Source organism: Podarcis liolepis, assembly GCF_965112155.1.
Source record: "Podarcis liolepis genome assembly, chromosome: 5".
NCBI classification, from domain to species: domain Eukaryota; kingdom Metazoa; phylum Chordata; class Lepidosauria; order Squamata; family Lacertidae; genus Podarcis; species Podarcis liolepis.
The window spans coordinates 63764889-64907361 of record NC_139556.1 but is presented as its reverse complement, the minus strand read 5'-3'; the positions used below and the strand labels follow the sequence as shown (position 1 = coordinate 64907361).

The following is a 1142473-nucleotide window of genomic DNA, read 5'->3' as shown; positions in this document are numbered from 1 at the left end:
CAAATCAACATGCTCAACTAAATAATGTTAATTATGGGACTCTATCCAAAGAAACTAACTTATATATTTGGAATGACTTAAACTTATCCTGGCTGAGCTGATTAGGCATAATAAATATTAAAATCTTGACCAAGCTAAATTTACTGTTTCCGGTACTGCATATTGCAATATAGATTGATAAGTGAATGGAGAAATTCACTTTAATCCTGTCAGGTTTGAATAAAGAAATCTGAACACAAAAATCATAAGGTGAGTCTACTAAACTCCACCTACTGTATATTCTGCAAAACAATTCATTGCAGTCCTGGAAAGAGACCCAAAATGCAATCCCAGTTTCCTACTGGCATGCACAAAATCAAAGAACCATTTAAAAATGTTATAATATGGGAAACAGTGGATGACTAACATTTTTAACTTTGGATGGGTTTTTTGGGGGGGTGGAGCTCAGCACTTGCTCAATTCTTTTAGGAGAAGTTTAGAAACCAGATAGGAACTTGACCAGAAAGGTCTTTCAGCTACTAAAGTCTTCTCATACCTCTTATTGCTCCTCCTATTGTTATACGTAGAAAGCTAATAATGCCCTCTCCCTTTAATGTTTCCTTTTCTCCACCTTTTCTAGCTCGCTGATGTAATAATTCCACAAAACGCCAATAGTCCTAGAGCTAATAAGTTTCTTTAGAGACAAGGCCAGGTTCCTACTTGAACATAATTAGCTAACAGCAGCTAACAAGCCAAGGAGAAAGTGAAACTAAAGAAGGCTCCAATTCTATCCACACCTACCTAAGAGCGTAGGTGGGCTTACATTTGAGCAAACATTTAATAAAAAGCCATGTAAAGCACCTGCGTGGCATGTGGAAGGTCCTGGTGTTGTGCTATACAGCTGCCGACTCACATTTGCGTTCAAGAATACAGTGGTGCCTCGCAAGACGAAATTAATCCATTCCGCGAGTATCTTCGTCTAGCGGTTTTTTCATCTTGCGAAGCAACCCTATTAGCGGATTAGTGGATTAGCGCTATTAGCGGTTTAGCGGCTATTAAAGGCTAAGCGGTTTAGCGGCTTAGCTGCTAAAAGGCTATTAAAGGCTTAGCGGCTTAGAAAAAGGGGGGGAGCGAAAAAAAATCTCAAGACTCGCAAGACATTTTCGTCTTGCGAAGCAAGCCCATAGGGAAATTTGTCCTGCGAAGCGCATTGAAAAACGGAAAACCCTTTCGTCTAGCGGGTTTTCCATCTTGCGAGGCATTCGTCTTGCGGGGCACCACTGTATGTTAATCTGAGCTCAAGCTGCCAATGTGTAGAAGGAAAGGCAAACAACCTTTCCTTCCCTGCTCTCGCAGGCTCTCTCTTCTCCTACTTCCCAGAACAAGCTGGAGCTGCAGCATGGCTCCGAGCTACATGAAACGCCAGGTGAACTGAATCTCTCCAAAAGAGATTTTGACAGCCTGCAACTTTGCTAAGTCAAAGATTGCATTACCATTTTTGCAATGAAACCAAGTTCTTTTCAAGTTTGGAACATTTTTCTTCTTCATTTTACTGCCAATGGACGGAGACTTGTTTGCTGTAACTTCTGAAACTTTGTAAGTAAAAATCTTCACTTATTTGCAAAAGCTAAGTGTCCGTGATTTATTCTCGCCTAATTATTTTCATGGGGATCGTTTGTTTAAAGGTGGATAAGGACAAATGTAAATCTAACCAAGTTTTAATGTGCTGGGAGCAGTCACCATTGTGCTAACTCTGTTATGAGAACATAAGAATCTGACTTCCAAATCTTTCTCTTCAACATTGGGTAGCTATGAGAATATTCTGTGTGAAATCCTAGAAAGCTGCTGCTGATCAGTGTAGGCCAGGCTTCCTCAACCTCGGCCCACCAAATGTTTTGAGACTACAATTCCCATCATCCCTGACCACTGGTCCTGCTAGCTTGGGATCATGGGAGTTGTAGGCCAAAAAACATCTGGAGGGTTGAGGAAGCCTTGTGTAGGCAATACTGAGCCAGATAGTGTCAGTTTGCATTTCTTAGTGCAGAAAGTATTCATCTGATGTGTAGAGATCTTTCTTATTCTGCTTAATTCAAGAGTGTCCTGGAAGTTCCTCTGTGTGAAAAAAAAACAAGCAGAAGGTGATGTTTGGGTTATTCCTTCAGTGAAGCTGAGTACAGCTGACGAACTGGCTCTCTTATCTCTTTCAGTCAAGGTCATGCTGACTATAAAAGTAAGGCCAGAAGTGAGCATGGGTTTCACTTTCTCTTTCTATCTCTTTTCCTTCTAGTGTGGTGTTCTGTATATAGTGTTAAGGTTTAGTCTTATTATAAGTTATTGTAAGCTTAAGTTAAGTCTGCTGTGACTGGATTTCTTATGGACAATGCCAGTCATGAATGTATTGTACCATCAAATCACAGCATTGGAAGGGTTCCAACAGAACAGATAATTTTAACTTCTCTTAGGGGCTGGACATTTTTATGTTAAGTAGCTTTGAAAGTTCCTTCTTTCTGTCTCTCAGGAAAGAAAATATGCAACCTCCTTAGGCAGTTTAGTTCCATTGCTGAACAGCTCAACATCTAAACCTAAGTGCAGCACACCCAGTTCCTTTGCCTTTCCTTGTCTTTCCAAACAAGTCTACAAGTCTAGACCTTTTATATTCTAGTTTTCCTCAGAATGTTTGCCTGTTTTTGGAATCCTTCTTGCACGGCAATGCCAAGAGAGGGAGAAGGGGAGCCCAGTTAAAATGAGCATGCAAATTAAGTGAAAGTATGACTTTGGCTAATAATGACAGACACTGGAGAGCTTCGCTAATTGGGGAATCTGGCCTATCTAGTGAAGGTTCTCTTAATGGGATTGGCTCTCCGAACTAGACAGAAATTATCCAGAAGTTCAAATAGCACTCTCTTGCTTCCCCACTATGCTGAATTTCATTGTAAGCTGTGTAAAAGGGTTATTCTAATGTACTTTCTTCCCACTGCACTATTGCAAACTGGGCAATTTTTTAAAGATATCAGCACAACTCAAATTAGCACACTTTCAGTGGATTTTGATAAGCTTAGCCACTTTTATGGCTATTTCAGCACATGTTCAAATTGCAACTTGCAATATTGTAATAATTAACCCCATTCTTAAAGTTCCCCTCCGCCACCCAGGGTATGAAGAATCAAAACAAAGCATGAGGGGGCAGGGAGGAGAGAGAATGGTCATGTGAATCTGCCATTACACTTGCAAAACTACCTGTGCCTTTGGGCTAAAAAAAAAAAAATTCCAGGAATGCAATTTATCTGTTGTTGAAGTCCAAATATGGACCAGGCATCTATAAATATATTGCACTATATTCAAGTGGCAGCTTTGGAATGAGTCAAGCCTCATTTACTTGTGATTTCTTGATGCTAATCTGACATGTTTATTGGGGCTGGGGGGGGGGGCTCTGCAATAAAGCACAGCTGAAGGATTCCAGGAAGTCAGCAGGGGCCAGCAATTACTAGAATTTGTCAGCCAATAACATAAAGCTTCTTTGCGCTGAGAATCTATTTTAACCCAAGCGTTTCAGGAATGGTATAAAAACAAATGTGGTCATTCCAGCACTTCCTGTACCTAAGAATTACTGGTGCCTTTGGAAACTGAGAGCCTATATGGTAGACCGTCATATCTCTTGCTTTGTCCATTTCTATCTTCCTGCTTCCAAAACAAAGTGCAACATGCTGATCTGAGATGTGTAAGTACATGTGTGTATCTGTGTGTGCATTATCAGGTTTGGTTTCCATAGTGATTAATATACTTTAATGTGGGGTATTGCTCTTGAAAGGATGAGATGCACTTCCAGGAAGCCTTATTTCCTAGAAGGCTCCTCTATGAGTAGAAATTAACATTATAATGAAAGCACAGGCTTTTCCCTAATTTATCAGTGGCATGAATGCAGCTGGATAACTGATCTGCAAGACAGAGTGGCTTAACCCTTCACCCACCAACTGATGCTCCATTGCAAACGTGCTCCCTGCCAGTTTTGAACTAATTTCCCCAAGATGGACTCATAGATCAGAAGTTGTAAGTTGTCTAGCTAAGGCACAAACTGCCTAGGGAACCATTTAAAGAGGAGAATATGAGGGCATGATAAGGATAAAACACACCTCCTTTCCTACCCACCAGCCCCACCTGTGATTGATCACATTCCTCTTACCTTAGGACCAAACTAAAAGTGTGACACACATGAGATCCATCGTAAGATCTCACTTGGGTTTTCATTAATTGGTAATTGTGGGCAGCACGGAGAAGGCAAAAATCAGGCTGGGATCACAGCACCAAGGGAGGGAGATTTTTAACCTTTCCCCCCTGAATTCCTTTCCTGAACTAAAATCCACCCTGAAACTCCTGCTTCCATACAGGATAAGACCTAGTGGCACAGTACAAATATCTGTGCTCCACCTGTGTGTCAAACAGCAACATTGGGAAAGCAATTTTAATTCATGTAAAATTAAAACCCCAAGCACCATTCTCCTGTTCTGACCCACAAAGACATCTCATGGCTGCTATGAACTCTAAAATGATTTGCCCTATCTGAAGCATTAGTTGCGTTCCCAGCAAGTGCAGATTTGGGAGCACATGTTTTCCAAGATAACTTCTAGTTCAGTCACTGAGATTTCTGCCCACCACCCAGGAAACCATAAAGTTGAGCAGCTCAAGCTCTGTACACACTGTAACTTCAAAGGACACTTGAAGCCTAGAATATGAAGCTAATGTAGGCTCTGCCAAAAGGCAGGACAGCATATCATGACTGCACTTGCATCCTGATTTGGCCAACATAAGAAGCAAGCACCCATCTGAGCACGCATGGGACTATAGTGTTGATATCACACTGGCAGACCATGCTCAGTGATTAATGCAGCCTCCATTCTGCCTCCTGACCTCAGTAATTCACAGGATGAGACTAATTAGAAGCATAATTTTTTTTTTGAAGGCTTTGGTTGCTGTAATCAGCAGTACTGAAGATCTAAGGCACCAAGGGAATTGCTCTCTTGCTATTGCTAGGTAAAATGTTTCAGTATAGACATATTGCTCGTCATCAAACAGCCCTTCCAGCATGCAAAATGTTTTACAATTCATCAACAACCAAATGACAGAGGTTGGCTGAAATTTATGGTTCTCTTGGTCATCTGGCAAACTTCATGCAATTTGAACCTGGCTTTTCTACTGCTAAGCCCAGTGTGATGTGTGTATTGTACACACTGATCTAATGAGTCATATAAATAATTCCTAGCTAAACTTTAATGAAAAGCAGCCTTCGCCAATCTAGTAACATGCAGGACTTTTATCTCCCACCAGCCCTGACCAGCATGGGCAATGGTAGAGACTATGAAAGCTGCAGTCCAGAAACATTGGAGGGAACCACTTTAGCAAAGGTTATTGTAAAAGAACATCACTGATTTCTCATTCTTTTCTTGATCCCAATGATTGTACCAGGAACTTTCTGCATGCGAGGCCAATGCTCTACCACTGAGCTGTGGCCCATCCCCAAAAAGCAGATGCAGGTGCTAATAGTAATGAGATCTATTAATCATTTTAAAAATATATATCAAAATCAGGGTATTTACTTCAATATACTGAAGAGGGAAGTGTGAAAAAGTACAGGAAAAACTTTGTGGCCAAGGTTATGCAAAGGATGCTCATGCTATAGATGAAGATAACACTTTTTTGCTGTATCAAAACTTGGTATGTTAGCAATGCCTCTCCACCAGCTGGCCTCTTGCCACATCCAGTAACAAAGCCACTGGCTTGTATTCTTCCTAGCACTAAAATCTCCATTGTTTGAGAGCCCTGTAGATTGTCATCATCATCACCACAAGTATGGCTTGAGGAGCTCAGCAAGTGAAAACTGAATTATATGCTAGGGATGCGAATTTTGTAAAAGCAAGCCACTGACAAAAGAGGTAGACTCATCATTGCCATGGAAACACTTGGATTTTTTCTTTTTTCGTAAAGCAACCTTGTTCTACTTAAAGACTTTTTGCCTACATTACAAAACATCTCTACTGTGAATGTTCCAGACTGAATGAGTCACTGGAAATTATTATATTCCTGAGACACCCAGGAGGCAACTTCTATAAATTTATAGTATCAATGATATAAATCTCCTAACTGTACAGTGATCAAGTTTTTCATGGACTGATCCATTTCCCAACATAGTTATCTACCCAGAGAAGAAGGCTCTTGTAGAGAAGAAATATCATTAATGGTGAAAGCATATGCTTTGGATAGACCAGCTAGGGAACTTTTGGGTTTAGCTGAAGCCTCATATTCCAGAGTCTCTCTGCCAATGAAAATATACTAGCAGAATGTTAGGGCTACACACTGGAACACTAGGCTAGCATACACCTTCCACTGGTACAACTCTGCCAGCCATTAGTCCAAGAGAGGGTAATGACAGTGGCATGACAGGAGGGATGGGATTGCAATGTAAGCCTTATGCCATTGTAAAACACTGCCTATCCTTGTGAGGCGAGTCTTCAGCATCCAGTCCTCTCCCCCATATATATATTCTGAAGGATCTGACCTTCCCCCCTTTTCTTCTTTATACAGTGTCATGAAGCCCAGCTCATCGCAGACACCTGCCCCTTTCCTTTAATTACCTAACACCATCAACTTAATTACATAAAGCAATACAACTTGGTCCTTTCTCAGCTTCTGTCTCAGCACCAGATGTCCTTTGCCTGGAATCAGAAGATGTTGCCTCTAGCTGTTTTTGCTGGTTTCAGTCTCAATATGAGAGGTGGTCATGGCTCCAACTTCAGACAATGGCCAGACTTTTCACATCCTACTGTTGGGGGACTGATCTCCTTCCTGTAGTTTCTAACTTTTCCTTGGCTGCATGTGCTCTTTTTGTACAGCGACAGAGGCTGGTGGGGACAATTGACAACTGGTTGCTGCCATACCAAGCCAATTGCAGCTAAGGGCCACTAATTGATGGCTGATTCAGGACTTTAAATTGTGCTCTTATATCAAATTTCCTTTTCTGCGTATACTGTAATGTTTTACTGTTGCTGTGGCCATTGGCTAGTGTGAATAAAGTTTTAACTTAAGCCAATTGCAGCCAAACCATGTTTACATCTGAGCAGGGCAGCCATGGCATGGAATAGGTACAAGCCTCAACCGTCCTTGACCTCCCACAGCTATAGCCGGCCCTTCCTTAAACTCTTCTCCTGGTCCCTACACCAACTAAACCTCTCCCATTGTGGGGAGTGGAAATTCCTGCCCTTCCACTCTCCCACAGCAAAGCATTAACAATGTGCTAAGTCACAGCACACCACCAGCAGTATATAAACCAGGGGCAGAGAGAACATAATTCAGTTGGTAAGGCATATGGCGTGGGGCTATCTGGCCTCATGTACACACTTAGAGCACATGAAGGGGAGCTTTGGAGATGGGTACTATGGACAAAGGACTCTTTGCACAAACTTTATGTATAGTAATTTAAATAGGGCCTTCTCTGTAGTGGTGCCTGACCCATGGAATTTCCTCTACTGTGGCCCCACCCCCACCCCCAGATGTATGTTTGGTGATGTTACTGTTTACTTCTGGTGTCAGTCAAAAACATACCTGTTTCTCCAGGCTTTTGTTGTGCACTGCTCTGAGGCACGAGTGGCACTTTAGTTGTTGTCAGTTTGCTATACAGTGGTACCTCGGGTTACATACGCTTCAGGTTACAGATGCTTCATGTTACAGACTCCGCTAACCCAGAAATAGTGCTTAAGGTTAAGAACTTTGCTTCAGGATAAGAACAGAAATCGTGCTCCAGCGGCACGGCGGCAGCAGGAGGCCCCATTAGCTAAAGTGGTGCTTCAGGTTAAGAACAGTTTCAGGTTAAGTACGGACCTCCGGAACGAATTGAGTACTTAACCCGAGGTACCACTGTATTACTGTTTTACTGTTCCATTTTAAACCGTTTTAATGCCTACTGGTTTTATTTTTTTCCTTTTTCTGGAATCATGGAGCGACGAAGGCCTAGATTCAAACTTCACGCACATATAATTAAGTAAATAAATCAGTTTTGTCTAGAATATTGTTTAAGAAGTTGCAAGAGACAGAGAAGATTCTAATTCCAAATGACTTTGCTGTTCAAAGTTCTAAAAAGACAACGCTACCTGGCCTCTACACTGGACTTTCCGGATCGAGAGCTTTCATTTTGAAGGCTTATTCCTAGCCTTTTCAGAAGCAAAAGAAAATCTTCCAAAGGTAAAGAGGCTTGTCTGAGTTAATCAGTATGTTTGGGTTAATATGGGTCACTTAACCCATATCATGCTTGGCTAGACTTTTATTCTGAATTAAAAGTAGCTTTTAGGTTAAACTGAGCTGTCTTCCCAGCTAAGATACAGGGAGTAGCAATGAAGAGAAGATGAAGAATAGTCCTGTCCTAAAGCTTAAAGTGTAAATGAGCTATAAAGTCGTACCTTGGTTTTCAAGCAGCTTAGTTCACAAACAACTCAAAACTCAAATGTCGCAAACCCGGAAGTAGGTGTTCTGGTTTGCAAACTTTACCTCAGAAGCTGAACGTCCGGCGCAGCTTCCAATTGGCTGCAGGACGCTCCTGCAGCCAATCGGAAGCCGCGCTTTGGTTTCCAAACATTTTGGAAGTAGAACAGACTTCCGGAACACATTCTGTTCGAAAACCAAGGTACGACTGTAGTACACATTTCAAAATTAAGAGGCAGATTTATAGATACCAAGCAACTAAGTGCCTCTTATATTTGATTAATCAAATGGGGGGAGGTTTCCTGGCTGCCTTGTTTTACAATTTTAGAAGGCATTTGTCGTCTGTCAGACAGGTTTGTACCTGCATAGAGTTGATGAAAGAAATCCTTTAGTAGCCTTATACATCTGGTATATCAATTATGAAATAAATAGTGTTTGTTAAAAGCACTGTTGACTTGCAAGAATGTAGCATTTCAACTTAGAGAACCAACCTACAGAATCTACTTACCTAGTGCAAAAAATATCCCATTATCCTGAATTGTTTAGATAATAAACATTATTTGCCTAAAATGTTTAAGATATTCTGGTTTGTCCCCTGGGGAGATTTCCTAGTGTCTACTATGGAGCTGATGAACTCCCACCAGTAAATTCAATTAAATATTCTCATCTGCTGAGTGAATTTGTGGTGTACATCATAGAATACTAATTGTATTCTGCTCTGCTGGAGTGGTTAATTTAGGAAGCTCAAATCCAGAAATTATGATATACCGAAGCACAAAAGTGCAAAGTACAAACTAACAAACTAATAAATTGCTAGCTAAGTAGCTCTCATGACAGAGCACTGCATGTCCTAGACATCTTGATGCATTATACGTTTGCCTTAGGTCTGCACTACGTTTGTTCATCACTGGCAGAACTGCGTCTTTACTTCAGACTGGTTTAAGTACAACTAGAAGCTAAGATTCAAAGATTCTGAAGTAGGCCTATGTTCCTATTCACATTTTTGAGAGATGGCGATAGGCAGTTGTCGAAGGGAAATGTAGGATTTTTTCAGAGCAGAAGTGATTACATCATCTGCCAAACAACAAACCCTCTTTGCTCTGGTATGTAAATGAGAGGATAATGAGACTTTCAAGTTCATTTATGATTGACTAGCATAGAGAAAGTTAGAGAATGATAATAGGCTGAATACTGTACTTCTTTCCTTTTCTTTGATGAAGTTGTCATTGAAGTTCTACACGATATTGATCCAGAGCAGATTCCAGCATATAATTAGCAGAGTAAAAACTTAAACACGTTGCAGGATTCCCAAAAAATAGACCAGAGGCAATTAATATTTTATCCAGCAGAGCTTTACTGCTACTGAAGACAAATGAGCATCGTGGTCACAAATCCAATACATTCAGGATTGGCACTGTCCAAAAGAAATCCAGTTGCAGCAGACTTTAACTTACAATAACTTACAATAAGTCTAAACCTTAACACTATACAGTGGACCCTTGGGTTATGTTACCTTCAGGTAACATAACTTTCGGGTTGCAGATACGACAGACCCAGAAGTGGGTTTGCCACTTGCACACACGCAGAAGTGCTCTGCGCACCTTGCACATGCACAGAAGTGCTCTACGGCACTGCGTGCATGTGCAGAACAGGCACCTCCTGTTAACGAAGATTTTGAGATATGATCAGGCCTCCAGAATGGGTCCCACTCATAACCGGAGGTACTACTGTACAGTATAAGAACACTACAGCAGAAGGAAGAGAAACAGAAAGAAAAAGTGAAACCCTGGTTCCTTCTGGCCTTACTTTTATAATCAGCATGACCTTGACTGAAAGAGATGAGAGAAGAAGTTTAAGTCAGCTGTACTCAGCTTCTGCTTGTTTCTTTCACACAGAGAAGCTTCCAAAACCCTCTTGAATTAATTTGAATAAAGATCTCTATACATCAGATCAATACTTTCTGCAGTAAGACATGCAAACTGACAGAAGTTTCTATCTCACAGGTGTGCCAACTCTAGAGGGCCAAGGTGTCTTTGGCCCCCTCAATATTTGTTTGAAGGGAGGCTGGTCCCCTCAGTGTTGAAGAGGCCTTCTGCACCTCAGCATCCTCCAGAGGACGCAACGTCGTGGTGCACGGTGTCAGGAGAGGCCATGGGGACCTGCACACCCTGGCATGAGGTTGCACCAGCCTGCGCAGCGTCAGGAGACACACACACACAACAGCGCACTAGGCCTCCCTCAATCTTGGGGACAACCTGGCACCTCTGCCCTATCAAGTCAGCCTAATGGAGCTTACCCCCCCCCCAAAAAAAATGATGCATAGTATTGCAGTTATTCTGAGAATAATAAATTGGATATTATACTATGTATTGCTGCTCTTCAGTGTATGTGTGTAGATAGGTAGATAGAAATACATCACTGTGACTGTACAGTGGGACCTCGAGTTACAAATGCTTCAGGTTACAGACGCTTCAGGCTACAGACTCTGATAACCCAGAAATAGTACCTCAGGTTAAGAACGTTGCTTCAGGATGAGAACAGAAATTGTGTGGCGGCGACACGGCCGCAGCGGGAGGCCCCATTAGCTAAAGTGGTACCTCAGGTTAAGAACAGTTTCAGATTAAGAACGGACCTCCGGAACGAATAAGAACGGACGTCCGGAATGAATTAAGTTCTTAACCCGAGGTACCACTGTATACATTGTTACACAGCTATGGGCTCTCCTTGTCTACTGTAGTGGCTGCTGGGCATCAGCTGAGGGAGTTGTTCTTATGGGCCATGTTTGGCCTGAAAATTAGAGGAGACTGTTGGTTTCCTCTAATCTCACTTGGGAGAGTGAGGGTAAAGTCATAGCAGTGCTGTGGAAAGCGTCCATGAGTCCAAAAAGTCAAAGTTCAGAGCATGTAATTGCATAGCTGCTTACAATTTTTTGACATGCCAGCAAGCACCTTGATGGGGCTGTCTCACGAGTGTGAAACAGTCTTGGTTACTTAATCTACTGGAATAACTGGAAACACAATGTTCCTTTCAAGGCTAATTTTCTTCTGGTCTCATGAGTAATTATATCCTGTGTTGTTAAACCTTTCTCTGGCGTGCTCATTAATTTTATTTCTAATGATACTTGGTTTGATATTCACAAATTCTAGTAACAGTTCATGAGCAATTCTTTAGCATGAGGAAATATATCACTCAAGCAGAGATGACAGCATTTTTTGTACGGCTAATCCCATCAAGACAGCAGTTCTTTATAATTTTCCCCTCATGGTTGCAGGAAGTACAATTTTTGCCTGTGAAAGATTTAGAACTGCCTTTCCACACAGCTACCTGATGCAATAGGGGGAACTGTGCATGAAAAGTGCATAGGAGGGATTGTGTGCATGTTTTGCTCTCCTATTAGACCGAAGGCAATGTACTTTTAGCACAACACATGCGTTTTTATTGTTCATTGGACATCATTCATGTCTGTCTCCTTAAGGATGCACTACCTGAGCATTGACTGCACGGTGTATTGGGGGAGAGATTACTTGGGAAAATACAATTCTGCCTTCTCCTAGATTTGGCATCCATGGGGTGGGGCAGACAATGTGGAATGTAGTTGTGTGAGTTTTATTACTGATGAACAATATAATTATTCCTATGCCAGTGCCTGGCGTGCTCTGGTCCATGGTGTCACGTAGAGTCAGACACGACTAAACAACTAAACAACAAATGCCCATGCCATTCTGTAAAGTCTTCTTTGAAATTTATTTGCACATTATTATTTTGTAGCTGTGCACGTCTGTTGCTATTCTGAATAACACAGCCCGTATTCTGAGGCGCTCATTCATGTCTATGTGAGAAAAAGAAAAGGTGCCAAACATCTGGCTATACTTCCTATCGAATGTTGCAATATTTTATTTTTTAAAAAACTTATTACTTTTGTGCTTTCTGGAATAGTCATCCAAGGTGGAATCTACACACATTTAAAACGTTTTGAAAATGCTTTTTTAAAAATAGTTTTGAAAAATGCATTGAATTTGCTATAGCTCACAGTCACCATCTAGCGTCACAATTGTATGTTGCACTTTACAACACATTCCAAATGTTATATTTGCAGCTGTATAATTGAGTCCTAACTCTGTTTTTAAATGAGGGGTGGACCGAGCACTGACTATTCTCTGTGCTGCAGCTATCTTCCTAGTCAATGTATCGAGATTGGGATTTTCAGCCTGAGAGCCACATTCCTTTCTGGGCAACCTTCAAAGGACCACATACAGTGAGATGAGTGAAGCCAGTATCATTGAAATTCTACTCGATATTGATCCAGAGCAGATTCCAGCGTATAGTGAGCAGAGTAAAAACTTAAGCATGTTGCAGGATTCCCCAAAAATAGACCAGGGGCAATTAATATTTCATCCAGCAGAGCTTTACTGCTACTGAAGTCAAATGAGCATCATGGTAACAAATCCAATACATTCAGGATTGGCACTGTCCATAAGAAATCCAGTTGTAGCAGACTTAATTTAAGCTTACAATAACTTATAATAAGTCTAAACCTTAACACTATATACAGAACACCACACTAGAAGAGAGACAGAAAGTGAAAGCGAGACCCAGGCTCCTTCTGGCCTTATTTTTATAGTCAGCATGACCTTGACAGAAGAGATGAGAGAGCCAGTTTAAGCCAGCTGTACTCAGCTTCTCTGAAGGAATAACCCAAACATCATGAACCTTCCGCTCATTTCTTTCACGCAGAAAAGCTTCCAGAACCCTCTTAAATTAATTAGAATAGGAAAGATCTCTACCCATCAGATCAATACTTTCTGCACTAAGAAATGCAAACTGACAGCCAGAGACAAAAGTAAGTGTAAATTATACCTTTCTGCAGTAGGGTAGTTTCTCCAGATGTTCCCACATCCCATCTAGACCAGCGTTTCCCAAACTTGGGTCTCCAGCTCTTTTTGGACTAAAACTCCCATCATCTGTAGATAGCAGGACGAGTGATCAGGGATCATGGAAACTGTAGTCCAAAAACGGCTGGAGACCCAAGTTTGGCATAAACACTGAAGAGACACATTCCAGGCAAGCAGCACCAGTCAGGTGTGTGGCCTTGGGAGAGGTGTTGTACTATGGAGAGAGGTCCAAGGGTCAGGCCAAGGGGCTTCGAGGGTTGCATTCAGCCCGGTTCCCCATTACTACATTACATGACAATGAGATACTGTGGTGTTTGCACAGGATTGGACCTTGCAAAAGTCTCAAGGATGTGATGAGGCACAGTTTTCATACTGAAAGGATCTCAAGAGCGCTATGGAATTCCCATTACTGGCCACACCACACAGATTGCTGCCGCACAGGGAATGTGTGTGGGGGGGGTGGGCAACCTCAAGCTCAGGAGCCAAATGCAGCCCTCCAAGCTAACTAAAATTATTTAATCAGTTGACAGCCCTACTTCTTTGCCAACTGTGTGTGCATGTGAAGCTTGTTAACAGACATGGAGCTTTACATTTGATCCAAAGAATGTGTTTAGTCATTTTCAGTGACTTACTTAAACATAACCAGAAGAAGAAGAAGAAGAAGAAGAAGAAGAAGAAGACTTCGTGAACAATACCAGAAATCGTTAGAAATATGCCCCTCATGATACGCATATCTGAAGAATCCTCAAGGGAACAACAAAAAGTTCGCTTCTGGGGCAGAGAGAAATATTGGCAAATATTGCCCTCTGGTGTCCAAGTGAATTAGTTACTTTCCCTTAAGGCAATTTTTTTTTATTTTACAGTACAGTACTTAACAATGAAGAGTGATAACAAATATTTTATGAACAATCTTTCTTTTTTTCCCCAAATTTTTTTTATTGGGTTTCCAAAAAAAATTAAACAAATAAACAAACATAAATCATAACCTTATTTAAACCAATCTTATTGACATTGTTAAGTGACTTCCTCATATCCCCCTGGTTGAATTTCAGTGTATATCATTTTAACGGTTTTCCAACAAATATTTTATGAACAATCTCAAAGCAGGGTATACAACACCTAAAATAAAACACCAAAATATATTATTCACAACATCAACAACCAGTAAAACAGCAAGCCCCACCAGGCTGTGTGATGACTAAAATACAGTATATCATCATAATGGGCCATCTTCCATCTTTTACAGGCTTTTGATAGGGGTTGCTCTGAAGTAAGACCTAGCCAGCAGTTCAGCCTTGACCAAATACCTTTAATAACTCATAACATTCAAGTGGTTGCCTCCTTGGGAACTAAGATGGCCCAAGAAAGCCAAGTGATGGTCGGAAGACATTCCCCTGTATTGACATAGCTATATTTCTGATTGGTTATGCATTGAGTATTTCAGATTTTGGTTTTAACGTTGTGGTTTTTTATATTTTGTTACCACGCCATGGTCTGTATAAGGGCAGGTTATAAGATGATGATGATGATGATGATGATTATTATTATTATTATTATTATTATCTCTCCTCAGAAGGGAGAGAGGGCAAGCTAGATCTCTGAAAAGAAACAAGGTGCAGAACTGCAGTGTGCACTCAATGTGTATCTTTTTAAACAAGCACAATTATTAGGAAATTACAATAAGCGTCCAAGCAACCACCTTCCAAAGGAAGCCAAACCCAGGACTGGAGTGCATCCCTGGAAGTTTTTGCTTTTTAGAACAGTGATGAGGGGTGGATATAAGACTTTCGTCTGCTCACTGGAGGCAGGATCTCTTGCTTTTGTTAGCTCTATGTAGCTGAGACTGGTACAGGAGCCCTGAGAGAACAGAATGCTGGCGACTCAATTAGACAGAAGGGCGCTACGTCAGATTTCCCTTCTGTGTTTCCCACTGGCCTGCCCTTCCCCAGATTCCCCTGAATTGCCTCCAACTTCTTACAGGGTACCTTGGTTCTCAAACTTAATCCATTCCAGAAGTCCGTTCCAAAACCAGAGTGTTCCAAAACCAAGGTGCGCTTTCCCATAGAAAGTAATGCAAAACGGATTAATCCGTTCCAGACTTTTAAAAACAACCTGTAAAACAGCAGTTTAGCATGAATTTTACTATCTAATGAGACCATTGATCCATAAAATGAAAGCAATAATCAATGTACCTGTACTATAATATAAATAAGACAGTATTGTAGATGATAAAAATTAAAATTATTATTTTTTCTTACCTGTCCCTCTTGAAACCCTCAGCACATGTACATTTTTTTTTCTCCATAACCATTGATCAGATCTCTTTGAAATTTTACACAGAGCTCAATAAGAGGATGAGGATTTCAGGAAAAAATACACCAGTGCTCAAAAGATTTTATAAATGCCTTAAAAATATATATATAAATGTACTTTTTTTGGTGGAAAACCTCAATTTTCAGCATATGAGTATGATGGAACCCAAAGTTTTTGATGTTTAAAATTATTGCAAAGACATGCTCTTTCTCCACAAAGAATAAAATTTATGATTTTGTTATTCCTTGTAATGAAAATTTTACGTTTTTTAGGCATCGTGGGGGGGAAATGGCTACTGGGTATCACTTTCCTACAATCCATAGCTGTAATAGAAAAAATTAATGAAATAAAGTTGTTCATCATAAAAATTAACATAATATTGGTTATTATAAGTCCCCCCCCGAAAGTGCACACTTGTTTTAATTTGGGGGTATTCGAATTTGAAGTTATGAAAATTGGCAATCAGGAAATCAATACAAAAAAATACGGACAGAAACTTTAAATGCTGACAAATAAGGTAATAAGACCTAGCAAGAAAAAGATTAAAATAATTTAAAATTATGCATTATATTCAATTATGGAACATTACATGATCCCCAATTTGTTTTTCAGGATATTATTGCATACATAGACATGTCTGTCTTACAAAAGAAAGAAAACAAAATGATTTTTGCGTGCCATCTTGAAATAATGGATGCATGGAGACTTTTTAACATTTATATTAAATAGATTGAGGTGTAATTCACAATGTTGCAACTTTATGACAAGACATATTGATAACAATAAGGATAGCAATTAAACTAAAGTAAACAAATTAAAGTAAAGTAAAAAATTACCATAACAGATTGCGCTATTATCACAGTTGATTACCGTTTTTTCCGCCCCATAGGGCGCACCGGCCCATAGGACGCACCTAGGTTTGGGGGGGAGGGGGAAATAAAGGGAGAAAATTTATTTCCCCCCCCCCCCCGGCGCGGAGCTGGGGCGGGGGAAGCCCGAGCTTCCCCAGCCCCCAGAACAGGCAGCTCTCCGCAAGCCTTGGGAGACCGGCGCGACTTCCCGCCGGGCTCCCACGCCTTGCGGATATCTGCCTGAAGCCCAAACCACGTCGGGGAACAGCGGGATGGCGGCGCTCCGCCTCCCCGCTGTCCCCCAGCTTGTGGGGCTGGCGGCGGGGAGAAGCGTGCTGCTCCCCACCACCAGCCTCCAAACCAGGTCGGGGAACTGAAGCCCGGGGCGCGCTGTGCAGTGCGCCCCAGGCTTCGAGATGCAGGCTGCGATCCGCAAGCCTAGGGAGCCCAACAGGAACTCCCGTGGGCTCCCAAGGGTTGCGCAGAGCTTCCTGAAGCCTGGAGAGCGAGAGGGGTCAGTGCGCACCGACCCCTCTCGCTCTCCAGGCTTCAGCGAAAGCCTGCATTCGCCCCATAGGACGCACACACATTTCCCCTTCATTTTTGGAGGGGGAAAAGTGCGTCCTATAGGGCGAAAAATACGGTACCTTACAAGTTCAATGCTCCTAGTTTCTTTGCTGTAGCCTCAGTATCACCTGTAGTTTTCCATTTTTTCTTCCATCAACACCATACACTTGTCGGGAAAGAAGTATTTTCTGCCAGTGATTGTCTGTGGGAGTTGTACAATGCCAAGCATATGAGGAAATGGTAATGCGCAAGAATCGTCATAGCTAGGCCAGCAGAATGAAGGTGAAGGTCCCTTTGGGTGAAGAAATTTTACAAAAGCATCTCCCTCGTCTTGATTAATCTCCAATATCATTCCAAAGTACCACAAATGATCATACTTGCAAGCGACAGAACATCCAGGATACAGATCATCAGCATTCACAGGAAGCTTGGGGAGGCTCCTCGGATTTAAAGTGAGGGAGGGTTCTTTATCAATGCTCATTCTTCTTGCTTCCGTTGTGCCTTTAGAATTGAGTGGTTTAAAGCTGTGGAAACTGCGGGTTCCAGGGAGTGTCTGCATGTCTCTGAAATGGGTTTCGAGGGATGAGCGGATAATGGAATTTGACCTTTTCAATTTTTTTGTCACAGAAATCAAAAAATGCTTTTGGAATAGTACTCAGCTTGTCAAGGGGTATCTGAAGACTCTCTTTTCTAGCTAGACGTTTTGTAGTTCCACCAATACCGTCAAATTCTGACTTGCCATGACTAGTGGCAAAGAAAGACCACTGTGCATTTATTTGGAAATCTTCCTGATGGTGGCAGAGATTTAGGAAGCTGAACTTATTTTTGTACTGTGCTGCACAGCCGTCACTAAAGTAGTGTATCTGTTTGATGTGAGGAAAATTATCTTTTATATATTTCAAAACTATGTCTTGAGCTTTGTATACCATATTCACATCATGCCTTAAATCATCAGAAACAATGCAATGGGACGAGATCATATTCTCTCCGTCAGGACTTTTATAATCCACTACCACAGGATGCAAAGTACAAGAATCATTTGAGGAATCAAATGTTCTATTTTGTCTATTAGGTTATCAATGAACTCATCTAGTGTTGATGTGGTTTTGATCAAGTGTGTTCGATCTGTGGAAATCCATTGTGAAAATTCAATGGAGTCACTTCCTGATAGCTAAACCGTTTGAGATAGAGGGGGAAAATTTAATGGGGTTTCTTTCAACCATAAGGAAAGGGTGTACACCAAGTTTCATCAAAATCTGAGACAGTGGGTGACATGACCGCGTTGACATGATGTGGAAAGACCCAGAACTTCCTTCCGGTTTTGAGGCATTTGAGAACCAAGGCTGCACCCTCCACTTCCTTCCGCTAGTAACTGCCTCTTTCTCCTCAGCCACCATGTCCATTTGTGACTATTGCTGATATTAATATTGCATAGCTTAAAGCAACTGGAAGCATAAAAACTGACTCCTTTTGGGGGGGGAAATTGTCTGACCCATTTGTTCAATTCAAAACCATACTTGCAGAACTTTATTCAAAACAGAACAAAAACATCAGATGCATCCAAATAATTGCACACACGGTCTTGTGCAAGTCCAGCACAAGTTCATCTTCTTAGAAATACAGTTGTACCTTGGTTTTTTAACAGCTTAGTTCACGAACAAATTGGAACTCAAGCATCACAAACCCGGAAGTAGGTATGTCAATTTGCAAACTTTGCCTCAGAAGCTGAACATTCAGCGTGGTTTCTGCGGCTTCTGATTGGCTGCAGGATGCTCCTGCAGCCAATCAGAAGCTGCGCCTTGGTTTCTGAACATTTTGGAAGTCAAATGGACTTCTGGAACACATTCTGTTTGAAAACCAAGGTACGACTGTAAAAGATACTGCATTTCCAAACAGATGTGGAAACAAGGGTGTGTGTCTCCTTACAGCCTCCATTAGCCTGAGGCTGTGTGCTGCTGGAGAGCTTCATTTACATCCTTACTCCCACAGAGCCTGAGAAAAAAAGACTCCGCCACCACCCTTCCAAGATGGAAGGCTATTGAATTGCAAATTCCCCAGGTGTTAGCTACTAGAAAACAACCCTTAGGAACTTGGAGTCCTATTCTTTTACTTCAATATAGCCCCATGGAAAAACCCCATGTTAAAGCCTTCAGTAATACACATAAGCATTCTCCATTTCAGTATAAACAATTATACTTAACCTGTGACATCACCAGGAGTCGGTAGCCAAGGGCAGCAGCTGTGGAAGCATCTGCACAGCCTCCCATTATCCATATTGGAGATGAACACTACTTACTTAAATGTATTTAGAAAGACATTTATTTAGAAATAGAAGGTGGCTTCTTTCAGCCTTGCCATTCTCTTCATTACTCTCACAGGTAGGGAAAACTGCACAGGCTTTTGACATCCATAAATGGCAAACACAGGAACTGTGAGGATAGTTGCCATCTGACAGCATCACCCAGGCACCTCCACTGGCTTCTGCCTGGCAACTTCATCCCTGATATCAGCCTGCCAACTTCCACTGGTTCATCCATTCACTGTGCACCTGGAGGACAGCCCCCCGCCCCATGAAATGCATAATTCCCAATAAGGTCTTATATGGAGGGCAACCTACGCCACTCCTAAAAAGCACCATTTACCTTGACCACATTCAGAACCTCCCATTCACACATACATTTACTCACCAGTCATTCACATACACACCCAGCTTCAATCCACAAATATCCACACAGCTGCTGTCAGCAAGCTTCCAAAGGTGAATTTCAGCCAGCTTACACACACAAACATCAGCCTGCTTCAGCCTTGCGGCACCGGCGTCTACTCACCAACATCTACCAGCTTCTACCAGGTCCACTGCCAGACATCAGCAAACTTCCAACTGTGGGTATCAGCTGCCTTTAAGCTGCAATCCCACTCAGCAAGCAAACTTGCCTCCTCATTGCTCCACAGCTGGATGATCGCCACCATCCATTTGCCAGTTTGTCTCCAACTGGAAGTAGACTGTCCAGTGCTGAATGCCACAGCTGTTGGCCACTATGTTATCTTGGGGGGTGGGGAGCTTTTGCCTTGGCTTTTCTGTTGGTCCACCTTTTTATAGCTACTCAGCTCCCATGTGCTTTTGTGTCATCACAAGAAGTCCACAGCCAGTGGCAGCAGTTGAGGAGGAATCATCATAACCTCTCCAGCCCTCAGCAGTTCAACTACTTGTTTATGACTCAAAAGATGTATGGCCAGGGAATAGCACCCCATAAATCCAGGGGGTAGGGTATTTTTCAATGGCTGCAGCCCTTTGTGTCAACATCCCAGGTAACACATGCCAGGGAGTGGGGAGTTAAAAAGGGGAACAGAGTGATGAATGTGACTCTTACTTTGTACAGTGGGCTCCATTCCAGAAATTTCTACACCACCACCTACTCTATCCAGTTACGCAAAAGGCACAATGGCATTTAAGGGAACATCCCAACCAGGCAAAAGCACTCAAGGAGGGGACAAGATGTTCTTAAGGCCTCTGTATGCCATCTCTTAGATCAGGTCTGTACAGCCTGTAAGCCTCAGCCTAATTTAAAAAAATCATCTGCAAGTTCAGACCTATTGCAAGGACAATCTGTCCCCTCTCCAGTAACTTGCTGGGCAGAGTGGGAGAAAGAAAAGGGGCGGGGATAGTGTGGTAGAAAGAGTAAAATGGGACTGCAGCTGAAAAAAGACTGCTTACCTGCCTTAGATGGATAAGCTGATGGGAGCTGTCCAAAATTTCTAGAGGGCACTAGGTTAAGGGAGATTGTGCCATACAATGCTGATGTGTATATTATTCTATCTTTGGAAATATGGGCTGACTGCACATTATGCAACAACCTTAATGAAGTGAAGCACATGTGAGTCTCCTCAGTGCCTATATGGGAACCTTCAGAGCCCCAAGTTCTATTGATGAAAGATGGATTAATGAATAAATAAATGTCCTATTTTTGCCATTCAAATACTTTTTATAACCCAGTTCAACATGATTTGTTTGAAGGTTGGATCTTGGTTTCTGACAGGTGTTATCCAGGATACCAAAGTATTGCTGTGAGTTTATGGTCCCAAGTAGTGTCCTTAGTGTAACAAAGGAAGTGGTTTTGTGTCAGAGGACAAGCGAGTAGGGGGGCCCTCCCTCACCTGACTGGTAGTGAGAAAGACAAAGACCAGAGCCCTGTCACCTGGGCTAGAAGCAGGCAGAAGCCAGAGAGTAAGACCCATGCTTGATTTCTTTGGATTCCAAGGCTGTGACTATGGTAGAAGCAAGACCTCCTTGAAATGTTGATGCTGAGAGCCCCTCCATCATAGACTCAGGTTGTGTGTATGTATATATGTGTGTGTGTGTGTGTGTGTGTGTGTGTGTGTGTGTACACACACACACACACACACACACACACACACTGTATATCTGTAAGCGGTGCTTTTTTTCTTTAAAAATGTTTAGGGGTACTCTCATTTTGACTCAAGAAAATCATCATTTTATAGTTCAAATCAGGAAAAATAAATACAGTAAATGGACAAAAGTACAAAGATTCACAAAATGTTTAGGGGTATGCATACCCCTGCATTGTCATCATCCCCTGAAAAAAGCACTGCCTGTAAGTAAATCGTATCTCCTAAAGCAGGGGTCTGCAACCTTTAAGACAAAAAGAGCCACTTGGACCCATTTCTGAAAGGAAAAAAAACTGGGAGCCGCAAAACCACTGCGACATTTAAAACAAATATATCTCCAGAGCCGCGATCTGACAGCGGGCGGGAAGGTGACGTCGGGACGGTGCATGACTAATGCATGCGACGTCACAGCTAGTACAGCGCCCACCACAGTGGGGAGTGTCAGGGCGCACAATGGGCCTCCTCCCCTCGCTAGTATCCGCCCCGGAGCCGCAGCAAAGATGTAAAAGAGCCACATGCGGCTCCGGAGCCGCGGGTTGCAGACCCCTGTCCTAAAGGTACCACTCTCTCCTCTATCCCTCATTCCAAGTGCTATAAGAAAAACTGCTCCCTTTCCCTTATGGGTTTTTCCGTATAGAGTCCGTATAGAGTTTACGTATAGAGTCCTATTGGTAGGAGAAAACAACAGAGGCCAACCATAGTATATTTAGAAGCAAAGCGGCTAATAAGCCTGATCTTTATTAAAGGAACTGTTGCTTACTCTGTAGTCCAAGACCGCCCCCAAAAACATCATACGTACATCACAGGCGGCGATCCACAGCAAAAATCCTGCCTGCCAGGATACCTAATAATGGTCACTGGTTGCATTACCTGGGTAGTCTGGCCATTCTTTTGTGATGTTTAATATTATTAGGATCTGAATCCAGGTCACAGGCTCACCCTATTCATACACAAATACGCCCTTAAGACAGGATTTGCAAGCAAAAAGACAATGGGAATGGCTTTCTCCATTTGCCTCCCTTACTGCAGAGGAATATTTGAGATCATTGGGAGAGTCAAAATGGTTTCAGGATTGCTCTCCCATACTATTTCAGACACATGGCTCATATATTTAGATATGTGTGCATTTATGAGTATTTATTCTATATTTGAGACCTTGAAATTCTTATAAGACAAGGAAACCGAACCCCTGGAATCCCGCAACTCTCAAGACTGGGGTGGCGAGCAAGAGTGTTCACATTAGCAAAGACCAAGGCCACGAGTTTACAAAATGGTATTGAAACTCAAAACAACGGTGACTGCAAAGTAAAACACAGGGGAGACGACCCCCAACCCCTCCGCGCGAGCACACAGACGATACGCGCGCGGGTGCTGAACTGGTCACAGCTACTCGGCAGGGCGATCACTTACGCCGAGCGCCACCAAATATCGCGGGGCAGGCTCGCTTCTCCCCCGCCCTCTTCCTAGCGCCGGAAGCTCCGAGCGAGACGGCGGGCGCTCGCTCTCGCGCGGAGGCGGGGCTTCTGTGGCGTCGTCACTTCCTCTGCGGAGAAGGCTCGCGAACGGACGGTTTGGCTGTAGCAACCGCGGTCGGCGTCCAGCGCTGCGAGGCGGGAGGATGAGCGACAGCGGGGAGCAGAACTACGGCGAGCGGGTAATACGCAGAGCCTGGGAGCGCAGCATAGGCGGCCCGCTTGGTGGAGAGACGGAGCCGGGCCTTGTTTTTAGTTCTTTCCTCCCCCTCCCCCCCACTCCCCGTCTCCTCCGGGCCGGGCGCAAAAAAAAACTGCCTTTGGGATGAAGGTACACGCGGGGCGGGGAAGGAGGAGGCGGGAAGCGGCTTAGCGGCACCCGCTGCTTCTCTCCCTTCCGCCCCCCCCCCGCCACTTCATCGCGCTGCGTGTCGGCTTGGCGCGAGAAAATGGCCCGCCGTTTCCTGCGAAGCGGTTGCGCTCTGACGTAGCGCTCCGCGGCGAGCCCCGCTCCCGGCGCCATCTTGGGGCTGGTGACCCGAATGAGCGCGCCGCCGCGGGGACAAAATGGCCGCGCAGGACTTAAGAGGAGCGGGGATGCGAAAAGCGCCTTCGTCGCCTCGGCTGCGGCTCCCTCTAGAGAGGGAGAGAAAATGGCAGGGCTCTGGCCCCGGCGATGCTTCAACCCAGAAAGAGGCTAACGCGGGAAAGAGTCCGGCCCTTTCCGCAGCCTTGCTAACGTGCTTGGGACTCTGCACCCGGGCGCGCGGAGAGGATAGCTGCACCAGTCTCGATTGGCCTGGATGGCAAGGGGATCGTTCCCGTGACGCTTCTACGTTGAGCTTAACGGTCGCACTCAGCATTTCACGTGGAACAAATTTCTGGCTATCGAATAGCTTCCAGTGTACTTTATTTAAAATAAACAGGCCAAAACCTTAGGGTATCTTAACGAATGAAAACATTTTTTTGAGGTTTGAGCTTTCATGAAGTCCACAAAACCTTATGCCATAATGAAGTGCAAAAGAACTTTTCTAATTCAACAGGCTAACTTGGGTACCCTAAATGCTTAAGGGAAGGTACTTTTTTGAACGGGAACTTTAGAATAAGTGAAGCATTAGGTTTCATTGAGCTAATTGGTCAAAGTGCTGGAATCTGCATTTCAAGTTGCACTGTGCTCTTTAGGTTATGTGTGTTATAAGCAGTAATAAAGACCCCAGTCCTGGAATGATATTGCTGAATTTCATGCAGAGGCATAAAGGCTTATGCAAGAAAATACTTTTGAGTGTGTGTATCAAGTGATAATGTATGATATAGTGATGTCTGTAGCTTATACAGACCAACTTTACAGGTTCTCTTGACTAGACCAAGGAGGCATTTTAGACCCCTGGCTTCCGTGGTGGGAGCCACAGCTTCACCATTCAAGCAGAAAGGAGGTGGGGTTGCCTCTTTGTTATGCCAACTTCCAGTATCACAGCAAATGGGCGCAAGTCAGGTCTGTTGCAGTCCCATCATCCAGTGAATTATGTGATGCTTGGCTCCAAAACACCCAACTTTTTTTGAGGAAGGAGGATTACCTTGTGCTGATTACCTTTGAGGATTGTTCTGATTACCACCTTTGGGCAGATGCAGTAGGACATCCCTTGCTGTGATGTTCTCCCACAGGCAGTACTGGCTAAAGGGTTACCACTGCTCCATCCACACCTCCTCAGGCTTGGTGGATTGGATTGTTTTGTGAGTTGGCTTCTGTTGAAAGCTGCATTGTAAAAAGTCACTTTTTTGCTTAGAGGGAATGAGCAAGTGATGGAGGGGGGAAGAAGTGAACCCACAAATGCTATGAAAGAAGTAAAATGGCCAAGTATACTTCCAGTTCTAATGTCTAGTCTCTTTTGCCATATTAATTTTGCACAAACAGCTGCTAACTGTAAAGGAGTATGCAATTTAGTCGTGTTATTGGGCATTGCATGAATTGATTGAGACTCTTTCAGATGGGGAGCTAGTCAGCTGGTAAATTGCTGAAGGTAAAGTTATGATAATTTGTTAACTCTGATCATAAAGAGATTCTATGTATTTCTCAAGACTGGAGTATGGGTGGAAGGCGTATGAGGCTCCCACCTTGCAGGTTGGGGTCTGGCCAGTGCCTGGATGGGTGAGTGCCTGGAAGTCACATGTATGCTAGCTTAAGTTCTAGCTTAATCACTGAGGTTTGGGTTAGGGAATCCTCAAAATGTGTTAAAGGTAAAGGTACCCCTGCCCATACGGGCCAGTCTTGCCAGACTCTAGGGTTGTGCGCTCATCTCACTATAGGCCGGTGGCCAGCGTGACAAGCTGCATCTGCCGAGCCAGCGCAGCACACGGAACACCGTTTACCTTCCCGCTGGTAAGCGGTCCCTATTTATCTACTTGCACCCGGGGGTGCTTTCGAACTGCTAGGTTGGCAGGGGCTGGGACCGAACGGCGGGAGCGCACCCTGCCGCGGGGATTCGAACCGCCGACCATGCGATCGGCAAGTCCTAGGCGCTGAGGTTTTACCCACAGCGCCACCTGCGTCCCTAATGTCAAAATGTGTAGTGTACCCCAATTTCTACACATACGTGTTATTCCCATTTTATCCCCAAACAGCTTTTTTAAATCTAATTGGGATGCTGAACAGAAAGGGAAATGAACCAGGAGAACTTTCTCCTCATTTGGGCACTTTCCCTTCCTGTTGAGCTTCAGAGTATGCATGTTCATGTATGCACAAAAACAACAGAGCTAGGAAGGAATGACTTAAGGAGAGGAAACCTTTCTAGTTTGTTTGCTTCCCATTTCTGATGCACTTAATGCTTGTGTGAGCTATAAATTCCCTCTAACAAAGTGGTTACCTCCCATGTTGAGATGAAGATGGTGAGGTCAGCAAGAAAAGAGAGTATTTCTCAAGGAGTGGTACTGTTTCCATGTTACATTTTTAGGGATACATCAACAACAAAAACTATTTGTGTGTGCATGTGGCAAACATTACAAATTACATTGATCACTTGGCTATAGGCACTGGAACTGGCTTGCAGTAGCATGCACATCTTTTTCCTGCTGATTAATTTTCCTTAAACTACAGTTCAGTTTAGATTGGACCCCATCTAATACTGAATGTAAAGTCTAGTTGGCTTTGTATCTATGTTGTTTTGGTTTTGAGAGACTTGAATGATAATGCAGGTGTTGGGTGGGACAAGGCTGTGAATTGTCACTTGGTTAATTCATTATAGCTGCCATTCAGCCCTGTAGTATCAAATACCACATGCCATGATTGTTGGTCAACTGTAAATTAGTGTGCCAGCCTTCTCTGTTGAACATTGGCACAAGTAAATATTTCAAATGTGCAAGCTTTTCTTTTAGTGTGGCACTGTGCATTTGCATCAACCCGAGCAAGCTCTGATGTAAAAAACAAAAACAAACCATGATTATAATCTTAAAGAACATTTGGCCATTCTGGGAGGGAGAAAGTAAGGGTGTCCCACTTGATCAGCCTAATGTATGGTCACCAGAGCAGATGTGCAGACCATTATTTTCCTTGGTTAGACTGAATCTTTCAAATGATTGAAACATAGGGCAAAAATGAATGCAAATAGATTTTTGCTTTTTATTCAAAATAAATACAGTGACTGGGGAACTTGGAAAGTAAAGATTACATTCAGAGTATTGTGGGTATGATTACATCAGAAAGAGAATGAGCTTCACAGAAGAGGCACATTCTAAAGAACATTTAGCTTGAAACAAGTCAAATGTTGCTGCTGCTGAGTGGTGATATTTCAATTTGGGCCACATGGTAGCAATATCACACTCATTGTTAAAATGTTGTTACTTTCCTGGAAATTTGAATGGTTCTAGATCTGAATACATTGTTCCTAAAACCGAGTCTATAGCAGAGGCAAACAACTTCACATGCTGCATTTCTAGTTAAAGGCCTAGGAACCATCATGACCAGGGGTCAGCAGCCTTTACCAGCTGTAGGCAAGTCCACCATCCCTCAGACCATGTGGTGGGACGGACTATATTTTGGGGTGGGAAATGAATGAATTCCTATGCCCCACAAAGAACCCAGAGATGCATTTTAAGTAAAAGCACACATTCTACTCCTGTAAAAACACGCTGATTCCCGGACCATCCGTGGGCTGGATTGAGAAGGCGATTGGGCTGCATCCAGCCCACAGGCCTTAGGTTGCCTATCCCTGATCATGACCAAGACTTCACTGTGTGGCAGTTTCTACTTGGAGTAGCAGAAAAGGAAGAACTGTGCTTTTACCAAACTGCTGGTAATTCAATTGCCATCACCTCAGGCTAGAGATTACTGTGGGAAGGGAGTGTGTAAGTGGCAGCAGGAACTTGGGAAGTAAGAATGGAAGTACAGTTGTACCTTGGTTGTTGAATGGAATCCATTCGACTTCCGAAAATGTTCAAAAACCATGGCGCAGCTTCTGATTGCTGCAGGAGCTTCCTGCACTCAATTGGAAGCCACGTCGGATGTTTGGCTTCCAAAGAATGTTTGCAAACCAGAATACTCACTTCCAGGTTTGCTGTGTTCAGGAGCCAAAACGGACAAGTACCAAGGTGTTTGACAACCAAGGTATGACTGTATAGGAGTTGTTCATACGGTGAAGATACAATAAATGATTTAGCCACTGGATTGGATTTGTAAATACACAAGATTGAGTAACTTGAGATAGCACAGAAGCAATGTTGTGGAAGAAGTTGCACATCTGCCTGAGTGATTAATGCTTTGAAGTTGATGCCTTGATCTGTATGGATGGGGGGGGGGTGTTGTGGAGGAATCATAGTTTCAGTTCACCTTTCAAGAATTACAGGAAGAAAGGTTTGGCTAAGAATTGGGTGATTGAGCCATTACCTGATGAAGGATAAGGAAGAGCTTGCAATTTAATAAGACGATTGCTGACATAAGAAATATTTATGCATAAACTGAATGTCAACTAAGTAGTGTGTGCTTTGACATGTAAGTAGATGTTTTCCAGAATATGCCTTTTGTGCCATTCTGCCATAAAACTAGTTCACCCTATGTTCTCCAGGCAAGAGGACTAGAAAAGAAAAGAAATTGAGGGATTTGCCCGTTAAATTTTCCAATCAGAAAGGGTAGTTCTGTGGGCTCACTTAAATCATCAGAGCAATGTAGGGAATAGAGCAAGTTGGCATTCCACATCCATTCTTGCAAAATACAAATCTATGCAGTGGGGAAATAGCTCCCATCTTGAGGAAATGCTGCATCTAGGAACCATTTTCTTGCTACAGCATATCTTGGCATTCCTGTGCTTCCCTAACAATTTTCAGTGGTGTTTGAACAGGAGAATATGTGCATAGTATTTTAAAAGGAAATTGTATTAATGATAATAGTGTTGTTATAATGAGTGGCTGGTAGTATTTTGTTGTTTGGATTTTTACATTCTGTTGGAAGCCCCCCAGAGTGCTGTGTCAACCCAGTCAGATGGGTGGGATACAAATAAATTATTATATTTCATTTTATATGTTTTGCTTTTTTGTTTAAATCATACTGTTTAGAGTTGTAGGAATCACTTAATTTAAAATCATCTTTCATTTTCTTTGGAGTTGTTCCTATAATAATGTCACTGGCTAGAAACCTCCAAAGGTCATGATGCTTGACTTCTAGATCTAGGGAATGTTAGTTGCTTATCAACTCATTATACTTTCTGTAGTGAACTCATAAGATTCTTTATTTGAGTAGCCAATTTGTAGCTGAATAGATCGATTGCTTTAATCAATATGATTTCAAATCAAGTATTCAGCTTTTATATTTTCTGAACAAGCATTTCTACTAATTAAATTTTTGAGACTGCATATTCTGCATGATGGTAACAATCTCTACTCAAACAATCCAATAGCTATTGCACAGAGTGTAGATTTCCTTAGGACAGCAATGTGAAACTTGAGGATTTCTGTTTTCTTGTGTCCATATACATTGAAGAACATTAAGCAAAATTACTTGCTTAAGTGTCCAGCCTATGTCATGAAAATAGTTACCTGAAGACAAGGTTGTGGTCTGTCCCCATCCCAACACATTTCGTTTCAGAGGAAGTCCATAATGTGTTCTTATAGTTTATGCTATTTTAAGAATTGATTTAGAGGTTGTTAAAATACACCATCTAATTGCATATTATGATAATGCATTGTTTTAATTTTCCTTAAACTTCCTTTGATGGTACATGTGCATCTAGTATGTTCATCAGTGGTTTTGTCAGTAAAATCTTACTACTATATCATCAATCCATATGTTTTAGGATTTGGGGGCCATTGTCATATGTAGAAAGAAAATAATAATATTTAAGCGGTATCCAATTAAGTAGCTCCATTAGCCCAAGGATTTCAATTTGTGCAACTGAACTTTCTACTCATACCACCACCACCCTACGCTCTTCCCAAATCTGCTTCATATGGTGGAGGTGGGAAAGGAGAGGGAGGGGAAGTTCAGTTCGCAACCAGACGTCATTCAGCTAATAGAACTACTTGATTGGATAGTATCCTTTTACTACTAAGACAGTTCATCCCTACTGTTAACATGGAAGCTCTCAAAATTCCTTAAGAAATAGAATCTGTGAGCACAGAAACATTCTAGTAAGTGCAGAAGTGTTTTCAGTTGTGCAAAGTTCAAAGGTTAATAAAACATTAGCATAAACTAGAGTTGTCATTGTAACAAGATAGAATTCTCCATTTCTTCATTGTTGTAGAGGTTAGGGTACAGTCTAGTTACTATAACTTGCAAATATAGGCTTGTTAATGAATGAAGTGTCTTAAATTATTTTTTTGAAACCTGGTTGGTATGGCTTTTCAATAGTTCTATATGCTTTTTAAAAGAATAACACCAAACTTGAGCAGAGGTATGTAAATTGAGTTTGGGACATACTACTAATTTCTTAATGTTTATGTGAGGAATGGCACATGGAGTTCATGGAGTTTTGGTGTTGCAGTCTAAGATCATTTCAGTGGTTACACGTTAATTTTGAAGTAGGAATAACTAGCAAATTCATAGCTGGTCAATCATTTTCCATTGAATTGCCATCATTTGAAAAAGAAAGTCATACTAGAACTGCATATCTAGTTAAAATAGTGCAAACACATAGCATTTTTTCTAGTTTCAGTCTTGGCACTAGATATCTATCCTGGAGTTTTAAATATTCTTCATCCTGTTCTTTTTTTATTAAGGTTAATGTTGAAGAAGGAAAATGCGGAAGTCGCCATTTGACAAGTTTTATAAATGAGAATTATTTGAAGCTCAGGAATAAGTGAAGCTGAAATTTGAAAAAAAAGAAAGTGAATGCATGCTAATTATCAGACCAGAAGTCCCACTTATAGAATATTGAGCAATTTGTGTGAAGTGGGGAAGATGAAAGAAGTCAGAATTTGAAACGGAAGAATGAAGAAAAGAAATAAAAATGAAGTTAAGATAAGAAGTAATCTGGAATCTGAAAGCACTACGCTAAGTAATTACTAGTCTGTTTATGTGTCCCTGTATATTTTGCTAAACATGCATGCATTATTTGTTTAATAGAAAAAACATGCAGGTTTTAAAAAAATAAGTGCTTAACAGGTGCAAAATACCCATAAATCTAGGCAGTTCTAATGGCAACTGCCCGGACACATAATGGAGACACAGATCATTAATGTTTTTCATACCTTTTACCAGAGCTTGTTTAGAATAAAGTACTGGAGAAGTAGCATTCAAATTAAACTAAACTATTTTTTTTCTACACGCAGGAGTCCCGTTCCGCTTCCAGAAGCGGAAGCGCTCACGGTTCCGGCAAGTCTCCAAGAAACTCACCTGCTAGATCTAGGTCCAAGGAAGGTTCAAGGCGATCTAGGTCAAAGTCTAGATCAAGATCTGAATCTCGGTAAGCCTGTCTGGAGGAAGAGGTTGGTGTGTCTAAAAACCTTGCTGTTTTTTATCTATAAGAAAAGAAGTTTTGGAGACGACTGTAAGTTGATGTGGATTTTGTGTGTGGTGCAATTATAGACTAGATTATTAGGTTGTAGCCTTGTCTAGCCTGAAGACGCCATTGCAGCAAGGAGTTGTTGTAAAGCTTTCTGTGGAAAGTGGCCTCTTTCAGCAATAGTCTCAGCAAGCATATGGCTGTATTGTAGGGGCATGGCATTGGCCGAGCCTATTAGCCATTCTTTTACCCTGCTATTTAAGACTACATTGGGTATCTACTAAGTGTCATATTCTTGTATTGATACTTCTTCATGTGAAATCTTTCCCTGGCATTAGTTGAATAACCAGTATTTCAAAAAGTATTTCTGACTCCCAGATGAAGCACTTTTGGAAACCTGTTTCTATTCGCTTGCAAACTTCCAGTTAAGCTTTGTATATCTATTCTAATGGAATTTGCTCAGATAGATATTCTCTCGGGAAATTTTGGTTTGGCTACTGAGAATCTGTATATAATGAAAGCAGGGTTTGGCACAATCACTGCATGGCTGAAATCAAACAGGCTGAGACTCAATGTACATACCAACATTTTGATTTAAATAATCTGATAGTCGTCTATAGCTCTGTATTTTTACTCTAAACTTCACTGCCTGGGTCTTCAGCACAGGCCCTGTTCCACAGCTCACCTTCATCAGAAACTTGATGGTCACAACAAAGGACAGGGTTTGGGTTTTAGTGTTCTGATTATTAAAATCTCTTCTTACCATTGACTGTCCGATGTTTAGTGCAGGCCGCATTGATTAGTTGTACCCCAGACTGGCAGTTATTAAGACTAAAAATACAGTAGACTTAGAAACTTCTGTATGCTATGCAAGTTTCATCTTTGACACCTGTAGTTCAGCATAATCTTAGTTTTCATATTTACAGATCCAGATCAAGGAGGAGTTCTCGCAGACATTATACAAGGTCACGTTCACGTTCTCGATCCCATAGGAGGTCAAGAAGCAGATCTTACAGCCGCGACTATCGTCGCCGACACAGTCACAGCCATTCTCCTATGTCTACTCGGCGGCGTCATGTTGGCAACAGAGTAAGGCTGGGATGGCAGCAGTTGACCAGAGATAATTCAGCTGTGTGTGTCTTTGGAGGTTCTAAAGTTTTCAAATTACCCAGAAATCATGTAAAAGTTTTAAGTTGATTTATAATATGTCTCACAAATGGTATTTAAAATGTTTGGTGGATTTTACTGTGGGCATGGACTGCATTTGTATTAATATTTGTGCATGGTTAAACCTGAACTTGTATATTTAAGATTATTATTCTACTGCTTGAGAAACCTTTAAGCTAAGCTTTATTCTAATTTATTTTGTTTCATTGTGCAGAAATTGGTACTTCCCCCTAAGAATGGTGTATTTTGCCTAGATTAGTTAGTTATGACTTAATGGCTGGGTTGATATTTATAATTCAGTGCAGGTAAAATAATGGTTACATAATTAGTTCCAATGTGTTGTATTGCATTTTGCAGGGCTTTCTTTAGAGGTAGCAGAAAGTGCTTCCTTTGAGAGAGCTCTTGAAATTTACACATTAGGGTAAACTTCAGTCCCCTGACATTCTCCAGCAGCTCCTCAGGGGACAGGAAAGATTGCATTGGGGAAGATGGTCTTAGAAGCCCCAGAGTGCAATTAGAAAGGTGTTAATTGGATTCTTCTCATAGCAACTTTTACTAAATGGATTACATGTTCTAGAAAAACTGTTAACGACTGCAATTGGTCTTACAGGAAAAAGCAATGGGTGAGATGGCTAAAAATAGCTTTATCATGTATAAGAATCCAATGTCTCTATTCAGACCAGGTCTCTCCATGGTTTTAAGTTTGGTAATAAGTTGCAATTCAGCAACTTCTCTTTCCAGTCTCACCCCTTGCTTTTTCCAGTAAGATCAATTGCAGTTGTTAACAGTCCTCAACAGTTACAGATAGGTAGCCGTGTTGGTCTGCCATAGTCAAAATAAAAAAAATTCCCTCCAGTAGCACCTTAAAGACCAACTAAGTTAGTTCTTGGTATGAGCTTTCGTGTGCATGCACACTTCTTCAGTCCTCAACAGGTTTAGCACACCTATCAGCCAATCACCCATTCCCACCACCCTTCTGAGTAATACCCCTCCCCACCCTCTCACTATATATAAGGTGACTTCTGTTTCAGTGTATCTGAAGAAGTGTGCATGCACACAAAAGCTCATAGCAATTACAAACTTAGTTGGTTTCTAAGGTGCTACTGGAAGGAATTTTTTTATTTGGTTTCGACTATGGCAGACCAACACGGCTACATGTAATGAGAGATTTACATTATTTTAGGAAAATGAGATATTAAACCCAGAAATGCTCCTTGACCAAAACCAGAAAGCCATGGAAGACACTGTACAGAGGCTAGAGGGTTGTCATACATGAGAATTCATAGCTTGTTCCCCCCTCCCCCCCGTTTTTGTTTATGCTCTCTAAGTGAACCTGTATATGAATGAGTGCATCAGCCAGATATGAAGTACAGTGGTACCTTGGTTTTCAAACATAATCCATTCCAGAAGACGGTTCAAGTTCCGAAACATTTGAAAAGCGGAAGCCTCAATACAGAAAACTCAAAACAGAAGCTGTGTTTCCTGTTGCGGCATGTTCGAAAACTCAGGCATTTACTTCCGGATTTTCAGTGTTCGAGTTCTGAAACGTTCGACTACGGAGGCGTTCAAAAACCAAGGTACCACTGTATAAGACTGCCTGGAACTTGACAACATTTTGATTTCCTTTTTTCTACCTTCTCTTCTCTCATGAGAAAAGAAAACGAAGGACACTGGAATCCTACCCAGCAGAGTAGCCCTTAGGCCTGTTAGAGCTTTTTGAATTTACTGGAATAACATTTTTATATTGTATCCCAAAGCATTTAAACAATTTTGGGGGACATCTTGAATTCTTATGAAAACTCCTTCTTTTTTAAAAAACCAGGCAAATCCCGACCCAAACTGTTGTCTTGGTGTGTTTGGATTAAGCTTGTACACAACAGAAAGGGACCTGAGAGAGGTATTCTCCAAATATGGCCCAATTGCTGATGTTTCTATTGTATATGACCAGCAGTCCCGACGTTCTAGAGGATTTGCCTTTGTGTACTTTGAAAGTGTTGATGATGCTAAGGAGGTAAGTGAGTGTCTTTCCTCTAAAATATTTCATATTAATAAAGCCCATGCTAATAAAGTTTTTAACATTTCCCAATGTCAGTAGGTTTTGAATCAAGAAAGTGATTTAAGGTACCTACTTTTGCAAACCATGCATTTCCTGAACAAGGGTGGATCCTAATTAGTTGCTGTAACTATACAGTTTTGAGTTGATAGCTCATTTTTTTATGGTCATGCAAGCCATGTGCCTCTTTGCATTATGTCTTATTTTTATTTGTATCCTGTCCTCCCTTCTAGCAGCTTAGGACAGCATACATGTTTTCCTTTGTATTTTATCATCGCTACAACCCTGGTTAGGCTAAGAAAGTGGTTTTCAACCAGTGTGGCGTGGCACCACTCGGGTGCCTTGAATGATGGTCAGGGGTTTTGCAGGCAGCACTGGCCTCTGTTCCTCTTGCCTTCCCTCCCTTCACCTCGCATCTCTGCTTCCCAAAGGCTTGCACAGCTGTTTGTTGCAGCAGCTCTGGCCACAAGCTCCCAGCTGAATGGTGCCCCAGGGGGTGATTCCCAGGCCCCTCTGGGGCAGTGTGAGGAGCCACCTCTCTTTGGGGTGGGGGGTCAGCTCAGAGACCCAAGGGCAGCAGCTGCAGCTGCCCAGAGGACTCCCAAGTAGAGGGGAGAAGAGAGGAGGCTGAGAGAACCCTCCACAAGGAAGGGTGTTCAAAAAATTAACTAGTTGCTTGGTGGTTCCTTTCAAACTCTCAGGTACTACTGCTGCTGTTATTAACAGGGCTGTGATAAACCCAAGTGAAATAGCACCTTGCCTAGAAATGGTCACTATATAACAGGGCTTCTCTTCCTACAGGCCAGATGGAATGCAGTTCTTGGGTTGTCTTCTTGGGTGTCCTTCATTTATATAGATTTTTGTCCTTACATTTTGAAATGTGTAACACATTTCAGATGTTCAGATCTCTTCATGAACATTCATTCTTAGTAGTAATCCTTAAAGCAACCCCATAAAGAAGGCCAATTCTCATTGCTTGATTGTTGTATATATGTATATATGACACAAATAAGATTTGAACAGGAGGCATTTCAGCTCACAGTCCCAGTCACTACTCTTCACCAGACCTTCCCCTGTATACACCAGAAAAACTTAATATACTCATGAAAATCAGAGTAGGCTGGTTTGTGATTTGGTGGGGGTTTTCTGCATAAGTGTTCTTACTAATGCAGTTTTGGTAAGAAAAGAGTTGAGATTTCCAGATGCAGTATTCTGCATTCCACATAGTTCTGCTCCATGGGCTGCTTGGTGGAACCTCAGCTTTACCAGTTTACATTTCTTGCATGAGCAAAGGTGGAAAACCATTGTACCCAAATCATGGGCATTTCAAAAGTTCATGTAGATGGAGTCTGAGACCTGCTGTTTAGGTTGTGATTTGTCCTCTTCCAGATTACCGTATCTGAAACAGTAAACAGAAATTTCACTCATTATATTTGCGTGGCATGCATGTAAGTAGGCATACTATCCATGCATAGTGACATCCTGTGACCAAGATATGCCCAGAGTGCATGTATGTCCCATTTGCTGCTCATCTCTTTTAAAATGTATGTGAGCAGTGACTGGGAAACAACAAGGGCCCTGCTTCTGTGAACAGGGCATCTATTTTATGTAACCAACTCTGGTCATAGCTAAAACCGCAGTGCAGTGTGGTATGTATTTAGAATAGTTTCAAAATAGATGTGAACATGACTAGTTTTTCCTAGTGCAGTAAATAAAGAAGGGTACCTGGTAAAATACCTTTCCAGCCATGCAAGTAAGTTTGTTCCTAACTTGTTTTTGATGTGAATTAAATTGAATTCAGAACAGCTTTATTCTACAATTAAAAAAAATTCAACCTATAGGCAAAAGAACGTGCTAATGGAATGGAACTTGACGGAAGAAGGATCAGAGTTGATTTCTCAATAACAAAAAGGCCTCACACGCCTACTCCTGGAATTTATATGGGCAGACCTACTTAGTAAGTTGTTATAACTATATTTAATCTAGAAATAATCAGAGTTAACTTTATTTTTAATACTGAAAACCAGGATTTCAAACTAATATTAGACTATCACCTGAATTTTATTTGTGTTATATATTAGCATGTGGGAATTTAAAATCTGTGCAGTTAAAATATGAATCTGATTTCTTCACTAAAGAGTGGGATTTAGACTAGTTGTATAACTTCCAGAAATTTGGAAGGCATGTTAGTTTGTTGTTGTCTCTTAACACTTGCAAGGTTATTCACAAAAGTTTAAAAACAATAGTCCCTGCCCTGAGACTTATAATCTAAGCAGGGGTCCCCAGTCTTCTTGGGCCATTGGCACATTTGGACTGTCGTGGGCATCATAAAATACCCATTTCACAGAAGAAAAACTGGTGATGCTTAGAAACCCCCCAAAGCAAAACACCTACACCCTACCACAAATGGAAATAAGCCACAGTTAAAAAAGCAAGATGCCCAACCAGCCAAAAAAATCCTAGAACTAAAACAAATGGCTCTTGGTGGGCACTTGGGTGGTGTGGTGTCTAAAAGTGCTATGGTGCAGCCAGCGTGGATTCCTGTCAAAGCAGGGTCTCTTTCTCCCCCTGTCTCATATAGAGCATCTGGAAATAGATGGATGAAGGGGATCAGATGGCATATGTCACACCAGTGAAAATGCTTTGCATGCATTCTCCTTTGCTTTCCTACTAGATTATGCTATTTACTTAGATGCTTCACCCAGTATTTACTTCCTGTGTTGTATACCTATATATGGTGTGTTTCCTTACAGTGGAAGTTCCCGACGGAGAGATTACTATGACAGAGGTTTTGAGAGAGGAGGCTATGATGACCGTGACTATTATAGCAGATCATACAGGTAAGTCTACTTTTTGCCAATTATTACTTTATGAGACTGCATGAATCCTTTAGAACAGGGATGGGAAAGCTGCCCCCTTCAGGTGATGATGGATCCCAACTCCTGTCAGCCCCAGCCATCATGGCCATGGTCAAGGACAATGGCGATCAGATTCCAGCAACATCTGGAGGGTCACATGTTTCCCATCCCTGCTTTAAAGTATGAAGTTTTATTCTGATCTGTAATTGTGACTTCCAACGATGTCAGTCTATTTCGGTCCTTGTTGCTTTCAAAATCCTGTTGGCATCCATATCCAGATATGGGTTTAAAAGCACTGGTGAATACATTTCTCCATCATACTTGTACTCCAGTACCAGGAAATGACTGACTGGAACAATTTTCATGGTTGAAAATTTACTGCAGCTGTAATACTGATGTGACATTTGAATCTTTTTGACATGTTTGCTGCATTTAAGTATTTCATGTAAGACGTGACTTGACCAATAATCCCATATATCATTTGTGAAATTCAGTAAATAAAAGTGCAAAAAATGGTTCTGCTTTTGTCTTTGCAGAGGTGGCGGTGGTGGCGGAGGAGGTGGTGGCGGAGGAGGAGGAGGGTGGCGAGGTGCCCAAGACAGGGATCAGATGTACAGGTATGCTACAAAAAGATTTAATGCCTTTTTATTTTTAAAAAACACACAAATATTGCTGAAATGGCCTGCTTGAGTAATGTTTAGAAAATGGTACCTCCAAAACCAATAAAACAGGTTGATGCTGTGGAAGTTAATATTTGCTAAGCAGCACAGTTTCTGGAAACACACACCTTTTATAAGCATTTAATGTAGTCAAGATTTACACTTAGAAAAGTATTGTTTGTACTAAGGAATTATCAGTGAGGAAGTATAATCATTGGGAAGACTTCAGTGGGAAAGTGTGCCACAGAACATTTGAGTCCAGAAGTCAAAATCTAACTTCAGATAAAGATAGAGATTGATCTTGCATTCATTTTGAATATATTTTTTTCTGGTCCATAGTAGTAGCATGCCCTATATTGTCTGATTTAAATTAACTTCAAAAATGACAGTGACTTAACTTTAATCAGAGAATTTACTCCAATAACAAGTCTCTTAAGACATTTCTGTGCCAACAAGCCTTTGCAGCTGCTTGATTTTTACTATGACTAACTAGCACCTTCAATGGTTATTTGTATTTTTAAAAATTTCATTCATTTTAGACATGTATCCGATCTTGATATGCTCTATGATAGTATAAAATTAATTATATAAACAAACAGTTATCTCATATGGAGATGCTTTTGCAAAAAAAACACACAACAACAACCCTATTGCATAGATCAGTCTTAACGTTTCCATGTTCATTCACCAGTATGTCTCATTGGCATGCTAATTAAGGATGATCTGAATATCCCGACTGCATTTGCAATGGCTTTAATATTTTACATAAGAACAATCAGATTTCTTACTAGAAAGGGAGCACCGGAATATTCTAGTTTCTAACTTTTTTAATGCAGTTTTTTCTTGTGTAAGTGTTGGACTGTAAAACAAATGTATAACTCAGTAAAGTCCATGTTCTGGTATCTAGTTGGTATACTTAGTGTGCATGAAATACAAAGGGTACGGGTGACAAAACTAGAACAAGTTGTGTATTAACATCTGTAGTGTAAGTAAACTTAAACCATCATCATTGCTATATTCTCTGCAGGCGAAGATCTCCATCTCCCTATTACAGCAGGGGGGGCTACAGATCTCGCTCCCGGTCTCGATCCTATTCACCTCGTAAGTTACAAGTTAAATATATTAATATTGTGCAGTTAAGTTTTTCTAAACTTAACTAATACTTCCATTAAAAATAAAAAAATATGTAAGCTTGGATTCTTTGAGTAGTATTCTGCAAACAGAGTGCTTTAGCTACATAAGGGAGGAGGCAACACTTGTCAATTCCTCCTGAAGCCCCTCCCCCCAAAAAAACCCATAGCCTTGAACTTTCCTGAACAAAATGGAAGGTGGCATGGATGACATGTGGGAATTGGTAGAAATCGCCTCATCTCCCACCAATAGGAACCACCATATCAGACACCCTTCCCTGAACAGAAAGAACCTTGCCACTCCCCGAAGAGCAAGTCTGGATCCAAGCCATTTAATTTACATGGGGAAGTACTCGTGATCATTGAACTGTTTTTTTTCCTGCTGCCCCCAAGCGGCCAGCTTTTGAATTAACAGTGTATGTAGACTTAGTATACAGAAATGGAACCCACCCAGGTTTCTAATGGAGCTCTCAATCTCTTTACTTACAGGTCGCTATTGAAGTGTGAAACAAAGAACTTTGTAGCTACAGACAGTGCATTGAGATTGCAATCTTGTGGACAATATTTTGTTACTTTTGTTCAAGTCTAATAGTGCCTAGTGAATAGGTGACTTTTACACCTTTTATGGAGACTACTTTTGGTGAAGTTTTAAAATGCTGTTTCATTCTGCATATTTGTGTAGTTTGTGCTTTGTTCAAAGTTATGTTTTGAGAACAGTATGTCTTCTGCATGTGTTTTAGTCTGAGCTTTGCAGAAGGGTTTCTATTGTCCAAAGTTCTTCGTTCAGTTTTTGGTTTTTTTTACAGTTTCCAAGGTATTTTGAAGAACAAAACCTGTGTAATATGCTTTGAAATGGTGGCATAATAAAGTTTTTTTTTAACTTACTTTGAAGCCCATATCTCCTACTTAGCCAAAGTTTGAGTCGGAGAAAGAATAAAACCTTTACCAAATTCAGAGCAGTATCCAAAATTCTGTACCCCAAACCTTTCTCAAATACTTTCTGTAATAAGAAGTATGAATAAAAATCCACATTGTAACTTGTTATTTCTGTAAGTAGGTTAAGCTTTTCATATTAGCAGATGTAAGTGCTGGAAACTTGTGATAAGGAACGTGTATTTTATGATATAAAGGTGATCTGGAAATTCAGTTGTTAAAACAGTTTTCAAAACAGTCCCTAAATTGTTTGCATTCCATGTCCATTAATGTGCAATTATTCCCCTAGGAGCAAAGCTGACTAAACAGTTCTTGTGCTGTATTTAAGGGTATGTTGGCGGGGGGACAACTTCAAGCTCATTAGTTTTTAAAAGCTGCATTAATAGTTCACATACACTTAACATGCAATAGTGTATTGTGTATTTCACAGGTGCTTCATTTTGAATCCTCCTGTTTATGTGGGAGCTCTTATTTCAGTGCTATCAAATGTATAGGTTTATTACACAAAATAAAAGCCCCAGTAAAATAGGTTCATCTCCATTTCTCACCCATGTTATCCTCTGAAATCAATTTTTAGAATTGAGGAAACTACTTTAGACATTCTCAGTGCCCAGTTGCTCGGTGACAACAAATATGTGCTCCTGAGAGCTTGAGAGTTGCACACAATTAAACATGAGAAATGTTAAACTCTGAACCAGGCATTTAAATAACTTGCCTGCTGGCCTTTTAATTTACTGCAAAGCCCTATTTTTAAAACTAAACAAGACAGTTTCACTACCAGGTGAGTTAGCTTTCAACGCATAGTACTTTTCTCTCCCGATAAATGCTATGCAATTAAAATCTTGGATGCAGCCCATGTTAAAGGCATGGTGGTTAAGTGTCATCTCATAAAGTGATCTGTTTGTTATACTTAGTAAGAACATGAGCTATATAGGCATCCCTCTTTTTCTTTTGTTTTTACATGGTAGATGAATGACATTCTGGGTTTAAAGAATCTGTAAAAATAGGGAATGAGCTTTACACTTTAAACCAGCAGCCCAACTCTTCTCCATTGGGGCAGGGGGAACTAGATACATACCTAATTGCAGTATCCAGAGATGTAATTTAAAAGCTATGTGACACCTTAAGACAAGACTTTCTGTGGCATAAGATTTATGTGAACTAGAACCTCTCACACTACAGGTTCTTTAAGTGTCAGTGCACTTCGCCTGTTATGTCTGTCGGGGAATATGCAACTGAGGATATACATTGTAGATGTGGTAGTTGGTTCTGGTCCACAAAAGGTTACATCACAGGAGTTCTAGTTGGTTTGTGGTCAGCAGTTAACATGTTTATTGTGTGGTAAAGCTGGCCAGTTTTAAAACAGGCTTGATCTTCTGACTGACTGAATAAAAATAATACAGTCAAACCTCGATTGTCGAACGTAATCCGTTCTGGAAGCCTGTTCGGCTTTCGAAATGTTCGACAATCTAGGTGTGGCTTCCGATTGGTTGCAATAACTTCCTGCACTCAAGCGGAAGCCACGTTGGACGTTTGGCTTCCAAAAAATGTTCAAAAACTGGAGCATTTACTTCCAGGTTTTCGACATTTAGGAGCCAAAATGTACGATAACGGAGGCACTTGGAAACTGAGGTTTGACTGTACACAGAATCACCAGCTCTCAAGTATTATTTGCTTTTCTGCTTATATGATTTGGCACAGCTTTCTCAAGAGCTCAAGGACTCGGGTGGTGCTGTTGCCTAAACCACTGAGCCTAGGGCTTGCCGATCGGAAGGTCGGTGGTTCGAATCCCCGTGACAGGTGAGCTCCTGTTGCTCGGTCCCAGCTCCTGCCAACCTAGCAGTTCAAAAGCATGCCCAAAAGTGCAAGTAGATAAATAGGTACCACTCCAGCGGGAAGGTAAATGGCATTTCTGTGCGCTGCTCTGGTTTCGCCAGAAGCAGCTTAGTCATGCTGGCCACATGATCTGGAAAAACTGTCTGCGGACAAACGTCAGCTCCCTTGGCCAGTAAAGCGAGATTGAGTGCCGCAACCCCAGAGTCGTTCGCGACTAGACTTATCTGTCAGGGGTCCTTTACCTTTTTTACCTTCTCAAGAGCATATAACCTACTACAGTGGTCTTCAACTTTCATGCATACATCAGTTGCATTAGATGTAGAAGAGTCATCCATGTAGGTGACAGTAGCATTACAGTGGTACCTCGGGTTAAGTACTTAATTCGTTCCGGAGGTCTGTTATTAACCTGAAGCATCACTTTAGCTAATGGGGCCGCCGCGCCGCCAGAGCCCGATTTCTGTTCTTATCCTGAAGCAAAGTTCTTAACCTGAAGCACTATTTCTGGGTTAGCGGAGTGTGCAACCTGAAGCTTATGTAACATGAAGCGTATGTAACCCGAGGTACCACTGTACTCGGATTATTTCAGACTCATTCTCTCCCCATTCTAATCATACAAAGATCAAGAAGCAGTTGGGCCCTGCTAAGCAGACAGTTAAGAAAGCCTGAGCGATAACTGTCAAGACAAGATTGGTTCAATGAATATGGGGTCTGACTCTAGAAATCAAAGGCAATTAAATATTCCCTGGAGTGAACAAAAAGGGTTTTTATTTAACTTTCTTTAAAGATGAGTTTTAATCTCCCATTGCTCTAGGCAAGTTGATACTGTACTATGTAAAGTTGCCTTCTGGTTATTTGCCAGGCTTCATAAGGATGCTGTTCTGTTAACTCTGTTGTGCAGCTGAAGCCCCCAAGCACCAGGGACACCATGCTCTTTTTGAAAACTACCATAACCCCATATCATCATTGATGTGTGTGCCAGTTGCCATATATAAACCTGTTGCCTCTACAGCCCACTTTACTCAGCGTGCATGAAAGCTGATGAAACAAATTGAGAGTGGGCCCATCAGGCAGTAGAGGTACTGACTACACAATGTCCAGCAAACCCCTACAATCAAGGAAGCTAATTCTTGATTGCCCTCCTGTATTAATACTGTCAAGACGTAATAGCCTCCCTAGGCCTGCCCAGGCTTTGCAGCAGACCGTGAAGAGGACACTTTGCCCTTATATTCACCAGCATGGATGCAATCCAAACTACCCAGAAATAATGCTGCAAAGCTATTGTCCTATGAAGACAAATGGTTGACAACCACTTACCCAGTAGAGGTGGAGGCAGTGCTATATAAAACATTGAATGCAGCACAAATGTTTCTTCGTACTCCACAGCAGCATTTTTGAAACTAAAAGTGCCCAATTGCAAGATCTTCCATATGCACACCCAAGCAAAAACTCACTGGGTATGCATGTTAGGCCCTACACTTCGCTGCCGCTTCACCTCCAAAAGGAGTTGTGATCCCATAACACTGATGTAGCAGTTGTTAGGCCTGGTTTTTTTATCACTTATAAAGTGCCTAAAACATATTAAGCACTGTAAAGGTAAAGGGACCCCTGACCATTAGGTCCAGTCGTGACCGACTCTGGGGTTGCGGCGCTCATCTCGCTTTATTGGCCGAGGGAGCCGGCGTACAGCTTCTGGGTCATGTGGCCAGCATGGCTAAGCCGCTTCTGGCAAACCAGAACAGCGCACGGAAACGCCGTTGACCTTCCTGCTGGAGCGGTACCTATTTATCTACTTGCACTTTGACATGCTTTGGAACTGCTAGGTGGGCAGAAGTTGGGGCAGAGTAATGGAAGCTCACCTCGTCGTGGGGATTCGAACTGCCAACCTTCTGATCGGCAAGTCCTAGGCTCTGGTTTAACCCACAGCACCACCCACGTCCCTATTAAGCACTGTACACAGACTAAAAATGCATATATTCCAGCCCACATATGTAGAATCCTAAAGAAGGTATACAAAAGGAAAAATGGGTTTGAAGAGGACATTTGTTGGCATCTGTCTCATGAGACAGGAGTGTGCTTCCAGGGGTGAAGTCAAACCGCTTTGTTAGCAGCACCAAAGTGACCTCCCTAGGGTACAAGCCCAGGCAGCATGTATGGAGGTCCTGGGCTGCCCAGATGGTAAGACCTAGATCTCAGCCTCGCTGATGTGGTCCAAAGGAAAGCAGAGCAATATGTTTAATAATAATAATAAATAATAATAAATTTTATTTATATCCCGCCCTCCCCAGCCAAAGCCGGGCTCAGGGCGGCTAACAACAATAAAACAGTACAAAAGTACAGCATAAACAACACTCTAAAATCATTCATTATAAAATTAATTAATTCAAGCCACTGGCAACCATTGGGCCAGAGCTCTGCGAAGATTGCCGAGGGAGGGAGTCAGGCTGTGCCCTGGCCAAAGGCCTGGTGGAACAGCTCTGTCTTGCAGGCCCTGCGGAAAGATGTCAAGTCCCGCAGGGCCCTGGTCTCTTGTGACAGAGTGTTCCACCAGATCGGAGCCACAGCCGAAAAAGCCCTGGCTCTAGTTGAGGCCAGCCTAACTTCTCTGTGGCCTGGGACCTTCAAGATGTTTTTATTTGAAGACCGTAAGTTTCCCTGTGGGGCATACCAGGAGAGGCGGTCCCGTAGGTATGAGGGTCCTAGGCCGTATAGGGCTTTAAAGGTTAAAACCAGCACCTTAAACCTGATCCTGTACTCCACCGGGAGCCAGTGCAGTTGGTATAGTACCGGATGAATGTGATCTCGCAGCAAAGACCTCGTAAGGAGTCTCGCTGCAGCATTCTGCACCCGCTGGAGTTTCTGGGTCAGTCTCAAGGGCAGCCCCACGTAGAGCGAGTTACAATAATCCAGTCTGGAGGTGACCGTCGCGTGGATCACAGTGGCTAGGTCAGGGCGAGAGAGGTAAGTTTGATACCAGCTTGGCTGCAGGAGTTGCCAGAAGCAGACATACAAGAAGCCAACCATCTAAGGGACTACACTCTGGATTTGGGTAAGGTTTACTCCTCAGCATTTTCTCCCAAGGATATCCCACAAGGCAGTGGAGGTCTAGGATCAGTTTTCCTTCTAGATGGGCTACCTTCCCAGGGTAAAGAACCTCACCTGTTCCTCACTTCCTTCTACAGCATGTGCTGAAATCACCTTATTGACCGCAGAACCCACTTTTGGTCACGTCTGCTCAATCCGCCAGAGCCTATCTTTCAATGCAGAAGAAGTCCTTAACTTGCAAAGGGTCTGAGACCCATCCGCTAGCCTCACCTGATTTAGCCAGCCAGTCAAAGCTGTTCCTGGGGTGTGGCCGCTGTTGTTACTAGGCGCCACAGTTGAGAGATGTGTTCAGGGTGAGGACCAAAGGGGGAGAAACTGCCCCAGAGGTACTGAAGGTTTAAAAGGTAAAGGATCCCTGGACAGTTAAGTCCAGTCAAAGGCGACTAGGGTGCGGCACTCATCTCACTTCAGGCCAAGGGAGCTGGCATTTGTCCATAGACATCTTTCTGGGTCATGTGGCCCAGTATGGCTGAATCACTTCTGGCACAACGGAACACTGTGACGAAGCCAGAGCACACAGGAATGTCATTTACCTTCCTGCCACAGTGATACCTATTTATCTACTTGCACTGGTGTGCTTTCAAACTGCTAGGTGGGCAGAAGTTGGAGCAGAGCAATGGAAGCTCACCCCGTCATGCAGATTCGAACTGCTGGCCTTCCGATTGGCAAGCCCAAGAGGCTCAGTAGTTTAGACCTCAGCACCACCTGCGTCCCAGAGGTACTGCCCCTCCCCTAACACCCCATGCACCTCAGGGAAGAGGAAAACAATGAACATAGGCACCAGTTCCTAAAGTTACACCATTCCATCTACTTTTGGCATTCACAGGTGAGTCTTGTTGCTTATGCAGCCAAAACAGAACCATCTATGGAGTAAAATACCAACAGGCTTGGGGAACATCAAGGTTGTCAAAGCACAAAAAGGGGGATAGATAAAAGGAGAAGAGACTGCAGAAACAGCTAAGTGAGAACTGGGAATGCTTGGTGGTCATAAATGGTGACTTGGATGGGACAAGGGGCAGGGGAACAATTTACTGAAAGAAAGTATGAATGCCTAACTGGAACACTGAAAGCAGCACTGAACACTGCTAGATTTTCAGGTCCCATTTGTAGGCCTCATAATCAGTTGCAGAATTCCTAAAACCATCTACTTCTATCGTGGATTCTACATTTCACTGTTGCAGTGAAATAGGTGGGCCACAATTCATTTCCAGAGCTCACATGGCTGGTACATCCCCAATATTTTCAGAAGCTCACATTTTTAGCTGCTCTAATACATGAATTGAGCAACATTCCAGATCTTCAGCATCTACTGTATATATTGGGCAGCTTCTTTAGAGCACCTTGCTGTTCCCATTCTTCTTGGAGATCAGGGGTGAGGACCCTTTCTGATGGGCCAGAGAGCTTTATCTCCCCCCCACCCACGTAGGCGGGACCACACCTACGTCAATCATTGGTGGTTATCATGCTGAAAGGTGTTGCCCTGACCACCTGTCTTAGTTTGAGGACAAGAATTTATTTTGATTACTGGAACTGAACTGAGCTCACAGTCCTTCCACACAAAGTTCAATTCCTAATTATCCCAACCATGCTTCATTTCAGCTGTCATAATTTAAAGGGGGAAAGGGCGGGGTGAGAGCACATCCTAATCTATCTTCTGCCTACATCTGCAATAAGTGTACCATTATCACCTGCAATTTCTCTACCTTTTTGCAAAGTGTGGAAATGCTCTGTGCAATGTGCAGTGCTAGTTGGGTGACTACTGGCATGCACTAGATTGCTAGCAGCACATAGATTTCATGTTCACATAGCGCACTCTTGTGGTGTTTCATGAGTCTGGCAGCTGTAGTCTGGCAGTCACTCCTAGAGTGACTTGAGCTCATTGTAGCAAAAAAAGAGACTTACCATCTCTGTAATTTAATAGCCAAGGAGGAGTCTCTGCCTAGAGAGTGCTGGGACCAAAACCAACCTTGGAAGAATTACCCAGTACAGTAGTACAGTAGTACCTCAGGTTACAGACCCTTCAGGTTACAGACTCCGCTAACCCAGAAATAGTACCTCGGGTTAAGAACTTTGCTTCAGGATGAGAACAGAAATTGTGCGGTGGTGGCGGGAGGCCCCATTAGCTAAAGTGTTACCTCAGGTTAATAGCAGTTTCAGGTTAAGAACGGACCTCCGGAATGAATTAAGTTCTTAACCGGATGTACCACTGCACCTCAGGTTACGAACTTAATTCATTCCAGAGGTCCTTTCTTAACCTGAGGTACCAATTTAGCTAATGGGGCCTCCCGCTGTCACTGCGCCGCCGACATGCGATTTCTGTTCTCCTCCTGGGGCAAAGTTCTTAACCCAAGGTACTACTTCCAGGTTAGCAGAGTCTGTAACCCGAAGTGTTTGTAGCCTGAGTTGAATCACATAGGTTTCATGACCAATCAGTCAAAAATGAAAAGAGGAATTAGCCGAAACATTGTGTAGTTCAAGGCTATACTTAGAAAAGAGATTGGAGAAGTTTTGGGAATGTGGCAGCAGTTAGCAAGTTAGCAGTGAACTACAGGAGATGCTTTGCATGCACAAGGTCCCTGGTTAAATCTCTACCATCTTCAAGTAGAGCTAGGAAAGAACCCTGTCTGAAATCCTGCAGAGCGTGTGCTAGTCATTATATTTATTTTTTTTATAAATTTTTATTAATTTTATAAAGTTTTTTTAAAACACAATACAAACATATAAAAAGACATACAAACACACATAACTTCATAACCTTATTCTCATAAACCTTGTTTCTCGGACTCCCCCATACCTCCCCTTTCTGCATCCCAATGTCCAAATTTTTCCAGCAACTTCTAATGATTCTGTCAGAAATATGTCTTACTAACCTTTCCTCCAATCTAATCTTATATCGCTGAAACCCTTTCATTCTCAAAGCCTTGACATTTTAACATTCATCAAGTTTATAATAGTCCTTAAGATAAATTTTAAATTTCTTCCAATCTTCTTCCGTCGTCTCCTTCCCCTGATCACGGATTCTGCCAGTCATCTCAGCCAATGTCATATAGTCCATCACTTTCATCTGCCACTCTTCCAGTGTTAGTCATTATAGACCATGCTTGTTCCCATAGTAAACTGTAAATTATATATATATAAAAATATGTTGTGGAATATTGACCCAAGCAAGTATGAAGGCAACATTCTGTACTTCTGAATATGGAGGAAGAAGTTGTGGACTGGATGGATTTCCTAGAAACAGCTGTAACCCTTTAAGAGAAAATCTGCTTTATTATAGTTTTTACAGGAGTAAACTGGGCTGGTGGGAATAAAGGAATATTTCATCAGTAGATCACCTCCCATACAACACCCCACATATAGAAGCCAACTAGACTGAATCTTTTACAAGTGCTCCTCTCCTGGAGCTGCCCAGTCTTCTCCTCCATAGTATCTGGCAGCAGTGATGTAAGCTGCCCCGGGGCTGTGCCAGGCCAGACACATTCTGGTGCTAATGGTCCTGTGCCACATCGAGACTAGTTTTGTTTGATGGTCACTGTGTGGAGCTACTTGGAAGCCTCTGAGCTGGTCATCTTCTGCAGCAGTGTCTTGCCTTGCAGAGATCAACCTAAAGTTTCCCACATGACAAGGCTTGAGTTGCAGTCGCCTTTTTCCAATTTGAGGGCTCTTCTTCCACCAAGCTACCAGATGGGAGCCAGGGTTAGCTCTGTGAGATGTCTTTGGCCCTCTCCTTTGCTTAACAGTTGATTCCCTCATGCAGGAAGCAAGGTGCCTCACTTGTCTGGAGTCTTCTGGTCTGGTGACACTGTGACAGCTCTATTCCACACAGTGGTATTCAAACCTTCTCCAGTGCTACTTGTGGGTTGTCCATGCATGCTTCCTCCCAAACATGTAGCATAATTTTAAGAAAACCTTTGTCCTACACAAGCCACAGGTGATGGCACTCAACCTCTTGACAAATTGCAATTCAGCATTTTCACTTTGCAGCCTCCTTTTGTTCTATTTCAGAAGCTGATTTGGGCTTAAAAACAAGGTGTTAAATACAATGCATACAAACTTTGTTAACACACATATAAAGACAAAATAAAAATAAAAATAAAAATCGGGTAACCGTGTTGGTTCATTAGTGGTGGTGGGGAATACCAAAAAGCAATAGCAGTGTCACACTTTCAATAGGGCTGCAATCCTATTCAAATTTACAAGGGAATAAATATATCCTGTTGAACAAAGTACTGACTTTTGTATAAGTATGCAGAAGATGGCACTGCTCATTATCTGCTAAGTGCCTCCTGCGGTTCCTCTTAAGATCCTTACAAAATGCAGAGTTGGTCTTTTCTATTTGTCTAACAAGCAAATAAGAGGATGATACTGAGAGGGGGAGAGCCAAGTATCACACCTTGTGCTTCTTGGAGAAAAGGTGAGCCATGAATGCAACAGTCAATAGACCAGAGCTTTCCAAACTGTGTTTTCGACACATTAGTGTATCTGCTGCAGTGTGTAGGTGTGTCACATGAACGCTCCCCACATTCCTCCCAGGGCTGGAAATGGGTTAGTTTAACCTCCGGCTTGCTAGTAAAACTGATTTACTGTGTTGCAAAATTATGCATGTCTAAGAAGTATGTCACCAACATGAAAAGTTTGAGTTACAGATAGGTAGCCGTGTTGGTCTGCCATAGTCAAAATAAAAAAATTCCTTCCAGTAGCACCTTAACTTAGTTGGTCTTTAAGGTGCTACTGGAAGGAATTTTTTTATTATGAAAAGTTTGGAAAGCTATGCAATAGATAAACACTTTCTTTGGGATGTTTCAGTAAAGCCTTATTTTTTTTAATGCAATATTATTTTATTTAAATATCCTTTTCTGTTATCTAGACAAGGGTCAAAATAAATGAAATATTTCTGATTAATAAGTAGCTAGAGGCAATGAGCACTTAGTTATTAGTCGTGTGATTTCAGTCTATATATATATAACTGAAAACATAGTCCAATTGTTTCTTGGTTTAAAAACTATTGTTTATTATTTGTGGAGGGGAGGACCTCAACTCTGACTCATCCATGGTTCCAAGGCCATGTCTGCTCAGTGGGCAGATCCAATCTTTCTGCAGCATAAAATGTATTTTTGAAAAATGTTTTGCAAAAGAAGAGGGGAGGGGGAGGTTTCCTAAAAAAGTAATAAAATAAAATAAAATAAAATAGCCCAAGCCTAAGCTGCCTGGGAAAGACGTGCAATCTACTCTCTTGGCCCTAACAGAGCGTTTGGAGCCAAGAACCAACTTCAGCATCATAACACAATCCCCTTGGGCTGTGAAAGATGTCTTTCACAAGCTCACTCGGGATGAATGGGAAATGCACAGAAACACGAGGCGCATCGTATCTTCCATTCATCTTTCGGAGCCTGCGCAGAAGAACTTCGTTGAGCCCTCCTCTCTCCTCGCCAACGATGCCTCTAACTTTGGCTCCTCTTCCGAGCACCTTGTGGCTAATCCCGACAGACATGAATAACGGGAAGGAGATGGTCCGTGCAGCGGATCTGACCGTGACGTCGCCACGAACATCTTTAAAGGTGGGCGGAATCGCGCCGCCGCGTTGCTTTTACTTACCCAGCCAAGAAGTTCAGGGGAAGCGTCTCCCCCACCGAGGGGTAGTTGTGACAGAGGGGCTTCACAGCAGACAGGACTGCTGAGCCTTCTGCAAAGGGGAAATGGAAACTCTAGGAACGTCCGTCTGCCCATTCTAGCCACGGATTGTCAATACTGACCGGCAGCAGCTCTCCAGGGTTTTTCACGCAGATCACTTTCCCTGCCCTACCCGGACATTGAACCTTTTGCTAGCAAAGCAGATGCCCTCTCCCCTCACTGAACTCGAGCCCCTCTCCCCTACACGTGGCCATCATCGTGCTTCTTCTGCCACTGCTGCTGCTCATTCATAGACAGGATAGCCAGGCGCCACCGCCGTCTTGAGAGCGGGTGGGGGGGCATCTTCTTCACAACGCTGCTCTTATTTCCCCAGCTGACGCCCTTGTATCTCGGTGAGGAGCCTTTCAACACAGTCGCGCCACCATCCTGAGCGCATCTTCCCATGGAAGTCAACAGAAACTGCTCCCGAGTAAACGCCGCATGGGATCGAGACGGTAGTGTTTAAGCAGGCTCTCAAAATCGCACTGACTCCGGTTTCACTGGAGCCCAAACACCTCCGTTCTAATAAATCGTCCCAGATGAGCCCCTGGACTTGGGCAGAGTTTCCCTCCATCGAAAGCGGAGCTGGGAATCCCCGGACCTGGACGGGGCCGTGTGAATCCGGAAGTGGGCGAGCAGGAGGTAGAGCGCGGCTTGCCCGCAGGACTGCAATCCTTCGCCTTTTCTGATAGGCTATAATCGCTAACAGAGACACACAGGCAGAGAGCGCGCGAGAGAAATCTCACTCAAACCCAGCGGAGAAACGTGGGCTACGGGGGAAAGTCGCGCTCGCTTTCAGAATCCTGTCAAAGCAGAGAAAGTAAACAAGGCTTTTTGTTGCACTCCAGGGGCATTCAGACTTAATAAACACACCCGCACGTAAACATGACCTGCACGTAACACACCCGCACGTAAACATTGTCCTGTGACTGGGTAAAACTAAGTCGCCCTGCGCTCACGCGCACAAAAAAGTTGCCAGTTGTTTTAGATCACAATCATTACGATCATCATCATCATTATCTGGGGCTCTTTTACGATCTGGCTCATGTATGACCCGAAAAAGCATCGCTTCTTCTTGCAACTCCAGCGCCCCCGCCGCTGCCGGGAAGAAGGCTTGCCCGGGACCGCCGGCCTCGGCGTGGGCCAGGACTACTTCTTCCTGCCGCCTCCGTCCGCCGAGAGGCGCGCCGAGTCTCCAGGCGGGAGCGAAGGCTTTGCCCGCTCGGCTCCGGGGCTGCATCCCCGCGCGGCACGTGGCCACGTGCTCCGGGCGAAGAGGAGAGGAGCGAGGGGGCGGCGCTTGCTTGGCACTCGGCTCGGCTCGCCCAGCGCGCCGCTCCATCCCTCTCTCGGCGGGCGCCCGGGCCAGGTCTGCACCAGACGCGCTGCCTCCTGCCGGTCCCGGGAGTGGGAGACGCGGGCCCCAACGACCCGGAGCTCAGAGGAGGGTCCGCGTGGGGCTGGGCTGGGCTGGGCTCCGCCCGCCCGCGCGTTCTCTCGCTCGCTCGCTGCCCGCCCGGCTGCGGGGCGCTGTTGAGAGCGGCTGGAGGAGCGCGCTGGGCCGGGCCGGCTGGCGGGGAGGTAGTGGCTTGGGTGGCTCCGCTAGGTAGGTGGGCGGCCGACGAGCAGGAGGGGGCGGCCGCGGCGGCCTCGGCTTCGCTCGGTCCCTCCCCCCGTCCCGAAGAGGCGGACGATGAACAAGCTCTACATCGGCAACCTGAGCCCGGCCGTGACTGCCGAGGAGCTCCGGCAGCTCTTCGGCGACAGGAAGCTGCCCCTCACCGGGCAGGTCCTGCTCAAGTCCGGCTACGCCTTCGTGGACTACCCGGACCAGAACTGGGCCATCCGCGCCATCGAGACCCTCTCCGGTAAGCCTGCAGGCGCGGCGCTCCGCGTTGGTCAGGGGGGCGTGCGCGAAGACCGCTTACTTTGCTCCCACCCCCGGCTGCCGTCCCTTCATTCCCCCGGCTTGGTTGAGGCCCCTCAGAGCCCGCGAGGCAGCTTGCACGGCCAGGGGAATCCCCGCTCGGGCGGGAGTCGGTGGCGGCGAAGGGGCTCCCAGCTTGACCCAGACCGCCTCCGGCGATCGGGGGTCCCTGCCGACCGATGGGGTTCTCTCTTTCCCTCGGAGGGCGATGCTTACTTGGGATCCTGCGAGCCGGTCCCCGCGCCCCGTGCGCCCCTTCCCGTTCGCCCCGCGCGCGCGCTGCGCTCCGGCGAGCGGCCCGGCGGGCGAGGGAGGGATTTTTCGCTGATTTTTTTCTCCGATTTTATTGAGCGGCTCCCGGGCGCTGGGGACGGCTCCCTCCAGCTCTCGTGGCACCCACTAGATCTCGGGCACCTTTCTACGAGGTGCCCTGTCCCAACTCGACGGGGACCCGGAGCAAAGAGCTCGAGACGTGCCTGGGGGCCCGAGCGACGCGCAGCCCTGGGGCCGGCAGCTGCGCCGCGAGTGAGCCGAGCCAAGGCCGGAGCAGCCGGAGGGGGGGATTGGCCCAGCCCCGGGAGGGAGCCCGGCCACCGGGATTCAGTGGACCGGGCTGGAAGCCGCCGGGAAAGGCCGGCCGGAGAGCAGCGCGCAGTCCGGATGGCCCTTCATTGATGCGCGCGGCCGGGCCGTTTCTTGGGTGGAATCGGGGGGCAGGAAGATCAGGCAGGGCGAGCTCACCCACGCAAGAGCCCTTCGGCGTGGGGATGAGCTGCCCGGCTCCTCGGTAGTTCGCGGGGCATTCATACGAACAGTGTGGGGTAGAAGGCTTCGAGCTGAGGGGGCGGTACTGGAGCCGGACGCGCAGTATTCTCCCGCCTCGGAGTGCGTGTTCATGTGAACGCTCCCAACTTTCAGATCAAAAGGACTGAGCCAAGGAATAGGTCAAAAGGATGGTTTCACGGGCAGAGGGAGGAGTAATTCCTTTGGGGAAAAGGAATCTGTGCCCCCCACGCCCACCCCGAATATAGACGCTTCCCTCACAAAGTGCTTAAAATCCTTTCAGAGCTGGAACTTACTTTCAAGGAGTTCTCACCCCAAAACTGATGCCTGATGCGTCGTTCCCCACAGTCCTCGCTCTCCCGTGGACTGTGGCGAATCAAGAAGTGTGACACCCTCCCTCAGCTCTAGTCGAGTTTCATTTCTGAGCAGCACAACGCTTCCACATTTCTATTTCTTTTCCCCACTTTTAAGGTAAAGCGGAGTTGCATGGCAAAGTCATGGAAGTGGATTATTCTGTCCCTAAAAAATTAAGGTAAGTACTTTCATGTTCTTTTGTTTACTACAGTCGATTTACTCATATGACCCAGAAGCAGAGCGAGGTTGCGTCACTTAAGTTTAGGCTGTGGTGCGGTATGTTGTTTAGTAACTAGCTGCGTGTTTGCCTCTCTCTCTTTTTGGTGCTTATGAGTCGTTTTCATTCTTGAAACCATCAAGTGTTTCCCCCGGTATGGATTCGGTTGTGAAGCATTGTTTTCAATGCAGCAACTTGATAATTTCTTTGAAATGCCATGATGCCTTAACAAAAGGCTTCCTGTGACGTCTTGAGAATCCATTTATAGTACAATCCTGCACACAACTGCCTGGAAGTAAAACCCTAGTTGATGGGTTTTTTTTGGGGGGGGCAGGGAGGTTTGCATTAAAGTAAACATGCCTAGGACTGCAGCCATTATGTTGGCTAACATTTTTAGCAATTCATTTAGTGTTCCTATTTTGACCAGCCAAACGTTTAGCTGAAAATGAGCAAGCCCGTGGCAACTCTTGGTTTGTATTCAGAGCTCAAGAAGTGTTAAAAGCTACTTCTTAACTTTCAATCTACACCTACCTCACACTCCAGAGATGGGAGATCTTTGTTGCCAAAGGACCTTACCACACAACCTGTGTGACCTGTACTCCTTTGGAGTAGTTTGGGCTTTTTTATGGATCCATGGCAGAAGTGTGATTTTATGTTGTTGTTGTTTAGTCGTCTTAGTCGTGTTCGACTCTCTGTGACCCCATGAACCAGAGCATGCCTTGGAAGCTCTCACTTTCTTCTCAAAGGTTCCCCTTTTTTATGTCCATGGAGTTTTCTTGGCAAAATACTGGAGTGGATTGCCAGTTCCTTCTCCAGGTGGATCACATTTAGTCTAAACTCTCGGCTATGACCTGTCCGTCTTGGGTGGCCCTGCACGGCATGGCTCATAGCTTCTTGGAGTTATTCAGGCCCCTTCGCAGACAAGGCAGTGATCCATGAAGGGGTGTGATTTTATATGGGGTGTTCATGTTGCCTTCTGATTTAGTCTTTGTTCTGATTGCTGTGTAGTATTTCCTCATCTGAGGGTTTTTCTCTTACTCCATGCAAAGCACATTTAAAAAGTTGTGGTATTTTAGGTTATTATAATGTATAAAGTATGGTGTTCCTGATCTGTAGAATTCCAACTTGCTTTATGAATATTGCTGCATACGCAACTGTTCTTTTACCACTGCAGCTGTCTAACACATAAGCACACAAGTTCTGCTGCAGACTGTTTCCAAATCTCTGACATAATGGGTGAAGGGCTTGTGCTTGTGGCCTTTCTCTTTTTTCCTTTCCTTCCCTCTCCTGTAACTGTCATTCTTCATCACAAGCAATGTAGCAAGCCTTTGTAGTACACGGGAAAATTAGTTATACCAATACCCATTACTGTTGAAGGCTCTGACTTCATACCTGCTTTGCATCAGGGTAGTAAAATTTGCTTTGCATTTGGGAGAGATGCAGTGAACATGCAGTTCCTGAGCGTGTAGAGACATTTATTGACTTCCTGAGTAGTGTGCAAGCTCTAGACATATTTTTGAGGTTCTGTTTAAGAAATAGCTTCGGCATGTTAATTTCTCAAAATGCACAGTTTAGTTTTAGGATTAAAAAACTGAAGTTAAAACTGGTGTTTGAAAAGAAGTATTGTATGGCATTCCCTATAGATGCCTTTAGTTAAAAGAAACTACTCCAAAGTTTAAAAGAAATAGTGCAGAAATATGATAAATGTTGTGTTTGAAATATTTGTACAGTGGTGCCCCGCAAGACGAATGCCTCGCAAGACAAAAAACCCGCTAGACGAAAGGGTTTTCCGTTTTTCGATGCGCTTCGCAAGACAAATTTCCCTATGGGCTTGCTTCGCAAGACGAAAACGTCTTGCAAGTCTTGCGATTTTTTTTGCTCCCCCCCCCTTTTTCTAAGCCGCTAAGAGCCTTTTAGCTGCTAAGCCTTTAATAGCCGCTAAACCGCTAATAGCGCTAATCCGCTAAGCCGCTAATAGGGTTGCTTCGCAAGACGAAAAAACTGCTAGACGAAGAGACTCGCGGAACGGATTATTTTCGTCTTGCGAGGCACCACTGTATAGAATTTTGGTAGTGTTATAATCAAGTGGAGAGAATATTTAATGTGAGAAAACTTATGCAGTCCGGAACTTGTTACTCAGATCATTTGTATGAGTAGCTTCAGAACATGAGAAATGCCATACCATTAAATGAAATACTATTGTGAGATTACATGTAAGCTGCATTTTTGGTGTTAGTCTGTAGCAGTAAAAACACTGATTTGCAACAGCTGCTTAGAAATTCTAGACTTCATACTGACATTTGTACCTTAGTGTTTTTATTATTTTCCACATAACTAATTGTAACGTCCTAATTTTGTCATGTGCTATATGGAACTAAACTCTGTTTGATCACAGTGTTGTTGGTAGGTGTTAAATTGGTAACAGTTCTAAGTGTGCAGAGTACACTTCTCATTGGTAAATCCTCACCCCCAGTGCTTTTTTCCCCTGGGGGTACGCATACCCCTAAACATTTTGTGAATCTTTGTACTTTTGTCCATTTATTGTATTAATTTTTCCCAATTTGAACTATAAAATGGTGATTTTCTTGAGTCAAAATTAGAGTTCCCCTAAACATTTTTAAAGAAAAAAAGCACTGCTCACTCCTAAAAATGTTGAATGCTAGATAAAGAAAGCCAAGCTAACACTATTCTGTGCATGCTCACTCTTACTTTTGAGTTGTCTCTCTTCAGTGGAGCTTACTCCCAAATAAGTAAGCACTGGATTATGAATGCATCAGAAAATTTTGATTATTTTCTTTTTAAATGCATAAGTGGCAGAAGCTTGTCACTCTGTGGTCAGTTCCAAATATTTGCTACACCAGCAAGTAAACAAGTTTAGGATTGGATATTCTGATTGCTATTTGCAGAACATGATTTCAGGTAGTTAGACTGGTGCAAATATTTAGTGTCATGATTAGCAGCTTTTCACCCAATTAGTTCTGTTTTTCTAACACAAAACTTGTTTTAACTTTTTACTATGAAAAAAAAGCCACGAGAATGGCAAATTCTTTGATAATATTAACATTGGGGGGAGTTGAAACAAGGGAGACAAATTAATAAAATTATATTCTAATACCCTTACACCTGCCTGTCATGCCTAAGGATTCTGAAGGTTAATTGTCCTATAATTAGTTGTAATCGATTTGGAGAATGGGAGCTATCTATATGTTTCAGTAGGACTATTACAATGCTCCTTAAGGTTAAATTCTCAGAAGCTGAATGCATGTCATCTCCGAATTTAGTCAGATCTCGGTATGCATCAAATAGCTCCAAAAACACTTGAACACAGTTAGCTTTCTAAATGTTTTCATGGGCTTTGTTGGGAAAGCTGGTTGTGTGTAGACATGGAGATGCTTCTGGGACAACTTTCCAGATCAGATGTCAAGATATGGTCATCTTTAATTAGAATGCAAAAATGTTTATATTAATAAACACCTTTCACACCATGGTAAGTTAAGTACCTTTCACACCATGGTAAGTTAAACACAGCTTGAGGATTTTCTCTTTTTTATAAAAAAAATGGTTAGATTTTGTAACGAGGAGTCCTTTTTCGTCGTTGTTTGGTGGGATTCATGGTCAGGTTTGGACTGAATGTTTAAATTCACAAGTGTGTGATTTACCTGTCTGATCAAAATACAGTATAACTTGTTAAGGAAACCTACTTTGTATGACACCTCAAGCTACTCTCAATGCCATGTTTTAAACTTAAATTAATTGCTGCTCAAATCCATTTGGATTTAAGCCTACTATCTTAAACTTTTTAAAATGTCTGTTCCATCCATATCAGTAAAAAAAAAAACACCCAAGAGCCAAAGTGTACTCTGACCCACAAAAGCTTATGTCACAATAAATATGTCCATTTGTAAAGTGCCACATTTTGGTATGTGTGTGTATTTTGTAGCAGATTAGCTCTCTACAGTTAAAGCCAGTGAGGCGTATTTCCAGTTAAACATGCTTAGGATTTGCAAGAGAGAGTAGGCTGCAGATATGGTGTATTTAAGTGGGTTATATAGCTTTGCCTTGGTGTATAGTAGTGCCTCATTCTTTCCACTCTTGCAGTAGAAAACTAAGTTTTCAGAAAGGAGCAAGAATGTGAGGATTCAATCTGGATTTGCTAATCTGCATTGTGTTGTGGTGCCTCCCCTCTTTATTTCTTAGCGAGCAAGAAAGCTAGGACTCTCATGCAGAGGTAGCTCTGAAAATGGTGTCTGCCATATGACAATTCTGGGGGCGTGGGGAGGGGTAATTCAGCCAGAGGCTGACAGAAGGCTCTCAATATATTTCATAAATTCAATATTACCAGTTTTCAGTGCTTGGGGTGCAAATTTTTTAGGGAAGTGCCCTGTTCATGTTGTTGTTTTCTGCTTCTATTGTTTTATGCAGAAATGGTAAATAAAATGGCTCTCCTCAAAATGTGTTTTAAATCCAGATGTTTTACAGAACATTTAATTTGATGAAAAAATAATCCAGTTTGTTTAAGGAACTTTTATGAATTAGAAGCTTTCTAAGTATAATTATTATTGGAATGGAAAAATTTACACAAGTGTTTTACATTAAGCACTGATTTTGATTTAGTTGCACACCCTGAATGGAAAGTTTGCAGTAATATCATGTTGTGCCTTCCTGTAGAACAGAACTGATAAAGTTTACTTGTATAAACTCACAGTGTATACATGGGGAAATATAGCAGTAATGTAGCAACTGGTGTAAAATGTTCTTGTTCTGCTATTTGGAAAAAAAAGTTATTTTGTGGGCTAAAATATTTAATATTAAGAACATAAAAAGTGAATTTGCAGTATCCAAATAAAAAGACATAAAATGTAAGTGAATGGAAGATTTGAAAATGCCCTGATAAATTTTAGTTTGCAGCTAATTTGCATTAAGAGATTAAAAGAAGTTAGTAACATGCTTATTTTTAAATTGGTTAATCTTTTTTTGGTCTCTTTGAAGAGTCATCCAAAAGTTATGTCTTCTTGTACTTAAAGGAAATAATTTCTGTTGAAAATGAAGTGTATGAATCCTGAAAATCTCTCATGTGTTTGTAACAGTTCCTCATGGGATGAAGGCAAGGTGCTCTTGTGATCCTGTTTTTAAAACTTTTGTGTAATAGAAACAGTTAGCTTTCTCATCTTCCTAAAGCATCAGAAACTGAGCTTGATTTTGCTAATGTATGGTGTCTTGTGGTGCTCTTTTACAAATCTATTTTACAATTTATTTGAAAACTCTTGTTTTCAAATAAATCACATAGAAAAGTGTCAGTAAATATTTGTTAATTACAGCTGTGTAATTAAGTTGTTCCTAAAGCAAACCAGATCTATGGTTTCAATGAGTGTTATCGAGACAGAGACAGAGGAGAGAGACTTCTGTTTAATTATAACATGTTGAATCACCTACCGTTCCCATCCGACAAAACAATTTTTTTAGACTATAAAATTGGTTCCCCAGGAGTGACTGGAGTGTCTGGTCTGGATTATGTTGTTTCTGTGAGTCATTTCTGTGGTAGTTAACTGGATGCAAAGAAACACAAAAGTTAGAGGGATGAGGGAGTTGTGGAGAATTTGAGAATTCTGTGAACAGAAGTCAACAGTGAATATTCTAGTGGAGGGATATTAAGGGTTACTAGAGAGACAATCCATATTTTTAAATGTTCTATCCCTTGAATGTGATTTTGTGATACAAAGGATCTGCTTATGCTTGAAATAGTGCCGGTGCTGTAAACCAAAATACCTGTCCTTGCTCCAGGATAGTAGCAAGAGAATCTGACCTATGGCTAGTGACACTCCATTATTTCATTAGTGGCACAAATGAAAATAAGTGATGCAGTGGAGATAAGCAAATGGTCTCAACATGGCCAAAGCCCTATCCTGAAGTTTGTTTTTCTAAGTTCTAGCCCATTATTTTTAGAGCCAGCTTCTCTACAGTGGGAATTTTGGAAAGGTGTGTGCGCACAACCATTTGTCATCCTATGTTAAAAAACTTAAGTGATAAAATGTGCTGAATAAAATCTTGCCACTGAGAGTGCAGGGAGTATAGTTGATTGGGTTAGGATTGCTGAATATATTGATGTGGATGTATCATTTTCATGTTAGTTATGAGTGACACCATTTGTATACATTTAAAAGCATATATATGTGCAGAACTTGATACTGTGGAGTTAGTGTTAGTCACATGTATAAACTCAGCACATATTATCACGTCTTTAACTATTGAGCTGATTAATAAAGCTGTAAATCCCTGTATGGGCCAAAGGGGTGGTTTTAAGAAATGTTAAAGGGTACTATAGTAGTTGGAAATATTGTCAACTCTCACACTGGATTTGCTGGTGCAAGTTTTATTTAACACCGTCTACGCAGTGTTCGAAACTCCCATTGTTTTAGGTGCATTTTGCCACAGGGAATTTCATTAGTGCAAGCAATTTCTGAGCTCTGGGCGCAGTAGTGTATCTAAGATTTCAGATTAAAACTGCAGAGTGGAAGGAAAGGAGGACCTTTTTCTGCCTCCCCACTTCCAGCTACTCTCTGAAGTCTGGAGAAGAGACCCTCTTAAGAATATTAGGGTGGGTGGGTAGGGAAAGGACTAGACCATGTGAAAAATTAACATAATATTTTAGCTGCAGTTCATTCATTTTCAGCTTTGTATTCTTGTTATAATGTCTGTGCCTAGACATTCTGTTGTTGTGCCCTTAACCTAGGTTTAAGGTGCCATTTAGCTCCTAGCTTTCATATCTCGGTTTCTAACATTGCCTCTATGTGCCTTCAAGATTGTGATATAACTTGATGCCATGATCAAGCATTTTCCTTCTGGGCTAATTTTGTTCAGTATGATTTTAAAGTTGGTATGTTCCTGCTTTTGATAATTAACACATTCTAGTTTCCTACATATTAATTTGCATTGATCTGAACATTCATTCATTCATCAGTTGAAAAGGGCAACAATGCTTTTTCTTTACCAGCATAAAGGTACAACCCCTTGGAGAAGATGTTTAGGGTATAGGATAATTGCTTTTGAAAATCTATAACAAATCATAGCATAACCATGATACAGTATACAAAAATGATGTGAAATTAACATTATAGTGTGTATAATGGAAAGGTGTAATGTAAATTTCTTTCCTGCATTTTCTAAAGACTTATGAGAAACTATTCCAGTTCCCTGAATATTTCCATTCTTGCCTTATAAGCAACCCCATTCATTTTTCAACACCACAGTTCATTTCTAACCAAACGTAGACTGAACTTGATTTTATAATACCCTTCTGTTAGGAAAGGAGAGATTGGACTGTACTTAATAGTTACGGACTTTTTAAATGAATGCTAAAGCTGTTCATATTGATGGACTCATTCTGTGAGATGTTATGAATAAGATGTTAATCTTTACATAAGTGACTCTGAACTGCTCTTCTTATTTCAGCACAATGAACTATGGTATCTCTAGTGTGAGATTCCTGGTGAAGTTATATCTGTTACTGTATTTGAAGATAAAGACAAAATGTTAACACACCCCTCCCCCCCTTTTGACCAGGTGAAAACATAGGAGATGGGAGAGAGCAATCTCTTATTTGTGCATGAGATATAGGTCTTCATAAACTGAACTGGGAGCAACCAGTACAGTGCCCTTCAGATGTTGCCAGTGCAGCCAGACTCCAGATCCCATCATTCCTAACTACTGACCTGAGGCTGATGAGAGTTGGGAGTCCAGTATCTGAAGTACACTGTGTTGGCTACCTCTGAGCAGGAGCACTTCAGACTGTTTCTAGGAGGCTGAGAGAGAATGTGAGAGCAACAGTGTGTGTTTGAACCTCTGATTGTGAAAAGAAAAGAAAAGAAAAGAAAAGAAAAGAAAAGAAAAGGGGGTGGTAATTAGAAATCTTGCAGTGGCCTCTGAGACTCAGGCTGAACTAGCACCGTTCAGAAAATCTGTATGTCTCCTTAGCCCTAGCACATGAAAGTTGGCAAATCTGCTCTTATCTGAGGTATTGCCTGTTTGTGTGTGTCTCTCTGACACCGTATCTTTTTCATTTGCAGCCTCAGCTGCTGTACTGCCAACCATGGGTGCTTGAATGGCATGATTCAGCCCTGTCCAGAATCATAAGACTGGTTGACTCATGCTATTTTACTGTAATCTGTTTGGGGTACTAATTGTTCACAAGTATTGGCGGGGGGAGGGGGGAGTCACGGTGTTAACCTTTCTTTTGAAAGAAACTAGCCACAGAGGGTTGTTTTCCCACCAATTGCAAACTGTAGTTCATACAATTATTTGCCTCCAGAAATTCAGCTGATGGTGCTGATGCTATATCTGGTTTCACCATACTTGGTTCATTTCAGATTCCAGTGTGGATCATTCATTCAGCTGTGGTGACTGTCGTGGGGAGTTTTCCAAAACACCCTTAGTTTCCCATACAGCTCTGGCCAGCAACTAGTCTTACCCAGGATGGATCTGAAAGGGAGACATTGCCCCCCCCAAATCAAATTGAAAATAGTCTCCCCCCCCTTTGGCCGTTCCATTGTGATTGCATCAAAATGAGGTGATAAGGTTTGCCTGCTCGAGTGAGAGCTATGGTTCCTGAATTGCCTTTGTTTGCCTACATACTGTTGTAATGTCACCCCACTCACTATAGAATTCTTCATTGGCTGCAAGAAACATTGCCCCCTCCCTTCAGTAGGCTTGATTTGCCCTTAATGATATCACATAATCAAATATAATGGGCTATATCAGTGGCTTTCAACCACTGGGGTACCTGAATGATGGTCAGGGGTGCTGTGGACAACACTTGCCTCTGTCCCTTTTCCCTTCCCTCCCTCCTCTGATTCCCACTCATGCCTCCCAAAGGCTTGCACAGCTGTTTGTTGCAGCAGCCCTGGCTACAAGCTTCCCGGGCGAATGGTGCCTCTGGGGTTGGCCAGGGAGTGGTTCCCAGGCCTCTGTGGGGCAGTGTGAGGATGCACCTCTCTTTGGGACAGGGTGGGGTAGCTCAGAGATCAAGGGCGGCAGCTGCGGCTGTCCGGAGGACTCCCAAGGAGACAGGACAGGAGAGGAGACTGAGGGACCCCTCCAGAAGGGAGGGTGTTTGAAAAAGGATGAGATGCTGCTGGCTCTGTGAGCGAGGGGTGACATAACTGGGCTCCTGAGCCCCACAAGGGTGCCACAGAAAGAATGTAGTTGGTCAAGGGAGCCATGGACCCAGAAAAGTTGAAAACCTTGGCTGCATAATATAATTACTTTCACTAAGTGGTTCCCTATTGACCAGATTGCCCATGTGACTAATCAAGAGAGACAACTTGGTAATGAGAATGGATAAAACGGCACTGGAGAAGCAGATAGGTGAGCAGCAAACAGAGTTGGGAAAATGGATAATTTTCTCACAATTCAGTTTTCGGGTTTATGTTTACCGAAAGCTCTACTTTTGACCTAAAACTTGAAATGGGTGAGCATTCAATGCATCCCTAGTTTTATTTAGTTAATTTTTTTTTTACCGTTCTTCATTCCAAAAGGATCTACCAACAACCAGTCTTACTCACAACATCCTTTCCCATATATATCAAGGGCCCTGCTGGCAGATATGGCCACTGTATTCGAGGAGGAAAGCATGAAAGCCAGCTATAGCAGGCAGCAGTGCACATGAAGAAAGGAATGATATTTCCCCCATGCTCTGCTGGGTTCGTCTTGCAAAGCTGGCAAAGACTTCTCCCTGAGACCTTGTGAGCTGCTGACAATGACGGAGGAGCAATGACCTGCGTCTGTATAGGACAGGTTTATGTAGGATCACATGGGCTGAAGCACAGCTCAGAAAGGCCATTGGGAGTGGCCAAAGAGCTCACTATTTGTGAACCCCTCTTTGTGGCTGGAGAGCAAGAGAGTTTTAAGAGAATTGATGGGGGAGCCTGGCAGAACCATGTGTGCATGGTATGTGCTTTCCTCTTTCCTTTTGTTCCGCTGTTGTATCTGGTCAAGCTAGTTTTGCAGGCTGCTTGAAGACAAGCTGCAAGATCTTTGAACAAGAGATGGTAGTGGGACAGAGAAAAATGAGCATCCCACTCCAAATCATGGTGAATCTATCATACTTCTCCCTGCTCTTTGAGAAAACTCATCTGTCTCCCCCTCTCTGATACCAGATGTGAGGGGAACAGCTGGATGGGGACAGGTGGCACCCCTTAGGTAGTTTAGGGTGGAGATGGTTGATTACTCGCCTCCTTGCATTGCACCCACAATTGCTCACATATAGCTGTGACAAAAGTGATGGAAGAACGCAGTTGCTGTATTCCAGCATTTCCCAAACGTGGATCACCAGTTGTTTTTGGACTTCAGTTCCCATCAACCCTGACCACTGGTGCTGCTAGCTTGGGGATGGTGGGAGATGTAGTCCAAAAACAGCTGGAGACCCAAGTTTGGGAAACCCTCAGCTCATCCAAAGAGGATGAGCTTTGTAGTCTCTTTGCTGCTTTCTACTTGACAGGCAATGGCTTCTTACATTTCCTTGGAGCAGTCTTCCTGGTTCAGAACTGTGCTTCAATCTGCAAGAGAGCTGTGCTCCACCTAGTAGTACCCTACCCTTGTTATTCCTCCATTGCCTACGACTGATCCAGACACACAGGTCAAGCTTGCTTTATTCCAGCTCCCATCAGCTGCAGCCAGCATGGCCAATAGTCAGGAATGATGGGAGTGTGAGTTAAGCAGCATTTAGAGGGTCACAGGGTCCCCATCACTGCTTTAGTAGGTGAAATGGAAAGCCTTTATCTTCACCTTTAATTGGTAGAAATTGTGAATGGTACTTGCTGTTTTAGACAAATGTTAAAGGATGCTTTCAGTTATGGAAGTTTTGAAGTTCCCAGCAGTTTGCAATCTTATGAATGAGATCTGCTGCCACCAGGCACTTTGTGAATGAAACCAGTGCCACAAGATCATTGATGTTGTAAATTACTGAATGAGAATAAATTAAGGAGGGGATAGGGGAGAGCAAGGTCTTACTCATGTTTTGAGCTTTAAAACCCTGCTTATCTTTCTGCTGATGTCGTTCAGTCCATGAAATGACTTCCAACAGTTAAAACAATACAAAGAGTCATATTGTGATGTGCATACAGTTGAAAAAATAGATAATTTATACTCTCCACTTTTGCTCCCTCAAAAAGAACATCATATAAAAACTGAAAATGTGCTCTTGAGTACTAAGTATGGCAATAATTTCAGTGCTAGTTCAAAGCTATTATTCAAGTGAATTACTTGATGTAGAATTTTGGCAGAAATCTAGAGTGAGCATAGAATGTTGAGTTCTGAACACTACCAGAAGATCCTTCTCTAGCATTCCAGCTGAAATGAATAAGGAAGGAATTAGCTATTTGCAAACATTTCTGTGAATGGACAAGCAGAGCTTTAATGAATGAAACTTTCTTCTGCCTCTTGATTCTTTCGCACAATGAGAACCTAAAGCAGTACCGATGTAGGAAGAAAGGTCAGACTTTTGTTTTCTGTTGGTACTGCAGGCTGCTTTCTAGGGAAAAAAAATTAACTGTGCCAAAATGAAGAAAAAATTAGTGGAGTGTATGGATTATTTCTATGGACAAGAAGGATAATGTCAGCATTCTTTCTGGTAGGACATGGAGCTGATCCAAAAGCAAGAGGTAAAGTGTAGTATAGCATAGGAACATCCTTGGACCATACTAGGCTATGGCTCTCTAGACTACAACTCCCATCGTTTTTTATCATTCGCCATGCTGTACTGGGCTGATGGATGTTGGACTCTAGCTACATTTGGAGGCCCGTGGCTCCCCATTCCATGCCTCCTGCATGGTGCAAGAGTCAGGATGTTTGTCAGTGCTGTACTAGATGCTGTCGATCATATAAACCATGGCTGTGCATGCTTTAGAGCATGGGTAGGCAAATTAAGGCCCAGGGGCCGGATCCGGCCCGATCGGCTTCTCAGTCCAGCCCATGGATGGTCCAAGAATGTTTTTACATGAGCAGAATGTGTGCTTTTATTTAAAATGCATCTCTGGGTTATTTGTGGGGCATAGGAATTTGTTCATTTTCTCTCTCCAAAATATAGTCCAGCCCCCCACAAGGTCTGAGGGACAGTGGACCGGCCCATGGCTGAAAATGTTTGCTGACCCCTGCTCTAGAGCAGAGATAGCCAACATGATGACCTCTAGATGTTGTTAGACTACAACTCCCATCAGCCCCAGCCAGCATAGCCCATGATCTAATAATGCTACAACATCAAGAGAGTAGTAAGCAGGGTGTTGTACAACGGCACATGGCAGATGCAGAAGAAATCGATCAGTTTAGCTGATCATATCTGAACTTGCAGTATTCAGCTGTGAATCATTTAGCATTCCGGAGTTATTATATTCTTGTTGGGTCAGTACTTTCTAAGAGCATGTGGAAAGGGCCAGTTAAATCCCTTTGTACTAGGGCATAAGATTCCTCCTTTTCTCCCTCCCATCCTTCCTTTTTAAAATTGCTTTTTATTAAAGATTGTCTTGTGCTACAAAGCAAACAAACAAACAGGGCAAAGTACACCCTCCCATCCTTCCTTAAGGCTCGACCAAGTTTATGACCTCCCTGTGAAAGAGCACAATTATGGAAGTAGCCTAAATAGGAGTGAGCAACACAAGTCGTGTCCTGTGCATCTTAGAACTCCTGTTCAAGAATACAGACTGTCCAAGGTCAGCAATTCTCAGGGTGGCTGCAGTGTACTTTGAGACTTTTCCAGGGAAATCCTTGATCTTGAGCAATGCAGCTGCTGATGTTCAGGACACTGTGAGATAATACTGGGTTGTGAACCAAATGCCTTATTTCCTTTCTATTTATAGACCTGGCAGCCAGCTAGAAACTGAATTTCGAGGCATGTTTTTTCATGAGTACTTCTGACAGTGTGTAGCACGAGGCTGTTTTCGAGGTTTTCTGTGTGTTGAATAAACTGCATTTGATTATGTGAGCGGTCCAGAGATAACTCAGCAGGCAGCTCTGGGAGACTGACTGGAACATTGTTTCGGCATTGGATCGAGAGAAGCACAGCAAGTTATACGATACTGCGTGCTGGCCAATTTCCTCTGGCAAGCTTCACGGCTTCGCGAAGTTCTTTGTGCAGGAACGGGTGAGGAATTTCTGAGTTCATTTTTTTGAGGCCTGAATTGTTGGTGTGTGGCATGAGCTGTGGAAGAGGCTCCAGAGTGAGAAGATGGGCATGTGACCAAGGGCATGTGACCAGAGGGTGCCGATGTGAGCCTGTAGGGTAAAATGGCAGAAAGGAACATGGGGAGCTGCCTTATTCTGAGTCAGGATACTGGTTGGTTCATTTAGTTCAGCATTGTCTGAACTGACAGGCAGCAGCTTCCAAAGGTTTCAGATTGGGGTTTCTCCAAGCCCATCCTGGTGATACCCAGGGATTGAACCCAGAGCTTTCTGTATGCAAAGCAAGGTAAAGGTAAAGGGACCCCTGACCGTTAGGTCCAGTCGTGACCGACTCTGGGGTTGCAGCGCTCATCTCGCTTTATTGGCCAAGGGAGCTGGTGTACAGCTTCCAGGTCATGTGGCCAGCATGACTAAGCTGCTTCTGGTGAACCAGAGCTGCACATGGAAATGCCGTTTACCTTCCCGCCGGAGCGGTACCTATTTATCTACTTGCACTTTGACATGCTTTCGAACTGCTAGGTTGGCAGGAGCAGGGACCGAGCAACGGGAGCTCACTCCGTTGTGGGGATTCCAACCGCCAACCTTCTGATCGGCATGTCCTAGGCTCTGTGCTACAGCACTTCCATGTGCCCAGATGGCAGCAATCTGACTCCTGACATCTAGTCCCTCCTGTTTCTTCCAGCACCTCCACCATTTCTTAGGAAGAACAGCAAAAGTAGATTGTGCACTGTTGGTTTAGAAGTCCTGAGACCATAGGAACCAACTCCTAGGGGCTGAGGTCCCTTCAGTCTCTCCCCTCCCCCCAAAAAAATACTTGAGGGGGGGTTTGGCCCCTCCAGCATTGATGGGCATTGCCATTCAAATGGCATGCATGCACTGTGTCGTGTGATTGGTTATGCAGGGTGGGGTTTACCTGCCCCCCGTCAATATTTTATTCAAGTTGGCACCCCTGCATGAGATGTATGGGTGATACAGAAAACTGTGGCAAGTGAACCCCCATATTCCAAGTGTCACTTTGAGCAATCCAAAATCAGGTCCCCCACAACATAAATTCAGTACCAAAGAAATTAATGTCTGCTGTTATGGAATATATTGTGCAAATGTACATGTAGCTGCTCCAGTGTGCTTCCAAGATTTAGGGGCTCTGGTTCAGTCTCCAGCACCTGGAGAGCCAAACATTACGGGGCTGGATGGACAAATAATTTGACCTGCTTTAAGGTAGATTCTGATGTTCCAAAGCTATTGCAGTGCTTCAGATCAGGCAAGAGATGTTTTACTGCTGGTAAAAAATAATAATATCCAGAACAGCTTGGAAATGAATTAAGTTCAGTGCACTATATTTTAGATGACTCCATGATTGTGCTGATGTTTTGCTTGTGATTTTCACTGAGCATCTTCATACTTAGAATCATAGAATCATAGAATCATAGAGTTGGAAGAGACCACAAGGGCCATCGAGTCCAACCCCCTGCCAAGCAGGAAACACCATCAGAGCACTCCTGACATATGGCTGTCAAGCCTCTGCTTAAAGACCTCCAAAGTAGGAGACTCCACCACACTCCTTGGCAGCAAATTCCACTGTTGAACAGCTCTTACTGTCAGGAAGTTCTTCCTAATGTTTAGGTGGAATCTTCTTTCTTGTAGTTTGGATCCATTGCTCCGTGTCCGGTTCTCTGGAGCAGCAGAAAACAACCTTTCTCCCTCCTCTATGTGACATCCTTTTATATATTTGAACATGGCTATCATATCACCCCTTAACCTCCTCTTCTCCAGGCTAAACATGCCCAGCTCCCTTAGCCGTTCCTCATAAGGCATTGTTTCCAGGCCTTTGACCATTTTGGTTGCCCTCCTCAACTTGGTGGCATTGCGAGATGCGGCATGTATTAGGATATGTTATATGGTATCATCTGTCAAGTAATAAATAGGTTTGCATGTTGTCTATTATATGTTGTTATGTTATGTTATATGTTATATGTTATATGTTGAAACTACACTGCTGTCCGAAATGATCAGAAATCATCTGCCCTAGCTGCAACAAAACCTGTCTGTCTCTACCACTGCAGCAGGAGCTATAACACTTCAAAAGTTGGACGTCACCCTTGAAGGCATACTCCATTGTCTCCCAAGACAGACTGATGTCAACAAATATGTTGAAAATACACTACTGTCCCAAAGGATCAGAAATCAAATAGGGGTCATATATTCACCAAATATTTGGTAAATATGCCACCACAAGGAATATGATATTGTGGCATAATGCTTGCCCAGTCTTGTAGCATTTTATACGGCCAGAAAGGGGCACTGCCCAGAGCTAAGCAATCTTTAATGCTTTTTACAAGTGATAAATTGGCTAGTCCTTAGGTAGTGTTGCTTGTTTTGTTTTTTTAAAAAAATAGGAGCATACAGATAAAATCAAAATTTAAACTGTAAATTTGTGGATTTTCTTCATTTTATTCACTTCCATCTTCATCTGACTGCCTTTTTGCCAATTTTTAAATAACATATTTTGGACAAGGTTGTATAAATACAGACCCCTATCAGCTGCATTCCCCATAAAGCTCTGGATCTGGTGATTAACACCTGAGGTGCTGAAGAGGAAAAGTTGCCAAGTCATTTTTTAATGCATGCTACTGCTGCTTGCAGAACCTCACTGCTTTTGCATTATGGAAAGGTTTTATAATGCATATGACAATTGTTCACATACAGGGGCTGGAGATGGCTTCTGAATATTGCAAATACAATTCTTCATAGACTATTTTAACCCTAAAGTAAAAAATGACTTTGAAATATATATTTGAAGCAAGCAACACAGCAAGGTGTGGGGGTAAGCCGGGCTAAGCTAATTGTCTCTGAATTGTGTTTTTGGAAATACTGGGAGATTATCACAAATCATAACTGTACAAACTGATGGAGAAAACAAGGATGGTCATATTTGTGCAGCTAAGAGCATAAGAATAGCCTTCTGGATCAGGCAATGTCCTCCTGGATTTGTCTGATGTTGCACGGGCAGAAGGAGCCCCCAGCCCCCCCCCCCCCGATGCTTCCCTCCTCATTTCCCACCTGGCACGCGAGTGGCATCACCATGGCGGGGGGGTGGGCGGGATGTTTGTGCATCCCAGCGTAGCGCATGAGTGCTTTCGCACTAGGCAGGGGCTGGACGTGTCACGTGGTGCACCCCCCCTCCCATGTGAAGAGCAAGTCAGCACCCATGACAAGCATAGCTCTCAACTTTTCCCTTTTCTTGAGAGGAATCCTATTTGGAATAAGGGAATTTCCCTTTAAAAAAGGAAAACGTTGACAGCTATGATGGCAAGGTGTGGGGAGATGAATCTTTTTGCTAAAGAATGCAGAATAAAGGAAAGGGAGGCAAACAAGCCCAAAGTCCAGGTATGCTAACTAAGCCAAGAACTGAGCTGTGAGGAGGATTACGCTTTTGGAATAAGTAGAGAAACTGAAACATGCTTAAAAATGGTGTAAACAACAGCCTTAAAACAACTATCTACATGAGAAGTAGGCATCTACAATTGCTTGTAGACAAATAGCATCTCCACCTCGCCCAGAGAATCTGTTCTTCTCTCCCTATTCTCCTGGGGCTAATGATAGTGAGGAACAACTCTTGAGTGCCTCTGAGGTGTAGCATAATAGGGATAAACCCCTGCCCTCTATCTGAGCTGGGAAGTCCCTATATCCCCCCTTTGTCTGGATCAGGCATAGGCAAACTCGGCTCCCTCCAGATGTTTTGAGACTACAATTCCCATCATCCCTCACCATTGGTCCTGTTAGCTAGGGATGATGGGAGTTGTAGTCCCAAAACATCTGGAGGGCCGAGTTTGCCTATGCCTGGTCTGGATCCTGAATAGAGATAGTTTGGCAGCAACACTGATGCCATTTATTTGTCAGGTGAGGACGCATCTCTTTGCCTGGACTTTTGGGCGGGGGAGAGGCATATTGACCACTTGAACTTCTAACACTGCTGCTTTTATCTGTTCACCAAATTGTCTTTCATCACTAGTTTTAATTCATTATTTAATTTCTGGTTTGGAACACCTCAATTTCTGCCCTGGGACCAGGCCTAGATTTGGGCAAATTGCAGTTGCTTCTGTGCAAGCAGCCAGATGGCCGATTAAGCTGGAATCTAGAAGCTGCACTCGGTACGTTTTGAGCCAAGCACTACTTACTGCTGGCTGCACGTGGAGCAAGAGAGAGGAAGCCAGAACTGGCTGCAGTCATATCAGGCCGTCCAGTTGGCTCATTTTGTCTCTTATTTTGGGCACCAAAGCAGTGTGTGTAATCACTCCTTTAGGAACATGGCTGTCCTATGCTCTGTCCCCCATTCTTTTCTTTTATACCTGCATCTGATTCTAAAATTGGGTTAAGGTGATTTGAATGTGAAGCAGTCAGAGCTGAAACCAGGAAAGGCTCCAGTGGACCAAAGGGACAGTTTCTACATGGTCCAGGTCAGATTTTTGTCCTGCAAGCATTGCAATAATATAAATACTTAATAACTATGTTCTCATCTTTCTGTCACTGCTCTTTTAGATCACGGCATTTTCTGTGTCATGCATCGTGCTGAGCTGCTCTTAACAAACCATGTATTAGGTCTAACACTTGAACCTTTTACTCTGCTCTCTAAAAAAATAACAACAATAGTATTCACAATAAGCTGAGAGCGCAGGCTTGGGAGAAACCAAAGAGTCGACCCTACATTCACCAAGACAGCTGCTTGTCACCTTACCCCGTACATTTACATTGGGTGCTATGGATACCTGGGCGCAAAACACTTTAACCTCTCATCCACTGAGAATGGAACAAGCAAGATTAAATTGCCACCTTTCTCAGAAAATAGACAGAAAAAGGCCTGCTCATTTTCAGAGTTCCTACTACAGGGAACCAGGCAGAGGGCCTTCTCGGTAGTGGCGCCTGCCCTGTGGAACGCCCTCCCATCAGATGTCAAAGCGATAAATAACTACCTGACATTCAGAAGACATCTTAAGGCAGCCCTGTTCAGGGAAGTTTTTAATCTGTGATATTTTAGTGTATTTTTTGTTTCTATGGAAGCCGCCCAGAGTGGCTGGGGAAACCCAGCCAGATGGGCGGGGTACAAATAATAAATTATTATTATTATTATTATTATTATTATTATTATTATTATTATTATTATTATTATTTACTATTATTACTACTGTGGATTCCCCCTGCCCAAGGAGAGCGATCATTTAATTGAATGCATTCCCAGCCGATGTGAGGCACATCTGTACTGAAGGGCAGAAAGAGAAAGAGAGAGAGAGAGAGAGAAGTGTTCTTCCATAGGATTTATTCTAGCATCCCAACCAGTGAATACATGCTAGAACAGTTTGTAACCAGAATAGCATTAATAATAATAATAATAAATACTCGAAACTAAAGGCATTTCCAGACTCCCGCTCTTATCAGGTGCAATTCAGTCTGGCACATTCAGGCTGATTTTGATTTGGAGCTCTTGCACAGCAAACCCACTTCTCCACAGAACCAGACTTTCCATTTTTACTCTAGTCATGTGCTAGCACAATGCCCAGGATTGGCCTAAGTTTTGTTGAGTAAGGCCTGATGGGTTTATCTTTCCAAGCCAAGTTTTGATGTCTCCTTGCTGCTTACCAGAGGCCTTTCTGTTCAGCTTGTCACAGGGAGCATTAGATGAGTAGCTGGAATACTTTCAGGAAATATTTCTGAAGAAGCATGAATTATGCTGATGCATCAGAAACCATCATGTTTAGTAGCACCCTGCAGCTTGACAAACCCTTTGACATCAACTGCAGCAAACTTGCAAGTGCACACCTTGGCACTGATTCATACATTGGTGATGATCAAACAGTATTTATATGGTTATCACTGCACTGTTGAATTCCTTTCTCCACAGGCATCTCCCCAGAAGCGCTTGCCTCCCACAGTCTCTGATCATTCTGGCCTTTATCTGTGCCCATATGGGTTTACTCTTAGTAAATGATGAGCATTGTTACTGCAGAATTCTAGCTTCATTTATGTGATGATTTGAAGCTAGGTCTTTAAGGAGCAAGGCATGAAGTATTTTCCCGCTGCCATTTATTCAATATTTAGTACTGAAATCCAGCCCATTTGAAAAGCGGTGGAAGATGTGCATGTTTTCAGTGGGGGAGACAAAAGGAAGATAGGAAAGAAGACCTATATATGTTACAGGTAAGAAGAGACTGGACGAGTAGTCAGCAAGCATGGAAGCAAGTGCTGGTATTACCATTCCTCTGAAGGTAATATCTGGTCTAGAGGTTTGTTATGTTTTTTTGAGCTTATATGTGATGACAAAAAGTGGCTTCCACATTAGAGGAACAGGTTTTTTGAATGTCGTTCCAGTGCAGGTGAATACTTGAAGCTATGTCAAGCCGCAGTTGGGCAACTTTTCTCCCTGTTGGTCAACATGCAGTAGTCCTGCCATGCTGGCTGAGGTTGATGGAAGTTGTAGCCCATCTGGAGGGCATCAGTTTAGGGAAATCTGCCCAAAGGAGTCAGTGCCTAAGGATTTGTTCTGATGGAGTGGAGAGATGATCTTATTTCAGTTGCCAGCCTGATGCCCTCTAGATGTTTTGGACTCCAACTCTGAACAGCAAACTGCCGTGCTAGCTGGAGAACCAGGAGGGCACCAGGTTCACTAATCTAGTCAGTATGCTCTGGTAGAGGAAATGTTGACTTTCAAGGTCCAGGCTTAAATCCTGTTCAGCTGTGGAGCTTTAGGTGAGTTTCTCTTTCATATTCCACTGGGAAAGTGTTATAGACTAACTTGCATCTTGAGTGTCTCTGTTTCACAAATCTGATCTTGAATACCCATTTGCAAACCTAGTCTAGGAGGAGCCTGGAGTGGTGAGGTGTGTGAATGCATCTGATTATGCATCTTCTTTTATATAATCATTTTCTTTCTTACTTTCTCTGCCAAAACAATCTTTGCTGTCCAGGGGAAAAAAAACGCATCTCTGTGGATAAACGGAGAAGTTTTGTAAAATCATTTTATACAGTGAAATGTGCTACCAAAATACAGTGGTGCCTCGCAAGACGAAAAGAATCCGTTCCGCGAGTCTCTTCGTCCTGCGGTTTTTTCGTCTTGCGAAGCAAGCCCATTAGCGGCTTAGCGGAATAGCGCTATTAGCAGCTTAGCGGGCTTAGCGGATCAGCTGATAAGTGGTTTAGCGGCTTAGCGGATCAGCTGATTAGCGGCTTAGCGGATCAGCTGTTAAGCGGCTTAGCGGATCAGCTGATAAGCGGCTTAGCGGCTTGGGAAAGGGGGGGGGACCCCGCAGGAACTCGCAAGACATTTTCGTCTTGCGAAGCAAGCCCATAGGAAATTCGTTTTGCGAAGCACCTCCAAAACGGAAAACCCTTTCGTCTAGCGGGTTTTCCGTCTTGCGAGGCGTTCGTCTTGCGGGGCACCCCTGTAGTAGAAAAGCTCAAATGTCATGCTGATGTTTTATCTATGGAATATAACTTGGGAAGGCCAGGAGCTCGCAAAGGGAACCTCCTTCCATCAGTACCCCCTCCCCCTGCACGCGCTTCTCAGAGATAGCTTTTTTAAAAAAACAAAACAAAAACCTCCTGATAGTAAATCTAGAAGGATTGATTTGCATAGTTTCCTCACCCCCTTCCTCTTGCCCTATGGACCTGTTTGTTTGTGGATGCTTCCACTGTAGGACTGTCAGCCTCTTGCAGATGGCGTGGAGGTTGACTCATTTCCTTAAGTGTCTTCAGTACTGCCATGCAGCTGGCCAGCATGCCCTGTGATGTCAGACTCCTCCTCCTCTCATTCCTAGCAAGCTGTCTGGGCCTGGATGGGAGCTATGCATTGTTCTGCAGATGGGCACATGCTGTGGTCTGAAAAAGGATCTCTTCATAGCTTTCCTCTTCTTTGCAGCTTCCCTTCGTATTGGAATATCTCTGTCTTGATAGTGAATGGGTGCATCAGCTGAATGATGCCTTTAGAGAAGTCATGACAAGGAGTCAGGCCATTGGTCCATCTAGTTTAGAACAGTGCACATCAAGTTGCAGCAGTTTTCCAGGATTTCAGAAAGGAACTCTCTTTCCCAGACCTCCCTGGAGAGGGCCTCCTGCATGCAGAAGTATGTCCTCTACCACTGAGCTCTTCTTCAAAAGGATAGCAAAGGGCACTGGGAAGTATGTATGTATCTGTTTTGTTAAGCTGAGACACTTTTCTCTGCAGACATTAGTCCTTTCCAGGAGTGCTTTAACATGTGATCAACATTGCAGAAAGCTGGAATGAGGGCCAAGTGTGCTCACCCCACTGTTGCCACCTGCCACGAGCTGAATGGCGACTGTTTGCCGTGTGGAGCCTGCTTCAGTTGAGCATTTTAGCTGATTTCCCAGAGTACTTCAATGTGTGGGGAGCCTATACAAGTAGACCGGGTTTCTCACTGCAGATGGGAGTGGGGAGGGAAAGCATGCCCATCTCCATATTCTCATGCTCAAGATGCTATTTGTGTGGAGAAACAAACGCCTAAAAAGTTCTGTGGTTAAAATTAGATCATCATCACTTAGATTCGTAGGACCACCTCATGTCTCCATTCAGCCTCACAAAAATGTTAGGTGAGATGATTGCTCCCATTTTATAGAAGAGGATCTGGAGCTAAGAGATGAAAACTCCCATTTTTTACTTGATGTCTGGCTCTCTTTATCTACTGGTCTATATAAAAAAATTCCTTCCAGTAGCACCTTAAAGACCAACTAAGTTAGTTCTTGGTATGAGCTTTCGTGTGCATGCACACTTCTTCAGATATACTGTGTATCTGAAGAAGTGTGCATGCACACGAAAGCTCATACCAAGAACTAACTTAGTTGGTCTTTAAGGTGCTACTGGAAGGAATTTTTTTATTTTGACTATGGCAGACCAACACGGCTACCTATCTGTACTGGTCTATGTTAGCTCACTGAAAATCAGAAGATGGCAACTTTTGAGAAGTGTTATGATATACTGTTAGTTGCTGTGGGGACCTGGTTCAAATGCTCTGTCTCTCCCACCACACCTGTGAATTCATTTGGTAGCCGTAGGCCAACCATTATTTTTTTGTCCTCAACCCACACCCCAATTCCTTTTTCTGCAACGGGAGGATAATATTGGGCTGTCTTGCAATGTTGCAAGGGTTACTAAGGAAATGTTTGGGAAGACATATTAATATTTCCTGTGAACACTTTGTGTTGTTCTTAGGACTAACATCTTCTTAGAAAAGGCTTAACCAGCAGTGAGGGGCAAAGGCCTCAGAAATGTTTGTTATCTTTTTTAAATAAAAAATCATAGGGCCAAGAATAAGAGTTGCTTGGCCCTTCTTTTGTTTATTTTTCTCTGAGGATTCCCTTCACTGAGGCAGAAACTGAAACCAAAAAAGGATATTTATTCCTGTTTGTTAGTTTGAAAAGACAGGTGCAAATGCACTACCATAGTATGTTAACCACATTAGTTTCCGCAGGAAAGTGTTTGACTTGTGTACAGCTTGTATGTTCACACCAGTGAGCATTATAGGGCTGTTGTTTCTTTCTGTCTTTCCTCTGAATTTAAGAAGAAAAATAGTGCCTATCACTTTTTGCAAAGGAATGCGGGGGCGGGGGGGGGGGGAGAGCAGTCTACCCAACTATTTATTTTCAAGAAAAAGGTAAATCAACCCCCATCATACTCCTGAGCCATCTTTCAAAACAAGATTATACCCACAAGAGAAAGATCAGTTCCAGCAGAAAAGCAATGTTAAACTGCTAGTACTCTCGTAAGAAGCATGGACTTTCACCAGCAGTTACTAGGGTTTTCTTGTGAGTAAAGCGTGCTGGTGAACAATGTATGTACCTGCGTAAGCATACCCTTTAAATGTAATTGCTCTGTGGGGTTTTTTTTAAAAAAAAGAGAATGAGATTTATAAATAGAATAACATTCACCGAGTCCTTCAGTTTGGATACATGCAAAGCCAGTTGTGCCATAAAACTTATCATTTGAAGGACTAGGGCAAAACTCCATCTAAATTGGTGAGTTCAATGCAAATGCTGTTTGTGGTTTGTAAAAAACCCTATGGTCTATTGTATCTAGACTCCCCTGTGCTGAAACAATGGGCTGCGTGCCCTCTTGTGGCAGGATAGAAAATGACTTTGAAATCAAACCACCTGAGGTTCACTGTTCTCTCCTTAAGAGAGATGTTCTGTCTCTTGCAGGAGAGCAAACTTTTTTTTAAGACACTGGTGTGCAGTGGTCTGTTAGGGCAGACCTTGTTGGCAGTCGCTGCCTAGATGCTCATGCCCAGTTGCAATATGCATGCTGCTTATCTCCCTAAATGGGCTGGGGTGGGGGAAGGGATGAGCATGCCTAATCAGTTTGTAAGGATGGGCTGTAGTTCAGTGGTCAGGTCCCAGGTTCACTCCCCAGTATTTCTGTGTGTGGCCAGCAAGGAGAGCCCCTGTCAGTGCTGAACTAGATGAACCACTGATCTCCTATGGTAGTCTCCTATGTTCTTCTTTGGGGTCCCCTCCTCCAAGCAACTGCTTTTATATTTTCTGACTTCTGGGGTAGGGAGGGACACTGAATTTGCAGCTCTGTGGTGGGGGAAAGAGGTGTGCTGTCAGGATTTATCAATGGGTGTGCTTTGTGTGCATTTGTAGAGTAAGGGGGAAGGGATGCTTTGGAGTTGCATTGTGATGAGAGTTGTTTACTGAAAGGTGTGTCTTGAGCACACACTTGGATCATACATTTCCATTAGCCACATTTTCGTCCTTCTTTCCTACATGTAGAGGAATTTGTGCTGATGGCATACATAGTGTGCCTTTGCTAATTCAGCATACCCTGTTTTAGTGCTGGGGCTCCCCCTGAAGCTGACTGTCCTTTTTTAAAAAAGTACTTTTTTGTACTAGAGAGCCCATTTGTTTCTCTGCTGTCACTCAGCCTCCTCCACTGCTTTGCTGCTGCTGCCCTGCATACGTCTATTGAACATTCCAGGGTTATATAATTCTCTCTCAGTAATCTTGATCTCATTCTTGATCTCACGATGCAATCTTTAGTAAGTGATTCACACAGCCCACTGCCCCCAATTCACAAGTTTGTGCTAAAAGCTTTAAATTGGTCACGTATGGACTTGTGCTTCACTCTGAGCACTAATAAAGAACCTGTATGTAACATTTTTGCCAGGTGTTTGGTATGCTTCAAATTGATCAGTCAAGACTATTCTCCTTATGGACATTGTCATCAAGCTGAAAACTATTAAATACCTCTCACTTGCCACATGAAAGAAAACAGTACTGTCTAAAGTCTTTTATCATTCTTTTCGGCTCCACTTGCAGTGCTGTAAAACTCAAACCCATAGTTGTTGTTTGGATTCTCCCCCCCCCCCCCCCGTTTTCTGCAACAGTTCTGTCAATTTCAAACTTTTCCAGGAGGTCTTAGCTGGATTTAAAATAACAATAAAAAATTGCCTTACTGGTTTATTTTCAGATTTTATTTTCACACCATGTAATCTGTGCTGCTGCTGCTGCAGACTTTGTAAAAGAAGCCTAGAGGGGGCTGAAGTGTGGAACAAATAGACTTTAACAGTGTGCAACTCTCTGCTACAAATTATTTTAAAATGGGTGCTGCCTTGTGTGTCTTTTCTCTGCTGGTGTTTTCGAGAAATGCTTCCCTCCATTGGCAAGTTAGAAGGATGGATGTGTGGTCTTATTCAAGAGGTGACTCAGATCACATGTTGAGTTCTTTATATCAAAGATTTATTACTGCCCATTCCTCGTCAAGTAATACCTGCCACTGGGTCAGTGATACCTCTAGCTTTGCTTTCTCCAACTCTGATAGGCAACTCTGTATGTGCAGGAAAGCAAGTAGAGCATCAGTTTCCCTCTAGTACTTCAACAGCAGGGATGGGAAACATGTGGCCCTCCAGTCATTAACTGGACTACAATTCCAACCATTCCTGACCATTGGCCATACTAGCTTGGGCTGATGGGAGTTGGAGTCAAACAACATTTGGACTAGTAACTCTGATGGAGGGGAAGTGGTCCCAGGTTCTCTCATGACACATCTGTTACAGAGGATGCAGAATCTGGAGAAGCCTAGGCTGAACATTGCTACCCAGTGTATTCATTTATGACTTGTAGGTTTGTTTATTTTGGCAGACCTTCAGCAAGGAGTGAGTGGGGTAGCACTGGGGCGATTTGGAGGAAGGGGTAGTTTGGGTGGTGTTCCAGTGTGGTGGGCTGTGCTTGTTTACTTTTCATACTCTGCTTCTGGCTGAGTAATGGGAACTATGCTTGAGCAGAGTTTATTGATTCATTTGATGCAACACTAAAACAGGTGCTTTCATTGTTTTCCTGTCTTGCTTAGAAGCCTCCATCTCACGGGTGATGCAAATGGACTCATGCTTGCACCTTGACATTGCCCTTTCATTTCCACAGTGATGGAGCTTTGAGTCAGGCTAAACTTGCGAGAGCTGGCATTGAATGTTAAAACCATAGAAAACACACCCACTTGAATGAGTGGTAAGAAAGCCCTAACAGCATTTTGACTGTGTTTGCCTTTAGCTAATCTCTCCCTCTCCCTCCAGTCTTCATTTCTGCTCTCCTTTCATGACCCTTCATTTGCCAGCTTAAAACCAAATTAAGTTATTTGGAGTGGTGGCTAGTGCCCATTGCAACAGGTAGGGTGGAAGGCAGGGAGACCAGCAACAGGTAGACAACCAACTACTTCTAGTTTTGACAGGGTTTCTGTCTTGGGCCCGGTCTTATTCAACATCTTTATCAACGACTTGGATGATGGACTCAAGGGCATCCTGATCAAATTTGCAGATGACACCAAACTAGGAGGGGTGGCTAACACCCCAGAGGACAGGATCACACTTCAAAACGACCTTGACAGAATAGAGAACTGGACAAAAACAAACAAGATGAATTTTAACAGGGAGGAGTCTTGGTTGACCACAAACTTGACATGAGCCAACAGTGTGACGCGGCAGCTAAAAAAGCCAATGCAATTCTGGGCTGCATCAATAGGAGTATAGCATCTAGATTAAGGGAAGCAATAGTGCCACTGTATTCTGCTCTGGTCAGACCTCACCTGGAGTACTGTGTCCAGTTCTGGGCACCACAGTTCAAGAAGGACACTGACAAACTGGAACGTGTCCAGAGGAGGGCAACCAAAATGGTCAAAAGCCTGGAAACGATGCCTTATGAGGAACGGCTAAGGGAGCTGGGCATGTTTAGCCTGGAGAAGAGGAGGTTAAGGGGTGATATGATAGCCATGTTCAAATATATAAAAGGATGTCACATAGAGGAGGGAGAAAGGTTGTTTTCTGCTGCTCCAGAGAAGCGGACACGGAGCAATGGATCCAAACTACAAGAAAGAAGATTCCACCTAAACATTAGGAAGAACTTCCTGACAGTAAGAGCTGTTTGACAGTGGAATTTGCTGCCAAGGAGTGTGGTGGAGTCTCCTTCTTTTGGAGGTCTTTAAGCAGAGGCTTGACAACCATATGTCAGGAGTGCTCTGATGGTGTTTCCTGCTTGGCAGGGGGTTGGACTCGATGGCCCTTGTGGTCTCTTCCAACTCTTCTATGATTCTATGACCCCATCCTCCTTCCTGCTGGGTTGTACAAGGACAAAATTAAGACTGAATGTGGCCTGGACTGCATTAGGCTGGTCCTTTGCCAACATAATTTGAAACCAGTGCCATTGCACTGATATGTGACTTAAAGTGTGAAGCTTTGCCTCTTGGCAGTTAGCAACACTTCGCAGAGTCATCAAACCTAGATATACAGCTTTTGCTGATAATGAAATGTTTCCACAGTACCTATTTCAACATGATACAATGTAGAATAGGTTACTGATGGGGCTTTTGAAACTGCTTCCTCTCATGAATCTAAGGTAAACTGATGTCAAAATCCTACTTTAACCTCTGAAATGTTGTCTGGTTTGGAACAATGGGATTCAGCATAGGTTCCAGATGAGTTTCTGTTGCTTCAGGAGTTGTGCTTGTGATTCTCTTTGAGTTTAGTCTCTTCCAGATGACCTCCTTATTGAGCATTCATCCTAATTAGTTTGCAGGGAGATAAGATGACATTGGCCATTTAATGAGCATTTGTTCTGATTTGTTTGCAGAGAGGTTAAATGATATTTCAAAGCAAGTGTTATCCCACACTTTCCAGTGGGTCTGTTGCCCAAGACCTCCCAATCAACTGTAATTGCATAACCTGATTTTGCCTGGCACCTGATCTAACCTCTCTGAAAAGAGCTACAATCTAGAAGCGTCCTTAAACGTTTCAAGGGCTGCTTACCTTCCTTGCAAGCAAGAAAATATAATGAATGTATTTCACAGGCAATAAACATGGTGGCCAGCCAGATGGGCGGGGAATGAATGAATGAATGGTGCATCTGGTATCATTTGTTTTATGTATTGGAGAGTTGAGAAATGAACTGAAAATCTACCAGGCATTGAAACAACTTGGGGAAGCAAAAGTTTGTTGTTGTTGTTGTTTAGTCGTTTAGTTGTGTCCGACTCTTCGTGACCCCATGGATCAGAGCACGCCAAGCACTCCTGTCTTCCACTGCCTCCTGCAGTTTGGTCAAACTCATGCTGGGAGCTTCGAGGACACTGTCCAATCATCTCGTCCTCTGTCGTCCCCTTCTCCTTGTGCCCTCCATCTTTCCCAACATCAGGCTCTTTTCCAGGGAGTCTTCTCTTCTCATGAGGTGGCCAAAGTACTGGAGCCTCAGCTTCAGGATCTGTCCTTCCAGTGAGCACTCAGGGCTGATTTCCTTAAGAATGGATACGTTTGATCTTCTTGCAGTCCATGGGACTCTCAAGAGTCTCCTCCAGCACCATAATTCAAAAGCATCAATTCTTCGGCGATCAGCCTTCTTTATGGTCCAGCTCTCACTTCCATATGTCACTACTGGGAAAACCATAGCTTTTACTATACGGACCTTTGTTGGCAGAAGCAAAAGTACTAAAGCATAATAAAAAAAAGTTTTTAAAGATTTTAAAGGATACGATTTCTCCCAAAGACTCCTGGGAACTGTAGTTTAAGAGTACTGAGGATTGTAGCTCTAGTGGGTAATTTCAGGATTCTTCGGAGGAAGTAAGGTGCTTTAGGTGTGGTTTAAATGTATGGTGTAAATGCAGCTAGAAAACAATGGCAGTAGTGTAACTGTGAGCAGAAACTAATAGACATGGTACAAAAGGTGGAAAGGAGATGAGGAGGGATAAGGCAAAGAAGCAGATGCAGGTCACAAATTCTTCATATGTAAGTATTTCACAGCCAGATGGATTGGCCACTGACAGAGTTGGCTATCCTGTCTCACATCACCCTGTACTGCAGACATGTGGAATAAGATTCTAAAGATTTGGGCTTCTGAGTCACATGAATGGGAATGTTGGCCTGCCTTCTCCATTGTAGCAGATGACTAAACATGGTGTATATTTACCCCACATAGAAATCCATGAGAGGATTAATGTTCAGTGAATTATTGGCAAGCAGAAAATTGGATTTGCCACTGGCTTCATGTTTCACCATTTGCACTAATATTTCTGTCACTGTATAAAGACATTTTCCATTGTTTGGATACATTTGATTTCTGAGAAAATGAAAGTGGAACCTGAATTTTCAGTTCAGACTGCGCTTGAGCTCTTACCTTACTGTTATCTGCTATTGGGGAATTATGTTTTAGTTTTCCCTGAATGAGCACTGCTGCTGTCAGGAGAGAGAATGCAATTATCACAATTTGGGATTGGCTGCAGAACCTGTGAGGAAGTTAACTCACCTTTTGTAATCTGGTAGAATGAGAAGTCAGTTACCTGGAGTGTCAAATATTGCTGGTGTGTTAGCCATAAAGGCGAAAGGGGTGGCTCACATAACGAAAGTGCATTTATGGTACGGTGTGTGGGTAGAACATTGACACATGCAAGCACTCTGCCTGTGGCTACTGTTGTGTCTCTTTTGACCCAGTGGCACAGGCAAATGTTTCTATGATTTCCCCACTCCCCAGTGTGAGAAACAAGAAGAGATTCAGCAGAATATCCCCCCCCCCCCAGCCAATTTCAGCTGCTCACTCCTGTTTACTTGTCTTTTGGCTCATGCAAGGTTGTTGGCAACTGTTCCGTTATGCATAGGGGGAAGATCTCTGATAGAGCTTCTCTGTTGCTGGAAGGGGGCAAGAGACGAAAGCTGATATAGGAGAAAGAACTGAATGTAACAGGACCAGGGAGGAGGGATGAAGAAGCTGGCAAGTGTCGTCGTTTCCTTTGGGGAGGAGGATATAAGGGATTATCTCAGTGTGGAAAGAGAATGGGAGAGGAAATTACACAAGATGGGTAGCAATACTTTGGGATGCATATGGGGATGGAAAGGTGAAAGTATAAAAGAAAAGCCTTTCCCGCTGGATCCAAAAAGCCACAATACCTTCAGAGCAAATGTCTGCACTTGGCTTGAAGAAAGATGAACGATGGAACTCATTGCTACTGTGGCAAAGAATACAGCAATTTGCAAAGATGAAGTAGACATTAGTAGAAAGTTATGTCAATAATTGTGCACAGACTCCTCCTACATCTACCACCATTTTGAGACTAGAGGGCCTCAGCCATTTTCAGCCAACTGGGCCTTGGGCTAGCAGGTTTGAAAGCCCCCGATGTGGAAAACATAGGATTTCCTTGCTGAAAGTAATATTTGCATAGCAAATTTATTGCGTGTGAACTGGGGAATGCACAACAGCATGTTGTATCTCTTTAGTAGCACCCATGGCTTCTGCATCCCACCTGTGACCTCGGACAGCTTCTCCAGCCCAATGCCCTGCATATGTTTTAATAAGAACACACAAAAAGCCTGCTGGATCAGGCCCATGGCTCATCTGTCCCAGCGTCCTGTTTTCACAGTGGCCACCCACAGGCCTGTAGGAAACCCACAAGCAGGCCCCAGGCACAATAACACTCTCCCCTCCTGCCATTTCCAGCAACTAGTGTTCAGAAGCCTGAGGAGGCTAAAGAGCCATTGATACCCTTATCCTCCATGAATCTGTCTAATCCTCTTTTCAAACCATCCAAATTGGTGGCCATCACTGCCCCCCGTGGGAGCAAGCTCCCTAGTTTAATTATGCGCTACAGGAAAAAGTGATTACTTTTAGATGTCGTGAATTGTCCGACATTCAGCTTCACTGGATTTCAACTGCAGATATGCTGGCTGTGGCTGATGGGAGTTGTAGGTCAAAACATCTGGAGGGTGGCGGGTTGGGGAAGGCTGATGCAGAAGTAATATCAGCACATTGCTTTTCCTGAAGGCAGCCCTGTTTAGGGAAGCTTTTAATGTTTGATGCATTACTGTATTTTAATATTTTGTTGGAAGCCGCCCAGAGTGGCTGGGGAAGCCCACCCAGATGGGTGGGGTATAAATAATTTATTATTATTATTATTATTATTCCTGTTAACACAGAGACAATCACTGCTTCTCACTGAAGGAGATGGAGCTGCAACACATGGTCTTAAAATAAATTAGTTGGTTGTTTGTTTTGCAGTTTAATCTTTGCTTTGTTGAGGCCTCCAGTCCAGGCTTGATATGAATCTTCCCCCACTTCCCCCAAAACAACCCTAAACTGGCAGCCCAAATTTTTCCTCAATGAGTGTACAGGGTTACAAAGAATATCCATGCATTTTATTGTATATAAACATTGTGACAAGTTTGTTTCGATGGGTGTGCATGTTCTTGTGCAATGTTCACACATCTATCTATCATCTACCAAAGTACTTCTATACTGCAGTTTCATTAAAAAACAACAACATTGGTTTACAAATAAACACACAAAAATCCAAATAAGTTTAAAAAGCAACAGCAGATGGTATACACAGCCATAAATGGTTTTCCCAATACCTGTGTGTGAAATGGCTCAGGGAGTTAATACTTCCCCAGTTTTCCTTTTCTATTATGAGCTCATAATTTTTGTGGAGCCCTTTCCGTGTGTTAGAAGGTTTGAAGATCAGTCACTACTTGTTAGCTTGTTTTAATGCAGGGGCCAGTGCTAAACCCCCCGGCCTTAGGCTAGGCAGCGCTCCACAAAGACCCAGCGCAGGGGCAGACCAGATGGGAACGGCCTGCCCAAACTGAACACTCAGGCCACTGTCTTCCCCTCTAGCCGCTCCACATTCTTCCCCAATAAAAAGGAAGTGACTCGCATTTACGAATGAGGAATGCAGTGGCTCCCATGCTTCACTTAATTTCAGTCACTAATTTCACAATTAATAGAGAAGGAGAAGAATTCCAGCACTCTTTCTAAAATCCCCTAATAGTTCTGAGGAATAATCATACGTTGTCTGAAACACAGGAGGGGGTGGACAGCCTCTTCTTGCCTTTCCTAAATGGTGCCCCGGGGTTGGGGATGTTTATGAAGCAGCCCAGTGGTGAGGATTTACTGGGTGCTGACTGTCACCCTTTTTGTGTAATTTGCCTTTAAGTCAGGTCTCACTTCAGCTTTACTGCCTGTTTACTGCGACAGTAGAGTTCAGTGCATGCCAAAATGTACTACTCAAACTTAGTTTCTCCCTAATTTCAGATTCCCAATGCTTGATAAAACTATTTGGGTTCTGGAGCATTTTCCATAGTGCTGTGCAATCCATTTGTAAGTAAAGTATTGTCCCATACCTGGCTTCTCCCTTAATGAACATAGCACTCAGCTGTTAATGAAGGAAAGTGAAGCTTATATTTTGAGTATGCCTGCCAGTTCAAGTTTGGGCCAGGATCACTAAGTATGTAATCCTATACACACTTAACTAGGAGTAAGTTTCATGGAATTTAATGGGGCTTTCCTCTGAGTAGATATGCATAAGCTTGAACTGTAATTTATTCATATATTGATGTGAAAGCAGTTGATGAATACAATAAAAGCACATTTGAAATTCGGATAGTATAGCTGGCAGGGGTTGGTGAATTTCACAACATCCATTTTCTTAAATATCCAAATGGATTAATTTTGGGTTACACTCCTGGTGTTGTGTTTCACTTACTTGTTGAGGCTGGGTTGCTGAGAATCCCAAACATTTATTGTGCTTCAGGGTGTGGAAGACAATAGATGGAGAAGTTATAGTTTGTACCAGCTCTTCATATGCCTGGCTACTGTTAAGGAACAAATGGGGGGGGTGTATAAAGGGTTCACTGTGCTGTCCTAGTTATCTCTCAGCTAAAGTTGCTGGTGTGTGATGTCAGGAAAGCAATTTCTTGTCCCGTGACTCATGTGATCTCTACTTTTGGGGACTTTATATCTTTACAGGAGCAGGAAGATTCAGATCCGGAACATTCCCCCTCATTTACAGTGGGAGGTAAGTGTACAGAAGGTTTTATTATTTCCTGCTACCTCCTTTCCCATAAGAAAATAAGTATATTTTCTTACTTGTTTACGGCATTTAACCAGGCCACCCAGTAACATGGTTTTCTGGGCAGCTGACAACATCTAATAAAAAAATAATACAATATTAAAACCACAATATCATAAAAAAGAAATTGCAGCATAAACATTTCCAGCAGAGAGAGAGAGAGAAATGTAGTTTTCCCACAAGTATAAAAATACTCAGCATATAATGCAGTGGTTCAAAATGCTAAGATCATGGGTTTTTAAAGGCTCACGACGTATTTGTGCTAAAGTTATCCAGCAAGTGTCCTCCAGAGAATGAAATTGTCATTGGCTGCCACTTCTCCATTGACTAGACGTTCTTTAGCTAAATTGGGATTTAGGGTCCAGGTGGCCTTCCTGATGTGGTAGGGCTCACAACTCCCCACTACCGCCAGCTGGCATGGCCAGTGGACAAGGGCCATGGGAGATGTAGTCCATCTGCACCTGAAGGACCATAGATTCCCCATCCCTGGTGTGTGGAGAGTGGGGTTGACAGAGAAGCACACCAAAGCGCCCAGAGGGAGTTTAATGACCTCTGTCTTGCAGGTGGTCTCTGTAGTCCATTACAGCTTTTTAAAATCAGCCGCCTGATTTTTCTTGTCAAAACTGAATAAAACTGGGGACTGGCCTGCAGTGCCTATTATGAACATACAGTCCCACCCTACGTTCCCGCCTTAGGACTTAATTATCTCATTCAGTTTTTTTAACATTCATTTCATTACAGTTATTTATATCCTGGCTTTCAGGATGAGAATCCTTCCAAAGTAGCTGAGAGGAAACATTAAACTGCATTTAAAAATGAAACAAAAGAGGAAACAGTACTGATATAGTAAAGAAAATCAGGATCCTTCCCACAGGGCAGTTGGTGGTAAAAAGGTGCTGTGTGTGTGTGTGTGTGTGTGTGTGTGTGTGTGTGTTCCACCTGTAGCAGATGCTGAGGTGTTTTTTGTCTGCCACCTCCTCCATAGAGGATAAAACAGGCCCCAAGATAGAACACTTGCCACCCTTTCTCTTCATGGGAAATCTTAGTTTCACACTACAGTGGTACCTCAGGTTAAGAACTGAATTCGTTCTGGAGGTCCGTTCTTAACCTGAAACTGTTCTTAACCTGAAGCACCACTTTAGCTAATGGGGCCTCGCGCTGCTGCTGTGTGATTTCTGTTCTCATCCTGAAGCAAAGTTCTTAACCCGCGGTAATATTTCTGGGTTAGCGGAGTCTGTAACCTGAAGCGTATGTAACCTGAGGTACCACTGTATATTTGAAGCCTACATACACACAAAAAACCCCAACAACCACACCCCTATAGGATATGTGGCCTGCTGCTATGGAAAGAGGAACATGTGATCAGGGATCTCGCTTTGCATTGGAAACCCATTCTCTTTCCAGATATCCAGCTTATATGTACCTTTGTGATTTTCATTGCTTTTTTTTTTTTTAGTGATTTGCTTGTTGCTTGTTTTTTTAAAAAAATAATATTTACATCATTTTTATTTGTTTGATGTTGGCTGCCATGGCCTCTCAGTGGAGAGGTGGGATCCAAATGTTTTAATAAATAAATGCAACAGGAGAAGTCGGGGGGTGGAGAATGTTTATCACACAGCAAGGACAGCTTAAACGACCTCTTGCGGTGGCCGCATCCTAACAGAAGAATCCAGTGGACGTTAGAACAGTGTGATCCAAATAGTAAGCAATGTGCATTGTCCATGTTTTGGGAAATAAAATACAGACAGTGGCACCAGGTCTAGGAAGCTTCAGCTCCCCCAATGTTTTTTGGCAGGGAGCAGTGCCCCCCAATATTGAGGGGGCCGCCCCATGACCACCGGGTGCCCTCCGCACGCCGCAGCCCGGGAGCTGGGCTACAGCTGTGATGAGTGAATAAAAAATCATCATGTGACACGTCACGTGACCGCGCCCCCTCAGTGTGGGAGGCAAGTTGGTGCCCCTGAATAAGAACAGCCTATATCAACAAGGTAGAACATCTGGGCCTAGACAAAAAATTGTGAGCATCATCTGGGGCTTTATCTGCTCCGTTGACACCCTGCACTGGGAAGGCCTGACTCTGGATCCTTCACTACAGCACACATGATGAGGCAGTGTGATGTGAAAGCCTAGGGTTCGTTAGTCTCAAGGGTTATAGAAAGATTTTTCCAGAATGCATCTTTTTGTGTGGGGAAAAAGCCTTTTGGGGTACAGGAACGTTTGCTGAAGGGGCCTCTTATGCTGATCCTGTCAGCCAGAAGGCATAAGCTTGCTTGTTACACACTGGGTGCAGAGCATCAGGAATGACTACATGGCGTTAGTTGTTTTTCTTAGTCATCCTCATTCCCACAAGGACGATGACAAGGCTCTGATTAGAAGGCCCCCTTGCTGCTTCAGTACAAAAGTTCACATGACTCACTGGCAGTAAGTCAGGTGGTTGAATTCCTGGTTTCAGGTGTTGGATGAACAGGACAGCTTAATTATTTAGTTCTGGGAAGGGTGCTTCCTGACAATCTGTGCCTGTGGCTCTTTAGGAGGGAAGAGTCACACTTTAATGCTTCCTGGAGGTTTACTGCTATGGCTGCTAGCCAAGGGGACTAGGATGCATCTTTGTAGAGCCATATTTTTGCAGTGCACAAAGAGGACCTCTTGTGCCCAATCTCATGCCCTGAAGCGAGACCTCCCATGACTGAATTCACCCCTATGCACAACATGTTGCAGTTAGGTCCTCAGTGAGTTATGCTCATGCCAGACTTCCCTGTAGGACAGGGAATAATTTTAGAATAACCTGCCTGGCTGACTTTAAAAAGCAAGTTGTTGGTTTAGTTACTAAGTCTCTGAGGCAGCCCCACTCTCCTCCTCGTGCTGCAGCTGAAGTGGAGAACCTCTGGCTCTCCGGATGTTGCAGGATTACAACCCCCATCACCCCTGATCGTTGGCCATGCTGGCTGGGCGCGATGGGAGTTGGAGTCTGACGACCTGCAGAGGACCAGAGGTTCCACTTCCCTGTGCTACCAAATACATGTTAGAGCCAAGGACTGATCCCGTTCTGATCCTTGGTTAATTTATTGGCCTAGCTGTGACTGATTATTGAGAGAAGTCTAGGACTTTTTCTTAGCTTCTGCCTCAGAAAGCCATTTCATGCTTGCAACTACACCAAATCCCTTTAAAGAAATGTTGGGAATAGTTCTAGCCTACAAAGGTAAAGGCAAATTATTCAGACATTATTACGGCTCTGAAATCCTTGATGAAACAATTGTCTCTTTCCACAGGCTTGGAGCCTAAGAGACATGCATTGATCACTGGTTTGTTATGGTTCTGAAAAAGTTCTGAGACAAAATTTGTGCCTCATTCGTCCAAACTATTTCCCCTCACATAGTGCATCCTGGTTTCTCTTTCAGGTACTAGATGGTCTTTTAGCTCAGCATGGGACGGTAGAGAATGTGGAACAAGGTAAGGAAATGTCTTGCTGCTCTCACTCTTATCATTGGTTTTTATTCAGGCATCTTGAGCCTTTCATATAGCTTTAAGTGCTTATATATAAATGATTCATTTCACAGGGACTGTGGTACTTATTAAACATCTGCTTCATAGTACTCTGGAGTAATGTGCGTCCTTACTGTCTCCCGTGCAATAAAATACAGGGACATATTTTAATAGGGTATAAATATGTAACATGTATAGGTAACATTGTCTTGAAGCACCCCCTAAACATAGAATTATTCTGGACTTCAGGGTAATCACTGAAGAAAAGCTTATCCAATAGCCACTTCACAAGTTGGTTTTGACACACAGGCGTATTGGCACAGGAGAAACACTGTCATGTGTGAAGTGTCTAGCTGTCGGGAGAACACTTATTGAGCTTGTGTGGTTGACACCAGATTCAAAGCAAATGTACATCCACTTTCTTATCCCCAAATCCTCTGAAGGAGACTCTTGCTGGATGCAAGAGTACTGATTTATCTGACTGCATTTTTAAATCAGTTGTGTTATTCTTTCAGGGAGCCTGAGATACTAAAACTCTTGCTTGCTTGCTTGCTTCTGCAACAGTGGCAGATCAAATAAACTATTAGGCCTCTTCCTTCAAGCTGCAGAGTTCTGACACTCTCAGCATTAAAAACTTCAGGCCAGAAGTCAGAATCTGCGGATGACCACACGCCAGAGACATTACAAAGACTGATAGTTTCACATTATGACAGCCAAGTGATTTCCACATTCCTGGCCTTTCCCCCTTTGCTGTCTAGACCACTTAACCACACACAGCTGAGCACATATGTGTATCTGAGAGGATGCATGAGAATTACTATCTTACTAGTTCTGGAGCATTTAGATTAGTCTAGATAGAGGGAAAATAGAAGGCACACCCACCCCACAATATACCATGTGCTTGTTTGTATTTGTTGGAACTTGGGCAGCAGTAGTGCCCTGTATTTGTGTGTGATATTGAGAATGATCTGCATCTCCTTGGTTTACCTAATATTCATAGTGTCTTTCTGTTGAAATATGAAGAAAACTCTGTTGGGGTTCATACATTGGCCTGGAGGCAGGTTTTCAGCATAAAACCAGAAGCACTGGATATAGAAACAAACCAGAATGAACATGTTCTCCATGTTATTATGCCTGATATGTTTCAGAATTAGAAAATCCCTTCATTGGAAGCAACTTACATTTCTTACGGACAATTTGCAAAGATAAACCTCTGTAGCTTTCTCCTTTCTTGGTTTGTACTGATTCTAATTCTGAAAAAAACACTTTGAGCATAATGAAACATTTTGTTGTTTTTAGAACCTGTTCTCTCTGGGGTTTTCAAGACTTTCAGTATAAACCCCTGTTTTGCCTATGAGATTTTTTTAGATTTAAAAACTACACAGTAAATTAGGTTAGTTGTCTAGTCACAACTTGCTTCTGTCTTTTCATTCAGCAAATTCTACCCTGACAGACACAATATCCTGTAAAAGAAATTGATAATCTTTCAAGAGAATTAATCTATGAATGTAACCAACAGTCATGCTAAGTGCTTATCAAAGTCATCTCATTAAGCAGAAAGCTGATAGAGGGACATGTTGGAGGAACTGGTTCACAGGATTATTTTAACCCATGACAGCCATGGGAAAATAACTGTTTTTGTCATTTATGTGCAGAGAAAGTCACAGGCTAAATTCATCCTGGATATGGTTTTTCATGGTGCTGTGAGCTAACAGAAATGTGGGATAGTGATGGGTTGCCAAAAGCCAAATCCAGGCCAAATGTAGCCAATGGCACTGCATCTCCAAATCAGCCTATCATAGACTGGAGTGAAGTTCTGAATCTCTGACATTGCTGCTGTGGGCTGAGGTGACCATGTGAGTTTCTTAGGACGCAAGATTCTCAATATGAAGTTCTAGAAAACATTTTGTATGACAATGAATACGGGGGATAGGGTGGAGAGAAACTCAATAAATTAATATGATTCGAAACAGAAGCTCCTCTTGTGATATTCTCCCACATGGTAACCCAAACACTTGTTTCTCTCCGCTTCCCTTCAGTTAATACAGAATCAGAGACAGCAGTTGTCAACGTTACATATGCAACAAAAGAAGAAGCGAAAGTGTAAGTGGCAGTTCTAAGTGTAATTTTTACTCTTTCTTATCTTTCTGCTCTGTTTTTTCTCCTGACGATGTTCTCCGAATTTTCTTCCTTTATTTGCTGTAACAAAACTAGTGTGTGGTGCATTATGGCCTAGCAACCACTGTACCAGAAACATCCATCTATCTACCTATCTGTGCTATTTGAGTGCTAACCAATGAACGGTTTCTCTGAGGGCCAAGCAGAATAGCTACTGAGAAATGGGAGCACCCTGTTTGACCGGGATGGGGAAGCTGTGGCCCTACCAGATGTTGCTGGGTTTTAGCTTTGATCAACCCTTTCCAACCTGACACTTGGTCAGGAAGATGGAAGCTGTGGTCCAGCAACATCAGAAGGAACACAAAGTTCCCATCCCTTATGTATGAAATGCCAAATACTTCCAGCAAATGAAAAAGGGGACAATGGATTCCACATTGCTTTGACCAGTGGAATTTTATTCTAAGGACAGGACTGGCAAGCACCACCTTTGTGCCCATAGAAAAACAGAATTAGGGTTCCTTTATTTAGTGCACTTAGCTGCAGATAGTAAACAGTATCCACAAAATGCAAAATAATATGGCCCCAATTCAGCTAGCATTAGTTGTAATTTAAGGTTGCAATCCTAAACTCACATACAAGTGAGTGACTCCTATTGCACTTAACAAATTAGGTTGGGCTTCTTAGTAAGCATACTTGGGTCTATGCTGTTGGCCACAATTTTTAACTCTCAAGGCTTTCAGTTGAAGTTAATAGGAATTATTATTAGCTAATTTGGCATTGGTAGTATTTTTTTAACCTTTTAGTGATTGCTAATCATTTTTGGCATGAATGTGTTTTTCACAAAATATGGGCAGTTATATTCTCAAGAGTAGACTTCTAATTTTCACAGTTTAGCCTTTTCAGTTGAGTTTTCTGTTTCACAATCCGTTGAATAATAATTCACAGGAATCACTTGCAAGAGCCACAAAACAGAGGTAGGCAGAAGTAGATAAGGATCTACTGATAACTTCCTAGGTGATTTGAAGTAGATTAACAAGGAACTATGACTCCCAGTTGTTCACCAATAGTAACAGCATCTAAAAACTCCCTCACTCTAAATGAGGTATCTTCAACCTTTTTAGACTCGGGACCCAAAAACGTATTTGGAAACCCATTTTTTAATCTTCTACCATATAATAAATGGTCGTAGTGCTCCTGTTGTGACCCACCAGTTGAAAACCAGCACACTCAAATCATACTACTGAAATGAAGGAAGTTTTTTTGGGGGGGTGGGCTGAGAAAATATAAAGAACTGAACCAAGGAATGCTGTTGGATTTTTCTTTAGGGTTAGTTTATTGTCAGGGAGGGAAAAAAATCCCCTTTTTTCTGTTTCAGAGCAATTGAGAAGCTTAGTGGTCACCAGTTTGAGAACCATTCCTTCAAGATTTCCTACATCCCAGACGACGAGGTGAGCTCCCCTCAGCCCCCTCAGAGATCCCGGCGTGGGGGCCACTCTTCCAGGGAGCAGGGCCCCTCCCCTGGGGGCTCCTCGCAGCCCAAACAGCTCGATTTCCCACTACGGATCCTGGTCCCCACGCAATTTGTTGGTGCGATCATAGGAAAGGAGGGCTTGACCATAAAGAACCTTACTAAGCAAACCCAGTCCAAGTAAGTACCACAAATGGTTTAATTTCCTTCCACAGGGGCTCTGTCTGTAGCCTTTATGTCCCTAGTTTGTGATTTTTTAAAAGACAAAATGCAGAGCAGTGGGCTCTGGTGTGCATTGTGTAGCAAAAGCTTTGTCTCTTGCAGCAAATTTTAATCCCTTTCTGATGTGTTTTGTATACCTATGTGGACGTTGTGGCTTGATAGGTATTACAGCCCTGCAAGTGTGATGGTTAAATTGTCCTTTTCAGGCTCACTCTGTGTTTGCAGAAATTCTGGATAGTTTCACTAACCTGTTTTGTTATGTACCGTCACCCAAAGCCCCTTTCCCCAGAGTTTGTTGTTGCTGTTGCTGTTGCTGTTGCTGTTGCTGTTGCTGTTGCTGCTGCTGCTGCTGCTGCCAATGTTATACCACCAGCAGCCTATAGCTGGTTGCTGCTATTCAGAACCAAATATCTTCTACATAACTGGGGTGCAAGGGGTGTTTATAATATTTTAATCATTTTGTCATCAAATTGCTACTGTAATTATTTTCTGTAAGCTCCTCCATCTCTTCCTGGAATAGTTTAATAACTGTACTCTAACCCTGATCATGTCATCTGCTATTTAGCCAGAAAAACATATTGTGTGCAACAACATTATGCGTAGGAGATCATCAAAACCATCAAAGAGTATTTATAAGAAAATATATATGATCCTACAACTAAGAGAGACCTTCATTTTGCATTAGGAAGCTTGCTATTCCTGTGAAAGCATTATCTGAGCTAGTCAAAGTAAAAAAGATGAGGGAGCCCTCTCATCTCCTTTAGAGAGGAGCAAGAATTCCTTTGACTATATTATTTGATGCTTGGTATTCTTAAGAGCACAATAGTTTTTTCAAGGAAGTTTTACATTGGATGTAAAATGCTATATATGTTACATTACAGTGTACGATTTGGGTTTTATTGAAGCTGAAACCCATTCCTTAGGTGTAAAGACCTTGGAGAAGGAAACTCATGCTGGGAATGTAGCACTTTGAACTATAATAATAATAATAATAATAATAATAATAATAATAATAATAATAATAATAATTTTCTTTATACCCCGCCCTCCCTAGCCAAGACCGGGCTCAGGGCGGCTAACACCAGGTATAAAAACAATGGATTAAAATACAACTTAAAAACAAGATTAAAATACCACATTAAAATGCAGCCTCATTTCAGTAGAAACTCAAATCAAAAACTTTTTTTGGGATGAAAACATCAAATTTTCACCAAGCCCAACTATCCAGACTGGTCCTATGCAGGCCAGAAAAAAAAGTACACTTATGTAGAGTACACTTCGTCTTGTAATTCAAACTTCAAATCATTTCCCCTAGTCTTCATTTTTCTCAAAAGATTATTCTCCAGGTGACACGTTAAGCTAAAGATTAGTGTCCGTTTTTCTATATCAAAGCTTGTTTTGGCGAGACACTAAGTATAAACCTGTGTGAGCTAGAAAGGGCAGGAGTCTGCCTGTCCTGATCACAGTTTGAACTTGTTCCGCCTCTGGCTCCAGCAGAAGTAACTGCACTTCTTGTTTGCGTAGGGTCTGTGTGCATAACATCCCATGCATGCAAACTACATGATGGTGATCCTGGAAATTACTGCATGGTTTGGGCTTATGGTCATTGAGCTTTACGCTTTTTTTGTCTTGTGCAAATATTGCATCCAATGTATGGCCACCTGGTGGACCTAGAAGTGGGACATGCATGCCTGATGAATGGGTGTGATCCCATCCAGTCTACTCTGCTACATACCTGGGCTCTCCTCCAAACTAGTTCCACATTTGTCATTTTTAGTCAGCAGTGTTAAGCTCCCACACTACTTTTCTTTTGCCACACTGCAAACAAGGATGCCACAGGATAATGGCAGTGACTAGCAGGTCTGCTTAACCCAGCGATGGAGAACCTTTAGCCCTCCAGATGTTGCTGGACTGTCTCTCCCATCATCCCTGACCATCGGCCATGTTGTCTGTAGCTGATGGGAGTTGGAGTTCAATGATATCTGGAGGACTACAAGTTCCCCAAACCTTATTGAATCCTCCTAAGTTCCTCATCCCAGAGCCACCACCCACCCCAATATTGGGATGCTATGGCTTCTTTACATGTGTGATGTTCTCCTGCATTGCGCCCCAGACGAAGGCCAGCACAAAGGAAACCGGTGCCATGTGAAGGTTAAATGACTCATTGTGGCAGCTGCTTCTCGCAATACAAGACGTTTTGTGTGCAGTGCCACATAGATTGGGCTGATCTTTTTGATTTAATTTTACTTATTTATTGGGTGGGCGAGCCTCATGGTGGCATGGAGAAAAATTGCCTGGTCTCCAGGATGAGCTGCTACCCACAGACAGCTTGTCTTGCCCACAGGAAGCCATTTACAAACAGCCTCCACATAGTGACTGTTTCATGTGCACCAGCCTTCAAAGATGCCTTATAAGATATTGCATTGTTTTCCATTTCTGCAAGGTCACTCACAATCTGAATCGAAATGCTAGCTTGGTTTTTAAATGCATGCAAATTGTGCTAATGTCAAAAGGCCAATGAATTATGTATTTTTAAAGACATTCTTTGAGTCTGTTTATACATACGATTCTGGGAGCATAAAGGGCCATTTCTGTACCGGCAGTCTAGCTGGTGTGGGGTAGAAGCACTTTGGGGACGTTGTCTGTGGTCTCCCTGACTCTCATCATGATGGTGACTCATGAAACGTGGGTGGGGGTGATGATGCAGCTTGTGCAGTCCTGTGCGTGAATCGAGCATGAAGATGCTGTGGCCCTCCAGATGTTCTGGGACTACAACTGTCATCATCCCTGACCATTGGCCATGTTGGCTGGGGCTGGTGGGAACTTGAGTCCAACAACTCAAGGAGGGCCACAGTTTCTTCATACCTCATGTAAATTATTATACCAGTTTTGCTTGCAGCAGGGGCAGATCATTTTTTAGCTCCTGTATTAGGGTATGTTTGAGTCTATCCATGCATGCATATACAGTGGTACCTCGGGTTACATACACTTCAGTTTACATACGCTTCAGGTTACAGACTCTGCTAACCCAGAAATAGTACCTCGGGTTAAGAACTTTGCTCCAGGATAAGAACAGAAATCGTGCGGCGGCGGCAGGAGGCCCCATTAGCTAAAGTGGTACCTCAGGTTAAGAACAGTTTCAGGTTAAGAACAGACCTCTGGAATGTATTAAGTTCTTAACCCGAGGTACCACTGTATATTCATGCACTCTGCTTCATTTAAATTTGGTTCCATCCAGAATCCATTTTCAAGGGGTTAGATAGGTGAGTAATCCTCTATAGAGAACTCAGTCATTCCTGGGAATCTCCCTTTGTGGGATCCAGAGCATTGTTTCTCTGTAAGAAAGGGAGATGTACTGAGCAAGAAATCTAAACTTCTGCAGCAAAGCTAATCTTTCTTGCTTCTAACATAATTGTATTAATATTTAAGATAATACTTTTTTGAGGAAGCACATGATATGTTTACTGCTTTGTAGCCTTTCAACATCATCTAATGTGTCCAGGAAGATCTCATAATTCAGAAAACAGTGATTTGCATGGCAGCCAAACCAGAGAAGCATTTAGCTGTGATTTTCTTTCACTCAATTTTTTATCCTCACAACAACTGGTGAGTTAGGTTAGTCTGAGAGTGAATGGCCCAGGGTCACTCAATGAGCTTCATTTCTTAATGGAGATTTGAACCTACGTCTCGTCAATCATGGTTTGACATTCTAACCACTACATCACTCTTCTACACTTTGGTGTCTTGGTCTCTCACATGTTCAAGCTCACATAATCTCATCTCCTTCCTTGACCTCTTGGGTTTGCAAGAAGTGCAAAATTGTGGTTTCTGCTTGCCCTGAAACAGAATTGGAAACCATGGTTTGAAACTGGTTTTTGCGTCATTGGATGGCAAGTGTATACCTTAATCTGCTGATGTAATAGCAAACAATGGTTTGCTATGAACGTGGGAGTCAGGAAGGGCATCATAGCATGAGAGGAATGAGCACAGGAGCTAGAAGCTTGCTCATGTAATGCTGAACCATGTATAAATGTGAACCCTAAATCTTAATGCTTTTCTTGCATTATCCTTTATTTATGTTCAATGCTTGCTTGAAGATGGGTTCTTTGCTGGTGGTTAATCATGTCAAATAGCCTTGTACACTGTTACATGCAGTTCCTTCGCTGGTTTGTTAGGGTGCCAGCTTCAGGCACCTTCCTCTGACCCCTAGCAGATTTCTTTGTATGGGCTCTGTTGCTGCAGGGTAGATATTCATCGGAAGGAAAACGCTGGTGCTGCAGAGAAGCCAATCACCATTCACGCCACCCCAGAGGGGTGTTCAGAAGCATGTCGCATGATACTTGATATTATGCAGAAGGAGGCTGAAGAAACAAAATCGTAAGTATCACTGGCATTGATAGGGAAAGCACGAAACAGAACCTTTAGCACCTCAAATAGCAAGTCTTGCATGCATGTAACATTGTGCATCGAAGGTTCATACCACACAAATTCGCCTTTTAGAGCATACACAATGCCTTTTGCCTTTTCCACTTCTACAGTCTAACTTCTACAGGCTGGAATCTCAATCAGCTAGAGGGAGAAGACAAAGAAATACCATCTCGAATTGACCCACAAGGAGTAGGGATTCTGTATAGTCTATATGCCTTAATTAATATATGTTTGGGAATTAATACATTGCGTTTTTATTGATTAAATAAGCATTTCTACCCTACCATAAGCAGATGCTCCTCATGCCCTGAGAATTAGCTTGAAGTTTCTCTACAGGGCTATGACTCAGTGTCAGAACATATGTTTTGCATGAACTAAGGTTCTGGGTTTAATCTACAGCCATAGGAGCCAACTCCTAGGTGCTGAGGTCCCTTCACCTCCCCCAATAAAATATTTGAGGGGGCTGCCCCCCGCAGTTGACAGCCATTGTCATTCAAATGGTGTGTGTGTGCCGTGTCTCATGATCTGTTTTGTGGGGTGGGGCTGCCCCCCACCCCAATATTTTATTCAAGTTGGCTCCCTTGTCTCCGGCATCTCCAGCTAAAGGATTTTTGACTGTAGCATGACCATTATAAGATTCTGGAAAGCATCTACCAATCAGGATGCACAGTAATGGGCTTTGGGATCAGGTTGCAGCTCAGTGGCTGAGCATCTGCTATGCTTTCAGGAGGTCCCAGATTCAACCCCCAACATCTCTAGGTAGGGCTTGGAGAAACTCCAGTGGTCTGACTTGCTATAAGGCAGTGGTTATGTTACATTAGGTGGAGTAATGGACTCTGTTTAAAGCACCTCATATGAAATATATGTAAATACATATGCCTGCACTCAGGCACACATACTAATTTGGTCCAGTGGTGAAGGCCTTAACCCCATTGCTAGCTGAAAAGACTCCTTTGTGTTTTTTAACACACACCCCTCCCTTTTCATGGAATGGATGAGGTCTTGCTGGATCATGGAACTCCTGGTTATGTAAAGATTGCAGCCAGTGTTTCATTCTACGGCAACTAAATAAATAAAGCCACCATTGGCGTATGTCACCTCCTCTCCCCACCTTCTTTTTTGGCCATTTCTAATTTTAGCACACTGGTTTCATTGTAGACATTTGAGAAGTCATACATCTTTTCACATCCTGCATTGCTAGGCCTGATGGACTGATTTGGCCCATGTTAATAGGTGGCTGGAACCCTTTGAGTAATGGATCTGGACACTTATATGCTTTGTGGTCAAAAGCAGGCTATAGGAAGCAGCTATGTAGCTAGGCTTGCTTGGCAGCAGGGTCCCAAATGCAATAGTTGCAAGGGTGGTAATGGCTTGGGTGTGGGGTTTATGAAGTCTGCTATGCAGATCACATCTATGTCATTGAAATGCAACTAAAACAATTGTTGCCTTCTGTACGTGTCATTACCGTGAACCCTGAAAAAATGCGGTGAGGAGAGAAATTTAAATACTGCTCTTTCACAGTTTAGCTTCTTTTGTACCTGGAAAAACAACGTGTGTGGCCAAGTATTTATGAAGCCCACTGGTTTTACTAGGACGTTGTAAAAGGCTGCAGATAATCATGGTTATCCTGTACAATGCTGGGGGGGGGGCAGTGTGTGTTGGGAAATGTACCATGGTCTTCTCAAAGCAGCAACAGTGAAGACTTTGGAGCTGCATCTCTCTGTATTGCTGAAGAGCCCTGTAAAGTCCAGCTAGGGAACCTACTTCAGAAAGGAGGACTGGGGGGAAGACTAATGTCAGAAAAATGATTTAATGTTTTTTCACATCTTTCAGAGCTGAAGAGATTCCCTTGAAAATCTTAGCACACAATAGCCTAGTTGGGAGATTGATTGGCAAAGAAGGACGAAACTTGAAGAAAATTGAGCAGGACACGGGGACCAAGATCACCATTTCTCCGTAAGTACCACTGACCAGGTAGGCGGTCAAATTACACTTCTCAATTAGAACAAGGAGAAATTTACAGTATGTACCTGAGCAACAACCCCTTCGCCCCAAATATTGGGTGGCACCCAATAACCTGCCTCTCTTTGTAACATAGAGCATGAGTAGCCAAAGTGTGGCCCTCCAGATGTCTTTGAACAGCAAACCCCATCACTCCTGACTATTGACCATGCTGACTAGGACTGATGGGAGGTCAAGTCCATTAACACCTGGAGGGTACCTGGTTGGCTAACCTGGCCTTTTAGCAGTTGGGGGAAATCCACCATCGATACCATATACCTGGGTGTCTCTGTGTGTGGAATACTTCCTAATTTGTGGATGTTCCAGCTAATCCATCTGACAGAGTCGGGTGGTGGGATTGTCCTCTTGGCAGTTCAAAGTGAAAAACAAGAGGCTCTTGCACCCATCTGCGCTCAACCTAAATAACTTGTCTTCTTGATCTGGGTTGTTCTCACCAATAGATTTAACTTTCTGGATTTGCTTTATAAAGATGACTATTGCCTAGCCTGTACTGTCAACCACAGGGCACGTTACAAATCCCAGGACATTTGTTCTTCTCCGATTGTCCAGTTTGCAGGATTTAACCATTTATAACCCCGAGAGGACCATCACCGTGAAGGGTAGCATTGAGGCCTGCTCCAATGCTGAGGTGGAGATCATGAACAAGCTTCGGGAAGCCTACGAAAATGACATTGTAGCAGTCAATGTAAGCTCTTGATCCAGCCCTATTTGCGTGTGTGCTTGCTGTGTGAGAATCCGGTGGTCCTGGGGTAAGAGTCCGATAGTCACCATGGGGGCAAGTAAAGATGGAGGTTTGTGGATGCCTTGCCCACCCGAAAGAAAATGCCAGACACCTTCAGGTCTTACTTCACTGGATGAAAGTTAGGTGGCCCAAACATAGTTTCCCCAGCCCTCCCTCAGGTTGCTTTGTTGTTTCTCATTTCCCCTTGTGTTTCTTTCTAGCAACAAGCCAATCTGATCCCTGGACTTAACCTCAATGCATTGGGCATCTTCTCGACAGGCTTATCCATGCTCCCCTCTGGAGCTGGAGCCCGCAGGCCTGCTGTCACTGCCCCATACAACCCTTTTGCTGTAAGTAGCTGGTGCATCCTCTAACCTGTTATGTACGTGCCTCTGCAAATGTACTCTGTGGTGTTGTCCTGCTGCCCTCTAGAGGCAAGGAGGAGACACAACTACCAGTTCCTGCAAGCAGATCTTTGCTTCAAGTGTACTGTTTTGGAGTGTGCCCTGCTACACAGTTTGGGGGAAGCCGGCAGGTGCAATTGCTGGGGCATGGAAGTGAGGTCTTTGGTGATGACAGTATTGGAGACTCATCCCTGTGGGCTTTTAAGAAAGCTGGGGTCTCCTTAAATCCTAGGGCAACTTTCAGACAACATCGGCGTCCATTTTGTTTACCGGGTTGGCTGACTTTGCTTACCCTGTTCAGAAAACAAGGACCTTTTGGGGGGTTTTTTTGTGAGTGTGCCAGGTATCACAGCCCACACATTTGGCCACAGAAACAGGGTGCTGTGTGATGTGACCCTCTTCCTCATGGTGATAGCTCACCTCTATCCCTTTGTGGTGAGCCAACTTTGGAAACAAGCTGCAGAAGGTATTCTGCATATCTTTGGGAAACAGGACTGTCCCTGTCTGATTATGTGTAATCCCATGCAGAACAGCATGGATTTTTTTTGTTCAGCAGTGGCAGCACTCATGTGCAAAGTACACCATACCTAGCTAAACCTTGTATTGGGCTTTTAAATATATATAGGGGGTGTCCCACAGCTCGATGGTGGAGCACATGCTTTACAGGTGCAAGGTCCCAAGTTCAGTCTTTGGCATCTCCAATGAAAAAGAAGGATCTGCAGATAGAGAGAGAGGTCTTGGAGAGATGCTGCCAGCTAGAGTACACACTACTGTGCTAGATGGGCCAAGTGTGTGATTCAGTGCATGGCTGTTTTACACAAACACACACACATTATATATATAATTTTAAAATATTTTAATACCACAGTTCATCAAAATCAATGAAATCATAAAAGCAACAGTAAATTAAAAAAAAACAACCCGTGCAATAGAGGGGGAAGCTTAGCAGTGTGGTAATAGATAGCAATAGCTGCCAGCAGATCATAACAGTTAGCAAAAGCAATCTGAAATGTAAAATAAAATTGATAGTAGGGAGGTTCATTCTTGCTTTTTCTTGACCCACTTCCAATCCCCCTTGAACTGCCGCCTCAGTTTCCTGGACCTCCTGGAAGCTCAGGCTGCCTTTGAAGGTTTTACTTTTAAAAAATAAATGTATTTATTTATTTAAAATACTTTGACACACACACCCTTATGATGTGATACCAGGATGGGAAATAATAATAGAAACTACCATCCCCACAAAGAGAAATAAAAGGAGCAGATAAGGGTGTGTTTTTTTAGTTTTTTAAAAGATGTATATACACATGTATCCCTAGATAGTCCTCCATGTATGTAGAAGCATTTTTTTTTAAGCGAGACTGGGTGGGCCAATTTTGCTCCTAAACTGATAGGCACACAGACACCCCCCACCCCATGGAAACAAGTGGGACCTGGAACAAAACATTGCACCCTCTTCTCACCTACTAATAGGAATGCTCATGGTCAGGCTTTCACCAGCCATGCCATTCCCCTCTGGCCCCGTTTTTTTAGATTTCTGGCTGACATATAACATTATGTGGCAGCCCAGCATGCTCAGTCCTCATTTGGCTGTGTTTTGCCCCCTTAGGTTTTGTGTTCAAAAAGGACATTTTTGTACTGCTCTAAACCTCAAGGTTCCTTCCCATGCTTGCTGACTCCTCCCTCTAGTTTCTCTGTGGCTCAGTTTTTGGCTACAATCCTGTCAACGCTCGCTACCTGAGCTCACAATCAGAAAGGGGGATGATACTGTTCCATGTCAACTTGGACACAATCTTTACAGTGGAGGCAGTCCGTGAATTGAGCTGAGAATCGTCCACGTCACACTGGAAAGGGATTGGTGATGTCAGCGTCAAGGGGGCCTTGCAGAAATGCCGGTTACAGACACCCACACCCACGGCTAGGACATGTGGCCCTCTGCCTCCAGCCCCTCCCCACTGACTGTCACTTTCTTTCCTGCCGTAGAGCCACGCGGCATACCTCTCGGGCCTCTATGGAGCCTCGCCGACTGGCGCATACCCGCATCAGCACTCTGTAAGTGCATTGCCCTGCTCTTCCTGGATGCTGGCCTTCCATGCACCTTGCTTTGCAGCACACCCTGTCTTCTCGCTTAGGAGGCTTTTAAGTGGTTCTGTTCCGGAGCAGTTTTTCTGTATGTTTCTGCCCACTCTGTTGCACTGGTGACAGTAACGCACAGCAAAGCCACAGAGGAGCTTCTACACTGCCCTGCTTCTTACCTTGTACAGTGGTACCTCGGGTTACATACGCTTCAGGTTACATACGCTTCAGGTTAGACTCCGCTAACCCAGAAATAGTACCTCAGGTTAAGAACTTTGCTTCAGGATGAGAACAGAAATCGCACGATGGCGGCGCAGCAGGCCCCATTAACTAAAGTAGTTCTTCAGGTTAAGAACAGTTTCAGGTTAAGAACGGACCTCCGGAACGAATTAAGTACATAACTAGAGATACCACTGTAGTCACAGGGAGCCAGGTGCCAATTCCCCCTCTATTACCTTCTTCACACTTGTTTTTTCTAGAGTGTTGCCACTTACACTTTGCAACTTGCAAAGCTGCCTTATACTGTCAGGCTATTGGACTGCCTTTGCGCAGTACTGTCTGACTGGCAGTGTCTCAGCCGAGGTTTTCCAAGCTGTCCTGCCTGCGATCTTCTTAACTGGAGATGCAAGGGATTGGATCTGGGAGCATCTGAATAGAAAGCATGTACTCCACAATTAAGCTGTGACCCATTCCAAAAAGCAGGACGACACCTTCATGGATACGGGCTTTGTCGTTCCATAGCTCTGCAGTAAGTAGATCTTTGTGCCACGAGCACCTTCGCCTAATGTTATGGAGCCATTAAAGGTTACAGCCCCAATCCATCAAAAGGTGGCAATGCTAATAAGCCTTAGCCTTGCGTGCTTTGTTCCATATGCTAGATTTTCCTATCCTAGGAAATGATATAAAAACAATCCTTGGCAATATTCACCCATGAACCCTACAGTGCCTGGTTCTTCCCTTTCTGCTCTACTCTTGTGCTTTCTTGGGCAGCTTGCATTCTCTTTCCGATGGTGCTGTGCCAGGGGCCTTTCACCCTAGAAAGGTGAGGCAGTGTGGGTATTGCTCACACAAACAAAAAAAATGTGTCTGGGGTTAGGAAGCCAAGCCTACTAGCACTCTGTATTCAATTCTTCATTCCATCAAATTGTAGAGCAGTAAGCTTGGAGGGGCAAGAAAGGTAAATGAAGTATGATCCTGATGGAGATGCTTATTAGCATTCCTGGATTAATTTTAGCCTCCCGCCTAAAGTGGATGCTTTGATATTTTGGAGGGCAGCATTCCACTTCTTTTCTAACATGATTCAGGTAACAGGATTTGGATAAACCCATTCTGAATCACAGGGAGAAAGCAATCAGCACTAATTCTCTGCAATAAGTCACCTCCTTTTTCTTTTTTCTATTCCTATGTCTTTCTTTTTTTAAAACAAAGTTTGGGTCTCTCCCCACTTCTTGGCCTGAAAACAGGTTTAGCCATTTATTCCTGCGAGCGACCCTTCGCTGGCTGCCCCATCCTGGGCATGCACTTCTCTGTGTGTAGATAGAAAAAGAAGTGGTCCTTCCACATACATAAAGAAAACAGCAGCAAAATGCACATTTAAGTGTGCAATCAACCAGTCCCTATAACTTCCCTGCTTTCTTCTGTCATATGTGACTGTTTCACAGTCTACATGCTGTGGAAGGTTTGGAACTGAGAGGGCAAGGGGACATGTCAGTTGAATGGAACCTAAGTTGTAAGCTAGCACAATATACAAGACTGTAGAATAGCTTTTAAAGTTTATACAGCATGAAACTGATTTACAGTTTCCTTGCATTTTGATTCATGAGGAATTTGTAAAGAGTGCTTGAATTTTTGAAATAATTTCAACCTCTAAATGCCTACTTTAAGGTACTGTTTTTACTTTTTTTTAATGTCAGAAAGGAGAAGAAAAACTGATTCCTCTTCAGGCTTTGTGGTCTGCAGAGGGTACTTACTTGGTTGTAGCCTGGGAGGATCTTAGTTGAAATTCCAGTTGAATCATTGTTCTGTAGCTGCCTACAGCATTGGCGTAAAGTCATGTTTTGTGACTTCATGCCAAGAGATAATTAATTAATTAAGCACATTCTGGCAAAACAAGTACTGGTACTTAGATAAGAAAATACTTAACTAAATTTCCCTAGTCCAGGAATCCCCTTAGACATAAAGCATTGTCTCATTCAGATAGGCAACTTGTATTGGTTCTTGGCTCGCAGACGCCTTGTTACTGAGACTCAAGTGGAAATAGAAAGCAATAGTTTTATTTCTTTTTGTACCATTACAGTATATATCAACAATCAAAGGGGTACGACACCCTTGTATGTTGAAAGAGGGGCAGTCGATTGAGAGAAGATACGACAACACCACACCATGACCATCGTTTTGGCTGGATTTCGCTGGCTTTGCCAAAACTCTTTGTCATAGCAGCAGACAGCAACACACACACACACTTAATACTCCCATCATTTGCTTTGACCAGATTGCTCTCCCTGGTTTGTTTGCCCCACTGAACTTGATGAGACCTGCTCCTCAGTAGGCGTGTATAGGTTTGCACTGTAAATTCAGTAGATTTCAGTAGGTCTTCAGTTGTCTGAATAGTTTGATTTGCATGGTGCTCACTGTATTTAACTCCCAGTCCCTGGTGATCGCTCTCTGCTTTAACTCTTCCTTGCATTCTCCTTTCCTCCTTCCGTCTGAGATTTCCTTGAGGAGTGCTTGTCATTTCACTGCTGGGGTGGATTTTGCCTGTCGTCTGACATGAGCCAGGGCTTGCTTGCTTCCTTGCTTGCTGCTCCCCACTTTGGGAAAGCGATACAGGTGGGAAAGCTTCGTTTTTCTTCCCAATATGCATTTCATGTCCCTTTGCTGTCCACAGTTGCCAGAGCAAGAGGTGGTGAACTTGTTCATCCCAACACAGGCAGTGGGTGCAATTATCGGGAAGAAGGGCCAACACATTAAGCAGCTGGCAAGATTTGCAGGTGCCTCAATCAAGGTAAGAAGCCCACCCACCCACCCCTTGCCCTTTCCTGCATTGCCTCTTTTTGTGTGGTCACTCCAGCTCAGAAGCCAAGTGCTACAGAATTCTGCCTGCCTCCAGCTCTGATTTCTTAAATCCATGGCCAATACTGCCAGGAGCAGTTGTGCGTGAAGACCTTCCTGCGACACAAGCGCTGCCATTAAGTGTTCTACCACCTCTCCATCAGTTTTTCTTAACTGCATTCATATTCCATTCTTCCTCCAAAGAATTCATTATAGCATTCCAAAAATCTGGTTGAAACAAATTGCCATCAGCAACTGGGGTGTCTGCAAACAAAAGAAGCCCCATTGGATAAGGAGAGAGAGAATATGCATTAACAGGAGAGGTGCCCAGCCGCATATCTTGGCTATGGACAGCTCCTCAGAAACCAGTTATCGGTTTAGAAAAGACAGCTGGCTGCACACCCAGGACAGCTGATATATTTGGGAAATGACTCATTAGTGGAGACTGACTCGTTACTCTTGGGGCTTGCTGATGATTGAGTGGGCCTGACCAGCCCTGCATGACACGAGCAAGTAAAGTTTGGGTTATACATAGCCAATTGGGGAAAGCTCATATGAATCATTGCCTATTGGGGCTTGTATTTTTAGGAGGCAAACTATCTGGGTATACACTAGGCTCTAACACTACTCCTTGTTTCTATACTATCAGAGGCTGCCTCTCATGTATGTTTCAGGTTTTGGACATGGAAGTGCTCCTGCAGCTCATTCCTGATACTAGCACTCAGCCAAAGCGGGGTGTGTGCATGTAATATGCAACCTTTTACACTCTTCATAGTGGTGTTGTGTCCCACTTCCCCGTTTCAGTGGTTTCTTGGGCTATGTGCAAGCAGTGGTAAAGCATCTGCTATGACGGGGGGAGGCGTGTAGGTTGTGCAGTGGATCATTTTCTCCTCTTTTTTTAAAGTGCAGACTACTACTTGAAGGGGCACCTGGCAACACAGTCTGCAGCATGCCTCCCCATTGCCTGCTGTAATACTTGCCAAGCGAGGGGGGGAGTCGTGCTGCAGAGAGAGAAATGCAATTTTTCAACAGAAGTTTCAACTACTCTGGCACTGAAACTCTCCTACCAAAAATCAAACCCTGCTCAAAATGTGGTGCAGCATTAGCTTTAAGCTAGGTGCTTTCAAGAACCCAGAGGTGAATGTAAACTAGTCTACCGTATCGCAATAATTAAAGAGCCCAGGTAGCAAGCCTTTGGTATTGTGGAGCCTAGAGTTCATGTGCAGTATCTGTTTTTAGTCTGGAAGCTTTTTAAGTGGATCCTGTAATCTAGGGCTTGTTGCAAAACCTCTGCACCAGGGCTATTGATGGAGGGCAAAGGGCCAATGCCACTGGGACAAATGTGCTGCACTGTGCTGTGTTCTCTGTGACTTGCAGATTGCACCAGCTGAGAGTCCAGATGCCAGCGAAAGGATGGTGATCATCACTGGGCCTCCAGAAGCACAATTCAAGGTCAGTACATAGCAATCTTGTGTCATGAAGTGCAAGGCATCAGGGCCTGCTTGTGTCAGCTGCTGAAAACATGAGGGAAGCAGCTGTCCAAGAAGGCAAGAGTGGCCAACCCCAACTAAAGCAGCCTGCCAGTAGAATTCTGCTGTTGTTGCTAACCCAAAATATGGGGAGCAGTAGAGTCATACAGCCCCACATTCTTAGCTTTCAGCACCACATACCCACACACACCTATTAATAGTCCTATTAAGTGGTAACAGAAACAGTGTTGTGTGAAAGAAACTTTGAATCCCAACTGGAGAATGCTACCTGCCCCGCTGCGTCTTAAAACTTGCAGAACTTTACAACTGTTACTGGCCCTGATATAAAGAACATATATTAGTGTTTTAAAAGAAAACTATTGTTTTTCCATCCCCCTGCCCCCAAATATAGTCTGTTGACACGACCAAGTATGCGCCACCGCTCATCATTTCAGTTCAGGAGGCTACTGAAAGATTAGACTCACTTTGTGCTTCATCAGCACCCTCCTGCGAAATTCATATATGGGCAGCTCCTATAGAGTGCCATTAGATGAAGGTCCTATTGTGCTAAAGTATGCACATATTTATGCTTTGACTCTTAAGTCAGCTGTTTGAGCAGAACAGCTGCAGCCCAACAGAAGAGGACAAGACCTGGCCTTGTGCTACCATTAGAATCTAACCCTGTTATTTGTAGCGTCTAAGAGCTGCCATGCTCTTTTAAGAGCACAGATCTAGGACCCAAAAGGCTGTTTGATGGAGGTAGGGGTTTTAACCCTGCAATAAGGGTAGAGAAGCTGGTATTGGTCTGTCCTGGTTTCTAGGGCTGGATTTTAGGTGCAGCAGGGCAGGACTGTTCGTGTCGCTGTAGCTACATTCATTTTTGCACACCATCTGGGAGAATAGCAGGCAAGAGGACATGGTCCTGATAGGACAAGTGGTTTGAGACTTTTCACGTAGCTCCTAGTCAGGAACCTTGTTCCTTGGAAAGAGAGAGTGAGTTCTTTTAGAGTACACATTACCTTTATAACCACAGATTATAGACTCTGGGAAATTTAGCAGCTGGTCTTTTTTATTTTCTTGATCCCAGGCCCAAGGACGAATATTTGGGAAACTGAAAGAAGAAAACTTTTTCAATCCAAAAGAAGAAGTGAAGCTTGAAGCCCACATTAAGGTGCCTTCCTCCACAGCAGGTCGTGTGATAGGAAAAGGTGGCAAAACGGTACGTAGGGCTGCTGCTATCAGGGTCAAGGGAGGTAGAAAAATCTGTGGGGTTGCAAGCATCCAACAGCTTGACCTCACCCCCCAAATGAGCACTGCTCTATTGGATGCCAAGCGGCGAGTCTTGTTACTTAAAAGCAAAATGCTTATTAGATTTGCTTGCTTGAGTAGATACACAGGGCAGGAGTGGCACGAACATCTAATCAGGTTTGCTCCGCCTACTGATTATGCCATTAACATTTTTGCAGTTCCAATCAGATTTTTTTTCTGTGCTGTTGCAGGTGAATGAACTACAGAACTTAACTAGTGCAGAAGTAATTGTACCCCGTGACCAAACACCTGATGAAAATGAGGAAGTCGTCGTCAAAATCATTGGTCACTTCTTTGCCAGTCAGGTGCAGTATTTTATAATGGCTTATTCAACAATAGGATCGTTATGAAAACGTTAACAAGTTAATGAAATGACAGCCTTGAAGCTACATGGAAGTTATGGAAATGTGTAGTCAATGTGCATGTACATGTCACTGATTTACATTCATAGTTGTTAAGGGACAAATATAGCACATGGGTCCTAAAATGGGGAAACTAATTCTCTGGTACTTAACGAGTATAATGCAGAAACTACTTAGCAGCTTTTGAAGGAAAAACAACAAGTGCTTCTTCCAGCTTTGAAAGCGCTCTATATTATACGCAACACTTTTCAGAGTTGCTGCCTGAAAGCATGTTTGTCTCAGGCTGGCTGAATATAGAGAATACAACTGCTACTGAAATAATTTCATCTAAGCTGACCTTAGCAGGGCTTTCACATAAGTCACAGTTGTTTGTTAGCTCAGCTGAAGATAGTGGAATACTTACCACGGGTACCACAAAGGACCCTCACCTGGGTCTTTCGTTTTGGGGGGATGGCTCGCTGCATTTCCTGACCACTAGCTATAGCGAGATTGCCTGTTCTTTTTCTATTAATAATAATTGTTCTTTTCTCCCCACGCAGACTGCACAGCGCAAGATCAGGGAAATTGTCCAGCAGGTGAAACAGCAGGAACAGAAACACCCTCAGGGAGCCCCTGCCTCGCAGCGCAGCAAATGAGGCTCCAAGGCTAGCCAACAACAACCACCGATGAATGTAGCCCTTCCAACACCTGACAGAATAACCAGACCAGGGAGCAAACCAAAGACTATCTGGAGGCATTGGAGTCTGCCCAAGAAGCTGGGGCTCTGCAGAGGACTTTCAGTACACAGGGAGTGGGAGGGGGTTGGGCTTCAGCCAGCAGGGAACTGCTTCCCTCACACCACAGCCCACATGGAGTCTGTCTAACAGTAAAACGCTATCCCTTTAGTTGGACTAACATAGGCAAATTTTTTTGCAGACAAACCCATTCAGAATAATTTCTGTACATGTGTGTACATACTAGGAAAGCATTTTTTTCCCCACACAGTGCATGGGCTGCTGTACAGGACAGCATTAATATATTTTAGAATTAATATAGCTAACTAAACTAACTCCAGTCTTTAATTTCTTTTTTTAAACAGTCGCATTTTGTTTTTAGAAAAAACAGGCTTTTCTAGATGAAAAAGGAAAGAAGCTTAGTCCATTTTGAATTTCTATCAGAAAGTAGCATGGAGGACTTTGGAATTCTACTTAAATTTTGCTCTGGTAATCCAAAGTGAACAACATTTAGAAGGACTTTAGGAAGACCAATGGCAGCTCCATGCCATATTGGGTTGCTGCCTGTATGTGCCAACGGAAGGGATACCGTCTCGTTAGCAGAGGAATCTCTATGCATTTCTTTTCTCCAGCTCATATGATCTTCTCTTTGCTTCATAGATCTCAAACTGGTTTTTGCATACACTCTCTCCTTTTGTACCACCAGACAATGCAGTGCTCCAAGTAAACACATCATAGATGCAAAAAGAACCACCCAGCCACAACTTCCACTTTGCTTATCAAAATGCCAAGCTTCAGTTATACCTAGGCTTCCTAAAAGGGGTGGAGGGAACCTTCACCCAGCTTGCAGGAAAACAGAGCACACTTGGTACATTTTGCATGGAGGATGCTGCCACCAATACTTTGGGAAGTGGGTTTTTTTAATGGGATTGACAAGATGGTGTTGGCCCAGGGCATGAAAATTGCAACTTTTTTTTCAAGAAAAGAAAAGAAAAGAAACAAACTACCTCAGGTGTTTTCATACCTCAGCACCTTGCTCTTGTGTGTCCCTTTTTGAGATTTTGTATGCCTTGTAAAACTGAGAGTTGGAGCATTTTTTTATTTTTTTAATAAAAATGAGTTGGAAATAAATTTAGGCAAAAGACAGCTGCCAGGTGGAAGAAAGCATCATTCTGCATGATGACTATTCTGTATTCTTCTTCTGCTAGATGAGAGCAAATGGCCTTGGAACATAATAATAATAATAAAGGATAGAAGTGCAAGAGACACTGGAGCAGAACTCCTGAGTTTGACAGGTTACACACACGGTTAGAGTTTTCTGTGCTAACAGATGGATGTTATACTGGTTTCTGTGAACATACCATTGTACCAACAGACTGCAATGCCAGTTTCTCTACTTCAAACAGTGTTCTGTGAAAAACAAAATATATCCAGCTAACAAGAGCCTGACCTCAGTAGTTTTATTTAACAGAAAAAGGAAAATAGGAAAGTGGGTGGTATGCTAGCACTCCCCTAATCTACTTCCTCCCTGGCCTTAACGAGGGGATCCTGTGCAGTCTTGTGAGGTCAATGGGTGGAAGCAGAAACAAGGGCTGTGCTTTGTAGAAGTACCTGAGTGACTTTCAAACTCATTTGAATTGCAGTGACCCTTCAAAAGTATCATTTGAGTTAACTTGTCACTATGGACTTAGAAAATAGGTTGCAATAGTTTTTCATTAGTTTTCCACATAGCGAAAACTTTTAACAAACCAGCTTAGAAGAAGAATATTAGACACATACACACACACACACTCAAAAACAGGACTGGACCAGCACAAGCTAGTGGCTAAACAAACACAACATCTTGTTTCTTACTGTGATAGAAAGGATTAACATATGCTAAAACAAGCAGTTTACAAAGAGGCTAATCTCTTACTGGATTAACCGATTATTTTTGTAGCATAATAGCTACATATTTATGTGCCAACTAACAGTAGGCAATTATGCTCTAAATATAACCTGCCCTATAGCATCAGCTCCCATATGCAGCTTCTTGCACAAGATGGGAAGCCCAACATTGGGGGGGGGGAGAGAAGGAAACCCTATGGAAGTGGATGGAAAAGCCCACTTGTGAAAATTTCACATGCTTTGGCTTATTGGTGGTGGTGTCAGGTTATTAAAAGAAAAAGAAAAAAGAGTGCTTACCCCACAGCTGGTGATGCCTGTATTTTAAATGCTTGTGTGGTAGAGATCCTCTACAAGTGTACTCAGAAGGAAGCTCCTCAGAGTTTGATGGGACTTAGTCCCAGGTAAGTGTGTAAAGGGCTGATGTCTAAGGCATGGCCTCCCAGTGGTTTTAGGAGATGCAAGGATACAAAGACTGAGTAGCCTTACTGTGGTGTAAGGATTATTGGGAATGCATGCAAGTACACCGAGCACTTAAAAAGTGCTAAATAAATACTGTATTTGTAAACATAAATTCAGGCTGTAAAACTTACGTTTAAGCCACCACTAATTCAATTCTAGGCATATTTCAGGGGAGGAACCAAAGCACCTTTCACCAGACTTAACCCGGCCTGAAGTGTTGCAGCTTTCCCTTCTCTGAATTTAACTACAGACAAGTAGTGCATGGAGGCATCTGTTTAAAGGAAAGGAAGGCTTACAAATTAACAGGCCACACACCTGCATTTAGCCACTACATTCTACAATACAGGACACTCTGCCTCGTCATGCTTAGCATGTAGGTAGCTTTCATATGTTCCCATTTCACTTACGTTCCAATAATGGGCATACACTGGGAAGCCATCACCAAATCTCTTGTACACAGCAAAATAGCTGCATATGCAGTTATTCATAAAGGACTCTAACCCAGAAGTGCACAACACTTGAAGGCTGTCCAATATAACTAAAAATATGAATTCTACCCATTCACCTATCAACGTTATTCCTTTAACATTAGCACTACTACCTCAAAATTTTTCCAGATGAAGTACAATATCAGATGAAAAGATTCAAATTGAGATTTGCTAGATAAATATTTATTTCCATTTTTAGTTCTTCAAATATTTCAGATTCCAACACATTTCCATTTAAATATATGAATACAAATAAATAAGTCTCATACAAATCATAATCCTTTTAAAGAAAGATGAGTCCCCATTTAGGGTGTTTGCTATGGATTTGTTACAAATCAAAAGGAAATTTCTATCTTCCAAAATCACCACAAATCCAGTTTTAGAAAAAAACAAAACAAAAAAGTGTTTTCCACCTTCCAATCCAAAATATCTTTGTCTGGTGGTCAGGAATATGCCACAGGTTCATACACCCACCCACCCACAATTGCACACCCTTACTCCATCTTGGAAGTGTTTCTAACCGTAGTTTGCCTAGGAGGGATGTGCTGGCAAACTGGTGAGGCTAACCTAAAAATGGAGCTGGGAACTGACATACGAGCTCATAGCATATTTCCTGATTAGAGTCAGTGCCTTGAAATTATAGTACGTAATGTACAGCCGTTGGGAAGATGGCAATTTTCCATCTTCACGTCACTGAGGTTGCTCATTGTTTATCCAATATCGAATTGTTGGGCCGCTTTTCTTTAACAGTCTTTCACTACTCTGGTACCATTAAGCTGATTCTGCAGAATCCCTTTCTTAATCCATGTTTCAGCCCTTTGGGTGGAAATTCAGAACTAAGTACTTGGAGTTTGGAACGACACGTCTGCATACCTCCTATCTCTGAACAGAGATCAGGAAAGAGGATACTTTGAGATGGTGTCACAGAAGTCGCTGGTGAAGTATCTCCCATGCCATCCTTTTGCGGTAGTAAGGCATGTGACGCTGCAAAAAGAAAAACACCTTGGAACACCGAACGCAGTCATACAAGCAAACTTCCCCTCTGTGCAGGAGTCACTGCACAAAGTCTACTACTATGTTCATGTTTATCCTCTCCCCATCACCACCCCAGATTATTTCTTTGCAATAGCTTGGTTTATCAGCTCATCGTGTCATGAACAGAATATATGGGAGCATATCCAAACAAAGGAATCAGATATGCAAAGTCCCAGATGTGCAGTTGTGCAAGATGGGACACCACTAATAAGCAGCCATTTCTCCACAGAAATAGGGGTCACAGAGAAGGCCTACGGCAGCACTAGCCGTGAACAAATCACTGCCTACCTCAAGGTAGGTAAAGCAGGAGGAAAGCAACTTTAGGCTTTCCTAAAGTGTTTCAAGCCACTTACCTGTGTAAATGAAATGGGTTTATCCCTGGAGATGAAGTCTGCATATTTACAAGCAAACATTCCGCAGTCACTGCCATTCAACTGCTGTGGAATTTCCTAAGATTGAGGGAAGGGAGGAAACAGAAAAATGCAGAAATATATATATATAGATATGTATAGATATATAGATATTGCTTCTTTTCTGCTTTCCCCCCTCAACTGCAGAATACTGAACAGGCTCTGTTAGTGTCAGAGATACGTGGAACCGAACCTCCACATATGATGTGATTGTACTGCACTACATTTCCCATTTCTCTCCTACATTAGACATGTTTGCTCTACGGAAAACTTAAGACTACAGGAAAAAGTTCCGAAAGTAGATCGACCATATCGGCACCACAGTCTTACCAAGTGAGCTATACATTCTGTGAAATCCACTCTGCTTGAAATTGTTAAACATTTCCCAAATTAACCTAATCTAAGATAGTAAGCATTTCACGTTAGAATCCCTTCAGCATAAAATTTCATTATTTTTACCTAAGTCTTCACTGCTTTGAGTACCCATTTAAAAAGCATTATGGAAACCCTTCAACAAGTTCAGCATTCAACACTTATGGGTGAGCACCCAACATTTGTTCATAGCTTAATAAATGATGGTTTAAGGGAGGATCAGTACACCCAAAGCAACACTTTAAAGAACATGTGCCGAGATGCACATTAGAGCCGTAAAACCACACACGCACATGTGGTTCCATACTGTAAAGTGTCCATGATGAAGCTTTTATGACCATGTTTCTCCTGGCTTTGCTTTCTTCCTGCAGAAAATGCCTGTTCAATAAAAGCATGAGAAAGATCAGTCACGATTCTCCTGAAATAGAGTTTATTACTCTACAGAGTTAGCAAAATTTTGCATCACAAAGCTTTTCAATATCTGGCAGAATGAGAAGATGCTATATATCTTTAAGAGCATACTTTCACTTGATGATTTAAATTGAAAGCTTATTTTAAAAAGTTGTGAAGTAAACTAAGTAGGGAATACAGTTTTACAATAACTGTCTATTTCTAAAAATGACAGTCATATCTAAGGGGTTAAGTAAACTTCTCAATATATCTATGAGCAATTTAAGAGTTGGTGCAGTATTAAGACAGCTTGTCAGACAGTTGCTTGTGTTTGGTTATTTATTTGGCAATGCATGCCATCTCTGCAACTTTAATTAGAAGGAGTATTACACAAAAATGAGCAAACATGGGAAGAAAAAAAATACTTGTAAAGTAAATTGCTATTAGAAAAATTGACTTACAGCAATCTCTTACATATCACATGGCCATCTTGTCCCATTGAATCAAAATATTTGATGGTCTCTCTCCTCATGTCAATAACCTATCATCAAAATAGTAGTATTAATGGAACACTCACATTTGCTACTTTCACATCTTTTCGCCTTCTAAAAATGAAATAATGAGAAAAGCCAACAATGCACTCACCACTAACGCCCAATGTACTCTGATATGAATGGGCACTAAGATTATATCATGCTGAAACAAGTCCACTTGCTTGGTCCATCTTCTCACCCCATTATAGCCCTCAGAACTTAGCTTGGGGTAGAAGAAAGTATTAAACGCATACAGTACTGGAAAGCCCAGTTGTTTATTTCTCTCCATCAGAAGGTTCATATAGAAGTTAATAACCTATAAATACAAGAAACAATGAAAGGAAGAAAAGAGCAACGATTAGATGTTTATCTGCTAAAGGGGCGGGAGCTGTTATGACATCATGTGGCTAAACTGCTGGGCTGTAGAATTTGCAGTGTGTCTCCAGAACTGCTGAGACTTTCACTCCATGTAAAATCTGCACATTTTACCTGGGTTGCTGGTCTGATCAGGATATTTGGAAAGCAAGTCTAAGTACTTCCACAACTGCCACGTCCCCCACCCGTGACCCAAGCCTCCTCCGTGACCCAAGCCTCCTCCTGGTGAATCATACGAGTCCGCAAAACCCCCACAGCACCCTCTTAGATAAGATGGAGGCTGTTTCCAAAGCTCGCTTTGCTTCTCTTGTGTGTCAAGATGATATCAATGGTACAGACAGGGAAGAAATCAGAACTGATGTGGACCAATGTATCTAGAAATCTTTTGATGTTGCACGACAAATAGAATCCTTTTTCTTACAAAAAAGTGTTGCAGCCATCTGTCCAGAAACCAGAGCAATTAATTAAAGAGGCTGTTTCAGAACTGAGGAAATAAGTACTAATTCAGAAGCACTGTGACACTGGCCGCAGGTTCTGGAGGACATTAATATACAATGCACACAAAACCCTGCTGAATTGCCTCAAGGATCTTCAGCATAGCTAGAAGCCCTGCTTCAGCTAATTTCCCTGCACTCATTAGCAAACCTGAACATGGAATGTCATTCAAACACCAGAATGACCTTTGTTATACCAAACAGATATAGAACAGATGCCCCTGCCCAATCATGTCAAAGCTTGCCAAGCCAGGACACTTAAAAGAGCTTTCGTTTTCCAAGAATTCAAGTCCACCCTACTGGACCTCACAGCAAGTGACCTTGCCACAAGAAAAAGTTAACCAAGTTTTGACTAGAATTGAAAATTGAAATTGAAAACTTGTATTTTACCACATCATTGAGCCACTGGTGGTCTCTTAGTCTCTGGATGTCTCCACGTGTAATGTTCAGCTTGAAGGCACTAGTCAGGATTTCGTCGTCGTCGCCACAGTTCAGCACATTTGCTATCTCTCTCTCCATATCCTGGAAGGGCAAGTGTTATGCTATTAGATGCACAAGGAGAGAGCAGCAGGCAGAATTAAACTCCCCATGTTCAGGGGGCAGGAGTGGGGACAAGTCATGATTACCTCTAGTTTGCTCAAATTCCTCAGATTATAAAATGATGCTAAAGCTCTTGCTTGCAACATGTCACATACTGGATATTGCAGCTTGGGTTGCAACTGAATCTGAACAGCTAATTTAAAAATAAGAAGTTACTGCTCCTGGGCACAGTACCGAGGACAGAAGAGACCGGTGGCATTTGTTCAGGTCAAATAGTCCATCAGATAAGAACTTATCCCAATCAACCCTACCACAAGAATGGTACCTCTGTAAGGTAAGGAAGGCTCTCTGTAGCCTTGTCCAAGCTCAGATATTTCTGTTCTTCTGACTCAACTAGAGAATGCCTTCCATATGATGATTCTTCCTGACCCAGGCTTAACCTACGTGACACATCCTCTGATAGATCATTTGTCAAGCAATGCTTTAAACTCTGTTAAAAGAAAATGGACCATTGTGAAATACAAGTCTGTGACAGGCCTGCTCATGGGAAAGGAAAATTCAATATATTCCAGTGCCATCTTTAAGATTTCACTAAAGCTGTATCCTCCGTCTATCAGTCTGTTAGCAAAATAGGGACTCCCACAGACATGATCTCTGCATACTTGAGGTATGTGGAAATAAAAATACAAGTATGGGAAGGAGTGACCTGGTTCAAGCCCTAAACTTTCTTGTATCCCAAAGTGGGGATTCCCTTTGCACTACAGTGGTACCTTGGTAGTCAAACGGCTTGGCTCCTGAACGCCACAAACCCGGAAATAAGTGTTCCAGTTTGCAAACATTTTTCAGAAGTCGAATGTCCGAAGCGGCTTCCGCTTGAGTGCAGGAAGCTCCTGCAGCCAATCGGAAGCCGTGCCTTGGTTTTTGAACTGTTTCAGGAGTTGAACTGACCCCCGGAACGGATTAAATTCAAGAACCAAGGTACCACTGTATATGCATTACTTAAGTTCCAAATCCACAAAATGAGGCTTAGCACATTAGTCATCTAGCAATACAGCCAAGTTATGGTTGCAAGATCCTCCCCCCAAAAATACAATATGAAACACCAAATGTGTGTTTGCTGAGTTGCGCTTATGGAAAAGGTCACTGTTTTGATTTCTACAGCCTGGCAGATAGCCATCTGCAATCATCAGAGACAGGTACAACATTAATATGTGACACCCTGCAGAGTCCACCCTGATGTCTGCCCTGGGTTCCTCTGTTTCTCAACAATACTGACTGGGTATTCTGTAAAGATTCAGAAACTGACATCAGCAATCCACAAGGAGCAATCAAACCAGCAAAGCTGACTAGAAGAGCAGAACAAATCTCAAGAAGCAAAAATAACCTGAAATGAAATCTCTGACCTGCAAACCTCCTTCCTTCCTCTCTCCATACTCTAATATTCCTCCCAGCATCTTACATTGTATATTTGTGATGTATTTTAATCCTTATAGGCTGTTCTAGGAGCCAGGTTATACATAAAATATTAATCATATGGAAAAATGTAATTATGCAATGAAGGACAAAAGCTTCACTAGTACAGAAAAACGACTCACCTCTTTTTTATGTACTACTAAATTTTTAGGTTCTGGAGTTCTTTCTGCTACTGTCACTGAACTGAAAGAAGCAAAGATTAATTCACGGCAAGAAAGACGGATTTTGCTAAGGCAAAGGGGAAAACACTTTTCCCATGAAGAAGAAAGCATACTGGCATTTAATTCCTGCTAAAATCAATGCTCTTTCGTCCCCATGAAAAGCAGTTGCAGCAATGCTTGTGTGGAAAGAGAAAGCATGAAGGAACAGCAAACTGCAAAAGTGTATGAGGCAAACATCTATAATACCTAGCTGAGTGGCTCATCTCTCCATGAAAGCTGTACAGTACAGAACTAGACAAACATTGCCAGGGGGTAAGTTTTTAGTATAAGAAATAAGTTTGACTAGACAGTTACGATCCCATTAATATGGAAGCTGGTGAAGATACTTTGTTTGGAAGGGCTCCAGAACTGTAGGCTAGAGAATAAAAAATGTACCTAGTAAATTTTCATTATATACAAACAGAAAGGAACTAGCTATCATTTCATCTAGTTTCTCTCTACTTTAGCAACCTAGGAAGTCACAGAGCCTAGATGGCCACCTAACATGGTTGCTTAGTTGAGATTACTGTACTGCAGGGGGCTGGACCCTCAGGATCCCTTCCAATTCGAGAATTCAATGATTCTAAGATTTGTCACTGCCTATGTCCAGTTTGGTTTTGCCCCCAAGCAGTACTTCTCTTACTCCTTATGTCCTAAAACGTGTATCTATAGGAGAGAGAGAGAAATTACAAATAAATAGAGCCATTGCTAACAACAGCTCACATACTGTTTTTTGGCTTCTAGGTTAGCCCTAAATCCACCTAAGTATCAATGCTCTAACACTTCCCCTTGGGGAAGTTAATGATACAACTAAGTACTACTCATGAGAAAAGTGTAAAAGCAAAACCTGATGCACACAATGACTAAAGATGCATCAATGTGCAGCCAATCAACTCCAAAGCCAAAACCAGCAATTTTTTTGCAACAACATTTTCACATACCTGTTTGCTGCTCTTTGAGGGCACAGGCAGCCAAAGTTTTTAACACCTTTTAGGAAAAAAAAGTGCAATGAACACAGTATTTTAGTCAAATGTAATTTTAGCACGGCACTGAGTGACATGTTTAGAAAAGAAATTCTAAAATGTTGGCTGCCATACTCATTTCACATGTAAATAATTTCTCCTCTTAATAATATGCCAAGGAAACAGCTTCTTATTTCAAGTATATCATAAAGAATAAAAAACCAATAAGCTATTTCTGCCACCTTACGATAAGACACAATTTTAATGTATATTTAATTTACAGTTTTTAAAAAATAATATGCCAATATGCATGATTGGCTAGTTATACCAAGCTGGATTTTAAAAAGGAGAGAACAAAGTACTTATGAACAAATTTTAACATCACCTTTAGTGTTAAGGATTCCTCTTCCTCCTCTTATAACCATCTAAAGCAGGAGTGTGACCTTTTTTTGTTTTTTTTATCAGAACTGGCCTTGCGGGGGTTCCCATATTAGAGGTTACCGCCCACACACTTCTGCTGCGCTTTCTGCTAGTATGCTGGCACCTCAGTAAAACCTCGTCTTACTGTTTATAGCAGTTTTTCCCCGGAGGTAGACGACAAGAACAGTAGTTATAGTCAAAGTTCTCAGTCAAGAGCTTCTTTATCTCTTGACTGGTCGCACAAGCATTTCTATTACAAATACATAAACTATTTGCATTCTTTCTATAACTCACCAGCACGGTATAAACTCAGCGTGTGTGTGTGTGCTTTCTTCACGCTAAACTTGCAGCCTGCAACTTCCTCCCTTTAATTGCACCTCCAGCTGACAACAATCAAGCCAAGACTGCCACTCCCACACACTAAAGGAAATGCTAGAAACCTTTTTTTAAAGGAACTTTTATCTGTTTCTTGAAGAATGTTTTCCTAACATCCCAAGCACCTGCTGCTTTTGAGAACTTCTTTCTGGCCATTGCCATAGTAGCAGGAAGCGCTTGGGAAGGAAACTGGCTTCCTCCTCTCTCTTTTGACACCAGTGAGGTGGGGAAAAGCTCTTATTTTCTCTTTTGATGGAGAGATAGAAAGCTTTGTCTGTCCCTACCCTCATCCCACCAGTGACCTAAGCAAAAGAAGCCAGGACCTTCTGCTGTTGTGTGAAGCCTTTGGGATTACAGGAGAATGAGGCATAAAAGGGAAGCAGAGGGAGAAGTCTCCTTCCTTCCCTTTTAAGCCTGATGTTGCTGCAGTCTCAATGGAGGGGGAGGGATACTAGCAAAAGCTATGGAAAGCCTTTGGGAAACTCACTCCTTCCCTTTTCAATCTCTTATCCCTAGCTTAATCTTTGCTCATCAGCAGGAACCCTGTCCACCTGCCCATCAGGAGATATAGCCAGCTGAGGGAAAATAGCTTGGCAGGTCTGGTTTGACCTGAGCGACTGAGGTTCTCCACCCCTGGAGTGTGTAAAAGCTACCACCCCGCCTGTGTGCTTCTTCAAATTAACAATTCAGTGTAACTTTCAGACACACTGCATCTCTTAAATATGTCTTCTTATGGGAAAAGTAGCTTTAGAAGGAATTCCTATAACATTATGAATGCAGATAATTATCAGAGAAAGCTGTGTCATTATTATTTTTTAGATGCAGGAAAAAGCATACGAACAGGAAGAATGGCATAATTTAACTGAAGTATTAATCACTTCGAATGATTAAGGTGGCAAATTAGGTTAGTTTAATATACTAGAATGCATCAACAAAAGTCTGAAACACTGGTGATTTTCCCAAGCCTTTCAAGATAGTGTGCAACACAAGGAGGAAATATAGCAGTAAGAAAAACTGGTAGAACTGAAAGTGTATGAACTAGAGGTTAGTGTTTGATTTAATTGAATACTTAATTATATACCTGTATAGTGCTTGTGTATAGTACCTACCATTCCTTGGTGTGTCAAATGAAGGGTCATCAATTTCTACACAGCAATGAGTTTTTAGCGGCTGATGGACTTCACGCTGGACACTTGGTTTAGCATATTCACAAGAACAGAGATAAATTATATTTTCAGCTAAGGAAAAGAATCCTCAAATTTCAACATGGCATTGAACAGATACTGAATACTGAACACACATACATCTTGATACTGAAAACAAGGTATCATTCAGAGTTAGGTAAACCCAAAAGGATCTGAAAGGAGGATAACATATTAGCTAGGTTATCTGAGATTTTTTGTGTGAAGAAAATGCTAATGCCTCTACTGGGAAGATGGCTGAAGAAGTGGCTTCCTGCTACACCTGAGAGTGACCAGATTCCCAACTGCAGCTTCCTCTCAGCGTGTAGCTCTGCACAACCACAACTACTCACTGATGCTAACACCTATTAGTTCCTTGATATTAAAGACACTATTGCTGCCCAAGTGCATGAATTAAGGAGATATTTCAAATCCAGAATGCCAATAAGCTGAAATTACTGTATTTTTCGCTCTACAGGACGCACTTTCCCCCCTCCAAAAATTAAGGGGAAATGTGTGTGCATCCTATAGAGCGAATGCAGGCTGTGCTAAGCCCAAAGCCAGAAGAGGGAGACGGAGCACTGCGGAGCGCTCCATCTCGCTGTTCTAGCTTGCGGATGGCTGGGCGCAAAGCTGCTGCAGGGCAGCGAGGTGCCTTCACCCCGCTATCCCGCAGAGGCTAGAAAGGCTGTTCCCAAGCCAGAACAGCGGGACGGAGGGCTCCGTCTCGCTCTTCTAGCTTGGGAATGGCTACGTGCAAACCCTGCAGAGTTGCCTTCACCCCGCTGCCCAACAGAGGCTAGCAAGGCTCTCCCCGAAGCCAGAACAGCAAGACGGTCTCGCTGTTCTAGCTTGGGGATGGTAGCCGCCTGAAGCCTCCAGAGCGCAGCGGGAAGTCCCACTGCGCTCCGGAGGCTTTGGGTGAATGCACCTTGAACGCACCTTGTTTTAGAGGGGGAGAACAAGAAAAAAAAATTTCCCCCCCTGTTCTCCCCCTCCTATGGTCCGGTGCATCCTATGGGCTGGTGCGTCCTATAGAGCGAAAAATACGGTAACTTTATCTGTTTTGTCTTCCTCAATGCATGTTAACCTTCCCCAAGAAACACATGAGCCTACTCAAAAGAAAATGCTTCATTATTTCATTCTATGACTTTATTAAAATGTTTTTATTAGGGACTTACTCCAAGCACTTTGCTCTTGTGGGAGAGGAGTGGTTTTTATAGCATTTTTCTTTTTCTTGTTCCAGCAGCTGTTTGTATTTTTCTCGCTCCTCTCTCTGTACTCCCTGGGAGGAGGAGACAAATAATGAAGTTATTTATCGTTAAAAGGGTGATGACATTCATACCTGCATTATTCTAAACATACTCCCTATATGTTACAATGATATTCTTTTTTATTATTTATTAAATTTGCATACCACAATTCATCTGAAGATCACAGGGTGGTTTGCAACATAAAACTACAAAATATATTAAATATATTGTTGTTGTCTGTGGTTTTAATGGATCTTTTAAATATTATTTAATTACATTTTGATGGTTCATCTTTTCTATGTTTTAAAGCTTTTTCTATTTTATCATTTCCTGGACTGGGAAAAATGTGGGATATAAATCAATATAATAATAGTAATAAGAATACTCCAGCAGTGTGCCTCAATATGCAAGTTCTCAGGCCAGACACCTATAATCACTCTGAAAGACAGATTCGAAGCAATAGCAATCCACATAAAGAGAACTCGGATACAGAAAGCCTAGGACAGCAATCTTATATGGGAGTAAATTCCCCTGGGGAAAAATAGCAAGCTCTATTTCTGAGCAAACATGCACAGACCTAGCTACTGATCTGTCCAATTGATCAACTGGACCAAGACCAATTGATCCGTCCCAGTTCATATAGGATGGTTATATAAGAACATGGGGCCATAGCTCAGTGACAGAGCATCTGGTTGGCATACAGAAGGTTTCAGGTTCAATGCTAAACATCTATAGGAAAGGCTGTGAAAAGTTCCCTTTCTGAAACACTGGAGAGCTGCTGCCAGTCAGTGTATAGAAAATACTGAGCTAAATGGATTAATATTCTGATAAGGCAGTGTCCTATGTAACAGGAAACTAGATCACAGATGGCAGATTACCAGATCTGCCACCCAAATTATCATCTCTCTATTCCACCGGTTCTAACTGAGGCTTCTTGTTATTTCAGAGAGAATATTAGAGAATTCAGTAGCTGATATGCAACTGAAATCAAGCTGAAAAGCACTGGTTATTTTTGAGGAACAGAAAGGACAGTTTATATTTTATTAAAAATGGAAGTGTAATGGAGGTGAGGGGTGGGGGGAAGCTACATAATGGCCCACCAACCAATTTCTGGTGGACGACCTAGTGCCTGCTCAGATTATTGCAAATAATGGTAAGGTAGAGCTTGAGCTGAATCCAGTTCTTAAGCAAGAATGCATACTCCGAATCACTTAACAATTAAGGCATAACTGAGTGTTTAAAAAGATAGTGAGTTTGTGTTCTTGGCAACACTCTCTCACAAGAAAAAATTAACACATATTAGGTGTCCATGAAAGTTCTAGGGGGAAATTCAACTACACAAACTGAAATCAGACTAGCCCTGATCTAAGAAAAAAGATGCAATAAAATGTAAAGGATGAAAACATACCATCTAACCAGCCTTACTGAAATACACACATTTAAATATCTTGTAGCCACTGCTCTATTGCAAGGCAATTCTGTACATTACAAGCTTGCTGTACATAACAAGTACTATATATGTCAATGGACTTGCCTCTTCCACCGTACAGTGAAGTTTCCTTAGATGTCTTCCAGTCTCTAGAGGGGAAGTTTCTAAGAAATGCTTGTGGGTAGCAATTTTCCATGCTGGCAAGCCCTCTTGAACTGAATTATGGCTTTTCTTGCTACTCTTTCTGACACTACATTCATGCCTGGGAGGATGAAATAAAGCATTACAGAATTAAGAATGCTACAAAAACTTACAGGTTCTCATAATTCCAAGTAGTGCATAATAATTAGTGCATATCAGAACAGATTGAAAGAACAGAAGATTTACCTCAGACAGGTTTTAACTCTGTGACAATCAGTTACCATCTCTTCATTTGGATGCATACTGGTACTGCAACCAGCTTTTGTATCTATAAAAAAAGAGGAGGAGGATTTACCACAAATAATTCTGTAGACAATTGCTGTGCTGATCCCAGAGGATTACCAAACTTCCTTTGGTAGATAGGAGGAGAACACTATAGCCCTTTAAGGTTGCTGCTAGAAGCACCTATTCATTCAGGTAGAATAATCAGAAGGTTCCAGCCTGCTGTTTTAGAGACAAGCTGTTATGCCCACACATAAGCGTGTCTAATCATACGAAAGTGGGTGTTGTTGAGGGCAGGCAAAAGCCGTCCTCCTTGCAAGCTAATCCAGTAGCAAGGAAGGGCTGGCACCCATTATATGAGACAACAGGTGTGAGTCCTCCCTGCCAGCAAATGACTTGCAAGGAAAGCTCCAACATGCTCAAGCCCTTCAACATAAGCAGATCTGCTTACAGCAGGAGTGGGGAATACAACTCTCCAGGCCTCTCTATCCGGCCCTCAAGACCCTTCCAAGACCACAACCCTCTCAAGCCCTGCTTTGCATTCTCCTTTTGCCTAGCTAAAATGTGTCCTTGAGCACTGTGATAATGCCTCTTGCTTGTCTGAATGGGGGATGGAGACATTATTGTGTGTGCCTCTGTATAAAAACCTCTGACTTTGATGTTGCTGGAATGTAGCCTATTTTACAAATGTAACTGTCACATCTGCCCAACTTTTGCTCTAGCCCTGCTAACCACTGGCAGGTGGCCCCCAAAAGGTTGCCTGACTTACAGGTAACCAAACCCACAAGGAAAAGAACAGAAACACAATAGGTCAAAGAAGAACAAACTGTACATGTGCACACACAGGCTGAAAGACAACAACCAAGGCAGACCAACCTAAGCTAGTATCATTGCAGGTTATTCCATGCCATACAATAATGTCTCAGCACTTCTTAACAAGTGAAAAAATAGTTATAAATACCATACAGTGAGGGAATGATCCCCTTGGAATCTGCTGGATTGATTGCTTCTGTCGACAGGTGTATTTTGTACTGGTACTGTAACAAGCTGGGATTACAGGTAAGACCTCTCCCTTACAGCAGGTGTTTCTAATCTCAGCTCGTAACATACAGTCAGGCTACCAGGTAGCCTGACATCTGACTGGTTGATAGGGGATCAAATACTCATTTCACTCATTATAATGCACATCAATCTCTGACTTTTGTCTTCTGGGAGTTTTCCTGTTGTTATTCTGTCTCTCACAGCTACAATAAACCTACCATTAAAATTATGGACTGGTCATTTCTTCGTCAAAGGGCAAACGGGCAAATTTAGCAGGGGATCAAATACTTTTCCCCCCTCACTGTATATGAAGGGAGTATAACCACTACATGAGAGAACAACAAAAGACGAAGACAGAGTACACTCTTCAATGCTTTGAGTATTTTTATTCTGTCGTCTCAAACTTTAGGCAAATGGAGCTATGAAAAATGAAAGAGTTTGCTAAAGCAACCATACATGAAATGTAGCGACATTACACATCACTTACCCAATTCAAGCTTCTGCATCCCAGAGAAAGGTTCCATCTTCTTATCATCTGAATTACCAGATCCATTTGAAATAATCTTGAAGAAAGCATGTTTGTTGGTGTAAGTCTTTTTCCAGACATGTCAAATGTACAAAACCCACAGTTCCCTGGACTGCTCCTCTTCCAATACTTTGGATTAGAACAAACAAACTACATTAATTACTGCCTTCTAGTCTCTCAATCCCCACATTCTTTCTGCCATTTTAAGCCATCAGTGACCAGGGCACAACCATGCATGCACAAGCCCCAATAATTTCACTCATGTAACTTGAGAAAAGTAGCATCAGGCTCAGGTGTGTAAAGCTGCAATTTATACTTAATTGGTTGGCAGAATAAGAGGTGTGCTTTTAATACATTTGTAACAAAATGCTTAACCCTGTGTGTCACTTGATATGATTCATTCATTCATAGTTCTCTGTTTTCACAACCGGAGCCATGAACACACTGATCTCAGATCAGATATCTTAAGAATAAAACAGTAACAGGCACTTACTGTGCAACAATACACTTGGAGATGTATTAGCAACATTTATATTCATCTATGCCATAACGTTAAGAGCCTAGAGTGTGCAGAATTGGGGGTTTTGTTTTGTGATATAAGATGTTGAGTGAATAACTGAATGGAAAGGTGTCAGATCTCCAGAGATCACTTTCACCCCTGCTTTTCATTCAGCAGAAGAACCAATTCAACATAATAAAAGACACAACCTCTGACCCCACAATTATTTCTCTTAAGCTGGGCAATGTATAGAAGTGAGAGCTGGACCATAAAGAAGGCTGATCGTCGAAGAATTGATGCTTTTGAATTATGGTGCTGGAGGAGACTCTTGAGAGTCCCATGGACTGCAAGAAGATCAAACCTATCCATTCTTAAGGAAATCAGCCCTGAGTGGTCACTGGAAGGACAGATCGTGAAGCTGAGGCTCCAATACTTTGGCCACCTCATGAGAAGAGAAGACTCCCTGGAAAAGACCCTGATGTTGGGAAAGATGGAGGGCACAAGGAGAAGGGGACGACAGAGGACGAGATGGTTGGACAGTGTTCTCGAAGCCACAAACATGAGTCTGACCAAACTGCGGGAGGCAGTGGGTGACAGGAGTGCCTGGCGTGCTCTAGTCCAACAAAATTTATACAACAAAATTCATTTAAAAGGAAATTGAGAGAGAAAAAGAAAATAGAAATATTAGAGGAAATTAGAAAAAAGGAGAAACAGTTGCCAAACAAAGCAAATAAAGAGGCAGTAAAACAGGCAATCAAAACATTACAAACCCAATACTCAATGATTATAAACAAGGAAATCAGCTGGAAAATAAAAAGAATAAAACAAAAATATTTTGAGCATGCAAATAAACCGGGGAAGTTGTTAGCCTGGCAGTTGAATAAAAGTGAACAAAGGAACTCCATAAATAAAATTAACATAAATGGCAGAATTACAGACAAGCTGAAGGAAATACGAGAAGGGTTTGTTAAATATTTTTCTGAGTTGTACAGACAAGGGAAAGAAAAAACATTTAAGATAGAAGAGTGCATCAGAAATAGCAATATGCCATATTTAAAAGAAGAACAAAGGAACACCCTTAATTCCCAGATAACAATGCAAAAAATACTTGACGCAATAAAAAGCTCTAAAAATGGCAAGTCCCTAGGCCCAGGTGGCTTTACAGCAAAATATTACAAGATATTAAATGAACAATTAGTGAACCCATTGAAAGATGTCAAGAATGAAATACTGAACACAGGCGAAATCCCAGAAACATGGAAACAGGCCTATATAACAGTAATTCCAAAACAAGATGCAGATTTGCTGCAAATTAAAAACTATTATTTCCTTGTTAAATAATGACTACAAATTGTTTGCAAATATTTTAGCTAACAGACTAAAAAATATATTAAATGAATATATACATCAAGATCAAGCCGGGTTCCTACCAGGAGGACAAATGAAGGAGAATATAAGGAATATTCTGAACATAATAGAATATTTGGAGGCTAAAAATGAAAAGAAAGTGGCAATGATGTTTATAGATGCTGAAAAAGCCTTTGATAATGTATCTTGGAAGTTCATGACAAAGCTGTTAGAACAAATCGGAAGTGGTCCTAAGTTTTTAAAAGCAATAGCAGCAATCTACTCAGAACAAAAAGCTAAACTAATTATAAATCAGGTGTGGGAAAATGGTTTGCACATTTTCCCACAATCAGGTGATAACGGATGACTGTAAGATCCAAAAAGGAACAAGACAAGGATGCCCATTAACACCATTATTGTTTATTCTGGTCTTGGAGGTACTTGCCAAAAACATAAGAGCAAATAAAGAGATTACAGGTGTAAAAACTGGGAGAAGTGAATTCAAGTTAAAAGCATATGCAGATGACCTAGTGATAACAGTGGAAGTGTTGGAGTTGGAACTTAACTGGTTAAGTTGTTCCCATGATGCCTCAGCATTCTGACGTCAGCTTTCGAAGCTGGGAGGAGTTTGGGAGGAGTTAGCCAGTCCCACTCTGTGTTCCGTGGGGAAAAGACGCAGGTCTGGCATGGCCGCAAATAGTCCTGGAAATTTCTGAGAAATGTTGGATTAAAAGCTGTAAATAGACGAACTGGACTCTGTCCTAAAACTTCACTCCCTAAAGTAATAGAAAAAATTCAGAATTTTGGGGAAGTGGCAAGATTTAAGCTAAATAGGAATAAAACTAAATTATTAGTTAAAAACATGAAGGAAGAAGAAAGAACCGAATTAGAACAAAACATTGAGATTGAAGTCCATAAAAAGGTTAAATATTTAGGGATTTGGTTAACATCAAGAAATATAAACCTATTTAATAATAACTATGAAAAAATTTGGCTTGAGGTAAAAAGAAACTTAGAAATATGGAGCAGAATGAATCTCTCAATGTTAGGGAAAATATCAGCGATTAAAATGAATGTGTTGCCAAAAATGTTATTTCTTTTTCAATCTATACCAGTCATCCTGAAAGATGAATGCTCTAAAAAATGGCAGAAAGAGATTTTAAGATTTATCGGGGGGGGGGGGGCAAAAGGCCAAGGATAAAACATAAAATACTTACAGATGTAAAAGATAGAGGCGGGTTTGCCCTCCCATACCTTAAATTGTATTACGAATCTGCTTGTTTGGTATGGATCAGGGACTGGATGAGATTGGACAAGCAAGAGGCATTAGAACTAGAAGGAGATGACAACAGATTTGGTTGGCACACATACTTATGGTACGGGAAAGGGAAGATTCATAGAAGCTTTTACAACCATATAATCAGGAAATCATTAATGAGAGTATGGGAGAGATATAAAGACTTATTGGAACAAAAGACTCCGTGGTGGCTTTCACCACAAGAAGCATTACTGCTCAAACCACTTGGAAAGAAAGGAAAATGGCTCACATATGTTGATTTATTAAAGGAACATGAGGGAAAATGGAAATTAAGAGATTATGATGAGATCAAAGACCACTTTCAGAGTTGGTTTCATTATCAACAACTACATGAAAAACGTATAAAGAAGACAGTAAGAAAGGATTTAGTTATACTAGATCTAGGTTTCAAACGGAAGTGATTGAAGGGAAAGTGAAACTACTGAAGGCCGCATATAGCATATTATTAGAATGGGAGACGAAAGATGAAAAAGATAGAGGCGATTCTGGGCAATTAATGAGACTCTTTTTGCCACAAACCCCTTTGGCCAACAATTCACCAAAAGTGCAACAAGCAAGTTTTACCTAAGAAAAGCCAGGCAGTCCAGCAGTGCATAGGCATTTCTCATGGCCTTCCATTCATTCAGGCCTACACTCTCGTCTTAAGGGCCTACAAGAAGAGTTCTCTCTTAGCCAAGGCCTATTTCTTATTTGAAGGAACTGGGATGACGAGAATAAAATTTGCAGGGAATTAAGCTTGTGATGTACAGTGCCAGAGGAAAGCCTATCCCTAAGAATCCTTTCCACTCAAGTGAATTCAATAGTGTTGCCACTCCAGAGAAACGGGGTAGTAGTTCAATGGATCTAATTTGGTTTGAATGTGCATATCAAATCTGCAAGTCTCTTCTCAGAATGCATACAAACCTCGTCTGTAGTTTCTGCATGCCAACCTCCAGTCTGAAAATACTTAGTTGTCAGATGGGAAGGTAGTTTAATTAGAGAGGCAATCCCCTGATGCAGTGTTTCAAAAATACCTAGGAAAATTTAAACAGACAAAAGGGAGGCCTCTCATGAATCTCATGTAGTACAAAGTAGCATTGTAGTCATAAGGTGAAAACACCAAAGAACCCTTCCCATGGACCAATGCTAAAGGCTAGCAGATTGAAGGTCCAAGAGGTACCACAGAATACATTCACACATGGCAATATGTATATTTATGGAAACAAGTAATCTTGTCATCCTTTTGCTCTAACCAGAAGAAGAACTGGAGCAGAAAAGGCGTAAGTTAGATACAAGATTCTTAAAAATGTATACTAATAAAACCAAGACTTCAAGGTCAGGGACACTTTTTGTTTTCTATAAGCAGATGTCAGTCAGGATTCCCAAAGCTATTCTGGCTCAGTGGTCAATGGTAATACTGGTTTAGGTTATCAAATGTCAGAATAAGGAGTATCTAAAGGGATTGCTACCATTCTACATGCCTTTTCTATGGTGGCTTCTTGTCTGTGGAATGTTCTCCCCAGAGAGGCTCGCCTGGCGCCATCATTACATGTCTTTAGGCACCAGGCAAATAAAATCCTCTGGCTGGCCATTATCTATGGCCTGTTAAACGGGGGTTGGGCTGTTATTATGATTATTTTATCATTATGTTGCCTATTACCTTTTAATTATTATGCTCCATAAATTATGTTCTTAATGTTATTCACCATCCTGGGATCTTTGGATAAAGGGTGCTATATAAATCAAATAAATAAATAAATAATGTTATAAATTCTACTGGCACAGCAGCTTTCTGAAATTATTCCCTTATAGAGCAGCAAACCAGGTGAATGAAACCCAATTTGATGGATGAAGCAAACTAAGTGAAACAAAATGCACTACAAAATTGAAAATAGGCATTGGCTAATGCTACCTACTGTCACAAAGTCCTTCATGTTTAGGTTCAGTAGACCTTTACATGGTTTCAGAACTGGGTTGACTTCCCTGGGACTCCAAGATTTGCAAGTCCAATTTGCAGGATGTCCCTCTGCTCTTATCCAGAGAAAGAGAGATTTTGTCTAATTTGGTGGCTCTCCTTTCTTGGTCTGAACAGAGACACATTCCTGGTTAGCCCTTCCAATATGAGGTTTCTGAACTGGAACCTTACTCTTTCTGTACTGTTATTTAGTGCTCTGGCAATTTTCCAACTAAAGCCCCTCTTCTATGTCTCTGCTGGATAGGTATGGCAATACAAAAATGCCCTTGCATTTATTGATTTATAAACAATATTTGAATAAATTTGTGTCATGCCCTGACCAAGTCTTAAAAGCACTAACTTTCCATGTTTGCATAATGTTGGTTTTTTCACTTGCAGTAAAGAATGAGTTATGGCCATTTGAGGCAGCTGTGAAATCTCTGTGGGAGGGCAGGGAAAGAAAAATATTTCAGTAATGACAGGGAGTTGTCAAAAACAAGACAAAGAGTCAGTACACCCAAAGCCAAAGTGCTTAAAATATGGGAAGTGATATAACAGGTATTACCAAGCTTCTGCCTTTTTGCTTGCTTCTCATCGGGGTCTTCAGCATGCCACCAAGAACTGTGGAAGAAATAGGTAAAACTTTTTGAGAAATGAGGCATTCAATGCAAAGCTGACTTACTTGTTGCCAAGAGACCCATGTTTTCAGCTGCTGCAGATGTCACTTTGTTTTTGACCATCAAATAGTTGATCACATATCTGCAAGCTAAATCCCCCCCCCCCCGCGCTTTGATGCTTCATCTGCAACATTTCCATGCCATTTTGCTAGTATCCTGTGGCAAAAGCACTGAGTAGGGCTGTGCACTGAAAACAAGATTTGGTTCAGATCCACTTTGGCACTTCAGAAAGCAGAATGGTTCAGCGTGGACCACTTTGGAGGGCACTTGCTTCATCTCATGCTTGAATCAGAAACTAACTCTGAAAAATCTGAAGCTTCATGTCTGCTCATGGACTATAATTGGGAAAGTTGTAACTTGTTTCCTTTTTAACTTTGGTTCCTATTTTCCTTCTGCAAGAAGGAAGCCTGCTATTATTATTCTTACAAACAATGAAGATATGCTTTAGTAAAGCCACAGCAAGTAACCACATCCACATTCCTAACAGCAATAAAAGCATACTGAAGTCTACCTAGAACCATAGCTGTCAACTTTCAGATTTGAAAATAAGGGATCAGCAGCCTCACCTGTCCCGGGGACAGTCTACAGGATATCAAACAATCCAGGGTAGAAGCGAGAAACGGCGCTGGAATAAGAGAATTTCCCGCAAAAAAGGGAAGGTTGGCAGCTATGCCTAGAACCAATGTCTGTCTTTTAAATAAAGCTTGGTGTCTTAAGCATTATTAGCAAGGATGTGTATGAAGCACAAACAATTTTGAAAGTTTGTAAAAACAAACAAACAAACAAACAGTAGAAATAAATTTTTGCTAAAGCTGAAGACAGATTTTCGGGAGTTGCAGCTATTCGTCTAGCTTCCAGACTAGCAAGAAAAACTATTCAACCAGAAATATCTGCACCTCTCCTCTGGCATCTTTACCTTAATACAATAATATGCAGATTCTAACAAGCCTGCATTGCCAATAGACCAAATCACACACACCACTGTGTACACAGCATACATTTAAAGCACCTTTTCTCCTCCCCATAAATTGTGGGAATTGTAATCTCTTAAAAGTGCTAAGGCTCCAATACTTTGGCCACCTCATGAGAAGAGAAGACTCCCTGGAAAAGACCCTGATGTTGGGAAAGATTGAGGGCACAAGGAGAAGGGGACGACAGAGGACCAGATGGTTGGGCAGTGTTCTCGAAGCTACAAACATGTGTCTGACCAAACTGCGGGAGGCAGTGGAAGACAGGAGTGCCTGGCGTGCTCTGGTCCATGGGGTCACGAAGAGTCGGACACGACTAAACAACAACAAAAGTGCTTGCAATTGTAACTCCGTGGGATAAAGTTCCCGGGATTTTTTTTTTTTAAGGGGGAAGGGGGCGTGCTTTAAACGTGCGACGCGCTTGCAACCAAAGCCTCCTCAATACCCAGTCCGGCATTATTGCCAACTCGGAGAGGCGGCCTAGCTCGAGGCATGAGACCTCTGAGGCTCTTTCATTCAGCTCCCCAAGCCTCTGAGAACGAAGAGGGCCACACAGGGAAGGGGGGAGCAAGAGGCAAGCAGGAAGGCATGTTCAGCGGCTGCCACAACCGGCCCACCCTGAGACGAAGCAGACCCTCCCCTCGGGGCCCTGGCTCCAGATAAAGCCCCCTCTGACCTGGGGTGGCGCCTTTTCAGCGGCCGAGGGAGCGAAGGCTCCGCGTCGCGGCGATAAGGGGGAGAAGGGAGCAGCCAGGAGCGCAGCGCCTGGGAGAGCCATTTGTACATAGGCCTCAGCCACAGCGGCCGGCCCGGAATTGCGTCACTTTCCCGCGACCGCGCAGTCAGTGACGAAGTGACGAGGACGGGAGGCTGTTTATATACTGTATATCTATATTTCGAAACTTTTCTCTTCACCTGCCGTCTGCTCTAAAAGAAAACAAAGTGTGCGCTTCATATGCATGGTCATAGTATTCTCTCACTTTGGGCCGAGCTCCATGTCTGCAGTCCTGCTCCTCGCGCACCCGTCAGGCGCCTTTCCATTCGGGTCTCTACTGCCTGACGGGCGGGGGGAGGGGGAGACCCTATTTTATACCACGCGGGTGCGGAGAACATGGGCGGGGGGACCATAGGAGCCAGTAAACGCGGAGAACGCGCGCTTTTTCGCAGCCCTTTGCCTTCCCCACCCGGGTTCCCCTCCACTTATTTGGCTGCCTTTAACTCCCGTCATCCCTCACCATGGACCGTCCTGGCTGGGGCTGATGGGAGTTGAAGTCCAACAGGAACCCGGAGCCGAAGGGGTAGAGCGCCGCTCCATAGACTCAGAGGCCTGGGTTGCGGGCGGCCATTTTCACAGGAAGTTCCGGCTGTGCGTCGCCACGTCCATCCTTTTCCGTTCGTGTGAGGGACGGGGCGTCGCGTCACGCGGGGGCAGGTCCCGGAGTTCCCCGCGCGGCGCTTTCCGTTCCTCCTCGTTTTCCGTTCCTCCCGGCGGCCGTTGTGAATGCTCCGCTATGCGCTCCCTCGGAGGGTTCTTGCTGGTCCTGGGGGCGGCCACGGCGGCGCTTTACTTGCTGTCGGTGCGGCTGCCCGGAGAGCCGCGCGCGGGGAGCGGGTGAGTGGGACTCTTCCTCGGGGGCTTCGAGGCGGTTGTGGCTTGGCGGGGGCCCCGCTCGTGGAGCTGGGATGCTGCGCTCTTCTCAGGGAGGAGAAGCGAGCCTCGGCTTCATTAATGCCTCAGCGGCTTCTTCTCTGTTCGGGATTGTTGACTTGCACTCACTTGCCCCGAGAGCAGAAGGTCCTGGGTTTTTGCTGAGGGCGCCTGCGACTGTGATTGACAGCGAGCCTAAAAATACACCGCCGCCGAAATCCGATGCTACCCTTCGCGTGTGCGGTGCTCGGAAATGTGCTGCTGCATGCTCTGAACTAAGTTTAGGTGTGTAGGAAGTTGTTATGAAACAGCCTCGAGATGTTCAAGTGGTCTCGGGTACCCGCTGAGCTGAAGGGAGTTGGTGCCCCCTTTCACCATACATTTGAAGCACGCACACACTAATAATCCTGGGAACTGTAGTTTGCTCCTCATGGTACTGCAGATCCCAGCACCCTTAACAAACTGCAGCTGCCAGGATTATTTCTTTTTCGAATGTGGGGCGGGGGGCAGGGAAAGAGGGATGTGCTTTAATTGTGCTTTAAATGTATGGTATGTGTACACAGCTGTAAGTAATGACTTGTGGACTTTGGAAGGCACTATCCTCTTATTCCAAAATTGCTGACAGATTGATTGATTGTAACAAAAGCAGTGGTGCAGTCGTAAGGTCATTTGGACTCTAGACTTAATAGTTGTAACTGGAGGCTCTTCAGATGGTAGTGTGTTGTGACACATCCTTCAGAATCTAGCGCCACTGAGCATAAGTTGTGTTTCGGTTTTGTTTTTGATGCTGTTTCAAGAATGCTTGTCCCACAATAAATCTGTTAGTCTCTAAGGTATCACAGCATGTTAGAATTTATTCAGTAACATACAGTACTACTCTTCAATCATACATGCCTTGGTGCATATTTCAAAAGACTTCTTGCTGCTTGTTCATCCATCTATAAACTTGCAGTGGCAAGCTCAGCCACAGAATAGCATTTAATAAAGAGCACTCCACACTTCAGATGCCTTGCTTCAGGCAACATCTTGCTATCTAAAAGTAAGAGTTGTAGAGGTCTTAAAGCAGAAAGGCTTGGGTCTTTCCAGAACAATGAATATACTGTAGCTTAGTGAGAATTGAATGATCCTTATGACTGACCTCTGTCAGTAGTTTTTAGGGGATCAGCTTCTCATTGTAGAGAATATCACTGATTTTTCCCTCATTTCCTTTTTACTTTAGGTTATACACATATCAGGAATTTGAATAGCTGTTAAGTTTTAAACAGTTGTAAAACCAGCGGCCTGTCTTTGCCACAAAATCAAAGCTAAGCAGTAGCCCACCATACCCCACAGGTACCAGAATTCACTGCAATTCTTTTCTGCAATTCCTAACTCAGCAAGTATCTTGTAGTAATTAAGGCTGTATTTTTAAAAATGTAATCAACTGTTTGCTTCAGTAAAATATGTTGAAATCTGAACACGATTGTTTTACAGTTTGAATTTTCATGAGAAACTAGCGATAAGCAGAACTGATGCATTTCACAGACTGACAAATCCTGAGCACTGTGGAAAAATACAGCCTAAATTATAACTCTCCTTCTGTGTTAGATTTCATTTAAGAAGGATTCTAACTTTGAATTGCTGCCTCTGATGAATCTCACCAATGTATACTGTACTAACAATTTAATATGTGGCTTGCTTTCTTAATTGTCCAAAGTTTTAGTAACTAGCACCTTCCTTGCTTTGCTGAAATGTTGCACCTTTATGCTCTGTGTTAGCATTAGGCCACAAGGTAAAGATACGACACTTGTTTCTGCTTGAAAAGTTAATTGCTGAGTTCTTGTTGAAACCAAGCAATGAATGAACGAATGGCATGAATAACTGTGTGGTCACAGTTTAAGAGAAGGGCATACTGTTAATGCCAGAGCTATGGCTGATTGCATGGACCTGAAGTATGTTTACAGCCTACTAGATTCTTGAATTGCAGTAAAGTTGTGAGGTAGAGAAGTTTATTAGGCTGACCTGCAGACAAGGATTTAGTTCTTAGAACAAAGGAAGAAGAAAAGGAGCAAGGTGATTACTATCAAAGGGGAACCATACGTTAGTATTCATGTTAGAAGCATGCAGATAGACAGACTTCAGTTAAAATACAGATAAAAAGCTCAACATTTATTAAGTTTTATAATTTCTTATCTCTCTCCTGATTTTCCACCAGCATGAGCATGCACACTAAATGATAGTATACTTTCAATATGTTTATCACTGCTTGTTTCCAACACGCACTCCATTGTCCTATCTCTGAAAGACTGAGGATGGATGACTGGATGTATCTGATTCTCTATCCCTTCAGTAGTATAGAGGCTTACCTAGAAGCCAACAGGAACTGACCCCACTGACCAGTGTCCCTTGTGGAGTCTTAAACTGGCCCAAATGACTCTTTTTGAGTGATGGAAACAATGGGCCTGTTTCTGCCTAGTATCCTGTCTTCTCTTGGGGAAGGCATTCCTTTGTACATTTTCTTACAAACTGAACCCCCAGTTTCCTGATGCTTCCTGATTCTTAGTTCCCTCTTCCTGTAAACACACACCCACACACCTGTGCCTACACAGTTGTGTGGTTGAATTGTTATTTTACTGCATTCATAGTGTGCATGTGTTCTGATGAGTGCTGATTTATGCTATTATTCTATCTCAGGCATATCCAGCTATAGGTTTGTTGTTCTTGCCTGGTTGGCATAACACTGTACTATAGGCTACAGTATTCTGTAACCGCCTGCTGACCAATTCTTCCCTCTTCTCCCATCCTATTGGGGCTAATGATATTTTATAATATTCACAGTCTTATGTAGATTTAAGTGGTACAGAAATAGAATTTGTAGTTTCCAAAAGAAGTTGGGCAACCTGAGAGCTGACATGGCAGTTCCCTTACCACATTCCAGATGATCAGGCACGTGTTGCAAGAAAGCATAGTGCTGTTGCAACTTGGATACTTAACTTTTTTAATTGTCCTACAAAAGCACATGTTGCAATAAATATGTTAATATTTAAGATGACATGGTATTTCTTGCTTCATTCCCCTTATTTCATAATTTCCACGTGTTTGTCCATAGAATGAAAACACCTTCATTGGCAGCGTATGTTCACAACTGAACTGATTATCCTCTTTATTTATCAGGTCACTAAAGTTTCCTTCAGACCTAGAGGAACTGCAAAAGCTTGCAGAGTTTCTACGGTACTACAATAGAGAACACCATACTTATGTGCTGCTACTGTTCTGCAGTGCCTACCTATACAAACAGTGCTTCGCCATACCTGGCTCCAGTTTTCTGGTATGTATAATACCTGCAAAGCTCCAAGATTTTGGCTTTGCAGCATGCTGCTGAAAACCCATCTGGTCCTTCCCCCCACTTTCAGTGCCTTTGGAAGACTTGCCTAATAACTCCTGGAATGCTACTTAAAAGCTAAAGGGACCCCTGACCATTAGGTCCAGTTGTGGCCAACTCTGAGGTTGCAGCGCTCATCTCGCTTTATTGGCCGAGGGAACCAGTGTACAGCTTCCGGGTCATGTGGCCAGCATGACTAAGCTGCTTCTAGCGAACCAGAGCAGCGCACGGAAACGCCGTTTACCTTCCTTACAGAGCGGTACCTATCTATCTACTTGCACTTTTTGGGGTGCTTTCAAACTGCTAGGTTGGCAGGAGCAGGGACTGAGCAACGGGAGCTCACCCCATTGCGGGGATTCGAACCACCGACCTTCTGATCAGCAAGTCCTAGGCTCTGTGGTTTAACCCACAGCACCACCCGTCAACTAGAGGCTAGATTACACTCTTCCTAGGGCCTGAGCTACTCCATTCACATACAAATCATGTTGAATTCTATATTTGTGGAAATTCCCTTAGACTACCCACAGCAGAATTCACTGAGAGCAGGCTTCCTCAAACTCGGCCCTCCAGATGTTTTGGGACTACAATTCCCATCATCCCTGACCACTGGTCCTGCTAACTAGGGATCATGGGAGTGGTAGGCCAAAAACATCTGGAGGGCCAAGTTTGAGGAAACCTGACTGAGTGTGTTACTACGCTCTTCAGAAGAAATTGTCAGAGTTCAACATGCATTATTAATGCCTAAACTTTCCAACAACTGAGATTGTCCTCGTGAATAACTGATTTTAAAACTAAGCTCAGTAACCATCCATGAGTGTCCCACCGTTCTCTGGCTTATTGTTCAAATACCAACTTCAGTGAAAAAAGGATTAGTTAGCAAGAGGAGGCAGAAAACAAAAAAATTATAATCATAGGGTGTCAATTTCCTTAATTCTGATATTTTGACTTCAAGAATCCAATAAATGTGCACCATGTGTTTACAAAGTTATCTATTGATGGTCATAGCTTTATCCCCACCAGATTTTTTATGATGCTAACCTATTTTATGATTGTGCACTTTTAATTGTATTTTAAAATTTTATCTGCAAGTCACCAAGAAAACAATGCTATTGGATAGCCTTATATAAATATAGTCAATAAAATACATAAATCAATGCTAGAATTCTGAATCAACTAATGACTAAGAAAAATCATTTTTTCAGTATATGATTATTTTATGGAGTTCTCTGCAACATGAGTTGATGGCCAGAAACTTAGGTGGCTTTTAAAGGGATAGACATGAATCTGTTATTTATTTTAAAATATATAGTTTGATATAATAAAAAATCTCTAATGAAAGGCTTGCAGAAAAACAGTAAAAATACAAGAATAGCAATCAGTAAAATTTCCTAAAAACTAGATAAAAATGAGAATACAAATATATTACAGACTAAAAAATTAAGAGAGTCCGGGTAGCTTGGGTGTAGACCTAAGTTTTTAAGAGGTGTATTATTGTCTTCACCTCATGAATCAGAGGGAAGGCATTCCAGAGTATGTGTGCTGCATTGTCACCATGTAACAACCTGCTGATCAGCCAGCAGGGTCTTCATGAAAGACTGGCTAGGCCTGTACTGGCAAAGGCAATCAACAAGTTGTTAAGAGTTTTTAATGTCCACATTAAATGTTATGTGTAAAAGTAGATTTCCCCTGAGCACATCAGCAGCTGTCTGGTCACCCCACATGTATTGCATTGCAATAGTCTAATTGATAGTTCTTGATGGGCAGGTCTACATATGGGTTTTAGTTAAGAAAGCTAAGTAGCACCTCCACCTACTGTATATCTAGCTTCCAGTTGCTCTGTGGACTTCCTGGCTAGAAACAGAGTGCCGGACTACACAGACCATTGGTCTGATCTAACAGAGCTGCTCTTGTTTCTATGGTTCATATAGTCCTTCATGCTTTCCCCACAGTTTATTATGGACTGGATCACTGTCTAGTTTTGCTCTAACAGAACATCCTTGCTGGGGCTCTCTTTGGACCATGGATGGGACTCCTGTTGTGTTCTGCCTTGACTTCTGTGGGTGCCACTTGCTGCTATGGGCTGTCCAATGTGTTTGGGAAAAAATTTGTCACCTACTATTTTCCCGATAAGGTAGCCATGCTTCAAAGGAAGGTAAGTCCCAATCACCTATAATATTTTAGTCAGTGCTTTGTGACTGGGTAGTGCATTATCATAGAGTTGGAAGGGACCCTGAGGATCATCTAGTCCAACCCCCTGCAATGCAAGAATATGCAGCTGTCCCATATGGGGATTGAACCTGCAACCTTGACTTTATCAGCAGCATGCTCTAACCAACTGAGCTATTCATTATCAAGTCTAGCTGTCAAGAATCTGCAGCCAGTATGTTACAATACAATAGCTGGAATTAACAGAAAACTATTCTAGTGAAATGTATAATTTATAGCTCTTGCAATATCATAATTGCATATAGAAGGGGATTCCAAGGCTACATTCATGCTACCTATGTAGGCCTAACTACTGAAACAAAAAGGGGTTTGCAGCAACCCTCTAGTCTAGACCAGGGGTAGTCAACCTTTTTTTACCTACCACCCACTAATGCATCTTGCTTGATGGTAAAATTTCCTTACCGCCCACCAGTGCTCAATGGGAGGAGGATTCAGCTTGTGCCATAGAACCCCCTACCGCCCGCCTAGAATCCTGAAACACCCACTAGCGGGCGGTAGGGACCAGGTTGACAACCCCTACTTATTCTCTACCCTTTTTATTATGCTAGTATAGAATGGTTATATAATTTATTCATCAAACCAGGTTTATTGGTAGTAATACCAGCTCCTTGAGTGCCTTGAATACAAGCTAATATTTGTATTACAAAATTTGTGTATGTATGTGTGTGTGTACACACACACACAGTTTGACCAGATCTTGTTTCTTTTTTGTCTATGGCAGGTGGAAGAGAACAGAAATTCCTTATTTTTTTTCTTGTTGTTTCTGAGGCTGTTTCCCATGACTCCAAACTGGTTTCTGAATCTCACATCTCCAATCCTGAACATCCCTGTTACTCAGTTCTTCTTCTCTGTATTCATAGGTAAGATTAAAAGCACTCAATTTGTCTTAGTACTACCTAATATACTCTTCTCCTCCCTCTTTTCCATTTGAACTGGCGGTGCATGCTTGCTCATTCCCTACCACTTCTAGCTTACCTTTATTGTGTGGGTGTTCCAATTTGATGGACTATTTTCTGGCAATAGTGGAAAATGAAATGTGATTATAATTGGAGGTATGCCCATTTGTCTGGGAGCTCCTTGAATGGCATTTTAACTAATGTCTGTTGAGCATTACAAACCATAGTGCAAAAAAAAAAAAAGTTATTTGATTTTGATTTGTAGAGAGAAAAATACTTATTATTTTTATGGGCTTTTCTATCTTGTCTCAGGGGGCACTAGGAAAAACTGGTAGAGTTTATAATCCTCCTTAAACACACGCTCCCTTAATGTGAAAATTGATTATGTCCCTAAGGTAACATTAAAGTACACCAGTTCTCTGTAAGGTACATACTGAAAAACGTGCTTCTCATAGAGTAGCTTAAGACAATATTTTGTGTAGTGCAGGCTCTTGTTGGGGGGAGATGACAAATACCCTTTAACTGTGCAAGCAAGAAACATTTCCCATCCTTCTTGAGCAGTGGAGAATATTCTTCAAGATGCTTAGTCCAAATCCTAAGTACTTTCTCTGCTGACCCTTCTTAGTTTTGTGTACGTATTTTTTCCTTATACATTCCCAAATGTGTTCTCCTTAGCATTTGCACATTCAAGCTCTTACCTTATTCACAGGTCCAAGGCAAGTCTGAAAAATGTGAAAGTTTTGCTTATATGAGTATGCTCTTACTTCTGCAGGACTCATCCCGTATAACTTCATCTGCGTCCAGACTGGTTCAATCCTTTCACAGATCACCTCCCTTGATGCTATTTTCTCCTGGAGTACTCTGTTCAGGATGTTGGCTATAGCCATGGTGGCATTAATTCCTGGGACCTTCATTAAGAAATTCAGTCAGAAGCATCTCAACTTGGACAAAAACAACCAGAGTGCCCATTTCCTCAATGGGAGAAAGAGTAGCTGAATGGGCTGGGTTAGGACCAGATATTATAGAAGTCTATTTATGGGAAAGGTGCAATTCCCCCCCCCCCACCAGCCCAATTTGTTTTTACTGAACTTTAAAATCCCTGGTGCAGGCTTGGGCATCTCCTTTCAGTAACACATAGACAGAAAACAATTTCTGCTCTTAGTGTGTGTGTTTTTTAATAATTAGACTTGCAAAACTCATTTTTAAAAGGTGCTCGCAACTGTTCCAATGTGTTCTGTAACAAGAATGCTGTCACTGGAACAGTTTTATGTCATGTGGTTTTGCTACCACTGACGTAGAGGTTGTAAATGATTATACCTGCCTAGAAATTTGAGGTTGCCTCCTACATGACAGCAAATTCAGGAAAAGATCACATACAAAGCACCCCTTACTGTTGGCAATCGCAGTGCATTCTATGGGACACACGCTTGACTGGCTGAAATACCAGCACCAACAACTGAATCCTATTATCTTCTCTATTGAGGGAACCCATCTTGAGTGATTTTTCCTCCCTCTGCCTGCTTGGGAATCCCAAAGAAGAAAACTAGGTTAATGTAGGCTATGGGAACTATTGAGGCTTGAAGGACTGATTTATTGGTTTCCTTTCCTTGTAGGCTGGAGAAGTGGTGGTAATGAAGTCCACATACTGGCTTTGTTCTCAAAGCCTCAGTACCTTGGTTACTCTGGCAGCAGCAACTGTACTTACTGTAAAGGTAGAACAGGTTTAGTAGAATTATGTCAGTGCTGTTGCTTTCACAAATCTAAGAGATCTAGTTAAGGATGGGTAGGGAGATGAGAGATGCCACTTCTACATCTGCCTTTGTGGGGAGCTACCGAGGCGTAAAGTACTCCTACAATCATGTACTGACTGCTGATGAAATGAGTATCTTCCACTTTGTTGCAATTCCCCAGGAGAGTGTACTATGTAAAATGGCTCCGGGATATCTCTTTGTTCAGGTTTTGTGTCTATTTTAACCCCCCTATCACTTTTTTCTGTGCCTCCTGGAAAACCACATTCTCTGCTTATGCTGTATTTTGTCTTCATTGAATAATGGACATGGTTGTGTCGCTAGTCCATTAGATAATCCACTGCTTAAGGGGTGAGAAAACTTATTTATGAGTGAGGTCATCCTTTTTCCTTTGCTTCTTAAGAGTATACAATCAACCCAGAGACGAAGCCCTATCACTTCATCTCAGTATTCTGCACCCCACCCCCTTAGAAAGTATTTGGTAGTGGCCAACAGCCACTATTACAAAAATCTTTCATCGAGTTACCTTTTTGACAAGGGTCTAATTCTCACTGAAGTTTTAGAATTGGAAGGAACCCCGAGGGTCAACTGTGAAGTTTTAACTGGGCAAAACCACTACTTCAGAGTGCAGGTGAAGATGCGTCCTTTTATGTTCTATACAAAAACAAATAAAATCCCTTCATATAGAACACTAGGTGTTGGTAAGGCAGCTAACCTAGAACCCTTATTTGCTGTTTGATGTGACAATCTGACCACCTCAAGTGTAAGTACTAGGCTAACGTTTCAGGAACTCCTGCATGGATCGTTAGGTTTCTTGTGAAAATTATTAATCTACCATATCTGTGCTGGAAGAGGTGGCTTTGTTAAACACTTTGCTATCCTCCACTAAAGTAACGGTATTATGCTAAACTTGTCAACATTAATGACAAGCTTCTCAGGATGGTATTAGCAGACTCCACGTGTGTGCTATATGCTAGAGAGATCATAACAAACACTGATGTAACAATTGTAGCAATTTGGAACTGAGACAAGGGCAAAAGAAAAATGTCTGACTTCAATTAGTCTGTGCAAAAAAATATGTCTTAATCAAGTGCCTTACCTCCTTTGTGTGTGTTTACATGGAAACTGTATTATCAGATAAATGTTGGTGAAAACAGTGGTGTAAGGTGTTGTTTGTATAAAAGGAACACGGTATATGTTTAGCTGCTTTACAAGAGTGACATCTAAGCACTGTGCATTTAAGAGCTCCTCCTTTCCAATTTACAGACAAACTAACTGGGGGAAAGTTCTGCTTCCACTCAGTAGCTTAGCTTCCCCTTTCAGCAAGAAGCCGCAAGGTAGCTGTTTTAACTCATTTGCACCTAGCCTATGTTCTCCAGCAGTCCTAGATTCCAGAATACCTTGTACTTGGCCTCCACAAAAGCAATTTGAAGTTATATCCTAATCTTGCCGAGATTTCCCACTGTTTCTGTGTGCTAAGGAAAGGTTCCCTTCACATAGAACATGGCACAGCCCCCATTGTGCACTAATCTGATTATCTGGGAAAAACGGCAAGTATTGAGAAACTAAGACTGCAATCCTGTGCATACTTAGGACTACAACCTGCTGAAATCAACAGAATTGTGCTGAAAGTGTTGACTGTAAGATCATGTTGTTTGCCACGGAAACACGCTCATCTGTTGCTAGAGGAAAAAAGCAGGTAACTGAAGGGGCAAGTGACAGCATACTCCCAAATGATTGTATTTCAGGAAAAACCCATTTAAAGTGTCACCAATCGGAAAATAATACAGTGGTGCCTCGCAAGACGAAAAGAATTCGTTCCGCGAGTCTTTTCGTCTTGCGATGTTTTTCGTCTTGCGAAGCACGGTCCGTCGCAACTGCGCCTCTTCAAGCGGCTTTAAAAAAAAAAGCGCAAGACGTTTTCGTCTTGCAAAGCAAGCCCATAGGGAAATTTGTCTAGCGAAGCAACGCAAAACCGAAAAACCCTTTCGTCTAGTGAGTTTTTCGTCTTGCGAGGCATTCGTCTTGCGGGGCACCACTGTACAAGAGAATACACATTATTCATTGAACTCCCTAGCTTTTAATGTAGGAGGATAATGTGGACTTTCACTATGTATGCTCTATGAAGTCATTTTCATTATTCTGCTGGCACTATTGACATATACCTTTCGGTATATAATTAGCAATCATACAAGTTATATTGTGGAAAGAGCTGTAGCTCAGTGGTAGACCATCTGCTTTGGATGCCAAAAGGTCTCAGGTGCACTAAATAGACCAATTGTCTGACTCAGTATAAGGCAGCTTCCCATTTCCTATTTTCCACAAGGTCCTGAAGAGAGAACAGTCTTTGGAAATACAGAACTGCATCCAGTGGTGTGTGGGCAATTTACCAAAGCATCCACTTTTGGGTGTAATACACACAGCTACAGTCGCACACGACATAAGAGCCTATAAGCACTTGAGGTACACTGGCTTTTTATTCCATGCATCTGTTTTTGATAGTCAGTCTTGTTCCCAATTGTTATACACTGTTCAATACAAAACAAAAAAAATCAAGTTTGCTTCAGGAAGCCATAGAGTAGGGAGAAAAAAAACAGCATATGAAATGATTGTTTCAAATGACATGTAAAACCATTAACTCCCATTAGCCACCACACTGATTGTGCCATAGATGCACCCAGTAGTTAAGAATGCATTATGAGTTGTGACTAAAACCTCATTAAGCAACTTGCCTTGAGTTCTCTCTGGTTTGCATTGCTTATTGTACACATACTGCAGATTGCTATTCCATTATTAGCAAACCCTTAATCAGGCAGATATAATGTTGTAATGCCATTGGCACAGAATAGTAAAAACACAGCCAAAAGGTTAATCACTGAGGATTGCACACATGGCAATACTGTCTCATAATCTGGATGACATGATTTGTTGGGTTTATGGCTTTCAGTTAAAGGGAACTTTGTTCTAAGAACTAAATCGAGACTCTGCAGCACAAGGCCATCCATTCCACTGACACCCCTAAGATGCTAACAGAGTGTTTGCACAAAGACTGAACTACTTTCCTACCCTACAACAAAAATGCACTGTTTCGTTGGTGCCAAGAAAGCATTTCTTGTGCTGCTTGCTCCTTGAACACAAAAGCAACGTAATGTGTGGAAGAAGCATGGTGGCTACCTACCCCTTTCTGCCAGTAAACTTGACACTGCTTTCTAGGGAAAAGGACAATTAAAGTGTGTGTTTCTCTGTACTAGTATTTCCAGCTACTATAGTTTTGCCTGTGTCTGTTAATATTTAATGCTTTGGAGTGTTGTTCCCAGAGAAGAAAATAGGTATATAGTCAGTACCTTTTATTAGACCTACAGAACAAAGCAGGCTTTTTAGAGCCCAAAGTCACACAAATACCTGAGAGTCTGTTTCCACATTAAAAAGGACTTAGCCCTCACATTTAAGAGAGAGACTTAAAAACATAACCTGCATACTCTAAGAGAACATCAACCATTTAAAATCTCACCTCTGTTAAACCAATATAATTTTGGAGCACAGTTCACCATCCATATTCTAGGGTTAGTAAGTCTATCTTTTTGAGGCACAACATTTACAGCATTTTTGTAATACAATAGTACAACACCATGTCTCTGCTTAGGGCCAGGCTACATGCTATGGCGTCACTGGGGCAAATTCGGCCCCTCCCTGCATGAAACAGCATTATCACATGAGATGCTCTGTTCCCAGCAGTGGCAATTACGTGGAGTGTGGACTAGGAAACTCACAATATGATGATGCTGTATCATGTGATGAGTGCCCCTAGACATTGCAACACTAGGGAGAAACTCAGCACTAGTCTGGTATTTTCAGCCATTATCCTGGTGGTCATAACATATAGCCCAGCCCTCAGTTAACTATATAAACAATATCACAGCTCTCTAACTTAGAAAACTTGGGTGGCCTAGCTTGATTTTCCCCTCTCTTGGATCTCTCCACAGTCCTGAAATTTGCTAGAATTGTCTAAATTTACAAAAAATATTTGTGCATTTAAGAGTACCCAAAAGTTGAGAGCTGATAACAAAAGGCATGGGGAAAATATGAGATGATTAATCTTATTTCTGATTACATTTTCAGCTCTTTTAAAAATGACTTTCAGTTGAGCAAAACCTGTTCAACTTAATTGAAGAAAGAGGAAATGGCTCTGGAAGAATTCTCTCAATGGCACAATTCACAAATACCAGTTTTGAATATTCTACAATTAAATATTAGACACACCAAAGCACAAGTTGCTAGTTGTTAACACCTGATTTTCATAACCACCAATTTACTAGCTGCCTTAAATTAATGCCCCTTTATTTCAACAGCTCTTTGGGGATCAAAGCAAAACTGGATTTTTTAAAATGGAAAGGAAAGCACAGGACACACACATTTATGAGGAGAGAGCATGTCCTTTGAATGAATTTTCCTTAAACCTTTACATATTCCTTCAACATACTATAACTGCAGGATGACATCTACAGATGCAGGCTGTGTGCAAATACCAAAAGAAACAACCAATAACAGACACAAGAGGCCATTAAATCAGACACATTTTCACTAATGTTAAAGACTCTGGGGAGAGGTTGTTCTTCAATGCGAGAGCACATACGTTGAATGCCTAAGACTCCAGGCTCAATACCTCTAATTAAAAGATCACAGGACTTTCCTTTGCCCAAGACCCTGAGAAGTTATGCTTTAAAGCTGACACAGTTCTACATTATATATCTGAGGCATTTCAAACTAATGCTTCTTGCCCTAGAAAAGAGATGAAGACCACAGTGGGCTAACAATACCAAGTGCTTCATATGGGAAAAGCATCATGCAGCTACTTGTCATTCTTGACACCATCCCCCACTTTGTCTTATTGCGAAAAATGAACTTTTCAAGAGCATAGTCAGCTAACTGGGCTATAAAGTGAGCTACCAGCTGTTAAACTGGAGTCTTTATGCTGGGCTGAGCTGGGAGGGGAGAAAGAGTGTCTTTATTGCCAAATTGTCTGATTCCATTAGTAAAGCAGACAGTTTCCAATTCAGAGATCATCCAAACAACAGTACTCAAAGGTACCCATAAACATGAGAGTGTTAGTAATAGCACACTACGGACACACAGTTAAGACCATATTCATGGAAGACAATCTTAACTCGGCTATGAGTGATTGCCAAAGAAAGGAGAAGAGTAAAAGCAAAGCAAAGTAATTGTCCACAGGGGCCAGGAAGAATGTGGTGAAACTCAAAGGAGAAACAAAGGCTGCAAGGTAGTTGTACTGATAGTTTGGATCATGCCAAGAAAGACTTGCTTCCCAGAAGAAGCACCAAGCTAGGTGTCTGTGGTGGACTTGACAGGTGCAATAATGTGCTGCTTCCCCAACAGCTTGGTCCATACACCAATGGAATGGTATTTATTGAAGTGTGCAATAAACAGCATCTGTGGGTGTCCCCCAATAAAGGTAACTCACCCTTAAGCTTGCCAAGGAGTACAAGTGACCAGACAGAATTTCCTTCAGAGTGGGCACAGCTCAGATCAGTTTAGTGTAAGCATATTAAGCTTAAGGAATTCTTGTTCAATTTCAAGTGAACAGGGCTTATTTGCTTTTTTGTTGTTGTTTCATTCCGATATATCACAATGTTTGGGACTGCAGTTGGGAGGCTAAAGCATGCCAAGAGGTCTTAGCTCTGCATCCTAACCATGTCACACTCCATGCACATGCAGCTCAGGACTGCTTTAATTTGCTTGTACGGGCCTACTCCCCGTCCTAGTGTCAGTAGGCTGCTGCAGCCAGCAAGATAAGCATGGCCTATAACACATTATTAGGTCACAACATTAAGAAAACACCTTGGCTCCTCCTCCTGGGATAAGTAGCCATGAAGCAACTGAACAGGGACCACCAATATGTTGTGCTACAATAAACCCTGCCTTTAATCTATAGAAATTAAAATAAATAATGACATAACTTAAGATTCATGTAGTCCAGCTACATAATTTTAAAATATGGAATAATTTAACTCATACAATACTGCTCTCTGTATAAGTAAAGAATTTCCCTTCATTTTGCCACTAGACAATTAAAAAAAATCAAATCAAATGTAAACAAACAGCATGCAACCCATCTTTGCCCTTCATTTTGGGGGTGGAGAGTGCGGGGTGCAACTGCTACTCACTACTATAAATATGGAAACTGCTAGGATACAATTTTACACTCAAGACAATGAACCGTTCTTCCCTGAATGTAATTAACTAGAAACAAATTGAGGGCACAGCCAAAATTACTGGCAGAACTTTGGCTATAAAACCAAAATAGAACATTTTAGTGTTTCTGTTTTGCTTCCGTTGGATATGTCAGTTAAAGGAGCCATGGTTATAAACCTCAGGAAGTTGCTCAGGAAAAATGAGGTATTGCAGAAGGAAAGTGGGAAACCATTCAATTAGGAAAGGCAATAGTCTTGGACCCTCTCCAATCCAAAATCCATCAATATGAAAATATGGCTTAGGCTCCCTCAGACCCAAGATGAAGGGCATTCTCTACTCATCATCACATTTCAATGTTACTTTCCACCAGTCACACCACAAAACAAGCAGAGGCCACTTGTTTGGTTCAGGCCAGACTATTCCCTTGGCTTCATCCATGTACAATATTTCCTTACTGTGTTCGATCTATAGTAGGAAAATTTCCAGTTTCTTCCTTCAGGATAGTCCTCAGGATGTACAGAATGTGCTTTTCCATGGCTTGTGAGTTCTTGATCTTCACTAATTTGATCGATTCATTTTTCATTGAAGGAAGCAAACAAAAGGCAGGTTGGAATGGAGAGGAAGGTAACTTAGAAAAACAGCATCTCAATTTCTCTCTATTCAACAGCCACTCCATGCTGTGTCTCCTGATCTCACAGTGGCATAGTGATGCTGGAAAATGCTGGAGAGAGGCTGAGGCTAGAATACAGCAGCAGGATGTCACAACCAACCAAATGCCAATTAAAAAACACAATTACTTCCCACTCTCACATGCTAGGGGAGCAGTGACTCAAGATACACCTTTCCAGGAATGTGAACAAGTTCCTATTGAAAAAGTTACGCTGGTTACACTGATGGCATTTGTTCACAGTTTACCTGATCCACTGCTTCACTGGATGCGATCAAGTCATTGAGTTAACTTCCTTCATTTCCGGTCTTTCAGAGCCGCATGGCCTGGTCCCATGTCAAAAGGAGCATCAGATCCTAGCCTTATGCATGCTGTCTAAGACTCAAAAAGATTGTTGTCCTTCATAGGCTAGTCTTCTGAACTTCTTTCTGCAATCAATTATTTTGTCTATGGATACAGTTCACTCTTCAGAGTAAAAAGTGTTAAAATGCCAAAAATATGATACAATAGCTCAATTATTCAATAAAATACATCCCTGCCATTCGTGATTGAAATGCTCACCGAGAAACCAATTCATCAGAACATTTCTCCAAAGATTCAAGTTATTGCAGATCATCTGGATGATGGGGTGGAGATGCAGCTTCTCAGAGGAATGAAGAGGGGATTCTTGGGGGAATCAAAATGCCAGTTGATCAAACGACTGAAGGAGGGAGGAGATACATCTTTACCAAGTTGCAGAGCTGCAGGCTTTACTGGTCCTCACTGTTGCATCAGAGCATTCTGCATCTGAAGAGTCACCACCTGATTCTCCAAACTCTCCAGGATTCTGCATCACAAATCCAAGGGAACAACTTTTAAAATCATTTATTGGCATTTATCTGCAGACAGAATCGTCCCTGGTCCATCTCAAAAAAAAGCGAAAGCACACCTGAATGTGTAGCTCAGCCTTTAGTTTTCTGGGAATCAGATGCATGCAATAGATTACTGAGCCACAAAATCCTGACGTGATTCTGGCCATGTCCTTATATACAAGGGTTGCCATATGTACGGATTTTCCCAGACATATCCAGAATACTGCAGTTGGCAGCAGTGTCTGGGCGGAAATCGGGAAAATGTCCATGAAAATTGGAACGTATGGTAGCCCATGTCGGCAGTGCCGTTTTTGCATAAAAATAGCTTAAAATTGCATTTTTAAAGCGAGTTTGCCCCAAAAGCTTGATGTACTAGTTTCGTTTCTGTAAAAATTCTTTTAAACCCATGGGAAAGCATGCAAATATACAATCCCACACAGATTAACTTTGGTTTTAATCTTTCATTAGTGTGGAGTAAATAAAGCTATTTGTCAAGTTGGCACTTGAGGGAACTGGCACAGCTGAACCCTGAAAAGGCTTCCTGTCTTCTCAATGAACTAAAACACTGGGGAGAAGTAAAACAATGGGACATCAAATAAAAATAGAATGATGTAAGAAAAAACTGATAGTGAAAGCAAAGGCTAGCAGAACTCCAGTTGGAAACCTTGCAATTTATTTATTCAACAGCCCTAGTTTCCAAGCATCTAATTAATATTTTAACCTCAAGGAATGAAGAGAGTGTTACTGACCTCATAGCCACGTTCCTCTGGACATAACTTGCCAAGTGACATCTGTGTTTTCACCCTGCGTACAGCACTCTCCTTATCTGAAAGGCCATCAGACTGGGTAGATATCTCAATGGGGATTTCTGGAGTCTGTGACAACATCTCATCCAGCTTCTCAGCCCGTTGATCTTTACGCCTGTTGACCAGCTCGTCTGGGCTGTTGGAATGGTCGCTGGTATTCCCTTCCTCTCCATCAGACACAGAGAGGTTCTCAGAGCTGAAGGTCGAGTAAGACTGGCAGCTGCTAATGCAGCGATGCGGCCTGCAAATCCATAAAACATTAATGGGTTTGATTTTATTCAAAGGCTGCAAGCACTTGATCTAATGAGCAGGGTATTACAAACAAGGATGAGAAGAAGGCCAAGTCCATTCCTAAAGATACATAAAGAACAGCCTTGGTAGATCAAACCAGAGGTCCACCTAGTCCAGAATCCTATTCTCACAGTGGCCAACCAGATGCTTATGTGAAGCCCACAAGCAGTACAATAACCCTCTCCCACTCATGACCCCCCAGCAACTGGTGTTCAAAGAAATCTTGCCTCTGATACTGCGGTAGTACGTAGCTATCATGAGTGGCAACTGATAGCCTTATCCTTTGTGAATTTGCCCAATCTTTTTCAAGGCTGTCCACAATAGTGGCCATTGCTGTTTCTTGTAATGGTGAATTCCACAGTTTAATTAAGTGCTGTACCTCCTTTTGTCTGTCCTGAATCTTCCAACATTCAGCTTCACTGGATGACCTCGGGTTCTAGTATTATGAGAGAGGGAGAAGAACTTCTCTATCCATGCATAATTTTATACACCTCTATCAAGTCTCCTTCCCTTACTCATGTTTATTCTAAACGAAAAAATTCCTCTGGTTGGTTCCCATGGAAGAGGAAATGGGTACAACAGCCCCACAGCTGGTGTACTCTTCCCATGTCCAGGGACATGTCCAGTGAAGGATCAACTTGCCTCCAGAATTATCCCTTTTTGTCCTCTCCTTGCTGCCATCACAGGGAGACCTCTAGTATATCATAAGGCTGTTGTGATGCTCTCTTAGATTGCACTCTAAGGTTAAAATTACTATAGTACTGAGACACCAGAGACAAATCCATTAAAAACATTTTTAACAAGAAAGCCTCCAGGTTGCTAAATCTGAGGCTTCATTTCTTATTTTTATCTTAATCCTAAAAGTCATGCTGAGTCTTATTTTAGCCTACTGGTTCTCCTGGTAAATAGGTTGATATATGTAATTTAGCCCTATTTTGTTGTCATTTTAAGTCTTATATTGCCTTTGGCACTGAAAAACAGGTTACAAATTCAGCATTTTCTTATGCAATAAGATCTGAAAATATTGTTTTAGGGAACTATGGGGAGGGGAGGGGACTACCAATAATTTATTCAAACTAACAGGAGGCAACATGGGAGAGGATTCCCTAAAGAGCACTGCAAGGTGATGACAGTTTCATTAATGCAAAGCAAAAATCACTTTAGCAGAGATGTAGCTAAAACTAATAGTCAAAATGAAGATGGAGATCTGAAGCATCTTACTAAGTGAATTCTACTTCTCCCCAAAAGTACTTATATGAGCTGATATATTTTACAGGAAAACAAGGGTGTGCAGTTTTGGGGCCAAACAAGCCGATCTGCCTTTAACACCTCAGCACCACCATAACATTTCGTAAAACTTAACTATGTCTTAACATCATAACATTTTTCTCTGCCCCACCCATCCACTGCCAGTGGCAACAATGAAGAAATGTAGAATGTTGTGATTCCACAGACAGATCCCCCCACACACTAGTCTTTCTGGGAGAGAGAGAGATAAATAAATACATATTCTTGGTGGCACAAATATATTCAGCATCACCTCTAGTTTGTCCCTTTGCCAAGACTTGACTCAGCAATCAAAAGAAACCCTGTGAAAATTATCAAGAATGCTAAGAGACAGGTAAGCAATGTTGGTCATCACACTAGAAAAAAACAGCCAAAAAATCCTGGCCATTCAAACCCAAGATGAAGAGCCCTTTGCCTTGAAGTGCAAAAACCCAGGACACATACAGGTAGGTGGAATGACCACACCACTTTGATTGCAACAGGGTAGGAACTCTCACTTTGGTTCAAAGAAGAAATGATAGTGGTGGCATATAACAGCCTTTTCTCCCCTACCCCCTGGGTAAAAACTCAAGGGGCAATTCAAAGAGGAGAAGCTGTGGGCAACCAAGAGCAAAGCATCCACACCACTCACTAAAGTTTTTCTGCTCTCTATGAGTTTTTCTGGAAGAAACGGTATCAGGTTCAGTTACAGGTAAATCCAGTTAGACTCTACAATAGAAAGAATGTACAGGAGTGAGCAGACAGTGCTGGTTTATGACTATTCTGGAACCACCAAAATAAAAACTGTCGAATGGCATCCATCTGAGAGTTTTTGAAGAAGTCAAATGTGAAATCACTTCAAATGGAAATATGTAACTTGTTCCTAAGATCAGCCTCCATGCCAGAAAACTGGAGAGTGGCCAATGTAACACCAATTTTTAAAGAGCGATCCAATGGGGAAGGCCAATTTTCTGGGGAAACTGGTGGAAAACACTGTTAAATATAAAATTACCAAGAATGGAAAAGAACAAGTCTTGCTGAAGCAGAACTGGCATGCCTTCTACAAGGGTAAGTCCTGTCTCATTAATCTATTAAAGTTCTATGAGCGCGTCAAGCAGCATATAGATAGAGAGGTCCAGTTGAGATATAGCATACCTGGACTTTCAAAAAGCTTTTGACAAATACCTCACCAAAGATTCTTGAGTAAGCTTTGAAGTCATGGGATAAGAGGAGAGGTTCTCTTGTGTATCAGAACTGGTTAAGTAACAGGAAGCAGAGAGTTCTCCCAATAGAGGGATAAAAATGGTGGAGTCCCCCAAGAATCGATATTGGGATCTGTGCTTTTTAACTTATTCATAAAAGATCTAGAATTAAGAGTGAGGAGTAAAGTAGCCAAGTTTGCTGATAATACCAAATTGCTCAGAGAGGTTAAAACAAAAAGGGATTGTGAAATGCTCCAAAAGTATCTCTCCAAACTCAGAGAATTGGCAATAAAATGGCAAATGCAATTCAATGTAAGCTAGAATTGGGGCAATTCCCCCCCACCCAAATTTTAAATATATTCTCATAGGGTCTGAACAGTTGGTGACTTGACCAAAAATGGGACCTTGGGGTTGTAGGGGGCAGCTTGATGAAGAGGTCACCCCATGTGCAACAGCTGTGAAAAATGGTAGGGATCCCTAGGGATTGATAATAAAACTGACACAATATCACAATGTTATCATACAGATGTTTGGTGTGACTTATTTGGAATACTGTATACAGTTCTGGTCATCTCACCAGGAATGGTACAGCTAGAAGGGGTTCAGAAAATGGTAGCCAAAATGACTAGAAGAATGGAGCAACTCCCCTTGGAGGAAAAGTTACATTAGGGAACCTTTCAGTTTGGATAAAAGGTCAGCAAGAAAGGACATGATAGAAGTATATAAAATTATACATGGCACATAGAAAGTGGATGATTTTTTCTCCCCTCGTTCATAACACTGGAACTTCAGTAATCCAATGAAGCTGAATGTTGGAAGATTTAGGACTGACAAAATGAAGTACTTTGCAGAGCACATAATTATAGAGCCTGATCACCAGCGAATTCCGTAATATCAAGGATGAATGGAAATTTATCTCAACCCTACTTAACCATATCTACATTTAACCAATTAATTAATGAATTCTCCCTCCTCTTCCCAGAACACATCCTGGCACAGTCCAGAAAATAACTATTTGGACATGATGTTTGAGGGAGTAGTGGCTGTTCAACTCCAAACAGCCTGAGATGATACTGATTATCTAGATCCATTGCAATCTGGCTCAGGTCTGACTTTTGAAATGAAGCAATTTGGTTTTAATATGGAAGAAGTTTTACTACTTAATGATTTTATTCTGCAGTTTTATATTTTTAGCTGTTTTACTTATTTTTTAACCATTCAGGGAGGTATTGTTTTTAGATATTGTTGTTTTTATTCTTTTCTTTCTTACTTTAATGTTGTTTTAGCACCAGGCAAAAACCTTTTAATTTTCATAGGCTTTTAAAGTCTCCCTCCCCCCAACTGTTTGGAATGTTTTTATTCTTTGCTACCTCATTTGGGGATTTCTTTAAACTTAAATGCAGACTACAAATGTCAAAAACAAATATACAAAAAAAATAATTTTTAATCATAGAGCCTGCCTACTTTCCAAAAGCAAGTAGCGTATGCCTTTTATGTAGGAAAGAATCATGACTAATTGTGCTAGCAATTTTTCCAGATTTTTGTAGATAAGTCTCTTGTGCTTTTGCATACCAGAAAAAACTGTGGGGGAAACACATTAGAAGCAGCATCTCATGATTATCATGATCAGATCTAGACATTTTCAGTATAAATGTGACATGGATAGAGAGTTTTTATGCTATTTTTTTCTGGTTGTTTCCCTGTTCAAAGAACCTGGATAACAAATAATGTTACAGTCACCCCTCTTAAGTTCTCATCATGTTACAATGAAAAGGACGATTGGTCTTACCTGACGTGTAGATTTGGTGGATAAGGAAGTATTCATTGGGGGGGGGGTAATGTTCATGACAAAAACAATCAGATCACAATAAGCACACACAAGCAAACACAGAAGGACAGAATAGAAAAGAAAATGGGAAGAAAAACCACTTAACTGACAGATTCGCCAAGGCAGGAGGGAAAAAAAATGGAGATTATCTCCACCCCCCAGAATTCTGCTCTCCTGCCTTTGTCATAGCTCATGAACATTACCCAACCATTAACCCTTCCTCATCCCACCAAAATTTTAACTCCCCATCCTTTTGTTAAACCAAACCTTTGTTTAGCAATTACGATAAAAATAGAGCAGGTCAGTGTCCTACCTCTGTCTCCGAGGGAATTCCACTTCACTATCTACTTCCCCTTCTTCTTCTTCTGAAGAGTCATCTCCACTCTAGTAGAAGATTAAAGGCAATGTTATTTGCCACTTATTTACAAGCATACAACCACCTGAGCAACTTTCATGAACGGAAGTCTCCAAAGATAGTTGTGGGAAAATGAATGATAACCCATAATCCTTTGAATCCACCTGAAGGTTTTGATCCATGGGATTGGTTATTTTCTTGGTTACCTAATGGATTATGGTTAAGAAAAATATTATTGATTGTAATTGCATGTATTGTTGATTTTATTATGATGTGTTGTTGTATTCAATGCTTGCCTTTTTTGATTTCCCAATGTATTGCATGGTGGTTTCGACCACGACCCACCACAGGGATTACAAGGGGAATTTATGTTGCAAAATATAAATGCTTAGGTAATGGGAATATGATTCTGATTAATGGTCCCTCTTATAATATAAACAAGAAAAGAGGGCATGTGGGAAAATGATTGCTTGTACATAAGAGCATGAGCAGAGTTCTTATTATTGCAGAGTGATTTTGCAGCACGAGACATTGCTTGGAGCATGAACAGCGCGTGAATAGCTCGTGCTGTCCCAAATGATTGGTCAACTAGCATGGCCTGATGCTCGCGTGGTCTAGTGCGATGGTCCTTATCTGCTGGCAGAGAACAAGTTGCTTGGCTTGTATTTTGTATCTTTCTGACTTCACACAATAAAGGCTGTGCTGCAGTAGCTCTAAGGCAGCCAGCAGCCATATTTCTTCAACCTATCTTGGTGTGAGACTGATTTCTTCGGATGTCGAGCTGGCACTCGACAGATAGTATTCTACAGAAAGAACTAAGAAATTTAGGGTGCATGAGAAAACAGCAAAATGTAAATCTGTCCATTGCTTCCAGGATGGTTGGAGGGATCTTACCTTTGGGATGGGTCGTGTTTTACCCGGCAGTCCTGGAGTACTTGCAGGATGCGATGAGCCAAGAGAAGACACTGATCTGTGGCTGCTGAATTCACCTTCCTCATTATTTCCAGGAAATTGCTTATTTGCATGCAGTGGTGCTTCAGACTTCTCCAGCCCTGGCTCAAGTGACTGTCCTGGATTTGCAGTATTTGTCCCCATCCTGCACTGTGGGCAAAGGTTGTATGTATCTCCTTTACAACATTCCCAATGATTAGCCTCGCCCTCCCCATTCTCGTTCTCCTCCAGATTTCTCCGTGAATCAGCTTCCATAGCAGCAGAAATAAGGTCAGGACTAGAACCAGACATCCTCCTTTGGGCGTGATTACTAAGAGGACTGCGTAGGGCTGCAGCAGGGCCAAAATATCGAAGGTTGTTAGCACAGTTGGCTATGTCCTGCCCATGGATGTTCATTCGGGGGTGATGTCCATGATGATGGGGGTGGTGCTGATGATGGTGAGATGGATGGGCCAAGTCATCTTGAGCTGACTGATTTTTCAAGATCCCTGTGAAATCATTGTAGCTGCCTTTGCTGTTTCCTCGCCGGTGGCGTGGTTTGCTACGGTAACGTCCTTTGTTACTGAGGGTTGACATCTTTGGACTTCCTGAAAGGGGAGAGCCACTAGGAGCCACTTCAGTGCTGGATATGCCATCCGTCTTCAGCAAGTCAGGCCTGAGAAAGGATACAAAAACCAGCATGCTCTCTATTAGAATTAACATATGCAAAATCTATGAAGATTTTCACATTATTTCCTTTTCACATTATTTCCTTCATTTTTTGTCAACATGCCTATTGATAGATGACATTGAAGTAACACAGGTTTTGTTATAGGTCACATAGGGTAAACTAAAAATAAAATTCGGAATTGGCGGAAGCATTGAGGTGAACCAAAGGCATGCATACATCCAGTGGGCTTCTTGACTTTTTGCCTTAAAAAAATAAAATTAGACCTGCATTCCCACCCCATGTTGCTTGCTTAATAATTTAGGTGAATATAGAATAAATCCTATGACTACCAGTTTGCAACAACAGGTTTTGTAGCAATGTGAATTAGCTGTAGCATTATGCTAAAGCACTGGTTTAAAAAAATGCTTGGCTACAAAAGCCCAGCTGTGATTTGTAGGCATTTACTTCTCAGATCTGTGGTGGTTTCACACTACCCACTATCAACAGATCAGTACATACTGATGAACTCCTCATTCTAAACGGCAAGGAGCAAAAATGCTGAAATGCCGCAACCAATCTCCAGAATTAAAGCTGTCTAGATAACCCCTTAGTACATTTAATCCAGGCCAAATATCAGATGACCATTTTGCTAATCATTCTCTGATATAAAAGCCGCATTGGGTACTCTGAGATTCCTAAATGACCACTGATAAAACTGTTTGGTCCAACATTCCGCTCTTAAATTGCACCTGCTCTACATTACTAAAACTTCCATGTTATTGGTGATCATAATCAAGGACACACATATCCCATCTTATAGATTAATGTCTAATTCAAGGATGCTACACACCAGAAGATTTGTCAGTGCCACTTGAGTAATCAGTCATTTTGTGCAATAATGGATGCTGAGCCTAGCAGATGTGGCTTCCTCATTTTGCAGATATAGGCACATAATTATGAAAAGCCTTTGAACATGTTTTTGTTATTTGTCTCACCGTTTAGTCTGGCCTCCAGGCTTGTGCGAGACTCCTCTCCTCTTCATCAATTTTTCCATTGCATTGGCATGGATTATTGGTCGGACTGGGTGACGCTTGTAAGTCCCAGGATATTTCTTTTCCACAGCTTGCTCCCGCCTGCACATGGATTAAAAATGAAATTTGTAATCTTTTCATTATAAAATGAATTTTTTTAGTATATTTGCAATTTCCCCAAGTCAAAAGAATAATAAATAAATATTACAATCTGTTGTCCACGCGAGTGCTCATGTCAGCATTTTTTTTTTGGGGGGGGACACCTAGTTATTCTCTAGGCCACTGTCTTAAACTGGGGAGATGGGACCCAATACTAGGTAGAGCCTGATCTAAAGGGAGCAATAACAGCAGCAGCACTACCACCAAACAAATATATGGTAAACAAAATAAAATTAGACCTGCATTCCCACCCCATGTTGCTTGCATGTGTAATGGGTATGAGTTACTCGTGCGTAAACTGGTGCTTTTCTCAGTTAATTTGCCTTGTTAAACCTTTCTGACTGCTCAGCCCCTTCTCATCGTGGCTGCCTCAGTCACTGGCAGAATCCGTCAGTGGGCGTTTCTTGAACCTCTTCCAACATAAATGTTGTTTGACACCCAGTCTCCTCCTCCTCTCACTGCGCGGGAGTCTTCTGCGCAGGGAAGGCGTGGGTATCGGAGGACCTGGGCTCTCCTCACTGATGTCCAGTGAAGAGTCCTGGAGCCCTCTCTCCAATTCCCCCGTCTGCCCCCCTTTATCCCGGGTGTTGCGCTGATTGGCTTCCCCCTCTACTGAGCTGTTTCTCCCCCTGCTGCTGGGTCCTTCGCCAGCATCATCTGGGAGCCTCCCCTTCACCTCTCGCTCCGATGTCAGTTCCCTGACAGTATGTTTAGGTTAAAAGTGGGTCTGCATCTGAAGAGGTTGGAATATGCTGATCTAGGCAACAACTGATGTGACCATAAGTGTTGGTTGTGTTTCATATCAAGATTAAAAAACATGGATGTGCAATAGAAGTGTTGTGTTCTAAAATAAGCAGCTTTCCCCACAACAATCTTGATTAGAAAAAGAAGTGTCTGGAGCAGATCCATGGAAAAAGTTAATACTAAGGAATGGCGATTGTTCTCTTGCACTATGTAAGGGAAGCACAAAGAGAACACAATTTCCTGCCACTGAAGCAAATTACGCTTGTCAGTCATCCAGATCTCGAAACAGATCATTATGGGGTTGTTGTTTTAATCTAGAACAATCGGAAAACCTATGAATCCCTGCTTCTAATTATGTCATCTGCATGGCTACAAGGTACATCTATGTGGATGAGCGTACTTGATGAGCTCCTTTTCTCGAACCTCCAGCTGTAACATGATGGCACTGAGCTCCATGTACAAATTATTGGCTCTCTCCAGTTTTCTCTCATAATGTTCACGAATGTCCAAGGCATGCCTATGAAAAAGAAAGGAGAGCTACAGGTGAGTGGCTTTTCCTGTAAGGGACAATTTGTACAGGCAAAAGGGAAGCTTAATAGATGTACTTATGCAGAATTATTCTCAATTAAACATCTCATCTACCACTTCCAAGATGAGCAAATGTTGAAAGTATCTGAATCTAATAAAACAAAAATCAGAGTTTAGATATGAATGAAGCACTCACTAAAGAGAACTCTGTTAAGATCCTTCTCCCATAATTCAGGGTCACCCAGGATAAGAGATTGGCAGTAAATTCAGGACAAACAAACAAACAAAAGTTATCTCTTTATGCAGGGCATAGTTAACATAAGGAATTTCCTGCAACAGGATGCTTATCTCCTTAAAAAGAAATTACTGACAAATTACTGACAGATAAAACTATTGACAGCTATTAGCTATGATAGCTAAACAGAACATCCATGGTCAGAAGCAGTCTGAATGTCCTGTTTGCATTCTTCCCAGAAATATCTGGCAGTCTCTTGGTGGAAACAGGATAGTTAATTGATCTGAATTAGCAAAGCTCTTCTCACGCACTGAAAGTCAACAGACCTGAGCTCTTCTCTTCTGCGACGAATAAGTTCTTCATCTAACCGGTGTATGCAAGTTCCTTCACTTTTAATCTTCTCAAAGTGCTTCTTTACTTCTTCTCTCCATTCAGCCTGCCAAAGCAATTTAGATGGAGACACAGCATAACTCATGGCAGTGACAACTGCACAATAAAGGGTTGAACTACTTTAACATATTAAACCAGAAACCCACGCTTCTTTATTCCAACAGTACTTTTGTGGTAGGAGGCCGCAAAGCTATCTGATCACCAGGCTTGACCAGGGACTCATCTTTTTAGCTGAAATTCTAACATTAAGTACAGATGTGTGTTGCAAATCTCTCCTAGCCTATAAAACTGATTGCCATTTCAAACCTATGAACAGCTCAATTTCTTCTCAAATCCGTAGCCAACTGCTTTTCAGGCCCAAGACGACATGGAGAATATGCAATACTCAAGAAAATATAATAACAACTATTTATTTGGCTTTAGATTTCACACCACAATTCCTGTGGATTTGCACTAAAATACAGTAGACATCTTGATCACTTAAGTAAAGATGCTTTACTTTAATATTTCACTGGAACAAAATCTGCACCCTGCAGACACCATCTTATCAGGAGGTCCATTCTGCACAATGTTGGAATCAGGCCTTTTGTGCGCCTACCATTTGGAACTCTGTCTTACTGTATATCACACAGGATTCTTCTATATTATCTTCTAGATGCCTGCCAAATATATTGCTCTTTCAACAAGCCTTTTAAAATCTTCATCCCAGCTGGTATCTAGCTTGGAATGGAATTAATTTTATGTATGTGCTGTTGTTTTTTATTTACTGCTTTTTTTTACAATTATGTTATTATATTGTAAATTGCTTTGGGGTGCATTATGGGAAGAGATTCATAAATGAATGCCTGTGCTTTTCTCTTCCTATTCCTACCATACAAGTCTTATTAAAGAACACATGGCAAGCCAACGATACAATCTGGTGCTAGAAAAAAAAGAGATTTACCTGAGACTTGAAATAAGTCTCTTGAGGGGTACCCAACACATCAGCAGATGCAATGTCAAGGTGCATAAGCGTCTGTCGAAAAGAGGGCCGATTCCGGGGCTTGCTTTGCCTGACAAATTAAAGAAAAACAGACAGGAGAGACCATGCAAACATAATTAAAAAACTATTTGGAATATTTTAACTGATGGTTTCATTCGAAATAGGCCTTTCTCACTGCCTATTAGAATACCACCACCCCCTAAAGAAAAACAAAGGAGGCAGCAATCAGGAATACATAAATGTCAGTTTCCTTATTCCCCCTCCCATATCTGGCAAGGCAAACCAGAACCCTCAATGTAACACTAATGTAGAAAGATTATTAGCTAGATATGAACACTATATCCTCTCACTTTGTTATTTTCCACGCATCCATTTCAGAAGCATCTTCGCTTATTCTCCTTTCTCATCCCTTCCTTTCCAGCTACTGGCACAATTATGGTGGAAAAAGAAAAGGGCACCAAATTCAAAAAAGTGCTGAATTATGGTCACAAAGGAAGTATTAGGAGCGTATTCGAAGTGTGTCCCCATTCTTCCTTTGCAGGCATGGCTTCTACTTATTACCTTACTGTCTGCGGCAACCATAATGCATTCGTATCAGTTCATACACTTGAATAAGTTGTTTTCCCCCAAGCCAATGTATTATTCTAAACTGTGCTTTACAAAAGAACAGACTGTAGTATCACAGTGTTAATGCCAGTATCTTACTAGTCAGTGCAGACAGAGATCTCATCCCTCACTCTCATTTTGTGGGCATACTGTGGCGTTTTGTACTGGGGGTGGAAGAGGAGTGTGCACAATACCAGCTGGGCTCAGTGTGGACAGAACAACCCTTACCATGTTTGCTTCATAAGGATCTTGAATCCATCTGGACAAGTGGAGGGCACAGGAAGGTGCAAGCTATTACTGCCTACCCCCCAGATGATGGCTGAGGAGTCGACATCCTTATATGGAATCTCTCCAGTGAGAAGCTCCCACAATACTACCCCAAATGACCTGATAGAAAATGAGAGAGATAAAAATCAGAAAAACTGTATATAACAAGGGGGTTAAGGCTCAGATCTTCTAAAGCAAAGCTGCTAGTGATGCTAAGTCATGAGAACATAGTTTGTCTCAGAAGTTCTGCTGGAAACACTGAAACTGACAAGTACTTATTAATGCATTACTCACCAAATATCCACCTTTTCAGAGACAGGTTCATTGCGAATCACCTCTGGCGCCATCCAAGCTACAGTCCCTGCAAAGGACATTTTTGTACTCTTATCGCTGAGTTCTTTAGAAGTACCAAAATCTGAAATTTTTACTGTATCATTGTGAGTAACTAATACACTGAAAAGAAAAAAAAGGGGAAAATGGGGAATAAAGTTTGAATGTAATTCCAACTCACAACCACAATTTAGGTCAAATCTCATTTTCTGTCTTACACTCCCCACATGCTAACAACTCACTTGGGCGACTTGAGGTCTCTGTGGATGATTTTATGAAGATGTAAATAGTTCATTCCACTAGCAATCCCTGTTGACCAGTCCACAAGCAGGCGAGGTGTGACCTTCCTACCTGCTCGCAACACTTCATACAGCTGTCCATGAGCACAGTACTCCATTATTATACAGTAGCACGGTGCCTGAGTACAAACGCCCCTGGAATAAAAAAGAACTATAGATTAAAAACAACAACAACATTTATAATAATGAGAACATGCAAGTGAAACAAAATGAAAAGTGCTGTCCATTGCTAATTCTCTTGGACAGTAAAAGTACTTCTCACCTTGAGACCAAATCACTCTTTCTTTTAATTTATTCATATTCATATTCTAGCCTTCAAATAAATTCACATTATTTTCACTTTATCCACCAATTAATTGGTCATATATGTACCAGAATAGTAAGTGGAATAATGAAATGTCTTCCCAGAGCTATTTCATTCTAAACATTCTATTTCATTCTAAAATTGAATTTCATGAGGTAGTGTTGATTATTATTCAGGGTCTTGGGGCAGAATAAGGAGGATGAAATGCTGCTGAATTAACTCACATTAAAACTCTTTCCACAAATAACAATAAAGTTTTCACAAAGAAAGGAGTGGGAAAATTTTTTTAAAAATTGCTGCAATAATGGATTGGGAAGAACTCAGGCTTCCACAGAATACAAAGCATGTTATCCAACTACAGTCATACCTCCGCTTATGTATCCCTCCAGTTACGTAAACTTTGGGATACGTAACCGGCAAAACCAGAAGTATATTTCTGGGTTTTTGCCACACGTACATGCGCAGAAGCGGTCTCTCTGGTTGCGAAAACCTAGGGATCCGGATGGACCTCCAGAACGGATCCCGTCTGCAACCAGAGTTACCACTGTACCATGCATCCATAAACAGCAACTTTGTTCCTCCCTTCATATGAACTGGAAGCAAGCCAGGAAGTTTCAGTTTACTACAGTTTCCATTTATATACTGGGAAACTATGGCTAATGGCTCCCAAACAAGCAAGGATATGAAGCCTTAGTTTAAAGCTGGTTTAATATCCTGGTTTGTTTGGAAACTACAAAAGGAAGCAACTATTAAGTGACACTTGCCAGCTTGTTCACTCACCAATATCTGATCATCTGAGGATAGTCAATTAATATAAGGATTCTGTTTTACCATCAGCAGGCATGGCTAAAGAAATAATCTTGAAGTTGAGACTTTCCAGCTAGAACTACTGTTTAGAGGACAGAAGGAGACCATTGTAACCTGAACACAGTTTAAGGTAAAGGACCACTGACTGTTAAGTTAAAGGCGACTATGGGGTGCAGCGCTCATCTCATTTTTCAGGTCAAGGTAGCCAGTGTCTGTCCACAGCAGCTTTCTAGGTCATGTGGCCAGCATGACTAAACTGCTTCTGGCACAACAGGACACTGCAATGAGTGCCACAGCACACAGAAAGGCCATTTACCTTCCCACCTATTTATCTACTTGCACTGGTATGCTTTTGAACTGCTAGGTTGGCAAAAGCTGGGGCAGCTCACCCCGTTGCACAGATTCAAACCTCCAACCTTTCAATTGGCAAGCCCAAGAGGCTCAGTGGTTTAGACCACAGTGCCACCCACAACACAGTTTAGCAGGACATGAAGACATATAGCATATGAGTCCAAAAAAACAACATTATTGTAGAGTCAAGATAATCAAAGTATGACCTACTTGAAAGCAATGATGTTGGGATGCTTCAACTTCCTCAAGTGCTTGATATCCGTTTCACTCTGTTCTCTCACTTTCTTGATGGCCACCTCCTCTGCTCTGAATTTCCCTAAGAAAACAGCTCCCTGCGCTCCACTGCCCAACCACTGAAGTTCAGAAATCTCCTCAAAAGGAACTTCCCATGTATCTGATAAGAAACAAGCATTGTTATTCTGACTGCTATAGCTACCTTTTGTCAAGCCTCAGAGTAATCAACCAGTTAGTCCCTTTGTAGTCTGATGCCCTGTTGAACTTTGCTAGCATGCAAAATGCTCACATCTAGATAATATTGTATTTTAAAAGGGAAAAAAACACTAGTGCTTTCATTAGCTGTTAAGCTTCCCAGGAAATAACTAGGTGAGCATTCCCATAATAAAGATACTGAGATAGAAGGACAAACACTGTATCTCTTCAACCTAAATATCCCAAATGTTCTACTCCTAGAGGTGCTTTGGACCGGAAGTGCTTCCAGACTGGAAGTCAGCAAAGTAAGGGATATCTGACTCGGAAGTTGCCTTTAGTGCTCAGGGGTGATGCTACAAGGGGCACCAAACATTTGAGAGCACAAGTGATAGTCAACTTCATTCCTACTGTACATGGAGCTCTTCCCCACAAATCAGCCCCACAAGCACAGCTTTTCCATGCACAACAAATGCACATTTGTTTTGCTTTATTCACATTTTAAGGAGCTCAGACTATTTGTTTCTTGATCTGGTTTGAGGATCCCTGCTTTAAAGATTATTAAGAACAACTAAGAATATGATCTTGCCACACCTAGGAAGAGATTTTGCATGCAGTCATCCCCACATCCCCCCTCCCATCCCAGGGTAGAAAAATAATGCCCCAGATCAGGGGCATAGTGTAGGCGGTGCTGGGGGGCCCTGGGCGCACAATTTATCTGGGGGCGTGAACCATGCAAGCAACCCCAGTGCAGCCCAGTCTGGCGCTCCTCTCCGCCCACCAAGGGCACTGTCGGCCATTCAATCTCCCCCTGCACAGGAGGGCAGGTGACTCAGCAGGGCCCCGCTTTGCTCTGGTGGGGGTGGGACTGTAGCAGTGGCAAGGGCTGGTGCCTGCCCGGCACACCCACCCCGGGCATTGACAACCAATCCTACACCACTGCTACAGGTGTCCAATAAATGACCCAATACAAGAAGCAACACAGAATAGCAGAAATTGCTATTTGGTTTCAGGACTGCCTTATTTTTAGACATTATGAAAGGTGAGTGGAAGTGCTTTTTTCAGGGGATACTCAAGGGTCCACAGTATCGGCACCTCTTTTCTTTTTGTTAAAAAGTGTGACACTTAGTGTTATCAACTTCATGGTGAGTACTGGCACCTATTTTTCTAGAAAAAAAGCACTGGTAAGTCAGATATGAAACATTAATCCATAAATTCAAATAGATGAGATTGAGGCTACTGCAATTTTATGACACTCTGGGAGGCTATACTTTCCCCTCCTTTATATCTGAGAACATTTTTAAAGCCACAAAAATACATGGTTTGACTTTTTAGGTTTACCTTGTTGCTGCAGCTTGTAGTCAGTGGAGTAAGCTTTCCCTATAATATTCCATACAGGCTTCAAACAACCAAAGAGTCCTTCAAGAAATCCACCATTTCCACTACTTGATCTGTTGAACTGGATCTTGATATCTTCTGTTCCATTGTTGGTCTCTCCAGGTATATTATCATTGGTGCCCTGATGAACGGTAGTTTCCAATTCATCCTGTTCCGTTAACTGTAGCACGCTGTTTTCAAACTGGTCCCTGGAATCCTCACTTACACTGGTCAATACTGTTGTGGCAACTGGACTGCTCATGTTCTCTGATGCATTGCTATGAAGTAAGCCCTTGTCTCGTACGTCTTCTATGATCTCAGATGAAGGATGGAGACCACTGGGTATATGTTCCCCATGCATCCTAGCGAAATCTTTATCTTCATTGAGGGTCTTGGCGATCACAGTCGTAGAGGAAGACCAGCTCAGGGGCTCCTGAGAACTGGTCATTGTACTGTGGGTGTGCATGGAGTTGACAGTCAAAGATATTGCTCTAACAAACACCAGTGCTCACTCCCAGTGTAGATAGTGGCCACAACACCTGAAAAAGGAACCACAGAAAGGTTATGAGAATCATATATCTGATTAGATTTGGAGACAAATATTTTAAATGAACAATAAACTGATGTAAACTACCTATTTGTTCTTCAGTTTAAGCCCAAGGATTCATTTCCTAACAAAAAGGCTATCCTGTCCCAAGGAACTTTTCACACAACAACAGAAGCAGCAATTGCTTGAAGTTACAACTGTTCTCCCACAGTTGTGGTATCTCTCAGCAATATATTGCATGCTGGACTTTGCCCATATGTCACATTAAGCCACCTGACATCGAAACTGAACAGGCTCATGTGACAAAACTATTGAAGTATTTACATAGCTTGCCACGAAAAATCCAAGCTGGAATAGGATCATTCCATGCATCTTAAAATAACGATTTTATTAATATAGAATTGGGCATTTAAAATTAAAGTTAAACAAGGCTGGTATACTTTGTAAATGGATTTGTTATCATAATAATCATTCAAAACAATTGTGCCCAACTGTAATGCAAATTTTTAACAAGTGTGCATTTAGGGGAAAACTATGGTAAGTTGTGTTGTATCTCTATATATAAGGTGTGGGGAGTCATGGACACCCAATCACCCCAGATGTTGCTGAGATACAACTCCCACCAGCGAACACAGCCAATAGCCAGGGGTAGTGGGAGTTATAGCTCAGCAATATCTGGAGGGTCAAAGGTTCCCCACACCTGTTTTATAAATAGGTAATTTCTATTGGGCTACTGTTTGATACTATGAGTTTGGACTTACTCAGGCATTATTGCAAGGACAAGTGTGAACTTCACCCATTTAAAGGTAAATGTTACTGACAAAAGTGAATTACTGAGGTACATAGGAATGATCTTCTGTTCAACTATCTGTTTTACTATTACTGGGTTGTTAGTCCCAGCTTAGAGTAGTCTAACATAGAACACAGTCGTTCCTTAAGACAAGACAGGCTGAACTGAAGGAGAACCGACAGATATAAATAAGCAGGCTGAAACCAACAGTGGAGAAAAAGCTGGACTTGAGTAAGCTGATCTTACAGGAGACTTGCATTTACTAGAATATGAACAACCCAGTTCCTCCAATTATGTTTTACTATACGGTATTGTTATACTATAGCTGTCTTTCCATATTATGTAATGCCCTTACAAAGTGGTTGCATCTTTAGCAGCTGTTTGTGATTTATATTCAAAACAAGGGATAGAAACTTTATTTGCCTTATGCACTTATCTATATAAACCTGGAGAACAATTTTTTATAAAAAAAGTTAAGATATGTTAAAAATATACATTTTAAACCAGTCTTCAAGATACAACTGCTGAAATCAACTTTACATCCCTGGGAAAAGGTCTTAAAGCATGTCTGGAATATGCAAATTTTGGAAGACAGAAGAGCTTCACAACCTGGAGCTGAACCACCACTGAGAGCACATCTATATGTGCCTTTCCTGCTCTAATTTGTCATGTTATGTTCCACTATTATGCTTCTGGGACCCCCCCTTTTGCAGATACAACTTTTATTTTGTAATTCTGTCAAGCAAGAAGAAGAAGAAGAAGAAATGTTTACATCTTTGTTCTGGCACTGGAGAAACCAAAGCTAATTACATATCTGTACATGAATTGACAGAAGGGCTGAATTCTGCTCCCCCAGTCTGAAAAAATATGTCTCAGATAAGCTGTCCTTCACACAAATAAAAGCTCAGTTTCAACTGCCCAAGAAAATGTTGCCTTTATTCTGTAAACAATACATTTTATATGTATGATCTTCCCATGTGATATAAAAGATATTTTTAGCATTGTTTCCATTCAGAGCATTTTCATGTTCACAGTCCAATGGCTCTAGATTGCATAATCTAGTGTCACACAAAATAAATAAGGTTGCATAATGACTTCTGGTAATATCAAACACAGTATTTTCAAAAGTTAAGTTAGAAAAGGAAATGCACATTCATTATTATTATTATTATTATTATTAAAGAAATATCACTGAACTGATATTTACACTACAAGGTATAGTATAAAAATGAGAATCCACTATCATTAATCTGTTTCTCCCTGAAAGGGTCCACTTTGTATTCTCTATATAACCATTATGCAGGCAGAAAGAGCTCTCTTCAGCTCCTAGTGTTGTCACACTAAGATATGAAACCAATAAAAGTTCCTGGCAGAAGCTACTCAGAATACCTCTTTTTACATGACTTCCATTTATATACACTATACATTTTATTGCAGTAGCCTAAGTGGGATAGCAAATTTGTCATACAGCTTACAGAGCATGACAAAAAAAAAGTTTCTTTTTAATTTCATAGTTGGGTTGGGGAATGGGGGGAAGAGAGTCAAGTAATTTTTTAGCATGCCATTGGCTATAATGCATGTGAAAGTCACCCATCAAAACCTATTCACCACAAACTATCTCCTAAACAGAACTCTTTCTGAATAGAACACACAGGATATTTTGGGATTTTCCTTTCTGAAAGTGTGGCAGACCTGATTAAACTAAACCCAGTTCCTAAATATTTCCAAAATGGAGAACTGTGGTTTAATGTGGTTTACTGACAATAATCCTAATTGAGGATCGAACCATTGCTTAAGAGCCTGGTTAACCAACTGACATCAAACCCATTTGATGCCAGTTCCCTATTTGACAATGGTCCTCCTAGCGCTGTTTCTCCAGAGAGAGACACCCACTTACAGAGGACAGAAGGAAGTTCTTGCCAGTCCCTTTTACACTGCAGCCTGCAGGACCCCCTGAAAATCAGTTATGAGGGTTGGTGGACTGTCCAGAACAGATTTTCAGGGGGCACTGGGGACTGCAAGAAAGAGGGAGAAATCAGCAACATATTGCTTTTCCCTCCTCCTCCTCCAATAGTCAACATCTCTCACAAGAACAAAAGCCTTTATAACAGGGCAACAACTAGATACAACCTTTTGGGTTTCTTTTATTTAGAATTTTGTTATAAATACCATAAATACATGAGATATGGAATAGAGCTGGGCGATGTACTGAAGTTCACATCATGATAACAGTTTCATAATCGCAATATATCGCAAATCAGTGTGTGTGTGTGAAGAACTGTGAAGCTGGTCATCTCTTCTGCCCCTGTTGCTCTGTACTATAAAATATCATTTGTATCAATACTTAAAGGTAAGTAAAATACTTAAAAGTAAGTAAAAATGTATCAGTTTCAGACCCCTAAGTAGTAGACGTTGCTAGGACATTACCCCATTCACCTCTATATAGTTACATCCTTATTTCAAACCTAGTGATATATTGGTATAGCACAATGTTTAGTGGATAATATACAGTGGTGCCCCGCAAGACGAATGCCTTGCAAGACGAAAAACCCGCTAGACGAAAGGGTTTTCCGTTTTTCAATGCGCTTCGCAAGACGAATTTCCCTATGGGCTTGCTTCGCAAAACGAAAAAGTCTTGCGAGTCTTGCGATTTCCCCCCCTTTCCCCCCTTTTTCTAAGCCACTAAGCCGCGAATAGCCTTTTAGCCGCTAAGCCTTTCATAGCCGCTAAACCGCTAATAGCGCTAATCCGCTAATAGGGTTGCTTCGCAAGACGAAAAAACCGCTAGACGAAGAGACTCGCGGAACGGATTATTTTCATCTTGTGAGGCACCACTGTATCACAATGTTGAAAACTATGTATCGCCCAGCCCTAATATGGAGATATATATGTACAGCAGACCTTACAAGTGTCCCTATTTTCCAAGAACATCCCTGATTTAGAGAAGCTGTCCTGGTTTCTGATTTGATCCTGGAATGTCCCACTTTTCCTTAAGCTGTCCCTATTTTCACTGGAGAAATGTTGGAGGGTATGGAGTTATCCGACACCCAAGCCGTCTGAAGGCAATCCTATATAGGGAAGTTTTTAATGTTTAATTCTGTTTCTATATATATTGAAAGCTGTCCAGAGTGGCTAGTGCAACTCAGTAAGATGTGTGGGGTATAAATAGTAAAATTATCAATATGGAATGGGAAGTCTCTATTTTCATCAGAGAAATGTTGGAGGGTATGGTACTGTAGTCTACCCTACCCCAGGTGGGAATTCCTAGACACGGAGGAGACATATACATACAAACACCTATTCTTTGATGCCCAGGCAGAACCATCAAGCAATCATCTTCTCCTCACTACCACACATACCACCATCAAATAACAATCCACACAACAGTATGGAAAATAGATGCCTGCCATAGTAAAATACTGTCTGAAGTCATTCTCCTCCTTCGGAAAGGCATTTATACATGTACTTATTCATCCATTCTTATTGCCTTTAAAAAGGACACTTTTTTCTATCCCAACCCTGATGCCTACCCCTGTAGTGCCAAAATGATCAAGTAGCAGGTGGTGTGAAAGGCCTCTTCCTGAAATCTTGGGAGAGTTGCCTGCCACTCACAGCAATATACAGTGGTACCTCAAGTTACATACACTTCAGGTTACATACGCTTCAGGTTACAGACTCTGCTAACCCAGAAATAATGTTTCAGGTTAAGAGCTTTGCTTCAGGATGAAAACAGAAATTGGGCTCCGGCAGCACGGCAGCAGGAGGAGGCCCCATTAGCTAAAGTGGTGCTTCAGGTTAAGAACAGTTTCAGGTTAAGAACGGACCTCCGGAACGAATTAAGTACTTAACCTGAGGTACCACTGTAATATTAGGCTAGATGGGCTTGGTATAAGGCAGCTTCCTATATTCCTATCATGTGAGAGGGCTCAGGTTTGGACACATCAGTCCTGAACTTGAGCATTCTCTAGTTAGCTGCTATAGGTAGTAAGAGACAGTCTATGGAGTAGGAAAGGGGAATTCAACCTCATAATGTGTATTCCCCCCCCAACCCCAACTCCAGGGAAAGTTAGTATAATCTGATAAAGGCATAAGCCGTCTAATTTCCTTATCTTCCCTCCCTCCTATCAGTCCCCCCACCCACCCACGTGAAACTTATCAGGCTGTTGTTTTTGTTTTCTTTTGTTTTGCCTTTTAATTTACAAGCTTATATACTTATAGGGAGCAACTCTACCAAGTATGAACTACAACAACCTTCCTTTTGGAGTGGCCCCATTTTGATTCCAAACTGATGGGCACTTGGCCCCCCTACTCCCCAAAATTGCTATTAAAATAAATTATAGAATAGTACCCTATTTCCACATGTACAGTTGCTGGAGTTTTTGAAGGCAGAAATTTTTATTAATTTATTTTTTACTCTTCTTAAAGCTTTTAATGACACTCTGAACACCCTTAAGACAAATACTGTTTCTTTGGTCCTTAAGAGTTCCAAAGATGCAACAGAATTTTTGTATTTTGACCGGGACCACAAGCCTTACATCTTACAAGTTTATAAACATAGTCAAGTATTTCATTAATACCAACTCACTTAAAGCATATCTGCAAAACAATGGAAGAAGAGTTGGAAAGATCCTAGTCATTTGGTCAACTGTAATTTTAATTTAGCAATTTCTGTATGCCATAATGGGCTGGTGGCTAAAAAAAATTATTCTGACATCTCAGAATTTTAAGTGGTTTTTCCAGTTCCGATGATAAACATGAAATTTATCAGAAAAATCTCAGAAAAAGAGTAAACACTCTGAATCTACTTTCTCTGGAGTAGTTGAGAATTATTAAAATGAACTTTAATACTTAAGGAATTCTATTTAACTCTGCACATAGGAGGAAACTGACCCTTCCTGTGGCAAGTAGTGCAAAAGAGAGAAAATCTTGACCTCTGCTGACCACAAGAGACAGAAGAGATGCAATGCTCTTTGTCAATAATCCATTTGAAGAGATTAACAAGATGCCAAGCTTCACTTTTTTGGAATTAATTAACATACAAACCACAAATCAAAGCTGCACTAGCCTTATTACAATCTGAAAAGTTAGCCACAGATTTAAAAAACCCTACTATTAAGCAGTTGTTGTAATATTAAATGCCTATAAATAAGCATAAAGGTTCCCCCCATCAATTAAGAATGGATTTAAGTTAATTGTGTAAGAATAGAAATTTGTCATTCAGTTTCCACCACTGTACTTTGAAACATAGAGGCATGTGAACCCAGAGAGTAAGTAACAAAGAAGTAAGTAACAAAGACAACCAGGTATCAAGGGGGTGGATGTCCCAGTGAAGAGAAAGGGTAAGATGCATTTTTTTCCAAACAAGGAAACCAGGGTTGTGGGATGGTTTTTTGTTGGTTTTTTTTTTTTTACTTTTCTTGCTTTGTTACTCTCATCTTTTTGTGTGTGTGTGTGTGTGTGTGTGTGTGTGTTACACTCGTCTTTTATTCTAGGCACAATATCAAAAATAGAGCTTTACATGTATTTCTAATTTCAGCAACAAACTCAGGAAAACACTATTTGTAACTTAGGATGGGAGCGTTAAAAATGAAGTGGGGCCAGAACTATTAGGTCCAAGGCATTTGCCTGACATTTGTTTTTGTCACTTCTGGTACTTCTTTTTTTCAGCAATTTCTGAAAGGGCAAGATTCAAGGGTAAGATACATTGCCATTCTGTATGAACTCTCACTGATTTCACTAGCAAGCAGGACAATCATACCTCGGTAAGGATAATCTCAGTAAACAGTAAATCATTGGGACTTTATATCTAATTATTTTTGTATGGTAAAAGAAGCCATTTTCATTTCTATGGAAGGATTTAATCATTAAACTTCTCATTAAGACCTAAATTGTTCCCAAATCCCGTCAAAATATATTGACAAACATGTTAAGTTTTATTAAAAAGCTGCACCACCATTGAAGATTACGTTTTCACAAGGACGTGGGAAGAGGGAGAAGCCTCCTGTTTTAAGATCAGTTGCAATTTCCCCACTTGCTATTTGCAATCTCTGCCTTTTCAGACAGCCACAGAAATGCATTCTCTCCCATTTTAAAAAGAGGGAAGGACCATTACACAACCTCCAGAACAACCTCTAGAACAGCAAATGAAACATGTCTATGTTTGCTCTACAAAGAAGTAGATGGGCAGAAACAGAAATATTCTTGGCTTTAATATGGTCTCTTTCAGCATTTTTTCCAGTCCACTCACACCCCAAATGCACCATCCATCTGCTCCTCTGAAATAAATGGCAGGAAGGTAACATCGGTCATTTTGCAAACGCAGCCCCTTGAAGGAAGACAGATTTTGTTAATATACTTACGGTGGTGAGTAATTTCTACAATCCCGCTCCATTTTCATGCGTTATGATGTGGATGGCAGAAAAACGAAACCCAAACCTGATCTGCAAAATACAGCAAGGAAATTCCACCCACACAATCCTGCAGCCTCGCTGCAAAGGAGAACACAGACACTACTGACGTCACAGATTCATGAATGGATGTATACGGGGCTGTTTTAGGTTTCAGAATACAGCCTGCTGTGGTGTGTGCTCTGAAAAAGGAGGGGGAAAGAGAAGAGGAGAGTCAGGTGGGACAGCCAATCAGAATCAGGCAACAACAGCCTGCCTCTCTTCAGAGGAATCTCATCACAGAGCAGGCAGATGCTACCAATCAAACCCCTGCGACACAGCATCAAAGGGTTATGATACAGACCCTGCCAGCTGGGAGGGGTGTGGGGCAAGTGGGACCGGATGATAATGAAAAGAATGCTGATACGTGAGGTGAATATTAGAACAGCATGTAGAAAAGCTGCAAAACAGAAAAGCTCTCTCCCTTCATTATATGATGAGTGCATACAATATCACAGCAAAGCCAGCCATCCGAATAGATCTTGCATGACAAACCTATCAAATATCTGATATCTGCTATAGGAAACTAGTACATTAACCGGAGACCTACATTACTTCAAGCATACACCGTGACACTAAGGGTTGGATCCAGATTTAATCGTGCTTAGAGAAGACCCACTGAAATCGATGGGATTTAAGTTAGCGTAACAAACCTCATTGGTTTCAGGGAGAGCTACTCCAAGCATAACTAAATCTGTATCCAATCCCAAGTTAATAACTAAACATTATACTCAGATCTGAGGAGTATATAAAAGGAAAATAATATAGGATTGTATGCATAATAAAGGGAACACAGTAAACAATAAATATAGAGAAACCTAGAACTTTGTTTTGAAAATGGCGGTTCCTCCCAAAGGAGAACAACATTTGAAGTGTTAGAACTGTACGCAATTGGTTGTTATTGAGATTTATATCCCACCTTTCCTCCAGAATTGTAGAGTTATATTGATACAGACCCTAACATTTCACATGTTGTATGTTGAAAAAATAAACTACTGTAATTGTCACCTATTATTATTATTTCCATTCTAAATCTAAGGTTCATTCTGGTACCTGATCATTGTTCCAGGCACGGCAACATCCCATGCCCTCTCTTCAAGCTGTGCATTGATTTGCTCTTCAAGGTAGATAAACCAAGCTGACACTCAGTGCAGCTTCAAAGAGCAAGAGCAAGACATTCCAACACTGGATTCTTCTATCTGAAAATAGCCAAATAAAACAAGACTAATAAGATTTTTTAAAAGAAAGTATTGGCTTGAATTGCAGCAGACTCTGCATATACTTTTCACATGGTCCTCCAAAGAGAACCGAATCCAAGGGATTCCCTAAATACAACAATATGAAATTCAACAAAATATAACTATGATGTTTACATTATATAAAATTCTATATACTGTAAACTAGTAAAGATATTTTAAGAAACCTTGTCCTCATGCAGCTATGTGAAATGTACAAGCTCAGTGTCTCACTGGCTCTATTCAAACATAATTCCAAGTCATAGTTTGGAACCACACAACAAAACTTGGGATCATACACTCCCTCCTCCCTCAAATTCCTTCCTGTACTTCCTAGTTCTGTCAAAAATAGTGTATACATAGTGTGTACAGAAGAAGAAAAGGGCAAGAAAAGGGGGTACACAAGCCTAAGGCTTGCTCATGAAACACCAAACAATGAATATTACATCAGAACTGAACCAGTATCTTTATGACTCCAAAACCATATTTTGAATTAAGAACTTATAGTTCCAGTTTGCATGTGATGCTAAGCCAAACCATGACTTAGTAGGAACATGCAAGTTCCCAGAAAGGAGACTGTGGCTGCTTTGCTGTTCCCCTGATCTTTCTGCAACCCAGTTCATTGTTTATCTGGAGCACAAAAAGTATAAGCCCGGGTTTCAGCAATATGCTACATGAAATCATTGTTTAGCTCACAGTACTGCAACAGCAGGGCCAGAGGAGAAGCAAAGGAACTACAATCTGCCTTTGGGGAGCCTGTGCGCTTGTGCCAACCCATGGTTTAGGTCTACATTACATGTGAACCAAATCATAATCAGATTCTTGAAAATGCAGTGTCAGGTTTAAGCTCTGCCATCTCCTCTGGAGACACCCAGGTCAATTTATAGAGAGGTCCATCAGTACACACTAACTTCTTCTTGTATTTTACCAATCTAGGGCATTCTTCAAAACATGACTCCTGCTTTAGGCTCTATCAATGAACTTATCAACTGTCATGACAAAATCAAAACATGTAGGACTCTACAGTGGTACCTTGGGTTACAAACTTAATTCATTCCGGAGGTCCCTTCTTAAGCTGAAACCGTTCTTAACCTGAGGCAAGCTTTCACTAATGGGGCCTCTCGCTGCCACCGCCGCACAATTTCCGTTCTCATCCTGGGGCAAAGTTTGTAACCCAAGGTACTACTTCCAGGTTAGCGGAGTTTGTAACCCGAAGCATTTGTAACCCAAGGTACCACTGTACTTGACATCAGAGGAATGCTGCAACTCAGGAATGATAAGGTACATTCCAGACCTAGGGCAACCTTCTTTCTAGTGGTTAGGCAATCCTTAATATTTGGGTCTGTAAAATCCCAAGTTCTGACTACAATTTTTTTTTAAAAAAATGTTATCAGAACTTCTCAAAATAGTGTATTTTCCAACAAATACAATATTTCCCTTAAAAGATAGTAAATTGTGCTCAAACAAAAACTGATCCACCCATCCAAATGTTTAACAAATATATAGACAATTGAAACTCAATGACATAGAGAGAGAGAAACAATTAGGTGACAGGTGAATCAGTTTGCTTTTATTTCAGTTGGAGAGGTGTGTGCTTAACAAGTGCAAGAGTCAAGATATATTAAATTAGGAATAAAGGATTTTATTATTTGAACTAAGGAACTAAAATATAACTGAGATAAGAATATCATATACAAGTATCTTGAACAAAGAAAACTATATTCACAGTGCGGGGGATTTCGGAATGGTTCATTATAAACAGTGCTTTTTTTCTTAAAATAATGTTTAGGGATACTCTCATTTTTCTACTCATATTGAAATACTGCCCCTCAAAAAGGCCAAACTTAGATTCACAAAATGTTTAGGGGTATGTGTACCTCAGCGTCGTCCCCCCCAGAAAAAAGAGAACTGATTATAAATATAAATGTTCATAAATAATATAACTGAAAAGTTCTATAAAACAGATGTCCAACTACTGGGAAGAAAAAATTCAATAGCTTTATAAAACATTTGCTAATTTTTTAAGAGAATAAAAATTTAAAGCTTGTACTGCCAATATTTACTCTTTCTACTATGGTCCCATTGCTAGTTATGGCAGACTGAATTCAGAGTGCATGAGACACTTTTCTCATTCACAGCAGACAATAGGAAAACCCACTCACTCACCTCTTCTGCCCTCCACAGAAGTCATTATGTGTATTTACAGATTACTTTAATGTGCATCATTTGCTAGCAGGAAATGGATCTCACTCTAGATAAATCTATTGAGTTAAAAACTAAGTATTTTAATTTAAAATACTCACTTTAAACTGCATTGGACTACATAAAACAATGCAAAACTTTTGTTGCAGTGGATCTCTTCAGTATGTAAACTTTGTCCCCATCAAGGCTGACTGGTATAACATCTGTACACATTTACTCTAGCCCAGAAGCCTTGGGGAGTTTCTGTCCAACTCAGCAAGGTGGGAGGGTTTGTTATTTTAACTGCTGGTTGATAAGGGCTTATCTCTACGTACTCAAAAGGTTGAATTCAACACACTTAAGAGACAGATCAAAGAACACAAGGTAAGCCCAGGAATTTTACTTCCTTATGTGAAAGCTTTCCGCTCTTTTTCCTGCTCAGGGCTTGTACTGCAGTAGTTAGGCTCCACCATGCTACCCACACAATTCATAGGCATAGTTTGCTTGGGTTTGGACAGGGGCATGGAGGGAGTCAGGTGCAAGCAAGTCCCACCCATTATATACGGCCGGGTGAAGACGCCATCACACTCTGGTGTCCAAACTGGCCCTGGGCAATGTATTAATACATCACCCAGGCCTACTACAGTGGTACCTCGGGTTAAGTATTTAATTTGTTCCGGAGGTCTGTTCTTAACCTGAAACTGTTCTTAACCTGAGGCATCACTTTAGCTAATGGGGCCTCCTGCTGCTCCCACGCCGCCAGAGCACGATTTCTGTTCTTATCCTGAAGCACTATTTCTGGCTTAGTGGAGTGTGTAACCTGAAGCGTATGTAACCCGAGGTACCACTGTATAGAGTTTAGTTAGCAACCAATGACACATTCCTTAAGGAAATTAAGATTACACTCTGGATTTTGCTTGAATCCAGCATGCAGAATGCACACACACACCTGCCTCACAACTCTTTTCTCCTTACAAATCATTTTACTGGTTTCTTAAAACGGTCTAGACAAACATACCGTAAGTGAAGAGAGAACTATTACCATATTCATGGTAGTTTTCATGTTCAAGTGGCATTATACTTTGCAGCACGCTGGTGACACGCAACAGACAAAAGCCATTATCATCATGACCTGTGTGTGTGCTTCCAAAGGCATCTGGCCAGCCACTGGTGGAAACATAGTGCTGGACTTTGGTCTTCACCAGCAAGTAAACTCTTAATCTGAAAATCTGTTGATAAGCATTTCTAAGTATATTTAAATTTGTCTGTCCAACTAGAAATGTTCCCCATGTAGGTTAACAGCCCAATTACAGGCATGTTTACTCAGAATTCCCACTGAATAGTATCAAACTTGTGTCCTATGACACAAGTGAATATGAGAGAGGGAAGCAAATTTTAAAAGTAGCGGGCAGTCTCATCACAGCACCTAACTCAACGGTAGGGAAGCTTTGGCCATCATCCCAAACCAAGCAAGTATGCTGGTTCACAGGGAGAAAACTGAAACTAGGTCATTCCTCCCTCACTTTTGAGAGCTAAGCCATGGTTTGGTGAGTTACATTCGAAGCTGGGCTTGTGAGTTACCGGTACATTCGAAGCTGGGCTTGTGAGTTACACTCGAACTTGGGCTTGTGATTTGCCTTACTCCCAACAAACCAAGTGCTGTAACCAAGGCATGTTCTTAACGTACCACTCCTTGTCTGTTTGGGTGGGGCAAATTACAATCCCAGGTTTGGACATAAAACAAAGCTAAACCATGACTTAGCTCCTGAGTGACAGAGGTGTGGACAAGCTGCACATTTCTGTCTGTGAATGCTTGCTTGTTTTATGGTAAGTCATAGTTTGCTTGGGTTTGGACAGGACACTAAGCTGTGGTTAAAAACAGAAGCAAAAGTCACCCCAGAGTAGTAGAGGAAAAGGTGAAGATGACATGTCTGAGGCGCATTCACATAATACTAAGGTTTAGCAGTTCAAACACAGCCAATGATATTAATGCTGCCAATACAAACTGGGACCCTGTGTCCAGCAGTTGAAAATGTTGCTATGTGTAGTTTCCCACCACCACCACCACCACAGATCTACAGTGGGAGAAGTGAATTTGCCAAAATTCTCTCTTCTAGCCAATTATTTGAAGCATAGTTGGTCTTTCGTTTTCAAAATCTAGTAACCTTAATTGTGACTGTCACAGTCTAAGTAACTCTGCATTTTGATCTGTGCTTCATTTTGCGACTTTCCTTATTTATATATAAATCCCTGTTTATATAACCTCTTTATATAACTATGAACTAGAGCACACTGTGGCAGCTAGAGCTACAGTTGCCTAAAGGTAATATGTAATTCTTGCTTCTATTGCAGCTATTCAAGGCACAGAAGCTCTACGCCTTATGGAACCTGGCAATCCTACTAGAAAACTAGACTATGGAAGAATTTCAGCTATAATTCCATCTTCTTTCTAAATTGGAGCCTGAAGCAACATACACTGGAATCACGCTAGAAAAGGCCTACAAGAAAAAGGTGACAGACCATTGGAGAGGTTAGCAACTTATCCACAAAAAGTTATTGTGCATATTGTGCAATAGTATATTAGTTTTCTAAAAATTTCCTGTCACTGAAGTTTCAGCCCAGTTTATTGCTGTGGAAGAAGCTTGAAAAAACCCCACATATAGTGATACTCTTAACAGCTGTAATGCTTCTTGACTTAACTGGGGCAAAGGAAATTGTGAAAAGCCAGTTCTATATTAACAATCCTGGGTGCTGAGAAATCCTCCTTGCAGAATAAACTACTTTAACATCCCTTTCAAATGCATGCTTTGTCATAATTTTTGCAGAACACAGTACTCTGTTCTGTTCAGTAACACAAACGTGTATAGTACAAACAACAGCTATAAACTGAAGCTTACATTTTAAATTACCATTTACAGTTGCTTTACAGCTCTGATTCACATGTATAATAGGGATTAGACACATTCGATGAATACTGGCCATATCTGGAAAATTGTCCATAGTTTCATATACTACTTATGATTTATGATGCATGGCCAAACCTCATGACCACATACACCTCCTTTGCCTGTCCTCCCCTTGCACACCAACTTCAGCACAGAGATTCTAGTTTACATTAAGTCAGAGTTCCCCAGTAAATCCAAACTGGAGTACTGTGGCTTAATCTTGGTAAACTAATCAGAATAACAAGACAGGAACCAACAGAAAAATGGTTGAAATCTTAAGCCTTCTTTTAGTCAACTCAGCTAAAGGCTCGGCGTTAAAATATGTCAAATTATGAGCCATTTCAATAAAAATGTGGCAACAGTATCCATTAAAATGTACACCTTAACCCTAAACATATTTATCAGGAAGTATTGCAGGTGAAAAGCAGTCAAGCTATAGTTTTACTAGAAGCAAGTTAGTGCATATAGTAGTAGTATCCGTTTAAACTTTAACCTGAGATGCACTTCATATTATGTTCTGGATGCCCATTATATTTTGAAAGCATCTTGACTTACAGTTTTCCAATAGCAAGGATACTTGTCCATTCACATTTAGCAGAATATTTTCTATTAATCTATACAACTGTCCCTCACATTCCTCATTATACATTTTGGCTACAGAAACCCTAGCTATTGTAATTAGAACCAACCACTAAGTGAAGATGAAGATTCCCCTTTTCCCTATATGAGTTTTTATTATTAAATATACCACATACGGGGGGGGGGAGCCTTACAAAATGTTGAGAGAGCACAAGGAAGAACAATAAAATGCTGTCCCAAATGTATCAGATTAAAAGCTAGAGATAAAAAGAAATACATATAAATAACAATGAACTATCAACGGGGTAAAAATTAAACTTCAATAAAGCAATTTTCTTTCTGTACTGAGGGAACATAAACTATTGAATCTAATGCTAGCGTGTTAAATAAAATATTTTCTCAAATGTATTCATTATTAATTATTGTTATCAACTTAAATTTTACCCACCCTTCACCACACAGGGCTGATCTTAACACCCAACAGGGTTTGTAGGTAATGAGACAGTCTTTCAGATATTCAAATATTGAAAATGTCAAACAGATCACACATACATTTTTTCCATCTTTAGTGGAGATTTCAATATATTCAGTGCTATTGGATATAGGTGATAGACTATAATTCTAATGATGAGCATTAGACTGAGTCTTGATATGATAACTTTAATAGTGAATCATTTGGAAGGAGTCTATTAACGGACAACTGAGTTACAACAAAATCTTGTAGCAGCTGTACAGCTGTTTCCCATAGGAATGCATTGAAAATCAATTAATGCGTTCCTATGGAAACCGCCTTCAGACCAGGTCCGGGGACAGTCTGTCCCCCGACCTCTTCTGAAGGCTGGGGGGGGGGGGACAAGGGCCTTTCTTCCCACCCCCAGCATTTTAAAAAACCCCGGGACAGTGGAGGACTTCTCCGCTGTCCGGAGCGATCTTAAAATGCTGGCGGGCGGCATTTTAAAATCGCCCGGGACAGCGGAGGACTTCTCCGCTGTCCGGGGCGATGTAAAAGCCCCTGGGAAGGCAGGCAGGGGGGACAAAGACTTTTGCCCCCCGCCCGCCTTCAGAAGAGGTCCTGGACCTCTTCTGAAGGCGGGCGGGGAGCGAAAGTCTTTGGCCCCCCCCCCGCCTGCCTTCAAAAGCCGTCCAGGAAGGCAGGCAGGGGGGATCAAAGACCTTCGCCCCCCGCCCGCCTTCAGAAGAGGTCCTGGACCTCTTCTGAAGGCGGGCGGGGGGCGAAAGTCTTTGCCCCCCCGCCTGCCTTCAAAAGCTCTCCCGGGAAGGCAGGCAGGGGGGAGCAAAGACTTTCGCCCCCCGCCCGCCTTCAGAAGAGGTCCAGGACCTCTTCTGAAGGCGGGCGGGGGGCGAAAGTGTTTGCTCCCCCCCCCGCCTGCCTTCAAAAGCCGTCCGCAATAGCGGGAAGCTCTTCCCTGCTATCCCGGACTGCTTTTAAAATGCTGGCGGTGGGGAGCAAAGCCTTTCGGCCCCCGCCGGCCTTCCTGGACCTCTTCTGAAGGCCGGAGGGGGGGAATGGCTTTGCTCCCCACCACCAGCATTTAAAAGAGGTCCCCGGAGATTTCCCTATGGGCTTTCGTCTTGCGAAGCAAGCCCATAGGGAAATTCGTCTTGCGAAGCACCTCCAAAACAGAAAACCCTTTCGTCTTGCGGGTTTTCCGTCTTGCGAGGCATTCGTCTTGCGGGGTACCACTGTATTGAACTTTCATTGGAGAAAAACAGAAAGGACTGTAAAATCAATACTACGTATTGTAGCCTTATTGGAGTTCACCGATTGGGTCTGCATTGCTCCGGGACAGGAGGAAGGAAGTCAAAATGACACCGAGGTTGGTTCAAAGAAAGAGTTTATTCTGCTCTCCGGATAGCAGAAGACACTTGCGTGGTGAGTCCACAGCAAGTACAAAGAAATTACAGGTTTCATGCAGTTTATATATCTTCCAGGCACCCTCTCACTCCTCCCCTAGGAGCCCAACCACGTCGGCCTACGTACACAGGTTGACATCACATATGTTCCTGCTCTGGTACTCTCAACCATAAAAGGACCTTCCTTCCTGTACTTCTGGCCATAAAAGGATCTTCCTCTTCCTACTCTTATCTTGGTGCAAGAGGTCACTACTTCCGAGAACATGCTCTGGCGTTAGTCCCAGACTTGGGTCTCTGCGTTATTTGTGGTCAGGACTTAAGATATGTCTGTGTCTGTTCTACTGGTAAAGTCAAGGCCAGTCTTGCCGTCAAACTGATAAGGGAGAGAGCTGTGTTCTTGCTTTGCATTTGCTCAACGGCTAAAGTTTATGCATTTTAGCTAAGGAGAAATGGGAATTTTGGTGCAGTTTAAAACTGCCTGCACAGTCAGTTTTTGGATTTTGGAAACCCATTCCTTCAGTATCAGTGGTTTTATTTCAGGACCTGAAATTTAATGCAAAATATGGTTCCCTATGATTCTTAGAAAAATGTTAAAAACTAATGTCTAGTCGTTGTACTTAAGCAAGTTTTGGAATGTAAGAGTGCTGCCTAAAAACATTGAAACTTAAATGGGATTAGTTAAATATGTGAAAGTTAAAGAGTCCTTTCAGCAGTACAAACAATGCAACACCAATTTCCTCACCCATCTCCCCCTTCATTCCTTTCCTTCTTTGACCTCTGCCTACCCTGACATTCTGGGACACGGGTGGTGCTGTGGGTAAAACCGCAGTGCCTAGGACTTGCCGATCGTATGGTCGGCGGTTCGAATCCCCGCGGCGGGGTGAGCTCCCGTCTTTCGGTCCCAGCTCCTGCCCACCTAGCAGTTCGAAAGCACTCCTAAGTGCAAGTAGATAAATAGGTACCGCTTTATAGCGGGAAGGTAAACGGTGTTTCCGTGTGCTGCGCTGGTGCTGGCTCGCCAGAGCAGCTTCATCACGCTGGCCACGTGACCCGGAAGTGTCTCCGGACAGCGCTGACCCCCAGCCTCTTAAGTGAGATGGGCGCACAACCCTAGAGTCGGACAAGACTGGCCCGTACAGGCAGGGGTACCTTTACCTTTACCCTGACATTGCCAAATTTATTTGGAAGCCCAATTTGGAAGCAGATTTATGAAAAATATATGAAGACTCATCATATCTACAGTTAATTCCTGCAGATCATCGAGCTTTTCCAGCCACATTCTCAAACATATTTTTTTTCTTTTTTTAACTGAACATCTAGTCTTAGGAATACTTCTAGGGAGCCTGAAATTCCTGCTTGCTCAACATTTTGAGAAATTTTAGTTAATCCTAATAATGTTGTTCCAGGATGCTTTCTAATGGCCCAGGATTGCTACCTGCAATTTCTTCTACAAAACATAATGGCTGTTAAAACTTACAAATAAATATTTAAAAGGTATCAACAGAGGAAAGCTTATGTTCCTAACATACAGAAGCCTTTATGAGCAAGTCCTTTTGGGTGACACCAACTAAATGTCAGTGTGATTTCTCTCTCTCTTTCTTTTTTGATAGTTTGTTTGTTCACTTGACAGGATTGCGTCTCTAAAACACCAGACAAAGCAAAAATAACTACTTACTGTCCTCAAATTGTGGATTCCAGAAGAAGGGTAACAATTCACGATTCATTTTTGGAAGCTTTAATTATCCATGTATTCCTGCTGATTGGGTCTGTTTGACGCTATCCCCCAAAATCTGGATTTTAGTGCACTGGGGGGGGGAAATTCAAACAGTCAAACATATGCACATTTTGTGATTTATGACATTTACAAAAGAGATCACACTATGTAAATAAACTATGTTTGTTTCCTGCCAAATTCTAGGGAATGTTCTTGTTGGATATATAATCCAAGAGGGAAAACTTCATTTAAGGTGCAGAGCTTAGGCACAAGACTAGGACAACTTAAAAATACTACGAGAAACAAATGCAAAATTGAGTAAATTCTGCTTTTTTGTGCACAGCATGGGGGGACTTAACTCTGCACTATTACATGAACCTGCTTATTTGTGCAACACTGCATAAAAATATTAAATAAAATAATGGTGAAATTTAACATTTTTCTTTCTGGCAGCCTGAAGTAAAGGCAGAAAATAATTTCTTGAGAAGTGGGTTTTAACTGTTCCAAATATAGTTTATTCTCACCTTCTCAGTTACAGCTTCTGAAAGGTGCATTTGTTCAAACTTTGCTGAAACCGATTTGATTATAAACAATAATGTGATTTAATATTGTTTTTGACAAATTGCCTTTGTTTTTATTTTAAATCCACTTTAGAAGAAAAATATTTTTAAAAATAGTATATAAAATAACAATAATAAAATAAATAATAATAAAATAAACTTAACTATTCCAGAAGGTTGTACCACTATGGGGAACTGCTATATTAATAGAGTTTACTTCCTGATAAATTAGTGTAAGACTGCAGAACTCTTTTTTTAAAAAGCAAAAATAACATCACAGTAACATTAAAATATTATTGTCAGCTTTTAAAAGTTAACTATGGACATCAAAACTGGCATTTTCACTAATGCATACTATTTTTAATGTTTTGTTTATTTAGATATTTATTCTCTCAGAGTCAAAACATACAAAGATCATAAAATAAGATAATTGTAAAACAGGTTAAAAATCACATCTAAGATTTACAATAATAACTATCTAAAAACAAATGTTTTCAAAATCAGCAGTAAAATAGCAGCAATACTTAAACATTATAACTTTAAGAACCTAGATAGACTAATATCATTATCACTTAAAAGCAGAAGAAAACAAAACCAGTCAATGAGAGAAACACACATCCAATGGGAGGGAATTCTATAACAATGCAGTCAGCATTGAGAAAGTCTTCTATCTGCCTATCTCTCCATAGGACGAGTTCATTTAAGCTGGTGGTACAAAAAGGCCACAGACTGTAAAACCTTTAGACAAATTTGTATCTACTAAATGCTCTCCGTTTTATAATACACACTCCATTCAGTACCTAATTCTGGGTTTGCTTGCTATTTCCCCACTTAGGTAATTGCTGTGCAAGACAACAACCCTATGGTGGGCCACAAATCTGGGGAAAATATCTTGATAAGCATGCTTTCATTGATGGCAGGTGTTTTCATGTATGTTTGCATGTAACATGTGATCAGGACACCCTGAGCAAATGCCTAAGCCTAAAAGATATGGCAGGAAACAAATTTAAATTTAAATGAACTTATTTGTTGTAACATATCTTACTAGGAACTCTTTCTAGAATGTAAATCCTTCAGGCCCTTTTATTGCACACCCTGTGCATCAAACATGAACAGGAAGGTCATAGAGAAGCTCTCTTGATGATGCAAAAATTAGCTCTGCAACTCACTCCCAAGTTACAACAATGTATTATTTAATTTATATCTTACCTATCTGGCAGTATTCTACTTTACAAATGGAAATACCAGCTGCAACATTTAATCAATTAAAAGCTTAGTCAGTTAAAATATTGCTTTTTTCAGAGTTGTTGTTTTAATGCCTATGCAAATTTAACAAATGCATTATTCCACTCATTAATCAACTAAGAGTTATTTAATCACATGACAGCCCTAAACAAATCCTTGTTTTTGATATTATAACAAGTAGTTAATACATTACAGATTGTAGCAGCATACTTAAAACAATGTGGACTATCAAGCACAAGAGTGTTCTGAAAGAAAATTCAGAACATGAGCTAGTCTAAATCTGGAATACCATGTTAAATCATTTCACTAGGCAAGGACAACATCTCACACATCCCAAAAAATCTGCATAAAAATATGGTGTTTGATTTGGCCCTAAGTACAGATAAAAATTATAAAATATGTACACTTATCTACAATCCTTCTGTCAAATCTGTTGAGATGATTTGAAATCACAATCACTAACAACAATAGGACTGCCTTGCTGAACACTCACATAGAGATTATGTCACTCAATTACATACAACAGGTTAGAAGGAAGAACTTGAAACACTTAAACTATAAGATCAAATTTAGCTATTAGACAGTTGTACAGGAACATGTTGCAAGACTGTTGATTTAACAGAAGCTAACAGCACAGACTCATGCTGCTATTTCCATTGTATTCCATGGGGCTTATGAACAGGCACATTACAAAGTTTGTGTATATTTACTGAGAAGCAATTCCTTTGAGTTCAATGAAACTTGCTCTCTGGGAAGTGAATTTAGGATTACAGCAGGCATAGGCAAACTGGGGCCTTCAGATGTTTTGGGACTACAAATCCCATCATCGCTAGCTAACAGGACCAGTGGCCAGGGGTGATGGGAGTTGTAGTCCCAAAACATCTAGAGGGCTGAATTTGCCTATGCCTGGATTACAGCCTGAAAAGGCAATCCCCCTTGATTCCTGGGAGAGTTAGGATGGTGCATTGGTGCCACTCCACCAGGTTCTGTCAGCAGAGAGGAGCACTGGTGGTGGAGAGGAGGTTCCAGTGCTGGTGGAGAGTAACAGGTGGAAAGCTATGTCTGGCAGTTCCCTTGCGAGCAGTAAAGCTAAAGGGACCCCTGACCATTCGGTCCAGTCGTGACCAACTCTGGGGTTGAGGCGCTCATCTCGCTTTATTGGCCGAGGGAGCCAGATTACAGCTTCTGGGTCATGTGGCCAGCATGACTAAGCCGCTTCTGGCGAACCAGAGCAGCGCACGGAAACGCTGTTTACCTTCCCACCGGAGTGGTACCTATTTATCTACTTGCACTTTGAAGTGCTTTCGAACTGCTAGGTTGGCAGGAGCTGGGACCAAGCAACGGGCGCTCACCCCCTTGCGGGGATTCGAACCGCCAACCTTCTGATCGCAAGCCCTAGGCTCTGTGGTTTAACCCACAGCGCCACCCGCATAGCCAGCAGTAAACTCTGCAACAAGGTGTTGCAAGGTGTGGGCCATAGATGGTATCCACTGGGTCCCTTCCAACTCTACAATTCTATGATTCTACCAAGGATCTCACACAAACCACATGTGTGGTTTCCTAACGCATCTTTACCAAAAGAACAGTGATTCACTTGACTTGGGGAAGTGGTAAAACATATGTTTGGCACACAGAAGGTCCCAGGTTCAATCACCAGCATCTCTAGCGAGGGATGAGAAAATCCACTGTCTGAAAGACTAAGGAGCTGCTGCCAATCAGTGCAAACAATACTGAACGAGATGGGCCAACGGTCTGACCCAGTGTAAGGCAGATTTGCATGTTCCTAATCGATGGAAAGCAGAATGGAGTGTGCAGCTGGTGGTGAAGAGCATCCAGCCACGTGAAATGGCGGGAAGGGGTTTCAGGGAGCGATTTTTTGGGAATCAGAACAGGGTTGTTACAAGCGCGTCCCTGTTTCCATCTGCCAAATATCGGGGAGGATACGCCTGGTGGCGCGGATCTGCAGATTGCGTGCCCCAAAGACAACAGCACTGGGCTGCGGTCCTGCCCGCACCACGTAGCCAGGAATCCGTGTCTGAGGTGAGGGAAATCCCCTTAGCCGGCAGGGCAAAGGAACCGGCAGGACCCCCTGCCCAAAGCAGCGCCCTCTCACAAGGAAATGCTGCGGGAAAACTCCCGCCGGCCAAACCCCGGAGGTGCCTCCGCGCGCCCAACCGCCGCCACACCGGGAAACCGCGGTCCGAGCCAAGGACGCGCGTCCCCCCAACTACCTCGCTCGCCTCACAGCACCCCGTTACTCACCGCCCAACCGCCGTCCTGAAGCCACTAGCGGCCATTGGTCCTCCTCCCACCTGCCGGGCCATCAACACCGCGTCACTTCCGGCATCACCTGACACTAAAGCAAACGCTCTCGGCCGCCAACCTTGTGTTTTGGGTCCTTGACTTCCGGCTCCACGACGCCTCCGGAAGCTGCGCAGTGCTTGGGAGGCTTACATAAATGCGTTTAATTCGGGATGCGGCTTAAAGCGTGTTCAGCCTAAATCGCTTTTAATGCCAATGTGAACTCTGAAAGGCCAGCGGCTTGCGGCTATTCCAAGTACCGATTTCTCCCTCCTGCTTCCTATTCCGCAGTAACCAATACAGCGCTCTCATTATAGATAAATAGCGCCTCGGGGTTCCACGGCAGTTGCAGCAGAGATGGAAGCTGGAATTCTGTATACACACTTACCTAGGAGTAAGCCTTAATGAACCTAAGTGGACTTACTTCTGAGTAGATGCACACAGGATTGCACTGTGATCAACTAATTCACACCCATAGGAGCCAAGGTTCCTACACCCTCCCAATAAGTATTTGAGGGGACCGCTCCCTCCCTCCTAGGATGATGTGCATTGCAATTCAATTAGTGTTATGTGATCGATTTTTATTTTTTATTTTTTTATTTTCACACCTAAGTGAAAAAGCTGTTTTCGTTTTGTGAATTCATCTCAGGGGCGTACCCAGGGGTTGGCAAAACTGGCCTCCGGGGGCCAAAAATCCCCCCAGAAATCTGTCTCCAGTTTTCTCTCTCTCTCTCCTTAACTATGCTGGAGATGTACATAAAAGGGGACCAAAAACGATTATTTCTTCTGCTATGCTCCCGCAAGGGTATCCGGCTGCCTGTGGAGCAGCTGATCCATTGTTTGGGAAAGAAGAGCGGGGCTGACGGGGTGGGCGGAGCGGCTTTCCCTGCGCCTGTGTATGTGAGTGACTTGGGTGGGCATGAGGAGGAGGAGGAGAAAGAAATGAATGAAATTTGCTTGCACAGCCAGACTTCCCCGTTTCTAAAAGCGAACGATCCTCCTCCTTGCCCTTTCCCCGGTGAAGCAGAAGATGCGATCCCCTCCTATCTGGTTTTGCAGCTCTGTGAGAGTACTAAAATTATCTCTGTACAGGCGGCCATTCGTTCATCTAGCTCGATATTGTCAACACTGACTTGGCAGCGACTTTAAAAGTGGGCTCGACAAATTCATGTAGGAGACTGCTGACTGGCTGCTAGTCCTGATGGCTATCATACCTTATGATTTTTTTGATGCTGCCTACAGACTAAGACATGGTCTACAGTATCATTGCAGTTTTATTTAATTTGAATAAAAAAAATCATATGAATTCATGAGGATCCGTTTAAAATCAGCTGGATCCGCCTTTTCCCCGTTTCCCTCTAAGGGCAGCAGCAGTATGCCTCGGGAAACTAGTTGCTGGGGATGGCAAATGGGAGAGAGATTTTGCAGTCCTGTCATGTTGCAGCTTCCTATAGGCATCCGAATGGTCCCTCTCGGAACAGAATGCTGGACTATATATAGCCCTTTAGTCTGATTCGGGGGGCTACAGCGTGTTCACTCTCAACTTGGTCCTACTGATTTGAGCGGGACCTTTTCTCTACCAAGCTTGCAGCTCTTACTTGCTGCAAGTATTTTGCCCTGAGTGCGCATGCGAGAATGCAGCCTTTGTGAATTCTCGCCCTGAAAACTGCTTATCGTAGCAGAGAGTGAACGGTTGTATAAATTTCAGAGCAATTTCAGAGCGTAGGCGTAGTCAGGAGGGCAGGGGGAGGGGGCAGCTGCCTCCCCTGGATAAAACAATAGAAATACTTAACTAACTGACCAATCACGTCGGTTCTGCCCCCCCCCCAAATCCTGGTTCCGCCCATGTTTCAGAGCATGCATCTGGCAAGTGTGGGTCCAAGCAGGCGCGAATTCACGATTTGGTGCCCCAGCTGGAACCTCCCCCTCGGGTGCAAACGGGGCCAGCCTCCTCCCCAGCCCATCATGGAGTCTGGTTAGTCTCGGTTTTCTGGTTCCCACAGGAGCCGCCGCCTTCTCTGTGCTACTTAATCCAGCTCGAAGCGTCTCTTGGGCTCCGTCCGCGCGAGATCATGGCTCTATACACGCGGGGATCGGCTGCAGTGGCCGTGATTCGACTGTGTAATCCTCCACTCAACACGCTCAGGTAATTTGCAAGTGAAGACTTCTCCCATTCTCGGGCTCCTGGTTGGCGGGTGGAAACTGCTCGTCTGCAGATTCGACCCCAGAGAGCGCCTTTTTTGACCCACGTAGCAGGATCGGCCCCTGAAAGCGAGCGAGCCTGCATGCGCTTCTGCTGCATGACTCGGAGGGTCGCTTGCTGTCGCACTCAGATTCTGCTTGCAGGCTTCCCATAGGCTGGCCACTGTGAAAACAGGATGTTGGACTAGCTGCTTATGTTTACATGGAAGAAAGTCCATGATGCTTCCTCTTAGGTGCATTGGATCGTAAGCAGAGCCTTTGCACTCTTACTCCGATTTGTTTAGTAAAGGGTAAGGGACCCCTGACCATTAGGTCCAGTCGTGGCCGACTCTGGGGTTGCGGCGCTCATCTTGCTTTATTGGTCGAGGGAGCCAGCGTACAGCTTCCATGTCATGTGGCCGGCATGACTAAGCCGCTTCTGGCAAACCAGAGCAGCGCACGGAAACGCTGTTTACCTTCCCACCGGAGTGGTACCTATTTATCTACTTGCACTTTGACGTGCTTTTGAACTGCTAAGTTGACAGGAGCAGGGACCGAGCAATGGGAGCTCACCCAGTCACAGGGATTCAAACCGCCGACCTTCTGATCGGCAAGTCCTAGACTCTGTGGTTTAACCCATAGCGCCACCCACGTCCCCGGATTTGTTTACTTCCAAATAATTGTGACTAGGACTGCAGCCACAACTAACTTCTTGCTTGCCAACCCTAATTTTCCAGTAGTGCATAAACCAGCATGATATTGAGATGTTTTAGTTTGGTACTGCAAAGATACTTTCACCCTAGTTGGGTGGTTAGCTTTGTTTTCAAGTTTAACAAGCACACACAAGCAGCGTGGGGACCCTAAGTTATGGCTTTCCCCCTGCAGTTCAGAGTTTCAACCCTGAATTTCCTGATAGACAAAAGATACCATATATACATGAGACATGTGAATTACAACTGTTTTCCAGCCTTTAATTCCAGACTAATACAAAAAATTCCCTATTCTTAAATACTGTTTCTTGCCTGCAGCAAAAGTTAGCTCAAATCAGCATGGGAAATCAGCACCCACACACTCTCCTTTTCTTTTTTTCTTTTTGCCTTCCTTTATCCCTTGTGGGATCAGTGACAGTAGAAATCATAAACTGGCAGATTTCTCCCTGTCAGGATCTGGACTTTAAACCTACCACACTTATGCCCTCCTGGCACTCTGCCCCACAGTTCCTCCCCCTCCAAAGCTTTGCTTTCTTTCCTGCCTGCCAGTAGTTTACAGCCTCAGTCCTGTTTTCCCTTCCTTCCTCCTTCCCTCCTTCCTTCCTTCCTTCCTTCCTTCCTTCCTTCCTTCCTTCCTTCCTTCCTTCCTTATTTTTATTAAATGTTTTCTTGTGTTACAAAGGTATGTCCTGTTTTCTTTCTTGGCTCTTCTCTTCAACTGTTTGTCTTCACCATGCTTGTTTCTCAAGCTACAGAATTAGCTAAATTCCTTTTGCTACTCTCTTTATCAACTTCCGTAGCACTCAATTGTCCTTTCATTATACAGAGCTTCCTGGTTTTGCTTCATTTTGCCTCAATTCTCTGTCTCCTTAACCCTTTTATTCAAACCTTGTTTTCTGGCTACCTTTCCTTCATGGTTCTGTTTCTCAGTCCATTGACTACGCTGCACCCATCTTCTGGCTGACCTCCACTTTCCTATGTCATAGGGCTGCTTCCCATATAAGGTTTTCATCACAGCTAAACTAACAACTTTTCCTACCCTCACAGAAGCTGGACTACAAACTGGTCAGTGTGCCTTGAATAACTGGACATTCTGTGGCACCACACCAGCCCAGATTGTAAACAATAGAAATGTTACTGCCACAAGTGGAAGGCAATATAGATAGTACAGTACTTGAGAACTACAGTTTCACCTACAAACATTTGTTGATCAAGTAGAGAAACTCTCCTAGCTGTGCAATCAAGGGGATGATTGAAGTATGTAGGATAAGCATTAATAACCGGGAAACACTGGCCTGTGAGTGCTCCAAATGGAGAACAGCCTTTACTAAAGGTGTCATGGACTTTGAAGAAGCAGGAACTCAGGGTGAAAATGATAAACAAGCTAAGAGGAAGGCATGTTTAGCAAACCCTCACTGTGATCAACTCCCACCTGGAAACCTATGTCCCCACTGTGGAAGGAGGTGTGGATCCAGAATTTGCCTCCACAGTCACTTACGTACTCACTGTTAAGACCATGTTCATGGAAGACAATCTTACTCGGCTACGAGTGATCGCCAAAGAAAGAAAGAAAGTATAAGGCAATAATATGCTGAGCAATCTTCAAAATGTTTTACAAAGTATAAATGGCATATTAAATATTTTGCATAATTCTGCTTCCCAAACTGGAGGTTCAAAATAATTTAGGACAGCTTTGTGCTTGTGCATGGACTGAGATGACAGTAGGTTTGTTCTTTGACAGTGAACCCAAAGAGATACAGAATAGCCAGAGATGTGTATCTCTGCCTGACTTAGCAATATGCTTTGTGTAAGTCTTTGGCCCCTGTCCTGGTCCTCTATACTGACTTCCTGATGTGGACCAACAACTTTGCACCATATTGTCTTCCACAGCTTCATAGAACTGTTATTCCATATACATTCCTCATTTTGATCCTACCATCATCATGTGCAGAGAAGCTGCATAACAAACATACGTAGTCTCCATCTGCCTGCTCATTATCTCCCAGGAGCTAGAACACAATTCTGTATTCACTCTTTCACTAATCAAAATTGCCATGTGAATTCATCTTTATTGAACACAAGTACCCATTCATATTCAGAAACTTAAAGTGTTTCCAAATCTGAATGAATTTTTCAATGCAATTTCAGTAATGCATCCCTAGAAGAAGGGACCTGTTGGTCCCTCTGAAGTTAAGCATTGTTAGGAAAGGGGCTAGCAGAACATAAGAGTCCCACAGTATAAAACCTTTGTTGTAGAGCTCAGATAGCTTTATTCATTCATTTGGGACATTTTATCTTGCCTTTCAGTTGGCTTCTGTCAAGGTGGCTTTTCTTTAGCTTCAGGGCTGTGTGGGCCTATAATGGAGTCACCACCTCACCCAGAAGGAAAAACTGGGAATTCCTGTCACATCACATGTTTATGGGTACTTATGGGTCACAAAGAGATGTACACGACTAAACAACAAGAACAACAATGTTCAATAAAGATGAATTTGCATGCTGAAAATGAGCTGACTGCCAGCAGCTGTTGTTACTACTACTATTGCGGTCAGTCATGTCACAAAGCCTATGAGCCAAATAGTGTAGGTAGTAGCCTAGCCTGAAGCTACATTGGAGCAAAGGAGAGTATTCCTTGGATCACATTTTCCTTCTCATTACAGGAAGCAGGAAGTAATCATCTTAATTCTTTTAAAAATATATATATGTAAAATTCCACTTTTAATGGTAAAGATCATCCAAACAAAAGGAAAAAGTCATGGGCTGAGAACCTGGTTAATATGTAAACTCAAAAGTCTTGTGTTTTTCAGGACTTTGGATACTATTAGGTTGAGCCAGGGTCGTGATCACGTTATAATATACTGGGTTACTGCTTGCTATTAAATAACCTGTTTTTCTATTCCATGTTGAACAAGACAGTTTCAGTATGGAACCCAGACTTAGCCTTTTGTTTTCCAGTGGTAAGATAGTTCCCTAACAAATGATACATAAACAGATAATTAGCTGCAATGCATTGATGACAACTGTGTTTCTGTATTTTAGCTATAAACTAGTTACTTCACAGGCAGTGTAAAGATTGTCAGAGATGAAGCTCCATAGAGAATGTAAAATGTCATCTTACTGAGTTTGTTCAAATGACTCCAAGAATACAAAGCATAAGGCATCATTGGTCCATCTAGCTCAGTATTGTTAACACAACCAGGCAGCATCTCTTCAGGTTCTTAGGCATGTATCCAACTCTACCAGGAGATGCAAGGGATTGAACTTGGGACTTTTTGCTCCACCACTGAACTATACAGCACCTCCCCTTAATTCTGGCCAATGTTGGTAGATCTCTGGGCAATCATCTGTGTGGGTTTCCGACTCACAGTAGTTCAACAACAAGACTCTACAGCTCAATATTAGACTATTAAAATGAAGAAAACTGGGGGGGGGGGTGGATATTTTTGTGAGAGGACTTAGCCCCTGTTCTGGTGAAAGCAAAAACTTAATATACGTATTAGTTAGTAAGTGTAAGAGCTCCCCTCCCTGCCTATCTTGCACCTGACTCCAATTGGTAGATCTTGGAATTTAAGTAACAAGCAAGGTACAGTGGTGCCCCGCAAGACGAATGCCTCGCAAGACGAAAAACTCGCTAGACGAAAGGGTTTTCCGTTTTTGCGTTGCTTCGCTAGACGAATTTCCCTATGGGCTTGCTTCGCAAGATGAAAACGTCTTGCGCTTTTTTTTAAAAGCCACTTGAAGAGGCGCAGTTGCTACGGACCGTGCTTCGCAAGGCAAAAAACAACGCAAGACGAAAAGACTCGCGGAACGAATTCTTTTCGTCTTGCGAGGCACCACTGTAGATCCTGCAGTCTACATATTCCTGCAATATAACATTTCTGATATATTTTCTGTCATGCCACATTTTGAAATGCTGAATATAAGAAATAGTAGCCTAACAGCCCTCTCCTATGTATATTTCTTGGAAGTAAGTCAAACTGAGTCCACTAAGGCTTATTCCTAACTAAGTGTGCATATGATTGGAACCATAAGTCATATTATCCCTGACTATTTTTGAAAAAACAAGTTGGCATTGCTAATGCCCAACCATGTTATAGGATTTGCTTTACGGATTCAAACTGACTTGCAGCAACTGCTTAAATTCTCCCACACAAAGGATCATGGAGCCATGCTATGGAATTGTGTATGTTGCAAGAAAGAACCACACAGGTACATGCTCTACACTTCAGAAGTACAAGAACAGACATGCAGTAAGGGAGCTGAGATTCTAATTGGGGAGGTGTCCAAAACACAACATATAACTAAACAAATTAGCATTGAACTTGGGGGAAAACTCCCTTATCTATATCAATATGTTGAAATGTTCACATGATGCAGTAGTGTTTTTAAATTAAAGTTGTGCAATGCCTGTCTGCAAAACACACTTACTCCCCGTTTACTCTGGGGCACATCATTATAAAATAATCTCTGTGTAGGGTGTGTTATGTTTACTGTGATGTGAGATGTGTAGCACCGGTGTTTTTCACGTAACAAATCAGTCAGCCTGGGTTCAAACTGGTGTGTTCAAATTACTTTAAGATTACTGCATCTTCAGTTTCTAATTGTGACTTTCTGCTGGCCTTGAAGGTGGAAGAAGTAATGGGGAATCGCCACAGTTTTGAATTTATTTAAAAGTTTTTGCTGCCATTTTAGCTCCCTCTAGAGGTAGTTCATATCTTTTCAGACTTCATGCTTTATCAATGGCCCGGTATTCACATAACAGTAATCCAAATGATGGCTTACTGTGAACAAGAAAGTGTAGTAGTAGTAGTAATAATAATAAATAATAATAATAATAGTAATAATTTTATTATTTATACCCTACCCATCTGGCTGGGTTTCCTTAGCCACTCTGTGTGCTGGTGCCCAGGGAGAAAACTGCAGCCGCTTTGTTTCCCCCCAGCTCTGCCACTGCACATTGCAGAGCACAACCACAGCAATGTCTAGGATACATATTTATGTACCTATGTTGTTTGTATGGCTATTGTTTTCCCCATAAAGGGAGGTCTTTGCAAAAAATCACCTTTTCACTAAATACTCTAGAAACAGCTCTGTATCAGTATAGCTACTTCATGTTTCTTTAGAGTATATTGCCTGCTGTGCATCATCAAGCTTCTATGAGAACAAAAATATTCTCATGTTCACTCACACCTTCTCACTCCTCTCTTCTCCTCATGCCCAATGACTTCTTCCTTCTTTTTCTGCTTTGACCATTTTGTCGGAACTGACCAACTACTGACCTCAGTCTACCCACAGAGAAGAATGACATGGTAGAATACTGAAGTACTAGGCTGGATTCTAAAACTTCAGAATGCAGATGCTGCTGCTGTATATTTGTAATATCCCCATGCATAAACAAAATAAGACAATGATTGCAATTTAAAACAAACACCACTGCATATCAGGAGAGAGACTCTAGCCCAGCCTACTTCTTGTGGTGTTAGATTTTACTTACCAATAAAGCAATAAAGTTTTAGGGGGGTTTTTTACATAGGAGAAGCATTCAGAAATGGTATCCCACACCTCCACCTTGAGGTAATATTATCACTTTTCCATCTAGGGTCATTATCACCTTCACCCATCTCTTTTTGCTCATGTGTGGATCAGGCCTATAGTTAGCTTCAAACTATGATTGGAGGGAGGCACATGGAAGAGCATACAATTCTAAGGCTTGGCCATCCAATTGCCATTATTTCTGAAGAAATACGTTACATGCACATTGGTTTTACCTGTGGACTCAGCATAACATCTTTGTATAGTTCAGGTCAGGTTAGAATGGTTAGAACCCTCGATTGAGAGTTCCCAAATAGATTCCACATGATTTAAAAAAAAAAATTAGAGATTTGTTTTATAACAAATCAGATATTCCCCATACGCTTTCAATGATTATTTTCTTTATTTTAGCCCTCCAACATTACTGGCTTTAGAACGAGATGTGAAGCATGCAAATACTGATCCCACTGTGAAAGCTGTTGTGATTTGTGGAGCAAATGGGAAATTCAGCGCAGGTAAGAGCCTTTGAACCCATGCTTGTGTATCACCTTTTTTTCTGCTCCTGTTAAAAATTAACATTTTTGCAACTCTGCACTGGTACCATGGATTTGCCTGGAATCAACCTTATTCTTAGAATTTACTGAAAATAATCCTGGCTAATTAAATGCCAGTACACTTATTCTGTACTAGCCATGCCGTACTAATGAAAGTAGAGTTTTGGGTACCTTTCCTTATATCTTGTGATGTCTATTGATCCTTTAACAGACCATTATTTTTAAAGGACCATAAAGTGATTTTTCTGTAACTAAAATAGAGAATCATTTCTCAGAGTTCCAAGAACTGAAGACTCATATTCATTATAGTCTCTGATGACATCAAACATTATTGTTTTCCTCTCATTCACTAATCTAGCGGTTCCCAAATATTTTTGTATGATGGCTCATAACCCTAATTTACTTGGTACAGTGACCCATCGGTTTATTGTCACATGAATTTTGGACCATTTGTCTTCAGCAGCCATCAATTTCTGGCATTCCAACTGTAAATTCGTGTATTTTGTAATTATGACTTGAAGTATCCAAGCAAAAGTGTACTTAACATTCCTGATAATGTGGAATTTGTTGAAAAGGTTAAGGAAAGTGTAACCCCATCCAAAGCAGGCAACTTACAAACTCAGGAGTGCCAGCTTGGCCCCACGACCATAGGTGCCCGGGGCTGTGGGTGCCTGCAGCATGTATGGCCCTGGCACCGAAATATGTGAGTGCTCGGCCTTTTAATTTGGCGAATTTTGTGGGTGCTTAGGCACCCAGGGCCCCAGGGAGCCAGCACCTATGTACCAACTCATATACCCCTGCTACCACATTTCATCTTCATAGCCTGACTCACAAAGATAAAGGTAAAGGTAAAGGGACCCCTAACCATTAGGTCCAGTCGTGACCGACTCTGGGGTTGTGGCGCTCATCTCGCTTTATTGGCCGAGGGAGCCGGCCTCATGTGGGTCATGTGGCCAGCATGACTAAGCCGCTTCTGGCGAACCAGAGCAGCGCACGGAAATGCCATTTACCTTGCCGCCAGAGCAGTACCTATTTATCTACTTGCACTTTGACGTACTTTCAAACTGCTAGGTTTGAAAAGATAGGTACTATCAAATAGCAATAGCACAGAGGTATTGCCTCATCAGCTAGCTTAGGATATTCAGTAGCAATTGAGTAATGTGAGTAACATGAAGCCAAAATTCAGATAACCTCACTTCCCCAAAGTTTTCTTTGAGAATCGTGTCACGACAGTTCACTGAGTTGTTGTTCATTTTGCACAGACAAAGACAACCTTGTAAGATTAGTTACACATGGGTTTCACATTCACTCAAACTTCTGCTTCTTCAACAGAAAAGTAGCGGACAAATGTTGGCGGAACAAACTTCAAATCACCCTTGGCTAAACTATTAACTAACCCTGGCAGCAGATCCGGTGATGGTTTGCCAAAAGGTGCTCATCAGAGGCAAGCCATAACAGTCACTCAAAACAACTCCCCAAATGAGCACTTTGTGGCAAACTCTCACTGGATCTGCCACCAGATGCCAGAGCAGTGTTTTAAAAAAAGTAAGACTCAAGCCTTTCCTACATTTGGTTACAAGTGACAACAGAGCATTATAATACGCCAACAAAACAAAATGCTGTTAGAGGTTTCATCATACCAGTTAAGTATTAAAAGCAATAATTAATTTGGGTTTGCTTATAAAACCCAGTGACCCACTTGCACAGGTTTGGAAAACACTGCTCTAACCTGCCTTTATCTTGACCTTGCTTTTAATGGCTACATTTGCCTATGTTAAAGTTTACGTTTTGTTGGCCCTTTTGTGATTAATTGGATCTGTTTGCATCATCGACTAAACCCTAGAACTTGCTAACCATCTAACCCTTGTATCTGGTTTTGTGTTAACTCCACTAGTGATTAAATTTTCCTTGATTGTCAGTAGATGTTGAATGTAATTGGGCACAGCAGATCAATGCAAGATCCTATACTAGAGACCCATAGTGGGAATTCTTATTGACTTGACACCTGCCTGTATATAATTTATGGAATGAGTTCTTTGATTTTGTCTCTTAAAAAGCATTATGAATGTCTCAAGAGCAGGTTCACTATCTGCTATGCAAGTGTAGTTCCATTGCTTTGAAAGACTGACCACACGACTGAAAGTGAACAAAAAGCTACCCTAGAAACCCACAGATAACCTTCCATGGAGCAACGCCAGTATCCACCCTTAATAAATTACCCACTAGATATATTACATCTCAACACAATTTTTGTAGTCTGTTTTTCCGCCATGAAATTTTGCTTCAAATGGCATAGATTTCTGCAAAGTATGATTCAGCTAGGCTATTTTCTTCTAGTTTTCATACATAAGTTTTTCCTAATAAAGCAATATGGGAATTTCAGTGGTTCCACAATTACAAGTGGCTTCTCCATTATTTGTGGCTTCTCCATCGCCAAGTTCTGCAGAGAGTCCCAAAGACAGAAAATGTAGGCTATGCTTTCAGGAAACAATGTTTGTACACCAAATTGAATCTTTATACTTTTCACCCTTCTTGAAGTCTGTGAATCTGCCCTGTTGTTGGTTGTCATCTACCAATTTGAAGAAGGGTTTATCTGGATAGTTTATTTGAAGGGATTGTATATATATTCATGGTTTTGTTCAATTTCTTTAGGTGCTGATATCAAAGGATTTCCCAGGATCGGTCAAGGTGACATGCCCAGCTTGGAAGCAGTAGTTTCTCTGATAGAGAAGAGTGAAAAGCCAGTGGTGGCTGCTATTGAAGAGGTGGCTTTTGGAGGAGGCCTGGAAGTAGCACTGGGCTGTCATTACAGGATTGCAAATAAGCAGGTACAATGATTTTTTAAAAAAACAGCTTAGATAGGTCAGCTTGTTGGAAGGGCTCCTTAATATATGTTCTCTCCATAAGTTTGAACTTGGAATATTACCTCCAACCCACACACCACCCAGAGACCTTAGAGTCATAACCCAGGTAAAGGATACCTATTTATCATTAAAGACTATGACATCATTGATAAATGAGAGTGATGTAGCTCCACATCCCCGCCTCCTCTGTTTTCATTCAGTTTTGTTTGGTTTTTTGTTCTTGGGTGCTATTGAAGTGTATGTTCTTGTTTAAATAAATAAAAAATATATTATAAACCCCAGCAACTCTCTAACCAAGCATCACAAATATCCAATCTTTGTTCTAGGCTCGGGTAGGTTTACCTGAGGTCACAATAGGCTTACTTCCTGGTGCTGGCGGGACTCAACGACTTCCCAGACTGATTGGAGTACCAGCTGCACTTGAAATCATCACCACAGGTAAGCTCCTCCAGATGTGAATGCTAACCATACAGGTGTCAAGTATATTAATAGCTGGATAACTATACTGACATTACAAGATAATGCAAGTGACATGTTACAAAATGGCCATGACAAGCACACACTATGTATGTATAAGGTCCTAAGGTCAATCCCTGAAATTTCTAAGTAATAAGATGTATATAAGGTCACAAAATTGGACATTCAGACTGTTTTGGGTGGAGTTGCACTCCCCTTAGGAATCACTTCACAAGTCCCATCAGTGGAAGGATTTGAGCTCGCACAACAGGGCTTCCCGACTCTCCTCCCCCATGCCCCCCAATGGCTCTGGGTTAGGGTTAGGAGAACCCCCCCAGAATAGTGCGTGGGGAGAGGAGAAGGAGTGATGATTCCATCTGCCAAGCTGCAATTTTGTGCAGACAGAACTACTGGAAGAGCGTGGCATTGCATTGCGCCCTATATTTCTATCCCACTTTTTAGCTAGAGTCCTCAAAGTAGCTAACAACATTTATAAATGCAACAGATACACATAGACCCACATGCTTAAAACAAACAAACAACCAGACCAACTGGAACTGGCTGCAGATATTCCTTCTTGCATGGCAGTTGCTATAAGTTGGCTCAGGGTGAGGGAGTCCAAGTGGTATAGATCCCAATCTTGTCACTGCCTGTCTCCCTTGTTCCTTTCTTCCTTCCCACAGGGCAGTTGGTGTCAGGTAACACTATGCAGATGAGGGGCAGAGAGGGGGGCAGTCCAACTGGAGCAAACCCTGATGTTGTCTTGTCTGCCTTCCTCACTCTCTTCTTCCTTCCCACTTCTTCATGCCAGGAAGACATGTGCCAGCAACTGAAGCGCTGAAACTGGGAATCCTAGATGGGGTTGTGGAAGGAAAAACAATCGAAGCAGCCATAAACTTAGCAGAAAGAGTAGTAGGTAAGAGTTCTTAACTGTATTGGGCAGCAGCATAAAACATGAGGCATGACCTGAAGCCCAGCCTTAATATAAGCCATAGACAAATATCAGTGAAAATATTTATTTAGCAGAGCAATCCTATGCATGTTTATTCAGAAGTGTTGAGTGGGGCTCCTTCCCTGGTACATAAGTGTGCATAGGACAGGAACCTTACTAAGGTACAACATTGGAATGGTACAAAGCCCTGATACACGGGATAGTTGGTGGAAAATAATAAGACTGTATTACCAAATCATAAATATCCATACAAAAATCCTTGGTTAACTTGATGCCTTGCCAATTAACTGGTGGAGCTGTTTTATGTTTTTGTTTTTCAAATAAAGCTATAGGATTCTGAATATCGATGATCAAGGGATTCCAAAAACATTGCTTATAATCACATGACTAAGGTAGGAATTCATGCAGCCTTGGTTGTCCTTAGTTAATATAACCTTGTTCTCATAGGGGTGGAAGAGCGTTCCCTGAAGTGTTACTCCAGTTGTTCGCATTTATTGCTGATCATGGAAAATTTTTACTGGACCTTTATTGTCTTATTGTTTATTGTGTTTTTATTTTAACATATTCAATGTTAGGTAGTATATAAATGTTGTAAATATATGTCTGAAAATAGTAATTCATGTCAGGTGTGGGGAACCTGTGGCCTTCCAGATGTTGATGGACTACAACTCCCATCATCCCTGACTGTCCTTGGCCATGCTGGCTGAAGCTGATGGGAGTTGGGAGTCCGGAGAGCCATAACTTTCCCAGTCCTGTAATATTTGCCATCATAGCACTGAATGTCCTCCTGTGTTCCACCAAGGCTCTTTGCCTGGGTCTGCTAAAAGATAGGAGTTACAATACCCCTGGCAGGCCAAAAAACACGGCTCAAGGCTTTGGAGGGTGTGTGAAACCCACTCCCAAAAGAGGTAAACACTCCCCAAGGAAGATTGGGAGCCTTCCAAGCAAATACTTTCTATAACCTGCACAGAACAATCTGCTATGCTGCTAATCTGGTTTTGCAGTTATGAACTTCTTTCTATGGTTAAACTAAATCGTTCTGTTTTCACCATTTGCAGCTAAAGCAGTTTCCATATATTTGTCTGTTTGCTTCTTTGTTGATATCCAGGCATCTGCTGTGCAGTGAGTTAAAGGACAAACGCCAGCAGGACCCTACAGGAGCACCTGAGGCCTGTCTGAATCACTGAGCAGCACATTTCTTGGTGCATATACCTCGTGAAAATGTGTCTATGCGGCGTCAGTGTCAACAAATGGCTGGCCTATAATTTTGGAGTCAAGCGTCATTACTGCCAGTTGTAACGAACATTGGTTATCAATTTTAAAACAGAGGCACGCTTGTGACTGAGTGGGTCTAATAATCACACAGTCAAGAAACTCCTATTTTACAAAACACAAGCAAGCTTAATGCAACAAACATAACATGGCCAACAGGAGACTAGCAGCACAATCCTATACATCCCTACTCAGAAGTAAGTCCCATTGAGGTTAAGCGGTGCCACTGGCACTTACCACAGTTGGAGTAGCACAAACACCAGATTGGCTGCACTGGTGTGTTTGTGTAGCTCTGATCTCATTGCTGCCCTGTCCAATACCAGTAAGTGACAGCAACACTGCTGTGGGAAGGGAGGCTGTACAGTCCTGCCCTGTCATGCTGGTCATTCCTGGTAAGAGAGTATAGGATTGCAGCCAATGGCTGCCATCTTGTGCAGGCTGTCGACATGCAGAGAGTCTTTCATGAAGACTTAAAAAAACCAACCACTAACTGACTTATGAACTGATGAAGAAAGGTGGCGAACTAAGCTAAAGGGTGGGGAAATGAGATACTAGGAGAAACCAAAATGGACAAATTCATCTATTCCTACTAGGGAATAAATTCCATTGAAACCAAAGGGGCTTGCTTTTGAATAAACATGCACAGGGTTGCCCTGTGATCCTGTTCCACAGATTACTCAAGTGGTGTGCAACTTGCACCTCTGTAAAAAGGAGGGGGGAGTATTTTCAATTCAGCTAGATGTCTCGTGAGCAAGGAACAGAAAACGTATTTGGGGGGGAATATGTTTGCATCAGCTGTTTTTAACATCACACTATTCACTTTGTCCACCTGATGGCACTAAAACCTGGAAAATAATGCTGCTTTCAGCATACAGCAGCAAATACCATCAATTTATCAGAGTTCCATAGTTCTTTGTGTTCATGGAGGCAGCTACTGTGCCATTGTTCAGATGAAGTCTGAACAGTGGCTGCCTTTTAATACTAGGCTTTTTGAAGGAATGATGGGGCACAAATGTAAAAAAAAATAATGGTTACCATTTAGCTGTTGGTAATTCTACCCGTGACACAACAAAGTTCGGAGTGTTTCAGCGCCCAGTAATTTGTATGTCTGAGGAAGGTTTCCTGCAAATCAGACCTTACTGTAATTATGTTGCCATAATTTTTCAATGGTGTTTCAAGCGGAGTTTGGGGGAGGTGAGCCTCCAGCTCTTGTCTGGGTGGGTCTCATGCCAAAAAAACAAAAAACTCCTCATCGCCTCTAAGAATCAATTGGAAAAGATCAGTAATTGCTGACAATAAGTGTGTTTGCATTGGGTTTGGGGTGGGGCTCAGATGCACTCCTATAGCGCACATTTCACTACCTACAGTCCACAAATGGTCCAGATGGTCACCTATGGCAGGTAGGGACAAGTATAGGTTGTGGTATCTGTGGAATTTAAAGTAAGTGGTAGACTGTCACTTTGAGAGGATTACCTCCTGAACATTGATATGTAATAGATATATGGCGTAAAACAGGGGAGAGAAACATCTGGACTGCAGGCACCGGTCCCAGTTTGGCCTGTGAGGCTGTTTCCCACAAACCATGCCCACCTACCCTGTACATGATGTCAGGTATGGGGCAGGTATGGCCATGGATAGAAGGGACCACTTGGGAAAGGAACGATTCTATATTATAGAATAGATGTACTGAACTTGAAGCAGGAGAAATCCCACTAGAAACACTTAACTGGGTTTTTAAAAAAATCTTTTGCCAACACCACCACAACAGGAATCTCTCTGCATCAAATTAGGCAAGTCCAGACAAGTACTTTTCTTCAAGGGACCAGATGATATATGGCACTTCCTGGCCATTCTTGTGTTCTCACTTTCCAGTTTCTTCTGCTTCCAGCGGCTCCGTTTCCCTATGGATTGCCCTGCCTTTACAGTGAATCCTAAATAACCAGGTGTTTGCATGTTGTAAATGAGCCTTTTGATATATGCGGTTGAAGTCCTTGTACCATAAGGTGGTATACTGAAATACCTGGATATATTTTCTCATCTTTCTTTTTGTAAAGGTTTGAGAGAGTTATGTCCCATAAATAATACAATGTATATTATCTTGGCTTTTTCTATATTGACAGTAACATGAACTACAAAGAGATCACCCTCATCATTATCAACAATCATGACAATATTTTCTCCTACCTCTATCTCCTAAACAAAAGAAGAAAGAAACATGCAGCGTGTTTCAGAGACTGCTGTTTTGTAGAACACTCAAAATATGTGATTTAGGATTGTGAATTTAAAATGTGTATTTCTTAGGTCAGATTTCAGGGGAGATGAAAATATTTAATATGGCTCAATTTAGATTGCCTCCGTTTTTAATATACTTTTGGAAAATGTAGGATGCTTAAATTCTTTACTGCAGTGAGGTTTTGAAATTCCTCTCTGCAAGCATAAGGGTTAGAATATCCCTTTTTAGACTTTTTTTTTTAAATAGTGTAAATAAACATTAAATACTCTAGGTGGTAGGTTCCATTGAACTTAGTGTTTACAAGTAAACATACTTTAAAAATACTTATCTGGATTCATTTCAGTCTGAGTCAGGCACAGTTTTAGGACCAAACAATCTTGGTCACCCTGATGTATCCTATGTTGAGAGCAGGACATGGATAATATGGCTCTGCTTCTGCTTCTCAGTCTGTCAACAGCTTTTGATTCCATTGACTATGGAATCCTCGTAAGGTTGGCAGTTCGAATCTGTGTGACAGGGTGAGCTCCCATTGCTCTGTCCCAGCTCCTGCCAACCTAGCAGTTTGAAAGCATACCAGTGCAAGTAGATAAATAGGTACTGCAGCAGCGAGAAGTTAAACGGCATTTTTGTGCATTCTGGCTTCTGTCACGGTGTTCCGTGCACCGGAAGCAGTTTAGTCATGCTGGCCACATGACCTGGAAAGCTGTCTGTGGACAAACACCAACTCCCTTAGCCTGAAAGTGGAGTTGAGGGCCGCACTCCATAGTCAAATTCAACTGGAGTTAATTGTTCAGGGTCCTTTACTTCTAAGCTTTACCTTCTGAACCAACTCTGTGGGATTGGTATTGATGGCACTGTTTTACAGTGGATCCATTCCTACCTACAGGGCCGTCCAGAGAGCTGCATTGTGAGACTGTTTCACCTGCAGATGGACAAGAATTTAATTTTAGTTTATCAGGAAAAGATATGGACTGACTAGTTTTGTCGTCTTGATTTCTCCGTCCCTACAGGACAGCCGTTGGGCCCTCGCAGGCTCTGCCAAAAAGAAACTCCCAAGCTACCCAACATGGAAGCCGTTCTTGATGCAGCTTTTGTGAAGGTGAAGAAGCAGGCCAATGGGTGCCTCTCGCCAGAAATGTGTTTCCATGCTGTAAAAGCCTCTGTGTACCTGCCATTTGCAGAAGGAATTCGCAGAGAAAGGGAGCTGTTCATGTTCCTCTTGACTTCAGGGCAGGCTAAGGCATTGCAATATGCCTTCTTTGCACAAAGGTTGGTAGAGAAGTGGGCATTGCCCAGTGGAGCATCTTGGAAAACTGCAGTCCCTCAGCCAGTCCGGAGAGCAGCTGTGATAGGTAAGACTATAGGATTCCATGAGTTACGTTCATTTCTTGATATCTTGTTCTCAGTAGCAGTTGTAAAGTTCCTATTTTGTTCCCTGTTCATTCTTAAGCGTCACCTAATTTGCATGCAGGAGATCCAAAATTGGTGTATCACCTCTTCAGTCCTGGCTTCTCTTCTCAGTAGCTGCATCACTGTTTAAATATCCTGGAGCTCAGCCTTCCTTTGAATCTCATCGCCTTGCTTCTACTTAAGGTTGCCACCTCTAATTCTGGACAGCTTGATACGCCTTTTTGTAAATCTCCCAATACAGGGGGAGAAAAGGAAAGCATTGGCCCATTATCCCTTCCTCTTCTGTGATAAGTTAAGTAGAGGGAGATTGTTTTGCTCAGCCAGTGTAATAATAATGCATTGACTCTATGAAATTCTTGTGTTTGGAATGTGATCTTTGAAAGTAGGTATTCTGCAACAGATGCAGAAGATATTTTTGTCAGGTGTCATGCGGAGGTGACAGAAGGTGCATCTACACCTACACAGCCCATAAAAGCTCCTTTGCTTCTGGCCACCATGGGTAAAAGTTCAGCAAGAAAAAGGGGCTGTCAGGCTTGAGTCTCAAAGACAGCTTTTCCCTTGCACAGAGGCTGTTTACTGAAAAGTACTTAATCATTTGAGGATGTATTCATCCCAATATGTTTTGTTGACAAGTACCTTTTAAGAAGCTTTCATCTCATTGTAGCGAGCCACTCTTCCCATTTTGCCGTCTCCTATTTCTCTCACCCCCCCCCCCAATAATGCCTTCATTAATTTTTTATACAGGCAGCTGAAATAAAGCTCTTTGATGCACTGCACAGATCTCTCAACAGTCCTTTGCTGTTCTGCATATTGATCGGTATACTCAGTGGGAGACAGCTCTCTAAGTAGCCCAGCCCTCAGCAATGCCCCTTTGATTTTTAAGAGACTGCCAGCCATCTCATCCCTCCTCTATCCCTCCCTCCCTCCCTCCCTCCCTCCCTCCCCAGTTATTAGATACAGGATGTGCTTTGCTGCAGTGGGTGCAACCTGAGCTCTCTGCAAGCTCACCTCAGCACGAGGTAGCCTTGAGGACTGTGGCTTCATATGCCCCTTTGCTTCTTCCACTTTGCAATCTTAATTAACATTCTCTGCATGATTCATACCCCTTTAGAGCAAAAATCTCTATGTCGTCAGTTACATCTGCCAACAAGCCTGAACTCTCAAGTTGCTATGAACTCATCCACTGGAGAACTGACATTCATGTTAAGCAGCATGGAGCCTGAAGCTCAGCACATGTGGGAGGGATGTGGTTTATTGTTCAGTATGCAGACGTAAATGTGTGTCGACCTGATCTGCATTACCACATGGGCTTTGGTGGGAACAGTCTCCATTTTGAGTTTCATGGGAAATCATAAATGACAGGTTTGCTGCTAGACAAGTGACAGATATGCAAAATGGATATGTCTGTTATGGAAATACAGATACAGGTCAAAACAGAAATATTAATTCTGAATTATCATTGGAATGGAATGGAGCAAGAATAGCTTGCCCAGAGGAGGATCTTACTCCAAGCTAATATTAATCTAGAGAATATGTAGTAGAAACACTAGCATCTACCAACATCTGTTCCTCATGTTGGCACCTTATTTGCATATTCTTCAGAGACTACAAAGAACTTTGAAATAAACCAGCACTTTAATTGAACATTTACAATCTGAATATGTTTCAATACATTTTAAGCCTACTGAATTTTCTGTAACAAGTTTTCCATCATTATACATGGGTCACTGTGCGTTGCTACAAACTTGCTTCGCTGCTTCGAGCAAACTGAATCTGAAATGCTTTTAAGGCAGTGTAGGATGCATTTTGCATGACTGACTGCTGCTTGAGCATATCTGGTGCTCAGCTACCTAATAAATTGATTTGGTCCTCTTTTGCTGTAATATACAGAAGCAGGGTGTGGGTGTTAATTTGTAAGGACAGCATTATTGAAATGAAGGTAACGACACTTGTCTGTGGTGGTTGCAATATATATAACACCGCCTCCCCTGCCCCTGCAAAACTTGAATGTGATCCAAGTCTTCTCTTCATTGCAATGGGTAGTGCTTCATTTGAGTCTGGGCTTCAGTATTAGACCTAAGGCTCTCTTTAAAGAGCCAGTGTTGGGCCCTGCCATTTGATTCTCCATTAATCTTCTGCATTAATTAGAACTGGTTTTCTCAGATTCTTCTGAAGCTAAGGTTCTTCTGCGTATAAAGAGACTTTGCATCCTTCCCCACTAACAGCCAAATTTGGAGAGATTCATAAACAAGATCGTGTGTGTATGTATTTAAATAAGGCGGAATTGTACCTATAAATATAACTATGATTCAGATTTGGTCCACAGCAGTGGGCGGCAGAGTTTTTTTAAAAACAATTTCCCCAATGAGCTCCCCCCCTCAAAAAAAGCTGTTGTATACAGGCCCCATGCATACAGGGATCCAGCTGGAAATCAACCATACAACTAGAAAACAACTACAGTGGGAACTGAGGTCAGATCAACTACATTAGATGACCTAGAGGGGAAAAGGACTTCCAGAAGTAGTAGGAAACATTTAAATAGAGACAAACAGGTTCCAGCTTTTCTTTTGTGTCTTTGATTTTGTAAACTCTTTATTGAGTTATTTTTCATCCCACAGTATACTGGAGGACTGAGCCAAATTGCTACCTTGTTTGACCCGCATTACTAGGAATTGATCTTGTTTTACTGACAGCATAATTTCAGCTATTCTTCATAAAGCTGCTTTAGATTAATTTTTTAATCCCTGTGGTTTGTTTTTCTTTGTCCAGCTAAAACAAGTCACATTCATAAACCTGATAATATGGGCCATGAGTTTTAAAAATAATTAAATCACTGTACAGCAAAAGTGTTAGTCACATAGTTTTGACCCCTTTAGCAAGCCTCAGACATTGACAGCTAGTTCTAAATATTGTTTATTACAAAGTTTCCTCATTCTGATCTTTGGCCCCTGCAGTACAAAGGGATTTTGATCTGATCCTCATCAGGTAGCTGTCCCAGAACACAGACTGAGAAGCTGTCCAAATATAAAATCAGTGGGCTGAAACTAGAATGTATTGAGCATTTAGCAGGCCAGCCTAGATAGCTATGTCACTGAGGAAGCACCATGTGTAAGGCTCCATAAAGCTTGGAGCAGAAGGCTTTGGGGGAACATTGACTAATAGCAGTTTGATGCAGCCTTTCTGGAATAAATGAAGATCAATAGGTTTTGAAAGCATGCTCCACATGCAAGAAGGTAACCACCACACTTCATGACAGAAAAGATGGTTAATCAGACAAAAAAGGTCACTTGATTGTGAGGAATTCCTATTCTGCTACAACTTTATGTTGGCTGCCTTCTGATATGATGGTACACCATAGTTTGTATTATGAATACAAGCATCCAAGAGCCTTAGGCTTGCACATTCCCTCATCTTCTTCTTTCTATAGGTGGAGGAGACTAGAAGTATCTAGTGGGGATTTGCAGCCATTTTGTCCAAACCTAATACCTATGATTTGTGTAAAAATATAGTTTGCTGGAGTTTGGCAAAACTGCAACTATGAATTGCTACAAAGCTTATCTCCTCCACTCATGCATAGAGGAAGAAAAGGAGGAGTGCAATTTCTAGTAGCTATTGAACAGACTCCCCTATGAAATGCATAATCCCAACTCACTTGCACAGACATTAACGCTGCTTTCCATCTTCAGCCTTGCAGTAGTTTCTTTACTTTTCAGGATGGTAATGTTAATTCAAATGTGGATCTTCTCAATGGTTTCCCCCTCAATTTATTTGCCTATATTGTAAATTAAAAGATTGCCTAATAAGCTCCTCTCTGTAGAACATTTCTAATTATTCCTTCTCTTTTCTCTCCCTGCCCTTTTTATCACAAGGTTTAGGGACAATGGGACAAGGCATCGTGGCATCTCTGGTCAAGGCTAAAATTCCTGTAGTGGCTCTTGAACAGGATAAAAAGCATTTGGAGCTGGCTAGAGGAACTATCACTGCTCTTTTAGAACGGGAAGCTTTAAGAATGCAACAGAATGGCCAAACACTGGCTGCCTCTATGCCTGGTTTGCCTCAGTTCACACTGGATTTTGGTGCACTGAAGGATGTAGATATGGTTATTGAGGCTGTATATGAGGATATGGCTCTGAAGAAGGAAATCTTCCAGAAGTTATCAGCAGTCTGCAAACCTGAGGCCTTCCTGTGCACGAACACCTCTTGCCTTGATATTGATGAGATTGCTTCTGTCACAAACCGCCCTCAGCAAGTTATTGGTACCCACTTCTTCTCACCAGCTAATAGAATGAAGCTACTAGAGATAATCCATGGTCAGCGAACATCTCCCAATGCCATTGCCACAGCCATGAGAGTTGGCAAAGCTATGGGCAAAATTGGGGTTGTGGTAGGGAACCGTTTTGGTTTTGTTGGGAACCGAATGTTGAATTCTTACACTGAGCAAACATACTTCCTCTTGGAAGAGGGCAGTACTCCAGAGGAAGTAGACAAAGCTCTGGGGGAATTTGGTTTCAAAATGGGTCCCTTCCGTGTTTCAGACCTTGCTGGGCTTGATGTGGGCTGGAGATCTAGGAAAGGGCAAGGCCTTACTGGACCCAGCCTGCCTCTTGGGACACCTCCTCGTCAACGAGATGGAAGACGATACAGCCCACTCCCTGATATTCTGTGCGAGAAGGGGAGATATGGCCAGAAAATTGGGAAGGGTTGGTACCAATATGATAAACCCGGGGGAAGGGTAGCAAAGTCAGATCCGTGGCTTCATAGTTTTCTTGCTGAGTACAGAAATGCTCATGGTATTTCAGTACGCACCATTAGCCAAGATGAGATCCTGGAACGCTGCCTATACTCCCTTGCCAATGAGGGTTTCCGGATATTATCTGATGGAATAGCTTCTTGTCCAGAAGCTATTGATACCATCTACATCAATGGCTACGGCTGGCCCAGACATAGGGGTGGTCCCCTGTTTTATGCTTCTGAGGTAGGGTTACCTACGGTTCTAGCAAAATTGCAGAAGTATGCTGAGGCTAATCCTGACATACCCAAACTACAGCCTAGTGCCTTTCTGCAGAAGCTTGTAGCCTTGGGCAGCCCTCCTCTGAAAGAGTGGTCATCACTTGTGGGAACTCAGAACAGCAAGTTGTAATTGCACTGCAAGCAGTCTGGTTTTCCCATTCTAATATTTTTGACTGTTCCAGTCCAGACTAAAACACAGCGCATTGTAGAACACTGTCAGTGTCTCTTCTGATTCTAATACAATGTACACATCTATGTATCCTGCCTATGTGAGTGAAATATTGCTGCTTGCAGCGTGCTTTTTATCATACCTTCTTGAAATTGTGCCTGAGGGTCTCACTTGAAAACATAATACTTTCATATCTAATGAAACTACTCAGCCTCTCCATGAGGAGAGCTTGAAAAATGCAGTGTATGTGACTTTCTGCACCCATTGTTTTTTCCTCCATTTCTTTGTTGACTACATTTAAAGTCGACCTGCCCATGAGGCTGGGTGAGGCAGCCACTTCGGGTGCCCACCCCCTCAAGGGGTGTTACCCCCATTCTGCCGCCCAGCTTTGCTGCTGGTCTCCCTGGACTCTGGGGCAAAGAGGGACTGATGCCAAAGTTCTGTGGAAGGCCTCTCCCCCTGCCAAGTCGACAAAAGGAGAAGCGTTCCTCCATCCAGCTTTGCCACTGGGCAGAGGTGGAGATTCCCCCCCCACACACACACCTGGTGGTGTAGTGGGGCTTTGTGCTGGCTTCTCCTGAAGGGAGGAGCTGATGCAAAGCCTCGCTTTCTGGCAGGAGATAGTTCCAAAATAATTCAGAGGAGGGTATCTCAATTTCACCTGCTTCTGATAGCTATCATTCTGACCTTTGCTCTTCCACAGTTGATGTGTGCTAAGTAAAAAAAAACACTTCAAAGATGAAATGCAGTGAAGTGGATAAACACTGCTGAGGAGAAATGTGGCTGAGGAACAGAACTCTCAGCCTTGGAAAGCTCAGTTCCACCTTCTTACACATTGATGGTGGCCAATGAATCTCAGCAACTGATGCTTCAAATGCTCTTCAGTCTAGCGTAAACAAGTGCCTTGTTCTTGTTGTCTGCCTTTTCTAAATAAGTGTCTCCTCTCCTTTTCAAACCCGTGTGATCTCCAAATTCTTCAGTCTGTTTCTCTTACATAATTTGGAATTTCTGTATCAGCAAGTACAGAATAAGTGCCTTCAGGAACATTGATTTTAGGGCCTGCTGGAAATAATGTATCTCAGGGATTCCATAAGCACCAATGGTGCCAGCAAAAAGGGCTTCCAAGAGTGCCATACCAACCTCTGAGTCTGAATTACAGTGCTGAGGCCATAAGATTGTCCAAACTTTTCTTCTCAGACTAATTATTTCTGGAATCCAGGAAATCAAAAGTAAAATCACCAAGATTCAGCAAGGATTTTTCTCCCTAAATAAAGCTATTTTAATTAATCACATGTGCCTTTCTACAGTGTCCTTTCCTGATCTCACACTCAAAACTAGTATCACAAAGCACCTAGAACTGGGGCTGGGAATTGCCAGCCCACTGGCCAAATTTGGCCCACCAGGCTGCCTCGTTTGGCAAATCACACCGTGGTGAACTTGGGTCTTTGAAAATTCAGCAGCTCCTGGTGCAAGGCCAAAATTTGCTGCTCCCCTGCCTCTCACCTTCCATACATCATAGTTGCAACACCATGAGGTGCCCTCTGGGCTCAGCACCCAGTGCGGTGGAACTAGTTATGCTGCCCTAAATCTGCCTCTGGTTACTCCCAGGGCTTGGCCAAAGGGGGCTGTGCAGGCATTGCCAATATGGCAGGCCTCAAGATGCTGAATTTTCTATTCATGATTATTCAGAACAGCTGGTGACATGTATTGGTTAAGAACATTAGACAAGGAGACCCGGGTTCAAATCCCCACAGCCTTGAAGGTGAGGTTTTAGCCAAACGTACCTCATGATGTTTGGAGAATAAAATAGGAGAGGGGCTGTGTATGTTCCTTAGAGAATTGGTGGGATAAAAATGTTCTAAATAAATTCAAACAGTGGATTGTGTATCCTTCTCTCATGCCACTCAGCCTTGAAATGACCACACACGATTGCATTAATGTGCTAGCCACAGGATAGTAACTAGAACTAATATGTTACTTTCTCAGAAACAGAACCAAACTATAACTTCCCTCCCTCCATAATGGGTTTCAGTTCTAAGTAGTTTCTGAAATTCCTTTCCTTTCTCTTAAACCTAGCTGCCTCCTTAGGGTATCCACATATAGCCTGTAAGAGGGTTCTTGTGCTTGTTAGACTTTCATAGAAGGAAGAATTTCATGTGTTGTGGCTTTCCCCATCATTGTACTCTGGTGAAGTGAGAATTTGCACTAGCTAGAATCCTTCTGTGCATCCCTTTAAATTATAGACAGCCTCTCCAGGATAGACTTGGCAACCCTTTGCCCCTCTTGCCTGTCTGGTCCCCACTTCTCTGACTTCCAACACACTTTCCATTCTTGGCAACAGTGCATAACCATTCTTAGACCTACTGTAGGTCCTGCATAGCTTGTCTGCAGCCCCATCTTTTTTCTTGCCCCAGTTTTGTTCACATCAATGCCTTTGCTGCCATTGTTTCAAGTCCCTTATTTTCCTGCCAGTGCCTAGTTGCTTCTGTCTCCTAAAAGCTGCCCTGGCTCTCAGTCAACATCCTGCATTGCTCAGTGTTTTGTTTGTCCCTGTTCCTCTCTTGCCAAAACACTAGAATTTCTCATGTCCTTAGACACTGTGAGCTTTTTCCAAAGCTCTTTCCATCCCTGCCAACAGCTCACAACCATTCCGTGTCTTAGGCCCTGGACAGGTTGCCTGTAGCCCCATCTTCTTGCATGGCCCTCATTGGACATAATTTCAGCCATTTTCACTGCTTGTAGTTGAATAGACACCGAAGGATGTTGGCCCAACAGAGAGTTCCGCAGTCAGTCAAGCAGCAGAAGAGGAGCTTGAGGTGAAGGCTGAGGTGAGATAGGAGTTTAGGAGTGTGTTTCTGCTACCAGTGAAAGAGCCTATGATAACAGCTTTCTTTGATGGCATCGCCATGTGCTAGATGGTGCTGCATATGAAAAATTCACTAGTTATTGGTACCACAGACTCTTTTCCTTGCCAGCCTCAGAAGAGCAACAAGGCAGTCTAGGTCAAGGCAGTACAGTGGTACCTCGGGTTAAGTACTTAATTTGTTCCGGAGGTCCGTTCTTAACCTGAAGCTGTTCTTAACTTGAAGACCACTTTAGCTAATGGGGCCTCCCGCTGCCGCCGCGCCGCCAAAGCACGATTTCTGTTCTCAGCCTGAAGCAAAGTTCTTAACCCGAGGTACTATTTCTGGGTTAGCGGAGTCTGTAACCTGAAGCATATGTAACCTGAAGCGTATGTAACCCGAGGTACCACTGTAGTAATGGTTAGGTGAGAGGGGTGAAATTCTGACACACATAAATCCAGATTTCCTGCCTGATGCAACAGCTTCACCCTCCTCATGACTGAGGGCCAGTATTTTGCACTAGCCACACAGTTTCTCCAGAAGTCACAATATATAAAACCAGTGCTTACACCTCTAAAAGAATAATTGCAACTTATATTACCATACGCAGCTAAAGCTTTTTAACAACACATCACTTTGAAAGATTTAGGCAGACAGCAGTGTGGTTTAAAATGGTGCCATTCTACAACAGCTCCAATAAGTCTGTACCACAAGTTTCCTCAGGCGTTACTTTATTTGTTAATGCTATAATTTGTTTAATGACATATTTCTCCAAGTGGTGGGAACTTTTGCTATTGGCATTGAAGCTCCTAGATTCTCTCTGCACAAATACACAATATTTATGCAAGCTGTTGTGGTTTTGTTTTTTTTTTTTGTTTTGTTTTTTTTAAGATAAGAGTTAAGCCAGTGCACTCTTTGTCCATTAATGGACTAGCCCACAGGGATCTTTCCAAAGAGTGGAAGGGGGGGAAGGGGGGGAATCACATCAGCATGCTAGGGGAGAGGAAAGCCTTGACTTTTATTGCTGTCCCCAGCAGTACTAAACCTCCAGAGGGAACCTAAGTATTACATTCATGATGGCACAGAGACGAGTTTATACTCTGAGTATGAGGGAGTACAGGAAAAGGCCGTTCAGGTTCTGTTAAAAAGAGTTTTTAATAAATTCCTTTTAGGCAGTGTTTATCCACCACTTTTATTTTCTCCCAACTCTGAAAGGAGTCTGGCAGCTGCACAGTAGTGCTTGCAAAGGAGCAAGTGGAAGCAGCAATTTAAATGACTCTCTTTCTCTCATCTGCACACAGCAGGATTGTATTGCACATCTAACTCTGGCCGTATTGCAAACTGCATGCTATTTTTGCTGGCCTTTAAAAGGAAGGTTAAAATCATGCCTGCACTGCAAAATATTTAATGACGAGAACATAAAATGAATTGCTTGTATTTTGACATCTTTGCCCCAGCTGTGACTGGCTCTTACTAATTATCTATTTTTCTCTATGAAATCTGTCCTTGAAAGCAACCGTCTTAGAATACCACATGCTTGGAAACGATGGGAAATTCTTTCTGTTCATGCTGTGATTTACGATTAGCTGGATCTGGCAAAAACCTGGGCTCACATATTGAATCTGTTAACACACATATGCCTTGCTCTAGCTGCTCCAAGGAAAGAATGTCCAGCATATTATCTGCACCACAATCCAGAGACTGGTGGTAGATGACAAGCTCACTTTGAAACCAGCAATCTTCCTTAGCACTCTGGTTTTGAAGAACCTAGATGCAAGCTATACATTTAAAGCACGTTCAATGGGCATTTAAAGCACACAACTTCCTCCAAAGAATAATGGGAAGTGGTTTCCCCCACAGATTTACAACCCCCAGCATCCATAACTACAGTTCCCTTGATCTCTGGGGGAAGTCATGTCCTATAAATGTATGTTGGATGCGCTTTAAATGCATGGGGTGGAGATGAGGCATATAATCACAGCTCAAGTACTATTGTCTTTTCAAGTACACAAGCCTATTCACGTTCCTTCCAGGAACAGGCAGCACATATTCTCCTAACAGTTTAATCTTCATAGATGCCTCTGTCACATGCTTGCTGTTTCCTTTAACAATACTTATTACCTATATGAGTGGTGTGGAATTAGGAGTATGAAAATGTTGATTCCAACCAATGAGTCTTCATTGTCTTATACTGTACTGGCATAAGATCAGATTCTCTGTTGCCAAGTTTATCTTGGAAAAAGCAAATATATACATTCACAAACACAAATGATGTGATTACTTCTACTACCTCAAAGAAGCATCTGCTTTAGTGCTTTTCACAAAAGTATGATTACTGAGGGAGAAAAAATCTCTCCCCAAAAAACCCTTTGTTATGTGTAGTGCATAACTGCATTTATTTTGGATGCAATATTGAAGGCATTTTGAGTAAGCCAGGAAGCAGATGTGATAGAAATGTAGAACTGTATAGCAATTCTGCAGTAATCCTTTAAAATGACTACTTCTATTCATATTCATTGCAAATTTTAAAAAACTGAATAAGATGGCCAATATAACCCAACCTCTCAAAAGTGGAAAGAAGAAAAGAGAGATAAAATACTGAAAGTAAGCAACCAAATTTAGTAAGAGGCTAGGGACCTGGTACACAATGTTGTGGAGCAGAATATTCCTGTTTCTAGGATACTCCTTTCCATTTCCCTTCCCACTCGGATTTTCTGTTCTCTCTGTCCCTCTCCCCCCAAACTTAGTCTGCATTGCATGGCCACAGGGTTATTTTGGGTTCCTCTCCCTCGTTTTTCTTATCTTGTATGCCTGCAATCCTTAGGTTCCCATAAGATTGCTTCGTGTGTGCTTCGATGTTTTAGCTATACTTGGAGAACTGAGATTGCAGATAGTATAAGAAAGAAGGGAAAGGGGAAAGTATAGTAGAAGTTATCAAAGAAAAACAAAAATAAGATACAGGAGAGAAGTAAAGGGAAATGCAGCTGCATGGGTACTCGGAAAGCATGTGGAACTATTGCTCAAAAATATGAAGATGATCTTAAGAACATAAGATGAGCCTGATGGATCAGGCCAATGACACATCAAGTCAAGCATCTTATTCTCACAGTGGCCAACCAGATGCCTGCGGGAAGCCTGCAACTGTGGTGTAAAGGTTAGGGTGTTGGACTATGACCTGGGAGACCAGGGTTCAAAGCCCCACTCAGCCAGGAAGCTAACTAGGTGACCTCGGGCTAGTCACCATCTTTCAGCCTAATCTACCTCACACGGTTGTTGCAGGATGAAACAGAGAGGAGAACCAAGTACACAACCTTGAGATTTTTGGAAGCAAAGGTGGTATATAAATGTAATCAACACAATAAGCACAAACATTCTGCCCACTTGTAGTTCTCAGCAAACTGTATTCACAGGCATACTGCTACTGGCAGTGGAGGCAGCACATAGCCATTGTGGCTAGTAACTGTGAATTGCCTTCTCCTCCATGTATTTGTCTAGTCCTTTTCTAAAGCCATCCATGTTGGTGGCCATCACTGCCTCCTTTAATACCATTGTATGTACAGTTGGGTTCAGTGATGCTTGCTCCAGGTAGGCATGTAACTCCCAAGCTCAATCCAACCTCACTTCCTGAGAAAACGTTCATAGAAGTGTGCTGCAAGAGTAATAGGCCAGCCTGCGATACCAAATCTATTAAGAATTTAAAAGTGGCCAAATAAACATTAAGACTCAAGGAAGGCAAGCCTGTTACTTTATTAGACACAAACAAAACTGCATATGTGCAATTCAACCTACTTAAACTGATAGCTCTGCCACACAGCTATGTGAAGAAACCACATTTAGGCAGCTCCGAGCCCTGTGGTCAAATATGCTACCATCAATCAGGAGTGGGGAATCAGTGGCCCTCCAAATGTTGCTGGACCACAACTCCAATTATTCCTGACAGTGGCTTGGGCTGATAGGATTTGGGTTCCAACAACATCTGGAGCATGAGGCACAGGATCAGGCAATCTATCACACCAAAACACTGTGCTCTCTACAATGTACTACTAGGACCAAGACAACCAGCATTGCATAGTTGTCCTTTAAAATAATTTATAAGAAAGGGTAATAGATTCTACCCTGTTATTAGAAGAGTAACCAAAAGCCTTCTGGCATTTAAGAAATTAGAGAGACAACCGACCTATGTTTTCCCTGCTCTAACCTCAGATCATTTATACAAAAGAAGAGGGTTTCATGTCACAAGCAAGATCCTTGTGGTTGGCTGTTGCTCACTGGCAAATAGAACTTAATGCCAACGATCTTATTGAACACTGAAAGACAATTGTGAACAACTTCTGTGCTCTCTCCATATGTCATATAAAAAGTTAATTGCACATTACTGTCAAAACTAACTCCTTTTTCTTCAGTCCTTTTTATCTCATCTGTATTATTTTTGAAGTGGTGCGATGAGAACAAAACACAGTACTGTACCCTTAATGTGGATTTATTTGCTGACCTATCATTTGCAACTTTCCTAATAATTCCTAACACTGCATTTGCCCTTTTCATTGCTGCAACACCACCAAAGGCAAAAAACAACAACCCTTAAAGTGCTTCACACCTCCTCCACCTCTGGCATTAAAGATACCATAGTCTTTCTGCTCCATTGTCTTTTATTTTTAAAATTGATTTTAATTATTGCTTTGAGTGTATTTTCAGTGGTGGCTGGTAACATTTTTACATGGTAGTACTGCAACCTTGCCATTTTTATCGCAACAGCACTACCACAACACTTATGTAGGCAACTGGACCATTACGCACATTCTTAATTCAAAAGTATAGTTATGGCAAAGAGGTCCCTCCAATGTGTCTCTAAACAGAAAAACTATGGGATTGAGCAGACTGCCAGAAAGGCAGCCCTGGCAGGAACGCTTTTTCTATGAGGCCTGTCCAGAACAGCCATTGGACTGATTGGCCAGAGTACAGGAGATTGACAGAAATGCTTCTGTAAGTTCAAGGAAGTAAAAATGTGGCAGGGACAGGAAAGAGTGTTGCAATCAGAGGCACCAAACTGTAAGGAAGACTGTGGGGGGGAAACATGAGTGACATTGCATGTGCGATGTCCCAAAGGTATTTGGCTTCTAAAAATGTTTTGCCATTACGAAGGCCAAAGAGAGGGGGCTCTGTGCCAAATGGCAAATGGGAGGAGCCCCCCCCAACTCAGAATTAGTTAACAAGACAAAGGCAGAGTTCGAAGGAGAGTTTTAGGGTTGGCTGTGATGTGACCTAGAGGAAAAAAGGTGACAGGTTAAAGGCAGCAAGCTGGAGAGAGGGTCAGAGCAGGATGTCTGATTTCCGTTTGCACCCAAGGCTGCAGCTATGGGAGAAACAAGACCTACTTGGGGTGTCAATGCTGAGAACCCCTCCGTCATAGGCTCATGTGGTGTGTGTGTGTGTATGTAAGTGTATAAACCATATACTTTATCATAAAGATACCAGAGTCTCTGCTGTGCCTCATTTTCCAAAAGCAAACACAAACCCTGGATAAAGCATCTGGAACCCCTGGAATCTTGCACCGCTGAGAGACCGGGGTGGCATGCAACAGTAGAAGGGAGCTTTCTGAATGCCATTGCATGGCCTTTCGGACAAATTCCTGCTTTGCCTTCCTTTTCTTCTGGAACGCACTGAGCCAAGGCGGGAGCAATTATCAACCCCACGCAAAAAGAAGCTTCATTCACACACGCTTATCAGTTTATGACATATTTATACGAAATCAGCTTCCTTCAAGCCACCCGCGTTTATTATTTAGTGTATGTCTTGCAAAGCCGACGGGGGAGCCCTGCCAGGAGCATTTGCACGTCTATAACAGATGTCCTGTATCGCCACGTTGCGGATTTGCTGCTATATACAAGCCCGCAGGGTCCCGACAGAGGGGGTGGCGAGATCGGAGCGGCGTGGAAAGGTTAGCCAGGAAAGCGGGGCCGCCGCTAGGTACCAGAGGGAGTGTTGTCAGGAGAGAAATGGTTGCCTCTGACTAAATAAAATTTTAAAAAACAAAAACCCGCCCACCCAAAGATTCCCAGTCCGTGGTTGTGGAAGCAGCTGACGAGGCATTCGATATGGCTTCCAGCAGCAGGGGGTCTGCTGGAGCCCGGGGTGGGGTGGGGGCTTCCTCTCCCTCCCTCCCTCCCCAAGGGCAGGTGAGGCTCCTTGGTAACCGGTCCCTGGAGAGGAGAGACGTCCACCTGCCGCTCTGACTGGCTGTCGGGGGTGGGGAGCGGGCCCCCGGGCGCCCCTCCCTCCCTCCCTCGCCTCGCCTGAAGCAGGGGCTGCCAGCCCATGAGCCGCTGCGCGTCCTGGGAGGACTGGCCGGTTTTGGTCTCTCGGGAGGGTTCCGCTCCCTCTCCCGCCCTCCTGCCGCTCACGAGGCGTCTGGCGGAGTCCCCACAGCAGACTTCCCCTCTCTCCCTCACTCTCCCGCTCATTCCGAGCCCCACCCTCCCGCCAGCCCACTCACCCGCTGGAGGGGGCGGGCTGTGGCGGCTGAGGAGGAGCCGGGCGCCAGGCCAGGGTGGCTCCAGGCGCGGCCGGGCTAGCCCGTGGCGTCGTCCCTGCTGGCCAGAAGCGCCGCTCGCCGCCCCGCTGCGCCTTGTGTGCGCGCAGGCGGGAGTGACTCGGCGGAGGTGCGCGGCTCGGCGCGGGCTGCAGGTGGCGGCGGGGAAAGCGGCGGCAGAAGCAGCAGCAGCAGCGCCATGAGCGGGACTGGGGCGGCGGCCAGCGCCGCTGCCGCTTCTCTGGCGGCGGGCAAGAGCGAGAAACTGGACGAGGCGCAAGCGCTGGCCCGCAGCTGCGCCGGGAGACCCGACTTCCAGCCTTGCGACGGGCTGTCGATGTGCACCACGCACAGCCACGGACGCTGTTTCCGCCTGCACTGGTGCTGCCACCTGGGCTGGTGCCACTGTGAGTATTTTGGGGGGACGAGGAGGAATGGCGCGGGATGGGCGGGCCGCCCGGGCGAGCAGCTCGCCTTGGCCCCTCGCCGGACTTCCAGAGGCTTCCTTCCTTCCTGCAAGCGCAGGGAGCCCCCTGGCTGAACGCTGCAGAGATTCCTGTCGAGGCGGGGAGTGGCGCGCCGTTTGGGTGGTGGTTTGCTAGCCGCGAGGGAGGATGAGCAGGCGAGCATCCCCGAGCCCCCGGGGGGGGGGCGGCGGTGAGAGAAGCACACCCTATTTGCCCCCCCTGGGATTCGGATCCTGAGGGGGCAGGCAAGCTCTTGCCCGCCTTCCTTCCCTTCGCCTCGGTGGCTCTGTGGTGCCCGGAGGGCAGGATTTGACGGCGAGATCGATAGTGGCTGATCGCATGGCACCCGGAACACGATGGATTTCTCCATCCTCCCAGCCTGCATGTATCTGATGAGGCAAGAAAGGGATGGGATGGGCTCGCTGTGAAGCTGTGTTAGTGGCAGTAATGGGTAAAAGGTGGAAGGGAAGGAGAGGGGTGCGCCTGCCCCTCTTCTCTGTTGGCAGAACAGAACCACACTCCCCTCTCTCCCCGCTCCACGTATCTTTTTTTGTTTTAGGGGGCTGAGAAGCAGCAAACCTCCCATATAATCCTAGCCTCTGTCGCTACAAGAAGGCGCTCCCTCTTCTATCTCTGATAACAGCTGGAGTTGTAGATGCCTTGTATATGAACACAGATGTTCAGGCAGGAAATGGAGCCAACATTCCGTGGGATGGGCTGCACTATTTGTAGGCTTTCCTTACTGGATATTGTACACTAAGAGTGGCTCTCATAATGCGTACGAAGTCTGTTATATCAACGTATGAACACTAGTGGTTGAAGCAAGGCGTTTAGTTTGGCTGTCATTTTTATTGTATTTGTTAGTTGGTTTTCTTACAAAGTGAGGCTGAGTGACTTAATGCTAAAATCAGTTAAGAACCAAAAAAACAACCCCAAACCCTAAAAAGACAGTAGTACAAATAAAAGGCTAAAAAACACAGCTGAACAAAAAGGCAGGACTACAGGTCCTGTCCTACCCAAAGAGGCCATGCTACCACCCTTCAAATCAAGAGCCAAAAACCTCGGTAAATAAGAGAAAATTCTTTGCCTGGTGCCTAAACCTGGATAAAGATGGCACTAGGCGTGCCTCCCTGGGGAGCGATCAGAAATGCCCATCAGAAATACCTTCTTTTGTGGGCTTGCTGTCTCAGGCTAGGCTTGCTGATTCATAGTGGTTTTAAAAATTGGTGGTTTCTGTTATTTATTCTCTTATAGTATGGAGCTGCATTTAATAGAGCCTGTAATCTTATTGCTATCTCGTTTCCAAGCTATTAAAGGATCTTCCCTGGCAACCTGAAATTTAATCTATGCCCAAAGAATGCTTCTAAAATGTACTAAAGAATGGTTTAGTTCAAATGTATTCATTCTCAATTAAGGTTTTGGTTTTTTGCTTTAGTCACGCACAACCCTCCCTTGTCCAAGCTAGAAACACCTTATTGAATGATATGAGGTGACCCAGAGTGAAGGGCAGGCCATGCAGAAGAAAATAGACGATAAACGATAAACGATTTGCTCTTTCTTCCCATTTTTATTGGTATAGTTGTCATGAAACTCAGTGCCACACCATCTATCTGGAACAAGTCACACAGCAAAGCTCAGTTGCCTGATGTGGCCATTTCATTATCTACAGCCAGAAAACTGAGGTAGATGCATTGGACTTGTTACAACAGAGAAATTGCATTTCAGTTTTCTGCTTCAGCATCCTGTTGTTCCCATCCAAGTCTCTGTGGGGATTTCTCTCCACTCACAAAAGCATCATGACTCATGTCCCAGTCCTTGTGACCTGAGGAAATTTATATATTAGGGTAGGATTCGTTGTCATTTTCTGTTTTTAAACTATATCTCATTTGTAAATTTAGAGGATTGTTGTATCTCCTTTTGAAAACTGCTTGCTCCACAATAAATTGTCAAGCTATCAACTAATGGTGTGTACTTCTTGTCCAAATCTATATTTTCGCACGTTTTAATGGCCTCACCTTTCCCTTTCTTTGATCTCATTGGGTTTTGCTTTCCACCCCTTCATTTTGGAGGCCCTAGTGATGCATCAACTTGCTAACAAATGGCAATAAAACTAAAATTCACTTGGGACTGTGGACATGGTTAGGATGAACTACAACTCCACACCCTGAGTTATATGGACACCACCATTCTTAAACCCACCTTACCCCTTTGTGCTGTTTCAGCCTACAAAATTAGGCTGTTGCTGAGTAGAACAGTGCTCCACTAAAGCTCTAATGATGTCATACACATTAGTGTTCACTAAATGCTCTCTAATAATGATTTTGGTTTCCTGTTGGAAAAGCACACTGTTAAGCCTTTTTGAATCTGCTGCTTTAGTGCTTCTAATCAAGTGGATAAGTTGATTCTCCCACTTGCGCATCACTACGATCACAGCCTGATCAGGTGCTTTCTCTGATATCAGGATTGACCAAGATTTTGTGAAAGCATTCAGTAGAAATACTCCCATCTCTAACTGATCTTAAAGAGCTCTTAGCAATTTCCAAGGACTCTGTTCAGATAACCATTAAAACAATGCACTCCTTTCCATTTGCAGTGGAGGGAATCCATCCAAAGTTATATCAGGATTCGACAGAATGGCACTCGGAGGGCCAAACTGAACATTATGTCAAATATATATTTGCATTTGTTTGAGTGTTGTGGGTTTTTTAAAAATACTGTATTTTTTCCATGTATAAGACGGGACTCAAAATTCAGAAAATGGGGCGAGATTGTCCCCCATGTATAAGCCCCCCTTTTAACATTTTTTTAAGTAAATAAACCTAGTCTTATACACGGAAAAGTAGAGTAATAGCTCTAGGCCTCCTAATTTGGATTGCGACTATAGCCCTGGTGGAGGGGGCTTAACCCTTTTCCTCTGCTCCATGATCTTAAAGAAAATTCCCTCAAAGCTATTTGTCCCAGGAAGACATATCTGCAGCTGAAGGGTTTTGTCCCTGCAAGTCAGAAGGTAACAGCACTCATCCTAGACATGGAGAATTAATGAGTTGGTACTAGTTGCAGAGGGACACGGGTGGCGTCGTGGGTTAAGCCACAGAGCCTAGAACTTGCCGATCAGAAGGTCGGCAGTTCGAATCCCCGTGATGGGGTGAGCTCCCGTTGCTCGGTCCCTGCTCCTGCCAACCTAGCAATTCGAAAGCACGTCAAAGTGCAAGTAGATAAATAGGTACCGCTCCGGCGGGAAGGTAAACGGCGTTTCCATGTGCTGCTCTGGTTCGCCAGAAGCGGCTTAGTCATGCTGGCCACATGACCCAGAAGCTGTATGCCAGCTCCCTCGGCCAATAAAGCGAGATGAGTGCCACAACCCCAGAGTCAATCACGACTGGACCTAATGCATCTCCAGGTAGGGCCAGGAAAGGCACCTATCTGCAACCCTCAGGAGCCTTTTTCAGTGAAAGTGAAACACAGGTAGGGCCCCTCTGTCTGGCCTTCTGAACTCCCTGTGCTACACCTCTCACTGGTTCTCCAAACTCCAAAGGTCCTTGACCTCAGTCAATGCCTCTTGCTTCTCTGGATGGAGGATGTGAGTAAATATTACATGAGTTGCTTCACTCACTTTTGCCTCTGGTTTTGCCACCACTGGCATGCAGCCCTCCAAAGGTTGCCCAAAAAGGAATGTGAGCCTAGGGCTGAAAAAGATTCCCCATCCCTGGTGTAGGTAGTGCTGAACTGGATGGCGCAGTGGTCTTTTAGAAGGCAGCTTCCTTGGTTCCAAATGGACCATCTCTCATTTCTAGGACTTGCCCCATTTATTAGTGCTAAACCAATGATTTCTTTGTTGACATACTCTGAGTCTGCTGAGATTTTTTGCCAGTGGAGAAACAGGGCTGGAAAGGAAGTGGGAAGCAAAGTTCTTAGGGAGAAAATTGAGTCATTATTGAGGACATAAATATCATAGGAATCCATAAGATCACAAAGGCTTGGCTAGACAAATTATATTTTGTGTTTTTATATTGTAAACCACCCTTCAATCCTCAGATGAAGGGCAGCATAGAAAAGTATAAAATCAAATAAATACAAAATTAGGCAGCTGAACGTCCTTATCTAGGGGTATTGATGGTTCCGCTGCTCATAAAGGATTCAGTCCCCACCTTTGGAGTTCCAGAATGTGGTGGCATGTTTATTTTCAGTCTTTGTTGAAGGAGCAGAATTGTGACACACAGTGGGCACAGAGCAACAAGAGGGGGCATGAGTTCAGTGGCCTGCAGAGTTCACCCCACACAATTCTTCCTGAACCTACTCGTTTAGCTGATTAGTCCCTAAGTGAAAATTGGCAGTTTATGATTACAGTATTTAATGAAAAGTTCCACCAGTAGTAGCTGTCGTTTTCCGTCTTTCTCTACTTTGATGCCAGCATTTTTTTAAGGTAATTTAAGGTCCGTCCTGGATTTCTTCTTTTTTACCTCCAGGAAAACCAGTGCAAACAATTATAAACTCCTTATTAATTTAGCACAGGCTCTGTATTTGTTTCCCCTTGGGAATATTGCATATTTAAATATATTATTACCTAAGAAATGGCTTGTAATTTCGAGATGTGGGAAATGGGTAATCAGTACATATATGTACACTACTAATGTATTAAAATTAATTGGCCGTTTTACTTTCTCAGATTGATGTATGAGCAGATTTTGGAAAATAAAAGCAATTTTCAGTATACAACATGAGCAGCCATTTTGCCATTATTATTTATGGCAAAGTTATAAATATCAGTTTTTGTAGCTTCAACAGACCACAATTTTGGGGTCTCATTATATTGTTTTCCTATATATTTAATGGCAAGCAGTATCATGCCTTTCCATTCTAATCTCTGGCCTTTATGTATATACAACCTTGGCAAATAACCCGTATTGCCTACCCCTTGTTATGTGAGCAAGGAGATACTGAGTATAGCTAATTACAATTGTTCTTCTTGGTTGTTTTTTTTTAAAGTGTCTGTTGCCTTGGGAGCAATTTTATATTATTGCAGAGCCTCTCAATTTTATTTTTGTGTGCTTGGGAACAGTAAATGGTAGCTATGACCAAGCTGGAACATACTTATCTTTTCAATGGGCAATGGAAAGAGACTTCATAGGTGGACCTAGGGCTCATCCACACTCCACTTGTCCCATGCCTAGAAAGCATAGGGCCAAGCAGTCTTTCGTTTGCCCTGACGCTTTTCTTTGGAAAAACCCACTCTTTACTATTGAATCAGAGCAAACGTCCATCCATGGAAAACCCAACTGATGTTTGCTCCGATTCAGCCATGAAGAGTGGGGTTTCCCAAGGGGAAAATGACAGGACAAGCAAAAGTATGGAGAGTTTCCTAGAGTGAGTAACCTATGAGGCTGGGAAGAGTAACTTTTTGGGGGATGTGAATTAACTTCACAGCCATGGATTTATTGCTTGAGTCATTAGAATATATATAATGGAAGGTCCACAATATGAGATGGAATGGCATATGAATTAGCCCTAAACATTTTATTTTCCCTACAGTATCTCTAGTGGCATACTGGCTTATCTGTAAGGAGGTTTTCCTCCCTTTGGTGCACATAACTGAAGGAAACCCCCAGATCCATTTTGACACCTTGGTTCTTTTGGGGGTTTAGCCTCACTACCTATTTATAGCATATTTTTGTTCCCTAAAATCCAAGGCAGCAAATCTTGTGGCATTTTAGATTGGGTCCAGATGTTTGAGATTTTAGTCTTGAAAACATTATGATTCTCTAGATAATGTACACTTCTGCATTATTATGAGGGGCACATCAAATTTTCTCAGTGCCACATATGCCTTCTAAGAGCATAGCATTATGTAATATGGTGTGAATTTTAGTAGCAGTGACATTGACTTCCATAGCTTCCTCCTCTTTATGCTTACTTAAATAACAGACAATTGGAAAAATACAAGTCTGTTATTATTATTTTTTTGTATTTTTCTTCATTTTATTCCTCTTTCTATCCCTTGGGCTCAGAGCATCTTATGGTATTTTTTTCTTAATCTTAGTAGCTGTGTCCCTAAGGCATCTAAGAAAATCAAACAATTTGGTGATAAACGATACCAACTGAAATAAAAATGACATTGTACATAGGTATCATACCATATTACCAAACCATTACAACCAATTTATCACAGACATTCTTAGTATGTGAACATAGTTGTTAGTGGCAGGCAAACTGAATGTGATAGCTATCATGTGTTCACTATCATTTCCACTGGTTGTGTGAATTGGCCCTGAGAAGATCTGTTCCACAGCTGACATCTGTTTCTTTTATCTCTATGATGAAGAGAAGGGAGGCCTGGATTGCTCAAGTGGCAGGCATGAACAGATGTGGAACAATATCAAGGATTAAAATCAAACCTTCACATAGAAGGATTAATTTTGCACAGTGCATTGATTTTTGCTTCAGAACTCTGTAATAGTTTTTTTCAATTAAGCTCTCCTTTTTTTTGTAAATGCAAAACAGCAGGATGCATCACACACATTATACATCTCCTGAAATAGCTTTTTGAAATATTATCTGATATTGACCTCCTGGTGCTAGATGACCTTGGGAAAGTCAGCTAAAGAGTAGACTTCTAATTCTGAACATATGACTGAACTCTAATTTTTTTTAAAAAAGAACCCCTTTTTATTTTTGCGAGGAAAATGGAATGGCCAAGTGAAATCCAGTCATTATAGACATTTGCCATTTTTATTAGACCATAGCTCATCATTCTCTTTATGTTTCACAGGCATCAGATAGTAATAATTTTCTCCCAGTGGTACATTAGTTGATAAGGGATATTTTGAGGACCGATGAAGGAGTAGCTATGATTACAGAAGGTGTTCTGCATGTGCAACATTGTCTGAGTTGATAATTTTCTTGAGAGTTTATGGGCTTTGTCAGAGTTCATGGTTTTCAAGGCTAGCAGGGACCACTCTGACCACATAGCCCAGCCCAGAGAGCATCACAGAGTAATTTATTCACTTGAGGATGTTTATTACTACTAGCCAGCCTGACTCACTTGTAGATGAATTATAGTGATGCTTCAATATAATATGCCACCTGCACTTCTTCTTAATCTTTTCCGGTAGTTAATTATCCACACTGTTCAAAAAGTGGCATTTTATTTCTATCTTGATTTTAAAAAAATATGATTTCATATTCCGCTCCTTGAATGTATCTTTAAATTTTCTGTTTGATATGTTGAAAGAGCCCTCTACAATCAAATAGCATCTCCTGGGACAGGCATTTAAAGTTTTGTAATCAAGTTGCTTCTTCTCTTATGATTAATCTGAACAGATTGAGGTCATATTCAACCCTGTTAAAATTGTTAGCAGAATCAATCACAAAATGGGAGTTGATAACTTTATTGTAGAATATGAAAAGAGGGGTGGGAACTGTGAATTAGCAGAAATATATGGATTTTCCACTTGAGAGAGAATCGCACATCATCAAAATCTTAATTCAAGACAAGTTTACATGCCTTTGTGTGGATAAGGATGCTCTCAAGAATTCTTTGGTGTATTTGTATACACATGTTTCTCAAAATTGGACCAAAGTGCAAGTTCTTGTATTACAAATTGCAGGGGCGCTACTGTCATTGAAAAATGTAACCAGGAAATATGACCTTGCTCTAACCCTCCCTTAAACTCTCAGAATTGGTTCTGAAGTCTTGGCTTTTGGGAATGCATTTTCTACTTTGGGCTAATAGAGTAGAAAGGAAGCAGTAACATGGGTTTAAATTGCAGTAACATGGCTTGATATTAAATACCACAAAGAACTTCTGAACTATAAGAGAGGCTGGACAACGGAGCAAGCATTTTGTGGTTATGGAGTCTTCATACTTGGAGGTTTCCAAGGAAGGTTCATCTAGCATGCTTTATATTACATAGAATATTGTGGCTTGGGGAAGGGATTCTTGACTGGATGACCTTCTATACCCCCAATAATTTGTAACTGTTTCATGACTTCCTATTCTTCCTGTAACTAACTAACTTGAATCTCATTTGCATTCATTATTGGCAAATAATGAATATGGGGGTTGAAGACCCCCAGAAAGGAGGCAGCATAAATTGTGACAATATGTAATGAATTGGAATTTACATGACATGGATGCCTCTTTGGATCCAAAGGAGGGGGGATAACAATGAAAATGGCAATGGGTTCAACATAGACAAAATGATTCCCTACCACAGGATTTTGGGATAGCCACTGTCATCATGGGCTTTGAAAAAAGGACTCTGCAAATTCATGCAGGATAAGTCCATAACACTGTAATGAAATCTCCCATGTTCAAAGGCAATTGACTTCACGTTGCTAGAGGCAAACCTCAGGAGCATATTATCGCCTTCATGTGTATGGCATGTATGATGGCCGGTAACCATTGATAAAAGAATGTTGGATTAAGTGGACCTTAATCTGACCCAGCAAGTGAGTTCCTTTAACATGTGTGCCTTACTGAGGGGTCTGGAAGTTCCCAGCCTACTTTTTCAAGCATTTTTTTGCTATACAATATTGACTAGACTGTTGTATATGATAGGAAGCCATATATCTTGTCATTATGCATATGAAAGCTCCATCTTATGAGGAGAATCCTATCCTCACAAGATTTGTGCACATAACATGGAAACATAAATGGTGAAAATGCATGATGCCTCAGTTAAAATGTGTATGTTTAGAACATGAACTTGTGGTTCACCCTCGGGCTAAATATTATAGTTATCTCAACTCTTGGAAATGAGCTGGAGACTTTTAGTTTGTTGAGTGACTGCTCATATTACAAATTCCTTAGAGGCCCATAAATCATCTGCTTACCTGTGTTTACACCTTGCTGCCAATTTAAAGCTTCATTTATAATCCATAAAAGGTAAATGGATCCTGGAAATAGGCAATACAATACACAAACAAAAATAGTCCAGTGCATCATTACACTTCAGTTTGACTAACTCAACAGATGATTAGATTAAGCATGTATTGAGCACCTATAATTTTGAAAGTTTGGAGTTATATTTCATGGCAAAAACTGGCAGTATTGGCCAGTTGTGAGTTTTGTTAATACATGTGTTATGGACCTCTTCGCTTTTTTCATTTGGCAGGAGATCAGCAGTTACAAGCTCTTCTATTTTATTTTGGAAAACACCCAGATAATCTTTTCATCACCAAAGTACTACAAAACATGGCCAGTTCCCTAGGCTTTATTGAAATGCTGCCATTGCTAAGGGCACTTGTTGCAAAATGGTTTGCACATTTAGCCTATAAATCTAAATGCACCCTGCTAATTGAGAGATAAGTTGAGGAAATGTTGGAGCTAGCTCTTGAAGGAAGGGTAACATAGAGACAAACCTCAAACCTGTGCAAGTAATATGGGCAGAATTATGGTTTATTGAGATATTGACACTTTAAATTGAAGATCTAGTTTAAAATGCTGTCTCCCAAATATCCCCATCCTTTCTTCTTCTTCTTCTACCTTACACCTTTTACTTAATCTTCAATCTCTTCTAGTTTTTCTTATGTTGTGAACAATGTACCTTTTCTTTTCATAAGTGTTAATGTATCCTCATGCATGTGATTCTGTTGGGTAGGGGGCTTAATTGTCCCAAGTTTTGCCTTGTGTCTTTTCTTAGCTCAACAGTGGAGTCTTCTCTGTAAGCTTTTCCCAAATTGGAGTGTAACTTTTATTACTTTGTAGCTGTTTTCATTATTAAGTATCCTTTTTGAAAAACATAGACCTCCAAGTTAATAAAGGTGGTAATTTAGGGGGGGGCAGAAGCTGAAAGCGCTTTTCATATGTGAGCAACATTACAGAGGTTCAAAGGTAAACTGGAATGCTGGGATCAATAGAAGCAGAAAAAAGAATGCTTAAGCAAATCCTCTGTTTATTTCACGGTTAGATACCTTCAAATTAGCAACAGAATTTGATGCTGTGAGGCAGGGATGCATACAGACTGCTCAATTAGTAAAGAACTCTTTTTGAGCTCAACCTATTGACTTGTTTCTAACATGTTTTGCTGGGATTTTTAAAAAATGTAAATAAACTAATATTTTGATGAGTTTAACAACCAGCATTGCAAGGGGTTGGTCTAGATAACCCTTCCAACTCTTTAATCCTATTATTCAATGAAGACATTCCTCTCTTTAAAATCAGTTATGTGATTGGAGAGGATTGGTGTTTGACTTTAGGATAGCATAGACAGAGAGTTGTGCCCAAGTTGTATTAAGTGTAGATCCATTGAAATTAACGGAACTAAATTAAGACATTTCCATTACTGTCAGTGAGTCTGCTCTAAGTAGGACCAACATTAGATACAATGCATAAGTTACAGATAGATTCTTACCTATCTTCATGCACGTATTTGAGCTGTCACCCAATTTTTAAAAATCTGAGGCTACAATCCTATACTGTATATAAATGGAATTAAGTCTCACTGAGTTCACTGGGGCTTAATTCTGAGTAGACAAGTATATGATTGCATTGGCTGTTAGTTGTATCAGTCTCCATAGGTTAAATCTACTCCATCTTATAAGAGGGGATTCTTTCTTTTGGATGGTGTTTGCATATGACCTTCTTAAAGTATGTGTGTTGGCAGGGGGAACCAGAATCCCCAAGCTTAATATCTGCCATGATGGAAGGAAAAAGTTTCTCACTTAATATCTTCTCATTGCTTTAATTCCTAGGGGAGTTTTTATGCCTCCTGCCCCAGTAGGTACAAAACAATAGTATCCTGTCCTCTCATGTTTAATCTGGTGTTAGAAAAAGCATAGATAAGAATACAAAATCCAAAGTATGTGTTGAATCTTATATAAAAAAAGGAACAAGCTGTTACGCTTCTACTGGTTACAGACAAAAAATATATATCCTCCAATAACTGTCTAAAGAAAACTGGTAGAGATCTGTTTACAACAATGAGGTAGCAATGTAATTGCAAATTAGTGGAAGTGATTGATTAGGTTGATTATACCATGTGAGCAAATGTTCTTTTTGCTGCAAAAAGACCTGTCATGTCTGCAACAAATGAGAGCTATGAAAGTCATCTTCTCCTACTTCTGGGAAGAAACAAAAGCATTGTATGGAGGAGCTCTTGATCCAAATATGGAAAACAAGTCTCCACCCTGATTTCCCAGAATGATATGTTGCTATCAAGTATGTTGCTCTTGTGAGGGCCAGGTCTTCTACTTCTTCCTTAGTATACCATTTTGCAAATGCAGATACTGATTTACTGCTCACAGTTCTCCTTTGTGCCTTTGTGTATGCTAACTTCTTACAAGCCCTGTAGATGGGTCTGGCCCACAAGAGCAACCATAAAATTGGTATCTTTTAAAGTGCCACAAGGCTTCTAGTTTTCACCACCACTGAGCTTTCTGAAATCTGAAAGGTTAAGCCTCTCCCTTGAGCCATGAAATAATTGGTAGAGCAGCTGACCAGCAAAGGCTTGGGTGCTATAGGTTTTCTGCAATGTGATGTTACGTGTTGCTTTCATTATAGAGCAGCTACTCCCAATTTTCTGGCACTTTAGTATGAGCTCTCACACAATGCATGTACTTACTTGCGATTGGGCCACAGTGGTGATATTGAATTACCTGCTCCTAATGGAAAAAGGGCAAATCCATTTCCCCCAAAGAAAGCGCAGCTCTGCTGATGGTGTTTGTGATGGAACAAAGCACTTTATTTCTTTCCTTAGAAATAAATGCATTCTTCTAATATAGCCATTAATGCTTACGGTTCCTTCTAAGCATCAGACAGTGTTTTGAGTTTTCACCTGGTCAGGGTTAATTACCTTGGCTGCTTTTAAAAGCCTAGGCACAATTCATTTTTTTATGTCAAATTACATAAGGCTTGTGGGAGTCAGGTGTGCTTTGAACAAAATAAGAGTTTTCTGTATGCCTTTTTCAAATAACATTCATTTACAGATTATTCCACAAAGATTTGTTTCCTTTTATTATACTTAAGTACTAATAATGAAGTGACGTTGGTGGGATTCATAAGCAAACTGAGTTTATAGAGGTGATATTTCCATAGCTTCACAGGATGCTGCCTTATGTCAGCTGTTTCAAGAGTACTGGACCAGTGTGTTCTCAATGTCAATGTCAAGATATCATTAATGAAATCATTCTTATGCATTTAGCTCTGTCACATTTTTGAACATAGTCACGTTTATTTAGGTGGATGGATTGAGCTCCAAAAGGGCTGGCACATAGGGGTTGTAGACCGTAAATCCACCACCGAACTGAGATTCTTTTCTGCATTATATTAGTTAAGCCTTTTCTTTGGAACATGCTCAAGCCTGTCTAGAGCTACTTGTACAGGACAAATGACTTTGTGAATAATCTTCTGTTAAAAGCTAAGAATTGTTTCTGTGGCTTAATTTGAGTCAGTGTTGCATCCTGGGACATTTTTACAATTCACAGGCATGTTAAGTTTAATAAAGGAGAGTAAATTGCAGCAGCTTACATTTCCCTTGCCACTCAGTAGCTGCAACAAGTCTCAACGCACCTGGAATTAGGAGACAGAGTTTCCAGGTCAAAGGATGCATTATATATATATATATATATATATATATATATATATATATATGCAGGTTTTGGTGTCTTCGGGTGTCTTCCCGTGTAAGAGTTGGGGTGTCTAGGCGACGTTTCGACGACGTTTCGACGTTTAGACACCCCAACTCTTACACGGGAAGACACCCGAAGACACCAAAACCTGCATTCCTGTACCCGTGAAAATCTACGAAAGCAAATATATATATATATATATATATATATATATATATATATATATATATATATATATAAATGTGAGCCTTCGTACGTCTCCTTTCAGAAACCGAACACTTGCATTTCCTGTCATTCCTGAAATTCCTACTAGCATGCTTACTTTCATAGACATACATTTGGGGAAGTAGGTTATAATTATATACTATAGTATGTGATCTGTCTTGGACCCCTGCCATTTTCTGTGCATTTACTAGTAGAACATATGCCTTCTGAATAAACATAGTGATATAAGGGGCTGCTGACAAAGCTGCAGTATTTCTTGCTCATGAAACCTTTGAGAGTTTCAAAGATGCTGTGTATCTGATTGTTTCTGAGTACTAAGCAAGCCTGACCTTGAACACTGCCAGGATAGGAGACCACCTGGGGACCACATGCAAGTCATTCCGAGGCCCTTGGAAGAAGAGCATGGCAAATACAGTAGACAAAAAATCTGCAGAGGCAAAGATTAACTCTTGGCTTCAAATACTGTGAAAAGCTACCCGCACAAGTATCAGCCTACTTTGCTTTTTTTGCTTAAAATATTTATATGATGTGCTGAACCATTTTCTCAGGACAGTTTAAGACTGAGATAAAAAACAGATGAAAAATAAACAAATCAATAAAACGCATACATACCTAAAGCCCAGATAACAGGAACTGATAGAAGGACCTGGGAAAGTAAGAGTGGCTTTACTTGGTGTCAGCATGACATCAAGCTAGGGATCAAGTGAGGCTCTCTGGGGTGCTGAGAAAGCTGAGGTGCCACTACGGAAAAGACCCTTTCTCCAGTAGTCACCTGTCACACATAACCCAGCAGGAGCACCCAGAGAAAAGGGCCTCGGAAGGTTGTTGAGATATTCCATGTCATGCCGGACTTTCAGGGTCAAAAAAACAGCACATTGACTTGAGCCTGGAAATAGACTGGAAACTACTGAAGCCAGGAAAGCACCAGCATGCTATGTTCAAGCACTCCAATTCCAGTTAGCAGTCTTGCTGTGTTCTGATTTAACTGAAGTTTCACATTGGAGTATTGCGGTGTATTGAGCATGGGTCTGCCTTTGAAGACAAATGGGAGGATATCAGGACATGAAAAACTGAAGCTCGGTTGTCCCTGTCCAGATAGAGTCATAGTTAGTACACCAATATAAACTGAAAAAAGGTGCTAGGGAGACAACCTGCACCTCCAGGGACATAAGATGAACCAATTTTGTACATAATACTTTAGGAGGAGTGCAACTCCCTCCAGAATGGGCAGAATGCTGCCCACCTAGACAGATAAGCCAGTACTAGCCATATCCTCAAACCTCCACTGACATGTAACTTAACTGTTACATGTAAACATAAAACAGCATGGAGGATAGAATAGCACCCTGTGGAGACCCGCCAAACACAAGTGCCAAGCAGTCTAGCAGTCTTTCCCCAGCATCACCTAAAATTGTCTATCCAAGTAAGAGTAGAACTAGTTAGTCCCTCAGTCCCCAACTCATCCAGTCCTGGGGTATGAATACAGCAGCTCTGCACAGGGATAATTTCTATTTTGAGTCACCTTTGTGTGTCTTGGAAGGATGGGTATTATCAGCCTTCCACAGTTGGTGCGTTTGGAGGCACAGATGGGTTGGTTTCCTTGAGTAATGATTGTGAGCCAGCAAGAAAATCAAAAACATATCCCATATCTCCTGTCTACAGTCTCTAATCAAAACATCTTGATCTATAGTGTTCTGCAACATAGCAGGAGCCAGTCATTATTTTGGAGTATTTTAAATTTAGCATTTCCTGTATTGCAGCCCTAAATCTATTATTTGGAAATAAGTCCCACGGCTTTCAATGACAGTTACTTCTCAGAAAGTTCGCTTTAAAAGATATTAGGAAATAAAACATGAAACATACATTCTGTGCAACCCAGTTTACTTGGAAGAAATAACAGGTTACGTTTAACCCACATGGCAAATACCTACATGTGAACAGAATTGTCAGCAACTCAGTGTTTTACCTGCCTATTTGGTATCATTGCATTGGTTTCAATATTAGGTGTTTGAGTTTGGGTTTTTTTAAATCCTGTATATTAATAGCAATCTCAGTTCTGCTTATGTAGGCAGCACAGCACTAGTCATGCACAAGAGGGAAGTAACAGCAGACGGGGGAGACTCCCAAGATCTGCATGAGTACAAAAAATATTTAGGAAATAAAACTTCAACGGGGAATCCACACCCCCAATAAGGACTGAGTATGCTTATTCCATTAGGATTCTCCTTGCACAGAGCACTTTCCCCCTCTCGTTTCACTGTACCCCCACATGGCATCTGGAGCAAATTTTGGAAATGCACAGGGGAGGCGAGGTGGGGAAAAGTCCCATTGCACAAGCAGAAGTCTTGCTGGTAGTTCATGCATTCATTCATTTCCTCCCAGGCCACATTGCAAAGCACAGATTTAGCGACTGTTTCTGTTTTGATAAGAGCATCTGATACTGACGGTTTCATGTTCCTTAGAAATCTTATTAGGTTTTTGATGCAAATAGTTTTCGGTCCACTTTCTCCCTCCTCTAAAATGTTGCTGAGCCTCTCAAATCATGCAAGTAAGGAATATGATTAGCCTACACCATGACTATGCAATGGTAGCGGCTTATCTGATGGGAAACAACATTTGAATAAGGATGAGCAAACACAACTTTCAAGTAGGATCTAGAAATAATCAAAAGCAAATAGATTGGTTTCTTGAAGGTTCACTGGGTGTCCAGAATTATCATCCGAACTCCTGCCTGGAGTTCTGGCTCTGCGTATATGTGGCGTAGATTGGAGACTTCAGACTCTGCTAAGGATTTCTCACCATGAATGAGGCCCTATGCACCCTCTTCCCTTGTGTTCCTTACCAGTGGTGGCTGGGAGGCCTCACTTACAAAGAGAAATCTGTATTACAGCCTGAGGCCTTCAGACCCTGCCATTTAGTGCTTTCATTTCCTCAAAGTAGGCCCTAAAGGCCCAATCTGAACCAGCTGGCATTCATTTTCTATGATTTCCCAGCATCCCTGACTGAATTATGCATGTATGGAGGATTACTGAGCCTCATGCTTACGTCCCTGAGCTAAGGGACTGGGAAGGCCTCAGCAGGTCTGCGTTGGTAGTGCTGTAGCCTCACATCAGGGTCTAGAGGCAACAATAGGACTGCCCAGGAACGTGATTTTTACTTCTACAGTTTGTATGCCATTTGATCACAGTAATCTCTATGTGGCATGCAATAGAAATAAAAATGCATTCGAACTATAAAATCAAGATTTGGTTTAAAAGCTAATTGAAATGTAAAAGGTCTTCAGTTGGTGCCAGAAGTGCAACAGGGAGGGTGGCCTGTTTCATAAAATAGGGTCCACAATACTGAACAGAAAGTTTTGGGAGTAGCACTTGCTTTATTATCCTGATTAATTTTAGAATGGAGGTGGGCTCCAGGGTTGCCTTGACTCTGGTCTGAAGTGAATTTGTTGCCGGCAGGAGGGGAGCAACTCCCATAATCTAGCTACACATTTTATTTTGGCAAAGCATGTGCTTATCTCAACCTGAAACTAAAGCTGAATTCCTGGATTCCATACAACCAAATGTCTGCCTTCTACTTCCCCTCTACCCAAGAGCTCTGCAAGAAACATAATAGAGACACATGGGAATAACATTATTGTTGGAAAATGTTTGTAAATGTTTGTAGAATGGCCATTATTAGGATGCAGGGTCCACCCGCAACACTTGCCTCCAGATTCTGAAGCTCAAGTACTCACTGTGGTTAAAGATAGGTTGGGGTTGTCAGGCATTTGCTTAATGTTTTTGCTCTACACTGTTTGTAGTGGTTAACGTGTGTAATTGACACAGATTAGCACTGAAAATAGATAATTGTCAATCATTTTGCATTGACTGGAATTAGGAGGATACATTAATGCATAACTACTGGTTTTCATAAGGTCTGTGCCTTGGGCTTACAAAATAAGAGCTTTGGAAGGATGGAGAAGATGGAAGATGTTAGCTGTGCTAGCAAGTGCATATATGGGAAAAGGAAGCAGATGCTAACGAAGGCATGGCTGCTTTGTTTGCCAACTTGTTTAGCTTCTAATTCATTACTGAGAACCTGGAGAGTCAGAGAAAGAAAAGCGCTGTCTCAAAATAGAGCCAATTCGTTGTGGGCCAGAACAGTAGAAAGTTTTTACTGAGTGTTTACCACAGTGGCATCTGAGCACAACAGTAGTCCTCCATGTTTATAACATTTCTGTCACACAGCTGCTCATGATGCATTTTAGAAGACATTTAAATTCTATTCTTTTGGGTTTTTGAATTGGGCTCAGATTTCTCATTCACTGCAACAAAGCTCTGTCTTTTTGCTTTTTAAAATTCTATATGGCTTCCTTTAGCAGCGCTTTCAAGCTTCTTGTTCAATGCAGCATAAGAGCCCATTTTACAGCCAGCATAATCCTATTTTCTTCTTATTTGGCTGAATTATCAGAGTGCCAGTGGCAGTCACAGCTTTGCAGTCCTTTCATATCCTGCTTTAAAACGTCTTCCGTTGCCAGCTGCAGCCACAATTGTGTCCAATACTACCAAAGGGGAAAATGCAACACCCTCCCAAAAGACATATTTGTGTAGTAGGGAAAACAAAATAAATGCATTGGTGATTCTGGAAACATCTTCTGATTGCTTTTCTTTAGAGGAATTATCCTAGAAAATGGCACTTATGGAAAGCTCGCTTTCAGTTGACTGTGAAGAAAAATAAGCCACAAATAAGAATGTGGAAAGCGCCCAGAGGGATTAAACCAAGAAACCATCTAGACCAGGGTTGTTTCCCACAGTGGCTATGCAGATGCCTCATGGAAACCTGTGTGACCATAGCGCAGTGGGCAGAACACATGCCTTGCATTCAGAAAGTCCCATGCTCAATTTTTGGCTTTTCCAGGAAGGGCTGGGAAAGACCTCCGAGGGCTGCTGCCAGTTAGTGTGGGGAAACTACCTGGCCCACAGAGCCTTCAATGGTGCCGCCCTCCTCCCCCTGGCCTAGCAGTGACATACATTGCTTCTGTGCTAGACTGGGAGGGAAAAAAACCCTTTCCCTTATCCAGCGAAGGAGGAAAGTCAGCTGCCACTGGAGGAACAGATTGCTCTGTTCCTGCTCTAGCAGCTCACTTCCCTTCTGCGCTAGGCTGAGAAGAAGAAAAGCCTGCTCACACATAGAAGGAAAGTGGCTGGAAGGAAATGGTGTCAATATGGTGTGAAAGAGAGGAGAGAGAAAAGTGGGGCTGGGTAGAGAGGAGTGTTCCCACCCTCCTCCAGTATGCAGCCCCTAACCACCCCTCAATGGGAATGTAGCCCTTGACTTTTTAAAAAGGTACCCCACTCGTTTTGCAGACAATGCTACTATTTTAAATGACTTTTTCCTGTACACTGCCTAGATATTAGTCTATTAATGACAGTATATAAATACTTTTATAAACTAGGTGAACGTACTGGTACGTCATATCAGGCAGCTTCCTATGTTCCTAGCCGCCTTGTTACGTTACTTCTCAGCAACTGATATTCAGGGCCTAATACCTGTTTTGTTCCTGACCTAGTTCCTACACAGCAGAATGTGGCTTCTAATTCATCTTTTCATATCCTTCACAGGCAAATACGTCTATCAGCCTATGACTCCAGTAGAACAACTTCCAAGCACAGAAATACCTGTTCGGCCTCGGGGAACCACAAACACCATTCAGATATCTGTCTCGCTCACGGAACACTTTTTGAAGTTTGCACCTGTCTTCCAGCCACCGTTACCCCCAGATTCCCCACGGTTCTGCACAATCTCGGACCTCTTTATTGACAATTACCGTGTGAAATGCATCAATGGGAAGATGTGTTACGTGCAGAGGCAACCTCCTGCTCCCCCCAATAAAACGAAGCCTCAGGAGGTCACCACACGCAATGCCTTAATTTTGAGAGAGAATAATACACCAAAAATAGATCATTGCTCTTCCCCCTCCAGCTCTGAGGACTCTGGGATCAATGCTGTTGGGGCTCACTATATGGAGTCATGTGATGAGGACACAGAGGAAGGGGCGGAGCTAAGTTCAGAAGAAGATTATAGTCCAGACAGTAGCTGGGAACCGGATGAGTGTCCCCTCCTATCACCCTCACAATGCGAACTAGAAGTGATTGAGACCATAGAAACCACAGTGTGAAGTGCTGAGCTGGAAACTAGCTAGGCATACTTAAAACAATACCGGTTTTCTAGCATTTATACTAGCTTTTTTCTGACAGGTCCTTTTTTCCAATGCACTTGACAACCCACAGAGGAATGTAGTTAACCGTATTTAGTCACTTGTGAATTAGTTGTTTGATCCTAATCAAACCACTGAATTTTCAAGAGCCCTATTGTATATTTTTAAAGTTACAGATTTGACGTATTTTTTAGTTCTAGACTGTGCCTGATTTTGGTATGGTGCACTTAATTTGCAAAAATCAGGTCAAATTGTGAGCTGTTCCTATTAGTTCCAAATTACTCCTTCGGAGCAAGGAGGCAGCCTTTCATCAGCACACCAAATGTTTGGGTGAACAAAGCCCTTTATTTAGTTTTTTTTATTTTATGTAGGAGACAAAGACCCACAAGTTCTGCAGTCAGTGTACCCCCTTTTCAAATAACCTGCATGCACACCACCCTTTTGCAAGCTGCAGAGTAACTCAGGGGGTTCCCAGAATAAGCACAATATACCCTTATTAATCATAATCCTGTTGGAAAAGAATGATAACGATGCCTGAATTTAAAATCTTTTTAGGGTGAGTTGTTACACTGCCAATTGACCAACTTCATTTGGTCTTCAATCTGACTTAAATTGATTCATGTGTTACCAACTGAGGCCAAATTTGATTGGGTTGCAAAGGTATGGCATAGATTGAAGAGCTTCTAACCTGAAATAGGTTCATGATGTCAAACTTTGTTTTTCTCTCTCCAAACCAGCCAGATGTTTTTGCCTGGGTTTTGAACACACCCATGGCAAAACTGATTATGTGAATCTGCCCTTGCCATCTGCTCATGGCAGACAGCTGTCACGAGCCCATTAGTTAGAAAAGTCTGTCCAGCTGATCAGTGGTATACCAGCAGCTTCTGTAAAAATAAATAAATCACCCAACCCCTTTCTGCTGTGCATATGTTCAATACATGTACACCTGAACTTAATTTCATAAGTCAAATAATTGTGCATGAATTGACATGGATGGTAGAAACCAGCTCAGTACTGTAATAGGGGTGTAAAGGTTTTGTTCGGCTTACTACTCTATTGATTTCTTCTTACTCTGAGCCAGTAATGGTTTAAGATTTAAGCTTAGTATTGGGTCTAAATTAATATCAGTTCGGAAAAGGGCAACTTTCCTGCTGGGTTGGACTATGGCTCCTCCCATGGTGATTAAGGCAGGAGGAAAAAAACTTGTCTAGACGTGGTTGGCTTAAAAGCCATTTCCATGCCTGTTAAGTGTCCAGATAAAAGATACTAATTCCAGCTGCTGAAACACTTTGGTTTAATCAAAGTCTACTTGAAAAAGTCACAGCTAATTGGTCAAACTTTTTCTTCCTTTCACTGTGTCCTTCCAATTCACATTGAAAGTTCTCATGTAACATATAGAACAGCTGAAAAGTGTACAGTGAGTAAGACAGGTCTTTAAACCCCCTCATGTATTTGCATCTCGGCTTTAGTTGTACAGAGGCAGGTTATCCTCTGGGGAGAGATGCTCTGAGAATCAGTTCAAGCATGGTGGTCCTTTGAGTCCTAAGGATTGGGGTGGGGGGAGTTTAGTTTTAGTCAGAAATAGATTACACTTCAGGGTCAAGTGCCGATGACTATATCGCAAGACCTCCCCAAACAATATGCTGTGACCACATCGTTTTTCTGACATTGGTTAAATCACTTTCCGTAAGACTTGGTGAGAATGAACATATAAATATGTACAGATATATCTCTCAGTATTAGATTATTTTATGCTGTGTTGTCGAATGCTGCTCTTTAAACACTATCCTAACACATTACTAAGTTTTCTACACTCTGACATAGACACTTTTTAGAAAGCGTTTAGATTACAATGTGTATTATGAGCAACTATATAAACTGATATTGTACTTTAAAATATAAAAAATAACACCCTGAGAAGAAAAATGAAATATTTATTATGATGAATTATATTAAAATGCATTTCTTGGCAAAATGCTGAGGAACTCAATTCTGGGCATCACAACTGGTAAAGCCTTTCTTAGCATTTCTGGAGATATAGGATATTCTGCTAATTTTTAAAGAAAAATGTTCTGTTTTATAAATTTAGTAAATTCTAGTTCATAGAGTTTACTAAAAAAAAGTATTATTTGGGGGTTATTAAAGTGTTTTCTCAGGTGCTGTACTGTTAAGCATACTTATGGCTTTTATAGCGGGAAGACGATGCATAAAACGAGATTGCATTACTCTAGCTAGGGGTTTGAAATGCATCGTATACATTTGCAATTGGCTTTCTTATGCATGAAAGGAGTAAGGATCTCTGGCAATGGCAGAGGGGGCTAGAAACAATGTGAATTACACTTGAGGGCAGAAACAGGGCAGCTTCTGAAAGTACACCTTAGTTTCTTTCATTACACTTAAGAATCATGAAACCTTCCTAGGCAGACTAGCAGCCACCAAACCAGGGCTAAGATTAGAGAAATACATTCTGAACTGAGGCATGAGCTGGGTTAAATTCAGTACAGATTTACTTATATGGGTACACTCTTTATCAAACTGTTAATTAGCAATAGCCGCATACAATGTTAATCTGTTAAACTTGTTCTGTTCGAAAGTCTTAAGCACAATGGGCAAAGTCCTGTAGTGCCTGGCTTCCCTGGAGATTGCCTGGGTGCAGGCCATGGCAGGATTTGGTTAGATGATTTAGCACATGATGCTGTGTCTCAACGTACTCCCCCATGGGTACCCTATTGTTTCATGTAAACTTCTCACAAAATAATAAATGTGAAGACTGCTTTTGCACAAGCACAGCGTTAAGGCAAATTTATTCTCCACAATTCTGTACTGCTCCAAAAAATGTTGAATTCTAAATGGGGTCTGGTGTGATTCGATGCTATCTTCAGGTATAGCTGTGCATTATCATGAAATTGCTGGAGTGTAGCTGAATTGGATGTGGCAACTATCACCTGGGAAATAAAGATGACACCACAGTCTCTGTTAGCTTCTTGCTACACTAGCACCACTCTTCATTCCTTAGTTCCAACGTAGTTAATACTGTAGTTGTCTTTCTACAGTTAAGTTTTGCTAGACAAGGCCTGTTATTATTTTCTGTAAAACTTCTTGAAAGGGACAGCAGATTTCCCTTAGTAAACTCTGAAAGTTCTTTATCATTCTTGTAATAGCTAGAGAAGAGAATTTATACTTTCTTCTTTGACCAAACCTCATTTTCTGCTTTCCTGTAAGTTAGTCAATTAAGACTTGAGTAACAAGAATATATTCCATTGAGCATCTGGCCATTAATTCTGCCCCTCCACAAACAGAACATTTCCTGTCTTCTTTATTTCACTTCCGACTGTCTTACAACAGTTTAACAGATACCCATCTTGAGTTTGAAAGCAGTTGATAGTAGACTTGACCTGATCATGAATTCTGTAAATGGGACAAAGATTGCAGCTCATCTTAAGAGGAGTTGTTTTTAAATAGGACACCATGCAGTATTGTCACTGTGACATCAGAACATTTTACTGGGTCAGCTTGGGGATTGAACCTAAGACCTGCTGCATATAGAGCATCCTTCATCACTTGAATTATGACTCTTCTCCACGGGTACAAGTACACAAAGACATATTACTTATTTGCTTATACCAATCACAGAACAGAGTATAGTCAGTGGCAAACAGATCCTACTGCTAACCCATGCTGATACAGAAAAGTTTAAATACCACACCAAATGTAATATAAGAATAGGATAATTGACTGACTTATCTGAACACTTGTAACTGAAATGGGTGAATGAGGATGACATAAAATAGATGTCTCCCACACCATAGATGTTTCCCAACTTCTGCCTACACAAGTCTTTTCTCCATCTATATTCCAAACATTGTAGCCAGGAGGTCATAACTGTGTGTTCATGTACAAATTTGCTTTGGGACATGGCTGAAATTGCTTTGCTGCAGCCTCAAGAAAGGGCATTTTTTAGATTTCTAAATGCAACAGAAGGTAAAAGGGTATTGTGCTGCTGCCAGTCTCAATAGGGCTTTTTAAATCTAAAAATTGGTGGAATTCTTAATACTCTATTGGATTGGCTAATCTCCTAGCTCTCTATTAGCTCGCTGTGCTTCCACATCCTGAATATGAAAGCGCCCTGCTCTAGCACAATTAGCAAAGACCTTGGGCAGCTTAGCAAAGTTATTTTTATCAGTAGAACCTTCTCTTTCCTCTTTGCAAGTCATTTACAATGAAATAAGATAGATGAGTTCTTGCTTATTCCGCCAGTTAATAGAGTGCTAGACATTAAACAAAGATGAACATCCTACAACGAAAACATATTCAAATCAGCCTATCCTACACAATCAGGATTGCTTGATCATATTTGGCGAAAAGGTTCTTTTTCTCCTGGTTCTTTTTGGGGGGGGGAGGGGATGGTTATGAGTAGTGTGAGCAGCACTTTCTCAGAGACAATACTGGAGAATGGTAAGACAACCTGACTGCTAAAAGAGAGCAGGGGAGGGGGCTTTGTAAAGGCAGGAAACAGGAGGGGACATGAGAATCATGCATTGCATACACAGAGGCCAGAGTACTCTTCCTTCTATACATGCAAAACCAATAAAGTATTTTCAGCATGATTTAGGCATTAGAATCCACAAGCTCAGGAATTAGTCAAAACAGATGATTTATAATGATTAGAAGGCAGGGGATTGGCACTGCTAGTGGCATCAAAGACTTGAGTTAATGCTCCAGAAACTGAATAGACTATCCTTGTGAATTATAAGTGGAAGGAAGCCATTACTGTATTCCACTTTCAGAAATACACACAGAGTGAGCAGTAATAATAATAAAAAATTGTTTGTGTGTTTATATGAATGAGTTTAAATAGTAGTTACATTCTGACAAAGCTAGCCTGCTAGTCTACAGCAAAGGCTCAGAGTGGGAAATACTTAAAAACTAGTCCCAAGAGGGAAGAGTTTTAAGGAAGGGTGCAGAGACCTTCCCCATGTGCAGTTTGGCCCAACAGGGCATGAAATTTGGAGTCAATGTCTGCAGCTTAAAGGTGAACACTGAGAAGTGCGAGCTTCCCTAAGGACTTCCAGCGTCAATAAAAAATTTCAACCATTCTTTTGCTTAAAAACACTCTTCTCTTGTATGCAAGCTGTCCATTTCATGCTGTCAGCTTGTTCCTGCCCTCTATCCTCGCTCTTCCTCCTGAACTTCCATTACCAAGGTTGAATAAATAAAGCACATTCCCACTTATAAGGGACAGCAGATGAAACATCTGCTCTAGACCCATTCCAGTCCGGCTTCCGCGCTGGTCATGGGACCGAGACGGCTCTGGTCGCCCTAACAGATGATCTCCGCAGGCAGCTGGATCGAGGCGGGTCAGGGCTGCTGATTCTTCTAGATCTGTCAGCAGCCTTTGACATGGTCGATCACGAACTCCTGGACCACCGCCTTGCCGACGTGGGGATCCAGGGCACAGTCCTTCAATGGCTGCGCTCGTTTCTCTCTGGTCGGGGACAGAGGGTGGCGCTTGGGGGGGAATTGTCATCACGCCACTCCTTGGTGTGTGGAGTGCCTCAGGGTGCAATTCTCTCCCCGATGCTTTTTAACATCTTTATGCGCCCCCTCGCCCAGCTTGTCCGGAGTTTTGGGCTGGGTTGCCATCAGTATGCTGATGACACCCAACTCTATCTGTTGATGGATGGCCATCCTGACTCGGCCCCAGACACGCTGACCAGATGTCTGGAAGCGGTGGCTGGATGGTTACGTGGGAGCCGGTTGAAGTTAAATCCTTCGAAGACAGAGGTCCTCTGGCTGGGGCGGGACGATATGGGATCGAGGGGGCAACTCCCATCTCTTGCGGGGGTGCAATTAGTGCCAGCACCGTCCGTTAAGAGTTTGGGTGTAATCTTCGATACCTCCCTCTCTATGGAGTCGCAGATTACAGCTATAACAAAGGCGGCATTTTTTCATCTCCGCCAAGCTAAGCAGTTGGCCCCTTATCTCTCTCGTCCTGACCTAGCCACTGTGATCCATGCGACGGTCACCTCCAGACTGGATTATTGTAACTCGCTCTACGTGGGGCTGCCCTTGAGACTGACCCAGAAACTCCAGCGGGTGCAGAATGCCGCGGCGAGACTCCTTATGGGGTCTTCGCTGCGAGAGCACATTCATCCGGTATTATACCAGCTGCACTGGCTCCCGGTGGAGTACAGGATCAGGTTTAAGGTGCTGGTTTTAACCTTTAAAGCCCTATACGGCCTAGGACCCTCGTACCTACGGGACCGCCTCTCCTGGTATGCCCCACAGAGAAACCTACGGTCTGCAAATAATAACATCCTCAAGGTCCCAGGCCTCAGAGAGGTTAGGCTGGCCTCAACTAGAGCCAGGGCCTTCTCGGCTGCGGCTCCAAACTGGTGGAATGCTCTGTCACAAGAGACTAGGGCCCTGCGGGACCTGACATCTTTCCGCAGGGCCTGCAAGACAGAGTTGTTCCGCCAGGCTTTTGGTCAGGGCGCAGCCTGACTCCCTCCTCTGGCAACCTGCACAGAATTTTGTTTAATCGGTTGCCATCAATTTGATTTTAACTAATTTTTATAATGAAATATTTTTAGAATGTGTTATTATTTGATTGTTTATTTGATTGTTGTTAGCCGCCCTGAGCCCGGCTTTGGCTGGGGAGGGCGGGATATAAATAAAAATTATTATTATTATTATTAGTAATCAAGCCAAACTCTTGGCTGCTGGGGCAGGGGAGGAGAGGCACAAAGAACACACAACAAAGCCTATTTTTTGAAGGATGCTTAGAGAAGTAGTTGACTAGCACCTCAAATCCTTCCCCTGCCAGCACATTCTGTTGCCACGACTGTCATTTCCTCCACAGTTCTTTTGGCATCTAGCCTTGCAACTGAAAGAACAGTTGGCATCACTTAGTGGGCCAGGGGCCTCCAGTTGTTAAACCTTCTGCTACACAGTCTCCAAATAGCAACATTATATTTGGCAGCTGGTTCTGATCCAAGTGCTTGGTTGAACAAGAGTTCTAACAAATTTAAGACATCCCACTACTATGCCTTAACAGGGATAAAGCTCCATTGAACTGAATGGGCAGGATTCACCTAATGAGCTCATTCGGTGGAAGCCTTGCACAAGGACTTCCGCTTGTGCAGCAGGGCTTTCCCCCTCTCCTCACCTGGTGCATCACCTGAAATTGGCTCAGAGCGGGAGCACAGTGCATAGGTGGAAGGAGAGCGGGGATCACTCCATCGGACTGGAAAAGCCTGGTGCTGAATTCCACTCAATGGGTCCTGCTTATGAGCATTGTCCTGTAAGAACGCAAGTGGACCCCTGCCAGATAAAACTAAATGCCTATCTCATCCAGCATCCTTTCTTTGCACAGTGGCCATCCAGTTATGTCTTGGGAAGCCCACAATAATCTCTTTTCATACAACCATATCGAGTTGGAAGGGTCCACGAGGATCATCTAGTCCAACCCCTGCAGTGCAGGAATCTTCTGCACAGTTTTAACAGTGTGGTGTAGAAGCATTTCCTTTCGTCAGTCCTATTCAGCTTCATTTCATACATCCAGGTTCTAGCATTATGAAGGCGCAAGTAAAACTGGTTATCTATCCACTTATTATCCAAGCATAATTTTATAAGCCTCTGTTATGTTTTCCCCTTACCTGCCTATCTTTTAAAACAGGAGTCAGCAAACTTTTTCAGCAGGGGGCCGGTCCACTGTCCCTCAGACCTTGTGGGGGGGGGGCAGACTATATTTTTTTTGGGGGGGGGGAATGAACAAGTTCCTATGCCCCACAAATAACCCAGAGATGCATTTTAAATAAAAGCACACATTCTACTCATGTAAAAACACTAGACAGGCCCCACAAATAACCCAGGGATGAATTTTAAATAAAAGGACACATTCTACTCATGTAAAAACACACTGATTCCCGGACCGTCCACGAGCTGGATTTAGAAGACGATTGGGCCGGATCTGGACCCCGGGCCTTAGTTTGCCTACCCATGTTCTAAATTAAACAGACCTAACACTGTAACATTCCCTAATTTGGGAGCTGGTCAGCTCTTTCTCATTTTGGTTGTATTTTCTGAACCTTTTCCAGTTCTCCAATATATTTTTTGAAATGTGGCAACCAAATGTGTGTTCGTACCATACATTTATATAATAGCATTTGATACTGGCACTTTTATTTAACTTACCTACTGCAGAAGCCTTTCTTACTAGAATGGTAAGCGTATTTTGATTAAGACCAAGAAAACCTGTTTACCAGGAGTTGATATTCATTTACCATAAAATCAGTGGTCACCTAGGTGCCAAAGATCTTGCTTGATTATATAGCATGGACAAACATAAGCCAGGACTAAGAGGCATCAGTTCAAGAGGAGGCAGAAGTGTTCATACATATTTATACCTGAATACTTGCACATGAAGAATGATATATTCACAGCATGATTACAACCCCCTTTCCATCAAGGGTGCAATCAAGGATGATGCTGAGCATTTAAATAGGTAAGCTTTAACTGAAGAGGATTAGATCAGAAAATGGGTACCTAAGGCCCCATTTCATAATAATCCCACATCAATGAATGTTTTAAATAAATAAAATTGTATGCATATAACCTTTTCTCAATTTGTGCACTCCAGATGTACATACCTCTAGCATATGAGTAATGTGCAGCCATATGTGCATCAATTTCATTAATGGATAGTGGAGAACCATTTGCATCCTGAGAAAAGATGAGGGAACACAATACACACTGCAATAACCTCTGGACATGGCAATCAGTAGCAAGTCACGTGAAAAAACTGCTTGATGTGCTTTTTAATCTGCACTTGTTCTCCCTTTAGACAGGTTATCACAAAGACAGGAAACCCCTTAAACAAACAAGGGAAAACTGCCAACTACCAGCTTTTGGAGATGTAAGGACATTAAACAAGACACTAGTCAGAAGCTTATGCTTTACCCTGTAGGACCAGGGGAAAAAATCACCTTAAATTCATGTTAAAACCCATTCCTGTTGCAGGCTGCTAATGATGCCCTATCTACACAGAAGAGAGTGAGAGCGGGAGAGGGGTGGGGTGGGAATCATAAACCACCATCTGAAGCCTTTTCTTTAATTCAGTATAGAGTTCATAATAGATAAATGAGCTGGGGTGGGGTGGGATACAATGAAAGAGGATGTCCTTTCCATGCAGCTCGGTAACTCGGCAGCAGCAGCCGCCATCATAATGATGAATGTGCTGTTTTCTTTTGGTACACTAGAAACAGTGAGAGCTCTGTGGAAATGCTGGCACACAGCTAGTGCAGGCCTTACAACACACACAAGCTGGCACCAAATATTTGCCACTCTCAAGTTGGCTGAGTACTACCTTACAATGCGCTTGGTTAGCAAAATTTCTGGTTCAGGGTGCTAATGAGTGGCACTTTCCTGGAACAGCATCTGTCACAGCAAACCTTCTTGAGCCACTAGCACAAGGGCCAACAGAGATTTACTGCAATGGCTAAAATCAGAGGAAGAGCTAAAGCAATTTCAGAAAAAAAACATGCAATTGGGGCATCCTTGGCAGTTCTGCCTCGCTTGGCTTCAGTTGGGTTCTCTGCATTCAGCTACCTATTAGAATACTGACTGTAGAGTTTCACAGCTTGTTCTAAATTAAAATGAGAGAAATGTCAACTTTGGATGACTGACATTTGTTGTATTCCCTTGGTTTTCTTCTCTAAGGGAACAGACTCCAATTATTTAAATAAGCTCTGGCTGCAGACACTTTATCCCTGGGGCTTAGTGCAGCTGCCCCAAGTACTGTTGTGTTCAGCTCCAGTGACGAACAGCATAGGTTTGACAGAGTAGTTTATAGCTTTCAGCAAAGCCCAATGGAAACAAGACTGAGAGATATTTTTTATGTCCCTTCTGCTTTGTTAAGCAAGTCACAGAGGGAAAATAATAGCTGGTCCTTACAAAGCTTCCGCATTGTTGCAACCTCTCATCTACTAAATACAAAGTGAAGTTCTCGGGAGCTTGTTCCACCATCAGGAGTACCGTCAAGTACTTTCCACAGTGCTTTTCTCATGCCCTGGAGCCCCATCAAATAGAGATTAGTCTTCCACTAGAGGAGGAGGAGTGAGGTGAAGTTGGAAGGTCTCATTCTGGAAGACACTATTCAGTGCAGAATCACCCTGGGAGATATGGAGGAGCCCATGTTTTTCTCCACCACGGTCCCGTGAGAGTTCAGTCAGAAGAGCCAACTACAAAACAAAAGAACACCACTTGGTATAGTGTAGGCAACGGAAATCATGTGAGAAACATATATTAAAGAGTGATGTGGGCAGTAAAAACACTGACCTACTCAAAGGGACAAACAATAATTTAGTACAAATAAAAAATAGCGCAAGTTGCTAATCAAAAACTACCAGGTCACAACCTCATCTACTGAGACAGCATTGACCAAATCACAGAAAATGCTCCAGCTGAGTTATAAAAGTAGGGAAAATGCTCTTTTCAAAAGTCAGCTGTGAAAGAAAGGTGTGCTTTGAGGAAACTAGACTCTCTTTTGAATAATCAAAGAAACACACACTTCCAGTGTGTGAACTTACTTTACCCCTGAAGGGGATAATACCCTTTCTTCCCTCCCCAAGTATCATCCTTGTGGTATATGAGAACACACCTCCAAACTAGTTCAAGTTTTACTTCATTAAAAATGAGACATAAAATTATATTACCCTTGATGTTCCTCGGTACAGACGACAAAGCTGGTCAAAAGCTTGAGCTTGCTGTGGATCCAAGATGGCCTCAGAATTGGTCTATGAAGAAGTATTACAATGTCACCAACACAAAACATGTACATCAACCAGGGCTTCTACACTCTAGTGTCTTATCAGACCTAACTGAGAAGTTCAATTACAGAAAGTTGGAGAAAACATGCTTCTAACTTTGACCCTGGACCAAACAAATATAGTTAATTCAGGACACCTTGCCCTATATTTTGACCTAAACAAAGCCAGAGAATATCTCATTAAACTAAAAGATAAGCAAGTTACAATGAAAAATGATATTTTATGTCTGCAGTAACAAATATATTCTAGTCAATTCTTGTAGTATTTCATTTTCATTAATCACTTTTTATTTCATGCTCAGAACAGGCAAGGGCAGGAACAGGAACTGTGCTTGCCTGATATACAAGTGATGCACAAAAGCTGTTGCTCTAGGAAATTCTCAACTTGCTGCTTTTAGCTGGATATAGAGTGTGCATGGACTGGAATGCAGCTGGCCAACCTCACTGGTCACTAGCCAAGAAACCTTCTGAGTCATAGCAAGAGCTGGAATTATACAACATCTGGGTGTTAGATATGGAAAAATGGGTTGTGTTCCTCCTGGCCTTCCTGAATCTAGCAGCTTGCTAGACACCCTTGTTATGTAACTGGGTGGAACACATCCAAAAAACAACAGTTAAGAGGCTCCAATATGCCATATGTAGCAATACCTAGTGTTTTATGCTTCCTATCTTTTATATCTCCTTCATGGATCACTGCCTTGTTGTGCCGAAGGGGCTTGAATAACTAGAGAAGCTATGAGCTATGCCGTGCAGGGCCACCCAAGACAGACAGGTCATAGTGGAAAGTTTTGACTAAATGTGATCCACCTGGAGCAGGAACCGGCAAGCCACTCCAGTATCCCTGCCAAGAAAACTCCATGGACAAAAACAACAGGCATCTGGCAAATAGAAGGGGAAGAAATGGAGACAGTGAGAGATTTTACTTTCTTGGACTCCATGATCACCGCAGATGGTGACAGCAGTCAAAAAATTAAGAGACGCCTGCTCCTTGGGAGAAAAGTGATGACAAACCTAAACAATATGCCAACAAAGGTCTGTATAGTGAAAGCTATGGTTTTCCCAGCAGTGATGTATGGAAGTGAGAGCTGGACCATAAAGAAGGCTGATTGCCGAAGAATTGATGCTTTTGAATTATGGTGCTGGAGGAGACTCTTGAGAGTCCCATGGACTGCAAGAAGATCAGACCTCTCCATTCTTAAGGAAATCAGCCCTGAGTGCTCACTGGAAGGACAGATCCTGAAGCTGAGGCTTCAATACTTTGGCCACCTCACGAGAAGAGAAGACTCCCTGGAAAAGACCCCGATGTTGGGAAAGATGGAGGGCACAAGAAGAAGGGGACGACAGAGGACGAGATGGTTGGACAGTGTTCTCGAAGCTACTAACATGAGTTTGACCAAACTGTGGGAGGCAGTGGAAGACAGGAGTGTCTGGCGTGCTCTGGTCCATGGGGTCACAAAGAGGTGGAAACGACTAAACAAAATCTTTTATATCTTCCCAACATTCTTGTTGGGAAACTCATTATTATCCCTGCTTTGGAATTGGGGATGGAGACTGAGTGAATTACTACTGCTTCGACTAATCACTCTTTTCCAGCAGGTCCCAGGGCAGGTTACAACAATTTAAAATTCAGAATTAAAAAGTTAAAACAAAATACAGTCACAGGAATAGGATGTGTCCTAAAAATACACATCTCAAGAAGTGTCAAAGGCTAGGGTAAAAATGTGCATCTTCAGCATTTGAAGAAAGCAGCACACTGAAGGTGCCAGATGTACCTCTGGGGAGGGAATTCCACAACTTAATGGCTTGGCCAATACCAGGGAACTCAATTGCCCAGGTTGAAGCAGGAAGAAAGAGTGTTGCATTTGATTAACATCATCAAGAGAAGATCCAATAACTTATCAAGATTGAAGGCAAAGGCAAACTTGGCCCTCCCTCCAGATGTTTTGGGACTACAAATCCCATCTTCCCTAGCTAACAGGACCAGTGGTCAGGGATGATGGGAGTTGTAGTCCCAAAACATTTGGAGGACCAAGTTTGCCTATGCCTGATCTTACAGAATAAAACACGGTATTGTTGAGCTACTGTCCTGTCCTGTGCATGTGCTTACTCAGAAGTGAATCCCACTGCTGAATGAAGTTTTCCTCCAGAAAAAGTGTGCACAGGGGTTGCAACCTTAACGTGAAAATTATGTACAATTATAAAGGAAAAAGAACATTTAAAAATCAGGCTGCAATTTCAGGATGACTGGGAGAAATTTACTGGTTTGGTGCAAAAGGTTCCTTGTCAGAGCACAAAGGCACTGCTATTTGCATAAGGCAATCCCCAATTGCTGCTGATTCCTCCCTCCATCCTGCTGCAGACCCCCTCTGCTCATCGCATCCCACATTGTCTTGACCCTCAAGAACAGCTTTTAGGGGAGAACAAGTGGCTAAAGGGGAGACCAAGCAAAGCTCCATTGTGCAGGTGGAATAAGCCATTCTTTTCTGGATCCAACCCATCATTTAACAGAGCAATTCCAGTTAAGATTTATATCCACAGATTATCAATATTATAATACTGACTAACAAAATTATGATCAAGTATTGGGACTCAACTGTTCTATGTCTTATGTATTTTCTCCCCTCTCCTTTCTCTTTTATTTCAGCTTAGTGTACTGTGAATATGAATAAGGACTTTCTTTTGAGCAATCTTGAAGGCTCTGCTTGATCTTTTTAAAACAGTTAAAATAAAGAATTCAACATAAAAAGAACTATCAAGGGCTTATTTGCTGACATTTACTTTCACAACTCTCCAGGTCCATTTTCCACAATTTTTTTAAAATGGAGAGTGAATAAGAATTTGTACTACACATTAACTCTCCATGTGCCAGTAGCTTTCCAAATCACAGATACTAACAACTACCAATCTACTGCTGCTATGTGATCTATTGTCTCTCTTTAGAGACCTGCAACAAACACACACACAGAAGTGGAAGGTAATTTGTTCTTATCCAAAGACAAGAAAATGTAACATAACTATCTCCCCTTTGCTGTTTCTTACTTGTGTGTAACCATCAATCAGATTGTTCTTGGGGCTGATGAGCTGATATATTGCGGGCAATTTTCCTGTTGTCATGGAAACGAGCACTGCAGGGCATTTTCTTCCTTTTAACTAAACGAAAGCTTTTTATTCAATGCTGCTGGAAATCTCTTAGCCAATCTGACATCTGTGTCATTACACAGAGTATAAATGCCGAAACCTGCATGCATACATTAGGCTGCAGTTTTCACTTCAAACGCAAGGAGCCAGCTAAGCAGCTAACAACAGGTGATGCAGATATATTAGCTTGCTCAGAATCAGGCTGAATTGGATTACATCCTATTTGCAAAAGTGACTTAACAGCCCTTTTTGTAAGTCATTCTAAAGAGGTTTTATTTGTTCGTTTGGAATCTCGCAAATGTGACATGTAATCCTTGAAACAGAAGTTCCCGCCTCAATGTTTCTAGAGTCTAGATTCAAAGAATCTGTTAGAGATAAGAATTTCTAATCCTACAAGTATATGCAAATCTCAAAAGATGTGAACACTTCTTTGTGGCTCCCCGTACATTTCCGAGCACAATTCAAAGTGTTGGTGCTGACCTTTAAAGCCCTAAACGGCCTCGGTCCAGTATACCTGAAGGACCACCTCCATCGTTCTGCCCGGACACTGATGTCCAGTGCCAAGGGCCTTCTGGCGGTTCCCTCACTGTGAGAAGCCAAGTTACAGGGAACCATGCAGAGGGCCTTCTCGGTAGTGGCGCCTGCCCTGTGGAACACCCTCCTAGCAGATGTCAAAGAGAAAAATAACTACCAAACTTTTAGAAGACACCTAAAGGCAGCCCTGTTTAGGAGAGCTTTTAATGTTTAATAGGTTATTGTATTTTAGTGTTTTGTTGGAAGCCGCCCAGAGTGGCTGGGGGGACCCAGCCAGATGGGTGGGGTATAAATAATAAATTATTATTATTATTATTATTATTAGTAGTAGTAGTAGTAGTAGTAGTATCCTGCAGTACACATCTAGTTTAGCAAGGCTAGTATTCCTTTCTGGACACACATTGTTTCTAGTTTCTATTTGCCTTTTAAAGAAATGCAATAAGCAGTAAGGCTAAAATAAGGATTACTTGCCTATGTTTTTATGCGAACAGGTTTAAGTAACTAGAGCTAGATGTTACACTACACAATTCTAGTAGTGAGAACAAGAAATGGTCTACAGAGTCACATCAATCATCCTGAAGCCCAGAAGTCAATCATCCTGACAAGCAGCAGGTTCAAACTAGCTCACTAGTCTGTCAGGAAAACATTTTCCCAGTACAGCTACCAGCTTTTCTTAATAGCAAATGCCAGAGATCAAGCTGGGAACAGTAGCTGTTCCTCCATGTACCCATTTCCTGGTTATGTGACAAACAGTGCAATCTTATGTATGCTTACTTGGAAATAAATCCCACTGGGTTCAATGGGACTCACTCCCAGATAACTATGTACAGGATTACAGCCAATGTCTCATTTCAGCTCCGGTATCTTCTCTCCCCTTTCATTCATTTTTGTTTTCTCAACCACACTGTGTAGAGTGAGCAGAGTGGCTGCAGGATTTTGTTTATTCACACACCATTAAGGAAGGGTTGCACACTGATGATTTTTTACATTGATTCCAAGATGTAAAGAACATGTGCCCTATTATCATATGATGGGAACCTATGACTGACTGTACATTTCATATATGAATGGAGTGGCAACTCACATGCATGAGACTTTACAATTTTTAAGCATTCTACAGAATTTTCTGCACAGAGGTGACGTATGTTTCAGTCTTAAGCTGCAGGACTACTACTACTACTACTACTAATTTATTATTTGTACCCCGCCCATCTGGCTGGGTTTCCCCAGCCACTCTGGGTGGCTTCCACAGAGACCAAAAATACACTAAAATGTCACACATTAAAAACTTCCCTGAACAGGGCTGCCTTAAGATGTCTTCTGAAAGTCAGGTAGTTGTTTATCTCTTTGACATCTGAAGGGAGGGTGTTCCACAGGGCAGGCACCACTACCAAGAAGTCCCTCTGCCTGGCCAAATATGAAGTAGCTCTTACCTTTGTACAACAACTGTACATCAGTGTAGGTGAGTAATGAACCAACAGCCACATAAAATGTATTTCAGTCATATACATACCAAGACAGTCAAGCTTACATTTTAATATATATATATATATATATATATATATATATATATATATATATATATATATTTGCTTTCGTAGATTTTCACGGGTACAGGAATGCAGGTTTTGGTGTCTTCGGGTGTCTTCCCGTGTAAGAGTTGGGGTGTCTAGGCGACGTTTCGACGAGGTCTCACTCGTCATCTTCAGGCTGGTGCTTTCGGCTTCTTGTTACTGGAACAGAGGCTCTGTTCCAGTAACAAGAAGCCGAAAGCACCAGCCTGAAGATGACGAGTGAGACCTCGTCGAAACGTCGCCTAGACACCCCAACTCTTACACGGGAAGACACCCGAAGACACCAAAACCTGCATATATATATATATATATATACACACACACACAAGTGAACTCTTGCCTTCAGCAAAGGTGTATATACATACACAGTGATCTTCTTCAAGTCAAGATTGCAAAGGCAAACAAAAAATTATTTCAACCTAGAGCCATGTCAATTCCGTAAAGATCAATGGCAGAGTTGAAAAAAACACAATGTTATTTGGCAAACTGCAGATAAATGGCAGACACAGTGACAGATGAAAGGCCTGGAATTTATACTCAAGGCAACATCCGTCACTGCATTGACAAACTTATACTTCGGTTTAATCTGGAAAACTCTCCAAAGGCTCTTTTAAAAAAGAAGGCACTTTCACATAAAGCCCAAGAAGATCTGGCTTAAATTAACAATCAAAGGCCCAAGAAAAGCACAGAGAACTAGCAAAGTTTCTCATGCCTTTACGTTTTTTCTGTCTCAGTCTCTGGTATATCCTCTTCAGAAAGTGGCAGTTACCTTCAATTACTAGGATCAGTAACTAGGTTGAAATAAATGTTCTAACATGCACACAAAGAACAGATTAAGACGCCTAAGAAAAGAGACAGAAAGACCACTGCAATAAGTCACCACTGGTGGCCTCCAGTCACTCTAAGGGGAAGCTGCCTCACTATTAGCATGTACAATCAGTCCATAAAGACTAGGTAAGCATTATCCTCTTCTAGATAAGTAAGTGTGTTTAGAGGGAGGCTGCCTCCTGTACCCCCAACAGAGATTTATGATGCTGGCTAAGTTGCCTTGGGCTGAAAAGGTCTGTGCTGCCATCTGTCATTTCCGAAATTGTTCCTGCTGGCGGTTCCTGGCTGTGTGCAGCTCCTGCCTGGAGCAACCTGCTACAAACTCAGTCTGCTTTTCTATCTTTACTCTGCCCTTCCTCACTTGAGCTGGAGAGGAAGGGTGGGCAATGCTAGTACGCTTGCGCCTGTTACAAAGTCCAGTTATGGTTATTTTCAAGAACAAAAGCCGCATCACATCCCAGCCATTGGGAGAAAACTGCCCTAGGAATTAAGTTGGGGACAACCTCTTAGGAATGGAATGCAAGCTTTGGAAATACACTTAAAACGCCAAGTCCTTAAAGCCATTGAATGTTCATGCATCCATTTCTTTAAACCACCCGCTTCCTGGCATACCCTTTGTTTTTCAATATGGCTGCTGAAAAGGATGCTCACAGGAGAGAGGGAGGGAGAGATAAAGAACAGAGTGTGTTGGGTTGCTGTCAGTTCACATATAAATCTCAACACTACTTCAAAATTCAAGCTGACAGTCCGTTTCAGAGGAGCAGAAATGGTACTAAGAAATATACTCCAGATGCTTGGTGGCATTTCCCAGCACTAATGCATTTTTGCTCAAAGCATTCTAAAGAAAATATAACACCCAAACTCGGAACTTTACAGGTAGTCCAAGAGTGCCCTCTATTTGACCATGAACAAACATACTTTAAGTATAAAAAGAAGCCCTGCTGGATCAGACCAAACACCTATCTAGTCCAGCATTTTGTTCCCATGGTGGCCAATCAGATGCCTTTGGGAAGCCCATAATCCGTAGAAAGGCGTCTGATGGAATGATAACAGAAGGAAAATCTAGCAGGATTATACACAGAATTCACTAAACCCAAACAACAAAGGGTTTGAAATACTGTACAGTGGTACCTCGGGTTAAGTACTTAATTCGTTCCGGAGGTCCGTACTTAACCTGAAACTGTTCTTAACCTGAAGCACCACTTTAGCTAATGGGGCCTCCTGCTGCCGCCGCGCCGCCGGACCACGATTTCTGTTCTCATCCTGAAGCAAAGTTCTTAACCTGAAGCACTATTTCTGGGTTAGCGGAGTCTGTAACCTGAAGCGTATGTAACCTGAAGCGTATGTAACCCGAGGTACCACTGTACTATGTTGTAGGGAACATACTACAGCAAATACAGTGGTGCCTCGAAAGACGAAATTAATCCGTTCCGCGAGTCTCTTCGTCTTGCGGTTTTTTTCGTCTTGCGAAGCACGGCTATTAGCGGCTTAGCGGCTATTAACGGCTTAGCGGCTATTAACGGCTTAGCGGCTTTAAGAAAAAGGAAACAAACTCGCAAGAACTCGCAAGACGTTTCGTCTTGCGAAGCAAGCCCATACGGAAATTTGTCTTGCGGAACGACTCAAAAAACGGAAAACTCTTTCGTCTTGCGCGTTTTTCGTCTTGCGAGGCATTCGTCTTGCGACGTACCACTGTAGTACTATCTTAGACTGCTGAAGGACTTTCAAGCGTCCACCATGTTCTCCTTCAACCAGTTTCTAACAGCTGAAGTGCATTAATTTTAAAGCTGGCAGCTTAAGATGCATGCTACAAACAAATAGCTCATCGGAAGGAAGTTATTTGACCATTAGAGTGTTATTTGAATTACTTGTACTTCAGTGCAAATGGAGTAAAGCAATGAAGTCACTAGAAGAATCATTGGTCTGGACACTTAATTCAATGCAAATCTGTTCTCTGTTCAAGTTGTTGTGGAAACAGAGTGCCGTCAAATCCCGAGGCCATGAGATCTTGTTGGATAGATACATCAGGCATTCCTTACAATAGCTACAAACATCAACTCCCACTGCAACCATCCTCTGGCTGCATTGTATATTAGTCCTCTCTTATCCAATTCAAGCGTATAACATTTATACTCTAAAATCAGGATTTTCTACTACTTTGCTTTAGCAGCTGGATTACTTAAAGCTTCTGAATTATCATTAAGCAGCTTGCAAACTGAACATGAGTCAGCATTGTGATAAAAAAAAAAGCCAAATGCAATTTTGGGAGGCATTTAGTAGAAGCACTGTATCTAAAAAGCATTTTCTACATTTTAATTTTTCAATAAGGATGTTGTGCTCTTTCACACACAAATAATCCATGACGAAAACTGCACTACGGGAAGGATTTCTCTCCACTAGGAGTAATTCAGACATGAATATGCACAGAATCCATTTTAACTTGACCCACATATAGAATCATAGAATTGAAAGGGGCTCTGTGGGTCATCTAGTCCAACCCCTGCAATGGAGGAATCTCAAGTAAATCAAACATGACAGATGGCCATTCAACATCTGCTTAAATCCCTCCAGGAAGGATGGTCCACCACCTCTTGATCACCCCTGGAGGAATGCTACACAAAAAAGCAGGACTGTCAGAAGCCATGCTGTTTCTAGACTAGAGCTGCAAAATCAATTCCATAGCCTCATCTCAGACACTGATTCTTGGTCAGAGGAGCAAGAACAGCAGTTGCAGACCTCAAAACACACCAAAGTGGCAGCTGAAGGTACAGTGAACATAATGATTCCTGCTGCTCCCAGTATTTATTTTCATGTCCGCCTACAATTTGAACGAATGCCTTGTCTACTACGACACATGGAAGACTTTTAGGTTGCTGGCACGTGTGGAAAGCACTCATACAGCACATGGCAAGAAGCCATCATTTGCCTTTCGTTATTCCATAAATAAATGCATGCCCCATTTTTTAAAAAAACCTTCAATTCAAACACGGCAAGAACTTATCAAGCCACACCAAAAGCTTCTTGAATGATGGAAGTGTAGACAAAAGAAGTTTCATTTTACTGAGGTGCTCCTAAACTCAGGTATAACTTCAGCCTTCTAGGAAAGGTTCACTTCTGCAAATCTTACCTGTGCCAGAGATACAGGAGTTCCCTTCTTCATTTCTAAGCAAGCACCACTTAGTTTTCCTCCTTTGTTACTTGCATTGCATTTAAAACAAGTCCATCTCATCTGGCCCTCTGTTTCAGTGCCACACTCTTTACTCAGGAGGCAGAGAGAGTGGTACAAGTGGCCACAGCTGTTACAAAAAAAAAAGAAAGAAATTTAATTGCACACATATATTAACTAGATACATTTGTTTTGTAAAATTAATTCTAAATAGGTTCTAGTAAACCAAATGTCACACTACTGTCAAGAGAAAGAAACGTATTTTAAAAGAAATTAAGGCTGCAATCCTAAACACAGAGTAAGAAGATGCTTTTAATATAAGTGTGCTTTTGTCCATTTATTCTCTGTCACAAAAATTTTCTGGATCTCTAATTGCCAAATGACCACCTAACTATTAAAGAGAAATTAGTCTCAGTCATCTATAAAAGCCCTTCAGAAATACTTGTTTCTGTTGGCTAAAAGTCTCATAAGTTTTACATTTGGGGGGATTTTAAATTCTTGAGATTAGAATTCTGGAAGCTTAATTAATGTTTTAAATTTTCTATATTGTATGTTTTATTGCTGTAAGCTGCTTTAAGATCAACATGATGAAAAGTGGGATATAAAATTTAAAAATAAATAAAAAATACAAACCCTGAAGGCATACAGAGCCCATTAAATCAGGCCCTCTCAACAACCACCCCTATGTATCCTAACTATATTAAACTTCAGGACCTCTTGTTGCTAGCACCTCTTATTGCATTTTCTCAACAGTTACCTGAAGACTATGATTTGGTCAGCAGTCTCTTGTCTTCTCTTGTACTGCTGTAGACAAATACAACAGTAATCTTGCTTGGGGTTCAGCCCTCTAGTCACAGATGCTTTCAAATTACGTAAGGACCAGTGGAGGTCATGGTTGAGTAGGTTGGTTGTAGTCTCCAAAAGAGTCTGATCAAGCACAAGGACAATACGAGAAAGACATCACTTAACCTGTTAGCCATGCTCCATAAATTCTGCATGTGGCAAAACATCTCATAGAGATTAAATGAGGGGAGAAACAACACTTTTAGGTATCTTAATGACAGATCCTGCTATTTTACACATAATATATGCTGTCAAATGCCACTGTGTGGCCATTTTATAACGGGTCACTCTATAGTACTGTAAGTGGAGCTTATCCAATAGAATGGTGTCTTCCTAGCTCACACATTTTGAGCCTTTGAGCTAAACCAATTTCGTATTTGTGTAAAGTGGAGAGAAAAACAAGCAGTTCTTATGCTAATGAGAAAGTGTTTAGGATTACAACAGAGCTCAGGCATAAACTGGACCCATCAAAGTGATACAGTGGTACCTCGGGTTAAGAACTTAATTCATTCTGGAGGTCCGTTCTTAACCTGAAACTGTTCTTAACCTGAAGCACTTTAGCTAATGGGGCCTCCTGCTGCCGCCGCGCCACCGCCACACGATTTCTGTTCTCATCCTGAAGCAAAGTTCTTAACCCGAGGTATTATTTCTGGATTAGCGGAGTCTGTAACTTGAAGTGTCTGTAACCCAAGGTACCACTGTACTCCTAAACAAACACACACAATGTTTAAATGATATAACACCACCACCACCAAATTTTTTATTTATACCCTGCCCATTTGGCTGGGTTGCCCCAGCCACTTACGATATGTTTGCATCATTTGCAACACCCCATTGTACTGGATGGGCTTCAATTATAGAGCTGGGCATGGTTAGGGCTATCATATTGAGGATACAAATGTTTATTTGTCAAACATGTATGCTACCCTTCCCCCATAGAAGTTCAGGCGGTGTGCATGGGATTATGCACATTTATCCTTGCAACCACATTTGCCTGGTGCATAGATGACACTCCCTGGTACCCAAACCATGGTTTGGCAACCAGGGGCAACCAGGCATGCTGTTCCCCACTTCCTTTCCCATCCTCTCATTCAGGCTTCTCTCCACCACCCCTCCACCTCCATCTCAATCTTTTTAACTTTTGGAGACAGCTTGTTTCATCTGTATGAATGAGGGTACAGCTGACTTACAACACTGAACTGTAACACGCCATGTAGTTACCACTTGTAGGATTCTTTGAGGGCAGCCATGTGCTCTAAATGTGTGGTGTATGGATGTGGCTTAGTTAATCATAAATTACCATACAATCATAAAATTGTGAAAGGTACCCCAAGGGTCATGTAATCCAACCCATGCAATGGAGCTTTTTGAAGCTGACTGCCCCATCCCATGCAAGACTAGCATATGTTTGTGTGATAGTTATATGTTTCATACATTCCTGTGATTTATGTATAGTGCTACTGGGGTTGGCTCACACATAGACACACTTATCCTACACAGAAGTGTGTACACACAACAACAGCACTGGGGGTGGCACCCCCTAGCCAGCAACTTTCTCAGACTTCCAGCTTAGTACCAGCGTCACTGGAAGAAAGCAACATGGAGGCACCCTGAGCAAATTCCTAAATAAATGCCAGAGCAATGCAAGAGTTGAATATGGCAGAGAAGACTCCCAGCTACAGAACTTTAAATGGTACTGAAGTATGCCTTCCGATGGTTCATGAAAGCAAATTCCCAGCGAGAAAATTAAATAAATTCCTCACACCTCCTCATACCCAGAGGGGTTGCGTCTGCTAATGAGTTAGTGTCATTTCTCTCTATGCCTCTTCCCCTTCTTCAGAGCAAGCTACAAAGGTGGTTTTGTGCATCATACCTGGAAATCACAATTAAGAACTGTCTTGCTACTTCGAGAATGAGAGGAGAAGCCTAAAGCTCCCAAGGGAAAACATGACTGCAAGGGAAGTGAGGACTGAGCTTTTCTTCTTTCTATTCTGGGCTCAAAAGTGGCTACAAGACTCTCCTATTGAGAATACATCCAGGGATCAAAAGGCTAAGGTATAAATAGCAACTACCAGTAAACAATCTATTCATCTGAAAGAGAAAAAAAGCAAGTTTCCATACTATCACGGTCATAGAGGGAAGATGGTTTCTGGCCAAAGAAATGGGCTCAAAAAACTAGAATCATATGCTTAGATTTGCCCTAAGTGTGGTAAAACAGAACAGAATTTCCCATGTGACGGCACAAGCAGGGGCCTTCAGTAAGTGGGGATCTGATCTTTTATAACTGCCATTTTAATTATTGTATATTGAATTTGGTTGGATTTCATACTGTTAGCTGCCCTGAGCACCCTTCAGGGAGGAAGGACTAGGTATGAATTTAATAAACAATAAACACAAATAAACTGCATTAGATAAAATTTCAAAATCCAGCTCCCCACTTAGTGGGGGAAATTGAACGATGAGCTCATCAAAGCAGGGGGAACTGGTGGCGAAATTCTGATGAGAGAAATATTCAAAGGTGGCAAGATGTATTCCTCACTGCTACCACTACCTCACCTGGAAGGAAAGCAAGCGACAGAAGCACACCTCTGCTGTGAACCTGCTCCTTCAGAGAGCATGATTATGTCCAGAAGAAACAATCCTACCATCCCCAAATCAGCTGTTTAGCAAGAACGGTACATTTGTTGCACTGCACGTTGTCTACAAAGGCCTTAAGGTAAATAAAAAGCAAACATGAAGTGAGGGATAGACCTCTGCTGGAGATCCTAGGCAGCTTCTACCAGTCAGCAGACAGTGCCGAGTTAGATAGACCAGTAGTCTAAGTTAGTATAAAGGAAGCTTCATAGGGTATCTGATAACCTACAGGTACTGTCATGTCCAAGACAACAAAAACTTGCTTGTTAACACATGCTTTCATCATACCTGGTGGAAGATTTATTTAATAGGCAATTAACTGTTTGGTTAATTAACACAAAGGGGATAATGTGGATAACGCCATTCAATTTCTCTTCCATTAGACAAAAAGCCCTTCAATTTTTAGGCAAGATCGCTTTACCTTAGTAGGAAGAAAAAGCCCATTTTACTTACTTGTTCATAATTAAAGCTGTCTAGCATGCCCAGGACAAGACCCTGAATTTCTCCCAGTTTTCCTCTTCCATAGACTGGATCCTGTAAAAATTATTGCAAGCCGATGTTAATCAACTTCAGTGAAAACAAACTGAAAAACTACTACACACACCAATGCCAGGAGGGGAGGGGCAGATAAGGGGAAATGTTTGGTTAATAGCTATTGACTTCTCTGGCTGCGATAAAAACATACAACCTCTTATCTAATCAAACTGCTAGTGCATGAGAAACAGAGAGATCTATATCTTCTAAATATAGTCAAGTGTTTGTTCACATAAATATTTCTGACTGAAGTAACAGCACATAACTCAGATAACCCCAAATTCACTCAGGGCAGATTCAGAAGACTATGTGGAGGGTGGCGCAAGCCCCCACATTCTGGATATGCAGTAAACTTACCTGTCAAAGGTTCTCTTAGTTCGTTGATTCCAAGGTTGCTTCCCAACAAGGTTTACTACAAGGTTGCAGCCTAACAATGCTCCCTAAAAGACCTTGTCCTAGAGATGAATCCTGTTTTGCCCAAAAGGGTTTTCCTATCCTTCCAAGTGACTGAAAGGAATGCAGTGAAGAGAATGGAATTTCCCTGCTGAACTCCTTGATTCAATAAGAATTCTTTTCTAAACAATTTTTGGTTTGGTCATGCATGAGATCTAATTAAAGCATGATGACATATTGCCTCAGGAGAGAAAGGTCAACAGGATTTTCATTATTTACAGTTTTATAGTAATCTTGTCTCATACTTTTTATAGCTCTCTGCTTTCCATTTTTTAAATATGCAGCTCTTGCAGGAAAAAACTCACACCCAAATATGTTATTGAAATATGTTCTAAAAGCTTAAAGCAATGCAACAAGATTACAGTTTTAGCACATGGGAGCTGAACTCTGTTTTAAATTTAAAGTCAACACTTGGGCTTTTTAATGTAGCAGGAAAAGGTAGTGTAAGAACCAATGGATGAAAATAAAATATGCAGAAATAAAATGTTTTATTCAACAGTAAGGACGATTACTGGGACACGGGTGGCGCTGTGGGTTAAACCACAGAGCCTAGGACTTGCTGATCAGAAGGTCTGTGGTTCGAATCCCCACGACGGGGTGAGCTCCTGTTGCTCGGTCACTGCTCCTGCCAACTTAGCAGTTTGAAAGCACATCAAAGTGCAAGTAGATAAATAGGCGGGAAGGTAAACGGTGTTTCCGTGTGCTGCTCTGGTTCACCAGAAGTGACTTAGTCATGCTGGCCACATGACAGGATGGAGCTGTACGCCGGCTCCATCGGCCAATAAAGCGAGATGAGCACCGCAACCCCAGAGTCGGCCACAACTGGACCTAATGGTCAGGGGTCCCTTTACCTTTACTTTTAAGGACGATTACAGACCATTTAAGGAGAGTTACCTTTGGTGGACTGGGAAAGATATATTCTACAACACAAATTTTATGGAGAACATTAGTTTTGCTAAGTTGACTGGACTAATTTGACTGGACTAATCTAGAAGACTCAAATAGATGTCAGCAGTGCCTTATAATTAATGACCTAAAGGAGCTTATGCTACTACCTGTAGGGATTAGAGGGGAGTGATAAAAAAATTAAAGGATTAGATGGCATAGTCAGGATTCTTCCAAGTGTTGTACATGATAATTCAGAACACCTGAAAGCTACATAGATTTGTCCCCACACTCTAGAGACTTGGGGACTAGCTGGATCAGCACCAGTGGCTTAGTCCCAAACATCAACTGTTGTTTTAAAACACTTTCCCTCCCTTTCTCTTGCTATCCTTGCTTCCCACACCTACAATATGATGCTAGATTGCTAAGCTACGCACAGTCAAAGTTGCTTTTTGGACAGGCTCTGAGCCGGGGCGTAGCTAAAAGAAATATAAATGATTATGAGCTACAAACGAGGCTACAAAATCGCCATACACGCCTGTTTGGTTGGGAAGCCTCTACATTAGGTTGTTAAGTTTCCTGTTTAACAAGTGCACTCAAGTTATAATTTTTACTAGGTCAACCTAAACCTTCTCCCTGATCTGCAAGGAAGCAGTGGCGCATACCAATGATCCATTCACACAAAGGGAGCGGAGTCTTCTGGGGTCACATTCTGTTTTCAGTAAGTACTTTTCATTTTAGCATGCATAATTTAAAAGCGGCAGCATAGAAAGTGCATCATGCTGAGGCACCATATAAATTATGGAGAGTAACTGGGAAGTCTGGGCCCTTAGCACAGCATGTACGTGATCCATGACATATAGCAAGCTATTTTTATCTGTTAAGCGAGCCAGCTCCTCTTTTCTGAGGCACTCAATTCAAGAGTGTGCACATGTCAAGGGACGCCAAGCGCTAGTTAGAAAGGAAACCGAGGAGGACAGAGGAGCAAAGAGATGGCAGTGAAGACTGTGACATGTATGGATTGCTCCAGACATTAATCCCAGCTGACAAAACGATAACACCCCAGATGTCTTTTTAACAAGCTACAGGAGAGGTGGGGAACCTTAACACCCATAATGGCATGGAACCAGGTTACCTGAAAGACCCACTTCTTCCAAGGTACTTACCCAGACACTGAGACCCTTTTCTAGATCAAGTGAATTGCTACTGGTGGCTAATTGAGAAATGGCCTTTTTCATGGTGACACCTTAGTTAAGGTATGCCCCCCCCCCCCCGATGCTTGCCTATCACGTTCCTTACTCTTTTCATTACCAGGTGAAGACATTATTTTTAGATTCCACTGAATTTTATATTCTGCTTCTAGTGGTGATGTTTATCTTGTTATACTGTTTTACTTGCTGCCGTTGAAGTTTTTTTCATTGATTTTTATTTATTGATCGATACGATACGATAATCTTTATTGTCATTGTCCCATACAGAACAACGAAATTGAAAAAAAATCTACTTCAGACATTCAAAAACCAACAAGCCTGCTCTCCCAGCTACCCCAGCCTGGTTAGCCCCCTAAAAACTCTGATATCCCATAATTAAATACAATATACTCCCATAGAGACTACCTTACACTGTGTTTAAAACCAAAATCACATTTGAATAGAAGAGTGCACCCAATTATTCGCTCCGCAGTCTTTATTAATTGTGTCAGGGAACTGCCATTAGCTCAGAGGCGAGAGGTGGAAGGACAGCTGGGTTACAGGGAGCCTCCAAAGATCGTGAGAAGCAGCACTTCCTCTGCGGAGGAGGGAAGCCCCGCCTCTAGTGGGGAAGGGATGCAGGGCTCGGAGGATGCAAGAGAGAGCCAAGACACCGGCCATGAGCAAAGCGGGGGGGGGAGGCAGGTCCCCCTTTAGCCACGCCCTCTCTGCGCAGTAGGTTTACAGGCAGAGAGGGGAGGCGTCGGATGGGGGTCAAGAGACTACTCTGCTGGGGAAAGTTTAAGGACTGCCCACTCTCAGATTCTGCTAGTGACTGAGCAAGAGATGGAATTGAGACGTTCTGCACTGTAAATGTTTTTGCACCAATAATAAAGCCTTTGAAAAGACCAGTGGGGATCTTGCCTGTTCGCTCTCGAGCAACCTCCCTGGTAGGCATAACAAATTGTTTTGGTTTTTTCATGTTTTGTTATTGTAAGCAGGTCAGAGAACACTGTTTCTGGAGCGGCATGCAGATGCTTCTTATAAAAAGGAAGCAAATAACCCCCAGAGGAGAGGTGCCTGAAAGACTCTGGGTTTCCCAAATGCTGCTGGTAGACCAGGAACTGATATTACATTTGAAACCCTCATTTGAAAGCCCCTTAAACTAGACAGGCAGAGAAGGTCTAAACCCAGATAAACAAGCACATTCCAACTCATGGATCTTTAATTACTAGAGATCAGGTCAAATCAAGCTGCGCAATATTTTAAAAAGTAGTGTGGATGAGTAAGTTAGCTACAGGCCTTGCACTAACCAATTATGGTGCAAGGAAAATGGATGCCATTTACATGTTGTGTCTCTTTACTTCTCAAACAACACATGCAACAGGTTATATAATTATAATAATTATATAGCTTAGTGTCTGGCTTAGTGTCCTACTGGTTAGTAGTGGAAGTGAAATACATGCAATATGAATTTTAGCTTTTATACTGCTTATAATGATTTGCCCACAGTTCAATTCCAGCAGCTATAGAATGCTCATTATCACATTAAATAGATATTCTATGCTTAAATGTGCTCAGACACAGCTTTGACTTTCCTACAGGCATATGGAAATAAAGAATCTTAAAGTTTCCTGCTTCTGGAACAGGGTATACAGTGAGAAACTACAAGATATCTGATTTTAGAACATTCACAAGGGATTATGGCTTTGTGAAAGATTTAGCACTTTACCTTTCATCTCTATTTAGATACCACTCATCCTCTTAATGGGATAATACTTATCTTAATGTCCCCCAAATTCCCTTAATATTGCCCCAAAGCATTTATTTCATTTTCCTTTTGAATTAATGTTACTAAATCCTCTGATGAGTCAGATTTAGAATTTAAATCTAACATTAATCATATTTAATACCGTTTCAAATGAGTAACTGTAAAGTAAATGCAATGTGAAATCATAACCCAGGTATTTCTGCTGAAAACAGCTCTATAGTATTGCTATGGCATTTGGATTATACCTATTTAAAAGCAAGCAATAAAAAAATGTTATTGCCTTTCTTAAAAAACAGACCATTACAAAATATCTTTCTAAGTAAAGAGACAGTTCAATAGTTCAGTCTGTTGGAATGTTCTTGCTATTTACCTTACACAGGCAGATCTTCTACCCCTAGGGCCTTTCTGTGGCACAATAGGTCAGTGCATGTTAACCAGATAGTTGGTGGTTTGACCCCATCCAGGGATGGCAGTGGGTGGGATTCCTACATTGCAAGGAGTCCCTTCCAACTCTACAGTTCTATGATTCTAAGAAATGCTTTCCCTGCCCACAAAACTAAATTCATTTCAGGGCATACAGAACAGCCACCCCAAATCTGGCACTCTTCAGAAGGCAATGGATTACAATTTTCATTTAGTGTTGCCATATTTCCGCAAGTTCCCGGACCTATATAGAATACTGCAGTTGGCAGCAGAGTCCAGGCAAAATGTCCGGGGAACTGCTGATGTATGGCAGCCCATGGCAGCACTGGCGTTTTTGCCGATCTTCCATAAAAATAGTTCGAAAACGGTTTCACGGATAGAAATATGGCAACCCTATTTCATCATCCCTAAACATTGGCGAGGTTGGCTGGAGCTGTTGGGAGGTATTAGTCCAGAACGTTTCAAGGACATCAGGTTGGGAACGGGTCATGTAGATGATATGCTGTGTCAGTCCAACATTTGCTAAGTGGGTCTGATATATTATTCAAGTGCTGGAAGTAATTATTTCCATCAGCATCTGACAACACCAACAGAAAGTGAGGCACCAACCAATTGTGCTGCACATATGCAGCCTGACACATGCCGTCTCAGAGAGTTATCATTAAAGCAAACACAAGATCAAGAAATTGCTCCTATTCTGAAAATGAAAATGGGGCATAGGAAGTAAGTTGTGCTACTAGGTCTTCTAAATCCGTAACAAATAAGATCATTCTCCTGTAACGAACTGATTGGTACCAAGGACTTTTATCCTCATGTAAACGCTGTAGCTCAAACTAACAAAAAGCTTGTTAAATCAGATTCTTCAGGTTTTGATCCTAGACCTATGCCACGGAAGGTATTTTACCTAGTCTATAAATTACAGTTGACAGCAAGACACTTTGGTATGGGAAATATTGTTCTGAGGTCCAAAATACAACTAAAACAAAAAAATCAATGGTGCTGAAAACTAGGGACAGGAGAGCAAAAGAAAGTAGGTATCAAATTCACACTTTGCCTTTAGAAGCAGAAACTAGAAACTGGTAATAGTGATTAGGATGAGGAGAAAGGCAGCTGTAATTTAGATGAAATAAAAGCAGTGCTAGTTCAAGTCCCCAGAGTAGTATTTCTCCCAAGAACTGAAGGAATGCTAGATAGCAATTTTACAAAAATATTATCAACCTAGATATCATGAGATTTGGTATTATAAATCATCCACAGAGAAGCTGTAGTGCATCTCAGGGGAATCATGTGTCCAATATAAGGTAAATCTAAAAGCCATTATTTGATACACAACAGCAGGCTTCTGTTTTAGTAGAGGCCACAAGCAAGGCACATAATCTGGACACGGAGCTGCTTTTTAGGTTGTATCTCCAGCAGGGAGCATTGATTTTGTAAAACGTTTTCCAATAAAAGGACAGCAAACAAATATGGCTTGGGCAAAACTAAATATGGGGATGAGAAAGCCATTTAAAGTTAGGCTTTGTTGGATTAAGAGCTAACAAATGCATTTTTTCTTACGTGCTTTATAAAATGCAAATGGAACACCCTGAAATGTGTTCTGTTTGTTTTGATTATGTTTTATTGATCTTCCAATACAAAACATGCAAAATACAGAAATCAGAACAAATCTTCTCCGGTCAGTTTTGTTCACCTATGAAGGAATGTACAGAGACCCTGTAACTTTCCCTAGTTACTTCTCAAGAGAGAAAAAGGTAACCACCTCGACTCAGGAGTGGAGCATCTAGTGGGGCAGAACTGCAGCATTGCTGCCACTTGTACTAAGAGGGGGAAGACAGGAGTACACTTGGGGCTATATAAATGCATCAGATTGGCTCTTCTACGGTCCGTGTGAAGCCCTGACCTTGCCATCACCTTACCTCTCCCTCTCCTAGTAAATGAAAGTGATGTTGCTGCTGGGAGGCTATTGCTGTAGCTCTGCCAAACTGGGCAAGCCAGTCCTTCCCTCATGACCAAGGGGGTAGCAACTGGGAGAGGACACAGAGGCTTCATGGGTGCCATGGAAGACTTCAGGGCACCATATTGGTAACCCCTGATGCAAAGCACGAGCTCCACTCACCAAGGTATTCGTGTTTATAGTAACAGAAAGAGGACAAAAACTTATGGAACATTTAGTTTGAACCTCAGTCCTTCACTTACCTCTAATATTTTTTCTCAGATTCACTTTACTCCAAGTATGAAAGTCTTAGCAATTTTAAAATTATTTTCTACAAAAGGCTACAAAATACCCATCCCAATTCCTATTGGAAGCAGCTGTTTTAATAACATCAAACCTTCTCACTGTACAACTTTGACTTTACTCAACACACCCTCTGCCACCACCCCCAAAACTAGATGTATGAGATGAATTCACAGATATTAACACAACGTATCAGGCAAATAAGTAATACCACTTTATACCACGACTTAAGCATGTACATATAAAGGCATATTTCACTTAGAAATACATTATCAGTACATTATCTCTACATCTCACCTGTAGAATTTTCTGCAAGATCAGTGGCAGGGCAATGAATGCTGCCATGTTGTTCAACACTTGCATCGTCAAGTTCTTCAAAACTGGTAGAACAAATACATCAGAGTCATAACTAACAGGAGCAAATGCTATTCCAGTGTGTGTGTTTTTAAGTCACGATATCTAACAGAAAATGGATTCTCTGGTGCATGTGGATGGTGAATGGAGACAATTCTTTTCTGTGATTATTTAATTTCAGATGAATTTCTGTGGTGCCTTAAACAAATGCTCTCCAGTTGAGAGGTATTTCCACAGAAACTCCTCAATATTATATCCACAGGGAGAAGGGCAATTCAGTATCTACGTCTGAAAGCAAAGGAAAATAGAGCTCCTGAAGCTTTAATGTTGAAAAATGTTTCCCATGTCATACCTCCACACATAATTCAATGCTCAAATTCATTATTGTTTCTATGGAAAAGAGGAACAGAGAGAAATAACCAAGCTACAGAGTATAGAAACAGAAGCCAATATGCAAATACACTCATGACATAACAGCTGTGAACTGGAGGACCCTCCTGAACAAAAGGTGAACAAAACCCTCCTGCCCTAGGAGTCTTCATCTGGGAGCTGTCGCTAGAAGAACTGTGAGGGGGATTTCTGGTCTTTTCTGACAAGGTATACAAGATTTTGGGGAGGGAGGGAGTTGCTGGGCACCAGTTAAATCAGTTTTGGAGCTACTTTGAAGGTACAGTGGTGCCTCGCAAGACGAAAAGAATCCGTTCCGCGAGTCTCTTGTGGTTTTTTCGTCTTGCGAAGCAAGCCCATTAGCGGCTTAGCGGCTTAGCGCTATTAGCGGCTTAGCGGATCAGCTGATAAGCGGCTTAGCGGATCAGCTGTTAAGCGGCTTAGCGGCTTAGGATCAGCTGATAAGTGGCTTAGCGGCTTGGGAAAGGGGGGGGAGGGGAAAAAAACCGCAGGAACTCGCAAGACATTTTCGTCTTGTGAAGCAAGCCTATAGGAAATTCGTTTTGCGAAGCACCTCCAAAATGGAAAACCGTTTCGTCTAGCGGGTTTTCCGTCTTGCGAGGCATTCGTCTTGCAGGGCACCACTGTATAGGATGTTGTCATCTGGCCTACTGATAAGCTTTATGCTTACATTTTTGATGTATTTTATATGTACTGCCAATTATTGAATTGTTAGTGTTATGGCTCAGTGACAAAGCTATTCACATTCTCACTCTCAATTATTTGGCTTCAGAAAACAGGGTCTGAAGTACACATCGTTATGGATATTTTGGTGCTTACATTCAGAGTAATGACACAGCGCAGTAGAACTGGATAACTTTTGGGGAGACATCATTGCTTCTAAGAGTGGAAACCACAGTGCCTAGAAAAGAAACAAAATGGAATTCCATGAGTGCCAGTCCGTATACCTGAATCAGGCAATAGTTTGGCCCAGGAGTTGGCCCTGCCACTAGGCAGAGTGAGGCAAGTGCATCTGATGGCAGACGCTTGTGCAGGACAGGATTGGGAGCCCCATGGTTATTGCTCCTGTACCCCCCTCTGCGTCATTGCCCTTATTAAAGGACAAAGCTATATATGCCATAGTCCGTCCTGAGAGCCTAAGCTAGCTAGGTGCCTCAGGTGCTGTGGAGGATGCTATTCCATTTTCAGTGGAAGAAAGATTAAATTTTCAATACAGTCAACTTCTGTATGTGGAATAGGGAAGGGGGCAGCCATCTTGTTCTTTGCCTTAGGGAGCAAAATGTCATTGGCTGGCTCCATCTGACCTCTGGTCAAACTATTATTAAGTACTAATTATTATTAAGACAATTTATATATGTCTTACATTTAAGCAAACCTCTCCAACGTAGATTAAAACATCTTAAATAAACTATAAATACAAAATATACTAGAGAATAACAGTACAATTGCCAGTATTAGAACAATAACCTTATCTGGGTTTTGTACAGGATACACCTGAATCAGACATGGGGAATCCTAGGGTGCTCCAGAGGTTGTTAGACTGAAACTCCCATCGCCCATGGTCACTGATTATAGTGGCAGGGGCTGATGGGAGCTGGGAGTCCAGCAGCATCTGATGGAGCTCTGGTTTTCCATCCATGACCAAACTAGATGTTATGGTCAACTTAAGGTTGCAGCTGAGAACAACCACCACACAAGCAACCCCTTTCTCCCTCTACAATAACTACCAGCACTTCTCTTGAGTCATGATATTCTGCTTTCCATATCCCCACCCCACATCATTGGCTATCAATGGTGGTGGTGGGGTCAGGGAAACTTGGTGCCTTGCAATGCCACAGCTCAAAATACTAAATATTATAGAGGGGGAGGGGAAACTAGAGGCATCTTTCTCAAAGCAGCCCCCCAGTTACAATAAGATGAGCTTAATGGAAAACAAGCCAAGCACTTCCTAGACTTCTTACCTCTCGCTGTGGTTGATTTAACTTGTGTGAATTCCTCTGGCAAAGTGCAATTGTTTTTGCTAAGCTATCTTCAATATCCTTTAATGAAGGAAATTCTATTGAACCTTGATTTAAGGAAGAAATAGCAATTAGATACTAATCTGGCAGTTAAATCAGACAGCTAAAATCAATGTGGGGGGAAATAATCACATAAATTGACTGTAAATTAAGTTTGTTCTATACCCTCACAACCATGTCAAAATAAGGGAGCTTCCCATGGAACAAGTTAATATTTTAGAGGAAAACTTCAGGACGGGACACACACACACACACACAGACACACACAGACACACACACACACACACACACACACCAGGCTGTTTAGGGTTTTATTTATCCTTCTCCAATATGAGCAACTTCACCTATACTGCTTATTACTTGTTGGTGATCTGCTGCTATTCTACCACTGGTAAAAAGGTAAAGGGACCCCTGACCATTAGGTCCAGTCGTGACAGACTCTGGGGTTGCGGCACTCACCTCGCTTTATTGGCTGAGGGAGCCGGCGTACAGCTTCTGGGTCATGTGGCCAGCATGACTAAGCCGCTTCTGGTGAACCAGAGCAGCGCATGGAAACACCATTTACCTTCCCGCTGGAGCGGTACCTATTTATCTACTTGCACTTTGACATGCTTCTGAACTACTAGGTTGGCAGGAGTAGGGACCGAACAACGGGAGCTCACCCCATCGCGGGGATTTGAACCGCCGACCTTCTGATCGGCAAGTCCTAGGCTCTGCGGTTTAACCCACAGTGCCACCCGCGTCCCACATTGACTGGTAGAGCTCTGTAAAATAACCATACAGACATGCCTATAACATTTGGCTCAGATGCCACATGAGTCAGTTATCTCTTCATTGAAAACAGATGCTTTAAGCCAACGTTCTTCGTAAGTTACTGTTATTATTGTTTATACAACTATTAAAATCATTTAATTCAATAACAAAGTCATAATGGTTATCCAAGCAGTGAGGGTCTTACATCCCTAAATTGTCCAGTGTGTCACAATATCCAAAAGATGTTTAGAAAACCTTAATTAGGTTAGGGAGATTATGGGATGAATTACATTAGCCTGTGTTCCATGGCTGCTTAAATTTGGTAGGAGGTGATCTTGTGTTGCTACGAACATTTGCTTTGAGCTGATTTTATGAAATACAAAAGAAAACGCCCAAAAGGCCCAGGCAATCTTTTTAAAATAAATGTTCACCTTAAACTACCTAATTCATTTATGATAGCATTCTGCCAAGTTACTACAGAGCAAAGACAAGCTCTAAGATATATTTTAAATGTGAACTGACTGACTACATTTGGCTTCTCTGACAAATTCAATCATGCTTTTCTCATTTATTTTGTTCTTTGTAAGCAATAGTTTCTCATAAAAAATATATTCAGTTCATTATTTTCGAACAACTGTTTGACAGCCCGTTTTAACTTTACTTGTGTGAGATGAAGACTGCATAGGAAGTAGGCACATAAGCCTGGTTCAGTCCAATCTTCTCCTTCCCGCTTTTTGTTTTGCGAAAGGTAAGAAACATGCAAAGCAGGTCTCCATGTGGATTGTGTGCCTCGTGCATTACATTATGTGTATGGTGGAAGGACGCGAACATACAACTCTGCTAGACAGCGAGAACTGCTGTAACTCTAAGCATATGCACCAGGCTTATACCGCTAGGTGACAGGAGCTTCCTATGGTGAAACTGGGTCCGTGGTATAAAACTCTTGCCAACTAGAACCACATGGATAGCAAACATATGAGGTTTGCAGTAGAGAAGTCTGAGAAGTCAGAATTTATTCTTCATTGCATGTCTAGATCAGACTTCCCTTTGAAATTAAATCCTAAGAGCATCTCCAAATCAGCCATTTATTTCCCTGGGCCATTTATGACATTTCTAAAATGCCTTCACCAAACGGTTTTAGTGTAGAAATTACCAGCAACAGATAATATTTGCATGATAAAAAGAAGCACAAGCCAGAACAACCTCCATTTTTGTCAATGTGATCTACTTTCGTGATTTTTCCACAGCCCGATGGCAATGCAGACTGGAGCGCTAGACCCATGTGGCTGGACCCACACATTAAATTCCGGGGGGATTAAAATGGTGGTGGGGTTACATAAAGGAACATGGGCCCTGGCCAGATCCAGCATCAGCAGTGGTTCCCCCCTGCAGGGGCATTTGCCAGTGTGTGCCATGTGTTGGTGCCCAGCCTGGTATGATGCACGTGTGCAAATTCAGCATTTCTTACTTTAAAAACACATTACAATCTCAAGCCCATTAATCCAGGAGGAGTGTGTGTGTGTGTGTGTGTGTGTGTGTGTGTGTGATGAAGATTAGTAACACTGAAGCAAGAGATAAAATGCAATCATCTTTGTCAAGGGGACGTGGTCTAGACTTGCTCTGACAGAGCAATAAAAAGCTAATCAATTCTTCTATTATTCTCAGCTTGATATTATTTGAGTTTTACTCTCTTCAAAAAAAGTCAGATTTCCTGGAAAAAGGAGGAAAGCTCAATTTTTAAAACTTACTTTCATCTTCACATGTAAGTGTCAACAACTTGCTTTGTAGCCACTGCAGAAAAACACATAATTAGTTGAACTCACAAGGCCTTCATACAGGATTTTCTACTGCCAATTATTCTGCCCCCCCCCCCCTTAAAGTTACCAGATAAGGTAGCCACCTTTTTATTTTCAATTGGTACAATCAGCATTATATCATAGTTAACAGCAATTCCATTCCTTTCATTTTGGAATGAACAAGGGGCACAAGAGCCATACTTTGGGATTTAGCTTACTTCCCCTAATGTTCTTCTATTACTGGACCATTACAGTCTTGGTATGGGTCTCAAGTGCTAATTCTGTGGCTGATTGAAGGCCAAGACTGGCTAGGCTGACTGGGGATGATGGATGTTGTAGTTGAGCAATATCTAGAGGGCCAGAGTCTGGTTCCCCACACCTGCTTTAGAGTGACGTCCAAACGTGTAGTTTAACTCAAGTGACAATGGCATTATACAGTAATATTTCTCTGTTCCTGCTCCTCAGTGCTGCTGCTAGCAGTTGTGAGAAAACAACCAAAATAATGGCATCAGGTAAACTGAGTTATTTGGCATTAGACATGTTTTTGGGGTTAGAGAGGGGTTAATCCTTCCCTGTAAAGGTTTCCAGTTCCAAATCTAAAGTTATAATCAAACAGATAGTATTTATTATCATAAAAATATGGACTAAAATATGTAAGTGACTGTATATGGAGAAAATATGGCAAAATGTCTTCCGAGATGTGGAATAAGCTGAGGTAAACACAGAATTGTAGAACTGGAAGTGACACTGAGGGCCATCTAGTCCAACCCCCTGCAATCACCCAACCTCTGCTGAAAACTTCCAATGAAGGAGAGCCCAACACCTTCTGAGGGAGTCTGTTTCACTGCCGAACACCTCTTACCATTAGAAAACAGGTACTTGTTCTTAGTTATTAGCAGAAAGGGACTGAAGCATTTCAAAGTAGTTTCTAGACAACTATACCTCAAGCATAACTAGGAAGGCACCATGAATATCTCCTTTCTTCTCAAGTAGATAGGAAGAAGCTTCATGGAGTTGGTATTTCTGTGTGATCTGAACAAAAATTATACAAAGGTGATTTTAGTTATGCTCTCTATATTAAAAGAGAGGGAGAGTTTGGGTATTTAAAAAACAAACTTCAGGTAACAACCTCAGGACCCTCAAGTTGCTATACTATAAATATTCCAGTGTAAGTAATCATTCAGTGGTTCCCATATATTTTTCTTCTGCCTGGTGAGTATAGCAAGAGAGAGAAAGAGAGAGAGAGGACAAACTTGAAGGTGGGGATTCAGTGGAGAAAAATGGTAAAAATGGAAAGTGCAAAGCACATCATCTCCGCCTACCTTCCCTCCCTACCCAAGGAGCTACTCTTGCTTTTAAAAAAGATCAGGGGAAATTTCCACAGAACTCTTGAGTAATGTACTTTCGCCCCAAGAATTTCAAAGGCCTTTCCCATCATAAAAGAGCATTCTAGTTTCAAGAATGTATTATGAAGCCTCATCAGTTGTAGTCTTGTGTGATATTGAGATTGCCATAGCAATAGCTTCACCTATGGAAAAAATAACGGGGTTTCATCCCAAACAAAAGAAGCTATTGCTAAAACCATTTGGAAGCTAAACCAGGAAACTACTGATTAACTTGAGTACAGTGTCAACAACCTAATAGCACTACAGCATACAGGACAGCATGATCAAGGCATGCGTAAGTTAGATTGGATCCCACTAGTCCCAGATAGAAACCTCCCACTTATGCTTAGCTGTAAGAACTGGTCCAGGTTTGAGCACAGTTAGGCATAGGAGAGGACAGAGCAGGTGAAGGGGACTGAAAGAGCACCACATGATTAAAAGGGCACTTCGAGCCCTGCAACTGGTCCGGCCTCTGAAAACCAGCTTTCTCTGCCCCTGCCCGTGTGTTGATGCATTAGAGGTCAATGTCTGAGCTGGGGAAGTCTACCCAAGCAGGCTATCTTGGGAGTTAGGAATCAGATCACACAGGATTCCAGCTCCCATAGAGGTTCGCACAGATCGATCTGCCTGCCTCAGACATCTACACCTCATGCATGGAAATCAGGAGCAAGGCTGGGGGAAGCTGCAAGACTGTGAGTGGGGCCAATGATGAGTGGGGCCAATGATGAGTGGGGCCAATGATGCATCCTTGCAACCCCTTTTGTCACCGATGCCTATTCTTCCACATACCATGTGAAAGGGCCTAGCCGACAAGTGAAAACAGCTCTTACAAAACTTCTATTTCCCTCCAATTCCAGCCCAATTTCTAAGCTTTCCTACTTTACCTGAATTGCCTTTTCCAGCCTGTAGGACTCCAGGAATTGCAAAGTCTCTAAAACCTGGTCAGGATCATACTGACACAGCAACTCAATAAACTGCTCAGTAACGAAGGGAGAAAGCTGAAGCAACTCTTGATTGACACCTTCCCTGAAACAACAAATGGCACATTTGGGATCTGACACATTTTAGACAAACACAGAAGACTGTGCAGAGTAGGCAACAAAACAGAGACTGACACTGTAGTGCTGCAGGTGGGGCAGTCGTCCCATCACCTGAATATGGCTGGGGCACTGGCTGTGTCAGGGATGTGTTGGTGCACTGGCAGGACCATTGCTGATCTGATGCTCCCACCAGCACATTCACACAACCTCTGCATCACCTCTGCCCTGCTAACCAAAAGAACCACCAGTGCCAGGAAGGTGGCTCTGCCCCCACTGGACTGGACTAAGTCTTATTGTTAGTATTCATGGCATAAAGTATGACTGGCTTCTACCAGTTCATGTAAAGTGATTTGGGTCCAAACAGCAAAGCCAGAAATAAGAGGAACAGAAACAAGGGAGATCATAGGAGATGGAAGCAATATATATGGACTTGAAGCTGAAATATAGCCAATGAGTTCAGCATGAATAGAAAAATCTTAATAGGTTTATTCACTGGAAAACTGTGGAAAGTCACATAAAGCAGGGCTAAAGTGTACTGCATTACCACAAGGGATATAGGGCATATTAGTTGCAGTGCACAAAACAGAAGGTCCAGGGTTGTTGTTTTTTCAAAACAGGTTAATATGTTGGATATCATTTGATATAGAGGCAAACTTGGAAAACTATCAGAGCAGAAAGTATATTCACAAGCTAAACATTTGCCTTCATATCAGTGTGCATGTTCGTCTTTCACCCCAGATGGTGATTTTACTAACGTTTTACTAAAACTGAGATTTTATCCTGAAGAGAGTAGCCTATTGTCTGAACTGGAGAGGATTTCGTGACAGCGCATTTGGGCTAGATTCCTTGCTGTGGTGTAACTACAATGAAGGGACTGGAATTACAGAGGGGATTAGTCTGGCACATTTAATTTAGCCAGAGATTTATTCTCAAATTGGTACAAGGCCAGTTGACTGGAGATTGGGGGGGGGGGATGTGGAGGTATAAAATTGCCTTGGGAAATAAACACAGCCAGGAGTGCTTTTGCCCATGACCAATGAGCAGTTGTACCACAAAGCATATTGCTACAACTCCCATAAGCAACCGGCACACCGTTTAAAATGTAATTTTCTCTGAAATGACATTTCCTCTTACAAACAAGTGGTACACAAAATGGAAAGTTGTGTTACTTGATTGCACAGAGGCCCCCGGAAATGGCTTCCATTGGTGATCATGGCATCCTAGTTCCTAGCAGAGATTTAATGCCAGAATCAGCCCCCTCTTGGGTGTGGTTGTGCTGGCACAGAATCTCTGTGACAGGAACCAGAATGAGGCTACAGATGGTACTATATGTTTCAGTCTCTAGGGAGGCAAGTCATCACAGAGAAGCCTTGTCTAGCAGACAATCTGATGAAAACAATGGGATGAATTCAACACAGCCCTAAGTGAAAACCTCTTAGCAGTGGACCAGCTGCTTTAGTTTTGCACAATGAAAGGTGCAGAAAGCCAACATGGTTCTCATGGCTGGATGCACAACATATTGCTGTAGCCCCAATGCTTCCTGCAGTGCCAACTTTTTGCACATCATGCTTCTGCTAGCACAACTGTTGTGCAGTATGAAATCCAGTGCAAACATTATCCTTGCCCTTACACTAGCGCAACAACCCTTGCAACGGCAATTAGAAAACACTGAATCTGGGTCAATGTCTTCTGGGTGGATAAGTGGGCGATGTAGCTTCTATAGCTGCCCATGTTTGGATAGAACATTTTGCTTCAGTACTCTGTTTATTTGTTTTAATAAAGTGCTGGGGCAAACAAGCTGGGCCATCAGCTAGTAATGCACTAGCAACAACAAATATCTGAGAAGGTAGCTAGAATAGCTAAATCAAAATCAACTGGAGGCATAATCTTGTCAGGCTTGCAGCTTATTGCTCTGTGCTTATTGGCGTTATCCTTTCCAAGCATACATGTTTATCTCCCAGGAACCATTTGCATTTACTTGCATGCATTTAACTTGTGCATATTCAACTTTATATGCATGGCAAGAAATCTAAAAAAAAATTAAAAGAGGAGACAGGGTTCTGGGAAAAATGACTTTGGCAGTCCCACGCGCCATTGAGCCCAATGGGTTTTGACTATATTTTATTTTGGCTGCAGGTGTGATTCCCGGAACATAACCCCTGTGTAAGCTGTGGGCCTACTGTATATCTTTGCTTCCTACACTACAGTCCCCTTAACAGGCATTTCTTGCCAAATCTGGTTCCAGTTCTCTTCTACAAACCCACTGCCTTGGCGCTGCATCTCTAATACATGTGATTTTCCAAAGCTTAAGCAGAGGTTTTCAAAAAGTATAAAGAGGGATTTTATAAATTACAAAAGCAATGTGAATAACTGGAGTGCCCAATTAAAGCTACTTTAAAAGAATTAAGAAACTGCTTTTTTTAAAAAAAAGACACACAGGCAAGAGTTCTTAGACCTGAAGCCACTGTAAAAAGAAAAAGAGACACACTTAAGTAGGCTTATAATCCATCTAAGAACTTAAGAACTGCAGGGCCAATCAATGCAATGGTATTGAAGTTGAAAAGGCATCCCATGAATTGTGTTTCTTTAAAAAACAACAACCCAGAATGCTTAGCAAAGTGCTGAGTGGCATGGCACTGAAGTGGGTAAGGATTGACATATAGCTTGGGGGGAAGGGGGCAACAAGCAGGCCCAATACCTCTTTAAAAAGGAAATGATGGGAATGTGTTTCCTATCTTTGTCTTCCAAAGCCCTACCACTTCACCAAATTATAAAAATACAGTGGTGCCTCGCAAGACGAAATTAATTCGTTCCGCAAGTTTTTTCTTCTTGCGAGTTTTTCGTCTTGCGAAGCACGGTTTCCCATAGGAATGCATTGAAAATCAATTAATGCGTTCCTAGGGAAACCGCCTTCAGACCAGGTCCGGGGACAGTCTGTCCCCCGACCTCTTCTGAAGGCTGGCGGGGGGGAACAAGGGCTTTTCTTCCCACCCCAAGCCTTCAGAAGGCTGTTCTGAAGGCTGGCGCTGGGAAGAAAAGCCCTTCTTCCCACCTCCCGCCCCGCAAGCACCGGGGACAGGAGGGCTTTGCTGCCGACCGCCAGCATTTTAAAAGCCCCTGCTGTCCCGGGGCGATTTTAAAATGCTGGCGGGCGGGAGCGAAGCCTCCGCTGTCCCGGGGAGATTTTAAAATGCTGGCGGGCGGGAGCGAACGCTTCGCTCCCGACCCCCAGCATTTTAAAATCTCTCCGGGACAGCAGAGACTTCTCTGCTGTCCCGGGGAGATTTTAAAATGCTGGGGGTCGGCAGCGAACGCTTCGCTCCCGCCCGCCAGCATTTTAAGATCGCCCGGGGCAGGCGGGGGGGGGGGAGGCAGGCGGGGGGGGGAGCAAAGACTTTTGCCCCCCGCCGGCCTTCAGAAGAGGTCCTCTTCTGAAGGCCGGCTGTGGGCGAAAGTCTTTGCTCCCGACCGCCAGCATTTCCCTATGGGCTTTCGTCTTGCGATGCAAGCCCATAGGGAAATTCGTCTTGCGAAGCGCCTCCAAAACAGAAAACCCTTTCGTCTTGCGGGTTTTCCGTCTTGCGAGGCATTCGTCTTGCGGGGTACCACTGTACTGCAAAAAAACCCCAACATTTCCCAAGTAAGATGGCCAAAATTAACTACTTTAGAAATGCTGATTCAGTTAAAATTTGGCACTCTGCAGCGAGTGTTGCCTGGTGGTTAGAGGATTCAATAGCAAGGAAGAACGCTATCAGACACTAACACAATCCCACTCCGCTTGAGAAAACTGTTGCCTCGAAAAGAAGGATCTTATAAATTTTCAGAAACAAATGTTGCCTCTGTTCATTAACATCTGCAACAAAAGGTTAATGGAAATATTTTGGTTCCAAAAACTAAAACGGAGTAACCTAAAAAGGAATAAAAACATTTTAAAAAATATCAAAATGGAATCTGCAATCTGTATACTTACCTTGGGTCAAGGAGGCTCCTCAAAAACTGGAAAAGCAAACATTGATCCTGACAAACAAGGAGGAGAAAAAGTTAATGGAACATTTGCAACGGATATAGCAGTTTTAAACTGTATCAGATGGAAATAGGGGTTCATCTTGGCACAAAAAAATACTGCATATCATGCCCCCAGAAACTAAAAAAAACTAGGCCTGCTGTGTATATGAATGAAAATAAAACTAGGATTTGCAAAATAGCATGTTTCAAAGGGTGATCATCATATCATAACCTTTTGTACTTTTATTTAAACCTCCAGGTGAAACATTCAGGCCAAAACAATCTAACACTCAGGAGACGTCTCTTAATTTCCTACATCATTTTTTAAAGTTATTAAGATGTTAGTAACAAAATTATCCAAGAGCTGGACTGTATTCAGTCGGGGACAAATTAAGTTAAGTGGTTCAGGAAAAAATTATTTGCCAGCTGTTTCAGTGGCTCAGTGACAAGTTCTCCATTGATGAATGTAATGAGTGCTTAGAAAAACAATTTTAAACACCTTGTCTTGGCTGAGCATTTATATTTGTGCTGCACACTAAAAAGGAAGAGGAACTTAGCAGGATATTTATGAAAATAATATGCTAGTTAGGGACTTCAAAAAGCTCTGTATCAATGCCTTGCCCAGAAAGTAACTTTTAAATGATGAATAGATTCCTTCTGTCCAAACCAGATAGAATGAGGACAGACCTTCATATCCATTTTTTTAAAAGAAGCTTGACTTTTACAACAAGACTGTGATGAGAGAAGCTAAATTCTCCATCTGCCCATTTCCCTAGGGACCTTCACCCTAGTCTAGCTCAATATGCCTCCCATGCCTTTCCTCAAAGGGATTAAATAAAAAAGTCTGGAGCAATGGAGTATGGTGGAGAAAGGCAGGAGGTCAACTTAAATACAATCCTGCAAAGCATAACCTCATTCTCTCCATCCATTCTCCAGGATGTCTAATATATAATTAAGGATGTAATCCTATGCACGCCTACTTGGAGTATGCCAATTAAAACTAGTAGGACTTACTGCTAAGCCAACAGGCATAGGATCAGGCTGAAAGAGAGCTCCTTTGCCACTACAACTTTCACAAATTGCCAAAGAAGCTGAAAACTGCTGCAGATAGGAGGGCACACTGTGCAAATGCCCTACTACAAAAACGGCTTTTCCTAACAGGAACACTTCAGGACTACGAGAGAGGAGCAGGAGGTAATGGAGGACGGGAGGAAAATGACTTTGAAGTGGCTCAGGAAAAGCTTTTCACTACAATAAAAAAACAAACCTAAAAGTGGCTGATAATGAGGGATTTAAAGAAGAGGGTAAGACTTGCTCTGAACATGGGGGAAAGCATTAGGTAAGCAATACTGTCAAAGGGGTTGGGATCTAGCCTTGTGACTCAGCAGTATAGCCATGTATGCCACACCGGTTGAGCAGATACTGGTGCAATCCCAAGAAAATAAAATTTAGAACATTTTCCCAAAGAGTATGGTCATTCTGTCACTGCTCATGCATAGATTTTGTGCTCCTTTGCAAGACATGCTTTCTCGGTGGCCCCAGTCCTGGTTTGACAATTCCTAATTTTTAGGCAACTGCCCAATGCAGTAATTTGCAGCCCTCTCTTTATAGAAAACTTCTTCTCAATTTAAAACTGAGTTGACACATGTGATACGTTACCTGAAGGTTCTGAATTATTTGTTCAATCTGCTCACTGAAGTGAACTGAAATCAGATCGGCTGCTTTAGAGGGACTCACTGACAGCAGCTCCTGTGCAAAGGTTGAAAAAAATAATTGTTCTTTTATCCCTACTAATGCAGAGATTATACATACAGTAAAATCAAATACCATAGGACACACTCAGAAATCAATTCTGTTTGAAATATGTTCATAAATCAACAAGGTGATAAAGTGACAGCTAAAAATAAGAGGTTGTTAACGCAGTGGTAACAACTGTTTCTTCAATGAACAGACATGGAAGCTGAAAAATACAGGTTTTCTCTATTCGAAATTCCCACAACCATCTCACTACCATCTATGCACAGGCAAGCAATTTAACTTAACTTTGTGCTGAATAGTCAGGATGTTACCAGTATGATAATTGTTTTCAGAGCACATAACATATAGGATAATGGTGTGAACTGGTTTTCTCACACAACTTAATATTTGACTACAGCAGGCAGGCAGTCTTGTTCAGCTAGAGAATTTGGATGTAACATTAGTTGGGGTTGTTTTCTTCAGCACATTTCGACAGGAACAAAGTTCTTCTAGAAAATCAGTGGACCCAATGCAAGTTATTTATATACAAAATGTATTTAGGTGGAATGTCACTGACATCAACAGAGTTAAATCCAGTTTGAACAATTTTGCTTAACTAGTTTGTAGGCCCAGTTTTCAGGATGTTTTAGCAATAAGCATACATACATTTCATTCAACATATTGTGTTATTTTAGTAGATTAGCTAGCAGCTGATACTTCCATGCCTAGTACCTGAAATAATACTGATTACATGTATAGAAATTAGCCAATGAAAGACAGTGGAATTCAAATTAACTCAATCCTGCTTTCATCTTATGAGAACATACCTAGAGGCTAAAAAGCAGCTCTCTTTTTCCACATGCATACATTCCTTTCTCATCCTTACTCTTAATGTTCTCCTCTGGCTGTACTCAGCAGGATTCACAATGAACCATGCTGATATCTTTATGAATTTTCTTCTCTTCTTATAGCTCCCAAGATGGAAAAAGTCATAACACGGCCTGAAGTATAGCTGTTTCGTTCCTTGTTGTAATATGTTGCAAATTCATACTCACATAACTAGTTTCCAGGTTCTATTTCTTGGTCATGCTGAGCTTCAGGTATAGTACATCCACGGAGGATGTGCACACATTGGACCAACTGTTACATTTCTCCCACATAACAAGAAGCTAGCAGCAGTCCTGCAAATAGGTCTCCATCTATCACTGCCCCTAGACAGGCTAAATTCCTGACAGGGAAAGGAGGAGGACCCCTATTTCCCAAGCAGAGGAACCCCTCCTCAATGTAGGCAAGGTATTTCCCTGATAAGGCCAGTCATCTTCCCAGGGAAGAGTAACAGAGATAAAACTCTATCATGTCAAACTGACAGGCACTTAACCAATGTATAAAAAGCAACACACTGGTGAATATATTTTTCCCCCAACTGCTTTATTGCACATCGACTCTGTTAACCTTAACAATGGGATTCTTTCAAATGAGTTTGGAAGTTCATGGAAATCACGGGCCTAAGTTACTCACTTATACTTCATGGTATTATTAGGACTAATAAAAAGTAATAATCTATGTCAAAGAGGATTATTCAATTGTGTGTGTGTGTTTATATTCTTAACTGCCTTGTGATTTCCGGATGTAGGATGGTATAGAAATTTTAATTTTATAAATAAATTTCTTTCTGAAAGCTTATAAAGCCATACTTTTTCTATACATTGTTATGGTCACAGTGGTAAGGACTAGCTTCAAGCTCTAGGCTGAGAGCTCTATGGGATTTTCCAACTGATCTTGATATGTGAAGGTAAAGGACCACTTGTCCAGTCAAACGTGTCTATGGGGTGTGGCGTTCATCTTGCTTCAGACCGAGGAATCAATGTTTGTCCATAGACAGCTTTCCAGGTCATGTGGCCAGCATGAATAAACCGCTTCTGTCGCAACAGAACACTGACAGAAACCAGAGCGCACGGAAACAGCGTTTACCTTCCCACCACAGTGGTACCTATTTATCTATTTGCACTGGTGTGCTTTCGAACTGCTGGGTTGGCAGGAGCTGGGACAGAGCAACAGGAGCTCACCCCACCAGGCAGATTCTTGATCACTGTGCTAACAATGGCTTTGTTGACCTGAGGATGGCCGATTACCAGGGGCATTAAGCTGCTCTGCACGGTGAATGGCCTGAAGGACCCAAGAGGCCAATTCATCACCTGCCAACTCACTCTACATCCAAGCTTACTATTCACAGCTAAAATAAATGCTCTTGTTCAGATTCACTTTGAGAACTGCTGGTTTAGGTACAGGATCAGAATTGGGAGTATTAGAAACAAATGGCTTGTTCCTTTGTGTAATTCAGTTTTCACTAATAACCTCTTCCTGGGAAGATGGTGTTGGAGGGAGCATGAATAACAAAGTGTGTACTGAATTAAAAGATATTCTGACTAGTGAAAGACAGCTAGAACAAATGGGCCAGTTTGAGTAAACAATTAATATCATAAATCCATAATAGCTATGTCTTTCATTCCATAATGACTGAAGTTATTATCTAGAGTGCTTTAAAAAAAACCAACAGCTGTAACTATTGCTTTTAGCTGTTGTTGCTTTTTAAGGTTTCCCTTTTTGTTTTTAAAACCGGGCAGAGAGTATAATTTAAAAATATAAATAACCCAAAAAGGGCATGCCACCCAACCTGCCTGCCAGATCCCTAATTAGGCAGATAAATTAGGTTTACCTTAAAATGAATAATCAGTTAATCTAAATCATACCTCAATGTGTTTCATAGCTTTTTGCCACACAGACTGTTTTTCTTCTGTGTTATATCCAGGAATGGAGAGTATATTGTGGATATAAGTGAAAACTTCTTCCTTTAAAGGCAATAAATGGGAAGGATGAATAAATAAATAAATCACACACTAATCTGATGGATGTACTAACCCAACAAATCTAAAAATCAACTCCTATATAATTCATTGCATGCTGAACTGCCTTGTAAATGCAAAATGGCAAGGAGAATGTATTTTAGGGGTTACTCCCAGATCAAAGCCTCCTTGAAAATCAAGTACCTCCCCCCTCACAAAACATGCAGAAGTGAAGATTTCATCTGGATTCTCTCAGTGATTACTTTTGTGTCCATTCAGCCTTACCTTTCTCAATGGATCTCGTAAGTAGCAATCAATTATCTTATCATAGCGATGTTCCCGTTCATACATAAACTCGCAGATTTGATAGCTGAAATAAAACAATGTTATTTATTCATTTCAAGATGTTAGCTCTTTTCAGGTGTCAGAAACTGAAGGGAGCCATGTGGCTTCCAGGCATAACAAATCTTCTGCAAGCAATAAAGTATTTCCTATACTTTAAGGATAGACACAATTCATAAATTTCTTAGTATACATTCTACCTACGGTCAGTGGAAGCCTGATCGGGTTATTAATATGAGAGGCTTTAGATTGTTGTTGTTGTTGTTGTTTTAGAGTGAGCTTCATGGCTGAGTGAGGATTCGAACCCTCCTTGAACCCAAGGCCTAGTCCAACACTCTAAGCATTAAACCACATTATTTTTTAAAGGAAAAGGCAGAACAAGGTGTGTGAGATCTCTTTTTAAATCAAATTATCTGACTAGGATACAGGTAATGAGCTGGACCCCTCCAGGATATGGGTGGCCTAGAAGATATGCAATCTAGTAACATCTAGATCAGGCATCCCCAACCTGTGGCGCTCCAGATGTTTTGGCCTACAACTCCCATGATCCCTAGCTAACAGGACCAGTGGTCAGGGATGATGGGAATTATAGTCCAAAACATCTGGAGGGCCGAAGGTTGGAAATACCTGATCTAGATCAGTGTTTCCCAAAGTTGGGTCTCCAGCTGTTTTGGACTACAATTCCCATCATCCCTGTCCACTGGTCTTGCCAGCTAGGGATGATGGGAGTGATAATCCAAAAACAGCTGGAGATCCAACTTTGGTAAGCACCAATATTCCAGCAGAGATTTAACAGGCACCCTTACTTAGTAGGCTTGGCCTTGTAAGCCAAATTTGACAAGGATCTGGGCCCATGTAACCAAAAGAGGTTCCCTACCGCTGCCTTAAAGCATTTCTTCCCAATGGGAATTGTTCTTACCTTTGGGGTTTCCAAAGGACTTCTAAGACTTTTGGATTGGCGGTAGTTTATTATTTATTAATTTCATTTAAAACTTGCTGTTCCACAATAAATGTACTAGAAGCAGCATACGAAAGTAACAAACGATTAAAAAAAGAATAGTGACATTACTTTAACTAAAAGCAGCAGCAAGTGGACTAACAAAATAGTGGTCCAGGCAGATAACAGTGCAAGTCTATACATATCTTCTTAGTCAAATGGGGTCTATTCCTCCTAATCAAATGTATATAGCATTGCAGCCTAAGCCCTCTTACAGGTTTGAACTATGTGTTTACTCCTGTGATAATGTCCTGGGATGGGTTAAAGATAACAGAAGCAGCACTTACAGGTACAATATTTTCTCTATGGCACATCTACTCCAATGTTTCCCAGTATATGATACCAGAATCAAATCTAGCAGACTGGGACTGGATTGATCTGAAGCACTATATACTTGCAAAAATTTGGCAGCAGAAGTCAGCTTAACATGTTTACTGTTTCAGGCTGTAGACCATGCTAGAAACCTTGTCACATGGTTAGACTGTTGTGCAAAGGACCCAGGTTTAGCCGCAATGCTAAGGCAACTTGAGGATGAACAGAGGGCTCACTGAAAGCAGTTGCCAAGCAACCACCTCATGTGCTTTTCCTAGTTCCATCCATCCATTTCCTGCAGATAATGCCAGCCTGGAGCTTTCAGACTTAGCCAGCTTGGATGAAATTACAGGAGCAATAGGCCCCATCCCCATTAGGCACCCTATTGGGATCATTTGTGTAGAACTAGAGAAACACAAAAGAATGAAATTATAGCAGGAACAATACTAAGGAGCACCATCGCACACAATGGGTAACAAAGGAGGTTTATACACACACTTGGGGAGGCCAGAGATCCACTGCAAAACCCAATAGGATCTACACAATATAAAACCAGATTAAGTTTATGCTCCACATAAGGCTGTAACAGTGTCTGGATACCCATAAGGATGTGGCTTTATGATTATCTGAAAGAGCAAGACAGGTGACAGGATAAAAGGGAAGAAAGTGATAGGAAATGGTTTAAAGGGAGACAGAAAAACAAAAAAGCCTTACAATTCAGCTTTTTCTGCCATGTGAATGAGTCTGTTCTCTTCAAACTGTACTATGCCTCCAGCTTGGAGCAATTCTAGAAGAACCTATAAGCATTAAATAATTATTAGATGCTGTGTTTATACCTGGACAATCAAGAGTTCCCAACATTCTTGAGCTATAGACTTGCAGATTGTGCCCATACGTGAGCATTTTCAGATACTGAGAGCTACACGGAGTGCCTTCGAGCTCTGAGCTAGCGTTGCAGTAACATGTGCAATCACAATTTTATGTGCTTGTCTACTGGCCAACCAATATCACAACAGTTAAACACATGCAAGGCATGGGAAACACTCACATGACCTTTGCAAGATCTTATACTAGCTCAGAATGGCAAGACCTCTCCTCCTTCCAGAGGGGACGGGTTGTGAGCTGGAGCCAGTTCCCGCGCCAGCAGGGGGGGGGGCCGTGCCACGCCCCTGCTGCCAGCCAATCGGCCTGGCTCGGGGGTGGGGTTTAGCCACACTTAAGCGGCCGCGGCAGCACTGCACCCTCACTTTGCTGGACGGGGTTGAGTCATGTGTAGATTGTTTGATCCAATGCCTAAGCCAATACCACTCACATGCTGTAACCAATAAAGTTGTGGCCTTATTTAGCCCATTAACCTAAAAGACATGTGTCCTTGTATCTTATTTATCCCTAAGCGGGTGGCGGGTCCTCAACTCACAATATTGCATGGGAAATTCCAGGGGGTTGTTTTGACTATATATGATTTCAGCTTTACACGCTACTCACTGGAACATAACCCCCCCTCCCCAAGATGTGATCCTACTGTACACATTGTTTTCATTCTAGTTGGGGCCCTTTCCTCCTCCCCCACAAAAATCTTTTCTTTCCTGTCCTTTGATTTTTAATAAGAAGCCTAGGTTAGAACCCTCCTCCCTGTCACCATGGTTTTATATATGCATACACTTTCCTTATGGGTAAACATTTAAACATGTCACTTCACATCTGCAATCTGAATTAGTACAGCTTGGCAATAGGCACCTCTCCCAAAGCTTCCGATCACATTTTGACTCAGATAGCTGTCTTGACCAAAGCCCAGCTTGTTTGCAAAATGGAAGCTATAATGTGGTTTTGTGGTATCAGTGTATTTTTGGAGGCTTGGTATCAATATTTTTGGCTTTCCACTTCCAAGCCTGATCCATCTCTTACCTCGTTCACTTGCTCCTTGTAATTCTTTCTACCACTGCACCTTAAGGTTAGCATATATCCTGCCCCATAAAGGTAACTTTCCTCTACTCTTCCTCTCCACCTACTCAGACACAGCCTGCCGTGCTCTCAGTGGCAGAGCATCTGCTTTGCAAGAAGCAGCTCCCAGGTTCAATCCCCAACATTTCCAGGTAGGGCTAGCAGAGACCCCCATCTGAAAACCTAGGGGGAGGGGGGTCCTGTCAGCCACTGTAGACTATACTGTGCTGGATGAACGGATGGTTATCCTGTATTGCAGCGGTTCACAACCTGTGGGTCCCCAGATGTTGTTGGACTACAACTTCCATCATCCCTGAGCTCTGGCCTTGCTAGCTAGGGGTGATGGGAGTTGTAGTCCAACATCATCTGGGGACCCACAGGTTGAGAAAGGCTGCTGTATTGCATGTGTCCACTTCTTTCTGAACTGCCACTGGACAATCAAGGCAGGGGACAAGTTCTCCCCATAACTGCTGCTGCCCCTTTCTCCCCACCCTCCATCCCAAACTGTTTTTCAAGTTGGTGGGGAAAGTAAACCATACAGAGACGTCATCTCTTGGCAACGCACTCCCTTTTCTTTCCAATCAGCTTCACTGGTATTATTCGTGGCAGCTGCCCATGCATTATGGGTGCAGTTTTGAGCTGCATTTGCTCACACCGCAGATTGTGCTTTCAGTGTGGCTGATCTGCATTGCTATAAAAATATTCAGCTATTGTTCATCTAACGATCATGCAGATATTGCCCGTTTGGATTCATAAACATACAGGTTGTCCGTTGCTCTCCAGCTGCTGACTTCTTAATCTGTGAGGTGCCAGTTTTACTGTTGCTGCTCGATAGTCTGATCATACTTAGCAATGACCTTCCCTTCCCTAACCATCCACCAATCTAACAGCATGAATTATTCGTCTAAGGATTCATACCTGCTGTCTCTCAGAGTGCCGTGAATCATCATCAGGACTGCAGAGAAATTCAAGGACCTGGACGGGAAGCAAACATGATTACAGAGATAGGGATATAGATGTGCATCTTCTTGTTGTATCTCAGAAATATACCTTATCAAATGCTTCTGGGAGAGAAAATTCTCTAGATGACTGGCACTACTGTACCATTTTGGAGAAGTAGACCCATCTCCAGAATGCCTGGAATTAATTTTCTGATGTATGAATTCAGCAAATAGAGAGCAATATAGCAACCACTTAAGTCTCAGGTTCTACTTTTATCTTCTGTAAGAACAGGAAATCTTTTTGGGCTCCACAGGCCAGACTTGAAACCACAATGACTTCAAAGCACCGCATGCTTTGTGGGGATTTCAAAGCACTACATACAGCTAATACAGTTAATACAGTAGGTTTCAGCTCTACCACCCATCTGCTGATCAGCGGTAGAAGAAGAAAAAGAGTTTGGATTTGATATCCCGCTTTATCACTACCCGAAGGAGTCTGAAAGGGGCTAACATTCTCCTTTCCCTTCTTCCCCCACAACAAACACTCTGTGAGGTGAGTGGGGCTGAGAGACTTCAGAGAAGTGTGACTGGCCCAAGGTCACCCAGCAGCTGCATGTGGAGGAGCGGAGACGCGAACCTGGTTCACCAGATTACGAGTCTACCGCTCCTAACCACTACACCACACTGGCTCTGGCAGGAATTGAAGTCTGCTTTCCTCTGTCAATCCACACTCTGGAGCACACTTTAAGGCTCCCAACTATGCACTGGCAGGCGGGTCTCTACCTGCCCTGCTCCAGACATCACATATGATCTCTGGTGTGGAGCAGGTGGGTGTAGCTTGGAGGGAATGGCTTTAAGGGCCAAATTTGAATCCCTGGTGGGTCAAGTCTGGGCTGCAGACTGGATTTTCTGATATTCTCTAAATCCTCCAACATGTATCTTGGTCTCTGTTGCCACTTAATCTTTATAAAATCACTGCCATCAGATTTCTCATGCTTTATATCCCATTTTTTGCACTGTTAAAGAAAGACATGATACACAGTCCCATCATTTTATATTATGGCATCACATAATGTGAGATTTTAGGCACTTTGTAAACAAAATACTCATAGTAATGAATATTAAATGCTTAATATAGGTATTATGCAAAATAGTCCTGGAAAAATGATCTTCTAGTTGTCTGTAAGCATATATACTTTGTTTTATTGAGTAATTTAAAAAATGAAAGAAAGAAAAAACAAAATCAGCAACAGTCCTTTCCCCTTTATTTGTGCCCTCCCCCCCCCCTTTTACCTGGTCAAATAGCGTCCTATTTACAAACAGTGTGTTGTTGGGCTTAGCAAGCTGTCGGGCAAGGAAAGTAAAGAGACATCCAACTTGTGAGGGGGTAAAATCAGAATTCTCCACCATAACCTAGACAAGGGGAAGCAGCTCAATTAATTAGGTTATCCCATGTTATCACTTAACATACATGAAACAGAACAAATAATTGGATACAAACTGTATCCAATTCCAATGTGATAAAGAAAATCCTATAAAGATTTCCAAAATATATTACTAGAAAAAGGGAATATGAGAAAGCCAGATTACTAAATTGGAATATTTAGATTACATAAGCACAAGACAAGCACATTAGTCATTTCAAACAAAATTCATATGACTTTACTTGCATTGCAGTGCCCATACTCTGAAGGAGAGCAATTTATCATTACACTGCCATAAGAAATTCAGCTCATCATGGCCTGGATGTAAGTATCAGCTCCGAAACCTTATCACAAGAAGCAGATATAGCACTATCACTGAGAAGTCATATTACACTGCCTTGCAGTAACAGCCAGCGACATTGTTCTGAACTCATCAGTGGATAACAGTAGGCATAGTTTGTGCAGTCTATGAAACAACTCGGCAGCTCATCAGAAATAGTCGTAAAATGGGAGAGGGCAGAGAGAAGATGGGCATAAATCAGGGGGTGGGGAAACAATTCCATTTTCTCTCACCAAGGAGCAGACAGAAATGATAACTTGTGAGAATCCTCTTCTAAAAGCTATTTATGATAGGTTTCTAACAATTAGCATCTTAAATTTTGCTATTCTGTACAAAAAGAATTGCTAATACTCCCAATTATTCCTGACTATGCCATGCTACCTATCCATGTTTTGCACTTTGGAAACATTTCTGTCATGGAGACAGTATAGTTATAGTGTCTTAAAACAAAGCATTCCATAAATCCATATTAACTATTTTATCTACCTTTTGTAAATCTAGATTTATCATATCTAGCCAAGCGCTAAGCAGAATCTGAGTACCCCTTTGCTTGGACACGAATGTGGCTAGGATTAAAATTCTCCTCATCACATGAGTGAATGTTCTGAACAACCTGCTTTCTACATGCTTAAGAGCACACTGTGTCAAGAACCACTTGTAAATGGACACCTGTAGCTACACTGAATTTTGCTGTGCTCCTTAAGATCTTAAATAGTTGTGCCCTGAAAAGAGGAGGGTCAAAATAACAATGGCATTTTGAGATGCAGTATCATGCTTAGTGTTCTCAAAGCTACAAACATGAGCCTGACCAAACTGCGGGAGGCGGTGGAAGACAGGAGTGCCTGGCGTGCTCTGGTCCTTGGGGTCACGAAGAGTCGGACACGACTAAACGACTAAACAACAACAACAATCATGCTTAAAGGAAAAAGGGAAATACTACTCCCAACTAAATTAAGTAGTTTCTCACATGGTCTAACCAAGATACAGCTAAGATGGCAAGGTTGATTGACAACTGCACCATTTCATCCAACATCTTCAGAACATTCTGGTGGCACTGCAATGTTTACAGAACCGTACACATGCACACACACACACACACACACACACAATGGCTAAGCTTTAGCAGTATTCAGAAGCTTCTTCACAAAGTATGGGTGGGAGTCTGAGGAACTGAGAACAGTAGTTACAAGAGACAAATTAGAAACTGGCAAATCTGGATTCAAACAGAATCTACCCCAACGTGGACTCCCTGATCTAACAAAAGTATGTAACTTGTCCCTAAGATTAATTTCCGTACCCAAGGACTAGGAAGTGGCCAATGTAACAGAATTTATTTAAAAGGGATCCAGAGGAGATGAGGCAAATCGCAGACCAGTTAGCTTTATGTCTGTTCTGAGGAAAGTGGTGGAAAGCATTATTAAAGCTAGAATTACCAAACGTATTGAACAGGTCTTGCTGAAGCAGAACCACCATGACTTCTGCATGGTTAAACACTGTCTCACCAACCTATTACAAATAATTTTGAGTGTCAACAAGCATACAGGTGACTCAGCTGACACTATGTACTCGGGCTCTCAAAAAGCTTTTCACAAAATCTCTCAACAGATTCCTGAGTCAGCTCAGCAGTCATAGGATAGGAGGAGAGGTAGACCAATAACCAGTTAAAAAATGGGAAAGTTGAATCCCCCAAGGGCCAGTGTTGGGGCCTGTGCTTTTTAACTTGTTCATTAATGATATAAAGGCAACACAGCAAAGTAGCAAAGTCTGCTGATAAACAAAACTGTTCAGGGCGATTAAAAGAAAAAAAGAGAATGCAAGGCACACCAAAAGGATATATCCAAACTGGGTGAATGGGCAGTAAAATGGCAAATGCAATTCATTATAAGCAAGTATGAAGTGATGCACATTGCAGGAAAAAATATTAACTTTACATATATGTTAATGGTGTATAAACCGATGGTGACCAACTAGGATGACAACCTTGGGGTCATAGTGAATAGCTTGATGATGATGAAAATCCAGTGTGCAGCAGCAGCAGCAGCAGCAGCAGCAGCAGCAGCAGCAGCAGCTGTGAAATAAGTGAATTCTACATTTGAGATCATTATGAAAGAGGTTGAAGATAAAACTGCCAATATCATAACACTATTCCACAAATCTATGGTGTGACTGCACATGGAATATTATGTACAGTTGTGATTGCCTCATCTGAAAAAGCAAAAGGTAACCAAATGTATCCTCCTATGAGGAATGCTTACAACACTTAGGGTTTTGTAGTTCAAAAAGGCGGTTATGGTGGGGACATCTCCATGGCAGAGAGGTATATAAAGTTATGTATGTATGCTGTAGAGTATGTGGCTAAGGAGAAGTCCCCACCCCCCTCTAGAACTCAGGGCCATTCATTCATGCTGAATACTGGATGATTCAGAAAGACAAAAAAGCACTTCATACACTCCCATAAGATGTAGTGATGGCCACCAACTTGGATGGCTTTAAAATACAAATGAATGGAGGCTAAGGCTATTATTGGTTACTGTCAGGGAACTGACATCAGAGGCAAGAGGAGAGGTAAGGCTCCCCAATGATGCAGGGGAGGGAACCAGCAAGGAGAGAGAGAGAGCTTCCGCTGGGGAAGGAAATCCAGGGGACACCAGGAAGAAAGGGGAGGCTGAGAGTACTGCGGAGGGAAGGCTCCGAGACTCTTCCAATGAGATCAGCGGAGAGAGCACAGGACCTCCGCTTGGCACTATACAACCAGCTTGGAGCAGTTTGCAGTTTACGCACAAGCAACCCCAATTCCCATTACAGTTACTAATGATAATTATATTCTACTTCCAGTGTCAAAGGCAGTATGTGTCTGGATATCAGTTGGTGGGAATCACAAGTGGGAAATGAGCTGTTGCATTCAGATCCTGCTTGTGGGTTTCTCATGGGCAACTGGGAAAACATGACCCCATAGATGGGCTTTTGGCCTGATTAAGCAGAGCTCTTATGTCTTTAATGGTACAAGGAATGTACAAATTGGAAGGTCATGTAACAGAGAAGACATGCTTGTCTTCAGACCAAGTGAGTGGAGCTTTAGAAAGGCAGACTGGATAATACCTTGTTCCATTGCTTACTCGTGGTTGTTTATTGTGATCCTTGTTGCCTTTACACCATGGGTACCTGATATGAATGAGTCACGCCCTGTGGCCAAGTTTGCTGTCTGCTTCCTACTTTGCTGCTTTTCAAAGTCTGAGGTGATCTATTCAACTTCTCCATTACACACCAGCCAGCAGCGCTCGGTTTCAGTTTACTCCATATGACAAATACATTAACCATTAGCAATATCGCTAGTCCGGTCAGTTAGAAAATATTATTTCTTCTCTCATGCTCCTGTAGATTGTTCTGTGCTCGTGTAGTCCCTCATAAAACACCAAAACTGCCCCAGGTCCCTCAGATGATTTATGGGAAAGACTGCCTTTCACCTACCAAGATCATTTAGAACGATATCTCATCTGTCAGCAAAGACTGTCCCCGATTTTCCTGCCACGCTAAGGCTTATACAACCTGACAACATGAAACTATGTTGGACTAACGAAGCATACAAGCTCAGACATACCTGTCTAGAAAACCTTAGTGTCCTCAGTTAATAGGGTTAGCCCACAGCACAGGATACTCAAGATCCTGTAGTCAAGTGAAATGTAGTTGATTTTTTTCTTTTTACAATAATCTCAGAATATGCCCCAGGCAATGTATCTGTTATACAGTGCTGGACACACAGAAGTTACCAGAGGACAATAGTAATATTTTGCCTTCATGCATTCTGCCATGTGTAGAGACACATTTAAAGAAAGTGTAGCTGTGCATCGTCTTGTAGGGACTAAAGACACTGCAAAAAGTAGACAGAGACCTTCTTAGCTTATTATTTAAAAAAACACTTATTTATGGCAAGAGAGCATTCAGGGTTTACTACAGGTTGATAGGGGTGGGGGGCAAGCTCTAAATGCGGGTTGCACGTATTTGCAAAATCACAATAATGTATTATATATTTAGAAGCGCATAACGTGCACATTAATAAAGAGACATTCTGCCTACAAGATCGTGATCTATATAAAAAAGATGAAGAGAACAGAGAAGATAAATGGAGGAGAAAACTTTGCTCCTTTACTCTCTAACACAAGGAGTTAACAGAATATAATGAAGACATACACAAATACCATGGCTGCAAACTCCTTCCCTTGCACCTTCTACTGCGTACTTGCTATTTTCTCTCTTCAAGTATTAATCATGTTACATTTATATAGGTTTGCCTTTAGTGCCTTCCCGTATTGTTCTGAAACTTAAACTTTTAAACTCTTTTAACCTTTAAGTCAGTTCATGATCCTGCCCTTCTCTCCTAGTGGCTCTGGCCACATTCTGATGTTTGTCCATGGCTTAATAAACTACAAACTTCATTTGGTGCCACCAAATTCCACATGAAACAGAAAAAGAGAATGATCGTTTGTCTCAAAAGCTACTGAAACACTGATGAGAATAAGAACAGAAAGAGATTACTTAAAATAGGAAAGATAATCTATCAACTAGGACAATTAAACATCAACATACCCCTTGAGATTCTTTTTTGGGTTTCAAAGCAAGAAAGAGATGATTAAATAGTGGATAAATTATTACAACGACTACTACCTTCAGTAATAAGGAATAGCAAATTTGTTGAAAGGATGAATATGCGTCTTTGAAAATTTGGAAACACGTTTAGGAGCAGATACTGAATGCCTGGCGTGCTCTGGTCCATGGGGTCACGAAGAGTCAGACACAACTAAACGACTAAACAACAACAACTGAATGGACAATTGCTAAGACAGAAATTGTTCAGAACTTGGGAGGTTGGAAACTGCTTTGGTTTCAATGCTTTCAAATAAGGAATTTTATTTTAGAGGTGTTGGTTCCTACATACTCATTATTAAAGAAATGAATGCCCTGGGAAACTTTAATTACAGGTGAAGAATCAAGGGGTTTGTTGACAAGAATAATAGTATAATTAAAAATCTGGGGAGGCGGCACAATGGAAAACATATCAGAATTAGAATCCTACAATAGAAATGAACGTAGTATGTCAATCTGCTAAACAGGTACTGCTAAATGAAGTTCAGTATAAATTATTATTAAAATGGCATTTTATGCCTTCTAGGGTTAATAAGACATACTCAGATACATTATTTAAATGCTGGAAATGTTTAGCTACTAATGCAGACCCTACTTCAGTTCTGGTGTGGTGGGGTTATCACAGAATTTTCTAATGCCTTTTCGAATTTTATTTAATTGAACAGAAGATGAAATTCCAACTGTTATGAAATCTTTAATAATTTATAATATCTGCAAATGTTATGTGGGTTTGAACACGGAAAAATATGAACTCCCCCTCAAGGAGGGAGCAGTTACTGAAATGTTTAGATATAGAGAAGACAAACAAGTTAACTGATGCAATTAGCAGGAAACCCATCTCTTCTTTTCAATACCCTTTCAGTTACAAAATGTTATATCTCTATTATTTTTCCATCTTTGAATTTGAAGTTCTTCATCCTTCTAGCAGAAATAGTAGGATACAAGGCTCAGTTCCTGAACCTATAACAGCAACGTATTTTCTGTTAAATGTTATGACCAAAAGAAGCCTATTCTGGAACAGTCCAAGGCCACACACAGAGGTAAACTTAGTTGCCTCCTCTCCTGTATATGACATACATCCATTTTGCATTAACCGTTTACAACAACACTGCGCTAACAACTTATGTCCATAGTTCTTTGTCCTCATTATGTTTCAGTGTATATTATATTCAAGATAAGGATAAAGTCCATCAATGAAACCAACATACATCATCACTTATGTATTAAGGTAAGTTAGCTTCATTAGGCACTTCAGTGAAGAATACTGGATCAAGAAAGAGATGGCATTGCACGATTATTCTCTCATGAAACTGTACATTCTACAGGAAAATATTTGTTTAGTATTTTTAAAGAGCACCATTAGTTTAAAGTCAGGAAACATTTCTCATTCAAGTACCTCAGAGTACCTTGCAAGAGGTGCTAGTGAAGCCAGTGCCATTCACTTCTTACCAATTAGCAAGGCACACAAAGGACACGTTTATTCATTTCCCAAAGAAAGCATTCCAACTCAGTGACAGGATTAAAATAAAGGAATATATAACACCGCAGAAACAATCCATCTTTTACTCTGGCCACTACAAAACAAGGTGAGGAGGGAGCTTACCTTCAGAAGGATGTCCACAATTCTCTGTTGGTACTCTACAGCTTGCTTGTCATTCTTAAAGTCTTCAAATGTCTTTGTTAGATAATGGTATTGGGAGAGAAAAGAGGGGGGAAAACACTTTATACCTTTATCCCCATATAATGGGAAATACGAAAAATGCAGCAGCTAGCAGTGGGACTTGTTACATCCTTCCTTCATTTCCTCACGCCAACTGTAATTATCCACTAAACTTGTTACTTTACTCGACTTGTAAATCTTGTTGCAAAGACGTCAGAGGCCAATTAGACTACAGAAACTGGAATAAAAGTACAACAGCACTTTGCAATGAAAGCTTTTTCTGATGGACAGTATCATTTGGCCTCTACCTGTAACACAACTCACTCAAACTATAATTGTTTTCAGGTGCCTCCAGCATCTCAGACAGTAGTGTGAAGTGGAGAAGCTGACAGTAACATGCAAGCTGTTAAGATATGATGGCTTATATTGTGGCAGAAAGCTATGGGGTCCTGAGGCAGAGACAAGCGCAGTGCATAGATGTAACAGTTTCCAGAGGGGGTAGCTATGCTGTAGCAAACTCAAAACCAAGATGTTAAGCTCGTGCGCCTATTATAGCAGAGGGTTAAGAACAGGTCCTGAAGGAACAAAGGGAGAGATAAAAGCAAACAAAACTTTCCTGTTGAATGGATTATTAGACGGGGAGGAAAGGAGCAAGATAAAGAAACCTAGAGCATTAAGAGAATCAACCAGGAGAGGAACATCAACTATACTAAAGACAGTAGAGAGGTCAATGAGAGGCTTATAAGTCTGGAAATGAGAAGATAATAGAGCCACCCAGAGTGGCTGGGGAAACCCAGTTGGATGGGCGGGGTATACATTATTATTATTATTATTATTATTATTATTATTATTATTATTATTATGTTTCGGCAAGTGCAGGAGCCAGATTGCAGAGTCAGTATTATTTTTACAGAGGCAAACTTCCCCACTTCCAATATGCAAATGAAACTAGAGCATCAATACAGGCAACAATGTTAGCTCTAACAAGAGGCACAAAATAAATTACTTCTCAGCATAAAGAGGCATTATTTACACTGAGCAAGAAGAAGGTATCCCTGAAGTGAAAAAAGTACCAATAATGACAGGGTGTATTGTGGCTTGTGGGTGTCCAGTGTGAAACTATTAGCAGCAAGCACAAATGGAAAAGCAGATGAGCATGATGGGATTTCCACAGTGCCATCCTTCCACCCCCTCTTCTTCAGCCCCCAAACCCAATCTAGTATTGTGGGCTTCTAACCCCTAAGCCTCACACATACACCTTCCACTCTCCTTGGATATTAAAAATGGCAATGGAAATAAAAGGAGAGTCTTCTGCTTCCCTGAATCTAACAGTAGGGCAGCCTCTGGCTTCCAGAAATAGCAACTGCATGGTCTTTGTAAAATAAAAAAATAAAAGGGCAGCTTTTCACATGTTGCACTACACACTGAGCAAGTGTATTGGTACATAATTTTTTATAATATGTGGCCCACCAAGGGTAATGTAATTCATAATGGTGAACAGATTTATCACCAGCATAACCTGGCCTGGAAACCTGTTAACTTGCTGCAAAACTGCATATGCAATACAACAGCATTTTAAAGACTATTCCTAATAAAATATGCATTTTTAAAATGCACTGAATACATTGGTTCATGTTCAAGAAGTAAGAACCCCGGTGTTGGTGGAATTTGTGCCAGTGGCTCCCAAATTCCCTTTATTCAGAAAGGCCTTCCAACAGTAAATGGGATGGTTGGCTCATAAAGACTGAAACTCTACACACCATAAGGAGAGTTTGTAGTGACGAACAGAGAATATTCAGTTGTAGCTAATACTGAAAAAGGTTAGCAAATATTATATTTGTCAAATAAGTAAGTTTTTCTAGATTAGTGAAAACTTGACATATATATCTTTAATCAAATGAAGGAGGTGATGGGATTTCTCCCCCAATATCTTTGTGGAAGTGGTGTTGCCACTTACCAGTGCAAGAACATTGAGGAACTCTCGTGTATCGAAGTGCAGCAGCGTGCGGACATAAGGGTAAACCTCTTCATCGGTGGGTGCCTCTGCTGAGTGCAAACGAATGAGGAATTCAAAGACCTGCCATGAAAGATTAATAATCACTGAATACCTGAAGGAACTGTTCAAAGCTTACCAGCTCCTTAAACCTCCTTGAGAATACAGAATGGATTTTCAACAGCATTTTCTGTTCCTTAAATGCCATCCGCTGGGCTGGACGTTTATTTCCCAGTACAAGTTCAATGATTTAACAGTAGGCAAAGTACTTCTGTTTAACATATCCCATGGCTTCTTACATCCACTTTCACAATTATTGACATTTATTGCTGCTCACTGGCATCTGAGAGAGATTATCACCACAGGTTTCCTAAATAATGAATTCTGGCAAAAGACACAAGCACATTTGCCTTCGAGATTACTTTCCAAAATGCACCAATTCCTAATATATCGAGTCAATTTATTGGGACATAAAAGATAAAGGAAAGATTGTTAGCAGAATTTAAATGGGAGAGTTATTATGAAAATCTATGAACCACAGGCCAAATGCTGGGGAAAATAACATGGACAATTTGAGCAAGCATGACTGGGGTTACCCGATCCAATCACTGTGCTTAAAACAGAAATCCAGGAAGGAGACTCGGGCCACTGGCGGAGGAAGAGGAGTGCAGAGGGAGAGTACAGCCCCCGGCAGCACAATCCCGGTGGGATGCCATCGCGGCTGTCTCCCTGCCCACGCTGGGCGCCATGCCCCCGCAGGTGGCATGCCCCACCCCCAGGATGCATGCCACGCCCCCGTGACATGCTCCAGCCCCGCCCCCTGCTCTCCGCCCCCGCCCCCCCCAGTGCAGAAGCATGAAGCTCTGCCACTGCCTTGGGCACAGGACATCTCTACACAGACCGCGCCTATGGCTGTCCATCACAGACTATGAGCAACAGGTATATCAGTTAAACATCACAAGACCAGAACAGCACAGCAGAGTTGCAGAGAGAGCCACAACTGTGCAACTACTTGGGATAAGGAGTGCCAGTTCAGTAAGTAGGTTATATGATCAATCTGTACAGTGAGGCATGAGACACAATGCTTTGCTGTGGTTTAAATGACAGTTCCCCGAGGAGCTTTAGCAACAGGAACACAGAAGTGATGCCTGAAATTTACTGGCAGTGATTTAGATGCACCTGGCCTACATCCAAACTATCTGCCACACTACTGAGCTGAGCACAGCTAATAAGCGCTAATGTCTTTGCATACAGAGCAAAACGATCAGATATGCTTCAAAATGTTGCTTCAATGTGGATATTAAAAGCTATTTTATACCATTATTGTGGCTATTTAACAGAATAGTAAGGCACTTCATGATCAGGGAGATAATCCTGTGCGCACTGTACGGTGGGGTACGGGTAGAGCACGTAAGATTGCACTGTAAATGTATAATACTTAGTGTAGAAAAATCTGGTAGATTTACTTGTTAGCCCTTATCCCCAACAACTCAAATCAAGCCTGCATGCACAAAACAGCCACACTTTGTCCCCACCCTTTTCCATTCTGCATGTTCCCTCCCATCATGTTTGAATGCAAAGTTAGGCTTTTTAGATCAATGACTTTTCTTTATCTACATTGCTTTGAAAAATATCATACTGTACATAAATACAAAATGTCACATAAATCCTTCATGGCAATCCTATGGCCTTTTAAACTGGGTAGGGGATATTGCTTTTGTTTCTTGCTATGATATATATGTTTGTGTTCTTACATTGTAAACCACCCCGTGATCTTTGGATTATGGGCAGTATAGAAATTTAATTAAAAAATCAAGAAATAAATAAATCAGGTGATCTACATATTGGCCATCCTCCCCGACAACTGAAATGAAGCCTAGGTACATTTTATCATATGCATGTCTACTCAGAAGCAAGTCCCACAGAGTCAACTTGAATTACTCCCAGGTAAGTGAGAATAGGATTGCAGCCTTAGCCTCTAGACTAGTGGTGGGGAATCTATGGCTGTTCAAATGTCCCATCAGTCCCAGTCAGCCAGCATGGCCAATGGTCAGAGATTATGAGAATTGGAGTTTTAATAATAATAATGGCTGGTTCAGCAATATCTGGAAGGTCTCAAGGTTCCCCTTTCCTGCTCTAGACTCCCATGAAGTCCATAATGGACAAAAAAATCCAGAAAAAAACATAGCACAGCTCCCAGCTGACTGTATCTTCATTGAAAGAAGGGCAGGGGAGAGAATCAAAACGTGTATGAAAAAGTGCTCAGGGACAATCACAAAGAGCTATGGCAGACAATCAAAAGGCTACCGTTATCCAGATGATAGCAACTTCTTATCGTATATCTGCAACGTAACAGCTAAGCACAAAAGGCATGTCATTCCTATCACATTGTTACATGATTGCTATAGATAAACCAGGTTCCATGATGGGAGTCATCTGCCAACCTTAATAAATTTAATACCTGCACATAGTCTTAAAGAATATGACACAACTGGAATGTAGGGGGGGAACTATCCTTTTGAGTTTTTATTTGCTCGTGTTCCTGCAATATTGCCTCTTTTGTTTTGTCTCAAATTTTCTACACTCTCTCTCGTTTCCTCTATAATAAGACTTCCAAACATGAACCAGCAGTCTGTGAAGTTGAGCTCAGAAAACTTTGGGATATTGCTGTGGCAACCGTTGACAGAGTGGGTGGATACTATTCAAAGATGGAGGGAAGGGAGTTCCACAACAAATTATGCCTTTGATAATATAATTATTTCTTATCAAGCACACCTACAGGAGCAGCTTCCAAATTTTTCAAAAATGCAAAATTATTCTGACCATCAATCATTCAGCTCATTATTTTCTACATAGGCTGGGTAATACTGAGCCACTGGCCTTTCCAGTGAATTTTGCAGTTTATTTTTAACTCACCTGATTTTTAACCAAAGGTACCAGATCTTCAGGGATATTGCCCAGTGGATAAGCTCGACCAGCCAAACAGCAACTGTTAAGAAAGGACACATGGAGTTAAAACAGTGTCATAAATTAAGAACTGTAACATAACAAAGACCTAAATGCAGCTGGAAATGGCTCCTCCCATTTCCTTATCTAGGTTCCTACTCGTATACAAGTGGGGCCCTTCAACAAACAGCAGCAGTCACTCTGTTCTATACCCCTGCAGTTTCCCCACTCACCCAAAGCAGTCTATCAGCATTAGAATTTAGTTTGCTTGCCTCTAATCACTTCAGTGACTCCACTTTTCAACCATGCAGGCATCCACTTGGCTCCGATAATACCTTTCCTGGTCTTAGGTCTCCATTCCAGTCAAGCTTCTATTATGATGGTACTGAATAGCCTCTCTCCTGCCAAGTATTCTGAACCTCTTGGCTTTCAATTTCCTTTTTATCTAATTTTTATTAAGTTTCCTCTTTTGAGGAAGTCAGAACAATGTTGGACTTTCTTGGCAGTTGTCCACTTATATGCTGGATTTCATAGCACCATGGTCACTGTTCTAGATCGGTTCAACAATACCTACATCTTGCACTAGGTCCTGGACTCCATTTAAGATAAACTCTAGGGTTGCCATCCCTTTGGTCAGCTCCATGGCCAATTGTTCCCATGCACAGTTATTTAGGGCAGTGTTTCCCAACCGGTGTTCCGCGGCACACTAGTGTGCCGTGAGACGTTGGCTGGTGTGCCGTGGGAGGGATGCGGGCGAGTCGGGCGGTGAGAGGCGGCGGCGGCGAGGATCCGCGTCGAGCCGGGGGCGGCTCCGCGGTGGTGGTGCCGAGGTTTCTCTCTCCATTCTCCCCTCACACACACACACAGGAAATAACACAGGATCAGCTGACAGGACCCAGCCAATGGGGCGGCGGCGGGGCAGCGCGTGCAAAAGGGAGGAGCGCGAGACAGCGGACGAGGAGGAGGCCGGCATGTCCGGGCAGCAGCAGCAACAACAGCAGCAGCAACTCCCAGCGACGGCTCCTCAAGCCCCGGGCAACCCTACTCCCTCACTGGCCTCGGCCGCCCTCCTGCTCCACCTGCCGCCGCCTCCCCCGCCGCCGCCGCCCACCTCGGCCCCACCGCCGCCCCCTCCTCCGCCCGCTATCGCCGCCACCACCACAACAGCCGCCGCCGCCTCAGCTGCCACTGTCCTTCAGTCCCTCGCTTTGCTGCCTCCTCCCCCCCCCCCAAAGCTTGGAGGTTCCCCGGCAAGGGGGAGGGAAACAAATTGAAAACTTTCACTTTCGTGCGTCCCTCCCGGCGTGACGCTGCGCGCTGACGTCACGGGGCTGTAATGGTGGTGTGCCGCGAGATTTTTTTCATCAAACAAGTGTGCCTTTGCCCAAAAAAGGTTGGGAAACACTGATTTAGGGTATCTGGAAATTTTACTTCTTTACTGCAACTGTGCATGTGTGTACCCAGTCGATGTGAGGGAATTTGCTACAACACTTCGTCTTTCAGGAGCCTCCTTGATTTCATTCTACATCTCAAGATCACCCTGTGCATTTGAGGCAGTGAGATGATAGGACATCCCTAGTAGGGGTGCCAGCTTGAATAAAATATGGGGGAGGCAGATAAGCCCCGCCCCACAAAATAGATCAGATGATGTGGCATGCACACACCATTTGAATGGCAATGCTCATCAACTGAGGGGGGTTGCTGCCTGGGGTGCAGAGAATCCTAGCTAAGCTATGGTATTGGCTGCTGGCATGGCAGAGCTGTTGGGTTTCTCTGTCCCTATGTGACAAAAAAGATTATACTACAGTGGTACCTTGGTTTACGAACTTAATCCATTCCGGAAGTCCGTTCTTAAACCAAAACGATCTTAGACCAAGGTGTGCTTTTCCATAGCAGCGGGGGACTCAGTTTACAAATGGAACACACTCAACATGTTCTGCTTCCAAGGCAAAGTTCACAAACCAAAACACCTACTTCTGGTTTGCAGCGTTCTTAATCCAAGCTGTTCATAAACTAAGCTGTTCTTAATCCAAGGTACCACTGTACTACAGAAAGCAAAACATAAATAACTATCTTATAGATGCTAGACGTACCGTACCTTATATAGACAAGCAGCTTGTTGCCCATGATGACTTGCTCGTCTAAAAAAACAAACAAATAAACCACACACAGAGAAACAAAAGCTTTGTATTATCTTCTGGAGTTGAATTTACTCAAAGTTCATAACCTGCTTTGCTGAAAGGGCCTCAGGTGACTTACTTGCAATAACCAAGTGATTTGACAAACTCAATGTTCCATTTTCTTCATAATCTGACATATGGACAGATGTCTACACTAAAGACATTGCATCTGGATACTAAGCATTTGAGAAGGTTCATGAAAGGCTGAAAATGTCAAAAAAAACTATAATTTTGACATTTAGTAAATAATAGTCACTGTATAAAAGAAAGGAATGACACCATGCTTGCTCAGAAGGTTCAGGGTCTTGGCGGTGTATTCCTATCCTCTTATAGGATATTGGCGTCAGCTAGAAGAATGCATAAGTCCCCCTTCATCTGAGCTATGGAACATAATGAGCTGCTTTATACCAAGCCACACCACTGGCAGTGTCCCTCCAGGGTTTGTAGCTCATTTGGGTACACAGAAGCTGAGTAGGATCAGCATATACGTTAAGGTATAGGCTGGATTCATGTGAGTTTTAGCATGAAAGTCATTTCCAGAGAGGAAGTTTATCAGTCATAAAGCAGATCTCTCCAAGGGAACAAGCCAATGAGGTGAGCTGAGACTAGGATGACTGGAGGTGGGTAGGCTAGGCTATAGCAATCCCTTACATTCAGATATCACAAACCAAACAAAATTTCAAAAAGTGCTCAAAATGTAAATTTAAACAATAAATACATATCAAACGCAGAGTACCTGAGAGAGACTTTCCAGCACTAAGAGGATGAGCAATGACCTTGAACAATTTCTGGGGGTGGGAGGAATGAAGAGAACACAAACAAGGTTAGCAGATGTTTCCTTTGTTGCTCTTCATTTTCGTTCAACATATTAATAGTGGATTTGGCAGTAGTAAAAAGACATCAAAAAGGGAGAGATTTCAAAAAGAGAAAATTGCCAGGTAGTCAAAGGGTGCAACTGTAATTGAATGGGTAGTTTTGCCCAGGGCAGTTTGGTTTAAATAGCTGCAAATTGTTTTGGAAAGGCAGCATGATACAAAGGGAGTGTGCCCCAGGCCCATACCACATGAGCTAAAGCTTTACTATGTGGGAAAGTGTACTTAAACACTCGCCTGCTGCCTTCTCCAGTCTCTTTCAATGCCACAACAGCAGCTCATCTGTCCACTAAGAAAATGAGGGAGCAGTACATGGTACTACTAAGTAGGTGACACTGAAGTTCTCATGGGAGACCAGTATGGGATTGGCTGGTTTCCTTTCAAGGCTAAAATATATTTTGATTTCCTATCCAATAAGAGTAATAGAGAAAGGGGTTTTCTTCATCTATACTGCAGAGGGGAATATCCAGCCCACTGGCCAAACTTGGTCAACCAAGAGTTTAAATTTGGCCTGGAGGGCCATTCCCCCCCCCAAACCACTCCCACCTGCCCCAGAACTAATGTCATATGTGATGTCACCTGTGAGACAGGTAGAGGTATGGTTGCCAGAACATAGTTGGGAGCCAAAGCCTCACGCATTTTAAAGCACCACACAGGGCTCTTTGCAAACCCTGCATGATGCTTTGATGTCCCAACTTCAGGACTTCAAAGCACACAATTGCCTGATGTCACTGTATTGCCTAGTGATGGACAGGTGGGCAGCCCACCAGTCAAATTTGGTCCAGAAGCCTAGGATCTGATAAGAATCTGGCCTATACTAGATTGCTGCCTCTGTGCATTCAAACATCCAGGGGATTACTGGTTGCAATTAAATGCAAGGGCCAGTACAGGAACCAGTGTAGATGCAAGAAAGGGAAAGACTATAAAAATGTATCACCTGGGAGGTAGCAAATCCAACACACTCTTTACGGAACTGCAGATTTCATTCTACCCATCTTAATATTAATTCCTTTGCATAGGAGGCTGCCTTATAACAAGTGAGATCATTGGCCCATCTAGCTCAGTACTGCCTACACAGACTGGCAGCCGCTTTCTCCAGTATTTCAGACCAGGGTCTCTCCCAGCCTTACTTGGAGATGCTGGGGATTGAATCCTGAACACAGAAGATATGGCACAACTGATGAATAGATGTTTCCCATTGGTGATGAATTACTCATGGAATTGATAACATTTCCAGTGTATAAATTACCTTGGGTGGGAAATGTGAATTGTACAAAGTGGCCTTTAGCTGCGCTGCCAATAACAGTTATTCAGCCAGCTATAGTGGCAAAACCGGCTCATGCAGATGGCCTAATACTGCAGTAGTTACCACCATCCTTTCGAACATTTTCAGCACTAAAATTTTCAGGCTGAAAACTGGTATCAATCAGTACACTCAGGCTGCTTAATAACCACTGCTACTGCCACTGAAATAACATACTTATTTCCCTACAAGACGACTGAAACAGCATCATGGTTGCTCATGCAAATGAAAAGGAAAAGGTGATGAATACTTAAGGTGACGTTATAATAAACAAACCAACGTGCTGCTTATTTTTTTACCTGGACCAAAAAACAAACAAACAAACAAACTTAGAAATGATGTTATTACATTTTGGGGATACAAGGGATTTGTTCTGTCCTTAACAAAATGTCAGTGCAATTATGTAGCTGGTAGTTGACATTATGAATGTGTCACTACATGATCTTCTCTCTAATTCTCCGAGACAACAGCTAAATGTTGACCTTTTCCACCATGCAGTCCATAGTGGCACCATCTTTCCAGTAGTCCTAGACTTGTCATGATATAATCTGTGTCCACACAGGTTTGAATGATTCATCAAACAAGGAATTTAATAGCGAGAAGGAACATATTTAAGGCACCCATATTTACAGTTTCTCCAGCGGCCTGTTTACTTATTATTTTCCAGGAAGCAATCCCAAACTACAAAATAAAATTCTGAGTGCATGCAATGCCTCCCAACTCACCCACCATGTTGGGATCTAACAAGTAAAACAATGCTCTCTGTTTATTTAAATACAGTATCTCTCTCTGGGAAAAGGAGAGATTTTAATCCAGTGGTTTAAATAAACAGTACAGTCTAGCTGACACACTTTCTCTCCCTGCAATGAAAACAGGTATGCAATAAGAAGAGGTCCCCAGAGATGGGAAACATGTAGTCCTCCAGAAGCTATAGGACTCCAACTCCCATCAACCTCCACTATTATGGCCAGTGGCCAGGGTTGAGGGGAGCTGTCCAATGACATCTGCAGGGTTACACAGTACCCTACCAGTGCTCTTATTTAATTGAATTCTATCTCCAGAAAGGAACAAGAGATAATCACAATGTTCAACAAATGATGTTGGGGAGGCAGAACCATATGAGAATCTCATATCCATGAGTTCTTTCTGGAAGGCTATTGCATATGACCAGTTTATTACAATGCACCCTTAGCCTCAGCATCAGTGATAATATCACAAAGTTTTTGCATAAGAGCCTCCAATAATTTAAAATCTGTTTCAATTCTGTTATTGCTTGCTTGCACTTTATCGGAAGAAAAATAAAATAGTGATTTTTTTCAGACATCTTATGAGCAGTCCATGCTGGCTACATCCTTAGTAAATAGGTTGCTACTGACTTGTTTATTGTCAAATGTTGCATAGTTATTTATTTGGTCTGGAAAAAAACAACCACTGGCTGAAGAGAAAGTCCTTGAAATTACTTAAACCAGCTCCATGTTTAGTGATGCTTGATAAGAACCATGAGACTTATTGCTCCCAGCTTCAAAGAAAATGGCTGTGGCCAATGTCACCCAGGGAATGTGTGTGTGGCTTCTCCGTAAACATGCACAATGTTCAGAATAAATAAGAACTGCAGTTAAAGAAGAATAAAAACTGGATTGCTCCAGTCTAAAGCTAAAGAGTAAAGGAAACCAATGTGATGGCCTCCAGACCATGTTGGACTCCAATTCCCTTAATTCCTAACCATCAGCCACCCTGGCTGGGGCTGATGGTTAGTTAAGTGTCTTGCGGAAAACGGATGATGAGCACAGAAGGTACTTAGTATGTGGTTCCAACCTTCCTACCTCCATTGGTGTAATATAGTCATTCATGCCACTGTTGTAGACATAGATCATGGCATCATACAAACGATTCTCCCAGCACATGAGGACCACCTAGGAACAAAAAAATATGCCTTGAGACTTGAAGATTTATTCAACACTATAACAGACAGTAAGCAGCATGTGGACTCAGAAGATAATGTAGAGCAATACATATACAAAAAGCTGAAACTGATTTCCTTAAATGAGGGGGAAGGGAGGTAATTTGTGGCAAAGGGTTTTCGAACGTCCACATGCTGTTTTTGGAATTCCTGGCTTTTCAAAGGGATGTTTAAAGCCCTTTTACAAATACAACCATGCTGCTTCTTAAACTGAGGTATGGAGCTGCTTTGGAAAAGCTTTCAAACAGTCCTGTGCTGCTCTTTGAACCTCCAGTTTTTTAAGGTTCAAGCAGCACTGGAAGGGAGAACAATTCCCCCTCCTTGAACGAGCCACTGCTCATAATAATAATAATAATAATAATAATAATAATAATAATAATATTTATTTATACCCCGCCTTTCCCAGTTTAAAAACCGGACTCAGGGCGGCTAACAGCAAATATAAAACATTGATTAAAATGCGACTTAAAAGCAGCATAAAACAGTATATAATACAACATAAAATGCAGCATCAATATCAATAAAATTCAAAAATTCAGGGGTCATTTTTTTGGGGGGGGGGAACCTAGTCAGTAGACATCGAATAATCACCAGGGCTAACTGGCCAAGTTGGTCCTACTAGGGCCAGCAAGGAGATGTGTGAATAAGAATTTAAATGTGGGGTCCAGAAAGGGTTTCTTCATAGAAGAGGAAAGGGGAAAGGGAAAAGGGAATAGCAGATCAGGCTAATTCAAATGGAAGGCCAGACAGAATAGCTCTGTCTTACAGGCCCTGCAGAAGGGGTGGTTAATGGGTGCTGGAAGTGCTTCACCAAAAGAACAATTGGGAGCTCATTTTAAGTGCCCAATTTTTCCTCTGAAGCCCCGCCCTTACCCATGAGACACCTGGTGACATCATACATGACAAGAATAGGGCAAGTGGGCATGGACTCCTAAAAATGGCTTTGCAGGCCAAATGGGGAGGCCTGGTAAGCCTTATTTGGCTTGCAGACCAGAGATTCCCCACCCATGATTTACCCCAAGTTTGAAACTGGTATTAATCCACATAATTAGAGCTGGATTAATGTAGATTACCCTAAGAGATCTTGTCTGGTTCTAAAATGCTTTTTAGAGTTTTACAGAGCCCAGGGGCATCTCTGTAGCACAAGGCAACACAAAACGTTTTAAACATCTTGTTCGTTAACTATTGAAAACATTCATACTTAAACAGCAGCAGAATGAGATTACATCCATGTCAAAATATGAAGGTTACCAATTATCACCTGCTGTATGTCTAGGCTGGTGATATCCATATGTACAATGCAAGCCTCCATGTTTGCCATTAAATTCTTATCTTGGAAGTGAAGCAGCAAATCTTTCATAATTTGAGCTGTAATTCCCATCAATTTATCACTTAAAATGTATGGCTCAAGACACTCCAGAAAGACACCCTTCGCCACAGAATTTTCACTCATCTTGTCATACATCTGGCTAAACAACAGATCCCTAGAATGAAGATGACAAGTGAATAAGTAATTATCAAAAATTAAAAACTTATTTTAACTAGTAATGGTTGACTTCTACAGGATACACAGCAGGCAAAAACACTTCCTGTATTCATATTACAGATGGGGGACTGGTTAATCTATTTCTGCCAGTATCGGTTTTGAATGTGTTCAGACAGTAAAGCTGTTCTGTCTTAGGTTTAAAATACACATTAGTCTATAAATACGTATTCCCCCCCCCCATAAAATGTCATTTAGTAACATACCTTATATTAAAATAAACATTTTGGTACTTTTTTTTTTTAAGTGAGAACTGCCTTGTAAAATTCAGATAAATGTGAAATCTGCATATGATCTGCATATGAGTCTAGAAGGGACAGATCAAGTCAATTTGCACTGGAATTCACAAAGATGAAATTCCTGAAACATCTGTCATTCAGACCAAAAACTTTAAAAGGTGAGGCCTTAAAAGGAAAATCCATTTAGAAACCCGCCATTTTACAAATAAGCAATTGCGAATGCAGTGCTATAATTCAAGATCATTCAGACAGGAAATTTAGAGAAAACCTTCCCCTATGGCTCAATTGTTCCATCATTGTCAGCTCTCATATTCCACTTTTCTTCTGGAACACCTACTGTTTGTCATTAAGGCAAGGAACAGCTATAGGTGGCAGTCCTGGTGCAGTATGTATGGCAAATCTATTGAATTCAGTAAGCAAGTTTCTCATGCTCTCACTTACATCCGCTGAAGCAGAAGGCAGTAATCAACAATGACAGGCACCATATCCTGCGAAAAAACCACACAGAAAGTGTCACTAACAATCCGCAAGTACTACTTGATCTCCTATTACTGCTCTGTAGCTGTTATCCAGAAAAGATTAAACTTGCACTGATACAGGGAGATCACAAAATTAGGAAGTCACTATATTGCTTGCACATTATCCTCAAGACTTGAAATTTTTTTCTGATGAAGAATCAACCCTGCGTCTACCACAAGATGCCCAAGAGCAGCATGATAGCAGCCTATACAAGGAAATATTATTTTTATATAGGTGCTTCCATTTCTCTTGAAACCATTCATAACCGTTTTAACCTCTGAATTTTAAGTGGAAATAGAAAAGAGAAGAGAAATCACTGCAAAAAGCATTGTACCTGAAAGTGCTGCTCCATCACCTGGATTTTACCCTGATCAGGACATTTCTTCATTGTTCGATCAGCAAAATGGATAAGAATTTCAACCATCTGTGAAACAGAAAGATTACAGAGGTAAGGAGTGCCGTCATGCTTCATATGAGAGGAAGGTGCTTAATGATGGAAGGAGAACATGCAATGCACATGTTCTACCACTGATTTATGGCCCTAGGAAGGAGTTCAGAAAGGGATACAGGGGCAAATTGGGGGTGGGCTGTCCAGCTGCCAAAGTTCTCTCATAGATGCTGGGTTTCCTAGCCACAATCCTTTGAATCTAATAGGAATGGCCTTGAACTTGGTGAATCAGCAGCCAGTGCAGAGGTGTCTCATTCTTGTCAGCAGTCATGCTACAGCATTCTGCACTAACTGCAGCTTCCAGATCAAGCGCAAGAGAAGCCCCACATAGAGTGCATTGCCAGGAATCCAAGCTTGAAGCCAGCAAAGACTGAACTACTGTGGTCAAGGCTCTGCCGGTTCAGGAACAGCCATAGCTGTGGTATCAGTCACAGCTGCTAAAGGGGCCTCGAACCACTAAGGCTACCTGGACCTCCCACAAAGTTTGGATGCAATATCAGTTAATGTACAGTGTCAATGTTTAATCATTGTGGAGGTGTACAGAAAAAATCGTACAGAAAAAAAAAGATAGAATGTAGCTCTATATTTGAAAAAAAAAGATAAGATTAGGAAGAGGAAAAACTCACTCTGTCTGCAACAACAGCCTTTCGTTTCTGTTCATCTCCAGATAACCCTGTTTAAAAACAAAACAGAATACCAAGTCTTTTCCAGGTCAGACTGCAAATGAAAAAGCTCCTCACTTATTATAACTCAGAGTAGGCAATTTTTAATAAATTAAATGTCTCAAAACACAATTTTAAAGTGTATAACCACCACCACATATACTGTAGAATTAAAACACAGGCAAGATTATTTTTAGCATGGGATCAGACAAATTTATGAAAGGCAGGTGTACCAACAATGGCTTTTAGCCAGGACAGAAAGCTGAAAGTTCCATGTTCAGAGGTAATATACCTCTTAAGATCAGCTGCTAGAAGGTAAGCAATTGGGGGGGGGCTTTTGTTGAAGCATTTATTTAGGTGGTAAAATAACTAAATCAAACTTACCTACAACAGCCTTGGCTTTCCCTTCATGAAAGGACCAAGCAAGAGCCAGTGCTTCATTAAGGCAGTCTTGTTTCAGAAGGTGATCTATTCTCTGAAGTCAGATACACAACAGCAACAACTGTTACAGATTGTGACCAAAGGCAATCTCCAATTAAGGATTTAATTCAGGAATTCTAATTGTTCTGTTTGTGTTTTAAGACATTTCTAGGATGCTTGCTCCAACACAGAATGCTTGCTCCAACCCCTTCCCCTCAAAAATGCAATGTGCACGACCCACACATATACGTGTCTCAGATCGATCAGCCACTCAAAAATAGTACTCCACAAATCCATTCTGTAAACAGGCAGCACTGAAAAATGGTTAACATCATAACATCAAAACAACTGCCCTTTGAATAACATGGAGCTGGGCAATAATTAATGGCAGTTAAAATAATAAGCCAATCCATTTTATTTGCCATCCACTTGTCAGTTTGGAACAAAACGAACTATGGGGTTTGCTGATGGAAGGAACATGATACACTAACTCCCTTTAGCAATTTCTTCAGATTTTTGTAAGTTTCCCTCATTGCTGATACACATACAGCATCAATAGTACTGAGGTAATCTTTCAGTGCATCATGAATAATGAAATAAATAAAAAAGACAGTGCAGTCTAGATTAGCAATGCTTTATTGGTGAAAATATTGCGTTCAATTAACAGGACACCAATGTTTTCTGTCCATAATGTGTATATTTACTCTGCAAAGGTTTGTCTTGAAGGCAGCTCATTCCTCCTGTCACCAAGGCATGAACCTAAGCTCTCTACATTGTCATCCTATACATGTCTACTCAGTTATAAGCCAAACTTACTTCAGAAAAGCTTAGTCCTATGTAAGTGAATTTAAGGTTGCAGTCTTAATAACACCAGGGCCTTTCTCTTCACTTACCTCTCTCCAGCTTCTCAGTGTCATCACATGGACAGACTGAAAGTAGAGGAAAGTAAAAGCGCAAGTAAATGCAGTTGTCTACTTAAGCGTTCGTTGGTAGTAACTATGAATTCCCATACTAGCTCGCAGGATGCTTAGGCAACATTTATTCTAGGTGCTGAAGAAACATGAATCCCGCAACTTAAGATCAAAGGGCTATCTAATCCAGCATCCTGTTTTCCACAGCGGCTAACAAAATGCAGATGAAAAGACCACAAGCAACATCTGAAGACAAAAAACCTCTCATGCCATCTCTGATGCTGGAGGTAGTATATATAGCCATCATGACTAGGAGCCATTGATAGCTTTATTCTATTTATTACATTTATATACGCCACCCTTCTGCCAAAGAACACAAGGTGCTTTACAAGTACTAAAACAAATGACAAATAATTCTATACTGAGGTAATAATAATTTAATCGATCTAATAAGAGGCAGAAAAAGAGGCCTAATAAATAATAAAATAGTTTTAGAAGAACCTGGTCAGACTTACCTTTGTACCTAAATAAAATATTTGACCACCACAGTTGCTGATTGACTGGTAACAAGCTTTCTCCCCCACCAGCGCCTAAAAAACATGGAGTGTTTTTATTTAGTACAAGAGTACAGTAGTGGTGTTTTCATTAGTAAGAAAATATATGAGGAATATAGGGCAGTGGAAAAAATAAGTGCAGCCAGACAAGCTTAATTGTTCAGTCGTTTCTCTCTCTACTTTGTGTAGTAGCAGGTGACAAATTCAAAGTAGAGCATTTAGTAGTCATTTAACATTCATCTGTGATCCACTAAGAGTTTTAATGATGTGTTATGGGTCAACAAGGCAGCTAATATTTACCAAATAGGCTGAATATATTTCAGACATGTAGTTTGCAATGCAGAAACTTGAAACATAAGCTAATTTCTGCTGAAATTTACCAAATGGGCAAGAGACAGAACAAAACTATGGTCAAGTTTTAAAATCTGGATATGAGACACTGATTGCTATGTAAGCAAACAAACAATTTCTGTGTGCAGCAAAGTGATGGCAGAGTTTCAAGGTATCTTTTGGACGTGTTGAAGTGTATATAGTTGGAAAGGAGAGGAAGGTCCTTTCTGTATGTCTGCTCTCATCATTGTAGCATGGTTTTTCTCTCTATTGCTACCTGCAAGGCCATACTGCAGTACATGCTAAAATTCAAGCAGTTATGCCATAAAGGAAGAATACAAAACCCAATTGTACAAAAACAGAACTATAAGAAGAAATGGTGCAGGTGGGGAAGAGAGAGAGAGAAGTTATTTAGCTGCAGATTCAGGACACACCAGATGTTAGATAGGAATTCCTAACAAACCAACATGTTCATTAAGTACATGTCTCATTTGGCCGTACCAGTGCTTGGCTGACATTGCCTCCTGTAGCCAATGATTTGAAATGGCTGCTGTTGTACACCAACTGGACTTCTGAGATCTCCACAGTCTCAAGTTCCTCCTGCGTCTGACGATCTATCACATGCAGTTTCTCCACACTATCCAGAAGCACCACTGTGCGTGAATTTATCCACTAGAAATCAAGCAAAGGTGACAGGTACCAACAATTAATAACACAAAAGGACAGGGGATATTATTGGGCACTAAGAGAGCCAGTGTGGTGTAGTGCTTAAGATCGACAGACTCGTAATCTGGTGAACCGGGTTCGCTTCCCCGCTCCTCCACATACAGCTGCTGGGTGACCTTGGGCCAGTCACACTTCTCTGAAATCTCTCAGCCCCACTCACCTCACAGAGTGTTTGTTGTGGAGGAGGAAGGGAAAGGAGAATGTTAGCTGCTTTGAGACTCCTTCAGGTAGTGATAAAGTGGGATATCAAATCCAAACTCCTCTTCTTCTTAAATAAATCTTATAAAGCCATAGCATCCGAATTATATAGCTGGTGGCAACATGACTAACTTTAGAAGTTGGGGTCTCAGTACAAATAAGTAAGAAAGGAATGCCATGTAATTTTCCTGGGAATATTTAACCACCAGCAAGACTAGAAACATACATTTTAAAGTGGAAAATCTCAAGTGTGATGTACAAATCCCCACAATTATATGACAAGCTCTTTCTTAATATGATGGTCTCCACAACCATTGGGAGCAAAACTTGAAGCACCCCTTTAAGCCCCAAGGCTCAAAACTAGAATGAAGTTTTTTAAAAATTCATATTTGTAGGTTATATGTTTATACTTTTTAAACCTCCAGGTTATTCAAGTCTTAAACACCCTTCCAATAATAGTTAATGTTGATGAGTTTTCTACTAGAATCAAACCAAGGCAAATCAGAAGAAATTAAGATCGCAGCTCAAGAGACAACACAATGAGAACTATTAAAGTGGCAACAATGTATTTAAGTACAGTGGTACCTCGGGTTAAGAACTTAATTCGTTCTGGAGGTCCGTTCTTAACCTGAAACTGTCCTTAACCTGAGGTACCACTTTAGCTAATGGGGCCTCCCGCTGCCGCCGTGCCGCCAGAGCACGATTTCTGTTCTCATCCTGAAGTAAAGTTCTTAACCTGAGGTACTATTTCTGGGTTAGCGGAGTCTGTAACCTGAAGCAAGGTACCACTGTACTTTGAAATTCACTAGCAAACAACAGAGCAATCTTAGATGAAGGTGGGGAGCAGAGGAGTCATTTCTGCAACCAGCTTGCACTGGTCACGTCAGACTGTGGGTTTTTTGTGTTATTTGCTAGGAGGATCCTTGAGCCCCTGGATCCTGCTAAAAAAAGGTGAGACAACAATTGGAAGTAGCTTGGCTGAGTGACATTGCAGCCTCAGCCACAGCACAGCCCCCTAAATGTTGGTGCTCCTCTCTGCCAACAGAGGCCAGAAGGGAGACAACTACATAAACATCTGACACCCCTCACCATCATTACCCAGATAAGGTTCATCTTCTGAAGAGTTAAGAGCCTATTAAATGGAAGAAATGCCTATTTCTTTTTTAGCAACAAAATTCTTCGCATTTCCTACTAGAAAATAAACCATAGCAACTTACTGTAAAATTAATGAGGTCATAGTGGAGATGTAGCTGCTTCTGCTTTGTAACATGTATTGCTCCAGATTCATCTCTCTTAACCTGGTGATGAAATAAGGTAATTCATAGGAACATAATAATCTGCATTATACAGAGTCAGACCATTGGTCCATCAAGCAATTGGGCTGCTTACAATTGTGCTACCTTCAGCTGTGTTTTCGTCTAACACCTGCAAAAAACTTTTTAAATTTGCCAACATTTTTCATGATAGTCAGCCGGTGATCAGCTTGTGTGTGTTTTACTGTATTATATTTGTTGAGAACAACTCTGATATATTTTTTAATGAAATTATGGTATACAAATAATTCAGGAAATAAATAAAGAAGAGTGATTCCCACTAATCCCAACATACACTCAAGTGAAAGTCAAACTGAACAATTAGATACTTTGGCTTTTTCAACAGACTAGTAAGCCAAGAAACTCATCTACAACACAACTGTTGCCATCCTACAGTCTGAGCTTCTGTAAGTTAATGACCAACTACTCTGAGGGAAAATGTATTTAGAAAGCAACTCTCCAAAGCTGATTGATAAAATGAACCTTACCAGAAGGAAATGGACAACATCTCCTCGGCAGAAGGCAAGCACGGGATTCACAGATGTCTGCACAGCAACAAAATGCCATGCTAGCAATGGAACACTGGAGGGGTCCATCTGAAGATGAAAATATACTAGATTCTTAGCACCAAGTAAAAGAAAGAAAAAGTACTGGCTGTAGAGGGGGGAGAAGTACTGGTTTGAAAGTGAAATATACTGGTCTAATTTAAACTCAATTTACAAAAAGACTTGCTATTTCAACAATGCTATAGTCATGCTCTTTACTAAATATATATATAAAAATACTTTACTTTCCAAATCTATATAAAGATGCAATCAGCTTGAAATGTACAACATTAGCATCTCCAGTCCTTGCAGAGGTGGGTGCACTTAAGCCTACTGATTTCAATGGTCTTAGGTATGCCTCATGTGGCAAAGAATTACTCCATCGGTGCAGTGTGTGTTGTATAAAGTTCTTACAAGACAATGGAAGGCTGTGTTAGACATCCAAACTAAGGTTCTCCCCAAATAATCCTCAGGCCTGGCCTAGTACAATTTTCTGCCTTAGGCAAAGGACAAGATGGCGTTGTGCTCTCTAGTCACATGTACAGAAGCAGCCTAGACCAGAAGTTGATTCAAGAAAGGAACATTCTCCACTATATGTGAAGGAGGCAGGCTAATTTTGGGGGTGCAGGACAAGTCATGTGGGACACACAGCTCTGTCCTTCAACAGAGGGTAATGGCTAGGTGGAATGGGGCAGGATGAGGAGAAACAGAGTGTGAGGGAAATTACCCAAGGCAATTTCCTCCCTCTGCTTCATGGTAGGGTTGGCCCCAGTAACCCTCATGCTCCACCAGAGCACTTTGAACAATCATGAATTTGTCAAAATTACTCACACGACCGTATGGGAAAGTCATCCACACTTTCAAAGACGGTTTCAAGCCAATGACGAGAATCTGCAGGTAGAAGTGAAAGTAAGTAATAAACATTCGGCATTCGGCAATATTTCTTCCATTTTAAAACAGGATGCCTTGTGTAGAAGTCACCTTTGTTAAGGAAGCCATTGCAAGCAGGGAGTACTGGGTGATGGGATGGTCTCTCAGTTCAGTCTTTGCATGTAAAGGCTCAATGCAGCAGACTTCTCCCTTGGAACCACTGAACAAGCAGCGTGACTCACATGTTCTCACACCCATGACTCTCCTGAGAATAAAGTAAAAGGACATAAACAAACAGCAACAATTTACAACGGTGACTTGTGTGTATAGGAAAATGCATATCCAATTTAGCTTTCAAAAGTGTTGCATGTAATTCCAGGAATGGCTTTTAACAACTACATTTGCAAATCCAGCACAAATGATACTGACCAGGATACTCAAGAGAGAATTAGGCCTCTAAAGCCTCTAGTGTTTTTCCTCAGTCCGTTCAACTTGAAATCTTGAGCACAGCCTGGTGTTTGAAATGCTGCACTTCAAGTTCTTAGAAAAGATTTCATTATAAAGGGCCTATTTCCAACAATGCTGTCATCTGACAATAAACCCGCAGATTCTTACCTGAAAGAGAGTTCGAATACTGAGCCTCCACTGTCGTTGCAAATTGCTAGCGTTGGATCATCTGTAAACTGAACAGAACATTACTTTTCCCCCACACATGTATCTTCTCAGCAACTTTTAAAACTTTCTTTCATTAACATTACCTCACTTGTGAATGGACACTACCCTAGACCAGATGGATGGGAGGTGGCCTGCTCTTAATGGGGTCATATTCCCTCAGAAGAAGCGGTTACACAGCTTAGGGGTATTTCTGCAACAACTGCTGTCGCTTGAGGCTCAGGTGGCCTCAGTGGCGCAGTGCGCCTTCTATCAGCTTCTGCTGGTGGTCCAGCTTCACTGCTATCTGGACAGGGACACCCCAACCTCTGTTGTCTATGCTCTGGTAACCTGCAGGTCAGATTATTGTAATGTGCTATATGTGGGGCTGCCTCTGAAGACAATTTGGAAAGTTCAGCTGGTGCAGAATTTAGCAGCCAGGTTGCTTACTGAGGCAAGACAGTTTGAGAATAAAACGCCAAACCTGGCCTGATTGCACTGGCTGCTAATTAGTTTCCAGGCCCAATTCAGAGTGCTGGTTTTGACCTATAAAGTCTTAAAGGGATCAGGACCACAGTTCCTCAAGAATTGCCTCTGGCCCTATGAATCAAACCTGGACCCTGCGATCATCATCTGAGGCCCTTCTTCATGTGCCTCACTGTTTGTAGAATGCTCTCGCCTGGCACCATCATTATATATTGTTATGCACCAGGCAAAAGCTTTCTTCTATAACCAGGCCTTTGATCTTTAACTATCTGTGGCCTTTCAGAAGTGGGTGGGATATTTTTAATATACTTCTCTTTCCTATGCAATTCAAATTTTGAGGTAAGAAATACTGGTGCTGTATTAGGTGTGCACAATTTGTTATCGTCAGAAAGATCTAACACAATTTCAGTGCAGCCAACACAGCTCACAAAGCAGAATTAATTAATATTTCTTACCTTAATGTGCAAAATTGCTGTTCCTGGAGGATGAGCATCTGTTATTGATCTCAAAAGCTTTCCACTAGCCAGATCCCACATTGTAATCTATAAGTAAAAGACCATTAATTTTCTCTAATACAAGCCTGAATTACCAAAGCATGAAGACATCTATGAAATATTTGCCAACCATCATGTTGTGTAATCAAGCGTTATTCAGTTATTTTGTCCTAGTTTTCCAAGCACAGAGTGTACTTCACATTTTATAAAGTTTTAGAGAACAAAGGTCTAATTCTGACATCACGCTTCCCCACTGCCATGGTTTGGGAACTGGGAGCAGACTCCTCCTCCCCCAGGGGTACCAACTTGAATAAAATATGGGGGGGTCAGGTAAGCAGCACCCTGCATAATCATCACATGACACAGTGCTTGCACACCATTTGAATGGCAATGTCTATCAACTGGGGGGGGCAGCCCCCTCAAAAAAAAATTGAGAGGGTGAAGTCCCCTCGGCCCTTAGGAGTTGGCTCCTATGTCCTCCCCTCCTCAGCCCTCTCTCCTGGCTAGCAGTAACTATCCTGACTGCAAAGTCTGAGCTGGAATGATTAACAAAAATTACTGCTAAGCACATTTTGAGAGCAAATGGGGTCTAATCCTGGTTTAAAACTCTGGTTTGAAAGCTAATTATGGCTAAGAGAAATTAGGGTTATACTGGTCAGGCATGATTGTCAACTGCATTTAGTAACAACAAGAAAAGGGAGGGCTGTACGAGCCAAGGGGCGTGGAGCAAAAGGGTGGGGAAGGCCACAAAGTTTTCTTAATTGCCACATCACATCTAAAGTGCACTATGGCTTGTCCATCAGTTTAAAAGCAGAAGCTTCCTCCCACCAGCTTAGCCAACATGATTGAGCAAGACTGCCAAGATTGCGCACTCCCAATTTCCAAAATGATGAACATGACTATCTATCCATCTACCTATCTATCTATTCTTTGAAAGTTTCGCTAGGAACTGAAATATAGAGTTTACAAAATAAACAAATAAAATGGATGATGTTTTCTCTCATATGACATTTTTATTGAGAAAATCAAAGCTAGACTTAAACAAAAGCTGAATTTTCTGGCATTAAAATAAGACCTCACGGAGTACAAAGAAGTACTGCATGGGATACATGTACTGCTTGCTAATCTATATCACATTTGAGGTCAACAGGTTTCTCCCAACAATAAGCCACAGTAGAAAGAAATTATCTAAGGACATAACAAAAGGTGTAAATAGAAAATCATCGCTCTCCAGAACCAAATAAGAAGAGGCCAGATAGATCAGGCCAAAGGCCCATTGAATTGAGCATTCTGTTCCAATAGTGGCCAACCAGATACCCATAGGCAGCCTGTGAGCAGAACCCAAGTGCAATAGCAGTCTCCTCACTTGCGATCCCCAGCAACTGGAATTCAGAGACACTGCCTTGGACAGCAGAGGTGGAACAAAGCCATCGCAACCAGTAGCCATTGATTACAGGCGTCCCCTCACTTATGCACAACCACATATACACGTGGTGTGTTGGGATCACAGAATGCTGTGTGTGATAGTAGGTCTACAGGTTTGAGTTTGCTAGCTGATGCAATACTTTCTATGCAAGTGCTGGGTCAGAATGACTCAGCAGTAAGGTGCTGACAGTTGATTGGCTGTCATCGGCTTAAAAGGGAAACCTATCCAGCAGTAAGGTGGTGGTGTAGAGGAGTGTGGTCAGAGAGTTAGAGGTCTTCCTATTTGCCTTAAGGTGCAGCCAGGTACTCTGACTGTATGAACTGCTCATGTATTATAGCCTGTAGATATTTGTATAGCTCACAATAAATATACTGCACTGAAGAACCTGGAACTCTGAGCATTTCTGCTAAAGCGCCATGAAGAATTCGCGACATGGTGCTGGGAGATAATAAAATAATTCAGTTCAAACCCAGAAATGGCAGGAGAGAACTAGAGAGTCCTCATAGCTCATGAGGAGACCCTCCCTGGAGCCCGAAGAGGATGACAGTGAAGGCAGAGGAAGCCCCAAAGAGACTGAAGGTGCAACGGGGCTTTGTTTACACTGCTTAGCCTCTCTGCCTAAAACAGCAGTTCTCAACCTGTGGGTCCCCAGATGTTGTTGGACTACATCCCTGAGTTCTGGCCTTGCTAGCTAGGGGTGATGGGAGTTGTAGTTCAACAGCATCTGGGAACCCACAGGTTGAGAAAGGCTGGCCTAATAGTTGATGTCCGGGGTGGTGCAGCAGATTTCGCATGCAGCCTCCAGCCTCCTGTCAGCCCCAGAGCTTCAATTCTAGTTGTGGATATTTTTGGATCCAGTGTTTTTGGTATGGATTGAAAAGAGAACAGCAGAGAGGACATTTAAAGGGTGTTAGAGGGTGCTCCACACTTTACCCGATTTCACTGAAACTTAACCCCTGGGTTTGCAAATCTACCTTGGGGTAGACAGAACACAGCTGGACTTACTTCTGAGTAAGCGTGCACAGTACTGTGCCACATATCAACCTTACCTGTCCTTTTGCAAAACCACACAGAAGTCTTGAACAATCGTTGTTGATGCTAAGAGCAGATATAGCCCCATACTGTGCTCCAACTGCGGTACTGCCCAAACAAAGCCGAAGAGCCTGGTTAGGATCTAAACACAAAGCATGCCTAGTTAACATATGGGTGCATCAACACCACAGATCAGCACATTAATCCTAGAATCAAGAGTAATTCTACACATCATGAATTGGCTCATTTCAGACATCACATTTTCAATCATTCAACCCATGATATGGAGAACTAACAACAAACTGTGGTCTCTCACCCTCATCCTTCCTTTCCGGGTTTGCATAATCACAATTATTTGTGACACCTAAATTGGGCGTAACATGCTTACAATTCACCAGGAGGAGGAGGTGAAGAAAGCTTTTGTGGAGAGTGAAAAATGAGGAGCAACCGCTTATGTGATTTTAAAGACAGGATTTAAAATTCTAACAGTGAAGAGCTATGACACCCAATGAGGCCCACAAAACTCAGGAGCAACGTGGCCAGTGCTATAAAGGGAAGAATAAGCCACGTAAAATAAAAATAAAATAACAATATTTATTGCAGCAAGAAGAAAGGAGACAGAAGCAGGTCAATAATAAAGTCAAGAGATAACATGGCAAAACACTTCAATTCTTTCAAGAGAAAGATTCTATTTTAGAAATTTAATACAAAAAGGCTAGAGAATAATAGAAAAATGGAGAGTAGAATAAAATCTATGCCTCATTTAAAAGTTTAAGGGGAAGAATAGAACAGAAAATTATTTTGCTATGGCCTCCATGTTTTCCTCCCAAAATGCCATGGAAGCACATTGCACTGAGGGAATTTCAAGGTCACAAACCTGGTAGCAGGCTGCCAATGGACAATATCTGCTGTTGCTACTACCACCATCACAGATTATGTAAAAAATATTTTTTTTAAATGAAAAATACAAAATCCTATAGGTCAAGATAAGCAGTTCCCACTGAATCCCACACCCGTTTGGAAGCAAGATTACATACACACAAATATATGAGAATGAAGATCACCAAACTAAAGATTGCAACAATCCTCATCTCACACCTAGTTTGTGATATGGCATAGACAGTTATTCAAATAGGAAGGGAGCGGAAAAACACCTTCCTTATTTTAGTTCAGCAGCTCTCTAGAAACTGGTTAGACTCTCTAGTCAAAAATTGTAAGTGCCCCAAGGCTACTTGAGTGAAGTTTCTTATCCATTTTCAGTACATGATACTAATGTGATCAAACTTGGGTTTATGCCCAGGTATTTTAAACTTATATGCATGTTAAATATTGTCAAACTTTCTTTTTTTAATACAACAGCAGCTACTTTAAAAATGGATTAGAGGAAGTAAAAACTAGGTATATGGCTTCAAACTCTTTTGAAAAATAACAAAATCATAGGCTGATCTTTGAAGGATGTCAATACAACAATAGGTTGTGAACAGGATGTTTTGCAACCTTGTGAATGCATAAAGTCTGTAGTGGAAGGATATGTTATTACCTATTATTTGTAATTATTAAGAACAAACAGCATTTAACAAAACCCGGATTCATTTACACTGTTGCAACACGGTAAAACACCACACATTAAAAAATAAATCCATGAAGTATGGGCCAAACACATGCTGACAGGCGTATGCAGTTTAAAATTTCCTTGGGTAGCCAGTCACTTTAATGATTGCTCTGTACTGCTTTTAAGTTTTTTATGTTGCTGTACACACCCCTAATGTTTTGTGAGGAAATTGTATATAAATTTTTTAATAAATGAATTAAGTTAATTAATTGTATTTACCACAGAGCATGCTCTATAAAAATCATATCATCATTTCCCACACGTTATATCTCTGCTTCAAGTATTATTAATTATTATTATTGATGTTTTTATTCATTCATTTATATAAATGAATGAAAGAGCCAGGGCAGCAAACACATCCACAATTTCTAAGAACAGTTAGAGTTAAAAACATTATTTTATCCAGTCACTTCAGAGTTACCAGGAAGAGGTATCCTTCAGCCACCTAACGCCTAAGTAAACCAAAATGTTTTCAAATTCCTTCTGAAAAGTAACGATGGTGGCAGATGCACCTCACTAGGGAGGGCATTCCACAAATGGTGTACCACCACAGAAAGGGAGAGCTCAATCTCACATTGCCACCCACCCACCATCCTGCGAATGTACCCATGAATGATTTCCGTGCTCTTACCAGGTCACCCTTCACTAGTCATCCATCTCTCACCAAGAGGCTGGGTTAGGCACATGCACACCTTCCTAGTTGTTTCTGGCTCTCACCCAGGAATCAACCCAGTCAGATGTACCAGGGGGGTGGGGAATGCCCTCACCCATCCCTACTGTAGCCTTGGGCTTGCTGATCAGAAGGTTGGCGGTTCAAATCCCTGCGACGGGGTGAGCTCCCATTGCTCAGTCCCTGCTCCTGCCAACCTAGCAGTTCGAAAGCACATCAAAGTGCAAGTAGATAAATAGGTACTGCTCTGGCGGGAAGGTAAACGGCGTTTCCATGCGCTGCTCTGGTTCGCCAGAAGCGGCTTAGTCATGCTGGCCACATGACCTGGAAGCTGTACACCGGCTCCCTCGGCCAATAAAGCGAGAAAAGCGCCGCAACCCCAGAGTCATCCGCGACTGGACCTAATGTTCAGAGGTCCCTTTACCTTTAAGGACATCCCAACCTCATCATTTTAATTAGCTGTGAGGTTCAGGATCACCCCCACCTTGCCAAAGCCTCTGGAGAGAAGAGTGTCCACAAGACGGATGGTGGAAGAAGAGGGAAAGGCAGGTGGGAAAAGCAGTAACACCGTCAGAGGTGGCAGGCAGCCAGTTTCCTCAAACAAATGCCAGCAAACCTCAATGAACTGAAGCAACATTGTAAAGAGCAGGCCAGAATTCCTCCACTATGAAGTGAGAAGCCGATAAAGCCACACAGAAAACAATTGCTTCAAGTTATTGCTGCTAAAGGTGGTTCTACAAGCTGTTGAATCATAAGGTGTTCTTAGTTCTTCCACACACAGCTTCCCCATTTTGGCTTTATTTTTGTTAAATAAACCATGACACAAAGTAATATGTCATGTGTTGTTGTTCATCTGAGGTTGTATTTACCTAATTTTAAGACCTGCTAAGGAGGAGGTGATTGGTACTGTGTCCTGATAATACCACAGAATTCAAAGAGGGTGTACTTTATTTTCCCCGTAACTGTATAGGCGGTTATTGAATATGTTCTGTTTGGAGACCAGTACCTCTTGCCAGAGTGGTAATCAAACCTATGATGTACTAAAAGCTACAGATAAAATATTTGTCTCTTCTTCAGAGGAGTTTCCCAGTACAGGAAATAGCTTCAGAGTTTTATATGAACTCCTGCACCCTATGCCCTAAAATTACATTGTGAACATATTGCCCAGACCTTCAGTAAGCGGTATACAAATACCTTCATTAAATATAAATTTAAGCTATCATATCAGAATTCAGAGCACAGTTGTGGCAGTTTTAAAATGTGGATCTGTTCATGCAAGTTACATGCACAACGCAGCGGTACTATACCTTTGCCTTCTCAGTCCATGAGGAAAAAAGTTGAGAGAGAAAGAAAAGCCAGAAGTCAATAGGGAGGAAAAAATATCCAATAAAATGTTTCTGTTCAGCAAGAGGCTATCACAAATCAGTTTCTGCTGGTGGGGAGCAACAGGCGAAATGCCTATTCATTTCTTTGTAACATGAGGCCAAAACAGCATATCCAGACAACACTTCCTTCAAATACCATATAGTGAACCGTGTAAAAAAACAAAACCTATACCTTATTTGAACATAATCTTTTTTAATCCAGAAAGCCTGCAAGTCAACATCATTTAAAAATACATCACATTACTTACATGTAGCACGTCCTGCTAAGCTTACTGAATCAGATGACCAGACATATTGGTACTACTTATACAACAAAATACAGTAACAAAATACATACAATATGCCACAGAAATCAAATTCAAAGTGATTTTTCTGAAGTTTCAGTAGTTCAACAGGTACCCTTGCTTACCAAATATCAGTGCCAGTCCATGGGATGTTCCCACTGCTATGAGACTTGATGCTGCCTAAACAAAGCAAAGCCAAGGGAAAGCATTAAGACACCTGAAAATAAGGCAGACAATAAGCAATAACCCAAAAGCAGCAATCAGATTATCCATGTTTTAAGTAAGCAAAACTGAAACTAGAAATTAACCCTAAAAGGTTATGCACCCATGGAATAGGTTTCTATAAAGGACTCGGAAGAAGCCATATCAGAAACACTTGCTGACCAAATGATTAAAGATTATTTCACAAAAAGAACTGATTCAAGTGACCTTTATAATTGGAACAGGTGACTGACTGGGATTATCATCATCATTATCATCATATACATTAGGTGGCAGTTAGACTTCCTGATTTTTCATTAAGCCTACTCATTGGCCTGTGCACAAAACCTGGGCTCATCTATTCCCCTTTCCTCCTCCAGTGCCTCTATGAGAGAAAAGAAAGGATATTTTCACTTTAATGTAATCACAGTTTAGCATTACAGCCAAATCCTAAACTGTGATTAATCTTAACTATAGCTTATTGAAACATGCCAACTTCACAAACCATGGGTTGGAATAACCTAATGAGCCCCATTATAGCAGAAGCCCAGCATAAGGACCTCCATTTGTGTGACAGGGCTTCCCTCCTCGCTTTGTGTGCCTGAAATTGGCTCTGGAGGTGTCAGAACCTCCAGAACAGCACACAGGGGAAGGAGAGGGGGGCTGTTCCATCTGGCAAGCTGCAAGGCTTGTGCAAACATTCATTAAAGCACAACAATGAACCCCACCCCATGATTTTAAGTTGGGTTGTTTCAGTCAACTATGGTTAAGGCTAACTCCAGATTGACCAGGTAATACCAAACTCATTAATTAAAAGCAAGAGTTTCCCATTTCTTTCTCATGGCTAAAGAGCCCAAGCCTGGCAATCCATAGCTTAGCTTTACATCCAAATGTTGCTTATCACAGCTACTGCAAGGGTTACTGGAGTACCAGATTGTGTGCACTGCTTTGGGTCCTTTATTTTGTTACATGGATTATTCATATCTATTCATTCATTCTATATAGTAATATAAATGAAATAGTTTTGGAAAGAAACAGGGTCTGCAAAAATACTGTATCTAGGAGCAAGGCTTTAAGAACATAAAAAATGAAACAAGCATTGTATAGTTATTCATAAACTTACAATTGCAGTGGGTAAGCCAGCATCCACTTTGGCCTAAAAGAGAAATATATATTACGCAACTAGCATCAATAATCATAAGAGTGAAACACAAAATAATCTGCATGTCAGATATAATCATGTGAGGCTTCCCAACTTGCCATTTGAAATAATAGAATCATAGAATTGTAAGTTGGAAGGGTCTTGGGGGTCATCTGGTTCAAACTTAAGCCTACACTTGTCATTAAGAAGCTGAAGCTCTGACTCAAACACCCCCCACAACCAGATTAATTCCATATGGGAATTCATCAGGTTATGACTGTGCAGAAAAGGGTTCTGCTCACTCCAGAGTGGATTTTGCTTTTCCCACAGATGGAAAATACCCCAAAGCTACAAAATGCAGGGGCTAGAAGCATCCTCCTCCTGGGCTTACCATTATGTGTGACCATCACCAGTATGGAGTTAAAAGGAGCTCACACCCAGTCCTAAAATCACCCAGAGAATCAGTTTTTTCAGGATTCTCAAACTAACACTTGCGAGTTTACCAGAGCCAGATACAACACTAGAACGCTTTGAGGGGTTTTTCTTTTTTTTCACAAATCAAGCACTGTATAAATGCTATTAAATAAATAAAATATATAGAAATAAATAATAGAAACAGAACACGAGGCAGTGGAAGAGTGTGCTTGACCGCATATCCAAATCCCTAGACCCCAGTTAGTTGTAGACTAGGAAAACAAACTTCATGTTTATCCTTTTCTACCCGCTGCATGAATATCGTAAGTGTACAACCTAACTATTGTCTCTTCCGACTTGTGTACTGCCCATGTTGTTCATCTGCCTCAGTGGAGAAAAGCTACTTACCGCTGCAGAAACTATCTGAGCAGAGATTCCTTTCAGAAGGGACAGCCGTATCACAGAGCCATGGATGGAGAAAGAATCACGAAGCTTCTTCTTCCTTCGTAAAGTAAGGACAATCTCTCAAAACTCTACATGTAGTTAAGAGCCCAGTGCTGTAGTGAGAAACTGCTAGATGAGGGGCTAAAGTCCCACTGTGCCAGCAGAACACTAGATACACTACAGTCATGCAAATGCTACCATGACACATGTAACAGTGCAACACCACAGATATGTCAGCTCAGAAGGCCACCAGTGGGGTGGAGCTGTGAGGACATGAGTGGCACAGGAGAGGAGGGCACTTATGCCATTTCCTACACCCCCTCATGCAACTGCCATACCTCCTCTCCCATGGTGAGGTGCAAGTTGCCAATCCTATGAAGTAAGTTCCTGGAGACTGTCAGTGATGGCATTTATCACAAAGGAGCCACATCAAGGCATTTGCCCACAGTTACCTTTTCAGGTGTGTTCTATCGCCACTGTCAGAGCTCGCTACAGATGAAGTATCATATGAGTGAGTGTCAATGTTATCGATATTTAGAAGGGAAGGATCCTCAAGAACAAACGGCTCTTCTTCATCATCAGTCTATAAAAGAGACAGAAATAACATAGCTGGCCAACCATGCTATATCCAGCCTTGCAATGCACTAATGTAACTGACAGCAGTACTGCCTGGGTTTGCCAGGTGCCAGTTAGGCATGGTATTAGACAGGGGTGAAAGACAGACTTTGCTCAAAGATTGCTGAATAAGATCCTACTGGTGGGTTCAGAAAGGCACACACAGAGAGAAAAGAACACACAATGCCAATTAAACAGCTTTGCCAATTTTTAGAGGAGCTTGGTCCCATTTTCCAAGGTAGTTTAAGAGCACTGTCACGTTATGATAAATTGGTCTGTGAGCAATTGCACATTTGCATTTTGCTCTTCCAGCACAGTGTGCAAATAAGGGTTTTGTACTACCCTGCTCAACTCACCTCATTTAAAATACTTTCCAGTGTTGGGGGAGTATCAACCTGAGGAATATCAAACTCCTTGTCATCTATCTATATCAAAAAAAGAAACATTTTTAAGCTTCGTCATGAAGATGTTGGCTGACCACTTTTGACAGTGAAATGCTTCATGCTCCTAATCACTCTTCCCTGGGTGCTCTTTTCTGAAAATCGGTGCTTTCAAAAGGAAAATTTCAATTGGGAGCTACTGTACACACACACTATGAAAAATTGGGAATTTGATCAATGTAATGATCTAGGGCTGAACAAAAGTGTAAACCATGTAAATACCAGATATGTGCAACAAAAAATGCATAGATCATAAACACAACATTAAACCCAGGACTTTCTGGTAATGAAAACATCAAAGCCTGAAGGTGAGAACCAGAAAAAGGATGACCATGTCCGTCTTTCCCCCCTGCTGCAGCAGGATGGCACTTTAGGAATTGGAATTGCAGTCTCCATTGCTCAAATTGTCAAAATCTGTTTAGCTGTTGTATAAGCACTTCCAACAGTCTGCATCTGAATGCCCCTAAGAACTACATAAAGTGCGGTATGAAGGGGTAAAGAGAGCAGCTAGAACAGGGGTCACAGACCCTGCAAGAATGCTCAGCTGTCAAACACTTTAGGTCACAATGATGTCAAGTGATTGGATGCTTCGAAATTCTGAAGTCAGGACTTCAAAGCACCATGTGCAGCTGATCCAGGAAGCTTTGGCTCTAGAGTCCATCAGCTAATGGACAGTAGAATCAAAACCTGCTTTCCTTTGCCACTGAACAATCAGGAGAGCTTTATAAGGCTCCCGGTTGTGCTCTGACAGTTGCATAGCTATCTGTCACATGATACCAGGTGTGGGGCAAGTGGGTGTGGTTTGGGAGAAGCAGCCTTATGGGCCAAGTTTGGCCTGCAGGCCAGAGGGTCCCTACTCCTGAGTCGTAATATCTGGGAGTACAAGAAGATATAATAATGCATACATCCAGTGCCACCTTCTGGTACTTTAAGCAATTTATTATTTTGAGAACTGTTTTTAGCTTTGGTTCACTGAAAGCCACTTTGGGAACTGTTATGACTGAAGGAAGACTGTACACACAATAATTATTGTTTGTCTGAAAACTTCCCCCACCCCCCAAATGATTCCTATTTGCTTTAAGAACATTTTAATTAACATTACAGGCCCCACTTTTCCCCTTTCATTTTAGGATTGTCTGGGACTTATATGGGGGGGGGGGAATGTTAATCTTCCAGCACTCAGCCATCTTCATCCACATCAAAATAAGACAACAGAACAACCCATATGATGTAACAAATCTAGCCATTCAGCTGCAAAAGCAGCCCAAAACATACTAGACACAGCATCTTAGAACAGATAATAGATGACACAGTACAGTAGATGACTTCCAGTCACTCCGCAGTTTGTCTAATACTTTTCAGTGTGTGAAGTAAAGCACTATAAGCTTGATTTCTGTGAACTAGAATACAAAAAAGGAGGTGTGAGGAAGTCGAGGAAACAAGCAAATGAAAGATAAGGATATGAAAATATGGGGTCTTTTTTTTGTTTTCCCCCCTCTATTTTTTTTAAAGGTTGGTGTTTTTTAAATGTTTCTGTTTTTTTTCTTTTTTAATGTTTTGATGCACTGTTGATGTTTTGTTTTATTGTATTTTTTGTTTTTGAGGTTTTGTAACTGTTCATTGCTTATATTTCTTTTTTTCTTTTCTTTTTGTAATACTTAAACTCTAATAAATATCTTTTTAAAAAATATAAGCTTGATTTCTGATGCTAAAAAAGCACTCTGGCCACAAACCAATGCCTCTTTTCCCTATAGTTAGAGTAGATACAAATTGTGTGGGTCCCTCTAACTCCAAGAGTGGTTTTTTTGGGAAGCACAAGGAGTCTGAGGAGGCAGGAAAGCCCTGTTTCCCAAGTGGAGTCCTGACTACACTTCTCTGGAACCAACCCACTGCAACTACATGAACCAAACAATATATTAATGTATGATCCAATCCAAAAATCTGAAGAAATAAAACTCCCATAAAAATATTTTGTGCACGTGTAAAGAGGTTGTTATGCCATGAACTTGAAACTAGCACCTGCAACGTATTTTTTAAAATCCCGATTAGCTAACACTACAAAAGTAAACAGTAGCACATAACAATGTATAATGTATAATGAAGGACAGCAACAATTCATTCTTTAGACAAAAGACAGGCAGAAATGTCTTACCAGCTCACTCTTGGAGTCCAACTCTCTACTCAGTTCAGTCACAGACAGCTTGGGGGAAGAGGTTTCCTGGCACAATGGCTGCTGACTTGATTCATCCGCCACAAAGGGACCTTGATCTTGGTCAAGGTTTTGACTCTCCATCTTCAGTTCATCTTCCATCTTTCCTGTTCCCAGCTGTCAGAAAGCAGCCACTTGATAGGAGGAGGGAAGTTTAAAGTACATCTGCTTCCAGAGCCCAAACACCTGTAACTGATATAGAACGGTTCACATGCCACATTTACAATAGGGATACATGGAAATAATCAGAGAAAACCTGCAGCTGTGGCAATACGCAGACTACAAGTGAAAAGTCACGGCTAAGAACTCCTACTTAAACAGGAGGGTGAGATTTCCACACAACTGCTTCACTTTTGTACAAGATAAAAAATATGAAAGTAACAGTAGCTACGTGTTATCCTAAGACAGGCATGCATTGACACCAAGATGTCAGCTGTGCAGACTAACACAAACCATACTAATCTCCTCTCTGTGTCTGGATTACAACTTGTACCGCTTAAGTTGCAAGCCATTTTGGAGGTCCTTAGGGCCAAAAGGCAGAGTATAAATTCTTTTAGAAATATTATTCCCCCCCCACACACACACACTCTAACCATCTCTCTCCGACAGCTGTCAACAGACCGCCACCATTAGATCATAGAATCAGAGTTAGAAGGGACCATAAGGTTCACCTAGTCCACTCCCCTGCAATGCAGGAATATTTCACCCAATGTGGGGCTCCAACCCACAGTGTCATGCCCTACCACCGACTGAGCTATCCCAGCTGCTGCCCTATATCCCCCACAAGCTAGAAGGTGCCTACAAGGGAAACTCTGGGACCTCGCATTGAAACATATGACTTCCTCGCCCCATCATTCGCTTCCAGGTTCAATGACGGCTCAGAAGCCTGCCATTAAATCAGGAACGTCGGCCGTCCAGATGTTTTCCCGACTACAGATCCTATCATCCCCAACCAGTATCAGCCACCTGACTGGGGCTGACAGGAGTTGGGAGAGTCCTGAAACAGCCACAGGTTCTCAATCCCTGCTATTGGCGTACAACCACCCAAGCCTCTGTTGGGAAACTGCCAGGGAGATAGTGTCCATCATGAGCCCCCAAGCCGGAGTTCTGGACGATCCATCGGCCTCCCGTAGACAGGCAGATCCAGCAGTTAGCGACACGAAGCCTCTGGAAATTCCTAGCCACATTCCAGGGCTGGGTGTACACTGTTTATCAGCAGAAACACAGCCAAAAGCTTGCACCGCAGAAGAGCATAATTTTCAGACTTTATTAGCGTTTAACAGAACAAAAGAAAACGTGACCGTTCTGTGTCAGCATCTTCGGCCAACTGAGAAAACGAAAGGAAAAAAACAGCAAGCATAAACATCCTGTGAATAGGACATGCGCAGACTCTGTTGCTTACAAAAGCCTGCTCCCTTTTAAGGTGGAACGGAAATATCCTAACATCCTCCCCCTTTCCGTGTAACCTGTTGTACCTGTGGTTCACCCAATTGCAACTTTTGTACATAAACCTTTAGTTGTTCTTTGTTAACAACCTTAGACAACAGATCAGCAGGAATTTCATTTCCTGGCATGTAGGACACCCGAATCAGTCCTTTCTGAATACACTCTCTTGCACGATGTAACTTAATCTGCAAGTACTTGGTTCTCTGCTTGCAACTCTCGGAGTTCAGCAAAGCCAAACACGATCTATTGTCTTGATACACTTGTATAGGACATTTCACAGAAACCCCGATGTCCTTAAACAGTTGCATCAACCATTCACAATCCATGAGTGAAAATGACAGAGCATTGAGTTCTGCTTCACAGGAACTTAGGCTCACTGTCGTCTGCTTCTTGCACAACCAGTCAAACAGGCAGTGGTTGTACATGTAGCATACTCCAGAAGTGCTTGTACCATCCGTGGTGTCACTTCCAAAACTTGCATCAGCAAAGATTTCAAGACCTCCAGTCTTCTGACTGGTGAACCTCAGCCTGTAGTGCATAGTCCCTTTCAAATAGCGGGCTATGCGCTTCAGAGCTTTCCAATCCTGAACCGTAGGATTGTTGGCATGTCTGCTAAGCAGATTACAGCTTACAGCTATGTCAGGTCTTGAACATCTGGCAATGAAATTCAGCTTGCCTAGAATGCATCTGTACAGCGTTGTGTCAGAAAACGCTTCAGCAGTACTGTCTACCTGGTAACCTGTCACCATCGGTGTGTCTGCTGGGTTTGCATCAACCAAATTCAACCTGGTTAATACATCAGCAATTTTCTGTGTTTGGTGTACCAGAAAATTACCTGCTTGGTCCCTCTCCACCTGCAGAGAAAGATAGTTGGATACCTCACCAAGATCCTTCATGTCAAAGTGCTCCTTCAGTTGAGCTAGGGTGCTTTGATAAAAAGCCTGATTCTTCCAAAACATCAGAAGATCATCAACAAAACATAAACAATACAGTTTGTTTTGCCCCTCCTCCTTGACAAACACACATGGATCAGCTTTGCCCTGGTGAAAACCTAGAGAAAGCAATGTCTCAGTGAGTTTTGTGTTCCAACACCTGGCACTCTGCTTGAGACCATATAAGGATTTCCGCAGTTTACAGACCATTCCCTTCTGTATCTCCATCCCATCAGGTGGAAGCATGAACAGCTCCTCCCCCAAAATCCCGTACAAAAAAGCTGTATTAATGTCATGGTGGGAAACATGCAGTTTCTCCTCCGCAGCGACCTTGAGCATCAGCCGAATGCTCTCATATTTGACTGTGGGTGAGTAGGTCTCGTGGTAATCCTGTCCTGGTACCTGTGAAAAACCTCTGGCAACTAATCTGGCTTTGTGTCTGACTACCTTGCCATTCTGGTCTGTCTTGGCCTTGAAGACCCATTTGCTGCCAACCAGTCTCATTCCTGGGACTACCGGTACCAATTCCCAAGTTTGGTTCCTGTTCAAGGAATCAACTTCAGCCTTCATGGCATTAAGCCAAGGCTCAGCATCTTTAGAGGTTAACTCCTGAACCTCTTTGAAGCTTGAAGGTTCCCACACCTTCTCTGAGCTACTAAGTACAGCAGTTGCTGTCTTAGCAAACTCATCAGCATACCTCTTTGGAGGTCTGCCCTTGGTCGCCCTTTCAGATCTGCGTACTAGACGCAAGTCTTCTGGACTCATCTCCTCTTTCTTAGGAGAAAAGTGACCAATGGTGAACAGTGGTTCTTCCAGTTCATTGTCAGACGCATCAGATGGTCTGACTGAGGCCTTTGCGCTCTGGTAGTCTGCTGTGTCATCACTCTCACTGACATCAGCAGCAGCGCCGCCCACTGAACTGGAATCCGAACTCTGATCATCATCATCCTCATCCTCATCATCCTCATCCTCATCCTCATCAGCAGCAGCTTTCTCATCTTTAGCTGCTTTCTTGACATCACCTTCATCCTCTTCTGGGTAACACTGGAAAATTCCCACATTTTCCCCCCACTTAGGATTGTACTCAACACTCCTTGTGAACTTAATGGATTTAGAATCAGTCATCCATACCCTGTATGCACCTTTTTCGTACCCCATAAACAAACCATGTGCCCCACGCTTCCCAAGCTTGTTGGTTTGTTGTGTGCGTACCCACATGTCTGAACCAAAGATTCTCATGTGTTTGGTGTTGGGTTTCTTGCCAAACATCTTCTCATAGGGGGTACAACCAATGGGTGATGACAATCTGCGATTAACGGTATAAACCAAATTCCCCAGAGCTTCCCCCCAAAACTTATCAGGGAGATTGGCATCATGCAACAAGGTTTTGATTCCTTGCAGCAATGTTTGATTTGCTCTCTCCGCAAGCCCATTCATCCATGGCGATCTGGGCGTTGACATGTCATGCTGGATTCCCTTCTCAGTCAGGAAAGCTTCAAACTGCTGAGAAGTAAACTCCCCGCCCCGATCAGTAAACAAACAAGAAATACGTTTACTGTGCACATTCTCCAACCAAGCACAGAATTCCTTAAACTTCGGAAACGCTTGCGATTTCTGTTCGAGCAAATACACATGAATGTACCTGGAAAAAGAATCAATCAGAATCATGAAGTACCTTGCTCCTCCTATAGAGGGCGCTAGTGGACCAACCAGGTCCGCATGCACTAGCTGGTAGGGTTTGGAAGCCTGCCTGCTAGATTCCTTGCCTTTTGGAGCAACCTTCACCTTGTTCTCTGCACAAGATACACATTTCATGTGAAATTTACAAGGTTTGATGTTCAAACCTTCAACCACCTCTGGCATCTTGGCCAGTGCCTTCCAAGAGAGGTGACCAAACCTTCGATGCGCATCGTGAATGCAACCTGCATGAAGAACTTTGTTAGTTTGTGCAACACAACAAGAATCAGCATTAGATACAACAACAGTGTCATCATAAGTTATATGGAACAAACCATCCATAAACTTTGCATGCAAATAGTCCTCTTTGCCTTTACTGATGACACAGACGCTCCTCTTGAAGGAAATCTGAAAACCACGCCCAGTAAGCTGTGGGACGCTCAACAAGTTGCTTGCAGCTCCTGGAACATACAGTACTCCGCTGATGGTTGTGTGCAAACTTGCAAGTTTCACAGTCCCTTCTCCAGCAATTTGCAACGTCCTTCCATCAGCCAGGTGGATCTCACCTTCCTGAGGCTTGAAGGAGATAAAGAGATGCCTGTCCTTGGAAACGTGGCGGCTGGCACCTGAGTCCACAATAAACCTTCCTTTGGCTGTTGGAGCAGTCTTTACAGCAAGCAAACCCTTGTTTTCCAGCGGTTTGGGCTTTTGCAGCTTGCCCCCCTGCTGCTCCTGGCCAGCAGACTTGCCTTTAGCCTTTGGTGAAGCTGTGCCAGCAAGCAAAACCTTGCTTTCCACTGACGTGGGCTTTCGCAGCTCGCCCCCCTGCTTCTGGCCATCTGCAGACGTGCCTTTAGCCTTTGGTGAAGCTGTGCCAGTAAACAACGCTTTGTTTTTCCCTTGCGCGGGCTCTTCACCCTCCCTCTGCTCCTGGCCATCTGCAGGTGTCTGCCTGTGGCTCTGTTTACCTTTGCCTTTCCGGCCTCTGCAAAGGCGATGGCCTTGGTTCCCATGAGAACCAGAGCTCTCAGCTGCCGACTCCTTGGCTCCCCCTGGAGGCTGGAATGCTGCCTGGGATGACGTGACGGTCAGCTCCCCCTGCAGCTTGCAACCGGTGCCCTCAGCATCCCTGCACTCAAACGCATTCTGGGAAACAGCTAGGACCTCCGATGCAGTCAAACTCTGGGCTGGGATTTTTGCTTTGTGAGCTTCTTTTAAAGCAGACCACATTGCACGTGCAGTGGTGTTGCCAGCCAGCGTCTTAATTTCCTCAAGAGATACGGATAGGACTATTATGTCCATCGCTTTCGAATCAGCTGATTTCCATCTCTCTGTCAGAGGAACTGGGGGGGCTCCAGAAACAACATGCCACACCCCAAACTGACGCAGTAAACTCTCACACCATTTTGCCCAGGGTTCATAATTCTGCCCATGCAACTTAAGGGACTGGGCATCTCCATCAGCTTGAAAAAGCTCCATTCCAGCTTTTACTTTAGCCGCGAGTCTATTTTAAGTTGAAAGACTCCTTATCTTGGCAGCCATTAATCACGAACTCTTTGGCTCGGCTCCCAGGCCAATTAAGCCTTGCCGGAGTTCAAAGGCTCTTTGCCGAGGTATAACAGAAAAAGCGTCCGTCCCTTTCGCTTTTCCCCCCTTCATACCTCTTACGCAGTCTGTTGCAGCTTTACTCTCCTGTAGGTGCTGTGAATCTGGGCCCGAAACCTTGTTGTTGGGAAACTGCCAGGGAGATAGTGTCCATCATGAGCCCCCAAGCCGGAGTTCTGGACGATCCATCGGCCTCCCGTAGACAGGCAGATCCAGCAGTTAGCGACACGAAGCCTCTGGAAATTCCTAGCCACATTCCAGGGCTGGGTGTACACTGTTTATCAGCAGAAACACAGCCAAAAGCTTGCACCGCAGAAGAGCATAATTTTCAGACTTTATTAGCGTTTAACAGAACAAAAGAAAACGTGACCGTTCTGTGTCAGCATCTTCGGCCAACTGAGAAAACGAAAGGAAAAAAACAGCAAGCATAAACATCCTGTGAATAGGACATGCGCAGACTCTGTTGCTTACAAAAGCCTGCTCCTTTTTAAGGTGGAACGGAAATATCCTAACAGCCTCCTCCTAAGGAAGCCTGAGGTTGTGTCATTTGCAGCAGTCAGTGTGAGAGCTTGGCCGCTTTTCAACACAATCACAATGAAGTTCCAAAGTGGGTGGGTGGGGGGCAAAGCACCCGAGAGCCCCACGGAGGCATGTTCAGTCACCCACCCGAAGGGGCCAGTTCTGGGAGCAAAGCCCCACAGCAGCCACCCCACAGGCTGGCAGAGGAGGGGTTTCCGGGGATTCCCTTCCCCGTCCCACAAAACCCAGGCGCCGTCCTCTAGGACGCCGCAGCACAGAGCAGGATCGGGCCATGTTAGAAGCGGCAGGCATCGCCATGCCCAGGGACGGGGTTGCGGGGCGTGTCTGCCTCTTATGGCCCCGTCGAGCAAGGGCTGCGCCCCACACAAGGCCAGCCAAGCCGCCTGATGCCGGGAAACTGGGAGGCGCCCGCCCTCGACCACCCCCCCGACTCCTGAGCCAGCGAGGCAAAGGAACAAAGCTCACCAGCCCACATCTTCGGGGGCGCCCTCGAAACGCCAGCCATTCCGCACCCGCCGCCGCCGCCACCACTTACTTCCGCCCGGCCCAAGCGCAGCTTCTCCGCCCGGCGTCTGCTTTAAAGGGGACGCCCAAGCTCGGGCCAAGCGGGCCTTCGATCTCGCAGCGCCCCCTTCTGGCGCCGAAGAGAGATGCATCCGAGAGCGTATATTCGCGGCCGCTGGCTGTTGTGGTTTTTAATTCAATACGATTTAAGGTTTCGGCGCGGGACGCGTTTTAAGCTGCTGCTCCGAGGTTCAACAACCTCAAATATTAAACGGAGCGGGGGGCGGGGGCAGTTCATGTAATAGTGCATTATTAACAGTTCCTCATTCAATAGGTTCTGATAGAGCGGCGACGTTGGATCCGCTAGATAAATGCGGGAGTGGGTGGGGCTTTAGCCTGTAATCTGAGTAAATTAGATAAAAAGGATTTTCCTAATTGACAGCTCATTTGCATATGCATTTAGATACATAATAGATATGCCTCCTCTAACGGCAACTCCTGCTCATCACCTAAAAACAAATAAGAGTATTTTACGTCATTTATGATGGGATGACAGGGGGCTAATAGTTGCCAATAGGTAACAGTTGCAGAAGTGCTGGAGGTCAGTGGTAGAGCATTTGCTTTGCATGTAGAAGGTCCTAGATTCAATCCTGGCCATCTCCAGGTAGGACTGAAAAACAGACCCACCTGAAACCCAGAAGAGCCACTATCACCAGTCAATGTAAACAATGCCAAGCTGGATGGACCATTAATTTAACTCAGTTATCAGGCAGCCTATCCGTAGCGGCTAATGCCCCCAGAGATTAAGGGGGCAGAAATCAGGAAGGAATTCTAGTTTTGTCACAGTCCTCCACCCTGATCAAGTCTACAAACTTCCATTCTTTTGCATAGCATATGACCGGAGCTTATTTTTGCTGACCAAGTGAGAGACCAGAGGGCTCAGGGCATGGTTGGTTGGTTGCAGGCCGGTGTGTGTGTGTGGGGGGGTGTTGCTGGGTCAAATTAGCCATACTGATTTGTATGCTGATGGGAGGGATTTGTCATTGGTTACAGTTTAGAACAGCACTGATGCTTCAGCAATGAGGCAACTCAAGCTGGGAGTTTTGTGCAAGAGCTAAAGCTCCATTCCTTCCTGCCTCTAAGTCAGGCCCGATCTAGGAATGTGCTTCCATCCACTCCCCCTTCTTCTCAACACCTTTTATGGTAGGCATGTACAAGACACCAATTAAGATACTGAGATACACCTTAGTATGTTACATTCTAAGGAGTGTGCATGGTATCAGCTAAGGTAAGGGTACTAAAAAAAAAAGATAAAGGACCCCTGACAGTTAAGTCCAGTCGTGAACAACTCTGAGGTTGCAGCACTCATCTTGCTTTACTGACTGAGGGAGCTGACGTTTGTCCGCAGACAGTTTTTCCAGGTCATGTGGCCAGCATGACTTAAGTCGCTTCTGGCGAAATCAGAGCAGCACATGGAAACAGCGTTTACCTTCCCGCCGGAGCAGTACCTATTTATCTACTTGCACTTTGATGTGCTTTCGAACTGCTAGGTTGGCAGGAGCTGGGACTGAGCAATGGGAGCTCACCCCATCGCAGGGATTTGAACCGCCGACCTTCCGATCAGCAAGCCCTAGGCTCAGTGGTTTAGACCACAGTGCTACCTGCACTAACTAGGGGTCAATTAACTGGAATTAAATCCCATTGAACTCACTGATTCTTATTTGGTAGTAGGATTATGCAATGTCAGTTATGATGGCGCATCCTGCTTAGACTGCTGTTCTTTCCCATTTGGAGACCTCTATGGTAAGAGTAAAAGTAAAGGACCCCTAGATGGTTAAATCCAGTCAAAGGTGACTATGGAGTGTGGTGCTCATCTCACTTCAGGCCGAGGGAGCCGGTGTTTGTCTGCAGACAGCTTTCCAAGTCATGTGGCCTGCATGACTAAACCACTTCTGGGGCAACAGGACACCATGACAAGTGCCAGAGTGCACGGAAACCTTCTCACCACAGTGGTACCTATTTTTCTACTCGCACTGGTATGCTTTCGAACTGCTAGGTTGGCAGAAGCTGGGACAGAGCAACAAGAGCTCACCCCTCTGTGCAGATTCGAACAGCAGACCTTCCAATCGGCAAGCCCAGGAGGCTCAGTGGTTTAGACCACAGTGTCACCTGCTCCCTGCCTAGTGGTGGACCTCCTTTGCACAAAGGAATCCTCATGGTTTCTTTGCCATGAAGCATCTCATGACTTTCTGTTAAGGCCAGATAGCAGAGCTCTAAATTGTGGATGTGGAAAAGAAAAACAAATCTGTAATTACTTGAATTTCTTTATTAAAACAGTAATCAGGTGCAAGTATTCTCAAAGAGAAAAGCAATGCCAGAAAATGCATGAGTCACTGATAATAATAACCACAAGAAGCAAACGTGCGTTAGGTGGTTTGCCTGTCTCAGAAAAAGTCACCCTTCCAATCCGGCAAGTCTTGCATGAGCCACCATATCAGAATTCAACACAGCCACTGTAAATTCACATGTTGATAAATCTTTGAGTCCCTACTAAGCTTAGAAAATTGATTCCAGTGACAAAACCAACGCTGTACAAGATCAATCATAACATTTCTGTTGTGAAAGTTTACAGTTTCTTCAGCAAGTTTACAGTTTAGCTCATTCACATATATCCAAAGGGTTTGCAAAACTGTTATATCAGCTCTGTTCTGTATGGAAAGCCTTTGATCCAGGGTGTCAGTCAGAGTCAGGGCTGACCCAAGACATTTTGCTGCCTCTGGCACAGGACAAGATGATGTTCCCATGTACAAAAGCTGACTAGACCGACAATTGTACATGACAACAGGATAGTCTTCCCCAGTGCACCTGAGGACACCACACTAGGTACATGACAAACCTGTGTGGCACGCATCATCATCATGATGGAAGATAAATCTATCAGTGGCTACAGATTATGATGTTTGCATATTGCCTGTAGGATCAGAGACATCATAGCTCAGAGTGCCCATTCTAGGGGAACAACTGCAGCAGAAAGCTATTGTGCTCTTACCCAGCTTTTGAGCTTTCCATAGACACATATGGGGAACAGGATGCAGGGTTAAATAAGCCTTTGATCTGATATTGAATGAGATAAGCCCAGCAAAGCTCTCCTACTGTCCATATATGCTGTCTTGAATAGTATTGACCTGATAGTCCTGATAGATTTGTAACAAGGCTTTCCTAAACATCTGTAATTCTTTTCATAGACTACTCCAACCTGAAACACCTTGCTGCTGCTTATGGCAATATGTAGCCATTTAATTTTTTACACTTATATTAGAGAAAACTTGTCTGTAACATTACTCATCAGCTCCAAATGATAGTGAGAAAGCCAGTTCCAGAAAGCATCAATTGGTGAATTAATCTAGGAAGAAAGCATGAGAGGAAATTAGCATAAGAAGAAAGCAGACCCTGGAAGAACATCAAAGGAGGGATATCTGCTTGATATTTACACTGTGAAATTGCTTCGGCCTTTTGGATCAGTATAAAACCGTAAAATTAAACACTCTTTCAATTTTTCTGGGTTTTTTTTTAAAACCATCAAAGCCTAGTACTGTGATAGCCCAAAATATATCATAAGAATGGTTTTCTCAAGCATACTGGGAGGAGAGAAAGTGACATTTCCTAAGCAATGGAGCCTAGTCCCTTAGACTTTGCTGCAACTCAGCATTCACAGCTCTGCCAAGAAATTTGACAACACAAGCCTCACTTATCTACATAAACCCAGAAGATGCTGCTTCTGGGATGAGTAATATCAGTGACAAAATCTAAAGTAGAACAGTGGCAAAAATAAAATCTGAGAATGCTTACCTTCTTGTGCAAGGATAATTTTTTAACTATATAAATGGTATTACCTATATGCCACTGAGTACAGCCAAATACCTGCTGCTGCTGCTGCTGCTTCCTCCTCCTCCTCTTCTTCCCCATCTTCTGCTTCCTCTCCCTCAATGGCAGTACTCGCTTCTGTAGGAATCGCTTCATCCTGGATCTAGTATCAAAGCATACGAGGGTGTTGGTTGCAGACTATTTTAGAAAAACTACATTTTAATGAAGACTAGTGTTATGTAATAGGCAATGGTTATTTTTAGTAATAGGGTTTTTTTTGTTTCATTGGTGGTGTGCTTTGTCCATTTTTCCAAAATGAGATCTATTAGTATTTTACATTTTTACCTCTGGAGCTGGTTTTTATTAACAAATGGTTACAATCTGATGGATAATGAATGTGTTGTTGAATTCATGAATACTCAGGAGCTGAGGGAAGAAGCTGCACGTGCTCTCACTGTTAGTAGAGGATGCTCAGAGGAAGAGATGCATAACATTCTCCACAGGTGCCAGAGATTCCTGCAGCCTCTGAAACCCATAACGTGTATGCATACAGAGCCATCTGTGCCATAACCCAGATGATCAGCAGTGACTTGGACACATACAGTGGTTACAGACGCTTCAGGTTACAGACTCTGCTAACCCAGAAATAGTACCTCGGGTTAAGAACTTTGCTTCAGGATGAGAACAGAAATCACGCGGCAGCAGTAGGAGGCCCCATTAGCTAAAGTGGTGCTTCAAGTTAAGAACAGTTTCAGGTTAAGAATGGACCTCCAGAACGAATTAAGTTCCTAACCCAAGGTACCACTGTACTTAGAGGGGAAGGGGTGCCTGTGGAACACCTTTCCATCAGATGTCAAGACCATAAGAAATGGAACTCTGAACTCAATATCCTTGAGCCAGGACTGTCAGGGACTACAGCCCCAGTGCTGGACCCCACCAGGGAATCAAAACCTTCTCCCTTCCCCTGCTCAACACCAAAAGGCAAAATACTTGACAAAAGAGGATCAAATGCCAGGCTCTGGCCATAGGGTTACTCCTTTCAGAATCTCCATTTTCCAGCAAGTGGAAACTGGGTATCTATTTGAAGGACATGAGTACTCTCGCTTTTTTATTCAGTTATCCTTCAAGTAGACACACACTAAAGGTAAAGGTACCCCTGCCCGTACGGGCCAGTCGTGTCCGACTCTAGGGTTGTGCGCCCATCTCACTTAAGAGGCCGGGGGCCAGCGCTGTCCGGAGACACTTCCGGGTCACGTGGCCAGCGTGACGAAGCTGCTCTGGCAAGCCGGCACCAGCGCAGCACACGGAAACGCCGTTTACCTTCCCACTATAAAGCGGTACCTATGTATCTACTTGCACTTAGGGGTGCTTTCGAACTGCTAGGTGGGCAGGAGCTGGGACCGAAAGACGGGAGCTCACCCCGCCACGGGGATTCGAACCGCCGACCATATGATCGGCAAGTCCTAGGCACTGAGGTTTTACCCACAGCGCCACCCGTGTCCCAAGTAGACACACACTAGGCAACATTAAAACTGAGATAATAATGGAAGCAGAGTTACGTCCCAGTCTACACAGAATTTGGAAACAAGGACCTAGGAACATCAGCTGATAACAACAGTTGATAGACCAGCTAAGAGGCAGCAAACATTAGGAGAAACCTCTTAACAGTACAAACAGTTCAACAATAGTCACCCCTGAGGAGTGGTGGTCTCTCCCTTGTTAGAGGGGTTCAAGCAGACAGCCACTTGCAGAGGAGGCATTGCTCTGGATTTCTTGCATTAAGCAAGGCTTTAAACTAGATGGCCCACAACCCCCCTGCCCACAACTCTAAGCAAAGACGCAGCTTAAAAGAAATTTGAACAAAATCGAAGAGGTTAGATTACCACCACTCTATCTGCTCCATGATCCAAGACCTTCTTTTCTGCCTCTAGCTGCTCCTGAATTGTTTTCTGTAGCAATGGTGCATTTGCTCCTCTTACAACTGCTACCAACTCTCCCCCCTGACAGAAAATAGAAAATAATTGCCAATATAGTTTACAAACGTAATTTGCGTCAACACAAGCATTAATATTACCAATGGCGGAGTCTGGGTCTTCTTATCTTGCCAACAAATGCTATGCTGCTATAAAGACAGCAAAAAATATTTTCGATTTTAAGCATGGACTGATTTCAAATCTCTCCTGTTGCTAGTTGAAGACCCAGAATCACAGAACAAGAGGAAGGAGAGGATTGAAGCATGGGATGCCTCACAGGTAGGGTTGCAAGGCTGAACCATTTCATTAGTTTGATCAATAAACAGAACCTTGTTTTAACTGGCTAGAAAGTGGTCCCAAGTAATGAGGCAGATTAGAAAGAATAATTATTTTTAATATAAACACTTGTAAAAACTGAAGAAGTCAAGCACTATCTTAAAAGAGGTATTCCCCTTATCTCTGCAATGTCAAAAAAACAACAAGGAGATGCTTCTTCCTTCAGAAACAATGTTTTTAGGCACATGCAAATGTATGCAAATTTAATTCCTTAACTGGTTGGCAAACTCCTAAGATTGATTTTGGCTGCAATCCTAAACCCACTTACCTAGAAGTAAGCCTCATTGAAATCAGTGGGACTTACTTCTGAGTAGACATGTATATTATTGCACCATAAAATAATTTACCCAGTGATAATTTATTGCCCCCCAATCCATTAAAGTCAAGTTATTTGACTTCCACACTACTTGGGGCAAATGTTTTAGCTGACTCATCCTATTAATTTGTAGTACGACCCGTTCCACAGGAAGCAAGCATATCATTCCCTTCCACTTCCGGTGCTTAGGTTGTGAGTGGCATTGTTTACATAACCAAAGGAACAACACTCCCACACAGGAAGCAGACTCGTTAAACTGTCTGAAGAAGTACAAGAACTATTTGGGGGGGAACCCTGCAGAGTGGGCCAATTGTGATAATTGGCCATGGAATGCTGTCCAACTGCAGAGTCCAACACTGGGATGAAGAAGAGAAATGGAGTAGTTGTAATCTTGAAAGGGGAACACGCCACACCACAAATTGTTTTGCAGGTCCTATGTGTTCCCTCAACTTCCCAGGAGCTACATACTCTGAGCAATGTTCTTCTGACAGAGTTTCCTGTGCATAGCAGCCACCTAGCAGAGAAGTACCACAAGGCCAACCAGTCTCGGGCTCGTCCATACTTCTGCATTGTAGGCAAGGATCAGAGCAGTTTTGCTTTGCCCCACTCTTTAGCAATGAATCAGAAGGAATGGCAAACTGCAGAAAACCTGGTTGCTATTTGCACCAACAAATGGAGGAGTGGATAATTGCTAAGTGTGCTAATCTCTCTTGAAGGCTTTCCCCCCTTTACCCTAAGATGCCTAATTTATTCAGACACTACTAATTACATTCTTAATATTTATAGCATCCTAATCTCTGTCTTGTTTAATCTTATGGTTTACATTTATATAAGCTATGTAAGTTACAACTACTGTGGAAAGTATTTTAGGTTACCGTATGCATAGAGAATGAGGGGAAATACAAACTAGGGTAATATCTGAAATATAAAAATACGATTCCCAGCAACAACATGTATCTCCAGCTGCCAGCAATTTCAAATTCATTGATACGAGCAAAAACACATGTTTAATACATAATACACACCAGAGCATAGTGGAGCAAGTTTAAAGTCAAACAGGTTTAAAAGACATCTCTGGTTTCAAATGTACCAACTTACAGCATAAAATAGAAACGTAGGTTCACATTTTCCACGATATTTCTCTAGGGCATCAACTGAATCTACTTCAGCCTAAATAAAAAGTAAACAAGCAGACAACTTACTAAGAGCATTTATGTTGTGAACCGCCCTGAGATCTGTGTAAGAAGGGCAGTATTGTATACAAATTTAATAAGTAAAATAATAGTAGTAGTAGTAATAATAATAATAATAATAATAATAATAATAAAGCAAATGTTCACAACTACAGAAGGACCCTTTGGGTAGACCAGAAAAACACCTAGAGCGGAATTGCTCTAGAACCTGGTGCTTCCCAGTTATTGCTGGACTGCAACACACATCATCCCTGACCATTTGTCACACTGACAGGAATGATGGGAACTGGAGTCCAACAATATCTGGAGGGCCCTCGGTTCCCTATACCTGATTGGATAAACACCTGTTCAGATGCACATTTAGCTCTGCCCCCATAGCCCTGTGATTTCTCTGGCCTCTGCAAACAGCTACAGCAGAGAGCCTTGTATATCTGTTTGGGAAGGCTCCCCAAGCCAAATGAGAACCTCGGAAGATCAGGGCTTGAGCAGAGTGGCAGGGTTAAAGTTGGATCCCCATATCTCTGCTCTACCCATGGTCCCTCTTCAAGCAATAATTAATGCCTGAAGACTTGTGTTATGACAATGGGTTTCAGAGATCTCTAACCACAATGTTTCCTTATTAGCCAGAACAGGGGAGAGGAGCTCACAGGAAGGGGAGGCTGTGTTTTGTGAGGGAGAGTGTGGAGTATCTCTGTCCACTGCCAGCTTTGCTCCCACCCATTGTAGTCTTGCTCTGCCGACTGCTGGACCTGCTACGCCTGGAAGATTAGGCATAAGGAAATGCAGCCCCAGGACTGAAAAACTGTTCCCTACCTTAGTGTATAGAACTGCAGCTTTATTTAGCCCACTGAAGCAAGATGAATTGCCTGTTTTATCTGCTTGCCTCATAGGCATTTATCTTTGCCAACTATTCTTAATGGATCCATCCATATGATTTTCCCACCATCCCTGAGCACTGGCTATGCTAATGGGGGTTGATGGGAGTTGGAGTCCTAACACTGACAATGTCAGGAATGCACCACAGTAGCTACACCTACTATATAAATTTGAAGCCGTCTCTTACCACAGCAAAATGAAGGAGGTCATCACCAAATTCATTCCTGATTTTCCTGAAGAGGTTTACTACTGCTTTACATGGTCCACACCAGCCCTGATAAACATCTACCACTACAAAGAGATTAAGCTAACTTAGCAAATCATGGCATTTCAGAACCTACAAAGTTTAGTTCAGCACATGCAAATGAAATTAGTTAACTATCACTACCTGTGTATCCCTGATCACTGGCCATGCTAGCTGGGGGTGATGGGAGTTGTAGTCCAAAACATTTGGAAGAAACAGGTTTGGGTGAAAGGTGGCACATCAACAACAGGAACACTCATTCTTTTTCTAACCTGCCCTATAAACACTGTCAGTATTTATATCTATCTCTCAATATAAAAATAAATGTAAGGCTGTCATCATGCAGCCCTTATTGTAATGACTTATTACACGTAATGCCTTATTACAATCCTGGATTTGCATGGAGTCAGAGTTGGGGAGGGGAGCAAGAAAGAAGGAGGGTTGCACAACAACAGAGGCTGTGACATGGGATCTAGAAGGACACTGAAAACAAAAAGTAGTATTCAGAAGGGAAGTGTTTGGGGTTTTTTAAGTGTGAGAAGGGAGAAATCACAGAGATGAATACTACACAGAAGTTAACATCAAAAAGCTAACACAACAGAACCTTACCAAACTCCCTTCTTGCTGTACTGAAAACCTGTTTTAAACTACCACTTTTTTCTCGGTGTTACCCCCCATTTGCTCTACTCAAACCTCTGCCATTTTTTAAAGTCACAATCTTCCTCCCACTGTCACCCTCTGCTTGCTCTACTCAAACACCTGTTGTTTAAAATAACTTTTCCTTTCATAGTTCTTCACTTCTTGCTGCATACAAACTTTTCCCTCTTACTTTATTCAGCTGCTTTGTGTTTGAGAAGGTTCAGAGGCCTTTCATAGTACTTTCACATAATGTATCTAAATCCTAGTATTATATGTCATTTTCTGTGTAGTGATTTAAAACAGAACCGTCCATCAATTGAACTGAACCTTCTCAAATGAAGTCAAGCTAACTGACAGGTTTGCTCTTAGATTCTGCTCATCTTAAAGATATGGTAACATATAGCATCACAGGCTGTGCATGGAAAGGGGGCTGCAGATTAGGAGGAAGGAGGAGGCTTAAAAATGAGGATGGTCTGTTTGCAAGGGACCGTGCAAATGGGAGAAAAGGGATAATAATGAGATATGTGGACAAAGGGGAGACGGCAAAATAAGAGAGGAGGAAACATGGAAGTGGGTGTTGTTGGCGGGAAAAGAGGAGGAGGGAAAGAAAAAGTGGTGAAGGTGAAAATGGGGGCTGTGAAAAAAGGAAGGAGCAATGGGAATAGGGTTGCAGATGAAAGCAGGGGCAAGAAAGAACCTGAAGAACAGGAGGGGATGGTGGCTTCGGTGTGGAAGGTGAAAAGGATGCTTAGTACTTGCAATGTATGGGAGGAAGAAGATACAAGAGGTTACCATGGGAGCGTTGTGTGCAAGGGGGTTGCACAAGAGAATGGAGGCGTGCGCGTGAGTGGTAAGCTGAAAAGAAGGATGTAAAGTGGGACTGTAGAATAGAACAGAAGAAGCTTCAGAAAATGGGTTTGGGAAGGTGCAAAACAAGTTTAGTAGCTGCAAGAGGTGAAAAGAGAAGTTCTAGGGGATTAATGGGAGAATGGCAGAGGGTTGGTGATCAGAGGCCACAGTATACTAGTACTAGTATTTATGAAGAGCAACAGAGAGCCATGCCATGTTTACAGCTAAGGTCTTACCAATCAAACCTTTGGAGCCCAGCATTTCTTCCCAAAGTTCCTGATTATTAACAACCATCTGTGTGTAAATGAAATATAACTGAGAAAGCTTTCAATAAAGCAGAATAGCTTTTAAGAGCTACCTGAAAGGAGATTTGGTAAATTAGCAACGGGGCAACTAAGATTTTTGTGTCAGAAAGTCAAAGTCACAAGTCAGTTTCATGAAAATACTTTCTTTAGGTAAAATGTATATAGAGAGGAAAATAAAAGACAGCACGATGCTCAAACATGGCACATAAGATGGTGCAATTTGTTTGTGCATTTGTTTTCTGTTGCTGCAGAAAGGAGGACTCAAATAAACACATTAAAATTACAAGTCAAATGATTTTGGCTAAATATTAGGAAAAACATCCAATAGCACAGAAAAACTTTAGGAAGTGGTGACCTCTCAATTATAGGTTTCTAAGCAGAAGCTAGATGACTACTTATCAAGGATGCTGTAACACGGGATTTCCTGTTTCACCTGTGGGTTGATTAGTGTAAGGAACTGGCAGGACAATGGGGAGGAGGAAGAGAATCCTGATGAGGGGTGTGGCTAGGACTGGGACACACAGGCAAGCAGGGGATGGCGAAGGAGAGGTCATAGCTGTCAACTCTTCCCTTTTCTTGCGAGGAATCCTATTCGGAATGAGGGAATTTCCCTTTTAAAAAGGGAAGCGTTGACAGCTATGGGAGAGGTTGGTGTAGGAAGTACTCACAGGGTGACAGAGGATGGCGAGGGGATGGGGGGTCAGTGCACAGGAACCAGAACAGCTGGACCCAGAGCCAGAGGGGCCCCTTTCTCCAGGAGCATGGCAGGCTCTGAAGCATAGGGAGAGGTGAGTGGAGCACTCTGGAAGGCTGAGGCAGGCAAGGAGCCACAGCTCAGCTCCCTGGCTGGCTATGTGGGGCTCACTACCTCTGGGAGGATGTGTCTGTTTCCTCAGCTAGAATAGCCTTGGAACAGCTGAGGGTCACATGACTGAAGCCCAGATGCTGCAGTCAGCATGCAAGTATAAAAGGGGCAGCGGAGCTAGGAGGCTGTGTCTGCTCATGTTGTTGGCCCTCAGCTTGGACGCTTCAGGATCTCTGAAGGATGATGGTGCCTTCGGTTTGGACTTTGGACATGTGGACTGACGACTTTACATACTGACTTGGCGCCAGATAGGCCAGGAGTTCAGGGCAGTTAGATGACTTCTGAAGTCTTTCCCAACTCTAAGAATCTAATTTTAAGATAGCATTATGCTACCAGCACACGGCCCAATGTGGATATTAATATTTTGGTAAATGGAAGTCTGCTTGTAAGACATGAATGATGCAGATCTATTTAAACTCTCATTTTGACTCAAGAAAATCACCATTTTATAGTTCAATTTGGGGAAAATAAATACAGTGAATGGGTAAAAGTACAATGATTCACAAAATGTTTAGGGGTATACATACCCCTGCATACGCCCAGAAAAAGCACTGTTTAAACCCATTTAACTTTTATCTGAAAAGAAACATGCATAGAATCTCATTGCGTGATTGCAGGCATCCCAGGAAATAATTCTCAAGCAACTCATTTCAGAGTAAATATGTTCTTGCTTCTGTTGTATAGCCCAGCATATCAGACCTCAAAACATTTAATTAACAGATGGCTGCACTTTGTTTATGGCAAAGCACTTTGAGGTCAGCCTATAAGTAGCTGACTTAGAGCCACATGGGAGCCGTTCCAGTGAAATCAATATGTCTACTCTAATGTAAGTAGTTAACAGGATTGAAATAATAATCAATTTCTTCTTCTGGCCACTTGATGGCAGGATTTATAGAGATTATATTCCATACGGAGCAATTTATAATAAAGGAATTGCAAACACATTCCCATCTTTTCTTATATGGTTCTTTAACCATGTTTTATGAATGAAAGATAGGATATGTATTAATATTCATATATTCATGTTCTTACGTCCAAAGTGCCACTGAGATCATACATGCTTGTCTCCAGACACCAGATGACTAAACTACACCAGTATGTTTCAGTTATAGGGTAGTGTCTAACTGCGCTCAAGATGCAAACTCATTCCTTTTCTGGCAACCAGCTGCATACTACCAGTATAATTTGTCTTCAAATGGAAGTTTGCAAATTATCTAAGATACTTTCTCACACAGCCTAGAGGAGAAGGAAGGACACTGATGCCAATGGGACTACTTGTAAATAAATATGCATCATAACAACTTTATGATAAAAGATTCATGAAACATAGAATATTACGGTAATCCATGCATTTCCAACAAAGTATTTGTTGTGCAGGCTGGACGGATCACATCACTCAGGCAGCCCCTCAGGGCCAACATTAGAGGTTGACATTATTGGGCACATACTGATGCTTACATTCTTGCAGGGCTGCCCATTGCTGGCACTCAGAGCTTCCTGCTCATGCTGCGTCTCCTTTCTGCCTACCCATCCTCCTGTTCTCTCTGAGCATGCAAGCAGTTGACAACAGAGGTCACGGTGCAGCAACTTCCACTTACTTTGAGATCTCCTTCTGGATATTTTGTAGACTGGGCCCAGAGGAAGCAGGCAAACGAATGGGCAATAGCAAGGAGGAGGGAGGCCCATTCCAACAGGTGCCTCTCCTAATTGCATCTCACAAACCCTAGAACTGGTATCACATCCCTTCCAAATGTAAGCAAGCACATTCCCTTGGCCAGCCTGATTCTCATTAAAACCTAGGATAAAAAGGAAAACACACATGCATGTATATTTGGACCAATACTGTGTTTTGATACCCATGCTAGTTTTTGTTGTTGTTGTTGACTTTGGAGACATCTAAATCAACATAGCCAATCTGAAAGGACAATTCATCCTTTTTACCCTAGGTCTTAATGAAGATAAAGTTAACAGTGTATCTGAAGGAGTGTGCATGCACACAAAAGCTTATACCCAGAACAAACTTAGTGGGTCTCTAAAGTGCTACTGGACAATTTTTTTAATTTTTTAATTTATTTCAACTGTGTCAGACCAACACTGCTGCCTGCCTGAATCTAAAGTTAACAGAGAAGCTGTGCTTACAAATGAAGGGCTAAACCTGGTTTAGTGTCTTTCTTAGAATATTTGATTTGTATTTTAAGTTGTATTTGAAGATTTAAAAATTGAGTCTGCTTCAATTATCATACAGCTCACTCTTCAGTCTTTGGTTCTTATTTTACCTCATTCTGATTAATATAACACCCTGTGTCAGTGACTAGTCCCTGGAAAAGTGCACTGTAGGGATTCGTTTAAATCGGCTCTTACATTTCCTTTCTGATTCATCAAATTATGAAAGCAATTGCATTACTGCTTCTTGTTGCCCTGGGAGACTGGTAAATCCATTTAGAACTACTGCTTTCTATTTTAAATCTATGCCATTGTAGGAAGGTTTCACTGGCAGAATACAATACAGCATTGCGCCCGAACCACCCTCTCTTCCAAACAAGCCGGAAATACCAAACTCTAACAGAATGAAATGCCACATTTGAAACATTAAGCTCACTTACTGACCTGCAAAGCTAATTCTTTCTTCCTGCTGGTCATAGTGCTGCCAAAACAAAAACGCCAAAACATAAGGTCACTATGTAACACTACTGCCCAGCCTGGAGAATCATCATCAAGGCACTTTGCTAATTAAATATAATTTAGGGCTATGAAGCACCAACTATGGCTTTTGCGGCACGTTTACTTGGAAGTAAGTCTGTGTCCAGTGGGATTTACTCCCTAGTAAAAGTGTTTAGCATTGCAGCCTTAGTCACTTCCCAGCACTGCCCTAGTAACTTGTGGTGTCATTTCTAATCATTAGGACCGCCACATTTGCAGCATTATGATTACTCAGAGATGAGTCTCACTTGAAAACTCTCGTTTCCTGGTCTTGAAACTCCGAAGGGACTCTATTGCCCCAAGAACTGCAAGGGCTTGATAGGCAGACGGTACCTGATTACAGGAATTCGGCAATGGCTCCTACGCACCACCGCAGCAGCAGCAGCGTCCCCCGTTTCCATAGCAACACGACCAACCAATGGGAGATAGCCCTGTCCGGTGGCACAGCCACCGCCAGCTCCCTGACAGATTTTGCTCCTGGCCCTTCCTGCGCAGGCAGATGGGTTAGTCCTCCTCCTTGCAGAAACTGCCAAGCCCGTCAGGGAGCTTCTACGGGAGGATGAACTGAGGAAGAATTGATCTGACAGTTGAGCTGCGCCCCTAGGGAAGTGAGGCTTGGCAAATAAAACACCGGCTTTTACATTAAATGCCTACTTTCCAAGACGGCAGTGCTAATAAGGGAACATGGATAAACGTTTCCAACTTTTCCCTGATAAATATTTCCAACTTCTCGCAAGTCATATTTTGATTACTTAAAAATATATTGCATATTTCTGTGTACACACCTAAGTGTACATGTGACAGATGTGATGTGAGAGAAGTTCTTTCTTTAAGCCTCTTCAAGTCACATCTTTATTCATTTATTTCATTTATTAATCACTTCTCATAAGGCAACTGCAAATCAGTTTAGAATATAACGACATAAAAACAGTTAAAGCAATTGCATTATTGCATATACTGTACAGTGGTACCTCGGGTTAAGGACTTAATTCATTCCAGAGGTCCGTTCTTGACCTGAAACTGTTCTTAACCTGAAGCACCACTTTAGCTAATGGGGTTTCTGTTCTCAACCTGAAGCAAAGTTCTTAACCCGAGGTGCTATTATTTCTGGGTTAGCGGAGTCTGTAACCTAAAGTGTCTGTAACCTGAAGCGTCTTTAACCTGAGGTACCACTATGTGTGTGTGTGTGTGTGTGTGTGTGTGTGTACACACACACACACACACACAGAGAGAGAGAGAGAGAGAGAGAGAGAGAGAGAGAGAGAGAGAGAGACGAGATGCATGTATAAATACAAAAACTGGTTTAAAACAACAGCACATTCTAACGTTATTCAATACTGTTGTGCTTGTTTGACTCTGGAAACTAATTAAAATGTCAGAAGCTTTGAAAAATAAGGAGGGGAGAATTGGGAGGGGTCCTCTGACCTATCAATATTTTCCTATCAATGCACTTAAGGCTGCAATCCTATATTCACTTACCTGGAGTGAAATCAATATGACTTACCTCTGAGGTGACGTGTGTGTGTGTGTGTGTGTGTTTGCACTGTAAATGGGTCATGTAGGGGATAAGAATTCAGAAACTTTCAATATTCTATGCACATTTCTACTTTAAAGAAATAGGCGGTGAGGTCCAACCAATAGAAATGAGGGAAGGAAAACTCAGCAATGGATTTCATATCAAATTGTTGACAAGAGGAAATCACACACCCCTATTCTGTGTTCTGAGTTATTTCCACTAGTTCAAGGGTAGCCAGTGTGGTGCTCTCCAGATGTTGGACTACAACTCCACCTCTGCTAGCATGACCAATGATCAAATATGATGAAAGTGGTACTCCTACAACATCAGGAAGGCCTCACATTTATATAAGTATAGCACATAGGTAACTGTTATGTACTGAGTTGAATAGGATCCAAAATGCAGCAGTCTGATTGGTCCTAGAACAATAGGATCCAGAATGCAGCAGTCTGATTGGTCCTAGAACAATAGGATCCAGAATGCAGCAGTCTGATTGGTCCACAGGAGCCACCCAATCCAGCTCCAGGTGGAAGTGAATCCGCAACCTCATTGGCCTACAGGAGAATCCCAGAATTAGCCAATCACGTGGGGCCCATTGTGTAAATAATGTATATAAAGCAGGCATTCTGGGGGAACTTCCATTCCTCCTCACCACTATGAGATGAATAAAGAGCATGAAATCCACTCTCAACTCTGAGTATATTTCAGTAACCATTGTCAGTAGCTGAGCAGCTGTCAATAGCTGACTCTTCAAGTCAGATTTTATAGGCTGTTTTACTGACATCAAAAGATGTGAAGACAATACTGTTTGTGCCAGCTTGCTTGACTCATATTCTTATTGGCTGGTTCTAGAAAGGCTGGACAATCTCAGAACCTAGATGTTTATGATAATTAACTCCTCACTGAGGGATAGTATAGTTCCATCTGATCTGAAGGATAACATCCACCCAAGAGTTAAGGAATTTGAATGTGAAATTGCCTTATTCAACTAACCCATTGTGCTAGTGGAAGGCAGTACAATGATTCCCACTAGTTCAACAAGACTCACCCCCCCACGTGTATCCCCAAATCTGTTCTGGAGGGTCAAAAGAATCCCCCAGAGCAGCACCTGGGGGGAGGAGAGAGGAAATAATTCCATCCAGCAAGCAGAACTGCTTTTGCTGACAGAACAAAGCTTCTAAAGTAAACCTTGTAGAAGAAGAACCAGCATGGATTCTGTAAAGGTGAGTCCTGTCTAAGGAACCCTTTAGAATTCTTTAAGAGTGTAAATAAGCATATTCATAGCAGTGAGCGAGTTAATATTGTGTACTTACACTTTCCAAAATCATTTGATGATGTCCCTCATCAAAGATTTGGGATAAGAGAATAAATCCTTTTATGGATTAGTAACCGGTTAAAGAACAGGAAGCAGAGAGAAGGAATAAATTAAAAATTCTCACAGTGGGGGTGAGTGGTGAATGTACGAAATGGAGTCTGCACAGATCAGGATTGGAACCTGTGCTTTTTAACTTGTTCATAAATTGGCTGAAGTTAGGGGTGAGCTGTGATATGGGCAGGTTTGCTGATATTCATGGTGGTTTGAAAAAAAGGGTTCGAGGTGATAACGACAACCACAACAAGAAAGATTGCAAGGAGCTCCAAAAGGATCTCTCCACAATGGGTGAATAAAAGTAAAATTACAAATGTGATTCATTGTAAGTAGGTATAAAATGATGTACATTGGCATAAAAAAACTAGCTTCACATAAACGTTAATGAGGTCTGAACTGACGGTGACTGACCAAGAGATCTCAGAGTTGTGGTGGATAGCTCGTCAACCCAGTGTGTAGCAGTTGTGGAAAAGGTGAATTCTATGTTAGGGATCGTTAGGAAAGGGATTAAAAACAAAACTGTCAATATCATAATGACAGATAAATTTATCGTATTACTGTTCTTGAAATAAAGTTCTGTTGCCACACCTAATTATATATATATATATATATATATATATGCAGGTTTTGGTGTCTTCGGGTGTCTTCCCGTGTAAGAGTTGGGGTGTCTAGGCAACGTTTCGACGAGGTCTCACTCGTCATCTTCAGGCTGGTGCTTTCGGCTTCTTGTTACTGGAACAGAGCAGGATCTCAGTGTTTGAGTTCCTATAAATACTGTTGAGGGGGTGTGGTGTATAGCCTCCAACGTTCTGGGCAGAGAGGAAGTTCCCAGGTTAGTGTGCCTTTTCTTCTTTTGTTCCTTAATTACTTGAGGGATATCTTGAGTGATTTCTTGAGTGATATTCTGAGTACCACTTAGGTGGGTCATTAGGTGTGGATTAGTTGCTAAAGCTTTCGTGTCTTGACCTCTTGAGCTTGTGAAGAGTTTTTCTGAGAAGATGGCTGTACTGCACTTAGTTGTGCTCTGGCTTGGCTTCGTGTATAGGGGCGAGCTGTGGTTTTGTGCCCTGTGCCAGCCAGATCTGTGTAGGGATTGCAGGGGGGTGCAGCATCCGGAGGTGCCACTATGGTTTGGCTACTGGATGGTGTCTGTAATTTATCTGTGGAGAGGGTCTGGGTTTGGGTCTGGTGTGGTTGATTGGTGATGGCGTTCTGTGTGCCTCTGGTTCTGGTGTCGGTTTTTGTGGGGAGGGCTAATTTCCAGATGTCTGGCAGGCGGGACGTGTCGTCACGCTTGTTCATGTTGTGAGGGTGTTTCTCTATCTCGATGGCTTCCATGATTATTCTCTTGTGGTGATGTTCCATGTTAAAGAGCAATTTGGAATCTGCAAAATTAATTTCGTGTCCTGTTTCTTTCATGTGTTGGAAAAGAGAGGAAGTTTTTTCTTCTTTTTTGACGGCATTCTTGTGTTCTGCGATACGTGCATTTATTCGTCTGTTTGTTTGTCCAATGTACGTTTCGTCTGTTTGTTTGTCCAATATAATTGTAGAGCTGGAAAAAGTTCAGAAAGGGGCAACCAAAATGATCATTTGGCTACAACAATTCCCCTGAGAGGAAAGGTCACAACATTGAGGATTTTTTACTGTAGAAAAAATGAAAATGGGGGACATGAAAAAAAAAAGACATAGGGAATTATGCATGGTGTGGATAAAGTGGATCGAGATGTTTTTTGACCTGCAACCATCCAATGAACCTGAATTTTGAAAGATTAAGGCCATTCAAAAGGAAGTAGTTCTTCATACACACATAGTTAAACAATGGAATTTGCTACCACTAGATATAGTAACAGTCACCAACTTTGATAGCTTTAAAATGGTGTTTAGACAAATTCATGGAGGCTAAAGCTATAAATGCCTACTGGTCATGATGGCTGCTTACTGCCTCCAGTATTGGAAATGGCACACCAGTTCTGAATACCAGTTGCTGGGGAGCACAAGGAGGGCAAGATGTGTTATTGTGCTCAGGTCCTGTTTACAGGCTTTCCATAGGCAATTGGTTGACCACTGTGAGAACAGGATATTGTATTGTGCTCCACGGGGTATCTCCAGGGGCTAGAATCTGAGGGCCTATCCATACCTCGTCAATGTGGATTATGAATTCCTTGTGTCTCCTTTAATTCTCCCTCACCCTTGCAGCATTCTCCTCCAAGTACACACTTACTCCTCCCTAAGTCTGGAGGTTCTCTGTGCAATTGATTTGGACTCCTATTCAGCATAGGTAATCTCTGGATTTATGGAAAACATGTGGGGCAATAGTAGTTGGGCGAGAATGCTGCATGGGCGAGAGGGAAATAAAAGAGGCAAATGGGGCTCACAATCCACATCAAGCTGAGGTATGGAAGGGCCCCAAGTCTAAGGAGAGTAAAACCTTTTACTAAGTAAGACACCTGAGTCTATGCTGCACCTTCAGCCTTGCTCAACAAGCTAAGGTCAAGCACAGAGAATGAATCTAGGCCCAAAAACATCAGGGCTGTCTTACCCATTAGGGTTAGTGGTGTCCTGCGCCACAGCGCCCGCCCATCAGGGATGCCCAGCAGCGGAAGTCTGGGACCAACCAGGAACAGCTATGAGGGCATGCTGGGAAGCAGCTCTTCCTACGGCCAGCCACGCTCTTTCGCTTCCTGCCTGGGAGAGGAGGTAGTGGGATGCCAGGAACTTCATTCTCTGTGTCTTTATCAATTTATTTAAAGAACAACAAACTGGTGATTGCTTTAACTTTTTGATATGTGGTGATTTGAATCATGAGGATGAATTAGAAGAACTGCTGAGTCTTGAATGAGTCTTGCTTTGGAATTGAGGACTTCATTAGATTTTCTTCTGCCTTTTCATTTTATTTTGTTCTTAGGGCTTGTTAGAGATAATGTGTAAGCATGGTGTCAGCTCCCTAAAGAAAAGGTCAACAACTCTGGGGAACCTTTCTTTAAAAAGGTCAACAACTTTGGGGTCCCCCCAAACTATGGGAAACGGGGGGGCACTGCCGGAGGGATCTTTGCACCACGGCACCGGATATGATTAAGACGGCCCTGAAAAACATGATTTATAAACAGGATCAGGAAACATTCTGACATCAGTATCAACTGGGCAGGACAACTAGAAGTAGAAACTAAGAGCCCGAGACCCGTGTTGTTTCCCGCAACTGGAAGATTCAAGAGTATAGCCTTAAAAAACCCTGTCGTCCTAAACCACACCCTAACCACAGCTTCTGGCAGTGAAAGAGCATCAGAAATTGAATACGCACAAGTAGAGCAATGACTCTGGGTTCGTAGAAGTATACTATGTCATCACTCTCCAGCCTGGACATAAAATTAGAGATTACAGTATTGATGCTGTTTCCCTCCCTCCCCCCCCCTTACCATGGGAAGTCAGCTATGTCATTCTGGTCCTGTTTGTGGCACAAAAACCATATTTCCCCCAATACCAACCCAAAACCCAATTCTAAGTTGCCGTTCTGCATCTACTAATCTGTGACATAAGCCCCATTAAACACAAAGGGACTTACTTCTGAAGTAGGCATACAAGCCATTGTGCTGCAGGTTAACTACACAGTGAATTCTTAATGAGCGTCTGGACATCAGCTTCAACACAGCAAGACACATGCCTAAGCCTTTTTGCAAAATATTCACATTTTCAGTTTGGGAAGAGGATACTTTAAATCCACTTGCACTTATTCTGCAGTAGTATTTGCAGAAAATAACTTCTAGGGAGTACCTGATATCAGGTGAGAAGCATCAGAGGAAAGATGTGTCCTGGCTGCTAGAAAAACAGGAAGGTCAAACTACAGATTCCAAGGACTGCTAGAAAATAAGACTGAAGCAGGAAAGATGCATGAAAGGGGGGAGAACCCCAGGGATTTCTGTTGCCTGGGGTCACTTACTTATCAATCACATATCTGACTTCACCCATTGGCTAAGAACATTGAAAAGTGAGCCATGCTGGCTCATTTCACATAAATTACTTAGAAGGATACCTGCACATTTTGCTTCATATCTTAAGGGCTAGATACTTGACTTTAAAAAAATATTAAATATTGCCAATGGCTGCCAATGAAGACCTTTGCAGGGCAAGCACTGTTAGAGATTCTTGGAATAATTCATATAAATTATTGCTGCAGAGATCAAGTATATTATTATTATTATCATTATTATTATCATCATCGTCATCATTATTATAATTGTTACATACAATTTAAAATTCTTATTTATAAAACATTACATATTAAAAACAAACAATATATTGTTTCCATGAGCAATCATTCAGTGTCCATGTTCGGCTGCTGTGCTTTTCTCTGCGGTCACACTGTCTCTGCTCTTGAATCCACAGCAAGCATGCTGTGAGTTGAGGTTGTCAGGTCAGGTTTCAGGCTACACACCATCAGTGAGCTCCAGTCAATGCAAGAAATGCAAATTGGCAAGCCAGATGAAATCTGTAGGAACCATATATGCATATAACAACCTAGAATAGGTAATGTGTCAAAACCTATACTACAACAAACCTCTGTAAAAACTTCCATTTAAGATCTGGTTATTTGTGGTGAGAAGCTAAGGGGCTCAGTTTGCTATTTCCTTCTGAAGACTACCTTGCCTGAGACCCAACAAATGGTTGCTTTACACAGGTGAACATCATAGTCTGATATTGCTTTACACAGGTGAACATCATAGTCTGATATAAAAATCTTAGGGTCTGACTATGCCTGCTAGACTCTAATGAGACATATTTTAAAGGACAGAGTTGTGTATATTAAATATTGGCACTTCTTATATACTAGTTAAGAAAAAAAAATTTTTTTCTAATCTAATTTTCACAGCATTAACATTTTAAAACATTTCTCCTACACAGGACAGAAATTTCTAGTGCAACTCCACTGAGCTATACTAGGGCAGATGTAACCTTTTATATTCAGACAAGAAATGGCAGTATGCTGTCAACAACACTCTACAAAAGACATACACAAATGAATATTAATTGTAGATATCAGTAAACAAAATACAGCTTTGCAGTCATTTAATACAAGAATCTAGTATCTCCTCATACTCTTGTTTTCTTAAGTCCTTCCAAGACAGTTTATAACATGCAAGGAAAAAGACACTAATGATGATAACTGCTCCCCCAATCATATCATAGATGCTGGGGAAGATGCGTAGCACAAGGAGCTGAAGGATCATAGCTATCACAATCTCCAGATGCTGCACTGTGCTGACCAAGGCTGGATGAAATTTGTTCAAGGCATAATAGACACCCAGAAAAGCCACTGTGGAACATATGCAGATGCCCATGAGATAGCCCCAGCTTGTTCCATCCAGTGGAATTATTGGCTCTTGGAGGAAAAACATGGTGGAGGCTCCCCACACTGTTCCAGTCCAACCAAAGGTAAACAGTGCTGTCCACATGCTGACATTATCCTTAATGGACCTGTACACGATCATGGAAAGAGCTGTGGTTACGCCTGCCATAACTGTCATGGTATATCCAAAGGCCTCTTTCCAGATATTCAGCAGAGAATCTTCTTCATCAACAATGTTGGGGATCATGACCAGGCAAACACCAAAGATGCTACTCACTACAGTGATTACATCAATGTAAGCCATTCGCTCATCTACTAATAAAAATGCCAAGATGGCACTGAAGACAGTGGTGGTAGCTCTCCACATTGTAGTCCCGTTGCTTGGGGGTACTATTGCAAAGGAAGTATAAGCACAGGTAATGGAAATAACGTTGCATACTCCATAAAAGAACAACCGCAGTCTGTATCCTTTCGGTCCAAAAGGTTCCTCATGGTAGTAGCACACAACTAAGACGGAAAACACTTGTAAAACAGAACGAATGAAGATCAGTTCTAGAGATGGCACTTTGGAACGATCAGAAGCAAGTCTAGTTATCAGGGCAACACAACCATGGGCCAAAGCAGATCCAAAAAGCACTGCCCAAGTCTTTCTGGACAGAAAAATGCTTCTGTCTACAAAACTTTGGCCTTGCCCACTCTTATTAGCTTCTGGCTTTTGTGGTTCCTGAGATGGGATGTCAATAGTGCCAAAGAAGGATCTTCCTCTCCGCTGGCCATTGCTCAGCAATCTTCTCTTTGGATTATCTTCCACAAAACTCTCAATGTCTTCATTTGCTTCTTCATACCCTTCCTCTCCTGGCTGTGGATAATGAGAAGTATATTTCACTGTCACTGTGTTAGGATGAATTTTCACTCGTTTTTTTACTGGATATTGTTTGGAAGGTGAAGTATCCATTTCCTCAGGTAACTAGGACTGATCACAAAGAAAAAAAAGCAAACAAAATATAATCATTTCAGCACGGATAAACCTGTTCTGGCTGCAATTTTGTACCATCTAGAAATTATTACTGTTCTATTGATGCCTTAGGTAAGCTGGGGTTGCTTGAGCAGACACCAGATTGAAAATATAAATAACCATTACAGAAAACCAGTGGTGACATGCGATTAGTATGCTGTGCTATAATCATTAATGCACATGCTATTATTAGACAATTTAGGCTTGGTGTTTACCTCCCCTGCAATACCCGTACCATTTTTCCTATGCTTTAATTTGTTATTGCAGTTCTAGAAACGGTTCATTCTGAAGGGCTCTTTACACTTAAGTAAAATATGGAGAGATTCCATTTTGACCCAGAAGGTGACCTTGTGATGGCTAGATACAGAAACCAGCTTTGTTACAGAATATGTCACAGTTTGGCCCAGCAGCTGTACACAGTTACACTGGGGTGTCATGGAGCATACGTTAACATTATATAGCTGCAGTGATATGTAGTTATCCAGCAGGTACATCCTAGAATGCTGTTTTTGTGTTCCAATATTATTTCCACTGCTGTTGATACTCGTTAGTAATGCTATACCAGATTAAATGTTTTTGTTGTTTATTTTAACACTTTTAGGTCACCTTTTTAGGGTCAAATGTGTCCAAAACAGGTTTGAAATGTAAAATTGAATCAACAGCACTCAAATCTATGAAATATGGCTTTGCTAACATAGCTGTCTCTGTAGTGGCTAAAAACCTTTAGGGTGAAGATGCCCTATATACACATCATCCCCAGTCCTATTCTTCTCTACCTATTTCTGTGCAATGCAACAACTTTAGGGATGGTAGCTTTTTCTGATGTTGTCATGTTGACCTGTGCTACCAGACCAATACTGATGTTCTTCAACAGTTTGGAATGCTAGTGTGATGCTACAGGTTATGTTGTTACATGGGTGCATAAGTCAGCATGCTCAATCCTGAACATACAGTTAGTTAGTTAGTTAGTTAGTTAGTTAGTTAATTGCAGGCACAGTAGCTCATAAACTCAGGTCTAAAATTTGTAAGACTAACTTTCGAAACATTGTACCGATGCTGCTAGCTAAAATGGTTCAAATTACAAATTTAATATTGCTTTCTTATTATGCAAACATGAACGAACTTAAGTCATCCATCTCATTCTCTAACCTTTCCTCCACCCCCCCAACTGTATAGTGTTTACTTTTATGGCACAAGACGCATTGCCTTATAATTAAAATGTAAAACCACTGCTTTTTTTCTGGGGGTATGCAAGGGTACGCATACCCCTAAGCATTTACAGTATTTATTTTTCCAGATTTGAACTAAAAAATGGTGGTTTTCTTGAGGCAAAACGAGAGCACCCCTAAACATATTTTTTAAAGAAAAAAAGCACTGTGTAAAACCATAGGATCACAGAATTGTAGAGTTGGAAGGGATCCTCAGGATCATCTAGTCCAACCCCCTGCAATGCAGAAATCTCAACATGTGGTCTCCCATCCAATACAGTAAGTGGTTAGATTCTTAGACAGCAGACATGCTGAAAAATGAATCCCAACCTCAGTGCTGATGTAAAATACAGGGTGGGAATGACGTACCCTCAGAGCTAGTGAGTGCCAGTTGAAGAGATCTCAGCAGCATGGATACTCAACAAAACCAGAGATGAGAGAGTGTTCCTTCTAAGATATATGGCATAATTCTAGCTATAATATCAGCTGCTTGGTACAATTTTGTTGAAACTGCAGCACTCAAAAGTTGCTCTGTGGTATTTCCCATTCATGGTTTGAAGAGATGACAGCTTTAAAGTTACATGCCTACAAAAATACGAAGGACTTAAAATGAAACAAGGTTTTGCTGAAGCAGACACCAAATGACAGCTGAAATGTCATGCAAGAAGAGAAAACAATACAACAACCAAATAAGAGAAAATAAAATTTACCTCTTGTTTAGAAGCTGCTGAGTAAGTGATCCCTCAAAAATATACCATACCAAGAGATATTAAAGGGAGAAAATATGCTCTCCAACATCCGATAGTGTATCCATTCCTGTCTTTTAAATTTGAAGAAAGCAGAGAATTGAGAATAGCTACCTGTGAATCCAGAGACACAGACCCAAATGTCAGTTTATGGAGTGTGCAGGAGGAATAATGTAGATTCTCTTTTGGTTACCGTCTCTTCTGTCTGTACGTAAAAGCAATGAAGGGGAGAGAGAGGCTACAGCTAAAGAATCAAATGCAATGAACAGACCAGAAAAAGTGAGCATGCTCAGTAGAGCTCAAGGGCATTTGACAGCACCGTCACTACTAATTGTGGAGGGGAATAAATATTGTTCTTACTAGTAATCCTGCCAGTGGAGCATATGTTTTAGATGACACATTACAAGACTTTTGTGATCTCTTTTTGGTAATGGAAGAAAACAGCCAATCATTTAAAATATAAACGATGCCTGCTTTTCATGACATGCATGGCTTGAACATTATGGTTTCTTCATCCTCTGCTGCAAAGACAGATTTTTAATTAGCATCTTAAACAGAGGATGAATATAACATAAAGGGGAAGGAACCCCCTGGTAACTGCTTTGGATTCATCCACATTCTGAGACATGATTTTATATGCTAATGTAGACGTTCTTATGCCTTATGTAAGTGCATTCAGTGAAAATAATTTAAAGTATAAGTGGTCCTACCTGATGAATGCTAGTTAAGTGGTTAATACAATGACTGAGATGACTAACTGCTCATTTATACTGCTGGAATCCCACTGATATAAGCAGGATTATAGCAGTGGTCAGAAGTTCTATCAAAAAGCCTGAAATTTAGGGGGAAATGTACTGACTGATCAATGGGTGAAGTCAAACTACAGTGTGACATCCACAGGACGCAAGCCAGGGCAATTTGTATGGAGGTCACCTTGCCTAGGTGACAAGACCCTTTCCCCCTCAGCCTCACTGATGTGGTCCAGAGGAAAGCAGAGCAATACGTTTGGCACCAGCTTGGCTGCAGGAGCTGCTGAAAGGAGGTATGCAAGCAGGGTCGTCTTTAGCAGATGTGGTGCCGGGGTGCAAATATCCACCCAGCGCCCCCAAATTACCACAGACAGTGGGGGAGGGGGAAAGCTGTGCACTGCCAGCCATATGGTTGGCAGGGCGCAGCTTCCCTCCCAAGCCTCTGCGGGGATTGCTCTCCTGCAGCGGCATGGGGGAGAGTTGCGCCCCGCCAACCATATGGCTGGCAGGTACGCAGCTTCCCTCCCAAGCTTCCTTGGGAGGAGAGTGATCCCCACAGAGGCTTGGGAGGGAAGCTGCATGCCCGCCAGCCATATGGTTGGTGGGGCGCAGCTGGTGGGTGTGCAGGGAAAGGGGAGGCCGCAGGCAAAGCCGCACAGCTCCCCCACCCGCTGGGGCGCTCCTGAGAGGCTGGCGCCCTGGAGCAACGCACCACTAAGCCCTATGGGAAAGACGGCTCTGTATACAAGGTGTCATCCAACCATCTTAGGGACTCCATACTTCTGTATTTGTGTAGGGCTTACTCCTTAGCCTTTTCTTCTCCCAAAGATATTCAGCAAGGCAGCAAAGGTTTAGGATCAGAGCTTTCCTTCTCCTCAAAGGTGCCCCATCTCCCCCTTATTTCCCTTTACAGCAAGTGCAGAAGGTGCCTTCTTGACCGTTGGACCCATTGTTGGTTTCATCCACTCAATCCTCTGGAGCCTATCTTCGCAGGTAGGCTCCAGAGGGTTTGTGATCCATCGGCTAGCCACACCTGGTTTAGCCAGTCAGTTGAAGCTGCTCCCAGGGTGTGGCTGACAGCTTTTAGGGGCTATAGGTTAGAGCTGAGTGCAAGATGAGGACCCAAGGTGGATAAACTACCCAAGAAGGAGCACAATGTGCCCCCCACCAAAGGTACTACCCCTCCCCCAACACCTTATATACCCCACTAACAGAGTGGAACAATATAATCATTGGATGATATTCAATATTATATTATAATCAATGGACGATAAGCCATCCATTTGGAGTGTGAGCAAAAAAGGCATCAAAAATGCTAGATGAAGGTAGAAAAGTTCAGACAGACAGCAGTACAGCTGAAATTATCAGTTTAGAAGTACTACACTTCAAAATAATTGATGTCTCTTATGAGATTTCTCCACTGAGTGCTTTGCTGGCAAGCATCCAATTTCTGTTAAAGGGCAGCTTTTAGAAGCTTTGTGGTCTGCTCAACCTGTTGTAAACATGTAGGTTTGATTAGGTATTTGTTATTTACACATCACAGAGGCCCAGTTTGCAGGTAACACTAAGCCAAACCATGTCTTAGTGCAAACAAGCAAATGTATGGGCTTCCAGAAGGGAGACTGCAACCATTTTGTTCCTTCCCATTCTGCTGATATACTATGGTAAGTCATGGTTTAGCTTAGCATCTAGTCAGAAACCAGGCTTGTGGTTCATACCCTCCAACATTTCTCCAATGAAAACAGGGACATCCTATTAAAAAATAATAATAATAATACCATTTATACCCCTCCCACTTGACTGGGTTGCCCCAGCCACTCTGGGTGGCTTCCAACATATATAAAAACATAGTAAAACATTAAACATTAAAAAATTTCCCTATACAGGGCTGCCTTCAGATGGCTCAGGGGTCACATTACTCCATAGCCTCCAACATTTCTCAAATGAAAATTGGGACACTCTAAGGAAAAGTGGGACATTCCAGGGTCAAATCAGAAACTGGGTCAGCTTCTGTAAATCCAGGAATGGAAAATCCAGGAATGGAAAATAGGGGCACTTGGAGGGTCTGGTGGTTTATTATCTCCCCACATAAAACACAAGCTGTAACCAAGGTTTATCTTATGCTGTACAGCACAGGTGGGGAATTTTTTTGGCCTGCTGGGCCAGATCCCTATCTGTCCCCACCCCCAGGGGGCAACTTTGACAGGTGGGCAGGACTGCTTGCCAGGCACTGGGTGTCATTGTGATATCAGGTAATGGACAGGTAGACTGTCCCACCCACTTGTTGAAGTCCCTTGGTTCAGTGCTTCCCGAGTGCCCAACAACCAGTTAGTTTTCAAGGGCTTGGAACCAAAGTACAAGGGACTTTGCCAGGCCTTTGCTTGGTGCTTGGGAGCTGCTTGCAAATGGCAGGGCTTGCAAATCGCTATGTGCAGCACTTCCCAAATTCCTGACAACAGCTTTCAGGCATTTTGGAAGTGCTGTGCAAAGTGCTTTGCATGCCCTGTCCTCAACCATCACTTCTCCAGCTTTCTGCAGGGATTAACTGCATGATCAAGTTCTCCATCGAGAACTTGGTTGTACAGTTGATCCAGCCATGTCTCTACGTGCCCCACACCTGATGTTGCATCTCTTAGGTATGGGGCAGAGATGGGCATGGTTTGGGGAAAGTGGCTATGTGGCTGGTCAAATCTGGTCCGCAGGCTGATTGTTCCCCACCCCTATTTTTTATGGGAGAGCTAACCACAATTATGGGTTCAGGCCACCTGCTAAGCCAAATTCTGTATGGAGTGCGCACACGCGGGATGCTACACATGCGCAGTCCGTACGGGCTGCGCTGCCCCAGGTGCCAGAGAGGGTTCCTCCCCCACTGATTTGTCCCACATTGAACGCCAGGAACTAACAGCAGCAGCAGAGAAAACATGTTCCCCTCTTAACTTTCAACTTTCTTGGGCATATGAATTTAACCACAATTATCTTGAATTTTTGCTTAATCCTCAAGAAAGAAGGACATTTTCGCTGGCCAGGTTTAATTCAAATCCTTCAACCCTCCTATGGGGAGGATTCTCGGGAATGTTTGAAGGAGAAAGAATTTGCCCATGTGAAGACCATCAGGTGGAAACTCTTACACATATGGTTCCTAAATGTAAACTATATGTGGATCTCCACCAACAGTTACTAGATCAACTCTGCATCCCCAAATGGAAACCAGAGTTAGAGGTCATACATTTTCTATTATTGGGGAATAATCAGGAGTTCACCAAGTTAGTGGCTAAATATCTTTATCTGGTTTTTTGTTGTCAAAACACATTGCAGACATCTGATCTCCCTGGAGACCTAGAGATGTAATGTTAGACTGCTTTGCCTCTTTCATTTGACAAATGTTTTGGGTCACTGAGAAGGTGGGAATTCTGTATTGATTTGCTATGGATGCTTGTATGTGATGCCAATAAAAGGTCTGATGATGATGATTTGTCCCACTTCTCTTAACACTATAGTGTAAGCGTGCCTTTCCAGATGTCTATAATATGGTAACAGTGGAAAGCATTGCACAGCAGCTAATGAAGTGGAATGATCTGTAGACAGTCCAGTATAAATCCACTACTAATGCACTATTATTGCAGCAATGATGTATTGCAGAACACTCAAGTAAGAAAAACACCAGTCTGGAGGGAACCTTTCTGCAGAGGAAGTCCTATAGCAGGCATCCCCAGCTGTTTTGGGACTACAATTCCCATCACCCCTGACCACTGGTCCTGTTAGCTAGGGGTGATGGGAGTTGTAGTCCCAAAACATCTGGAGGGCCAAGTTTGGGGATGCCTGTCCTATAGTGACACTTACTTCTGAGCAAGTAGTCATTGCACATGTACAAAAGGTAAAAATTAAGAACAAAGGATGTCTGTATCTTTAATAGTTGAATGTAAAAAAAAAATCAGCATAGGTAGTCTCCATGCTCCGAGCAGCACTGTGGCTTGCCAAAACGCACCTATTCAAATTCGGTCTTCTGCAGACATCTACGGACCGTGCAGAAGTCCTTTCTTCTAGAGCTCCTTCTCACCTTATTTCCAACCTTACCCTACTCACATCGGGGCACCGCAAATTAGTGGAGGCGCACTCTAGTGCGATAGCCCACATCCTGCAATAAAAAAACACAACCTGAAGGGAAAAAGAGGTCTCGGGCTTGTGCAACAGAAACACTAAAATGCTCAGCGCATGAAGATGCCAGCAGCGTGACGTGCAACCACATTGTACCGTATTAAAAAAACTGCTTTTAAGCGGTCGGCGGGGGCGTCTTCATGCGCCGTGTGCACCCCGCCGGGGAAGAAGAAAAGAAAGCGCACTCTGACACAGTTAATAACAGCGTGAGGAGAGAAGCGGCGAGGCAGGCGTAACAGAAATATAAAGGGAGGCTGGGCGGGGCAAATGGCTGCTGCTGTTTCCACGCTTCAGGAACCTGCCCGCCTCATCCGCCCCCCTCCGCTCCGTGCGCGCATGCGTCCCCGCAGTCCACAGCCATGGCCGCCCTGCGGATCCTGCCCTTTCGGCTGCCGAGGGTTTCCCTGGCGTTTTCCCGCCGGCTCAGCAACAGCCCCCCTCGGCAAGCGCCCACGGTGCCCGAGCGCATTGAGGAGAAGCGTCGGGCCGCGCTGCTCGGCGGCGGCCAGGCGCGCATAGATGCACAGCACCGGCGGGTGAGCGAGAGAGAGAGCAAGGAAGCCTCTGGTTGGGCTTGCAACAGCTGGCTGTTCCTGGGCGACCCTCGGAGGGACGAAGGTCCCACACTCGCTTTCCTGACGGAGCGGGGACGCTGCCTGGAGAGTCTAGTTAGTTTAATATGCCCCTGCCCGTATTCTAATAAGATGGGACAGGCGTCCGAGACCCTTTCCAGTGGCCCCCAATTTCAAATTGGGTTGTGTGGGGGCTACTTACAAACTACTATCTTCAAGGCACATTCGAAGCACAAATTTCCCTCCTCAATTCTGGGCACTGGAGTTGGTTAGGGGTAGCTGGGAATTGTAACTCTCTGAGGGTTAAACTGCAGTTCCCAGAATTGTTTTGGGGGGTGGGGAATGTGTGTGAAATAAGCATGGATGTGAGGTTAGCCCTGGTTCATCTTGTCTACTTAAGGCCACATATGTGAGGATTTGGAAGTACTTGCACGGGAATGCAAAGTTCTGAAGCCCCCATTAAAAGCACTATTTCCCAAATATTTTAAAACTATACTGACTCATTTCTCACATATTTTAAAACACTGATACACATGTGAAGTTACCTTCAGATGTTATCCATTCTCATTTTCAGAAAGGGAAGGCAGCAATATAATGATTGGGGGTACCTAACTATGGATGCACAGAGGGAGTGTGGATAAATGTGAATCAGAAACATGTGTTTTGCAAAGTTCCTGGGATCTTTTTTTAACATTCCCATATTACGTATATAGATATGTCAGCAGATATATTATGGGTATATATTTTTTCTTCATATGTCTTCAGTTTGAGTTGTATTGTTGGAAATACAGAAAACAAAATATTCATCTGCACAACGTGATTAAGCTATTGGATTCACATCTAGATGGCCACTAACCTTGATAGCTCAAAAAACTGGATGTATTCATGAAGGATATATGTACCAAACATTATGAGTCATTATAACTAAATGGAAACATGGCTTGTGGGCACTTGGAAGAATTGGGCTGGCTGCTGCTGGAGACAGCGGTTGTGTTCAGATGTAACACTAAACCATGGTTTAGTATTACATGAGTGAACAGTTGCGGGCCATGTGCTCCCTCAGCCTTTGCAATTGGAAGCTAGTGATAATCATGGCTAGTGGCAAATCTGGTTTGTGTGCAAGCCATGGTTTTCTGGCTTTGGACACAATTCCAAGGTATATTTTGTTGCTAACTACAGTCAGAAGTTTCTGATTATAGAGTGCAAGGGGAGGAAAAAGTATATGAATTCAAGGCTTCAGGTTGCTAGCGAATGAAATAACCAAGTCATGGGATGACCCTGATGTGATCTGGCAAGGGAGTTTTATATTAACTGTGCCCCACCCCCTCAGCAGTTCAGTCTGTTGAGGAATGAATAATCACTTTGCAGATTGCGTCCTGTAGCTGCATCTGTAATGCTGAAGATCATCAGAATCGTCACATGTTACCAGCCACCTTGCTTTGCTTTAATTCAGGGCAGACAGTTATGGCTTGAAGATCCCTTTGAACTTGCAGTGGAATTAGGAATTAATCTGAACTGTTTTCTGAGGCTCAAATAAGTATCTTAAAATAACTCCTTTCCCTACCATGTGTTGGATATTTCTTTCCCTACCAAGTTTCGGAGACCTAAGGTAAAGCATTTATTTAAATAATTAAAATAGCTTAGTAGCTAAGACAGTATTATAGAAACAGATACAACATAAAAATAGTAATATCAAAACAGGAATTAAGTAATACCTTGGTCCATCCCTATGGGTCAGGGAAAGCTTGGGCAAAAAGATATTTATTTACAACTGAAGCAACTGACAGATGATGCTTAATCTGCATTTTTAGGGATGAAAGTACAGATTATAAATATTTCAGTAAATAAATAAAATAAGGGTATTCTACAGTGTAAAGGGCACTGGCAAGAAATATCCCCTTTCAGGTGATGTTCTGCCTGTAATATTCTGTAGGATGTGTTACCACAAGTAAAATTTCTCCAGATGTTTTAAGTGATCTTACAGATCTAGGCAGGGTCAGGTAGTCTTTCAGATAACCTGGCCCTGAGTTGTCCAGGGCTTTATATGTCACTAACAAGACCTTGAACATGACCTGGTAGTTTATTTGGCAGCCAATGCAGCCATTTCTGCAAAGGTCATTAGCAGGACAAGATTACAAGTGGCCATGTGGCCAGTGAAGGTGATGGTGCCTAAATGACCCTTCTTTTTCCTAATGAAAGGTTAAATCAGAGGCATGTACCGTATTTTTCGCCCTATAGGACGCACCGTCCCATAAGGCGCACCTAGTTTTTTTGGGGGGAAATAAAAGGGGGGAAAATTATTTTCCCCCCAGGCGCAGGGCTGGGGCGGGGGAGGCCCGAGCTTCCCCCGACCCCAGCCCCCAAACAGGCAGCTCTCTCAGCGCGCGCAGGCTTTGGGATGCCGACAACTCTCCGCAAGCAGCGGGAGCGCTCCCGCTGCTTGCGGAGAGGTCCGCGAAGCCTGGACGCGCTGATCTCAGCGCGCGCAGGCTTCGGCATGCAGGCAACTCTCCGCAAGCAGCGGGAGCGCTCCCGCTGCTTGCGGAGAGGTCCGCGAAGCCTGGACGCGCTGATCTCAGCGCGCGCAGGCTTCGGCATGCAGGCAACTCTCCGCAAGCAGCGGGAGCGCTCCCGCTGCTTGCGGAGAGGTCCGTGAAGCCTGGAGACCGAGAGGGGTCGGTGCGCACCGACCCCTCTCACTCTCCAGGCTTCAGCGAAAGCCTGCATTCGCCCCATAGGACGCATACACATTTCCCCTTCATTTTTGGAGGGGGAAAAGTGCGTCCTATAGGGCAAAAAATACGGTAATTTTCTTTCTTTTGTCGTTGTTGCTTGTAGCTTCTTTTACTATGCATTTGCCTTTTATAAGGCTCTCTTTGAAGTGCTGCTTCTATAACATTTTCAGTGCTTGAATCAATATAAGATGAACATTTTTGCAGGCTTCTTAAGATTTTGAGGTGTGGGGGAATCACCATGACAATATGTGACAATTTATTCAGCAATTTATTTTTGTGTCTGATGCCTATTTATATATGAGCAATAATAATGGGGAAATTAAAATAGTTGGATGGTAATTTAGAGCCCCTGTCTCGCTTCTTAAAATGACTTTTGCATGTTGACTTAAATTTCTGCTGAGAATGAAATTTTTAGGAAATTAGAGAAGATTTGTCCATTGGGATTAGAGCTTCTCTTTGACAAGAATTTCAGTGTATCGCTTCTCGGCCTTTTGACTAAGATAAAATGTAGGAATTTCAGTGTATGATTCATGTACATACATTAAGTTTTATAAAGGATCAGGCTGAAAGATAGCCCAGTTATACATTTACTTTTTAGATTACTAATAAACTTGTATAAGCTTTTTGTGATTGGTTTTTCGACTCTGCTGGTGTACTACATCATACCTTACATCAAACAGAAAAAGTATGATTTATTTAACTTGCTCTATCTACCCTTAGAAAAGCACATTTGTAAGTTCTGATACTACATTTAATAGTTTCACTGAAGTCAGACTGTTAAACATGTGAATACAATCCTTTTTCTTTGCTAGCCCCTTCCTGTACTAGTCCTTTATGGGTTTTATTCTCTTCAACATACGTATATAACTCAGCATTGCTTACTTAAAAGGACGAAAATGTAAAAAATCAATTAATCAATAAATCTCTGACAAAATGATCGTTCCAGAAGAGAGCAATTTCTGTATTTGAAGGGAAGGTGAAATTAAAAAGGAATTCAGTTGCAATATTGAGTTTAAGGCAGCTGCTTTCTGAGGAGCAAATTTATGGATTTGAATAAAACCTTAAATTAGTATCTGACTTTCTCTTTATATTTGTAATTATGCTTGGCTCTGGTGTACTGAAATGATCTCCAAACCTTACCTTGTTCATATTATTTCCTGCACTTCAGGGAAAGCTGACAGCCAGGGAGCGTGTTCTTCTTTTACTGGATCCTGACAGTTTTGTAGAATATGACATGTTTGTGGAACACAGATGTGCAGATTTTGGGATGGAGGCTGAGAAAAACAAGGTACCTGGTATATATTTTGCTCGCACTCTTGGGACTGTTTGGAACTATCTGGCTGATTCTAGTGCCTGAGTCTGGATGGTGGATGGTTTACTCGAATAGAATGGATGGTTCTCATCTCTTTCCTCTATACATGCTCTACCTCTGCTTGGTTCATCCCCAATCATTCTATATGTAGTGCTTTAGAGACAGAGCCTGACTTGGATATATTACATTCCCTTTCAGTTTCATGGTTGTATTTTACTTACTTCCCATTCATTCGTGTTCCAGGTGATGGTGGACTTGTGTTAGTCTGTCTGGATGAAGGAATTATGGCAGACAGTTGTTTCAGTTGGGCTGTCTTCTCATCTGTTATTTATAAACTGAGCAAGCCAAAGATATTGTTAAACAGAGATTTTAATGGAGATTGACTTATGGGGTAGCCCAAGCGCCTCATTTCCTCTGGTTGCTATTTTTGTCATGTCCTAATTCTAAGAATGGGATGCATTATTTGAATTGTTTGTCTGTTCCTAAATACAGGAAAGCTTTTTCCTTGGGATATTTTAACCTTACCTTCAAAGTTTTAGAAGGTAGATAAAATAAAGTTTTAAATAATAGATACTGCTCTTGTAATAATGAAAAGGTAGAATCAGTTTTGTACGTTTCAAAATGTGGGCTTTTTTTTAATAAGCCAGCTACAGAAACTAATATACGGTACCCTATTACACAGTACTTCCCAGGTTGCTCATCAGAGTTTCTGTTGATCATTTTCTTGAATGGCTCTAATTTATAAATTACAGAGCAAGTTGCATAATTCTTAAATGACACAATTTTGCTTTGACTAGGACTACTTTCTTGTTTTTCTTCCTGTCTTTTATTGATCTTATAGATTCTATATTCTGTTGCTTTTGTTTTTATTTGTGGTTGGTGGAGTGTAAATAAATTATACTCAGCATTAAAGGAGAATATGGAAGTCAGCCTGTTTTAAATGATACAAGCATAATTGAAATGTATACTCTGCCCTAAATAAAGAGTTTGATTTTCTGGTTAGCAAATACTTGCTTTGGTCATTTATAAGAATTAGATTTCGTTATTTAATCATATTACTGTTCTGAGTTCTACATTCTTTATTCTCTTTTGCAGTTCCCTGGAGACAGTGTGGTAACTGGCCAGGGTAGAATTAATGGCAGATTGGCATATGTCTTCAGTCAGGTATTGCTATTTTGTGTTTTCAGTTGCGAACTTTTTCTTTGAAGTTATAAGGCTTCGTTTTTGTATTTCTTTACATTTGCTTTTCATTTGCAGTGCATTTAGTTTGCAGACATGTATTATGCCTGCAATTCAATAGAATTTTAATTACAGTCAATAAAATGACTACATCTGTCCATTTTGGCTATTTATACAGTATTTCACAGCATGTTCTTGGACTATGGAATCCTTATAACATGTAAGAATAGAGTTGCTTTGCAGAAGCTTACTTCTGATACTGCAGTCCCTTGTCTCTCTTTTTAAAAAACAACAACAACAGTGAACTGGTTATAATACAACATTTTAACAAGCGTGACTAACCCATTGCCCTTCAGATGATGTAAGGCTGCAACTTCAATATTTCCTGACTACAGTATTTTCCATGCTGCAAGAGTTGCAGGAGTCCATTGGGAATAAAAGACTTGCACTACAGAAACCTTGTGGGATCTTTATATTTTGTACTTGCATTGATTTCTGGTATCACAGTGGTACCTCGGGTTACAAACACTTCAGGTTACAAACGCTTTGGGTTACGAACTCCACTAACAACTATTAAGCTATTAAGCTGTATGTCAGTCCCTCCTCATGTGCATGCTCTGCCTGTGTAGGGATAGATTGCACTCCTTCCATGAGGGTGAAGTCTGTTGATATTTTCAACCTGCTTGAAGACAATTACACTGAATAATTGGGAGTGCAAAAAAGTCTGTTTTACTGGTGCTCAAGGGCAAGGCAGGGGGAAAAAAATCTAAGTCTAGTATATATATTTGGCATTCTAAGCTATTATTATATTTGATCTTTGAAATACAATCTTTATTTAGGACTTCACTGTGTTTGGAGGCAGTTTATCTGGAGCACATGCTCAAAAGATCTGCAAGGTAAGCATTTTAGAAGACAATAGTTACAAAATTCTTAAGTGCCTGCAGCCTGCAAAATATGACAATGGAGTGTTTTTAAAAGTATGTTATGCCTCACACGAATCCTTGCTACATTGAAGTTTCTTTCATCCCCTTTCCTGATTAGTGTCTTCAAGTCTTAAGATACAATTTTTTTCAACACAATACAGATAGATACATTTTCAGAATAAGTGTAAACACTCCTGAATTTCAAAGAAATCTCATCTTATTCAACTCATGGCAGTTCCTTTTTAACTAAGCCACCCAGCTTGTACAAGCCCCCAAATCTTAATAGCCTATTGCTTATTCAGCTCCAGTACTGCTGAATTCCCTCTCTCCAAACACAACCTAATTTTTCATAATGATAAGAAGTCCATTTGTTATTACAGAAGCCAAGATGTTGCTAGGATAAAATACCTCACAGTTAATTCATTCAGGAGTACATTTGGGGTCACAGTTCCTGATAAGTGGTGATATGAGTTGCGAGAAGCACCCAATTTTGACATTTCCTGAATATAACAAATAGTTGATGATGTACTTCTCTTGATAGTCCTTTCTAGAAGATAGATGTATAATGGTTAAAAATGGGTGGGGCCTTCCTCAGAAAGGTTTGCCCAATACCTGCCTCCAGTTTGATACACCAAAGTTGTTTGGGTATCAAATATATTGTTACTTTCCCAAGATTTTTAGATAAAGTTTTGATCTTGCTGTATTATGGTGCTTTGTGATCTTGTGTTGTTGTTTTTCATTTGTCACACTTTATAATCCTTAAGTGCCCTTTATCAGATGGGACGGGCTTGCATGTCACTCTAAACTATGGTTTTAAAACTGAGCAAAGCCCTGAGGATCTCTGAGGCTCATGATGCTAAATGATGGCTTAGCGTTATGTGTGAAGTAGCCCATTGTTTAAAATGGTCAAGCACAAATGTTAAAGAGAAGAGTTAATTGAACATGAAGGTGTATTAATAATAATAGTGCCATGTGGGGGTGGTTGACTGGCCAGTAGAGGTTTATCTGTAGATGTCGTAACAAGAAACAGACATTGGACTTGGATGCATTCTGATAAAAAATGAAAAGAGATCCTATTTTATAATATGATTGTTAATTATAATAGGAACTCACTATTTTATGTTAATTAAGCTTGTGGTAGGACTTCACTAGTAAATCAAGAGTTTCTGTATCCTCAGATAATGGATCAGGCTGCTATGGTTGGTGCTCCTGTTATTGGGTTGAATGATTCTGGAGGGGCCCGGATCCAGGAAGGAGTAGAGTCCCTGGCTGGTTATGCTGATATATTTTTGGTAAGAGACCTCTTAGGTAAGCAAGTTGATCCTTGACGCTACAGATGAATAGCCTAGGAGCCATTTCTGACATTCTGAAAAAATAATGAAACGGGAAGCATGAGCGACACAACATTTCTTTTCCTGCTGCTTCCAGGTCTTACGCGAGGGGCCAGGGAGGGGGCTTTTCTCCTTTATACAGGGGCAAAATGCACATCTTCTCTCTCATTTTCTTTTCATGAGATGCTGTTGTTTCTAGGTGTTGCTGCTAGAAGTCACAATTAAGGGGGAACAGGCCCTGAAATTAGTATACTTCATTTAGGAGGTTATTACTTTTGCAGTTGCTGTAAGTTTACTGTTACTCTTTAGGCACAATGATACTTCCTTGACCTTTCTCCTGGTTGGATCAGTACGTCTCCCCATAAGTATAAAGACTGTAGTGCATATTCAGTTCCTCATTTTAGCCCTCTCCTTGCCCTCTCCTGCAAACAGAGAGCTGCTGCAGCCATCAGCATTCACGAAGCTCTCCCAGCAGCCAAAGGGAATAATTTTTATTATGTGGGTGAATGAACTGCAGTAGCAGCATCTCTCTCCTTGCTTGTGAGTACAACCCTGAAGCTAGAAGAGGGCTGGAAAACGGCTCTCCGTGTGCATCTGTCTGTACCAGCTGGCGGAAGCAGCAGCAGCTGCTGCTGCCACCAACACATGGGGCGTTCAGTGCACATGGGACTTCAGCTAGAGCCTGCTTCATGAATCTGATCCTGGATACTTAATTCTCTGACATTGCCTGTGTCTTGTGCTTTTCTCCCTTTTCCTTGCCATATTTCTTCTGATGCACAGGGTTTTGAACTTGGATTAGAGTTTAGGATCCCAGTTAGTGGATGAATAATGAAGCTAGAACAGATCGAATGTTATTTCTGTTGGCTAATATATTCCTACAACATACTTCATATTTTTATATGAAATAGTTGCAAAAGTTTAACACAGATTTACGAGCGCTTTGGGAACTTTGACTTGGAAGTGGCATAAAATGTGTAAGCAACGGAGATGTTTGTTTTCTTTTACAGAGAAATGTACTGTGTTCTGGGGTAATACCACAGATTTCTCTTATTATGGGCCCTTGCGCAGGAGGAGCTGTCTACTCTCCTGCTTTAACAGATTTCACATTCATGGTAAAGGTAAGGATGTAATGTTAGTTGCCTTTGACTGCAATAATAACATAGTTACGCATTGAACACAGTGGGACTTGATTCTGAGTAAACATGAAGAGAGTGAGTCTTACGAGAGCAGTTGTTTCTTGCTAGTGCTGGCTGACTCTAAAAATGAATGTATTTCTGTTCCTTTAGAAGCTCTGGCTTCTAAAGGAATAACATCTTTTTTTTTAACTGCCTTCTATTTCAGGCTGTAGCTGTCACCTTTCACATCTTCTAATTATGCCGTGTCTTAAATAGCTATTGAGTCAGTTGGCTTTGAGCTGTAAAAATTGTCTTGCTTGGAAATGAAAAATGAGAGAGGATATTAAAACTGGAAATTTCAGTGGTACTGGACCTGCAGTTAAGGTGGCACAGTCTGTGCTGTATTTTTTTTGCAAATACAGGGATGCAAATACTTTACTGGGAATCCCATGTACCAGCTGTGTGATCTTTTGAGGACTATGGTTAAATTAGAGTCAATTCCAACCAAATGCCTTGTTAGTTTGAAATATGAAATTGAAATATTTGGACCTTTTTAAATTAAGTTTTCCTACTTTGAAAGCACTAAGGGATGAAAAATGCAAACACAGAGAATGTCACATCTTGCACCTCATACTTTGCAGTTGTTGTTTCTTGCAGGACACATCCTATCTATTCATAACAGGCCCTGATGTAGTCAAATCAGTCACCAATGAAGATGTTACTCAGGAGCAACTTGGAGGTGCAAAGACCCACACTGCAGTATCAGGTCAGAAATTGTTGTTGTTTATAATTAACATTTGCTCCTGTTTGCAGTCCCCTTATGAAGTGATTGGAGAACAATGTGAAGAACATAGTAGTCCAGTCATATAAAATTAGTCTTGCAGATTAGTTTGGAATAGGCATCCCCAACTTGCGGCCCTCCAGATGTTTTGGCCTACAACTCCCATGATCCCTAGCTAACAGGACCAGTGGTTAGGGATGATGGGAATTGTAGTCCAAAACATCTGGAGGGCCAAAGGTTGGGGATGCCTGGTTTGGAACATAATAAAAATACCAGCTGCTTGTCTTTGGCTGAAAATTACACGTCAGGGGGGTGACAGAAGACTGTTATTAGATGTATTGTAAGAGAATGTGTGTAAGAGAGATGGAGATACTGGGGCTGCTCCTGTCTAATAAGCGTCAAGGGGGAAATGTACCATTAGAACTGCCTTATTTGATCCCTGTCCATGTTGCACCCAGCATGCTTCTATGCATGGGGATCCTGTTTAGCCATAATGGCTCATAGTTGCTGATGTGACTATGTGCAAAAATACTTTTTCTTCTATCTTTCTTGCTAGTCATTTTCATTGGTTGAACATGATTTCTAGTACTCTCTGCCACTTTCCTAACTTTGTAAACCTCAGTAACATGGGTGCAAAACTGTTTTTAGCCTGATGGCTACATTCCCTTGTAACTAACCGTCCTGGGGCTGCTGCCAGTGGTAGATAGGGCCACATCTCTTTCTCTCACTTTCACTCATATACATCCACAGACACAGTCTTTTAGATCCATTTAACACCTGCTTTATTTATTTTGCAAAGAGGCTGAAAATAGGGGTTCAGTATGACCCTTGAAATGCAAGATGGAGTGGAACAAGACTAGGATGGATGTTTGAGGTGGAAGTAGATGTGTGTAAAACACAGTTGATCAAATATGACTGTTGAACCGACACTGTTTCTTTTGGTGGACATTAAGAATATCCACTGGCATTTCAGTTAATGCTATGACATTTTGGAGCTTTAAGAGTTTGCTGTGAAGATCTATTAATTGTCCTGTTGGAAAGTTCATTGGAACCTTTGCAAAGTCAGATGGATGTTTGATTTTTTTGTATTATAGGGGTTGCACACTGTGCCTTTGAGAATGACATAGATGCTTTGCTCAATCTCAGAGAGTTTTTTAATTACCTACCGCTTAGCAATAAGGATCCAGCTCCTGTCAGAGAATGCCATGACCCTATGTAAGTTATATTTACAAATAAGATGTTCATAGAATCAAAGTGTGTTTCAGAGTTTATCCCGTCAGATGTCTGCAGAGTTACAGGCAATGCCCATTTCACATGGGCGTTCTGTTCTAGAGCCCCACATGCGTTGGCAGAGCACGTATAAGTGCACCCCGCCCTGTTCTGCCTTTTCTGTGACATGCTGAGTGATGTATTTGGTAACTTCTGGGTTCGGCACCATATGTGCGTGTACGATCATGCATCTTTAGGACGTGTGTTATTCGGTCTTTGCCTGTATGATTTTCTCGATTTGTATCATTGAAGGAGACACCTATCCCTTTGAACCCATTTAGGAAATAAAATTCCTGGGTGATTTTATTATTCTTGGATAGATTCACAATTAAGTCTTGTGAAGTGGGATGCAATGGGACTTTGGCTTCCATGTGTTATAGATACTCCTCCACAGAGATTCCTGTTGGAGAATGGGTTGAATTCGGATTTCCCTTCCATTTTTGGCGGCAGCCAAAATCCAGCAAAAGACTCTTGGTTGATCGATAAGGGGGTAGGATAGTTGTTTTTGTCGATGTTCCCACCAGCCCCAGCAATATGTTCCATGCTAACATGGAGTGTCCCCTAACTTTCTGGAACAGCTTTTCGGGGGCACAATGGACTGCAGATGAAAGGAGCAATTAACAAAAATTGCCTGCTCTTCTCCATCCTCCAGTGCAAGCAGGACACATATTTGGATCCATCTCAGTGTTGGCGGGTCCTTTATTGTAAACAAGGAGAATAAAGTAAAAGAAAAAATAAACATCTCCTTCATTCTCTCAATATTCTGGAATTGAATTCTGAATTCTGGAATTCAGTCAAATAGTCCTAGGTTGTAGTCATGTCTCCTCACATGAGTAATTTTCTCATATGAATTATGATACGATGTAAGTTTATTCCTTTCCATTCTCTGTGTTTAAAGCAACCGGTTGGTTCCTGAGTTGGATACGATTGTCCCGATGGAATCTACTAAAGCTTATGACATGGTGGATATTGTGCATTCGGTAAGCTCTGTGTACCAGTGTATTACAGCTATTGGATAATTTTGTGTTTACACAGGATGCATAAATATCTATTGCCTCTGAGAATTGTTACAAGTTGTAAATACAACTTGCATGTATTTTCTTGTATGTATGCAGGCTGCAAAAATACTGTTATTTAGAAATGTGTTCCTTAGTAAAAGTGGTAAAAGGAATATAACTGGATATATATAAGAGTTCTTCGCCTTTATTCTCACCATTTGACAAAAGGTTATGCAACCTGTGGGTTAAAATTGATTCTAAATTGCATTATATCACTTTATCTGAGGAAATGGTCTTGATGCCCACATTAACTACCATTGATTTCACATATAAAGAAGATGTATAGCTTTAATTATTTCCATGGTGTTTGATTTCCATATAGTAAGTGTAAAATATGGTTACAATATTCATTGTTTTGAGAGTCAACTATAATTGGATACCACGCTTTGGAGGTGTTGTAAGTGGCTGAGCTCCAGGGTGAGTCACTGATCTTTCTCCATTTTTTAAAAGATTTTATGTTGGTGTGAGGATCCTTTGACCTCATTCTATGTCTAAAACAGGGGGGCCTTTATTGGTCTGAGGGCCATATGGTCTTGTTGCAAACCCTCTAGGGGCCAGATGCCAAATTTAAGGTGGTGAAATGTCTCTCCAGCCCCATGATACACTCTTAATTTTGGATATTACCCAATGGAACCATAAATTAACCAGGATCTGTCAGGAATTTCAAAATGAATCTTACTAACATATTTTAATTTAGTGCTGTATAGAAGAGCACTGTCAACAAGACATCTTAAGAGCACGACCAAATTTAGGTTTGATGAGGCCCTAAGCTACTGAAGGTAATGGGGCCCTTTATATGTCCAGCTCTCCTTTGTCAACTACAAATTGTCACTGTTTTTTATGTTGTATATATGCTAGATGGTAATTGATGGACCTAATAGGTATCTAAAGCCATTTGCACATAACAAAATATGTATTTTATCAAAGTAATTGTTGAACTGAAATGCAATTGGAAATGTACACCCAGCTTTTTCCCCCTTTAAATTTTTTGGGGGCCCCCAAGAGAGTGGGGCCCTAAGCTATAGCTTGTTTAGCTTATACAGTGGTGCCCTGCAAGACGAATGCCTCGCAAGACGGAAAACTCGCTAGACGAAAGAGTTTTCCGTTTTGGAGGTGCTTCGCAAAACAAATTTCCTATGGGCTTGCTTCGCAAGACGACAATGCCTTGCGAGTTCCTGCTGGTTTTTTCCCTCCCCCCCCCCTTTTTCTAAGCCTCTTATCAGCTGATCTGATCAGCAGAAAAGCCGCTAAAAGCCGCTAATAGCGCTAATCCGCTAATCCGTCAATGGGCTTGCTTTGCAAGACGAAAAAACCGCTAGACGAAGAGAATCACAGAAAGGATTCTTTTCGTCTTGCGAGGCACCACTGTATGTAGATCCGGCACTGCTTAAGAGCAGTATATTGAAAAAGATTTTTAAAATACTGTTTCAACTATCTTAAATTTTAAATCACCTTTGTGTGATACAGATATCTATAGGAGTGTGTATTTCACTGCTCCACAAAAGTAAGATATTTGAATCTCATTTGTGTAGATAGTTGATGAGAGAGAATTCTTTGAGATCATGCCCTCCTATGCCAGAAATATCATTGTTGGATTTGCCAGAATGAATGGAAGAACTGTTGGAATAGTTGGCAACCAGCCTAAAGTAGCATCAGGTAAGAGGAGGGTGGCAGTGGCTGGGAACCTTCGTAATGTCAATTTATGTTGAAAGGTTGGAAAACTTACATTTGCATGTTGCATCTGTTTAAAACCTCATTGCTGAATAGCTCGATATGTTCTCTCTAAAAAAAATTGGTCCTAAGGTAATGTTTAGTGTTCTTTTGCAATTAAGATGAAGGTTTGGCACTCTGAGCATACTGCAAATAGAGTAAAACCTGCTTTACATCCTTGTGTTGTTCATGCTTTTAAGTACCGCTGGCCAGTATTCAAAGAACCATGAAACGAGATGTGCTTTTAGGTTTAAATAAGTGGTGTGTTGGTGGTGGTGTTCTTGAAAAGCCTTGTAAGAATCTTGTCTACTTTGTTTGAAATTTAGGCTGTTTGGACATAAACTCCTCCGTGAAGGGAGCCCGTTTTGTTCGCTTCTGTGATGCTTTCAACATTCCTCTGATAACTTTTGTAGATGTACCTGGATTTTTACCAGGTAGGTTTTTCTTCTGCATCCTATTTGACTGAAGATGGAAATGAATTGAGTGGAAGATATTTCACTTGATTCTTCTTACTGAACTGAAAATAGTCCTTGTATTCAAGGAATTGGGAGGTGGGGTTACTTTTTATTTCAAGTGCAGAGGTAAAGCCATTACTCTGTCCTTTGCACAGCTTCCTCCTTCCTGTTACATGTGTAAAATGACATCAGTCACATTTTTAACATTTATCATCGTGAGGTTGAACATTCTCACAGAGATTTTATTCCCAGAGAGAGTTTAGTAGTAGTGCGAAATCCACTGAAATAAAAAGTATGTGAAAAACACTAGAGAAAGAAAAAGTATTAGTCTTTTCATCCAACTTAACTGCCCTGTGTCATCCTTCTTTAAGTACACAATTAGTTTAAGTACTTTGTATACACCAGGAAGCAGTCTTTTAGATCTCTCTATGGGGGCTCTATAGCTTTCAAATGTGGATGAGTGTCGTGGATACAGCTCTTCATGGCACTGACCTGTAAAGCTGCATTATATAGCCTGCGTTTATAGCTTTAGCTCCTGTGCTGGTGAATATTATGGAGGCAATAGGGATACCTGCTCTCCTTAAGTAGTTGTTGCTTGCCTGTGCTTCAGGCGAGTGCTGAATCACGAGGCTGACATTTGTAGAACGCATTTATTGGTGCCATTTAATCACATATAATTAAAACAGTAGAAATAGGGTAAGATTTTGGTGTAATAAAAGGTTTTGGCTCAGTGGATCCCTTTCAGTCAAACCAAGAATTGCCATGTAGAAGGTTATGTTGGCTTTGCTACAAGGCTGTATGTAGATCTATTATAAGAGCATATGAAAAGTCCTGCTGGATCAGGCCAAAGGCTCATCTAGTCTTACCACCTTGTTCTCCCAGTGGCCTACTAGATGCCTGTGCAATGCCTGCAAGCAGCATTCTTCCCACATGAAATCCCCAGCCTCTCTTCTATAGATGCATACTGCCTCTGACAGTGGAGGTAGAACATAGCCTTACCCTCCACGATACCCAGCCTGCTGGTTGATGTTTGATGCAGTCGTGCAGTCTACCTCTACTCTTGTAGAGGCTTTTAACAGCTATCTTAATTAGTGCTGGGCATATAGTTTCTTATTAAATATCCATTCTTGGATGTAGTAAATTTCCTTTAACCATGTTTTGCTGGTTCCTGTTGTTTTCAGGGACATCTCAGGAATATGGTGGGATTATACGCCACGGAGCAAAACTGCTCTTCGCTTTTGCAGAAGCAACTGTGCCAAAAATCACTATTATCACAAGGAAGGTGAAGTAAAATTGTATTTTATAGTTGCTAGCTGCCACACGCTGTTGAGAATGCATAGAAGATATTTGTCTTATCTTCAGCTCAGCTGACCTCATCAACACCAGTACTTCCAAGCTCTGTTTCAATTTTTTCTATCATAATATAACATCATTTTTTGCTTCACTAATACTGCTTAATTTCTCTAGATACCTCACAATCAAGCCTGTTTCCCCTTAACAAATGCTGCCTTCAGACCCACTTCTAGCCTAATGACTCTCACATAAGTTCTTTTATGTAGAATCTGAATATAACTGCCTTATACATACACAATCTCAACCTGAAGTCTTGGATTATATGTTATTTCTAGTTTGGGAACACTCATTCCAGGGCTAATTGCCTGATGCCTAACTTGAGGAGTTTTAGGCACTAGGCCAAGTCTTTTAATAGGCCCACACTTTTAACATTGAAGCTGCTGCATGAGATTTATCATCTGTTTTATGTGCTGCTCTTTTCTTATGTATAGTTAGTAATTGTATTCTAATATTGCCAAGAATTTAACTATTTTTGCAAATTTCTTAAATAGTTCTAGGGCTGGCCATGGCGGAGGATAAATATGAGGGGATGTTTAAGGGACATTACACGTTTTGGAATGTAGGATGCTTCCTTATTCAGAGTCAGGCCATTGGTCTACCTAGCTTAGTATTCTCTGCATTGACTTGCAGAGGCTTTCCAATGTTTCAGAAAGGGAACATTCCCACCCCTACCTGGAAATGGCCAGGGACTGAACCTGGGATCTTCTACATGCAAGGCAGATGTTCTGCCACTGAGCTATGGCCCTTTTTAAGATATCAAGATATAAAGGAATAAACTATATAGGTTAAAAAGTCTGTAAGTGGAGAAAGGGAAAGATGAAGGAAAGAGAGAAGGAAAGCTAGGCCATTCTACTGGAATTTGAAAATGCTTTAAATAAGTGAGAGTGGATGCTTCATGATAACTATATCACATAATTTTTGAATGGTTAGAGTAGGAATTGTCTGCTTTCATACTCTTAATATTAAGAGACTAACTATCCTGGTATATAAACATAATGACTGAATACAGTACATAACTTGTTGACACTTTTATTTCCTGCTCCAGGCTTATGGTGGGGCCTATGATGTGATGAGTTCAAAACATTTAAGAGGAGATGCTAATTATGCATGGCCAACAGCAGAGGTAGCAGTGATGGGTGCCAAGGTAATTCTCACTTTGTCCCCATTTGCACTCAGCTTATCTGGGTCTGGCAGGTAGGCCAGATTGTTACACCACCCTTCCGCATGGGTCAATCACTTGTTGGCATACAATTATTATTTTTTTTGCCCACAGGAGCCAATTAGCTGATCTCCTGTGCCTTCAGATCCCCTTTTGGCTGAGACAAGTTTTTACCTGCTCCACACCTGATAGCATACTACATCAGGTGTAGAGCAGGTGGGTGTCGCTTGGCCAAAATAGCCTTGGAGGCCAAATGGGGAATGCTTGCAGGGGCCTGATTGCCTGCGAGCTGGAAGTTCCCCACCCTTGTTGTACAGTGGTACCCCGCAAGACGAACGCCTCGCGAGACGAAAAACTCGCAAAACGAAAGGTTTTTTCGTTTTCGAGTTGCCTCGCAAGACGAATTTCCCTATGGGCTTGCTTCGCAAAACGAAGCTTGCCCCGGGGACAGCGGGTCTTCTCTTTTGAAGCAAGCGGCTGCGGGGAGATCGCTTCTCCCCACCGCCCCTTGCTTCAAAAGAGGTCCGGGGGCAGCGGGAAGCGCTCCCGCTGCCCCCGGACCTCTTTTGAAGCAAGCGGCTGCGCTTCTCCCCGCAGCCGCTTGCTTCAAAAGAGGTCCCGGACCTCTTTTGAAGCAAGCGGCTGCGGAGAGAAGGGATCTCCCCGCAGCCGCTTGCTTCAAAAGAGGTCCCCGACCTCGTTTGAAGCAAGCGGCTGCGGAGAGAAGGGATCTCCCCGCAGCCGCTTGCTTCAAAAGAGGTCCCCGACCTCGTTTGAAGCAAGCGGCTGCGGAGAGAAGGGATCTCCCCGCAGCCGCTTGCTTCAAAAGAGGTCCCCGACCTCGTTTGAAGCAAGCGGCTGCGGAGAGAAGGGATCTCCCCGCAGCCGCTTGCTTCAAAAGAGGTCCCCGACCTCGTTTGAAGCAAGCGGCTGCGGAGAGAAGGGATCTCCCCGCAGCCGCTTGCTTCAAAAGAGGTCCCCGACCTCGTTTGAAGCAAGCGGCTGCGGAGAGAAGGGATCTCCCCGCAGCCGCTTGCTTCAAAAGAGGTCCGGGACCTCTTTTGAAGCAAGCGGCTGCGGGGAGAAGCGCAGCCGCTTGCTTCAAAAGAGGTCCGGGGGCAGCGGGAGCGCTTCCCGCTGCCCCCGGACCTCTTTTGAAGCAAGGGGCGGTGGGGAGAACACCTGCCCCAGCCACCCCGCTTCGGAACGCTGCTCCGAAGCGGGGTGGGGGGGGCGGGAGCACCTGCCCCAGCCGCCGGGCTTCGTAGCGCTGCTGCGAAGCCGGGCGGGGGGGTGGGAACACCTGCCCCAGCCACCCCGCTTCGGAACGCTGCTCCGAAGCGGGGTGGGGGGGGCGGGAGCACCTGCCCCAGCCGCCGGGCTTCGTAGCGCTGCTGCGAAGCCGGGCGGGGGGTGGGAACACCTGCCCCAGCCACCCCGCTTCGGAACGCTGCTCCGAAGCGGGGTGGGGGGGCGGGAGCACCTGCCCCAGCCGCCGGGCTTCGTAGCGCTGCTGCGAAGCCGGGCGGGGGGGTGGGAACACCTGCCCCAGCCACCCCGCTTCGGAACGCTGCTCCGAAGCGGGGTGGGGGGGGCGGGAGCACCTGCCCCAGCCGCCGGGCTTCGTAGCGCTGCTGTGAAGCCGGGCGGGGGGGTGGGAACACCTGCCCCAGCCACCCCGCTTCGGAACGCTGCTCCGAAGCGGGGTGGGGGGGCGGGAGCACCTGCCCCAGCCGCCGGGCTTCGTAGCGCTGCTGCGAAGCCGGGCGGGGGGGTGGGAACACCTTCTGAAGGCGGGCGGGGGGCGAAAGTCTTTGTCCCCCCTGCCTGCCTTCCCAGGGGCTTTTAAATCGCCCCGGACAGCGGAGAAGTCCTCCGCTGTCCGGGGTGATTTTAAAATGCCGCCCGCCAGCATTTTAAGATCGCCCGGACAGCGGAGAAGTCCTCCGCTGTCCCAGGGTTTTTTAAAATGCTGGGGGTGAGAAGAAAAGCCCTTGTCCCCCCCCCCCCAGCCTTCAGAAGAGGTCTGGGGACAGACTGTCCCTGGACCTGGTCTGAAGGCGGTTTCCCTAGGAATGCATTGATTGATTTTCAATGCATTCCTATGGGAAACCCTGCATCGCAAGACGAAAAAACCGCAAGACGAAGAGATTTGCGGAACGAATTAATTTCGTCTTGCGAGGCACCACTGTAAATGGTTTAATGATGACCAAATCCATTCCAAAGGCCTTTAGAACTATAGGTTGCAATAATATCATATTCTTACATTTTCTTCTTAGGGAGCCGTGCAGATAATTTTCAGGGGGAAGGGGGCACATGCAGAAGCAGAGTATGTGGAAAAGTTTGCAAATCCTTTCCCTGCAGCAACCAAAGGTAGTGGCTTTGAGATTGTCTATTATTGAAATTTCAGATACATAAGTAAAGTTTTTTATTGTGATTTCAGTGTTCTTTCACTTCTTATTTGGGTGTTTATTTTAAATGCGTTCAGACGATCATGTATGAGGTTAATAAGCTAATATGAATTAGAATTTTGTTCCTCCGCCAGCCCCTTTGTTCTTCCTCTATGCAGGCAATCAAACCATGAAGTCTCTTAAGTAATCATCATTTCCCATTTCATCTGAATTGAGATACTGTGGGTACTTGCTTAAAAAATAATTCAAAGCATAGAGCACTGGTTTTCTAAATTTTAACTAAAATTCTTTCTTAAGAAGGGGTTGTCCCTTCTTAAACATTGATCTCTGCAAAGCATAGTTACAAAATCGAAGTGTATATAAACTCTAGCCAACTACCTTCTTGGCAGATTGAACATTTAAGAAAGTCAATTCAGGCATGTGGAGCAAAGGGGAATATATTTTCATATTACAGTTCATTGCATTTATTTGTTCTTAGAACTTTCAAAATGTGGGCAAAGGCACAGAATGTAAAGCATCAACAATCAGCTGATCTTCAGGTCTTGCAAAGCCCATTTGGGGGCAGGTAGCTGTGACTTGACTGATATGGAGCCACATGGGGATGCCTGGCAGACCTTCTTCCACCCACATGTACGATGCATTGGTGTGTGTGTATATATGTATTACAGTGCATTGTTCGGAATGCAAAGCAGAAATTACTAGGCCACCAATGCTCTTTAACATTTATAGCTATGTGTTTCACGATCAGGCCCAGATCGGAGCCACTTATTTTTAGTTGTATCCCCTGCTTCTAGACGACTCAAATCCTCTGCCTTTGAGAGCCATGGCATGATTGTTTAATCAGAGCATTATTTAAGATCCCCGATCCCTTTGCTTAGAGGTTATGCATCTGAGATGAGACCTTAAACTTATTATAGTAATTCTGAAGTAAAATTATCTCGGTGTTGAACAGCATAATTTGCAGTGTTTCTGAAGTGGTTTTCTTCTTTTAAAAATTACAAGAGAGAGATGGGAACTTGCAGAATTGCAGTAAAATTGTTCAGTTTTCATATGTAAATGTAATCAGAATGATGGCAAATGTTTTTGCAAAGCCATATTCCAGATGTTTGGCTGGAATGGTTGTTTCCCCTCCCTTGCTTGTTTGGAAAAATGAAACATTTCTGTGGACTTATATCATGAAATCAAATATTGGTGATCAGTACACCCTAAAATCCTGATTTATCCCTTTTTAGAGGAATTTGTTTGTATTTAAGTTGATGAATAAGATATGCAACACTTTAGCAGTTCATGGCTTCCTCTGGAGCAGCTTGCACAAAACATCAACCTTGATTTGGTGGAAGGCTAATGTGAACCTATTAAAGGATTATCTACTGCATGATGCTTTTTGCTGCAGAAGCAGTTACAGAGCAATGGGAATAAACTGTCAAACCTGTTTTATAACAGGGTTTGTTGATGACATCATCCAACCTTCTTCAACTCGACTGCGAATCTGCCGTGACTTGGAAGTCCTGGCTAGCAAAAGACAATCCAACCCCTGGAAGAAGCATGCCAATATTCCTCTCTGAATTTGTTTTAAGGAAAAGGGATGATAGGTTGCCAGGAAAGCAGCGGAGCCCAACTCAAATCCTGACTCTGAAATTTTTATGGATTATATTCTAGAAGGGTTGGGATACTATGAGATTGTAGACAAGGAATCAATTGTACATTTAAGCAAAAGGTACAACATATGGAAGTTGTCACGATATGCTGTAACTTGATCTTTGACAGTCTAAAGACAGAACAGATAATCATACATAAATGTAAAGCCAGCATATTGCAACAGAAGTCTAAGAGAATATGGAATTAAACTATTTGGTTTCCTTTAAACAAGATTGTCTGTGGGGAGATTATTTGTGGATTAGATTCAGAGGATAATAAACTCCTGCAAGGGGAGATAGAAATTACCTGCATGGGATTCATCGCAAGAAAATATTACAGGATTTCAAGATTTTCTAATGCAGATGTTATTCAGCTACCTAACAAAACTATTCTCCTACCACAAGAGATCGTTTTAGGCCTCCGAGAGGCTTGTGGGAGACGATTCTCCTTTGTGCCTATGCATAGTACTTCTAATTGAGGAGCCCTTATGCCAGGTAGAACCAAGCAGGCCAAAAGAAGTTCATTCATTCTGGCCTGATATACATTACATACATAATTTAGCCACTTTTAAGGTAATCTCTGGTTCCCTGTCCTCTATTAAGTATTTTAAGTAATAATCATCAGTTCTGCTTGGGGTTTACTGCATGCTTGGCATGATAAATATAATGTGTATAGCTTTGTAGTAATGACAATGTAGCAGGGCATGCGTAGCAGTTTCAAACCCCACAGGCATGTTCACTGTGAATATGGTTTGCCTTCAAATCTGCCCTGCAGTAATGCTGATGGAAACATTAAATCTGGCAAGGGTAAGAGCTCTTCTAAATTTGGGTATTTCTGTTTTGGAGAAATACCTTGCTGGAGTAAACCCCCTGCCATTATCTTTAATTTCTAGATACTTTGTCATTTCACTCATGTGGCATTGCAGCTCAACATCCCATATTCGTTGCTTACTTGTGGATGTGGCTCTCTCATATCTACAGGTTGTCAGAGCCTGCAGTGTGAACCCTAGACTTGTCAGTTTCTTTTGCAGTGAGGATTTCCATTTTGTTTGACATGTTTGACAATTAAAATCAAGGGTGCCAGACTTACCAGGAAGAAAATTAGTTTTAGCCAGTAATGGAGCTTCAGAATCCATATCCAGGACTGAACTGGGATTTGTCCAAGGGGAAAAGATAGTCAGAAGACTGGGCTAACAAATATTCAAAGCCTTTGACAGAAAAGTCGTAATAGCAATAGTTCTAACCCATAATGGACAGACTAGAAGTCCTCCTGTCTTACATGCATAGGTTCAGATGAAGTAGATATTTAGCGCACACAATACAAAAACCATGAAAAGGTAATTTGGAAAAAAATTGGTCACTGTTTATTATATTGGAGTAATCTGTTCCAAGATTCTTCTGTAATTGTTAGTAAAACTACAATAAATTTCCAATACAAACAATTTAGAGAAGAACTATACAAACGGGTATTTATGTAGCCCTAAGTATTTACAAGTCCCACCTTTAAGTCCACCTCATCTCTGCAGAGCTCTTGTAATTGAGAGGGTGAGTTAAGACAGCAGTTGAAACACATTTACAAGTGTGTTGGTAAGTAATGGTTATTAAGCATAGACAAAACAGGGTTAAAAGAGACTATGTAATTGACATGGTTAGGGACAGTGGATATGCTAGAAACAAGAACAGCATGGACTCATAACAATGTATTTGAGGTCAGAAGGAAACAAGGTTCATAAATCAGCAATATTAATATTCCTGTTTGGTATGCAGAAGGTGGATGCATTCCTCATCATGTTCCAATAACAGAAAGGATTACCATTTACGAGCATTTTAATGAACACATTGGGATAATTAATTTGGACAAGACCACCTGCCAGCATACTTGCACCATTCAAGATTAATTGAACTAATAAGAGTAGCAGCTAGTGATGGACAGGACAATATCAAAAAGGCAAGATAAAGCTGGCTGATGCAGCCAGAGAATACTGTCACAAGTTGTTCTAAATGACATCTCCAAGACAACAAACAGGCACCTTACACCCGATGTATTAGTAATGCCAGGCAAAAACTTCAAGTATCAAGGTAGTGAAGCACATGAGCTCTATTAAGACTAGAGCATCTTTGTGACTAACTCCTTTAACCTTATCCACATTTTCCTGTCTATGGTTGGCAGAGAGATTTTGCAGCAATAGAGCACCTAACATGTATGCTACTACTAAAGCTGCGGGCATGAAAATTAAAAGTAATATTTAAACCTAAGGACATTTGTACTTATTAGAGAACCAAGAAAAGAAAGTTATGACTAAAAGTGGGACACTAAATCACAAATATTCCACTGCATTGCTGTTCCAATATTATTATCACTCAAGTATCAATATTTAGTCCAGGGTTCAACAACCCTATAAAAATAGCAGATGTTCTTTACAACAGACACTCGCTGTTTTTTCATATGGGTTTTCACAATTGTACAGAATTCCGAAGTGTGTTCTATAATCTGTGTTTAAGAGAACAATTATTGTTTGCCAATGAATAGATTGGATAGGGTCACAATAGAAAAGTTGATTTCTACTTCTAGAAGTTGGATAATTTTTCTCCTTGCTTAGTGTAAAGCTGCTGCACCCTTTGGGCAGGGAAGTTTCCTTTGTCAGAGGGTGAATTTAAAGAGTCCAAAGAGATAACAGTACTTTATGTAGACCTATTGAATCAACTGTGGTTGACATCAAGTTGCTGTACAAATGTGTTGCATGGCTTCTGGACTCTACTGGTAGAAATAGCCAAAAATGCTAAAATCTAGACACTTATCTTGGGTGGGCAGGGGTAGAGGAGGAGCTACAGGCATTCTGTCAATAAGATATATAGGAGACCACATATCTGGAGAGATCTTTTTAACAATAAAAATAAATAAATATTAATTTACACTCTACCAATCTTACATCATGGAACCAGAAGCCATATAATATTTGTCAAAGCCAGTCTACAATCTATTGTTTTATGGTAAGTTGTTCCATTCTCAGGTGTTTGCCAGGTGTAGAGAAAAGTACTTCACCTCATCAACTCAGACAAGGAGACAGACTGTGGAAACCCAACTCAGGTTTCTGTCCCATTTCAGCAAAAAGATTGGCTGAATTCTGTATTTTTCTTTCACTGTCAAGTAAGGTCTCACTTACAGGAACTCCCATTTCAATGTGCAGCATAACCACAGATCTTCCAAGTTGATTTATTAAATGCTTTTTTTGAACTTGTTATGCTTTTGTATAAATAACCACCAAAGTGGTGGCAGGAGAGGCTTGGGCAATAAGTGTATTAACAGGAGAAACGAGGAATGTCTACTGAATTCTGGAGGGCTTTTGTACACACCTATTGCACAATCATGAGGTGGTGGTTCTTTCAATGAAAGCAGGAGACTTCTGAATCCTGTACCATCAATCGGATTCTGCAAAGTTTTCTGTGCACATTACAGGTCAACAGTATCAGCCCCAATCTCAACTCCACATGCTCTGAATCTATTTACTTGAATTACACCTTAGGTATGGGTAAGGAACAGCAACTGCTTGGGGGAAATGTAAGGTTTTAAAGATGCTGAAATGTTTCACTTAAGGGTGAAACATGTTCACTCTTACTGCAGAAGGGAAAACCCTCAATGTCTGATCTGCCCAGAATTCTGGGCAAGCAGCAGGATTAGCACACTTTCAAGCTTCACTATAGGAAAATATTTAGTGGAAGACAGACCAAACAGAAAGCACCCATTTTCAAATGCTTTTGTGGAAAGGACTCCACCGCACATGTGATTTTGAGGAGTTTATTAAAGGAAAAGTGAAGCATCAGTTTTAAATTGTACAAAAGGAAAAAACCTCAAATTGTAAATGTACAATTTACAGAATTACTAGCAAAACCAATCAAGGAGACACATTTTTAAAAACCTATTGACCGCAAACAGAACTGGAAACCCATTGGAGGTAACTTAGTTGTAAACGGCTTTTGTTTTACAGAATTCTATAGGGATCAATTAAAATTCAATTTTCCATATGAAGGGCTGTGGAACGCAAGGTTTGTCTCTGATGGATTTAAACCACCAGCAGCTATGCCACTCTGCCCACTACACTGAAGTGCTACTGCACCATTTGTGTCCACTGTTTTGGGAGAACTTGTACTTTGTCCTGAAGCACCAACTCAGTGACTTTAGCAACTTTTCAATTCCTAAACAACTGCCTTGCTTGAATTATTAGATGTTTTTGGCAACCAAAATTTTGAGTACTGTACAATTTTTAGGAGGGGAAATCCCAACTAAATGATTTGATTTAAATGTTGTCTTTATCTCCCAAAAGGCAAGTAAGCATTGGATGCACCTTGAATTCAATAAAAGGACCTTTATGGGAGGTAGGTCAGAGTTATTTTGCAACTGCTATCAAAAAACACCTCTGAAGCAGGTATATTAGAACTGGGTCAATTTAGATCTGCTTTAAAGCACACTAACATTTAAACTCCAAAAAGAAGACTAGTTTGGCCTCATTTTTACAAATGTTCTTATTAACAGGAGCTGTGCTCACCTCCGAGGAACAAAATCAGTCCTTTAACTACATTAGCAGCTACCAGGAAGAATCATAATATCAAAGCAGAGTGAAAGTCCAGATCATTGAAGACACTGAAAATATCTTAGAACAAATAATTAGCTGATTGTTTTTTTGTTCTGCTTTTTAGAAAATCATTTAATAATTACTCTTAATAATGCACAGTTAACACTGAGAATGTAGCTGTATTCCATTGTAAGCTTAAGAACGTCACCATCTAAGCACAAGTTTCTATGCAGCACATACAGTAAATCTAACTGGCAAAATTAATTTACAAAAATAGCACAAAAGGGTATTTACGGCATGGAAAGTTAGACACTTCTCTATGGTACAGTTAAAATTGCTTTGAAAATGCAAGTGTGACTTCTGTCTCCCTCCTCCCACCACCCCACCCGGTGATTTGCATTCCTCAGGAAAGTTGCTGCTTTTGTACCTCAGATCTGACAGGCCATGAAATAGGTAGTAGAAACAGCAAATAGATTACTTTAGAACCACTGGTTTGTTTTTCTGAGAATATTTTATTTGCTGGTATAAGTTGCTAAAAATGCACAGAACAAGTACCAATAGAAAATGTGCTGTTTGTGTGTTCCCCTAGTGCTATATAAAATGAATGTTACACAGCGTCTGTTGGAAAAGTGGCTTATGGACATCTCATATTTTATGCCCTCTTATAAATAAAAAATAAATCTTCTCAGAAGTATAAAATCTGGGGATTTTTTCTTTTCAGAATCTGACTTTTTGGCAGAGATGCATACACCTGACTTCTAGCCTCTTTTGCAAGAGTGTTCCACTCTCAATGGTCAGAGAGGATCTAGAAGTGTACCATACTGCTAGTCACATCCAGTGCGTTTAACAACACTTCTCCAGCCAGGATGGCCTGCTGATAGCATCACTGCTGGTCAATGGCTGACAGGCATAAATTTAATAAAATGGCTAGCTTCTAAAACATAAAAAGGCAAATGTTAAAACATTTTGAAGTTGTACAGCAGAAAAATAAAGTTAAAAAGTTTTGTTTTCATTCAATGTTTTCTGAAAATGTGTAGAACAGTGTTTATTTTTTAACCTGTTTTAATTTAAAAGCTTCTCCCCATCCAGGAAAAAAAACCTGCATTAGGACTGTCAAGGACAGGGAAACAAATGATTTGTAGGTCAGCCTTTCTGAGGTGACTGGCCAATATTCCTTGTTTCATTAAGAAGCTCCTCTTCTCTCTCATTACAAAAAGGAAATGACCTTAATAATTTGGTTAAAAATCAAACCAAATCACATCAAAAATGTGGTTTTCATATAAGCTATCACAGTATATAGGCCTTGAGCTCTAAAGAACAGAGTTCCACATTTGTATAGTGTCTTCGCCAGACTTCAGAACATTGGCATTCCAAATCCCTGGGAAAGATAATTGAGAACAAAAGTTACGCACAGGAGAATCCTTTGCAGCTCCAAGTGGCAAACAATACCTTGTGAAATCTTACCGAATCATCTTCAATGATAGCTGCGGAGTCAAAGAAATCTGGCCTCAATTCAGCTCTTTCTCGTCTGTTTCTTGAAGGGGGCTGGAAAAGAAATATTTTGTCATTGTCAGAGGCAGCAGGAGCAGCCAAGACAGCAAGCGTTAGGAAGGACTTTTTGTCTATTCCTAGCACTAACAGCAACTAATGTGAATTAAGAGCAATCTGAACAGTGAGTGGCGTAAATGGGCAACTTTTGTTGCCAATTCAGGAACAACACTTATCCAACAAGAAGACATCCCTGAATATGGAAGTGAGAGATAGCTCAGGATAGGAGACCGAGGGGGGGGGGGAGCCCAACCTACTATAGAAAAAACAACAGCCAAGCAATAAAATTAAGAAAAAAGACAGAGCATACTAACAAAGCACAAATACAGAGAGAGAGAGAAACAGATTGTGAACCTCCAAGGCAAGTCTGGACATGCAAGCCCCCTGAACGATCTCATCTCAAAACCGTGGCAGCCAGCTCAGAGGAGGTGTCCTAGAGCTCAAACGAGCTCTATATTTTTAATTTCTATTACAGTACTCCTATGTGACTAACAGCAGCAGCAAATTCTTGTACCCCAGTCACTGGGCGGCTTTCAACAAAGTATAAAGGGACACACCAAAAATTAAAATCTTCCTAAAACATGCTTGTCTTCAGATGTCTTTGAAAAGCCACTAAGTGAGGATTTACTGACCAGATCAATGACCATGGTGTCTTCAAATTCCTCATTCATGTCCTCTAACTGGCCTCGTGAAGACATCATTACATCTTCAAAGATGGGCTCAGCATCATCCTCCATTAGACCCCGCCTTGTTGGGAGAAAAAAGGAATATGAATACGTTGGTAATGAGATCAAACATATAATTGTTGGTCTTACTGGGTAGATAGAGACTGAAGCATAGGATACTGTTGGCATCTGTCTGTATCAAGAGACAATAGGGTGCGGCTCTGGGGCTGAAGTGAAACCACTGTGTTAGCAGAAATGAAGTGACCTCCCTGGGGTGCAAGCCTAGGCAGAGTGTTAAGGAGGTCATCAGCTGCCCCAATGACAATACTACCTTCTCTGCCTCACTGTTGTGGTCCAAAGGAAAGCAGGGAAATACGTTTGGCACTAGTTTGGCTACAGAAGTTGCCAGAAGGAGGAATATAAGGCATCATCCAACTGTTTTTGGGACTCCACTCTCGATTTCTGTAGGGCTTACCCCTTAGCCTTTTCTTCTCCCAAGCATATGCCGCAAGCAGCAGAGATTTAGGATCAGTCTTCCTTCTCGTACATGGGCTACCTTCCCAGGTTGACAAGCCCCATCTGCCCCTCATTTCCCTCTACAGCATGTGGAGAAACTGCCTTCTTGACCACTAGACCCACTATTGGTCTTGTCCACTCAATCTGCTGGAGCCTATCTTTACACGCAGGGGAGTCCCTAACTCACCAAGGGTTTGAGACCCATAGGTTACCCTCACCTGGCTTAGCTGGCCAATCAAAGCTGTTCCTGACACAGCCTGACAGCTTCTAGGAGTCTTAGGTGAGAGGTGAGTGCAGGGTGGGGACCAAAGATGGACAAGCTACACCCGAAGGAGCACATGTCCCCCATCAGATACCACCCCTCCCTTAAGCATAAATAGGGAAGCTTGTTACTGCTCTTGCTCTTCCTCTCCACAAGGAACTAAATCAGTCTCCATTTACAACATTGTTATCCATGAACATGTGGACCTCTGTTTGATTTCCACAAGAACGAACACCCGCCCCACATCTCAGAAATCTTCTTGCATCTATAGAAGCATGGTCTGCAAAATTATGAGACTCAATGGATGCATAAGTGCAAATGCCTCATCTCAATTTTAAAATAATAAAAAAAGAAAAGCTTTTTACCACTGAGATGCAGATATTTGCCAAAGCACTTGCTCAACACAATTGGCCTACTGTACCACTTGTGGTTAAGCCTTTAGGTATGCTCTTGATTCTTTTAATGTACTTTAATTCTGTTCAGCAGAATACAGAAGCTTGCACATCGTTTTAGCTCCATAATTTAGGTACTCCAGCACCAATCACATGCAGACATCCCAAGATAAGCCAACCTATGACATGAACTAGGGCCTGCAACAAGTCACATTAATGCAACTTTTAACCAGCAGAAGAGACTACCATCACTGTTGCACAAGTACACAGTACAGCTGTAGTGCTCAACAGTGTTTACCAATCCAAATGTCAGTTATTACGCATACTGTGGCAAGCCTTATTCCACATCATAGCTTTGTTTGTGCGCGCTGTATATCTTTCTAGAGTTGCTGGGAGCCAAGTGGGTACTAATACAACTAACCAAATTTCGTTTACAAATCACTGAATTATTAGTGTTTATCTAACTTAATTCAGCACTGGGATCTGAATACTTACACTGCATGCCTTACACCACTTCGTCCTTTCATGTAGCTCATTCCCGTCCTGTCCTTTCGACTTAAGTCTTCTAATTTCTGTTGGCCCAGCCAAGATATCTGCATCTGAGGACTGGAGAATATGGTCACTCAGTCACAGGATGGATGCCAGGCATATTTTTATGTTACCTTGAACCAGTTACCATCTCTTAAGACTAATCTACCTCACTAGGTTCTTGTGTGGATAAAAAGGGCAAGGGAAAGAAAAGAATGTATCCCACTCCTAGCTCCTGGGAGGAATGAAATGATAAAAACGTGATAGTAAAGCAGAATACCCCCCCCTCGTTTTTTTACACTGGCTCCACCCTTCCAGGGTGCAGCACTTAAAGCACAATATTTTGTGCCTCAGAAAAATGCAATACTTTACCCTGGTTGTTTTTGCCATGTGGAACGTGATTGCATTATCTATCACAAGTTCTGTTTTTGTCTGGAAATCTTTTGTTTTGTCTTTTAGAAGAAAGGGGCAGTTGTGCTGCCAGTCACAACTTGGTGATATTTTTAAACAAACAGAAAACTTTAAAGAATACTTGGGAAGCTCTGCACTAAACTCCCCCTTGCCAAATTCCTTTGTTTCAGTTCAGAAATGCAAAGAACAAGAAGACTGCATTTTTATTAGTTTTATGAAAGTGAGTTTTTAAACTAAGCTTTTCTGGTAGAATTTTCATTCCAGCAGCATTTTAAATAGGAATTTCTTTTTACAAGGGAAGCATTTCATTGGTACATACTTGTGCAAAAAATCCTGCTCAGATCCAGGTTCTGACTCATGTTCCTGAATTTGCTCCCCAATTTGCCGAGTGTTCTCTCTCAGCACCGTTGATGTGAGTTGTGGAGTCTGTAGAGCACCTGGAGTTTGGATGCTGTCATTTCTATTCAGCCAGGAGCCTTCAATATTCTCATCTGACAAAAGATAATAAACTATTACACACCACAAAGGTTTGGTGCTATTGCCATTTTTAACTTGTGCAGATAATATACCATTTATTTTAAACAGTTTATAAAAATTTAGTTTTCTGTCACATTGAACAAATGAAGGTTAATAAATCTAGCATTTTTCTTCAGGTTGAGCTCTAATTTATTACTTCTGTGTAATTAAAAAGACACCAGCTCTACAACAGAAATGTTTATTGCATAATCTATTTTTCTTCACAGACATATTGTAGGCATTAGGATTTCAGCATTATAGGGGATTTTTTTTCATATGGTGTTTGCATCATGGTTCCTCCCAGCTCTGCAACTATATAAATCTCTTGGTTAATTTGAGTCTTGAGCCAAAGGGCTTATCTCCTTTGACAGGTAGCGTGCTTATGTTTTTTATGTTTTTTGTTTCTTAAACTTACTGTGCTAGATTATATTGATGTTACTTTGTTGTGTCCTTTGTTTATAACCTTTTCATAATAAACCTATTTTGAAAAGTTGCATAGACGTTGCAAAATAACAAAATATGAATAACTGAGGAACCCCAATCTCCTACCCAACTGCTTGTGAAACCTTCAGCAAGCTGCTCTGCAGGATATAATTTTTTTGAATATTTCATACCAATCTGTTTAATATATAAATATAGCATCTGGTGATCTTGGCAAGTGAATTTTGTGTCATTCCCCCAAATCCACTAATTTGCCTGACTTCTTGATACAAGCAGTATATTGACCTTTTAGGATTACTCTAAAAAATCTCCAAAGCTTTCTACATTCTCACTGCTCTTACTTCCTCTTTCTCTTGCATGTGGAACCAAACCCATCTGATATACCTTCAGTAGAAGCATGCGTACACACATTTACTCAATTACCTCTATTGCTACACTAAGAGAAGGTCCCTACAAGATTTGGTCTATTCACTTTTTCAAACAATCTCAAACAGATATTTGGGAAACAGGATAAACTAGCAAGCAGTCTCGCCCAGACTAATCTCAGTCTAAACAGATGATTCCCCCATCCTGGGAATCTTACCTAAGAGAAAACAAAATTTATATGCCACAATGTTTGCTTTTATAGTTTTGAGACCTGCCAATTGCTCTCTGTATCAATAAAAGTATGAAAAGTATGAAAAGATCAGACAAACTCAATACTGCAAATATCTGAAAGACCACCCAAGCTTTCTTGGGTGTTAAGATCAGCAGAAGGGTTCTCTCAGTAGTTCTGCTACCTGCACAAGTGCGGGGAAATAGTGGCCCAGAAGAGGGATTTCTCTGTGGCAACCCCTAAATTGTGGAACTTCGTGCAAATTCCCTACAGAGTTCTCACTTATGCTGAAGATACCTCTGTGTCCTGGTTCTTGACAGTTACTTGGTTTTGTAGGATCCATCTCTTTGATTTAATCGATCTTATTCTCTTTTGTTTAGAACTGTATTACTTGTTTTTATAATTGAATATGTGGTTGTAACAGGCCCTGAGACCCTATGGTGAAGGGCGGGTAATAAATCTTATAAACAAAGAAACAAAGATCTGTATACTAGAAGCTACCTATGCACAATATGAAGTAACTTTATGAAAGTGCTTTACTCATACAATGTAAAAATAGGACTTTTAATGAGATTCATAGCCACTAGAATCTCCAGGAAAGCTTTGACTAACTTCTGTGAAAAGGCCTGGGAGATTTTTATTTTTATTTTTTGCTTTTTCTATTTCTGCCTAAATAATGGGTTGTTTAAATTTCGACCCTTAACTCCCTTGCTGTCAAATGATGTTCCAATAAGAGATGCCACTCTCATATCCCAAGGTCTATTTCAATAGCGTGAAGTCAAAGAAAGTTTCACTTTTTTGTCAGGTGCAATTCTGGTCCACTAAGTAACAGGCATTCTTCTAACCCATACTTACCCTCAACTCTTTTCTTGTGAAGCGGAGGCCGGCCTTTCTTATTTCTCACTGAAGAGGCTTTGCTGCTACTGCTTCCACTATTTACAGACATCCTATCATCTTCCCCACCTGTAACTAATGAATTTCTGTAGGAAATCAGTGGAAGCCATACATCTTCCCTCCTCTCCATCATCTGTTCTGTTAGGAACTTCTCCAGGTAAGTGTGACTGGCGGCAGGAGACAGCAAGAGGGTAAATAAATAAAATATGAATAACATAGTTTTTGTAATCACAGTATCAATTCTGCCTTAATTAGCCATCAGATGTTCTGCATTATACCAGGGTCATCTACATTCAGAGGGAAATTTACCCTGTTTGTAGGGGGGTAAAGTTTCCCTGCCAATAGCTAAAAACTGATGTATTTGGGGGGTGGGGTTATGTGGGGTGGACACATATAGGGATTCCCATGTGCACATGTAACGTATTAACAGAACTGCACACACAAACACTATAAAATAGGCTCCCTTAGCTACTTGATTTCATTTTTTTCCCATCCACAAGAGCAGCAGAAATTTTCTGGTTGTTGCAGCTGGCAATATTTATATGCAGATTTAGAATATGCAGGCTCGGGCTGTGGAAGGTTATACAAGCGAATAATATTTATTTACTTAAAGATCAGTATATCCTCGTCAACTGCCCAGTGTCTTCTTCCAACCAAAGCTGCTAAATAAGGATTAGATTTATTCCCAATACAGTTGTACCTTGGTTCATGAATGCCTTGCGAGTCTAATGTTTTGGCTCCCAAACGCCACAAACCCAGAAGTGTTTCAGTTTGCAGGAGCTTCCTGTAGCCAATCAGAAGCCACGCCTTGGTTTCCGAAAGTTTTGGAAGTCAAACGGACTTCTGGAACAGATTCCATTTGACTTCCGAGGTACCACTGTATCGCTTTTGTGAAGAGCCAAACTATCTTTTAATATTATTATTTACACTGTGCTCACAAATGTACTAAGCATATACACAAGGACTAAAAATCTGCAAAACCTATGTGCAAATAATTTATCATCTAAATTAGGGAGAAGAAGCCGTTTTTAAAGCATTATGCATAGTCAGAATACAATTTCAGCATCCTCAGGCTAGCACACAAACAAACTAAAGGGACTTGAGCCTGAAGACCTAGCTTGTAGAAGCAGTCCAACTCACGAGATCTTGCCAGTTCTTGCTCCCCCAACCCTCACAAAGAGGACAGGCGATCAGGAGGATAATCCTCCTCTTCTAGAGTCAAGGTACATTATTTGTTTATTACCTGCCTACATTGCTTCAGAGTATGAGACAGGATGCTATGGGAACATGGTTTTAAGAATAGATAATCCATAGTTCCCTGAATCCAAACAGTTTGAACCCTTGTGGATTCCAAAGCCAGTTACAGAAATTGCCATTACACGTAATTTCAAACAGCAGATAATTCTTAGCTTCCTGTATACAGATCAATAACATTCCTCTTTAGCCAGGCATCCAACCATTAATCTATGGCCTTTTAAAAGCGGGGGTGAGGGCGTTACGATTTTTCTGTGATCATGTTTTTAATGTTGCACACTGCCCTGGAATCTTCAGATTAAGGGTGGTACATAAATGGAATAAACAACAGCAAAATAAACATACAATCAGGAAAACAGTACTTACACTGTCTTTTTGTCCTGCCGTAGGAGTTTAGAAGAAAATTCACTAAGCACTTCCAAGAAAGCAAGGTTAGGAGGAGGATATTCTTGGCCTTTCTGATTCTGATATTTAAAAGCAAATTCTATGCCATCTCTGTAATAAGATTCAAAGGACATAACTGATTTATTTGCAACACTATACTGCCCAATAACTAATACTCTCTGTGCAGTGAACAGCTCAACATAAAAGCCATATTTCAAAAAACAAAACAAAATAAGGAAATGGAAATAGCCACAACAAATAATTGAACCACCACCAGCAAACTTTTTAAAAAGCACTAAAGGAGATTAAGAATTTTTAAAGTCTGGGACTAAAAGAAGTATAATGAAGGTGTCAAGTGAGCCTCTCTACAGAGGACATTCCACAACCAGGGCACCACCCCTGAAAAAGCCCTCCCTCAAGTATCCCACTCTCATCAAACTTCATTCTACAGGGGAATGTGGAAAAGGGCCTCTAAATATGACTTTAGAGTCTGGTATACATAGGAGGAGGCAATCCTTCAGGTACCCTGTGTCACAAAGGCATTTAGGATTTAAAAGGTAATGCCTAAACTCTGAAGAGGACTGGGAAGCATACTGGCAGCCAGTGCATATGAAAAATGAGGGACGTAACAGGCATATTGGTCAGTTCCTTTTAATAAATCTTGCCTGGTTTTGCACCAGCTGAAGTTTCTAGACTGTTTTCAAAGACATCCCCATATATAATGCACTGCTGCAATCTAAGTAGGACACCAGGGCATGAATAATTGTTATTTGGACATTTATCTGTCCATGTAACAGTTGAGCTCTTAGTAAAAGGTGATAAAAGGCACCCCAAGCCACTGAGACAATTTCTGTCACTTTAGGAACTAGAAGTCAAATGTTCCAGTTTACCACCCAATCTGACCGAGTCTAGAGAGGGAGATGGAATTGCTATACATCCCACATCCTTGATGAGGTAAACTAGTCAAGGATTTTAAAATATAAACCTAATACAAACAAATTTCTGTGTTTCTCTCCAACACCAGTATATTTCTCATAAGCATATATGCTGAATTCATAAATATAAAGAACAGCAAATTGCTGTTATTATTTGACAAACTGACACGATTCCACACTAAAAATCTCTCACACAGGTTAAGTGCCTTTTAATGTATCCCTTGCCACTCACTTGTGTAACGTGGCTACAGCCTCTCTCGTCTTGATCTGGTCCAGGCCAAAAGTAAGAGCAAACCTTCGGGCCAACTCCTTAATCCCACTGACATGGGCTGATGTCCTGTCCAAGTTAGGACCTTGCTCTTGAACAAGCTCGTTAAACAGCTAAAGAAAGAAAGAATTGAATGGTTAAAATTTTAAACACAAGTGTTTCAAATGGAAGTCTGCAGCATATACATGGGTGTCAGCTGCCATGTAATAAATATCACAAGTTACAATTCTTGATGTCTAAGATTCTTACCTGCTGCAAACTGAGAATGAGGGTTTTTGCACACTGAATTTTATCAATTTGCCTTGTTTTACTCAGTGTCTCCTTAATTATATCCCCATAGTCATTGTAGTACTAAAAGAAAGAGAGAGAAAACCACTCTTTTAGTTGTGACATGTAACATTTAGTCTTGACTATCTTCAATTTTATGTACTCTTTCTATACAGTGGTACCTCTGGTTACTAACTGAATTTGTTCCAGAGGTCCGTTCCTAAGCTGAAACCGTTCTTATCCTGAGGCGTGATTTGCTAATGGGGTTTCCCGGTGCGCAATTTCTCTTCACATCCTGGGGCAAAGTTCACAACTAGGAGCAGCTACTTCTGGGTTAGCGGTACCAGAGGTACCACTGTATTCTGTTCCCCTTCAGTTGACAATGCTTTATAGTGAATTTAGGGATTTGTGATGTGCTGCAGTGGGGGAGGAGAGGAAGAGGAAGCCCTAACGTGTCATTGGATGTCAATCAGAGGGCTGAATTCACACTCTTTGCTCCTTCAATGGAAGAAGCTTCCATACATAGAATAAGAACTCTGCTCATGGAAGGACTGTTTCCATGAGTGGCACTCTATTTCTATGAATGGAAGCTTCCTATAGATAGGGTTAGTCGGTTTCACATTGTTTGGGCCAAAGTGCTAGCAATCACTCCCACACACCAATATATTTCAGCTGTATTATTACTAAAAATCTAGCAGGATTCATTAAACATAAAATTATAGAGTTGGAAGGGACTCCAAGGGTCATCTAGTCCAACCCCCTGCAATGCAGGATTCAAGGATAATTAAGACTAGACAAAGTACTAATGCTGTCCAATAAGAGTATCATTCAAAAAAAGGCAAAACCACATGCTGGAAGTTAATGCAGTTCACAGCAAAAATCTGATATTATTATGAGAAATGAAACAATTATGGAACTATACCTTCATATAATGTTTGAAGATATCAGCTGCTGCATGCATGTCTACAATATCATAAATTATAAGTTTGCTAAAGGCAGCCAAAAGGTTTCTTCTCTTGTGCAAAGCTTCAATTTTATTAGCTTCATCCTCTTCATCTCCCTCTAGACATTAAAGCAGTAAACATATTTGTTACCTTTGAAACTGACATTGAACTCTACTTCACAAATTCAGCTGGCACTCAATACAATTCACTAAAATATGACTGGATGGTTTAAGTGGGATCACAGTCAGACAGCAATTTTGTGAATACTCAAAATGAATTATGAGTATTGGTAGGAGTTTGAACTCTGGAAGCTGAGCTCTCATTGTAACCAAGCCCCAAATTTGACATTTTGACTAGTCTAGTAGTTGCATTTGCATATCATAATAAAGCATGGTTTAGTGAAATATGCATGAGAAACAGCAGGCTTTAGATCACACACTCCCTCCACCCTGTGTCTGGGAGGAGGTCCTCAGAAGCTTTTAGTATGAGTTTTAGATAACAGTCATGCTGTCTGACACAATGAATTGTGGTTAATGTTATCCGTGGGCAGTTTCAGACAAGCCAACTTCAAACCCTACTTACTGGAGCTGTCTTGTTTGAACTAGCTGTGGTTAGTTTGAACACAATTCTACATCTGGATGATACAATGAACTGTTGTTAAATGAAACTGAAAATAAATGCTTTCAAAGTCCTCCTCATCCATTACATGGGCAGTGGTGATGGGAAAGCATGTGAGCCCAAGGCTTCCTATAGCTTATGCACATCATGAGAAACCATAGATTATTATTACATGTGAAGGTGGCAAGAATATCAAGCAAGTTTGTTTTTTTAAAGGAAGGATAGTGAACTGAAATTCTATGAAAAATTATTACATCTCAAATTGTTTTCTTTTACTAATCATAATTTTATTTGTTTGCCACCTTTCTATAGTTAAAACTATGACCAAGACAGCTTACAACATAAAATATTTATATAAGCACAAATAAAAGCAGTCATAAACAATAAATAAAAATACCTTAAAAGTACACAACCAAACTGAACAATTTCCACATAAATCATAAGCTCTAAAAATAAAGATACCCCCTCCTAAGCAATACTCCAACTGCGCGCACCAAAACACTATCAATGCAATATAATCACTTCTGATATTACTTGTAAGACACTGGTGTGCAATGAGTGGTAGCATATACAACAGTGATGGGTGATCTGTCGCCTTCCAGATGTTGCTGGACTGCAACTCCCATCACCCCTGATTACTGGCCATACTGCCTAGGTCTATTGGGAGTTGGAGTAATCTAGAAAGCCACAGGTTCTCAATCTCTAATTTACAAGCTTGCGGTATGTTCATCCTCTCTGTGAAACAGATGAATTACTAATGATATCACATTTCACACTCCCATAAAGTAACCTAGAAACGGGGTATAGAGGACAAAACCACTGATAAGGAAAGATAAATATGGGGAAATTTAGCCCATAAATGAAATAAACATGATAAATGGGTAAGGTGTGTTGTTATTGAAGCTATGTGCAAGTATAAATCAAGATAACAAACATTTACCCATGCTCTGATTCTCATCATCCTGGTCAATGAAGACATGGTCCATTACAAAGCTAAGGAGTTCAGACTGGAGCCCTGAATCTGGATTAAACACCAAAGGTTGAAGACCCTCCCTGCCTCCACTCATCAGCTGGTGGCTAAAAATCATCAACAGATCACAGAGCAGCATGAAAGCCTGGAATACAAAATAACTGCAGTCAATCACTCTGTAGACACCAAGAAAGGCTCAGATTCCAAATGAACAATCTGAAGCATGAGATTTCAACACAAGGATTTGGTGGATCACACAATTCAGCTGTTGCAGAGGAGAACTGCCAATTAAGGGCAATGTTGAACTAAGGAAAGCTGCTTTAGATGAAGCAGCAAGTTATTATTGAATTCTCTAAGTTATTCTTCAGCAATAACTGGGGTGCACATGTTGAAAAGGTTCAAAGCTACATGGGTAATAAATCCTTGCCATTACTTCCCAGACAGCTGAAGAAAAGGTGTGTAATAGCTACTATAAATATGTGTGTGTATCTATATCTATTTCTATATCTATATCTGGAAAGAGATTCCTATTCCATCCCAATGCCTATGCACCACTCAGGAGCAGCTTAAAAATAAGATCATAGATTTCATGAGCCAAACCAATGAAGATGTTAATGGCATAATTTACCTTCCCACAAATTAACATCTGTTTGTTTGGTGTTGTCACATTTCCACAAATTATTCTAGATTGGACACTTACCATATTTTTCGCCCCATGGGGCGCACCTAGTTTTTTGGGGGGGAAATAAAGAAGAAAAAATTTATTTCCCCCCCAGGTGCGGGGCTGGCGCGGGGGAAGCCCAAGCTTCCCTCAACCCCAGCCCCGAGAACAGCCTGCTATCCGCAAGCCTAGGGAGCCCGGCGGGAAGTTGTGCTGGTCTCCCCAGACTTGCGGAGAGCTGCGCGAAGCCCAGGCACGGTCTTCAGCACGCCCCAGGCTTCGGAATGCAGGCAGCTCTGCGCAGCCGCGGGAGACTGGCGCGACTTCGCGCCGGGCTCCCTACGGCTGCGCAGAGCTGCACGAAGCCCGGGGCTGCAGGCAGCTCTGCGCAGCCCTCGGGAGACCGGCACGACTCCCGAGGGTTGCGCAGAGCTTCCTGAAGCCTGGAGAGCGAGAGCGGTCGGTGCAAACCGACCCCTCTCACTCTCCAGGCTTCAACGAAAGCCTGCATTCGCCCCATAGGACGCACACACATTTCCCCTCCATTTTTGGAGGGGAAAAAGTGCGTCCTATAGGGCGAAAAATACGGTAGTAGTTTTTTAAAAGTACAGTATGAACTCTTGAATTCAATGAGAGTGGTTCTGACATTACATTAAACTTGAGTGCTTATGAGAGTAAAAGGAAGGAAGCGTCAAGGGAATGAATTGTCCACTGAATTCTGAAATGACACCTAGTTCTCGAGGTTACTTGCAAGTAATTTTAATTAATTCCTTCTGTACATTTAAAGGTCTGATGAAAATAAAGGAAATCTAATTTTTGTGCTGCATGACATGATAAAAACAAGCTCTTTGCAATGAAGATACTTAATCTTCATCCAGAATCCAGTCACACAAAATGAAAGCATCTTTGAATCTGTGGCTAATTATATTTATCCTCTGTGAAAGTTGTCCACAACAAACAAAAATGACTTTGATAGGCAAAAAACAAAACACTTTTGCAAAATTTAACATGCCTGTGACTTTATTATTCATGTTAATCAAGGAATGTCTCTGTGTGTGTGTGTGTGTTTGTGTGTGTGTGTGTGTGTGTTGTTTTAACATGGTGTAAAACACAGCTTTAAAATATTTACTTAAGTTTGACATGTTGAAAATTTGTTGAAATTTGTTTTACCTCTTCTTTGACTGGAGTGTTTACATTTGATAGACACTGTTGGCAAACAGCCAGAAATGATTTCACTGTTTTCCTCAACACCAACAAATCTTCCTGGAGCAAATATTAAACAGGAATTAATTGTTTACATATTAATCAAAGTTTGTCTAGTCAAGACCAAAATAAAAAAAGGATTATAGTAGGATTACTGAACAAACCCCCAGTCCATCAAGACAGCTACTGAGACAGACAGAAAGACAAAAGAAAACTAAACCAAATTACACTATTTATAAATAAAGTAATTTTTGGCCTAGACAAGGCTTGCAAGGTGGTTCAGAATCACTTTTTTAAAATTGTACTATAACACGACAGTAAGTTACAGAGACCTGTTAAAACCAGAGCCCAAGTAACAGGCATATAGTATGAAGGGACAGAAAAATATAATTTGTATAATCTAACAATACAATATTTGGGAGTTTTGTGTGTGTTTCTTTAAAGTGAAAAATTTGTGGAATACTGCCAGTTTCAGCAGATGGGGCTACTCAATCCTCTCCCCTTCCCAAGCTGCCTTGCTCCCCATGAGGTAAAAAATCAAAATAGAAACACCACACACAATAGAAACAGCCTCCTCTGAGACTGTTGATGCAGTTATTCTGGCCTTAACTCTGCAAAAATAGGAAGCTTTACTATCCATGAAGCCCATCATAATCACATACATTCTCAAAATTAGCAAGTTAAGACATCAGGGAGCAATGAGGTATAACAAAGAGAATGGATGTTACTTTTGCTGCAGACCAGAAAGCTCAATGAACAGATATGACTAATACCTTGATTGAAAAGTTCATACCTTTACATAGGCACTCAGACAAACAAAAATAACAGAAAGATCCTCTGCTTCAAGGGTGCTTCATCAATAAAAACAATAGAATAATCTATAGTTCTAAAACACAGCCAGCATGTTAAAAGTGAAAGGGTCAGAATATAAGAGCTGCAACCATGAACAGGCTCTTTAAAAACCACTAAAAAGCACGGGAGAACAGGACAGGCATCACTTAGTGTCCAAAAGATAACAGATAGTACAAAGGACTAAAGAGGTAGCTTGATAATTTGGTTATCAAGCATTCCCTTAGAGGCAGGCCTTAATTCACATGAAGAAGTACAGTAATAGGAGAAAATTGCACTGTAATCTTGATTTTTCCATGGTAACTATTCCTGAACTTGATATGCAGAGGGTAGTTATAGTGAGTCTGTGAGGAAGCTGCAAGGCCTTCATATAAGAATCTGAGATTATGATGGATAAATCAAATTGACAAGGCTTAACAATGACTTCTGAAGCACATTCAAGAAGTTAAATCTTGTTCTTCTGTTCCAGCTAAGATAGCAAACTAGCACATGTAAACTTTGCTTCAGCCTAGGATACATTTTCTATCAGTGTCTAGATGAGATAGTAGTCTGTCTGCTCTTTTAGCAAAAGCAAGTGCAAATGCATTAATATTTCACTTACTATATAGGGAAAATCCTGGACTCAAATTAATTCCTTTTAAAAATCTCTACCTACCTCACTTATGTTCACAGCTGTATGAGTTGCTACATTGTAGAAATACTAAACAAAACTAACCATGCAATGATACACGGAAGGACACAAAGTGGAGAGCACAGCAGAATCAAATGAGTAACAACACGTTCAGAAAGATTAGAATCCAAATGTTTCTTACTTTTGAAGGAGATCCTTCTGTTATCTTTACCAGCTGCCAGAGAATAGAATAATGGGAACACTGAAGAGCCTGCACCACTATCTGAAACAAAATGGACATAAAATGAAGACAGAAGTGCAAAGTTATGCAATTTGGAACATAAATAGTTTTTTGTGGGGAAACAGCAGTGTTGTTTTTTTAACCCCCCCCATTTTAGTATACTTTAGGGGCCATTTACTTATCTTTGAAGCTAGAAAAAAAACTGAGACTTTCACAGTAGTTTAAAACAATGATCAAGTTTTAGGCAGTACAGAAACATATACTGAGTATTCTGACTTCTGGTTTCAGCCAGGTGATTCCCAAACTAGAAATGCTTTAGTTTGATAATATGAACATTGCTATGATTACTAGAGCACAACATAAACGTCACCACAAGTGACCTCAAGGAGGCATCACAGAATTACAAGAAAGCATTAGGTGGCTGGAGAAACATTTAATTGTGAAGTATTGACAAATTCTTTATTACAGATAAAGACAACCCTGCCTATCGCTATATCAGCAGTGCAAAATATAAATCATAATGAGTCAGGCTCTCTTCTAAGAATGCAAAGTTAAAACTTGCTACAGTCAGGGAAGACACATTCCATGTTGGAGCCTTGTCTACAAAAATTAATCATTTAATATGCTTGTGGATTCCTTTTGAAGTACTGTGTAACTTAGAATTCTTTCAATTACATTTCTGCAAAAAAGCACCGTATTTTTCGCTCTATAAGACGCACCGGACCACAAGACGCACCTAGTTTTTGGAGGAGGAAAACAAGAAAAAAAATATTCTGAATCTCAGAAGCCAGAACAGCAAGAGGGATCGCTGCGCAGTGAAAGCAGCGATCCCTCTTGCTGTTCTGACTTCTGGGATAGCCGCGCAGCCTGCATTCGCTCCATAAGACGCACACACATTTCCCCTTACTTTTTAGGAGGGAAAAAGTGAGTCTTATAGAGCAAAAAATACGGTAGATTGTATTTCTCAATTAATCTTATTCTTGCACTTATTTTTAGAAGGGGGAATTTAAGTTCCTAGTAGAAACTAAACACACATTGCCATTATTACCTGTTCTGGCATAGCTCCATGTTCAATTCCAGTCCTCAGTAACCTGTAGCAGTTACTAAACAAATCCCATTTTGTAAGATCGTGAGCACTGAAAGTAGTAGTAAAAATAAAATAAAAAATATCAATATACCAAATAAAAACATAACAAAAAAAATTTCTGTTACAATAAAATCATTGCTATGATTAGGTGGATTAGTAACTCAACTGTGCATCATCTCTTAAAGCAAGGATTTGATTCAGAATGGGTATGTTTCAGAACCATCTTGCTCAGTGGCACTGAACATTTCATCAAGTATTTCCAACATATGTGCTTAAGTTCTACATTTGACTTGAAACCTTCCAGTTTCTTTAGCACTTTTCAGCCTTTGTTCTACATATCACTTTTTCATATCTTCTCTAATGTTGTGCATCACGTGTAACTTGGCTACGTAACTACATCAATTGATTTGGCTAACAACATGTCAAAGGCACATACTTGTGGAAAGACGTTAACCTCTTTAAAGTGGAGAGAACGTTGTATATGTCATCATCATCAGCTTCTTCTCCCTGGAAACAGAACATACTGGATCAAGGACTGAACACTTTATACTGTGCTTAATTTACAGTGGTACAGTGTTAAGAGGTTAAATCCATACATGTATAGCCTACCTACAATTAGTGATGGCAAGTAAGATTAGAATTGAGATCCTGTGTATTTTGGAAACTAAATTTTCCTGTTCTAAACTCCTGAATCCATTGCAAACTGAGCCAAAACTCATTCAAAACTTCAGGCTTTGAACTTCAGTTCAAAACTTCACTAGGAAACGTGCCAAGCACAAAAGCTGCCCATTCCCTTTCCCATTCAAACTCACTGCTACAGTTGGCAGACCTCACTGTGAACTCCCAGGAGATGTTCAGCTCTGCCATGGCTGCATCTCAGGTACAAGGATTCATGAGTGATACAATTCCCATAAGACTTTATATCACAGAAGGGCAGTGATATAAAAGTTAAATGCTTTGGACTAAATATGTTCATGTTTTTTTTCACCCACCTCTGTGTCTGGACCCTTTGCTTTTTACACCCCTAATACTTAACTTAGTTCTCATTTGGTTTTCTGGGATACAAACAAAAAAGTACATAATTAAGAGATTTCAAATGCACCTCGTTTAGCAAATCCTCTACAGAATGGTTGAATCGGTCCACAAACTCATCAATGAGCTGGCTGTGAGCTATGTCAACTCTGTTCTGAATGGTATATTCTTCACTGCACAGAATGCTGTATGTTTTGCTGCAGGCTTCAAGAACATCTGATTCCACATGCTTTTCTACAACGAATTTAATCTGTTTCAACAAGGCATCCAAATGCTGTGGGAGAGAGAGAGGAAATCTGGTCATTTATTATAATTAATTACTTGTGCCCCACCTGGGTTGTCTTAACCACTCTGGGCAGCTTCCAACAGAATATATCATACATTAAAAGCAACATTAGACAGCTTATCTAACACAAACACTTCAATACAAATCAGTGATATTCAGGCACCTGAAAGTTAAACAGAATAGCTATTTGGATATACTATTACCTTTTCCATTCTTCCTGTACTGTAAATTTCCAAGTCAAAAAACTGAGGGATTTGAAGAAGGTTTGCTACCTTTTCAGCATCAGCAGAATACTGGTAACAGAGAGAAGTAAAAAGGGGAAATAAATACCCAGGTGACAAAAAGCAATTATGCAACTAGCATTAGGAAATAACACTTTAGCGAATATACCTTTGACAGTAGCATGGGAAGTGCAATAATGAAGTGTTCTGTTAGTTTGTTTCGATCATCTATCTGAGTTTTTCTTTCTTTTGCTGTTAAAACCTATAAAAATTAGAAGTATATTACAAAACAAAGTACAATTCTTGGCTGCAACATTTCAAAGTCATTTTAAAAAGGCATCAGTGGAACTTTTTCAATTAGTATCTTTTAATCTAAGTGGCACAAAATGTACCTACTGACCAGGGAAGGTACTATATTAGTGAGACACCATCTAAATTGTTAAAAAATCTTTTAAGTTATTAAAATGGCATTAAAGCTGACTCCACTGTAATAATGCCAGGTCAACTACAGCAGTGTAAATTATTACAGCAACACTTGTCAGTGTAACTTGTAAGTGCACCTTTCAGTTTCTTGTTTTGAAGACTATACTAGCTTAAGAATACACACACACACACACACACACAGAGAGAGAGAGAGAGAGAGAGAGAGAGAGAGAGAGAGAGAGAGTGTTTAGCAACCAATGTCATATTGGCTTGGTTTGAACAGAATGCTAAGCCATGGTTTCTTAACCCATGGCTTGTTTGATCAGTAGCTTAACCAAGTTTTGTTAACTTCTAACAAACCATTAAATGAAGCTATGCTTTGGCCAGGCATTACAAGATAACATGGTACCACAGATCTATTGTGGCCAATGCTGATGATTCTCCCACAAATACTCAAAATGGTGACTTTGCTCTAATACGTGGGGTGTGCCAAACTCTGGGCACTACAAGTCACCAATAGCAGATTTCCTTGCACCCAGCTGGGTAGATCAAAACACTCTCCCTCTTCAACCAGTGATCAGCAATGGACAAAAAAGAGGACAAAAAAACAAGCATGGATGCATACACAAGAGAAGTGGATAGGGAGATGGAGGGTAAATTCTGAGGGGAAACAACTGAAGGAAAAAACACTGAAGACCCTGAGAAAGCAGTCTGAATGACAGAAGTAAAGGTGGGAAGAGGAGGCAAAAGGTCACTAAACTCATAAATGGACACAAAGCAAACACTAGAAAAGCTACAAATGAGAAGAATATTTTTCAGAGAAAAATGACCCAACCATCACAAGCAGGGTCAATCTTCAGAGGACCCTGACTGATCCTTCCAGCAGGAGGCATCTTCCCTAACCATGGCTTGACTGCACCATTCAAGTCACCTGCCAATCTACAAAGCTGAGAGGCAAAATTGGCTGGAAAATGAAATGAATCCCAAAACTAAGCTGTTGGTGGCACTTTTCTGGAAGACCTTATTCCTCACTCTGCCTGGCCACAGGATCTTTTCCACCTTTCACACCCTTCACAAGCCCTCCCTTGAAAAGCAGACAGCTTTGTTTCACAGCTAATATCAATAAGGGGATGAGTAGGAAAGTAACAAAGTACAGCGGAGAGATGCACAGCAACAGTCAAAGAGGTGGGAAATAATAAGATTTTGGGATGAACCAATACTGTCATAGCTAACATGTTTAAAATGGCTAAGATTTTAAAAAATAACACTTCTGATGGTAACACCATGAAATCCCATGAAGCTAAAAAGCAGCTCCATCAAAGCATGACAAAAAAGCCTGTTGCTAGCTGTTTGTTACTTCAGAGTAATTAGCACCTTCTAGTCAATAACATGGCAAACCATTCATGTGGTGCCTTGAAGTCTCATTATTTTTGTGCCAACCCTACTCCCCTTGCCTAACCCTGTTGACTTAATGTTAGTACATGTTAAATTGGATTATTTTTAAGGCAGTAATTTAGTGTTAGAGGTTCAGAGATTTTTTTAAGTCAGCATTCAAGAGCACTCTTACATATCAAAGGTAGCTCTTGTAAGCATGGCCCAATATGATGAAGAGACCCAGAATATCCAGTCCCTTGTACCCTTTGATTTCTAGCAGACAGCCTCACAGAGGTTAAGAGCAAAATGTTAAATATGTCATCTTTCTGAGATGTGCCAGCAGTGCTACCATCCACAATGCGACCCAATGCAGGGAGAAAATGAATGCCTTGAAAAAAATCTCAAGGAAATCGTCACTCACAACAAATGCTTGAGAGTGCAACCCAAAATTATGTCTTTATCCAATAAGCTGGGATCTATTATTCTAGACCAGAGGAATGCAACTCTGACCTACACAATTCAGAGTATTCCTGACCAGCATCAAAGGATTCTCCCCCAGAAAACCTGCAAAGTGAGCTTCACAAGATGCCACAACATTTAATGGAGCAGTCTGCCCTCCAGTCAAGGGGGATGCCCCATGTCCCAGTCTATTCCACAGCAGGTAGGCTTAGGAACTCGAGGACAACAGATAGTCTGTGGTGAGTTGTAGACTAAGTTGAAACCACTAAAAAACAGGGTTGCTGAGACTCCTTATGAGCTGGACAAACATGATGTTTCTACATAGCACAAACATTACATTGTTTCCAGTATTAGGGAGGACAGTGAACGCATATCAGAAACCATGACAGAGGACATGAGAGATTCTGCTGTTGGCATTGAAAGACATAAGCTACAGAAACCTGTTTTAAATCAAAAAGAAACTACCATTCTGGAGTGCATTGGTGCTGCAATGCATAGCTGACCACTTACGCTCCTGCACCAACAAATATATTGGCCTATGGGTTACATGGTGCAGCAGTATGTGCAAGACCTCTGTCAATGCAACCATCTCTACTGCTGCCACCAGCAAATCCCCCAGGATTCTCCTGTCATTAATCTCCCTGGGAATTCTGAAGAGAAACAATGCCGAATTGTCATTGCTCAATGGAAATCAATCCTAACAACTCGCATGTCACAAGAGCTTCCTTGTAAAAGGACAATGACGTACTATTTTAAGTGTTAATAGTCTTTATTCAAATACTATTTCTCAACACGTGTTTTTGAATTATTGGTTCTCTAATGGGGAGCTACTTGCATGTCGATAAAATAAATATAACTTGGCTGAACAAAAGAACTTAGTGAAAAATAATATAACTTACCCTCTTCCCAGTTCCTCTGCCCACTGGAGGATGTGCTTCTGCGGCTTGTCGAATGGTACATACCATCAGCTCTATAAGTGCACTTTCCTGCCGATCAGACATCGCTAAAGAGATAACAAGAATTTAAAAGTGGGCTGATGAAATGCAGACAATTAGTCTATGAAAGAATCAACAACCCAGAATCTTTGTTTAACATCGTGAGCATTTTACAACTGATTAGTTCACTCTTTGATGTTTTTCCAATCCATTGGTATTCATCTGAAAGGTGGCTCTTCATTGCCTATAGAAGGTCATTAGGTTGGGAAATGGCTCTGCTTAGTAGTTGATAGTAGTAACAGAACTTGAGGGAAGTAGGCAGCTCCCACAATTCAGTTTATCTACTCACCCAACCTGAAAAGTTCATTTAGGAATGATACACCAATGTCTAAAGAGAAAAAATACCTATATTGCTAAGAAAAAATATAGCTAAGAGCAGGCATAGGCAAACTCGGCCCTCCAGATGTTTTGGGAGTACAACTCCCATCATCCCTAGCTAACAGGACCAGGGGTCAGGGATAATGGGAATTGTAGTCTCAAAACATCTGGAGGGCCGGGTTTGCCTATGCCTGGCTAAGACCATAGCTAGCAGTACGTGAAAAGTAGGGAATACTTATCCCAACTGAAAAGTGAATTTTGCAGCCAAAAACTAGAGTGAAGTCCTGATGATCTTCTACAATGGAAAACAGCAATGGAAAACCACCTTTCAGATCAGTACCAATGGAACCTTCTCATTACTGGTGAAGGTTATCTAGCTGGGAAGTATAACAGTGCCCTAACGAAGGTGGGATATATGACTGTGAAAGGAAAACTGCTGAGGAAGGGCACTGTAGTACTCTTTTACCAAATGCTACTTCAACTGACGCGGGTGGCACTGTGGGTAAAACCTCAGCGCCTAGGACTTGCTGATCGCATGGTAGGCGGTTCGAATCCCCGCGGCGGGGTGCGCTCCTGTTGCTCGGTCCCAGCGCCTGCCAGCCTAGCAGTTCGAAAGCACCCCCGGGTGCAAGTAGATAAATAGGGACCGCTTACTAGCGGGAAGGTAAATGGCGTTTCCGTGTGCTGTGCTGGCTTGCCAGAGCAGCTTCGTCACGCTGGCCACGTGACCTGGAAGTGTCTGCGGACAGCGCTGGCTCCCGGCCTCTAGAGTGAGATGAGCACACAACCCTAGAGTCCGTCAAGACTGGCCCGTATGGGCAGGGGTACCTTTACCTTTTACTTCAACTGAAGAATAGGCATCAATTTTTTAATGCCTGGTGAACGTACTGGGAGGAGTCCAGGTAACTGCTTTACACACCTCTAAAGGCACCACAATGGCATATGCTGTCCTAGTAGCAGCAGCTATGGTTGAGTGAGTGATTATCTTAACAAGGACTGGAAGGAACTACAATTAATAAGCTAGGGAAATGCAAGCATGGATCCACCTAGATAAGGTGGAATTAAGTCACTTTTTCACCTATCACAAGATGGGAAGAAGGTGGGAGGGCTTAAGGACCCTGCCAAATATTGGTGTCATTCTCTCCCCCACCCCCCGTATGACAAGGCAGTGTGCAGCCCTCAGGTTCCATGTCAAATTACTCTTGCAGCCCACTTGGTATGAAAAATTGGACCACCCTGCATTACAGGAAAAACTATGTTTTTATTTATTTTTAACTGCCAACCATGTCTTTTAAGTCATTCCAAGGGATGTGTTTACATTAGAGGGGTGGGATATGATTTGATAAATTGTTATTATTCTTCTCAAGATCCCAGAAGGCTACAAGCTACTTCACAAAACAAGGTCCTTGCACTTAGTCAGAACTGACAGTACAATTGAAAGCTTAAGTATTTAAAAATAAAGATAAATTTTAACTTTTACTGCAGTAAAAATATAGCAATCTGCTGACTATCGGCAACTGTCAACTTGTGTTCATTTTTCCAGAGCCCCAAAATGGAAGAGAGAAGGCTACGCTATGCTGATTTCATAAAATCAATGTGATACGTACCTTCTTCACCTTGGACGGGTTCTTCCAGCAGCAATTCTGTCATGCATTCCCAGTCTTTTAACAATTCTTGGGAGCTCTCCCATAAACTGTCCACCAAGTAAGCTGCGTGTTCATGCAACTAGAAATAATGAATAATAATTGACCGGAAGGTCTCTCAGACACATATACCAATCAATATCTGTCAGTAGTACTCTATAAGAATGTAAGTGGTGCAATAATTAAGAATATGGACATTATATTCCTACCCTGCTGTAGCTGATGCAACATGGCTGGCGAATAGGGAGTTTGATAGCACTGCTTGTAAAAGCCCTGTGCATGGATCTTGTGAGGCACTAAGGATGCCTGACTGTTATGAATTAATGTATTAATTTTTTTGCTTCAGTTAATTCCTAGAAATCATGTGGCAGAATGACAGTCATGTATTATGTATTACATTTTCATAAACTGATGTGATTTAAGCAATCTGTGAGAAACACTTTCTGATTGAAGAAAACATTTGCTTCTGTGATAAATTAAACAAAAATTAAATTTAGTGCAATTATGAAGACAAAAAATGAATTAGCCATTCATATATTAGCCATGGTATACTATAAAAAGGACTATGATGTTACTGAAACAGTATATTTAGTTTCAAAATTATTTTTACTTAGCAGATCAAAAACAGGTAGCTGTGCTGGCTCATTAGAACAAAATAATAGAATACCACCTTTATTAATATATATGTCTAATGCAATGAGTAAGCTTTCAGCTTTCAGTTGCACAGAATTCTACAGGGGTGATGATTTTTTAAAAATTGAAGGAGAAAAAAGCTGTAGTGAGGAACCTGTCTCTTCTGTTGCAAGGGAGAAACAATGCTTGGACTTCTGAGCCACGTATACTAGAATGCTGATAGTGCACATTAAACCATAGTTAAACAATATTCGTAGCTTAACATGAGGTGGGAACAAAGTCAGCATATCTTAGTGCCAGAACTAAATAAGCAAGAGACTCGGAATAGTTTTGGAAATTAACAAGTTTATTAGACACATTTTTTGTAAAGAAAAGACTGCAAAATTTAAGGAATTTAAAGCATAATTTTACCTCGCTTTCAAGAAAGAAAAGAACGAGCATTCTAATAAGATTCCCATTTGGACTGTTCCGTCCTCTCCTTTTGGCTAGTGCTTCTTCTGCTTGAGGGTCATGCCGACTAAACAGTCTAGAAACAGAGGATAGTACTTTTCATATTCTGGCTCAGTTTTACAAATAACATTTTGGGCCACTTTTCTGTTAAAATAAAGTCTTATAGACAAGAACTTTTAAATATAACCTAAAAGCAAGTAGCATAAAAGTAATTTAGTCATTTAAGCACCATGCCTTTAATGGTAGTTCTCTAGATTCTCCTCAATATTTTGCTATTTTCTTCAGACAAATTAGATAGGCTTACTTTTTGTGAAGGAATTCCCCTGCTGCAACTGCAACAGGCCGATGTGCAGAATACACCAAATGATAAACATTCTCACAGTCTTCATTGGACAAAGCTTCTTCACTTCCACTGGAAAAAAACAAAACATACCTCCTGAATTGAACCACTCAGCTACAGCTTTACTATCTGCCTAAAATTACATTTGGAACAGATAATATACGAAAACCTAATTAGGTCTTATTCAAAATTCAACCAAGGTATTTAACATGAATGACATGGGATGCTTAAATACACCATGCAATTTAAAAACCAACAATTATTTTCCATGTAAAAATTAGTTTTATAGAATACACCAGGTGTATGAGTGTCCAGGTGAATCTAGGGAACAGATTTTCTAGGGCTTCAAGGGGCCGCACTGGGAAGGGAATCAGTGAAAGTTAGTTCCTTCGTACATTAGCAGCCTTTGGGACTGCCATTTCAGTTCTCTGGACACAGCCTATTGCCTCAAAGTACTTTTACAGAACAGGTGCTGGCTTTCCTAAGCAGACATGGCTCCCCTGAAGACAGCATTCTTTATACTCAAAGTGATGTAGAATTTAACTGAAAGCAGCTAATTAACTCAGGCGAGTATCCTGCAGGCACTGATTACAAAGGCACTAAACAATCAAGTGCTATAAATACAGCAATGCCTTGCAGCTGACGGCACAAATGTTCTCCACTGAGAAGTATTTCATCTGAGAGGACATAACACCGCTATCTGTAGTGACTCTTACAAATGCAAAACATCCCTTAAAATTATCAAGTATATCCATGTATGAACAAGGCCTAAACTGTAGCCCGAGGAAGGTGCTTTAATTAATTGCTAAGAATCAGAAAAGGAGAGACTTGTACCTGCCGATGTGCAGAAATGATCACAGCAATTAAACTTATTATGCTCCCTAAGTAAGTAATTTTATGTCAAACACAGCATGGAAAACTGATGGAACTGCATCAGGTACACTCTCATTTGTATGATCTCTTTTCACAAACAGGGTGAGCCTGTTGCCTTGAACATTTTGGGCAGAGATACTCAAAGAGCATTTTATGCAATATAAATAACTAAAATTTGAGGATTACTGTAATACAAAAATAGCTACAGTGGAACATCAGTGTGTAAAATTTTTATTCTTATTCTTATTATTTAGACAATGCATTACTTTATATCACACAATGCAAGTATAATATATTGTTGGCAAATGGGAATTGTATTTCTTTAAAACATACTTACTGAAGTATTAATGTGACTAATCGAATGGCTTCTACAGCAACATCATATTCCTTATCAAGTGTCATTGATACAATGCGATCCTGAGAAAGACGGAACACACATGAATTCAGAATAAACAGCTGAAGACATTTAGTCTTAACAGGCAAACTTTTCTGTTAAATACGACAAGCTGTTTCCCCTCAAAACACTGTAGACACAACATGAAAGCATCTTCAGAAAGCTATATATCAAAAGTATTGCATGCAATGGTGTAGCAAAAATTGAACAGAAAAGTCATACATCAGTATATATGAAGTGGATGTTCAGTACAGTAGCTGCTAGGCAATATATAAACCCTACTGGGCCCTGCTAGAGCATGTGGACCATAGCAAATTCCTGTTCATAAGCCAATGAAATTTATTACACAATTTTTTTGGGAGGGGAAGTAATAAAGTACCAAGACTGGACTGTAACACACTATGTCATGTACGCTCCATATGAGATTTTAAACTTTAAAAGGCCAGTTGTCTAACAGTGCTCAAAAATGCTCATCTCAGCAACCAGAACAATTTATACAAATGTAAGCTTCATGATACATTTTGTTTGTACATAACTTTAAAGAAGGTTAACTTTTGTGCAGTCATAGTATGTCACACTTACCTTAAATCTATTCGTAAATAGCTCCAATTTGGGGAACAACTCTCTGTTGGTGTACAAACTCTGCAAAGCTTTTAGACACTTCAACCTCACTTCGCCTTGCTAAATAAAAACATATTCAAAAGCATTAAAAGTAATCAAATCCTCAAGAAAATCATGCACCAATGACCTAACCATTCATTTCATATAATATTTACAGAATGAAATTTTTAAACATTAATGATATAGAAAATTGTAAACTTATTTTCTATATTAGTCATCTTTCCACCAAGTACTTGGGATGACTTACAACACTAAAATCACATCTATCCACTAAGATTACAGATTTCATTACAAACAAATTAATTTCCTCCCAGGATAATTGGATTGGCAAAATATATAAATTCCTGCTGCCCTGGAGATTTTATTGAAGTGTGGTGTATAAATCTCTCCAAAAGTAACTATTAAAAGCAATCCAATATTATACACTAACAAGGACTGGAAGGGTAATTCTTTTATTTGAAACTGTGCAGTATCATTTCAACAGCTTGGGTATCACATACTATTCCTAAATCTTGCCTTCCTGAGGTACTGCTTCCTTCAGCAGCACTATTGGCAACGACATCATTATTGCTATGATTACTGCTCTTTTTAAAAATTGAAATGCCATGTTCTCTAACTGAAACAAATATGTACCATCAGGAAAAACTGTTATTATATATTAATTCAAACTCCTACAATATTTTTCTCAGAACAATATTCAAGCTTTTGATTATGGCTGAAATACAGAGAAAGCTTGGCCCCCTCCGTCCACATTTTAAGACAGACTGCGGCAACTGCGGCCATCGAGAAGAATCAGAATGGCAAGTCTGTCAGCTGATACCATGCTGACGACAGCCATAGCCATCATTTTAATATAAGGGGTAAAGGTAAAGCGGGCAGCAGCAATTACAGCAACAGTGCAACTTAGTTCCAGATATTTTCATACAACACAGGCGGAGAAACAGTTAACTTTGGATACAGCTGCTGAGTAACCACAGAAATAATAATAATAAATAATAATAAAATTTTATTTATATCCCGCCCTCCCCAGCTGAAGTCAGGCTCAGAGCGGCTAACAACAGTAAAATGATACAACATTCTAAAATCTTTTCATTATAAATCAGTTCAAATCAAATTAATGGTAACCATTGGGCTAGAGTTCTGTGAGGATTGCCAAAGGAGGAGGTCAGGCTGTGCCCTGGCCAAAGGCCTGGTGGAACAGCTCTGTCTTGCAGGCCCTGGGGAAAAGATGTCAAGTCCTGCAGGGCCCTAGTCTCTTGTGACAGAGCGTTCCACCAGATCGGGGCCACGGCCAAAAAAGCCCTGGCTCTGGTTGAGGCCAGCCTAACCTCTCTGTGGCCTGGGACCTCCAAGATGTTTTTGTTTGAAGACCATAAAGTCCTCCGTGGGACATACCAGGAGAGACGGTCCCGTAGGTACGAGGGTCCTAGGCCGTATAGGGCTTTAAAGCTTAAAACCAGCACCTTAAACCTGATCCTGTACTCCACCAGGAGCCAGTGCAGCTGGTATAGCACTGGGTGAATGTGATCCCGCAGCGAGGACCCCGTAAGGAGTCTCGCCGCGGCATTCTGCACCTGCTGGAGTTTCTGGGTCAGTCTCAAGGGCAGCCCCATGTAGAACAAGTTACAATAATCCAGTCTGGAGGTGACCATCGCGTGGATCACAGTGGCTAGGTCAGAGCGAGAGACGTAAGGAGCCAACTGCTCCTTTACTGCTTCCAGATTAAAGGGGATCAACAGGGGGCTGCTGGAAGATCTACACCTTAAATAACAGACCACCAGTACCAACTGTTTGAATTATCCTGCTACAAGCAGCTCAGGGCATGGGTGCTTGAGCACTGTAAGGAAGGCGGTATGACTAATCAACCTGGTATTCAAAACTTCATTCTATCACCACGCAACTCCCAATTTACATAGGGGTTACGTTCCAAGGTACTGCACATTTATGAGAAATGGCGTGTATTTGAAACACCATTGAAAAAGCCTGCAAACACCTGTTCTGCCCCCGCCCCTCTTTGTAACGTTTTTGAGTCACTTCCAGGTTCAGTGTGATGCATGTGTGTGTGGTCATGCACATATCTGACATGCCTAAAGTGGTTGCTGCCTGTAATCTAGTTTCAAACATGGATCAACATCCTCAGGTTGTCAGAACATGATTATTAGCCAACAGGATAATGTTGCTGGCCAATAATGCAGACAGAATATGCATGTTGGCAAGAGCCTCAGTTTAATTTTTCAGAAGCACTGCCAGTTTTGGAGGGGATTGCTGCTATAATACCAGATATAAAGAACTGTGCTAATGAACTGCAGGCTATAAACCAAGACAACACATAATGTCTTCAATCCGGCACTACTGATTTTTCTTTAACAGGTTAATACTTAACAATTTCCATTTCTTCCCAGTCGTAAAAACTGATCCATATAAGTTAGTAGAACCAGTCATAAGGGGAAAAATTGAACTAGCCTAAATTAGAACATAAATGCCAGCACTATCGCTACATTTCTTTCTGACAATTATGAAGATTCCACATAAATATATGTATTTCATTTTAAGAAGCTTCTTTCATGATGACCATAACAAGGATTCACAGCTTTTCAAGAGATGAGGAAAAGTAATATGAAGAAAGACACTTATGAATAATGTTATACATAAATAAATCAGAAAAACCAGGTACAATTGAATATAATTTAACAATATCGCTAGAAGGAAATATTAAGAATGCAGAATTTTCTTTTGCATTTAAACAAGCACAGCACATGAAAAGAGCATGCTTCTGGAGATCTATGTTAGTGCATGTAAAACTTACTCTGTCATGAAGCGTCCAACCAACATATTTTAAATAACTATCATTCAGGAAGGCATCACTGTACATTTTCATCCATACTCCGATTTCTTCAATACAAACAGCTCTAATCTCAGCAATAGCATCACTGTGAAAAAAGGCAAGAAAATAATTTGTCTCCCTGCTTCTTCTGTGTGTGTGTACATATATATAGAGAGAGCAATTTTTCATCATTTTGCACAATGTTAACCCTCTCTAATCTCACAATTTTGCCCCTCAAATCACTCAGCCCTTTAACCCTTGCTGCTCTTCATGCTGAAAACTGTCTCCCCTAAGACTTCAATAATGCCATTTCTTATTTTTCAAAATGGAACTTTTCCATGAAGCCTTTGGCCTGATCCCTTAGTCTCCATATCCCATTATAACTAAGCCTGTATGTGCATAACTGAAATTATATTCTTCTTTTTTTTACTGTAGAATGCATTCATAAATTTTAAGCAAAAATGGAAACTTAACATCTTTTACTACTACCTACATCTAAAATGCACTTGCTCCACTTACCGATATCTATGGACAAATATACCCTTGAAAATAGAATTCATCATATTTTCAATTTCATCCTGATTTTCTTGCAGCTGAAATGCAAATTAAGGTTACCTATTAATTTCAGATTAATAACATGATCATTTCCAACAGAAAATCGGTTCCTAGATTTATTCTTTTTCTGAATATCTGAACCGGGGACCCCCTTGTTTAATGAAACCTGTAAATCATGGGCCTAATTTAAATAACATCTGGCCTGAAGCACATGGTAGATCATATTCGTGACTTTGTCTTCTATTCCGGGTAAGAGGAGGATGATTTGTGAGTGGGGAAAATCAGGTGGCTCCTCTGTTATGTTCAAATCACTACATGCTTAAGGTTATGGTAGAAGCAGTCTCTATGCTCTGCAGATATGGGAGGACCTATTAAATTACCGGTAGTTTATCATAGTAGACATTTGAATCTGGTTTCCCATTATTTTCCTGGAGACTTTCCTGTTGAACTGGATCAGTGCTCCTATTGATATCATAGTTGATCTCTTGAACACTGATATGACCCAAGCTATATATCAGGAATGAGGAACCTCCAGTTCAGGGGCCAGTCTCCCCATAACCATGCCCACCTGCTGACATCACTGGTGACATCAGTTGTTGGGTGAGAGTACAGGGTTAACTTACACACTGGCTGTGCACCTGCACAGCCAAGGCAGGAGGATCTAATTTCTGCTCTTCAGCTGAGTGAAGGTTAAATCCTGCTCAGTTCAAACAAGAGCTGCAAGGGCTGTCTGAAAGCTCCCTGCTTCTTTCGTGCTGGTAGTCTTGTGTCTGCTCCTTAAGTTATCTTGTTTGCTCCCTTGAGAGGACTAGGTCAGCCTAGCAGCAGAGCAGGGAGCATGTGAGTGTAATTTCTATTTCTTGTCCACGGCATTAAAAAATGAACAGTTCCCACTCAGTGCTAATTGGTGAGCTGATTAAAAAACTATTTGTTCTGTTACTATTCAATAGTTCATTCAAGCGTTCTGCCAAATGAACAGGATGTATGGAAAAATTAATTTGGTGTTCCATGCTGATAACTTACATGCACTGCTCAAATGAATTCTTGATACACAATGCAAATGTGTCAGATACTTCCTCACAAGTCCAACCCATTGCAATGATTTTTCTCCTTTCTGTGCATGGAATCCTTTTCAGAGGATTTTAATATAATAAAACGTCTTCAACTAGCTTTCTGGGAAACGTACTACACAAGGAGAACAGTGTTGGTCTATTGACGTACCTCTTTTCGTTTCTGAAGAAGAAGCTCCAGTCTTTCATTGGCTCTTTTACCAATCATTTTGTTTCTCTCAGCTTCATACTGCCTCTGTGTATTATCCTGATGAATACTCAGGTTTAAGGCAACATTCACAAGAGCAGTCATAAGCTTCATAGCTAGAAATAATGTGCAATAAAAGGGCAGCTATTTTAGTCCCTGAAACCAGATGGAAATTGCTTGTCTTTGCTTGGTTTCCATGCTTAAAATAACTTAATTTTTCAAAAATAAAAACCAAGACTACCATATATAGCTTCTTCCAGTCTCCACTCAAAGACTTCTTTCAATGTCATCAAAGAACTGTAGGTTCTATATATATATCTGACCTTCTTTTCATAGACAATAGCAGACCTGTTTTACATTTTAGACAAATAGCTCCTAAATTTCAAAATCTATGGCTGAATTAATTGCTGGTGGTTATAAGGAAGAAAAAGGTATGCACTCTGAGCCCATGTGCTCCATCCCCCCCCCCTTTCCTTCATGTGGAAAAAGAGTCTAGAAATGCATACTTTACTTAGTGACAAACCATAGCTTGAGGATGCAACCAAACATGTTAAACTGGTTTGCTCAAACCATTTGGGATCCTGGTTTGTGGGTAATGGCAAACTACGGTTTACTGATAAAGAAACAGAATCTTCTAATCTCCTGCCTCTGCCTGAAGAGTAAGTAATGGGTGTGGGATTCTGAGGCATATGCCTCCAAAACACTCTTTGTCATTACATTCAAATTCCACCTCAATCTCCAAGTGGTAGTAAACTGTCCAGTAAAGCAAAGGACCTGTAAGTGAACACATAGTAGAAATGGGGCAATGTCTGGTCATAGAACAAGTTTTTCTCCCACCTCAGTGTTGTCCCTGCCATTTCCTTTCTCCCATAGTCACTGAAGAAAGTCAGTGGCTCAAACTGAATGTAGAAAACAATTGCTAATAAATGACCAGCTCATACTGTCTTCATTATGTTTACAGTCTTTTATTATTTATTTAAAGTGCTTATATCTGCCTTTCATCTCTGCGCTCCCAAACAAAACATAATTAGCTTCATATACATAAAATGATAAGTTAGCTTCTTATGCATAGGAGTATTATGCTTTCCTTTAAGATGTACCTACCAGCAAGTGTACTGGTATGCCTAAAAGCTCGGACCTGCGAATCTGACAAACCAGTCAGAAGTGAGATCACGGTGTCCATCATATATTCATCATAAATGATGCTGTACTGACATTGTCGTATTAGAACTCCTATGAATTCACAAAAATTTGATCGAAATTTTTTCCACTGTGGCCCAGGCATCGTAAGTGGGTAATCACCACTGTCCTGAAGGAAGACAAAATGCACATACTATATTTAACACAAGTTTAGATTTCAGAAGTTTCATATTTTACATACAACTACTGCACTGAGAGAATGCTATGTGTAAGAAACCTATTTTAAGGGGAAAGAGCACATTTCACTCACATTGTATCAAGACAAAAACAAAGGTTTCTGGATTAGAAAACTTTCAACAGGGAGGATGCTTGAGACAAAATTAGAATTAGAATAAGTTGGCTCTTCCTGTCATTGGCTCTGACTCCACCTACTGCTGGTCTCCCTGCCTTCTGCTCTATCAGTCCCAGTGGGCACCAGTCACAACTTGGGTGCTCTTTGATCCACCATTATCATTAGAGGCTCGAGTAGTGATAGTGGCAGAAAGTACCTTTTACTAAGGCTGGTATCCCAGCTGCAATCCTATTTTGAAATGGATAACCTGACTGCAGTGATCCATGCTCTGGCAATCTCCATTTTGTAGTTCCTGCAATACATTGTGTGTGGGGGGGGTGCCTTTGAAGATGATCTAGCAACTTCAGCTGATGCAAAATCTAGCAAGAATGTTAATTGGGACACAGTGTTATGAACACTTCACACTGACCTATTTTACCTGCATTGGTTTCCAATTTATTTTTGTACCCAATTCAACGTTCTGGTTTGGGTCTATGAAGCTCTACAAGGTTTGGAACCTCAATACTTAACAGAATGCCTCTTCCTGGACAATACCTGTGCCTGAAATCATCTACAGAAAACGCTCTCTGTGTGCCCTCTTAATCTGGAGCTTGGAGGATAGACACAACAGAAGCCATTCAATAACAGAATAAACTCTGTGTTCATAGTAGTGCTAGGGAGATTGCTCCATCAGCGAAATCATTTTCCTTCACCTGCATACTGCTCTGGGTGTGTGTGTCTTCTAACCATCACCACCCAGCGATTGGGGGGGGGGTGTAGGGGAAGGAGAACCACATTGTGTCAGCAGGACTTGTTGAATCCGGTCCTATCCTGGAGAACTCTTAGCACACTTTTACCTACAGCTCAAAATATTTCAGAATGTTTAATACTATACCTCATCAAATTCTTCCGTCATTTTCCTGATTATTTCTGCATTCTGCATGTTCCTAAACATCTCAATCCTTACAGTGCCTGTAATAAAATGAATAGGCATAACATACATATTTTACTCCACTTAAAAGTTTTTCCTATATTGCATATCTTGATATTCTGAACTACCTATTAAAGAACATTATGGCAAATGAGGAGCCTCATCAAATCCCATTGTACTGATTATGTCTTGTAGCCAGCAATAAAACTTGAGTATAATAGGAAATATAAGTGCAGCCTTTCACCAGTGAAACAGTAAGAGAGGACTTGCGTCTGTTTCTGAGGATTGGCTGTTCCTCTTCTTTACTAAGAATACTGAAGCTTATGAAACAGCCTGATTATACTAGACTACTTTAATGTGCTCTATGTGGGCCTGCCTTTAAAGAAGCTTTGGCTGGTACTTGGCCGCTGTAAGCCTAGATGCTTATTGGGGCCGAGAAGCCAGAGCATATAATATCTATATTGTACCAGCTACATTAGTTACCTGTTGGTTTTGAGGCCCAATTTAAAGTGCTAGTGCGGACTTCTAACATTCTAAATAGCTTGAGAGCAAGTCATGCTAAGGACTATCTGCATCCATATAAGCTTGCCCTTAATACTGCCTCCAGATACCCTGATTAAGGGCCTGTCATCAGGATGGTTTTAAACCAGCCTTAAAGGCCTCCTTATTTAAAGCTGCTTTTAAACTAATATTTGATTACTCTGAATCTGTTTTAAACTGCTGCAGTTCTAATGTGCTATTTGAAGCTGCTTGATTTAAAAAGTTGATGTTTTAATGTTTAAGAACATAAGAAAAGCCCTGTTAGATCAGGCCAAACCTAATGCTTTTACAGTGGCCAACCACATGGCTATGGGAAGTCCTCAAGCAAGACCTGGATGCAAAAGTACTCTCCCCATTTGTGATTCCAGCAACTGGTATTGAGAAGCAGCCTTCCTCCAATAGTGAAAACAGAACATATCCCTCATTGCTATGGTCCACTGATAATCTTATCCTCCATGAATTTGCCTAGTCCTCTTTTAAGTTCAAGTTGGTGGCCATCACTGTATCCTGTGGGGGCATATTTCAAAGGTGCATCGTGTGAAGAAGTACTGTCACTAATCTTCCAACATTCAGCTTCATTGGATGCCCCCACATTCCAGTATGAGAAAAGCTTCTTCCTATCTACTTTCTTCAAACCGTGCATAATCTTAACACCTCTATCATATCCTCCCTTAGTTGCCTTTTTTCCTAAACTAAAAAGCCTCAAATCTTGTAGCCTTTCCTCATAGGAGAACTGCTCCAAACCCTTGACAATCTTGATGGCCTTCTCTGAACACTTTCCAGCTCTACCATAGCCTTTTTTATGTGAGACAATGAGAAACGTGCACAATATTCCAAGTGTTGTCTCACCATAATTTGTATAATGGCATTATGATATTGGCAGTTTTATTTTCAATTCCTATCCTGTTTAATAATGATTTGTGAATGGAATGGAATGAAAATAATAATTAGCCCCAACGTGGAATTCACCTTTTTCACAGCTCAGCACACTGGGTTGAAATCTTCATTGAGGTATCCACTACAGTCCCACAGCCTCGTTCCTAGTCAATCACCACTAGTTTAGACTTCATTGGCATATATGTGAAATGCCCCATGTACATCCCCTCAATTTGCACACAGGGAACTGCATTTACCACTTTACTGCCCATTCACCCAGTTTGGAGTTCCTCGCAATCACCTTGAACAATTTGGTGTCATTGGGCAACCTTACTGCTCACTCCTAATTCTCTATCATTGTTAACAAGAGCAAGTCTGAATACTGATACTTGGAGGACTCATCTCTACATCTGGGTATAGGGCAGTATATGAAATATAATAATAATAATAATAATAATAATCACTCTGCTTCATGTGCCTTAACCAATTACTGATCCACAAGAGAACAGCCTCTCTTTTCCCATGACTAGTGAGCTTACTCATGAGTCATTGGTGAGGGACTTTATCAGAAGTTTTTTTGAAATGTGACTGGATCACCTCTATCAATATATATGCTTGTTGACCCTCTCAAAAAACCTTAGGGCTTATCCTTGCAGAAGTCATGCTGGTTCTGCTTCTGCAAGACTCAATCTTCTACATGCTTGATAATTCTATCTTTAACAATGTTTGCTACTAGTTTTTACTAGAATAGACATTAAGCAAATTGACCTGTAATTTTCCAAATCTCTCCTGCATTTCTTTTCTTTTTTTAAAAAAGATGTTTCATTGGCTATTTTCCAGTCCTCAATTATAGAGGCAATCTTAGAGATGTTACTTATTTTTGTTAGGTCAGCAATTTCACACTGGGGTTCTTTGAGAAGTCTTGGATGGATGCCCAGTGATTTGTCAGTTTTTAATTTGTCAGTAAGTCCTAGAACTGGCACCACTTTGGTTCCATAGACAGAGCACATGAATCTGATAATCTCCTGAGAAAATACGCACTCAGGAACATATTAATTAAAATAAACTCAGGGGGAATTGTACTTAACTCCATAAAATCTTAGGGAGCTGCCTTAGCAGCACATTAAAGGGCCAGAGAGAAAAGCAGTTTACAATGGAAGGCATATTCAATAATGTATCTATCTTGACCCTGGAAGCTGGAACCCTAGAAGCTGGTCATGGAGTATCATCCCAGGCAGTGGATGACAATCATGATGACAGAAAGTTTAGTATCAAGGTTTTTGAAGTTACATGTGTAAAAAAATATACCCAAGTGATGTTCCAGTACAAATGTCTGTCCAAATGCACTAATTTAGCTTCTACAGATAGAAAAGAGCCAACCAGATTTCTACAGCATCAAAATCTGCCATAATATAAAGAAAGGAAATGGCCAAGTAACAATCACAAGGCATTTTCTTCATGCAAGCAGTCCCAAACTTTCCCCAGTATGTGCTTATTTGGACAAACATTAAACTTCTTAACTGGAAGAACGTGGAAGTGGATGCTAGAACTGCTCAAGTCACAGTCCTAATTAGAATAAATGGGGGGGGAGAACTTTATTTGATCAGAAAGAAGTGCACACAAAAGCAAAATGAGCAACTATAAATGCTGAACTTTCTTGATAGGCTCTCACATTTTGTCTGCTTAGAGTTTAATCTTAATGATGAAGCCATGGATGAATGGAGAAATCTAGAGACATTCTGAGCTGGTAGAGATAAAGGACTCTGTGTACATCTTGGAGTGAATTTAGGGGGGAAACCTACCAAACCTCTGGCGCTTTTCTTGGAAAAAGAAAAAGAATGCAAGAAGTGTAAATGAAAGGGACATTTAAAAAAAGATCTGGATGGAAAACCACAGCAAATACAGCAGGAAATGGGAATGGAAGATATGGCACTGGGTGCCAATGAATATAAAGTAAGAAAAGAATTATGAAATAAAGATGGAAGGACTTATTATTGTTTAATATGGAGGAATGGTTGTTGAGTATTGAAGACAAAGCTGATATGTTCGATTAGAGAAAAGTTAGATTTATTAATAACAATAATTAGAGAACCCCTTTTGGACTTTTTGTGTAAAACAGAAAATGAATTAATCTTTAAGACATCTGGGTTGAAAGATTTGAAAATATTGCCTAACAGAAAATAGATCAGTTGGATGTCACTCTAGAGTTAATATTTTGAATCATTTCTTTTATGTAATTGAGAGATGGAAAATTGGAAGTCCTTTTTATTTCCCCCTTTTTTTCTTTCAGTCTTCCTTTGGTGTTTTCTTTTTCTCTTTGTCTCTGTTTTGGTTTCTGTTTTTATTAGTTTGTTTTATCTTACTGAATTATGAAAAATCTTTAATAAAAAACTTACTAAAAAAATTATCGCCATCATTTTGTGAGTCTTTTTTAATTTGTTTTGCTTTTCTGGTTTGCCTAGTCCTCCATTTACATATTCTCCTTTGACTTGGTGATCACTATTTATAGCCTGGCAATCTGCCCAGCATTCTATATTTACCAGAGAAAGACACTAGGATTTGAATCTCAACTGATATTTGTAAACATTCGGAAGTTCTGGTTACCTTGAAAGAACAGGAATTGTGGAGGATAAATGTGAGGAGAAAACAACTGCAGTTGCATTGCAAGAGTAAAAATACAACTCTAGTTTTGTGGGCTTAACAGTCATGTTTCTAAAACTAGATTTAAACATTTCAGTCCTATGTCAGCCAAACATGTATATCCAGCTAGTTTCTTGCTTACCGTATTTTTCGTCCTATAGGGCGCACCGGCCCATAGGACGCACCTCGATTTTTTTTTGGGGGGGGGGGAGATGAATAAAAAAAAATTATCCCCCCCGTGCCCTGGCTGCCACCCCAAGCCTTGCGCTCACCTGCCCGAAGCACGGGGCACCCTCCGGAGGGCTCCCCGTGTTTCGGGCGACAGGCTGCCGCCCCAAGCCTTGCACACCCGGCGGGACCTCCTGCCGGGCGCCCGAGGCTTGCAGACACTCGCCCAAAGCACGGGGAGCCCTCCGGAGGGCTCCCTGTGTTTCGGGCGACAGGCTGCCGCCCCAAGCCTCGCGCACCCGGCGGGACCTCCTGCCGGGCACCCGAGGCTTGCAGACACTCGCCCGAAGCACGGGGAGCCGTCCGGAGGGCTCCCCTTGCTTCGGGCGACAAGCTGCCGCCCCAAGCCTCACGCACCCGGTGGGACCTCCTGCCGGGCACCCGAGGCTTGCAGACACTCGCCCGAAGCACGGGGAGCCGTCCGGAGGGCTCCCCGTGTTTCGGGCGACAGGCTGCCGCCCCAAGCCTCGCGCACCCGGCGGGACCTCCTGCCGGGCACCCGAGGCTTGCAGACACTCGCCCGAAGCACGGGGAGCCGTCCGGAGGGCTCCCCTTGCTTCGGGCGACAAGCTGCCGCCCCAAGCCTCACGCACCCGGCGGGACCTCCTGCCAGGCGCGCGAGGCTTGCAGACACTCGCGGGGGCTGCAGGCTGCTGCCCACAAGCCTTGTGAGCCCGTGGGAACTCCCACCAGGCTTGCAAGGCTTGCGGATAGCTTCCTGAAGCCTGGAGAGCGAGAGGGGTCGGTGCGCACCGATGCCTCTCGCTCTCCAGGCTTCAGCGAAAGCCTGCATTCGCCCCATAGGACGCACACACATTTCCCCTTCATTTTTGGAGGGGGAAAAGTGCGTCCTATGGGGCGAAAAATACGGTATATAGTATTGGCAATCCCAGAGTCCCCTCTGAACAAACAAATTGCATTTTACGCTCCCTGGGTTTGAGCCCATCTGGGACGGCAGATTTTGCAGAGGTTTGCAGTAGGGGGCTAGAAGAAGCAGATATCCCTACCCCTTCCTCATGGAAGTTACCTGTGACTGATTTGGGGGAGAGAGGAATTCCCTTTCCCCCCTACACCACAACTCACTCCATTCAACAGGAGTTGGAGACTGAATGGGGTGCTAGGGAAGGAGAAACAGCAAAGTCAGTTTCTGCCAATTCCCTTCTGCAGGCTTTTCTCTATGTCCAACATGTGCTAGTCTCAAAAACCAATCAGTAATGTATGAACATCACATAGAAAACCACACAGACCAACCACCACAGTGCTTACCCTTAAGCTAAGTGAGTATACTATAATGTGTATAAAATCATGTGACAGCCATCATGTTTTCATATTCTGTTATTAGCTTTATCTGGTTTTAGGTATTTGCTCATGTCTTATTCCACTGGGATTTCTTAATAAAATGTTTTAAAAGTTACCATATTCCTTACAAAAATGATTTTGTCTGGGTAAAATGCAGTCTTGCAATGACCTTTCACTAAACATGAGCTTGGTTATATTAAATTAGCTGTGAATTAAGTGTCTGGCTTCTAAGAAGTCAAATTTCATGTAATTTTTCTCTTTCCAAGTCTGTATTAGTGCTACATAACTTGGAGAACCATAAAAATGATTAACTGTCCTAGGTAAAACTGTATTCTTTTGTTTTTAAATAATACAGGACAATCATTAATGTTCAAATATTAGTAGCAAGACCAGCTATCAATAATAGAAAAGCAATAATAGGATCAATAATCAAACAATTATTCATTGATTGCCGGTTTGACTTATTTCCAGCAAAGCAAAAGAATTAATTCCAAGTCTTGCAGATACAGGGGTGTCCCTTTACCAGACACTGGAATCAGAAACTATCAGAGAATACTAGCCAAAAGATAATGGCCTAAATTTAAGATTAGTTTATAGAAGGATACATAGATTTAATTATGATTCCCCCCCTTTCATACTGGATCTTATTCAGTATGCTTTCAGTCATATAATTCAACAAAATAGAACAATCCTGGGGTAACTGTATTTTCCTTTACTTCTAAAAAGGGGCCAGGCAGTTTAAAACACAAAACGAAAACAACAAAAAGACTTAATAAAGCAGGCAGATTGTTACAGCCCTAGCTTCAACCAGATAATTTTAGCTCAGCTATTATGGCTGAGAATTCTGAAGCTTCTAAATTAAATTGATTTAAATCTACATTGTTCAAAATATAGTATGCCATAAAACCTGGTTTTATTGGCATGTGAAGCAGCATGACAAACTCAGCTAATGTGCTGAGGAGGGGAGGGAAGAAGAGGACAAAACACATGAACTAATAAAACCATCACTCGTAAAATTACAAGACGTTGTAAATGGGGAAAAGAAAAATACCAGAAACCTTCCAGAAAATTGTATGTTCCAAGAGTGAATTGTTTATAATGCACGTGGATGCACATTCTCAGGATAATAATTAAACTACAAGGGACTGTGATTCGCTTTTGACTTTGAAATGCAGATTAAAAAAAACCTTTAATGTTGGGACTCTGGAAAAGCTCCTGACCCTCATTGGTTACATCAGAGTTATCTAAATATGCTGATTTGTCTGTCATACAAATGAATAGTAATTAACAAAAAAAAAAGTGATTTTGCCACAAAACTCTTGCAATGTTGAAGTGCTTCTGTTTAGCTTCCCAGCCATTCCATCCTCATTATCCTAGTTTTCCTTCCCCGCCCCCAACAGTCACTCAGCAGTCTGCCTACTGAGCAGGGTCAACCCTCAGTGGCCCATTTGGGGATATAGAGGACTGTGTTCAGTCCTAGCTACATTAAAATCTTGCATTAAAAGCTCTTTGTTCCATCCCTGGGGACATTTTAAAATAGCTTCTCAGTACAGACCAGAAATTGGCATATCTAGACAATGAAACAGGTCTATTGCGACCTTTTTATATCTTATGTGCCACTTTTTCCTTTCTTTCCAGGCACTCTATTCCCCCTTCCCACCAAAATGTCAGTTTCCTCACAGCTATTGCTCACACAAGATTCCATGTCATTGATGTTGTTGTTATTATCACCCCTGTTGTTGGGTTTTACTAAAGGGTGTCTTTTTAAAGCATTTGACAATCTCTGGGTTGCCACTAATCTGCTAATAATTCTCTTGTGCAGTGGTGGTGTAACTTTGGTTGCATAACCACAAATATGAAAATACTTCGTTCCATATTCTTTTCCATGCTCTTTAAAATACATTAGTTCTTTAACTTTGAAGAACAAGTTTCCTAACTATGGAGAAAGAACATTACAAAATATGGCAGCTAAATTCTAGTTAAATAAAGCTCTTATATATTTACCAGGTACCTAAGCGTTAATACCTAAGCTTGATTATTCTTTCAAAAATCTTACTTCTTTATTACCATTCTCTGTATAGATGTATTCATACAGGAAAACACATGAATACACAATATACAAGTTATCTATCCAGGTTTTAGGTAACACACCACATATTATATTATATTCCCCATTCAAGAAACACATTGGATGATGAGTTATACAGATTTAGAACAGTTTTATAAAACTCTTATCGCTTATCCTTACCTCGGCATCCTGAACACTGGATGAAGAAGTTGATTAAATCCAGAAGTGCTATGTCCCTATCTTGTTTATATGATTCAATCCAGTCATCCACTACAGACTGTCAATAAAATAGATATTCGTATCAGAACTTTTTATTTAAAAAACTTTTAGTTGTTTTCTTCAAAAAGTGCAAATAAATCCAGGTGGTTTATCATGACATCCCAAGTTTGTATAAACAGAACCCCTTGTTAGAGGGGAAGAGGGCTAACCCTCTCAGTTCAAAGGCCACATTTATCCCTAGTCAATTCTTGGGGGGGTATAAATTTGAGTGTACACCAGAAATCCAGTTCAGACTTCAGAGAATTGCAATATTATAAGCATGCAGAACTAATGTGAGGAATAGTTCTAATTTGTCAGCAGTAACTCAAAAAAAGAAAAAGAAAAAAGAGGAAGCAATCTTATTTCAGTAAGTGTATTTAGATGATATCCAACTTAAGTCATTGATGTGAGAATGACTGTTCTGAGAATGACTGGGTTGGATATCACCCTTAGTCTCCCTTCCATCACACAGAGAAACTGGACAACCTAGCGATCAAAACCATATCCCACAGTGTCTGCTTCAACACACATATACTAAAACTGTAGCTCATATTTAGAGCAACTATTTTTTTAGCATCTTTTCCCATTTTTCTACTTCTGTGCACACAGTATTTTGAGTCCAAGTGTCAAATTTAAAAGCTTTCCCATTATCTGGCGGATGAGCATTTTGGATAAGTTAATGAAAGTATATTATGGCCTAATAGTATCTCTTCGAATGTGGCATGCCCACCTATTAATTTTGATACGTCTGCGCAGCAGCTTCAAACATATATTCAGCTGCTCTTTTCCTTAGGAAGACTCTGTACACTAACCCTCAGTTGCTGTGTACCTTAGCAATTACTACCCCACCTCTACTGTACTCTCAAAATGTTGATAGTTTCATCCAATGATTTTTTCTAAAATCTGGTCTACACATATGTAAACCCACAATACAGTCACCTACACAGTAGTAAATAACATCCCCGAAGTTTAGCCATTTACCATTGCACATTGCTTTTTCCTCATACAATTTTAAAAAATGGCTGAGACAAAAAGTATTCCCTGAAATTTCATACTAATTCCTGTGTTTGGGGTACTTTTTTGTGCCAGCCAACAGAATGAATTGGGATTCCTTAAAAAGTCCCATGGGGGTTTTCAAACAAAAACTACATCTGAAGAAATAGACTTAGATAACATGGGCTTGTTGGGGGGGGGCATTTAACTACCTCACAGTACATTTTAATTTGGTTTGGAATACAAAAAAGTCCTTCACAACCATTTTTTTTAAATTGCTTGAAATAATTATTCAAGAACTTCAGTGAATGCCAACAATCACAGAATTTGTTATTTATTTAAGATATAAATACATACTTGGGGGGACTCAATAGAATATTAACAATAGTAAATTACAAATACTGATTTACAACCAATAATCTGGTAACAAAAATGAATCATCTCTTAAGAATACCTTTAAAACTCATTACTAAATAAGGTTCCATATTCCCATATAATCAAGATAATCCCACCCCACCCTTCCTCATAAATCCACGATAGTTGTACTTGGGTCAATATATTTCCTTACTGGGAATTTATCCAGCTGTTCCTTCAAGTACTTTGTGGTGCCAACTACTAGAAAACGTTTCTGGAAATGTACTAGGGTTCTGAATCTAGTTTTTAAAATTTAACAGAGCCTTCAACAGGCACCCATAATTTTACCTGCATAGCACTTTTGCCCAACTTCACCACCTCAAACAAAGTAACAGGTTCCCCTTCTCCATTTTGCTGGGGGTGACCATTAGCTCTTCCTCGACCTGTTCCTCTTATTCCAGTTTCAGAACGGAATTTTTCTGCTGGAGTCTTTCGAGGCTTCTTATTGGCAGACTGGGAAACAGAAGAGCAGGGAGAAAGAACCTTGATGCCTTTATATCTTTCAGATCCTTATACTTACAGTTGTATTACTGAGAGTCCAGAGTTTTGAATTATCAGCAAGAAAAACAGTGCATTTTAAATATGCATCTTCATTATTCATTTCACGTCTATATGGCTTTATATTTTAAAGAAAAAAATCTCAAGACATTAGCAAGACATGACACAACAATTGCTTACCTTAAGTTCACAGGGCTGGATCCAGAGATAAGCATGCCAAACGCAGCTGACAGAACTTGACTTTTCCTCTTGCTGCTAGCTCCTCAATCTCCGAAAAAAGCTTCTTTCAAGGGTCAGGGGGCCTTATAGAATGGTGTGAGTATGGTAGGGATCCTTGATGAGGCAGCTTCTCACAAAAAGCATTGCCTCCTAATTTTTGAGAAATCCCCATTCCTCTCCAGCCCTCCTCAGCAAAGAATAAGAGGGTTCCCCATTCTTTAGTTCTAGCTCTTGGGAGGAAGTTCTGCGGGAGAGAAGCAGGACAAGGAAAGTCTGTTTCTGCCAATCCTTTGGCATGCTTAGCTCTGGATCAAAGCCATTTAAACAGATATATGGATGGATGGATAGATGCAGGGCTTCTTTCAAGCCGGAACTCACTGGAACTGAGTTCCAGCACCTCTGTAGTGTAGTGGCTGTGCACCAGAGGCTGCAGGCAGCACAGCGAAGAAGAGAAGCTATTTTGCAGAAAGCTCAACAACTCTGGTTGGTTGCTCCCCTAAAAAACCCGGATAGATGGATATATGTGTGAATGAATGGAATGCCACACAGCAGATAGCTCTCCCAGTTCAACATTTCCACTAACCTTGAAGTACTTTGTAAAGAGGCACTACTTTAAATTTGTTTAGGTAGCTAACGCCCATGATCGCAAAGTTTTAAAATGAAAGAAAATTGGAAAAAGGCTGCAAAATTCGAGCTGAACATTTTGGTCACGTGTTATGGCCTTATTTCCAGCTACAAGACCCAAAAGGTACACTGGAAAAACAAACAGGGATATTATAATCAATACAACAAATAGTGTATTCTGGCATTGCTTCAAAGGTTCTGTGAGCAAAAAAAAAAAAAAAACCCTCTTCCATTCATGAAGGGGCTGTTTACAACTTAGAAATAAAAATCCTGAGATATCCTCCTGTTTCTCCTAAGTCCTCCTTCCTATAGTTGAGGAGCAAGTAGTTATCCATTGGCATTTGCACCAATCACTTTCAAGCATGTCCACTTTACATCCTCATGTCTGAATTGCAAAGCAAACCTTGCTTTGCAATGTGAACACATACTCCTCTGGTATAAAACCTTTTCAGTGTCTGCTAAAAACATTTTTGTTCAGACAAGCCTACTCAGGTGTTTAGGTAGCTGAGGTATTTTTAAATCTCTTTACTGTTTGGCTCTCCATCTATGGTACCTCTCTTTCCTATGCTGATTTTCTTTCTGTCCTTGCTCTCATTGAGCAATCAGTTTTCTTCTTCTAGAGTTTATGCTTCTGCTTTTTCTTCAAAGTAAAGGTAAAGGGACCCCTGACCGTTTGGTCGTCATGGACGACCCTGGGGTTGTGCGCTCATCTTGCTCTATAGGCCGAGGGAGCTGGTGTTTGTCCACAGACAGCTTCCGGGTCATGTTGCCAGCATGACTAAGCCGCTTCTGGTGAACCAGAGCAGCGCACAGAAATGCCATTTACCTTCCCACCGGAGCGGTACCTATTTATCTACTTGCACTTCGTCCTTTTGAACTGCTAGGTTGGCAGGAGCAGGGACCAAACAACAGGATCTCACCCCGTCGCAGGGATTCGAGCTGCCGACCTTCCTATTGGCAAGCCCTAGGCTCTGTGGTTTAGACCACAGTGCTGTTAGTTTCTGTGTGTTGCCACTGTGCAGTGCTTTGAGTCACAAGACTCTGTTTTGCATTCCACACATTCCAGACTGTTGGAAGTCTCATGGAAGACAGGAGATGGATGTGATGTTACTGTTTCCTGTTCCTTTGTTTCAGTTGCTCTCTGCCTTTCACAGAGAGAGGATGTGTTTTCTGTCTGCATAGTTAGGAATAAAACTCTTAGCAATGTAGCCTGTGTTTCTCATCCTTCCCTGCGTGCTGGACACTCTGCTGAATGGGGAAGCGTGCTTGGAGCCTGATCAAAGGCTCAGGCTGCTAATTATCGTCGGAGGATGAGCTTTATCAGCTCGGTCGTAGCAGAGATTCCAACAAGCACCACCCGCTTTCTTCAAAGTTTATGTTTTTAATTCCCTGCTTCAGACACTTCCATCTCCTATTTCCCCTTCACTCTCCCCCAATTTCAATTATTATTTTGGCATTCTAACCAAATCTTCTCAAGTTACCTCAGGTTCTTATCCCTGTATTTTACTCTGTTTCATGTAATATTTTGCCAAAGCATGTGTTAGATCTAGTCTGTCTGATTTTGATTTTCATCTGTGTGGCACTTCTGTAGGCAGAGTAATAGCCATAAGCATGGTTTGGCAATTTGGATGTCACATGAGATCAAAGCTGACAAACTATATTTTGCAAATCGACTTCGGAGGGAGGGAGGGAGCTTGCAAGCTGACATCAAGGTTTTTGACAGCCAAATCACAGCCTGGCCATTCTGTATGAACTTGAGCAATAGACTACTAACAGAATTACTATTTATTTCACCTAATTCTAATGTCTCACTTTCTAAGGATATTGGCAATGTTCCTCTTCACCTTCTAGTTTTCCTCTTATTTTAGGTTCAACATTGTCTTTTCCTGGTCAGATTCATTCTAGTGCTAAATCTTGTGGTTTCCTTATAATATTTCTAAGATTTATTCAATTTTTTTCCTAAGAATACTGCCAAACTCCAGGTCAGGCTTAATTTCACACATTGATTTTTGTATCTTGGGCAAGTTTTTCAGTTTCTCACCTTCAGCCTTTGATTTGTTAATTCTGGAGCATTGCCAACCTTTCCCAGGTCTTGCAATGATAATCTCTCTCCTCTTTCCTGTACTTCACATTGGCTGCCTATTCAATCTTGCACTTAACACAGATTGAATCTTTACTTCTTAACCATTACATGCTCCAACTCCTGTCTATTCCTGCTCTTCCCTCCCACAGCTTGTTCTTGGGCTTTCTGCTGTTGACAGCATTTTTAATACATGTAAATCAGCACTTTGTTGCTGTCTGACAAATGCGATAATTTTCTGTTTATGTTGATGATACTTTAATTTTCTTTTCCCCTTCCCATCCCCCATCTTGTCATCTTATTTTGTTGTGATATGAAATATTGGTAGGACTTGCCTGCTTTGATTTGCAATCTGCATGATGCCTAGCACAGCAATAGCAATGAAATTTAAAAGACTGATGATTGAAACATTAAATTGGAGTCATCAGTACAGTGCCCATAGATGCCACGGTGCCTGTAAATGCCTTCATTGGCAGAGACCCCAGACACTGAACTTTTGGGGTTCAACTGTTTTTTAAAGGTGTCCTGCCCTCCTAAAAACAAGGCTATGAAGCAAAGCATGCAGGTACTCTAAGCAATTTCTTTGAAATGAGTCAATCTGGCTGCTTCTACTTGTCAGTAAGTCAAACCTGTCATTGATAAGTGAGCTGCTTGGACACCAGGCAATAGGAATTCCTGGGGTTCAAAGAACTGCCATTTCTTCCTGCTACTTTCTTTTCCTGCTACTGGCATATTTTAGTTCTTGAAAACTCTATAGTAGTACAGTGGTACCTCGGGTTACATACGCTTCAGGTTACAGACTCTGCTAACCCAGAAATAGTACCTCGGGTTAAGAACTTTGCTTCAGGATGGGAACAGAAATCGTGCTCTGGCGGCGTGGCGACAGTAGGAAGCCCCATTAGCTAAAGTGGTGTTTCAGGTTAAGAACAGTTTCAGTTTAAGAACAGACCTCCAGAACAAATTAAGTACTTAACCCGAGGTACCACTGTACTTTTGCCCGAAGCAGCCAGGGTGCATCTTTTTTGTGGTGGACTTGTTTGCAGTAGCTAAAGACTTTGCAGTTATTAATAATTCATTGTATAATTAACCTATAGTACCATAGGATACATGTCTACTCAGACATCTATTTGTGTTTGATGGGGCTTACTCCCAGGTACGTGGGTACAGGATGGTAACCTAGACTTTGGCTGAGGCTTGTCATTGGGGGGAAATATGGTTTGTGTGCCTTTAGTAGCTGTAAAACAGGCAGAAATTCAACAGCTTGTCTTCCCAGTATGGAAATACTATCACGGGAAAAGCTCTACTAGGACAGTCTTCCCTCTAACTTTATGCCATGCCTCCCATAGCAGTCATTTTATGACTAGCATTCACAGCACTCTCTAAAAAGACCGATGGCACATGCATTAAGTGATGCCTTGCATGTGTGAATGGACCCACAGATAACATGAGGCAGAACTTTTACACCTCCTCAAAAACAATTATCTTCAATGAAACTGGGTTGTATAATCTACTGTCCATTCAGAGTTGGCAGTTATCATAAATCAAGAGATGCACATGCATGTGTACTTCAGCCCTGAGCCAGTCAAGCACAATCTGTGAAATCCCAAATTTATCAAAGACAAATTCTACTTTTTGTCCCATTATTTCTATCATAATTGGCTAACAGCTGACTTTAAAGAGCAAGGCAAGTGGTGCTAAAATATAGGCAAGGTCTGCACAACTTGTAACTCTACTGTGTAGGTTGCCTATCAATAAACTAGGGGTAAGGAACTGAATCCAGCTGCCAGGCTCGACCCTTACCCACTCCCATCTCCCACAGGCCAACTTCTGGAGATGGGCAGGATCACACACCTGTCGATCACCTGATGTTGGTCAGGTGACTAACACCTGTCAAAGCTCAAAGAAGGTCAGCATAACTGATTAGCTAATTGTTGTTTAGAACAACTTTCTTTGAAGACATGCCAAGCAGTTTATTAGCCTTGGCAGCATGCCTTCAAAGAGGCTCCCATTAACTCAGCTCATTGTCAGTTAGGACAGGCCCTTAGAAGTCTCTGCAGAGTGAGAAATGCTCCTAGAAGTGGAATTATTTCTCCTTCTAGAGAGACAGCAGTTTATATTCTAAGTGCTGGGGAAGGGCGTTGAATACGAACTGTTTCCTTTGAAGAGGAAAAAATACTCCTTTTAAAAAACAGAACATTCATGTATTTTAAAAACTTGTATAACACTGTATGAAAGTTCTAAGTGGTATCCAAAGGAATATTGCAAAAGCCCACTGAGCAGCACTTCCAAATCATTGTCAATTAACTAATAGTCAGGTGCCTGGAACATGATGCACTTGGGACTTTTCAAGCACCATTGATCAGCTGATCAGATGCCTGCCAAGCCACTTTTATGCTTTTAACGGTAGGTAGGTGTGATTTGGCTGGGAGGCCTGGTTGGCCTAATCATGTAAGCAGGCAGTGGGTTTCACACCCTTGCAATACACCTTATATTTATACTGCCTTTCACAGACTGACTCAATTTATTATTTACTTATTAAATTTGTATACATCCACAGGTTCATCCACAGGTTTCAGGGTGGTTTACAACATAAAAACACAAGATAAAAACACAAAATACATAATAAAAGCAATTCAGATTAGCAGGTCTGATACTGACTCTACATTGGGGTGGCTAACCTTTTTAGGGTCAACTCTCTGGGGGCTGCATGTCAAAGCTGCTGTGTGGCTGAGGTGTAGAGGTGGGCCTAAGGTATAAAAGTGGATGTGGTCAATTTTCACAAATTTCTTTTAAAAATTCTTTTAAAAAAGCCCCAGTAAGGGGCACACAGCACAAGCAGTTAGTGACTGTGTCTCATGTACCAGCCCCCACTCCAACCTAGGGAACTGTGGCTGTCCTATCAGCCAGCTCTTGGGTCTGCAGCTGCTGATTTTGAATGCCAGGTTGGCTATGAATAAGATCTTCCTCATCCATGACCTGATTGTGGACAAATTGGGGGTTTCAGGTGGAATATACAGTAGCACCTCAGCTTACGCTATCCTCAGGTAATATGGACTTTGGATTGTGAAAGCAGCAAACCCATAAGTGTTTCACCATGCACACATGCGCAGAAGTGCTCTACTGCACCGTGCACATGCACAGAAGTGGTCCCTCCGGTTGCGGAAACCTTGGGATCTGACCGGAGCTCCGGAATGGATCCCGTCCGCAACCGGAGGTACCACTGTATATTGCTCTAAACACAAGCTTTCTTCTCCACCATTTTATTGCAATATTCATATATACCATATACCCATTCCGGAGGTACCACTGTATATTGCTCTAAACACAAGCTTTTTTTCTCCACCATTTTATTGCAATATTCATATATACCATATACCCACTCATCACTCATTTCTTAAAGCAATAAAGCAATATTGTGTGCAAACATGCCAGCATACATAAACAATCTATTAGCAGATATTGTTTTTCATCTCCAAACATTTATATGCTCCTGCCATTCCTTATATACCCTGGGTATAGCATAGATTCCAAGATCCAAATGTATTCTTTGTTATAAATGGTATAGTTATTTTTGTCACGTTTCTTTTTAGTTTGAACATTACTTTTTCTTGTTTCAGTTTGAAATATTTTTATTCTCCCTCCCTTTTGTATTTTTACCCAATCCAATTCCATGCTGACTGAAACCCAGAAAAGGATATTCCCTTGGATATTATTTATCTGATGAAAGCCTCTCACAGAGTGGTGGCAGTAGAGTGTTTGGTCTAAGTATCTGATAGCACTTACAATTGCAAGTATATATATCAAGTATGCAAAGACTACATTTCAGCATAACAAAAGACAGCAGGATAGTTACATATATTCAATACATAAATTCCTTCCTTATGTTCTATTAAAAGAGTGTTTGTTTAAACTGCAGTTTAAAGCACATGCATATAGTAAGGACAGGAAGGGTTATCAAAGTTACTGAGCATTTTTCATTAGGATACATTGTTTTCAGTTACTCCAGCTCATGAGTAACAAATATCCAACTCAGACCGCTTTAACATTGTGAGTTCTGTCTTCCATCAATATCCCTGCCTCCATTTCTTTGGGCCCCCGACTCATTCTGCTTGCTATTCTTCACTTTAAGCCTTGTTATTTCCAATCCATTCACAACACTTGCAAAAATCTCAAACTTTGTTCTGCCTTGTCATTCCAAGACCAACAATTCAGAACAAATTAAGCCAGCTGACTAAAAACTGTAAATTTAATAATACATAACTAGCCTTCCAATAAACAATATTCACTCCAATTAAAATACATGATTTTTAATCCCATGTAAAAGTAAAACAGATGGGCTCCTTGCTTGTATGCTGCAATTAACACTGCTGAATCAACTGACTATGCAAAATAAAAACAAACCAGAACGTGAACAGGCTGCAGAGTTCAAAGACAAGTAGTCTTACTCATCGCCATCTTCACCCCAATATTTATTCAGGAAATTTCTTGTTGTTATCAGTATGCACAAGATTTGTAATACAAAAGATTTGTTCCCAGTTAACTTGCAAAAGATTCATGTGAAATAGGTAAATGTATTACTTCTTTGCTTCCTCCCTCTGAAAGTCTCAAAGAAGCATTTTGCGTTGCATATTTTCCTATTTGAAAGCTCACAGTGTGAAGAAGCTGTTTCTCTGTTGGTTGTTGAATTGCTAGTTTCCACTCAGTGTACATGAGTAATGCACATCAGCTACTGAAGCCCTTCATGTGTCATTCTGGCTCTATAGGCAACATAGCAAAATGTTGCCATCTCCTACAATGGTGTCACAAATCAGATCCTAGAGCTCCAGGTGTTGCCAGTTCCTTTACGTTTAGCAACTCACCATTTTGGATTATAAACCAGGATTCTAAGTTCATACATAACACTAAGCCAAGCCTCTTTGAAAGAGAGACTAAACCTGGCAGAATTCTTCCTCTGAGCTATGCAGAAGGATGAAAGGGGGAAAGATCTTAGAAGCTCATGGCAGCTCCCCACCACACTGCTGAACTATGGCTTAGCTCAGAGGTTTTCAACCTTTTTGAGTCCATGGATCCCATAACCAACTACATTCTTTCTGTGGCACCCATGGGGCTTAGGAGCCCAGCTATGTCACCCCTTGCCTGCAGAGCTCGCAGCCTCTCACTCTTTTTTGGACATCCTCCCTTGTGGAGGGGTCCCTCAGCCTCCTCTCCTCTCCCCTCTCCTTGGGAGTCCTCTGGGCAGCTGCTGCCGCTGCCGTCCCTGGTTTCTGAGCTGTGACCCCCTGCCCCAAAGGGAGATGCCTCCCAGAGGCACCATTCACATGCAGAGTTTATAGCCAGGGCTGCTGCAGTAAACAGCTGTGCAAGCCTTTGGGAGGCAAAGACGCAAGAGGGCATCAGAGGAGGGAGGGAAGGAAGGAAAGAAAGAAACAGGGACAGAGGTCAGTGTCACCATGGCACACTGGTTGAAAACCACTGGCTTAGCCTAATAAATATTAATAATTTAATAAGTTTATTAAGTTCATTTTAATAAGTTTACTGAGAAATAGTGGTCACAAAATGCATTTTCCCTCAACAACAAAATTAAGATAGTGTCTATTTTCAAAGAAATTCACATATGTCTCCCTCTCCTTACCAATTTAATTCAAGTCTGGGCTTTACCACAGATCCTGCTTTCACTACCAGAGCTCAATATAAGGAATAAATGGTGTCTGGGCATACAGAAAAATTTAGATATTTTATAAGTTTTTATCATCAGTAAAAGTTCTTTTTTAATATTCTTTTTTAGTGCTTTCCACACTTTTGCGGCATTTTGGTTAGCCCTAATAAAGGTATCACCCAGCGGATTTTGGATTCCCCCTCCCTTATAAACCAAGAGAGCTACCTTTGTAGCTGATTTTTAAGTTCAAATAAGCTCTTCCAATCACCTACTATCTCATTTCTAACTGGAGGCACCAGGGATTGAATTTGCAACTTTTGAATGAAAAGGATATGCTCTATCACTAAGCTGATGTTTCCTCCCAAAAGGCTTAAAGGCTGACCACTGGCCAGATATTCAAGATTTCAGTTACGCAAATGATAATTCCAAGTCTTGATACAGTATCACTTGCCTTGTTACATGCTTTCACATGAGAATTAAATTCTCCCATTTTACTCATTTTAGTCTCTGGATCATTCATACACATTTTTGTTTGGGAGGGTGAGGTGAGGCTCTCCAAATTAGAAGGTGAAATTGGGAGGGGACGATCTGGCAAAAGCCTTTATGGGATGTTTGCCAGGAACACATATCTGAAAATGTGGGACTTCTGTATCATTTTATTGATTTCTTTTGAATATTTATAGGCTGTCTTTCCAAGCAAAGCTCTCTCAAGGCAGATTACATAATAAAAACTTGGAAATGCAACAGTAAAAGTATTAATACAAAAGAATTTCTACATGTACACAAACTTAGTCAGCAGTAACACCCACCCACCCACCCCAGAACATAAAAAGCAATTTACCAAAGTAATCTATTTCACAAAGCAATGTAGCAAAATATATACATTATGTATAAGCTTCCTGAAACAAATAAGCCCTCAGAGTCTTTCTAAAGGTCTGTATGGCATCTCTCCCTTCCTTGTTTAACCATTACTGGCAGTAGAGACAGAGAATTTCCAGTGGTAACCAGATTTTCTGTTTCTATTTTTGTCACACTTTGCCAAATACAACACCTGTATTCACTAAAAGAACATACATGTTGCATAATACATGTGTTGCAAAAGGGGGGAAGTTGCATTATTTTATATTACATCAGTGTTTCCTGAAAGCTAACAGTGCATGCATGAGTGCTAGCAACTGAAATGACTTTATTTCTCATCTCCAACTTTTATTACTAAACACTGAGTGTATTTTAATTGGAAACACACACGTCGTGTCTCTTAAGTCAAGTAAGATTTAAGCACTGAGCTGATTTCTTAAATGACATTTATTATTGGCACTAATTGCACCAGAACTCTCCCTGCGCCGTGTGTAAACAATAAAATGATAACATCAAGACATTCTAATGCAAATGGATTGAACCAATAATTATAACCAACTGCCCACCAAAGCCTGCTCTTTAGGAAAGTCTTTAAAACATGCACAGTAAGCTTCTTCAGAGCGTTGGGTGTCATATTTTACCAGTGATAACTAAACAAGAGGGTCGTCTTCCAGAGTCCTGGATTTTTTCTTACACAAACTTATACTTCCAAGCCAGTTTAATACCATCATTATAGAAAAACAGTTGTCTCAAGTTGAACTGTATACTGATATTTCTTTGCAAGAGATACTTTGAGACTGTTAGGATCTTGCACTAATTGCATCTGTTCAGACGTATGGCAGACTCTAGGTCATGTAAAACTTAGTTGACTCCTGATCAGCTACTAATTTCAATACAAATGAAAGGAGTATCTGTTTTCCCTTCTGCTAACAAGCAAACTTTGTTCTTTCCCTTGACAAGGAGTAGACATTTTGAATAACACTTTTATATTTCAGACTACATTATTACAACTAACTGGGGAGAAACAACAAAACTAGACTTCAGCACATGCTGAAGGTCTCCCACTGAGACCTTTGGGACTTAGAAGCACTCAACTTTTGCTGTATTAACTGCTATTCCAGCAAGTACTGAGTACATTTGCTTAACTCTTATCAAGGCACATGCTGACAAGCCTTACTATGGAAATTTTAGTGTCAATTTAAACCACCCCAAATTAAAACAATTTAAAGACCAAATAATGAAATCACAGCATATATGTTTGAAGGGGGTACATGCCTTTTAAAAAAAGTCATTATGTACACTGGGCGCACATGTATCAGGATGCTGAGAGCAACTGTAACTTGTCTGTGTGTGCCTATAGTGCATATAGAATTCAAAGAAAGGTAGCTGCTTGCAATATTAAAAACTTAGCACATTACACACTGTAATATTCAATGCCAAAAAATGTAACTTAACCTCTAAAGATTCTAGTGCAAGAAACGAGTCCCAATCCCAAACTGCATTTCAAAATAAGTCAGCTATTCCATGACACAAACAGTCTTTAAAGGTGTTGCATTCTCCACTGACAATCAATTAAAGCTTCTCTGCTCCACCAATAAATGCTATTTTCCACACTACAAAGGTAGGCACACTACCATACACACTAATTTGTTAATCTGAAATGAGTATTTAATCTTGAAATGTACATAGGAGACACAGATGGTGGAATTCAACATCACACTACTACAAATCTGGCTTTTAGGAGCATGCAAAGCTTGCAATAAGCCACCATGTGCCAGAAAAAAGCTCAGGAAGAAATGGTGTTGAAGAAGAGAGAGGGTGATGAAACATGAGGAAATTTATAAGAATCTAAAAGAGTGGCAAAGACTGAAAGTAGCAAGAGCAGGCTAGGATTCATGACAGTAAAGGTTTATCTGCATAGCTGATTTAATGGTGCTCTAGAGACCCTTTAACTAAGAACCATTTTCTAGCATTCCTGCACAACTGAGAAACCAAATCTTCCATAACAGGTTTATTATAATAATTAAGCAACATGAATTATCCTATAGGTGACATCCAGTGATACCCAACTAACTGTGCAACGGATTTCCACTTGTGAAATGCAATTTCTTCTGCCTCTCCTTTCCACGTAGCCTCCTGCATTCCCTCTCTGCCTGCAGCCCCCTGCTCCAGAGCAGATTTTGGAGGCATGCAAGAGACTGCAGAATGGAGGAGAGGAACATAAGCATAAGCAGAAATCCACTTGCAAGATGCTGTTATGCCACCCTGTTTTTAACAACCTTGGTAAACAATTCATCCAGCAAAAGCAAAATATTTTCTTGAAATTTTCAGAAAACAGTCTTATTATATTTTGCAAACATTATAATTTGGGGGGAAAATTCAAACATTTTGCATATCAAACCTGCTTGAATACTTAAAATAATATATGTGACACAAAACAAAATATGAAAGGTTAACTTCTCTTACAAGCTGGCTTTCTGCTGCACTAAAGCATCCAATACTACTTGTTCTACCAATTACATGGCAAGCTTTCATACAGATTAATATATAAAGAAAACGTCATCTGGAAATTAAGAAAATGAAATGCAAGAACAGTCTTAAAACAGGTATTCAAAGAAAAAATAAGTGGCATACTGGAGGTCTGCCAGGACGACCGCGTTTTCTTTTCCCCTTCAGTTCAGTTTCTTCCAGTTCACTACCAGCATCTGAATGTGCAGTAGTTTCATTTGTAGAATCCCTGAAGGAAAATGCCAGTTAAAAATAAATTAGTAAACAAATTATTAATGCATAACGGAGTAAATATTTGGCCCCAACTCTACTTTTTAAACAAAACTAAGGGGCTAGTAAAGCTGGTCCCAAAATGCATGTTGTCAAGCAAGTGAAGCTCTCAGCTCACAGGATGACTACTAACAGGAAGGAGTGTGGATGATGCAGCAGGCAACTGGATCAGTTCTGTGTTCATGACATTAAAATGCTTGGAATATGGGGTGGAAATTGACTGGGATAATAGACAGGTAAGGCATGATGAATATTTATACATCTTTAACCACATTTTTCTCTTACTTAAAAAAAAAACTTAAAAAAACCCTACTGAAATCGAAATCAACATTATTGTTAATAGCATTGTAGAAACATGGAATCATCAGGTTACTACTGCTTTGGCTACATTCTCCCACTTCTGCCTTCTACCATGCTGCTCCCTATGCCTGGTATATAACTCCCACTGTATCTCCCTCTCTTTCTCCGATAAAAACTTTCACAAACTTCATCCACAGTAAAAAAATAAAGCCATCTCATTTTACAGCTGACAACATTAGGCTTATACAGAAGTGATGAGATCCTGCCCAGAGCAAATATTGGTTTAAGAACCTCCAAACAACAGTAACCAACAACTAAAAGTAACAAAACTGAAAATGGTGAAAAGGCCCAGGTTAAATGTCTATCAACATGTTATCCTATAGAACAGGTGCCAAGGATGATGGAAGCTTTAGTCCACCAACATCTGGAGGGCCACAGAGATTCCAGGGATTTTGTTACTTGCTGTTTCAGTAGGTTGGAGAAAGCCCTTCAAGGCATTCATTCACACATCAAATGTTAGCACAGATTTAGGAAACCTTATAACATGTCAGACTATTTATTCTCATAGTACAGTACTGCCTACTCTGACTGTCAGCAGCTCTCCACAGTTTCAGAAGAGGTCTGTCCCATCACCTGCTTTGAGATCCTTCTAACTGGAGCTGCCAGGTACTGAACCTAGGACCCTCTCGATGTGAAGTATGTGCTCTACCACTGAGCTATGGATGCTCCATCATTGCTGCAAGCTGTTCCTAACCCAAAGTCAAAAAACAAAATGGTATTTTACCTGCAATATAAATCTATGCCACAGCACTCATGAATGCCTAAGTAAAGGGTTCAGGAAAGACAATTCTTGCCTGTAACTGGTACCTCAATTAAGAAAACTCTTTCATACTAAAATAGAAGGGAGGGGAGAGGGGGAAATGTTCATTTGTTAAAAGCAGATGAAGATTGGCAGTGTGAAATTAAAGGAGAATCTGAAAATGTTTATTTAGAGAATAATGATCTATAGCCGATTTGGATTTCAGAGAGCAGTGCTACAAAATGGCTTCTGTACGATATGTAACACCTTGGGAAATGTATAAAATTTCTAAGACAAGTATGAGAAATGTTGGCATTGAGAGCTATCTAAAGGAGACTTTGTTCTGGTTCACACATCATATTAAACCGTAGTTGAGAACAGTGCTGGATTTACATGCAATCTGAGTGGGCTATAGCCCAAAGCCTCATAATATGGAGAGGACTTGGCCTCTTGCCATTAAAAAAAACAAAAACAAAAAAAGGCAAATTTTACTACCTAGGCCCAGTTGCTTAGCAACATTAAACACATGATCTATCAGTCTATGACTGCATAACAGTTACACAGGTGCCTACTTACTGTTTAATAAAGTTCATGGAGGCTTTAAAGCTACTCAAAATCAAATGATAAAGTCAGTTATGAAGTAATACAAGTCCTCAGATCACTGTGTATCATTACCACGTGCATTTTGAGAACAAGGGAGGATTATTTTATATCATTGTGAATCACAATATTTAAATTTGACTTTTGTGAAAATAATGAGTAAGCGATATAAAAGTGGTGCTAGTAAATGAAAGCGAAAACAGAACAGAAGGAAATGCTCCAGCGTTTAAAGCCAATCCATCATATGGCTTTGTACAGCATGCAGAAACAGCCCTACAGAATCCCTCATATACAGAACATTCATTTTTACAAACAGAAGAAAATCAGGTAGACTATATGAGGAGTCTGAGCAGACTGAAGAACAACCAGTTCACATACAGAACACAGCTTCCCAAGAACTTCAAGTACCACTACAAGTACAGAAACTTCTGGGGAAAGTGACAATGAAGTGACAGAACCTACAGCCAAAGGAATAACACAAGGCACTGAGGGAACGTGCCATGAGATAGTTACACTGAAAGAAGCAGTTCAAGCTCATTACCGTCCTAAAGAATGGGAAAACAAAGTAAATGATCTCAGCAAAAGTCCTAGCATTACAGACACAAAAATACCAACCGTTCTTGCTAATAGTAATTTCAGAGACAATAATGGACCACACTAAATAACAAGGAAATATCATTCTGGATTGAGAAAGGTCCATTGGAACGTCAGCACTGGATGGACCTTTTAGCACTTCAAAGTGAACATACAAAAACCAAGCCCAATTCGAATAATTTATTCTATTCCACCAAAGTAAATGGCCTACCCTTGAGAATGGCTAGTGTATTCTCCCACAAAATGAAAGGTCTACTGCTTTGTGTGCAAACTTTTCTCTAACCAAACTACCTCAACTACAGCTTTAGCTTCTACTGGATTTGATGTCTGGCATCATGCTTATCTTGTTCAAACCCAAGGAAGCTCTAAAAATCATATGAACTCTATGCTAACGAACTTAACAAGAAAGTGTGGTCAAACGTTCACATTAAAACTCAAAGAGCAAATCAAAGCAGAGCAGGATTATTGGAGGCACGTACTTCAGTGAGTTATTGTAGTGATTTCCCTTTTGGCAGAATGTGGCTTTGCGTTTAGGGGAGCTGATGAAGCATTTGGCTCAGCAAACAATGGTAACTTTCTTGGATTGCTTGAATCAATTGCCAAAATTGATCCCTTCCTGTGTGCTCACATAAATCAGTAAGGAGGTAAAGGTTCTGGGTCAGCCATTGTACTTCTCCAAAACCATATGTGATTATCCAATTGATGGTTAATACAGATCAAGAAGCAATACTGAGCAACATCAAACAGGCAGGTTATTTTAGTTTATCAGTAGATTCAACCCCTGATGTTTCCCATGTAGATCAATTTATTCTCATTGTTAGATATGTTTCTCTAATGATGGATTACCAGTTGAACACTTTCTTGAGTTTTTACGTTCTTGACTCCCGCGCACATCAGCAGAGCACGCATAAGCCCACCTCGCTACACCCCCATGTAGTGTAACCCTTGTTAAAAAAAACCCTTCTACATAGGGTATTGTAACTTTCCTGTCACTTTTGGAAGATGTGTAAAGTAAAAAATATTTTATTCACAGACAAGGCTTGTAATATAGAGGTTTAAGCTATAAAAGCCACACAATTGTTTTGTCAGCAAAATAGACCGGCTTAGCTGTTTAAGACTACTCTCACAGAAAGAGGTCAGGCAGTAAGGAGCATACAAGACTAATTGGGACATTACAGAAGAATCCAACCTTATTAACTCTAAAAATATTTTCTTGCATTCATGGCCACTTCATAAACACCTAATTCCTGATGTCATTAAAACAAATAGAAGAGCACTTTAAGAGCTGAGGAGACAATATCTCAAGTTACATCCTCTTCAGTTATGCTCTAGCTGTTAAGTCTGACCAAAGTTAAACAGACTAAATTTGAAAATGCTGCAGTAAGGAGGCTTTCAGAGCAGATTTAGCTAAACATGAGGGTCCACATTTTCATTCATTACCACACTTGCCATGGAAAGTATGCTGCCATTTTCCAATGAGTCCCTGGCTTCCTCCTAACTGAGCTTGAGTGGATGGGGATGGTCCCAACAAAGGTGCAGCAACCATAACCCGCTCCCTAGCACCATAGTTGGGAAGGCTAGGAGAGTCTGCTGTGTTGTTGAGCACCTTAGTGGTACAGCGCCAAGTCAACAAGTCCCCACCACTTTTCCCAGCTTTGAACTAGAAACTGAGGAGCAAAGGAAAAAAATTAGCCTTATCTCTGGTTCCATGACAAAGCGTTGTGGCAGTCACAATTTTTGGTATGACTACCCTGGTAAGCAAATGATGAAGTTACAATCCCTGGGGAAAACATAAAAAAGGTTTAATAATGAAAACTGTAAGGTTTAGACAAAAGTGGCCCATGCTGTGCTTCCCAAATAACTCACCTGACCTTTAATCACTTCTAGTTCACACATTTAATTGTTCATTTCTTCAGCTCAGTCACCTGGGAATGCAAGCTGCATTACCCTTTGAATCTAGGCACTCTTTCCCAATTGGCTATAGTAGGAGTTGGATGGAGAAGGTAAAGGGTATATATTTAGGGGGAGTTTGTGAGGGAATCACAGCTCTGTGAACAGGAGGGAGCCTCTGTAACAATCATCACAGCAGCAGTGGCAAACCACTAGGCAAGTTCAGCACTTGTTCAAGTTCCGCAACAGGGTATGGTGGGCAGAGAAGTAAATTCACAACTTCTTTAACCAAGAGCTTAGCTTATTAAATTTAAGACTTTTTAATTAAAAATAATACAGCAGCTTTTAATTTAAAAGACTAAAGCAGTTATGAGGCTAGGAAGCAAGCACAGGGAGTGACATCCTATGAGTGCCATACCTATGACTATATGCCTCTGGCAGCTTGTAGTTTCATAGGATACTAAAATAGAATATAACAATTTGGGTCCTGAAAACCTACTGGGGCACTTCTAAAGGTGGGTGGAGTCAGGATTAGAACCCATACTTCTTAACACCAAAGAGACTTTCTGTTGACATTCATTATTACTAAATGCCCCAGGGTAATTCTGCTAACAGGCACAAGTTCTAATTTTTATCAAAAGCTAGAACAGATTCCCACTTAAAGTATTTAAACTAGCTCAAACACTACCTTCTCAGTTACTTCATATACTGCATGCACACTGTACATCAAGAAACCTTTTGACTAGAATCACCAATTAATAGGACTAAAGGGTTTCCTTTGGGAGGGTAGGGAAACTGCAATCTGATAGTTGCAGAAAGGTAGATTGCTGTCTTTCTTTGTCCAATAGCAGCATTTTTCTGCTGTTAGCAGAAAATAAATTGCTTATATATTCTCCAGAGTAACCATCACCAGTTGCAGTTGCTTGAAGAAATACAGCAAGCAAGACCAAAAAGGCACCGTGGAGCACAGAATCTTGTCGCCACCATATTCTTGCTATTCTCTTAGGCAACACAAATAACATGATTTTAAATTCCCATATTCTGAAGAAAAAACTGAATATATATGGCATGTTTCCAATAAATTTTATTTTTAGATGTTTCTAGCCATTTTGAAATGTTTTTGGTTTTTTAATTGTATTGGTTTTTAAACCACAGAGGTGTTTGCTGCCTGGGCTCCTTTGGGAGGAAGGGCAGAATATAAATGTAAGGATAAAAAAATTAAATGGTTGAACTGAGTGTAATTTCTTCACCACAATCAAAGTGAACAATCACACATGTGATTAGGAACCTTTATTTCAATTTGCAGTTCACCTACCCTCACAGCAGTATTAAGGCTTTGTGGCCCCCGTATCTCAAATGTTTGCAGTTCTGATGAGAATCCAGGTCTATATACACCTGCCTTGCCAATAAATTTTATTTTATTCCCTAGTTTATCTGCTGGTAGATACTCTGCCAACTTCTGTACCATAAACAATTAGTATTAAGCAGCAGTATATACAGGGTAAGTCCTTTAAAAGAGGCCCCATGGATACAGAGTACACATGTTCCACGGGGCCTATTTTAGAAGACTCACCCTGTATATGGTTTGTTTTGGAGTACCAAACTCACACCACTGGATTCTCTAATCTCATGGAATTCTCTCCTTTCCAATATGACATATTTAGGTGGGGAAACCTAATAAACAATGGGAATGATTCGTACATTGAATTCTACTGAACTGTTCTACTGAAAGTCATGAGAAACTCACCATAGTCCATCCAGCAAGTTTATCTAGTCTGGCTATTCAGTCAGAGGGAACAGAACAAACTGAGATGCTGCGTCCATATAATATACCTTTAAAACAGACTTGCGATTTTTTACTTGTCCCAAATACAACACGTACATCTGCCCTAAAACTTAGGTGCCTACTCTTTGTCTCTAATTATTCATGTTGGATATTTCCAATAGAAAAGGAAGTAGAAATTGCTGCAGTTCATGTTTGTCTGTGGTCAGGAAGCATAATTAATGGGACTTTTTAAACACTGTTTTGAGGGTTTCCTTTACATTGAAATGAATATAGCTTGCATAAGTTACATAACAGTTTTCTAAGCTTTGTTAAATAGTAGACAGCAAGACAAATAGCCTAACTATTTGGCAGAAACTGAACTGCGGGGAATGGAAACAGCTCTGACCTCAAAAAATAAAGGTCTCAGAATCAATATCTGAGTAAAGTTCCCTCACAATATTGAGCAACCACTACCCATCAACAGGCACTTTGGATTAAGGATATATTTATTCCTTTTTCGTATTTCTATTTGGCCTTGCAATAAAAATAATCAAAGTGGCTTACAAATAATAAAAAGATGAATTAAACACCAGTAACCCAGGTAAAAAGAAGCATAAGATTCTAGAAAAAAGTAACCCCTACTAGGTTCAGAAATTAAGCATTAAACACTGGTAAATTTGCTGTTAAGCCAGAAAAATTTGTTCATTATAGTTGTTTGAGATTTTAAAATGTTATGGTCAGAATCCCAAATGTCCAAAACCTGATTAACATGCTCCTAGAGAGACCTTTGCACTTCGTGCTACTTAAACAGCAGCTCCATATGGCAAGTCATTCTTGAAATGAAGACTATCTAGAGCCCCTACATTAAAAGAACAGATTAATAAATTGTGATATATAGCCTCAATGGTTAAGTATCAAAATTTGTTCATTTATCTGACGGTAGATCAACGAAACAAATTTGAAAACTCTGGATGCCATGTATTAAATATTACAAGTTTTATCATCATTGTTAAATAGCATGGGGGACAAAATGTTCTGGGGCATTCTGCAGGGTACCAACTCCCAGGGCACCAAACAATACTCGTGCCCCCCATCCGGCACATTCTAATACAGTGGTGCCTCGCAAGACGAAAAGAATCTGTTCTGTGATTCTCTTCGTCTAGCGGTTTTTTCGTCCTGCGAAGCAAGCCCATTGACGGATTAGCGGATTAGCGGCTTTTAGCGGCTTATCTGCTGATCGGATCAGCTGATAAGCGGCTTAGCGGCTTAGAAAAAGGGGGGGGGGAAACCAGCAGGAACTCGTAAGACATTGTCGTCTTGCGAAGCAAGCCCATAGGAGATTCGTTTTGCGAAGCACCTCCAAAACGGAAAACCCTTTCGTCTAGCGGGTTTTCCGTCTTGCGAGGCATTCGTCTTGTGGGGCACCACTGTAATGGCCTTAAAGCTGGGAATGGTATCACTGTAATACAGTGCCCCCAACCTCACTTCCTTCAGCCACTCTAGGAAGATACCTTGGTCAACAATAACAAAAGTTGTGGAGAGATCAAGGAGAACAAGCAGGATTTCACTGCAGTCACTTCCTCTGTTTCTCACCCAAGGGGATACTGCTATTAGGACATTTCATATACCGGTAATCATAAAATTGTAGAGTTGGAAGGTACCCAAAAGGGTCATCTAGTCCAACCCCCTGCAATGGAATCATAGCTTTTATATTAACATGCACAGGAGGAAGCTGCAATTCCTATTGATGTCCCTGGGACTGACAGCAAACTGTGTATAACTAATATCCAAATGTATTTTCACTTCCTAATTACATCTGAAAAATGTTTATTTTTCTGAACCTTTAAAAACATATGCAAGTTTTTTCTAGCTCTACAAGGCAATAGACTTCAGCATCATCTGCTTCAGATAATGAAATTTTGTTTATTACAAAGCTGATGAGTTTATTTTCAAACTTTCTCTATACATTACAATCACATTTTACGTGGAGGTTCAGTTCCAAGGGTTCCACACATACACAAAAATTGTGCATATCCAAATCTTTGCAGCCACATGGCAGCTAGCAGCTGTACTGTGTGCTGAGTGGGCCTTGCCCAGCAATCAAGGCAGAGAGCCTAAAAACTCTTTTCGTGTCAGGTCAACATGGGTTTTCCCACACAAAAAAGAGCTTTTGAGCTCTCTGACTTGCTTTCAGGGCTATGCCCACCCAGCACGCAGGTTCTGGGAGGCCAGAGATGCACATGCAAGATTTTGCAGAAACTCACACAAGCATGCTAAAACTGGCATGTCAAGTGGGCCTTGCCCCCCAAGTAAGGCAAAGAGTTTAAAAGCTCTTCATGTGCCTGGTAACCCAAGCAGACCCAGTGCATAAAGAGTTTTTAAGCTCTCTGCCTTGCTTAGATTTAACGTGCACAATTTAAACCAGTCTGCCTTCAACTGCATATTGGTGAAATTACACAAATTAAGTGTGTATAAGATGCAATTGTTCTGTATGCTTTTCTATTTTCCCAAGGGTCGTGTAGGTATGGCTCAGACTGAATTCCCTAATGTTAGCTATCATATAAAAGAAAGATACAGTGGCAGAAAGGGTAAAAGACAAAGAGTCCCACTGAAATCCATGAAAAGTCAAAAACTCCTGCTTCCCCACCCCAACAGAGCAGGATTCCAATCAACTTTACGGCCAATTGCAGCACATCAAACACATTATATAAACCCTGTCCCGGAAGACCATCTCACAGATAACAATACATGGCCTCCTGCCTAAAAAATTTTACAGTACACAAGTGGGGATTTTGGTAGTTGAAACTCTTGGTCCTTTGTACAAGCACCATACCCAAGGTTACTATTTCTCAGAAACCTCACTCAGTTTATTTATTTTATTTATTTAAACAATATATATAACCACTTCACTTCAGTTTACAAAAATACAAAAAATAAAAATCATTTAAAACTATAAAATCTAACATCTATTAAAATGCCTGCTGGAATAGTCTTCAGTAGGTACTGGAAAGTTCAGTAGGGAGGGGACCTGTCTGACCTCAACTGAAAAGGAATTCCATAAACTTGGGCCCACAATGCTAAATATACAGCTCCTGGTGAACACGAGCCATGCATCCAAGCGATAGAGGACTACTAACAGTGACTTCCATGAAAACCTCGGTGATCATTCAAAGATATAAAGGATCAGGTAGTCCTTGAGGTGGACTCAAATTGTTAAGAGCCTTGTAAATTAACACAAGGACCTTCAACCTGGCCCAACAGCGTATAGGCAGCCTTACCTCTTTTTTATACCTTTTAATCAGCCAGTGCAGACTTTTGAGCACTGGAGTTATCTGCTGGTGATAGTCTGCCTTCTCAACAGTCTAGCAAAAGCATTTTGTACTAGCTGGAGACTCTGACCCAGGCCCAAGGGTACCCTCACATAGATCACATAGCAATAATCAAGTCTTTAGGTTACAAATGCATTGATCACTGTGGCCAGACTATCCCTAACCAAGAACAGCAGCAGCTGACATCCCAACTGTAAAAGGCACTCCAACCAGAGATCACCTGAGCTTCCAGTGAAAAAGATGGATCCAGGGCCACCCTCCAAACCTGTTTTTTCAGAGGATCTCTAACCCCATCCAGAACAGGTAGCTGGCCCATCTTGTGGACGCAAGTACTATCAACCCAAAGTGCCTCCGTCTTCCTAGGGCTGAAGTTCAGTTCATTGGCCCTCACCCAGCCCACTCAATATTATTATGGAGAAGTAGAGCTGTGTGTCATCAGATACCAAACACACAGTAAGTACTTCAATTACCATACAAGGTAAGCAATGCACTTTGAATATTTGGCTGTTGATTTTTTAAAAGAAAGAAAGAAAGAAAATGAACTACTCACTGTAAGACTGGTAACTCTGAAGTAATCATGATGTAGGCCACTATGTTTTAAAACCCAACGAGTATCTTGTGGTGACGTCTTTATCAGCCAATCTCGTAATTATTTTCAAGAAATCTCCAAATCCAGCCTATTAAATAAAAAAGGTAGTTAAGAACCATAATTCTGAAATGAAACTGTAGATTCAATAAACCAAAGGGTAGAGGGTAGGGAGAAGACTCTCTCGATCAAAGTCATGTGTATTTTCCAAATGTGAGGTAGAGGATCTTCCACACTGTGAATGTACAAAAAATGGGTGGATTTCTCAATCAGAATTATACATGTTTTTCTAGCTCTGGCCAATTTAATATTTAGCGTTCCGAATGCACAAATACAATGGGAAGCATTTCACAGCATCTTAATCATAACCTCATGTGAAAAATGCATATTCAATTGTTCATTTTATATATGAAATGTCCATTATCAATTGTTAACTGGATGACATATAAAAAGGTAACAGTTTACAAATCCAAATAAATAAAAATCTAAAGCACACTTAAAACAATAATTTTAAATAAAAGAAATAGTTTAAAAACTGCAAAAAGTAGAAATACAAGGCCGAAAGTTCCAGAGAGTTAAACAATCACATAAAAACACAGCATATCAGAAATTAAAAAGGCCTGTAAAAATAGTACTGCTTTTAGGTGTTGAAATGAACTACTGTATATATGGCTGGTTTGCATATGATAAACCACAGTTTGTCTTAAGCCATGTGTCTTTTGTGAACCCCCCATCCCTCGCCATGCAACTTGCATGGCTCCTCTCCCTGCTGCAGGGTGGCCGTACAGTTCTAATAAACCATAGTATGGTTTGTCACTAGGGTTCAAAATTCGCAGGGCACCAGGTGCCTTTTGCTAATATTCTCCATTTGCAAGCACCTCAAAAAGTCTGGGTGCCATTTTTTGCACCTGGCTGACATTCAAGGATTACTGAAATGTATGCACATATGTTAAGGATAAGCAATGTGTTAAGGAGTTTAACAATAAAGAGGGGAGTGTTTTGAAAACTGAGGTACGGTACCAATATTTTTATTGTAAACACCAAATTAAACATGTATTGACAATTTCTGCTAAAAATGTTATATTAACAATGTGCCACTTGTGTGAATTGCGTATTAGTTCATGCTTATCAAAATAATACCATATTTTTCGCCCTATAGGACACACTTTTTCCCCTCCAAAAATGAAGGGGAAATCTGGCTGCGTCCTATGGGGCGAATGCAGGCTTTCGCTGAAGCTTGGAGAGCGAGAGGGGTCGGTGCGCACCAACCCCTCTCGCTCTCCAGGCTTCAGGAAGACATCCACAGCCTAGGCAGCCCTGCGGGAGTTCCCGCAGGGCTGTCTAGGCTGCGGATAGCAGCCTGCTTCCCGGAGCACCGGGCGCGCAGAAAGCAGAGCGCCCGGCGCTTCGGGAACACATCCGCAGCCTAGGCAGCCCTGCGGGAGGTCCCACAGGGCTCCCCACGCTGCGGATAGCAGCCTGCTGCCCGGCGGGCGGGGCGTCCTGAAGCAGAGCACCCCGCACGCCGGGCAGACACCCGCAGCGTGGGGAGCCCTGCAGGAGTTCCCCGCAGGGCTCCCCACGCTGCGGATAGCAGCCTGCTGCCCGGCGGGCGGGGCACCCTGAAGCAGAGCGCCCCGCACGCCGGGCAGACATCCGCAGCGTGGGGAGCCCTGCAGGAGTTCCCCGCAGGGCTCCGCACGCTGCGGATAGCAGCCTGCTGCCCGGTGGGCGGGGCGCCCTGAAGCAGAGCACCCCTTGCTGGCAGACATCGGCCAGCCCCACAAGCTCGGGGGACAGCAGGGAGGCGCAGCACCGCCATCCCGCTGTTCCTCGACCTGGTTCGGTTTCCCCGACCTGCTTTTGGGGGGTAAATAAAGGGGGGGGAATTTCCCTTTATTTCCCCCCCAAAAAACTAGGTGCGTCCTATGGGGCGGAGCGTCCTATGGGACGAAAAATACGGTAAATAAATAGTGTTGCCGGCCCACTTGCCCCCCAAAGGGGCGACTAGACATTCTGTTTGGTGCCCACAACCCAGGTCCCAAAAGCCATTTGGCTTCTAGCTTTTCTATTCCAGTTTCTAACACTGCTTGTCATGTTAACTGAACTTGAACTGTAGCTTGTTTGTTTCAACCAAACCTCGAATGGTACGCCAAAAGTAAACCAACAGCAAACCTTTATTTCTGGCTTACTGTTTGTGGTTTGTTTGAAACAAACCATGATCTGGGTTTGAATAATACAACAAGAAACATTATGGCCTGTTTGATCCATGCTGGCACTACATGGGGAGCCACACATCAGGGAGAGACACATTCACAATTAAACCATTGGTTTAAGACAAACTATGGTTTATTATAGTATGATAACCAGGCCACAGCACTTCACCAAGATAATTTGGACACTGCACGGTTCAAACTTCTGATATGGCCTATGGGGGGTGGGCGGGTGGGAATTATTTAGAGGCAAGTGGAAAGAATGCTTAGCCTAGTGACATATACTTTTAAATCACCATTCAATAACCACAATCAACCACAAACTTAATTAGCTTGCCAGAAGTAGTACAATTCCTTAAGGTTTCCCCAAAAGCACTGTTTGCATTGTAGCAAAACTATTGTTTTCTTTCATTTCTGCAATTCTTTTTTGCCTTTCTTCCACCTTGCAATGCTTGCATTAATGCTCTTTCCCCTCTAGTTCCATGAATTCCCATGCAGTATTGTATCAAATACTTTATAATAGGGTGGTCCAACAGCAATATTTGATGCCCCCTCCAGATATTCAAAATGACGTGGCTGTTATATTTATTTTTGACCTTAGCACAATAATTTAACCTCCACAATATAAGAATGGATCTATACACCATACATCAAACAGTCTTGGATGAAACTGATTATGTTTACCAGTCTGAGTTCAGGCCTGGTTTGGGGACAGAATCAGCCTTTATCACCCTGATGGATGACCTCCTTCAGAAGGGGGATCGGAGTAGTGTGACCCTGTTAATTCTCCTAAATCTCTTAGCAGCTTTTGCCATCATTGACCAGAGATCCTTGTTAGTATTTCACGCCTCCAATGCTGCAGATGTGATTGGTGTAAATCACATGCCTGACTTGGAAGAGTGTGGGAATGGAGGACAGTCTTATCTCTTCCGCTGTATGTACTACTGTACTTTTGCTTTTACTTGTCCTATTTTCCCTCTCGGAGCTGGAGAGAGAGGACGCCATGATTCCTTTGACGGTACATAGTGTTTAAATAAATACATAAAATAAATACATAGATTAGCTCTATGATGTCTCACGCTTCTTGCTGTGTTATGCCGGAAGATTAGTGTGCATACATCTTTTGATATATGGCGCTGAAGCACACCGGAGAAGAAGGGAATTGCCTTTTCCAGAGCTGCAAATACTAGAGGAGGCTCGGAGTTTGGGGCTGCAGGGGCACCTATTTCAAAATTAATAATTCCATTCGAATGCAGACCCTTTATGTTCACTCATCTGAATATTTTCCCCTCAGCTTTTGTCAAGGGCAGATATTTAAACATCCTCAGAAACGATAGACATTGCAGATTTTCTTAAATATGCCAGACATAGTATAACATTATTTTCTACTGCCCACTGTGCAACCAGCTATGCTATCCTCCTTTTTGGGTAGTCTAACATCGCGACACAATGAAAGTATCAGATGCTATCTGTCTGACATTAACCCGGAAGTAACTGCAAGGGTGACTAAGTTTTTATCAATTGTATCTCTCAGAGTGGTGAATGGCACTATTTAGCTGTAAGAAACTCCAAAGAAAATCCTCATTATTACATATGTTTACATGGCTGTTTATTTGTATCTATTTTAAAATTTCATATATGGATGTTTTATGATGGCTTGTGTTTGTAATGCCTAATAAAGGTTTGGCGAAGTAAGTCCTAAACCAGTGCCTGTATGCAGTCATGCATTAGGTGGGGCTAATAAATAAATATTGATTCCGAGGCCCAAGAACTGGATAGTGTAACAACTCTAGATAGTTGTACACTCCCTCTGAAAAAGCAGGTGCTCCTGGATCCATTGTTGTCAAAGGCCCAGGTGACATCACATGGTTCAAAGCACCCATTACCAATTTCAGTTGGTGCTCTAACTATGGCTGTTTCTGGACTGGGATAACCCTTCCACAGTGGTGCATACAGTGGTAAGCTCATTATTAGAAAACCGCAATGCACCTGCTTCAGAAGCCACAGCTAGTGCAAAGTGTGGCTGCTAGAGTTCTTAAGAGGTACAGCCGGCAGTATACATATTACAACTGATGAAATATCTGCACTGGATGTCTATGTAATGTCAAGCCAAGTTTAAGGTTTTTTTGTTGACATTTAAAGGCCTAAATAACTTGGGACCAGGATACCTAAGCAGAGCCCTCTCCTGATACAGTAGAAGCTGATCTTTTAAGAACTTCTGATGAGACACATTGTTTGTTTCACAACTAATGGATTGTCACCTGGGGAAACCATGAAGGAGACCTTTTCAGTGGGAACACCCTACCTCAGTTAAGTTACGTGGGGGAGATGGTGATGACTTTTAAACATCAGTAAAAAACCTAGGTTTTTCTGGATTCTCTTAATTTTTAATTCTTTGTTTTGTAAACTGCTCTACTTTGTTTATGATTTACAATTGTGTGTTGTTTTCATCTTAGGAAATTTTATTGAATGTTGCTGTATTTTTGTTTCCTTCTAAACTACAGATAGTATTTATTCATTAAAATTAATGTAACAATTTAGCTAACCATTCAAACATGCCCAAATGAAGAAAAAAAATGTAAAAGCCACATCCAGAAAGCTAAAACTTTAAATTTGCAACACATCCAGCTTTTGAAAATAATGGCAATATCACAGGAGCTTTGCTCCTCCATGGTAAGCTACCCCTCTCAACGACCAGAGGACAGTAAATAATTACTATTTGTTGGTTTCAGATGTAATACTACTGCAGAAAAACCCTTGATGAAAGTATTTCATCACAAAGTTAGCATTATGCACCTTAACCAAGAGCTCTAAATTTAGAATGGAAGATCAAGTCATACCAATGACTGCAGTCCAATAGAGTTCTCAGAAGAAAATATTGCTGCCCTTTACTTGGTGCCTATGCCAAAGTTATCTTAATAAATCATTGCATTTAGCAATTCACCCAGCAACTACATACAGGGGACTAGCATATGCAAGTGGGCGTATGGAATTCCAAGACAGTGGGTAAGCAAACTGGCAGAGGAGAGTGGGTGTGATCCATTCTTCTTCTATCAACCAGTAGAGTAAAAAGTCACTTTAAAAAATAAATATGAGACATATGGCCTAGTTTACATTGAACACTTATGACTAAGTGCTATGTGTGAACCCTGTCCAACACCTTAACTATGCTTTGTTTACTGCCAACAAATCACAATCTTAAGGCATGTTTTGTTGCTGACTTATGAACTTTGGTTTAAGTATGACTTGATATTACATATAAATCTATCACCCTTCCCTAACCATAGTCCTACCCCAGGTGCTCACCACCAACAAATGCATGAGGCAAGAGCAATTAGAAAACAAAACAAAACTTTGGAGAAATGAACTATGATTTGTTTGACCATCTGTTGGAGAACTCATGGTTAACTATGGTTTAAACAAACCACAGCTTTTCTGCAAATCAGACCAGTATTTCTATGTTGGCTACAGAGGAAGAAGCTTCATTTTCTCTGCAGCCAGCCTTAGAAGGTTCATTCTTATTTATAACCCTGCTTTAATATCTAGCTTATGAAACAAATAGATGCCATGGTTCCAGGACACCAACTGCTCTATATATCAAGTGCTCAATCATGCAGTTTTCTGCATTCAGTGGCCCAGATTCAATTTTTAAAATGCAACATCATAGCATCTCACGCACTGAATCAGTGTACTTTGATCTTCAGGGGTCAAGCAAAAAGAATAGCTTCAACTCAATGTACAAGCTGAGCAAACTAAGATAAAAAGAAAATTGAACCACTAAGAACAAAAAGCCAAAAAATAAATGACCAGATACACATAAAGTGCATACTATCCTTTCATTTCCAATAGCTTTAATTTTTATTTATTTTTTTGCAGGGGAGACTCTAGAAAATCTTGGTTCTGTATTTAAGCATCAGCAATTCTACTAACATACCACATTCCATAGATCAATTTACCATCGCTGTTGAAATTACAGTAATTTCCAATGTGGATTCAATGAGGTTTCATCACTCTCATTCCTGGCTTCTATATTTCTTCTCTCTCCATCAGGCATATTAGTGTGCATTAACAGCCAGATCATATATACACAACATTGCCTGTGACCTACTAGGAAGTTGCTATAGCAACCACTGCTTTCTGCAATACATGTTATGCATTTTAAGTACCATCAGAGTGGATATAACATGCCTGTCATTAGCAAGCACAACTCATAATAGCTCAAAATGAAGGATACTCCAACAGGAAGTATATTTTGCATGTGGAAATCTTGTGAAGCTTGTTATTTCCAACATATATTCTAATGCAATGTTCTAAGCTAAGGATAAAGATGGAACAAATCTGATACAGTCCTAAATCAGTTTGTATTCTATATAAGCACTGAAAGATTAATGATACAATTTATTTTAAAAATTGTTTTCTCATACCCAGCCTTCCTCCTGCCTCAGGATTACTTACAACTTTTTAAAGCATAATTATTATTTTTTTAAAAAATAATAATTAAAACCATAATCTTTTAAAAAACCAATGCATTCTACTAAAAATGAGCAATTAGCAATGAAAAGTGAAATACAAATGTTTTTAATATACCTAAACATTGCTAATGTGAGAGGTAACCAAATCTCAATCAGGAGGAAGTTCAAAAGCCAGGGGCCACCACTGTGCTTCATTCCACTGCTACACAGGCTTCACCCACTGAAAGCGCCACCAACAGGACTTTCCTTGCAGATATATGGGAGAGGTTAAGTCCTTCAAGTACTCAGGCCCCAAGTTGCACAGGTATCATGCTACTAGGAGGCAACCCAGAAACAAAGAAACCTATCAGAGCTATTGACTACAGGCATCTATAACCTCGTACATCACCTCTGAAGGGAAGCGCTTTTTACATTAGCATGAACAGCAAAAGGGACATTTAGTACAAGGTGGCCATCCTATTGCTGTGTTCCCAAGTTTAGGGGATGCCACTGAGTTCCAGTCTTTTTGATAAGTAGAACGGCAACAACCAAAGTCAACAGTTTACAGGAGGAAGATGACAACTCCAAGTTAAATCCTGGTCTCATTCAACTAAGTTTTAATCAGAGGAAATGCACTGAAATTAATGGCCTAACTTAGTTATGTTCATTGATTTCAATGGATCTACTCTGAGTAAAATTAGTTGAATGGCATCCAGTATAATCCCCCTCTTTTCTTCAAGGAACATGGTGCACACAATTTGTTCAATCCTCTTTTTGTTTGGAAGAAAGAAGAATGGTTGTATCATTAAAGTTAATATTTTAAAAGCCAAAAGGCAAGAAACCCAAATTATAATGAAAATCAATTAAATCATCTTGTAAGTACTTTTCTGCAGTTTTACTAATGCAATGTTGCTTTCTATCTCTGCACAGGAATGTTCTTGGAACCTCCCTGAATATGAATCTCAGCTTTACTTTAAGTATTTCTCAATTTATCGCAGATAAATCGCAGATTTCAAATCAATTGCCACATAGTCTAAAACAGGCAACAAATATAGTAAATTTATTTCCTAATTTGTTCAAAATTTGAGCTAGCAATCAAGTCTTAAATGAAATGCCTACTTTCAGTCCCCTAAGATACCTAGCACAGAATTTTCTGCCTATTGGGGCATTTGAACACAATGCTAAATGAACACGCTGTGGTTATCATCACTGGTAATCCTTTAATTCTAACATCACCGGCATCACAGCACAAAGCATGTAACATACACACCTATCTATTGCAAGTGGCCACTTACAAAGATCTGTGCCCTTATTCCTCTCTTCGCAAATCCCTTCTTTCCCTATGTAATAATCATCAGTGACAAGAACTGGCCTTTTGATGTCTTGGCTATGGTGCTGTTTCCCCAGAGGAAAAGATGGGAATATTTGCTGGTGCTCTTTTTGTCATCTATCAGCTACCTTCAAATCTAACTTAGGTGAATCAAAAACTGATTGCCTTATCCTGGCAACTATGCTTGAAACAAAGAGAAAGCCTACTGGCTTTCTAAATCTGAATTCCTATGATAGCAATGTTATGTGCAGCACAAATATTATTTAGAATGTATGCATTATTTTATTATTGTGACAATACTTAGCAGGATTATAATTTGTTAAGACAGAACAGAATGCATTTTTACTAAAGTTAAATATATAAACGGAAAATATCAGGCTACAATAAGTCAAAAAAGGTTCTCTAGTAGTAAGATCTTATCTAAGAGTTTAAGAATGGTTTGACACCAAAGTCTTAAATGTGGTCTGCAAGAATTCTGCAATGAGGACATTGCACAAGCAAAACTCAATATATAATTATGAACTGCAATGATCTTGGCCAAATGAAATTAGACAATCTGCAATGCAAACTTGTAGAAAAGGATATGCATGCAACTGTTCCCAATCCACATGGCATATATTAATAGTTTTCTCTTCCTCACTTAGAGATCAAAGTCATCATAGAACATAGTCCTCCTAAATTCCAAGGTACAACCTTGCTAAGGCACTGACCATCTTCCACACTGAGAGTAAAGGATCTTATCAAGCCAGTAAAAATGAAACATGGAAACAAGTGGTGGAGTTAATTCATTAATACCTGAATGTAGCTGGAATGTTGATCTTATATCAGAGGCCTTGAGTTAATATAATAATTTATTTTTTATTAAATTTGTATACTGCCCTTCATCCAAAGATCACAGGGCAGTTCACAGCATGAAAACACAAAATACATAATAAAACAAAAACAGATCAATAACCCTACTCCCACAAACACATTTTAAAAGCCACAGAATGTTTCATCAGCCAAAGGCCTGGTGAAAGAGAAATGTTTTTGCCTGGCACTTACATTGCACAGCATACTACAATTTCCTGGCCTGCATTTTGTATTACCTATTGGGAGCCCATCAAGCAATCTATCACAATCAATGGATGAAAAGGAAGTCAGAAAAGGAGGGAGGCCTTCTTCAACTTTTAAGAGACTAGCTGACTATACACCATTTGGTTATGGAGGAAGAATTGTGCTGCAGTATTTTCAAATTTCTTTTTTTTTAAAAAGACCTGCAACGGTAACATCAGTAGTTACTGCATGTACAGTAGTACCTCCATTTATGTAACCCTCTGGTTACGTAAACTTTGGGATGAGAAAGTGACAAACCTGGAAGTATTTTACCGGGTTTTGCTGCGCGCACATGCACAGAAGCGGTCCTCCAGTTGTGAAAACCTTGGGATCCGGCCAGACCTCGGGAACGGATCCTGTCCGCAACCGGAGGTACCACTGTACTTTAAAAATCCGTTTGTTTTTCTAGTGAAATTTACACTCAAGGCACTACACAACTGCAGTAACAAAAACAATAAAATCAGTTTTAAAAAACACCACCTCACACTAGCAGTAACTAAAAATACAAAACAACAGACACAGCCTTAATATATGTAAGAGAAGGCTTGGGAGACCTCCCCAAGGACCAGATTTCACAGCAGTCATGCTAAAATAGCAGCTCTGCTCCAGACTCTCTCATCAAAAAGTGAGAAGTCCATATCTGATCTAGAATATGCCTCCAGATTAACTAAGGCCTCTTCTTTTGGGCATGCCCTTTCATGGATCCATTGGGACTGGTAATCGAAGAGACCCATATTAAGCATCTTTTGTGAGCCTTGGAACCTATCAGTCTTAAGCTGTTTGCTCCTTTTTTTCTTAAAATTTATTCTTTGATTTTCTGTCTTAGTCAGGGATTTTTCTGCATAAGTCATAGAGGTAAGAAAAGATCAAGGAAGAAGGAGAAGGGTTAGGTAAGTAGAGGAATAAGGAAAGAAGCTGATCTAAAAACGTAGAGCCGTATGCAACATACACTGGCACAAGGGACTTCTGTGCACACAACAAAGAATCATCTTCCACCTCTTTTGTCCCCTCTCAAAATCAGCTGCAGATGGTTGGGGAAGATTTTGGAGGCATGCAGTGGGAGGAGAGGAAATGGTTGTCTCACTGCTCCAGTGGGACCCCACTAGTGTAGCACTGCGAACAACCCTTAGCGAGTAAAGAGGCGTAAGAACAGCATGATTTTTAAAATGAGGCTTAAGCATGGTGGGAGGCTGGAGAAAGGCTGTTTGCTTGGGCTAAAACAGGCAGCAAGCTGGAGTATGCCTAGCAGAGCTGGAGGAGTTTAATTGTTAGTTTCTGTTTCACATGTTGTTGGGCAATTTGATAGTTTAACCTAGGGGTCAGCAACCTTTTTCAGCCCTGGGAACCCTTAGACCATGTGGTGGGCCGGACTATTTTTTTTTGGGGGGGGGGAATGAACGAGTTCCTATGCCCCACAAATAACCCAGAGATGCATTTTGAATAAAAGGACACATTCTACTCATGTAAAAACACGCTGATTCCCGGACCGTCTAAGAAGGCGATTGGGCCGCATCTGGCCCCCGGGCCTTAGTTGCCTACCCCTGGTTTAACCCATTTTCATTGATGCTTCTTCACATGAACTGAAAATAATGCCCTCTCCCACATATGCCTACCTGGCTGTTCAGATCCTGAGGACCAGAGATGCCCCCAAGTGAAACGAAACAGATGTCTAGCAAAGGAAGAGCTGCCTCAGTGGCAGCACCGTAGATATGGAATGGCCTCCCAGAGTCATCTTTCAGAGTTCATTCTCCAAAGCCTTTAAAATCTGTGTTCTTAAAATCTTGACTTTTAATCCCTTCTTTCTATGTTGTATATTTTCAGTTATACCATGACCTAATATTTAAGTTTTTCTCTAAATATAAATTAGTATGCTATTTTCTTTGTAATATTTGCATTTTAACGTTGAATTTTGTTTCAGGCATGTAAGCCACCCAGAGAACTATGTTACTGGGTAAAGGTAAAGGTAAAAGGTAAAGGTACCCCTGCCCGTATGGGCCAGTCGTGTCCGACTCTAGGGTTGTGCGCCCATCTCACTTAAGAGGCCGGGGGCCAGCGCTGTCCGGAGACACTTCCGGGTCACGTGGCCAGCGTGACGAAGCTGCTCTGGCGAGCCGGCACCAGCGCAGCACACGGAAACGCCGTTTTCCTTCCCGCTATAAAGCGGTACCTATGTATCTACTTGCACTTAGGGGTGCTTTCGAACTGCTAGGTGGACAGGAGCTGGGACCGAAAGACGGGAGCTCACCCCGCCATGGGGATTCGAACCGCCGACCATACGATCGGCAAGTCCTAGGCACTGAGGTTTTACCCACAGCGCCACCCGCGTCCCCTCCATGTTACTGGGTAGCTGATATAAATATTATAAGTAAACAAGCACTAAGGAAGAGAGTGTTTTTCCAAAAAATTAAAAGTAAATACCTATGTTTCATCAAGAGAGAATATTCATGGTTTCAGAACTGAATAACTTACACAGATTAAACAGATAAGTCTTAAAATAGGAAAAGCATACCAATATCAACACAGTGCACTCTCCTGCTAGAGTTAGAAAGCATCTCCTGGAGTCTTGTCAGTCCAAGACACAGATCAACCCCATAATATTCTGCCACTGATTGACTGAAGTGGCATATAAAATGGCCGTGGAGTATGCACCAAATGATGGTTTGTTGTTTCAACAACTGAGTCATTTATTTGACAGAACGTTTTGAGTATGTACAGTGGTACCTCAGGTTAAGAACTTAATTCGTTCTGGAGGTCCGTTCTTAACCTGAAACTGTTCTTAACCTGAGGTACCACTTTGGTTAATGGGGCCTCCCACTGCTGCCACCGCACGATTTCGGTTCTCATCCTGAAGCAAAGTTCTTAACCTGAGGTACTATTTCTGGGTTAGCGGAGTTTGTAACCTGAAGCGTCTGTAACCCAAGGTACCACTGTACATGCTTTTCTATAACCAAAACTTTCCAAACAAGTCATACTCAGACCTATTGAAATCTGTGAACGTAAGTTGCTGAGGTTCATTGATTACAATGGTCTACTCTGCATATGACTAGTGTTGGTTATTAACCTGTATTTTTACATGAAGTGTGCCTAATGCAGCCTTCTCGCCATCTCAACATAATGCTTGTATTTTGTGCTTCCAATACCAGAAATAGGCAAAGCAATGAATTGCAACTTTTTTAACTACTTAAAATTTGCCAGGAATTGTGTGTCAGCATTCTTCTACAGCAGCAGCAGCAGCAGCAGCAGCAGCAGCAGCAGAAGGAAGAAGAAGAAGAAGAAGAAGAAGAAGAAGAAGAAGAAGAAGAAGAAGAAGAAGAAGAAGTAGTAGTAGTAGTAGTACAGTGGTGCCTCGCAAGACAAAATTAATTCGTTCCGCAAGTTTTTTCTTCTTGCGAGTTTTTCGTCTTGCGATGCACGGTTTCCCATAGGAATGCATTGAAAATCAATTAATGCGTTCCTAGGGAAACCGACTTCAGACCAGGTCCGGGGACAGTCTGTCCCCCGACCTCTTCTGAAGGCTGGGGGGGGGGGGACAAGGGCTTTTCTTCCCACCCCCAGCATTTTAAAAAACCCCGGGACAGCGGAGGGCTTCTCCGCTGTCCGGGGCGATCTTAAAATGCTGGCGGGCGGCATTTTAAAATCGCCCCAGGACAGCGGAGGACTTCTCCGCTGTCTGGGGCGATGTAAAAGCCCCTGGGAAGGCAGGCAGGGGGGACAAAGACTTTTGCCCCCCGCCAGCCTTCAGAAGAGGTCCTGGACCTCTTCTGAAGGCTGAGAGGGCGAATGTCTTTGCTCCCCGCCACCTGCCTTCAAAAGCTGTCCGGCCAAGGCTTCGCGGACCTCTCCGCCAGCAGCGGCAGCGCTGCCGCTGCTGGCGGAGAGTTGCCGGCATGCCGAAGCCTGCGCGCGCTGACATCAGCGCGCCCAGGCTTCGCGGACCTCTCCGCAAGCAGTGGCAGCGCTGCCGCTGCTGGTGGAGAGTTGCCGGCATGCCGAAGTCTGCGCGCGCTGACATCAGCCGCCCAGGCTTCGCGGACCTCTCCGCCAGCAGCGGCAGCCGCTGCTGGCGGAGAGTTGCCGGCATGCCGAAGCCTGCGCGCGCTGACATCAGCGCGCCCAGGCTTCGCGGACCTCTCCTGCCTTCAAAAGCCGTCCGGGATAGCGGGAAGTGCTTCCCTGCTATCCCGGACTGCTTTTAAAATGCTGGCGCTGGGGAGCAAAGCCTTTCGGCCCCCGCCAGCCTTCCTGGATCTCTTCTGAAGGCCGGAGGGGGGGGAAGGCTTTGCTCCCCACCGCTAGCATTTAAAAGAGGTCCCCGGAGATTTCCCTATGGGCTTTCGTCTTGCGAATCAAGCCCATAGGGAAATTCGTTTTGCGAAGCGCCTCCAAAACGGAAAACCCTTTCGTCTAGCGGGTTTTCCGTCTTGCGAGGCGTTCGTCTTGCGGGGTACCACTGTAGTAGAAGTAGAAGTGGTTTGGATTTGATATCCCGCTTTATCACTACCCGAAGGAGTCTCAAAGCAGCTAACATTCTCCTTTCCCTTCCTTCTCCACAACAAACACTCTGTGAGATGAGTGGGGCTGAGAGACTTCAGAGAAGTGTGATTATCCCAAGGTCACCTAGCAGCTGCATGTGGAGGAGCGGAGACACGAACCCGGTTCCCCAGATTACTACTACTAATTACTACTACTAAGAGACTACTGCTCTTAACCACTACACCACACTGGCAAGAAGACCCAAGATGCCTTAAAGGTTAATGCTGGCACACAGAAAAATGCTTATTTTTTCCTGCTACCCTGCCTCCTCTATCACCTGATTTAAGATGGAAGAGCAAATTAACACTGATTAACTTATGTAAGCAAATATCACAACCATTTGGAAAGCTAAAGTATCCTAACTATTTTGCTGGAGTTTCCTCCCATCAGTCTCAACAAATAAAATTACAAAAAATCATGACTTTTTGAGTTGACGCAATACCCAAATTTTGGAAGTTAACCAAATTAAGGTTTGGCAACTACCTCTTAGTCTGCCACTGAATTACCTCCAACACAATATCCTCTAATCTCAATTTCAGTAGATGAGTATGGAGAATTTATCACCAACTTTTTAGAAACAGACTTCCTTCTCCTCAACATTAAATATTTTAAGCCCAAATTTGTTACTTTCATTCCATAGTACAGTGGTGCCTCGCAAGACGAAAATAATTCGTTCCGCAAGTCTTTTCGTCTTGCGATGTTTTTCGTCTTGCGAAGCACGGTCTGTCGCAACTGCGCCTCTTCAAGTGGCTTTAAGAAAAAACCACAAGACGTTTTCGTCTTGCGAAGCAAGCCCATAGGGAAATTCGTCTAGTGAAGCAACGCAAAACCGAAAAACCCTTTCGTCTAGTGAGTTTTTCATCTTGCGAGGCATTCGTCTTGTGGGGCACCACTGTAATTTCAAAACAAGGTAATGTAACAGCCATAAATTCTAAGGACACCTTTCTCTATCCTCCCACATTTTATTTTACTATTTTGTTTGGCCCACACTTCTTTAGTGTAGTAAGTTTTTAATGTTTGATGTTTTATCATGTTTTTACTATTCTGCTGGGGAGCCACCCAGAGCGGCTGGAGCAACCCAGTCAGAAGGGCAGCCTACAAATATAATCATCATCATCATCTTTATTCAGCTTAACTGCTGATAATCTACTGCAGCTGCTTAAACCTGCAGATGTAGAAAATAGGGGATAAAAAGCCTTGCATGGTGTGCTCTCTAATCTAATTACTTCTCTGAAATCTACAATACTCCAGATACATTTTAGCATGTATTTTACATTCATTTAAAGACCAATAATAGGATCTTGTTAAGTTTATATATATAAAAAATGGAACTACCCTATTGTTCATACAGATGAAGAAAAGCGAAAGTGACAAATGTTTGTATGAGGAACAGATGTGAATATATTTATTGCAGCCCAACTTGGATTCCACTTTTAATCTCACCTATACACTTACAGACTCTCTGTAAATACAGAGTTAAGAGTAAAAATGTAATACATGTTGGGCTGCGGTAAATATATATTCTAAAGAACTCCAGAAAGTTTTCTTTCCTGTGCATATACCAGTCTAGGATTATTAAGTGCTAACATGTGGGACAGATATATTATGCAACACAATATACTATGTTGGAGCCTATGAGCAGGCAAAACAAGGCAAGCATGTATCCAATTTAGGCAACTACAAGTATGGACCTGCAAAAAAAGATAATTAAAAATTCAACTTCTACTGGTTCCTTCAGGAAGTAGCTCCCCTAGCACAACATTTGAGTTAAATCCCCCCAGCATTCACATTCCAGAAGGGTTTGTTCCTTGAACACAGAGAAGCCATTTGCAGATATGTTTAGAGATACAGTGGTACCTCTGGATGCGAACGGGATCCATTCCAGAGCCCCGTTCACATCCTGAAGCGAATGTAACACGCGACTGCGCGTCGCATTCCACCGCTTCCATGCATGCGTATGTCATTTTGAGCATCTGCACATGCGTGAGAGGTGAAACCTGGAAGTAACGTGTTCTGTTACTTCCGGGTCGCCGCGAAGCGCAACCCAAAAATGCTCAACCTGAAGCGTATTTATCCCGAGGTAAGACTGTACGTCCTGAGTCAGGTTTGTATGGACGACAGATTTAGCTCCAGTTCCTCCTGCTCCATGAGCTATATGTGGAGAGGATGTGCAAGCATATGTACTTACTTAGACCAGGGTGTTTCACTCAATGGATTCAATACTGGGACTAGCTCCTTGAACTGGAAAGAAATGTGCCAGAGCAGAGGGGCTACAAAAGCTGTATCACAATTATAAACTCATTACACAGAAAGAAGATTAACAGAGGTCAATAGACCTTAATTCTACATACTATGTAAGTACTTAAACATGCATGCTACCATCAGTGCTCTTCCATGTTGGTGTAATTTGAAAAGGGAATGAAATTACACTAATTACTTGGTCTATCTCTTGAGCTAGCATATCCCTCTTGTTTGGATCTTGTTTAGAGATAGAATGCCAGGTGCACTGGGTAGCCTAGCAACAGTACAAGGCTGAAAGCCTGGCTTGCTGACTCATCCATCCTCACTTTAGCTCAGGAATGTGTGTAATTGCAGAGATGGGTATAAAAACCAAGACTGCATTGCATTCGCTGTCTGGGGGCAACGGGGGGGGGGAGTCTATGAGAAAGCATGTTTGGTGGATTTTACATAGCAGTGTGAGCTAGCATGGCAAAGTGCTAGTGGATCTCTCTGTATATTTGTTTCTTTACTTCTTAGAACTCTATTATAGTAGTAATCGTGTTTAGCTATGTCTTGACACAATGAACACTTTATACTTTAAACTCAACTGAGTGGGAAAGGAGTTTTCTTAACTGGGGTTTCTGGAAAAGGCTGACTACTAAAAAGCAGAAAAACTCTGGTGTTCTGCTGGAAGACCATGCTGGTGTTGTGCACTCTCTGCTGATCACACTGGTTGTGGTGAAGCCCCAACAGATAGTGGGCCCACGTCTGGTAGGTTATGGGCCAAGTCATAACACTCTACAAGTCATAACACTCCATAATCTCTAAGATTACAAGAAAACAAGGAAAAGCTAGGATAACTATTGGAAGGCATGTTCAAATAGCTAAAGCAGAATTTGCAATGTTTTTCCCATTGTTCTGATGTTGCTTTTCTGACTGTTTTATTACTTGTCTTTAAAGTTAACAGAAGACTCACCCAAAATGTTTAATGCCTCTCCTTAACTGTGATACACTGAAATGAAGATAGCAGTTAGCTTGGAGACAGCACTGCTTCAAAGGTACACAGCATATTTAGACAAAGACTCCTGTGTATTCAACTGCTGATGCACATCTGCTGAATATTTAAACTTCAACCTCGCTTTTATCTGATGTGGCCATCATCGCTGCGATTCATTCAAACATTCATATATATTTTGCTCAGCAACTCCTCGGGGCAGTATTAACTCTGTATATTATGATTGTAGATTCAATAAGAATTGTCCCCAAGTAAAAATCTGTGTTGAAGTAAGTCACTGGATAAATCTGTCAAGAGATGCCACTATCACTTACTAAAGATCCTAGTTCATGGGACTCTTAGACTGTGTATATATGAAACACAGGTTTTCTGGGAAGGCATAATATTTTCAAAGTCTTGATACATCTGTTCAAAAGTTTATAATTTCAATTACTTAATACTGCTAAACTCTTTGGATTCGGAATGCAAGCTGCCTCTTTATACTTGCTTAATGCTTCAAGACCAAAACGTTGTTGGAAAAGTCTAATACTTGCCTTTGGCTTTTGTAAAATAAGCCGGAACATTTAGTGTAATTCAGGGGTAACACATTCAGTAGAAAGATTATATTTACTCAGCAGATTTATCACCAGGAAAACTGCCTCCTTCCTCCTAGCTCAAGCAGAGCCTTATAAACTGTTGGGCTAACAAAGAACCAGAACACTGCTTTAAAACTATATGCAGTACCTTAAGATCATCAATATTTTTTTAAAAGGCTTTCATTGTTTTCTGGTGTTTTTTGTTTCGTTTTGGTTCTTTTACTTGCATGCTGGATTCTGAGCATTTGATACTGTTACTGTATGTCAACTTCTTCCATTACCACCAGAACTTTAAAAAAAATTAAAAATCAACCTCTGGTCTACAGTTTGCCTACATAAAATCTGTCATGATTGTGTGGGGGCTGGAAGGCATGCAAAGCAAGCAAGACTTTAACGTATCATGAAAGCAAGCAGATGTTTTCTCATATGCAAATCATGCTTCACTTCCCAGGCGCTGGTAACTAGGACAAAAAGCACCTTATTTTGTGAAGATTTCCCCCCCCACCCCCCAACACACACACACACACACACACACACACACACAGAATGTCATTTACTCTCCGATACAAAATCAAAACGAAAGGAATTGTTTGATAAAGGAGGGCAGTCTCTTTCATGACACATAAGACATAACTGTACTGAAAATGATTAGCTCTGAAGAAAGCTATGGTGTAATCTTCACATACTTCTTCGGTGCAATTTTTAAAGTTTCCACATAATAAAATGCTGCATATAACACAGTTAGTATAAAAATATAGTATATCCTCTACAATAAACTGAATATTTCATGTTTATAATAATTAGAAGTGTATCGATCTGTGATGAATGACTAGTGCAAATGACTAGGGCAATCCCTTAACATAGACCTATTTTACCAGTATTCATCCAAGGTAGGCAGTGTCTTACATTTCAGATCTGCTGGAGCCCAGTATTTTCAACAACCATTTTTACTAAGCCCATTTTAATTTTATCTGTAGATAAAAAGTTAGCTTCAGGGTGCATTTCCACTGAGTTAACTCTTGAAACCTCTTTTCAAGTTCTCTTAAATAGCCAACTGTTATTTGAAGTTACCCCATTCTACTCCTTTCAAGTTCTCATGTACAGAGGATTCATGAAAATGTCAAGACTTTCACTTTGCAACTTTCTTGCTTCTTCTGAATGTCTCCATGCTTGTTCCAGAGTGGAAATTAGACTCCGCCCCTGTCCTTCCTGGTGAATTCCAGAATTCTTGCAAGCCTAGCATGAAATGAAAGGCTGATCATTTGCTGATTTGTTTACACAAGTGAGAAAAAACAGAAAAGGGGAAGGGTGTTTTTCCCACCCAACATGGAACAAGAATCCTCTTCCTTCTCCAATTTTTCCATAATGCCGAAAGAGACTACAAGTGTGTCTCAAATTAAAATAATCCAAACATGCAGTCACTGGGAAAATATGTTATTGCTGAAGCCGGCAGTACTGCAGAACCCTCCCTAATTATCAAACTAGCTTCCACAAAGTCATCCATGACAAGCAGTAAAGTAAATGAGGGGGGTCAAATCTCTCTGCAAAGTTGGGAAGCACTGAAGAAACTGTAAGTCTTATTCTTTACAGTGCCCCAATTCCTTGGCAATTATTTTTGGCTGTACTAAGTGAATCTCTAATAGTAATAACATAAACTTCAATGAGTTGTAATGGAACTCTGTCCAAGCTTCAACCACAAGTTTTATTTCTTCTTTTCAAAAACCAGAAGACCAACTAACTAGGCAGCATAATAATAAATCTTTAAATTAGGAACAAACAACCCACCTTTTGTTGCCAATATTATCTAATATTAGGACTCTACTGTGGGTCTATGAATGCATGAATATTCTTTATCACTGCCGTAGCATCTCAACAAAGGAATTCTGATGACTATCAAACTGAATACAAATAGGAATTTTTGAAGGTAAAGCATTAATTTATCCTGTTTCATGCACCAAATCACCAGCCATAGCTATCCAAACACCAGGTTTTAAGAACATTTGCCATTTTAAATATGAGATGCATTTCTAGCTCCTTTGTAATTGGATTACCACCATATTTTTTATCCAAGAGTCTGCTCTACTATCAATAATGATTGCTGCTAATCTGATTTTGGTTTCAATTTGTCAACCAGATACTATACTACAGAGTTATACTATAACAATATTGATATAGAATCATCTCCATCATCAATTGAAATTACTTAAATTAGCATATATGCACAATTTAGATTTTCCAATCTTATATGGGTTATCTTCCTTTTTACTATTTGGAAGAGGCTCAATGCTTACAAAAAATAGCATAGCTGAAAAAGTCAAACTTGCCTCATCTCTTGATAAAATAAAATAAAATGTTAATTATTCATTGCAGCTTATGTGGTCAATGTATTACCGTATTTTTCGCTCTATAACACGCACCTGACCATAACACGCACATCGTTTTTAGAGGAGGAAAACAAGGGAAAAAATATTCTGAATGAAACAGTGGACGTATCATTTTTGTGATTCATGCTGTGGCCACAGACATGTGATCTGATGGTGATTTTGGGGTGACCCAATGCAAAAATCCTGAGAATCCCTGTGGATCCATGCTTTGTAACCACGTTTTTGCACCATTGCAGCCCCAGGCAACAGTGGGTGCGTGATTTTGGGGGGGGGGGCAGGCTGTAGCCATGGACATGCTATGTGCTCTGATGGTGAATTTTGGCTGACCCAATGCAAAGATCCTGAGGATCCCTGTGGATCCATGCTTTGTAACCACGTTTTTGCACCATTGCAGCCCCAGGCAACAATGGGTGTGTGATTTTTTTGGGGGGGGACAGGCTGTAGCCATGGACATGCTGTGTGCTCTGATGGTGAATTTGGGGTGACCCAATGCAAAGATCCTGAGGATCCATGTGGATCCATGCTTTGTAACCACATTTTAAGTGGGGAGGGAAGGAAAAACACAGAAGGCTAAGAATGCAGGAGAGGGCTATAACGTGAGGAAAGGAAGGCAAAAGTTTTCCCCCACCCACCCACACAAGCCAGCCACTGTTTAAGGATTTCATCCTTTTAAATGGAAGAAAGCATATTTGAATGCTGTGTGTCTCCAAAAACAAAAAGCAGGAAGTCAAATCAGAATTTTAAGCCGAACCTGTAATCTCTCTTCCCTTCACAAACATTGTTCCCTCCGGAGCAGGGACAGGATAGAGCGACGCTCTGCTTTCCTCTCTACTTGCCTGGAGGGGAGGGGCTTTCCCTGCTCTTTGTTCCGTTTGAGCAAACACAGCAACGAAACAGAGCAGGGTGGGCAGTAAGACCCTGAGGCAGAATGCAGGGAAGCTGCCACTTCCTCTCTTCAGGCTTCCCTTCTCCCTGAAGCGCGGTTTGATTTTTGCCTTATTTTTCGGCTACAGGGACCACACATTCGCTGCATAACACGCACAGACATTTCCCCTTCCTTTTTAGGAGAAAAAATCTGCGTGTTATAGAGCGAAAAATACGGTATATTATTACTTGCTTTCATATTTATTTAATACTTTCCACCAACCTCTACCTTAGCCTGTCAAAACTTTTGAGCACCATGAAAATGTGAAAAGTTTACCAATTTTGAGACAAAAAGGTTACAACAATATTCTGTAGGCAGAGGGAAATGGTGCCTTCCTACCCAAAGGCCAAACCACCTAATATTGTATTGACATTTTCAACAGCACCTGTGATTAGATTAGATCCAATTTATATATGACTTCCCTCAAAAGGCATCCCAAAACAATCTGCAGGGGAAAGATACAATATACAATAGAAATCCACTGAAGTGAAATACAGTGGTACCTTGGTTTACAACCATAATCCATTCCGGAGGTCTGGTTGCAAACCAAAACAGGTTGTAACCCAAGGCGTGCTTTCGCCAATGGGGCCTCCAATTTTTTTTTTTAATGGGTTGTAATTCAAAAAAAGGGACACACACTTCCAGCTTTGACATGGTTGTAATCCAAAACGGTTGCAATCCAAGGTACCATTATATACTAAAAGTGTTCATCCACAAAAATCACCCAACTGCATAAAGTAATAACTGCAGCCACTTAAGGATCAACAACAAAAACAAATGACCAGAACCCACACAATTAAAGCTGTCCAAATGCCTGGGCATAAAATTAAATAAATCTACATCCTTCTTCTGGCACCAAGCAAGGCTCCCTGGGGAAGGAATTCAACAATCAGAAGTCACCACAGAAAAGGCTCATCCTCTCACTGCCACCTTTCAAGCATCTGCTGGGGTAGGTACATGAAGAATTGTATTTCAAGAAATAGTAAACAACTCTTGCAAAAATAAAAAAGACATTTCTTAGACTTCCAAGCAGGATCAGCAAAGATTCAGATACCACGAACTTCCAGGCTGCTTATTACTAGAATAAAGTTATCATTCCTTGCTTATATAAGGAATATTTAAACAGAATTGCTATATATGGTGTTTTGGCCTGGTTTTTACATCACACTAAACTATGATTAAAGCAAACAAGGATTCAATGTCTACAAGCAGTGTGGTTGTGCACATTGCTAAAAAGCCCACACTTCACTCTTGCCCCACTACTGTATGTCTTATTGCTATGTGTGAATCTGGGTTCAAGTTTTGTTTCCCCAAAGAAAACCACAAGAAGGGAGCAAAAAAACCACAAGCTCAAGATTCTAGTTTGTTTCTTCCCCAAGCGCAACATCAGCAGGAGCAAGGAAGGAGTGAAACATATGCTTTAAAGCAACATGCACCAGAATGCTGTGCATGTACAATAAACCAGCCTTTAAAGATTAATATTTCCCAATGGGAGGCATTCCATGTAAATCAAAATACTACACGTACACCATGTAGGTAGGTAAAAGGTAAAGGGCCTCTGGACAGTTAAATCCAGTCAAAAGTGACTATGGGGTGTGGCGCTCATCTTGCTTTTCATGCCAAGGGAGCCGCTGTTTGTCCACAGGTCATGTGGTCAGAATAACTAAACTGCCACTGGTGCACGGAGGACAGTGACAAGTCCCAGAATGCACTGAAACGCCACTTACCTTCCCACCACAGTGGTATCTATTTATCTACTTGTACTGGTATGCTTTTGAGCTACTAGTTTGGCAGAAGCTGGGACAGAGCAATGGGAGCTCACCCCGTTGCGCACATTTGAACTGCCAACCTTCTGATCAGCAAGCCCAAGAGGCTCAGTGGTTTAGAGCACAGTGCCACCCACTCCCTTTTTACACCCTGTAGTAGTAGGATGGGACGATACTACATAGATAGTACATTGTTTCACCAAATCCAAAGTCATAACATTTTTCTTAAAACATCTAAAAAGACTGGCAAAAGTCTCCTTGATTATCCCATCCAGCTGTAACAGGCAGAGGTAGCATGATAATAAGGCAAAACCATATGTTCAAGTATGTCGTCATAATATACATTGTAATGTGATTGCAAGACGGCTTTAAGTTATTTAACAGTCAATAATTTTGGAAGCTGCTTTCAGGGCATCTGTTCAAGGTGGGTTGTACTCACATTTTAGGTTTTTGAGATTTACTCTGGTCATGTGTGTATAGATGCTTTCAAAGTTTCTTAAAATGGTTCTAACAAGTAACCAGGAAACTCTTACGCACGAGTGCTCTTACAAATTTTCACCATCTAATCTCAAGGAAATAATATTCTTGATTTTGTGCAAGTCAGTAGTGAAGGAAGTGACAATATACCAGAAAGACCTACTCAGAAGGAAACTGGTCTATAACCCAGAGCATCCAAGCGTGAAGGGAAACGAGTCAGGATTTAAATATCACCTCTTATTTTTTGATGGATTATAAGGCTTCAGAATTTCAGTTTAAGGACTTCAATGGGAAATCAGTCTGTACAATTATTGGATGACCAATTTTTATTAAGCAATTAGTAGAGAATCTGTTTGCAGGGCTTATATAAAATAAGCACTGATTACTACAATTAACCCTGTGTTAATCATGCTCACACTAGCCCATTTACCTTGGGGTCAAAGCTTTTAAAAAGGGGGGGGGGTTCAGAAAGCATGAAGTGTTCTCTTCAATCCACTCAATTCAGTTCACCCTGCCCCCTGGTTCACATAGCATTATGTGGCTACTTAGTTTGCTCAGTTCTCACCAAGTTGTTTTTGTGACTGTTTTTTAAAGAGTTTTAAGAGTTCTGTAACCCTTGGGGTTCCTCAAAACCTGCTTATACCTTCTGCTTATGCATGGACAGTGCTGTTTTAACTACATAAGGATTGGCACTTAAGAGACTGAGTTCATTATTAGCACATGGGATGATGGCAATCTCTGACTCCATACTTAACACGTAATAATTCAAAGAAACAGCTTGTAAAGTTTTAATAAAGAAGAACCTTGTAAAACAGTACACTTGAGGGGGGATGATTTCTCTCAGCCCTGATTTCATTCATGGGGATAAGAAGAACATCAACTACTATCTACCGGTTGATTACATCTAGCCTGCCATATTTTTTGCCCTCCAAACCCAAAATACTACTGACGGTATTCCAAAGCAATTCTTCACATCTGCATAGCACAGAAAAAACTGACATGCTACAAATTAAGAAAAATAATAATGGGTTGTTCCAGCTATAACACAATTCCTTTATGACACCATTTTGCTACTTAATGTCTTTTAGTCCAAACAAACTTGTAAGGACAGATTGTGTCCACACAGTGAGCTTCAAGGTCAACTGTTGATTTGAAAGATTGACTTCGCATTAACCAATATTCTCTGCACATGCCACCAGAAACCAAAGGCTAAAGCATTTTCTGAACACAATTCAGTTGTTGAAAATCATTACACACACATGTGGTACATAGCGACCATCTAAGGTCTGGTGCTCCTATCTTACCTTGTTTTTGCCCCTTCTATTCAGTGAGGCTTAAAATGTGAAAGACGCACAACAAAAATGGCATTCTCCTTGACAACTAATTCTCCCCTCCTTGTTCTTCATGTTGCATTTGTTGCACATAGATATAAATCAGCATTTTGCTTTTATGTTTTTAATAAATCTTTAAAATTTAACTTAAAATGATTAAAACTAACCACTAAGCTTCTCTTATAATAGCTTAATAAAAAAAAGTCTGGACATAAGCAGGTTGGCCCAATCATTAGGGGTTAAAGTGAACCAATCTCTACCAGATACACAAAGTAAAATGAATTTTTTCTATTTTAAAAAATCAACAATTCCCTGTAACATGAATATTTACATTCTACCTACCAAACATGGGCATTTCATTGTCACATGAAAAAACGGAATTGCTCTTGTCTCTCAAATAGCTACTAAGCCTTACTTTATCAATCATTGGATATTTCGTTTTTTGTTTGAGAGGGTGGAACTAGGGCAGGAGAGAGTGAAGCAGAAAGTAATAACAATTGGGGAAAGGTAACTAACTGTACATGTTCTTATATTCCTGTACTTAAGATGCAATCACTCACTTGCCAGAGAGTAAATTCAATGAGACTTATTTCTTAGTAAGGAAGATTGCACTGTTAACCTTAAACTGTCATGGATGCCCATTGTAAAAAAGGCACAATATGGGTAGGGGAATATTTTAAAAAACATTACCTCTACAGGTTAAAAATGGAAACATTTTAGAAAAATATGTTAAGTGTAAAGAGTACTTTATTTAGTAAATTAACATGGTTTAGTGGTCAGATTTAGGAATTATTTAGGAATAGTGTCGATTTAAATCAGCATCATTTCTTGCTCATTTAGATAACTGATTTACTGTCTTTTTCTGTGTATAAGACTAGGGGTTTTTTTAAACCAAAAAATTAGGTTTAAAATTGGGGCTCGTCTTATACACAGGTAGTACTGAGAGGTGTTTTCTTAATTTGGAGCCCCCCAAAATAAGGGGCGTCTTATATACGGAAAATACAGGAAATCAATCCACCCTGCTTTGAGGGTCATGAACCCCTTTTGGAAAACCCATGTTTAAGCAATTTGATCTTTTTCACTGTTCTAGCATTTTATCTGTAAAAGAGAATAATCTGCCTCAGATTGTTTATTTTAGGAAAAAAATTTAATGCAATGATTGTAATACGGGAGCATATGCAACATTGAACAGATATTGTTACCCTCAGGACTTATTGCCTGAAATATGATCCCGAGTCTGGAGAAACTAACATATTGATTTGGTTCAACAAATGCTGAATTGCAATACAAAATTATACACCAAAATGAGGTGTGTTTTTTCACCTACTGCTCTTGAGACCTTCTCTCCCCGCAAGAACAGCAGGGAGGAATCAGAGGTTCAGGCCAACAAAAATAATTAGAACAGCCTTTTCATCCAGCATTCAGCTATCATGTTTTGCACTTCTTACAGAATCATGCACATTTGTACTTGCAGTGCTTCAACCGAGAGCATTTTACAAGGGTTTCTGAATGTTATGTAAATGTTAAAAAAGGTGACCCTTTCATGATTTGAAATACAGAAAAATCCTGTGTAACAATAAGATACCTTCCATATATTAGAGAAAAAGTAGAGGACCACTGTTTAAGATGCTGGAAGTTTTTCCTTACATTTGTATATCTTAATGTTAGGTAGCAAAACACCAAGGAATGAAATGGCATAAACAACTGCCAAGGGATCTTCCTTCAAGTCCAATGCCCTAAACCTCCTGTGTTAGCACATAAATTCACAACACACAGTCTCAACTGCCCTCTAATTAATGATTATTTCCTGACTTGTCTCAATCAGAAACTTTAAAAACTGGAAAAGGTGTCCCCCAAGCACCCACTAATCATTCTGCAAGATCCTTTCTTTGCTAATAGAAGGACGGCTTTCGGAAAAACAGTCCTCCTCTTTGGTGAAGCAGTGGCCTTTTGACTCTACAACATTGAATAGCTATTCAATCACAGCTAAAATGTCAGCCTCCCTCCATTAACCCCTTCAACCCCTTCTGGCAACAGCAAAGTATAGAGTCCAGAATAGCTGGTTAATCAGAGAAGCCAATTCCAGTTATCTTAAGAGTTCTAACCACATACCGTATTTTTCGCTCTATAACACGCACCCGACCGTAACACGCACATAGTTTTTAGAGGAGGAAAATCCGTAGGCATGCCACCCATAGGCATTCCCTCCATAACACGCACAGACATTTCCCCTTACTTTTTAGGAGGAAAAAAGTGAGTGTTATGGTGCAAAAAATACGGTACTTTTAAGTATGTTCTGAATTTTACTAAACAAGATCTTTTAGTGATAATTCACACAGATGTCTTTTCCCTTTGTAATGGTAACTATATTATAGGGCTGTAGTCTAGCACATTACATCCTCCCAATTGATACAGTCATCTCATACTGAACTGTGAAGCACAGTAGGAACAATTGAAATATCACAGAATTTGCCTTGCATCAGATCAGACAATTGGTTCATTCTGCTCCATATTTTCTGCACTGGCTGACAACAGTTCTCTTTGGCTTCTGGTAGGCTGAGAAGAAATCCCACCTGAAATGCCAAGGCTTGAACTTAGGATCTTTTGTATGCCAAATATGTGCTCTACACCTTAGCTATGACACTTTAGTTACATGATGGTAATAAACATCATCAGTTAAGTCACCAAGCAAGTGTTTTCCCCTCAAATTTGCCTACAATGTTAATGCAGTCTGTAAAACAGGCCGATTTACCAAGTAAATGTTCATACACCTTGAGTATACTACCAGTAGCTTGCTGCTTTGGGGTAAACACAAAGGATCAAACAGCAGTCCACAATCAATTAGTTTGGTATTTTCAGTTTTCATTAGTTACATATTTTTTCACATTAGAAAAGAATGCAGCTTACATATGTTAAGTACATCTGTACATTGGATTCTTACCCACCACAGCCATCTGCTTTTGTTAAATTACCACCTTTCCTGAGAGATAAAAAGTTTAGTTTGTTTCACTGTAGCATTTAATAAAGCATGGTAGAACTTCATAGTGTCTGTGGGATACAGCATGTGGTTTTTAAAGGCTGTTTTTAAGGGAATGGTAGATGAAGCTTAATTTTAACTGAAGAAAAGGGGAAATTTAACATGTTAAGATGACTAATCTATAGCTACACTGTAACTGCAAATGTGGCACACAATATTGAGCATCAGTAGCTAGTATGGTGTAGAGCTGCAGAACCATCCTATCAACACCAGTATCACTACTATGGTGAATTCATGATTGCGTGGAGGACACTATCCAGTACTCACATATAGTATTGGACTCAGTGTACATGCAGCTCTGATCTCTGATACTGAGAGTTAAAAACAGATAGATTGGAGATCAAATCCCTGCTCAGCCATAAAGCTGACCAGGTGGACCGAGGCCATTAACTATCTCTCTTGCTCTTTAACCTGCCCCATTAGAATTCTTATTTGAACAAAATGGGTTAACTTCACAGCCATCATCCTGAACTCCTTGGACCAGGCATGTCCAAAGTCTGTTTGGGGGGCCTTATCCGGCCCTCCGGTTGGTTTAATCTGGCAGTTTATTTCCTGGGGTAAAATTCTAAAAAAAAAAACTCAACTAGTTCAATCCCAGAAAAAAGCTCAACACTTTCAATCCTAAAAAAGGTCAAAAATCTTGGTTGGCCCTCATGGCCCTTCACTTCATCAAATCTGGCCCTCTTTGAAAAACGTTTGGATGCCACTGCCTTCGACAAAGGTGCAATCAAACAACTATAACTTTAAGAACTATGCCTGAATTTGCTCTTCCTTCCCCATTCCCCTTTTCCTTTTTTTCAAGACTGTACACCTCATGCAGGTACTGTCTTCAGTTTTTATGGATATAAAAGCGACTCTGGGATTTTTTTTTAATGGGGGGGGGATGATTCATCATACATAGTGCAAGCAGCTGGGGTTTGCAGCACAACTGGCTAGCAGGTAGGGGGCCTGTGAACCTATTTACATCACAGTCAGGCTGTGCTCTTGCCTGATTCTTCCATTCAATGTTGCAGCATGTCCTCTGGCTCATTAGAACAGATGCAAAACTACACCAAGGCACTTGAGCAGCAGAAGGGATGAATGTATATGCATTATTTGTATATGTATGGCATATGATTTATGGCAATGTACCATATTTGGAGTTAACTTGTGGCATACTTTGGTTTTAAGTTCTGCCTGCAATAGGCAAAAACCTTACTGGCACTTGCAAAGACCTCTTAGAATGAACTGTTAGGCATAAACTGCACAGTTCACTGCACACAGCAAAAATAAAGATGTAGAAGTATGCAAGAGCAAATGGGAAGAGGGGAGAGCTGGTTGAAAAGAAAAGGCAACAGAAATAAGCACCGCCTGGAAGAAAGGGAGGCAGAAAGATTCTTTTTTCAAGTTTTTAGAAAAGACAAGACATATCAGTAAATTTTCAAGCAGTGCAATTGATGGCTTCATCTCTGCATTTCTGGATTTCCTGGCCAGTGTTTCAGCAGGTAAAGGTAAGTGCATCAGCAAATCAGCTGCTGAGTTGGAGTTGGAGTGGGAGGGGGAGTTGTGTTAGTGAACCTGTTAATGCATAGTAATAGCATGTACAGTTGGTGTCTGACGGCAACATAGTATAAACTTGTTTCATACCTATGGAGGCATATCAAAATATCTAGATTTTTTAAAAGGCATGTCAAGGACTTTCACAATTATCCCTGAGTGGAAGCAGATCTCCAGACTAAGCCAACATGCAACTGATCATTTTATTTGTAGTTAACTTCTGGAGTTGCCAACATGATGTGAAAAAGCACCACAGCACCCCAAAGGCATGAAATGGTGCCCAGCAGGTGATCTACTCTCCTCTGTGCTGAACTGCTCATCAATTACTCTCCTGACTGCCCAGTCCCTCCTTGTTCAGCCTTCAATGTCTGCACCCACTCCATTTCCTTTCTGATTGGGCGAGCTTTGGAACCCACAGAAAAAGATGACGAGAAAAAGCAAATGAATCAGTGTTAAACTAGTATGCCTCTGTCACTGCTAGTGATATGAGGTGAGAATAGTCTCTGGAGAATATTCTCTGCGAGAAAATTCTCCAGAGAATATTATCCACAAACTGTAAATTCTGTGTCGTCTACACAGCAGCTTTAAATGTAGACACCTCTTTAATTGAGAATATTCTCCAAAAGATTATTCTCAAGAATTTAACATCACTAGTCACTGCACAGAAAAAGTATGTTTGTGTAGAAGGGACTGTGTGTGGCTAGGATGAACATAACAATTATAAATAAGTCTACTCAGAAGCAAGCCCCACTAAGTTACTCCAATGTGAGCATGCTTTTGATTCCAGCCTTAGGAAAGAGGGGGACAGATGAAGATAGGAGAGTAAGACAGGACTCCTTCACTTTTAATACTTTCTAGGAGAAGGAATTTCAGCAGATGTTGCTTGTCATGGAACTTAGGCAACTGTCCAAGGTTCATGACTAGTGTTAGAAACTCAGATATATAAGCTACCGGTAATTTCCAAATGGCACCTCAGTTACAGTTGCCACAACAAAATATCTAAGAACCGGGTTTTTTCTGGAATGAATAATAATAATAATAATAATTACTATTATCATTATCATCATTTCTATACTGCTTTATATTTTAAAGAAAAAAATCTCAAAGCGGTTTACAACACATTAAAACGTCAAATAAAACAATCCAGAATAAAACAAATTCAAGCTTCAAGGAAAATATTTCAGATCCTTGTCTTAAGTGACGTTTTACTTTTCCCATATTTATTTACCTGCTTAATTTGTATAGCTGCCCCACAGCAGAAGTATTTTAGAAAGCTAGTGTGGTGTAGTGGTTCTAGTGTTGGACTAGGACCTGGGAGAGTAGAGTTCAAATCCCAACTCAGTCAGGAAGCTCAATGGGTGACCTAGGACCAATCACAGCCTCCTAATCTACCTCACAGGGTCATTGTAGGGATTAACTGAGGAAGTGAACCATGTACTCATTGGAGAAAAAGGTGGAATATAAATGCAATAAATAAGCCCTTCTGCTTACCTGCTTAAGAAAGCTGGGCGGGCCAGCCAGATGGAAATGTCAATTGCCTACCTGGCATACAGAGATGTCCCAAGTGGTCACAACTGGACCCACGCCTGTTGCAAAACACACCTGGCGAATTTCTAATGCTGTTCAGGACCTGTACTTTGCATCTGGCCACCCAAGAGGTGGATGAGAAATGCAGAGTAATCTTATGAAGTTTTACTCAGACCTAAATCCCACCAAGTTAAATGGACCTTACTTGCATATAAGAATGCATAGGACTGCAGCCTGTGTTCAGTTTCATGGGCAAGTTGAACCCCACCAGTGAAATTGGTAGTTTACTATGTGAAGTGGGGCCAAATATTTTTGGGGCTGAGACCCCATCTGTGACATATATTGTCCATTTTGACTGGGCACACTTACCATGGCAGCCATTTTGTGGTGGGGCTCACAAGATTCTCAAATTTCCAAATGCACCCATGAGTCCAAGAAGGTTTGTGACCGCTGGTAACCTCATCTTTACAATAATGTTGTGGGAACAGCTACGTAGTTAATTAGTGTCTTGGTCAATTCTTTTAATACTAATCATCATTAAACAAATCATATAATAGGTATCTCTTCCCATGCATGAAGTTGAGTTATAAGTTTCACTATAATTGTTTTTTAATATCTTTTGAAACATGTAATATCTTTTGAATTATACTTTATGTGTTAAAATTTTAGATGGGCTTTTTTTTTACAAAAAATATTTTTCAATTAAATCAAGTAAGTTGTTATGATAGATATAATTTTCTTTTCCCATAATGTGTTTCAACAATGTAGTTCAAAAAATGAACCAAACAGATTCCTTTAGAAGACTGTGTAAAAGAAATGCTCAAACATGTTTGAATTTACTAGTTATGTTACTCATTTATTTATTTATTTGTATTTCATGTAATGTGTTTCTTGTATTACCTTGTTCTGATGGAAAACACCCTGTAACTATTTTGGCAAAGGGTGGTATAGCAACATCTTGATAGACAAATAAGTAACAGTATCAGGTACAGTGGTACCTCGGGTTACAGGCGCTTCAGGTTACAGACTCCACTAACCCAAAAATAGTACCTCGGGTTAAGAACTTTGCTTCAGGATGAGAACAGAAATCGTGCAGTGGCGGCGGGAGGTCTCATTAGCTAAAGTGCTACCTCAGGTTAAGAACAGTTTCAGGTTAAGAACAGACCTCCAGAACGAATGAAGTTCTTAACCTGAGGTACCACTGTATATCCACCAAAAACCAACAAGCCATATTGTAGTTGCCAATCCCCTGCCGAATGATGCTGCTTATTCAAATAGCAGCAGCCCAAAAGTCTAACAAAATATTAATGGTTTAATAGTCTGGTTAATAAAGTGATTATTAAAATCACAGTTCCTCATTTTAGACATAAAAGAGAACTGCATTATAAGCTAAGCATGACTGGTGTTCCAACAGGCAAGAGGCATGGGAAGAGATATGAGCATGAGGCTGACAGTCATTCCTAGTTTGCTCAACTATGGTTTACCCATCCACAAATGTACATCCAAATGTGGCTACAAGCCACAATGAGTTTGTCCTACCTTCACTGCTAGAGGCAGTATGCCGTTGAATACAAATTACGGGGAACTGCAAGCTAGGAGAGGGCCACATGACCCGGAAGCTGTATGCCGGCTCCCTCGGCCAATAAAGTGAAATGAGCACCGCAACCCCAGAGTCAGTTACGACTGGACCTAATGGTCAGGGGTCCCTTTACCTTTACCCAGCTGTACTCTTCTCTCAAAGAAGCTGACTGGGCCCCAAACCAAGGGCAGACTTTGGTAATCTTTCATAATATGGCACCCTGTGTGAGCCCAAAATTTGGCACCCCTAAATGGATCTTCTCAATTATGGATCTTCTCAATTTTGCGCCCCCTCAGCTCTGCACCCTGTAGGACAGCAACCCACAGCCCTAACGTTGATGCTGCCCAAACACACACACCGGTTACATTCAATCTAGCATATTGTATGCCTCTAAAGAAATTTCAGGAACTTCAAATCTGCTCAAAATTTGACTACTAAGATGTTAGTAGAAGCCTAATAGTTTGCTCATGTTACAATCAAATATTATTTGATTGATTGTATTTCCTGTTGGTATTCTAATCAAAGTGCCAGGCATCAGGTACTCTACATCCTCATCATCCCTGACCATTGATCATCTGGGGCCCTGGTGGAAGTCCAAAACCTCTGAAAAGCACCAGGTTAGGAGAAGCAGCCCCAGAGTGCAGGATCCAAACCAATGGGTGCAGATGACATGAAATGGGATTTCAATTAATCGTCAGGAACAACTTCCTAATGAAACAAGCTGTCTGACAGTGGAACAGACTGCTTAGAAAGTGGCTATTAGAAGTTTAAGCAGAGGCTGGATAGCAGCCTATCAGGTATGCTGTAGCAGCAGATTTCCTATATTTAGCAATAGCTGGACTGGATTACCTTTAAAATCCCTTCCCATATTCAGCTTTTCTCTTAATGTTTTTATGTTGACCAATTGTGGTTTCATTAGGTATTCAGTTTTTACTGTTCTATAATTGTTTGCTGTACTGCTCTTAAATTGCTGGTTGTAAGACATCTTGTAAGGTCTTTAGGTTGTATCCAATTTAAGAGTTTGAAATTAATGGTCCCAATATGTCCATTATTTTCAATAGATCTTCTCTGATCAGAACATTGGGGGAAACCTTTTGTCCTAAAAAGCAGAGTTAAAATGTTTTAAACAAATAAGCTGAAAATAAAATTAATTAATTTGGAATCTTGAGCTATGTCCAAGATTGCATTTAAGCGAATTTCCCAGAATTTTATTTTAAGCAAATCTTCAGAAGGTTAAATGTTATTATTCCAATGGGTGGTTGCTCAAATCATTTTCAGAGGAACGTCAACAGTTCAAGAGTTGGGTGAAACCATTCTGGTTCTTACATGAACAGCTTTTTCTGTATTACTAATTTGGCTTATCACACTTGACGTATTTATTTAGGACCCACTCTAGGTGTGGTTGTAATTTGTTTTAAACTGTTTTACTTTTGAATTTTACATTGTAGTGACCCACCTTAGGACCTTCTAGTGAAGGAAAATAAAATTAAAAATATCCTTATCCTCCTCTTCCTCCTCCAGTGGAACAAAAAGAGAACATTCCAATCAACTTCTTAATTGCAAAGCACTTATCTATATTAGTTCTATTCATCAAAACTCACAATATTCATTGAGATTCTGCAACATGTTCAAAAGTTTATTTAATCACACACATAAGAACTACCTAAAAAAAGTGTGGTGAATAAGTTTATACTGTATATGAGTTGATGTTCTGCTCTTTGACAAGAACAAAATGTTCTATAATATAAAGGAGATAAATTATTCTTTGGTACAAGGTTGTAAGATTATACAAAAATGAAAGCTAACTTTTATTGGCCTATCTCTTGACTCACAGGTTTTCCTCTCAAGTAAGCAATGCATTGCCTATTCAAATCAGTGATGAAAACCACCCTGCAAGGTAATATGTCCCTCCCCCCTCCCCACATTCTAGCATTCCCTACTGCTGTTATATGATCCACTAGTTGCTGCATGTCCCATAGTCACAGCTAGTCTTCCTGCAGGCTACGCCGTCTAGCACAAGATGACCTGTGTTCCAGTCAATACAACTTGTAGAACATTCTTAAGTTATGTCACGAGGCAGGAACACAAAGATCCACGGTGATCTTAAACACAAGAACAGAACTTCTGGTGCTTACTGCTTTGGTCACCTACCAACCAATTATTCCACTTCCCAAAAAGCGAAACATCCTAAGTGGCCACTCTCCACTTACTCCAACTTGTGCCCAGCGTCAACCCATCACCCTACAGTATTGACCAGCGTTTACCAGAAATCTGCCCCTAAAGCTCTTCCCTCCTCAAGAACCAGGAGCTAACACTTGATCTCTCCCGCAACGGCTCAGTCCAACTCAGTCCCGCTATTTTAGGCATCTACTCTGATTCCGCCTCGGCCAACCCCCTCGGGGATCAGCGCTACCCCCAAATGGCCTCCCCATTTCCGCCTTGGCGTTCTCGCCCGCCACCGGTTTTCACGGCCGCCACCCCCGTGTCCCCGCTATGTGGGCCCTCTGCCTCTCCCGGCTCCTCATCCACGGCGTCGCCAGTGGCACACAACCCACCCACCCCCGGAAAGCGAGGGCAGCGCGGTCGACCCTTATCTCGCTCAGCGCCGCCGCCCGGCCGAGAACGAGCCGGGGAAAGCGCGCTCGAGGGCGGGAGGGAAGGCGGGCAGGCCCCGCGCGGGGGCGGGCGCACAGCGGCGGGCTCCGGGCCCAGAGAAGGCACTGGCGGGGTCGGCGAGGCGAGGCCGCCCCGTGGGGCCGCCGCCCTTCCATTGTCACCCCGGCCCCGCAGGGAGGGAAAAGAAGGGCCGAGCCGGGAGGGAAAGAGGGCCGCCACCCGGGAGGAGCCACCTCCTCGGGCGAGAGCCGCCCGCCCGCTCGCTCCCTCCCTCCCCGCTCTGGCTGCCGCCCGCTGGCCCGGCCCGAGAGTGTGAGCGAACGAGCGAGGGAGAGAGCGCGAGCGGGAGAGCGAGAGAGAGAGCGGGCCCGCTGCCCCCGCCCCTCGCGCCTCCATCTTGGATCTCAGCCTCGGAGCCCCCCTCCCTCCGCCCGCGCTGACTGCGTTACCTCAGCTGGGCCAGCGCCCCCGGGAATCCTACGGTGCCACGGGAGAAGGGTCCAGGCGGGCCGGGGCCAAGCCGGGCCGGAACGAACAAGCGGCGGTGCCGGGGGCCGCACCTCAGTAGAGCCGCAATCCTAAACCGCCATCTGGCGGCATTTCCTACCCGCCAATGGCGCAGCCGCCGCCGTCGCCAACCAGACCCAGCGCGCCTCCTGCCGGCCGCGTCCGCACACTACTCGAGCAGGCCCCGCCCGGCGGGGAAGGCGCCCAAAACAGCTTTCGCGCGAAAATGTGCGCGCGTGCGCGCTACTTTTCTGGCCCCGTTCACTCACCGTACACCTTTTGTCTGCGCGCGCAGCGAGTCCACCTCCGGACGGAAGTGGTCTACGTGACACTTCCGTTCTGGCAGGGGGTTGGTCGGGCGGCCTCTCCGCCATTTTTATGCGCGCCTCCGGGTAGGGTTAAGGCGCGTCCTCGAAGCGCTCCAGTGTTTGCGAGCTGTGTTGCCGCTCGCGAGCTTAACAGCAGAGGGAGCCGACAGCTTTATGGCTGCGCAAGTGGATGACGGGTCCAAAGCGTTTAACGCAGACGGAGAGTTATTTATTTTTAATCGCTATTATAATGTGATTTACAGTTCATGAAACGCGGGATGCGTACAGAGAAATTAAATATTTACGATCGTTTCTTCTAGCAAAAGCCATATTTAGGGTATTTCGTTATTCGTTTAAAGTGCAAGTGAAGAACTATTTTTAGCAGTTTCCCGCATTAATTTCAAACGTTGTCATGAAAAGTATGGTTTGAGGGAGTGAATCAGAAATGGTCCCAGGTGACTGAGCTAATAACTACCAAGGAAATAAAGTAGATATTTTGGGAACATGAATATACCTACCGAAGGCTGGGAAATGATTAAGAACAGATTACTGTATATCACTCAGGCTATGTGATGATCAAAACCCAATATTCTGTCCTCAGATTGATATATTTAAAACGATACATAGAACTGATAACTGCACTCCTGGCATGTTGTATACTGCAGCCCGGTTAGAATATCACCTGTAAGTAGGGTCATATTTTATTTAGCCCCCCCCCCCCCCGTAACTTATGTGGGAAGTTGTCTGTGGATAAAAACTGACAAAGGACTTCAATATAAGGGTAACCCTTTTATTAGCGCGTTTGCAAAGGCGGACCCCTCGTACCCGTGGATACGAAGAGCCCCGATCGGGCATAAGCACAGCAGTTTTATCCCTAGCTGCCGCCCCTCTTTTGGAGGCTTGGCTTACAATCTATCTACCAGAATTCAGCACATTCCTAATACATTGTTCAATCTACTCTATTCATTTTTACTCCCTTCTCAGTGTGGGCATCACCCTTTGGCTCTCCCTTTCTGGCGTACGCGACTGTGTTATCTTGTATACATGTCTAGCTCTCAAGGCTGAGTTTGAGGCACGTCCTTTCTGTATGCTTTCATTGTTTCCCAATCTCACAATCCCCCCTCTCTTTTGTACCTTGCCTCAAACTCATATAATAACTCCCATATTCATTCCTCCACATACAAAACAATTTTTCACAGTTAGCTCTTTGGCGATAGTCTCAGCTAGACTCAAAAACATGTTATGAGCTCTTGGGGGAAGAGGTAATTTATTTAATTGTTGTCAAAGCTCTCAAATACTGAGATTGGTTGTTTGCTGACCTTAGTAGTATGTACTTTTATGATTAGGTGCCCATAAGGATCCTTCCCATTTCCATCTATCTCCAAACCAAGGTGAATATATTTAGGTCTAGTGGAAGGGAGTTCCTTAGCCCACAGACATACAGGATTGCATTGTCCTGACCCACAGGCCGTCGAAGCCGCTCCCCTGGTGATATTTATCCCCTTCGGACCCCTATATAGGGGTATCTCTTCCACCCCATTGGTATACCAATAATTCCATCTTAGTGGCCCCTACATTGGAACCGGCAGCCTGCTGGAACAGGTACTTATCCTCTTGGAGATAAGCTCTCTCCCAGCTTAATGACCCACAAGTGACTCCGGCTTGGTCGTTAGACCCTTGTCCCTTTGAAATAGCAATGCATGCATCAAAACAAACATGTATCTTCTCCGTGCCCCTGGTGGAGTTGTGAGCTATATATCCCTGCCTATTTTGTGCTAGGGAAAACATATGTGCCCTTTCACTTGCCTTCTTTGCCGTTCCCCCTTTATTTCCATATACATATATGCTAGAGGTAATAGGTCCCACCGCTAGGGGCTCATAACATTCCGTTTCATTCTTTTGGGTCTTACATCTAAGATATTGGGTCTGATTGTGGACACAGGGGTCTAATTCTACTACACACTCGGGGGCAACATTATAATACATTAAAGTTCGTGTAACTACTGTCCCAGTTTTAGTAACTCGGATACATTGGCTGCAGCTCTCATCTTGAATTTCGGTGGCCAGGATACTCCCTAGCATAATCAGGAGGCTGAACCCTGCTATCATTGCCTCCATCTTAATTGGTTTACTGCTTGCACTACCGTGGGAGTCCAGCTCAGACTGCAATTGACCTCTCCCTCAAGGGTGATGGCACAATATTGTATAATTATGTCTTCTATAAAAATTATGTCACACAACTCAGTGCAATGCACACATAACACACAACATTCGCAATGAGCGCAGCAACAGCATTCATAAAAACATTTGCAAGTACAGAGTAGACACATCGAGGTCAGCGTTTGGATTCTTTCTGGTTAAGCGTCACCTTCAGCGGATTATCGGGGTCAACAGTTACCCTCCAGTCCTGCGGGGCTTTCTTGACCCTGTGATAGTGAGTCCACCCGTGCTCTCTGGTCCTTACTGCACTCGGTGGTCAGCAATACCTGGAACGGACCTTCCCAAGCAGGGTGCAATTTCTCCGCCTTCCACACTTTTATGATGTTCCAGTAAGGGAGGACGCTGGGCCAAAACGCCACGTCCTGTAAGGTGATCTTTGAACACCAGCAAATATTTCTGCTCCCCCTCTCTGGTAGCTCTGTGAAGTCCACCTGTTAAGAGAAGAGATAACAAAGACGGCAGCGATTGCACAGAACAAATTGATATATTAACTCAAAGGGGTCAGCATGGCAAAAAACTTCGCAAGGGGTTAACAGTTCTGTTCCTTGGGTTAAGTTTGCTAGCCGAGATTTTTAAAAGTCTTCCTGTGCTCTAAGTTTCAGAACTCTAAGCCATGTTGCAAATTTCAGTTCATTTGCCAGTGTCTGTAGAAAGAACAATGCGCTCCTTGCTTCTGGCAAAGTTTCAAATTCCTCAAAGTATCAATTCCTATGCCGCAGCTCCTTTCAGAGTAAAATTGCACATTAAAAAGAAAAACTTGACAAAGTTCACAGAAAGCATTCACTTGCTTTTTAAGAAAGTCACTTTTCCAGGTTAATACTTTGGGGCAGGGGGATGGGTAACTTTTGGCCTTCTGGGTTTATGTGGCTGAACTGTAAATCCAGAAAGTGTGAGGTTCAGGGTAGCTGGCTGAATGCAGCAGTGTCCTTCTTGGAATAGGAGCCAAGAGATAACGCTCTGAAGCTACCTCCAAGCGCCTGGCACAAGGAAAAAAACAAACTGATGTCCTGTTACTTTCATGAATGAATGTTAGAAACAGTTAGTTCACTCGCTTCTAGCTGCAACAGTCTTTTAGCAAGAACAGAGATGAGAAGAAATCATTTTTGAGAATTTCGCCATATTTGTAGGCCTTTTCGCTGCCCGTCTCATGCCTTCTAAAACATTTCTGTGATAAGTCTCTAAGGCCGCCCTTCCCTCTGTAGTATTGTAATCCCAAGGGGGGGGTCCTTCTGGGGTTTCCCATCTATTATCCCTTTGTTCCCATCCCTCCTTTTTCATGTAATCTATCTCTTGGGGGGTAAAGACCAGGTTTTCTGTATCTGCTTTGGTCAGGACAGGTATTTTCAAACTATATTGTTGTACCAGTGCGGCTCTAGGGGTGCCCCTGACAGCTTCCTTTGCTCTCAAATCAGCCCACCTATTTCCTACTTCTTCGGGGCTCGTCCCTCTGGTGTGGGCTGGAACATGAACCACTGCGACCTTTTCTGGTCCAGTGAGGGCATTTAATAGTCTTTCTAGTAATGCCATGTGTTCTATTTGCTTTCCATCCGCCTTAATATATCCCCAGTCCCGCCAAGTCCTACCAAAGGTATGTACCACCCCCCCATGCATAGCAGGAGTCTGTCCATATGGTTACCTCTAAGCCCCTTGCCAACTCGAGAGCCTGTGCCAGGGCCATAATCTCACATTTCTGGGCCGACCAGTTCGCCGGCAAAGCCCCACTTTCGATTATCTCCCCATCTTCCTTAACTACAGCATATCCTGACTTCCTTTTTCCTTCCTCAACATAACTAGATCCATCAACGTACCATCTCTCCCCCATTACTAAAGGGATTTCTGATAAATCCTCTCGAACCTTTGCCATTAATTGTATAGTGCCCAAGCAATCATGCTCATCTGGTTCCCATTCTTTCCTTTCTCCTATCAAGAACTCTGCTGGATTTAAATTCCGATCAGTTCCTAATGTAATATCAGGGCTGGTACGTAGCACTGTTTCGTAGTGGGTTAGGCGGCCATCCGTCATCCAGGTGGAGGCTGCCCCAATTAGTATCGTGGATATTTGATGAGGACTGTGAACAATCAAGGCTCTTCCAAAAGTTAACTTCCTACTTTCGACTACTAGCTCAGCTGCTGCTGCCACCACCTGGATACACGTGGGCCATGCTCGCACTACTGGCTCCAGGGTTTTGCTAAGATAAGCTACTGGCTGATACCGCCCCCCTCTCTTTTGGGCTAGGACTCCGACAGCAGTCTGAGAACTAATAGTTACATATAGGTGGAACGGCTGTTGGAGGTTTGGTAGAGCTAGGACAGGGGCCCCTATCAATGTTTTCTTTACTTCTTCCCATCTTTGTTCATCGTCCTGTTCCCATGTTATTTTACCATCTCCGGCCAGTTTCCGGTTTAAAAGCCGGACCAGCTTGGCAAATTGATCTATCCACAGTCTACAGTATCCTAGGAGTCCCAACATTCTTCTTACATCTGTTTTGTTTCTAGGAGGTTGTAATTCTAAAATTCCCTTAACTCTTTCTGGATCCAATTTCCTTGTTCCCCCTTCTAGTAAGTGTCCCAAATACTTTACCTTCCGCTGTACAAACTGTAGTTTGTCCTTAGACACCTTCACCCCTCCTCACTCTTCTCAACTCTCTTGCTCCCAGACCGTTATCCTCTCTCATATTCTGCGGCCCTCTTTGTGCACCCCCCAATCTTTAAGTTTGCTCAGTTAGACATTGCCCACACAGCAGTGTTTGCTTGTAGATTAAATGTATGTTCAAGATTACTACCCTGAACCTGGACCTTCATGTTGAGACAACACAAGAAACCAGGAGCGACACACATTGTGTTGTATTTATACTCTTCTATATGGAATAGCTCTATGCTTTGCCCACAGAGCACTGAAGAGCACAGCATTGGTTTTCACTAACTAAAAAAAACTTTAAAGTTTTTAGAAAACTGTATTTTACTGCAAGCAAAGAAACAAACAAAACCAGAGTTCTTCCAAACTCTGCAAGGAGCATTCTAGACAGCCTTACATTGCCAGGCCTATCAAGAGGTGTGCAAGGTCTAGCACTGGAAAGGCTGGTGTAACGTTGCAACTTTTAAAACATGCACAAGCTAGAATACACACCAATCATCCACCTTTTAATTGCTTAAAGGTAAGAAAGATCAAGAGACAAACCCCCACTTTCAAAATATGAAACTGGGAGTCTCTGACCCTCCAATACACATTAAACCCCTAGAACCTTGTACTGGTTGAAAACGTCATTCCCCTTTCTCCAACCCTATTTCGAAGCCACTTTTCTCTTCTATTCTGCAGCCCCGCTTTGCTTCAAAGTCTACGCAGCTGCCTCCTCTCCTTTAGGGCAGCTCCTTTTTCACCTTTCCCTTTCCCCTTCCCTTACTCTGACTCTTGCCCATGTTTACAGTGTCTCCGACTCGCACACACACACACACTCACGCGGAATCGCCTGGCCGCTCCCCTCGCGGGAAAGACGGAACCGCAAGCTAATCCTCCCGTCAGGGCAGAACCCTGATCCACACTCACGCGTCCGTATGGAACCTCTCTTCCGTTCAGGAGACGATTCTCTCGCCCCCGTCCCGTTCCACAGCCCACAAGTTTCTTCACTTTCCCACGTCTACTCACCCAGTACAGTCCAGCGTCGCTTCTCGCAACTAGTGAACAGGCGGGCGTCCCCGCTGGGTGCTCGCGGTCCTGGACCGCCAATGGGTGCTCGCGGTCCCGGACCGCCAAAAATGAGACCTAGTTCTCTCTCTCTATCCCCCTATATCAAGTCCTGTCTTTTAGCCCTCGTGAACCGTCACGGGTGGACTCCGGCTCGGGTCACTCCGAAAAGACGGAGGGGCGCCTACCCGGATTCCGAGATCCCCCCGAGCAGCCCGTCGAGAGCCCCACGTTGGGCGCCAAAAGTTGTGGGAAGTTGTCCGTGGATAAAAACTGACAAAGGACTTCAATATAAGGGTAACCCTTTTATTAGCGCGTTTGCAAAGGCGGACCCCTCGTACCCGTGGATACGAAGAGCCCCGATCGGGCATAAGCACAGCAGTTTTATCCCTAGCTGCCGCCCCTCTTTTGGAGGCTTGGCTTACAATCTATCTACCAGAATTCAGCACATTCCTAATACATTGTTCAATCTACTCTATTCATTTTTACTCCCTTCTCAGTGTGGGCATCACCCTTTGGCTCTCCCTTTCTGGCGTACGCGACTGTGTTATCTTGTATACATGTCTAGCTCTCAAGGCTGAGTTTGAGGCACGTCCTTTCTGTATGCTTTCATTGTTTCCCAATCTCACACTTACAATAGTTGTTAGAATATGTTTTTCCTCTAACCATGGACAGCAGAGGATTGGATAGTGAGGAGGGAGAAATAGGTCAGGCTGGTGTAGAATCAAGAGCTCCCACACACCTCTTCCTCTTGCCTCCATCTGCTGCTCCACTGTCTCCCAGGACCAGGCAAGGATTGGGAGGAGCCGAAGGTTACATGCAGGTGGAGTCGACACCTGTTTGTGTGCAGTTCAGATGCAGGAGATACATAAGCCAAGGTCAGCAGCAGAACCTCTGTTGCAGCAGACATTAGACTGGTGGACATGCCTTTCCCTAACTTGTAAGTGTACTTTTAACAATAAATAGAATTATCTACTCTGCACATTCTGTGCCTGTCAGCCCCATGACACCCTTACACAATGTCATTAGCCACCATTCCCAACATTGCCCCAACTAGAGGCAGTCCAATATATTTTGCTGCTCCACAATTGACTGTTGTGCACTCCAATCCAGTAACTATATAAAGATACGGAGCACAAACCTTGAAGCATGCACAGCCTTGTATAATCTACAACTTTCACCCTGGAAGGGATTCTCTCTCTAATCACATAATCATGTGCAACCAGAAGGAGAAGTAGTATCAGGAAGAATGGAATAAATTTAATGATTATTTAGTTAAATTTGTTAAGTTAAACTAACTGGAAGAAGAAGAAGAAGAAGAAGAAGAGGAGTTTGGATTTGATATCCCGCCTTTCACTCCCTTTAAGGAGTCTCAAAGCGGCTCACATTCTCCTTTCCCTTCCTCCCCCACAACAAACACTCTGTGAGGTGAGTGGGGCTGAGAGACTTCAGAGAAGTGTGACTAGCCCAAGGTCACCCAGCAGCTGCATGTGGAGGAGCGGAGACGCGAACCCGGTTCCCCAGATTACGAGACTACCGCTCTTAACCACTACACCACACTGGAAATAGCTTGCAGATACTTAATGGGCTTAGGATTTTATCTATGTTAAGTGATGAATTAATATGTTTAATTCTATACTGTGAAGATTTAAGGATGTTAATGTTTAAGTTAAATTTCATAAAAATTGGGATTTGGAAAACCGTTAAAAGGACATGCAATGAAATTCAACCAAAGGGAAGCGAGGAAGTCACTTAACAAAGTTAATAACTAATTTTTAACAAGGCTATGATTTATGTTTGTTTTGTTTGTTTGTCTTGTGTGTTTGTTTATAATATTGTGAAAACCAATCAAATTTTTGGAAATACATAATCATGTGCTCTAATGGCAGCCACAAAAATACTGCTGCTGTGAGCAATTGGTTGTGTTGCTCAGCTAGTTGTGGATCCAGCAGAGTCCCAGACATTATTTACTGAAAAATAAGTAGGGATTGTATGACTCAGTTATCAACTATTTTTTCCCTTTCTTTTTTCCTTGTACTGCTTTGTACATTTAACAACTTAAAGTGCAGGTTGTCGGGAACTCGGGCACATGCACAGCTGTTAAAAGATGCATTTTCACATTAAGATGTCTTCCCCACTTTACATGTTTGCTGTGGGAAACCGGTATACATACAGCAAACACATTTGTCACATAGAATATGAAACTGCTCTTCGCAAGTGTTTTATACAGATTGCTCTTGGACCAATCTCTTCAGGTATTATTCACAACAAATTGAAAGTCTTATTTAAATCAGGGAGGTTAACCTGTAACCTTCAATATGTTGTTAGAACTTCAGTTCTGATCAGCCACAGCCAGCATGACCAATTGCCAGAAATGATAACAGCTGTAATCTAACATCTGGAGTACCACAGTGAAATATACTCGGAGTCGAGTGTGAATTTCATGCTGTTTATTCAGCTCGTAGTAGCAATGAATGAAACTCCCCAAAACATCTAGCTATACAGTATATACATTAGTTAGACAATGGGCCCCGTGTGATTGGCTAATTCCAGGCTGCTCCTGCAGGCCAGTCAGGTTGCTGATTCACTTCCACCTGGAGCTGGATTGGGTGGCTCCTGCGGACCAATCAAACTGCTGCATTCTAGATCCTTTTGTTCTAGAATTCAGCTCAGTACATAACACCCCTCCCCTCTAAGTTCCAGTCCTGCCTGGGAGGTTAGCGTTCATTTGTAGTCCTCAAGGTATGCCGGCCGCCTACGTATGCATTGCGGCCAGGGGTGTTCCTTGGTCAGGGGTTCTGGTTCTGGCTAGTGTTTCGAGGCTGCTGGTTGTGACAGGGCTGTTTGGTCTGGCGCAACTGGCCCGCTCAGTCGCGGCTCTGGTTCCAGTGTCCTTTCAGCCTCAGGGGTCCTAGAACAATAGGATCCAGGATGCAGCAGTCTCGTTGGTCTGATTGGTATATATAGCTAGATGTTTTGGGGAAAGTTTCATTCATTGCTACTACGAGCTGAATAAAGAGCATGAAATTCACACTCTACTCTGAGTATATTTCATGATGGCAACAACCTCCAAAGAAATTGGAGAACAAGGAAGGGCAGATGCTTTCCTGAGGCCCTCCCCCATCACTACAGAGGGTAGGCCTTTTCCCATCTCACCTGACTGAATACCATGTCATTTTAGGAAGGAGAAAAATAGACCAGGGGTGCTGTTTTGTGTGTGAGACTGTATCTCCTTCTCTCAGCTTCAGCCCAGAGTGACTACCATGGTTTAGACAGGAGGCATCCCTAGAAACCTAATGGAGAAACAAGATGTACTGGGGTGTTAATGTTGTGAGCCCTTCCATCCTATGTTCAGGTTGTATATATGTGTAAAATAAAGACATATATCCTGAAGACATCACAATCTCCAGCGACTTTCATTTCAAGAAAACAGAACCCTGGATAAGAGCTGAGAACTCTGGAGTCTCTCGCCATTTGAAGACAGGGGTGCATACAATAGAGCCATAACAAACTGTTTTATTTGCTGTTTGTTTAAAAAACATTTAAGAGGTTTATACTTGAACTGAGAGATTTCTCTTATAAATTGTTGGTGAAATGTATCTCTGCCAGTGAAATAAATACCATTGACTGAATGTAGTCATCCTACAGCAGCAAGGTGAGAAGATTGGGAAGCCCACTTGCACAATAATGAATGTTGTTTTTACCTGATGGAGCAGCATGCCCATATTGTAGCACAGAAATATTAATCTAGAGAGATTATTCCAAGAGAAACAGTTCACTGCAAATGGATTAATAGATTCTTTAGAACCATCATCCTACAGAGAAGGGAGAGAAGAGAAGCAGGGCTATTCCATTGGTTCTTCTCAAAGACTAGCTATCTTTGGCTCTTCCTTTACCATTGGGAAACAGCAGCCATTCCACAATAAAAACTGAGGCTTGAGTTTGTTGGTTTTCCCTGCTTCATTTGCCTGAGAGCTGAGTGTCTTGGTTTTTATTTATCTGTAAGCTATTCTGGGATCAATTTCAACTGACAGCAGAGTAAAAATGCCTCAAATAAATGCCCCAACTAGCAGAACAATACTAATAAGGCAGATACTGGCATGTATTTTGTTAAATTTTAGCTGTGTCTACTGGCTTCTGGCCAGGGCTGGGGGAGGTAGTGGAGTGAAAGTATGAATTTAGTTTCACGGAGATCTGTAGCAGGACCAGTGAATGAACTGAGTTAGGATGTAACATCACTCTGTTTACCCCTCTCACTTCCCCCAGCACATTCATTCCCACCCTTGATATACCCCCTTTTGCCCTCTACACAGGTATACCTTGTGCTGGCTTAATTTAAACTAGCAGCTGGCATAAGTAGATGCACTGAGGTGAATAATTTATACTGGTTTAAAGCCAGTTTGACTTGTGGGTGATGTGTGAGTGATAGACCAGCTGGGAGAGGTTAGGATGTGATGTACCTGGGGTTTAGGATTGCACTCTCACAATGTTGTCCTCTTCTGCAGCTTTTGTTATCTAAATACATTCAGTTACATTAATTTTCTTGCAATTTGAGAAACCAAAGGGCAACCACCTGGTATAATATAATAAGTAGCAACAAACCTGTGTGTGTGCACAACAATTTACAATAATTTTTATTTCCAGTATGCTTTGGGTTAAGGAAAAAATCACACATTCAAGACTGCAATCCTAGGCACACTTACTTGAGAGTAATTTCCACTGAACTGAGACTTGCTTTATTAAAAACACTAACAGATTCCTCAAAAGTATAACAGTCTGACCCTTTGCCACTATACCTGGACTAAGATCCTATGCACACTCAGCAGGTCAACAACATAGTAACAGCAGAAACCAAAAGCAAACATACCTGTACCACAACAGGCACTTCACAACATCCCAATAACAATGCTATAATACCCCCCCACACACACATTACCCATGACACAGCAATAGTCAACTACTCAGAAAGAGATTGCTGTGACCCCCAACTCACTGCTGTGTGTAGGTACATCAATCTAAGTAAATTCATCCTGAATGTGATCCCCCTAGGCCCTCCTGAAATTGATCAGTGAGGGCTGCCTCATTCTACTCTAGGTGCTGGGTAGTACTTGACACAGTCAAGCACAAACTCCATTTCCTGGCATAAAGGGCAGATCCACCAACTGGGTGCTTTCTGATGTGGCTCTTCAAATGCCCATTTAAATTCCACAAGGAAGGTGGCATAATCATTAAGGAAGCAGTCAAGGCTACAATACATATGGCAGGCAAAACAGGTTTCCATTTGGTCTGCCAGAAAATCCATCAGCTGGAAGGCAATTGGACCAAAAAGCTAAGAAACATTAATTGGGTTTTCAACAATTTTGTCTGGGAGGCTAATGAGACACTTTCCCCTAGGAGGTATTTGGGTTGGACTGGAGGTGGCAGCAGTATGGGCTACCTGGAGCTGGCCTTGCAGGGCTGTATTCTCCACCATCGGTTGTGCAATTTATGCTTGCAGCACACCTAATTCTCTGCTGCCAGGGGGCTTCCTTCACACACAATTGGACTAAAAAAATGGTTCTGTAACAATAACAACCTCAGTTTTACAGAGTTTCTGACTCAAGGTAAGAGTTTAGATTTGGGCAGGGTGGGGCTAGACTTCAGGATTTAACAGCTCCCTGGACAGTTCTATGCAGGGTTCTGGCTGGAGACTCCACTAGAGCAAAACTCAAATGTTTCAGTATCAGTCAACCTCAGACTGAACCTTAAATAAGAGCTGCAGCTTTGAGTAGTTAGCTCTGCCTTCTGTGAAAGAAACCTCCTAATTTAAAGGAGTCCAGCAATCGCATCCCATAATTCTTTTTGTGTCTTCTTAATTTCTGCAATTTCTCCCTTAACCCTTTCTTGCTCCTTCCTTATTTCCTTTACTTCCTGTTTTATTCGTTTCATTTCTTCTTCTAGGTTTTGCGTTCTTTTTGTTATTTCCTTCATCTGTCCCTTCAATTCATTAACTGTTATGTCATATTTTTTATCCATCGATTCTAATCTCGTCTCCAAATTCTTCAAGTTAATACCTTTTTTAATTTCTGTAAACATTTTAAAAATGTCTCCCTTAAATTCAATATCTTGTTTTGATCCTCTTCTTTCCAAAGGTGTCCCACCTTCTCCTGTTTTCTTCGGTGTTTGAGACATTATTTCTCTTTTCATGCCACTAAGTATCACCCACAAATTTAACTTAACACCCTTCTGCCTCTTGATCGGCCAATCAACTATATTAGCAATCTTTGGGACACCAAATTTCTTCAAAGTAAACCACTAAAAAAGGAAAGGAGCTTTTTCTGCCTCTTGTTTGGCTAATCCATTGTAGTATCCTAATAAAATAGTCAAATGGGATAAACAAATAATAATGATTGTATTTTTTTGTTGCTCTTCTTTTTAATACTATCAGGGAGACAAAATCTAAAAACCACAATAAGGGACAGCAAAGAAATATAATAAATAAATAAATAAATAAATAAATAAATAAATAAATAAATTTCTTCCACCACTTGCCTGGGCAATCCAATCCTTTAATCAAAGTTCCAACAAAACCATATACACCAAATTTTAATCCATTATTCCTAAAAACAAATTCAGAAAAAAGTAAAAAGAAAACAGGAGAGAAAAAAGGGGGGAAAGGAGAAAGAAAAAAGAGAAAAAAGGGAGAGAGAGAAATATATATATATATCTTCACCAAAGCAGCAGAGCCATAAATCTCCCAAAGTAAAAACAAAGCTAATCTTTCCCAGGGAACACAGTCCGGCACCATAAAATAAAAAAATCAAAGTCTACTCCAACATGAATTGAATGAATTGAGGTAAAGAGAATCAAATTTGAGATTGAGATCCGTGCCTGAAGTACAAGGGGAGAATATTCTGGAGAGGCTAACATTGGAGATTGCACAATGGTTAAGTATGGAAGTGGGAGATGTAAGAAAGACAATTCAGAATGCTTTTAGCAAAGAAATTTCCAGGAGATTGTTTGATTATATTTAAAGATAGAGAAATGAAGAATTTGATTTTACAGAAAAACAGAGAAAAAAGAAGAATATTGATTAATAAAAAATTGGGAAATCAATTTGTTTCATCAGACAGAAGCAGGAAAAGAGGAGTGGTTTTGTATATAAAAAATAAATTTGAGGCTCGGCAAATATTTAAAGATGAAGAAGGTAGGATAATTGCGGTACAAGACACATGGCAAGGCGAACAATTGATAATAGAGTGTATGCACCAAATGGAAGTAAAACTGAATTTTATAAAGATTTAGAAGAAAAATTATTTAAATTTGTGGATCAGAAAATCATAAGAATGGGTGACATGAATGGAGTGGTTTTGATGGAAGTGGATAGGTTGAGATCAAGAGGAAAATCGAAAGAAGGAAAACTACCTAAGACTTTTTTTTTCAATGATTGAGAACTGTAATTTGATAGGTGTTTGGAGATTAAGACACCCATTAGAAAAACAATTTACTTATTTCTCAGAACCAAATCAATAAATGTCAATAATAGACTGTCAATATTTGGATATCCAGCGAGTTAACACCAAGTGACAAAAATAGAAATACAACCAATAATGCAATAAAATGTGAAATAAAAGAAATGGAGGAAAAAACTTTTTGATGGAGACTAAATGAGAACTTACTGGATGATCAAAAAATAAATGAGAAAGTGCAGAAGACTCTGATGGATTATTTTGTGAATAATAGTAATAAAGGAACAAAACGAGTGTGGTATGGGATGCTAGCAAAGCAGTAATGCGAGGCTTCTTTATACAGCAGAACAGTATTAGAAATAAATTCAGAGAAAAAGGCAAGAAAGAAATACTAAAACAAATAATGCAAAATGAGAAGAAATTAGTTAAAAACCCAAATAATGTGAAAATAAATCAGAATATTAAAATCTTGCAAAGTCAATTTGCAATTATAATAAACCAAGAAGTAGAATGGAATATTAAAAGAATGAGACAGAAGAACTTTGAATATGCTAACGAACCTGGAAAGTGGCTGGCATGGCAGATCAAAAAGAGAAAGGAACAGAATACAATTAATAAGATTGTAGTGGAAGGAAAGGAAGTAGATAACCCGAAAGAAATTAGAAAAGGATTCGTAAATTTCTATAGACATTTATATAAAAGAGCTGGAGAGAATGACGTAAAGAAAATAGAAGATTTCTTGCGACAGAAAGGGATGCAAAAAAATTCCAACATAAAAGAAAGACAGACTGAATGACCTAATTGAAACAGAATAAATTAAAGCTGCTATAAAAGAACTAAAAAGTGGAAAGGCACCAGGATCGGATGGATTCACAGCAACATATTATAAAGGAATGAAATATGCCCTACTTGTACCGTTGAAAGAAGTGATGAACAATATATTAAGAAAAGGAGAATTACCAGAAACATGGAAAGAAGCATATATTACATTAATACCAAAACAAGATTTGGATTTAACACAAGTAAAGAACTATGGGCCGATTTCGCTGTTAAATAATGATTACAAACTATTTGCAAGCATACTGGCAAATAGATTGAAAAAGATATTGAATGAGATAATTCATAAGGACCAAGCAGGCTTTTTACCTGGCAGACAGATGAAAGACAACATAAGAAATATAGTTAATATAATTGAATATCTGACTGCCAGAAATTAAAAGCAAGCGGTGTTAATTTTTGTGGATGCGGAAAAGGCCTCTGATAATATATCTTGGCAGTTCATGTTAAAGAATTTGGAATTAATGGACACTGGACAATTCTTCTTACAAGGATTAAAAGCTATATATTCAGAACAGAGAGCAAAACTGATTGTAAATGAGATAGTAATAGAAAGTATCGATATTACGAAAGGTACAAGACAAGGGTGTCCATTATCACCATTATTATTCATATCGGTACTGGAAGTCTTTCTACGGACAATAAGGAGAAATGAAACAATAAAAGGAATTTCAGTTGTTCGGAATGAGTATAAAGTGAAAGCCTTTGCCAATGACTTGGTACTAACAATAGAAGATCCAGTTACAAGTGTTAAAGGAATATTAGAGGAGATAGAAGAGTTTGGGCAAGTGGCAGGTTTTAAATTGAACAAAAAGAAAAACAAAATGATAGTTAAAAATATGAAACAGGACTCGGTGGAAGTACTGCAAGAACAAATTGGCATAGAAGCAGTAAAAAAGTTAAATATTTAGTTATTTGGTTAACGCCTAAAAATATTGATCTTTTTCAAAATAATTATACACCAGTGTAGAATGGAATTAAGAGACTTGGAAATATGGGGAAGGATGAAATTGTCATTTTGGGGAAGGATTTCTTCTATCAAAATGAATGTGCTACCAAAGATGTTATTTTTGTTTCAGTCAATTCCAATAATCAAGGGGGCAACAATTTTTAAAGAGTGGCAAAAAGCAATTTCAAGATATATCTGACAGGGAAAGAAGCTGAGAATACAATATAAGTTGTTAACAGATGTTAAAGAAAGAGAAGGCATTTGAAATTGTATTATGAAGCATCTTGTCTCTGTTGGTTAAAGGAATGGATGTTATTAGAAAATACAGAATTGTTAGATCTGGAAGGTTATGATAATAGATTTGGTTGGCACGCATATTTATGGTATAACAAAACAAAAGTCCATAAAGGATTTGGAAACCACATATTTCGAAGATCGCTAATAGAAATATGGGATAGGTATCAAAACCTACTGGAACATAAAACTCTGCATTGGTTATCTCCATTAGAAGCAATGAGTGTGAAGAGGATCAATATGGGTGGGAATTGGATAACTTATGGGGAATTAATACAAAAAGATGGGAGTAAGTGGAAGATGAAGCCATATGAAGAAGTTAAAGAATATGTGAATGATTGACTCCACTACCGCCAGGTCAATGAAATGTTTAAACAGGATTTTAAAGAAAAAGGATTTGATGATAATAAATCAAAGTTTGAAGTAGATATATTAAGTAATAAATATAAAATTTTGTCCAAAATGTATAAATTGCTGCTTGAATGGCACTTGAAGGATGAGGAGGTTTGTTGTTGTTTAGTCGTTTAGTCATGTCCGACTCTTCGTGACCCCATGGACCACAGCACGCCAGGCACTTCTGTCTTCCACTGCCTCCCGCAGTTTATGAGGAGGTAAAGTTGGTAATGATTCTTTGGGCCAAAGATATTGGGTATAATATACAGTTGAATGATTGGGAAAAAATATGGAATGAAGGTTTAAATGTGATGAAAATGATGTATAGATGGTTTATTACACCCGTTAAATTAGCTAAAATGTATAAAGTTAGCAATAAATGTTGGAAATGCAAAGAAAAAGAGGGAACATTTTATCATATGTGGTGGGAATGTAAAAAGGTGAAAAACTTCTGGGAGATGATATATAATGAGATGAAATAAATGTTGAAATATACATTTATTAAGAAACCAGAAGCATTTTTTACTTGGCATTGTAGGAGATTATATAAACAGAAAGGATTGTTGTCGAGTGCCAGCTCGACATCCGAAGGAATCAGTCTCACACCAAGGTAGGTTGAAGAAATATGGCTGCTCTGGCTCCTTAGAGCTACTGCAGCACAGCCTTTATTGTTCTCAGCCAGCAGATAAGGACCATCGCACTAGACCACGCGAGCGATCAGGCCATGCTATGTTAACCAATCATTTGGGACAGCACGAGCTATTCACGCGCTGTTCATGCTCCAAGGATGCTTCTAGCTATGAAATCACCCTGCAGTAATAAGAACTTTGCTCATGCTCTCATGTACAAGCAATCATTTTCCCACAGATTGTAAGTTGTTTTTATATGCAATGATGGCAGCAAGAATATTATTGACACAAAAATGGAAGCAAGAAGAATTACCGACAAAAGAAGAATGGAGGATGAAATTGATGGACTATGCAGAATTGGATAAACTAACCAGAAGAATTCGAAACCTGCGGGACCAGAGATTCACAGAAGACTGGTGTAAATTTATGGACTATTTGAAAAGTAATTGTGATGACCAGATTACGTTTGTAGGTTTACAAGAAGTTTTGTGAGGTAAATTATTTGAATTATTGCAAAAATGGGTGGATTGTGAGTTAAGATAATTAAAGGCAATAGGAATTTAAAAATGCAGAAGAAATGATAAAAATGGTGGATCATCAGAGGTGCTGATGGAAGTCCAAAAAGATTGTATAGGATGTGAAGTTTTGTGGATTGTATAATAATTGGCATGTTGAGATATATATATATATATATATATATATATATATATATATATATATATATATATATTTGCTTTCGTAGATTTTCACGGGTACAGGAATGCAGGTTTTGGTGTCTTCGGGTGTCTTCCCGTGTAAGAGTTGGGGTGTCTAGGCGACGTTTCGACGAGGTCTCACTCGTCATCTTCAGGCTGGTGCTTTCGGCTTCTTGTTACTGGAACAGAGCAGGATCTCAGTGTTTGAGTTCCTATAAATACTGTTGAGGGGGTGTGGTGTATAGCCTCCAACGTTCTGGGCAGAGAGGAAGTTCCCAGGTTAGTGTGCCTTTTCTTCTTTTGTTCCTTAATTACTTGAGGGATATCTTGAGTGATTTCTTGAGTGATATTCTGAGTACCACTTAGGTGGGTCATTAAGTGTGGATTAGTTGCTAAAGCTTTCGTGTCTTGACCTCTTGAGCTTGTGAAGAGTTTTTCTGAGAAGATGGCTGTACTGCACTTAGTTGTGCTCTGGCTTGGCTTCGTGTATAGGGGCGAGCTGTGGTTTTGTGCCCTGTGCCAGCCAGATCTGTGTAGGGATTGCAGGGGGGTGCAGCATCCGGAGGTGCCACTATGGTTTGGCTACTGGATGGAGTCTGTAATTTATCTGTGGAGAGGGTCTGGGTTTGGGTCTGGTGTGGTTGATTGGTGATGGCGTTCTGTGTGTCTCTGGTTCTGGTGTCGGTTTTTGTGGGGAGGGCTAATTTCCAGATGTCTGGCAGGCGGGACGTGTCGTCACGCTTGTTCATGTTGTGAGGGTGTTTCTCTATCTCGATGGCTTCCATGATTATTCTCTTGTGGTGATGTTCCATGTTAAAGAGCAATTTGGAATCTGCAAAATTAATTTCGTGTCCTGTTTCTTTCATGTGTTGGAAAAGAGAGGAAGTTTTTTCTTCTTTTTTGACGGCATTCTTGTGTTCTGCGATACGTGCATTTATTCGTCTGTTTGTTTGTCCAATGTACGTGGCTGGGCAGACTTTGCAGGGTATTTCATAGACCCCTTGGTTTTCCAACTGGATTTTATCTTTGGGGTTTCTGAGGATATTGGCTATTTTTTGGTTGGTGCAAAAGGCTGTTTTGATATTGTGTTTATGGAGGATTTTGCTAATTTTATCTGTAGTGCCCTTGATATAAGGAAGGAGGGCCATGCCATTGTTTTCTTCTGTGTCTTGGTTTTTGGGGGGTGTTTCTTTTTGGATTAGCTTCGTAACCCTGTTTTGCTGGTATCCATTGGCGATTAACACATTTGAGAGATTCTGTAACTCAGTTGTCAAGTGGTCTTTGTCAGCCAGGCGTTTGGTTCTGGAGATGAGAGTCTTGGCTACGGAGTTTATTTGTGCAGGGTGGTGGTGTGATTGTGCATGTAAGTAGCGGTTGGTGTGTGTTTTTTTCCGGTAGATAGTGTGTCCTAGGGAGCCATCAGGTTTTTTGTAGATTAGGACGTCAAGGAAGGGAAGTTGGTTGTTGGCTTCTATTTCCATAGTGAATTGTATTTTGGGGTGTAGGCTGTTGAGATGTGTGAGGAAGCTATCTAGTTTTTCTTTCCCGTGTGGCCAAATTACAAAGGTGTCGTCAACATATCTGAGCCAAAGTTTGGGTTTGTGTTCTGACTTGTCTAAAGCATTGGTTTCAAAGTGTTCCATGTACAAATTTGCGATGACCGGTGAGAGGGGTGATCCCATAGGTGCTCCTTCTATCTGTTTGTATCTTTGTCCATTGTGGATGAAGTACGTGTTGGTTAGGCAGTGGTTGGTCAGGTCCAGGATGTATTCGGGGGGATTGTATTTGTTTTGAATGGCTGTCAAGGCTTCATTAATGGGCACTTGAGTGAAGAGAGATACAACATCACCACAAGAGAATAATCATGGAAGCCATCGAGATAGAGAAACACCCTCACAACATGAACAAGCGTGACGACACGTCCCGCCTGCCAGACATCTGGAAATTAGCCCTCCCCACAAAAACCGACACCAGAACCAGAGACACACAGAACGCCATCACCAATCAACCACACCAGACCCAAACCCAGACCCTCTCCACAGATAAATTACAGACTCCATCCAGTAGCCAAACCATAGTGGCACCTCCGGATGCTGCACCCCCCTGCAATCCCTACACAGATCTGGCTGGCACAGGGCACAAAACCACAGCTCGCCCCTATACACGAAGCCAAGCCAGAGCACAACTAAGTGCAGTACAGCCATCTTCTCAGAAAAACTCTTCACAAGCTCAAGAGGTCAAGACACGAAAGCTTTAGCAACTAATCCACACTTAATGACCCACCTAAGTGGTACTCAGAATATCACTCAAGAAATCACTCAAGATATCCCTCAAGTAATTAAGGAACAAAAGAAGAAAAGGCACACTAACCTGGGAACTTCCTCTCTGCCCAGAACGTTGGAGGCTATACACCACACCCCCTCAACAGTATTTATAGGAACTCAAACACTGAGATCCTGCTCTGTTCCAGTAACAAGAAGCCGAAAGCACCAGCCTGAAGATGACGAGTGAGACCTCGTCGAAACGTCGCCTAGACACCCCAACTCTTACACGGGAAGACACCCGAAGACACCAAAACCTTCGATGTTGTATCTCTCTTCACACAAGTGCCCATTAATGAAGCCTTGACAGCCATTCAAAACAAATACAATCCCCCCGAATACATCCTGGACCTGACCAACCACTGCCTAACCAACACGTACTTCATCCACAATGGACAAAGATACAAACAGATAGAAGGAGCACCTATGGGATCACCCCTCTCACCGGTCATCGCAAATCTGTACATGGAACACTTTGAAACCAATGCTTTAGACAAGTCAGAACACAAACCCAAACTTTGGCTCAGATATGTTGACGACACCTTTGTAATTTGGCCACACGGGAAAGAAAAACTAGATAGCTTCCTCACACATCTCAACAGCCTACACCCCAAAATACAATTCACTATGGAAATAGAAGCCAACAACCAGCTTCCCTTCCTTGACGTCCTAATCTACAAAAAACCTGATGGCTCCCTAGGACACACTATCTACCGGAAAAAACACACACCAACCGCTACTTACATGCTCAATCACACCACCACCCTGCACAAATAAACTCCGTAGCCAAGACCCTCATCTCCAGAACCAAACGCCTGGCTGACAAAGACCACTTGACAACTGAGTTACAGAATCTCTCAAATGTGTTAATCGCCAATGGATACCAGCAAAACAGGGTTAAGAAGCTAATCCAAAAAGAAACACCCCCCAAAAACCAAGACACGGAAGAAAACAATGGCATGGCCCTCCTTCCTTATATCAAGGGCACTACAGATAAAATTAGCAAAATCCTCCATAAACACAATATCAAAACAGCCTTTTGCACCAACCAAAAAATAGCCAATATCCTCAGAAACCCCAAAGATAAAATCCAGTTGGAAAACCAAGGGGTCTATGAAATACCCTGCAAAGTCTGCCCAGCCACGTACATTGGACAAACAAACAGACGAATAAATGCACGTATCGCAGAACACAAGAATGCCGTCAAAAAAGAAGAAAAATCTTCCTCTCTTTTCCAACACATGAAAGAAACAGGACACGAAATTAATTTTGCAGATTCCAAATTGCTCTTTAACATGGAACATCACCACAAGAGAATAATCATGGAAGCCATCGAGATAGAGAAACACCCTCACAACATGAACAAGCGTGACGACACGTCCCGCCTGCCAGACATCTGGAAATTAGCCCTCCCCACAAAAACCGACACCAGATCCAGAGGCACACAGAACGCCACCACCAATCAACCACACCAGACCCAAACCCAGACCCTCTCCACAGATAAATTACAGACACCATCCAGTAACCAAACCATAGTGGCACCTCCGGATGCTGCACCCCCCTGCAATCCCTACACAGATCTGGCTGGCACAGGGCACAAAACCACAGCTCGCCCCTATACACGAAGCCAAGCCAAAGCACAACTAAGTGCAGTACAGCCATCTTCCCAGAAAAACTCTTCACAAATTCAAGAGGTCAAGACACGAAGGCTTTAGCAACTAATCCACACCTAATGACCCACCTAAGTGGTACTCAGAATATCACTCAAGAAATCACTCAAGATATCCCTCAAGTAATTAAGGAACAAAAGAAGAAAAGAACACTAGCCTGGGAACTTCCCCTCTGCCCAGAACTTTTGAGGCAATACACCACACCCCTCTACAGTATTTATAGGAACTCAAACACTGAGATCCCGCTCTGTTCCAGTAACAAGAAGCCGAAAGCACCAGCCTGAAGATGACGAGTGAGACCTCGTCGAAACGTCGCCTAGACACCCCAACTTTTACACGGGAAGACACCCGAGGACACCAAAACCTGCATTCCTGTACCCGTGAAAATCTACGAAAACAAATATATATATATATATATATATATATATATATAAATTTAAAGGGGTCCAGTCTGCTTTAGCAGTTGTCACCTCTGATGGAAAGGGGAGACCGTGCTTCTACTAGGCTTCCAAGCTGGAGTTCAAGTCAGATGAGGAAACATCATCATCATTGTCTATTCTACTTTATATGTTTAAGAAAAAATCTCAGTGGTTTGCAACACATAAAAACACCAACTAAAAGAATCCAGAATAAGACTTCCTGTTTGCAGCAAACCCCGAGCTCTGGCACCCAGGAGGGGTCCCAGACAGAGATTAATGGGGGGTAAGGTGCATGTCTCCCCTAACCTTTTGAGGGTATTGAAAGGGCAAGACCTATGGTCATCCGTTAATGCCTTTTCTTTGTTTGTGAGCGGGGATGGAAATCCCTGTCTCCCAGACAAAAAGGTAAGGGCACTGGGCTCATTGGCTCCATCCAAGGACAGCCCAAGCAAGCTACTGTGGTAAGCTGTGGTAAGCTGTGGAACACCTTTGAATTTGGACAAGAGGCACCCCGCTGAAAAGATCCTGATTTATGCTGGAGGAGAAAATCATCTGTTTGGAAAGGTTTGGAAAGAATGAAATAAGCTAATTTTTGCTTTGCTTGAACGGTGGAAGGAGCAGAGGGGAGGCAATATTTTAAGTATTTTTTTTTTAATCTAAAGCAATGGAATGCAAAGTTTTCAGGACGAGTGGACTTTAAAGATAACTCTTCGCAATTAATTTATTTTATAACTAAGGACTTTGCCTGAAAGAAAATGGAGAGTAACAACCTTGAGGGACTTTTGAGGGATTTTGACCACCCCTTGGAACTTCATATTGTGAAATGAAAATAGTAAAGAAGATAGGTAACAACTGGATTGACTGTTAAGCACTCAGAAGTGAATAAACTGGAATTGGATGTAATGGAACTGAGGGTCGGCAGGATGGACTGCAGGAAGATGTATTAGTTTAGGGGGGAGGATGGAGAGGAGATCTGGATTTTGTTGAGATTACATCAGCCCCCCCCCCCAAGCTGGAAAAAAGAACAGTGAAAGGGACAGGATGGACCACAGTGTATACCATCTTGATGGCTTCTGAGACTTTCAGACAGAAGAGAGATGGATTGTGATTGTTTATTAAGATGGTTGTATGTAAAATTGAGGATTAAATTTGGCGAAAAGTGAAGGATGGGTGATGCTGGGAGATTGGCAGTGTTAGAGAGGGAGAATGTTTATTATATATTTAGGGGTTTCATTTTCACCTTCTGCATGCCACACCCGTGCAGCTGAGTTGATTACTGGGGACAGATGTCAGGCAGCAATGTTCAGGGCCATGTTAGGGAGGAATGTGTGTATGTTGTCTGGGAGGAAGAAATATCTGTTTTTCTCAAAGTGTTACTCAAGAGGTATCGGAAGGAAATGTTTGAAAATTGATGAACGACTATTATAGATAGATGGAAGATTTACTCTACTCAACTATTTTGAGGACAGGTTATGACAATGTATAAAAGCCATAGCAGAAAATGGTAATTGAACAGGTGATGTGTAGGAAGAAGGGATGAATGCATTTTGAAATAATAGTTGGAAAAGTTATTTTATTGGGAGCAGCAAAGGAGGGTGGAAAATAGAAGGGACATTTGGGGGGGGGGTTTAGTTTTTAAATTTGCATTGAATTTATATTAATTTGGTGACAGTTTGTTTAAAATTATGGAAAATAAGCAATTGGCAAAAAAATCCCAAAACCAATCCAGAATAAAACATAACTGAAGAAAGTAAAATATAATGATTACAGTCAAAATAAAACATTACAAAGAAGGTCCATTATGGACCGCACACTTAAACGTGTTAGCCGCCTAGAGTTGCTGGGGAAACCCCACAAGATGGGCAGGGTATAAATATTTATTATTATTATTATTAACGTGGCAAACTTGACCAAAAATATCTGAAACATTTCAAAAGATAACATTACTAAAGCAAGTCAGATATGAAATGAACATTCAAACAGGCATAATTAACAAGATAATAAAGTATTATCATAAGCATATAGCATATCTGCTGCTGCTGCTGTTGCTAATGGTTGTCCAGGGTGGGCAATGGCTGTGAAAGCTCAGGCTCTATGATCTGGGCCTGCAGAAAAAGACAGCCAAGATGACCTCCTCACACTAGAACAATGTTTCCCAACCGGTGTTCCGCGGCACACTAGTGTGCCGCGAGACGTTGGCTGGTGTGCCGTGGGAGGGAGGCGGGCGAGGCGGGCGGCGAGAAGCGGGGCGGCGGCGGCGAGGATCCGCGTCGAGCCGGGGGCGGCTCCGCGGTGGTGGTGCCGAGGTTTCTCTCTCCATTCTCCCCTCACACACACACACAGGAAATAACTCAGGATCAGCTGACAGGACCCGGCCAATGGGGCGGCGGCGGGGCAGCGCGCGCAAAAGGGAGGAGCGCGAGACAGCGGACGAGGAGGAGGCCGGCATGTCCGGGCAGCAGCAGCAACAACAGCAGCAGCAACTCCCGGCGACGGCTCCTCAAGCCCCGGGCAACCCTACTCCCTCACCGGCCTCGGCCGCCCTCCTGCTCCACCCGCCGCCTCCCCCGCTGCCGCCGGCCACCTCGGCCCCGCCGCCCCCTCCTCCGCCCGCTATCGCCGCCACCACCACAACAGCCGCCGCCTCAGCTGCCGCCGTCCCTCAGTCCCTCGCTTTGCTGCCTCCTCCCCCCCACCTCCAAAGCTTGGAGGTTCCCCGGCAAGGGGGAGGGAAAAAATTTGAAACTTTCACTTTCGTGCGTCCCTCCCGGCGTGACGCTGCGCGCTGACGTCACGGGGCTGTAATGGTGGTGTGCCTCAAGATTTTTTTTCATCAAACATCCCCAAAAAAGGTTGGGCCTTTGCCCAAAAAAGGTTAGGAAACACTGCACTAGAAGTTACTCAGTGGGCTCATTTTGCATACGTGCTTCTGCCTTAATATGAACATCTAGGGTTGGCCCTGAGGGAAATTCCATCTCCTCCAAATCCCCCGTTTTATATTCCAACAACAAGGAAACCAAGCCAGCGCATGACATACCATATCTGACATCATCCATACAGGTTCAGGCTATTCACCCTTGATTATATGTTCCTCCTTTCTGTTCTGCCAAGGGTAGGGTTCTTTCTGGATCTGGAGCCAATAAGCACACCAGTGGATAAAGAATAAGTAATGCTTTATTTGCATAAGGTTAACAAATAGCAGCAAGCATACAAAACACAAATTATAGCATACCAGACAGAAGTCACACACAATCTCCCCTTCAGCTGCCCAGAGCTCCAGGTAAAGCAGCAAGAGAGACCCCAGCCAACAGCCTCATAGCATCTGGTACCTCTATCTATGAAGAACCTCCCTGAGTCCCTTCAGCCTACAGCTTTAATAGCCAACTTTGATTTGATTGATTGCACCTGGTTAGCAGGCATCACTCATGATCAGCCCGGGACATTGGGTGTGACTAATGCGGAGTAACTGAGAGTCTCCAACCCAATTCACTGCAACTGGGTATCCTCCCCACTAGCCAATCAGCACTTGGAACACACTGGACCCAGGAAACTCCTGACACAGGTGTGTGAAAAACAAATTATACTGTCATGAATTGGCAAATCTTAAACTGGGGATGTAAAAGGGAAAGAGACATGTCATCTAACTCCTCAAAATTACAATTGTCTTCCGCGTTTCTCCTAGACTTTCATCCCCTATATATGTTGGGGTTTTTTGTCTCAGCTCATCAGAGAACTCCCTGTAGGCCTATACAGTCACATAGGCTTCGTTAGATGTCTTCAATTTTCCTTTCCATTAGAATACTTCTTGAACATACCTTCAAAATTTGTCACCCCTCTGGAACACCTTCAGAATTTATAGTCATTGCTCCTATCCAACTTTTCTGACATCGATTTTTGATATTGAGCTTTTTGATACTGATTTTCCAAGAGTCTAGTGTATATATCTATGCTCAGTTTTTACATCCCTTGCTATCATATATTCCAATATGATATGCTCACATTTCCCCAAGGTTCTCACCATTTTCACTTCATAACCAGAACAGGCAAGGATCAAATGGAGCAGCAGGATAGGGCTGTTACTCTGTCAGACAAGCTGCATATACTGAGCAACACAGGTTAGAGCACAAGTTATATGTAGCCAGCGAAACTTCTAAGTCCACCAAGTAATGGGTCAGAAGCAGTTGTGTGCAGACCTGATATATCATCTCAGGAGGTATATTGCCTTCCTGGAATATGTGTTCAAGATATGATGGAGAGGTTGATTAAACTCATAAAACCCACTGACTGAAATCTATTGCCAATCCATTTGTGAGCCAATGCTGCAATCAGAAGAAATCTTGAACAGATCAAGGTTCTGGGCAGGAAGCTAAAGGATTTGGGGACACAAGTTGTGTTTTATCACTCCTTCTTGAGGAAGACTGCCAAAGAACTTTTAAGGGAGGTCTGGGTACACCACCCACATTCCCAGCCAGTTACTTTTTGCCACTCAGTGAGCAGTACAATGGATATTGAAGGGAGATAAACAGCTGGCTGGCTGGCAATTTTGGAAATGTACAGTCCTCCTATTGAATCTATTTATTATATTAATATGCCACCCTTCAAAATGGATTCCAGGGCGGTTCATAACACTTTAAAATATTCTGCCTTCACATAGCATTCCATTCATCTATGTCAATCAGGTTCTACTGCATCTATGGGAATATTCTGCAGATGGGTGGTGACTATGTTAGACTGGATTGTGCCCAAAAGTGATTATTCTAAAATTAAAAACAATAATCCAAGCTGACAGTTGGCTTGATTTTTTAACTTTTATTCCCCCTCCTCCCATTTTTCTGAATAATTTAAGAGTTTGGGGAGATTCGAAGCTTGCCACGATTTTGTGGGGTTTTGTTTGGTTCTAATAAAGGTGTTGCCCAACTGTGTATGTACACGTGTATATACTCTCGAGTGAAACAAGGCTTTTCAGTTACTTGCGAGTAAATCCCCTTAAACTCAGCGGAACGTACTTGTGGGTAACGTGCATCGGGTCCTGTTGAAGGGCTGCAATTTTTTGTGCTTTTACTTGGAGAGAATAGTACTGTATTCATTAACTGTGCAAGTGTCGAGGTTGTTTTGGGTTCTTTAGAGAAGGCCAATCTGGTTATTCCGGCAGTGCTTTTCCTTACTAAAATAACGAGCCCGCCCAGGGAGGCCGCGTCTGCCTGCGAGTTTCGCAGCGGCGACGGGCCAACAACACTCTGTGGGCGCTCAGAGACTTCCCTCGCCGTCCTTCGCGCGTCCCAATCTGGGCGCCGAGATTCAAAACAGGTTCTGCGTTCGCTTCAGGAAGCTCCGCCAAGGCCTGGCGTAAGGAGCGTGCAGGGCCGCTGAGCGTTGTTTTGATAATGGTGAGAGGATGACGTTCTCGAACGCCGCGTCTCTCTCGGGGGCAGCGCTACCGCTAACCGGCTTTAAGGAAGACACTGGGCCTTGGTTGGGCTCGCTCAGCGCCTCCCGAGCCCCGCCCAGCTCGCTTGGGAAAGACGGCTCGGGCGCCCGACGAGACGCGAAGGGGGTGGGTGTGCTGAGAGAGAGGGAAAGAGAGAGGGAATGGCCGCGCATGCGCAGTGGCAAACCCAGCGGCCGCGGTGATGGCTACGCAGTGACGGTTGGATCTAACGGTTGCTATTGACGTTGGGGCTGGGGGGGGTGCGGTGGATGGTTCTGACGCCGAGAACGGCCGGGAGTAGCGAAGCCGTTGGCCCCGCGGAGGAGGCCCTGGGAGCCGCGCGGTGATGCGGCGGCGCTGAAACTCCGGGAGGAGGCGCCTCCCCCCCCGCCCCTACCAGAGCCGGGCCCGGGCCGTAGCCCTGCGCGCTGGGTTCGCGGATCCTGCCTCGGCCCCTCCCCCGCATGCGGGGCCTCCCCTCCGCCTGAGGCGCCCCGGGAGGGCGAGCGAGCAAGGCCGGCATGGCCGGCCGCCTGGAGTAGCCGCCTGGGCCGCCGCCGCTCGGCGCGAAGAGGAGCTGCGGCGGGGGAGGTGGCGGCGAGGAGGAGGAGGAGGAGCAGCAGGCCCCGGCTCCGGCCCTGGCTGTGAGGGCGCTTCGATGCGGGGCTAGGAGCGCAGCCGCCCCTCGGCCTGCCTGCCCTGCCCGGGCGCGGAGCCGCGCTTTCTTCTCAGCCCGGAGCCGTCGGCCTCAGCGTCTGCGATGAACCCGGTGAATGCTACAGCCCTGTACATCTCCGCCAGTCGCCTGGTGCTCAACTACGGCCCCGGAGAGGACCCGCAGTGCCTGGCCGAGATCGGCAAGCTGCTGCCCTACTTCCGGCAGTCGCTCTCTTGCTGTGTGTGCGGTGAGTGAGGCGCTTTCTATTGTTCTGGGCCGCGGGCGAGCCGGCACCCTCCTTTTCCCTCCCTCCGTCCGTCCCTTTGGCTCGGGCTCGCCTCACTCGCTACACCCACTTGGAAATGGGCAGGGAGCAAAGCCTCCGCCGCCTTTTCGGGTAAACCTCGCTTGGCAGCCGAGAGGCGCGCGCGCCCCGCAGGGCGACTCGCTCTTCCCGCCCGAGAGTTGTGAAAGTCCCTTCTCCGCGCTTCCCCCCGCAGCCCGGCCTCCTTGAAACTGACCGGGAAATGGGCTTGTCGGCTCCTGGAGTAAATGCTGTCACTGACAGGGACACCTTGGGAAGGAGGGGGACACAGACGACAACAACAAGAACCCGAGTCACATGTCCCTCCTTTGCCGCTCTGTGGACGAGATGGGCTTCTGAAAACTTTGATCTTTTTATAACTCTTCCTAATGGGGTTCCATACTTTGCGGGTTCGCTCAAGCGGAATAGCCTATGTTGATTTGTTAGGACAAACCTTTTTTTTTTTTTTTTGGCTAACACCTTAAAGACCAACTGTGTATGCTTACTTGAAAGTAAGCTTTATTATGGTCCTGTACTGCCAAGTAGGCGCGCATAGGATATCAGGCGAACACTTTTAGTGTGGCATAAGTTTAGACTGAGGATGAGAATGTTTTGCATATGTGTATAATCGGTCTGTTACTCTGTGAAGTTAAAAGTTTTGGCAGTAGTGCATTTGGGAAGCTAAATATGTAATGTGTGTTTGCTTTGTGTAACAACGCATTTGAAGTGATTATATATATATATAATGTTCGCTGAGTTGGTGAACAAGGCAGTAGAGCTTGAGGGAAAATGTTGTATACTGTGAGGGAGGGATAAGGTCATTCCTGTACTGATGGTGTTCAGTTTGTTTTGATAGTTGGATAACAGACGTTCTCGTGAAGAAACACTCTAACCAGAGTATTGCATTGTAAGGTTGAGCATAGGAGTACAGACTTCAAAAAAGGCAAACAGTCTTAAATTGCATAGGGACATTGTAACATATTCTTTAATCACTCTTTATCAATGTTCTGATATCTTCTGGTCATTGCATCTCAAAATTAGCAGAAATAGGTTAAATATTTTAACTGCTACCTTTTAGAACAGAGTTTGTGAGATTGCTTTTTGCAAGAGGGAACAAATTTTAGACTGTGTGTCAGGTCCTTAGCTCTTCATTCACATATTCCATTTTTAAAAAAAATCAATTACATTGAAGGTATTAATTTAAAATAAAACATAACTTCTGAAGTTCATCTCCAGTGAATAAGTGAGTGGAGCTGACTCAAGGCACCATGGCATCTCAGACAGAGAATTCAGGTAGCTCCTAGTCCTCTGCAGTGCATAACTTGTCATTCCCAAACTTAGTCGACACATCCATTTCTTATTGCTATGATCAAACATTCTATTAAAGCCATTAGTTTACATTAAATTAAACAAAGTTTAACATAAGTTCTGTGTTTAAACTCTGTTGTGAAAAAGGAATAATATGGGTGATTTTCTACTAACATGTCCTGTCAGTACAAGGATTTATGCTTGTGTAGTGGCAATCTCCCCCCCCCTTTTTGCTTCAGAGGGTTAGAACACATAGAGCAGGTTTCAGGGTTGTGTGGTGGGAGGAGAGGGGGAAAGAACATTTTGTTGCACGAGCAGAAATAATTGTACTGGCAGAATGATTGCCATAATGCTATGTTGGATTTCACCCTATATGGTTAAATACCTGTCCTTTTCATTATGTCCATGGAACTCTTTGTACCTGAGGCAACTGATTCAACCTTGTGATAGGGCTGGCATTTGACACAACTGATACATTGGTGAGAAAATCTGGCAAAGCTAGCACATGGGTCAGTGATCCTCAACCTTTTGGACTTGTGGGTATGTGGAATCCTGAGAGAATTTTGTGGGCACTAGTCTCAAAATAGCTGCTGTGGGGCATGGAAAAAGAGAAAACATGGAAATTGGATTAAAAACAGATCCTCTTGTATTTTCATGATTTTTACATGGAGCTTCCCCTAGGACACCATCAAATGATGGATGATATATGTCTCCTTGGATTGATCTATAAGAATATTATTATTATTATTAGCATCTGTATATATACCTGCAGGTCTCAGAGCGGTTCACAAGATAAAATCACAATGTAAGAACACAAAATACATAATCAAAATAAAAACAAAAAAAGGAATAACCCCCCCCCCCATTTTAAAACGGCATTGGATATCAGTCAGTCAAAGGCCTGGTTAAAGAGGAATGTTTTTGCCTGGCGCCTAAAGGTCTATAATGAAGGTGCCAGGTGAACCTCACTGGGGAGAGCATTCCACAAACAGGGAACCACTGTGTTGCCACTCTCCAGACCTCTTGTGGTGGAGGCACATGAAGAAGGGCCTACACAGATCCAGTGCTTGTCACTGCCACCATGGTACAAAATGGAGATCTTCAGAACAAATCCATGTCCCATGGTAGCTCTGGCAAGCACTAGATAGTTGGTTTTTACAGTGCAATCAGTAGAAACCAATATCGGCTGTAATTTAATGATGTTTCATAGGGATATCTTTGGGAGAAGAAAAGGCTAAGAAGTAAACAATACACAAATCCAGAGTGGAGTCTCTAATAAGACAGTTGGATGGTGTTTTGTATGCCTCCTTCTGGCAACTCCTGCAGCCAAGCTGGTGCCAATCTTATTGCTTTACTTTTCTTTCAGCCACATCAGTAAGGCCTAGATGGGGGTCTTGTCGTCTGGGCAGCCCAGGACCTCCATACACACTGCCCAGGCTTGCGCCTGGGGAGGTCACTTCAGTGCTACTAATGCAGTGGTTTGACTTCATCCCTGGAGTCACACTCCATTGTCTTTTGAGACAGACGGATGCCAATATAGAATCATAGAATCAGTGCTGCATGGAATATAGAATCGTAGAGTTGGAAGGGACCCTGAGGATCATCTAGTCTAATCCCCTGCAATGCAGGAATATGCAGTAGTCTCATATGGGGCTTGAACCTGCAACCTTGGCATCATGCTCTAACCAATTGAGCTATCTAGTTCTCCAAAGGGCATATCTTGTAAAAAATGATTCTTGCAATGGAGCCTTATTTTTGTTCCACGATGGCACATCCGCCACAGTTCACTGTTCCATCATTTTGTGGATAGCCTGAGAAGGGAAGGGAGAGTGACCAATGAGATGGGAGGGGCATGTTTAAACTTTTGGTAGATGCCAGAGAGCAAAGAGAAATTGATCTGAGAGCAAGAAAAACTCTTCTAGACATCCAGTTTTTGTTTCTGTGGGTTCCGGTGCTCTTGCTGGCACAAACCTATTGGAAACGAATATAGAGTGGTACCTCTGGATGTGAATGGGATCCGTTCAGGAGCCCTGTTCATATCCTGAAGCGAATGCAACTCGTGTCTGCACGTGCACAGCTCGCGATTCACTGCTTCTTCGCATGCACGTGACGTCATTTTGAGTGCATGCGTGAGCGGCGAAACCCAGAAGTAACACGTTCCATTACTTCTGGGTCGCTGCGGAACGCAAGTCGAAAATGCTCAACCTGAAGCAATTTCAACCCGAGGTATGACTAAAAGCACAAGACCAGACCAATGTAGGTTAGCAGTAGCCCTGACTGGAATCACTGGCAAAGGAAGGTGGGTGTGGGGTGTGTGGTACGCACCGGGTGTCAACCATGAGGGTGGGTGATATCGCCATGCCATTCCCCCATGCTCACTGCGTGGGCAGCTAGCAGCGCCACCCCCACTCTCCCGGTGGGTGGCTAGCGGTGCCCCTCTCATGCTCTCTGCGTGGGCAGCTAGAGATGCTTGCCATGCAGGCGGCTAGCCCTGCCTCCACAGGCCGGCTAGCTCCGTTCCCGCGCCTCTTCGGGTGCTGGGACAGGTAGCTCTGCCCCTGACTGGAATACATGGTGTATTTTGATTTACTGAGATTCTGTTACTCCATTGCTTGATGCAGAAACAGCTGGCTTGAATTTGATTGTAGAAAATTACTTTTTCCATTGTAAACCAAATGCTCTGTGGTCTTTTCTGAAAGTAAATTTTATTCCCTATCTACTGTAGGATTGCTTACTAAACTTTAAATGCTTCAATTTTGGAATCAGTATGAACATTCTGTTTGATGTTGCTGACAGGATCTAGTTTAACTGGATCGTGCTTTTCACTGTTCGTCAAAATCCTATGTGGTCTCCTGTTATTGTGGTTGCTTTAAAAGGGCAGTTTCAACTGCTATATACTTGCAGTAATGCTCACTATGTTAAACATAGCTTCCATGTTTTTATGCCATGTTATTCCTTCTAGTCCACACCAGTGGCAAAGGGTCAGGATTGAGGACCTGATAGATGGGACCGAGGGACCACATTTGGCCCATAGACTGGAGGGTCCTGACCTTACCTTTGCTATAGGACAGAAGAATAACAATTTGAGGTGTTTTGGTTCTCCTAGAATCATAGAGTTGGAAGGGACCCCAAGTGAGTGGCCACTGGGCCTGCTGCCAATAAGAAAGTTCCCAGGTATCTCCTTTTTCAGGTCTGTTAACACATTTTCCCTTTTGTTCCAGATGGTTTCAAAGTAATTAAGTTGGAAACACTAGCAAGGAAAAGATATTTGTGTTGGAGCTGGACATTCTGGTAGTAAATAGAAATACACTGATTTTTATTAATGAAATTAAATTAGGCATAATTCTTAGAACTGGAAGAACTGATAATTTGTATGATAGCGTAGCCATAATTGCTTAATAATAATAATAATAATAATAATAATAATAATAATATTTAAACCTCACCCATCTTACTGGGTTGCCTCAGCCACTGGGGGTGGTTTCTAACACATAATAAAACATCAAACCTTAAAAACCTCCCAATACAGGGCTGCTTTTGGGTGTCTTCTAAAAGTTGCATAGTTATTTATCTCCTTGACATCTGATGGGACGGTGTTCCAAAGGGAGGGCACCACTACTGAGAAGACCCTCTGCTTGGGACTGATTGGTAAAAAAAATGTGTTGAATACCAGCTCTTCCCTAGTTTACAATGACTGTTCATACACAAACAATATTTTTATGATAGTTAACCTGGTACTGAACAAAGTCCAAGATGAAATAATGACTCTTCTGCAAATCATCACTTCAAACATGGGTTCAGGAAGTGCTAATCCATAAGTATCTGTCTAGGATGCATGGTATGTCATGGAGACTTGGATGCAGTTTAAAATGTAAGGTGAATGGAATTGATGGCATGTTAGAACCAAATTTCAAAGGCTATTATTGTTACAGAAACACACATTGATTAAGCAGGATATAAATTTTAATAATACAGAATCAAAGAATGTGCTCCTCTCTGTGAAATGAAGAGTTTTGTTTGTCATTTGGTACAACTGTATGTCTTCCTGTAGGGGAGAGAACTTATTTTTTTAGCACTCAAAGGGCAATATTTTATATTTGGAATTATGAGGCTGTATGCAGTGTTGCACAACAGTGGAATCCAATGCAACAAGGGAAACCCTGCTGTAGAAACAAACCACAAGACTTAGATTAACATTACATCTGAACAAGAATTCATGGTTTGTGTCTCTCCAAATAAGCCACAACTAAAAGCTAAGGTTTGTTCTTAGCTTACCCTTCACAATAAGCCATGATTTAACTGTTTATTGTGACCTGTGAACAGGACTAGTGTGTCAGTTGCCTGATTTGCAGCATATGAACATAGCTTTGTTTCTAAGTGAATACATGGTTAATCTGTGATGTCTTTAAAAAGACTGGTGGTGTACTTATTTTGTTCTTGAGAGTTTGCTTCAATTGGTGACTGGAAAAAAACTTTTACACAGAATGGAAGATTAGAGACAATTGCCTAAAATATATTCTAGGATTTAGAGTAATATGGCCTATGTGGAGCTGCACCATAACACTCCTAATCTACTGCATATTATATGTGTGAGGGCAGAGTGATGTAGGCACATGTTGGGCATCTTGATCCCCAGATCTAATGCACCTCATACACTGCTGGTTCTGTGTTGTGGTTGCTAAATGAACTGGCTGGAATCCTGTGCTGCAATGTGTGAGAGGAGGGCAGTGTCAGATTTGTGTTGAGGGCTGTTCATTGCATGTAGTAGATATGACACCTTTTTCCCCCTGTGAGTGGAAATGTGACCTCAGACGGTGGGGAGGATCCAAATTAACCTAGTGACTGCTATTCCCTAGCTTATTAACCTTTCAGTGTCATAGTTGCAACAGTGTCAGTTTTGTGGTGATGTAGCATCAATTGCTACATTGTTACAATACATGGCTACGCAAACATGACAGTTCAATCATGTTGCAAAACCCATTGTGTTAGTTGCAGCAGGGCTATAACTTCATAATGTCACATTATCCTGCACAAGGAGGTTTACTGGTGGACCTGTTTCAATCAAATGGGGCAAATGGAGGAAAGTTTAGTGCTCTAGAGAAGTTTTAAAGTAGTGTTTGAGGAAGTCGATGTTCTCACATTGGTATCAGTTTTTAACAAAGCCTGGAATCTATAAAACTTCAAGCTAAAAGAAAACAATACCGTATGAGCAACTAGGGGGATGGCATGCATAATAGGTAGCTTTCCTTTTGTTTCATGTGATGTAAGATATGGTGCGATATTTTCCATCAATATTGTATTTTTTTAAAAAAAATACAAGCTCCTGTAGTTTTAGAGGAAAATCCATCTTTTATTGCATGGTTGGTCAGTGTCTGCTGAAGGCTTCAAAACAAAATAGTCCCTTGAGCAGCAATTGAGAGGGGGATTTCTGTACTGCCAGAGTAGGCAGAAGGTAAATCCAGATCTACTGTAAAATATTTGGATGACACAGTATATTGGTAAGGATTTCTGACTCCGTCATTTAACAATGGCAACAGCAAAATGACCCCCCAAATTATACTGCTGAAATGAAGAAAAATCGAGTGGTGGGGTAATTAGAATCAATTATTGCATAGGATTGTGAGCTGAATTCAGTTTTGGTACTCAAAACAAACTTGAACTCAGAATATTTCCATTCTAAGTGTATATCTTTTGCAAATGGATCCACTTGGTAGCTCTTAGAATTCTAGTAAAAAACCAAAGTTGATAAGGCAAGTCTGAAGGGTGCCTACCCTTACTCCTAGATCTTCACTTTCCCTGTCCGCTAGGCTTGCGGCTCTCACATTTCTTTTCAACTTGACTTTTTCCAGTCTCAACTTTGTAAAATGCTCTTAATCAGGACTCAAAGTTTATAACCAGAATAAGGATCATTTTTACAACCAGAATTAGAATCTGCATAGAAAACTATATAATATATTTTTAGGAGATTCTTGATACTAAATGTGGTTGTCCTGCACTGAATCTTACTACCGATTTTAAGACTGCTTTTCCTTAACAGTTGCCAGCTCCATTTCTTTCACTTCCTCACTTTCCATTAGTTCCCCTCCTGCTACCCTTTTTAGGAATTCTCTCGCAAGTCAGCTCCTCAGTATGTAGAAGTGCTCAGATCATAGTGATGGCAGTCTCAAATCCCTTTCTCCTCTTTGAGTGGAATGCTGCTATGCTCACAGCTTCCTCTGAGGAAGGCCCTGAGAAATGTATGTTTTGGGCCAGAAAGTGTCTGGTGTCCTTACTTGATTTCTATGCTTTCAGCTTTTTATTAAAGTTCCAACTTAACTTTGATACAGTGTACTGAAACAAAATTTCGCACATCATTCCTTCAGTCTGCTTTTAGGTCATTGATGGGGAACCTCCAACCTGGTAGCCAGATTAGACCTAGCAGGGGTGCTATTGGCTTGTGAGGCTATTTCCTGAAAACCAAGCCTAACTGACAGCAGGTATGGGGAAAGTAAAGACAAGGGGACAATCAGGAGTCTTAAAGAACACTGAGGGAGGCTGCAGCTATAAGAAGTAATTGGCAGGGGCAGCAACTTTGCAGGAATCAACTGAATGAAAAAGTTTCTAATTGAACATCCCAATGTAGCCAGTCCATGCTTGCAAAGGGATCTTCCTTTGCAACCTGGCTTGAGTTCAAGCCGGACTGCAAAGGCAGAAAATAAAGAACTGGGAGCACAGTTAGAGTGCACTCATGTTTCTTTCCTTAGAAGCTGGCTAATTGATGTTGTGACATAGAATTGTAGAGTTGGAAGGGACCCTGAAGGTCATCTAGTGCAGTCATACATAACTAAATCATACCTGGCAGATGATCAGCCAACCTCTGCTTTAAAAACTCCAAGGAAGGGGCATCCATATGTTGGATATTCTCTCTCTCTCTCTCTCTCTCTCTCTCTCTCTCTGTGTGTGTGTGTGTGTGTGTGAGAGAGAGAGAGAGAGAGAGAGAGAGAGAGAATCATTTGTTCCAGAAACAGATAAGTCGTTTCAAGAAGCAGCAGAAGTCTGAGATTGTTTTGATGCAAGGATATTTTTTGTGGGAACTGTTCTTTGGACATGCGCGGTATGACAGCAAGTACTGATAACTATGGTTCTGTGTAACTTGTAACTTGCTGTGAGTCTCTTGCTTGTGTCTTGTGGTGCGAGAAACAGAGAAAGAGAGTCTTGGACTCTTGTTGGACTCTAAGCATGCCTTGACCACAGCAGTGGTGAATGTCTATATATATTTGCTACCAATATGCTTTTATACCTGTCAAGTAAACTTCTACACTTGACTGAATCTTTATGGCATCCATGACTGTTTATTGCCTACTGTGTGTACCTTCAACCCTGAAGACACTTCCAAGGAAGGAGCTGCATTGAGATGTAACTCTGCTGAGTATAAATACAGGCACACACACACAGCAAAAGTGATGCCGGACCCAATCCTTATAAATCATCCATCAGAGGTTGATGGATTGATCCAACACTATATCCACCTCTTGTGGGCATTTGCTCCATCCCTCATGGGACAGCACTTTAGTTATTTGAAGATGGCTATCATGTCCCCTCTCAACCTCCTCTTTTCCAGGCTAAATGTACCCAACTCCCTCATCTGTTCCTTATAAGGCTTGTTCATCTTGGTCAACCTCCTCTGCACATGTTCCTAAACCAGATTATCTTGGTGGGATGCATGATGGGACAGCACCCACTGTAAGCACCCCCTGGGGAACTACAATGTGGCATAGCTCCCTAGTTTGTCCTCAATAACTGTTGGGATCTTGAGTCAGCTGTAATGTCTGACCATAGAGCGTGTTTGGTAGACCACCATGTAGACCAGGGTGGTCTATCCCATGGCCTGAGGGCCTCATGTGACCCTCAAAGCCTTTTATTGGCAGTCCTCAACAACATTTGACAACCCCACCCCCAGAAAAGACTCCCCACTGCCTTTCCAAAGCTAGGTAAAGAGGCATTGGGCTTTGGGAAGGTGTGTGGACTCTGACAGGGTCCTAGAGTACACCTGCCTCCTTCCCAAAGCTTAGTTTTCACTTTCCGAGCTTTGGGAAGGAGGTATGGGATTCTAGGGCCCTGCCATAGAGCCTTGAGTCTCCTTCCCAAAGCCTTGCTTAGCTGGTTAAGGGAATGCAGCGTGAGGGCCTAGGGTGTCTGTGTATGTGTGTGTGTACATTTTTTGCCTCTCCCACCCCCGTGCACAGCCTGCGGGTTCTGTGTCAAAGTACGCTTGCAACTGACTTGGTATGAAAAATTGGACTACCCTGATGTAGACACTCTACCACATGCACTCTGGTTGGCAGCAGGAAATAGTGCTGGATCAAATAAAGGCAGTGGGCAGTTAAAATCAGTGGATAGTTGGTTGGGGTAATAATTGGCAACATCACAGCATATTTGAAGGTTATATTGGCTGCGTGTCGAGTTGCAGCTCTGCATCCAGAGAAAAATCAGTCTCACACCAAGATAGGTTCCGAATTATGGCTGCTCCTAGGGAAACATGGCAGCTCCTAGGGCTAATGCAGCACAGCTTTTATTGTGTGAAAATCAGAAAGATACAAGCCAAGTAAGGATACAAAAAATACAAGTCAAGCAATTTGTTCTAGCCAGCAGATAAAGACCTTGGTACCAAACCATGCGAGCGATCAGACCATACTACGTTAGCCAATCATATGGGACAGCACGAGCTGTTCACGCGCTATTCATGCTCCAAGGATGCTTCTAGCTATGAGATCACCCTGTAACAATAAGAACTTTGCTCATGCTCTCATGTACAAGCAATCATTTTCCCACATGTCCTCTTTTCTTATTTATATTGTTAGAGGAAAAGAGGGACCATTAGTACACTTCATTGCCTAAGCGTCTACACTTTGCAACATAAATTCCTCTTGTAACCCCTGTGGTGGGCCGTGGTCGGTACCACCATGCAGTGCATTGGGAAATCAAAGAGGGTATGCATTGAATGCAACAACACACCACGACGAATCCAGCAACACATGCAATTACAATCAATAATACTTTTCTTAACCATACTCCATTGGGTAACCAAGAAGACAACCACTCCCATGGATCAAAACCTTCAGGTGGATTCAAAGGATTATGAGCTATCATTTGTTCCATATAATCAATAGTAGCAGAGATATTGGTCGATTGATCAGTTATATACATGCAGCAATGAGAATGAATTAAGGCACAAATTCCACCTTTAGAAGCAAGGATCACATCTAAAGCATAATGATGTTGAAGAACTACATTTCTTATTTCTGATATTTCTTTGTTAATCATTTTTAAAGCCAAAATGGTGGAATTAAACAAATTTTCTGTCCAGTTTGCCAATTTATGCAAATCACGGTAATTCATGGCTGCACCTAAAGAAGGCAGAAGGGACCTAGAAATGGCTGTCCCTGTATATTGAGAAATAGGTGATTGTACTTCCCTTCTGTTACGCAAACGGACCTCTGGGAGCTTATCTATTTTGTATATCAGGGGTATCACTATTCCTAGAGTGTAGGTTCCAGAAAAGGCAAAGGGGATTACTGCAAGCAACAAAACACAGGTGATAAACTTATACGATTGTCCTTCATATTATTGCTAATCTTAAATGAAGCATTTACTAGAATGCTAGAATACCACCACCCAAAAACCCTCAAAGCTTCAAGAAGCTTTTAAAAATCATTTTTCTCAGCAGCTAAAAAAAGGCACTAGCCAAGCATATTTCGCTTCAAGCATATTCCACTTGCTGTAACTAAAAAGATTGCAACAAGGTCGAGAACAGAGCCCATTGTCTTCGTGGGCCGTGTTAAAAAAACCATATTGCAAGTTGCTTTCTGTCCGGGAACCATGCCAAAGCACAAAAATGAAACAACTGGAACACACTAAAATCCCTTCACCCCCTCCCTTGCCAAGAGTCCACAATAGTTCCAAGACAGCCCTCTGTACATGCTCAGAGGAACACATCATAAGGCAGGACTCCTGAGGGAGGAGAAACAAAAATATCTGGGGGGTAAAATCCAAGCGATGTCAATAAGGATGAGAATGGTAAATTAGTCCAATGGCCACTTCCAAGCAACCTGTGTGATATTTCATGGCTCGATTATTGGCATGTAAAAACCACAATCCAGAAGAAGTCACACAACCATTTCTGCAGATACAGGAGCCCATTTGCTGTAAATAAGTCTGATGTATTGCTCCTTGTACTGCTGAGTCAAAAGTCCAAGCCCAATGAAGCGTGATGATACAGATGGGATGGTTGCTATTAGGAGGCAGCAAAACTGTAATGATGTTTGGTGGTTGAAGTGGCTTCCCAGGGAAAAGGGGGGCCAATGCAGTAGGGATGAAGATGGCCATTCAGCGTGCCAGGAAACACTGGAACAGCTGTGGAAGGGCCTCTTCCATTGCAGAGGTGGTTGTGATCTTTTCCGCTGGATTCTTGTGTCCCTTAAGGGCAGAAAATAGTGGAGACAAAGTGGAGGTGGGCAGGTCCAAATAACTCTTTATCCAATTCAGCTGTCCAAGAGTTTGTTGTAAATCCACCAGTTTAAGATCAGGAAACTGTAGTTGAGGCGTGACTGGAATGGCTGCAGATGCTGTCAGCTTGTGTCCCAGGCACGTAATGCGTAAGGTCCGCTGGATTTTCTCCTTAGCCACTGTCCATCCAACAGGTTGTATCCTTTGCAGGATTTTGGGACACGGCGGAGGACAAGGCCGTGGCTAACAGGCTGTGGCTAGCAGTGCCCACTGACTGGCAGGCTTTAAGCATATCAGCAATGGCTATATTTGATGTTGCCATTAGAAGGCGCAGCGCTTGCTTAGAGTCCTCATTTCCATCATCAAACACAAGGTGGCGTACAATCAGTTCTTGTGTTGCCAGGTTCTGAACTTGCCGCTTGAAGGTATTGTACAAGCGATCAACAAATTGTCCATAGGGCTTTGCAGGATCCTGTCTGATGCTTCCCCATCGGCCATCTCGCTCATTCATGCCATCAGGGACAGAGGCCAGAGCCTCTTGGGCTGAGGCTGTGGTGGCTGCCCAATACCGAGGGTCGAGAGTTGGCTGTTGGGCAATGGTAAGAAAATTGCCTCCTCCCGTCAGCCCATCGAGAACATCGGTTTGGGTCAGCATGACGGGGGCTGGGGGTGCAGGAGCAATCACAGGAAAGTGATTTGGAGTATCAGAATCAAAAGGCAACAACGGAGCAGTGGTACAAAGAGTCTCTTCTTGGAGAGGAGTAGTGGAAGCGGTGCCAAATGCCTTGGGCGGAGGGGGTGGAAGAGCAGGGGGTGCTGCAGAATTTGAAGAATGCAGGGGAGTGACAGGAGGAGGCGGCGGTTTAGGAGGTAGGTTTGAGGCAGGCAAAGCGGGAACCGGGGGGGCGTTTGAAGAAGCTGTTGCAGCAGCCAGAAGAATGTTTGAAGGAGTTAAGCACGACATAGCTTTGTAGACGTTACTCCAGGCATGCAAAACCTTTACATCAATCTGCGGATGATTTTGAAAGAAGTGTCCAATTTTTTTCCAATCGTCTAACTCCCAGTTTCCGTCCTGGGGGAACCACGGACAGTGAGTGTCCAGGGCTTTTATAAGGGACTTAAGGTCAGCTTTCCGAACAGCAAGGTTGTTACTGGCCAAAAGGAATTTAAGGTCTTTTAAAAAAATTTTCTGTGGTGCAGAGAGAGATTTTCCCATGATTGCAAGAGTTGCAAAAAGAGCAGGGAGCACTTACCGAGGGATCCGTAGGAGGATGAGAGAGAGGCGCCTTTTGCCCTGTCCGGGCGGAGATAAGTGCTGATAAGTCCGTAACGTAGTCCAGAATCACATTCACACGGGAGCTCTCACCGGGGATCCACTACGTGGATGAACGACGCGTCTGCAGCCCTTGCGGGGCGAGGTGAGAGCTGAACGTTGTACACACGGGAGCACTCACCAGGGATCCACTACGTGGATGAACGACGTGTTGGTGAGTGCTGAAAAACAACGTGAAGTTCGAAGGCAGTCACACGGGAGCACTCACCAGGGATCCACTACGTGGATGAACGACGTGTTGGTGAGTGCTGAAAAACAACGTGAAGTTCGAAGGCAGTCACACGGGGCACCAATTGTCGAGTTACAGCTCGGCATCCAAAGAAAAATCAGTCTCACACCAAGATAGGTTCCGAATTATGGCTGCTCCTAGGGAAACATGGCAGCTCCTAGGGCTAATGCAGCACAGCTTTTATTGTGTGAAAATCAGAAAGATACAAGCCAAGTAAGGATACAAAAAATACAAGTCAAGCAATTTGTTCTAGCCAGCAGATAAAGACCTTGGTACCAAACCATGCGAGCGATCAGACCATACTACGTTAGCCAATCATATGGGACAGCACGAGCTGTTCACGCGCTATTCATGCTCCAAGGATGCTTCTAGCTATGAGATCACCCTGTAACAATAAGAACTTTGCTCATGCTCTCATGTACAAGCAATCATTTTCCCACAGCTGCGGAGCAGCAAATTTGGTTAAATAACAGCAGAAGAAGATTCATGATGATAACCTGTGGTCCACAGGTTGCCCTTAAGTGTGTTAAGTTGAGAGTTGATTTGCCTTCATTAAAATTTCAACTCTCAATTAGCAGGGTTTTGTTGCCTGTAATTCAGTGAGTCATTAATAGTAGTATTGTCTAAGATTGCTTCCAGCTCATTTATGCTCTTAGAAAAGTTAGGTATAGAGCTTATCTGTATCTTTGTTCACAAAATCTCTACTACTTTTGTGGTGGTTATACTTTTATATATGTAGTAAAATGGGATGGAGATTGGGCTCTGGCATTGCAAGCTGCTAATAAGCCGGCTTTCTTTAATAATTATATTGCTCAACTTACTGTTGGCATTTAGTAAATCTACTGTTTTCCCTTAAATTAATAACATAGTGGATGATCGTCTGTTCCTATGTGCAGAAATGCACATGTTCAAGCTGTGTGTGCACAGGAGGGAGGATGCAGCAGGAGACTGAATTGTCCCTAATTGATTTTTGTGCGTATACTTGCAATTTTTCTTAGCCTGCTGCTTCTTTTATTTCAAGCTTTTCTCATTTTAATAACTTGCAGTTTCATTTATTGTTTATTTTTCTTCCTTTCTTTGATACAGAATAGGTAACTGCCTTTGTTGTATTTTCTGAGGAAGGGTTTCAGGTCCTTTGACTTGCATCATCAAGTTCTCTCTCTGTGTGTGTGTGTGTGTGTGTGTGTGTGTGTGTGAGAGAGAGAGAGAGAGAACACACACTATATGATACACACAGGCCATTTTTAAGCATCTTTTATTATTTTGCTCAGATGACTGCTATTTCTTATTGTTTGTTTAATATTAATTGCCTAGCTACACATTATACTTGTCACATGTGAGCTCTTTTTGTACAGTATTCTGAAGGATTCCCTGCCAAGAGGCAGAGAGCAACATTAGAGGGGATGGTAATTTCTTTTTGAAGGTACCGTAGATACTACTGGCTCTTTCTGTCTCTCCTCTCCTCTGCCTTTTTCCTCTCTTCTTAGCTGCTTACTACATATCCCTATGATATGGTTAGAAGAGAGACGAACTGTGGAACTTAGCCACTAAGTGAAGAAAGAGCAACAATTCATCCTTCACTGTTTGTGTGATTTCTGTCCCTTCCAACTCTCTGTCCCCTTGTTGTGGACCCGTTGGAACTCTCATCAGCTAGAGCAGCCTTGCATGGTGGGACTGCACTCATGGGGTAAGCATAGCGCATAGCAAAGCTCCATGTGAAGAATTTATGAGAACGTTTCAGCTTTATATCACAACTATAGCTAAAGTATTAAATAGCAGGTGCAGGTATCTTTTGGTTGACATGTTGAAAGTATTGAAAAGCCGATACATCTGATAGCTTTTCAGATGCGTGCGGTAATCTCTTTCTTACTGTCTCCTGGTTTTTGAGCTGCAAGTTAGTGATTGAGTGAAGGAAGATGTGGAAGTGATGATGGACAGACCTTGTATTCTTTGTGTTATTTTTATAATTTATGTTTGCAAAAAGTGATTTAAAAAACATATGTAAATCACCCAATTGTTAATCTCTGTTGACAAAACTAATGTGGGAAGTAGCCCTCTGTTCTTCTTTTCTTACTTGTGACTCAATGTTGTGTTTTTCCTTTCCCATTTGAAAATAGGATTGGTGAAAGTCAGTGAAATTCTTAATTCAAAAAACTTTCAGTTCTCCAGCAGGGGCAGGTACATTTCTGCTGCCAAGGTATAAGTATATTAAAAGAGTTGTGCCACCTTGCTGAAATTACTTAATTTTTGCCAAAGAATTTACAATGCCTTGCCCAAAAAAGTGCAGGGCATTTTTCAAGGGCTTATACCACTCTAGTAAGCACTAGTTTGGTGCAACTACCAGAGAATACATGGGAGGAGCAGGATTTGATCAGTCATTTGCTGATGGTTGCAAGAATTCTGTAATATGAGCAAATATTTGTCAATGATTGCAGAAGTATAGAATCTCCTGGGCTTTGCTTTAATTGTAACAAAGCCAAGTAAATATGGTGGAGCACTGAGAGTGAGAATATTTGTTTGGTGACAGATCTGAGTTTTTAAAATACTTTTTTTTCCTTTTCATTTTAGGAGATCTGCTGCAAGATCCAATTGCACCCACCAATTCCACATGCCAGCATTATGTATGCAAAACCTGTAAGGGCCAGAAGATGATGATGAAACCATCGTGTAGCTGGTGCAAGGACTATGAGCAGTTTGAAGAAAATAAACAGTTAAGCATTCTAGTGAATTGCTATAAAAAACTATGTGAGTACATTACACAAACACCACTAGCACGGGATATTAAAAAAGCTGCTGAGACTTCTCCAGATCTATTGACTTTGCTTAAAGATGGCGCTGCACTCCATGAAGATACAGAAGAAACATCTGATGAAGCTGTTGCATTGTGTATCACACCTTCCCCATCACCTTCAACCTCAGAGCATGCTCATGAGCCTCCAGCATGCCATTCTTCTGTTCCTGAAAGCACACAGGAGTCTGATGTGAAAGGCTCCACTATTAATGGGTTGCCCAATTGCAATGGGCTGTCAGTAGATAAAATTGGAGCAAATATTCCTTCTCCTGAACAAGCAAATACAGTTGATATATGTAGCCCTGCACTGTGCATAGAAACTGACGATAATTCTAGCAATCTTCAGCCTGGCCAGTGCTTAAAAAGTGACGATATTTCTAGCAATCTTCACCCTGGACAGTATGTAAAAACTGAAGCTATTTCCAGCAGTCTTCAGCCTATCTGTGATGCTGTTTCTCCTAGTGACTTGTGTGTGGCAAGCAGTGATACCTGCAGTTTCAGCAAAGACACCACCAAACCTGGTGATTCTCTTCTACTTAGTGTTGAGGAAGTGCTACGGAGCTTGGACTCCAACACAGAGGTCTGTGGTCCTAATCTGCAACATAGCTTGGAAACCAATATATCCAACGGCCCTTTTTTGCAGCTTTGTCCTCCGCCTCCTAGCCATAGCATGTTCATGTCAATGGGTGCTTCACCTTATGGGATTTCATGTACAGCTGTGACACCGAAGGCGGTAAAATTAAATAGAAAGCGATCGCGTTCCGAAAGTGACAGTGAAAAGGTTCAGCCTCTTCCCATTTCCAGCATCCTTCGTGGCCCAACGTTGGGAGCCTCAGCCCCGGTAACAGTGAAACAGGATACAAAGATGTCTTTGCAGCCTGTAGCAGCTGTACCAAATGGAGGCACCGCTCCTAAAATAGGCAAAACTGTACTCTTAGCAAATAAAGGCATGAAAAAGACTCTAGACCACACCGCCAAGAAACCCCACCCGAAATCCAAAACAGGAATGCTGAAAAAATCAAGAGCTGGCAGTCATGTGCCAGGTGGCCTAACAAAAACGGTGTACAAAAAGCCACAGGAAAAGAAGGGGTGCAAATGTGGTCGAGCCACCCAAAATCCAAGTGTTCTTACATGTCGTGGCCAACGCTGTCCTTGTTACTCGAACCGTAAAGCTTGCTTAGACTGCATATGCCGTGGCTGCCAAAATTCATATATGGCTAATGGGGAGAAGAAACTGGAGGCATTTGCAGTGCCAGAAAAGGCCTTGGAGCAGACTAGGCTTACCTTGGGCATTAATGTGACAAGCATTGCTGTGCGCAATGCCAGCACAAGTACCAGTGTAATTAATATGACAGGGTCACCAGTAGCAACGTTTTTAGCTGCCAGTACAAACGATGATAAGAACTTGGACGAAGCTATAGACATGAGATATGACTGCTGAGTCATTTTTTTTCTTTTTGATCTTTCTCTCCTGCCTTTGGTAGGGGGACTGCTATAATTTTGAGGGCAGCTATGGTTCTGTTTAACTTGCCGGAGCTCCTGCATATAGATCACTTGTATCAAGTGTTTTTCATTGCTATGTTGTGTGTTAGTGTCTGGGAAATAGTTTGACGGTAATTGCGGAGTTACCCTGAAACTGTCTTTAGTTCTTACAGCACCTCATAGTTTCAGATCAAATGCTAATGTAAATGATTTATAATACACAATTACTTTTGGGCAAATATTGACCTTGTACCAGTTCATGCTTTGTGCTTAATCAGAGATTGATTGAATATACAGCAATGGTTTCTAGTCAGTCCATCACAGTTGTGGTAATTTATTATGTACCCATGTTTAGAGTCAGTGTCCCAGGAAATCAGCGTCAAGCTCATGCTGCAGTTGTAGTAAAAATGTCACAGCCAGTCTTCTAATACCACGCTATTGTGGATAGGGAGATTAGTAATTGAGCACTTTAAACTTGTTCAAAAATTAAAGTCATTTTAATTTTCCATCTAGTGTATGCTGTCCTGAAGCAAAGAAAACTATAAAACTGGGCCCTCCTGTCAGATTTGAACACTCAAGATTCTCAAATATATGTTTCTTTTTCTCTAGAGTAATATTTCAGAAATAGTAATAGAAGTTCCATTGTCATGAAGCAGCCTTTGAAGACTTATTATTATTATTATTATTTTATTATTTTTGGAAGAATTTGCAGATTGATGTCACTAGTCTTTTGCATTATGTGTCATACTGTAAATGCTAATCTTCAAGATATTATTGTGGAGTTCGTTATGAAATAGGTAATGTATATTTTGGAATGTGCTAGTTAGCTACAAAATAAAAGCAATTTAATTCTCATGCCAAAATTACTGAGACATCATTGTATATGTTAGTTTTTAGCTGTTGGCAAGAGCATACCTCCTCCCGCTTCACACAAACATGCTTGGAATAATAGCAGCATGATGACACTGTGAGGGCATTGACTTTCTGCTGAGGTCCTCCCATGCAGCTACTACTTCAAGATCCTAGTGCCTGCTTCCCCCAGCCTTGCTTGCATAAATCTGCTACTATCTGGGTGGAGTCCTGGATGGGATTAGACACCAGCTGGATGCACCAAGATGAGACACAGCAGGGCATTGGTTGAAAGTGACTAACATGCTGCTGTGTGCCCAAGTTTGGAACAGCAGGGATGTGCCAAGCATGGAATTGGTGTGGATGTTGCAAGTTAATCTTGGAGCCCATCGGAGCTGTTCTACCTTCTGCTCCACACACAAGCTTTTATCTTTAGCTTATTTCGAATTATACCATGAAAGAAACAGCAAACCGTAAAGTTGAAAATATACCACTTTGTATCATCCTCCTATTGTTGAGATGTGTGCCTAGAACCGGGTTAGCCAGTGTGGTAGCATCCAGATGTTAGATTGCAACTCCCATCATTCCTGACCATTGACCACGCTGGCTGGGGCTGATGGGAGTTGTGATCTACATCACCTGAAGGTCACCATGTTGGCTACCTCTGGTCTAGCATGTAAGTTCCTCAATTTGCGTATCTATGGGCTGACTAGAATGGAAAAGATTACCCTGCTATTTTAAGGACAATAGTTCAATAACCTGTTTGAAGGGAAGTGATGCCAGAATTTCTAAAACTCCTTTACATTTGCCATCTAGTTGTTCATTAAGTGACATTGCCAGGGAATTATGACATTAGACACTTTGGATTGGGCACAAAGCATGTACAATGATGGTTACTAGGTCTGAAAAGTAAGCAAAAGGTTTTGGACACCAATTGGATGATGCCTCCTTTTTGTTCTGTAGTGTACCATGGTGTCATTTTATGTGAATGTGGTCAAATAGCGTTTTTGTTGGCTTTTTGGTTTGTTTCCCCCCTGTCTTTTCTGTGGGTAGGGCAGGGTGTGTGTGTTTGGGGGGGGGGTTAAAGCCATAGAAAGAAGGATGTGATGTACGTGTTCCGTATGTACTTTTTTTGTTTCTGTTTTGCAAGAAGAGTTGAAAAATATTTTTGATAATGAGAGTAAATGGTGGAAAATGCTCTTTAGTATTCTCGTCTCTTTTTTTTGCCAGCCCAAACTCCTGAATTCTGTGTTTAATTTTGAGGTTTACTATGTCCTATTAAAACATAATTAGTTAAATATTTGTGATTTTTGTGTGGACCAAATGGGATCTGCCGTTATCTACTTCAGTGTTCTAACCTTTACTTATTAGTGTAAATCCAATTATTATTTCAGTATCTGTAAGAAGACTAATCAAACAAACCAAAAGCCTGGAGTGCTATTCCCACTGCCTGGGTATTTTCTGCAAATGTCTGTAGAACTGTTAAGTTTTTTTCCAAGACTGCTACTAGTATAGTTCTGGAGCTCCAATATGTCATGAGTATGCCTTGGTCCCCAAATGTGGGAATGACTTCAATCTATCTCACAGCTATACTAAACAGTATTCCAGTAGCTGGTGATTAAAATCAACTGTTCTTTGGAACTGCTTATTGGAGATTCCAGATCTTTAATGTATTGCTGGTGGTAAATTCAGGTTTGTTTTAAAAACTAATTTTCTTCTACACTGCCAACATTCTTAAACTGTGTATTAAAAATTGAGCTGATTAATAAATGCCATTTTTTAATTTTTATTTTGTTAAACTACCCAGGGAAACAATTTGATACCATTTAATACTCTGAATACTTGGTTTCTAAAGGAGACTTTTTGTTTCATTTCATTAAAAGTTGTTTTGTTAATTTCCTGCAGCTTCAAAAATTTAATAAAGCAATGGGGATAACTCATGTTGTTAATAAGAGGACTGTCAAATCAATGATCTTGCATCCCTATTCTTGGGTGCCATTTTTTCTATGTTGCTTCCTAGACTGCTTTAGCAAAGAGGTGCTTCTATAGTCATTTGCCAGAAGGAACAAGAGGATCACTTTGGGCTACTTTGCATATACATTATCTTTTTTTTTTTAAGTTGGTTGAAAAATAGTGTTTGTAAAGTACAACATAAGTGTTTTTCCCATAATAAAAAACACTTGCACTGCACTACAGAAAATGCCACGTAGGAAAATTACTAAAACCCAAGCATGGAGTCAAATGAAGAAGGCAGAAAAAGGCACTTTGGAGCAGCTGTGAGCACTTGAACACATGTTTAATTCTGGATTTAGGTATCGGACCAGGTTTGTGTGATCCCAAAAGAAGCCCAATTGTGCAGAAATCAAGATTCAGGACAGGCAAAAGAATGTACCTCTTAACGCAGCACACAGTACAGGATGTAGCCATGGCTTTAAAAGAGGTTTATACGAATTCATGAACGATAAGGTCATCAGTGACTATTTATGTTCTCCCTCCATTTCAGGCACTGCTTTTGAGTACCAGTTGCTTGGATACCCAGGTAGGGAGAATGCTGTTACGCTGTCATGGCCCTCTGATTGGCCACTTTGTGAAAATAGGCTGCTGGACGAGATGGGTTTTTTGTTTGATCCAGCAGGCATTTATATTAATATGCTCTTACCTAATATATTGTAAATACTTCAAAATCAGAAAGTGTACCACATAGGCATTATAGATGGTAGCTGAATCTCCCTCTTGAAGAAGAGTCGCTGCTACATTCCTAATTGCTCAAACGCAGCACACCTGCTACCCATTGCTATCTGAGCTATAGATCCAGGAGACGTACTCCATGGTGCAATTTTTTCTCTAGGGCAGTGTAATCTACCTCCCCTGCTTGAGCCAAAACTTTTCACTGATTTGGTGAAATTGAAGAAATTTAATAATTAAAAATACAACAGGGTGTTGCTAATATATTGGCATTTCACTCCAAACTAACATCATTTTACCCAACCACTGTACATACCGGTAAATAGCAGGGAGGGCAAGAAAGAAATCTTAGATTAGGCTACGAGTGGTTATGACAACAGTTGCTCTGAGCATGCTTCAGTAGGTAAAAACAGCCATCTCAAAGCAGTGCCGCCAATTCCGTTAGGTTCTTTGATGGTTTGTGATGCTGAGAGATGCTATAGTCCAGTGTAAATGGAACTGTTTAGTCATACAGGAATAAACCTGGATGAGCCTTGGTGTCACATAACGCTCCTCTTGCAGCACAGCCACAAGGAGATGTGAAGCATCTGCTTCCATTTTTAATCTCTGGTCTGTTGTTATATCCATCAAGGACAAACTGCTTAACCTCTGGTTTCTTAAAACAAGCCAGAGTCACACCATGGTTTCTTATCCTGGCTTGTTCCAAGAAACCATAGTTTAACCACAGTTCCCAGGTCTGTCATAACATGAAACTCCAGTTAATTTAAACCTGGAAGCCTTGCTTATAAAGTCCTTTATCATAAGCTAATAGCATCTGCAGTTAAAGGGACACGGGTGGCGCTGTGGGTTAAACCACAGAGCCTAGGGCTTGCCGATCAGAAGGTCAGCGGTTCGAATCCCTGCGACGGGGTGAGCTCCCGTTGCCCGGTCCCTGCTCCTGCCAACCTATCAGTTTGACAGCACGTCAAAGTGCAAGTAGATAAATAGGTACCACTCCGGCAGGAAGGTAAACGGTGTTTCCATGTGCTGCTCTGGTTCGCCAGAAGCGGCTTAGTTATGCTGGCCACATGACCCGGAAGCTGTATGCCAGCTCCCTCGGCCAATAAAGCGAGATGAGCACTGCAACTCCAGAGTCGGTCACGACTGGAACTAATGGTCAGGGGTCCCTTTACCTTTTTATCTGCAGTTAATGGTGCAGTCACAGGCAGTAATCCAACTTGACCAGATTTATAGAGCAATTCTTTACGTGCTTATTTGGGAAGTGCTTACCAGTGGTATGCAACTAAGTTTTATGGACCTAACTTAGAATGTTCATTAATTTCAATGAGTCTACCCTAAGCAAAACATAGTTGAATACCTTCCAGAAAGGAAGAATAGTATAATAAACATCTTTATTAATTTTCAGAAAACTTAAGTGACAATATGACCTCACATAAACATCAAAATGAAAATATAAATGAAAACAATAATGACAATGATAATAACCCCCAAATTTACATTCAAACATGTAATTAACCCTCTGATATTGCATATCTCAGGTACGGGGAGAACACAAAAGGAAATCGGTAAGTACAACCGAGCAACTACAACAGAGCAAGCAGTATCACAATCAAGGTAACGGTCTGAATATTTTTCTTCTTCACATGTTCAACAGTCAAACAAGAGTCTTGTAGAGATTTTCACGACTGTAGACAAACGGTCAAAGTATAGAACCCAGAGATGAGTGTATGCCAAAGGAGGCGAGTAACTTTATTCTACTTTATAAACAATTTTTAAAATCCCTTTTGACCTCTCCACACTAACTGTCTGGGTCAGTTTTTATAGAAGTACAATTTGCCAGATTTCGTACCGATGCTCAGTATTTCCCTCTTTCAGATCCTTCCAATGTCTAGCCACATGAGATCTGGCTGCCACTAATAAATGGCTAACAATTTTCATTATGGCTAACAAGTGTTTCCATTATAAGTGTAAGTACTGGCCTGGAAGGCCAATTGTGGCATGAGATGAACCCATTGGCCTGTGATGAAACTAAGTTCCTGAAACACTTGCACCCAAAATTCCCACACCTCTTTACAATTCCATAACAAGTGGAGGCAAGTGCCCATATGTCAACTCCAACTTAGAGGGGAAGTCTGGGTACGTGTAAGATAATCTCCTTCAATACTGTCAATGGAGAAGTTTTAATTATGCCTTCCTAGCAGTTGCTGCCAGGTATTTAAAGGGCAGCTTAGACTACAATGTATTACAGTCCTCTTGATTATGATGTTAAGGCCATGTTTCCACAGTTGATTTTTTTAAAAAGATATTTAATAGTGTACAAACCGTAAAAAGAAACACTTTAAAATCTGGTACACAATATTTTAAAATACCAATGAACAGCATCAATTGCCATTTTTATATATTGGATACAATATCTCTCATCGCTATTAGACAAACAGCTTTTGCTCAAATTTCATGAGCTGGCAAGTAGCACTCTTTCTAGACTGCCAGTTTCAGAAGGAATTAATATTTGAAATGCCGATAAAATCATGGGAGATAACCTCGTTATTAACAACCCTGCCCTATGCTTCCAGACTCTGAACACTGCCATAGTAAAATGATTTATGATCTAGAAAAGTGAGTGCAATTTATGCTTTCAGAAAGGAGGGATATTATTCGGGATTCCTTCTGCTATGGTCTTTGAACTAACACAACGAATGCTGTTTTATTCTAATTTATGTTAATTCACCCAATAACCTGGCTCTCTAGTTGGGCTCACTGTTTCATTCTGTCTTCTAAAATAAAAGACTGATATCACATTTCTTATTTGGTTCACCTCATAATAAATCTCAACATTAAGGGCACCCCTTCCTGAGCTGGTTTAAATAAAATGGATTTCCTAATCAATGGCATTGCTGAACCAAAGATAAAATTTCTTTCCTTTGCCATTTCTGAAGTTGCTTCTTGGGGACCCAAACTGGCAGGGTTTGAAAGAAATACAATAATGTTTTAAAAAATAAGCATGTTTATTAATTTGTTGTCACACGTTCCCATAACTGACTTTCTATAACTTAGATTCCTTGTAATATATATTCCCAAATACCAAATCTTAGAGTGGCACAGCAGAATCTGAAACACTGAGGGAAGAGCTCTCCGAATCTTGGGCATATGTACCTCCAGCTTATTAAAATTAACTTGGAACCCATTCACTTCCTCAGAAGTGCGGAGCTCTTTTTAAAAGCTGTGCCACCACATTTAACGACTGAGAGGTGGTCAGGCTTACGTATATCAATGGCACACATGCCTAACAAATAAAAAGTATTCCAAATATTGACTCCTTTGATACCAGGGCTGCTTTGAGAATTGGCATTCAATGTAATAACTTGTGTATTGCAATCCTATGCATGTTTATTTTAATGATGCTCCAAATTATGGGATAAATGGGGCTTGCTGTTTTAGAATTGCAAGATGATTGGCATTAATGTTTTATACTAATAGCAATCTGTATGTGACCAAAATGAAACTGGCAAAAAGCATGCAATTCAAAAAGATTGGATTTGGCACAAAGACCAGAATACACACCAGTCCAGATTGGGCTGCTCATTTGCTATTCTGTAGCCTTGCTCTTATTCCAACTGATTAAATGTGGTAGTAAATTCTGTAGCGTACAACGTCACTTATTTCAGACTCCATTCTAAAACTTTTCTTTTTAATTATTTCTGTTTCTGAGATACAGCACATTAATTCCTATCTTGTGGGGGGAAATTAATGAGACTCGCTATTTTTAAAAATATTTTTAATTGCAAAAAAGGAAATACAAAGGAAAATAGCTAAGGCAAAGCCTTGCCCAGCACAAGTAATCCTCGGACAACTGTGTCAAACAAGTTTCACAACTTTTTTTTTGTACATCTTAGTTCCTGCAAACCTTAACACATAACAACAAAGCATGTTAAAATACATGAATAAACATTAATTACAAGCATTTCTCCAAATTATTTCGTGTTTATAGTCTCTGTGACCTTCATTAAAAAATATTTTTGCATAGACTTCACATACTGTGATACTCAAAGATATTCTTAGACCCAAGAGTTATTTTGGCATTGTGGATGAACTTTTTGGTCTTTTAAGGCTATATATTTTAAGCTAAACCCAAGATGCTCTTGGGAGAGCTTTTGTGTTAAATCCAGACAGTTTTGTCCAATTTTACAAAAAAACACTCTTACCAATGAACCTGATACTCGGCACAGCTCTGTGCCTTCTGCACAACACTGCCTCTCAGTGGCAGCCCAAATAAAGTAGAAAAATCAGTTACAAAGTGCGTGAGGCACCTCCAAAACACAAACACTGCCTAAAAGCTTGATACCAATTGCAGCATTCATTTTTAGTAACCATGTTTCTCTCTCATTCCACTTTAACCAGTGGAAGACAGACTTTGTCCCGATAGGCATTGAAGGACATGCATCACCAAACAAGTATTGCTTGAGCAGTTTATTGAAAGGAATTTCTGCAATATAGCAGTCTGAATTATACTAACCCCTTTCATATGAGGTAGGTGTTATTATTTCTACTCTTCAGACAAGAAATCCGATATACAGCATTAAGAGCAGATAAAAACAAAACGTTCAAAATTTGACTAAAAAATCCTTTACAGACTCTTGTCCAAAAAGGTATTTTTGCACACGTGCAAAAGTTCAACAAGCTTTTACTAGTGGTGCATAGCAGGTGCTTTGCAGAACTGGGAATAAAACATAGGGAGTCTAGCTCCTAGTTATGCTCCAATTAGGCTACAAGTATTTCATAAGAACATTTATTTTTACAATACAGAAAATTTTACAGTGTTTTTGAATACAAATTTGCATACAGTTGACCTGTCGACACATCATTCCTATGCAAATGTAGTGCTAAATATAAGTGGTAACCTAACGGATTACCACTTATAAAATTATTCACTAGTTATCTGCATATCTACACTATTGGCTTCAAGTGAAACGATGCTAATAATTGCCTCTGCCATTTACTTTATGGCAAGTAAGATATGGCAGCTCAAGTTAACCTTTTTTCCCCCCAAAATGAAAATAATCATAATTGTGTTTAGCCAAAGAAGTATGCATAATTTTAAAACTAGAGCACCAGCGTAGCGGAACAACAGTTTAAATGAGTTAGCAATGGTGTGAAGTAGATCCTGGTAACACCAAGGAAACACTTTATGCGAAGCCTGTGCTTATTTAAGATGCTGTGTTTGGATTCTCTAGAGAAAACAGTTAATCACCCAAACTACATGGCGTGGGTGGAACAGGGTAAGGAACATATTGACACATTAACCCATTCCTGATTGGGATTGTAACAGGAGTGCAGTAAACCTTTCCAAACAGCAGACCAGTCTACAAACTTACATGAGACTAGTCTAAAGTCTTGTTCAGTACGCAGCTGTGTTGGGAGGCTGGACGTCGCAGGTGCAGCATGGCAATAACCACTCTAATGTGGAATAATGCTAACTTAAAATAGTTGCTCAAAAATAATGGTGAAATCAGTGTCAGTTCCACTAAAAATACTAAAAAAAAAAAGCATTTTATCAACTCCTTTATCCAATGTTTGCTCTATAATATGTAATAGTATATATAAAACCAACTGATGTACTAATGAAGAATTGCATGGAATCAAAGGTTTGGATAAAATCTTGTGAACTGTATAGCTAGCACAAGTGCTATGAGATAAAATCTAATACTCTGGGGGAAATGAGCTGTGAACTGAATATTTCTTCCAACAACTCAGAATTATGGGATCCTCCAATTTTCCTAAAATTACAACACCCCCCCCCCAAAAAAAAATAATCAGTGTGAATATAAATGGTATAGATGGCATGGAAATGAAAACATTTCCTGTCTTTTATCTTTATCGCCAGCAGTCTTTTTAAAAAGTGATAAATCCCATACTTCTTTATCATTTGCACCATTTATCAGACTGTATATCAAGGGGTTTTCATTCTAGAACCCTTCTTATAAGCTCTGTTGCTAATACCTGGCCTGGAATTAAAACTTGATTGAGGTTATTTATTTATTTAAAATATATATTTATTGAAAACCAGCTTTAAAAATGTTAATTTGTTGTGTTTACAGAGAGCACCACAAGCCTCTGACCAAAAAACTTCCACATCTTTAATTCCAACTACAAACGGTTTTGCTTAAGTAATTAGTAGTGTGGAAAAAGCGCTCTGCACAAGAACATGCCTTATGCTGAATCAGATCATTGGTCCATCTGGCTCAGAACTGTCTGGCAGCAGTTTTCCATGTTTTTACATGGGATTCTTTCCCAGCCCTGCTTGGGGATGCCAGAGACTCAGCCTGGGACCTTTTGCATGCAAAGCATGTGCTCAGACACTGCACCTGGCACTTCCATAAAATGGTGTATATGTGTATGCATGCGTACAGATAAAGAACACAGGGTAAAGTACAGGCCCCCTTCTGTCTGTGACCAAGGCAAATCACCGAGATGAACCTCAGAGCCCTCACACCGTAAGCGAGAGTCATACACCTGCATCAACAATCCAGGCAGATGCTCAAATACACTCTTCCAGATTGTTATTATACAATGCAGTATTCATGCTCCAGGACTGGCACTGAAATTAGGTTCCAAAACTCTAATACAGTTTTAACCTATAGCAGAGGAAGTTAAATTTGGTATGCTGGCATTTTTAAAATTTGATTTTGTATCTGAAAAAAGTGCAATTTCCTATAATTCAATGCATGATTATTCCTATTATTTTAACACATTTTATTACAGAATTAAGACAAAAGCAAGTTCAATACCAAAGTATCCAAACTTACAATCCATACTGTTTAGCCTGCACAAACTATATTCATATTAAATGGGTTTGAACCAAGGCAATGCTTTTAAGTCTGGGATGCAAATCTGTGGCTTTCAAAGAAATTTAGTGCCTAATTCTAAAACCTGCTTTAGTGCCACACAACACTCCCCCATTGTGCAAATGAGGAAACACCATAATCTAGCGTTTTAATTTCTAAAGAGCAAGAGCCACAAGCGAAGTTTGGGGGAGGTGAGGGTGTCACTGATTTTAATGGAGCTTTCTGAGCTCCAGTCAATTTTGCTGCTGTATCAGGGTTTTTGTTTAATATTTAGCAGGGCATATACCCTGCACCTCTCATTCATGAGAGGTTCACACCCTAGATTTTAGTTTTAAAAGCTTAAAAAAAATGGTGAGCAATGCAGGAAAGAGCTATGCTATTTCTTGCAGCAGTGTTTTGGGTTATTTCCTTGCAGTAACCGCTTGATTATGTGGGGATATATGTGTCATGATCTTTCTACAGAGATATGTAGGAGTATTGCATTCGCTAAGATTAAACATGTACGAGGGGCTCTTGTACTTTGTTGGAAAAGCCGTAAGAAAAAGAAGCTCCTCCTGTGGAGAGAGGCAATTAAGATCATATAGCCTGGATTTTTCTAGAATAAACTTTAAAAAACAAACAAACCCAGTAGCTTTATATTGGATTTGAATAAACTCTTGGGACACACACACCCCGCCTATTCATTGAAAATCTTCCTGTGATGCTTATCCAGTGGAGTAATCTGAAAATATTTCTAGGAAAACATGTAGTTTTTGTCACAATTATGTAGCAAGGTGAGAAGGAAGCTGAAGGTTCAGTTTCTAAGTATAAAAAGAAGAGAAAAGAATCCATGAGGCAGGAAATAATTTCTTCAACTTGTTTTAAATTCTTTGGTTTTCTACAACCATGGATTCTTTTCAACCCTTTCCATGCTTCGTTGTACAGTGTAGCCCTTCTAGCTTCTCTACAGTTTCTAAATATGCCTGCGGAAGCCCACTCATATCCACACACATTACCATACTGCTGGAAGTTACCAAACTGCAGAAGCAAGTAATTATTGTTTTTTTTAAAAGATGGTGTTACGGTTTCAAATGCTGGTTATTTTCTTAAGGAAAAGAATGAAGTAATTCCTGAAATGTAAGAACTGAGGACTCTCCCATTTAATATCAACAGACCTTGGAGACACTTCTTCAATATGTTTAGGTTGATAGATCTGAGATAACTAAGTGGTCTGACTTTTCTTCAATTTCAGGTAGTGATAAGAGTTCATCTGTTTCATAGTCGTCATCAAAAGATCTACAAAAAGGAAGAAAGATATTAAGAATGCAGATGGTTTACATGTTTGGTTATAACTGAGGTCTTTTACTTGGATCATTTTTCAGTAAGTAAAACAGCTATAAATCTGAGGTATTTATAAAGGCGTAGAGAGCAGAAATGTAAGTAGTGGATCCAAATGGCCATGATGATTCCATTTAAATCTTTAACGTATAACATGCTAAAGCATTTGGTACCACTGCTTACGAATTTTTCACTTTATCACCTTAATACATTTTGTAGAAGGCTCAAAACAACATGCAAAAGAAGCTGATTTCTCTGCCCTCATACAGGGGTACCTTGGTTGTAAAACTTAATCCATTCCGCGAGTCCGTTTTGACTCCTGGAACGGTTCGAAAACCAAGTTGCAGCTTCCGATTGGCTGCAGCTTCCTACACGCAATCGGTCGCCCCGGAAGACGTTTCGTTTCAAAAAAATGTTCGCAAACAGGAACACCCTCTTTTGCTGGAGATAATCTCCAGATATAGGCAAGTGCATCTGTGCTGCTCACTGTGGGAGACAGTTGCTGGGGAGAGGGAGAAATAGGGGTCCCTAAAATGCAGTTTTTTCCAGAGGTATGCTGGACAGAACAGGATATACAGAACAGGCTTTTTTCAGAGTTTGGCCCTGGAGAAGAAAAGTGCTTTCGCTGATGTGAAGGTGCTTCCAGAATAACCATACTACCATAAAACATTGCTTATCTTCACTCAATCTTGCTTACCAAAGCCAACTCCTGAAAGACACATTTTAAGTCATAGCAATTTTCTGTGTCAGTGCCTGGTAGTGTACTATAAACTAAAACATAAGGAATGCAAGGCTCTTATCCTTTCTCTGCCAAGGCTGAGTTGCCTCAGGGCATGCTTTTAATATGCCATGGAAGCTTTCATCTACAAAGAGTTAGCAATATGAATTCATCAATAATACACAAATCCTTTGGTTGAAAAAAAGATTGTAACATTTCTGCCAGCATAGTTTAGGAACAGTTCAGCTAATTGCTTTGACATTTTGTAGATACAGTAGCAAACAGTATAACTATCAACTAAGGAATGACACCCTAAATGACTATGTCATATGTGTTTATTGTCATAGTCAAACAGGCTTGCAGTGACATTCCAGGATTAGTTATTTAGTAACTCATTTTATTGTTCATAAACATGTTTCTCTGTTTTAAACAGTTTATCTTTTTCATTTTGCTTCAAAACAATTGTTCATCTTCAAACGTGCGAGTTTTGAGGCTTCTGGGAGTAGCAATTATAACCACATTTTGCAGATATTGACACTCACCCTTCTTGTAACTGTTCATTGCCAGACTCTTCAGCAACAAGAATTTCGTACTCCTCAGCAGCATATCTGTCCCAGTCAGAGGGTTCAGGACCATCATTTTCAACATCCTAAATAAATATGTGAGAAGGAAACATGAAAACTGAACAAACCAAGTCACTTTCACAATATCCATATTTGCAATAACTAGGATGCCTTTGAACAAATACACACAAGCACACAGTCTCAGGGCAATGACCATTCACTTTCCTGGTAAACTGCATGGGAAATTCAAACTCTGAAGAGTACAACTACTGAAAACTAGAAATAGAAATGGCAAACAAATTATTTTTCATACGCTATACCTCTGCGTACGTTTCTTTATACACTTTTAACTTAATGCCCAAGAACACTGGACTGAGGCATTTCTTGTCTACAGTAGACCATTGACTTCAGAAGGGAAATAAAAGCGATATAGTTCTCTTCTGTGAAACTGTTTAAGCTTGTAATGAAAGGTAGTTACAAATTCTTCACCAATAGTTGTTTTTTAATCAGGTGAATAAGGATACAGGGGTTGCTATATGAGGGGAAAGGATAACTTAGCTACCTCTTGTTGTCCCTTCCAGTTCAAAGAGTTCTAATAACGTTAGCCATATAAGCCCGGAAAAGAGATTCTTGTATCCTACTTGATGTTCTAAATTTGTAGACACTATATGTCCCATCTAATAATTGTCACTGAATTGGATAAACTTGCCAAAGATCACATTCAAGATAAGTGAAAACAGTCTAGGTTTCTGTTCCTTTGAAATATGTACTGGAGAAACTGTTACTGTTACTGTTACATATAGATTTTACCATTTATGTATGCTGCTCATTTATCAGAATCATTTTAAGTGTTAAGGAAGAATAATGTGCAATAGGCCAATGTACAAAGGCCTCATGACACCAAGCAAGCAGGGCTTTAATCATTTAATTTCTGCTGAAGATGCAGAAATGTCTTGTCATTACTTGTCCTAGTACCTGATCAAAGAATAATATAATGGGATATTACACAACCTTTCCAGATACTAAGCAAATTTAATCAGCTCTTCTTCCTCTTATATTTTCTGGGGTTACTAAGCATACATTTAGGAAAATTTCTGTTCTAAATACATCATTTTGACCACTGCCACCATATTTCATAGTAAATTCTTTTGGGAATGAAAGTATCCATCTCTTGATGAACGTATCCATCTCTTGTTCCTTTCCAGAGTAGAACTCTCAGAGCAATCACTATTTCGGAACTGCTTTATACCTTCTGCACAGCAAAGGGATCCCGCTGTTCATTGTCCAAGTACTTTTCCAGGTTAAAGAATGTGTTGTAAAATACATGAGCCATTCTGCATCTTTTCAAGTCTCGCAAAGTTACCCTTCCTGCAAAACCAGAACACATTATTTTATTATCAGTCTAGCAGTTCTCATTAGGACTGGGGTGTCAAGGCTTCTGGGTTACAGGTCATGTGGTAAATAGTATTTAAAGATTTATGAAGAAATGGGAGATGGCCTTTCAGGCCAGATTCACCCATTCTTTTAGGTGATCTATTTTCAACACAGGTTGACAAATTTGTTAACTCAGTTTGAATCAGTATGTGCCAGTGGCATGCAAAAATCCAAGTTCTGTTTGCCATGGAAGTGAGATGATGATGAGTTTATATAAGCCCCCAAATGTGTTCACCCCAAAAAAGCCAACATATTTTGAAATAAGTTTCTCAGATACTTTTGTGGACAAGGCCTTTCAAGTGTGCACTGCCTTGATTGGCATCACTATCAGGTCTGTGGGTGAGAGATCACACAGATACATTATATCGGCTGTAGGGATAACTGCAGGGCCTGCTCCCTTCCAGGGCCTTTTCCAACTGGCCCAGGGGGCGTGGCCCAGGCCCTTTCTCCCAGCTATAAAGGGACTCCTGTTGCAGGGAAGCCTCGGACCATCGGCTGGGTGAGGACTGCAGGGCCTGCTCCCTTCCAGAGCCTTTTCCAACTGGCCCAGGCCCTCACTTTTCCAGCTATAAAGGGACTCCTGCTGCGGGGAAGCCTCGGACCATCGGCTGGGTGAGGACTGCAGGGCCTGCTCCCTTCCAGGGCCTTTTCCGACTGTCTCGCTAGAGTGGTGCATGCTCTAGTTATCTCCCGCTTGGACTACTGCAATGCGCTCTACGTGGGGCTACCTTTGAAGGTGACTCGGAAACTACAACTAATCCAGAATGCGGCAGCTAGACTGGTGACGGCTGCCGAGACCACATAACACCGGTCTTGAAAGACCTACATTGGCTCCCAGTACGTTTCCGAGCACAATTCAAAGTGCTGATGTTGACCTTTAAAGCCCTAAATGGCTTCGGCCCAGTATACCTGAAGGAGCGTCTCCACCCCCATCGTTCTGCCCGGACGCTGAGGTCCAGCGCTGAGGGCCTTCTGGTGGTTCCCTCATTGCGAGAAGCAAAGCTACAGGGAACCAGGCAGAGGGCCTTCTCGGTAGTGGCGCCCTCCCTGTGGAACGCCCTCCCATCAGATGTCAAAGCGATAAATAACTACCTGACATTCAGAAGACATCTTAAGGCAGCCCTGTTCAGGGAAGTTTTTAATCTATGATATTTTAGTGTATTTTTGGTTTCTATGGAAGCCGCCCAGAGTGGCTGGGGAAACCCAGCCAGATGGGCGGGGTGCAAATAATAAATTATTAATATTATTATTATGGCTCACCATGCATTTAGAGAACCTTATAACACCATTTTGTATTAGTGGCATTAGCAGTTCATGGCTCTGCACCTACTTGCTGAGCCACCTCTAAATGCCCGGAGAGTGAAAATAAAAGCCTGTTTGGTGGTGGTGGGAACCGATCTCTACCATTTTTTTGCTATTACTTTGAATGTTAACTAAGGAATTGAATGAGGATGCAAAGCCTAGGAGGTTGGTAAAGACCACTACTTGGCTCTGGGTCTCCCATACACAAGGAATCTTATCACTTGCTTGGATCAAGTGTCCTGCTGGTGACTGCCAAAGAAGTGATGCAGACAGAGTAAGATAACTCTTCAAAGGGGTCTGGGAGATCAAATATATCTGAGAGATCAAAGATAATCATACTCCCAAGAAACGGTCAGCAGTGTAGATGAATATTATTGTATAAATGGGCCTTACCCTCACACTCTGGCTTCACTAGATCAAGCATTTGGCACAGTAAGTCATGGAATGGCAGTGGCTCAATGCCCATGGATTCCATCCTCTCACACTGCTCCTCGTAAAAATACTCCAGTTCATACATGGAGAGCATGCCATCCCCATCCAAGTCCATGCAGCGGAACCAGTATTCAATACTAGGGAAAGGGGAATGAATAAGATTTGTTTGTAGCAAAGTTGGGGCAAGCAATAGTTCTAACAAAGAACCCTTATTGAGACAGCTTTCATATGCACAGTGAAGCTTTGTCCAGACGCCTTCCTTATAATGCCTTTCATTGGAAATTTCAATCTAGAAATTCAGAGCATGAGCTAAGATATATAATACCCTCAGTTGCTCAGTGACTCAAACTGCAATAGTTCTCCATCCTTGAGAGAAATTACAAACTGAGATGTTCACATTTAGCAGCAAAATACAGGATAAAGAAGATGTCTACATAAATTCAAAGCAGAGGTGATGCTATAGCAGTGAGGCTAACTATCAGAACAATGTGTTTCTGATCTTCATGGCTTGGTAGCCACTGGGGAGTGACTCCTTTTTCTACCACAAAAGTAAAGCCTTCTTTGGCCATGTGGAGAGAGCTACACTGCAGCTCATTCCTACGGTAGCACTAATCAGTTTATGTAAATGTCCCTGGCATCTGCATGTATTGTTTTAGCTCTACAATTAGAGTGTACTGTGAAATATATTTTGGACAGTTTTGTGATTTGAACATAAAGTGGTATCCAATGTAGCACTTGGACAAGGGAAGTTTCCCACCACACCCCTCTATGTCTCCCAAAAAGCTTCCCTGGGGTTGCAGGGTCCTAAGGGCTGCAGTGGAGTAGAACTTACTCCTAGTTCAAGTTCTTTATCCAGTGACAGCCAGGGCACTCAGTCTCTATTACACATCTGCATATTACATTTGTTTTTTAATATTACATTCATATTTTATATACAACAAAACACTAAGGAGATCATCACATCGGTGCAAGCATTTCACTTGCCAGACAGAACAATCTCCCCCTCCTTCCCCTAAGTGCTGTTCTGAGTGTTTCCCCAACCCCACCATAGTCAATTGGGCATGGGGGCATGAGGAGAAGGAGGGGCAAAAAGCCCCACCGCACTAGTGGAAGACGCTTGCATTGGCTTCCACAAGCAGGACTCACTAGCTGAATCATTCCCATTGTGTTTTTTAAACAGCATGCTTGTGACCGCCATTATCATCATCTTTTCATTCCTCCCTATCCCCAGCACATGATTAGCATGTGACACATGAGGCCAAGATTGTAAGCCTATGGAAGTGCTGTACATGTGTGTAGAGTGCACAGGAAATGTTAGGACAAGTAACAAGAACAAAAAGAAACCATGAGGCAGTCTCATTTGGCTGCAGCTGTGCTGTATACAGTGGTACCTCTGGTTAAGGACTTAATTCGTTCCGGAGGTCCGTTCTTAACCTGAAACTGTTCTTAACCTGAGGTACCACTTTAGCTAATGGGGCATCCTGCTGCCGCCCGATTTCTATTCTCATCCTGAAGCAAAGTTCTTAAACTGAAGTACTATTTCTGGGTTAGCAGAGTCTGTAACCTGAAGCGTCTGTAACCTGAGGTATCACTGTACAGAAGTTTATCCTTTCCCCCTATTTTCCTGTCATAAATACCTTCCTGGCAGTTGCTATTTGCCCCTGGAGTTACATAACATATACATTTAACAACCTGCAAACTTTGTATATATGTTCCTTCACTCCATCTACTCCAAATTTCTGGATGACTTATCTCACCTTGTGGGACTTCTTTTGTCTTCTTCAGAAATTAGAAGCCATACAAAGTCTGCATAGCTCATGTGGTTTTCTTTGTGCACTTGAATTCCTCTGAAACAGATTTCAAACACTTGCTGAAGTTCACATGACAATTTTTTTAAAAAATAGATGTCTGAATACATCTCAATATTTCACTTTCAATTCCTTAGAGACCCCATGGATGTGTTAGTGCTGGTTACCCACTCCCTGATTCTTTGAAGTTCAATGCTACTTAACTTGAAAGTGTACCCTAGAGAGCAGATCAGAAACAGCAAACTAACAACCCAAACATGACAACTTTTAAATTAAAACAGACCACATTCTGTCAGGATCAAGATTTTGGGCTGTTTATATAATCATTTATGTTGTACAAAGTCTCCATGTGGCAAGCTTTCCCTGACATTCCAGGAAGATAAAGCTTTCTTATGAATGTATCTAAAATACAGACTGGGAAAGGTTTATAGTTCAGTAACAGCGTATGTGTTCAATCCACTGTATCTCAGGCGGAAAACAGTTTATTCTGGATTGAAGACAGAAATCATTCCTGGAGATTTTCTGATGGATGACATGAAAGGGTCAGGGAAATTTCGCATCACAATAAAAAGTGCAATTGAGCTTTACATTTTGTTTCTCAACACTGTAGAGTAGAGATATTTCAAAAGAGAAATAATGTCCATGGCAGCCAATGTGAGCATTACATGTGCCTTAGGAAATGAGATCATAGGAAGCTAAGCTGAGTCAGATCATTGTTCCATTTAGTTCAGTATTTTCTGCACTAACTGGCAGTGGCTCTCCAGGGTTTCCACCTGGGGACAATCCTAGCCCCACCTGGAGATGTCAAGAGATTTTAACCTTCTGCAAGCAAGATCTACCACTGAGTTTTGTACCTTTCCCTCCCTTCTCTAAATGATTTAAAACAAAGCCAATTTAAGCTGCACATCTGAAGCCACCCCCAGACAAGGAATCAAAGTGATTATATCCAAGGAATCAAAGTGATTATATCCTTGAACTTCCTGAATCCCATTCTAACTGTTATTTCAAAAATTAATTTTCTTCCTTCGATCTTAATTGTTCCCTACTTTCTTACCTAAGCACAGCTCCACTGAATATTCTCTCTATAATCCTGTTTGACAGAGCTGTAGATGAAGAAATAAGGATTAGGAACAGTTTCAGTTCTTGAATGTGTTTGCAATCATTCTAACAATTGTTGCTTTCCCCTATACACAAGTGATATCTGTGCAGAAGGATAATCATATGAGAAGTGAGTGGCTTTCAATCATGTGCAAAACACAACAGAAAAATGATTTTCCTCAGTGGCCATGTTTTTACTATGTATCAAATAAATGCCTTAAAATAGTTTTGATTCTGAATACTTTTGATCTAGTCATTCTGTTGCTTCCTGATGGCTGGATACAATGGGCCACATCAACCGCCACCCACTCCCAGATATGGGTAAGAGGTTATTCCATGACCAGGCCTGAATCCAGATTGGAATGGATTTAAATAACCTGTGTCCTCCAAGAATGCTTGCAGTTGCTCCACCATGGCCCTATCCACCACCCTCTCCCAGAAAGGGTATTGGCAACTAGCTGATAGCTGTTCCAATCCGAAGGGTGCAGAGCTGGTTTCTTTAGGAGCGGTTGCACCACTGCCTCTTTCAACTCGGCAGGGACCACACCATCACATAGCAAAGCACTAACTACGCTCTGGACCCAACCAGTCAACCCCCTTCTACTAGATTTGAGAAGTCAGGAGGGGCAAGAATCGAGGGGGCACGTGGTGGGATGCATTGCCACAAGTATCTTGTGTGCATCAGTTGATGGCATAAGGTGAACCTGATCTCACAAAACAGCCTCGACAAGATCACCAGCTTTCTCTACTGGACCCCCCCCCAAAAAAAAACACCATTCAGGAACACATCAGATTCCATCAGTTTCTGAGGGCAGACCATCCAAACAGGCCCATCACCCTTACAGGAGAGAACTGCCACCATCAGCCCCTCTATCTTTAGTCCATCCTCATATCACTTGGGGGCAAAGATCACATCAAGAGTGTGCCCTGCCTGGTGTGTTGGACTGATGAGTATCTATATGAAAGGCAATTTTAATGCTTCAATCCACAGCAGATTTAGGCCAAAATTAACCCATAGTGTTACAGCAAGTAAAGGATATGGTGCTTGTTCATAGTTTTAACTTTTTACATCTTTTTCCCTACAAGGTTATGGCATAATAGACACAGCCTTGTGCTATTAGCTACCCTTTAGTTTAGTATTTTCAGCAAATGAACAGGGAAAAGCTATATCCAATCCAATTTTCCCAAGAGCATGGACTACTTTATTGCATGCCTATTTTGCATAATAATGACATGACTGAAGCACAGCAAGAGATATGCAAGGGTTTTTTTGTAAGAACATGGAGAAAGAGAGATCAAATTTGGTTATCTGGGGTGCCTATAAAGTACATATGAGAGAATATATATTTATATTAGTAATAACCACCTCCAGTGCTTCTCTTGCTCTGCGTACCTTGATCATTGTATCTAGCCAGATCTTTCTGGTTGATGTAGAGATCATGGTCAGTGTCCAGTTCCCAGAATTTACAGTAAATAACATAGAAGTGCTCATAGGAAAAATAATCAGTGATTTGATTTATGTCTTCCTCTTCCTCCAAGAGAGCTAGGGTCTGAAAAAATGAGAATAAATTCATTCTAATTTCCATAGGCAGAAGGCGCAGACCATGACTAGAATGCTATCTTGTCAGTCTTTGTTATTATTCAATACATACTTTAAACAGCAAAAGAACTGTATGAAACATTAAACTTTTACTTTGTGATTATTTTAAAATTCCACAAACAAGCAAAATTAATACTTGATAGAGTTTTGTGACCATGTGCTTATGTGGCTACTATAGTCCTTACTGTGTCATATCTATCATCCTTCAACACTAGAAATATACAAATCTGCCCAGATCCTCTTTTATTAACTTTTGCTAAATCCAGCTATAAAACTGAAAACACTGAACAAGTTATGGGAACAACTAATATTACTTACTTAAGTCCAATTATTTCAATTGGTCTACTCTGTGTAACAATGGATATCACGGAAAGTATTTTAGAAATACTTGTTGCTCATAGGAATAAAAAAGAAAAATAGCATACCTGCAGAAAGTTGCTTTTCCTCAACTCTGTTAGGGATATTTTCCCAGACCAGGATCTATTGACTGTATAGAATATTCTTTGAATAACCTGGAAAAAGATTAAATACAATTCTCAAAACTGGACTTATTCTGTGTGATTAAAAAAAGCAAAACCCTCAAAGTCCCATAAGTCTTGCATCTTGTTTCTGACAGTAGTCAGTGACCAATATTTAAAATCAACAAAACAGACTACATGTAAACATGTAAATGTATATAGTCTTAGAGGGATCTAAAATACCCAAAGGTAATCTCAGGGCAAGAGCAGGTTGATATGGGTATAGAAAGTCTTTCAGATATTCAAATCCAAAGCCATGTTGCGCTTTAAAGGCAACACTTTGAATTGTGGTCAGAAACAGTCCAGGAGTCAGTGCAGCAATATAAGTTCCAGAAGATCTGGTTAGTAACTTAGTCACTGCGTTTTGGACTGATTGCTATTTCCAAGCAGTTTTCAAAGACAGACCTGCATACTACAGTGGTACCTCGGGTTAAGAACTTAATTCGTTCTGGAGGTCCGTTCTTAACCTGAAACTGTTCTTAACCTGAGGTACCACTTTAGCTAATGGGGCCTCCCGCCGCCGCCACTGCACAATTTCTGTTCTCATCCTGAAGCAAAGTTCTTAACCCGAGGTACTATTTCTGGGTTAGTGGAGTCTGTAACCTGAAGCGTCTGTAACCCAAGGTACCACTGTATAGGGTATTACTAGCCTATCACTTTGGACAACTTAACAAAGACTGTAGGGAGGGAACAAGATGCTAGGGGTAAACATTATTATGCCATTTGACAATGTGAATTACTTTCCTTGTAACACTCAAAATATTTTTTTAAAAAAGATATTTATTGAAAGTTTTTAGGATACAAGTAAAAACAAAAAACAAACATACAAAATAACAGACAATTAAAAACACACATTAATTTTCAATAACATAACTTCCATACACTTATTTCCTCCGACCTCCTCATACTTCCCTTCTTTGTATTCCAGTTCAATTTGTTAATTCAGCAAATCCTTACCTTAACACTCAAAATAAATCACAAACCTTTTCTTAGACAAATGCTGACATCTTGTACATGAAGTTAACCTACCGTAGTAATGTAGCGGGAATGGAATTCTGGGGCATCCTTCAGAAATGTCAGCCCAGGATGAGTTTCAACTACATCCTGAAAGATACCCAAATTATGTAACACAGAAAAGTTAAGAGAAATGATATAATACAACACTGTCAGCAGTTAGAGTATAAGAACATATGAAAAGCCCTGCTGGATCAGACCAAAGGTCCATCTTGTCCAGCATTCAGTTCTCACAGTGTCCAACTAGATGCCTATGGGAAGCCCACAAGAAGAACTTGTGCAGGCAACTGTTCATAGCAACATTATAAAAGCTACCGTCTTTAATGAAACCTTTAAGATTCATAGGTAATGCACACCTGCTAGGCTACCATTTTGAGTCACTTTAAAAGACAGAAAAATAAAACATTAAAGTCAGTGAGCAGGCAACAATGTATTTTCAGTCCACATTCACAAAAGGCCACATAAGCAGTACTCCCAGTGTGTGTGTTCACATGGAACCTCCTCCTCACTGTCTTAGTTGTGCCCCTACAAACACTGAAGATCCTGTCAGTGCCTCTCTCAGTAGGGCATCCTGCTATGCAGACTCAGACTGGCTTTCGTTTGCATGTTGCTTAACTTCAGATCACAGTGAGTGAATTAAGCTGTGGCTCTTTGGGTATATATTGAGGAGGAAAGGGATGACTTCTTCAAAAAACATAGGTGCTTATCTAAAGGGTTTTTTCTCTAATTCATAAAATGACACTTATTAGCAAGTCACACAAACCTGCAGTAAAGGGATGAAATCTTCTTGTTCCAAATAGTTGCTGCTGGGTTTTGCTAAAAGGCAAATGAATTTTGATGCATCATCATGGCAGTTGTGTAGTATCCTACAAAGGAGAAATAAGACTGTAAAAGTACTCCTATCAATTTGGATTCCCAAAGAATCAAAATCACACAGCTTTGTAAGGTCTTCAGCTTAACCCCTTAATTTTCATTCTTAGCTACAACTGCATTTGTTCACATTCACCTATTTGTACACTTATCTCACCCTCTGCAACCTCTATTTGTCTTTCACATCATCTGTTTTATACTGTAAACCTCTTGGGGCTAGGGATCTGACTATTTTATGCTTATGAAATTCCATATAAAGCATCATGTACATTGATGAAGCAAAAATAATACGGTGAATAATAATAGTATTAACATTAAGGATCAAAGTAGACATAATGCTAAACACATCTCTGGAAGTTGACTCTCACTTTCTCTTTTTATACTCTAAATAGCCATGACAAAGGTCCCAACTGGGATTATGATTACATTGCACAAGAAAAGAAAGGTTAACACTTCCTTCTGCTGTAGTCCAACAAAAATAGCCACCTGCAGTTATTTGGTTTGGGAGTTGCTTCACAATGGCAACTAGAGTAAAAAGAGAGAGGTGCAATTTCCAGTGATATACTTAGTGCCACTTCTAGGTCAGCCTTGAAGGCTGATTGTAAATGTGGAATGTACACAGATTCATCCTTATGCACTAGAAAGCATGCATAAAGTAATGTAAGAACAGTTGTACACATGAATGTTTTGGCTTCTGTGCCAGGTGGATTAGTTTCCTACTTCATGCATTGGGACCAAAATATACATTTACTCTTTTGATCATTTTTCACAGTACTTTATATATACTCTTTGGTATATAAGCATAAATAATGTACAGCACATTTTGTGATAATGTCTTCAATAAGTACTACACAGATCCATTAGAATGCTGTAGCTGGTGTGATTAGTTGGTGGTCTGCATCCAATTTATTCTCTTGACTTTAAGTAAAAGTAATACAACTTCAGACAGACGTTCAATAACAAGAATAGCCTATATTCTATTGAGGTTAACAGTAAGGCCCTTGTTAATTGCAATGACTCTCTATGGATCCAGAGTTAAGCACAGTCTCTGCTTGCAAAAGTTGCCTCAGAGATTTCGTCTCCCCCTCGGCTCTGCCCCCTCTGCCATTTAGAAGGGCCCCAGGATCCTTGGTGGAACATTTTCTGGGGGCAAGAGGAGCTGACATGGGGAGGAGCAGGTGGCATAGTCAGCTTCCACCAGCTGTTGTGTATGCTTAACTCTGGGTCCAATTCAGTTTTTAAAATAATGAAAATGGTTAAGGACTGCACTGCTAACCAGAGCTCCCTCAGTTGAAGTATTCACTCAAGTTTAGATGTGTTTCTGACAGATGTTATAATTAAACCAGAAATTCCAAGGCAGGCATAGGAATGGCTGGGAGAAAATTTATGACCAGTTGGTGAAATTCAACAAGGCACCAGCAGTTATGACCAGACTTCCCCTTCCTAACCCACCCCATCTGCTTTGAAGGTTCTGCCAATGCTCTGGAAGGAGAGGAAGTCCCATTTGCAGGAGTGGAAGTCCACTGGGCATATAGGATGCCATGATTGGATATCACCTTCTGGGATTTACTGGTAGATCTATGGATAGTAGATCAACATAGGTTTGCAGCTTCCAATTTTTTATAATAGAGATATCTAAAAGTGTCCTCCCACATAAGTTAGGCTGCCGAGATGAAGAAAGCTGGGGGACAACAGGGAAGATCTTTGTGAAAGGATCTGTGTGGGAGCTCCAGTTCTTATACTAAAAACAAAATTCTGGCATGAGCAAGTGCTCAGAAGCACCTTGTTCCTCAATTCTACACCATTCCTGGGCCATTATTTTGCACCTGGCTCTGGTTGGTGGACCACAGGATGAAAAGCAGATCCCATAAGCCGAAAGTTTGCCCACTCCTGCCACAATGGGCCTTTCTGGCATAGAAAACTATGAATACATACGCAAAACTTGTACGACTGCAAGATTTACCCAACAAACAGGACTAGCATTTGTCAATAAATACAGACTACATTAACAGGAAGAAACTGGAGACGGTATTTTTTTAAAAAGGAGAGCTGTATTTAAAGGGCACAGTGGAAACACAGAAAAGAATAAATAAACATGCAAAAGAAAGGCATACTGTGCTGCTTTTTCCAGAAGAGTATTTTTGCACAGTTTACTCACTTTCTCCACATGGCTACAAATGAATGTACAGATACAAATCCTGTCCGCTCTCCCCCTGACGCATTGAACATGGGAGCTTTCCAGTACAGAGGGCAGCAGCATATCTGTGAACAACACAATAAGATAGAATGTAGCTAGCTAGCATTCGGGCAGGGGCATTTTTTCTTCTTTATGATGGCATTTTAACAGAAAAGAAGTTGAAGAAAATGTGGCTTTTGGCTTTAAAAAAAATATCCAACTAAACCAGATTTCTTTAATTGGACCTAATACATTAATATCTGAATCCATTTTTCTTTTTACTCCGAAGTAAGTATTACTGATTTCATATGAGCCACTTAAAAGCAGAATGAGACCATGTGCAGTATGAACAGCATCAAGCTGGCCCGGATATATTCTCTCACCCTTAGACAAATGGATGGAGGAGACTTTTGTTCAGCCCACATTCTTAGATGAATTAACCCAACACCTCCTGGAATAATGTACAGGTTGAAACATAACTATCCTTTGGAGTTTGCACTTCTCTTGAGTTTTATGATACTGCTCTTGACTCAAAAATATTATCAAACTACATTAAAATGTGTATTTTTAGATAAAATACATTTAGAAGTGAGTACACTAAGGTAAAATACATATTTAAACCTTAGTTTGTGATTTAAATACATATTTAAATATACATTTTTTTTACAGGCAGTAGATTAATGTGGAAGTAGGGTAGAATGGAGTTATGAATAAATACATGTGAAATTGACAGAGACTGGAAATAGACTGAAACATTCCTTTTGCAAAAGTTTTGCTTTTGTTTACTACTTCATCTCATCCCTTCAGCTAAAAGCCACTTCATCTGAGAGTACGCTTTTTCTTTGAAAACCATTTGCTGATATTGTACTGAGCCTTTACCTTCCATAAGTCCTAAAAGCCTGGCAATAATGATATTTACCTTTGCAATTTTCCCCATTTCATTAAGTGGTACTCTCTCATCTTCAAACTCAGAAAAGGTTGCCTCAACCTTGGCAATGGTCTCCTCATGACTACTGCAGACATTAGGAAGTCCATTGGGGAAGTAGAAACGTGGAATGTTTATGGACAAGGGCGTACCAACAGTTACTTTATTCGCAGGCAGAAGTGCCTGTGAGCTGACTGCTGAAATTGCAGGCACTGGGGATGTAGTCACAGGTTTCTTCTCCTGCTTATTTTGGACCTAGAAAGATAACACATAAAAATTATTTTTGGTACAATAGAATGTGAGTGTGTGTGTATCCCTTTAGATAAACAGAAATTAGTGAGCAAGTATTTAAAGTAAGCTGTACATATGTGCCACCACCTAATTAATCCAAAAGGCCGTCAGGGGCATACAACCCCTGAAACCTTGGATAATTGGCAACAATAGCTATATATAAACACATGCAGGAGAAACACATAGGATATTTTGATTAGCGGAGCTGCCCTAATGAAGCTTCTCTCTATACTTCTGATCTATGCCTTATTTTTTGTTAGTACGTACTGCACATTCAGGTACTGCACTGTCCTATGTTCCTAAAAGAGCATCCATTCAAAGCTCTCTGAGGAAGTGGACAGGTTTCTTGTAGCTTAAAGAAGTCACTGGGCTCCAATAATAATCTGATAGGAGAACATTTGTACTTATTTAGAAGATTTATACCCCATCTTTCTGCTACAAGGCACTGGTGTCTGGAGTGCCCCTCAGCCAGGCTGGCTTCTGCTCACCAGTCAAGCAGTCTCCTGCCCATCTCCCCTTATGTTTTCTGCCACCTCTGTTGTGGGATGGATGTCTGGTGATGGGCAGTGAAAAGTGCTTCTCCTTGATAGCTGTTTTGAGGGATTCCCCCTCTTTTAGGAGCTTATTCCATATTTCTTTTGTAACTGGATCCTGCCTGGGAAACTGTTAAGTTAGGATACAAAAGCTGCTCAGTTCCAAGATCACTGGGTAGCTAGGTTTTGGTTTCTATGTGCAAATGAAATTAGTAAGATGGCTACGTGAGTGTATAGAATTACAAAATTTCCCAAAGAGGCTCCAATTGTGAAGGAGGAACAGTGGAAGAGGAACAAATTTGCCAATAAGATGATTTGGTTCACACCACTTGTGCCAATGTTTTATGAGAACACCAAGAAGTTATGCACAAATAATAATAGGGGATGCAAAGCTTGCTGCAGCTCCATCTCCTTGCAGGTATCTCAGAGCCAGACTGAATCAAAAACTGCCTGTCTGCATCCTAAGACTTATATTTACATTCCCCCAGAGTGGCTGGGGAAACTCAGCCAGATGGGCGGGGTATAAATAATAAATTATTATAAATTATTATTATAATGTCAAGCTAAGCTGTCAGCAAAAACTTAAGACCCCTTTCAGAAGGCACTTTAGCAGCTAGAGAGAACACACAGAATACTGAAGCACAATCATACATGACCTTTCCCACAGTCATTGGGTTTTAATCCTTAAAACATATTTTCAGCAGTGGAGTAGAACAAAGCTTTCCCAACACAGCTGACATTTAGGGTCACCAAGGAAAGCATGTAGCATATAACAAACAGAAACACACTGGAGCAGTTCTTTCTTTAGCAAGTGGCAGACAAGTTTTAATTATTTTCAACTAATAATCTTATTAGGGTTAATATTATTATCGTCAAGAGAAAAATAGTTTTCGACTCTTTCCTCTTGTTTACCAATAGGACATTTGTGTGCTAAGCCTGGAAGGCCTATTTTTAAACCTATGGGTATCTGGTGCAAATAACCTTCTGAAAATAGAAAAGCCTGAGGGAGACACAGTTCTGTCCCCATATCCAATAAAAAGATACAAAGAAGTATAAAAAGAAAAGCACGTTCAAACCTGGGCCTGCTGGAATGACTTCAACCTCTTCTTGAAGCGGGATGGAAGAACAAAATCACAGCCTTTTGCAAGGAAAGCTAACTCTCCTCGTAAATCTGGGTCCCTTCGCAGAGATGTTTCTTTGATCATCATCCTGGCTTAGTTCCTGAGCAAACTTTTGTCTTCCCAGCAGAGGTATCAAGTCCTTCCGGGAGATCACTTCAGCCACAATGAGCTATTTTCTCGATTTGGAGTTTGGTTTTTTTATGGCCAACAAATTCTAAGTGAAACATACCTTGCCTTCTTCTTACTTACAGCAAGGATTGTTCAGTCACTGTACCTAGACGCAAGGCCAAAGAACCTCCCCCCGCCCTGACAGTCAAATAATCCCCGAGTATGAGTACTTCTGGGTGTCTCTTTGCAACTCTTTATCAAGAGACATGATCTACACCAGAATCTATGTCCCTGCTGGCTACATGACAGTCAGAGAATCTGTCCTTGGCTTGAGATACAGCAGAGGTATTGTGGGAAGGGAAGCACCCACCACTACTACCAGTGGTGCTAAAGTTAGACATACTGCAGAAGTAGCTAAATATATCACCTTCCCAGATAGTTCTTATTTTATGAGCTTCAGAGGTGAAATTTGAGGTGCGAATGTACAGCCATCAGCCTAAGCTGGAAGCAAAAACATGCTGCAGCTTAGTCCTGTGTGAAAAATTGTGTTATGAGGTGCCCATCGCACAATCACACATTTTTCTAATTTGAACTATGAAATAGTTCGGGACTCTTTAATTGTTCACCTTTCTCTCTTACTAAGGAAAAATTAGCTGTTTCCTACAATCCAAAGGGACTGCACAAGAAAAAAAATACGTGGCTGGTTATCAAGAATTTTTTCTTCCACATTCAAAAGCACTAACAATGCATTCCTATACATGTTTACTCAGAAATTAGTTTTAGTGAGTTCTTTGATACTTACTCTGTAATAAATGTGCTTAGGATTGTGCTGCAGGTGGTTATTTTTTAGAAGTATCAATTCAAGCATAAGAAATCAATTATTTAAATATTTCCTTTAATGCTTCATTCTTTCACTTATTTTTGCTGGACACCACTTTTCAATCAAAGGCTTATCCTTATGCTAAATTTAATTATTTTAAAGCATTTATACACTGTTCAATATTTCAAAAATCTATTAAATAGTAACACACATACTAGAAACTAAGCCCCTCTCTATATGACATTTCGAAAATCCTCCAGAAGGTAAAGCAATTTGGAAAGTTTAATTACGTGTACTCTTCCCAAAATCTGAGAATTAATGCAATTAAAAAAAGAAAAAAATTAACAACCATTGCCACTACTGTATATATAAAACTTTTATTTCAGAACTTACAAGGAATTTACTGTCTGCAATTACAGTTTGCTCTGGAACTCAAGAAATGCATATTTTTTCATAGTGGCACTCTGATTTGGGACATGAAAAACTAAGTTTCACATGTTTATTATTTTGCTGTTTCAGAAGGGATAATAAAGCTAGGTCACCCAATCGCATGTTCCAAGAAGTGATATGAGGGCCAGCAGGTTCATAAAGGTATGTGGGGTGTCAGTTGGATCAGGAATAGGTATATCAGCAGTTGAGACTATGGTATTCAAGAAATTTATTTAGCTTTGTTCAAGACTGATAAAGTAAATATTTTGTTTATCCCAGGAATAAACAAATAGCCTTGGTCGCGCTGGTTGATCTTCGGCGGGCTAGGGAGAAAGGTGAGAGCGGTTTCCTAGTTCTGCTGGATCTCTCAGCGGCCTTTGACACCATCAACCATAACATCCTTCTGGACCATCTAGAGGGGCTGGGAGCTGGGGGCACTGTCATACAGTGGTTCCGCTCTTTCCTCCTGGGCAGTGTCCAGAAAGTGGCGGTGGGGGATGAGTGTTCAGACCCCTGGGCTCTCACTTGTGGGGTGCCTCAGGGTTCTGTCCTCTCCCCCATGCTTTTTAATATCTATATGAAGCCGCTGGGAGAGATCATCAGGGGGTTTGGACTGGGTGTTCATCAGTATGCAGATGACACCCAGCTCTACCTCTCCTTTAAATCAGAACCAGTGAAGGCGGTGAAGGTCCTGTGTGAGTGCCTGGAGGCGGTTGGAGGATGGATGGCGGCTAACAGATTGAGGTTGAATCCTGACAAGACAGAAGTACTGTTTTTGGGGGACAGGGGGCGGGTTGGTGTGGGGGATTCCCTGGTCTTGAATGGGGTAACGGTGCCCCTGAAGGACCAGGTGTTCAGCCTGGGAGTCATTTTGGACTCACAGCTGTCCATGGAGGCGCAGGTTAACTCTGTGTCCAGGGCAGCTGTCTACCAGCTCCACCTGGTACGCAGGCTAAGACCCTACCTGCCCGTGAACTGTCTCGCCAGAGTGGTGCATGCTCTAGTTATCTCACGCTTGGACTACTGCAATGCGCTCTACGTGGGGCTACCTTTGAAGGTGACCCGGAAACTGCAATTAATCCAGAATGTGGCAGCTAGACTGGTGACTGGGAGTCGCCGCCGGGACCACATAACACCGGTTCTGAGAGATCTGCATTGGCTCCCAGTACGTTTCCGAGCACGATTCAAAGTGTTGGTGCTGACCTTTAAAGCCCTAAACGGCCTCGGTCCTGTATACCTGAAGGAGCGTCTCCACCCCCATCGTTCAGCCCGGACACTGAGATCCAGCGCCGAGGGCCTTCTGGCGGTTCCCTCATTGCAAGAAGTGAGGCTACAGGGAACCAGACAGAGGGCCTTCTCGGTAGTGGCGCCCGCCCTGTGGAACGCCCTCCCATCAGATATCAAAGAGATAAATAATTACCTGACATTCAGAAGACATCTTAAGGCAGCCCTGTTCAGGGAAGTTTTTAATATGTAACGCTGTACTGTTTTTAACACTGATTTGGAGCCGCCCAGAGTGGCTGGGGAAACTCAGCCAGATGGGCGGGGTATAAATAATAAATTATTATTATTATTATAGGAATCCTAAATGTATTTGTCAATGTGATTCTGTTTCCTTTCTTATTCATTAAAAGTATTTGTATACCACCTTTCATTTCAAATGGCATTCCTTGTTAACATTTTAGCTAGAATTATAAAATTATATTACCCAGCTATTTTAAAAAATAAAAATTGGCTTCAATGACTGTCTTTTTTCAATCATCACACATAACAATTGCATTTTGTGTTTTGAAAACATCCCTGTGTTTTGAAATAGGAGCATCACACATGATTAATTTCCACAGTCTGATAACATTTCCATACAGGAAACTGTGGCTGTATACGAGCAAGTATGTCTATCATTGGAACATAGGAAACTGCCTTATATTGAGTCAGATCACTGGTCTATTCAGCTAAGTGTTATCTATATTGACCAGCAGTGGTTCTCCAGGATATCAAGCAGGGGTTTCTTCCAACTCTACCTCGAGACACCAGGGATTGAATCTGGAACCCTTCTGCAGGCAAAGCTGAAGCCCAACACTTGCTATGGCCCTTCCCAAATACCACTTTGGACTATGGAAGCAATATTCCCCATTGCGCTATGAGGCACTAGTCCAAATCCAGAATCACTAGCTTGAGTATCATTCAGTAAGACTGTGCCTTGCTCTTGTGCAGGGGTTACATTCCAGGGGAGCAGTGTGCAAAGTCACAATCATGTATAGTCAAAACAACCCCCTGGAACTGTCCCTGCACCAGCAACCTTACCTTCCTGAGCCAGCACAAGATATTTTGGGGCCATCTAAGATCTTGTGAAAGCCTCCAGAGACCGCAAGAGAGTTTCCCAGAGCCTGGTAATCGAGAGCTTTTAAGCTCTCTGCCTTGCTTGCTGGGATCTTGGAAACTTTCATGTGGGCTCTGGAGGCTTTCGTGAGATCTTGGACGGCCCCGCGAGACCTCACTAACACCACCAGAGCCCGTGCAAGCGTTTCCCAGAGTCCGGTAAGCAAAGCAGAAAGTTTAAAAGCTATTTATGTGCCAAAATAACTTTAAAGCTCTTTGTCTTCTGGGCATTTAATTGCTGAGATTCCAACTAGTGCATAAATTTGAAATCACACAATCCATAAGAACAGCCTGCTGGATCAGGCCAGTGACCCATCTAGTCCAGCATCCTGTTCTCACAGTGGCCGACCAGATGCCTGTGGGAAACCAGCAAGCAGGAATTGAGCACAAGAGCAGCACTCTCCCCTCTTGTGGTTTCCAGCAACTGGTATTCAGAAACCTCTCCATCTGTGCTGGCAGAACATAGTTATCATGGCTAGTAGCAATTGATAGTCCTCTTCTCCATGAATTTGTCTAATTCTATTTTAAAGTCGTCCAAGTTGGTGGTCATCACTACCTACTGAGGGAGCAGGTTCCATAATTTAACTATGCACTGCCCAAATGAGTACTTTTTTATCCATCCAGACCCTTCCTACATTCAGCTTCATTAGATGCCATTGAGTTCTAGTGTTATGAGGAAGGCAGAAAAGCCTTTCCCTATCCACTTTCTCTATGCCATGTATAATTTTATAAACTTCTATCATGCCACCTTTTACTCACATTTTAGCTAAAGTAAACAACTCAGCTCAACTCAATTATTTTAAAGTAGTGATCCTACTATATTATATAGTCATAACAGTGGAAAAGAAATGGGAAAGGCATTGCCAGGGAGAGGGGAACACGTTCACTCAATTTTTCCAGTTCCAGCCTCTCTTATACAATTTAAAGGAGATATGAAACTAGACCAGAAGTTAGTAAGTGACTTCTGTGTACTGAAAATAATTTAAAATAACTTTTGAGACAATTCCAGAATGTGTTCTGGATGCTGAGAGAGAGCACATTAGGATCATCCACTTACCTTTTGCCCTGCACTTTCTAGGCACAGATCAGTGCTTTCCTGGTCAGTGTCACAGTGCTTTTTCTTTCCCCAGGAAAACCTGTCTTTGCTGCCAAATTGGAACAAACAGCAATTCAGGTTTTTTGCAGGTTGCTGTTTGCTCTAGTTCAGCGGTAAGGAGTGGGTTTTCAAAGAGAAAGAAATGGGGGTGGGGGAGCACTTGGACATGGAGCTTTAAAACGTGGACTTGTGCATAGAAAAACAGCACAAAAACAAGTCTGGATGAGCCCATAGTGAGCATTATCCAAGTGAAGCCTGCAATACTTACAACAGACTTTACACACATCTGTTGCAGCAGTAGTGACCACACACTTCTGGAAGTTGTTCTGCAGGGTGCAGCTTGAAGTACTATAAAACCTGTGAAACTGAATTTAGTAAGGCTATGGAAGGACATAAAAATGAAAATGTACCCCACAGGCAATTGTTGCTTTACAGCAGGCTTCCTCAACCTCGGCACTCCAGATGTTTTGAGACTACAATTCCCATCATCCCTGACCACTGATCCCGCTAGCTAGGGACCATGGGAGTAGTAGGCCAAAAACATCTGGAGGGCCGAGTTTGAGGAAGCCTGCTTTACAGTATCACCCCCAACTAGCTAAAAAACCCCTATAATCTACAGACAGTCTACATGCACACTTTCACACATGGCAAACATGTGTGATTATTTTGCCATATGAACAAACAATGGGAAGTCTGAAAAGGTGGCAGAATTCCACATTGTATGTACACAGAGTGAAACATACAAATATACACATACATACATAAAGAGTATATAAACATACATAGAATATAATGTACTTTTCTATGCAGAAGTGATATTCATGTGGGAAATTTGTTGCGTGTGTATGGTCCGTAACTGTTACATAAATAAAGATTTGCATTCTTACCTTTATAACCTCTGGCATCTGTTGAATAAGTGCTGGGACAGGCTCTTTGGCAGATGTACCTATGTAGCTTTGCTGAGCAGCTGTGATGGAGGGAGCAGCCAAAGTTTCCTGAAGAATGTGCATCACTTCCTTCTCTTTTGATAAGCTTCCTTTGCCCATTCGGAATTCTACTAGTTCCTGGGCAAAGTCTTCAATACTCTCCAGAATTCGCAATAAAAGGGTTTTGTCTTCATCCTCCATTTTATGACCATTGGTTTCCATAAGTTTTGATAAAGAGGGAGAAGGAGTTTTGTCTACAGGTGAACAGACTTTGCCTTTATTTTCCGGAGTCAAAGGTTGGCTAATATGCTTCAAACATGCAGGACTAGTCTTAGTGGTAGTCTCTCTCAGAGTAGCCTCCATTTTCTGTGAAAAATGTTCCAAATCCAGGAGAAGTTTGTCTATTTCCTCTTGATTATTTTTTCTGGATTCACCTTTAGAAATCTGAAGAGTACAATCAAATCCTTGAGTGTCTGAGCTTGCTTGGGTGGAGGTTTGGGGCAGCATTACAGGTTGAAATAAAGCAGGTGATGTTTTAGTTGAATTTCCAGCAGAGTCTGCCCTTTCTGTTTTCTGCTCATTGCTGTCTGAATTAACCCGTCTTCCTCTCCTCTTAACACTTGATACACTGCCCAATGCCTTTTCTCTATCTGATTCTTCCATAATGTACAGAGTTTCTGTGGGAGAAATGCAGCCTGACGGGTTTACAGATAGTAACTGAGGTAGCGCACAAGCATCATTTGTAGATTCTAAGTTTTCCTGCAAAACTTTTGAAGAAATCTCTATTGGAGTGTGGGTAGGTTTTGCTGAGGAGTTTGTGTCAGTGCTGTTCTGGTTACCTCGTAAGTTTGAAGCGAGAGATTGCCTTGGCACAAAGGATGGGGAGGACACAACATCTTCGTATCTAGGTGGCTGTTCATTGCCAAATACTGGAGGAAAATTAGACGGCTGCAAAGCAGATAGGCTATTAATTAGTTCTACCATGTCACCAGGCTCAGTTAGCCCAGACTGTCTAAACTCAAAAGGCAGTTTTTTAATATAAGAAGAAAATCGTGACATCAAATTCATATATATCATTTCAGAATTGGCTAAGGAATCATTACCACTTTCTCCACTGGCACTCCCTGAAGATTTCTTCTTGATGCATTGCTTTATTATATCAGTACACTTCTTCAAGTCCTCAGAGCATTTGAGTAAGATGTCCAAGCACATCTTAATATCTCCACTAGAAGAACCATCCAGCTTGTGCTTTTCCAAAATCTGTGCAAGAAAGCTATCCTCATAGAGAGTCTGTATTGGTAAGGAAACTGTAGAATTCACATTTCCCTCTACTGAGGTGCTGCTGACCTGCCATTTCTCATCTGTTGAGGAATTATGTGACAGGCCAAAGGGAGGAGGGGAATTTTCATCATTGCTGAAATGGCCATAGATCAAGTCAAAATCTAGTGACCTTCTATTGAATGGGTCTGACTTAACTTTTCTTCCCTTTCTATAGGTTACTTGATTGGAAGAATTTCTGAGTTTTTCAAATGAAAATTCTTTTATTTTCCCACTAGCGAGATTTATGGCTTCTCCAGTGATATCTTTCAGACTTGCAGTGTTTTGAACTGAAGACCCCTTTTTGAGCCTTGGGTTACTAGGAAGGATTTGATGATAATCTTCATCCCCAGCCAAAGAAAGGGAATTTTCAGGCATTGAAAGTCTGTGGGTCAGATCTGAACCTCTAAGGTTGTGTGCAGGGACTTTAATTAGCTCTGCACAAACACTGTGGTGGGCTACAATGCATGCAACTCCTTGCTTAAATACCTGACATGCCCCTGTACAGTAATGCACAGCATGTTGAAGTCGACGATCTATCACAACACTGCTATAACAATTCACTGTTGTTATTACACGTCTATAGGTTACTGCCATAATGATAATTTTAATTGGCTGCACTATAAACTGAGCTAATGATTCTGTTAACTAAGAAAATAATCTTAAAATGGGGAAAAAGTAATCCATTGTCAACTGTAAGGTAGCTGCTGTCTGTGAGAAATTTAACTTAACCAGTGAAATGTGCAAGGCTAAACTATGGCACACTGATTATATTTCATTATTTATTGAGATATTGAAAAGTTATCTCCCACACAAAAAGTACCGTACTGATGAAAAATTGCTCCCCTTCTCTCAGTCTAAATAAATGTTAGAGGTAGAACTGTAGAACTTCAGCCCACTTGAAGAAAAAAGAAGGAATTGTTTTCTCTTGATTTGCTGTATTGAGTTTCAGTTGCCATGTAGAAGCAAAAAGCATGTAGTGTGCTTAAACAATCCAACTCTTCCATTAATGTGGAAGATACCTGCAATGACAAATTGTAAAAATAATGTGAAACTTGCCATCAGACTTCACCTGCTACTTTATCTTTTGTACATATATTATTGCAATAGTGTATAATTTAATTCATGCTTATTACGGTTGGCCTAAGAATTTTTCTGCCCAGGGCAAAAAATGGTCATCCCCCCATTCCATTAACAGAAGCTGACTGGACTACTAGCAGAATTACAGTATACTTTTAAAACTGGCAATGCAATAGCATCCTCCACTGCCTCTGAGGCTGGCATGCTTGTTTAGGGGGTGCATGATAAGTCATGCAGCATACACAGGTGTGGTCTGACCAAAGCAGAATAAAGTGGTACTATTACTTCCTTTGACACAGTAGCCTTAGTCTCCAAAGTGTTTCCTGAATCATCATTTTAATACTGTGACAAACCTGCAGATTGAGCTAATATAATGCTCTTTATTAGTAACATTTTTAATCTCCTTCTACCCTTTATTATTATTTATTGTTTAACATCTAGCACGAGGAAGCGCTCTTTGAAACTCTAGAGCCTGCTCAATGCTTTGTGGTTAGACAAAGTCATAATGTTTTTATCCCTATTTGATTTCCCCCCTAACAGACCAAAAGCGCTGCAATGATTTCTGCATTGCAGGGGGGTTGGACTACATGACCCTCATGGTTCCATCCAGTTCTACAGTTCTATGAGTCTACTGCCTGGGGACGGATTGATTATGGCCTCCTCTTGCTCATGTGTGTGTATTTAATTATTTATTTACTTAGTGCACTTCTGTCTTACCTCTCCTCCATCATGGAGCTCAAAGCAGTTCTCATGGTCTCTCAATCTAGACACTGACCAGCCCAAATCTTGCTTAGCAAGGTGGCTGCATCATGTGCTCTCATATTCCATTGCCAGTAGTTGCCAATAATCAGTTGGCAGCATCAGCAATGGATGTATGTTTGTTCTGTCTTCCTCCTTTCACTCCACTTCATCTACCTCTTCTGTCTTTACTCCCTCTCATTACTATTTTATGACCCCCAGCAAAACATGCATTCTCCACTTTCCTGCCAATCAGCATGCCTCCTTGCAGTACTTTCAATGCCCTAGTTCCTCTGCCCCATGTCCAACTCCCACACCAAATATGGCAAGGAGGCATGTTGAGGGCCAGGAAAGTACCTATAGGCAGGAAGGCTGCACACACACCAGCTTTTTGTGACAGTGAGTCTGGAGATCATGATGCATCCTCTGCTTGTTCTTTTCCAGTGCTCAACATGTTCACAACTCTTTCTGCCAAGGTAAATATGAACCATAGAGGAAGCCAAAGAAAAGAAAATTGAGAAGGAAACACAAGAGTGTTACAATATTGTATTCCACAGGTAAATTAGAATTTATATTCACATGGCAACATAGGTTATATATAAATACATCTCCATCCCTCAAAATAACTATTAATATAGGCAAGGATCACCATTATTTTTTCCCCTTTTGCTACATTTTCCTAGGGAAAGAAGAAAACAGGAAGCAGAAGGGGGGGCTGTGCTTCTAAATCTATAAATGAAGATACCAGATTCGGAATCTATTTATGTGAATACAAGACTTCATTTTTGTGTTGAGGCATCAAATTTGTCTTACTTAGTTCATAGCGTTGACTATTGCATTTTAGACATTCTGGTGAAGTAATCTGGAAATATGAAAATAAATACTAGCATTCTCTCCTACAAGGAAGGAGAATCCCATGAAAACTAGCAGTCTGAACATTCCTTTAAACAATCTCTTGTTCTATGGCTATGAGCAGGAATGCAGCTGTACTTTTTGTGGATATGTGAATTGGCTTTCCTTTGGGTAAAACTTTTAACTAAAAAAGTTAGAAGGAGCTGAACTAGGACTACTCCCAAAATTATTGATATTGTAGTTCTTGAGGGTTGGACTGGATAACCCTTGGGGTCTCTCACAACTCTATGATTCTATGACTCTGTGACTGTTCCAGTTCATGACCAGTTTGCATTAAACACTGGCCAAGTCTGTTTCCCTACACAAATTGGAATATTTATCTAAATGTCCCTGTAGCTACATGTTACAGGACTCATAAGACGACAAAGTATTTTACATTTTCTGATCCAGGAACATCGTAAGATCAAGCCAACGGTCCATGGGCAAAGCCTAGCAAAGGTCCCCATGGAAAGTTCACAAGCAGAACCTGAGCACAAACGCATTCTTCTTAAGTTTCCAAGGAATCCCAGAGATTCTAGCAGCTCAACTTTAAAACACATGTGGTCTATGAACACTGATGCCTTTTGCTTCTTTACAATCTGTGACACAGTACCTAATTTCCCAAGTCTAACTCAAGCACTTCTTTCCAGGCTCAAAACACATGACCTGTTCTTCCTCACCTGGACTCAGACACCATTCTCTGTCTTACTACACCTGTTGCCTATTTATCTTCGTATCTTCTTGCTTCTATAAAATACAATGTGCATGCTGTAGACAAATCTTCAGTGTACTCCTGCAAGGCCTCACAGTGGCGACAGGACTTGACAGCAGAAGTGGCGGTGGCCTGCAAGTCCTCACGGCAAAGGCCTGCAGGGACTCGTGGCAGTGACAGGAGGTGACGGCAGTAGTCGCATCCTGCGAGGCCTTGCGGCAGTGGCAGGAAATTCCAGCAATATTAGTGGCAGCCTGTGAGGCCTTGTGGCGACACAAGCAGTGGGGCTTGCAAGGCCTCACCATGGTGGCAATAAGTAGCTGAGGCCTGCAATTCCTCCTGGCAGTAGTTGGAGGCAGTGGCAGAAGCTGTGGCAGCCTGCCTCAGCAAGGCCTTGCAGGCTACCTTTGCTACTGTCTCCTGCCACCACTGCAAGGCCTTGCAGGCCACTACTGCCACCGCCACGACAAGGCCTTGCAAGCTGCTGTCACTTCTGCCACCGCCGCCCACTGCCATGACAAGACTTCACAGGCTGTTGATTACTGTGCCACTGCTGTTAGGCTGCTTTTGCTTCTGCTGCCTAGCAGGCCTGCTGGAAGTCCCAGATTATTTGTATTCACTATGACTCATCATCGTATTTTGGATTATCCTGAATACCACTATTAGGTAGCCAAGCTTCAAACCAAAAGCCTTATTATTATTATTATTATTATCATCCATAATATGGGCAAGGTAGGGCACCTGCTAAAGGCCCACAACGTGGCAGAGGACCCATTGCTAACCTGAGATGCTGGGCCAGTTTCCCACCTCTCAATGGGAGAGTTGCATGGCAGCAGCAAACATCTGGCTCCTCCCAGCAGCTTCATATCAAGAAATGAGGCTGCCCCAGAAGCTCCAGCAACATTCACAGGGACTTCTTGTTAAAGGTCTATTTCTTGTTGGGTGGAGTGTAGGAAGAAGTAATGTAGCACATTTATTTTGAGCCCTGAGGGCTTCTTCAATCACAAGGGTGTTGTTGCTCAGCTCCTTCTTGGCATCTCTGAAGCAGCGAAATGGGTGACTGTTCCAGAGGCTCCTATGATATCATCAGAGCCTCTAGGGTGATCATACATGTCCTAAGTTGAGATGCCTGCAAGGAGCTGAGCAACGGCTCCATCCAGCTCCAAAAAGCCCAGGACTCTCAGAAAATATTCTCTGTGGCCTCAAAGCGGCTCTGTCAAGGGAAAATGGGGACTTTGTTTCAGAGAATTCTGCAAGCTGGGAGAGACGCCTAGGAAAAGCAAAACAACACTTCTGCCTCATCTGCACCAAGGGAGATAGTAGTAAGAAGCACGAAAAAGTTGCAGCTCTCCTCCAGCCGTCCCTCCCATTGAGAACTTGCCCAGAGTCCTTGCGATATATAGGTGGGCAAAAGGGAGACCTGGTGCAATGAGAGAAAAGACAGCGTTGGTGTGTGAAACGGAGCTGCAGAGTGTGCGTGTGCGTCGGAGCAATCACAGGATTGTGTCAAGAGGAGACCCAAAGGCAGAGAGTGTAAAGGAGGTAGGGGAAAGGCAGGAAGGGAGCTGCGATGGGCGGGAGGAGAGGGAGAGAGAAAGGAAGAAAGAGAGCGGAGAAAGGGCGCAACAAGAAACGAGCTGCAACCACCGTGCCCCGTGGGTACCTGTGCCCCAGGGCCCACCAAAACCTGCAGCCGGCCCTGACCGAGGGGCAAATCGACGGCGCTCCCCAGGCGTTAAAAGCGGCTCCCGCTCCCTCCCTGAGCCTCGGCTGTCACCCGCTCGCCCGGCGGACGCAGAAGCTGCTGGGGACAGCTGAGGCGCCCGAGCGGCGCGGAAGGCGTTGGGAATTATTGAGGTGCCTCTTGTTTCGGCCCCGGCCGCTCCCTCCTCCCCGCCTCCTGTCCCACCAAAGTAAAACGCAGCATGGATTCAGACCGCGGACGAGGCTTGGGCGTGGGGGGGAGGGAGAGAAAAGCTGCCTCTTCGGCGCCACTTTGCTAAGTTGTTGAGCGCAATTAATAACGAGCAGTTGGCCGACAGCGCCTGAGGCGGACGGGACAGTAGCAGAGCACCTACCCGCCGCCGGGGCGACTCCCTCTCCCATCGTGGGGCGCTCTTCTTCGGATGCAGCCCTCCTCCTTCCTCCACCCTCCTCCGGGCCCAGGGAGGCTCTGCCTCTTTTCCTGTCCCTCCCGCGCGACGAAGGGGGCGCCCGCCGAGCGCGCTCAAGTGGGACTGGAGAGGGGAGGGGAGAGGCGAAGGCGGCGGTTCCCTGCCAAGAGAGGGCCGGGCCACGGGTACAGCATAACAGAGCCCTGCCCGACTGCAACTTCGTGCTAGGGACGCCGCCCGCCCCGCATAGCTCCCGCCTGAAACTATTTCGGTGTCCCGTGCCTTAAGCCCCAGGCGGCAGTGGGACGACGGGTGGGGTGGGAGAGACTTCTGCAGCCGAGCCCCGCGTCCTCTTCGCCCTGCTCCGTCCAAGGGAAACCGCCCTCTCGAGGGCCTTGAGGATTCAGACAAGCTGTTCTCTCGGAGTTCAGGCTCTTAGGTGGGCGTTGAAACAAAAGGCCAACGCCCTCGATAGCAGAAAAATGTGGAGTTCGGCTGGAAGCGCGCTCTGCAGCAAAGTTTCGGAAGAGTCGCGGCGGGCCTCGAAAGATTCAGAAACCAGGAGGGGAAGGAAAACAACTCGGGTTTTTCATTATCTGCTTCTAAACCACATGACTCTGGAGTTCTGGGTCCAGATTATGGAACCCTTGAGTCTGGCATCTGTGAAATGCCAGCTACAGTTTCCTGACTTTTTTGACTCCAGGCCTGTTCCAGAAGTGCACCCGCCCTATGCTATTTGGCTCATACTTGCTTGACTCACCGCACCCATCTTGTGTACTCACTCATCAGCTCCTCCCCATAGGGCTGGAATAGGCTCCTGGTTCTTTATTCCATTCAGTGGTGTGAGTGTATATGTGGGAGGAAGAAGGAACTTGGGTTTGATTTAGCTCTGTGTCCTGAAAGAAGCTGTAGGCAAGTCCAGATCATGCATCCATGACCAATGCTCAAGTTTGGTACTTCCAAAAATTCAGTCATTCACCTAGGCATGAAGAACTGGAGTTTGAGCACCAAAATTTAACAAATAAGTATTGGGCCAGCTCAGGGCTATTGAAGTAAACCACTTGCTATGCATAACATTTTATCAAAATACGGTACATGCACAAATAGAATAAGAAAAAATTATCCTTTTCAAGTTCAGTAGTAAACAAAAGTGGATAGGTGAGTAGCTGCACCTATCTTCATGGGTTTTCAGAAATTGCTGTTTGTCAGGATCTCCTGCCTAGTGTATTGTTTTTATCTCTTATCTTAATTCTTAAGTTTTTGTTATATGCTGCCACTTTCCCAAGCAGTTAAAAGTTCTATGGGCAAGGTTTAGTTTCCTTTGGATGAGAGAAGCAAAACAGGCACTCTTCCAAAGGCAGCATCAGAGATAACAACTGTACCTCAGGGATGCTTCAGCCAATTCACAATCTCTGACTAGTATCCCAACTGAAACTGCAAATCTGTCTTTAGCTGACTCTCAGCCTACTTCTTGTCTGGGGTGTATTATCTTCTAAACTCGTATTACTTTCCAAATCTAAAGGGTGGATTTCAGGCCACCAGGAAGGCATCCACATTCATTAAGAAACAAAAAGACTATTTTGCCAAGGCCCTAACTTCCATCAGAGACCACTTAAAGCAAAACCAAAGTAGTAATCAAGATGAGGCAATTACAGAAAGAAAAAGAGAGGGCAAACTGCTAAGCAACATCACGATAGCTGGTTTTTTGAGAATTCTACTGGTCAGGAGGATAGCCTACCTCATTCTCCAGTTCCGAAGTAGCTGAGCAAGACAATGCTCATGAGTTTCATGGCTTGTGAGAAATTGCTACCGTAGGATCTTTTGCCTGGGGCATTATTTGCCTTTCTGGTCCAGGTGAACCAAACCATGATAGCTGTTGTGAAGTAGCCCTGCTTGTCAGTATTTCTGTCTAGACAATAGCTCCTGCTCCAGTCCAAAAATAACAAATTTAGATAGGATGTACTTGTACTGGTTTTACAGCTGGTCATAAATAAAAATGTTTTAGGATCTGTTAAGATGCTCTCTTTCAGACTATGTGTAGCAACCATCACAGCTGGTATTTGTTCATTTGCTTTACTTGTTAGGATTTCCTGTATTAGCTCTAGGTATTGCAAAATCATATAGAACATACTATGCCGGTTTATGATTTGATAGGAACTGCTATCTGTAAAGATCTGTTTTTGGAAACTCAGCTTGCCTTTCTGTTGCATAGAAAATAATATAAAAAACACCCTGTCTCAGTATCTATCTGGGGACAGTAGCTTATTCTCTAGTAGTTCAAACATTGCAAAAAGACAGTGGCTGTCCTGGCCACTAAAACACACAAAAAGAGACCTTTTTTTTTTGGTAAGCAAAACTTTATTCAGGCAAATAACAGTACTGTCTCAGCAGCAGACACAAGGCTCAGGTGTCGTGGTTCAGAAGTTCAAGAGCAGAGCAAGAAGTTCAGAATGGGACAGTAGCAACAAAAATCTCTCAACTTACCATGTCTTGCTCACCAAGCTTTTAAAGATGAGGCATGGCACACTCACTTGCCTTGTGGAAATCTTGAGATTGCTCCTTGGGGTCTGATCCCATGTGTGAAGGTGAGGCCCAATTCTAGGCAACAAGACTGCACCTTCCTGCTACTCACAGCTCACTCTTCCCTTGGCTGTTCCAATACCTCCCCAAGCTCTAACGAGGCTTTCCATTTGGCAGGAAAGTTGGGGAGGAGAGCTGGCACCTTGCTCCCCCTTCTGAAGGGGCTCAAACTGGGGTGGAAAGGGGATATCTCCTCACGCCTCCAGCCCAGGTTTCCATCCTTCAGTTCTCCTGTTTGTTCCTCCTCCTGCATCAGAGCCTGCCAATCCAAACCTGATCCCAACAGCACTGCAAGGCTCATGGCGTCGCTTGTGCCAGTCTCGTGGATTAACAAAAATTGATATATGTTTGAATTCTGGAACAGAATCTGCCTTTTTGGTCCACATATAACAAAATATTAAAGCTGGTTTTCAAAACAAAAAACAGTAAATCAGTACCACCTTGTTAATTTGTAGAAACACCGTGTGTGTGATATGTGGGAAATTGTATGCTGTGAGAAATTGTTATTTATCTTAGTTTCATACAAATAACATTAACTGTAGGTATACTATATAATGATAGATTTAAAAACAGCAGTATAACGTTATTGTCAGTATGTCCTACCTTTTCATTTGTACTTTCTCTGGTCCACATTTTAGGGAGAATGCCTGCATCAGGCTTATGAATAGCAAGACATCATTACATGCACAGATCTCCGACCTGCAATTAGTATCTGACACTTGCTCAGGTTGGTTATGGTTGTTTTTTAACCCAACAACCAACTATTTGTCAAGACCTCCCATCTGTTTAGACACTAATTATTTAGTTCAGGGGTACCAAAACTATATTAAGTTCATTTGATTCCCTTTCTTGGGAGTAGCAAAGAATGATACCTAGCTTTCAGAAAGTTTTGCTTGTCACATTGTTGTGTCTGAACTTCAGCTTTCTCTTAAATTCAGTGGTTTGCTTGTGCCTTTCTCATAAGATTCTGTGACATAATGCATGTTGTGGGCCTTACCTGAAACACAATCTGCTTCTACGATCACAATATAGCAAAATATAGCTGGTTTTTAATTAAAAAATAATAATTCAGGATCTTCAATATTTGTACCAGTTTAGAAGTAGCAAAGCTAAGTAAGATCTGTCTGTGGTAATCTTATGGGTTATGGTAAAATTGTTATATGTCAAAATCTCTAATAGCAAATTAGAGTTACAGTGGCTCTATAGCCAACATGGAGCTATTGAGAAACAAGAAGGAAGTATCAGCATACTCAGAAAACCCCAAAGTTTGCAGAAGTAAAAATCTTTAAGAAAAAATACTAAAGGAGCAAAAAAACACTGCCTCCCACAATACAGACCCAAAAAGACAGAGCATGTGCTTAGTGGCCATTGAAAGTTTTAAAATTTACTAGATTTGCATGGTGCAGTAAAAATAGGTTAAAAATGGGTTGACACATCCATTTACAAAAGAGAGGAGGAAGAGGGGCCCTGCTTTGTCTTGGGATCTTGAAGACTGACTAACTGAAAATTGGCCACATCTCCGTTAGTCGTATCATCATTATTCCCTGCACCTCTCCACTCCAGGCCTATGCTAAGCACATGTTTGCAGCTGGTTTTGTTTGCTCATATGTTCAAAACTATGCTGGTTGCATTGCTTGAGCTGCTGGGGTTAATTCTAGCTAGATAGGGTACATGCACATTTTTTAAAAAGAAAAGTTTTTTGATACGCCAGATTTGCAAAAAAGCATTTAATAATTTTAGAATGTCTGCTGCTCCAAGCCAGACAACAATTTGGAATCACACACATGAAGACTGCCACTTCCTTTCACCCTCTCTTCCTTTCCCACCTCCTGTATCTGCTAGGACAAACTTTAATAACAACAACAACAACAACAACAACAATAATAATAATTTTTATTTATACCCCGCCCTCCCTCAGAGCGGCTTACAAGCAATAATAAAAACAAGTTGAATGATTACAACTTAAAAACAAAATTAAAATACAACATTAAAATAATGAAACATTAAACTTTAGTTCTAAAACAGTTGTTTGTGGAAGAGTTCTGTGCAAAAGGGTTTTATTTTAAATGACATTTTTGCTGGTAGCTGCTTGTTTAGTGATAGTTAATTGTTTGCATTCTGCAACAGTCCTGTCAATAGGCTCATGCTCAAATGCAGTCTGCTGCTCTGGCTTAGAAACAGACCAGCCAGATCTGGGCAGCCATACAGATGATGAGCCCTTTATCGTTTTAGAACACCTGGCACCTATCTAGTCCTCTTCCAGAATCCTACAATTTCAATCTCTGTGCACTCACCTGAGAGTGAAACCCATTAAACAGTGGGATTCACTTCAGAGTAAGAGTGCATGATTGGAAGGGATTGTGTTCTCTTTCCACTGTTGGCCTATCTCTGCTACTCATCAAATTCTTTATCATCTTGCTTGTGTACTGCATATGAAACAATGTACCATAGGGCAAGTTACTGTATGTTGTACATACAGTACATACTGTATGTACTGTATGTTGTTCCTGTATTTACATGAAAACTAATAAAAATTATTTGGGGGGGAAATTCTTGATAATTTTCCCTCCCTTGCTCATCTAGTGTTGATGCAGCCCTTTAACCCAGTCTATGTCACTTTTGTACAGAACCTAATCTGTCTAATCATAAAATTTAAGGGGATGTATAGATTCTGAAAATTACCGTGCATGTAACCATAACCAAGGAACGCCGAGTGAAAGTCAGTGGAGGCGTTTATAGGGTTACGGTCCGGGGTTGGTGAAATTCTATGTCTCTCGCACACAAACAGCGATAGCTCAATTCTTCCTCCCACTCACTTCCAAGGACAGATTCGGACAGGTCGTTTCGACTCTGCGCACGCGCATAAGCAGGAACACTAGTTAGCCTCCCTCCGTCTCTCATTGACCCAGCGCCGAACCGTCTCTAAAAGTAGAGCTGGCGCGTAACGATTCTTCTTCATCCTTAAATTCCGCAAGCAGGTGGGAGTAAATCCATCTACTTCCGGCAATAATCCCGCCCACCATCCCTCCCTCCCTCCCTCCCCGCCGACCAGTCCCCGTTGGCGCGTGCGCAGTGTCCGCCTCACGGAGAAGCAGTTTGTTTTTTTCGTTAGCTGATTCGAGCCGAGCGGGGCGTACTCCCTTCTCCTCGCTCTCCTCTCCCGGCGATGTGGCCGCGCATGGCGGCAGCGGCGGCGGCGGCAGCGGCAGCAACAGCAGTCGTGGCTCCGGCTCTCGCGTGGGGTTGACCGGCTAGCACTTCTGGCGCGCACCAAGATGGCGTGTGTGTTGGAGACGCCGCTCCGCATGAGTGTCTTGTCGGTGAGTGGAGGCCTGGGGCGGCGCGGCAACGGCGGCAGCCGGAGCAGCCGCCGGTCCCGGGGAAGGGAGTGAGGCGCGGCGAGGCTTCCGTGGGGCGGCTCTCCCTTACCTCGGCCTGGAGGCGGCGGGTCCGGCCGTGCGGTGCCTGGCGGGGCGAGCGAGGGACTGCCTCCTTAGGTTGCCCGCCGCGGGTCCCGCCCTCGCTGGTTGCCCGTCCCGTCCTCGCCTCCCCCCGCGGCCTCGTCTTCGCACTGGCTCCCTTTCCCCTTGGCGGACGTCCGTAGGAAGGAGAGGGCGGCCGGGGGTGGGAGGGAGGGCGACGGCTAGCCGTGCCGCGTCAGACCACTTCTGCGTTTAATCCCTGCTCAGATGTCACAGGCATGATGGCAACCGGCCTCGTTGGATTCTTGTGGGAGTGAATAGCTTTCCCAGCTGCATTCTTTTCCTGTGCTACTTATGGCCTTGCGTGGTTATTACTACTTTTTAATTTTTACTGTACTATTTCACAATGCACAAAAGGAAGTCCCCATTGCAACGCGACTGTACCCTCTACATGTAGCATTATTCAATGCACACTCTGCCTTCGTGTTCTCTTGCCCATGTGCCAGGTTCATGAAGGTCCTGCTGCAGCTGTCCAGTCTTAGTGGAGGTGTACTGTGTGACTTAGGCATCAGTGCAAACTTGGCCACTTAACTTGTTGGACTTGTATGTCCAGATCTTTTAAAGAAAAAGTTTGTTCCAGTTCCAGTATCCCAGTTTCAATATCCATCCATAGGGATGCTGACTTTGTACAAAAACTGACAATTCCTCCCACTTTTACCCTGAAAAGAGAGGGGCTCTCTTCTTAGTAGCTACATGTTCTGTTGCTTGTTGAACCTTATGCACAGGAAGTGAGTTGCGGTTAAAACCAATAGAAATGAATGAATTTAAACTAACTTACCTGGATTGAGGCTTGTATACACGCTTTCTTTCAACTCACCCAAGTAAGAAACGGAATTGAAATTTTTGATTACATTTGCCAGGGGCTGTGTCAACTTCTGTCAGCTTGTTCTGTTCAATCCTGGTATGCTGTCTCTTGCTTGTGTGGACTCATTTATGATTCCATTCTCATTCCCTGGCAGCAGTCAGGCTTGATTACAAATCATATCAAAGTTTTGTACTCTTCTGACAAAATGCTAGAATTCTCCAGGATCTCCCTCTTGAATTAGATTGGGACAGAAAGCATTGCCTAGTTTGGTAGAAGAAAAATATTTCTTAATTGCAGAAAAGGGTTATTACCTAATGTAGTGATCTTAACTTCATTTTGATAGTTCTGATGTGTAAAACAATTCTTGATCCAAGCTAAAAACCAGGGCAGTCAAGTTGAACAAACTTTGTAAAGTTTTTAAACTTAGTGTCTCATAGTTTCTTTCTATGATCTAGTTGAGATTACTGCATTCCTGCATTGCAAGGGGTTGGACTTAGCTGAGCCTTGGAGGTCCTTCAAACTGATTCTATGATTCTCTATCTGGATGGTGAAACCCTACATAAGAGCAGTTCCAATAAGAGCACAACATTCCACATCTCCTGCAAGATGTCACGGGGTGGTACAGTTTACAAAGTGTTAATTGCACTAAACTTGTTAGTCTCTGAGATGCTGTACACTTTGTTGCTTGAGACTATTGCAGATCTTCTATTTACTTGATGCTTTTTCACTTCTGGCAATCTTGGTACATATTTCTTGGTTCCAGCAAAAATGAGCCATCATTTACAAATTGCTACCTTAGACAGTCAGATGGAGGCCGTAAAAGTTGCAGACAAGTATAATTCAGGTTTTCATATAGCCACCTTTACAGGTAAGTATCAGCTGCAGAGAAATAAATAAAAGCTTAAGTTGAATTATGGGCAGTTTTTATTAATGCTAAACTTAATACTGCTGCTTTTTCTGTCAAAAGTGTTTTGTAAACAATATGTATAAAACACCTATCTGCATTGAATAGGCTGGTTTCTGTCTCTCTCTCTCTATTTTGAAGTCTTATCCATCAAGGTTGAGCTTGTTGGTCAGTTATTGGGAGAACTAGATACCTAATTAAGTTCCCCACATAGATAGAGAACTGCTACTTGGATTAAAAGATTTGGAGAAAATCTCTTCTGCTGCTGCATCCCAAGTTTTCTGGATAGTTCCACCTCAGAATCCTGGCAGAACCTTTTATCTTTTCTTCCTGCTGCATAGCAACAAATTGGAAGTCTAAAAGCATTGTGGTGGCACTCCTTCCCCTATGAGATTGTCTGCATTCCTGTGGATCTTGCTCCTCCACCATAGGTGACAGGAATGAGAATCGGGTTGAGGGTGTCTCCACATTTTCTCTCTAGGCTCTGTTATTACAATATGGGATTAAATGACTATTCAGTATGTTGGCTGCCCCAAGGTGAGAGCCTGTTGGTGGAACCAGTCTCTCTCTCACCCCCACCCCCACAGGGTGAGAGATGGCAGGGGAGTGCATATACCCTAGGTAAGAGATAGGGCTGGCTTGCTTGTTGGAAAAGCAGTATACAAATATTAAATAAAATTCAAAGAGCACTTTGATTTTAGGAGTGAATGGGCTCGTGTATATAATAACCCAATAAAATCAGATTCATAGGCAGCAGCACCAAATGCTGAAGTGCTAGCTCTAGCAAGTACTAGAAAATGTTTTAAATTTGTAATGCCAGCTTCAGAGTTTTCCAGTTGCTTCAGTCATCAAATGTCCCATTCTAGTTCATGGCACCTGAAAAGGGAGATGCACCCTGGTATAAGTATAGGTAATGGTCAGACTTAGTGTGTGAAAGATAATAAATAAAGAAGATGATGGAGTTGGAGATATTGTATGCTGAAATCAGTAGCCAACTCTTCTGCTCATGCTTGGTCTTGAAAGTATTTATATGAGAGCCATGTTCATATTAATTATGAAAGGAAAAAGTTATTTCCACATTAACATTTTGTCCAGAATCTTTAATTTCTTGGCAAAGAGATCTAGTCATTTGCTGGGGAAAACATTGGGTTTTAAGTGAAACTGGAGTATAATCTGTATGCTATTGGCCAATGGCTTTAAACTGTGTTCTGTGGAAACCCTCCAGAACTTATCCCAGATTCACCTATGGGAAGATCAGTAAGAAAAAGCTTGCCAGCCATAGGGCTGTGCAAGAAATTGCTGGTATTGAAATGGCATCGAAATGATATCCTGATAAGTGTTTCAACAAGGCAATATACCTGTGAACAAAAGGTGGAGACTTGACAGCTTCCAAGGGGGTAGCTCAGCTGAATGGATACTTTGCAGGTACTTTGCAGGCACCAGCTCTTTTGTTTTGTTTGCTCTCTCACTCCTCCCTCTCTCCAAAGCCCTCCCTCAAACCAGCAAACTCTATCTTTCACACTGTCTCTCCTTGCTTTGTTTGCCCTCCCCTTGCTGAGAAATAAGGAGAGTGGCTGTCTGCAGCCAATTTACCTGTAACACCTTGCAAGCACACAAACCAACTCTTTAAGCCAGGGCTCAGCAACCTAAGGCCCATGGGCCACAAGCGGCCCACGGGGAGCATTTAACCAGCCCTTGAGCCACTCCCGAACCGAGCCACCCGCTCGGTGAGTTCCCGCGCACTGTGCTAAACTGGCGCAGTGCAGCGTGGGGACTCGCTTCTGCGGCGCCAGAAATCGCGTCTGCACAGATGCCGGAAATCGCGGGTGTGCACAATCCAGCCCACGGAGGGATCTCTGCTGCAGTGAGCCGGCCCAGGCGAGGTAAACCTTGCCGACCCCTGCTTTAAGCCTAACTTCCTCCTCTCACCCAAAAGAGCCCAGCTAATTATGCAGAGCCTGCTAACAATTCAGGAGGAACTAAAGTGCAATCTTGTACATGCTTGCTTCGAACAAGTTGCTTGGATTTGTAGGATTTCCATCTGACTATACACATATAGAATCTGACTGGAAATGCAAATAAGCTAGGAAATGTTGACAGACTTAATATCAAACTAGGGGTTAAAAAAATCAGCAAAAAAGTAGGTTACAACATTATTTCTCTGCAGAGCAAAATATCTTTAAGATGCTGGAAATACTTAGGCACATTCTGAAATTAGTTCTTCATATCTATTCTGTGAACTTGGAAAGTACACATAGGGCTTCAGTTGAACAGTAGCTCACTAGTGGATGATGTTCATCTAATAAATCTGAAAGCAATATCTGACTATTTCTGATAATTGCTTATAACTAAGCATGGCTCCTGAGTGTCTATAGTGCTTGTGCTTAAACTGGCATAGGTTTATATTTCTTACAGGAATTATTGTTAAGCATAATGGTTTATTTCAGTGCAAAGAATCAAAACATGCTCACCAATGTATTTATAAATGGGGTGATATGGAACACTGTGAGCAGAATTCCTGTCCTCCCTTGAAGCCCCCTACTAGGTTGGTGTGTGGGGTCTGTATCGGGGAAGAGAGGGAGGGGAAGGCCTGCTGCATGTGCAGAAGTTAGTTTCACTGATGGTCAGGCACAATTGGCTATTGCCCACTGTTTTGTGAGTTGTTTTGAGCTCACATTTGTTGGAAAATGCATACAAAATACTCAGTTAAATCAGTGTGTTAGCTTCCTATGTATTGTTGCTTCCTTGAGTATTTAATTTTAGAATGCTAAATGTCTGTAAATGTCTTTGCTTCCAGGAAGTCACGGCTAGCAGTCGCCACTATGTTGACAGATTATTTGATCCTGATCCCCAAAATGTCCTGCAGGGTGTCATGTAAGTAATATCTACTTGTATGTTATCTTGCCATTAGTTCTGTGGGTTTGTGTGAAGCTTTTCCAGAGCTTGCTTTTACAGGTGTATAGCTGTGCACCACTTACTTGAAGTGTTACTGATGAAATGTATTTTGATACTACCTTCATGTAGAATAGGTAACAATTCTCTTCCTTACTAAGGCTGCAGTACCGACTGCATTGAAGTCAGAGATATTTACTTTTGAGTAGATATGGTCAGGATAACACTGTTAATCGTTTTCTTTTGATAGTATGAAGGTCTCTAAGTTACTTTCTGAATTGTATTTATTGCTTTATCTTCCAAGCCTGATATAAATCTCCTTCTTTGCTGTCCCATGCTAGTACTCACATGCACTTGGGATGAGAATCCCTACATAGAATATTTTAAAATACAGACACACTTATTGCACTTTGCAATATGGATGCAGCTGAAAGCAGCCCGGCCATTTCCAGGGGAAGAAAGCCGCACACTGCCGGCCCTCTTCTAGCCACAGGAGCGGAGCTGGCTAGGGTTGGAGCCAGGTTTTTCTCCTCCCGCCTCTGCAGCTAGGGGGGCCTGGCTTACAGTAGTGTAAGCATAACTTTTATATGCACTGGGAAACAAAAACCAAAAAAGCCATTTGGGACAGGGAGCTCATATATTTGACACTCACACAGGATCCTTCTCATAATGCTAAACTGATTCAGCATACAGTCCAAATGAGGCTAATGAGGTAAGACTGTGGTGTTGTTTTTGGGAGACTCTGATTTATGAAATTGATTATTATAAATAATATACTAGCACAGTTCAGACACAAGAAGGAAACTATGGTTTCTTCCTCTGTTGTGAATTCGATATGGCAGGCCTCAAGCTTTAGCATTTCTTTCACATGTCAGAGAAGGAGAAACTATTCGTGCATTCTTTTCCTATACCCTCCAAATCATGTGCTCTGCAATTTGTTTGGTTCTCAAAGTTTGATATTTATGACTCTAGAAGCCAAGCATCATCTTGGTAAAACAGCATTGCCTAGTATCCACTAGTCCTTGCTTCTGGAAAGGTCTGGATGCTTAGGACTGTGTCCAATGCTGCAGCTCTGCCGGTGCAACTGACTTTTATGTGTTCCGTGGAGCTTTCTCTCCCTGTCTTGTCACCTTCATCCCCTTGCACTCTGAAGATAAGTGCCCCAGTGTTAGGAACGGCCTAGAACAGATTTTATAGACCCCAGCTGGGGCGGGGGGCGGGAATACAGAAGTCCTTTTTCAGCAGCAGAACCCCACAGGTGCAGCATTGGACAGAAAGATTAAACTTCAAATAAACGATCTTTAAGAAGATAGAATTTTTCATGCTTGTGGGCATGGATTATATTATATTTCTAGGTTGTACAAAGATACTTCATAGTAGCTATCCAATGTGTATTTATTTAAACTATTTTTATTCAGTTCTTCAGCCAAAGAAGGCTCCCAGAGTGGCTTACAAATATCAGCAATAAAACAGTTCCTTCCCTCAATCTTGCAACCTAAAGGGCATGACACACAAGGAAAGGCGATTGGGAGGGAAGGGGGGTGGAAGCTAATTCTGCCACCATTTGTTAGTTAGCATTCTTGCAGTTACCATCTGAATTGGAAAGATTTCAGTGAGAGGTTGAAACAAAAGGTGCTGGTCTTTTCAGAACAGGAAAAGTAAACCAGGAAAATAAATTTCTCAATTTGATTCTTTCACCGATCTGTTAAAAAATAATCTCACTCCTGCAAATAACACTATTACACAAAGGAGGAACACTAATAGCATATGTGACTGAGGATACTATGTCCCCCACATGATTTGACCCATAGCTTTCAAATGAGTAATGCTTTCGAGCCATTCCATGCGCTTTGCTGTGACAGGCCAACTCCATCAGTCGTCTCCCCTCAACTGTCACCTTGGGGCAGCCATTACATTGGGCAGCCTAAGTGGAAGCGATAGGAAGCAGAAGGCTCATTCCATCAGCTTTGCTGGAGGTCCAGCTCCATCAAACACCTGCCCCTGAAATTTGCCAGGGACAACTGTTTAGAAATTGGTGCCTGAGTTTTGATTTAGATTTTCCTCTTCTTTCCCTGCCTATGTGTGTTGTTGTGTTTTTTTTTAGATTGGAAGCCCATGAGTAGGGACTGTCTTGTTGGATTGTATTTAAACTGGGAGCCTTTTTGGCTGAAGAGTGAGGTACAAATGCCCTAAAATATATAATCTTCTGACCCTTCTCCAGCTCTTTATGCAAATCTCAGAACAATTCAAATGCTCCTCTCCTTCCCAAGCCTTGGACTTTAAGTAGTTACAGCTGTTTTAGTATATTAATCTGTTAGCCAGTTTCTCCAGACACTTTAAAAAGGGATTAGTGCATATACATCAAAATATGTACCTCTGGTAAACTGATAATGTAAACTAGTTTTGTGGCAGGTATGCTGAAAGAAGGTGATATTTGTCAGCTTTCGTTGCACTGAAATGTTCTGTGATTGTCAGTAAAACTGAATTTCCTACTTTGGAGGTGGAAGCTTCCCTGTTTGGGATATGTGATAGTGCATACTTATTAATCTATCAGTATAGCTATCCTATAATGAAGAGATTTATTTATATGGCACTATTTTTTCACATCTTATGTGTATCTTTTCTGTAAACTTGGGAGTGTAGTGTCTTAAGACCACCATGTCCTTTTCTCTGAACACAGAAACATATTTGGCATTTGTTGAGCACTTACAAGATTTTGTCCATAAACATTTGAATAATGCAATCTTTTCTCTGTTGCCTTTTCTTGTTCTGTGATTTTGGTCATATGTGTGTGTGGAATTCTGTCTGTTTTAGTGACTTATGAATTCCAAATTGCTATCCTCATGTGAAATTCCATCTGCAGAAGTAGAAAAAAATCTGAAGTAGAACAAAAATTGCAGTACATTGGGGGAAAATATTTCTATTTTTTATCTAGAAGAGCATGTAATCACTTTCATGACCAATGACTTTGTTAATTAATTTGTGTATATGCCATATGGCTATAAAACTAGAAAAGTATTACATATGTTATCATTTCCCATTTTGTGATGGAGTAAAAATGGTGGCCACCCTTCTTTAAGGTGGATTATTGCTCTAAAACCCTTCCCTTTTGGTTAAGCAAAATAGCCTTTAGGACACCACTTTGATTTCACCTACATTTAGCTGTCTGTGTTCCAAAAACAAAGCATTTTAACTCTTAATTGGTCTAGTTGGAACCCTTTGCTCCAAAGATTTTCACCTGCGAGCCTTCAGAAGCAGTATTCATGTGCTGTATTTGCAAGTGCATATGAGCATAGCTTGACTGGATCTACATTCTTTAGGACTGGAAAATGCTTTGTTTGAAGGTGTCACTTTGGTTTAAATATAATGTTATGGTTTCACAAGGTGACTACAACTAATTTTACTTGAGTGGAGCTGTCAAATTACTTTTTAAGATGGGAGGAGAGACTGCCATGGGGAAAGACTAAAAGGATATATTTTATTGCCAGTAGGTAGATATTAGGAAATGTATATTGCAGATAGATTTTGTAATGAAGCTTATAGCACTTAATGCAGAAGCAGATGGCTTCTGTTCACCATTCTTTAGCAGCACCTGCCTATATCTAGTATGCATTAAATGCCTCCATTTTCTTCGCAGAATGGGGAGGAGTTGGGAGATGCATCTCAGTTTGTGCCAGAACTTGCAATCATCATTTTTCTCTTAAATTGTACTTCATACTTGTTCAATGGCCATTCTGGCTTCATCAGTATACAGAATAGAGATTTCTTGCTGTACTTAGCCAGATAAAATTGTGTTTGATCATTGGTAAAACTACTGTATATCTGTCAGGAGGTCCTACACACAAGTAGGAATCCAGCAGAGACACATGCCCAGCTGGCATCTTCTCTCCCTCCTGCTCAGTCGTTCGGAAGACTCAAAGTCTTTCTCCAGCCCGAACATCACAGCGGCTGATGCTTCAGAGGTATCAGCACACTTCAGGAACAGCAGAGTATAGGCAGTCAGCGTAACAGACTCAGTAGCGCAGCATTTTGGCTAAACTACTTTATTTACATATAATACACTCAGAGCATTCTAACCCAGCTCCTTCCTCATCAGCTTCAAACAGGAAAGGGAAAGAACAAAGGACAAAAATCCTACATCACGGAAACACAGTAATAAAAACATCCTGTCTTCGTCACTTCCCACAATGTGGAATGAAAACACACACCGTCATGTGATAAAAACAACCCCATGATTGCAACACGGGGAAAGAATCCTAACAATATCTTGGTACTTCCTTCATCTCCTTTGATATTCAGATCCAGAATGTATTTGATCTTTATGGACTTCTATCACATAGGAAGAAAAGGAACTCATTCTGGTCACATGTCTTCCATCATCTTCATGGAACACGACACAATTTTTCCTTAGTTATCTAGGTCCCGGACCCATAACAAGCTGAGGGTCCCAGAAACAAATCCTATTTTAGCCATGAACTCAATAGTTGACTTTGAACGAAGTAATATCCAGTGACCTAGTTACATATGGTGAGATACAACTTTGTGAATGTTCACTCAAGCAACACGGCTTCTTCTTCCTGCTCCCAGCTCCCTGCATGCCCCCAGAATCAGATTTGGAGGATTAGTAGACCCTTGAGCAGATTTTGGGAGTACATGGGGAGCTGGAGAGGGAAACGAGAAACTAAAGTCCCATTGCACAAGTGAATTTCTGTTGCACAAGTGGGCAGACATCATTGAATGTCACCCATAATATTATCAGTATTGTTACTGTTATCCAAAATATAACCTATATAAATTGTATAAAATAGAATTTTAAAATTGAAGGAGATAAAAATTAAAGCAGTTAAGTGTAAAACTAATAAATTTCTCAGCTGACATTGACATATCAACACACCTTCCCAGTTACTGATACAGTTGTGCATAATCTTGCACCTTATTACAGTGGTACCTTGGGTTAAGAACTTAATTCATTCTGGAGGTCCGTTCTTAACCTCAAACTGTTCTTAACCTGAGGCACCACTTTAGCTAATGGGGCCTCCCGCTGCCACCATGCCACCGCCATGTGATTTCTGTTCTCATCCTGAAGCAAAGTTCTTAACCCGAGGTATTATTTCTGGATTAGCAGAGTCTGTAACCTGAAGTGTCTGTAACCCGAGGTACCACTGTATTCTAAAACAATATGAAATTTATGATAATCAAAAGCATTGTTCTGCTTGCAGCATGGAAGATAGTATGGCTCCAAAGATCAATTGCTGGAAATTACAATTTTTCAATTTTGGCTACAACAATCTCTGGCATGTCACGGGCTGATTTCAGATTACAGGACTCCCTGCCCATGTGTTCCCCTTCTGCTGGGATTCAAAAGTCCCTCTATAGGTACCATGTGGTTTGGGGGGCCTCGGTATCAGGGCGGATGGGGTGGGAGTGAGGCTAAGAGTATTGCTAGTGAGTAACATTACTTTCTCCCCCTGTGGTTGGTGACCAGGGCTGACCTACTTCAATGATATAAAGCTCATGACTGTTGCAAATTATTCAAAGACTTGCAGTACAGGGCTTACTCTGAGCACAGTGGGACTTCCTTCCATGAGGCTTTCTCCCTTGAAAGTGTGTTTAGTTTTACAACCTTAATCTCTTTAATTCACAACTCTATGAAATTTAGCAATGGCATGCTAGAAAATACGTAGTCGTTCAGTTGGAAACTTTAGCATTGTAATTTTATTATTAAAATATTTACTTAAATCTAAAACTGATGAACTTTTTCTTCCAATGCAAAGATGAGAAAGCTTTCAAGTAGGAAACAGTTACTAAGTTAATAAGGTCATCATAAGAGATCAGTGTCACCTTGGGGAGATAAATGTGATATCATAGCTAAATGTTCATCTCCTCTTTACTCAAATGTGTGGAAAGACAGTCACTTGAGCATTCTTTGTTGCTTCTGCATAATATTTGAAAGGGTATTTGAATTGTACTGTCAATTGTTTTTAGAGGAACAAACGGTGTTGTCGTCCTCTAAAATTCTTATTAACATCATCACTTTCTTTGGTTCCAAAAGATTAATTCCTTTTCGATATCAAATTGACTGATAAAAATATAGAGAGAAGTAGCCAAATAGCCTTTCTGTAAATGCAGAAAAGGTAAGATGATGATAGGAAATAAGTCTACATTCACTATGTTTGAACTGAAGTTGGAATGAGGAAATTGCTGGAAGAGACTAGAAAAGGTTTGAGGAGAGTAGCTACAAGTGTGTGGTGCTGCATCATAAATATGATTGAAAGTTGATGGTTGGCATAAAGATTAGCATCAAGGAAGCTTTGTATGACTGTAATTTCCACTGAGGAAAATATTTCAGTATTTCATTCTACTTTGATTTTAAATTCAAGACAAGATAGGTTCTCATCTTATTACATATTTCCTTTCCATTTTTTCATTGACTGTGCACTGACTCTGTACATCCTTATTTTCTTGATATTGATAACTGTCCTTGTCAATGATTTCTTCACCTCAGCTCACCCTAGTATGTGAGAATGAACATCTCTGTTATTTAAATAACGGGTCACAGAAAAATACCAGAGATTCAAATTGTTACTGAAAGTCGTGGGAACTGTTGCTTGGGTTTTTTTTTTTTTTTAGTGCTTAGCTTTTTTAGAGACTATTGATTTTGGTGGAACTAAATTCTGCAAAATTGAGCCCTTAGTACCTCAGCATAATTTACTAGGGTCTTTCTCTTTCTGGATTTACAGAGATATGAAAAATGCTGTAATTGGAAACAACAAACAAAAAGCCAACTTGATTGTTTTGGGAGCAGTTCCAAGGTATGTCCTCTGCTACTCTCCTTTTCACTGATTCACAGCAGGTCTCAAGTTAAGCTATTAAGATATTGGCACTTTAATTTGACTATTTGTCATTGCATTTGTCTTCTTCACTGTAACTGAGATTAGTATGTCCAGTTCCTAGTATAAAACGAATTATGCAGACACATTTATACTACAAAAGTTGGGTTTTATGGGTGATACCCACATTTCTCAGAAAATACTTCCCAAACATACTTGCTTAGTAAAGCCTCTTAAGATTCAATGCAATTTGAAACAGCTTTAAGTTTTCTCTCTATCCCACTTACCAAAAATAAGAAATGTATAACAAAACATATAATTTTTGTTTTTCTGTAAGATGTTTCAGTTTGGGCTGCAAAGTTTAATGCCTTTTGTAGGTCATACCACGTTTTTTTTGCAGCCCTGAATAAACATAAGGACTCTGAGACCTGCTGACTGTTAGTCTTGTATTGCATCCCTTTTGCAGTTTGTTTAGAATTCCTAACTTCATGTTGCATTTAAAAACAAAACAAAAAAACACAAAAAAACCCAACCAAAGAAGAATGGAAACTGGTTGATTTCTTCTGGAAAACCCTTGAGTCATAAAACATCAAAATAGTTGCATTTCAGTCTGTCTACCTGATGCTGATTATCCCCATAATTTCTTAGAACATGGTTTAGCATTTTTACTGGTTGGTGTCTTTTTCTTCTATCTTGTGGGTATTAGATTTTGCTATGTACACTGGTACCTTTGGATACGAATGGGATCCGTTCCGGAGCCCCGTTCGCATCCTGAAGCGAACTCAACCCACGCCTGTGCATGCGCGGGTCACAATTTGCCGCTTCCGCGCATGCGCGTGACATGTTGAGCACATGCGCGAGCGGGGAAAACCGAAAGTAACGCGCTCCGTTACTTCCGGGTCACTGTGGAGCGCAACCCATAAATGCTCAACCCGAAGCTACTTCAACCCGAGGTATGACTGTATTAACTTTTCCCATAAAAGTGTAAACATCAGTTTCAGTAACTGTCATTTATAAACATAATCAGCATGCCTCAGCTACTTAGTATAGGCACTTCATGAATCTCTCTTAAGTTTTATGATAATTAAAAAATAGATGTTTGAAGACACAAGAGCATGTATTTTTAGATATGCAAGTTTAACTGAATTGTGCCTCTCTTCCATGGAAGACACACATTTACTAGGCCATCTTTCAGAATTTTGTCAGGTTTTGCTGACACTGCCTTCTCTGTATGAATTAGATGTTATCATTAAAAAACAAACATAATTTCTGCATAAGGTGGCATAACTTCTGAAATCAGCCCATGTTAAAGTTCCTCTAATATCATTCACTTCAAGAAGGTTTGTTTTGTAAATTTACCTTCAGACAAGAGTTTGTTTGGAAATTTTTCAAGACAAACTCTTAAACTAATGTACTGTATCACATGGTGCAGTTTCAATTTACTTATAAAAGAAGAATGCTGCCACTTAGGTTCTTGACTTGTGTACAGCATATGGAATGTTGACTTGTGTTGTAATCTTCATGCTTTTCTTTCCTGCTATAGCATCACTGTACAGGAGTGCAATTTCCATAGCCACCACAACTTGATTCTTTATGTTGAATTCTTGTAGCCTTACTAAAACAAATGCAGTACCCCACTCATTTATATGTACCTCTGTTTTGATAAATTGGACAGAAGGTACTGATGGCTGTTTATCTGGAAGGAATTTTGTGTGTCTGATAACTTTTATCAGACTGTCAGTGACTATTTCTTATGAATTCTTAGTCACTGAAAACCAGTTTATAGAAAGGCAGTGTTATTTGGCATAACTCAGCTGTGAATCCATTGGCAAATGTATATTAATGTATAATACCCTCTATTTTTTCACTGTTAATGATTTATTGGCTTACCAGAATATAAAAGTAATTAAAGAAACTGTACATCATGAGTCTTCTGGAAAATCTGTTTTGAAAGTGCTCAGTATAAGTATAGTCCAATATTTCTGGAGCAGTGAATTGGGGCTCCACCGTAACGACAGATGGAAGTAAAGAGGTTGATAGTGCCCAAGACCCTGAGTTGTGCTGGTTTGATCAGTCAGTTTCTTCATAATCACAACTTCTTTCATAACCATTGAGGTTTACTTGGAGCAGACTGGAAGGAGGCTGTTTTTGGAAATCATGGCATCTGTTTGATCAGATTTTACTTAAGCTTTTTGACAAATTAATGATGTCTCTAAATATTTGGTAGGCTATGACTTGAATTTTCAGTGATTAACTGGTGTGTTTTTCCCTCTTGGATTGGTGCATTCCTTATCCTGCCCACTCATTGCTAGCTATGATTAACATTGCATCTGTACATTGCCAAATATTAACCATATCTACTTCTAATCTTGGTATCAAACTATGTTTAATATTGCATGGTGCAGATTTAGCGCTAAGAAGGCAAAAGAATCATGCAATGCTGAGGAAGGGTAGTACGTGAGCCTCAGGTATGCATCCTGTCTCTTACCCATAATTAAGAGATCTGGAAGTCTTAGTCTACAGTGAGCTATATGGAAATGTAGTTTGAATGCCACTCTAGAACTTCTAGAGATTCTTCTGTTGCTGTTGAACCAGGCATAGCTAGAATCAGGCACTCCTAGCCACTGAGGTCAGCCTCAAGGGACAGTATTGGATCCAGGAGTACCCCTAAGCTATGATTATGTTGCTTCCAGGGGCGTACAACTGACTGCATCCAGAACAGGCCGTCTTTCCACCTAGTTTCAGTTTGTTGGGCCATTTCTCACCCATCACTGCCTGCAAACACCTGTCTGGCACCTCAGTTGCCTCTTCTGATTCAGATAGAACAATGAGAGCAAGAGTTGGGTGTCATCTGCATATTGGTAACACTTCCCTTCAAAACCCTTGATGACAGGCCACTGTGGCTACATGTAGATGTTAAATAGCATGTTCTATTAACCAGGAGTGCCTGGCGTGCTCTGGTCCATGGGGTCACGAAGAGTCGGACACGACTAAACAACAACAACATTAACCAGAAAGGAAATATGGTTATGGTGGTAATATTCATGAGGCCTATGCAGCAACCTTTTAAGAACATCTCATGATCTCCTGAGAAGTTAGGCCAGAAAGTGTGTCTGCTTTTCTGTGAAGAATACACACAGAATGCACCTTTGTGTATTTTGCAGGGAGTTGGACTAGATGACCCATGGGATCCTGTCCAACTCTACAGTTCTATGAAACACCTGAGACGCAGTTATCCCTTGTAATACCATAGGATTGCATCTAGAAGCCATGCTGGAACAGGCAAATGTTCAAAGTTCATTACTAGCAGAAAAATTCATGCAAAAATAAATTATGTAGGTGTGTTAATTTGTGTCCTGTAATTTGTAAGCACAAATGACACTTGTCAGCAGAAATGGAAACAAATTATAGAAGATGATCATCCATGCTTGGTTAAAAAGCCTGGCCTAATTGTAGTATAGTAATGTAGGAGAAAGAGGAGTGGTATGTAAGGGAACAGGATTCATAAGCAAATGGTGCTTGCATCTGTGTACATTTACACACTGGCTTACAATACATGTAGTTGATCCTCATTTTAAAGAGAGGTTAAAAATATAGGGCTTTACCCCCATCTTTCCCACCACTTCTGACCTGAACCCTAAGAAAACGGGGCTTATCCCCTCCCTTAAAAAAGCTCAGCAACTTTGACCCGAACCCCTAAAAAACAGGGGCAGATCACTGCCAGTTTTTAATTCTGTGAGTAGATCTCAGTCTCTTGGAAGTTGGCCACCCCTGCTCTAGGGCAATTTGTCAGTATTTGTCATGTATGATTGCCTAATACTTCAAATTGATTAGCAGGTGAATTGATTCCTGCAGTGCATATGTAACATTGGACTTCTGTCTTCAAATACTCTTTATTTTTTAACTTTATTACATTTATATCCCACTTTTATTCCATTGTGAAACCCAAATGGTGTGCATGAGATTCCCAGGTGATCTTGGTGCTGACCAGACCAGACCAGCTCAGCTTCAAGCAGATGATTCTATTTTAAGTGACACACTCTTAGTGAAAATGTTCTGAGGATCAGAGTGCCTTTAGATTCCTCACAAAGAAAATAATCTTATGGGAGATACCTAAAAATGATAATACTATTGATTCTAATGACTTCAAAGTAGTTGGTTATGATGACCAAAGCCTATAATGCTCTTATGTAGTTTGTGCAAGACTCTACTTGATATGCTAGGTGTGAGAAACTGATCATAGTGATAAACAGAGTGACTTCTTCCATTAAGCGTATCCTGTTAGGCTTGTTCATTCTCAGTGTTTGGAGTTGTTTGGACCTGCTGCAGATACTAAAGTTTACTTAAAAAAAAAAGATAATCACAGGCAACCTTTTCAACTTGTTTCTGGAATAAGCATTGAGATTGACTACCTGCAGAAGTGATGGCTTGGAATTGCTGTAATATTGAATTTTCTTCCCTTTACCACCTAGGACAGTCTTCTTTTCAACTACTGTTCCTTACTCTTGGGGTGCAGGGTGGCTTTTGGGGAAAGGCTATGCAGTTATACCTACCTGAGCCAAAGAATTAAAATGCTGCCGCACATGTTGATGTACCCAGAGCATATGAGTTAGCACAGACCTGCTGCATTTGTGTTCAATCTTTTATGCCATAGGAGTTTTTAACAAGTTCAGCATAATAGCTGGATGGGTTTACTTGTGGGCTACTACTAATAATACTGGTACTGTTTGCCATCATGGTAAGTTATAGTGTGAAACAAACTGTGGTTTAGCTATGGTCAAATCCCACTTACCTCACTCCTTCCTTTACCCAAGCCAGAAGGGAACAGACCAAAATATTGGCTTGTCTCTACATGTGATCTAGCTTTTTTGAGCTGTAGTAGTGAAATCTGAGTAATTGCATTTTCTGTGCATATTTTCAATGTTTTAGGTTTACACTTAAAGTGTAGTGTAGTGAATGTGACAAACACATCCATTATACAAGCTCACTCACCTGAAAGTGTGATTCACTGTGAAGTGCATTGAGTATACACTTTGGGGTATGTGTGATATTAAAATTTTAGTAGTGAAGTATCAGTAACATCAAGTATGGTAAGTGTAACTTTTTCTACTTGACATCTTTTCATTTTTTATATAAAAATGTCATTAAGAGTACAGTCATACCTCGGGTTCCAGCCGCTTCAGGTTGTGTTTTTTTTGAGTTATGCACCTGCCGAAACCCAGAAGTACCGGAATGGGTTACTTCTGGGTTTCGGCGGCCGTGCATGCGCAGAAGTGCCGAATCGCAACCCGTGCGTGCACAGACGCACCGCTGCGGGTTGTGAACGTGCATCCCACACGGATCACGGTCGCAACCCGAGTATCCACTGTACATAATTATCTTCAGTTGTTTCAGTAAGAGATCCAGTTAATCACTTTTCCATATTGCTTGGAAGAGTTAAAATGTGTGTGTTTGCAAAGGGGAGGGATACCTTTTTTACATACCTTTTGTGTGCAGTCTTAAGCAAATGTGTGGAATGTGCTGCTGAGATTCTTTCTGAAGAGGATTAATTAACAGAATCTCATGATCCTATTAAGGAAAGTTCTTTTCTGTAGTCTCTGCACGGGATGTAAAGTAAGAGGTTGGTTTGTATAATTAACGTAAATACGAAGTGGTTAAGTACTTGCAGTAATTAGTATAGGACGAGGAAGTTGAGGAAGAATGTCTGAATACATATAAGGTTGAGGCTGCCAGTCAGTTGACTGGTCCAAATTAGGTCAGTTGACTACTATCAAAAATAACATATCAAGGCTGCTTCTACTAGCCACCTTGTAGAACCATAGGTATTTCTGAACCGGATCACAAGCAGTCGTTGGGGCCATAGGTCTCTCTCTTTGATTCCCTCTTATTGCAGCATCCTGAGAATCTGCTGTGGCTATCTGTTCTGTAAAGGTCAAGTAGCGGATTGGACTTGAGTCTAGAAACATATACATTTGTTGTTTGAAAATAATTTGTGTAAAAAATGCAAGTATCAAACTTAATGGATAAAGTATCTTTTGTTAATATTTTTAAAAATAAAACAACAAAAAACCTTTTCTATTATTTGACAAGTCTGTTGACCAAATCTCTTTTTACTGGTCAAATGCTTGAATAGTTAATATTTCTGTGGAGATGAGTGCAAGAGTATGGTTTGGGTTATGCGCATACATAGGTTAAACGATCCATAGGATCAAATATTAATATGTCTTGGAAATAATGTTTTAACCATTTAGAAGGATAAAATCATGGGGCAGTTCTCCCTAAGACAGTGGTTGGAACAAAAATTTGTAGAACTACTGATAGCTGGAATTATATACTTCATCATACTTGTTTTATTTGTGTTGTGCTTTCTTGACTGTTACCTGTGTGGTTTATTTTTTTATTGAATAAAATACCTTGACAAAGCAAAAAGCCTAAATAATTACTCTCTTTTAAAAATCTTCTTGGGAAATGGCAAATTCAGATTGTTGGAGAAAAATGATTTTAGAAACTTTGGGTCAAGGAAATATTCCTCTGATATCTTGAGTTAAACCAGGGTTCTTCAAACTCTGCCCTCCAGCTGTTTTTTAAGACTACAGTTCCCATCATCCCTGACCACTGGTCCTGCTAGCTAGGGATCATGGGAGTTGTAGGCCATAAACATCTGGGGGCCGAGTTTGTAGTGGCATTCTACCAGCAACAGCTTTTGCTTTTCACCTTCCATCCCTAATCTTTTCTTTTAGTCTGAAGTGGCAGGATACTGACAAACTACACATTTAGCTGTACATGCTTTTAGACAAGCAAACCTAAGCCAGCCACTTTGACAGTGATACTTTGAGTTCTTGTGAGTTAAAAATGGCATGGATATTAATTCAGTGTTTCATATTTTTATGTTAATTTCGTTGATTTGATCAGTTTGGCTATATACAAGGATTGTGCACATGGCACTATAGCTACTGAATTAGGCACCTCAGGCAGCATTCAGAGCTGTTTCTGGAAGAGGGCATTCTGGTGAACTTGTGTGATCTTCTCAAATGGGATACTTTCCTAATAAGTAAGGTAAAGGGACCCCTGACCATTAGGTCCAGTTGTGACTGACTCTGGGGTTGCGGCGCTCATCTCGCTTTATTGGCCGAGGGAGCCGGCGTACAGCTTCCGAGTCATGTGGCCTAGCCCCACTTACAACGGGGTCATACCCATTGAATTCAGTAGGATTTGCGAGTGAACATGGATAAGATTGCATTGCAAAACTCTGAAATACATCTCAGAAAGATGAGCGACGTAAAACTGATCCTTATTCATGGTGACTGATAAAGTAGTCATCTGAAAATACATTTAGATTTAAAAGTCCTTAGTTGAAAGAACATTTTATGAAATAACTGCACCATCTTCCCAAATAAAGACAGAATTCATATGATAGAATGAAATAAAGCAGTAGGATCAATTGCTTACAGTTAAAGTGAATTCCAGCTGTAGTGAACAGATCATTTGTATCAGTGTAAGTCTTAATGGAATTTGATGTCTAGAATAAAGGAGTACTTTCTGTATGTCTATGAAAGAATCTCATAGATCAGGGTGTGGAGCTTTTCTGGCTCCAAAGGCCAGATCAGTATCAGGCCAGTGGTATGGCCCAATTTAAATGTCATATGATCACCTGATTGGCAGGTGGGCATGGCCAATTTCGAGGGTACGTAGGGAGCTTTAGGGGAGAGGAGGGGGAAGTTCTGTTCCATGAGTGAAAGTCCGCTTTGTGAGCAGAACAGCAGCATCAACTGTAACTCTAGGTCAGGGGTTAGCAACCTTTTTCAGCCGTGGCCCGGTCCACCGTCCCTCAGACCATGTGGTGGGCCGGACTGTATTGGGGGGGGGGAAATGAACGAATTCCTATGCCCCACAAATAACCCAGAGATGCATTTTAAATAAAAGCACACATTCTACTCATGTAAAAACACCAGGCAGGTCCCACAAATAACCCAGAGATGCATTTTAAATAAAAGGACACATTCTACTCATGTAAAAACATGCTGATTCCCGGACCGTCCGCGGGCCGGATTGAGAAGGCAGTTGGGCCGCATCTGGCCCACGGGCCTTAGGTTGCCTACCCCTGCTCCAGGTTATGTGACAGCTCCACCAGCGTTACATGTTGTCATATTGGGCAGGGCTAAGATTTGTTGTTGTCTAACAAGTTGCATATGCCTCAGCAGAAGTGGGAGGGGGGAAATATTCCAACTCTTTCTTTAGGGTTGTGTTACAGCATATCCCTTTTTATAAATGGGCATCTGGAGGTCCTGTTTAGTTGTGATAGCAGGGAGGAGGCTAGGAAGGTAAAAGGTTCCCAATACTAGATTTTGTTTTTTTGGCAATGTGCTCTAGATTTGTTCTAAGGTTTCAAACTTATTTTGCTTAATGCTTTCTTATAGAACAATATAATTACAAATGAGAGCTACTCTGATTCCTTAGATGTTACCCTGCTTTTACCAGTCTTCCATTTTCTTTTGGTTCTTACACACCTATTCCTTAGTGTTGGTATCTGATATTGTCTCCTTATCCCCATTAGTCCATCTTATGTAGACTGGACAGACTCCAGCGTAGGATTGTGTCCTTTCTGTGTATAACACTTAACTCACAACTTGGGCTAGCACAGAGTAGAGCAGTGTTTCCCCTTTCCATAGTACCGGCTTACTTTTAACATAAAATAGTTATTTGTTTGAATTATGCTTTGCTAAGTCAAACTTTTCTTTTGTGTTTCCGTGTATAGGTTGCTATACTTGCTTCAGCAAGAAACCTCCAGCACTGAGCTGAAAACTGAATGTGCAGTGGTGCTAGGAAGCCTTGCAATGGGTACAGAAAACAATGTTAAATCTCTTCTGGACTGCCATATCATACCAGCCTTACTACAAGGTACCTTCATTTTCATTATTGTTATCCTCTTGTTTGCACAGCATTTGAGAACTGGAAAAAGTTTCTCAACTTGTATTCACAGGGTTACTGTCGCCAGATCTTAAATTTATTGAAGCTTGCCTCAGATGTCTTCGCACCATTTTTACCAGCCCTGTAACTCCTGAAGAACTATTGTACACGGTAAGTTATATGCAACAGGTATGTTTTCTGCAATAGCTGGTCACACATTGTAGCTCATTTAGAACACTCTTGTGTATGAGTGTGTTGCTGAAAGAATTTTGAACAATTGTGATTGTGAAAGGATTCCACACGATGGTATATGTGTGTTGGAGAACTGGCTTCATGGGAACTGGAAGCTAGAAAAGAATTTCTAAAGTTCTGCTGCTCTGTGGAATAGGAGTGCCTGGCGTGCTCTGGTCCATGGGGTCATGAAGAGTCGGACACGACTAAATGACTAAACAACAACAACCCTTAAGGACCTATATCTTCCATCCTAATATATAAGGCAATTCAAAAAGTGAACTGTATTGCAGTAAGTGCCTGTCACCATAGCCATCTCTTGCAGCAGAAATTTGTGAGACCTCTTATTCGCCCATATGAGAGGTATGTGAAAACTATAGTATAAACACCAAGAATAAAAGCAAACAAACGTTTCACTTCAATGTTATCTGTGTTGTAAAATGAGTTTGAATGATTTTAACTCAAACTGTTGGCAATTTTATTCAATGTTAAGTTTTGGGAGATATTTGGGAGATAATAGATTATTATTCACAAATTATTTCTTTATGTGAACTAGTAAGAAACCTGTTTCAATTGCAGTGGGAAAATTGGTTAACATTAACCCAGTGTAATCATGATATCTGAGAAAATAAACTCTGATTTATAGGATTAAAGGTTCCTATGTTCATTTTCAAAAGAAAACTACTAAACAGGGGACAACGTGCAGCTTGTAGAGTCTTATTAGAAATCTGAGAAGCTCCATTACTGAAAGGAAGAGCTAGGTTGCCCCAGATCACTTTTCCCTGGAGCCTCCTGTGTGTCTGCTTTTTCTGAGTTGCTACTGTTAGCGGATCTCCTTGTTATGGTGCTAAGTGAGCAGCCAGAAGTGAATAAATATTCATTAGTCTAAGATCTGGGCCTGTTTCTGGGATTGGATGCTGGAGAACTTTCTAGCCAGAGGTATGTGATGGAGGAGCAGAGCATTTCTCTGGGGAATCCTCTGGAGGAGATTTGGAAGGGGCATGGAGGGCTGCAGAGATGAAGAGAGCAAGGGAAATCCTTTTGTGTTAGTAGAAGTCTGCTCATGTGATATTGGGTATCTCCCATTGATTTTACTTTTATACAAATTTAGGTGGGAGTTGCTCACTGGGGCAAGACAATATGGGCATATAACACTGATCCTGACGCGTCTGCACCAGCTGCCAATTAATTTCCAGGCCCAAACTAAAGTGCTGGAATCCTTAACGGCTCAGGACTACAATACCTCAAGGACAATCTCTCCTCCATATGAACCAGCTCAGGCCGCTCTGCCTCCTCCATGAGAGATCTGGAGAGTGGCAACTTGAGAATAGGCCTTTTCTGCAGTGGCTTCCCATTTGCAGAATGCTCTCCCCAGGAAAGCTCACCTAGCACCTTCATTACTTATCTTTAGGTGCCAGGCAAAAATGTTTCTTTTTAACCAGACCTTTGACCCATTAACATTCTATGTCATTTAAAATATGTTTAAAATACATTTGAGGGAGGGGGCTTGCTTATTGGTTTGTTTTGTTGTGTATTTTGTGTTCTTGTATTGTATTTTTATGCAATCTTTTGATGAAGGGCAGTATACAAACTTAATAAATAAAATAAATAAACTCCAACTTAACTCAAATTTCTTTAACAGGGAGATAGTCCTCCTGATAAATATTTAAGATGGTATTATGGATTCACATGATTTTTGCAGAGGATTCCCTAAAAACTAGCAATGAAGCGTAGGTCATCTCAGTGTCCGCAGATGTTTTCTTTTATAAGTTGGTGGTTTCATTATATATTCATTTGTAAAACTAAATCTGGATCAGTGTTGTGATGCTAGCAAGCACTGGATCGGTGGATTTCATTGTAAGCTTTAGTTTTGTGGTGTTTTGGGAGGGACCCCGTGTAAAATCACGCAAATTCAAAACAGTCCGTTTTAATTCTACTGAATGAGATTTCGGGGAAAGCGTTGTGTGTGCTTCCTTTTTCTGTTGGTCTGAGGAGGGAAAGTGACTGGGAGAGAGAAGGAACCAGAGCTGGTGGTGCCAATGGGCCCAAAATATTGGCGGGCACCCTACCTTCACAGATTCTGTTTCCAGACATTTTTTTGCCATGCTGAAGGCTATAAGTCTGTTATAAGCAGAGCTGAAATGTCAGTATTCTGAGACTGTTACTGTATTCTCTGCTATCGCTAGATTTCTTCTGAACAATGTCACAGCTGTATAGATTTCGAAAATCACTGGTTAGAGATGGTCAGTTATGAATATATTAAAAATCCCATTATAAGGCTCCAAGCTGTTCGTTTCCTTGTGAATCTCAATAGAAAAAGGGAATAACCCAGTGCATGTAGTGTATACACAATAACTGCTTGCTAGTGTTGAAAATTGTAGTTGTAATGTTCAGCTTTCTCTCCTGACTCTTTTAGGATGCTACAGTTATTCCCCACCTCATGGCACTGCTCAGTAGGTCTCGATATACTCAAGAATACATATGTCAGATCTTCTCACACTGCTGCAAAGTAAGAAAGGAGCATGAAACATTCTACTGGGGTCTGTAAAACCAAGTATTTCCTTTTGGTGGGCTTTAAAAATACTGTTTTGTTAAGATAACTGTGTGTGTGAGTGAAACAGTGGGCCAGACATAGTAGAATATTTTCTTTGATTTGCTTGCCAGGGCTAAGCAGGGTTGCTCTTAAAGCAAAATAAAAGGAGAAAATACGAGTTAAGATACACATTTCATTAAAAAATTAGCAAGGCACAAGCCTTTTTCAGGGTGACTGTGTATAAAGGTTTCTCACTAAAGCTCTCAAATCAGCACAACGTGAATGAACCACTCCTTAATTTTTTGCTCTGTAGAACAGTTAAATTTTTGGACAGTATTTCAGAACTTGTATATATTCCAGATTTAACCAACCATAGCTTTATTTCTGTTTACAAACTTCTCTCTGCGTGCGTCTGTCTGTCTGTCTATTTTTTAAGAAATTGACTGCCTGAAAATTGGCAGTTATTATCTGCAGAAATGATGTGGTACATGCTTCAAACCTCATTTTCACAGTCCAAAATCTTAACAATATAAATACATTTCTGGAGAGTGGTTCCTACTCTGTCTGCTCTTCTATAGGTGTTATCTCATCTGTGTCTCCAGTATTTGACACCTACAAATGTGTGACAGATGTAGCCATTGTCCCAAGGTTTCTGAGTAGAGTGACACAACCATGCAAAACTATATTCTTGCTCCACCCTGGTTTAAAACTTGGGCTGTTATCTTTGAGTCCTTTTCTTTCCCATCTCTGCCCTATAAAGGTGTCCAGTGTGGTGTAGTGGTTAAGAGCGGTGGACTCGTAATCTGGTGAACCGGTTTCGATTCCCCGCTCCTCCACATGCAGCTGCTGGGTGACCTTGGGCTACTCACACTTCTCTGAAGTCTTGTAGGCCCACTCACCTCACAGAGTGTTTGTTGTGGGGGAAGAAAGGAAAGGAGAATGTTAGCCGCTTTGAGACTCCTTAGGGTAGTGATAAAGCAGGATATCAAATCCAAACTCCTCTTCTTATCGTTCACCCTGCCATTTCCTACGCCCCGCATGTGTCTGGAACTAGTGCAGGTTGTGATTAGGGCAACTCGGATGAGCTCACCAAGCTCTGAAATGCTTGATACTGAAGTTAAATTATTGCATTGAGTCTGAGGTGGAGCAGAAGATTTGACAATCCAGAAATCGCAAATTATGCCACTGTTCCTCTTCATATGCATTCAGAACCAGATTAATTTTGGAAGAGGCAATCCTAAATCCACAGTTGTGACAAAACTAGGCAAGGAGGGGGCATTCAAATGCATGATTTCACTGCTGCAGTCTGAAGTGGTATCATGGAAGTAGAACATTACTATCCCTTGCTATTTCTGCATGCCTGTATCAGCCCGTTTTGTGTGACAGATACAAAATGTCCTGCTGTTCAGGGTCTTGTGCAATTATAGCTCAAACAGATGCAAAGGTTACAGAGCGCAAATAAACTGTAGCAGCTGATGTCTGACTGGAACACGAATTAAGTATTTTTTTCAAGGAATGTGTATCATATTAGAAATGAGTCTTGAGTTGCTACTCCCAAATTTCCAGGGTCAAGTTTTCCATATATTGTCTGGCAGTTGCATAGAGGTTACTTCCTGAAATATATGGCTTCACAAATATAACTTTTATAAACAATGTGTATGTTGATGTTCTGAACTAATTGAACAGAAAATGCTTCCTAAAATGTTTACCCAAAACATTGGCAAATGAGATAATTTCTTGTGACGTTTTGAATGCTGTGTGAATAAGAATGATCAAAATACATTTTTTAGCACCCTAAATCTTAAGTTTTGGCATATAGATTATTTTAGCACAAACAAACAAAAAAGTAGTGAATTGATGAGGTCATACAGAAAATTGCAAGAGTTACAATATACCATTTTAAAGTTTCCAGAAATATTATTAGAATAATGGGGAAAGTCAGCTTATCTGTTTTTAGTATCTTGCTGCTTATCAAGGTCCCCCCCCATTTTTTTTCTGCAACTGTGCTCTGCAGAGTTTCAGAAATAGTTCAAGACAGTATATTTGGACAGACTGTCTCAAGCAGCTGGTGGTGTGCTGTAATAATGCATAACATTTATTTAGCATTTAGAGTTTCCAAATGTCATTTACATTGTAATCCTTACAATAGAAATATTATAGGAAGGTAGGTCAATATTTTCCCTATGTTGCAAATTGGGGACTGAAGTGGGTAAACTAGTTACAGCTATACATCTTAATGCTGTATAGAGTCTTTTACGTTTTTACTAAAACCATGAAATCATTTGAAATCAATTGCGAAATTGTAGAGCAATGCCAATTATCTTATTGAACCTTCAGGAGACTACACATGCAAATCTACAGCTGAGTAATTACAGATTGGGGATACTAACAAAAGATTTTAAAACTGAGCAATAGAGTTTGCATAAAAACCTGACCAAAGGCAACCAATTTATACTTGTATTTTACTAGTGAAGAAAATTGAGGCTGAAATATAGTAATCCATTAGTGCTAACCCAGTCATTGTAGAGAATTTTGTTATTTAAAAGTCTTCTTTTTTTATCTCTTGAGAAATGTATTATTATTTGTTTGTCATTGTATGCAAACAAAAGTCTCAAAGTGACATAACAACAAATTTTAATGCAAACAGTAGAATAAGGAGGACAAATTCTACCTCACCCACAGATCTACCAGTTTATTCCAATCTACCTTTTGTTAATCCCCGATTCGAGACACTTTATGCTAAGTAGGTGTTTTTTTAAATTTTCTACTCCGTTTCATAGCCTTTACACTAGTTTTCAATCACTGTGTATATCTGATTTTTGAAATTTATGTACTCTTTTTCTATAGAAATGTTTTTCTGTCTTGTATATTCAGTAGTAGTTCCTGAATGCACACAGGGGCCTAGATTGGTCCACTGTATAAAATACTGGACATATATCCATCTGATAAAGATCAAAATTCAGTTTATAAATCAATATTTGAGAGAAGATGTGGGGAGGCGGGGTGGTAGGGGAAGGGAGTTAGGCCCACAGTACTCAGATAAGTTGCAGGTTAAAAAGGAGAAAATGATACTTGACTTTAATTTTATATCTTTTAATATCTGTTCTTCAGCTCCGACACTGGCATAGCTGCGGCTTTAAATCCTCGCCTCAGCCACTTCTATGTGCCAATGTAAGTTTTTTTTCCTCCTTCAAAATGGTATATTAATTGCATTTTATCTAAACAAATTGTCAGTCGTAGTAGCTGAAGTCTGTCTTAAAAGTCCAGATTCTTCACAGCTGTTAACTTGGTTACTTGTTGCATAACGTCAGATTTTTACTTGAGCCAGATTTTGTGTATATATTTTATTGGCTAATTGAGTCATATTTTTTTTAATAGTAAGAGAAAAGTTTTGCTGCTCTGATTTGGAGCCACCAGCCTTATGAGAGGAAAGTGGCAGAAACAACACTGTTGAGTGGTATATGAAATAGGGCTGGTTTTTGTAGTATGGATGTTGATGTTCATAGCACCAGAAGAGTACAAATAGCCATAAAGTCCAAATTGTCAACCTCAAGCCAAGACTCTCCAGCTATCAACTCCCCACACAATGTGCTGTAAATAGAGCAGAACTTTATATCACTCTGTAGGTTTCTACGGAAGATGACTTTGGGTGACTCAGTCAGCTGAACCTAACTGCACATTAGAGCAGAATTGGGGTGGGAGGGTTCAGTAGTCAACTGGCCAGGGAGAAAACTCTTCCCTTATCCCATTATGAGAATCCATTAGACTCTGAACACAAAGCAGAACCGAGGAATCAAACATCCTTAACTTATTCTAAAGTTTTAATCCTTTTGTTGTGAGAGGGGCAATCGTTGTGGGTGGCAAAAATAAACTGTAATGGAAACTGATGGGAACTCTGCACTAGTCTAATTTGACTACAGCCAAGCATGGGTAGGCAAACTAAGGCCCGGAGGCCAGATCCGGCCCGATCACTTTCTAAATCCGGCCCGTGGGCGGTCAGGGAATCAGTGTGTTTTTACATGAGTAGAATGTGTGCTTTTATTTAAAATGCATTTCTGGGTTATTTGTGGGGCATAGGAATTCGTTCATCCCCCCCCCCCCCAAAAAAAATATAGTCCGGCCCCCCACAAGGTCTGAGGGACAGTGGACAGGCCCCCTGCTGAAATAGTTTGCTGACCCCTGGTTTAAAGTAACATAATTAGGGCCTCAATTTCAGATGGGGTGAATAGGTATTTTACCTTGTCTTTCTGAAATCTAATTGTTTATCTGTATCGTAAAAATTTGGACTAGGCATATCTTTTATACTTTATGTTCAGTTGTATTGTGTAAAATATTCTTACTCGATTACAAGTGATCATCAGGGAAAAACATAGTTAGGGAGAAGCTTCTTTTTGTAAGTCCATCCATAGGCTTATAACCTACCTATTAAAAAAGATACTCTAGGACTTGCTTCCTCAACCTCGGCCCTCCAGATGTTTTGAGACTACAATTCCCATCATCCCTGACCACTGGTCCTGCTAGCTAGGGATCATGGGAGTTGCAGGCCAAAAACATCTGGAGGGCCGAGGTTGAGGAAGCCTGCTCTAGGAGGAGGTTGAAGGAATAGAGACAGGAAAGATAAACTAGCCAAACAACATTTTTTTTCTTTTTAAGCAGCCACCACCACCATATTGGAGTTGCGTATCTTTTGGTTTCTGATATTTATTGTAACAAAACGAATTGGGTGAAAAGATGACTAGTATATTTGAGGCCATCTAGTTGCCCATGCGATTTTCTGCCTTTTAAAATCTGGCTGTTTTGTATTAATTTATATTTTTGAACTTTTTCATAATCTTTACAATATCTAAAACACCGACTTGTTGAGGGGAGGGAGAGAAAGGAAATACATGAACCCATTATTAAAAGGGTGGGTTGAAAATAAAGTTGTAAATGAACAAAACAGGCACATATAAAATGCCACAGATAAGTAAAATATCATAGGGAAGAGAATAAAAACAGCAAATGGACAACACTATACTTTAATTATACTAAAATATATTGGGATTTCTTTTGACTCTTCCTTTTTTCATGTCTTCCTATTTAAGAATATTGCTTTTAAAAGTCAATTAGTAGGCGAGCTGGCAGGATATTTCCTGCAGAGTTTAAACTCTGTTACAGGCTTCCCATTCTATAATATTAGATGTAAGACACACGTGAGAAGAATGATTATTGCCTGTGCCTTTCATGGGGGGGGGGGATAGGTTTATTAAACTATCTGACATTTGGGGGGGAATTGCAAATTATGAACCTTCTTAAGCATTTTTCAGTGGAAAGGCGGGATACAAATGCTTTAATATTCCCAGTATACAGTGGTGCCTCGCAAGACGAAAAGAATCTGTTCTGTAATTCTCTTCGTCTAGCGGTTTTTTCGTCTTGCAAAGCAAGCCCATTGACGGATTAGCACTATTAGCGGCTTTTAGCGGCTTTTAGCGGCTTATCTGCTGATCGGATCAGCTGACAAGTGGCTTAGCGGCTTAGAAAAAGGGGGGGGGAGGAAAAAAAACCAGCAGGAACTCGCAAGACGTTGTCGTCTTGCGAAGCAAGCCCATAGGAGATTCGTTTTGCGAAGCACCTCCAAAACGGAAAACTCTTTCGTCTAGCGAGTTTTTCGTCTTGCGAGGCATTCATCTTGCGGGGCACCACTGTATATATTTCTGTCCATCCTTGTTCCTTGCTGCTTCTCTGTCAGCTCAAAGGCTTTCTTTTCTCACATTCCCACAAAGTTCTTGCAACCTGTGTTCCTTTTTCCATCTTGTGGATTTAGCTTTCTTTTGCAGTATTTTCTGTCTCCAGTTGACAGTTGTCTTTACTAACTTCATGAAGCTTGCTGAGACTACACATGGACATATATTCTGCATCTATTTCCTCCAAAAATTGCACCCACTGCCAGACATCCCCCCCTTTCCCTGAACAGTTCAAGCCCATCCAGGATCTGATAAACTTTGCTGAGCAAAGTGCTTAGTAGTAATAGGGTTTCAGTAGAGTTGCCTACTGTTGGTCATGTTCAACCACAGTTTGGTATTTGAGAAATATTTATTTAGGCTCTGATGTCATCTCCAAGAACTGCACAGCTTTTAAGGCTTGGAGCTTCCACTTTAGACACAAAAAATGGGAGTATCGTCACCTGTTCTATATTGTTACCATTACATTTGGGGGAGGGGGAGCATTATCAGAAAGTAGAGACAAAAGAGTTATGAAAATTAATTGTCATTGAAGTTGGAATGATCAGTTGTCCGTTTGAGATGCACATCTTACAAAGCACTTTGGATCTCTTCTTCAGTTTACAACTCCTAGTCTGTCTGTACATTCTTGCATTACTAAATCAGGATATTAAAATGCAAGTAAGAAAATGGCCTGCAGGGTTCTAGAAGCTATTCTGCTCACCCAAAATCTCATGTACTCAGAGTAAACCACTAGATCCTGGTGTCTGCTGTAGGATATGCCATGCCGTCAAAATTTCTTTCTAGCCACTATAGCTAGAGTTGATTCCTGCAATAAAGGGAAAGCTGAGGCTCTAATTCTGTTGCAGCATCAGACCTTAGGGTTCAAGGTACCTCAGCATCATAGGAGGTGGTAATCCAGTGCATTGTACCGTGTGACATTTGGTGTATGGGTTGGATCCAGAGAATGAAGGGCCACTTGCACAGGTTGTTTTTTCAGGCTCCCTTCCCCTCCACCCCTTGTGCTCCCCCGAAGCCACTCTGTAGCATGGGATAGATAATTGGGGGGGGGGTGTCATACAATGGAAGGGAAAACTGGAAGAATTTGGCAGGGCTGTCTTGTGAGAGTGGCAGCACTTTGTTCGAGACAACTTTGGATTCAAGCCTGGATTTTTACCAGAAGCTTGCTTTCATATTTTGCTGCTTGTCTTTTAAAAATACAAAAATTGAATAATTTATAGTGCCTGATTAAAAAGAAAATAAGTGTTTTCTGAGTCTAATATGAGAAAGAGCAGAATTTTGATGAACGAAATTTGTTACAGCTAAACTGCACATTGCATTAAACGTGCAGTTTTGGGTATGTGTCTCAGGTTTTTTCTTTTTAAATTAGCAGTTACCACAGCTTTTCTAATGGAAGCCACCACCACCCAGCTGCCACGTAGCTACTTTTCCATAGCAAATTACAGCTGTGGTGGGGGGCAGTTTCCTGGGATATTGGTGGAGGGTTAAACATTTCCCTGCAGTTCTGGCCCACTGCCCCCCTCAAATCGGCTGCTACTTTATATGGAAAAGCAGCACAACAGAAAACTCTGCATCTTAGCCCTTACTGGAGTTGTTGGATTCTTTCTTTAAAATTTAGCTTGACTCTCTTTTGGTAGCAATTTTGGAAGATGACGTAAAAATCCAGTCTATTCTTAGCTTGGAATGAACAATAATAAACTTGGAAAATGAGTAACCTTTCAATTTAGTATGCATTATGTACAGTAAATTAATTATTTCTTCTCCCTTTACATTTAAGGAGCAATGGCTTTTTTCTTTTTTAATAGGGTCCAGACCATCAGACAGTCCTGTTTAACCATGGAGCAGTGCAGAATATTGCTCACCTGTTAACTTCTACATCTTATAAAGTAAGGCATTAATATAACCTCTATTCTATAAAGTAAGCCATTAGTTTGAATCTTGATGCAGCATCATTGCTGGAGTGAAGAAGTAAGTGCAACAGAAGCTGCTGTTTTGGTACAGAAGAGACTGCAAGCATTTCACTTTTAGCAGTGTGTGTACAGATATGGGGAAACATCACAAAGCATATTTTCCTATAAAGGACTCTTCTGTTGTATACTTGAGAGGCATAAAAAAAGAAGAAAGTGGGAGAGTAGAAGGGAACATAATGGAAATGGGTAGAGGAAAGTGAAGTTGAAGAAATATCTCTGATGGCATCTTCCTGGCAACATTATTCCTGTCATGAAGTAGCATGCTTAATCATTACTTAATTGTTTTGTTATTCTCCTAATACCAACGACTTGCAACAAATTTAAAATGTAGAAATGTTTAAAATGGCTATAAGCAATTAACCTTGTAACATTGAAAAGGATGCCAACCTCCAAAAAGAAAGCAAAAATAAGATGAACTACTCAGAACATCACCAACAAAGAAACCATGGCAAATCAGCTCATCTTATTCCATCAGGTGCCCTGGGAGAGGATAGTTTTAACAGGCACTGGTAATTAGTGCCTGAAACTTCAAATTACAAATTAATTATATGGCAGAAATGGCCAATGGCAGTATTAAGAAAAGATTCAAACAATTAAATTCTTCAAAGCAAAGTATATACTGAGTTGAGTCATTTCTACCTTCATTGAATAATATTAACTTCGGCCCAAGACAACTACTTAGTACATAACATGAAGTAATAAAAGAAAACTAGACCTCTTCAAAGTTAAATTTCCGAAACATAGAAAATAAAGTTGTACTTTATTGAATTCAAGTACAGTGGTACCTCGGGTTAAGTACTTAATTCGTTCCAGAGGTCCATTCTTAACCTGAAACTGTTCTTAACAAGAAGCACCAGTTTGGCTAATGGGGCCTCCTGCTGCCGCTGCGCCACCGGAGCATTATTTCTGTTCTCATCCTGAAGCAAAGTTCTTAACCCGAGGTACTATTTCTGGGTTAGCGGAGTCTGTAACCTGAAGCGTATGTAACCCGAGGTACCACTGTATAGGTTTAATATTTAGGGAAATGGAGGAAGGAGATTGAAAGTAAATCCCCGCTGCATGCTGCTTGGGAGACTGCGCAGGGAGAACTCTGTATCTGGCATCTCCCAGCACATCATTCTTTAGGAAGGTCTTTATTTGCTTCCCCTGGTCAGTTTTAAAATTAACCTGCAAAAATTAGATTAATTACTTAGATGACCATTTGTGATGTTTGAAAACATTCCATGTCATCTAGAATAGTTCTGGATCATGCTCTTAGCATGGAACCTGGTCCATATCAGATATTATTGGGGAAGTGCTATGATGAAGAGTTTGGAAGAGTTTGGTTGTTTTGGTGGCAAGTGAATTAAAAGACTGGCCTGAGACCCTGAAGAGCCACTCCCAGTCAGAATTGCCACTACTAGGCTAGATGGACAAGTAGAAAGGACTTAGTAGAAAGTAGCTTCCTATGATCTTTTTGAACCAGCCAAATTGGCTTTATACAAAGTTCATTGGCAACTCTGATTTTATCTGTAAATTGAGTAAAAGGATGTGAGGACCTGTGCTACAAATTGTATAATAAATATTCACTGGATAATTCACTGGATACAAATGCTCTGCAAGTTCCAAATATTAAGGCTTCCGTTGCATTCTTTCGAAATGGAACATCCTGTAGTTTTAATCAGAAGTATGTTCTGTTCCATGCATTTAGATGTTGACTCGTAGAGTTACACTTCCCTGAAAAGGGGGTTTCCTGATAGCTCTGGAAAGTGAAAATCCCCTGTGTGCTTAGCCTTATATGAATTGGCAGTGAGAAACCTTGTGGACATTTTATTTTGACTCATTATAAGTAGCCAAAGGTCGTTTCTCAAATTAGGCTGCACTGAGCCTGTTTACATTATGTGGGAAAGTAACTGCCCAACTATCAAATGCAATTATGATGCAAGGGAGGGTAGAGAGTCAAAGAAGAAGCTGATTGACAGGCCCTTGCAGCATGTTAAATGGAAGGGAGGAGAAGGAAGAACGTGGGACTGGCAGTGTTAACTCTTGTTCAGCAAAAAGGAGACTCGCTCATTATACTGATTGGGAAGGAAGCAGTGAAACGTGGGTGAGCACTCATTCTGCACAAACTGGAGTGCATACAAGTTTCAGAGTGAAGGAGAAGATGATTTCTGCTCTAGTGATGATTCAGATTCTGTTTTGGCAGGGCTCCCTCTCAGTTTGAGAACTGTGGCTCTAATCACTTAACCCTCCTAGCTTTTTTAAAGGACTTCCTCCATATTAGCACCACATTTTCAGTGGACTTCTGACAAATATTTAAGTGATAGTAGCTTTGACTGACTTTACATAAAACATAAATTTATAAATGTGTGTTTTTATACAGGTTCGAATGCAAGCCCTGAAATGCTTTGCAGTTCTAGCCTTTGAAAACCCCCAGGTATCGTTGACTCTCGTAAATGGTAAGCTGACCACTTTGCTGTCAATATACAGATTCACAAAGTAATTGCAATTTTGCTAAGTAATTACAATTTAGTTAATTCCTGACACTTCGATTTTCTCATTTTCAGTGTTGGTTGACGGAGAACTATTACCACAGATTTTTGTGAAGATGTTACAAAGAGACAAGCCTATTGAAATGCAGCTCACATCAGCCAAATGGTAATATTCTTCAGGCTCAAGAAGGAGTAACACTTTAAATCCGGCTTCCTCAACCTCAGCCCTCCAGATGTTTTGAGACTACAATTCCCGTCATCCCTGACCATTGGTCCTGCTAGCTAGGGATCATGGGAGTTGTAGGCCAAAACATCTGGAGGGCCAAGGTTGAGGAAGCCTGCTTTAAATGCTACACATATTTACTTGTCACAAGAAATTATGAATACACAACTATGTCAACCCATACAGCAAATTAGCAAAATCAAAGGGTTGTATTCCACTCTCACCGTGGGACTGCTCAAGAGGACCCTCCAAGCCTCTGGAATAGATAAGGGTGTGAAGGAGTGCTGAAGGTGGGCAGGAGAGGAAGGGAAAGACTTACTTTTGCAAGCAGAATTATGTTCTGCTCACACAACAGCAGCATTAAATACCTGGGCATGCAGATTGGCCACCTAATGTGAAGGTTGCAGATGTTGCTTGTTGTCTAGATAGCATGGTAAGGAGTTGGCGATCTTGGTGCATGTTGGCACAATGACATGGGCAAATGTAGTTATGAGGCCCAGGAAGTGAACTTTAGATTGCTAGGTAGGATGCTGATGGTAGCTTTCTCTGAAATGCTCCTGGATCCACGCACAGGTGCAATTTTTCTCCCTCTCATAACATTAGAACTCGGGGACATCTAGTGAAGCTGAATGTTGGAAAGAGTCAGGACCAACAAAACAAAGTACTTCTTCACAGAGTGCATAGTTAAACTATGTAGTTGTGTCCACTTGATCAATCACATTACTATGACACTACCAACAGGGGCTCTTGCTCAGTGGTAGAGTAGAAGATTTACATGAAGAAAGTTCCAGCTTCAGTAACTTGCATCTACAGTTAAAGGGGGTAATGGGAGTGGGCTGTCTCTGCCTAAAGCTCTGGTGGCTCATTGGTAGTCAGAATAGACTGTATGGGCTAGATGAACAAATTCTCTGACCTGTTATAAGCCTTCTAATGTAAGCCTTCTAATGATTTTTTTAAAAAAAATCTCTGTATATACTACATGTGTCAGTTAATCAGCATTTTGATGTTTCATTGTAGCCTTACTTACATGTGCAGAGCTGGAGCAATTCGCACTGATGATACCTGCATTGTGTTAAAGGTAAGTTGATTAAGCATATAGCTGTACTTAGACAAATTGTGTTTTGCACCAGGGTCTTGCCTAGGAATTTAGGACGCACTAATAAAGCTGTTCCTACTTGGTGGTGATTAGCAGTTGCTAGTTTTTGGTAGTATGGTTATGAAATATACACCCTCTTTTCTCTTGACCTCTGTTGGCCTGTCCTTGTTAACCGTATGGGCTGCAGCAATGTGTTCTATGTGAAGAGTTTTTTGGAGTGGAAGGGTTTTTTAGTTTTTGTTTTCAATGTTGCATATGTATCATCAATACAACATACCTTTATCAGCTTCTCAGGTTTTGACTAAAGTCAAGTTGATTTAGAAGTTAGTTCACTATGCTGAGTACACTGCCTTGGATAATGGTTCTGCTGCACAGTCGTTGCCTATGTGAGATGCTCTCCATCCTGGGAATGGAGCAGCCTGGGGATCATACTGAGGAATTTAGGGTAGATTGAATGATACAAAGGGCAATTTGAAAAGCATTTGATGTTGTATGGAGAGTAGGTTATAGCCCTCTTCCAGCAGCTATTCTGGATGGTGCCAGAACATGAACAAATACCCCTGTTCCTCTGCACTTCACTTACATTGCTGTACCAGAACAAAAAATATGTTCCTTTCTGGGTTCTATTCACTAGATCAGGAATGCGCAGGGTAGTGCAAGAAGAAGAAAAAACTTGTACCAAGCAAAAGGGTGAAGGAGGGGCAAAGTGATGCATTCTTCCTCTGCCACTCCACACAGTTTTGTGTCCTAATATGGCTGGAACAGATCCATCCTTCTTCCATCAGCCTAGTCATCTGTGGCTAGCAGCCCAGTCGTTAAATTCAAGCCCGTAGTAGATAAATCATGTTTTGTATCTGTTGATATTTAAGGATTAGTACTTGTCTTGGTTTTAATTTTGTGAAGGCTCCCTGTAGGAGAGAGATTACCGTGCATTCTGGTGTCACTTTATTTTTCAAAGTTATTGCAGGGGAAGTAGATTGTTTCAGTCCCTATGACCACTACCATAAGTGAATTATTGACCAGTTTGCTTTTGGATAACTTTGTTCCATCTTAGTGCTAAGTCATTTTGCCTTTAAAGCAAGAAGCTGTGTATGGCAGATAAGGTAAACCTTGGCAAGTCTAAGTGGATATTAGACAGTTAATTTTTTTGCAGGTCCCTAGCTGCATATAAATTTGTGTTGTTTGTACAAGTTACTTTGATGGTGCAGGAACACTAATGGCAGTGGCTATTTTAAATTTTTCATTTGTACAGAGACTTGTCTAGATCTCTGAGAAGATCTATGCTTAGAAAATGTCTTTTTTATCTGAAAGTTGATCTAAATGACAAACCTAACAAATTTCAAAAGCATGTATAGATGAGTTACTTCAAAATAATAATCATAGTTTTTGTACTTTCCAGACACTACCATGTTTGGCGCGGATGTGTAGTAAGGAGAGGCTACTAGAGGAGAGAGTAGATGGAGCAGAAACTCTTGCCTATTTGATTGAAGCAGATATTGAGCTACAAAGAATCGCCAGTATTACTGACCACCTTATTGCAATGCTTGCTGACTACTTCAAATATCCGAGTTCAGTGAGTGCCATCACTGATATAAAAAGGGTATGTCTTCAATCAATTTGGAAACTTCCCAAAAGTATGTGGGGAGATTGTGTGTGAAAAATTAAAATATATAGTATCTAACCACTCAGTTCTCATTGATTGGCTAATAATTAGATGCAAGGAGGTATAAGATATCCCAGTTTCCTTTGTTGCTGTAATCAAATGCCTTTTTGTCTGAGTTGTTTGGTGTTGTAATTAGTACGTTCTTTGTAAGATCCCAACTGGATAACTAAACAAAACAGAATGAATACTACTTGGGGCAAGACACAGAATATAGTCCTAGCTGTATAAACTGTGAACAGTATTCACTGGTACAAATGCAGCAAACATTGACAGGTGCAAATGTGACTCTAATAGGTGGTAGCAGAAGGGGCCTAAAAAGTATATTGCCCAAGGCTTTGGTTTATTTCACTCTCTCGTTACTTAGACATTGAAAGTAGACACTGTTCTATCAACAGCCAAAAGATTGCAATTTAAGTATAACTTGAATTTGATTATTATTATTTTTTACTAGCTTGATCATGACCTAAAGCATGCTCATGAACTGCGCCAGGCTGCATTCAAGCTCTATGCTGCACTTGGAGCAAATGATGAAGATATAAGAAAGAAGGTGAGTCTTGGCGTGAATGTATTTTCCAATACCAATAACTTGCAGACAGGAAGTGGTATATTCCAGTCAAAGCAGTTGCCCTGACTTTCCAGACAAGTACAGCGATTGTGTGTCCTTGGCAAAAGACTTACAGTGGTACCTCGGGTTCCAGACGCTTCAGATTACAGACTCCGCTAACCCAGAAATATTACCTCGGGTTAAGAACTTCTCATCTCGGGATAAGAACAGCAATCGCACAGCAGCAGCGCAGCGGCAGCAGGAGGCCCCATTAGCTAAAGTGGTACTTCAGGTTAAGAACAGTTTCAGGTTAAGAACAGACCTCCAGAACGAATTAACTTCTTAACCCGAGGTTAAGTAATGCTGAGTTACTGTAGTAAGGCTGAGATACAGGTTGGTGGCCTTACTTTTTCTTGCTTGTTTAAACTCTACTGAACTTGCTTTCCATCCTTAGTTAGCCAGACCCCAGATTTTTTTGACCTTCAGACACTTTCGCAAGACACATTAAAAAACCCTTCTTTGCTATTCCACCTTTCCGTAACTTTCTGCATCATTATTGGACAGGGGTCTAGATATATACAAGAGTCACCATTCTTAGCAGCTGATAGCCATTCTGCTGTTGTCACTCCTGAAAAGTTGTATGAATGTGGAATCATGTCCAGTGAGGTTGGGGTGGGAGAGTACACCCTAAGAAGGGAAAGTATTTCCATTGGTGTGTCTCGCTTGTTACTGGTTAATGTAATAATAGCTACAGAAACGTCTGACGCTCAGGAAACAGCATGCAAAAAATAATAGTAACAAATGAGCATTGTGAAGAAATGTTGCATTTACTAGGTAAACTACCTAGGTGGTGTAGAACCTTTGGCCTGTGGGACAATTGCATCTTTCTTGCAAAGCTTTCCCTGCTGGTCTGCCTCTCTCTTTCTAGGCATTGCTCCGTCTTTCTATCCACTGCACTATTTCCCTCCAGTTAGCTGAGCAGTGCTGTTAGGGATGCATTGTAAGGAAAGGAGACATAAATCTCCCCTTCCTAAAGTCTCCCTTGGCTGATAAGCAGGAAACAGTGATGCAGCTGCCTAAGGAGGGAGGCACTGCTTTTTCAGTGTAGTAATGGAGACAAAGGTGTGGGTGTATGTGGGTGTAAATGAATGTAAGTAAGTAAGTATTTAAGTAATTAAGTAGGGTGTATCCTTACATACTTTGGTCTCACCCACTGTTGGTATGTGGCCCTGGGATCACTTTCCCCTGAGGCAGTGCAGCCCTTAAGGGGAGGTGGAGGGGATGGGGCAGGTTACCACCCCCGGTATGGAACATTACTCTTTCACTATCTGGGAAATACTCTGTACACAAATAGATATGTGACTTTAAGGAAGTGAATTAGGAGACCCTACCACATTCTTTAGGGACGCGCGTGGCGCTGTGGGTTAAACCACAGAGCCTAGGACTTGCCGATCAAAAGGTCGTCGGTTCAAATCCCCGCGATGCAGTGAGCTCCCGTTGCTCAGTCCCTGCTCCTGCCAACCTAGCAGTTCAAAAGCCCGTCAAAGTGCAAGTAGATAAATAGGTACCGCTCCGGCAGGAAGATAAACGGCGTTTCCGTGCGTTGCTCTGGTTTGCCAGAAGCGGCTTAGTCATGCTGGCCACATGACCCGGAAGTTGTACGCCGGCTCCCTTGGCCAATAAAAGCAATATGAGCGCCACAACCCCAGAGTTGACCACGACTGGACCTAATGGTCAGGGGTCCCTTTACCTTTTTACCACATTCTTTGTCACAAAGAAAACATAGTATAAGTGGTGACCTCTTTGCACGTGTCAAATTGATGCCTGACCACAAGCCTGTGGCTCCTTTTGTACCTGGAAGAGGGCGAAACAGGGAAAGGTGGATTTATGCGCGCTCCACTGATGCTCCCAGAAGCCAGGAATGGAACCCCCATGCAAAATGGTCACAGCCTGTGTCCAAACATGCTATTTGCAGCATGAAGTTTTTCATATGAAAAGGTGATGGCTGAAAGGACTGGAGTAAATTTATACAATATATGGAAGAACATTGTAAACACCTGAAAACGTTTGTAGGTTTAAGTTAAAATATTTCGTAATTTTACCGTATTTTTCGCCCTATAGGACGCACTTTTTCCCCTCCAAAAATGAAGGGGAAATGTGTGTGTGTCCTATGGGGCGAATGCAGACTTTCGCTGAAGCCTGGAGAGTGAGAGGGGTCGGTGCGCACCGACCCCTCTTGCTCTCCAGGCTTCGCACACCTCTCCGCAAGCAGCAGGAGCGCTCCCACGGCTTGCAGAGAGCTGCCTGCATGCTGAAGCCTGCGCGCACTGAGCTCAGCGTGTCCAGGCTTCGCGGACCTCTCAGCAAGCCGTGGGAGCGCTCCCACGGCTTGCAGAGAGCTGCCTGTTTGGGGGCTGGGGTCGGGGGAAGCTCGAGCTTCCCTTGCCCCAGCCCCGCACCTGGGGGGAAAAAATAATTTCCCCCCCCTTTATTTCCCCCCCAAAAAACTAGGTGCGCCTTATGGGACGGTGCGTCCTATAGGGGGGAAAATACGGTAATATTGGGAGCTGGTTTACAATTAAAAAGGTAAATTTTATTAAGATAGAAAGAAAGTAAATAGGAGGTTATAGAAATGCTAAGATGTAAGTGAATATTTATGAAAGCCAGAGAGTGGGATGGGGGGGAAGTCGAAGCTAAGTTTGAGCAATGTTATTGGTGATGAGATTATTTAATGGATTGTGATTATGGTAAAATGTAAACTTAATAGAAAATATTATTAAAAAAAGAAAAGGTGATGGCTGAAAATATTCCAAAAATATTGTGAAAATATTATACATATTAAAATGTAAATCTGCATTACTAAGTGTCATTGTACAGGTGCGAAACATTTCCCCCAGAAATTTCTATTTTGGGGAAATAACATTTTTTCCAGTTAACATTTTTATACGTTCTCTGTAGAGTTTAGAATATTGAGCTAAATGTACCAGATGCCATGTTCTGTTTTGGAGATTGAATTATTCTACTGCCACATGTTCCAGCTAACTGATTTGATTTCATAACTTTTCACTCAGATAATTGAAACTGAAAATATGATGGATCGGATTGTGAATGGCTTGTCTGAATCTAGCATCAAGGTGCGCTTAGCTGCAGTCAGGTATGAAGTTACCTTATGTGAGTAGACTTACATCCAGGGTGCTTTGCCTTACTATTTTTCACTTCATTAGCTAGGAAATACATTGAATTTAAAACATTTAAAACTACAAATCCGCAATAACTATCGCTTGAAAAGCAAGATGAATTAATTTTCAGATAATTCTCAGTAATTTTTGCGTTATTACTTTTTCTGTAAACATTTCTCACAAGGTTATCTGAGGAATGAAAATTATCTTGGAAGTTGGTTGGCTCCAGCACTAAACTTGTAGAAGTAGTATGGAAGAAGTGGACTTTCTTGCCCTTTCTTCTCTCTGTCTGCCACCCAAAAAGCCTTTTCTTAAGGGTTGAGGGACCCGGCTGTAGTGAGTGAGAAGGGGGAATTCCTGAAAATTGGGTGGCAATGGCTTCTGAAAACTAAGTTACTGCTGGTAAAAGTTGTCTCTGTCCTCATCCCATTGAACAGGGATCCTCTGAACCTTGGAAAAGGCTTCCTTGTAATTAATACTACATTTTTTCTTTTGCAGATGTTTGCACAGTTTGTCACGATCCGTGCAGCAGCTCCGAACTAGTTTCCAAGACCATGCTGTATGGAAACCTTTAATGAAGGTACATGTACACTTGAAAAATAATTGTGTTTGTTATTCTTTATTATATCAGTTGACAGCTTCAGAAGGGCTCACTGTCAACTGATTGACACTGACAGCAAGCCTTGCTTGCCACTGAACAATCAGGAGTGCACTTTACTAGGATATTATGAAATAACATAGTGGTATAAAGCAATAGAAATGCAATATGTAAAACCAGGTAAAACAGTTCTGAAAAAGGAGTCAGAGACTGCCTGCAAATCAAAGCATCCTTCTGAGAAAGCCTATAGAAATACCTTTTCTGCATTGGATGAAATCTGGATAATGTCAGAGCCTGTGTAACTCAAATTGGCAGCGGGGTCCATGAAACAGTGCTTTTCTACACTGCCATCATGGAATAAGCCTCCAGTGCGTGTGTCACCACAAGGAGGGCTCCAATGCCATGACCACAGTCATGCATTGCAGGGGTGGGTGGGAATGATCTCTCAGATAATGCTGATCCTAAGTTGTTTAAAGCTTTATACACTAGCAGTAAAACTTTAAATTTGGCCTAGTAACATGCTAGCAGCAAGTTCAGGTCTTTTAACTGATATTAATTTGTTGATGGAAGTCAAACCTGGCCACAAGGGCACTGCCACGTTCTGTGGTAGCTGCAGTTTTCAGACCAAATGTAAGGGCAGGCCCACACAGAACACACTGCAATATTCCCATCACATGGTTACCAGTGCATGGACTGCTGCTGCCAAGCTATCCCTGTCCAGGAATGGTCATAACTGATGCATCAGCCAAAGCTAAAAAAAAACCATCCTGGTCACTGAGGCTACTTGAGCCTCCAGTGACAATAATAGATCAAGGAGTACAGTATTCCCAGACTAACATACCTGAATATTCAGGTGAGGTGCAGCCATATCCAAAACAGATAACTTACCTGTATTTTGGACAGTAGAACTACTCACTTGCAAGTCCCCCATCTTCCCAAGATTCAGCTTCAGTGTATAAGCCCCTCACCCAGCCCACAATCAGGTCTAGACTCTGCACTATAACAATAGTGTTGTTTTCCCTCCATCTCTCCTTAGGTTTTACAGAATGCTCCAGATGAAATCTTAGTGGTAGCATCTTCCACTCTATGCAATCTTCTCTTGGAATTTTCTCCAAGCAAAGAGGTTTGGTTTTTTTAACCAGAAAAATATATTGGTGTTATGTTCTTTTTATGACATAAAAAGTGTGTCCTGAATCAACAGGCACTGGACTGGTGTGGATAGAGTTCTTTCTTGGGATATGAAGTCTCTCTGGTCCTTTCCAGTTTTGATTTCCAACTATAGAAGTATTTTTTCTCAAAGCCCAGATTTACCAGGCTGTTCAGCACCTGGAATAATGCTGCTAAATATAATTTAATGGATGATATGGCACTACTCGCGTGTAGGACCCTGGCATAGACACATGCCCGACTGGCATGTTCTCTCCCTCCTGGTCGTTCGTTCGGGAGCTTCAAAAGCTTTCTCCAGACCGAACATCACAGCGACGGATGTCAAGAGGCATCGGCATGCTTTGGAACCAGCAGAGTATTAGCAGTCTGCGTAACAAACTCAGCAGCACAGCATTTTGGCTAATTACTTTATTTACATGTAATACACTCGGAGCATTCTGACTTAGCTCCTTTCTCTTTCTCATCAGGCAGCAAAGAGAGAGAACAAAGAACAATAGTCCCACATCACGTAAACACAGTAAACCAAGCATCCTGTCTCCGTCACTTCCCACGCTGTGGAATGAAAACATACACCGTCATGTGATAAAACAATCCCATGACTGCAAACACAAAGCAAGAATCCTAACAGTTCTCTGGTAGTCTACCCACCTGCTTCAGCTACATTTATATCATGAGTGATATCCAGCATACTCTCCACAGGCCCATCAAAATAAATGAACTTAAAGCCACTTAAATTTATTTATTTCAATGGATCTACTCTTAGCACAACTTAGTTGGTTATCACCCCATGCAGTGGTACCTAGGGTTACAGACGCTTCAGGTTACAGACTCCGCTAACCCAGAAACAGTACCTCAGGTTAAGAACTTTGCTTCAGGATGAGAACAGAAATCACATGGCGGCGGCACAGCAGCAGCGGGAGGCCCCATTAGCTAAAGTGGTACCTCAGGTTAAGAACAGTTTCAGGTTAAGAACGGACCTCCAGAACAAATTAAGTTCTTACCCTGAGGTACCACTGTATTTCTAAGCTGTGTGATAAATCTCCAAACTGCAAATAAACAACTTAAAAACCAGGGTGCATTTTATGGATTGGCATCTAAAAGTAGCATAATTGTATTTGCATGTATGTCAAATTTATAACTGAGATTATAAAAAAAATGATTGTGGTTTTGTTTGTTTTGTTTTTGTCCTGATAGCCTATTTTAGAATCAGGAGCCATAGAACTTCTCTGTAGTTTAACCCAGAGCGACAATCTTGCCTTGAGGGTGAATGGAGTTTGGGCTTTAATGGTAAGAATTAATGTTAATCCGATAGCTATGGCTGCACCCTGTTTCCTTTCCCCAAGATGACGTCACAATTATATTGAAAATGGGAAAATCTTAAGCTAAAAGTCTTGTTGAGCCCTAGGATACTCTCAAGGATATGGTGAAACTTGGTTGCTGTTCCTTGTACATTCCTTGTACATTATAATTGTTTCTATGTATGTAACAGATTGCAACAGTCTTTGTAATGAAATTGTGTCCTTTGTGAAAAAATATGGGATGACTATTTTTTATCTATCATCTTTAGAATATGGCATTTCAAGCAGAACAGAAGATCAAAGCAGACATCTTACGAGGCTTGAGCACAGAGCAATTATTCCAGTTACTCTCCGATTCTGATGTAAATGTACTAATGAAGACATTGGGACTACTTAGAAATCTTTTGTCTACTCGCCCGGTAAGTAAAATAATGAAACAGCATTTTGATTTTTTTTTTTAAAAAGTATTAGTGGACAGTTCCTTTAAATTGATATCACTTATATGGTTACATACACCTGGCACTGGAGTGAGGTCACAGCACTCACCTTCATCACTGCTTGAGAATAGTTCTTGATCAACCTACAATATAAAGAAAGCTATGGCAATGACTAGAGCAAAGTGTTTCCTAAATCTCTAGTACCACATCCTCTGAGCCTTGTGGAGTAAAAGCTTCCTCAGCTGAAAGTAATAAACAGAGGGATCATTCTTGCGAGATGCAGTATTTTGTGAATCAGGCTGTAAATACAAATATCTTTATCTTTAAAGGAAGTCAATCTTTGACTTGTTACATATCCATGGTAGAGACTGTGGAAATATTGGTAGAATGCTGAAAAATAGCACAACTTGTTGTTGAAGTGGTACATGATCTTAATCTATACACCAAATTACACATGATTATTGCTCACTTGGATCCTTCATAGAATGTTGGTGTTGAGAGGGATCTTAAAAGTACAGTAGTTAAACAGAAAAATTCTTCTTAGGTATGGGAATAAAAGTTGCCACAGGGTACTCTTTATGAAATTATCCAGATTAGTTTTAAAACTGTATAAGCAATGAGCCAGATTCAACCAAATACTTGTGTTAGCAGGAGCCAGCACAAATGAGTCCTACTAGCACAGCAGGGCTTTCCCTCCCTCGGTTCTGCCTGCTCCCCACCCCGCGCCCTGGTTCTTGGAGGGTCAGGAGAATCCCTAGAGCAGCACATGGGGGAAGAAGAGAGGAGGCTGCTCCATCAGGCAAGGATAAATTCTTGCCTTGAGGAATCGATCTCCTTAGCTATACTTAGAATGCCACCCAATATCTCCAGATCTGACTAATTCGATTGTGAGAAATTTTATTCTTTAAACAAAGTGCAACTTGGTTATTTGCTAATGCTATATTTTGAAATTTGGCAGCACATAGATCAGATAATAAGTACTCATGGGAAGCAAATCATGCAAGCAGTGACCCTCATTTTGGAAGGAGAGCACAATGTAGAAGTCAAAGAACAGGTATGCATTGTTTGTATTGATCATACATATATAACATAATAGGCAGGATGGTGTATACCTTTGTTGAACAAAGAAATAATATGTCTAGAAAACCTGGATTTGGTGAGCATTCTAAGGATGTTTGCAGAAATCTTATTGGTAACTTCCTGACATGCAGACCTTGAAGGTGAAGATTTAAGGGTTCTGAAGAGTTCCTCATCCTTCTTAAGAAAAAAATATCCCACAGGCAAAATTTCTAAAACTGACATACATATTGCCAGGGAAATGTTAAGACAGCAGAAGGAAATAAGCAGGTTGATGCTCTTAGCTCGCTGGGGCAGGAAGTTAAGTAAGAAAGCAGTGTGCTAATAAACCTAGTAAAAATAAGAAAACCCTGCAGTGAATTATAGAGCTATAGGGAGAGATGTGAGGAAGGCCTAAGGCAAGCCCTGATGATAGTTGCAAGGGACAAATGGGACAGGGAGTAAGTTCCCTCTCTACCTTTTCGCCCTGAACCCATTGTGGGGGCTGGCAAGGGGTCTCTAGAGGAGGTGTAAAATAGTGTGCTCACCCCAGGACAAGATCTCACACTAAGTTACTTTTAGGAACACTGTGTGGCTTCAGTTAAGTAACTATTGAAACTGTCATTATAATTTTACAATTGACTGCTTTTTCAATGCCTTTTATTGCTGTCCTCCCCTTTCCCCCCTCCAGACGTTATGTATACTTGCCAACATAGCAGATGGAACAACAGCTAAAGAACTTATTATGACAAATGATGACATCTTGCAAAAAATAAAATATTACATGGTATGTAATTTCATCGAACAGGCCTTTCTGCCATATACAAAATCCTTTGCGTAGGGGCCACAACTCAGTGTTACCTTCTGTATGTGATCTAACATAATCAGTGGCATCTCCCATTTAAAAGGCTCTCTGATAGATAGTACTTGAGAGCACTATCTGAGACTGGATAGCTGCTGCTAGTTCAAATAGTGATTTGGGTAGCTGGGTCTGACATACTACAAGACAGCTTCATATGTTCAGTTAAAAAGGTGGGTTTTCTACCTTTTTAATAGTTCAGAGTGAAATACTGATTTTCTTTGTGGCTCTCATTTACTTGCACAATAGGAACTTAACAGCTGTCTGCAGAATTTTCCAGAGCACAAGATGCACCCTCTTAATAATTTCTTCCCTCCTCTTGAAGGGCAGTAGTACCCTCCTTACGCTGTGAATGTTGTTTCTGATTGCTTGAAGGGTGGTAATTTTGAGAGAAACAACACATTTTCAAACATTTAATTCTAATATATAAACCCCTTTCTGTTCATGCTTAGAGTCATTCGAATGCTAAACTTCAGCTGGCTGCCATGTTTTGTGTATCTAATCTTATATGGAATGAAGAAGAAGGTAAAATATACTTCTCTGTGTTGTCCCTAAAATGTTTTTCAAACCTTGTATATTACTTCCAGAGGTGTAGGGAAACCCCTTGAAAGACTCTTAATTTCACTGGGGGGGGGGGAGCCCTGATTTAGCCTATGTAAGATGAAACAAAGATAGGCTGTTTAGCATGTGGAATTCATTTTCATCTCAGTATGGAGATGAGTAGATTAAAATAAAGGTAAAGTGAACAACCATATTCACCTTCCCTCAATACCAAGGGAAGTTATGAAGACATACTGACTGGGGAAAAATTAAAGTAATGTGGAAATGCCAGTAGCTAAATTATGACTGAAACATGAAACATCTTGAGGTGAGGAAATCAAGATGTTGAGTCTGGAGTCATATTTGCACTGTCTTCAGAAAATGGAAGTGTTGCAAAGCAGCCATTCATGTTAAGATTTTCATCAGGGCCACCAAATGCTGCATTCAAGCAGAGGCTGATTTGCAGCAGCAAAATTCTTTCTGATATAAATCTGCTCACAGGAGTATGCAGCACTGAGTAGTTCCATTGCATTGTATCCAGTGCTGCAGTTGTGCACAGAGCAAACTTCCCTTTCCTCGCTGCAGAGTGAGGAGGAGAGGAAGGGAAGGTCCTTTTGCATAGATGGAACTCCACCCATGCAGGGTTAGATACAACACAATATTGAGATCCACATCGGTGCTAGGATTGTTCACATTAAGTCACATATAAGACTTAATGCTTTCTACAGAATTATTGTATAGTTGAATTTGGACATTGTAGTATTATTGGCTTGAAATTTATTTGTTAAATAGGAATTGTCAAGAATTATCCTTCATTATTACAACAGCATATATGCCAAATACTGGAGATTAGAAAAAATATCTAAATTAGAAGCATGGAATAGCTATTGTTTATTGGAAGAGTAAAATGCATTTCTATTTCTTAAATTTTTTTATATTACACCTTCCTCCAAGAAGCTGTTGATCACTTATTTCATTTACTGTAATCAACTGTCAAGTGCGTATGGAAATTAATAATATTGTAAGTTTATAATTCTCAAAGTCTGTAAACTGCAACTGCAAAACGTACAATTCTCTTAGTTGGCCCAGTGGCACAGATCTGGTTTATCTCCTTTGGAAGGGAGTTTCAGAAATTTGCCACTAGAAGGCCCTGCATTCTAGAACTGATTTGCCTAATTGATGGTGACATTAAAGAAGGTCCTCATCTCCTAACCCTCATTCACACAGTGAACACATGGGATCGTGGGAGCTGGAGCTAAGTGGTATTCTGGCTGTAAGAATTCTTTGCATAGGATTGTATTGCATTCCTTGCAACTTTTTAGTTGTTCTTGATAAACTGCATGGAACATATCATTAACAATATGCAGTGTTTTTGTCTTAGGTTCCCAAGACCGTCAGGATAAACTCAGAGATATTGGAATAGTAGATATTCTACACAAATTGAGTCAGTCATCAGATCCAAATCTTTGTGACAAGTAAGTATAAAACTATTCCAAAACCAAATTTTATGGTGCTTGGTAACTTTTAAAACTCATTGCAGTGGTCTATGCAGATAAGATTAGATACTTGGACTTGACTGTGCAGAGCTATTAGTGAAAATGCACTTCTTGTAAATGGGATATTTTTTACTGTTTACTTTTCCTGCAAACCTTAGAGTTGCCGCTTGCCTTTCAAAAATAGTTTAATCAACAGGTCCGAAATATCACAGAAGATTTAACTTTGATTTCATACTCTACAGGGACAAGTTCTCCATGGGAGTTTGGGCTTTTCTTCTTTCAAACAAAGGCTGAAATTTATATACCATTCTGGCATGTCTTTATGCCTCCACAAACTGAAAATGGGCAGTGCAGATTATTAAAGGGCGAACTAAAAGCCTGCTTTATTGGAAGTATCCCTTTCTATTATTCCTCTATCATATTTAACTGAAGTATCACTGGATTCCTAAAGCAGTCACTTGCTTGAAATACTATTGGGATTCTTGGTTTATAGTTGTTGATTTCAATCCAAAACAGACTTTTAAGGAAACAGATAATTTTTTGGACATGCCATTAGAGAATTTCAGAAGAAATGTTGATTAATTTTGTGAGAAACTTCATTGACTCAGTTTTCCACTACTGCAGTTGGCTATTTGCATAACGACACTGTTAAAGATCCTGTATTTTATAAGTGTACTTTTGTCATCCCAGTGGCTGACGGGTGTTTTTCCTTACAGGGCAAAGACAGCACTCCAGCAGTACCTTGCATGATCAAAGACAAGTCGAACTGTCCGTACAACTCTCAAAGCTATATAATAAGGAATAACGGGAAATAGCCGCACCTAATTCCTTATCTTTTGCACAAGGCACCTTGGGCTGCATTTCTCTCAGGTGCAGGGAGCTGCTTGGCAGGAGCAGTTTAAGTGATCAGGTCTCCAATGCACTTGAGGACTTTTTTGAGGTAGTTCCTTTACTCAGAGGACTCTTCTGGGATTATTTTCCTGAGCTACCTGAACTCTACTAGAACAATCAGTCATCTTTTTTCCTTTGGGCCTACAATTTTCTGCTTATACCACAGCCAGTTGTGGCTGTGTCTGGGTGGGTGTGATACCTCAGAGCTTTTGTTTTCCTTTTTGTGTTTTTTCTACAGATTTTCAAGGGTTAACCATTCTTTGCTGTATGAAAACTTTAAAGAATTATATACGATTTGAATTGAAATGTTATTTAAAAAGTTTTGTCCCATGAAGTTTATTTTGATCAGATGAATGTTTTTAAGTAAAATATATGCATTTGTTAAACCTCAGCTTAATGTACCTGTACTTCCTCTTTTGAAACAAAATGAAGTGACATCTAGATGACTGGTAGCACATGTAATGTGACTAACGCTAGCCTCCTACTGCCGTGTGTTACTAGCGCCAGCTCCCTGGACTTGGGAAATCAAAATTCAGAGAACCCAAGGTGGAGCCTTAAGTACACTTGACACCAAGGTTGAATTTGTGGAAATCATACCTGCTGGGTTACCCAGCAAGAAAAATACAGTCCCCGTGCCAGTGCCACTGCTGCCTCAGAGAAATTACACTTGTTAAAAAAGCTCTGCGTTGTTCTTAGATGACTTGAAGCTGTGATGGTAGATTGATTAAAGTAAAAAACAACAACTGGCGGCTGCTGTTTGAAACCGTGCAGTGATGAACGTGAGAGGACAACCCCACAGAAGATCTGGGTGAAAAACAGACACCAAATCTTTTTATTTTTTTATTTTTCCAGAAGTGCATGATGATGGGACAAAACGCTTCCTCCAGCAAAAGTACAAAATGATTAGTAGGATGTTTTCAATTCTGCAAAAATGCTTACTATCTTTTTCAGGCCTCTTGGTTCACCAGTAAGTTTTCTGTGGGCTCAGTCCAAAGTTGTTCATGTCAAGGGATAAGAGAACCAGTCAGAGGCTAATCTCATTTCACTCACCAGCTTTGGTCATCCCAAACTTTTATTTATAATTAATAACTAGGCACATCACATTTATAGTTAAAGCAAGGGTTAGAGTTTGGGCTTCTGGCTGGGAAGGTTAATAAACTGAAAGGAGGCTACAAAACAACACCAGAATTTTTATATAAGTCTTTTAATGTATTGCTTTACTCTGAAAGGCAAGTAATAGTGATTTCAGGGATAGTAGTAAGTGATGCCATTTCTCAGTGTCATTGCTACAAGCTTGTTGGGGTTGGACTTCTGCAGGTCTGCACGGTGTGTGCCTACCTGCCAACTAGTACCTCAGAAATAAAGCCTTATTTAAGTTATTAACGTGATTGTAGCCTTAATAATACTGAGAAAAATCACTTCCTTGTCGGGTTTGTCCAAAGCCACTCCCTAGAAATAAAGGGGTGGGAAGAAGGGAAGGCTCCCTTAGCCTGGCTGCTGCTTTTGCACTCTGGATTATTATTACACCTGCACTTCCGATATTGCTGTCATGCCTCCATCACTCATATGCATATCCATTTACTTTGAAATATAGATATGCCTAAAACTATGTTGAATACAGCTGAGATGTGCAAATTTTCATCTTCACACTTGAAGGTTGCTTTTTAATAGTGTGGCCCGATATGTGCGAGAAGGATATAAACTATGCTAAGACAATCTGGGTAATGTTGGGGAAAGGTGGGTGAAATATTAGGATGGTAGGTGATAATGAAGTGGCATTTTGCACTCAGTGAAGCATTGTGAATACTTTTTTGATGTTGCTATAAATATGTACAAATAGAAAACACTGTAAATAAAAAATGACCTTTTACTGGAGAACATATTTAAAATGACTTGGCCCTATTGATATGGTTTTTTTTCCTGACTTGAAGGAAAGATTACAGCCTTAGGAAAGGCAGTCAAACTCAGTTATACACTTAGTCTCTTAGACAACTATTCTAAGGATAACTAGCGTCATCTCAAATTCTTCTAAATGTCATGATGTTCGGGGTCATAAAACTACAAGTTGACACACAGAGTGAAAATTATTGCTTTTTACTTTAAATGCTTTGTTTATAGTTGCTGAGAAACTAGGAGTCACAATTGTGTAAATCTCTTCATGATTTGGGGTGGTGAAATGCTTTGAATTCTTGGGGAGTGCTGTAATGTAGGACAGAGTTAAAAAGCAAAGTTTGATTCATGTCGCAAAGCTGTTCATACTCGTTCTCAGTGCTTTTTTTCTGGAGGTACGCAGGGGTACACATACCCCTAAATATTTTGTGAATCTTTGTACTTTTATCCATTTAGTGTACTTATTTTTCCCTATTTGAACTATAAAATGGTAATTTTCTTGAGACAAAATGAGAGTACCCCTAAACAATTTTTTAAAGAAAAAAAGCACTGCTCGTTCTATTCTGATCCATACTACACCTTCTCTGGTGTATTCCCCCCATTTACCTCTTGCAGACATCCAAGCTGTTTCTCCTCAGCTTTGTGAAACTTACAGATGAGCTAAGCTTTGCGAATATGTATGATAATTCAAGACCCAATAATCATTTTATTAAGGAAAACATTTTTATTTGAAGAATCTTAGGAACTTGAAGTGACCCCAAAAATTTCTGGTCCACCACTTACACCCCAGGCTGCTTGAGCCATTATATTTATTCCAACTCAACTGAACACATATAAAAGGTAAAGGTAAAGGACCCCTGACAGTTAAGCCCAGTTGCAGACGACTGGGGTTGCAGCACTCATCTCGGTTTATAGGCTGAGGGACCTGACGTTTGTCTGCAGACAGTTTTTCTGGGTCATGTGGCCAGCATGACTAAACCGCTTCTGGCAAAACCAGAGCAGTGCACGGAAACACCGTTTATCTTCCCACTGGAGTGGTACCTATTTATTTACTTGCATTTTTGGTGTGCTTTCGAACTGCTAGGTTGGCAGGAGCTGGGACTGAGCAACAGGAGCTCACCCCGTCGCAGGGATTTGAACCACCGATCTTCTGATCAGCAAGCCCAAGAGGCTCAGTGGTTTAGACCACAGCGCCACCCGCTCCCCTATATATAGTCCAAACTATAGTATCTTGAAAGCAGGGTATAAAAGTGAAAGAGGTATTCTGTCCATTCCAGAGGCTGAGATCCAGTTGGTGTAGTTGAACAAACTGACTAGATCCTGGGCATGGTGGAGAAACTGACATGAGGGTCAGTATATCTTTGTCTTCAAGCATACACTTGGGATGCTGGAGATTAATCTAAACCCTTTCAAAGAGAAAATAGTCTTGGCCCCACTACCATAAGTTCACTTTTAAGTGTTCTCTCCTAATAATTTAGTTCTTATCTCTCGGTTTTACTCTGTTTTTCATGCATAAGGAACCAGCATCTTATTGAAAAGAATTCAAAATATAAAAGCCTATTAAACATTTAAAAAAGTAACATAAAACAATGACATGTAGCAATCCCAAATAAAATGCATGTTTGCTGGATCCAGATGGTAAACAGTTGCTTTGATAGGAATGACCTCTTCCCCTGATATTGACATATCAGGGGGATATTGATATTACACAGTCTTCTGCCTTCTGAACAGGAGAAGGCGCCATCTCCCTCTCCAAACTGATCCTGACTGTGTTCCATGAAGATTTGGGCCTGATCGGCTGTCATAGAGGCTTGTCTTCCCGCTTCTTTGGCTGTGTTTTTTAGTCAGTTTCTTGCCTTTTTTCACCCACCTCTCCTCTCATTTTTCTTTTTACTGTTGTTGTGAGTGTGTTTCTGGTTTGCTTTGAGTGTTTGGATTATATTTTTACCTCAGCACATTTTCACTTTTTTCATTCCAGCTCTAGTCCCTTCTGGTGGCTACAGAGTGAGGGGTGTTTTTGCTTTTTTATGTGCAGTGTCTACTTGGCCACATTTCTGTGAAGCAGCTTCTGGAGTTTTTGGCATGTCCTGCAAATAAACTAGGTAGCAGTAGCATTTTTAGAACAGGCTTTGACTGTGCAATATCTGCGAGTGCTTGGCGGCGGGGGGGGGGGGGAGTTTGTTTTGCAGCCTCCTACACCATCTGCCTCGGCTTTCCAGATCACCATTCTCTGCTAGATCACCCAGTTTTGGCCCCTGCCTTTTTTGTTGGGCATTCCAGCTATGCCCACTACCAATATCACCCATTGTCCCCATATTTTTGGCAACCTCAGCCACACATTTTGAGGAAGTGGAGCAGCTGTGAGGAGGGTCCCTTGATAAATTGTCTAGGCAGGAGTTCCATTTTGGAGCAGGGTTTTCTCCACACCCACCTGCCATCCTTTATGCTCCATTCTGCTCTGTATTTGACAGTTCCCTTAGTTTTTGTAGTGGGTCTGCTTCCTTTTGGGGGCTATTGGCCTCATTGACCCCCTTCTTTAACACTCAGCAGAGGCAAGTTGGGTGGGCACTATTTCTTTTAGTCTGAGGACACATGCTGCCCCCTCTTTTATTTCTGTCATTACTCCTCCCTCAGTAGTTCTCCTACAGGAGTTTTGGGGGTTGAACTTTTATTTAGACTCCCAACATTTCTGCCTGGGGAGGTGGGCTATGTCTAGAGATAGGATATTCCTCTCACTTCCTTTGCTGGAAGTAAGGGGTTTTGGAGGGTTGTCCCAAATCAGTGTGTCTCTGTGTGTCTTTGGGGCTTTTTAGGGTTTTGGTGCCCCTTATTTGACTAGTTGCGTTTTCTTGGCCTGGGGTATCCTTTCCTTCCTGTTCTCATGTTTTCTCTGTTGATTGCATATTTGAGTGAATTTGTTTAGGGGTGTGGGGTTGTCTGCTCTGCCACTTGATTTGGTGAGGGAGATGGCTTATCCCCTGAGAGAGGAGGCAGAGAATTGTACGACTCTGCATGTCATCCTTATCAGAGGAATATTCTCCATCTGGATCCCCAAACAAAAATTCATGGTAAGAATTCCCATTTTATAAACTATAAGCATTGATTGATCGCATTTATATCCCACCTTTTCCTCAAGGAGCTCAAGGTGATGTATGTAGGTGTCCTCTCCATTTTATCCTCACAACCCTGTGAGGCTGGGAGTAAATCCTGAGGAAGGGTGCAGGAATATTTGTGTATTTCCCTTCCTTTGGAAAGCAATTAATAATATTATGGAGGACAGACCTAACAAATGGGTTCTACCTATGCCAGGCAAATGGAACCTCCAGTTTCAGATATGGCAGTAATCTGAATACCAGTTGCTACTGGAGCTAAACAATGGTAAAGGTTTCCTCTGAGTTCACCTTTCTGTGCTGTTTGTCTCCCTACTAGTACATGGAGGGAACGAACCATTATCCCTGGCTTAGCATTATGACTGAATCAGGGATTGTAGTTTTGTTTCAACCTCATCAAACCACTATCTCTAGTCAATCTGGAATGAAACAAACTAGGGTTCTTGATTCAGTCATAGCACCAAGCCAAGGATCACAGCTGGTATCTTTCAGGTGTGGGGAACGTTTGGCCCCAGGTGCTAGGTCAACTCTTGGAACAGATAGCCAGGGATGATGGGAGTTAATAGTTCCTCCACCTGCTATATGGGCTAGCAGGGAGGAGGCAAATGACACAGAAAGTTGCTTTCATTAGAAACTTACTATGGTTTACCATGACATACAAACTAGAGAAGGCTAATGTCTCTATGACTGGCTGATGGGTTTCCTTGAAGCATCTGGCTGGCTGCTGTAGGCAACAGAATGAACCTGTGATCTGATCCAGCAGTGAGTGCCCTTCTTATCAGCCAGATCCAGGTGGTCATGTGCATGCCTGCTATAAAGAATTGTGCTCCTAGAATAGAATGAAAATTGGATTCGTAGGACAGATAAGAAAAATGCAACCACACTCTTCTGTAAACATGCATTTTGCATGTGTAGAGTTGGTTGCCAGGTATAATCCAAAGTAGAATGAATGGAGGAGAGACATATTATAGTTCTTGATCAGGATGAACTCATAGGAAAATCTTTTCCAGAGGTTGAGCTAGCAGTAGCAGCTAAGTTAAGTAGGACTGAGAGTGAGATGCAGAAAGAGCAGCTACTGCTGCGCTCTCCACCTCCATGACCTACAAATGTAGGCTTTTCATTTCTATCAAGGCAAATGAACATAGTACCTCTGAGTAAAATAGGTGTTAGGCTGGGAAGATGACTTTTTGCAGTTAAGTGTCTCTTGGAGGAACAGCTTCCTTTTGCTTTTCTATATTCAGAGAACTGGCAAAACATGAAATGAAGAAAATTATCTTCTAAAGTGAACTTCAGGTCAGAACACAAACAGTGTCTGGTTCATTTTCAATAGCTTAACATTCATGGGAAAGTCCCAAAGGTGTAAATGACTTAGACTATTAGGCATCAGTTGTGTATTCAAACTTTTTAATAGCAGCATGGGGTGGGAGAGTTGATGTTTATCATCTTGTACTTTGTACAGGTAGCTTAGGGATAGGTCTTCTGTTTTAAACTTGGTCTAAAGCTAACATGCAATCATATCTTGGGGTGATTCCCCCCCTCCCAGCTTTCATCCAATTTACTCTATTGTCAGTAGGCTAGGTACATGTTGTAGCCTTTTCAGACATTGCTAGGTGGCATAATCACACCATTGACACTAGAGGCACATATGTACTCATTTTTTAAGCTCTTCAAAAACAGTTTAAGAGCTGTTTGATCAGACTGAAAGTGCATGCAACTTCACAGTAAGTTATGGCTTTTCTTCTGAAAACTGGCATCTGGTTCCAGCCTTTGTGTTTCTTTCCTTATCCTTTCAAGACTTTTTCACACAATGATTCAACAGCAAAATAAGAGGCAGAAACTACAGAGACTCTTCTATTTACATACATCCAGACATATGTATGAGTTTATGAGCATATAACAACTTGCACAATGGGAGCACACATTTGTTGAAGAAAAATACAAAGGGCATAACAGCACTAGTAAGTGTGCGCAGTATAGCATGCAGTGAAAACAAAGTTTACTCTTGTGAATTGTAAACTATAGGTACATTATGGAATAAAGAAAAGGGAAAGCACTTTATGTGGAATGTGCCTCTGATACCTTGCATGTTTTAAGTGTCACTGACTATTCTGGATCTTCTGTGTAAAAAGCAATGGGGTGAGGTCTTATAGCTTGTTCTTGAGACAGTGCTGGAGAGCATCTTCCAGAGCATGGAGGACTCTGTCAACATTGTATTTAGTGGAGTTATAGCCCATCAATCCTATTCGGAGAACCTAGTGATGAGATAATATAAAAAATCGAGTAAGTGTTCTGCAACTCATTCTCTTAGAAGGACCCAGCCCTCATCTTAGTCTAAATGAGAAAGTGATTGAGTTCAGCATCTCAATGGCATGGAAACCATGTAAATAAGGTTAATTCTAATTAGAGGTATAAATAACTGATTCACTTCTCTTTCAATTCCTCTGCATCAGAGGCTAGGGTGGGGGATTACATGTTTGAATATTCATCTGCTTTCACACACAAACCTAAAGTAGTAAAAGCCAGGTTTGTGGAGAAATAAAATATTTACAAAATGCTTTGCTTTTTGTTGAAAACCAGACAGTCCTGTCTTCAAACACCTTAGTTTATTTCTCATTACCTGCCCCGAGACAATATCTACCTTGCCTGCTGAAGCACCCAGGCCTCCTGAAATCTCAATCCCATGCCTTTTCATAATGTAGTCAGTGATTTCCTTCCAGTCATATCCCTCAGGTACAAAGACAGTGTTGACTGTTGGAAGCCTTGCATCCTGAAAAATAAAGAGAATGAGTCAAAGGCACCCAGGTAATTTCTGAATGCATGTAAATGCTTCAATTTCCCAGGATTTCTAGCAAGCTGCACCATCTGGATGAAACGCCCTCACCCTAATGATTTCTCTCCTTGCTTGCATGGGACCTTCTCACACTAGGAATCTCCACTCACTGACCATTTGTCTGTGGTGAGCTTGATTCTGTGCAAGGCTAGAGAGAATGGTTTCTGAGTGTTAAAATTTGGCTTCATATATGTTTCACATTCCGTCCTGTACATTTTGGTTTCGCTATAATTTCTAGTTACCTGTTGATTGGTACTGAAAAGTGAGATGCTCATGCAGTAAATGATCAGCTATCCTGCTTTCAAACTACACTCAGCTGTGGAAACACTATTGCCTTAGTGCCAGCCTAAGTTAATAGACTAATGTTGCTAGAACAAAGTCTCTCTGGCTTATCTCTGGTTCCCTTCTCATACCTCATTACCCTCGGTATATAATATTCAACAGGCCTGCAGTTACTGTCATTGTCTATTCCTTTCTCCATCCATCTCAAAGCAGGTCCTATAAGATGCAGCAGCACACATACAACTTAGTTCTCTTGTTCACTTCAATGGTGGTTACTCAGCACAGAATGTGGAGCTAATTATTGTGGTTTGCATCCTACCGGTTCTTTCACAAAAAGTTGGAGGCCTAACTTCTGTAGCCCTGCACACAGGTCCAGGCTGTTCTCCTTGTGAAGCTTCCAGGAATTTTCTAGCCCCTGTATATAAAATGCACTTTTATTTTCATGTGTAGGAAATAAAAACTATTTCAACTATCTCTACATAGCAGGCATATTATATTAGGATGGACACAGTGGGTGGGTATTTAACTAAACAGTTCTGCTATCACAAGTACCTTTGACTGTGCAATGGAATTTCCTCTCTCTCATGTGCCCCCTAAATATGTTATTTGGTGAGCAGGGAGAGGAAGCTGCGTTGTGCAGCCGAAAGTGTATGTACTAGCAGAATTATTTAATTGGATACTACCCTTTCATCTTTAAAAATGATAGGTTTGTAATTGAGTTTGGCTTTGACAGTTCTGACCAGTTAGCATCCAAAAACTCTAAAATTAGTATGGTACTCATTTGTTTATTAGGGTCCACATCATACAAAGTAATATACTCCTTACCAGTTGTGAATAAACCAAGGGCTTGCTTAGAAAGTAAGGCTGCAGCCCTAACCATGTCTATTCAGAAGTGAGTCCTGTTGAATAAAATGGGGTTTACACTCAAGTAAGTAGGGTTAGGATTGCATCAGGCAGGCATCAGCCTTCAGTAGTCCTCATTCTGCTTCCAGTCAAGAAAGGGTGATACTGGTTCTATATTAGTTCCTTCTATGAGAACTAAGGTGCTTCATACATTATGCAGCATTCCTTCCTCCCATAATTTCACAAGTGTTATAACCATTATTGCTTCCAGAAAATCATATAGGGGAGACATACTTTGGGAAGTCCTGGATGGACATTCAGGGCAAAAATTAATCTACTACACCTTTTAGGAACACATTGACTTTTTATGCATTGTAAGTTTATTACTAATGAGGTCACAGTGAATATGATTGCTGAATAATATCTGGATCCACTCTAATATGCCCATTCTTAACTAAGCAGCAGAAATATCTTGATTTCAGTATCTTCCTTTGTTTCTCTACTACTTCAGCCTGTAGGCCCTTCAGTCTCCCACACTGACTGACCTTTTCTGCAAGAATTGCCAAGCCTTCTCGCAGACAGAAAAACGTGTTGATGGGTGCAGTATGATGATACCTGCAAAGATACATGCAACATGTAAGGGAGATGCTCGATTTGCATGGACCAATCTATCAGAAACCGCTTCATAATATATATCCTACCTATCAACACCCCCCCATGCCAAAACAAAATAGTGACAGGAAAGTGAAGCGAGGAAGTATTGTCATATTCTCAGTTGAAGCCTATGTCAAACTAGGTGCTGCCCAATGCTTGTTTTTGTGCTTTGAATCACTCATTGTAAGCAAGCAGCAAGTGTGCTCTCTGTCTCTCTCTCTCTCTCTCCCCAAGAGTTGCATGTGAGAGAATGAGCTGTTCCCTGCCATATTTCCATTCAAAGCCTTTTCTCTTACCCCACCTGCTTTCCCAGCCATATGATAGAAATATTGGGGGAAGGAATGGTAGTACAGATCTGCTGCTCAATAATGGTCCAGGGCCTAATCCATTTCTGGAGGCCAGGAAACTACTTTAAAAGTGAGGAGAATGAGAAGCCATAGAATTAGCTCTCACTTTCTTGGCTGATCGTTGCAGCCCCAGTATTGAGCCAGCTCCTCCATGTCCAGATAAAAGGAGATTGGTTTCGTCTTCCTACTGTAAATCTTCTTCCTGACAAAATGGAAATGCAAATATTGGTCACCTGAAGGAAATCTACCAGTGAATCACATTCTTTGTGCACCTCCTACCCCTAGTGTATTTGCTGTAAACCGCACAGTTCAGTGGGGGGAGGAAACTGGCTCTTCAGATGTTGAACTTCAGCTTCTATCATCCCCAACCATTAGCCATGATGACTGAGGTTGATGGGGGTTGGAATCCAACAACATATTTAGTTTCCACATAGACTAAATAGTGCCAATGTGTGTGTGTGAAAGAGCAATGGAGTGGCAGTGCCAGATCAGAACCTGGAACAGTCATAGAGGTATTGATTTTCTCTCCATGAGAATCCAGTACTTTGGCATCAAGGAGTCTATTAGAAATCCAGTAGAGGAGCAGACTATTGGAGCAGTAATGCTGTGAATTTTCCATCTCATGCTGAGCCTATGTGTATGTAAATTCAGCTTTAGATCACAAACGCCATTAGTCCCCAGTGACTTTCATTCCATGGAAACCACTCACAGTTGGGAGATTGGGATGTATATAATAGTATTGCCCAGTGGAATTGATTCATGAGGGATTTTCAATGCCATGTGGCCTCACTTAACTCCTTTGTTAGAAACAAGCAGGAAAATGTAGATAATATGAGGTGCTTGAACCTGGAGCTTGCAAGAAGGCACAGAGGTTGAATTCTGTGAGATGTGGGGCTCACTTAGTTCAGTGAGTTGAACCCAAAGAATGGAATGGTAGGAAAACACCATGGCATTTTTGATAATTTGTAGAGTTTATGTAGAGCGTAAACAAGCTGTTGCAGGAGCTGAAGAGCATTTTTGGATGAGCTTCATTCTTCTCTCACAACACTTTAGTGCCAAGGTATAAAACAGTTATTTGGTTAGCTGCGGACCCCTTCTGCACATGGAAGCTCAGTGTCTTTAGGAGGGAAATGAGCCTCCTATCATTTCCTATATCTCAATGACTGTCTTCTATAAAGCATTGACTTGCCTAACATCCAGTTGGAAATAACATCTCCCCAAAACAAATATTATTTTGCTTACCTTGCTCTCTGGCTGAAAGAAATGGGTGAAGCACCAGGTGGTGCATTTAAGACTTTCTGGGAGCCTGAGTAGAGGATGTCAATTCCTGTGTGCTCAACAGGGGAGAAAAAATGTTAATAAGTGTTCCTTCACTATGGCAGATGTCCTGTTCAGTTCTGTGCTATCAGGATTCTTTGTGGAAAGTTGTGGCAATTAAAAATGAAATAAAGCCAATATAAGTGCAATATGTAGAGAGCAGTGGTTCTCAAATGGTGGCCTGTGGACCACAAGTTTCCACTGCATGTCTGTAAAAACACAAATAATCATACAGCACCTAACACAGTGCATTACAATTGCTATAACAGGCATGAAAATTATTAAGTGGTCAAGTAGTCCATGGGAAGAAAATTTGAGAGGTTAGGCAAGATACTAGTTTGTTTGTTACTAATGTCATAAATTACTTCCCCAACCTGGTGACCTCCAGATGTTTTAGATGCACTTCTTACTGGTGGGAGTTGTAATCCAGAACATCTGCAGGACACCAAGTTGTGAGAAGCTTTCATATACTTAGGGAGAAGCTTGGACACTCGTTTCAGATTTACCTACTCGTCCTCTAGAATGTGGCAAAGGCAAGAGAGCATCTCCTATACTATCTTTTGTATTCCTCTTCTCTTAGCAAACACACATCTATCTTCTGCCTTCTCCAGTGATGATGAAGGAAAGATGCAAGTTATTCTGATTAGGAACCTCAAACCATTTCTACATCAATGGTAAACATTTGTGTTACTATGACAGATTGTTACATCTTAGAATCATAGAATCATAGAGTTGGAAGAGACCACAAGGGCCACCGAGTCCAACCCCCTGCCAAGTAGGAAACACCATCAGAGCACTCCTGACATATGGTTGTCAAGCCTCTGCTTAAAGACCTCCAAAGAAGGAGACTCCACCACACTCCTTGGCAGCAAATTCCACTGTCGAACAGCTCTTACTGTCAGGAAGTTCTTCCTAATGTTTAGGTGGAATCTTCTTTCTTGTAGTTTGGATCCATTGCTCCGTGTCCGCTTCTCTGGAGCAGCAGAAAACAACCTTTCTCCCTCCTCTATGTGACATCCTTTTATATATTTGAACATGGCTATCATATCACCCCTTAACCTCCTCTTCTCCAGGCTAAACATGCCCAGCTCCCTTAGCTGTTCCTCATAAGGCTTCGTTTCCAGGCCTTTGACCATTTTGCTCACCTTGCTGGTCCATAAGAATTGGAGCTCCACCCAGTGATGCTACAGCATCCACCAGTAGTAAACAATTATATCTAAAATGAGGAAGGAAAGAATAGAGATTTAGCATGCTATGGAAGGCAAGGCTTAACTTGCAAACAGGTCATCCAGATCAGATTTCTCTGGGTGCAAGTGCACTACCACACATTCTGTTGTTTTTAAGTCATATTCATTGCTATTTCACTGTTAGCCATTGATGCCAGTTGGCAGAGCTTGGTGGAATGCATCTGGGCTGGGTTTCTCTCTCCCCCCACTCAATTGGTCTTCCCCTGCTGCTCTCTCTTTTCCATTCTGGGCAGATGTGGGTATCCAGGAAGTGCACAAGAATGTAAGAGTAAATGTTAGTATCCTTATCCAACCAGTTACCATGTTTCACAATGAGCAAAATGGAGGCTTGTACTTTTTCTGTCGTTGACTGAATATTAATTCTAAACAAACAAACAAACAAACAAACAAACAAATACTGAGGTTTGAGTAAGAAGAAAACTTAGTTATGCTATATTAAGAGAGGTCCAAATGCACAGCGAACAAACAAACAACTTTCCAAAAGATATAGTAGATGTGGAGCACCTTGTGTCTTTCATTTGGTTTAAGCAATTGATAACAGCTCTCTTATTCAGATTTTCTAAGCATAGGGAATCTTTGGATTTAGGGAAAAGAAAGTGTGGTACAGCAGTAGTTGTAGGAGAATGCCACATGGGCAAGGGGGAATTAACGGAGGCACAATGGGTTCACAATCCACACTAAGCTGAGGTATGGGTGGGCCCACGGTAAATCAGGCAGCTTAGACTACAGCCTTGAGGCCTTTGTTTCTGAGGCAAATAAGTGTTTGACCTCCATAACCCACTGACCTGTGACAGAGTTCTCCAAGGCCATCCAGGGGCTGAAGCACTCCAGTGGAGGATTCTCCATGTGTGATGAAAAATAAAAAGGGAGCATGTGTCACTAAACCCTAGGAAAGGCAACAGGGGGGGAAAGAGTTAGACAAGACAAAAAAACAGGGGAGGAGTAGGTGAACAGTAATATTCTCCTAGTAGGTGGGAGGCTAAATTGCTATGAACTGGTTGTCCCAACCATTTACATAAGAAAGACATAGACTGCAGGTTTCACTTAGAGTTGTATTTATGTATCTAAATTAGCTATATAATATCCTGCCTTTCAGGATACAAACTCTCCCAATAAACATGCTCTTTGCTGCTACTTTCAGCTACTTTGCTCACATAACTCACCTTTTCTATTTCTTCTAGAGTGAAAAACTCTCCAGGGGCCTTTACTAGCTGATGAACGTCTGCTCCTAAAATAGGTAATGGATTACAAATCATGTTACTTGAACTTTGTTAAAGGAGAAGCAAAGGACAAAACTGTTCCTAAGGCTCCTGAGAAGCACCAACATTCATTCCAATTAGATAATAATAAAGCCCTTCTAGGGGAAGGTAGGATATAATATTCTATATTTATTATTATTATATTTATATCCCACCTTTCTGCCAAGGAGCTCAAAGTGATGTACATGGTTTCCCTCCCTGGTACTTCAATTTTATCCTCACAATGACCCTCTGAAGTAGGTTAGGCTGGCAGATAGTGACTGACTCAAAATCACTCATAGAGTGTAATTTCACTGGGTTTCAGTTTCCTTGGATTTAAAAGAAGAGGGCCTGACTAAGCAGCTTTTAGAGGCTTCACTTGACTAGTTTGGATTTTGCTGATCCCTGAAAAGGAATGAGACGTGTGCTAATAAGGACTGAGTATGCCTCAGTGCACCCTGAAACTATATTTGAAAAGTGGTTTGGACCAGGAGAAATTACAATCTATCACAGGTTGAAGACTCTGGATTGTTGGTTCAGCTGACTGGTTATGACAGTGAGCTCCTTTGACATTTTCATTTGACGGCATTATGACGTAAGGTGATTTGAGAGGTGTATGGTCCTGCCCATCTGTCAAAACTGACCTGCAGGGAATGAATCAGCTCTTGATCAGACCCTTGGTGTGAAAAAGGTTCGCTACCCCTGATTTGGCTCAACAAAGTCCACCAAAATAGCCAACACATGAGAATGCAAGTTTTAGGTTTAGGGGTGGTGGACTGATGGGAAGACAGCAAATCACTTCTCACTTGGTAGCAGTTCACAACAAGTTATGTTAAGAGAGCCACAGGCGCTTCTGTTTGAAATGGGTCATGTATTAACAAGTACATAGCAACACCTTTGCCAAAGTCCATTCAAGCTCCCTGGGAACCTCCAGAGTATATGATGATTAAACTTGGAGCAGGAAAGAAGCGTTTGATTATTAAAAACAAATTGGGAGGAATTCAACTTAGTGTTAAGCTACAGTCCCATAGTGGTGTACAAGTCGCAGTGGCAGAGAAGGTTCTTGTGGCTTGGTTGCACAGCAGATTGCAGTAGCCCCAATACATCCTGTTGCACTGGATTTCATATTATACAGCCATTATTCTCACCCTTACATGAGTGGTGGTGGTTGGTGTTTCAAATTTTGCATTCAGTATGGTTTTACAACTCTTAAGTTACTTTGAAACATTTTATGCAGTAAGCAATGAATAAACAAAATAAATAATACTATAAAGGAATGCTAGGTTTGAAGGAAAAGGTTCCAAAAAAACATACCAAGTCTTTTGGCAATGCCAGTTGCACGTTCACCCCAAAATCCATTCATAGCTATGAGCACTTTGTCTCCCTGCTCCACCATGTTCAAGAAGGCTGCTTCCATGGCACAATGGCCGGTGCCACTGACAGCCAATGTGAGAGGGTTCTGTGTCTGAAATGCATACTGTATTCCAAGCTTGATCTCATCCATTATCTGAGGGCAACAGAGAAGATAATCAGTGTTCAAAAAAACTTTCCCAAGGCTGGCAGTGCACGTGTATTTATGTCTGTGGATTCTGACAGTGGCATTCATAGGAGGAAGAGATAACAGTGTGGCACCCATTAAAAGTTTCTATACAATTTGATGGACAAACGACAACAGCCGGAAAAGGCTGAACAAAGTCCAAAATGCTGTTACGGAAGAGAATACTCCCACAGTAGAGTTATTCAGCCACAGTTGAGATCCTGCTCTTGCTTCTTTATTTCTTTGCATCATATAATACATTGATTACTATCACTTTATGAACAGCCATGCTCCTGTGTAAGTGGAAATGTTGAATCCTAAAGCCTCACACACCCTGGTGAGAATTAAGTAGGTTTTCTGATAGAGCAGATTTCAAGCATCATAAACACAGAAGGCGTCTGTATTTATATACAAGTCTGCTCTCATGGGACCTCAAAATGCAGGTCAGCGTGGAACTCCCTATTTCTTAACATGGCTCCTAGCCAGATTATACACAGAAATTACATGCCTCCAATTTAGTGATATATTTGCCTGCTACTAAGCCTGAGATCACTCCCATGAATAGTTAGCAATCCTTTCTGGGTAATGGATCTCAAAGGAATATCTGTCTTCCTGACTGACATACACAAGAATAAGCACCATGAGATCTAAATAGCAGAAGTTTGTCTAGATTTAAAGAGTTGGGTTTTCAAAGTTTTATATTTGCTTAGTGAATCTAGATCAGAGGGAAGCCTGAGACTCTCATGACCTCAGTGGAATCAAATTCTTAAAAATGGGGAAATAACCAGAAATAATAGTCCCATCACAGAGCAAGAAAATCATGCTTCTGGTTATCAAGAAATTCTGTGGCTAAATAATAATGATTTTCCATAAATCTAGATTGTATTAGTTAATAACATTACTTTTGATTAAAAAAATTTAATCCATAGACTAATGAATAATTAGTCAGGGTGATACTTGAAAGCTGGAAAAGCATTAAGTAGAAGCTGAAGTAGGAGCACACAAGGAATTAGGTAGGATTTTATTTCTTACCTGGATCATCTCTTTGTGGACATGTCCTATGAGCTGTCGACAGCCTGCAGACAAGATCCGGGGAGGGCAATTGGAGGGCCCAGGGCCCAGCAATAACCTGTCTGGAACAGACAGTGGCTGTAGCAGAGGTGCTGGAGGTGGCAGAGATAGGTTTTGAGAAGCCATGGTGCGGCAACACTGAGTTAAAACCAGAGGCCGCCGAACAGGAGTCCAACCTGCTGCTTGCAGCACTAGGAACACACTGCTCACCCCTGACCTTAAATACATGGCAAGCTGGGGTTGAGCAAAACAAACAGATCTTAGATCAGATAAATGCCAGCACACCTCCCTCTTGTTTCTCTCCTCTTCTGAAAAATCTTCCAGTTATTGTCATTGGTCTCCAAGCTCCTTGTGAATATGAGCTTATCTTTAGAACACAGCCTCCAACTTACTTACTCCTTGGTTTTCTCCCAGAGAGTTCTGTGCTTTCTAATGCCTTTGGCCTTCCTTGCCTGGGAATTCTACACCTGTTAGAAGCTGGAAAGTTAAATATCATGCAAACAAAGATCTGAAGGAGACTTATTTTCCTTGTTCTTTGGGCAACACAGAGAAGCTTCCTATGCTGCCTCAACTTCTGTAGAAGTTGCTTCCCTCACAGAACGGAGAGAAACTGGACAACTGGACCATTATGTTTGGTTCTGTCCGAAATCCCCGAAACTATATAAAATTGAAGTTTCATTCTTTATTCTTTATTGTAATTGTCTAACACTGGTCTGTTGAGCAGTCACTGGTTATAGTTTGCCAGGAACAGTGAATTCTAGATTAATAATGGGGTTAACAAGTAACTGTGCTTGCCTGCTTATTGGCAGTGCCTGACTGAAGAAATCCCCCCTCCCCGCAATAAATAGGGTGACCTGTGTGTTATTCTGTGTTCCTTTTTTTGCCTGACTTGCTCCTTCTTTTCCCTCCGACCCATCCTGTGATCCACCCTTCAGCTCTGAAGCTTCCTCTGCCTCCGACTGTTGCCTCCTGCCTGGTACAGTTCCCCACAAATCACTAGCCCCCTCTCCCAAGTCAGACACCAGCACCCTTTCTCCCTGTATGCACTTGTCAGCATTCTGCCAGTCCCTGACATGTATGGGAACTGCAGATGAGTGCATCTAATAACTGAAATAAGTACCATGCAGACATATTGTAAGAGCAGCTGGTACACAGAGGTATACTGCTTCTGAACGTTGAAGTAACCAGATAAAGCTGAAAGTGGCAAAAGGCAATTAATAGGAGACAAGCAACAATTCACTACACACAACTGTGTCCTGACTGTCTTGTAGTCTGGGGACAGATGCTACAACTTCACTAATTGTTTTCCTTTGGGCCGAGTAGTATAAAAATGTAACTTGCACATGTTCCTTAAGATCACAGTAGAGCACCTTTAGCTGTCAGTAGACAATAGTAAAGGTAAAGGGACCCCTGACCATTAGGTCCAGTCATGACCGACTCTGGGGTTACGGTGCTCATCTCGCTTTATTGGCCGAGGGAGCTGGCGTACAGCTTCTGGGTCATGTGGCCAGCATGACTAAGCCGCTTCTGGCGAACCAGAGCAGTGCACGGAAACGCCGTTTACCTTCCTGCTGGAGCGGTACCTATTTATCTACTTGCACTTTGACGTGCTTTCAAACTGCTAGGTTGGCAGGAGCAGGGACCAAGCAACAGGAGCTCACCCCATTGCGGGGAATCGAACCGCCAACCTTCTGATCGGCAAGTCCTAGGCTCTGTGGTTTAACCCACAGCGCCACCCGCATCCCTTTCAGTAGACAATAGCCCACTGTAAATATCTTTATCTTGCTTCCCTGTTTCTTTTTTTAATTTCCTAATGGGTTCACTTAATCTACAAAGAGTTTCAGTGTGCAGGGCAGCAACTTCTCTATGGGTAGACCACAACTATTTTTGTGCTTAAAAAATGTATGTAGCTGAGATGCATGCATTTGTGTCATGCCGAGTCCATATTAGTGTTTTCAGAGCTCTCATATGATTCCTGAGCAACCTCCCCACCTCCCACTCCCTGCCCCTAGCTTCATTCCAGTAATAGAACAATGTTGACCAGACAGGAGGGAGCAGGACTGGCCAAATTCTGTAATACAGTAGTTTGAACTTCTGAGAGCCAAACTAGACATTAACTTTATGAATGCAATTAGTGTAAATAGTAGCTGAGCTTGAGCAACCTCAGCACAATGAGGGGAGAGGAAGAGAAGTGGAATTCTTTCTGCTTCACCAGAATCCCTGTAAAATTCCTTTACAAGGCAAGGTCCTATTTCTAGACTGAGGTGATGAAACCTAGTATATCTACTGGCTATGATGAGCATTGGACTGGGGCCAATGGGACCTCCAGACAACCGTTTTATTGAACATTCACCTTGATTTGGTTTTCACAAAGATGGCAGGGAGGTTAGACAACACCAGCTATTTATTCAACATTCATTCTGATTTGTCTGAGGGGAGGTTAGACAATGTTGCATCAAACAATTGTTTTTCCAGCACATTTGTTCATCACTTTCCTTTTTGCAAAAAGTTTGGAGGAAGATTTGTTTCACAAGAACACCAATAATCTTCAATTGCACCATCTGAATGCCATTATCCCACCCAGTGGCGTAGCATGGGTTGTCAGCACCCGGGGCAAGGCAAGTAATTTGTGCCCCCTAACCTGTGGATTTGCGCCCCCTAACCCCCAGATGTTGCGCCCGGTGCAGCCGACCCCCCCTGCACCCCCCACGCTACGCCACTGGCGAGCGCCTCCTAAGCATGTGCAGAGTGCCTCCCTCTGCCCCCACCATGCGGAGCTCAGCCTGCGCGTGGGCAGGCCCTTTGAGTCACGCGCGCTTGGCAATCCCCGGCACCTCTCCTTTCCTCTCTCTCTCCCTGGAGAAATGAAGCAGTGACCCGACAAGGAGTAGTGAAGGATGGGCGTGTTTCGTCCCTGATCCGGATGAGATCAAGGCGCCGGCAACGGGAAGGAGGCGGGGGAGAAGCAGGAGCAGGCCAGCCGGGGCTGCTCCAGACCCCCCCCATCTCTCCCATCCCCGATGGAGGGGTCATGGAAGCATTGAGCCCGGGAGGCGGGTAGCCAGCCAGGGCGCACCTACCCAACCTCACCGCGCCCAGGCACGCTGCTCTCTCCAGCTTCCTCCCGGCTTGGCCAGCGGCTCCACCTCTTCCTTTGAGAGCCAGTGTGGTGTAGTGGTTAAGAGCGGTGGACTCGTAATCTGGGGAACCGGGTTCACGTCTCCGCTCCTCCACATGCAGCTGCTGGGTGACCTTGGGCCAGTCACACTTCTTTGAAGTCTCTCAGCCTCACTCACCTCACAGAGTGTTTGTTGTGGGGGAGGAAGGGAAAGGAGAATGTTAGCCGCTTTGAGACTCCTGAAGGAGAGTGAAAGGCGGGATATCAAATCCAAACTCTTCTTCTTCTTCTTTGCCTCTTTGAGCCGCTTAATTCCCAGCAAGCGATTAGCAGGCTCGGATCGGATCCTGAGGCAGGCGGCACCTCCACCTCCTCCTCCTCCTGGCTTTGCTGCTGCTGCTGCGTGGCTCTTTTCCCTCCACCGACGGCGTGCTGTGCCTTGGAGAGGTTCCCGCTTCCTCGAGGGGGGCCGGCCAAACGGAGACGACGACCCCCCACCCCAAACAAGCCTTGATTGCTTGTCCCTTCCCTCTGGACTCGCGCCCCCCCCCCGATTTTGCGCCCGGTGCGGCCGGCACCCCTGGCACCCCCCACGCTACGCCACTGATCCCACCAGAAAATAGCAACAGTTTCTCTGGTTTCAGTGACTAAATTACTTCCCTTCTACCCTTGCCCACAATTCTCCCTTGTAACGTTTGCATTTTCAAGGAAGTTCACTTTGTATCAGACCATATACTGTACTTCATTCTGAGAATCTGCCCTTTTACTGGGACAACTTGTATTTCTGTGATATTAAGCCCTCTAATGTTTTGTTTTGCATTTTTATGTACCACGAGCCCTTGCCAGCTAATAAACACTAAGGTCCAAATGCTCTGGCAGGATGTATGTTCTAGCACAGCACTGTCAAAGGGAAATGCTGCCTTTTAGTTTTGACAAAGTGATTACTTTGTTTCTATGGATTTTCAAATTAAGTCAAATAGGAGAAAAATAAATTATTCAGGATTGCTTGGCTGACAGTGGGAGTCTTAAAGCCTCATGGATGTTGCAGAGCACTGTGCCTAGTTTTGCATTTAGTATAGTTTGTCTGAGAGAGGACTTAAAATATGTAACCCTCTAATTTAGGGGTAGTTTAACTCCCAACTCCAATAAAACTCAGCCAGGATGGTCAGGAATGATAAGAGGTATAGTCCAACATCTGGAGGTCTGCAGGTTTCTCATCCTTGCTCTAAAGGTTAGAGCAACTGTAAGAATCAAAAAATGCACAATTCAAACACGTTTACTTGACATCCCATTTTGATCATATTTGATCAGGAAATCAATAGATCATACTTTGATTAAAGAGTTATATCGAAAGCCTCTTTATCTAATTTCTAAGGTCATAGCCATAGTGAAAGAATACTTATTCAGAACTCATCACACTTTGGCATATTACTGTTTGATTCACTGTGAGCACTGTGTTACATTAGATTTAAAAATCAGATCAATGACTTGCAAAATAAACACTTTGAGATGAAGCATTAAGAGCTGCGAGATCACCCAGACTTTTTGTCTTGTTCCCCCATCACCCTGATTTTTTATTAGCCTTATTTATACTTCTGGAAAGCAAGAAGGCATGAGGGAGTGGCTCCAATAACTTTTTACTGTTCCATTGTTGCATATCCTTGACATATTAGCTGGAGCTGTTGACCTCATTTTATTTATTCAGCAGTTGTAGAAAAATTCAGAAAGTGTAGCAGCTGCTCTCACTGAGACAATAGACTATGTGATTGCAGTTTTTTGTTTATGTCACTCATCCTCAGACTCAGATATACAGCTGCAAATAAAACATTTTAAATGTGTTGTAAAGTGCAATATACAAATGTGACACTAGATGGTGACAGTGAGCTATGCAAAATTCAATGTATTTTTCAAAACATTTTTTAAAAAAGCATTTTGACAGCGTTTTTTGTATGTGTGTAGATTCCACTCTCCTCTCCTCTTCTATTCTTCCAGCTTCTCTTCTGCCCAGATTTGTGTTTAGCTAGTACATTTGTCATAATCTCTTCCTCATTAGTAGTAGGGTGATGAGAGTCTTGTAGGCATCTTTCTCTCTGTCACAAGCAGGTCCCCTTCTGGCTTGGGTGCAAATTTCCCATTCAGATAAACCAGCCTGCCACGTACAAGAGTGGCAAAGACCTCACCATAAAGCTGGAAACCCAAGTATGGGGTTAGCTAAAGGAGGAAGCGGGGAGAGAGAGAAAAGCAAGGATAAATAGAATGCAGAATCAAAGGTCTTTGGGTAAATGTGTTTTTGTTTATGGTGCTTCTGATCTGTCCATAGCAGATATGCACAAGGCAAAATAGATGCAGCGGTGTAGAAAGCTCTAAGTGAACAACAAAGACTAGAGGTGAATTGAGGCCTTATGAACCCCTCCATCCAGTTTACCTTTCTCAAGCTCCATGCCCAAAGAGTAGGTATCCTTAAAGGGCCAACTCCCTAACCTGGAGCACTTCTTTTCTTTTCTGTGGCTTGCTGGCCTGGTGAATTCTGTTGGGTAGGCCTGTAGAGCAAGAAGTACTTGACTCTTCAGGCAAATGGGACTTGGCGAAAGGCATCTGTGAGGGTTCTGGCTCAGGTTCTGTAGGTTCCACTAGCCTCAGGTTCACTTCCAGGGAACCTGGTGGTGCAGCAGTCCTGGCCTCAGCCAGCTCATCCTCCTCTGACTCTGAGCTTGAGGTTAGGGCCATGAAACTAATAAATAATCTAAGATACCAGATGTGAAAATGATTTAGACTCCTTCAGCATAGACATGCGTCCTGTTGAGTGCCTACTAGGGCCAGTCCTTATTTAAATTTGTATGAGGCAGATCCTCTGACCCAGTAACTTCTGACCTGGAAAAGATAAAGACTGAATAGCCCATAAATGTCAAGGCTGCAAAAAGGCAAGGAATGTTGAAAGCCGACGGCTGTGCTCACCCCTCCTGGTGGTATTTTGTTTGTTGGTTTTTGCCTGCTAAGCAAAGTGATAGATGGAGGTGAAGATTACTAAACAGTCAGTTCATTATAGCCTCTACCACCACAGAAATGACACTTGGGATGTCCCATTTGTTTAACAGTAAAGCCTGCCCTAAGCAGAGGCCAAAAATGTAATGAATTATACAGTAAATTACAGCAAGGTGTTTTGAGGGTGGGATGGCAGGGGGCAGTAATGGGAACACTGGGAGAATGCAGAAAACATGAGCCTTCCCATACCTTATCCTTGTGATGAATTATGTTTTTATTCACCTGTGAGAGAAAGAAGGAGACAAAATAATTATAATACAGATTAGTTTGAGGAATGTTGCTTACTAAGGATAATGTATACAACCTAATATTATTGTCCCTGTGTTGTATCAAAGAGAATGGTAATATCAGAACTGGCACTTTTCAGATCATCAATTATAAAAATTTCAAAGCATAGAAAGGTTAGTTTCACACACTCCCATTTACTCTGCACCCAGTGAGCTACCACCGCTGGCTTGGGAAGTGGTATATACATGATGTTCGCTACAATCAATATCTATTTTGTATCTCTCTAGCTAATAACCATAACCATAATAAGTGTTTTGATGTATCTTTGATCCAAATTGAGAAAAATAATGCCCCAGCTGACACCCTAAGTGTGTCAAGACTACTCTCTTGCTAAGGCCGTTGAAACGACCATTCTGCTATGTCTTTTTATACTGGAAACGTTCAAGACCAAAGTGTTTTAACTGATTTTAACATTTTATTTTTATATTGTTTTATCTTACCTGAGACCTTATGGTGAAGTAAGGATAAGAAATCCAAAGAACAACAACTACACTTTGGACTTTTGTCTCATAAAACTGGCACATTTAATTCTTCATGTGGTATTGGGTCACTTCATTGTTTTCTGTAAGGGCTTTGTTTGTTATAACTCTTTATTTTATTAGATTTGCTATATCCTGTTTTTGGCTCTATAGCAGACTCCCAAGGTGATTCACAAAATTTTAAAAATGACCTATATCCTCTCCCATCCTTACCTCAAACTCCTTTTCTGGATTCCAGATCACCAGGTCTGCATCCATCCCAGGGCCAAGTGATCCTTTACGGTCTTCCAGCCTGCTCAGAATGGCAGGATTTTTGCACATCAGTTGCACTAGGTCATGGAAGGAGAACCCTCTGGATTTTGCAGAAGTCCAGAAGAGAGGGAGACCTATGAATTTTCCAATCACAATTAGTAGAGGAATTTATTGTTAAGAAGATTGTTCTTCCCTGGTTTCTTCTCAAAGTATATCACTTGATGCCACTTAAAAAGGAGACTTGAACATTTAGTAAAGTTCTATACCAGGGGTGAGCAGTCCTTTCCTGAGAGGGCCACATGTGGCAATACGTTGGGTCACCCATAAACACATTCACTCACACTCATTCAAACATACACACATTGAATCACACACACTATTGTGTGATTGTATTGGGGATGGGGGAGCACCAGGGAAGTAAATTCATGCTATTTTCTTCAGAATTTTTGTATGTAAACATATGGCAATTTAATCAATGAATCGGCTATTCTATGAAAAGTGATCTGATCAATTAAGATTTCTTTGTCTGAAAGCCATAACCTACCTAAAAGAAAATTATTCTGCACTCAATGGAACTTATTTTGAAGTAACTATGCTTGGGATCCAGTATTTGCTTTATTGAACATGCTTTTTAAAACAAATTACTTTAATTTACATAGTGAAAAACTAAAGCATTTGTAATTTAAATGAAATGGGGCATTTTGAATGGGGTATTGGTTGGCTTAGCTTGAGGACACTAAGGGCACCTGGAACAACAGGATGACAGGTCATTCTTTGGGAAGGGCCATAGTTCAATGGTGGATCACATGCTTTGCATCCTGAAGGTTACTGTTTTAATTCCAGACACCTCCAGTTAGCAGGCAATGGGAAAGACCTCTGAGGCCCCACATTCTGGAGAGATACTGCCTGTCAGTGTAGTATATTCTTGAGTCATGATACGAGGATATCATCCTTTCCGTTCTTAGCAGTACATGCTCATTAGATGACGATAAGAAAAAGAACAGCATATATAAAATAATTCATAAACATATTACCAAACTGTAGTGAAGCAATCCCTGCTGGGGCCTTAAGGAAGTCTCCATTGTTCAAATCTTCCAAGTCTCGGGAGCAAGGAGTATGGGCTGAGACAACCATGTCTATCTCTCCCACTTCCAAAGCTGCCCACAGCTGCTCCTGGAGACATGAGAGGAAGAGTTTATGCCAAGGAAATACTTTTGTAGTTCTCTTTAGTAAGGTGAAGCCATTGAATGATCAAGGAAGGGTCACATCCCTTTTTGGGGCCAGTGGCACATTTGCAAACTGGATACACAGCTGTGGGCACCACAGCCAAGCACACTTCACAACCTGTTCTACTAGCGACAGGAGCATGCTTCTTTCAACACTAATTTCAGTGGAGCAGGAAAGGGGACCCCGTAGGCACCAGGAAAGGCCTCTGTGGGCATATGTGTGCCCACAAGCAACACGTTGGTGACCCCTGCATTAATCCATTGATGCATACAGAGGTAATGCAGTTTGTACCAAAGATCCAGGATCAGCTTGAAAATAGACTGTCCAAAGCAATAGTGACAGAGCTGCCACTGAAAGTTAGCTCTCCTTAGAATGGAAAAGCAAGAAGAAATGGGCATGGAAAGGAAATTTCTTTGACTAAAGATCTGCATTTAGAAACAGATAAGGATAGCGTGGCCATGCTGATTCTTCTGGCCATGCTGATTCTTCTTCTTCACCACCACCAAGTCCTTCTGGAATGTTTTAAGGAACTGGGAACAGGAGCATTGCTTAGCAATGATTCCACTCCTGGGTTTTGCATCCTGGCCCAATAAAGAAGCACAATAACACTTAATTCACTTGTACTATGTATTGCGCAGGAACTGACATTTTTGCTTTCTAGTGCCCTTATTTCTTTAGGAAGGCCTGCCTCATACTTCGGGCAAATTATTAGGGCCAATAAACCATAGTTTATTAAACTGAGAATACACCCATGTGTTTGCCCCCCCCCTTGCCTGGATCCAGTGTTTTTATTATGGCTATTTTAAACCAAAATTTCCAGTTACATCTGTTTTACCTCAACTTACCAAATAGGATGCAAGACCAACATCTTATCCTGGTATTTGTAGTCTGAGATTACATGATAGTTTCCTAGTTAAGATGTAACAGGAAACTGTGGTTTGAATTAACCATGATGGAAGCACTGAAGCCAGAGGGAAGAAGAGAGGGACAAGGAGGTAGCATATAGGCTGATTCTTGTGGTCAAGCATGGTTTATTAAGCTGAGTTCGTTAAACCGGTCCTTAGAGAACAATGAACTTACATTAAGCACTAAACTACCATTTCTTTGAACATGTCTGGATGTGACACAAATGCACTTTGCACTGTCAATTTTAACATATTTTATTTGTTTTTATTGTCTGTTTGCTTCTCATAATGTATATGATGGATTGAAGTAGTTGAACATTGCATTGATATGTCTCTAGACAATCGTTTGGATCTGCGTATTATCTATAGGAGTCAACTGCATAAGATTGTGTGTGTGTGTGTGTGTATGTGTACTCACTCTTTTCTGAATGCCATTTTAATAACCTGTCATACTTTGTTCATCCAGAACAACCTATAATTTCAACGTGAGTGGAGTCTGTTGATCATATAAAGTTCCTGTCTTATCTTATTCTTCTTACTGAATTATTGCAGACATTATCAAGTATTTATTTTTAATAGTACTCAGATCTTACTTCATATGTCCTCTCTCTGCCATCACTTTATTTTTATTTTATCTTTTTATTTTTTGCCATTTGATTGGCCCACTTCCATTTCCCATAGCTCTTACCTGGTTGTTCTTGTCCCTGATAGGAGGGCAGCATTTGTAGTAGATGCCTCCTGGAGGAATGCATTCAGATGCCAGGCTGAGGTAGTGGTGTGCAGTTTCTATCGTAATTGGTGCTCCCTTCTGACGAGCATCCTTGATAATGGGCAAGGCTTGAGCAGAGGAGAGATTAACGATGTGGCATGGTATCCTGTAAAGTTAAAAGCATATGATTATTGTTGGAGGTGGTATGCCTCTGAATACCACATGCCCTCCAACATCCATCAGATGATAATATGGACATATTCTACATCAGTGCCCCCCACCCTGCCTTCTCCTCAGAGGCTGGGGCAGGGACTCAGATGCAGTGGCTGAATGAAGCAAACCAGAGCCAAGTACTGTAACAGCTGCTCTTCAGCGCTTGTGACCTCTTGGCACCCCTCACAACCATGTGGACAGTGACCTTGTGGAAGGCCTCGCCCGCTTAGCTCCCTCTCATCAGTTTCTTTATGAGAGACCAACTGACCAAGGAGCAAGGAAACAGTGAAAAACTTTATTAGGGGCCCTCAAGTGCTCCGGATCTTGTTTTCATATAAACAGGAAGTGGGGCCATATTGAGTCAGGAGGGAAAGAAGGGAGTGGGAGGCATAGATCTAAGAAATGTGCTAGAGGGACACCCGGTCTGAACTTCCAGTACTGAAGGGAAGGACCCTTGGGAATTCGGGACGTGGTTGCTTAAGGGTGTTTGTGACGATCCTGGTATTTTTGGGGCAGTTGGAGTATGATACCAGTTGCTGGGAAGCACATGCCAGGAGAGAGCTATTGCTCACAGGTCTTGCTTGTGGGTTCCCATAGGCATCTAGTTGGTCATTGGGAGAACAATATGCTGAACTAGATGGGATTTTGGTGTAATACGGCAGGGCTTTTTTATGTCCTTAGCATGCTCTCTTATTTCCAGCTTAACAGAAAGAAACACTCACTTATACTGGAGACACAGTTCAGCAATGGTGATGGTGGCCTCCACTTCCATGGTATAAGGGCGTGTGTCCAAGAAAGTGCTGTACTCCATGGTGTCTGTTTGAGGAAAGGGAGAGAAAAATATAAAGATGCACACATTTACCAAGTGGGTTCTAGCAAGATTATTTCTAGTGCTTTAGTATATTAAAATGCACTTAAGGTCCTTAGGGGAACGGTTCTCAGCTCCCTTCACATCCTAGAAAGATTGTGCCCATTTCTTGTGCAACTGAAATCTCCCTCCCTCCTATGTCATCAGAGGGAGGCCATTCTGAAATCTTCAGGTATTTTTCTTCAGACAGTTCACTGCCCAGGGCTGCTCCAGACTCCTTGCTGTCTCCTCTCTTATCTACTCTCCTTTATTTGCCCTATTGATGGTCTCTATTATCTATTTCTTTGTTGGTGCAAAACAAGTTCTAAGCTGAGCAAACACTTCCATTCAGAAGAACACAAAGGGATGACCAGGGTCCTGTGATGAAGGGGGGAAATGCTCCCATGTCTCCTGGCAGACATATCTGGTGGGGTGGGGTAAAAGTAAAGGTACTGGTTAGCATAATACATACCCTCTTGGACAGGCAGGGAGTGACGTGGCTCCTGTTCTGGATGGAACTGTGTAGAGAGTCCCAAACATGGGGGGAAAGTTTAACTTTATATAAAAATTTCTACAGGAAGATATAACAATGTGACAACAACAACAATTTATTATTTGTACCCTGCCCATCTGGCTGGGTTTCCCCAGCCACTCTGGGCGGCTTCCAACAAAGATTAAAAATACATCTTCTTCCTTCTCACCCCCACCCCATCCCAGTGGTCTAGTTTTAGACAAGCCTATGAAAGCTAAATGTCACCAAGAGTGCTTAATTTAAAGCAGGGAAGAGTGCCTGCTGTTTTTTAAAAAACAAAACACAAAACACTATTGTGATATATCAAATCATAACAGCACCTTTTCATTTTAGTACTCAGTGCTGGGAAGGGAGTTGCTCTACTTTAACAGTGAAATTGTTTATTGCCCTAGAATCCAGGTACTCAGGCTAATATAGTCTATAGCTGTATATTACACGTTAGCTAAAAGGTGGGTCATAGTTCTTTTCTCCCTTGAATCTTTTGTTGGATGTTGGATGCCAGTTTTCCAAGAGCGGATTTTTCTTTGCTGAAGAATGTGTGCCACCTTAAGTGTCTCTTTTGAGATGGAAAGTGCAAGTATAAATAATCCAAAGAAGTGAAAACCACAATGATTAAAGATAGAAAAAAATATAAGCAGGTTATAAGAAGTTGGGCTTTGGTAATTCAATATGTAAAATAAGAATTAGCTTATACACATAAGAATAAAAGAAAGGAAATAGGGAAGTTGTTCTCACACCTTTAAAATATGTGCAGATCATGAATTAATATACCGCAATTAAATTTTAATTCTGTATATTTAATATTAATTAATGTTTTATTATGAAGGGGCATTGCTTAATTTTATTAATATGTGGACATTAGTAAATTCTTTTAATTATTGTACTAATCTTCATTCATCTTTTTTGTGTCATTTATAGTACCTGAATAACCTACTGGGGAAAAGTATGTACAATATTTCAATTCACTAATAAAATATACATAAAAAATTAAAAATAAGTAATGCCCAAGGAGATAAATTGTGAAATGTTGCCATCCAGACTGGAGATCCACTGGAAGAGAGAAGAGAAATGGAAAACAGGTACTTAATGTCAAAGGTGCTAGCGAGTAAAAGAGTAGGAACTCAGCTGCTTACCAGGAGCACACAGTCTGTGTCTTGCAGTTCATTCATTGCCACATGTATATCATGTAGACAAACATGGGAAAAGTCCTCCACACCAGTGGCCATTAGGAAGCACTGAAATCCAGGAACCCCAGCCTTCAGCATTGGTAGGAGCTCAGCCTAAGAGATAGCACAAGGACAAGCACTTGGAAAGTTTGCTAATAATACGATCAAAGCAGAAGAATGGCTGAGTTGCATATTAAGTTCTGCCCTCTTGCAATTTCTGCACATATTCAGCTACAATTGAGTTTTAAGTTTAAATGCAAACTGAATCTAAAGTTCACCTATCCCTATGAGGATGAGCAGAGTTCATTTCCCACTTCCAACAATTTGCTGCAATTCATTCATACATATGTGGAATTAGAACTGGGATTTCAAGCCAAGTGATTTATTTCAAGCCACATCTCTTATTTTCAAAACTGTGTACTGTACTGTTTCCAGAGCTCTTGCATAGGGTGCAGTGTAATGTAGGGTTGCCATATGTCTGGAATTTCCTGGGCATAGCTGGCAATTGGCCATCGGAAATCATGCCTGGATGGAAATTGCTGAAAAGCTCAAAAAAGTTTCTGCCCAGATTTTCACTTTTTGAAATATAGCAACCCTAGTATAACTAAATGGATCATGCTATCTAAAGGAACGCTTTCATTTCTGGAGCCCTCTCTATTTATCTTGCCTTCACAGCCCTCCCGCCAAAGTACATAAGGAGCTGATGCCATTTTGTTGCTGGATACAAACCTGATTTCCAGGAATGATGCCACCCCAAAATGCAACATCAATATGGCACTTTCCCTTAGCAGACTGAAGCTTTTTCTCAAGGGCATACAAGGTTGTGGTTGGAGGACTGCAGTACCTGAGTTAAGGGGATGAAGTAAAATAAGATGTTACTTGGAAACAAGGCTGGCCCAGCACATTTTGCTGCCTAAGAGCAGCAAATGATACCTGTCTTCCTCCTCCACCACCACTACCATAATCAAAGTCAGGGAGCAGATGGCAGCTGAAACAAGAAGTCTCAGCATGTCTCCTCACTCCCTGCCCTTTTATGAGAAACGCAATCAGTTGCCTCATTCTGCCTAATTGTAGAACCATTCCTACCTAGAAGGCAACTAAACTGTGATCATTTCTAGCCCAGTCTAGCTGCCAATCTGTAACACATCTTTAATACATCCTGACCTCATTCTTCAACCAAAGCAGTACCACCCGTGCACAAACTGGTTCCAACAAAAACACTACTTTAGTTTAAATTTACCTCTGTTAGGTTGTGGTAGTTACTTGAATTTCTGCCACTGGATCCCATTAACATGCCAAAGATGATGGATTTCCCTATTCCCATATGAGCTCCCACCAGGCATAAATGTTTATTTATTGATTTAATAAATAATATTTCTATCATGGCTTTCTTTTAGCAAAGGGCTCAAAATACTATACATTCCAGCATTCAACAAGCAACCTGTGAAGTAGGTGAGGCTGAGAGACAGACACTGGCTCAGTGTTGCCCAGTGTGTGTAATGGCTGAGTGGGGATTTGAACATCAGTACCTCCAGTTCTCTGGGGATGCGGGTGGCGCTGTGGGTAAAACCTCAGCGCCTAGGACTTGCCGATCGCATGGTCGGCGGTTCGAATCCCCGCGGCGGGGTGAGCTCCCGTCGTTTGGTCCCAGCTCCTGCCCACCTAGCAGTTCGAAAGCACCCCTAAGTGCAAGTAGATAAATAGGTACCGCTTTATAGCGGGAAGGTAAACGGCATTTCCGTGTGCTGCTCTGGTGCCGGTTCGCCAGAGCAGCTTCGTCACGCTGGCCACGTGACCCGGAAGTGTCTGCAGACAGCGCTGGCTCCCTGCCTCTAGAGTGAGATGAGCGCACAACCCTAGAGTCTGTCAAGACTGGCCCGTACGGGCAGGGGTACCTTTACCTTTATCTCTAGTTCTGGAGTGATAGGAGTGGGGATTTGAACATCAGTATCTCCAGTTCTGGAGTGATAGGTCTGGTATTTTCCTCCTATAGTGAACCACCTCAAATGATCAGGAAAGGCAGGCTATGCATTTGATAGATAAATCAGTAACTACGACCACCACACTGACTCTCAGTGCTGTTGGGGAGTGTGTGTGTGTTTTCGTGTGTTATAATTATGTCTAGACATTTGGTGGGGCCTCAAAAAGGAAAACCAACCAACCAACCAACCAACCAACCAACCATGGATTTCTGGTGTGGAAATTGAGCATGGGAATTCACCCTTGGTTACAGTATCTGAGTATGACCAGTAGGTGACACTGCAGGACTATATATGGTGTTTCAGAAATCCTGCCCTGCAGAAGCTGCTCCAGCTGTTGCCTTCCACCCAAAGTGTTCTTTATCTACAGGTGTTAGGAATCTTTAAGATGGGCCAGAGCACATGGGTGTGCAAAGAAAGTTAATGTGATGATGTAGAGAACTGCTTGGTTTCCATGTGGGATGGAAGGCAGAATAATAATAATACAATAAAATAAATAAAAAGCAACAAAGACTTTACCAGATGAAGTGCAAGCACAAGAATGCTCAGTTATGCATAATTCCCTGCCCCTTCTTTACCTCTTTAGTCTCCTATTGGGGAAATGTTTATTAAAAACTTGCTTGGAAAAACACACACCACACACACAGGTTCTCAACTCATCCTGAACCCCTTGGAAAGCAATTCCTGAGGGTCAAGCGACCCTCAGGAAAGTCTTAGGGACTACAATGGGATGAGGGATTAGATCATATTAGGAAGAGACATATAAACTCTTACACTGTAGTTTATATGAGTTGACCTGGGAAATCTCATTGTGAATTCTGCATTAAAATAGGAAAGTCCTTATTCTCTCCCTTTATTCCCTCCCTCCAGCCCTCTGGTAACGTACAAGGGCATGTCAACAACAGTGGTGATGCCTCCTGCAGCTGCGGCCTGAGTCACAGATGTAAATCCTTCACCAGCTGGCTGTCCAGGCTCATATATATGCACATGAGGGTCAATTATTCCAGGCATGACCACGAGGTCTCCAACATCTAAGATCTGTAGGCAGAAGGTTAATTGCAGGTTAATTGCAGAACATTCTAAAGTTGCCTTCATCATGAGTGTGGTCCATAGAATGCTTGCAACCTGTGCAGGTTCCTTGTTAAAAACTCTGGATTTTAATTCAAAACACAGTTTAGTATTTTGCTTTTTGGAATGCTATAGAAAGCTTGGAGGAACACTTTAAAAACTCACAGCCACAAGCCATTGCAGACTAAAAGAGCTCTTAAAACCATTCATTCTCTGCTGGATTGTGGCCCACAACAGTTGAGATTTCTAAGAACGCTTCATAATTGATCTGATCATTTGGACTTCTTGCTAGGCTTTCTGCTCATTCTACCTTATTAGAACACTCATCCAGTAAGAGATCTGTCATAATTTCAACATGCCAGGAATTGTATTTTTTAAAAAATAACAACAAAACAAAACACTTGCATCTTTGTTGCAAACCATTATTCATCAGACACTCATCTTCCTTGCATGTGCATTGAGAGCTCAACTATTTCTCAAATTTCCTAAGAGAAAGTTAGATTCAAGTTACTTGGAAGCAATTAATAGTCTTGCAGCTCCTTAAAGAAGGAGTACAGTATGCTTCATTAGCTGCTTTGCACGAGTGGATGAATTCAGGCATAGCCATTGTTTTGTCTTTTCCCTTCTTTTTGGAAATACATTGACTTTCAGAAGTTAAGTTGCATCTGATGGCATTCCTAATTAGGAAGGCTTGTCTCTCTTTTCATCTCCAGTCATTTTTCATTCCCTTAAGATGCTTTAAGACACAAACATTTATTTAGATTGTACAGGGTGAGTCTTTCAAAAGAGGCCTCGTGGAACATGTGCACTCTGTATCTATGGGGCCTCTTTCAAAGGACTCACCCTGCATTAATGTACAAAAGAGGCCTCAGATTTAAAGGGACAGAGGCAGAAATAACAAGACTGACTCAGGTTGAGGGGCTACTTGGAGAAGTTTCCAACCTAGTTTCCCCCTCCAGTTGAGATCTAATTCCTACCTTTCTAAGGGCAGCAGGAACCAAACTCTCTCTCAGAAGAGCATTCACTATCTTTGGAGTCCAGACTGTAATAAGGAAGGACAAGGATCTAATAAACATTGACCACATCTAGTATTTACTGTACTAGTATTTTCTTTCTTTTCTTTTTTTTTAATACTACTGTTCTCTGTTTCATTTTTTGTTTCATTTTTAAATCACTATCACAGTCCCTCCTACCAGCACAGTGCTTGGGGCCTGGAAATGGACTGGAAGCCATTGAAGATGACATAGCCAGTGTCATAATACACTGATATCTTCCAATCCTCACTAACAATCTTGTTGCCTTGTTTGGGGTCAGCTGCAGTTTCTGGACCATCTTTGAAGGCAGCCCCACATATAATGCATTGCAATAGTCTAGCTGGCAGATTACTAGAGCATGGATAACTGCCACAAGGCCATCCAAGTTCAGCTAAGGTTGTATCTAGAACAAGTTTTCTCATTCATAATGGCCCCTGTAGCAGGCCATGCAGAGCCGTAGTCTCATCTTGTAATAGCAATTCAACACAGTACAAATGGAATTTCCCAAAATATGGAATTTCCTGCTGCAGGATGTGGTGATGGCCACCAACTTGGATAGCTTTAAAAGAGAATAAGAGAAATTAATGGAGGAGTAGCCTATCAATTACTGCTTATTGTGATGACTGCACACTACCTCCAGGGGCAAAGGGAGATTGCGTCAGGAAACCAGTTTCTGGGTAACAGTACAGTGGTACCTCGGGTTAAGAACTTAACCTGAAACTGTTCTTAACCTGAGGTACCACTTTAGCTAATGGGGCCTCCCGCTGTCACCGCACCACCACCACGTGATTTCTGTTCTCACCCTGAAGCAAAGTTCTTAACCCAAGGTACAATTTCTGGGTTAGCAGAGTCTGTAACCTGAAGCATCTGTAACCTGAGGTACCACTGTAATGGGAAATGGCTATTGCACCCATATTCTGCTTGTTTGTTTGCCTGAAAACAGGATACTGGATTTGATAGGCCTTTGTTCTGTTCCATTAAGGGTCTTCTTATGTTCCAGCAACTGGCCATATCTGATACAGATGACTTACATGGACAGAAAGAGAACCAATAGCTTTTCTGCCAAAATCTACCCTATGAACCAAGCAGTGAGAGAATCTCATGCGCAGCTCATGGACAATTCACAGACAGAGCAAGTTGCGTTAATTATTAGTCGAGGTAATGTGGAGTGTGCTGTGATCAGCAACAGGCACTGGCTAAAGGTCACTGGTCAGGCAACTAAAAGTTTAACCCAGAAGGAAAACCACATAAAAAAAGACTTTACCCTGGCCCCTATCCAATGCATTCACTGTGAATTTGGTTCAATGCTCTGCATTGGTATTATGACCATAGGGTCTAGTTCCCTACTCAGTTACAGTGAAGTCAATGGAATCATGATGGCGTGAAACTAGTGTAACTGAGTGGAGAATTAGCCCCCAGGGATGTGATGTTTTGTGTTGGGATAGTTCACTTTCACAAGCTCCCTCGTAAAGCTCTCCTAATACCATGCTCCAGAATATATTTTCCTTTCTTGTTCATAAAATAGCTTGAGGCTTGGTTATCTGAAGTTGGTTACTAATGCATGATGCTGCCTGAACAAATAATTCATCATAAGAGGCCCTTCTTCAGGTTCCCTTACCATCTCAGGTTAAGAGGATAACGACTAGGGAGAGGGCTTTCTCAGTAATGGTGTCTCATGTACAGAATGCCCTCTCCAAAGAAGCTTACCTGGGACCAATCTTCATCATTTTACAGCACCAGCTAAAAACTTTTTTTTTTTTAATTTGCCCAGACATTCCAGCGTGTCTTATACCTGATCTGTTTTGGGTTTTGGTTTATGCTTCTTGGATTTTGCTGTTTCTTGGCTGTTGCTCCTGTCATTTATATACATTTCATATTGCATTTCATGACAATATTTTTATTGCTTTCCTGACTCATGTCCCTGCAAGTCAGGTCAGTCTCTCTCTATTCTTTTTTATAAATACAATTTTAATGTTACTATTTATATTATTTGTATCCCACTGTTCTTCCAAGAAGCTCAGGGTGGCATACATGTTTTCTTCCAGTTAAATTTTCACAAGAGTCTTGCAGCGGACCCTGAGCTTGAGAGATTATGAATGGCCCAAAGTCACCTATTTAGATTCATGGCTAAAGTGGGATTTTAATTGAAATTGCTTCCCTCTTACTCCACCACTGTGCAGTACTACACAGGACCCCCTAATTGCACTTGTATGTTGTTGTCATCGTCTGTGAAAACTGTAATGTGTAGGAAAGATGTAACAGATATGAAAGATGCCGTGTGTCACCCCTTACAGCAGTAGCTATTCATTTAGAATCACAGTTAAGAAAGGGATCAGTGTAACCTTGAGCTGTCTTAGAATTTTTCATCAGCACAGATTAACAGTGAAACATTCTGGGAGGTTTATGCATATAAAACCGCGCTTCAAAATGTCAGTGCTATTAAATGCTGAACTTTCAGCACTGTTGACATTTTAAATACTTCAGAATATATTGGAAATTGAACCTGTTTATAAAATATATTTGCATGCTCATTTCCACATACAATGGTTAAGACTTTCTATAACAATAATTTTTAGCTAATCTTGGTCACGTCCTCTGTGATGCGTTACCTGCTTGTAAACTGTAGACCCATGTTGGGACACTTTACTAACTTCATTAATAAAATTTCCAAAACTTTCAGCCATTATATCAATTCAAGTTCAAATGTGGGGAGCCAGGATACTCATGGAGACTCCTAGCACCTACACAATTATATTTTATTTTCCCAGGCTTTTAAAAGAATTTTGGTCCTCTATCTGTATTTTATGCTGCTTTTGTATGGGATTGCATTTTTATTTAATTTTACTGTTTTATTTGTGAAACATGCTAGAAACAGATCCTGAACACTAGTATAGAAATCCACAAACAATTAAAGTGTTAAATGAGTCCATACCTTTTCTCCACTGGGTCTGGCCCAGTTTCTCTTTGGAAGAATATCGGCTATCTTTCCATTGCAGATGACAATCTCCGCTGGGCCAATGGTATTATTCTGCACGACCCTGTTGCTTCTTACAGTCACAATCTCTGAACCCACTTCTACTTTGGCTGGCCCTTAATTTAAATTAGTAGAGAGGCAGAATTCAGCAAAAACAAACCAATCAAACTTCTGCAACTGATGTTACTGTTTCTGTTATAAACTCATAGTAAGATACCACATTTTCTCTTCCTTTCAGCATGATTTTAGGCCCTTGTGAAATTGTTTCAGTTTCCTCCATGTGTACAGATGCTTCTATAATGACACTCTGAACACAATACAGAAGATGAGTCCTGCTGACTAGAAGGCATTCTGCATGACAAGGCAAGACAACAAACCTACTCCCAGTTTAATATTTTTTCTTGCTAGCTTGATATTAAGGATGGGAGGGAAATCCAATTTTGTTTGCATTTGAGTGAGAAACTACCGGTACTTGATTTGTTCTTAAACCAGTATGTGAACTGAAACTCAATTACTTGTATCCTTCAAAATTCGCACGTCTCTGAATGTTGTGATGGAGTTTTCTGATCAAGCAATGTGTACCAAAATGCATATATTAGGGGAAAGTGTTCATAAAAATGCATACATTGGTGGAAAATAACTTTTTTTTAAAAAAAGGTTATATTTAGTAAATTTATATCCTGCCTTTTATCCAGAGAGGCAATTATAATAAAATGCAATATATTAGAGAATATAAGTTGCAAAAATGCATATATTAGTCAAAACTGCATGCAAAATTCTGTGTTTCAGCAGAAATACACACTAAAATACTGACAAATTTTCATGAGAGTTGTTGCAGTTTGCAGCAGAAATGTGGAGAACTGAATTAGTAAAAGAGAGAAAACAAAATTGACATATTCATCCATCCTTACTTGTTATTGCTTCTTTTATTAATTCAAAATGCAATCTTCCATCCAGAGGCTCTTTATCAAATTATTTTAGGCTCCCTCTACCCAGCGGCCCTTCACTTACCTGCCTGAGTGGCATTGCTTTTTTTAGACATGTTAAAGTTGGCAACAAGGACCCAAACCCTTGAGTATTGCTGCCTGCTTGGCTCTCATTCAGTTCCTTCTCTCTTGCTTTCTGGCGCACATTGACATGAAGTGTTACAAGAAAAGAAACTTTCTGAACCTCACAGTAGATTGCTGAGGACCTGGTCTTGACCAAAACTCTGGGTTCAAATAGTATGAATTAATCAAACAAATAAATACATTTCCCATGTCCTACTTTGAGACCTTGGAAGTTAGTGATGGAACTGGTGGAGTTAATCATTAATTGCTTAATCTTTTGCAAATAGAAAGTTACTTTTCTTTCATGAATGACGCCCCCCCCCCATCAATCACTAAGTGTTCAACGGATTATCTCTTCTGTCCACAGTCTATAATATTTTAGGTGTTACGAATATAAAATACAATAAGAGGGTTTTGCAAAAAGAAGCTCATATGCCTCTGCCAAGAAACACAGGTGGGCAGTGGCGTTGCCACCACTCAGCTAAATGTTGCTATTTTTAAAATTTTACTGCAATTTGCCAACAACGTTGGCTGTCCAGTGCGACTTCACTAGTAGTTCATAAATAATGATGATGATGGGCAATTTGGTCCACAAGGACCAAGCAGATATTTGCTCTGTGGCAGTTGCAGGGGGATTTTAAGCATAGCAAATGACACAGAGTAACAAGCAATAAAAACAATCCAGTAACAATTCAGAATTGAGATGGGATTTGAACCAAATCTATCCAATTCATTTTGAAAAGTTGCTGTGGGAGACCCTGAACTGCATTTGCCTTTAAAATGCCTATCCCCTTTAAATTCTGGCTAGCATTGTGCCCAGGCTATCCCATCCCACTCTGAAAGCAATTAAGACCCCTTGTTGGAGATACTTAAGCAGAGGTTGCATGTTTACCTCTCAGGGATCTTGTAGTTGCAAAATTCCTGCAACTGAGCAGGAGGGTAGACTCTATGACCTCCAAGGTATCTTCCAACTTTAAAAATGCTTGTTTATGGAATCAGCTGATTATGGAGCAACTGTGCCCCTTATTTGACAATGCCCTTATCCCTTAACCCTGCATAAGCCATCCATTTCTGAATAGAAAATTCTGGAAAAATTGCTTGGATGGCTCCACCAGGGTCTTTATTAATGTTAAAGTTATGTCCTACTGCTGGTAATAAGGGATGGCTTGCTTCCATGCACCATGGCTGCCTGATTATATGAGCCATTGCTGTCTCTGTGGCTTCTGGGTCCTGGGACAAATGTTTTACTGTAATATGGAGATGAGTCCTGCTGTAACCAAGGTGCTCTTGTGTAAGCAGTTATCCTAAATGTTGGTAATGAATTCTCGAAAGCAGACACCTCCAATATCCTACCCAATTTAGTACAAACATTAATTTCCTTTTCTCTCCTTCATGCCATCATAACAGCAGTTCTGCAACCCTGCCAAACAGGCATTAGATAACAACAGAGCAATGGAGTGGATATATTCCAGCAGGGCTTGAGTCAAACAGGAAATGCTCCAGCTGGGATTTAGTGAACTGCAGGGAAACAATCTTCTTCCAGATAAGGGGATGGGGGTGTAATAAAGGCAGAAGGTGCATGATGCAAACCTGAGCAGCCCTGAACACAAAAGGGAATCCACAAATGCTTCTTCTCAAAAGGCTAGTGTGCTGCAGTGATCCTGAGTGTTAAGCTCTGGGCAGGAAGGGTTATCAGATAAAATCCTTATCTGAGTATCTTGACTGGAGACTGACCATACTTTTTTAAACCCAAGTTTCTCTGAGCCTGCAGACTTATTATTTAGGGTGGATTCATAAATGCATGTACGTCATGGAAGGCTTAGAGGACAGAAAAGTCAGACAATGCACATCATCCAATTGAATAGCTCACCACTCATTAACTCATAACTAAATGTTAAATCTGCCACCACTGACAAATAAAAGGTTTTGAGATATGTTTTAGTGATGAGAGGATACAAATGTGCTTTCTCCTGTGAAGTCAGTCAGGTTTCCCCATGTCCCTGAAGTCTTTTTCCTGACAGATACACTTATCAGATGACTTCACTCAGCTGCTTCCTCAGAAAAAGATCAATTGTATTTTTTCTTTCCAGAGGAACCATTTTGGTTGGCTCATTTTTTTGAGGATAAATGCATGAGGCTATAGAAGCAATGAAATCTCAGGCTATACCAGAAAAAGCTGGCCCTAGCATATATGTGTAGTCCAGCTTTCTTCCTTCACAGTGGTCAACCAAATGTCTATAGGAAGCCTGCAAGCAGTGCCTGGGCACAACAACACTCTCCCTTTCTGTGGTTTCCAGCAACTGATATTCAGAAACATATAACTTCTGGGAGTATTTAATTCTTACTGCTTTTTTATTTATTTTTAAGCAAAAATTAGTGGCTTTTAATTTAGTTATAAGTTGTTTTAACTGCTTTTAACGTGTTTTAATTGTTGTAACTCGCCCTAGGACCTTAGGATGAAGGGCAGATAATAAATTTAAACAACAATAATATTTATTTTTATTTTATTTTTTTAAAAGGCAGCCATAAGGAAAAACTTCAAAATCTACATGGTCACAGTACCTTTAATGGGACCGATAATGATAGTAAAAAAATTTTTTGTATATCACAAGAAAGCAAGATAAGGTATAGAATTTCTCCTTGTAGTTTGCTTTTGAAATGTGGTAACTTCATTCAAAAAGAATATATGAGAAGAGTGTGTGACCAAGGGATGACCCGTATGCTGTTTTCAACATCTGCTAGCTAGGAAACTTGGATGTAAGCTTCTTTTCTTATTGGTATAAATGAATATTTCCATCTGGCAGGAAGGTCAGTGTTCTAACTAGCAAATGCCAGCCTGAGTAAAATTGGAGATAAAGCTAAAAAGATGCAAAGCCCAACCTCATATGCCCTTGCTGTAAATAGTGACATACATGCTTCAGCTGAGGGAGATACACACATCGTAAGCAGTTAGGTCTGCAGCAAAGACAAGAAGTGGATACACTTTTTAGATGACAGAGATAAAACAAGCAAACAAAAAGCTTCAATATGGACCAATATAGTCCTCACTTTTAGAATACTGGGGAAATGTCTGAGATTCAGAAATGGTAGAGTAAGCAAGCAAAGTGGAAAATTAAGTAATTAGATGTGATGAAGAGTTTGGGACAAAAAGTAACAGGTGTTATTGGATGCGCACAATAATTGATGCTGGGATGGGCATAGGATGCTATTTTCCTGAAATTAGAAAAAATAAGTCATTTATTAAATACATTTTTCCTGTATCAAGTGGATTATTTATTTTGAAAGTTATTGCTAATATTTTTGAACCAAACAGAAATAAACAGCTTTCAGATACAGTTTAAAGCAAGGGCCAACTTTAAAAAAAAGTATTACAGAAACAAAATAACCCTACAAAAGATAAACGGTTTAGCTCACAACACTGCTTAACTTGTAGTAACACCAAACAAAATAAGTGATCACTAATTAAAATTGCCCCCCACTGTTTATTCAACTATAAACATTAGCTGATTTAATTTACCTAATTAATCTATGAACTCTATCCAAAGTGCTAAGAGATCTTGTTTGGGCTCGTGGCCAAGATTAACACTGGTATGGGGGTTGTTCTTGGGTAACACCCTGCTTTGCTTATGAGAGCCCTGGGCAAATTACAAAACAGAACTAAAAACCCAAGGTCCATAAAATACAGTAAAACAAAAATGTAAACAATTATCCACAGAATACAGTATTGTTTATTCATATGCAGTATTTGCCAAATTTAATTTACAAAGCAGTTTACAATTAAAAAATGCATGTACAGTGGTATCTCAGGTTACATACGCTTCAGGTTACAAACGCTTCAGGTTACATACTCCACTAACCCAGAAATAGTGCTTCAGGTTAAGAACTTTGCTTCAGGTTGAGAACAGAAATTGTGCTCCGGCGGCGCGGCAGCAGCAGGAGGCCCCATTAGCTAAAGTGGTGCTTCAGGTTAAGAACAGTTTCAGGTTAAGTACGGACCTCCGGAATGAATTAAGTACTTAACCTGAGGTACCACTGTACACACTACGGCTGAAACCAATACCAATATAGCAAAACTAAAAAACCCATATATTAAAGCAGTCAATGGAATATTTATTTCATCAACGTATATAGTTCATTTAATACATAAAAACCTCCAATCTGTGATTTAACAAAATGACAACCTAAAATCATTAAGTGAAAATTCCAATAAAACAAAACACGTACTTTCAATATCAGAATAAAAATCTGGAGACAAAATACTAAGCAGTACAATATAAAAATCAAGCCAGGAAATGCAAGCAATTTTTAAAAAGAAGTTCTAAAACATGCCACAGTTGACCCCTCTTGGCTTACAGGGGCAAGGGTTCCAGAGGGTTAGTGCTACTGTGGGAAACACCTGCTTCTGCTTTGTCACTAGATGACAATCATCTGTGTATTTTATAGAAGGCTCACTGTTGAATTCCTTCCTTTTAAGGAGCTTGATTAATGGATGGTCCAACCTTTCCCTTTTAGAAAATGCTGGATATTTTGTATTTTACTGAAATGTTGTGAACTGCCCTGAGAACCTTGGGGTTGAAGGGTAGGTCGTTGTTGTTGTCGTCGTCGTTATGCTGCTACTGCAATGATGATTTGGTTCCTAATACCAAATTGGTCAAGGCTAGATGAAATATATCCCAAGAAGACCAGAGGCATTGCAGAATCATCATATGAAAAATTGAAAGGTTATCAACGTATTGTGGCTGATGCCACCAATGCATACAATATTAATTCCATACAATCCCGAAATGTGAACTCTGCAAAAAGATTTGAGCACACAAATGTGGCAGGAGATCAGCTGTTTACTTGATTCTGCTACACACCTGCTATATTCACATGTGATCACTTTGCAGCAATGAAGACCAAAAACGCCGATTATATATATATATAATATATATATATATGGCTGGCGCTCTTCGCTTGTTTTTGTCATAACACTGATTTCGTTTCCTTGCTAGCGTGTGTGCAGCGGGGCAGCGAGGAATGCAATTTTCGAGCACCAAAAGCGCGTTGGTCTGGCCCTGTGTGGATGCGCAGGCTGGGGATGATGAGTCAGATCTCCTGCGATAGAGCAAGTGCATGGATGCGGTTGGCACGGATGCCTGCCGTCTCCATTTTCGCTCGCTGCTCTGAGGAGTCATACCCGGAGTGGGCGGGGAGGCGCTTGTGCTCTGCCCAGGGCGAAGACGGCTGCCTCTGCCGACTTTCCCCCCGGGGCCACGCATCGCAGTTCCGCAGTGAGCGGGTCGGCGGCCTCTGGAGCACCCAGAGCAGGCGCGCCTCGCTCCCTCCCTCCCTCCGGAGAGGCAGCATCAACAGCATCAACAGCGGCAGAAGCCGAGTGCCAGCCCCGCCCTTCTGGCGGCTGCGGTCGACAGGCTCCTCTGCTCTGCCAGCCAATCAGCGCGCTGACAGGGCCGAGGGGCGGGGCGCGCAGTGAACCTGCAGGAATCGAGCATCCCCAGAGAGCGCAGCATCAGCACCACAAGCCCGGGGAGGCGGCCAGGCGCGTCTCTTCGCATCTCGTTCCATCGGGCAAGCGGGCGCGCAGGCAGGGGCCGCATCCCGGAGCCTCGCCAATGCCAGCGCCGGCATTTCCCAACCGAGGGCGGACCGCACGGAGCCTCTGAGCCCGCAAAAGGTAAGCCCGCAGCCTTCCATCGCCTTTTCTCTTGGTACCCCCGCCCCTCCTCCTCCTCTCTCGCCCTTGGAGCTGCCTCGCCTTTTGCAGTACTGGCCCTCTAGCGGCCCGTATCCGCGGGAGAGAGGCCTCGGGAGCCCTTGCAGGTCCTCTCGCAGGTCCTATTCATTCTGCTTTGAATGCAGCTGGTAGTTGCGCATCTCTCCCCCTCCCTTGCGGCTGGCTGGGTTTCAAGAAAGGACAATGGACACCAGTTTCCAGCCGATGCTGCTTTGAATTCTCTGGGGGAACAATCACGGGTGTGTGTCTGGCGCTCAGCGTGTGTCCAATCATGGGCCCCACCATCGGGCCACTGTTTCTGTCCCTTGGATGTGTGAGGCTATTAAGGAAAGAGCAAGATTTAAGTGACAACACAGGTTCTGTTCTCTATTTTTCTTTCCATTGGAAAGCGCTCTTTGTGTGTGTGTGTGTGTGTGTGTGTGTGTGTGAGAGAGAGAGAGAGAGAGAGAGAGAGAAGTATGAGGGGGTGTTATGGCCAGTAATGGTAGCAGGTAAGAGAACAGTCAGACTGGAAAATGATGTTAGGAATGAAAGGAGACAGGAACCCTCCTTTGTAAAAGGAAATGTGATGTTTCCAATAAAATTCAGTTTAGATTGCAATTATAACCCATTTGCTCAGACTCAAAAGACAAAAACACCCACCAGGCACAGTTTTTATTGTGATGCCTGACTAGTTTCCTGTGCTTTCTCCACTTGCTTATTTTTCCGAATCCATCATAGAGAGGGCAGACGCCTTTTCCCCTTGATCAGTCTGTGTTGCTCTGTGAGAAAGAAGAAAGACCCTCTTATTGTCTTTCAAACCAATCTGCAAGCTTCTGAAAAATGTCCAGCTAGGCAACAGAAATGCATTGCTAATAAACACCACCCCACCCCACCCCATCTGCCCCTGCGCCAATGGCTGTGACACAGGGACCATGGAAAGAATGCAGAGTCATGGGGACTGGGCGAGGGCTTGCCAGCCAGCCCGCATAACCTATGTTTTGAGCACCCCATAATTCACACTTATTTGATTTGAACCAAACCCTGCATCCTTTTAATGAAAGCACATATGAGAGACAAGGGCGGGAGGGTGAGAAGGAACTATGTCTGTTGTAGCAGTAGCAATAACATTCCAGTCTCCATTTCCTGCACATGCTATGGCTCCCAATTTCTGTGTGGGTGTGTGGAGAACCTTGGAAACCTGTGGCATGGCATATATCTTTATAAAAATACAGTCCTGTTTGATGAAGATGGAACAATGTTGGCTGCAGCAAAACAAAGGTGGGTACATTGTCATCTGTCGCATTTGAGGGGAAAGAAGCTGTTAGCTAGGGGCAATACTTTAGGTGTGTGTGTGTGTGTGTGTGTGTGTGTGTGTGTGTGTGTATATATAGGACTGCTCTGATGTGGGTGGAGAATCTATCTGGGTGTCAGCCATTTTATAGGGTTTAGAGCCCACACTGCTGTAGTATCACTGGATAGGCTTGTACTATAGCATCCCCTGGTCTTAAATATGTCCTGGATGGGGGTTTGTTTGGGTAAAGGAGAGGGTGTGAAAAATGGACACCGACTCCATGCTTAAATCTAGCACCTGCCTTGAGCACCACAAGGTCCTTTACTAGTTCTCTTATAATCCCAGGCAGAGTAAAACCATAATGCTTTTGGGTGTCAGATAGAAACGGTGCATCTTCCTGAATGATCTTGAAAAGACAAAAGGGCCTGCGGGCATTAGATACATGGCAGAGGTGATGACTATAAGCAGGGAGGGGGCCCTGCTATTAGTGTGGCCTGCTTGGAAGTCAACCGAGGCCATCTTAGGAGCAACATGACTGCTGACAACATGGCTGAATATAATGACTTATGCTATTGTGCCAAGGGCTTTGAGCAAGAGACATCTCTTCCCCCATCCCCAGCCTAAAGCATGTCCTCTATGAAGTATGCTAAGGAAAAGGAACCCTTTGTACTTCAGCAGTATAAATTCAGAGTTGGAAATAGAAGTGGAAGGAATCTGTGCATGTCATGAGTCCTCAAGGCAGGCAGTTGCAAACAGCACCTCAAGGAATATGAATTTGCTGCAACGCTCGTTCCTTTAGGGCACAGAACAACAACCAGGTTTTGCCACTATTAATAAGAGATGAAGCAGCTGTTTTAGGGTTGTAAGCCTCATGAAATAGTTCATATAAGGAGGGAACAGGACCTGTGGTTCAATTAGATAATTTTGGGCTCTGGGCTTCATAGTCTTGTGGGTGGGGTGCCCTCTTTAGATAATCTTCTGCATTACAGTACTCAAAAATGTTGTAAGCCAGGCCTGCTGCATTTGGGGGCCCTCCTGTTCATTCTGCTGAGTACCTGAAGTCCTGCCCTGCAGCACCACTGAAGAGGAAGTGCTGACATATGACCTGGATTACGCTCCAAAATTTCCAAAACTAGATAATCACCATTTACCCCCCCCCCTTTTTTTACTTCTGCCTTTTTTTAGCTTCCAGTGAAAGAATAGGGAGCAGGTCACATGCTTTTTTGTTTTCTGGATGATGCAAACACATGTTCATCCACACTGGCCTTTTGACAAGGTTATGGCCTGTCTTCTACATCTGCCATTGCAAACCGGGGCACAGAAGTTTTTAATAATCAGAAGTTCAGAGCATTTCTTTTGGCTCAGCTTTAGTTGGCTTTGGTCACAGTGTGACTCCTGTGACTTGCCATTATGATTTGCTATGGGTTTCTTTTGATATATCTCCTTGCAACCCTAGCTAGGCCAGGCCCAGTCTTCTACATCCTCTGAATAGTTTACCATTTACCATTTCATAGCTCGTGGGGGAGGACTAAGGTCACTGACAACATGGTGGGAGGGCAGAGTAAAAGCTAAGATACTACGGAATATTCAATTCTTAGCCAACTTCATTCTGACAAAGGGTGAGGGGCTGTATGGATCACTGCATTTGCAGTTCATATTTTCACAACTGTTATTATATAGTTACCCTTTATCGTCTTGTGAGCTCTTGGCTCTATTTCCCACAAATTATCTTCCTTTGTCTCTTCCATGCAAACTCTTCAGCTCACATTGATTTCCTCTATTTGTAGAATGTTGACATGTGTTTTTTCTTTTAGCTTATTAGTGAATTTAATTATTGTTTGAATGTTTTAAAGAGTTGTTTTTAACTGTTTTTTAAACTGATAACTCTATTGCTTTATTATATTTTGTAATCTGCTTTGAGGTTTTATTACAATCAAGAGGCATCTAAATCTAGTGAAATACAGAAAATAGATAAAAATAATCAAAAGGCTACTTTAAAGATGAAAACAGAACAAAGTGCAAACATCAGTAAGAATGTAAAATGCTGCCTTATACTCTCTTAGAAGAATGACCCATGCTTGCATTATCCCATTAGCAGCAAGGGTCCAGTGGGAGAGTTTTTCCCTAGCCCTAAAAAACACACACCACAATTATGTATTATTATCCGATTCTTTCTCAAAAGTGTCCAGGGCAGTATGCATTGTTCACTCTAGACTTTATTTAGCAACCTGTGAGGTATATTAGATTGAGAGATCAGAGGCGGATTTAGGGTAGCCTGACTGGTTCGCCTGCACTGGGAGGGCTCCACAAGGGGCACTTCAACAATGACGAACAATGGAAAGCCAGAGGCAGGGGCACGCTGAATTTCGGCGTTGCACAAGGTGCCCCTGAAATTTTAAAGCCCAAAGTTCACCACTGGAGAGATGCTGACTGGCCCAGGGTCACCCAGTAGGTTTTGTGGTTGAGTGGGGACAGAGGCAGATTTAAGGGGACACGACCGGATCACTTGCACTGGGCACAGAGCCTCAGGGGTGCTGTTGGGGGCTCTACAACTATGATTTAGAACAGAGTGCTAGTGAAGCCTTATTTACCTAGGGATCCATTAGCCACGCCATCCCTTTGGACCTCGGAGGGAACAAAAGTACCAGGAAATCTTCTTTGGAGAAAAAGAGTTTATTGAGAGATCTGAGCACAGAGTCAAGGTCTGTACTCAGAGACAGCCAACTGGATAATTCCTAAAAATATTCTGGCTGTAAAGCAAGTCACTTCAACAGTCTTTCTTATACCCGCCGTACTTCCCCAATCGACTAGCAAATATTGCTTGCTAAATCATTTCTGTCTTTCTGCTAAGCCAGCACTCCCTCCCACCTCCTTGTGCACGTGTCTTCTTTTGTTAGCTAAGCTTTTCCCTTCGTATCTCTTCCTATCTTGCATTACTTAAAAGCAGAAGTAAAGCAGGAAACATCTTGTTAGTGGTTTTCTTCTTGCATTACTAAGCAGAAGTAAAACAGGAAACTTCTTGCTAGTGGTTTTTCTAGTTAACAGCAGTTTCTGGCTGGGCAGGAAGCGACCTTCTGACCTGTAGCTAGCATCAGCAGTTTCAAGTAGCTGATTAGGCAGGAAGCGGCCTCTTGACCTGTCTGTTTTAGACTTTGCAAGCTACTGCAATTTTTGGGCTGTTTTTAACCATCCTAGCAGAGTGCAGGAATGTACTATGTGTAGATAATATTTAAGAGCAACAGAATAAAATATTGAGAGAAACTTTTCCCATCTCCCTTTACTCCGTCCTCTTCTTTTGAACAATCTATTACTTAGATTCGTTCTGGGGTAGGGGTCTATATTCTCTCATTACAGCAATCACTCGAGGTCCCATCATGCGAGACATCATCTTTCCCATCATATGTTGCAGGCATTGCATTAAGCAGGGTATACAGAAGCAAAGAAGCAATAGAAGCATTATTGGGCCTATTCTTCCCACAAATACGATACCGTTCATGCCAACAGAAATACGAGAGCATCCATATGACAAGGGCGGTACATATCACTCCTACCCACCAAACCCAATATCTCCATGGTTCCTCCCACCAATATTCAGGGGGTGTGCTCATTGTTGAAGAGCCCACTGATATTTGTGCCCGACTACCTGTTGAGCCTCAAGGATGAGAGCCCACCGGTGAGCTGATGCTCCCACTATGTGGGTCAATTTTTCTATTAACCCTGTTGGGTGGATTGAACTCTCGTGCTGCCTCCCTAGTGATCAGAGCATATGGAAGCTGAAATCCTGGGGTGGCAATTCTTACTGGCACTTGTTGAGCAATTTCACTGCACATCTGGCTAAGGCTCCCACCCCTGCAATACTTGCATTAAGATAGGTTCTGTCCCATCTATGACCTGGGTTAAGAGTAGGACCTGTTCTATCAAATGAGGTTGGTACAGTGCTCTACCTTCCAGATAACAGTTGACTACCCTCTCACAACAGCAAGAGCAGTACAGAACTAGATAGATTTCGAACGTCTCTGCAGCTTCCCGTAAGAGCACTGTCCACGCGTGCTGGTCAGTGGTGTGGGAGAGGAGCCACAACGGGGTAGTGGGGTGTCTTAATACGGTAATCTCATCAGACCCCAGTTTCCAATAGCCAAGGAGCACGCCATCTCTTACCACCGGCAAGACGAACCAGTCGTAGCAGAGGTCAGCAGGCCAATAAGGGCGGTATGGTTCGGTAGGGTCAGGGCAATAAGACATAGAGCAAGTCAATAAAGAAAATAAGAGAGAAAAGAGAAAGTCTTTGTAACTGTCCTTGTGATGATTAGTCGCAGGATCGCGTTGCCCGTGGCCCAACGCTTTTTCCTGGTAGCGTCAGACACAAGGTGATGATCAACTTCAGAGGGTCAGCAGGATTTCTTTTGCAAGTCCAGACACCTTTCTTCAGATGCGTGTGATGTACCCAGGGGATCACCTCGACTACTTTCACTGCAGTTGGGGATGAGGGGGTCGCCAGACGCTGTCACTCAGAGGAACTGGTGAACCGGCTCAGCGAGACTGCCAGGGACTGCAGGTGTACGCTCGAGGGAATACCTGGAAAGAAAGCAAACACACACAACAAACACAGGGATTGCACTTGTTCTTGGGTGATGTGATCTCCCATCTGCCCCAAACCGGCGGGGATGTCTCGGACGAAAGGGGTTGGCCTGCCATATAGAAGTTCAAAGGGTGATAGTTCTCAGTCTCTTGGTTGGCGCACAGGGCACATTTTGGGATATAGCAGCAGTTAGTTGAGGTAGAATATTCTCCCAAGATGTGCTTTAGCAGCTGGGCCTCCCAAATGGGTGGACTCGTGGTAATTCTTTACAATTGTGCTGGCCAGATGTTGGGGTACAAAAACACGGCTGTCTGGTCCTTCCTGGAGCGTTGTTCCTTCTTGGCTGGTCCACTGCTGTTCATCAAGGGTGTAACGTGGTTCCACGTCATCTGGAGTGAGTTCTGGTACCAATATCAAAAGTCCTGGTGGTGCCTCTAAATTGGCTGGAGAACAAATGTCTACGTTGGGGGCGCTGCCTGTGGGCGCCCCTCCCATCCAATTCTTCACCGTGCGTAGAGATATCAGCCTCTGGAGTGATATCAGCAAGGCAGTCGTCACTGGAGGGGATCTTCAGGATGCTGAGACACAGTCCAATCTGAAGCAGCTTTCCTCCTTGAATGTGGTGGACCCAGGGGTGGTGCCAGCTATCTTCACAGCTGTGGGTGTGGAGAGCAGATGGGCCTTTCCAGCACGGTTGCAGTGGTGCCTGGGACCAGTCTTATCCACACCTCGTCACTTGGCTCAAACTGGTCACGCAAGGAGTTCGGGCCTGGGTTGAGAGAGAGAATCTCGAGAGAGAGACTGTACATAATTGTTCAATTCCACATCTTGAGCAGGGATAGGTGAAAGCATGCACACATAAGGAACCGGTCTCCCAAACATCACTTCAAAAGGGTGACAAGTGAATACGTTTCAATGGGAGGCTACAAACTCTAAGCAAAGCCAAGGGCAACATGAACACCCAATTAGACCCTGTTTCTTGGGTCAATGGTTTTTCAAAGTCCTGTTCTTCCTTTCCTATTTTCCAGAACTTTGGGGCCTATATGCAGTACCCACCATCTTCCTTCTTCACTGGCAACAGTGGGGTGTTTCACTGTGATTGGCATTGTTTCAAGATTCCATGTTGAAGCAATCGCTTCAAATGCACCCACACTCTTTCAGCTGCCTGTCGTGGGATGGGGTATTGGTTTTCTTTATCCTCCGCCCATAGTCCAGGGTCAACATCATGAAGCAGGCTAACAGGGAGGATTCCCTCCTCTTCTTTTACCATCATCAAGCATCAATGGTCTCACAGGGGCATTTCTAAAGAAAACTCTCCTGCTGGTCCAGTTGTCATCATTACTTCCCCCATTGGTTGGAAGGAAATCTGGGCTTGTAATTTTGTTAACAAGTCTCGGCCCAATAAGGAATGGGACACTCTGGTATATACAAAAATTTGTCTAGGCAGCAGGTAACAGACTGCAAAAACGGGGCCTTTTGTGATTTACCTGTGGCTCTAATTATATTAACCACTTGGTTTGTGGGTTTTGTTACAGGCCCAGGCAAGACTGAGTGGGCAGCTCCCTTGTTCACCTTCTCCTACCTGTAATAAGGTAGCTAGGTTAAGGGCTGTGGCAACCTGAAACTTCAGGCGTGAATGTAATAACAGCATCTGGCACTTTCTCTTGGAGTCACACAGCCAGTGTCCTGTCCAAACGTGAATTTATCTGCCTTTGTGAGTAGAGTGGCCACTGCCACAATCACTCTCATACAGGGGGGGGCAATCTCTGTTCTGTTGGGGTTAGCTTCTCTGACAAGTATGCGACAGGTTGCTGCCAATTTTTCAGTTTCTGGCATGAGACTCCCTTGGCTAACCCCCCTGGTCTTCATCTGTGAACAGGGTAAAAGGCTTCTTGGGGTTTGGATGCTAAGCACTGGGGCTTGTCACTTTGAGATCCTGAAAAGCCTGCTGCTGTTCCCTGCCCCATATAAAAGGATCCTTCTCTATTCCCCTAGTTGACTCATGCAGGGGCCAAGCAATGCTTCTGTAGTTAGTAGTGAGTCCAGGGGATATTGTTCATCATCATAAGTGGGATTATAGGTTTTTAAAAAAATCCCTTCAAACAATTTTACAATCTTTGCTGGATTCTCCTCAAAAGAGGGGTTCTGATTTCTTCAATTACAAACATCTGCACTTGAAAAAGGGTATATGCTGTCTGTGGTGCCTTCGCTTGTCCAGCTGGGACAGGGGCTGGTGGATCATAAACCCTCCGAAGGGGCATTTCTCCAGCTGCCTGATCCTTCCTGGTTTTCTCATACTGTCTGTGAGACATAACTCTCTTCGCCGCCTGTCCCCACTTACGTTGCTATCTCTTCCTCTTTTCAGGGGTGCAGTATTCTGCTGTCTCAACTAACAAGGGGCTTACATCCAACTTTTTCCTCAAATGGCTTTACAAACTCCTTTAGTCTCTTTTTCTGTCTTTCTGTCCACATTTTCTTTCCTTGATTCATATCATCTAGTGTTTTCCTAAACTCTTCGTTATCTTCCTCATCTTCCTCTTTTTCCGTCTCACTATCTTCCTTCGCAGGTCCTCCTCCCCCTACACCAGCACCTCCCTGTGCTTCTTGATCTTGGCCGGGGGGGGGGTTGGAGGGGCTGTTGGTGGAGTGTAAGGTGGTGGCTTAATCACTCCCCCTCCTCATCTTCTGGGTCTTCTAACACCAGAGGTTTCACTGTATAAATCCTGTTCTGTGTGTTGCTGTCACAGCAAGACTTTAGCCATGGTAGATTCTTTTTTTTACATTGGTCTTCCATGTAGAGATATAGGGGATCTGGTCTGGGTGGACATTTAATATATTTTGCCACAGGGGGTTGATTTGCCACAGGGGGTTGATTAATTGCAAATCAAAGCCACACAGTTCCCTGGGTTGGCAAGTCCACCTCACATAAAGTTTTGAGTCTCCGTTTTTCAATTTGAATCCCCAAATCATCACTCTTCGTGGCTGTTTTCCAGTTATTTAAAAAGCATTCCAGAGGAATACATTGGCTTGCTCCAAATCCTATTTTTTCAGATACTCTCCTCCTAACTGGGTTTCAAAATTCTTTCACACTCCACATGCTACAGTTTGTCAGAAAATGCACAATCCTACAATCGCTCGGCCAAGGGGACACTAAGCCTTAGCCCTCATTCAACAATTCATCCACTAGAGTATCTGACACACAACATGCCAACAAAACACTCAATTCCCTCTGCCCCATTCCCTTTCCCAAACCTTTACCAATTCCTTTCCTGGTGGCATTCTTACTGCCAACTACCAGGTGAGGCTGATCAGACCTCTGGCCCCTCGGGCCCCTAGCCCTTTCCCTCGGGCCCCTAGCCCTTTCCTTCGGGCTTACCTTTTCCGCTGCGGACCTGTCCCCTCGGCGCCGTTCTGTCCTCTTATTCTCCCTCAACCAGATGTCTCTGCTCCAGGACGGTGTGGCAATCTCCCCCTACAAACTGGCAGGGTGTGCACCGGAAATGCGAACGCCGATCGGAGCTGTTCACCTTGGTTGAGCCTGGCCCTCCGGTCCGTATTTGGGGAAGGGGGCTGATCCCGGACGAGCCCCCAGAGAGATGAAGCCTTATTTACCTAGGGATCCATTAGCCACGCCATCCCTTTGGACCTCGGAGGGAACAAAAGTACCAGGAAATCTTCTTTGGAGAAAAAGAGTTTATTGAGAGATCTGAGCACAGAGTCAAGGTCTGTACTCAGAGACAGCCAACTGGATAATTCCTAAAAATATTCTGGCTGTAAAGCAAGTCACTTCAACAGTCTTTCTTATACCCGCCGTACTTCCCCAATCGACTAGCAAATATTGCTTGCTAAATCATTTCTGTCTTTCTGCTAAGCCAGCACTCCCTCCCACCTCCTTGTGCACGTGTCTTCTTTTGTTAGCTAAGCTTTTCCCTTCGTATCTCTTCCTATCTTGCATTACTTAAAAGCAGAAGTAAAGCAGGAAACATCTTGTTAGTGGTTTTCTTCTTGCATTACTAAGCAGAAGTAAAACAGGAAACTTCTTGCTAGTGGTTTTTCTAGTTAACAGCAGTTTCTGGCTGGGCAGGAAGCGACCTTCTGACCTGTAGCTAGCATCAGCAGTTTCAAGTAGCTGATTAGGCAGGAAGCGGCCTCTTGACCTGTCTGTTTTAGACTTTGCAAGCTACTGCAATTTTTGGGCTGTTTTTAACCATCCTAGCAGAGTGCAGGAATGTACTATGTGTAGATAATATTTAAGAGCAACAGAATAAAATATTGAGAGAAACTTTTCCCATCTCCCTTTACTAGAGGCACAGGGGCACTGAATTTTGGCATTGTACAGGGCACTGCTGAAATTTGAGACCCCAAGATCTGACAATGGTGGGGATATGAATCCAGGCCGCCTCAGGCATAGGTGGTAACCATGACGTACAAAGTGGCACTAAAGTATAAGTCCTTCCTCTGTCTTTAAAGGTGCAAGATATAAGCTATATAACACTGAGTAAAAATGATTCATAATCTGAATGAGTCAACAAAGTGAGATGGTTGCAGGAAAAGGCAAGTGCTATTTTGAAATGCATTAACAAAAGGATTATTTGCACAAAAGGCTCTTTATCACTGATGGGGTCCAGTTCCAGATATGCCATTTTGCAAAGATTTGTGTCTATTGAGGAGCAGTAAGGGCAGTGAAGATTGCCCTTTGCCTCCATCACATCTTCAAGTACCTGTGTAGCAGAGGGGTTGTTTTGTATTGCCTGAAGCTTTTTAATACCTGCTCCAGGGAATGGAGTTTTAGACCATTTGGAAGCCCACTATGATTTGTTTGCAAGGCACTTTGAGAGCAAAGTGGCTCACCCCCATAGCTATCTTGATGCTACATTTACTGCATTCTCCCATGAGGTATCCAGTGCAACATCTACTTTGAAATCATAGGTTTCAGTTTATATGGCCTAATTATGTGGACAAACTGCTTGCAATGATGTACCCAACCATGTGTTTCTCTTGCCTCTCTTATCTTATTAAAGCCTGCTGACCAGGTATGGTAAGGTGGCTTCAGAGTGTAATCAATGTATCCTAGCAGAAGAGAGTGGTCCTGGCTGTCTTCAAAGAGATGGTGATCCAATCACTTCGGGGGGGGGAACCCCTCATACTGGACCCTTGAGTTTGTCACAAATACCTTTGAGGGAAGGTAATCAAGAGAGTCATGGTGGGACAGTTGCAAATACTCAAATAATAATCTTGACCCATTTCATTCTGGGTTGATGGGACTGAACCGGCCTTGGTTGATGGGTGGCCTTTAATGGGAGAAGGACAAGGGGAGTGCAACCCTGTTATTCTTAAATAATCTCCCAGCGGCTTTTGACACCATGGTCCATGGTATCCATCTGAACTGGTTGGGTGAGATGGCTTCTGAGGGCAATGTTTTATATTGGTTCTGATTCTGTCTCCAGGGGGGTTGGTTTCGCAGAATAGCATTGGGTGTTTTTTTGCTCCCTGTACATTGTGTTGTGGGGTGCCATAGGGTACCATCTTATCCCCTATGCTATTTAACATCTACATGAAGCTGTTGAGATCAGTTGGCAAGAGATTTGGGGCAAAGTATAATCAGTATGCTGGTGATATACACATATCTGTTTCTCTGTAACATAAGAATCAAGATAGGCCATGTAAACCCTGGACCAGTGCCTGGACTTGGTGGTGAGCTGGCTGAGGGCCAGCAAACTGAGTCTGAATCACAACAAGATGAAAGTGCTGTGGGTGAGTGGGTCTCAAGTCCAGATAATTGGTCAGTTGCCCACTTTGAATGGAGTCATATTCTCCCTGAAAGAGCATATTAGTAGTCTAGAGGCCAGGTGAACTCAGTGGATAGAAGTACCTTTTACCAGCTTCAGCTGTTTCTTGTCTGGCATAGCCTGATTGCTGTTCAGGGATAACAGCAATCAGGCTATGCCAGACAAGAAACAGCTGAAGCTGGTAAAAAGTACTTTTACCTCCAGATTGGATTACCACAATGCACTCCATATAACGTTGGACCTGTGGTTGGTTTGGAAGCTGCAGCTAGTACAAAATGTAGCTGCTTGACTGCTCACTAGGGCAGAATATCATCATCAAATTACTGGGCAAAGTTCAAGGGGCTGGTAGTGTTGTACTTATACAGCTTGGGGCCAGGACACCTAAAATATCATCTCACCTCTTCTATAACCATCTGACCACTGCATCCTGCAGCAGAAGGTCATTAGGAGATCTGGTGTGTACCATGCGGAACTTGGACCTTCAATGTGGCAGTACCTAGTCTTTGGAACTCCCTTTCATTACATATCAGAGACCTCTGTTGTCTTTTCAGTGCCCTTTGAAGACCTTCCTTTCTCAGCAAACCTTTTAAGTGGAGATTTTTACCCTAGTCTGCATCTGTATTGGACTTGAAATTATATATGTCATTATTGTCACTGTCTTTATTGTTAAATCACTTTGGCATGCTTTATGGGACATGATTAATTCATAAATGAAATTAAATAAATAAAAGCAAGCAAATTTGTAGACAGTTGAAAGATGAACAAAGTTTATGAAAAGCAAAATTTTGTGAAATATTTAAAAGAATACCTTGAATATAAAGGAGAATAACTATTGATCAAGATGACTAGAGGGAAGACAAAAACGGGGAGTTGAAATTGCACCATATAAGACCCAGAATTTCAGGACAGCAGCGAGGTTGGTGAAGTACTGAGAATAGGAAAGATAACAACAACAACAACAACAACAACAACAACAACAACAACAACAACATTGTTATTTATTCCCCGCCCATCTGATTAGGTTGCCAGAACTGTAAATGGAGGAACATGTTAAAATAAATTATAGAATTTACTTCTCTAAAGCTTTTCAGCAAGTGGTGAAAGTACCATCTCTTGGAGCTAGTTTGCAAAATTTCATTTATCTTTCAGGGTTCAACTTGGCAGCTCTTTGAGTCACCCGTATTAACAGTTCTATGAACATTATTCCTATTGTCTAGGTTTTGTTAGAGTCTGCTTTGGTATTATTGTGATCTCCTAAGTACCCTTGAGGTCAAGAAATACCCTCCCAGTTGTATTTCTAGGCACTGTTGTGCTCCAGAAAGCACACTCACCACACGTTGTTCAATCTTCTCTTGAGGACTGAGTTCGGGAGCAACATGTTTCGCCCATATGAAGCAGAAGGGACTGTGAAGAGTGCATCTGTGTCATCATCAAGCAGCCTCCCTCATCACACACCTAAAGCTGGTTTTCAGCTTAAAAACAAAAATTGCCTTCCCCACTTTTTTTTAAAAAAACCCTCAGACGGCATATGATTGTTTGAATATATGACTGCTGAAGCAGGATGTGTACAACAAACTAAGGAAGTTCCAAACCAGCAAGGAAACTAGAATTTGCTGCGTGAAGGCAGGCTTATAAATATTTAAAGTAAATGAGTAAAATGTGTGTCATTTGAAGAACAAAGGCAAAATGGGAGTCAACTCTTTGCTGCCTGACATAAATGCATTGTAGTTCTTTCTAAGATAGAGACACAAAATGCCAGCAGTGCATTGGTGTTATGCAACTTTACTGTTGCAACTTTTGTCTTCTGGAAATTCTTAATTATAATATTACTTCACTCAATGGCAGAATATTTGACAGTCAAATTCACCTACTCTGAATGGTTTCAAATAGGATTATAGTGGCACTTCTGTGGTGAGCAGGCCAAATGCATATGGCAGAGATGGGGAACCTGTGGCCCTCCAGCTGTTGTTGGATTACAACTCCCATCAGTCCCAGCCACATGCTCAGAGGTCAGGGATGATGGGAGTTGTAGTCCAGCAACATCTGGAGGGCCATAGGCTCCCCCATCCCTGATGTAGGGTGCATGTTATGTGTGTGGGGCTATCAACTCAATGCAAAATGAATCAGAATCTAAATATAGGTAGTCTAATATGCTAGAGCGAGTTTGACTGTAATCCTGAACACACTTAATGGGAAATAAGCTCCACTGTGGGCTTTTTTCTGAGTAGGGATGGAAGGATCTCTCAATTTTGGTTTTCTCAGTTTCTCATTCTTCCATTCTTAAATTTGCTTTTCTGCATTTCTGCAGCAATATGAGTATTTTTAAAAATAACCTCATGAAAATTCTTCAGCATTTTAGTGCAAATTTCTTCTAATTAACATATTTTGGATGCAGGTCTGTATGCAGTTTCTCCTAATATAATGCATTTTTTGTATGTTATTTTCAATTATATATTCATTTTATGCGCACTTTCTTTCACCAGATTTATGCATTTTTGTAAACATTGGTTGGTTGGAAAACTACATTTTAAAAATAATAACTGAAAGTTTTGGGAAGGCACCTCGTATATCCACCTATCCTATCTTGGGGCTGCAGTCCAGAGGGCAGCAAATTCAGGCTGTTGATTATATTTCAGAAGCCTGCCCTGTACCACAGACAAAAATGCTTCACTCACTCCAAAACCTTTCTAGCAGTGTAACAGCTTTGCCGTGTTGGGAACTGCACAATGAGACAGCTCTATTAGAAATGCATGTGATTATCCTAATTACTAATTACTATGGCTTCTTCATGGGTATTCTTTTAACATCTCTGCTTCTTTGTTAGTTTTGTTTTCTGTGTTTTGAATTTCAGGGGGAGGGTGAACTTTTATGGTATCTATTTACTGTTTTTGGTTTGGCGAATGAGGGAACAAACTGCTCCCAACGCTCAAGGTTTGGTTGTCATGTTCGATGGGCAGGAACTGAGAGGGTGATGCGCTGTAGTGCACATTGGCTAAGTTGGATGAAATTCCCTGTGAGACCAAGAAATTGTCACCTTAGTCTCTAGAAGAATTACATCAGTCAAGAGGCACTCCTAGTACTGTCTCATTAAGCCTAACAACAGAACACCTCGCACAAACATAGCTCCAGTAAACTACTTTATAAATGACATGTGGGATTGGTAAGAAAATGCTGGAGTGTGAAGTACAGTGGTACCTCGGGTTAAGAACTTAATTCATTCTGGAGGTCCGTTCTTAACCTGAAACTGTTCTTAACGTTAAGCACCACTTTAGCTAATGGGGCCTCCTGCTGCCGCTGCGCTGCCGCTGTGCAATTTCTGTTCTCATCCTGAAGCAAAGTTCTTAACCCGAGGTACTATTTCTGGGTTAGCATAGTCTGTAACCTGAAGCAGATGTAACCCAAGGTACCACTGTACTCCTATTCAGGGTGCCAGTTACCCAGCCAGATGTGCTCTTTTCCATAGCTGTCAACTTACAGATTTGAAAATAAGGGACCAGCAGCCTTGAAAATAAGGGACCAGCAGCCAAAATAAGGGACCTGCAGCCTCACCTATTCCAGGCACTCCAGTCTTCCTGTCCTCCTGCAGTCTGGTCAAACTCATGCTGGGTAGCTTCGAGAACACTTTCCAACCAACTTTGTAACCAGAGGTTCAACTGAATAGAATCTGAATCACATGCACCACAAGGCCTATGCAGCCTCAACTTAAGATGGCTCCCCGGCCTGGCTTTGCACTGCAAAGTTTGCAGCAACAAAATGGCGTCCAGCATTCAAAAAACCCCTCAGCTTGCATTAACTAGCCACACACAAGGCATGCAAGCTCCACCCCCCAGTCGTTCTTAGACTTCTTATTGGGTGAGCAACACAGCCAAGCAACACAGCTGGAGCCTTCCTCCTCCCTGGCCGGCAGGGAGGGAGAGAGAGGAGCTGCTTCCTTTGAAATTTAAGGGACATCATTTAAGGGACATCCATCAATAAGGGACAGCAGCGGGACATGGCACTGGAATAAGGGACTTTCCCTTCAAATAAGGGACACTTGACAGCTATGCCTTTTCTAGGACACCCCATTTCTCTTAGTTTTCAGTTTCATTTATCCTGTCAGTCAGCGTTCTGTGTCTACCAAGTATGCTCATTTATTGCTGGGTATTTTGCTGTCCCTCTCATCTTTATTTTTGTCTCCCCTCCCCTTTTTTTGGTACTTCTGCAAACCATAGGATTGCCCCAAGCCCATTGATGATGCCATTATAGCTGCATAAGGATCCACACTTGGAGAAAGAGTTTGCAATTTGTAGGTAGGATTCCAACTGTTAAAACGCAGAGCCAGATCACTGTGTGATGTATATTAGTATCGCTCCTATGCAGTAAGTGGAATGTTGCTGACGTATCTTGGACTCGGATGCCTTTGACTTGTTAATGAGGTCTGGCCCCCTCCCTCACCCACTCTCTTCGCCATTTTGAAGTATTCTGTTACTTTTAAAAAGGCTGTTGTTGCATTGGCTCTCCTGGGAAACACACAGCTTCTGTTCTGCATTCTGGAAGCAGCATTCTTGTGAATTAATAAGGGTAACCTTTATTTTCACGTAGAAGCTGTAGCAAGTCTAAAGCATCTTTATTTAAACATGCCTCCCCAATGACTTTTTATATGGCATCTACCATTTTAAAAGTATTCTAATTTGGGGTTGCTTATCATGTTTTTGGAGTTTATTATATAAGTAAGCTGCCCTGGTTGATTTTTTTTATTTTCAGAAAGGCAGAGTATAAATATATTAGTAAAAATCTGTTAGTTGAGGAAAATGTATTATATGAAAATTACAAAGGGTTTTGGGAGAGTGTTCTTAAGAAACGCATAAATGTAAGATAGAACAAAATACATGGATCTTCAATATAGAAGGCAGCATTCAAGACAGATGGGGGTGTTTTCTGGCTGTTAAAGTAAGCACTCTTTAATAGCCACAAGCCTCTGGGGACTATGGTGTCTCTGCTTGTCCATTTTGGCACACTAAGAGATTAGTGAGCCTAGCAGAGAACACAGTTCAGTTGATGTACTCTCCAGGAACATTGTGTGCAGTTTTGCATCTCTTTCTTCCTTTACTCCTTCAGCTCATACATTTCTGGTGTAGCACAAATCATAAAATCAGCAGTGCAGCAAACTGTCTTTTCAGGTAGAGTTATGCATTATTTGAGGAAATATGCATTTGTTACAGTAATGCAAACACAGGGATTGGACAACTTGCAGGGAAGAACTGACAGGTAGGAGGGAGGGGTGTCTTTTCCCTGCCCTATGGTAACTCCAGCCCACCCCAGTTGGGCTCTTAAATGGCGTGCGGGGGGGGGGGCATTTGCAGGAGTAGAGATGGAATCCATTTCTGATCTATTTCACATACGTTCATTCATGATTTCCATTTTGTTCCATTTCTACACCAATCAGCAATGATTACTTTAAAAATCACATAAATATTTTCATTGCTTTAAATATATTTTGGCTAAAATATGCATTTTTCTATAAATGTTGTGGTGCATTTCTTGAGCCAAATAATATTACATAATGTGGAGGAGTGCTAAAGTCAAAGGATAACTGTTCTGATCCATGAATTAGTTTGGGAAGTGCTATTCTGGTCAGTTTGCTTAAAAATGTGGATTGAACAAAACCCTTGAGTGTTCAAGAGAAAGGTCAAGCGCTCTGGTTCACCTGCCAGCTCTCCCCTGCAAATCTCCATCCCCGCCACCCCACCCAGCCAAGCATTAGGAAGGAAATATGGGGTTAGAAAATGTGTTTTCCCACCATAATATCTAAGTCTTCTCATTCAGTATGCCTATTTCCACAGCTCCTGACATTCAGACAGCTCTTAGGTATGAGCAGAAATGAGCAATGAACAGACAAACAACTAAGGCAGATACTGACTGCTTATCTTCATCTTTAATATCTGCTTGGTGACTTGCATCTGCAAAAACTAATTTCCGTCCAGTTCTCACAATTTCAGACATGCACACTGCTGACAATCTTTTTAATATTGTGTGATGTTTAGATGGGGCAGTTTTGAGGCTATCACTTAATAACTGCATTCTGTGTGTGGCTCCAGCACTCATTTTTTTCACATACAGCCTAAGCTGTAGTAGCAGAAAGCCGTTTTATTAGTACAGGGAGGAAAAATGTGCTCCCATGTGAATATAATGAAAATATTGTCCCTTTGAGTTGAAATATTCAATGTTTTAGCAGTAGGGCCGATTTAACAACTGGAGTAATAGCAGTGATTGCATGTGGAGTGATTTTGTGTGTGTGTGTGTGTGTGTGTGTGTGTGGAGCCAGGCTTTGGTCACTTCCAGACAGTGGCGTAGCGTGGGGGGTGCAGGGGGGGCTGGCCGCACCGGGCGCAACATCTGGGGGTTAGGGTTAGGGGGTGCAAATCCATGGGTTAGGGGGCACAAATTACTTGCCTTGCCCCGGGTGCTGACAACCCACACTACGCCACTGCTTCCAGAATGTCACTATTTTATGGAAGGAATTCAATGGCATACCAGCAAATCCTGGTTTGCAGAATTAAAGTGCTCTGGTACAATAAATTTGCTTTTTGCAGTAAGGAAAGTGATGGGCAAATGCACTAGAAATTGAAGGATAGCTATCAACCATTGGGAAATTGTATAACCTCTACACAAACATATCAAGATAAATGCTCAATAAAGGGGGTTGTCTGGAAGTGACGTTTCCATGGTCTGAGAAAAGAAGAACCACAAGGAAAATACAAGATGAGAATGGATAAATGATGGTGTTGTGTGGATGCCTCATAAATAGTGAGTGATTGTAGATGTTTATACATCTCAGGGCTGTGGCTATATAGAACAGAGCAGCAGCTATTCTGATCAGATTCATTTATTTTTATCTAGCCATTGGACCATTGCAGAACAAGGCTTTTAAGAATATAAATGTAAAACAAGATTACAGAAATAGAAATTAACTTGGACATATATATATAGAAACTACAACGTGAGGAAACTTAGAATGCTGAATTTCCCTGACAAATCACAACATGCCCCTTTAAAAAGGAAAGTTTGTTTCTCTTAACAAATATTAAAATGACTAAAATGAAATGAAATACAATAAAGTTATGCAAATCTGGAGCAGCTATTGAGTTTGTTGCAGAGCAAATATTCCAGTTGGCAGATCACACTGAAGAAAAGCACTAAAAGGGGCAGCCGGGGGTGGGGGTTTTCATCTGACATTCCCTCTCAATTCCGCTGTGGTTTCTCTGGTGCTTTGTATCTTCCGCCAGTAAGCGGAGAATCCTAGATATAGCTGAGGGCTGTGACTGTGCTGAGCTGAGCACTGCACTTAGCTCACTGAATTATTTATACTGAAAATAAACTAGGGTGGGTCCAGGAGGCTTAGCTCTCTTACTCAATGTATAGTGAAGCCTGGCTGATGTGATTTTATACCAGTTATGGAGAGTGGAAGCAGAAAACATGAGGGGAGATCCCACTCAAACTGGTTTTGAATTTTCCAAAATGTCCTCCTTCCCTTTGAGCAGTCTCTATTCACTGTGGAATACGATGGCATCACCTTAAGCTGGGGGGTAACCAATGAGTTTGAGGAGAAATCAAGTCAAAGATCCAGGCCTGCATGTACTGTACAACTTTACTAGGGCATCATCTCATGGGAATTAGTTCTGATGTCTTGTGATGTGACAGTTATTCCCACACAGCCTGTCTTCCTCAAAACTTACCATAAAACAAATACATGGCAGGGGGCACTATCTGTCTCTTTACTTGCACTGTCTGAAAGCAGAGCAAAGGCTGCTGCCTTCTTTGTCAATAATCCTTTTGAATTTTAGGCAAGGAAATGGCCAGCTGTCAGGTAGTCAGGTTCTCTCCAGAAAAAGGAAGGTCATGTGGCAAAGTAGATAGTGCCACAGATTAAGGAAAATCTTGTTTAAGTAATCCTTGCTAAATTAATTTGATCCACCAGGATTAACCAGTGCTTTCTGATGGGCCTTTTGCTTCTCCAGTTGACAAAAATTACTAGCTATATTTCAAATATGCATCAGTCTCCTTGGGGCAGGGTTCTTATCAGCTCTCATGCACCCAACAGGGATAAACCCTGTCAAATTTAGAAGGCAATGAATCCTACGAAAAATAAGAACCTACAAAATTTTGCATGCCAAAAAAATGGCATTAATCCACAGTGATGGTCCAGTTTGATCAGAACCTAAGACTGGGCTGGGATACAGACAACAGCCTGGAGAGAGTCAGGAGCTAGGAGCCAGGACCCAAAGGCAATCAAGGTACAGGACCAAAGGCTAAGAGTTAAGAGCATATCACAGTTAAGATCTTCCGTCAACCAAGAAGGCAATCGGGGATTATTCCCAGTTTTAGCACAGAAACTTCTTTCGTCAATCTATATGATGACCTCTCTTGGGAGAGAGAAAGGGGAAATGTGCCCTTGTTAATTCTCCTTGACCTCCCAGCAGCTTTTCATACCATCAACCATGGTATCCTTCTGGAGTGGCTTTCCAAGTTAGGAGTGGGTGGCGCTGCTTTGTGGTGGTTCCAGTCCTACTCAGTGGCAGAGCTTCATGCTCCAGCACTGGGAGATGGAGAGCAGGCGGGGGCGGGGCTGGCGCATGTCCTGGGGGCGTGACGCGCGTCCTGGGGGTGTGGCGCCCAGCGCGGGTGGGGGGAACAGCAGTGATGGCACCCCACCAGGATCGCGCTGCTGAGGGTGGTGCGCTCCCCCCTCACTCCTCTTCCTCCGCCAGTGATCCTACTTGGATGGTTGTTTCCAGAGGGTGGTTCTTAGGGATTGTTCTTCAGCCCTGTGGAGCATTCTATGAGAGGTTCCTTAGAGTTCATCCCCCCCCCAATGCTATTTAACATCTACATGCAAGTAGGGACATCTGGAGCTTTGGAATACATTGTCAGCTATATATTGATGACACACAGCACTCCTTCTCCTTAACATCTGCAGATGTGCTGAACTGTTATGTCAGTAATGGACTGAATGAGAGCCAACAAACTGAAGCTCAATCCTGATAAGACTAAGGCACTGTTACTGGGCAGTTTCCTAGGCCAGATGTATGGGAGGTGGCATGCTTTTCATGGGGTTACACTCATTCTGAAGGTTTGGGTACGCACCTTGGGGTACTTATTGATCTATTGCTGTCATTTGAGGCTCATGTGGCCTTGGTGATGCGGAGAGACTTCCATCACCTTTGCCCCTATCTGGACCAGGGTAGCCTAACTTCTGTTGTCTGTGCTCTGGCACTCTCTAGGTTAGATTACTGCAATGCGTGGGACTGCCTCTGAAGACAGTTTCGAAACCTTAGCTGGTGCAGAATTCATCGGCCAGGTTGCCGTTCCTAACATCTCTTTCTTGTTTCTTCAGGGCATTTTCAGGAGTACAATCCTAGCAAGAGGAGTAAAACCTTCAAACCATCAGGATGGCAGGAGCTTCTGTAAAGGTGGCAGTGCGGGTGCGTCCTTTCAACTCCCGAGAAATGGGCAAGGACTCCAAATGTATCATACAGATGACAGGAAACACCACAAGTGAGTAATCATTGCATATTTTTCTGCAAGACACTTCAGAGTGGGTTTGAGTGTCTCTCACATTACTTCGGTCATTTCTGATCAATAATCCAGGAAAGAATGTGGAAGAGATAATGCAATTGTACTTGCTAGTCACTGAGGTTTCACAATTGCATTACAGAACATAGAAACACTTAAGTTGCATTTCTAACTCCACTTACCTGGGAGTACACTTTGGAGGGCGGGAGAATTTTGCTTAGGAAGGCTTCAGACAAGGTCTACCCTGAGGATTTGCTTTCCCTCATAATATCTGATATTGCTATGTGAGCATCTGAATTGTAGGCCAGCAACGTATTGAAAAAAGAGAACCAGCTCATCAATGCACCAACCAGTAGATAGAAACAATTGTGTCTTTTCATTTCTTTTCTGAAATGGCCTGATAGGGTGATACCAATTCTTTGTATATCAAAATACTTTAAAAAATTTACTCTTGATTGCATAAATGCTGTAGTCATAACTCCCAAATTAATATTTATTTCTGAAAAAGCAGCTGGGGTGGGATTTATTTCAGGGTCATGGTACATGGGACAGTCTAATGTTTTGAGTCTTTACCATGGCTCTAGCCCATATGTTCCCTCCACAGAATTCTAGAAGCTGCCAAGGGGAAAACTTTTCCTTTGTACTCCTAGAGGGCATTGCTAAGTTGCATGAGCTGCCTACATGGGAATTAAAGGGGAGAGGGCTGGGGATCAACACTTGTAGGAAGCGAAGGACCTGGAGAAGACTTCCCCCACCAGCTATTTCGCACATACACATAACTACTTCTGTCTATTGAATCCAATGGGGTTTTGTCTGAGGTAAGTGAGGTTAGGATTGCAGCCTAAATTGCTTTATCTTCACCATGGTTCTGGACTTGCATTTATCTTACAAATGTAGATCTGGAACCAAACTGCTGGCAAAAGTGGCTTGGTGGTGGAAAGGCATTGTTTGGGAGGTGTTGCCCATGGGACCTGAGTGGTGGGTCTTCTTCACCAAGGCCAGCAACTCTTGCCCTTTTTTACTTCTAAAAACGTTTTTGATTTTTTTAAAAAAGCTTTGTTAGCAGGGCAGCTGGGTATACTGCAATACACAGTACCAGTGAGACTTCACCCACCACCTTAATTAACGTGCCCTTAATGAATTCTCCCTGAAAGATGATTGAAAATGTGCGTCTTTACATATAAAGGATATGTAGATTTGTGTCATGGGCCTGCACCCTGAGTATTTTAAGTGCCTAGCAATGACCTTGACTAAGACTTTGATCCCTTTCCAGTTCTCCCCAGAGGTGCCCCCTTACACCTGTGTTTGCCTTATGAGGAAAACATGAGAAATTGGAGTCCTGTGTTTTATTTGTGATGCGCTGTTCTGCTCTTACAGACATTCAAATATAAAACAGCAAGTAGGATGGAACCGGGGAGATGCGAGGCTCTTGGCCTCCCAATGAGCCTCTTAAGGGCATATCTTACTTTCTGAACAGTGCTGCTGCTGTTGGTGTTTCCATGCTAATAGAAGCCTACAGTAACCCCAGAGCCAATGACCCAGAGACCTGCTGACAGTGAGGTTTCTATTGCCCAGAAGACAAAAGCAGCGATTGAAGACCAAAGCAGCAAAATGAGTAGCTAATCCCCTCAGCTGGACATGAATGCTGGTTCTTTTCCCTTTTTTTCCTTTTTGAGTCTCACTGAATTGAAGGACTCCAAACAGCTCAGCAGTTCTGTTTGCTTCAGGCCTAACAACACTTGATGTCAAATGCCTCAAGAGGTGTGTGTGTGTGTGTGTGTGTGTGTGTGTGTGTACCCACCCACCCACACATACATACACCAAGGGCTCACCCAGATTTCTTTTGTGTCATGTTTTGAGGCACAGGTCAATGCTTTAAAGCTACAAGAATATTCCACCTCCACCCCCCAATGCTTTCCCTGGGAAAAGCCATATTTAACCACTGAATCAGAGCAAATGACAATCAGATTTTCTGCAGATTGCCATTTGCTCCAATTCAGTGGGAAAATGAGGGTTTTCCAAGGGAAAGTGCCAGGACAAAAACAAAACAAAACAAAACAAAACAAAACAAAACAAGTGCAGGAAGTGTGATCAAGATTAGGACAACAGCATGCTGAGGGGAGAGGATTAATATTTTCCTCCACCACCAGGACCCTGGAAAAAAAATTATCCCCATGCTACAGATAGGGATAAGAAACAAACTACAGTACACTTAATTGGCATCAGTGAGAGATTTCCCCCCTTTGCTGTTTTCAGCACAGAGGTGAGACAGTTTTTTTCCAGGAACATGACAGGGAATGGTAGGGCTAACTGTTCCTTCCCTGTGGGTGGGGGGAAAGGTTAAGCATCCCCATGCGCTGTGATTCTTCACCCAGGCACTGCTTCAGTTCTACTTTAAAGAAACAAACATTGACAGATTTACAAACAACATATTTAATGTCACATATTGCTCAATCCTCTTATTTTTTGATTGAGAAAGGCAAATAAAGAAACATGGATGGGGATAGAAAATGCCATTGAAGAGTTGGGGCTTGGTGTACTGATGGCTTAACTTGAGCATAAAGTGGACATGCATAGAAGTGGTGAAGAGTGCATATCTATAGGCAAGTGGGCACTTGAGCTGCCCTGTCCCTTAAAGAGTTATTTACAAAGCTTTTAAGCTGAGATGTAACTGAGTATGGGCCATAGTAGAGAAAGGTCTATGGCACTCAAAATACTCCTACAGGAAATGGAAAAAACTGTTGTCCCATGTTGGTGAGTTTCAAGTAGACTCCACTTGGGGATCTTCATGTATTTTGTGACACCAACTTATGTCTTGGAAAACCTAAGTCTTGCATGCAGCATATTCCAAAATGACACCACAAGGTTTCTGTCCCAGCATAAGGAACCCTTGCTTTCTTTATGCAAACCTACCACAAATTCCTTTTGTACTCTTGTTGTATTTGTTTACATGCAGAGTCCATTTCACGTCACTGAACATGCAATTTTGGTTGTCTCATGACAATCGAGATATTTGCTTCTGATTGAGCTGCACATGTGGCAACTCTGATTTCTCCCCCTATCTGAGCTGCTCCTTTGGTCTTTCCACCTACCAACTTCCCCAACTGCTGTAGTGAGCAGAATTCTAGGTGTTCTGTACAGTGAGCAGGAAAAGGAGCTGACCAATATTGTTGTTGGCTCACACTAGCACAGACCACAAGTATTTTCTTTTGATACTGTGGATAGAGCGACTAGGTCACAACTATCCAGAAGTTAGTTCTGCCCCTTCAAATTCATCAAATTAAGTGGGATACTTCACAGCCACAGTTTCTCCCAACCAGTGCTCCCCAGGAGGTACTCAAGGGTACGCAGTACCAGCACCTTGTTGTTGTTGTTAAAAAGTGTGGCACTCCTTCTTCTTCTTCTTCTTCTTCTTCTTCTTCTTCTTCTTCTTCTTCTTCTTCTTCTTCTTCTTCTTCTTTATTAATACCCTGTCCATCTGACTGTTACTGTAACAACTTCAGGGTGTGTACCGGCACCTATTTTTCTAGAAAAAAAACACTGCTTCCAACTGTTATTTCCATGGCCTGATTCAGCTAGTAAAAGGAAAGTGTAAATACTTTTGCATTCCTGTTGCTCTGCCTCTTGGCTTCAGCTGCAGAATGTTGGTTCCCAGCATCACACTTTTGTTTCTATTGAACAATCACCCTCCCTAGAGCTCATCAACCAACCAACCAACCAACCAACCAACCAATCACAGTGTTCCTGCAACTTCACTCTTCTCTGTTACTTCTGGAATGGACACCACAATTCAGCCTTTTCAAACAGCTTCAAGAATCAGTCTTAATTTCCTTCATCCCCAGTCCATCTTTTGTTTTTGTTTTTCCCTTTTAAGAGCCACACATGGGGCAGTCTCTTTCTGGTGCATGCTGTGCCTTCCCTGAGATGAAAAATAAAGCACTGCTTTACTTCCAGAGGCACATTAGCAATCTTGTAGTTGGTTGCTCCAGCTACTTTTCTCAATTCTGGCTCTAACTGAGCAGAGGAAAATGGCTGGAGTGTTGGACTGAAGGGGAGGTTAGGTGTGGGATGGGAGTTGGTTCAGCATTTCTCTACCCACACTCCTTTTATTGTGAAATTAAGATCTTCCACCACCACTCCACTTTGTATGTGAATGAGGTGGACATATAAATAAAGGTCCCACCAAGCCTGAGTTGGTTCTGTGTTTTCAAAATTACCCAGGGTTGTATGCAATGTGTGCTAAGACGAATGTTCAATTTGTGCAGCAGAATAATTTCCTCCTCTTTCCCTCCCTCCCACCCCCCAATCTGTTTTGGGGAGCAAATATGAGGATGGAATAGGGCATGCATGGGGAGGAGGAGACAATCCTGCTGCACTAGTGCTAATCCTTGTGTTAGTGCACTTTTTAGTTACATACCACCCTCTCTTTCTCACAGTCTGCCAGATCCAATCCTGCAGGTGAATTATCCATTTACGAGACCATCTGTAGCCACTAAGACACCTTAAAATGTTTCTATCAAATGTAAAATAACTAAGCAAGTATTAGAAATCACCCCAGAACTGGCCCTACTAAACATCTTCCAAGACAATAATACCCACTCACATCACAAAGAACTCATAACTCACCTACTCTCAGCAGCCAGAAACATCATAACCAGACACTGGAGAGACCTGTACCAAAATAGTATGGGAAACAGCCTTACTAGAAAAATTAACCAATAAACTGAAACTGACACGGGGACAAATAGAGGAAGATGCCTTCACCCTGGTATGGCTCCCCTTTATCTTTTTTTTTTAATAAGATATTTATTAAAGTTTCACAAATTATATAAACAAACACCACAATACAAACAAACACAAACGAGAAAAAACAAGTATAATTTCAAATCCTTATTTTCTTAAAACTTACTTCACCGTCCTCCTCATACCTTCCCTTTCTGCATTCCAATTTCAGATATTTAGTTCAGCAAATCCTCACCCTTAATTTTATGTAATTGTTAACCTTTCTTTTCTTTTAACTTAATCTTTACAGCTGTAATCCACTTAATTTCTAAAACCGCATCATTCTAACACTCATTAATTTTACAATGTTTCTTAAGGTAGTTCTTAAATTTCCTCCAGTCTTCTTCCGCCGTCTCTTTTCCCTGGTCTCGGATTCTGCCAGTCATTTCTGCCAGTCCCATATAGTCTGGCTCCCCTTTATCACATATACAGCCCAACAAGACAACGACAAGAATCCACCAACAGCATATAAATCAGCCTGATTCACAAACACCCACCCACCCCACTCACACATGAAAACAAAGTTCACCACAGCCTAGGCCAACCCCAACTTCTCTCACCAACAAAGAAACCCAAGCGGATAGCAAAGAGAACCTGCACAAACGATGCTGACACAAAACCCCACGCATATATTAAGTAAAAATAGAAAAATAGCCACCTGACCCCAATCCCACCCATCATGGCCCATTCCACCACTTCCCCCCTTTTCTTCCTAATGTAACACTAATGTCTCAACAAATGAAACTGACATATAGAAAATGTAACCTGAAAAAAGAGACATCGCACATACTTTTGTAAACCAGTAAATCTTTAATACATTTTTTTAAAAAAAATTCTGTACTCCAATTTATAGTTACTTGAAGGCAAAAGCACATCAATTCATAGTCACTGCCATTCATAGTCACTGGACAGCAAATTTGTCACAATATGTGCAGCGCTAAACCAGTTATACGTAGTGATTTTTATCAGATACACTTTGTGCTTCTACTCTCAGAGTGAAAAGAACATTTAATTTACAGTCCTTCCCCCCCCCCCCCAAATCAGCCGCTGCTATCTTTCCTTAAAACTAGAATAAATTCAAACATGTATTGCAGCATTTATAGCTACTGGAAAGAAAAGAACAACACACCAGAGTTAGATGTATGCAGGTTTGCAACAAGGGTATTAACATGAGTCTGGGCAGAGTATGTGGTATTTTGGGGTATATGTGGTAGTTTGGGGAATTTTTTTTGACTTCCAAAGTATATGTGCATCTGTCTTAAAATGTGCATGCCAGAAGCCTTTAAAAATGTATTTTTCTCAAATAAGAAAAACATAGCTATGGGATGGTCCAATATCACAAATATCCATCAATCTGAAATATACAAGAATTCAAATAGACTACACAGGTAGACAAACTTTTAAAGAAATTCAGAACAAGAACAATTACGTCCTTTCCCACATCACTGGCCTAGTTTGATGGTTCATGGAATATATGCATCACATTGGTAAGTGGAAGATTGTTAACCACTTGGTATTTTCAATTTCTTGACCCTAAATACCTGTTTCTGTGTTGGAGATGGGGAACCTAGGGTCCAACAGATGTTACTGGGCTCCACTACAGTCAGTCTGGCCAATGGTCAAGAATAATGGGACTTGTTCCATTGATGACTGTGCTACACAACGTAGGAATTTAGTGTTGTGGCACCTGCTCTTTGAAATTCCCTGCCCTTGGATATTAGACAGGTGCCATTTTTGAAGATAGATTTCTCTTTCAATAAAACTTTTAAACAGAGACAGATTTAAAGCAGCACTACTGGTTCCATCACACTGGGTGCCACAGGGTGTCGCAACTATGACATAGTGAACTGAGCAAAACGAAAGGCGAGAGGTGCGGGGGTGCCAAACTCTGACCTTTCACAGTGTGCTGTTTTGAAGCTGAGACTTCTCTCTCTCTCTCTCTATATATATATATATATAAAATTAATTTTCTGTTTTACAATTTCAGATAATTATTTTACATCTTTAAGATATCAATGACTTCCCTTCTCTTCCCATGATTCATTTTACATATCTTAAATCCCAGCATATTTTGCAAAAACTACCAATCAGTATTCCATTATTGCAGCCACCAAACACTTATGAAACTGAGGCTTTTCTTAGTCTGCATCTGTATTGGAATTATTTTTTAGGTGTTTTAAATATGTAGAGAGAGAGAGAGAGAGAGAGAGAGAGAGAGAGTGTTTTATCTCTTATTTATTGCTGCCCTGGGCTCCTTTGGAGGAAGGGAGGTTATAAAATCCTTATCCCTAATCTATACTTTTCAAATTTGGTTTTTAACATCCTCAAAGCAATCCACATTCATTTAGTATTTCATTATTTAGGGAGTTCTACCAACATGTGACTGTAGCAGCATCAAAGACTGCAGCTACCAGATAACTGCATGTTGCAAAATGTCATTCTAATAAAGTGGGAGCAAATATATGATAGGCTTGTCACCAATTTTAGAAGGTGTTATGTACTGAAGTTCTGACCCTGGGCCAGCAGGGGGATACTGTAGATAGTTATGCAAATGAAGGGTCGAAAAGTGATGTTCAGTGATTGGATAGTTTTAGAACATTGCAACAGTTACAATTGTTCTGTAGCTCTATATAAGCAGGCTGACTGAGCTCCTCAGCTTAGTTCTGTTCCAGCTTACAAAATAAAGAGCTGCTTTGGAGAAACCGCTGTGTCGTCTGCTATGTCAACCTACAACTTAACAGAAGGGGTCTTTATATTAGTTGTTCATTAGTTTGTATCCACCTCTTATTTTCTTGAATGTGTAGATTTGCTGCAGAGATCATGCCTAAGGGTCTTTCAACAGCTGTAACATTTTCTTGTTTGCCAGTCTCTATGAGATACTATCCTAGTGGCTTCATATCTGAAATATCGGGGGATGCTGCTCAGTAACAAAGGGCACAGCTGAGCACACAGCCAAGTGGGAAAATGAGGCTCTGCTCACTTGGCTGTCTCACTTCCTCTTTATATCACTTGAAGAAAAATGTCAATATAAGGCTACATTTTTAAAATAAGAAATCACAAAATAATCCACATTAATTTAGGATCTGCTTCACTAAAGCTCTCCAATGTGCTTAAATACTAAACATGCTGGTACCCCCTCCATCGTTTAAGGATTTAGCTTTTGAAGAGATGCTAAAAAAACACTCTATTTCAATGGGTGGTTTGTAAGAGTGCCATTTACAACAACAATCGGAGAAGGAAGCAGCTTTTGATTTCTAGTGAGCTGTGCTGGATTTGCTTCAAGACTTGAAAAAGGTTTGGAACAGGACACAGGCCAATAAGCAGCACACTGCCAAAGACATCTAGATGCTACCTCTAAGTAGGGTGAACAGATGCAAAGGAAGACAGGGGCCCTGTACCTTATGGGTGTAGTGTGTGTGTGAGAGAGAGAGACAGAGAGAGAGAGACGGAGAATTTGACAAACACCACTTGTCACACAAATGTGAGGAAAATGGCACCTGTTGCATTTCCCCTTTCTACACAAATAATATAAGTACTAGAGGCTGGGCCCCTGCTCACTTCACTCCTCTTGCCAACCTCACCTATCCTCACCCCCACCAACCTCTTTCCCATACACTTTGTCAAACCCACCCTTTTCCCTTGAGATAACCAAACCTCCCCTTAGGGCTTGCCAAACAACTCCCCTTTCCCCTGCAATTGTTCTTCCATGGCTCACCTGTGCTGCCCTCCTCTGTCTTGCACTTCACTGCCCTTCTTATCCTCCCCAGCAATTTTCTGAAGGCTGCTATCATGCTGTAGTTCACAGCACTGCCTGTTGGTGACAAAGCAAACTGTTGTATGACAACAGCCTTCCTTTTTATTATATATACATTTATACAAATAATGCATAGCCCTCTTTTATACCCCTTAAGTAAATATCACCTGGATATCCTTTTCAAATCTTATACAACCTATCCAGGGACAATGGGTATTAATTACTGGGGCTATTCCAGCTTATAGAAACAAAAGGCCAGTTAGTAGTTCCCACCAAGAATGACATTCCACTCCTCATCCCTGATTTCCCATTTTTCTTTTCCAACAGACACTCTATAACGTAGAATCTAAATCCTGAGCATGCTTCGGCTTATTTCAGATTTCTCAGCCCTTCATTAAAATAAATTGTATTTTGGCAAACCTTGAGGTTTCCCCAAGTATGCTAATACTCCATTTTGTTTTCCAAGAATTCTATTTTTGCTACAATCCTGTTGATACCCACCATTTGACTTCACTATTAAGGGGAGTGATACTGTTGCGGCTTAAATATGCTGTTTGGTACTGGCATATAGATGTGTGTGTCTTTTACTTTATGTTAGCCCTGAGTTATGGGCTATCTTGAAATAGCTCTCTGGGAAGCTCTGCTGGAGACCATCTGCATAAAGCACGCAATTGCTGACATTTTGGTAATTAGCTGATTTGTTGTATGAATGTACTGTTTCCCACTGCTTCAATCAAGCAGAACTGCTGGCTGCTTTGTGGAGAACAGCTGAGACCCTTAATGGTATTTCTGGGAATATTATAAATCAGAGACTATTTCTGAATTTGTCCTGTTCATCTTTTCTTGATTTCTTCATACTAATATCCTGTGCATGTGCTCCTTTTTGTCTATGTGGTCTTTCAACTTCAGCTGTACAGTGATTCAGATGCTCAAATGAATCCTTGGAAAGATACCAGCTCTTATCTTCTGAGCTTTGCTGGGGCACATGCCCAGTTTATATTTTTTTTAAAGAAAATGATTATGGAAGGCACTGAAAACAAGACACTGAAGATCATTATTCCATTATATAATTCACATTCACAGTTGAGGCTGAAATCCAAATAAAAGGCTGAGATTCAATGTGCTACTTTACCACCCATGGGTTTGGGCACTCCCTGGTCAGTTCTTGATTCCTCACCCCTTTGAACTGCAAACCCACGTGCCACATCACAATAAGGTTTTGAAACTTATCTCTGTGTTTGTTTGGTTTTTTTAAAAAAAGCATGGAGAGCTGGTGTTTGATGAAACTGTGTGGGTAGGGCAGGGACCAGCACCCTGGGCAGGCAGGCAGCATTTGAATCACCTGCTGCCCCAGCTAGGTGTGCACCAGTTGCTGGAACAGCTCTATAAAGGCTGCCTGTCCTGGGAGGGAGGCGCGCCCCCGCCCTCAGAGAGGCCACCCCTGAAGGGGAGACACCAAAGGGGGGGGGTCATCTCTTTGGGGGAGGTGCTTCAAGGGAGGAACGAGGCTACAGACCAAGTACCAGCCACCTTGTGCTAAAATCATGGTTTTAATGGGGATGGGCTTTTAACTTGGATGGGTGTTGTTTATTTAGCGGGGTGGAGTTGTTTTAAATTGTTCTTAAGTGTTGTATGTTAATTTGTAATTTTTTGTTTTATAAGGCTGATGAATATTCTACAGCCTACTAAATTTGTTTGTGGGAGGGGGGTTATTGTATTATTTTTATTTTAACTATTTACTTGTGTTTTTACTTTGTATTTTTATCCTGTGAACTGCCCTGAAATCTTGTGATGAAGGGCGGTATAACAACAACAACAACAACAACAACAACAACAACCAAATAAATAAATAAATAAATAAATAAATAAATAAATAAATAAATAAAGCCTCCTTTAGCATGGCTTTAACATGGAACTAGCTGTAGTGTTCTTTCAGTCACAGTATTCAGTTTCTCTCACCCTATCTTTAAAACGATATAGTATAGTTGGAGAAGGAGCAACAGAGGGCAACTAATCCAACCAGGGAAACTGGTAATCCTCTGTTCTAGAGGGAGAGCTTAAACAGTTTTGGTGCTTTTTTTAGCTTAGGAAGAAAATTCAGCTAAAATAGAAAACAATAAAGGCTTGTAAAATTGTAAATATTTTCCCGCAGCACTCGATTTTTAGGGGGCAGGGCAGGGGAGGGTCATTAATGAAAGAGAACAAAAGACTCAGGACAAGCAAAAAAATCATTACACAATAAAACAGTTGGCATATATGGAATTCAGTGCACAAAATCAGAAAAGTGTAAGCAAATTCACAAAGCTCCCTGCATTATTTAATAGCAACGGCTTGTGTATTTGCCATAGACCTGCTTAAAGTAGAGCAGGGCTAGGTGGAATCTCAGGAGGCTGCCACAACAGACAAAGACATATGAGTCTTGAGACACTGGCTGTAAAACCTCTGATGAAGAGATGGGCCGTTGTCTGCTTTGTTGGTTTAAAATTTTTCTCTTAAAAATGAAATGCCCATTGTTAGCTGTGTATGGACATGATTTTCAGCCCTCTGAATTACAAAGGGAATGAAGCCTTTTTTCTGGGTTCAGGTACTTATGGGGCAAAGGTTGAATGTAATCTGTCACTAAGGGACCAATTTGTGCAAAACAGAGAATTGCATCAGCTGTGACACAAAGGAAAAAACTATGATGCATAGTTTATGCATCAGAGTTATGAAGATGCAGATTGGCCTTCTACTGCAGCCTTTCTTCTCCCTGTACTTGACTATCTTGTTAGGATTCTCAAAAGTTGCCATCTCCCCCTGTCTAGAAGTCCTTGTCCCCTTCTTGTTCACAGTGCTACAACAAATATAAAGTGAATATATTTTAATATGTGCATTCAAATAATAATCCCACACAAAAATGTAAGATGATTCATTTTGTTATGCTTCGCTTTCCCTACCTGGGATGATGCTAATCAATGGCCTCAGGTGCGTCTCTGCTTCTTAGCTTCCTCTGCCTAGCAGAATTGTTGTAAAAAATACTGAGATAAGTGTTAAAAATTATGTTTAGGCTGCAATCCTATAGCCACTTTCCTTGCGGTTAACTCACTTGGGCGGACATGTATAGAATTGTGCTGTTAAAAGTGTATAATACTATAATACTGAATGTTGAACACTTAAGCAAAAAACCGGTCAGAATAAAAGTAAAGTCATGAATTTGTTTTTCAAGGCTGGAAGGAGTTTTAACTGAACAGTCCACTTATGGCATTTTGAGAGTCATTTGATCTTGTAAAGGCATCACCCTGCTTGCTCTGTGTTTATTTCTGCATTGATTTGCATGTTGTTCAGTTATTCCATGGCTTGCACTGCCTTTGCTTTTGATGGCTACACCTACCAACTTTATATCCCTAGGCAGTCTCCCTAGCAACTGCCACTCTTTGCAGGAAGGCTTATCATTAATTTAGGATCCAAGATGAATAAAGACATCAGAAAATAGTAGTGTGGGGTTCATTCTCTCTGGACTACTGTACAAACAACATACTGTTATAGGTAGAGTTAATTTGCTAGCACCCCTGCATGGGTGAGAAGACCACTTCCTGCAGGGCAGATGTGCAAAGAATTAAGTGACTCATTAGATTCAAGCATTTAAATATGGTGCACCTGGGAGCTTTTAGAAAATCTCATGCATTGTTCCTTCATAGGCAATACATGTTAGCTTAACTGGCCCAGGTTTGTTTGATGATGATGATGATGATGATGATGATTAAAAAAGCAATACACACAAGATCAGTGTGTAAGCAAATAGCATACACCATGACTAAGGTTGCTGCTAGGTACCCACCTTATTTATTTTGATTCTTGCTGCAACATTTCCTCTTGTCACAGTTCCATTGAATTATCTACATCAAACACCGCATATCCTTGATGCAGTCTTTAGTTCTCCCTATATATTTTGTGTGCCATATTTTATCACTGTGTGGTATGTACAGCAACATGTAATGCATCTCAGCACACAGTGGAGGAAAACAATGTTGCTGCATTTTTAACCACTAATATATACACAATCCCAGTCTTTTCCATCTTTTGCTGTAATTTGTTGCCACCCTTCCATGCCTTCCTCTGCGTCACTTACTTTTTTTGATTCCCTTCTGCAATAAAAGAACCTCCTCTTGGCAGAGTGGAGCCTCTTTTATTTGCACGGCACATCAGCTGCCTGCTAATTCTTCACTTAGCACCATCTTCTTATTCTGAAAGGTCATTTGAATGACGCCTAAACTTATAGATTTGCTATTTTAAGGTTTGCCATTATTCTGTGTTTGTGCCTCTGTTTGCTGTCTCTTATTTTAAAATGCAATAAACAATTAAGGAACAGTCACAGAGCAAGCCAGTCTCAGTTCTTGGATTGCCATGGTAACATTCTCCACATCAGAGGAGAAGTGTGGTACAGAATTCAAAAGTATATGTTTGTTGCACTTGGATTTTAAATGACACTGAAGTGAAATCTTTGTTCTTTGGCTTGGTTAGAATCAAAAGTCTGGAAGGGTCATCAGATGTATAGTCCAGTTGATCCAGACTCCTATAATGAGATGGTTTCCTTGTACCAAACCCATTCCTATTTTGCTTTTCCAGTTCTGTTATTGAAGTCAGTTTGATTGGAGATTTCCCATGGATTGAACATGGAACCATATGCTCTGCCACTATAAGCTATGATTGTTCCTGCAACCTAAGCACTTTGCTTGATGCTCTATTCATCAGCGGCAACAAAATAAAACAAAAAAAATGAGCTCTGTCTCTCTAGTGCCTGACAATGTACTGTAGAGGTGTGGCTATGGAAGCTACAATGCAGTCTATCTGGATTTAATCTTTATTTCTTTTCCATACCACTTTACTAAATGGCTGTTCTGAACCAGTACTTGGGTGCAGCAAGAAACTGGATGAAGATGAATAAACTTATGTCAATCCAGACAAGATGGAGGTGCTTTTGGTTTATCAACCAAACAATGCTCGGTCTGTTCTAGATGTGGTTGGACTCTCCCTAAAGCATCAAGTTTGCAGTCTGGAACTGCTTATTTATCCTGCACCATCATTAATTAAAGACTTAGGTAGCCTCTCTGTGGCTTCAAGTGCCTTTTATCAGTTTTAACATTTATGCCAGCTGTGACCTTACTTGAATTTAGATAGCTTGGCCACAATTACCCATGGTCTCAGGGGCAGCCCATCCCATTGCGCCACCTGAGGCAAAATGGGAATCACTGCCTCCTGGCTCCAACCACTGCACCTCACTTCTGCTGCTGCTCCCTGGCTCTCACCAAATAAGGTGGGCGCCGGGGCACTCTTCCAAGAGTTGCCACTCTCTTGGCTTCTCCACCCAGGAGCAAGGAAGACAAATGGCAACACTGCGTGCTGGAATGCCGCCTCCTTGGCAGCAGAAGCGAGGTCCTAAAAATTGAAAGTGTGGTCACTTCAAAATTGCCCGCAATGGACAGGATACCCCTTCTGGTTCATGGGACAGTTTGCAGGGTTAAAGTGTTATAACGATATTTTGGAATAAATTCTCAACCATTTCATACTGAGTTTGGTACTGAGTGATGAAACATTTGTATGACAGTTCTGCAACGTGGGAGGGTGAAAAGCAATTATCGCTCTCTTTAGAAGTTTGTATCCTTTGCCAAAAGTCAATCTCAATAAGCTTTCTTTTTAAGCACTGCATTTTTAAAAAGAGAGAGAGAGAAAGAGCATGTTTTTTTCCTATTTATAGAACACAGCAAGTCTTTAAGAATTTAGAAATGTATGGATTCAGAACTATAGTACAGGTAACCCCTCATTTACAAATGTTCAATATGTGTGTGACCCCCAACACGCGCATCACTTCAAACTTAGGAGTGACCCAAAACATCACAAAAACATCAAAAAGGGGTGGGGTGATGGTGGCACAGGGTGTTTGCAGGCGTTTTCAGTGGTGTTTCAAATACACACGCACAATTTCACTTAATTGTATGTTGTCTTGGAACATAACCTCCGTGTAAATGGGGGGGGGGGGTTGCTGCCTGTATTTCCACACATACTGTATGTATTTTTAAAATTCAGAATAAAATGGATGGTAAGGACTCCAGAATATATATATATATATATATATATATATATATATATATATATATATATATATATATATATATATATATATAAAATTTATACATGTGTCTAAGAGTGCAATATTATACTTACTGAACTATACAGGAAGCAGCAGCAGTTGGTGGGGCTGAGCAGGGTAGGGAGCCCTTGTTTACATGGCATCCCAATGCAGAGATCTGAGAAGGTGATGTGCAAGATAGCAAGGAAGCTGGCATGGTACGGGCGCAGGGGCAGGAACATTGGATTGGCTCCACCACTGTGCCCACACCAAACCGAACTCCCTTCCACCCAGAGGTGCCAACTTGAATAAAATGGAGGGGGGAGGTAGGCCCTGCCCTGCATAATCGATCACAAGATGTGGCACATACACACCATTTGAATGGCAGTGCCCAGCAACTTGGGAGGGGTGGCCCCCTCAAATATTTTATTGGTGGGGCCGAAGTGACCTTGGCTTCCAGGAGCTGGCTCCTCTGCCTCCACCTAATCCCTCTCCCTTCATGTTTACCAGCAGCAGCCTCCATGTTGGCAAGCTGGGTGAGCAATGCCACCCCACCCCACCAACTGATGCCAAACCTATACTGAATTCTATCCCTAGCTGAACGTAAAAGCATTTTATGACACCCTGGTGAACTGAAAATGAACACAACCTATGAATGCTTACCCACTCCTTTCCTTTTCCATTCAGAGGTTATAGTAGTTTTATTTTTGTTTCATTGATTAATAACAAAACTCAACTAAAAATTAGGGTTGTATCCAGCACTGTGCACAGTGGGACTTCCCTGTTGCTCTCCTCTCCCCAAGCCCCTGCCAAATCTAGTTTTGAGGGATCCCCAACCCTCTAGAGCAGATTCTGAGGATGCACAGTGAGCTGCAGGGCAGAGGAGAGAAGGGGGAAGTTGCATTGAGCAAGTGGAATGACAGCATTGGATGCAACCCAAAAATAAATAAATAAATAAATAAATAAATAAATAAATAAATAGTGCAATCTTATGTGTTCCTGCTTTGAAGCCAGTCTCATTGAGTTCAATGCACCCTAAAATGCAGATAGTTCTGGGAGAAAGTGAAATGAATTGTTGCTGGGGAGGGTCAGACATCTCTCATGCCTTCTCTGTCTCAAGGGCCATCCCTCTATAGTCTATAAGGAAGTGTTAGATGGCTGGTTAGCTAGTTGCTGTACATATGAGTCATGATAGCTTTCTGGCTGAATAATAAGGGTGAGTGGCTCACATTAAGGACACTCTGCCACTTGCTGTTTCTGACGTGTGGGAGACTCGTCATAACTGTGTCTGCAGCTGGCTCTAGTAATTGATGCACACAACCACTGACCTTCCCATGTTTGCTGTCAGCTATGCTTATCAATTACCTCTGAGTCTCTTACATCAAGACTCATGGTTAATGACCCTTCTGTGGTCTTAAGAGCACTGCTTGCTACAAAGGCAAAGCTCTGCTATACACTCATTCCATGTCTCTCTACTCAGGCCAGCACTGCATTGAATGTTTTAGGCCTATTTTGTTGCTGCGTAGCATACCAGCAAAGAGAAGCACTTGGTTGCTGTAAATGGAGGCATACTGTTACCGCAGATGGATGTACAAACACTCCTTCCTATGTATGATAGGAAGCAGCACACTGAAACTGAAATTCTAATGCACATGCAACAACAACAACAACAACAACAACAACAACAACAACAACATGGTGATGATGTAGTGCCTACACTGAGCAGCTGTAGAAAACGATATACAGAGTTCCTACCAAAGGCGCTGACTTGTCCCCCCCACATTGCGGGGGCACATCACATGATGCGTCACGTTACACATCACATGATGCATCCCGCCCCCAGCTGGCATGCGGGTGCTTGTGTGCTGGGCTGGGACCTGCAATGTTCCTACCCACAGGCTTCTAATCAAAAAAAATTATGCCTCAAGGTTGTGGAATAACCTTATTTATTTCCCTAGGCTTTTATGTGCATTCTAATGCATTAATGATTTTTAAAGTATGCTGTTCATGCTTTCTTTGTATTTTATCGTGCTTTTGTAAACTGCTCCTGAAACTTCTGCTGAAACCATTTAAATAAAAATAGCCCCCCTTGCAAGGTCAGGAGCTGCTTCCTTCCCTCTCTGCATTCCCCAAGGGACATGAAACCCAACTATGCTGAGTAGCATTTGGCTGCTGACTCATTTGTAGGCTGTTTATGATCATACTCAGTGGATGAAATCACTGTCCCCACCCCCTCCAATTTGCATTGTTGTTTTAAGCAAGTTTTCTTGTATTTTTATGTAAGCTGTTTTATGCATTGGAAAAACACCACATTAAAAAAAAATCTAAATAAATACACTATATCGAGCTGTGGATATTATGCAGTGGGAGCTTATGCATATGATCTGATCCCACATCAGGAGTGTGTGTGTGTGTGTGTGTGTGTGTGTATGTGTGTGTGTGAGAGAGAATAAAAACGAAGGGCAAATGGATGGAACTGGTTCCATAGGTCTTTCCCATTGAATAGGCAGCCCAAAGACCCAGGAAGTCAGCCTTACTTCTGTAGTCATGTCATTCATGTGCGTGTCCCTGCAGTGTGGCATCACATCATGCTAACTCTCTTTGGATGTGAAGAGCCACCTGCATTGGCTGCGTCATGATTTACATTGCTAAGACCTTTTTGGAGAAACCAAACAGATAATTAGAAATCATCCAAGAACTCGTAGCATCTGTAGATGGCTTTAATGTCCCAGCAATCAACATATCTGCCTTCTGTGGGAGGATATCGCTGAATGGAAGAATTTAGGAACATAATAGTTGAATGTATGTCTCTGTGTTGTGGGACTATATGCTTCATCCCAGCTTCTGATTTGATCCTGGAATGCCCATATTTTCCCTGCCATTGCTTCCCCCACTGAGCTTAGGGAGGAGTATGGCAGCAGCCACGAGAGAGCTTCCATGGCCTCTCCATGGCCTCTCCACAGCTGCTGCTGCTGCTGCCGGCCTCCTCTCTTGGGCAGCTCACAGTGGCTGCTGTGATCCTTTGCATGCAAAAGATGCGCTCTCCCACTGAGCTATGGCCCTTCCTCAAATACATTGGGTGTACAAGGATAGAAGAGACTCTAGTTTTATGCTTGAGTATTTCCCTAGCTATTTCTTAAGCCTAGCTAGTACTTGAAGGCACTGCCCTGCAGTGTGTAGCTGACTAGTTCACATGTTTCAAGAGGAGCAGGACTCTGTCTGATGTAGCCTGGCCTATTGGGGGATCCATCTGTGGGAACATGTGGAGCACGAGCTGCCTGATAGTGAGAGCAAGTGGAACGTGTGCTCCAAATCAGTGGATTGAATGGCTTTAGGGACCTGGATGCCTCAAAGCAACAATTCTTCTATTGAAACATAGAAATGCTGGTTGCCGAGGGTTCATATCATATCATGGTTTTCCCTTCTCTGTTTCTTCTTAGCTATCATTAACCCAAAGCAGCCCAAGGAGACACCAAAAAGTTTCAGCTTCGACTATTCCTATTGGTCTCACACAACAGTAAGTAGATACTAGACTACAGCTGGGGATGCATTTGCTTTTGCATACAGTGGTACCTCGAGTTACAAATGCCTCAGGTTACAAACGCTTCAGGTTACAAACTCCACTAACCTGGAAGAGTTACCTTGAGTTGAGAACTTTGCCCCAGTATTAGAATGGAAATTGTGTGCTGGCGGCGAAGCGGCAGCGAGAGGCCCCATTAGCGAAAGCACACCTCTAGTTAAGAACAGTTTCAGGTTAAGAGCGGACCCCCAGAATGAATTAAGTTCATAACTAGAGGTACCACTGTACTATTAAGTTGGCTTAGCATTGGACTTGGATTTTCAAGTTACTGTATAGTGAGATGCTCCTGAATAAATATTTGTCTAAAAATAATTCAAGGCAATTATTCAGTAAGTGGTTTTGAACAAGAAATAATTTTGAGGAGTAATCACAAGCAATTCATGGACAAATAGTGGGGAAACTGTGACTCAGCTGCTCTCTGTATTTGCACAGCTGGGTTTATGGGCCTTTTTATTTTATCTGCCTAATATATGCTCCAAAAGACAGGGAAGTGTTGAGTGCAGCATTGGGGATACAGTGGTGCCTCGCAAGACGTAAAGAATCCATTCTGTGATTCTCTTCATCTAGCGGTTTTTTCGTCTTGCGAAGCAAGCCCATTAGCGGATTAGCGCTATTAGCGCTATTACCGGCTTTTAGCGACTTTTAGCGGCTTTTAGCGGCTTATCGGATCAGCTGATAAGCGGCTTAGCGGCTTAGAAAAAGGGGGGGGAACCCGCAGGAACTCGCAAGACATTTTCGTCTTGCGAAGCAAGCCCATAGGAGATTCGTTTTGCGAAGCATCTCCAAAACGGAAAACTCTTTCATCTAGCGAGTTTTCCGTCTTGCGAGGCATTCGTCTTGCGGGGCACCACTGTATTCATCAGGATAGTGCTGTTCAACATTACGTAAGCTGGAACCAAATGCCTCAGTGATTACTTCAGTTACAATACTAATATAACATTAATAGAAATCTTTCTGAGGCCCACCATGTCATAACAGTGGGTCAACTAAATATAGATCAAATATAGGATGATTATTATGCTGTACACTTTAGTGGCATTCATGCCCAAGGCCCCTTTGCTGCAGGGCAGTTTGAGTTGCCATTTTCCAAATGGCTACATAGCGCTATGCATTATGTCTTCTAAGCCTTGAAATAAATGATTTGAGAAGATCCTCCTCTGCTGGAAGGCTCCAAATTCCATCCTGAGTTCTTATTTTTCCTTCCATAATTGCTCAGAAGTAATAGCACACACAAAAAATATTCTGATCAAACTGCTCCAATGTGAGGTCGTAGTAATTCTGACATGTTTTTAGAATAATTCTTGGTTAAAAAACAAATGAACAGCATGCGATGGAAAGGGGAGAAAAGTTCTCTTCATTTCTCTTTTGATGCTTTCTCAGTATCCCACATCTTTTTCTTAATAGCCTGAAGACATCAACTATGCTTCTCAAAAGCAAGTGTACCGGGACATTGGAGAAGAGATGCTGCAGCATGCTTTTGAAGGTTATAATGTCTGCATATTTGCCTATGGCCAGACTGGGGCTGGCAAGTCCTACACTATGATGGGCAGACAGGAGAAGGACCAACAAGGCATAATCCCCCAGGTAACTATAACAACAAGAGAATGCAGCTAGGCACTAACAAGCAGGTCCAAGAAAGGGATGTTTGGGGTGGAATTTGGAAAGTGAATAACTATAAGAAAGGTAAGGAGTGTGTGGAACAGTTAAGTTGCTGAGCGGCAATAAAGAGAGTGTGGAAGTCCATGGGCTCATTGAGAAAATGGAAAGACGTAGTACCACCTAGTGGTAGGTGAGTTAAAGGGGACACCAATAATATCTCTGGGAGGCCATAACTGAGCTGAAGGGCAGCGGCTACTGATTCAACCCATAAGGGAACCCAGGAAACCATGAGGGAAGACAGGGAAAGAGAGAGCATGGGCATTGGAGGGAGGATACATTTCATTATTTTGCGAAGCAGCACAAGGCTAAGGGCCCCTGTTGACACCTCTGTCCATCAGTTGGCTGAAGCAAACCATTGACTGGGGGCGGGGGAAGGAGAGCCTAGAAGGAAGGAGCAAATGAGAGAGCGCTCAGGTCTACTGGCTGCGGCCTGTACCTTTAAAAGAGATTTAGCTGAAAATTTACTCAAAGCTACCAGAATTGTCTTTGTTTCAGTGAAGGGATGAACTTATATGTGGAGCCACCCTAGCTATATCCCAGCTATCCCAGTGACGTAGATTTTCTTGTTCAACAAACATCTAGATAGAAATCTAGGCAGCTGCCAGATTATTGATAGATTCTGAGTAAATGGTACTATTGTCATAGATAAATGCAGCTCTTTTTCTTTCCTTCTGATGTTATGCAGCTTTGTGAGGATCTTTTCTCTCGAATCAATGACACAACGAATGACAACATGTCATACTCAGTGGAGGTAAGAACTGATACTTGGTCATCGTCTATACTTCCTTTGGGGCAAGATGGAATATAGGATGGGTTCTCTGAGCATGAATGTAAGTCGTATCAGCGTGTGGAAACACAAAGTCATTGGATTATGAATTGACAACAACAAAAGTTACAGAATAGTGTTCTACTAAATTCTTGGGTGACCAGATAAAAAAGAAGACAAGACTCCTGACCTTTAATAGTTGTTTAGAAGAAAGGATTTCAGCAGCTATGGCTTTTTAACGCAAAATTCCCTTTTCTACACAACTGTTAGGTAAAGCAGCCCTGTCTTCTTCTTTTTATCTCTCCACCCTAGGGGTTCACCGTGTTTACTTTTAGGTACAAATTTAGTGGGCAGCAGCTGCCTTAGGGTTCACCCACACTTCCTTTCGCCCTGCTGCTTTTCCCCAGGAAAGCTCATAGTTTAGCACTGAATTGGAACAAATGGCAGTTGCGTTTTCTGTGGATTGCCGTTTGTTCTGATTTAGTGCTAAGCAGCAGGTTTTCCAGGGGGAAATGGTGGGGCAAAAGCAAAACTGCTTGGATAAGCAGCAGTGTGGACAAGCCTTTAGTCAGCTTTCAGTGTTAACCTGATGATCCTACACAGCCGTGCTCCCTCCTCCCCTTATTGGATGAATAATATGCAACTCTGCTCACAAAGCAGCTCCCTTTGAAAATCTGCTTCCAGTGTTTCTGTTAGCACTATCTGCTGTGCATATTTCTTTTTACACATCTGTCTTCAGGGTTTGAAAAGCTTGTGAAGAGAGTACTGGGTAAAAAGTACAATCCAAAGAAAGTTTGAGCTATCAGTGGAACACAGAGCTATCAGGTGCTTAATTATTTGGAAGTATGTCCCATTGTGTTCAATGGGCTTTACTCTCAGATAAGTGTGCACAAGATTCTGCTTAATTGTGTTCCTAAACCCCTTTGATCTGTTTGTAGATTTTTCTTTGTGAGGTCTTCCCAAAGAACTTCTCCGCAACTCACTGTTTGGAAATAATATATTGTAGGCTGAGGACAGAGGGGGTTTGTTTTATTGTGTTCTGAAGAGATAACTTGCACTATGTGTGTATCAGGCAGTGTCCACAAGATGTGCCCTCTCCTATGCAGCTGTACTTATGTTCAAATAGATCCCATTTTTCAGTGCATAATTCTCATTGTCTGCACATTGTGCCCCACAGGTGAGCTACATGGAAATATACTGTGAGCGTGTGCGTGACCTCCTGAACCCCAAGAACAAAGGAAACCTGAGGGTGAGAGAGCACCCACTCCTTGGACCATACGTCGAAGATCTCTCGAAACTAGCTGTCACATCCTATAATGACATCCAGGATCTGATGGACTCTGGAAACAAAGCCAGGTAAAAAACAACAACTGCAGGAAGGCCTACCTCATTCTCCTGTGTAGTCATGAATAGAATTGTTATTCAGAGCTCTTTCCACCAGAGGTCTTTGTGGTAAGGGGGGTTATTGGGGAGCTGAGGTTGCCTAAGGGGACAGTTGATGGTACTGGGACACGAGGACCCCCTAGCAAACCCGTGGCCCTCCAGATGTCATTGGACTACAACTACTATAAATCTCTGACCATTGACAATGATGGCTGCAGCTGATGGGAGGTTCACAGGTTTCCCATCCCTGTTTTAAAGAATTGCTTAAGCACTTGAGCACTGTTTAGAATCTTAATTACCAGCCTGGATTCCTGCCTTGTCAGCCTTGCTTCCCAATTGAATGAGGCTTTTGAGACCTTGGAGAAAGACCTCCTTATAGCATTGGATCTTTGCAAGTAGAAAGTGAAACTTGGATTTCCAACTTAAGCAGAAATAGAAATTTAACACTTCACTATTGTTCTTGCTCAACAGGACGGTGGCTGCCACCAATATGAATGAAACCAGCAGCCGCTCACATGCCGTCTTCAACATTATCTTCACCCAGAAACGGCATGATGCAGAGACTGACATCACCACTGAGAAGGTGAGTGTAGGCAGACCAGTAAAAGTTGGTGTTCCTGCCAGCAGCACAAGAGGTTAGGGGTGGAATGGGTGCAGCCTCCTGCCACCTTCCTTGTTACACGGCCATGACTCAGCCTCTGACCTCAGCTGGCTCTTTAGCTAAACAACATGACTCAATGGAATGGGGGCAAAGATCATCATTGTACAAAAAAATGAGGTGAGGATAGTTTGATGGGATTGCTTAGAAGACGAACCTGCTATTCTTTAATCTTCCTTACATTTCCTTTGCAAAGCCCTCCACCCACCAATGAATTAGACTTGGGTCTGGGAATAAAAATAATAATCAAAAATGCTCCAGCTTTGTGTTGTCAGAACTTCCACCAAAATATATAGATACTAGGAATGTAAAAAGAGTGGGATCATAACAAAGGTCAATCTAACCCAGCAACCAGATGTTTCCAATAAGCCCACCAGCAGAGCTTAATGGCAGTAGTCCTCTGCTGCTGGCTCTGTCTATGGTTATTAGCCTTAAGGCCTATGCACCTTTAATGGGTCTGGATGCTCTGGATACTGGATCCTCTGGACTGCTGCCAGAGTTGGGACAAATGTGGCCATCATGGAGAGCCCAATTGGGCAAGCATCTTGTGTTGTTATGATTTCTTGGTTGTTTTATTGTACATTGCCTTGAGTTTTGTTATTGACAGAAAGGAAATGAACAAGTTTTAATTTTTAAAAACATTGGAAAAAGCACAGAAACAGTTCTCAGTTTAGCCTGTCTAGTCAGCACTTGTGCGATGAGTGGAGTGAAGGACTTCCTTCCAAATGAGATTCTTAAAGCTTCCAACATCTCGACTTCATGTGGCCCTTCTAGTTTCATGCCAAGCAAGAGTTGGTATGAGTCCAACACTTTCATTTGAACAAAGCATTTGCTGCTAAACTGTTGTGCCTTGTTATGAAACATCATCGTGGTCATGCGTTCTATTTCTTTCCTGCCTTTCTTGCATCAGACTCAAAAGTGGCATATGTCAGTACCTAGGTGGCCTCTTGTTCAGGTGGTAGATATCATAGGCAACAAGTTCCTCATCTGTTTTTCTGATTTCAGGTCAGCAAAATTAGCTTAGTGGATCTTGCAGGGAGTGAACGAGCTGATTCCACAGGAGCAAAAGGCACAAGACTGAAGGTAAGAGAAGAGACCAAATTAAACTAGAAATGGATGCATGTGTCTTTATTGTATGTAGGATTGGGTACACCAAGCCTCTCAGATACTATGGCATAAGGTTATTTCTTGGAAAATACCAAAAAAACCCCTGAAATGTCTGAAAGTGGCCTGGTAATTATCACTGTTCATGTACCAGTCCTTTTCTGCAGTCCATACTTGCTCATATTCCATTCTTTTCCATTTCAGTCATTTTGCTGCTGCTTCCTTATTGCCTAACTATTAATGCCACCCCATATTGCTGCCCTTCATTCATTCTGGTTGAGATACAGGCAAAGCTGTCTGTTACTGCATGGGAGTGGAGTTTCACCAAATTATTATTATTGTTACTGTTGTTGTTATTCAGGCGGTAACTTCTCAAGGGAGTAATTCTTAATCCTGATGGTTGTGTGAAGCAGAATGTCCTCTGCGGTTGAAATTTCTTTGTGAAAAGTTTGTGTTGGAATTAGTTGCTCCAAATAAGGATTGTCTTGTTCTAACAGGAAGGAGCAAACATCAATAAATCACTCACTACTCTGGGGAAGGTGATTTCTGCTCTGGCTGAGATGGTAAGGATTGATAGTTATGAGTTTATATACAGAGTTTACATCTCTCAATACATACTCTGCAATGCTTCACTAGAATTGCTCAGCCTTTGGTCCCTGCAGTAGCTATGAATCTATTATTATTATTATTATTATTATTATTATTATTATTATTATTATTATTATTATTATTATTATTATTTCTATACTGCCTATCATCTGAGGATCACAAGGCAGTTTATAGTATAAAAACACAAAAATGCATACCATAGTAACAAACAAAAGCAGTATTCTCCCCTCTACAGTTTAAAAGACCATAGCTTGTTTAATTAGCCAAAGGCCTGAGAGAAGAGGAATAAAGTTTGGGAGATGCCCTGTGTTTCAGTTTGTGGAAGATAAATATGCATGTGAAATTAGGCTTTTCTTTTTTTTTAGCCCCCGTCTCCTTATGTGCTTTTTGGGTGGGTGGGGGGAAAGGAATGTGATAATCAAAACAGGAAATTTCCAATACATTTAAGTTTCTAAAATTAAGTCTAATGTCCAAAAATGTTATGTGAAAAACAAAACAAAGACAGGACATTTTTGTTCATTGTTTCTTTAAAAATTGAAATGCCAGAGAACTATATTTGTAAAGAATAGTTATTTTTGTTTGAAAACATTCTGGCAGCTCCTAATCATACAAGATGTAGTTGACTTGAGCTGAAAGTCTGAATACTTTAGGAATGGATCTTAGTGATGGGCAGAGCAATCATAAGACTAGGTTGGGGAGTATCAATGTGGAGCAACCACTGCTTCCCAAACTCTGCTGCTTGTGCTGACTAGGTCAGAATATGTCTCTTGCTACACCAGCTTGAGGCTGGCACAGCAGAGAGGCCTCAGAAATGTTCTCCATCTGGACATGTGGGTATTATATCTGGCTTGTGAGAAGTCAGGACGTTGGTCCCATTTTCTTATTTCAGTTAGTCCCCAAATCCAATTGTTCTTTTATTTGACCCATGTTAGTAATATATGTTCATGCAACTCTAATCAGTATCTTTGGTTTCTTTTCAGGATTCAGGACCAAATAAGGTAAATACCTGTGCTTTGGAGGTGGTCATAGGAATGAGCTGATCTCCCTTGTTCTCTTCCATATCTAGCTTGGAGACATAGGTGCTACCTCGTGCCAAAGATTGTGGGTGCCTGCAACAAAGGGCTTCAACTTTGCCCATTGGTTTTGTGGAGGCCCACATCTTCCTGTGGCTGCAGCTACAATCCTATACATCTTCCAGATGTACAGTCATACCTCAGCTCCCGAATGCCTTGGGAGTCGAATGTTCCGGCTCCCAAACGATTGAAAACCAGAAATGAGTGTTCTGGTTTTCAAACGTTCTTACAGAAGCCAAATGTCCGACTGGGCTTCCGAATGCAGCCAATCAGAAGTCGCGCTTTGGAAGTCGAACATTTTGGAAATCGAATGGACTTCCGGAATGGATTCTGTTCGACTTCCGAGGTACGACTGTAATGGAATTTACTTCCAAGCAAGAGAGGAAAAGTCTATGTGAGCACATCACAGACTTGACATGCTAAGCCTTTGTTAGCATTTCTATCCCCTCCTTTGTCTAACTGACACACGCATACTTGTCTTCCTTCCATGCATGGGTGTATTCAAGGGAGGGGGGCAGGGGGGCAGTTGCCCCCCCGGTCAAGTGAAACAATAGAAATACTTAATTAACTGGCCAATCAGGTCAGTTCTGCCCCCTAACAGAAATCTTGGCTACTCCATGTAACCTTTTAAAAAGCCAACCATATTTTTTTCTGGTTAGCTGCAGCTGGTGCAACTAATGGGCTCTTGTGCAGAGAGCAGGGGTGGTGTTAGCAAGAGAGGCACAGGTGTTTTCCCATGTGCTCCATGGTGCCTGCCTGAAGTTCTCAGTTTTGTTTCTCCTGGTAGTTGGAACCTTAAATAATCAAAATGACCGAGAAGAGACAGATCCAGCCCATTGTTATCTCCCACCCCATAAAATGACCTAGATCCTAACACACTTGCCAAGGATTCAGTGGGGCTTACTTCTGTGCTGAGGATAGGTGGTGGGTGGGAAGTGGGGGGCTCCTTCACGATATATCGCCCCCTGTCATGAGTCATGTAGGGCCACACCCAGGAAACAGTTCCACTGCATATGAGTGTACCTGGGATTGGCCACTCAAAACAGTGCTGAATTCAGAGTGAAACTGGCTTTGTGGAAACTGCAACAAAATGCAGAATTTCAGAAGAAACAAGTGAATTCTGGGTACTATGTACATGGATTCAAAGAACAGGGGTGTACATATGCTTGATGTTCTGTCTTCCTTGGATTGGCAAACACTTTCAGAATCAGAAGAGTATGTTTAATTGTTGTGTTCTGTCCTCCCTGTAGAATAAGAAGAAGAAAAAAACAGACTTTATTCCATACCGGGATTCTGTACTTACCTGGCTGCTCCGAGAAAATCTAGGTACTTTGTTCCCATGACTTATCTTAGATCTATTCTTAATCTCTGATTTCTTGGCAGTGGCCCTGCAGGTTGTTTATTGTAAGACTCCTTCTATTGGAGGGGTGGGTAACACTCCAGTAAACAGCACCATTGCCAGAAATTTCATTGCATCAATATGGTCAAGCATGGATAGTGCATCGCTAGTACCCAATTTTTCTCCAACTCGCACAACGCTTGGGTGACTGACGAGGCTATCATGGTGCTTGGGGCAGTTTTATTGTTTGCTCATACCTTGTGGGCAAAATGATATGGTGAACATGAGAGTGAAATAATAGTTATACAGGAAGAGTGTTAGAAAGGAAAGGAAGGGAGCCAAAGGAGAGATGTGGTATATAACTTTATATTTGTACCAGACACTGTTTTTCTGTGTTAATTTCCTGGGCAGGTGGTAACTCTCGGACTGCTATGGTTGCTGCTCTCAGCCCAGCTGACATCAACTATGATGAGACTCTCAGCACCTTAAGGTAGGTCCCATGCAAGTTTTCTCACACTCTGAATGGGGCCAAGGGGTAAAAGATTCCCCTTTTGAAATTAGACTATGTTGCTTGTATGAGACTACTCTCAAGATGTTCCAGGAGGAAAACATGTTTGGATACTGAGTAAACAGGAACTCTTTTTTCCCAGTGGATTATTTTGGGAATATGAAGTAAAAAAAATTTTTTTTTAATGGAAAATCTGGATCATTCAAGTCTGGAAATGCAGGTTTGCATATAATGTTCATATCACAACAATTTCAAGTTGTTTCCACAGAAAAGCACTGAGTGTATATTAACTTACTGCCACTTTGGTCACTTGATTAACCCACAGTAGTTTCACAATAACAGCAGTGGTGAATATGTGCTTTTGGAGCCTGGAAAAGCATGCTGATACACCCTGATCAGATACATCAAGCAGGAAGAAAATTCACATGGTGAAAAAACAGCCTGATTTTATTGTAGGAGCTATGCAAATAAAGTTGAATGAAGTTATCCATGTATGTTCTCCTCCTAACATCCTATCTATTTCCACCATTAATAACATCACCACAGTTCTTTGCTAATAGTGTAGCAGAGCTCCTTCCCATGGAAGGCCCTGAATATGCTTTGCTGTTAACTAATGTTGTTGCCACAGGAACAGTCTGAGGTTCCACCACTTCTTCGTCCGTATCGTTGTCCTTCAGGAATTTCACTGTGCTATTATTATCAGCTTGACTCTGCATAAGAGGGATGAAACATCCCTGTTCACTTGTGAGCAGCCCCTCTCGATTCAGAATGCCAGACTAAGATGCTTTATTGATGTGTCTGAGGAGGCCAGATCCTCAGGCTGCAGCACCTGAAACCAATCCCACAAGTTGTCATTTGATGGTGCTCTGGGGACCTCCAATGGAGCCAGACCAATTGTGGCCTCAAGCTCAGCATGGATCTGAGTGATTCTGCCCTCAAAGTAGTTCACAAATCTCTCACAGCAGACTAGTGACTGGTCTGTTTTCAGTGATACAACCCAGGTCTGGGCCAGCTGGTTCACCACTCTAAAGCGCTCAGCTGGCGATTCTCTTAGAGTGCAGTAGAGGCCAGGAAAGTCCCAGTATGCTCCCCTATCCAGGGCCCTACAGAATCTCTCTACTATACTAGCGGTGTAATCATATTTTGTATTTCCTGGTAGAAGTAGTAGTATTGGCAGTTTTCAGTTCTTACCTCAAATATTTCATTTGTATGGTATTTTATCTTATTTTATTATACACCATTTTTGTAACTTTGGGTTATGAAGCAATTTACAAATCTGCAAATAAAATAAAAAAGTGGCATGGCCCTGAATGTTTTTCTCCAGCTTGGGGGCGTGTGTGTGTGTGTGTGTGTGTGTGTGTGTGTGTGTGTAGTGATGGAGGCAGGTGGGCAGGTAGGTCAATGGAAGGGGTGTGGGGTTGGAGGCTCACCAGGGTTCATTCATTCATTTATTTATTTATTTACGGCTATTAGCCCATAAAATATGTACAAACATAAAAAAACACAGAGGCTTAAAAACCGAAATATCTGACAACAGAAGGTGAACACTGCGATGCAAGGGTGGGTCATTGGGCAGAGCCAAATAACAGGATGTGGCCCGGAGAGCTCCAAGGGACGGTTCACAGAAAAAGGAAAACTGAAGACGAGATCCGACATGCACTGGCTCACCAGGGTGATGTGCGAAAGAATTGATTTCTCTGTGTCCTTGGTTACCAAAACTGAGTGTGGAACGAGGTCTTGTATAACTCAGAATTGGACTGGAATTAACTGAGCTATTTTCTGAGTTTGGGAGGGAAAATAGCTGGGTTTTCTGAGGCTGAATGAGGAAGCTCGCCTCAGTGTTCTTCCGTAGAAGCCACACAGCATGGCTCTGTCAGCAGCCCTTCCTAGTTTACCCAGAATGAATCTTACTCCTACAGGTATGCTGACCGAGCTAAGCAGATCAGATGCAATGCCGTCATTAATGAGGATCCTAACAACAAACTGATCAGAGAACTGAAGGATGAAGTGGCTCGCCTGAGAGACCTGCTGTACGCCCAGGGCCTGGGAGACATCATTGACAGTATGTTACATTTCTACGCATTGGACTGGGACTGGCATTTATCCCCATGTTGAATAGAACAAGATCCACCCTCTGTGTGGTTTCCCTTTTTGCTTGATAGCCCTCCTCTCCTGCCCTACTGTGAAGTGACATTAAGAAGGTATAAGGGTCAGGTCACATGTTATAGCCACCATGTGGAAGCTAAGTTATTGCATACAATGGCTGTGTCAGGTGTGCTCACCACTACAGGTTATTTTTATCACATCACTACAAACAGTTGAACAAAAGATGTGCTCTCACATGGTGACAATTGCTCAATCTAAGTATGAAGCTACTGCAAATGAATAGCTCACTGTGTTGTCGCACCTGCCAGATGGAAGTAATATGGAAAATGACCCCAAGGCAGCTCTGTTCCTGGGACTCGCTCATCTTTTCCTTCCCCATTGTTTCCTCCTGATTCCCTAAAAGTATTATCCATCTTTGCACACCTGGTTTCAGGCACATCCCTCTACATGACCCATAGCGTTTTACAGGCCCAGTCATAGAATCAGTGCTTTCTTTCTGGGGGACGCAGGGGTATGCATGGCCCTAAACATTTTGTGAATCTAAGTTTGGCCTCATTGAGGGGCAGTATTTCAATATGAGTAGGAAAATAAGAGTACCCCTAAACATTATTTTTTTTGGGGGGGGGGACACCACTGCACAGGATCATAGCAGTATTTCAGTTCTCCTCCTGTCTGACTTGGGAGAATTGTGTCTCCACATTATATTGCTGTGGGAGCTTCCTACGCTGTGAATGAGGGAGAAATAGTTTGATGTGAAGGATATGCATCTCAGGGCCTTTCCTGCCAATAATATAAATTGAGCAATAAAACAGTTCAGTTGATGCAGGGGATCCAGATGTCTTTCTCCCAAATAACACATTTGTTGTGAGATGTAGGGATTTTGGTTTCTTTATCCCACAGCAATCAAACAGCAGTATTTTGATGCTAGGAAGATGTAATCTACCACCTACAGCGAGTAAGTGCTGCAGAGAAGGTGGGCGTATAAGTTTCATGTGTCCTTTATTGGACGGTGACTGTGTCATTGCTGAAAACCACCATTTTGTTAGCATTTTAGTTTCATTTTCCACACCCCTATATTAGCTTGGATGTTGTGTGCTCCTGAAAAGGTGATTACACATCTTCCCATTTAAACTAGTTTGACAGAAGACTATCCTCTTGCAGTCAGTCTGACTCCTATCCTGCAATATGGAAATACATGGCATACTGTACAAAAGAACAAATTCCAGGTTTCTGGTAATGTGGAAAGGCCCTCAGGTGTTGTTTCTTTATACCTATGAGATAATCCTACTCTTGTTTTCTTTGTCTTCCCCCCGCACCCTTCTCCTATCTCTCTTAGCCAATCCTGTTCCAGGAGGACCTAAATGTGTGTATTCCCCATTGCTGATATTCTGTGTGCTTCTCTGCTTCTGACAGGCTCAGTCATAGCTAAGGAACATAAGTACAGCATGAGAAAGGAGACAGTTCCCCAAGTACAGTTCAGCAAGGCTATTGGGAACATGGTCACCTTCATAGCTCCCCAACCTGATATTGATACAGTCTCCTGTAGGGAGGAGGGGAAAAAGAAGCATCAGCGATAATCCAGTCACCGTGTTAAACATAACCTGGATGGGCACCCACTGCTTTCAACAGCACCAATGAGAGATTGAGTCCTGCACTCTAATTATAACCTTGTTCCATAGAAATGGTCTTTCCTCCCATGAAGAGGCCCAGGTGTGAGACTGCTCCTCGCGATTGGAGAAGATCTATCCCAAACCCTGAGAATCCTGTAATGAGATCTTTTATGGGCTTGACTACACATGCACCCATAGACAAAATAAACTTCACAATCTATACTTCCTCCAGGCCATTTTGCCCTGCGTCCTTAGTTGGAGGTCCTGCAGCTCTTCACCATACCTTGACTTTGTCTTTCACAATCTTATTATCCAGGAAACTTTGCCTACTAAAATCTTCTGGGCAGTCTATGCTCTTGAGGTTTCCTTTCTCTATGCTGTAACTGTGTTTCCTGCTGCTTTTTCCTGCTGCTGCTGCTGCTTCTGCTTCTGCTGGGACTGGGTCTAACGAATATGTTCTGGGGTGGGGAGAGAGGGAAGGAGGAAGGAGGAAGGAAACTAAGGTATCTGCTTCAGGCCACAGGTGGCACAGTTGTTACTGGTGATCCTATTTGGCCCTCCTGCTGATTGTATGGTTGTATCTGTTAGGAATGTTGCTGGAATAGTTTATCGGCTGATGGGTGTGACAGAATGAACTGGCTTTTGCTGGCATGTTAAAAGGCGCTGAAGCCTGTGCCTTGTTTGTGAGCAGTGCAGCCTACGCTCTGATCTAAAACAGCCATTTAAACCACAGGCAGGCGAACCAAATTTTCTAGGGCTTGTATATTCTCAGAAATCACCCAGTGTCCATGCATTAAAAACCCAACCGGGCCTGCCCCACCCCCTGGATTGCATAGGTTCTGCCTTCCCTCCGCCCATCTGCTGAACAAAGCCCAAGACATCTATTTATATTATTAAACATATTAAACATATGATTTATTGAACCAGAAATCCAACCCAAATCAGAGTAGTTAACAGTGCTGCTCACCTGATTACACCTGGATTTCTGATGTTGTTACAAATTTAACAATTATCCTGAGTTACCAACCTGTTTGCCAATGCCCTTTTCTAAAACATAGCCTCGGGAAATAGTGCATCAATATTTACTCTGCTCTTTACTCAAGAGCCATAGTCTTGGATCTCCATACTCATAGAGATTTTGTAAGGGTGAGGGATGGGGGAAGCAGACAAAGATTTGTAATGGTGTGAGAGTGATGCCTGGTTGCCAGGCTGTGTTGGCTAGTCAGCGGCGGCAGAGCATCTCCTGCCACCGCCCCAGGGCTGGTGGGCACACACCAGAGAGAGAGCGCCGCGCCATGAAGGCGGGGCGTGCCACCGAAGCAACTGCGTCCTCCTCACCGGAGAGACGAAGCAGCTCCCTGTGCCAATCCCGCATTGCTTTTGCAGGCAGCATGGGACCTGCAGGGTGCCTGAGCTGCCATGACCCTTCTGGGTGCCCTCGCAGCCCTGGCTCATTCCAGTATCTCTGATGTTTGGAGGCGCGGCCGGCTCACAGCCTTGGATCCCAGCATTGGAGAGGGGCAGCGTTGCTTCTCCAATGCTCAGCACTGAGCTTGCAGGATGCCTGAGCTGTTTTGCCCTTTGCAGGTGCCCTCCAGGCTCCAGGTGGAAGGCCTCTGAGAAGGAGGCAACAGGCAAGCGCCAACCCCATGCTCCTTTTGTGATCAGCACAGGGCTCGCAGGACGCCTGAGCTGTTGCCTTCTCCTTTGGCTTCGTCCTGCTGGAGGGTGCCTGAAAAGGACTCAACAGCTCATGACTGGCAGGAAGGCACACCCCTCCAAAACTGTGCCTGGGGTGACAGCATCCCCCCCCCCATGATATGCCTCTGCTGCTTAGCTGCAGAGGAGAGGACAACTATATTGCAAGGCCAGAGCGTTATCCATTGCTGCAAAAAGGTTTACCAGGACAGTCTAAGAGAGGTGTTCCTGGTTATTGTTGTTTATAATGTTTAGGGAAGCAGAAAATGAGATTTCCATCATGTAAAACTCTCAGGGTCTTCTCCTGGATTTCATGCATCTCAGGTATGTTTGGCCTTTTTGGCATTACAAAGATGCATGCTCTGGCCTCTTTCAGTTTCCTATTCTTTGTTAAAATGCAGTGAAAAGGTAAAATTTAGAAGGGGACTTCTTTGAGCAGGAAGGTCACTCATTAAGGTCACTCATTTCAGAGTCTCTGAATATGCACAGCTTTTGTCCTAATCTTAGACGCTGCCAAAAAAACTGAAACAGCAGCCATCTTATCTTGATCTAGATGAATGAACAAGAAATGCCTTGGGAATTCCCAATAGCTAACCTCCTACTTTCCCTTTTTTCTTTGAGTTTTGACCGAAATGGCTGATACTCAATGACTATCTTGATCCATATAGGGAAGATGGTGTGTCTATGGTCCTGCTTTTTCAAGCAACACTTCCATTCTGACCTTCACAAACAGATGGGAAGTTGAACACTTGGTTCTAAATTCAAGCTCTTGTGCTCATTAATATTATGCTAACACTAACTATTAAAACACTAAACTTTTGCTGGAAACATTTATTTGTTTTAGTTTGGACATGAACCTCATAAAACTAATGTGTTGTTAACATGCAATACCCTTGGATGTAAAAAACGCTGATACTAATATTACCTGTTTCAACAGTGTTTGAATTTTCCTGTTAGACTCACAAAGTTTATTTATTCTATGCTCTTAATTTTGGGGCCTTTTCTGGTTTTTATCAATAGTAATGATGCAACAGATGTGTAATGACAGGAAGCTTTGGAGCATTTGACACCAGCCAAAGATCCAACCTTTATCTGAGAGCAGATGTCTATATTACATATCTAGAACATGTGTTGCAGGGGTGCGGATCCCATGACCTTCCAGATCTTGTTAAACTCCAGATCCCATCAGTCCTGAAATCTTCTCCTGCATTGCCTTAATGGACATGTTATCCAGGAATTTTTCTATCCCCTGCCTATGATGCTAGAGGAGAAGGGGTCCACAGTGGTTGTAGACAAGATCTTCAGTAAGCTGTCCATTTCCCCCAAGGCACAGGCATGAGCAAAGTGAGACTTAATAAGATAAGCTGATGTTAGGCTCCTGCCCTGGCACCTATACCCACATTATTGTCTGTGTATCTCTTTGTTGAATTTCTACCTTTCTCCTCATTGCATCATGTTGCTATTTCCCAACTGCATTTCTTTTCTCTATCTTTTCCTTCCTTCTTGTCTTTGTGTCTTTCCCTCTTCTTTCTCCCCTCCTGAATCCCTTAGACATGTCCGACTTTCAGAACAATAATGATAATCGTAGAGTGGCAGATATGAGTCAACGCCATGACAATCTCTCCACAGTGACCAATGCCTTGGTAGGAATGAGCCCGTCCTCCTCACTCTCAGCCTTGTCCAGCCGAGCTGCTTCGGTCTCCAGTCTCCACGAACGCATCATGTTTGCTCCAGGTAGTGAAGAAGCCATTGAGAGACTGAAGGTAAGAGCCAAGATCATGCATGCCATATTTGTACCACAGAGCTATTGATGGTGGGAAACTTGGTAGAAAGAGACCATAGCAGAGACAATAATTGTTAATCTCCAGTGTTGCCTTTAAATATTATAACCTTGTTCAGATAATTTTGGAAAGAATCTGAAGCCACCTCTTAACTATGATCAGGTCAAAAGTGAATGTGCACTGTGCATATTCCAGTCGTGGAATAAAGTTTTTCTGATTGTTGCCTCCTGGACAGGGAATCTGAAGCCCTCCAGAAGTTGTTGGACTCCAGCTCCCATCAACCCCAGCCAGCATGGCCATTGATTGGGGATGATGGGAGTTTTAGTTCAGCAAAACTGGAGGGCCACAGATTTACCATCCCTGTCCTAGAGAAAGGTTGATAAGCTCTGCATAATGCATTGCAGGCAATATATTCCTAGTTCAATGTTTTATGTTCAACTTTCCCATTGCAGGAAACTGAGAAGATCATTGCTGAGCTGAATGAAACATGGGAAGAAAAGCTGCGCAGGACAGAAGCAATTCGTATGGAGAGGTAGGAGTCAAGCTATCAGGGCTATATTCATATAAAAAGTTCACACCTGAGTCTATGTGGTTTGACATTTTGTTTCATCGCAGTATGGCCTCAGTATAACAGAGAAACACTCCATGTATTGGCAGAGAGCCATCTGTGAAAGTCATCATGAGGAGCAATTGCCACATGGAGGCTGTTTCAGCTCATAGACTCCCCATTTATGATGACTAGAGAGCCTGGGATGCTGGGAATTATTGGGCCAGGAAGAACCATTTCATATGTTACTTTTTGTAAAACGCATAGTGCATGTTGGAGTGCAAGAAATCTCTCCCTGCCCCATCAAATTTAGCAGAGGTGAAGAGTGAAGAGGGCTCATCTTTAATTTCATCACATGTTTCCTCTAAAAGCATGGCTGTTTCTGTGCCTCGGAGCCTGCTGTTAACATTTACCTATGCTACTTTTCCACTCACCCCTGTTTATCCTTCCCCAGCATCAATACTTCCCCAAGACCAGCATTTTAATAATCTACGTCTGTTACCATCAATTTTGTTTAGAGAGCATGGTGCAGTCTCTTTCTGAATGCTACAAGATCCAGGCCTTGGCAGAGTTGTTTAAGTTCTAGTTTCATCCTTTGGTATTTTCCAGGGAAGCTTTGCTTGCAGAAATGGGAGTTGCTATGAGAGAAGATGGTGGTACACTTGGAGTATTTTCACCTAAAAAGGTAGGATTCTTTTTTCTGCCTCTTCCACTGTGCTCAATTGCATTTTGATATCTGCTAATGGCTGTGTGTGTGTGTGTGTGTGTGTGTATAAAATATAGAGACAAAAGTCCACCTGAGACTCTGGTGATACATAGAAGTTGTCATTAGCATTTTGAATGAATGTTTTGCCCCCTTTCTGAATGGTCTGCTGCTGCTGCTGCTGCTGCTGCTGCTGCTGCTGCTGTGCTACACAATTATTACTCATCTAGCAATAGCCCATATTAAATTTCTATTAGAAGATCCAGCAGTAGCTTGTTTCTGTTTCCATTGGGCTGCTTGAAAGAAATAGAATTAGGCCTGTCCTGCTGAGTAGTTATACTTGGGGGTACTCCCTTATTCATAAGAACATAAGAAGAGATCCATCTACTCAGTGGCCAACAAGATGGCACAAGGGAGCCCACAAGGAGAGCATGACAGATATTCAGCAGCCAGTCGTCAGTGGCATCTTGCCTCCAAACATGAGGGTCCCATTTAGCCTTCATGGTTAATAGTCATTGATAGACCCATCTTCTCTGCATGTGTCTAATCCCCACTAACAGTCCATTCCAGTTGCTGGAGGACCAAGAACTCTATGAATGCATATTCTCTCTTCATTGATATTTTAAATCAAAATTTCTTGCTATTAAAACACATAGATATGTTAAAGGTGTTTTTCTTCAGTACAGTGAACACGAAAAGAGGACTGTTTGATAGCACTTTCCTCACCCAACAGCATAGGGAGGCAAGAAGTAGAATTAATGGTGTTTGTACAACCCTATAACCCAACTGCCTAGAACTAGTCTTCTTACATCATATTAGTTATGCTCAGGCAGAGCCAAAAGAAGCCTTGTCCTGATTCTAATACAGTTTATCAACCCCTGTTCTTCTGGGTATGTGTGAAATTATTACAGGTCCAATAGCACAACATATTTCAGAAGGTAGCAAGGAGTGGGGAACTCAACACTCTAGCAAGGAACATCAATGTTAGTTCCTTAAGTCTTTGTTTCATTTATCAAAATTTACATATGATTACTGGAACAGTTTATAGTAGAACACTTTGATTCATATGTTTGTGATAATGATTTATTTTGACATATTGCGCATTTGAATTCTTTTTTTTCTTTCTTCCTTTGTCACGTAGCCACCCCCAGTCAAACCCCCAGTTAAACCCCAGGATGTTTTCCTGGAGAGTGTAGGGGTGTTTTCCCCCAAGAAGGTTGGTCTTGTTAAGGGGTTGTATTGGAGTGATCTGTGTGATTCCTTTTCAGACAATTGGTTTGTACTGTCTGGTGCCAAGAAAACATTCTGAATTCTGTACACGGTGACTAGAAGTAGTTCAGGGAGAAGGAAGGCACAGCAACATTCAGCATGTTTTCTATGAATTACATAATTGAAATCATTACAAAGGGTGATGTAATAAGCTTGTTTGTTCACCCATGACTCTGCCCCATGTCACAAGCAAAGTATGTTACGTTACATGGTGCCTAATTCAGTAGTGGAGAGAGCTCTGCATCATACTGCCTCCTCTCTCCAGAGAGGCCTCAGGTGTTGATTGCTTAGAGGCAGGAGAACAGAGCTCAGCCATGGCGGTTGCATCTGCGTGCCTGCTCCAGTAACTGCTCATACTTATAAGCAGGTCTGTCAATCAACTGATTGTAATCATTTCACTGCCTTACTTCTGACTGATTGATCAGTGTTTAAAGTGCATAGGTACAGCTTTTCAGTGAAGATGATAATTTCATACTGAGAACAGTTGTTGAAACTTGGGGTTCGTCCACACTTCCATTTGCCCATCTGCTTCCCCCCAGGAAAACCCATGGTTTAGCGCTAAATTGGAACAAATGGCAGTTGAGTTTTCAGCCTCCCCCCACCCCCAATTTAGTGTTAAAGAGCAGGTTTTCTGGGGTTGAAGCACAGGACAAGTGGAAAACTGCTTGGATGCATGTTTGCTATTTGTGGGATTCCAATCCTTGCATGAGTAAATGGTATCTGGTCCACTTTGCATGGTGTTCAGATTGCTGTGATAGTTGCAATGCTAATATCTTTCCAAGAAGGGATTCCATGATGGCAATGGCAGTAATGTTCTGTAAGTCATTTGATCTAACATAATGTTGATCTGTTGAACCCCCAAAATGAGGACCTTGCATTGGCAAAGTGAGACCTTTAAAATTAAAATGTGCTTCTTTTCTGAACACTTGGTAATGTGAGCATGTTCTTTCAGTAGGATGAATCACATTTTTATTAATAATGTTTATATCACTTTGTATTGTGTGGGAAAATGCTTGATAAAATGGCTCATTATTTCTTTTTTTTATAAATAATTTTTATTAACTGGCCAATCACATCAAATTAAATCATATCACATAAATTCCGAATTACAAAGCCAAATTTTAAATTTTGTTGGGGGGACCCATATTTCAAGATCCGAAGGGGGATTCTGATCGTCTCCTTCTGATGCGTTAATGTCCCAATCAGTCCAAATCAGTCCAAACAAAGTTCATAGTTCTATCCCATCTTATCTTGCTGTTTCCACATCACATCTTGTTCATATATTTTCTCTTTTTTCTTTATGATCTCTTCTGATAGTCTCCTTAAGCCGATAAACACCAATAGTAATAATAGTCCTGTGTGAATTTTCCGTTCTTCCAATCCTCAAATCGAGATGGTTTCCATATATCGTCTCCTTCATAGATAACATCACTCTTTCCATCATAGTCTCATAAAACTGTCGCTCTTAAGTCCCACTGAGGAGTTTAACCCACAATATATAAACAGCTCTATTTCTCTCTTTCTCCTCCCAGACTCAAAACCTCCGACAGAACTTCCCAAAATGGCGACGGCATTTTTAACTGCATCATTCCAAAGCTCTTACACATTCCACGCTCTTCTTAAAACGTGCTTTGGTTCGAAAGTTTATCTCCACACAGCCTTAAATCCACAGCTTAAGTCCTTAAAACAACATTTCTGACTCGTGAGGGGAGGGGATTCTTGTTTAATCACATAGGGAAAGAAGGGAGAGTTTCCCCCCCCTCCCCCATCAGTCATTTGCCGTACCTTATCTTGGCGTATCTTCTCATGTTTTATTCTTATCTTGTTTTGTCAGAGATCTCTTCTGTTAGCAGTCTTTACTCCCCCTTCTTTCTTGAAACATGTGCATTCCTTTCATCCAAATTGTTTCCTTTGAAGTTCTGCATCTAGTGGCGCGAATCAGGGACGGCGTTCAGGAGTGCCGAAATCCCACAGGAAGGCTTTGTGCCTAGTGCCCTCACCCCCACAAATTTGGGGGTGGTATAGGGCACAGCAGGCAAGGGCCGCCCCCCCAATCCTGGGGGGGTTGTTAAGGAGGCTAATTACCCCCATCATAGCCTCCAAATTACCTCGTGTGGGTCAGAGAGATTTTATTGTCAGCCATCTTCCAATGCGCCCCCTAGTGGCCCCCCCCAAAATGGCTCATTATTTCCATTTTGGAGAGGAGACATAGAAATTGAAGGAAATAAACTTCCTAAGACAAGTAGCTATATGTTTGAAGGCAGGGCAGGAGGAGAGTTTTGATGTTGTGCAATTGCTTCTCCTTATTCTGCAAGAGGATCTGATACAAGAATCTCAAACAGAAGTGAAAAAGCCTTAGAGAGCATACCCTCCAACATTTCTTCAATGAAAATAGGGACGTCTCATTCCATAATGATAATTTTACTATTTATACCCCACACATCTTACTGGGTTGTCCCAGCCACTCTGCGTATCTTCCAACACATATAAAAACATAACAAAACATTAAACATTAAAAAAAAAACCTTCCCTTTACAGGAAGGTGGCTCAGATGGCTTAGGGGTTGGATAACTCCATATCCTCTAACATTTCTCCAATGAAAATAGGGACATCATAAGGAAAAGCGGGACATTCTGGGATTGAATCAGAAACTGGGACAGCTTCTCTAAATCAGGGATGTCCCTAGCAAATAGGGATGCTTGGAGGGTCTGAAAGAGGTGGACTTCTGGCCCTTGCAAATATGAAAAGTGCCAGTGTTTTTTGTGACTGCATGCACAATATTTTTGGAATGTAAATACGTGTTGAAGTTTGAGGCCTTGAGTAATTAAGGTGGGGCTTGCAGATTGGTTATACATTGATGTTAACTGAATTATTTTGCAGGGATTAGCAAGTTTGTTTTGCTTTTTGCACAGTCAGGACAAAAAATGGAGGTAGCAGAGCTTTCCCTCTTCTTATAAACTTTATAAATCAAGTATGTGAGGAAAATGGAAGGCGCAACTTGAACTGAGTTACTGAGAATTAAAAATATGGCTATGTTTTCATAGGAGGTATGTGTGTGAGTGTGTGTAAAGGGTGTATGGATCTGGCCCCTGCTACTGCTGGGACATAGCCCCCAACAGCTTTCCATGCACCCCTCAGCCTGAAAAGGTTCTATGTTGTGATTGGAGGAGTCCCCATATGTCATCCATTGGATCATACTGATGAAATGAATCTTAATGTGTTAAGTCTTTAAGGTGCCACAAGCAGACCTGCCAACTGTTCCATTTTAAAGTCAGTCCTGGCTTCTGTTTCTGTCCTGGAATGTCCTGGGGTTTTTTTTGGTCTGGCGCTCTGGCATTAGTGCCTGACCAAAAGACACTCACTCTGGCAATTGTCAGCAGAGTCGCACCAAAGCGGCTTCTGGTTCATCACTCTGGTGTGACTCTGTTGACGATCGCCGGAGTGCTGGATGAGAGTTGGGTGGGAGGGTGAGTGGGAAGGGGGGGCAAGGGTGAGCAGCACAGGTAAGCAGTGAGTGGTTGGGAAGGGTGAGCAGTGGGAGCGGAGGCATGGCGGTGGTGGCGGCAGGCCTACCCTGCACCCGCTGAACTAGCCTGTTCCCCTTAAATTTGGTGGCAGGCACTGTCTATCAACCTGTGTTCAGGTAAGATTCATCACCCCCCCCCATATGTGGAATATGTGTGGGGGGTGGGATTTGCCTTCCTTGGGCAGCAAAACATCTTGCGCTATCAATGCTGTGGCACATTTAGGTCACTCTGAAAAAGGGCAGACTTGACAGAAGAGCAAGGCTAGGCCTTGGCCTGTGAAAGAAAAGGGTGTTAATCTCTCTCCCCCGCTCTACCTCTCTCTTGTCTCTCTTAGACACCACATCTGGTCAACCTAAATGAGGACCCACTCATGTCTGAGTGCCTTCTGTATTACATTAAAGATGGAATAACCAGGTAATAATTATAGGAACAATTACAACTTTGCCAGGATTAACAGAGAAGATGGACAGTGATATGATTTTCACCAGCAGTTTTACATTCAAATGTCAACTGGAGATGTCACAGACTGAATTTGGCACATTGTACCTATTTGTATGTGTGCATGGTTATTTATAACATCTCTACTTGCCTTTCCATCTAAAGAAAACCCCCACTAGGCAGTGTACAGCACAAAACATTAACAAATACTAAAAGTAGTAAAACACACTTAGTTACTCTCCAAGTCTGTGCATGCCTATCTAGCAGTGAAGAAGAGGGAAAACAGCAAAAAATATACAAAAAGACAACAACAAAAATGTACAACAAAAGGATGGATTATCCAAAAACCATCCAACTATTTAGGAGCCAGAAAGTGGCAAAGCTACAAGGATTTCACAGATCAAATTGTTCTTTCATACATACATTCAGCTAAGGCAGCCTTCCAGCCTGATGCCCTCCAGATACTTTGGACTATGTACCGGTTAGGGCTGATGATAGTTGTAGCCTGAAACACCTGGAGGGCACCTGGTTGGGGAAGGCTAGACTAAGGAGATCCATGTGTGGAAGCAGGCTTCTGCACTCCATGTACATATAATTTGCTGGAACAGTAACTATGAGTGTAAATCACACAAGCATCTGAATGCAAATACTGCCTAGATTTGCTTTCAGTGGGATGTGTATTTGAACCTCACTCACATTTTGGTAAAGGACTCATTCTTAAGTACCTTTTTGTGTAACTAGATCTGGGCTAGGGCCTGAGTCATTGCCTAGAGGACATTTCAGAGCTGTAACAAAAACAGCCCTGCTCCTTATAGATATGGAGCAGAAGTGAGATCCCCAACAGGCCATCATCTGTTGGTTTTATGGACACAGTAGTTCATAAGAGAGAAGGTGCTCACTAAGATAGACTTGGCCCAGCCTGCTTAAGGCTTTCTATATAACCTGCATCTTGAATTGTGACTAGAAGCAAACCAATAGCTACTACAGCTAAACAAGACTTGGGGTGTGTGTGATGCTTTCTGCAAAGGCATTCTTCTAGCTTTCCTGTCCATTGGGACCCTAATAGGGTTGGTCCAAGGAGCTCTGTTATTAATCACAAAGCACCTAAAATGCTTTGCTGTTTTGGAAACCTCAGCAACTGTGTTTTGCCCCAACAGGGTTGGTCGAGAAGATGCTGAGAGGAGGCAGGACATTGTCCTTAGCGGTCACTTCATCAAAGAAGAGCACTGCATATTCCGAAGTAACACTAAGGCTGGCAGTGAAGGTACCCCCATACAGAGAGCCTCACAATTCTTGGGCTTCCTTTTCTACTTAGAACTGAGTTTCTCTAAGTCATTTGTCTCCATTGCTGCCAATGGGTACACAGAATACCACTTTCTTCCCTACCTGCCTTTCAAAATGGAGCACTTTGGAAAGTAACTGCATTGGGAAGTGCTGTCTCTTTGCTTCTCGGTTGTATCAGCTCAGTTTTGACCTCTGCAGGCTTTTAGCAATAATCACAACAGTCCTGCCACAAGACTGAATTTCTCTGATAAAATGCATTCTAGCCTTTCATATACCGGTATGTTGCCTTTGGTTGCTACAGAGCAACGATGGGGCATCTGTGGACTACAACTCACATAATAATTGATTGGCCATGGTGACTGAGGCTGATGGAAGCTGGAGTCCAAAATCTTCTTGCGAGTCACAGGTTCCCCTTCCCAGCATTAGAGGACACTGTCCCATTGAGTGTTAAAGTAAGATTCAACCACTAGTCCAACCTGCATTTGTATATGTAATGGGGGAATGAGCATAATATTATCCTTTGCCTCAAGCAGCAAATATTTTTGTCCAACCTTATCCCTATAGCTCCTTTGGAGCCTCTGGGCCATATCTTGATGTGTTATTATGAACAGATACCTTCAAGTCTAAAGTATCATATCTAACAAAAATTGTTTTTTGGAATGAAGGCATTGCCTTGCTTTCTGTATGTAGGTTTAATGCAGAGGTTTTGGTTCCCCTCTCAGCAAGCTTATTGATTGTATTTGTAAGAAGATTGTGGGGAAGGTTGTTCTCTGTAATTCTCACACATTGTTTTATTCCCTGTCCTCTCCCAATTCCCTTTGTGCATTTTCCATATCAGTGGTGACTCTAGAACCTTGTGAGGGAGCAGACACCTATGTCAATGGAAAGAAAGTAACAGAGCCCAGCATCTTAAGATCAGGTAGGTTCATTCTCCAGTAGAAGGGAATCAGGAATAGGAGAAAAGTGTTGTAAGAGCCTCCATAAAATCAGGTAGCTCTCTACCATGGAGGGATAGACTTGTGGAATCATAGAATCACAGAATTGTACAGTTGGAATGGACCCTGAGTGTCATCTAGTCCAACCCCCTGCAATACAGGAATTTCAATTAGAGATGACAGGTGGCCATCCAAACATTGCTTAAAAATCTCCAAAGAAGGAGAGTCCACTACCTTCTGAATGAGTCCATTCCACTTTCAAACAGCTCTTATGGTTGGAAAGTTCTCCCTGATAAAATAATGCTCATGGAAATAATTTTCTGAAAGAGGGCCTCTTTGTCCTGAATGGACTGGTGGTTGAGCATGGTTTGTATTGAAGTCATTAGGGACAGGTGAGTTGTATATGACATGGGACAGAAGCTTTGCAGTTGGACATAATTTCATCATCTTAGCAATGCGTTGATCAGTTTCTGGAATCCCATCCTATTTCAACCCCTCTAGTAAATATGCTCCCCTCTCTGCACAGGAAATCGCATAATCATGGGAAAGAGCCACGTATTTCGATTTAACCACCCTGAGCAGGCACGCCAGGAGCGGGAGCGAACTCCATGTGCAGAGACCCCAGCTGAACCAGTGGACTGGGCTTTTGCCCAAAGAGAGCTGTTGGAGAAACAAGGCATTGACATGAAGCAGGAGATGGAACAGAGGTGAGTGGAAGGAAGAATGCAGAAGAGCTCATTGACAGGGCTTCATAATTCAGAGGGTGGTAGCTCAGTAACAGAGTACATGCATTGCATGCAGAGAATGCAGAGAAGGTCCCAGAATCAATGCCTGCATCTCCAGTTGGCAGGTGATAGGAAAGGCCTCTGCCAGAGAATCCTGAAGTCAGAGGAGACAATGCTGGACTAGCTGGCAATGGTCTAAGTCAGTATAAGGCAACTTCACACTTACACACAGGAGAGGGGGCAGGGGTTGGATATGGAGAAGGTAACATGGCAGGGGAATAGGAAATGTAATGGTTCTCTGCAATTTTCAGTACTGCATGGACATTCTGTCATTCCTTTTTCTCTGTAGGCTTCAGGAACTGGAAGATCAGTACCGGAAGGAAAGAGAAGAAGCCAATTACCTTCTGGAGCAGCAAAGACTTGTAAGTAATAAGCAGGTTGCTTTTTGCACATGTTACCAGAGTAGCATAAAGCAGACAAGTTGCACTGTAATTGGTAGGGGACACAATCATTTCCAGGATGTGACACTATATAGGACAGGGCAGACTTTAGGCTTGCAGGATCTACTGTGTGTATGCATTTTAGTAGTGGCCTGAGAAGCAGTAACTGGAGCCAAGTGCAAAAAATGTTTACTTAAATTAAAGAATTCTGAGCTCAGGAATTTGTTTTGAATACTAGAGAGAATTGAGCTCACAGTTTCACACACACCCATTCCTGGTTTGTGTGTGTGCTGCCCCCCCCCCCATTTCTACAGTATAATTTAGAGGGGGGGTCATTTTGTTGTTTCCATTATCAAACAGTTGGAAGTCAGACATCCCTGCTTTATCTACATAAAATCTATATGCCCACCACTGCGCTATACCACCTAAAGTGCAAGAGAAATAATGACTAGGATTTGCATCTCCCAGCAAGCCAGATTCTTATATAATCACATTTGTAAAAGGTCAAGAACTCCACATAATAGCCCCCATCTAATGTCCCACATTGTTTAAGATTATGATTAATCTATGTAGGTATAGTTTCTTATAATTCTGTATCTCAGGAAACTTCACAATCCACTAAACTGAAATGGTGATTACTAAGGAAATGGAAAGTATTGATCAGGGAATGGAATGATTTCTTGGTTTTACCTGGACTCAGCACATAATATCAAAACTCAGGCAATAGGATTATTAACTGCTCATCTGCTTGCTCTTTTAGGATTATGAGAGTAAACTGGAGGCTTTACAGAAGCAGATGGACTCAAGGTATTATCCTGAGGCTAATGAGGAAGAGGAGGAACCTGAGGATGAAGGTAATAATTCATTGAAAAGAAAAAGCTATTAAACCTATCATTCAGTGAGTTGTATTCAGCTACTTATTTTCTAATATAAAGTGCAAACAAGCTATTTTTATTTTGAACTGCTCACTCACTATATGGAAGTAATAAATTGAAAAGGATTAGGCGGTGCTTTTTTCAGGGGGTTCTCAAGGGTACAAAGTACCAGCACCTCTTCTTGTTAAAAAGTGTGGCACTTGCTGTAACAACTTCATTGGGAGTATGGGCACCTTTTTTTTTTTTTTTTTAGGAAAAAAGCAGTGGGATTAGGTCTCTATTCCCATACAGAAGCATGATTATGTGGCATATACATTCCAGATAAGCTGCTTATACTGAGTCAGGCCTTTGGCTCATCGAGCGGAATAATGTCTACAGTACACTGATTAGAAGTGGCTGTCCAGGATAGGGGTCTGCTACAGTCTGGCTGTACCCAGTTCCAAGAACTAAATAAATATAAATACTGCATTGTTTAGTGGACTACTCTGTTAGGATTGCTGTTTTGTCATGTTGTTGAATGATTGTGATTGCATAACATAACAAGCTGTGTTTGTAAAAAAATTGTGCATGTTCAGTCAGAAGCAAGTTTAGTCAGAGGAGAATCAGGAAATCGAATATGAGCTGGAGCAGTCTTCCCCAACCCAGTGCTCTCCAGGTGATTTGGCACCGAATTCAGCCAACCTGGTGCTCTAGTGGAAGTGCAATGGGGTTTTCCCCTCTCTCCTTTCCCCATTTCCCCCTTCCTCTAAAATCCACTCTGGATGGTTAGCAGAACCCCAGAACAGTGTACAGGGGGAGGAGAGGGGAGGGGAGATGGTTCCATCAGCGCAATGTTGAATTCCACCCTACAAGTCTCATCAGCCTCAGCCTGCACAGCCAATAGTCAGAGATGATAGGAGTTGTAGTTCACAACATATGTGGGGTACAGTGCTAGCTGCCCCAGAACTAGAGGTTCAGGTAGGTATGAAAATAAATGGCAATTGGGCTCATGCAAACAAGCTGAGCAACCACATTGCAATAATGTCTTCTTGTTTCCTTTGGAGCCTTTGTAGGGGGGCTGCTGGGAAGTTAACTAGCTAGGGAATGTGGTTCGCTGAAACCAGTCCTCAGAGTATATTTTTTCAAGCTTGGCATGCTAGAATGTATCCCAAGGTATTAAAAGAGTTTGGGGAATCTGTCTGAAGGCCATTGCACCCAGAATTTGTTCTGCCCATCTGTCAGTAGACCAGGCTTCCTCAAACCCGACCCTCCAGATGTTTTTGGCCTACAACTCCCATGATCCCTAGCTTGCAGGACCACTGGTCAGGGATGATGGGTATTGTAGTCTCAAAATATCTGGAGGGTGGAGTTTGAGGAAGCCTGCAGTAGACAGTTTGTTTGAGGAGAAGATAATGTGAGCTATAATCAAGGGGTGTCAGCAAGGACTTGCTCTTTGAAGAGAGTGACCTTGTGGAGTGTTTATCTCACCAGTACAATGGACAGAGCGAGAGTTTGAGCAGGCGCTCTGGGCCTTCAGGAAGTGGAAATGGTACCAGTTTACATCTCTTCGGGACCAGCTGTGGGGCAATGCCATTTTCTTGAAGGAGGCCAATGCCATCAGTGTGGAGCTGAAGAAGAAGGTGAGCAGGTTCTGTCATAGTGACAAATGGTGATTGGCATTGTCTATTCCGCATTCTGTTGCTGTTTCTTCAGATGAAATAGTATTCCAGATGGAACTGGGCACATACAACTGTACCCTCAACACCCTGCACTCCCCCACATCTACCACTGGAGGAAGTAGGATCCCCCTGCCCAATGGTGTGGCTGGCCCTGATTAATTGGTCATTAGCCATGACAGCTATATTGAACTTCAGTGTACAAACCGATAATATCTCTGATTACCAGATGCTCTGGAGAACAGGAAAAGGCCATGCCAGATTTGTGAATGTCCAAAAGCATCTAGCTGTGATTGAAAACCAAACTAATTAAATGGACTTTTGTTTGATCCCACAAGGGAATTTTTATGGTTATTGAAATAACCAACATATAAATGAGAGGAGGGACACAGGGCCTTGAAGTTAAGAGAAATATTATGTTGTTTGCAGTGGCGTAGCGTGGGTTGTCAGCACCCGGGGCAAGGCAAGTAATTTGCGCCCCCTAATCCGTGGATTTGCGCCCCCTAACCTGTGGATTTGCGCCCCCTAACCCTAACCCCCAGATGTTGCACCCGGTGCGGCCGGCCCCCCCTGCACCCCCCACGCTACGCCACTGGTTGTTTGACTAGCAGTTACTCTTTAAAAAAAACTTGGGAGGGGGAGGAATCATAAGAAAAAGCAGCATTTTACCAGAGTATTTTCACCCAGGTCCATTAGCAAACAACTATCCTCGTATAACCATTGAAAGGCAGTGGTGGTTGCCGCTGTTATTAAATTATTTAAGATATGAAATGGAGTGACCACAGACCAGCTGGCTGCAACTGCAATTGACCTGGATAAAGACAAGTAAGTTTTGAGGGTTCTTGTCTGAGTGAAGATCCTGCTATCATAATTTATATGTGGTGTGAGAGAAGAGGGTGCCCTGAGTAGTGTGACCTCTGTGCATGAGGAAGTACTAGCCAGCAGCAATGACTCTTCCCTTCCTTTCTCTTCCAGGTTCAATTTCAGTTTGTGCTCCTTACAGACACCCTGTACTCACCTCTGCCTCCAGACCTGCTTCCTCCGGATGCTGCCAAAGACCGTGAGAAACGTCCATTCCCAAGGACTATTGTGGCAGTGGAGGTGCAGGACCAGAAGAATGGAGCAACCCATTACTGGACTCTGGAGAAACTCAGGTAAGCAAATATATTTTAATAGCACCATGGGCAACTAGTTGGCTGACAGAAAGTCAAGGAACTTCGATTATCTGGGAGGAAGGTGATACAGAATATAGGATTATTGTCTGACATGGTAGTGCGCCCTCTTATTTCACAATAAGCCAATTGTGCCCTTGACAAAGGGAAATACAGTTGTACCTTGGAAGTCAAACAGAATCCATTCCGGAAGTCCATTCAACTTTCAAAACATTCAGAAACTAAAGCTCAGCTTCTGATTGGCTACTGGAAGCTCCTGCAGCCAATTGGAAGCCACTGAAGCCCTGTCGGACGTTTGGCTTCTAAAAATAGTTCACAAACCGGAACAGCCACTTCTGGGTTTGCGGCGTTCGGAAGTCAAAACATTCAATAACTAAGCTGTTCGAAAACCAAGGTACAACTGTATATCTATAAACGATTTAATGTTGCCTTCACAGGTTATTTTAGGACTTATATACATAAGCATTCAAGTATGCCATGATCTGGCAAGGTGAGTCGAGTATGGAAATGGGATTAAGTTTTGTGGATGTGTCAGCAAAATAACACAACCTCTGCCTGGTTTCCAAAGCATACTCCTTCCCAATACTATCTGAAATAGCTAGGTAAAGTCAAAAGATAAATTTTAGCTTATGGTCTCTGTAATGCAGGATGACCACTTTATCTTACATTGCTATTTGATGCAATGTGATTATATATGCAGAAATCTCATAGAAACCTTTTTTGACATGTATCAAAGCTAGATTGCATTTGACATGCCTCTGATCAGTCTACATTTTGACAAGTTCATCACCTGGACCAAATTCTGATTTTTGCACATGCCAGAATAATAATGCATCCACTTCCTCTGAGCATGCACTAGCGCTTGAGTGAAAAAGCCAAAATTCAGTATAAACAGGCTCCCACTATTGTTTGGGAAGCATTTTTTATTTGCCAGTCCCAAGAGAGATGGGAATTTCTCCTATGTATTAATGTGCCTCTAGTGAGCAGAGCAGGTTTCAGCACCAGCTTTTGAGGGCACACAGGTAAGATAATGGTTTAGGTGCAAGTAGCCCAGTGCTTGTGTGAGTTACGGTAATTTGTTTTCTCTGCCATTGCAGGCAGAGGTTGGACCTGATGCGGGAGATGTATGACCGGGCGGCTGAAGTGCCCTCTAGTGTTATAGAAGACTGTGACAATGTGGTGACAGGCGGAGACCCCTTTTATGATCGCTTCCCTTGGTTCAGGCTGGTTGGCAGGTGAGAGCTTTGATCTGTCAAAATATCATGCCAAACTAAAGAGACCCAAGGAAGGAAATGTCCTAAGAACTGATGTGCTGCACAAGCATTCCTTCCACAGTTGGGTAGAGATTAGATCACACAACAAGATAATTGCACAGCATCTCGCCCTTTTTGTAGGGATCGCTTTCTGCTCTCCAGATTTATGTACTGGAGTGGGTTGTCTTCCCATTTATATCAGTGCAGAAGCTCTTTTACTGTGAGCTGTACATGCACGCACATATATGCTGACACAGCCCTTTTCACAAAGCTACGCATGATGTCCAGTGCATGGTGTCCAAAGTTATGTTCTCGTTCTCAATACCATCACTGATGGCTGAAATTTCCTACAGCAAGGTCAAAAGAGGCTTTTAGAGCCTGGTCTTTCCAGGATCCAGGATGGACCACCTTAGCTTCTAAAGTCTTAAATTGTAGCCCTTCAAGCAGGATTCCCTGCTTGCAGATTGTGACCTCTGGATTGGTGGGAACCATTACAAATAGATGCCATAGAGGACTGTGGCCACCCACCTGTACAGTATTACCATGCAAAAGATCCTTCTGGCTGGCTGTGGGGAGGTAATATGATCTTGTACCTGAAGAAAAAAATAGCTTGTAGGATGGAATGCAGCTAAGAAACCCTGCTGTAGGATTTGTACATTTGTGTGTGTCATTTGGAGTGTATCTGCCTATATACTGCCCAGTATATAATGTGTGTTATCATGTGCTTCCCATGCAACTGTTAGAAACAAATGTGATGCCACCAGCTGGGAATTGTTGGGGGCCAGGCAGAAAGGGTTTCCCATTGAATTTTAATAAATCTGGGTACATCTGAGGCATTATATATTCCATTGTCAGGATTCACAATGGAATTTCTTCCCATACCAATGAGTCAGAAGAACCTTATCAAGCTCCATAGTTGTTTTGGTGAGAACTGTTGGAGGAATTTGCATCAAATTTTATTGGGTCTTCACCATTTTTAGCTGATGGCATTGGTGGCTCCTCTGTTAGATGTATCTGGCCTGGGAGGTTTTCCATTCCTTTCCCTCCTCCTTATTAACACTGCTTCTTGGTCTAAAAGAAAAGGCAGAGCAAGCCTAGTCTCTCTCTGTGTGTTTGGAATAGCTGGTGTTAACCTGTCTCCTATCTTGTTGTACTAACCTTAGTTCAGATATCTCTGGCTGCAACAGCTCTCCTATTTTCAACACATGCATGAGCGAGCGCATGGCTGATCTCACCCCCTCCCCCACCTTCTCGAACCCTGACTCCGACATCACCGAGCCTGCTGACGAGCAGCACGTGGGGAAGGAGGAGGAGGAGGATGACCTGGAGGAAGACATCTTTCCGGAGTACCCGCTGTATGATGGCCAGGATCCATTTTACGACCGCTCCCCCCTGTTCAGTTTAGTAGGAAGGTTGGTGAGGTCTTAGGAGAGCATGCTGGGAAGGAACTAGCTCTTTCGCATAAGAGACCTGCTTTCTGACACTGTTCCCATGTTAAGGCACTCAGGGACAGGTGAGCTCTCTAACAAGTTCCAGAAATGAGGGGGCAAAACCAACAAAACAAAAAAGCAAGGGTCTGAGCATACCTAAGGAGGAATCAGATATACTGTGAGAAAACTGGCAGGAAGACAAATGAGGGGATGGCTTCTGGAGAGGCAATGACTTAGAAGTGAATGTCCAGAACCTGCCTGCAGAGCTTAAAGCTTCTGCAATTATGTGCCTTCTCTCAAGACTGTTTTTTTAAAAAAACGTATTTTATACCTATGGTCTCAAAAACAGGAGGATAATCTAGTTTCATTGTCTGCTCCTGTACAGTATGATGTGAGGAGTGTGCATTTAATGCAGTTCCCTGATAATTCTGATCTAGGAGACATGGAGGGAACTAAGATTTAGCTCTAGAATAAAGGAACACTAGGGCGTCATTCCAGAGAGAAGGATAGTTGATTGGACTAGAATATAGAAACAGGAAATAAATGCTGAAAACATTAAGAAACTAGGCAAACTTTTCTTGTTTGCATTGCTCAGCAAATGCTGAAGACTGGCATTTGGGGTATTTAACTTTGACAAAGGATAGAAACTAGGATTTCAGCACACAGGAGCAGTGGGTAGTGAATAAAGTTCTGGGAACGAATTCTAGAATATGCTTGAAAGCACAGTTGCTTTTGTATGGCCACCCAGCAGGGCCAGCCCTGCCAGTAGGCAGAGTGAAGCAGCCACCTCAGGCAGCAGGTGCTGAAGGACAGAGCTGTGTATGCCATGTAGCCTATTCTGGAGGACTTTGTCCCATTACCAGTCTTCAAGTAAGATTCAGCTGAACTGGAGTGGGATGCCATCTTGTCCTTCACCATAATGATTTGGGATGACCCTACCAACCAGTGCCATTTGTTGTCCCACCTAGTAAGTGAGTGAAGCTATTTCTGCTACATTACAATTTGGCAGAGAAAAGCACTGGAGAGAAATTATTCATTGAAAGCAAACATGGCTAGTTCTAATTTCCATATTTGGCAGCGAAAGGCTTCATCCTTGTGCCTTTGGGACTGCAAATTGAGTTTGCTGTTAAGAAAGATACGATTCTTCATCACACTATTCAATTTTCTCACAAAGGCAGAAAAGCAACCACGTTCTGGCAATGGATGCATACTCTGTACAAATGAGGGGGCAGGATCCTACTGGGGTCCTTGCAATATCCTTGCCTGTTTTGCTCAGGCAGAACCAAATATTCATCATTTTACCTTCAAAGCCCTGCCCTTCACGGGCCCACATTCATAAACCTGCACCTCAGAAGCTGCTCAATTTATACCAGGATTAATTTAACTTTGTATTAACATAACATATTTCCTTGATATTTGGGCAAGAGGTCCTAAGCTTTAGTTTCCTCACTTTTAAGTAGGAGTCAGGAAAATGGGAGCCAGCAAGGGAGGAAAAGGGCCTAGAAAAGCCAGAGAGGGAGATTGGGGAAGAGTCCTGCAGTCTCAGACCGAAAGAGCTGGCTTCTTCCTTTTTTTCTGGGGGATTTGAGATTTTAAATCAACAAACAGGCCAAACTACCAAATAGCTCAATGAGGGAACACCCTCTCCCCCAATCCTGTGAACTGTTCTTGGGGGGTCTTTTGAGTCAGACAAAATTGACTCCCCCCATGCAGCAGCTGTGCCGTTCACATTTCTCATGAAGTGTGCTTTGATTGGATCTTTGTCTTTGATTTTTTTTCTTTTTCCTTATTATTATTATTTTTTTAGCTGCTGGCTCTATCTCCAAAGCTTTAGCAAAATTGGGGGTTATTTCACTTTTGTCTTCCTTTTGAAAGGCTTTTCTTTGGTCTGAGCATGCCATCTTTGCACCTCACCAATCTTGTGGTTAGTGCCTCTATCCTACTCTATTCTTTTAATGACACACAGCCTCTTTCGGCCTTCCTTTATCAATCCCTCTACCTCTTTGTCTCCTCCCAACGTCCCTGACTTGACCCCTCTCTCTTCTTACTGCTTCTGCCTCTCCACCTCTCCAGTTCGCCAGTTCCTTCATTCTTCTGGGTTTCAGGCCTGTTTCATAATGGGCCCTTGTTGGCTGTGACCATAATAGCACTTCAACAGATGTATGCCTCCTGCTTCCTCTTAGCCATCCAATTTCAAAACAAGACATTCCAGACCTCATATGAAGAAGATGAAGATTATGCTGAATAAAAGAGAGACTAGATTTGAGAAGGTGATGTTATCTGCATTCTTTCAGAATATCTGCCCATGGGTTTTGAGCATCAAGGAGATTTGCAGTTCCAAGGAAGTTTGTGGGTACATTGCTTTTCTCTAGGCCAGGTGTGGGGAATCTCTGGCCCATAGGCCCGATTCAGTCCACCAGGCCATCCCATTTGGGTAGTGCTGTTCTGTGCAAAACAGCACTTTGAAAGGGGCTTCTCAAGACCTGGCATTTTGATTACTGGGTCTTACCAAGTGCTTTTCAATGCACTGTGCAATACACGTGCAAGGCAAAAAAGTCACCTGACATCAGGTGATTGACAGGTGACCAACCCACCTACCAGATCATTTCTTAACAATGTTATGGGCAGGCGCATTTACTGCTGCTTGATTGATGCTGTCTGGAAGGATATATGGAAACTTGCCTCTTGTGTAAAATCAATCAAACTAAAAACTCAACTCAAATACAGCTGTTCTTGCTTTCTCTTCAAACAGAAAGCAAAGAATAAGCTGATACTTTCTTCTTAGTAAGATTCATAATGCTACGGGATAATGCTATTCTATGCTATGCTGTACCTAAGAGTTTAGAATTTAGAGTTTAGAGTTTAGAATAAACAGAAGGGAGAAGGTGAAATAAATGCTGTAGTGGCTTGAGACCAATAGGATTCATATTCTGAATGCCCCAGATAAATTCAGCTGTGTCCCTTTTTTCAGTGACTCAACCAACTTAAAACAAGTCTAGTTGTTGCCACCTTTTTCTCCACTTACTGGCAGCCACTTCCAACGTGATACCCTCCAGCCAGCATAGCCAATGGTTAGGGGTAATAGTAGTTGCAGTCTAGCAGCATTTCAAGGGCACCATGATGGCTACCCCATTAAATAATAACCTATTAAAGCGCTATTTTATCAGGGATGTGAGCTGTGCAGAACAAGTCCATACTTAGATTACACCGGTCATTTCTCTGGTCTGAAGAAAGCAATTTCTGGTTTCTTTTTAACAGTTCTTCCTTCCAAGCACAGACCCCTATTTGTGAGTATTAGGTGAGCTGTCACTTGTTCACAAGATTTAAAGTTAAAGTCTTAATCTGCAGGGGAACTTTTCAAAATATTAATGATCATGCTCATACACACATTTCACACTATACACTGATTCTGATGTAATATGATCATTTTTAAACTATTCTTATGAGCACAGATTTAGGAGAATGGCTTGAAACAATGACAATTGTCATGTATGTTAGCAGGAAACATTTTCATAGTTAAAGGCCTGATTGCAATATAGATGTATTTCAAGTTTGATCATTTTGCTAAGACCAAGGGGAAAGCATCCCTGATGTTAGTTCCTGGTGCATATATGTCTTCCCTACGTTAAAAAAAACACAGAGCAAAAATTCAGTAGCAGTTTAAAAGGTTTATCAGTGTAGGCAACCTTCCTGCCAAATTTATGGATGTAGTTGTTGAAGTTAATCTATGATATATGTTGGTTGATATACGTTTATTGGTGACATTACTAGTCATGCCACCAAGAGAATGGAATTGCTTCCAGATTGAGGCCGGTGCATTTCTCTTTCAGAGTTAGATGGGAAGTGAATCAAATATGAGACTTAATATACCCCAAATCAATGCCAGAATGCCCATCATTCCCTACCAACCAGTTCCGAGACATGTATCATCTGGTTCAGTGGGACTTATTCCTTCTTTCTGTTAATGTGACCAGCCCCCAGTCCTTTAACTAGTTACTTCCTATTGATTCCCATGACGTGAACAATTATAGTAATGTAACATATTGTATGAAGACAGGAGTGCCTGGCATGCTCTGGTCCATGGGGTCACAAAGAGTCGGACACGACTAAACGACTAAACAACAACAAACATATTGTATACTGTTATAATAATATAAATACTGTAAGGCTGTTTATAAATTTCTAATCTTGGATGGGTTCTTTCTTAATCTCTTAATATGTGTTCATTTAATAAAGTTATTAGTCTGGTAGATCATGGGAACAACAAAGAGAATATATCTTAATTTCAGCAAAGAATTTGAAAAGGTCTCCCATTTTATCTTGTTGACAAGATGAGAAAATGTTGGTTGAGTGATATGATACTGCTGCTAAGTGAATTCATAGTTGGTTGAGCAATTGTACCCAACAAATGCTTACAGTACTAATGGCTCGGCATAAACCTGAAGTTTTGAGTGGAGTGCCAGAGGACTGTGTCCTAGGTCCTGTGCTGCTTAAAAGTTTTATAAAAGACTTGGATTGAGGGCATTGAGGGATGCTTGTCAAACTTTAAGAAGACACGTAACTGGGAGGGATAGGTAATATCAGAGAAGACAGAAACAAGGTTCAATGTTATTTTCACAGATGGGAACACTGGTCTAAACTAAAACCAATGTGAAATTCAATATAAATAAACATATATTGCTATTATTGCAAAAGTGATCAGATAAAAATTAACATTACTGGAATGTTTGCTGAAATAATAATAATATCTGCCTCGTATTTGCTGGGGAGATCTTCCATAATGCAAGGGCTATTGCACTGAGTGCTCCTTTCTCAGTAAAGAGGGATTTGAGTATGGGTGGTGAGGCACATCTAAAAGCTCAGCCTATGACAATCTCAGTGATAATTTCTAGTGGCTCTAGCCAACCTATAGGGAGTAAGTACCCTGGTCCCACATTGTTTAGAGCTTTGTTCACTAGGACTAAAATTATAAAGCTGACCTGAAAGCATACAAACAGCCAGTGCCCTGCATAAAGCATGTTGCGGCAATCAGGTACTGACACTAACAGTGCATGATCTACTGTGCATAAGCTATTGCAGTCCAAGAACAACGAAAGGTGTCTTACCAGCCAAAGCAGGAGTAGGTACTCCTGGCCATTGAAGACACTTGTGCCTCCAATGATAATGCTAGCTAGGTCCAAGAGTCATAGGTCATAGGCCCTGACTATGAACCTGTTGCTTTAGAGCAGTGGTGGCCAAACTTGGCCCTCCAGCTGTTTTTGGACTACAACTCCCATCATCCCTAGCTAAAAGGACTAGTGGTCAGGGATGATGGTAATTGTAGTCCCAAAACAGCTGGATGGCCAAGTTTAGCCACCACTGCTTTAGAGGGAGTGAAACCCCTCCTAGTGCAGGTAATTGACCAATTTTCCAGAACCACACCCACTGAGCCTTTATCTTGCCCAGATTCAAGCTCAGTGTATTGACCCCACCACTGAGTCCAGTCATTAATCTAGGGCCTGCATAGCCTCTCCCAATTCAGATGTTATGAAGAAATAGAGCTCACTAGGGGACAATGCTCTAAATCCCATAATGACCACTCACTCAACCTGAAGTGAGGAGGACACAGGTATCTGGCTCCATGCATCTCACACTGAGTACTACCTCCAACTTGACCATAATGACCCTGGGTGGCAGTCATTGGTTGCAGCAGTACAGCAGCAGCAGTAAACTCCCCTCCCAAAAAACAACTTTCACTGTACAGTGGTGCCTCGCAAGACGAAATTAATTCGTTCTGCGAGTTTTTTCATCTTGCGAATTTTTCGTCTTGTGAAGCACGGTCAAGTTGCAACTGCACCTCTTCAAGCGGTTTTAAGAAAAAGGAAACAAACTTGCAAGGCGTTTTCGTCTTGCGAAGCAAGCCCATAGGGAAATTCGTCTTGCGAAGCAACTCAAAAAACGAAAAACTCTTTCGTCTTGCGAGTTTTTCGTCTTCCGAGGCATTCGTCTTGCGAGGTACCACTGTAAATATTTAAGCAGAGGCTAGACAGGTTCATGTCAAAGATTCAAGATCCCCCATAGACTATAATTTTTATTAAATGTCTTCTCCAAACTGAAATAACCCAAGCAAAGTGTGTGTGTTTGTGTGTAGAGACAGGGAGAGAGGGAGAGGTGGTGTTCTATTTATGTCAAGGATATTGAATACTGCCCCACCCAGTTCATGGGTTTATTACAAGGAAGACAGGTACTTGGGGAACCATCAGTGCCCTAAGATTAGTGGGTGGAATGAAGCTGGCTGCAGCATATTATACTCTTTATGGCAGGGGTGGGAAGGTTGTAGTCTTCCAGATACTGCTAGATTCCAATTCCTTGCCGTCACTGACCATTGACTGTTCTACCAGGGGCTGATGGGAACCCAACAACACTTGGAATACCACAGGTCTCATTCCCCTGCTTTAAAGGCATGTTTCCTTTCCATGAAGGAACTCTGATTAGTTGACAGCTCCTTTGAAGCAGGCCTAAAATTCAGCACAATTTGTGTCTCTCAAGTCCTGGGGAGTTTTTCCTCTCTAGAAGGAACCTATCTCCCTCCTTCCTTCCCTTTTCTTCCCCACCCCACTGCTTTCCCTGCCTTAAACCTCTAATCCTCTTTGTCTTTGCTTGTCCTCTTTTCTGTCCCTTTTGCCCCACTGTTACTCAGCAGCAGGACCTTGGACGAATTACAGCACCCAGGGTACTAGTTGTCTAGTCTCTCCTGCCAGAGGTCCTTTTCCTAGTTTCCTTCTTGCACCAGCACCGCCCCCTCCCCTCCCTTCAGCCATGGGAGATGACAGAACGAGAGGTACGCTATGCTAGCGCTCACTAACTCACTACACTTTCGCTTCACTGCTCAGCACAGGAACTCTGTTCTAAGCACGCTGAATTCCCCCTCTCTGTCCGGCTGGCCATGGCTGCCTTTCTTTAGTTTTGCTTTGCAGCACCATGTTGTGATGTGAGCGGTGAACTGTGGTCCCAGCTACCATCGGCTATGGAGTATGTTTGGAGAAGCTCGTGCGTGAGGCGCAGTGACCACTCTCCTATGTCACTTTTCTTTCCAGAGCCTTTGTGTATCTCAGCAACTTGCTGTATCCTGTACCTCTGGTGCACCGCGTCGCCATTGTCAGCGAGAAGGGGGAAGTGAAAGGGTTCCTGCGCGTGGCTGTTCAGGCCATCTCAGGTAAGAGGTGGCTGGAGATGGAGAAGGAGGGACAGCCGAGGCTGGCCATCTCCAACCTAGTGCCCTGCAGATGTTTTAGGCTACAACTCCCATCATCCTTGACCGTTGGCCATGCTGGCTGGGGCTGATGTGAATTGTAGCCCAAAACATCTGGAGGGCAGCAGGCTAGAGGACTTGCCTGTTCTAGGCACTTGCATTTATACAGCCATTCCCTCTTCTCCTGGCAAGCAGCTCATTTTTAACAAGGGCTTGAGAGCAGAAGAGCCCTTTGCCTTTTGTTGGAATTATTAACTAAGGTACATAGTGTTTAGTACTAAGGGGAGGGCTCTGCCAAATCACCTGTTGCTGTTCACCATGGGTAATGCAAGTCCTTTGACCAAAGACCAGTTCATACATAATTTAATGTGTGAATTGACTCCACTGAAGATCATTGTATTTGAGGTGATGTATAAGTTTTCTCTGTGGTACTTGATCTCTAATGACTTCTTCACACATTTATATTTGTTTTATTTTTATATGATTTTCTAAACTGCATTGGAGGCAATGATTGCCCTTCCAAGATAGTGTGCAGAATTTCATAAGGTGTAAATATATGATCATCCAGTCATATATTTAAAGCTGAGCAGTAGCAATTAATTAATCACAGTGATTAATAGAAGGTGGACTTAAAAATGATTGAAGAGCCTGTTTTCTGAGAGAACAAGAAACAGGTACAGCTCACCACTTCTAGTTGCAGTCATCCAGTGAAGCATACACATGCAGCCATCAAGTGAAGAATATACAGCAGCTCTGTGTTTCAGCCTTTGTAGGTGATACATAATAACACGGGTCCCTGGAATTCAGACCAATTGAGCAGCTTCTAAGGACCAGGTTGAGTCCATCCAATTGCCTATCTCTACCTTATATACCTTAGTTATTACACCAGGGCAGTGTAATATCCCAAGCTAGTATGCTGTGAGCTTCTTCCATGCATAGCCCAGACATGCAGTGTGGTTAACATCAAAAATTATGGGGGAATGGGGAACTGCTGCTACATATGCTGTTTTTCAAGTGCAGAAATCACTGGTATGAATCCTCAGTGTCCATTGTATTTCTGACCAGTTGGGTTCACCTTGATGTATAGGAATGAATGTATATCCTATCTCTATCTATAATTAGTACAAACATAGGCACATCGTTTCAAAGATTTCTAGGGTTATTCTGCATTGCAGCATGTCACAGCTCACGCTGTCATATTACTGCATATATGGATTTTACTGAATTCATACCTAACCATCTACACCTTTGCAACTATAACAGAAGTGAACCTGTGTTTTAAATAGTTGTTCTATGCCCAAAAGACTGTTCCTGGACTGTGTAGGTGTGCCTTCTCTGCATCCTGTTCATGTATAGACTGGGTGTTTGTTATTACACTATAAAATATTTCAAATTAAATGTTTACATAACATGTGTATTTCAAAGCATCGTACGGAGAAATGCACAACCCCATGTCTCTGTCATACAAGGAAAGAGCAATTTAAGCATATCCTGCAAAATTTCACAGGGAGCCTTCTGTCAGTGAAATAAAATGCAATGCCTTATAAGCCAACTGCATTTCTCTGAAGGTGCAGTCACATTTGTGTTGGGCTAAAATAAGGACAGAGCAGCTTGGCCAAAAGATTGTAACTTTGATGGCAAAGAGATGGATTAATTGATGCTTTCTGTTTCCACATTTTTCAGCATCATGCTTAATTTTAGCAGAGGCATTTGCTCTTCCTTGATGTAGTGAAACTTAGACCATCTACTTCCAGTGGTACCTTTCCTCATTCTCATTCATTTGGATGATTCAAGGTGCATCCAGATAACCAAGCATCCCCACTTTTTATATTTCTTTCCTCACAGTGTGGCTGGATAATGGTATTCAGAGAAGAAATTTACCACATGCAGAAATAAACTTGGAGTGATGCCAGTCCAAATGCAGCCACACTTGGTGGCTGACTGTATTTGCCCTGTACAGTTCCCTAGCACTTTCTTGTGGATTAGAGTGTTGTACTAGGAATGGGGAGACCCAGGTTCAAATCCCCCCTCAGCCATGAAGTTCTTGAGGTGACTTTGGGCTATTCATTGTCTCTCAGCCGAATGCACCTCGCAGGGTTACTGTGGGGATTTAATGTGAGGCGGAGAACCTTGCATGCCCTCTTGAGCTGCTTGAAGGAAAGGTGGGATAAAATGTACTCATAAGAAAATATAAACGTGAAAAGATAAGTGAGCAAAAGTGCAATCCTAGGCATTTCTGCTGAGAAGGGAATCCCACTGAGTCCAATGAGGAAGTGGATATAGGACTGCAGCTTAAGAGTTCCTGGCTATGGCTCTCAATCTGTTGGGGAGTCTGAGCTTCTCTTTCATTGCTATAACCTCTTGATGCCTTCCTGTTTCCAGCTGATGAAGAAGCACCAGATTATGGCTCAGGAGTGCGGCAATCTGGAACAGCCAAAATTTCCTTTGATGATCAGCACTTTGAAAAGGTATGCCATGGAAGACAGAACTAGCTGAGCATCATCCCAGATTGTTGATCACACTCAGACCTGAACCTAACTGGTTATAAGTGGCTATTAATTAACCAATTTGCTGTGCAAATTCAGAAGTTTCAGAGGGCTCAGTAGTGTGGCAAAGTAATAATGTTGGTCCCTAGAGACTACTTAGAGTCTGAGTTACAACAAAGCTTGTTGTCTCTTCTGTTCTCTTCTGTTAAACTACCCTGCTCAATTGTATGCCATACCTTCTGTTCTTTGTAATTTATGCCCAAAGCTAAGTAAAAGATGGCTTAAATTTACATGAATTTACATATATTAACATATGGCAAACTGAGAGGCTGGTTTGTTTCTTCTGAGTGACATGGAAACTGACATTAGCGACCTTTGAAGTCTTGGATTTCAGTCCAGATTCTATTAAATGTTTACTATTTAGCAGCAAATACTATATCAGATTATTATTGATAAATATAAAGCTCTACAAGTTTTCCCCCCTTTCTTCCTTGATCATATTTATATTTTATTTCTACCATGTTTGAATAAGAGATACAAAAACAGAAAAAAGGAAAGATGCAATATAAGGGACAGAAGAAACTCGACAGCACTGCTAAATTTCAAAACAGTGTGAATTAACATCTCCTACAATTAACTACAGTTTTCTACAAACTTAATCAATTTAGACAAGAAAATATCCTGCCTATAGGTTTGATAAATATAATATAATTTGGCAATTGATGTATAATCTCATATTTTGTTGTGCCATTTTTCAATAGATGGCACAATGGGTGTTTATTCTCTTGCTAATAAAATTCTAGCTGAGAAGAGATAAGTTAGTCCTACGGTATATGTTCTCATCTTACTGAACTCTTTTGAGTTATTTAATAATGGAACTTCATAGCCCAGAAGTTCCTCTCTTCTTAGATCAGCTGGTTTCACTTGCATCTTGAGCTTGACTTTGTATCTCCCTAACCTCACAGTTTAAAAAGGAGAACAGCAAAACACACCACTGCAAGGGAAACCTAATGACACCACCCAGAACCATCATACCTTTATCTTGTATTCTTTTCCTATCCTTTGTTTCCTTATAGTTCCAGTCTGAGTCCTGTCCTGTAGTGGGAATGTCCCGCTCTGGAACTTCACAGGAGGAGCTGCGTATCGTAGAGGGACAGGGACAAGTAACTGACATAGGACCATCTGCAGATGAAGTCAACAACAACACCTGTGCAGGTGAAGGGGTTTTTTTTAGGTCAGAAAGGGGTTGAGGAACTGTGTGCATAGCAGCAAAAGCCAAAGATTTGAGCCCCTTTTTGGAGCTCCTCATGAAGAACATTGGAAAGCTACATCAACAGCCACTCTGTATTTTCTTGTGGTTGAAAACAGTGAAGCAAATGAGATTTAAAAAGAAGAAGAATGTTTTTAAAAAGATAAGGCTTCCAGGACACTTCCAGACCATTGCTATTTTGGGGTGGGATTCAGTCACATGCCAGGACATTCAGGTTGCACAATTAAAGTTCATTTGGCACTCTAGTGTGACGCGGCAGCTAAAAAAGCCAATACAATTCTGGGCTGCATCAATAGGAGTATAGCATCTAGATCAAGGGAAGTAATAGTGCCACTGTATTCTGCTCTGGTCAGACCTCACCTGGAGTACTGTGTCCAGTTCTGGGCACCAAAGTTCAAGAAGGACACTGACAAACTGGAACGTGTCCAGAGGAGGGCAACCAAAATGGTCAAAGGCCTGGAAACGATGCCTTATGAGGAACGGCTAAGGGAGCTGGGCATGTTTAGCCTGGAGAAGAGGAGGTTAAGGGGTGATATGATAGCCATGTTCAAATATATAAAAGGATGTCATATAGAGGTGGGAGAAAGGTTGTTTTCTGCTGCTCCAGAGAAGCGGACACGGAGCAATGGATCCAAACTACAAGAAAGAAGATTCCACCTAAACATTAGGAAGAACTTCCTGACAGTAAGAGCTGTTTGACAGTGGAATTTGCTGCCAAGGAGTGTGGTGGAGTCCTCCTACTTTGGAGGTCTTTAAGCAGAGGCTTGACAACCATATGTCAGGAGTGCTCTGATGGTGTTTCCTGCTTGGCAGGGGGTTGGACTCGATGGCCCTTGTGGTCTATTCCAACTCTATGATTCTATGATTCTTGCTCAACAAACCCGCTTCCCCTCGGAATCTGACTTTTTGCGAGGAAAGTGACTGAAAATGCATGGAAAGTGTGGGATAACATTTGCTTGACACTACACGGTATCACTTGGAACAAATGCTCAATAAACAGTCAGTGTGGTCTAACCTTGCAGACTTTGTCCAAACAAATCAGTATGAATGCACAGTAAACAGGTTGTCTGGAAGCAAAACCTAGTGTGTGTACTGATTGAGAGAGGAAAAAAATCGTATTGTGTGGCCATGTTTCTGTTATGTTTGATGTGCTTTTTCCTGGCATCACTCCCACTAACACTAATGCACTAATGGTGCATGCTGACAAACACAGAGCCCAACTAGGCTACTGAGAAACAATAGGGAGGTATCAGCATTTTAAGGGAAACCCTCATGTTAACAGAAGTACATTTAAAACACACACACACACACACACACACACACACACACACACGAAGAGGCAACCTTTTTTTCCAAACAGTGCAATGAGGACTGAGTATGCTCAATAACTTCAGAATATTAGGTTCCAGTAGGAAAAGTAAACAGCAAACTGGTGTGAGAGAGTAGAGTGCTCTGACTGAGCTTGCTACAGCTTTTGCTATCCTGGAGGAAAGTTAGCCAGATAGCAGGAAACGTGAACAGGAATGCTCCTCCTAGGAGATGATTATACACTACAGCATTTTACTGCAAGTTCCACTTGTGAGAATTAGGAACCTAGGAGGCTGCTTTCTACCAATTCAGATCTTTGGCCATCTAGCCCAATATTGTGAACACTGGCTGGCAGCTGCTCTCCAGGGTTTCAGACAGGAGTCATTCCAACCCTACCTAGCAAAGCCATAGAATTCAGCTGTTGTGCCCACCGTGCTATTTTGTACAGGAAAGTCCACCAATGGGACAAGCAAGCTTTTTCCTTCCAGTGTCCAGGACGTCTTCTTCTGCTCTCACTTTGATGTGTGCACCATTTAGGATATGAGGAAGCATCTGCTTTATACCAATGAGGAAATGTCCTTTATAACTTTAATATTCTATTTCTCCAGCCACCCCTGAGGATCTTCTCCTGGACAGTTCAGAGAAGTCTGTGGTGGATGGGCCTTTAGAGGCAGCCCTTGAGCACCTGAAGCTGGGCAGCATCTTCACTTTCAGAGTGACAGTTTTGCAGGCATCTAGCATCTCAGCAGAATATGCAGACATCTTCTGCCAGTTTAAGTGAGTTACAGTCTTCCCTTCTCTATTTGCCCTTTGCCCATTTCAGATAACCTTAGGAGATTGTGGTTTCTCCTCCCTTTGCCCCTCGGTGGCTATCCCATTCTTTTCAGATGGGAGAACCTAGATTGACAGAAGTTGATTCCTGACAGCCAAAACGTTTTAGCATTTAGAAGGCTAAAGGATGGAGGTTAGAGTATAGATACCAGACCTTCCTTTGGTGGAAGACATTAATTATTACAGGAGAAGAGGAGGACAGCAAAGAACTATGAGGGATCCCTGCATGATGGGGTGAGGAACCCTTTAAGGATTATTCCCCCTCAGGTCCTTGTCCTACTGGCCTTTCAGTATGTGAGTGCCCCCAACAGGAACATAGCACTCAAAGTATAGGAAGCCTCAGTGGTGACCATCAGACCTCAACTGAGCTAGTGTTTAATGGTCTTCCTGTGTAGCAATATGCAACTGTGGAACATACCTGTGATAAATATATTCAATAACAACAACAATAAAACTTGTATTTCTTCACAGCTTTATCCACCGCCATGATGAGGCCTTCTCCACAGAACCCTTGAAGAACACTGGGCGAGGCCCACCCCTTGGCTTCTATCATGTACAAAACGTAAGTATAGAATCTGAGAAGGCTTCATTTTGACAACTCCATGGGCAGCACCTGCATCCAGGGTGGAAATAGCCTCTGGTAGAGCAGATTTGTGATTGCCATAGAGATGGTATTAATGGTGACACCTTTAATGTCAGGCAACAGTACTTGAAACAGCCTGATTAACAAGGATATGAAAAAATACATTGTTCTGGATTCAGGGTGCCATCCTTATACGAAGAATGAAGCAAGCTTTTCATTTTGTGCATAATTGGTGACCTCCTTCTGGATGAAAAAGAGCCATCAATAACAATGATTGCCATTCAAGCTGAAAGCTGTATTATAGGCATATTATAGCTTGTTAACTATAATCTGTATTGCATAATTCTATGTGCTGCAACAGCAAACAAGTATTCAAGATGAGGCACAACCATTGCACCAGCACACCATGCCCTGTGTCACATGCTCTACTTGCTGCTGCTTCTGTTTATCATTGGTATAAACACTTGGAATTTGCAAAGTGCTTTGCAATCTTTATGGTGTTCACCCTCATAAGTCAACATCATTATCATCACACAGCTAGAGAACTAAGCTGAGAGGCCATCATTTTGCCAGATCAGTCTATTGCAAACTTAACATAAAAACATGACCAGAGCGCTGCTGAATTCAACCAATGGCCATGTAGTCCGTGTATAAATCTGTGAAATGAAGTAATAAATATCTGTGCACAAGTACCACTTTTAGTTTATAATTTTACTAAGAATATTAGTAGTAGCAGTAGTAGTACTAGTACTGAGTGCCTTTCATTTGCCATGTAACTAATGTTAACCATAAACTTTGCTGAAATAAATTTTGCTTAAGTGAATGTGACCTTGTAGATATTCTATTTCAAATGGCTTTTCTTCTTCTTTTCTTTCCTTTCTCTTAGATTGCAGTGGAGGTCACCAAATCTTTCATTGAGTATATCAAGAGCCAGCCAATTGTCTTTGAGGTATTTGGACACTATCAGCAGCATCCTTTCCCACCTCTCTGCAAGGATGTCCTCAGGTAAGTGTCACCTCCACAACAACTGCCATTGCCATAGGATTAATCTCTCACTGGCTTTGGGGTTTGCCCTACTTTAGCCCAGATTATGTCCATTTTGCAATATGCAAAGTCTGTGGCTGCAGCAGTAAGAACAATGGGGCTCTCTTCATTGGCCTTATTTTGATCAGGTTCATGTGTTCAGTGGCAAGGATCGATGGTGAATTTTCAGAACTGCCTTGCAGTTTGTTGTATGTTAGAACAACTAAAGCATGCTCAGGTATATAAGGGCAGATGCTGCTTTTACATTTACATCGTTAGAGCTCAAAAAGTCTTGGTCTGGTCAAAGAGTACAAGTCTGACACTCAGCTGGACTAGACGAATCAAGTCTTGGTTGCAACTTCTGATTCTTGGGTAGGTAAAGAGTTGGAGCAACTGCTTAGTACCCTATCAGCTCATGTTCAGGTCCTATTATTTGACCAAGCACAAATTCCTACGTTGGGCCTACGTTGATATATTCTAATTTCTTCTCCCTGTGTTCCCTTTTTAAAATTAGTGTTTCTTTCTCTACAGCCCCCTAAGACCATCCCGGCGCCATTTCCCTCGGGTCATGCCATTATCCAAACCAGGTAGGAGAGAAATTGCTTTTCATTTAGCATGCTTGTAAATAGAAATGTAGGAACCAAAAGGATAGGAGAAGCAGCTGCAGTCTCATGGAATGGCTGCTGCCAGGGATGAAAGAATGTGATGGAGCAGGTCTCTCAGCAGAGCCAGCGAAGTGACCTGAGCATGCCCCATAGCTGTGGCATATTGAATACCCTCCATTTTAAGTTGGGGGGGGGTCCTCTTTTTTGCTCAGGAGCTGTATGCTGCTTTGTTCCAGCAATGGAATATACATCTTCAGCAAGTTTCTAAGTTTTTGCCTTTTCCACAGCTCTCTCTAGCAGTGAGGCTAAACTTGAGCTGTGCACACACCATACATTTAGAGTACACTTAAAGCACAAAGTCACTCCCCTCCCCCCCCCAAAAAAATTAATAGGACGTTAATTTGTTAACAGTGCTGGAAATTGTAGCTCTATGAGGGGTAAACTACAGTTCCCATGATTGTTTGGAGGAAGCCATGTGCTTTAAATATATGGTGTGCACGCTGTCTAGGCCTGCTCCATTCCTTTCTTTTATCACTATAGATGGTTTGTTGATAACACGGTGATAGCCACGTACAGCATTACTGTCACCAGTATGTCTCACCCCCACTGCTGAGTATCTGTCTAACGTGATAAATGCTTGGCTGGCTTCCTCATTCTTCCACATTGTGGTTCTGAATGGCACACTATATTTTAAGGCTATAGGGGTTTGCAAGCACTGGATGAGCTGCTTATGTATTTTGTTTAGGCTGCATCGTGTTTCTGTGCATAATTGTTTCATATTGTATTGTGCTCTCTGTTTGCCTCTCTGTTTCCCCTGTGAAGAACAAGAGAGATCCCTCCTGATGATTAAGGGTCTGATACCCAACGTGCTTGCTGGCCAGCTCCTGGAAACATTCTCTGGACACATGTTGTATGCTGCCAGCACAGCCTCCTCTTTCCTCATCAGAGAGGGGGAGGATCCCAGCACCACACCATCCCTCTTACTTGGGAACTGTGTTGTGAAAAAGGCTCAGAAGCCTGGTTGGTCCCTGGACAAAGCTTTGGAAGGCCCAGACTCAGGGATCTTGACTTGGAGGGCTCCTGAGAAAGGCACCAATACACTACTCAGGAGGACAGGAAAAAAGGGGACACCATAAAGCAGTGTAATTGCATTGCTTTCCCAAGTTTAGTTTGTATAGTGTCTTGAATGAATCCACAACATATGTGAGTCCCTCACAGGATGACTTTGATCCCTGAGTCAACGGGATATTCCATTCTGCTGTGTGCAGTGTTCTATGTGATTTCCTGTTACCTCTTTCTTCTGGGCTCTGTGTGTGTGTGTGTGTCTTGTGTGCTTATATTTATTTATGGGCTGTTAGTGCAGCTCACGGGATTCAGTGATGGTGTTTTGCCATTCATTCTTCTCTTAAATAAGGGGTAAGGAAACCTGTGGCCCTCCAGATGTTGCTTGACTACAACTCCCATGATGTTGGCTAGGGCTGATGGGAATTGTGGCTGTCCTGATGCTTCTGTACTCCATGTTCCCCATACCTGTCTTCAGTGTTTGGCCACTCCCAATAGATTTGAAAATGCTTAAGGATAGGGATATAAATGCATATAAATCCATAACTGTACACAGCACCTTACAGAATAGCATTGGGGGGGGGGGGAGCAAAGACAGAAAACCTAACTTGAGACATTTGCAATTTCACCAGTGAGGAACACAAGTAGAGGGAAATGAAAAGTTCCACTTGAGATGCCTAATGGAATTGATTTCTGGAGTCATAGGACATGGTACAATAGATCTCCTCAGAGTGTCTCAAAGTTCAGGCATGCAGAATTGCTGTCTATATGTATGCTAGTCGACCACAATATTTTCCAAACATCCACTCCAGAAAAAATGCCTCTAGCTCTTAATAATATGCTTATTTACCTACATGGTTCTTCTTTTACACCACTTAACAATGCCGTGAGCATTAGCCATCCCCCTTTCTTTGTGTGTCTTGTGTCTTTCATGAAAATCTTTAAGCCCAGTCCTTCTTGTTTGTCATTCAGAGAGACTGCATTGCTGATGAAAACAAACTAAGACTTTGTTTTCATATATGTGGGTCTGTTGATCTCAATGCAGGAGAAGATGTGTTTTGTGTGTGCTTATGCATTTGCTTACAGAGCCCCATCCACCTTCCTCTTTGTATATCTGGGTCCAAAAGCCTTCTTCAAACATTAATGGATCTTACCATTGACTCTTTCTAAATTTTACATAGTAAGTGTTGGTGTAACTGGCTGCCCTGCCCTTGCTGTGCTGTGGGCCTTGTCCATATTTGAGCATTATGTAGCTGTTAATCCACCCCCCCCCATTTGAATTAGACCTCTGCCTTCTCAGTTGATACCAATAGGAGTTCCCTTTCATGTTTGCTCCCACCTTCTACTTTGTTGGTTCTATTATGCCAATTAAATGCTATGAAAAAATTATGTGGTTTGCTTGTGATTTTGTGCAAATTTGAGAGTTCCAAAGAAAAAATATAGATAAGGCTATGCTCCTGCATTCAGGAGTACTTCAGAAATAGTTGGGCATGAAAATAAATGAAAGCATTAAAAAAATAGCGGGTGTGAAAAGGGGAGTAGCAGAAAATGATGATTGATCCACCTACACCCAAACCCTGAAACAAATATTCTGAAATCCCAAGTGCGATTGTTTGGAGCCTGATTCCCGCCCCCCCCCCCCAATTTATTGGATCATCCCCATTTCAGGTAAACCTGAATTTGCAGGGGGGAAGCATTGAGATTGGTGTTCTTTAAGGGTAACATCATGTGGACTACATAAATCAAATGGGAATGCGAACAGCTGCATACACACTGTAAACTCCAATGTGGACAAGCCCAAGCTGTGAAGCCAGTCTACAATCTGAGAAGATAGGGCTTGTTTGCCCTTATCTTTAGCCTCTAATTCCAATTTTTTTTCCTTTGCAGTGCCTGCAACCAAACTGAGTGCCATGACAAGGCCCAGCATTGGCCCCTGCCAGTGCAAGTATGATCTGATGGTTTTCTTTGAAATCTGTGAGCTTGAGGCCAATGGCGAGTAAGTGTCTATATTTGTCAATGGATCAGTGGGATGGGGATAGCTTTCTTTTCTAGGAGACATAATTTGATCATCCTACCTGAAACTTGTCTTAGGAATGACTTAGGAGACTTCTTAGGAACGTGCTCATTTAGTCCTCTTATTCTTTATTTTGCTGAGTCGTGCACATGCAAGTTAGAAACAAGCTACATATTTGCAAAGCATTGTACCGAGAATTTGGGATACAAAACCTATATGTAAAAGTCAAGCTGTGGGTGAATAGTTGCCTAATGAGAAAAGAGTATCGGTTACGGTATATCACAAATAATTGAACTGAATATCCTTATGCCGCTATGGATAGAATAATCTTAATTTTCGTTCTCTCAGTTTCTCATTTTTCCAAACTTTAATTCAGTTCTCTGCATTCTGCAACAATTTGCAATTCCTCCCCACCAAAAAAACCCCTCATGTAAATTCATTGACATCTTAGTGCAAATTTCTCCTAAGAAACAGTCTGTTTCCCTTAATACAGTATAATGCATTTCTGCGTGTTATTTTTTTCCTAATATTTTCATTTCCCTGCCCCCCTTCCCTTAATGTATACATTTTTGTAAACATTGCTTGGGAGAACTACTTTGCAGAATTTGGATAAATGCAGGTTTTGAAGGTTAGCTGTGCTTTGGTTCACATATTGTTTCAGAAATTGCAAAATTGATAGATTCAGCTTTAAATGCATACTGCATCAAAATTCTCCACCATTCCTACATGCCACACAGTATGATCATACCCTTTTTTCTGGGTGTGGTCTGTGCAGGATCAAGAGCAGTTTGCTGCCTTAATCCTGCATGCCCTCCTGCTGAGTGACTGTGAAGCAGTCTGAAAGCCTCTCTCTCTCTGTGTTTCCCCGTTTCTTATCTGCTTTTGCCCTTCTCCCACAAGGCAAAGGATAGACTGATGCAAATAAACCTAGCATTGACCCTGAAGTTGTGGAGACCACTGTGGTGTGTTCTGTAGCAATTGTCCCTGTCTGCAATGTGGGGCCTTTGATGGGATGCGGGCTCAGGGCATCCCATAACACAGGCTGAATGCATTTGGTGCAAATACAATGTTCAGTGAACTTGTTCAAAAAATACAGGCATGGTAGCATGGGCAACACAGGCAAGGATATCTAAGAGTGTGTTTCACTTACACTGTTTGGGGGACTTGGTGCTGTGGGCTGACATTCCACATCCTGTCTCACTGTAGCTTTCTTTTATAGCTACATCCCTGCTGTTGTGGATCATCGTGGAGGAATGCCCTGCCATGGAACATTCCTTCTACACCAGGTATTTTCTTCCCCAATACCCAAACTCATTGGCTCTTTTCTGTAATGATATTTTTGTTAGGTTCAGTTCTACATCCAAAAATTACTGAAGGTGGGTAGTGAAACACCGATAAAAACACAAGCCTCCTGCCATGTTTAACTAAGCATCTTTGGGCACAGACCTGGAATGGCAGACTCTGGACACACATGAAGAGGTGCATGAGAAGGAATGGGGTGGGGATGCTAAGACAGTGAGGAAAAAAAGCTCTCTCCTGTCAAAAAGGAATCTCAACTGCTGTCAGAGACTGGAGAGAGCTCAGAGCCATGGCCTGGGGTGGCTAAACAGGATTCAGAGGAGCAGGAGGTTCTGGCGTTATCTCCCAGAGCCATGTGATGCCTCCCCTGGTGAGAACAGGTGCACCAACCCCAATGGAGTGTGCACCTGTAGGCTACACATTTTTGCGAAACTAATTCTTGCTAATAAGGTGTGTGTTTCATCTTGGCAATCAAGCTTGTTGGGTTTAGAACTTTGTGTCCTGATATTAGACTGTTATCTGGCCTTGCTCCTAGCTCGGTTAACTTCTTCATTCCATTTGTAGGAGCCACGAGACCGAGTTAGCACTTGCTCACTGCTGCACCTTACGCTCTCACTCTACTGGTTTGCCATAAATTTGTTTTTCATGCTGAGCAGTACATAGAATCTTTTGTCAGGAAAGGAAATGGGAGAGGTTCAACTGTGCTCTGCGCTGCAGATTACCTCCTTTAAAATGCCTCCTCCTTTTTTTAAAAAAAGTATTTTTTATTGCTTTTCTTCTTATAGGTTAAACAACAGCACATATGCAACAAAATATACCCTCCCCCTTAGTAACTATGATGCAGCACAGTGCAATGAAAGAGGAGTAACACAGAATCAAAATTGAAAGCAGCCAAAAGTTTTGATATGCTGTAGGAAGTCTGTTGTATATCTTGCTCATACGCATAATAAAGCAGTGCCCAAATGACCCTTTTAAATGAGGTTATCCTCAAGACAAACTGTATTTATTTGCCTATCTTAGCAAAGCACTTGTCAAATAGACTATGTGGCTAGCACTGTAGATTGCCTCATTTAAGGGCCAGTTTATAAGAGGCGACCTGTTATAGGAGCCATGTCCTTCTCCCTCTCTTGGCCAATATTTTTGCCCCTGTTCATGCACATATCCTTTTGCAAAGGGCAAAACCCACCCAGTGCTGCTCATTGCTTAGCTGAAGTTCTCATAACCACTGCCTCCTTTCTCTTTGGGCATGGTGGATGACAGGGTATCCAGAGGAGGATCACCGTCACCCTGGTGCATGAGACAGGGAGCCACATTCGCTGGAAAGAAGTGCGGGAGCTGGTTGTGGGTAAGTAAAGCTTGTGTCTACCCTTTCTTGTATCTCCTAGCCAAGGGGGTGGAGTCTCAGGCCCAGGAGTACAAAATGACCTCCCGGGCTTCTCAAAATGGGCCATGTCGTCTCATGGGTCCGGCTTTTTTGATGGGCTTGGATGTGATAATGCAGATGGTTTGCCTAGATGGAGGGTGAAGATATATGGATGTTGTGTGCACAGGGCTGAAAACCTCATGGATTTTGTGCGGCTGGAATGAACAGGGCAATGGTAGTTCACTTCCATTGGAACTGGTAGGGCAGAAGGCAGGAAGGCCAACAGGAAGTAGAGGCAGGCAGAACCAACTTGCTTTAGTTTTGTCTCTGTTCTCCTCCCTGCCAAATTCTACAAGGGCAGCCCTGAGTCTTAAAGAGTAGAAAGCTGATAGCTGGTGCCACTCCTTGGGCTGATTGTAAGTAAGAAGGCAGGCAGGTGGGGGTTAGATGAGGCCAGATGGAGGTTAGTGGGGCAGTGCCCTAATTGATCAAATGCTCCAACTTTCACTAGTACAGGAGTAAGAGTCACATCCATTGCTCTGCTAATTTTTGCCTCTAGCCCCACCCACCAATGGCATGTGGCTCCTGGAAGGTTCCCCATGAGGGAATGCAATACTAAGTCTGAAAATGATTCTCCACCCCTGTTGTGGCCAAATGGTTGCCTGAACCGAGCAGCCCCTTACTCCCATTGACTCCAGAGAGGTTTATAGACACAAATGCTATGTGCTGAGCATCAAAAGCAGTGCTCCGAGACCTTAAGTAGGCCCCTGAGCATTCTTACTGACTTGTAGACAGTCTGTACTCTGGAGATCTGTGTCTTATTCTGGTATGTGGTGCAGTGAAAACCATTCAAAATGGTATTTATATATTGTGAGGAGCTATTCTGCCCCTAGAACCTCAGGGGCTGTGAGGCTACTATACCAGGGAATTTATGTTGCTTATGCAGGCAGATTTTGAGAAGTCTCCAAATTATAGTGGTGTGGTAGGCTTGCTGCCTCTTATTTGTTCCAGGGCAGCATGGATCTGTACAGTGGTACCTCGGGTTACATACGCTGGCGCAGCAGGAGGCCCCATTGGCTAAAGTGGTGCTTCAGGTTAAGAACAGTTTCAGGTTAAGAACAGACCTCCAGAACGAATTAAGTACTTAACCCGAGGTACCACTATTTAGTGAGAGAAACAAAAATGTTGCAGCAATATGATTTTCTTAATAGCTACAGCTTGACAGGATCACCACATTGATAGGCTGAAAAATATACCTGTGTTTGAGTTCCCTCAGGAATAAACTGTATGTGGTGTTTTCTGCTTTTAGGTCGGATTCGGAACACCCCAGAAGGAGATGAATCCCTCATTGACCCCAACATCCTATCTCTGAACATCCTGTCATCAGGATACATCCGCCCCTCCCAGGATGATCGGTGAGTCTGGCCACAAAGCATGCTCTGCTCATTTAACCTGAGGCAAACATGACCTCCCTGTAGATTTTCAGGGAGTGTATGTACCTAAATATATATTGAGGGGGGGCATTTCTCTGAAGGCCCCCCCCTTTACTGCAGTACGGACAGCCAGTGAGCTAAAGCGATGCTGAGGCTAGCTAAGTAACGGGACTACAGTGTCCAAGTAGCAGAAAGAGAAAGCAACAGTGGTCCAAAATATTTTCCCTAAGCATCCCTCTGATTGAGAAGAGTTTTACCGGGCTGGTAACAAAGATTCCAGCCAAACAGGCCTAATTTTTCCTGTTTGGCCTTGGCCATGAACATCCATCACCTTATCACTGAATGTCCAGTGAATTAGAACCATATCAGAAGCTACTTTGTACTAGGCTCAGACTATTTGTCCATTTAGCCCATAATTGTCTATGACTGACAGCTTCTCTTCAGGGTTTGAGGCAGAGATCTCTCCTACCACATGCTAACCAATATTTTAAACAGCCACACATAGAATTGGGGACTTTCTGTGTGCAAATATTGTGCTCTACCAATAATCAATGGTCTTACCCCATACATACAGAATTTTTGGATTTGCCTGTGGTATGCTGTTCCTTACACATTAGCAAAAATCACATTATTGCCTATCACTGCTCCTTGTTCATGCACTAAGAGCTGGTTTTCTGGGGAAAAGATAGAACAGGACTGTTGAAAGTTGGCACCAGCTGCTTGGAGATGTTTTGCTTCCTTGGAGCTGGAATAGCAATGCTTGCACCAAGCACATTATCACCAGGGCAAATTCAGAATATGCTGGGACGCGGGTGGTGCTGTGGTCTAAACCACTGAGCCTCTTAGGCTTGCCAATCGGAAGGTCAGTGGTTCTAATCCACGTGACAGGGTGAGCTCCCGTTGCTCTGTCCCAGCTTCTGCCAACCTAGCAATTCAAAAGCATACCAGTCCAAATAGATAAATAGGTACCGCTGCGGCGGGAAGGTAAACAGCGTTTCTGTGTGCTCTGGCACTTGTCACGGTGTCCTGTTGTGCCAGAAGCAGTTTAGTCATGCTGGCCACATGACCTGGAAAGCTGTCTGTGAATAAACGCCAGCTCCCTCGGCCTGAAGCGAGATGAGCGCCACACCCCATAGTTGCCTTTGACTGGAGTTAACCAAGGGTCATTTACCTTTACCTATTATTATTATTATTATTATTATTATTATTATCCATTCCATTTCTATATCATTTTATATTTAAACAAAAATATCGCAAAGCGGTTTACAACACATTGAAACATCAAATAAAAGAATCCAGAATAAAACATTACCGAAGAAAGTCAAATATAAAGTATAGATTCAAAGCAATATAATGTAATTATCTTAAATATTTCAAAACAAAACATTACAAAGGAGGTCAAGTATAAAATGCACATTAAATAAAACAGTATAATTAGCAAGAAAATAAAATATTATCATAAGCATAGAATATATCTGCTGCTGTTGCTGCCCATCCTGTCAATGGTGGTTCATTGTGGGAGATGGCTGTGAAAGCTCAGGTTCAATGACCTGGGTCTGCACTAAGACAGCCAGGATGGTAATGCATTGTAACAGTTATAATTCCTAAGATGAAGGACTGAGTTTGGTCCCATGGATGGGGCACTCATGCTACTATGTCAGGAGAACAACAGGCAAGAGGCAACACGGCTTCCAATCTCAGTTTCTTTCACTTTTTTGGGTGGTGGGTGGGGAATATCCCTTTCCATGTCTCCTGTAGTTGTGTGGCTACTCCATTTTTACTGAAGCGTCCCAGGCTGGTCCCTCAATACTCATCTCCATTCAGACATTTAACATAACATCATTTATCCTGACCCTCTGGCAAAAGAAACCACTCATCACGAGCTTGTATGGTTGAGCTGTGAACAATAAAAATGCGGGTTGCGGACGAGGCAATGTGTTAGTATGTGATGTGTGAAAAACAGAAGATGCCAAAGAAATGCTGGAAGAGAAGACAGATTGTCTGAGGTGAGTTACCCTAGGACAAAGGTTATGCAGTAGGGAGGTTCACACAGCCTGCTCTCCAGTGCTGAAACAATGGGTGAAAGGGGTTGTGGGGCCACACAGGCTAGCTCTGCCCTTTTCCTGTGCTGTCTGAATGTATGGATGGTGGGGAAGCATTTCATCAGGCTTAGCTGTGGCTCACGTCAGTCATGGAGGCAAGGCTAGCCCATAGCTTATACCCCCTCACCCATTTTTTCAACACTGCAAGGAAGACTGGCATGTGAACTTCCTAATGTTAACAATTGAGCAAAGACTCTTTTTAGTATTCACCTCTAATGGCGTTTCTCTTCCAAATAGGCAAGCAATATATAAATGACAAATAAACTGAAATGTTAAAAAACCAAGGAGTGGAATTCCATGTTGTGCTATGATGAACATTCTGTCTGCACAAACATTGCAGCTTGCCAGACAGAACAAGCCCCCCACCATGTGCTGTTCTGGAAATTTTGCTGACACCCTTGAGTCAATTTTGGGGTACTGTATGTGGGAGGAGGAGGGGGGGAAGCCTGTTGCACAAGCAGAAGTCATTGTGCAGGGGTTCCAGTGATAGGGCTGATTAAGTGAACCCAACCCAGAAAAATCAATGAAAAGAGGGCCAACCAGCATATAGCAGTGTCTCTCTGAAACAGTAGCTGCTAAAGACCTGCTCCGTGGATTAAGAGGGAGGAGTTGCAGTTATGGAAAAGTATTTCCAAATGGCAGTTTCTTTAGCAACAGACACAGCATGCACAAGCAAAATAGGAAGAACCTCACAGCAAAAGTAACTGCTGTCATGAGTGTTCAAAGTGATCTTCCCTAGTTTTGCTCAACAGTTGCTGCTCCCCCTGTGACAATCTTGTGAGTACATTTGGCTATTAGGGATAAGCACAGCAAACCTGGTTTGCAAGTGCCCAGCTTGTCGGCATGCCAGCCACCTGCAAAAGTTCTAGGAGCACTGAATAAAGCTGACATTAAAGATTTTCTGTAGTTGTATGGTGGATATTGTTCAGTAAAAGAACGGAGTCATCCTGGATGTGCAGTCCATTTAGGTAATTCTGCATATTGGATTGGATATCCCTAGTGTGGGGATGGGGGACCAGTGGCCCTTTCAGTGTTGCTGGATTACAACTCCCATCTTCCCTGGTCACTGGCCATGCTGGCTGGGGCTGATGGGAATTGTAGTCCAGCAACACTGGAAGGTCACATGTTGCCCACCCCACTGTACTGCATATTCTGGGAATGGATTTTTCTGCTTCTTTCTTACTCAGGCTCTCAGCAGAATACTTGAACATGACTTTTCAAATCAACTAACAAAGCATTCATATGCTTTAGGACATGTTCGGGTTGTTTCATTTACAACATTTATCAATTTCTCTGGCAAAGCAGCATAACTCATTAAAATTCATTTTTTTAAGAAAGCAATTAAAACTCAAAAGTGTCAAGAACAATAAAAAGGTTTATCCTGGGTCATGAAGCACCTGTCAGGTTGCTTGGGGAGGGATAGGAATCACATATACAGAGCATTCATGTTTTGGTTCTTCCTCTCTGGATCTGTGCCTGGCATAAGAGCATTATTCTCAGCTGCCTGCATGGATGAGAACTGAATTGTTGGCTGATGCCTCAGAGTTTGCTAGCAGGATGGCCAGATTTTGCAGGAGGAGGACAATCTAGAGCAACTGAGGAAGACAATGGACAATTTACCATCTTCCAGAGTCTCCACCCTTCAGTTCTGCATGGGCTCTGGGGGCTTGCTTTGGGTCTTGATGTTGCTGAAGCGAGAAGGGTGGGAACCTACCTAACCCATCATGTGAACCTTTTGCTTCTGCTCACTGCTTTGCTATTGTGTGTTACCTAGCTGCCTTCCCAAAGACCAAATAACAATATATTTTGGTCTCATTCCCTCTATCCCCCGGCCACTGAAACCTCTATGAGACTAGAGAAGGTTCCATTGCCTTCATTCTTATAAATGCAGTGAAGAACTTGGAAACTCCTTGTCGCTATGGCATTAACCCCCGCCCCCCAATGTGTAGTGGTTAAGCATGAATTAACATGGACAGAATGGCCTCGGGGGCTCATTTGGGCCTTAATAACTTGATTGGGTGATGGTTGATGCAGTTATGTTCCAAGAACTCAAGGTAAATCCGAGTGCAATAAATGAGGCTGCCATCACATGATTCAAATCTCAATACCAAGAGGGTAGTCCTGTTCCTTACTACATTTGTATTCAAGGTGGCATACTTGGGCTTTGCTCACAAGACCACTGTGAAATTGGGTAGGCATGCAAAAAGTGATGCACCCACTGGACTTCATGACTATACCAGGATTTGCTCAGCTCTCCCCAGTTCAGGCCCCAATATTCGGTGTCAGTGTCGGACACTCACTCACTCACTCCACTCACTCATAATGGTTGTGATATTGGATGCTTTGCTATTTTCTACTACAGCTTTTTGTGGCTTGCCAGTGGGCAGAGAGAGGTGCTGTTTATAGGGCTTGGGCTTTTGAGAAGCTGCACTATGGAACTGCTGCTACTGCTGCTGCTGCTGTTACCACCCATTTGAACCCACACTAACCATGTGATTGTTTGTGTTTTTGCAGGCAGTTTCTTGATTCGGATATGCCTAGGTATTATTTGTTCCCCTCCCCATTTATTTATTTATTTGACCTCCTCCCTGGTGCCCCTACCCAAGTCAGCATTGCGGTCACCAATGCTACAGTTGGAACTTCCCTCCACCCACTCAAATACACCAGCTTCTTTCTCCTTCTCTTCTGTATCATTGGGCTTTTTGTTCCATTTTGTTCCTTGGGTCTCTCTCCCCACTCCTTGTTTGGTTTCCTTTTCTTCTTTCTTCCTTCCTTTATTTTTTTAAAAAAACAGCTCTCTCTTTTTTTAAAAAAAATCTTCTAAATCTATGTTCTTTTTTTGGCTGGTTTTACTTTCTGTTTTGCTGCGATTGTAATTTTTTCTGACATCTGCCAAAACTATGCTGCCCCACCCTTTGTCCATGCTGAAGCCCCTTCCCTTGATCCCAGCTCTGGCACGAAGGCAGTTTGGATAGCTGTGTGCTGATGCAGGCTGCATGAGAAGCTGGGCTGGGTGTGATGAAAAGAAGGGGATGGGGGTGCAGGAGAGCCATTGCCATGTGGGAGATGAGGGAAGAGCCTAGTTTAACAGGCTTCGTGGGAAGGAGCCTTGTGATAACAGCTTCTGTTAAAACTGTTTGGCAAAACGCAGCCCAAGAAACACAAGCATTAAATGGTCTGCAAGTTTTACAATGATTAGTTTGCACGTAATGCTAAGCCAAACAGTGGTTTAGCACAAATGTGCTCCTCTTCCAGTCCTGCTGCTGCACTGCTGTTGAGAGCCAAGCAATTGTTTGACTTAGCATGCTGTCTACACCTTAGCTCGTGGTTTGAAACACTCCATGAGCTGTAACCAAAGTTTGTTCTTGGTTTGCAGTTCTGGAGGTGACAAACCAGGAGCCTGGGTTCAGATGACACACTAAACCAAACCTTAACTCGCAGGTGCAGCAGGACTGGAAGAAGAGCAAGGTGGTTGCAACCTCCTCTCCAGAAGCTTGCACACTTGTGCATTCACACTGAGCCATGGTTGGCCTAGCACTGCATGCAAACCAAGCCAGCAGGAATTGTTGATGTTTAGAATATTATCCAAGGTGGACAATCTTTACATACAGTCTGAAAACTGTACTTAACTTTGGAAGACTTCCTCCTTCCCCTAAGGTGTGTTTGGGATTTCCCTTTGTATTTAGAGCTAAGGAAGAGAATGCTGAGAAAATGGGATTGTGGATATCAAGGTTTGTTTTAGTTTACTGGTTTTTCTGAATGAATTCCATTGAGAGCCCAGGACTTAGTTCTTGGCTGCCTTGGATTTGCAGAAGTCAATAGTCCAGTATGGGCAGAATAGGAATAAAATGAGGCCTTTCTTGCTTACCTTGATTGCAAGTCATTTGCAGATATTTGATTGATCTGAGGTGTCTCTAGGGATTGTGGTTATGTTGAGGCACATGCTTATTGAGCTTCTATTTCTGAAAGTTTGGTACAAAAGTTGTCATTCCAGGGAAGTGTAAATGGAATAAACTGGACTATGCTAAGTGTCCTCTGATTCCTCTGGAGTAACTATTCAGTCTGCCGGTGATGATACAAAGATAGGCTAAGAAATAAATTTCATGGAGTAAATGGAATAAACTGGACTATGCTAAGTGTCCTCTGATTCCTCTGGAGTAACTATTCAGTTTGTTCCAGAAGTCCGTTCTTAAACCCAAGGGTTCTTAAACCAAGGCGTGCTTTCCCATAGCAGTGGGGGACTCAATTTACACCAAACAGGAAGCGGAACATGTTCTGCTTCCAAGGCAAAGTTCACAAACCAAAACACCTACTTCCTGGTTTGCAGTGTTCTTAATCCAAGTTGTTAATAAACTAAGCTGTTCTTAAACCAAGGTGCCACTGTACTACCCTTGTATACTGTACAATGATGCTGCAAAGCAATAATATGTGGTTTATTGCTTGCATGTGGCCTATTTAATGACCTCTCTGATTGGTGCCAGGCACCATTTTGTGCAGGTAGTCATTATAGAGGTATAGCAGTCCAATAAATAATGATATGCCTTCCAGTCATTCATTGTTATCACTAGCCTGGCCTTTAACTCCAGGGAATAAGTATACTTCCAGAACTCAGAGACTGTCAGTGTTTGGCAGATACCTAAGAACCAAATTAGACATGTGCAGTTAGGCAGCCCATGCTTATGTCATGGGTCTACAGTGGTGCCCCGCAAGACGAATGCCTCGCAAGATGGAAAACTCGCTAGACGAAAGAGTTTTCCGTTTTGGAGGTGCTTCGCAAAACGAATTTCCTATGGGCTTGCTTTGCAAGACGACAATGTCTTGCGAGTTCCTGCTGGTTTTTCCCCCCTTCCCCCCTTTTCCTAAGCTGCTAAGCCGCTTATCAGCTGATCCGATCAGCAGATAAGCCGCTAAAAGCCGCTAATAGCGCTAATCCGCTAATCCTTCAATGGGCGGATTCTTTTCGTCTTGCGAGGCACCACTGTATCTATTATTAAATAACAATACATATCAATAAGTGTTAACTAATAAATAGATTCAATCTTCAGATTCTGCCTTTCCGTCTGGGATAGAGATGAAAGGATCCGTCAGCTTCAGTTCTCTGAGCTTCTCATTTTTTCCATTCCTAAATTTGGGTCCCAACATTTCTGCAGCAATTTGCAAATTTTCTTTTTAAAAATCCACATGAAAGTTAGCCAATATTTCCTAACAAGCACAGTTCTGTATGCAGCTTTGACTAATGTAAGGCTTTTGCAAGCAATTTCTCCTAATATAATGCATTTATGTATAAATTTCATGAATATATTCATCTTATGCATATCATCATCATCATTGATTAAATAAATAAATTTGTATACCACCCTATACCTGTAGGTAAATGAATTGTTGTAAGCATTAGCTAGTTGGAGAGCGGCATCTCAAAACTGAGATGCATGTGCATTTCAAAGGAAGGCTGTATATTGGTTCTCATACTGCTTGAGAAAGTGTGAATTTGATAAATTCAGCTTTAAATGGGAAGTGGATTTAATTGCTCCCCAACCCTAGCCTTAGTAACAACATTGCAGAGCTCAGTTCCTTCTTCAGCAGTTCTGTTTGTTTCGTCCACTGTGTTCTATTGCTTGTTCCAGGTAGCATGGTGGAACTGTGTTCCATTATTGGTTTGTGTGTGAGCTTGGGTAATGTTCTCCTTGGGATGAACTTGACAGTTGTTGTGTGTATTTGGTGCTGGGAAGGAACTTTTCCCAGGTCAGACTGACTTTTAGCACTTCTATGTAAATTGAGACACCAACTGATTTTCCTCCAACAATTGGTATTTACCAGTAATTATTGCTATATCTTGAATTCCATATCTTGCTATAGCACCTTTGCATGGCACACCTTGCTTGCTTCTTCTCTTTGTTTATCAGGGCATGCTGTAATCTGGACCAAAAAACTAGATCTTTTTCAATTTAGCAGCACCATTTCTCATCACAGTATAGTATGTTTTAATTCAGTGATTCCTAAACCTTGTTGGTTTAAGACCAGAAGGTTATCTCATGTTGGCTTCAGTTTCACAAAGCTGGGAAATAGGAAGTGATGCCTGATGTCTTCACAAGCATGCCTCCGTGATCAGTGACAATGTTGTGCAGTGTCACAAACTGTGCTTGCTTACGACTTGCTCTCCGTGTACCCTCAATTTTCCTTGATCTTTCAGGCCTAAATCCAGTTGAGGAGGATGGATTGCCAGGGACCAGCAAGGATGCCCCACATTGTCCTAGTCCTGTATTGCCTTACGAAGCAACTTACTCTATTGCTAGAGGAACCCTCCTGTGCAGTGAACCACCCTTGCTTAAAGCAGCAGCTGGCAGCATGGGTTAAACAGTGGGAATGCTCCCTCTTCTATTACCATTCTTATGCTGGCTCAACACGGAGGCGTTTTTGTGTAGCACTACAGTAAGGCTGTTCAAGAGGTTGATGTGCAAGTTCATACTCATAGCTTTCCAGATCCACCATAACAGCTCTATATAATTCACACTGGCTTTGATTCAATAACTTCTCTAAAATGTGACTTGCAAATGACCAATTGAAGAAACTTTTGATAATACATTTTCCTAACTCACTACCTTGGATACTTGAGTGTAAATTCTAGACTAGGTTACAGAATTTAAAGCTTTATTCTCATCCCTACCATCTGACTAGCAATGTATTATGTGTGAACTAAATTGCCTGTTGAAAAAAAATGCAACTTCTGCTTATATGCAACTTCTGCTTGATAATATATTTCTAAATTCTCCAGATTGAATACCAGATGCTTAGGAAAGTGATTGTATTAGTAATATATATTTCTGGTGTTGTCAAAGGATCCAATAATTAAAGAGCACACACATACACATTTCTTCTTTTCTAGTGTATCAGTGTAGACAAGCCCATAACCTATGGAGTAGGGTTAAAGTTTATTGTTGAGTGAATGAGTCTAGGGCAATGGATGAACACCCAAGGTTCTCAGTACAAATATCACATACAATGAATGAAGTGACATAATCAGAATTCCATGCACTTAGCCCCCCAGAATAGCCTTCCTTCATATTAACTTCTAGATTTGAAAGTCATACTAGTGGCATTCCCATTAAGTTCTTGACAGTGCAAAATTCTGTGTTCTTCTTTTTTTAAAAGGAACCCACAACCTCACCTTCCCATCCACACCACATACAATATTTGCTTAGCAATGTGTTTTCAGTGATTCATTTGTATTTGGCATGTTTTCTTTGGAAGAGGGCTGAAAACTATTGTTTGTGTGAATTTCACCCAGAACCCCTTTCTGCTTTTGCCTTGCTCAAGTCATTTTAGTCCATTTTTCACACTGTGAATCAAAATCTTGATAAGAATCACGCTCCACTGAAAACAGAGTCTTGATCCTTGATCCCCTAATGCAGGGGAAGGGAGCCTAGCTGGATGGACACAGATATTAGAAATTCAACTAAAAAGTGAAAGGAGAGTGTTGAATATGCAAAACTATGTTCTGAATTTCATTCTGTGACCATGTTCTTCTACCAAGAGAGGGCACTTCCAGATTGACTGTTCACTTATACAAGATGAGGTTATTATCCTGCAGTTTCTAGTGCTAATATCCTGTCACTTTTCTCACCAGAAAAGGTCTGATAAGAAAATTGCCCTGGAAAGTGCAGGATAACAACCACTAGCTAGCAATATTGTATAACCTCCATGCAAACATATCGAGATTAATGCTCAATAAACAGGCAATGTTGTAAAGCCTCTGTGCAAACGTGTCAGGATCAATGCTTAACAAACAGCTGGTCTGGAAGCTCCCAGAGTGAAGGGACAATAGTCTTTTTGCTTTTCATTTGTTGCCCACCATTACCAAATTCACAACAATCTATGGCTGCACTCTGTTCAAATCACCATCTACCCCATGTAGCTGCCTCTCTGGGTAGCTTTCCACAGGGCACCATATAAACAATGCTTTCTGACATTTTGATTTCTTTGTGTATGTGTGTATGTGTACATGTGTTTGTCTTGGGTTGCCTTCCACTTATAGCATTTCACTGGGAAATGACACTAGGTATTTCTACCTCACTTTACTCTCACACACTTGCTTGATCTATTCCCTCCTCCTCTTTTCTCTTTCTCCTCTCCCTTGTTTCCTCTTCCCTTTTCCTCTTCCTTTCCTAATCTTCTTTCCTTCCTTCCTATTGGAGTTACCTGTTCTCCCGTGGCTTGTGTCTCCGTGATCTTGGTCTCAGCTCTTTCAGTTTTGGTTTTGGCAAGATGCTGCGACTCTCAGTGTCAAGATGCAATGTTTAGAATGGGATAGAAACTGTGCATCATCAACTAATAGTCAGATCCTCTTTAACAAGAGTCAACAACTATTTCTGAGAGGTGGACCTACTATAATGCACAATCTTCCCAATAGGAGACCTGGCTTCTTTTTTAAAGAGACTTCTGACTATGTTGATATGAGTGTTGGTGAGCTGTGAAAGTGGAATGTCCATGTGGAAATGTTTTTGAATCATGAGGATGCTCAGACACATATTAAAGTCCCAATATTTTGGTCACCCTTTTCTGTTGTTTAGTGGCACAAAAATGCTGAGCCAAATAGGTTTTACCAAGGGAATGCCATCATAATGGGAAAGGCTACTGAAAGGGGATGAGAGTGACGTTTGGGTGTCTGTATATCCAGGATGGAGAACCATTTTCAGCATGAGATCTGTTTTAGCTCATGAGCAGCCTTCTGGGGACTGCATCCCAGTGGTGGTGGGCAGGGCCAAAGGCAGATGTGGGCAGAACCATGGTTGTGACTTTTACAATGGGCTACGAAAGCCAGAGGGTTCTATGCACAAACACTGCACAACCATCTCTCCATCCTCCATCCAGGCAAACAAGGAATTGTCATCATTCAAATAAACATTCCAGCAAGGCAAAAATACTAGAAGAGGGTGTGTGGCCTGGGGGGAATCCTGAGAATATGAGGGAGAGACTTGGGAGGGGGCCACATTCAGCCCTCAGGCATGAGAAGCCCCGTTGCTGCTGCATGTCATCAGAGCTTACATCTGCTTTGGTGCTTCCATTATGCAAAGAACTGAACCTCTATTTTGTATGTGGTGATCATTCTGGAAACCCTGGCTTCCTCAGTGGGATAGTATGTCACAGTACTGATAGACTATCTCAGTTATTGTTCTCAAAAGACAATCTGGGTGTTTTTTTAATAGGGCCAGCTAAAAGACCACACTTCCCCCTCCCCCAAAAAGGGCTAAACTCAGGTACCTTATGTACCTAATTTCACAAAGCAAGAAGCACAGTAGTTCTCAGATATCAGTAACCAAACAGGAAAAGGCTAGGGTAAGATAGGTCTGGAGATAATTAAATCTCCCTATCATTCAGAGTCACAATACTCCCTATAAATCAGAGATTGGTGGAATAGTCAGTTTTCTTCTGGAGCTTTGGTGACTGTAGCTGTATGTGGGAAATGAACTTCAAAGAGAATTCACTGAAAGCACTTTTATGAACATATCAAACTTTTAAGGTCTGCAATGCCAAATGCTTCTGGAGAGATGGAACTGACTGCAGCACTGAGCATCCTCACTCTTTTCTTTTCTGAACATGCTTGCTGAAAATTAGTACCTCCTTCCTGTGGAAGGAAGATAGATTGTCTGTGTGCTATGTTTGACTGAAGAGATATGGCCCTGGAGTGCTTTAGACAAAATCTGAAAATACCCAATTGTTTCAGGGATCAAGAGAAGCTCTCTGTTTTCGTATTGCTTTCTTCATCTTTCCCCCTGACTCTTGCTTCCTTTCCTCTTGCCCACATTCACTCTCAGAGGGCATGTTTAAATTACACCCCAAGATAAGTATGGAACAGACCTTTGGCTTTACCATGGCAATGTAAGCAGAAACATGTGGTGACTTTTCTGCTAAGCCATAATATTCACAGACAACTTGAAACTTGTTTATTGCCAGTTCTAGATGAGAGAATGCCACCTGCATGCAACTTTCTATCTATTACTGTGTCCCTCTTTCTTTGTCTTTCTGGCACCCCATCATCTCATGGCTTAAATTTTAACCTTAAAACATACCCCAAATCACCTCTGCTCAAATGCAATATTAAAAACAACAACCATGAATTCACAGCACAGAAGTTTCCCTTGAGGATTCCCACAGATGCCTTCACTATTGCTGTTCATAATGAGGGGGTGTTTTTGAGCCACAGCACTCCAGGATGGCTGCATCCATTCAGCACAAATATGTCTCTCTGTGTGTGCATGTTTGCGTACTGCTGCTGATGCAATTGTCACAGTTTGGTGGTTGATGGTAGTGTTTATTTTTAACCAACCATCTTGCTGTCTCTTTGCAGGACGTTTTACCAGTTTGAAGCGGCATGGGATAGCTCCATGCACAACTCTTTGCTGCTGAATCGTGTCACCCCATACAGAGAGAAAATCTACATGACCCTCTCGGCGTACATTGAGGCAAGACCCATCAGTGTCATTTCCTATAAATAGACCACACAGAGCTGAGTTTTAGAAAGGGGCTTCCACCTTGATTTACTCCAGCCCTCCCTGTCTTAAGCAGTCCCATAATTCCTTGTGATTCTCAAACTAATATGGGGTTTTGGAAGACACTCGGCTAACGTAGCAATACAGGAAGCCCTTACATCGGCATTTGCCAACCTGGTGCTCTCCAGATGTTTTGGCTTACAGTTCACATCAGCCCCAGCCCAGCATTTTACCCTGAGTGATAAAATCCATTCAGACGTTGTTTCTGTGTGTACATGAAATTTGTTTGGGGGAGCTGGAATGTCTTAATGAATTGCTCCCATGTATTAGTTGGAAGGTCTTAATGGGGTGCACACCTCCTATGCATGAGTAAGTGCATCATGCAATTTGATTGAGCAGGGTTCAAACTGCACAGGGTTCCAGGTCATGTAGAATGCCTACATGCACACAGTTACAGCTACATAGATCCCTCTTTCAGGATAATGTATAGAGGTGGGATGACATCAGGAGCAAGGGCAGCATGTGCGGCAGTCCTCCCCTTCACTCCATGCATTTAAGGTACATATAGAAGAGTGACTAAATGGACCTACAGAGACTTGCTCAAAATCATCCAATGAGCTTCATGGCTTAACAAGCATTCAAACTCGGATCTTCCTCATCCAAGTCAATCTGTGGGAAGCAGGGTAGACTCTTAAACTGAAGCTAGCTGCTAGCCACTGCTTGTCAAGAGAATAGAAAGGACTGCCAGTGACAGGGGAGAGAGCCTGAGGGACCATTTTTAGTACGCAGTGAGCACCCTTCCTAGCAGAGCACTTCTTAGCAAATGTCACTGTCTGCTTGTTTCCAAAACTTGTCTTATTTTAATAACACTTGTAGGGAAAGCAGCTCCTCGGAGTCTTGTTCTACTTTTTGCAGGAGTTTACCACCCTGCTCCCAGCGGAAATCTTTTTGCAAGTGGATGCTTGTTTTAAAATATAGTACAGCTCTAAATGTGATGATAAGATGATGTATGATTTCCCATAATTGCTTTTGTGGCAAGTAACATGAAATGCAGCTGCAGTGGGTGGGCTGCAGAGCATGTGGGGGAGGCCCTTAAAACTTCTCTAGGCCATTCTTCTTCTTGAAATCTCTTCCACTCCCAGCTGATTTTTAGTCATTCAGATGAAAGACAGTGCTATTTTTCTACAAAGAAGAGGTGATGGAACTCATTATGAACACCTCCCTCGTTGTCTTAGAGGTGCCAGAACTGAGTTCCAGCAAGTTCTAGCTGAAAAAAAGCCCCAATGAAAGATACATATATTTTGGAGAGGGAGGAACCTCTTCTCTACCTGGCTGTCTTCTGCTAAGGATTGCGGACTTCATTGACTGCTTTTTATTTTTTATTGGGAATTTTGTTTTCTTTCTGACACCGCATGTGTAATTTGACCTTATATTTCTGGCATAAGAAGTGCAATAAAACAATAGTTTTATTGTTGTATTTTATGCTTGATCTAACTGAATGTAGAGTGCCTTGAAATTCTAAAAAGAACGAAGGCTGTTATAAAAAATCTTTTAAATTAGCAAATCCAAATTATAACAGTGGGCCATGCTGGATGATAGCTCTATGATATATGATACCTACCTAGGCATTTGCTATCGGGTAGGAAGGCAGTGAGTAACACATATGAAGTGCTGCTGCCTGTAATATAACTAACTGATATGCATGAGAAATATTGTTGTTTTTAACTAAAGACAGGAAAAAAGGGATACTAGTACTCTGCTAGGTGCCAGGTTTCTAAAGCAAGGATTCCATGTAGCTGTATGTACAGAAAAGTGTATATAAGACTGTAGTTTTATGAGAGTAGCTCCAAATAGCAATGATATAAACATCTATGGATTATTAAGGATACATGCATGACATCATTGGGAAACCTGCTGCAGAACATAATTTTGCTCTTGAAGGCAAACTCACACCATCTGAGAGCCTTTCATTGTGTACCAACAGCCAAGAGCATCCCAGGAAAGCATTTTTAAAATTAAAAAAAACCTAGCAAGTATCCTCCTATTTTAGATGGAGAACTGCACCCAACCAGCTGTGATCACCAAAGATTTCTGCATGGTCTTCTACTCCAGAGATGCCAAACTCCCTGCTTCTCGATCCATCCGCAATCTTTTTGGAAGTGGGAGCCTTCGAGCCTCAGAAAGGTAAAGAACTCTCATTTCCCGTTCTGCTGGCAGAATAAGAGTATACCTCAAAGAAGAAATACTTTTGATTTATTGGAAAAAAATGCATATAAGTCTAGATATAAACATAGGGGTTACCAACTAATGTTTATTAGTTAAGAATATAAGAATAGTCCTACTAGGTCAGGTTAGTGACCCATCTAGTCCAGCTTCCTGTTCTCGCAGTGACCTACTAGATGCCCATGGAATGACCACAAGCAGGACTAAATTACAACATCAGTCTCCCAGCAACTAGTATTTTGAAGCATACTGCCTGCACAACCATGGAGGCAATAGCCATTGTGGCTGGTAGTCACTGATAGGTTTATCCTCCATGAATTTGTCTAATCCTCTTTTAATTCTATCCAAGTTGGTGGCCATCACTGCCTCTTGTGGGAGATAATGCCATAATTTAACAATTTAACACTGTGATGTGTAAAGAAATACTTTCCATTACTAGTGTGACAGGGCTTAACCATGCAGAAGCCATGCTTCAACGAGGTTTGTTCTCTCATATTTATACGGTTATTCCTTCTTTAACAATACTGTACTTTCTACCAGTTTTATTAGGACAGATGTAAAGCCAACTAGACTGTAATTTCCAGGATCCTCTCTGGATTCCTTTTAAAAAATTGATGTTACCTTGGCCATTACATTTAATGTGCCACATGCACATGAAGGTCATTTATTCCAACACCATGCTCTGATGTTTCACTCTTTTTCCTTGCAGTAACCGTGTAACTGGGGTATATGAACTCAGCCTTTGTCGGGTGGCTGATGCTGGCAGTCCAGGTGAGAAACTTCTCTTTGGCTTTGGCTTCACTTTCTGATGGTCCTAATTAGCATTGTCATCATGACAGGCCCATAGGGGATGCTGGGGTTGTGCTAAGAGGAAAGGAATGTAACATTGGGAGAGTCAATTTTACTGTTGCCATAAGACTTATTTATTTTACTTGAATGAATATGGGTGTCCCTTTGCATCTTAATACTTGAATCGTAAACATCCACAGAAACATATCTGTCTGCAATGTCAGCGCAACATAACTTGAAAACTGCCAAAACATCATGCTTTTTGGGCAAGTGTTGTGAAAACTAAGTGTTGTGAAAACTAGTAATGCACCATTCCTCTGGTTGCATTTTGAGGATTTGGGGCAGAGGGGGAGAGGAAGGCTGCATGCCTAAACAATAGGATCCCCTAAAACAGGGGTGCAGATCTAGCCAATGGACTGGAACCTTACCTCCCCAACCCTCACAGGCCATTTTTAACAGGTAGGTTGGGCTGTCCCACCTGTCAATGACAACACCAGGTGACAAGGCTTTGCAAGCAGAGACAATCAACAGATCATTAACCCCTGCAAAGTTGCATCTTTACCTGATGAGGGCAGGTGGGCAGTTGACCTTGCCAACCAAATTAGGATTTAAATCTGTGCAAAGGCATTTGTTCTGTTAGTTATTGTATAGTAGAGAAGAACTACAGACTCCTATGTAGAAACCGCTTTACCACTAGTACAGTATGCTTTATGTTCATTTGTCTCTTCTTTTTTATTTGTGGAGTGTCTTGATGGGGAACATGTGCAGTTGGGAAATCTGCTTTAAAAGAAACACTGCCCACATGCTTTGCAGACTGGGCATGAGCAATGCTGAATGCAACCTGCAACTTTGTCCTTTGCAGGCATGCAAAGAAGACGAAGGCGTGTGCTTGACACATCTGTGGCGTATGTGCGAGGCGAGGAGAACCTGGCAGGCTGGCGGCCCCGCAGCGACAGTCTCATCTTGGATCATCAGTGGGAATTGGAGAAACTGAGCCTCCTGCAAGAAGTAAGACTCAAGCCCAGTGGTCCTTATCCGTGTTGGTGGGAAGGGTGGGAAGACATGAGGTGTGTGGATTAACCTCTGTGTGAGATGACTCTCTGCAGATGTCTGTGACCTTACTTAGCCAGAGGTTTATTTCCGCAGGTTGAGAAAACAAGGCATTATCTGCTTCTGCGTGAGAAACTAGAGACAACCCAGCGCTTGGGTCTCGATTCCCTTTCCTCAAGCTCCTGTGAAGACTCGGATTCCCGCAGTACATCTTGTGTCTCCTCTCCAATCTCAGCAGATGGTACCCCTGAGGGGAGGAATTTGCCACTGGACACCCCCAGTGAGAGGCAGAAAGAACTTGCCGTCAAGGTATATGTTATTCTGGGGCAACACCATGCCAGTTACATCTTTGTCTTTGGCATGGCATGGGAATGACCTGCCCATTGCTGACATGCACCCTTAGAGATGTAGTGGACCATCAATGTGATCTTCAGACTGGAAAAGGGCTTTACTATTCCTGCTCTACAGCATGCTTAGTATAATAGATAATTCTGTCCTGGTCAGGGCCAAGCCTCTTTTTACAACCTGTCTCTCTTAATCTCTCTCTCCCCCCCCAACATCTTTTCTACAGTGCTTGCGCCTCCTTACACACACATTCAACAGAGAGTACACCCACAGCCATGTCTGTGTCAGCGCAAGTGAGAGCAAGGTAAGAGAAACTCTGTTACTCAACCAAGATGTGTGAATACAGATGGAAACGGTGGTATGAAACTGTATCCACAGTGGCTAATTAGCTGTCAGGCAGGTGGCACTTTTCTTTCAGGGACAGACAGGTGCAAAGAGCTGACTCTCTGAGGAGGAGATTTGTGGGAATAAAAGTGCATGTTGAAAAAACACCCCATGACTATGTCCTTCTCTGGGAACATACAAGCAGAAGGGGAAGGGCTGTAGCTCACTGGTAGAGTTCATCCTTTGCATGTATAACATCTCCCAGCATCTCTAGGTAGGCCTAAAAGAGACCCGTCTGAAACCCTGCCAGTCAGTGTAAACAATACTGAGCTAGGTGGATCAATTGTATCAGGCAGCTTCCTGTGCACCTAGAAACCTTTGCCACAGTGCCATATTTGGGGAAATAAAAGGCATAGGTACTTCAATAGCTCATTGGGCTGTATGCAAAAGTCATCATACTCAGAGTTTACCCATTGAAAATAGTAGACATTAACTTTTAATAGAAATTGATTTTGATGCTCATCCTCACCTTGTACTTCTTAGTTTAGAGAGGCCTGCAGGAAAGCAAGCAGCTCCAGTGATCAATTCTTTTTGTGTACAGCTATCTGAAATGTCAGTGACTCTGCTAAGAGACCCTTCCATGCCAGCCCTTGGTGGCTCCACCTTGACCCCCTCCTCCACCTGCCCATCATTGGTTGAAGGACGGTACAGTGGCACGGATGCCAGGTGAGGAAGATGGCAAAGCTAAGAATTTCAGATCAGTCTACAGACACATTTATGAGCACAGTTTCAGATGCTGTGTCAACTTATTTTTTTAAGGAGGCCAAAGTTGAGTTGAAATAACATACCTACCTGCCTTTCCTTTGCAGAACTCTGCAGCAGCTCTCTTCAAGGGCAGAAAGCCCTGAATTTGAGCCCACAGTTGAAGGAGAACAAAAGAAATCCCCCACCTGTGGGCCTGAAGATGAAAAGGAGACCCAGCGCCTTTTGGTCCCTGATATTCAAGAGATCCGGGTCAGGTACAAGTTATGGGCTTTTGGAAAGCATCTTATTCTTGACTAAACTGAAGGGTTCGTTGACCTAAGTACATGGTACATTTCTTTTCCTCTGTGCCTCTTCCCTTGGGAGGGAAGCGGTTGCATGGTGAAGAATGCAATAATTAACAGGAGTGCATTCCTTTTGAATTGAGCAGAGCTATTTCTAAGAAATGAAAATGGGTTCTGGGCAAGACCCTGCAAGCAAATCAATTCCTCCAATAGATCAGAAAATAGCTTGTTTTGTTATGAACTAAAATTGGACCCATTGCTTCTTTGGGAGGGACAGTGTCCACTCTCTCTCTATGAGCTCCCTAATACCTTTTTATAGTGGCTGTTACTGCTGTTCTGGCAGGGGTGGCTTGGAGAGGGTGGGGTGTCTTTCTTCTTTTCTTTCCCTCCTCCCTTCCTCCCTTCCTGTCACCTGGAATATGACCATGCCAATGAACCAGGTGGCCTGGAGGGAAAGGGGAGGAAATACAAAACAACTGTTTGACTTTTAGAAGACATCTGAAGGCAGCCCTGTTTAGGGAAGTTTTTTAATGTTTGAAGTTTTAACCTGTCTTTAGTGTTTTGTTGGGAGCCGCCCAGAGTAGCTGGGGAAACCCAGCCAGATGTGCGGGGTATAAATAATAAAATTATTATTATTATTATTATTATTATTATTATTATTATTATTATTCCCACCTCACCTTGCTGCTGCCCAAACAGCAGCAGCAGCCACTGGTAGGGCAGGTTGTGGAATGGAGGAGTTCTTCCTTGGCTCCGATTAACATCCAAACTAGAATGTAACTCAGGGGTGTAACATTCCACATCATATGGAGGATGAACAATGTCAATGGATAATGTTATATTCCGAACCAAGGAATCGCACAGTCCAGTAATGGCATCACATGTGCCTTCTCACTTAACATGTGCACCTCCCCACATGATAGGGATCTCCATGCAGAAAAAGTGAAATGAAGCAAACAAGTCAAGAGCATCCACTGGAGTATAACTTCTGGGGCAGAGGGAGGAACAAAGGCACAATTCTGGTGGTGCTAAAACTCTTTAGAAATCAATATGTGTGGCGCAGTTTCTATGCATTTACAAAGCATGGTGCCAATGTGTCTCCTCTACAGCCCTATTGTCTCCAGGAAAGGCTACCTGCACTTTCTGGAGCCCCACACAAATGGGTGGGTGAAGCGCTATGTGGTTGTGAGACGCCCCTATGTCTACATCTACAACACCGACAAGGACTCTGTGGAGAGAGCAGTCCTCAATCTCTCATCAGCTCAGGTGGAATACAGTGAAGACCAGCAGGCGATGCTGAAAGTAAGGACAACTTCATAGGTTGGGCAAAATCAGAGAGTCCACAGCTAGTGCTTCTGGGTAATTTATTGGGGCCTGGGCTGTAAGGGAAAGAAGAGGCCATGGCAATGGCTAAAATCCAGGAAGAGTGTGAAGTACAGAGAAAGGAATGACAGCAGAGCCAGAGAATCTTAAGTGGCATAACCAGACCTGTTTCTGAACAAGCTACATCTAGCCTGTCTGTTGAGGGCAATTGCACCTGATGGTTTCAGAGTCTCCTCCCTTGAATGTGCAAAGCCATGTCAAGACAGCTAGAAACACATTCTGCAGGTATTGCAGTTAGTGTCAACCTAATACTTTGGCCTACTAGAAACAAACCAATGAACCGACAACAGATTTGATGTCTTAAGTATGGTTTATAGGACATCCTTATATCCTCAGCCATGATTTGACAGCAGTGCTGCTTCTTAGAGTAGGAGTGGGACCAAAGGCAAAAAGTGAGCAGAGCAATGAAGATGGCCATCTCTTTATACAGCATACATTCCAGCCACACAAAAGTCAGAGGCACCTACACCCACACATCTTTCCACTCCACACCTGGGCAAGCCATTACCCACAGTTCAAGAACACATTACAGCCAAGCAAAGAACTTGAGGCAGGATTGCTGCCGGGCAGGTTAGAGCCTGAGGAAATGTGGGGTGGTGTAGCCTGGGAGAGTCCTGAGGGCCAGATAGAGAGGTTTGGATGACCACATTTGGTCCCCAGATCTGAGATTCTCCCCCACTTCTTTAACATCAATATATATATTTTCTTTTAATGACATTGCTATGCTCATGACTTCTCCAGTCCTGCAGGGAGGAGGAGGGATGTGGGAGGTAAGATCTCTTGGATCCTATCCCTCTCCTGTCCAGTTGTGCTTTAAATAAAAATAGGAGCCGATTCTAAGGCTGAAGTGGAGTGGACATCTGGGCAGGATGATTCTGCAGGTAGACCATGTAAGTAATAGCAGTGAACACTTTGAAGAATGGACGTGTCCTCCAGGATGAGGACAGAGAGCCAGGCCTGATAATTGTAAAGGGAACTGTGACTTACACATCTAGAGAAAGAAAGTGTTGAATTGTCTTACAAACTATTGGGAGCGGGGGCTGCTGCAACACCAGTCATCGGATATGGGACCATCTGGTTTGGCCTGTAATATATGCACTCATTGCATTTTACTGTATGCTTCTTTGTATGCTTCTCCTCTATAACTGAGTCTCACATGCAACTTTACACCCCTGTTTTAGACCCCCAACACATTCGCAGTGTGCACTGAACATCGTGGGATCCTGTTGCAGGCAAGCAACGACAAGGATATGCATGATTGGCTGTATGCATTTAATCCTCTCCTGGCTGGATCAATAAGGTAACTGAATAGCTTAAAATCCCAACCCCCTCTCGACCAGAATTCTTCAAACTTGGGGGTCCTGATGTTGTTGAACTGCAGGTCCCATCATTCCCAAACAGCTTAGCCAGTGGTCAGGGATGATGGGAATTGTAGTCCAACAATAAGAGGATCCGACGTTGAAGAACACCATCTAGAATAAGAACGACATTCAAGGCTTCAGCTGAGAAGTCTGGGTTTGTTTTTTGTCTCTTTGAACATGGGTTGGGATTCTGAAGATTCCTCTACCTTATTTCTTTTCCCTATCCTTTCATTTTTCTTCTTCCTTGGTTTCTCTGACAGGTCCAAACTGTCTAGGCGGAGGACAGCCCAAACCAGAATTTAGCCTAAAGGGCCGCCCATCTCATCAAACCAAGTGAAATAATGGGTGCTGTTTGAGGGTCCCCATTTTAAATTTGGATCTCTTCTGTCATTCATCCCGCCAGATGCCTGCGCCACAGAGCGATCCATCTCAAGTTACAGTTTCATTGGCCAAATTCATTTCTGTTGTAACTTTAGAAGCCTGGTACACCCTGGAATCCTTGTGCACATGTGATCTTCCGCCCATCTCTTTATTGGGTGACCTAGGTGACATATGACCACTAACAAAGCAAGAGTCTTTTTTAAAAAATAAAAATGATTTAATTTTTAAAGCAACTGTTCAATTTAAGGAGAAAAGAATCTGTAAAAGTGTGAACATTATAAAACATGTTACTCAAAGGAGATAAAAGTGATAGGATTGTGTTCACCTAATTCATAACTTATTGACATTTTACTTGATAGAGCAAGAAAGAGTAGGATGAGATTATATTTATAAAGTATTTATTTCTATTTACTTCACTGAAAAATGTACATTCTGTTTATCATGTGGTGTTGTTTTTTTCCACCTACGCACATACATTATGCTGCATCTCATTTCTGCTGAAAGAAAAGATGTGGAAGTGAGTCGGCGTAGTGATGGGAGAGGGCCCTGTCAGCTATTTTTGTGAGCCTATCTTGGTTTTCTTTCAAATACTGCACTTGCTGCCTAGCAGGTTTCTTCTTCTTTTCAGTCACCTAGCCAATGTTTGTTTTGTTCAACTAAGGGCCGAACGACATGTTACATGCAGATATGTATAACATTCCCCCAATGTTCTTTATATAATGAAAACTAGCTTCAGGAGACTGTGATTAGAAGTGAAGGAATAGCAGTAAGGCTTGTGGTGAAGCATGTACCAAATTTTTCCCATTGTATTTTTTCTTCTCAAAACAGCCTCTTCCAGATGCCCATTTTGAGCAAAAGGAATAGCTGGTAGGGAAGGGATTAAACGCCCTCTCCACTAGCATTATTTGTTCCCATGAGCAACCTCCCAAGGTTGCTTTTCATTTAAAGAAACAGTCAACACCCCCTCTCCAATCTATCAGTGGGATGCTACGTGCATCTGCATGTAACATTGAAATTGACCTTCAATCTTAATAGGGATGTTTTGCTGGAGGTGAGTTCATGTTTTCCCAAGAAAGGAATGATGGGAGGGGGGTTTGCTTCACCCTTTCCCCATCGGCCATTATTCATGGCATCGGAGGAACAAGTTGGGCCACTTTATCACCATTCTTGTTGCAGGCAGTGTTCAGTAAGTTCCTGTGACACTCACACAACCACATCCTACACAGCAGTTGAAATAGTAACAGTTGCACTATCTGAGAGAAGAATTGCATTTTCCAAGGTACTTAATAAAAACTCTCACAGTATTTAGGGAACACTTGGGAGAAATACAATATCTGCTCAAGCAGAAGTGCATCTTCAAGGGACAACGCCTGGGCTTCTCAGAATAAGTGAAAAACTACTATATGTTTATTACACTCAAAACTGATTGTCTGGAAATAACCATTATCATTTTCTTTTAAGAGAAAAGTAGGTTTGAAATAGATTACTTTACGTAGCAAGACTGATACGACCCTTGTATAAGATTTGAACAGTGTGTTATAAAAGAGACTTCTTTTCACTCTTGTATCTAGTGATATGTTAAAAGTCTCCTTCAAAAATACACCTGCATCTTAAGCAATTATTTCTGGTAAAACAAATAGTCAATTTTATTTCAAATTTGGGTAAGACAAAGTAAAACAAATAATAGTTTTTGGGCACCAATCAATTAAGCATGACTCATATCTGATTTTAAGAATCTCCTGTTAACTCTTTATATATAGGAACCTATTTTACAGCCCACTCAAATCAATATGTGGTAGTTAATCCCCATGGTTTACATTCCCTTTATGCATAAACAGCAAAATTAAATACCCTTGGTGGCAACTTTGATTCATTTTAACTTCCCAGCCTAAGTCTAAATATTATATAATTAAAATCCATAACTGATTCTCAGTTTCTAATCAGTGGTGATTATTACTCTCTTATCAGTGTCTGATCTAGTAGAAGCCTTTCAACAACAAAATTTGCAGTCAGACAGCAACCAACTAATGAATTTCTCTGAAATGTCCTGAGTGATTGTCATGCTATAAGTTCAAAGCTACCTTGGGCTACGTTGAAGAAATCATCTGTACTTGTTTTAAAAAAGAACAGGACAAGTGCAGCCCTGAACATGTTTCTTGGAAGTAAGTCTTTCAGTGTTCAGTGGGGCTTACTCCCAAGTAATTATGCACAGGATTGAAGGCTGTCCTAGAACAAGGAAGTCATATATAGGATCACAACACTTATCTTTCATACAAAAACACAACTTTAAAAATATTTTACTTCATTTATGTCCATATCAAATTGTCAAGAGATTTAATTATGTTAGTGGCAATGGATGAAGAAGTTGTGTCAGTACCTTCCTTGTCCATACAATCAAGAGATGCAAAAATGTATATGTAACCTTGCCTTGTGAATGAAGAAGTAGAGCTTGGAAGAGCTGCATTTTATGGGGAGTGATAGATTGATAAGAGGCATGGCTTAGGTCAGCCAACCTGAAGACCATGTTCCTGACAGTGTGAATATTGGGCTACAGTCTGGTCTTGCTCAAGCGTTCCATGTTTCTGGGGCCAGCAAACCTGCAGACAACATGACTGACTTGAGTTGGGGATCAAAGGCTTGACCCAAAGCCCCTAAAAATGAAAGGCAATGTTTGAATCAGGGCTTAAAAGCAATGACACACACACACAAAAAAAAAAGAATTGTGAACTCAACAAATTGACAATAGCTTAATGGAGATCATCCAGTCTCCAGCTAGCATGCATATCCTGAAAGGATTTGTTTGTTTAGTACTTTGGTTGGAATATTAAACAGAGATCTAATGGTCCATCACAGTGTTATTTAGATAACCCAGCATATCATTATGTTTGGCATATTTTCTGCTGGTTATGGCTTTATCCATTGCCAAAATGTCAAGCCACGTTGATATAGTTATCAACCACTCTTCAGACAATCTGAGAAGAGTCTCCACTGATTTACTGTCATTTTACTTAATTTGAGATGTAAAGATTTTTGAATGATCCTTTTATTAATTGTTTAATTTCAAGTATCATCTATTCTAGACCTTTGTTAGGGGGCAAAAAACAGCACTTCTGAATAAAGCATATTTTGGAAAGTCCTGCAGGAAAAGGAATCTATTAAATGAAGCATAAAATACTGACAGGATGGACTTCCATCTCTGCTCTGTTTCACACAACCATATCATTATAATTATCTCAAGGTGGAGGTTGGTGAGAGAAAATAATGTTATACAAGAAAAATAATTTCAGATTATGTTATACTTATCCCATTCCATAGATCGTATATTGGTTAGAGACTGGTCTTCAGTAACTGTAAAAGCCAGTGTTATTTTGTTCACATAAAACTCTTTCCCATTCCAATAAATTATTGGGGAATAAGGAGCTCACCTAAAATATCAAATGCTCTCTGAACTGCCCTTCAGTAGGAGGATAGCAGAGCCCAGTATAAGTAGTCTTATAAATTATCAAGGAGCAACAGGAAAGCAGAGAAACAAGTAAAAGCAGCACAATTAGCTAATAACTGTGGGACTAAGAGGCGATTGCTTATCCATATGGTAACATGCAAAAGTGACAACAAAAGATGTATAACTCTCTAATATGCTCTTACTGTTTCTTTCTGTTGTGTGTTCAATGAACTGTAGGGAGGATCACTATCATTCATGAGCTGTGACTCAATATCAAGATCTTACTGTATAAAAATGAAGGTTGTGGTTACTTTTTATTTTTTATTAATCTTATTTTGCCTGTGCTTCCATTATCTAGTTTGTCCAAATGAGTTCTTCCTGTGACATCATCTCCAAATGCTGGGAGACCATTTCTCTTGCTTTGTATATATGTGATTGCTGTGGGCACACCCTGTACCACTGTATAAATAACAATACTGAAGTAATCGAGTCTAGTTTTCTTGATGTCTTAAAGCTATTGAGTGTTGGAAATTAGGGTCTTCAACTGTTTGTGTACACTTAAGGCATTGTTCAGTTAAAGAAATAAATGTGGCATTTATGCAAATAGTGGACACTCCGTTCTTGACCTCTGGCTTGTTCTCTTAACCAAATGTTGTATTGTTTCATCAAAACAAAGCATTCTTTTTGGGGGGGATTTCAATTCAGAAGTAAACAAATATGGAAAGTACTATTTTCCCAGTTCGAACAAGAGAGCTTTCCTTTAAATATTCTGTGTCTATAACGCTGATGGCCAGTTGGTGCCCATGCCCTACAGGCCACATGCCAGGTGAGAAAGGTGCTCTTCTTATGCACAGAAGACAATTTTATCTTGCCCTAAGCAGCCCCACCCAATTTTATCAAAGGTACACACTTTTTTTAACCTTCAAATTGTTTTCAGAAGTCATGAGAGTGATATTCTACACGTTGGTGTTATTTTAAAGATGTCCAACGATCTCCAACATGGCTTACAACTTATTAACACAACATATGACTCGCCATTCCAAAGCAGTTAAGACAATAATTTATTTTATTTAGAACACTTCCATTGTATCATTCACCCATGGTCAGCAAATGCACAAGCAGCACAATTATATATTATACAGACCATCTTAAAAAGGGGGGGAGAGAAAGAATGATATTATAGTGTTACAAATTGGGGCAAAGTAACTTTAAAACTGGCACTTAACATTAATGTGGTCACCAGGCAAACATGTCTGGGGAGGACATTCCATATTGACAGAAAAGGTCTTGTCCCTGGTAGGCACTCGCATAAACTTATGAAGGTGGGGAGCACCCAGACCAGAATTTTTGCTGACAATCTTAATACACAGGCAGATGCATATGAGAAGTGGACTCTCCTAGTTCCTGGCTATGTAATATGTGACCCAATGTGGGTCAGAGCAAGCCTGGAAGATGTAGGATGACAGGGAGATGAAAGAAAGGAGGAAAGACCGCTAACTAGGGCAAAAGGAGAAGAGAAAGCATGGGGGTTATCAGAGCAGTTGTGGCCTGATGAATACTTACCTCTTTCAACATGCTTTTTAAGTTGAGATCTTTCAGAGTCTGCATCTGTGTTGGAATTGTTTTAAATATGTTACTGTTTTGTTGCTTGTTGTTTGCCACCCTGGGCTCCTTTGGAAGGAAGGGCAGGAAAAAAATTAATAATAAATAAATAAAAGCACATGCTCTACCACTGAGCCTATGGACCACTTTGTCAATATTAAATACCCCTCCAACCCAACATCACAGGACACCATTCCTTGCAGCCTATGGCACCTCTGGATAAGCTGGAAGACATAACGAGCAAATATTTTTTCTAACCATAATTCACTTAATGTAGGATAGGTGGAGAGTTGCAGAGGACAGGGCTCTGTTAAGAGTAAAGGTAAAGGTACCCCTGCCCGTACGGGCCAGTCGTGTCCGACTCTAGGGTTGTGCGCCCATCTCACTTAAGAGGCCGGGGGCCAGCGCTGTCCGGAGACACTTCCGGGTCACGTGGCCAGCGTGACGAAGCTGCTCTGGCGAGCCAGCACCAGCGCAGCACACGGAAACGCTGTTTACCTTCCCGCTATAAAGCAGTACCTATTTATCTACTTGCACTTAGGGGTGCTTTTGAACTGCTAGGTGGGCAAGAGCTGGGACCGAAAGACAGGAGCGCACCCCTCCACGGGGATTCGAACCACTGACCATGCGATTGGCAAGCCCTAGGCGCTGAGGTTTTACCCACAGCGCCACCCGCGTCCCTTCTGTTAAGAGTAGATCCGTCTTATTCAGCATTCTTTTCCGACAGTGGCCAACTAGGTGATACAAGAGCTACTTCGATTCCCACTTCTACACAACTACTAAAGGTGCAGTAGCAACGTCTTATTTTGCCTCTAGCTGCCCAGCTAGAGCAAGGATGGGCAAAAGGTAGATTGAGAAGGGGGGGAAGCCCATTTTGGTTTTGACCGATCGAGAGTCAAAATCTTTGCTGATGAACTGGAATTCTTACAGAGATCGGTCAGTAGATTCCCCCTTCTCAAGTAGGTTGCTGAGATTCCCGTTTACTCTGCATCCTGTGTTCTCCCACCATTTGGGGGCTTGTCTACACTTCTCCTTGCCTTGTCCTGTGCTTAGAAAGCACACTTTCCCACTTGTCTCGTGCTTTTTAGGCACTGATCCATAGCTGTCAACGTTTCCCTTTTTTAAAGGGAAATTCCCTTATTCCGAATAGGATTCCTCGCAAGAAAAGGGAAAAGTTGACAGCTATGCACTGATCCCAGCGGCTATGCCTTTGCCGCCACCCCCACCCCCAAAAAACCCACAACACTGGCTTTTTATCCTTAAATCAGGTCTCATATCATCCACACTTCCTCTTGCCTTGCTCAGGCATCATCTAGTGGCAGATTCATATTGTTACAAAGAAGTAACCAATCCATCCCAGCGGCGGGGGGAGTTGTTTCAAAGCACACCTGTGGAGGATCATTAATTTGACCTACACGGCCGTGTCTCTCTTAGAAAGCTAGCATGAGGGGCAAGATCCCCCGCCCCGCAGAACCCTTCGTCCTCTTGGTGCCCCGTCAATATTTTTCCGCCTCCCGCTATTGCAAAAAGCATCTCACTGCAGGGGGGGAAAGTAGCAGAACGCGGCGCGTCATCAGAGCGTTCGAACGAAAAACTGGCGGGCCCGCCCCTAAGGATGATTGGCAGGCGCCAACTCCTCCTTGATCCCTGAGCCATAGGAATAACGGAGACTGACTTACAACCTTCTAGTCCCGCCCTCCAGAGCGGCTGACCTATGAAAAGGCCCGCGTTTCTTTTTTGGCGAGGCTGCTCTAGCCACGCCCCTCTAAAAGAGCGATTAGGCGAGGGAGGAGAGCAGCCAATGAGAGGGAGAGTCGGCTCCGCCTCACGGCGGTGATTGGCATCCAGGTGGGCCTTTGCGAGTGGAGGAGGAGGAAGAGGAGGTCGCCGCGGCTCGGGCCGGCCGCCGCCGAGTGCGAGGCTGGATGGATCTGTTCGGGGACCTTCCCGAGGCGGCCCCTTCGGCAGCTGTGGAGGCGGCGGCAGGTAAGCGCCGCGGGCGCCCTTCGGGGCCTGGACTCCGCCGTCCGCTTGGGGGGGAAAGGAGCCTTCGGCTGTCGGCCGCAGGAGCCGGGCTGGAGCTTAGCCGCTCGCCCTCCTTCCCTTCCCGGAGCCTTGAATTCGCCTCATTTCTTGGCGGGGAAGGGAAGGCGCCGTCTGCCCTCGGGGCCACCTGCGCAGCCATGGTCCCTTCGAAAAGCGGCCAAGGCCCCAGGTGGGTGCGTGCACGGGCTGTGTTGTTTTTTTCATGCCCAGGATTAGCCCCGCTTTGCTAAACACGGTGCAGCACGCATGCGCGTGTGAACTCGTACACGGATGCACGCGTCGCGTATTGACACCGGGATGCGCGCACGCGCGTCCTTTTCTTGGGTGAAAGCCCTAGCGCGCACTCACACACACACACACACACACGCATGGGTAACGGCTTCCGAGGTACTGTAATTGTTGCTGCTGCTGCTTCCGTGACTTTACAGTACTGTATTGTTTTGACTGTTAGCTGCTTAGGAAGGGAGGAGGAGCAACTGATTCTGCCCCCAGGAGATTTACACTTTGAATGATTATTTTTTTAAAAAGAAGGAAAGAAGTCGTCAATCTGTCCCTTGTGGTCACATGTTCTCTAATTGATATCTGTTGTGTCTCTTTATTTTTTAGGGAAAGAAGGGCAGAAAGGAATTTTGCTTTTTGATGAACTTCCGTCAGTCAGCAGCACTGACTTTGGTATGATTCTTGTATACATCATGTCTTTCACTCACTAGCATTGTCATCTCCTTTTTCTCCTTTTGTTTTGTCGTTAGGCCTTTATGTAGTGATGTGCCCGCCTTATGCCTCAGGGGGAAGACTAGCAGGCACTCTTAATCTTCTTCATGTATGTAACTTGCTTTGAGATAAGCAGGACACCATTACTCTTTGACAAATGTTTTTCTTTATGGCAGTTCTTCAAGCCATATGTACACTTTGTCCCAGCCCCAACTTACTACATGTACATCGAAACTCCATCACAAAGTGGGCCTTTACTCCTGGGCAAGAGGTTGTGTTTATTATTTATTAATGTGCATTCATTACTTGCTGTGTAAAATGTCTCCAAGTGACTTTCAGTTGTAAAAAAACACATACAAATACATAAGTTAAAACATAAAAAAAAATAAAACAGCTATTTACTCAAAAGTGCTCATCCTGCAATATTATAGAAAAAAACAAATCCTACCCTGGCCCACTAAAAGCTTGAACACCACAACACACTAGGGCAGGGCCTTTGATCCTCCAGATGTTGCTGAACTACATCTTCTGTGAGCCCCAGACAGATGGTGGGCATTTTAGTTCAGTAATGCCTGGAGGCTGAAAGTTTCCCAAAATGTGGGTAGGGTGTCATCGTATATGGTCCCAACTAACAACCAAATGCCTGAGTAAACAGGAACATTTTTGACTGGCACTTAAAAGTGAATAATGGTGGATATAGTTGCTGCTTCTGGCTGGGGGAGTTCTCTGACTCAAGGTGCCTGTAGGATTGGGAAGATGCTGTGCTGATGTCCCAATTGTGATTTACCCCTTGGCTGAACCCTGTCTCTTTGTTTAGCATGGGTGCCATTCCTGTATCACAGGGCCTTGACCATCCAAGCCTGCATTTGTAATGTGTAGCTACATTCCTAAGTTTACTTTTGTTCTTCAGCTTGCTACACAAGCAGCATTTGTACATCGCACTCAGGTTTACCTGATTAGAGAGCCATTGCTGATAATACAAAGGCTGGTTGCTGTAGAATAGACATTTTAGCTTGGCAGTTCTGTTTTATAGATTGTGTGTTCTTTATGAAACTATCTGAGAAATCTGTTTGCTCTGGGACCTGGATTCTGGACACACGTTTCCTTGTGTTTTAGGAACCGGCGGTTCTTTGCTTTTTGACGACCTCCCACCTGCCAGCAGCGGAAACTCAGGTGAGCAGTAGTCTCAAGATTTCTGTTTTGCTGTTGATTGCACTGCTGTAATAGGATCACACCTGAGAATGAAACATTCTTGAGTGCTTCAGAAGTTGGTTAACTGAAGGGCTTCATCAAATGGTCACAGGTGAACATTTTCAGGCTCAAAAATAGTGGTTTGAAGGAGGTGGATTGTTCCCTCCACACCACACCCTCTTTGTCTCTTAAGCTCTTGTGTGCTGGCTGTTCACTTCCCGGCTGGCAACTGCTTTGGTATCTTTTATTGCTGTTAATACTAGAGCTTCCTCTAGCTAGGATTATATAAAGGAGAAATCAAGGGTGGTGTAGCCAGTGTTACAGCATAATTACCGCATAATTTGGCCCATCTCATCTGGCTGCATAATCCCAGCCAGTAAGGGATTGTGTACTCTGTCACAGTATCACTTGAGTAAATGACTCGGATAAATAAAATAACTGACCAACATTTTGTTCCTCAGCTTCACATCCTGCAGAGCAAGTTTCTCTTCCCGTGAGCCATGGGAAGGGAGAGAAGAGGAAATCCACGGAGGGAGAGAAGAATGGGAGTGAAGAACTTGTGGAAAAGAAAGTTTGTAAAGGTTTTCAGACACTCTGAAGCCACATATTTTCTATTCTACTGCTGCCTTAAATTAGGGCAAAAGTGAGATTGTTTCCTGTTGTGATCATTTTTAGGAATGAGCAGGGGGAGGAGTATAAGATGCTCATGAACAAATGTCTCACCTCTGCAGGGTTTCCTGCTTTTAAGGGTATTCTTGTTTCCTTGCAGACACTATTGTGTCTATTATATCGGTAGGCCATGTTTCCTCCAAGGAGCGAAGGACAATGTATGTGTCTGTTACTCCCTCTTCTCCTCAGAACAACTTTGTGAGAGAGGCTGGTGTTGGTAGCTTTTTCATGATAATTCTGGGTTGCTTTTCAAGCAGCTCAGTCCTCAATGTGGCTCACAATAACAAGGTGCTATGCACAATTCAAAACAAGAATTGCCTAATAAGATGAACGAGGATCTGAAGACAGGCTTGTGTCCATGTCTCTTTATCCACTGCCATGAAAGCTTTTTTTCTTGGTGCTCTTTGCAACATGGCCTAACTGCTGCCATGCCATGCGGCCTCTGTTTGTTTCCTCGTCTGCCTCGGGTAGGAGGCTTCTTAGCCAAGCTAACCTAGAGTGTAGAAGCAAAAACATCTTTCGATCTCCCAACTGAATTGTGATGTGGCAACAGTGGCATGACGTGAGTCACATCTGCTTCTGTTCACATCAACTGCATTTGTAGAAATCCCAGAGGTGTACCATGTTGACGTCTTCTCTGGTGCACCTGATCAAGCTGTAGCTGTGCAGTCTAGCGCTGTGGTGGCTAACACAGGAATGCCACAAGGTTTAAAAATTAAGAATATTCAGTGGGTTCTAACCCCAGTTGAACAGCTTTTTTCTATTAGAATGTATTCTGCCAGCAGATTCTTTATGAATGTGAATACAACTTGGGAATGTTCCTACATTGCCTTGAATGGTGCTTTCATTCTTTTGTTTTATTGGCATTGCTAGTGTACTCTTAATTGGTGTGTTCTATTCTATAATGTTGCTGTCTAGTAGTCTAGTTAAAGCTTTACATGTAGTTTGTTACCAAGAGGTTTTCAGAATGATACTGTCTTAAGCAAAATGGCCACTTAATGGGATGTTGTGCAAAAGGGAGCTCAAGGATTGAATCCTGTGTGTATCTTTTGCTTTCTTTTTAGATTCTGCAGGTATCCTTGGTCTGAAGGGCTACGTGGCAGAGAGGAAGGGAGAGCGAGAAGAGATGCAGGATGCCCATGTCATTCTGAATGATATCACAGAAGAGTGCAGCCCCCTCCCCTCTCAGATGTGAGTATTATATTTGCATATGATCATATTGACTGTTGTGTGTGCGTCCTAGTCCTACTTTGTGCTGAATAGCCTGTTTTGCCATATGGGGACAATAATTTTAAAATTGCTTTCCAGTTGATTTGGTGTCTGGAAATAGTGTTTTCCTTTTTGAAATGTGTATCTATGTAATAAATTAGCTCTGGTGTTGGAGATGGCATGCCTTTGAGTGCCACACTGGCATAAGAGTGCTGTTGTACTTAGGTCTTGTTCCTGGGCTCCTAGAACACATTTGGTTGGCCATTGTGGGCACAGAATGCTAGACTAAATGGGCAGTTGGTATGACTCGGTGTGATTCTTCTGTTCCTATTGAACACACACATTCACACCTCAATGCACCTTTCTTTACAGATGTAATTCTGGTAGATACAGCAGAAAATTGGGTCCAAGTTATCCTAAAAGAGCACGTCAGATATATGCTTTCCATCCTTTTTATTCTGTATTCTTCTAAAGAGGCAAGGTCTCAAACTGTGTAACTGTTAAGATTCTACCAGTGGCATTGGAAAACCTAGGATCTGGGTCCTTGTTGATACTGGGGGCTGCTTCACACATTGACAAATTCATAATTTAAAGAGAAATGTGAAATCTTTACATAGGCAATCCATGTCGGGAATGGTAATCCCTGACCATTGGCCATGCTGGCTGGGGCTGATGTTGGGAGTCAAACAGCGTCTGTTAAACACCAGATTGCCTATCCTTGTGGTACATGGATGAGGGAAGGTTGTGCTTTTTGCAGATCCGCTAGTGATGCAAGCTCAGCACATTGTCAGTTTCTTGGCCACTTCCAGAGAGTGGGGTCAATCTTGTCTTCCTTTACAGTACCCGTGTCTCATACTTTGCTGTCTTTGATGGCCACGGAGGAGTTCGAGCTTCAAAGTATGCAGCACAGAATCTGCATCAAAACCTGATCAGAAAATTCCCTAAAGGTAAAAATGGGGGTTGGGGAGTGCAGTGTGTGTGCAATATCATTCTCTGGGGTTTCCTGCTTCCTGAGCACTAGTTTTAAAGCAGTGTAGCTGCTGCTGCTGCTGCTGCTGCACATTGGTGAGGCTTGCTCAGAAGAAACTATGTGCTTGTTTGGGTGCACAATGCCCAGTAATTTTATCAGCTGCACTGGCACCCAGTCTGTTTCTGAACCCAATTAAAACTCCTGGTTTCAATTATTTGTCTTCCTTAAAATTGTATCCTGCCTTTATTCTACCTTGGAAGCCAAGTTGGCACACATGTGACTGCAGGGTGGCCTCTCACTCAGGCGTTGGACAGACCCAGGCCTGCTGAGCTTCAACATAGTGTCCCTTCACACCATCGTCCTGGGGTCCTGTTTAAGCTCTAAACAAATTGGAGCCAGGCTATCTGAAGGAGTGCCTTCTCTAATATATATTTAACCAAACTATGACATTGCCTACAGATGTCCTTTTCTGCAGTCCTGTCCTGTGCCAAGTGAAGGATGGTGGGTAACCTCTAGGGGGACATCCCTCCTTGCAGGGACAACCCAGTTGCAAAGTGCCCTCCTTGAATGGTTAATCTGAATTGCAGATTTTCATTTATTTCATAAAATTTATACACCGCTTGATTGTAAAGAAACGATTGTAAAGAAAAAACCAACAAGAACCCTCAAAGCAGTTTACAAAGGATAAAACCAAAAAATCAGAGGGGGAAATTCAATATCTTAAAACATACAAGAAGTTAAAATACTAAAACAGATTAAAGTTTTAAGCATCTGGGTAGGCTTGGCCACACAGGAATGTTTTTAGCAGACACTGGAAATTAGTATTTTAGTCATAATACATTCTGTAAGCAACATTTCAGGTAATCCTGAGCAAGAATTTTGATTTGTCTAGCACAGAATATGTTTTGAGGGAAGTAGCTAATCACTTCTTTCGTGTTCATAACAGGAGATGTGCCCAGTGTTGAGAAAACAATAAGAAGATGCCTTCTGGACACCTTCAAATACACCGATGAGGAGTTTCTCAGGCAGGCTTCCAGCCAGTAAGTGTAAACTTTCCAAGTATATAGGCCAGGCATAGGCAAACTCGGCCCTCCAGCTATTTTGGGACTACAATTCCCATCATCCCTGACCACTGGTCCAGTTAGCTAGGGCTCATGGGAGTTCTAGGCCAAAAACATCTGGAGGGCCAAGTTTGCCTATGCCTGATATAGGCATTGTGTTAAGCGTATTTGGGGCTGTATCACTTCAGAAAAGTTGTTTACATATTTCCCCTTGTCAGATGTTCCCTACAGATGAGAAAGAAAGTTGTCAAGTAGCGTTAAAACAAAGCCACCTTCATAAACCCCCCCCCTTTTTGCAGAGCCAGTGTGGTATAGTGGTTAAAGTGTCAGACTAGGACCTGGGTTCAGATCCTCACACACTTCCACTCACCTAAGGCCGGTCACTGTCTCTCAGCCAAACATACCTCACAGGGTTGTGGGGATTAATTGAGGCAGTGAGAACCATTTATGCCACCTTGAGCACCTTGGCAAAAAAAAAGTGTGCTATAAATGCAATAAATAAATAAATAAATAATAATTTGATAACTATTTTTCCATTACAGGAGTCTTTGTGGGTGAGTTTATACATACTCAATTGTACACTCCTCCATGTGAACTCAACCATTTCAAAATGCAAGGGGGGCTATAGCACAGATGTGTTCTTAAACTTGTGAGTGGTCCATTAATCCCCCCCTCTTTTTTGCATTGGGCTATCAGTTTCCATAATTGTGCAGCATGACTCTTGGAACAATTTGGAACTTGCTTGAACTCACTTTTTTGTTTCCACTTTCTTGTCCTTACAGGAAACCTGCCTGGAAGGATGGCTCCACAGCAACCTGTGTGCTGGTGATTGATAATACTTTGTATATTGCCAACCTTGGAGACAGCAGGGTAAGCAGCACTAGAAGTTGTGGGTCCAGTTTCAATGCATTTTTCTTGTTACTGAGTGAGGCTAATCTTTTCAGTTCCACCAAAATATGCTATAGCAGCTGTACCTTAGCACTGTCATTACCTTGCAATGTGTCCACCAAATTTAGTTGTTGGGAGGAAATGTGCTTTGGAACAGCTCTGTGATCCATTGGATTTTCTTTGTGAACTCTAGATGGCGTTACAGACTCAGTGGTGGTGTCTTCCATCAATTTTTAAGATGTTCTCAGCTCAAGCCAATTCCAGGTCCTGGACATTTTGTGTTTTAAATTTGTTGTTAGCCGCCCTGAGCCCGGTTTTCTGAACCGGGAAGGGCGGGGTATAGATAAATTATTATTATTATTATTATTATTATTATTATTATTATTATTATTAAGGCTGGAGGCATGCAGTAGAGTGACACTGCTTAGAAATTGTTTAAGTGTTTGCTCAGTGGAAAGTTGTATCCTATAATGCCCCAAGCAGAGACTTGCAATCCTTGCTCCTTGCTCATGAGGGTTCTTCTGTCAGTGCAGGCGCTTCTGTGTCGCTACAATGAAGAAAGTCAGAAACATACAGCCTTAAGTCTCAGTAAAGAACATAACCCAACTCAATACGATGAGCGGATGAGGATCCAAAAGGCTGGAGGGAATGTCAGGTAACATGTTTCTCTTCTCTTCATCCATTGGCCCTTCAGCAACATTTGGGGTTTTTAGCTGCAACCACCCCCTCCGGCCACCCAATGTAAATGCTCATTTGAACTGTGGAAAATTCTTATTAACTGTTAGCTGTAGACTATGTGAGTTGGCTTTTTTATTTTGTTAGAAGCCATCATTTAACTACCTATGTGGATAAATGTTAATAATTGAAATATGTTAGTATTTTCCTAGCTATATAGAGTATGAATATGAACTGGTACTGTATTTATTGATGGAGTGTATAAATAATGTGACTCTGTAAAAATGTCAGTGCATCTGACCTTGTGAGCAAACGGGCCCTTTAACTGCTGGCCAGATAGCTTTAATCCAGCTGCTCAGATGCCAAACTCTCTTCTTAATGAGACCAAGTGTTCCTGATTCTCACAAAAAGTGCTGTTGAGTCATTGCATGATAAAAACAAAGGTGCTGCTGTGACTTTGAAAATATTGTTGCCATGTGGTGTAAGGAGCTGCCTTCTAACTAGTTCAGCCAGTGGTACATAGAGCCAAGTGCTGTTGCTCTCTGAAAGGCAATAGCTTTCCAGATTCTCAAGCAGAAATGTTTCTCAGCTCTTGCTTCCTGAGATCTCTTGAAAGAGTGGCTGGGAACAGGGAGATGACAGGGTTGAATGTAGCTCCTTATACTTGAAAAGCCTGCACATGTTGCCACTTGGTCTCCTAACGAAATTTTTTTCTTGAATTTCTCAGAAAAAGTCCTGCAAGGGCATATGGGAGTGTGCCATACTGAACAAGTTCAGCTTACTTTTAAGTGAATGCATAACTAGGGCAGGTGTTCAGATCATATTAACAAATTAACATTCAAGTGCCAATTTGTGATCAGAACATACAGCTTTCTCTTTTGAGTTCTATAATTATACGGTAAAGTTGCAAAAGGAATTGTGTAGACTACTTGTGAAGCATCTAGCTAGAGTCTGTAGTAAACTGGATTCACCTTGGTCCCAAATACTTCTAGCTCAGAAGTGGGGAACCCTTGGCCCTCCAGGTGCTGCTGGAATATCTCTCCCATCTTCTCTGAACGTTGGCAATGCTGCATGGGGCTGCTGGGAGTTGAGCTGGCAACAACACCTGCAGGGCCACAGGTTCCCCATCCCTGTTCTAGCCTGACAACTTTGGGGATTAAACCCAGTGGCATGCTGAAATAGGCTCTCTCTCCCCACTTTTGTAGGGAAGGACGTGTCTTGGGCGTCCTGGAAGTCTCTCGCTCCATTGGGGATGGGCAGTACAAGCGCTTTGGGGTCATCTCTGTGCCAGATGTCAAGCGCTGCCAGCTTACACACAACGACAGGTAAAACCTGACACAAGTACGCAAATGCAGAGAATACAAGTGGGGTGTCTTTAGAATAAACCGTTAAATTACTCCTTGTGTTCTGTTTTGTTTCTAGGTCCTAATCCCCCCTCCCCCCATAAAACTTATTACTAATTGCTCTTCCAGGTTTATCCTCTTGGCTTGTGATGGTCTCTTCAAAGTCTTCTCACCAGATGAAGCTGTGAACTTCATTATGTCTTGTTTGGAGGTAAGGGGAAGATAGGCTTGAGTGAGAAGAGACAGGGCTGCTTGTTAGGAAAGGAATGTGGAAGAGGAGCTACACTCACTCTTGTTCTTTGGGTGGCATGTAAGACATCCACTTGATGGGTTGCGTGCCCTGATTCAACCAAGCAAGGACCATGTAAACTTTAATATATGTCTAGTTGCTGTTTCAGGTGGGAAGGGGGCAGAAGAGAGATGGTCCCTCTGTCCCCATGTCAGCAGGTGGCAGGGGGGCTTGTGGCGAGTTTAAAAAAACACCAAAACATTCCTTTCAGATGACAGTGCAAGTAGCTAATTGCAAGACTGAGTAGAGGCCCTTTTTTGAGTGTTTCTGTTCAAATGAGATGAGGTTGTTTGCTGTGAAGGAAAGAGCCCCTTCACTGATGACTTCCCAGCCGTGGAATGCCTTCCCCCAGAAGAACTTCATTGACGTCTATGTTGTGGCCTTTTCAGAGCTAGCTGAAGACATTTACACACACACACACACACACACAGCTTTCTAGTTCTAAAGCCACATTTTTAGTGCTTAATAGATACTTGGCACTACTGTATCCTCGGCTGCCGATTTTACTTTTATTACAATACTTTTATTAAAAAGTGTTTCTAACTTTATGTCCATGTTTGTACTTTATAGTGTACCAGGGGTTGTGGGTGTTGAAAGGTCCCTATACCTCCCAAATATTTTTTTGTGAACGAGAGACATGGGCATTGAGGTGCTCTCGGCAAATTAAGTGAAAAGAAACTACCCCGCATTTGTGTATTCTGCTTCCCAACAGGACAAAACGATTCCCACGAGAGATGCCAAATCAGCTGCTGATGCCCGGTATGAAGCAGCCTGTAACAGGCTGGCCAACAAGGCTGTGCAGCGAGGTTCTGCAGATAACGTCACAGTTGTGGTGGTCCGGATTGAGCAGTGATGCAGAGAATAGGTGCAAGTGAGGTCCTTAGCAGCATGCCGTGGATTTAATGGAACAAGTTAGTGTGCCTGTGAGTGTGTATGTGTGTATGTAGGGTTTCGGTTGTGTTTCTGCCCCCGAATGCTCTTATTTGTAAATAAAAGGGTTTTTTTCTAACTGTTCAAGTTGGTTCATTGTTTCATAGAATCACAATTGGATGGAATGGGGCCGTCTAATCCACCGAGCGAACTTCTTAGATAAAATAATGTACACTTGATGCTCATAGTGCTTGACTTGCACAAGGCACCTGTTTTTTTGTATTCCAGCACCTTAAGCACAAAATACATGCATTTTGTGTTGGTTACGTAGAGGAAGGAAATGATGTATTGATCTTCATGAGTTAAAAGATGCTCCAGAGTTCAAAACAGTTCAATACAGCTTGAGAGAACTAACTATGCATTCATAGTTGCCTTTCAGGAATTTCCCTTTCAGGCAGTTGTAATAATCCATCTGGAGTTTTAAAGCGCGGCTGTTAATTTTGCATGGAAATTGCTAAAAGAGGATCACACAGGAAAATTTTTGGGGTGTGATCTCACACCAAAACCCACTGGATTGCTCTCTGCATCTCTTTGAAGGGGATACTCTTGCTGTTGGCAAAAGGTAGGTATCAAAAGCTAAACTTGAAAAGATGATGAAAAGCTGGTATGTACCTTGGTTGGCACCTGTCAATAGAAAGTAAAGGTTGTGCACACTTGTACCAGTATACTCACTCCTGAGTAAATTGGAATACACCAGGCTCTTCGTAGTAAAATCTACATCTGGTATATGATCAGATGGGGGTAGAAAAGTAAGCCACACTTTTGTGATGCTGAGACTTGTATGTGACATTTTTGGGAGGAGGGGTCTAATATTTTTCATAGCAAATAAGGGCTACATCATTGAGTTTAAAAGGTTACAATTTGCAAAATATGAAACACGAACTCTGGGAGGTTTTTAAGGCTGCTTTCTAACTGCATCTACATGACTTGAGGCTTCTACACTGAGTCGCTGGCCCTTGAATGAGCTGACTCTGGGCAAGCGATGGCACACACTCCTATGCAAGTCGCCACTTGATGTTTTCAGTCAAGTGGTGAGCATGTTTGAGTTCAGTCACCAGATGTCCTCTGTGATCGTAGATCTGTTGTCTTAAACAGTTCATAGCGGTTGCTTTAGCAAAAGAAGCCAATTCCAGGGGAAAGCATATATTTTTTAATTAGAAACTGTCTTGAAAACAATCCATTATAATTTACAGAAAGTACACCATGGTGCAACAGTTTGTGTCAGTGCATGCACATACACTCAGCCAATCAGAACGAAAGATAAACAGACGTCTGAGAATGCAAGAACAGCTCTAAAACTAAGGGTGTGTGGTACGTGTGACCTCCAGCACAATTCTGTATCGCAAGTCTATGAAAAAACACCACTTTTTCTCTTACAGCCTTGGTTATTTTGTATATTCCTTCTCTAAGTAAATAAAATGCATTTAAAGGCAAGTGCATAAATATATTTCTTAATATAGTGCAATAAATAGACCTGCTTATAATAGAAGCTTCAGTGGGAAGGCTAATGCTGATTGTGCTGCAGGGCAGGGCACCACCTTGGCCTTATCAGGCCGTGTGGCATTTCCAAAGTGGAAACGGGTGGGTGTATACAGTTTACTGAGAATTTGCCTTTTCTGAAATCTAACAACTTAATATTTGGCTGCCCAGAATCCTTTTCAGTATGCTCTGCCTCTTAAGAATTTTTTTGGCTTTGAGGGAAATAAACTTTCCCTGTTCCTTATTCTTCGAGACGAAAAAGGAATGAAGGGCAAGGGGAGAACAGCTTATTTGTCAGTGTTACTCTATATTAAATCTAATCCTTGCATGTAGAAAGATCCAGGTATCAAGAACTCCTCCTTGCCTTGCTAGATTTCTTGATGCAGTCAGTTTTTCCACAGCACTATGTACTGACTGAAACATGGCTTTCTGCATTCTGAACTGTTCTATTTTAAACTGATCTTGTAAGAAATTATCGAAGAAACAAATCTTGTTGAAGCAGAGGTGGTGCTCCCTTATGAAAATTTCCACGATGACTTGCAGGGACTGATTATATAAAATAGAGCAGCTGGGGCAACCTGTTACACAAGTAACTTCTCAGGCTAAAATAGATAAGGGTATGTGTTCATCCCACACACTTAAAAAACCCCACACAGGAGCAGTTCTAATGCCTGCCTACGTGCCCAAGGTTACAATAATTGTAGAAGAGGGTGGTGCTGCATTCGCAATTCTTGGATATCGTACTTTAGGGTGTACACAGCCTCAGAGAAAATAAGGACAGTTACTAAGAAATGGAAATAACCATCTCTTCCCTCGTCACGTAGTTAGGTTCAAAATAAGTGGCACTAAAGCTGGGCACTCTGTCCATTGGGCTTCATTCTAAATGGACAGTGCAATCTAATTGACCTAAGGCAATAGAAAGCCTCTGGCTAACAGTGGACTCAATAAATAGCCTACCATCTCTTCTCTTTCTTTTTAAAACCCTGCCCCAAATATGGTAGCCAGTCTACCCACTGCTAATTGAAAGTTAGCAATGGATATTGGGCACTATGCAGCACAAAGCAATAGGCAAATTCTGCTTGTGGTTGAGGAAGTCACCAGGCAGGCAGAAAATCAACAAAAGTTAGCACTTTTAACTTAGAAGACTTATGAACCAATGAGATAGTAAAAGATATTCCAAAAAATATATAATCCTTTGCTAAGTCTTTTCGTGTTGAGCGCCAAACAGCATGTGTACTTCCATGAAGAACCTAGTTTTTGAGAGCCACTGCAAACAGATTGCATAATTTTAAGCATCAAACAACAGACATTCAGGAATAGGAGGAACTTCTAGGTGAGTTGCATCAACCCCGTTAACACTTGATGCTTCCTTTTATAAGTTGGTTCAGCATCCTTTTAGTCGGTTTTACTAGATGCTGGGCCATTTTTCTCAAATCCAATTCTTCACCTTGGTATGCTTAACCAGTAAACAGCAGTGGAGGTTTGCTAGCTTTGCATCAACAGCTATTGTACTTTGTTCTGGTGCTTACCAGCTCCAGGCACTTAAGATTGAGAGAAATGTAGCAGAGGGGCTGATGAAAAGCAAGGTTTCACCTTCGGAATAGTTGGCTGTGTGCCAATCAAATGCCCAAGAGGACAGCACCAAAGTCAGACCCACTTCGAACAGTGAGAGAGGATCCTGTTGCATTGTCTACAAAAACTGAAGCATACTGGCCAGCCTGGAACAGAGAAGATAAAGGTGGGTAAGCAAAGCAAGATGGTGCCATCCCTATGATTGTTCTGATGTGCCTATGCTACCTTTTAAAGAGGCTGCATACTTTGCTTGTAGCAAATTGTTTTATAATTTCATGCTAAAGGCCTCCAGTTACTCAACAGCTATAGGAAAGCCTGCGTTTAATAGCTGTTGCTTGCATTTTTTATTCAGGAGAGAACAAAATGCAGGTGTTTTGCCAGATTTGTGTCTCTTAAGCACTGCTGGTTATGACAACATGTTACAACTTTCCTTCATGGCTTTTACTCACCTGCAGGAATAGAATTCCATGGATTGAAATTGTGAAATGTTCGTTGTTTCTGTCCAACCTGCTCACTGTTTCCAGAGAACTGAAAGCAAGAGACACTTCATTAACATGAACAATCCTAGAAAATAACAGCATAGGCTGTCCACCACTTTGGGTGCACTGGAAAGAGTTAGGTTTGGATGTGGGTGAGTGGGTCTGAGTCCTCATTCATCAGTGTTCACTGTGCATCATTTGGACTAGTTCAGGAGTGCGTCAGATCCTTCATCCTACCCTGGACCAACTTTAACACCTGTCAAAGTTCAAAGAGTCTCATTGTAATCCAGTGAGCCCCTCTGAAGTCAGCTTGCAGGTATAGTTTGGATTCAGACCTCCTCTGCAGGCAGTTACTAGTTGCTTAGCACATAACCAGCCCAATAAGTTTGCTTGGAGAGTAAGAATATATATGAAAATCTGCATATTCAGCCTTGAAGGTAGGTCAAGAAGGAAGTTGCTATTTCCTCATTTATAGGCTGCCCTATACCCCAGGGTTCTCGGGGTAGCTTACAACAGAGTTGAAATTAAATGTGAATTTCATATGGTAAAACAGAGAAAGCAGGAGCATGTAGCAGAGTGGAAATGAACTGGAACTGAAATAAATTCTAGCTGGCTGCTTTCCTAAACAATACTATTTCTACTCCACACACTCACATGTTCTGTCGGCAGAGGGACTCAACGCAGATCAACAAGCGCAGGCGTTCGCGGGTGCGGGGCTGGTTCTTCTTTAGCTGAACCTCTGGAACTGCAAAAGGCAGCAACTAGTCAGCAACTTGCTGCTGCGCCGGAATCCTTGACCCCAGCAGCTGGAGGCTATCTGACAGTGTCTAAAAGGCCTGCCCAAGGTTCAGAGCTTCACTGAACTTTGCTCTGTTCAATATGCAACCTTTATGTTGCTATTCATCTTGCCTCAGAAAATGCTCAGCTGAAATCAGACATCCACTTGAAACTGATAAGCAAATTCCAACACTAACATTACACTGAAAAGTCAACTTTTAATGTAATTACTAAGGATGCTTACAGAATCCTCCTCTGCTACGTTTCTCCTTGAATTCAAGGGTTCGTCATTACCCAAGATGTTTACAGAACTGGAGTTGATAACGTCAAACTCCATAGTGCTTCCAGATTCTTATTTCTAGAATGTGCACTTTTCTTTTAAAACATTGGTAAGAGAGTGGGGTGGGGATAATTAACTGCCAGCTCCAAGTTGCTTAGCACTTCTATCTTCTTGAACCCAACACAGTATTGCTTTAAGTTAAACACTTACCAATATGCAACGTGGCAGTGAAGATGTAGTATCCACTGAAAGGTGCTATGTATTGTCCATTGTTAAGGTTTAGCCCTAGGCCACGGTGGAACATCTCTTCTTTTTTAGGCTACGCACAACAACAACAACAAAAGGATTATGAAGCAGGGGAGAAAATTGTTCCAGCTTTCCCTGTGGTGCATGGAAGTAGAGCGCTGAAAAAGGCCCTTCAAGAACCAAGGTTCAGACATTCATAAAAGGGAAAAGGGACCGAATGTGGATCCCTTGTGAACATAAGATATTTCTCCATCAATGGTGGCAGCTCCCAGAGTTTTTATTGTGTATCTAAACATTTTTTCCAGGGACAACTTAAATTCTGGAAAACCAGGTTTCAATTATTTAGATCATCAGTTACAGAACACACTCTAATACCCTTAGAAATCAGGAGTTTGGGGGTGGTTTAAAAACAGTATTTATAGGGTTGGTTGTCTTGTTAGGGATACTGAAGCAAAAAACTACCTTCCATTTTGCTGACATTTGCAAGAAGAAATGACACCAAGCTACTCACTATGTAATAGAACTGAAGCTCTTGCAATGACCGCCGTTCAATTGAAATGTTTCTCCGGGTCCGACAGTGGAAAGCTGCTTGCACTCGCCCATGCTCCCTGCTTTCTAGAAGTGGTCCACTAATCTGGGCCAGAAAGTTATCTTCTCCTCTGGACCTGTCGTCGTCTTCTTGGCAGTTGTCACAGGCTTTCTGAGTGATCCTTTCCCGTTCCCTGATCACACCTGAGGAGCCAAAACACAAAGCCCTCTTACTGAGGTGGGCCCACTCATGTTCTCTGTAAGTCCAAACCTGCACCTACTTGCTTTCAAACACAACAAGGCCACACTAGTCAATATGCCTATAGCCACCTTAACACAGGAAGTCCCAAGCCAGCCCCAAAACTTTGTGAGTCCGTATTATTTTAGACAGCTGGCTCATTGGAATGTACGTTCACCTGTTTCTCGAGCAGTAAAAATACTGGACTTAAGAGTCTGCAGGATCAGACCAGAGTCCAACATTCTGTTCTCACAGTGGCCAGCTAGATGCCCAAGGGAAACTCACAGGCAGGATCAGCAGTCTTCCCATGTGATTTCCAACAAGTGGTTCTCACAGACACTTTTTGCCACCAGCATCAGATGTAGTACATAGCTATCATGGCCAGTGATAACTGTTAGGCAAATTCATGGAAGTTAAGGCCCTTTTAAAGCAACCTCCATGGGTGGCTATCACTACATCTTTGTGGTAACAAATCCCACAGTTTAAGAGTGGAAATCTTTGCTCGGGTCATGGTGACTGTAGCTCAGACCCATGGGTGGGGAAGGGAAAACATGACTACTGCTAGGCCACATCTTCTCCTTAGTGTCTAGTGCGTGACATCCTCAGTCGGCTCCCCTTCATTGACTTCTGCTTAGTGGTGAATCTGAGCATGATGATGTTATGGCAGAATCCAATTTGGATTGCAAGGGTGGAGAAACGGGGGGGGGGGGCAATCTAGATGTTGGACTCCAACTCACAGGTAGCATGACCAGTGGGCCAGGGCACAGCCCCCAGGGAGCCCCAGAAGAGCTGAGGCAGCATTGGGGCCAGGGGATGAGTCGTTGGACAGCAAAGGGGAGCACAAGATTCTACACCCTCCCTCCCTCCCCAGGGGCTGGGGGATCACCAGGATACAGGCTATGAGGAGAAGGAGAGCCAATGTGGTGTAGTGCTTAAGAGCGGTAGGCTTGTAATCTGGTGAACTGGGTTCGCGTCTCCGCTCCTCCACATGCAGACTTACTTGGGCTAGTCACACTTCTTTGAAGTCTCTCAGCCCCACTCACCTCACAGAGTGTTTGTTGTGGGGGAGGAAGGGAAAGGAAATTGTTAGCCGCTTTGAGACTCCTTTGGGTAGTGCTAAAGAGGGATATCAAATCCAAACTCCTCTTCTACTACTACTACTACCACTGCCCCAGCCCCGAAGGCCCAGCGCGGACGTGGCTTGGCTTACCTTGCCTCCCCACAGGAACCTGTAGTGGGGGGCACCTGGTTGTGCCCTATCAGACATGTATGCCCAGGGCCATGGCCCCCTACCCAACCACCCCCATGCTTCACCTCTGAGTTTCCCTACCAGCTTTGGCTGGAGAAGATGCAAGGTTGAAGTTACTGAAGGGTCTTAGAGGCCTGTGTAATAGCAGAATTCTTGGAGGAATTCCTGTATATGAAAACCAGTATCCTAGAACAGAAGGTCCACTTGGAATTTGCATTCCAGTGTGACATTATGTGCCAGCACATAATGGCTGCCATGGGCAGCAAAAGAAGGGGAGCTGGTAATCTATACTGGTGATACGTACCATCAAACACACAAAACACTGACTGAATCTGAATTCTAACAGCAGAAAAGTGGCATGGATTGTACTCCTCTTAGAACCGCACTCTTGGATAACATTTAATGCTGTATTGTTTTTAACACTCAACTGGAAGCCACCCAGAGTGGCTGGGGAAACTCAGCCAGATGGGTGGGGTATAAATAATAAATTATTATTATTGGATTAATATTCTTGACCTTGCCAACAGCCACACTTTTAATTGCAAGTTTAATCATGTTTGTGGTTTAAAGAAATTCAAAGCCGGAGCAAATAACCCAACAACAGAGAATCATAGAACTGTAGAGTTGGCAGGGACCACAAGGGTCATCTAGTCTGACCCCCTGCAATGCAGGAATCTAATATCATATTTTAAGTGTATCTTAGAGTAGAACTCCAAAAGTAAAGTCTCCATCAAAACCCAGAAGGTACATTAAGACAACAATAATGTCAAATAAAATCACCTATTATTAAGAGCCCAATTCATTATTCTGTGCCTAAGGCAAACAAGTACAGTGGTACCTCGGGTTAAGAACTTAATTCGTTCTGGAGGCCCGTTCTTAACCTGAAACTGTTCTTAACCTGAAGCACCACTTTAGCTAATGGGGCCTCCCGCTGCTGCCGTACGATTTCTGTTCTCATCCTGAAGCAAAGTTCTTAACCCAAGGTACTATTTCTGGGTTAGCGGAGTCTGTAACCTGAAGCGTCTGTAACCTGAGGTACCACTGTATGTTTGCTTGGAGAGCAACAACCTCCATACCTTTAAGCAGCAATCTGAATTCTCTCAGCAGCTCCTCCTGGGTGATTAAGGCTCCAGGGGGTCCTGGTGGACCAGGGGGTCCTGGAATGCCAAACTAGAACCAAAAGAAATACAGGACAGTATTTTAGATCCATATTTATCCACATCAACCACCAAACCTATTGTCTGTTTAGCTATCATCAACTCTCAGTCTCTGGGCTCCTAAAGGCTTCTTCTGTTTGTTTGATGTGCTCTTGCTTCAAGATGCTTTACTTAATTGCCTGAAAGGGGCTCCAGTACTAGGAGGGAAGAGAAAGGCCCTTTTCACTTGCAAAGGTTCACATGGGAAGATATCAACATCAACATGACTCCCTCTCCCCAAACCATTCATGAAATAAATATTCACCTTCTATTTACTTTACTGGTATTGCATTTTAATCCCACCTTTCCTCCAAAGTGTTCACATATGGTTCTCTCTGCCCGCCGTTTTATCCTCAAAACAACACTGTGGAGTATGCTAGGTAGAAAGACCGTTTCTGACCCAAGGTCACCTAATGACTGACTGGGGATTTGAACCCTCATTTCTCAGGTCCTGATCCAACACTCTAACCAACACAAAACACAACACAACACAACACAACACACATTGTACATTTATATTCTGCCTTTCTTCTCTCATGCAACCAAAGGTGGTGTATATGTTGTTCCCACGCACTCCTCACATCCCTGTCAGACCATACTCTAGGAACTTGTATGCTGAAAATCCTATGACTGGGATTTGGTGAAACACTATTACTAGAGGGAGCATTCTTTCTTTCACAAGGTTTTCATTTCTGTGCAGCAATTTCTCTGTGTCTCTTAAAGTGCATGCAGCCATGAACCACTGCTTGGGGGGACGGACAACTTTAAATTGTCTTGGTTAAATTTAGGGAGGCTCGAACAGTTAGGAAGGCTCAGAATGTCAATCTGAGGACATGTTCACATTACCACCTTACAGTGCAGTGAAGGGTTCTTTTTTGGGGGGGTTACCCACAGTCCCCCCTCTCACCAACTGTACACATCAGCACAGTTTCATTAGTGTCAGATTCGTTTCTGTAGTTTCCCCCCATGCAAAGGTGTTTACACCCTGACTGGAGATGAATTAGGAACAGCTTAAGATTTCAATCAGAATGAGCCTGGTTTGAGAAACAACTCATCAAACAGTGGTATTTTATGCATATCCATTTTGGATAACGTCATGTGAACACTGATTAAAGAGCTGCGCTGGAAGCACAGTGAGTGCATAGCAGACATGAAAACAGAGTATGAAAACAGTCTCAGAATCCCTTATCGGAACAGACTTTGAAGACAAGTGAATCAAGATGAGGACACTGTTAATGTTGGTTACCTTGAACTTTTTAGCTTTATTTTTGCTTCTTTTTTTATTGTTCACCCCGTTGTTCATAAGAAGCATCCAAGCAGCCCGGGATTCATCCCTGCGAATCTTTCCTGCAGCAGTTTCCTTTAAGCAATGAGAAGTAAAAGAAAAGGCATGTGAAAGGCAGAGACAACCAGGAACACACACACACACACTGTCCCAAAAAACATATGTTGAGGATTATCTTTGCTCAGCATCTTCATAAGGTCTGCTGTATCCATGTGTCAATCATGCTTCCTTCAGTCTACATCAGAGATGGGGAACCTTTTACAGCCACATTTCTTCATGGGGGCTGAACACCAGCACTGAAAGTAGGCAGGGCAGGGGCATCCTACAGGATCTCCCCCTCCCTCCTACAACACAAACCCCTACACACACTCCATCATCTGCCTTATTTGCCATGAGTCGGTTTAATGCTGAAGGTGCCTATAGAAAGCTGAATGTTACATTATTTTGCAGCAAGAATACTTTGCCAGATGTTTTTGTGCTGGCAGATGCCCTCGGTCTTTGCAAATGCCCTTGCTTAATTGATTTAATCAGTTCCCTAGGAAAGGGAATGGTTGGGAGATGGCCAGGGAGGGTCTGGGTGACATGTTAAGAAGTGCATGCTGCTGTCATGCTTGACTATATGATTTCCATATTAACAAGTGCAGATGTCTTGGGTGTTTCTCTCATACCAGAGGAAATAGCTCCATTTCAAAACATCTTTGAATCATAGAATTGTAGAGTTAGAAGCGACTCCAAGGCTCATCTAGTCTGACCCCCCATAATGCCACTAGCATTCTTTGCTAGTAGAATTCAATGTAATTCCAAGAATTCACCTATCTTCTATAGTTGGTCTACTACGATTGCTGTGAAGCAAGGATGCATAGGAGCCAACTTTTAGGGGCCGACGTCTCTTCGGCCCCCTAATAAAATATTTGAGGGGCCAGGGCCCCAAAGTTGATGGGCATTGCCATTCAAATGATGTGTGTAGGCTGTGCCTTGTGATTGATTATGCAGGCTGGAGCTTACCTGCCCCCCAGTATATTATTCAAGTTGGCACCCCTGCAAGGATGGCTAGATAACTTGCAGTTCTCCATATGTTGTTGGACTTCTAACTCCTCAGCAAGCATGGCCAATTGTCAGAGGATGATGGGACTTGTAGTCTAGCAACAGATGAAAGGCCACAGATTCCCCATCTCTGCTGTAGACTAAGACCAGTCAAAGTGGAGCATCTCCATGTTGCAGGACGAGGGGGCAGTTAGGAAAGTGTTAGCACCCTCTCTCCTTTCGGCTCAAGGGTTGCTATCCCTTGATCTGTTCATCTGAACAATCTAGAGAAAGGAGTGGTGTTTCAAAGTGTTACTGCTAGCTGGAAAATGGGCAAAGTGTTCTTCCTTTACTCAGTGAAAGATAAGCATGTGGGCATACTAGGGCCACCACTTTTTAAAACAGAAGTATTTTAACCCACATTGAAATGGCAACACACATAAAACAGAAGTAAAATGGATTGTGGCTATACATACCTAGTTCCACTGAGCTCGGTGGGAACTATTCCCAAGTAACTACCTGCACATAGGATCACATAGGATAGACTATTTGCAAAAGAAGGAGACATACATTCACACTTGCCTGTGCAAATATTCCCCTACATGACGTTGCAAAGCAAAACCTACTCTTTCCTACTTGGGCACAACTTCCTTTTCTCCGTTCTCTACCCCCATTTTTAGCCCTTGTGGGCTAAATTCAAAGGGGAAGGTTTACTTCAATTAAGGCGTGGGTTAAAGACACCCCAAATAGTGAGCTGAGAGTAGCATTTGTCCTTACCGGGTCATTGGATGATGACAAGGGAGGGCTGCTTGTTTTTTGTCCTGCAAGAGAGTCATTCCATCCGGATTTCTTCTCCTGACTCCTTCTGTTTCCATGTTTTTCGGTTTCCATAGAGCTGGCACAAAAAGTCATTGCTAGCAGCCCCATGGCTAGTAATCGAAGTGGACAGCTGGAAAGGAGGGGTCCAGCCATCTTCCGGCACACAAGCACGCTGGTAGTTTCTATAGAGACAGACTCTTGGATTTAGGCCTTGGCAAAAGCTCCTCAAGCAGAACAGGGCAAAGATGAAGCTGAGGACCTTCAGATGGGCAGCAGTCGATATTCCTGGGGGGGATTCCAGAAAGGAAGAAGGGAGTGCAGGAAGAAATTATCCACTCCCTTTCCAGCAATGCCTGGCTTGTTTACTTTTTCAGGGCAGACCCAATCAAGACTTGTCAGGCTTCTTCAATTAAATAATAAATAATAACAACAGAAAAAGATAAAAAGAAAAGTAAACACTATGGTACCCACACACCTCACCAAGTCAAGGCCCTGGAGTTTCCAGTGGATTTATCAATTGCCTCTTTTTGGAGGGGCAGAAAAAATGTCATGGGGTGGTCCCCTACAATTTAGAAAGCTTTAAGTCAAGGGACTCAGGGGGCTATTTATCCTTCGACTGAAAAGCTCCAACCAAATGACACAGGGCAATTTCCTGGGTCTTCTGTTGGACAAAACTCTCCTATCAAGGCTGCAGAAGTCCTGCGGTTCTCTCGGCTGGCGGCTCTGGCTGCCTGGGGGGCACCTGGCTCGCCCTCTTCGCAACACCCCCTCCAGTGCCCTCTCCGAGACGCCTCGGGCTGCTGCCCCTCCGTCCCCCTCGCCCCTCTAAAGGTCCCCGCTGCTTTCCCTTCCTTTAAAGAGCTTGAATTCCCCGCCTCACAGAAGTTGCCGCCTCTGTCCACTTTAGGCGAGGGTTTAGAGGGCCACCTACGGGCAGCAATCGCCAACTACAACAACCGGAGGCTCGCTGAGCTCGCGTTGTAATTCGAATGCCGGGGGGGGGGGGGCGGGAGGAGGAAGCAGGAATTCTTCCATTTCTTCCATAGGAAGCGTCTGCTCAGGGAGAGGCTGGGGGAGATACAGATTAATTATTGGAGTTCGGCAACACCTGGGGAGCCAGAGGTTCCAATCCTGCGCCACCTCCATTTTTATGCTCTCTAATGTTAATTATTTTGATTCGTCCTTCCATTTATTTAGCTGGTGCATTTATATCCCACCTTTTCTCCAAGGAGCTCCATGGCTCCCCCCTCCCCCCATTTTATCACAACAACCTTACAAGGTTGGTTAGACTGTGACTAGAGAGCAGGGATTTGAACCCTGCACTCCCAGGTCCTAGTCCAACACTCTAACCACGCTGGAGGATGGGTCTATACCTCCTTTACACACTTGTACCCATCCGCCACCACATCTATTTTTATGTTCCCTAATGTTGACAGTCGCCTTTTATTCAAATTCTATTTGGGGGGGGGGGCAGTACATGTGAAATTATTTTATGGTGTACATATCATCATCATATTTATATCCCATATCTTGCCTCCATTCCCAAGACATCATATGCCAACATTTAAAATCCATAGAGGGAATATAGGCAATAAACAACAAAAACAAAACAGCAAATAAAAGCAATAAAAATAGCAACAGCAAAATACGATAAAAACAGCAAAAGCAACAGCTGACGCTTCATGTTCTTTCACTCTCTCTTTGCGAGGTACCACATTTTCGCAGCACTTAAATAAACTTTTTGTTGCCTAGTGAATGGAGGAGTTCCATACCACACAAAAACCAAAATGCTCTGATACCCATAGCATTTAGAAGGAAGGATTCTTAGGGTCGCCCCCAGACTGTTGTTATTTTGCAGGAAGGACTCGATTGCATGCCAAAACAAGGGTGAATTTCCATTGCCAAATGACCTCCCTGTAAACAAATCTGGATGACTGCTCAATGGCGAGCAGAAGTCAGATTAACCTCCACATAAGGTTTGGCCAAGCAAATCTGGTTGAATGCTCAATAAACAGGTCAACTGGAGGAGCTTTGAGTTTTAAGGCTGTTGTGGAAATATATTTCTGCTAATGTTAAACAAGAAGAACGTTGTATGGTTGTGTCTCAGTTAAACACAAATGCAAAATGACTAGTAAAAAAAGAACAATTCTCTGCAGGTATCACCAAAGCAATTTTGTGTATGTGCGTGGAATGACACAAAGCCCTAATTCATTATGCTGAGGGGGCCCAAAGGGGTGGAGAAGGAAGGTTATATCAAAATTCTTTGTCCATGTCTGGTACATATATATATATATTAGAAAGATTAATCATAACAAAAGAGTTGCCAGCAGATCAAATTGGTTTAGACCTTCAATAAATGCACATATAGTGATATCTCTAAAACATAAGCTAGAGAATGGAATGATGAAAGTCTACAGGGGAATCTTCTGCTTTGGTTCAAATGCTCATGGAAACATGAAGTGATCTCCTCTGTAGAGCCATACTCAGAGGAATACCCACTGAAACAATGGACTTATGCACCATTGATTTCAATGGGCCTGCTCTAAGTATAGCTTAGGCCATACTTGCACCAAAGCATGACAATACCACTTTAAACAGTCATGTCTTCAGGGTAGACCCACCCATGATGTGGGGTGAGGCAACCCCCGCAGGCAGCAGAATCCCCTGAGACAGTGCCCCCACAGGTGCCCCGCCCACCTGCCACTGGCGGAGAAATGGAGCTGGCATTGGCACCAATTTCCTGTGATGTCTTGCCCAAATCTCATGAGATCACACAGAGTGTGAGAAGTCTTGTGAGATTTCCAGGGAGATAATGCTGGCAGTGGCAGGTGAGTGGCCGAGGTGGTGCAGCAGAGTGGCAGAAGAGGGCAGCACTTCCTGTTTTGCCTCAAGCAGCGAAATGGTATGCACTGCCGCTGCATGACTTCCCCCAAAGAATTCTGGGAGCTGTAATTTGTTAAGGTTCTCCAAACAACTCCCAGCACCCTTGTCATTCCTCCGCTGCTTTGTGCCGTGTACGAACCCAGCTACTGTGATGTTTGAACGGGACCATACATTCAAAAACCTCAGTCACCAGTGAGATTTCTGGCTGAGTGGGGATTTGCAGCCAGGACTTCCAAGTCCAGCGCTCTGTCTACTTCACCACATTTACCTACCACGCTTAGGTGAGTGTTCTAAAGTAAACGATGGATGTACAGGACTGTTTTGCCTGGGATGTCAGCTCCCCATTCTTTTAGGGTCAGGTTTTAGTGAAATTCTGGGAATCTACTGACGGGATATAGATGTAGAACTACCATGAAGAAGGGAAGGGGGGAGAGGAGAAACGAAATCAACTCTCCTCTCCACGCTTGTGTGAAATCTGCGCTTCATTCTTGAGCTCTCATGTCATTGCCCTGGCCCCCTGTTCCCAGCAGAGTGATGCAACCCAAGCTGTTTCTCTCGCTCTCCTTTTCCTTGAAGGGAAGGACTACACGGATGAAGTCATGGGAATGAAAACTCCAACTGCTCCTGAAAACAAATGTAGTGTAGAAGGGTTGTCAATGTATGCAGATTCCCTGATAACTTGTATTCTATTGCCGGAAAACTGCAAACTCTGTTACATCAGCCACATCTAATCATTTTTACACTGGTGCTTCACTGTGTGGCAGAAAGTGTCTGTCCCAGTAAGACAAGGGTGGGAAAGCTGTTGTCCCCCGAATGTTGTTGTACTACATTTCCCATCATCCCTGACTATTGTCTATGCTGGCCAGGGCCAATGGGAGTAGAGGCCAACATCTGGAAGGCCACACCCTGCAGCCTGTGCATTGATTACAAATAATTTGCTTTTGTACATATTATCTAAAATGTTTCTATTCCGCCTTTCCTGCCTGATCTCAGGCCACCAAGGCAGCTGACTGCAAGCAAAAATAATATACAGTATAATAGAGGTGTGAGTAAAGTATACATATACTGTACATACACAAACACATATATGGCTCGGTATTATAACTACAATGTAAAATGAGCACTTCCCAGGCCTTTTCTTCTTAAAATGATTCTTTTTTATAAACTGGATGCAAGTTTACAGATTACTGTACAGTATTAAATAATTCTGCAATGATAAATGATAGCAACAACAACACCGGACAGGATTTTATAGGAACATTATGTGCAACCAAATCAGCAAGGAAGCTTATATGTATTCCTCCAATACCCTAGCCTTTCATGCTCCTGTTTTTCTATCTCAGCAAGTTAATAAAAGCAAGTGATGTGCTGACATGTGCAAGTTTGACCACCTTTGGCCTCCACCCTGCACTCAGCTCTTACCTGTGGCTCCTAGAAGCTGTCAGCATGCAACAGCAGCCACACCCTGGCAAACAGCTTTTGACTGGCCAGCTAAACCAAGAAAGGGTAGCTGATGGGTCTCAAACCCTCACAGAGTTAGGGGCTTCCCCTGCATGCAAAGACAGGTTCCAGAGGATTGAGTGGACGAGACCAATAGAGGGCCCAATGGTCAAAAAGGTGGTTTCTAGAGGGAAGGGAGGCAAACTCCATTATCTCTTGAGACAGACAGATGCCGACAACAACCACAACTATGGACATAATTTCAATCTTTCTGGCATTTTGAGTTTCAAAATAAGGGAGCAGGGTGGGGTGGAGCAAAGCAAGAGGTCTTCTTACCCATCCACTGGGTGTCTTTTGATGTCAGGAGGAAGGAGACAGACAGGCCAGCCTTTCCACCTGCTAGATTCTTCCGCAGCTGTTCCTCCCTTTCAGTTAGAACACAGCCAGGTGTTGCGAGGCAGCTGTTAGCAGGTGGCTGCCAATAAATATTATCAAAAGGCTCCAGCTGTTTGGAAGCCAGTCGGAGACTGGGGAAAACTTACACCCTGCAGCTAATAACAATAACAATAATAACAACAATTATTATATCATTTGTACCTCAGCTGGCTTAGTTGACGAAGGAGTGAGGATATGGGGGATGGGGTATAAATAAGACATTGCTCCACCTGTAACTAGCAAAGATAGAGGTCTACCTCATAGGTTTGTTTGAAAGATAAACCCCCTAAAAGAATGTAGTTATCCACCCTGAAAAAGTCAGACTTAATACAGAAATTAGGGTTGCCATATTTCAAGAGGTAAAAATGCAGACACAAAAAGTTGTTGAGCTTTTTTAAGGCAATCGCCCAATAGCCCCTCCGCCAGAGGCCAGAGCCACCCACCCAAATCCATTTGCTTTAAAATGTAAAATTTCTCCTGGGTGGGCATGTAGGACATCCAAAAGAGGACATGTTCAGGAATTCCCATACGTATGCCAACCCTACATAAATAGTAAAACCAGTCATATTGATGTGGGATTATTATTATTATTATTATTAGGATTTGATGAGTCATAGCATTCGGAGGGGCTCTATGCATAAATAAAGTAAGAATTTCATAAACATCTCATAAGTCAAGGTAATGAATTTAGAGAGCTCCCTTACAAGCTTTCATAGAAGCAAGCTTTGTCCCAGGCTAACCTGGACAAATAGAAATGTCCCTTTTCCCCCTAAGTTGTCACCTGCCCAAGCCAGAATGAACTTTTGTGTTTATTGAATTTCATCTTGCGGTGTTCAACCCCACAATCTCAAGTTTGTCAACAGTATACTGAATTCTAATTCCCCTCCTTTGCATTTTGTGTCATCGGTAAATCTAATAGGCGGTGCTATTTTTCTATAAAAAGAGGTGCCAGAACTCACCATGAACGCCTGTCTTGTTCTCTTATAATGGCAATTCCGGTGAGTTCCAACTGAAAAAAGCCCTGCTAATAGGTATATTTAACATTCTAGCCTGCCATTGGCTAAAATACAACTAGCTCTGGGTTTAGACTGAGAAAACCCTTGAAGAAGCCCAGTGTAAAGGTCTTCTGCTTTTATTAACAATAATAATCAGCAGGCTGTCAGTCCTGTCCATTTTCCTTGAAAATTGCCTGTGAAGGCAGACATAAATAAGAACAAAGAAAATTTATAACATCTCCAGGAAGACTCAATGCACAACTAAACTAGGTACAATTAAGGGCACTTCTAGACTGCCACTATTTTCTGGTGGGATCCAGTTACATACCGACAATAACAACAACGAAATTTTTATATGCCGCCCATCTGACTGGGTGAGTTGCCCAACTACTGTGTGGCTTCCAACAAATCAAAACTTCAAACACAGTAAAACATCAAACATTAAAAACTTCCCTATACAGGGCTGCCTTCAGGTGTCTTCTAAAAGTCATATAGTTGTTTATTTCCCTGACATATGACAGGAGGGCGTTCTACAGAGTGGGCACCACTATCGAGAAGGCCCTCTGCCTGGTTCCCTGTAACCTCACTTTTCACACTGAGAAAACCATCAGAAGGTCTTCAGCTGATTTCTATGGGCCATTAATCAGCTACATACGTATGATTCATATAAAACACTCCTATAATGACGATGGAAGGGGGCTTCTGTGACTGTCCAGCATTTAAAACCTACCTAAAAGAAAATATAGTTACTTAATCAAGCACCAACAGTAGAAAGAAAAGACTACACAATTCATGATGACGTTATTATCAGATTTCTTGACCATACTGATGAATTGTAGAAATCAACAGGAAGAGGCGAGTCTCCATTTTACAGGTAAAATTCATACAGTCCACATGCAAGATATTTAAACTGAACAGAAAATGTGCCTTGTGACGTGCAGAAAGAATCCTAGGGCAATAAAAACAGATATAAAAATAAGAATTCCAGAGAAACCAGAGAAACTTCTGATAAATGGGTCACTAATGTCACTCATCGATCTTAGTCACCACGATCTCAAATTAGCACCGAGAGACTTCTAGTTTTAATTTAGAGCTGGCTCACGTTACTTCTGGCCCCTTTCGGACTCTGGCCACAGTCCAAAAGAGTGAAGCAATCAATGACATCAATGGACTTATGCACACTTAACTGCGGGCAGCATTGCTCAGGGAAGTCAGGTTCTCTAGCAAAATGAGCATAATACTCATCATGTGCTGTGCGCTGGAATCTCACAGGTCTCAGCTGCGGCATTGTTCCAGAACGGACACTGAACAATGTTTTAAAAATTGCCAAGTTTTCTTGGCCAAGTTCTGTAAGCTCCTAATTCACACATTATGTTGGTAGACACTGTCAAGGCAGCCTGGCACTATGTTTAACCATAGAGATTAACGCAGTCTTTTGTTTCTGATGATATGTCCACTGCAGGGTTTTTTGTTTTAACCCCTCGCTTCTTGCAATTTATAAAGGCAGGTTATCATTTCATGTTCTCCACTGGTGTTTTCGTGCTAGTGCTGTGACCAAAGTTATCCATCCTAATTATGTGGGCAAGGTGATTCAGCCCAACAAGAGCTGTAGTGGGCGGGGGGGCGGGAATAGAACCATTCAAACGGTCTGAACAAAAAAGGCAAAAGTAAGTGTACAAGTGTGATATTGAAAACTCTGTTCCTTTTCCAAACTTGTGGCAGGAGCTGCTGTGCTGTGAGGCCTTGTTCCATCCTCTGTTCACAAATGGTCTCCTAGGAAAGGTTCCCTCCACCTCGAAGTATCCATGAAGATAGAGGAAGAGCTGTGGTAGAGCCATAAGCAGGGGAGGGCTCCTTCCCTTCTCCAGACATCCTTAGTGCAGTCATAAATTTCCATCTCCACCTGATAGTCACCGTCCATGCCCTTCCAGTATCCTCCGGTGACAAAGAGTTTTCCTCCAAGAGGTACCATCCCTCCGTTTTCATGGAGGGTGTGAAGCTGTTGCACCTGCAAACAGAGTGGACATGATTTGGATCTGTGTTTATGTGGCAAATCATATACAACAACCACAGCGGAAACCGCTGTAAATAAGACAGTAGATTGGCAACATACAGTTTGCACCTAGTTCCTTGATGAAATCATATGACGGGGGTTTGTGCTGCCATCCAGTGGCTGAAATATATAGTGCAAGTTAATATCATCAAACCCCTTGGAGGGGGGTCTCTCACCCTTTCCTTAGCAGAGTTATTAAGGTGTTGTCTGGGTATTTCTATAAGAGGTAAAAAAAACTTGATTTGGTACACACCAGCCTTAGATACCTTGTTCATCAGAAAAGTCCAAATGGGGTTCTTTTTGCATCTCTTGAAATGTGGGATGCAAAAAAATTGATAATAGTAGCCCGTACTTCAGAGAACAGGCCAAGACACACGTCTGTGATGGAGGAGCATGTGAACCACCCTCAGATTGGAGGAGGAGGCTTTTTGCAATGGCAGCAAGTAACATATCTACAATTACATGAATGCAGGATATCTTTATTTGTATATTAACAACATTATTCAGTTAAGAGCTCTAATTCCAAAGACATTAGCAGTGCAATTCGATGCATGTCTATCCAGAAGCAAGTCCCATTAAATTCAGTGGGACTGACTCCTAGGTAAGTGTGTACAGTATTGCAGGATTAGAGATGGATGAACTGATTGATTTCAGTTTCTCTGTTTTTCCACTCTGAAATTCAGTTTGCAGATTATTATTTTTAAGACATCGTGGAAACTCTTCAGCACTTTAGTGTAATTTTCTTGTAATGTTCACCTTTTTGTAAGCAAATTTGCCTAATATACACATTTTTACAAAGCAATTTCCCCTAATAGAATGCCTATTTTCTTGAATGTATGCATTTTTAAGCACACTTTAACTATACATTTTTGACACATTTACTTATTTCTGTCTACTAAGCCAAGCAAATCTGAAATGCTACATATACTTGAGTTCACCTTGTCTCGTTGCCTATGTATAGGCATGCATAGACATGCCATCCCTGATATGGCATAGCAATGGGTGTCCAATCTAGTAGGGCGCATATGCCAGAAGTGGTGGATGCAGCAGGAGTTTGTGGCAGGCTGCCCCCTGAGCCTGTGGCATAAGGTCAGGGCTGCACACCAGCTGATTTCTTTAATACTACGTTGCTGTCTGCTTCCCAGATCAGTAGAGAAGATGCTAAACTGTCATGAAGCACAGAGGGAGGCTGCGTGTGTACTGTAATGCCCCTGCTATACTGCGAACTTACACCTGCCAAAAAGACTGGCCACCAGTGGTGTAGTCCTTTGAATTGTAAAAGTCACCCCTCTCCTTTATCCTCTGTCTCCCTCCCTCCCTCCCTCAACTGTATGTAAAAGTAAAGGTAAAGGGACCCCTGATCATTATATCCAGTCGTGCCCGATTCTGGGGTTGCAGCGCTCATCTTGCTTTATTGGCCGAGGGAGCCGGCGTACAGCTTCTGGGTTATGTGGCCAGCATGACTAAGCCGCTTCTGGCGAACCAGAGCAACGCACGGAAATGCCGTTTACCTTCCCGCCGGAGCAGTACCTATTTATCTACTTACACTTTGATGTGCTTTTGAACTGCTAGGTTGGCAGGAGCAGGGACTGAGCAACGGGAGCTCACCCCATCACGGGGATTCGAACCGCCGACCTTCTGATCGGCAAGTCCTAGGCTCCGTGGTTTAACCCACAGCGCCACCCACGTCTGTATGTAGTTACACCATTAACAAGGCTGGGCTATATTCTTGTTTGTCATAACGTCTGTCAACCTCTCTGGCAGAACACCATGAAAAGATCACAGGGCGAGGTTGCAGAGGAATAGTTCTTGGGTCCAAACAGGCAAAACGCTTGCTGAGAAACTGCTTGATGACAAGATGTTGCCATGAAAGTGTTAAAGAGGCCGCTGTCAAGAGCATAACCAATGGATGGCCGGAAACTGACGGCACTAACCATTATTCATAGATCTACGGAGATGGAGAGACTGGCAGGGCATTCTTTGCACCTGTCCTGAGGACTGGAGTGGGCGCTACACAGTCAGCTGAGCACTGACGCCATGCGAACAGCTGCCGCAGGGTTTGAGGATGACGCTGCGTAAACTAGCCATCCAACAACATTACACACATCTTCACTGAAGCAAAACAGGCTGGAGGAACAGGCCATGCTGTGCTTGCTACCAGGGGTATCCTCACTCAAGGAATAGGCTTCCTGCCATGCTGGAACATGGACACTCATCCTTCAGGCATTGTTCACATATTACTTTGGGTTACGCATTCTGGAAAAGTGTCAAGGGGGGGAAAGCAGGGGGAAGAAATACGGCATTTTAAAACGCCCCCTCCCCATAACAAACCTATAGGCCACAGAAATCTGTATTTACTTCTATGGGTGCTACAGACACAGACCTTCCCTGGAAACATAGTGGTGAAAGAACATTACTCCCTTACCCACCTTCTGCCATATATTAGCATCTGGATCATACACATAGACTTTCTTTGTGTTGTCGCCAATAAGGTAGATGGCTCCATGCAGAGAGGCACATCGAGGAGCAGAGAGGTATTTGGGGATGAAAGGGGATGCAATTACACTCCACACATCTAGAAGATAACAATAATAGTAATAGTAGTAGTAGTAGTAGCAATAATAATAATAATTTTATATATTGAAAACATTCTATATTAGAATGACATATGAATCTCAGGGGATGGGGGAGCTAAAAAGGAAGACAGACAAGAAATGGAGCAGGCGCAGATTGTCACAAGAGACTGCCCTAGATCAGTCCTGCAAAGGTCAGGATTGTTTACATGTAAAACCAGCGTCAGTGAAACAGCCTGTCCTGATTTCAGCCTGGCTGCAATAGACATGTGTGCTTATGTGAGTTTTCAACACACTTTGTTGTACTTTTGATCACATCATTCCCGTCATCACTGCTGCCTTTACTGGGCTAGGAAGCAAGAGAATCACAGGAAAACAATGTCTGCATAGGTTCACAGGAACCGGCCTTCTGCTGAGTCAGACCATTGGTCCGACTAGCTCAGTATTGCGTGCACTGGCTGGCAGTGGCCCTCAAGGGTTTCCGGCAGGGGGGCATTCCCCTACCTAAAGATGGCAGGGAGTCTTCTGCAGGCATAGCAGAAGCCCTACCACTGAGCCACAGCTCTTCCGTGTTAATAGCCAAAGGAGTATACGAGGTCTTCTGGCAGGTAACAGTGTAAGAGAACATGAGTAAAAGCCACATTTAAAAGTATCCAAGGTATCAAGAATACCAAGGTACTATTAGTGTTTGCTATGTAACATTCCTGAGATGGGCTTGTGGGTGGGAGCTGACATGGCAAACGGATGAACGACGTCCTTCCTATATAGCATAACATCATGAGACAAAAATGGAAGGTGCTGCAGTTTGCCACATGGCCCCCACAGGCAACTAAACCTGAGTCACATTGTACCAAATACCTTTCCTGATTACGTGAAGTAAATTGATGCTAGCTGAGAGTTTTTTCTAAAAGACGTGGCAAATAGATCACTTGCACATCTAAATACAGTGGTACCTCGGGTTACAGACGCTTCAGGTTACAGACTCCGCTAACCCAGAAATAGTACCTCAGGTTAAGAACTTTGCTTCAGGATGAGAACAGAAATCGTGCGGGGGTGCAGCGGCTGGAGGCCCCATTAGCTAAAGTGGTACCTCAGGTTAAGAACGGACCTCCAGAACGAATTAAGTTCTTAACCCGAGGTACCACTGTATAGGCAGCTGGATTAAGGAGCACTAGGAGCAACTCCAGAAACTGAAGTAGGAAGTGGAGTAGGCTGTGTCCCCCAGCAGAAAGACACAAATGAAGTCTAGCATTAGCTGCCGGAAGATACTCTGGGCTGCGAGCCAGGGCAGGAAGTCACACCCCATTAACAACTTCTCCCTCCGCCCCATATAAATTAGCTTTTGGGACATAAGACAAATTGAAATAAAAAGTCATACCAAAGCAGCATCAGGGTTCAAACAGGTCAAATGGGCCGCAGGCAATTAACAGCAAGCCCACTGTTCATATTTGTATACATAAAACTGAGCTGCCCACATTCCACAACACTTTGGCATGGCCAAGAAACAGAACGAAAGATGGGGCTATTCTGTGGATGGGGGAAGAATGATTCGCAAGGGCTGTCATCGCCAGAGGCTGGCAGCAGATGTAGGCCCCACTTCACAGGCATGCGTGAATGCACACCTTTATTCTTAAGTGGGAGAAAACACAGTTGGCATTCACTCAGAAATGAAAAAATAAAGCACTGCACTTAGGTAGGGGTGGCTCAGCTGCAAGGAGAACAAAACTCAAAACAATAAAACAAACTAAGCAAACCAAACCAATTAAAACAACATCATAATCATAAAAACCTTAAAACAATAAAGCTTCGTTTAAAACATCACAAGCAACAGCGGTACTAAAAGGTCAAATTAAAAGTATGTGTCTTCTTGACACTAGAAACAGAGAGAGTGGGGACTATCGTAGCTCTGAAGGGAGTGCATTTCACAATCTGCAAGCAACACAAAATACATCCCTCATGCCCATTAAGTGAAACTCTGTAAGTGATGGCATTCTCAAAAGGGCCTCTCCTGCAAATCAACAACCGGCCAGTTTTATATTTATAGTGTTTAATCCAATGGGAGGGAGAGGAAAAGTAATGTGTCCCTCAACACACATCCCACCCTCTATCATGAAAAGCATTTTGCAAGTCTTGTATATTCTTCTAAGGACATGTGGTAGGAAGTAATGGCTTCAGTTTCAATACTAATGATGACAAAAACATTTTCACAAGGAATTTAGAACTAAACCAGAGCAGGGGGCATTGCTGGGCATGGGAAGGGAGGCAATGGGCAAAAGTAGGAATGGGCAAATTCAGTTTCACATCAATTTCACTTTCTTTCATTTCCTCTCATTTTTCCAGTCTTAAGTTGATTCAGCATATTTCCTCACCAGTATGCACTTTTTAAAATATAAAAAGTCCCCATTAAAAAATCAGCATTTTTGTATGAAATTCTCCTTAAATATACATCTTCATGCAATTTTGTCTAATACACATTTTTACAAGCAATTTTGCCTAATGCAAGGTGTTTTATTTTCTCCAATATATGTAACTATATGCTCATTTTATCCTAGTAAATGCATTTTCATGCACATTTATTGGCTGGGGAACTGCATTGTCAAATTAGGAGAGGTGCGAATTTCAAAAGATAGTCACGTTTCAGTTTGCAAATTGTTTCAGGAAGCACAAAAAAGTAAGTTCGCTTTTAAGTATGAACTGAACCAAATTTCTCCCCTATTTCCCCTATTCCTAGCTGCCCAAGCTCTGGGCCTTTTGCCCTGGACCCTGGATCTCCCCCCCCCCCATTTTCAACCCCCCCCCCTGCAAACAGGGTGTTTGGACATGTTACAAAGCACAGTGCCAGTGAGACCCGACACCTGCCATTTTGATTTTTGCAGAGGCAACTCTGTGTCTTGGGGTCTATGCCCCAGGTCTTTTAAGTACTTAGCAAAGCCCCTGCCACAGGGCCCATTTCCAAGTTTGCAGAATAGAAAGGATTCTGGTTTTGCACCTGCCCCACCCACCTTGGCCTGCTCTGTGAGCCCACGGCCTGCTTTGGAAAAGCCATTCATACACATTCCCCTCTGTTCCTTCTTACCTATTGCAGGGTTGTAACACTGCAGGGTTAATGCATTGTATTTGACAGCACAAGAGCCAATGAGGTACAACTTCCCAAGACACCCGGCGATGGTGAAGTTGCTGACGTACTTCAAGGCAGGGCTCACAAAGCACCAGCTGTCATTATAAGGATCATAACACTCCACCTCCACAACGTCCACCGCGGTGCCTGCAGACAATGTGAGAAGTGGGGGGAAAGGAGGTTTGAGCACAGTCGAGGCCTACAGATATTTGCACTGAGCAACACTAGTGCCAAAAGAACCCACAAGTCTAATATGTAAGGTCTGGGTTGTGTCTCCAACTAAATCATAGTCACAGTACACCAATGAAATCGATGGACTTAAGAAGAAGAAGAAGAGTTTGGATTTGATATCCCACTTTATCACTACCAGAAGGAGTCTCAAAGCGGCTAACATTCTCCTTTCCCCTCCTCCCCCACAACAAACACTCTGTGAGGTGAGTGAGGCTGAGAGACTTCAGAGAAGTGTGACTAGCCCAAGGTCACCCAGCAGCTGCATGTGGAGGAGCAGAGACGCAAACCTGGTTCACCAGATTATGAGTCTACTGCTCTAAACCACCACACCACACTGGCTCTTAAGCATCCAAGTCCTCTGAATATAAGTGAATTAGACACAACCTTCTGTATGAAATTCAGTCCTACAAAGGCAGGCTCTTCTGCTCAAGCTGTAGTATAGGGACATGGAATGACCAGAGGGCACATTATGATATTGTCCAAACTAAACCAGCCTCATCCTTGTTGGTGCCTGTTGTTCCCATGCACGTAAAACAAGAGGCCCCCACAGATCTCACTGCCTACCACCAATGGCATAGATCTCTCCATTGAGGACAGCGCTGGCGTGGTTGGTTCGTGGCTTCAGCATTGGTGCAATGGGCTTCCAGGCACCATCCTTGAGGCAGAAGCACCAGGACTGAGTTGTTGACCATGTGTCATTCCGTGATCCTCTGGAGCCACCTGAAAATGGAAATAGCCATCATACTCACACAGAGTCCTAGTAGCCACTTTTGTACAAGCACTTCAATATTACGGCTTAATACATTATTATGGCTTAACACCCAGTGGCGGAGCTTCATGCTCCGGCACCGGGGGGCGGAGAGCAGGTAGGGGTGGGGCTGGCACACGTCATGGGGCATGGTGCCCAGCATGGGAGAAGTGGCAGCCACGATGGCACCCCACCGGGATCGCGCTGCTGGGGGCGGTGCGCTCCCCCCGCACTCCTCTTCCTCTGCTAGTTTTAACACCCTCATGATATTTTTGTTAGGAGTTCTGGTTCTCTTGAAAATCTTGTGGAATCTGTGAGCAAAATATGACTCAAAATGGTGGGTTGTGGTTCAGTTTACATTTTATTAGATAACTATGCAATCTGGCTGCCCTGATTTAAATTATCAGTTTTAGGCCAGAACACACCCCAAACAACTAAATCCATCCTCCCAAGATCTCAGCAGAATGTCTTAGTATGGGAACACGCCAAAAAGGTTCAAAGGCTTAGTAACATAGACTTGGAAAAAGCACTATCCTTACCTGTGACATAAACATCATTATTTAGAGCAATCACAGAAAAACCCCATTTATTGTAGTCTGGAAAATCAGGCAGAGCATTCCATCTTTCTGAAATAATAGAACCAAACATATAAGTGGCCCTCAAAGTGTTATAATCAGGTAACCAGTACAACCAGTAAATGCTCTAGTTTTTCTGAGACTCTTTACTACTCTCAGGTGAAGAGATTTTGCCCCCTATGGGTTCCATCACTCCAGAGTACTACCCTAAATCAAGACCATGACCCATGACAGTGATATGATTAGACCAAATGCACTTCTTTTCCATGGAACTTTTCCATATTGAAACAGTCCTATTCAAACCTACGTGTGTTTGAAGGTAATTATCTATGGTCATTATCTGCTTCATTGTTCACAGTGTTATCAGAATACATTCCGATTGCATCATATTGCGTAGATAATGCCAACGATGAGAAAGGTCCTCTTCTCCAAATTAGTTTTTCTACCCAATGCACTGCATTTGCAGGCCTGCCCGACAGCTTCCAACGTCAACATTGGCCTGAGATGAATGCAGCTGCTCAGCAGGCACCAACGCCAAAAGAGCACAGAGCATTACATCATACTGAAAGCCTTGTTTGTCAGTGCCTGCATTATTCTAGGTCGAAGTCCAAGGCATGGTTGCTTCTGCCCTCACCAGTGTTTCTGCTACAGAAAGTGGGTTTGGATAACGTTAGGTGTTTTGAGATGGCAAGTCTAAATGTTAAATGTTTATGTACCGGTACCTATATTTTTCAAACTTTTTCACTTAACAGCAAATAGATAAAGGCAAATCTAAGAACTGGATAATCGCCAAATAAATAAATAACAATAAAAGAGTGGAACCACTCTGTGAGGGAAGGGTGAGAGGTTTTATTGTTGATTCCAGAGGAATTCTGTGAAGGAAGAGAAAGCAAAAGGAGCAAATGAAGTTAAACTTCCAGCCCATTGTAGTTTTTTTTGGGGGGGGGGGGGCTGTGATAGAAAGACAACAGCACGTGTAATATTCTACCAAACTGCTAGCTAAGAGCTAAAACAACCTGACTGGTGTACACAAAATCAATGAGATAACTGGCAGGACCTCTGGATTTTGTTGCAATACCAGTTCCATCACCCCTGACCATGGGTTGTGCTTGCTGGGGTTGATGGGAGCTGTAGTATACTAGGCCCTCTGTATTCATATTCTGGTTATTCTGCAATAGTTGGTTCTCTGTCTTGTTTCTGAGGGATTCAGGTCTCATCTTTTCCACCCACCCACCACCAAGGGTCTGGAAACATGCATTTCCCCAAAACACTACAGAGTGGCACCATCAAGCATGACCTACCCTGTAAAGGCCAACTCATAAAGATGATAGCAACAGGTACCAAAGTGAAGATTTTATTTCCCCTACCTCTAAACGCTACACCAGTTCAGTTGCTGCCATCCCCTTGCAGTGCCTAGCACCGTGGGCCTAGTTGCTCCCTGACGTAAAGATGCTCTGAGCTGGAGAGTGCAGTTCTGGCATTGTTTGGAGACAGGTACTTACTAGTCTTAGTGTTATAAAAGGCAAAATTCCTGGAGATTAGTGGTTGCTGTTCATCTTCTTCATTCTCTTCCAGAGCTCTGCCTCCCACCACCACTAGCACCTCCTCAAGCTTTTGTGGCAGGGCCTTCAGTCTCTGCTGGACAAATGGCCTGTTCTCCAACTTAGACAAGGGGAAAGAAACAGTGATTCTGGAAGCCCAACACCTCTCCCCTTTTTCCATCACTTTATACAATGACCTTGTATGATGTAATTCAGCAAAATTCTCAAATAAAACTCTGGGATAAAGGTAAAGGTAAAGGGACCCCTGACCATTAGGTCCAGTCATGGCCGACTCTGGGGTTGCGGTGCTCATCTCGCTTTATTGGCCGAGGGAGCCAGTGTACAGCTTCTGGGTCATGTGGCCAGCATGACTAAGCCGCTTCTGGTGAACCAGAGCAGCACACAGAAACGCCATTTACCTTCCCGCCGGATCAGTACCTATTTATCTACTTGCACTTTGAAGTGCTTTCGAACTGCTAGGTTGGCAGGAGCAGGGACCAAGCAACGGGAGCTCACCCCATCGCGGGGATTCGAACCGCTGACCTTCTGATCGGCAAGTCCTAGGCTCTGTGGTTTAACCCACAGTGCCACCCGCGTCCATGCTTCACTGCAAATGCTAGACTGTGGCAGGGACTTCTAGCTGCTTTCCTCACAGATGGTTGTTGCCACTTCCCACTGTCTTTTAGACTAATTTGGATGCACTGATTTAGGCACACTTGGACCATACTTTAAATGTTCTTCTTAAAATATAAGGGCTAGAACAAAGTATTTAACATGTGTTTCTCTGGAACTGTGATCACTTTAAATTTGGGCTTTGGGGCACATATCCCCTCATTAATTCAGATAGGCCCATCTAAATAAACTATCCTTTTTGGTAATGATCCAATTATAACTGTCTTTGGGAAAGACATAACCATAATCCATGTACACCAAGAAGTCAGTCATTGCTCCTCACAGTGGCATCTCTAGGAACACTGCATGCACACACACCCTTGCTCCTCCTGAGTCAATGGACTTAGTGATGGATGGGCGGGTGGGGAGAAGAGAAGAAAGAGGGGAACTAGTGGGGAAAGGTCAGGAACTCTTCCACTGCCAAAGGTGACAGTTCATAGCTAATTAAGAAATGAAAACTTATCTCAAACCAGAAGTTGGCATACCAAGATGAACAGATTCTAGGCACTGCAGTTAAGGACACCTATAGCTATTGGATCACAGCACCGCCTTTTCTAGTTTTGGGGCTGAAACTGGAGCTTAATCAGGGTACTGTGGTGCCTCCAAGAACTGACCGTGCTACGATGTCTAGTGATGATGGTCTTGCAAGCCTCCGATTCTTGAATCAGTGGTTCTGATGACAAGAGGTTCTGCAGGTACTGATCTGGCAATGAAACCAGATGCACTAGATCAAGGAGTTCTGGCAGGTGCATGGCTCTAGCAGACTTTTCATACTTCACCCACCTCAGCACAGCCTCAACTAGACTCTGCTCTTCTTGTACTTGGAGCAAGTTGTTGGACAGGTAGATAACCAGCCTCTCTTTGGATAGCTGCAGGAACTCCTCTTGTTGAGACACAAGTTCAAAATTCTCCTGCAGAAATGACCAGGCCTTAGATGACACTTCTGGGCAACCATGCAGTTCCCCAAATTCACAAATGCCCAAACAGTTGGTCGCATCCATCTGCTGCCTCAGGTACCGACTGCAGACTTTCCGGAGGACGGGGAAGTGGAGTTGGTTGGATGTCCGAATTAAGGCTTCCACATTCCCTTGGTTGATGGTCACCTTCCCTGTGTAAGCAAAGTCAATCAAGGTCTCCATAATGGCTGGATCCACCTCTTTGATCTCTACACGAGCTGAAATGCTTTCCAAGAAGTCACCAGCAAACATGGCATTGAAATAGTGGCTGCAGAGGGCCAGGATACTGCGGTGGCAGGGGAATTCATGTCCCTCGACTATCAAGGTGACATCTGAGAGTTTTGGATTGGAGCGAAGGGTCTGAAGTCCTTCCAGAATAGACTGGGGGTGGGATGGAAGGCAAAAATCGAAGTCATCGATGTTCCTCACCATGCTGGTGCTCCACTCCTGTCGTGAGAAATGGCCTTAGATGACTTCAGTGGAAAACAAACTTTTCCTAGTCCTAATCAGAAAGCAAATAAGAAGTAAATAAGTTTTGTGCTTCAAATGGGAAATTTTTCCTCAACTTATGACTTGAAGTGAAATCTCCTTAGTGACATTTTTGGATCAATGGAACTCCCTGAAAGGACTGTTGTGACCTGGTATGTCCAAATAATAACACTAGGCATATAACCCCGTACCCCAAAACAACTGAATATAACCAGTGCCGTATGTGTGTGTCCTGATCGAAGTATCTACAAGGAACTTGCAGGGATAACCAAGGAAAAATCTATACTGATGTCCCCCACCCCTGAAAGCTTTCAGACTCTCAAAAGTACTTCTGTCCATTTTCCTTGCATAGAACGAGGAATGAGCTACAGGCCTTATTCAAATCTCTCTGTTCAGAAACTCCACTTTCTTAAACGGCGTTCTCAAAAACAGAGAAAGCTGCATCTTGCTTCATGAAGCATTCTGGGTAATTGAAAGCTTGCCACATTTTTGTGACTTTTTTTGTTTTTCCCAATAAAGGTACTTACCTACCAATAAAGCTACCTTTGCTCTCTGTAAATACGGTAATTTATCCTGCTTTTTCTAGTTATGAGGAAGGAAGGCTGCCAAAAGTCCCTCCAGAAGCCCACTATGGCATCTAAGGCTTTACCAGCCTTGCCCAAACACTTTCATTCCCATCTTCATTGTGATGGTGGGCTGTTGTGTTAATAAAAACTAAAGTTACCAGAAGGCTGCTGAATTCTGTTTCTAGGAAACTGCCTTATATCATGGGGCCTGTCTAGCTCAGTATTGTGTACACTGGCTGGCAGCAATTCTCCTGGGTTCCTGATTTCCCAGCCCTACCTGGACATGCCAGGCATTGAACCTGGGACATTTTGTACACAAAGCAATTGCTCTGCTATCGAGCTTCCTTCCCCTATGACCCTAATAACAAATTTGGTGCTTTTATGAGCTTCCACAGAAACATGACACACACAGTCCCATATATGATGTGTGGAGACAAAACAGTATTGTAAGCAGTCTTACTCCAGTTGTCATTCTTAATAAAGGAACAGCTTGTAGTTCATAAGCAATGAAATTTGGTGGGGGAGGCGGGTCAGTATATTTTTGTTCCTGCCTTCCCAATCTACTCTACCGGGTCCTCAGTGCTGACCTAGAAAGTAATTGACTATTGGACTTATGCCATATTAAGTAGCAAAACACTACCGATAATAAAATCCCCAGTAACAATATTAGTGGTTATATTCTCATTTTAGTTAGTGGTTATATTGACCCCCCTTTCTTCCCGATATCCAGGAAACTTGCCTCTCAGTAGTTTGCTGTTCAGCAGTGCTGCATTGATAAGAACTTCTTGGTATTTGATCTCTGGAAAAGTTTGATACTTGGCTTCCTAGCAGATAATGGCTTATAACTGTGACAGCCCCTTGTGCCTCATGTTAATGGCCTGTACACTATTTTTGACTTGAGAGCTCCACCTTCCCAAATCCAGTTTGCTTGTTCCCTCTCATCTCATGTTGTCCCATTCAGCCCTGCCAGATATCAAAACCGTCTGGCCTCCGGTTCTTACCTTGTTAACTTCTCTTACATCCAGTCAGACAGTCGGAGCTCGAATAATGCTTGGGGAATGGCTTGCCTTGACCCTGGGAGGAGGCAGTTACCCTGACTTGGTTTGGGTGGTGTGTTTTTTTAAGGCCGTTGTAGGCTGGAGGCAACCAATGCTTGTTTCTCTGTATGTATATATATATTTAGACTGAGGCTTACAGCCAGAGAGGGCTGGGAAGTGTGTTGACAGTTATTCTCTCCAGGCCACCTGCTCTTAAAGCAACACACCAACGAAGAGATAAGAAGAAGAGGGCATTGGAAGGAAAGCATGCCATGTGCCCATGGGAAGCAGATATGAAGCTGCTCAAGAGATGGTGCACTTACATCTGTTTTCAAATAGGCAAACTGTGGGGATAATGCAGAATCAATCTGCAACGAGTTTTTATTTTCGGAATGAAATCAGTTTCTCAATAAGTGCATTTCAGAGGCAAAAAGTATGCAACAGATCTACATTGTGTGTTAATAAAAAAACCAAGTACTCAGTCTCCATTGATTCTAACATAAAACGTCATGTGGACGCAGCCATTGTCAGTGAGGAGGAAGTGGGTGGGAAAAAGGAGCTTGTTCTGGAGGGACCAGAAAGGACCAGCAGGGGCATTTTCATTACTTGTGCCCCTGTAGCCAGGTGGGCAGCAGGGATGGAGTGACTCAGCAAATTAGGATTAAGCCAGGATACTGGATTTAGGTGTAACAGCAAACCACCGTTAAAAGGAGCTAAACCAACTTAAAATCATGGCCTCAGACAACCATAGTTAGTGGGGCTGGGGGCCATCTTTTTATCTCTGAGGCCAGCAGCAGCAGTAGAGGGTGGGAGCTGCATGCCCCCAGGGCCAATCGGGGCGGGGGGTGGCACTGGGCCTGGGCCTCATTTTCAAAGGGACCTTAGATTTAGACACTTGCTGGGGTTCTTTTGGCATCTGGTAAGTTTCACAACATGTTTCTGTGTGAATTGGACAAAAATATGACACGCTGCCTCACTTAAAGCTGCAAATTAAAGCAAATAGGAGATTCAGTTTTGCAAAAGATATAATTCTTTTGTTAGCGGATACATAGTCATAGTTAAGAGTTAAGAATGTCAAAAGAAAAGAAAAGAAAAAATATATTGGTTTAGATGGCACAAGGTTGGGTTACAAACATGCCCTTTCAAAATGTATGATTATAGAAACCACTCACTCTTTTTCGTGCCTTATATTGTTTTCGTTTGTTGTCATGTGTTGCTGTCTTCATCGCCGCCGTTGCTGCTGCTAGAGGCATCAAAATCTGGAAGTGATTTGGGCCTCCTTGGACCCCTGAAAGGGCCTGCATTCCAGTAAGAGAGGCCAGAGCCACTATGGGGTGAAGCCATTCACACATTCACACACACCTGTTTGGCAGGCTGGGAGAAATGCAAAAGCACATGAGAATGTGCGATGGTTCTGACCAATGCACTATAGATGTGTGCCTTTTTGAAGTAATAGTCTAAAGTGCAAAATTCAGGAGGAGGGGTGGGGTAGCTTATGAGCCATGGACTGCCAGAAATAAGATTCAACACATGTCCTGTTATTTAATTAGAAACTGTACAAAAGGATAGCAGTGTAAAGAAAGGTACCTCATCCCCACATTTATTCAGTGATGATGATTCAAGCACTCACTCTCATTCTGCAAACCTTTCTGCCAATCACAATGTTGGTTGCTAAATATAGTCCAGTGAGCTTATTCTAGAGCTTGCAGTGGGTTGCCTATGTAGTGCCCTGCTGCTTTCCCAAGAATGTCCACAAATAAACCAGGGCAACAGTCACAGAGGGTAGCATTTCCACCTACAGTAGAGTGAGCTACTTTTACTGTCCCACATCACGCCATAAATTAAGGGTCTGACTGTGGCAATGGGAAGGCAAAAGGAAATGTATGGAGGTTCCGTGGTGACTCAGCCTGACTGATGCTTCATGCACCCAAGATCTCTTCTATTTGCCCATTCCCAGCGCACTGGATCAGTCTCTTCCTTGTACATCTTAGCAACTGTTACTGCAGTGATAAGCACAGAAATTTTGTTCCCTACATTTCATAATTTTAAATTTTAAATTGTACATTTTTAAACCATTTCTAGTGTTGTATTTTAAATTGTTCTAACCTGCCCTGGGGCCTTAAGAGTGAAGGGCAGGCAATACCTCATCACCATCATTATTAAATGTATACTATGAATGGTTTCATGCAGTCCTTAAACAAGCCCATTATATTTCCTTCTGTAAGAAACGGACACTAGTTTTGTTTTTCTAGACAGAGATTCTCAAGTAAAAAAAAAACCTGCATTATTTCTGATCTTTTTTTAAGAACACACACAACCTAGTGATTTCTCTAAGTAATAATTTGATGGAAATACCTTTTGTTTCTACTGAGAGAAATGTTTTTATTAAACACGCAATCTAATTTAAAATAGAAAATGTATGTACAGTTACAAAATGAAATTATTTATACTTGGACATCCATTCAGGTGTTTTAAGTCCATGAAGCCTAGTAAGCAAGTAGCAGAACATGAGACCTGTGCATTTCAGGTTCAGCAGTAAATGATTAATTGCAGTGGATGCCAAAGAGACTCAAATACATGCCAAAAGTGGATAACAACAGTTGATATCTCTGGTGAGTCCTCTGAAGATATGAAAAGAAAAACAGTGAAAGAAACAGTCTTGGGGGCCTTCCCAGGTTGGATCATTTTGCTGATACACTGTTTGTAACTTATAAATATAGATATAATGGAAATGTCTGGAAAACTCATTATCTCTTTTTGAACTCTTACAAAGACACACTGAATACAAACTAAGCAATCCCAAGGTGAATATTTCATGGCAGAGAACCCATCACTTCCTAAGCCCTGTCAGCAATGCTCTGGTGGGAGGAAAGCTTTTCACTCTTTTTTCTTTCAGTTCTCCTTCTGTTTATTTATTTTTTAAACTTGCATTGACATCAGAGTGGGCATAGTCTTTTTGCCCTTTTCAGGGTGCTTGTGTCAAGGGAAGCCATATGTAATGAAGCACTGACATTTCTTGTTCCTTTTTTTAAAGGGAAGAAGCAACGGAGAAGAAGTGAAGGCTTGACCCTTCATCTTTATCACTTGTCGTTTACCCCTTTGCAAATTAATCTTGCAGGCATTTGTAGCCATTTGCAAAATGAACAGTTGATGTCTGTCTATTCCATGTCATAGTGCTGACAGGCCACTCTGTGCACTCTGAATCTTATAGACACCTATTCACAAATGAAGACTGTTAATGTAAAGATCCTCATCCCTCTAAGCTAAAGATCTCTGCTTCTTTTTCTTTCCAGAAAGCAAAACTCCTGTTTATATACCTGCAAATCTCATCATTGCTAAAGGTGTCTAGTTCAAAGCATTTTCCAGGGGCAGAGTCTCCCTCCTCCAGAGAGATGTTTGGGACCCTTGTTTTGGGTACTGGTTTCAGATTTGTTTCCACTGGTGATGTTTTGATTTCCATGTTCACAGTTGGGTCCTTGTTATTACCAAAAAATTGTTTCTTAATATCCTCAAAACTGTCTTTCCAGCTTCTTTTGCCTGCAGCAATCTCATCAATCACTGCTTTGTGGAAGGCCCGCACTGTTTCCCACCGATGCTCACCCAAGTGGTCAAAAACTTCAAAGCAAAGGAGATGCCTAGCCTTACGTTCTTCTGGAGAGAGGTCCAGCTCTAGGATGTGGAAATAGCCGAGCATAAACAGGTCAAGAGTTAAGCTATTGTAGTCAATAGGCTCACCACTGACATATGGCAGGAATTGTTCTGGAGAGTAGATTGCATGCCGGTGATTGAGGCGCCTGATCTGTCGAGATGGTACAAGGGAGATGATGTCTTTCCAGTGACTGATCAGATTCTTGATAGTGTATCTCTGTTGAACTAAATGGCCAAGCTTGTTCATTTCCACCAAGGGCTTCTGCACTGGAGGCGGCTGTTTCTTGAGCTCTGCCATCACGTCTACCAGTCCCATTTTTCCAGGCACCTGGGTGTCAAGAGTCCTCCTGGCCATGAGTTTCAAGGAAGGCGTATAGGCAGATTTCTTCCAGTGACTGAGAAAAAGAAGCACAATGCGCTCTTTTCGGAGGTTGCTAGACTCTACTGTTGAGATGCAAGAACCAGTCACAGAGGAGGCTCCCTCACAGCTGACGCCAGAATCACTGGCATTCTCCATGTCTCCAAACTCATGTTCCTCACAAACCAATTGCTTCTTGTTTTTACAGGTACCTAGAAACATTTGAGGGGATGACTCCTTGGCTGTCCCATGTTCCCAGGGAATGGCATTCAACCCTCGCTGCTCAAAAGCTTTGTCTTGTCTCCAAAGATCCTGCTTTTCAAAATTTCCCCTCAGATTCCTGACAGAGACGCCACACTCCAGGATTTCTCTCTTGACAGTGCCACCTGAAATACACTTGGTCTTGCTTGACTTGTGGGAATCCCGTAGAGCTGGCTTCTCCTTAGCTGCTTTTTTCATGCCATTGACATTGGTAAGCAGCATGGACATGCTTTTTACCAGTCCAGACACATGACTACACCAGGCAGGGAGCTCCTGGCTGCCATCCTCTGAGCCCTGTTGCAGAAACTGACGGTTGACTGTGATATTGACGACAGGAGCAGGGAGAACAGTCTGCAGCTCCTCTGTCAGGCGTCCTAGCTCACTCTCATACTCCTGGCATTTCTTCTTCATCTGCAGTTTCTCAATCTGCTTCTCTAAGTACAGCAGGTCATCCTCAGTGAGCAATTCCCCAAAAGGGCCCAGGATGGCATTGTAAGACTGAGAATATTGCCAGTCATCCATCTCCAGTGTGCAATTCTCCTTGTTCTAGATGGGGCAGCAGGGAAGAAAGAAAGACTGCCATCAGTTAAATTCAAAGACATCGCTTCAGGCCCCTTTCCCCAGCCTGCCAAAAATGAAGAGTCAGAGAAGTGACTCAGCACATCACAGATTCATAGAAATATAGGGCTGGAACAGATCATCAAGTCCTGGCCTCAGTCAGAACAAAGAATTTCATCTTGTCACAGAACTATTTACCATCAGCTACAATTATACCTTGGATATACAACTGTAAAGTGAGCCACCTGCCTGAGTGATTGAATAGGGATGTACTTACTTACTTACTTACTTACTTACTTACTTACTTACTTACTTACTTATGTGACCTGCCTTTTGTCTATCATGGAATCCAAGGCAACATATTTATTTATTTTAGTTATTCATTCCATAACATTTATATACTGCTTGACTATTCAAAAAAACCCCACCTCAGAGTGGTTTACAAAAACTACTACTACTACTACTACTACTATTATTATTATTATTATTAAAAAAAGAAATAAAGCAATAAAAATATGTGTAAAAGCAGTTAAAAACAGCTATTTAAAATATTCAAATAAATAAATAAATTCAGTGATAAAAGCAGATTAAAATACATATCAGCATTCTACATATCTGTGTAGGCTTGTCTAAACAGCAGGCACCAAAAAGAGTACAGTGAAGGTGTATACCTGATGTCAATACTACATGTTGTTCCTGGACAATCCCCCATCTAGGAACTGACCAGGCCCAACCCTGCTAAGCATGGTGGTGGCCTTATGTGCCGTCAGACCAAACCATTCACATCTGTAATCTATAAAGTTGTGGCCTATTTGATCCCAAATTTACATTCACTGTCTTGTCTGGTTATTTATTGATCCGGGAGCAACAGAGTCATGCAAAAGGAAGTGCTGGGAATTACTCTGAAATTCAAATTTCCTAGATCTTAGCAGAGCACATTTACAAAACATAGACAATGTGTATATTATTTGCCCGTCTGCTCTTAGGGCAACCTAACTGCAATAAAAACGGAGGCCAGCATGTGAATCATGTGACACAGTTTCCTTCTATTGGCTCAATACAGTACCTTCCTGCCCATCCCTTCTTCGGATGCCAGCTGCGCCTGTAATTTCCTCACCATCACCTGCCGCTTCCACTCTGGAATTGAACAACCTTGCTCATCATGAGTAGGCACCAAGGCATCAATGTCCGATGTTCCTAGCTCATCCAGCATTGAGAGCAGGTTGCCTGGTACTGCAGCATCTGGTGTCTCTCTCTTCTCACCCTGCGTGGAGGACACCTAACTTGTTAGCAACTTTTAAGGAGTTTAAAGAAGAACAGATGCTCATGAATCTACCACAATTGAGCCTCAAAACATTATGGCACGTATCTTCTCAGGAAGCCCAAAGTTATTAGAAGGGCTACCTGCAGCAAAGCTGGAGAACCTGTGGCCCTCCAGATGTTGCTGGGCTCCAATTCCCATCAGCCTCAGTCAGCCTGGCCATGTATGATGGGAGTTGTAGTCCACCTAAATCCAGAGGGTCAACAGGTTCCCTGTCCCTGTTGTGGAACATAAAGCTATATATCTCCATCTGTGGGTTATTTTTAACACTTCTGAAAGGATGTGTTTAGAGGCAGGTCAGCCTAATGGCTAAACCTAGCAGGAAAAGAGAAAGAAAAATAAAACAAAGGAATTAGATGGAAGAGAACTGCAGGAGAGATCATCGGGATTACGAATACAAAACAGATGAGAGACAAAGAGGTGTAGATTATCATACAACATACAGAGCTTGAGAACAATGTGGTGATTCTCGCCTTCTGCAGAGATTTATTGATCTTCAGCTCGGGAATCAGTGATTTGTTTGATTCAGTGGGTTTCACCATGTCGAACGACTTTGAAGCTGGAAGAAAGACAAACATACTGGAATCCTACAGTGATGCACCAAAATCCACACTGAGAGCTAGAAGATTGAATTGACCACTGATAAGCTTAAGACATTTCTGTTCTGCACCATTGAGAACAGGTTAATTTCCTTCCAAGTTATGTAGACATCCACACAACAGTATTTGTCATGCCAGCAAAGGACGTAAACAAAGGAACATTGCACAATTACGCCTACCTACCCCCATAATATGAAGGGCAAACTAGACATGATGTGGGAGATCTGTTAACAAGATCTCCCACGCTGTTGTTTTTAAAGAGCAAAGGAGTTACTGCAGGGGATCGTCCATCCCTTGACATGATTGAAATCACCTTCCACGGAAAGTTGCTATTTGAGATATCCAGTATATCTTATTAGATCTCATCCAATGTGTTTTAAACTAATCTTTCTCAAGGACACTCTCAATCACAAGCAAACAAAGTTTTTTTTATCTCTGGAATGGACTCCACCTCCCATCAGAGCCACCTAGCATGGTCAGGGATGATGAGAGATGTAGTTCAGCAAGATCCAGAGGAGAGCATTTTGGCCACTTCATTGTACAGCTTTTGCCATATGCTGGAGATGATGAGATCATGAGTTTATTCATATATACATGTGTACTCGAAGTGGTTACTCATATACACATCTTTACCCTGGCCTCTGACAGTTAAGGTCTCACCTTTTTTTGTGAGACCCACCTCTTGTTGAATTTCTACTGTTCTGCTCCATTTTTATGTGTTTTATCATTGATTTTATAATTGCATATTCTATCGTTGTAACCTGCCCTGGGAACCTATGGTGGAGGGTGGGTAAGAAATCTTATAAATAAATAACCCCTCCTCTAACATCTCTGTGGCAAATGGGATACTGATGTAGGTCTAGATGATACACAGTCACTCCTATCCTGGATTGTGAGAAGAAACAGTCTGCTTTGTGGCATAAACTGATTGGCCTTCCCACAACATCCCCTCCGCATTAGCCTTTTGCAGGTGTTCAGAGAACATATCTAACACTCCGTATCTAACACTCTGTCTCCACAACCAACCCCCATGTTTCTTTAAAAGGTCTAATGAGGTTCCTCCATACACATAGGCTCTTTCTGCACAACTGGGAACCCTGTAAAAGGCAGGTTCTCCTATTATGAAGGTCAAGTTTCAAGCTTTAGATGAATGCTTTGAGGTCACTTAACATGTGAAAGAGTCTACTGAATTTCAGGGGTGCTCAGTTTTTATATTTTTCACAGGAAAGCTAATTGCATGGCATTACTCACCAGGTGCTCTATTAATATCTTTTTTCTGCATATTTGATGCAGCACTTACATCTGATTGAAGAGGTCTCATTGGTTGCTGGATCTAAAAATACACAAAGGAAGATCAGAGATGTAATCTTTGAAAACTAAAAGCGGTTTTTCTGTCTCTGGCTTGTTTTGTTTTTGGCATCCATCTGTCTCGAGAGACAATGGAGTGTGCCCCCAGGGGTGAGAGACTGGTAACTCTGCCTCCCATATTGAGTTTGCTGTGTTAGCAGCACCCAAGTGACCTCTCCAGGGTGCAAGCCCAGGCAGTGTGTATGGAGGTCCTGGGGTGCCCAGATGACAAGACCCACCCCTTGACCTCACTGATGTGGATCAAAGGAAAGCAGAGCAGTATGTTTGGAAGTTCAAGCAGCTTAAAGGCATGGTAGAATCAAAGAGTCTTTGCCACCCTTGCAAGGCTCAAAAGAGGAGGCAACCAAACCCCTTTTCGGGAGGGAGTCCCACAATTTGGGTGCCAGTACCAAGAAGCCTGTTCCTGTGCCCCCACCAAGCACCCCTCCAAAGTTGGCAGAACATGGAGCAGGGCCTCAAAATGTTGAACACTGTGTATGAGCAGGTTCATGTCTAGGCCTAGATCACTAGTTCACGCACAAGCTTCTAAGTGCATGTCTGTGTACAGTGAGGTTTGTTTGGTTATGCATTGTGGACTATAGATAATAAGAGAAGAATCAGTGCATCAGCCCCATGGAAACCATCCTGGAGGTTCTAAATACAAAAGCTTCTTGCACATTTGCATGGCTGTATTGCCGTTTCCCCTTCTAGTCAATCAGAGCATCAAGAATTGTAGAAGATAGCAGAACAAATCATCACATAGTACTCCCTTGTAGCCCTGTATGATCCTGAGGAAAAACACTGGTGTACGGCAGGAGTGGTAGTGAACAATATGGGATGCACAGCTTTCTGAATAAGAGCACAACAGCACAAGTCACGAGAAGAAAAAGAATAAACATTGAAAGAAATTGCAAAGCATAGGGCTGAAGGACTCAGTTACATGGCGTGATAGAAAAATGCAAAGCAGTAACCTTACAGTTAAAGAAACTAAGATGGAAAGGTATATATTGGCTTTACAACGTGATCCCATACTGCATCTAAGATGCGCTCCTGCCTACAAGCTAGCTGGCATCCTATCATTCAGTCTACCATACTGTCATTCACTAAATTTGTGCTTAATTGTACTTTCTGCTGTTTGCAGTCCACTCTCTGGTTTGTGACTAGGCACAGAGAGAGTATGTATGGGGATCTGTTTTAGAGGACTGTGTACAGTCATCAGAGGTGACCTGTGTCGGTATAAGTTTGCCATTGTATCCGTGTCCGTTGAATGGTTGTGCTATTTGCCCTTTTACAGCTTGGTATTAGCATTAGTCTTATGCATTTAGTTAACATAAGGGCTGTCATCCAATTAAAAAATATTACATTATCATTATTATTACATATATATTCCACCTTTTCTCCAAAGACCTCAAGATGGCATACACAGTTATTTCCCCCTCCATCTTTATTCTCACAACAACCCTGTGAGGTAGGTTAGGCCAAGAGAGAGTGATGGGCCCAAGGTCACCCAGTGAGATTCATGGCCAAGTGAGGATTTGAACCCTAGTCTCCCAGGTCCTAATGCAGCACTCTAACCACTACACCACGCCAGCAAAGGTGCTTAGTTGAATAATATTCTGCCTTTTAACAACCAATTGATTCATTTGACTGGCATATATTTGCATATCACCAGGACCTCAATATAAAGGCACTAAAAGAGGTGAGAGATAATATGCTATTTCTACTTGTTACAATAAAACACTAGTACTTTTAATTCTTCAAAATGTAAACAAGCGTGCCTTTAATTCTAAAGGCATTAGAATAAAAATAATTAAAAGGCATTAGAATTAAATTAGTGATATGTTCAGCTAAATCAACAAAAACATGTGTTCCGATATTGAAACATTCCATCAGTGACACTGCATTTCAGAAAATCAATCAAAAACAAACATTGCACAGCACAGCTGGAGTTCAAGACATTAACATGCTGTAGGTCCGTTCTGTATTTCTTGAATTGACAACGGAAGGCTAGATTTTAGATTGTTACACCACCACCCAAAGTGCTAACCCCCAACTCTACCACAACCAGTAGGGGTCAACTTTGGTCTTTCAAATCTCCTGTGCCCTGTGTGAGCCCCAAATCTGGCATGCCCCCCTTCTGTTCTGCTGAATTCACTAAGTCATAGTTGTGATGCCCTGCAGCCCAGTGTGGCATAACCGGTCGCATTGCCCTGAATTCTTCTCTGCCACCAGGGGGCCCCTATATTATCCACCAGGCAGAAATGACAGGCAGAAATTTATGGAACCGCTCCAAAGATGTACATACCAGTTATTCACCTCCTGTCCTTTGTGGGGTCCATTTGGGACGGAAGGGAAAAGATGAACAAATGCTGCTCAGATTAGATCCAGCCCTTAGGGAGATCAGAATTTCATAACAAACCAGGGAATATTAATAACTACTCTTAAAAGGAGGAGAAACTGGAGAACCCACTCGGTCTAGAGGCAGCCAGAAACTGCATTGTGTGGCAAATGCCAGCAGGAGAAAGGGTGGAGGTCAGGGAGTCACAATTAGCATTGCATTAATATTTGAAGGCTGGGCATCAGGTGGCAACTGGCAAAGCAGCCCAAGGGGTCTAGAACCTTTAGCTGTAACCAGGAGACTGAACTGCCTGCGTCCTTCTTCCTTTTCCATTCATTTTCTAAAATGAATAAGTTTTGTATAGAAAGAGAGTGCTCAGCTGGGTTTAGTGGAGCCAACACACACACACACACACACACTGGACCCGGCTGTCTGTTGGTAGCCAGCCCTAGAGGTCAGCAGGGTCAAGAAAATGTTTAGGCCCAGAGACTGCCTGAATGGTTCCAGTCTCCGCAGGCACCCTGAGGAAAATGGGTTGCTGAATTCTCCCATATTCCTCTGCAAAGCCTTAAGATAAATCATGTGATGACTTTTGTTAAAAAGGCAAATAAACTTTAAAGGAGTCACACAGCACTGCAATTTTGATCACAGCAGCAGCAGCACCACTGTGGAGAGAGTATTTGATTTTTCTTTCCCCTCATGCTATTTTGTACATTTACGTTGCTACCCCCCCCCCAGCCCAAAGCTGCTATAAACTGTGCAGTTGGGTGAGAGGAGCACTTATATCATGCCTGGTGTTTTTTAAAGCTGCAGAGCTAATGGCAGGTTCAGAGTAGTTATTTCAGAAGAATAGCAGAGAGAGAAAAGGGCTAAACTTCCCTTCTTCATCATCATCATCATCGCTTGGTTCAAATGGGAGCCCTCTCAATGACTTTTTTTAAAAAAGTTGAGAGATCTGACCATGGACTGTCCATGTCCTGTGTGGTATGGTCTTTACATGAATAACATCTCTCATCAGATCAGCCTCCATACATTATATATGGATATAATGGATTGGCAGTGATAGATTACAAAAGTGTAATTTAAGTACGGGGCTAGAATAAAATAATGAACTATGAGACTAATGAACTCAGAGCTATTCGCAGAGTTCAGGGAGATAATTACTGCCCCCATCCAGCTAGCAGTTTTCAAGCAGATGAAGTTTTCAAGTGTTATTCCAAAATAATGCTTCTCTCAGTTTCCTAAACATTTGATCTATTAACCTGATTTTACTGCTAGCGTTAAACCCATCTCAAACGCTTGGGAAATGTAAAAATGCAAAATGTCACATTAACACTAAATTAAAACAGTAACAATTTGATGGCCATTTGATAAAGAGCGTGCTTTGGGTTAACCTTCCAGCTCTGAGCATGGCTGAGAAAGATGGCTTCCCCAGAAGGAGGCGTTCTTAAGAAGCTTACAGAGGAGCTGGCACACTTTGCTCCTCTTGCAGCTTCCTCCCAAAAGGTTTCCCCTAACATTTACTGTAAGACATTGCACAAATGCAAGAAGTAACGGGCCCATGAAGGAACAAAGGTTGTGCTTGCAAGGAGGAAATTGGATCAAAGTATGTGTGTCAAAGGTGCTGAGAAGGACATGTAATTCTAACCAAGGATGTTAGTGAACAAAGCCTCTCTCAGCATAGGCAACTATGTACAGTGGTGCTAATTACAGGCAGAGAACAGAACACCAGCAAATGTCTAGCACATAAAAAGCCAACGGCCTCTTAGCCAGGCACCATCTTATGCTCACAGCTGGTTGGGAAATATAGTTAATTTCATCCTAACACACTCTATACATTATGCGACTTTGGCTATGTACACATAAGGGATGGAGGAGAAATATGGTTCAGTTCATATTTGAAATCAAATTTATCAGATTCTTGCTTTCTGAAACAATATGAGAATAGAAACACAGCCATCCTTCAAAATTCAGTTATCCAAATTTTGTGATAGAGTTCTCCAGCCAATGTTTAGAAAAATGCATATTTTCAGAAAACAGGTGCATGGAAAATGAATATATTACAGTGGTACCTCAGTTTACGAACTTAATCTGTTCTGGAAGTTCGTTCTTAAACCGAAACGGTCTTAAACCAAGGCACATTTTCCCTAATGAGGCCTTCTGCTGCCAGTGCCCTTCCACTGTTCAGATTGTTTAGTCGTTTATTCATGTCCGACTCTTCATGACTCCATGAACCAGAGCAGGCCAGGCACTCTTTGGTTCTTAGACCAAGGTAAAGTTCGCAAACCAGGACACTACTTCCAGTTTTGCGGAGTTCGTAAACTGAATTGTTTGTAAACAGGACTGTTCTTAAACCGAGGTACCACTGTAGTGGAAATAACATAGAAAAATCCAGAAGTGTGGAGAATTGAACTAAGATTGGAAAATCTAGAAATGGAGAAGATTGGAATTGGAAAGTACTTCCATGCCTATATTTACATTTAGCAACAGTATTTCAATGATCATATCTTAGTTTATTAACCCAAGAGATGCACAAGTCTCTTGCCTGAGCCTTCAGTCTCTGCTTGCAATTAAATGAGGAAATGTGTAATGAACCATATATTTCCATTTTATACAAACTATGGCTTACCTGCTTTGGAACAAAGCAGAATCTTATGTTCCAGAGCTGGTAAACATTGTTTCCTGGACAATAAGAAACTATGGTTAGTTTGGGACCTCCTCGCTTAGTCATGGCTTGTGCAACAGAAGGAATAAAGGGCTCCTCCAAACATGAGGAGCCGGGCCCCCTCAAAAAATACAAGGGGGCCCCCGAAACTGCCTCGGCCTCTGAGAGTCGTCGCCTATGAATTACAGCATGAACAGAACTGGCTGCGCTCATCCGTGACTGAAGTTGTTTTAGTCTTTACCCCTCCCTCAGTCCATAAGGCTTGAGCAAGAGAGGTCCACAGGCCCATGTGTCTCCAGAACCCCGATCCACATGTGGGCGCCAGCACTGTGTTAATTAGTCATTGCCAAAGAGTGTTCTGGAGAGATTTTTTTCCCCCATTAATATTTTAATGGGAACTGAGTGATGGGAAGAGGTTCTGGTTTCAAAAGTTCCCATTCCAAATCTCGGGCTGTGGCAAGGATTTACTGTGCTTTGTTTGGTGAAACCTAAGAGCTTGATTAGGATTTCAGAGCCAGCTTCTCAAGTTAGCCACAGTGCCATTCCGATGCCCCATGGTGCTTCTCCCTTGCTGCTGAAGAGCCTCAGCTGTGGAAACTTGCCACTGCCCTACTGAAGGCTCTCACTCAGCAACCTCTGAACTCCTCCTTCAGACCCTTCTTATCTCACCATCAGTTGCTGGCTAATTGCTGTCTAGTATCCATGTCCTCACACTGGCAGAGGAATCCAGGAGGCTCTTCAACATGCTTGCCCACTTGTTGCCCCGTGCTAGGGACATAAATAGGTGGAAATTTTCCACTCTGCTCAACAGCATGCCAAAAATAGCTGCAAAGGCAAGAGGAGCACAGAGTGAATTCCATCAGGGCTGCAGAAGGGAGCCAACCACTTGTTTCAGAGCGGAGATTGTGGAAGCCCAATGACATAACTTCCTAATATTTGTCGGGTACTGGTGATTGGTGAGATAGGGTGATAAATTTATGTGGATTGAATGGGTATGAGGCAAACAGATCTAAGGATTCAGAGGGGACAGGCTCAGTGACTAATTAGTCACCCAGTGACTAATATATCTAACAAGCAGAGCCTGCTATGCAAAGTTGCAATGTACTCTGCTCCTGCTCAGTATTCCAGCCAGCCAACCAGCCATACCTTCATTCAGGATACTCCATTTCCCCACCCCTCCACTGCCCGCCTGCTTCAATGAGTGCTTGTAGCTCAGAACACCACTCAACAAGTGGACCGAAACACTGCACCAGGCAACAAAGAAAAGAAACAAACCCTCTTGCTCCTGGCAAGCTAGAACATCAGGAACATCTGCCCTGGCTTGTCCACTGACCTGCTGCAGGTTAATGACCATGGAAGTCAGCTTTCAATGACCATGAGCTGAAAATGTTCACACTGCTCATTTTTTTAGAGTAATGTTTTGAGAAGGTTTCTGCTTTGATTTTTAACAAGGGATACATAATATTATGGAAGCCTGGATAATTTACCTTTCTCGTGTGGTGGTCTTCTGCCTTGTGGTGACATATCCAGTTCACCGGGCAAACAGTACAGAAGCCTCTGTCTCCAGTGACTCACATGAACACTAAGACTTGTACATGATCAAAATATAATGTTTAGATTACCAGCTTCTCTGCTTCTTGTAGGTAACATGCACACTGCCTGTGTCCATTGTATTCTGCCAGGTCTCGCGCAGTGTAACCATCCCTGTCATGGATGCCTGGATCTATTTGGTGGGAGATCAGGGTTTGACAGCACTGCAAATAAATGCATAAACAACCACCATCACCCTAATCAGTACAACCAATTTATGAGCAAGAAAGGGAATCATGAATGCAACAGGGGCTTTTTCTTCATTTTTTTTTGCCAGTGCAACTCTCACAGCTGGACAATAATGTTCATAAATCAAAGAATAGTCAAATAAATGAATAATTATTCAAGGTAAGCTTTTTGCATCAACTGAAGAAGGTAGGCTGACATTGCTTAAAAATCCATTCCCACTGAACTCCATCATTTGTTCATTTTGGGCTTCCATTTTAAAAACCCTCCCCACGCTGTTTAAACACTATGGATGCTGGATTGATACAAACACAAGATGCATGAGCTGATTGTTTGAACAGCCAAGTGTGGGCTACTCTGAATCTGTTAAGTAACCACACGGATGGTTTCCTGGGAGGCGGGGGGGGGGGGGGGAGAGAGTAAATGTTAAGGGAAACCAATGTTGTTGTTTTCTGGTGGAACGCACCAGAACCCAGTTCCAGGTCTTTTTACTATTATTATTATTTCAAATCCTCCTGTCAACCACATAGGAGAGGGGAGTGATGGCATGCACACATCATGATCAACCATGGCTGAACACACCGTGTGAGTACGGCTGTGCCATCAATTGAGTTCTGATCCAATACTCATTTCCCTCGCTACATGGGATCACCAAATACCTCGAGATGCCCATTCTCAGCTGCATCGTGGAGTGGGGTTCCTCCCCAATGGTCCAGCACCATGTTAGCTCCCATAAGGAGGAGTCTGTCAACAATTGCAGTGTGTCCCTCTCTGGCAGCAAAATGGAGGGCAGTGGCTCCTTCTGCATCCTGTGCTGTGAGGCCGACATCAGTGAAGGTAACCTACATGAAGGGGGGGGGGGAAGGAGGATTACGTAGGAGTCAAAGCCAAATGGTTTTTTTTAAGATGAGCTGTTGTTTTTTTCATTCACCTATTTCTGCAGCTGCCTTGGGTACTTTAGTGCAGAAAGCAGAGGGAATTTGCAAACAGATAAATAGTGTGGAAGCACCCTCCGTTTCTGCAATTTGTTTTCTATATACACTGCATGCCATACGTACCACAGAATTGTGCCTGACATTGGGGGTGTTAGAAGCTAAAACTGCATACCTTTTATATTAAATAAAAAAAGAAGTACAAGGGCAATTAAACCTTTTGGTGGCAGACCTCTCTATTCTGGAAGTTTCTGATTATTAAAGATATGAGTGGCAATCAAATTAATTAACAATGCAGCATTTAAGAACATGAATGATAAAAAAGGAATATTGAGCATATGACTGCAGAACAATCTACAGTGGACAAAATGATGTCATGGGTTGATTCAAATAATATACTCCCGTTGCTAAAATGTAAATGTTTCTTGCTTATCTGGATTTGAAGATTGAAAAAATACTGGTTTATGGGGGGGGGGGATTCCTTCCAGTAGCACCTTAAAGACCAACTAAGCAGTGTATCTGAAGAAGTGTGCATGCACACGAAAGCTCATACCAAGAACTAACTTAGTTGGTCTTTAAGGTGCTACTGGAAGGAATTTTTTTTATTTTGACTATGGCAGACCAACACGGCTACCTATCTATAACTGGTTTATGGAAGACAGAATGGTTGCATGTTAATGAGTGAATACTATATTTAGCTGCAGGACAGGGAATCAGAAGTCTTTTATCTTTCTCTCTCTCTTCCCTTTCTTTCTTATACTCTTTCTGCCTCTGTTCTTTTTTATATTAAGTATTTCATTATAAAAAGATAGTTCATAATGGATATGAATTTTTGTATATCTTTGGACAAGTATCAATGAATATATTTTTTTAAAGAAAAGGAAAAAAGTGGGATTGTGTGTGACTGTACCAATAACATAATGAACAGAAAACATCATGAATGTGCAATAAAAAGGAATTATGGAGGGCCTTCAGTGACACTGTTATCCAAAGGAGCATATTCATATTCTTGTCAAGAAACGACACTTGCTACCTAAAATGTAAAAGTACAGGTTTACCAGCCAGACGACAACAGCGTAGTGACCGCTACAGGCAGCTGCGTGGAGCACTGTCATGCCATCATGTGCTCTCAGGTGCACATCAGCCTCACAGTCCTTCACCAGGAACTGGACGATGTGCAGGTGGCCCTCCTGGCAGGCCAGATACAGCGGGGTAGCTCCACTCTGAGTTTGCTTGTTCACGCAACTGTTGGAGGAGAGGAATTATGCCAATATGTGATACTTACATAGGTAAAGGTAAAGGGACCCCTGACCATTAGGTCCAGTCGTGACCGACTCTGGGGTTGCGGCGCTCATCTCGCTTTACTGGCCAAGGGAGCCAGCGTACAGCTTCCGGGTCACGTGGCCAGCATGACTAAGCCGCTTCTGGCGAACCAGAGCAGCGCACGGAAATGCCGTTTACCTTCCCGCCGGAGCGGTACCTATTTATCTACTTGCACTTTGATGGGCTTTCAAACCGCTAGATTGGCAGGAGCAGGGACCAAGCAACAGGAGCTCACCCCATCATGGGGATTCAAACCGCCAACCTTCTGATTGGCAAGTCCTAGGCTCTGTGGTTTAACCCACAGCGCCACCCGCGTCCCTGATACTTACATAGTTCCTTACTTAATGTATTTTTGCATGTACACAGACACATTCCCAGAGTGACACATGGAATTTATATATATCATGAAGCTGTCAAGAGACACAGATTCTCTGCCAGGTCAAAGGTGACAAACCAAAAGCCCAGGTGATGAGGGCACCTGAGAGCAAGGCTGAAGGCTGTATTTGAAAGGCAGAGCTTGAGGAGCCAGATGTCTTATAGTCTTATAGCAGAACTTTCCCTGTATTTTGAGGTTTTTCAGGGGAAATAACTGGTTAAGGACACTGGGGGAAATACTCTAACATGAAAGCAAAGGGGAGCACCTGATGGAAATGGGGGACTGGAAAATTGAAAAGCTCTATTAAAAAAGAGAACTTCCCAAATGCAACAAAGCCCCAAAGCACTGAGAAATGTACCTGGCATCAGGTATAGTACATGGGATATGACACAAGTTATAAAGGAGTGGAAGTGGAGGCAGCAGCAGCAATAACAGAAATAGCAGCAGTAGGAGCTGCAGCACGGTGGGGGTAGCAGCAAAAATGTAAGTTTATTATAATGCAGAAATAGAGATTTGGGACCAAAAAAATGCAAACAAAATACCTTGTTGTCAAATTGGAATCCTATGATTAATCAAGAGGACTTAGTATCTCGGGGGAAATGGCGCACACAAAAAATGCATATTGAATTAAATGTGTATAAAGAACTAGAGTAGTGCAACAGCTAATGTTGGAATAGGGAGACCCAGGTTTGTATCTCCACTCTGTCATGAAACTCACCAGGTGGCTTTGGGCCTATCATTCCTTCTAAACCAAACCTACCTCACAAATTTCTTGTGAAAATAAAATTAGGTTGTCTGGGGGAAAGAGGAGAGAACCACGTCTGCTGCCCTGAGTTTCTTGAAAAAAGAGTGGGATAAATTGTAATAACTAAATAACAGTTTCCAGATTCATATAGATAAAGTTTTTTGATTTTTTTTTACTAAAAACATTTTAACCCTTTAAAAGCAAGAAGTGAAGGAAACAGATTGGAAGCAGTTCACATAATTACTTTAGGTGTTTTATAGTGCAGTGTTTCCCAACCACTGTTCCGCGGCACACTAGTGTGCCGCGAGATGTTGCCTGGTGTGCCGCGGGAAAAATTAAAAAATTCGAAATAATTTTTTTTTTTTAAAGTCAAATTTTCGATTGGGGCGCCGTCACTAGATGACCCCTGGGGTTCCCTCCCTCCCTCCCGCTCTGCACCTCCCTCCTCCTCCTCCTCCTCCTCCGGGGAGGCCCTTCCTGGCTCTCGGCCAAGGCTTGGCGGCTGCCACTCACTCACTCGCTCACCCACCCGTCCCTCCATCCCTGCACCCGGCCTCTCCCCCTCCGTCCCTGGTGCGGGGGCTGCCGGGATCCGTAGTCCCCTCGCCCTTGGGCTCAGCCCCGCGTGGGGTGCGCGAACTACGTTTCCCAGCGTGGCCTGGCGGGCCGGGCGTTTTGTTTGAAGCGCTCTTCTCCCGGCCATGGTATGAGCGCGGCGGCGGCCGGGCGGGCAGGGGCTCTTCCGCGCAGACCCCGCGCAGCCTGCCTGCGCCCCCGCGGAGATCGGGCGGCAGGAAGGAGCCCGGGGATCCCCGCGGAGGCGGAGCGGCGGAGGCTGCCCCCCAGGTAGGGCTGCGTCGGGGTTTTTTAATTTTTGCAATGCTGCATCCGCGCCGGAGAGGACGCATCGGACCGCGGGGAGACCCCTTGGCGGGCGTGCAAGGCAATGCATGCGTGCAGGCGTTGCATGGAGTGCAGTGCAATGCAATGGCAACGCGGCGCCCTGCATGCATGCATGCAACTTCCACCGGCGCTCCGGACTTGGCAGGTGAGGGGGGTCCCCAGTGGGCGGCAGAGAGAGCCGGGAGGGCAAAGGGGAGCCGGGAGGGAGCAGCGCTGCTCCCCGAGCCGAGCCCGGGGGGAAACTTCGGCGTCGTTGCGCCGGGTGTTGGAAGCGGAGGCTGGCGGGGGCCCCTCGCCTGCAAAACCTGGTCGCCTCTCATATATTTCGTGCATTGCATTCATCGCCCGCTTTCTCCTCCAAGGGGCTCCCGGGGGCGCGCGTGGTTCTCCCCGTGTTATCCTCGCAACAACAGCCCTGCGAGGTGGGTCAGGCGAGTGGCCCAAGGGAGCACCCAGGGATTGTCCTGGCCAGGTGGGGTGATTTGAACCCTGCTCTCTGCCCGGTCTTCGTCCTCATTTAGCCCCCACATGTGCATGACTGTGCATGACTGAGGTTTTCCCCCCTCGTCTTGGCTATGGTGTGAGTCTGTGCTGTTAATTAATGGGGTTCTGCCTTCGGAGAAGATGAGCCAGCCCTCAAGGAGGTGATTATGTAATTTGCTAGCAATTCATGTCCCTCCCGGCGTGACGCTGTGCGCTGACGTCACGGGGCTGTAATGGTGGTGTGCCTCGAGATTTTTTTCATGAAACAAGTGTGCCTTTGCCCAAAAAAGGTTGGGAAACACTGTTATAGTGGACTTCAGTCACCGTCATTACCAGCAGAGGGCAACCATGTTTATTTTATATCACTCTCCTCTTGCCTCCTGGATAAGGGCTGGGGGATATAGGATTTCTGGCTGCATTCATTAAAAAAGCTTCTTTGGACTAGAGGTGTGCTGTTGACTCTTAAGGCATTTTTGCACCCAGGATTTCAAAGTGGCTCTTACTTCAATAGCTGTTAATGCAAAGGACAATTGCTCTTGGCCAGAATGCTTCATTATAAATGCTTCCTCGCCACTTATTCCACCACAGCAACAACAATCAGGTGGTAAATGCTTAGACTGATCTACGGTCTCCATGTGATAATGGCCTAGGCCAGCCTTCCTATCACCTCTCAGTGAGCTTCCCTCCCTCTGACCTGTCTTCTCTAGCCAATATTTCATATTACCAGGGCCAGCCCAAGACGTTTTGCTGCCTGAGGCACAGCAGCAAATATCCACTATGCCCTGCCAACAAATCAAGCTGCATGGCCTGTCATGTCATTCTTCCACCTGAGGTAGAAAATCCCAAAAGCCTCTCTCCCCTCCCTGGCAGTAAAAAATAATAATACTAGAATAATAAATAAGTAACAAACTATTGCTCTTTCATCATGCCTATAATAAACTGCCTAAGGTAGTTGCCTCACTCTGCCTAATTAAGGGCCTGGCCTTATACATTGCTACTGTAAAAGGGAAAAGACACACACAGAGAGTAGAGATAGGTGAATCTGTCATTTTGAGTTTCTCTTAGTTTCTCCCCACCCCCACCCCCACCCCACTTCAATTTTAAATTCATTTCTTGAAAAATTTCACAATTTACTTTTCTTTAAAGTCATTGTGGAAATTCATCAGCATTCAAGGGTACATTTCTCCCTTTCTACACATCTTTATATGCTATTTTGCCTATCTACACATTTTTGCAAAGCAATTTCCTCTAATAGCATGCATTTGTGTATGTCATGTTTCTCCTCTAATTTCTCCTCCATCCCTAACAGTGAGTATAAAAAGGTTTCTCACAATGTATTCAGACTTTGGGGCAAACAACCCAATCTTAAATATTGACCCCAATATATTTAGTGCACTCCACAGCCTGCCTCAACTGTGCTTTGATGAGTTGTTCTACATTTTCCTCTCCCTTAGCTCTGCCTTTCCCAGCATTTTTGCTCCTCATGTTTCCCCAAGAGGAAGCAGAGTAAACAGCAGAGGGAGTCTAGTGATATTAACAGATAACAAGCCTTTGGGGGCTCTGTGTGAAAGATGAGCTTGAGGGAATTGTAACAACACATGAGGGCTCTAGGGGGCAACAGCCTTCTGGAAATTAGGAATCTGGCCCTTTGGGAATATCTATCAGAGACATATTGGAAAATCCACCCAAACGATAAGCACATCAGAAAGACATTGACTGGGCAGCAACAGCCTCAAGCATAACAAGAACACATTGCTTTGTACTTACGCATTTAAGTCTAAATCGTTTCTTTTGTAATACTGAATTTATTCTATGTTTGCTGAATTGTTTATCTTTCTCTTCTTTGAATTTAGTGATACATTTTGTTAACGGTTTTCTCCCCCAACCTTCACCAACCAATGTTTTGTATATGATAATAAGTGGGTGTTTGCTGTAGGCCGCTCTGGGCACAGGTCACTGTGGAAAGACGGCAGATAAACACAAAGAACCATGCCCCTCAGGCGGAACCTGTTTCTCTGAGTGGGGTCACATCCCACTGAAAGAAGGGAATGGAAAGAGCTCCCACATAAGACTTCTTTGAATTCTGGATGCCTTTAGGCAAGAGAAGGCACCTGCTTTGAGTGCATAAGGTCCCCATGTCAAACTCTGGAATCTAGTGAAGTTGCTCAGGTAGAAGCAAGTGATGGGAAATACCTCTCTTTCCTGAGATCTAGAGAGCAGTCAGAGTAGTCAGTACTGGGCCAAATGGACACATAGTCTGACCTGATATAAGACTAGGGTGTCCATGTGTCCTTTACCAAGTAGAGAAGATTCCCTGGTCCAAGATAAAGAACCATAAGAAGAGAGAGAGGACTTGATGCTTCCCATCAGCTGCTAGGGCCTAGACAGCAGACTCACAGGGACATGTCTCCATACGAAGCATGGTCTTCCCCACTACAGTGAGATGCATTGTGTTTCTATGTACGTTGTATTAATTATGCCTAGATTTGTATCTAAATATATTAAATTTGCACACACAGATGCCATGTAAAAATCCTTATAACAGCTCCCTATGTTCCCATAGGGAACGTGGGTGGCGCTGTGGGTTAAACCACAGAGCCTAGGACTTGCCGATCAGAAGGTCGGCGGTTCGAATCCCCACGACAGGGTGAGCTCCCGTTACTCGGTCCCTGCTCCTGCCCACCTAGCAGTTAGAAAGCACATCAAAGAGCAAGTAGATAAATAGGTACCGCTCTGGCGGGAAGGTAAACGGTGTTTCCGTGAGCTGCTCTGGTTCACCAGAAGCGGCTTAGTCATGCTGGCCACATGACCTGGAAGCTGTATGCTGGCTCCTTCGGCCAGTAAAGTGAGATGAGCGCCGCAACCCCAGAGTCAACCACGACTGGACCTAAAGGTCAGGGGTCCCTTTACCTTTATGTTCCCACAACTTGCATTGCTAATGTTTCACATCTGTCATTCTTGCATTGTACAGCTTCTGCATGGCTTTGCAGAATGAATGAGAAAATATATATATATGGAGGGAGAGAGGGAGGAAAAGATGCTGAGCTGTAGTAGATGAGGGAAGAGATTAAAAGCACTCAGGCAGATGGTTATGAGGCGTCTGCCTTTGGAAACACAATCCGCTTCAGCAAAGATCTTAAGCGCCTGCCTTCTGTCCTGTCAACAAACAAACACAGAGCATCTGGGAAATGCTGTGGCATGGAAACAAAACACTAAGGAAAACTCTATGCTGCTAGGCTAACCTAGCTATGTACTCTCAGAACTCTGAAAATGGTCGCTGTGAGCTGCTTTTTCCTCCATACAAGCTGTCCCAGTGTACTGTTGCAGGAAGAAAGTCCAGCACAAAGAGCAAGTACACCGGTATGCTCTGCCCAGGAAAGCATTTCCCCTGATCAGAGCATCTTCCATGATCACAGCACAATAACAGCACCAGAAAGCACAGTCCCAATTGTAGAAGTTGTGCAAAAACATACCCAGCTTCCAGAGCACTTCCTTCATGAAATCCATCAGTTTTGTGTCCTTTCCAGAGGTTGTTGGACTATATCTCCCATCAGCCCTGACCACATGAATGGCCCAGGAGGGGTGTGCTGCCATCACAGTCAGCTACACTGATTTCATTCTACTGAATAATTTTTGCATCAACAGTGTGTGTTCTCTAGACCACACAGGCAGGCAGTAGCACAAAAACTCTGGTCAATGATTGTACTGGCGTGCATTTGTTCCTTAGATGACTATGTGTAGCATTACTTCAAAATGTGGTTATCCAGCCCCGCTGTGCTTGGGAGCCCTCCTCTGAGTGGGACCCTGGACCTTTGCCCCCAAGTCCTGTCTTGAGAACATCACTGCATGTAGCAGAAAGAGGTGGTAAATGTAGAACTGCACTGGGGCAAACACAGAAAATAATGTCCCCATGCATTGCATGTGCATAGTGCAGGCCTGAGTGACAGCTCCAAGTGAGGACAGTGCCTTGCAATATCAGTATACTGAATATCAGTATGCTGTGCTTTTACCTACCTGTGGTCCGCAGCAACCAGCAGTTTGAGACAAGTGAGATCGCCCTTAGCTGCTGCATAATGAGCTGGCACGGCACCTTCCCTTGTCTTCATCGCAGTGTCAAAGCCTGCCTGCACCAGCCACTCAATGGCCTCTGGATGTCCAAAGCGAGCAGCTAAGTGGAGGGGAGAAGCCCCTGAAGCATCCTGCTCCTATGGAGAGGAGAAGAAACAGTTTAGGAGTAGTGGTTAATACTTCCCCACCCACTCTCACTCCTTAACATCCATGTCATGACTGCTTTGTAATTGTGACCCAGAGATCACTTGAAACAGCCTCTTCTGGGGGATGTTGAAACAGGCCCACATACCCATTTACCAAACTTAATGAGGTGGAATATTTACTGATGGGACTATATAAATGTAATAAGTAACAATAGTGCGTCATGACCCAGAGACCGTGCACTGTGTGTTGGACTTGGAGGATGATGAGATCCTGCATCTTTCTAGGGTTTACATGCAAAAGGTCCCAGGTTCAATCCCTGTCATCTCTGGGAAGAGTTGAGAAAGACCTCTGGCCTGAAAGAATCACTCCCAATGCTGCGTGGACAGTATTGATCTGTTTCAGTTTGGGCAGCTTCTTATGCTCCTCCATTAGCAAGCTGCTGCACTCATGATCAGCCATTTCGTTAGAATACAACAGAAGTTAAAGTATACGGAGGATTTGGAAAATGGAAATGTTAGTGTGAACATGGCCTAGAAACGATGTAAATAGTTTGTATGGAAGAAGGCAACTGTAGTAGTGTACAAATGCATGTCTTTCGTTTTTAAAAAACCCATAGAGGGGTATAGGTGGGGCAAAAGGAAACATGACTTCGGTCATGTATTCTCAATCCAGCATCTCCCTAGAGAGCAAGTAATGAGGTGATTGTTTCAGTGTGTTGCCTTTTTGTGAGCCTGCCTCTAGCCAGAACCATTAAAGAGCCAGCGTAGCATAGTGGTTAGAGTGTTGGTCTGTGGTCTGGGAGACCAGGGTTCAAATCCCCACTTAGTCAAGAAACGCACTGGGTGACCTCAGACCTAAATTACATCGCAGGGCATGAGCTCCTGGGAGGAAAAGTGGGATAGAAATCTTGATAAATAAGTAAAGCAGCTAAATCAGGCTATGTCTTTATAAGTTCGTACTTGTGTTGTATGTTCTCATCCTGAAGGTGATCAGGATATCCCAACAAAAACTGCCTCAGCTGGCCTATTAAAAGATCCAGGAACCCAGAATGATTTTAAGCTACAGGCAATGCTCACTTTGTGCAGGGGTTACGTTCTGGACCCCCATGCGCATTGGCGGGGCCTGCGTAAAGCGTTCCACCCCTTCCAGGTATGTTTTTGTGTCACTTCCGGGTTCGGCGCCATGCATGCATGTGCAATTGGATGCACATGAATTGGCCGTTGCCTCTATTTTCACTCATTTGTGTCCACATGTTCATTAAACAAGTGGAGGAAGGAGAAGGGCCATGTCCACAGGATATGGCACTGATGGCATGCCTTCACCTGAATGAGTGCAGACAGCCCTCAGGCACAGCCCTGTTGCCCCCCTTCATGCATTCCTTGGATGAGTGAATGGGATTTTAATACAGTGTTCCTGTGTGGTGACATCTGGAAGCAGTAATTATTATTAGAAAGACAAACATCAGCTTTTCTGAGTGTTATTGCAGTGTTATACTTTCATCTGCATCCTTTGCTAGCATATGCTGCAGCTTGCAGTGGAAGCCCATGATACTATGCTTATCAAAAAGCCAATTCCCCAAAATCCATTGTTACAGAGAAACAAAACTCAGTCGGCTACACAGACAAGGAGCTTGATTTTAAATAGCTGGAGCAAGAGGGGCAGGGAGCAAGTTAATGCTCCACCCCAATGATGTCCCCAAGCACACTTGTTTGCTTTCTCCATGTGGGAGTAGGGAAAGAGCTGCACTTGGGGGACGTTGCCATGGGGTCAAAATTTGCCCTTTCCCATTAACACTTCGTGATGCAGCACTCAAGGACAAATATCCTGTGGGAGACACAATGGCAGACCTGTATTGGGAAGTTTTTAATTTTTGATGTTTTATTATGTATCATTATATGCTGCAAGCCTAATACAGTGGTACCTTGGGTTAAGTACTTAATTTGTTCTGGAGGTCCGTTCTTAACCTGAAACTGTTCTTAACCTGAAGCACCACTTCAGCTAATGGGGCCTCCTGCTGCTGCTGCGCCACCAGAGCACAATTTCTGTTCTCATCCTGAAGCAAAGTTCTTAACCCGAGGTACTATTTCTGGGTTAGCGGAGTCTGTAACCTGAAGTGTATGTAACCTGAAGTGTATGTAACCTGAAGTGTATGTAACCTGAAGTGTATGTAACCTAAGGTACCACTGCAGTAATAATAATAATAATTAATAATAATAATAATAATATGTGTGTCTCCATGAAGAGCATATACTGAACTCACTTCAGACTTTTGGCAATGAAAAAGCCCACTTAAAACACAACACCCACCACAAAGAAGGACTTGCTAAACACCACAGTCTCCCTTGGACAAGAATAGTTAGATGCTGTTGGTAGTCCAGCAAGGGTTGTTTGTAGACAAGGGGTGCCGGCACTCTCTGCCACCCAAGTCTAATCTAAGAGCAGCAACCTGTGTAAAAACACTGGGTGGTATTCAATGCTCCTCCTCCTCAGGGTAGACCTGTCGTCGTTAATGGCCATTACTAACTTACCTTAATTAAATGAGCCCGATAGGAAAACTTACTGAATACCACCCCATGGCAAATATGTATAGCTGCAACCAGTGTTCTACCTTGCTCCCGCAAGATCCCTGTTTGTCAGACCCCTTACCTGCATGCTGTAGCCTCCATCTTTGATCAGCCACTTCAGCTCAGCCAAGTTGCCCATGGCTGCTGCATCATGTGCTGGGGTCGCACCATTGTTTGCTCTCTGATTCCCGGGAAGCTTTGCTTGCAGTACCAGGAACTTGAGGCACTCCAGCCTGCCTGCTCGTGACGCATGATGCACCAGGCCTGCTCCCGAGCAGTCAGTGATGTTCTGGTCCAGAGTACCATCGATGTGCAGCTGCTCCAGCATAGGCAAGTCTCCTTCCTTGGCAGCTAAAATAGCCCTTTGGTCTCCCATCTCTGGGAGCCTTGCTGTTGTCTTCACTGGAAGGTCCTACTTTCGCAGAGTCTCTTGTTTTATGTACCAGCCAGGTGCTATGTGTCTCTGGTTACCGGGTAAGGTGCTGTAGAAAGCATATGTACTGCAGGGTTTGTTTTTTTTTAAGAAGGGGCACATGGCCAGTGAGAGAGAACAGCTAAAAGCTCCTGGCAGAATCAGGGATGTTATTAACTCTTCTTCCACTTGTGGCACTGAATCCTGAATTGTTATAAAGAGTGGCGTGATAAAATATAAAGTAAGCTTGGTGTTCGTTTGAAAAATACGAGCCAGGCTTTCAGGAGCAACAGCTCTAAGATGCAATTAGCATGTGTTTCAGTTCCTACTGTATTTTCCTGCATTGACTGATAAAACACAGAAAATACGCTGAAAGATGGTTTATGAGTTAGATTCAAATTTTAAAAACCACAGCTGTAAACAGGAAAGCTAATATTTCCCCTATAATTGTGATGTACATGTCTCTAGTATGGTGCGGCTGATTTCTGTTCAAATAACAGAAATTCCAGAGAGATAGGTTAAAAACTGATGATGATACAACACTAAATAATTCGGTTCTACAGACTTCCGCCACAGTGGGATTGCAAGAATCCTCCACCAAAGAAATTAGTGTTCTAATATTACCAAAGAGGGCAAATTCTTGCAATTTATTGTGAATTAATAAAGAGGGTTTCTATATAGCCAAGATGTCAAAGCTGCCTTATTATTTTACTCCATTTTCTTTATAATGAACTAAAACAGGTAATATGCAGTCACCAGTCATCTCTCTCTATTTAACACATTTTGTTCCCAATCCAAAATATTTAAAGCATCTATAAATGTTCCATAATCAATCTATTCACAATACATTAGCAAGTAATCAGACAGAATATTTTTTGCTCCTCCCATGACGGTGCAGATCTTCCCCATGGTTTCCTATAATTGTTTCATAATAAATCTGTGGAAATCACATGAACAAATGATCACATAGAATATTTTTCTGCCGCCAGAACACAAACAACTCTTCCCAGGGTCTTCCCATTTGGATCGTTGCACCAGCACTTGTTGTGAGGGTACACAATCTCCCAACTCTGTTTCTTCTTTTGTAAAAGCAGAATTTGCTGTTTGAAGGAGAATAATAATTTTATCTCCATTCACTCTACAGCTGTGCCTGCAATGCAGATCAGTGCACTTTTACTTGAGCTAAGACGGGCTTCAAACCCAAATCCCCATTCATTATGCATTTTGATAGGACACTCACCCCTTCCAGTATCTTATATGACAAAGTGCATTCTATGCCACACCTGCTAGATCATACATGAGCACATGGAGCTGCCTTTGTCAGCAATCCAAGGTCTCAGGCCATGTCACCCCTAGGCTGGCTACCCCAAATTCTTGTAGTTACGAGATGCCAAAGCTTGACCCTGTAAACTTCTGCATGTAAAACATAGGTCAGGCTTCCTCAACCTCGGCCCTCCAGATGTTTTGAGACTACAATTCCCATCATCCCTGAACACTGGTCCTGCTAGCAAGGGATCATGGGAGTTGTAGGCCAAAAACATCTGGAGGGCCAAGGTTGAAGAAGCCTGACATAGGTTGTCAGTCAACCAACTGAGTACAGGGATGCACCTGTCACCTTCACTATACAACAGGGGTAGGCAACCTAAGGCCCATAGGCCGGATGAGGCTCAATTGCCTTCTCAATCCAGCCCACGGATCGTCCAGGAATCAGCGTGTTTTTACATGAGTAGAATGAGTGCTTTTATTTAAAATACATCTCTGGGTTATTTGTGGGGTATAGGAATACATTCATCCCCCCCCCCCAAAAAAAACCCCAGTCTGGCCCACCGCATGGTCTGAGGGACAGTGGACCGGCCCACAGCTGAAAAAGGTTGCTGACCCCCGCTATACAGGTTTCGACAAATATTGAAGATGCACCTCTTTACTCTGGCCTTTCACACCTGAGGTGTTTTCAGGACCCGCCCTAGCCCTTCAAACTGCAATTTGTTTTGACTGATTTTAATACTGAATTTTAAATTCTGGTCATCCTGGGACCTGCTGGTGAAGGACAGGCAAATAAAATAAATAAATGCCTCAAGTAGAGCAGATAAGCTGTGTGGCTTAGTATGTGTATTTCCATCCTACTAAAAATCTTTCACCCTGTTATTAAAAAAGAAAGAAAAAAAACAGAATTGCAGGTAACTATGGAGCCCACTTCTTTTGAATTTTTGTATATGGGCTGAATATACACCATTACATGAAGCTTAATAATAGAAGTCTCTGTGAATTCCACAAACACACACATTTTTGAAGTCTAGTAGATTGATGCTGGAAAATTATCTCCTCTTCAATTTCATACATTATCAATGACAGCCATCTCCCACCTCCTTGTGGGCTACTCTCATCTTCCAGACACTAGCCAAGGGGGCAGATGTATTTTCTGATGCACAGTCATGGATGGCCTTTGACATAAAATGTTTTACAGATAGAGAGCGCACACACATACACACACACACACACCACAGGTGGCCAGAATGCCAGACCTCTGGCCCTATTGGTGATCAGGTTGGAATAATGGACTATGATTACAAAGTTCCGATGCACAACAACTCAGCTGGAGCAATAAATGCAATGCTCAGAACAGCTGCACAAAAGTAATGAGTGGGTAAATACAGCCTTTATCTTGACTGCGGTCCTAGTCAGAAAGAGGAATTCAGCCTTTGGACAGAAGGGAAACTGCCATCCTTTCAATGTGGGCAAGTCATGCAAGGTGCTATAAGACTGAACTCCAGGTCTCTAGACCTGTGGTCAAAGCTAATAACTGGAAGCACTCATTAAAGCAGGAGAAGAGGTAAGTGTTGAGGGGTCTCAGACTGATTGGCTTTCCCCCAGACTGCAGAATGACTAGACAGAGACGCTCACAAATATCCTGCTGACAGCTTTTCGGCTACTTCTCTTCAAGTGCCCCAAAGCAGAGAGAACTGAGGTATTCAGTGCAGGAAGTATGGGGGGTGCATGAGAATAGAATCTTCAAATTAGACCTAAAGTATGATAAAAGTAAGTACAGATACACTGGCTGGCTGAAGCTTTCACAATGTAAAATCTGCACTTCTGTGAATAACGAACAATGCTGTGTCATAGCAAGACTTAAAAAATAAGCAAATCAGGCTGGCATTGATACAGGCTTACTTTTAACTTATCACATTTTAATGTATTTTAGACTTTGAGTTAATATCTGTTTTACAGTGTTACCCACCTTGGCTCCACAGAACAAGGCTACAGACAGCAGCATGCCAGATTAACATTTTGATAGGTCAGCAAATAGCTTGTGATTTCACATTCATAAAAAGCCACAGAATCGTGAAACCAACCCTTGATCTTGTCTTCTTATCCCTATTATCAGCTGGACTGGCTGTATCTGTGTAGCAAAATAAGTTGAAATAGACGTGAGTCTATCCTGGTCCCTACTTAATTGCCTTCTTTGAATTCCTTCCACAATGGTTCTGAAACTCAAAAGCTTTCAAGAAATACACATAATATAGCATAACACGTAACATTTCCAGACAGACATTTTTCCCCCATATATTTGTGCCTGGCTGTCCTCCCCAATCCAGCAAGTTTCATTTTATCAGTGTTTCCCCATCAACAGGGCCAGCAAGACATTCTTCACAGCAGGTCTGATGTTTTCCTATGACAGTTAACTGAAAAGTAGTCCTTGGGGTCTTCTTTTCATGGATACAAACAAAAGACAGTTCAGGGAGCTGATACAGATCTACAAAATCAGCTTACGTGCCAGGAAAACAAAGGAAAAGGCCAACCAGTTAAAAAATACAGCATTTGTTCCTACAGATGTGACAAATCCCCTAAAAGCATTAGGCACCATCTACTGGGAAAGAGGGCGCTAGGCAAGAGTCTTATTTTCTCTGAACTCTTTTTACAGGAAACAAATATTAGTTTGTCAGTCTAAGGAAATACAATGATTCCTGTCTCCCTGAGTTGAGTAAAATCGTTCCTATTCCTGTAGGATTAGACCTACTAGCTTCCCATGCACAAAACTGAGGAACTGCATGTGGGCATTTGCTTCTGGTGCTAACAATTGTTTCCGATAATATAACCAGCCTACCTATGTGCCTCACCTGGGACGTTGAATATCTATGTATTGGTCCCTTCTCCTGCCCACAAACAAAATAATATAGGACAGTATTCAGCTAAATAGTTGCATTAGTGCAATGGAACCCCACCCCTCTCCTCCCCGTGCCTCCCCTCCAAATCTGCTCCAGAGGGTTGGGTGAACCCCCATAACAGATTCAGCGTTACACAGGGGGAGAATGTTCTGCTGCGCAAGGAGAAGTTCTTGCACCAACAGAATATTCACCTTAGCACTATGGAGTATACAATCCATCCTGACTAAATTACTATTTTATAATACCTATCAAGGCTGCAGCAATCCAGGGACCCCAGATAAGATCTGAAGGTGCTAACCAAAAGGAGGGAGAATCTGAACTCTGCTTGCCTTACCACTCTTCTGTCCTTGCCCCACCCCTTTCTCCAGTTCCCTCCTTTGTAACAAAAGTACTGGCTCTTTCATGATAGAAAAGAGAGCATCATGCATCACAGTGTTTAGCACAGAGATGGACTATGGTAGCTTAATGTGCAAACTTGCTTATATAAGTGAGAAGGCATAACCTTCATCCTTCCCCTCACTCTTCATGCTACAAAACACAGTGCCTGCAGTGGCAACTGCATAATATGCTGCACAGGTCAAGGTGGCAGACCTTAGGTATTTGAAAATGGCTACCATATCACCTCTCATTCTCCTCTTTTCCAGGCTAAACATACTCAACTTCCTCAACAGTTCCTCTTCTGCACATGTTCCAGCTTGTCAAAACCCTGTTGACTCATGTTAAGCTTGTGATCTACCAAGACCCCTAGATCATTTTCACAACTACTACTGGCAAGCCAGGTGTCCCCCATTCCTGCCTAAGTGCAGAACCTTACATTTCATAGGATTATAGAGTTGGAAGGGATTCTTAACGTCATCTAGCCCAACTCCCTATTGAAATTTTGTTAGTTTGGGCCAATTCTCTAATCTGTTAAGGTCATCTGGAATCCGAATTTTGTGTTTTGCAGCATTAGGTACCTCTCCAAGTTTAGTGTCATCTGCAAAATTGACTGTCACCCTCTCAATTCCTTCATGCAATTCGTTTATAAAGATGTTGAACAGCAATGGGCCCAGGACAGAACACCCAACTTGTCATTTTTTTCCAGGATGATGAGGAACCATTACTGAATACTCTTTGTGTTTGGGAGCTACAAATCCATCTAACAATAACCTTGTCCAGCAAACATTTTACCAACTTCTCCGTAAGAATTTCATGGGGGACTTTGTTGAAAGTCTTAGTGAAATCAAGCTACACTACATCCACAGCATCCCCTTGATTCACCAGGCTTGTAACTTTCTCTCTCTCTATAAAAGGACAAAATCCCCCATGATATTCTTGCATATAGGTGCCTCCTTCTCACAGACAAGGTAAGCAGTTATAGCAGTGGGTCCATGTAGTACCTTTCCTTCCCTGCAGGGGGAAGCTCACTGTAAGAGCAACCCCTGCCATGCATCCTGACAAGGAAGAGCAGGGTATTCAGAATGCCTTGTAGGCAAGACAAAGAGCAGCAGAAGAGAACTGCCTGGAAAGGCAGAATTCTCGCCACCACCTGTTCTTATGGGAAAGTAAACCATTGCCAGTCAGATCCTTGCTGTTGGCTTGATCAAGATGCAAGCCAGCTGGGCAGGCAATGACAAGAGAACCAGCATGCAGTTGTCTACCATTTGCTAATGGAAAATGATTGCTATGCTGGCTCTCTTGACATCACCTGCCCCATCATTAGAGTATTTCTCCATTTAGGGTAAACCAGCAGCAACAGCTACAACCAGGATCTGTTGTTGCTACGTGAGAGCTACGTGAGATGACAGCTATGATTGATTTCCTCCTCTTGGCAACCAGGGCAGATAGTAGCAGTAACAGTTCCTGGTTCAAATCCCCCACCATCACCATTTCCAGTTGGATTCTTTTCATAACTTAAATAGCCCTTTAACACTAGGAGATCATCCCCACTTCTACTTGTGCAGTGCCTAGAAAGTATGACTTTTGAGTGGTTTTCTGTTTGACCCACTCCTTTGCAAGGGAAAACTCGTTCTTTAGCAACAAATCAGAACAAATAGCAATCCGGGGAAAACCCAAATTGCCATTTGCTCTGATTGAGCGCTAAAGAGCAATTTTCTCTAGAAAAAGCAGCAGGACAATTGAAGTGTGGATAAGCCCTAGGTTAGAGAAGTTCTATGCAGCCTTCATAACACAAAACACAGCAATGTGAAATGAAGGTTTCTCTCTTTCTCTTTCTCTTTCTCTCTCTCTCTCCTCTTCAGCTCTAGAAGAATGCACATTCTAATCCCACTGCACATCTCAGCAGCAATACTATAGCAGCTACAACCTGTTGCTGCAGCCAGAAGAAATATTCATGTTCCTTCAGTGCCTATATAGAGGGTAACTGCTTTCCTTCGGGGGTAAGGAATACCCCAGAAGGGTGGCATCAAAAGAGTGGCCGTTTCCAGGTACCAAGGCAAGCTCCCAATTTTTCAATATTTTGGGATTCACCTGTCCATTCAAACCATAATATTTAGGCATGTTTCCTGAACCCACACAAAAACCTCAATCATAGATCTAATCATCCAACTAGAAATGTTTACCCACTTCAATGAGTAAAAACTGCTGGCAGAGCCTGCTCAGCATAGTGACTACATTCAGGGAGCACTGATTTCTGGCCTGCTGTATTCAAGGGCTGGGGAATCACTAGAGATTATTCAACAAGAATTCAGTGGCCGGATGCTGACTAGAATGTTATCTAGCCTCATTCTGTTAAATGTAAGTAGCACCTAGAGCAATGGAAAATTAGGGTCAGGTAAGCTCACTTCCTGGGTTTAGAGGGCAAAACTGTCTCACTAGGTGACTGAAAATCCGGCCTATTGTAGCTGAGCCACAGCCTGCTTCAGATCTTCCACAATCAGGTCCACATCCTCCTTGCTGGTAGCACGACCCACACTGAGACGCAAGGCGTTCTGTGCCACGTCATAAGGAATTCCGCAGCTAAGCAGGATAGAGGATGGCCTGGTGAACAAAGAGAAAGTAAGTCAAGTTTAACCTCCTAAAATTCCCTACAGTGGTTCCAAGAAGTGAACAGAGGAAGGAAACAAAAATTATGCAGTCCTATACTTATTTCTAAGTCTTATTAGTTTCCAATATGAGCCGCAAAGAACTCTGCCTCTGTAGTGCACATTCACACCACTGTTCTTCCTACGAATGCTGCAGTCACCCCAGCTTAGGTGCAGATCCACTGCAGTGCTGGTCTTAAATGATAGGCAACACTTTTCTCTTGCAGGCAGCCTCTGAAATATTGCCCAGGAGGGAATGTGGCTAAAAAAGGTTCCCCATCTACTGGTATGTAGAGTGGTTAGAGTGTCAGATTACAACTGGGGAGAGCCTAGGTCCCAGCTCAGACATAATTAACTGACCTTGAGCTAGTGACTAGCTAACTTCCTCACAGGTTTGGTGTCAAAAGAGAGTCAAAGAACTGTGTATGCTGCTCTGAACTCATCAAAGCATGAGAAAGAAATGTAAAAAACAAACAAATCAATCTGACTTAAGCCCAACCTAGATGCAAGACCATCTAGTGTTAGCAAGAAGAGCTGGATGGGGATCCTGGAATGGAGGTACTGTAAGAGAGCTTTCCCTGCTGTGGCCCCCTGCCCCTATTAATCACATTGGGGGGAAATGTTTCTATCTTCTCCAGTGGAAGCTTTCCCCCCATGCATATAGTAGGCACAGGCAGCTCCATCCAGATTGGGACCACCATGGCAGGGGAGGAGTGGTTCAGTTCTCTCCCCCAATAACAGGGTGCCAGTCCAGACTTGCCCCACATTCCTGCAGTTGTTACTTGTGTGAATGGCATCTGAATTTAGTTTGGCCCTTCACGCTTGCTATTCAGGAACCTGCTTTTGAACGTGATCCTGTGCGCATCCATGTGGAAACATGGAACTGAAATGTATTATCTCTGGAGCAGGTATGTGAGCAAAAGCCTCGATTGTAGCACATTCTGTTCTCAGATTTGGCTCCAGCATTATGTAGCTAATCAATTGGGACACAAGGCTTGTCATACCAATATGCTCATATGATTTTGCAGGTCTCAGACATAAAATTGAACCACAAGCATTCTAGGAAAATCTTTAGGTGAAAGAAATACAATACAAGGCACTTAGGTTTCCACTGCTCTCTCCAGTATTTGAAACAAGCAGCGCACAACAGCAGGGGAGCAAGTTGCTGCTCAGACACATGATCTGTCACACTACACTGCTCTCTCTATTCAAAGGAAAACCACTTGATGATATCCTAATCCTAGGCACTTAGCTGATCACCTACTTCCCTGCCCAGCTGGAACCATCCCCTGTGAGTTCCAAAAGGGTGGAAAGGCCACAGCTTATGCAAATGTTGGCTTGTACAAAAGTGCAAAGAAAACACTTTCCACTAAGATACAAATACATTAACGGGCTTATGAACTTAAAGCAAATTGACCAGCTTGCAAAATAAGCTCAGCTCCTGAATAAGCGACAACAGTCTGCAACACTATCTCAGTAACCCCCTACTGCTAGCACCCTCTCCTGTGCTGCCCTTACCAACTGGGGGAAAAGTGGGACTGGCACTGTGGCAACTATACAACCCCTTCCACTTCTTAGACCTGGACCAGTAGCTCTTTAAAGCCAGGAGAAGGGTGGTTCACACAGCTAAGTGGAGGGACAGGATTAGTCTGCCCATTGTCCAGGGGCAAATGGCATGTCTCGGATGCAGGGTGAGCGATTCTGGGAGGCGGTGTCACATGTCTCTGGCAGTCTTCTCCTAAAGCAGGAGGATTTCACGTTTGAAAATGGAAAACGTTCCTTTTGTACATCTTTGGGGGGCAGGAGAGAAGACCGTAAGATGTAAGGGCTGGCGTTACTGTCATAGGGTGGAATTCAACATTGTGCTCTTCCAATCATTCTGCCTGCACAAGCATTTCAGCTTGCCAGACAAAACGTTCCCACCATCTCCACCCACTGTTGTGGGGTTCTCCTGACTCCCCTCCCCGAGCCAATTTTGGGGCACGTGGTGGGAGATGGGAAAGTTACACTGTGCAAGTACAAGTCCTTGTGCAGGGCTGCTGCTGACAGGGCAGGTTGGGTGAATCCTACTATTGTCACACATACACACACTCTATTACTACCATTAAGAAGCAGAGTTCCCTGAGAAGGTGGGTGAGTACAGGTGTTGCACCCTTTGCTTTCACTTTTCTACATCAGATGGATCTGTCCCCTCCAGCCACAGAATGCCCAGTTTCCCAACATGGTTCTTTACCGGTCACCCTTCTCGGAGTGGCATGCAGCACCAACACTGGCAAGCAAAGTCCTACAGTGAGATAGCACCAGCCGACCTGCAGAAAACACAAGACATAGGCGTGCCATGAAATACCCAAGGACCTGGTGGAGGAAGGAACCCACAGAATCAGTTTTCAACCTCCCCTCACTCCATTCAGTGCTTATCCCACCTACACTTTTGCTAGAACTGACTTCTCACTAAAGCTGGAGGGGGGGTGGGGAATAAACAAATGCAAAAGTTAATGCACATCATACATATAAAATTGTCAAATGCAGATCTGAACAGGCAAAGTAGGGTTTTAATGACAAAAAGGTTTAATAGATAAAATCAGGATGTGGGTTTTACAATTAGAATCCCTCCTGAGATAAATATGAAATTCATGCTGAAATTATAAAAAGCCGAAGCTTAAAACTCATTTACTTTGTTTACAGTGGTACCTCCAGTTACGAACTTAATTCGTTCTGGAGGTCCATTCTTAACATGAAACTGTTCTTAACCTGAGGCTTGCTTTCGCTAATGGGGCCTCCTGCTGCCGCCGCCACGCAACCTCCGCTCACATCCCGGGACAAAGTTTGCTACCAGGAGTATCTACAGTGGTATCTCTGGTTACAAACACTTCGGGTTACAGACTCCGCTAACCAGGAAGTAGTACCTCGGGTTAAGAACTTTGCCCCAGGATGAGAAGAGAAATCGTGCGGCGGTGGCGCAGTGGCAGTGGGAGGCCCCATTAGCTAAAGTGGTACCTCAGGTTAATAATGGTTTTAGGTTAAGAATGGACCTTCGGAACGAATTAAGTTCGTAACCAGAGGTACCACTATACTTCCAGGTTAGCTGAGCTCATTACCCAAAGCGTTTGTAAGGGGGACAGTACGTAACCCAAGGTTCCACTGTACAGTTATAATAATAATAATAATTTATTATTTATACCCCACCCATCTGCCTGGGTTTCCCCAGCCACTCTGGGCGGCTTCCAAAAGAATATTAAAATACTATGTTACATCAAACATTAAAAGCTTCCCTAAACAGGGCTGCCTTCAGATGTCTTCTAAAAGTCTGGTAGTTGTTGTTCTCTTTGACATCTGGTTAAGAACTTAATTCGTTCTGGAGGTCTGTTCTTAACCTGAAACTGTTCTTAACCTGAAGCACCACTTTAGCTAATGGGGCCTCCTGCTGCCGCTGCACCACCGCTGCATGATTTCTGTTCTCATCCTGAAGCAAAGTTCTTAACCTGAGGTACTATTTCTGGGTTAGCAGAGTCTGTAACCTAAAGCGTATGTAACCTGAAGCGTATGTAATCTGAGGTACCACTGTATTTGCAAAATTTCACAATTTGTAATTTCTTTGAGAAATTAGAAAACCAATTTCCAATACCATATTTCAGCATCTCCCCACTCTCCCTCACACAGCAGCAGTCTGGTCTTCATCTGCTCTGAAACTATCTTAAAAGCAATGCAGTCTTGAGATCTATAGACAGGATTAACACATGTGTTGATCATTGTGGAAGCTGTAGGCAAAAAAACCCCCAACAACACCTAAAGTAGACTGACAGCAGCCATATAGGAATGGTGAAAATTTAGAGCCATAGGGGATACCTTTTAGTCCTGAGCCCTTGACAGAAAAGTTACAGGTGTTGCACAGTCTCCTTGAGCCTTTCAGCCTGCAGTTAAAATAAACTCCTTGCTCTTCAAACACAGCCTAAAATGTGCAAAAATAATACTTTCAAGAAATGTTTGTTAATGATTGCCCTCACTTCACTATCCCCCAGCTTAGCGTTCCTACAAAGGAAGGCAGCAAGAAGAAAGTGCCATGCAATTCTATCTACAAACAGGGGTCAATCCTCCCTTCCCTATGCAAAGGTTGCAGGCCAAACCAGAAAACAGGCACCCAGAGAACTCACTTCAAGTCTCTCTTCCAGGTAATCCCGGACCTTCCTCATGTGAGCTTCATAAACCTCACAGTGCCTGCTCACCAAGTCTGCTGCCTGCAAAGGAAAACAATCAGCATAGCATGTTTCTCAGTGGCTACAACAAGAGACAGAACCATGAGGGGAATGGGGATTCCCATAGAATGTCCCCATCCAGACAGATGAAAACAGATCAGGATATTCGATGCAGGACTGAAATGGGTAGGCAATCTGAATGGAATCACCTTTTGTGCCTATTCGTAATGTGATTCTTTTGGTCTGACAGTGATTTGTCAGAGACCAAGGAAAGTCTACATGGCACAATTTTGCACGGGCCTCTCTCTCTAGAGCACACCTGCAAGGTACCCACCACTCTCAATCAACTAAAAGAAAACCCATTAATCATATAACTATATACCTGTAACCTCAGTGACATAAGCTCTCTTCATATGTTTACTCACCTGATCTATCACGGTTCTAAACTGCATTGGCAGTCTACACAGATAGTAAAGGCTCCCTGCTTTAAAACCTATTCCTCTATGGTGCATTTTGTTTAAATACACTGTTTACTACTGGGGGGGGGGGAGGCATTTGGCCAAAAAGGCAATAGCAGGAGCTGGGGGGAGCTACACAACCTTGGACATGGGGCTAAAGATGCTGACCCACAGCTCCTGGTAATTTCACAAATTGTCCCTTTGTGAAAGCAGCACATGAAGAGGGCTACTAGAGAAAATCTGGACATATTCTCCAACAGTGGCTGGGTGTTGAGTTATTGAGAATACTTTCCCCTCACCCCACCCCAATGTATATACAGTATAGGCCAACTTGATGTACCTTTCTTGTTCTGGCATGCTATTCACATAGAGCCACAGGGAAAACTGTAAAGATTAGCTATTTGCTCTGAAAAATATGCCTAGAAGAACAACCTCTAGTATTTCAACAAGTCCTCAGTAACCAGATCCTCGCAATGATGGGAAACAACCAGAGTTTACAGTAAAACATTTGTAAGCATCCTTGTCTCCTATCAATGTCCCACTGTGCACAGATTTAGAACTCTTGCTCCATAGGTCAAATAGCAACTCCACCTCTGGCATGAGAGCACAAGGGTGTGAGGGAAGAGAAGCACCAGCACAGATAAGCAAACCCAGGGAAATCTGTTGCACTGCTTCTGCCTTTACATTATTGTAAGAAGAATGCTGGGTTGAAATCTTGCTACCAGGACAGCATCTCATGCTGAATCCATAACTGTCATTATTAGCCCTCATCACTTCTGAGCTTACCTTGCCAAGGCCAGCAATCATTGGTGTATTCTCAGTCCTAGAACAGAGAAGTGTGTATTTATTCCTAAAGCATAATAAAAGTGACACAAGCACAGGGGCTATATCTACTTGGGTAACTAGCATAATGCAGGGACTGAAAATGGCGCTACTGTGTGATAGGAGCTACTGCTCCTGAGTTACTCAGTTGTGGGGGGAGGAGATCTGGTCTTTCTTGTCATCTGAATGTGACTTAGGAAGCTCAGGTGCTGCCTTATATCAAGTCAGACCACTGGTCCATTGAGCTCAGTATTACTGACCAGCAGTAGCATTCCAAGGTTTCAGGCTGTGGTCTTTCCCAACCCTACCTGGAGATGTTGGGGATTGAACCTAGAATCTTTTTGCATGTAAAGTGTGTGTGCACTAAAACTCAGCCACAGCCCATGACGTAAACCCTACACTGCATTTCCCAGCAGCTTATCCTGAAACGCTTCACACTTTGCCAAATGAGAAACATGATATGAAAGGGAAAGGTTTTCAAAAGCTGAGCCTTTCACTCACTAATCTATGCATCCTTGGAGTCTCAAAGAAAACTATCTTCCAAAAAAAAACTGCTTGGTGTCTTCTCTCACAGCCCCTCACCCGTGTGAATAAGAGGAACATGGGCTACCCACATACTGCTCCCACATCCAAGAGAGGTCCCCACCTTACTTGGCCTCTCCCTGGATTAACTGGCTCCCTCTGTGCCCTCATCCTTCTTACCCCGGGCGGAAGTTCCGTTCCTGCCCACCTCCAAACAGCATGGGATGGAGAGGAGTGGTGACACCAGGGCCTCGCACATACAGTGCTCCAATACGCGGGGCATAGAACTGCAACAATAAATCACAAAGCTAATGCCTCCAGACAAGAACTAAGTGGTGTGACCAACAGGAAACTGAGGTGCCTTGACCACACAGAAGTAAGGCTGACAAGAGCAGAGAAGCAAACATTAATCCTTGGGGAAATCATGGTTGCCCGTGGGAGAGAAGTATGGGTGAATCCTATGCTCACTGCTACCCCTCCCCTAGACTACCTCAGTGCTATTTCACACATAACAGAAGAGTTTCCTGTGTTTTCTCCCCCTGTTCTGCATCACTTGACAGGCATTTGTGTGCTTCAAAAAAACAACCATGACAAACATGTTCCCAGATGCCACAGTTATTAAACTAATTACGCCTGGAGATTAACTTGAATCATTACTTGGCTACTGAGAAAATAAATAAAAAAATGAAAAGCTGTTTTTGAATACTGTAATGGAAAGTGACGTTTGCACACTGGACATCTCCTGCTATGGGTCATGCTCTCCTGCGCAATGTGAAAATGTGGACAAATTCACTCAACATTGTTCCCAGATTGCCATCTGGTGGAGAAGCAGTTGAGTTGCATTGCATCCTAAGAAGTGAGTTATCGACTGTCCACTATGTTTTTAGGTGTTCCAAGAGTTCATGATGAAAATAAAAGACAATTTAAACAACACTTTCTGCATTTCTGTGCAACCATGCTAGATGCATGGGCTGCAGAGAAGAGGGCCAAGATACTGTTCAGGGCAGAGTTTACATTACAGTCACCATATGACAATCTGCATGGCAGCTGTAGCAAAATACAATTGTCAGCAGCAAGCAAATCAACAATGGTTCTCATTTTAAAATAAACCCTGACGAACTGCTGCTCTAGCACATGGTTCCCCAAAGTTATCAAAAGGCCAAAGTGAGATGGCCTCTTTGTATATTCTTTGTGTGTACATATTGTGCACTGTTTTTATGAGAGTAAGGAAAGAAGGAAAAACTTTCAAATAAAAAAAAAGTTTTGGAAATCAGGATGTAGATAGCATTAGACACATTTATTAAACAACATAAGAAAAACACCTTTAGCCCTAATAGTCAGCCTGCAATCCTGCACAATGAGAACTGTGAGTGAGAAAACCAATTATGAACACCAAACGTTTTTACTGCCAGCTTCCTGTCACACAAAGCACCTCTGGATTATGGTCACTGTCTGGTTCTCAGAATGATGGCTGGTGTTCAGGGAGCCCTGGGATGTTCTTTCTTATTTTTCTCTCTAAATATTTTATCAACAATAAAGGATGACTCTATGGGCTGACAGCAACCCTCTGCTTAATGGGTATTGGATTTACCATGTTGGGAGACGACCTAGATGCATGGACATCTCTTATCCTGCATGTAGAAACTACATTGTAGACCAAAGAGAGAAGCACCATACCTTGTGCCCCACAATAGTGAGGTAATCGACTCCCAGATCCTGCACGTCCACTTGACCTTTCCCAATCATCTGTGCTGCATCTGTGTGTACCAAGATTCGTGGCAGACCAGATGCCGTTCTCTTCCGATTGAGAGCTTGAATCCGTTGGCTGAGTTCAGAGACAGGCTGACAGAAGAAAGAACCATCAGGAGGCATCATCTCACCAGGAACACAAGTGTTCTGGCTCTCTCTTTTGCTACTGCCCTACTGGCTGACATATGATGCCTTCACGGAATTACTTGCCTGGAAAGCTGATGGTTGCATTTGAACTTTTATTGATGGTATTCTATGGTTTTATTGTTATGTAGCACAACGGCCCCGCCTTTGTAATTAAGGTAGAAGTTAGCATTTGGTGTAACTCAGCATCCAAACAAAGGACACCACATATAAACTCCACAGAACACACAACCCTACACAGGGAGACCGTGGTTCACGGCATAGGGCTATGTCTCTATGTCTCCGGAGAGCAAAACCTGGAATTCCAAACTAGATTGGGGGAGCAATGAGGTGACAAAAATTGTAGAACTAAAGGTTTTGCTATACAGTGGACCTGTGATTTATGTACATTTAACATGTGTGCATTCAGATTTAGGCACTTGGCAAAAACAAAAAATTAAAAGAGGGGCAGAAAGAGGAGCGGGCATCTGGGGGGAAAACTTTGGCAATCCCACCTGGCGTTGCATCCAGTGTGTTTTGACTATACATGATTTTGGCTTTATCCACTATCCCCAGTACTTAAACCCCTGTGTAAGTTGAGGGGCTTACTGTATACCTAAAACATACATTGGTACCTCGGGTTAAGTACTTAATTCGTTCCGAAGGTCCGTTCTTAACCTGAAACTGTTCTTAACCTGAAGCACCACTTTAGCTAATGGGGCCTTCTGCTGCCGCCGCGCCGCCAGAGCATGATTTCGGTTCTCATCCTGAAGCAAAGTTCTTAACCTGGGGTACTATTTCTGGGTTAGCAGAGTCTGTAACCTGAAGTGTATGTAACCTGAGGTACCACTGTACTGAGATTGAAAGTCGGTGAAATGAAAGGAGAGTGGAAATATTTTGGGGGAGCATCAGCTCTTGGGATCATCTGACCACATATATGAACCTCATATTCTTAAACATGTAATAAGAAGGCACAACTCACCATGATAACCCCCGTTTCATTATTGGCCAGCATAATGGAAACTAGACATGTAGTTGGACGGATTGCTGCAACAACTTCATCTACTTCCACCCGTCCTGTCACTTTGGACACGGGTACAAAAGTGGCTTCTGTAAATCAGGATGCAAAAAAAGATGTTGATCCCATAGCTCAGTGCGTTCATCAGCACTTACTATGTATCTGGCAGCAGTGGAGAAAGTCACAGGGAATAGCAGACCTATTGCTAGGCAACAGACAAGCGCTCCTTAGTCTTGAAAGATTAAGATATGGCTGTCATAAGGGAATTTGGGAGGAAGTGGCTATTGACTTAGAAGCAGCATTTAATGAAAGAGGCAGCTGAGCAAAAATGGATTTTCCTGGAGCTCAGCTGGATACTTGGAAGATAAGAAAGGAGGAAGCTGAGGGGAAATGCTGCATGCTGTTTAAGTCTCTTCAGTTTGCAAAAGTCCCCACTAAGAGCTCTGAGTCTCATACTGAGTTCTGCCATGATCCTGCCCAATTGGAGAAGCACCAGAGATTAAACCTAGCACCGTTTGAACACAAGCTATATATTCCTCCCTCCCTACGCAGTGATAAGACCACTTATCAGCCAGGTTAGGAATGCCATCTCTGACTCCATGTGTTGGTCACTTTTTGACAGGCAAGAAGGATAGGATAGGATACCACAGGAAAGGATAGGAAAAGGAAAAGGAAAAGGAAATGATGCAAATAAATGCATTTGAATTAAAGGTTCAGAACTGCCCCCAATTCTGGACATTAGCACCACAGTGTAAGTACTGCTGAGCCAGCTTTAGACAGCTCACATTCGGAGTAAACAATAAAGAGACAGTATACCAAACAAAACCCCTTCATGGATCACTGCCTTGTTGTGGTGAAGGGACTAGAATAACTGCAAGAAGCTCTGAGCTATGCTGTGCAGGGCCACCCAAGACGGACAGATCATAGCCGAGAGTTTAGACTAAATGTGATCCATCTGGAGAAGGAACTGGCAATCCACTCCAGTATTTTGCCAAGAAAACTCCATGGACATAAAAATGGAGAAGATTTGAGAAGAAAGTGAGAGTTTCCAAGATATGCTCTGGTTCATGGGGTCATAGAGAGTTGAACACGACTAAGACGACTAAACAACAATACCAAAAAAGTAGTATTTGTTACTCAGAAACTAAAATTGCTTTAAAAAAGAGCTTTTGCCTAAGCAGAATCTGGCAAGTGTGTATAATTTATCAGCAATCTCTGACTATCCACTACAGTATACTCACCAGCCTCATGCTCTTTCACTAGGTGCTCCACAGGGAGACGGACTGAGTCATGCTCAATGCAAGATGTAATTAAATGTGGACACAGCCCCAGAGTCTTTTGTTTATCTTCTCTTGGTCCATCAGAACTTTGCTTGTTGCTTTCCTTAAAATGCTTCACTGCAGTGTGGATCACTAAATTGTTTGCCTGAATGGAAAAAGGAGGGATACAAATCCCCATCTCATATGTTCATATGAATATCCAGATTTACCAGTGCAGTCCTCTGGAGTAGACAATGCTGAATTTCTTACCCAAACACTAGTTCAGTGGCAGACTTGTCTTTCAGTCTCAGAAGGATCAGAGGCAGAGGACTGATTTGTAGTCATTACCTCCATGTGAGTGAATCAAATTGCAATACATGCTCCTTTGCAGGTTTTAAATAAAAGATAGAGCCATTCAACAGAAGAGGGATAGACTTTCTTTTTATCTGATGGGTGTTTGCTGGGTCTTACTTGGCACTAATTAAGAATGGAGTCACCAATGCTATGAGAAGCAAATAAAGTCAGACTCCATTTAGGAAAAAAAGACAGCTAGCATGTTATGGGTTGATCTCTTAAATGACTACCAGGTCAAAACAGTGCTAGCAGAATCTCATATCTCACCTCTGTCCCACCAGAAGTGAAGACGATGTCCTGGGGTCGTCCCCCTACCATTCTAGCCAGACTTTCACGGGCTCCATCTATAATATTTTTAGCCCTTCGACCTGTGAAATCAAAGGCACATTTATCTTATTATCAAGGCAAGGTGGGGGGGGGGAGTCTCCAAAGGGTGGCATTAGGGGAAGACTACCACCTTGAGTTCCAGGATGTAATAAAGTGATAAACAAATTATTAAGTCCACCCAAATTCTGGAAGAGTTTAATTGTTTTGATACAGAATAATTATTTCTGGTAACAATAAGTGCCAGATTTGGCTCTGTGTTCCTTGCATGAGCATTTATTTCAGCGAGTGCTAGAGAGTGGATCACATGCAGTAATACATTCCTTTAGGGCCATTTCAATGCAGTAACTTGAATTTAAAAAGGCAAGATGAATATAAAAATGAGATGGATGCTTTCATAGAATGTTTCCATCCAGGCTTGCTCTCACCTTCTGTGTAAGAGCTGCTCGGATTGCCCCATGCTTCATGCATGGCTTCTGTAACTGTCTCAATCACCTCTGGAGCCAGAGGGGTGGTTGCATTGTAATCTAGGTATATCTTCCTGAAGGGAACAGAATGCAAGAATAGTTACAACAGAAAAAGGAATTAAGATACATTACCTCTAGCATTCTTTGGGCCAAAGTTGCATCATTGGTTATGAAAAATGCTGCCCTAACCAAACCACTTCTGAAGTCGTCATTGCCACAACCACAAAGATGATACTGAGGTTTTGAAATAAAACATCACTATCTCTCCCCAAGCTTTAAAATGTGGTGCCAGTTCTGATGAATACATCATATGACACACTCACATGAATGTGACAAAGTGGGCCCAGGCCCATGAAAGCATATGCCACAATGCATTTGCTAATCTTTAAAGTGATTTTGCTGAAAATCACAGCATTCTAGCACTTAAGAAGTTGACTACTGTAATAATCTTTCAGTTCCTAGAGCTCAATCCTAAGATTTTTTTACTTGCTTGGAGTTTTGCAATCCAATCTACACACATTTACTTGGAAGTAAGTTCCACTTAATCCAACAGGACTCATTCCCAAGGTATATTGTGGGGAAAATAGCAAAATCTCAGCACTTACCATTGTCAAAAAATTGTCTCCATTTTTTAAAGTCTAGGGAAGCTACAAACCTGTTTGATGTGTTGTTCTCTTCCCCATCAAAGTCAATTTTCTCTCTGTTCTCATTTCCTTTGTTCACTAATACTTTCTTCACTTGCTTCTCTTCCATTCTCCACCAACCTATTTTAAGAAAAACATAAACCACTATGTTTCATGAAACATTAGACTTCAAATTGCACACAAATAAATTCTGACATGCCTTTGCCCATTAATCAAAAAGACACGACTACTCGTTCTGCTGTATCTTCAGGAATCAGAGGCACTGACTTGCGCCCCAGATTGGAGGGGCCCAGCATTGCACACAAGCGAAACGTGACATCATGACATCACACATGTGAAACCAATGGGTACGCAATGAAGCCCAACACCACTGCCCCCTGCTTGCAACTGCAGCCCTGAACGCCACCACCCATGCACCACCTTACCTCCACTGGCTCTCCACAGCCACTGCAGCAGCTAGGCCAAGGTCTCTGCTGCAAGGCCTCCAGTGGAGGTTAGGCGGCAGGCAGAGGCGGTTTGAGGTGGTCCAGCTGCATTTGTAGGCAGGATGGTGGTGGTGGGAGGAGCCCAAGGACTAGACATACATCATTGGGAGGCTTCCTCCACCCCCTCAACATTGGGGGGGGGGGGCTTGGCCTGCCTACAAATATTGAGGGGGTCCAATCCTATAGAGATGGCGCCTATGTCAGGAATATTGAATTACCATTCTGTAGAGGTACCTCCAAAGATGGACATAAGAAAGTTAGAAGAAATACTTCCCATCTCTCAGATTCCCTGTCTTCCTAGGATTGATATACTCTCTTCCCTGGTTTCCAGCTGGGAGGCAGTCAAAGGAAGAGTCACACACATTGTCAAAAGATTTGTATAGGGGAGATATGTTTTAGGACTGACAGTGGCTCTCCAGAATTCCCCCCCCCCCCCAATCCTACCTGGAAATGCCAAAGACTAAAAGTGAATCTGGACCTTTTGCATGCAAAGCATGTGCTTTACACTACCAAGCTACAACTCTTCCTCAAAGGTGAATTGCCTAATGTCCCCATGGAAGCTCATAGTAGAGGGGAAATTATTATCATTCTTTATTAAATTTCTATTCCACCCTTCATCCAGAGATCACAGGGTGGTTGACAATATAAAAACACAAAAATACATACCATAATAGCAAACAAAAACAATACTCCCCACAGTTTAAAAAGCCAAAAATTCTAAATTGTAGTTCAATCTGCAGTGATGGTAGTTATTCTGTTATAATTTTCACCTGCTACCCCATTTTCTCTCACAGGCTCAATGCACAGGCACTGTTTATGAGCAAAAAGGTTCAGACACTTCCAACACATTACCAGAATAAAATTTCGTTGTGTAGCTTAATCACTCAACAACAGAGGGTTGTTGAGTGGAATGGGAAAGCCTCACACTATACGAAAGACCCTTAGATGTCTTGCAGTCCAACCACAGTTGTTATCGTTCCTCTCCGTTTGTAATTATCATTGCTTTGTTTTTGCACTGAAACCCCGCCCTTTCCATTAAGACTTTAGCACAACCTTCTAATCCCAATGCCCTATTGTAATTAGCCCTAAATACATGTACCTGAAATAACTGCTTATCTAAGCCTTGTCTCTGCTTCCCTCCCATTTCTGTCATTGCCTATTTCTGGATTGTGAACCCCTTGGGGCAGGGACCTATCAGCTCCTTCTTGTTTTGTTGCAAAGCCCTATGAACATGGGTGACACCATACTAACAATACAATAAATTTATATGAGTCACCAAGTTGGTTCCTTTTATTTTTATTTTATTTATACTGAGATGTTTTTTACTGCTGAAATTGTGCTAAACAAAATGGGGAACTGTTCCCCTCAGCTCTTGCCCGCAAGACATAAACTGAATCTCCCTTTGGACTAGGGAGCGTATATCTTAATACCACATCCTAGAGACAAAGAAAAGAGACGACTACTCCCGCCCCCCGAGTGAGAGAGATGCCTATCCCAGAACAGCTAAAAACAGAATGCTAGACTGCACAACCTTCCACCTCAACGCGACCATTTTTATACAAACTTCGAGACGCACCTATTGGCTACTACGGCAAAATTTCAGCTACGAACCAATCCGCGTCCTCCAACTCACCACGTAGCTATTGGCTGCTGAGGCTGCTTAACACTCCAGCCACCGACAAATCAGATCCGCGCCACACAATTCGGACTGACAGTGGCAAGGCGGGTTGACGCGTAGGAGCCGGGGCATCCGTTGACTCTCTCTTCCCACTCTCACTATCATTAGTAATATGACGACAGTCTCCCGAAAGAGGGCATTGGTTTATGGTCGAGTCTGGTACTGGTGTGGCTTCAGCTTCCGCCCAAGAAAGGCTATTAGTTTAATCGCGACCAGGCGGGTCGACTCCTCAAGGACCAATCAGCTTCCTCCTCCGCCAGTGCGTAATGGCGCTAAGCGGGGCACGGCTGCGTTAGTTAACCAATCGGTTGCCTCGCACTGACGATAACCTGCCTCCGACCTTCCCCTTAAGAAACAAGACCCCTTCGTCCATTTGTCTTGGCTCCGCTTACTGGTTCTGCTCTCCTGACGGTAGTTGGCGACTGGGTCTTTTTTTTTGCCGACGTTACTTGTTCGTCCTTTTTTTCCCACAAGGAGGCCTCACAGGCCCGGTTTTCGCCTCAGCTGCAAAAACGGGACCATATATTAGCTACCAACGCCCAGTTTATTTTTTCAAAGCAACTCGGTGAATGACAGTTGAGATCATAGAGACGTCGGCATGAGAGACCACCACAGGGGAAGGGTTGCTCGCGCTGCCCTTCCTCAAGATGGCGGCGGCGGCGGCATCGCTTTCCCTTTTCCCGCTGCGTAGGGCTCGCTCGCTCGCTCTCACTTACCAAGATGGCGAAGGATGGGCCGCGGGCTTTTAATTGACGCTTTACCTCTTCTGGCTGGTTCTGCTGATCGAAGGCAGGTCTTGTGGATAACGGGAGAGGCGGATTAGAGCCGGCCAGGCCGGCCTATTCAACGGTTGGCCGGCCGGGCAGGGGAAACGGCGCCTGGGCCTCAGGCGGCTTCGGCCTGGGAGTGGGGAGGAACTTGCCGGGGCTGAGAGGGAGGGAGGCCGGGCCCCACCCCCATCCGCCTCATGGGCGCCTGTGGCGGCTTTCGCCTCATTGGCGTTATTTTCCAGGCAGGAATAAGGGCTGGCAACTGCCGTACGTGGAGTGCCTGGTCCCTGCCTTGCAGACGGGCAGTGGGGTGCGCAGGTGTTCTCTGGTGCTCTTGACAGCCTCGTGGTTTGAGGTGGTGCAGGGTTGGTCCGCTTGACAGGTTTTAGAAAGATCCCTTCCTTCTCGGTGGGCTGTTTTAATCCCCCCTGTTGACCTCCAGAACGTGATCCCCGGACGCTATGCTCTCAAGCCTCTTTGGTTTAGTGCACTACCTGCGCTCATAGTTTCCAGGACCTAGAGCGGACTTTCATAAATTCCGTGATTGCATCGCCTTAAAAATCCAAGTTTTGAGCCCTTCAGTTGAGAATTTGCTTACAGTTCGAAAATAGGAAATTGCCTGAATGCTAAAACTTGGAAGCATCATTGTATATATGCTGACAGGTGCTATTTGTATTTCTTTGCCTGTTTCCATTCTGGGATTCAGGTTTCCTTTAAAAAATACTGTTCCATTTCAGATTGCAACACTATGCACATCTGGGAAGAAATGCTGTAGTCAACTCATTGGGATTTACTTGTGAATATAGATGCATGAGGTTTCACTGACAGGAAGATTCATGTAATTATACCAGGGCACTTATTTGAGCAGGCAGCTTTGAAAAGCAAGATTGAGGAAAAGGTACAGCTACTTGGAACTGTTGCAGAGCAATCTGTTAAAGGCTACCTGTGTGATGGGAGAGCAGGCTCGAAATGTTGTAAATAAATATTTTTAAATATTTTAAGGTAACTTGGCCACCACAGATTCCTGAGTTATAATGGACAGAATACAAGTATTAAGACTGCTTGTTGAGGTGATTTGTAGTTAATCGGAGAAACACCTGTGCCATTGCTAGAAGGCTTTTTGTGAATTCCCTAATAGGGTTTAATAGATGGTATCTAATGTTAATCGTGCTCAAAGGAGACCCACTGAAATCAACAGACAAGTACTCTGGGTCTACCTTGTATGATATAGCACTATATTTTTAAATATTAAAATATAAGAACATACAGAATTATATATGAATGATTTAGCTGTGCCAATGACAGATCAAGGGGGAAATTCAGACTGCAGCTAACATGAATAAAATACTTTATTGATGCTTTACTGCTTGACAAGTCAGTTTTGTTTTTCAGATAGGAGCTTGCTTAGTCCAAATGGGTGGAACTAAGTAATGCTCTCTCCAGAAATTACTTGATTATCTATGTTGGCTGCAGTCTTGAACACTTTGACCACCTTGACTTACATATTCTTAGCTTCACATAATTAAGGTTTTCTTTTCATTCTTGATGCTACTCTATTTCAGCTGTCTTAATATCTCTTTATTTCAGCTTTTGGTATAAAGAGACACTGGAAAGGAATGATGGCGGCTTTGGATACTAAAGCAAAAGCAAAAAAAACTCTGGGAACAGTTGATTATGTGGAGTCATCAGAATTTGCACAAGGAATTCTGCCTACCAAGAAGGATGTCATTCAAAACATGCTATATCTATTGCACCCGAAAAGGGCTGGGCAAGCCCAGCGATCCAAAGAAGATGCTGCCCAGTTGCTTGCCGAACTTCTGCAGGAGCACTGGTTGTTTTGCAATTTGTATACCATAGCAACACAAAGCATAAAGAAGCATATTCTTAAGGTGTATGAGGAATTTTCAAAATTATATCAGTCCAGAAAGCGAAGAAAAAATGAGTTGTTTACACAGAAAGCAGATGATTTCAACAGGAGTTCAGAGCAGCTTTTTGACATATTTTGTACAGACACAGGAACAAGAGAGAAATTGGAGCAATACAGTGGTGTGAAGATGACTGACATTGAGTGGAAATTTCTTGAAGATCAGAGGAGTGAAAGAAAAATGTACTTTGAGGACTTCGTGGACAAGAAACAAATGGAAACAATAGAAAGACGAAGAAAAGTAGAATCACTGGAGCACTTCAGGAAGATTGCAGAAGAAGAGAAAGATGCATGTAAGCGTAAAGGAATGACTTCCAATAGAGATGAGCAGCCAGTTGAAGATGTCAGCAGTAGGAAGAAAGATGACCCCTGCCTTGGACGCAGCAAAGGAATTGGGAACTTTTCACATAAGGCAAAAAGAAAGCGTCTATCTTCTGGCTGGATTACTGGGACAGCATCTTCAACTAGCTATAGCGAGTCAGTTGCACCTGAATGTCAACATATACGTATGAGCATCAGAAAAGTCAGACCAGGGTTCTATGAGACTTTTGACAAATATGAAAACTGCTAGCCCAACATTCAAAATCTGTTTCTGTTGAAGTTTTGGAAGGTCTTAATACCCTGACTAATTGGAAGTTGATGTAGATAATTTTGTTGGGTTCCATTAATGTACAGCAACACCACCAAAGCAATGGCACCAGTAGAAATGAGCTTTTAGCTTACTGAGAAAGTAAGATTTGTTTAGGCCTGTACTGATACTTTCACAAGGTGAAAGTACTGTGTACTAAAAAGCTATAGTGTAGCAAAGGAAGACAGAAAAACCAATGTTTGGATGTTAAAGCAAACCAAATGCACAATAGTAGGTTATGTTATATAATAACAATTTAACCACTGGAACAGACTTCTTAGGAAGGTGGTGCATTCTCCATTTCATACAGTCTTCATGTTGGGCTGGACACTCCTAAAAAAACATTTTGCTGAAATGTTGTATAGTGGCCTGAAATAGAAGTGTGAGGAGAAAATGCAGACTCTCCAGTAGGAGAGTCATATTATATAACCTGTTGCCCATTCCAACCTCAGTGTCTCCCAAGACTGGAAGACCATGTACAATTAAAATAAAAAATGGTAACTAGTGAGATGGCAGCTAAAAGGGGAACATGGTTGTGGGGCTGTGTGTCACAATGCAGGATCTTTTTGAGACTCACAATAGACTGCTAACTTCCTGCCTGTTAAAACAGTAAGTAAGTAAGTAAGCACACCTGAAGGGAAAACAGTAATTGGCTCAATTATCTAAAAAGTACAGTAGTTTCCTGTAATGCCCACCCCTTACCTTGATAATACTTGTATGGTCTTAAGAGACTGACCATATACAATTTGCCATTATTTCATTGAGACTTGAAGGGGTTCTGCGCCTTTCAGGACTAGGTGCTTGCAGGCGAAAGAAAATAGGTTTCCTCTGTTTGATCTTGCAGATATTTAGTTCCTAAAATACCTATACAGTTCTGAAAAGCAGCTTTTGATAGATAGCATTGGCTCATGTGAGAAGAAAAAAAAAGGGTCAGGAAATTTTAAAAATGGCTTTTGGTATAAATGTGGTGGTAACAACTATTTGTATATTTTCTTCATTCTTAGCAATTAAATATCAGTGGTGAGAAATATATGTGGAAAAGTAGAATTTGTAATTGAAAATATTTGAGACATAAACATGTATAATGCACTGAACATAGCATGGGGTTGGAACTGCCTTACGAATTATTTTAAAGGTGTTTAATTCTTCTTTTCATTGAGTAAGGATTGCAAATGAATGCACTGCAATGTTTGCTACAGTGGAAGGACGTAGCTGCACTGCAGTTATAATGTCCACTGAAACAGAAGCAAGTCCTTCCATCTTGAGAAATTTGTAGCTCTGCCTGCAGTGAGCATTGATAGTACAGATTGCAGCCCTTTCAAAGCTAGGTAAAACTTCTGTTTTCATACCTCACTGTTTTCCCCCCAGCATACAGATGGCTAGTTTTCATAGTCTCAGATCCAAACATATTGTATGCATGATGGTCTGTGCATGTACTGTTACATTACATGGCCTCTGGATCACATGGTGTATACACAGACATCCACATGTGGAATTGCTGTAATCTTATCTCTGGAAAGTCACAAACACCCGGCAACACACCCACACCCATACCCATGTTTCCCATCATGTTGGGAAGAGTATATTTCTCAGTACACTGCCCCATTGGCTGTATAGTAGTTAAATCCTAGAAATCATGGAGTATTGGGAATGGTTTCCAGATATATGTACATCACTTGATCTATCACCACTTAATGGCTCTTGGCTGAAGATGTGAACTGTGCACCAAAATGCTGTGTGTTGGAATTAACTTTGGGCGATATAACTGGCCTGTTAAAGTTAGCATAATCTTTTAAATTCTGCTCACATAATTTCCATAAACACAAGTACTTCAGAATATTAAATGGTTACTTTTAGGCAAAGGGCACCTGTCTGGCCCAAAATCCTAATAACAAATTGCCATCATTTATTTTGTTACCCTTTGCCAGAAATAGTTTTATTTCAACTGTTGCCTTTTTTCATATGGACCAAAAATGTAACTTTATGCAGCATTATATGCATGTTGTGTCAAGCTAAGGAACAGTGATTTATTACTACATCTGCCCTTGCTTATACATTTGATTTCCCATATGAGAAGTAGCCCCGCTCTAAAACCATGTCAAAAAGGCTGACTGGAGAGACGATTAATGCAATTAATTGTAATGTAATTGGGTGATGTGCATTATGTCAGTAATACAAGCAGTTTTACTGGATCTTTGAAGCAATAAAAGCACCCTCTTTTTCGGGAAAACAAGTGAGCCATCACTAATGGTAGTGACAGTGCTTCCATTAAAATTTGTCTCCTTTAAAGTTTTTAGATGGATATTTCCAAATCTTTGCATTCAATAGTCATAGTTAATTTTGAAGTTGTGTTACCATTCCCCGTCAAGATAAGCTAACCAAATGCCTAAAATTATCATTCCTCGTTGGTCCTAATATTAAATGCCTTCCCAAATTGCAATATATTTTCTGCACAGGCAATTTTTGATGAACCTTCAAATGAAGGAAATTGTCAGAATGAGATTCAGTCACTCTGAGTTTAATGTTTTAGGGATCAAAAATCTTTTTTGTTTCCTGGAAGGGGTAATTCAAATGATATCTGTTCTGTAGCATACATACAAATGCCTCGCTCCATACATTGCAAAAAAGCAACTAATTTTACTTTTTCCATGTGTTTGTATTGATTGGTTAGGTTCATTTAAAACTCAAAGTGGGGAATATATGATTTAGTAGTAGTGTGTGATTATCGCATTACTGCTGAATTCTACTTTTTTTTTAAAAAAGTACGAATAATCAGGCCCAGTGCTAAAGGTTTCTGGAATTTGTTGATGGCAGGCCAGCCAAAAGATCATGTTGATTTTCTTGATAGACCGGTCATGTTCAAAAGAAGCAGCAAAAGGGAAAGTGTTGATTGTTTTTGCTTCTGAAAATTTTGACATTTTGTATTCTCTGATGACATAAAATGTCAGATGCTTCTGCATGTATAGGAGTGTCTGATTACCAAGACTGCATTTCTAAACAGACTAGTAAGCCTCTTGCTCTGCCTGAGGGTTTTTCATCAAATCCGTCCACTGTTGAGGCTTCTCTTCCTACTTTCATACTCGAATGACTTGATTTATTTACAATATATAGTATTTTCCGACAAGAGCTTCTCCTATAAGGAGAGCAATTAAATTATTCTCAAGCACAGTCATGCAACACTTTCACCTGCGTCTTGTAGGCCTCAGTGGGCAGATGATAGCTGCAGCTTCTGCTTTCAGAACTCTCGGTGGAGGTGCTGGGGGACCAGAACTATAAGAAGTCCTCTCCCCAGCCCTCTTGTTGCTGTTGCTGCCTCACTCGGCTTAAAATGTGCACAGGGGAATAGCCCCACTGCCTTGAAAGTGTTGCCAAGCACCAGGCCTAGGTAACACAAGGTGTTAATGTCCTTGATCCTTGGCAGCAATAACATTCTTTAACAACCACTTGGAAATCTACTCTGCTGCAACTGCTGCAAAATGTGGTGCCTTGCTTCTTGCAGCAGGAGACATCTTGTACCAAAGTCACAGTATGTTTGTGGCCATCCGTCGTCTTCCAGGTATAGTGTGCTCCTGTTACCCAATAAAGTTTTAAAAAATTGAATCCTACATGGCCTGAGAAAAGCTCGCAATGATCTGCCCAGAGACTTACAATTGGCTGTCTACATCATCTTGATGGTGTAATCTGTGCACCATGGGAATGGGTTTTTTTTTGGGGGGGGGAGTAGTGCCTAGGAAAAGATTGTTGGATGCCCAAAACTTTTCAACAATAATTACAATTTTAGCTAGGTACCTTCTGCTGTAAGCATATGAATGACTAACTTTTGATCTCTTAGCTAAAACTGCAGCTGATTGTGGCTCCCATGGAGAATTCCAAATACTCATTTGGAGCCTTTCCTCACAAATAGAAACTTCAAGGGTGTGCATAAATACCGAGTCAAACCATTGGTTCTAGGATTTCAGATGGGAGTCTTAACTAGCCTTACCTGGAGATAACTGGGGATTAAACCTGGGAGCTTCTTTGCACAAAGCACAGTCTCCACTGCAGAAACTGGAGATGTGGCCTCACTCTATGGACACTGCTCTGTTCCTTGTCTTCATGGGCATGTGATAGCATTGGCACCACTTTCTCCACAGGTGGACTATGGAGCCAAACAGCCATGCTGTGGTTTATCCTATTTCACTCACCTTGGCCCCCGTGATTTCCCCTTGGGAAATGCTGATTGGGGTGGGACTAGGGCACTGAATGCAGCTGTCTGAAGGCACCCTACATTGTATGTTTCCTCTGGAGCTCCAGCCATCCAACAGGTACAGAGGCGGAAATCTGGCATGTCTCTGCTGCTGCCCATTGGCTTCAGACTTTAGAGGAATAGTAGAGGCACTCCCTTTTATCCCTGACTTCATGCTGCACTTCACAGATGCTGTGCGAGATCTGGGGCAAGGCAAGAACACCTCTTGGGGCAGGGGCATGTTCTGGTGATTCGAAGAAAGAGAAAAGTGGGTGGCAGGAAGAGATGGCTCCACCCAACATAGGCTCAGATCCCAAATGACTTTTGTGAGTCATGGACCTCCATAGAAATAAGCTTTCCCGCCTCCTATGTATGATTTTCAATATAGTAAAGAGCAGGGGTCAGCAAACTGTTTCAGCAGGGGGCTGGTCCACTGTCCTTCAGACCTTGTGGGGGGCCAGACTATATTTTGGGGGGGAGGTAGAAAAAAGAACAAATTCCTATGCCCCACAAATAACCCAGAAATGCATTTTAAATAAAAGCACACTTTCTACTCATGTAAAAACACACTGATTTCCGGACCATCCGTGGGCTGGATTTAGAAGGCGATTGGACCAGATCCGGCCCCCGGGCTTTAGTTTGCCTACCCATGGTAAAGAGAGTAGGGGCAGAATTAGAATTAGTTTGTTCTGGCTCCATCTCCACTTGGTCTCTCAGCTTTTTGCACTACCAGTTCCATGGGCCATGGAGAGGAAAAGGTGGTTAAACGAGTATGAAGTTTTTAAAGGGGGGGGGTTAAATTTGCCCCCCCAAGTAACCACAGAGTAATTGGAGTTGTGTACCCCTATTTTAGGTGACTATAAATAAGCCTTCTAAGCAGTTAAGAGATAATAGCTAGGTATCAAAGTTTATAAACCCTGCCACTGACAGCAATGTTTCAGGGTGCTTTGAAGCCAGTGGTATGCTTGGGAGTTTGCATGAGTTTTCATCTCTAAACTTGTTCTCCCAGATTTAGCATGTAAAAAGTAAACAAACCCACCCACTGCTTGTAATTAACTGCTGCCAGCCATCCTGAATTACACTGGAGAACAATTAAGAGAAGTGTTCGGTTTCTAAAATAATTCTGGGAAGTCCATTGAAGTTTGGAAGGGTGGGGCAACCCACAGATCTTACTAGGAGTATCATAATGAGCAATCCTTAGCTACTTGCAGAAACGATTTGGAGAAGCAACTCTTATTTGTGGACCTATGGTTTTCTTCCCTATCAATCTGAAATAAAGGATCCCTTGATTTGACTTGAAGATGGAAAATATTATGGGCTGCCAACCAGTCAACAATGTACTTGTTTGCTTAGTAGAGCCATGTTCCACCAGAAAACTGATATCAGGCTCTAAATGGACCATATAATCTGGGTTTTCCCAAACTTCTGCAAATCAAGATCCACCCAGAATAATGCCAATCATGATCCAGTGGATTTCATGCTGGCTGCACCCGTGACATTGACCTGCTAGATTATATTAGGGCTGCATCCCTGATCACCCCAGATTCTCCCTTGCTCTAGGCCCACCCAAGGGGTTCTTGAATTTGGAATTTGGAAATCGACAAATGTAACTATATCTTTTGACATAACATGAATCTAGGGTTTATTTCTCAGGGTGGTTGTGTAATGGATTGTTGTCACCTCTGAATACATTGTACTGTACTGTGGTTTTTTTTAAAGCACTAACATAGCCCCAACACCGAGCCTATAGAGCCCAATCCATGTCTTGTTTTGAAAAGTACCTCCCATAATCCTTCCATTTTCCAGTCCTGTAAGTGTGTGCAGATGGTGTAGGGTGGAGTGAAAATTTCTCAAGCATTTTCAGAAAACGAAGCAAGCCAAATAGACTTATTTGGAGATAGCTTCAGCTTCTCAGATCTATCAGAGGATCATCACTGGGATGCTATTGGTTCACCAACAGGGTTCTTTGGTGGCGGTTGTTTTTCGTTACACCCCCACTCCATTCTCCACAGACTGAGCATATAAAAACCACAGGGAATTACATAGAACAGGTTCATGTGAAATACAGATACCAGATAACATCTCCTTTTGACAGGTGAGGCCAATAAGACCACCTTCCTCCTTTGTTTAGCAAAGACAGAGCAAGCAAAACAAATCTAATCTGGATGTTCAGCAGTCATTGAAGAAGTGAAAGACAATGAGTAATAGAAAAGGAGTGATATAAATATGAGTTTCTTTTTACAAGCTATACTTGCAAATCTGAATTTCCACAGGCAGGTGGTCTTGAGAGTGAGGTTTCTAAAATAAGACAGGATCTGACTGCTTACCCTACCCTGTACGGTCACTTCTACCCAAGATGCATGTTCCTTCACAGCATCTGCCATGACCCAAGCAAGTGTACATCAAAATTAAGGTATCTTTTAGTAAGGGTTAGCAGCTGCACGGTGACCAGAAATGGGCATGGAAGATGCATGCTTCTAACAATCCTGTAAATGTTACCCTGTCTCAGGATGTTCGGTTCTGATAACAAACCTTTAGGAGAAGGAGACCTGCGGAAATTACTTAAACTTTATCGCACAGAGATCTCCATGGCAGTCGACGATGTCTTCCCATTGCTCCACGGACTGGCAGATCATGACATTGTCACGGAGAAGATGTTCAAGGTGAGAGAAATAAGAACAATGATGAGATGATATATACTTCAAGTTTCCCTACTAACTACTAAAACAATCTCTTTTGTGGCATGCATATAATTTGCATAGAGGATAGGTTATATATACCTGCCCTTTTTTGTTTCTGCACTGCTGGACTATGACTCATTCCTGGCTTTCATTTCTTTTATTTTTCTCTGAAATTTTAATCTGGTGGTTTTATTTTGTATTTTGTTTTCTCTGGACCCAGCTAGGGAGGTCAGGTAGAAAGAGAGAGGTTTTTATTTGCGGTTGATGCTGCTTGTATCATAGCACCAATTTGTAATCACGAATCTCAGTGTACATAGTATATTATTTTATACACCAAAGATCATGGGTGTTGTATGAAAATCCTTGCAAATGGCACAAAATCCTAAGGGCTGTGAACAATCGGAGCAGACCAAATAAAAATGAATGAACATTACTAATTTAGTTTTATTAATGTCAATGGGTCTACTCTAAGTAGCACTAGCATTGGCTACAATATTAAGCCTTGTGAAGCACTATTGTTTTGTAGACCTTCAAAGTGAGCAGTTCATGAGATGAGCAGTTCTGGAGTGCTTGTGTGATGGCCCATGTTTAATTCATTGGTTTCCCCTTTTTTCAGCATTATTGGCACTTCACAGTTGTTGTTCTTCAGTCTATAATATGTCCCCGGGACTTTACCTGCAGTGCCAGAATTTGAGATTCTTGCTGTAACTGCAGAAGACAGATTTGACTGCAGTGTATCTAAGCTATTTAGGGGAGCAGTTAAATCTACCAGTATTTGGAAAGTAGACTAGCCTTGCTTTTTCTTTCTCCCTGAAGGACACTCTCCATCTGAAGGAGAAGGATGGCTGCCACAAGGCCTTCCATGCCATGTTAACATGGCTGTTGAGCCAGGACTTTTCTTCCATCCGGGACTTCTGGAGGGTTCTCTTCAAGGATTATAACCTGGAGAGATATTCCAAGCTCCAGTCCATTCGAAGCAGCTTTCCTAAAGGTATTTGCTGAAGTCATCATAGTCATGAAGAAATTGAAGATGAGTGAAATATAAGTGAAAATAGATTTAGAAATGCCTCTCTCATGTTTAAAAGCTGGGAATCGTTTATTTATTCACCTTTCTTGTTTAGCTTGTTTATTTTACTGCATAATATAATGTGTTTTCCTGCTCCAGGGACAATTTCCCCCACCCTGAAGCACAATTTCTATAATCAGGTGAGAATCCCACAAAACAGACTTACGGATGGGTGTTTATTGTGGATCCATGCTCCTTATGCATACACATTTATTTGCAGTGTCCACATATCTTTGGCATCAAAATGCCAGCCTATATTCCCCACTTCATCACACCTTGTTTAATCTGCATTTACCCTTTATGGGGAAAATATAAGAATAAGGAAAGAAAGCTTGTTGCTAGCTGTTAAGTCGTGGGTTGACATAGCAGCCGGCACAGCGATTTCTTCAAGTAGCTCTTTTATTCTGGTAAGCTGAAATAGAACTGACTGCGAACAGCTCAGCCGGCCTGTATTTATAGGCAGCCGGCTGTCAACATTGTAACACAACAGCCCAGAGTTCCCGCCTAAAATAACTGCCGCGGACCTGAGTGAAAACTATCTACAGACCTGAGTGAAAACTATATACAGTATCCCCCTGTTGGCCCAGGGTGAACTACACTACATAACACCCCTCCCCACCGAGATAAGGCGTTAGTTACAATCGTAATGGTTTCCTTATATACAGCACCACGCGTAATGGTTCAATTAGGCACAAAAGCATATCGGTTACATTTCCCATACTTAGACCAACAGTGATACCTGTCCAACAACATAGTCCTTTAAATAAGTTGGGCGCTTGGAAACTCTGCCAGACCGCCGGGGACTGGTAGCCAAGTCCGGAGGGCCACACAGTTCTCGCTGAGGCTGTGGTGCGACCCTAGGTGGCGTTGGAACCAACTCCCCTGGATCCGCTGCTGTGGGTGGAGCCTCCGCAAGTGGAGTGGTCTGAGTCTGTTCTGAAACGGCTTGGTTCGGCTCCACGCTGGCAGTTTGCGAGGGAGGTGTAAGTGGGGCCTCGCCATCTGTACGTGTCTCTTCTGGAGCCGCAAGCGCAGTTGGGGGCACCTCGGTAGTGTCCAAGTCCCCAACCCTGCGCCTAAGCTGGTCTATGTGCCGTCGCCACAAGCGTCCGTCTTCGAGTGCCACCTGGTACGAGCGAGGTCCAGTGACTCCCACTACTGTGGCTGGCACCCAAGGGATGTCCCCCACATAGTTCCGGGCAAAGACCTGGTTTCCTGGGACAAATGACCGTGGTGCGTTGGCACAGCCTGGGGGTTCAGCCACGGCAAAGTCTGGGTGTAGCCGGTCGAGCGGTGACCTGAGGCGGCGGCCCATAAGCAGTTCAGCAGGACTCCTCCCTGTGGCCGCATGAGGGGTGATGTGTTGCACGAACAAGTATTCGGCGACCCGCTCATGCCAGTCTCCCCGGTCCAGGCGTGCCAGTGCCTCTTTTGTTGAGCGCACCATTCTTTCCGCTTGCCCGTTGCTGGATGGATGAAAAGGTGCCGTTAGGGCATGGCGGATGCCCAGTCCCAAAAGATACCGCTCAAACGTGCCTGACGTGAACTGTGGTCCGTTGTCAGAGACAAGGACATCAGGACACCCATGCGTTGCAAACAGGCCTCGCAGCACCCGGATGACAGCTTCGGTGGTGGTGGAGGGCATCAGGGCGACCTCCAGCCATTTGGAATAGGCGTCCACCACTACCATAAAGGTCCGGCCGTGAAAGGGGCCAGCCAGATCGATGTGCACCCTCGACCAGGGTGTCTTTGGCGTCTCCCAGGTGTGTCCCTTAGCTGCCGGTGGTGCAGGCCTCGACTCTTGGCACGCTTGACAGGCGGACACCCAGGCAGTGATGGCATCGTCCATATTAGGCCACCAGACGTAACACCGAGCCAACGCCTTCATTTTGACAATTCCCGGGTGGCCAACGTGCAGAGCCTCCAGGACGCGCTGACGGAGTCCCTGGGGAATCACGACGCGGTCTCCCCACAGCAGACAGCCGCGATGAGCTGAGAGTTCATGTTGTCTGGTTGCGAAGGGCTGGAACTCTGCTGCAAAAGGCCCTTGTGGCCACCCCCTCCACACCCAGTTGAGCACCCGGCTGATGGTGCGATCCTGGGCAGACGCGGAGGCCACAGTGGCAGCCGATACAGGCGCTGCCGGAAGATCCTCAATCAGAAGGAGTGATGAAGCTGGAGCCGGGTCTTCCACAAATGCTGGAAGAGGGCAACGGCTGAGGGCGTCGGCATGGCCCATCGATTTCCCCGGGCGATGGATGATCCGGTAGTGGTAGGCAGCCAGGAAAACAGTCCATCGCAGCATGCGTGGTGAGAGGACCGGTGGAGTTGGACGATCACCGGCGAGGAGGCCCAGGAGTGGCTTGTGGTCAGTGATGAGGTCAAAAGTCCTGCCATAGAGGTATTCATGGAACCTCTTCACTCCAGCCACAAGTGCCAATGCCTCCTTGTCGAGCTGGCTGTAATTCCGTTCCGTCGGAGATAGTGTCCTGGAAAAGTAAGCGAGCGGTGCTTCTCTTCCATCTGGAAAACGGTGACTAAGGACAGCACCTATGCCAAAAGGTGAGGCGTCGCAGGCAAGGACCAGCGGCCTGGATTCACTGTACTGTACCAGCACACTGTCTGAAGAAAGGAGAGCCTTGACCGCGTTGAAGGCCGCCGTCTCCCGATGACCCCAGGCCCAAGGCGTCTTAGTGCTAAGGAGTCGGTGAAGAGGCTCAGCCACTGTGGCTTTGTGGGGCAGGAACATGTTATAAAAGTTCAGCAGCCCCAGGAATGCCTGCAACTCCGTTTTGTTCTTTGGGGTGGGGGCCTGCTGGATAGCGCGGATCTTGGATGTGGTTGGATGAAGGCCGGAGGCATCAATAAGATAGCCCAGGAACTCTACCTGTGGAACGGCAATCTGGCACTTCTCCCTCTTTACCTTGAGCCCGGCCTCCTGGAACCTGGTCAGCACGGCACGGAGGCGCTCAAACAGCTGCTGGTGTGAGTCTGCAGACACCAAGACGTCATCAAAATATGGTACCACGCCCGGAAGCCCTTGCAGGAGACGCTCCATAAGGCTTTGGAAGATGCCAGGAGCCACACTCACCCCGAACTGCAACCGGCGGCAACGGAATGCCCCCCGGTGGGTGACGATCGTCTGGGCTTCAGCAGTGGCATCATCGACTGGCAGTTGTTGATAGGCTTGGGCAAGGTCCAGCTTAGCGAAGACCTTACCCTCACCCAGGGAATGCAGCAGGTGTTGGACAACAGGAACCGGATAAGCGTGCTGCTGAAGTGCCTTGTTGATCGTGCACTTGTAGTCAGCGCAGATTCTCACCGATCCATCTGGCTTGACAGGCGTGACGATGGGGGTTTCCCACTTTGCGTGGTCAACCGGCTCCAAAACTCCTTGGGCGATCAGTTTGTCCAGTTGTTCGTCCACCTTAGCCTTGAGAGCAAAGGGAACCCGGCGTGGCTTTAGCTTGATGGGGGCGACTTGTGGATCAAGGCTAAAGGAGATGGGCGTACCTGTATATTGCCCCAAGGTGCCGTCAAAAACCTCGGCAAAGTCTTTGACCAGACCCTCAGTCTCTGCGTTAGAGATGCAGTTGATGCCGGTGACTTCCAGGCCGAGGGCATTAAACCAGTCTAGCCCTAGGAGGCTTGGCCGCTGACCTTCGACCACCACCAACCGGAGCAGGCCCGAAAAATCCTTGAAGGTGATCCAGAACCGGCCAACGCCTACCACGGGAATGTCGTTTCCCTGGTAGTCTCTCAGGTGTACGCGGTGAGAGTCGAGTTGCCTTTTGGACACTCTGGGTACCAGTCTTTTGATGGTGCTCCATGACACGATGGACAGGGCAGACCCGGTGTCGATCTCCATGTCACATGGAGCTCCTTCAATGAGCACCGTGACGTTCAGCTTGCATCGCGTAGGCGAGTCGGTTTGGCCAATCGTGGTTCCAGACAGGCAGCGGCAGTTGGTGAGAGCGAAACAACTTTCCTTGGCAGACTGGAGTGAAGACTTGGACTTGCGAGTCGATGAAGGGGGGGTGTCAGATGGAGCCGATCGGCAGACCTTAGCGATGTGGCCCCTTCTGGAACACTTCCTACAGATGGCGTCTCTGAATCGACACTTGGCACGGGAATGGTTGCCTCCGCAGCCAGCACATTCCGGTTGGCCCTTGGACTTCTGTTGGAACTTCCTGCGCTCCCGCTTTGTCTGGTGCACGTCATCGTCTTCACTGGAGGATGCCTCATCACTGCTGGCCTCTTCATGATGCACCGGAACTGGCTCCCTAGCAAGACGCGGGCTGCTGGACTTGCGGATCTCCTGGGCGGAGCGTTCAGCAGCTTCTGAGGCCACAGCCTCCTCAATGGCTTTCTGTAGCGTGAGGTCTGGCTTGGCTAGGAGACGCCGTTGCAGATGGATGTCCCGGACCCCGCAGACGATTCGATCCATCAGGGCATCGTCTAAGTCTCGGAACTCACAGTGCATTGCAGCCTGTCGCAGGGCGGTGGTGTAGTTGTTGATTGACTCCCCCTCTGCCTGGTTCCGGTGGTAGAACGCATGGCGGGCAGCAATCTTGGACGGCTTCGGTGCGTAGTGGTTGCGGAGCTTCTCTTGGATCGTGTCCCATGGTGTTGCCTGGACTGCTTCAGGCGCAACCAATGCTCGGGTCGTCTCAAACACCTCAGGCCCACAGAGGCTGAGGAATAGGCCCCGCTTCCGATCCGTTGATACTGCTGTCAGCTCGTTGGCTTGGAGGTAGCAGTCGAACCGAGCGAGGTAGGAGTCCCATGATTCAGAGGCTGGCGCAAACGGCGGTAGAGGCACAAGTGAAGCCATGATTCCGATGCCGGCGTGAAGGGCGATGGATGGAACACAGTGCTCCAGCCAGAAGAGTCAGCTCTGAATTGGTTCTGCCCAGTGATTTCGCTCAGTGATTTCGCTCTGTGATTCAGCTCAGTTCAGAGGCTGGCCGCATCTGGCTGTGCTCTGATGTCCATCCATCCCATCCTCGTCGCCAGTGTTAAGTCGTGGGTTGACATAGCAGCCGGCACAGCGATTTCTTCAAGTAGCTCTTTTATTCTGGTAAGCTGAAATAGAACTGACTGCGAACAGCTCAGCCGGCCTGTATTTATAGGCAGCCGGCTGTCAACATTGTAACACAACAGCCCAGAGTTCCCGCCTAAAATAACTGCCGCGGACCTGAGTGAAAACTATCTACAGACCTGAGTGAAAACTATATACAGTATCCCCCTGTTGGCCCAGGGTGAACTACACTACATAACACTAGCAACCCACTGTTGCCTCATTTACAATATTAAGCCCTGTCTAGACATGCTTCCAGTCTCAGAATTTGCTTTCTTTTCAGACCTGGATCTCAGTAGGTATTGCAGCAGGGCAAGGAAGCTCGCAAGCAGTCCTAAGGTATTGACTCAGCACAAATCCCAAGGGAAGAGGAAAGCGACAGATGAAAAAGATGTTTTGCACCCACCTCAACTTTCAGCAAAAGGCGATCCACACCTTGGTATAGAACTATTTTCTGGGGTTTTGCTGTGCTTTTTGTGGATGCAAGAGTTGATATTAAACATGCCAAAGAGGATTAGGAATGGATTTCCTCCAGGAAGAAATAAGGATCTGGAATGAGAATTTCCAGTTTCAAGAACATCGGCATAAGCCATTCTCTTTTTTGGTGGTATTTCACTACCTTGATTTGTTTTATTTAAGATATTGATATACGGTACCAGTTTTCAGGCGAGCTTTGCAAAGCAGTTTCCATGCAATGCTAACGAACTGAGCATCATTTTAAAAATATATTTTTAAAGAAACAGCCAAGGCAAGAACTTTCTGAAAACTAGATCTCCTTCTTCTCAGAGCTACAGCTCTCCTTCTCCTCAGTCAGGGTGGTGGTGGTTAGGGAGGGAGAGGCCACCTCAGCTGCAATACTAGGAGCTAGGCCCGGGGGCCGGATCCGGCCCAATCCCCTTCTAAATCCGGCCTGCGGACGGTTCAGGAAGCAGCATGTTTTTACATGAGTAGAATGTGTGCTTTTATTTAAAATGTATCTCTGGGTTATTTGTGGGGCATAGGAATTCGTTCATTCCCCTTCCCCCCAAAAAATATAGTCTGGCCCCCGACAAGGTCTGAGGAACAGTGGACCAGCCTCCTGCTGAAAAAGTTTGCTGACCCCTGTCCTAAACACATACTTGCTGTTTATTCGGGGGGGAGGCCTTGCTTTCAGTATTGTAATGTGTGTCCTATAAATCAACAGGATCCCTTCCAAAGGCAAAATCTGTGAAGAAGTCAGAGAATGTTGAGACCCAGCATTATCCCCTCTCGCACGGTATGTGCAGCACTTTGCCGTTCTTTGTATCTATCCAGCACTGATCTAACACGGTACCTTGACTTATTTCACTCAGAAGTGACCAAACTCTGTTTCTTCTTATTTAGATTCTAGATCAGGGATGAGGATCCTGTGGCACTCCATATTTTGTTGGACTACATCTCCCATTATTGTGGCCTACTGGCCACACTGGCTGGGGCTGATGGGAGCTGGAGTCCCAACAATATCAGGAGAGGCAAAGGTTCGTCCCCCTGTTCTGCATCAAAACGAGGGCAATTAAGCTGATATGGGACGCGGGTGGCGCTGCGGGTAAAACCTCAGCGCCTAGGGCTTGCCGATCGCATGGTCGGCGGTTCGAATCCCCGCGGCGGGGTGAGCTCCCGTCTTTTGGTCCCAGCTCCTGCCCACCTAGCAGTTCGAAAGCACCCCTAAGTGCAAGTAGATAAATAGGTACCGCTTTATAGCGGGAAGGTAAACGGCGTTTCTGTGTGCTGCGCTGGTGCCGGCTCACCAGAGCAGCTTTGTCACACTGGCCACGTGACCCGGAAGTGTCTTCGGACAGCGCTGGCCCCTGGCCTCTTAAGTGAGATGGGCGCACAACCCTAGAGTCTGTCAAGACTGGCCCGTACGGGCAGGGGTACCTTTACCTTTACCTTAAGCTGATATAGAAATTTAGACTGTATGAATTCTGTGTCCCTGCTTTGATGAGATAAATCCTGTGTGATCTTCCATTTTCCAGGTGACACTAAGAAATGCATCAAAATTGGTGGTGAGTTTTATGCAACAGACAAACTGGAAGAGCTTGGAGAGAGGAACAAAGCTCAGGATCTGAAGCCCAACGGGAAAGCTAAAGAATCCCAAGTCCGTAAATACATATGCCACACAATATACCGTATTTTTCGCTCTATAACATGCACCTGACCATAACATGCACGTAGTTTTTAGAGGAGGAAAATCCGTAGGCATGCCACCCGTAGGCATTTTCTCCATAACACGCACAGACATTTCCCCTTACTTTCTAGGAGGAAAAAAGTGAGTGTTATGGTGCAAAAAATACGGTACTTCTAATCCTTTCACATTTTCTCTGCCTCTTTTGCTTTGAAGTTATTAACAAGCTTTGGGGGCCACAGAGTCCTTCAGACCATAGTGCCAGGTGAGTGTATCGTGGCATTGGTTTCGCCAAGGGCAGACACTGCCGGTTTTTGTTTATGCAGCACCTGCAGTCAGGTGCTTCACAATTACTTCTGTGTGCAATTACCAACCTCTCTATTAAGAGGCAAACCCGGCAGCTTGGCAAGCGAGTCACATGACCCACCCACCCACCTCACTCAGGGAATTCACTGGTAGAACAGAACAAGCAGTTGCGTAAGTGAAGCCTTAGTCTCGTACTGCACCTGAGAGTCAGACAGAAACGAGGAGGGCTGGGATCCTGCACTTTTAATAGCTGCTTAGAAGAGGGAATTGCAACAAGAGTAGTAGGTTAAATGGTAGCTACAACTTCTTCTGCACAACTACTAAAGATGCAGGAGTCCTATTCAACTGAACACCCCAACCAACACCCTTCCTTCAGGTGTGGCTTGTGCCTCTTTGCCTCACAACTCAGCTTGACCCTTTTACCTGTGGGAAAGCTTGTGTGAGTTTTCTGCACATTGCAGTCAAAGTTCAAAGGCTACGGAGGAGAAATTTATAGCTGATCCAGTGTTGTTAGGTTCTGGATCAGCTGTGTTTTAATGTATGTCTGTTGCAAAGCCTTTATGGCGCTCTTTTATTGTTTTTATGTTGTTTATGTGTACTGCTTAGAGATTTTTAAAATATTAAGTTGTTTAGAGAAGCTTTTAAATCATAAATGAACTTGTGCGTTACCACCACAGCTGCTGCAAAAGGCAGCATCAGAGAGAACAACATTAATTAATATCTTTACTGCAAGACCAATGGATGACCCATACCTGTCAGTTTTCTTAAGGAGACAGTGGCATTGGGGAGGAGCTGGAGAGGAGCATCATTTTAGCTTTTCAAAGTACAAACACACTGAAGCACCAACATTATGCATTGTGGCCCTCATCTAGTGCAGCCTTTTCCAACCTGTTGCCTCCTTAAAGATGTTTGTGACTACAATTCCCATCAGCCCCTGCTGCATCTGGAGCACACCAGGTTAGGCAAGGCTGGTCTGAGACAGCCCTACTTGGAATAACTGCTATGATCAGTGGAGTGGATTTACTTCTTGGTTCATAATTCTTCTCTTGATTTTCAGAATGGAGATCAAAAAGCAAACTTGCAGAATAGGTGCCCTGCCATCCCTTTCCACACTGTGGATCCAGCCCCCCAGCAGGTAACAAAAAGAATGTCATTTTCCTTTCCCTGTGCTAAAGGTATGTCAGCTTCCCTCGGTCAGTTCTCTTCATATATGGCTATGTTTTTTGCAGAGGGGGTTTCTCCTGTTCTTCATATATTTCCACCTCTTCGTATAGTGGGATTTCTTGTGTTTTTTGTGTTTTTTTAGTAACATGGAAAACAGTTCACACAACGTTGTTTTATTTTGTTATTCATCATATTTGTATTCTACCCTTCCTGGAAAGGAATTCAGGTGGTTTACGTAGGATTATTTATCCTACTTTATCTTCACCAGAGCCCTGTGAGGTAGGTTGGACAGAGAGATAAAAGGTGACTTTTCCTAAAGTCTCCCAGTTAGCTTTGTGGCCGAGTGGGGATTTGAACTCAGCTCTTCCCAGTCCAACTCAAGTGTGCTATCCACTCAAACACTTTTTTAGCGTGCCAATAGAAGCAGGTGGAGTGTCCACCCTTATGGGATTTAGAACTCATGGGCTGGGTATTGTCAGGAAGGGGGAAACCCTGAGATTAAACATAATCAAATGTGCATGTGCACACATATGAAATGGGACAGATTTGCAGGTATTTTTAGCACCCGTATTTTCAGCATTATGCTAAATTTAAAGAGAGAGAGGATAAAAGAAAATGTGGAAGGAGGGTAGTTGGGCAGTTTGTCTGTTCAAACAAGTTGAAGGCATAAGCAACTTTTAAGGAAAGATGCCTTGTGCTTTTATGCTGCAGGTGTATTTCCCAAGTAGCCACTCCACATATAAGCAGTCAGCACTGTAGCTTTTGGAAAATACATATGGAAACCTGCAAAGGAGGCAGCCCATCGTAACTCCCCGGTGCCTCACCTCATGGGATTACAGACACACTTCCCCATGTGGTTACTGCAGGCAAACATTACGATGTTTGTTGTGAGATGCACACAGTGGCACCTGGAAACACATCTGCCAGAGAAAATGTGAAATGGTCTTCCCTTTTTTAAATGTAAAAGCCACAGGAATTGGATTCCAATGAAGACTGGACGGAGTGAGAGTCACAGACTGTGCAAGCCCCTTGCTGCAGTACAGTCAGGTCACATCCATGCCGTATATTTAAAGCACATTGTTTTCCCCTAGAGAATCCTGAGGAATGTAGTTTAAGGTTGCTGGATATTGTAGCTCTGTGAGGGGTAAACTACAGTTCCCAGGATTCCTTGGGAGAAGCCTTGTGTTTTAAATGTATGGTGTCGATGTCACCACATTCACAAATCATTCCTAAAACAGGAGCAGATAGAAGCACACTGAAGCCAGTCTTCTGGCCTGAAAACTAGTGTTTCTTTATAGAGAAGATGGGCTGAGCATCACAACTGTCCTAGACAGAGGCACATCTGACACAGGCATGTTGAGTGCTACCCTTTGCCTTGCATTTCTTTTCTTTTCTTTATTGATACAGCAAGAAAAAAGAAAAAACACAAATACCAAATTACACACAGGAATAACCATAGACACATAATTTTCTTAACAAACAATAAAACATATATTGGTCTTAACACTAAAGACCCAACCTCCCATCTATTCCATATTTCAGTTTCATATTACTTATTGCCAATACACACTTTTATTATAATAATTTTTTTCTTAATATATATCTAATTTCTTATATCTACCTTGCAACTATTACTGAAGTTCCTCGAATGCTGCAACAAAATTTAAACTACTATATTAATTTTTCAAATATTCTTTGAAAACCTCCCATTTCGAAACAAATTCCTGTTTTGATTTATTCTTTATTTTTTCTGATAGACCATCTAATTCGGCATATTCTGTCAGCTTTCAGATCCAATCTTGTATGGAGGGGATTTCATTACTCTTCCATTTTGCCCCAATCAGAACTCTTGCTGCCGCCGCCGTATATAAAAATATACCCTTCCTCTTTTCCCTTTGCCTTGCATTTCTGATGCTCTTAAGCAGAAAATGAATCTCCACCAAGCCACATAATTCATTATGTCTTGAAAGTTTCACCCCACTTGGGAAGTCCCAGGTTTCCTCAGCTTCTTAGACTGGTGCCAGATTCACCCATAGGACAAGGTTTCACCATGAGAATCATTTCTCCTTGGCAGAGCTTAGTGCCGCTCCTGCCAGTATGGAATTCCCCAAAGATTTCACAGTTAAAGGCTGTTGCACAGCAAGAAACACCTTGCACATCAAAGCCAGTATTGGTCCTCACTTTCCCCTGCTCAGTTGGGTTTTGCTTCTGAAGCCATCTCTCTTAATAAGGGCAAATTAGCAAAACTTGCAGAGGCTCAGTTATAATGTCCATTGCATGCCCTCTGTGCCTCCCACCAAGGCTCTCAAGTTTAGGAAAAGCAGTGTTTGAAGAAAGAAGCAAAGCGCAAAGGACAGAATAAGCCCTGTTTCCTACAGGAAGCAGAACTGTACTTTATTACTGTCAAGCATTCCTGCTGCATCAGACTCTGCTGCAGAAATGACCAAAGTTCTGACGCTATTTTCTTGGGTGTTCTATCTCAAAGCAGAGTTCAATAAAAGAGCCAGAGCAAGGGCAAACCTTCCTTTAAGTCCGCCTGCTTCATGTATTTCCAGTGTTACAATTAAATCACCCATTTCTAGGGATCTTGCCTGCCAGAAAGAGCTCTCTGCTCCAAGTCCCTGTTGCCCTGAGACTGCAGAGCTGTAAGGCAGCCTTTCTAAACCTGTGGGTCAGCAGATGTTGTTGAACTACAACTCCCATCACCCCTAGCTAGCAAGGCCAGAGCTCAGGGATTATGGGAGTTGTAGTCCAACAACATCTGGGGACCCACAGGTTGAGAACTGCTGCCAGTGCAAGGGAAGTGGGACTAGAGCAGCTGGGTTGTGGTTGTGGATGTGTGCACTTGAGATTATGTAACTTCATAAATTGTTGCCTGGACTTTCTTGCATTCCTCTTCCCTCCCCATTCCTTTTTCCTTTTGTGTTGTGTCCAATCCTGGAGTTTCAAAATCACTTTTTTTATTTAAAAAAATCTGTGTAGAGCATTTAATCAATTTTATGCACTTTAAGTGTTGGTGATGAAAGTAGCAGAGGCTGGTGATCTGGATAGGTGGCTGTAGGTATGCTGCTCCCTAGCCATGTAGAGACAATCCGTCTGAAAATGGAGTCTTTATTCTATTTCAATCCTTCCAAATTTTGCTGGGCCAGAAGAACGATGACGAATGTGCCGTCTGCAGGGATGGTGGGGAGCTGATCTGCTGTGATGGATGCCCCAAGGCCTTTCATCTCACCTGCCTGGTGCCACCACTGACAGAGATTCCCAGGTAATGACAGTCCTGCTGGTATTTCCATAGCCCCCTGGAATCACATCAAGATCTGGGTGCAGAACAGGTTTTATTTTGATTATAAGCCACTTTAAATGCTTGCTTGCTAGAAATCCAGGATATAATGACTTGAAACAAGTATCTGGACCATGATCATACAGTTTTTACAGCTGATCTTCCTTGTGCATGTTCGGAGGGCATATTGGCCTAACCCCAACCACAGTTCTCACAGCAGATGAGGGTGATTCCTGGACTTGCGCAGAGCCTCTTCTCTTCTAGGAATAGGGAGTGGCCTAGGGGGAAAAGGCACCCATCCTTTTATTATCTCAGTATGTTTCCTATGTGCAGTTTGTTTATGTCTTCCTGCCCTCACTTGCAATAGTGTGTCTGAGACTGGTGGTAGCACTCTGATCCGCCATTTCCCATTGGGTGGGTGGGGGACTGTTTTTGTTTACATTTGCTTAACTTGTTTCATTCATTTCTTCCTCTCTTTCTCTACTTGCTGTTCACAATCATGCTCCTGTCTTTTTTCCCCTCGGGACACTGAGCAGCGGGACATGGAGGTGCGATTCCTGCTCCTCCGGGCAGTCGAAACAGTACAGGTGCAATGGAGAAGAGAGCAGCAGGAATGCACTTTCTCAAACACAGGTATAATTATGATCCTTGATTTCTCTGTGTCTCTTCACGATCCTCTCTTTTCCTCTGCCTTGCGGGAAAATGTCCTACATGAAGCAACTCTAAGAAACTGCTCTTTTGCTCTTGTATCCTTCAACAGCTGTTTATGGTCTTTTTGTGCACATTTATTGCAGTCCACTTTTCCTTTGTGAGAAAAGGGAGAATAAATGGCCCGGACCTTTGGAATGCAATAATCTTTAATATGAACAAAATTGCAGTCTCTGAAGGTGTTTTAAGACCTTCACATGACCACCACCCGAAAACCCAGCTGAAATATAAATTATATCCTGCAGTGACCCCTTGTGGCTGTTTTCCATTACTGCTGAGTGACATTTCTCTCTTTAATTATTTTTTTAAAATAATTCGTTTGTAGGACAATCTATCAGATTTATTATTGCAATAGAAGTAAAATGGTAAAAATGAAGTTCAGTGTGTTCATGATTACACTTAGTCACTTTTTTAAATACAAAAGGCAAACTCAAATCTTCTTATGAAAGTGATGTGATATATTCTATCAATATAATATATTTATTTTGCACACCTGCTTAGGGAGCTGTATATGTCCAGAGGACAACGGACGATGGGAGGAGGGTACTCATCAAGGAACCTGTGTGTGCCTCCCTCAGGCAGCCTTTGCCCTCTGTGACCCCAGTGTCTGGGGTGGCACCACCAACAGCTCAGAATGTGGGAACAGAGAAACAGCTGGTCAGTATCTCACCTCCCGTGGAACTTTCCACCATTCACTGGGCTTAGCCATTTCAAATGCTTTAAATAAGAACAGTGGGCTGCAAAACATTTTGTTGCCTTATTTCTCCTACCCCACCCTACGCTTGAACTGGTAGTTTTGGCGGAGTCTATCAGGTCTCAAATTAAGTATTTGCTTGATCCTAACATTGCTGTGATGAAACTATACTTTGCTTAGTTCATTTTTCTGCAGCCCTGAAAAATCTTACAATGGCCCCAATGGAAGTGGTAAGTTAGAAATCAAAGCAATTGCAGTGGACCAGACAAGCATAAGACGGGATAGTCACATGCAGCGCATGGTAGCTCTGAAGGAGAAAAAGAGGACCATGTTTTGCTAGAAACCTGACTCCAAATTTTTTATTTTTTTTTTCCTTTACAGAAGCTGACCATTGGGGAGAAGTGTGGTGTATGCAGGAAAGAAGGAGACCTGATCTACTGCAATAAGTGTTTCCGGGCTTTCCACTGGCCCTGCCATTTTCCTGCCCATGCAGATCAAATCAGGTGACATTTACATCCAAGAATTAAGCCATCCATAGCTCCCCAGACTTTATCGTTCTTGTTTGTGAGAGCGTGTCCACATGGTGGCTTACTAAGCCTGGTTTAATGTCATAGTAAAGGTAAAGGGACCCCTGACCATTAGGTCCAGTCGTGGCCGACTCTGGGGTTGCGGCGCTCATCTCGCTTTACTGGCCGAGGGAGCCGGCGTACAGCTTCCGGGTCATGTGGCCAACATGACTAAGCCGCTTCTGGCGAACCAGAGCAGTGCACGGAAACGCCGTTTACCTTCCCTTTATCTACTTGCACTTTGACGTGCTTTCGAACTGCTGGGTTGGCAGAAGCAGGGACCGAGCAACGGGAGCTCACCCCATCGCGGGGATTCAAACCACCGACCTTCTGATCGGCAAGTCCTAGGCTCTGTGGTTTAATCCACGGCGCCACCCATGTCCCAATGTCATAGTACCAGATCAGAAATGCAGGACAGGCACCACAAGATGGGAGTTTTGTTTATGTAAGTGCTGCTCTTCTGAATAGTGCTACCCTGTAACAGGATGAACACGGAGAGTGGCCTATTTGTTTGAACAGGTGTCAGGTGTGCCAGAATGGTGATTCTTACGTGGGGGGGGGGGCGGGACACTTTACCTGAAGCCATCACCCTAAGTCCTTCACAGATAGATGTTCTAGTATTTTACTCAAAGCAACATCTTGATCTCAAAGTAGGCAAAATCCAGTGTTTTCTAAACGAATCCATGCATTTTACGACATTTATATCCTGGAGTGTCCAGTGTGGACTTCAACTAGCTACTCTCCAACAAAAGGTGATGTTGAAGTCCTTATATTACTTTTTAAATAGGCTCTCTCTGCTAGCAAATCTGAATCATAAAAGTGGAAGCTGGACCTGGCTGCATAATGAGCTTAATGTTAGCAAAACTGATGTCTCATGGCTCACTCATACAGTTGGAAGGTCAACATCAGTTTTCAATTGTACGAATCAGCCTTGAGTTTTACCAGGCAATATTGCGTGGCTTCTCCTTCCTCTCCTCTTGGGGCTTTATTCTCACTGCAGAGTAGTTGAGTAGCTAAGCATGTGCCTGGCCTGTACCAGTACAGGTGGGGGCTCACATGATTGAGTATCTCAACCTCCATACAAAAAAGAATCCATGCATATGAAAAACTAGGTTTCAGGAAGAAAGGTTCTAGCCTAACTTTCTTCCTGACATCTCGTTTTCTATGTGGGTGTAATGTTTTGTATGGAAGAGCATTCAACCAAGCCCCCTCTTTGACCTGAAGTAGTCCAGTCCAGCTTTAACCCGTTATCTGTGCTTTCTGAAATATAGGTTTGTGACTTCAAAGGGTAAGATCCTTTGTGTGTTTTGTTCTAGTGGAATCTTAATGTGCAAATCCTGCACTAGCAACCATCCCATGACCATCAGCTTGGATGGAGCTACAAACTCAAATACCCCAACACTACGAGCGGTAAAGGTCTGGATATTCCAAAATCTTTTCAACTTTATAGTAGCTAGTGGGTTTAATCTTTGCGGCTCCCCTGTGGAGGTTCATTAGGATGAGAGATAACTGGTTGTGTGGAGACTTGAACTTGGGTCTTCCCAGTCAAAGTCCGACAATCAGACGTACACTATACGGGTTCTCATTGTTAATGTTAATACTTGTTAATTTTCTATAACATCAGTATGTTAATAATACAGTGGAAGGAAGGAGAAACAAGCAGGAAGGGGCTGTGAATGTGAGCAAATAGTTACATTCAAAAAACTTAGTTACCCTCAATAGATGAGGATTAAAAGTTGCCAAAGGAAGAAGCAAGGGAGAAAGGATCAAGGAAACTGCAGTATACATGAGTTGAATTTGATGTTGTTGGTATTTATCTCATGGTATTTATCCTTTGAATATAATGATGAAGACAGCAAAAGAAAAAGAAAGTTCTTAGCTTTGTCCTTCAGTTGCAAATTGAACATCACTTGCTTCTAACTTTGCAACTGAAATGATTAAAGTATGTAAAATCCATCCATCTTTCGCTTTATTTTCAAGAAGTGCTCCATGGATGACAGAGCCATTTTTAGGGACAACACTGGGAGTCAGTTACCATCAAACCAACCCCCTCCCCTGCAAAAGAAAGCTGCATCTGGGCTCAGTATACATGAAGGAGCGTCTCCACCCCCATCGTTTTGCCCGGACACTGAGGTCCAGTGCTGAGGGCCTTCTGGCGGTTCCCTTGCTGCGAGAAGCCAAGTTACAGGGAACCGGCAGAGGGCCTTCTCAGTAGTGGCACCCGCCCTGTGGAACGCCCTCCCACCAGATGTCAAAGAGAAAAACAACTACTGCACTTTTAGAAGACATCTGAAGGCAGCCCTGTTCAGGGAAGCTTTTAATGTTTAGCAGACTATTGTATTTTTATGTTGTTGGAAGCTGCCCAGAGTGGCTGGGGAAACCCAGCCAGATGGGCAGGGTATAAATATATTATTATTATTATTATTATTATTATTATTATTATTATTATTATTATTATTATTCAGTCTTCACTCTGATTGTAGGCTACATACATCCTGCAGAAAGGATTTCCCTTTTCCTAGTTGGCTAGGTTACTCAGCATTTATATAATGGAGAATTACTAAGGCTGCAATTCAATAAATGGGTAAATCCCATTGAACAAATTGAGTCTTACCCTATGTCTATGCATAGGATTGCACTGTGAGATGAGATTTTCGATCCTAGGTGGTGGAAGAATCTGCTGGGACTGAACCCCTTCTGAACAAGGATGATCTGGACTCTCTCTTAGGGGAGGTAATGGAAAACAAATCTTCTTGTGCTATAATTTGTCCAGTGCTGAACAGGACTGTGGATTCTGGAATTGTCCATCGCAATGCTTGGGATAATTCAGAAGATTTTAGGTCTCCCTTGATATTAATTTGTTCTTAATTTCAAAACTGCGCTTTCAAGTTACAAGTAGTTGTAACTTGAGAGCACTTTCATCACATCCAGTAACACAGCAGAAACTCCTCCGGGCTGCTAGAAAGGATGGCAAATCAGTTTTGCCTGATGGACCTGTGCAGTCTGTGTACTTCAAAACAGGAGAGCAGCTCTATATTTGTCTACTGCCTGCATTTTGCTCCTATGAATTGCTACTCTTATTTCAGTACTGTTGACCTGGTGAACAAATAGAAATGCCTCTTTTCTCTCTAATCCTACAGAATACCTTTGATGGGATCTTGCACTGGGCATTCCAGAGCGTGCCTCGTCCACTGTCAGACACTCAAGGATTTTTCTCATAGGACTCTGGATTTGGCACCGTTTTGCTATTGTGTCAAACATGTTCCTATTGTCTCTTGCTGAAACACTGGCACCCAAAACTACTTGCTTTCATGTAGTCTATATTACCGCAATGATAGTTCTGTTAAATTGATACTTCTCTGCTCATCTCCAATTGAGAGAATTTATATTTTCAGTCTGTACCTGAGTAGATTATTGTAATCACCCTTCAAATAATTGAGTGATGGGGTAGTAATTGAATTGTAGGATATATTTCCCCCCCACAGATTTTTTTGATGTGGGTTTCAAAAGCAAAGTCCCTCTGAACATTCTTCCTGGACAAGTTCTATGCTTCCTTTGTCAATGAGATTACTTTATGCCATTCCTATAGTGTGCTACAGCCTAGATTTAACCAGAAGCTTTTCCCTATCACTCTGCAAATTAAATTATCAGACACTTTTGAGGTTCTACAGGAGCCATTGCTATGGTTCCAGTTCTCAGGCAGCATGAAGAGGAAACTATGTAAAAACCATGTAACAAGCAGACAAAGCACAGCAGAATTTCCCAGATGCTCTGAAATGTGGGGACTCCAAGCTGCCTAACAGGACATTATAGAACCAAAAGTATTCAAGAGGGCAGGGACTCAAACTGCCGTCAGCGCCAGCCAGCATGGCCAATTGTAAGGGATGATGGGGATTGCTGTCCTACAATATCCAGAAACCCACAGGTTACCAGCCATGTCTGGTATATAAGAAATCTCCTTCAGGCTTAAAAGTTTATAACAACTGATGAGTTTATTAATATGAGTTAATATGTGTTGCTTATGATTATGTGATATTGTAGGTGTTTGTGGACTGGTCTTGAGTGAGTCTGCTTGTCCCTTATAGCTTGTCTCTCACAGCTACTAATGGCAGAGCACCTTGCAGCAATTCATGTCATATGCTGACTTAAAACATTAAAGGTGTCGTGGCTGCTCCTAAATGATAAAATTGTTCTCCTGGAAGCTTTCCCAAAGTCAACTTGAAACAGTAAGAACCATTTGGGCTGCATTTGGAGGGTAAGGCGAAACTAGCAAATATTTTATTGCTTTCTAGTGCATGAATATCATGGACATTTTATTTTAATATTGTTGTTTTTAACTTTCGTTAGTTACCTGGGGAATCCCCTTTGGGAGACGATGGGTTGCAATTTAAACAAATGAATCATTGCTTCTTAATTAGCAAAATATGTAAAATGCATAGTTTTTGCCATATTTTACCAGTGAAATAGGAAATCCAGCCTCTTTTAGAATTGGTTTACTAATCTGGACCAATAAATCAGTGAATGGTAAAACACTGCATGGAACATCTCTTCAGTTCATGGGAATACAGTTTGATAATAGCTAAGAACTAGAGATGAGGAGGAAGGAAGCAAAATCACATCTTATGAAGACTGAAAGGAGCTCCAAGTAGTAAATTGGCAACAAAATGACAAGTGAGACTTAATATTTCACAATTTTCCGTTCCTTTTCTACAGGGGAGGGGTGGGTGGGAACCATCCCTTACGGCTAGGACCTTTCCACACCCAGTGTTGTCAGGATCTTCAGCACTAATGTTTCCAGTTGCATCTGGTGCTCAATGATGCTGTTCATTTGCTTCTGCAATGTCAAAACATCCAGGGCTGCATCAAGCCGACTGCATCGGTCCAGGGCTTTCTTTAGGTCTGCATGTTGAAGCCGCAAGCCATTTAGGTGGCCATTGATATCTTGGAGCTTCACCTGCAAGGCTTTGCTATTTCCAAAGGTGTTTTGGAATAGTCGTTTCATTTCATGCACAGAACGCAGGATGGCACATCCTAGGCTGGATGCTGTGGGAAAAAGAAACAAAGAGCAGACCATGGGGAGGATTGAGACAATAATGACATGTTTACGTCTTGACGTGAGGACCTAGCATAGTCAATGCCCATCTGACATTCATTCCAGTGGGTGGAGGGAATCCTAGCTGTCTAGCCCTATAGCCACTCCCATTCCACCTCCTGTGCCAGTGAGAAAATCTGCCATCCTACCCCAGACAGCTCCTTCTGCCGGCCACCTCCCCCAAATCCCCATGGCCACCAAAAATCAAGGCAGAGAGGATGCATGGCCACCAAAAATCAAGGCAGAGAGGATGTAGCCCCGTGGTGTAGGGCCTGGGGCTATCAGACTCACACATGGTGTGGGGCTTCATGCTCCGGCGCCAATGGCATCTCCGATGTGGTGTCCTCAGCACAGGTGGTGGGTTCGCCTGTGGTGAATTCGGTGGGTTCGCCTGTGGTGAATCCGGTGGGCTCGCCTGTGGTGAATCCGGTGGGCTCGCCTGTGGTGAATCCAGTGGGCTTGTGTGTGGTGAATCCAGAGGGTTGCACCATGCCCTGGTGAGTTCAGATGGTGAGAGACGCGTCAGCTCCACTCGAAGGTGCTTGTGTGGGGTCCTGCCTGGTGACTGAGGTGCCACTGGAATAGTTTCTTCTGATGGCCCGGGCGTGGCCTCTTCTGATGGCCCTGGCGTGGCCTCTTCTGATGGCCCTGGCGTGGCGTCTTCTGATGGCCCTGGCGTGGCCTCTTCTGGGCCATCATGACAGACCACAGCTAGGGTGGGAGATGATGAAGCTCAGTAACTGACTGTCTCGGGAACAGGGAATGACTTTGCCTATATCTGTGAGAGGCACATCAAAGATTCACCCAGCAAAGGGCATACATCACAATACCACAATACAAAATTGGGCATTCCAGGCAACCTTTGGTGCAACCACATTATAAAGCCAGCCTTGGACCCAAAGGCATGAATTTGATCCTGGGCTTCCCACATATAAACCAACACTCTCACTGCTTTGTAATACATACCTCACAGAAAGTTTCCACTGACCTGATGACTGGAACTGAGCTGATTCGCAAAATGATATTGATGGATTCTTTACCTGCCAAATAAAAATGATTCAACAGGCATAGTCAAACTGCATGTCATTCAGCAAAACACAGCACCTGCAGTCTAGAAAGACAAGTCTTGCATTTTTTATATTAGAATCCTAGAGTTTTAGAGTTGGATGGGTCCCCGAAGATCATCCGATCACAGAATCTATTAGTAAGAAAAATCTCAGCCAGGTGTGTTTGGCACTACCTGTGCCAACTACCTTTTCTCAGTTTAGCTTTTGCCTATCCCCATTTTGTTTATACTCTTTCCTAGTTTACCAAGCTCTAGTTTGGGGCAAATACAGTAAAAGGCCATCTCATCTGCTGTCAAGAATCTCAGCTTGCCTTACTGTTTTCTGGCCCATAAATCATTCTTTGGTTATCAGTCATGGTCCCTGGATCCTGCTCTTCATCTGACCCATTCTCTGGTGGCCTCACCAGACATCCTTTTATAATGATATTTATTAAATTTTCCATTTTAACAATCCAATAAAACCACATCAAAAACATTCCCAATCATACAATAATCAAACAGTCCAAATATTATGCCAAATTATAAATCTTTGGTTGGTTTCCCATGTTCTGAGGTCGGGGAGTACAGATCATCTCACATTTGTGCTGCTTTTCATAGTTCTTCCAGGTAGTTCCCATAAGGCAACCCAATGTTAATCCTTCATTTGTTTTTAACAGCCTTGAGTTCATCTGGCAAGCGAGTTAAATCAATACAGTATATTTCTGCGTGGGTGTTTATATTCCTTTTCTCTCTCTTTATATTCTTTGTACTCTGAATCTGATCGTGGCATTTCACTTTCACTTCCTCACGCCTGTGATTATCCACTGCGACACATCCCAAAATGGAGGAAATTTGGCTGCCAGTTGTACCAGACATATGTCCAAACTTCTCCATTTTATCTCATTCCAAAGCAATTAAGTCTGTACTTTAGCTAGAAACCTTGATTTCCACAATTGCAAATTCATAAATCTTTTCCAAACTGTTAATAATTAGACCAAAATTATTTCAATGAATACAATACTCTCCAGTCCCGCTTGCGTAGATAAACAATCCAGTAGTCAGTCCTTCCAGGGAGATTTGCCAAGTAAAATAGCAAATACAAAGTATATAAAAAAGAAACAAAGGAGGCTCACCCCTTCCGTTCCGACATACCAGTCCCGTACTGATGATAATCCTTCTTCCACTCAAATCTTTTGGCACCTCAGTGGCTGAATCAATTAGCAGAGTAGTTTATCTCCCCTCACTCAAAGCATGCCCATTAATTAAGTCCGAATTTTCATCTTAAAAAACAGAATTTTGTTGCTCATGGCGGTGACTTTGGCAAGTTGCCAAAGAGACGCATGGTGTTTTCCACCTAGCACTCCCTGCCCCCTCATTCCTCCCGGATTGGGAGCAGGTGTTGGGTGATCTGCGGGTGAAGCTCCTCCCCCCCCCCCAGGCCTGGGGCGATTGGGAGGATGATTACTCCCATCTCATCCTCAAAATATTCCGTGCAAAATGGCTCCGATGTAATGGGCAGTCGCCATCATGGCAAGCCAAACGGGAAGCCCTCACCAGACATCCTTTTAACTGTGCCTTCAGGAGTGCTTGTGCTCATGATGTTATTAGGGCAGCTCTACACAACCCTGGACGCGGGTGGCGCTGTGGGTAAAACCTCAGTGCCTAGGACTTGCCGATCATATGGTCGGCGGTTCGAATCCCCGCGGCGGGGTGAGCTCCCATCTTTCGGTCCCAGCTCGAAAGCACCCCCAAGTGCAAGTAGATAAATAGGTACCGCTTTATAGCGGGAAGGTAAATGGCGTTTCTGTGTGCTGCGCTGGTGCTGGCTTGCCAGAGCAGCTTCATCACGCTGGCCACGTGACCCGGAAGTGTCTTCGGACAGCGCTGGCTCCCGGCCTCTTAAACGAGATGAGCGCGTAACCCTAGAGTCGGACACGACTGGCCCGTACGGGCAGGGGTACCTTTACCTTTACACAACCCTACTTCCGATACTGTTTGTACCTGCAAAAGTTTCAGTGTGGACATACTTGCTTTGCTTCCAATTGGTGACGGCTACTATTGCCTGGCCATCATGCCTGCCCCACGGTTAGGCCACAGTTATTGCAGCACGTCTCTTAATTATGTGTAGAAGTCCCTAGATCTTCCAGAGACAACACTTTTTTCCAAGTTCCATTCACAACAGGCCTACTAGCATTGACAGGGAGGTGGTAGTGGGCTCAACCATTTCATCTTTCTAGGGCTCACAGGCAGCACCCATAGACTGAGGGGTTTTTTCCCATGCTGATAGTGCAGCTCCTTTTTTATATATATATTTTAAAATGTCAGCTGCTTTGAGCACAGGTATATTTGTGGAAAATATAATATACGAATAAATTGACAATATCTATGGCTGTCACACACCAATATGGTAAAACTGTTGATAAACTGTTACCTTTTTCCTCCTGCCGTATATTCGTTTTGGATTAGGAACATATCCACTCTGAAATAAGCATGACATAATTAGTTACTCTGATGCATTAGCGGGATCCCAAAATAGTATTTAAATGAGGGAATCCACACAAAGAAATGGGAACTATTTTTGAAACATCTATTTTTTGACATCAGTATATAAGAAGTTGGCTCTATTTCTTAGCACAGATACCGCTCACATCACTCCCATATATATTTATATGCGTTATTGTCATAGGTGCCTGAAAATGTTAATACATCTTTGCTCCAGGAAATACACCTCTTGCCTTTAACTGGCACACACCTGAGCAACATACAGTGGTACCTCGGGTTAAGAACTTAATTCGTTCTGGAGATCCATTCTTAACCTGAAACTGTTCTTAACCTGAGGTACCACTTTAGCTAATGGGGCCTCCTGCTGCCTCCACGCGATTTCTGTTCTCATCCTGAAGCAAAGTTCTTAACCTGGGGTACTATTTCTGGGTTAGCGGAGTCTGTAACCTGAAGCGTCTGTAACCTGAGGTACCACTGTATAAGAATAAAAAGTAGCAGAAAATGCAAGCAAAAGGAATTCCTTTGTTTCCAATTCTTTTAGTCTAACCAACACCTCCCATTGTTGTAGCAGGTGCAAGGAAGGTACAACAATACTATATGATTACATAAGGACAGGATATTGTATTTGTGATTATAAGAAGGAAAGGCGTGACTGTCTGCAAACTTGAAAGTATCATCTGATACTTCTTTCAGATCACATGTAGAAAATAAGGCATTAAAATTACAGGCATTACAAGTGAACTGCATACCACTATTAATTTTTCTAAAGGAAGCCCTTTATGGCGGATACTTCTTTTCCAGGATTTCCAGCTTTCACGTTCTCCTTCAGCCTCAAATTCTGGTGGTGTGAACCACTTTCCATCAGAACCCTTGATGGACTTCTGCGAAATTCCTATGACAAACAGAGAAGTCACATGAATGTTACACACCTATCCCAATCAGCAAAGTTCACTGAATCATGTAAGAAATCTGTCAACAATTTATCCAATATATACTTTAGAAAACGGCGTTTCTGTGCACTGCTCTGGTTTGCCAGAAGCAGCTTAGTCATGCTGGCCACATGACCCAGAAGCTGTACACCGGCTCCCTCGGCCAATAAAGTGAGATGAGCGCCGCAACCCCAGAGTCATCCGTGACTGGACCTAATGGTCAGGGGTCCCTTTACCTTTTTACTTTAGAAAAAGACCATAACATAAAAGCAGCCCTGTATTCCCAAAAACCGCAGTTTTTTGGGGGTGGGAAGGGAGGAGCTACTGATGGCAAACCTTTTAAAGACCGAGTGCTCACTTCTGGATTTCCGCAACATGGTGAGCGGACTGCGAATCTGACGGCTCCGTTAGATTCGGCTTCATGGAGCCTGGGGGAAGAGCGCTAGGGGGAAGCACCTCCCCAAAAAAACCCAAGAGGAGCATTGGGGGTACAATCAAATTTCTGCACACTTTTGGTTCTGACAATAGAGAAGTACTGGTATTTCTTTTCACTTCACAGTATATGGGAAGTGAAAACTATAAAAAAATTAATCAAATTCATAAATTACATGCTGAAATACTTAAAGCTGACAAAATCACTTGTGCTTTTAAGAGGGATTCATTATGATACTGAGGTAATTGCTGTACGCTACCCTGGCTCCATAAGCAGAATGGGATATGTATAATATAAAATAAACTGCCTTCTGGGGAAAATTTGGGGGCTTCTATATACACTTACCTAGGAACCTTCCAATTGGACTACTATAATGCACTCTATGTGGGACTTCCCTTGGGATTGGCAAGAAGCTGAAGCTGGTGGAGAATACTGTGGCCAGATTTTGAGTGAACACCGATATCATGTAAAGATATAGCTTTTTGCTCAAGCTTTCCCTGACCCATAAAACCAGACCCTGCTTTGTGTGTTTGAATACACTGAATTTATGCTTTTAAATGAACAAATAAATGAAATGGGACTTATTTCTGTTTTGAGAAGATATGTAGAAGAAAGAGTTCTTCCCCAAATGCAAATGGTAGTCATATACTAACTACATGATGGCACCCTTCCCATCCCAATTTTTAAATCTGCCATTAATATTATATGCCTTGTACAGATTTAATACTGTACACACAGATATACTCTTCAAAACCAATACTTTACCTGCTGCCAATTTCTCCTTATATAAAACACCTTTAACTTGTCCACAGTGCACAGGAAGCGTGGAGCCCCGCAAATCCTCCTCTTGAATTTTAATCTGCCTTCGTTTTACTAGATGAGATCAAGAAATCCAAGTCAAATAGTTAAAATTCCTATATTTTGGGCTTCTAGAAAATAAATCTGATACCAAACTCCAGACCACCAACATGCAGCACAGAATATTTCATATCATCTGAAAGTAATTCAGATCGCTTCTAGTAAGAGTAAATTTTAATCTGAGAGAGAAGTGAAAAGATTGTGAATTATATTCATCTAGTCAACAGAATTTATATACTGCTTGGTTGTAATAAAACCTCTAAGCAGTTTACAATCTGCCAGTCCACTCCAGTGAAGTTCTAGAACAGAGTGATGGAATGAAGTACTTAACTATTAACACTAAGGCATGAGTGGCAGGCTAAATGAAGAAAACAGTGAGGAAAAGGATGGGCTTCGCCAGCATAAAACTGCAAGCTTATTTAGTATCAGAAATTGTACAACATTATGAAAAGTTTGTGACATTCTACAGCATTGAACTTTTTACCTTTTCGAATTCTTCTATCATTCCATCTTTCAGTATATTGCATTCGATGCTTTCTTTTTCTCTTTCTCTTTACCGCATTTGTTGTTCCTTAAGAAAATGTTTCCAATTAATTACACACACTTATTTCTAGTTCCTTCTTCACTCTGCATTAAAGACAGTGCCCAGTGCTAGACGAACTCCATGAAGCCTTTGAACTGTTCTGGAAACCCTACCACATTTTAAATCATAATTTGGTGAAACATTATCTAAATTTCAATTAAATGGAACTTCTCTCATTACCCAAACCAGAAAACAGCACTTAAAAGCTTTGCAGCAAGCCAGGATATTAAGCAATAGCTTAATATTCTGCTTGTTTCAAAGCTTTTCACTATAGTTTCCTGGTTCAGATGAAATGGAAATATAATTAATGAAAGACTTTCTGGTTTGTTTGCTGGCTCTTTGCATGACCAACCTCTCTTCCCTGAACTATATGCCTTAAACTCCCCTACGTATCCATGTTGGTACTCACGGCCATTCCCTAAGGAGTAATCCGGATCACTTTCATCTGTGGAAGTTGATAATTCACTGCTGTTCGCTTCTGAAGTAGAGTTATTTCCAGCATTCTGGGTAACTAAAAATGTATTATTAATAATAATTAAAATTGCATACTGCCCTTCATCCAAAGATCACAGGGCAGTTTACAATATAAAAATATAAAATGAGAACACAAAATACATAACAAAAGAACAGACATACGCCAATAACCATCCTCGCATAAACACATTTAAAAAGCCATAGATTACATAATCAGCTGAAGGCCTGGCTATAGAAAAGCATTTTAGCATGGCATCTAATGTATGTTGAATATCTGTAAAGCTATGTAGCATGTTCACCATAATCGTGAAGCCTTTATTGCTTTCTCTCATCGCTCAAACTGTGCAGCAGCCTTCTTAACATAAGAGCAGCCCTGTATTCCCAAAAACCGCAGTTTTTTTGGGGGGGAGGGAGGGGCTACTGATGGTGAACCTTTTAAAGACCGAGTACTCACTTCTGGATTTCTGCAACATGGTGAGTGGACTGCAAATCTGATGGCTCTGTTAGATTTGGCTTCATGGAGCCTGGGGGAAGAGTGCTAGGGCGATGCACCTCCCCAAAAAACCCCAAGAGGAGCATTGGGGGGTCTCGGAGTCCTGCGGCTCACAGATGGCATTGCTGGTCCCTGCTCCTGTTTCAAAAGGAGCAGAGAGTGGGGGGGGGGGAGCCGAGCACACCGGTGAGCTAGGCACCATCGCTGCTGTGTAGAAGCAAGCCTCTGATCCAGCCACAAGCGGAAATCTTTCCAACAATTGTGCTGATTGAAGGGTGAGGAATCTGACTAATTTGACTGACTACCGTATTTTTCGCTCTGTAGGACACACTTTTTCCCCTCCAAAATTTAAGGGGAAATGTGTGTGTGTCCTATGGAGCGAATGCAGGCTCCTTGGCTTCAGCGATAGCAACGCGAAGCCTCCGAAGCGCAGAGGGAGCGCTCCCTCCACGCTCATTGGCTTCGCGTTGCTTTCGCTGAAGCCTGGAGCGAGAGGGCTGCACTTCAGAGGCTTTGGGTTGCCTTCACTGAACGCACCTTGAACGCACTGAACACACATTGTTTTAGAGGGGGAGAACAAGGGGGGGGGAATCTCCCCCTCTCTGCGCAGTGCCCCTTCAGCAAAGTGGCAGGAGAAATGGAAGGGGCTGAGCAGAGAGGGGGAGAATCTTTTTTTCTTGTTCTCCCCCTCTAAAACAAGGTGCGTCCTATGGTCGGGTGCGTCCTATAGAGCAAAAAATACAGTAATTTGGTGAATCTGGCAAGAAAATGGGAGTGATAAAAGAAAGTCCACTCCCATTCTGGGTGCTGCGAGCTCCAAATACATACAAGCGAAGTGTGGATGAAATTTACTTTGGGAGATAAGTTAACTAATAAGTGATTAGAATAAAAGGAATACGCATAGCTTTTGTTCATACCAATCTCAAGACTTTTCAAACAAGATATTGACTTGAACTTAATCTGAACTTGACTGGATCCTATGGTGAGACTGAACTTGATGTAGAATGCAGGATAATTCTAAGAAGGATTACAATGTTTCTTGAAAGAAGAAAACTGCATATTTATTTTTTGAAGCTCCCGTTGCTAGGTCCCTGCTCCTGCCAACCTAGCAGTTCTAAAGCACGTCAAAGTGCAAGTAGACAAATAGGTACCGCTCCGGCGGGAAGGTAAACGGCGTTTCCGTGCACTGCTCTGGTTCACCAGAAGCGGCTTAGTCATGCTGGCCACATGACCCAGAAGCTGTACGCCGGCTCCCTCGGCCAATAAAGCGAGATGAGCGCCGCAACCCCAGAGTTGGCCACGACTGGACCTAATGGTCAGGGGTCCCTTTACCTAAATTAGAATCAAGATTTAATTGTATAGACTTATTATATTGAATATATAGAAATGATTTGGATGTGAATGGATGTCAAGATTTGAATATATAACTGTTATAAATTATATTTGTGAGTAAGTTGGGAGAGGGGAGGGATAAAGTTGGAAGCACTGGTTTCCTCTTCTGAACCTAGTGAAATGTCCTTGGCAAAGTATTGACAAAGCTAAAAATAACACTATTAGTGGTGGGAAAGGACTTTTTGTTTTAAAAGTAAACCCTAGAGGAAGCTGGGAAACAGTGAGAGTTAGCCCCCCCTGACTCCAAACTAGAAATGGCAGAGGAAAAAATCCATATGTTAAAACAAACCAACCAGGCCGTAATGCAAAAGAACGTAAGAGATGAATTGTATGATTTTCTTTTAGACATGAAAAGAGAACTGTTTGATCAGATAAAAGATGTTAATAAGGCAGCTTCTCAAATCTGTAAAAGTAATAACATACTTGCAGAGGCTGTGGGACAATTAAAAGAGTCAAACACACAAACCACCAACGTGAAAATGGTAGAGAGACAAGGTACGAGGAAAATACAAGGGAAAGTAATAGTAATTCAAGACAAAAATGGTATTACAGTTATAACTCATGTTGCGTCTGCTTCAGGTTATGTCTTTTCAAGTTGCGTCCTGCGGCAACCTGGAAGTATGATTACTTCCCGGTTTCACCGCTCGCCCATGTGCAGAAGCGCTACGCATTCTGGATGCGAATGCTTTGAGTTGCAGATGTGCCTCCAGGACAGATTACATCTGCGACTCGAGATTTGGGAGACTTTGACTGTGATAGAGAAGAAGCAGGAAGGGAAGGTGCATAAGAGATGCATAAGAGCTACTATATGTGGTGGCAATGTAAAATTATTAAAAAGGCCTGGGAAAAGACATAGTAAAAACTTGAAGAGTATGTGGGAAATGATTAATGTTAAAAAAAAACCTGAAATCACCACCAGGGGAAAATAAATGCAATTCAAATTGGGGGAAATAAATACAGTGAATTTCTTCTCCTGCATGGGTCCTTCCAATTCCTGGATCCAGCAATCTAATGGAGGATTCTTTTGTTGAAGTAGCCAGGCAGGGGCCACACTAGCCCCAAAGTACTGCATGGGTTGTTAGTACAGTGGTACCTCTGGTTGTGAACGGGATGAAAGGAACACAACCTGCAGCGGCGTGTCTGTGCATGCCCGGGTTGCGATTCGCCGCTTCTGCGCATGACGTCATTTTGCAAATGGGTGGTAAGAAGGACAAAAGTCAGCATGGTATGTGAGAGCAGGAAATAGAAGCAGGCTGCAGGCAAAAGCCTGAGAGGGAGAGCCATGCTTGCTTTCTGCTTGAATCCAAGGCTGTGGCAACGGGAGAAGCAAGACCATCTGGGCATGACTGTAGCCAAGGGGGGGGGGGACAGCTGCCCCCCTTAAATCAAGTAAATAAATAAATGAACTGACAGTGTCGCAGATAGCTTGGTTCTGCCCCCCCACAAACATAAATCCTGGCTACACCCATCTGAGCTGTTACTACTTTGAGTCCCACGCCCCAGGAGGTTGTAAATCTGACAAATGCTTAAAAGGAGTATGCTTCGTATTTTACTGCTCTTAAGATTGCCACAGCTTGAAGCGCCAAGGAGAGGGTAGTGGTGCCCAACCTGTGGAATGCCAACCTACCAAATGTCAAAGAATTAAACAACTATCTGACTTTTAGAAGACATCTGAAGGCAGCCCTGTTTAGGGAAGCTTTTAATATTTGGTGAATTGTTGTATTTTAATATTTTGCTGGAAGCTGCCCAGAATGGCTGGGGCAACCCAGCCAGATGGGTGTGGTATAAATAATATTAATATTAATAATGATTATTATTATTCTTACACATCTTGTCCAAACTTTGGAAGGCAGGAAAAACTTGTACAGTGGTACCTCAGGTTAAGAACTTAATTCGTTCTGGAGGTCCGTTCTTAACCTGAGGTACCACTTTAGCTAATGGGGCCTCCCGCTGCCACCGCACAATTTCTGTTCTCATCCTGAAGCAAAGTTCTTAACCCGAGGTACTATTTCTGGGTTAGTGGAGTCTGTAACCTGAAGCATCTGTAACCTGAGGTACCACTGTACTGTACATATGTGTATGGGGGGGGGGGTTACTGTGTGACACGGATGCAAATCTGATCGTTATTTTCAAAAGAAGCCAACGTCCCCATGTTTTGGAGGAAACACATTAGCAGAGTGTGACCAGCCCTTTGTACTATTGCTCGCTCACCACATGTAAGGAGGATCTTCACTTTCCGGGCCTGATAATATTAAGCAAATAACTGTGACGTGACTGTTAATGAAACACATCCTCTGGAGGCTGGCATTTTGAGAAGGGCTGCTTTACTTCCTTCGCTGCTGCCCACACAGTTCCCCGCTCAAACTCGAATTTCCCGCCCAATCCCTCCCGCTCGCAGGCTTCCCCAGCGGGCGCTCCCGCCTCGCTTAGGACGCGGGTGGTGGGCGCACAAGGGCCAGGGAGCCCCTTATAAGGGTCTTCCAATCCGGGTTACAAAACAACGGCCTATGGGACGGGGCGGGGACTCCGCCAACACCGTCTGAGACTGAAGCAGCAACTCCTTCCCCTGTATGGGAATGAACCGGGCACTTACTTCCCTCTTTCGCCTTGACACTGGTCGGAGCAGAGGCGTGAGGCGCCGAGGCACCAGCGCCACCTTCCATGAAAACAGCCGAGCGCCGCCAGACTACCCGAACTGTCTTTCTCGGCCGAGGAATTCAGCAGAAACGAAAGTGAAGACATCACTTCCGCAATGAACTTGAACGAGGATTGCTATTTGTTTCTTGCGGACTCGTTTAGCGCGGGGAGGCGGAGAACTGGTCGCTCTGCCCTTAACCCCTTTCTCAGGAGATGAAATGCCCATTCCCTCGCTCTCCCACACCTGTCGCAATCGGTGTTGCCCATAAAGCGTTTCTCCCTCGATGAAACGTTATGCACTGTTTTGTCACACACGCACACGTGTCGTTCTAGCAGAGCTCTGCTCTGCCTCCACCCCTCGTGATCCGCCAGGGCTTTCCAGGACACGTGAACTGAGCATACACTCCAGTGCGTGCGCATCGTCTGTACAGAGGAGGACTCGCACGAATTGCTTCGCCAAAGTGCCTTTCTCCTTGCAATACATCAAAGCGGTGCTGCAGCCTTGAGAATCATGACGCGGATAATTCGTATCTCTTCTATAAACTGTTTTAATAAAAAAATTCCTTCCAGTAGCACCTTAAAGACCAACTAAGTTAGTTCTTGGTATGAGCTTTCGTGTGCATGCACACTTCTTCAGATACATTCAAGTAGAAGAAGAAGTGTGCATGCACACGAAAGCTCATACCAAGAACTAACTTAGTTGGTCTTTAAGGTGCTACTGGAAGGATTTTTTTTATTTTGACTATGGCAGACCAACACGGCTACCTATCTGTAACATAAACTGTTTTAGTTAGTCCCGCTACTGACTTATCGATGGATGTTAGCACGCTGTATAGCTCAGTGAAGCAGCTTGATCCAAGATCGGAGTATAGAGAGGCTTGGCAGGGCGCAAGACTTTGGCGGAGAAAATGGATTGATTGATTGATTGTGGATTCAGTCTCTTTCTCGTGTTCAACTTTCACATGGGGCTGGCAAGTTAATGGACTTGTTGCTTTTCAGTGGAAGTCCTTTTGGGGTGGGGGCAAAGATGCTGAGCTTTTTTTAGTTTTGCCCAGATATTTTTTTCAGCAAAAATGCAAAACATGCTGTTTATTTTTATGGAAGATAGGCCAAAACGGCACTGCCAACACAGGCTACCATACATCCGCATTTTCCCAGACATTTACCAGATTTCCACCAGGACACTGCTAGAGACAGCTATATTCCATATATGTCCTGGAAATTCCAGATGGATTGCAACCCTACAATAGTCCAATGACAGCATATTCTTCAGGCAGTAAGAAAACCAACAAGCCCTCTCCCCTTCCCATATTTTCACTTAAACTGCTCTCACACATATATTCAAGATGTCAAGTTGGTAGGAAGACTGGAAGGTGTCCCAATGCAGATGCTTCTTTTTTGCCTCTAATCCTGTGCCTAAAAAGAATAATTTAGCAGGTGATGTTGTTCCTTCCACTTATCTTTACCACTGAAAAAACATATGTCAAATTTTTGGCTGCTAAAGAAATAGAAGGGCCAAGAAAAGAGTCAACTAGAGTTGTGCAAAGCCAGCTATTTTATTTCCATGAAGTCTTCTATATTTCACATCTTTACATGCACAAATGTATGTGCCTTATTGCAGGTTGCTCGCTCAATTCACATTTTCAACAAAAATTACATTTTCGAGTCCTAATGCAAAAGCTAGTGATTAAACTTAGCAAAATCCCCTTTCTCTTGAGCGTCGTTCATTTCCTTGTTGCAGAGAGGGGGCTTCTCCCACGCCCTGCAGCAGTGTAGAAAGCTTGATACATCAAACAGTACAGGTCATATGAAGAAATTAGCCATCTTTTATCTGCTTCAAAGTACAGCTGCACTAAAGAAAAGCAGAGCCATTGATTTGAGACGATTAATGCAGATGTGTATTAGGAATAAAATGGAAGCTGGCCCAACAATTCATTTTTTTTAAAGTGACCTGGGCTGCTTTGGTACCACATCCTTTTCCATTTTCCTTTTCAACAAATATTTTATCTGTTTTCAGAACTGTGGTAAAAAAATAATGAGGACAAGGACAAATACTTAACGTGTGGACTGTAATTTCCTTTCTGGGCCCGCCTCCCTCCTCGTTCATTCCCCTTGAAAGAGTGCAATCCAAACTCCTCAGAGCCCTTCTACAAGTTCCTAGATGTGTTTCAAATGCATGGGTCAGACTAGAAGCAGGGATGATGAAAGTCGAAGCTCTTATTAGTCTAACCTCAATATATAAGTGGCTAACTCTGAAACTGCTCCCCCAAGGAATAGCCCCATTGATTCTGAGTGACCAGTTTCAGTCTGGCTGGCAGACAGCAGTCTTAAACACTCTTCAGAAACTGGGACTTGCTCCCCAAACCCTCATAACTATGGGCCTGGGCCAAGCTAGATCCATGGTTAGGCAAAGAATCATGGACATAGAGAGACAACAGGACTGTACAAGGGTCCCTGATTATAAAATCATAGAAAATGGGAGATACGTAGCCACTCCAGCAACATATCTCTATTTCCTCACATCCAGAAACGCAAGAAGGGCTTTCACTCTTGCTAGAAGCTCGACCTTGCCCTCACCGGTTCTGGAAGGGTCCTATAGAAGAGTCCTGTATGCACAGAGACTTTGCGCCTGTCCATTAGGGGAAATAGGAAGCCCTGAACATATATTTTTTAGATGTCCTTTTTATGTTGAGATTTGTAGAGACACCACTGATCCTTTGCTGAAGAGGCTCGCCGATCTTTCAGACAAGTCTAAACTTAATTCTCTCCTCTTAGGCAAAGATCACAAGGCTACCTGGCTGGTAGCCAGATTCTGCACCCAGATTTGTAGGCACAAATCATCCTCTAGAATAAAATAGCTTACTAGGGAAATGCTGAAGTCGCCCTTTGGGGTACCCCAGGGTCAATTTTTATGGTAACGCAAATCTCAGTTGTACAGGTGTATGTATATATCTCAATGAGCTATAGCTGCAATCTGCTCCGATTGTATATTTTATCTTTATGAACACTGTTTTTATTGTGTTATGCGAGCTGGTCTTTGACCGTAAGAAATTATAACATGTGTGGACTGTAATTTCCCAAACACCTACAAACAATACATGGTTGAAAACAGTGAGTCAGGCATTTAAGCCGAGTGTATTTCACAAGTGGAGTAGACAATAAACCATCCCACATATAAATGGAAACCTTACTCTGTCAAATTGGCCATGTTTTGTGACATATCTGATTATTCATTTATGCTGTGTTATGTGTTTCTGAAAGTGCTATTGCTTGTCAAGCAAACCACTTACCATGAGTGCCCCTGAATCTTTTTCATATGAGCTCCCACAGGGGCGTGAAGGCCAAATCTTTATGTAGCACTGAAAGATTTGGGTCAGTTTGGTTTACAATGAAGCCAAGACCAGACATCACTGTTGGAAATTCAAGCCTTATCAGGAGAAACTGGCCACTCTCCAGGCACCCGGCTTGAATCCCAGTTGACCTCCCTGTCTGCATTCCCGAGCAGGATTCAGGCAAGGTCACAATTGGCGATCCTCCTCAAACGTGAGAAGAACACACCACTCTTCCCTGCTCCCTGCTTCCCCAGGGAGGGGAAAGAGATAGACAGAAATGTATTTACATGCCTTTATTTCTGTCTTTGCAGCATTACAGAGAAACGCGTCTGCTCTCTTCAAACTCCAACAGCAGAAAGACAAACTCCACCTCCTGTACTTCCTGTACAGGACAAATTACACTCTGAGCTAATTCCGGTGCTCAGCACTGTGAATAGACTGTCCCTCTGTTCCCACGGTACAGTCCCCAACATTCCCATCATGTTTTGCTTTCCAGCCAGCTGCAGCTCGCTGCCACATTGCTCCTTTTCCGTATCCTCTGATATGAAAGCCTTGTCCTTAATCACTGGTGGGTTGGTCAGAAGCCTGACTGTTTTGACTTAGGGCTCATCCACACTTCCACGTACCATTTACCCTGCTGCTTACCACTGAATCGGAGCATCAGTCCTGTGGGTGGATGTTTGCTCTGATTCAGTGGTAGAGAGTGGGTTTCCCCAGGGAAAGTGGAAGGGCTCAGTCCCGTGCCTAGAAAGCAGAAAACTCTCAGACCCATAATTTCTAGATGTGGGGCAGTGAAGAATGGACGAGCCCTTAGTGTTGAGCAACTGGCTTGAAGTGATACCACCTGAAGACCGTTTTGCTAGTCTCAACCAACTCCAGGTACTTATTTCAGAAGCTGCCTGGCCAGAGAGGTGAGCAGCTGGCTTGGAGTTAAGATGCTTGACCTGCTACCCCTGGATAAATCATCTAGTGAGTACCTTGAGCCATGATGGCCACAGGAGCTTATGAGTAGCAAATAGGCTTTTGTAACACCTGCTCCTGGTTCCTTGTTCCTGCTGTGGTGGAGATGAGCAGAGAGCAGGATTGACAGATGGAACAGCTCTAGACTAAGCAGCTTCCTCCCATGGACACGAACATCTGGCTTCAAGGTGGCTTCTGTGGGGAATTTTGTGATGTTGTTCTCCAACCAAAAAAAATGTACAAAAATGCATATACTAGGGGCAACTGCATTAAAATGGATATAGTATTGCAAATAACATACAAAAAATACATTATGGCTTGCAAAAATATGCACTTCAGTCAAAACTGCATACAAAGATGTGTTTACTTTGCACTAAAATGCTGTAGAATTCTCATGAGGATTAAAAAAAATAAAAATTCTCAAATTGCTACAGAAATGTGGAGAACTGAAGTTATGAATGGAAAAATGACAAAAAGAGAACCGAAAATGACAAATCCCGCCACTCCTAATGGGAACATTTAGGCCAAAAGGGAGAACATTTCACTGAGTTATTGTGTTACATAGATTGCATTTGAGACTGTGTTGACATGAATTTAAATTAGACTTGTTTTATATTTTGATCTAGGCTATGTTTTGTTACTGGACGGATACTTCGTGTTGAGTTTCTCTTACTAATTTGTTTAGTAAATTTGGGCTGCCCTCAAGCAGCTAATTACCAATAAAAAAAGCTTCCCGGAAGCTCTTTTCAAATTCATTTTGCAGTTTTCTTCCATCTTCTGCGACATCCTGGCCCTGTAGGGCAAATATAATAGAACATTAGCTTTGATATGTGTGTGACTTGTTGCTTAATTTATTTAGATTTTACCATTGCTCTTCAAAATGTCTACAGCAGGTGGAAACGTTTAAATATTTCTGTTGTCCTAGCCATTTCAGGTTATCGTGGCAGTTTATCTACAAGTACAATGAGATTATCACAATGAGATAGTGGGATTTCAATGACAGCTGTCTAGCTTCTGCTTCAAGAGACCTCCCTCTCCACAAGTAATATATTGAGATCTTCACATGGTTTTTCAGCTATCCAAGCATTCAAAGAAGGGAGCTAGGTGGGTTTTCTTAGGGACGCCTGAGGATTGCTTAGAGATGGTTTAGCACTGAGTGACTGTGGTCATTATGAGAGTTATTTGTTTGAGTACTTGAAAGGGAGAGGGACAGAGACAGAGAGAAATTGAGTCACACTGAATCATATTTTACTTTTTCCTCACTCTTATTCTTTTGGGGGTTTTAATTTCAATGTATAACAGAAACCTAACTTGACCTCCTCACTCGCATGTGTTTATCATTCACAGGCAACAAACTGAAGGGAAGCGAAAGACTGATGCTTACTTGATGAAACTTCAGAAAATTGCTGAACATCAGACGCAGATCACCAATGAAATCCCCCACTGTTTCGTACTGGTTTAAATGCAGCTTCTCTTTAATCCTCTTGAGCCACATGGGGTTATTTGGATAGTTATCATCACATGTTTGGATCTGTTAAATCAGCACCACCAGAAAGCACTATTAGTATAAGTACTGGAAATATTTCTACAATCTCAGCAATAGTGCTCCAGGTTTGTGTTATTTTACTCTTGCCCTCATGACTTACTGTGACTGGTTCATCAGCAAAAACAGCACCTTCAGGCTCACACCAGATCTTTAGGAGCAAGAACTCACATGTCTATAAAACAAAAGAAACCAATGTTCAAGGGCCTCAAATGAAATCAGGAGCCCATGCCGATAGACATAAATTGCTGCCCATCCAGCAAATAGTAGCAGCCACACAGTATAGCAGACCAAGTACTCAAGCTGTTTAATAACCAAGACCAATGAAGAACTGGAGGGAGAAACTGGAAAATGAAGCTTTGTGAAGCTCTTTAAAGCTGCCACAGCACTGCTTTTAAACATGTCAGGGGTTCCTCCCACATTTGGGTCACAAATTTTGGGTGTCACAAGGAGAGCTGTCTTGGTGGTAAAAATATTGGGAAATTTATGACAGAGGTGGCTGGCCTTGCTAAAAGGAGAATTTTTATTTAGAATTTTAAAGCAATTGATGTTACATCCCTAATTTTACTATTTTGCTTATCATTAAATTGAAATAGGAAAAGGTTTTACGTTACCCACATTTTTTGGCTTGGCACCCATTTTCCACCTTAAAACCTGGTCTTCTTTGAAGTTACCTTTCCATTTGCAAAAGGTGCATTTCCAAAACCTATAAAATTGCAGTACAAAGCATGATGGTAGTGTTAGATGCAATTTGCAGACAATACTGCCATGGTAGAAATTTATTTATTCATTTCTGAAGGTTTGCCATAACCATGACTTTCTTAAACTAACATTCCTTAGAAAATTACTTAGCACCAGAACTAACACGATGACAAGGCTAATCATAATAGTCATTTTTATTAAACACTATCTTGAACTGGAACAAAAAGAAGTAGTGGTATAACATATCACTTGGCTATAACATATTACTGAAAGCTATTGTTCTATTATAGTTTAGCTTCAACAGGACTAATATGCATTAAACAGGAGAGATGAAATATCATTACAAGATTTTATAAACAGTAGTTTTGCTTTTATAGACTTGTACCTTATTTAATGTGAGAAAAATAGTGAAATTGATTTGCAATACAAAGTGCACTATTGTCTATATTAATACAAAAGTTCACAGCTGAGCTAGCCTACATCTTGCTAGCCTACAGTTTAGCAAGTTATTGCTGGGCTTTACAGAGTGATGTTGTCAACACCTGACTTTCTTGACTATTTCGCCTTACTCTAGAACTCAGAGTAGGAAAGCAAATACCTTTTCACAGCCAATTCTTCTGGAACATGGCAAGAAAGATGAAATGATTTATTGCATAAACTGCAGCATATATCAGACCCGCCTTCCATACACACTTCACATATGCCATCTGTTGGCTAAAGTAAAAAAAAGAAGAAGTTTGTTGAAACGGTAGAGTGAGAGGGGTTTTTTTTATCTGTGATGTTGTGTGTACACCACCTTGTGAGCACAATGGGTCCTGAATGGTGGTTTTAAAAGACTTTAACAAAGGATTCTCAGTTGGCAGGCATATCATAAAATATCTTCAACAACCACATATACACCTGTGTGCAGTAACAACTTAAAACTAACTTGGTTTGTTTTTGCTACAACAGATAACTTGTAGAAGTTATCTTTGGTTTATGTAGAGGTCATTGAAGGTATCCAATTAATGTGTCAATATCCACTTGGTATCTTCCTGTTTTCTCAAGTCTGGCAAAACAGAAATGTAGGAAGCTGGCAAACAGGTAATATTTATTGGACCCTGAAAGCATCACATCTTGCTGTGCTAGGTGTGTAGACAAAGGTGTCCTTGTAAAATTACTCACCATGGACGGACTACCAGTAGTAGCACTATACAGTCATGGCTAACATTTCAGCTTCTAAGTTAGGAACATTTTTGAATGTCTTCATTTTATATTTTCTCCCTAGATGCATTGCACACATGAAGAAGAGCTTGTTTCTTCAGGCTGCTTTGCCTGTTTTCTTGATCAACCTTCCCCTTCCCACATCCATATTTTTATACTACTACTACAGGCTTGTCTCGAAGTTTTTTATGTGCGCTGAAGGAGAGGGGGGGGATAGAAAACTGAGCTGGTGAGGGCCTAAACAGGCCCACTGGGAAACAAGGGGAAGCCGTCACCATGTTTAGGAGAAACTGGGATTTGTAGAAGAAGAAGAAAAAAAGATATTTAAGAAACAAACACACAAACTCCCAAAAGCCCAATGAGGACTCAGCATGCAGAGCAGCTGACCATGTTGGAAAAGAAAAATTGAAAAGAGGGAGGGATAGTGGAATGCCTTGTCTGAGAGCCTTATAGCAGCGGTAGGCAACGTAGTGCTCTCCAATCATTGGGACTATAACTTCCATGACTCAAAACCATTGGCTATGTTGGTTGGGGCTGATGGGAGTTACGAGTCCAACATTTGGAGGCAACAGAAGGGCTGGAGGACCTCTGGCTTGCAAGCCAGGCCTCTCCATTTGGCCTTCCAGCCCATTTTGGGGAAGCCACACTCACTTGCCCTACACCTGATGTCATACAGGTGGGGCTTCAAAGAAACAATTGGGAGATTAAAGTGGGCTTCCAATTTATCCTTTGCTGGAACAAGGCATGCTCCCAGATGCCCACCAGCTGGTTCGTGGTAGAATAACACCTTGTTCTAGGAGGATCAGGACAGGGCAGGCTTTGCTGCCACCCCAGCTGCCACTGCTTGAGGTGGAGAAGAAAGATAAAGGGGAAAAATTCTTCTCTTTGTTTGCCCCCACACACTGCCACCAGCAGCCATAGTGGGGGTGGGGAGGGATAAAGGGAAGCATGAAGTTATTCTTTTCCCTTTGCTCTCCCTGCTGCTGCCAGCGTGGCAAGTACATGAAAGAAGCTGCTTATTTCTTAAAACGCAGGCTTATTTCTCATGCTTCCCACAGCAGCAGGAGAAGCTTAGGAACCTCGCAATAGATTTTGACAGGTGGGTGGGATAATAATGACACCCTGCGATTGACAAGTGGGCAGCCCCACCTACCTGTCTGATTTGGCACTTGAAGATGCTACTGGAACTGTTCAAAAGGCAAGTCACTGCTCAGTTTAAAGCAGTAGTTTCAGTTTAAAGTCAATGAACCTGTGCTTGTGCTCGTGACACGGGCATAGCCCATTAAAGCTCCCAATCCGGCCTGTCAGCAAATTGCCAATGGAAGAAGAGATCTGTCTTTTCTTTCATTGACAGTTCATTGTGTTTCTGTACTGGGTGTTGAGAAAGGGATGGGTTGGCCGAGGGCGTACATGTGGCCAGCATGACTAAGCCGCTTCTGGTGAACCAGAGCAGTGCACGGAAATGCCTTTTACCTTCCCGCCAGAGCGGTACCTATTTATCTACTTGCACTTGCATGTTTTCGAACTGCTAGGTTGGCAGCAGCAGGGACCAAGCAACGGGAGCTCACCCCGTTGCGGGGATTCGAACCTCCGACCTTCTGATCGGCAAGTCCTAGGCTCTGTGGTTTAATCCACAGTGCCACCCGCATCCTTTTTTGAATTAGGGTATGAAAATTATATTGAACCAGATATAAAGGAGGAAAAGGTTTCATGGGATAGCAGATACTTTCCTTCAGCATTTCCTCACACAAATATATGATCAGATTCCAAGTAAGAGACAGAGAACAATATTGTTTAAAGTATAGTATACATTTATATAGATAGTACATTAACCGACATGCATCCCATGAAATCTGAAGAAATCAATTAATAAATTGATTTTGGTGGTGGCTCTGCATCTGTAGAATGACCTTTCTACTAAGGTGAGTCTTACCACCTTATTATATTCATATGGATACCAGGTACAAACTCAGCATTTTTGTCAGGCTATTTATGAATCTTAGTACTGCTTTAATGTTTTTGTTGATTATGTTTTGTACCTCCTTATTCTGAAGTAAATATTAATTTTTTTGGAGATGATCAAGACAGAAATGTCTTGATGCATAAATGGACAAATAAAATGTGTAGATGCTCATTTAGATTGGTGCATTGTCTACAATCAATCTAGTAAAAGTGTTCACATTTTGTTTACCTTATTTTTCCCTGGGGTAGTTCGTGCTGGCTCAGGTAGCATGCCATCCTGAAATAAACATCACATTTATTAGTTTTGCTCTGAAGCACAAACAGAATCCCCAAACATAATCTGAATTAGATGGTGGAAATGAGACATATTACTGACACCTCACTATTTATATTTGTTTAAAATCCAGTAGGAAAATATTTCATTCTGCTGGAACACTCTGCTACTAACCTTAAATTTGCCATGTTTGAGCAAACGAACATCAAAGATAGGCTCCCATGTGAAAAGCTGAATTACTTCCATTTTGGTCTGAAGAGATACAGGGGTTTCTTACCCCACCACAGATAATAAATTCAGCGTTACTAATGTATTCTGCATGAAATGGATTGTTACTGAGTTTCATGAATGGGCACAGCTGTTGCAAAGCATCACAGTGCTCATTTGGCACACCTGTTGTCTTGTAGATTATGATTTTTATGCTTGCAGTATTTTGTGTTTTAGTATGCTGAAAGTCACCTTGAGAAAGATAACTTTGAAAGGTGGCCTATAAGTAATGAAATATATAACAATCCTAGCTCTAATTGAATTATCGTGGTCTGTACTTTTTGCATTTAATTTCCCACTGACCTCACTGCCTACAATCCCTACCACTGAGAATTCTGTTCCTACTCTACCCTGCAACCGAAGATTGAACTTCATGTATCTAACGATGGGACCTCCAATCTAGAAAAGCTGATACTATAATCAATTTGTGCCATCAGATTTGTTTGTTATTTTTATAATAAATATCACATAGTCTTTATTGTAATCATAAAATTTCCATAGATCATTCCATAGATCCGTGGAATACAGATCTTGCCTTTAGCTGGCACAATCCTTATGTCTGCTCAGTTCTACATTGTGTTAGGCCAGGAGTCGCCAACCTTTCTGAATCAGTGGGTACATTTCAAATTTTGCGACAATGCTGGGGGCACAAAATAGTTGCCATTGTGGGTGGGGTGGAATGGGATAAAACAAAATAAGAAAGATAGCTATCCCCAGCAACCTGATGGAATACCATAGGAAGTCAGCTATGTCCCACTGGTTCTGACTGTGAAGATCACAGAATTTTTATTTTACACAAATATGGATGCTGTTGCTGTCTAATAGCAACAGAGAGCATTCCGCAGCAACAGGAAATGTATACTAGGTAGTCACACCACACTCAAATTATTTCACTGAAATTGCTTTGAAGGTATCTGCATGTTTTGTTCCATAACTGATTTTCTAGAAGAGCTGGAGCCTTACTGTTCAAAAAACGAAAAGTCAACACTCAGCAGTGTCTGTTCAGGGAAACCAGTGGTGGCCTTTGCAGGCAACCTATCACCTGTCTGTGGGCAGCTCTTGTCTTAGGGCATTCTAGAATCTAGACAATGGCTTTTTCATAAAACAATTTGTGCTGCTATTCACTTACAATACAGGATATTGTCCTTGTAACAGGAACGATATGTGTGGATAAATATATGGAAAGCCGTGGTGGCATCATTTGAAATTCCTTTGTAATTACAAGTAAAGAACGAGGCATTAAAATTATAGCCAATAGAAGTGAACTGCATACCTTTATTAATGTTTCTAAAGGAGCCCCCAGATAGCGGATACTTCTTCTCCAGTTTGTACCTCCAATTTCTCCTTCAATCAGAAATTCTTGTGGTGTGAACCATGTTCCCTTAAAATTCTTGATACATTTCTGTGTAGCTCCTGTAACAGAGAAGTCACACCAGTGCTGCAAGCTTGTCCCATTCAGCAAAGTTCAATAGAGGGAGAAAGAAATTGCCACCAGCAGCTCCTTTTCCAATATTTACATTGGAAAAAATCAATACTAGAAATGTATTTCAGCACAGGACCTGCTCAGGGCCAACACCAGACTACAGGGAAGCGGGGTCTCTGCTCCTGTCCCAGTCCTTCTCTTTGTGGCAACAGCAACACTATCCTCTTCCAGTCCCAGTGTGGTGTAGTGGTTAAGAGTGGTGGACTCAATCTGGTGAACCGGGTTCGCTTCCCCGCTCCTCCACATGCAGCTGCTGGGTGACCTTGGGCTAGTCACACTTCTCTGAAGTCTCTCAGCCACACTCACCTCACAGAGTGTTTGTTGTGGGGGAGGAAGGGAAAGGAGAATGTTAGCTGCTTTGAGACTCCTTAGGGTAGTGATAAAGCGGGATATCAAATCCAAACTCTTCTTCTTCTTCTTTCCCTCTTGCTACCCCCATCCCTCCTGCTTCCTTCCCTGTCCCCTGAAGTAGCATAAGTGGTGGTGGATTATCTATCATCTGCTTCACATCTGAGATCTGAGAAAGGGCCAATGGTGGCTACAAATACTTTAAAAGATTTTCTAGCTGTAGAAAATCTACTATAACAGTGCAGCCATTTTCTCAGACACCTCGCACAGAGCACTCCTCTGAGCAGTGAGGTGAGTGTCTAGCAAGTCACTGTAGATGGGGACAACCTTGGCTGTAAGCAGTGTGCACATACCACTACCTGAGCATGGAGGTGAGTATTTGGGCAAAAGGCTGGTCTGGTCAGAGGCCCTGGAGTCTTTGGCCAGTGCCCAACATGGCTGACCACAAGCACTGGGCCTGATAATACCACCAGTAAAAAATAGCATTAATTACATGAAGTGTAAAATATGTTTCTCTTCCAATGTTCATTTGGTATAATTATAATTTAAGTGGGGGGCAAATTTTCTCCGCCCACTAAGAATGATCCTGAAAACTGTAGCACCAAATGGTTATATACATTGAGTTGTCTTTTTTCTTTTTTAAAATATGGAGAAATTGTCAATTATTTTCAATTCACAATTTATGGGTTGATGTAACTGCAGTGCATTAATGCAGTCTAACTTTGGCCCTCCAGATGTTATTGAAGTACAACTTCCATCAGCCCCAGCAAGCATGATCAGGGCTAACAGCACCCAGAGGGCCAATGTTTTCCCACACATAGTCTAATACACAAATGATATGCTGCACCAATTAAAGTGGAATACAATACAATACAATACTGTTTTGTGATAATTTTTTTAAGTTGAAAAAATCATTTAAGCATGCATTTCTGAACTGTAATTTGAAGGATTTAAAAGTACTGAAAATCCCATTGTGATATAGATAGAATTACTCCAAGTTACCCAGGATTCAGTGGGAAATAAAAAACCAGTTTCCTACAAGACTATTTAAGTGTTCCCAAACATACAATTACACCCACATACTGCCACATGGATGCATCTTTCTCCCAACATACTCATGGGCACAAACACAAAGATTTTAACTTCTTATTGCTATAAAATTCTCTTAAAATATGTAATTACACATACAATTAAACTGTTTCGAAACAATGTTTACCTGCTGCCAATTTTTCCTTATATAAAACACCTTTAGTTTTTCCACAAGTAACAATCACTGTTGAGCCCTGGACAATCGGCTTGTCTTTTTTAATATTTTGTATCCCTTTTCCTAGGGGAAATAAAAAAATTGATGTCAAATGCTGCAATTTCCATATTTTGGGTTTCCAGAAAATGACAGCAGTCTTACCAAGTTACAGATCCTGCTGATAAGATGTGGCATGAAGTAGCATTTCATATCACCTGAAAATATATTGGGACACAATTCTAAACCAAAGATACTGTCAGGTATGTTGGCAGGCAAGGGAGTTTCCCCTCCCTCCAGTAGCTTCTGATAAAAAGTAATGAGCCTCTGGCAGGTTTATAGTCCGTTTTATTTATAACGACATATTGAGAGCAGCATCAAACCACCCTCCCCATGGATGGCAGTTGCTCACTCTGAATCCACTCCTCTTCTGCAGCAAGAAGCACACTACCTGTCACCTGTCCCGCCCCTGCGCTTCCGTTGTTCCTGGACCCTTTTAGTCCTTCGAGTTTGGGGGGGATGGACTTCCCCACCACTCAATTGAAGAATCTCCTAAATGCTCCCTCCCTCCTGGTTGCCTAGCTACTATCTCAAAGCTGTCCAGCTCTTCCCCCTACTGTGCAGCCTCTGAATCTTCTGGTCTCTCTGCTTCTGGGAACATGGAAGGCGGGCAGGGCGAATCCTCCCCCTCCTCCTCTGTTAGAGGCTGCTCTGTCTGACTGCATTCCCCCATCTTCGGAGTCAGACCAGTCTCTGGCATCATATTCAGACCAGCCCCCAACAGATACAATGGCTGGAAAGCTAGAGGATATGGTGGAAGCTCCACATTGCCAGCATAACTCAAATTATGACTCCGCCATGGAGATATACTGGCACATCTGCGCAGATGCCCTGCTGCAACTCTATGTGTGCCAACTCTTAAGAGAACTGGGAACTGAGAAGTCAGGTTGCAGAATATAACCACAATGTGAAGCAAGTTCCTTGAACTCACATAGGGTCAAGGGGTCAGGTTTCAAGACATAGCAAGAATAGACCTCCATTGTCATCATAACAGGATTCTGTAACTATTGGTAATGGCTAACATTGCATGCATGCAGTTAAAACAACAACAAAAACAGGGAACTGGGTAATGGAGGCAGGCATTTAAAAAGAAGTGGGCAAAATGGCAGTTAGGAACCAGGGTGCAGGTAAAGGACATATGGACAACGTCCACGCCCAGTTTGTAGGGTGTATGCCAAAGCTACTTTTGGAGAACTGTGGAAGGGGTTAGTTTGGAGAACCTATGAGGAATCTATACCATTGCACCTTCTTTACCTTTCGGAGTACCACCCATTTTCAAACAGGTGTTAGTTGGTCCTGGAGACATTTTTGCCATGCTTTCTGTCGCACCAGCAACTTTCAGTCCTGAAAAAAAAGAAGAAGCCATTTAGTAGGGAACTGTTATCCCCTTTTCACTCATTTTAAAAAGAGGAACCAAGGACTCAACTATACAGCTGCAAATAAAACGTTTTAAGTGTGTTGTAAAGCACATTGTACAAATGTGACATTAGATGGTGATGGTGAGCTATGGCAAATTCAACATATTTTTTCAAAAAAAAAAATTTTAAAAAAAACATTTTCATATTTTTAATATGTGGCTAGATTCCACCCAGGGACGCGGGTGGCGCTATGGGTAAAACCTCAGCGCATAAGACTTGCTGATCGCATGGTCGGCGGTTCGAATCCCCACAGCGGGGTGAGCTCCCGTCGTTCGGTCCCAGCTCCTGCCCACCTAGCAGTTCGAAAGCACAATTAAGTGCAAGTAGATAAATAGGTACCACTTTCTAGCGGGAAGGTAAACGGCGTTCCGTGTGCTGCTCTGATGCCGGTTCGCCGGAGCAGCTTCGTCAGCTGGCCACGTGACCCGGAAGTGTCTGCGGACAGCGCTGGCTCCCGGCCTCTAGAGTGAGATGAGCGCACAATCCTAGAGTCTGTCAAGACTGGCCCGTACGGGCAGGGGTACCTTTACCTTTACCTAGATTCCACCCAAATGCCATGGAATGCCTTCATAGTGCCAGGCCAGCAGTGCAGTTGTGTATTGCGCATTTAAAAATAGTGTTTTTTAATTACAAAAACAATGAAAGGAAACACAATACAGGGAACAACAGGAAAAGCGAAATCTGGAAAAACCCATACATTGCTTCATAAAGTTCATACATACTACATATAAGCATCCCATACTAAAAGCATCAGTCAGTGTCAAGTTTCACCAAGTAGTACAAAGTCACTGGGTTTTCAATACCTTTCAATACTCTTAACTGGTATGTTCGCTTCTCAGTTATGACTATATTCCAAATGTTATTATACCAAAAAGAAATATTAAGGTCTTTCAAGGCTTCCCACAACTGTGTGATAGACAGCCTAGCTGCAACTAGCAGAAAGATTAGCAAAATGTTTGGTTTTACGTTCATCTTAAATGTCCTAAAAATAGTTACAATTGGGGTGTAATTTGTATTGGATCCTGATTAATACTACTGATTTCCTAATATATGTCAGACTAAAAGTTTTTGACAACCAGGCATTCCCATCAAAGATTGAAATATGTTACCGAGTGACCACAGCTCAGCCAAAACACTACAGCTAGACAAAGGGTAATATATGATAGCTAGCAAACTGGAGCCTTGTACCTCCTATGGGAGACTCTGGTGTGGTATTCTGCACTATGCAGGCAGCAATAGACCCTGCTGGTTTTAATGGTTCATACACTTTTCTGCTTTATATCATTTATTTCACATCCCATGTCTGCCTCCCAGATAGTTTTCGGGCTTCTTAATGGGCTGGATGAAATTTCCGACAATTCTCCACAAATCCCTTATATCAATACTTTACCTTCAGATCCTTGGTTTAACAGAACAGTTTCAAATCTGGTAAGGGATCTGGTGCCTAGATACCCTAATTTAGCAGGATCTAACTCAACTGATGTAAGTGAAGCCATCCCATACATACCCAAATCTCCTGTGTCCAGTCTTAGTTGATCCTGGGAAACTGGATTACCATTTTTATTTTAAAAATTGCATTATCTAAAGTATCCTTTTTCCTCCCAAGACAATAATACCTTCCACAAATTTAATATATTCTCGTCTAATTTTATCCAATGCTTATATACCGTCATTGCCATGAAACATGAATATCAAAACTGAAAAGCCTCTTCATATAAAATTATGTTCAGAAGTGCCCACCCTGCTCCATCTATTTTTATGCAATACCTTGATAGCTAGTTGAGGCTTCTCCCTCTGAAAAATATTTTTTTTGGGAAGGTTCTGCCATTTCTTGATCAAACTTGGGTGTAAAGGGAAAACCTGAAACAAAAAAGAAAAATTTTGAACAACCTTCTCACTTAGTTCTTATGGGTCAGCAAATTCTGCCTAAAATGAGAAGACTAGTCACAATACCTCCTGAGAAAATGGCTGTACTGTACTTGGCTTAGGGAAAGGTGGAATATGGAACTCCTTCCCATAAGGAAAATGGTGTTTTCAATTTCCAAAGATGGATTAGGTATCAGTTGAAAATGCAGTCAGCAATTGGCAGCTGATTATGCCAACTCTGTTTCCATTTGCCAGCATTTTGAGACTAGTGGGCCTCAGTAAGGGCCCCTCCAGGCAGATGTTTTATTGTGGGTCTATTCTGCAACACATTCTTGACACAATAATAGTCCATTAATGGTGGATTTATTCTGCTTTAGCTTACTGTGTTTTGTTTCCTTAATGCTACCACGTTATTGCTGTCCAAAGGTGCTATAGCGCAACAAAAGCATCACAAAAATATAGCAGAACATTTGTGACATAAAAAGTTATAGAACTTCAGAAGGGAGTTACAGGCTATGCACTGACTTAAAATAAAACAGTGCAACTGCCTCCAGCTTCAGCAAGCGCAAACAATGCTGACAGCAGGAACACATATGACTGTCCCAATAGCCCTATTAGCACAAATCATCAGGAATGCGCAATAAAAAGGCTACCTGGAGGGTCTCTAATTTTCATCCATCTCAGGTAGGTCTTGTAGGTGGAAAGTTTGGGGAGTTCTGCCTTATATTATTGTATTTTTCTCTTCCCACAGTCTATGCCTCAGAAACATTTAGAGACCCATGTAAAATTCACCTTTCGGTGCAGAGAATTCAGAATTGTTCTTCTTTGTCTGGAGTATGTTCTTGCTCCCAGGTCCTGTGGCAAAGCTATTTGTAGCATGCTGGAGAACTGAAAAGAAAGCATGTGAAGAAAACAAGGGCATTAGCACCTTACTATTAAATTAAATGGATAAAACGTGTTGTGAACATCTAATTCAGGGGTCAGCAACATGGCACGGCACCTGGGAAGGCTTCCAGTGGCGCCCCGGGGAAAGGTCCTCTGACTTTGAGCTTTCATTGCTCTTGTTTTAAGTAAGTTTCTAGTCCTCCTAAAAAAAAAAGTTATGCAACAAAATGTGCAGGTGCTTTCTAAGCAAACAAGACTGGTGGGGCTACCTTGTATATTTTTCATGATACTATGGACAGCAACAGCATCAGTATATGTAAAATCAATAATCATAATCAGTACCAGCAGGACACAGCTGACTTCCCATTGTAAGCAGGTCCAGCCTGCCAATGAGGTAAGGTGAGGCAAATGCATCAGGTGGTATATCCAGCCTCCACTCCTGCCCTCTGCTTCCTCCTCCTCACCTGCCCATTGTGACACCCTCACCCACCACCTCCATGCCTGCTCTCCGCTGCCCACTCCTCTCCTCTATGGCCTTCTGCTTGGGGTGTGTGTGTGGCATATAGGGGAGGAGCAGGTGACAAGAGTTCTGACAAAGAGTAAGGGCTAGTGACATTTCCTGTTTTGCCCAAAGCTGCAAAATGCTCTGAGCCAGTCCTGATTTTAAGCATGAGATTATTGGGGGTGGTTGTCTCTCTAACTGTGTGTTATGCCATGTTCCCCTTGACAGCCATTTTGTGCTATGCCACCCTCCCCCATGGCAGCCATTTTGTGACCAGTGCCCTTAGCACTCTCATAACTGAAAATGTATCCAGTAGTTGATAAAGATTCGAGATCGCTGATCTAGTCATTTATGGTTTATAAGAAACTGGTGCAAAACGCTTAGTACAGTGGTACCTCGGGTTACATACACCTCAGGTTACTTATGCTTTAGGTTACAGACTCCGCTAACCCAGAAATAGTGCTTCAGGTTAAGAACTTTGCTTTGGGATGAGAACAGAAATTGTGCTCTGGCGGCGCGGTGGCAGCAGGAGGCCCCATTAGCTAAAGTGGTGCTTCAGGTTAAGAACAGTTTCAGGTTAAGTACAGACCTCCGGAACGAATTAAGTACTTAACCCGAGGTACCACTGTACAGCATCCTTCCATGTATACACATCACAGAGGCTGGATGGCCATCTGTCTTGGCTGCTTTAGTTGAGATTCCTGAATTGCAGGGCATTGGACGAAGTGATCCTTGGGATCCCTTCCACCTCTAAGATTCTATATCAACAGTGCTGGAGGAACAGCACTGATTGCCTATTTGCTACTGAACTGTGTTTGAGGTGATGATGTTGACATGTAAGGCTCTGAACAGATTAGGACCACTGGCGGAGGAAGAGGAGTGGGGGGGGGAGCACCCCGCCCCTGGCAGCGCAATCCCAGTGTGGTGCCATTGTGGCCCCGCCCCCACAGGCGGCACACCACACCCCCAGGACGCACGCCAGCCCCGCCCCGGCCTGCTCTCTGCCTCCCCCCCCCCCCCCGGTGCTGGAGCATGAAGCTCTGCCACTGTTTAGGACAAAGCCTCCTTTCACATATTCCAGCCCATTCACTGTCAAAGTTGGATGCCCCTCGAGTAAGGAGGATATTCTAGACATGCCATATCAAGCAGACATACGTCTTATGATGACTAGGATACAGCACCATATTCTGACACAGTCAAATAACCTTACCTTAGAGACAAAATGAGCACTTATGGGGAAAGCTGGTAAAAACCTACAATTTAAATAGGCATTCCTGGGCGCTGATCCTTAGTAATGGTATTACTTAACTTTAAATATTCTGGTTTATGTTTTCTTGTTGTTTTAGTGTACTGGTTTTATTTTGTAAACCACCATATTATTTTTCACTGTAAAAAGCAGACAATAAGTACTTTCAAATAAACAGAATAATAATAAATTCGCCAGCAGATGGCAGGCAGAGGGCTGAGACAAAGGGAATGCATGGTTGGGAATATTCCGTGGCTCAAACACTCACTACTACACCATTTCTCAATAAAATCTTATGATTTTTCTTTCCTTTTGACTATTTATCTTTTATGTTTGCTAGGTAGATTTAGCGCAGCCAACAAGATAACTTACCATTTTCTAGGCTTTTGTATATTGGTTTTAAATTTTGATATGCTTCCAGGTTCTCTGGGCAGAAAATCTCCTTTACTGCTGAAACATTGTTTGTCATGCTTTCAAGTACATTGTATACCACTCTTTGAAGAGCATTTGCATTTGACGATACCTGCTCAGAACAAATCTAGAAAAAACAACAACACAAGCATTTTTTAAACTCATATATAGTAAGTATCCCATTTCCCCGCCATATCCAAGATGGTAAACCTAGCATAAGCAAAGAAATCAAATTTAATTCAAATTCCAAGGCCCAGCACAGCTAAAACACCTCTCCTATATTTTGTATTACAGTAATGGCAAAAAATGCTTCAAGGCATGTGACCTCTTGTTTTTCAGAAACAAGCCACAACCTGCTGCTGTTAAGGAGGGCATCTTCTTCACTTTTTCGCTGGGTCATATCCCACACTAATTTTCAAGGTTCCTCCTCCTGTGCAATGGTTGCTGTTGTATCCCAACCTCTCCTAAAGGCTCTCAGGATGGAGAGGGGAAGTTATGCTGGGAGAGGACCACTGGCGTAGGTTCACTCTGTGGACACTATGACTGAATGGAGTTTGAGCCCAGATCTTGGAATCCAAGTCTAACACACTGTTCACTACACTTGGTTGTCTCTCATGCTATGTTCCTCCTGCTACCCTGAAAACCTTTCCGGTTATGAATCACGTATAACATCTCCCTATGCCACAGCTGCAACCATTTGCCCTGTGCCATATGGGTAAGGTAAAGGTAAAGGGACCCCTGACCATTAGGTCCAGTCGTGGCCGACTCTGGGGTTGTGGTGCTCATCTCGCTTTATTGACCAAGGGAGCTGGCGTACAGCTTCTGGGTCATGTGGCCAGCATGACTAAGCCACTTCTGGTGACCCAGAGCAGCGCACGGAAACGCCATTTACCTTCCTGCCGAAGCGGTACCTATTAATCTACTTGCATTTGCATGCTTTCGAACTGCTAGGTTGGCAGGAGCAGGGACCGAGCAATGGGAGCTCAACCTGTTGCAGGGATTCGAATCGCCGACCTTCTGATTGGCAAGTCCTAGGCTCTGTGGTTTACCCACAGTGCCACCCGTGTCCCTGCCATATGGGTACTTCAGCATTAAAAGCAGCACATGGGAGAAGGATGCTGCAACTTTCCACCTCTTGTTTCCTACCTTCCCTTCAGCCATTTTCCTCCCCTATTGGCTGGCTTCAAGTATTAGGAAAAGGAAAAAGTAACCGATTCCAAGGAGCTAAAAAACAGGCGGTGAGAGTTCAACACTGCCTTTCTTATACATTGCTGATGGTTAAATTAAGATGTCTCCCACCCCTTGCTTTATATACTAGCTGGGCGGACATGTGAACAATGATCCTATAATGTCAGGTTTTGCTCCAGGAAAAGCTCAGACAGATGTGGGGACTCTTTGGCCCTTCAGATGTTGCTGAACTAGAATTCCCATCACCCCTGGCCATTGACCATGCTTGCTAGGGCTGATGGGAGTTGCAGTCCATCAACTTCTGGGAAACCAAAGATTCTCCAATCCTGGCTTAGATGAACTCCGAAACCCCAGACGCAACTTTAAAAAATAAATTCAATGTCTATAATAGTCACCTTAAACTGCTCTTCAGATATTATTTTCTTGTCTCGCAGGATAAAGAAAAAGGGAAATGAGTCTTTGATAGCAGCAGAAATCTGCATTTTATTGGCTCGGAACCATTCCAAAATTTCACCCGAAGTACCTAGAGCAGACATGCTACAAACAAAGCAAGATGTATCAGATACCTTCAAAAACTCGATGAAAACAAGAGAAGTGATGGCTATTTGAAGAAAAAGTTTTAGCATTACCGTCGCAACCAAAATCTAGAATTTCATGGAATTAAAATAGGCAGATCCCATTTCTGAAAGGGGAAAGCTATATTTAAAGTGTCCGTGGCAGATGGCCATCCAGCCTCTGCTAAAAAACCCCCAAGAAGGAGAAGGCCCTTGGAATAGAGCTGAAGAGAATATTTTCTTCTCCAACCCCTGATGAGGAGGGAAAACATACTATGGGAAGCAACAGAAAAGCAGTATTGCAGTGAGAAACCAATGCTAATCTAGCTCCAACGGTCTACTCAATCCTACACGCCTCTACTCAGAAGTAAGCCCAACTGAGTTCTATGGGGCTTACTCCCAGGTAAGCGTGTATAGGATTGCAGCCTTAGCACCCCAAGACCCCCTGAGGAAACGCATCAGTCCGATCCTGCTGCAGGCGACCTGTTTCTTGGGCGTCCCTCCCTCATCCCCCTTCGCTTGCCGAAACTCAGGCAGCGCTTCGAGTCTCCTCGATCTCTTGAATGAGCGCAGGATTTCTTTGCTGCGACGCCAAGCCCGTCGGAGGCTCCTTCTTCCTTGCGGAGATCAACCGCTCGCGACACTTACCTTTCTGCTTTTCCTTCGCAAAGTGAAGGCTGCACGAACAGGCACCAGGTTAAATAGAAGGATCGACCTTGAAATTTCGCCAGGTGAAAAAAAAAAGTGAGGGCGAGAGGGAAATGAAAGTCAAAACATTCCTTCTTCAGTACGTCGGACCTCCCACTGGGTCCATGACTGGCTGTTGGGAGACGGATTTGGGTGGAACCTCTAAATTGGCCAATTTCTGGGAAGAAAAGCAGAATCGAAAGTTTTAAAAAACTAGGAAATCAAAACTTCCCTCTCCCTGTGAATCATGTTAGAAACTGTGCATAATGTATTGCTTTTTAAAATAATTACCCTTGTCACAATCTCTTCCTTTGGAGACCCCACCCTTTCTCTCACACACAGATTGTGACTACTGCCTGAGTCCTGGTATGACCCTCTTGTTCCTTTCAGTGCTTGTATAAACAGATTTTGAGATTATGTTTTTGTGGGTCTTCAATGACTGTGTGTCTGCAGTGTGAATGTAAAGGGATGGTTGCACGGAGTCAAGGATTTGAACAGGAATGTACATGTTGCTGAAAGGCCGAGGAGAGCCACTCTGTGTGCCTGGTTCATTTGTCAGAAAATGGTTTCCTGATGCAAAATCTCTCTGCTTGGAATGTGAAAGCCACAAATCCCATCTTGCTTCAAATCCAGACGCTTGCTTCAAATCTCATAAATGAATGTTTATCTGCAACGAACATAGTATGCTGGAATTATTTCCCTTGTCTGAAAAAAAATGTGGCTGAGTCAGACGCTTCAAATCTCATAAATGAATGTTTATCTGCAACGAACATAGTATGCTGGAATTATTTCCCTTGTCTGAAAAAAAATGTGGCTGAGTCAGAGCTTTCCAATACAAATGTTTTCTGCTGGCAATTCAGACTGCCAGCGTGCCATCAATGGGCACAGACAGTTTTTAGCATCTCCAAGACCTGAGGCAACTGGTGGTGTGATCAGAATGTTGGACGGCTAGTGGGGTGGAGTCAGGCTGAAACCCCGACTCAGACATGAAGGCAATCTTGGGCCAGTCTCTTTTATCTTGACCTAACCTACCTCACAGGGTTGTTGTATGGATAAAATAAATGGTGGTGGAGAGCCTGGTATGCTACCCTTTGCTCCTTGGAGGAAGGGTGCAATTGAAATGAAACTCATGAGCTTTCATTCTTTCTGAGCACTGTTCACCTCCACCCCTAGTTTATTTGTGACTCTTGCTAATCTAAGTTAAACTGAAGCCATCCATGCTCCTAAATTCACATTGGAATCTCACTTTGGCTACAGCTGGGTACTCAAAGTAAATATAGAAGGATACCCATATAAGTTACTAATAGTCACACAGAACAACTAAAGGTGAGTCGAAGTAGGAAGTAGGAAAATAGCAGCACAATTCTACAGCCTGATTTGAGGTTAGAGATTTATCAAGCCTCAGACATGTTTTTTCCCTTCTAATAGGACCTTTCTGTTTATATGCTACACAGTTCTTTACTTTGAGCTTGAAATACTTCTTTAAATAGCCATGTCATTTATTGCTTTCATTGACTTTTTTGTGTTGTGATACTTCTTGCTTTGTTTATAGCATGTCTGCTCCAGGTACTTCATATGAAATTTTTTGGTGGTTCAGAGGCTATAAAGTACAGATTTCTTTGACAATCAAAGATACTTTCCCTTTTCTCTATCTCCTGCGAGACAAGAAAAGAATCTCCGAAGAAGACTTTAAGCTGATTATTATAGGCATTGAATTTATTTTTTAAAAACCCCACCTGGACATGTGAAGTCCATCTAAAGTAAGAGTGTGAAATCTTTGTCCCTGCAACCAGAAAGGTTTCCCGGGTTATAGGTGGAGCACAGCATGAGAGGCAGTGCAGTATGGTGAACAGGGTGCCAGACTTGGATGCAAAGATCTGGACCCCAACTTCACTCAGTCAGGGTTGGACTAGATGATCCTCAGGGTCCCTTCCAACTTTATGATTCTATGGTATCTGTAATGAAGTTCACTGGGTGAGCACAGGCCATTTGCACTCTCCCAGCCTAACCTTCCTCACAGCTTTCTGGGAGTAGCCTGCACTCACCGCTCCTGAGTTTCCTCACTGAAACAGTGTCATGGAGAGCAGGCTGTGGTGGGAAGCTGAGAAGCCACAGGTCACTTTTCTTCTCCATAGGAAAGAGCAGCTGGAATCAAAGAGAGGATACAACTATTAAAAAGGGTAAAAGGTTTGACCAACAAGACATTAAATAGTGGCTCCCATCTACTGAAAAAAACTATATACCATCCACATATGTGATGGGATGCTAGCATTATTAGGCACTTTATAAACAACAAATTATGTTCCTGGAGGAACAAAGAAGAACATTATTAGTAGTTTGTCTTGTGTATCCATAAGACTTGTGAGTGCATGACTATACACAGTCCAGGGACAAGAATGTGTTGTCTTAAAAGCTTTTGTCAATGTTGCATGTGGAGAGGTGAAGTTGACATTTGAAGACTAATGAATGCAAGCAGAATAAACAGGCTACATTGGATCACTCTCTGGGATGTGAGAAAGTATTATGATACAATTTACGCTAAGTCAAGAATTCTGCATGACTGAAAGGTGCTTACATTCTTCAGCTAATCTCAGTTTTGCCTGGATCTCATTCACACTTTGCCCCAAGGAGGTATTTCCCCTCAATTTGGACAATGGATTGAGGCCAGGGGACTGGTTGTGGCCCTCTATGCCTTTCAATCTGGCCCTCTGGACTTTCCCCAGCCACACCCCTTCTCCCTAGATGACACTGCCTCCACACCCTTTTAGTGTTGTACATTGGAAGTCTGGACTCTTGTGCAGGAAAAAAACTTTTAAAAACATTATTACTCTTTAGTCTTAAAGACCTAAACGTTACAAAGTAACAAAAAGAACTAGCAGTGGTTCAGTTCTTTAAAACATTCTCCCTCTAATCCTCATCCCATACAAAATTTGAACATAGTTTTTATTGCTAAATTCAAAATGCACCTCTCTCCGTTCTCTGAATGCTGGCATCTCACAGCACCTGTGTCTCTCTCTGTGATGTAAGCAGCCCTAGTTAAATATCTACATAGGCAGGTGCTCAGATTTCAGACCTCTTGTTAAATCAGGAGGCTTATAGCTCCAGATGCAGTCACCACCACACCCAGTGGATAAACACCAGTTCTGTCCCCATACAAAGAAACAACAACCCACAACAGACTTTAAACATATAGCCAGGGCTTTTTTCAGACAGAACTCGCTAGAATTCTCAGGTGGGCACCATTGCCATTATAAGAGAAGAAAGGCATTCGTTGTGAGTTCTGGCACCTCTTTTTCTAGAAAAATAGCACTGCATATAACTTTAACACACCCCTCCATTGCACACTCCTTGAGTGTTTCTGCCAAGCCACAATGTGTCCTCGAACTCTGATAATGCTTCTTCCCTGCTTGGATGATAGAGAGGAGTGTGCAAGTAAATTCACGTATATACTGCTCCACCAACTTTTCTTTCTGGCCTCTCCAACCAACGCATCCATCCCCTGAAAGGTTTGTCTAGCAGGGAACGCAGCTCAATGACTGAAAAGAGTTCCCCCATCCCTGCCACGCTTTTCTCAAATTGATGCCATTCCTTTCTCAAACTCATGCAGTGGCTCCCCGTCTGTGGAATGCTCACCTGGTGCCTTCATTACGCACCTTTAGGCGCCAGGCAAAAACGTTCCTTTTTAACCAGGCCTTTGCCTGATTTACATCTTATACCCTTTTAAAACGTGGCTCTTTCTTGTGGAGGAGTGTTATTGGGTTGCTGTTTTTGTTTTGGTTATATACCGGTATACTGTGGTTTTTATGCTGATCTTTTCGGGTATAGGGTGGTGTGTGTGTGTGTGTGTGTGTGTGTATTAATGGCTCTGCTTTAAGTTCACACCATAGAGATCACCCACAGTCATTCAGAGGCACTGAAGGAACTAGTCAGAAATCCCTGGACTGGATCCGACACAAGTCCTTACCTGCAGGCTGTGGTCATGATTTGTGATGGAGAACGGGAGGGTCCTCTCAAAGTCAGAGACTGACAAGAGTAATATTTCTTTTAACGTGAGAAATATCTTATGCACAGTTTTTGACTCACGGGGCAGGGGGGGACTCATGGCTTCTCATCAAGCGTTCCTCCAGTTTCGGTTTCCTTTCCTGATTTCTGTCTCCGTGATGATTTCCTTTCCATGAAACGGGCAGAGTTCCTCACTTCTCCCCGAGCGCAGCTCAGAGCAGGCAGCGCCAGCCCTCGACTGGAAGACGTTGAGTTTCCTTTCGTTTTCTCTCGCTCTTCTGGACGGGGAATTCCTCCTCCTGCTTTCTTCAGCCCCACAGCCTCACAGCCCCATCTCCGCTCAGTCAAAGCAGAAAGGTAAGTCAAGGGACAGGTCGGTCTCCTCCGCAAGGAAAAGGCGCTCCGGGGGAACCGCGCTTCCCATCTGCTCTAGTCTGCCTCTCGCAAAAGAGCGACAGACTCCGGAGGGACCCCCCCTTCTGCAACAGGTGGGGACTCAGATTAAATGCAGAAGAAGACCAGGGTAAATTAACCCGGGTTGGTGTTATTCGCAAAGAACATCTAAACCTGCGTCGAAGTGGAAAGAGGAAATCGCAACACAATTATTTCCACACCCTGATCTAAAGCTAAGGATTCCATGATAGGGTTTCTCATTTTTGAGAATCATTCTAGATAAACGCTAGATAATGCTTAATCTTGCTTGTTTATAAACCACATTATTTTCAAGGTCTTTAAAACATAGTTTTGTGTTGTTTGTAGTATGTCTGCTCCAGGTACTTCAGCTGAAATTTTGGAGTGGTTCAGAGCCCATAAAATGGAGATTTCTCTTGCAATTAGAGACCCGTTTCCTTTTCTCTGTGGCCTGCGAGACAAGAATATAATCTCTGAAGAAGATTTTCAGGTGACTATTGTATCTAACTGAGGCAATTATTTTCTGGTTAAATTCCTGCTTTGTTGCTCAATTCAATTTTTTAACATACTTTTTAATGCATTGTAAATTTGCTGTTTTTAATTGATTATAATTTAGTAATGACTTATTGCTATCATTGAGAGTGAATTTCTGTTTAATTATTATTTGTTGATACTTTGGGAGTGTCGTGCTTTATTCTAACTGATTATCACATATTCCTTTATTTGATATAAGATATTTATTTTAAGTCACATTTTTATTATGACTTCTTTGTTTTGCACCGGATTGTTATGTGTGCCTTTGTATATTTTGTTGTTTCTTCATATAGTAAACTGTCTTGTGTATATAGAAAGATGGTATACAAATTAAAAGTGAAATGAAATGAAATAGCAGCAGCCTGGATAGCTAAATTGGTTAGAACATGGTGCTGATAACACCAAGATTGCAGGTTTGATCCCTGCACCGGACAGCTGCATATTCATCCATTGCAGAGGGTTGGACTCAATCATTCTCAGGGCCCTTTCCAATTGTGCAATTCAATAATAATAATAATAATAATAATAATAATAATAATAATAATAATAATAATGTATTATTTATACCCCACCTATCTGGCTAGGTTTCCCCAGCCACTCCCCAAAACACAATACAGCACAATATAGAAAAACCTCCCTAAACAGGGCTGCCTTCAGATGTCTTCTAAAAGTTGGATAGTTATTTATTTCCTTGACATCTGATGGGAGGGCAGGCACAGGGCAGGCACTGCTACCGAGAAGGCCCTCTGCCTGGTTCCCTGTAACCTCACTTCTTGCACTGAGGGAACTGCCAGAAGGCCCTTGGTGCTGATTCCATCCAGTTTGTGGCTTGTTTCTGAAAAAGTGGCCTTGAGTCTTTCTCTGCCATTGGTAGTAGGCATAGGATAGGATGTTAGTGTTCAGAGAAATGTAAGCTGCGCAAGGTATTTGAACTTGGCAAAGGAGGATAAAATTACATTGACAATTTCTGCTTCCTTTGATGGTGCTGGGATGATTATCCAAATAATCTGCTGTTAGATCTGGTGGGAAATGGGAAAGTTACTCTGTTAGATCTGGTGGGAAATGGGAAAGTTACTCTGTTAGATCTGGTGGGAAATGGGAAAGTTACTCTGTATTCTAAAAGATGTTTTGAAGACAGAGATTTAAAAACCCTGTATTGTTTCTTTCTAGAATTGGCAAGAATGGGTAACTGCAGATCCAAATGATATTCAAAGAGTGGTATACGATGTCCTTGAGAGCGTTCAGGGCAATGTGTTAGCAATAGAGGAAATCTTCTGCAGCAGTAACCTGGCAGCATATCAAGACTTATGGCCGCTATATGAAAGCCTAGGAAATGGTAAATCATCTTGTATTGGGGACTAAACCTACCAGTTGAGCCTTAAAGATATATAGCCAAAAAGAAACAAATTCATTTGGATTTGAGGAATGGTATAGTCCGTGTTTGAGCCACAAAGCCCTGTTCAAGTCTTTTCCCAGCCAAGCATTTACTTTGTTTCAGTCCTCTGCCTGCCACCACAAATGACATACTTGTGCATTAATTTATGTATTGAAAATTATTGATAGGCTGGTGTTTATTTTGAAATATAACAATGTGGCTTACAAAATAAAACCAGTTCGCCAGAATAACGATAAACCATAAACCAGCATATTCAAAGTTCAGTAAAGCTGGTCCTAAGGTTCATTGCCCAGGAGTGCCTATTCACATAGGTAAGTTTTCACCAGCCGGCAGAGCAGCTGCATTCCCCTGTAATGTGGGGGCCACAGTAGAGAAGGCCCTTCTCTGGGCCCCATAAGATGCACATTTTCTGGATACAGCACGACTAATAGGTCCTCTTTTGAGTTGCCGTAAGACACATCATGATTAGGAAGCTTCCAGAGATGACAGCGAGCAGGTTGCCTTAAGACTACTGTCATTTGTTGGCAGCCCAAAATATGGGAACTGTAACCTTTGACATCTATTTCTTCATTTCATCTTGGAAAAGGGACGCAAGAGCAAAGTCTGGATTTCCAGGGCACGACACTGCTCGTAACCTGTGGAACAGCACAAGGCATTTTACATACGGATATATTTGCAACAGGTAATCATTTGGAAGAGTAAATGTATAATTACATCTGTTTAAGGGATGCGATACCAATAGCAAATTTTAAAAATGGTGTTTGCATAAATGTGTGGTGTTGGGAGGAGGAGGCATCAATGTGGGTGGTATGTGAGTATCTTTCATTTTCTGGGAATACTTTGAATACTAATATCCTATAAAGCTCTTTAATTATATTGCACTGTATCCTGTGAACCTGGGCAAGCCTAAAATAATTCCATCAGTACCACAATGGTGCAATCAGTGCTTTTGAAATCTTTCCCTATTTATTAATGCATGCTTAAATGATTTTATTTAGCTTTAAATGTTTTGTTTTTGTAACAGAACAGTGCCATGTTGATTCTCTTTATCATCAATGCATTAATCTACATTTATACATGGCACTTATCACAACCCATAAATCTGAATGAAAAGTAATTGACGATTGCTCCCATTTTTTTCAAAAAATAAAGAAACAGTTTATTGTGACCGTGTACAGGAGGAAGGGGGACAGGGAGGAAAGCAGGGGACAGGGAGTCTAGCTGTGGTGATGGGCTGGTTCATTCTGAGGGGCCTTGAAGTTTGGCATTAGCTGTCATCAGCCTGAAGTTTCTTTCCGACTTCCACACCACCATCTTGGCTTCTTTCTCTATTCAGTGAAGTCTGCTGAATGGGATAGGTCAGGCATAGGCAACCTCGGCCCACCAGATGTTTTGGGACTACATTTCCCATCATCCCTGACCACCAGTCCTGTTCACTAGGGATCATGGGAGTTGTAGTCCTAAAATATCTGGCAGGCAGAGGTTGCCTATGCCTGGTATAGGTGCATAACATTAATGAGACTAAATAAAAAAATTTCTTCCAGTAGCACCTTAAAGACCAACTAAGTTAGTTCTTGGTATGAGCTTTCGTGTGCATGCACACTTCTTCAGATACACGCATGTGCATGCACATGAAAGCTCATACCAAGAACTAACTTAGTTGGTCTTTAAGGTGCTACTGGAAGAAATTTTTTTATTTTGACTATGGCAGACCAACACGGCTACCTATCTGTAACTGAATTAATGAGACTGTTCTGTTTGTCAAAGGAGTTTCAAGAAAAAGTATTGAGGGTCCCAATGGAAAGTGGTTCACACCATCACAATTTGAGATTGAAGGAGGACGTAAACACTGGAAATGGTGGAGGAGAAGTATCCAATGTGGGAAGACTTCATTAGACACATTAATAAAGGTATGTAGTTCACTTGTAACAGCCGTAATTTTAATGCCTCATTTTCTTACTTGGAACTCCAAAGGAATTTCAGATGATACCATTAAGGTTTTACAGATAATTATCCACATATTTTGTTCTCAAAATGAGTATGTTATTTTCAAGCTGACTTGAGTCCCCTTGGGGGGGGAAAGTGTTGTGTGTGTGTGTAATGACGAGAACAACAACAATGGTGATGATATACACAATGATAGCTTCGAATTCTACACTATATAACTGGAGTTACCTTCATAACATTCTTACGCAATAAAGAGGGAGGAGAATAAAGAGTGAGCAAGAGGAACAGACGGAGCTCGGGTGCTTCATCAAAAACCACAAAGTGTACTTTCCCTGACTATCTGTTATCCCAACCCCACCCTTGCTGACGGGAGGTGTGCAAGGTAGCTTCCTTGTACCTGACAGTGAGGTCAGAGGAAAATGAATTGCCATTTGTTCCAATTCAACCCCAAGCAGCAGGTTTTCCCTGGGGAAAGCGGTGGGACAAATAAGTGTGGATGAGCCCTTAGTAATAGAGTGGTACCTTGGGTTACGCTTCAGGTTACATACGCTTCAGTTTACAGACTCCGCTAACCCAGAGATAGTACCTCGGTTTTAAGAACTTTGCTTCAGGATGAGAACAGAAATCGTGCTCTGGCGGCGCAGCAGCAGCAGGAGGCCCCATTAGCTGAAGTGGTGCTTCAGGTTAAGAACAGTTTCAGGTTAAGAATGGACCTCTGGATCGAATTAAGTACTTAACCCAAGGTACCACTGTACTGAGTCAATTAACATCTGCAGTGGGCTAAGAAACCACTGTTTCTCTTCAGGCTCAAATGAATGTAATTCAGCAGTTTCACATCAGAACCAACTTTTACATATCATTGTTCATGCATGGCAACTTTAAGGTTAGCAGCAGAATGTCCCAGCGGAATGAAATATTCTCCTACTCTATTTTAAACATATATCCGTAGTAAGGTGTCTAATTTCTTATGAGTTCACTTCCTAAATTCAGGTGATGTTTTGGGATTCTGATTATGCCTCACAGTAAACCTAATAATTGTGATGTTTATTTCAGAGGGGACTGCTACCTGAGCCACCACAAAATTCCAACAGGACAACGATGGTAAACATTTCCTTAACAGTTTTACTAGATTTAAACTAGCATATGCACAGTTTATTTATTCACTTATGTATTTAGATATTTCCTAACTTCCCCTCACCTAAAATGGTTGTACCACAGTTTACATCTACATAAGGCACTACAAAACATAATATATAACAAAGAAAAACAAAACGAGAGAGAGAGAGAGAGGAAGCTTCATGTGTGAGTGAGATTTGCAGTTCAATAGGCATTGTGGTGGGAGGCTCTTTGCCCAGCTTGCTTGCCCCACAAAATGATGGTGGCACACATGAAGGACAAAATCTAACGCCAGTGATGACAACAATGGCTCAATCCCTTATCCAATGATTTATTTATTTTTTTACAAAACTTTAACAGTATTGAAACAAGACACAAGAGTGCTATCTTAGTCAAAGGCAGGGATCCTGCTCACAATTTCTTTGAAATTTCCACTACAACTGCTCACACTGCCAAAGAAGTAAGCTATGCTTTAAGTTAAGTACAGTCGTACCCTTGGTTCTCAAATAGAATCTGTTCTGGAAGTCTGTTCGACTTCCAAAAACATTTGAAAACCAATTGGCTATAGGAGCTCTCTGCACTCAATCGGAAGCAGCGGAAACCATGTCAGACGTTTGGCTTCCAAAAAATGTTCTCAAACCGGAACACTCACTTCCAGGTTTGCAGCGTTCACGAGCCAAAACGTTCGAGTCACAAGGCTTTCGAGAACCAAGGTACGACTGCAATGGGGTACCTTTCTGGCCATTTTTATCTGGCCTCTCCACGCGGGCCAACTTTGGCAGGCAGATGGGACAATCCACATGATGTCATTATGTCAAAACATTATTGGCAGGTGGGTTGTCTCATCCCACTGCCAAAATCCCTTGACCCTCCACTCGCGGCTTTGGTAGTGGCGGGGCGATCCTTTGCACACAGCTGTGGAATAAAAAATAAATAAAACAGGGGCAGAACCTGAAAAGTCAGTCATGGCCATTTATTAGTGTTACCAGTGGTAGACTAATCAATAGTGAGTCATTTTACAAGGGAACCTTATCTATACACTCTCTCTGCTTATTTTAGGGTCCAATAAATGTTACCTGTGTTAGCTTCCTGATCTTCAGGTTGTCACATATGTACTAAAATGAGAAAATAGGAAGATGTTGAGTATATACCGTGTAATAAACTGAATATATTTAAAAATACTACCAGAGGATATTTGTTGCATTAAAAATAACAAAAATCTGATTTCAAAAAAATATTCTTTCCCACACCATTGTTTATTTTGATACTGATGATGTGTCTGCCGGCTGAATATCCTTTTAAACCACAATTTGGGGCTTTTGCCCTCACAAGGTGGTGTACAAGAAACACCACGTATTAAAACACACACACACATTTTGATAAATTTATTTTTTACAGTGACTGTTTTTTCCTCTTCAGTCTGAACATGATGATGTATGTATTGTAAGTGAGAAAGAAGATTCAAGGATATGCTGCAGTTCATTTCCCAGATGCTTTCATGAAGATTGCTATATTCCGAAAATATCTGCTGAGAAAAGGTAGTTTTTCCACCTCAGTTTCTGTATTAATCTATGAAATATGCTGTACAGTTTCTTTCTGTTTATATGCTATACAATTCTTTGTGCTTGAAATGCTTCTTTAAATAGCCATGTTATTTATTGCTTTCATTGACTTTTTTGTGTTGTGATACTTCTTGCTTTGTTTATAGCATGTCTGCTCCAGGTACTTCAGATGAAATTTTTTGGTGGTTCAGAGCCCATAAAGTACAGATTTCTTTGGCAATCAAAGATACTTTCCCTTTCCTCTATCTCCTGCGAGACAAGAAAAGAATCTCCGAAAAAGATTTTAAGGTGATTATTATAGGCATTGAATTAATTTTTTTTAAAATCCCACCTGGACATGTGAAGTCCAACTAAAGTAAGAGTGTGAAATCTTTGTCCCTACAACCAGAAAGGTTTTCTGGGTTATAGGTGGAGCACAGCATGAGAGGCAGTGCAGTATGGTCAACAGGGAGCCAGACTTGGATGCAAAGATCTGGACTCCAACTCCACTCAGTCAGGGTTGGACTAGATGATCCTCAGGTCCCTTCCAATTTTATGATTCTATGATGAAGTTCACTGGGTGAACATAGGCCATTTGCACTCTCCCAGCCTAACCTTCCCCACAGGATTCAGGGAGTAGCCTCCACTCATCACTCCTGAGTTTCTTTAGGAGCAGTTGGTATAAAAATATTCTAATAACAACAAAAAACATTGCACGGAAGGAGAAACCTTACAAGTCAGTTACAGGTAGGTAGCCGTGTTGGTCTGCCATAGTCAAAACAAAATAATTTCCCCCCCCCCCTTCCAGTAGCACCTTAGAGACCAACTAAGTTTGTATTGGTATGAGCTTTCGTGTGCATGCACACTTCTTCAGATACACTGAAACAGAAGTCACCAGACCCTTATATATAGTGAGAGGGTGGGGAGGGGTATTACTCAGAAGGGTGGTGGGAATGGGTGATTGGCTGATAGGTGTGGTAAACCTGTTGACGACTGTTAACGGCAATTGGTCTTACAGGAAAAAGCAAGCCGAGAGATGGCTGAAAATAGCTTTATTATGTGTAATGCGATAAGAATCCAATGTCTCTATTCAGACCAGATCTCTCCAAGGTTTTAAGTTTGGTAATAAGTTGTAATTCAGCAACTTCTCTTTCCAGTCTATTTCTGAAATTGTTTTGTAATAAGACAGCTACTTCCTTACTAGTTAGTGGGGGATGTGAGCCACAGGAAAAAACAAAGAAGACAAGCCCCATAACAGCAGCAGATTGTGGCTTGTTTCTGAAGAACAAGTGGCCAAATGCCTTGAGGCTTTCTCTGGCATTGATAAAAAGCATAGGAAAGGACATTAGCTGGTCTGAGGGATGCTAAGTGTGCAGGGTATTTGAATCTGGCAAAGGAAGATAAAACTGCCTTGACAATTTTTGCTTCCTTTGATTGTGCTGGGATAACCATCCAGTAATCTGCTGTTAGATCTGGTGGGAAATGGAAAAGCTACTTTGCATTTTCGCTCTAAATATGTTTAAAAAGTCTGTATTGTTTCTTTCTAGAATTGGTGTGATAGGGTAACTGCAAAACCAAATGATATTTCTAAAGTGGTATGCAATGTCCTTGAGAGCATTCAGACCAATGTGTTAGCAATAGAGGAGATCTTCTGCAAGGAGAACCTGGAAGCATATCAAAATTTACAGCCATTATACGAGAGCCTAGAAAATGGTAAGTTATCTTGTTGGCTGTGCTTAACCAATCAAATAAGCCTTAAAGATAGAAAAGTCATCAGCATTTACTGAGAAATGGTAGTCAGCCAGTCTTTGGGCCACAAAATCCCGTAGAAGCCATGCATTCACTTTGCCTCAGCCCTCTGCCTGAGTCCTGGGATAATAATAATAATAATAATAATAATAATAATAATAATAATGTATTTTGTTTACTTTTTCCAATAGATTGCCTTTTATTGTGAAGAATAGCAAGGTGGTTTGCAAAGTAAAATGAGTACCCTAAAATAATTAAACATGAACCAGAATATTCAAAACTCAGTAAAGTCAATACTAAGAATTAATGTCTAGGAATGTCTGTAGTTTTTACCAACTAATGTATGTATATTTTTATGAGCTGAATAGAGTGAAAGATTATCAGTCATTGGGGTGTGGAGAGTGTGTGCATGAACTTAACAGTGATTAGTTTACTTTTTGGTTGCTTTTTGTTAATGCTGTTAATATTCTTTTATAGGTTATGTGTCACAGAGCAACTAGTGTGTGTGATAAGTAATGTCCCTGGAAAGAGTTTATACTTGAGATGGATAAGTAGCTTATTACAAGAGTGGATTGAAGTAGATGTCACTAATAAGAGGCCCTGGGCCAAAGTAGAGTTCTGAAGAGCTGCTACCTGGGTCTCTTAGTAGTTCAGAAAATAGCACTTGCCAGATCAAGCATCGTCCTCTAAGGGCACACAGTATCCTTTTACTAGTATAGCTGGTGATGCCAACTTAGAAGAAATCAAACCAAGCACACTGTTAAGATTGTGCCAACCTTACACCTGAACTTTACTTGAGGCTCTCAGCTCTTTTATAAGCTTCAAATAATTTACAATTCATTTTAGCCATTTAATTTAACAATAAGGTGGCAATGCCCTTGTTTTCCTAACACGTGTCCTCTTCAGTTCTCCAGCAGGCTCAGAATAGTTCTGCCGCAGTACCTGGGAGCAGCAAAGTACTCCAGGGAGAAATGAAGAAACCTGCGTCCTCTGGGGAGCAACAAAGTGAGTTCAACAAAAGTCCGTAAATGAGGGACAGAGCATCCTGTTTCACTACTGCATTCTTGATTATTTGTGCTAATAAAGCTATCAGGACAGTCATATGTAATCTTGCTTTCAGTGAGTTTGTGCCTGCAAAGGTTTGGGGCAGTCACAGTGTTTTGTTTTCACTCTGACGTGAATTCACACTTCGTACCACATCCTCTTAGCAGGATCAATAATCTGGTAAGACCACTGTCATTCTCTGGAAGGCCAAAATATGGGTATTGTAACAGCTGACATACATTTCTTGATTTCATCTAGGAAAAGGCATGCAGAATAATGAAAGACAAGATTTGAGTGTTGAGGTCCGAACACTGAAAGTACGCTGTGGAAGAAGTAAAGGTGTTTTCTATAAGAATAGATTCACAGCAGGTAACCATTGTGTTGGAATAATATAATTATACATGGGATTGCATCTGCTAAACGAATGTGATACCAACAGCAGATGAAAATATTTTGGTTGTGCAATAGCACAAGGCCTGGCCATGTTGCCCAGAATGCCTGGCTGTGAGAAAAAGGAGCCTCTTGGCCTTTTCTCCGTGTCCAAGTGCAAAGGAGATGTTGGAGAAGCCCTGTTTAAGCCCTATGCTGAAATTCCTTTCCAGCATTCATTCTAGGGCTGTGCCCCTCTGATCTGCCCCATAGCTCTCATTTGGGAGGAGGGTGTCAGGTTGACCCATCTTGGATCAACACTGGGACCCCCATCCCACCCAGCATTTAAGCTGCTTGCAAAAAGCACAATGCAGCTGCAGGATCATAAACCTGCTCCTTTGCAAGTGGCTTCTCTCAGGAAGCAGGCTCAGGTAGCAGGTTCCTTCCTAATCCCAGAAGTCAGGGTAAGTCAGGGTCTTTTATTGTGATTTTCCTGCATGATGTCCTCCTCTCCTTTCTGCCTAATGCCCCACCCCTTGACAACCACCGATTGCTCTGGGCCATCCAACCTGGCCTGTAGTGATCTGTGTTTGTTGGTATCTGATTCGCCTGATGCCAGAGTCCCTCCTAATATGCCAGTTTTGCCCTGCGACTTGGTCAACTCTGGTGCACAGCCCTAGTTCATGACACAATCTTTGTTCATATCTTTTTTCCGAAGTAGATATTAGAAAAGAATCTCCTGTTGGCAGGACTTCTTTCTCTCTTCAGTGAAATTTGCCAGATGGGATAAGTGAGTCACATTGATGTGGCTTATCTGTTTGTCATAGGAGTTTCAAGGAAATGTATCAAGGGTTCCGATGGAAAATGGTTCACACCATTAGAATTTAAGGCTAAAGGAGGATATAAAAGTTCAAAAGGCTGGAGAAGATGTATCCGCTATGGTGGGATTTCCTTAGAAGCATTAATCAATGTATGCAGTTCACGTATAAAAATCTGTTAAAAAATCAGTTTTTACTTGTAATGCCAAAGAATTTCAGGTGATAACATCAAGGCTTTCCAGTTATCCACACATTGTATTCTTATGACTGGTATAATATCCTGCATCACGTGTGAATAATTTTCATACACAGTTGTTGCATGAAAAAAACATTATTCAAGTATGGCCACCTTAAGATCAGTAGCAAAGTGTCCTGCAGAATGACATGTCCTCCTACCGACTTTTAAACAATGATTTATAGTAAGGTGCTACTTATGGCTCTAATTTATTTTGTGTTCATTTTGAGTGCCTCAGAGTTAACCCAATACATGTGATTGTTTCAGTGGGGAGAAATACTGAAGCCACAACCAGAATCCTCCAGAATGCAGAAGGTAAATAATTACTAGACATTCTTACCAGATGGTTGTGTTTTCCACATACTGTATATGGCACACACATGCACACACATTATTCCTTAAGATATTTCTGTGCCTCCCTGTTGCACAACAGTGGGTTAGGCAGTCAGATGTCCTGCCCAAGGCAAATGGCTTAACCTGACCTCATGGATGGGCTTCACACATGCAACATATGAGGGGAGGAAATCCAAAACAGGTAACAGAGAGATCCTCTTTACTCAGAAGCTGAAATGCCAACCATGGCCATTACTAGTGCTACCAATGGCAGTCTAACAGTGGTGAGAGCATTTACAAGGGCACACTTAATTACACACCCTCACCTTAGGGCCCAAGAAACGTTGCATGCATTAGCTTCCTGCGCCTTTCGTTTCCACAAAAAAATATTGAATTGAGAAAAGAGGAAGGATCACATTTAAAGGAAACTGCTAGAGGTTATCAGTTGAAGCCAAAATAAGAAAGTCTGTTTCAAATTATTTTTTCTTCCCCACTCCATTACATGTTTTGATGATGTTGATATACCTGCCAACTGAATATTCTTTATTAAAGTATTTTTAAACCTCCTTTCGGGGAATATTGACAAGAAATACCACATATTACAACCTCTGTCTCTCTCTTACACACTCTCTTATGCTTTTGGTAATTTTATTTTTCACAGTGACAGGAGTTGTTTTTTCTTCTCCATTTCAGCCAGATGACCTGTGTGCTGTGTGCTGTGTGTGCTGTGAGGAGAGAAGTCACTGATACACTGCAATTCATGTCCCAGATCTTTTCAGGAAGATTGTTGAGAAAAAGCAGTTCACTTCATGTCACATTAGCAGACATCTTTAGAATGCAAAGTTGGTTGTTGACAGGCGATGGTAAAATAGAACTAAATCAAGCAATGATCTCCATTTTTTCAAAGTGAATGTTATAATATCTTCTCCCTTTAGGGTTTGGAAATTTCAGTAGATGGAAAAGTAGTGGAAGATAAATTTGAAAATAAATTTGGGGAAGTGTTTTCTATTCTGTAAGCAATTACTTACGTTCCCTCTTCACACTTGTGAGCCATCCATCCCAAAAAGTGCTAACTTGCTTGCTGTTTTTAAAACCTCTTAAAATGCTTTCATTTTAAAGTTAAGTGTCTATGACCCAGATAGACTCAAAACTTAGCAGTAACCTTGATACCAAGCCAAAATGTCCTTAGCAACTGTTTAGTGACAGCATAATTGAAAGGATGTGTATATGTGTATGCATTTGGAGGGTTTTTTTGTTTGTTTCCACGGGCTAAGAACAAAGAACTGAGCTTGGGGCTGGTAAATGAGAGGTGTGAAGAATCAAGCTGGAACTCTGAGGCAAGCAAATCTGGACTTTGCTGCTTGCACTGGCCTCATGAAACGAGGAGAGGACGACATTAGGACAACCCTGGATTTGACCAATGGATTTTGCTGCTTTTGCAACATTATGGCATTCTGGGTCCTGTTGGAGAGGATGTTGCTTCCCATCTTTGTCCATGTAAAACTTCTGTCTCAGTGCCATTTGTGAGAAGGCTACCCAGCAAACCTCTATAGACAGGACCAGTGCTAGACATTTCAACACCTGTGGCAAACCACCAAATGGTGCCCCCCACCCCCTGGCCAGGGAAGAAGGTGAAACATTGGGATCTGCTACGCCTGTGGATCCTGCCTCCTCATGGATGGGCTGGCCTTGTCCATAGCGGCAAATGTGTCTGCAACACCTTCTCATGCCTCAGTCTTTTTCTATTTTTGCTTGTTGCAAGGATCACTAGCCGGGATCCTTTGTATGCATAAGTATCACTCCATCTTTGGTATGTGTATGGATTAGGGTTAGTCTGCTTAGATAGGATGACTCCTTCACTCCAATTTTTATTTACCCTTTTCCAGAAAGGATGCCCAGTCTGTAAATGTTTGATCAGAAAATAAAGCTTTTCAACTTTAGTCTGGCTATTTGTCTATATACTTCCTTGAAAAGAGAGATCCTGGATTGTGTGTCTGAGGCCTGATCACCTTGGCACACACAGCAATGCTGTTGTTTTAAAGTTCACAATCCAGTTCTGACCCCCAAACTGGATCATAACAATATGAGCCCAAGGAAGGCTCTTATGCACCACCTTCTGCAGGTTAATCTACACCTTATATCTGCAACTCACAGGTTGAAGGACCCACAGCTGGGTCATCAGGACCCACAGCTGGGTCATCAGGACCCACAGCTGGGTTGTGAGGACACATCAGGTGGGTCACGACAAAACTCACCACACCACCATGCAAACCTGCAGCCTTCTCTTCTCTTTCCTATGTGAGGGTTTCCTCCTCACTTTGGACTGCTCCAGCTTTGCCACCCTCTGTTGGAACCATGTTGCTTGCCTTTGGAAGAGGCTACCCATCCAATTTCAGCAGCCTCACTGAAACAGTGTCATGGAGAGCAGGCTGTGGCAGGAAGCTGAGAAGCCACAGGTCACTTTTCTTCTCCATAGGAAAGAGCAGCTGGAATCAAAGAGAGGATACAACTATTAAAAAGGGTAAAAGGTTTGACCAACAATACATTAAATAGTGGCTCCCATCTACTGAAAAAACAACAACTATGTACCAACCACATATGAGTGCTAGCATTATTAGGCATGTTGTAATCAACAAATTATGTTTCTGGAGGAACAGAGAAGATCATTATTAGTAGTTTGTCTTGTTTATCCACAAGACCTGTGAGTGTATGACTATACACAGTCCAGGGACAAAAATGTGTTGTCTTAAAAGCTTTTCTCAGTGTTGCATGTGGAGAGGTGACGTTGACATTTGAAGACAAGTAAACGCAAGCAGAATAAACAGGCTACACTGGCTCACTCTCTGGGATGTGAGAAAGTCTTATGATACAATTTACGCTAAATTCAGCATCACTGAAAGGTGCTTCCATTCTTCAGCTAATCTCAGTTTTGCCTGGATGTTACTCACACTTTGCTCCAAGGAGGTATTTCCCCTCAATTTAGACAATGGATGGGGAACTTGATGCCAGGGGACTGACTGTCGCCCTCTATGCCTTTCAATCTGGCCCTCTGGACTTTCCCCAGCCACACCCCTTCTCCCTAGACGACACTGCCTCCACACCCTTTTAGAGTTAAACATATAACTCCGTTTAAACATATAACCAATTTAAATACAGTTAAACACAATTTAACACTGTAACCCCAGAAGTAAGTGTTCCAGTTTGTGAACTTTTTTTGGAAGCCGAACATTACACTTTAAAAAAAAAAATTTAAACAAGTTTAATAACTTCATCTGACAATTAATTAACCTAAACAAGTCAACATACACATACACATCCACTACACAGCGTCAAGTTCAGTTTTGTTGTGTTTGTTGACTGAACTAAAAAGTTTCAATACGTATTATGTTTTTTTCAAAAAAGTGTTGTTAGCCCAATTTGTTTTATTTTAAAAACACATATTTTTGCCATTTTGTCACCCCCCTCAATGATGACACCCAGGGCGGTCTACACCCACTGCACCCCCCTTCCTACACCAGTTGTGGAACTCAAATCAGAAGCGTAACACTCAAAACGAAGCACGTTCAGCTTCCGAACCAAGTTTGCAAACCGGAACATTTACTTCCGAGTTTGCAGTGTTTGAGTTCCAACGGTAGGATGCTGTTGTGCAAGCAAATGCGTAAGCAAGATGCTGGTAACTTTGTGGTAAAACAGATTGCAGAATCAGTTGCACAACAAGTTTCCACTAGTACATCTGTTGGGTTGGATTCCTTTGTTAGGCAACATTAAAACTCAGCAGTCCATTACAGCAAGATCCCTTGATCTAGCAGAGAGAGAATCATGGATGCAGCCATGAATAAGTGGAGCTTAGCTCTGCATGAATTTTTCAGAGTACCAAAAAATAGCATCACTTCCAAATACGTGCTTCAGTATCACAGCTATTCAGCCATATGACTTTAGTGTGTTTTGGGTGTAAGAAGTGAATTAAAATAAAATCATCAATGTCTAATCAGCTGATACCCAGATGTTGCTCTCTCTGTTTAGATGGATGTAACTCCATATCTTCATCTTCCTCACAACTTCTCTTGTGGCGACTTGGTGTGTAGGATGTTGAAGGGCAAACTTGAGCTTGGCTGGCACTGGTGTAGGCTTAAATCTCAAGTTAAGGACAATAACGGTTATTGATGTGATCTACGCAGCATAATTTGATCTGATATTTCAACTGTACGGAATGATTTAAAATAAAAGATGACGGAGAAACAAGAACTATTCTGTCATGGGATGTGTGCAACAAAAGAATATATTCCACATAATAGTGCTGTGTCACACATTCTAAGTGCAAATGTATCATACCTTTAGCTATGCATATTCTCTCACCACCATTTGGGAGGGATATTTTTTCTTTGAGTGGTTCTACAGAGATAGAGGACAACTACAGGAAAGGGAAAGGCCACAGTTCTGTGGTACAGTCTCCGCTTTACATACAGATGATCCCAGGCACTCAGAATGGAAGTGTGGCTCTCAAATCGGAAGCATAACACTCAAAATGGAGCACGTTTGACTTCCGGAAAAAGTTTGCAAACCGGAACACTTACTCCGGGTTTGCAATGTTTGGGTTCCAAGTTGTTTGAGTACCAAGTCGTCTGAGAATCAAGGTACCACTGTATGTGTCTAAGGTGCTACATCCTTGGGAATCATGATACAGTACTAATTCCTAAGTCTTTAATCTCTCTCACTTTATCTGTCTTACAGTGCTGGTTTGTCAGTACTGTAAATGATCCCACTATAGAAGAACTTGCTGAAGAAGCTTGACACAGACAAGATTGACATACTGGTGCTTGTCAAATCATTTGACTGTGATGGAAAGAATGGGACACAGTTATCACTGGCTGCAGATTCAGCCTCTTCTGTTTGTTCACACTCAGGGTAAAGGTAAAGGGACCCCTGACCATTAGGTCCAGTCACGGATGACTCTGGGGTTGCGGCGCTCATCTCGCTTTACTGGCCAAGGGAGCTGGCGTACAACTTCTGGTGTGATGGCCTGGGACTCGGGGTCAGACTCGGAGCCAGAGGAGTCTCAGTCCGCAACGGATCCTTTGCCTCAGGCAGCAGCTGAACCTAGTCTGGGGCCTGATTCTGGAGAGCCCCAGTCTGCACAGGTTCCCCTGCAACAAGCACCAGCTGGGCCGAGTCCGGGGCCTGAGTCTGCCTTGGCTCCAGATGCAGGGATTATTACCTTGTTGCCTTCAGCTGGGCAATCACTTACAGCTGCTCCACTACCAGTTGGGTCAGGAGAGGCTGAGGTGGCCTCTGGGTCTAGTAACCCACCAACATCTCCCAAGCTGCAGAGACTGGGGTCTGAGAGAAGGAGAGACCTGAGTACTCGCAGGAGGAGTGCTTGCCTTTGGGCGAGATAGGGAGCGGAGTCACTGGGGGAATCAGGACTGGCCGTTACCCTGACAGAGATAAAAGCTGCTGGATCCCACCCCAGGTTGTGAGAGCAACATTGCTGTTTGCCAGAACCTGCCTGTGATCCTGTGCCTGACCTTGCCTGGTTTCCTGCCTCATGTCCTGCCTTGGCCCTGTCGGACTGACTCCTTGCAGAACCCTTGGATTCGGGACTGGACCTGGACCAGGTTACTCGGGTTACCCCTGGGCCCAGCACATCTGGGTCATGTGGCCATCATGACTAAGGCGCTTCTGGTGAACCAGAGCAGCGCACGGAAACACCATTTACCTTCCCGTCAGAGCGGTACCTATTTATCTACTTGCACTGTGTGCTTTCGAACTGCTAGGTTGGCAGGAGCAGGGACTGGGCAACAGGAGCTCACCCCAACGCGGGGATTTGAACCACCGACCTTCTGATCGGCAAGCCCTGGGCTCTGTGGTTTAACACACAGTGCCACCCGCGTCCCTCACAGTCAGGGTACTAGCATGTTAATGGATTCATTGCTGTATTGACACATTCTTCAGCCAGTGAGAAAGCTGAGAAGACTTCCCCACACCCTATTTCCCAGATTTTCAATTACTTGCACTCACACATGTATTCGGTATCTGAAGTTGGGAGGATTGTAGTGTGTTCTAATGCTGATGCCTTTTGGGGGGTCCCTACTTCTGTGGCTGAAAAGAAATTAAGCAAGTGAAGTGAAGCTACTCCTACCATTTAGGTTAATGCCTGAAAAAGCTTCACTAGTTAATTTTTTGCATGAGCCTGTTAGGATGTGCAAAACTAGCTTCTTTATTTTAACGACCTTTTCTGTATTTCCTGACTATATTATTGGATAACTATAAAGAGGTAGCAGAATGGCTTTAATATTCTTGCTATTCTGAAAAAAGCTGTTGTGCATATATAATATTTTCTTTCCAGACCTTAGAACAGCCGATCCGCATCATAACAGAAAGCCAGCACATTCATGACTGCATCTTGCATGCATAAAGGCACGTACAATACATAGCTGTCAAGCGTCCCTTATTTGGTGGGAGAGTCCCTTATCCCAGCGCCATGTCCCGCTGCTGTCCCTTATTGATGAGGCTTCGTTTGGCTGCTGGCTGGGCTTTCTGCCTTTGGCTCGGAGGGGCTCAGAAGCTGAACATACCTGTGCCCGGAAAATCCCTTATTTTGGCTGCTGATCCCTTATTTTTGAGGCTGCTGGTCCCTTATTTTCAAATCTGTAAGTTGACAGCTATGGTACAATATCACTGGCTGACCAACAATTGCATTCTCTAGTCCTCATTGCATTCTCTAGTCACCCATATGAAAAGCAGTAGTGAAAGCTGAAAAGCATTCCTTCTGTTCCTTGAGCTTTGTCTGTTTCCTGATGACACTTCCTGCAAGAGATGTTTGTATAGAAAGTCTGCTAGTTTCGTTCCACCCCTTTGCAGTTTTGCAAAACAGTGATTACGGTAAACTGTAATCTCTCTCTCTCTCTCTCTCTCCCTTTCACCTTTTCCTCATTACAGGGAAGGACTCTTCCACTCAGGTGTGTTTTTGTGTAGAAAGCTTGCTTGTTTCATCTCAACTTTTTGAAGTGATGCATATCATTATCTGAGCTTGTGCATGTTATGGCATATCAAACCACATCTGTTTGTTTTTTTAATCTGACCATCCTACACGCATATATGCCTCCAGTTGCTGATATACTTTTCTCCAGCAAATGCCTAACATTTACACATCCTGCTGCTGATCATTTGTTTTTCAATGGAAATTTACTTTGATAAAGTTGGATGTAAGGATATTTGTCCACAGCAGTGGAAGAATAATAGTAACATCAGACCTACCCAGAATAGACTCATTGAAATGAATGAACACAAGTTAGTCATGCCCTTGGCTCTACTCAGAGTAGGACTAGCATTGAATACCATCCCTAGTTTCAGCTTATTTTTACTCTCCTTTATCATTTCAGAGGACTTTTGCTAATGGGAAACTGCAGCAAGGTAAAGGACCACTGGACGCAACTGGCATACTGACAGAATCTGGTAATTGTGAACACATTATTCCCAGCTGTCTGCCTGTTAGCCAGAAGATTGGTGGTTCAAGCCCATCCATGGTCGGACAGCTGTGGGCAGGATTCAGGGGCCTGAACTAGTTGACCCTTGGGGTCCCTTCCCAACTCTACAATTCTATGATTCTATTGTAAGATGTAAAAAAAATCCAGGTTACAAGGCAGACAATAGGTATTTACATTCTCTCATCCAGTGATCCATCTCCTACCTGCTCATTAGAACAGAAGGGAGAAACATGCAGAATTAACCATAATAGAATTGCAGAATTGACGTGTATGTACTAGGCAGCCTGGAATCCTGCATGCCAGTGCCAATAAAACATTGCACCAGAAAGAAACGAAGTATTCTGCAGTGCAAGACATGGTCTGGGAGTGGATTCACAAGAGCGCTTAAATATGTTAGCAAAGCCTCACAATATTTCACCTGTCTTTTCCCTCACTGTCAGGGCATCTAAAAAGTGGTAACGTTGGTGGTAGGTATTTTTCAAAGCATGTTAAAGTGTGGTGATGTCATATGCTATGCATTTTGTGTTTTTATGCTGTAAGCTGCCCTGCAATTGTTGAATGAAGAGTGGCATAAATTTAATAAATGATAAGAATAAGAATAAGAATATGACCATGTTTATTCTGCTTGCATTTACTTGTCTTCAAAAACCAACTTCACCTTCCCTCATGCAACACCAATCAAAGTTTTTGACATCATACATTTTTGTCCCTGGATTGTGTACCACCATGTTCATAATTACACCACCACCGCAACCCACTCCCCAGCCTTGTGTTTGAAGAGTGTTGGGTGAGATTCTAGCCTTGGATTGGAAAGTAGAGTTCTCAGTGAACAAAGTACAGCTCTCTATTCCCTGTCACCTGTCCCTTGTATTTTCCTTATATGGTGGTGTAATTAATATTGCAACACTTTGGAGACCATTCTGAGATCTGGATCACAACAGATTGCTCCATATTTATGTGATTCAGTTTGCACATAGCTTTGTCTACCAAATTCAGGTCTGGAACAAATCAAATCAGTTCATTATTTGGTATTCAGAATGATCAGTTGCACAGTGCTAGCGTTTATCCTACAATTAATTTCTGCGGGGAGGATGCTTTCAAGAATTCAGTAGTAGCTACAGATTTAAGGCACCTAAATTGGAAGCAATTCCATTTCCATTTCATGAAAGTACTTTGGAATTCGTAGCTTGTGAATTTGTTAGTTCACTTATTGTAAAATGTCTGTTATTATCATTGTTACTTTGAATTGTAGACATGCATAATTCATTTTTAAATATTTTATTTATACCCCCCCCCCCACTGTAGGACTCCTAGGGGCATTATATACAGTAAATGAAAGGGGGAAAATAGTAATTATCAATTAGTGCAAGAGACATGAAATATCACTTTTAACCTTTTCATATTTCTGAGGCACCAATCAATAGGTGTCCTTGCATATTGATATTAGATGCATCTAAAATAGTTTGTCCAGATAGCATAAATTTATTTATTTATTTCAAGAATTTACATATGCTTAACTACAATAGTCTCTAAGTGGTTTACAAAGATGCAGTACAAAAAATAAAAATCAATTGAAATTATAATTGAAACTTCAGTTAAAATGCCCACTGGTGGTGTTAATTATCACTTAGGATCAGGCAGGGGTACTATAAAACAAAACAAAAAACCTTTATTTAAGCAAGTTTTAACTCCTAAGTCTCTGACCCTCCTGTTTTCTCTATACTTTCTGTACTGAATCACTTTCTGGTAGCTGTTCCCTTAACTTCTGCCTTCCCTCTATCACTAACTCTCTTACTTAGTTTCACAGACATTGATACACCCACTAGAAATTTTTTTATATAGAAATGCAGTATGTGCTGGAAGTTCAAGAGAGGGGAGGTTGTCTGACCTCAACTGAAAGGGAGTTCCATAAAATTGGACCCAGAATACAAAATGCACATGACCTAGCGAATCCAAGCCATGCATCTGAGCCATGCGGTTAACAGTGACTCCTGAAGACCACACTGATCAGGCAGAGATATAAGGGATTAGGTGATCCTTGAGGAATCCTGAACCCAAATTGTTAAGGGCCTTGTAAATTTTAGGTTTCACCCCACTTATGTGGAGGTTATGTTCTGGGTCCTCGTGTAATTAGGGTTGCCATATTTCAAGTAGTAAAAATCCGGACACCCCTAAGGTTGTTGAGGTTTTTTTAAGGAAAACCCAAAATTGTTGAGCCGAAAGTTGTTGAGTCTATTTCCCCCTGCTCTCCTGCGCTCTCTCTCTCATGATCGCCGGGTGTGGAACACACTTCCGCCCGCAGACAGAGCCACAGCTGTCTGAACATCATACCCTCTATCTAACCTTTGCTCTCTTAGTGGTCTGCCGTGCCCTGTCTGTGACCTTTGTCTCCTTCGTCATACATTGTTCAAGGGGGAAATGACGTGGTGGGAACAGGTGCCAAAATAACATTGTACCACCCCTCGATCTTCGGATTGGAAGATGTGTAAAGGTCACAGTCCAATATGTATCTGACTGGTTTTACATATTGTGCTAATAAAAGGAGCCTCTACAGAGCTAGCCGGCAGCTTGTCTTGAAGCATGCTTGCCAGCGTGCTTCTGCACAGCTCACCTGCATCCAACCTCCTGTCGTCCTCCATTATTCCTACATCTCTCTCTCTCCCCAACTCTCTCTTCAGCTAGAGTTGGGACTGGCTGGAGACTGGAGGATAGGTTGGAGGCTGGAGGCAGCTGCTGTTATAATAATAATAATAATAATAATTTATTATTTATACCCCGCCCATCTGGCTGGGCCTCCCCAGCCACTCTGGGCGGCTTCCATAAAAACCAAAAATACAATAAAATATCACACGTTAAAAACTTCCCTGAACAGGGCTGCCTTAAGATGTCTCCTGAATGTCAGGTAGTTGTTTATCGCCTTGACATCTGCTGGAAGGGCATTCCACAGGGCGGGCGCCACTACCGAGAAGGCCCTCTGCCTGGTTCCCTGTAGCTTTGCTTCTCGCAATGAGGGAACCGCCAGAAGGCCCTCGGCGCTGGACCTCAGCGTCCGGGCAGAATGATGGGGGTGGAGGCGCTCCTTCAGGTATACTGGACCGAGGCCGTTTAGGGCTTTAAAGGTCAGCACCAACACTTTGAATTGTGCTCGGAAACGTACTGGGAGCCAATGCAGGTCTTTCAAGACCGGTGTTATATGGTCTCGGCGGCCGCTCCCAGTCACCAGTCTAGCTGCCGCATTCTGGATTAGTTGTAGTTTCCGAGTCACCTTCAAAGGTAGCCCCACGTAGAGTGCATTGCAGTAGTCCAAGCGGGAGATAACCAGAGCATGTACCACTCTGGCGAGACAGTCCGCAGGCAGATAGGGTCTCAGCCTACGTACCAGATGGAGCTGGTAAACAGCTGCCCTGGACACAGATTTGACCTGTGCCTCCATGGACAGCTGTGAGTCCAAAATGACTCCCAGGCTGCGCACCTGGTCCTTCAGGGGCACAGTTACCCCATTCAGGACCAGGGAATCCTCCACACCTGCCCGCCTTCTGTCCCCCAAGAACAGTACTTCTGTCTTGTCAGGATTCAACCTCAATCTGTTAGGTAGCCTAAACAAAGCTCCACATCTTAACGCTCTTTGGGACTTCCTCCGCCTTCACTTATGTCCTCTTCAGGCTTCGGAGAGAGTCTCCTGGTGAGCCACGAGGACTCTCCAGCTCTCTCCCATCCTTTCCTGGCACGATTCCATTTATATTATATCCCAGCACCACACATATACAAGGTCACGTGTGAGGGGGATGCCTGCATTATAAGAATATTGATCCTGGCCTGCTAGCATATGGACAGCCACTGCAGACTTTTGAGCACTGCAGTTATTGGGGGAGATAATCTATTTCCCTCAACAATCTAGCACTAGCTGCAATGTTTTGCAACAGCTGGAACCTCTGGACCTGCTTTTCTCACCTTGTCCACAGCTGGTGGTTGTGGGGAGAGGGTGAGATTAAGCCAGTGCATTTTTTCTGGGGGGACACAGGGGTATCCATACCCCTAAACATTTTGTGAATCTAAGTTTGGCCTCATTCAGGGGCAGTGTTTCAATAAGAGTAGGAAAATGAGAGTACCCCTAAACATTTTTTAAGGGAAAAAAGCGCTGGATTAAGCTAAGGAAATGGAAGAAACCATTGCTATGGCCATGTTATAAATCTGACACTTTAGCCAAATAATTTGAATACATAGAATACATTTTTCCTGTACTTCCTGCAAACCCACCTAAAATCCCCATGGCAGTTCAATTTCTAAATCCTAAAGAATGCAGGTAGCATTATGTATCCTCCTGAGTAATAAAAATTAAGTTATACATATATAAAGCACCATTTTTAAAATTTGGCATGAAGTATTACTTATACAGAAATCCAATTTTTACATAATGCATGGAAAGTTGGTTAGCTGAGAAACTGGCTCACATGTCTGAAAACCGATGAATTTAAGAAATTTGTTACGGAATAGAAAACACTTCCCGAAATCTGTTTTCAAATTCAGCTTGCAGTTCTCTTCCATATTCCACCATGTCACTGCCCTAGGAAAAAAATTTAAAATGTTCACTTTGATATGTGTGGAGCTTGTTGCTTTATTTGTTTAAATTTTACCATTTTGCTTCAAAACACTTAAAACAAGGGAAGCTATGTATTTAAATATTTCTGTTGCCCTGCTCTACTAGACAATTCAGGTTCTTGTTGGCAACTTATGCACCAGTGCAATGAAATAGTAGATTCTCAGTTATTTATACAGATGACTCTCAGTTTACACCAGGGTTACATTCTGAGGATAGAGCGTAAAGCCAAAATCGTGTATAGTCAAAACACATTGTGTTCAATGGCAGGTGGGATTACCAAAGCAGTGGCGTAACGTGGGGGGTGCCAGGGGTGCCGGCGGCACCGGGCGCAACATCTGGGGGGGGGCGAGTCCAGAGGGAAGGGACAAGTTCCTTCCTCTGCCGGGCTCCCCGCCGCCACCGCCAGCCTTGCGCCCTAGCGCGTGCGCGCCCCCCGCCGCCGCTGCGGCTGCGCTCCACTCCCTGCTCGCAGGAGGAACAGCCGCTGCAGCAGCACCGACGCTGTGTGTGTAAGCAGAAGCAGGGATGGTTTGTGCTGCTGGAGTGGCCTCTCCTGCTTTTGCAAAGCAGCGCAGGCGGAAAAAGGAGAGCGAGAGGCTGGGCAGCGGGCGAGGCAGTGGGAAGTGTGTGTGAGCGAGGCGCCGCCGTTGCGAAGCATGTTGTTTACATGCCAAGGGGGTGCCTTGTGGAAACAGGGTGGCGAGGGAGCGCGCAGGAGAGGCAGCAGCAGCGCAAGGCTGACATAGGCTGAGTCAGCAAAGTTGGGGGCTTGGAGCAGGGATGGGGTTGGGGGGTGAGAAAGAGGCAGGCGGAAAAGGAGCCACGGGGGGGGGGCAGCACAAGTGTGTGAGTGTGAGAGAGGAAGTGTGTGCTTGAAGCAGGGCAGGTGTGTGCGTGTGCGTGTGCGTGTGTGTGAGAGAGAGAGAGAGAGAGAGAGAGAGAGAGAGAAATGAGATGGGACACTACAAATATGTGTGTCTGTATGTTGTGAAATGAAAGCATAATCAATGCACATGCATGCTCTCGCTCTCTCTCACAGACACACACACATAGAGCATGTGTGTTGAAACTGGCAAAGAGAATGTGAAAAGAGGGAGAGAGGAATTTTGTGTGTGAGAGACAGCAAGTGCATGGGTGCGAGTGCGAGTGCTTAAAAAAAATAAATGTTAAAAGATAGTTGCATGCCTGACGCCAGACGTGTACAGGGATATAAATCGCCGGGTTCTGGGAAGGATCGCTCTGTGAGGGGGTCGCTCTGTGTCCCCAGGATGCTTTGGGGGAGGAAGCCATGTTGCTTTACATGTATGGTACACAGAGCCTCAGTCGCTAAACCTAACCTACTTCAAGGGCAGGCTGTGTGCGTGGGAGAACCATGCATGCCAACTTGAAGTGCTTGGGAGGATAAATAACTAACTAGAGGGGAGCAAGGGAGAAACACCATATAGTGATTAAAAAACAACAACACATGAAGATTGTGAATACATGTAGACACTGATTTCTTTCCATACATCCAGTGGCGTAGCGCCACCGACAGCTGGCCGGGCACGGGCAGCCTCCACACCCCGCCGCCATCCCCTCGGCCCAGCCACAGGTGGCGGCTGCTTCTGCCGACTGGGAGGGAGGAGAGCTCCGAGGGGCCTCGCCACGCCCTGCGCTCCCCAAAATCCTCCGAGAGGAAGCCGGCGGGCGGGCGAGGGTCTCCCAGCGGAAGGGGGCGCCGCTGGCTCTGGCTCTCAGCACAAGTCTCAGCCGCGGGGGGGGGGGGGCGAGGACGGAGCACAGCTGGAAGCCCCCGGACCGGCCGGGAGGAGGAGAGGCGCTCGCCAAGCCCGGATCTGGAGCTCCACCTACAGCCCAAGGAGAGGAGGGGGCGGGGAGGCGCCCGAGGGGAGGGGGCTTTGGCTGCTTCGGCCCGCGGGGGCTCCGCAAATAATATATTTAATAAATTCCTGCTGAGCCTTTGGGGGGGGTCCTTGGCTCCTTCGCTCGCCCCCAGCCCCAGTGGCGTAGCGTGGGGGGGTGCAGGGGGACCCGGGCGCAACATCTGGGGGGCGCACGCTCGCACTCGAGTGCTAAAATCCACGGGTTAGGGGGCGCAAATTACTTGCCTTGCCCCGGGTGCTGACAACCCACGCTACGCCACTGTACCAAAGTATCTCCCCCCAGATGCCCACCTCCTATTAATTTCTTTGTATTATTTGTTATCAAGTACATAAAGCTTAATGCACACAAGTTACGAGTTACCTTTACTGTAATAACCACAGACATCCACCAAGCTTTTAAAGACAAAAGGGGTTCCAGGTGGCAGTGGTGGAGGAATGGGAGTGCGGTGGGGGCAGGCCGCCCCGAGTGTCACCACTGGGGGGTGACAAAATGCCGGGCGGCACTCACTGTGGGGCCTGCAGCATGCCCAAGCCACTCATCTCTCCTGGGAGTGACGCAGTGGCTTGAGCGCCCGCAGGCCCTGCCCAAACAGTCCGCCCGCTGCCTCCCTCTCAGCTGTAGGGCGGCTGAGTGAGAGGAGGCAGGCAGACTCCTCAGAGGCTCTGAGGAGTGTCCTGCTCCAGCTTGCGCCACCCTGGGCGCCCGATCAGCTTGCTCCGCCACTGCCAGGTGGGATTATTGGGAAATGCATGAGGATAATAATAATAATAATTAATTTATACCCCGCCCATCTGCCTGAGTTTCCCCAGCCACTCTGAATGGCTCCCAATCGAGTGTTAAAAACAATGCAGTGTTAAATATTAGAAACTTCCCTAAACAGGGCTGCCTTCAGATGTCTTTTAAAGAGAAGATAGCCGCTTATTTCCTTCACATCTGAAGGGAGGGTGTTCCACAGGGCGGGTGCCACTACCGAGAAGGCCCTCTTTCTGGTTCCCTGTAACCTCACTTCTCACAATGAGGGAACTGCCAGAAGGCCCTTGGCGCTGGATCTCAGTGTCCAGGCTAAACGATGGGAGTGGAAACGCTCTTTCAGGTATACAGGACTGAGGCCGTTTAGGGCTTTAAAGGTCAGCACCAACACTTTGAATTGTGCTTGGAAACTTACTGGATTGCTGACTATGAGACACTGTGATCATTGTGAGAGAGGTTGTGAGTATGTGTGAGGGAGGAAGAAATGGAAAATGGACTAAATCACCTTTCGCTTTTCCCCACCCTGATTATTTTGTTTTTTATTTCAATTAGAATGGAAATATAACTTTACTTCCTCTACTCACTCCTGCATCTTTAAAATGTACTGGAAAGGAACTGTAGGGGAAAGAGAGACTGGAGCTCACCTTATAAAACTTCTGGAAATTTTTGAACATCAGGCGCATATCTCTTACGAAATCTCCCACTGTGTTGTACTTTTCTTTATGCAACTTCTCTGCTATGCACTTGAGCCGCATGGGTCTCTTTATGACGGAATTACAATTTTGTATCTGTTAAATCAGCACATCAGGAAAGAATATTTGTAGAATTTCCTGCAATTTCAACTCAAGCACTTGTAACATTTTAAAGAACCATTTCTGCATCAATGTCCCAAATATTGTAGTCAACAAGACTTACTGTAGCTAGATTGTCAACAAAAAGAAAACTTTTAGGCTGACACCAGATCCTCAAAAGCAGGAACTCGCATTTCTATAAAACAAAAGGAACAGATTTTTAAGGGGACTCAGATAAAATAAGGATCCCATGCCAATAAATATGCATGTGTTATATTTACTTGGAAACAACTCCCAGAAATTTCAATGAAATTTGTATTCAAAGAAGTGTCCTTAATATATATCACAACCAATATAATGTTTCCTTGGTAATGAGACTTTAGTTATCAATTAAGAAATTGTAATTAATCATCAGGCTTTACTTGCTTAGTTCAGGCTTTACTTGCTTAGTGATTAAATGTGCATATGTACAAAACAAAATTTAACATAAAATTTGAATTTTATTTTATTCTGATGCATGTTTTTCTTTAGAACTTTGGTAAAAGCAATACAGTGGTACCTCGGGTTACATACGCTTCAGGTTACATACGCTTCAGGTTACAGACTCCGCTAACCCAGAAATATTACCTCAGGTTAAGAACATTGCTTCAGGATGAGAACAGAAATTGTGCTCTGGCGGCGCAGCAGCAGAGGGAGGCCCCATTAGCTAAAGTGGTGCTTCAGGTTAAGAACAGTTTCAGGTTAAGAACAGACCTCTGGAACGAATTAAGTACTTAATCCGAGGTACCACTGTAATATCAACACTGAAAGAGCACATGACCAACTATTTCAGGATGGTGCTAAAACCAAGATTTCCAAGACCCTCTTTTCTAGCAAGCCCATCATATTTGTTTTTTAATAGAGCAGTAACAATAACTTTGATAAGCAAAGCTAGCGATGTTGGTCCGTATTGCTGCTATTTAGTAATCTTAAATAAATATTATGTACTTTTCTGTGTTGATTTGGAGCCTTGCCTTGGTCAAAACCCAGTGCCTCAGATCTCTTTAGTCACATCTGGCTTTTGTGTAAGCCAGTGGTTTTCAGTCAATGTGCTGGGCAACACTGGCCTCTGTCCCTCTTGCCTTCCCTCCCTTCCTCTGATGCCCTCTTGTGTCTCTGCCTCCCAAAGGCTTGTGCAGCTGTTTGTTGCAGCAGCCCTGGCTGCAAGCTCCTCAGGCAAATGGTGCCTTTGGGGCTGCCTGCGGGGGGGGGGGCTTCCCAGGCCCCTCTGGGGCAGTGTGAGGAGGCACCTCTCTTTGAGGCGGGGGGCAGCTCAGAGATCAGGAGTGGCAGCAGTGGCTGCCCGGAGGACTCCCAAGGAGAAGGGAGAGGAGACTGAAAGACCCCTCCAGAAGGGAGGGTGTTTGAAAAAGGATGAGATGCTGCTGGCTCTGCAGGCAAGGGGTGACCTAACTGGGCTCCTGAGCCCCACAGGGGTGCCACAGAAAGAGTATAGTTGGTCAAGGGAGCCATGGACCCAAAAAGGTTGAAAACCTCTGGTGTAAGTGTTTCATTTTGCTGGGGGCTTCAGGCAGTAGAAAGTGGTGATTTAGCTGTCACTTTTTGGAATCTCAGTGAGCCACAGGCATCCTCTGTAAGAAGGGGGTGGTAGCACCATTGAAATACTTTATTGTCACTTGTACAACTTGTATACAGTGAGATTATACAAGCACCCCCCACTCAGCTCTCTTAGTCTTAATTCCCCTCGTTTACTGATGCACACCCACCAAACCTGAAAGTCAGTTGCCTTGTTGTTATCTTTTCATTCAGCAGCCTAACAGCCCACGGATAGAAGCTGTTCTTTACCCTGTTGTTGCTACCAATCATGCTTCTATATCTTCTGCCTGAGGGCAGGAGATCAAGAAAGTGCTGGCCAGGGTGTAAATCATCCCTGAGAATTTTCCTCACTCTCCTGAGGCAACATTCTTCCACTATTTCATCCAGCGGATTCACAGGACAGCCCATAATATCTTATGCTGTATTCACCACCCTCTGTAGGCACTTCCTATCAGTTGATGTCAAACCAGCGTACCACACCATGATGCAGTATGAAAGGACACTTTCTATTGTTGGCAGGTAGAAGGAGATCATCAAATGTTGATTGACATCATCCTTCCGCAATACTCTGAGGAGATGGAGTCTCTGTTGGGTTTACCTGTTGGGGGACTTGGATTGACTCTGAACCTATAAACCCTGACAGACGGTCTTTTAGATGTTTGGTTCCTAAGCCACTTAGGGCTTTTATGCTAGTGTTAACACCTTGAGTTATATATATTTGATAGCAGTTTCCTCTAAGGCTTAATGAATGGGAAACAAGGTTTTGATCATCCCAGATTTTTAAGCAATTAATGTCACAGCCCGATTTTTGCTATGTTTCCCGTCATTTAACTGAAATAGAAAAAGGTTGATGTAGCTCACCACAATTTTCTTGCCACGCATCTTCCATTTCAGAACCAGGTGCTCTTCACGGTGACGTTCGCTTGCTGGTTTGGGGCATTGGCAAAAGGTGCATTTCCACCTATTTCTGGAAAGCAGAACAAAGTGTGATAATACCAATGAATGCAATTTGCATTTAATACTGCCACACTGGTAGCTGTTGATTATAATGTTTTATGATTAATTCTGCAAGTTTGCCATACAACCAGGTCATTCTTAAACAGACAATGCTTTCAGACAAAAAGACATAGGATAACAGATCCTTGGCTGAATAAGCATCAGAACCAATAAGAAGAAAAGGCCTTAGTCACAGGACCAGTCCAATACACCTTGGCACCTGAGGGGTGAGTGAATATCTACATTGGGAACTAGGAGGGAATCAAATCAACCGTACCTGATGCTTGAAATAGAATACCTGATAGGAATCAAAGGAAATCAGTCTTACCTGTTGGTTGAAGCCGAAATCAAACGCTGTCATGGGGCAGGGGGAAAGGGGCTCACTCTGACTCATGACAGGTGGGTGCAGACCCCAGCAGACCCCAAAGGGCAGACCCTGCCATTTCCTCCCTAGGTTTGGGAGGAGAATAGCAGCATCTCCTATTCACTGACTGCTGTGGAGGTGGTACAGGGTAGGCTGCGAAGGGGACAATAATAACCAGCCTTCATTCCTTTAAAGCCAGATCAGCTGCCCCTGTGGATCCTGCTGTAGGCCAAATTGAATAAAATATGGGGGGGGGGGAGGAGGCAAGCCCCGGTCCGCATAATCAAACACATGATTCAGTGCACCCACACCATCTGAATGGCAATGCCCATCAACGTTTGGGGTGCCCAGCTCCCTCATCTTTTATTGGGGGGGCACAAAGGCAGTTGGCCCCTTGGGAGTTGCCTCACCTTGCCTCATGGGAGGGCCAGCCCTGGTTAGTCATAATAATCATTCTTATTAAGCACCAATGGGAACTAGGTGTTCTATAAAAGAAAGTAATGCTACGCAGTTGGCTATAACATATTACTGAAAACTACTGTTATAGTTTTGTTTATCTTAGCTAATATTCATTAACCTGTTACAAGATGTTTTAATCTGTGTGGCTTTCCTTATACAGACTTGCACCTTAACTCCACATGAGAATAATATGAAAAATGGTGTGAAATGCAAACCACACTACTGCCAACATTAATTCAGATGTCCACAGTTGAGATGCCTAGAGCTTAACAAGTTATTGTTGGGCTTCAAATAGATGCAGTTTTAGCCTGAGTCCTGGGCTACAATTCATGTTGTGTGACTTTGCACTACTTAGCAAATGAAGCAGATGCTTTAGTTGTAAGATATTGATGTTGTTATTTCATAGATCAGCTTAATACAGAAATTGAGGTGGAGAAACTACCTTTTCTCAGCAGATATTTTCGGAATATGGCAATCTTCATGAAAGCATGTGGGGCATGAACTGCAGCATATCAGTGAATCTTCTTTCTTACACACAATACATACACCATCATGTTCAGACTAAAGAGGAAAAAACAGTGACTGTAAAAAATAAATTTATCAGAGTTTTAATATGTGGTGTTCCTTGTACACCACCTTGTGAGGGCAAAAGCCCCGAATTGTGGTTTAAAAGGATATTCAGCTGGCAGACACATCATCATTATCAAAATAAACAATGGTGTGGAAAATAGGATTTTTTTTAAAAAAAATGTTATTTTTGATGCAACAAATAACCTTTGGTAGTTTTCTTTAAATATATTCAGTTTATTACATGATATATATACTCAGCATCTTCCTATTTTCTTGGTTTAGTACTTATGTGACAATCTGAAGAGCAGGAAGCCAACACAAGTAACATTTATTGGACCCTAAAAGGTAAGCAGAGAGAGTGTTCATATAAGGTTCCCTTGTAAAATTACTCACTGTTGACTCACTGTTGATTAGACTACCACTGGTAACACTAATAAATGGCCATGACTGACTTTTCAGGTTCTGCCCCCGTTTTATTTATTTATTTTATTTTAGTCATATGTTTATATTTTATTCATATGTGAAGCTGAGCTTATTTTATCAGGACATTCTTCATTTTCTTGATCAAACCTTCCCCCAACATTTTTGGCAGGAAGCCAACACAGGTAACATTTACTGGGCCCTATAATAAGCAGTGGACACGGGTGGCGCTGTGGGTTAAACCACGGAGCCTAGGACTTGCCAATCAGAAGGTCGGCAGTTCAAATCCCTGTGACGGGGGGAGCTCCTGTTGCTCGGTCCCAGCTTCTGCCAACCTAGCAGTTCAAAAGTGCAAGTCAAAGTGCAAGTAGATAAGTAGGTACTGCTCCAGCGGGAAGGTAAACGGCGTTTCCATGTGCTGCTCTGGTTCACCAGAAGTGGCTTAGTCATGCTGGCCACATGACCCGGAAGCTGTCTGCGGACAAACGCCGGCTTCCTCGGCCAATAAAGCGAGATGAGCGCACAACCCCAGAGTTGGTCATGACTGGACCTAATGGTCAGGGGTCCCTTTATCTTTATAATAAGCAGAGAGGGTATTTAGATAAGGTGCCCTTGTAAAATTACTCACTGGCCATGACTGACTTTTCAGCTTCTGAATAAAGATAATTCCTCTTTCACCTGTTTTTGTTTTATTCCTTTTATAAGTTGCATATGTGAAACTGAGCTTATTTTATCAGGGAATTCTGCATTTTCTTGATCCAACTTTCCCCCAACCTTATTTGGACTGCTACCATAGAGTTGACCTTGATGGCTCCCATATCTCCTAGGGGAGAGCGAACTCAGGTAGTGAGTGCCAAAACATGGACACTGGGAAACAAGAGGAAGTCATCACCATGTTTAGGAAAACCTGGGATTTGAAGCAGTGCAAACAATATTTAGGGAACAACCCTAAAGGATCAAAACCTCCCCAAATCAGCTCAGTCAGGGCTAAACATGAACATCAATTACAGAATGCTGAGTGTCATTTGGAAATATATAGAAAAGCCGCATATACCATATAGGTGGGGCAGCCCCATTTACTTCCAATGTCTGCAAAATACAGGCTTCTTTCTCTGCTTCTTTCACTAGATGCCCATTCTCAGCACAGGACTGGCAACATTGCTTGCACTCAGCAATGTAGCAACTCCCACCAGGGCTTGGGGCAGACCAGAGTTGTTCAGCGTTTTTTAGGGTAGCCGCCAATTTCAGGGAAGGGAAGTGGCTCCACTCAAAACACCTAGGAATTACCTTGTCACCCACAGGCTCCCCTGCCTCCCAGAATCCCAAGACACCGTGCTGCCCTACAGACCCATGTGCCACCCTACAGATACCCCCCGCCGCCACTACCTGGCACAGACCACCATCGCCCATGCCTCTGGCTAGCTACACTAGTAGCTAAGCTTGGTTGCCAAGCACACAACTGTCAGCTGGTTTTTGAGCACTTGGGAACTCAATTCAAGGGGCTTTGGCAGTGGGATGAGACACCCCGCCTGCCAATCATGTTGTGACATAATGGCGCCATGTGGATTGTCTCATCTACCTGCCAAAGTTGGCCCACATGGAGAGGCCGGATAAAAATGGCCAGAAAGGTACCCCATTACTTAGCTTAAAGCATAGCTTACTACCTTGGCAGTGTGAGCAGTTGTAGTGGGAATTTCAAAGAAACTGTGAGCAGGATCCCTGCCTTTGTCTAAGATTGCATTCTCGTGTCTTGTTTCAATACTGTAAGAGTTTTGTAAAAAAAATCATTGGCTAAGGGATTGCGCCATCGTTGTCATCATTGGCACTAGATTTTGTCCTTCATGTGTGCCACCATCATTTTGTGGGGCAAGCAAGCTGGACAAAGAGCCTTCCACCACAATGCCTATTGAATTGCAAATCTCACTCACACATGAAGCTTCCTCTCTCTCGTTTTTGTTTTTCTTTGTTATATATTATGTTTTGTATTGCCTTATTTAGATGTAAACTGTGGTACAACCATTTTGGGTGAGGGGAAGATAGGAAATATCTAAATACATAAGTGAATAAATAAACTGTGCATATGCTAGTTTAAATCTAGTAAAACTGTTAAGGAAATGTTTACCATCGTTGTTGTCCTGTTGGAATTTTGTGGTGGCTTAGGTAGCTGTCCGCTCTGAAATAAACATCACAATTATTAGGTTTACTGTGAGGCACAATCAGAATCACAAAACATCACCTGAATTTAGGAAGTGAACTCATAAGAAATTAGACGCCTTCTTACAGATATATGTTTAAAATAGAGTAGCAGAATATTTCATTCCGCTGGGACATTCTGATGCTAACCTTAAAGTTGCCATGCATGAACAATGATATGTAAAAGTTGGTTCCGATGTGAAACTACTGAATTACGTTCATTTGAACCTGAAGAAAAACAGTGGTTTCTTAGCCCACTGCAGATGTTAATTGACTCAGTACAGTGGTACCTCGGGTTAAGTACTTAATTCGTTCCGGAGGTCCATACTTAACCCGAAACTGTTCTTAATCTGAAGCACCACTTCAGCTAATGGGGCATCCTGCTGCCACCGTGCCACTGCTGCACGATTTCTGTTCCCATCCTGAAGCAAAGTTCTTAACCCGAGGTACTATTTCTGGGTTAGCGGAGTCTGTAACCTGAAGCATATGTAACCTGAAGCGTATGTAACCCAAGGTACCACTCTATTACTGGGGGCCACTAGGGGGCGCATTGGAAGATGACTGACAATAACATCTCTCCGACCCACACGAGGTAATTTGGAGGCTATGATGGGAGTAATTAGCCTCCCTACCCCCCCCCAGTATGGTGGGGGGGACTGCCTTGCCTGCTGTGCCCTATACCACCCCCGAATTTGTGGGGATGGGGGCACTAGGCACAAAGCCCTCCTGTGGGATTCCGGTGCTCCTGGACGCCGTCCCTGATTCGTGCCACTAGCTGCAAGAACTTCAAAAGAAACAATTTGGATGAAGGAATGCACATATTTCAAGGAAGGAGGGGGAGTAAAGACTGCTAACAGAAGAGATCTCTGATAAAACAAGACAAGATTAAATCATGAGAAGATACGCCAAGACACGGTATGGCAAATGACTGATGGGGGAGGGGGGGAACTTTCCTTTCTTTCCTTATGTGATTAAATAAGAATCCCCTCCCCTCACGAGTCAGAAATGTCATTTTAAGGACTTAAGCTGTGGATTTAAGGCTGTGTGGAGATAAACTTTCGAACCAAAGCATGTTTTAAGAAGAGCGTGGAATGTATAAGAGCTTTGGAATGATGCAGTTAAAAATGCCGTCACTATATTGGGAAGTTCTGTCGGAGGACTTGAGTCTGGGAGGAGAAATAAAGAAATAGAGCTGTTTTTATATTGTGGGTGAAACTCCTCAGAGGGACTTAAGAGCGACAGTTTTGCGAGATTAATTATGGAAAGAGCGATGTTATTTATGAAGGTGATGATATATGGAAACCATCTCGATTTGAGGATTGGAAGAACGGAAAAATTCACACAGGATTATTATTGGTGTTTATCGGCTTAAGGAGACTATCAGAAGAGATCATAAAGAAAAAGAGAAAATATATGAACAAGATGTGATGTGGAAACAGCAAGATAAGACTGAATAGAATTATGAACTCTGTTTGGACTGATTTGGATTGATTTGGACATTAACGCAGTAGCAAGAAGATGATCAGAATCCCCCTTCGGATCTTGAAATATGGGTCCCCCCAACAAAAATTTAAAATTCGGCTTTGTAATTCGGAATTTATGTGATGTGATTTAATTTGATTTGATTGGCCGGTTAATAATTTTTTTTTTAAAGGTACCACTCTATTACTAAGGGCTCATCCACACTTATTTGTCCCACCGCTTTCCCCAGGGAAAACCTGCTGCTTGGGGTTGAATTGGAACAAATGGCAATTCATTTTCCTCTGACCTCACTGTCAGGTACAAGGAAGCTACCTTGCACGCCTCCCGTCAGCAAGGGTGGGTTTGGGATAACAGATAGTCAGGGAAAGTACACTTTGGGGTTTTTGATGAAGCACCCGAGCTCTGTCTGTTCCTCTTGTTTTATTCTCCTCCCTCTTTATTGCGTGAGGATGTTATGAAGGTAACTCCAGTTATATAGAATTTGAAGCTATCATTATAAATCTATCTATTTATCTCCCACCTTTTCCCCTAGGGGACTCAAGGCAGCTTAAAAATAAATACTCATTTTAAGAATAAAATATGTGGATTTTTATCTGTAAAGCCTTAATGGTATCTTCTGAAATTCCTTTGGAGCTGCAAGTAAGAAAATGAGGCATTAAAATTATGGCTGTTACAAGTGAACTACATACCTTTATTAATGTGTCTAATGAAGTCTTCCCACATTGGATACTTCTCCTCCACGATTTCCATTGTTTACGTCCTCCTTCAATCTCAAATTGTGATGGTGTGAACCACTCTCCATTGGAACCCTCAATACTTTTTCTTGAAACTCCTTTGACAAAGAGAACAGGCTCATTAATGTTATGCGCCTATACCAGGCATAGGCAACCTCAGCCTGCCAGATATTTTAGTACTACCACTCCCATGATCCCTAGTAAATAGGACTGGTGGTCAGGGATGATGGGAAATGTAGTCCCAAAACATCTGGCACACCGAGGTTGCCTATGCCTGACCTATCCCATTCAGCAGACATCACTGAAGAGAGAAAGAAGCAGAGATGGTGGTGTGGAAGGTGAAAATAAACTTCAAGCTGATCACGGCTAATGCCAAACTTCAGGGCCCCTCAGAATGAACCAGCCCATCACCTCAGCTAGACTCCCTGCCACCTGCTTTCCACCCTGTCCCTCTTGTACACGGTCACGATAAATTGTTTCTATATTTTTTGAAAAAATGGGAGCAATCGCCAATTACTTTTCATTCAGATTTATGGGTTGTGATAACTGCCATGTATAAATGTAGATTAATGCATTAATGATAAAGAGAATCAACATGGCACTGTTCTGTTCCAAAAACAAAACATTTAAGCTAAATAAAATTATTTAATCATGCATTAATAAATAGGGAAAGATTTCAAAAGCACTGATTGCACCATTGTGGTACTGATGGAATTATTTTAGGCTTGCCCAGGTTCACAGGATACAGTGGAATATAATTAAAGAGCTTTATAGGATATTAGTATTCGAAGTATTCCCAGAAAATAAAAAATACTCACAGACCACCCACATCGATGCATTCTCCTCCCAACACCACACATATATGCAAACACCATTTTTTAAATTTGCTGTTGGTATCACATTCCTTAAACAGATGTAATTATACATTTACTCTTCCAAATGATTACCTGTTGCAAATATATCCGTATGTAAAATGCCTTGTGCTGTTCCACAGGTTACGGGCAGTGTCGTGCCCTGGAAATCCAGACTTTGCTCTTGCGTCCCTTTTGCAAGATGAAATGAAGAAATGGATGTCAAAGGTTACAGTTCCCATATTTTGGGCTGCCAACAAATGACAGCAGTCTTAAGGCAACCTGCTCGCTGTCATCTCTGGAAGCTTCCTAATCATGATGTGTCTTACAGCAACTCAAGAGAGGACCTATTAGTCGTGCTGCATCCAGAACATGTGCATCTCATGGGGGCCTAGAGAAGGGCCTTCTCTACTGTGGCCCCCACATTACAGGGGAATGCAGCCGCTCTGCCGGCTGGTGAAAACTTACCTATTTGCATAGGCATTCCTGGGCAATGATCCTTAGAACCAGCTTTACTGAACTTTGAATATGCTGGTTTATGTTTTATCGTTATTCTGGCAAACTGATTTTATTTTGTAAACCACATTGTTATATTTCAAAATAAACACCAGCCTATCAATAATTTTCAATACATAAATTAATGCACAAGTATGTCATTTGAGGTGGCAGGCAGAGGACTGAAACAAAGTACAGTAAATGCTTGGCTGGGAACAGACTTGAACAGGGCTTTGTGGCTCAAACACGGACTATACCATTCCTCAAATCCAAATGAATTTGTTTCTTTTTGGCTATATATCTTTAAGGCTCAACTGGTAGGTTTAGTCCCCAATACAGGATGATTTACCATTTCCTAGGCTTTCATATAGTGGCCGTAAGTCTTGATATGCTGCCAGGTTACTGCTGCAGAAGATTTCCTCTATTGCTGACAGATTGCCCTGAATGCTCTCAAGGACATTGTACACCACTCTTTGAATATCATCTGGATTTGCAGTTACCCAATCTAGCAAATTCTAGAAAGAAACAATACAGGGTTTTTAAATCTCTGCCTTCAAAACATCTTTTAGACTGAAAATACAGAGTAACTTTCCCATTTCCCACCAGATCTAACAGCAGATTATTTGGATAATCATCCCAGCACAATCAAAGGAAGCAGAAATTGTCAATGTAATTTTATCCTCCTTTGCCAAGTTCAAATGCCTTGCGCAGCTTACATGTCTCTGAACACTAACATCCTATCCTATGCCTTTTACCAATGGCAGAGAAAGACTCAAGGCCACTTTTTCAGAAACAAGCCACAACATGGATGGAATCGTAGAATCAGCACCAAGGGCCTTCTGGCAGTTTCCTCACTGCAAGAAGTGAGATTACAGGGAACCAGGCAGAGGGCCTTCTCGGTAGCAGTGCCTGCCCTGTGCCTGCCCTCCCATCAGATGTCAAGGAAATAAACAACTATTCAACTTTTAGAAGACATCTGAAAGCAGCCCTGTTTAGGGAAGTTAAATTCTGTACTGTGTTTTTGGGAGTGGCTGGGGAAACCCAGCTAGATAGGCGGGGTATAAATAATAAATTATTACTATTATTATAGAATGGCGCAATTGGAAAGGACCCTGAGAATGATTGAGTCCAACCCTCTGCAATGGATGAATATGCAGCTGTCCTGTGCAGGGATCAAACCTGCAGTCTCGGTGTTATTAGCACCATGTTCTAACCAACTTAGCTATCCAGGCTGCTGCTATTCCATTTCATTTCACTTTTAATTTGTATACCATCTTTCTATACTGCTTTACACAAGACAGTTTACAATATGAAGAAGCAACAAAATATACAAGGACACACATAACAATCCAGTGCAAAACAAAGAAGTCATAATAAAAATGTGACTTAAAATAAATATATTATATCAAATAAAGGAAAATGTGATAATCAATTAGAATAAAACACAGCACTCTCAAATTATCAACAAATAATAATTAAACAGAAATTCACTCTCAACAATAGAAAGAAATCATTACTAAATTATAATCAATTAAAAAACAGCAAATTTACAATGAATTAACAAAGTAGGAATTTAACCAGAAAATAATTGCATCAGTTAGATAAAATAGTCACCTGAAAATTTTCTTCAGAGATTATATTCTTGTCTCGTAGGCCATAGAGAAAAGGAAACAAATCTCTAATTGCAGCAGAAATCTCCATTTTATGGGCTCTGAACCACTCCAAAATTTCAGCTGAAGTACCTGGAGCAGACATACTGCAAACAGCACAAAACTATGTTTTAAAGACCTTGGATATCATGTGGTTTTTAAACAAGCAAAATTAAGCATTACCTAACGTTTATCTAGAATGATTCCGTTTCCAAAAATGAGAAACCCTGTCATGGAATCCTTAGCTTTAGATCAGGCTGTGGAAATAATTGTGTTGCGATTTCCTCTTTCCACTTCGACGCAGCTTTAGGTGTCCCTTGCGACTAACACCAGCCCGGGTTAATTTACCCTGGTCTTCTTCTGCATTTAATCTGAGTCCCCACCTGTTGCAAAAGGGGGGTCCCTCCGGAGTCTGTCGCTCTTTTGCGAGAGGGAGTCTAGCGCAGACGGGAAGCGCGGTTCCCCCGGAGCGCCTTTTCCTTGCGGAGGAGACCGACCTGTCCCTTGACTTACCTTTCTGCTTTGACTGAGCGGAGATGGGGCTGTGAGGCTGTGGGGCTGAAGAAAGCAGGAGGAGGAATTCCCCGTCCAGAAGAGCGAGAGAAAACGAAAGGAAACTCAACGTCTTCCAGTCGAGGGCTGGCGCTGCCTGCTCTGAGCTGCGCTCGGGGAGAAGCCCGTTTCATGGAAAGGAAATCATCACGGACACAGAAATCAGAAAAGAAAACCGAAACTGGAGGAACGCTTGATGATAAACCACGAGTTTCCCCCCTGCCCCTTGATATTGCATAAGATATTGTCAGTCTTTGACTTGAGAGGCCCCTCCCGTCCTCCATCACAGATCATGACCCCAGCCTGCAGGTAAGGACTTGTGTGGGATCCAGTCCAGGGATTTCTGACTAGTTCCTTCAGTGCCTCGTGATCCTTATGATGTGAACTTAAAGCGATGGTTGAGCAGAGCCATTAACACACACACACACACACACACACACACACACACACACACACATATATATATATATATATATATATATATACATATACATACACACCCACACTACCCTATACCCGAAAAGATCAGCATAAAAACCACAGTATATGTAACCAAAACAAAAACAACAACCCAATAACACCCCTCCACAAGAAAGAGCCACGTTTTAAAAGGGTATAAGATGTCAATCAGGCAAAGGCCTGGTTAAAAAGGAACGTTTTTGCCTGGCGCCTAAAGGTGCATAATGAAGGCACCAGGTGAACTTCCCTGGGGAGAGTATTCCACAGACGGGGAGACTGCATGAGTTTGAGAAAAGTCTGGCAGGGATGGGGGAACCCTTTTCAGTCCATGAGCTGCATTCCCTGCTAGACAAACCTTTCAGGGGCCGGATGCGTTGGTTGGAGAGGCCAGAAGGAAAAGTTGGTGGAGCAATATATACACGAATTTACTTGCACATCCATCTAAACAGAGAGAGCAACATCTGGGTATCAGCTGATTAGACATTGATGATTTTATTTTAAGTCACTTCTTACACCCAAAACACACTAAAGTTGTATGGCTGAATAGCTGTAATATTGAAGCACGTATTTGGAAGTGATGCTATTTTTTACTGCAAAGTTACCAGCATCTTGCTTATGCATTCTCTTGCACAACAGCATCCTACCGTTGCAAAATATTTCAACAGCAAAACAAGTATGTTTCTAGTTTAGCACTACATTGAATGCATCCCATTACAGCATTTCCCTTTTTTTGCCCCAATCCTTGCAGTTCAGCACATTTTAAAGATGGTAGGGATCCTCTTGCCTTTTAAAGCTTCTTTCAAAACCTGGTAGAAGTTTTGATTTCAGCTTCAGACCTGGTGCCTAAAGGAGCGTAATGAAGGCACCAGGTGAACTTCCTTGGGGAGAGTATTCCACAGACGGGGAGACACTGCATGAGTTTGAGAAAGGAATGGCATCAATTTGAGAAAAGCGTGGCAGGGATGGGGGAACTCTTTTCAGTTAATGAGCTGCGTTCCCTGCTAGACAAACCATTCAGGGGCCGGATGCATTGGTTGGAGAGGCCGGAAGGAAAAGTTGGTGGAGCAATATATACATGAATTTACTTGCACACTCCTCTCTATCATCCAAGCAGGGAAGAAGCATTATCAGAGTTCGAGGACACATTGCAGCTAGGCAGAAACACTCAAGGAGTGTGCAATGGAGGGCTGTGTTATATGCAGTGCTATTTTTATAGACAAAGAGGTGCCAGAACTCACAATGAATGCCTTTCTTCTTCCCTTATAATGGCAATGGTGCCCACCTGAGAATTCCAGCGACTTCTGGCTGAAAACAGCCCTGGTTATATGTTTAATGCACATATAATGCTATGTTTGTTGTGGGTTGTTGTTGTTTTGTATGGGGACAGAACTGGTGTTTTTCCACTGGGTGTGGTGGTGACTGCATCTGGAGCTATAAGCCTCCTGATTTAACAAGAGGCCTGAAATCTGAGCACCTGCCTATGTAAATGTGTAAATAGGGCTGCTTACATCACAGAGAGAGACACGGGTGCTGTGAGATGCCAGCATGCAGAGAACAGAGAGAGGTGCATTTTGAATTTAGCGATAAAAACTATGTTTAAATTCTCTCTGGGATGAGGATTAGAGGGAGAATGTTTTAAAGAACTGAACCACTGCTAGTTCAGTGTTTAAGACAGATGCTTTTCTGCAGTATAGCTTTTAAAAGTATTTTTTCCCCTACACAAGAGTCCAGATTTCGGACTTCCATTCTACAACTCTAAAAGGGTGTGGAGGCAGTGTCATCTAGGGAGAAGGGGTGTGGCTGGGGAAAGTCCAGATTGAAAGGTATAGAGGGCCACAACCAATCCCCTGGCCTCAAGTTCCCCATCCATTGTCCAAATTGAGGGGAAATACCTCCTTGGGGCAAAGTGTGAATGAGATCCAGGCAAAACTAAGATTAGCTGAAGAATGGGAGCACCTTTCAGTGATGCAGAATTTAGGGTAAATTGTATCATAATCCTTTCTCACATCCCAGAGAGTGAGCCAATGTAGCCTGTTTATTCTGCTTGCGTTTACTTGTCTTCAAATGTCAACTTCACCTCTCCACATGCAACACTGACAAAAGTTTTTAAGACAACACATTTTTGTCCCTGGACTGTGTATAGTCATGCACTCACAAGTCTTGTGGATACACAAGACAAAATACCAATAATGTTCTTCTTTGCTCCTCCAGGAACATAATTTGTTGTTTATAAAGCGCCTAATAATGCTAGCACTCATCACATATGTGCTTGGTACATAGGTCCCCCCCCCCCAGTAGATGGGAGCCACTATTTCATGTCTTGTTGGTCAAACATTTTTTCCCTTTTTAATACAGTGGTACCTCAAGGTTAAGAACTTAATTTGTTCCAGAGGTCCATTCTTAACCTGAAGACCACTTTAGCTAATGGGGCCTCCTGCTGCTGCTGTGCCGCCAGAGCACGATTTCTGTTCTTATCCAGAAGCAAAGTTCTTAACCTGAGGTGGAGTCTGTAACCTGAAGCGTATGTAACCTGAAGCGTATGTAACCTGAAGCGTATGTAACCCGAGGTACCACTGTAGTTGTATCCTCTTTTTGATTCCAGCTGCTTTTACCTATGGAGAAGAAAAGTGACCTGTGGCTTCTCAGCTTCCTGCCACAGCCTGCTCTCCATGACACTGTTTCAGTGAGGCTGCTGAAATTGGATGGATAGCCTCTTCCAAAGCCAAGCAGCATGGTTCCAACAGAGGGTGGCAAAGCTGGAGCAGTCCAAAGTGAGGAGGAAACCCTCACATAAGAAAGAGAAGAGAAGGCTACAGCTTTGCATGGTGGTGTGGTGAGTTTGGTTGTGACCCACCTGGAGTGGCCTCACAACCCAGCTGTGGGTCCTGATGACCCAGCTGTGGGTCCTTCAGCCTGTGGGTTGCAGACATAAGGTGTAGATTAAGCTGCAGAGGGTGGTGCATAAGAGCCTGCCTTGGGCTCATATTGTTATGACCCAGTTTGAGGGTCAGAACTGGATTGTGAACTTTAAAACAACAGCATTGCTGTGTGTGCCACGGTGACCAGGCCTCAGACACACAATCCAGGACCTCTCTTTGCAAGGAAGTATATAGACAAAAAGCCAGACTAAAGTTGAAAAGCTTTATTTCCTGATCAAACATTTACAGACTGGGCATCCTTTCTGTTGTGGAGATTTACCCTGGAAAAGGGTAAATAAAAATTCGAGTGAAGGAGTCATCCTATCTAAGCAGACTAACCCTAATCCATACACATACCAAGGATGGCGTGATACTTATACATACAAAGGATCCCAGCCAGGGATCCTAACAACAAGCAAAAATAGAAAAAGACTGAGGCATGAGAAGGTATTGCAGACATATTTGCCGCTATGGACAAGGCCAGCCCATCCTCGAGGTCAGGTGAGATGACTGCCTTAGGCGTAGCAGATCCCAATGTCAATATTTATACCCCACTTGTTCCTGGTGTACATCTTCACTCACCCCTTCTTCCCTGGGCAGAGGGTGGGGGGCACCATTTGGTGGTTTGCCTCAGGTATCTAAATGTCTAGCCCTGGTCCTGTCTATAGAGGTTTGCTGGGTAGCCTTCTCCCAAATGGCACTGAGACAGAGGTTTTACATAGACAAAGATGGGAAGCAACATCCTCTCCAACAGGATCCAGAATGCCATAATGTTGCAAAAGCAGCAAAATCCATTGGCCAAATCCAGGGTTGTCCTAATGTTGTCCTCTCCTCGTTTCATGAGGCCAGTGCAAGCAGCAAAGTCCAGATTTGCTTGCCTCAGAGTTCCAACTTGATTCTTCACACCTCTCATTTACCAGCCCCAAGCTCAGTTCTTTGTTCTTAGCCCGTGGAAACAAACAAAAAGCCCCTCCAAATGCATACACATATACACATACTTTCAAATATGCTGTCACTAAACAGAGTTGCTAAGGACATTTTGGCTTGGTATCAAGGTTACTGCTAAGTTTTCAGTCTATCTGGGTCATAGGCACTTAACTTTAAAATGAAAGCATAGGGTAAAGTTAAGAGGTTTTAAAAACAGCAAGCAAGTTAGCACCTTTTGGGATGGATGGCTCACAAGTGTGAAGACGGAACATAAGTAATTGCTTACAGAATAGAAAACACTTCCCAAAATTTCTTAACAAATTTATCTTCCTCTACTTTTCCATCTACTGAAATTACCAAACCCTAAAGGGAGAAGATATCATAGCATTCACTTTGATATATATGGAGATCATTGCTTGATTTGGTTCTATTTTACCATCGCCTGTCAACTTTTTCTCAACAATCTTCCTGAAAAGATCTGGGACATGAATTGCAGTGTATCAGTGACCTCTCGCCTCACAGCACACAGCACATAGGTCATCTGGCTGAAATGGAGAAGAAAAAACAACACCTGTCACTGTGAAAAATAAAATTATTGAAAGCATAAGAGAGAGACAGAGGTTGTAATATGTGGTATTTCTTGTCAATATTCCCCGAAAGGAGGTTTAAAAATACTTTAATAAAGAATATTCAGTTGGCAGGTATATCAACATCATCAAAACATGTAATGGTGTGGGGAAGAAAATATAATTTGAAACAGACTTTCTTATTTTGGCTTCAACTGATAACCTCTAGTAGTTTCCTTTAAATGTGATCCTTCCTCTTTTCTCAATTCAATATTTCTGTGGAAACGAGAGGTGCAGGAAGCTAATGCATGCAACATGTCTTGGGCACTAAGGTGAGGGTGTGTAATCAAGTGTGCCCTTGTAAATGCTCTCACCACTGATAGACCACCATTGGTAGCACTAGTAATGGCCATGGTTGGCATTTCAGCTCTGAGTAAAGAGGATCTCTCTGCTGCCTGTTTTGGATTTCCTCCCCTCATATGTTGCATGTGTGAAGCCCATCCATGAGGTCAGGTCAAGCCATTTGCCTTGGGCGGCAAACCTGACCGCCTAACCCCCTGTTGTGCAACGGGGGGGGGGGGCGGGACAGAAATATCTTAAGGAATAATGTGTGTGCCATATATGTGGAAAACACAGCCATCTGGTAAGAATGTCTAGTAATTATGTACCTTCTGCATTCTTGAGGATTCCGGTTGTGGCTTCAGTATTTCTCCCCACTGAAACAATCACATGTGTTGGGTTTACTCTGAGGCACTCAAAATGAACTCAAAATAAATTAGATCCATAAGTAGCACTTTACTATAAATCATTCTTTAAATGTCAGTAGGAGGACATGTCATTCTGCAGGACACTTTGCTACTGATCTTAAGGTGGCCATACTTGAATAATGTTTCTTTCATGCAACAACGGTGCATGAAAATTATTCACACGTGATGCAGGATATTATACCAGTCATAAGAATACAATGTATGGATAACTGGAAAGCCTTGATGTTATCACCTGAAATTCTTTGGCATTACAAGTAAAAACTGATTTTTTAACAGATTTTTATACGTGAACAGCATACCTTGATTAATGTTTCTAAGGAAACCCCAACACAGCGGATACAGCTTCTCCAGCCTTTTGAACTTTTATATCCTCCTTTAGCCTTAAATTCTGATGGTGTGAACCATTTTCCATCGGAATCCTTGATACATTTCTGTGACTCTCCTATGACAAACAGATAAGCCACATCAATGTGACTCACTTATCCCATCTGGCAAATTTCACTGAAGAGAGAAAGAAATTCCGCCAACAGGAGATTCTTTTCCAATATCTACTTAGGAAAAAAGATATGAACAAAGATTGTGTCATGAACTAGGGCTGTGCACCAGAGTTGGCCAAGTCTTGGACACAAACTGTCATATTAGGAGGGACTCTGGCATCAGACAAATTAGATACCAACAAACACAGATCACTAGAGGTCAGGTTGGATGGCCCAGAGCAATCGGTGGTTGTCAAGGGGTGGGGCATTAGGCAGAAAGGAGAGGTGGACATCATGCAGGAAAATCACAATAAAAGACCCTGACTTACCCTGACGTCTGGGATTAGGAAGGCGCCTGCTACCTGAGCCTGCTTCCTGGGAGAAGCCACTTGCAAAGGAGCAGGATTAGCACCTCTGTTGAGCAGTTATTCAGTGGAAGCACCTATCCTGTGTGCTGCAGGGAATTCCTTTGCTAGAGGCTTCCCGGCAGAGAAACTGCTTGCAAAGCAATAGCATAGACCAGGCAGGATTGGAGTCTCTGTAAGCAGCTTAAATGCTAGGTGGGGTGGGGGTCCCAGTGTTGATCCAAGGGGGGTCAACCTGACACCCTCCTCCCAAATGAGAGCTATGGGGCAGATCAGAGGGGCACAGCCCTAGAATGAATGCTGGAAAGGAATTTCTGCACAGGGCTTAAGGAGGGCTTCTCCAATATCTCCTTTGCACTTGGACACGGAGAAAAGGCCAAGAGGCTCCTTCTTCTCAAAGCCAGGCATTCTGGGCAACATGGCCAGGCCTTGTGCTATTGCACAACCAAAATATTTTCATCTGCTGTTGGTATCACATTCCTTTAGCAGATGCAATCCCATGTATAATTATATTATTCCAACACAATGGTTACCTGCTATGAATTTTTTCTTATATAAAACACCTTTACTTTTTCCACAGCGTACTTTCAGTGTTCGGACCTCGACACTCAAATCTTGTATTTCATTATTCTGCATGCCTTTTCCTAGATGAAATCAAGAAATGTATGTCAGCTGTTACAATACCCATAGTTCGGCCTTCCAGAGAATGACAGTGGTCTTACCAGATTATTGATCCTGCTAAGAGGATGTGGTACGAAGTGTGCATTCATGTCAGAGTGAAAACAAAACACTGTGACTGCCCCAAACCTTTGCAGGCACAAACTCACTGAAAGCAAGATTACATGTGACTGTCCTGATAGCTTTATTAGCACAAATAATCAAGAATGCGGTAGTGAAACAGGATGCTCTGTCCCTCATTTACGGACTTTTGTTGAACTCACTCTGTTGCTCCCCAGGGGACGCAGGTTTCTTCATTTCTCCCTGGAGTACTTTGCTGCTCCCAGGTTCTGCGGCAGGACTATTCTGAGCATGCTGGAGAACTGAAGAGGACACGTGTTAGGAAAACAAGGGCATTGCCACCTTATTGTTAAATTAAATGGCTAAAATGAATTGTAAATTATTTGAAGCTTATAAAAGAGCTGAGAGCCTCAAGTAAAGTTCAGGTGTAAGGTTGGCACAATCTTAACAGTGTCCTTAGTTCTTCTAAGGTGGCATCACCAGCTTTGAACTGTTAAGTTCATGCACACACTTTCCACATCCCCATGGCTTTTAATCTTTCACTGTATTCAGCTCATAAAAATATACATATATTGGTTGCCTTTTTGCTACTGAGTTGAGGTTTTATTGTTGACATAGGTGACCTGAAAGTGTGTCGCCTTTAATATGGGCCTGCCCATTCCCTGTCATCGCTGAAGGCCTTTTCTAATCATTATATGTCCTGCAAGCATACACCTTGTGGTGGCTGGAAGGACCCTCTCCACTATGGCCTCCACATTATGGAATTATCTCCCCTTGCAGACATACCACCTGTTGGTAAAAACTACAGACATTCCTAGACACTAATTCTTAGTATTGGCTTTACTGAGTTTTGACTATTCTGGTTCATGTTTAATTATTTAAGGGTACTCATTTTACTTTGCAAATCACGTTGATATTTGTCACAATAAAAGGCAATCTATTGGAAAAAATAAACAAAATACATTATTATTATTATTATTATTATTATTATTATTATTATTATTATATCCCAGGAGACAGGCAGAGGGCAGAGGCAAAGTGAATGCATGGCTTCTACAGGATTTTGTGGCCCAAAGACTGACTGACTACCATTTCTCAGTAAATGCTGATGACTTTTCTATCTTTAAGGCTTATTTGATTGGTTTAGCACAGCCAACAAGATAACTTACCATTTTCTAGGCTTTTGTATAATGGCTGTAAATTTTGATATGCTTCCAGGTTCTCCTTGCAGAAGATCTCCTTTATTGCTAACACATTGGTCTGAATGCTCTCAAGGACATCGTATACCACTTTAGAAATATCATTTGGTTCTGCAATTACCTTAGCACACCATTTCTAGAAAGAAACAATACAGGCTTTTAAAACATTTTTAGAGAGAAAATGCAAAGTAGCTTTCCTATTTCCCACCAGATCTAACAGCAGATTACTTGGGTGGTTATCCCAGTACAATCAAAGGAAGCAAAAATTGTCAAGGCAGTTTTAACTTCCTTTGCCAGATTCAAATACCCTTCCTCCCTAGGTTCCCTCACACCAGCTAATGTCCTTTCCTATGCTTTTTATCAATGCCAGAGAAAGCCTCAAGGCATTTGGCCACTTGTTCTTCAGAAACAAGCCACAATCGGCTGCTGTTGTGGGGTTAGTCTTCTTTGTTTTTTCCTGTGGCTCACATCCCCCACTAACTAGTAAGGTTTCTCCTTCCGTGCAAAGTTTTTTTGTTGTTAGAGCATTTTTATACCAACTGTTCCTAAAGAAACTCAGGAGCGATGAGTGGAGGCTACTCCCAGAATCCTGTGAGGAAGGTTAAGCTGGGAGAGTGCAAATGGCCTATGTTCACCCAGTGAACTTCTTCACAGAATCATAAAATTGGAAGGGATCCTGAGGATCATCTAGTCTAACCCTGACTGAGTGAAGTTGGGGTCCAGATCTTTGAATCCAAGTCTGGCACCCTGTTCACCATACTGCACTGCCTCTCATGCTGTTCTCCACCAGAAAACCTTTCTGGTTGTAGGGACAAAGATTTCACACTCTTAGTTTAGATGAACTTCATGTGTCCAGATAGGGTTTTAAAAAATAAATTCAATGCCTATAATAATCACCTTAAAATCTTCTTCGGAGATTCTTTTCTTGTCTCGCAGGAGATAGAGGAAAGGGAAAGTATCTTTGATTGCCAAAGAAATCTGTATTTTTTGGCCTCTGAACCACTGAAAAATTTCATCTGAAGTACCTGGAGCAGACATGCTATAAACAAAGCAAGAAGTATCAGAACACAAAAAAGTCAATGAAAGCAATAAATGACATTGCTATTTAAAGAAGAATTTCAAGCTCAAAGTAAAGAACTGTATAGCATATAAACAGAAAGGTCCCATTAGAAGAAGAAAAACATGTCTGAGGCTTGATAAATCTCTAACCTCAGATCAGGCTGCAGAATTGTGCTGCTATTTTCCTACTTCCTACTTCTACTCAGCTTTAGGTGTTCTGTGTGACTATTAGTAACTTATATGGGTATCCTTCTATATTTACTTTGAGTACCCAGCTGTGGCCAAAGTGAGATTCCAATGTGAATTTAGGAGCATGGATGGCTTCAGTTTAATTTAGATTAGCAAGAGTCACAAATAAACTAGGGGTGGGGGTGAACAGTGTTCAGAAAGAATGAAAGCTCATTCGTTTCATTTCAATTGCACCCTTCCTCCAAGGAGCAAAGGGTAGCATACCAGGCTCTCCACCACCATTTATTTTATCCATACAACAACCCTGTGAGGTAGGTTAGGTCAAGATAAAAGAGACTGGCCCAAGATTGCCTTCATGTCTTAGTCGGGGTTTCAGCCTGACTCCACCCCACTAGCCGTCCAACATTCTGATCACGCCACCAGATCCCTCAGGTCTTGGAGATGCTAAAAACTGTCTGTGCCCATTGATGGCACACTGGCAGTCTGAATTGCCAGTGGCAAACAGAAGCTAGCCCTTTGTTCCAGTAAAATTAGTGTTTGACCAGATATCTGTAATAAAAAGCTGGACGTTTCAGTTGGTAGCTCTGACAATGGTATCAACCCCCACCCCCACCCCTTACTCAAAATTATCTCCTGAGTTGTTCTGAACATCCTGGGCGCAAGGATATTCACTTCGCTTTGTTTCAGATGTGCCCTATTAGTTTCAGAGATACGGGTGTTTCTACTTCAGCAGCCGCCGATCTTCTGGTACTCTCAGTGGTAGGAAATGAACACACCCTACAGTTTTCAGCTAAAAGGTTTTAGGGTGTGTTCCTAAAAAGTTTGCTACCTTTATTCAGACCGCTTACCAGGGGAGGAAGAACTGACTTTATCGCTTGAGGAAAGTGAGCACAACTTGTTTCTTTAGATCTGAAACAGCTTGTGAGAGCTCTGGCCCCACATAAGTAAGAGCAGGAAGAGGGAATGGCGTTCAGATGCGTGGTGCCCTTTTCTGCCCCTTCGTATTGAGTGACGGGGGAGGAGTAGACGGACGGGAAGACAGATAAATCTTGCCCGCAACAGACGTGTCTTCATTTTGTTTTGCCCTTAAACCAGTTTATTGGGCGTCCCTCATCCCCAGTTGCTTAGGCAGAGGCTCGATTCTCCCCGGTCTCTTGACGCAGCGCCGATTCGGATTTGTTTGCTGCGTTAAGAGGCGCCTCCGGAGTCTGTGGCGAGAGGGAGCCGAGCGCAGACTGGAAGGGCGTTTCTCCCGGAGTGCTTGTCTGCTTCATGGACAGAGAGAACAAGGGGCTTCTAGTGGGACCGTGCGCCCTCCGAGGAGACGGGGGACCTCCATGCCCATGAGCAGGAGATAACCAGGACTCTCCGGAGCAAGTGATACTTTACGCACTTGGCACGACACGCGCGTTTTAAAACGGATCGGTGGGAATCAAGAGACGGTCCCTTCTATCAGGTACAAAATGGTGACCCGAGGAAGGCGACGCCCAGAGCCTTTTCCTTTGCGCAGGAAAGGAACCTCCTTGCGCAGGAAAGGAACCAACCTGTCCCTTGACTTACCTTTCCCCTTTTTCTCAACCACCAGGTTGAAGTAAACAGATGGACTCGGCCTCAGGATGTCGCCCAATAAAAGACAAAGAAGAGAGAAAGAGGGAAAGTTCCTCCCCCGTCGATTTTTGTCTTGAGGAAAGGAAACTGAAAGTATTCCTTTTCCCAAAGGTCGGCGCTTTTGTCGGGGCCGAGACTCGCTGTTCCAAAAACCCTCTCGCTTAGCCGGTTCAGGAGGAAGGAAAACACAATCAAGAATTAACATCCTCTCCTTTTTCATCCATGGCCCGTATAGTTAAAGCTATGGTTTTCCCAGTAGTGATGTATGGAAATGAGAGCTGGACCATAAAGAAGGCTGATCGCCGAAGAATTGATGCTTTTGAATTATGGTGCTGGTGGAGACTCTTGAGAGTCCCATGGACTGCAAGAAGATCAAACGTATCCATTCTTAAGGAAATCAGCCCTGAGTGCTCACTGGAAGGACAGATCGTGAAGCTGAGGCTCCAATACTTTGGCCACCTCATGAGAAGAGAAGACTCCCTGGAAAAGACCCTGATGTTGGGATAGATGGAGGGCACAAGGAGAAGGGGATGACAGAGGACAAGATGGTTGGACAGTGTTCTCGAAGCTACTAACATGAGTTTGACCAAACTGCGGGAGGCGGTGGAGGACAGGAGTGCCTGGTGTGCTCTGGTCCATGGGGTAACGAGGAGTCGGACACGACTAAATGACTAAACAACATTTTTCATCAATGATTAGTATCCTCTCTATCCCTCCCCCCGGGGGGTCATAAGGAGAACTGTACCACAGGAACCAACTCCTAGGGGTCGTTGATAGGAATTGCCATTCAAATAGTGTGCATGCACCACATTGTGTGATCAATTATGTGGGGCATGGCTTACCTGGCCCCCACAATATTTCATTCAAGTTGGCACCTCTGAATTGTATGCCTCTTATTTTTCAAAATTATTGTTCTTGTCACCATCTCTTAAGAGTTCATTCTCTCCCTCACACATCACGAGGAAATGCTGACGTAGGTTTTGAATAACTGTATCTCTGTGGTTGAGCAGTCATGGAGTTGAGAAAGGGATGTGTGTGTTTCTTGAAGGGCTAAGTCAATCCAGTCGATGTGGGGGCTAATTGCCAGAAAATGGTTTCTTGGTGCAAAATCACTGAAAGGCAAGCTATCAAAGTTCAAGGAGGGCTGGAAGGTGACAGTGATAGGGAACTATTTTTTTGGTCCAGAGTCACATTCTATGCAGAGGACCTTCTTGGTAGTGGCACCTGCCCTGTGGAATACCCTCCCCTCAGATGTCAAGGAAATAAACAGCTGTCTGACTTTTAGAAGGCATCTGAAGACAGCCCTGTATTGAGAAATTATTAATGTGTGTTGTAAGCTGCCCAGAGTGGCTGGGGAAACCCAGTCAGATGGGTGGGGTATAAATAATAATAAAAAATTATTATTATTATTATTATTATTATTATTATTATTAGTTAATCTTTCAGGGACTGCATGATTAAGGTCACCAGACGTCCTTCCCTGGGGACAGTCCCCGGATTTGCCAATCAGTCCCCTGGCAAAATCCATTGAAGTTGAAAAGTGTCCCCGGATTCATTGAAAAAAATCTGGTAACCTTATGCATGCTGGGCTGGGGGCCAGGAGGCAGAAGCAAAAGTGGATGGACATGAAAATATGACGAGCATGCTGGATCAGGCCATCTAGTCCAGCATTCAGTTTTCACAGTTGCCAACCAGATGCCTAAGAGAAACCCAAAAGCAAGACCCAACCACCAGAACACACATACCCATCCTATGGATGGAGGAAGGTATGTGAATTTGCTCACAGATCTCCTTCCAGGCAAGGAAAAAGCATAATCAGAGTAAAAATACTCAGGAGTAGGGGTGTGGCTTTGGAATGTCCAGAGGGCCTGGTTGAAAGACACAGAGGGCCACATTCAGCCCCAGGGCCTCTGATTCCCCACCCTTGTCTAAACTGAGGAGAAAGGTTTGTTGGGTGGAGAAATAAAACCTTTTGGGGAACAGAATGTGAAGGACAATCCAGACAGACTTGAGATTAGCTGAAGAATGGGAAGCATTTTTCAGTGGGGTGTGTTTTTTCTAGAAAGTTTTGAATTAGTGTAAATTGCATAGCCCAGAGAGTGATGCTTATTTATTTGCATTTAGTAAGTAAAGCTAAACACTTTGAAACTACCAAGGTTTATTTATTTATTTGCAGTTGACATCCATTCTTTTCGGAAATTGGAAAATGTATGCCCCAGAACACTAGGTTCAAGGCATTTCTTTCTGTAGTTCTGATACATGGTAGCAGATCTGATAATGGCACACGTTTCTTGCCTTCACTTAAGCTCTATTTATATATCTGCAAATAAGCAAAATATTACACAAATGCCACAAGTCTTTAATACTGGGTTGTTCAGCCCTGGGACTTCTCACTAGTGGGAACCAGATAATACTATAAAGTGTTGCTGCCACCTTCAGTTAGTGGCTAGGCACACAATTCAGGCATTACAGTTTGGGGTTTTCTAAATGTAGACATCACAAGCAGTCATACCTGCACAATCTGCAGATAGTATGAGCAATTGTTAAATCATTGCCATCTGTACACACATAGGGTGTATCCTCTGTGGCTAGCACCCATTAATTTCTTTACTCCCTCTGTTTTCAACACCCACTTCACTTCTTATTTGCTACCCCATCCCCCAATGAGTTTATTGATATACTGGAATCCCAGAAGAAGACTCAGTTAGTTATATTGCATTTGGCATGTGCCTAAAGGCTTTCTTTCCTTGTACCATGCAGGCAACTTCATGACTACATATCTTTTTTTTTTTGGCAAGGCGCTCTGAGTATGCTCAGAGGCTGTCTGATCTAGTGCCGTGCATGGCTAATTACTGACTGCAATGTCTGTTTAAGTTTATATTGCCAACCTTTTTCTCCAACAGCATGGACAGGCATTTGCTCATCCAGTCACAGATAATCTTGCCCAATTACAATTGAATCAGACAGAATTGGATATAAAAGGAGTCCAAGATGCTTGCCCGCTTCACTCTAATGGATCGCATCAGAAAGCAAATGCTGCAGATTATTGGGGCATTCCTAGATCCAGCTATTTTTTATGCCATTCATAATTACGAAGATGCTTCTTACTAATGAAAATAAGCAGCAGCTGGCCTGCTGACTGGGGACTGGTCACTGGGAACACATTTCTCTCATGCTCCAAAATATGTAGTGACTTCCTGCTTCCTCTCTGACACAGTTATATTTGCTTGTTTGACCTTAAAAACTACTGCCCATGAGACCACTTTAGAGTTGCCAAGCTGCAGCTCAGAGAAACATAGATATATCTTCACATTCCCCACTGCAGGAGGAAGCAAGGCTACTGTGTCTTCTCTTGACCGTTCTTGATGGGCCGTTGGCCTGATTCGCAACCTGCTGTGGAGCCCTGCTTGTTATGGTAGGACAACAACACGCAGGCAACAGAGCTAAGGGAGGAGTGTGCAGAAGAAGCCATTGTGTCTTGTCTTCTGCAGAACCGAAGCAGATGTATGTTCTCTAAAACTGTGCTCACATTACTGCCCTAGAGAAGATAGTTTGAGAAACAGTGCATCAAACACTAGTATTTTATTTCAAAGTACGGGATGCATATGCATCGCAGACAACATGTGAACAACAAAAACCAGCACTGCAAACACAGTGAATGCATAGTAAATAGGAGTGTGAACACAGCCTAAGTAACAGCCTGACAACCCCAAAAGCAAATACTTTATAGACAGTACCAATATCTGCAGCAGATAGAAGAGAGTCAACAGTGCAGACAAGACCTGCAACTGGATTCACAATATAAATTAATATTACTATTAAACTCTTTAAAAACTTGACCTGCCTTTGAATGCTGGTCATCAGTCATAACAATAAAGATTTCATTCAATCTGCCTTTTTTAAATTTCCCATTAGGATGGCTCATTGATAAAAGAGTAGATATTTTTTCAATGCGTGTTTAGGTGTGAGGTAGCAATCATGAGATCAGAACCAAGGCACAGTTGTGTTCCAGACTGGCCCTGAATAAATACACTTTTCTGTATAGCGCCTTAAACTCTTGTTCTCCTTAACGTTTGTTGCCAGGTCATTATTGGAGGGTAGCTCAGAGAGGGGTCCTCAGCTCTCTTGCCCCTTCTCCTCTTTCCTTTTGAAAGTCAGCCTAAATTTGCATGTATTCATATGACTTACCTCATGCAAATTGGTGTCATAGGCCTGCAACTGAAGTCCTTACCGATTTAGCTGCTGTTACTTGAAAAAGAAGTCCCCTCCCCATTATGATGTTTTCAGTGTTTATTTTGCATTCGTCAAATTGAAGGCAGAAAAAATACTTTAAATAATTCATTGTTATACAACTTTAAGTGGAAGACACTTCTGCGTAGGAATCAGCATGTATCTGCCTGTGTTGTGTGGCATTTGACTTTTCTAGTGGGAAGGGCCTTCGCTCTGGGAAGCAATGATTCTGCCTGTAGCACCGCACAAGAAAAACAACATTGTCATGGTGTAAGGCATTATTCATGGCATAATGAGTAAGCAGCATGATACTGCCCGCTGCAAAATCACTCCCATTTTACTCTCCCCTTCCTTGAGCCAGGACCAATAAACAATAAGCATCGGCTTAACGTGATGTGGGAACCAGCACTCACTTTTTTTATCCTAACACAAGAACAAGAAGAGACCTGCTGGATCAGGCCAATGGCCAATCTAGTTCAGCATCCTGCTCTCACATTAGCCAACCAGATGCCTGTTGGAAATCCGCAATGAGGGTGTGAGCACTTTCCCTTCTTACAGTTTCTAGTTACTAGTATTAAGAAGCATTAATGCCTCAAACCACGATCAATATGCCAAGAACAAACCTTGTCTTACCACCCTGTTTTTTTCTGGAAAGAAACAAACCATGAGCATTGCTTCACACATCATTGTAAACCAAGGCTTGTGGTTTGTTGTTCCTGCCTTGAGTAAGGGTGGAACAAAAAGGGAATCATTCAGCTATGTGTGCACCAGTACATTTTTTTCATCACAAGCCATGATTTATGGTTTTCCACGATGTGTGAATGTGGCATAAGATGAGTGTAATGTCTTAAGCAGGCTCTTGAGAATTAGCTATCCTTAAAATTTTGAATCGGAACTTGCATACAATAGCCAGCAGAGGGCAAACCTACCCCGCTCCTAATCCAGACATGAAATCTCAAAGATGAATGTATGTTGCCTGCAAATGGTCATTGTATGCTGCAACTATTTCCTGTGTCTGCTAGACATTGTCAAAATTGCAGCTGAGTTGATGTAGTTTTAACAGATACATCAGAACAAAGTCTGCTTGTAACATCTTGTGTTTCATTTTAAACTTCTACTGCTATTTCACCATTGACAGCTGTGTTTACATATGGGTAAATCAGCATTCCTTTTGCAATTTAGCTTTGGCTCTCTTTCAGGGTTTCACATTTATCTGAAAACATGAGCAACTATACTGTTGTTTCCCACAGCCAATAAATAGTTGGCCCCTCACAGGCACTTCTATTAGCACGCATGTTAAATAGTTCTCTTGAATTTTGTTTTTTAGCTTGGCTCTAGGAGTTCTGCATTTTATACTAGAGGAAGGAAATACTGACTCTGAGTTTATTAGACATAACTTTTCTTTTCTTTTCTTAATTGCCCATTTGCGGACTGTTTCATGGCTATAAGAGCAGTAACATTTCAAGCATACTAAATAATCCTAAAACCACATTTTCTCATAAGGTCCCATTGAAGATTCCAGGGGTATGTTCCAGGATCATCATTCATATGCATACAGCACATTCCAACCATTATTTTGTTCACATAATCCGGGTGGTAAAACTATACTTTCCCCACTATTTGAATTTGTTATCATAACACTACGGATCCTTGTCTAATAATTTATTAATAGCCAAAATGTTGTGATCTAGTGTTCTCGTGATAATCAGTAATTGTCACTCATTCCTTTAGAAGCTCCTTAGAACTATCCAAGAATCCTATATTCTTCCCATATTGTGAAGCAATGGGGGATTTGTTGAAGAAGAGGAGTTAATAATTTTGTTTAGTGATTTTGTGTGAGTGCTCATGGCAGTATACAAAACCAAGAGAGAATCTGCCAGGGTATTACTGTGGCTAGTTTCTATAGCGTAGTGGTTATCACGTTCGCCTCACACGCGAAAGGTCCCCTGTTCGAAACTGGGCAGAAACACAGAAACACACACACACACATTATTACTGTGGCTAATTTATAGAACTGGGATGTCTAAACTAGGTCATGTAGTATGGATATCACATAGGTTCTGAGAAGTTTGTGAAAGTAGATAATAAATAGAATTAGGACTTACCCCCATTTCTGCCAAAGATGAAAACAAGTTCTGAATTAAAAAGCAGCAATTTCATTACCTTTATAACTGGGATGGGAAGCCTCAGGAGTAAAGGCAAAATGTCACCCTACATCAAGGAGGTGTGTATGATTCTGCTCTGTTGCTAGAGGACCAGGTGACCTCAGTGACTCATGGCTTTTTACAGCTACAGCTGGTTTGCCAGCTATGGCCATTCCTGGACAGGGGGACACAGATAGCCTGGGCACAGTTATCCACACCCTGGTATCATATGGGCTGAATTATTGCAACTAACTTTACATGGGGCTACCCTTGAAGACGGGACGCAGGTGGTGCTGTGGGTAAAAGCCTCAGCGCCTAGGGCTTGCCGATCGAAAGGTCGGCGGTTCGAATCCCTGCGGCAGGGTGCGCTCCCGTCGTTCGGTCCCAGCGCCTGCCAACCTAGCAGTTCGAAAGCACCTCCGGGTGCAAGTAGATAAATAGGGACCGCTTACCAGCAGGAAGGTAAACGGCGTTTCCGTGTGCGGCTCTGGTTCGCCAGAGCAGCGATGTCACGCTGGCCACGTGACCCGGAAGTGTCTTCGGACAGCGCTGGCCCACGGCCTCTTGAGTGAGATGGGCGCACAACCCTAGAGTCTGGCAAGACTGGCCCGTACGGGCAGGGGTACCTTTACCTTTTACCCTTGAAGACAATCAGGCAACTGCAGCAAGAATGAATTGACAAGCATGTCTGCAAGAGACAACATTACACTGGTTGTTAAATTATCTACACTGTCTGTCTATTAGTCACCAAGCTTAATTCAGGATTCTGGTACAGACAGACAAACTTCAATTAAGCTTGGGACTCAAGTATCTGAAGTAACACATTTCCCTATACAATCCTGCTTGACCCTCTTGAGGATGCCATCACTGGCAGAGGTCAAAAAACAATATCCTGCCAAAGGACCATCTCATCATTAGCATCATGGCTATGGAATATCCTCTCTTCCAAACTTCAGCACCAACTGAAGGGTGTTTTAATTTTTTTTTAATACCTTTAAATAATTATAGGTCCAGCCTGGAGGACTGCAGGCTTTTCTAGCTATTAATTTGCATTTGTTTTCTCTGTTTATGTTGTTTGTTGTGACACACCCTAGGAGGTGGTATGAAGGGCAAGGTATAAATAAATACATAAAATTAAAAATGATTAACGCTTAAAAAACAAACAAACAACTGCTGCTCAGCTAATTGGAACACCTTCAATCAAAAGGTTTTTTAATTTAACTGCATCTTTAAATAGTATTTAAAGAAGGGCTTTGATACAAATGGAATCTTAGAATGACTATCTAACCAAGATCTCTGTCATGAAGCAGAATGATCCGTACAAATCAGCCTACACAATCCTAGCCATTTTGCCTGACTGATACAAAGTACAGCTAGGTGTCCTGCAGAAGGATTTTACTGAGCAGTTAGTTTGAGATGACTTGTTCAAATGAACCTTAGGAATAAAATAGACTGGTTCAGTTATTAACTAGCAAAAATAAAACAAGCAAACCAACCAACCAACCAACCAACCAACCAACCAGGTGAAAGCCCCCAGGCTGCCTAGACACCACATCCTCTGTCTGAGGTAAAGGCCTTGTACCTTAATCACTGATGGGAATGGATAAGCCTGGTTGTTGTCAGGGACAGTATCAGGTTGCTTTACATATTCCAGAGATAAGCCAAACACAAAAAACCCCCAAGTTTATTGTTAAGCCCTGGTGAAGGATTGCTCAGCCTATGGCCTGGCCTGGTCCTTTTTGTATGCTTCTACACTTGTTTCTGCTACAGGAATGTGTTAGTAGTCTTACAAGACTTTCATGTTTTTCCTTCAACAGCCTAAAGTTCTACTTTTACTTTATCTGGGATTATCACATATGATGAAAAGCAGTGTGGGAGGGTGTTAGGGGTGCTCGTAGTACCTCTGGTTGGGGACACATTGTTCTCCTTCTGGGGTAGTTTGTCCATCTTGGTCCCCACCCTGCCCTCACCTGTGGATCCTAGAAACTGTCAGCATGCGACAGCAGCCACATCCCAAGAACGGCTTCGACTGGCCGGCTAAACCAGGTGAGGGTAGCTGATGAGTATGAAAAGATGGGGCTCATCAACCTGGGAAGATAACCTATCTAGAAGACAGAAACCTTTGATCCTAAATCTCTGCTGCCTTGCAGGATATATTTGGGAGAAGGAAAGGCTAAGGAATAAACCATACAAAAATCTGGAGTGTAGTCCCTAAAATAGTTGGATAGTGCCTTGTACACCTTCTTCTGACAATTCCGGTAGCTAAGCTGGAGTCAAACATATTGCTCTGATTTCCTTTGGACCACATCAGCAAGGTGGAGAGGATAGATATTGTCCTCTGGGCAGCCCAGGACCTCCAAGGAGGTCACTTCAGTGCTGCTAATGCAGCAGTTTGACTTCAACCCCTCCCTACAGGTGCACTCCATTGTCTCTCAGACAGACTGATGCCAACAAGTGGTTTGGCACTAAGGCAGAGTAAAATAAAGTCAATAGAGATGTGAGCAGTGGTTGGAGATGGGAGAAAGCATTCAGGATGACTCAAGTCAGAAAAAAATGTGGATCTTAGCCCTAAGCACGTTTGTTATATGTAGCCCTTAGGTTTAGGATTTCTGACTATTCTTTTAACTGCAGGAAAAGCCTGGAAGTCCCCTGGCCAAGCTTCCCCATGACAGACACAAACAAGTATTTAGGATTTTAAACAAAGCCCTTTTGATCATGCAAATTAACTAGCTCCTGTTCTGACAAAAATGCACTTAAGAAAATGAACACATAAATCACTTCTTATCAGACAGATCTCTGGGGAAATAGTTGAATAAGAACTTAAAAAGAGACGACCACACCCACACAGAAAAGAAAACCTCTGCTGGTTCCCTTTTGGAAAACAGAGAGCCAAAGCATAGCATTGTACTTGGGACTTGATTCTAGTTTATTTTAGACCCCAGGAGATATGCGGGAGGAGGCGTGCCACTGCAAATTTAAGGAGGCTCCTCTATGCTGGGATGGGCAAATTCCAAGACCTCATGCCTTGATGAGGGTGAGGAAACAAGACATCTTCTCTTAAGTACAGTATTAGAAGCAGATTATCCCAGCAAAAAGGAGGCCATAAAGGAGGGTCAGAGCTGGACAGTAGTTTGTGGCAAGATGTAAAGATGGAACACATCATTTTATTCTGAATTAACATGGAATAACTGGTCCCACAGCTTCTATAATCACAGCCCTAACACCATACATAAATATACTTTGAAAGTGTGGGCTTTCTTTAATCATTTAATCAAATTAAATCTTGTATTTCCATCTTCTGCCTTAGAAGGTGGTCAAACATGTTATCAAGAACATAAGCTTGTTATATGCCATATTTTGGAGTAGATCATTTACTATTCATTTACCTCATAACTGCTTTAAGCGCTCATAATTTAAACATGTGGGAAATGCACAGATCTATTTTCCTTCCTTGTTATTTCCCAGCCCTGTTAGAAATTGTATACACATTATCATAATCATCATTTCCACCCTAGCTTTTATTCATTTAGGATGGCTTATATTTGAAATGTTAAAAAAAAAGCTGCGGAACAAATAATATATCATAAACTGGTATTTAGATAAAATTGTAGAGGGTTGATTAGCAGGAAGCCTCACAGAGCTACAATTCCAGAACCCTTAACAGAATCCTTCGGGGGAAACAATGTGCTTCAAATGTAAGGTGCTATTGCTTCAACAGCTGAAATCACAGCAAATAAACAAAAATTCTTCAATGTGTTTTGATGCACCAAGAACTGGAAAGAAATAATTTAGTTCAGTTCTAGGGTGAAATCACAGCCAGCGGTATCATTTAGAAAAGGTGGGGCCACCAGGGAGCAGCTCCTCCACTGTTTGGATCAACATGTGATCCATGTATTGATGGAGCTTCTACTTGTGGCCAGTTCACAGTTCTGTGGGTACTGGGTGGCAGGTGTTGAAACTGCACACCTGTGCACACTTAAAGGAGCGCAGGTGGCACTGTGGTCTAAACCACAGAGCCTACGGCTTGCTGATCAGAAGGTCAGCGGTTCGAATCCCCGCGATGGGGTGAGCTCCCGTTGTTCAGTCCCTGCTCCTGCTCACCTAGCAGTTCTAAAACATGTCAAAGTGCAAGTAGATAAATAAGTCCAGCGGGAAGGTAAACGGCGTTTCTGTGCGCTGTTCTGGCTCGGCTTAGTCATGCTGACCATATGACCCGGAAGCTGTATGCCAGCTCCCTCGGCCAGTAAAGCAAGATGAGTGCCACAACCCCAGAGTTGTCCAAGACTGGACCTAATGGTCAGGGGTCCCTTTACCTTTACGCACACTTAAGTAAACCCCATTGAAAACTGCCAGATTTACCTCCAAGTAGACACAGTCAAGTTCCTGTTACATACGGGTCTATTTTCACTTTACCTGAATACCCAAAGTGCAGGTCCCCTCACTTCTGAGACAAAGTGCTTGTCCTAATAGCCACAGCATACTGTTCTACAACCTTACATTTGAAGAACACCAGACAGGGGAACCTTTTACTATAAATCTCCCTTCTCTCTCACCATAATCTGAAATGACACTCCTGAACCCTCAACTAAATAGTACTCTGTTCACTTGGTGATTTAAAATGGGGTGGAGGGGGGTGGGAAGAGAGAAAGATCCAAAGCATGAGGTAAACAGGACCACTTTGTGTGAAATATAGAGTCCATTGACCCAGGGAAGTTTAAGTTTATGCTTTCAGCTAGAGGAGGTGCAGCTGCTTCCTTAAGCTTGTGTGTATGTACTGTATCAGCGACTGATCCACTGTACAGTGGTACCTCGAGTTACATACGCTTCAGGTTACATACGCTTCAGGTTACAGACTCCGCTAACCCAGAAATAGTGCTTCAGGTTAAGAACTTTGCTTCAGGATGAGAACAGAAATCGTGCTCCGGCGGTGCAGCAGCAGCAGGAGGCCCCATTAGCTAAAGTGGCGCTTCAGGTTAAGAACAGTTTCAGGTTAAGAACGAACCTCCGGAACGAATTAAGTACTTAACCCGAGGTACCACTGTAAAACTAATGCATCTTAGGTTCAGGACCCCTAATCCCAGATGGGCCCTAGAAGCGAATTTAGTGTACATTGCTTAATTTATTAATTTTTACACGGCTCAACTTGATTTGTGTGTGTGTGTGTTTATATTTCAACAAAGTTTGTCAGTCAGTAGCACAGATGTTGTAAAGGTGTGGTGATCTGTCCGGGGACAACCCCACTGAAGAGGATAACCTCTGGTTGCTAATATACATATATACGCGTAAGTGCATGTATGCGCTCTGGGATAATGAAAGTCGGCTTCCAGTCATGAAGAAATAAAGGCGAAACGTTGAGTCAGAGCGAACAGGTGCGGGGGAAGAGAAACTAATGGAGAACAACCTCCGGCTCCCCCGCAAGGCAGAGTCTCCGGAGGCCGAGCCTGGAGCGCGCCAATTCCCCGGCGCCTCCTTAAGTCCCGGCCCGGCCTCCCTCCGCCTCCCCGCCCCCTGGCCCTGACTCGCCTTCCCCGCCAATTCGCCCAAGTCTTAGAATAAAGTTCGGGGCCGGCAGACTTCTTTCCTCAGCGCAGGAGCGAAGTGGCCCCGCGGAGGTTTTTCTTCTCTCCGCCGCTCGTTCTTCGCCCCGCAACATGGCCTCGGCCGAGCTGGCCCAGAAGCTGCAGCGCCGGCTGCTGCGGGACGGCAGCACTTCGGAGGCTCCTCCCGAGGACGGCGACGAGCCCGCGGGGTCCGAGGCGAGCCTGGCGGAGCCGGACGACGACGACGACCAGAACCCCGTGAACGCCTCCGCGGACCCGGAGCTGAGCGCCAAGCTGAGTCGCAGGCAGGACATCAACGCGGGCGCGGCGCGGCCCCGCTTCGCCCAGATCTTCAATCCTTACACGGAGTTCAAGGAGTTCAGCCGCCGGCAGATCAAGGACATGGAGCGGCTCTTCCGACTGTAAGCACCGCCCCGTTCCCCCGGCCCTCCTTTCCTCCTTAGCCCGGGTCCCCGTACGGAGTGGAAGGCGCCTGCTTCGGAGTAGAACCGGGCGGCTACACGTGCGCTTGGAGTTGCACGGATGCGGCGCGGTTCTCAGCGCCTTTAGTTCAGAGGTGTAAAAAAAAGAAAATCCCGTTGAGCTCCACGGAGTAAGCAGCTCCTCTGCTGATGGAGATCGGGATTGCATGCAAGCAATGCATGTTTTCTAGGCAGGGGGAAAAAAACCCCAACCCGCTTAGTTCACTAGGATTTACACTCCAGTAAATGTGTGTTTATGTATGTATGATGGCAGCCTTAATGTTGCGGCCTTTAACCAGCAAAACGTTCTGCAACCGAGCCTTCACTGGAAGCACGGGCTGAATCCGGTCAAGTACTATTTCACACGACTGCTGGTTTAGTAGCCACGGAAAAAGTGCTTTGAAGCTCTTGTGATCTGGGGGTAGGTGTGAGTGGTTGGCTAGTGAGAAGCAGCAGTTTTGTCCGGCGCCCCCCAACTGTTCTTAGTGGTTGTAGGAAATGAAAAGAGAACTATGATTTTCTCCAAAGTAAGACCCATTCCAAAGTAAGTTTACTCCAAAGTAAGACCCATTCTGTTCAGCGGAGTTTACTCCCAGGTAACTGTGCATAGGATTGCAGCCTAAAACCAAGAACTGCTTCTGTAGAATGGATGTCAAGCTTGGTTTCTTAACTAGGAGTTCTTTAATTGCAGCTCTTTTCTGGAGAAGCCTGAGTCTGGGTTTTAGCTTATTTTGTGCAAAGCAGGTTGAGAATAGCCTTGCAGAACTACATCTACCCTGGTCATTATGGAAAGTAGAGCTTTTAAGTACCTCCCAGGTTAGTAGCATTCAGGTGTCTGCACTTCTTTCCTTTGCTACTCTTCCTGCAGTACTGTATAGTCTTATGAATGAGAAAAGGTGAAAAAGGATCTCTATTCTTTTTATTTTATTTTTAAAGTGTACACTCACTAAGTTCTAAATCAGGTTGCAGTTTTCAACTTGCAGAACTGGGACCACTGTGTGTGTATCAGTCATCTCAAGGTTTGTTTTTCTTCTGTGGTCTAGCTTTGGAGCAGTTTATACTTGGTAGCAATGCTCAAAAGCCACACTGCAACAACAAAAAAAGTTTGACCTTCCCCATCTCTGCAAAGCCAACTGCAGTTATATTTAGCATGTTCCTTTTAAGTCGTGAAATATGACTATTTGTCACTTGTTTCCAGTCTTGCTTAAGCGCCCTTTGAAAAGGGGCTTTTGGGACTGCCTTTTCTTAGTAAGTCTATTCTAGCATAGCTTCCTTAAGTCAGTGTTGCAATTACGTGTCCCACTGAACTTAGTGGGACTTACTTCCAAACATGCGTAGGATGTGGAAGTGTACGGGGTGACGTGTTCTGAAAGTTGTAGGTTGTAGTTTAATATTGTCTCCTAGAAAAACACTATTCAGGCAGTGTAATTTGCTAGTAGTTTAAACTGTCTGGGGTGGTAGTGGTGTTTTTCTTTATTACTATGCAAAGTATGTTACTTTTATCTAGTTGACAAAGGTTTGTTTTATCCATAAACCTGTAGTCCTGGAAGAAAATGTGTCCCCCATATTTATGATGGTGCTGAAATAGCCATTGCAATGAGACAGGACAGCGCATTATGAGGTGTATAGCTATAACAACTCCATCAGCGTTTAGTGTTGCAACAAAGATCCCTTGACTTTGACTATGGTTTTTCCCTGATTGGTATTTGTTTTGTTTAAGGAGAGGCTGTTGGTGGAGCTAGGGACCAAGTACAAAGTTGATCACATCCTTGAGATAGAAATCTGAAGACATAAAGCACATCCCAAGCCAAGAGAGTGGAGATTGTGTAACCTGTGAAACTGAAAAAGAGGCACACTTTCTGTTCCACTCCCCTTGAGACAAAGAACTGAAATAGATTGTCCCCATCAGACGGTTGCATAAAACCTCAGAATTAAAGAGAAGCTGCTTGATACTTCATTTCATTATTATTTAATAACAAAAATTGTAGCCCACCCTTCATAATTTGCTGTAATTGCTACTAACCCACCCACCTGAGCCTTACAGCACAGAGCAATTGCAGGGGGTTGGACTAGATGACCCTTGGGGTGCCTTCCAACTCTGCAAGTCCATGATTCTATCCCAGCGCTGAAAGTGCTTCTGAGACCATGCTGCTCTTAAATAACATCCATGTGCCTCTTCTTGTGGTAGGTAGAAAGAAATAACTGCACGTTTACCAGTACACTGAAGGGCAACTGCATTGCTCTTAATGCAAAGCCCAAGCGCAGAATTAACAGAATTCTTTATTACTAGAAGCAAAAAGACAAGCACTGCCTGTGGGCTAGTTATGAAAGACAGAGGCCAATCCTGTGTATTTTACTTCACTTTAAAACAGGTGTAGGGAACTTTTGGGCCGCCAGGTGTAATTAAATTACAACTCCCATCAGCCCCAGCCAGCGTGGCTAATGGCCAGGAATGATGGGAGCTTATAGTTCAGCAACCTCTGGCAGGCCAATGGTTCCCCACACCAGCTTTAAACCACAGTAGCAGCTGTGCCTCCAGTCTAAGGAAAGCTGCTAGTACCAAAATGGGAGGGATATAAATAAGCTGCGTGTTAACTAAGACCACTCATCAGTCCAAGGCCTGGTTTTCCACTTCCGTTACATGTCAACACTGTGAGCCTTATTAGGATTTTTAAGGACCTCTAACAGTAATACTTGTACAGAAGAAGAGAGACGTCACCTCCCCATAAGAACATTGCAGCGACCAGGAAAGTAGTATCTAGCTTTCCTATGCAATATTGAATGCATGTGAGCCTCATGGGTTATAGACCTTGCAGGCTATGCCCCCTTGATTTTGGCCTCCACCTTCCAGGTAACAACTTGCTGGTAAGAGTTGTCTTCCCATTTTGCCAACATGACTTTCCTGCCTAGAGGTGAGTTCCAGTCCAGCTCCCATGTAGAGTCAGGACATCTCCAACCCTCAGTGCCAAGGCACTATATTACAAGTGGGCTATGCGTTTCTTCCAGTATGCATAAACATGTCTTGCTGCAATTTGAGGCTGTCAAAAGGCCACTATGCCAGCTCCAGGGGGATGACAGAACAACAGGTGAGCGAGCAAGCAAGCAGTGTGGATGGCCCAGGTGAGCTGTTCAACAGAGATGGGGAAGGCCAAACTGCTCTCTGAAGTGCCTCCCACTCTGTGTTAAAAATGGCTGCATTGAAGTTTGGCAAACCACTCTCTGAAGCACCTCCCAAATGCCTTTAAAAGTGGGGGGGGGGCTTGGTCAGATGTAAATAAGGGAGGGGTTGGCCAGGTGTGGAGAATGGGGGCCCGGCAAAGCAGAGGCAGCAGCCCCTAGTAGAAACATAGGAACGTATAATGTGTTTCGTGTCAACAGATCCTTGGAGATTTTGCTCTTTAGAACTAGAGCTGATGGTGTCTGTCACATTTGTTTGTTGATGTGTCTGCTCTAGTTGTGTATAACATTGGGAATGGCATCTTCATTTGCAGGTTCAAAGGGTATGTGTGGTGAAGGTGAGGGAGGCTTAAACCTTTCCCCTTCCTCCAGCTTACCTCCTTATTATATGCCTTTTCCCCAGCCTGGTTCTGATGCCAGAGCTGAGAGAGAGAGAAGCAATGGAAGCAACTGAGAATGGGGAGGAAGGCAGGTGAGGAGGGTGTTTTTGATATAAATATGAAGAAACTTCTCCCCCACTTGATATGTCAACAGGACAAACACAGCAACTACAAGTGTGGCTTCCCACCTTGGGTCTGTCAGAAAGCTCAGGAGCTGGTTGAGTTGGGTTTTGGAGACCTCAAGGACTATAGCATGTGGGGAGGAGGCTTCTTTGAAGCACACAGGGGAGATCTGCCAGTGCAGACAACTGCTGATGCAACTTTCTTTGTTCAGCCCTAATTAGGTATTGATAAGCTTTGTTCACAGTCGCCTTTCCCTTCGAATAAAACCATTTTTCAAATTGTAGAAGGCACAGCGGCTAATTAAACAAAATCATCTTGGGGTGGGGGAAACGGCGGATAATTCCAGGAGGGAAAAGAATAGTTATGAGCGTCTTTCAGATCAAATAACACCTAGGAAAACAAAGCAATTATTATTCAGCGTGGGGATTCTACGGAAAAGGGTTTTCCTCAGTTTTGCCAGAAAACCTGACAAATGCGCACAGCGGAATTTTAGCTTTAGAAAACTTGGCTGGCTTCAGAGTCCAACTTCCATTTGTTTTTTGTTTAATGACGTCCATGTTATCTTGTTTTTATATTCTGCTAGAAGCTGCCCAGAGTGGCTGGGAAAGCCAAGCCAGATGGGCAGGGTATAAATAATAAAATTATTATTATTATCATACCAACTTGTATTTAAAGACTTAATAACAGTTTTACAGAACCTCCATGGTCTACTGAAGCCAGTGACCAACTCTTTATGCTTTAGTTTAGGAAAAGCGATTGACAGCAGAAGTAACAAACAAAATAGTTTAGTCTCAGGTGGTCGTAACTGGAAATGCTGTTCCCCACTCCCCAGACTTGTCTTCAACAATCAGTGAATAAATGTGGGATGCTTTGCCCTGAACATCTTGGTTAATAGCATTCAATGTTCTCATTCATTCTTTTTGACCTTTTTTGAACCCAGCTCTAGTGCTGGCCGTTTGCCACATGCTAAATAAGCTCCAAAGGCCAATTGTGTGCTGTGAAGAATATTTCCTTTTGCTCCCTGCACGTCAACATAATAAAGCACATTCTAGTTCTAACATTGCTAGTCATCCAGAAGAGCGATTTCAGATCATAAGAACATAAAGAAGAACTTTGCTAGATCAGACGAAAAACCCATTTAATCTAGCTTTCTGTTCTCACACAGTGGCCAGCCAGATACCTATGGGAAGTCCATAGCCTTCTGCTACTCAGGATTCTTAGCAACGGATAGTCAGAAATTAGCTGGGCAGCAGTCACATTTTGTGACTGGCAACTGGCCTTTTGTGACTGGATGGAGATGTCCAGGTACCACCTTTGGTACCGAGCATCTTCACCTGCCTGGCCAGGTGATCCAGGGTAGCATAGCAGTAAAAGACACATCTGGCTTCTCCATGAATTTGTTTAAAACCCCTTTAAAGCTGTCCAGGCTGGTGGCTATCATGATGGCAAGTTGGCTTGCATTTGATGCTAAACCACAGACACTGTTGACCATGGTTAATAAACCATAATTAAAGTTCAGGTGTCTGACAGACAACCGCTTCAGCTATGGTTTGCTACACCACAGCATAGTTAAAAGCTCCAGCAAAAGCAGCCAAGACATGTGAGCAGTTTCAGGGTGGGCTGTTGTTGTTTGTTTGTTTGTTTGTATGTATGTTGTTGTTGTTGTTCTTGTTTTCCTCTTTATAGGCTACTCTGCAGCTTTTAGAGGGTGACGGCTGCTTAACCATAGCTGAGGAGGAAGTTAGTATATTATACTAAACAATGGTTAATATTAATGTTGGGTGGGGCCAGAACCAAGTGTCAGTTGTGCCCCCTGCTTTCTCTATCTCTGCTGCTATTCCCCCCCCCCCATGCCATCCATTTGGAATTAGGCCATGGCGTCCCATCTCCCTACCCAGTGTGGTGTAGTGGTTAAGAGCGGTAGTCTCGTAGTCCGGTGAACCGGGTTCGCGTCTCTGCTCCTCCACATGCGGCTGCTGGGTGACCTTGGGCTAGTCACACTTCTCTGAAGTCTCTCAGCCCCACTCACCTCACAGAGTGTTTGTTGTGGGGGAGGAAGGGAAAGGAGAATGTTAGCCGCTTTGAAACTCCTTCAGGTAGTGATAAAGCGGGAGATCAAATCTAAACTCCTCCTCCTCCTCCTCCTCCTCCTCCTCCTCTTCCTCCTCCTCTTCTTCTTCTTCTTCTTCTTCTCCTCCTCCTCCTCCTCCTCCTCCTCCTACAAAGGAAGGATGACATCTTGAAGCATTAACAACTTGATATTCATAACTAGAAGAATAAAACACATTCATCTGTAAAGAATGGCTACTATACTTTTCTGAATCTGTTTGTTTTTGGTTAAAGTAATAATGATCTGAAAAAGTAACAAGTGATGGATATGCAGGAGTGAATCAATGTTGAATCTTAATACTACTAGGAAAATAATGCAATGGCTTCGTAATTATTCTTCTCCAGGTGCTTGCGTGGGGAAGCTATATGTTACATTTTGCGTGTTTTCTCGACAGAAGCATCAGCATGCAAAGCAACTTTCAAATATCAGAATCTGGGAACCTAAACCTCCAGAATCCCAGTGAAGTTCAAATCTATTGGCTTGTATATGTGGGCATCACTAATCTATAATTGTTAGGGGAAATCATTCAGCCTGAATTATCTGATCTGTTTCAAGCTTCTCGCCAAAGAAAAATACTCTCTTCTGATGATTTAAAATGTTCATCCTCTTTGACTGCCAAGAAATTAAAGGAGTAAGGAGAAATCATTGCCCCTATCAGAGCAATGCGGGCGTATCCTGTCCAAGACCATATTTAAAAAAAAAAACAGCCACCCTGCCTTTCTGGCTCTAGCATGATGTGTAAATATTGCAGTGAGACTTGACTGATCTGTGTAGTGTTTACACAATTTTACTGAAGTCAGTAAGCAGACCTGTTCCCTGCTGTCTAGCATGTAGGCTACAAATATACCCTCTTGGGGTGGGGGTGGTGATGTGTAGACTGTGAAATGGGAGTCGTCGTCCCCCCCCCACAATTTTGTTAGTGCATATACTTGAAGGGATACCTAGTCTTTTGATTTTATCTTTGGCTGTGATCCAGCTGTGCTGTAGCTTGCTTCCCTGTCTGCCAGACCACTGCCTTTGTGCCTTTTCAGCCAGCTGCTCTGGGTAGTATAAAGTTTTTTACTGCTGTGTTAATCTGGCAAGAAAGATTGCCCGGGGGGGGGGGGAGTCCCCAACCGAAAAGGGAAGTGCCTCTTTTTAAAACCTCATCCATCATTCTTCTCTGCCAGAGATACCAATGGACTGCCATGTGCAGTAGTCAGAAGGGATAGGTTTGTATAGTGATGGTTCGGCTGCAGATGCAGTGAGATATTTTAATTATGAGAGCCTCTGAAAATAATCTCTCTACACTGTTGGTGTGATTTGCACATTCCTTCAGTCAAATTATTGCATGATAGTGTGTGTGGGGGGGGGGGGAACACTGTATGAAAGAGTGGAGCAGGGCTTTCTGTTGCTGCTACCACCACCACTACTACTAACTTTTCTGTTTTGATTAAACACTCCTCTTTAATTATATAGGGAATGTGCCAGATCTGCACACCCAAAGCCTGACTCTTTTCAGCACTAGTACATGCCAGGAAGGGAGCAGTGGTATGACATTGCAATCAGTCATCCTCCTGTGTCAGCCTGTTGGAGAAAAGGAAGTTGTAGTTGATCCTCCAAGCACTTCCAGATGTTTTGCAGGCACTGAAAAATAGTCAAAAGTCCTCACTGTGAAAGGAGTTACAGTCTAGATGCTAGAATTCATGGGCAGTTTTTGCTAGTGTAGAACGCAGGCTCAGCTGGGATTGGGAATGGTATCTTCATCTACTTTTTCCACTGCAGACAGTGTTTCTTTAGATCCACAGAAGGGCAACAACTTCATTAGGACCAACCAAAACATCGTAAAATAGTGAGAAAACTTTCAAGCTCTCCAGAACTCAACCTCAGGCTTGAACAGCCTTCCTCATCCTGCTGCCCTCTAGATAGGTTGTACTTGGAAAAACAACTGGAGGGCACTAGGTTGGCAAGACAGATACTGCCTGACTGTTTATACACCCACACCCACCTGAAACAAACACAAATGTATGTATATAAATGGACCAGCCTAGGTATCCAAATCCTTTGTAATTTTTTAAGTGTTACTCTTTCTTTCTTGTTATTCTAATTAGACACCCTTAATTTGGAATACATCTGATAGTTGGTTTTGCCAGCCCCTACGTATGCCTCTGGTTGTTAATGGACTCTCTAGTGTAAAATTTGTATACTTCTGGTGAATACTATATTGCTGCTCTTGAAGCTTGACATAGTTTAAGTTCATGTATTATTTACAGGTATCTGCTCCGTGTATTAAGGGTGATTATTTAAATGAGATTTGCTAAGCTCTTGAGTCTTCAATTTAGAGCAGTTCCCCTTCCCTTCCTGTGTTGTTTTCCCATGTTGCATTCTAGATTAAAAACTCTTTGGACTTGGGCCGTTGTATTTTGTAAAGCACATTCCATGCTGATGGAACTGCAATAAAATCATACTAAGAATTGGTCCTTAATGAATAGTTAATACAGTAAATAAGATAATTTATAAAATAAAAATGCCACTGATTTTTTTTTTCATGTTTGGAAACAAAAAATGTCTAGCCTCGAAAACAGAGAGTAGAGAAAGGTATTTCTAAATTTTCTAGATTGACAACATTGAGCGCATGAAATGAAATCCGAGTTGCTGATGTTGGAACATTACAAGAGAGCACACTTTAGCCAACCTTAATTGTTGGTTAAAATTAGTAGCTGTTGCTTAGACCAGCAGCCTTCTCATTTCTTATATCAACAGTAAGAACCAACAGGAATTTCTAAACCATATGTCTATTTCTAGAACAAATGTCTGCTGATATGTAGGAGGCATATGCTGGGGAATTCTTTTGGAGGGTGGGTAGGAGGAGTGAGGCTGGGAAGCCTGGTGTATTTCACTTTGTTCTTGACAAGTGCTATAGTAATTTCTCTTTCTTTCCACATTTTTTGCACCACCTTTCTGAGAAGCTCAAGGCAGCAGACCTCCCCAACCCCCTCATTTTGCTGTCACAAGACTGGGCTGGTTTGCCCAAGCTCACCCAGTAAGCATACACAGTCATAGAATTGACATGACCAAAAGGGCCATGTGGTCCAACCCGCTGCAATACAAGAATATTTTGCCCAATGTGGGGCTCAAATCCACGGCTCTGAGATTAAGAGTCTCATGCTTTACCAACTGAGCTATCCCTGATCGAGTGGAATACAAACTCCCACCTCTATGGTCTATGCTTTGAGGTTCTATTACAATCAAGTGCTGTACAAATGTGAAATGAAATTAATGAATATGCCTGATGCTATATTCACTATTCACGCAGACTGTATTTGGCTTTTATCACACAAAGCTCACTTAAAAAAAAAAAAAAAAAAAAAAGCTGTTAAGAACTGCATCCACATAGCATCTCCTTTGCCTGGCATACTGTTTTTGCATACTGGCTTGAATTGCGAAGCAGTTGGCTACACGCTAACTGTGTAGAGCAGTTACAGTGGTATCTTGGGTTACATACGCTTCAGGTTACAGACTCCGCTAACCCAGAAATAGTGCTTCAGGTTAAGAACTTTGCTTCAGGATGAGAACAGAAATTGTGCTCCGGCAGTGGCAGCGGGAGGCCCCATTAGCTAAAGTGGTGCTTCAGGTTAAGAACAGTTTCAGGTTAAGAACAGACCTCCGGAACGAATTAAGTACTTAACCAGAGGTACCACTGTACTACCCAGGTACAATCTCAAGTGGTCTCTGCTTCGCAGCTGTCTTATGTGGAGCAGGTTACTCTTTGAGATTCTGGTGTTTCCATGGTCTGCGTTGTAATTAGCTGGCTGTTTCACGATGAGAAGTCTTCCAAAACTATTATGGTCCTGTTCCTCACAGTCTCCTGGAAACTTCTGGAGAAACTCTTCAGAGTATTGCAGCTCACCTTCAAACCGTTTTCTGCTCAGGGCAAGCTGCTAGTTACAGTAAGTTCTGAAGATTGAGCTTGTGAGTCTGCCTTCAGGTCTTGCATTGCTGATACCTGCAACAACGCTTCATTAGCTCAGTTTCGTTTATGAGGTGGTCAGTGTGGCAAGAGGCAGGAATGCCTCTAATTTTTCCTGTCATGCTAGGGTTAGGCCATTCGACTCTCAAAGTAATATGTGGTAAGTACTGCAGTCAAATACTCCGAAGCCAATAATATCCTTGTTTAGGTGGCAGCCTATATTTTTCACTGTCATTTTAGGACTGTGCAGACATTCCCTCTGGCTCTCTGAACCCCTAGAGTGGGATCATATACAACTTAAGTGCATTTGCTTCTTCACATGCTTGGGAACTCTGGAGCCATTGGGGATCCTGATCAAATGGAAGATGATCCTGTGTGTGTACAATTCTATATACATACAGCCCCTTTCACACTTCTGCTGAGTCCACATGGAGGACTGAGACAGCAGGTGCATCAGTGGAGGCAGAGACAGCAAATGTTCCATTTCTTCCTTCACCTGTTCAGTGCCTGCGTAGTCCTAGTGCCATCTGATAGCAGTTGCAAATACATGGACATACACCCATCCCCATGGTCTCAACTTTTTTGTCCTTTGCATTACAATCATAATCACATTTTTTTAAAGAAATGACTTGTCTTTTATTGTTGCTGTGTTAATGTCATTTTTAAAAAAAGTACAACTGTTTGGGCTATTACTGAAAATCCAAGATAATAGCAACTTCCTTTGAGTATTGCTTTTTCTCTTTATAAGGGAGATAAGAAAACACTTGATGAAACCAAGTCCTTTGATACTGTATCACAGCTGTTTACAACTAGACTCTTCTTTTTTTGAGGGGGGGGGATAAAAATAAAATTATTTCTTTGTCCTGTTCCCCTTATCTTGATTTCCTTGTGTCTTGGGATTTGGTTGCTTAAATGAAGGGGAATTTGTTAGTTTTGGGGCTTCACAAAATTTGGTTATATGTCCTCCTTTGTTACATCTGAAACAAGTAACCCTCCTGGTTGGAGGGCTTCTCACACACTCCTTACAAACATATTCAAAAAGGGCACGTGGCTTCTAACTGCGTTTTCTCTCTCTATTACTGGGAGCTTGTTGAACTGGGTCAAGCCCTCTTTTTTCACATAATGTTAACACATTGATTGCTATCTCTGCAACAATTTTGTAGCTTGGTCTGCATGAATCTTTTGGTGTGGCACCTTACATTATTAGCACTGAAGAAATTCCATTTTGCTTTTCAAATTTCATTTCATCCCTCAAATTAAACAGATAAGCATCATGCATTCCTTACAATGTTATACTGATGCAAGCAGTTTTTGCTCCCCTAATTCTGGCTCTTTTTTTCCTTACAAAAATAAATTTAGGCTGCAATCCCATGCCCACTTATCTGGGAGTTAGTCCCATTTAACTCAGAATGTGCTTCTGAGGAGAGATATTTAGGATTGCACTGTCAGTCACATCCCTCAAGAGAGGCTGGCTTTGGAAATACTGGCGCTTAGAATCCTAGATATTTCTTAACTAATTTCACGTAAGATGAGATTAGAATTGGCTTGATGCTTTGTGGGCAAAGAGGCCTTGTACCCAATGTTGTTCAGGAATCCTAAGAAAAGTCCATTTTCGAAAAGTCCAGTCTGCCATCTTGATTCAAAATGATGTTCAGTTGTGTCCAAACTTATGTGGAAACTCTGCTCCTTGATCTTGGGAACCATCTTGCAAATTTTGGTTATGATATCTTAAGAGGTGTTCAATACATAGGAGACAGACAACTTTCCAAAACATATAGTAGATTTCATCCATGGTACTGATTGAAGCATAGGAGGCTTTACTGAAACTCTAGGGGAAGCTCTGCCCTATTTATATGACTGAAATTATACATGCAGCTTCCTGTAAAAGAGTGTGTTGCAAATTAGTTTATTATAACTTCTACCCCCCTTGCCCTTCAAACAATTTCATAGGCAGCTTACAAAATAAATAAATAAATAAATAAATAAGCTATAATTTAAACCAACATGCACATACTAAAAGCATATTATAAAAAAGAAGCATAATATCGCCAGCAGAGATTGAATGCATTGCATTAGATTAAAAGGCCTGGAAGAATTTTAGAAAGATGTTGCCCGATGCTGAAATGACAATGTAGGTGGCAGGCAAGCCTTGAACCTTCTTTTAACAGGCAGCACCACAGAAATGGTCCTTTCCCATTAACCAGCTGTTGCATGTTGGGTGGGGTGGCAGGGATTCCCAGATAAGAGCCACAGATATCAATGTCTTAGTATCTAGGCAGGCATATTTGAAGATGGGCGTGCTAGCCCCCAAAGCAGCATTTTGAATTGAGGCCTGAAATGGACTGGGATCCAGTGCAGTTGATGCAGCACTGGTGCGGTGCGATCATAATAATGCCTGGTACCGTGTCACTCTGGAATGGCTGAGCGTGGGGCCTTAAAACAACTTCTCCCTTTGTGGGGAATGCTGCAGGCCAGCGATGTGATGCAACCTTCACTCCCTGCAGGAATTTGTGCTGAGCTCTTTCTGCTCTGGAAAAACAAGTTTGTCTTTCTTGCTCCACACCCACAGAACGAGATTCTCTCTCTCTCTCTCTCTCTCTCTCCCCCCCCCCCCCCATTTAAATGTCTTAGTGCTGCCTCTCAGGACTCAGTGGAGGAGGAGGAGGAGAAACATTATCTCCCTCTAATTCCTTTTATATTGTGCTGAGCTGTTTCATCTGCTTCCTAGGTCCTGCTGAATTGAGAACAGATTGCCACTCTGCTTTTTGAGGCGGCACAACTTTGGGAAGCTGTGCTTTGAAGGCTGTCTCTGGCACGGCGCACTAAACTCCTATTGTACTGCCGGGATAGTGCATTGCTTTGCCATTGCTGGCAAGACCCAGTTTCTCACAATCCCTGCTTTGTACTGCCTGTGTGCTGGAATGACAGATACGTGAGACTTGCTCCGGTGGCTGTGAATCCTGAGTACACTCGGTTAACCCCTGTGGAGCTATTGCTCCTCCTGCAAAGTCACCTTCCTCCTTGTACACCAGCATCCAAGCCCCTCTTTTTCAAAAGGGGCAGCTCTCAGAACATTGCTTTGAGCTAGAGGAATGGCTGTAGCTCAGTGGCAGAGTATTTACTCTGTTTGCATGCAGAAGGTCCAAGGTTCAGTCCCCAGGCATCTCTGGGTAGTGCTGGGAGAGACTCCCATCTGAAATCCTGGAAAGTGACAGCCAGTCGGTGTAGAGCAGGTATGGGGAGCCCTTGGCCCTCCAGATGTTGCTGAACTGCAACTCCCTTCATCTCTGCTCATAGGCCAGCGGTGGCCAAACTTGGCCCTCCAGATGTTTTTGGACTACAACTCCCATCATCCCTAGCTAACAGGACCAATGGTCGGGGATGATGGGAATTGTAGACCCAAAACAGCTAGAGGGCCACCACTACTGGGCTATCTTTTTGCTGTGGCTGATGGGAGTTCTAGTTCAGCAACATCTGGAGGGCCAAAGGTTCCTCACTTCTGGCATAGAGACAATAATGAGCCAGATGGACCCAGTGTTCTGGTTTCGTATAAGGCAGCTTCCAAGGTTCCAGAATACCTTTAGTAAGCCTATGTTTGTGGAAATACCTTTTTATCCTGGGCTGTGACTCCCCGTGATGTATTTCTTTTTAGTACGCTATCTGTTCTCTCTTTACGTCGGAGCGTAGCAGTGCCCACCATCTTTGCTGGAATTGTGGCTGTAATTTGTTTTAACTGATTGCAATACTGTATTTTTAAATCATTGTACACCTCCCTGAGACCTCATGGCAAAGTGCAGGTAAGAAACAAAAAAAGTAGGTGGAAGTGCATGAGTCCTCCTTAGATTACCGTATTTTTTGCTCTATAAGACTCACTTTTTCCCTCCTAAAAAGTAAGGGGAAATGTGTGTGCGTCTTATGGAGCGAGCGCAGGCTGCACAGCTATCCCAGAAGCCAGAACAGCAAGAGGGATTGCTGCTTTCACTGCGCAGCAATCCCTCTTGCTGTTCTGGCTTCTGAGATTCAGAATATTTTTCTTCTTGTTTTCCTCCTCCAAAAACTAGGTGCGTCTTGTGGTCTGGTGCATCTTATAGAGCGGAAAATACGGTATAATAATCCCCTTGACTGCTACAGCCTTGCCTTGAACATGGGCAATAGAACATTCTTGCTTGGAAGGTGGTGGACTCTCCTTCCTTGGAGGTTTTTAAGCAGATGTTGGATGGCCACCTGTCATGTATGATGTAGCTGAGAGTTCTGCATTGCAGGGGGTTGGACTAGATGGCCCTTGGAGTCCCGTCCAACTCTGATTCTATGAGCACTGCCTTGCTTCAATTCCCCTATCCCCACAGGTGGAGTGTTATTCTAAGGAAAAGGGGCTTAACGTTTTCTTTCTGCTCCAAGTACCTATCACTGCTTGTGGGGTTTCCGGTTATAACGACCTCGGTTTACAGCTGTCTTGTAAATAAGCTGTCAGAATTTATCAGCCTGTTTTTACTAGTCTGCTGAGGACTGGCAGAGGAGGGCCCATAAGTTCTGTCCCTTCTGAAGTAGCCCAGGGCAGAGGAGGAGGAGGAGTCCTGTAGCAGCCCCTTTGGTTTCTATACTGGGCAGGGGGGAGTGTCTGTTCCCAGCCCCTACACACACAGACTCTCTCTCTCTCTCTCTCTCTCTCTCTCTCTCTCTCTCTCTCTCTCTCTGTCCCACACACACACACACACACACACACACACACAAACAACACACACACACTTTGGCCCTCTTAATTTCTCCTTGCTCCCTTTTTTATTCCTTCTATATTGGTCTTTCCTATCTGCAAAACTGGGTTTCTGCCCTTGTGGATTCATTTCTTTTTCTTTTTTTAAAAAAGGCAGCAACCGGATATTGGCGAGAGTGGCAAAGAGTTAGGAGGATAACGCAGAACAGAGAAGCTTCAGTAATTATTCAGCTCCCCATCCCCCATGATAAGGAACCATCCATATATATATTTATATATATGAACTGCTCCTTTGTTGTCCTTGGAACTGTGCTATCCAATTTTAGATTCCAGTTCATCTATTTTCACTGCCATTGAGTTCAGCTGTTTGTGTGTGTGTGTTTGAACATGCTATGGAGCACATGTTTTGCAATCAGAAGCCAGACACTTGCCGTTAAAAGGCGCTTCATATCTTTGGAATAATGTAATAGGCTGATAAAAGGAAAATGCATTTCAACATCAATATTATTATTTTAGTTGAAGGGATCTCAGCCACTCCTTTCAGAAATGAGTGCCCACTTCTTAGGTATCTTTTCAAAAGAATAGGTTCTAAAGTCAAGACATATTTAGTATGTGGATATCTGACTTACTTTTGTCTCAAGTCATCTGTGGTCCATGATTGCACACTTGACTGCCTACATAGAATTTACACTAGAAATTAGTAAACATCAAGTATGTGCACATTTGGATAGTACTGAATGGGTGTCTCATCCATTTGAACCATCGTTCCACAACTTGCCCCTTCCAGATGTTTTAGACTACATCTCTGATGTTTTAATCTAAAACATCTGGGGGTGGGAAGCAGGTTGGGGAAAGACGGTACAGTCAAACCTCAGTTGTCAAATGTAATCCGTTTTGGAAGCTTCCGATTGGTTGCAGGAGCGTCCTGCACTCAAGCAGAAGCCATGTCAGGTGTTTGGCTTCCAAAAAACGTTCGAAAACTGGAGCATTTACTTCCTGGTTCTTGACATTTGGGAGCTGAAACATTCCAAAACGGAGCTGTTCAGGAACCAAGGTTTGACTGTATCGACTGTTTTTAAATGGGCAATGGTATAAATTTCTGTGCCAGATAATTTTCTGGATATCCTAAACCTACATTTCTCTTTCTCTGTAGAATGCTCTGTCGTGACAGACTTGAGAGCTCTGGAAGTAGCTTATTTCAAGTCTGGCCCTGCCATGTGGCAGTGCGAAGTGATCACCTTCAGGCAGCACCATAGAGTGGGTAAACAGATGAAGACAGGAATTTGTGCCTGAATGGTGCCAGTGAGGCTTCTAAAAGCATTCTTAGGGCACTATTGGGGATGTGTACCAGGCACCAAAATGTCTTGAGACAGCACTGACTAGCTGGAACTACATTATGTACAAAGGAGCATTGAGCACTCCTTAAACTGAAGGCCTTTGAGCCTACAAAGCTATGTCTCTCTGACATCTCTCATGTCTCTCATTTTCCCCTTCCTTTTTTAGGTATGACTCTGGGAAGGATGGTTACATTGACCTTATGGAACTGAAGCTGATGATGGAGAAGCTTGGGGCACCTCAGACTCATCTGGGCCTGAAGAACATGATCAAGGAAGTGGATGAAGACTTTGATGGCAAACTCAGCTTCCGTGAGGTAAATGTCAGCAGAAAATGAAATGTAATGCAAAACCAAATGGGGAATAAAAATGTGGAACTTCTGCTATCACAACGAATGTGTCCCTTCACCAACTCACTTCCTCCTTGGCAGGGGGTTGGACTCGATGGCCCTTGTGGTCTATTCCAACTCTATGATTTCTATGATTCTATCATTCCTTCAAGCCTATGCTGTTTGGAGCAGCTGTGCTTTAACTTCTGTGGAAAACTACAGCTTGTTGAACACCAGATAGCAATTTCCCAGGCTCAGGTGTTGTGTCATGAAAGTCTGAGGCTTGAAGGCCAGAAGAATTTTTAACCTAGACATTAGATCTTGCAGGTAGAAGAGTTAAGAAATAATCATCTCATTTTTCTTATATGAAAACTTCTGACTTTCTCTTTCCTAAACAGGAGAAAGCTGAACTAATTCTGAACAATTTTCTTTTCTTGTGACACTACACTCAGCTGTTCATGTCACGATTTGCAAATGTCACCTGCTTGTAGCAATGCTATTACATATTTCAATTTCTGGGGTTCAGGGCCACATTGTAATACAGTGGTGCATCACAAGACGAAATTAATTCGTTCCGCGAGTTTTGTCGTCTTGCAATTTTTTCATTTTGCGAAGCACGGTGTCGGAAAAGTTTTGGAAAAGCTTCAAAAATCACCAAAGTCTTCAAAAACCTCAAAAAAGGCTACCACGCCGCGTGCTATGAGTTGCTCCTCGAAGTCAAGTCGCAACTGTATTAACGGTTTTAAGAAAAAGGAAACAAACTTGCAAGACGTTTCTGTCTTGCGAAGCAAGCCCATAGGGAAAATCGTCTTGCGAAGCAACTCAAAAAACCAAAAACCCTTTCGTCTAGTGAGTTTTCCGTCTTGCAAGGCATTCGTCTTGCGAGGTACCACTGTAAATTATTCCCTTCATTGTAGCAGTAGGTATAGAAGGGGGCATTCTCAAGTGTGCACTAAAGCATGAGTATTGTCTAGCTCCACTTGCCTGAAGAGGCAGAAGAGCCAGAAAATGTAATCTAGGCATCCCCAAACTCACCCTCCAGCTGTTTTGGGACAACAGTTCCCATCATCCCTGACCACTGGTCCTGTTAGCTAGGGATGATGGGAGTTGTAGTCCCAAAACATCTGGAGGGCCAAGTTTGGGGTTGCCTGATGTAATCCTTTCTGAGTGTGAGTGCCTCCAACGCCAATGTTTTTATTATGCTTATATTTTATTCTATATTGTTTGCCAAGTATGGCCCAAAAGGCACCATTTAGAGAAGTGCTACCTGATGCCCCAGTTGCTCCTCTAGCAGGTGTGGCAATGGTGACAGATTTTTCAAGCAGGCCACGTGAGCTGTGGGACGTTGGCCCTTCCACACACACACACCCTCAAAATATGCTCAAAGCGTCCAGCAAACCACCCCCTGATAAGGTTATTATGCTAAGTTAATTCTCTCTTAATGGAACCCAGACACCTGCTTTGCTGCTGCTGCTGCTGCTGCTGCTGCTCTAATTTGTTGTGCGCAGATTCATTCTTTGTCCTTGAAATATTATCTTGACTTACTGAAGGACAAGTAGGGCAGAACAGCTTTCTCCAAATCTGCCTCTCCTGTTACCTAACCTACCTGTGACAATGAGTAAACGACCGGAAATAAGTTGAGAAAGGTGTCATAACCTTTCTCCTTTTATTTCTTTTTGTCAGATAACAAACTATGCAATAAAAGTGACCAAGGGACCTGTTTTGTCTTCATGAAGGCCACTTTCACTCAACAGCTAGTTTTATGATTGGGATGGCTAAGTCTGATTTTGTTTGGGTTCAGCATTGGCGAGGGAACTGCAGTCTAAGGATGTATAATTCTCTCTGTGTCGTGTGTGTGTGTGTGTGTGTGTGTGTGTGTGTCTGTGTCTGTGTCTGTCTGCCTCTGCCTCTGCCTCTGCCTCTGCCTTTGCCTGTATGCATGAATATTCATACACACAGTGGTACCTGGGGCCCGTTGTGACTGGTAGGGCAGAAAGCAGGGAGCCTAGACCATAGATTGAGCTAAAGGCATGCCTAGGGGTTGGCAAAACCAGTCCCTGCTGGGGTGCAAAATGGTTGTGTGTTGAAACAAGAGCTGGGAGCTGAGCGGTAGGAGATATGGCAAAGCGGTATGAAGGTAGATCACTGGAGACTATGGAATGTATAACATATATGTGATGCTTTTTACAGTAGGAAAGAAATGGAAGAGCAATAACTTTTTTTGACAGTAAATAAGTTTGAAACTTTTTATTTCTCATCATGAGAGCTAAAAGAGCAGGAGGAGGGGATAGTGCAAAGTTACTTGCTTTGCAAGAGAGCATTTTGCTTGCCCACCATGGTCTTGCAGATCAGCACAAAAAAGATGATTCATTAGACATGCCACATTCAAGGAAATTAGAACTGCTTTCTCTGCATTTTAAAAATAAGATTAAGGAAGTAGATGGAAAAGAGTGATTTGTGCCGATCTATTGCAACTGAGGAACAAGCCTATAAAAGGCTGCAAAATTGCTCTCTGGGGGAATGTGTGATTCTGTTCAGGCTGAAGCCAGCTAGAAGTTTCAACCTAGAAATAAGCAACTTGTCCCTGTTTACTTCCTATTACTTGGCCTGTGTGGCTCTTACTGTTGGCCACCAGCAGCAGTTGAGCATCGTATTTATTTCCATATTGATTCTGGCTGCACCTTGTGCCCTCTGCTACAGGAAAAGGAATTCCCCAGGGAGGTTCATTTCATACCTCTGAAACTTGTGCAGCTGTTTGCTTTTGTAATGGTTACTTATTCCACCGTACCTTTCCCAAGGGGTGTTTTAATAAAGTTAATTTTGTACTTATCAACCCATCAATATATCACCAATTGCTTCCACACCATTCTAGCCCAGATCCCAAGGTGAAGAAAGTTGCTGCATTTAAGCAATATGCCTGCAACTTTTCTGTATCAGTGTCTGCTGTTAGTAACATGGGGCCAATATTCAGATATGATACATGTGGAACTGCCCTTTTCCTACTTATAAAAAATTGTGTTGTGTAGAAATAGACTCGGCCCCATCATCCACACAGTGGTCTAAAGCATCCTTTAAATCACTACTCTGAGGCTTAGCTACTATGTTGGATGTATGGGTTTCTTTACTTACTTTCTGAAGAGCACGCAGTAGGCATACGACTTTGCAAAACCTGAACACACCCACGCCTTGTGGATTATGTCCCCAAAAGTTTGTGTAGCAATGTGAAGAATCTCTCCAGAAGGCATTTGGACAATGTGAACATGCTCAAATCATTTGCCATTTACACAGAATAGTCCCTTCTACCCCTGCGCATAGATGATCTGGACTTGGCAGCTTGCACCTATGACTTGTTCCCAGCTGTTTAGTGAGTCATTCCCACATGCCTTTTCTGGCTGTGTCAGCTGGTACAACAGCATATTTCCCTCCTTTCTCAGCCAAATGGAGGAACCTGCCCAGTGCAGAAGACTCTGGAGCATTTTCTCACTCTGCTACAGCTGGTCATGCCAACGTGTTTACAGGGACCAACCTGACATTCCTTGGACTAGAGTAGGTCTTGGATCTCAGAACATTTGCTGGTAATAGACCTTTGGGTGCTTCTTCTGTGAGGGGGTGTGGTTGGAACAGGGGGAAGTAATATCTAATATAATAGTGATGCAACCAAGCATCACAAAATCTGAAAGCCAGGGGGATCTCCATTGGCCACATTGCAACTGCAAACTTCAGTTTGTTTGGAACAGACTGTTCTGCATGTGATGTGCTTACTTCTGTTTGAGGAAAGGGTGAATGGGATGCTCTCCCAGTTAGCTGGACCTGTTATTCAAATAAATCTTAAATCTGTTTGTGTATAGCTTCTAGCCCACAAAGGTCACCAAAATGGACAAGCCAGCAAACCAGGTGCTTATACCAGGCTTCTTTCAATATAGTAGCTGTTTCTTTATCACGTTGATAGGTCACCACTGAAGCTGAGAGGATCCATGGCTCAGTGGTGGTGAACGTAATTGACATGCCGGAGTTTATTATTTATTTTTTGTCGATGTTATTTATTAAATTTGTATGCCACCCTTCATCCGGAGATCTCAGGGCGGTTCACAGCATAAAAATACAAAATTAAAAAGAAAACCATAATAAAAACAAGAACAAACCATTAACATCCCTCCCCCACCCACACATTTAAAAGAATATAGGATGTTAATCAACCCAAAGCATGGCTAAAGAGGAATGGTTTCAGGGTCTGGTTAGGTTCATATGAAGAGAGGCAGTCCTTGTGGTACTGCAGTCCTGAGCCATTTAAGGCTTTATGGGTGAAAAAGAATTGAATTGGGCCCACTAATCTGCAGCCAGTGCTGTCCAGCCAGGAACCGTGTAATATGCTCAAACCGTCTTGCCCCATTGAGCAACCTTGCTGCCGAATTCTGTACCAGCTGCAGTTTCCAGAGTGTCTTCATATAACACGCTTCAGTCATCCAACCTAAGAGGTTATCAAAGCATAGACAACAGAAGTTGGAGTGCACCTTGCTCTAACAAAGGAAACTTTGAGAGCTCGCTTCCAGCTCTCACCTGTTTCTCTGCAGCCACATTGGGACTTGCCCAGCACCTGACATCACATATGACAATAAGGTGTGGGGCAGGTGGGCATGGTTTCACAGGTCAAGTGGGGAAGTTTATATATTCCTAAGCCACCCTCGACAGGAAGTAGCGATTCTGTAGGGTAAAGTCCAGAAAATCCATAATAATTACCGCTGTCATCTCAGGCAGGGTGGCACTGTAATCAAATCCTTATTTAGACCTATTTGTCCACCACCAGGTACAAGCCCTCCAACCTGGCAATGGACTGGACAGAAAGTCTAGCCAACCGGTATAGAATTATTACAGATCACCACAACCCTTTTCTGTTGGTCCTGCACCAAGATCTCAGGTGGGCACAGCTGGTTAAAAACCAGCTTCTTCCAGTTTATACACCCAGGACTCAGAGATTCAGGGTTGGCACCTTCCTCGGTCTCTGTTAAATGGATCTCTGCTAGAGACTGGTGAGCTGCTGCCAGGCAAAGTAGATGGTATTGTAGATGGACTAATGTATCACTATAAAAGGCAGCTTTGTAACTCCGTACGTATTTTTTTCCAGCTGCAGAAAAGCTTTTAGCCACTTGCCAAGTATCGGAAGCAAAATTATGCTACTCTCAGAAGGGAATCTAGTGGGAGGGGTGTTAGCCCAGTCGTAGAGCCCTTCCCTCTATCTTTTCCCAGTTTTCAGCCTCTGGAGTGAGTCATGGCAGTGTCATGGCGGTGTCACTCTTGAGGGATGTGTTGAGGCTGGGAATGTGATTCAGTATAAGGACCTGTCAAGCACACTGCGGCAGCAAAACTTACCAAACATTTGGCTGGACACACCCATCCTATATTTGCTGCTAGAAAAAGAGCCCAGCAGTTTCGTAATGCTCCCCCTCCCATCCCTGAGGGACTTTGGGAATTTTTCAACTTTGTTTTTTTAAAACGCTGAATTAGTAAGCAGCTGGGAGCTTGGGGGGGCATGCGGGGGAAGCTTGGGAACAAAGGGTTCTGCCAGATGCCTAATTTCCTGATGAAAGAAGCTGGATGCAGTTTCTGGTATCTTGCATGCTGCCCTGTAGTGAGAGAATGTGAGCTTTTCAGAGGATGGAAACCCACCCTGATCACACACATACGAAATTTGAAAGCTGAATTACTGTGGTACTGGCATTCCCTGTTTGGATGTTTTTTGCTATTTTAGGACCTTAGATGAGTCCTTTGACTATAGAAGAAGAGTTGGAGTATTGCAGTATTAGCACTTGGTGCTATTTAGTTTGGAGCCACTAGGCCAGTTTGCACACAGCAGTAAGCTGTGGTGTATTGGGACTGAGCAGTATGCTAGTCCACCTTGCCTGCTCACTTTGGCTCTGGTCCTTCCCCTAGTTGTGAGTAGGGGCAAGGAGCCATGAAATCTTGGCTTGCCATTAGGTCCAAATTGGGATTGCTCCTCCCTTTCATGCTGATAAAGTGATCACCCTTTTTAAGATAGAAACCAACCACCATCCCATGTTTGGATATAATGACTAGCCAAGGCTTCATGACTTGTTGCTTGTGCCAGAGGAGGAATGAAGCCGGAGTGATTAGAAGTGCTAGGGGACGGTGCACTAGTATCTCAAGAAGTCAGTGATCTGGTGAAGTAACTGTGTTCAGCATCAGCCTGAAGAAATGAGCAGGCCAGATAGATAAGGTGCTATTGAGTGCTATGTCACAAATTCACCATTTTAAATGTAACTTGGGGTAGATGGGGGGCAGGGGGAGACATGGAGAACGAAGAAGGTGCAAGGTATTATGAAGAGAGGCAGCATGAGACATCTCCCTCTCAGGCCAGTCACACACAAGTTTGTGCCTCCATATACTCCCAGCTTTCCCAGCTCAGTCTAGTTTCTTCAAGTGTCATAGGGCTGTTTGACAAGTGAAAGGGCCTGAGTCAAAGCACGCACACACACACACACACACACACACACACACACACACACACACAGACTGTATTGAGTGGGGAGCATTTCTGTTGTCATCATGTGCTCATGGACTTCACATAGGCATTGCTTTGGCCACAGGGAGGACAGAATGCTGGACTTTGTGGCCTTTGGTCTGATCTATCAGGGCTGTTGTTACATTTTCCCAGACCAAACAAGTAGGCACAGAGCAGTGGCAGTGGAGCTATCTTCCTTTTGGTTTCTTCTTTGGACTCAAATTATTCATATATAAATGATCTACATAAGTAGTAAAATGGTCATTGATATAAAATAAGTTATACTGAGGACAAAACAGAAGAGATATTTTAATATTTTAGTGTTTACCTAAATCATGAAAGGCTCCAGGTTTTATTAGAAAAATGGAGTGTGTGGCAGGGTGGAGACGACATGCCATTTCTCCAGTTTTGGTCTCCTGCCCCACCGACTTTGCACTGGCACAGGTGAGGAAGAGACTTCAGAGCAGGGAAATGGATTTACAGAAGGATTAAACCTATCTTCCCCCAGCTCAGTTGCTCAGATCAAATTCATCCCCTATAGCTCTTTTTACGTTATAATTAAATGTTAGCACATTCTTGAGTCTCACATATTTTTGCCTTAAATAAGTTCACTACAGTGGTACCTCGGGTTACATATGCTTCAGGTTACATACGCTTCAGGTTACAGACTCCGCTAACCCAGAAATATTACCTCAGGTTAAGAACTTTGCTTCAGGATGAGAACAGAAATCGTGCTCCAGCGGCACGGCAGCAGCGGGAGGCCCCATTAGCTAAAGTGGTGCTTCAGGTTAAGAACAGTTTCAGGTTAAGAACGGACCTCCGGAATGAATTAAGTACCACTGTACTTTATTACAGATTTTCCTGCCTAAGCTGTTACAGCTCCCAGTCATGAAAGTTTAGGCTTAAGTGCTCATCCTCTTACTTTTTTCTAAATCACTATTTTTTCCCTTGTATAGTTTCTACTCATTTTCCACAAAGCTGCAGCTGGGGAGCTTGAAGAAGACAGTGGCCTGCTGGCTTTGGCAAAACTTTCCGAAATAGATGTCGCCCTTGAGGGAGTGAAAGGAGCCAAGAACTTCTTTGAAGCAAAGGTAGGAAAAACATATCTTAGAATCAGGTGATGGAGGGGTTCATAAGTCTTAGGGTGCAATCTTAATCACCCTAGGAAGTATGCCCCATTGAACACAGGGAGTTTACTTCTGAATAACCATGTGTCGGATTCTGCTGTATGTCAACTCAGTGATACCACCTAGAGCACAAGTTAATGATTCAGACTGGGAAAGTGGTGCACCTGGAAATTTCCCTGCTTTAATGTAAACCAGAGTGCTGTGTTAAAAGCTGAAAGTGCAATTGTTTCAGATTGGGTGAAAGTGCAAATGGAGCCAAGACTGGATGAATCAGATCTAATGAATGCTTGTTCCGTTTCCTGTGTCTCACTATGAAAGCAAAACCCACATAGTTTTCTTTTTTAAAAACCAACAACCACCAAGTCAATGTTGTCAGCTATTTTTGAGGTAGTGTAACACCTCCCCCAAATCTTTGTATGGTGGGAGCTTTCCCCACCCCAGTGTTTTCCATGTGTTTTGGACTACAGTTCTCATAAGCCCAGTGCTGGCTGGGGCTAATGGCAATTGTAGTCCAAAGCACGTGGAAAGCATCAGGTTGGCGAAGGCTGTGCTGTGAATATACAACATGATCTGCCCCTCTCTGCAGATAATTCCAATTGCATGGTAAAGTCTCATGGGCCAAGACCAAGGGAAGATGATAACTGTCATCTATTAAGTTCAGTACTGATAACTCTTCTATAGTAGTACCCCTGGTGCTTGGTCACAATATATTTTTCTCCCTAAATTAAATTACCCTCTAATTTTACAGTAAATCAAGGTGAGCACAACCAGTCAGGGCATTTAACCATATTCTGAACTAAAATAGTGTTTGGTTGACACCAAGATAGCTGACTCTAGTCACCTGGATGTAAACAGAACCATTGGGTGTGCAACCTGTGGTATTAGTTACATCGTACAGGCTAGAGAAATAGCTGTGCTTAACAGCCTGAGGACTCAGATGGTTTGCAGCATATAGTTTTTCATACGTGTCTCTTCTGAACTTGTTACTAGTCTGGGAGATGCAAGCATTAATAGGATGTGTGGATTAGTCCATTGTGGGTTTTGGTTAAAACACCATCCTTTCTCCCAGATCAAGTTCAGGGGAAATTAAGTGTCTGTCAGTACTGGAAGCTGACTGTGTACAACTCTGGCTAGAACTGGTGATCTCACAGCACCTGTAGGGCAGCTAACAGCTAGCTGTCTTAGATAAGTGAAATAAGTTGCCAATGATGGAAATATAGGGGTAGTAATCCTTTTGACCCTGCAAGCCAGATGTTTATATATCTCCCCTGCCCCTTGCAGACTAACTTTGGCAAGTTAGCCAACAGAATTAAATTTCTGCCCCATCAGCTGTCACCCCAGGTGACAGGTGGGTGTGGTTTGGGGAAATGGCCTCATGGGCCAAATTGGACCCACTGTTAGGCCAAAATTGTCCCACAAGCCAGAGGTCCCCTACCCCAGATGTAATACAAACCCATCTCTCAATCTTTCCTTTGTGTTACAATTTTATTCCTCTATTTCTAGGTTCAAGCTTTGTCCTCAGCCAGTAAGTTTGAAGCAGAGATAAAAGCAGAGCAAGATGAGCGAAAACGTGAGGAAGAGGAGAGACGTCACCGCAGAGCAGCCTTCCGAGAACTCAAGTCTGCATTCAGTCAATAACTGAGGCAACCTATCGGCCACCTGAGGGACTTTGTACAATCTTACAAGTTTTGCCTTTGACAAGGCGAAGGACCAGGAGAGGGAACAAAACTGATTTGAAGCCTTTTCTTTTCTTTTTCTGAGCCTCCTACCTAGATGCTGGGGGGAGGGTGCCATACACACAGTGGCATTCAGAAGGATGCAAAACCAGGAGTGGTTCAAGCAACCCCCTTTATTTCTGTAATAGGCATTGCTTAGAAGAATCAAAGTGTCCTAATGCTTTAGCCTGAGGCAGATGATTGAAGCACCTGATAATAGTGCTTACCATTTGCATCTTGGTCAGAAAACACTCCTTGTGTCCTTCTGAATGTCTCTGTGTCATAGCTCTGTAATTTCCCTCGGGCTTCCTTTCTGTATACCTTTTGACTCCTCCTGAATTTTACAAAACCATTTCTTGCTTCTAAACAAGCTGACCCTTCTTCTAGGTGCAGATCACAATCCTTTCATGTGCAAATAAATGCCCCAATTCCTAATGTATCATTCTTTTCCGTCTTTGTGCTCACTATTGGGGGTGGAGGGAAAAGACGACAGCTTTCTGGTACAACAGCTCCCCAGTAATGAAGGGAAACCCAGTTAGTAAATATTGGCTGAGATCCAAAGAGCTTCTTGGGTGAATAGCAGGCACGTCTTCCACTCAATCCTCAAATTCTTGTGCAAGCCAATGCCACCCCACTCCTCCAATGCAGCCCCCACATTGCATATCCTCCATCATCCCTTGACCCCTGCAAGCAGGTTTTCAAGGGGACACAAGGTACCATGACTTGAAAGAGGTGGCAGGAAAACCTTGTTGTGTGGGCAGAACTCTACTCATGCTTTTCTGGGTCCAAGCCATTTTTTAACTCATAAAGATTCTGTTCAGGGATACAGCAGTCACCATTCAATTTTACCCTTTCCATGTATACAAACGACTGTACTTTTTGAGCAACAAATAGAACTGCTAAGTTCTGGCCACATTCCATTGCATTCTCTGTGTAGGTCCATAGCTGTTTTCCACTTTCTCCTTTTTATTTTTTAAAGCCATTGGATTTTAAGAAGCAAGGAAACATCAATCAATAAGATGTTCAGTGAAGTGGATTAGTACAGTTTTGGGGACACAGTGGCTTCCCACCACATGGAATTTTTAATCTTCTTGCAAACATTGGTGCAAATGAAAGAGCTTCTGTAGAGTTAACACTTACATAAAACAGCCAGTTCTGCTTGCAAGAGAAAATAGATTCCAAAAGCAGAAAGCAGCATGTTACTCTGCTCAGAAAGCTTGTACTATATTCAGAACTTATACTTGTGTGTGTATATATATATATATATCTTCATGTATAGAAAAGGAAAACATCCTCTTCCTTGCCAAGCTTGTCATCTGATCATAAACTGGATCTCTCATCCTCAACTTTATTTTCACTGTCTTTTAGCTTTTTACACTGTGACACTAAACTGTGAGTGTGGAATAACAAAGGGAGCCCATCTGATATTTAATAATGGGTGGGGAAATTGCTAAACAATTTTTTAAAACTGTATTTGCAAGACCACAGATTATATTTGATAAAAATCACATGTTTTAGCTAAAATATTTATAATAAATGTTTTTATACATGCAAAAGTTTGATTTTTCTTCCCCTGTTGCTTAGTTATGCAAATAAAACTTTTCTAACTTGCTGGAGGCTAACTTGAAATCCTTTTATTCTGTCTCATCCTTCATGGGAGAAGGAGGGGGCGGAGTTCTGTGGTGCAAGCTAAAATCATTGCACTAATGCAATGAGTGATTTAGTACTACTTTAGATACAAACCTTGATCCGGGATTTAGTATTTTTAATATAATTGCTACTTTATATATATTGTGCTTTGTTTAATATGTTTTATTGTATTGTATATACAGTGGTACCTCGGGTTAAGTACTTAATTCATTCCGGAGGTCCGTTCTGAACCTGAAACTGTTCTTAACCTGAAGCACCACTTTAGCTAATGGGGCCTCCTGCTGCCACCGCACCGCTGGAGCACGATTTCTGTTCTCATCCTGAAGCAAAGTTCTTAACCCGAGGTAATATTTCTGGGTTAGCGGAGTCTGTAACCTGAAGCGTATTTAACCCGAAGTACCACTGTATTGTAAATCCATTTGAGACCTTTTTTAAAGTGTAAAGTGATTACTAGTGTAGTAAATCAATTCTCACTGACCACTGTCCACATGGCTGATAGGAGTCCAAGGACATATAGAGGGCCAAACAGTTCCCTCTCCTTATTCTAGAGAGTCTATGAATAGGCAATGTCCTAGATCCAACTATTTAACTTCCCTCCCCGCCATCTTCTGTAAAATTCCTGCGAAATGACCTAGATCAATATGCCACTTTTGGAGCTATTTTGAGCTTTCTATTTGATGAGAGAGAGTGGCTGCTTGTCTTTGGGATTCGGGCTAATAGGCTGACTTGTTCCGAAGCCCTTTAACTACCTGTTTCCTAGTTTGGATGAAATAGGGAAATGTTTATTTGTTTTTAAGAATATTTATAAACTGTCAACTGAAAAACAAATAATGGTAGTGTATAATGAAGTAGCTGAAAACATCATACTGTACAATGATCAGATCCATAGCTAATGGAATACTTCCTTCCTGGTTTGTTTGCTGGCTCACGTGAAGGGACTGTGTGCATGGCCAATATTATTCTTTGCACGCTGACTATTTAAGCTAAGAGATGATCATTCAAATGCAGTCAGTCTGTAAAGAGACTTTTTACTTGTTTCTTTATTTTGAAGGGAAAAAATGAAATTTCAGTTAAGGAAGCACTGAACTATTGCAGTTGCCTTGCCTATTGCAATTGCCTTTTACGGGGGCTTGAACTGGAAAAAAGAAACTACAAGGCTATCAGTGACAGGATGAAGGGTAAATCATAGGACATTTAATTGAATGATTCTTGGGTTTTCAGCTTTGCACTATTAATTAAAATTCCTGTTGTTTAAGCACCACCTACTGGAGGGTCTCAGAACTGTCACAAATTTTAAGAAATGCTCCAGAGAGGTAGGTCTTGCTCCAGCTGTCTGAGCACAGCTCCTTCAACACGGTGCCTCCAATCCCCCTCCTGCTCAAGAGGCATACATGGGAACAGTATTCTTCTGATGTCAGCAGTATCCATCTTGCTAGGATTATGCAGTATATAGTACTATGACATATGGAAATTAGGGCCCATTCACATTTCTGCTTTTCCTGTACCTAGAAAGCACGGGTTTGAATGGTTTTCTGCTTGTCCTGTGCTTTCTAGGTACAGATCCAAGCAGTTTTCTGTCTGCCCCACTGCTTTCCCTTAGACTGTGTGTGTATTCTATAATGCACAGTGCTGAAATCTGTAAATATTATTATTTATTGAAATTATATACCGCTCTATACCCAGAGGTCTCAGGGCAATTCACATAAATATATATATATATTGTAAATTCAGACTAGACACCTTGAGTGTCTCCTAAGAAGTGTTACCTATGTTTGAAACTTCTGCACAGTTCCTTGAACAAGTTCCTGACTTTAGCAGTGAGCAATAAAAAACTATGGTGGTACCACAAGTTAAGCAGTGTGCTGACAGAGGATACAAAACTAGGTTGGGCAGATGGGTTTAACCAAGAGCTGCACTCATGGCATACCAATGAGAAGGTTTCAAGGCAATTATGGTCTCCAGGTAGTGAAGGGAAAACACCTATAATGCTACCAGGCAAGTTTTTTAATGGGCTTTTAAAGAGGTGGCAACTTGGCAATTGCACTGGTGTTGACTGAGGGAGTAAAGTATGGTGTAATGAGCAGATTAGGTGCAGGGATTCTTCAGACCCTGGCTCATTGCCAATGTGCTTGAAACATAGGGATCTTTTCCTAGTACTGAGAAATTCTCACCATATAATCAGGGAGAATCCTTTTATTACCTAAGTAATATAGGGCACCTTTTAGGCATGAGGCCCGCAAAACAGCTTATAATTAAATGAAATAATACAACATAAGAAACTTAAGAAAACCAAATGCACAGCAACAATCTACCTCATGTATGTTAACAGCAATCTTCACTCTGGGAAAGCCTGGTGTAATTAAAAAATACCTTCACAGATGTCATAAAGCGTGCAGTGAAGCAGTGCTACCCAGTTCAATGAAGAGGAAATTTCACAGTACAGTACACTCACGACTTGCACATATTTACCGGTAACTTGTGCGCAAACAGCTTTATGTGTTTGGCAAAAAAAAATTTTTTTAAGAGGGTGGGTGTCCGGGAGGGGGGGGAATGGCAATTCCACCTGCCATTGCACCCAATGTGCTTTGACTATACACTATTTTGGCTGTAGGTGCTATTCCTCGAATGTAACCCCATACATAAGTCATGGGCTTACTGTATTAAGTGCCAAGACACAGAAAGCTGCCATTTCTAGTAGGGGTTAATTTTACCTCAAACACTAGTGGTGCCTGAAGCACTATCATTCCAACAGTTCCTCATATTGATGTGTGTCCTTTGGGATGAGCGCACCAGGCAGGAGTAGGTGCAGGGCACAGAGGGTGAACAAAATCTGCTGTGCCAGTGCCCAGCCCTTGCCGCTGGTTGGGTATGGGCACAGAGGGTTCACAAGGCTGCCCTGCACCGCCCATGCATAGGGGAACCTGGTCAGCCTATGCAACCCTTGGTGGGCGAATCTCTCCGATGCTGGCCGGGTGGCCATTCAGCAAGGGGGCCACGGGCGTGGTGGCTTTGGGGCCCAGAGACCCCTGGTGGCAGGCAGGGCAGGATGGGGATCCCTGTGTTGGCATGCCTGGTTCACGCCTCCTCAAAGTCATACACCTGGGGCTACAGCCCCCTTGTTCCCACCATGCTATGCCCCTGCAACATGGGACCATGCATGGGATGAGAGGCCCAGTTTGTCATACTGCATCTTCACACTTATGTAATGTACAAAAACCCCATCTCTGATTCTGTTGTTGTTGTTTAGTCGTTTAGTCGTGTCCGACTCTTCGTGACCCCATGGACCAGAGCACGCCAGGCACTCCTGTCTTCCACTGCCTCCCACAGTTTGGTCAGGCTCATGTTTGTAGCTTCGAGAACACTGTCTAGCCATCTCGTCCTCTGTCGTCCCCTTCTCCTTGTGCCCTCCATCTTTCCCAACATCAGGGTCTTTTCCAGGGAGTCTTCTATTCTCATGAGGTGGCCAAAGTATTGGAGCCTCAACTTCACGATCTGTCCTTCCAGTGAGCACTCAGGGCTGATTTCCTTAAGAATGGATACGTTTGATCTTCTTGCAGTCCTCTCTGGTTCTATCAAGCCTTTATTTTTACAAGTTATGATAGGTATAGATCATCTAAAATCCTGATCCCAAACAGTATCTTAAATGTGTGATCATTAGATGTTTTTATTTTATTTATTTTTAAAAAAGAACCACAAGGTCCTCACCCCCATCAACACCATGCTGGGTGTGTTGGTAGGGGGTTAACTCTTTCCACCTGTGTTTATCTTTATCAGTGGCTTCCAGCTGATGGAACAGCCTCCCTGGTGGTGGGTGTGTCTCTCCCTCATTATTAACTTTCAGGAGGGGTTTTAAAGCATTCTTACTCAGCCAGGCATCGGGTGGCTGAAAGACACTATTCTTGGTAACCTTAAAAATTATTAGCTGTCAGATAATGTGGTTGCTTTGCATTTATTTAGGTACTCTTAAATATGTTTAGGTGTTTTAAATGGTTTTCATTTCATTTTTAAAAGTATTATTTTATCACTTTTGTCTTTGCTGCCCTGTGCTCGTTTGAGAGAAGGGGAAGACAGAAATTTAGATAGACAAAAATGACTGTATTTGCCCCAGAAAGGAAGCTCCGCTCTGCTTCTTGAACTGGAGTGTGCTTTGACTACAGTATTTAGGAGGGCTTTTGGCCCCTTTTCTGCCTCCTCCTCCTCCTGTCATTGTATGCCCTCTAGTGGCACAGAAATTTTAAAGAAACTCGCAGGTTGACATCCCATTCTGGGCACTGACACAAACACACGCACACCGTCCCGTGTTTGGTCGTGTAGTGAAACACGGCGCTGGTGGTGTCCCTGTGACAACAGATCAAAGTGTCTTCTTCGTTGCCCGCCAATGATCCTTCTGGACTGTCAAGAACAAGGCTCGGTTCCTTCCCTCAGAGTCGATTGTGGACGGTCGAGGTTCTTTTAATGAGTGTTTTAGTGACTCTGCGTGAGGGAGCAACTCCTTTTCCGTGTGTGAGGGAAAACACTCAGACGCACAGACACTAGCTATCCCTGTGTAGGTCCCACAGAGTGAGACCACGGGCCCGCTTCTCAGGCGCCTCCGCCGTTCCGAGAAGACCGAGACGAGGGAGCGCGGCTTCCGCTCACGGAGCCGCCGTTGGCGCCCGCGTTCGAGAGCGCGACTTCTCCGGGTTCCTCGGTCCGCGGCTTGCGGGGAAGGAAGGGGGCGGAGTCACGGCAGCGAGGTCACATGACCTTGCGTGGCGGCGCAGCAGCCATCTTGTGTTGTCGGTGCTGAGGATAGGCTTTGGATCCGAGAGGCTCTCCGTCCGCGACCTCAGGTAAACCGACCCCCTGGCCGTCCTGCGCCCTCCCTTTCGGGCGCGACCCCCTCGCTGAGTTCCCGCTTTCCCCTCAGGTCTAAGCAGCTGCCCCTCTGTCGCGGCCCTTCCGCGCGAACACGCCCAGGCCTCTCGCCGAGCACCGGTCTCCCGTATGTCTCGTGTCCGGAGAAGCGCATGGCAGGCGAGGGGAAACGGGCTTGAGCGTGGCGTCGGGGTTCCTTAGCTGTGGCGTGGGCTGCTGGGTGGTTTGCCGTGCCTGGGCGGGTGGGAGGAAGTTCTGAGGGTTTAGGAGCTGCCTTGGCTCAGACCTGACACAAGACAGCTGTGGGCCTTTCCTTCTCCATGCGGCATATTGGCAGGAACTGCTGGGTCCGGGTGGGCGGGTGATACGGACTTACTCCTTGGCTGGCAGCTACAGAGGAACATGCAGTTATTCCCAGTCCCTGCGACCATTTCCTCTTCAACTCGTTCTGTAGAAAGAGACTTTCCTACTCCATGGCCATGACTTGTCAACGCCAAGGGGGAAGGAAGGCTCCAGCAGCTGTTGCCTAATGAGCCGGTTAGTTGAACATTATACCGGCACTCATGACGAGGGCTTTACAAATGGAGGGTTGTGTGTACTTTGGGGGAAAGCTGTGGGGGTGATAGTGGTGTTTGAAGTGAAGCTGATAATATCTGGCGACTCCTGAGATTTAAGACAGTGAAGGTATATACTGGCCACTAGAAATGACACGTACTTCCACTAAATACAGGGGGGTGTAGAAGATGCAGAAACTCTGGTTAAACATATATTGGTCATTTCTCAAGTAACAAACTGTTCTGGACAGTATGATAGCAATCTGTTAATTTGAATATTCTCTTACTATTCATTCTCTCTGTGAAGTTGTATTGAGATTTGTGCATAAAAATATGAGCTCTAGTGCTTCAGACTAAAGGCCTGTCTGATTCGTCATTCTTTTCTCACAGTGGCCAACCAGATGCCTGTAAGAAGCCCACAAGTAACCTGGAAGATAGTTATGAACAAATGATACATAACTTCAATTCATATAATTGCTAGTTTACTTACAGTTGGAAAATAACACATGGTATAGCAGAACAATTTCTTAAATGACCAGAAATATTTTACTACTAGCCCTTAGCAAATGGGTTACTAGGGTATGTTTGCAACCTTATTTCCAGGGATACTAGTTTGCAAAATTACTTTTTGTAATTGTCACTGAAGTTGGTTTTTTTTAGTGACTCTTAAGAGATCTCCTCAGAGATCCATTTCCACTACACTTCCCATCAGTTTGAATTTTTTTAAAAAACTGGAATCACTGTATCACTGTTAATCTTGGGGTTTTTTTATTTAGCTGATAATATGTTTCAAAGTTGCACAAAAACAGTGCTTTTACACATTTTCTTACTTCACGTTCAACTGTTGGACATTCAAGGTGATTGCCATTAAAGATGGAGCTGGCCATCTCTGGATATTATAAACCAAGCAAATAATATAAAAGTAGACACAGGCAAGACAGATTTGTTTTCTGAAGCTTATTCAGGATAGTGAGCCACTTTGTGGTTATAACCTGATCTGAAGAAAATACTAGTCTAATAAATGGCCTTTGCATTATTTATAGCAGTATGATTAATATAATTGTGTTTGCTGATGAGCTTACAGGAGCTGTTGCACAGAGACTTTGCAGGACTGGCTGTAGGGAGAATGGTCAAGAGGCACAATAAAATTAGGACCAAGAAAACCAATCAGGTAGACAAACAAGTTTGTGGCCACATGCAAAGGATGAGCATCAACATGTCTGTATGGGAAGCAGAAGTGAGGCAAGCATGGCGATACAGTTGTACCTTGGTTTTCGAATAGCTTAGTTCTCGGACGTTTTGGCTCCCAAACGCTGCAAACCCGGAAGTGACTGTTCCAGTTTCCAAACTATTTTTGGAGCTTTCTGCAGCCAATCAGAAGCTGTGCTTTAGTTTCCAAAAGTTTTGGAAGTCGAACGGACTTCCAGAACAGATTCTGTTCTACTTCCAAGGTACGACTGTATTATGAGTTACCTGAAGAGATGCGGACCCTGTGGCCCTTCATATGTTTTTGGACTACATTGGCTATCAGCCTCAGCCAGCATAGCCAGTTATCAATGATGATGATAATTCTGTTCCATCACCATCTGGAGGACCACAGGTTCCCACCTCTGAGCAAGCAGATTCAAAGACCGGAAGGCTACTCTTACAAGGAGAGCTCTTACACTTACAAGGAGAGCTCTTACTTTTACAAGAAAGAACAATCACATATATAAGAACATACAAAAGGAGAGGTCTGCTAGCAACCTTTTCCTCTGAACCTAAAGCTAGTGAGAACAGGACACAGCAGAAACTACTTGTATCCAAACTATGTACTAAGTAGCAGTAAGGCAGCAAGGAGCAGTTTAGAAGCATTTGGCTTTGTTTTATACTAGATGCAATTTGCCATTCTGTTCAAGTCAGGAGCTATGATTAGTTTTAACCAGTGCTTTTTTTCTGGCAGAACTCAACAGTACACAGTACCGGCACCTCCCCCCCCCAACCTTGTAGTAAGGTAAATAGAGGGTAGTGAGACCAAGCAAGCAACCATGACTAAAAGGGGGTTGTGAAAAGCAGGAGGCTGAGGTGGTGGCAAGGAAAGGAGGCCCTTGTTTGGGGTTGTATTTCTGCTCTCAGTCAACAGGTTGCACCATTCCCCCTTGCACACTCTCCCCCTAGATGCGGGACAAGCTGTAGGGGTGAGTGTGGATGGTGTGGCTGGTGGCTAGGAGGAGAAGGAGAAATGGGAGGGTGGGTGTGACGAGTGGACTGGGCAAGGTGGGGGGAGGTTGAAGAAGGGTGTGCACAAAGTGGAGCTTTAATTAACTGTGGGGTGACAGGAGAGTGTGTGTGTGAGAGAGAGAGAGAAAAAAAGGGGGATCATGGTGAGTACCAGCACCCTTTTTTCTAAGAAAAAAAGCACTTGTTTAACTGTAGTTTATCTTTAAAAAGCCTAGATCAATAACCACATTTTGAAGTTATCCTTGCCAGAGCAACTGTTACTTGACTGGTTGGCTCGCTGGGCAGTTTGTTTAAATGTCCAGTTCTTCAATGTTTAGGAACTCCATGTGGAAGATTATATTTCATGGATTTTGTCTTGTCAGGTTACTTTGAGATAATATGGACTGAGAATTAACATTTACTACTTTACTGAATTTCAGGAGTGGCTTGCCCAGCAAGGTGGATCTATAGCAATAGCCTGCAAGGGAGATGGGATGGGATGGTGAGCTTGGGGCTATGTGGGTGCACTGGTGGAACCAATGTGGCATTCCCCACTGTGTGTGCTCATGCAGCCCTGACCACACCAACTCTCCTGGTAAGTGCTATTGACTTCACATCTGGGATGCTGTTGTTGTAGTTTTACTTCACTTAGTGAACTTCTGGGTCATTCCATATCAAGTGAGCCAATTTTTTTACCTCATGTCATCCAATTTTCTTAATATTTTGTACACTTGTTGAACGATCAAAACTAAGAGTGATCAAGCTATCACTCTGCATTGGAACACATTTTTAAAAGAAAAGCCTTACTAGCTTTTCAGATAACTTTTAATTGAATAACTTCCTTTAAAAATGCCCTAAGTAACTGATATTACAGTTTGAAGTCTAGTTTATTTTGTTATATTTTACTCTCAAGAAGACCCATTTATCCTAAATAGAACTGAATAAGGCAGACATGTATGTACAAAATATTTTTTTAGAATATGATCCCATTGAGATTCCAAGAAGAAAATTTGCAGGTAGGTCTTAGAAATATTAAATAATACAATTTTTTTGAATTTTTAATTTTGTAACTTATATTTATAATATAAAGTAAACCCATCATGTGACATATATTAAAGCCCATGATGTTCTGAAGAGATTGGTGTTATTAGTTTTGCCATATCTCAATTCTGGGCTGAGCTTTTAAGGTTTTTGTATAGTCTGGCAAGGCCAAAATTGTCAGTTTTTTGAAATTTCAAACCCTCGTAACTCACAAACAGGATGAGATAAAAAAATGAAAGTTTGAAATTTAAACTTAGTTTTGATCATTCAACAAGTGTACAAAATATTAAGAAAATTGGGTGTCGTGAGGTAAAGAAGTTGGATCACTTGCTAAATTGATTTTCCATTTTTCAGTGATCAGCATAGTGTATAGTGTTAAAAGCATAAAAATTATTTTAAAAAGACCCAACAAATATAACCTACAACAACAATAGTCGTAGTAATAATAATATCCACAGAAAGTTTAGCATTGTCATAGATAATTAAGATCAGCAGCAGTTAAACTTCTGCCTCTTAATATCTGACAAAACATGAGATATTTCTGGAAAAAAAGGCATGGATGGGTATTTGTATATACTTTATCCATAGGGAATTCCAGGGCCTTGGGATGAACACAGACAAGCACTTTTCTATTGTGCTGCTAACTTATTTCTTCTTGCAATTATAGGATCCTTTCTGTGAACCCTGGGATATGTGTAAAAAGAGATGTGCTCAAGGTTTATAGACCCATTCTGTATGAGTTTTGCAAGCCAATGACAGCTGCTTAATTGGGTCCAGAAACATGCTGGCAAACTTCAGTTGCTGCAAAACTGGTTCTTTCTCCCCACACCCATCAGGCACTGGGCTGTGGTATTAGTAGCTTCTGAAAAGTTTAAGAGAAGTCCAACCTGGATGACATATTATAGATCACATATTGGCACTACTACAGGTGCCACATAATACCCGCTCCATATTTGTAAGAACTCAATCGTTTAGTGTGGCAGCACCTGCACTTTGGAACTCAGTGCCTATTGAGAACAAGCAGTTGTCTTCACAGTAGTTTTTTCAGCGCCTTCTAAAAGCATTCTTGTTTAGACATGGTATCCAGATGCTTAGAATGTTGAGGTAATTTTAATTTGGTTAGTAGGTTTGTATGTTTTGAAGTATGGTTCAGATTTTTTCCTCAGTTTTATTGTTTTAACTTTTTGTAAGCCACTTTGAGGTTTTTAAAAATCAAGCAGAGTATAAATTTTATGAAATAAATAGTAAGATTAGCATTCAAGACTTGGGGCCACAAAAGCATGCTTAACTGCTACCAAAGACTGAATCTTCAGTTCGTATGTAACTAACACTGGGCCTCACTGATCACAGCTGCCATTGTGTTTTTCCAGGAGTTCCTTTTAGACTGTTTACCTGATTGATTGAGACCCCATGTTCCCCGTTGTGAACTTCTCTAAAAGCTCATCATGCTTGCCCACCACTGCTCGATTTAGCTTAATTCTTCTAAATCTCATCTTCTTGATCATGGCATCAAATCATTTAATTGGATAGAGAGATAGGATTCTTAGTTAACACTCTGCTGTATATGTTTCCAGTGTAGTGAGGATAGTGCACTCTAAAACTCTCACTAATCTTATTTAGTGATTTTGTATAAGTGTTAAATAACTAAATACTGAACCTTTGTGTAACGCTGCATTCTGGCATCCAGTACACTGAGCAGGCATTGCCTAAGGCTGTTCTGGAACTCCATTTGCCTAAATACAGTGGTACCTCGGGTTACATACGCTTTAGGTTACAGACTCCACTAACCCAGAAATAATACCTCAGGTTAAGAACTTTGCTTCAGGTTGAGAACAGAAATCACGCGGCAGCGGGAAGCCCCATTAGCTAAAGTGCTGCTTCAGGTTAAGAACAGTTTCGGGTTAAGAATGGACCTCCAGAATGAATTAAGTACGTAACCAGAGGTACCACTGTAAGAGCGTAAATATTTGAGATCTTCCCCTTTGATGGCTGAAAGTTATTGCAACTAAGGTGATAAAATGTAGTGGTCTACAATGTAAATGTCTTGAGAGGATTAGCAGGTTGAAATTTCCCCTGTAACCCTCCAAACAAATAAATTCCACCATGCTTTCACTTTCCCTCAATCTCTCTCCCCCAGCCCCTGCCAATCTGAGTAACATATAGCCTGATGAAGAGTTCTGCAGAATTGAAAGCTTAGTCACTATTTTGTGACATTTTGGTTGGTCTTAATAAAGGTATTGCCCTACTATGGAGTGGGAAGCTTTGTCTAAAGGCAGATGAAAATGGGTTGATAAAGGATGTTTCTCATCCAGGAAACACTGTGGTTGCTATTCTCCCACGTGCTTATGTCATTCTGTTATGTAGTTTTACTTTGTTTTTTTAACATGAAAGCTAGTACAGAAGCTTACTATTGGTTTGGAAACTTTGAGATACTTTCATGCATAAGGACCACTGTTTTGTGTTTGTGTGGATTATTACAATTCTTTGAAGTCACTTAACAGTTATGGGGAGTCTTGACTTGTTCTTCTGTCCGAGCCCAAAATTGTGGTTTGCTTCTCCCTAATGACCCATGATCTCTAGTGAACATAAAGCCATGGTTTGTTTGTTTTTGCTTGTATCACTCCTTGCCCTAAAGAAATTATTTTCCTTTGGTTAGCACATAATGTTCTAGATAAATTTGTGTATATGTTTTGTGGCTGCTTTTTAGGGGCTTAAAGGCTATTCTTGTGCTTCTCAGAAATATTGTAGTAGTAGTGTTAATTATTATTATTATTATTATTATTATTATTATTATTATTATTATTTATACCCTGCCCATCTGGCTGAGTTTCCCCAGCCACTCTGGGCAACTCCCAGTCGAATATTAAAAACACAATACAGCATTAAAACTTCCCTAAATAGGGCTGCCTTCTAAAAGTAGGATAGTTGCTTATTACCTTGACATCTGATGGGAGGGCATTCCACAGGGCAGGCGCCACTACCGAGAAGGCCCTCTGCCTGGTTCCCTGTAACCTCACTTCTCGCAGTGAGGGAACCACCAGAAGGCCTTCGGTGCAGGATCTCAGTGTCTGGGCTGAACGATGAGGGTGGAAATATGCAGAATATGATGTAATGTGCTTTTCTGGCTTATTAGTTTAATTTTAGTATTATAAAATCAAGGTGTGTGTCTCCCCTCCGCCCCCTGTAACTCTTTAGGACTGGGTATTTAAGAAGGCAAAGAAGATTTGGTCAAATATTTCCAGATAATGTTGTTAAAAATTAAGTTTAGTCATAGATAGCTTACAATAATTGCAAAAACAAATTTGTTAAGTTACCATGGAACAATAAAACATTTACAAAAAAATGGAGTCCAGTGTCTCCCTGGAACCTGTACAGAATGGACAGATCATATGCAGAGTCCTAGATGATCCAAGGCAGTGGTGACCTTTGCAACTGCTGTCTGCTTTCTGACCTGATTTTGTTTAAAGGTGCCTATAGTTTTCGCAGGTGACTTGTGACAGAAACTTTGCTATGCTTCTAGGCAGGAAGGAAGTAACAAACAACACCATAATGAAGTGAAACAAAAAAGTGCTGCTACTTACATGGTGACATTCATGTTTGCAAGGAATTTTGACAGTATTTGTCCAGAATCAAATGGTATGTGATCAGTTGACAATATTTGACTGGTCAATTATCATACGTACTTTTCATAATTTCAAGGATAATAGTATGTTTGCTATGATCATTCTTATGGGGCAGGTGGGCATAGTTGGGGAGAAATGGCCCAGTGGGCCAAATTAAGATCTGTGGTAGGCCTAATTTGGCCCACAGGCTGGAGTTGCCTCATGTCTGTGGTAGGCTATGGGTTTTTTTAGACCACGGTTTACTGTTATGTGCAAACAGAAGCAGCATGACAAAAAGATGCAAAGCTTGGTTTTAAGAACGAAGAAATATTGTAAATAATACCCTATTTAGTTGTAAATGTACATGTTTTAGTTATCATGTTTATAGCAATGTTTAGGCAATATATGAAGAAATGTTGATGGGAAATGTAATTTAAATTGGCCTTTAAAAATCATGATTTAAATCACTGTGTTTCAATTAATCCTTCTTGATACAGAAGTCATTTTAGTTGTTTGGTGTGAATGTTTATGTGCAACAGAAACTTAGATTGTTTCGGTCAACAAAAAAGCCCTTGGCCAAAGCTTTTTTGGCCAAATGCATTGGGCACAGTGTATAAATGAGGAACCAATTCCTTTTTCCCCCTTCTTTTTGCTTCTGTAAGTTTGGTTTCTCTTTAAACACCATCCTTGGATGCTTCCTGTTTTTGATGTATTTTTCTTCTTAGTGTGAATGTTTGCAAAGCCAGTATTATACAGCAGCCTCTTGCCTCTTTTTCTGTTCCATGGTGCATTTTTAATTTTGATTTGATTTGAATATATTTTTTTCTATAGCAGTGGTTCCTAGTGGAGTTATCCCAGAGGGTCTGTGAACTGGCCCTGCACAAGATGAGGAGGAACTGGTGAAGGCTTCAGCAGTGGCACATCCTCTGCCGCAAAATGAGCCTGACCAAGCACAAGTCAGCACTGTGCTTTGCCTGCCTGCCTGGTTGAGACACCCCCAGGGTGAGATCAGGCTAGGGCCTGGGCTACTACTGTAATAGAGCCTTTCTTGCTTGATCCTGCAGTACTTTCTCACTGCCTGGATATTTCTCCTGAAATGAGGGATCGAAGTAGCAACTGACTCCCAATGGTAGGGGGGATGAACAGGCTGCAGCTGCTGCATTCCCCACTGTGATAGATCCAGCCTTGTTTGAGTCTTTGCTTTCCAGCTCACCTTCCTGCCTCCTTCTCTGCACCTCTTGAGATCCAGGAGGCGTCCTGTGGTGGCATCTGCCTCACCAGCCATGGTGCCAAGCTATGGTGCCCTGCCTTCTTACTGAGCTAGCAGCCTTCAGGTAGCTTTTGGCTTTGGTCTATGCAGCAACCAGCCACTGATTTCTCAGTCTGATGATCACGGTCTTACTTACCACAGAAGGGTAAAAGGCACTTCCAACACTTTTGGTTAGATTTGGCTTCTTTTCTTTTCCATTATGAGATGGAAGATGCTCTTCCACCCTCAGCACAAGAATCTCTGTGGAGAGGCTCCTTGAATTGATAATACATAAATAAACCTATTGCTTGTGAATGGTTGTGGCCTTTTGTGTTTGGTGGAAGAGCAGCTTCCATTTCTGAGCAAACATATTCTCTACTCAGGTAGGTAGCCGTGTTGGTCTGATGCAGTCGAAATATATATATAAATTTAAAAATTGTCCAGTAGCACCTTAGAGACCAACTAAGTTGGTTCTTGGTATGAGCTTTCGTGTGCGTGCACACTTCTTCAGATGCACCTTATATAGGGTCTGGTGACTTCTGTTTCAGTGTATCTGAAGAAGTGTGCATGCACACGAAAGCTTATACCAAGAACAAACTTAGTTGGTCTCTAGGGCGCTGCTGGACATTTTTTTTTATATTTTTATATATTCTCTACTGCTCTTTAACTTCCCTTGTTTTTTCTTTTTTTGAATATTGCATGTTTTGTCTGAAGTGGAACATCTTTCTATATTGTAAATGTGTTGCAGGGTATAAAACTCCTGATAGTCATTGATTCGAGAAGATAATGAGATCATAAAATATTCATGGATGTTGCCACTTCTACTCAGGGAATACAGTGGAACCTCTGGTTATGTACCGTCCTCCTTACGAACACTTCGGGTAACGATCTCCGCTAACCCAGAAGTAGTTGCTCCTGGTAGCGAACTTTGCCCTGGGATGCGAGAGGAAGTTGCGTGGCAGCAGGAGGCCCATTAGCGAAAGTGTGCCTCAGGTTAAGAACGGTTTCAGGTTAAGAACGGACCTTCAGAACCACCAGAGGTACCACTGTAAAGCTGTCAGTGATAGAATGTTTGCAGTCAAGCTTCTGTGAAAGAGTTTTCCATTTGGCTTTGATTAAATCCTCACACAAGCCTGAATGGCAAAAATAATTATAAGACAGGCCCAGGTGAAGTTGGATGAGAAGAGATCCTAGGAGATCAAGCTTATGGTCTCTTAGGTTTTTGCAAGGTAGAGTGTCTAAAGAAATGAGTAGAGTGGCTGAGAAATGGGAACATTAGGGAAGGACAGGTAGAAGAGACAGACTTGAGGAAAAGAGGAGAGAGTAAACAGGATGTTTTAGGAAAGGTCTAATAATAGGGCAACAACTCTGGGAAAAGCTGACACCAAGCCTAAGGACAAATAGGCTGCATGCTCTTCCCAGAAAAGTGGCTGTGATAGGATTATTGGGCAGGCAGGGTACTGCCCAAGAGTTAGGGTTCTTAAAGAAACTAGGACAGAATGGTTAGTTGCCTGAAAAGCAGGGAGTAAAAGAAACAGGTGGAGGCATGAATTGAAAAGGATGCGGGCAAAGAAAAATGACTGGGGAAGGGAAGGGAAAAGTATGAGATATCAAGTGATTTGTAGTGACTATTTTCATATGTGTAAGTACAGCAATCGTTTGAAGTTGCCATGATTGGGTGGACATGCTGTGTGAGGAAAAGATTTACTTTTCGGAGAGTCACTAGCAGAAATAAAAACATACTTCTGCCCCCACATTTCTTCCGATTTCCCCCTCCTGCTGCAGCCCCTATGTCACATTTCATGCCTTCCAGAACATCTCTCAACCACTGGAAGCAATTCCTCAAGAGATTCAAGAGGCTGCTGTAGGAGAGGATAGCTGGGAATGCCCCACTGCATCAGCAGATTTCCAGTCACACTCCTCTGGACTCTACCCCAATACAGTGGTGCCCCGCAAGATGAATGCCTCGCAAGACGGAAAACCCGCTAGACGAAAGGGTTTTCCGTTTTTGAGCTGCTTCGCAAGACGATTTTCCCTATGGGCTTGCTTTGCAAGACGAAAACGTCTTGCGAGTGTTCCGATTTCCCCCCACTTTCCCCCCTTTTTCTAAGCCACAAAGCCGCTAATAGCCTTTTAGCCGCTAATCCGCTAAGCCTTTAATAGCCGCTAAACCGCTAATAGCGCTAATCCGCTAATCCGCTAATAGGGTTGCTTCACAAGACGAAAAAACCGCTAGACGAAGAGACTCGCGGAACGGATTAATTTCATCTTGCGAGGCACCACTGTATGTGTTTCTTCACATTGGGCAAGCTTTAAGTCATTGCATTGCAGGGGGTTGGACTAGATGACCCTCGGGATTCCTTCCAGCTTTACAATTCTATGATTCTATAATTAAAGTTCAAAATGTGGAAACATTCTAAAACAAAATATTTTATTTTATACCAATTAACTACAATTGTCTTTAAATTAGTTTACAAGGATACACTAGTTAAAACTATAAAATCAAACTTCAGTTTAAATGCCTGCTGGAATAAAATAGCCTTCAATAGGCACTGGAGGTTCAGAAGGAAGCAGGTCTGTCTGACCTCAGCTGGAAAGGAGATCCATAAAATTTGGTGCACAGCACTATATGCACAACTGTAGCTGGTAAAAGGCACTCCTAGCCACCCAGGCTACCTGAGCTTCCAGTGGCAAACATGGATCTAGCGGCACACTCCCAAACTCCGAGCCTCTTCTTTCAGAGGAACGCAACCCCATCCAGAACAGGCACCTGGCCAGTCTCAGTCATGGAGCTAGCAACCCAAAGTGCCTTTGTCTTCCCATGGTTCAAATTCAGATTATTGGCCCTCATCCAGTCCATCACTGCACCCAGACAATGCTCCAGATCATGTGCAGCCTTCTCTGACACATACATTATGGAGAAATAGAGGTTTTTACTAGGCAGGATGTGCAGGGGTCAGGAGAGCAAAACAGATTAATAATCTTTGTACTTAAAACAGGAAAGTGGACTGTATACTGTGTAATAAATTGTAGCGTTTAATAGAGAATTGTTGCTTCCTACGAAAACCAAAGCTCTCTGAAGATGCTTAGTTGCTTGTTTTACAACATAGCTTTTATCTTTAAGCAAAAATAATCACACTGATTCTGTCTGTCTTGTAAGTTACTGCCCACCCACTTATTCTTATGTTAGTCATTTGTAGTATGTAAATGGCTTGAAGGAAATAAGAACTCTTATTTCAGTCTCATAGCTTTCGCTTTATGGTTGCCTGGAGGCATTTCTTGTTGCGAGCAACCTCATGAGTGGCTTTTTGTTAGCCATGTATAATGTCTAAATATAATTATTTAGGAATATTATTTGTAATATTGAAGCCTCCACAAATCCATTTACCAAGGCCAAAGGCCCTTCTTCAGTATAATAACATCATTCATTCCGCCTTCCATCTTCTGAATCATGGGAAGATTTTCTTATGTCATGCTGCTGAGCTTTGAAACAAGAAGAAATATGATGAGAGACTTGCTGCTTCTGCCTTCTCCAAAGCCCAGCATGATATGTGACGCTCCCCTCCTCCAAGTACTCTGGCACACACGGGAGTGGGTGCATAGGTGGTGAACACAAATTATATCTGACTTGTAAGGCAAGCCAACATTTGTGGACCCCTGGTAATAATAAAGGATTTTACTGAAGTTGTTAAGAGTTATTTTGAAATAACAATTTTAATTGCTTATTAGAAGTTGAAAGATTGGCCTTTGGCCAGTGAGAGGTGTTCTGTGTATGAAAAGTGGTTTCTGTACGTGGATTACTCAAGCTGTGTTTCAGGAACTTGCTGTGGATATAGGGAGAATCTAGCAACTCTGCTGCCCTATAAGTGGAGGAGGATTTCTCATAGCTGAGTAGAGCAGACTCCCTTGGAAGGTGGTGGACTGTCCTCCTTTGAAGGTTTTTAAGCAGAGGTTGGATGGCCTTTTGTCATAGATGCTTTTGCTGAGATTGCTGCATTGCAGGGGGTTGGACTAGATGACCCTTGGTATCACTTCCAACACTGATTCTATGAGGGCACAGCCCCTCTTTCCCCTCTGAATGGTGAGAAACAACGCCAGGCACCCCCTGCTCCCTATCCCACCTGATCAGCAGGGAAAATATCAGCTCTAAATGTTGATGCAGTTGGGAATGTCTGGACTGGAACGACTAAGTTTAGCTTATCATATGTTGATATAAGATTACTGATTCATGTTCTTGCATTTCTTTTTCAGGTTAAAACTTTTTTTAAAAAAATGGCAGCAGAAACCCAGACGCTTAACTTTGGGCCTGAGTGGTGAGTTACCTATAACACTTGTGTGAACTTTTCACTAATGAGTTTGACAAAAGTTGGCTTGTAGATGCATTGCTTCAAATGGTGAATGAGAAAGCATATTTGAGTTGTTGAACTAGCTTTTTTTAATTACAGCTGGTTAATTATATGCCTGGCTTGAATTAAGAAGCAGGAGCCTGTTGTCACAATGTTGAAGAAATCCCCTTTTGTGAGGACATTTCAGTTAGAATAAATCAGAATGATACTAAGGGAGAGAAATATTTAAAAGGAGCACTGAGGGCTATAGGTGTTAGTTACTTACTTTCCCACCAGGAGATACCACGGACAGAAAATACTTATAATATTTTTGCTGCTTATTGTCACTCTTCCTTGCAACCATATACAGTTTCGGGGTCACAGTGATATGCAGGGTATATACGTTATTGGAGTGAGCTTCCCACTGTGTTGTACATTCTATGTTGAAAGTGTGGCTAAACATGTCCTTACTCAAGTAAGACATTGTTACAAAGAAATTGCCCATGGCTTTGACTGCACAGTGGTTACTTAGCATCTTCAGACTTGTTCTCATCATCCAGTATGGATGTTCAGGAAAGAATGGATAAGGATCACCTTTGCTTATTCAAGTAAAGTTTGCCATTCCTTACAGTAAAAATACTGTTGGTATTAAAATTACCTGTGGATAAAATACCTTCATGCAGGAAAAGTGTACATAGTTAATATACTATATTTTTAATGGCATTTTGTGTGCAAACGTGCATACTTAACAGTACATTATTCAAAAGATTAATACTTCACAGCTCAACAGGATATTTTCATTCATTCTCATCCTTCTGCTACTAATAAGCATATTAGCCTGGTGCAGACATAATGCCTGCTTCTTGAAAACCATGATTTGAAAAGCAGGAAGTAATCTTGGGAATGCAAGTTCCTTGCTCCCTCCTCTGAAACAATTTCCAGCCTCCTTTCCTAGTCTTAAATGTTTTTCAATGAAAATCAGATGAGGGCAGCATAGGGGGCTGCAGAGAGAAGCGGCTATTGGCAGAAATCACCTGTTTCCCCTCCCACCAGTGGGAGAGTCTGCTGAGCAGAGGTTTTTGTCAGAAAGAAGGTACAAAGCAAAAACTGCTGCTGTGAATTCACCATTATAACACTACTCTTGCTTTTACTTGGAAGTAAGAAAGTCACCAAGTGCTTGGAGGCCTCTATGCATTTTATGCCTTTCTATTTTTATTTAGAACAGCTGAGAAGGTAGCAATGTGAAGTGGAAGACTAATGAGGGGGTTTCTTAACCATTTTGCTTTGTTTCATTTTCTACTTTGGAAAAAAAACTTCTTACACCCTTGTAAAAGTAATCTAAGGGACAATTCTTGGTGGGAAAATGGAACAAATAGAAAGAGTTAAAAGTCTCTTGTTCCATTTCCCCTCTGCTTCAGACTGCAACCTCAGTTGGTTTTATTTTATAAGCAACAGGCCCTAGAAGAACTACGTGTAATGTGTAGTTTCGGCATTAGATTCCCATAACTGCTTTCCAGTTATGAAGCAAATCAATATAAAACAATATATAAGCTTTTAATGGGCATATATCAAATGCATGGCATTGTTCAATAAATTATATTATGAAAATCCTCTTCTTTTTTCCTATCTGTCTAATAGATAAAAACCATTTGGTAGCAAAATGGAGAATAGCAATTACCGGTAGTTTAATTAAAAATCTTTAGTAACTTTTTGGCACATTAATTTTGAGCAGGATTGGGGTCTACCTGAGGGCCACATTACTTTGTGGGCAGCTTTCAGCTAGAAACTATAAAGATGAGTCTGGCCTTTGTCCGGTAGTCTACATTCCAGCCACACAAAAACCAGAAGTTCCTACATGCACATCTCCCCATCCTCCATTTAGGTAAGCAAGCAAGAAGAGTCATCACAGTTTAAGGCAGTTGAGAGTGTGGAGCAGGACAAGTAAAGGGTGAAGGCGTGTGTGTCCTGGGAAGACATGGAGGCCTGGAGGGCTATAGCTGGCTCCTGGACCTGAGGTTCCTTACCTCTGCTTTAGAGTTTCAGAAAGTATTGTTTTGATACCTTTCATATCCATTATATAGTACTTATTTTTTCAGATTCTTGGTTCATATAAAAGTGGAAGTTTATTCTCAAGTGGTGTTTATTTAAATGTCATGAAAAGTGCTACCACATGGTGGCAGCAAACCAATGAGAGTTAATTCCAAATTGCTAGTTGGAGTGCCTTGAATCCTCCTAAATTATAAATAGCAGCAGTGGTCTGAAAAGTTGTATGAGAGAAGCTTTGATTTTAATATTATATAGTTTTTGTAATATTTCAGAGTAACTTTTTGATTGCTGGCTCTCCACTAGTTAGCAGTAGCTTTTATTGAATACTTATAAAGAGATTCAGATCTGTGCAGATGATGGACTTCAGTTTAGCTGCCTTTTAATTCAACAGTATTATTTTAGATAGGTTTACATTTACCTACAATTTACACTTTATACAATATACACAGAAACAAATCACAATCCTTAGTCACTGGTTACTGTTACAGACAGCAGCTATGATGCCATTGGTCTGAAAACCTCTGTCCTTGGAGATCTCTGACACATAATTCTGGAGTTGTCAAAATATAAAGCACATAATGTAAATAAAGCTGCATTTATGTTTGCTTCCATTTTTTTTTTGCATAAAAATGGCTCATTTGTCATCTTGTCTGATGAAACTGGAGTTATCTTAACAGTTTGTTCAAAATAGACCAACGTCCAACCATTGGTTATGAATCCAGCTTGTTTAAATAAGCCATAGTTAACATTAATCACAGTTTAGGATTCAAAATGCAAAGCAATTTGGCTTCAAAACCAAACTCTTCCTCCTGCCAAAGGCCAGTTCACATCACACTTCACGGGTTTAGCATAACATCAAAATGTGGCTGTTGTGTTGTGTTGTGTGCTGATAATAGTTGCCCAATTGAGACATTATGGGAAACTGGTTAGAGCAGCTGTAAAATGCTGGTGGGAATCCATTCATGAGGAGGGAGTGTAAAAACCTGTGACCCATTCCTAGTTCTGGGGGGTTGTCTGAATAAGGTATTAGTTTTATTTGTGTTTGATTAAACTGTGATAACAAAAATAAAGTTCAGACCTTAGAAAATGCATATTGTGACTCAGAATCAGAATCAAACTGAACCTGAAGTGAAAACCACACTGAAACTTTTTTTAAAAAAAGATGGAACTGTTATTTGAAAGCCTGCTGTGGATCCAGAACAGATCACTTTCCTGCATCCCCAATAATTCTGGTTTCCAATTCAGAATAAGTTTGGTGGCACATGTGCAGAATCAGAATAAGGGATACATAATACATGGAATGATTTTTATACACGTTGGGTTTGTTCAGGCTTCTATACCCTGCCTTCTTCAAGAGCTAAGAAGCAGCAGGCAGGATGGAGGCCTGCTGCTTTAATGCTGCAATCCACTGTAGAGCAGGCTGTGAGGGTAAACAGCCTGGTAAAGGAAGGGAAGAGGATAGCATTTCTATGCACTGTGGAATGCTTCCTGCATGGTCAGCTAGTATCTGTAACTTTTACAAGATGTTGTTGAAAGCTTTTCACACTAACCTTTCACCCTAAGGGTCAGTATACATAGTTCTTTATTAAACAGTGAGTTCTCTGACAGGCTCATATGTGGTAGATAGGCCTTCAGGGTCCCATCTAGTTCAGAGTACAGTAGCCTCCCTGAGTGTAGGGCAGGTCTCTGAAGTAAGTAGCTTCAAGAGACTAGGTAGAGGGGAATTTGAGAAGATGAACATAGATGGTGAATGAGAAAGAGAATGGGGAAATAAATTTAAATCTTCAAATTTGTCATCATAGTACATCCTTCAGTACTTAGTAGCATACTGCTTTCTGTGACTAGGCCCTGAAAAAAAGCAAATTAGACATGGGCAAGGAGTTTTTGCCAGCCAAGTTGAACTTTCTCCTTTGAGCAGCTGACATTCTCATGCTGTATCACAAAGCTTTTTTAAACGTCCATTTACTTCCAGAAGCTATTTGCCACGCAGCATGGCTGTAGGAATGCTGTTAGTGGGAAAGCAAGTATAAAAAAACCCTTCTGGGCAGATAGAGTTCTTTAATCTGGGCCATTGTATATCTTATACTTATGTTGCAACAACTTCATCAAACTGTAGGCTTTTCTTTTCAGTATATTTAGTCATAGACTATTAACAGAGTATGCATTACAGAGCCAGGGCCAGGTTTGTTCCTGGGAATCATGGGACCAAGAGTAGTGGCAGTTCATCTGGCTCTGAGAGATGGAGTGGTGAGGACCAGTGGCAATGCCACTAGTGAGAGAAGCCATAGCAGAGACCTGTGGTGAGATGGCGGCAGTGCCTTTTAGCACTGCCCATCTCAGGAGGAATTCTGTGATTAGAACCACTGCCATCTTACTTTGTCCAGAATTCCTTTGAGTGCTGATGAAGCATTACAGAGTGATGATTGAGGGGAAGGACCCAGATGTGTTCAGGGTAGCTGGTAGCAACTTTAGTCATTCAGTTTGGTGCTCCTTTGTGCCAGGCGTTAGAAAAAAATGAAAAATAAAGCAGGTCCATTTGAGTCACATGGGATTCAGCACTTGTCTGACAGTGCTGAATGGTGGTATCAGGTCTCCAATGTCTGTATGTTGATAACCACCTTTGCACATGTGTCGCCTGTAATTGTAATGCGAATGACATGGTGACCTATTTAGATGTATTGGCCTAAGCAACAGCCAATTCAGAACATCAGTTCTAATGGAACAAAATTAAAAATCCCAACTGTTGACTCCATAAGAACTTCACATTAAAACTATGTGAAGTGCATTTAAGAGTCTTTTGTGAATAATTTTCAACTAAAGCTATATAAAAATAGCTTTCTTCAGCTACTTCTGCAGGATAGAAAGGGTTTTCTGTTTGACATCACTGTAGTCTGAAGGTTTGTTGTCCTGACAGCAGAGTACATAACTGATTGTCTTAATTTCCTCTTCCCTATTTCTTCTCTTATAGGCTGCGAGCTCTGTCTAGTGGTGGGAGTGTGACATCTCCTCCCCTTTCTCCAGCTTTGCCAAAGTATAAATTAGCAGATTATCGTTATGGGAGAGAAGAAATGTTAGCACTTTTCCTGAAAGATAGTAAGGTAAGTTAGGAGAAGAATGTTCCTGTCTGATTGCTTGCAAATCCATTCATCGTTTTAAGTGTATGCTAATGAAACCAATGAGAAAATGCTAAACTCATAAAACTCTAAACTTCTTTGAAAGGTCATTAGTTGCTTAGGGTTCTGAAGGCATTTTTAGTAGTTGCTAGAATTATGCCCATAATTCATTTTATTAGTATGCATTTTTGGTTTCCAGATATGTCTGAATAGATATTGAGACCTGGAAAAAGAAATAGGGAAAAAATTATTTGCTTTGTACTTTCTTTTGGCTATTGGTATTGTCCATGGCATTTATGTTTTGAGGCTCAATGTATTTTGCTACATTCTCTCTTCCCTTGCAGATACCGTCAGACCTTCTTGATAAGGAGTTTCTGCCTATTCTACAGGAGGAGCCCTTACCACCCTTGGCACTAGTACCTTTTACAGAAGAAGAACAGGTTGGTTTCTGAATAAACAGAAAATTTGAATTTCTATACAGTGGTATCTTGATTCTCAAACTTAATCCGTTCCGGAAGTCCATTCCAAAACCAAAGTGTTCCAAAACCAAGGCACACTTTCCCATAGAAAGTAATGCAAAACGGATTAATCCATTCCAGACTTTTAAAAACAACCCCTCTAACAGCAATTTAACATGAATTTTACTATCTAATGAGAGCATTCATGCATGAAATGCAGGCAATAATCAGTATACTTCACTATAAAATAAATAAGACAGTATTGTAGATGATAAAAATTAAAATTATTATAGTCATTTTTGAATGGGGGGCTTTTATCCCTTACCACAGTCACACAATCAATCAATCAATCAATCAATCAATCAGTAGCTGAACTGGGTTCCACACAGTCACAAAAACAAATTAACCAAGAAAGCCTCAAAAACGCAAAATAAATAGCAAAAACAAAAGCGCCAAACGTAATCCGTTCCGGGAGTCTGTTTGACTTCCGAAATGTTCAAAAGCCAAGGTTCAGCTTCTGATTAGTGCAGGTGCCCCAGAAACAATAGCCGACAGCTGCTTTGAACATTCGGCCTCCGAAAAATGTTTGAAAACACTTCCGGATTTTCGGCGTTTGAGAACCAAGTTACTACTGTAAGCCTTATACTTCATTAATGTAGGAAAAGTGGAATATTCCACTATTGTATCTCATTGATCCTTCAGGTTTAGAGAGATGCACTCAAATACAAAGCAGTTGCCCTGGGGTGATACTCAATTGGAATTGATATTGGTATGCTTCATTCTAAATACAGTGGTACCTCGGGTTTCATACGCTTTAGGTTACATATGCTTCAGGTTACAGACTCCGCTAACCCAGAAATAGTACCGCGGGTTAAGAACTTTGCTTCAGGATGAGAACAGAAATCGTGCTCTGGCGGTGGGGCAGCGGCAGGAGGCCCCATTAGCTAAAGTGGTGCTTCAGGTTAAGAACAGTTTCAGGTTAAGAACGGACCTCCGGAACGAATTAAGTTCTTAACCTGAGGTACCACTGTATGTCTGCTATGGCTCGGGAAATCTTATGCTGAGAGAATTTTACAGGGTATTCAAAGTATGCAAGTTAATCCAGGGAGTTTTTAACACATATTTGAAAGATGCAAAAAGGTATTGTTCCCTTCCCCATTGTTTAAGCTGTGAAATTACTAGTTAATTATTTCAGAAACTTTAGAAATGGAATTTTGAAAATCTGTTTATAGGCTAAGTGGTTGCCTTCTACCCCCCACAAATACAGTAAGCTTCAACAGAATACACTGCAGGAGGACATAATATTTTATACTTGAATTCTGTATTTCTGTTTTCTTTCTCCTTTATTTGATACATTTATTTCCTGCCTATCCAAATAATTGCTCAAGGTGACTCACAATTAAAAATACAAAATCCAAAGCCGTTAGAAAATCCACAGTAATTCCTTCTGAACACAATGGGATTTACAAGTAATAATTTTTAGGTGTCCTCTTATGTTTCTACATTTGTAGCCACGAAACCCCTTCATGAATAGCATATACAGTGGTGCCCCACAAGACGAATGCCTCGCAAGACGAAAAACTCGCTAGACGAAAGGGTTTTGCGGTTTTTGAGCTGCTTCGCAAGACGAATTTCCCTATGGGCTTGCTTTGCAAGACGAAAACGTCTTGCAAGTTTGTTTCCTTTTTCTTAACACCGTTAATACAGTTGCGACTTGACTTCGAGGAGCAACTCATAGAACGCGGTGTGGTAGCCTTTTTTGAGGTTTTTGAAGACTTTGGTGATTTTTGAAGCTTTTCCAAAACTTTCCCGACACCATGCTTCGCAAGACGAAAAATTCACTAGACGAAAAAACTCGCGGAACGAATTAATTTCATCTTGCGAGGCACCACTGTACAGCAGGTAATAAGTGACTGTGTTACACACAGATCAGTTAAGAGAGTTCCTAGTTCGACATACAGTGGTACCTCGTGTTACATATGCTTCAGGTTACATACACTTCAGGTTGCAGACTCGGCTAACCCAGTAATATTACCTCAGGTTAAGAACTTTTCTTCAGGATGAGAACAGAAATCGTGCTGCAGTGGCAGCAGGAGGCCCCATTAGCTAAAGTGGTGCTTCAGGTTAAGAACAGTTTCAGGTTAAGAACGGACCTCTGGAACAAATTAAGTACTTAACCCGAGGTACCACTGTACTAGCAAACTATAGATAGTTTAAACCAGAAACCAATCTTCTCATTTTATGCATATTGGAGCAGGGCTGGAGAGAAGGGAGGAGCCCTTTAATCCAAGGCTTGAACCTAATACAAATATTGTATCTGAATATGCATATAATCAAGTGCTTTGCTGTGTTGTGTAATTCTTATAACTTGAAACATAAGCCACTTTCTTTAATCTGAAAAAGAAAAATCATTCCCTGGTGTCTTAAGTGACATCCACTATACACAAATGCAAAGTAACTGCACGTGAAGCCATCTTGTAGTGTGCTGGACTGTTGGTCCATCTGACCCAGTACTTGCTGTTCTTGCTGGCAACAACTTTTCAAGGTCTAAGCAACTTTTCTTAGCCTTGCTGTATATCTGAGATCCATTTTAACAAGATTGTACATGGGCTCTTTCCTTTCACATATATTCTACTAGTGAGTCAAACACTGTTCAAACATTCTAGAGCATTCATATGCAAAAAGCTCATTTTGATATTTGAAAATTGTGATCTCAGAAGTTCACCAGCAATACTTACGTAGCTTGAAAATTGCTGAATAATACATTAGAATTTTGATGGGGCAGGGGAGATAGGTCTGATTTTATGATAGTATTGTTACAAAATATTTCTCTCACCATGTTTCTTCTTTTCGGCAGAGAAATTTCTCTATGTCTGTAAATAGTGCTGCTGTCCTACGATTGATGGGACGAGGCGGAGGAACGGTGGTAGGGGCTCCTCGAGGTAGAAGTTCCTCTAGAGGCCGAGGTGAGAGGTTTTGTGAATGTAGTGTCATTGTTACATTTTAGAATTAAACTGCTTAACCCCGTGTGAAGATGTTGGGGGTTTATAATTTGCCATGGCTTTTCTTTCTTTGGAAGGAAAGATGGGATAAATGTTACAAAAAATAAATGTAAGCCAGTAAGAGAGAGAACCTAGGATAGAATTCGGCCCTAGCATGAGAGAAGGTAAGGGCTGCAGTACTGCAAAGTACCGTATTTTGCGCCCCATAGGACGCACCGGCCCATAAGGCGCACCTAGTTTTTTTGGGGGGGAAATAAAGAAAAAAAATTATTTCCCCCCCAGGCACGGGGCTGGGGCGGGGGAAGCCCGAGCTTCCACCGACCCCAGTCCCCAGAACAGGCTGCTCTGCGCAAGCCGTGGGAGCCCTCCCGTGGCTTGTGCGGAGCTACCTGAAGCCCCAGCGCGACTGCTCAGCATGCCGGGGCTTCGGGATAAGAGGCAGCTCTGCGCAAGCCGGGGGAGCCCTCCCGCGGCTTGCGCGGAACTACCCAAAGCCCCGGCACGACTGCCCGGCGCCACGGCTTCGGGATAAGAGGGGGAGGGCTCCCGTGGCTTGCGCAGAGTTTCCTGAAGCCTGGAGAGCGAGAGGGGTCGGTGCGCACCAACCCCTCTCGCTCTCCAGGCTTCAGCGAAAGCCTGCATTTGCCCCATAGGACGCACACACATTTCCCCTTCATTTTTGGAGGGGGAAAAGTGCGTCCTATAGGGCGAAAAATGTGGTAATTAAGGAAGTTTCAATATACGTACACATCCTGTGTTTTGTTTTCCCAATGTTTAACCAATATTCCTGGATTTAGTGAAGGAAAACAATATTTAGTGGATTTTAAGGTAGGAGCTGAGATAACAACTCTTACTATAAAATATTTGAGTTCACTGGATAAATAAGTAGAATATATCAAGCCATCTGCATATTACAAAAACGGGAAAATGATAACAATTTCTGCCCTTAATGGCCCACATAATGGCCATCTTAGACTTCCTCTGCAATGTGAGGTAGTAGAATGAACAGATGTAAAATAGTTATAACAACCTGCAAGAAATGTAGACATAATAGTTGAATTCATTTATCAGACTGCATGGAGCTGGTCATAGATATATTTGTAGCATAGAAGTGTAAAACAAAAACTACTTAAGACAATAATTTAAAAGAATGTAAAGAGCTTCAAAGCATTCGGGATCATTTTTTGTTATTATAGAAATGAACACATTTTGGGTGTAGTAGGAGGGGCCTATAAACTTAGCATCACAGAATCACAGCAGGGAACCTGTTGGAGTGGGGGTTTTTTTAATGTAATAATAATAATAAAACGTTGATATTTGGAAGGCCCAGAAAACATTTTGGTATCACAGTGGGATATCTATGGGAGCAGTCTATAAAAAAGGATTATTAAGTTAATTTTGTTTTGTTTTTTAAAAAAGTTAAAATTAGGAATTTCTTTTAAAATAAAATTTTGGAGTGCCTTGGGGCCACAAAAAGCCTTTTGCCATATGGCATCACAGCAAGGGATTCATAGGAGCAGTCAGGTTTTTAAAATAACATTTTGGTGGGTCTTGTTGGAAGACCATTTTACTAGTTATGTATCTCTCTTCTAGGCTGTTTGTCACCCGTAAGTTAGCCATCCCTGCTTTAAATAATATTGTTTTTATTTCTTTATTTATAAAAAAATCATAATCCGCTACATCATAAAAAACAGTATCTGTACACAATAGTAACCATGTAAGCATTTAAATAATAGACCATCAACTAGCTGTTGCAGAAATATGTTTTCTTAATTGTCTACATAAACTGGGTAGCATAAAAAAAATTTAAACAGGCATTTATTTAAAGCATGATGGCAAATGACAGTTTTGTAGGCTTTCTGTAGAATCATGCTTGTGCTGTTCTTTACTCATTTTTACTGTGACCTTCTTGCAGGAGATCTTTAGATAGGAAAAAGAAATAATCTAGCAGTGATTATGCTTAATTTTTCAATCTTGCAAGCATACTTTGATGATGTTCCCCACTGCATATTTGGTTTTGTAGTATTTTCTGCTAATGTTCCTAAAGTAGAGTGTCCTAACTGTGTGCTGGGGAAAAGTGTATTTGTATTAAATTGCTCCTCACTTAAAACCTTTTACTGTAGCAACAGTATTTGGCAATCTAGTACTACTAGTGTTGTCATTGGGCCATACGCCTGTGCTAGTAATTCCTGTGCTGTTTCTGCCACTACTTTTAAGAGAAGTGACAACTGCATAACTTTCCAGCAGGGTTCATGCTGGTGGGGGAGCAGAAAATGGGAGTAACTCAGAAATTAGAAGGAATGCTTGTGTGGTTGCCTAGCAATGCACACATGATTATTCCTTTCCTTTTTTTAATTTAAGTTCTTACTGAGCTCACAAATATGACTGGAAAGTTGCAGTCCTTCAGCTAAAGTGGAGTGATAATAAATGGTGTACAAGTAAGATGTAAAAGAGGTAGTTTCAGTGTTTTGTTTAAGTGTTTGCTTACTTTATTAGTTTTGTTTTCTTAATATTTACTGGTGACTGAGGAAGAGGAAACATCATTTATTGATTCTGTTTTATAGAATTGCCAGTCATAATAGGACAAGTGCCAGGAGCACTCAACACTTTCTCTGGACCAACTGATGGTTCTCTGTGGTTTGGATTCCACCCATGGCCCAGTAGTTACCTGTCATGTAAGACAGCACCTGCTTTGCTATAAACCTATGATTTATGAAAAATCAAACAATGTGCATTTTCTAATTGGTCTCCCTAAGAGCTCGCTTTGAAGGAAGAATGGCACTTTGGCAAAGTGCAAGAATCAGCTTTGGTCTTGTTGGTTCCAAAGGAAAATGGTAAAATTTATAAGATCTCAACCATATTTTGTCTTTCAGGCAGAGGTAGAGGAGAAAGTGGTTTCTACCAAAGAAGTTTTGATGATGTAGAAGGTGGATTTGGACGAGGAGGGGGCAGAGAAATGCACAGATCCCAGAGCTGGGAGGAAAGGTAATTGAATAAGCATATACATTGGCATGGACTGCATCTGTTGTGAAGCTCAGATACCTTGTTATGTTGGTAGAATCCTGGCTGCTCTAAAGTTTGTCCTTCTAGGTGTCTTGTCACAGATGTGGCCACCATGTTTGTGAGCATATATTTCATAGAATCGTAGAGTTGGAAGGGACCCTGAGGATCATCAAGTCCAACCCCTGGCAGTGCAGGAATGCTGCCTACAGTTGTCCCTGGGTGGGCTCAAACCACCAACCTTCTGGTTAACAACCAGATGCACTGACCTATTTCGCCATGAGCATGAGTATACTACACTTGCCGGGGAGCCAGGGTTGGCAGCAACTCCCCTTCGAGAGTATGTTTAATAGCAAACTAGTTTTGCCTTGCCTAATGTATGGAACAGCTATAGAGGTCCAGCTATTTCCATAAATTTTGAAGTTATAAGATCTAAAATGAGTGACAGAGCCTTCTATAAGAACAGCTGGATAAAAATGCTTAAACAAGCTAACTGAACCAGGGCACTATTGGATGATATTGATGATTCAGGAAATCAAGTTACAAAACATAATTATCCCTTGTAGAATTTAAGAAAGATCTGAAATTGGTAGCCTTCATGACATCATAGTTTAGTACTTATCTGGAATTACTAAGAGAACAAGGAAGAATTGAACCTGCTTAGGAGAGAAGAGATTATGGTCAGTATCCAAAGAAATAAGGAATTAGATCTGTAATCAGAAGAGGACTTTAGACTTATTTCTCTCAACAGCAAATGCCTCTGCTTCAAGGCAATGCTTTTGAAACCAGGGAGAATTTCAAAAGCAGTTTGTGTTAATGGCATTTGATTTAACTGTTTAAAGAGTGGGGGCAAGTCAAATTGTATTGGGCTAGCACAAACCACTTGAATGATCTTAAGCAGCATAGTGGATTCTAACCTAAAACAACTAAACTGTATTCTAATGGGTTGAAATAAATTGATCCACATAAGGAAAAACACAAATTGTGACTCAAAAAGGTAAAATTAATTCTTCCTGATGTCTTCCTGAAATGCTGAGAGAGAAAACATCAGCTATATTTTTCCAACAAGCAAATATTAGTTAACCAGTGGGGATTTCCCTTCATATGTGTTATATTTTTATAAACTTATCCTAGTTTATGAGAAGACAGATCAAGATCAGATTTTTAAAAATGAGGCAAGTAAATTAGTGTCATCAAGCTAATATAGATTGATATTCGTGGAACATTAAAATAGGAAGCATGCATTGACAATAACAAATATTATTAAGAACTTCAATAATATAACAAAACATTGATCGTTAGGGCAAATGGATAGTAGAAATACACCAGTAACACACGTTTTTACAGGTTTGTCTTCAGAATGACTTTTGTTACCTGTTCTGATACCTATATCTGTATATATATTCTGTCCAGAGTATGCTATTAATAAACATTATTTCAACTTGTTATTCGTACATCACAGAAATAATTGTGATCCATTCCCTGTCTTAAGTGTTTCCAAATGCTTTGGTAATTTGCTATTTTGCCTTTTTAGGGGGGACAGGCGATTTGAAAAACCAGGACGAAAAGAACCAGGTATGTGGGTTGTTTTTTGTTGTTTTTTAAGTGGTATGGATATCTATATTTTGTTTTATTAGTAAGAAATTGAGATTCAGTGTCTAAATCTGAAATTATCAAAATCATATGCACACATAGGCCAGCATCTTTAGGAAATGGGATTAGATAAGTGCTTTTACAAAATAGGCCAACATTTTTAGGAATTGGATTAGAGCCTGGCCTGTATGAATTGGAGAGAGATTTTTTTTTGGGGGGGGGGTTATAAATTGTGTACTACTTCATTTAGCGTTACATTATAATTATTTTACAGCACAATACTGAATTTTTCTTATTTTTTAGTGATTAAAAAACTTTGTTTTTTTGCTTTTTTTTTCATAATACACCTTGTTGAAAGCAGCAGGCTATTTTAAGGGTCATTTCACATGACCTCAAGTTGGCTGGGGTACATAGTGAATCATATGCCCATTAGAGCTGGTCATGCTACAAGATTGCTCTGCCACACAGCCAATTTTTGGGCTGTAATGAGGTCAATGGGATTAAAAATTACTTGCTAAATGTGTGCTGAAATTTGCTCTGGCAAGCCATTGGATGCATTCAGTGGTGATAAGACCAAAGTAAAGTTTTGGATCATGCCATGTTATGTCTCAAGTAGTTTGCTTTCTCAGCATTTTTGCAGTCTAATGCAAGATAACATTTTAAAAAACAATTCTCTAATACCCCTTTCCAGTTAGTCCATAATTTCCCCCACCCCAATTGCATAAAAGTTACAACTCGTTGGCTTGGATCAGGTAGTCCAAAAAATGATGCTGTCTATAGGAGTTGGTTTATTATATACAGGCAACCTACAGTGCAGATAGCCTGTGCTTCTTCCTGCCCCTTCCCCTGTTTCCTAGTTCTCTGAAAAAAAGAGAAAGGAATTGAGAAGAGAAACTTGCACCTCACCCTTCCTACACAGTGCTATGAGAGTGAGCCTCAGGCTTTCACTTTTGTTTTAAACTAATCATAGCTTATGGTGACATTCAAAATTGAACAAACTACAAGTTAGTGTTAACTATACAAGACAACTTCAAAGCATGGACTATGAAACTAGCTTACTTTCATTAATCATAGATTACTCATAGCATTTCTTTGTGGCCATGCTGGGGAAGAAAAAAATGTGCAAGCCCAAGACTTGCTGCAGCTCATCCTCATCATGCTAAACTATGGTTTATCATTATATGTGAACTAGGTCATTTGCATTGTGAAATAGGGGCCTGTTGTTTTCCTAACGTTTTTGGTGAACAGGTTTCTCAAGTTGAAGAAAAGAACTTGGCTTTTCTGAGGAATTTTAAAGGCGCTAATAGCCACCAAGCACTCTTTCTGAAAGTCAATAGGATTTGAGTGCTTAACTGCAGCTTGCTGTTCTTTGTTAGGAGATTCTTCTAATATATATACTCTGAATTTTGTAACAGTGCCAGATTTCTATGGTGATCAAAACTTGAAAATTGTATGAATCGCCATCTGTTTTAATGCCCTTTGAATCCCCTTTAAAGCATCTAAGTTATTTTGTTGTGCTGTTCTATTTTAGTTCTTACGACGTTGGTAACACAGAATTAGAAGGCATATTTCCAATTCCTCTGGCTTTCAGTCATACATAGATTTAAATCATTTTGTTTCTTGGACACTGTCTGAACTTAGTAACATTTTTCTCTCTATAGCTATGAGTTAATATTTAGGCTCCTAAAAGTAATTTATATCGTTTTTATAAGGCATTTCAGGGCATAAGATGATTTACAATTCCTTTTCTAATTTTTCCTCCACATTTCTATAACATAGGTTAATCTTCAAAATTATGATACCCAAAGTCCATCCCACTGAAGCTGTAGGACTTTGTGGGGTTTTGTGTAGGCATCTAACTTGTCAGGAGATGGCTTGTAAAGCTAACCATGGTTTAGTGGTATGAGTTCAAGCCATGGCAAGCCTAGGGCTTGTATTTTCTCCTCTTCCATGACCATGAGGAGGAAGCTTCCATATATGTTTTTATTAAACACAGTTTAGCATTTTATCTGAACCACAAACTGTGATCAGTCTTAATTGAAGCTGGTGACAACAATCCAACTTCATAACTCATGTTTTGAAGTTGGCTTGTTTCCACTAACCATGGCTAAGACTAACCACAGTTTGTCCAGGTTTGGACCACAACAAGCTGAAGTCTAAATCTGAAATGTATAGCCATAGTTGAGTGATACATGTGAACATTGCCAATCTATGCTCATGTTTTTTCAGTAAGTTATGGGTAGAAGAAATACCTGGTGCAATTTGCAGTGTCCCAACAGAGAGTGCAGTGGAGGTAGGATGCAGATGGTTGTTGGAAGTTAAGATGCTTGCTTTTAATATGGATGGTTAGCTGTAGGTTCTGTCTATTGGCAGCTGATTTCTAACATTGTACTCAATGCTGAAGTGGTCTAACTGAACTGCACACCTTGTACTGTATATTGTACTTAAATATATGCAGCTTGTCTTTCCTGAATTTTTGAAGCAGTAGTATAATATCAGTCCTACAGTACCTTACACACAAAACTATTGGCTTACAAGGATAATTTGCCCCTCTAAATTGATATATAAGTCAAAAACCCATAATGACACTGCACATAGCCTTTTTTATGTAGGAAAGTTTGCAAGTACATTACATCCTGACTGGATTGTTCAGTTTTTGAGTGAAGTTTTGCATTAGTTTTATTGTACACATGGAATACATTAAGCTGTGGGACCTCCCACAAAAATTTAAATATTAGAGAATGGGGGGGGGGAATAAGCTTCACTTTGTGTGGTTAATAATTCTGTAAAAGGGAGAGAATTTTTTTAAGTGACTATGCTGGACAAAGAATAAAGTGAGTACAAATACAATTTAATGTATATTAATCCAAGGTAGTGATTGCTATTACTATCCGGTCTCTGCATTGGGCTAATCCATTATTACAGTACACTGTGAATGAAAAGATTAAAGCCTCGGCACAGACAAGGGAAGAAATACTTCAACAACCCTGTATGTCTTACAGTGTAAGAGATCACAAGGGTCTAGTGCTATGATGTGATTATGTTCCAAAAACAAACTATATCTAACACAGAGATTGCATGACCCCCTGCTTTCTTACATTCAGTTACAAAAATACACTTATTCCCATCTGCGTATACGCTGACTACTCTAGCATTGCTTACATAGAACATCAACATTAGTAATGTTAGTAAAATGCTGGTTCTTTGAGTTGCCTTTTAGCAGCTGTGAATTGGCAGCTAGCACCATTGGGACCAGCTGATTGTTCCATAGCCCCACCATGTCTCAGTTGACCACAACATCCAAATCGTTATAATCAGGCACAAAACCATTTTTTAGATTTGGGAGAAGAGAGAGTTTCTTAGAAAATACTCTATGATTTGGTAACAAATCTTAACATCCACACTAGTATATACATATAAATATGTTTATCCACGTTCAAGAACTAAAAGAAGCCAGGCTCTTCATAACCACAAGTCAGTATTAAAGTAAAGTATTGATACCTATGCAATGTTTTCTGAGAAGAGCCTTTTAATTATCCTTGAACATACAAGTATTTAGTGATTTTGATGATGCTCTTCCTTGGTTTTGAGTGCAGAGTAGTTAGTGCCCTTAGCTAAACAAATGTGAAGAAGCCATAAACGTGGTCCTCTGGACCATTTAAAAACTTGGTTCATTTTAATTTTTTTTAAAAAAAACAACATCCATTAGTTCTTGTAATTGGTTCTGGTAATAATCATGATTCAACTTGGCATAGAGCCTTATGTTCAATGTCTCATAATTATATTCATGTTTGTACAATTATTTTACACAGTCATGCATTTTATCTCTTTTTTTATTAACTGAATGGTTATTTTGGAAAGAAACTGCAATAAATGTGGGAAGCAGTGGATCTTTCTGATGACAGGAGTAATTAGATTTTGACTTGCAACAAGGCAGAGACATGAGGTGTTGATTATCCTTGAGAGGAGAATTGCAAATAGAGATCGATGAATTCCTGTTGTCTGCTAAATTTATTGCATGTTTCTCCGTATGAAAATAGTTCCAATATAGAATATTTAAGTCTAATACATGTAAAAATTCTTGCCATTCACTTTCATCATGAAAGTGCCTACGGGTGTTGAACTTGTTCTTAGCTGCTGGAACAAAGCTTCAGCAAATGCTTGTGATTTTCCTTAATAAACAAGCACAGCAGGATTGCAACTTCATTGCCACAGAAAATACTAGCAACATTCTTCATAGCATGTTTAGACATCAGCATATTCTGTTGTAACTGTATAGCACGAGAGGACTGATTCAACAAATCTGAGGGATCTTGGCCTTTTCAGGTGAATTTTTTCTTAGTTCTACTACAATGCCACAGTGTTTACCTTAATGTCATTTAATTAGAATTTTGACAAGCTGTCTTGAGTCTGGAAGTCTCTTGTTTCAGGGTCAGTGCAGTTTTAATCATAGTCTAGTGAATTCAGCAGGTAGCAGTTCTGTTTTCCCATAATTTGTGCAGTGTTTCTTGTCCCTGACTCTGTTTTTGTGCAGTTACTCCAGTGGCTCATCCAGTTACATGGATGCTATGCTCTTTATTCTGTGAACTGTTCTGAAGTCAAAGATATTGAGAGAACAAAAAGAGCACAATAAAATAGAGAGGAAAGTGAAAACATTGGCGTGGTAGTCTAATCCAATTGTTGAGAACGAAAACAAGCTGGCATCACATTCGAAGTCTATTCAGTCAGATGAGTCTCACAGATCTGGAAGCTGTCAATGTGCTGCCCATTGATGCGGATCTCCATGTCAGTCCTCTTTGAACTTTTAGAGTCTGCAACTGGAAGTTCTGGGATTGTCTTGTCAAAATTCTCCATCTTGATCTGATATTCCCCTTTAGCACCTCGAACCAACATGGAGGCAAAATGGTGGTGTAATATGATCTCTGATGGAAGATAGGATGTCCTCCTCTGGCATGTTTCTCCAGTGCCCTCTTGTGTGGCAGAAAGGAAGACTACTAGCTCAAAATGTTGATGAGCCTCCCTTTGCAGGAGAATGGCTAGAGGGCTAGATGGAGTTATGGGATGATAATAGGTTAAAGGAAAGATAAAGAAAGGGCACTCTTCTGAAGTGATGCTGTCTAGATGGAAATCCACACTGGTTTGATGTAACTGACCATTTTCTTGTTCTTCATAAAGAACTGCAGAAATCCGAACACTGGTGAGTGGGCTTGGGCGAGTATTGGCCACTTGGAACATTAGATATGGCTTTCCTTCTTTGTGTGTCACTACAGCAGAATAGGTGAACCGGATGGAGAGAGCTCGATTCTTTGGACGGGCAATTTTTGCTACAAATGCACCTAAATAAAAAGAGAATTTACATATAGATTGTGCGTGTAATTATAGCTTCCTGATTCCCTTTATAGTATATTGAAAGGAAACACAATTAAAGCAAGTTGCACTGTATTAGGATCACAACATTTATTATTAGCCTAAGTATTTCACATTTTTAATGATGGTTCCCACATTATTCAGGTCCATCACATTAATTTCCTAAACCACAAAAATACTTATTATAGTAAATATTTTTTAAATCAGGTGTTCATTAAAATATTTGCCACCATCTTTGTGAACTTGAATAATGACATATGCTTTTGACAAAATAAGACCCACAGTCGCTGCTTTATGATTTAGCATTTCAGGCTAACAGTCTGCTAAGTAATCTCTTAGTGGGTTTATTTTGTTATAAGCTTCATTTATTATATAGCAAATTTTCTTTCACTAATATAGAACAGTTTTATTTATTAACTCATTTAAAATTATTTTCAATAAAACATAGCAGGGTTTGAAAATTCTCTGATAGTCATTGATAACTTGGCAGTAAAAAGTCTTCGCTGCAGTCCTAAGCATACTTATGGAAATACTTCATTGAACTATGTAGATGTTCATTTCTTGGTAAAGCTGCTAAGGATTCATCTGTTAGCTTTAAACTATGCAAATGTGTTTGGGCAGTTAATTCTACTAACTAATCACACTTTTTAAAATAATGTAAGAAAAGGTTTTTGAACTAAAGCATGCATTTGGGAAGAACTGAATCACCTATTTAGATGTTTAGTACAAGTTGCTATTTAATAATTCTTTTCATACTGTAAAGTGGAAATACATCCTCATCAAAGAACAGTATTTTTCAGAATGCTGAGTGACATAGTCCTATCCTTGCTTTCTTGCTGTAGCTTTATGACAAAGCTCTTATTTAAATTATAACATATAAGCACTAGGTTATGAAATAGTATATAATTACCTGTGATGAAGGCCTCCAGCATCAGACCCAGTACCATTTGTATAGCAAGTAGGGCAATTGCACTTGGACAGTCTCCACTTGGGAACATTGTGCCATAACCAATAGTGAGCTGTGTCTCCAGTGAGAAAGAAAAAGCAGCTGTAAAGCTTGTGATATACTTTACACAAATAGTGTGGTTTTCAGGTGGAGAATCATGATCGATCTCCAGATCCCCATTCATTTCTGCTAGTAGGTACCAGAGAACTGCAAAGACAAGCCAGTGGAGGACAAAAGAAGCAGAAAATACCAGCATCATCCATCTCCAGCGCATATCCATAAGGATTCCCCAAGCATCTTTTAGGTATGCCAGGCCTTTCCCATGGGCACCATCCATTTGTAGTGTGCTGTGTCCATCTTTCGTGACCATTCTTGGGTATCGTTGGGCCAGGAGAGGAGCACTAGGTTTGGTGTTGTTGCCTTCTATCACTTCTGTCCTCATCTTCTGAAAATGAAAAGGAAAAAAACTGTTGGATGCTTGTTTATCTGTGGTTCAGATGATGTTCAGAGATTCTGACACATTGGCAGTGGACCAGACACTACCTGCAGCTAGCCAAGAGGGTCTTTAAACATGCAGTTCTGAGGAAAGTAACTTTGGAGAGCCAGGTTTGCCACTGCTTCCATTGTACGATAATGATTACCTACAAAAATTAATGTTGGATCCTTCTTTGATGATAATTTAGAAACGTAAGCCAAACTTTTTGACTTCTCAGGTTTATTTGTGGGTCTAGTGGTTAGTTTGATAGTGAAGGAGCACTGCAAGTCTTAATTTTCTGAAATTCAGAGGTGTGTTCTGTAACTTTAGCAAATATGTGTTTAATATTTAAGCAAAGCACACTATCAAAGCTATTATTAATATTATAAATGTTCTATATATTCCTTTGGTGGCCATCTGAAGGCTGTCATATCAAATATAATAAATTAAAATTTCCTCATTATAAGCTCTTGTGGGGTTTTCTACCTAAATATGTTTACTGCTACCAACCATGATATTTTTATCGTCTAGAATTGTGGTACCTGGGATATAGCCTCTTCTGCTGAACATACTCAGGCCACTGCTGTTGTAAAGCTGTATTAAAAAGGGGATAGAGAATAATACGGAAAATATTATGCAATTATATAAGCCGAGAGAAGTCCTGAGGAGAAAAAAAAACATCTCTAAACCCAATTTGCCAAAGGGGAAACTGGAGTGAGGCTTTTGTTATGTGTCCTTAATTGTGTTTCTAATACTGTAGTGTGGCAGCTTGGGTTCCTGTGGAGTTACAAATATTGAGTATCTCGGAAAATAAAAGATCAATCCCTGTGCTTTTTATGAGCTTTTCTCTTATAGCAGAAAAAGCTCACAGCTTTAAAATTAACAAACATAAAAGAAAGCAAAATATTCAATCATGGTGTCTCACTATTTGCTAGAGATTGGTTGAAATGAAAAATGTGAGAGAAAGGATGCTGGCATGTTTGAAAAGAGAGGTTAAACTGGGGTAACTGCTGAATGACATAGATACAGAGCACCAGATCTGATCTAATATTGATGGTAAAATTGAAACATATTTGGTCCATCTTGTTGCACAATCATTGTGTGTTGTTTGTTTCTCTCTGAATGGGATCCAGATATCTTATTTCAAAATAACAACTTCTGGTGGGGGGCTATCACATTTTCCAAATACTTAGACATTAGTATTCCCCTTCAGGAAAAATGCGAAAATGATTGCATTGTAATTTGATACATGCTTACTACAGGCATAGTTATGATAATAAATTTGATTGAAATATATTCTTTACAAATGTGTAGGGTGGCTTCCTTGGGGTGGGATGTATTAAACTGCTTTGAGATTAATTATAATCAAGCTATATAAAAAATGTGTTAAATAAAAAACACACAAAGTAGTCATGGTCCAGTCATCAAAAGTAGTTGCACTGTTTTATAGTGCTACAGCACCTAATATATTTACAATCAGTCAGTTTTGACAAAATGTGGAGTAGAGTTCACTGATTGTGCAGAGCTAATCAGATGTTTATCTCCTGCATATGTTGTACTTGGCCACTCTGTTTTTGCTGTTTTGCTAAGCTTGCACATGAGTCATTATAATGGTTTTTATTGTTATGTTCCTGATATTATGCCATGCTTATGTCTCAGGTTGATTAGAGACTTTATGTAGCAAGTGACTAACAAGTAAAAATTACTATTATTGATGATGATGATGATAAATGAAAAAATAATGCAATCTACAGTATAGAACTGCTATCCTCTCAACAGAAACATTTTAAGCTTAAACTTACAGCAAAAGTAAGTTGAAGTCTCATGGATTGAGCAAGATGTGTCTGTAAGTCACAATTGGGATTTGGGAGCACTGGTGAACAAGGCCATGACTGATTGATAAAGCTGATGGGGCAATGAAAAATACTAGTAATAATACTTATGTATGTATACACCTGTATGTAGTGGTTTATTTAGACTTTTCAAAAGTGTTCCACATACATTATTGTAATTGTCTTTGTAGGCTATAAAATAGGTCAGTATTTCAATTCCAGTTCTGCTTGTAGGGACCTGAAGCTTTGTTCACTGGAGAGGCAACTTTTGATCTATGGGTTCCATGATCCACAGCTCTGTCTCTTCACCCTCATGCTGTACTAGCAAAACATATTGACAGTAAGTTGTATTCAGCTAAATTTTATTCAGAGTAGACCTGTTGAAATCAGTGACTCTAAGTCATGTTCATAATTTCAATGGGTCTGCTCTGATTAAAACTAAGTTGAATACCAGTGCCTCAGTTTCATTTCAGCATAAAATGAGCTCTCTTATTAAAGAGAGATTTTCCCCTTCAATTTGGGAAAAATTCCACACCGTCATTTCATTCTGTTAAGTCATATGAGCACTTCAAGTAAAATGGCTGTTCTGGTAGAGTATCGGAAAATTGTATTAGTGAAGTCATCATATTTTATTTCTGCCAAGGATGTAACAATGAAATATAAGCACAATGTCTCTATAAAGTACATAGCCCATTGAAACACAGGTAACTGAGGCTTGTAGTGTGCAAGTGGCTAGAGTTCATCAAAGTATTCATTTTGAACTGTTCCCTGGTAGAAAATAATTATAAAATTTGCATTTGAAATTTTAAAAGAGACTCTTCAAACATGACTTTTGACTCTGTCAGAAGTAGAACTTTTCTTGACTTGAAAAAATGATGAGAAAAATACCATTTTGAAATGAAAGCAAACAATCCTAATGTCATGCTAAACATGCAAGTTTATGTTATGGGTTCAAGCCAGTCCACTGCATGTGTGGTGCCCAGAGCGATCACCAGAGGAATAACGTGAACTCCCAAGATTGCATCCTTTGATCTAATGGAAGGGTTGAGTGTGACTGTGATGTGGCAGGTGTACACATGCCTTGTATTCCATGTAACAGCCTGCTGAGCTGCCTGTATATGTCCCTACCTCATTAGAGGAGGTAGGGACTGCATCCAAAATAACATTTTTTTGAAATACAGACCTATGAATTGATTCTTTATCCTACTGTGATAGTAACGCTGACAGTTTCAACCTTTTAAACAAAGATGCTACTTTATACATGGTTTGTTGGAAGGTGATATTTTTGATATAAATATTAAACCTACCATAGGCACTAAACTGCCCTTTGTGAAAATTTATTTTTTAAGATTTGGTAGTTATATATTTATATTTTGCATATTTAAGTGTTTCTGTTTTTATAACTAGCAATATGGTAAATAAAACACATTTTAAAAAAATTAAAGGAAGGAACAACATAATTGGGCCCTGTGTAAGAATTCTAGACTTTAAAATCTTGTTAATAGTAATCTTTGTTAACAGCTGAATGAAAGTAACCTGAACTTGGCATCCAACATCTTCATTATATAGGTTTCATTATACATTGAAAGCATACCTCTTTACCTTGGCCTTTGACAACTGAGGTGTTTTTACGACCCACCCTATTCTTTTGATTGTAATTTTTAAAAACTGATTTTAATATTGTTTTTTTACATTGCTGTAACCCACTTTGGGACTTTATAGTGAAGAATGTTTAAGAAATCTAAATAATAATAACGCATAATAATTATTATTAAAATAGTGATATTCTGCCTGACCCATGTTCATTAATGTTCATTTTGTATGCGGAATGCACTTTTGAGCTAAGAGTTCCACTACGTACCTGATCAACTACAATTGAAGCACACAAAAATTGCTATTTGCCTTGCTGGGCTTGGATTCCAGTGCACTAGGTAAAGACAGGGACAAGGAACTTCTAGTGTTCAAAGGATTATCTTACTGGGAAAGTTGGAAAAAGGACTATATCTACTGCTAATTCACCTCCACAGACAAGAAAAACAGTTGACTTGTTACTCTTCAAACATTCCTTTTTATTTATTGTTTCCAGGGGGTAGTCATATGCAAAAGCTGCAAGAGCTGTCTGTTTTGGAACATTGTTTTATATAAACTTAACACACCTTCGTTACATCCTGTATAGTTTACTGTAACATGCTGTATGTGGGGCTGCCTTTCGAAAAGTGCTCAGAAACTGACTGGCCTAAAGAGCTGCATGCCAGGGAGCATAAACCTTACTTGTTACAATAGCTCCACTGGCTATACCAGTCTTTTCCCAGGCACAATTCAAAGTCCTATTTATAACCTATAAAGCCCTTATGAAGCTTGGCTCAGACTATCTGGAGGACTATATGGGAAAGGGCCTTCTTGGTAGCTGCTCCGAAACTTTGGAACTCCTTTCCTAGAGAAAGGAGTTGTTTTTATGCCAGCAGGCAAATACTATTTTATTCCAACAGGCTTTGGGGAACTGGTTGTTTTTAAAGGAAATGGCTTTGAATAGCCCTGTCCTGTTTTTACTATCTCAAAATGCTTTAACTTGTCTTTACAGGAAAAGTGCTTCAGTTATGTATCATTTTGTTCCCCAATTCTGCATATTTTCTAGTTCTAGTACCCTTTTTTAGATGGGGTAACCAAAACTGTAGAGTTCTTCAAATGTGCCTGCAGTGTAGATTTATAAAGGATCATTCTGACCATTTTATATGCAATATCTTTCCTAATAATCTCTAGCATGGAATTTTCCATTTTTGTCTCTGCCACTTACTTCATAGATATATCAATGAAATAATTAACTATGACTTCAGTATCTTTATACTGGAGTATTTCAACCAGTTTGGATACTTGTAGTTCTGAAACAGATGTGGAGTTCTGTCTTCCCAAGATTGCAACCATGTTGTACTCAGAAATTTATAGGCATAATCAACTACTTAAAGGCAATAGTTGTGTAAATGCTACAAAGAGGACTTAGAATAAAGTATGCCTGGATTTCCCCTTTTTCTTAACGTTATTGTTTAGTGGGTTTGCTCTGCCCCATACTCTGCTTTAGACATTTAAGAGAATTTCTAATATTAATTTTGAATTGATAAGTGTTTATGTGCAAATTGATAGACCTACAAGTTAATGTTTTTTTTTAAAAAAAATGAAAATTCTACAAGCTGTACGTGTGCAGTGGTTTGAACAAAGTTCAGAAATCAACAAATGAAGAATAGTGGATTACTAATTCATTGCTTTCTCTCTGTAACCTTGTTTAAATATTTAGAATCACTGAATCTGGGGAGAAATTATAGTGGTGAGAATTATATAAGTATTCCTAACTTTAATACATTGGATATACCTGGAGTTATGACTTCTCAAGTGTGCAGCTGTAGAGCTGTGATGCTATCTCCAGCAAATGTATCCAGAACTCAGTGAGTTAAAAATAAAACTTTTTTCACAAAGACTTCTGCACTATACTTTCAGCTTAGCAAACCATTATACTTCCATATGTGCCTATTAAAGGATACTGTACCACTTATTTGCTTACTCTAAAAATAAGACACACAAACCCCGTCAAGTTCTATACATAGTTCATACGCTTCTGCATTTGGTGAAAATTTTTGAGAATCTCAACTTCTAATTAACAATTAGAAAATAACTCCTCTTGTCCAGTGGTAACCAATGTAATGCCTTGCAGATGCTGTTGGTCTACAGCTCCTATTTCCCTTAAGTATTTGCTATGTTGGCTGGGCTTCATTAAAGCGGTAGTCAAACAACTTCTGGTGGTCAGACACCCAGTTGGCTACCCTTGCTTTAGTCCTTGAGTTCATGAAGATGGGTTTGAAAACAGGTTGATAGTATCTATACAAGACATCAGATATTTATGGACATAGAGCTTCTGTGTTCCACTTGACTGCATTCACCAACTTCATGGCTTCTGGTCACTTTTCTTTGACCTATACACTCTCTTGCCTACCGTTTACTACTCCCCCCTCCCCTTACTGCAAACCATTTATAGAAAATGCATGTTTTCGAAGCACTTGGATATGGAGTTTATATGTGTAAATTGAAAATATTTATTCATTTGTATTCCTTGGTATAACTGAGCAAAAATGTATTTCAGTGTTGCAGAATTTTAGTCCCTTTGGCTTTCTCTGCTTTGTTACAAGAGCAGTTAAGACATAGATGTACGCAAAGATTCAAGGACTCTCCTATTCAATTAAATTTTTTCACATGACTCTTAATACCAACAAAACATTGCTTAAAAGTGATATTTGGCAATTGTTATTACGTTTGTGTTTCACTACTGTAACCCACCCTGGGACCTAAAGGTGAAGGGTGGGTACTATATAAATCAGCAATGATCAAATGTATTTAAATTTTCCAAACTACATTTTTGCAAAGTAGATACACTTTCTTTAGCATTTATGTATATATTTTTAATTATATATTTGATATATAAGTTTAACATCCCATGATAGATAGATAGATAGATATTCTCCTAATTGGTAGTCATTGTAAAAATGGCACCTTCAATTTAAGTCAGATTGCTTATAAAATCTGCAGTAGTTTTGACATCCAGCTCACTTCAGAAAATTTACTTTGGTACATGTTTGTAACAGTGAATAGTGCATTAATTCCTCTAGAAAATATTGCCATTTGATGTGAATAAGGTATTCTAAAACTACTGCTGAATATCATAGTCATTCTCTCCATAGATGTTCTAACAGAGTATTAATGTAAAGGCTTTGAAATTGAATTCACTTGCAAAAAAGTTTAAAGCCATAGATTATATCACTTAGAATTTGTAAAAGATAACATGCTGCACTAGTCTGAAGAAACAGTGTTAGGTGCTGCTCACTGCAGCTGTGCAGTTTGCCATTTGCTTGGAGCGGACTTCCCCAACGTTGTGCCCTCCAGATGCTCTGGACCACCCCTCACATCAGCCATAGCAGTGCCAGCTAGGGCTGACAGATGTAGTAGTCCAAAACATCTGGAGAGCACCAGGTTGGGGAAGGTTGCTCTAGTCAAATGGTGAGCTGCATGGCTGCAACCAACAGCATACTGGGAAGCCAGGTTGGGGGAGACTGCCCTAGAGCAAGTAACAGTTGTTTCAAGGAAGCAACCAAAGGGGTACTGCCCACTGCCACCCACCCTCCATCATTTCTGATGTCATGCAGTTTTGCCATGGTGCTCCCCAAGAACAGGTTCCTGTTCAAACTCTTCTTAAAGCTTGCAGGAAGTGTTGAGTGTGTGTACTCGCACCAATATAGCAGGTCTGTCATTAGGCAGGTAGCAAATGTTGAAAGCATGGTGTATAGTTATGTGGGTGCCTTGCGACCTCTAAGCTACGCTGTTGCTCTCAGGTAATGCCCCCCCCCCATTGCAGGTATCCAACGGCAGTCTTGTTGACTTCTATACATGGAATGTGCAGGAGTTTGTGTGTGTGAGATCTTGTAATTTGTCTCGCGCCTCAAAATGATTTTTTTCAAAAATAGTGAAGGGTTAAGTGTAACCTAGCTACAAAAGTGAAGAAATAAGTGAAGGTATTTTACACCTGAATAGGTTGATACATGTGTCTTTGGATTTAAAACACAAATGTGATACATTTGAATAGTATCAGTGAAATAAAAATGGTATCCCTTTCACACTTTATTATGTACTGATTTTTTTTTCATTGAATAGACTATTTATAATTTTCCCTGGAAGTTTAAAACTATTCCCCAGATAACATTACCATGCATGAAATATCCTAATTCTTCACAACAATCATTTGTCCCCTTAAATAGGATCTTCCATGTGTAGGAGATAAAATAGCTTTGGGCAAACGAGTAATCTTAATATAGGTAGCAATCAGGTGTTTCTTAAACACTGACATTGTGTAAGACAAATGAAGAAACTTGTTCAAAAAATTTGTTTATATGGTTAGAAACCAATAAAATTTAAATTTGCTTTATGACATAACATTTAATTTCTATTCAAATGGATATTCTGTGGTGAGCAACCAGAAAACCTCTGTGTCTAATCAAAAGAATCACTCAAATGATTTTTTAAATAATTGAATTTAAGTGGAAGTTTCTTTACACTGCTACACAAATTGCTAGCAAATTACTTACCATCTATCAGTCATTCTTTATATAAGTTAAAGCAATAACATATTTTTTCTAAACTTTTAAATAGAAAGATGAGATATTGCTAGAACCTGGAATTGAATTTAAAACTCTAGTCATCTACATTACTGTTAAAAACAACAACTACATCTCCAGGAATAAGTACACACTCAGTCTTCAATATCTGACTGGTCACAGGATGGTTACCTTTTTGAAGAAATACTCTTTTAGAATTGCACAGCTAAGATCTGCTTCATGCCTTTTATTAAAAGCTAAAGAGCCATGCAAGATGCTGAAGTTACTTCCAGGGATCTCCTATACAGAACTGTTCCTTATGGAAATTGGTTCTGGAAGTTGTCACTGGGCAATATTCGTTTGGGAAACAATCTCCTTTGAGAAAGTCTTACAATATTTGAAGTTGGTATTTCATTTGATATTTTTTAAAACAGGTCTGTCTAAATCCTCCAAAACTCCATTTTTGTTTTTGAAAGTCTAAAACCACAAAGCAGGAAATATTAATGTAAAAAAGTGATGCTATGTTAGCATCATGTACTTACCAGTGTATTTGTAGTATTTATCTACCTGGCAGGGAAAGGGAAGGAAGGCGGATGTCCTGGATATTGAAAACGAACCAAACTATCTTGTATCTGTATATAGTGATCCCAAGGAAGAAAAAAATCTTTTGACTAGTTTGGAAGGATGTTTGTTCAAAATGGGCTTACGGGTCTCATTCCACAGTTTATAATGTGGGGGGTTGGCTTTCATATGAAGCTGATGTGATTGGTCATTCAGTCTGCAGGGGGGCCAATTAGCTGTGGTCATGTGGAAAAGAATGCTGATTTGTTCGAGCTTTCTTTCCCCAACACATACCCTAGCAGCTGTGGAGAAATCCACACGAACTTACTTGGAGAAAGGGGTGCATTTTTTATCTTAATCAGGATGGAGTTTTTAGGTTTGCATAATCTTACTTAAAGGTTTTACTTTGAGGTTCAAAGGAATGAAATTCCTCAGGACTGTTTTCCATTCAAGTTTTCTTGTGGTAGCTATTTAGAGTTCACAATTTCTTTGATATTTTATTTTAACCAAAACCAGGCAGTTTGAGGTGAAGGTGTGCTTTCTGTTTCACTTTTCTCTTTTTAGGTTTTTTGTACCATGTGGTGCACAGGATATCGGTATCCTAGAGATCAGGGTTGCTAATTAGTTTTACAAAGTTTACATAGTTGCAACCTAATTTTAGATGCAAGACCTGTAACTTTACTGCGTCTCTTATTTTGCCTCTACTGTTAAGTCAGCGTTGCTCATAGGATTGTATTTAAATTACATCAAATAATATTATGTAGGATATTGCTGCATGTAACATGGTTATGACCAAAAAGAGATGTTTACATTATGCTGTGTCAAATTAGATTTAAATGTAACAGCTTACTAATAAAAACGAGCCGAAAAGAGGCCCATAATGTCTACCTTTCAGAATCACTTGCATGATCTGTGAGGGTAGCTTTGTAGTGCAGTTCAGCATTTCACATTTTTCCTTAGCTGCTGATGTGAGGACTTTGATCGAACGTCAGACCTAAGAGGATCTGAGAAACAAAGGCTGTGATTGTTTGCAGTAAAAGTACTGAAGACCTGCTGTGAAAATTATTAATGTAGACCAATATAATGCTACTTAGAAACTAAAATCTCCCTCATGTTTTTTCTTTAAAAAAACTCTCTACAAAATACAAAACATTAATTCTTCATTTCATTAGCAGAGAACCTTGTAATACATGTTGAGGCACAGCACCTTAAAATTGAAACATGCATTTGTGACCTTCATGGGTATGGGGACAAGGCGATACTTTTCACTCAGTAAAGCATGGTGCCTTTTCTTTTTACTATAAGAAACATTGACAGATAATGATATAGAAATACTTTTATACTTTTAATGTATTTTTAATCTTTGTTGGAAGCCGCCCAGAGTGGCTTGGGAAACCCAGCCAGATGGGCGGGTTACAAATAATAAATTACTATTACTATTACTATACTAAAATCTTAAAATAAAAACTGGATTCACCATATATTAGAAGTATGTGTGTTCCTGATACACCCCTTTAAACTGCCTCAGAAATGCAATTTTCAGTGAAGATTGGAGTGGCGAGTAGTAATGCAGGTAAGAAGCTGTTCTGCCATATCTGTAAAGGTTATTGGCATGTACAGAACTATAGAGAAAACTTAAACGCATGTGAGACATACTGTCCATGAAATGTTGCACTTGTTTGTGTGAAAGGATTTGGATAGTTGGCATGACTATTGAAGTGCAATATTTTGGTAGGAAGACTGATGTGTATGGATACAATTGTGCAAATTCAGCTTTCAGTAAGGAAAAGAGCATAATTCTTGGAGGAAAAAGCATTTGTGCATGGGAAAATTCTGGTAAGTTGTTTAGAGACAGAGATGGTCAAAACTAAAATGAAATATGATTACATTTTAGTCTGCCTGTACCCTAAAATGATGACCAGTGATTTCTTAAGTCACTTTGTGTGTGGTCATGATTCAAGGTTGTGCAGTGATTTTCTTTCTCTCTTTCACAGTATTGTAAGCTGTCTTGTACTTGAGGGACTTTGGTTTAGAAACTATGTAGCCAACAATTAAAAGTTATTTGAAGGATCCTGAAAATGGACACTAAATTAAACTTATTTTTATAATAGAAATGTGTGTGTGAGTGAGTGAGTGTGTCTTAGTGTCTTATAGAAAGATTGTTGACACTGTTATTTGCTATTCAAGTAAAAAATTTCTCAATAAACAAGTTCTCAGAAGATTGTATTCCAGAACACCACTTTAGTACTTTGAAGTCAGTCCCTTTTAAAACTTCAAATTACATAGCTGTAGACTCTGTTGGCTGGATGTCTTTGTTGTATCTGAACTTTTCCATAAACACCATTGCTGGCTTGGGGTCAGACATGGAATGCAGGTGCCCTTTCACTGCTCCTTCTCCTCAGGAAGTCCAGTCAATTAGTTTGAGGCAAAGCCACAGATCTTTTTCTTTTTCCTTTTCATCCTGGGAAATCATGGCCAAACACCGACCTCCACACCAAGTAACTTAAACCAAGTGAAATGAACATGCTAGGGGTATAAGCTACGTTCCTCGTTAGAATACTTTAGACTTTGACGTATGTGTGTACTAATGTTGACTGAGCGACTATTTACTTCTTCATTTTTAATAACTTCAGAACATAATATACCTGGGTCTGTTCTTAGTTGGATTTGAAACATAATTCCATCCAGTTCTGTGTTTTCTCTTTTCAGTACCCTTAAGCTTTGAAATATGTTGTTACCTGTTGACAAACACACCCGTGTTGTTTCACAGTTAATAGCCTTAGATTCAGAAGTAAATTCAGTGTGGCTTTCTCTAGTGAGCATGCTAGAACTGCAAACTTAATTATGGATATTCTGTCCCCTCCCTTCTATGATTTCCTCCTGGCATTGTGGGGTCGTTGGGTTGGGCTTAGGCTCCTTCACTGATAATGAAAACAGGAGGAAAAAACTCTTTGGGACAGTCACTTTCACTAGTGCCCCCATTTTCTCTACTTCTACCAGGCTGTTATTTTTCTTCTTTTACCTTTTGTCACCATTTTCTTAGAGAACGCGCCCCCCCCCTCCTTTAATCGGCTGCCTCACACCCTTTCCTACTCTCCTTTTTGTGGCTTTCTGTACCTTTTCAGAAATACAAAAACCTGAGAAATTTATCTCCACTTTACTATCATCCTTCCTTCTGACTGCTCTTTATCAGGCAGGGACATTAATAAAGCCATTGAGCACCCGATTACTTTTCAACTTTACGCCACCTGATATTCGTGGGCTGTGGCATGCCCTCAAGGATATCCTGATCAAACTAAAGATAAGTGGAAGGTACTGGTGACGCAAAGATACTGGTGACAACCAATCTTCCAACCAGTCCTTTCAGAACTACCTTTCCCCGGGGCAAGGAAGAAACTACAGACAGAAGTCCTCCTGGAACAGCAGTGATACCCACCCAGGCAGCAGAACACAAGATATCTCCCTCCAACACCTACAGAAATAATCACCAGCAGAACCAATGATGCTACTCTGCCCCGAGTCAGGGATCATCTACAAGCCTTCTTCAACTCTTGGTGTCAGATTACTACAGACCACTGGATTCTCAATACTATATCACATGGATACATGATAGAACGTCTGGCACCCCTAAACTGGTTCCTCCCATCCCTGATCCTCCAACAGTCCATTCAAATAATAGCTGATACGTAATTGTGTACAGCATTGTCTCAACATTTCAGCTATCGAACCAGTCCCCCTGAGAGGAATTATTCTATGACATATACTTAATACTATCTGTAGTGCCATGACCAGATTACTTCCTGATGCAACTGGACTTCTCTGTGACCCTTCCCCTCTGCAGGGATGTAGGACCAATTTGAATGATTTGCCACCACCACTTAATGGATCCAAATAGCTTCCAGAGTGTGGTAGAGACATCTTATCCCACGTTGATGGCTTCTCCACTGGAATGCAGAGTTAAGCAGGGCTATCGACCATCTGGCTCCAAAGCACCCTCTCTAATTGCATGCAAGAATTCTGCAGTGGTTTCTTGTACTCCACCAGTGGGCCATCACACACATTCCACATCACCACATCAAAATGCCACCAAAAGTGTGGGTAGTGATGAAGTGGGCATCTAGCAGAAACATGCAGAAGGGCACATCTTTTCATGACCCTTACCTCATAGTGGTCACCACAGATGACAGCCTCTACATTTGGGGTCTCACTGTGAGGGACAGATAATCCATGCCCAAAAGTCTCCAGAGGAAGCTGAACACTCGGCTGGAGCAACCCACCTGGCTCTGATGCGCTTTTCTCCACATCTACACATCAAACGTGCTCCTACGCATGGGCAACTCCAACTTGAAATCCTACCTCAACAAGCAGGGGATCACCAAATCCTGGGATCTCCAAGTTGAAATGTTCCACCTCATGCAGTGACCGAAACACCACCACCTCAGCCTCACATTGGAACACATATCCGGATAGGCTGGAATCTCTGGTTTTCCAGCACAGTATTTTCCACCATCTTACGTTCTCGCTTATCCATCCACTCTAAGAATATACAAAACCACATGGAAGATCTTCCTGAAGCAATGCAAAGCAACGGTACCGGATCTTTTTGCATTCCTCCAAAATGGCCTCGGCAAAAGTCTAAAACGCAACACTCTGATGAAACATCAGGCGGCTGCTGTTTCTTCCTCAAACACACCACCTCTTCCAGCTCTCACTCCCTAATGAAATGCTTCCCACAAGGAACAATCCTACAGTGTTCCCCAGATGCCCACCACTTCCCTTCTTGGTACCTTCACAAAGTGCTGTCCACCCTTCAGAAACTTCCATTTGAGCCCCTGAAGGAAGTACTTCTCAACATTGAAAGGTCTTACAGTGGAACCTCGTGTTACAGACTCCGTTAACCCAGAAATAGTACCTTGGGTTAAGAACTTTACTTCAGGATGAGAACAGAAATTGTGTGGCACCGGGAGGCCCCATTAGCTAAAGTGGTACCTCAGGTTAAGAACGGTTTCAGGTTAAGAACGGATCTCCGGAACGAATTAAGTTCTTAACCTGAGGTAACACTGTATTTCTAATAGCAGTAACTTCGGCTTGATGGGTCTCTGAATTGGTCACCCTGTCTATAGCTAGACGTGTCTCTATCTTCCACAAGCACAAAGTGGTTCTTAGAAAGAACCCCTCTTTTCTCCACAAGGTACTTTCCAGCTTCCATATTCAACAGGAACTTGATCCTTTCCACCTTCCCCAACCCTTCTCACCTATTAGAGAAGACATGGCACTCAACCCTTCTCACCTATTAGAGAAGACATGGCACTCATTTGATGTCCAATGAGCTCTTAAAGTGTATATTACCAGGACTGAAGAGATCAGACAATCAGAAACCCTGTTCATTTCTTTCCACCCTAACTCACTGGGCAAAAAGGTTAACCCTTCCACCTTATCTAGATAGGACCTCTGTAGCCTACAACTTGGTGAATCGTATCTCACCCTACAAATTTGACTGCCCACTCTACCGGGGTTGAGTCCCCCTAGTGAACATTTGTAAGACAGCCACATGGGTATCTCCCAGTGCATCCACGATGGGAATTTGTGTCTCCATTGAAGCTGCTTTGGCCGCAGCACCCTACAACAGGCTTTCTACATTCATTTGTCCTTTCAGCTGGGATGTGCCTGATTGGGTACACTTTGATATGTTCCAACGCAGTGACCCCATGATGCTAGGAGGAAACAGTACAATTGGTACTCTCCCAAAGTAGATTTCGACTGGCATTGTGGGGTCACTGGGGCTTTCCATAATATGGGACGCAATATCTTCTACCTGACTGCATTTTAGCCACCTTGTTTACTTTGGGAACATGGGCACCTTTGTGTTGCTTTCCTTACAAGACTCTGATGATTGTTCAAGCTTGGTGAGTTCACAAACTGATTGGGAGCCATCCACGCCCCAAAGGGTTTTTCCTCCTTTGTCATCAGGAGAGGGGCCAAAGCCCAACCCTATGACCCCCATGCTGCCAGTCAAAATCTACCCTTTGGGTGAATATCGGTTGTACTTTTTAGGAAGGACGTGATTGAATAGAATGTAAAATTATCCTAGTTTGCTCACAAATGACAATCATTTCTTTAAGCATCATTATGACAATTGTTTTTTTTTTTTTTTTTTTGATGAAACAGTTATTTTAATTCTCTGTTATTTGAAATTAATGACTATGAAGGTTTTAATGCTAGTCGTCTGGCACTGGTCATTATTATTTTATTGCTGTTGACCCAAATGTAAATTTTAGAGATTCTGCTTGTAGGTTTTAACTATTCCAGGGTAAATAGAAGACCATGTTGAATTACATTTTAAAGATGATAAATAGAACATTTTTACTGAGTTGGATTATGCAGTGCTTAAGAACACCTCCCATACAAACAACAACAGAATGCTTGTGCCATTGTAAACTTTGATGTGACCAGGAATAGTGCCTTGATACCTCTGAACTATGGTAAAGCAATCTCTCATTGAACATCAGGTGGCATCTAACTGTTTATGCAAACTTTGCAGATGCTCTTCCATTGCTTGTTGCAAATTGAACTTTTGACTTTCTTAAATGGTTACAGCTGTTTTGTAAATCTCCTTTTTGAAGTCTGAAATCCTTCATTTGTTTTTTAGCCCACAAAAACTGTAAGAAGAGCTTAAAGAAAAGCATTTATCATTATAAGAAAAGTAAAGCAATATATATTTGTTCTTGTTTTCTTTCACCTGAGCATCTTATGACTTAAATTGCATAAGGTCTGAATTCTATTCCAGGTGCCCTTCACAATGACTGTTACATACTTGCATATTTATTTGCTTGCAGTGAGACCAAACTTTGAGGATGCTGGAATCGTAGCAGCAGGAAGGAAGCATGAATTTATACGCTCTGAGAGCGAGAACTGGCGCATCTTCAGGGAAGAGCAAAATGGTGAAGATGATGATGGAGGTTGGCGGCTGGCTGGTTCACGAAGGGATGGTGAGAGATGGCGCCCTCATAGTCCAGGTGAGAGGAAATATGGAAAAGTGCAGCACGGACTGGTCAGAGGCAGCAAGCCAGCAATGTCTGTAAGGAAAACTTCCTAAAGCAATATTTGAAAGGCTTGTTCTATGATGGCAAAATCATTTTTAGCTTTTTAAATGGGTTGTTTTGTTTAACCCACTATTTCCAGAACGTCTAGAAAAAAAGCAGCTCTTCTTACCTGCTCTGATTTCTTTTCCACCAAACGTAGCTTCCTTTAGTGATCACTCTGAATCATGAGGCTGAAGTTCTGTCATATGCTTCCAGCTACTTGTATAGAAGTGGAAAAACTGTTTGTCATGGAGAATACAGCATTGTGTGTCTTCCTGACGTCAGACATAACTGATAAATGCACAATAAAGCAGCAGTGTGTCTAACTTTGACAGTATTGAAACAGCTGAACCAGCACCACATGATCAGATGTGAAGATTTTACTTAGGGACAAGTACTTGCAGTTCATTTAGTATTTTCTTGTTTAGCATATGAAGAACAACAAGCTAATAAAATTTTTGTTCTCAATAAGTCCATCTGTCTTTTGACAGAAGTCCTGAGGCTGAAATATCATTGGGTAATTTCTGCTACTTTAAAGGAAGTGTAGAGAAACGCCACATTGTGTAGAATACTGAGGGTTTTTCTGTAGTTTCTCTTTAATTTAGATATAGCTGTTTTAGGATAACACTTACTCATTGTCATTTGTGTAATGGAACATTCTCGATCAAAGAGGTGGGCGTTGCAGTAGTCTCAGGTGGAATCCATTATTGCACGAACAGACTTCTACATACAGCAGGACTTTATATTTCTCTCCTTCCCCCCCCCCCAAAAAAAAAATCTGCTTGGGAGGCCTCCCTATCTCAAGAGACTTCCCAAACTCCTGATTTTGGAGAGCCTATGGAAGACTTTTGGGGTTAGTGAGGAGAGGAAAATGAAATCACACAAAACAGTATTGGGCTACAACCCTCAGTTCCTTACTGGTTGGTCAAAGTATTGTTCTTTCTCTGTGTGTACAGAGAGAGGGAGGCTTTAATTAATTAATTAAACAGCTTTTAATCTGCTGTGCAACCCAAAAGACTCCCAGAGAGGCTTACAAAGTAAGTAAAACAGTCCCTGCCCTCAGATTTGCCATCTGAAAGGCATGACACACAAGGAAAAAGGAATACAGAGAGGAAGAGAAGAAAGCAATCTCAGGCACCAGTTCTTAAAGGTTACGGTTCTTTTAATTATTGCTGGGATGGAAACAGTACAGTTAGCCTGATAGAATGGCTGCTGTTAGATGACAGCGGAGGGAGAGTCAAAGGCAGCTGGTCTCTCAGCAGAGGTAATAGAACAACCCTACTTCTCTCCTCTCCTTTTGCTCTGCAGGCTTGATGCCCTATCAGCTACATCCAAGACTTTTGATTCCAATAGCCATTTCTATCAGGATGACAAATAGTACCCTGTATCTAGTATAACCAATTTAGCCAAAATAAGTGGCTTATGCCAAGCCACATTTGAAGATCACCACATTTCAAGCCCCAGTATCGCTCACACCAACTTGCTTGGAAATGCTTCACCTCTCCCAGGTTGTAGAAAGGTGCATCAACACCTGCTGGTGCCTGCCTGCCTCATTCTCATGCAGGCTTGGGCACAGTTGCACAGCCCTTAGAAACAAGCTTGTCGGCTACAAATCCTTTCCCAGAATTATAGTGCTAGCAGGCCACTTCACCATAGTGACATACAAAACAAGGGCAGATTAAATAAATAGAATTAATTACCACAGATTACAAACTACACTCCAAACTCCAGAATGGAGGATTGTCAGCTAGCAGACAGAGGGTGAAGGCAAGCAGTTTTGAAGATGCTTTAGGACTGATGGAGTTAGTAGAATAGATGCTGCCTGTGACCTCAAAGAGAAACATAAAAATATGGTAATCCCCATAAAGTGGTACTTGTCTGGATTCATAGAACCGCATAGAATGGTCTTACTAGCAAAGGCTGCCCCCCTGTGGCTGAACAGATTGTGAGGCTGCTATTCACAAAGATTGTGAGGCTGCCCTGGGATTAACTCATAGTTAAATTGTTTTTGTTCTTTTAAGCCCACTTGCATGGAGTTGGGTTGTACAGTCCTTTACATTAATAATATAGCTCAAAGTGACAGTGGTTTAAAGGGGAAATAGTGATGATATATTGATAAAATGCGTGTTTCAAGGTGGACCATAAACTGTAGTGGCGTTCTGAAGTGCTGTCACTTTGTCCTCTCTTTTCCCTATCCTCTTTTCCTCTATCCCTTTCTCCTTCCAAACAAGTTCTTGCCCTATGGGACTCTTTTGTAAAGTTACTTTCCCGCCCCCTTAGACGGCCCTCGTTCTGCAGGCTGGAGAGAACAGATGGAGCGACGGCGAAGGTTTGAATTTGACTTCCGAGACCGGGATGATGAGCGGGGTTATCGAAGAGTGCGATGTGGCAGTGGCAGTATGGATGATGATAGGGATAGCCTTCCTGAATGGTGCTTAGAAGATGCAGAAGAAGAAATGGGGACTTTTGACTCCTCTGGGGCATTCCTCTCCTTAAAAGTGAGAAACTTTCTGTGAACTTGTCATAATATTAACGGTATTATTTATAACCAGTAGTATAAAGTTTGTTGTTTGCATGTGTGTTTTCCTTAGAAGGTTCAAAAGGAACCAATTCCTGAGGAACAGGAAATGGATTTCCGTCCTGTGGAGGAAGGGGAAGATAGGTCTGATTCAGAAGGAAGTCACAATGAAGAAGCCAAAGAAGTAGATAAGACACACGGAAGGGAAAGTGTTAAGACGGAGCATACAGCAGCAGCAGGTAAGAAGGATTTCTCAAGTCTATCCTTTAAATTTTGCTTCTACCTTCCAGCTCAGTTAAATAAAGTTACCAATCATTTCAGAAGTAACAGAAGAAACAGTCAAAGAATCTTCACCATCCACCAGGTCAGGTACTCCACCAAAATCCCAGTCACAGGAGCCATTACCTACAAGCCTGCTTGAAAGAAGGGAAGACTGTGTTCCAGAAGTAATAGAAAAAAGAGAAGATAAAGAAAACCAAATGGAGGATATCCCATCAGCCAAAGTGCCCAACAGAGAAGGTAATCATATTTCAGGTTTGGTATAATGTATATGCAAAGTATGCAAATAAATAAATAAATGACTGTAGTGACAAAGCAAGATGGAAAGGATGAACTGATCATTCATATATTGCTTAAGCATTGTTGAAAGCATGCCAGCTTGCTTATTGTCTGATTATACATTTTATCACATAATAACAGTTCTGGTAGAAAGAAGGGCCTTTAAAGGAATATAATGTCCATTCTTCCCCACCCCCAGATCCAATTTCTGCTGTCCAGCCTTTACCACAGATTTCTCCAGATGCAGCTTCCCTTGTTCATCTTCCTCCTCCAGAGTCAAATCCAATTCCTGCCTTAAGGCCTGTTCAGACATCAGTCACAGCTGCTCCAGGGATGGGTAATATTCCTGCTGACCCTGATGACGAAGAGGGCCTCAAACATTTAGAACAGGTAAAGCATCTTCGTGAATTCTGGTTTGTTTGTTTTTTGTTATTGTGCTTCAAGGGCTGAAAGAAAACATTCTTTTGTACACTTACCATGTAAATGCAGCTACCTGATTCAGGTGATTGTGGGCGAAAGCTTTGGGATTCAGACCAGTTGCTGAGAATATCATAGCAATAGCCTTTACAAGTCAGCAGTGCTTATGCACCTAAGGTGGAGACAGGAGTTGAAGATGCAACCTAGAGCTAATGTACCTAGTCAACTATAGACTAGCACACCCCTCACATAGACCAACAGTTGGCAACTGCAGAGGAAAACTAGTTTTGGGCAGGACTGGCAACTAATTGCTTTTACAATGTTTTCCTGCCACTTGATCATGAAAATGGGCAAAACTATATTGATGTATTAATGGGCAAAAATGAAACATATTTTGCAGTTTGACAATACTTCAGATAGTCAACTTAATTTTCATTAAAACAGTTTCAACCTGTATGTTCCTGCCATCTCCTCCTCAAACAAAAATGGAAAATTAATATTTTTGTTAATTAAAGAAGGGGAAGTCCTGTTTTCCAAAATTATGTTGAATCTATCTTGTATATTTGTCTGGTATGCAACTCCAGTAGGTTAACTTTGTGAGTACTAAGTGAATCAAATTGAAAAATGGACACACACACCGACATTAATATAAATAGATAATCACCTGACTTCATTCATGCAGTAGAGAATATGAGAGTCGCCTCATGCTGCTGATACTCAAGTACAAAATATACACACACTGTATTCCCCCCTTCAAAATACACATGAACAGAGGGCCAATCCTTTTCCATGTCAGTCACATACGTTTTAAGGGTAAAGCATTGATATGTACACATGATCATCTTCAGAACCCTTCCCTGTCTGCTGAGAGCCCCTCAGTGTAAAAATGGCAAATAAAAAATGAGTGAAAATGCAGACTGAAAAAGACTCTGAACACAGATTCTGAAAATGACTCCAGAAACAATTCTTTGTTTTCCAGTAGTTTGAATGTTGCTTAAACATGTTGCAAGAAACTTGAATTTCCAAAGACCAATAATTTCTTGTAAAATTCCAACCACAATGTATACAGACATCATTACAATTATTACAATTAATCTATTAACCACCATCTCAAGGTGATTTACACGTAAAATAATGAAAAGCAGTTAAACACAAAAGCAACAGAGACATTTCAAACAAGACTAAAACCCCAACAAGCAGACACTTGTGATAAAGACTCATTTATCAATCTGGGAAAGCCTGTTGGAACGAAAATGTCCTCTGCTGTTTCCGGAAGCTGACCATCCTTGCTGCTTACCAGATAATAAGACTTGCTTCCTGGCAAGCAGTTCCACCAAGCTTTATTATCTTTTTGCATAATTATTTAAACTTACTTTTTCATTCCTTTGTATCTGAGTCCACCAACCATGATGGTATTATTCATAAGGCTTTCTGCTGAATTTCACCTTATTCCACTGACGTTGTGTAACCTGGCAGTAGTAACCTCAGTCATTCTTAATGTGTCCCCCCCCTTTCTGCAGCAAGCAGAAAAAATGGTGGCATATTTGCAGGACAGTGCCCTGGATGATGAAAGGCTAGCAGCCAAACTTCAGGAGCAGAGAGTAAAGGGTACTTCAGTACCATTACTCCATGAGGCCATGCAAAAGTGGTTCTACAAAGATCCACAGGGAGAAATTCAGGGTAAGCTTTCATCCTTTCCGCTTTCTATTTTTATTTCACTGGAATGTTGTTGTTTTTTAGTTATATGTGCACTAAAAAAGGGTGAGACATAAATAAAAGAAAAAGAAACACCACCCATCTAGAAGGCAATGTAAAGGGGGGGGGGGGAAATCCATGTATACTGTATACTTTACAAAGTTGTTATTGCACTCCATCAGATATTAACCTATTACAATATTTGTAAGAATGGATTCCAAATATAATTGAATCTGTCCATGGCAAGTCTGCATTTATATGCAAGTTGTTCATATGTTGCGAGTTTGTATAAGTCTTCCATCCAATCATAGAAGGGAGCCACATTTTTATTTTTCTAATTCATCAGTCTTAGTCTTTTTGCTGTGTTAAGGGCATGGAGAACCCACTCATATTGTCCCTTTGTAAGGTTCTATGTGCTGGGTATATAATTCAAAGGGATATTTTGCTCTGTAAATGTAAGGTTGTTCCACATAGTTCTGTTGATAGTTTCAGTTACCTTCTGTCAAAAATCTTTCAGTATAGGACAATGAAAAAACATGTTTTAGAGAAGCATTATCCCTGTTGCATCTCCAACAGTTAGATACCTTAGATAGCCCTTTTTTAAACAAACGTAATGGGGTCCAGTATATTCTAAATATTATTTTTTGTTTTTTGAGCCTCAGTTTAAGGTCCATAGACACCCTTGTTATAGCACTTAACACAGATTCCCACTGTGGGGTCGAAGTTGAGATCTCTAATTCTTTTTTCCATTTCTCCCTCAGTACCTGTATATCAAATTGGTTTGGTAGTGACATATATTTATATATGTTGATGGCCGGGTTTTTTGTTGTGTAAGAATTAATCACTTGCTTCAATATCTCTGGGGTCTCTCTGGCTGTAAAAGCTGCTGGTCCGTAGATGGTGGTTAGCAAGTTTTTTATCTGCAGATATTGCCATTGAGCATTTGTAGGTAATCTGTATTTGTCTCTTAAGACAGAATATGTATAAAATTCATCCTCTTCGTTTATCAGCTGTTCGAACGTTAATATACCCAAATTCATCCACCTCTTCCATACAACTATTTCTTTCCCAATTTTTAAAGACATGTTTCCCCACAAAGTCATTTGTTGTGGAAGAAAAGGTCAAATTTATATTTTCTGGACATGTGGTTCCATATCATTCAAACTAATCTTATTGTTTCAATAGCATCTTGAGTATTAATGTATTTAGACCCAAGTGCTACCCATCTTTTTAAAGGTGCTACATAGGAATATTCCAAAGAAGCCCAATTTGGACAGTTGTTTTCAGTTATGGGTCTCCAGAATTGTATACCTGACAGTAAATATGCTTGGTGATACAATTCTAAGTCAGGGATCCCAAATCCTCCTCCTTTTATTGGTATTTGCATTTTTTGCATAGATATTCTTGTAACTGAAGAGCCCCAAAGGCATTTTCTAAACAAAGATTTAATTTTATGAAAGTATTTGCTTGGTATGTAAATTGGAATTCCTCTTAAGATATAAACTAGTCTAGTATTATGTTTATTTTATTTCACTGGAATATTAAGGGAAATTACAATACACTGCCTATGTACTTAGGGTGGCATCAGAAAATGTCTAGCTGTATAAGTAAGATCAAGACACATACGGCACATACTTAGAGCAGTCCCCCAGATACCAGGCTCTATATGGGCTGTGACTGTTGGGTGCAACACTCAGTAGAGGTTTCACTCTTGTCTTCATGGATTTCATCCCTTGATGATTTTGCAGGTCCATTCAGTAACCAAGAGATGACAGAGTGGTTCCAGGCCGGGTATTTCACAATGTCATTGTTGGTGAAAAGAGCATGTGATGAGAGCTTCCAGCCACTTGGAGACATCATGAAAATGTGGGGCAGGGTTCCTTTCACTCCCGGTCCAGCACCACCTCTGCATTTGGTAAATATGACAATGTGTAAAGCAGTTAACTTTAAATTAGAAAGTTAAGAGATGCCAGTTTTAGGGGTTTGTGTGCTTTTGTGCTACCAGGCACAGAGCAGCAATGACCTTTAGAGAGACTGCCTGTATGTTGAACATATACTCTGAGCCGCAATAGGACGGGCTTTCCATACAGGAAGGGGAAAGTGCTTACTGTACCTAGCAGTGAAATAGCAAATGCCCTCATTGCTACTGGTTCACCTACCTAAAAGCCTTTGAATGCTGCTTCAGTTGGATCTGGCTGAACTGCTTTCTATGCATAGCAAATTGCAGAAGGAAATTAAGCCACAATCAGTAAAAGGTAGCTCCTACTGAGGCCCCTGACCCTTACTCCTTTTTTCAAGCATGTTACTAGTTGTGGTCCTCCTGACTCCAGCCTTGTTGGTGTAGTCCAAAGGTAAACCTGAAACGATCTTTGAATCAGATTTGTCCTTGAACCAATTCTGCTTAGCAGCGAGAATTCTCCCCTGGAACAGGTGTCTATATCTAGGCCAGTCTGGGGGAAGAGAGATTCAGTGTCTGCCTTTGTCTATAAGAGTCTGTGAACCTGTCTCTCTAGCTGGATTGCTGCAGGGAGCAGAGAGAATTGAAATCTCTGTATATTGTTCTGTTTTATTTATGTAGACCAGTAGTGATATAAAGTTATGCAACTTGTAATATAAATAAATACTTTGAAGAAGAACTGAATGGGTGAGGTGTTTATTCCTTCACGGGCATTCACCGGTAGAGAGCTGGACTGCTGCTGCTGTGAAGACACAGGAAGACTTTCTGGGTAACTCTGCTGTGAGACAGTAAAAGGAACCCCAAAGGATTGGAGCACACACACTAACAAGCCTGCCTTGCTTCTGCCGCTGTGGCTTGATTTAGCATGTGGCACACAGCTTCTCCCTCTTTCTTCATATTTGAGAGAGGTGAAGTAGGAAAGCATAGGGCCTTCCTTGAGGTAGAGGAGCATGTATCTTATGCACTGGGGATATTTGCTCCAGTTTCCTTTGCCAAGGAATGGTCCCTAGACACAGTTTAACTATATACACCCCTTTATTTTCCACTTCACACAATCCTTTATACTTTTTTACTAAACACAGTAATCTGTAAAAATTTTGTTCCATTTAATAACTTTTAATATAAAAGGTATTTCGTAACCATAATGTTGTAGGTCACTGTAATCAGAGTTGTGCATATGCTCATGAATCCTAACATTTGATGCAAGTTAAGCTATCAATTTGTTTACAACCACAGGGAGAGTTGGACCAGGAACGACTGACTAGACAACAGGAATACACAGCCATGTACCAAATGCAGCACCTCCAGTACCAGCAATTTTTGTTACAGTAAGTTTATATCAGGGGTGGCTAACCTTTGGCCCTCCAGATGTTGGACTATAATTCCCTTCATCCCTGATCATTGCACATGCTGACTGGGGTTGATGGGAGTTGGAACAGCATTTGAAGCACCACAAGTTAGCATCCCCTGGTCTATATAAATATTTGTCAATGGCCATTTTGCTTTGTTTAAATGATCTAGAGCAGGGTAGTCCACTTTTTCATACTAAGTGGACTGCAAGACATCCGTGTACATGGCAGCTCTTCCTTCTCCTCACTGCCCAGCCACATACCTCCCCCTGAGTGGTGACAGGAGGAGGAGGAACAGCCACAGCTGCCACCACCCACTCCATCCAAAGTCCTCTTCCCTGCTGATGGCATATGCCCCATCACCTAGCAGAAGGAGGACTAACTACCCAGCAGCAATTCCGCCAGCTCACTTATTGTTGCTTCTCCTTATCTACAGCAGTCAGTCTGCTTACCTAGAGTCTCCCTCAGGGTAACAAGGAAGAGGAGTAAGTAGGCTCACAAAAATTATCCTAGATAGTTTGGTTTGTTTTGCATCATCCTGCTAGTATAGGGCACATGCTGCCCGTGATGGTCAGGACAGGGAGTGAGCAAGAAAGTGTGAGGAACAGTGGAAAAGTGGTGGCTATGATAAAGACAAGCTTCGGCAGATGGTGGCAGCTCTTGATTCAAGTTGCTCTTTGCCACAGTTACCCAACACCAGTCATTACTTTCTGGTTCTGTGGACAGCAGTATGTCTACTGCAAGTATGTGGGCTAGGAGTTGAGAATATAGGGTCTTGTTTTTTTATAGGTCAGGGCTAGCCAACCTGGTCCTGGATTACCGCTCTCATCATCCCTGACCATTGGCTGAACTGGTGGGAGTTGTGGTCCACAGTATCCAGGGTAGAGGGCTTCCATTTTGGTGTTCCTCTGTTAATAGCCTATTTGGTTTCTATTCTGGGCACAGAGAAGGGATGGAGCACTTTATTCCTCTTCCTCCAGCCTGCCTGCAACTCCTGGTTGCTTAAGACTGCCAGCCTAGTGCTTAAATAAAAGGCTTGGAACCTGAGTTCTCTTCTGCTGGCAGGAGTTTTTCATGAGCAGACTTGCTCATGGGATGCTCCTGCCAGCGGAAGGGAGAAAGTGACATTCACTTATTTCCCTTTCCCCCTCCATTCCCATGTGTCCCCTGGAGGGCTTGTGGGGTAGAGAGAGTTGGCTCCAGTAAACTCCTTTTCCACCATCATGATCCTCCATTCAGTGAAAACTTTCCATGCAAAGGGGGAATCCTATACGACAAAGGGATAGTTAGAATCCAATCTAAAATTTAGGTAAATGTTGTGTGTCGCTGTTTTGAATAGCCACTTCAAATGACAGTTTTAAAATTTCTTATTTTTGGTGGGTGGGTGCTGGTTTGCACTGATGTGTTTGAATATCAGTTGTGGTATGAACTAGCAGCTCTTTTCTCTTCTGGGTTTTTATAGTCATTCTGTAACTAAGTAGAGTGAACTTTTCCCCATTCTCTTTTCCAGACAACAGTATGCCCAGGTAATGGCACAGCAGCAAAAAGCAGCTCTCTCATCACAGCAGCAGCAGCAGCTGGCTCTCCTTTTGCAACAGTTCCAGGCACTTAAAATGAGGTAAGAATGCAAGTTTCAGGGCCATTTTCACACATTATGCAGTAGTGAATCCAGTACTTTGAAAGTAAACTTTCAAAGTACCCACCCACCATGAATGGTTTCCTGAGAAAATGTCTTTGGAAATGTTTGCATGCACATAACTGTCATGTTCATACTTCACTTTATTAAAAGGGCATGTAATATTATACTGAATATAATGTATAAAGTGGCCCCTATAGAGTCTACTCATGATAGTGGTTGTTGAATATATAGCACTCTGTTTATGCCTGTTCAAAATCGCTTCAAGTCAGTGTCACTAAGACTGTGAAATAGATCCATTGTCACTTTGTCCATTTATGTTGGTTGTATTTGTCATCATCTCATATTTGTTTTCATTGAAGCCTATTCTGTTAATTGACCAGAGCAAAAAAATTCATTCAAATTCTGGTCAATATTAAAGAACAGTTTCGTGCATCTCAAGAGTTCTGGATTTTGCTCAGCAGTGTTGGAATTGTCAGGAAGTTATGCCCTAATATCACTTTAATACTGGTTCTGAAGAAGGAGGAGAAAAAAAGAGAAGCATTGTATTTTAAAATAAAAAGAAAACACCCCTGTGATCTCTAAGTAGAACTAGCTTTTTGATGTAGCATGTTGAATCTTCCTCTTTATATTCCAGGAAAGCTGAGCAGAACATGGTGACACCTGTAACAAGGTCTGTGTCAGTGCCAGACACTGGCTCAATTTGGGAGCTTCAGTCAGCAGCCCCACAAGCTACAGGTATGAAACAGTGTTTTGATATTGACTACCTTCAGACACGGGTCTGGGACGCGGGTGGCGCTGTGGGTAAAACCTCAGTGCCTAGGACTTGCTGATCGTAAGGTCGGCGGTTCGAATCCCCGCGGTGGGGTGAGCTCCCGTCGTTCGGTCCCAGCTCCTGCCCACCTAGCAGTTCAAAAGCACCCCTAACTGCAAGTAGATAAATAGGTACCGCTTTATAGCGGGAAGGTAAACGGCGTTTCCGTGTGCAGCACTGGTGCTGGCTCGCCAGTTGCACCTTCGTCACGCTGGCCACGTGACCCGGAAGTGTCTTCGGACAGCGCCGGCTCCCGGCCTCTTGAGCGAGATGAGCGTGCAACCTTAGAGTCGGTCACGACTGGCCTGTACGGGCAGGGGTACCTTTACCTTTACATTCAGACACAAAACAAACTGCCCTGAAATGACATCCAAATGAATGTCGCTTACAAACCATGGTTTGTGAATAATTTCCAAACCAGGATCTGAAACTACATCTTGAGAAAACTATGGTCGGCTCCTGGATCAAAGCCCACAAACCATGATTTGGGCTGCTGCTGTTTTGAGAGGTACAGATACAAGTATAAAGCAGATAAAAGACAAAAGCTGTATCTTAGAGGTACCTCAGTGGTAGTCTCTTCATTCTCATTCTTTCTGTCAGCAGCCTCATTTCTACCTCCTTAATTTATGCCTAGCTACACATCCTTAGAAGGCTTCCTCCCCCTCTACTTCCTAAAAAAGGGAAAACCAAAGGTACACAAAAGAGGTCATTTAACCGTCTTAACGATCAAAACATATAGTGCATGTGATATTTTTTAATTACCAGTGAATTTGCCTGGGTGCACAGAATTGCTAGCTTCTTGGCTAGCCTTAATAGCCTACATTTCCCCCCCTTTTTGCAGTCTGGGAAGGAAGCAGTGTCTGGGATCTCCCAATCGACACTACAGCTCAGGGACCAGCTCTAGAACAGTTGCAGCAGCTTGAAAAAGCCAAAACTGCTAAGGTAAGAAACAGTAGAAACCGTTCCAGTTGCAGCTTTTCATTTCATTTCATTTATTTTCTGAGTAACTGTGACATTCCTTATACTGATTTAGTGTAATTGCCTTATACTGTACTGATTTAGTGTAATTGGGACACAACTTACTAATTCTTAATTGGGCTTTTTTAATAAAAAAAACAAGGACACAGTTTAGGGAAGACCAATCAAACTGGTAGCTGTAGAAGAGGACGCTGATGAGGGTGATTGTAACTAGCAGGAATAATGTGCTAGTTGAAGAGGTCTTTACTTCTACTGTTACTTCTTTAATTCAGCTAGAGCAGGAGAGGAGAGAAGCAGAACTGAGGGCCAAAAGAGAAGAAGAAGAGCGGAAAAGACAGGAGGAGCTACGGAGGCAACAGGAAGAGCTGATCAGGAGACAAGAAGAAGAAAGAAAAAGAAGAGAGGAGGAGGAGCTAGCACGCAGAAAGCAGGTGACATCTCAAATACATAAATTACTATTTCAGTATCTTTAAGAGAACACATTTTCTCAGTTCATGTGAAGGAAGTTGGAAAAGTTTTAAGTCCAATGTGTGTTCAGTTTTTCAGCTCAATTATACATGTTTATTTTTTGGAAGCCACCCTGGGGATCTATTTGAAGGACGTGCAGAAATTGCCCATAATAAAGAAAAGACATAAACAAATAAGAATTTTATTTAGGACAGGTGGGGGAAGTATGGTCTATGTTATGTTCCAGGAGCTCTTCCTCATAGAATTGTAGAGTTGGAAGGGAGCCAAGGGTCATCTAGTCTAACCCCTGCAATGCAGGACATGACACCCCCCCAAGCCTTACACTCCAGGAAGAGAGCCGGTAAAGGGGCCTCTTGCCATGGCAGCAACTCCATGGTCTGCATTCTTCAGCACCATCCCCTGGCTACTGCCAAGGGCAAGGCTTATCAAAAGTCTGTTTTTCCCTTGAAGGGACCCTATTACTTCTAAGTTGCCTACATCAACAGGAGGCAGATTGCCACTTTTTGTGTTAGAACACTTTTGTGACTTGGGGGAGACACCTGGGAAAAGACTGTTTAAGGACTCTGTCTGTTTATCCTTAGCAACCAAGCATGTGTCTGCTCTAGGCTTATGGCCTGATGAACAGCCTCCAGAGCAAGAACACACATCACCAGCAGCCCCAGTCTTGCCTTCCAGGAAGGCAGAAGTATTCTTGGGGTGGGATGTTAATTTGGGGGAGGACTAAATTGAATTTTGAGCACTTGGGTGATAATTTCAGGAAAAGGAAAATTTGATTTTTGGTAATCTCTGGGTAGGGTATTAATTTGGAGAGCAGGAAGAAAGAGTGAGAAAAGAGGATGACCCTGCCCACTGCTGACTTGCGCCCCCAAAGTGAAGTCACCCCTGTCCCTACGCATTCCCAACTGCGGTCATTTCATTTAAAAGACCTCTGGCTTCAGGTCAGAATCAGAGCAGCCAGGTCAGGGGACCCTTACTATCCAGCATACCATGAATAAGAATTTAAATGCACACCCACACTTTTAGCTAATTTCTTTTTATATATATATATCTGTGTGCAGGAAGAAGCCCTAAGGCGCCAGAGGGAACAAGAAATTGCACTAAGACGGCAGCGGGAAGAGGAAGAACGGCAACAACAAGAGGAAGCACTTAGAAGACTGGAAGAGAGGAGAAGAGAAGAGGAAGAAAGACTACAGCGAGAAGAGTTGCTTCGTAAACAGGTGAAAAGAAGGGAAATCTTTTGCAGTTAAGACCTGCAAGAATCAGAGGCTGGTTCGCACATGTATGCTCACTTGTTGACTACATCAAGTGATAATGCATAAGTGAATGAGCCATTATTAGATCAAACAATGCAGAGGGACCTTTCATTTTGTTTAAGACTCTACCAATTGAAAACTGATAAAAATACTTAAAGTTACGGATTTCTGAAACAAAGTCACACAAGGAGTGTAATAAGAGCTTTCATGGCTGCTCTGGGGCATTTTCTGAAGCTATATTTTATCAGATTGTTGTGTTCTAGCACAGGTTGCATTCTTAGAAGCAAATGATTCTTTGCAATCCTATGTATCTTGAAACAAACAAAAAGGAAGCATTTTAATCTAGGTTAGTCCACTTTAGAGACTCTGCATGTTTTTTTTCTGTTCTGGGAAGGAAGAGGAGGCTGCCAAATGGGCACGTGAAGAAGCAGAGGCAAAGCGTCAGCTAGAAGAAAACCGGCTGCGCATGGAAGAAGAAGCAGCCCGACAGAGGCATGAAGAGGAAGAACGAAAACGTAAAGAGCTGGAACTCCAACGCCAGAAAGAAATTATGAGGCAGAGGCAGCAGCAGCAGGAGGCTTTGCGCCGATTGCAGCAGCAGCAACAGCAGCAGCAACTTGCACAGATGAAGGTACTGATTCTTCGTAATGTTACTCTTTTTCTCATTGCCACAAATCCACTCTCACAAGTTAGGCTCACAGCCCAAGCCAGCAGAGAAGCTCTCTGTTAGCTGTGCTGAAATTTACATGACCATTGCCAGAACCTGCCTTTTAACGCTCTTGGAATTGGGCACCAGAAGCAGGAGATGGGCAGCTCTAACTTCAATCAGTGGCATCCCAGTTTGTCCAGGTTATCTCTTTACTGCTCAGTGTACCTCATCTCTTTACTGCTCAGTGTACCTCATTGTACACTGCTTGGATATTACAGTGCTAAGTGATATTTAAGTTGTTGAAATTAATAATAAATAATAACTAAAACATGAAAGTAGCATAGATATGCAAATCTCTCTAATTTACAGAAAAATTAAGATTTCCTTGACACATATCATAATCCCTGCCCCACCCCCTGCTCAGGGTGTGCATTTCTGTCCATAACTATAGATCTGAGAAAGTACAATGAGGCGCAACTTGCCACCCTACCAAAAATGTATATAGGTGCACATATCCTGAGTAATGCCTCATTTTTAAGCTAAAGCCTTCCAGAGTGCTACCTGGAACTATCCTTCACCAAGGATAGCCTGACTACTGTAGTCCATGTTGCATTCTTGAGGCTGGATTACAGTGGTACCTCGGCTTAAGAACTTAATTCGTTCCGGAGGTCCGTACTTAACCTGAAACTGTTCTTAACCTGAAGCACCACTTTAGCTAATGGGGCCTCCTGCTGCTGCTGTGCCGCCGGAGCACGATTTCTGTTCTCATCCTGAAACAAAGTTCTTAACCCAAGGTACTATTTCTGGGTTAGTGGAGACTGTAACCTGAAGCGTATGTAACCCAAGGTACCACTGTACTGCAATGCTCTCTATGTGGGACTGCCCTTGGTCATGCTCCAGAAGGTTCAACTGGTATAGAATGCAGTGGCCAGACTGTTGGTGGGGGCACATAGCCCACAACATGTGACACCGTTGTTAAAACATCTGCATTAGCTGCCCATCTACTACTGAGCCAGGTTTAAGGTCCTTTTGTTAATTTACAAGCCCCAAACAACTTAGGTCTGGGGTACCTTAGCAACTGCCTGAATTTTTATATCTCAGCTCATTCACTGAAACCATTAGCAGGAGTGTTGCTGGTTGTCCACTGACTGGAAGACAACTCAGCTATCAGTGACTTGACATCATAATGGCACCAGATGATTTAAAGGTGGATGCCCCTTGTCCCGCTGCCAGAGTTGACCAGCAGGGGTGGGGAAAATAATGTTCTGGTTCATTGGGTAAAAAGGTTCTCCGTTCCTGATTTAGAGCATAAAACTGGGAGTAGAGAAACCTGGATTCAAATCATCACACTGTCATGAAACTCACTGGATAAACTTGGGCCAGTCTAATCTGTTTCACCAGGTTGGTGTGAAGATAAAATGAAGTCAGTACCATGTACACAGGTCCCGGGAGGATGAGCTGTATAAAAATGGAGGCTGAAGCTGTTGGTTTTGAATCGCATGGGTCTCTGCATCAGACTTTTTAAAATGCATTTTTCATTGTTTCTCCATGCTACTACTGCCTTCTTCCCTCAGCTGTTTTCTTTGCTTCATTTCCTTTCCTTTGAATAATTCCCATTTCATTCACAGCACAGTCAGGTGCTTGAATCTTACTATTATATTGCTGTGGAAATTATGACTATTGTTGGTACTATAAAGATTAATTGGAGGTTGGGTACACACCTGGCAGGAAAAGGTTGCACTTCTACAGTACAAGGAGACAAAATAAAGATTGTGGCATATTAGCAGCTTTTGTGGCAGACAATAACAACTGTTTGCATGTTTTTGAGTGGCCGATTCAGCATATATCCTGATGTGTTCACTCTTTCCATTAAGAAAATTTAAGTGCTGTTTCTTGTATGTCTTTCCTCCCAGCTCCCTTCTTCTTCAACATGGGGTCAGCAATCAAATTCTAGGGCATGTCAGTCCCAAACGACGTTATCATTAGCAGAAATCCAGAAGCTTGAAGAAGAGAGAGAGCGGCAGCTTCGAGAAGAGGTAAAATTCATAGTTTGGAAAAGAGGCTTTAGGTTGCTGCTGAAATAGAATAGTCAAATTTCCTTGCCATTACACCGTTATGAAAGACATATTCTTTCACCCATTGTGAAAGATATATTCATCTGGTGACCTCCCACTACTTTCTGCCTTTAGACAGCCCCTGGCTTGCTCATTTGTGTGCAGTTGTGGCTTGTCACTGCTAGGAGTCACTGTGACAATTTCTAAACACTTAATAAGCTTAACCCAAGATACCTAGGGGGCTTTACACAGCTCATTCTCATCTCCCTTCATGGAACACAGCAGTTAAACCTTGAAGTTGCCAATTAAGCATAGTTTCCTGTATCATCTGAGCTGGGAAACTACAGTTACCAGTTTTAGAACAAGGCAGGCTCTGAAGCCAGCTTCAAAGCATTGTTAAAATCCTAGTTGGTTTTGAACCTGGTAACTGTGATTTCCCAGTGATGAAGCAGAAATTGTGCTTAATTGAATATTTTCTGAGTATAACTCCTGTGTGCTACAAAGGAAGAAGAAGGAGAGCATAAGCAGGCAAAAAGCTTCCACATGTCTCATTTTAATAAACCCAAGTTATAATTGACCAAATATTATCATAGTCTTAGATTACCAAGACTGAAAGAGCTAGCCTTTTTCTTTTTTCTTTTTTTGAAAATTTGCCTGGTTTAATGATACAGTGTTAAAGACATAGAATCGTGTTTAATATAAATGCTAATTCTACTGATTCTCTTTAAATGTAAAGCCTCAAATTAGATTCATTGCCCATCTAGTTTTAGTTAGGAATTTAAAAATGAGGGGGTGGGTAGAAAAATAATTTGTTCTATGAGTAATGTTTGCTTGACTGGAAGACAAGCAGAATATGAAAGTATTTGTGTCCAGGTGCACTTTCCAAGACCAGAGACTTTGATCAGTGTGTCTGAGGCAAATTTCAGTACCCTCAGTGAAACACATACCTATTCAGATTCATCCAGCTTTGAGGAAAATGTGTGGAAAACAGTAGAAGATAATCAAGTACGCATTTAAGAACTGGAATGTCCTGCATTGACTGTTTTCCAGCAAAGGCGTCAGCAGCGTGAACTAATGAAAGCCCTCCAGCAGCAACAGCAACAGCAGCAACAGCAACAAAAACTGTCTGGCTGGGGAAATGTTGCCAAACCTGCCGGTACTACAAAATCCCTCTTGGAGATACAGCAGGAGGAGGCAAGGCAGATGCAGAAGCAGCAACAGCAGCAGCACCAGCAACAGCAAAGCAGGTCCCGCAGCAGCACTACAGTGAGTACAGCTCCTGCTAATAATAATAATAATCATCATCATCACCATCATCTTGTTGAAGTCAAAACTTTATTTGTATCGCTTTTCCTCTATTGGTGATAATAAACAGTATCTCCATTACTGTTGTTCCAGCAACATTCTAATCTGCACACCAGCATTGGCAATTCAGTATGGGGCTCTCTAAACACGAATCCTAGCAGCCAGTGGGCATCAGACCTTGTCAGCAGCATTTGGAGCAATGCTGATACAAAAAACTCAAACATGGGATTCTGGGACGATGCAGTCAAAGAAGTTGGACCTCGTAACGCAACCAATAAAAACAAGAGCAATGCTAGCGTCAGGTAGGAACTGGGATGCAGTGAGCTTCCCTTCAGTTCATTGTAGAGGCTCAGGCCTGTTGCAGGCCCTCTAAATCATTCTGCTATAGTCTTTGCCAACCTTGTGCCCTCCAGATATCTTGGCTACACCATCCCTGACCATTGGCCTTGCTGATTGGGACAGATGGGAATTGTCACCCAAAACATCTGGAGTCTTGTTGATGGAACCTTGCCACCAAACCCTGCAGTGTGCTGTATCAGTGCAGCCAGGATTTCTTACGGTTCCATTCCTTCTGTTTTCTGTTGGCTCCCATCTCAGTATACTTTCAGATTTGTGATTTTGACAGAAGGCAGAAATGTTTGTGAAGCTGCTTGAATTTTCTAGTCTTGTATACTTTGCCTGTTTTTTCCTGGTAACCTGTGTCTCTTCCTCACACACTGCCCTTTTGCCTGTCTTAGTAAATCTATAGGTGTTACAAGCAGGCAGAATAAGAAGGTGGAAGAAGAAGAAAAGTTGCTAAAGCTGTTCCAGGGGGTTAATAAAGCCCAGGATGGATTCACTCAATGGTGTGAACAAATGCTTCATGCACTCAACACAGCCAACAACTTGGATGGTAAGCAGTGAAAAAGGAGTGTGAAAGTTTCAGTCTAACACATTGAGAAACTGCATCATAGCTGCACATTATCATGTGATGCATTACTGCACATTGTCCAAAATTGTATTTAGAAGCATTAAGGAAGATGGGGCAATTGCAAAAGGTTTGGTATCCCCAGTATTCTTGGGAAATATTTAAAATTCCTGATTTTACACAGATCAGGGCTGATGCTAAAGTTAATATTTTCTTTCCTGTTAAGTTGTACCATAAGGCATACACCATTGCTAAAAAGTTAGATTAAATAGGAAATGATCATTAGGAATCCAGCAGAGACTGTTGTCTTAGTGAGGAAATTAATTCATCCCATATCTCAGTGAATAAGGAGAAAGGGCTCTCTGTTTTCTTGCAGGTAAAGATAATACCGTATTACATAAAGTTTGTAAGGAAATGTATGATATTGAAAAGCTCTGGATTTATTTAATTTTTTGCTTATGCACCTATAGGCTTTGTAAGTATCTCGTGATTTGTCTTCCTTTCCGGCTGCAGTTCCCACGTTTGTGTCCTTCTTGAAGGAAGTAGAATCTCCATACGAGGTCCATGATTACATCAGAGCCTACCTTGGAGATACCCCTGAAGCCAAGGAATTTGCCAAGCAGTTTCTTGAGCGCCGTGCCAAACAAAAAGCCAACCAACAGCGGCAGCAACAGGTTCGTGCTTCTGTCTTTGGAGAATATTTGCAAGTGAATTTCTGTGATTACTGGAGAAAACAGATCTGTCTGTCTGGTTGATGTAGAGTTTAGCAATCTGTTTTGAAACAAGGACAAGCTTGACTATGGAATGGCTTACAACTGGGGCAGGGAACTCCTGGCTCATAGACTGGATGCATCCTAAAATACAAAATGCCCTTGCATGAAATGCTCTGGACACTCCTGTTGAGAGATTGCCATGTGTACTATCACTGTGACTCTTGTCTCTTTCTCACATGCTCTCTTCTCTCTCACTGCAACTTGACTGAATAGATTTCTTCTTCCAGTCCCTCCCATGTTCTGACCTGAATTTTAGAATCCCAGGAATTCTGATGAAGGGAGCTATTCTGAGTACCTGGCTGGAAGCATGATTCAAAGCAAGGGATGGGGGGTGGAGAGAGAGAGAGAGAGAGAGAGAGAGAGAGAGATCACTGAGTTGGGGGAAACTCCAGAAATGGCAGGATTTTCCCTAGGCATGGTAGGCTGGGCAAAAATTTGCGGGGGAGGGGGCATGTTGTTTGGCTGAGGTAAGCTGCCCTCAAGTGTTCCTGAGAAAAACAAGTGGCATTGGCTGAATGACAAAACAGGCTGCTAAGAAGCTATTAGCTCTTCTTTTTGGATCCCTCCAGTGAAACCTAAATTCAGTCTCTCAGGGCAGACAGATGCTCCAGATGGCCACTTCAAAATGTTAGGCAACCACCTCAGAAACAACAACTATCTAATCATCAGGACAAAAACTCTATCCCTATGACAGTGCACTCCTAGACAAGCTTACTTGCCTAGGATTGTGGCCTTAATGTTTATATACAATGCAGTCCTAAGCATATTTATTTGAAAGCAAGTCCCCTTATGGTCAATTAAACTTACTGCCTAGTAAACAAGTGTAGCATAGAGCAGGGAGGGCGGTACAGGGAACGTGGGATGGGATGGAGTGAGGGGTGAGGTGGCATGGCAGAGAGAGAGAGATGCAATGCTGAAACTCCACTCGGTTGTTGGAATTAAAGGCTTTATTCCAAACTTCAATACAGTGTCCAAACATAAGTTGCAAAGGCAGGAAGCACAGCAGAGTTCTAGACACATGGTTAGACTTAAACTAAGACCCAACAACTGAGATGCCCCTGAACTCTCCTTCTGAAGAGCAGGGCAGGTACCTTCATTTGTGTGATCAATGTACCAAGGCTGGGAATGGGCAAGCAAGCAAGCAAGCAGTCCTCCAAGTGGGCTGAACGTGTGAAGTCTGTTTGTGCCAGCACAGTTGTCTCCATGTTCTTGGTTTATGGAAACAGAGATGATTGAGCCAATTCACCATCAAATATGTTGCTCTTCACTGCCCCTGAAAGGGATGACTCTTCAGTGGTGCCAGAGCCCTCATCAACCAGCCAAGACTCTACATTGGAGTGTCCAGTGGCACTGAAGTGGGGCGTTCTCCTGCCAACCCACTTGGATCTCCTGGGTCCTCATCACCACTTCTCAATCCACTGGGTCCACCCCCAGGGTCAGACTGCACCAGATTCCCAATCTCTTTCCATTCCCCATCAGACCACTCCCTCTAAAGACATCTCCAAGGGGCTTGTGACAAGGCCCTTCATAGAGAGAAGATTTCTCACCCCTTGCTTATTAGACAGCTATTGTGTTGTATGTGCAGCTGACCTTAAAATCTTCTGTAAGTAACGTAGAATAGGGGTATGAGAGTGAGGGTGTGTTCAGGTAATTAACAGAGATATCAGTGAGTGTGCTAAACAGAAATGTTACTGGTCTACTGCCTATGATTGGGACAGTGGATCATTGTTATTTTTCTACTCTTACTGAGTGCACAAGGCATGATTCCAGCTTGTAATACGTTATTTATTTGTGTTCCAGGATTCTGTGTGGGGGATGAACCACAGTTCACTGCATTCGGTCTTTCAGACTAATCAGAGCAACAACCAGCAATCCAACTTTGAGGCAGTGCAGAGTGGTAAAAAGAAGAAGAAACAAAAAATGGTTCGAGCAGATCCCAGCTTGTTAGGCAAGTTTTGTGGTACATTAAATAAATGGGGCAAGAGTCAGAAGGAGAAAATAAAAGCTAAGATTCCAGAATCAGGGATGGCTGCTGGGTTCTTTCTTCCCCTCTTGGAGCTGTAGCCAGATTTAGGTGTTGCCTGGACATCACCATTCCAGCTCTTACCTCTGCTTGCCCCATCATTAGTTAGTTCTATTCACACTCAGATATGTGGGGGGAAGACAGGCTAATAAGCGCTGAAGGTTTTGTGTGTGCCTGTCAGTCTATTTTAGTCTTGATTACTAGCCCTCCCCTTTGCTCGTTTCTCTCTTGTTTCTCAAATTGCTAGGAAATGATTAGCAGATTTATAAAAGATGAAAATTTCTTCAATATTTGTGTATAACTTGGGGGTTTATTGGGAAGATTACTCACTCATGCTTTTATTGTGTAAATATCCTTAAAGCAGGAGCTGAAAGCACTAGAAAAAATAGCTGGGTTGATGGCGGGTGCTGCCTTCAATATTGTCTTTAATATATATGGATTACTTTATGAAGACATGTAAGATCTGGGAATAAGCTGTACGCATCTGTGCACTAAGAAATCTGTCTGTCTTGTTTTGCAGGTTTCTCTGTCAATGCCTCTTCAGAGCGGCTCAACATGGGAGAAATAGAGACTTTGGATGACTACTGAGTATATGCAACTCGTCTGGCTTTTCCTGTGTCCTGTTAACCATGCATTCTCCACTGCTGGACAGAGTCTTTTCTATCTGCTGCAGCAGTCATCTTTGCCTTGCAAATGGATCACAGAATCAAATCATCTCAGGCTGCTATTTCTAGCCTCAACCAAGCCCTTTTCTGCCCAGGATTGCACAACCACCTTCATTTTTATCAGCCTCTGGTTCTCTCTTCTGGATAGGTGGGAAAGAAGATTTATATATGAGGCCGAGTGCAGATCACGGTGCTGTGATTTCTTCTCCCAAGCTATTTGTAAAGCCATTTGGAGGTCTACATATGGTAGCTTCCTTTCCTTCTCTTGTCATTCTCGTCACATTTAACTGGTGCAATCATAGTGGAGAGCTCATGGTTAACAGATGTAATTCAGAACCAAAATGCCACGCAGATACTGACTTCCATGCTCCATCAGGGCAAAAGATGCCTTCCCAACCAGGAAGTGCATTCATAACTAGAACTGGCAACAGCAGGGAATGGTGGTGGTGGGCAGCATTCAGCTTGGATTGGTTTGGCAATGCACATTCCTGCCAGGCCTTCTTCAGCACATTGAATTTGGAGGAGTTCAAGTCTGTCTTCATTGGGTAGTGATGTCAAAGATGCTGGAGTTCATGCTTCAGCACACTCCAGCCTTCCTGAACAATTGGGGACTCAAATTGTGGGAGGAAGCACACATCTTTTCCTTCAGGCTGATTTTCTCCTTTAATTATACTTCCTCCAAAGTGATTGGGCCAGTTATTTTGGACCCTTCTGCTGTGAATTTGTCTCGTTTCAGAGACGCATAGGATCTTTACCATATGTATCTTCACCAGTTGGTTTTTTTGTGGGAGTTGACACTACCTTTGGAACCTGAAACCTAGCCAGATTTCATCTGGTCACACGTGATGGTGGTTCAGAGTTTTGTAAGTTCTGCAGCAGCATTAACGCCAAGGAACAGGGAGCTGTCGTCTTGAAAGTGAAATAAATGAGGCAAGGAATCTGAGCATTGGCAGAGTCTTTTTATAAAAATCACATGGAGGGGGATAAAGCGAGGTGTGCTGGTTTTTACTATATAGTACACTCTCCCATTACTTCCAATCCATTGTGCTTATATATTTATGTAATCCACCTTCTTCATTCCTTACCCCAGAATGTTAAAAAGTCTGAAGTGGCCATTGCACTTAGTTCTAAACCCCCACTCTCCACGCTCCCACTTGCACAGGGCTGCAATGTGCCCACGGAAGTTGCGCTGCTGTATGAAGACCTTGGTCTGCCATCATCGCCTGAAGAAGACAACTGAAGTTGCTCCAGAGCAGATTAATTTAGATTTTATTTCTTTTGATTTTCTTCTCTCTTACCCCTTTCCCCCACCCCCAACGTGTACAGTAACTCTTACAGAGACAGCTGCAGATTTGTATATAGTTTTTGGATCTGGTAGCTCAGTGAGGCTAGGTGCTGTCGCAGATCTGGTCTCCTGATCTCCTTTGCTTTGTAAACTTACAAAGGGGGGAAGGGGGTAGTTAATGTTTACAGAACTTTAAATTCCCTCGGAACTCTTGCTAGTATGGGGGTAATAAAAAAGAAGAGAGAACTTAAATAAAACCTGGTTGTATTAATACCTGAGCACACATTGTTTGCTTTTGTCAAAGCCAGCTTTGGCAATCCTTTCCGGTGCTAAACTTGACCTGGAACTCTACCAGTGCCTGTTCCATCAAGTAACAATCAAGTACACAGGACATGGAGGGACAGCAGCTGCTTTATTTCATACCCCTGGAGGAATGTTGGTGGTTTTGCTACTTGATAATTTTAGAGGTGAAAATAAACATCAGTTAAGTTGAGATTGGAAATGTTCGACAAATCTTCACTCTTCCCTTCTTTCATCTGCAGACACATACCCATTCATGTTCTTGTGTTGTTTATGCAAGAGGACTAAGCCTGGCTAGTTCTTTTTTAAGCTGTAAACATGTAAAAAAAAACACATTAATAAGCCCACTGTGAACAAAACAGCAAGTGCTATACCAACCCCAACATTTTTTATTTTTTTGCAAACCAAAGCAATGGTTCTGTAACCCAAACTGAGAATACACTGGCCTTTAGGGACAGAGGGGGTTTATGTGGCTCTTAAATATAGACATAGGCAGCTTGTTTCACATTTTTCCAAGAATAGTTTTCATTGCTTCTTTTTTGTTTTCAAAATAATTACACTGAAATATGACGATGGGGTGAAGGAAATGATCAGTGACCCAAGCCAAATGAAATTGATCAACCCCTAAGTGTCAGGCTTCCTATAAAACATTTTAGATTTCTCACCTGTATATTTTTCTTCTCTTCCCCTCCAGTAGTTATAAGTTTACAACTGAACATCTGTCTTGGTCATCTATTTCTTAGAAAACCATTGAAGTGTAGCTTATTTTGTACCATACCTGAGAACAAGGCCCTGCTCTAGTAGCCACATTTTGTTTACTTGGATAGGAATAATTTTGGGCTGTAGAAGAATTTAAAATTTATGCTAAATCAAATTTATTCTAGTAAAACTTCGCAGCAGGGTGGCAGATTGTAGGTAAGAACACAAATGTGCCTTATTTCAAGACCTTTTTCGTACATAAAGCATCCTGTAATGTAAATGCATGGACATGTAATAAGTTGTTTGGGTGAGCAGCTTCTCATGGGATTTGAGCAGATTTTAAACATCCAGAGCAACCATTCCTTTCAGGGTATCTACAGTGACATGGTTAAAACCAACCAAATATGGTCAGCTGCTTATGCAAGTGCCTTAACATGCTGAGCTGAGCTTTACACATAGTTGTATTACAGGCGATTCCCTCGTAGGTCTCCAACACTAAGGAATTGAACTCAACAATTTTGTAGGATTGCTATTGCTCACACACATGCACAGCCTCTGCCATGATGGAATGGTATCACAATATATGAATAGCTTTTTCAGAATTATCACTTTGCTGTAAAAAGAAGAAAAGAATGGTCTGTGTCACATTTGTTGACATTTTAGAAAGGATGGGTATGTGGTAATTTTGTTTGCTGATGTTGGTCTGGAGTCAATCAGTTACCAAGTGGTAATTTACCGCAATGTGAATAAAATCACTTGGGAGGCAAGGTATCATGGTTTCAGATTACCATTTTCCTTTCAATAATTTAAGCAACCATTTAAGTGCATTGTTTTGTCACTTAACATTTTCTCAAGCAAAACTTGTAAGCTGCTTTGAGTACACATTAATGTAGAAAATTGGGGTATAGATTATATAAAACCCCCATGTACATGTAGCCACATGGAACACTTTGTATTGTCTTGTCCAATGATGGTGTTGGTTGGAATTGTACTGTATTTCTGCCCCTGAAATCCGTGGAAATGGGAATGACAAGTTTCTCCTTACCATTGGAGAGGACAGTGCAGCTTACTGTTGGTCATATGCACAGTCTAGGCAAATGGTTGTCTGTGCACGCCCATCTATAGTGTACTGCCTGTGTTAAAGATTTGCTTCATGGTAACTTAATGCAACGGTGTTGTGCATGGGAACAGCTTCATAAATCAAGGCATTCTTACTGTCCTGCCAAGTGGTGGGGAAAACCTCACCACTCCCTTGCTGCCTTGAATTTCAGATTAGGTTCAGAAATGCAAGATTATCCTCACTACTTTGCAGGGCATTGTTGGCTGGCTTACCACATGGTTTTGTCCAAAGGGTAAGATAAAAAAATCACTTCAAATTGTTTGTTGAAAGTACCATGGTATGTGCAGATGTGACCATTTGACAAGGCAATACAGACTACCAAATACAACACAGGCTTGCCAAAGTGGCTCTATACACAAAATGGAAAGTTATAATTTGGTGAATGTCCATCTATGTTTAAATTAATAGCTCTGTTCATTCCCAATGTGGTTTCAAACTGTTGTGTGCATTGGAAAGGTATAATGGTGTTCCTGTGAAATACATAAGAGTAAAATGAGGTGCACTAGATGCTATTTAATCTCAGGATTTAAGAAAACCATATTCCTGTTAATTTGGTATGCAAATTTAATGGAAAACATTTTCACAGTCTCTGCAAAATTCTATTTTGTAGCATAGCTCAGAAAAGCCATCCCAAAAGTTCATATGTGACACAGTGCAAAGTATTCTGATTGACAGGCTCAGTGCACATAATTATCCTGTCAGAAAATAAGTTTTGATTGATGGAAAGAACCGTAGACATCTGTCACCATCCAAAAATTCTCCCAGTCACACTACTTCTTCATTGTACTGCAATGTGCAACTTTTATTTACAATCCAATACTTGATTATGAAACAAACTGCACAATTTGGGTTTAATATAATAGTACTGTTGCTTCAAAAGGGGCTGGCAGCCTCTTAAAGAACAAGCTGGAACTCTATATATCATCAATGAGTTTGTAGTAAATATAAATAATGAAGTAAATACTGACTTTTCTAAAAGCTGCCCGATGTGGTTTCCCATCTACAAAGATACCTCTAAACAACAGTTTAGAACCAATTATGTTTTCACAACTATAGCAGGTAAAGTTATAATGTGGTTGCAGATTGGTTCTTGATTTCTCTCTCTTTCCCCATCCCCTTTTTTCAAAAATGAAAAGTGACTGCAGTTGCCAAGGGAAAGAAAACCATTTGAATCGTTAGCTTGTTTTTCCATTAAAATGCTCTGAGCAAAGATGTTTATGTTGCAGTTTGAATGTAAACTTTAGGACAAACTTATTCGTTGCTGCTAAGGATTTCAAAGTGCCCAACTATTATTGGATGCTTTGAGATCACATGTAAATTGGGCACTGTAGCTATTCAAACCTGAAGTGGTTTGTCTCTGGAAATGTCCCCGTCCCCCGTCTCTATATTTTAAGTGTTCATTCAATAAGAAATACTTAATCAGTGGTTCTTCACTTCATAGTGAATGTGTGTGATCATTAGCCTATCAGTATCTCAAAGCAACAGTGAGTGATCTCTGAAATGTTCAAGTCTTTGTTCAAATCTTTCCATGTCTCTGGCTGAAGAAACTGTTCAGTTGTTTGAACGAAGAGGAAACCTTTACAGAAACCTGCATCAGAGGAGAGTTAAATCAATTGGGATTTCATAAAATGCAGCAAATATCAGTTGTTTTCACCCCAGTTTGCCTTGAGAGTGTGTTAGTGTTCAGTTGGACACTTCCGATAACCCAAAAGGTTTTGTGGTCATCATTCTCCCCCAGTTAAATGTTGGGCTGAATACTTGCAGGATGTATGCTTCAGCTTATCCAAATATGTGTCTACTTCGGGTTTAGAATTTTTAATGAATGCTGTTATTCACCACTGTCCTTGACATATGGTGATGTTAGATGTGTACGCCAGTTGTTAGAAACCCGGTGCAGTCCTTGGCGCCTTTTGGGTTTTGCAGCTAACTGCCAGAGGGTGTGGGCTTTGCTCTGGTGGGGAGGGTTGGTTTCCAAGGACCAACGGTAGAATTTGGGGTGGGGGGTGGAAGACAACATGGGTGGAGCTGCCTTCTGGCATGAAGAGGTAGGTCTGTCTGAATCTGTGTGTGTGAATGAGCTGAGCCTCTGCAGAGTATTTGCAATTCTCTCTCTGTCGTATACACATGTGAAAAGGCTTGAGAGCTAATTGGACAAGGTTTTCATTAGCTCCAGGAAAGGTTGCTTCCTCATTAAAGGCTTCAGAGAGTCTGAGCATTCCCGAAGGAGGCAATGCCCCACACCAAGGTCCTTCGTCTCATCCTGCTGACACTGTCTGGAGTTCTGGTCCCTTTTGTGGAAACAGGTAAGTTGGATTTCTTTCCAAACTACCATTGCAGCCCTGACCTCTTTACTTGTTCCCTCACCTCTCCCAAGCATCTTGTGTTCCTTCTCCAGTCAAAGTGGAATTCAATCAGAGTATTGATTGCTAGTGCTAAGAGAAGTATCTAAAATCTAGGCAAAACAGAGAGGCTATGGGTAGCATTTTATGGACTGAGGAGCGGGTTTCAGTCAGTTTGTGTGCACCTGGAAAAAAATTGGTGCCCTAAAACCTTGAAGAGTTGTCAGCAGCAAACTTAGGCTTGAATTAGCATTTTTAGGACTGCATCTCTTGTGCTGGCACCATACAAATGTGGAATTTGGTATTGTATATATAATTCAGCACCATGAGAATTACGATTTTTAAAAAGGAAGTTTTTAGTCCTGTCTGTGAAGATAAATGTATGGGAATACTGCACTGGTGAAATCTCTAGGCAAGTGACAGAATAAGAGATTTAGTGGCCCAGAAGACAGGTTTTAGTGTCTTTTCCAAGTCTTTTTCCTATCCTTGATTCGTAGAAGAAATTACGTGAAGTAGGCAAACATTACAAAATGCATATATACAAGATGCATCACACACCGCTTGCATCATACATAAACTGTAGGGCATCATTTTTCTTAGCTCTGAATTTGAGTCATCAGTACAAAATTCTAATTATTAAACACACAGAGAGAGATAGTGTGTATACACAAGTCCTAATCAGTGTGTTCCCTTTGGAAAGATCCACGTGCCTATTTGTTCAATGCTGAGAATACCAATGGAATTCAGTGTCGGAAAAACATTTATGCAAAATACGATTTTAAAAGTGTAAGCTTAAAAGTAACCTAACTGCAATTCCCCAATCCCTTTTAAAAAACACTCTTGGACTGGGCAGTCTGTTCGTGTGACAACTGAATAAAACAGGGGTGGCTAACTTGTGGCCCTAAAGATGGTTCTGATTACAATTCCTGTCTTATCTGACCATTAGCCTTGCTGGCTGCGGGTGATGGGAGCCGTGGTCCAACAATATCTGGAAGTCTCCAGATTGGTTACCCCTGGGGCAGAACAGAGCCGTACGTGGGGAAATAACGTACCTGGGATCCTTTAACTGGATTTCTAATGTTTCAAGGCTCATGGGCTACAATCCTATATCCCTTACCTGGAAGGAAGTTCCATTGAATAGGACTTACTTCTGAGTAGACATGTATGCCTAGGATTCCACCATTAGCTTGCTCATACAAATTTTGAAAGTTCTTTGCCCAGTGAAGGGGCAGAAAACTACTTGACCTTCGCAGTACATTTTAGACAGACATGGAACACACAAGCCATACAAAAGCTACACAGGGCTTGTTAGAAGCTTGTGGTGTTTCACTTACAGATATAAATGGTAATGGAGTTTCCAAAGCCATAATGAAAAGCCATTATCAATATGTTCACCCTATCTTCATTGCATTTGGATTGACAGTACTGGAGCTTCGAAGCTGCTTAATTCCTGACCATGAGCATTAGTGGCAATGCTTTGACTTCGGTAGGTTGCATCAAAGGAGTCAACATATATTTTGCTAACAGCAGGGAAGATGAGATGATATCCCCATCTTTGACTTGGCACAAACAACATCGCCTCTTTAGGAACATCATCTGTACCCTTTCATACAATAAAATATATTGTTTTAATGTGTGAGGACTCTTCGCTTCCAGAAGCAGCAGAAAAAGTCATCTGCTTACGAGACCAAAAAGGGTATTATATTTTTACCATAAAATGTGAGTCCTGGCTTTCATAGATGGTAGAAGAATCCCATATGATAAATCTGTTAATCATTTTCTCTACAGTGTGTTGCAGTATTTTATTTGCATTGGTTTTCCTTATTGGAACTTGGCAGAATGGTTGCAACAACATTGTTTGATGCTGCCACATTGCATTTCTTTGTCTCCACAGTACTGATAATATTTGGGAGTGTTGACCAAGAGACTTGCTATTGATTTTAGCATTTTCATTTTGCTTTAAAGTGCAATTTATTTCTTGGTTTAGCTCTGTATCCAGCAATGAGCCTTTCAACACAGGCAATCTCATAACTTTTCTTTACACAATCATCTTTGTGTTCTCTCTCTCTCTCCATATTGTTGGTACATCCCTTGATGTCTTATCCCCGCATTTTTCAACACTTGACTCACAGCTCTATGTATGAGCTGACCATTGGAAGTGCTTTGTGCTGGAGGAGATAATGAATTTCTCTGTTGTATTTTATCTGTGATTGCTCAGTCATTCATCATTTGAATATTGCATTTGTGATGTAATGAGCAGGCATTTAGGAACTTGCCCCTTTTTTTTTTTATCCAGGATGAAACTTCTTCCTTATAAGTTTGCGAAATAAATAAATAACCCACCCGTCATCAAAAGATCTCAGGGCAATTAATGCATTGGACTGTTTAGATTTCCCTATTACCTTAGAACTGCCTTAGAACATAAATAGCATTTTAAAAGGTAATGAGTGAAACCCAGATAAAATTCCATTATTTATTTACTTTGATAATTTACGTTAATCATTTTTATCCTGTCCTTAAGAAGCTAAACAACTTTCAGGGTGACTTAGAAGGTCAACATATAATATTTATTACTTATAATTGTAAAGCATTTTTACCTCGCTCTTTTTAGGGTACAAAAAAAAGAGCCAGTCTCTGCTCCCAGGCTTGCAATTTAAAAAGATGTGACATAAAAGGAAAAAGGATTGGGGAGGGAGAAGCAAACTTTGGGCACTAAATCTTGGTTACAAGGCAAGAACATATGGGCTTGCTGCTGTTGGCTGCTCACGGTTCTGCAACAGGTCTTTGTGGACCTCCAAAAAAACAGTTTTCCAACCCAATGTTCTCTTTTTCACAAGACGGTTGGTTCCGATGGCCTCTGAAAGAGGAGGAGCCCGGCCCAGTTCAGTTTATGAAAATGGCAGTGAATGAACATACTATAATATGGTTGTAACTTTTCTGTGAAGCATACCAGATAAAAGCTGAAAAACCTAAAAGTGGCATATGTGTTGGATATCACACCTTGTGAAAGAGGATTCATTTTTATTCCCATTGTGCCTTTTGGAGGTTGTTTTTAAATTTGCCTTTCAACGTACGAGTCAGGAAGAAAACTCCTTGCCATGTGTCCCAACAAAATGATGAAAGGGGTACAGCCAGTCCCCTTGTGTGCTTAGCTATATACATAGCCCCGGCCTTTTTTTTTGTAAACAAGTTTATTTAACATCCAGAGCAACCATGGTACTTTGTGTAGACCCATGCTTGAGCTTGTACCATCACAGACTTCCCTTTGTGCCTCTGAAGAAGGGCTTCTTTCATCCACACACTGGCCACATGCCCACTGGGGCTACCTGAGTCCGTACAGCCCACTCTTGGTCTCTGAGAGCACTTCTGGGTCCCTGCTTTTCTGTGCCGGCGCCTCTGGCTTTCCACAACAGAAACCTCCAAAGTGAGCAGGCAGATACTGATCTCAGCCCCCAAGTACTACTGATGTTTTAAATCTTTAGTAGCTGAGAACCAACCCAAGGGATTAGTCCCTGACCACCTTCACCTCACAACCATCCATGTGGAGAGAACACTCAAAACCCCTCCATTTTCCTGCAAACCTACATGAAAGTGATGGAATCAGGAGGCCATGCAGATGTTTCTTCATATATGCATGGCATAGAATCAACCAGTTTTTCTGCTGCAGATGGAGGCTCTTGATTTGAACCAATAACAACAACAACAACAACAACTTATTTATACCCCACCCATCTGGCTTCCCCAGCCATTCTGGGCGGCTTCCAACAAAATATTAAAATACAGTAATGCATCAAACATTAAGAGCTTCCCTAAACAGGGCTGCCTTCAGATGTCTTCTAAAAGTCTGGTAGTTGACATCTGGTGGGAGTTCCACAGGGCGGGTGCCACTACCGAGAAGGCCCTCTGCCTGGCATCCTGTAACTTTGCTTCTCACAGAGAGGGAACCACCAGAAGGCCCTCGGCTCTGGGCCTCAGTGTCCGGGCAAAATGAAGGGCGTGGAGACGCTCGAAGGCTAACACTGATGATTTGAACTCTGCGTATGGGTCATGTTTAAATCAGGCCACTTGCAAAACAGCAGTGGAGATTGGTTTCAAGCTTTCAGGAATGTTAATGTTTGTAAGAGCAGGGACAAGATGGGCCTGAGACAACTCTGCACTGTCATGGCATCTGCTAATGCCCCAGTTAAAATAATCATGCTACCTTTTTCACTCATCCCAGTACAAATGGATGATGGGACTAGTGGCTATGGAGATAGGATGTGCTTTGGAAGAGGAGTCAATTTCTCCAGAGGAGCTGCTGCAAAGTGATCCTCATTTTTAAAAAGTAGCCTATAACTAATCCAGAGAAAGAAGTGAGGTGAAAATAAACTATCTCTGAGCCACAGTAGTTCTCTAAGCATGTGTTCTCAGGCATTTTATTTTCGCCTTTGTTCATGTGTCAAGATGGAATAAATGATTCATTGGCATGTTGCAGCACCCCCTTGTTTTTGACTAAAATATGTCAGTTTGTTCAGAGGCATCCTCATTTTCAGAGACTACTTGTACCATGGTTGGTTTGAAACTGATACTATAGGGACTACTGTGGTGTTTTCTCAGCAGAGTATATATTACATAACCTGGACCTTTTAGCACTTTGTTCCAAGCACGATCTCTTTGCCAGCATTATTAAATTGTCATCCCAGTTTAAGTTTCTTTGACAAGCTACATTAACTTAGATCAGTGTTCGAGGCCTGTGACAAGTTTCAAATTAAAGGGAGATTATAACAACTCTAATTAAACACCAATCCCTGTTGATCAGGAAGTCTTTGAGAGAGTGGGGGTTCTTGCTTATCCCAACCATTCTGTTACTTTTAAATTATGTGGGAAATAATTTCTTCCTGGGTGCAATTTGAGTTGGAAATGTCATATTTTGGTGGGCTTTGGCCATTTTTAACAAAAACATATTTTTTTCAGACTTTAGGCGCAAAGTCGATGTTCCTATTCTGTGCTTATAAATTCCAATCACAACACTTCGCATAGCACAGGGGAAGGGGAAGGGATGGTAGAGAGAAGAGATTGGTTGTTTTAAGATCAGAGAGCTGATATTAACATGCTGCCTCAACTGCAAGTAGACCATCCGTTGTTGCAGTTGTCTCTTAGTAGTAGCACTTTGGCTGAAGGAAAATTACCGTATTTTTCGCACTATTGGATGCACCGGTCCATAGGACGCACCTAGATTTGGGGGGGGAAATAAAGGCAAAAAAATTTATTCACCCCCCCCCCCGCCAGGCGCGGGGCTGGGGCGGGGGAAGCCCGAGCTTCCCCCTCCCCCAGAACGGGACCCAGAGCCATGCCGAAGCTGCGCGCAGCTTTGGCATCGCTCTGGGAGCTTGCGGGGCTGGGGGAGGAGGAAGCCCTCCGCCAGCCTCCAAACCATGTCGGGAGACAGCGGGATGGCGCGCTGCGCCTCTCCCGCTGTCCCCTGAGTTTGCGGGGCTGGGCCAGCCTTCTAACCAAGTCGGGGGACAGCGGGAAGGGCGCGCTGCGCCTCTCCCACTGTCCCCCGAGTTTGCGGGGCTGGCGGTGGGGCTCTCCTGAAGCCTGGAGAGCGAGAGGGGTCGGTGCGCACCGACCCCTCTCGCTCTCCAGGCTTCAGCGAAAGCCTGCATTCGCACCATAGGACGCACACACATTTCCCCTTCAGTTTTGGAGGGGGAAAAGTGCGTCCTATAGTGCGAAAAATACGGTATATTCACAGCATTCAAATTGGAAAAGGTTGTCAACTGATGAAGATGGGAAACAGGCCTGGCCTTGGGCTTTGAACAGCAGCTGCTTGATCTATAGGAGAAATCACAAGTCAAAATTTTTCACAGCACTGTGATTTAAGCATTGTTACATTTGAAAGCCTACAAATTAAAGGCCACATCCACAGCATACATTTAAAGCACTATGATACCACTTTAAACAGTCATGGCTTCCCCCAAAGGATTCTGGGAGCTGTAGCTTTTAAAAGGTGCTGAATGTTGTTAGGAGGCCCCTCGTTCCTTCACAGAGTTACAATTTGCAGAGTGATTTAACAATAACCCCTCTTCCCAGGGAACTCTGGGAATTGTAGCTCTGAGAGGTGTGAATGTCTCCTAACAATCAATTTGCTGACCAATTTGTTTTCAATCCAGGAAAATCAATGTACAACCATTACAAATTTGAGCAAAACTATTGCTATAATTCCAGCTGCTTTCCCCTCCTTTGGTCATTAGAGCATGCAGTGGAGGGATGTAAGCAGGATATCAGTACTTTAGCAAACTGGGCAGATCACTCAAAGGGAGGAGTCAGATTGCTACTTCCTGTGCAAGTGGGTATAATTTTTATTTAATGAAACACTCTGACAACTTTGGAGAGGATTATGAATATCTCAAGCCCCCAACCTCAGACTATGGCTGTTTATTCTGAAGGGAAGGACACTTTGTCAGTAATAGGTTTTACCTCAGGTTCTTCATTGGCCTTTGGCTGCCAACCAGGCTAAATTCAAGGTTCTGGTTTTGTTGTATGAAGCTTGGGACTGGGGTTAATGAAAGATCATTACGCCTCTTATATACCCAATCGAACACTGAATTCTGCAACTGAGGGCCTCCTGCAGATACCATCTTAGCAGATCTGCCCCACACAATGTAAAGAATCAGGCCTTAAGTGTTGTGGCACCTACCTTTTGGAATTCCTTCTCCTTAAATATTAGACAGGTACCGTCTCTTCAACAGTACAGTCTACACCTGCATTGCAATGGTTTTATCAGTTCTTTTTTGCCTCCATGGGCTCCTTTGGAAGGAAAGGCGAGAAACTTAGGCTGAGGTACCTCCGGGTAAGTGCAGCAGTGGCCTGGCAAGGATCTTTATGCTACTGGTTTGCCTGAAACCAGCTGTTGCTTGCTTTGGGTGAAGATATTTTAGCCAAGGCACTTGAGGCTTCAGCTCCAACCTGTTGCTCCTGAGTGAGTTAAAGTTTATCTTGAATAAAACTGATAGCAGGAGCCTTGAAGAAAAAGCTAGGTCTGTTTGATTGCTTAATGAGTATCTGTTTGATACTGTGTATTAAAGAATATGAATCTTCATGACCAAAAATTATGCCAATATATTAGTCACGGGGCAAGTAAATATCATAAGGCAAATCATGTCATGACTGGGATTGAAGGAAACATATTGATAGGAACATCCTTAAAGTGAAGGTTATGTTCTATACAGCACAGAGAGATAATATACAACATAGAGAGAAGCTATGTCAAATGATTTTTACAAAAATTTTCTAATAAAGCAGAGAAAATATTTCAAGCAAATACCCTACTTAAGGAAAACCTAGCTTGGATGTCTTTCCTTGGTAATGAGAACTCATCCCCAACCTATGGCAGAATCTGAAAAACATAGGTGTTAATAAGACTCACTTTTTCCTTCCTAAAAAGTAAGGGGAAATGTGTGTGCGTCTTATGGAGCGAATGCAGGCTGCGCAGCTATCCCAGAAGCCAGAATAGCAAGAGGGATTGCTGCTTTCCCTGCGCAGCGATCCCTCTTGCTGTTCTGGCTTCTGAGATTCATTTTTCCCCCCCTTGTTTTCCTCCTCCAAAAACTAGGTGCGTCTTGTGGTCTGGTGCGTCTTATAGAGCGAAAAATACGGTAATCATCAAAACCTTTAAGCAGGTTACATAAAACAATATAAAATACACATTAAAAATACTGATAAAATCAGATGTTTAAAACAAACTGATCTAAGAATTTTCAAAACAT

The 1142473-nt window shown here is 42.2% G+C and overlaps 34 protein-coding genes and 5 long non-coding RNA genes across 124 annotated transcripts in view; 19 read left to right on the top strand and 20 right to left on the bottom strand.

The window, feature by feature from the left end:
* The first annotated feature begins 22969 nt into the window (after window positions 1-22969).
* Window positions 22970-39776, top strand: TRA2B (transformer 2 beta homolog). Of its 5 annotated transcripts, XM_083506613.1 has the most exons (9): window positions 22970-23129; window positions 30700-30833; window positions 31799-31961; window positions 33862-34050; window positions 35934-36049; window positions 36846-36932; window positions 37487-37567; window positions 38637-38710; window positions 39229-39776. In XM_083506613.1, exons 1-9 carry the CDS (start codon window positions 23094-23096, stop codon window positions 39237-39239), a joined length of 891 nt encoding a protein of 296 aa, XP_083362739.1. In that variant the 5' UTR covers window positions 22970-23093; the 3' UTR covers window positions 39240-39776. The 5 variants fall into 5 exon arrangements, with proteins under 5 accessions (XP_083362739.1, XP_083362735.1, XP_083362737.1 ...); XM_083506610.1 differs by lacking the exons at window positions 37487-37567; window positions 38637-38710; window positions 39229-39776 and adding an exon at window positions 30148-30382 and having other exon boundaries at window positions 22977-23129; window positions 31799-32051; window positions 36846-37437; XM_083506612.1 differs by lacking the exons at window positions 37487-37567; window positions 38637-38710; window positions 39229-39776 and adding an exon at window positions 30148-30382 and having other exon boundaries at window positions 22977-23129; window positions 31799-32003; window positions 36846-37433.
* Window positions 39777-51565: 11789 nt separating this feature from the next.
* Window positions 51566-111388, top strand: IGF2BP2 (insulin like growth factor 2 mRNA binding protein 2). 2 transcript variants are annotated; one of them, XM_083506460.1, is made up of 16 exons: window positions 51566-52148; window positions 53462-53522; window positions 86001-86049; window positions 89502-89553; window positions 91626-91689; window positions 93080-93352; window positions 97637-97771; window positions 99656-99778; window positions 100394-100529; window positions 100787-100915; window positions 102950-103018; window positions 105930-106046; window positions 107471-107545; window positions 108650-108781; window positions 109062-109175; window positions 109772-111388. In XM_083506460.1, exons 1-16 carry the CDS (start codon window positions 51974-51976, stop codon window positions 109865-109867), a joined length of 1800 nt encoding a protein of 599 aa, XP_083362586.1. In that variant the 5' UTR covers window positions 51566-51973; the 3' UTR covers window positions 109868-111388. The 2 variants fall into 2 exon arrangements, with proteins under 2 accessions (XP_083362586.1, XP_083362587.1); XM_083506461.1 differs by lacking the exon at window positions 102950-103018 and having other exon boundaries at window positions 51648-52148.
* Window positions 111389-112946: 1558 nt separating this feature from the next.
* On the bottom strand, window positions 112947-134195 carry SENP2 (SUMO specific peptidase 2). 4 transcript variants are annotated; one of them, XM_083506468.1, is made up of 17 exons: window positions 133934-134195; window positions 131874-131929; window positions 130279-130388; window positions 126173-126248; window positions 124609-124690; window positions 124323-124483; window positions 122721-122820; window positions 121468-121550; window positions 119543-119588; window positions 118524-118584; window positions 117254-117418; window positions 116779-116910; window positions 115632-115835; window positions 115448-115527; window positions 114890-114974; window positions 114168-114263; window positions 112947-113763 (listed from the first exon to the last, which is right to left on the bottom strand). In XM_083506468.1, exons 1-17 carry the CDS (start codon window positions 133948-133950, stop codon window positions 113701-113703), a joined length of 1617 nt encoding a protein of 538 aa, XP_083362594.1. In that variant the 5' UTR covers window positions 133951-134195; the 3' UTR covers window positions 112947-113700. The 4 variants fall into 4 exon arrangements, with proteins under 4 accessions (XP_083362594.1, XP_083362593.1, XP_083362596.1 ...); XM_083506467.1 differs by lacking the exon at window positions 133934-134195 and adding an exon at window positions 133630-133795; XM_083506470.1 differs by lacking the exons at window positions 117254-117418; window positions 133934-134195 and adding an exon at window positions 133630-133795.
* A 17-nt stretch (window positions 134196-134212) lies between these two features.
* TMEM41A (transmembrane protein 41A) lies at window positions 134213-143986 on the top strand (the record flags this gene model as incomplete). Its single annotated transcript, XM_083506566.1, has 5 exons — window positions 134213-134565; window positions 137755-137908; window positions 139953-140114; window positions 140910-141048; window positions 141857-143986. The coding sequence occupies 5 exons, from the start codon at window positions 134213-134215 to the stop codon at window positions 142078-142080; spliced, it is 1032 nt and encodes a 343-aa protein (XP_083362692.1). The 3' UTR covers window positions 142081-143986.
* Window positions 143987-145290: 1304 nt separating this feature from the next.
* Window positions 145291-189744, bottom strand: MAP3K13 (mitogen-activated protein kinase kinase kinase 13). Of its 7 annotated transcripts, XM_083506375.1 has the most exons (19): window positions 189124-189742; window positions 186417-186597; window positions 185018-185147; window positions 175581-175726; window positions 174441-174670; window positions 166709-167283; window positions 165152-165335; window positions 163423-163614; window positions 163145-163303; window positions 162812-162970; window positions 161939-162047; window positions 160932-161041; window positions 160243-160359; window positions 158904-159041; window positions 157203-157914; window positions 156267-156337; window positions 152037-152093; window positions 151310-151607; window positions 145291-150535 (listed from the first exon to the last, which is right to left on the bottom strand). In XM_083506375.1, exons 6-19 carry the CDS (start codon window positions 167208-167210, stop codon window positions 150434-150436), a joined length of 2910 nt encoding a protein of 969 aa, XP_083362501.1. In that variant the 5' UTR covers window positions 167211-167283; window positions 174441-174670; window positions 175581-175726; window positions 185018-185147; window positions 186417-186597; window positions 189124-189742; the 3' UTR covers window positions 145291-150433. The 7 variants fall into 7 exon arrangements, with proteins under 7 accessions (XP_083362501.1, XP_083362499.1, XP_083362500.1 ...); XM_083506373.1 differs by lacking the exon at window positions 186417-186597; XM_083506374.1 differs by lacking the exons at window positions 174441-174670; window positions 186417-186597.
* Window positions 189745-190895: 1151 nt separating this feature from the next.
* EHHADH (enoyl-CoA hydratase and 3-hydroxyacyl CoA dehydrogenase) lies at window positions 190896-213797 on the top strand. Its single transcript, XM_083506412.1, has 7 exons — window positions 190896-191308; window positions 197997-198100; window positions 200792-200967; window positions 201330-201441; window positions 202271-202375; window positions 206927-207268; window positions 211196-213797. The coding sequence occupies exons 1-7, from the start codon at window positions 191235-191237 to the stop codon at window positions 212464-212466; spliced, it is 2184 nt and encodes a 727-aa protein (XP_083362538.1). The 5' UTR covers window positions 190896-191234; the 3' UTR covers window positions 212467-213797.
* A 7881-nt stretch (window positions 213798-221678) lies between these two features.
* LOC310708337 (UPF0524 protein C3orf70) lies at window positions 221679-244116 on the top strand. The gene is made up of 2 exons (XM_083506636.1): window positions 221679-222284; window positions 240737-244116. Exons 1-2 carry the CDS (start codon window positions 222077-222079, stop codon window positions 241291-241293), a joined length of 765 nt encoding a protein of 254 aa, XP_083362762.1. The 5' UTR covers window positions 221679-222076; the 3' UTR covers window positions 241294-244116.
* A 5605-nt stretch (window positions 244117-249721) lies between these two features.
* Window positions 249722-342155, bottom strand: VPS8 (VPS8 subunit of CORVET complex). Of its 9 annotated transcripts, none has more exons than XM_083506298.1 (47): window positions 342078-342154; window positions 335286-335534; window positions 333050-333118; window positions 332531-332661; window positions 332043-332136; window positions 331203-331235; window positions 330004-330058; window positions 325945-326069; window positions 323431-323517; window positions 322454-322521; window positions 321950-322103; window positions 321800-321859; window positions 320912-321019; window positions 320328-320408; window positions 318688-318858; window positions 317818-317892; window positions 317285-317320; window positions 316356-316446; window positions 315936-315982; window positions 315196-315285; window positions 314784-314830; window positions 313822-314044; window positions 312424-312513; window positions 309162-309213; window positions 308344-308386; window positions 306216-306288; window positions 303264-303383; window positions 301250-301321; window positions 294535-294654; window positions 293219-293275; window positions 291074-291156; window positions 288994-289078; window positions 288616-288714; window positions 285788-285877; window positions 284094-284140; window positions 279968-280109; window positions 278641-278730; window positions 277651-277693; window positions 275093-275196; window positions 273951-274032; window positions 272667-272749; window positions 265331-265411; window positions 262158-262327; window positions 261362-261530; window positions 255200-255310; window positions 252048-252128; window positions 249722-251573 (listed from the first exon to the last, which is right to left on the bottom strand). In XM_083506298.1, the coding sequence occupies exons 2-47, from the start codon at window positions 335442-335444 to the stop codon at window positions 251424-251426; spliced, it is 4341 nt and encodes a 1446-aa protein (XP_083362424.1). In that variant the 5' UTR covers window positions 335445-335534; window positions 342078-342154; the 3' UTR covers window positions 249722-251423. The 9 variants fall into 9 exon arrangements, with proteins under 9 accessions (XP_083362424.1, XP_083362423.1, XP_083362425.1 ...); XM_083506297.1 differs by having other exon boundaries at window positions 342008-342135; XM_083506299.1 differs by having other exon boundaries at window positions 335286-336392; window positions 341519-342104.
* A 2201-nt stretch (window positions 342156-344356) lies between these two features.
* NME9 (NME/NM23 family member 9) lies at window positions 344357-356924 on the bottom strand. Of its 3 annotated transcripts, XM_083506651.1 has the most exons (9): window positions 356540-356599; window positions 356114-356150; window positions 355105-355302; window positions 352573-352630; window positions 350792-350895; window positions 349634-349705; window positions 347794-347910; window positions 345981-346073; window positions 344357-345449 (listed from the first exon to the last, which is right to left on the bottom strand). In XM_083506651.1, the coding sequence occupies exons 4-9, from the start codon at window positions 352628-352630 to the stop codon at window positions 345357-345359; spliced, it is 537 nt and encodes a 178-aa protein (XP_083362777.1). In that variant the 5' UTR covers window positions 355105-355302; window positions 356114-356150; window positions 356540-356599; the 3' UTR covers window positions 344357-345356. The 3 variants fall into 3 exon arrangements, with proteins under 3 accessions (XP_083362777.1, XP_083362778.1, XP_083362776.1); XM_083506652.1 differs by lacking the exon at window positions 356114-356150 and having other exon boundaries at window positions 356540-356589; XM_083506650.1 differs by lacking the exon at window positions 355105-355302 and having other exon boundaries at window positions 345354-345449; window positions 345968-346073; window positions 356540-356924.
* A 7217-nt stretch (window positions 356925-364141) lies between these two features.
* On the bottom strand, window positions 364142-373557 carry SLC35G2 (solute carrier family 35 member G2). Of its 5 annotated transcripts, XM_083506531.1 has the most exons (4): window positions 372402-372517; window positions 372136-372285; window positions 367366-367475; window positions 364142-365405 (listed from the first exon to the last, which is right to left on the bottom strand). In XM_083506531.1, the coding sequence occupies exon 4, from the start codon at window positions 365385-365387 to the stop codon at window positions 364149-364151; it is 1239 nt and encodes a 412-aa protein (XP_083362657.1). In that variant the 5' UTR covers window positions 365388-365405; window positions 367366-367475; window positions 372136-372285; window positions 372402-372517; the 3' UTR covers window positions 364142-364148. The 5 variants fall into 5 exon arrangements, with proteins under 5 accessions (XP_083362657.1, XP_083362658.1, XP_083362659.1 ...); XM_083506532.1 differs by lacking the exons at window positions 372136-372285; window positions 372402-372517 and adding an exon at window positions 373080-373557; XM_083506533.1 differs by lacking the exon at window positions 372136-372285.
* Window positions 372637-393537, top strand: PCCB (propionyl-CoA carboxylase subunit beta). The gene is made up of 15 exons (XM_083506481.1): window positions 372637-372841; window positions 376781-376900; window positions 378020-378088; window positions 378943-378999; window positions 380205-380318; window positions 381365-381475; window positions 382130-382238; window positions 383348-383468; window positions 384421-384502; window positions 386113-386236; window positions 386617-386724; window positions 387927-388027; window positions 389144-389242; window positions 391537-391630; window positions 393112-393537. The coding sequence occupies exons 1-15, from the start codon at window positions 372665-372667 to the stop codon at window positions 393231-393233; spliced, it is 1608 nt and encodes a 535-aa protein (XP_083362607.1). The 5' UTR covers window positions 372637-372664; the 3' UTR covers window positions 393234-393537.
* A 3550-nt stretch (window positions 393538-397087) lies between these two features.
* On the bottom strand, window positions 397088-499351 carry STAG1 (STAG1 cohesin complex component). Of its 4 annotated transcripts, XM_083506336.1 has the most exons (35): window positions 498481-498776; window positions 470728-470927; window positions 463892-464018; window positions 453921-454023; window positions 441640-441804; window positions 439867-439963; window positions 432000-432076; window positions 430738-430942; window positions 429598-429749; window positions 428341-428414; window positions 427804-427927; window positions 424959-425057; window positions 424320-424399; window positions 423074-423181; window positions 422731-422845; window positions 421651-421768; window positions 419630-419733; window positions 416644-416736; window positions 416457-416546; window positions 416038-416241; window positions 415372-415442; window positions 414897-414984; window positions 413810-413890; window positions 412116-412208; window positions 410255-410429; window positions 408675-408814; window positions 407735-407836; window positions 407450-407598; window positions 406265-406393; window positions 404606-404811; window positions 402518-402689; window positions 401755-401865; window positions 400057-400171; window positions 399341-399421; window positions 397088-399254 (listed from the first exon to the last, which is right to left on the bottom strand). In XM_083506336.1, exons 3-35 carry the CDS (start codon window positions 463918-463920, stop codon window positions 399231-399233), a joined length of 3774 nt encoding a protein of 1257 aa, XP_083362462.1. In that variant the 5' UTR covers window positions 463921-464018; window positions 470728-470927; window positions 498481-498776; the 3' UTR covers window positions 397088-399230. The 4 variants fall into 4 exon arrangements, with proteins under 4 accessions (XP_083362462.1, XP_083362461.1, XP_083362460.1 ...); XM_083506335.1 differs by lacking the exons at window positions 470728-470927; window positions 498481-498776 and adding an exon at window positions 499314-499351; XM_083506334.1 differs by lacking the exons at window positions 470728-470927; window positions 498481-498776 and adding an exon at window positions 498987-499329.
* A 2710-nt stretch (window positions 499352-502061) lies between these two features.
* LOC310708367 lies at window positions 502062-504246 on the top strand. Its single transcript, XR_014526955.1, has 2 exons — window positions 502062-502493; window positions 502681-504246. It is a non-coding gene; the product is annotated as an uncharacterized lncRNA (long non-coding RNA).
* Window positions 504247-525808: 21562 nt separating this feature from the next.
* MSL2 (MSL complex subunit 2) lies at window positions 525809-546974 on the top strand. Of its 3 annotated transcripts, none has more exons than XM_083506457.1 (3): window positions 533592-533653; window positions 534981-535083; window positions 543223-546974. In XM_083506457.1, exon 3 carries the CDS (start codon window positions 543303-543305, stop codon window positions 544884-544886), a length of 1584 nt encoding a protein of 527 aa, XP_083362583.1. In that variant the 5' UTR covers window positions 533592-533653; window positions 534981-535083; window positions 543223-543302; the 3' UTR covers window positions 544887-546974. The 3 variants fall into 3 exon arrangements, with proteins under 3 accessions (XP_083362581.1, XP_083362583.1, XP_083362582.1); XM_083506456.1 differs by lacking the exon at window positions 533592-533653 and adding an exon at window positions 533683-533844; XM_083506455.1 differs by lacking the exons at window positions 533592-533653; window positions 534981-535083 and adding an exon at window positions 525809-527242.
* A 5245-nt stretch (window positions 546975-552219) lies between these two features.
* On the bottom strand, window positions 552220-592136 carry PPP2R3A (protein phosphatase 2 regulatory subunit B''alpha). 3 transcript variants are annotated; one of them, XM_083506339.1, is made up of 16 exons: window positions 590223-592136; window positions 585598-590061; window positions 582301-582384; window positions 578743-581120; window positions 571073-571333; window positions 570136-570239; window positions 567871-567973; window positions 567123-567197; window positions 566001-566087; window positions 565369-565525; window positions 563932-563980; window positions 562827-562916; window positions 561031-561206; window positions 559151-559269; window positions 557881-557987; window positions 552220-556578 (listed from the first exon to the last, which is right to left on the bottom strand). In XM_083506339.1, exons 4-16 carry the CDS (start codon window positions 580693-580695, stop codon window positions 556482-556484), a joined length of 3378 nt encoding a protein of 1125 aa, XP_083362465.1. In that variant the 5' UTR covers window positions 580696-581120; window positions 582301-582384; window positions 585598-590061; window positions 590223-592136; the 3' UTR covers window positions 552220-556481. The 3 variants fall into 3 exon arrangements, with proteins under 3 accessions (XP_083362465.1, XP_083362466.1, XP_083362467.1); XM_083506340.1 differs by lacking the exons at window positions 585598-590061; window positions 590223-592136 and adding an exon at window positions 584302-584934; XM_083506341.1 differs by lacking the exons at window positions 578743-581120; window positions 582301-582384; window positions 585598-590061; window positions 590223-592136 and adding an exon at window positions 572979-574658.
* Window positions 591400-641897, top strand: ARMC8 (armadillo repeat containing 8). Of its 4 annotated transcripts, XM_083506426.1 has the most exons (23): window positions 591400-591533; window positions 596202-596278; window positions 603037-603108; window positions 611882-612024; window positions 612107-612204; window positions 614681-614773; window positions 617909-617968; window positions 622323-622403; window positions 624850-624925; window positions 625034-625124; window positions 626199-626259; window positions 627677-627877; window positions 628392-628487; window positions 631556-631638; window positions 632162-632243; window positions 633298-633384; window positions 634623-634715; window positions 634996-635145; window positions 636122-636217; window positions 636911-637006; window positions 637531-637603; window positions 639000-639093; window positions 639831-641897. In XM_083506426.1, exons 1-23 carry the CDS (start codon window positions 591489-591491, stop codon window positions 639862-639864), a joined length of 2082 nt encoding a protein of 693 aa, XP_083362552.1. In that variant the 5' UTR covers window positions 591400-591488; the 3' UTR covers window positions 639865-641897. The 4 variants fall into 4 exon arrangements, with proteins under 4 accessions (XP_083362552.1, XP_083362554.1, XP_083362553.1 ...); XM_083506428.1 differs by lacking the exon at window positions 603037-603108; XM_083506427.1 differs by lacking the exon at window positions 617909-617968.
* Window positions 641898-644596: 2699 nt separating this feature from the next.
* On the top strand, window positions 644597-677209 carry LOC310708011. 2 transcript variants are annotated; one of them, XR_014526798.1, is made up of 5 exons: window positions 644597-644963; window positions 653707-653762; window positions 668902-669062; window positions 674213-674388; window positions 676443-677209. It is a non-coding gene; the product is annotated as an uncharacterized lncRNA (long non-coding RNA). The 2 variants fall into 2 exon arrangements; XR_014526797.1 differs by lacking the exon at window positions 674213-674388.
* Window positions 646855-657076, bottom strand: AGXT (alanine--glyoxylate aminotransferase). Its single transcript, XM_083505672.1, has 11 exons — window positions 656333-657076; window positions 655078-655270; window positions 653689-653753; window positions 653311-653411; window positions 652424-652494; window positions 651204-651288; window positions 650068-650163; window positions 649506-649575; window positions 648437-648532; window positions 647644-647772; window positions 646855-647257 (listed from the first exon to the last, which is right to left on the bottom strand). The coding sequence occupies exons 1-11, from the start codon at window positions 656597-656599 to the stop codon at window positions 647150-647152; spliced, it is 1281 nt and encodes a 426-aa protein (XP_083361798.1). The 5' UTR covers window positions 656600-657076; the 3' UTR covers window positions 646855-647149.
* LOC310707998 (allantoinase, mitochondrial-like) lies at window positions 661370-677444 on the bottom strand. Its single transcript, XM_083505660.1, has 12 exons — window positions 677216-677444; window positions 676163-676320; window positions 672015-672166; window positions 669879-669993; window positions 669117-669263; window positions 667924-667969; window positions 667327-667420; window positions 666371-666557; window positions 664585-664723; window positions 663512-663684; window positions 662721-662753; window positions 661370-661700 (listed from the first exon to the last, which is right to left on the bottom strand). Exons 1-12 carry the CDS (start codon window positions 677244-677246, stop codon window positions 661539-661541), a joined length of 1437 nt encoding a protein of 478 aa, XP_083361786.1. The 5' UTR covers window positions 677247-677444; the 3' UTR covers window positions 661370-661538.
* Window positions 677445-682300: 4856 nt separating this feature from the next.
* KIF1A (kinesin family member 1A) lies at window positions 682301-802997 on the top strand. 22 transcript variants are annotated; one of them, XM_083505634.1, is made up of 51 exons: window positions 682301-682930; window positions 704005-704165; window positions 722266-722342; window positions 723810-723989; window positions 724750-724815; window positions 726008-726186; window positions 726685-726796; window positions 727877-727954; window positions 728473-728538; window positions 729565-729582; window positions 730908-730983; window positions 731408-731486; window positions 733424-733566; window positions 734947-734973; window positions 738470-738681; window positions 739152-739231; window positions 739856-739931; window positions 745080-745159; window positions 746341-746447; window positions 747306-747386; window positions 747929-748109; window positions 748477-748549; window positions 749328-749421; window positions 750913-751061; window positions 752073-752251; window positions 753367-753504; window positions 754710-754934; window positions 762029-762147; window positions 764566-764651; window positions 765746-765884; window positions 767856-768024; window positions 768550-768640; window positions 769548-769666; window positions 770216-770271; window positions 773239-773347; window positions 774585-774651; window positions 775925-776009; window positions 777337-777442; window positions 782077-782103; window positions 787595-787618; window positions 789908-790022; window positions 792100-792233; window positions 792982-793043; window positions 793924-794069; window positions 794208-794420; window positions 794683-794760; window positions 795382-795506; window positions 795650-795799; window positions 796936-797128; window positions 798391-798509; window positions 798831-802997. In XM_083505634.1, the coding sequence occupies exons 2-51, from the start codon at window positions 704060-704062 to the stop codon at window positions 798871-798873; spliced, it is 5457 nt and encodes a 1818-aa protein (XP_083361760.1). In that variant the 5' UTR covers window positions 682301-682930; window positions 704005-704059; the 3' UTR covers window positions 798874-802997. The 22 variants fall into 22 exon arrangements, with proteins under 22 accessions (XP_083361760.1, XP_083361745.1, XP_083361756.1 ...); XM_083505619.1 differs by having other exon boundaries at window positions 754686-754934; XM_083505637.1 differs by having other exon boundaries at window positions 682302-682930; window positions 738548-738681; window positions 754686-754934.
* A 2756-nt stretch (window positions 802998-805753) lies between these two features.
* Window positions 805754-816056, top strand: ILKAP (ILK associated serine/threonine phosphatase). Its single transcript, XM_083505673.1, has 12 exons — window positions 805754-805981; window positions 806648-806713; window positions 807869-807925; window positions 808405-808524; window positions 809677-809803; window positions 810662-810768; window positions 811738-811831; window positions 812635-812722; window positions 813274-813395; window positions 814621-814740; window positions 814888-814969; window positions 815760-816056. Exons 1-12 carry the CDS (start codon window positions 805921-805923, stop codon window positions 815898-815900), a joined length of 1185 nt encoding a protein of 394 aa, XP_083361799.1. The 5' UTR covers window positions 805754-805920; the 3' UTR covers window positions 815901-816056.
* A 1048-nt stretch (window positions 816057-817104) lies between these two features.
* On the bottom strand, window positions 817105-832022 carry ERFE (erythroferrone). Of its 4 annotated transcripts, none has more exons than XM_083505686.1 (9): window positions 831808-832022; window positions 827107-827433; window positions 825268-825381; window positions 823902-823995; window positions 821322-821542; window positions 820775-820883; window positions 820162-820252; window positions 819478-819556; window positions 817105-819174 (listed from the first exon to the last, which is right to left on the bottom strand). In XM_083505686.1, exons 2-9 carry the CDS (start codon window positions 827299-827301, stop codon window positions 819076-819078), a joined length of 1002 nt encoding a protein of 333 aa, XP_083361812.1. In that variant the 5' UTR covers window positions 827302-827433; window positions 831808-832022; the 3' UTR covers window positions 817105-819075. The 4 variants fall into 4 exon arrangements, with proteins under 4 accessions (XP_083361812.1, XP_083361809.1, XP_083361811.1 ...); XM_083505683.1 differs by lacking the exon at window positions 831808-832022 and adding an exon at window positions 828029-828126; XM_083505685.1 differs by lacking the exon at window positions 831808-832022 and adding an exon at window positions 828080-828111.
* On the bottom strand, window positions 831166-847664 carry KLHL30 (kelch like family member 30). Of its 3 annotated transcripts, none has more exons than XM_083505654.1 (8): window positions 847425-847664; window positions 845027-845870; window positions 843702-843861; window positions 842164-842250; window positions 841441-841596; window positions 840604-840792; window positions 837384-837529; window positions 831166-834909 (listed from the first exon to the last, which is right to left on the bottom strand). In XM_083505654.1, exons 2-8 carry the CDS (start codon window positions 845798-845800, stop codon window positions 834661-834663), a joined length of 1761 nt encoding a protein of 586 aa, XP_083361780.1. In that variant the 5' UTR covers window positions 845801-845870; window positions 847425-847664; the 3' UTR covers window positions 831166-834660. The 3 variants fall into 3 exon arrangements, with proteins under 3 accessions (XP_083361780.1, XP_083361781.1, XP_083361782.1); XM_083505655.1 differs by having other exon boundaries at window positions 845027-845864; window positions 847425-847638; XM_083505656.1 differs by lacking the exon at window positions 847425-847664 and adding an exon at window positions 847163-847390.
* Window positions 847665-849816: 2152 nt separating this feature from the next.
* ESPNL (espin like) lies at window positions 849817-877314 on the bottom strand. Its single transcript, XM_083505648.1, has 9 exons — window positions 873955-877314; window positions 871108-871298; window positions 864322-864508; window positions 862991-863173; window positions 862178-862309; window positions 855457-855538; window positions 854050-854165; window positions 853352-853549; window positions 849817-852273 (listed from the first exon to the last, which is right to left on the bottom strand). Exons 1-9 carry the CDS (start codon window positions 874246-874248, stop codon window positions 850711-850713), a joined length of 2946 nt encoding a protein of 981 aa, XP_083361774.1. The 5' UTR covers window positions 874249-877314; the 3' UTR covers window positions 849817-850710.
* A 134-nt stretch (window positions 877315-877448) lies between these two features.
* SCLY (selenocysteine lyase) lies at window positions 877449-895659 on the bottom strand. Of its 7 annotated transcripts, XR_014526795.1 has the most exons (14): window positions 895522-895659; window positions 893415-893523; window positions 892721-892833; window positions 892236-892336; window positions 891597-891780; window positions 890320-890447; window positions 889143-889307; window positions 887646-887752; window positions 886908-886944; window positions 885622-885705; window positions 885317-885419; window positions 883704-883779; window positions 878576-881426; window positions 877449-878471 (listed from the first exon to the last, which is right to left on the bottom strand). XR_014526795.1 is itself a non-coding variant. In XM_083505661.1 (13 exons), exons 2-13 carry the CDS (start codon window positions 893510-893512, stop codon window positions 881282-881284), a joined length of 1341 nt encoding a protein of 446 aa, XP_083361787.1. In that variant the 5' UTR covers window positions 893513-893523; window positions 895522-895659; the 3' UTR covers window positions 877449-881281. The 7 variants fall into 7 exon arrangements, 6 of the variants coding, with proteins under 6 accessions (XP_083361787.1, XP_083361788.1, XP_083361791.1 ...); XM_083505661.1 differs by having other exon boundaries at window positions 877449-881426; XM_083505662.1 differs by having other exon boundaries at window positions 877449-881426; window positions 895465-895601.
* LOC310708006 (uncharacterized protein) lies at window positions 895625-899986 on the top strand. The gene is made up of 2 exons (XM_083505687.1): window positions 895625-896355; window positions 897924-899986. The coding sequence occupies exon 2, from the start codon at window positions 897953-897955 to the stop codon at window positions 898829-898831; it is 879 nt and encodes a 292-aa protein (XP_083361813.1). The 5' UTR covers window positions 895625-896355; window positions 897924-897952; the 3' UTR covers window positions 898832-899986.
* Window positions 899987-905580: 5594 nt separating this feature from the next.
* AIRE (autoimmune regulator) lies at window positions 905581-925331 on the top strand (the record flags this gene model as incomplete). Its single annotated transcript, XM_083505698.1, is given in 14 exon segments — window positions 905581-905606; window positions 905608-905776; window positions 906611-906785; window positions 912224-912379; window positions 913124-913195; window positions 913935-914056; window positions 915447-915524; window positions 918703-918818; window positions 919370-919466; window positions 920043-920198; window positions 920617-920738; window positions 922118-922217; window positions 923466-923534; window positions 923942-925331. Coding segments are annotated over 14 exon segments (1539 nt in total). The 3' UTR covers window positions 924023-925331.
* LOC310708001 (uncharacterized protein) lies at window positions 925279-937738 on the bottom strand. The gene is made up of 9 exons (XM_083505671.1): window positions 937196-937738; window positions 932653-932754; window positions 932145-932231; window positions 931568-931675; window positions 930190-930332; window positions 929370-929417; window positions 926882-926933; window positions 926185-926604; window positions 925279-925844 (listed from the first exon to the last, which is right to left on the bottom strand). Exons 1-9 carry the CDS (start codon window positions 937263-937265, stop codon window positions 925546-925548), a joined length of 1329 nt encoding a protein of 442 aa, XP_083361797.1. The 5' UTR covers window positions 937266-937738; the 3' UTR covers window positions 925279-925545.
* On the bottom strand, window positions 927535-929363 carry LOC310708014. Its single transcript, XR_014526802.1, has 2 exons — window positions 928906-929363; window positions 927535-928551 (listed from the first exon to the last, which is right to left on the bottom strand). It is a non-coding gene; the product is annotated as an uncharacterized lncRNA (long non-coding RNA).
* Window positions 937739-941877: 4139 nt separating the features above from the next.
* LOC310707996 (nuclear body protein SP140-like protein) lies at window positions 941878-961144 on the bottom strand. Its single transcript, XM_083505658.1, has 15 exons — window positions 961107-961144; window positions 959332-959548; window positions 958525-958666; window positions 956903-957068; window positions 954690-954785; window positions 953799-953891; window positions 951868-951957; window positions 950530-950640; window positions 948756-948895; window positions 947171-947218; window positions 944375-944490; window positions 943693-943780; window positions 943178-943249; window positions 942916-943062; window positions 941878-942324 (listed from the first exon to the last, which is right to left on the bottom strand). The coding sequence occupies exons 1-15, from the start codon at window positions 961123-961125 to the stop codon at window positions 942241-942243; spliced, it is 1629 nt and encodes a 542-aa protein (XP_083361784.1). The 5' UTR covers window positions 961126-961144; the 3' UTR covers window positions 941878-942240.
* A 2256-nt stretch (window positions 961145-963400) lies between these two features.
* On the top strand, window positions 963401-976805 carry LOC310707995 (uncharacterized protein). Its single transcript, XM_083505657.1, has 14 exons — window positions 963401-963729; window positions 964132-964273; window positions 965488-965653; window positions 966300-966395; window positions 967481-967623; window positions 968714-968761; window positions 970196-970314; window positions 970485-970626; window positions 971865-972030; window positions 972973-973071; window positions 973369-973479; window positions 974307-974449; window positions 974800-974847; window positions 975559-976805. Exons 1-14 carry the CDS (start codon window positions 963545-963547, stop codon window positions 975610-975612), a joined length of 1662 nt encoding a protein of 553 aa, XP_083361783.1. The 5' UTR covers window positions 963401-963544; the 3' UTR covers window positions 975613-976805.
* A 9131-nt stretch (window positions 976806-985936) lies between these two features.
* LOC310707997 (nuclear body protein SP140-like protein) lies at window positions 985937-1003124 on the bottom strand. The gene is made up of 11 exons (XM_083505659.1): window positions 1002700-1003124; window positions 1002152-1002293; window positions 1000887-1001052; window positions 1000139-1000234; window positions 999147-999289; window positions 996905-996955; window positions 994235-994353; window positions 992835-992940; window positions 990502-990573; window positions 990231-990374; window positions 985937-986916 (listed from the first exon to the last, which is right to left on the bottom strand). Exons 1-11 carry the CDS (start codon window positions 1003020-1003022, stop codon window positions 986836-986838), a joined length of 1443 nt encoding a protein of 480 aa, XP_083361785.1. The 5' UTR covers window positions 1003023-1003124; the 3' UTR covers window positions 985937-986835.
* A 3200-nt stretch (window positions 1003125-1006324) lies between these two features.
* Window positions 1006325-1014102, bottom strand: LOC310708007 (nuclear body protein SP140-like protein). 4 transcript variants are annotated; one of them, XM_083505689.1, is made up of 9 exons: window positions 1013354-1013386; window positions 1012363-1012419; window positions 1012051-1012192; window positions 1011124-1011289; window positions 1010158-1010256; window positions 1009750-1009860; window positions 1008675-1008817; window positions 1008277-1008324; window positions 1006325-1007587 (listed from the first exon to the last, which is right to left on the bottom strand). In XM_083505689.1, exons 3-9 carry the CDS (start codon window positions 1012189-1012191, stop codon window positions 1007543-1007545), a joined length of 753 nt encoding a protein of 250 aa, XP_083361815.1. In that variant the 5' UTR covers window position 1012192; window positions 1012363-1012419; window positions 1013354-1013386; the 3' UTR covers window positions 1006325-1007542. The 4 variants fall into 4 exon arrangements, with proteins under 4 accessions (XP_083361815.1, XP_083361816.1, XP_083361814.1 ...); XM_083505690.1 differs by lacking the exons at window positions 1012363-1012419; window positions 1013354-1013386 and adding an exon at window positions 1013962-1014102 and having other exon boundaries at window positions 1006325-1007619; XM_083505688.1 differs by lacking the exons at window positions 1012363-1012419; window positions 1013354-1013386 and adding an exon at window positions 1013962-1014102.
* LOC310708013 lies at window positions 1013719-1014930 on the top strand. Its single transcript, XR_014526801.1, has 2 exons — window positions 1013719-1013857; window positions 1013987-1014930. It is a non-coding gene; the product is annotated as an uncharacterized lncRNA (long non-coding RNA).
* Window positions 1014931-1025770: 10840 nt separating this feature from the next.
* On the top strand, window positions 1025771-1053488 carry EFHD1 (EF-hand domain family member D1). Its single transcript, XM_083505692.1, has 4 exons — window positions 1025771-1026345; window positions 1042359-1042506; window positions 1049992-1050126; window positions 1051666-1053488. The coding sequence occupies exons 1-4, from the start codon at window positions 1026035-1026037 to the stop codon at window positions 1051798-1051800; spliced, it is 729 nt and encodes a 242-aa protein (XP_083361818.1). The 5' UTR covers window positions 1025771-1026034; the 3' UTR covers window positions 1051801-1053488.
* Window positions 1053489-1057467: 3979 nt separating this feature from the next.
* Window positions 1057468-1130535, top strand: GIGYF2 (GRB10 interacting GYF protein 2). Its single transcript, XM_083505645.1, has 28 exons — window positions 1057468-1058359; window positions 1071281-1071342; window positions 1076369-1076498; window positions 1076858-1076953; window positions 1079829-1079937; window positions 1082847-1082958; window positions 1084508-1084548; window positions 1106715-1106894; window positions 1109241-1109458; window positions 1109552-1109717; window positions 1109800-1109997; window positions 1110236-1110426; window positions 1111974-1112133; window positions 1113897-1114063; window positions 1115342-1115433; window positions 1116965-1117072; window positions 1117728-1117828; window positions 1118746-1118846; window positions 1119155-1119313; window positions 1120409-1120567; window positions 1120998-1121234; window positions 1123166-1123288; window positions 1124357-1124572; window positions 1124705-1124913; window positions 1125349-1125503; window positions 1126032-1126192; window positions 1128092-1128239; window positions 1128835-1130535. Exons 2-28 carry the CDS (start codon window positions 1071302-1071304, stop codon window positions 1128900-1128902), a joined length of 3846 nt encoding a protein of 1281 aa, XP_083361771.1. The 5' UTR covers window positions 1057468-1058359; window positions 1071281-1071301; the 3' UTR covers window positions 1128903-1130535.
* On the bottom strand, window positions 1084557-1109227 carry KCNJ13 (potassium inwardly rectifying channel subfamily J member 13). Of its 9 annotated transcripts, XM_083505676.1 has the most exons (5): window positions 1107091-1109227; window positions 1099860-1099949; window positions 1091897-1091948; window positions 1090844-1091324; window positions 1084557-1089902 (listed from the first exon to the last, which is right to left on the bottom strand). In XM_083505676.1, exons 4-5 carry the CDS (start codon window positions 1091319-1091321, stop codon window positions 1089283-1089285), a joined length of 1098 nt encoding a protein of 365 aa, XP_083361802.1. In that variant the 5' UTR covers window positions 1091322-1091324; window positions 1091897-1091948; window positions 1099860-1099949; window positions 1107091-1109227; the 3' UTR covers window positions 1084557-1089282. The 9 variants fall into 9 exon arrangements, with proteins under 9 accessions (XP_083361802.1, XP_083361800.1, XP_083361807.1 ...); XM_083505674.1 differs by lacking the exon at window positions 1099860-1099949; XM_083505681.1 differs by lacking the exon at window positions 1099860-1099949 and having other exon boundaries at window positions 1090844-1091321.
* A 3877-nt stretch (window positions 1130536-1134412) lies between the features above and the next one.
* Window positions 1134413-1142473, top strand: part of SNORC (secondary ossification center associated regulator of chondrocyte maturation) — a 17389-nt gene continuing 9328 nt past the window's right edge. The window contains exon 1 of one of the 3 annotated variants that reach the window (XM_083505694.1): window positions 1134413-1134686. In XM_083505694.1, coding sequence (XP_083361820.1) covers window positions 1134614-1134686 — 73 coding nt within the window. In that variant the 5' untranslated portion in view covers window positions 1134413-1134613. The remainder of the gene's footprint in view (window positions 1134687-1142473) is intronic. The other 2 variants (XM_083505693.1, XM_083505695.1) reach the window with 2 other exon arrangements.
* LOC310708012 overlaps window positions 1140449-1142473 on the bottom strand; it is a 3502-nt gene continuing 1477 nt past the window's right edge. Inside the window, exons 2-4 of one of the 2 annotated variants that reach the window (XR_014526799.1) lie at window positions 1142037-1142103; window positions 1141405-1141514; window positions 1140449-1140539 (exon numbers count right to left, since the gene is read on the bottom strand). This is a non-coding gene — a long non-coding RNA (uncharacterized lncRNA). The remainder of the gene's footprint in view (window positions 1140540-1141404; window positions 1141515-1142036; window positions 1142104-1142473) is intronic. The other variant, XR_014526800.1, reaches the window with a different exon arrangement.

Bases quoted from the DNA above. Each gene is read 5' to 3' on its own strand.
- NME9 (XM_083506650.1), bottom strand. From the start codon at position 356,607: ATGGAAACGGGGGACGCTGCTGCTGCTGCGGTGGTGCGTAGGAGCCAT. The intron at 356,151-356,539 runs GTACCGTCTGCC...TTGTTTTGGCAG, and splicing joins TGCCGAATTCCTGTAATCAG to CACTATGACCAGCAGGAAGA. The intron at 346,074-347,793 runs GTAATCTAACCT...CTTTGATACTAG, and splicing joins ATGGAGCAGATAGAGTGGTG to ATCCAGGATGAAGCGATTCC.
- MAP3K13 (XM_083506376.1), bottom strand. From the start codon at position 167,210: ATGCACACCCACAGTACAATGACCAGTTCTCAGGAGCCCCTGAGCTGG. The intron at 162,971-163,144 runs GTGAGTAATGCA...ATTTTCTATCAG, and splicing joins TCTGAAAAGGTGGATATTTG to GTCATTTGGGGTAGTATTGT. The intron at 157,915-158,903 runs GTGAGACAAATA...ATCCTTTCTCAG, and splicing joins CCTGGAGGCCAGACTAAACG to GCCTGACTTGCTGAAGACGG.
- AGXT (XM_083505672.1), bottom strand. From the start codon at position 656,599: ATGTATTTAAGGTCAGGGGTGAGCAGTGTGTTCCTAGTGCTGCAAGCA. The intron at 647,773-648,436 runs GTAGGATGCAAA...TTTATTTTTCAG, and splicing joins AACTTTTTGTGAAAGAACCG to GATGCAAGGCTTCCAACAGT. The intron at 647,258-647,643 runs GTAGATATTGTC...TCTCATCACTAG, and splicing joins TGGGTGCTTCAGCAGGCAAG to GTTCTCCGAATAGGATTGAT.
- SENP2 (XM_083506467.1), bottom strand. From the start codon at position 133,739: ATGTACAAATGGCTCTCCCAGGCGCTGCGCTCCTGGCTGCTCCCTTCT. The intron at 130,389-131,873 runs GTAATACCTGTT...AAATTTTCCTAG, and splicing joins AGCAAAAAGGCAGAAGCTTG to GTATTTTTGAAACACTGCAT. The intron at 113,764-114,167 runs GTAAGTGGCTTG...TTCTTTTTGCAG, and splicing joins AACCCATTTCATTTACACAG to CGTCACATGCCTTACTACCG.
- EHHADH (XM_083506412.1), top strand. From the start codon at position 191,235: ATGGCTCTATACACGCGGGGATCGGCTGCAGTGGCCGTGATTCGACTG. The intron at 191,309-197,996 runs GTAATTTGCAAG...TCTTTATTTTAG, and splicing joins CCTCCACTCAACACGCTCAG to CCCTCCAACATTACTGGCTT. The intron at 198,101-200,791 runs GTAAGAGCCTTT...CAATTTCTTTAG, and splicing joins AAATGGGAAATTCAGCGCAG to GTGCTGATATCAAAGGATTT.
- KIF1A (XM_083505619.1), top strand. From the start codon at position 704,060: ATGGCAGGAGCTTCTGTAAAGGTGGCAGTGCGGGTGCGTCCTTTCAAC. The intron at 769,667-770,215 runs GTAAGTGTCACC...CTTTCTCTACAG, and splicing joins CTCTGCAAGGATGTCCTCAG to CCCCCTAAGACCATCCCGGC. The intron at 793,044-793,923 runs GTGAGAAACTTC...TGTCCTTTGCAG, and splicing joins GGCTGATGCTGGCAGTCCAG to GCATGCAAAGAAGACGAAGG.
- SCLY (XM_083505661.1), bottom strand. From the start codon at position 893,512: ATGGAAGAGAAGCAAGTGAAGAAAGTATTAGTGAACAAAGGAAATGAG. The intron at 890,448-891,596 runs GTGAGTATACTG...CCTGATTTACAG, and splicing joins AGTGAAAGAGCATGAGGCTG to AAGCCACTTTTGTACCCGTG. The intron at 889,308-890,319 runs GTGAGTTGTGCC...TTCTTCTGTCAG, and splicing joins ATGAAACGGGGGTTATCATG to CCTGTCTCTGAACTCAGCCA.
- VPS8 (XM_083506298.1), bottom strand. From the start codon at position 335,444: ATGGAAGATGAACTGAAGATGGAGAGTCAAAACCTTGACCAAGATCAA. The intron at 332,137-332,530 runs GTAACTGTGGGC...TACTTTACGAAG, and splicing joins GATAGAACACACCTGAAAAG to GAAGAAGAAGCTTCGTGATT. The intron at 284,141-285,787 runs GTAACGTATCAC...CTTGTTTGTCAG, and splicing joins AAATAATTCAGAACCTTCAG to GATCAATGTTTGCTTTTCCA.
- LOC310707996 (XM_083505658.1), bottom strand. The intron at 951,958-953,798 runs GTATTGCATAAA...CTTTTTTTTCAG, and splicing joins AGCCTCAACTAGCTATCAAG to GACTGAAAGTTGCTGGTGCG. The intron at 943,250-943,692 runs GTGGGTAACGTA...TTTGTTTTATAG, and splicing joins TGGGTGCCAAGCCAAAAAAT to ACATGTGAGTTCTTGCTCCT.
- LOC310707998 (XM_083505660.1), bottom strand. From the start codon at position 677,246: ATGTCTAAAAAAAGCAATGCCACTCAGGCAG. The intron at 667,970-669,116 runs GTAAGCAGCTGA...CTCTCTACACAG, and splicing joins ACACAGACTGTGTGCTCCTG to TTCCATCCAGAACAGGAGCC. The intron at 661,701-662,720 runs GTATGGGAAGGC...TTCCTCCTTTAG, and splicing joins TAATTCATCACAAGGATAAG to CTAACCCCATACTTGGGTTT.
- IGF2BP2 (XM_083506460.1), top strand. From the start codon at position 51,974: ATGAACAAGCTCTACATCGGCAACCTGAGCCCGGCCGTGACTGCCGAG. The intron at 89,554-91,625 runs GTAAGGAAATGT...GCTTCCCTTCAG, and splicing joins GGTAGAGAATGTGGAACAAG to TTAATACAGAATCAGAGACA. The intron at 107,546-108,649 runs GTCAGTACATAG...TCTTGATCCCAG, and splicing joins CTCCAGAAGCACAATTCAAG to GCCCAAGGACGAATATTTGG.
- LOC310708006 (XM_083505687.1), top strand. From the start codon at position 897,953: ATGATGGCGGCTTTGGATACTAAAGCAAAAGCAAAAAAAACTCTGGGA.
- KLHL30 (XM_083505654.1), bottom strand. From the start codon at position 845,800: ATGGTGAGGAACATCGATGACTTCGATTTTTGCCTTCCATCCCACCCC. The intron at 842,251-843,701 runs GTAAGTACCTGT...CTATTATTTCAG, and splicing joins CTTTTATAACACTAAGACTA to AAAGATGGAATGCTCTGCCT. The intron at 840,793-841,440 runs GTAGGCAGTGAG...CATTGTCTGCAG, and splicing joins AGAGATCTATGCCATTGGTG to GCACCGCGGTGGACGTTGTG.
- ESPNL (XM_083505648.1), bottom strand. From the start codon at position 874,248: ATGGGAGACCAAAGGGCTATTTTAGCTGCCAAGGAAGGAGACTTGCCT. The intron at 863,174-864,321 runs GTAAACCTGTAC...CCCTTCATGTAG, and splicing joins ACGCTGTTGTCGTCTGGCTG to GTTACCTTCACTGATGTCGG. The intron at 854,166-855,456 runs GTGAGTAATGCC...TCTTTCTTCCAG, and splicing joins AGATATTAATAGAGCACCTG to CTTCAAAGTCGTTCGACATG.
- LOC310707997 (XM_083505659.1), bottom strand. From the start codon at position 1,003,022: ATGGAGGACGGGAGGGGCCTCTCAAGTCAAAGACTGACAATATCTTAT. The intron at 1,002,294-1,002,699 runs GTAAGTCAAGGG...TGCTGTTTGCAG, and splicing joins CGCTCAGTCAAAGCAGAAAG to TATGTCTGCTCCAGGTACTT. The intron at 986,917-990,230 runs GTGAGCTCCAGT...TTTTTTTCCTAG, and splicing joins ATTTCCAGAAGTTTTATAAG to GGCAGTGACATGGTGGAATA.
- ILKAP (XM_083505673.1), top strand. From the start codon at position 805,921: ATGGATCTGTTCGGGGACCTTCCCGAGGCGGCCCCTTCGGCAGCTGTG. The intron at 807,926-808,404 runs GTGAGCAGTAGT...TTTGTTCCTCAG, and splicing joins TGCCAGCAGCGGAAACTCAG to CTTCACATCCTGCAGAGCAA. The intron at 808,525-809,676 runs GTTTTCAGACAC...CTTTCTTTTTAG, and splicing joins GGAAAAGAAAGTTTGTAAAG to ATTCTGCAGGTATCCTTGGT.
- LOC310708007 (XM_083505688.1), bottom strand. From the start codon at position 1,012,191: ATGTCTGCTCCAGGTACTTCAGATGAAATTTTTCAGTGGTTCAGAGGC. The intron at 1,011,290-1,012,050 runs GTGATTATTATA...GTTTCTTTCTAG, and splicing joins TCTCCGAAGAAGATTTTAAG to AAATGGTGTGCTAAGGTAAT. The intron at 1,007,588-1,008,276 runs GTACATAATTAC...TCTCCATTTCAG, and splicing joins AATCCTCAAGAATGCAGAAG to CCAGATGACCTATGTGCTGT.
- TRA2B (XM_083506613.1), top strand. From the start codon at position 23,094: ATGAGCGACAGCGGGGAGCAGAACTACGGCGAGCGG. The intron at 23,130-30,699 runs GTAATACGCAGA...TTCTACACGCAG, and splicing joins AGCAGAACTACGGCGAGCGG to GAGTCCCGTTCCGCTTCCAG. The intron at 36,933-37,486 runs GTAAGTCTACTT...TTGTCTTTGCAG, and splicing joins TATTATAGCAGATCATACAG to AGGTGGCGGTGGTGGCGGAG.
- LOC310707995 (XM_083505657.1), top strand. From the start codon at position 963,545: ATGAAACGGGCAGAGTTCCTCACTTCTCCCCGAGCGCAGCTCAGAGCA. The intron at 963,730-964,131 runs GTAAGTCAAGGG...TGTTGTTTGTAG, and splicing joins CGCTCAGTCAAAGCAGAAAG to TATGTCTGCTCCAGGTACTT. The intron at 974,848-975,558 runs GTAAATAATTAC...TCTCCATTTCAG, and splicing joins AATCCTCCAGAATGCAGAAG to CCAGATGACCTGTGTGCTGT.
- SLC35G2 (XM_083506532.1), bottom strand. From the start codon at position 365,387: ATGGATACTTCACCTTCCAAACAATATCCAGTAAAAAAACGAGTGAAA.
- LOC310708001 (XM_083505671.1), bottom strand. From the start codon at position 937,265: ATGGAAGGTGGCGCTGGTGCCTCGGCGCCTCACGCCTCTGCTCCGACC. The intron at 932,755-937,195 runs GTAAGTGCCCGG...ATACATTTTTAG, and splicing joins TGTCAAGGCGAAAGAGGGAA to TTACCCAGAATGCTGGAAAT. The intron at 929,418-930,189 runs GTATGCAGTTCA...TGCTTATTTCAG, and splicing joins CTTTAGAAAAATTAATAGTG to AGTGGATATGTTCCTAATCC.
- STAG1 (XM_083506335.1), bottom strand. From the start codon at position 463,920: ATGATTACTTCAGAGTTACCAGTCTTACA. The intron at 415,443-416,037 runs GTGCATTTGAAA...TTCTGTTTCCAG, and splicing joins TAGAGGATTTGCTAAACGAG to GGAGAAGAAGCTGATGATGA. The intron at 402,690-404,605 runs GTAAGTATGGGT...ATCTTTTGTCAG, and splicing joins TCACAAGAAAAGAGTTGAGG to ATGAGAATATTGAAGGCTCC.
- EFHD1 (XM_083505692.1), top strand. From the start codon at position 1,026,035: ATGGCCTCGGCCGAGCTGGCCCAGAAGCTGCAGCGCCGGCTGCTGCGG. The intron at 1,026,346-1,042,358 runs GTAAGCACCGCC...TTCCTTTTTTAG, and splicing joins ATGGAGCGGCTCTTCCGACT to GTATGACTCTGGGAAGGATG. The intron at 1,042,507-1,049,991 runs GTAAATGTCAGC...TCCCTTGTATAG, and splicing joins GCAAACTCAGCTTCCGTGAG to TTTCTACTCATTTTCCACAA.
- MSL2 (XM_083506455.1), top strand. From the start codon at position 527,098: ATGAACCCGGTGAATGCTACAGCCCTGTACATCTCCGCCAGTCGCCTG. The intron at 527,243-543,222 runs GTGAGTGAGGCG...TTTTCATTTTAG, and splicing joins GCTCTCTTGCTGTGTGTGCG to GAGATCTGCTGCAAGATCCA.
- ARMC8 (XM_083506426.1), top strand. From the start codon at position 591,489: ATGGCGTGTGTGTTGGAGACGCCGCTCCGCATGAGTGTCTTGTCG. The intron at 622,404-624,849 runs GTAAGGCATTAA...GTTTTTATACAG, and splicing joins TAACTTCTACATCTTATAAA to GTTCGAATGCAAGCCCTGAA. The intron at 633,385-634,622 runs GTTTGGTTTTTT...TTGTCCTGATAG, and splicing joins AATTTTCTCCAAGCAAAGAG to CCTATTTTAGAATCAGGAGC.
- LOC310708337 (XM_083506636.1), top strand. From the start codon at position 222,077: ATGAGCGGGACTGGGGCGGCGGCCAGCGCCGCTGCCGCTTCTCTGGCG. The intron at 222,285-240,736 runs GTGAGTATTTTG...TATCCTTCACAG, and splicing joins CCACCTGGGCTGGTGCCACT to GCAAATACGTCTATCAGCCT.
- GIGYF2 (XM_083505645.1), top strand. From the start codon at position 1,071,302: ATGGCAGCAGAAACCCAGACGCTTAACTTTGGGCCTGAGTG. The intron at 1,117,073-1,117,727 runs GTAAGAATGCAA...TTTATATTCCAG, and splicing joins TTCCAGGCACTTAAAATGAG to GAAAGCTGAGCAGAACATGG. The intron at 1,124,573-1,124,704 runs GTGAGTACAGCT...CTGTTGTTCCAG, and splicing joins GGTCCCGCAGCAGCACTACA to CAACATTCTAATCTGCACAC.
- ERFE (XM_083505686.1), bottom strand. From the start codon at position 827,301: ATGGCTGGACCCCTCCTTTCCAGCTGTCCACTTCGATTACTAGCCATG. The intron at 820,884-821,321 runs GTGAGTAGCTTG...TGTTGTGCGTAG, and splicing joins AGCTTCAGTTCTATTACATA to CCTAAAAAAGAAGAGATGTT. The intron at 819,175-819,477 runs GTGAGTAAAAGC...TCTCTGTTCCAG, and splicing joins ATGGAATTCTATTCCTGCAG to GCTGGCCAGTATGCTTCAGT.
- PPP2R3A (XM_083506339.1), bottom strand. From the start codon at position 580,695: ATGGCAGTAACCTATAGACGTGTAATAACAACAGTGAATTGTTATAGC. The intron at 567,198-567,870 runs GTTTGTGTGACT...GGTATCTTTCAG, and splicing joins ATTTCATCCCTTTACTGCAG to GATGTAGTTGAAACTCATCC. The intron at 565,526-566,000 runs GTATGCTATTTT...TCATTTTTTCAG, and splicing joins GGAAAAGCAACTTTCTGCAG to ACCCTAGCTCTCTTGGAGGA.
- PCCB (XM_083506481.1), top strand. From the start codon at position 372,665: ATGGCCGCCCTGCGGATCCTGCCCTTTCGGCTGCCGAGGGTTTCCCTG. The intron at 376,901-378,019 runs GTACCTGGTATA...TCTCTTTTGCAG, and splicing joins TGGAGGCTGAGAAAAACAAG to TTCCCTGGAGACAGTGTGGT. The intron at 381,476-382,129 runs GTAAGGATGTAA...TGTTTCTTGCAG, and splicing joins ATTTCACATTCATGGTAAAG to GACACATCCTATCTATTCAT.
- KCNJ13 (XM_083505676.1), bottom strand. From the start codon at position 1,091,321: ATGAGGACAGAAGTGATAGAAGGCAACAACACCAAACCTAGTGCTCCT. The intron at 1,089,903-1,090,843 runs GTAATTATATAC...CTTTTTATTTAG, and splicing joins GCTGGAGGCCTTCATCACAG to GTGCATTTGTAGCAAAAATT.